Source organism: Suncus etruscus, chromosome 7 (assembly GCF_024139225.1).
Source record: "Suncus etruscus isolate mSunEtr1 chromosome 7, mSunEtr1.pri.cur, whole genome shotgun sequence".
NCBI lineage: Eukaryota > Metazoa > Chordata > Mammalia > Eulipotyphla > Soricidae > Suncus > Suncus etruscus.
This window is the reverse complement of record NC_064854.1, coordinates 67941508-69094940: the sequence shown is the minus strand read 5'-3', so window position 1 is coordinate 69094940 and position 1153433 is coordinate 67941508. Positions and strand designations below refer to the sequence as shown.

Here is a 1153433-nt window from a genome sequence, read left to right as displayed (position 1 = left end):
TATATAAAATAAAGATTGATCATTTGTATTGTAACATATTGCTCATTTAGTCAGTTAATTATATACATCTTAAAAATAAAATAGTCACAGATTAATATTTCTTGATAAATGTCTTTTCCCTGTTGTAAAGACAATTAAAATTACATTAGATAAGTTTTTGTTATTTTAGGTTATCTGGGGGGAAACAAGAATATTATTACTTTTAGTCATTGTTATAAATGACATTAAAATAATTATGTAAAGAATTTTGGGACAGAGAGCTCGGATTCTACCTGGAACTGCTCAGGATTTAAACCTGGCTTTGAATTCAGGGTCAAGTCCTGTCAATGCACAGGAGAGCATATGCAGTGTCAGAGATGCAATTAGAGTCAGTCTTAAGCATATACATATGAGAATCACTACATTATTTTGATAGATAATTCTACTTTACATACAGTGTATTATTTATTTCTATATATATTTATATTTTATTTCTATATATTTTCTATCTACTAAGTTTTTCTAGTCTTTTTATGTGTATATTCTTTTCCCTTTGGCATCATCTTTCTTTCTGAAGGATTTTAAGATTTCTCATAGTGAGTGCCTGATGGTTACAAATTATTTACCTTTGGTATAAAATTAGAGAACTAAATTTTATTTACCACCAAATTATGTATAGACTCTAAGCAATCAAATACATTTATTGTCTTTTGGCATTTTACGGATGCCACTCAACTGTCTTCTCGTTTGCATTATTCTGATGAGGAGTGATAGTATACTTAAATTTGTTATTTAGTTTCTCTGTTTGTTAAAATTACTGATTTGAAAAATCTGGTTACATTATGAGTGTGTTGTAGTTCCCTTCAATCTTATGCTTGGATATATAGGCTTATACTTTTCAACATATTTGAAGTATTTTTCCCTCTGCTTCCTCTTCTGAAGTTTTTTTTTGATTGAAATGCACTTTCTCTCACTAATATTCCTATCATTAAAATAATTTTACTTCTTATTCTAATTCATTGCTATTTCAAGTTTACTAATCTTTTTTTTACATTATTTACTCTGAACTCTGTTTCATTTAGTTCAATGTTCCTATCACACATTATAATTTTCTGCAAGTTTGATTTGAGTCCTTAATTGAAATATATCTATGTTACTTATTAACTTTTAAGCATTGACTACATTTTATTTATTTATTTATTTATTTATTTATTTATTTATTTACTTTTTGCTTTTGGGCCACACCCAGTGATGCTAAGGGGCTACTCCTGGCTATGTGTTCAGAAATTGGTCCAGGCTTGGGGGATCATATGGGACGCCTGGTATTGAATCACGGTCCATCCTAGGTTAGCGCATGCAAGGAAACCCTACAGCTTGCGCCACCACTCTGGCCCATAAATTACATTTATAAAAACATTAAAATACTCTGTTCTAAAACATATTAACTTCTATATCAAAATGTATATTATGCATGGTAAATTTTATCTTGTTGCATTTTGTATCTGTGCAATATTTCTTAGCTTTATTATGACATTTTTATGTGAAAAATATTTTATTATCTCAGTCCTTGAACTTTATATTTGTAATATAAACAAATATTTAGGTGGAGGATAATAATTGGCCACTGTTGAAGTAAACCCCAGAAAGATTTTTTGTGAGCTAGATACACAGTTTCTATAATCTTTTTGAATAATTTGCTCACTAGCCTAATGTAATTTTCTTATATTAGAGTACTGAACAATACTCAGTGTGAGGGGGCCGGAGAGATAGCGTGGAGGTAAGGCGTTTGCCTTTCATGCAGGAGGTCATCGGTTCGAATCCCGGCGCCCCATATGGTCCCTTGTGCCTGCCAGGAGCAATTTCTGAGCCTGGAGCCAGAAATAACCCCTGAGCACTGCCGGGTGTGACACAAAAACCACAAAAAAAAAAAATACTCAGTGTGATACTTAAGTACTACTGTGCTAACAACTACAATTATTTTCATATTTCTGTTTTACAGTCTTTTGAAAATTCTAATTACCTTGTCTTCCTGATTTAAGACACTTGTATAGTCTATATGCTTTCCCCTTTACCTGCCCAATACTCTGGATTCTCTTTGAAGGCAATGAACTGGGACAATCAAAGGCCATATGATTTATTTCCTGTCTTCAATGTTAACAACATTTTGGTTTTTGAGGTTTAGTATCTTGAAAAAACATTGACTTGGTATATTTTATTTCTTTTTTTGGAGGTATTTATTTTGGGGCCAGACTTAGCGATGCTCAGGGTAACTCCTGCCTATGCACTGAGAAATTAACTCCTGGCAGTATTTGGGAGACCAGCTGGGGTGCTAAGGGTTGAACTCTAGTATGCTTTGTACAAGGCAGGTGCCCTACCTCCTGTGCTATACCTCCCATTTCTATTTCAAATCTTTTAAGCAATTGAAGGATAAATATGGCTCTTAATATCTAAAATACTCAAAGCAGAAGATATTAACGTTCTTTTGTGATATGTCCTTATATTTCTACAGACAACATAAAGATTTATTTGCACATACATTTTGTTCCTTACATATCGGTTTGTCAAAGACAATTTTCCAAGTGTAATCTCTTAAGCAGGCTTGCTTATCAGTTTCTAAGTAGCGGTAGAAAATTTTTTATTTAACTCATATTACTCACTTCTAGAACATAATAACTTAATGTATGACATTTATTTTATCACAGTTTACGATTAATCCCTGTAGCTTTCTTTTCATTGTTTTTTTCTTATATGACTATTGCAGTATTAGCAAAGATGTTCCACTTCTGGCAAATGCCTCTAAAGAAAGGTTTTGGAGCTAACTAGTCTGGAGTTAATTTAAAGTGTTTTGATGAAGAAATGAGTTAATTCATTTGACTTTTGATTTCTATGATAACATTCACCTCCCTAGGAGCATTGGGGAATCAAGGTCAGCTGCTTCTAATTATTACAGAATTTGAACTACAAATAAATGAAAATAAAAACATTTCAGTGAAAAGCCCCTAAGATCCTTTTCCTTATATTCTAAGACTTATAAGAGTATTTTCTTTTTTAAATCGCAGCATTGAATGAAATAATTATTCAATCTTGTTCTAAGGAGTCAGAATCTAGCTAAATACTCAATTGAAAATGTTTCCTTTTCTTTTTTTATTTTTTATTTATTTATTTTTTATTTAACCAACTTTATTACATACATGATTGTATTTGGGTTTCATTCATGTAAAGAACACCACCCATCACCAGTGTAACATTCCCATCCCCAATGTCCAAAATCTCCCTCCTCCCCACCCAACCCCTGTCTATACTCTAGACAAGCTTTCTATTTCCCTCATACATTCTTATTATTAGGATAGTTCAAAACGTAGTTATTTCTCTAACTAAACTCATCCCTGTTTGCGGTGAGCTTCATGAGGTGAGCTGTAACTTCCAGCTTTTTTCGCTTTTGTGCCTGAAAATTATTATTGTAAAAATGTCTTTCACTTTTCTTAAAACCCATAGATGAGTGAGACCATTCTGTGTTTTTCTCTCTCTCTCTGACTTATTTCACTCAGCATAATAGATTTCATGTACATCCATTTATAGGAGAATTTCATGACTTCATCTCTCCTGACAGCTGCATAATATTCCATTGTGTATACATACCACAGTTTATTTAGCCATTCATTTGTTGAAGGGTATCTTGGCTGTTTCCAGAGTCTTGCTATGGTAAATAGTGCTGCAATGAATATAGGTGTAAGGAAGGGATTTTTGTATTGTATTTTTGTGTCCTTAGGGTATATTCCTAGGAGTGGTATAGCTGGGTCGTATGGGAGCTCAATTTCCAGTTTTTGGAAGAATCTCCATATTGCTTTCCATAAAGATTGAACTAGACGGCATACCCACCAGCAGTGGATAAGAGTTCCTTTCTCTCCACATCCCTGCCAACACTGCTTGTTCTCATTCTTTGTGATGTGTGCCAATCTCTGGGGTGTGAGGTGGTACCTCACAGTTGTTTTGATTTGCATCTCCCTGATGATTAGTGATTTGGAACAAATTTTCATGTGTCTTTTGGCCATCTGTATTTCTTCTTTGTCAAAGTGTCTGTCCATTTCTTCTCCCCATGTTTTGATGGAATTACATGTATTTTTCTTGTAAAGTTCTGTCAGTGCCTTGTAGATTACCCCTTATCTGATGGGTATTGGGTGAATAGTTTCTCCCACTCAGTGGGGGGCTCTTGTATCCTGGGCACTATTTCTTTTGAGGTGCAGAAGATTCTCAGTTTAATATATTCCCAACTGATAATTTCTGCTTTCACTTGCTTGGAGAGTGCAGTTTCCTCCTTGAAGATGCCTTTAGTCTCAATGTCCTGGAGTATTATTTACCTACGTGTTGTTCTATATATCTTATGGTTTTGGGTCTGATATCGAGGTCTTTAATCCATTTGGATTTAACCTTCGTACATGATGTTAGCTGGAGGTCTAAGTTCAATTTTTTGCAAGTGGCTACCCAGTTGTGCCAACACCACTTGTTGAAGAGGCTTTCTTTGTTCCATTTAGGATTTTTTGCTCCTTTATCAAAAATTAGGTGATTGTATGTCTGGGGAACATTTTCTGAGTATTCAAGCTTATTCCACTGATCTGAGGGCCTGTCCTTATTCCAATACCATGCTGTTTTGATAACTATTGCTTTGCATTAAAGTTTAAAGTTGGGGAATTGTAGCATATGAAAAAGTTTCCATAAGATGATTCTTGGAATTGTATATAAAAGTGTTTCCTTAGGATTGTTCTGTGACTTTTGCCCCACCTAACCCTTCCAGGTGGGGCGCTGTGGAGTTGGCAATAAATAGCTTGAGGGACAGGAGTGAGGGGTCCTTCTGTGAAAAGCTGCTGGCTGCAGGAGGATTCTCTGGCTCTCCTTGCCCGATCTTTTAAACCCTAAAAAAAAAAAAAAGGGGGGGGGCCTTCTGTGAAAAGCTGCTGGCTGCAGGAGGATTCTCTGGCTCTCCTTGCCCGATCTTTTAAACCCTATCGTTCTTGTCTGTGTGGATTATTACTTGCTGCGGATAAATATTACCAAGGTCTTCCCCCGAAAGGGGACAAGGGAATGGGAAGTAATTTCTCATTCTGGGGACTGTTCTTGGATTCACAAATACCCAGCCAAGATAACGGCGAAGAAACCTTGCAAATGGTGCCGGGAACAGGTGGACCTGGACCCTCAATAACTGTAAGTGAAACGCTTTATTGGAAATTGCCTCTGGAGTTCCTTGGATGGCTTCTATGGTCAGCCGTGTTGATTGTGCCACCTTGTTACAAATTCTTTGGTTTGGTGTTTGTCAAGTGGATATTTCCATACTATTTAAAACAAATAGGCTGGATGATAGGTAAATTCATTGCTTTTGGATGGTTGTGGTCTATAGTTCAAATGACAATTGATACTCAAATATTTGCCTCGCCTGTGTTGGCTCCATTAGCCATAGTTTGTGGAATCTCTGTGGTTGCTAATATTGTTATGGTGTGCATAGGTATTGGCTGGTATTTCGGAAGGAAAAAGTGTGGGAAAAGTGAGGCTAAGACCAGCCTGGAAAATAAGGAGATCTATCCAATGAAACTCCAGGTCAAAGTGCAGGCTGATGAATCTAGCACCACCATCAAAAATATAGGCATTTTTCCCAACAAAAAATCTACTCGGAAACATAATTTAGAAACTCAGGACCCAAATCAAAATATTAACACTGATGACCAACCCCCGGTGCTAAGTCCACAAGTGAGTCCGGATTCTGTACACAGAATGGAATCACAAAATAGTGCTGGCTCAGATGACGAATCACAGGCTAGTGCTCCACATGACAGGGCTCAGAGCCTGGTGCAAAGTACTTCTGCTAATCCGGCCTCAGTTCCGTTACAAACAGTATATAGAACCATTTACGAACCCCTTGAAATAGAAGACATGGAACGGTTTAAGAAAACATGTAAGGAATTTGGGCCAACCTCTCCATACTGTCTGGAGACGCTAAGACTTTGGTGTCGAAAATCACTTTGGACACTGCATGAATTTCAAAAACTAGCTGAAATATGCTTGCCATCTAAACAGCGAACGGAATGGGAGATGTTCTATGCGGAGGGTGTGAAATCCAAATTATATAGCCCGGATGGAACAAAAAAACGAGTGGCAGGGGTCACTCTATCGTATGAATTATTAATGGCAGAAAATCAATATGCAGATATTCAGGCACAAGCTGCTTTACCTAAGGAAATCTTAAACATAATTAAAGATATTGCAGTATCCGCATGGGAAAAACTTGATATGAACAGCACAGGTGCAGGAACCTTTTTAAGAATTACCCAAGGTCCCCATGAGCCATATATCGACTTTGTAGCTAAACTCAAAGATGCTTTGAAAATACAAGTCAAAGATAAGCAGGTTAGAAAATATTTAGAAAAAAGTTTGGCTTATCATAATGCGAATTCAGCCTGCAAATTGATATTGGCCCCTTTGCAGGACAAGGCTGACTTAAATGAATTTTTATATGCCTGCAGAAATGTTTATGATTCTTCAGCAAACCTGGATCCAGTGCAAACTTTTGCAGTTAGTAAGGGAACAAAGCCTTTCTACCCCCGGGGAAAAAGCGCCGCCCCAAAGCCTGGTCTCTGCCCAAAATGCAAGAGAGGTCGCCACTGGGCAAAAGATTGCAGATCTGGAAATCTCCCTAATAATAACACAGGGAATGGTTTTAACACTACACCCAGGAGGCAATTCTTCTGTTACCATTGTGGAAAACAGGGCCATTTCAGAAAAAATTGTCGTCTTTTGTTAAATCAAGCTCCTCAGGGACACACATTTCCAATGCAGGGAAACGCCTACCGGGCCAGTCCCCAGGCCCGGGCAAATCAGGGGCAAAATCCACAAACTATACTTCTTCCGAGCCCAGCCCAAGATTGCTCACAATTAGCGAATTAATTCATGCGACTGCGGGGAGCGCTGGGCTCGACATAACTTGCCCAGAGGACATTACAATTTACCCAGGAGCATGCCCTTTCATGTTAAAGACTGGCATTGTGGGCCCGCCACCACCAGATACAATGGGATTGATTCTCGGCAGAAGTTCCCTCAATGTAAAGGGTATATCAGTAACCACAGGTGTCATTGACTCAGATTCAAAGGGAGAAATTATTGTAGTGATTACGGTACCGGATACTTGGACATTCAAAAAGGGAGAAGCAATTGCCCAGATAGTTATATTGCCATATGTCAAATTTGGAACTTCAGATAAGACACGAATTGGAGGTTTTGGAAGCACAGATCCAGGGGCCGCCCATAACCCAATTATCGCTTTGGTTACTAAATTTAAAGAGAAAAATCCGATGATTAAACTTCACTTTCAGGGGCGACCCTTTAATGGAATGATAGATACCGGGGCACAAATCACAGTAATTTCTGATAAGGAATGGCCAGAAAATTGGCCTCTACAAGAAATTCCATACTCGCTAGAAGGAGTGGGAGGTTTAAGTTCCTGTCTGTTAAGTAAAAGGACTATGGTAGTTCACGGCCCAGAAAATCAAAAGGCCATAATTAGACCTCATGTGGGCCCATTCTCACCTTCTCTGTGGGGTCGCGACCTACATAAGCAGTGGAAAACTGAATTCCACATCCCATTAGCTCCAGAAGAGTCTGGAACTTCTCCTGAAATGAAAACTCAGAATTTTTGGTAGGGGCCACTGACAGAAAGAACCCAGCACCGATAAAAATAAAATGGAAATCTGATGAACCAATTTGGATAGGTCAGTGGCCCCTTAAAATTGATAGATTAAAGGTGCTAACAGAATTAGTGGAAGAACAGCTAAAATTAGGGCATATTGAGCCTTCATTTTCTCAATGGAATTCGCCTATATTTACCATATAAAAGAAGTCCGGAAAATGGAGACTGTTGATGGATCTGAGAGCAGTAAACATATCTATGGTACCCATGGGAAAATTGCAAACAGGTTTACCATCACCTGTAGTTATCCCAAAGGAATGGCCACTAGTCATAATTGACTTGAAAGACTGTTTTTACCATATTCCTATTCACCCGGATGATAAACACCGGTTTGCATTCTCAGTTCCTTCTATAAACAATACCCATCCCTGCCGGAGGTTCCAATGGACTGTCCTCCCCCAGGGCATGCTGAATTCCCCAACAATGTGTCAATTTTTTGTAGATAAGATTTTGAGCCCTGCTAGAGAAAGATTTCCTCAAGCCATGATCTTTCATTATACTGATGATATTCTTATCACAATGAACAATGAAACAGATCTACAGGACGTATATTCTTTTGTTATTGACTGTTTGCAAACAGCAGGACTGAAAATAGCTTTAGAAAAGATACAGACTATGCCACCATATCAATACTTGGGTTTTATTTTGGACCGAACGTCTATACATCCACAAAAAATCTCCATCAAAAAAGAAAACCTCAAAACACTTAATGATTTTCAGAGACTTTTAGGTGACGTGAATTGGCTCCGGCCTGCGCTAGGAATCCCAAATGCAGAACTGTCTAATTTGTTTAAAACGTTGGAGGGTGATTCTGCCCTAGACAGCCCGAGAAATTTAACTATAGAGGCCAAAAATGAATTGGACTTCTTCTTGAACAGGTTGCAACAATCATTTCTCTCAAGATTCATCCCGGGAGAGAAGGTTTCTTTATTAATTTTCCCTACAAAAGAAACCCCTACGGGGGCATTGATGCAACAGGCAGGTCCGCTGGAATGGGTATATTTACATAACAAACAGCCTCGGTCTGTGATATCTTATTTGGATTTAATTTCAGAACTCATTATCAAAGCAAGACTCAGATCTATATCTTTACTAGGATTTGACCCTGATATATTAGTATTGCCAATACCAAAAAAGGAAATTGAGTCAATATTGCCTCTTAATGAATCTTTACAAAGGGCCCTTTCAGATTTCACAGGAGAAATTTCCTCTCATTATCCACCAGGAAAGACATGGGACTTTTTGAAAAAGACTCAGTTTGTTATTTCTTCTATCGTTCGAGACTCTCCTATCCCCAATGCGAAGGTTTTTTACATAGATGGGTCCAGCGGGGGTAGGGGTGGGATAACTGGAGAAAACATGAATATAACTATAGATACCAAGTATAAGTCAGCACAGAAAGTTGAATTAGCAATGTTAATTTACCTATTAGAAAATGTATCTGACGCCATGAATGTTGTCTCTGATTCTTTGTATGTGGTAAATTTATGTCCTGTGATAGCCACGGCCTCTCTCAATGCTCATAGCCCAATTATACAGAATTTACTACAAACATTACAACAGCTTATTCAAAAATGAACTGAACCCATCTTCATCACGCATATTAGAGCCCACTCAGGTCTTCCAGGGCCAATGGCTCAAGGAAATAAAACTGCAGATTTGTTGGCAATGCCTATATTCAAGTCACCTACAGAAGAACATACAGCTTTACACACAAATGCTCGCCGCTTACATGTAAATTACCAGATTCCCTGGAGGCAAGCTAGAGAAATTATAGAAAGGTGCGACATATGTGCCCCATTAGCAAAAAAGACTCACATAGCAGGAGCAAACCCAAGAGGCTTACAGTCTAATGAACTGTGGCAAATGGATGTAACTCAAACAGATTTATTTCCAAAGAAACCTTATCTTCATGTGGTGGTGAACACTTATTCTCGATTTATTTGGGCAATCCCTATGTCTTCCCAAAAGTCTAAGGCAGTTTGCAGTTTTCTTTTACAATGCTTTTCAGTTATGGGTGTTCCGTATTCCATTAAAACTGATAATGGACCCGCCTATATCAGCAAAACTTTTGAATTCTTTTGTAAAGAATGGCAGATAAAACATCTGAAAGGAATCCCCTATAATTGCCAAGGACAGGCCATTGTGGAAAGAGCGCACAGGACGCTAAAAACTCAATTACAAAAGAATAGAAAAAGAGGTTTAGCACCTACTGAGCTGTTATCTTTGACTCTTCTTACACTAAATTACCTAAATTTACCCCAAGGGGAAAGTTACACTGCTGGGGAAAGACATTTTAAAGAAGATATTCAGAGACAAGAAACATCACATATACCGGTTTGGATCAAAGAGGATGAAAAATGGATCGCTGGATATCTTCTTCTGAGAGGAAGGGGATATGCATATGTTGGTACAAATGACAACCCCTCTAAGAAATTTTGGGTCCCTTTACGCCTCATCAGAAATCGAATTAGTACAAACCACCAGGATCAGGTTGCTGGGACTACAAGCCTGCCCCCATGTCAAATACAAAATGCCCAAAACACTGACAATTGTAACACTGCTGTGGCCTCTGAGAAAGTAAACAAGGGATTAACGTTTACACCCAATACCTTGAATAAGGCAGACAAGAGTAAGAAGCCCTTACATTCCAGAATGCAAATAGAGAAACAGAGACCTGCATTTACAGGATTACGAAATTTAGGGAACTCATGCTATATGAACTCAATATTACAATGCCTGTATAATATTTCAGACTTAACTCAGTATTTTTATCAAGATCATTATAAAAAAGACATTAACAAAGAAAATCCAAGTGGACATAAAGGTAAATTAGCAGAACAATTCGGTCATCTCATAAAAATCATGGGAGATGGATGTCATAGGAATGTCAATCCTGAACACTTCAAAGCAACAATTGGTTTACTTAATGACCAATTTGCCGGACACAACCAACAGGATCCTCACGAATTATTGATGTTCCTTATAGAGGGACTACATCAGGATTTGCTTACTAAAAATTCAATAGCAGATAAAACTATACACCTGATAGACAATGAAAAACATGAACAATCTAGGCCTAAACACCAAAAGGCTCACAAATCTCTTATATATGACCTCTTTCAAGGACAGTTCAAATCTACACTACAGTGTCTCACATGTCACCAAAAGTCTGAAGTATATGAGACATTTGTTCAGTTGTCCCTGGCAATCAAGCCTACAGATAAATGTACGTTACAAGAATGCCTCGTTGAATTCTTTAGAGAAGAAGATTTGAAAGGTAACAATAGAATTCATTGTAACAGCTGCAACACTAAAAGGGACTTTTTGAAGAGGACATACTTGTGGAAATTACCTCCAGTATTAATTATTCATTTGAAACGTTTTGCTTTTGATGGCAAACAAATTAAAAAACTACTCACTTATGTGGATTTTCCTTTAGAAGACCTCAACTTAGCAGAATTCACTCAGGAAAAAACTTATAAAACTGAAAAATACATCTTATCATCAGTGTCTAACCATTTTGGTAAACTTCATTTTGGACACTGTACATCATACTGTAATATTGACTCAAGACAACACTGGATCAATTTTGATGACAAGAAAATCAAGAAAATTCCTACTGCATCGGTAAAATCCACAGCAGCATACATCCTGTTTTATACTTCTCAGAGATCTACTATAAATGCTTAATAATTATTTATTTTATTTGTTAGTTGTCATTAATGCTTTATGATTCATTTCACAGGTACTCCCGCTGAATAGGATTTATTATGATGAATCCCCATTGTAGTTGCTTGTATGATGTATTTATGTCTTAACACCACTATTGATCCAGGCTCACTTGAGAGAAAGCTTCCTCATCGTACTAAGGTATTATATAGCAATATATTGAGATATACTCATCTAACAACTTTCACTCTTTCACTCTAACGTCATTGTTTTATTTGCCTCAATTTAGGCTTCTAGATGGAGGTGAATTTAGGCTTCTAGATGGAGGTGAATTCATAATTTTGACATAACAGTACCTTTTAGGTGGACTCTCTTTACAGTGCTCATCATCTATGGTTACGATAGAATTACTTGTCTCTACTTGTATTATTGGTTTCCTTGGTCGTATGGTGCATGAAATTCTCTTGCAGAGTTACTCGACTATGCCTTAAAAATATATCTTTTGTTGTTGCTGTGAACTTGAAGATTTTCATCTAAACTGTTTGCCGGCTATTGTATTTTAAAGCGCTTTTTGTTGCTTCAGCTGAATTCTTTTGTTTTTTTTTGTTTTTTTTTTTTCGCTCTATTTGGGATCCTCCCAGCTAACATTTTTTGGTAAGTATGAGTGAGTGATGGCCATGTTTGTGTGAAATATGTTTATGTATGTCTTGTGTGTCTGTATGTCTTACATGTTTTGTATATAGTTCTTTTTTCCTGACTTTATCTTCCCCAATTTATTCTTACTTATCCTTCCCTCTTTTTTCCGAGTCCCTAACAGTCTATTTTCAGGAATCCCTCCACATTTGCAAATCATCACCCACTATGACAAGCCTCCTGATCTCTGACTGAGAAAGACATCGTAAACTGTTGCAGTGCTGTATCCTGCTTCTTATTACAACTGCTTTCCCTGACTCATCAAGTTTCTTTGGTGGGACTTTTGGGAGTTCTGGACTCCCTATCTTTTCTTAGTAGTTTTTGAACTTGGGAGAAATTTTCAGCTCTTGTAGTTTTATAATTGTAATCCTGTAAAGTTATATTTGAGTCTACACTTTTGTTGATTACTGTAATTAATGTTTTTACATCTTAGTTGTGAATTCTCAAAATTGATATGGTATTTCATTAAGGTTTTACTTTTGTTGCTTTGGATTAGGGGTTAGATACTGTCATAAATAAGTTGCTAGATTGTAATCCTGGCTGGTATTTTGGCCTTTTGCATGGGTGCATCATTGGAAAAAATAGCAGGTGCAAAAGGAGGTTTTATCCATTTTGGATAGACCCTCAATTTTTTCATTTACACGGGGAAGTTCTCTGCCTTAAGCATTTTGTTTTGGTTTTGAACTTAAGCTCCCACCTAATAATCGGCCGTACATGGTTCTTCATTTTCGGACCTCTTATGAACTGCTGACTGGACTAGAACTCATCTTGGATTGAATTCAAGTACATATGGATCTTATTTACTTTGGCGCCCATTGTGCGGGTGTGTGTGTGTGGCTCTTCCTTCGAAATAGGGGCCTAATTCACTGCCTCAAAGATGGGCTTTCTTCTGCTCAAACTGGACTGGAATGGAAAATGTGTGTCTTCTAACCTGCTACGCAGCCTTGTGAGCATCTCATCTAAGGATCTCTGTCTCCGAATTACTTTTGGGCTTTGAGATTGCCCCGGGAGCTCCCCATGGCCTATTAGGTCCTGAATATTGGAATTTCTTACTCGACTTCTGCTTTTCAAGGGAATACATACTCGGAATTGATCATCTTGGATGCTGTAGATTTTATTCTACTCTGGAGCTTGTAGTTGATTCCTTTACATCTGTTTCTGGTTTTGAACACCCTGTGTTAGGCTAAAAAATTTTTTTTTCTATACTTTTTCCCGTGATGCACTTATGCAAACAGCCACTCTTTTACAATTGCTTAGTTATTCTTTTTACAATTAAAAAATATATATTATTTATTTCTGTACATTATTATTGTTTATTGTTTCTTTACATAAAAAGGGGGAATTGTAGCATATGAAAAAGTTTCCATAAGATGATTCTTGGAATTGTATATAAAAGTGTTTCCTTAGGATTGTTCTGTGACTTTTGCCCCACCTAACCCTTCCAGGTGGGGCGCTGTGGAGTTGGCAATAAATAGCTTGAGGGAGAGGAGTGAGGGGGCCTTCTGTGAAAAGCTGCTGGCTGCAGGAGGATTCTCTGGCTCTCCTTGCCTGATCTTTTAAACCCTATCGTTCTTGTCTGTGTGGATTATTACTTGCTGCAGATAAATATTACCAAGGTCTTCCCCCGAAAGGGGACAAGGGGATGGAAAGTAATTTCTCATTCTGGGGACTGTTCTTGGATTCACAAATACCCAGCCAAGATAACGGCGAAGAAACCTTGCACTCCCATATTCTTTTTCCCAGTGATTGCTTTAGCTATTCGAGGGTGTTTATTGTTCCAAACGAATTTCAAAAGTGCCTGATCCACTTCTTTGACGAATGTCATGGGTATCTTTAGGGGGATCGCATTAAATCTGTACAATGCTTTGGGGAGTATTGCCATTTTGATGATGTTAATCCTGCCAATCCATGAGCAGGGTATGTGCTTCCATTTCCACATGTCCTCTCTTATTTCTTGGAGCAGAGTTTTATAGTTTTCTTTGTATAGGTCCTTCACATTTTTAGTCAAGTTGATTTCAAGATATTTGAGTTTGTGTGGCACTATAGTGAATGGGGTTGTTTTCTTAATGTCCATTTCTTCTTTATTACTATTGGTATATAGAAAGGGCATTGATTTTTGTGTGTTAATTTTGTAGCCTGCCACCTTGCTATATGAGTCTATTGTTTCTAGAACTTTTTTCATAGACTTTAGGGTTTTCTAAGTAGAGTATCATGTCATCTGCAAACAGTGAGAGCTTGACTTCTTCCTTTCCTATCTGGATTCCCTTGATATCTTTTTTTTTTTTTTGCCTAATCGCTATAGCAAGTATTTCCAGTGCTATGTTGAATAGGAGTGGTGAGAGAGGACAGCCTTGTCTTGTGCCAAAATTTAGAGGAAAGCCTTTCAGTTTTTCTCCATTGAGGACAATATTTGCCTCTGGCTTGTGGTAGATGGCCTTAACTATATTGAGAAAGGTTTCTTCCATTTCAATCTTGCTGAGAGTTTTGATCAAGAATGGGTGTTGGACATTGTCAAATGCTTTCTCTGCATCTATTGATATGATCATGTGATTTTTATTTTTCTTGTTGTTGATGTTGTGTATTATGTTGATAGATTTATGGATGTTAAACCAGCCTTGCATTCCTGGGATGAAACCTACTTGATTGTAGTGGATGATCTTCTTGATGAGGCATTGAATCCTATTTGCCAGGATTTTGTAGAGGATCATTGCATCTGCATTCCTCAGCGATATTGGTCTGTAATTTTCTTTTTTCGTAGCATCTCTGTCTGGTTTAGGTATCAAGGTGATGTTGGCTTCATAAAAGCTATTTGGAAGTTTTCCTGTTTTTTCAATTTCATGAAAGATTCTTGCCAGGATTGGTAGTAGTTCCTCTTGAAAGGTTTGAAAGAATTCATTAGTAAATCCATCTGGGCCTGGGCTTTTGTTTTTGTGCAGAGATTTAATTACTGTCTTAATTTCCTCAATAGGAATGGGTGTGTCTAAATATGCTACATCCTCTTCATTCAACCGTGAAAGATTATGAGTTCAAGAATTTATCCATTTCTTCCAGGTTTTCATTTTTAGTGGCATAGGGTTTCTCAAAGTAGTTTCTGATTACCCTTTGAATCTGTCATATCAGTAGTGATCTCTCCTTTTTCATTTCTAATACGAGTTATCAAGTTTCTCTCTCTTTCTTTCTTTGTTAGTTTTGCCAGTGGTCTATCAATCTTGTTTATTTTTTTCAAAGAACCAACTTCTGCTTTCATTGATCTTTTGGATTGTTTTTCTGGTTTCCACTTTATTGATTTCTGCTCTCAGCTTTGTTATTTCCTTCTGCCTCCCTATTTTTGGGTCCTTTTGTTGAGCTCTTTCTAATTCTATGAGCTGCGTCATTAAGCTATTCAGGTATGCCCCTTCTTCTTTCCTGATGTGTGCTTGCAAAGCTATAAATTTTCCTCTCAGTGCTGCTTTTGCTGTGTCCCATAGGTTCTGATAGTTTGTGTCTCCATTGTCATTTGTTTTCAGGAAGGTTTTGATTTCCTCTTTGATTTCATCTCGGACCCTCTGATTATTCAGTATGAGGCTGTTTAACTTCCAGGTGTTAATGTTTTTCTTCTGTGTCCCTTTGTAGTTCACATATAATTTCAGGGCTTTGTGGTCAGCAAAGGCAGCCTGCAAAATTTCTATCCTCTTGATATTATGGAAGTATGTTTTATGTGCTAGCATGTAGTCTATCCTGGAGAATGTCCCATGTACATTAGAGGAGAATGTGTATCCAGAGTTCTGGGGGTGGAGTATCCTGTATATATCTACTAGGCCTCTTTCTTCCATTTCTCTGTTCAGGTCTAGTATATTTTTGTTGAGTTTCAGTCTGGTTGACCTGTCTATTGTTGACAATGCCGTGTTGAGGTCTCCCACAATTATTGTGTTGTTATTGATATTATTTTTCAGATTTGTCAACATTTGTATTAAATATTTTGCTGGCCCCTCATTCAGTGCATATATGTTTAGGAGGGTGATTTCTTCCTGCTGTACGTATCCCTTGATTAATACAAAATGTCCATCTTTGTTCCTTACAACTTTCCTAAGTATAAAGTTTGCATCATCTGATATTAGTATGGCCACTCCTGCTTTTTTATGGGTGTTGTTTGCTTGGATGATTTTTCTCCAGCCTTTTATTTTGAGTCTATGTTTGTTCTGACTTTTCAGGTGCGTTTCTTGTAGGCAGCAGAAGGTTGGATGAGTTTTTTGATCCATTTAGCCACTCTGTGTCTCTTAACTGGTGCATTTAGTCCATTGTCATTGAGAGAAAGAATTTTCCTGGGAGTTAGTGCCATCTTTATATCAAAGTTTGGTGTGTTTGTTGATAAGCCTTGTCTTAAAGTATGACATTCAGGTTTTCGTTTAAGAATGGTTTTGAGTCTGTGAAGTTTCTGAGCTGTTGTTTTTCTGTGAAACCATGTATTCTTCCGTCAAACCTGAAAGTGAGTTTTGCTGGGTGCAGTATTCTAGGCGAAGCATTTATTTCATTGAGTTTTGTCACTACGTCCCACCACTGCCTTCTGGCCTTCAGTGTTTCTAGTGACAGGTCTGCAGTAAATCTCAAGGATGTTCCCTTGAATGTAATTTCTCTTTTCGATCTTGCTGCTTTCAGAATTCTGTCTCTATCTATGGGATTCATCATTGTGACTAGGAGGTGTCTTGGGGTGTTTTTTCTGGGGTCTCTTTTAGTTGGCACTCTTCGGGCATGCAGGATTTGATCGCATGTATTCATTAGCTCTGGTAGTTTCTCTTTAATGATGTTCTTGACAGTTGATTCTTCCTGGAGATTTTCTTCCTGGGTCTCTGGGACTCCAATGATTCTTAAGTTGTTTCTGTTGAGCTTATCATAGACTTCTATTTTCATCTGTTCCCATTCTTTGAGTAATTTTTTCATTGTTTGATCATTTGCTTTGAGGCTTTTTTCCAATTTCTTCTGCTGTATGGAATTGTTATGCATCTCATCTTACAGTGTACTGATTCTATCCTCAGCTGCTGTTAACCTGTGAGAAAGCTCAACTATGTTTTTCTTCAATTCATCTACTGAGTTTTTCAGACCTGTTATTTGACCTGAAATTTCAGTTTGGATTTTTCTCATTTCTATCTTCATATTCTCTTGATTCTTATTAGTGTTCTCTTTTATACTTTGTTTGAGTTCTTCTAACATCTTCCATATTGCAACTCTAAACTCCTTATCTGAGAGACTGACTAGTTGGTTGGTCATACTCAAGTCATCAGAGTTGCCATCTTCATTCTCTATGTCTGGCACTAGCCCGTGTTGTTTCCCATTTTTCACACTTGTATTGCAGGTTTTTCTACTTGTTGTGGTTGTATTCATCGGCTAAATGATGTGCACCCTACCAAAGGGTAGCGGAGCGTCCGTGCTCCTCTGGCTCCTCCCTTTCTGGGCGTGTTGACTCACCTCCACGGAAGGCTCACAGGAAGGCAGGCTCCATGGAAGACTCACGGGAATGCAGGCTGGCAGATGAGCCGCACCCAGGATGAAGTCAGGCCGAAAATGTAGGACAGCAGAGAAGAGAGGCAGATAGGGATGCTGGCATTTGAGATCCAGTGGAGTTCAGTGGCTCCTCACTTTCTGGGTGTGTCGACTCACCTCCAGGAAAGGCTCACGGGAAGTCAGGCTGGCAGATGAGCCGCACCCAGGATGAAGTCAGGCCGAAAATGCAGGACAGCAGAGAACAGAGGCAGATAGGGGTGCTGGCATCTGAGATCCAGCAGAGATGTTTCCTTTTCTTACTATGGACATCCCTCAGTGGATTTTGTGAGAATTATTGAGCTCTTGTTTTTGTGTTTTGCTTTGTTTTCTTCTTTGTCAAATATGCCTGACTCCTTAGAGGAAAGTAATCCAATAAAATACTTATCTACAGTGTGAGACTTAAGAGACATCTATTTAAGAAGGTAGACAATGGGGAAAGACAGAAATGGTGTATTCTTTAAGTCTCTGACACAAGTATTTACACCTATTTTAAGAATAAAACCTTAGAGTTAATTCCATTAGGACTGCATGGAAATTTTGGTCTGTATAGCATGTTTCCTGGATTCAAATCTTGTTCATTTTGTCTTTACTTAGTGGGCAATGAACATAACATATTACAAAAGTCTCCATATTTTCTAACTTGTAAGTAATGGCATTACTAGTTCTTTGTTCATAGAATTTGGCATGAGGAAAATTTAGGTTCATATTTATGAATTTTCCCCATACACAAAGTATTATATAAGTGGTACATAAAATAAATTTAAGATTAATTTTCTGATAAATAATTTATTCTTTAACCTAAAAATCACCTTATATTCAAAACTTTTCATAAAAATGCTAGAAAGGTTGAGAAATACTCGAAAAATTTACTTCAATTATCTGAAAAAACTACAGACTATCTCTTGCCTCCTAATACAGTAAATTAATAAAGCAGATTTTTTTCCATCAAAAATGTATTGAGGGCTTCCTGATCTGAAGCAAAATGTAAGATGTTGGAAATTTAAATATAAAGCCTGAATTTCATTTTAGGAACATTACCGTTAGTAGGACAATGATCAATCAGATGCAATAGCAAAAATGTTTGCAGAGAATACAGATAAAAGTTCCTAATTTAGGAATGTGTGTGGTTCAAACAAGTAGGTCAAAGAAAGCTGACTGAAATTGGTGAGTATAAGTCAAGTGCTTGACTGGGGAAAAAAAAGAGCATTTCTGACAGAAGGCTAGAGACCACAGTATGATTAATAGTTTAGCATTAGAGGAATCTTAAGAGGAAGTAGGAATAGACCAGGGATAAAGTTTAGAAGGAGAGCACTTACCTTATGCTCTAGGTTTGATCACTAACACTGCAAGAAAAAAAGAAGAAATATGTGCAAAGCTTATTAATCTATCTGGCCTTCTTTGAACATTTTTTAGTGATTCTCAAGTGATTCTGTACTCAGGATTTATTCCCAACAGTGCTAGAGGGAACACATACTACAAGAGATCAAACTGGGTTAGCTGAATGCAATGCATATTTAACCCAAGTACTATCTCTCCAACACAAACATTTTTTAAATAGAACTCTAATTCTTGCACAAAATGCAACCTATTACATGCTTACAATGCTTCCAAACTCCATTACATTTTCCTTTTCTTTTTTTTTTTCAAAATAATTGTATTCATTTTCCTTTTAAATTAACTTATTTAAACACCATGTTTCCAAGATTGTTCATAATGAGTTAGTTTTTTCCCCCACAGTTACAAAGTTCTTCATCATTGAGTTTCCTTACCATTTACCAATGTACATTTCCCACTACCAATATGTCCAGTTTCCTTCCCAACCTCCCCTTTGCCTGACTCTGGGGTAAACATTCTTTTCTCTCTTTCTTGCCTTCTATTCCTTTCAGACACTGTCAGTTGCAATATTGTTATGAAAGAGGTATAGTGATATGACTTTATCTCCTTTAAGCACCAGTTATTGTCCATAGTTCCAATTATCCATGATATTCCAACTATCATGGTCCTAATGTACCCTTCATTGCTGAAATGCATTCCACCATTTTTTGCAGTAAGCTTCCTACTATGGACTATTTCTCCTGACCCTAGACTCTAGCAATGGTCCTCAAACTACGGCCCGCGGGCCACATATTGTATTTATTTCCATTTTGTTTCTTCACTTCTAAATAAGATATATGCAGTGTGCATAGAAATTTGTTCATAATTTTTGTTTTTACTATAATCTGGCCCTCCAACAGTCTGAAGGACAGTAAACTGGCCCCCTGTTTAAAAAGTTTGAGGACCCTTGCAAGTCTCCGGATATTACTACCATTCTATCTTATTTTTATGTCCCACAGAGAAGGGCAAGTATTCTCTCTATCCCTCTCCCAATAAATTATTTCACTCAGAATCATACTCTCCATATTTATCCACATATAAGCAAATTTAACAACTCCTTGTTTCCTAACAGCTACATATATTCCAGTGTGTAGATATGAGACTGTTTCTTTATCGTCTGTTCTCAGGCACTGGGCTGTTTCCAAATTCTGGAAACAGTAAATAGTGCTGTCATGAACATAGGAATGCAGAGGGATTTTCTTTATTTTGTTTCTGGGCTTGTAGATTATATTCCTAGGAGTGGTATTGCTGCGTAATATGGAAGCTCAATTTCTATTTCTTTTTTAGGAATATCCATGATGTTTACCAAAAAGGCTGAATCAATAAACATTCTCACCAACAGTAAATTAATCTCTTTCTTCCTGAATCTACCATTTTAGTACTTGTTCTACTTGATGTGTCAGTCTTTGTGGTGTGAGATGATATATTATTGTAGCTTTGGTTCTCATTTCCTGATAATTAATGATGTGAGCATTTTTTCATGTATATTTAGGGACATCTGTATTCTTCTTTGAAAAAATAGCTGTTAATTTCTTCTCCCATTTCTTTTTCTTTTTTTTTTTTTTTTTTTGTTTTTGAGCCACACCCAGCGGTGCTCAGGGGTTACTCCTGGCTGTCTGCTCAGAAATAGCTCCTGGCAGGCACTGGGGACCATATGGGACACCGGGATTCGAACCAACCACCTTTGGTCCTGGATCGGCTGCTTGCAAGGCAAACGCCGCTGTGCTATCTCTCCAGCCCTCTTCTCCCATTTTTGGATGGGTTACATGTTTTCGTTTCCTTACAAAGCTCTACCAATGCCTTGTGTATTTTAGCTATTAAATGCTTATCTGATGAGTGTTGGATAAATAGTTTCTCATATTTCATGGGCAGTTTTATATTCTAGTCACTGTTTCCTTTGAGGTGCAGAAACTTCTGAGTTTTATGTAATTCTATTTGTTTATCTTTCTTCCATTTGCTTGGTCAGTGGAGTTCATCCTTGACAATGCTGTTAGCTTCAATGTTGAAATATTTTCTATTTTCTTTTATGATTTCAGATTTGATATTAAGATCTTTAATCCATTTTGATTTAATTTTTGTAGACTGCATTAAGGAGAGGTCTGATTTCCCTTTTTCTGCAATGAAGCAGACCAGTTTTTCTAAAACCATTTTTCCTATTCCTCTTTTATTTATTGCCACTTTATCAAATTTTAATTTCTCACATAACTGATATCAGTCTCATAATATTCACTTTCCAATATATTTAGGAAACATAGGTCACAATGATGATCATTATCTAATTGTGTAAATAATAGTCATTCTGGGATTCCCAATATATATTAGTATTTTATTCATAGACAATAAATAAAATCTGTTAGTTCATTGCTTCATGATTTGTTCATTTTAGAATCTGTTCAGTATTATGACCATATTCTTATCTTCTGTAGTATAATATGGCTAATTTGGCAACAGTATTCTTTAAAACCAAATCTACAATTAGTATGTTTTACTGAAGAAACATTGGGCTCTTGTTAATTGGAGACAGGATTTTCTTGTTGTCATGACAAAAATTTACTTTTCTATTTTAAGTTATTCCTGCCAAATTGATAATGTTTGTTGATATTTTACTAGATTTAAAAAGGCTAATTTTCTTTTTTTTAATAATTTTTATTGTGACCAAAGTGAATAACAAGTCTTTCACAATAATATTTAAGGTACATAGTCACAATAAATCAGGGTCATTCCCACCACCAGGTTGTCCTCCCTCCACCCCTTTTCCCAGCATGTGTCCCATATCTCCCTCATTTGCCCTCTGGAGTGCTAGTATTACTGGTCCCCACTGTGTATAGCTTGTTGTAGATAGGGGATCTATTCTGTTGTTGTTGACTTTGAATTTGAGGTTTAAGTCTGATCATTTTTTATTTCCACTAAATGTTCATACAGCTCTTTGGTCCTGGTATCATTAATTTATATTTTCCCCTCAATTTATGAGTCAGAAAAAGATGATACAGCTTGTGTAGTTCTGTTGGATGAAGATAAAAATAAAAGACAAAAAAGGAAAAAACATAACAAAAACAACAAGCAACAACATTTTTAGAAAGTTACTAACAAAAAATGTACTCAGCAACAAAAAAAATCACCAAATAATAACCAGAAAGAAAGAAAAAAGAAAAAAGAAGAAAAAGAATAAAGAATAATAATAAAAAAAAAAGGAAAGAGTGCTGGTGTAGCAAAGTTTTGTGCTTCTTTTTTTTTATAGGCACAGTAAGTATTGGGGAAATCAAAAAGGGAATTCCCTTGGCCTAAGAGAGTCAGGGTTTCTCCACCCTTAAAGCATACTTCCATGGAACAACTGCTGGCTCTTTACATGCTCATTTCCACACCCTAAAATCTTTTTATGGTGCCAGGAAACTTTCCATTCAGTTTTGGATAATAAAATCAGGCCTCTGTAGCTAGAGATCTTGGTATTTGCACGGTCTAGGATAGAATCTCTACAGATCTAGAAGTTCTATTTCATCCTTTTTGTTGTAATCAGTCTTCTGTAATAAGTGGTCTTGGTTTTTGTTCAGATCCTAGGCCAAAGCCTAGGACAGAGTCTTTCAGTATGGTTCCAGAAGTTCTGCTCACTCGCAGTTGTCAGAGTTGGACCTCTGGAATTAGAAATCTTGATTTTGTCCTAGGCTGAAGTCCTAGGCTGAAGCTAGGGATTTTTTTATTAGTCCCAGGATAAGTTCTGCCTAGTCATAGTTGTCAAAGTCAGTCTTCTATAGTTAGTGCTCTTGGTTTTTGCACAGATCAAAGAACAACATGTCTTCTGATTTTATCTTATCATTAGGAGATGAGATAGGACAACCTGCTCTTAGATCAAGTTGTTGCTATTTTCTCATTGTCAGGATGTCATATCAAAACTGGAGCAAGTTTGTGCCATAGCGGTATTAGGAATTTCCCTGGGGGAGTTTTGTTCCTAGTGTTGTTGCAGGGAACTACATTGGTTCTATGTCTGGGATTTTTGGGTTTGGGGTTGGACGATCACTGTCCAATCTCATGGAGTCTAAGTTGGTTCCAATTGACACATGTTTAGGGTGGGAGGCATACCTGTATTATAAAAAGTATGGATTCTTATACCTAGAAGATAAGGTCTTGTTTCTATGCATAAGTTTTCCAAAAAGAATAATTTTCTTTATCTTACTTTTCAAGTCAGAGTTTTGTTGTTATTTTGTTTTGGTAGCTGAATGCTTACAGTTTTTAGGTCTTCTTGGGTCAGGCAATGTAGAAATTATTTAAACTTGTATTTCTGGTAAATAGAGATTATATTAATTAAACCTGAATTACTAACACTAAAATATTGAGAGGGGCCCAACTGTGAGTGTGAACTGTAAATATCTGTCTACTGTCCTCTTGTGTGAAACTCTTGGGAGTGGGGCAAAAGAGCTCCAGAAATCTGCTCTCCCTACCCCGGAGGCCATTTCCAGGGTGGGATTCAGAACATAAAAACCGGCCGGCAGACTGCTGCAGAAGCTGGATTCCCTGCTTGGGACATCAGGAGGGGAAAAGACACGAATCTAAGCCTGTGCAGAGGGGCCCAACTGTGAGTGTGAACTGTAAATATCTGTCTACTGTCCTCTTGTGTGAAACTCTTGGGAGTGGGGCAAAAGAGGCTCCATCAGAGCACGGCCGCTCCGCTTCGCTACGCGGCCGTGCGCTCCTTCTAAGAAAAGAACACCATTGCAACAATAAGAAAAAATCACAATAAGAACTGTGCTATATCAGAGAAGCAAGCATTTCTCTCTGGACTGTCTTCTCTGTTGCATGCTCGGGCCTAAGATTTGACCCAGTGTGAGGCTTCATCCACGGAGGACTCCCCTCCCTTAGAGGCAAGTCAGCCCATCCAGAAAGGGAGGAGCCAGAGGAGTGTGCTGCCTACATCATATAGACAATGAATACCACCACAACACGTAGAAAAACCCACAATACAAGTGTGACAATGGGGAAACAACGCAGGCCAGCATCAGACATAGAGAATGAAGATGACCATTCTGAGGACCAGATAATGACTGAACAACTAATCAACCTCTCAGATAAGGACTTTAGACTAGCAATATGGAAGGTGCTCAACAGCCTCCAAGAAACCATGGATCGAGTTGAACAGAACACTAATAAGAACCAAGAAAATATGAAGGCAGAAATGACAAAACTCCAAACTGAAATAACATGTCAACTAACAGGACTGAAAAAGTCAGTAAACGAAGTGAATGACAAAATGGATAAGCTCTGGGACAGAGTATCAGAAGCTGAGAATAGACTTGGTGCTGTGGAAGATGAGATACATAACAATTCCATACAGCGGAGAGATTGGACAAAAAACTTAAAGCAAATGAGCAGACAACGGAAAAATTAGTCAAAGAATGGGAACAGATGAAAATAGAAGTCTATGATAAGATCAACAGAAACAACTCAAGAATCATTGGCGTCCCAGAGACCCAGGAAGAAAATTCCCAGGAAGAATCAATGGTCAAGAACATCATTAAAGAGAAACTTCCAGAGCTAAAGAATATAGGTGATCAAATCCTGCATGCTCGAAGAGTACCAACCAAAAGAGACCCCAGAAAAACCACCCCAAGACACATCCTAGTCACAATGACAAATCCACAGATAGAGACAGAATTCTGAAAACAGCAAGATCAAAAGGGGAAATTACACTCAAGCAAGCATCCTTGAGATTTACAGCAGACCTGTCACCAGAAACACTCAATGCCAGAAAGCAGTGGTGGGATATTGTGACAAGACTGAATGAAATGAATGCTTCACCCAGAATACTATACCCAGCAAAACTCACTTTCCGGTTTGACGGAAGAATACATGGTTTCACTGACAAAAAGCAGCTCAGAAACTTTGCAGACACAAAACCAGTCTTAAGAGAAAAACTGAAAGACCTAATTTAAGACAAGACTAACCAAAAGACACCAAATTTCGATATAAAGATGGCATTAAATCCCAGGACAATTCTTTCTCTCAACGTCAATGGTCTAAATGCACCAGTCAAGAGACACAGAGTGGCTAAATGGATCAAAGAACTCAATCCAACCTTCTGCTGCCTACAAGAAACACACCTGAATAGTCAGAACAAACATAGACTCAAAATAAAAGGCTGGAGAAAAATCATCCAAGCAAACAACACCCATAAAAAAGCTGGAGTGGCCATACTAATATCAGATAATGCAAACTTTATACTCAGGAAGGTTGTAAGGGACAAAGATGGACATTTTATATTAATCAAGGGGTATATAGAGCAGGAAGAATTCACTCTCCTAAACATATATGCACCAAATGAGGGGCCAGCAAAATATTTAATACAACTGTTGACAAATCTGAAAAATAATATCAATAACAACACAATAATTGTGGGGGACCTTAACACGGCTTTGTCAACACTGGATAGGTCAACCAGACTGAAACCCAACAAGAATATACTAGACCTGAGGAGAGAAATGGAAGAAAGAGGCCTAGTGGATATGTATAGGACACTCCACCCCCAGAAACCTGGATACACATTCTTCTCCAATGTACATGGGACATTCTCCAGGATAGACTACATGCTGGCACATAAAACATATCTCCATAATATCAAGAGGATAGAAATTTTGCAGACTACCTTTGCTGACCACAAGGCTCTGAAATTATTTGTGAATTCCAAAGGGACTCAGAAGAAAAACATTAACACCTGGAAGTTAAACAGCCTCATACTCAATAACCAGTGGGTCCGAGATGAAATCAAGGAGGAAATCAAAAGGTTCCTGGAAACAAATGACAATAAAGACACAAACTATCAGAACTTATGGGACACAGCAAAAGCAGTACTGAGAGGAAAATTTATAGCTTTGCAAGCACACATCAGGAAGGAAGAAGGAGCTTACCTGAGTAGCTTAATGACACAGCTAATAGAACTAGAAAGTGCTCAACAAAAGGACCCAAAAATAGGAAGACAGAAGGAAATAACAAAGCTGAGAGCAGAAATCAATGAAGTGGAAACCCAAAAAACAATCCAAAAGATCAACGAAAGCAGAAGTTGGTTCTTTGAAAAAATAAACAAGATTGATAGACCACTGGCAAACCTAACAAAGAAAGAGAGAGAGAGAAACTTGATAACTCGTATTAGGAATGAAAAAGGAGAGATCACTACTGATATGACAGAGATTCAAAGGGTAATCAGAAACTACTTTGAGAAACTCTACGCCACTAAAAATGAGAACCTGGAAGAAATGGATAAATTCTTGGACTCTTATAATCTTCCACGGTTGAAGGAAGAGGATGTAGCATATCTAAACACCCCCATCACCATTGATGAAATCAAATCGGTAATCAAAGGTCTGCCGAAAAACAAAAGCCCAGGCCCAGATGGATTCACTAATGAATTCTTTCAAACTTTCCAAGAGGAACTACTACCAATCCTGGCAAGACTCTTTCATGAAATTGAACAAACGGAAACACTTCCAAATAGCTTTTATGAAGCCAACATCACCTTGATACCTAAACCAGACAGAGATGCTACAAAAAAAGAAAATTACAGACCAATATCGCTGATGAATGCCGATGCAAAGATCTTCAACAAAATCCTGGCAAATAGGATTCAATGCCTCATTAAGAAGATCATCCACTACGATCAAGTAGGTTTCATCCCAGGAATGCAAGGCTGGTTTAACATCCGTAAATCCATCAACATCATACACAACATCAATAACAAGAAAAATAAAAACCACATGATCATATCAATAGATGCAGAGAAAGCATTTGATAAGGTCCAACACCCATTCTTGATCAAAACTCTCAGCAAGATGGGAATGGAAGGAACCTTTCTCAATCTAGTTGAAGCCATCTACCACAAGCCAATGGCAAATATTATCCTCAACGGAGAAAAACTAAAAGCCTTCCCTCTAAATTCTGGTACAAGACAAGGCTGTCCTCTCTCACCACTCCTATTCAACATAGCACTGGAAGTACTTGCTATAGCGATTAGGCAAGAAAAAGATATCAAGGGAATTCAGATAGGAAAGGAAGAAGTCAAGCTCTCACTGTTTGCAGATGACATGATACTCTACTTAGAAAACCCTAAAGACTCCACCAAAAAGCTTCTAGAAACAATAGACTCATATAGCAAGGTGGCAGGCTACAAAATTAACACACAAAAATCAATGGCCTTTCTATACACCAATAGCAATAAGGAAGAAATGGACATTAAGAAAACAATCCCATTCACAATAGTGCCACACAAACTCAAATATCTTGGAATCAACTTGACTAAAAATGTGAAGGACCTATACAAAGAAAACTATAAAACACTGCTCCAAGAAATAAGAGAGGACACGCGGAAATGGAAACGCACACCCTGCTCGTGGATTGGCAGGATTAACATCATCAAAATGGCAATACTCCCCAAGGCATTATACAGATTTAATGCTATTTCTCTAAAGATACCCATGACATTCTTCAAAGAAGTGGATCAGGCACTTTTGAAATTCATTTGGAACAATAAACACCCTCGAATAGCTAAAGCAATCATTGGGAAAAAGAATATGGGAGGAATTACTTTCCCCAACTTTAAACTGTACTACAAAGCAATAGTTATCAAAACAGCATGGTATTGGAATAAGGACAGGCCCTCAGACCAGTGGAATAGACTTGAATACTCAGAAAATCTTCCCCAGACATACAACCACCTAATTTTCGATAAAGGAGCAGGAAACCCTAAATGGAGCAGGGAAAGCCTCTTCAACAAGTGGTGTTGGCACAATTGGATAGCCGCTTGCAAAAAATTGAACGTAGACCCCCAGCTATCATCATGCACGAAGGTGAAATCCAAATGGATTAAAGACCTCGATATCAGCCCCAAAACCATAAGATATATAGAACAGCACATAGGCAAGACACTCCAGGACATTACAGGCATCTTCAAGGAGGAAACTGCACTCTCCAAGCAAGTGAAAGCAGAGATTAACAGATGGGAATATATTAAGCTCAGAAGTTTCTGCACCTCAAAGGAAATAGTGCCCAGGATACAAGAGCCACCCACTGAGTGGGAGAAACTATTCACCCAATACCCATCAGATAAGGGGCTAATCTCCAAAATATACAAGGCACTGACAGAACTTTACAAGAAAAAAACATCTAATCCCATCAAAAAATGGGGAGAAGAAATGAACAGACACTTTGACAAAGAAGAAATACAAATGGCCAAAAGACACATGAAAAAATGCTCCACATCACTAATCATCAGGGAGATGCAAATCAAAACAACGATGAGATACCACCTCACACCACAGAGAATGGCACACATCACAAAGAATGAGAACAAACAGTGTTGGCGGGGATGTGGAGAGAAAGGAACTCTTATCCACTGCTGGTGGGAATGCCGTCTAGTTCAACCTTTATGGAAAGCGATATGGAGATTCCTTCAAAAACTGGAAATCGAGCTCCCATATGATCCAGCTATACCACTCCTAGGAATATACCCTAGGAACACAAAAATACAGTACAAAAACCCCTTCCTTACACCTATATTCATTGCAGCACTATTTACCATAGCAAGACTCTGGAAACAACCAAGATGCCCTTCAACAGATGAATGGCTAAAGAAACTGTGGTACATATACACAATGGAATATTATGCAGCTGTCAGGAGAGATGAAGTCATGAAATTTTCCTATACATGGATGTATACGGAATCTATTATGCTGAGTGAAATAAGTCAGAGAGAGAGAGAAAAACGCAGAATGGTCTCACTCATCTATGGGTTTTAAGAGAAATGAAAGACATTCTTGCAATAATAATTTCCAGACACAAAAGTGAAAAGAGCTGGATGTTCCAGCTCACCATAGGAAGCTCACCACAAAGAGTGATGAGTTTAGTTAGAGAAATAACTACATTTTGAATTTTCCTTATAATGAGAATGTATGAGGGAAATGGAGAGCCTGTTTAGAGTACAGGCGGGGGTTGGGTGGGTAGGAGGGAGACTTGGACATTGGTGATGGGAATGTTGCACTGGTGATGGGTGGTGTTCTTTACATGACTGAAACCCAAAAACAATCATGTATGTAATCAAGGTGTTTAAATAAAAAAATAAAAATTAAAAAAAAAACACACACACTTATAAAAAAAAATATTATAAGATTTACCATGCTACATTTTCAAACTTCACAAGTATAGGAGAGAACTTGAAAAGACTGTGTTTTCATTCATCAAGTCTATCTTTCATCCCTTCACCAAGCAAAAGAGGAAAAGAAACTTCAACTCTTCTTTTAGCTTGAGATAATATTTTATCACATAGAATTGTTGTATGCTTTTCATGTCTTAAACTTTTAAATAAAAAGCATAGCTTTTTTTTAGTTCAGGATTTTGTAAAATTACAATATTGCCTATTGTAAAATAAAATACAATGCATAAATATCAACAAAACTATATGAATAATTATCTGATTGATTTTCATAGAAAATACAACTATTTATGGATTAAACCTTTTAATGAATATTTAAGACAGTTAAGTCTTAAGTCTCATAGTACTTATGATGGATTTTAAAGTATAAAGAGATATTTCAGAGGACATTTTATAAAAGTATAGAAAAGCAGATTTGCAAATAGTGTGTGTTGTGTGTGTGCTTATGTGTATATATACCTATATGTTACCTTCCATTTAAGAAAAGCACACACCAGATGTGGTTTTTTTCCTTCCCTGGTGCAGTGCCTTCCTCCAAAAGAATTATTTGCCAAAAGGTCCGCTTAGCGAAGTCTATCATTTGACCCTTTGCATGGATCATTGGCGGTAATTCCAACATGGCTGTAACAGTATATTTTCTCTCTATTTGGCCACTATAGAAATCCAGCTTTAGCTCTCCTACGGACAAAGAAATGTCAGTTCCAAAAGCCTGCCAAAAGTTCCTTGCTGGCTAGATTGTATAACCTGGCACCAACAGCTTGTTTTTCTGAGTCTAGCTCTATGATGGTAAACAATTATTTCCGTCCCCCCTAAAATCTATTTTCCGGCTACTACATAGACATCATAAATATCTCTGTCTCTCTTCTCCTGGTTTCTTGAAAAACCTGCTTTTTGCTACACCAAAAACATCTCTAGCTCTGGTTTCACTGCCCTCCAGCAGAGTTTTTTCTCACCTGAAGAACGATCTTTTAATATATAAATTTAAGGCCTGTTTCCCCATTGTACTGCTCTCCTGCTTTTGAGGACACCTTGCATACCAGAGTTTGTAGTTATATTTATTTATTTATTTATTTATTTATTTATTTAGGTTTTGGACCACACCCAGCGGTGCTCAGGGGTTACTCCTGGCTCTCTGCTCAGAAATAGCTCCTGGCAGGCACAGAAGACCATATGGGACACTGGGATTTGAACCAACCACCTTAGGTCCTGGATCGGCTGCTTGCAAGGCAAACACCATTGTGCTATCTCTCTGGGCCCGAGTCTGTGCTTATAAATGTCATCTACTGAAAAGTAAATTTGTCTCTTGTCCCTTGGATGAGAGTCTCCATATAATGCATTTGTGTGGTCTCATTTATTTCACTTTCATATTTCATATTTGTCCACTCGTGTTCCTACTTCTCTCCCTGTGAAAGGTTTCCGGATCCCACGAAGGTTCTGTTTAGCAATGCTAACACGTCTGCAGCAGATTGGCGCCCAATGCTTGGGGGCCATCGGAGGAAGCAAGCTGTCTCTTCTCTTTTTTTATCTCTTTTTTTCCTATTTCTTTCTCATTTTTAGGTGCATGAGTAGGAACCTCGTAAGAGTACCTAGGACTCCCTGGCAGCACCAGGTTTTAAGACGAGAAGGTAAACAGAATTTTCCTACTGTTTTAAGGTACAAGTTCATACTACATTAATTTAACAACAATTGCAATAATTTATTCAGGTTGCTATACATAAAGTTAGTCCCTGGTTCTTTAGGTTGCAGGATGGACTAGGACATTCTGGAGTCTCATGACGCCCATCAGGAAATCTCTTCTATACGTACTCAAATTGGTAATCTTACAGGTGATAGACAAAAATTAAAACCTATGGCTCAAAAGCCAAAATTAGAAAATCAGGGACCTTCTGAGAATACAACTTCTGTAAAAGGATCTAAAAATTGGTTGAATTATGAATTAGACTTAGAACCAGAGGAAAAAAGCCTTTAAAAATAAACCTATATTGGCCTTGGCTACTGCTTCTCCTGTACAAAAAATAAAAAATTTTATAGAAATAACAAGTCCATATGCTACATCTCTTAATGCTGCTGAGTCTTGTTCTCCTGTAATGTTTGAGAAATATAAGAACGCCTCAGGGCAACCTTTGACTTACAGAAATAAAGTACTAGAAAGTAAACAGCCTTTAATATCTATAAAGAATCAGAATAAGAATATACTAGGTCTCTTGGATACCAGTGCAGACTTTTCCTGTTTTGCTGCAAAGTACTGGCCCTACTCATGGGCTGTTGAACATGTTTCATCTCCTTCGTGGGCCTAGAATTAGCTAATAATGTTGCTAAAAGTGTAATTATTCTAACTTGAGAAGATGGTGTAAACAAAGGAACTTTCCAGCCCTATATTCTACCTCACTTGCCATACACCTTATGGGGAGGAGATATACTACAAAATGTGTCTAAATATCATGATTACTAACATCTTGCATATTTAATAAGTAAAATTTTACTATAAGTTTCTGCTCAAATGTTCTTTAAAAATAATACGTGTGTATTTACAAAAATTACATGTCTTATCTGATGCAACAAAAATAGATACTTACCAACTAAGAATCTAAAGAAATAAACAAATGCACTTAATTTCTTCTACTTTTCTTCAAAAACTACCTTTTAACTAGAGCCGGCTCTTCTTATTCTTCTAAAAAGGCTTTCTTTTCCTGAAAAATTTTTTTCTAATAGCCAGCAAAGATCTGGCAGGAAAATTTGGAGAAGTCCAAAACTTTCCCACAATTTTTCTTATCTTTTATATCTTTCACCTGTAACTCATCTTTTTATTGTTTGTCAATTTATGTGCTGTGTGAATCTAAAAGTTTGTATGAGTGTGCATTGAGATTGTATGTTTAAAATCGAGTGTTCAAACAGTGAGTGCTTTTTACTATAACTAAGTATATTATAAATATGTAAACTTTGACAAAACAGCTTTTCCTAGGTCAAAATTAGCCTCAGAGAAAAGCAAAGAAAAAAACTGTGTTTGCCCTTTAAATCCAAGCGGCTTTTAGGTTCCCTGAGGGGGAAGGGATCCCCCCACAGAGCCCATTGGTTAAAAAAATAAGGCCTGGATTTCTTAAGGTTTCCAAATTTCTCTAACTTTCTATTAAAGTTTTTAATAAATCAAAATTTTAATAATGCTGCAGTTAATTAAGATTTAACCATTTTTAGATAATATTGCTAGTTTTGTGTATGCATGATATTTTTAACAACTTACTTTTATTAACAGTTTTAAATTTAATCTTAAACATAATAACTTTCTTTAAGCGTAATATCATTGGTCAAAATAATATTAAAATGCTATCTAATTGTAATAATTCTTTATTGTCATCTTAAATAATGATATGTCTAAAAACTAATTTTGATTGTCTTTAATAAACATCTCCCATTTAATTACCAGTATTAATATTATTTTTATAAAAAAAATGGCAATTTTCATCATTTCCATCTTTAAGCCTTAATATAAGTTTCTAATGTTAATTTAATAAGCTGGCATTCACTGCCTGTCTACACTGGTCTTAATCTAATCTAGTTGGGGTGTAATTCGCCTTCTAAGGATGCCCTCAAATTTTTACCAAATTTTAGAACTTTATTTGGTAAAATGGGACTTATCCCCAAACTCTAAAACTCTAATTCTAGTAGCTAATGGCATTAAAGCTAATTAATTAATCAGGCCATGTAATTTGTCAGTCTATTAGTGCATAATTATTTTCAAACACTACTACTACTTAATTTAAATCCTACCTCCACTCCCGCTGGTCATATTTAGTGCATAAAACCAGTTAAGTAAATTTACATTCTTTACTAAAAATAAATTGTTATTATATATAGTAGCTTTTAGCTATCAACATCAATATGGTCTTGAAAGGTTAAAAATAAGTGTAGTTGTTTACATAAAAAATAGTGGATTTATAATATTACATGCTCAAACTGAATTATTGTTTCTATATTGAAAATAATCTAATGTTTTATATAGAATAATCCTAGTAATTGAATATTAGCATGTTTTCAACCTTATGTTACAGTGCTCATAAACTTGGAGCTACATGACTTATTATAATCTAAATTACTAATTGCTATTTTTTAAATTTAATTATTGCTCTGTGTTTTCAGTAAATTTGAAAAAAATTTTGACTCTTGGCATCTCCAAATTTTTTGTATTGTGATACTAAAGGGCTATCTTAGTTTGCATATGTATAGACAGGAATGCTTTCTCTGCAGTCCAAATTTGCAGACAGCCTTCAAATGGCTGTCCCCCACCCCAAAAAAAAGATTTCTCCAATCTTACTAAATATATATGTTTAAAATATAATTTTAATTTCAGCTATCTAAAAATAAGATTTTAAGTTAACATGCGACTGATAACTACTTTCTGTATTTGTTTTATATGCATTTTAAAGGAACTTAAGTGAAAGTTCCTTATTGATTATAATCAACTGGTCTTAAGTAACAAAGTTTATTCATTTATTAATCTAACTTTAACCTTACCAAACAAAATCTTACCCTAATAATTATAGTGAAAAAATAACAGTAATATATGTCAAATGTGTTTTCTTCCAACATAGCATTACAGTTTTTCCTAAGTAAGACTGGCAGTGTTCCTTCACAGGAATGCCAGTTAACTAGTAACTTACATTAATTTTCACATTTTGCTTGCTACCTAACTTTTTATTTAAATAACAAGAAAAAAATTTTCCCTCTCCCTATTCTTTCTATGATTTTTTTTCTATAAATTTGCTCTCCTTTATTTAAATATTTATACAATATAATCAGTTATGTCAATTATGTAATTTTCTTAACAAACATTTCTTTTAAGTATAGCATGATTATTTTATAATCTTATGTATAACTAATTCTACTTAAATTGCTACGTCAAAAATTTTGCTTCTTTTATTTTCCTTCTATTTCTAGCCTCTAAAAATAGCTATACCTACCACCACTACTTTATTTACTTGCTTATAAAATGCATTTAAATATTATAACTATGCAAAATTTACCTTGCTTCATAACCAGTGTACAATAATTAATACTGTGATTGCTTTTACTTAATTTTTGTTTTATCATTTCAAATAAGACTCTGTCCTCCCAAAAGGAGAGAAACACTTGCAGCTCTAAGGCCTGATCTGCTCAAAAATCCCACTAATCAATCTGATCTTTTCCAGGAATTAAAACTGCAAAATCAAACCAGTCAATTGAATTCCCTTGCAATCAAAGTAACATAAAAAAAATTTCATCCTTTCTTATAGGTAGAAACTACAGCTCTTTTACCATTCTAAAAACAAAGAATGTAGTTTCTCTTCCCATGCTTTTATTCTAATCTTTTATTTTATAGAACTTCTGAAATATAAATCTAGAAGGGAAGCATATATCTTCCCCTGAAAATAATTAAAGCCTTCTCAATGTAATACAAGTCTAAAAACAGTTTCTCTGGAACCCAGTCAAAAGTAAGCAACTATCATGCCTCCACTAATTTCTAACTTAAATTTTCCAGTTCTTCAGAAATAATCCACAAAAACTACCTGGCCCGCTGGACAGTGTCTTTGCCAGCAATGTCTCCCCTGAACAGACAGGCTCTGCTTGCAGATTCAGCAACAAAAACCCCCTGACGACTTCACCTCCTCAACCCCCTGCTGACTTCAGCTGCTGATTTCAACCCCCCTGTCCTGTGACTTCTACAGAAACTCCATGACTGCCAACCCCTGGAGACTGCCTGGAAACAGATGACGTCAGACCTGCAAATAAAAATTAAAACTGAACTGATAAACCCTTAAAAATCTAAAGACTGAACTTACAAACTCTTATACAAAATACCACTTTTTACTCTTCTGAGTATATGTTTCTTGTTTAGCATCCTTTGTTTAAAGCAGCTACATAGTTTTACTGTCTTATCTAAATTCATTGGAATTTGTAAAAAATGTTTTGTATATGTGCTTATGGGAATATTCAGCAAACCAGCAATTCCCCTTCTAACTATTTCCTATCAAAATTTGTTTATATATTCTATTGTTTTCTATTGCTTAATTCTTCGCTAAATCTAACTTTTCTATGCTTATGCAGGAACAGAAGACTTTAGTATTACTCCAATTTTTCTTCTCCTTACAATTTTCTCGCTTAAGGTGCTTTACTCATTTGTTCTAATTCCTCAGTGTCAAGATGAATTCTCAATCTTTATATGTTACAGTAACCAGCCTATATTTAAATTCTCATAGTATATATTATACTCTAGTCCTCATACTATTTTTACCTATTTAGCTATGAGCTTCTGAATCCTACCTTACTAGGATCAGATTAATAACTTTTATTTCCTTTGGTACTGTTTATTTCTTTACCTTCTAATTGGACAGTGGAGCCGAAAAAATAGCATGGACATAAGTCATTTGCCTCACATGCAGGACAGTAATTCAGATATCAGCTTCCCATTTGGTCCCTTGACCCTGCACGGAGATATTTCTGAGCTCAGATACAGGAATAGTCCTTGAATGCTGCCAGGTGTTATATTTTAAAAATGGTGTATTGTTACCTCCCATTTAAGGAAAGCACGCACCAGATGTGGTTTTTTCCTTCCCTGGTGCAGTGCCTTCCTCCAAAAGAATTATTTGCCAAAAGGCCCGCTTAGCGAAGTCTATCATTTGACCCTTTGCATGGATCATTGGCAGTAATTTCAACATGGCTGTAAATTACATTTTCTCTCTATTTGGCCACTATAAAAATCCAGCCTCAGATCTCCTACAGATAAAGAAATGTCAGTACCAAAAGCTTGCCAAAAGTTCCCTGCTGGCTAGTTTGTATAACCTGGCACCAACAGCTTGTTTTTCTGAGTCTAGCTCTAAAATGGTAAACAATTATTTCCGTCCCCCCTAAAATCTATTTTCCGGCTACTACATAAACATCATAAATATTTCTGTCTCTCTCCTCCTGGTTTCTTGAAAAACCTGCTTTTTGCAACACCAAAAACATCTCTAGCTCTGGTTTCACTGCCCTCCAGCAGAGTTCTTTCTTACCTGAAGAAAGGTCTTTTAATATGTAAATTTAAGGCCTGTTTCCCCATTGTACTGCTCTCCTGCTCTTTGAGGACACCTTGCATACCAGAGTTTGTGCTTATAAACGTCATCTGCTGAAAAGTAAATTTGTCTCTCATCCCTTGGAGGAGGGTCCCCATACAATGTATTTTGTGTGTTCTCATTTATTTCACTTTCATATTTCATATTCATTCACTCGTGCTCCTGCTTCTCTCCCTGTGAAAGGTTCCAGGACCCCATGAAGGTTCTGCTTAGCAACGCTAACATGTCTGCAGCACCTATATGTTTATATAGGCATTTATATATTTATACAAATATAAGATATATATAAACATTTATAGATATATATTTTATATATACACCTATATATTTCTTCCACCTATAATCGTATGGATTTCTTTCACCTATAAAATATGCATGATGCCAATTTTCTCAACTTAAATAATCTCACTTTAATCTAAGCAATAATGTATATGGATGGCATTACAATTTTATTCCCTAAAAGGATGCTGAGGCTTAGGTCAGACAACCAGTAAATGGGGGAGCCAAGATAAATACCTAGCAGTTAACTGGTTCAGTTCTGCAGTGTTTCAATATCTAAAAAGGATCAAATCAATTAGACGGAGAATATCACTTAACCAATCAGGTCTTGGAGCAGTAAATGGTAAAGCTTTTGTCCTTGTTATCTGTAATAATAATCCAGATATTAAACAATAGAAAATTAAACACATTAAACAATAGGAATTTAACAATAGAAACAAAGTATCGTAACATTATTAATGAACACAACTCTGAGGTATATTTTTTATTTTCAGGCTAAGTTTCTTACTGGTAAAGTTTTAGCCAAACTAATGATTGCATTTACTGCTTTAGTTTACATTTAGTAAGAACATGTCACATAGGCAACCCAAAAGAAGTAGGATTTAAGTTAGGCTACTTAATTTAATCAGCTACAGAAAAATAGATTTTTTCTCTACCTTCACCTTGTACCTTGCCAGATATTAAATAATTTTTGGCTCATTCCTTTGCACATACACAGCAATGCTGGACAAATCTCCATCTGGGGCACCTTATTACTTACAGAGAATTTCTGAGTATAGGTTGGGGACAGATCAGGTTTGTCGCATCATGCTGACTCAGGCTTAGCTGATTAGTTGGTCAGTTCAGCATGATGATCTGGAGAATGGCCATGGGCATCTCACCCTCTGAAGGATTTCCCTAGAGGTCATCTATCCCACTCCTCTTCAGGGTTGGAAGAGACTCTGATCTTGAATCCTCTTTTCCTTTTCTTGAGACTGAGGGTGGAGTGTGAGAGCAGGGCTCAGGCTGAGGCCAGTTAGTGCAGCTCCCAAAGCAAAAGGTCACCATCTCAGTCCCACATCTCTCTCTGGAAAGATGCTGAAACCATCACTCCTGCTGACTCATTCTATTGAACCTTTTTCTCACATACATACCTGATCATGGACTGGTGAATGCTACTAGATTCATCTCCAGAAGAACTCCAGCTCAAGGACACTACCTGATGCCTTACTGCTGCAAACCATTTCTCAGACAAAGTAAGATGATGGTGCAGAAGGAAAATGTGTGCTGGATCTAATGCCCCCTAGATTATCTCAAAAGACTTAATGAGTATGTATATATGTATATATATATATGTATATATATTATACATATATATATATTTCTATGTATGTTTAATTCCTTAATAGGTATACCTCTTAGTGTGTCTTTTTCCAAATGTAAAGGTAGCCTCCTCCATCCCTTTTTTATAATTTATTTATTTATTTTTCTTTGCTTGGTCTGGTTCTGCTTAGTATAAAATTCTGGAAGAATAGTCTTTTTTTTTTTTTTTTTTGGTTTTTCAGGCCACACCTGTTAGATACTCAGGGGTTACTCCTGGCTACGCGCTCAGAAATTGCCCCTGGCTTGGGGGGACCATATGGGACGCCGGGGGATCAAACCGTGGTCCTTTTCTTGGCTAGTGCTTGTAAGGCATACACCTTACCTCTAGCGCCACCTCGCAGGCCCCGGAAGAATAGTCTTGCTTGGGATAAAGGTCATGTCAAAATCAGGACACAGGGATTGTATAGCCTGCCATTTTTACCCCCTAATGCGCCAGCTCTATAATATGGCATCATTCCTTTTTGCATAGGCACACTAAAATGGGGACATTTTATGTATAGTAACAAGCTCTTATTTACTAGGGATAAGAACCCATAAAGTTTATAATACAGGGGCACCTTGAACCCTGTACTTTTGTCATGGGGACTTAGACCTCATGTGATCAGACAAAGACCATCCAACCCCAAACCCCAGATCTCAATCTTAGAAATGACACAGTACCCTGCAACAGCACTATGAATGAAACTCCCCCCAGAGAAGTCCCTAATACTGCTCTGGCGCCAATTTGCACCACGGTATGTTAATACAACATCCTGATGACAAAGAAACAGCAGCAAGTTGATCTAAAGACAGGTTGCCCCACCTCATCGCCTAACAGTGAGATAAAAATCAGATGACATTCCATCATTTGATATGTGAAAAACTAAGATTTCTAATTACAGACGACTGACTGCAACACCATGAAAAAAACAGAACTTCTGGAACCATAAAGAAAGACTCTACTAGACTTTGTCCTACCACCTATACAAAAACCATGATATCCAATTACAGAAAACTGACTTTGACAATCACAACTGAGCAGAACATTTTCTCACACCATAGAAAAGGCAATGAACATATTTGGAGCCTGCAGTTGATCCCATGACAGTATGCTCCAAGGATCTCTTAGGCCAAAGGAATTTCCTTTCTAATTTCCCCAATACTTACTGTGCTTATGCAAAACCAAAACAAAGCAAAAAAACTTGCCACGCCAGTCCCCCCACTTCCTTTTTTATTTTGGTTTGTTTTTTCTTTTATTTTCTTTCTTTTTTAAATTTATACTTAAAGGAAATTATAAATTATAAAATTATAAATTATTATTTATAGCTTCTAGACAAGGGCTCCTCCTCACTGTTTTTGTGTGTAGTTTTCGGGTCACACCCGGCAGTGCTCAGGGGTTATTCCTAGCTCCAGGCTCAGAAATTGCTCCTGGCAGGCACAGGGGACCATATGGGACGCCGGGATTCAAAACGATGACCTCCTTCATGAAAGGCAAACGCCTTACCTCCATGCTATCTCTCTGGTCCCTCCTCCTCACTTTTTTTTTCAACAAAACCATAGAACATGAATCATCTTGTTCTGCCTCATAAACTGAGGGGGTAAAGTGATGTACCAGGGGTAAGTAGTCTCATGAAAATTGAGTGGAAATAAAAAATGATCAATACCCAACCTACATAGTCAACGACAATGGAATCAAGAGCCCCAAACTACAAGCTATACACAAAATGTACATGTTACAATAGCAGTCCAGGGGGCTAAGGGTGGAGGTATGGGATGCATACAGGGAGTAGTGAAGGAGGGAGATCAACACTGGTGGTGGGTATTGCCCTAATTCACTGTCACTATGTACCTTAAATATAACTGTAAAAAAACTTTTAATTCACACTGGTCTCAATAAAAATTGTAAAAAATATGTTGTGTAGTGGTCAAAGAGGTAGTACAATAGAGAAAGCACCTACTTTGTTCAAAGCTGACCCTTGATTCATATGTGGCATTCCATTCAGTCCCCCAAGCCAGCAGAAGTGATTCCCAAAAATAGAGCCAGAAGTAAGCCCTGAGTACCACCAACTATGTCCCACAATAAAAAAAATATTGTGTAGGCATCATACTCATTTTAAAGCTAATTTGCTCCAGTTGTAAATCAGAATGTGCCAGCACATCAAGGCCAGGAACATGTTTCCTATCTGTAAAACATGGCAATACCATCAAATATCTGTTTGATGCAGCATCAAACTATCTGTTTCCTAACACCTTCCTAAAGGTCTCTAACACCTTTGTTCTTAACAAAATCATACTAAGCTAATAGTCAATTTGAATCTTTCATACCGTTAATATTTCTCAAAGATAGAAAAGTGCTTTAACATAGGTAGTTTTATAAATAAATCATTTATATAAATTAGTTCAAGAAAAATAAAGTTCATTTTTGTCTGCAGCAGATGGAACTGACCTACTAAATCTCTTATCAAAATAAAAACATGTTTTTGTTAAAAATATGTAAAAATACAGTATTTCTACTAAAATGAATGCTTTAATTTCAGAAATTTACTGTAATCGTAATAATAAAACAAGCATATTTTTGTACATTTATAGAAAATCTTTAAAACTTAAGGGGTCGTATTATTAGAAATAATAAAGGTATTCAAATTTTGACCATGTGGGATACAATTATAACAGCTTTAATAGCTGTTTTATTATTACATTATTCTACCCAAATGTATCATCTGTATGTCATCATTTTTTTATTTTGTTTTGTTTTTGGCCACACCTAGTGATACTCAGGGGTTACTCCGGGCTATGTGCTCAGAAATCACTCATGGCTAGAGGGACAATATGGGACACCAGGGGTCAAACCAAGGTCTATCCTGGATCAGCTAGGTGTGAGGCAAATGCCCTACTACTGCACCATTGCTCCAACCCATCTGTATGTCATCTTGAAGGCTGTTTCTATTGATTAACTTCTCCTTAATATGGGTTATAGTTTCGCACCTCATGTATTGTTTAATTTTTTATTTGAGGGAGTTTCCCATAGTTTTGTATTAATATACTAAAACATTATATGTAATATCTTTATTTAAACACATCATTACAAACATGATTGTATTTGGGTTTCATCCATAAAAAGAACACGGGCCAGAGAGATAACATGGAGGTAGGGTGTTTGCCTTGCATGTAAAAGGATGGTGGTTCGAATCCCAGCACCCCATATGGTCCCCTGAGCCTGCCAAGAGCGATTTCTGAAGCGCAGAGAGCCATGAGTAACTCCTGAGCTCTGCCGGGTGTGACCCAAAAAACAAAACAACAACAACAACAAAAAAGAACACACACCCCTTCACCAGTGCAACATTCGCACCACCAATGCCACCTATCTCCCTCGTACCACCCTACCTGTCTGCATTAGACACAGGCATTCTAAGTCTCTTATTTATTTACATTGTTGTGGTAGTAGTTAGTGTAGCTATCTCTCTAACTGTCTCACCACTCTTTGTAGTAAGCTTCATATCATGAGCTGGTCATTCCGACCCTAATCTTTGGAAATTATTATGATAATGCTTTTTATTTTTCATAAAACCCATAGATGAGTGAGACTATTCTGTGTCTATAACTCTCCATCTGACTTATTTCAATCAACATAATCGTTTTCAAGTCCATCCATGTATAGTAAAATTTCATGTCTTCATCTCTCCTGGTGGCTGCATAGTATTACATTCTGTATATGTGGCACAGTTTCTTTAGCCATTTATTTGTTGAAGGGCATCTTGGCTGTTTCCAGATTCTGGCCATTGTAAATAGTGCTGCAATTTTTGTATTGTGTTTTTGTGTTCCTAGAGTATATCCCTTGGATTGGTATGCTGGATCATATGGGAGCTCAATTTCCAGTTTTTTTAGGAATCTCCATATTGTTTTCTATAAAGGCTGAACTAGCTGACATTCCTACCAGTTTCTTTTACCCCACATCTCCAAAAGCACTGATTGTTCTTGTTTTTGTTTGTTTGTTTGTTTGTTTTTGTATTTGATATGTCCCAGTCTCTGTAGCATGAGATGGTACCTCATTGTTATTTTGATTTGCATCTCTCTGATGATTAGTGATGTGGAACATTTTTCATATATCTTTTGGCCATTTAAATTTCTTCTTTGAGAAAGTGTCTGTTCATTTCTTCTCCCCTTTTTTTTGGTTTTTGGGTCACACCTGGCAGTGTTCAGGGGTTACTCCTGGCTCTACGCTCAGAGATTGCTCCAACCCAGGACACACCCAGCTTCCATTTCCAGCATCCCATATGGTCTCCTGAGCCTGCCAGGAGGAATTTCTAAGTGCAGAACCAGGAATAACTTTCGTGTGCAGATCCAGGAATAACTCCTGTATGCAGTAACATGTGGTCCCTAAACCAAAATCAATCAATATAGATAAATTAAACCATCCTTTGCTTTCAATTAATGACAATATGAGCTTGTTGAATATTAAGAGAATTTGAGTGCTTAGTTCATGGTGTTGGAGTTAGGGGAATTGTTTTTACTAATTTTTCTGTTTTTGTATGTTTAAAATTTTCTATTTTAAATTGAGACCTTTTTTATGTTTCTTTAATAGTGGGAACTTTAGAACATTGTGATGGAAGCTACTTTCATTTAGTTTGTGACTTAGAGATCAGATATATATATATATATGACATAATAAAGTGGAATCTGGGCTAGTCACAGGACCAGAATATGATCCTTCTGTGCCTGTGTCTATCCTGAGTTTTTATGTGTGTTTCCTGCAGGCAGCAGATATCTGATTTTGTTTTCTGATCCAACCCTCTACTCTGTGTCTTTTAATGGGGAAGTTTAGTCTGTTGACATTTAAGATTATTGACAGAGAGGGTTGTTGTGTTGTTATATTGTGTAGGTTGTTGTTAAAACTGGGTGCTTGAATTGTATAATTGATCTCTGAGTAGTTCATTTAGAGTTGGTTTGGATAGCACAAATATTGCTAGTTTGTTGGGGTTTTTTTGTCTGAGAATATATTTAATCCTCCTGCCATGTAAATGAGAGTTTTGTTTAGTAGTGGACTCTAGGTTGGAAATTTCTTTCATTCAGTAGTTTAAATATATCATTCCACTGTCTTTTTTGCCTGAATTGTTTCAAATGGCAGATCTGGTTTGATTCTTATGCTCCTTCCTTTGTACTTAAAGTTTGATTTTCTCTCATATTGCTTTATTCATCTTTTTTTTTTTTTTGCCATTCGGATTACTTTATGGCTTGGTGTTCATCTGTTAGGGTCTATTTTATTTGGAATTTATTTTGCCTCTTGAATTTGTACAGGTGCCTCTTTCTAGAGAATGGGAAAATTCTTTTCTATTATTTCACTCATTACTTATTCTTCCCCTTTCCCCTTTTCCTCCCTTTCTGATATTCCTATATATCGTAGATTATTTCCTTCATCTTTGTGCATTAATAATCTTACATTTTCTTCCAATGTTTTGCTTCTCATTATTGTCTCTCTATTTATTGACTTCTTTGTTGTTGTTAGCTTGAATTTTGTCTTCAAGTTTATCCATGCAATTCTCTATCTGTGTGATTCTATGGCTTGCTCGCATGTACTTTTAGTTCCCCTAGTTCCATTTCTATCCACTCTCTTATCTTCTGATAGAGTTCTTTGAGAGGGGGTTGGATTATTAATCTATGTATTTTTGGTTAGTGATTCTTTGAATTCCATTGCTAAGACATTAAATGCTGATCTTAGGTCCTTATCTATGAAATTCGTGCATTTTGGAGGACTTAGAAATCTACTAGGATTTCTCTAAATATTCCCAGCTGCTGGTGTCTTCCTTAGTTGCCCCATTGTTATTTCAATAGGGTGGTTTGAGCTGCTGGAGTTTCAGAGTGTTGGTATGTCTATTTTAGGGTTTACTTATTCTAGATAAGCAAGGTTACCCAAATATGGTAGAGATGTTATGTATTTATACAATTGTATATATACAATATATATTGGTTTTGGTTTTTGGGTCACACCCGGCAGTGCTCAGGCAGGAGCTACTCCTGGCTCTACACTCAGAAATCGCCCCTGCAGGCTGGTGAACCATCTGGGATGCCGGGATTCGAACCACCGTCCTTCTGCATGCAAGGTAAATGCCTTACCTCCATGCTATCTCTCCAGCCCGGCTATATATTTTCTAAGGGAGAAAGAAGTTGGGTGTGGTCTGTCTAGGATTGTATGGCATAAACTGAGGTGTCAGTGGGGTTTGTGAGGCAGGAGGATATGAACTGAGTGTTTGCTTACAGATCCCACTGACATCTCCTGATCAGGAGAATGAGTTCCTGACCAGTGTGGCTGAGGCACAGTGAGTGATGATAAAGAGAGTTGCTACTTATGACGGTCTACCTTTAAATTCTTTCCTTGCTTCTCCACACCACCAAAATAGGGGGTTCCAAAAAGTTGGGGTATCTGGGCTTGAGGGTGGTAATTGGTCCTGTCCATCCTTTGGGGGCAGAGCACGATGAGGGATGTGGGTGGCTGGAATATATTGTATCTTAAAGAAAAGCTACAACTGTGATCTGGGCCTTATTGTCAAGTCAAAGCACAGACCTAATTATTTTGGAAACCACTGCTGATCTCTGCATGTTAAAACTTATTTCTCAGGCAGCTGTCTGCAGTCTTTTAGTAGTGTTCAGCACAGTTGATGACTTCCTTCTTTATCATTAAAACATTTTCTACATTTCCTGTCAAGATACTTTCTAAGTTTTTCTCTTAACAAAGGCTTCACTACTGGTTTCTTCTGATTTAGCTATCTCATGTCAACTTCTCAATATATATTAATGTCCCTATGCACATACTTATTTCTTTTTAATCTACTCTCTTAAAAAATCTAACCTTGAATACTAGTCAGTGTTATATAGTATAATATAATAGGACAATATCTATAATGTTTATGATATTTCATATATATAGTTCAGAAATTCAGATTTATGTGCTCACCAGCACCTATAATTATTAAGTTGAATGACTCAAAACTTCCTGGCAATATATTTGACTCCAATCCTTACTACTGAAGCATGCTTCTACATTTTTTTCATTTAACAAACAGAAATTAAGTTTGTCCAACTGTTCAGAGCAAAAAGCATCAGAGCTTTCCATTACTTGTGCTTTCCTTACCATGTAAGTTTCATCACTAAGTCGTTTTGGCTAAATTTCAAATCAATTACAATCTGACCTCTCTAACCATTTCTACTATTACTGTCACCAAATTATTATAATGTTTTAAGTTGCATTCTGATTTTGCATTTCCTTACCCCATCCAAACACACACACACACACACACACACACACACACACACACACACACACACACACACACACACACACACACACCATCACTACAACCACCATCTGGTCTTCAAGTAACTAGAGATAAAATATTTTAATTACACATTTTACTATATTAAATATATATAACAACATGAATAGATGATTAAAATGTACATAAAATAATACAGCTTTTGAGTTTTTGATTAAAACCAGCATGTTGTTAGTAATTTTGCATCTCAACTAAATTAGATATCAAAAGCCAAAACGAGTTATGCTTATGACAAATGTATTGAGATTATTGATTGTTTTATTATAGTAGGAGATCCCAAATCGTAGTTAAAATCTAATTGTTTCAATCACTTAGGGCATCTGAAAATATAAATAGAGATACCTGGAACTCATTTCAGATCTACTGAGCCAGTATCTATAAGGTTTAAAAACTAATAATATAAGTATAGTTTTTAAGACTACCAAGTTTGTAAACCATAGTTATATACCATGGCAAGTCTGTTGCGATAGCTTCTACATAAGGTAGTAGTAAGAAAGAAAACTAGAGATCTTTTATAAAACAAATTATCTGTTCACCAAGTCTCTAATTATGATTTTCACTTCTTTGGTTTTAAGTGATGCAAAGCATTTTTTAATATACCTTTTGGCTGTTCGTCTTTTTTGAGCATATTTTTGTCATTTCTTTCTCCCATTTTTTGCTGAATGTTTATTCCCCTTTTCATGTAGAGTCCTACTAATAATTTTATGTCTTGTTAAACCTTTATCAGATGAGTTTTAGTAAAATAGTCTTTTATATATTGGGGTGTTGTCATTTTTAAATTTTGGCCATAGTTTTATTTTGGGAGGTCAAAAGCTTACATTTTCCTTCTTTAGAATTCCAAGAGTCTAAACTATTCTCAGTAAGGTTACTTGCATACTCAGGAATAAATCATAACAAATTTAATGGCTTATACACTATTAACATCACCAACTGCAGTGATTGGTGACACCATATAACTTTTTTTCTTAGTTTTTCTTTCATTGACTCTAAAAGAGTGGATACTTTTGTGATTTTCTTCCTATATACAAGTTTACTCTTTTTATGTCTTATTTTTGAGTCTTTGTTTTTCTACCCTCTAAATCTAGACAAGCCCCAGCCCAGGATGGCCCTTTCACCATGAGGGCCTGTATATCATGTTATACTGAGACCTTAACACTGAACCACTAATCCACATAGTTGAGAATTGTAGTGTGACCCTGAGGCTCCTGAGTATCAGGTGGAAAGCACAAAAATCATAAAAGAAGAAAAGAAAAGACAAGAAAAAGAAACTCAATCCTTTAGTGAAATAGATTCTGTTGTATTATTCACTGAAAGACTGAGTTTCTTTTTCTTGTCTCAGTATAACATGATATACAGGCCCTCATGGTGAAAGGGCCATCCTGGGCTGGGTTCTGGGGGAATAAGTTTTAATCACATTTTTCTTCTTTTATGCCTATCATTATGGATATATTTACTAGATCCCATACATTGCTCAATTTAAATGAATGAATTTTGAGGAATAAGTCTAGATAGAATTATCTTATTTTGTGATCATTGGGCATTCCTTTAAGGTAAAATTTAGTATCAGTCACAAAGATGAATAAGTGGTCAAAATTTCATCCCCTATCTTGGTTAAATAAATAAAAATAATATTTCAAAAAGAAATACCATGTATGATTTATAGATTATAGTCAATTGGCATTAGGAAATTGAATTAAAGATAAAATGCTTCTCACTTTTATAATCCACATTGCACAGCTCCACTGTCACTTTTTGATCAACACTATAAAAAATGTGGATAGTGCATTACTTTACTTTTTAATATTATTTTAATTTTCTGCCTTTGGGAGGCCACAGCCAGTGGTGTTCAGCAGTTACTTCTGGCAGTGTGCTCAGAAATCATTCCTGGTAGGCTTGGGGACCATAAGTATGAACCAAGTTAGTCCTGGCTGCATGCAAGGCAAATGCCCTATTGCTGTGCTATCTCTCCGACCCCTATTTTTACTTTCTGATTTATTCTCTCTGACACTTATCAGTCAAAGTATTAAGTTATGTAAGTGAATACTAATGTTTTTTAGTATTTAAAACTATGTGTGAGGCATGAATGATATATCCACCTTACAATAAATCATGGAAGACATTACAATATCAATATAACATAGGGACCAGATATCTAAGAGCCGAATCTTTTGATTCAGAAGTATTTTGTTTAGGTGTATGAATATTTGCATATATTTATAGTATTATTATAATATATTTAGAGGGGGTGTGCTCTAGGTCTAGGACTTCCTCACAGTTCCTACCTGGCTGAGTCACACATTCATGTTACATGCCTTACACCATTAATTGTACAAACACTCTTCTCTCATAATAAAGTAAGATTCCTCCTTTAGTAAGTTTATTTTAGTTCTTTTTTTTTTTTTTGGTTTTTGGGTCACACTTGGCAGCACTCAGGGAGGGGGACCATATGGGATGCCGAGATTTGAACCACCATCATTCTGCATGCAAGGCAAATGTCATACCTCCATGCTATCTCTCCAGCCCCGGAGTTTATTTTAGTTCTGTAGGTTGGTAATAATAGAAACTATAAATGAGATGCAATATTATAATATTATAAATCTAACAGTTACTTTAAATTGTTTTAAGGTTTCCTGTACATACAAGAAATACACAATCCACCGGTAGATTATATTCATCTAGTCATAACTTTAAAGAACTATTTTACAAGAACCATGATTTATAGAAGCATGACTTATATATCTCATTAACTCTTATTTAGCCAGCAAGGCAACTGAGTTCTAGAGATATTGTCCCATTTCCAAAACAAGACAGGTGGTAAAAGAGAAAGAGAGAAACACAAGTCTCTGATAGAGATCCTTGGACTCCAAATCCAAAATGTGTAATCTTTCTATCCTGCTTCCTATATAATACATTGCATTTAAAAATAGGTATGTGAAAAACATGTAGTTTTTTTATATATTCATTTACAGAACCTTATATAAAAAGATAAATACACCTACTAAAAATGTAGTTCTCAACAATTTTTTATTAGCCAACTACCCCTGGATAATCAGGACTCATATCAAGATGACAGACACCAAAATTTAGAAATATAGCTAAATGTGACCTAGTGATTTCACAACTTGGCATAAGTTCTCCAGACACAAATATATTAATTCAAAATACACATCTATGTTCATTAGGGTGTTTGGAAAAATAGCCAATATTTAAAAACAATTCAAATGTCCAATGATGGAGGAGTAGATAAATAGGTATGGTGTATAAATACTATGGGATACTATGAATATATAATAAAAATAAATTATTGATACCTGAAAATTAGATGCAACTATAGGGTATTATGTTAAATAAAATTAGGCAGGACAATGGCAATACTGGATTAGGGAGCATTAAATGATGACAAAAATCTTTGTAATTCACTTCTAATTATAGTGCATTATGATCCAAAAAGGTAGTGCATACAATTTCTATATTTCCTTCTGATTTTATAGAGGTATGATTTATAGCTTAGCATGTGGTCATTCTCATTGGAGATAATTTGGGTTTAATCTAGGCTTAATTTTAAAACATGTCCATTTCTGTTCTTTATAACCTTTTTAACTTTAAAATATGTGTCATCTGATATTAGTATGGCAGCCTCGACCTTTTTAAGGGAGTTTTTTTTTTCTTGAATAATTGACCTCCATTCTTTGACTTTGAGTCTATGTTTGTTCTAATTATTAAAATGTGTTTCTTGTAGGCAGTAAAATGTTGGGTTCAGTTTTTTGAACATTCTGCCACCTTATTTTCACCACTGTCTTCAGGACTTGAGGGTTTCTTGCGACAGATCTGCTGTAAATCTTAAAAATGCTCCTTTGAATGTAAATTTCCTTTTTGATCTTGCTGCTTTCAGTATTTTATCCCTATTATACCACAAATAGGGATTGTATCTAGGATGTGTCTTGGGATGCTTTTCTTTGAATTCTTTTAGCTGGAATGTAGAATTTGGTTTTATGTAGTCTTTAGTTCTTGGAGTTTTTCTGCAATGATTTCCTTGATTGTTGATTTTTCATGGGAATTTTCTTCCTGCTCTCTGGGATGTCAATGATTCTTATGTTGTTTCTGTTGAGTTTATCAAAGACTTCTGTTTTTAATCTATTCACATTCTTTAAAGATTTTTTCCATTGTTTGTTTTGTTTTTGTTTTGGGCCATACCCAGTGACACTCAGGCTTACTCCTGACTATGCGTTCAAAAATCACTACTGGCTTGAGGGGTGATATGGATGCTAGGGATCAAACCACAGTCCTTCTTGGATCAGCCATGTGCAAGGAAAATGCCCTACAGCTGTACCATCACTCCAGCCCTAGTTTGTTCATTTGTTTTAAGGCTCTTTTCCAACCTCTTCTGTTGAATGGAGTTGTTATGCATCTTATTTTCCAGTTCACTAATCTGTCCTCAGCTGCTGTTATTCTGTTGGAGAAGCTTTCCAGTGAGGATTTTCTTTCTCCTACCAACTTTTTAAGTCCTACTATTTTATTTAGAGTATCCTCATATCTAATTCATATTTTCTTGATTCTTATTTGTAGTTTGTTCAGTTCTTTCCATGTTTTATTTGAGTTCTATGAACAGTCTCCATAATTCTTCTTTAATGTCCTTATCTGAGAAGAAAAAAAGTGGTTGGAACTTTTCAGGTCATCAAAACTACCTTTTTCATTCTCTCATTATGATGGAGGCCTTCATTGTTTTCCATTGCAGTGTGGTATTTTCTAAATGCTTACATACTGTGCTGGGGTTAATTGACTTGGAGAAGCGTGTGGTATCAGAGCAGAGTGGGCAGTTGTGTTCCTCTGGCTTTATCCTTCAGGCAGGGACCATTCACCTGGGTGTAATGTGATTTCTGTGTACTGCTAGCTGGGGAACAGTTTCTGCTTGTCCTTATGGTGACAAAATCTTGACCTTTGTTTACAAAACAGATTTAAGAGAACAAAGAGGCAGCCTTGAAGTGACATTAGAAGATTGATGGATGGTAATTTGATACTCTGGTTGTAGTGAGATGTGATATTGTCATCAAAAACATAAAATTTAATACTATATAAACATGTTCATTACAATGACACAATTTTTAAAAAAAGAAGACAAGGGCTGGAGCGATAGTACAGAGAGTAGGTTTTAACTTGCACACAACTTGACCTGGGACTATTTAGGGTCTTGACACTGTTATCATTCTTTTAGGTCTTCTCTCCCACTAAGAGAAATTTTTTTCATTTTAGGATTGAATTTCACCCTTTGCTATTGGCCTTTTCTGAGTAACAACCAACCCCTGTTTTTCTGACTGCAAACAAATGCTTGATCTTGTATTAGTGGATTCTTTGACAGCACCAGCCTTCAAACCCCTACCAGTGTCTCTCCTGTACCAAGGTCTATGAAGCTCTATCTAAATCACCCCCCATTTCCTTATTCTTTCTTCTTGCCCAAAACATAATTTACTTCTGAGAAACCTTAGGGTAAAGAGTTTGTAAGTTACTTCTCACTAAGGTTTCTTCTAGTAACCTCTTTTCTAATGTAACTTTACATTAAAAGAGTTTTTAATAAAATCAATCAATTTACAAATATTTCATAAATATCTTAAGTCTCCTTTTAGCTTCACCAAGTAATCAAAAGTTTATAATAATTAGAACACTTTTTACCCAGAAGTTAAGAAGTCCATTACAGATACATGTCTTTTTATTAATAGTTTCTTCTAAGTAAAAACACAATAGAAATGTCATAAATATTCTGGATAATATGAAACATAGCTACAATATAGAATAGTAAATTTGTATTGCATTACCACAGAAATTTTCTGACAATCCTTGAAAACATTATTTCTGTCTAATATAGTGTGCACCTGGGCCCTTTACATTACTATAATAAAAACTAAATGTCAATATTCTTTTTATAATGGTATTTTCAATTTCTTTGTGGTCTGCAAAATATTTCTGCTAATTTACTCATTTATAGGTGTTAAAATAGCTGAAAACCACTAATCTAGATTGCTTGAATAGGATAAAGATTAATATATATAAAGCAACCATTTTTGTGAATGGAAATTTATCACATAGTAGATACTTTTCCGCCCTAAAGAATAGAGTCAAGAGGTATTTGATAACATATAAAAATTTAACAAAATAATGGTTCACATGTACACATGAGAGAACACGAAATAGACAATATTTTAAAACAACAGAACCTACAGAAAGTATCTCTGGTGAAAAGTGCATATAGAGAGAACTTACTGAAGAGATACCATTGCAACTATGTCTGGAAGATGAATAAAATTTCTTCAGATATGAAGATGTGGTATTATTTTTCCAAACATGGTACAGCAAGCGTAAAAATTGGGACAATGGAAAGACTTGTGTTAAATTATTAGCATGGTGGCATGAGAGAAGAAAAGTATTCACAGATAGTGAAGAATAGGAACCCCATACAGTAGTGTGACGTGAATGGAAGATTTCTCAGAGTTCACTAGGTGGTGCTCTTTTCTTCTTTGGAAGCATCTTCAAAAGTAGTAGAATATTTGTTGATCATATACTACAAATTTTCGTGCTTCTAGTTGATTGTGATCTTTTGTGCTTGTTGAATATATGTGCCTCAGTTGACTATGTAAGGAGCTCTTACTTGCTTTCTGTCTCTGCTAATTGTTCAGGAAGGGCTAGAAATGAGGGTCTTGAAGTGATATGGAAAACACTAATAGAACAATTAAAATTTTCAGTTTGCTGTTTTTTTTTATTATTATTATTTTTTGGACCACACCTGGTGCTGTTCAGATTTTACTCCTGGCTCTGAGCTTTCTCCTGGCAGTGCTAGGGAATCATATACGAAGCCAAAGACTAAATTTGGGTTGGACATCTGAAAGGAAAACACTTTACTTGCTGTAATATCTCTTTAGTCCTGTAATTAAAATTCTTATTCTAAATGTGATATTCTAGAGATTTTTGCCCTGGTAATTGTTATTTCTATTCAAATTTCTTTCATTATTTTAATTTTTTTAAATTGAAAAATTTCTACTGGGTAATGTTAGTAAAATAATAAAATGCTTTTCATATCTTGTTTTTACCTAAAATTCATATTCTAAATTTGTTAGAATTAAAATTTAAATATCTATTGGCGAAAACAGAACAATTGAAATAAATTAAATTTCATACAATTGAAATAGTATTTGAAGTATTTTATAGGTATGTAACTAATGTTTATAATTAATTTGTTCTGGAAATAGTTTAAATTATAAAGTACATAAATTAAATTATAGCATATATAATAGGATCATGTTATTTTGAAATATGAAACTTTTTAAATTAACTTATGAAGTATAATTTTGCCACTGACTTTGACATATTTGGAGATAGATTGGCAGGTATTTTAATAACATTTAGGGAAGTGACAATTTAAATCCAAAATTACAGGGATAATTATACTGCTAATTATTCTTATTAGTACTATATCACATTTTGTTGCTGCTTAGTGACACAAGAAACATTGTGCTCATGCTTCTTTTTCAGACTATTATAATTTTAAAAATAATTTAGAAAAAATATTTTGAATTAGTTCAAATAGAAACATTTCAGTGAGTTTATGCTTGTGTAAAATGTGATAGAAAAGTGGAAACAGAATTTATAGGATTCATAAATACACAATATAATTAATCTATGAATTTCTTTGTTTTTACTTTTGTTTGTTTGAGAACACACTTAAAGGAAATCGGGTTCTTTTCCTATTTCTGTGCTCAGGAATCAATCTAGGTAGTCTCCAGGGAGACTAAAGCATTATCATTTGTATAATATCTCCAGCCCAATGTCCTTATTATAAAGATAAGTAGAAGTTCCAGAAGGTAGCTCAATGTACATGTTTTCCTTAGCTCACTTTAAAAGTTAGGAGACATGGGCCGGCGAGGTGGTGCTAGAGGTAAGGTGTCTGCCTTGCCAGCGCTAGCCAAGGAAGGACCGCGGTTCCATCCCCCAGCATCCCATATGGTCTCCCCAAGCAAGGGGCAATTTCTGAGTGCTTAGCCAGGAGTAACCCCTGAGCATCAAACGGGTGTGGCCCGAAAAACCAAAAAAAAAAAAAAAAGAGAGAGAGAGAGAGAAGAGAATAAAGATAACAACAAGCTAAATAAATTAGCCATAATTATGGGCAATTTAGAGATTAGATGATAACGGCAAAAATACCTTTTTTATGATGTTCCTACAAGTTTTTAGAAAGGTATTTTTTTTCTTCTTTTTTGAGATAGTCCAACTGACTATCTGCTGCCATACTATTAAAATTGATCACATGTGTACAAATACTAATGTTTACCAATTTTAAGCTTTTTTCTTAAATGCTTATCAGACATTTTGTTGTTGGTAGATTAGAACTGAAAGTCCATAGACTCTGTGTTACTGGAGACCCCGACAATGCTTGGAGAACCATATGCAATACACAATCATATATGCAATCAAGGTGTTTAAATAAAATAAAAAAAATTTGAGGTCACACCTGGTGATCCTCAGAGTTTAATTATGATGTGAAAGGGATCAAACCAGGGTCTGCTACAAGCAAGAAAAGTGCTATATCTTTGGCTTCTAATTTTTCTTTTTATTACTCTATTTTCAGTTTTAAATTTTTTTACTTTTTTTTACATTTTTAATTTCTTTGTTGAGTCTATTTGCTATTTTGTTTCAAGTGTAAAAGACTGTTGAAATATATTTTATGATACTTTCAGACTTTATATTCTAGTTCAGGATTGATATCTTGGAGCAGTATCTATTCAATTGCATCTTCGTTTTTTAATTTTTTTATTTTTAATTATGAGAACAAAGATGCAAAGAGGAAAAGGTAAAGTTACAGTGGAAGGACAATCACCCATAAACAGAATTCTCAGAAATCCCCTTGCTGATATCTGAACTTTGAACTTTCAGCCAAAGAACATTAAGAAAAATAAAACAGAACCCATGTACAATTACTTTTTCCCACAAGTCCCCAGATTGTAATACATAATATTTCTTAGCAGCACACAAAGCAATCTAAAGACATAAAACTTATGTAACTCCTTAAATATTGAAGGCAAAGTACTTTTTTACATTTCCATGCACATGCATATTAGTTTAAGTTAACCTTAAAAGTTTAAGTGGGTTGTTTTTCTTAAAAATTAGAGTCAACGGAGCACAGTAAAAACGGTGTTAGAGTGGCAATTATTGTTTGCATAGGCCCATCAAAATATGAGGGACATGGAAAGGAAAAGCCTTGGCCTAAATACAAGGAGACCCTACCTCTGAAGTTTCCTGGCATAAAACCAACTCTAGGCTCCAGGCAAACTAGTTTGTCCAATCCAAGTCATTGTCTGTAGTGCCATTACACTTTTATTTTTCACACAGTCTCTGTTGTTAGTATCATGTTTCTGTATTAAAGATACTGCATATCTGACATTGTAGTCAGAATGGTGAGGAGTGTCCTCTTGTTTCACCTCACAATTAAAGGGCAATGCAGAGAGCCCTGTCCTGTAAGCAAGTCGTTGTTGTTGTTTTTTTTTTAAGGGAAGTCTCTTTTGAGCAGGTCAATGTTCGAGCAGTGGTAGGGTCTTCCCTGGTAGAGGATTGCTTCCAGGTGTTGTTATAAAAAACCTTGGATGTTTCATAGATAGCTTTCCTGGTTCAGAGGCAAATGGAGGATGCCCATTCTTCTGAGGCCTGTGCCTGGTCATTATATCAATGTTCAGGGTGTAAGGTCCCATTGCACTACAAGATTTGTGTGTTCCAATCTCTATTAGATAAGAACTTATTTGTATGTATAGTATTTTCCCATTTTAATGTGCCTATGCAAACAAGAAACAATGCCATGTGGCATTATCGGCGCATATGGGGGCCATAAGAACAAGTCCAACAATCCCCATAACATGGTTCAATCATAAGCATTAAACTGGGGGACTCTTTCACCAAAATTTTTATTGAACAGCTCACAAAGAGAAGAAAAGATAAAAGTGGGTAGAATCGTCACTGTAAAAAAAAATACTTAGTAAGAGTTATAGCTGTCAAAGAAAGTACACATAAAATATTCAAAAGACATATGTGTCCATTTTATGTCTTTTGAAATAGTTGGGGTTGTTAAATCCAATGCACGACTTTGGTCTGTGATTAGGACTGTGCAATACTGAAGTAAAAAAAGAGTAAATGTGGGGTACTGATGGTTTGGGGTGAGAGAGTTAATGAGTAATAATGAGCTTTGTAAGGGTGTGTGAAAGGGCAGAATCTGTTGGGGCAGAAGGTCGGTCTTGGTGCCTAACAAGTTAAAGAACTGAGGGTAAAGAAGGTTAATTAAGGGGAAGATAAAGAATCTGGATTGGGAGATGAGGGAGTAGAAGACGCTCTGGTGTGGGGGAGGGGAAATATTTCAGAGGGTCTATATACATTGTATAGCTGAATTGTTTTTGGATTAGGCTTGGCAGAGAGGACCCTATATATACACTGATTTTAGAGACCTATTTGAATGCTATCCTCCAATTTTAGAGCATTTTTTTTTCTTAGAAACAATCAAGAATTAAGAACATTTTTGGGTAAAGTTAAAAGTTGAAAATGAATAATAGTAAGAAAAGAACCCCTGAATGGGGTCCAGTATGCATACGACAGGAGTTTGTTTCCCAAATCCTTCAGGGCTGGGCCTGGTAAATCGGCCCGGAAAATCGGGCCCTTGGGGGAGTTGGGGGAGAGAAATCCCTCCCCTATGCATACACAAACTACAGAAGCAGGGGCTGCACTCAGAAGACTCCACATGCCAGGACTTCTGGGTGTCTTCCACTGGTATGTTGGAAGCTCTGGGCAGGACAATTGCATTTTCTTATCTTAATGGTTTTGTGGATATTGGGAGATAATTTAAAATGTACTTTATTTTGAAATTGTGTTCCTTAATAATGCACGTATACAAGGCTGGGGTGGTACAGGAACACACACACACACACACACACACACACACACACACACAAAAACACCCCTTATAACCTCAGTAAAACACCTCAGTCAGTCTTCCCAGACATCTACCATCAAAGAGACAGTCAGGCATTTGTTGCTAGTTGCAATGTTTTGATGGTGATCAGTTTCCAATTGCCATTTTCTTAATGTCTGTGGAGGACACACGTGTTTTCTGGAAGGTGTGATGTTTGCTTATAATCAAATATCACACATGGCCATCCACTTCAACTTCTTTGGCTTTAGAGAACTGGATTGTTTAGTTTTCTTTGTTTTTAATTTGTTTATTTGGTTTGTTTGGTTTTATTATTTTGTCTAGCAATTTTAAATTGCAATCACTATTTTTTCTAGCACATGAAATTCTCCACTGTTCAGAATAGAATATATAGGAAGTAAACATACACACATAAACCTTGCTTGATCACTCCCTGAATCTCAAGGTCCCTCTATAAACTGTCTATATTTTTCCACGATGACTTTTTAGACCCTCCTTAATTTAGTATATAGAAATTTAATTCATAAGAACATTCAAATTTTATTTAAGAGAAAACTAAAATTTGCTTTCTTATCAAAATTTAGTGTACTTTTGAAGAGGGCATGGTTATATTTCTGCTTATAATTTCATGAAATCAAGTGATATATTTGCTATGGTCAGACTACAAAATATAATTCATAATAATTATTTTGCCACTCATATTTATTCTGCTTGAATAATCTCTTCTTAAATTGCTTTAATTTAATTCTTAAATTGCCCAATGTGTCATTGGGCTTCTCACTTTGATTTATTACTTTCTCTTCCAAAAGTCACACATCTCTTAAGATATCTTCTTGAGGGCCCGGAGAGATAGCACAGCGGTGTTTGCCTTGCAAGCAGCTGATCTAGGACCAAAGGTGGTTGGTTCGAATCCCGGTGTCCCATATGGTCCCCCGTGCCTGCCAGGAGCTATTTCTGAGCAGACAACCAGGAGTAACCCCTGAGCAATGTCGGGTGTGACCCAAAAACTTAAAAAAAAAAAAAAGATATCTTCTTGAGGATTCCTACAGCTATGTGCATTAAGTGTAGTCTAATTTTTTTAGGGATGTCACTGTAAGTTTTTAGTTTTAAGGCAACAGTAAGTTCATGTTTCTTTCTTTGTCTATTGCATTTTCTACTGTTATATCAAGTGTAAAGAAGAGAATGTTGCACATTACTTGAAATATCTTGAATAAATCAAGGGTTTTTTGTTTTGTTTTGTTTTGGTTTGGTTTGGTTTTTGGACAACACCCAGCATCACTCAGGGGTTATTCCTGGCTCTAGGCTCAGAAATCGCCACTGGCAGGAACAGGGGACCATATAGGATGCCGGGATTCAAACCTTCTGCATGAAAGGCAAATGCCTTACCTCCATGCTATCTCTCCAGCCCCGAATAAATCAAGTTTTAATTGAGAGCAGGCAGGTTAATAAGGGGATCGAGCAAAGACATGAAGGCCTTTCCCAGAAAATACCCACCTCAGGAGAGTGGGAAACTACTGAGATGCAGAATTCCAGTTCCAAGCACAAATGGATCCCTGAGAAGAAAAAGACAAGAAATGCAAGGACAAAGACTATGAGAAGTATTCCAGAATAGTTTATTCAAAGTGCAGTGTTTCCCCCTGCCAAAAGTGTCATTAACAGCCACTAATGTAAAGAATTTGGGGGAAAAGACAGTTATGAGAAATATTCATACTTAATCATCCCCAAAATACTACTTTGAACTTTTCTCCATTCTGAACAAGTCCACATTTTCTCTTGAGCACTTATCTGTATCTCTGTCTCTCCTTTTCTCCCTTACTTTCTCAATAAATTTGTTTTACTTCACTATTCATCACCTGCTGAAATGTTTTTAGTGAGGGAAAGGCAATAGACCTGGGAAGCCTATGAAAATTCAGTACTGACTCACTTTCCTTTCCTTCGAAGAGCAATTTTTTGGTCCAGCCTAAAAGTTCACACCTCCCAAGAAATTGAGAGCAGGAACCATTTCCCATGTCATGCAGATAAGTGGATTCCAGTTCAGAATGACAAATGCCTCATAGGGTTACATCACAGATTCTCATCAGTCTTGAATTTCACAAACACTTTCCTTGGTGACTCAAATGGGTTGAGAGGTAAGCAGTAAACTTTCTGATTGAGACTGTTTCCTCTCTTTTCCCATTTTATATAAGCAGCAGGGAGACCCCACATCTCTGTTAATGGGGGTCCTTTCTCCGACATTAGCAACAGAGTTAAATATATACTTTTAATTTTATAAAACTCTTTGAACACTTTTATTTTGATAAAATGATAACTTATTTTAAATTCTCTTATTTACTTAAAATATTTTTAAGTTGCTCATGATTGAATTTTTGTCATACACATTCAGTTCATATTTCCCACCACCACTGTCTTCAGTTTCCTTCCTGCCCTCTTACCCCTACCTCATGGCAGATACATTTCTTCCCTCTCACTTATCACTTAGATACAATATGATTTGAAATACTGGTACTGAAAGGATATCATGCAGAGCACTTTACATTATTTCAGCACTCAATTCTTGTCCAGAGTGATTATTTCCAACTATGATTGTCATGATATTCCCTTGTCTGTCCTAACTGCCTAATTGCAGCTCACTTTACACACACACCTATTGTGAACCAGTCCTGATGGCTCTCATTTAAAGTCTTTGGTATTATTACTATACTCTGTTTTTTCATATATCAGAATAATGAGTGTGATCATTCTTTATTTGTTCTCTTTGACTCATTTCATTTAGCATAATATTTTCCATGTCTTTCTATGTATAAGTAATTTTCTTGACTTCATTAATTCTAATGTTTGCTTAGTCAGAATCTGCAAACAACCCAACTGCCTGAGAACAGGTAAGTTAATAAAGAAATTTGGAATGTTATTTATTTGCAATATTTTATTTGTTAAATTATCTTTGTGACAAACTTTTGCACCTATACATATTTGTGTACACTTAATATTGTTTCTTATATAGTAGCAAAGTTTTAGAAATGATGTTCTGGATCATATACAGTGGTTTGTAGAGACTATTGAAAAATATCAAATTCTCTAAACTGGTTCTGAAAATGTTTTACTAATGCATATTTTAATTAGTATAGATTGAATTATCAAGCTTATTTTATGTAAGTCAAAGAATGAGTTTCCAGAAGCTATGATCTTGGGCTGCTAAAGCCAAGTTGGCTGCTTGCCAAAATCCAAGATTATTTTACATTGTCTACAGCAGGGGTCCTCAAACTTTTTAAACAGGGGGCCAGTTCACTGTCCTTCAGACTGTTGGAGGGCCAGATTATAGTAAAAACAAAAATTATGAACAAATGTCTATGCACACTACATATATCTTATTTAGAAGTGAAGAAACAAAATGGGAATAAATACAATATGTGGCCCGTGGGCCGTAGTTTGAGGACCATTGGTCTACAGTTTCTCTTTTCTTCCTAGCACATAATTTTATGTGAGGTCAGTAAAGGTAGAAAATATCGAACAGGTCTTATGAGAGCTATAGTCTTAGAAAAGAGCCTACTTCTGATGTGGTAAATATAATATTGATGTCACTATTTCTATTAATATTCCTATTTTCTTTGGGCACAAACACAGCCAATTCTGGAAATGCTGACCCTGTTTTGCATTCTCAACATGTTTGTACTAATTATCACTGCAAAATTGCCAGATGTAGACATGAAGGGAGATTTTTCCAATCTCTATACCTTTAGGAACAAGCATATAAATAAGTATTAAATGAATGAGGATTATAGTCATATTATAAAAATCCCTTCTGAGTATCCATTGCTTCTACTCTAAGTTCATGTGCTGCACCACCTGAGATAAAAAATTTTTCCATTTACATACTAACTAGGTTGTTCTGCTTAAACTTTACATTACATTCACATTACACTTAAAAATGGTGTGGACTGCATCATGATCATAAAAATAGGAGAGGTGCCAGCTTCCCTTCTCACCTTCACTAAAATTTTGGAAAGATTTTTTTGAAAAAAATTTTCTGGGACAGTCCATGCTTCAGTCTTCATTTCTTTAGTCTTCTGTAAGCCACTTAGCTCAAACTCTAAAGTAATAGAAACACTTTTAGAATCAGTGACTAGAATCAAATTCTGCCTGTGACTCAGATATTTTTGAAGAATTATGTGAATTAAAATGGAGAGGATATGGGCCAGAGCGGTGGAGTAGTGGTAGGACGTTTGCCTTGTATGTGGCTGACCTAGGACGGACTGCGGTTTGATCCCCGGGTGTCCCATATGCTCCCCCAAGCCTCGAGTGATTTCTGACAAGAGTAACCCCTGAGCGTCACTGAGTCTGCCCCCCCCAAAAAAAAACAAAAAGAAAGGAAGAAAATGGGGAGGGTAAATGCAATCCTCAATCCCCAGTGCCACCTGGTCCTGGTGTCACATTTATTTCACCCATGACCCTCTCAGGCTGATTACATAGTTAAATCCAAGAATGTTATGCATAGATTTCCAGAACAGCTCATCTGTTTAGCTCATTGGAAACATTAATCTTCTGGAATCAGAGTGACAGGAGAGCTCCAGGCTTCCACTGATTGTTGCTACCAATATCTGTCTATATTTTAAAATTTTTTGGTTAACTCTGTTATTTTATTTATTATTAATAATAATTATTTTATTTAAGCACCATGGTTACAAAAATGTTGAATAGTTGAGTTTCCATTATCAAATGTATACCATTCTTCACAGTGTAACTTTACCACCACCAATGTTCCCTATTTTCATCCTCTCCCACCCTGGTCTTTGAGACAGGCATTTTATTTCTCTTGATCTCACTATCATTGTCATGATAGTTGATGGTGCAGTTATTTCTTTAACTGAGCTCTCAACTCTTTGTAGTAAGCCTCATGTCATGGGCTGTTTTTTCAGACCCTCATCTCTAATTTTTCTGGGTATTATTACCATATTGTCTCTTATTTTTCTTAAATCAAAGATGAGTGAGACTATTCTATGTCTGTCTGTCTATCTCCTTCTGACTCATTTCACTCAGCATAATAGTCTCCATGTATATCCTTGTAAAGGCAAATGTCATTACTTCATTTTTTTCTAACAATCACATAGGATTCCATTGTATAAATGTACCAAAGTTTTCTTAGCCACTCATCTATTGTTGGGCATCTAGCTTGTTTTCATATTCTGGTTATTTTAAATAGTGAACAAACTCCCCAAAGCATTGTACAAATTGAAGGCATTCCCTCTAAGGATCCCTATGTTGTTCAAAGAAGTGGATCAAACTCTCATGAAATTTATTTGGAACAATAAATGCCCACAAAATGCTTAAACAACACTTAAGAAAAAGAAGATGGAAAGCATCACTTATACCACATATAAATTGTACTACAAAGCAATAGTCATTAAAACAGCATGGTACTGAAATAAAAACTAAACTTCAGATAAATGGAATAGATTTAATTATTCAGAGAATGACCCCAAGACATACAATCAACTTGAGGTATATAAGAGAAAATATGGGAAAAACACTTCATATGATTGAGGATAAAAGCATCTTTAAGGAGAAAATACCACTCTCCAAATAAGTGGAAGAAAAGTCAAACTAAATAGGAGTACATTGAATAAGGAATCTTGTGCAACTCAAAGAAAACAGTGACTAGGATAAAAAGGTCACGCATGAAATGGAAAAAACTATTCACCCAAGACCCCCATCATATAATAGTCTAATATCTAAGATATATAAGGTACTAACATAATTTAATAAGAAAAATATAATCCCATCAAAAATGGAAATTGAACTCCCATATGATCAAGTATATCACTCCTAGAAATATACCTAGGAACACACAAAAAATATACAAAAATGCCCTATACATCCATATGTTCATTGTAGCACTATTTACAATGTCCAGAGTCTGAAAACAACTCAGGTGCCTGACAACAGATGAATAGTTAAAGAAACTATTGTACATTGAAATATTGTACAATGAAATATTATCCAGTTGTTAGAAAAATTGAAATAATCAAATTTGCCTTTACATGGATGTAAATAGAGGCATTTTTCTGAGTGAAATGAGCCAAAGGGAGAGAGATAAACATAGAATAGTCTTACTCATCTGTGAAAACTAAAAGGCAATATGGCAATAATATCCAAAGAATATAAATGAATGCCAGGAAGACCAGCTCATAACATGAATCTGGCACAAAGAATAATGAGTGCAATTAGAGCATTAACCACAAAGATAATTAGAGCACTAACCACATGACATTGATAATGAGAAATGCAAGATGCCTGTCAAAAGGTAAGGTATTTGGTTGGTAGATGGGAATGGGAGACATTGGTGGTGGAAAGATAACACAGGTGAAGAGCAGTATACATTACATGACTGAAACCCAAGTATGAACATTTCTGTAACCAGGGTGATTAAATAAATACAAAAATTTAATCCATCAAATTAAACAATAGCATCTTTGTTTTGAAACTATATTAATAAAAGATACAAATTTGTATGCATTTTTATAACTTTAACCTGTATGCAATTTATATGCTTTTATACTAAGAAGTACCAATACATTTTATATAATAGTAAAATTATTTTGAAAAACATCATATATAATATATAGTATATTTATATATATGGTTTTTGGGTCACACTCGGCAGCACTCAGGGGTTACTCCTGGCTCTATGCTCAGAAATTGCTCCTGGTAGGCTCAGGGGACTATATGGGATGCCGGTATTCGAACCACAGTCCTTCTACATACAAGGCAAAGGCCTTGCATTCATTCTATCTCTCTGGCCTCGGAAAACAGTATTTTAATGTATAAATTATACACTCTAGCTTAATCAACCTAATTGGTCACATTATTGAAAAATAATTGTTTTCTTTTCAAAATCTCAGAATCTCTCCATGGATAAAATTTGGGTCTTATACATTTATATATTATATAATTCTTAACAGGTTTTTTTGATGATATGGTCAGAGTATGCTCATTAGCAGAAGCATTATGTATACAGATCTTCAGCAAATAATTAAAAAATCAGAGAGATGGCCCTCATATTGGAAATGACTATTGATTTTACTATAAGATTTAATCAATGGTTTTGCATTATAAAAGATAAAAGTTCCCAAAGGACAGAACTTAAAGTAATTTTGGAAGCAGAATGAAATGGTAAACTTCATTTGCAGAAATTACTTTTGCATAGTAATATAAATATACATAAAATGAATAAAATGAAAAGATTGTAGTGGTGGGTTTAATATTATGTTCCCATGAGTTATTACTATGATATAAGCAAAACTAATCAACTTATTATTCAGTTTAATTATTTTCACTTCAGGGTAATTCCTGTGTCATTAAATTTAGTAATTTGTATAGCTACAATGGGCTTCTGATTATATTGCTCACCAAATGAAACAGTAAACAGATTACCAAATTAAAAACACTCACGGGGAAAAAACTAAATATTTATCTTTTAACATTTCAAATATTTAATCAGTAATGTTAGCTATCTGGGGTAGGCTTAATAAAGTTTCATTGTGTAATAAAATTTAATTTAAATTAAAATTTTCATTTTATTTTCCAAAATATTACAATAGACAGTTTTATTACATTTAAAAATGAAGGATTATATGTATCCAACCAATACTTCCTTTTTTGGCAGGGGTAGAAAGTTTGAGCCACGCCTGGTGTGTGGCCAAGGCTCTGTACTCAAAAGACCTGGCTCTGTACTCAAGGACTTTATGCAGTAGCAAGGACCAAACGATGGTCAATAGCCTTTAAGGTAGGCATCCACCTTCTGTACTATATCTCCATCCTCAATTATATTTTGGAAAGGAAAAAAAGACAAAAGTATAATTGAACCAAAATTAATGTTTTACAAATATATCCACATTTATACCCATTTCCCTTTAAGCAAGTGGACTGAGTTACTGTGAGTTGTTTTCTGAGGCACAAGAAATTGACAGCAACCCTTTAAAGAATGTGGATCTCGAGCTACCCAGCGAGCAGGTGAATGAGTAAGAGGTGGCTGAACTCAGGGATTGCCAGGTGAAGTGCTGATTGCCTCACTTGCGGAGTCCCTGCCTGGCTGTGCTTCTTCTGAGGAAACTGAGGACCTGAAGAGAGCCCTGTCTGTCCTTCTCTGTCTTTTCTGACTCCTGAAACTCTCCTCAGAGCCCTGGGAAGCAAGCCCCCAAAAACTGCATTCGGAAGCTACCCAGCGAGTGGGTGAGTGAGTTAAAAAATGGCTGACCTTGGGGACTGCCAGGTGAAGTGCTGATTGACTCACTTGCAGAGTCCCTGCCTGGCTGTGCTTCTTCTGAGGAAACTGAGGACCTGAAGGGATCCCTGCCCTCTGCTTCTCTGTCTTTTCTGAAACTTTGGAGCTCTCCTCAGAGCCCTGGGAAGCGAACCCCCAAAAACTGCATTCGGAAGCTACCCAGCGAGCAGGTGAGTGAGTAAGAGGTAGCTGACCTCCGGGACTGCCAGGTGAAGTGCTGATTGCCTCACTTGCGGAGTCCCTGCCTGGCTGTGCTTCTTCTGAGGAAACTGAGGACCCTGTCTGTACTTCTCTGTCTTTTCTGACTCCTGAAACTCTCCTCAGAGCCCTGGGAAGCGAACCCCCAAAAACTGCATTCAAAAGCTACCCAGCGAGGGGCTCTCCTCAGAGCCCTGGGAAGTGAACCCCCAAAAACTGCATTCTGAAGCTACCCAGCTAGTGAGTGAAAAAGAACACCATTGCAACAAGAAGAAAAAAAAATCACACTAATAACCCTGCTGGATCAAAGAAGCAAGCAATTCTATCCGGGCTGTCTTCTCTGCTGCGTGCTCGGGCCTAAGATTTGATACTGTGTGAGGCTTCATCCACAGAGGAATCCCCTCCCTTAGAGGCAAGTCAGGCAATCCAGAAAGGGCAAAGCCAGAGGAGAGTGGTGCCTGCATCATATAGCCAATAAATTCCACGTAGAAAAACCCACAATACAAGTGTGACAATGGGGAAACAACGCAGGCCAGCATCAGGCATAGAGTATGAAGATGACAATTCTGAGGACCAGATAATGACCAACCAACTAATCAACCTCGCAGATAAGGACTTTAGAATAGCAATATGGAAGATGCTCAAAGAACTCAAAGAAACCATGGATCGAGTTGAACAGAACACTAATAAGAACCAAGAAAATATGAAGACAGAAATCACAAAACTCCAAACTGAAATAACATGTCAACTAACAGGTCTAAAAAAGTCAGTAAACGAAGTGAATGACAAAATGGATAAGCTCTGGGACAGGGTATGAGAAGCTGAGAATAGACTTGGTGCTGTGGAAGATGAGATACATAATTCCATACAGCAGGAGAGATTGGAAAAAAAATTAAAGCAAATGAACAGACAATGAAAAATTAGTCAAAGAATGGGAACAAATGAAAATAGAAGTCTATGATAAGATCAAAAGAAACAACTTAAGAATCATTGGAGTCCCAGAGACCCAGTAAGAAAATTTTCAGGAAGAATCAACGGTCAAGAACATCATTAAAGAGAAACTTCCAGAGCTAAAGAATATATGTGATCAAATCCTGCATGCTCAAAGAGTACCAACCAAAAGAGACCCCAGATAAACCACCCCAACACACATCCTAGTCACAATGACAAGTCCTACAGATAGAGACAGAATTCTGAAAACAGCAAGATCAAAAGGGGAAATTACATTCAAGCAAGCATCCTTGAGATTTACAGCAGACCTGTCACCAGAAACACTCAATGCCAGAAAGCAGTGGTGGGACATTGTGACAAGACTGAATGAAATGAATGCTTCACCTAGAATACTGTACCCAGCAAAACTTACTTTGCGGTTTGACGGAAGAATACATGGTTTCACAGACAAAAAACAGCTCAGAACTTTACAGACTCAAAACCAGTGTTAAAAGAAAAAATTAAGACCTAATTTAAGACAAGACTAACCAAAAGACACACCAAATTTCGATATAAAGATGGCATTAAATCCCAGGACAATTCTTTCTCTCAACGTCAATGGACTAAGTGCACCAGTCAAGAGACACAGAGTGGCTAAATGGATCAAAAAACTCAATCCAACCTTCTGCTGCCTCCAAGAAACGCACCTGAATAGTCAGAACAAACATAGACTCAAAATAAAAGGCTGGAGAAAAATTATCCAAGCAAACAACACCCATAAAAAAGCTGGAGTGGCATACTAATATCAGATAATGCAAACTTTATACTCAGGAAGGTTGTAAGGGACAAAGATGAACATTTTATACTAATCAAGGGGTATGTAGAGCAGGAAGAAATAACTCTCCTAAACATAAATGCACCGAATGAGGGGCCAGCAAAATATTTAATACAACTGTTGACAAATCTGAAAAATAATATCAATAACAACACAGTAATCATGGGGGACCTCAACACAGCTTTGTCAACACTGGATAGGTCACCCAGACTGAAACCCAACAAGAATATACTAGACCTGAGGAGAGAAATGGAAGAAAGAGGCCTAGTGGACATATATAGGACACTCCATCCCCAGAAACCGGGGTACACATTCTTCTCCAATGTACATGGGACATTCTCCAGGATAGACTACATGCTGGCACATAAAACATAACATCATAATATCAAGAGAATAAAAATTTTGCAGACTACCTTCCCTGACCACAAGGCTCTGATATTATTTGTGAATTCCAAAGGACTCAGAAGAAAAACTTTAACACCTGGAAGTTAAAACAGCCTCATAATAAATAACCAGTGGGTCCGAGATAAAATCAAGGAGTAAATCAAAAGGTTCCTGGAAACAAATGACAATAAAGACACAAACTATTCGAACTTATGAGACACAGCAAAAGCAGTACTGAGAGGAAAATTTATAGCTTTGCAAGCACACATCAGGAAGAGAGAAGGAGCTTACCTGAGTAGCTTAATGACACAGCTAATAGAACTAGAAAATGCTCAACAAAAGGCCCCAAAAATAGGGAGACAGAAGGAAATAACAAAGCTGAGAGCAGAAAACAACGAAGTGGAAACCCAAAAAACAATCCGAAAGATCAACGAAAGCAGAAGTTGGTTCTTTGAAAAAAGAAACAAGATTGATAGACCACTGGCAAACCTAACAAAGAAAGAGAGAGAGAGAAACTTGATAACTCGTATTAGGAATAAAAAAGGAGAGATCACTACTGATATGACAGAGATTCAAAGGGTAATCAGAAACTACTTTGAGAAACTCTACGCCATTAAAAATGAGAACCTGGAAGAAATGGATAAATTCTTGGACTCTTATAGTCTTCCACAGTTGAAGGAAGAGGATGTAGCATATCTAAACACACCCACCTCCATTGATGAAATTAAAATGATAATCAAATATCTGCCCAAAAACAAAAGCCCAGGCCCAGATGGATTCACTAATGAATTCTTTCAAACTTTCCAAGAGGAAATACTACCAATCCTGGCAAGACACTTTCATGAAATTGAACAAACAGAAACACTTCCAAATAGCTTTTATGAAGCGAACATCACCTTGATACCTAAACCAGACAGAGATGCTACGAAAAAAGAAAATTACAGACCAATATCACTGATGAATGCAGATGCAAAGATCCTCAACAAAATCCTGGCAAATAGGATTCAATGCCTCATTAAGAAGATCATCCACTATGATCAAGTAGGTTACATCCCAGGAATGCAAGGATGGTTTAACATCCATAAATCTATCTATATAATACACAACATAAACAACAAGAAAAATAAAAACCACATGATCATATCAATAGATGCAGAGAAAGCATTTGATAAGGTCCAACACCCATTCTTGATCAAAAATCTCAGCAAGATGGGAATGGAAGGAAACTTTCTCAATATAGTTAAGGCCATCTAACATAAGCCAGTGGCAAATATTATCCTCAATGGAGAAAAACTAAAAGCCTTCCCTCTAAATTCTGGCACTAGACAAGGCTGTCCTCTCTCACCACTCCTATTCAACATAGCACTGGAATTATTGCTATAGCGATTAGGCAAGAAAAAGATATCAAGGGAATCCAGATAGGAAAGGAAGAAGTCAAGCTCTCACTGTTTGCAGATGACATGATATTCTACTTAGAAAACCCTAAAGACTCTACCAAAAAGCTTCTAGAAACAATAGACTCATATAGCAAGATGGCAGGCTACAAAATTAACACAAAAAAATCAATGGCCTCTCTATACACCAATAGTAATAAGGAAGAAATGGACATTAAGAAAACAACCCCATTCACAATAGTGCCACACAAACTCAAATATCTTGGAATCAACTTGACTAAATATGTGAAGGACCTATACAAAGAAAACTATAAAACTCTGCTCCAAGAAATAAAAGAGGACACGCGGAAATGAAACGCATACCCTGCTCATGGATTGGCAGGATTAACATCATCAAAATGTCAATACTCCCCAAGGCATTATACAGATTTAATGCTATCCTTCTAAAGATACCCAAGACATTCTTCAAAGAAGTGGATCAGGTACTTTTGAAATTCGATTGGAACAATAAACACCCTAGAATAGCTAAAGTAATCATTGGGAAAAAGAATATGGGAGGAATAACTTTCCCCAACTTTAAACTTTACTACAAAGCAATAGTTATCAAAACAGCATGGTATTGGAATAAGGACAGGTCCTCAGATCAGTGGAATAGCTTGAATATTCAGAAAATGTTCCCCAGACATACAATTACCTAATTTTCGATAAAGGAGTAGGAAATACTAAATGGAGCAGGGAAAGCCTCTTCAACAAGTGGTGTTGGCACAACTGGATAGCCACTTGCAAAAAATTGAACTTAGACCCCCAGCTAACATCATGTACAAGGTAAAATCCAAATGGATTAAAGACCTCGATATCAGACCCAAAACCATAAGATATATTGAAAAACACATAGGCAAAACACTCCAGGACATTGAGACTTCAGGCATCTTCAAGGAGGAAACTGCACTCTCCAAGCAAGTGAAAGCAGAGATTAACAGATGGGAATATATTAAACTGAGAAGCTTCTGCACCTCAAAGGAAATAGTGCCCAGGATACAAGAGCCACCCACTGAGTGGGAGAAACTATTCGCCCAATACCCATCAGATAAGTGGCTAATCTCCAAAATATACAAGGCACTGACAGAACTTTACAAGAAAAAAACATCTAATCCCATCAAAAATGGGGAGAAGAAATGAACAGACACTTTGACAAAGAAGAAATACAAATGGCCAAAAGACACATGAAAAAATGCTCCACATCATCAGGGAGATGCAAATCAAAACAACGATGAGATTCCACTTATACCCCAGAGAATGGCACACATCACAAAGAACGAGGATAAACAGTGTTGGCGGGGATGTGGAGAGAAAGAAACTCTTATCCACTGCTGGTGGGAATGCCATCTAGTTCAACCTTTATGGAAAGCAATATGGAGATTCCTCCAAAAACTGGAAATCGAGCTCCCATATGATCCAGCTATACCACTCCTAGGAATATACCCTAGGAACACAAAAATACAATACAAAAATCCCTTCATTGCACCTATATTCATTGCAGCACTATTTACCATAGCAAGACTATGGAAAAAACCCACATGCCCTTCAACAGACGAATGGCTAAAGAAACTGTGGTACATATACACAATGGAATATTATGCAGCTGTCAGGAGAGATGAAGTTATGATATTTTCCTATACATGAATGTACACGGAATCTATTATGCTGAGTGAAATAAGTCAGAGAGAGAGAGAGAGAGAGAAAAACGCAGAATGGTCTCACTCATCTATGGGTTTTAAGAAAAATGAAAGACATTCTTGCAATAATAATTTTCAGACACAAAAGAGAAAAGAGCTGGAAGTTCCAGCTCACCTCAGGAAGCTCACCACAAAGAGTGATCAGTTTAGTTAGAGAAATAACTACATTTTGAACTGTCCTAATAATGAGAATGTATGAGGGAAATGGAGAGCCTGTTTAGAGTACAGGCGGGGGTTGGGTGGGGAGGAGGGAAACTTGGGACATTGGTGATGGGAATGTTGCACTGGTGAAGGGGGGTGTTCTTTACATGACTGAAACCCAAACACAATCATGTATGTAATCAAGGTGTTTAAATAAAAAAAAAAGAATGTGGATCTCCTTTTTTTTTTAATAAATCATTCTTTCATGATTTTAATTTCCTTTTGGAAAGAAACTGTTATATCATTTGAAAATTAAAAAAGGTAGGTCTGTGAATACGAAAGCCCACATAATGTTTGAGGGTCATAGCTTTCAAAAGCATATCTAATAACATACTATTATAGTTGGGAAAGAACATAAAATTAAACATTTAATGCAAACTGAAGAAAATTAAAGTTTAGTTAAAGTCTATCAAATGTATTTTGTTTACTAGGGTAAAAAGTTTTTAAAGGATGAAAAATAAAAGTTGTCACTCATAAATGTTATTTTTAACTCTACTAAAAACTGCTTATTTTTGAAACTGAGGATACAGTACCTTCACCTGCTTTGATCCACATCATTTCTTAGCTTCTTGACATAACTGCATGTAGCCCTGAAGGCACTGAGAATCATCAGGGTGGCCCTCAGTACTTTACAAAACCTGGCATTCTCAGGCTTGCACAGCTCCACATTCAAGGTCCTACATTTTGTTAGTGGGTGGGGTTGACTGAGTTTGGAGGGGGTAACTGTAGGTTTAGAAAATTATAGTAGCTCATTAATAAAGAGTATAATAAAGAGTAAAGTTGATAAAACATCAATGATTTCTAGCTTGAATTTTTAAGTCCATTTAACCGTGGTGATTCCACAATAAAGAGCACTTTTGTATTAAGAAACATGAAATTATTATTATTTATAATCATCCAATTTCTTGAATATTATTTAGCTAAGTTTCTCCTTTTTATAAAACAGAGATGGTCTTTCACCAAAAACATAACAGAGGCAAAAGGCAGAGCTTGCACCTGATAATGTTTTCTTTCTGAAATAAGATACCCTTCTCTTTTAAAAATTTTATAATCATAAATTACAATGTCAATCATGATTAAGATTTAGGTGTATAATATTTCTTTTTTGTTGTTCTTTTGTTTTTTGGGTCACACCCGGCGGCACTCAGGGGTTACTCCTGGCTCTATGCTCAGAAATCGCTCCTGGCAGGCTCAGGGGACCATATGGAATGCTGGGATATGAACCACTGACCTTCTGCATGAAAGACAAACACGTTATACCACAATGCTATCTCTGGCCTAGGTGTATAATATTTATTTTTTTTAATTAAACACCTTGATTACATACATGAATGTGTTTTGGTTTCAGTCATAAAAGGAACACCACCCATCACCAGTGCAACATTCCCATCACCCATGTCCCAAATCTCCCTCCTCCCCACCCGACCCCTGCCTGTACTCTAAACAGGCTCTCCATTTCCCTCATACATTCTCAATATTAGGACAGTTCAAAATGTAGTTATTTCTCTAACTAAACTCATCACTCTTTGTGCTGAGCTTCCTGAGGTGAGCTGGAACTTCCAGCTCTTTTCTCTTTTGTGTCTGAAATTTATTATTGCAAGAATGTCTTTCATTTTTCTTAAAACCCATAGATGAGTAAGAACATTCTGCGTTTTTCTCTCTCTCTCTGACTTATTTCACTCAGCATAATAGATTCTGTGTACATCCATGTATAGGAAAATTTCATGACTTCATGTCTCCTGACAGCTGCAAAATATTCCATTGTGTATATGTACCACAGTTTCTTTAGCCATTCGTCTGTTGAAGGGCATCTTGGATGTTTCCAGAGTCTTGCTATGGTAAATAGTGCTGCAATGAATATAGTTGTAAGGAAGGGATTTTTGTATTGTATTTTTTTGTTCCTAGGGTATATTCCTAGGAGTGGTATAGCTGGATCGTATGGGAGCTCGATTTCCAGTTTTTGGAGGAATCTCCATATTGCTTTCCATAAAGGTTGAAGTAGATGGCATTCCCACCAGCAGTGGATAAGGGTTTCTTTCTCTCCACATCCCCACCAGCACTGTTTGTTCTCATTCCTTGTGATGTGTGCCATTCTTTGTGGTGTGACGTGGTATCTCATTGTTGTTTTGATTTGCATCTCCCTGATGATTAGTGATGTAGAGCATTTCTTCATGTGTCTTTTGGCCATTTGTATTTCTTCTTTGTCAAAGAGTCTGTTCATTTCTTCTCCCCATTTTTTGATGGGATTAGATATATTTTTCTTGTAAATTTCTGTCAGTGCCTTGTATATTTTAGAGATTAGCCCCTTATCTGATGGGAATTGGGTGAATAGTTTCTCCCACTCAGTGGGTGGCTCTTGTATCCTGGGCACTATTTTCTTTGAGGTGCAGAAGCTTCTCAACTTAATATATTCCGATCTGTTAATCTCTGCTTTCACTTGCTTGGAGAGTGCAGTTTCCTCCTTTAAGATGCCTGTAGTCTCAATGTCCTGGAGAGTTTTGCCTATGTGTGGTTCTATATATCTTATGGTTTGGGGTCTGATATCGAGGTCTTGGATTTTACCTTCGTACATGATGTTAGCTGGGGGTCTCAGTTTAATTTTTTGCAAGTGGCTATCCAGTTGTGCCAACACCTCTTGTTGAAGAGGCTTTCCTTGCTCCATTTAGAATTTCCTGCTCCTTTATCAAAAATTAGGTGATTGTATGTCTGGGGAACATTTTCTGAGTATTCAAGTCTATTCCACTGATCTGAGGGTCTGTACTTATATCAATACCATGCTGTTTTGATAACTATTGCTTTGTAGTAACGTTTAAGTTGGGGAAAGTAATTCCTCCCATATTCTTTATCCCAATGATTGCTTTAGCTATTCTAGGGTGTTTATTGTTCCAAACAAATTTCAAAAGTGCCTGATCCACTTCTTTGAAGAATGTCATAGGTATCTTTAGAGGGATAGCGTTGAATCTGTATAATGCCTTGGGGATTATTGCCATTTTGATGATGTTAATACTGCCAATCCATGAGCAGGGTATGTGTTTCTATTTCCGCGTGTCCTCTCTTATTTCTTGGAGCAGAGTTTTATAGTTTTCTTTGTATAGGTCCTTTACATTTTTAGTCAAGTTGATTCCAAGATATTTGAGTTTGTGTGGCACTATTGTGAATGGGGTTGTTTTCTTAATGTCCATTTCTTCCTTATTACTATTGGTGTATAGAATGGCCATTGATTTTTTTGTGTTAATTTTGTAGCCTGCCATCTTGCTATATGAGTCTATTGTTTCTAGAAGCTTTTTGGTAGAGTCTTTAGGGTTTTCTAAGTAGAGCATCATGTCATCTGCAAACAGTGAGAGCTTGACTTCCTCCTTTCCTATCTTGATTCCCTTGATATCTTTTTCTTGCCTAACCGCTATAGCAAGTACTTCCAGTGCTATGTTGAATAGGAGTGGTGAGAGAGGACAGCCTTGTCTAGCGCCAGAATTTAGAGGGAAGGCTTTTAGTTTTTCTCCATTGAGGATAATATTTGCCACTGACTTGTGGTAGCTGACCTTAACTATATTGAGAAAGGTTCCCTCCATTCCCATCTTGCTGAGAGTTTTGATCAAGAATGGGTGTTGGAACTTATCAAATGATTTCTCTGCATCTATTGATATGATCATGTGGTTTTTATTTTTCTTGTTGTTGATGTTGTGTATTATGTTGATAGACTTACAGATGTTAAACCGTCCTTGCATTCCTGGGATGAAACCTACTTGATCGTAGTGGATGATCTTCTTAATGAGGTATTGAATCCTATCTGCCAGGATTTTGTTGAGGATCTTTGCATCTACATTCATCAGCGATATTGGTCTGTAATTTTCTTTTTTCGTAGCGTCTCCGTCTGGTTTAGGTATCAGGGTGATGTTGGCTTCATAAAAGCTATTTGGGAGTGTTTCCATTTGTTCAATTTAATGAAAGAGTCTTGCCAGGATTGGTAGTAGTTCCTCTTGGAAAGTTTGAAAGAATTCATTAGTGAATCCATCTGGGCCTTGGCTTTTGTTTTTGGGCAGACTTTTGATTACCATTTTTATTTCATCAATGGTGATGGGGGTGTTTAGATATGCTACATCCTCTTCCTTCAACCGTGGAAGATTATAAGAGTCCAAGAATTTATTTATTTCTTCCAGGTTCTCATTTTTAGTGGTATAGAGTTTTTCAAAGTAGTTTCTGATTACCCTTTGAATCTCTGTCATATCAGTAGTGATCTCTCCTTTTTCATTCCTAATATGAGTTATCAAGTTTCTCTCTCTCTCTTTTTTTGTTAGGTTTGCCAGTGGTCTATCAATCTTGTTTCTTTTTTCAAAGAACCAACTTCTGCTTTCGTTGATCTTTCGGATTGTTTTTTGGGTTTCCACTTCATTGATTTCTGCTCTCAGCTTTGTTATTTCCTTCTGTCTTCCTATTTTTGAGTCCTTTTGTTGAGTACTTTCTAGTTCTATTAGCTGTGTCATTAAGCTACTCAGGTAAGCTCCTTCTTTCTTCCTGATGTGTGCTTGCAAAGCTAAAAATTTTCCTCTCACTGCTTTTACTGTGTCCAATAAGTTCTGATAGTTTGTGTCTTTATTGTCATTTGTTTCCAGGAACCTTTTGATTTCCTCCTTGATTTTATTTCGGACCCACTGGTTATTGAGTATGAGGTTGTTTAACTTTCAGGTGTTAAAGTTTTTCTGAGTCCCTTTGGAATTCACAAATAATTTCAGAGCCTTGTGGTCAGGGAAGTTAGTCTGCAAAATTTCTATTCTCTTGATATTATGGAGGTATGTTTTATGTGCCAGCATGTAGTCTATCCTGGAGAATGTCCCATGTACATTGGAGAAGAATGTTTATCTAGGTTTCTGGGGATGGAGTGTCCTATATATATCCACTAGGCCTCTTTCTTCCATTTCTCTCCTCAGGTCTAGTATATTCTTCTTGGGTTTCAGTCCGGTTGACCTATCCAGTGTTGACAAAGCAGTGTTGAGGTCCCCCACAATTATTGTGTTGTTATTGATATTGTTTTTCAGATTTGTCAACAGTTGTTTTAAATATTTTGCTGGCCCCTCATTTGGTGCATATATGTTTAGGAGAGTTATTTCTTCCTACTCTACATACCCCTTGATTAATATAAAATGTCCATCTTTGTCCCTAACAACCTTCCTGAGTATAAAGTTTGCATTATCTGATATTAGTATGGCCACTCCAGCTTTTTTATGGGTGTTATTTGCTTGGATAATTTTTCTCCAGCCTTTTATTTTGAGTCTATATTTGTTCTGACTATTCCGGTGTGTTTCTTGGAGGCAGCAGAAGGTTGGATTGAGTTTTTTGATCCATTTCGCCACTCTGTGTCTCTTAACTGGTGCATTTAATCCATTGACGTTGAGAAAAAGAATTGTCCTGGGATTTAATGCCATCTTTATATCGAAATTTGGTGTGTCTTTGGTTAGTCTTGTTTTAAATTAAGTCTTTCAGTTTTTCTCTTAAGACTGGTTTTGAGTCTATAAAGTTTCTGAGCTGTTTTTTGTCTGTGAAACCATGTATTCTTCTGTCCAACTGGAAAGTGAGTTTTGCCTGGTACAGTATTCTAGGTGAAGCATTCATTTCATTCAGTCTTGTCACAATATCCCACCACTGCTTTCTGGCATTGAGTGTTTCTGGTGACAGATCTGTTGTAAATCTCAAGGATGCTTGCTTGAATGTAATTTCCCCTTTTGATCTTGCTGTTTTTAGAATTCTGTCTCTCTCTGTGGGATTTGTCATTGTGACTAGGATGTGTGTTCAGATGGTTTTTCTGGGGTCTCTTTTGGTTGGTACTCTTCGAGCATGCAGGATTTGATCACATATATTCTTTAGCTCTGGAAGTTTCTCTTTAATGATGTTCTTGACCGTTGATTCTTCCTGGAAATTTTCTTCCTGGGTCTCTGGGACTCCAATGATTCTTGTTTTTGTTTTTTTTTGTTTTTTTTTTTTTTGTGGTTTTTGGGTCACACCCGGCAGTGCTCAGGGGTTATTCCTGGCTCCAGGCTCAGAAATTGCTCCTGGCAGGCACGGGGGACCATATGGGGCGCTGGGATTCGAACCGATGACCTCCTGCATGAAAGGCAAATGCCTTACCTCCATGCTATCTCTCCGGCCCCGATTCTTAAGTTGTTTCTGTTGAGCTTATCATAGACTTCTATTTTCATCTGTTCCCATTCTTTGAGTAATTTTTTCATTATCTGTTCATTTGCATTAAGTTTTTTTTCCAATCTCTCCTGCTGAATGGAATTGTTGTGTATCTCATCTTCCACAGCACCATGTCTATTTTCAGCTTCTGATGCCCTGTCCCAGGGCTTATCCATTTTGTCATTCACTTCGTTTACTGATTTTTTCAGGCCTGTTAGTTGACATGTTATTTCAGTTTGGAGTTTTGTGATATCTGTCTTCATATTTTCTTGATTCTTATTAGTGTTCTGTTCCACTCTATCCATGGTTTCTTTGAGGTCTTTGAGCATCTTCCAGATTGCTACTCTAATGTCCTTATCTGCGAGGTTGATTAGTTGTTTGGTCATTAACTGGTCATCAGAATTGTCATCTTCATTCTCTATGTCTGATGCTGGCCTGCGTTGTTTCTGCATTGTCACACTTGTATTGTGGGTTTTTCTACGTTTTGTGGTGGTATTCATTGGTTATATGATGCAGGCAGCACACTTCTCTGGCTCCGACCTTTCTGGATGGGCCGACTTGTCTCCAAGGTAGGGGAGTCCTCCATGGATGAAGCTTCACACAGGATCAAATCTTACGCCCAAGCACGCAGCAGAGAAGACCGTCTGGAGAGTAATTCTTGCTTCTGTGATCCAACACAGTTCTTATTGTGGTTTTTTTTTCTTCTTGTGATGGTGTTCTTTTTTTAGAAAGAGCGCACGGCTGTGTAGCGTAGTGGAGCTAAGTGCCTTCTGGAGCCTCTTTTCAGCCCACTCTCAAGAGGTTCACGCAACAGCATAGTAGAGAGACACACACAGGCAGCACTCACAGTTTTTCACAGTCGGGCCCCACTGGGCAGGTGTAGTTTTCACTCACTTGCTGGGCAGATTCAGAATGCTGTATTTTTGGGGTTCGCTTCCCAGGACTCTGAGGAGAGCTTCAAGAATTCAGAAATGACAGCACAGGGCTCCCTTCAGGTCCTCAGTTTCCTCAGAAGAAGCACAGCCGGGTGGAGACTCTACAGGTAGAGCAATCAGCACTCTGCCTGGAAACCCCCACATGCAGCCATTTCTTACTCACTCACTGGCTCGCTGGCTAGCTTCCGAAAGTAGTTTTTTTTGGAGTTCGCTTCCCAGGGCTCTGAGGAGAGCTTCCAGAGTTCAGGAAAGACAGAGAAGAGTAGGACAGGGCTCCCTTCAGGTCCTCAGTTTCCTCAGAAGAAGCACAGCCGGGTGGAGAGACTGCAGGTAGAGCAATAAGCACTCTGCTTGGAAGCCCCCACATCCAGCCATTTCTTACTCACTCACTTGCTGGATAGCTTCCGTTGTATAATATTTCAACACCAATTGTTACACCAGTGTCTTTCACTTCTTTCCAGTAATATACCAGTTTTCCTCCCTATTCTACATCTATGGCAACACTTTTTTCTCTTTTATTTTCTTTTATGCACTGTGGCTTACAGTAGTAGTATTACTGAGAAGATATCGTGCATTTTACCTCCTTTCTTAACACAGTACTTGTCCAGAATAACTACTTCCCTCTATCATTGTTATAATGGCCCCTTACTTGACCGATTCTCCCTTCCACAATGGCAACTTTTCTACTATGGGTCAGTTCAACTATTCTTTATTTCTATTTCTTGATATCTAACATAATAGTGAAACCATTTTGTGTCCCCTATCCCTTTGTTCCCTTTGACTCATTTCAATTAGCATGATAAACTCCAGCTCCATTACAATAGCAGCAGATTGTTTGACTTCATCTTTTCTTACAGCCAAGTAAAATTCCATTTTGTATATGTAGCATAAGTCTTTTTATCCAGTTATCTATTCTTTGACATTTGGGTTATTTCCATAATTTTACTATTGAGAGTAGTGCTGCAATGAACATAGAAATGCAGGTGTCTTTTTTCATTGTGGTTTTGGACCCTTGGGGTAAATCCCCAGTAGCGGAATTGCTAGATTTCATGAAAGGTCAATTCCTGTAGGTGTTTGCTAGTTTGTTTATTGCTATTTGGGGGCAATACCTAGCAAAACTTAGGGTTTACTCCTATCTCTGTACTCAAGTGATACTCCTGCAGGCTCAGAAAACCATATGGGGTGCTGGAGTGAAATCAGTGTCAGCAATATGCAAGGCAATTTCCCTACTCACTATACTATTATTCTGGCCTACAATTCTTAAATTTTTGAGGAATGCTCATATTGTCTTTTAAAAAGGCTGAGAAAGTAGACTCCCATCAATAGTATATGAGAACTTCCCACATTCATGCCAACACTAATGGTTGAAGCTCTTTTTTGATGAGTACCGTTCCTGTGTTAGAGGTGATTTTATAGTTGTTTAAATATGCCTTTAACTGATATTTAGTGCTATAGAAAATACTTTTGTTTCCTTTGGTCATTTGTATTTCTTTTCTGGGGAAGCTTTTTATTTTTGTTCATAATATTTTTTGATGGGGTTTAAATTTTTTCTTGATAATTCTTCCAGTTTTCTATATATTTATTAAATATTTTTAATTCTTTATTGAATTAATATTGGATAAATTTCCCATTCCCTTGAATGTCTTAATTTTCTGGTCATTTGCCCTTTGAGGTGTAGAAGCTCCTTAATTTAGTGTTCTTTTATTCAACAGTCTTTGCTTCCACTTCTTGGTCATGGCATTTCAACCCATAGAGCTGAAGAGTTGTTAGTGATTTTTTAAGAATTAGTAGTGAGGAAGTTCTGTGTAACCATTAATAAAAAAATATGTCCCTTGTAAATCTACCCAGGCAACACAGAATGGAGATGTTGAGAGTGGTGAAGCTTTAAAGCTTAGGAGATCAAAATTAATGGCACAAGATTGAAGAAGTTAGCACAAAGACTGTAAAAGAAACTCATGAAGAAACTCAACAAAGCATGAAAATTTCAATTATTTATAGAAAGGCAGGTGCAGAATCTTAGAAAATATATTCAGAAGCAGAAGTAAATCTTCATCAAAAAGACTGAGGCTATTTTTATAAAGTACAGATTATGAATAGGAGGAATCAAATGAAAAATGAGGACACTCATTCAAATTATAATAGACAACAAATAATAAAAAGTATCTTAGACAGAGAATTAGGAATTCTTGGTCACCACCCCAAAGATTTGGAGCATACTTGGAAATAAAATTAAAAAACACAAAAACTGTTAGGAAAAAGATGCAAATGAAGATAGTCACACTTAGACAAAGACATTATCGATAAACAACAAAACCAAAAGATAAAATTGAATAGTTAATTGCCTATATAAATAACCAATCTATGTATGATCTCATCAATTATGACAAAGTGGGTATCTATATTATAAAGCATGATCCTTTTATATTTGCATGTAATAGTTTCTAATTAAATATAAATAATGAAACTCAAAATAAAGGACTGCAGCAAAGTATTCCAGACCAGCAATAGTGAAAGACAGTATCTTTATACATAACACTCATGTTGAAGAAATAAGAGACAATTTTATTATATAATAATCAAAGTTAGTTTTATTAAGACTGTATCTGTGTACTCAACACATGTGTATATAAAATAATTATTTAACATGCTAAAACATATTAAAATAAATATGTCACAGGGAATCCTCCCAACCTATGTGGATCCTTGCATTCAAAATATTCTCAATAAACACTTATTGAAACTAAAAACAGTGTACCATCCTATGTATTTTTGGTTTTAAAAATGTGGCTCTCAGGGCCAGAGAGATAGCATGGAGGTAAGGCGTTTGCTTCTCATGCAGAAGGTTGGTGGTTTGAAACCCGGCATCCCATATGTTCCCTTGAACCTGCTAGGAGTGATTTCTGAGCATAGAGCCAGGAGTAACTCCTGAGCTCTGGCAAAACAAAACAAAACAAAACAAAATGTGGCTCTCAAAATAAATTTCAATCGTGGTTTTGGTGAGATTTGGCTCAGTTGAAAATAAAGGTTGCCAAACACTGGTGTAGAGGAATGGAATAGCTGTACATCCAAACCACATAGTAAGCAACACCAAAAAATGAGAGATCAACTTTCAACAAACAAATTAAAATGTTTCTGTAAGGTAGCAAGCTGAAACTAGAGAATGGGAGGGAATCTAGTAACATTGGTAAAAGTTGATTGAGGCTGTAACATTGTATGTCTAAAATTAAACCATGTATAAATTTGTAAATCATAATACTTCAATAAAAAATGCTTCAGAAAAGCAAAACAAAATAAAACAAAACTAAAACCCCAAAGAGTCAATAAAGTTGATAAACTTCTTACTAAATTAACCAAGAAATTAAGGGAAACTGACAAAACAATCAGCAATAAAAGATTGTTACTGATACTGCAGACCTAAAATAAATATGTAAGTGACTACTATTAAAATGTATGCAAGAAAGTTTGCAATCTAGAAGAAATTTGTACAACAAATGTTTAGAAAAATACAGTTCTTTTTTTTCCTTTTATTTATTTAAACACCTTGATTACATACATATTTGTGTTAGGGTTTCAGTCATGTAAAGAACACCACCCATCACCAGTGCAACATTCCCATCACCAATGTCCCAAGTCTCCCTCCTCCCCACCCGACCCCCGCCTGTACTCTAAACAGGCTCTCCATTTCCCTCATACATTTTCATTATTAGGACAGTTCAAAATGTAGTTATTTCTCTAACTAATCTCATCACTCTTTGTGGTGAGCTTCCTGAGGTGAACTGGAACTTCCAGCTCTTTTCTCTTTTGTGTCTGAAAATTATTATTGCAAGAATGTCTTTCATTTTTCTTAAAACCCATAGATGAGTGAGACCATTCTGCGTTTCTCTCTCTCTCTCTCTCTCTCTCTCTCTCTCTCTCTCTCTCTCTCTGACTTATTTCACTCAGCATAATAGATTCTGTGTACATCCATGTATAGGAGAATTTCATGACTTCATCTCTCCTGACAGCTGCATAATATTCCATTGTGTATATGTACCACAGTTTCTTTAGCCATTCGTCTGTTGAAGGGCATCTGGGTTGTTTCCAGAGTCTTGCTATGGTAAATAGTGCTGCAATGAATATAGGTGTAAGGAAGGGATTTTTGTATTGTATTTTTGTGTTCCTAGGGTATATTCCTAGGAGTGGTATAGCTGGATCGTATGGGAGCTCGATTTCCAGTTTTTGGAGGAATCTCCATATTGCTTTCCATAAAGATTGAACTAGATGGCATTCCCACCAGCAGTGGATAAGGGTTCCTTTCTCTCCACATCCCCGCCAACACTGTTGATTCTCATTCTTTGTGATGTGTGCCATTCTCTGTGGTGTGAGGTGGTATCTCATCATTGTTTTGATTTGCATCTCCCTGATGATTAGTGATGTGGAGCATTTTTTAATTGTATTTCTTCTTTGTCGAAGTGTCTGTTCATTTCTTCTCCCCATTTTTTGATGGGATTAGATGTTTTTTTCTTGTAAATTTCTGTCAGTGCCTTGTATATTTTGGAGATTAGCCCCTTATCTGATGGGTATTGGGCGAATAGTTTCTCCCACTCAGTGGGTGGCTCTTGTATTCTGGGCACTATTTCCTTTGAGGTGCAGAAGCTTCTCAGTTTAATATATTCCCATCTGTTAATCTCTGCTTTCACTTGCTTAGAGAGTGCAGTTTCCTCCTTGAAGATGCCTGAAGTCTCAATGTCCTGGAGTGTTTTGCCTATGTGCTGTTTTATATATCTTATGGTTTTGGGGCTGATATCGAGGTCTTTAATCCATTTGGATTTTACCTTCGTACATGATGTTAGCTGGGGGTCTAAGTTCAATTTTTTGCAAGTGGCTATCCAATTGTTCCAACACCACTTGTTGAAGAGGCTTTCCCTGCTCCATTTAGGATTTCCTGCTCCTTTATACAGTTCTATATTACATATGTTGTAAGGTTTTCCAAGACTGAATCAGGGGAAAATAGAGAGCTTTAACAGGTGAGTCACTGGAACATATATTAGCACAGTTATCAAAAATATTCAATTATTGGGGCCAGAGCAGTAGCTCAGCAGTAGGGCATTTGCCTTGCATGCAGATGACTTAGGACGGACTGCGGTTTGATCCCCCAGAGTCCCATATGTTCCTCCGATCCAGGAGAGATATCTTAGCACATATGCAGGAGTAACCCCTAAGCATCATCAGGTGTGTCTCCCTTCTCCCTCCCCCCAAAAGAAACAAAAAAAAAATCCAATGTGAACAAAAGTCCAAATTTAGATAGTTTTTCAAGTGAGTTCTATAAAACTTGCCAAGATATAATACCTAAAATTCTTAAACTCCACCAAAAATTAAAGATTTGGAATGCTCCAAAAGCATTCTACAAGTGCAGTATTAATCTAATTCAAATTTTAAAAGAAATATTGTAAAAAGTAAAAAAAAAATGCACCAAAATAACTGATAATCTAAATGTAAAAAAATTAAATCAATTCTTGATCAATTTAATACATCACATGAAAGGAATTATTCATCATTACCAAATAGGATTCATCTTAGGGATGCAAGAATGTTCAACAAACATTAATATAGCATACTATATCAACATAAAAATATTCATAATCATATGGTAAAATAATTGCTGAAAATCAGTTGAAAAGATTGAAGCCTTATGTATAACAAAAATCCCAATTAAATTAGATTTTAATGGAAAGTAATTTAATATTTATATTTAATGTTAATTTAATTTAATTTAATTGATTTAATATTAATATCTCTGCTGTAGTCACTCATGGCACCCCAATAGATTATGAAATATCTAGCACAAAGCCTAGTTGTGAGAGCAAAAGAACTAAAGTGTGACTTCCTCACAAATGCACCTCAGCTAAAAAAAGTGTATGAGTACTGTGGTCAGAGGTAAGAACCCTGAGCACTTGTATAAATACTATAACCAACCCTGAGCATTATGATAATTTAATGAATGCAGCTGCAGTAATTGCATGTTCATTCAGAATGTGCACCTTAGGAATAAGGACCAAACATGCAAGAACAACATCCAACTATGTGTTAAACACATCATCATCAGTAAAGTAACAACAAAATGAATAATAAAAGGGGACTACTTTTGTGAACCATATCAAAAACAAAAAGCAACTCATTGAATGAGAGATATTTGTACAATATCTTATGTCCAACAAGTAGCTAATATTCCAAATTAATGAAGAAACCTAACAACTTCATAGTAAGAGCAAGACAAACCTGATGGGGAAAAATGAGTAGAATATATGAATAGCAACTCTCCTTTGTAGAATACAGATAATCAATAGACATATAAAAGTATGTCAATTCCACACATTAGGGAAATGAAAATCAAAAGCAAGAGAAAAATCACCTCACACTGGTGAAAAAACTACCAATATCAAAAGGATTGGAATAAGGTCTAGCTAGTATGTGAATAAAATAGAAATATTTATATGTTTTGTGGGAATATAAATTGCTATAGCCTTTATGGATTGTCAATTGGTGATTATTTCTAAATTAATATTAAATATGCCCCGTGATCCTCTTTGCCATTCCTAGATGTTAATTGAGAGGTTATTTTGTTGTTGTTTTTGTTGTTGTTGTTGTTGTTGTTGTTTGGTTTTTGGGCCACATCCGGTGATGCTCAGGGGTTACTGCTGGCTATGCACTCAGAAATTTCTCCTGGTTTGGGGAACCAAATGGGAGGAAGGGAAATCGAACTGTGGTCCATCCTAGGTCAGCCATGAGCAAGGCAAATCCCCTACCATTGCACCACCACTCCGGCCCCTACCTAAGAGATATGGAAACACTAACTTGGAAAGTATTTTTGATTACTACATTCATAGTAACACTATGCACAACAGTCAGATTATAAAAGAAAATTTTGACCAAAATATAATGGATAAATTGTGAATTGGATTACTACTACTATACTGAGTTACTAATCAACTATTCGAAATATGAAAACATGAAATATTATGTAAAATGAGATGAATTCTAAAAATAATTTAGAAAAGAATTTATGAATGGTTTTCTCTTGTATGTGAAATATTCAAAGCCACTTAACAACAATACCAGCTCTTACACTCTGTGGAAATAAGTTAGTAATCATGAGAAAGGGGTTGAGGCCTGAAAAAAGTTAACAGAAGGGCACACCACCAGAGTGATAGCACAGTTGTAGGGCATTTTCCTTGCACATGACCAACTGATAACAGACCTGGGTTTGATTTTCAGGAGTTACTTTAATTGTTTGAAAGTCACAAAAATTTGGTTATGGGTGTTGTGATGTATAAATACAAAACTGATGTATGATACAGTAAATTTAAAACAATATTGTAAACCAAGTAGAAATTAGTTTTTATTTTAAATTACAATAATATTTTTAACTGGAGCCAAAATATAGTTCAGGGGTTAGACCAATGCCTCTCATGTAGTGATCTAGGTTTGATCATCTGTACTACATGAATTTCTAAATATCACTATGTATGGCACTAAAGATCCTGAACATTAACTGAGAGTGACTTTGGAGCCCCAGAGAACTATATTGCATTTCCTCTTAACCCTCTTATTGAACCACTGACTTGGTGTCACAAGGAGTGGCTCTCTGTTTGCTTCTGTCACCTTCCCCACCACACAGGACAGTTTTTTTTTTTTAATTCTCTATCCACTTTTCTCCATTCTCTCTTTCTTTTATGTTCCCAATGTCCTTTTCTTTTTGATACACTGTTCCAAAGGCTCTCAGCATGTTTTATTTAGGTCCTATAAGAATATCTTGTTTTTAGATACTCTGTACCCTGTTCTAGATACACCTACATACCATGTATCTAGAAACTGTGTAGTGTCTAGGTGTTTCTGATTAGTTGATTAACATATTTGCAAAACAGTCAAAGTAAGGTGACAGCAGATGAATCACATTATTTCATGAAAATAATAACACATTAGTTGAACTTTGATGAGCCAGCTTCATCCAAAGTTATGAAGGAAGTTGTTTTCTCCAGAAGTAAAAATAAAAAAAGGGCATGACATTTTTTATTATATGTCAGCAATCTTGTTAAAACAAGTAATTTGATTTGGACACTAGAAAACTATCAGAAACATGGTCATTCATTGGAGAAGGATGGCTTAGATTCCACACTAATGAATGTGCTAAGTGGATTACTTATAGGCAGTGGACATATTCAGTACTTCATATAAAAATGCAAAAAATATTCTGTCTCTGCACTGTTATGGTGTCTTTGAATAACTTGTGATTTGTATTTACAGTATTTGGCAACACAAAACTAATTTTTACCTTTATGTAATAATTACATGTTTTAAAATAATTAATTTTATTTTTAAACAACTCTAAAAGTTATCAAAATCACATTCAGTATTATAATCATATTATATATTATATTATATTATATTATATTATATTATATTAGCCATTGGTTATGTTTTTGTTTTTCAATTTCTTTTAAATTTTACAAATTAATTAAGAATCAGATCTCATGCTCATTCTTTTATATCTATAAACAATCTGAAAGTTTTCAATTTTGACATAAAGGATGAATATATTTCAAATAAATAACTTCTTTAAGATGGAAAAACAGCAATCTATAATGTACAACTGGTGAGACTGATATTAAATGCTTAGAAATTTCATTTCTAAATCTAAATCTAATCAGATGATTAATTTGAAAATATTAGCCGCATAAGCAAGATACCTGCCATGTCACTATTTTTCATCACACTATTTAATAAATAGATTCTGACAGGAGCCAGAGAATCAGTTTTCATCACTGCCACACTGTTATCCCGTCAATCTATTAGACAGTTATTAATTTCATATGCTCTCTATCACTTAAGTTATAAGCAGTCTTTAGAACTTGTTCAAATGGAAATGATCATCTCCAACTATCATTCAGTGACAGATGTTTCAGTTGTCACACATTATACCTTTTATTTTCTATTCAGGGTCTAGTACACCACAGATGTTCATCTTTTATCTGAAACTATATATAAATCGCCTTAATTCCAGGACCAGGTTGTTGTTTTTTATCCCCCATTGCACTTAGGAGTGCATCAACAAAAAACAAAGTGCATCAATAAACAAATGAATAAATTAATAATAAGAAGTATACCTGAATTTTCTGTTGACGACTAATTAACCCCTTTAAAATCCTCTTTCTAAGCATCACTTTGGTTAAAATATAATTTTCCACCATACAGGTTTCTTTAGAAATTATCAGCATCCACTTATTTCAGTGCAAATTATGGATATATGCTTAGGAAAAGGCATTATAGTAAAATTAAGAAATAAACAAAAAAACTGCACAGGCCTAAATATAATATGTAAATCTTTTTTATATTGAAAATAATTATTATACATCACTTATCACATATAATTATATTTTACCATCACACATAATATGCATTTATTTTACAGATATATGTCAGCTTTCAAAAATCATAAAATTGGATATAACATAGCTATACTATATGAAGTTTGTTATTTTGGGGGCAGTTGAGGACACAATCGGTGATGCTCAAGGGTTACTCCTTGGATATGCACCCAGAAATTGCTCCTGGCTCAGGGGATTATATGGAATGCCAGGGATTGAACCTAGGTCCGTCCTGGGTCAGCCTCGTGTAAGGCAAATGCTTTACTGCTGTGCTATCACTTGGGCCCTATTTGTTACTATTATTAAGAACACTAAGTTTTATTTCTTTACTTAAATGTAAACATACGTAATAATTTAGGATTACAGTTACCATAGCTCACCTATGCCAAACTGTCAAAATTTCTCCATTATTAAAATAAATTCCAAATAATCATGAGTTTATATCTTCTTTATTTTTTAAACATTTTTATTTAAACATCTTGATTACATATATGATTGTGATTAGGTTTCAGTCATGTAAAGAACACCCCTTTCACCAGTGCAACATTCCCACCACCAATGTCCCAAATCTCCCTCTATTACACTGCACCCCCACCTGTACTCTAGACAGGCTTTCCAGTTCCCTCATTCATGCACATGTTTATGGTAGTTCTCTGTGTAGTTATTTCTATAACTGCACTCACCACTCTTTGTGGTGAGCTTCATGAAGTGAGCTGGAAGTTTCAGCCCTCCTTTCATTGTCTCTGAGGATTGTTGCAGGATTGTTCACTTTTATTTTTCTTAAAACCCATAGATGAGTGAGAGTATTCTGCGTCTCTCTCTGTCCCTCTGACTTATTTCACTCAGCATGATAGATTCCATGTACATACATGTATAGGAAAATTTCATGACTTCATCTATCCTGACATCTGCATAATATTACATTGTGTATATGTACCATAGTTTCTTTAGTCATTCGTCTTTTGAAGAGCATCTTGGTTGTTTACATAGCCTGGCTATTGTGATTAGTGCTGCAATAAATATAGATGTGAGGAAGGGGTTTTTGTATTGTGTTCTTGTGTTCTTAGGGTATATCCCTAGGAATGGAATAGCTGGGTCGAATGTCCAGATTTTGGAGAAATCTCCATATCACTTTCCATAGAGGTTGAACTAGACAGCATTCCCACCAGCAGTGGATAAGAGTTCCTTTCTCTCCACATCCCCACCAGCACTGATTGTTCTCATTCTTTGTGATGTGTGCCAATCTCTGTGCTGTGAGGTGGTATCTCATCCTTGTTTTGATTTGCATATCCCTGATGATTAATGATGAAGAGCATTTTTTCATGTGCCTTTTGGCCATTTGTATTTCTTTTTTATCAAAGCTTCTGTTCATTACTTCTCCCCATTTTTTGTTGGGATTAGATGTTTTTTCTAGTAAAGTTCTGTCAGTGCCCTGTATATTTTCGATATTAGCCCCTTACCTGATGGGTGTTGGCTGAATAGTTTCTCCCACTTGGTGGGTGACTATTGTATCCTGGGCACTATTTCTTTTGAGGTGCAGAAGTTTCTCATTTGAATGTATTCCCATCTGTTGATCTCTGCTTCCACTTGTTTGGAAAGTGCAGTTTCCTCCTAGAAGATGCCTTTAGTCTCAATGTCCTGGAGTGTTTTACCAACGTGTTGTTCTATATACCTTATGGTATCAGGTCTGATATCAAGGTCTTTAATTCATTTGGAGTTTACCTTCGTATATAATGTTAGCTGGGGGTTTATGTTTGCTTTTTTGCAAGTGGCTAACCAGTTCTGCCAGCACCATTTGTTGAAGAGGTTTTCCCTGCTCCACTTAGGATTTCTTGCTCCTTTGTCAAAAATTAGGTAATTGTGGGGCTGGGCGGTGGCGCTGGAGGTAAGGTGCCTGCCTTGCCTGCGCTAGCCTAGGACGGACCGCGGTTCGATCCCCCGGCGTCCCATATGGTCCCCCAAGAAGCCAGGAGCAACTTCTGAGCGCATAGCCAGGAGTAACTCCTGAGCGTCACCGGGTGTGGCCCAAAAACCAAAAAAAAAAAAAAATTAGGTAATTGTATGTCTGCGAAACATTCTCTGAGAATTCAAGCCTATTCCACTGATCTGAGGGTCTGTCTTTATTCCAATACCATGCTGCTTTGATAACTATTGCTTTGTAGTACAGTTTAAAGTTGGGGAAAGTAATGCCTTCCATTTTCCTTTTCCCTAGGAGTGCTTTAGCTATTCGAGAGTATTAATTGTTCCAGATGAAGTTCATAAGTGTTTGATCCACTTCTTTGAAGAATTTCATGGGTAATTTTAAGGGGATAGCATTAAGTCTGTATAATACTTTGGGGAGTATTGCCATTTTAATCCTGCCAATACATGAGCAGGGTATGTGTTTCCATTTCCTTGTGTCCTCTCTTATTTCTTGGAGCAGGGCTTTATAGTTTTTCTTTGTATAGGTCCTTCAGGTCTTTGGTCAAGTTGACTCCAAGATATTTGAGTTAGTGTGGTACTATTATGAATAGGATTGCCTTCTTGACTTCCTTCTCTTCCCTATCATTATTGTTGTATAAAAAGGCCATTGATTTCTGTGTGTTAATTTTGTAGCCTGCCACATTGCTATATGAGTCTATTGTTTCTAAAAGCTTTTGATGGAGGCTTTAGGGTTTTCTAAGTAGAGTATCATGTCATCTGCAAATAGTGAGAGCTTGACTTCTTCCTTTCCTATCTGGATTCCCTTAATATCTTTTTCTTGCCTGATCGCTATAGCAAGAATGGCCAGTACTATGTTGAATAGGAGTGGTGAGAGAGGACAGCCTTGTCTTGTACCAGAATTTAGAGGAAAGGCTTTTAGTTTTTCTCCATTGAGGATAATATTTGCCATTGGCTTGTGGTAGATGGCTTCAACTAGATTGAGAAAGGTCCCTTCCATTCCCATCTTGCTGCGAGTTTTGATCAAGAATGAGTGTTGGACCTTATCAAATGTTTTCTCTGCATCTATTGATATGATCATGTGATTTTTATTTTTCTTCTTGATGATGTTGAGATAGATTTACAGATGTTAAACCATCCTTGCATTCCTGGGATAAAACCTACTTGGTTGTAGTGTCTGAACTTCTTGATGATGAATTGGATCCTATTTGTCAGGACTTTGTTGAAGATTTTTGCATCAGCATTCATCAGGGATATTGGTCTGTAGTTTTCTTTTTTGGCAGTACCTCTGTCTGGTTTTGGTATCAAGGTGATGTTGGCTTCATAAAAGATGTTTGGGAGTGTTCCCGTTTTTTCAATTTCATGGAAGAGCCTAGCTAGGGTTGGTAGTAGCTCCTCTTGAAAGATTTGAAAAAAATTCATTAGGAATTCCATCTGGGCCTGGGATTTTCTTTTTGGGCATATGTTTGATTACAGTTGCAATTTCCTCAGTAGTGATGGGGGTGTTTAGATATTCTACATGCTCCTTACTTAAGTGTGGAAGGTTGTAAGTGTCCAAGAATCTTTCCATTTCATGTTTAGTAGCATAAAGTTTCTCTAAGTAGTCTCTGATTACCCTTTGGATCTCTGCAATATTTGTCATAATCTCCCCCTTTTCATTTCTAATACGGGTTATCAAATTTCTCTCTCTCTTTGTTAGGTTTGCCAATGGTCTATCAATCTTGTTTATTTTTTTCAAAGAACCAACCTCTGCATTAGTTGATCTTTCGGACTGTTTTTTGGTTTTCCACTTCATTGAGTTCTGCTTTCAGCTTTGTTATTTTCTTCTGTCATTCTATTTTTGGTTCCTTTTGTTGGTCATTATCTAATTTTTTGAGCTGCATCATTAAGTTATAAGGGATGCCCCTTCTTCCTTCCTGATGTGTGCTTTTAGAGCTGTAAATTTTCCTCTCAGCCCACTTTTGCTGCGTCTCATAGATTATGGCAGTTTGTGTCTTCATTATCATTTGTTTCCAGGAAAGTTTTGATTTCCTTTTGATTTCATCTCGGACCCTCTGTTTGTTCAGTAGCAGGGTGTTTAATTTCCAATTGTTAAAGTTTTTTTTTGTGTGGCTTTGTAGTTCACATCTAATTTCAGAGTCTTGTTGTCAGCAAAGGTAGCCTACAAGATTTCTATCCTCTTAATTTTATGGAGGTATGTTTTATGTGTCAGCATGTAGTCTATCCTGGAGAATGACCCATGTATATTGGAGAATGTGTATCCATGATTTTTGGAATGGAGTGTCCTATATATATCTACTAGTCCTCTTTCTTCCATTACTCTTTTCAGGGCTAGTATGTTTTTGTTGGGTTTCAGTCTGGTTGACCTATCAAGTGTTGATAGGGCCATGTTGAGTTCTCCCACAATTATTGTGTTATTATTGATTTGTTCTTTCAGATTTGTCAGAAATTGTATTAGATAAATTGCTGGTCTCTCATTGGTTGCATATATGTTTAATAGTCTGATTTCTTCCTGTTGCACATATCCCTTGATTAGTACATAGTGTCCATCTTTTCTGAGTATAAAGTTGGTGTCAACAGATATTAATATAGTCACCCCAGCCTTTTTGAGGGTGCTGTTTGCTTGGATTATTTTCCTCCAGCGTTTGATTTTGAATCTATGTTTGTTCTAACTATTCAGATGTTTTTCTTGTAGGCAGCAGAAGGTTGGATTCATCTTTTTGACACATTCTGCCGCTCTGTGTCTTTTAATGGGTGAATTTAGTCCACTGACATTGTGGGAGATGATTGTCATAGGATTTAATGTCATTTTTGTAGATAAGTTTGCTGTGTTTGTTGATCTCTCTTGTCTTAGAGTAGACCTGTCAGTTTTTCCTTTAAGGCTGGTTTATCATCTGTAAACTTTCTGAGCTGTTGTTTATCCATGAAGCTATGTATTCTTTCTTCAAACCTGAACATGAGTTGGGCTGGGTGCATTGTTCTCAATGAGGCATTCATTTCATTCAGTCTTATCACAATATCCCACCACTGTCTTCTGGCCTTGAGAGTTTCTTGTGACATGTCTGCTGTAAGTCTTAGGAATGCTCCTTTGAATGTAATTTCCCTTTTTGACCTTGCTGCTTTCAGTATTCTATCTCTATCTGTGGGATTTGTCATTGTAATGAGGATATGTCTTGGGGTGTTTTTCTTTGGGTCTCTTTTAGCTGGTACTCTTCGGGCATGCAGGATTTGATTGCATGTAGTCTTTAACTCTGGGAATATCTCTTTGATGATGTCTTTGACAGATGATTCTTCCTGGAGATCTCCTACCTGGGTCTCTGGGACTCCAATGATTCTTATGTTGTTTCTATTGTGTTTATCAAAGACTTCTATTTTCATCTGTTCGCATTCCTTGGGTACTTTTTTCATTGCCGTTTGTCTTAAGGTTCTTTTCCAATTTCTTCTATTGTGTTGAGTTTTTCTGCATCACATCTTCCAGTACTCCGATTCTCTCTCAGCTGCTGATACCCTGCAGGTGATGCCATCCATTGAGGTTTTTAGTTAAGCTACCGTGTTTTTCAGATCTGTTATTTCAGTTTGGAGTTTTCTGATTTCTGTCTTTGTGTTCTGTTCAAATCTATCTATGTTTTCTTTGAGTTCTTCAAATTTCTTCCATATTGCTATTTTAAGTTCCTTATCCGATAGGTTAATCAGGTGGTTGGAATTTATTAGGTCATCCGTGCTTTCATCTTCATTCTCTGTGCAAGTTGTTTGCCTGCGAGGTTTCCCCATAGTCACACTTGTAGTGTGGTGTTTCCTGAGTGTTGTGGTGGGTTTCATTGGTTAGAAAGAGTGCACAGCCGCAAAGTGAAGCAAAGGGCCACACTCTTCTGCTGCCTCTAGTTGACAGTTTTTGGAGGTGCGCTCCCTAGGCCTCTGAGAAGACCTTCAGGGATTCAGAAACACAGGCAGACAGGCGCAGGAGAAATTTCCCTAGAAGTCCTGAGTTTATCTCTTTTATCATAAAATTTACTTGATCTTTTTGTGCTACTATGAAGTGACACTGATTACATATATTTCATTAAGATCTAACTTAATCTTGTGTTTTGACTTGGCTAACAATTGAAGCAAATACTTCAACTCTTTCAAAGTTTGGTTAATTAACTGATACTAGCTTTACTAGAAGAACTAATGGAGCTATACAAAGCCTTCAATCCCAAAATGCAGAATACACATTCATTCAAGTGCAAATGAAACCTTCTCCATGGTAGACTTCGTTTTAGTAATAAAGAAGAGTTTCAGACCCATATCTAGTGACAAGCCAGCAACTATATGGTCAACTAATCTTTTACAAAGGAGTCAAGAATTTGAAATGGATAAATTTTAAAACACAGTCTCTTCAACAAATGGTGTTGGAACAATTGGATATTCACGTGTAAGATATTATAGATTGATCTTTAATATGCACTTTTTGAATTTGAAGTAGATTAAAGACCTTGATATTAGACTGAAGCCATAAAATTCATTGAGGAAAACATAGGCAGAACACTCCAAGACTCATACCCAAAGAAATTTTTAATTATAGAATACCAATGGCAAAAGCTATAGCATCGAACCTAAATAAACATAATTAAATAAAACTAAAAAATTTCTTTATGGACAGAGAAACATAGGCTAAAGTTAGAAGTCAGAAGTTAGAAGTAATAAAGTTGGAAGACAGCTAACTGAATGGAGAAATAATTTGCACTCAACATATCAGATAAAGGTTTGACGTCTAGGATATACAAAGTACTTTCAAAGGTTAACTCCACAAACCCCATCATAAAACCCCATCAAAAAATTGAGAGAAGTAATAAAAGGCACTTCCCAAAGGAAGACCAACAAAGGGCCAACAGACATAAAAATTGTTTGTCGACCCAGCGAGCGGGTGAGTGAGTAAAAGGTGGCTGACCTTGGGGACTGCCAGGTGAAGTGCTGATTGACTCACTTGCGGAGTCCCCGCCTGGCTGTGCTTCTTCTGAGGAAACTGAGGACCTGAAGGGAGCCCTGCCCTGTGCTTCTCTGTCTTTTCTGAATCCTTGGAGCTCTCCTCAGAGCCCTGGGAAGCGAACCCCCAAAAATTGCATTCTGAAGCTACCCCGTGAGCAGATGAGTGAGTAAGAGGTGGCTGACCTTGGGGACTGCCAGGTGAAGTGCTGATAGCTCCACCTGCAGAGTCTCCGCCCTACTGTGCTTCTTCTGAAGAACCTGAGGAAACTTAGGACCTGAAAGGAGCCCTGTCCTGTGCTTCTCTGTCTTTTATGAATCTTTGAAACTCTCCTCAGAGCCATGGAAAGTGAACCCCCAAAAAACTGCATTCTGAAGCTACCCAGAAAGCGAGCGAGTAAGAAATTGCTGACTGAGTGGGGCCCGACTGTGAAAAACTGTGAGTGCTGCCTGAGTGTGTCTGTCTACTGTCCTGTTGCATGAACCTCTTGAGAGTGGGCAGAAAATAAGCTCCAGCAGAGCACTTAGCTCCGCTTTGCTACGCGGCCTTGCGCTCTTTCTAAGAAAAGAACACCATCGCCAACAAGAAGAAAATATCACACAAAGAACCATGCTGGATCACAGAAGCAAGCATTACTCTCTGGACTGTCTTCTCTGTTGCTCGCTCAGGCGTAAGATCTGATCCTGTGTGAGGCTTCATCCACAGAGGACTCCCCTCCCTTAGAGGCAAGTTGGCTCATCCAGAAAGTGCGGAGCCAGAGGAGAGTGGTGGCTGCATCATATAGCCAATGAATACCACCACAACACGTAGAAAAACCCACAATACAAGTGTGACAATGGGGAAACAACGCAGGCCAGCATCAGACATAGAGAATGAAGATGACAATTCTGATGACCAGATAATGACCAACCAACTAATCAACCACGCAGATAAGGACTTTAGACTAGCAATATGGAAAATCCTCAATGAACTCAAAGAAACCATGGATCGAGTTGAAAAGAACACTAATAAGAAACAAGAAAATATGAAGACAGAAATCAAAAAATTCCAAACTGAAATAACATGTCAAATAACAGGCCTAAAAAAGTCAGTAAACGAAGTGAATGACAAAATGGATAAGCTCTGGGACAGGGTATCAGAAGCTGAGAATAGACTGGGTGCTGTGGAAGATGAGATACATAACAATTCCATACAGCAGGAGAGATTAGAAAAAAAACTTAAAACGAATGAACAAACAATGGAAAAATTACTCAAAGAATGGGAACAGATGAAAATAGAAGTCTATGATAAGCTCAACAGAAACAACTTAAGAATCATTGGAGTCCCAGAGACCCAGGAAGAAAATTTCCAGGAAGAATCAATGGTCAAGAACATCATTAAAGAGAAACTTCCAGAGCTAAAGAATATATGTGATCAAATCCTGCATGCTCAAATAGTACCAACCAAAAGAGACCCCAGAAAACCCACCCCAACACACATCCAAGTCACAATGACAAATCCCACAGAGAGAGACAGAATTCTGAAAACAGCAGGATCAAAAGGGGAAATTACATTCAAGCAAGCATCCTTGAGATTTACAGAAGACCTGTCACCAGAAACACTCAATGCCAGAAAGCAGTGGTGGGACATTGTGACAAGACTGAATGAAATGAATGCTTCACCTAGAATACTGTACCCAGCAAAACTTACCTTCCGGTTTGACGGAAGAATACATGGTTTCACATACAAAAAACAGGTCAGAAACTTTACAGACTCAAAACCAGTCTTAAGAGAAAAAGTGAATGACCTAATTTAAGACAAGACTAACCAAAAGACACACCAAATTTCGATATAAGGATGGCATTAAATCCCAGGACAATTCTTTCTCTCAACGTCAATGGACTAAATGCACCAGTCAAGAGACACAGAGTGGATAAATGTATCAAAAACTAAATCCAACCTTCTGCTGCCTCCAAGAAACGCACCTGAATAGTCAGAACAAACATAGACTCAAAATAAAAGGCTGCAGAAAAATTATCCAAGCAAACAACACCCATAAAAAAGCTAGAGTGGCCATACTAATATCAGATAATGCAAACTTTATACTCAGGTAGGTTGTAAGGGACAAAGATGAACATTTTATATTAATCAAGGGGTATGTAGAGCAGGAAGAAATAACTCTCCTAAACATATATGCACTGAATGAGGGGCCAGCAAAAACTGTTGACAAATCTGAAAAATAATATCAATAACAACACAATAATTTTGGGGTACCTCAACACGGCTTTGTCAATATTGGATAGGACAAACAGACTGAAAACCAACAAGAATATACTAGACCTGAGGAGAGGAATGGAAGAAAGAGGACTAGTGGTTATATATAGGACACTCCATCTCCAGAAACCTGGGTACACATTCTTCTCCAATATACAGGGGACATTCTCCAGGATAGACTACATGCTGGCACATAAAACATACCTCCATAATATCAAGATGATAGAAATTTTGCAGAATACCTTCGCTGACCAAAAGGCTCTGAAATTATTTGTGAATTCCAAAGGGACTCAGAAGTAAAACTTTAACACATGGAAGTTAAACAGCCTCATACTGAATAACCAGTGGGTCTGAGATAAAATCAAGGAGGAAATCAAAAGTTTCCTGGAAAGAAATGACAACAAAGACACAAATTATCAGAACTTATGGGACACAGCAAAAGCAGTACTGAGAGGAAAATTTATAGCTTTGCAAGCGCACATCAGGAAGAAAGATGGAGCTTACCTGAGTAGCTTAATGACACAGCTAATAGAACTAGAAAGTGCTCAACAAAAGGACGCAAAAATAGGGAGACAGAAGGAAATAACAAAGCTGAGAGCAGAAATCAATGAAGTGGAAACCCAAAAAACAATCCGAAAGATCAATGAAAGCAGAATTTGGTTCTTTGAAAAAAATAAACAAGATTGATAGACAACTGGCAAACCTAACAAAGAAAGAGAAAGAGAAACTTGATAACTCGTATTAGGAATGAAAAAGGAGAGATCACTACTGATATGACAGAGATTCAAAGGGTAATCAGAAACTACTTTGAGAAACTCTACGCCACTAAAAATGAGAACCTGGAAGAAATGCATAAATTCTTGGACTCTTATAATCTTCCACGGTTGAAGGAAGAGGATGTAGCATATCTAATCACCCTCATCTCCATCGATGAAATTAAAAAATTAATCAAATGTCTCCCCAAAAACAATAGCCCAGGCCCAGAATTCTTTCAAACTTTCCAAGAGTTCCAAGAGGAACTACTACCAATCCTGGCAAGACTCTTTCATTAAATTGAACAAACAGAAACACTTCCAAATAGCATTTATGAAGCCAACATCACACTGATACCTAAACCAGACAGACATGCTACAAAAAAAGAAAATTACAGACCAATATCGCTGATGAATGCAGATGCAAAGATCCTCAACAAAATCCTGGCAAATAGGATTCAATGCCTCATTAAGAAGATCATCCACTATGAACAATTAGGTTTCATCCAGGAATGCAAGGATGGTTTATCGTCCATAAATCTATCAATGTAATACACAACATCAACAACAAGAAAAATAAAAACCCCATGATCATATCAATAGATGCAGAGAAAGAATTTAATAAGTTCCAACACCCATTCTTTATCAAAACTCTCAGCAAGATGGGAATGGAAGGAACCTTTATCAATATAGTTTAGGCCATCTACCATAAGCCAGTGGCAAATATTATCCTCAATGGAGAAAAACTAAAAGCCTTCCCTCTAAATTCTGGCACTAGACAAGGCTGTCCTCTCTCACCACTCCTATTCAACATAGCACTGAAAGTACTTGCTAGAGCGATTAGGCAAGAAAAAAATATCAAGGGAATCCAGATAGGAAAGGAAGAAGTCAAGCTATCACTGTTTGCAGATAACATGATACTCTACTTAGAAAACCCTAAAGACTCTACCAAAAAGCTTCTAGAAACAATAGACTCATATAGCAAGGTGGCCGGCTACAAAATTAACACACAAATATCAATGGCCTTTCTATACACCAATAGTAATAACGAAGAAATGGACAAATCAAAACAACAAAGAGATACCACCTCACACCACAGAGAATGGCACACATCACAAAGAATGAGAACAAACATTGCTGGTGGGGATGTGGAGAGAAAGGAACCCTTATCCACTGCTGGTGGGAATGCCTTCTAGTTCAACCTTTATGGAAAGCAATATGGAGATTCCTCCAAAAACTGGAAATCGAGCTCCCATACAATCCAGCTATACCACTCCTAGGATTATACCCTAAGAACACAAAAATACAATACAAAAATACCTTCCTTACACCTATATTCATTGCAGCTCTATTTACCATAGCAAGACTCTGGAAACAACCAAGATGCCCTTCAACAGACGAATGGCTAAAGAAACTGTGGTACATATACACAATGGAATATTATGCAGCTGTCAGGAGAGATGAAGTCATGAAATTTTCCTATACATGGATGTACACAGAATCTATTATGCTGAGTGAAATAAGTCAGAGAGAGAGAAAAACGCAGAATGGTCTCACTCATCTATGGGTTTTAAGAAAAATGAAAGACATTCTTGCAATAATAAATTTCAGACACAAAAGAGAAAAGAGCTGGAAGTTCCAGCTCACTTCAGGAAGCTCACCACAAAGAGTGATGAGTTTAGTTAGAGAAATAACTACATTTTGAACTGTCCTAATATTGAGAATGTATGAGGGAAATGCAGAGCCTGTTTAGAGTACAGGCAGGGGTCGGGTGGGGAGGAGGGAGATTTGGGACATGGGTGATGGTAATGTTGCACTGGTGATCGGTGGTGTTCCTTTTATGACTGAAACCATAACACAATCATATATGTAATCAAGGTGTTTAAATAAAAAAAAGAAAAAAAATAATAAAAAAAAAAGAAAACAACCCCATTCACAATAGTGCCACACAAACTCAAATATCTTGGAATCAACTTGACTAAAAATGTGAAGGACCTATACAAAGAATACTATAAAACTCTGCTCCAAGAAATAAGAGAGGACACTTGGAAATGGAAACGCATACCCTGCTCATGAGTTGGCAGGATTAACATCATCAAAATGGCAATACTCCCCAAGGCATTATACAGATTTAATGCTATCCCTCTAAAGATCCACATGACATTCTTCAAAGAAATGGATCAGGAACTTTTGAAATTTGTTTGGAACAATAAACACCCTAGAATAGCTAAAGCAATCTTTGGGAAAAAGAATATGGGAGGAATAACTTTCCCCATCTTTAAACTTTACTACAAAGCAATAGTTATCAAAACAGCATGGTATTGGAATAAGGACGTCAGATCAGTGTAATAGGCTTGAATACTCAGAAAATGTTCCCCAGACCTACAGTCACCTAATTTTTCATAAAAGAGCAGGAAATCCTAAATGGAGCAGGGAAAGCCTCTTCAACAAGTGGTATTTGCACAACTGGATAGCCACTTGCAAAAAATTGAACTTAGACCCCCAGCTAACATCATATACTAAGGTAAAATCCAAATGGATTAAAGACCTCGATATCAGACCCAAAACCATAAGATATATAGAAGAACACATAGGCAAAACACTCCAGGACATTGAGACTACAGGCATCTTCAAGGAGGAAACTGCACTCTCCAAGCAAGTGAAAGCAGAGATTAACAGATGAAAATATATTAAACTGAGAAGCTTCTGCACCTCAAAGGAAATAATGCCCAGGATAAAAGAGCCACCTACTGAGTTGGAGAAACTATTCACCCAATACCCATCAGATAAGGGGCTAATCTCCAAAATATACAAGGCACTGACAGAACTTTACAAGAAAAAAAGCATCTAATCCCATCAAAAAATGGGGAGAAGAAATGAACAGACACTTTGACAAAGAAGAAATACAAATGGCCAAAAGACACATGAAAAAATGCTCCACATCACTAATCATCAGGGAGATGCAAATCAAAACAACAATGAGATACCACTTCACACCACAGAGAATGGCACACATCACAAAGAATGAGAATAAACAGTGTTGGCGGGGATGTGGAGAGAAAGGAACTCTTATCCACTGCTGGAGGGAATGCTGTCTAGTTCAACCTTTCTGGAAAGCAATATGGAGTTTCCTCCAAAAACTGGAAATCGAGCTCCCATATGATCCAGCTATACCACTCCTAGGAATATACCCTATGAACATAAAAATACAATACCCAAACCCTTTCCTTACACCTGTATTCATTGCAGCTCTATTTACCATAGCATGACTCTGGAAACAACCCAGATGCCCTTCAACGACGAATGGCTAAAGAAACTGTGGTACATATACACAATGGAATATTATGCAGCTGTCAGGAGAGATGAAGTCATGAAATTTTCCTATACATGGATGTACACAGAATCTATTATGCTGAGTGAAATAAGTCAGAGAGAGAGAGAAAAACGCAGAATGGTCTCACTCATCTATGGGTTTTAAGAAAAATGAAAGACATTCTTGCAATAATAAATTTCAGACACAAAAGAGAAAAGAGCTGGAAGTTCCAGCTCACCTCAGGAAGCTCACCACAAAGAGTGATGAGTTTAGTTAGAGAAATAACTACACTTTGAACTGTCCTAATAATGAGAATGTATGAGGAAAATGGAGATCCTGTTTAGAGTACAGGCGGGGGTCGGGTTGGGAGGAGGAAAACTTGAGATATTGGTGTTGGTAATTTTGCACTGGTGATGGGTGGTGTTCTTTACATTACTGAAACCCCAACACAATCATGTATGTAATCATGGTGTTTAAATAAAAAAATCAAAAACAAATACAAAAATAAAATTGTGTGTCATCATTTATCCTTTGGGAAATCCAAATGAAGACAACAGTGAATCTTACACCAGTGAGGATGGCACATATAAAAAAATACGGGAATAATCTCTGGGATTTGGTGAGAAAGGAACTCTCCTCCACTGCTAATGGGAATGCTGCCTTGTTCAATCCCCTTTGAAAACAATATGGAAGGTACTCAGTAAATTCAAAATTTTGCAGCCATATGACCCAGTAATCCTCCTTTTGAGTATCTATCTCAGGATAGAAAATGACTTAGCCAAAAGAATATATGCACACTGCTAACTATTGCAACATTCACTACAATAGCTAAGACTTGGTATTAACCTAGATTTCCAACACAAGATGAGTGAATCATGAAGATATGGTACAGTGAAATACTACATAGCTGTAAATAATGATGCAGTCATGCAATTTGAAGCTACATGGATGGAACTGGAAGATATTATGCTAAATGAAGTAAGCCAAAAGAAGGACAAATAAAGAATAATATCACCTATATGTGGTATTTAGAATTACTGCACTAAGAAACACGGTGGTTTTAATGTTAGCTGTCTCAAACACCATTGATGTCCTCCAGAGTATAGCAAAGAGAAAGTAACTGAGTAGAAGAGAAGAAACACAAGATCTTATATTCTCTTCTGTACTTCAATGAGACCTGCAGCAACAGATACAGCTGTTTAGATTACAGCAGTTGTTCAATCAACTGCTCTTTATAAATGTCTATATGTCTATAATAATGTTCTATGCTTTTTTCCACAGAATGCTTTTGGAAGCAATGAACTTCCACTAAAATGCTCACTATAAGAATTTTTAGTGTCTTAATTTTATTGTTTATAATAACTCTTTAGTCTTTTTGTTTACAGTGGTTCTTCATGATATCAATTGATCACCATAGGTTTTCAATGCAGTGCTATATTTTATTAGACTCAAAACACGGTGCTCATTAAGATGTCTTGACAAATATTTGAATCTATTCATTTTTCCATTTGATTATGCCTGATAATATGATCAAATGTTCATATCCACAGATAACATTGAAATAGGCAACTACAAGATATAGTCTTTTGCTACAGTGCTCATTCATTGAGTATGTTATTGCAATTTATTTTCAATTCAAGCTAGTTTTTTTTATATCATAAAGCCCATTATTTCAGTTTGCTTTCAAGAAAGAAACCTGCATGATCAAGACCCATTAGACAATAATTCATGGTGTAAACTCCATTTACAGTGTTCATTGCCATATTGCTTTGTATTCTACACTTGAAAATTATGATTGTTTTAAGAATGTTCTATGTGCAGTCTAACCAAGGAAACATTTCTTCAGTAAAATCTACCCTCACAGGGAAGAGGATATGGGAGTTAGGACAAAAACGGAGGAGTAGGGAAGACATACCGGTGATGGGAATCCCCCCTGATTTTATGTAAATATGTACCTAAAATATTATTGTCAACAATATGTAAGCTACTATGATCAAAATAAAAATTATGTTAAAAAAATCTACCCTCACCAATGATGATTTGCCTAAAATGAAAAACCTTTCTATTTGGCTTGCCAGCTTTGTATTTTTAAGCATTCTGACCCATTCCACCTAGGTCAGCTCTTCAACTGCAACACATGAATCTCTCCTTGGTGTCTATTTGTGTGCATGAGTGTATGTGTTGATCATCTCAATCTCTGCCTAATGTTCAACTGTAATATACATAATGTCTGTCTATGTTGTATATAGTCCTTCCCCTGTTATAAAACCATTCAACCTCCTGCTTATCACTTTACAAATCCTTCTCTATCCTTTCACTCTCTCACCCCCATTATGTTATTTCTCCCTATTTAACCCTTTTTACATTTCTTTCTTAACTCCTCAGAAACCAAAACATTCCCCCAACCCCAACCCACTGAAATCAGCTCCCAAAGCAAAAAGACAGATTCCCAGCCTCCCTTTCCTCTGACCAAGGCGAAGCTGCAACCACCACTGTTGCTGATTTGCACTTGGTGGCCCCTTTTCTCTCACCTATTTTTGCTGTGGATGTTGCTCATTACCAGATTCATTTTTTGAGTAACCCCCAACTCAAGGACATTTCCTGATATGTGACTGTTGGGGGCCATTTTTCAGATTTCACAAGACCTTCTCACAGGCTGAAGCTGTGATCCAGATTTTATCCCCACCTCCATCAGACTATTTCATAAGACTTAAAGAGGTTATACATAGCTCCTTCGTGTATTTCTTTAAATGTATTTTCATTTAATAGGTATGATTCTTATTTCTATTTTTTATGTTGAGGTAGTTTTATTTCTTTTTATGGATCTGTTTAGAAGAAAATTCTAATATATAAGTTTCTCTTGGATTCTGAGTTCATGTTAGATCCAGATTATAGGACTATTTTAGCTTGTTATTTTTTTTGTTTTTTTTTTTTTTTTGGTTTTTTTTTTTGGGCCACACCCGGTAACGCTCAGGGGTTACTCCTGGCTATGCGCTCAGAAGTTGCTCCTGGCTTGGGGGACCATATGGGACACCGGGGGATCGAACCGCGGTCCGTCCAAGGCTACCGCAGGCAAGGCAGGCGCACCTTACCTTTAGCGCCACCGCCCGGCCCCTAGCTTGTTATTTTTACCCCAATATGCACCAGTAGAAAAATGGGAAAACCTTACATATAGAAAAAAGGTATTATCTAATATAAATAGGAACTCATATATTTTATATTTCAAAGGTCCTTTCACCCTGAAAATTTGTCACAGTGACATGACTTAGGCTTCAGTTGATCACACATTGCCCACTCATCCCCCAAACATGCATCCTATCTATGGATATAGTACCAGGAATTGAACTTATTCTGGGGAAGGTCCTAATGCTACCCTGGCACCGACTTGCTCCAGAGTTGGTTCATATGACACTCTGACAACTTGAAAACAGCACACACTTGCCTTCAGGGCAGGTTTCCCTGTGTCTCCACTTAATGGTAAGATAAAACCTGAGGATGCTCTGAGGACACCCTGACTTCGATAGAGGATCTATGCAAAAGACACAGCCTCTAATTATAGAAATCTGATTGCTACAACAGTGGTTAAGGAGATAATTTATTAGGACTATGAAAAAAGACTTTGAGGTTATACTAATTAGTATTTACTAAGTTATACTGCTTAGTATGTACAGAGACTGTAGTTGGTCTTATGGTAATATGCTCCATTGGGTAGGATTTTCCTGGTTTTAAGTTTTTCTTTATATTTTCCTCAACTTTTGCTGCACCTATGCAAAAATCTGCCAGCCCGTTGTTGTTGTTGTTGTTGTTGTTGTTGTTGTTGTTGTTGTTGTTCTTCTTCTTCTTCTTCTTCTTCTTCTTCTTCTTCTTCTTCTTCTTCTTCTTCTTCTCTTTTTTCTTTTTTTTATGTCTTAAATAGGGGTTCCTGCCATTGTATAGAACCTTGGAACACAGATTAATTTCTTTTACGTCATATTTATTCATTTTTCTAAAAATTTAAGAAGGGAAAAAAAGGATGGGAAATAGGTGACAAGTGGTTTCAGGTGTACTGGTGGAGATAAAAGGACAGAAATAAATACCCAACCCAAAATCAACAACAATAGAATTAAGAAACCTAAATTTTAACAATATTAACTTAAATGGGCCAGTTATACTGACATTCCAGGGGACAAAGTGTGGTGGAGTAGGATGCACTCTAGGAACATTGGTGGAGGGAGGTTGACATTGGATATGAAAATGGCCCTGATTCACTGTATATCTGAAATTCGACTATGAAAAACTTTATCACAATGGTATAAATAAAATTAATAAGCAACAAATATTAGCTTTTGAAAGTCTAAATTTCTATATAAAATACTTAGATCCTTATCTCAGCATATATTCAAATATTATATTTAACTTTAGTTCCTGATTTTCAAGTGATACAAAGAAGAAATTAGTGACAAACTTTAAAATTCTTTTTCTTAAATATGATAAGAAGAGTAGAACATCTGTTGTACCCATAATTGTAATTCAAAGTACAAAATATTATTGGTGCCATTATGTTTCCCACCGAAAGAAACAAATTCTAGATATCTGAAATTTACATCAAAATTTTGTGGCCATTTGGTTGTACCAGAGATTTTTGACTGATGGGAAATTTTTGACTGATTTATTTAAATCTTTCTGTCATTTTTTTTTACAATTTAAATTAGGTAAAGACAAGGGATAAATGACCATCTATGACTTTGTGATAAGAACATTAAAAAGGAGGAAGAAACTAGCAGTACAATAACTTTGAAATATATAAATGAGCATATCAGCCAGCATAAACTCAAGAATTTGAGAATTGAGGCCTGAAATAAAATTTAAGAGAATGATTATACCCTTTCTAATTGGTTAATCATACATAATTTTATCAGAAAAAGTCACTTTAGGTATCATTGCTAGGTATAGAGAAGTATAAGCTTCTCTGGAGTTAAAATTTGTGAGAAAATAGTATCAGTCAGAGGAATAGCCTGATATAAACAAAGCTTTTATCTCCAACAATGCATAGCCCTCTATGTAGGTGTAGTTCTCAACTGAGCCATAATTCTGGACCTTATTAATGAACCAGAAAAAATGGCCCAGTTGGCTAAGAATCACCAGAGGCTTATGAAGCTCCCAAACAAGAAAAAAATATGCTGCAAAATTTCATAAAACTTGGAAAGCACAGCCATGTTTGGTGACACAAAGATAAGAGAATATTGCATTAGAGAAAAATATTTCCAGAATTAAATTTTAATGAGTACAGCATGTCATTGTATTTTACAGATGATTGTATTTGAAAATGTTTTGCAAAAGTAGTTAAATTACAGAGATTTATCCCAACTATAACTCCAACATAGGATTATTTTTAAAAGGTTTAAACTCGCTTCTCAGGTTTGCTTTTTTATACTAAGCTTTCTGCCTTTGTCTACTGTACACACCCCATGATTACTCCTTTACATAAATTATGCTAATTGCATCTGTAATTGCTTTGATATGACAAACACCATGCTACCCCCCCAAGACTATGAATGTGCTGCATCCTCTCAGACTCAGAGTTTGAGTTTTATAGATGTCAAATTAAAAGCAATTCCCAAACAATAGAGAAAAAAGAAATTCAGGTGAATAAAAGACTAGAAAATGCCAGAAAGACAGAGACAGAGAGTGTAATACTTCTGTCTTGCCACCCAGTTACTTAATCAATATGTTGCTGTTATTTGACTGTGGGGTCCATAAAATGTACATTTAGTTATTAATGTTTCATCCTTTTGTGTGGAAAGACATGAAAGAGTTTAATTTTTTCTGCTACATTTTAATACCTAGACAATATACTTGAGGACTAAAAGAGACTTAATAAAATAAGATTTTACAAAAAAAATCTTCCCTTTTGTTTCGATACTGCCATAGAAATTAAGATTTTTTTGTGTGTACATAGAATCCATTTAAGTCTGCCTTATACAAAAGCTACTAGATGACTTGCATAATCTACTTCAGTTAATGTTTGCTATAAAAACAAGAGAAATCCAGGGCCTAAGTGACAGCACAGTGGTAGAGCTTTTGCCTTGGAAGCAGCTGACCCAGGATGGACCTTAATTCGATCACTGAAGTCCCATATGGTCAGGATGGACCTTAGTTCGATCACTGAAGTCCCATATGGTCCCCCAAGCCAGAAGCGATTTCTGAGCACATCGCCAGAAGTAACCCCTGAGCATCATAGGGTGTGGCCCAACCCCCCCCAAATAAGAGAAATCCTTTTTATTTCAAAGTATTTTGAATCATAAAATACTATCCTTTGCCTATAATACAAATTTCAAATATTTATTAAAAGGAAACTATAATCTGAAAAATGAGGAAGTAAATTTTTAATTATTTATATTGAATGTCTATTTTAGGCTATAAGAAAAATACTGAACAACTGAATAACATCTAAATAAAATTATTTTGTTCATTGAAATTGTTTTATATAACAAATTCATTTTCAGCTCTAATCAACATCATTATTCTGAAAATGTTTCAAAATTACAAATGTTATTAATAAAACTTTGCACATTTTAAAAGTTTTTCTTTAAACAAACAAGCATGGGCTTTTTAAATTAATTTGAAAATTCTAAATTTCCAATGAGTTTTTCTTAATAACATTTTTTCTGTTGGCTGTGTATGGGGTATTGGATATGTGACTATTCCTGATTTTGCGTTCAGGAGTCACTCCTGGTGATGTTGGCAGGAATGTTGACTAGCATTTTTTGAAAAGAATTTCTAGCATTTTTGAAAAGCAATGTAGATATTCCTCAACAAACTAAACATTGAGTTTCTTCATGATCCAGTAATACCAATACTAGGAATATACCTGAGGGGCAAATAACACCATGCAGAAAAGCCCTCTATATTCTTAAGCACTACTTACAATAACCAGAATCTGAAAATAACCCAAGTGCCTGAGAAAAGATGAATAGATAAAGAAACAGTGGTACATATACCCAGTGGAATACTATGCAGCTATTAGGAAAAATGAAATTATGAAATTTGCTTATATATGGATTGATATGAAGAGTGTTATGCTGAGTGAAATGAATCAAAGAGAAAAGGATAGACATAGATAATTGTGCTCATTTGTATAATATAAAAATATATATAGTGATAATATCCAGAGAAAGTAGAGATGAGGACCAGGAGGAACAGTTCATGGTAGGAACCTTGCCACAAATAACACATGAGTGTATTGAGGGGTGAGATGGATCATTATGACAATAGTAATTGAAAGGTAAATTTGATAAACATTATAACCCTTCAGTAACAATAGTGTCATAGTGTCAAAATGGAAAAGGAGAGACAGAGGCAGAGACAGAAAGAGAAAAATTGCTTTAGAGGCAACATTGGTAGTTGTGGCAGAGAAAAATGGGGACACAAGTGATAGAAAATGTAAAGAATGTTGTATATTGTATGATGAAACATAAATAATGAACACTTTATAATCATGATTTAAAAACCCAATTGTATTATGAACAAGCTTTTAACCATAATGTTTAAATATGTAATTAAATAAAATAAAAATCACAGTTTGCTTGCAGGTTAAAAACAAAACAAAACAAATAACCAAACAAAAAACATGTACCACTGAATACTGAACCATAGTTGACTGTGTGCAAGGCAAACAACTTAAACCATGAAATTAAGACTTTGATTAATATTATCTATCTTTTATGATTGGCATTATCAATGTTCTTTATTTTAGACAAGGAATCCTTATTCTCTATGAATAGGGAAACAAAATATCCCTCTATTTATTATGCAAAGATTATTTAAGATTAGTTGATTATGGGACTTCAAACTCAATTTTCTTAAAGCCCTTACTTTTGTCAATTTATAAATATAAATACTCTCTTCATTTCCTCAAAATATATGTAATTCTTTCAGACACTTACCAGCCAAGCATATTTGTCTAGGTACCAGGAGACATCATCCAGGAAAATAGTGCCTGTGTTATTCTTTGGCTATCAAATATCAGATATCTCTGTATGCTGAGAGGATAGTTGCTCTGAGTTGTAAAACTGTATCCTACAAGGAGCCTACATAAAAATATACTGGACCTTAGATATTAGCAAATTTAGGTAATCTATAGTTTCATCCATCCTACAAAATAGTTAGCTGGGATAGCTCCAGAGTGTAAGAATTTGGGGTAAATCATATAAAAATGAATACTTAGCCCTCCAGATGCCTTGATAATAGTTTTATATATATAACTGAAATATAAAATATATAAAATATGAGAGACTGTGGTGTCTTGGACCCGCCCAACAGGGTGAGAGCAGGCCTCCACTGTGGTCGCCATTGAGGGGTACCTAGGCACGCCCACCTGAAGAATGCCTTCCCTGAGAAGCTCAGAAATAAGGTATGTTGGACCTGCCTAACCAGGGTGAGTGTAGGCCTCCACCGGGGTTTCCATTGAGGGGTACCTAGGCACACCCACCTGGAGAGTGCCCTCCATGAGAAGCTCAGAGACTGAGGTATCTTGGACCCTCCTGACCAGGGTGAGTGCAGGCCTCCACCATGGTCAACACTGAGGGGTACCTTAGCGCACCTGCCTGGAGAGTGCTCCCCCATGGGGATCTCAGAGGCTGAGTTGTCATGGACCCACCCGATCAGGGTGAGTGCAGGCCTCCACCACGGCTGCCACTGAGAGGTACCTAAGCACACCTGGTTGGAGAGTGCCCCCCTCATGGGAATCTCAGAGACTGAGGTGTCTGGGACCCACCCAATCGGGGTTGAGTGCTCTTTCTAGCTAATGAACCCCACCATAACATGTAGAAAAAAAATCAAACTACAAGCTTGAAAATGGGGAAACCTCGTAGGCGAACACCATGCACAGAGAATGAAGATGATAGCTCTGATGACCCAAAAAATACCAACCATCTGATTAATCTTTCAGAAAAGGAGTTTAAAATAGGAATATGGAATATCCTCACAGAAATCAAAGAAAACATTGCTTAAGCTGAACAGAACACAAAGATAGAAATCAGAAAACTGCATACTAGAATAACGGGTCTCAAAAACATGGTAGCAGAATTGCAAAGCTCAGTGAAAAGCCTCTCCAACAGGGTAGTAGCAGCTGAGGACAGAACCAGTGAACTGGAAGATGAAATGCAGAACAACTCCACACAGCAGAAGAGCTTGCCTTAAGGCAAATAATCAAATAATGGGGAAAAAAAAACAAAGAATATGAACAGATGAAAATAGAAGTCTTTGATAAACTCAACAGAAACAACATAAGAATCATTGGAGCCCCAGAGGCCCAGGATCAAAGACATCATCACAGAGAAACTTCCAGAGCTAAAGACTACATGCAATCAAATCCTGCATGCCCAAAGAGAACCAGCTAAAAGATACTTGAAGAAAAGTAGCCCAAGATATTCTAGTAACAATGACAATCCCCACAGATAGAGATAGAATACTGAAAGCAGAAAGATCAAAAAGGGAAATTATATTCAAAGGAGCATCCATAAGACTTACAGCAGACATGTCGCAAAAAACTTTCAAGGCCAGAAGACAGTGGTGAGATATTGTGACAAGACTGAATAAAATAGTTTCTTCACCTAGAATACGTCACTCAGCCCAACTCACTTTCATGTATGAAGGAAGGATACATAGGTTTATGGATAAACAACAGCTCAGAAACTTTACAGGTGCAAAACCAGCCTTAAAAGAAAAGCTGAAGTCTACTTTAAGACAAGACAGACTCAATGTCTTGGAATGTTTTACTGATGTGTTGTTCTATATACCATATGGTATCAGGTCTGATATCAAGGTCTTTAATCCATTTGGATTTTACCTTAGTACATGATGTTAACTAGGGGTCTATGTTTGCTTTTTTGTAAGTAGTTAACCAGTTCTGCCAGCACCACTTGTTGAAGACATTTTCTCTGCTCCACTTAGGATTTCTTGGTCCTTTGTCACCACTCAATCTGTGGGTGATTGTATGTCTGGGGAACATTGTCTGAGAACTCAATCCTATTCCACTCATCTGAGAGTCTGTCTTTATTCCAATACCAAACTGTTTTGACAATCATATTTGTAATCAAGATGTTTAAATAAAGAAAAAAAATTAAAAAGACAAGACAGATAAAAGACCAAACTTATACGCAAAACTTATACACAAAGATGACATTAAATTCCATGACAATCATCTCCCTCAACATCAATGGACTAAATGCACTAGAGACATTGAGTGGCTAAATGAATCAAAAAGTTGAATCCAACCTTCTGCTGCCTACAAAACACACACCTGAACATTCAGAAAAAACATAGACTAAAATAATCAAAGGCTGGAGGAAAATTAACAAAGAAACAACACCTTTAAAAGACCAGAGTGGTCATATTAATATCTTACAACACAAATTTTAGACTCAAAAATATTGTAAGTTTCAAAGATGGATTTTTTATGATTCCCCCTGCTTGCTGCTTGCTTGCTTGGGAACTTTGAACATCCCTGGCATCCATCCCTTCAGGGCTCGTTCCTTCTGAGGTGAGTCTTTCAAGATGGACACTTGGTACTAATCAAGGAATATGTGCAACAGGAATAAATCACACTACTAAATATATATGCACCCAATGAGAGACCAGCAAAATATCTAATACAATTTTTGACAGATTTGAAAGTGAATATTAATAATAAACAATAATTGTGGGAGATCTCAACACAGCCATGTCAACACTTGATAGGTCAACCAGACTGAAACCCAACAAAAATATTTTTTGCTTGTTTAATTTAGTTCAAAGATGCTCTTGCTTGAACCATTTAATAAAAAAGTGAGAGAGTCTCCACCCGGCTGTGCTTCTTCTGAGGAAACTGAGGACCTGAAGGGAGCCCTGTCCTGTGCTTCTCTGTCTTTCCTGAATTCTTGAAACTCTCCTCAGAGCCCTGAAAAGCGAACACCCCAAAAAACTACATTCTGAAGGTACCCAGCTAGCGAGTGAGTGAGTATGAAATGGCTGGATGTGGGGGTTGTCTGGCAGAGTGCTGATTGCTCTACCTGCAGAGTCTCCACAAAGCTGTGCTTCTTCTGAGGAAACTGAGGACCAGAAGGGAGCCCTGTCCTGTGCTTCTCTGTCTTTCCTGAATTCTTGAAGCTCTCCTCAGAGCCCTGGGAAGCAACCAAAAAAAAAAAAAAACTACATTCTGAAACTACCCAGCGAGCGAGTGAGTGAGAAAGAAAAGGCTGGATATGGGGGTTGCTGGCAGAGTGCTGATTGCTCAACCTGCAGAGTCTCCACCCAGCTGTGTTTCTTCTGAGGAAACTGAGGACCTGAAGGGAGCCCTGCCCTGTTCTTCTCTGTACTTCCTAAAATCTTGAAGCTCTCCTCAGAGTCCTGGGAAGCAAACCCCAAAAATACTGCATACTGAAGCTGCCCAGCGAGCAAGTGAAAACTACGCCTGCCCAGTGGGGCCCAACTGTGAAAAACTGTGAGTGCTGCCTGTGTGTGTCTCTCTACTATCCTGTTGTGTGAAACTCTTGGGAGTGGGCCGAATAGAGGCTTCAGCAGAGGACTTAGATCCACTTTGCTGAAAAACCGGCTAACCTTTGCAAAAGCTGGCTCCCTGTGTGTGACACCAGGCGGGGAAAATCCGCGAAAGTACACCGGCCCAGTGGGGCTCAGCTGTGAAAGACTGTGAGTGTGACCTGTCTATGTCTGTCTACTGTCCTCTTGCGTGAAACTCTTGCGAGTGGGGCAAAAAGAGCCTCCAGAAACCTCGCTCGCCCAGACGCCATTTTCAGGGAGGGACTTCAGAGCATAAAAACCGGCTAACCTTTGCAAAAGCTGGCTCCCTGTGTGTGACACCAGGCGGGGAAAATCCGCGAAAGTACACCGGCCCAGTGGGGCTCAGCTGTGAAAGACTGTGAGTGTGACCTGTCTATGTCTGTCTACTGTCCTCTTGCGTGAAACTCTTGCGAGTGGGGCAAAAAGAGGCTCAGAGGAGCACGGCCGCTCCGCTTCGCTACGCGGCTGTGCACTCTTTCTAAGGAAAGAACTCCATTGCAACAAGAAGGAAAAATCACACTAAGAACGGCGCTATATCACAGAAGCAAACATTTCTCTCTGGACTGTCTTCTCTGTTGCATGCTCGGGCCTAAGATTTGACCCAGTGTGAGGCTTCATCCACGGAGGACTCCCCTCCCTTAGAGGCAAGTCAGCCCATCCAGAAAGGGAGGAGCCAGAGGAGTGTGCTGCCTACATCATATAGAAAATGAATACCACTACAACACGTAGAAAAACCCACAATACAAGTGTGACAATGGGGAAACAACGCAGGCCAGCATCAGACATAGAGAATGAAGATGACAATTCTGAGGACCAGATAATGACTGAACAACTAATCAACCTCTCAGATAAGGACTTTAGACTAGCAATATGGAAGGTGCTCAACAGACTCCAAGAAACCATAGATCGAGTTGAACAGAACACTAATAAGAACCAAGAAAATATGAAGGCAGAAATGACAAAACTCCAAACTGAAATAACATTTCAACTAACAGGACTGAAAAAGTCAGTAAACGAAGTGAATGACAAAATGGATAAGCTCTGGGACAGGGTATCAGAAGCTGAGAATAGACTTGGTGCTGTGGAAGATGAGATACATAACAATTCCATACAGCAGGAGAGATTGGACAAAAAACTTAAAGCAAATGAGCAGACAATGGAAAAATTAGTCAAAGAATGGGAACAGACGAAAATAGAAGTCTATGATAAGATCCACTTTGCTATGCGGCCATGCACTCTTTCTAAGAAAAGAACACCATCGAAACAAGAAGAAAAAAAAACACTAAGAACTGTGCTGGACCACAGAAGCAAGCATTTCTCTCCAGACTGTGTTCACTGCTGCGTGCTCAGGCCTAAGATTTGATCCTGTGTGAGGCTTCATCCACGGAGGACTCCCCCCTCTTAGAGGCAAGTCGGCCCATTCAGAAAGGTCAGAGCCAGGGGAGTGTGCTGCCTGCATCATATAGCCAATGAATACCACCACAACACATAGAAAAACCCACAATACAAGTGTGACAATGGGGAAACAATGCAGGCCAGCATCAGACATAGAGAATAAAAATGACAATTCTGATGACCAGATAATAACCAACAAACTAATCAACCTCTCATAAAAGGACTTTAGACTAGCAATATGGAAGATGTTCAATGAACTCAAAGAAACCATAGATCGAGTTGAACAGAACACTAATAAGAACCAAGAAAATATGAAGACAGAAATCACAAAACTCCAAACTGAAATAACATGTCAACTAACAGGCCTAAAAAAGTCAGTAAATGAAGTGAATGACAAAATGGATAAGCTCTGGGATAGGGTATCAGAAGCTGAGAATAGACTTGGTGCTGTGGAAGATGAGATACACAACAATTCCATACAGCAGGATTGGAAAAAAAAACTTAAAGCAAATGAACAGACAATGGAAAAATTAGTCAAAGAATGTGAACAGATGAAAATAGAAGTCTATGATAAGCTTAACAGAAACAACTTAAGAATCATTGGAGTCCCAGAGACCCAGGAAGAAAATTTCCAGGAAGAATCAACGGTCAAGAATATCATTAAAGAGAAACTTCCAGAGCTAAAGAATATATGTGATCAAATCCTGCAAGCTCGAAGAGTACCAACCAAAAGAGACCCCAGAAAAACCACCCCAACACACATCCTAGTCACAATGACAAATCGCACAGATAGATACAGAATTCTAAAAACAGCAAGATCAAAAGGGGAAATTACATTCAAGCAAGCATCCTTGAGATTTACAGCAGACCTGTCACCAGTAACACTCAGGCCAGAAAGCAGTGGTGGAATATTGTGACAAGACTGAATGAAATGAATGCTTCACCTAGAATACTATTCCCAGCAAAACTCACTTTCCGGTTTGATGGAAGAATACATGGTTTCACAAAAAAAAAAAACAGCTCAGAAACTTTACGGACTCAAAACCAGTCTTAAGAGAAAAACTGAAAGACCTAATTTAAGACAAGACTAACCAAAGACACACCAAATTTCGATATAAAGATGGCATTAAATCCCAGGACAATTCTTTCTCTCAACGTCAATGGACTAAATGCACCAGTTAAGTGACACAGAGTGGCTAAATGGATCAAAAACTCAATCCAACCTTCTGCTGCCTCCAAGAAACACACCGGAATAGTCAGAACAAATATAGACTCAAAATAAAAGGCTGGAGAAAAATTATCCAAGCAAACAACACCCATAAAAAAGCTGGAGTGGCCATACTAATATCAGATAATGCAAACTTTATACTCAGGAAGGTTGTAAGGGACAAAGATGGACATTTTATATTAATCAAGGGGTACGTAGAGCAGGAAAAAATAACTATCCTAAACATATATGCACCAAATGAGGGGCCAGCAAAATATTTAATACAACTGTTGACAAATCTGAAAAATAATATCAATAACAACACAATAATTGTGCGGGACCTCAACACAGCTTTGCCAACACTGGATAGGTTAAGCAGACTGAAACCTAACAAGAATATACTAGACCTGACTAGAGAAATAGAAGAAAGAGGTCTATTGGATATATATATATATATATATATATATATATATATATATATATATATATATATATATATATATATATATATATATATATATATATATATATATATGGCACTCCATCCCAGAAACCTAGATACACATTCTTCTCCAATGTAATGGGACATTCTCCAGGATAGACTACATGCTGGCACATAAAACATACCTCCATAATATCAAGAGGATAGAAATTTTGCAGACTACCTTTGCTGACCACAAGGCTCTGAAATTATTTGTGAATTCCAAAGGGACTCAGAAGAAAAACTTTAACACCTGGAAGTTAAACAGCCTCATACTGAATAACCAGTGGGTCTGAGATGAAATCAAGGAGGAAATCAAAAGGTTCCTGGAAACAAATGACAATAAAGACACAAACTATCAGAACTTATGGGACACAGGAAAAGCAGCACTGAGAGGAAAATTTATAGCTTTGCAAGCACACATCAGGAAGGACGAAGGAGCTTACCTGAGTAGCTTTATGACACAGCTAATAGAACTAGAAAGTGTTCAACAGAAGGACCAAAAAGTAGGGAGACAGAAGTAAATAACAAAGCTGAGAGCAGAAATCAATGAAGTGGAAACCGAGAAACAATCCAAAGATCAACGAAAGCAGAAGTTGGTTCTTTAAAAAATAAACAAGATTGATAGAGCACTGGCAAAACTAACAAAGAGAGAGAGAAACTTGATAACTCGTATTAGGAATGAAAAAGAAGAGATCACTACTGATATGGTAGAGATTCAAAGGGTAATCAGAAACTACTTTGAGAAACTCTACACCACTAAAAATGAGAACCTGGAAGAAATGGATAAATACTTGGACTCTTATAATCTTCTACGGTTGAATGAAGAGGATGTAGCATATCTAAACACCCCCATCATCATTGATGAAATTAAAATGGTAATCAAATGTCTGCCCAAGAACAAAAACCCAGGCCCAGATGGATTCATTAATGAATTCTTTCAAACATTCCAAGAGGAACTACTACCAATCCTGGCAAGACACTTTCATGAAATTAAAAAACCGGGAATACTTCCGAATAGCTTTTATGAAGCCAACATCAATTTGGTACCTAAAACAGACAGAGATGCTACAAAAAAAGAAAAATACAGACCAATATTGCTGATGATTGCAGATGCAAAGATCCTCAACAAAATTCTGGCAAATAGGATTCAATGCCTCATTAAGAAGATCATCCATTATGATCAAGTAGGTTTCATCCCAGGAATGCAAGGATGGTTTAACATCCGTAAATCTGTCAACATAATACACAACATCAACAACAAGAAAAATAAAAACCACATGATCATATCAATAGATGCATAGAAATCATTTGATAAGTTCCAACACCCATTCTTGATCAAAACTCTCAGAAGATGGGAAGGAAGGAACCTTTCTCAATATAGTTACGGCCATCTACCACAAGCCAGTGGCAAATATTATCCTCAATGGAGGAAAACAAAAAACCTTCCCTCTAAATTCTGGCACAAGACAAGGCTGTCCTATCTCACCACTGCTATTCAACATAGCACTGGAAGTACTTGCTATACCGATTCGGCAAGAAAAAAATATCAAGAGAATCAGATAGGAAAGTAAGAAGTTAAGCTCTCACTGTTTGCAGATGTCATGATACGCTACTTTGAAAACCCTAAAGACTCTACCAAAAAGCTTCTAGAAACAATAGACTCATATAAAAGGTGGCAGGCTACAAAATTAACACAGAGAAATCAATGGCCTTTCTTTACACCAATAGTATAATATAATATAATATAATATAATATAATATAATATAATATAATATAAGGAACAAATTGACATTAAGAAAACAACCCCATTCACAATATTGCCACACAATCTCAAATACCTTGGAATCAACTTGAATAAAAATGTGAAGGACCTATACAGAGAAAACTATAAAACTCTATTCCAAGAAATAAAAAGGACATGTGGAAATGGAAACGCATACCCTGCTCACGGATTGGCAAGATTAACATCATCAAAATGGCAATACTCCCCAATGCATTATACAAATTTAATTCTATCCCTCTAAAGATACCCATGACATTCTTCAAGGAAGTGGATCAGGCACTTTTGAAATTCGTTTGGAACAATAAACACCCTAGAATAGCTAAAGCAATCATTGGGAAAAAGAATATGGGAGGAATTACTTTCCCCATCTTTAAACTTTACTTCAAAGCAATAGTTATCAAAACAGCATGGTATTGGAATAAGGACAGGCCCTCAGATCAATGGAATGGGCTTGAATACTCAGAAAATGTTCCCCAGACATACAATCACCTAATTTTTCATAAAGGAGCAGGAAATCCGAAATGGAACAGGGAAAGCCTCTTCAACAAGTGGTATTGGCACAACTGGATAGCCACTTGCAAAAATTGTACTTAGATTCCCAGCTAACATCATGTACGAAGGTAAAATCCAAATGGATTAAAGACCTCGATATCAGCCCCAAAACCATAAGATATATAGAACAGCACATAGGCAAGACACTCCATGACATTACAGGCATCTTAAAGGAGGAAACTGCACTCTCCAAGCAAGTGAAAGCAGAGATTAACAGATGGGAACATATTAAGCTGAAAAGCTTCTGCACCTCAAAGGAAATAGTGCCCAGGATACAAGAGCCCCCCACTGAGTGGGAGAAACTATTCACCCAATACCCATCAGATAAGGGGCTAATCTCCAAAATATACAAGGCACTGACAGAACTTTACAAGAAAAAAAGCATCTAATCTATTCTGAAACACCTAGAACATATAGTTTAAACACAACTAATACCTAACAATCAAATAACAGGGTTTAACAGGGTAGAAACTTCGAACACTGTAATACTCAACATATACGTGGGAGCAGTGTCCAAAATTCATGAAAAAGGAGCAACACAAACACTTGACAACACATTATACCACAAAGAAAGCAGCAACAACAGAAACAACAGCATTAAGAGAACAGGTAAGTAATCAGACTTCCAAAACAAAGGCCCACAATAATCCCTTAGAGTTCGTATACAGGAACACAATATAGAACACCAAGGGAAATCACGACTGCAATGGCAGCATACCATAGCACTATGTTTTAATGCCTTTATCTTACTATATTTTAAATAACCTCTCAGCTTTTCTGTCCACAGGCGCCCTTGGATACAAAGGGCGGACAAACTAAGATGGCAACTCGGGATACCACATGAGATACCATACATAGCATGCATTACGAGAGGGCCACGAGAAAACTCTCTAACATATACTTTATCTCTAGGTTATTCCTTCTTTTAGGAATTGAAGCAAGTGACCAGTCAGACCACCGAAGCAGTGCCTGTGATGTACAGACTTAAACTACAGGCTCTATTCTTCGAACACATTCAACCTAACCAGCATTCCCTTGCTATTCTCCCCTCTCTTCTCACTACTTTTTTTTTTTTAATTCTATTCCTCTCTTTACTTTTTCCCCTTTCTCTTCTCCTTTTCTTTCTAAGGTATTTTCTCTTTCCTCTCACTGCATACCCCTCCCATATACCTTCCCCTGTCTCCCCTCTGGAAATCCAACTATCCCTTCACCCCTCAATTCCATCCAGATCTCCCACCATATTAAAACTCTTCACCCTCAATCCTTAATCTATTAGGCATCAAGGCCGACCTCCTACCCAACGAAACAGTACCCAGCACCCAGGCGAGGGGACACCCAGTCAAACCCACACCTCGTCTCCTGCAAGAAAAGACAGCCAACTCCCTGCGGACTCATGCTGTGCGGCCTTCCCTACCAACTCCCCCTAACGTGGACTGTTTCTTGAAACCGGATCTAGGTCCAAAAGTATCCCCAACGCAAGAACTCTTCCAAGACCTCCCTGCCACAAATTTTTACCAATCTGAAGAAGGTCAGGGGGTGGGATAGGAAGATGCCTGGGAACCCACACACCACAGGAAACACCCAAAAGACAATGGGAAAAACTGTACCTCCAACATAGGCATAAGACTGGTAATACACCACCTCTTTACCTACTCTCCCCCAAATGTAAGGTAGTCTTTTGCACCACTTTGGTCCCTTAAAAAACCTCACTAACTCACCTTAAATTAAATTTTTTTTTAATTTTTTTATTTTTTTTTAATTAATTAATTTATTTTTTAAATGTTTGTCCTACATATACATTTGTGAGCGCATACATTTTTATTTCCTTTTTTTTTTTTTCTTTTCCTCGCTTTTGGGTATGTGACCTGTTTCTGTTATCCCCTCTGTCCACCCACAAATACACAGACATTATAATGTAGCACCACTTCCCCCTGCAAAGGCACACCAAATAAAGGGGAAATCTTACATATAAAAAAAAAAGAGCTCTTGTCTACTAGAGATGGGAACTCATAGTTGTTTACAAAACAGGGATATCTCCTACCTTGAAAATATGTCATGTGGAATCAACTTAGACCTCAGGTGATCAGATACCATTCATCCAGCCTTGAACCCTGGATCCCAGACATAGAAACGGCACAGTTCCTCACAACAGTGGCAAGAAACAAATCCCAGCCGGGACTGCCTTAATACTGCGGGGTCAACAACAAGGGCCAACTCTAACATGATTTCCTGACAATGAGGAAAATCTGAACATCCTGACCTCAGAGCAGATTAACCTACCTTACCAGCTAACGACAAGACACAACCAGAAGTCTCGGCACCCTTTGGTAGGTCCAAAAGCCAAGATCGTGATTTATAGTTGACTGGCTGCTAGAACTACGACCAGACGGTATACATCTTGGGACCAAAAAAAAAAAAAAAGCCCTAGTTTAGGGTTTGAACTATGACCTGCACAATAACCAGGATCCCCAGTCCCAAAGGTCCGGCAGAGAAAATTGTAACGGAACAGGGCTTTTGGAAGCACAAAGAAAGATGCTATCCTAGGTGCCACCCTAGGATCAGGGCAAAGACCAAGATCACCAACCACAGAATATGGTTTAAAATGATACGGAGGTAACAGAACCTCTAGAACCACAAAGACTGACTTCATCATAAGTCCCACCTCAGGAGCTGTGCAGATACTGAGACCTCTAAACACAGAACAGAAGTCTTCCACACACCAAAAAAAAAAAAAAAAAAAAAAAAAAAACCACCACCGGGAGAGTAAAGGCTCCTGAGCAAAGTCTAGTGTTGATCCCATGACAGTATGCTCCAAGGACGGAGAAACCCCATATCTCTTAGGCCAAGTGAATTCCTTTTCGAATGACCCCAATATTTACTGTGCCAGGGCAGGAGGGAAAAAATAAAAATACAAAAAGCACAAAACCTTGGTTATTATCTATATATTTTTTACCTCCATTTATTATTGTTGTTATTATTTTTATTCACCTATCTATTTTGGTCGATTTCTCTGTTTGGGAGTGATTATTGAAACTGTCCCCAACCATACTTATATTTTCTCTTCCTTTCTTTTCTTTCGTTATGTGCTATGCCATGTTTCTCATTTCAAGACCATGGTGTGTTTTTTTTGTTTGTTTGTTTTTGCTTGTTTTGCTTTTTGTTGTTTGTTTGTTTGCCTGTTTTTTTTTTTTTTTTTGTGGTGCTTATCGATACAGCTCAAGCCCTCACTAGATATTTGACACTTCTTTTGGTACTGGTGGAGTGTTTCACCTTCTTTTTCTCCATCTCTCAAAACGATGATGAGAGCCTCTAGAAGGATTCCGCCCAGTTTCGGGGTATTAGATCCTTACCCCAGTTTATTACTTTTCTCTTTTTCAAACAAAACCACGCAACTTGAACTAGCTAGTCCTGCCTCCAGTTAGAGGGGGAACTAAGGGAGGCATCAAGACCAAACAGGTGCAAGACTACTAAGTTGTGGGTTAGATAAAGAGGGGACCACATATTCAACCCGACCTGGGATGAGGGAAGAGGAAATGGGAGGTAGGACAGAAATGGAGGTGTAGGGAGGACAATTTGGTGATGGGAATCCCCCCTGATTTTATGTAAATATGTACCTAAAATATTATTGTCAACACTATGTAAACCATTATGATCAAAATAAAAATTAAAAAAAAAACACTCAATACAATAATCAAAACATAAGAAAAAATTTTAAAAACTTATTTTTCACATTGTATTTTTCTTATCAAATTTCAAATTAACATTACATGTGCTTATTCTAGTAATAAAAATTAAAATCACATTAAAAAAAATGGGGAGAAGAAATGAACAGACACTTTTACAAAGAAGAAATACTAATGGCCAAAAGACACATGAAAAAATGCTCCATATCACTAATCATCAGGGAGATGCAAATCAAAACAACAATGAGATACAACCTCACACCACAGAGAATGGCACACATTACAAAGAATGAGAACAAACAGTGTTGGCGGGGATGTGGAGAGAAAGGAACTCTTATCCACTGCTGGTGGGAATGCCGTCTAGTTCAACCTTTATGGAAAGCGATATGGAGATTCCTCCAAAAACTAGAAATCGAGCTCCCATACGATGCAGCTATACCACTCCTAGGAATATACCCTAGGAACACAAAAATACAATACAAAAATCCCTTCCTTACACCTATATTCATTGCAGCACTATTTACCATAGCAAGACTCTGGAAACAACCCAGATGCCCTTCAACAGACGAATGGCTAAAGAAACTGTGGTACATATACACAATGGAATATTATGCAGCTGTCAGGAGAGATGAAGTCTTGAAATTTTTCTATACATGGATGTACACGGAGTCTATTATGCTGAGTGCAATAAGTCAGAGAGAGAGAAACAGAGAATGGTCTCACTCATCTATGGGTTTTAAGAAAAATGAAAGACATTCTTGCAATAATAAATTTCACACACTAAAGAGAAAAGAGCTGGAAGTTCCAGCTCACCTCAGCAAACTCACCACAAAGAGTTATGAGTTTAGTTAGAGAAATAACTACATTTTGAACTCTCCTAATATTGAAAATGTATGAGGGAAATGGAGAGCCTGTTTAGATTACATGCGGGGGTCGGGTGGGGAGGAGGGAGATTTGGAACATTGGTAATGGTAATGTTGCACTGGTGATGGGTGGTGTTCCTTTTATTACTGAAACCCAAACACAATCATGTATGTAATCAATGTGTTGAAATAATAATAATAATAATAATAATAATAATAATAATAAAAAGGTCATTTCCCTCAGTAGTATTTGTAAAGTGTTTCTAAGAAATTATTTTTATTACATCTCCAATTTTAAGTTATAATTACTTTTCACATTTTATGTGTGAAATTATAATACATGCCCCTTGAATTAGGATGTATTGATAGGCTATTTTTTAGTTACTCTCATGGAGTATAAGTCCATATGTCTATGTCGGTTAGTAAGGAAATGACTCTAATTCATTCCTAGTTATGGAAAGTCTAGAGCCTCTGGAGACGTTTTTTTCTAAGACTTAGATTGTACTTGGAGAGCTCACTTCAGGAATAAGTAAGGATTTTCTTATTGAATTTTTCCATTCCATTATTTCTAATTTTTCCTACTTGTAATGCTTAATTTCTAAAGTTTAGTACTATAACAAGTCTTAATTATATATGTTCTCATCTCCTATCACTTATTTCTCTCTACTTGAGCATTATTTTAGATGACCCTCATATTGAGAACCAACAATATTTTTCTAATGTGCTTTCTATTCTCTTATGTTTTTCATTCTTCTCTCTTTCTCAGGTGCCTGTATCTTGATTTCTAGAATTTTTCCCTAAGGGACACTCCTAAGAACTGGACAGTGAATTGTTCAAAGTTGAGAAACAGAGTAAGCATTAGAAAGAATACAAAGATTTTCAGAGAAATAAAAATCAAAAATAAATTAGAAGAAATGTATTGCACATCACAGAAGGAAAAAATGGGGTAGTAAGAAGGATTTTCTGGTAAACTTTCAAGGCACAGGGGGAAATCCCTGCATCATGCCAGGGTTCTTCTGGAGATGAATCTGTACAGAAATTAACATTCAACAGAAGAGTTGAAGAAAAAGCCAAATTTCAAAAACCTAACAATTAACATATCTGTAATGCTAAAGTAAATTGGGAAAATTGTGAATATATAAGCAATGTTAAGCTACCTTAAATATTTGGAGTGTATGTAACTTGAATACTAGTCAGCCAAGTTAATTAACCTCAGTGAGCCTCAGTTTCCAATCTAATAAATTTGCTTGGGGAAGTTTGAGACAAACTGAGAAGATTAGTCTCCATATACTGGGATGGAAACTATATTGGATGAAAAAGATTCAACTAGAAGCTTAGTTTCAAGGCCAGGTAGACTATTTAACCATCACAATGTGTTAACTTGTAATTCAGTTTATGAAAATCTTTAGGTCAGAAACAGGTGTTTAGTTGCTGACCTAGATATGTCATATTTTAATGAGTACATTTGGATTTCTCTTGACCATCAGTTTTCCATCAATAAAATGGGAGAAAGATGAGGATCTGTATGTGAAGTGATGCTGAAAATTAATTCAGTTCCTTAAGTTTTGTTAAATATGCATTAGAAATTCAAGTTTACTTGATTATAATAGAATAGCTTTGTCATGGTATGATGTATCATATTTAGATCAATCAATTTATACTTAATGCCTGTTCTGTCTAAAGTAATAGTTGAGGTCTATGGGGAATTTAGAAAAAGAGAAAAATATCATCTCCCCTTCAGTAACTCAAAACTATATATATGAAGACAAATAGCTTATATATGTTCTAAAGCAGCAATGTATAAGTACTATATGATAAATAAGGCAATTAGATATGGAAGTGGTTTGCCCATGGTATTAAATGCCAGATATCTGAATTTGAGACTAACCTATGAATCATCAACTCACTGTATCACCATTGCAATACACATATCACTTTCCTTAATGGTGGAAAGAACATATTGGATAATATTTGAGGAAATTTCAAGTGTAGAATTTTAGAATTTTGTAGTGCAAGATTAGATGATTATTGGCATATACAAGTGCAAAAAGTTTATTTGAATCTATGATATCTTTTCTGAGAAGAATGGATGGAGCAAGACAAAATAATATGTTAATGATAGGGATGTTCCCTCATTTGAGGGATCCTGAGAGATAGTGCAGAAAGTAGGGTATTATCTTTGCATGTGGTTTAATCCCTAGCACTACACATGGTCCTCTGAGCCACACCAGGAATGATTTCTGAGTGAAAAGTCAGGAACAAACCCTAAGCACCACTATGTGTGACCAAAATATTTTAAATATGGAATTGCAAATCAGCTGATAAACAGCATAAATACAGGGATAGCAAATAGCCCATTGACTGGAACTAAAGGATTATTTGTGAAGATGAAAAAGCATGGGACAGGATTGCAAAGGAATTGTCATGATTTATCATAGACGTTTGCATGTATTAAAGGTTTACTTCACGATGTAAAGTGTTGGTTGGCTGGCTTTAAATAAAGTGATTTTATAAGAGTAGAATTATTCTTTCATAAACACATACAAAAATATTACCTGAAATACTAAGGAGAGAGAATGGGAAACTCAAATACTAAAGAGTATATGTATTTTATTCTGGGATGTAAAGAATATGTTTCTTAATAAAGAAGAAAACACTTTCAGAATACACCTGGACAATTTTCTTCAAACTTTTCTCTAGGTCATAATAGTGGAAAATAAAATTTTCTTATTCGAATATAATGGACAGGAACAAAAGGACAAGAAACTTAATTCTCAGTTTCTAGGGCCTTTATAATCTAATTTAAAATAGTATCCATTCAACATTAAGGCAACAACTGTCTCCTGACCTATAGAAGCTATTTATTTTTTCTTTGATTTAAACAAGCAATTACAAAGCTATTTGTAATTAAGTTTTAATCTTACAATGTATAAAACACCTAACTCATAAACATTTCCTGCCACCAATTTCCCATTTTTCCCTCCATCCTTGCCTGACTCTGGGGAAAACATTTAATGCAATGCCCCCTTTTGCTCTCTTTTTTACTCTTTTTCTCTCTCATTTTTTTCTAGTTTATACTGGGTTTTGGGGAGTGGGTCACAACCAGCGACCCTCAGGAGTTACTCCTGGTTCTGCACTCAGAAGTCTCTCTTGGCAGGCTTGGGGGACCATATGGGATGCTGGGGTCTGTCCTGTGTTGGTCACGTGCAAGGCCTTACCATTGTGCTACCTCTCTGGCCCTAGACACTGTGTTTTGAACTATTGTTAATGAAGAGGTATATTGCATATCACTTTATCTATTTGAACACTCAGTTTTGTCCAGAATGATTAGTCACAACTATCATTGTCATAGTGGACCCTTATTTACCCTATTATTCCACAATTTGTAGCAAACTTCCTACAATGAACTGGTCCTCCTGGCCCATGTCTCTATTATCCTGCTTTATTATTACCATACTATCTTTTTTAATATCCCACAAATGACTGAGAATATTCTATGTTTCTCCCTCTCACTCTGATTCATTTTGTTCAACATATTACTTTCCATATCTATCCATATGTATGAAAATTTCATTACTTCATTTTATTAACAGCTGGTAAGTATTACATTGTGTAGATATACCAGAGTTTCTTTAGCCACTCATCTGTTCTCAGGCACTTTGTCTTTCCAGATTTTTGCTATAATAAATAGAGCTGTGACAAAAGAATGCAAAGGGATTTTATGCATGTTGTTTATAATGGGGAGGAGGGTTCTAGTATATTCCTAGGAGTGGTATTGTTTGATCACATGGGATCTCAATTTCTAGTTTTCTGAGTAAAGTCCATATTGTTTTCCAAAAAGACTGGACTAGTTTACATTCCCATCAGCAGTGAATGAGAGTTCCTTTGTCCCCACATCAATGCCAACACTGATTATTCTTGCTCTTCTTGTTGTGTGCCAGTCTCTGCATTGTGAGATATATCTCATTGTTGTGTTGATTGGCATCTCCTTGATGAGTAGTGATATGGATTATCATATTTTATGTGCCATTTGACCATTTGTATTTCCTCTTTGAGGAATTATATGTTTATTTCTTCTCCCCATTTTGGATGGTGTTAGAAGTTATTCTTGCTGAGTTCTACCAGTGCCTTGTATTTCTTCTTTATTAACCTTTAATCTGATGGACACTGGGTAAATATTTTCACTCATTCTATAGGTAGTTTTTGTAGCCTAGTCATCATTTTCTTTGATGGGCAGAAGCTTATCAGTTTAATGTAGTACTATTTGTTTATCTTTGCTTCCAATTGCTTGAATCGTGGTTTTTAATCCTTGAAAATACCTAAATCATTAATGTCATGGCATTTTCTGCCTATGTTTTTCTTTATGAACCTTAAATTTTTAGTTCTAATATTAAGGTCTTTAATTCATTTTGATTTGACCTTTGTGCATGTTGTGAAAGAGGTTTGCTTTCACTTTTTGCATGTAATTAACCAGTTTTAATAACACGACTTGTTGCTTGCTTCACTTTGTATTTCTTACCTCTTTATCAAATATTAACATATCATAAAACCAAGTGTTAATTTCAAAATAGTAAAGTTTATTCTACTTATCTGAGAGTATGTATTTATTCCAGTACCATCGCTTTAACTACAGTTTAAAGTTAGTGAAAGTGATGCCTTCCATATTCTTTTTCCCAAGGATTTCTTTAGCTACACTTAAAGCTTTATTGTTCTAAATAAATTTCAAGTGTTTTTGATCAAGTTTGAATAATGTCATGAATATTCTTATATGGATTTTATTAAATATATACAATATTTTGGGAAGTATTGGCATTTTAATGATTTTAATAGTACCAACAAAATGCACCAAAAATAAGCTGTCTGATGAAAATAATTAAAATTAGAGCAGAAAGTAATTAACTGGAAATAGAAATGATCCAAAGCATCAATAAAAACAAAAGATTCTTCTTTGAAAATGTAAATAATATGTTTAAATATGATTGATTATCCATTAGCAAGACTCAAAAAGTGAGGGTTTCTCAACTTAATAAACTGAATCCAAAATAAAATGAGGAAGGTCACTACAGATACTATAGAAATTCAAAGTTTAGTCAGATATTACTTTGAGAATCTTTATGTCACAAAACAAGAGAAGCTAAAAGAAATGGATGAATTCTTGGACTCCTAAAACCTGTCAAGTTTTAACTACATCAAAAAAGAATATGGGCCAATATACCTGATGAACACAACTTCAAAGAATTCAAAGATCATTAACAAAATACTTGCAAATAGAATCCAACAGCTCATCAAGATGGTTTAACATATACAGTCATATAATACACCATATCAATAAAATGAAAAATTTAAATTCTATGACCCTATTAAAAGGTTGAAAGAAAGCATTTGACAAGGTGCAGCATGCATTATAATAAAAACTCTAGACAAAATGGGATTTGAAGGAACTTTCCTCAATATAGTCAAAATCATTGACATGCTCACTAGAAGCATAATATACTTAATGACGTAAAACTAAACGCCTTTCTTCTAAGTTCTAGCACAAGACAAGATTTCTCAGTTTTATCACTTCTATTTCATAGCATTGGAAATACCTGCTATAGTAATCAGGCAAGAAAAATACATCAAAGTCACCTGAAAGGAAAGGAAGAGGTCAAGCTCTCACTGTTTGCAGATGACTTGATACTATATTTATGAAATACAAAAGACTACAGAAAAAGGTTCTAAAAACAATAAACTTGTGTGGTAAAGTGTCAGGCTAGAAAATTAACACACAAAATCCATGTATTTTCTATATACAAATATAAAATCAGAAAGTGATTCACCACTATGCTTCAAAGAATTAAGTACCTTGGATTCAAGTAAAATAAAGAGGTGAAAGACATATACAAATTAAACTACAAAACACTGCTTTAAGAAATAAGAGAATACACAGAAATGAAAACATGTACCCGACTCATGGTTTTGGTGTATTAAAATAATTAAAGTATCAATACTTCCCAAAGCATTGAACAGAAATAAGAGATTTGAAAGAATTCTATAAGCTTAGGAAAATAGTTTACATTTTTGAATTAAAATATATTTAAATATATTATTTTACTTCTGAATATTAAAAAATTTCAGAATGGTGAGTGCCAGGAGGACTCAAAAGGGGTCCCCAGGTTTTCCTGTCCCTCACTCTGCTCTAGAGAGGAGGGGCATGGGAAGGAAACCGGGCAAATGTCTAGCTTCCTGTTCTATACCAAATTCTTTTCTATTCTGGAGGCTAGCTCCTGCTGCCATGGGGTTTGGGTAGACCCCGGGCCTCTCCCTAGCTTGGGGTGGGGTTGCTGAGAGATGCTGGGTTGCACTAGGGCAGTTACTGGCAATTTTTTTCTCACCAGTCTTCATTTTCAAAACCGCAGTACAGTATATATTAATAGTATTCCCTATGATGAATGTATGTTTTGCATATGCAGAATGTCCATCTTGTATTCTGCCCTTGCCCAACGCCCTACAAGCTCTTTTCTAGTCCTTCACTTCCTCACCCCCAACTATTATTACCACACATTTACCCTTTTTACCTTGAATATCTTATATATATTTCCTTAACAGCTATAACTCTTACTAAATATTATTTTATACAGTGATGATTTTCCCACTGTTTTGTCTGTTCTCTTTGTGGTCTGTTCAATAAGAAATTTTTGTAGAAAGGTCTCTGAGTTTAAGCTTATGTTAGAACCAAGTCATGGGGATTGTTAACTTGTTCTAGTGGCTCCATATGCACCAATAGCACTGTGTGGCATTGTTCCTCTTTTCCATAGGTACATTAAAATGGGAAAATACTATATATACCAATAAGTTCTTATCTAATAGAGATGGGAACACACAAATCTTGTAATGCAATGGGACCTTATATTCTGAGCATTGTCATAATGACGTGGCTCAGGCCTCAGAAGAATGGGCATTCTCCATTTACCCCTGAACAAGGGATGCCATCTATGAAACAACCATGGTTGTCTATAACATCACCTGGAAGCAATCCTCTACCAGAGAAGACCCTACCATTGCACTGACATCGACTTACTCAAAAGAGGGTTTCCTTAACACCCAGAAGACTCAACAACAACAGCAACAACCTGCTTTCAGGACAGGGCTCTCTGCATTGCCCTCTAATTGTGAGGTGAAACTAGAGGACACGCCACATCATCCTGACTTCGATGTAGAATATGCATAGATTCCAGAAACTTTAACTACAGAAACTTGACACCAACAACAGGGACTGTGTGAAAACTAAAAGTGTATTGTCACTACAGACAATGACTTGGGTTGGACAACCTAGGATGCCTGGAGCCTAGAATTGGTCTTATGCCAGAAAACTTCAGGGGTAAGGTCTCCTTGTATCTATGCCAAGGCTTTTACTGTCTCTGTCCCCCATATTTCGCTGGGCCTATGCAAACAATTGCCACTTTAACACTGGTTTTGTTGTGCTCCTTTGATTCTTATCCTAAAAAAAGAGAGAGAGTGAAGAAGAAAATAACAACTTTGCCTTTGCTCTTTCTGAAACAAATGTATTATGATCAATTCTGTTATTCTGTACTTTCTTTAAATAAATTAAAAAAGAAAAGTCAAAAGCAGACTAATATTAAACTTCTTATCAGGAAGTCTCAAGGTCTATCATTTAAATTTTGAGGTTAAATTAAACTAATATGCATATGCATGGAACTATAAAAAATACTATGCCTTGAATGTTAAAGGAGTTACATAAATCTTGTGGCTTTAGATTGCTAAGAAATGTAATTTACTACAGTCTGATGACTTGAGAGACAAAGTAATTGTGCTTGTGTTTTGTTTTGTTTTTCTTAATGGTTTTTGCCTGAAAGTTCAAAATTAAGGTGTCAGCAAGGGGATTTCTTCTGAGAATTCTCTTTATGGTTGATCGTCTTCCCACTATAACTTCACATTGTCCTCTTTCTTTGCATCTTTGTCTTTATAAAATAAAATAAAATAAAATAAAATAAACTTCTCAGTTTTATTGTAAACTTTTAGTGATGATTTTTTAATTTAAAGTATTTGGTTGGACACAGGTAGGAAGTAAATTATTTTCTACTATAGTTAATTGCTATTCTTGAAAATATTTAGCTGTCATAAGATAACAATATTTTTTATTATTTAATAGGTGAACTGTCTGTCATGGTCTTGTCACTGAAAAGATAAGGAAACTTCCATATTTTCCAGCGTATAAGACGACTTTTGAAACAAAAAAGTCAACCAAAAATCAGGGATCGTCTTATATGCTGAGTATATCTCGAAAAATGTTGCAATATGCCACTAAATGAAAATTGTCTGAATATTGCCACAAAATGAATTTTCAAACTTGAACCTGCACCAATCACTGCAAGGCTACTTGGACTGCCTCTCTAACTCAGCCAATCCAAGCAGGCTTTTTATGCATGCAAATGAGACAATGTTCTGTACCGAATATACACTGTAAAAAGCCTGCTCAGATTGGCCAGAGTCAGAGAGGAAGTCTATTACAGTATAACCTCTGAACCTTTGCTTGTTGTGATTGGCTCACTGTGGTACATACAGTTGTAGCACAGGAACATTCTGTCTTATACAGTGAATATAGGCCTAAACCTATGTTTTAACTGTAAAATTAGGGGGTCACCTTATACACCCGGTCGTCTTATACAACGGAAAATATGGTAGGTGAAAAACAGCAATAACTCTGCAATTACTTTTAATAAGACAGGCTCCATCTTGCCTGTATCTGCTATGTTCAGATTTCTGGATGAGTTTTTGAATGCGACTGATTCAACAATTTCCTGATTCTCTTTATGGGGTACCAAAACAAGAGGGCATCTGCTACCATTTTTTGTCTGAAAAAAATTTGTCTTTTTTTTAAAAAGACAAATGAAATATTAGAAAAAAAAAACTATCCTTACCCTGAAATTTTAAACATGTGATTCCATATCAGACAACTTTACTCCTTGACTCTTCAAATGTTCTCCTTCCTTACCCTAACAGGACAACTGTTGAGTTTTGTCCTTGAATGGCAGACCCAGTCATATTCTTATTCTTATTCTTAAATAAATTCCCTATTTGTTACATGAGTGTTAATTGAGTAGTTGGCATAGGACTGGACAGAAATGTGAGGATGTTTATTTTCAGCAATGTTTATTTCCACTGTTTATTTTCTAAATATATCTTTTACCTTTCCCTGTACACCATTCTCATTAGCTTTAATTTTCCAGACTTGTATTCATTTTCTAAATCTAAACTTGTTCTTGCACACATATACACATACACTTATATTCACATTATTTTTGGAATCATTAATGCCTGATTAAACCACATATGTATTAATTAGGTTATTTCTCTACTCAGTCTTCTTGCTAATGAAATATTTGGCAGCCTAAAACAACCAGGGGGATGTTAGGGATGTTATTCCCTTTCTTAAAAATCAAAAATACTTTTGTAGAACTATTTTACTATGTGCAAATGTAAAAGCAAATAAATTTTCTATTTCATGAGTGCCCATGTTGTATGATCTCAAACTAAATTACTAATTAAATGTTGTAACTAATAAGAAATTATATTAACCATTAACATAGTTCACTGTATGTGTAGAAAAGTAAATTTGTTCCACTTTTATACAAAATGATTATACTAAATATATAAGCATGGCTTTATTATTTCTTGGCTATATGCTTACTTAACTAACATTTATTTGGCTATACTTGTCATAGAGGAGATAATGTCAAAACTGCTTTCTCAAATCTAAGTTAAGGAATTGAGATAGACAACTAAACAGATAATCATGATATAACAAAACCTGTCTAAGAATAGAAAAAAATCTTTAAGTGTTATTTTAAGAATGGGAAAAGAAAATATTATGTTAATGTGAAGCAAGTTAGGGAAAGATGCCAGATATACTTGTATAATCTACTACCTTCTGCTCCAAGAATTTTCTATAGACTGTTTTCCTAAAAATTTGTACTTCTAATCATGGATTAGGGGAGGAATTGTTCTAATGACAGTTTGCTAAAGTCTTTTATTTTATTTTCTGGTCAGTTAACAAACATTAGTATTAACTTACTAGTTATAGAACCTGGCACCCAAATTTTGGAATAGGGAAACATTCTAGCAATGTTTTAAAACATAGCAACAAGTTATCTCTGCTAAGAGCTGATGACTGTGTTCTAAATGGAATCATCTTGTAAGGTATAACCATTTATCCTTTTTCTTTTTATTATTGCATCTCTTATTTATATATCATTAATGAATGCAAATGTCATTACCCCCACAGAACAGGCCACTTGAAACAAATGTGTTTCCAGAGAATTGGATGTACGCTATGTTTAACGCACATTTGTATTGAAATATATATTATCCTGTGCCACTCACTTTGAGTGCATCAAAGAAGCAAGCATCTAATTAAAAAATCACTGGATATAATTTCCGATTTTATGTGAGGAAGGTTTTCATATATTAAGAAGTTACTATGATCACTGAAATTGTGTGGTGTAGAGAAGTCTATTTGTTCTAGTCAAAGACCTGAAAACTTGGTATATAAGATGTAATATGAGTAGAGTAAAGGATACATAGTACAAGAAAATTGAATCTTGGATATTGATGGAATAATGTTACCATTAGAATAGTTTATCCAAATGTAACTACTGCTGGCATATGTTGTAGGTATATTGTTGTATATATGTTGTAGGTATATTGATTCCTATTTTATAGTATTTAAAGTTTAGCTGTGTGATTAGGATATGTTATCTTAATTTATTAAGAATCTACAAACGGGGCCGGGCGGTGGCACTGGAGGTAAGGTGCCTGCCTTGCCTGTGCTAGCCTAGGACGGACCGCGGTTCGATCCCCCAGCGTCCCATATGGTCCCCCAAGAAGCCAGGAGCAACTTCTGAGCGCATAGCCAGGAGTAACCCCTGAGCGTCACAGGGTGTGGCCCAAAAACCAAAAAATAAATAAATAAATAAAGAATCTACAAACATGGAGCCTGAGAGATAGCATGGAGGTAGGGTGTTTGCCTTGCATGCAGAAGGACGGTGGTTTGAATCCTGGCATCCCATATGGTCCACCAAGCTTACTAGGAGAGATTTCAGAGTGTAGAGCCAGGAGTAACCCCTGAGTACTGCTGGGTGTGACTCCAAAACCAAAAAAAAAAAAAAAAAAAAGAATCTACAAACATGTTTGTAATAATGGTGCTTAAATTAAGATTTAATAAGAAAAAAGAATTTAGTAAGCTTAAATAAGTATAATTGTCTCTCAGCCAGTGGTTCTCAATCGCTAAAAGACTCTAAAAATATTTGAGGTGTGAGTGCTGAGCTGAAAATATAAATTCTAAATATGTTCCTTTGAAATTTTGTTAGCATATCTGCTATTTGACCTAGAAGCAGTGTTCTTATTAACATTTCTAGGTGATGTAAGATTACAAAAGAAATTGTATTGCCCCACTATGTTCTTCAAAGTTCAGCATTAGAAAAGCAATAGACAAATTGATACAAGAAAAAGCAAGAATTTTATTAATTATACCTCCTCAATGTTTAGGTGAAATGCTAAAAAACTGTAATTCCACACATGGTTTCAATATAAGAATGTCTCATTTGCTGCAGGAAAGATAGAATTATGAATTTGGTGATTGAATTTTTCGGTTGGATGTTGGTTCTTTAATCCCCAGCAACTCATACGCTCACAATCCTGTCATTGGTAACCCTGAGTGCAGAGCCAGAAGTAAGCTAGTTATATCCACTCTCAAAAAAAATAAAATAATAAAATATAATAATAAACAATATAATAATAAAATTAAAATATTTTTTAGTGGAACTCAGATGCCAGCACCCCTATTACCTGTCTTATGTGCTGTGCTGCATTTTTGGCCTGATTTCATCCTCTGTGTGGCTCATCTGTGGACGACTCACCTTCCCTGGAGCCTTCCCTGGAGGTGAGTTTACAGGCCCAGAAATGGGAGCTGCTGAACTCTGCTGGAACTCAGATGCCAGCACCCCTATCTGCCTGTCTTCTGTGCTGTGCTGCATTTTCGGCCTGATTTCATCCTGTGTGTGACTCATCTGCTGACGGCTCGCCTTCCCTGGAGGTGAATTTACACGCCCAGAAAGGGGAAGCCACTGAACTCTGCTGGAACTCAGATGCCAGCACCCCTACTACCTATCTTGTATGCTGTGCTGCATTTTTGACCTGATTTCATCCTGTGTGTGACTCATCTGCAGATGGCTCACCTTCCCTGGAGTCTTCCCTGGAGGTGAGTTTACACGCCCAAAAAGGGAGAAGCCAGAGGAACGCGGCCGCTCTGCTTTGCTTCCCGGCCATGCACATCATTTTAGACAATGAATATAATCACAACACGTAGAAAAACCCACAATACAAATGTAACAATGGGGAAAAAATGCAGGCCAGAGCCAGACACAGAGAATGACGATGGCAACTCTGATGACTTGAACATGACCAACCAACTAGTCAGTCTCTCAGATAAGGAGTTTAGAGTTGCAATATAGAAGATGTTCAAAGAACTCAAAGAATGTATAGAAGATAACACTAATAAGAATCAAAGAATATGAAGATAGAAATCAGAAAACTCCAAACTGAAATTTCAGTTCAAGTAACAGGTCTGAAATACTCAGTAGATAAATTGAAGAAAAACATGGTTGAGCTTTCCCACAGGTTAACAACAGCTGAGGATATAATTAATACACTGAAAGATGAGATAAATAACAATTTCATACAGCAGAAGAAATTGGAAAAAAGCCTTAAAGCAAATGATCAAATAATGGAAAAATTACTCAAAGAATGGGAACAGATGAAAATAAAAGTCTATGATAAGATCAACAGAAACAACTTAAGAATCAAGGGAATCCCAGAGACCCAGGAAGAAAATCTCCAGAAAGAATCAACGGTCAAGAACATCATTAAAGAGAAACTACCAGAGCTAAAGAATACATGCGATCAAATCCTGCATTCCTGAAGAGTAATAACTAAAAGAGATGCCATATAAGCATGCCAAGACACATCTAAGTCACAATGACGAATCCCACAGATAGAGACAGAATTCTGAAAGTAGCAGATTGAAAAGATGAATTACATTCAAGGGAACATGCTTGAGATTAACTGCAGACCTGTCACCAGAAACACTCAAGGCCAGAAGGCAGTGGTGGGACATAGTGACAAAACTCAATGAAATAAATGCTACGCCTAGAATACTACACCCAGCAAAACTAACTTTCAGGTTTGAAGGAACAATACATGGTTTCACAGGCAAACAACAGCTCAGAAACTTTACAGACTCAAAACCATTCTTAAAAGAAAAACTGAACAGCTGGCTTTAAGACAAAACTGACCAACAGACACACCAAACTCTGTTATAAAGATGGCACTAACTCCCTGGACAATTGTTTCTCTCAATGTCAATGGACTAAATGCACCAGTTAAGAGACACAGAGTGGCTAAATGGATCAAAAAACTCAATCCAACCTTCTGCTGCCTACAAAAAACACACCTGAATAGTCAGAACAAACATAGACTCAAAATAAAAGGCTGCAGAAAAATCATACAAGAAATCATCCAACACCCATAAAAAGGCTGGAGTGGCCATACTAATATCATATGATGCAAACTTTATGCTTAGGAAAGTTGTAAGAGACAAAGATGGACATTTTGTATTAATCAAGGGATACGTACAGCAGGAAGAAATCAATCTCCTAAACATATATGCACCGAATGAGGGGCCAACAAAATATTTAATAAAATTGTTGACAAATCTGAAAAATAGTATCAATAACAGCACAATAATTGTTGGAAACCTCAACACGGCATTGTCAACACTTGATAGGACAACGAGACTAAACCCCAAGAAGAATATTCTAGACCTGGAAAGAGATATGGAAGAAAGAGGCCTAGTAGATATATACAGGACACTCTACCCCCAGAAGCCTGGATACACATCCTTCTCTTATGTACATGGGACATTCTCCAGGATAGACTACATGCTAGTACATAAAACATACCTCCATAACATCAAGAGGATAGAAATTTTGCAGGCTACCATCTCTGACCACAAGGCCCTGAAATTATATGTGAACTACAAAGGGACACAGAGGAAAAACTTTAATACCTGGAAGTTAAACAGCCTAATACTGAATAACCAGTGGGTCCGAGATGAAATCAAAGAGGAAATCAAATCTTTCCTGAAAACAAATGACAATGGAGACACAAACTATCAGAACCTATGGGACACAGCAAAAGCGGTACTGAGGGAAAATTTATAGCGTTGCAAGTACACATCAGGAAAGAAGAAGTGGCATACCAGAATAGCTTAATGACGCAGCTCATAGAATTAGAAAGTACTCAACAAAAGGACCCAAAAATAGGGAGACAGAAGGAAATAACAAAGCTGAGAGCAGAAATCAATGAAGTGGAAACCCGAAAAACAATCCAAAAGATCAACAAAAGCGGAAGTTGGTTCTTTAAAAAATAAACAAGATTAATAGACCACTGGCAAAAGTAACAAAAAGAGAGAGAAACTTGATAACTCATATTAGCAATGAAAAAGAAGAGATCACTACTGATATGTTAGAGATTCAAAGGGTAATCGGAAACTACTTTGAGAAACCCTATGCCACTAAAAATGAAAACCTGGAAGAAATGGATAAATTCTTGAACTCTTATAATCTTTCATGGTTGAATGAAGAGGATGTAGCATATTTAGTCACACCCATTACTATTGAGGAAATTAAGACAGTAATCAAATGTCTGCACAAAAACAAAAGCCCAGGCCCAGATTGATTTACTAATGAATTCTTTCAAAATTTCAAGAGGAACTACTACCAATCCTGGCAAGACTCTTTCATGAAATTGAACAAACAGAAATACTTCCAAATAGCTTTTATGAAGCCAACATCACCTTGATAACTAAACCAGAAAAGATGCTACCACAAAAAAAATTACAGACCAGTATCGCTGATGAATGCAGATGCAAAGATCCTCAATAAAATCCTGGCAAATAGGATTCAATGCCTCATTAAGAAGATCATCCACTATAATCAAGTAGGTTTCACCCCAGGAATGCAAGGATGGTTTAACATCCGTAAATCTATCAACATAATACACAACATCAACAACAAGAAAAATAAATATCACATATCATATCAATAGATGCAGAGAAAGTATTTGATAAGGTCCAACACCCATTCTTGATCAAAACTCTCAGCAAGATGGGAATGGAAGGAACCTTTCTCAATATAGTTAAGGCTATTTACCACAAGCCAGAGGCAAATATTGTCCTCAATGGAGAAAAACTGAAAGTCTTTCCTCAAAATTCTGGCACAAGACAAGGCTGTCCTCTCTCACCACTCCTTTTCAACATAGCACTGGAAGTACTCGTTATAGCGATTAGGTAATAAAAAGATATCAAGGGAATCCAGATAGGAAAGGAAGAATTCAAGCTCTCACTGTTTGCAAATGACATGATACTCTACTTAGAAAACCCTAAAGTCTATGAAAAAAGTTCTAGAAACAATAGACTCATATAGCAAGGTGGCAGGCTACAAAATTAACACACAAAAATCAATGGTCTTTCTATACACCAATAGTAATAAGGAACAAATGGACATTAAAAAATTACCCCATTCACAATAGTGCCACACAAACTCAAATACTTTGTAATCAACTTGACTAAAAATGTGAAGGACCTATACAAAGAAAACTATAAAACTCTGCTCCAAGAAATAAGAGAGGACACGTGGAAATGGAAACACATACCCTGCTCATGGATTGGCAGGATTAACATCATCAAAATGGCAATACTCCCCAAGGCATTATACAGATTTAATGCGATCCCCCTAAAGATACCCATGACATTCGTCAAAGAAGTGGATCAGGCACTTTTGAAATTTATTTGGAACAATAAACACCCTAGAATAGCTAAAGCAATCATTGGGGAAAAGAATATGGAAGGAATTACTTTTTCCCAACTTTAAATTGTACTACAAAGCAATAGTTATCAAAACAGCATGGTATTGGAATAAAGACAGGCCCTCAGATCAGTGGAATAGGCTTGAATACTCAGAAAATGTTCCCCAGACATACAATCACCTAAGTTTTGATAAAGGAGCAAGAAATCCTAAATGGAGCAAAGAAAGCCTCTTCAACAAGTGGTCTTGGCACAACTGGCTATGCTGAGTAAAATAAGTCAGAGAGTAAAAATGCAGAATGGTCTCACTCATCTATGGGTTTTAAGAAAAATGAAAGACATTCTTGCAATAATAATTTTCAGACACAAAAGTGAAAAGAGATGGAAGTTCCAGCTCACCTCAGGAAGCTCACCACAAAGAGTGATGAGTTTAGTTAGAGAAATAACTACACTTTGAACTGTCCTAATAATGAGAATGTAGGAGGGAAATGGAAAGCCTGTCTAGAGTACAGGTGGGGGTTTTGTGGGGAGGAGAGAGATTGGGACATTGGTGATGGGAATGTTGCACTGGTGATGGGTGGTCTTCTTTACATGACTAAAACCCAAACAAAATCATGTATGTAATAAAATTGTTTAAATAAAAAATATTTTTTAAAAAAGATTTAAGAACAAGCATTCCACTTCCAGCATTTTTTTTAATGTGGTGAAGGAATTCATCTAGCAGTGCTTAGATCAGAAGATCAAATCTGGTAGTGCTTACACATTCATGGTAAAGTATTAAGCTCTGCTTGCCACACTAAACTGTGCCCAGGGCTTACTCTTTGTTTATACTCAAGGATTCATTTTTGATGGGCTTTGAGACTCAATAGTGTGCAGGGATTGAATCCAGATCCGCTGCATGCATGACAAATCCTTACCAGTTCTATTATCACTCCTGTCCCTTTTGTTCTAAATATCTTAATGAGATACTCAGTTGTTATGTAGACTGTAGGGGAAAAGGTCACTATAGTCAGGGAGGCACTTTAGTGGTAAGGGGCTTTTTGCAGTCATAAAACTAAAGCTCACAGGTGATCAGAGCTGTTTGAGCTAAGGCGTTTCTTTCAAAATTCCCCAGAATAGATGAAAGAAATGCCCTGTAACAAGTAGGGAGAACTTTTGACAATTATATTAGTTACTACTTATGCTATTTGTAATATAAAAAGAAATATGGACTTATTCTGTAACTGATAAAGCTACCTGATAAAACATAGATACAACTATTTTTTACTTAGATGTATGTGCTTGTATTACATTCTAAGATTTATTTGTAATGTACACTTTATACTGTCTTACTGCTGAATTCTTCTCAAATATCTAGAAAAAAAATAGAATTCTTTATTGTGATATAATTTTTATAATAATTTCTATTGTGACCAGGGGCCAGAGAGATAGCACAGATGTAGGGTTTTTGCCTTGCAGGCAGCCAATCCAAGATGAATGGTGCTTCGAATCTCAGCATTGCATATGGTCCCCTGTGCCCCCCCAGGAGCAATTTTAGAGTGCAGAGCCAGGAGTAACCCCTGAGCACTGCCGGGTGTGACCCCTCAAAAATGTTTTATTGTGACCAAAGAGTGAATAATAAATTTTTCACAGTAATATTTAAGGTACATAGTGACAATGAATCAGGGCTATTCCCACCACCAGAGTTGTCCTCCCTCCACCCCTTTTCCCAGCATGAGTCCCATATCTCCCCTTTAGCCCCCAGTGCTAGTGAGTGCTAGTATAACTGTTCCCCTCTGTGTATAGCTTGTTGTAGATAAAATATCAATTCTGTTGTTGACTTTAGGTTTGATGTTAAGTCTGATCATTTTTATTCATATGGCTCTTTGATCCTGGTACCTTTCATTTTTATATTCCCCCTCAATTCATGAGGCAGAACAAGATGATTCAAGTTGTGTGGTTCTGTTGAAAGAAGACAAAGGGAAAAGAGAAGGAAAACATAACAAAAAATAAAACCCAACAGTTAAAAAAAAATAGTAACTACCAAAAAAATAAAAAGCACCCTGCAGCAAAAAAATCACCAAATAAAGTGAAAAAGAAAGAAAAGAAATAAAAAAAGGAAAAAAGAGAAAAAATAAAAAAGAAAAAGAAGAAAAAATCAAAAGAAGGAGTGCTGGTGAGGCAAGTTTTTGTGCTCACTCCCCCCCCCCTTTTATTTTTTTTGCATAGGCAGAGTAAGTATTGGGGAAGTAAGAAAGGGAATTCCCATGGCCCAAGAGATTCAGGGTTTCATTGCTCTTGAAGCATACTGTCATGGAAACAACTACTGGCTCCATACATGCTCATTACCACACCCCACGGTCTTTTTTGTGGTGCCAGGAAACTTTCCACTCAGTTATGGATGATAGAGATCTTGGTATTTACACAAGTCATAGGACAAGGTCTAGAATAGAGTCTTTACAGTTCTAAAAGTTCTGTGACAGATATTTTTTAACCATTATCTTATTGTATAAAGTGTCATCTGTGTTTTTGAAAGAAATAATTTCAAGTTAAATTTGTAGATAGAGATTTGATTAATCAAATTACAGTAGCATTTTTCAAATTTTCTAATACAAACAGACATTTTGCTACTGACAAAGTACCTACCTGTTTTACTGAGCCTTCTCCAAAACTATATATGTGGAGAAATCACATATGTCCAAATTGTTACTTTGCATATTAATTGCTAATTTGACATATATAAATTTTATTTATTTGAATATTAATTAAATTGGATATTGTGCATGCTTATTTATCATTTGTACAATAGTTATTTTTGAAATTGATAAGTATTATCTTCATTTCCTCAAAAGGACACCAAGACTCAAAAAACCTAAGTGACTATACAGTCATTTGAAAAGTGGAAGAAACAGAACTTCATTCTAAATTTTGACTATTTCCAGGTTCATTCCATTGTACAATAATATTCTGAAAGAAGAGTAATAGAATTTTATCTGTTTATGATTCTCCTAAGGTCATTTAAAATTAATTTGTAGAAATTGCAATTAATGCCAAAAATCTCAGGAGAATTTTTTTATAATCACTTACTAAGCCTTACTTAAAAATGAAGGTCTACAGAGACAAACTAGATACAATTTAATCTGCTTTAATGAATCAAAACTGATGAGCTCACTTCCCCTTTGTGACTTGAGTATTCAGAGAATGATTTATCTTTCAAAAGGGGGCAAAAATGCAAAATGGAGCAAGGAAAGCCTCTTCAACAAGTGGTGTTGGGACAATTGATCAGCTACATGCAATAAAGCAAACTCAGACATGTTTTTAATACCATGCACATAGGTTAAATCAAAGTGGATTATAGACTTTGATATTAGACATGAAACTAGAAGGTATATAGAAGAAAACGTTTAGGAAAAACACTCCATGACATTGAGACTTAAGGCATCTTCGAGGAGACAACACCACTGTCCAAACAAATAGAAGCAGAGATAAATAAATGGGACTACATTAAACTGAGAAGCTTCTGCAATTCAAAGGAAATAGGGTAAAGGTCACCACAGAGAAACTATTCAACTAATACCCATTAGATATGGGGCTACTATCTAAGACATACAAGGCACTAACAGAATTTAACCAGAAAAAAAATCTAACCCCTTTAAAAATCATAAGAAAGGAACAGACATTTCCTCAAATAAGAAATACAGATAAAAAATAAGATGGTCAAGAGGTATGTGAAAAAATTGTCCCCATCACTAATAATCAGGGAAATGTTAATCAAAACAACAATCATCTCACATCACAAAAAATGGCACACATCACAAAGAACAAGAACAACCTCTGCTGATGTGGATGTGGGGTGAAAGGAACTCTTGGTGGTGGGAATGCCATCTAGTCCAGCCATTTTGGAAAACAATATGAATATTCTTCATAAAATGGAAAATTGAATTCCCTTATAATCCAGAAATACCACTCTTAGGGATATTCCCTAGGACCACAAGAAAACCCAATATGATTATGCCCTTTGCACTCCTATGTTCATAGCAGTGTTATTTAAAATAGCCAAAATCTGGAAACAACTGAGATGCCTGACAACAGATGGTCATATATCTATACAATGGAATACTACAGAGCTGTTAAGGAAAATGAAGTCATGAAATTTGCCTATACATGGAGCCTATCATGCTGAATGAAATGAGGCAGAGGGAGAGAGATAGACATAGATAGTCTCAACTGTAGAATTTCAGAAAAATAAAAGACAGTATGGTAATAATATCTAGAGACAATAGACATGAGGACCAGAAGGACCAGCCCATGATATGAAGCTTACCATAAAGAGAGGTAAGTGCATTTGAAAAACTAACTGCACTGACAAGCTACCAGGGCAATAGTGAGAGATAGCAGTAGAATGCCTGTATTAAAGACAGCCAAAGAAGGAGAGAAATGAGGAACATTAGTGGAGGGAAAATTACACTGGTGAATGGTGTTGTACATTCTGTGACTGAAACCCAAATACAAGCATGTTTGTAACCATGGTGCTTACATAAAGAAATTATTTTAAAATTAATTTAAAAATAGCATTGGCTGTTATTTACTGTAAAATAATTTTATCCAGTTTTTTATTAGATTAAGCAGAATATGATACTTTTTTAAGGAAAGACTGGAGAATGCACAGGTCTTCAAGAGGCTGAATAGCTGAGAAATAAGAGAGACGAGTTCCTAATCACTGGATACCATAATAGCATGCTCAGACACGCACCTGCCCTAGGTCAGGAATAGGAAAGAAAATGCAATCAGGCTGTAAGTGAAGAGCCCTGATCCCTGACAAGGAAGTGGGGGTTCCTAGAAGCTTCCTAGGCAGAAGAGGAAAAAGAGCCACATTTGTGGTAAGAGATGTGGGGGAGAGGAGTAAGTACAGGATGTGGGCATGTGATCAGGGAGGGACAAACAGCAAGTACTGGGCAGCAGAGAGCCAACAGCAACAGCAGTCTCACTCCAGCTGCCAGAATATGATATTTTAAGGTCAAAATTCACCATTTTTTCAGATGTAGAAACATCTCACTCAAAATTCATACTATTTTCTCCTTAAAATTAAATTTGTATAAGCAAGATTGGGGTTATATGAAATATATGGAACAGAAAAGTAATAAAAATTGTTTAGCAAATTTCAAGAAGCCAAATGAAAAGTTTGCGACATTTGATCTGGAATGTACCTTTCCTGATCACTTGTAAAGATGTTTGATTTTTTTTTTTTACAAAACACCCAGGGTATTTATTTGGAACCAGAACTGAAAGAATATTTGACAGTGCTGAGATATATTTGTTCTTCTGCTACCTATCAGTTGTAAAACTCATCTAGAACAAATTAATAGGTAATTTTAAATCATTTTTTCAGGACTAAGGTTTGTCGATAACTTCAAATTTGTGTGTAAGGTTATTTTTATTATTTATTATTTTTTGTTTATTTTCATTATTAGTTTTTATATTTTGTTCTTTTTTATCTTGCTGCTTTTTAATAATGTGTCTTTGTCTTTGGTTTCTATCATTTTGAGTACAATGTATCTTGGATTTTATTTAATTGAGTTTTCAGGCCTTCAGGCCTCTTGGATCTATTTCTTTTTTTTTAATATAATTTTTATTTTGATCATAGTGTCTTATATATTGTTGACAATAACATTTTAGGTACATATTTACATAAAATCAGGGGGGATTCCATCACCAAATTGTCCTCCCTACCCCTCCGTTTTTGTCCTACCTCCCATTTCCTCTTCCCTCACCCCCAGGGCGGCTAGAATATGTGGTCCCCTCTGTATCCAACCCACTACTTAGTAGTCTTGCACCTGTTTGGTCTCGATGCCTCCCTTATCTCCCCCTCTAACTGTAGGCAGGATCTATTTCTTAACTCTGGAAAAATTTTATTGACTATTTCTTTATTGTTTATTCATCAAATTTGCTTCTTGTGCTCTAGGGATTCCAATTATTCTTTCATTGTCCCTTTTGAACTCATCCCATTATTCTCTGTCATATTGTTTATTACTTTTCAGATTATTTTCCATCTTCTGTTGTTTCTTTCTTTGTTGAGGTGGGGGGAGTACACCCTGTGGTGCTCAGGTCTTATTCCTGGCTCTGCGCTTAGTGACTATTCCTAGTGGTATTCAATGGACCAGGTGTGGCTCTGGGGATGGAACCCAGATCAGCTTCATATAAGGCACATGCTCTATTCACATACTATCTGAACCCTCCATTGTTTATTAATGACATCCTCCTTATTTAGAAATCCTTGATCTTTTGCTCAGCTGCTGTTACTTTGTTGTTTAAAGCTTCTATTGAGTTTTTGGGTCACTTACCATGCTCTTTATTTCTATATTTCAGATTATAGCAATTTTTCGCATCTCAATTCATGTTTTATTGTGCATTGCTGACTACCAGCACAATCATTTAAGCTTGATAAACATCATCATCTTACTAAAGTCATTGTCAGAAGTTTTACTGAGCTGGTTGATGTTTGTGTCTCCAGTGACATTGTATTCCTCACTGTACTTAGGGGCCATGCATGTGGTTATCCATTGTTTGGCTAGTGTTCTTACTGTGTTTTGGGGGTGTGTGTTGGGGGTAAGTCTTTGTAGTTTGTCTCCAGGGAAAATTCTGAGGACTAAGCTGGACATCTTCATCAAATTTCAGGATGTATACTTGTGAGCAATGTGTAATTTTCTGAGTAGATTTTTATTCAGCAACTGTGGTGTGATCCTGTTAATATAGCATAAGTTGAGGCTGCTGAAAGTTAAAACAGAAGTTTTGCCTTTTATTCCAGAGTAAGTCCAGTAATGTCAGCCCCAGACACTAGCCTCACCTGCAATGTTTTAGTTTTATTAATAAAATAAAGATCTTCTACATACACTGTAGAATTTTCCATTTCAAATTATAAATATTCTGTTTCACAATTCTTTTTCAAAACTAGTCTTTCTTTTACAAAACTTTTCAAATTTAAAATTCTTTTTGAAAACGGGGCCCGGAGAGATAGCACAGCAGCATTTGCCTTGCAAGCAGCCGATCCAGGACCAAAGGTGGTTGGTTTGAATCCCGGTGTTCCATATGGTCCCCTGTGCCTGCCAGGAGCTATTTCTGAGCAGACAGCCAGGAGTAACCCCTGAGCACCGCCGGGTGTGACCCAAAAATAAAAAAAAATTTTTTTAAAAACTAAGTTTTTTTTTAGCATAAAGTATAAGTAACCAACTCATTACATAAATAACAGTTTCTACATTAAGTTTTCTTTAATTTTTGAGCATTCTTCTCTTTTATAAGTTAAAATTTTTTAAACACTGATTTATATACAATGTTTTCTAAGTTGATTTTTAGGGACATTCTTGGGGATTTTTTTATTTATTTAAAAAGGTTTCTTTGGGTTTTTGTTTTTGGGTCCCTCTCTGCTGTGCTCATGGCTTACTTTTATCTTCAGGGTTCACTCCAATTTATAGTTGGGCTCAAGTAACATATTCCTGTTAATTTCAGAAAGAAAAACAATCCCCAAAATATGGAATCAAAGTTTCCTTTAAATTTGGATAAATGAATATTATATTAAGAAATATTTGCTGCGAATAATTGCTTTCTGATACCCTTAAGATCAAAATATTTAAGATAACATAAAAGTTCTTTAACTGAAAATTTAAAAATAATGTATAAATCATTTGTGGGAGAAAATTAGAAAATTATAATTGTATGCATATACTATTCCACACTTTTATACTTTACATATTATTCAAATATAACTTTCCAAATGTAGCTGTTGGGAGTATTTTTAATTATTGCAGTTAATATAGCAACTATGAGCTTTGCCTTTAATTCAAATTTTATTGCAAAGGTCTTCTTGAATGATGAGATTTCTTAATTTAGCAACATCCAAGAGCAACTTAAGAACATTCAATGACTTTCCATTTATCACTACCTTGCCTAGATCTTTCAGTTTAATAACTAATATTAATTCATAGTTAAGGGTACAAGATTTGAATGTTTCAATGATTAATGATAAGACAAAAAATAATTACATATCTGTTTAATAGAAAAAAATAATAAAACATTCTTGTTGTAAGAGAAGTTAGAAATAATGAAGATGGGTTAATAGTAAGCTATCTTATTGCATAAGTGGCAAGTACAAACAAAGAGAAACAGATTAATATCAAATTCTACTCTTACCTTGAGAAAATCCACCCCACATCCAAATGGGTATGATCCTAGATTTACTTTCCTGTATTGTAATCTCATGTAAAACTATCATAGGTTTGCACTGAAACCAACTTTATGTGAGCATCATGACAAATTTGTGACAACTACTATTGGAAAAATAACAACAAAAAGAGAGAAAGGAAGGTGTAGTATTTTAACTAAGAAACTGTAAATTAACTGTCTTTATCTGTATAGAATGGTATAATAATAGTTTCCTCTTCAAGAACCATTTAAAAAGATAATAAATGGAATGATTTATCATCATTCTACCTAGCCTAACATAAATACTCAAATTATAATCAGTTTTATTGTTACCATTATGTTGTTAGAATTTAATATTATATATTATTATTTTAGGAAACTGATGTCTAAGGAGATCAAATGACAAGTTCAAAATACTGCATACTTTCTTGTTCTTTCTATTCTTAATTCTAAATCAAACTAATCTGATTCCTAGTTGAAATAAGAATTATAGTGTCAACATTATAGTCTTAAAGCATCCCCTATTATCTTTCATTATCTCCAGAAAATTAAAGGTAAGGTTACTATACACCCCAAAGCAACAAATAAGAATCACATATTTCACAATAAAAAATAAAATTACACAAATGCATGCTCATATGTTGAGAGAAAAATAAAGCACATTATATTCAATATGTTACTGTAAAACACCCAACTTCTGAATGACTGAGTCTATTTTAATGCTATTTTTATTAATGTTCAGACTAGAGATATAATACAGTGGTTAAGACAGTTTCCTTTCATAGAGTGGACCCCATTTTTGATCCCCAGCATGCCGTATGTTTCCCCCAAACACTGCCAGAAGTCATTCCTGACAGTCATTCCTACACAGAGCCAGAGTAACCCCTCAGAAATACAGTGTGTGCTCATTCTTCTTCCCCTCTTTTAAGGAAGAATTAAGTTCTAAAGTTCTGCTTTAGACAAATCTGTGCCATACTCAAAGCTTCCAAATTGTGTCTAACCTTTCTGAGTCACCCTCAAGTTATTTGTGAATAGAGAATCATGTTTATCTTGTGATGTCCTTAGGAGTTTCAATACGTTTATAGGTATAAGTAGGGATTCTGTGCAAAAAACAAACAAAACACACACACACACACACACACACACACACACACACACACACACACCGAGTAAGAGATACTAGTAAGTAAGTAAATTTAAAATTCCCAGTAGGTGGGGCCCGAGAGATAGCACAGCAGTAGGGCCTTGGCCTTGCAAGTGCCGACCAAGAGAAGACCTGGTTTAATTCCAGGCATCCCACATGATCCCCCAAGCCTGCCAGTGGCGATTTCTGAGCCCAGAGTCAAGAGTAACTAACCCCTGAGCACTCCTGGGTGTGGCTCCAAACCAAAAATAAATGATAGATAACAGGTAGTTAGGTAGTTAGGTAGGTAGATAGATAGATAGATAGATAGATAGATAGATAGATAGATAGATAGATAGATAGATAGATAGATAGATAGATAGATAGATAGATAGATAGATAAAAGAATTTTTTAAAGTCCCAGGAGGTAATTATTCAAGTTTATATGGAAATGTTTCCATTAACAAGGTGAAAGAAAAGATTTTAAGAAAGATATATTTTTGATCTAAGGAAAAAATATAAATCAACAGAATTTAAAATTTGTTTACCTTGACCTACCTTTATTGTATAGTAATCAGGATTTTTTTCTTGTATTGTGTCTTGGGGTACTGATGAATAATTTTTCTTTGATTTGAACACCATAGCAAAATGTTTTCACTAAAATATAACAAATTTTAAAAATAATTTGAATTTATAAGCAGTTATTCTCAATTTATGTATAAGTATATAATTTTAAAGAAACATAAAAAGAAAAAATATCAAAATTCTAAAGTAGATATTTGTAGAAGAGCATGAATAATATAGAACAGAAAACGAAGTGAAAAATCTTTAAAAAAACCAAGATATTGTTTTTAATGATGTTGGCTTGTAGCTGTCCATAGTCAAATTAATGGCATTAGGTATTGATATTCAAAATGTTGGGACTACTAATTATGCAGATAACAGTAAATGTGTGATTAATTGAAATCTCACATGAAGAAAACAAAGAGAAGGACAAAGACTGAGAAAATTACGTATTATTTTTATATGACTTTGAGTCCCGTGAATAGACAACCAGTAAAGAATGTAATAATTAAATTGATGGTAAACGCAAGCATGTGGAAGAAAAGAAGAGACATTGTGAGGAAGGGCAAGAGAAGGTCAAGAATATAGAGGGTATATGGTTTCTACATAAAAATGTAGAAATTTTTATTGTAAAGTTATTTCAACTCATTTAAGTATAGTCAAAATTAAGGTTCACCTTATAAAGATACAAGAGTAATAGGATGATGGAGATGGGTTGGTAGTATATGAAATATATTTCCAAATAAAACGTTTTCTTCCATTTGAATAATGATCATTTTTATAAAGTTGTGTAATAAATACTACTAGTAAGAAAACAAAAGTTTTCTTTACAATTATTTTCCATAATTTTCTAAATACACTTTTAATGAAATATTTAGATGTTATTGAATGAGTTATCAGTGAATGTTCTTAAATCCATTAACACTTGAATACAGGCTAAAATATTAAGAAGAATGTGCTAAGAGAAACTCATTAAACTATATTTATGAAACAAAAACAATTCAAATAATAGTGTCAAGATTAATCAAAATAAAAACGTCTTGTGCTTTCAAGGTGCTAATTGGTATGTTCCAGGAATAATAGTATTTGATCTTGGGATGCTTTTTAGCTACTGGGATATAGGAAAATAGTCTTCATATGCAAATCTAATTCAAAGTATTAATTAAATAGGATTAATCATTTTAAAAATTTGTATTATAATGGGGGTGGGGAAATTGTATTATAACACCATAATTTACCACTTTGTTCAAAATACAGTCATCTTAGATATTAAATGTTCAGAAACTTATCCTACCACCAGTTTGTCCTTTCTTTCACAAATGTCCAGATATCAGCCCAGAATGAAATACCTGGGAAATATCTGTGGTCATTATTTTCCTTTGTCCCTTTGTAGAATAGCTAGCTCATTTTTCTGCTAGAAGGTGAAAGATATAGGCAGAGGCTACTGGGTTTTCTGATGGCTGGGTGGGTCTGAGGATTCTTTAACCAAATCCATTCCAAAAAAAAAAAAAAGTCAACCTTTAATCCGTGTATTCTGATCCCATCTGAGAAGATTCAGTTACTTATGTGATTTGAGTACATTTGCAGAGGTGAACTGTTTCTATAGGAGGGTTTAGGGCATGACATTGAGGTACTATGAGTCATGCAGAAAAGGGAGTCTTCCTCCAACCATTCTGAGAATTCCACAGAGAAATCCACCTGGACCAGACTACCTGGGAAGTATTTGAGGCCAATATAATTTGGCCTATCTGTTTTTTAAATAGAGCATGTGTAACAAGTTTATAGACAATATTGAGATATGATATATAGTGTCATAAAATATAATACCAAAGGTAGAACTATTTACAGCCATTAATTATTATAGTTCATAGTTTACAATATTATGAACATTTATGGTTTTGGTAAAGAGTTACCACATTTTACTACCAACAAAGTGACCAAGATGCTCTACTAATATGCTTATGTTACTCCTAGTTCACTTCTTCATTCACTAATACCCCTTTATATGTTCCTATAAATATATAAAAATATATTCATATAATCACTTACCTGAAAACAGCCTGTTGAAAAAATGCTAATTTATAAGAGCCAATACAGTCACATATCTAGATTAAATTTATATAATTATAAAATTACAAAATGGGGCTGGAGTGATAGCCAGGAGTAACCCTGAACACTACAGTGTATGCCCCCCCCCTAAAAAAAACAAAAACAAAAATCCTAACAAAATGATATAACAGCAATGTGATTCAATGCTTCAAATGTATTTATGTATCTAATATATGTGAAGTACAACTTCATGTCCTCTCCATGGTAGTGAAGAGAACAAACTCATTGACTACTATTAAAATGTTCTGGTGTTAAAGACCAGAGATATGACATTGATATGACACTTGCCTTTAAATTGGTTGGCTGGAGTTCAATCCTTCGAACCTCCTATGGCTTCTAGAGCCCCATAAGATGTGATCCTTGAGCACTGTAATATATGACACAAATAAACAAAAATTATTCTGGTAGTTATACTGACTGAAAATAAAAAGTTAATACTAATTAAGAGGGTAGGGTAAAATTATAATCTAGAAAAAATGGCAGAAAAGAGACTTTAAGAGGTTTTTGAAGAAGAACATAGAGAAAAAGAGAAGGCAATCAGATGTTCATCTGACATAATAAGCTCTGACACTTTTTATTATCTCAACAACATACCTCATGATCTTTATATCTAAATATTTTATAAATATAATATAATACTTTAAAAATGCTACACATAGCGATTTCAATTATCTTTTAAATTAAAACTCACAATATAAATTCTGAAAACTTGTGAGTTGTCTGACCTTGAATCATAGCCCTTGTAAAATTTTATTTTATATAAGTATTTCAGTTTTGTACATAATATCGAATTGTTAGCTAGGAAATGTTATGTTCTTTCCTAAGGCAGTTATCTTAGAATACATGAAAAAATCAATAAGTTGAACATGACATAGAAGAATTTAAAAAGCCTTGGTATTTGATAAAGTTGTTAAAATAACGATTATGATCAAAATATTAAGTGGCAACAACTTCCCAATAAAAATTATGTTTTGTTTTCTTTTTAACACTAAAACATCTTTTTAGGCCTAAAATATCCAGCTGTACTCAGGGCTTGAACCGGACCCAGAATGCAAGGCATTACCTACTGAACTATATATCTCTCTAGCTTCAAATTATGCATTTTTAAAATTTCTTATTAAGATTAATGTGAATTACAAACCTATAAGAGTTATATTTCATGTATATAGTGACAGGGAATTAGGGTAATTCCCACCACCCAGTGTTGCTCCTGTTTCCATCATGCTTCCCTTACCTACATCCTTAGCCCCCTGGACTGACAGCATAATAGGTCACTTTTGTGTATAGCTTGTTGTAGTTTGCTCTTGATTCTATTGTCATTGACATTGGGTTGGTATTTAGGTCTGATCATTTCCCACTCAAGAAATAAAAAACATGAGAGGATCCCCTGTCAGGAAGCCATAAATATAAATTTAAAAGAAAAACAAAACAGAAAAAAATAAAAGAGGGGACTGGTGTGGCAAAATTATGTTTTGTTTGATATGTTATGTTTGTGTTTGTTTGTTTTTGCAAAGGTACAGTAAGTATTGGGAAAGTTAGAAAGGAAATTTCTTTGGCCTAAGAAATACAGGGTTTCTCAACTCTTGAAGCATACTGTCATGGGATCAACTACATGTTCTGGTTATGTTCATTGTCAAATCCCCAGGTTTATTTGTGTTGCCAGAGAAAGTTCTGCTCGGTTGTGGTTGTCAAAGGCAGTCTCCTGTAATAAGATACCTTGGTTTTTGCACAGGACAAAGTCTAGGATAGAGTTTTTTATTGTTCTGCTCAGTCACAGTTGTTGCAGTCAGTCTTCTGTATTTAGTGATTTTGGTTTTTGCACAAATTAAAGGATGGAGTGTCTTCTAATTTTATTTATCTCACCACAGGTGGTGCATTGAAGGAAACCTGCCTTTAGAACAAATTGTTGCTGTTTCCTCATCATCAGAATGTCATATTAACATATCCTGTTGCAAGTTGGTGCCAGAGCTATATTAGAGAGTTCCCTTGATGTGTGTGTGTGTGTGTGTGTGTGTGTGTGTGTGTGTGTGTGTATGATTTCTGGTGCTCTGCAAGGAACTGTGTCAGCTTTAAAGTAGAGATCCACAGTTTGGGGGTTGGATGGTAGAAGTCCGATCATGTGAGGTCTAAGTTGATTTCCCATGACAAACGGTCAGGGTGGGAGGTTTTATAAATTTCATAGGTTCTTATCCCTAGTAGATAAGAGCTTGCTTCTAACATATGATTTTCCTATTTAGTATGCCTATGCAAAAAGGAATGATGCCATATTATCCTGTATGGGGGTAAAATGTCAGGTTATACAGTTTCTGCGCCCTGGTTTTGACCCGAGGTTTTATCCCAAGCAAGACTTTTATTCTAGAATTCGTACTCAGTTAATCAGAATAAGCAAGGAAAAGTAAATAAATATATAACTGAATAAAAATGTATAAAAGGGATAATGTAGGCTACCTTTACATTTGGAAATAGACACACAAAGTGGTATAACTATTAAGGAATTAAAATACAAAGAAATGTATGTATCCCCATTAAGTTTTTTGAGATAGTCTTTGGTGGAGGAGATCCAGGGCACTTTTTCTTCCCACAGTGGTCTTACTGAGTCTAACAAATGGTTTGCAGCAATAAGGCATCAGGTAGTGTGTCACATCATATTTAGGAATCTCCAAAGGGGATGAAAGAAGGCACACTAAAGTGTCATAACTTTAGCACAGATGGCTAATTTTATTCACCCCCAAGAAATATTTAACCAGAACTACACCTTAGTGAGTTAGCTCTTTCTTTCACTTGATCTCTATAATAATAGAGGCCATCCCAGTGAAGATAAGAAGTCCTAGATTTTTTTTTTACTTCTCATTAATCCCTTATTCTACTTCTGAGGTGAGTTTGCTAAAACTGCTTTGATCTTCTCCTTTGTAACTCAGAACTCTTACTGCTTACACCCATAGATTGATGTATTGTTTTATTGTTAAGCTCTTCTTTGTAATCATAAACATTCTTCTTAATACTATGACTAGCTTTTACCCCTTATAAAGCTCCTAGCTTAAAAATTAAAGTCAGAACGCAGCTCTCCACACACAATTCTGTGTGCTCTCATCATTTCTTCATATTTAACATTATGCCAGTTCTTGCAATCCTACTTCCCTGAAGCAAGATTCACCGATATCCTCTGGTACTGTCAGACCAAAGTTAGCCTGCAGCAGTAGTGTCCTCTATCTGGGGGTTCTTCTGGAGCGGAATCCGGTCACATGTACCAATCCATATTGGGAATGTGTGTGAGAGAGAAAAAGGGCCACATAGAATGAATCAGCAGAAGTGGCAGCTTCTGCCAGGGCAAGGGATGTGGAACTGAGAGGGAGTCCTTTCGCTTTGGGAGCAGGATGGCTTCTTGTTGGTGCCAGGGATAGTCTTGTTTCCTACTGAGTTAAGAGCCGAGGGTGAAGAGGGTTAAATAGAGAGAGATAATGGATCAGGATTGAGGGCATGAGAGGATAGAAGTTCTGAGTGGGGGAGGAGGAATAATATATAAGAAGGGCTATATACAATATAGGCATAGCTTGCTTGCAGTATAGATTAGGCAAGCATAGAAGAGTCCACTGCATACAAACTCACACCACTTTAGACAAACATTAGAGATCTATTCACAGGTTGTAGTTGGAGGCTTGACCCTTATGAGATGGGTCGGGGTGCTTAAGAAATAATTAAATTAAGAAAAAAGTAAATAAGAAATACAGTTTAGGAAAGGAAAAAAAATACAGAGAGAAGAAAAGATAAATTGGGTCAATACCCCAGAGAGGAAAGGTTTTCCAAGTTCTTGGCACTTCATTGATGGAAGGAATGAACTTAGCTAAATGAGGCTTTCAGGGTTAGGTTGTGCATGAAGCATTTAGGATAAACATGATTTTCATGACTAAAGTATTAAGCAATATGGTAGTGAGCACTCGAAGGAGTTTACTCTATGTATTATCATCTACTGTATCTTGTGTAATAATGCATATTTTTATTTGAAACTAATATGAGAATTTTTAACATAATTTTAATTTTGATCATAGTGGCTTACATATTGTTGACAATAATATTTTAGGTTCATATTTTCATAAAATCAGGGGGGATTCCCATCACCGGTTTGTCTTCCCTACTCCTCCGTTTTTGTCCTACCTCCCATATCCTCTTCCCTCACCCCCAGGGCTGCTAGAATATGTGGTCCCCTCTGTACCTATCCTATTACTTCGTAGTCTTACACCTGTTTGCTCCTGATGCCTCCTTTATTTCCCCCTCTAATTGGGGGGCAGGACTAGCTAGTTCAAGTTATGTGGTTTTGTTTGAAGAGGAGAAAAATAATAAACTGGGGTAAAAGTCTAATATGCCGGAAATAAGCAGAATTCTTCTAGAGGCTCTCATCATCGGTTTGAGAGATGAAGGAGAAAAAGAAGGTGAAACACTCCACCCCTACGAAATGAAGTGTCAAATATCTATTAAGAGTTCCAACAATAACGCTAAGCAACACAAAAGCAGAACAAAACAAACAAACAAACAAACAACAACAAAAAAAAAACAAAAACGCTGTGGTCTTGAGATAGGCACCATGGCAGAGAACATGAAGAGGGAAAAGAAGGGGCCAGAGAGATCACATGGAGGCAAGGCGTCTGCCTTTCATGCAGGAGGTCATCGGCTCGAATCTCAGCGCCCCACATGGTTCCTCGTGCCCGCCAGGAGCAATCTCTAAGCCCAGAGCCAGGCATAATCCCTGAGCACTGCCGGGTGCCACCCAGAAATCTGAAAAGAAAAAAAGAAAAAAAAAAGAGGAGAAAAAAAGATAAGTGGGGGCAATAACTTCAATAACCACACTAAAGCAAAGAAATCGACCAAAAATAGATAGGTAAATAAAAATAATAATAGTAGTACATGAAGATAAAAAGAAATATATGAAAAAAAACAATGTTTTTTTTTCCCTCCTGCCCAGGCACAGTAAATATTGGGGTCATTCGAAAAGGGATTCACATGGCCTAAGAGATATGGGGTTTCTCCACCCTTGGAGTATATTGTCATGGGATCAACTATAGACTCTGTTCATGATTCTTTATTCTCCCGGTGGTGCATTTGTGGTGTTTGGGAGGCTTCTGCTCCATCCTGGGTGATATAGTGAGACCTCTGTATCTAGAGATCTCAGTATCTGCACAGTTACAGGGGTGGGACTTATGATGAAGTCAGTCTTTGTGGTTGTAGAAGTTCCGTTCCCTCAGTGTCATTTTAGTCCAACTTCTGTGGTTGGTGGTCTTGGTCTTGGCACTAACCCTCGGATGGCACCTAGGATAACGCCTTTCCTTGTGTTTCCAGAAGCCCCATTCCATTACAGTTGTCTCTGCCAGACCTTTGGAACTGGGGATCATGGTTGTTGTGCAGGTCGTAGCTCAAGCCCTAGGCTAGGGCTTTTTTATGGGTCCCAAGATATATACAGTCTGGTCATGGTTCTAGCAGCCAGTCCTCTGTAAATCGCGTTCTTGGTTTTTGGACCTACCAACGAGTGACAAGTCTTCTGATTTTGTCTTATCGGTGGCTGGTAGGGCAGGATAGCCTGCTCTTAAGTCAAGTTGTTCCCCTTTTCCTCGGTGTCAGGATATCGTATTAGAACTGGCACTCGTTGGTGTTCCAGCAGTAATAAGGTTGTTCCGGATGGGGTTTGTTACCTGCAGCTGTTGTGAAGGACTGTGCCATTTCTGTGACTGGGATCCAGGGTTCAAGGTTGGATGGATGGTATCTAACCTTCTGAGGTCTAAGTTGATTCCACATGACGTATTTTCAAGGTAGGAGTTATCCCTGTATTGTAAACAACTATGAGTTTCTATCTCTAGTAGATAAAAGCTCTTTTTTTATGTGAAAGCTTTCCCCTTTTTTTAGTGTGCCTTTGCAGAGAGAAATGGTTCTACGTTATATTGTTGGTGCATTTTGGGGTGGACAGAGAGGAAGACAAAAACAGGTCACATACCCAAAAAAGATTTAAAAAAATAGGATTAAATATGTATGTGCTCACATATGTATATGTGGGCCAGAAAATTAAAAAATGAATTAATGGAGTATTTAAAGGACCAAAGAGGTGCAAAAGACTACCTTACATTTGGGGAAAGGCAGGTAAAGAGGAGGTGTAATACAGGTCTTATGTTTATGTTGGGAGTATAGGTTTTTCCCATTGTCTTTTGGATTTTTCTTGTAGTGTGTGGGTTCCCAGGCACCTTTACATCACATCCCCTGACCTTCTTCAGATTGGTGAAAGATTTGCAGCAGGGAGGTCTTGGGAAGAGTTCTTGTATTGGGGCTACTTTTGGAACTAAGTCCGGTTTCAAGTAACAGTCCTCCTTAGGGGGAGATGGTAGGGAGGGCCGCGCAGCATGGGTCTGCAGGGGAGTTAGTTGCCTTTTCTTGCAGGAGACGAAGTGTGGGTTTGACTGGGTGTCTCTTCGTTTGGGTACTGGGTACTGGTTCATTGGGGTAGGAGGTCAATCTTGATGCCTAATAGATTAAGGACTGAGGGTGAAGAGTGTTAATACAGTGAGATGTATGGATGGGAATGAGGGATGAGGGGGTAGTTGGATTTCCAAAGGGGAAAAAGGGGAAGGTATATGGTAGGGGTAGGAAGGGAGAAAAGAGAAAATACATTAGAAAGGAAGGGAAAAGAGGAAAGAAAAAAAAGTAGAGAGAAGAGTAGAGAAGAAATGATAAAAAAAGAAAGTAGTGAGAATAGAGGAGAGAATAGCAAGGGAATGTTAGTTTGCTTGAGTGTGTTCAATGAGTATAGTCTGTAGTTTAAGTCTGTATGTCACGGGTACTACTTCGGTGGTCTGACTGGCCACATGCTTCGATTCCTAAAAGAAGGTATAACCTTGAAATAAAGTGTATGTTAAAGAGTTTTCTCGGGAACATCTCGTAGTGCCAGCTAGGTATGGTATCGCATGTGGTATCCCGAGCTGCCATCTTGTTTTGTCTACCCTTTGTATCCAAGGATGCCTGTAGACAGAAAAGCTGAGAGGTTATTTTAAATATAGTAAGATAAGGCATTAAAACATGATGTTATGGGATGATTCCATTGGAGTCAGTGATTTCCAGTGGTATTCTTTAGCTGTGATCCTGATTACGATCTCCAAGGGATTATTGTGGGCCTTTGTCGTAGAAGGCTGATTACATACCTGTTCTCCTTATGCTGTTGTTTCTGGTGTTGCTGTTTTCTTTGTGGTATAATGTGGTCAAGAGTTTGCGTTGTTCCTTTTTTCATGTATTTTGGGCGCTGCACGTGAGTATATGTTGGCTATTACAGTGTTTAGAGTTTCTACCCTGTTAAACCCTATTATTTGATTGTTGAATGTTAGTTGTGTATAAGATATATGATCTAGGTGCTTCAGAATAGTGCTATCATTCTCTGTTTATCTTTGGTCTTCTGACTTACTTCATTTAACATAACATGTTCTAGATCCATCCGTGTTGCTGCAAAGTCTGTATTGTATCATTTCTGACTGCCATGTAATATTCCATTGTGTATAGATACCCATCTTAATGATCCATTCATCTGTTGTTGGACATCGAAGTTGGTTCCAAGACTTGGCTATTATACTGAGTGCTGCTATAAATAGTGGGGTGCACACGTATTTTGGAATGAATGTCCTTCCAAGTTGGGGGTATATACTTAGGAGAGCAATTGCTGGGTCAAATGACAACTCAATTCTGAGTTCTTTGAGCACTCTCCAGACTGTTCTCCATAGGGGTTGGACTAGGGGGCATTCCCACCAGCAGTGGATGAGAGTTCCTTTCATACCGCATCCCTGCCAACAGAGATTGTCCCCATTATTTTTGATGTGAGCCATCCTTACTGGTGTAAGGTGGTATCTCATTGTTGTCTTGTTTTGGATCTCTCTGATGATGAGTGAAGGTGAGCATGTTTTCATGTGTTTGTTGGCCATCCTTCTGTCTTCCTCAGAGAAGTGTTTATTCATTTCCTCTCCCCATTTTTTAATGGCTTTATTTGGTTTTGGTTCAGTTTTCTGAGTGCTTTGTATGTTTTAGATATCAGCTCTTTATCTGATATGTCGAGTGAAAATTTTTTTTCCCATTCTGTTAACTATCTTCTTGCATTAAGTAAGGTTTCTTTCGCCATGCAGAAGTTTTTAGTTTGATGTAGTCCCATTTGTTTATGTTTGGTGCTAAAGTTCTTGCCATTGCTGCTCCATTCTCCAAGACATTTTTGATATACAGGTCTTCGAGTGTTCTACCTATTTTGTTCTCGATAAACTTTATAGATTCGGGTCTGATTTCAAGGTCTTTGATCCATTTTGAGTTGACTTTTGTATAAGGAGTGAGGTATGGGTCAATTTTCACTTTCCAGTTGTACCAACACCATTTGTTGAAGAGGCTTTCTTTGTTCCACTTCAAGTACCTGCCGCTTTTATCAAATATTAGTTGGCTGTATATCTGGGGGTTTATGTCTGGGAATTCTGTCCTGATCCATTGGTCTGAGGTGCTGTCTCTGTTCCAGCACCATGCTGTTTTGATTTCTATGGCTTTATAGTATAGTTTCAAGTTAGGTAAGGAGATGCCACCCAGCTTCTTGTTTTTCAGTATTTGTTTGGCTATCCTGTGTCTTTTGTGGTTCCAGATGAATTTTGTGATTGATTGTTCTATTTCTTTAAAGAATCATGTTTGAATTTGGATAGGGATTGCATTAAATCTATATAGTAATTTGGGTAGGATAGTCATTTTGACTATGTTAATTCTACCTATCCATGAGCATGGGATATTCTTCCATTTCTTTAGATACTCTTCAATTTCTTTCTGAAGTGTTTTGATGTTTCCCTGGTATAGGTCTTTCACTTCCCTTGTGAGGTTGATTCCTAGGTATCTGATATTTTTTGATACTATTTTAAATGGAATAATATTTATAATCTCTCTCTCCTCGGCTTCATTGTTTGTATATAAAAACTCTATTGTCTTTTGTGTATTGACTTTGTAACCAGCCACTTTGCTGTATTGGTTGATTATTTCTAGGAGTTTTATTGTGGACTCTTTAGGGTTTTCGATGTATATCATCATATCGTCTGCAAATAGAGATAGTTTGTGTTCCTCTTTCCCAATTTGGATTCCTTTGATTCCCTTCTCTTGTCAGATTGCTATTGCTAGGACTTCTAAGGTTATATTAAATAAGAGCGAAGAGAGTGGACAGCCTTGCCTAGTTCCTGACCTTAGTGGGAATGCTTCTAGCTTCTCGCCATTAAGTATAATGTTGGCTGTAGGCTTTTCATAGATAGCTGTAACTATCTTGAGGAAGGTTCCTTCTAACCCTATTTTGCTGAGTGTCTTTAACATGAAAGGGTGTTGGATTTTGTCAAACACTTTCTCTGCATCGATTGATATGATCATGTGGTTTTTGTCTTTCTTGTTGTTGATGTGATGTATAATGTTGATTGATTTGCGTATGTTGAACCAACCTTGCATTCCTGGTATAAATCCCACTTGGTCATGATGTATGATCTTTTTGATGAAGTGCTGGATTCGGTTTGCTAAGATTTTGTTGAGTATCTTTGCATCTATGTTCATTAGTGAGATTGGTCTGTAGTTTTCTTTTTTGGTGATGTCTTTGCCATCTTTGGGAATGAGTGTGATATTGGCCTCATAAAAGGAATTGGGGAGGATTCCAGTTTTCTCTATGGTTTGGAAGAGCCTATGGAAAAGTGGTAGTAGGTCTTCTTGAAATGTTTGGAAGAATTCACCTGTAAATCCATCTGGGCCAGGACTTTTGTTCTTAGGGAGTTTCTTAATTACATCTTCAATTTCCTCTGAGGTGATTGGTCTATTTAGGCTTTCTATTTCTTCCTTCTCCAGTCTTGGAAGATGGTATTTATCCAGGAATCTGTCGATTTCTGCTGGGTTCTCTAGCCTAGTTTAGTATAGTTGTTCATAGTATGATCTCATGATATGTTGTATTTCTTGGGGTTCTGTTGTAATCTCTCCCCTTTCATTTGTGATCCTACTGATTTGGGTGTTTTCCCTCTTTTTTTTGGTGAGTTTTGCCAGTGTTTTGTCTATCTTGTTTATTTTTTCGAAAAACCATCTCCTGGTCTCATTGATTTTTTGTATTGTTTTCTTAGTTTCTATGTTGTTTATTTCTGCTCTGATTTTTATTATTTCTTGCCTTCTGGTCGTGGTTGGGTTTCTCTGCTGCTGCTGTTCCAATTTCTTGAGGTGATTGTTTAAAATGTTGATTATATTGTTTTCCTATTTCTTGACATAGGCCTGTATTGCTATGAGTTTCTCCCAATTATTGCTTTTGCTGTGTCCCACAAATTTTGACAAGTTGTCTCCTCATTATCATTTGTCTCAAGGAATCTTTTTATTTCTTCCTTGAGTTGTTCTTTGATCCAGCTGTTGTTGAGCAGCATGTTGTTTAATCTCCAGGTATTAGTTTTTCTCCATTGTTTCTTCTTGACATCAATTTTGACCTCTGTTGCATAGTGACCTGAAAGGGTACTTCTAATGATCCTTACCTTTGTGGTCTTATATAGGTTGGCTTTGTATCCTAAGACATGGTCTATTCTGGAGAAAGTTCCATGTGGGTTTGAGAAGAATGTGTATTCTGCTTTCTGGGGATGGAGGGCTCTATATAAGTCTATTAGCCCTAAGTCTTATAATTTTTCATTTAGAGCTCTTATTTCTTTGCTATTTTTCTTTTTGGTGGATCTGTCCAGTGGTGATAGTGGAGTATTGAGGTCCCCTACTATTATCACATTTCCCTTCATGTGTTTCTCCAGGTTTGACAGTAGTTGCCTCACATATTTTGCTGGCTCTATATTAGGTCCATAGATATTGACCAGGGCTAGTACTTCTTGATCTAATGTTCCCCTGATCAGTAGGTAGTGACCCTCTTTGTCTTTGATCACTTTCTTGAGATTGAATGCAATTTGGTCTGATATAAGAATGGCTGTCCCTGCTCTATTTTGTTTTCCATTGGCCTGTATAATTACTTTCCATCCTTTTATTCTAAGCCAGTGCTTATCCTGTAGTTGTAGGTGTGTTTCTTGGAGACAGCAGAAGTCTGGTTTATTTTTCCTAACCCAGTTCTCTACTATGTGTCTTTTAATTGGAGAGTTTAGTCCGTTAACATTTAGGGAAATTATTGAGAGAGAGGACTGTTGTGCAGTTGTATTGTGTGTAGTGGTTGATGTTACAATCGGGGGTTTGGATTCGTCTCTGAGTAGGTCATTTAAAATCGGCTTATTTTGCACAAATAGTTTAAGTTCATTATATTTGAGAATGTTTTTAGTCTGCCCTCCCATATGAATGATAGTTTTGCTGGGTATTGGACCCTGGGTTGGAAATTTCTTTCATTCAGTCATTTAAATATGTCATTCCACTGTCTTCTTGCTTGAATTATTTTAAATGGGATATCTGGTTTGATTCTTATGTCCTTTCCTTTGTACTTGAGGTTTTTTTCTCCCTTATTGCTTTAAGGAGTTCCTCTTTCTCTTTGTTTTTTGCCATTTGGATTATTATATGTCTTGGTGTTGGTTTATTAGGGTCTATTTTATTAGGGATTCTCTTGGCTTCCTGGATTTGCCCTGAAATTTCTTTCCAGAGGGTGGGGAAGTTCTCTGTTATTATCTCCCTGACTACCTGTTCTTCCCCTTTCCCTATTTCCTCCCCTTCTGGTATACCCAAAATTTTAGATTGTTTCTTTTGTCCTTGTTCATTAGATATTGGATTTTTCCTTCCAGGGCTTTGCCTTTTATTTCTTTGTTGGTTTCTTGATCATTTTTTGTTTGCAGTTTTCCTTCGAGTTCTTCAATGTGCTTCTACAACTCTGTGTTACTGCTTGTAAAGCTTGTTACTTTGTCTTTTAATGTCAAATCCCACTCAGGAGGGACACACACCAGAAGGTGTAGTGCTCTCCTGAAACGGAATTATTTGCCAAAGGCCCGCTGAGAGCAGTCAGAATCAGGCACATGAAAAAATGCTCCACATTACTAATCATCAGGGAGATAAAAATTAAAACAACTGTAAGGTACCATCTCACGCCACAGAGATTGGCACACATCACAAAGAATGAGAACAAGCAGTGCTGGCGGGGATGTGGAGAGAAAGGAACTCTTATTCACTACTGGTGGGAATGCCGTCTGGTCCAACCTTTGTAGAAAGCAATATGGAGATTTCTCCAAAAGCTGGAAGTTGAGCTTCCATACAATCCACTATACCACTCCTAGGGATAAATCCTAGGAACACAAAAATACAATACAAAAATCCCTTTCTCACACCTATATTCATTGCAGCATTGTTTACAATAGCCAGACTCTGGAAACAGCCTAGATGCCCCTCAATATATGAATAGTAAAGAAACTATGGTACATATACACATATGTATATATTATACATATATAATGGAATATTATGCAGCCATCAGAAGAGATGAAGTCATTAAATTTTCCTATACATGGATGTATATGGAATCTATTAAGCTGAGTAAAATAAGTCAGAGGAAGAGAGATAAACACAGAATGGTCTCACTCATCTATGGGTTTTGAGAAAAATGAAAAATATTTGTGTAATGATTCTCAGAGACAAAATAGAGGAAGACTGGAGGGTCCAACTCCTGACATGAAGCTCACCACAGGGATCGTTTAGTGCAGTCACAGAAATAATTACACTGAGAACTATCATAACAAAATGTGAATAAATGAAGGATGTAGAAAGCCTGTCTAGAGTACAGGCCTGTGTGGGATGGGGAGGAAGGACACTTGGGATATTGGTCATTGGAATGTTGCACTGGTGAAGGATTATATATATATATATATATATATATATATATATATATATATATATATATATAATCAAAACATAATAAAAGAAAAGATAAGGCCTCCCAATTCTTACCATAGGCTGTGTTCTTTACACTGACTGTATATAAAGAGGAAGTACAGTAAATGCACCCCATATACACCTCAACTCATGCCCTTTTCCTGGTCTGTATTGTGAATTGGGGGACAAAAAATAAATAAATAAATAAATAAATAAATATATAAATAAATAAATGGATAATAAACAAATAAGTCTTATAATGCTCTATAAGAGAAAGGAGACAACAAAGAAGAATAGATTCTGAAATGAGATTGCAATTTAAAGTATCAGTGTTAAAATATTAAAGTATTATTTAAATTTACATAATATTTATAAATATGATTATAAGTAGAGATTGATCCTGATATTTTTATCTATACTTGTTGATAGGAGTCTGAAAGAAATAAAGCCACAATGGCAATGGGCCTGTTTACAATGGGAATGTGGTCAATAAGGTATTCAATTGGTTCTGACTTACAGTTTTTACAATTCTTAGAGCCACTCTAGAAATTTTCAAAATGAGTTGAAAAATTAAGACTCATCAATGGCTTATAAAAATCACTGGCAAGGGGCCAGTGTGATAGCACAGCAGTAGGCCATTTGCCTTGTATGCAACTGAACAGGAAGGACCTGGATTCAATCCCTGGCATCTTATATGGTCCCCTGAGCCAGGACCGAATTCTGAGCACATAGCCATAAGTAACCATGAGCTTCACTGAGTGTGGCCCCAAAGCAAAACAAAAACAAAAACAAAACAAAATCACTGGCCATCATTCTATAATTTTTATCTTCATTTCTCCAAATCATCTCTGAACAGAAAGCATTATGCAAGTACTTACTAAATTATTCACTCTAAATTAGTTTACTACCCAAGCTAACACTACTTTCTATCTCCTGACACAGAATATTACCTAAAGAGAAAGGAACATGGGAAGATTTAATTTAATAGATGGAAATGCTGGGAGGGTGAAATTTAGAAAATCAATTAAATGGTAGAAAGAAGATTGGCAAATTTAGCAAAAATATGTAAGTGATTAGAAGCATGTATAATTATATATAATTTATATAGGTAGTATATAAATATATAATTTTTAGTGTTAAACTATGTAATATTTAAAGTTTTAGTGCCAAATTTAGAGCTGATTTCACATGGTTGAAGAATATGGTCATAGATTCATTCTGTAGTAAGAAGGAATCCACATTAAATTTTTCTGTCCAACTTTTATCTAAAGACAGAAAAACAAGTCACCTCTATTTTGCCCAGACAACGTTCAGGAAAATTCATCCTTCATTCAAAATTGGCTTGAAGTTCTATTTCAGGTTCTTGTATCCTTTGTAAAATATTAGTTGACCATATATTTGGGGGTATATTTCTGAGTATTCTGTTCTAACCGACTGGTCTGAGACTTTGTCTTTGTTCCAGTACCATGCTGTTATGATGACTATGAATTTTTTTAAATAAAGCTTAAGGTTAGGTAAAGAAATGCCACCTAATTTTTTGTTTTTCAGTATGGATTTGGCTAACGTAGGTTTTTTGTGGTTCCAGATAAACTTTATAATTGATTGTTCTAATTCCTTAAAAAAAAATGATGTCTGAATTTGGATAGGGATTGCATTGAATCTATGTAGTAATTTGGGTAAGATAGTCATTTTGATTATGTTGATTCTTCTGACCATGAGCAGGGGATTTTCTTCCATTTCCTTACATCTGCTTCTTACTGAAGCATTTTGAAGTTTTTATGGTATAGGTCTTTCACTTCTCTTGCCAGGTTGCTTCCTAGGTACTTGATATTTTTAGATACTATTTTTAAATGAGATAGACTTCTTAATGTCTTTCTTCTCTACTTCATTATTTGTTTAGAGGAATGCTATTGATTCCTAGGTACTTGATATTTTTAGATACTATTTTAAATGGAATTGACTCCTTAATGTCTTTCTCCTCTACTTCATTATTTGTATAGAGGAATGCTATTGTGTTTTGTGTATTGGCTTATTGTTTCTAGGAGTTTTACTGTGGACTCTTTAGGATTTTTATGTGTATCATATCATCTTCAAAAAGAGAATTTGACTTCCTCATTTCCTATCTGGATTCTTTGGATTCACTTCTATTATCTGATAGCTATTGCTAGTACTTCTAAAACTATGTTGTGTAAGAGTGGAGAAATTGGGCAGCTTTGCTTAATTCCTGACCTTAGTGAAAATGTTTTCAGTTTTTCACCATTAAGGTTAATGTTGGCTGTGAGCTTTTTATGGATAGCTGTAACTATCTTGAGGAAGGTTCCTTCCAGCCCTATTTTGCTTACTGTTTTCAGCATAAATATATGTTGGATTTTGTCAAATGCCTTCTCTGCATTTATTGATATGATTATGTGGTTTTTGTCTTTCTTCTTGTTGATGTGATGTATGATGGTGATTGATTTGCATAGGTTTAACTATCCTTGCATCCCTAGGATTAAACCCACTTGATCACAGTGTATAATATTTTTGATGTATTGTTGGATTAGGTTTGCTAAGATTTTGTTGAACATTTTTGCATCTATTGAATTAACAAGATTGGTCTGTAGTTTTCTCTTTTGGCAGTGTCCTTACCATCCTTGGGAATGAGTGTAATGTTTACCTTGTATAAGGAGGTAGGAAGGATTTCTGTCTTTTGAAAGTTTTGGAATAGCCTGAGGATCAGTGGTTGTAATTCTCAGAATATTTGATAGAATTCACCTGTAAAACCATCAGGACCTGGACTTTTGTTCTTGGGGGAGTTTCTTAATAAATGTTTCAATTTATTTAGCTGTGATTGGACTATGTAAGCTTTCTACATTCTCTATGTTGGGTTTTGGAAGATGATATTTTTCCAGAAAACTCTCGGTTTCTTCAGGGTTCTCTAGCCTAACTGAGTATAGTTGCTCATAATACTCCCTCGTGATGTCTTGGATTTCTTGGGGTTCTGTTATAATCTCTTCTCTTTCAATTCTGATCCTATCTATTTGGGTGTTTCTCTTTTTGTTTGGTGAGTCTTGCCAGCAGTTTGTCTATCTTGTTTATTCTTTTGAAAAACCAACTCCTGGTCTCATTAATTTTGTTGTATTGTTATCTTTGCTTCTATGTTGTTTATTTTTGCTCTGGTTTTTATTATCTCTTTTCTTCTAGCTGTGTTTGGCTTCCTTTGCTGCTGTTTTCAAGACCCTTAAGATGTCCTTGTAGAGTGTTGATTTTGTCATTTTCCTCTTCCCTGACATAGGCTTGTATTGCTATGAGCTTCCCCCAATTACTGCTTTTGCTGTGTCCCACAGATTTTGACAATTTGTCTCTTCATTGTCATTCGTCTCAAGGACTCTTTTTATTTCTTTCTTGATTTCCTTTCTGATCCAACTGTTGTTGAGTAGCATGTTGTTTAATCTCCAGGTGTTAGATTTTCTCCACAGTTTCTTTTTACAGTCAATCTTGATCTCTTATTACATAATTATCTGAGAGGGTGCTTCTAATAATACTTATATTTTTGACTTTGTGCAAGTTAGATTTATATCCTAGAGCATGATCTATTCTAGAGAAAGTTCCATGTGCACTTGAGGAGAATGTGTATTCTGTTTCCTTTGGGAAGAAAGCCCTGTATAATTTCATTAGCCCTATTTCCTTCCTCTCATTTCTCATTTAGGGATCTCATGTCTTTGCTAGTTTTCAGCCTGGTGGATCTGTCTAATGGTGATAGTGGAGTATTAAAATATCATACTACTATCATGATACCTTCCATATGTTTCTCTAGGTTTGTGAGCATATGCCTTACATATTTTGTTGACTCTACATTCTGTGCATAAATATTGATCAGAGTTAGTACTTCTTGGTCTAATGTTCCCCGGATCAGTAAGCAGTGACCCTCTTGGTCTCTGAGCACTTTCTTGATGTTGAATGCAATTTGATCTGATATATGGATGGCTGTCCCAGTTTTTTTTTCCCATTGGCTTGTATGATTAATTTCCATCCTTTTATTCTAAGTTTTTTCTATCGTGTTCTGTTAGGTATGTTTCTTGCAGGCAGCAGATATCTGGTCTTTGTTTTCTAATACAACCCTCTATTCTGTGTCTTTTAATGGAATTTAGCCCATTGACATTTAAGGAGATTATTGATAGAGTGGGTTGTTGAACTATTGTATTGAGTAGAGTAGTTGTTATAATTGGGGGTTTGGAATGTGTAATATGTCTTTGAGTAGATCATTTAGAGTTGGTTTGGTTATTGCAAATAGTGTGAGTTCTTGTCTGAGATTGCTTTTAGTTCTCTCTCCCATATAAATGAGAGTTTTTCCGGAGAGTGGACTCTAGGTTGGAGTTTTCTGTTATTCAGTAGTTTGAATATATCATTCCACTGTCTTCTTGCTTAAAATATTTCAAATGGGAGATCTGGTTTGATTATTATTTTCCCTCCTTTGTACTTGAGGGTTTTTTTTCTCCCTTATTGCTTTAAGAAATTCATCTTTCGGGGCTGGTGAGGTAGCGCTAGAGTAAGTAAGGTGCCTGCCTTGCAATCGCTAGCCAAGGAAGGACTGCAGTTTGATCCCCCGGCGTCCCATATGGTCCCCCCAAGCCAGGGGCAATTTCTGAGTGCTTAGCCAGGAGTAACTCCTGAGCATCAAACGAGTGTGGCCCAAAAAAACAAAAAAAAAAAAAAAAAGAAGAAAGAAAGAAAGAAAGAGAGAAAGAAAGAAAGAAAGAAAGAAAGAAAGAAAGAAAGAAAGAAAGAAAGAAGGAAGAAGGGAGGAAGGAAGAAAAGAAAAGGAAAGAAAGAAAGAAAGAAAGAAAGAAAGAAAGAAAGAAAGAAAAGAAAGAAAGAAAGAAGAAAGAAAGAAATGAAGAGAAGAAAGAAAGAAAGAAAGAAGAAAGAAAGAAAGAAAGAAAGAAAGAAAGAAAGAAAGAAAGAAAGAAAGAAAGAAAAAAGGAAAGAAAGAAAGAAAGAAAGAAAGAAGGAAGAAGGAAGGAAGGAAGAAGGAAGGAAGGAAGAAGAAGGAAGAAAGAAGAAAGAAAGAAAGAAAGAAAGAAAGAAAGAAAGAAAGAAAGAAAGAAAGAAAGAAAGAAAGAAAGAAAGAAAGAAAGAAAGAAAGAAAGAAAGAAAGAATGAAGAAAGAAAGAAAGAAAGAAAGAAAGAAAGAAAGAAAGAAAGAAAGAAAGAAAGAAAGAAAGAAAGAAAGAAAGAAAGAAAGAAAGAAAGAAAGAAAGAAAGAAATTCATCTTTCTCTTTGTTTTTAGCCATTTGCATTACTATATGTCTTGGTGTTGGTTTATTAGGGTCTATTTTATTTGGGACTCTTTTTGCCTCTTGGGTTTGCACCAGAGTTTCTTTTCAGAGGGTGTGAGAGTTTTCTGCTATTATTTTCCTTACCGCTTGTTCTTCCTCTTTCCCTTCTTCCTCCCCTTCTGGTATTCCTAGAATTTGTAGATTATTTCTTTTGCCTTTGTTCATTAAATATCTAACATATTCTTCCAATGCTTTACCTCTTATTTCCTTATTGACTTCTGTCATTTTTGTTTTGTAGTTTTCCTTCAAGTTCTTCTATGCGATTCTCCAGTTGTCTCATTCTGTTATTATGGCTGCTGACCTTTTTTATTTCTTTTAATTCCACTTGTATGGATTCTCTCATCTGTAAAAGTTCATCTTTGAGTTGGTTGACTTGTAAATCTATGGATTTCTTGAACTTACTAGCAAGTGGTTCCTTGATTTTTTATTGCCATGGCTTTTAATGCCATTTTTATGTCCTCATCTATTGGGCCTGTGCATTTTGGTGGACCTGGAAACTTGCTAGGATTTCTCTCCATATCTTTGGCTTCTAGTGCCTCCTTAGTTTTCCCATATTTCTTTGCATTTAGTGATTTAGAGTGTTCTTCCCTTGTTCTCAGCCCTCTTTTGTCACCTGTGGTGTGTGGCTGGGTCCCTACTCTACAATGTGTCCCTAGGTTGGGATGAGGTAGTGGTCGCTGAGGTTTGGCCCAGCCCTCAGGCCTCCTCCCTCAGGATATCTATGAGAAGTGCGTCCTTAAGAGAAAAGTATGTCATCTGAGCACCGGCCTCAGCTCCCCCGAGTACCAGCAAACTGTGAGGGCTGCCCACTTCTCCAAGCACCAATTCAATGCTGGGAATCTAACTGGATTTCCTGTAAGCATACCTTAACCTTTGCACTGTCCTTCCAACCTCTTAAAGATCCTTCTTACTTACCCAGTTGGATTTTGAAAGAAGAGGGCCTTTCTAGTTAGAGAAATACAGACCTGTACCTACCTTGTTTTCAGCCCTATGGCATCTATAGCAGACTAAAGGTTACATAACTATAAGACAGTCAATCTATATAGCCTTTAAGCTTCAAAAATATTTAATTAAAAGTAATAAAAGGTAATACAATATTAAAAAGTTTGACATTTAATTTTTATATAGAAACATTAAAAATCTACCACATTTTAATGATTCAGGTTGAACTGTTGAATATAAATTTATTAATTCAAGATTTTCCTCATGAGCAAAATATTCATTCACTGAACATTAAATAACTATTTCATGGAATTATCTATAATCTTGTTACACACAATTTTTATAAATAGATCCAAAGATTATTATCTCTGTAAGATAATGAAATTTTTGTTAATTAAGATATATTTTATTTTGTTTATTAAGGAAATGTGATTTATATAGTTATTGATATTTGAGTATTTTATTTATAATTTTCAACACCAATTCCATAATGCAGTGTCAATTTCCCTCCATGTTCCCAATTTTCCTCCTGACCTCTCCCCAGCCTGCCATCCTGACAGTCATGTTTGGGGTTTTTTTGCCTATTTTTGTTTTTGTTTTTGGATTACACCCGGCAGCATTCAGGGATTATTCCTGGCTCTACACTCAAAAATCGCTCCTGGCAGGCTCGGGGGACCATATGGCAATTTGGGATTCGAACCACCATCCTTCTGCATGCAAGGCAAACGCCCTACCACCAAACTATTTCTCCTGTCCCCCAACAGCCATGTTTTATTACTTGTTTTATTTTATTTTTAATGACTACCTGGATCTTCCTTTAAATTTTTGTTGTTGGGCCACATCCAGTGATGCTCAGGGCATACTCCTAGCTCTGTGCTCAGGAATTTCTCCTGGCTGTGTTGGGAGGGACCAAGAGGATGCTGGGGATCAAAACCAGTTGGCAAGCAACTTACCACTTGTACTAGCTCAGGTTCTATACCATCACATTTTAAAGTTTGGATCTTGTGTTTTCAGTGTTGTTGAGTCTGTGGTTTAGATATAATGACATATCACTTCCTCACACTACTCTGGAGACCCTTTACCCCTGATTTACCTGTGATTTTCCTTCCTCATCTTCATAACCTTTTCATTTTCTTCCTTCTTGTCCTTCTCCTCCCTACGGTCTTGGAACAAGGGTTATTGAGGCATCATCTTTTTACTACATTGCATTCCCATGTCCAGTTATTTCATATACCATAGATAATTTAGATCTTCTTATTTGTCCTGGTTTACTTCAGTCACCATGATATCTTTCAGTTCCATCCAGGTTGCATAAAATTATATGTTTCATTGTTCTTTGCAGCTGCATAAAATCTATTGTAGATAAAATTTCTTAAAATAAATTATTATTATGATGCTAATCAGTAGGTTTTTACTTTTTGTTGTTTCTAAAATAATTAGTTAATTCACATTCTAAATTTGGGGGTTGTTTGTGAAATCTTATAAATGTTATACTAAATATCTGTAAGAATATTAATACCATAAATACCACATATTTTTAAGCCTGGTGGTTTTTGTTTGTTTTGTGTTTTTGGTCTTTCTTTTGGTTTGTTTTTTGGGAGTTTACCCCGTGATATTCAGGGGTTACTCCTGGCTATGTGCTCAGAAATCATTCCTGGCTGGGGGACCATATGGGACACCGGAGGGATTGAATTGTGTCCATCCTAGACTAGCTCAGGCAATCAGATGCCTTACCACTAGCACCACCGCTCCATCCCCTAAGTCTGATGTTTTGATTTAATTTCTTTTTTATTTTTAGGCCACGTGAGAATTATTATATCACTTTATTTATTTAAAAATTATATTATTTCTTCTCCAGAAGAAAAAATAATGCAAATATATTGGTTATTAGAACTGTTACTGTTCAAAGCATTAGTTAAACAATTCATACTGAATTGCACTTGTCAGTTGTGCACTTACATTAGTAAAGAAAGAATAAGGTATAATAGAGTAATAAATAAATACTCAGAAACTGGACATAACAAACATCTGCATATTATTCAATGTCTATAACTTTTATTATTATTATTATTATTATTATTATTATTATTATTATTATTTTGGTTTTTGGGTCACATCTGGCAGCGCTCAGGGGCTACTCCTGGCTTTATGCTTAGGAATCACCCCTGGAGTCTCAGGGGACCATATGGGATGTCGGATTTGAACAGATGTCCTTCTGCATGCAAAGCAAACGCCCTACCTCTGTGCTATCTCTCCAGCCCCCAATGTCTATAACTTTTAAACCAGCTTCCCATGTAAAATAAGTGAAATAAATTTAGATTAGTTCCAAAGTGTGGTTTGATACGTTTTTCGAAGCTTTTGTGTTTGCCTCAAAAAAATAGAAGCATTTAAAACTGTCTTAATTAAAAAAGATACTTGCCTGGCAAATAGGCTAGTTTACGTGTTAGGAAGCTGCCTTGCATGCAGACAACTCTGGTTAGATTCTGGCACCAAAGATCCCTGGCACCTGAACACAGCTAATTAGAAACCTACTTTATCTCTGGGCAGTGCTTTTATGGTTTGATGAAAAAAGAATTCATAGTCTGTAAAGCTGTCATTTTATAGTGGGTGGTTTATTTATTTATATACTTTATAATTATATTTTGTTTTATATTTATAAACTTTATAGTGTGTGAGAATAGAGAGTATGTCAGCATATTACCTGGTTTATAATGTTGTACTAGAGTATAGAACTGTTCATGTTGATCACTAGTCTACCACTAATTTACACAAAATCCTTTTAAGTATCAATTTTTTCTATATAATGTGAAGGTTTATAATTTATCACATTATAGTCCTAAAAAAGTTAAATTAACATTGCAAAGTTCAGTTAACCAGATGTTGAAGCTTTCCTATACAAAGTTTTATAAGAAAGTTTAAAATAATAAATTTAATTAAAATCAATTCATTATTTATTAAATTATTTTAATACATTTAAGTTATAATTTTTCTCTACTTTTAAAGACAATGTATTAAAATGTGTTATATGGTTAGAAAAACAGTATGGTAGTAAGATCTTGCATATGGCTTATGTGGATTCAATTGTTAGCACTGTATATGGTTCCCCTAAGCACTGCACAAAGAAAGCCCTGAGCACAAACAGGCATGACTCAAAAATCTTTAAAGGCATATATATGAAATGGAAATAAATAAATAAATTTTTCTTAGACATTATCTATACTAGTTTATTTCAAATCAACTTCTTAAGGACCAACTATCAAAACCTAAAAGTCTGCAACAAGACAGATAGATGTTCATCAATAATTGCATAATAAGTGACAATGGACTAAAGTATCCTAATATGTGTTATGAATATGTAATGGAATATCATTCATTTATAAGAAAAGCTGAAAGTTTGTTTTTTTTTCTAAATATAGAGAGTTCATGTTAATTAAAAGTGGCAAAGGTAAGAAAATGTTGGCTCATCTGACTTCAGTTGTGACCTTTCTAGTGTGATGGTGCTTTTTTATGTGTTTTGGTGAGTCTCATTGACTAGAAAACATGAGCATTTGCTGGATGTGACCCAAAAACCAAACACCAAAAAAAAAAAAATTCAGCAGCTTAAATATATACTACTCTTCTACACCTCTGATGTATCTACAAGGCCTTTTTTTAAAAAAAAAATTTTATTGTGACCAATATGCATTACAAATCTTTCACTGTATCACTTATGGTACATAGTGACAATGAATGAGGGGCATTCCCACCACCAGTGCTGACCTCCCTCCGTCCCTATTCCCAGGATGCATCCCACATCTTCCTCCTCTATCCCCCAGTATGCCAGTGCAACTGGTCTCCACTTTACAGTTTGTTGTAGATTGAACATCCATTCCACCGTCATTGGAGATAAAAAGGGATAAGAAAACGGGGAGAAAAAAATTTAGTGACAATTACCAAAAAAAGAAAGGAGAAAAGAAAAAAAAGAAAAATGGAGGAAAAAAGAAAAAAATGTACCCAGCAAATAAAAATAAAAAATAAATCTCTATATAATAACACGTGTGAAAAAGAAAGAGAAAAGTGAAAGAACAAAAGAAGGAAAATAAAGTCAAAAACTAACAAATCAAAACAAAACAAGAAAAAGTATGGGTGCTGGGGTGGTGGGGTTTGGTGTTCCCCCCACTTTTTTTTTCTTTTTGCATAGACACAGTAAGCATTGGGGAAGAAAGGGAATTCCCGTGGCCTAAGAGATTCAGGGTTTCTCCATCCTTGAAGCATACCATCATGGGATCAACTCCTGGCTCCATATATACTCATTACCCCATCTCAAAGGCTTTTTTGTGATGCCAGGAAAGTTTCCTCTCAGTTGTGTGTGAGAAATTCAAGTCACTGTAGCTAGCGATCTTGGTATTTGTGCAGGTTATAGCTCAGGGTCTAGGATAGAGTCTCTAAGTTCTAGAGGTTCCTATCCATCGTTGATGTGGTGCTCAATCTTCTGGAACACTTGCTCCCTGATTTCGTTAAGTCCCTAGGCTGAAGCCTAGGATATTATAGATCCAAAGGTTCTGCTCAGTCTCTGTTGTCCAAGTTGGACCTCTGCAATACGACATCTTGTTGTTGTTGTTGTTGTTGTTGTTTTATGTGTCCTGGACTACAGCCTAGGGTAGGGTTTTCCTTATTAGTCCCAAGGTATGCTCTGTTCAGTCACAGTTGTCAAAGTCAGTCTTCTGTTGTTGGTGCTCTTATTTTTCACAGTTTAAAGGATGATAGCTCTTCTGATTTCCATTTAGTGTTAGGTGATGTAATAGGACAGCCTGCTCTTAGGTCAAGTTTTTCTTTTCTCATTGTCATATCAAAAACTGGCACCAGTTGGTGCCAGAGTAGTGTGATAAATCTCCCAATGGAGCTTAGTTCCTGGTGGTGTTGCCCAGAACTGTATCATTTCTACGTCGGGGATCTGGGGTTTCAGATTAGACTAACACTGTCCAATCTCTTGGGGACTGGTTGCATTCACATGACACATGTTCAGGATGGGGGGCACCCTTCTGCTATAAAAAGTGAGTTCTTATCTCTAGAAGATAAGATCTTGTTTCTGTGTCTATGGTTTCCCCTTTTTTTACTGTGCCCATACAAAAACGTATGATGTCATACAGTGTTACTGGTGCTGTTCTGGGTAAGAATGACAGGCTGCACACACAGTCTCTGTCGTCTGGTTTTGTTCTGAGCTTTTATCCCAGTCAAGGCATTTTGTACCAAGCAGAACCGAAAATGGTAAGGATAGAGAAAAAATGCATATATTAAAATAGAACAAATACATAAAACAGAGTTTAAAAGAAAAGGTATTTGAATAAATCAAGTGGTGGAGGAGGCTACTTGTATATTTAGGAATACACATCTTAACATGTATTATTATACAGGTATTGAGCTACCAATAGGCAATATAAGACTCCCCATTAAGTCTTTTGATATATTCTTGTGGAGAGTAAAAGCCAAGGCACTTTTCAATTCACAGGCCTTGGAATTGAGATTGAGAGATGCTTTGCTGCATTAAGAGACCATATAGTGTCTTTGGGTTGGGGGTTTTGCTGAGGCCGATTCCTGAATCGTGCAACAGTCCACGATTTGGTGGAGGTGAGAGGAGCCATGAGTCAGCAGGCGTGCTGGTTGTAGCTCTTTGCTGAGGCATGAGAACGGGGACCCAGAGGATGTCTTTCACTAAGGAGCTGGAAGGTGGTCTGTTGGGGCAGGATGTCGGTCTTGGTGCCTGCCGAGTTAGGAACTGAGGGTAAAGAGGGTTAAATTAGGGGAAGATAACGGGTCAGGATTGAAAAATGAGGTGATAGAGGACACAGGAGTAGGGGAGAGGCAATACATGACAGGGGATATATACAATACATATATATAAATTGTTTGTGATTTCGGCTTGGAGTCAGTACAGAAAGTCACGTCCATAAAGACTGACTTTAAAGAATATTTGAGTGTTATCCAAATCTTTGGTATTCCGTTTCATTTCCTAGGAGCTGTCTAGAATGAAGAAAATTTTTAGATACTGCTCAAAAAGTATATTAGGTTATAAAAATGAGAATTAGTAAAAAAAAAAAAAAAAAAAAAAAAAAAAAGACACCGCTGCAGGGGATCCAATATGAATACGGGAGGAGTTTCTCTCTACCCCCCCCCCAGAGCCCAGTTGCCAAACCTGGCCCTGAAGACCCTTTTTGGCATGGGGGGATCTCAGTCAACTGGACTAGTAGTTGGACAGCCCAGGAGGCCATTGGCCAGCTGTCTGCCCAGTATCCCAGCCATACCTGTCGGAGAGGAACAGTGATCCTGGCATGTGGGATTTTCTGGGTCCAGCTGCCGCCTCCCTCTCCAGTATGAAAAAGTATAGGAGAGGAGTTTGCCTCTTCCCCATCCCCTCAGAGCTCAGGTGCCAGACCTGGCCTTGAAGGCCAGCTTGGCGTGGGGGGCTCTCGGTCCCCAGGAATAACTGGTCAGTCCTGAGGGCCTTTGGCCAGCTATCTGTCCAGATTCCCAGCCATGCCAGTAGAAGAGGAGCAGTAGTCCTGGCATGTGGGATTTTCTGGTTCCAGCTGCAGCCTTCCTCTCCAGTTTGAAAAAGCATGGGGTTGGAGTTTCCCTCCCCCCCTCCCCCCAGAGCCCAGTTGCCAAACCTGGCCCTGAAGACCCGTTTGGCATGGGGGGATCTAGGTCTCCTGGACTAGTAGTTGGTCAGTCCAGGAGGCCATTGGCCAGCTGTCTGCCCAGTATTCCAGCCATACCTGTCGGAGAGGAACAGTAATCCTGGCATGTGGGATTTTCTGGGTCCAGCTGCAGCCTCCCTATCCAGTATCTCTACAAGGCCTTTTACCTCCTGGTTATGTTTATTTATTTCTCCCTTCCATTTCTCTCCAATCCTTGCATTTTTTTATTTCTATAATCAATGGTAAAGGGGTTGTATTTTATTTTGTTTTATTTATTTTTTAATGTGTTTTATTCTCTTTTTCGTTTTGTCTTTTTTTTTCTTTTAGTTTTGGGGTCACATCCAAGAGTGCTCAGGGGCCACTCCTGGCTCTATGTTCAGAAATCGCTCCCTGTTAGTCTCAGGGGACCATATGGGATGCCAGGATTTAAATTACCATCCTTTTGCATTCAAGGCACACATCTTACCTCCATTCTATCTCTCTGGCCCCTTTGTTTTATTCTCTTATCCGGTTGTTCTATATACCATAGCTAGGTGAGATGATATAGTATCTGTCCTTCTGACCTTACTAACCATCATTGCATATTCGCATCCAAGTTTTAGTGATTTAATAATTTTATTATTTCTTGAAGCTGCATGTGCTATATTTATTTAATCACTTGTTAAACACCTATGAGGACTTTGTATCCTAGCTATTTGAGAAATCACCTTGCTGTTTTCCATAGGGGTGAACCAAATAATATTCCCAGAAGCAGTCAACTTGGTTTATTAATCCTTCATGGCTACCCTACCTTCATCATACTCCCCCAACTGGGGGTAAAATACAGTACTTGGTGTGATCTCACAAATAGTGGGGATTTATTTCAAAACTGGTTTCAGGGTTCAGCTAAGTGCAAGGAAAATACCTGACTTTCTGTGCTACTGCTCAAGCCCATATTATAATAATTTTTGAAAAATCACAGTAGCTCAATTTAAAAAAAGTTGGAAATTTCCTTTTTTTTTTCCTGAAGTATTCTCTAGCTTGCATACAACCTTCTTTTCTACTAACTTAACATGGTATTTTTTGATGATTCTTTTCTGACTCACTTTTTTATAAGGACATAACTTATACTGGACTGGAACTCACCAATTACATCACGTAATTATCTTTTGGGTCGGAGAGATAGCATGGAGGTAGGGCATTTGCCTTGCATACAGAAGGATGGTGGTTCAAATCTCAGCATACCATATGTTACCCTGAGCCTGCCAGGAGCGATTTCGGAGTGTAGAACCAGGAGTAACTCCTGAGCACTACTGGGTGTGACCAAAACAAAACAAAACAAAACAAAAATGAAAGATGCTATTTAAAAGTAAAGTCATTTGGGGAGATCCTGAATATGTGAATCTGGAGGGGAAATTTCCAACTCCAAAATTTCTAATTTTTTTCCTATTTCTAATCTATTACACAGTTGAAGTAGAACTTTATTTTTTATTGTATTTTATTTAAACACCTTGATTACATACATGACTGTGTTTGGGTTTCAGTAATGTAAAAAACACAACCCATCACCAGTGCAACATTCCCATCACAAATGTCCCAAATCTCCCTCCTCCCCACCCGACCACCGTCTGTACTCAGACAGGCTTTCCGTTTCCCTCATACATTCTCATTATTGGGACACTTTAAAATGTAGTTATTTCTCAAACTAAACTCGTCACTCTTCGTGGTGAGCTTCCTGAGGTGAGGGGGAACATCCAGCTCTTTTCTCTTTTGTGTCTGAAAATTATTATTGCAAGAAAGTCTTTCATTTTTCTTAAAACCCATAGATGAGTGAGACCATTCTGGTTTTTTTTTCTCTCTCTCTCTGACTGATTTTACTCAGCATAATAGACTTCGTGTACATCCATGTATAGGAAAATTTCATGACTTCATCTCTCCTGACAGCTGCATAATATTCCATTGTGTATATGTACCACAGTTTCTTTAGCCATTCATCTGTTGAAGGGCATCTTGGTTGTTTCCAGAATCTTGCTATGGTAAACAGTGCTGCAATGAATATAGGTGTAAGGAAGGGGTTTTTGTATTGTATTTTTGTGTTCCTAGGGTATATTCCTAGGAGTGGTATGGCTGGATCGTATGGGAGCTCGCTTTCCAGTTTTTAGAGGAATCTCCATATCACTTTCCATAAGGGTTGAACTAGACGGCATACCCACCAGCAGTAGATAAGAGTTGCTTTCTCTCAACATCCCTGCCAACACTGTTTATTCTCATTCTTTGTGATGTGTGCCATTCTCTGTGGTGTAAGGAGGTATCTCATCATTGTTTTGATTTGCATCTCCCTGATGATTAGTGATGTGGAGCATTTTTTCATGTGTCTTTTTGCCATTTGTATTTCTTCTTTGTCAAAATATTTGTTCATTTCTTCTGCCCATTTTTTGATGGGATTAGATGTTTGTTTCTTGTGAAGTTCTGTCAGTGCCTTGTATATTTTGGAGATTAGCACCTTATCTGATGGGTATTGCGTGAATAGTTTCTCCCACTAAGTGGGTGGCTCTTGTATCATGGGCACAATTTCCTTTGAGGTGCAGAAGCTTCTCAGCTTAATATATTCCCATCTGTTAATCTCTGCTTTCACTTGCTTGGAGAATGCAGTTTCCTCCTTGAAGATGCCTGTAGTCTCAATGTCCTGGAGTGTTTTGCCTATGTGTTGTTCTATATATCTTATGGTTTTGGTTCTGATATTGAGGTCTTTAATCCATTTGAATTTTACCTTCGTAAATCATGTTAGTTGGGGGTCTCAGTTCAATTTTTTCTAAGTGGCTATCCAGTTGTGCCAACACCTCTTGTTGAAGAGGCTTTCCTTGCTCCATTTAGAATTTCCTGCTCCTTTATCAAAAATTAGGTGATTGTATGTCTGGGGAACATTTTCTGAGTATTCAAGCCTATTCCACTGATCTGAGGGCCTGTCCTTAATACAATACCATGCTGTTTTGATAACTATTGCTTTGTAGTAAAGTTTAAAGTTGGGGAAAGTAATTCCTTCCATATTCTTTTTCCCAATGATTGCTTTAGCTATTCTAGTGTGTTTATTGTTCCAAATGAATTTAAAAAGTGCCTGATCCACTTCTTTGAAGAATGTCATGGGTATCTTTAGAGGGATAGCATTAAATCTGTATAATGCCTTGGGAGTATTGCCATTTTGATGATGTTAATCCTGCCAATCCATGAGCAGGGTATGTGTTTCCATTTCCGCATGTCCTCTCTTATTTCTTGAAGCAGAGTTTTATAGATTTCTTTGTAAAACTACTTCACATTTTTAGTCAAGTTGATTCCAAGATATTTGAGTTTGTGTGGTACTATTGTGAATGGGGTTGTTTTCTTACTGTCCATTTCATCCTTATTCTATTGGTGTATAGAAAGGCCATTGATTTTTGTGTGTTAATTTTGTAGCCTGCCACCTTGCTATATGAGTCTATTGTTTCTAGAAGCTTTTTGGTAGAGTCTTTATGGTGTTCTAAGTAGAGTATCATGTCATCTGCAAACAGTGAGAGCTTGACTTCTTCCTTTTCTATCTGTATTCCCTTGATATCTTTTTCTTGCCTAATTGCTATAGCAAGTACTTCCATTGCTATTTTGAATAGGAGTGGTGAGAGAGGACAGCCTTGTCTTGTGCTAGAATTTAGAGGGAAGATTTTTAGTTTTTCTCCATTGAGGATAATATTTGACACTGGCTTGTGGTAGATGGCCTTTAACTTATATTGAGAAAGGTTCCTTCCATTCCCATCTTGCTGAGAGTTTTGATCAGGAATGGGTGTTGGACCTTATCAAATGCTTTCTCTGCATCTTTTGATATGATCATGTGGTTTTTATTTTTCTTGTTGTTGATGTTGTATATTATGTTGATAGATTTATGGATGTTAAACCATCCTTGCATTCTTGGGATGAAACCTACTTGATCATTGTGGATGATCTTCTTAATGAGGCATTGAATCCTATTTGCCAGGATTTTGTTGAGGATCTTTGCATCTGCATTCATCAGCGATATTGGTCTGTAATTTTCTTTTTTCGTAGCATCTCTGTCGGTTTAGGTATCAAGGTGATGTTGGCTTCATAAAAGCTATTTGGAAGTGTTTCCCTTAGTTCAATTTCATGAAAGAGCCTGGCCAGGATTGGTAGTAGTTCCTCTTGAAAGTTTTGAAAGAATTCATTAGTGAATCCATCTGGGCCTGGGCTTATTTTTTGAGTCTATGTTTGTTCTGACTATTCAGTTGCGTTTCTTGTAGGCAGCAGAAGGTTGGATTGAGTTTTTATGATACATTTAGCCACTCTGTGTCTCTTACCTGGTGCATTTAGACCATTGACATTGAGAGAAAGCATTGTCCTGGGATTTAATGCCATCTCTATATCGAAATTTGGTGTGTCTTTTGGTTAGTTTTGTCTTAAATTAGGTCTTTTAGTTTTTCTCTTAAGACTGGTTTTGAGTTTGTAAAGTTTCTGAGCTGTTTTTTGTCTGTGAAACCATGTATTCTTCCGTCAAACCGGAAAGTGAGTTTTGCTGGGTACAGTATTCTAAGTGAAGCATTCATTTCATTCAGTCTTGTCACAATATCCCACCGCTGCTTTCTGGCATTGAGTGTTTCTGGTGACAGGTCTGCTGTTAATCTCAAGGATATTTGCTTGAATGTAATTTCCCCTTTTGATCTTGCTTTTTTTCAGAATTTTGTCTCTATCTGTGGGATTTGTCATTGTGACTAGGATGCGTCTTGGGTTAGTTTTTCTGGGGTCTCTTTTGGTTGGTACTCTTTGAGCATGCAGGATTTGATCACATATATTCTTTATTTCTGGAAGGTTCTCTTTAATGATGCTCTTGACCGTTGATTCTTCCTGGAAATTTTCTTCCTGGGTCTCTGGGACTCCAGTGATTCTTAAGTTGTTTTTGTTGATCTTATTATAGACTTCTATTTTCATCTGTTCCCATTCTTTGACTAAATTTTCCATTGTCTGTTTATTTGCTTTATTTTTTTCCAATCTCTCCTGCTGTATGGAATTGTTATATATCTCATCTTCCTCAGCACCAAGTCTATTCTCAGCTTCTGATACCCTGTCCCAGAGCTTATCCATTTTGTCATTCACTTCGTTTACTGACTTTTTCAGGCCTGTTAATTGACATGTTATTTCAGTTTGGAGTTTTGTGATTTCAGTCTTCATATTTTCTTGGTTCTTATTAGTGTTCTGTTCAACTCGATCCATGGTTTCTTTGAGTTCATTGAGGATCTTCCATATTGCTAGTCTAAAGTCCTTATCTGAGAGGTTGATTAGTTGGTTGGTCATTCTCTGGCCATCAGAATTGTCATCTTCATTCTCTATGTCTGATGCTGGCCTGCGTTGTTTCCCCATTATCACACTTGTATTGTCGGTTTTTCTACATGTTGTGGTAGTATTCATTGGCGCAATGATGCAGGCAGCACACTCCTCTGGTCCACCTTTTCTGGATGGGTTGACTTGCCTCCAAGGGAGGGGAGTCCTCAGTGGATGAAGCCTCACACAGGATCAAATCTGAAGCCCAAGCATGCAGCAGAGAAGACAATCCGGAGAGAAATGCTGGGCTTCAGTGATCCAGCACAATTCTTAGTGTGAATTTTTTTTTTTGTTGCAATGGTGTTCTTTTCTTAGAAAGAGCACATGGCCGCATAGCAAAGCAGAGCTAAGTGCTCTGCTGGAGCCTCTTTTCGGCCCACTCCCAAGAGGTTCACGCAACAGTATAGTAGACAGACACACACAGGCAGTACTCACAATTTTTTACATTCGAGCCCTACTGGGCAGGCGTAGTTTCGTGAATTTTCCCAGCCTGTTGTCACAAACAGGGGACCTGGTTTCTGCAAAGCATAGCCGGTTTTCACGTTATGGAGCAGTTCCTTGGCATTCCCGCCCCAGAATTGGCCTCTGGGAGAGTGAGTATTCTGGAGCCTCTTTTCGGCCCACTCCCAAGAGGTTTACACAACAGGATAGTAGACAGACATCCACAGGCAGCACTCAAAATTTTTCACAGTCGGGCCCCACTGGGCAGGCGTAGTTTCGTAGATTTTCCCATCCTGATATCACAAACAGGTGGTTTAATAGAACTTTATTTTACTACAAAGCCTAGGCCCATTTTTCTTGTTTATTAATAGTTTATCATTTAATTCAAAAATATAATCCATAATTTAAGGAAAGTTAAAATCAGAAGGCCCTCGTGCTCCCCCAGCACAGATGGCTGAGAAAAGGTCTCAAAGAGAGGTTACTTCTTTGAAAAGTGAGGGTATATTTCTCAAGCTTAGTAATAGTTTCAAACAATAATTGCAAACATATATTTGGCATAATAAAAATATCCCTGCTGCTGTGCTAAGTATGTATATAGTTTAATATTTATTTCCACATGACAAAATTAGTACATAAAAATATGGCCTTGATTAAATATCACTTTACCTGGGAAATTCAGCATCAAGATGATATGATGATATACATCGAAAACCCTAAGCATTCCACAGTAAAACTCCTAGAAACAATTAATCAATACAACAAAGTGGCTATCTACAAAGTCAATACACAAAAGACAGCAGCATTTCTCTATACAAATAATGAAGCTGAAGAGAGAGAGATTAAAAATACAATTCCATTTAAAAGAGTATCAAAAAATATTAGGTACTTGGAATCAACCTTACAAAGGAAGTGAAGGACCTATACCAGGGAAAATTCAAAACACTTCAGAAAGAAATTGAAGAGGATCTAAGGAAGTGGAAGAACATCCCATGCTCATGGGTAGGTAAAATCAACATAGTCAAAATGACTATCCCATCCAAACTACTATATATATTTAATGCAATCCCTATGAAAATTCAGACATCATTCTTTAAAGAATTAAAGCAATCAATCACAAAATTAATCTAGAAACACAATGACCAAGGATAGTCAAACACATATTGAAAAACAAGAAGCTGGGTGGCATCTCTTTACCTAACTTGCATTATACTATAAAGCTGTAGTGATCAAAACAGCATGGTACTGGAACAAAGACAGGACCCCAAACCAGTGGGTCAGAACAGAATTCCCAGACATAAACCCCCAGATATATAGGCAACTAATATTTGAAAAAAGAGGCAAGAACTTGAAATAGAACAAAGAAAGTCTATTCAACAAATGGTGTTGGTACAACTGGAAAACCACATGTACAAAAGTGAAAATTGACCCATATTTACTCCTTATACAAAAGTCAACTCAAAATGGATCAAAGACCTTGAAATCAGATCCGAATCTATACAGTTTATTGAGAATAAAATAGGCAGAACACTCGAAGACCTATATATGAAAAAGGTCTTCGAGGATGAAGCACCAATGGCAAGAACTTTAGCATCAAATATAAACAAATGGGACTACATCAAACTAAAAAGCTTCTGCATGGCAAAAGAAACCCTACTAACAGAATAAGACAATTAACTGAATGAGAAAAAAAACTTTGCACTCAACATGTCAGATAAAGGGCTGATATCGAGAATATACAAAGTACTTAGAAAGCTGAGCCCCCCAAAACCAAATAAAGCTATAAAAAATGGGGAGAAGAAATGAATAGACACTTCTAGGAGAAAGACAGAAAGATGGCCAACAAACACATAAAAACATGCTCACCTTCACTCTTCATTAGGGAAATCCAAATCAAAACAACAATGAGGTACCACCTTACACCAGTGAGGATGGCTCACATCAAAAATATTGGGTACAATCTCTGTTGGTGGGGTTGTGGTATGAAAGGCACTCTCATCCACTGCTGGTGGGAATGCCCTCTAGTCCAACACCTATGGAGAACAGTCTGGACTGGAGAGTGCTAAAAGAAATTAGAATTGAGCTGCCATTTGATCCAGCAATTGCTCTCCTAGATATCTACCCCCAAGCTAGAAGTACATTCATCCCAAAGTATGTGTGCACCCCACTATCGCAGAACTCAGTATAATAGCATTCAGTATAATAGCCAGGTCTTGGAACCAACCTCGATGTCGAACAACAGATGAGTGGATCATTAAAATGTGGTATCTATACACAATGGAATACTACATGGCAGTCGGAAATGATACGATCACAGACTTTGCAGCAACGTGGATGGACCTAGAACATATTATGTTAAACGAAGCAAGCCAGAAGACAAAAGATAAACACAGAATGATAGCACTATTCTGAAGCACCTAGAATAGGCACCAGATATATAACCAAAACCCCACGATTAAATAACAGGGTGTAACAGGATAGAAACCTCAAACACTGTAATAATCACCATATACTAGGACATGGAGCCCAAAACAAAGGGAATAGAAATAACACGAAGCCCTACTACACATTATATCATAAATAAACCAGCAACAGCAGAAACAGCAGTGTAGAGAGAACAGGTATGTAATTATCGTTTTACTACAAAGGCCCATAATAATTTACTAGGGATCTTATACAGGAATACAGGTAAAGATTATGATGGGAAATTATTGACTCCAATGAAAACATTTCAAAACATTATGGTTGAATGCCTTAACCTTACCACATATAAAATAACCTCTCAGTTTTTCTGCCCATAGGTGTTCCTGGATACAAAGGGTGAACATCCTACAGTGGTACCTTGGTGCTGAGTCACACAAGGCACCATACTCAGCTTGTCTCATGAAAATGTCCAGATATAACTCTTTAACATACACTTTATCTCTAGATTATGCCTTCTTTTAGGACCTGAAGCCATGACCAGCCAGACCACTGAAGCAACAACCATGACCTAGAGATTTTTACTACAGGGCCTAAGCATCAAACACGTTCAAGCAAACTAACATGCCCTTGCTCTTTTACCCTCTCTTTTCATTACTTCATATTTTTGTTGTTGTTGTTTAATTGTTGGTTTGTTTTGCTCTGTTTTGTTTTCCCTTTTCTCTCTTCTTGTCTCCCTCTTCTTTCACCTTCTTCTCCTCATTACCATCAATTCAATCCAGGTCAAATAAAAACCACAACAGCTCCAGGAACCAAGTCCCCTCCAGGGCATTCATAATACTGCTCTGACGCTAACGTATGGCATTTCTAATTTGATAACCCGACAACGAGAAAATGGGAACAACTAGATCTAAGAGCAAGTTATCCCTCCTCACCAGCCAATGATAAGACAAAATCAGAAGACATGTCACAGTAATTATTGGGGATATTGTAGAGGGAATTCCCTTGGCCTAGGAGATACAGGGTTTCTCTATCCCTGAAGTATACTGTCACGGGATTAACTATAGACTCCTTGCATGATCAATACTCTCCCCTCGGTGCTTTTGTGGTGTATGAAACCCTGTATCTCCTAGGCCAAGGGAATTCCCTCTACAATATCCCCAATAATTACAGTGCCTATGCAGGGGAAAAAAAAAAGCACAAAATAATCATTTTTCCACATATATATTGATAGTTTTTTTTTACGTCTTTATTTTCGTATAGATATTGAAGTTGATGTCTTCTTTTTTATTTTATCTTATGTTTCTCTTTTTTGCATTCTGGCATGATTTGAATTCAGAACCGAGACTATTGTGTGGTGCTTCTCTTTATTGCAGTAGGACTCACTGGATATTTAATTTCACATTTATTTTTGTATTGTTATGGTGTTTCAATTTCCTTTTTCATGTCCTCTCTCAAACTGAGGCTGATAGTCACTAGAAGGACTCTGCCAATTTTCAGCATATTTTTATTAATTTATTTTTTTTAATTTTTTTTGCTTAATCTTTACCGCATTCTATTGCCTTTCTTTCCCTCAAACAAAACCACATAACTCAATTTATCTAGGTGGCCTCTCAAATAAAGGGAGAAACAAGGGAGGGCACCAGGACCAAACAGATGTAGCAGCCTGGGGGGTGATGGTGGGGGATATGGGTTGCATAAAGGGAACGTGGAAGGGGGGAGAACAAATTTGGTGGTGGATAATTCCCCAGATTCAATGTCAATATGTACCTAAAATACTAATGTGAAAGATATGTAAACAACTATGATCAAAATAAAAATAAAAAAACAGCTACAATATACTATAATAAAAGTAACATGAAAGTGCAAAAAAAGGGCAAATATTTTGGGGCTTCCCCAGGCTTGCTTCAACCTGGGAACTTTGATCTTCTCTGGCATTCATCCCCTGACGGCTTGCCTCGGCTGAGATGAGTGTTTGGGTACCGGAGTTGTGGATAAAGCTGACTGCTGGGCCCCTAGGCTTTGATCTTCTCTGGCATTAATCCCTTGAAGGCGTGCCTCAGCTGAGTGTGTCTTTTCGGCCAGAGTTGTGTATAAGAGACTCTGCTGGGCCACTTAAGCTTGGCAGATATTTTGGGGCTTCCCCGGGCTTGCTTCAACCTGGGAACTTTGATCTTCTCTGGCATTCATCCCCTGATGGCTTGCCTCGGAGTTGCTGATAAAGCAGACTCTGCTGGCCCCCTTTAAGCCCACCTATAAGGGGTAGAAGCAGAGGAGCGCAGCTGCTCCACTTTGCTTCATAGCTGTGCACTCCACTAGACAATGAGTACCACCACAGCATGTAGAAAAACCCATAGTGTAAGTGTGAAAATGGGAAAACTACATAGACCAACTTCAGCCATAGAGAATGAAGATGGAAACTCTGATGACCCAACAATGGCCAACTACCTAACCAGTCTTTCAGAAATCGAGTTTAGAGAAGAAATATGGAGGTTGCTCACAGAAATCAAAGAAAGTATAAATCAGAACACTAATACAAATCAAGAGAATATGAAGATAGAAATCAGAAAACTCCAAACTGAAATATCAGGTCAAATAACAGGTCTGAAAAACTCAGTAGACGAATTGAAGAACATAATGGATGAGCTTTCCAATAGGTTAAAAGCAGCTGAGGATAGAATTAATGCTCTAGAAGATGAGATGCATAACAACTTTACACAGCAGGAGAGATTGGAAAAAAGCCTTAAATCAAAGGATCAGACAATGGAAAAGTTACTCAAAGAATATGAGCAGATGAAAATAGAAGTCTTTGATAAGCTCAACAGAAACAACTTTAGAATCATTGGAGTCCCAGAGACCCAAGAAGAAAATCTCCAGGAAGAATCAATGGTCAAGAACATCATCACAGAGAAATTAGCAGAGCTAAAGAAAACCTGTGACCAAATCCTGCATGCCCGAAGAGTACAAGCTAAAAAAGACCCCAGGAGAAACACCCCAAGACATATCCTAGTCAACATGATGAAACCCACAGATAGAGATAGAATACTGCAAGCAGCAAGATCAAAAAGGGAAATTACATTCCAGGGAGCATCCTTGAAATTTACAGCAGACCTGTCACCAGAAACACTCAAGGCCAGAAGGCAGTGGTAGGATATAGTAGCAAAACTCAATTAAATAAATGCTTTGCCAAGAGTACTGCACCAGCAAAACTCACTTTCAGGTTTGAAGGATGTATACACGGCTTCACAGATAAACAACAGCTCAAAAACTTTGCAGACTCAAAACCAGCCTTAAAATAAAAACTGAAAGATCTATCCTAAAGACAAGACAGAACAAAAATAACACACCAATCTTCTACACAAAGCTGGCAATAAATCCCAGGACAATTATTTCTCTCAATGTCAATAGACTAAATGCACTTGTTATGAGGCACAGAGTGGCGAAATGGATCAAAAAACTGAAGCCAACCTTCTGCTGTCTACAAGAAACACACCTGAATAGTCAGAATAAACATAGACTCAAAATCAAAGGCTGGAGGAAAATCATTCAAGCAAACAACACCCTTAAAAAAGCGGGGGTGGCCATACTAATATCAGATTACACAAACTTTATACTCAGAAAAGTTGTAAGGGACAAAGATGGATATTATGTAGTAATCAAGGGATTTGTACAGCAAGAAGAAATCACTCTCCTTACCATATATGCACCCAATGAGGGACCAGCAAAGTATTTAATACAATGTTGACAAATCTGAAGGAGGATATCAATAATAACACAATAATTGTGGGAGACCTCAACACAGGCTTGTCAACACTTGATAGGTCAACCAAATGTAAACCCAACAAAAATATACTAGACCTGAAAAGAGAAATGGAACAAAGAGGCCTAGTAGATATATATAGGGCACTCCATCCTCAGAAACCTGGATACACATTCTTTTCCAAAGTTAATGTTTCATTCACCAGGATAAACCATGTGCTGGCACATAAAACATACCTCCATAAAATCAAAAAGATAGAAATTTTGCAGGCTACCTTTGCTGACCACAAGGCTCTGAAGTTAGATGTGAACTACAAATGGACACAGAATAAAAAATTTACCACCTGGAAGTTAAACAGCCTCATACTGAATAACCAGTGGGTCCGAGATGAAATCAAGGAGGAAATCAAAAGGTTTCTGGAACCAAATGACAATAAAAACACAAACTATCAGAACTTATGGGACACAGCAAAAGCAGTACTGAAAGGAAAATTTATAGCTTTGCAAGCACACACCAGGAAGGAAGAAGGAGCTTACCTGAGTAGCTTAATGACGTAGCTAATAGAACTAGAAAGTGCTCAACAAAAGGATCCAAAAATAGGGAGACAGAAGGAAATAACAAAGCTAAGAGCAGAAATCAACAAAGTGGAAACCCAAAAAACAATCCAAAAGATCTACGAAAGTAGAAGTTGGTTCTTTGAAAAAATAAACAAGATTGATTGACCACTGACAAAACTCACAAAGTAAAAGAGAGAGAGAAACTTGATAATGCGTATTAGAAATGAAAAGAGGGACATCACTACAGACACTGCAGAGATTCAAAGGGTATTCAGAGAATACTTTGAGAAACTCTATGCCACTAAATATGAGAACCTGGACGAAATGGATAAATTTTTGAATTTATGGAAACTCTTGCGAGTGGGGCAAAAAGAGGCTCAGAGGAGCACGGCCGCTCCGCTTCGCTACGCGGCCGTGCACTCTTTCTAAGGAAAGAACTCCATTGCAACAAGAAGGAAAAATCACACTAAGAACGGCGCTATATCACAGAAGCAAACATTTCTCTCTGGACTGTCTTCTCTGTTGCATGCTCGGGCCTAAGATTTGACCCAGTGTGAGGCTTCATCCACGGAGGACTCCCCTCCCTTAGAGGCAAGTCAGCCCATCCAGAAAGGGAGGAGCCAGAGGAGTGTGCTGCCTACATCATATAGACAATGAATACCACTACAACACGTAGAAAAACCCACAATACAAGTGAGACAATGGGGAAACAACGCAGGCCAGCATCAGACATAGAGAATGAAGATGACAATTCTGAGGACCAGATAATGACTGAACAACTAATCAACCTCTCAGATAAGGACTTTAGACTAGCAATATGGAAGGTGCTCAACAGACTCCAAGAAACCATGGATCGAGTTGAACAGAACACTAATAAGAACCAAGAAAATATGAAGGCAGAAATGACAAAACTCCAAACTGAAATAACATGTCAACTAACAGGACTGAAAAAGTCAGTAAACGAAGTGAATGACAAAATGGATAAGCTCTGGGACAGGGTATCAGAAGCTGAGAATAGACTTGGTGCTGTGGAAGATGAGATACATAACAATTCAATACAGCAGGAGAGATTGGACAAAAATCTTAAAGCAAATGAGCAGACAATGGAAAAATTAGTCAAAGAATGGGAACAGACGAAAATAGAAGTCTATGATAAGATCAACAGAAACAACTTAAGAATCATTGGAGTCCCAGAGACCCAGGAAGAAAATTTCCAGGAAGAATCAATGGTCAAGAACATCATTAAAGAGAAACTTCCAGAGCTAAAGAATATATGTGATCAAATCCTGCATGCCCGAAGAGTACCAACCAAAAGAGACCCCAGAAAAACCACCCCAAGACACATCCTAGTCACAATGACAAATCCCACAGATAGAGACAGAATTCTGAAAACAACAAGATCAAAAGGGGAAATCATGTTCAAGCAAGCTTCCCTGAGATTTACAGTAGACCTGTCACCAGAAATGCTCAATGCCAGAAAGCAGTGGTGGGATATTGTGACAAGACTGAATGAAATGAATGCTTCACCCAGAATACTATACCAAGCAAAACTCACTTTCCGGTTTGATGGAAGAATACATGGTTTCACAGACAAAAAACAGCTCAGAAACTTCACAGACACAAAAACAGTCTTAAGAGAAAAACTGAAAGACCTAATCTAAGACAAGACTACCCAAAAGACACACAAAATTTTGAAATAAAGATGGCGATAAATCCCAGGACAATTCTTTCTCTCAACGTCAATGGACTAAATGCACCAGTTAAGAGACACAGAGTGGCTAAATGGATCAAAAAACTCAATCCAACCTTCTGCTGCCTCCAAGAAACGCACCTGAATAGTCAGAACAAACATAGACTCAAAATAAAAGGCTGGAGAAAAGTTATCCAAGCAAACAACACCCATAAAAAAGCTGGAGTGGCCATACTAATATCAGATAATGCAAACTTTATACTCAGGAAGGTTGTAAGGGACAAAGACGGACATTTTATATTAATCAAGGGGTACGTAGAGCAGGAAGAATTCACTCTCCTAAACATATATGCACCGAATGAGGGGCCAGCAAAATATTTATTACAACTGTTGACAAATCTGAAAAATAATATCAACAACAACACAATAATTGTGGGGGACCTTAACACGGCTTTGTCAACAATGGACAGTTCAACCAGACTGAAACCCAACAAGAATATACTAGACCTGAGGAGAGAAATGGAAGAAAGAGGCCTAGTGGATATATATAGGACTCTCCATCCCCAGAAACCTGGATACACATTCTTCTCCAATGTACATGGGACATTCTCCAGGATAGACTACATGCTGGCACATAAAACATACCTCCATAAGATCAAGAGGATAGAAATTTTGCAGACTACCTTCGCTGACCACAAGGCTCTGAAATTATTTGTGAACTCCAAAGGGACTCAGAAGAAACACTCTAACACCTGGAAGTTAAACAGCCTCATGCTCAATAACCAGTGGGTCCGAGATGAAATCAAGGAGGAAATAAAAAGGTTCCTGGAAACAAATGACAATAGAGACACAAACTCTCAGAACTTATGGGACACAGCAAAAGCAGTACTGAGAGGAAAATATATAGCTTTGCAAGCACACATCAGGAAGGAAGAAGGAGCTTACCTGAGTAGCTTAATGACACAGCTAATAGAACTAGAAAATGCTCAACAAAAGGACCCAAGAATAGGAAGACAGAAGGAAATAACAAAGCTGAGAGCAGAAATCAACGAAGTGGAAACTCAAAAAAAAATCCGAAAGATCAACGAAAGCAGAAGTTGGTTCTTTGAAAAAATAAACAAGATTGATAGACCACTGGCAAACCTAACAAAGAAAGAGAGAGAGAGAAACTTGATAACTCGTATCAGGAATGAAAAAGGAGAGATCACTACTGATATGACAGAGATTCAAAGGGTAATCAGAAACTACTTTGAAAAACTCTACGCCACTAAAAATGAGAACCTGGAAGAAATGGATAAATTCTTGGACTCTTATAATCTTCCACGGTTGAAGGAAGAGGATGTAGCATATCTAAACACCCCCATCACCATTGATGAAATTAAAACAGTAATCAAATGTCTGCCGAAAAACAAAAGCCCAGGTCCAGATGGATTCACTAATGAATTCTATCAAACTTTCCAAGAGGAACTACTGCCAATCTTGGCAAGACTCTTTCATGAAATTGAACAAACAGAAACACTTCCAAATAGCTTTTATGAAGCCAACATCACCTTGATACCTAAACCAGACAGAGACGCTACCAAAAAAGAAAATTACAGACCAATATCACTGATGAATGCAGATGCAAAGATCCTCAACAAAATCCTGGCAAATAGGATTCAATGCCTCGTTAAGAAGATCATCCACTACGATCAAGTAGGTTTCATCCCAGGAATGCAAGGCTAGTTTAACATCCGTAAATCTATCAACATAAAACACAACATCAATAACAAGAAAAATAAAAACCACATGATCATATCAATAGATGCAGAGAAAGCATTTGATAAGGTCCAACACCCATTCTTGATCAAAACTCTCAGCAAGATGGGAATGGAGGGAACCTTTCTCAATATAGTGAAGGCCATCTACCACAAGCCAGTGGCAAATATTATCCTCAATGGAGAAAAACTAAAAGCCTTCCCTCTAAATTCTGGCACAAGACAAGGCTGTCCTCTCTCACCACTCCTATTCAACATAGCACTGGAAGTACTTGCTATAGCGATTAGGCAAGAAAAGGATATCAAGTGAATCCAGATAGGAAAGGAAGAAGTCAAGCTCTCACTGTTTGCAGATGACATGATACTCTACTTAGAAAACCCTAAAGACTCTATCAAAAAGCTTCTAGAAACAATAGACTCGTATAGCAAGGTGGCAGGCTACAAAATTAACACACAAAAATCAATGGCCTTTCTATATACCAATAGTAATAAGGATGAAATGGACATTAAGAAAACAACCCCATTCACAATAGTACCACACAAACTCAAATATCTTGGAATCAACTTGACTAAATATGTGAAGGACCTATACAAAGAAAACTATAAAACTCTGCTCCAAGAAATAAGAGAGGACACACGGAAATGGAAACACATACCCTGCTCATGGATTGGCAGGATTAACATCATCAAAATGTCAATACTCCCCAAGGCATTATACAGATTTAATGCCATCCCTCTAAAGATACCCATGACATTCTTCAAAGAAGTGGATCAGACACTTTTGTAATTCATTTGGAACAATAAACACCCTCGAATAGCTAAAGCAATCATTGGGAAAAAGAATATGGGATGAATTACTTTTCCCAACTTTAAACTGTACTACAAAGCAACAATTATCAAAACAGCATGGTATTGGAATAAGGATAGGTCCTCAGATCTGTGGAATAGGCTTGAATACTCAGAAAATGTTCCCCAGACATACAACCATCTAATTTTTAATAAAGGAGCAGGAAATCCTAAATGGAGCAGGGAAAGCCTCTTCAACAAGTGGTGTTGGCACAATTGGATAGCCACTTGCAAAAAATTAAACTTAGACCCCCAGCTAACATCATGTACAAAGGTAAAATCCAAATGGATTAAAGACCTCGATATCAGCCCCAAAACCATAAGATATATAGAACAGCACATAGGCAAAACACTCCAGGACATTACTGGCATCTTCAAGGAGGAAACTGCACTCTCCAAGCAAGTGAAAGCAGAGATTAACAGATGGGAATATATTAAGCTGAGAAGCTTCTGCACCTCAAAGGAAATAGTGCCCAGGATACAAGAGCCACCCACTGAGTGGGAGAAACTATTCACCCAATACCCATCAGATAAGGGGCTAATCTCCAAAATATACAAGGCACTGACAGAACTTTACAAGAAAAAAACATCTAACCCCATCAAAAAATGGGGAGAAGAAATGAACAGACACTTTGACAAAGAAGAAATACGCATGGCCAAAAGACACATGAAAAAATGTTCCACATCACTAATCATCAGGGAGATGCAAATCAAAACAACGATGAGATACCACCTCACACCCCAGAGAATGGCACACATCACAAAGAATGAGAATAAACAGTGTTGGCGGGGATGTGGAGAGAAAGGAACTCTTATCCACTGCTGGTGGGAATGCTGTCTAGTTCAACCTTTATGGAAAGCGATATGGAGATTCCTCCAAAAACTCGAAATCGAGCTCCCATACGATCCAGCTATACCACTCCTAGGAATATACCCTAGGAACACAAAAATACAATACAAAAACCCCTTCCTTACACCTATATTCATTGCAGCTCTATTTACCCTAGCAAGACTCTGGAAACAACCAAGATGCCCTTCAACAGACGAATGGCTAAAGAAACTGTGGTACATATACACAATGGAATATTATGCAGCTGTCAGGAGAGATGAAGTCATGAAATTTTCCTATACATGGATGTACATGGAATCTATTATGCTGAGTGAAATAAGTCAGAGAGAGAGAGAAAAATGCAGAATGGTCTCACTCATCTATGGGTTTTAAGAAAAATGAAAGACACCCTTGTAATAATAATTTTCAGACACAAAAGAGAAAAGAGCTGGAAGTTCCAGCTCACCTCAGGAAGCTCACCACAAAGAGTGATGAGTTTAGTTAGAGAAATAACTACATTTTGAACTGTCCTAATATTGAGAATGTATGAGGGAAATGTAGAGCCTGTTTAGGGTACAGGCGGGGGTTGGGGGGGGGAGGAGGGAGATTTGGGACTTGGGTGATGGGAATGTTGCACTGGTGATGGGTGGTGTTCCTTTTATGACTGAAACCCAAACACAATCATGTATGTAATCAAGGTGTTTAAATAAAAAAAATTAAAAAAAAATTTTGAATTTATATAACTTCCACGGTTAAATAAAGAAGATGTAGCATATCTAAACACCCCCATCTCTGTTGAGGAAATTAAAACTGTAATCAAAAATTTGCCCAAAAACAAAAGCCCAGGCCCTGATGGATTCACAAATGAATTCTTTCAAACCTTTCCAGAGGAACTACTACCAAACCTGGCCAGGCTCTTTCATGAAATCGAAAAAACAGGAACACTTCCAAATAGCTTTTAAGAAGCCAACATCAGCTTTATACCAAAACCTGATAGAGATGCTGCCAAAAAAGAAGATTACAGACCAATATCCCTGATGAACACAGATGCAAAGATCCTCAACAAAATCCTGGCGAACAGGATCCAGTTCCTCATCAAGAAGATCATTCACTTTGATCAAGTAGGTTTCATCCCAGGAATGCAAGGCTGGTTTAACATCCGTAAATCTATCAACATAATACACAGCATAAACAACAAGAATAATAAAAATCACATGATCATATCAATAGATGCAGAAAAAGCATTTGATAAGGTTCAACACCCATTCTTGATGAAAACTCTCAGCAAGATAGGAATAAAAAGAACCTTTTTCAATATAGTCAAAGCCATCTACCAGAAGCCAGTGGCAAATATTATCCTCAATGAAGAAAAACTAAAATCCTTCCCTCTAAATTCTGGTACAAGACAAGGCTGTCCTCTCTCACCACTCCTATTCAACATAGTACTGGAAGTACTTGCTATAGAGATTAGGAAAGAAAAAGATATCAATGGATCCAGATAGAAAAGGAAGAAGTCAAGCTCTCACTGTTTGCAGATGACATGATACTCTACTTAGAAAACCCTAAAGACTACTAAAAAGCTTCTAGAAATAATAGATTCATATAGCAAAGTGGCAGGCTACAAAATTAACACAGAAAAAAATCAATGGTCTTTTTATACACTAATAATGATAGGGAAGAAATGGACATTAAGAGAACAATCCCATTCACATTAGTACCACACAAACTCAAATATCTTAGAGTCAACCTGACTAAAGATGTGAAGGATCTATACAAAGAAAACAACAAAACACTGCTCCAAGAAATAAGAGAGGACATGCGGAAATGGAAACACATACCTTGCTCATGGATTGGCAGAATCAACATCATTAAAATGGCAATACTTCCAAAAGCATTGTACAGATTTAACACGATTCCTCTGAATATACCCATGACATTCTTCAAAGAAGTGGATCAAATACTTCTGAAAATCATCTGGAACAATAAACAACCTCGAGTAGCTGAAGCACTCCTTGGGAAAAGGAATATGGGAGGCATTACTTTCCCCAATTTTAAGCTGTATTACAAAGCAATAGTTATAAAAACAGCATGGTATTGGAATAAAGACAGACCCTCAGATCAGTGGAATAGGCTTGAGTACTCAGAGAAGGTTTCTCAGACATATAACCACCTAGTTTTCAATAAAGGTGCAAGAAATCCTAAATGGAGCAAGGAAAGCCTATTCAACAAGTGGTGTTGGCACAACTGGTTAGCCACTTGCAAAAAAGCGAACTGAGACCCCCAGCTAACACCATGTACAAAGGTAAAATCCAAATGGATTAAAGACCTTGATATCAGATCTGAAACTATAAGATATATAAAACAACATGTAGGTGAAACACTCTAGGACATTGAGACTAAAGGCATCTTTAAGGAGGAGACAGCACTTTCCAAACAAGTGGAAGCAGAGATAAACAGATGGGACTATATTAAGCTGAGAAGCTTCTGCATCTCAAAGGAAATAGTGCCCAGAACACAAAGGCCACCCACTGAGTGGGAGAAATTATTTACCCAATACTCATCAGATAAAGGGCTAATATCCAAAATTTACAAGGTATTGACAGAACTATACAAGAAAAAAACAACTAACCCCATCAAAAAATGGGGAGAAGAAAATAACAGACACTGAAAATGAAGAAAGGCAAATGGCCAAAAGGCACATCAAAAGATGCTCAACATCACTAATCGTCAGGGAGATGCAAACCAAAACTACTATGAGGTACCACCATAGTATGAGGTACCTCATACTATGAGGTACCACCTCATGCCACATCACAAAACAGGAAAACAAGCAGTGCTGGCAGGGATGTGGAGAGAAAGGAACTCTTTTTCACTGCTGGTGGGAATGCCGTTTAGTACAACCTTTATGGAAAGCGATATGGAGATTCCTTCACAAACTGGAAATTGAGCTTCCATAGGATCCAGCTATACCACTCCTAGGAGTATACCTGAGGAACACAACAATACAATACAAAAATCCCTTCCTTACTCCTATATTCACTGCAGCGCTATTTACAATAGCCAGACTCTGGAAACAACCAAGATGCCCTTCAACAGATGAATGGCTATGGAAACTGTGGTACATGTACACAATGGAATACTATGCAGCCGTCAGGAGAGATGAAGTCATAAAATTTTGCTATACATGGATGTACATGGAATCTATTATGCTGAGTGAAGTAAGTCAGAGGGAGAGAGAAAGATGCAGAATGGTTTCACTCATCTATGGGCTTTAAGAAAAATGAAAGACATTTTTAACAATATTTCAGAGACAAGAGAGATGAGGGCTGGTAGGTGCAGCTCATGACATGAAGCTCATCACATAGAGTGATGAGTGCAGTTGGAGAGATGACTACACTGGAAACTATCATAACAATGTGAATGAATGAGGGAAGTAGAAAGCCTGTCTCGAGTTCAGGTGTGGGGATGTGGGGAGGAGGGAGATCTGGGAAATTGGTGGTGGAAATGTTGCACTGGTGAAGGGGGGTGTTCTTTACATGACTGTAATCATACAACTATAATCATGTTTGTAATCGTGGTGTTTAAATAAAGATAATTATGTAAAAAATAAAGTGCAAAAAAGATAAAAACTTTTAAACTTTTTTAAGATATAAATAAAATAAACTTAAAAAATAAAATAACTTTGTAACACTCCAAGTAAAGTTAGTCTTCTAAAAGATATTCTGCTCAGATGAAAGGAGCCCTTTGTAGGAACACCGGGCAAACTTGCTAATCTTTTAATTTATATCAGAATTGACACCCAAGGTCCAGCCTAGGAGTAAAAACTTTGAGATGTTAAAATTTGCTTTAGATATTAGAAAAGAATTCTCTGGTTCAACACCCCTCTCTCTTTTAATTGGAACTTATCATTCAGAAGATTTGTAACCCACACTATAGGTCTGTGAATATTCTGTTATGCAGTAACTTAGAGATCAAACAGTATGTACTGATAAGTTTGTTGCTAACAAGAAAGTACAAATTTTTACCCTTGCAGGAAAGCAGATGTAGGCAATCTCTCACATGTAAAATTCATGTTTAAATACACCCTGTAGCATTCAATAAACAGACACATAATTATGATCCACCACAACAACTGATTGCGTCTCCTTCCTTTGAGGAACACTGCATCTTATTTCTTCCTGGGGACCCAGAGGACTCCCAGAAGTTTCCAGACAAAGAGGCCATGACAATTTAACATTGTCATCAGTTATGGTTTATTTAATTATCTCTATTATATATTTTTTAATCACAGGATAAACTGAATTTATTAAGCATAAAGATATACTTTTAGACATATTAGCTCATGTGAACTTTTTCCTAAGAAAATAGTTTTAAAATGGTATAGTCAATTCTGATCAGACACTCGTAGAAGTAGATACTTCTTTTACCATTATACAATGAGTTGTATTACTCTGAAGATCACAGAGAACACTAAATGAAAGTATGACAATACTAAATTAGTTCAAAACAAAATATTATTGGCATTATCCTAATTTACAGAAAATAATTCTGCAGAAATTATTTAAGTGTACTAAGTTAATATATGTGAATAGTAAGATGTTTTTCAAAAATTTTGAAGTACAAATGTCTTTTGAGAGTTAAATTTCATAATCACCATAATAGATAAAAACAGATTTCTAGCAGCAGGAGTTGACGTAATATGGCTGGAGCTATTAATACAGCTAACGGAAGGATGTGTCACTCTGAGGTAGGGGTTTAGACAACCCATAGAAGCTTAGAAAAGGAATACAGAAAAAAAATCATCAGACAAACCCATCTGGGCACTTTCAGGAAATGGAATTTAAGCCAGTAAATTTTTAAAAACATGTAAGGTCACTTTGCCAACTGAAAAAATGATGTTTCTTTGGTAAACTATAAAACATACTTAAATATTCCCCAGAAAATCAATTAAAATATTTAAAATTGTGTTAAAATAATGCTACATTGTAACAACACCAAAAACTTAGATAAATATGACTGAAAATCAGTGTATGAACCATGTATTCATTATCACTGAAAGTCCAATTCTATCTTGCAACACACATTTTCTTGTCCTGATTTATACATTTTCTACTCTTTATGCTCCCTTCTGATATGCAGCCAAGAATTTATCATTGAATTTAAAAGTTCAGTTTAATTTTATATATTCCATTTTTATTATCTATGTACTATATGTGAAAAAATAAAGATCCAATTTTATTTCAATAAGCATGATACTTTTTCCACATGATTGCAAATGATAAAGTTGTTTGTGTTTTTTATAAGTAACTGAATAGTAGTATTTTTTTTTTTTTTGGTTTTTGGTTTTTGGGCCACACCCGTTTGACGCTCAGGGGTTACTCCTGGCTATGTGCTCAGAAATCGCCCCTGGCTTGGGGGGACCATATGGGACGCCGGGGGATCGAACCGCGGTCCGTTCCTTGGTAGCGCTTACAAGGCAGACACCTTATCTCTAGCGCCACCTTCCCGGCCCCTGAATAGTAGTATTTAAATGTGTGTTGTACCAGTTTCCTTCCTTTATCTTTGAGTTTAGTTTTGACTATTACTAATAACATTGCAATATAAATGGGAGCTCATATATCTCAATATATCAGAGTTTTTTGTCTTTCATATAAAGGGATATCTATTGTATAAAAATTTCTGTGTTTTTATAGAAATCTCCATTCTCCATACTATTTTCCACAATGTCTATTTTCATCCCCATTGACAGTGTACAAAACTTCCCCTCATTATATATATTCTCTCCAATACTTTTTCTTTTTACTTTGAAAATAGTCACTCTTCCAGGTGGTATCTTCATGTTAGTTTGATTTGCATTTATAGAAGGATAAAAAGTGATGTACGTTGGCCTTTTCTAAATCTTTTTTGGAGAAATTTACCTTAGGATCCTCATATTATTAAAAGGGATGTTTAGGATTCTGGTTGTTTATTTTCATTGCTCATTTGAGTTCATTGTATATAATAAATAGTAACTGCTTTATCTAATGTATAATGTTTAAACATAATCTCCCACTCTATTGTATTTAATAATATTGATATATCATTTTTATAATAGTATTACATTAATGTTTTGTGTTTATCAAGTTACTACATTACACCTGCACCCAGTGTGTCTATTTTCCTCCAGGACTGTCCCTAAGGTTCTTACCCATACTCCTTCTTTGAAAGCTTCAGTGCTGTTGCAGTATCTCACAGTTTTTTATTAGTCATTGTCTGTTCCTGACAATGAGTGAGTTTTCATGATACTCATTGCTCTTCTTTTAGTTCACTTTATATTTTATTTTCATATTTACTGATCATATTAATATTATTAATATATTTAACTAAATATTAATGTTTACTAAATATTTAATATTAACTCACTTTTTATTTTGAAAATTGAAAATAGTCATTCTCCCAAGTATAAGGTGATATCTGTATATTGATTTAATTTGCCTTTATCTAATGATAAAAGGTGATGAATAGTGGCCATATCTTAATCTTCTTTGGAAGAATTAATAAACTTATTATATATGTTATATTAAAATATTTATTTATATTAGTCTTTATTAAGCATGACAACTTTCTTTTTGATATCTTTATTTAAACACCTTGAATACAAATATGATTGTAGTTGGTTTCAGTCATCTAAAAAACACTCTCCTTCACCAGTGTGATATTCCCATCACCAATGTCCCAAATTTCCCTTCTCCCCACCCCACCCATGCCTATGCTCTAGATAGGCTTTCTACTTCCCTCATTCATTCACTTTGTTATGATAGTTCTCAATGTAGTTATTTCTCTAACAGCACTCACCACTCTCTGCAGTGAGTTTCCCATTGTGAGCTGGACCTGTCAGCCCTTATCTCTATTGTCTCTGAGAATTATTACAATTTTTTTATTTTTCTTAAAACCAATAGATGAGTGAGACTATTCTGTATCTATCTTTCTCCCTCTGGCTTATTTCACTCGGCATAATAAGTTCCATGTACATCCATGTATAGGAAAATTTCATGACTTCAGTTCTCCTGACGGCTGCATAATATTCCATTATGTATACGTACCACAGTTTCCATAGCCATTCATCTGTTGAAGGGCATCTTGGTTGTTTCCAGAGTCTGGCCATTGTAAATAGCGCTGCAATGAATATAGTTGTGAGGAAGGAATTTTTGTATTGTATTTTTGTGTTCCTAGGGTATATCCCTAGAGGTGATATAGCTGGATCATATGGGAGCTCAATTTCCAGTTTTTGAAAAAATCTCCATATCGCTTTTCATAAAGGTTGGACTAAACAGCATTCCCATCAGCAGTGAATAAGAGTACCTTTCTCTCAACATCCCCGCCAGCACTAATTGTTCTCATTCTTTGTGATGTGTGCCAATCTCTGTGGTGTGAGGTGGTATCTCATCGTTGTTTTGGTTTGCATCTCCCTGATGATTAGAGATGTAGAGCATTTTTTCATGTGCTTTTTGGCCATTTGTATTTCTTCTTTGATAAAGTTTCTGTTCATTTATTCTCCCCATTTTTGATGAAATTAGATGTCTTTTTTTTCTTGTAAAGTTCTGTCAGTGCCTTGTATATTTTGGAGATTAGCCCCTTATCTGATGGGTATTGGGTGAATAGTTTTTCCCATTCAGTGGGTGGCCCTTGTATCCTGAGCACTATTTCCTTTGAGGTTCAGAAGCTTCTCAGCTTAATATGTTCTCATCTGTTTATTCCTGCTTCCACTTGTTTGGAGAGTGCAGTTTCCTCCTTGAAGATGCCTTTAGTCTCAATGGCATGACAACTTTCAAGCCCTATCCAACTTGAAGGAAAAAATTAAGATCGTGTCTTGTGTATAAATGTGTAGTATTCCAATATTTATCACATTTTCTTTATACTCATTTGTTGTTGGAGCTTTTGATCGTTTTCTATTGACAATCATATTAGCATCTTGAATTACCCCTCTGTAGGGGTCACTCACAGTGAATTAGATAAACAACACATAAGGAGACAAACAAACATATAAGGAGAGCAAACACATGTACTATCCAAGCTTTTGTATCATCTGGGTAACCATCAGTGGTCTGGCTCCCAGGCAAGTCAGTTATTCAATACAGTTCCTCTCTACCAAGCTCTCAATACTTGAGCCACTATATACATACATACATATATATATATATATGTATATATAGCCACTATATATATCTGACAGAGACAATATAGTAAGTATATCAACATTCAATACTTAAAGAACAAGAGTCTCTTCACAGTTCTTCACACAATCAAAAAACACCTTAAAGTATAGAGTAAAATCTTAAAAATTTCAAAATACTTTTGCTCATTCATATTGCTTCTAATGTAAAACATGCACTAGTCTTATATGCTTTCTTAGAAAATATTTATAATTTGTTCTATTCTTTCCCATTATTCTACTCTTCCAGGTGCACATTTGTAAATGTATTGCATTCTAATATCTGAACTATTTCACCTGGGGCATATTCCATTCTTGAAGTTTTTTGTTGGGGGGAATATTGTCAGAATTATGATAAATAGTGCTGCAAAAACATGGATGTGAACACATCTTCTCAAGCTAATATTTCTGGAGACTTAAAAAATAGATGTTAAAAAGTAAATTTACTGGGGCCAGAGAGATAGCATGGAGGTAGGGCATTTGCCTTGCATGCAGAAGCACAGTGGTTCAAATCCCGGCATACCATATAGTTCCCTGAGCCTGACAGGAGCAATTTCTGAGCTTAGAACCAGGAGTAAACCCTGTGCACTGCCGGATGTGACCCCCTCCCCAACAACAACAACAACAACAAAACAGTAGACTTACTGAGTTATATAGGATATCTCTTTTAAACTTTTTGTGAAATCATCATATTGTTTTTCATAAAGCTGAATTAAATCACAGTTCCAAAACCAGTAATGAGGATTCATTGATCAAATTATTCCTGTTATTTCTGCTTGCATATGGACTTTTTTTACACTAATGAGAGGTATTTCTCCATTGTCATTTTTATTTTATTTCACTGATAAACTGAGATAGTGAAAACCTTTTAATTTAATTGTTGAATACTTGAATGTTATTATTTTTATTTTTTTATTGTGGTCGAAGTTAATTGCAATTCTCTCACAGTAATATTTGAGGTACATAGTGACAATGAGTGACGGCAATTCCCACCACCAGTATTGTCCTCCCTCCACCACTGTTCCCAGCATGCAACCCACATCTCCCTCCTTTACCCCTTAATGCTAGTGCAACTGTTCATCCTTGACACCTTAGAAAAATTTTGCTTGCTTTTGTGAGAGCTATGTGCTTCTGCACAATAGCCCTTTAAGAGCTCAAGTAAGTAATATATTTGAATATTTTACTGCATTTGATGTGATGTTATTTATTTTACAATAGTTTCTTTTATAATGTAGTAAATTTTTATATGATACAGTCTTATATGTTTGTTATTAGTGCTAAGAATTGAATCACTGACGGTACCTCTGAAGTCATACAATGAATAATTCTATCAACATTTTTATGTATTTTATAGATTTGATTCTAGTATCAGATCTTTAAATCAATGTCAGTTAACTTTTGTGTACGACATAAATATGAGTAACCAACTTTCCCAGCACCATTTGTTCAATGGCTTCCTTTGCTCCACTTAGTATATATAACTCCTCAATTATAAAGCAGCCTTTATGGAAAACAATATGGAGATTCCTCAAAAACCTGGAAATTGAGCTCCCATATGATCAAGCTATACCACTCCTAGAGATATACCCTAGGAACACAAAAACACAATACAAAAATGCTTTCCTCATTACTATATTCATTGCAGTGCTATTTACATGACCAGAATCTGTAAACAACCAAGATGCCCTTCCACAGATGAATGGCTAAAGAAATGTGGTACAATGGAATATTACACAGCCATTATGAGAGATGAAATCATGAAATTTTCCTATACATGAACGGACATAAAAACTATCATGCTGAGTAAAGTAAGTCAGAGGGAGAGACAGAGACACAGAATAGTCTCACTCATCTGTGGATTTTAAGAAAAATAAAAGATGTTATAGTAATAATGCCCAGAAACAATAGAGATGAGGCTGGAAGAAACAGCTCACAATATGAAGCTCACCACAAAGAGTGATGAATGAGTGCATTTCTCTAACGAAATAACAACAGTAACAACTACCATGACAATGTTAATGAGTGAGAGAAGTAAAATGCCTGTCTCCAATAGAGGCAAGGGGTGGGAGAGGATGGAGAGGGGGACATTGGTGGTGGGAATGTTGCACTGATGAAAGGGAGTGTTCTTTTTATGACTGAAACCCAACTACAATCATGTTTGTAATCCCTGTACTTAAATAAAAATATAAATATATATAAAGTATTGTTTATATAATTGAGGGCTTATTCCAGGATGTCAATTCTATTTTATTGGTCAGAGAATGTATCTATATCTCAGTAAATGTCTCAGATACTGTATCTTTGTGTTATTAATTAAATGAAATTAATGCCTCACATCTTCTTTTGTTTTGTATATTTAGGAAATTGGGTTTTTTTGGGGGGTAGGCATCACACCCGGAGGCATTCAGGGGTTATTCCTGGCACTGCACTCAGAAGTTAATCCTGGCAGGCTCGGGGTGCATATGGGATGCCCGGATTTAAACCGGGGACTGCTCTGTGTTGGCCGCTTGCAAGGCAACTGTCTTACTGCTGTGCTACAGCTCCAGCCACTATTCTGAGAATTTTATATCTACCCATAATTTTTAAGAAATTTTATTCTGCATCTTTAAATAATTATATGGTAATTTTGATGGCTATTGCATTGAAGTTATATAATATTTTCTGTAAGATGGTCAGTTTAATCATATTAATTCTTCCAGTCTATGTAATCTAATATTATTTAGGGTTTTTACTTCTAATCAGGGTTTATAGTTTTTAGTGAATAAGTCTTACCTCTATAAGTTGACTTCCAGGTACTTAATTTTTATGGTACTCATTGTAAATATGACTTTTGTCAATTTAGTCTTTCTCTACTATGTTATTGTTTGCATACAAAAACTCAACAAAATTCTTTGTGAATACTCTACATTACTGTGCAGGTTATCATATCTATTATTAGGCCATATAATATTCAAATAGTAATAGTTTGAGATCTATTTACTAATTTGAACCCCTTGAATTTATCTTTATTTCTTAATTGTTTTGAGTTGGACTTTCAATACTCTGATGTCGAAAATAAAACTGTTTTATTTTAGAAGCTATGCTATTAATTATTTACCTAATTAATTAATTTTGGGTTTGGGGCCACACCCAATGACTCTCAGGGGTTACTCCTGGCTCTGCTGTCAGAAATCACTCCTAGCTTGGGGGACCATAGGGATGCCAGGTATCGAACTAAGGTACATCCTGGGTCAGCCACATGCAAGGCAAACTTTCTACCTCTGTGTCACTGCTCCAGCCACTGCTTTTAAATTTTTATTGAGAATTATACTAACTATAGATTTTTGAGATATGCTCTTTATTGAGGAATATTTTAATCCTCATCATGTTGAACCGTTTTTTTCACAATATTGTTGAATACTTTCTCTGTATGTGATGTGGTCATATTATTTTATCTACACTTTTTGTTTTGTTTTGTTTTTGTTTTTGGGTCACACCAGCATCGCTCAGGAGTTACTCTTGGCTCTACGCTCAGAAATTGCCCCTGGCAGGTTTGGGGAACCATATGAGATGCCAGGATTAGAAACACCATCCTTCTGCATGCAAAGCAAACCTTCATGCTATCTCTCTGCCCCCTTATCTGTACTTTTTTAAATTTGGCATATCTTGTTCATTGATTTTGTACCATCCTTACATACTTGGAACAAATCATTTTCATTATGCATGATTCTTGTAATCTACTGATAAAATCAGTTTACTAAAATTTTAATGAGAATTGTTCTATCTACATTAATATATAAAATGTCCTGTAAATTTATAATGTCTTTGATTTTGGTAACAAGGTAGAAACTTTCTGCAAAATATTGAGAATGATAGCTATCTTTTGCAAAGGTTTACCATAATTCACTAGAAAAAATGTGTAATTATAAAGTTTATTTTTAGGGGGAGATAAATTTTATTATCATTGTAAATTTCATGCTAGTAATTGGTAGCTCTAGTTTCCTACTTACTCATTAATTCTGAGATGTTGTGAAATTCTACGGCTATTATTCTTCCATTGTGCAAAAAATACTTGCTATAAATTAGTTGTTTACATATTTGTGAATTGTGTATTTTTTAAATTTGGGGATCACAGAGAAATAGTACAAAAAGGAAACACTTGCCTTACATTGAAATTTGGTACAATCTATATGAAGCCCTGAACACACTGAACATCATCATACATGATTCCTAAGAAGACAGTAATAAACCCTGAGCACAAACTATGCCCTAACACAGTCCACATCTATCTATATTTTTATATGGGATATGTGGTTATTGGAGTATGAACTCCTTGCAAAACTCCTTGCATTTTGCTAGGCATGTTGTCTATCACTTGAGCTACCTCTCTGGCCCTAAATGTGTAATTTTCTTTCTAGGCTTTCAATTATATTTTATTTATTTATAGTCTTAATTTTATTTCAATACCAAGCATTTTAAATTATTATCATTTTGTAAATACAGTTTTAAAATTAGAAACTGTTATATAAATTTAAATCAAAAGCAAAGATTTTTTTATTTTTATCAGTATTGTTTTTGCCATTTGAGATATTTGTAGCTTCAAATTTCATATTTATTTTAATCATTGAAGGATGCTGCTCTGATTTTTGCATAGTTTTGCATCTTTATATTGCTTTCAATAATAAATCCAATTTAACAATATTAAGTCTTCCATTTATGAATATAAATTATTGCTCCATCTGTAATGTTTTCTTACTACTTAATATCTTACAATTTTCACAATAAAAATAATTTAAACTCTTTGATAAATTTATTTGAATTTATTTAATAATGTAAATGACATTGTAAGTGGAACTTTTTTTTTGCTCTTATTTATATCTGTTTTTATTCTGCTCTTATTCATTATTTAAGTATAAAAATGAAACAATTCTTTCTATTCTCAAAAGAAATGAAAACCAAGCTGAGACAAATTCTGGCTAGACAACCTTGAAAATAAAATTTTACAAACATGGATAGAGAAGTGAGCAAGGTCCCTACCCTAACAAAGTCACCAGCTGCACCCACCACCCACAATTATCACTTTGCCAATGGCCCAGCTTTACCACTTAAACACTGATCTCTGCAGATATATCAAATCAACCAAAACTTTAGATACATCAGTATTTGGGATGGCATCACCAGGACTTTATCAAAGTGAGTGCTGGTATTCTCACCCTGCTGTCTACCTTTTTGTACTTCTGAAGGCATGGCAGCCAAAACAATGGCCCACACCCCACAAAAGACACAATATCATCTACGGAGTATGGAATTTCTGTGAAGCATACAGGTAGCATATAAAGGCATGCAACAACCCCAAATTTTTTAATATTGTCATCTCAATAGAAACATGCAAATTTAAATATAAACATGGATTAAAGGATACTAATGTTCAGAAACTAAACAAGTAACCTAAAGATCAACTTGCAACAATGCTTAATAAACTTTCTTCTTCTTCTTTTTTTTTTGGTCTTTCGGGCCACACCTGTTTGATGCTCAGGGGTTACTGGCTAAGTGCTCAGAAATTGCCCCCGGCTTGGGGGGGAACATATGGGACGCCAGGATATCAAACCGCGGTCCTGATCCTTGGCTAGCGCTTGCAAGGCAGACACCTTACCTCTAGCGCCACCTCGCCAGCTCCTTAATAAACTTTCTGACAATGACTTAATAAACCTCATTGGAAGAAACAATACTTTTCAAAATTTTCTTGTTGCTGTATTATTTTACTGTTTTTCTTTACTTTTATTTAAATAATTTCATTACCACTTACCTGGAAACAAAAGTATTATGAAAAATGTTGTAATATATGATATTTAAACAAAGTAATATGTTTTTTAAATAATGGAACACATTTTACATATTAATATTGTAGCTTCTACTTTCATGTATTCATTTTATGTATTAACATTTTATTAATAATAGATTTTTACCAGATTGTTTAAGATTTTCTGTGTATATTAGCATGCAATTTGCAATTGTTGATGATCTTTCTTCTCTTTCAATTTGAATACCTATTCTGTACACTTTTTTCACAATTTTTGTATAGACTCCAATGCTATAATAAAATGTAGTAATGGGAGAAGACATTGTCTTGATCCTTAAAGGAAAGTGGTTAGTTTTTTTCCATAGATGTTATCTATGGAAGTTATATATATAGTCCTTATTTTTTTTTGAGGTACATTTCTTTTATATACATTTTGTCAGGTTATTCTTTCTGAATATCCTAAGATAATCATATTATTTCTGTTGTTCCTTTTGCTCATGTGGTATTCATATTTATTTATATGCAGATGTTAAACCATCCTTGCTTCCTAGAATAAATTCCACGTGGTCATGATATTTTTATTTTATTATTATATTATTTTATTATATTGTTTAATTAATTTTTGAGATTGCACCTCTTTTTACTTCAGAAATTGCTATGTAATTTTTAGGGCAGCCACACTCAGTGATGTTCAAGGGTTACTCCTGGCTATGCACTCAGAAATTGATCCTGGCTAGGGGTACCATATGGGATGACAGGGTTCGAATCCAGGTCAGTCCTAGATCAGCCACATAAAAATGTCCTACTGCTGTGCTATTGCTCCAGCCCCTATAGTTTTGTTTTTGATGTGATGTCTTGTCTATATTTTTGGATTCAGAGTACTGTTTATAAGATTTTGTTCCTGAAAAATAATTTTAACTGAGAAAATATTGTGTTGAGCTTCTAGAAGTAATACCTTCATAATCAGGTATTCAGTATTTGTTCTTTTAATGTAATTATATATAATTTATATGAACATGTTGAGTGTAATAGAGATAACAAGTACACTAGATATGAATTTCAAACGTCTAGTTTCTGTGTCTGAAAGATTCATGGAACTATTTCTACCACTTTGTGGTAGAATTCAATTTATATCACCTTTTTCTTTATTTTTTTATTTTTAATTATGAGAACAAAGATGCAAAGAAAGAGGACAAGGTAAAGTTACAGTGGAAGGACAATCACCCATAAACAGAATTCTCAGTAGTCCCATTGCTTACATCTTAACTTTGAACTTTCAGCCAAAGAACATTAAGAAAAATAAAACAGAACGCATGTACAATTACTTTGTCCTTCAAGTCCCCAGATTGTAGTACATAATATTTCTTAGCAGCACACAAAGCAATGTAAAGCCATAAAACTTATGTAACTCCTTAAACATTGAAGGCAAAGTACTTTTCTACATTTTAATGCACATGCATATTAGTTTAAGTTAACCTCAAAAGTTTAAGTGGGTTGTTTTTCTTAAGGATTAGAGTCAAAGGAGCACAGTAAAAACAGTGTTAGAGTGGCAATTATTGTTTGCATAGGCACACCAAAATCTGAGGGACATGGAAAGGAAAAGCCTTGGCTTAAATGCAAGGAGACTGTACTCCTGAAGTTTCCTGGCAGAAGACCAACTCTAGGCTCCAGGCAAACTAGTTTGTCCAATCCAGGTCATTGTCTGTAGTGCCAATATACTTTTATTTTTCACAGCAATTTATACCACCTTTAATTAGTGTTACTATATATAGCAAATAAAATATAGAAAGTACATTTAAACTTGAATATGAGAGAAACAAGTAAATTAGTCTAAGTATACACCACACTATTTTTAATTATAATTTTTATTTTAATCATAGTGGCTTACATATCATTCACAGTAATATTTTAGGTACATATTAACATTGAATCGGGGTAATTCCCTTCACCAAATAGTCCTTCCTCCACCTCCGTTCCCATCCTGCCTCCCATATCCCCCACCCTCACCCCCTGGGCTGCTAGAATGAGCACCACACTATTTTTAAAAAATACTAATGCTTGAAGCATCCATTGTTCAACTAAAATCCAAATATAACTGACCACTCTAATTTATCTGGAAACTGTAACATCTTTTAATACATTTCTAATGTTTATGTAATAACTCATGCCCTTAGAAAAATTATGCTACAAGTCATTTCTTAATTAAGGATATTTACTATGCTCTCTTCTCCAAGGAGAGGAAATAGAATCCTGAATAACTTTCAATAAACCTAGCTAATTACTAGAAGAGCACAAAAGAACCTCAGACCCCTGCTATAATGAAGGTCTATGAAGTATGAAGTATCTGTGAGAACTTGAAACCAGTGTGCCTAGAACGGAGATGGAGTTGGTGTCAATAGTGGTCTCTTATTTTAAAAAAATGTTGTCAATTATTCTCATTATAGTGACAATTGGCTTAATAATTATAACAATAGAAAAGTAATATTTTTTTCAAGAGATTGTTTCCCAAGCCCCTGAAAACTTTCCTGCCTCTATTCCTGCCTTCTTGACCAGGGACTGTAGACTAGGATCCATAATGGGAGATCTCATACAGTAGGTTTGGGGAAGGTCACTATGTGTTCATAGCCTCAGAAGACAGTTATAAATAAGGGCGGTGAAGTGTAGCAGGATTATAGGACGGAAGTGGCATCTAGTCTGACTGGCACTATCATTTTTTTAATTTTTTTTTATTTTGATCATAGTGGTTTACATATTGTTGACAATAATATTTTAGGTACATATTTACATAAAATCAGGGGGGATTTCCATCACCAATATTTCCTCCCTACACCTCCATTTTTGTCCTGCCTCCCATATGCTCTTCCCTCACCCTTAGGGCTGCCAGAATATGTTGTTCCCTCTGTATCTAGCCTAATACTTAGTAGTCTTGCACCTGTTTGGTCCTGGTGCCTCCCTTATTTCCCCCTCTAACTGGGGGGCAGGAGTAGCTAGTTCAATTTACATGGTTTTGTTTGAAGAAGGGAATAGTAGTAAACTGGGGTAAAGGTCTAATATGCAGAAAATAAGCAGAATTCTTCTAGAGGGTCTCCTCCTCAGAGAGACGAAGGAGAAAAAGGTGAAACAATCCGCCAGTACAAAAAGAAGTGTCAAATATCCAGTGAGGACTCCAACAATAACGCTAAGCACCACAAAAAAAAAAAAAAAAAAAAAACCGCCACGGTCTTGAGATAAGAAACATGGCAGAGCATATAATGAAAGAAAAGAAAAAAAAAGAAAAGAAAAGGAAAGGAAAGGAAAGGAAAGGAAGAAGGAAAGGAAAGGAAAGGAAAAGGAAAGGAAAGGAAAGGAAAGGAAAAGGAAAGGAAAGGAAAGGAAAGGAAAGGAAAGGAAAGAAGGAAAGGAAAGGAAAGGAAAGGAAAGGAAAGGAAAGGAAAAGGAAAGGAAAGGAAAGGAAAAAGGAAAAGGAAAGGAAAGGAAAAAGGAAAAGGAAAGGAAAGGAAAGGAAAGGAAAGGAAAGGAAAGGAAAGGAAAGGAAAGGAAAGGAAAGGAAAGGAAAGGAAAGGAAAGGAAAGGAAAGGAAGGAAAGGAAAGGAAGGAAAGGAAAGAAAAGAAGAAAGGAAGAAAGAAAAGAAAAGAAAGAAAGAAAAGAAAAGAAAAGAAAAGAAAAGAAAAGAAAAGAAAAAGGTGTAAATGGGGGCAACAGTTTCAATAACCACAGCAGAGGAAAGAAGTCAACCAAAAATAGGTAGGTAAATATAATAATAATGATAATAAATGAAGATAAAAAAATAATATGTATAAAGAGATAAGTAATATTTTGTGTTTTGTTTCTTTCCCTCCTACCTTGGTACAGTAAGTATTGGGTCATTCCAAAAGGAATTCACTTGGCCTAAGAGATATGGGGTTTCTCCGCCCTTGGATTATATTGTCACGGGATCAACTATAGCCTCTGTTCAGGATCCTTTACTCTCCTGGTGGTGTTTTTGTGTTGTTTGGAGACTTCTGTTCCATCCTAGGTGATACATTCAGACCTCTGTATCTATCGATCTCAGTATCTGCATAGTTCCAGGGATGGGATTTATGATGAAGTCAGTCTTTGTGGTTCTAGAAGTTTTGTTCCCTCAGTGTCATTTTAATCCATCTTCTGTGGTTGGTGGTCTTGGTCTTGGCACCTAGGATAACGCCTTTCCTTGTGTTTCCAGAAGCCCCATTCCATTGCAGTTGTCTCTGCCAAACCTTTGGAACTGGGGATCATGGTTGTTGTGCAGGTCGTAGTTAAAACCCTAGACTAGGGCTTTTTTATTGGTCCCAAGATATATACAGTCTGGTCGTGGTTCTAGTAGCCAGTCATCTGTAAATCGCGATCTTGGTTTTTGGACCTACCAACGGGTGACAAGACTTCTGATTTTGACTTATCGATGGTTGGAAAGGTAGGATAACCTGTTCTTAGGTCATGTTGTTTCCATCTTCCTCGTCGTCAGGATATCATATTAGTACTGGCACTCGTTGGTGTTCCCTGACTGGCACTATCTTTGACTACCAATCCCTTCAATTTCAAGGTGCCTTTTTGAAAAATGAGGATGTATGTACAAGACTGAGAGGAAGAATATGTGATAGCTAGGGTCAGTGCCATAAAAGACTTAATTGACTTGTTTAACAAAAACAAAATCCTGATAGATAATTTTTAAAAATTCTTCTCTTTCCACAGGTGCCTGCAAGACTGATATTTTACACAAAGTGAAAATCTGTTAGCTGCCATTTTCACTGTTTTGCCAACTGGTCTTAGGCAGCAACTTTATATAATTAATGTTACGCTAATGAAAGCAGTCTGCTTTTCCTTTTCCTCCACATTTCTGCATTGACCACATAAAGACATCCTTAATGTGATGAAACATTTCACCTCATTCACACACTCCTATAAGGACTATAGCATGCCATTTAAAAGAAATGGTTATATAATTATTGATTAACGAATGTATAACTAGAAGACCTGAGCAGTTAAAACATATGATTAAGTGTTGAGAAAGCTCTTTTTCTTAAGTTTAGTTTTCTTTGTATCCATTAAGAAAATGATGACATCATAACAAGTCGAGCAAAAGATGATACTTTATTTTAATTGATCTCTATGTTAGCACTAAGCCACCTTAATTCATGTGTGCATCTACTTTAACATATAAAATAATTTAAAATAATTACAATTGCAAAACATACTTTGTTTTGTGGGAATTATATATCACAGATCTAGGTTTCACAGATCAATGTAATAAACTTGAGTATTCTGAGACTGACACCAGATATACAGCCAATCAATTTATCTTATATAAAGTGTCGAGAAATACAATGTAGAGCAAAGAAAGTTTCAACAAGTGATGCTAGAAAAACTAGTTAATTACTTGCAAAAAAAAGTGAAATTACATGCAAAAAAGATCAAATCAAAATGAATTAAAGACCTGGATATCAGACCTGAAATCATAAGGTACATAGAGGAAAACATAAGAAAAACACTCCATGACACTGAAGCTAAAGGCATATTCATGAATCAAACACCACTGTTCAAGTAAGTGGAAGCAGAGATAAACAAATGGGATTACATTAAAATGTGATGCTTCTGCACTTCAATAGAAACATTGACTAAGATACAAAGGCTACTCAGAATAAAAGAAACTATTCACCCAATATCTATCTGACAAACAGTTAATATCTAAGATATATAAGGAACTAGCAGAACTTAGTAAGAACAAAACATCTAACTTCATCAAAACATGGGAGAAAAAAATGGAGACAGTTTCTTTCTTTCTTTTTTTTTTTACTTTCCTTGCTCCATCTTATACTTGTTGCCCCTTTATCAAAGAAAATTGGTTGTATACCTGGGGGTCAGTCAGAATGCTCATGTCTATTTCATTGTTCTGTGGATCTTTATTCAAATTCCATCCTGTTTAAAGGACTAATGCTTTTAGTACAATTTAAAGTTGAAGAAAGTGATGCCTCCCATCTACTTTTTCTCAAGGATTACTTTAGCTATTTGTGGGCATTTATGTTCCAAATTAGTTTCAGGAATGTTTTGTCCACTTATTTGAACAATGTCATGGTATACTTAGAGAGATTACCTTAAATTTGTATAATGCTTTGGGAAGTATTGCCATTTCATGATCATAATCATTCCACTTCATGAGCAGGGTATGTTTCCAATACTGTGTGTCCTGTTGTATTTATTTTTTTAATAATTATCTTTATTTAAACACCGTGATCACAAATATGATTATAGTTGTATGATTACAGTCATGTAAAGAACACCCCCTTCACCAGTGCAACATTCCCACCACCAATTTCCCAGATCTTCCTCCTCCCCACACCCCCACACCTGTACTCGAGACAGGCTTTCTACTTCCCTCATTCATTCACATTGTTATGATAGTTTTCAGTGTAATCATCTCTCCAACTGCACTCATCACTCTATGTGATGAGCTTCATGTCATGAGCTGCACCTACCAGCCCTCATCTCTCTTGTCTCTGAGATACTGTTAAAAATATCTTTCATTTTTCTTAAAACCCATAGATAAGTGAATTCATCTTTCTCTCTCCCTCTGACTTACTTCACTCAGCATAATAGATTCCACATACATTCATGTATAGGAAAATTTCATGACTTCATCTCTCCTGACGGCTGCATAGTATTCCATTGTGTATATGTACCACAGTTTCTTTAGCCACTCATCTGTTGAAGGGCATCTTGGTTGTTTCCAGAGTCTGGCTATTGTAAGTAGTGCTTCAATGAATATAGGTGTAAGGAAGGGATTTTTGTATTGTATTTTTGTGTTCATCGGGTATATTCCTAAGAGTGGTATAGCTGGATCCTATGGAAGCTCAATTTCCAGTTTGTGAAAGAATCTCCATATTGCTTTTCATAAAGATTGTACTAGATGGCATTCCCACCAGCAGTGAAAAAGAGTTCCTTTCTCTTCACATCCCTGCCAGCACTGCTTGTTTTTCTTTTTTTGTGATGTGTGTCAATCTCAGTGGCGTGAGGTGGTACCTCATAAGGGACAGTTTCTTAAAGAAGAAATACAGATGACTTAAAAGCACATGAAAAAAGATTCTTCACTTCCTTAATCACTAGGGAGATGCAAATCAAAACAACAATGAAATATTATGTCACACCATAGAAAATAGCACACATCACAAAGAACAAGAACAAACATTTCAGGCATGGATGTGGGGAAAAAGGAACTCTCATTTATAACTGATGAGAGTGCTATCTAGTCTAGCCTTTCTGAAACAATATGACTATTCCACAAAAAACTGAAAATTGAGCTTCCTTATAATCCAGCAATACCACTCCCAGGGATATATTCTAGGAACAAAAATACACAATACAAAAATTTCCTCTGCACTCATATATTCATCAAAGCAGTATTTACAATAGTCAGACTCTGGAAGCAACCTGGCAATAGATGAGAGCTAAAGAAACAGTGGCATATTTACCTAATGGAATACTATGCAGCCATTACGAAAAATTAAATCCTGAAATTTGCATATACATGGCTAAACATGGAGAGTATTATGCTGAGTGAAATGAGTCATAGGGAGATAAATAAACATAATAATTTTACTCATCTGTGAAATATGAGGAAAATAAAAGAGTATGGGTATGATATCATGAGACAATAGAGTTGAGGCTTAGGAGGACAATTGCATGCTATGGGGCTTGCCAGAAGAGTGGAAAGTGAAGTTAGAGTAGAAAAGGGTCTACAAATGAAAGGGGCATACATTGCACTGCCAGGGCATACCTAAGCTTTTAGAAGGGCTAAGCCCACCAGATGGAGAATAGAACTAATTTAACCCCCATGGGGTTCCTCAAAAGGCCCACTGTGGACGCCTTTTTCCCCTGCGTGGATGGTTGATTAATTTCTAAAGAGATGCCTGGTAGTACTTTTTCAGCCAGTATTTGACTATCTCTCCTTTTTATATATCAGGCAAAATAATAGCCTCTATCAAATAATTTGGTTCAGAAATTCCAGCACCAAAGTTTATTTAAGAACCCCTTTTTCTGGATAAAGCCAGCCCTAAAAGCAAAGACAATTTTTCTCTTTGCAACTGCAGATTCTGGTAATCATGGGCATAACCAGAATGCAGATCTTGACCCTCCTTTAGAAATAGGGAAGCTCATTCTTGGGGATTTGGTTCCTACCTTCACTTAACCTCTAAAACTATAGAGTCCAGCCTAGAAAGATCAAGTTTCTAGATATTTCCTATTTCCTCCTAATCCTGATTTTGCATTTAAAGTAAGCTTGCAAGGAGTTACCTCGAATTGTGACCTTTTCTCTTGTAACTTAGAATTTTTACAGTCACACCCATAGTTTAGATATTGTTATACTAGGCTTTGTGATTACAATTATTCTTCACCTGTGGCTAATTTTACCCCTATAAATTCCCCTGCTCAAAAAATTAAACTTGTCGCACCCCTGCCAGAAACTTGTTGACCCCACATTCTCTGTGTGGTTTTATTTATTTCATATTTCATATTTGGCCGCTTGTGTTACCCGTTTTCCTCCCGTGAAAGGACTATGACCCATGAAATTTGCTAAGGCGCAGCACATCTACAGCATTGCACCACTTCATTAACAGCAGTGCAAGCCACAGTGAGAGAGAGAGAGACAGAGAGAGTGGGAGGGGGGTTAAAATGCCTGCTTCAAAGGCAGACACAGGAGGGTTGGTGGGAGGGAAGACAGCATCAGGGAAAATGAGAGAAAAACTGTTGAAGTTGGTGGTGGAAAATGATCACTGGTGGATGTTGCTGTATGTTGTATGATTGCAACTCAATCATGAAAAACTTTATCTGTGAAAAAAATAAACCTGTAGTACGAATAACCTTGTAACCATGATGTTTAAATAATAAAAAATAATAAACCTAAAAAACCCAGATCTAGCTTTTGTCTAGCTTATTTTAAAGAAGCAATTAAAATAATAAGCTCACCTCCTGTTACTTACTTTCAGTAAGATAAAATGGAAGTTTAAATTAAATGTCTTGTGGAGTCATTTGGTTCACAAAAACAAAATGTGTGCATTCTTTAGGAAATAATTACCTTAAAAAACAACAAGCATTACTTGGCTTCGTATTCAAAGACTCACAAGATGCCTTACAATTAAAACACTACAAGTTGACCTACTTTCTTAAGGGTATTTAGGATAGGAAAAAACAGATAATTCTTTAGTTTTAGGTGTCCAGAGAGAAGGTTACTATGAATAGAATCTAGGAAGGAATTCTGGGACTGTAAAAGCCTGGAGCTTATGAGTGGGCTAAAGCAAATAGCTTGATGATTCTGACCTTAATGATCGACAGGGGAAATACAGAATTAACAAAACATCTAATAAATTTCCTGGCTCTCAGTCATTAACCATCTCACAAGTAAATGGCATACCATTTAAGTCAGTATTGAAATATATGGGAGATTCAATTTTGTAATATATAACTGAAGCATTCATCCACCTGAGCCCTACAGTCAACAACATCAATTGAGTGCTAGCTAGTTTTATGCTTCACGTCCCAGTAGGTTATTGTAATTGCTGGTGACCAAGGCCAAACTACACTGGAAAAAGGAGGAAATGTCTGTTAGAAGGAGCAACATTGATGGAACAGATTTTTCTATGTCCAGCAGCAGTAAAAATTCAGGAGAAACTCAAGGCACCAGCACTTCCAAAACTTTAACATGACCTTTCAAAACAAAGCAGCATTAATTAACATGCTTAATTATTTATTTTTAAGTTTTAAGGAGAGTTTACAATTTGGCCATCTTTTTTTATTAGTGTTCTGACCAATAATATGCCAAATAGACCTTAACATCCTATAAATTTAGTCTCAAACCTGAGGTTCTATCTGATGCTTTAGATCCCCAAAAGTTGTAGTCACTTGTGGATTTGCATAAATAATCAGTTTCTTATTCTAGTGTGATTAATAAAATTAATAAATTACATTTGATTAATAAAATCAAGTGTCAATCAAAATTACAACGAAGAAAAGTCCCTCCCCTCTTATTTCAAGGTGATAGTTGGAGCATGGAGCACATTCAATAATTGCCCAACACCAAGTGGAATAGAGCCATTGTTCAGATTGGTTTAAGTTATACTTCAGTTAAGTTTTATCTAGTGAGAGGTATATACAGCTTTGAGCAATTTTCAAGATAGTAAAATGATAGTATGCATTAGGATGTGCTCATATTTGCTGCAGGAGTTGACAGAAGACCAATAAGTGTAATGTAAACTACAGAGAATGAAATGCTCTGTGAGAAAGAATGACTTCACCTGACTGTAATGAAAATATTAACAGAAAGGAGCTTTGATGAAAAGGGAAAAGCAACTAGAACTGAAGTTAAGAGCCCCCAACTATAAAAGAGCTTAGTCATTTTTTTCTGCAAAATTCAAAGTGAATGAATCTACAGAGATTTTAATAGTCTTCAGAAATTTTACTCAGATTGATTGGCTCCCACTTGTTTTATGCACCTTTTGCAAATCTAAGAAAATACCTCTAAAGATAAAACTTGGGAAAGAGGGGTAATTTCCCAAGTGTTACTATTAAGTAGTTAATGCCAATGATCACAGAAGTTTCTGATTTATGAGTATTAAAACTGCCAATACTCTTAGAAACAAACTAGGTCACTCATACTTCAAAATGGTCATGTTTGTCTTTCATGCAGTCAAGGATATGAGGCTTTGCCTAATTTATGTGATCTTTCTTAACAGTATTTATCATTTATTCCTTTGGCTTGTGTTTGGAAATCAGTGGTCACAGTGGTTATCATTTATAAAAATGTAGACACACTCTACTAGATGATCGCATGTACAACTCTCAAAATAATTAATATAAGAATATGTTTTCAGGTAGAACAGTTTCATTTTAACAAACACAATGAAACTCTTACCTTTATCTGTTTTTGTCTAATTAGTATTAAGTATCTGATCAGTACTATTAGCAATTAGTCATAACTGTGATATACATAATAAAAGCTTTGTTGGTAATTCATTGCAAAAATACTATTTCTCTGGAGTTTTCAAAAATTAAAACCAGAAGGCAAAATTTTGGTAATTATTATTCATCACTGTTTGAAACTGAATACTCTGCACAAACACATTACCATTCTTGAGTTAAATAAAAACATCACTTCTATGTAAAGAGGGTTACTTCTCATGATGCTTATAATTATCACTTATTACTTTGTTTTAATAAATTTTAATTTATCTTTATTTTGTCTAAAATGAAGGCATTCTTTTCAAATGCTTCTCAAGGAGAGGTAAATAGTCTACTTGGTAATAGATGTTCTTTTTCAAACTACGGGCCTCTCCAAGCTTGAAAAGTACTCGAAATTTTAGATAACTTTATTTTACTAGAATACAAATTTAGTTGTGTTAAACTAATTGGATTTTTTTTAGTGTATTTTATGGAAAAGGCAAACAAAAGTCAGGTGAGTTGGTTTCTCAAATTTCAGTTAAATGGTATGTGTTCTCTGAGACTAAAGTAACTTAACTATCTGTGAGACTAGCAAACAATAGGAGGATCAACAAAAAAATTGGGCCTTAGGACAAAAAAATTTTATATAATTTTCTTAACCTTACTTCTAGTTCTTCTGTGATACTCGTTCAATTTTGTAGATCCTTGAGAGACTAAGACTTTCCTTACACATCTTGAAAGCCTTGGAGATTATATCAGAGATGTGGGGAAGAAAAACTCTGGCATTATCAGAAATAAGTGTTGAATCAGAATGATAGTTTTTATTGTGCACACTAGATTTTATTAGTTTTTATTTTATTTTTTCCTTCTATTTAAACATTGTTATTAAAATTTGTTTATAATTGATGGCATAAGCAAAGGAACTTTCCAGCCCTTTATTCTACCTCACTTATCATATACCTTATGTGGAACAGATATACTACAAAATGTGTCTAAATATCATGATTACTAACATCTTGCATATCTAATAAGTAAATTTTACTATAAGACTCTGCTCAAATATTCTTTAAAAATAATAAATACGGGCCCGGAGAGATAGCACAGCAGCGTTTGCCTTGCAAGTAGCCGATTCAGGACCAAAGGTGGTTGGTTCGAATCCCGGTGTCCCATATGGTCCCCCGTGCCTGCCAGGAGCTATTTCTGAGCAGATAGCTAGGAGTAACCCCTGATCAACGCCGGGTGTGGCCCAAAAACCAAAATAATAATAATAATAATAATAATAATAATAATAATAATAATAATAATAATAATAATAAATACATGTGTATGTATAAAAAATTTCATGTCATATCTGATGCAACAAAAATAGATACTTACCAACTAAGAATCTAAAGAAATAAACAAATGCACTTAATTTCTTCTATTTCTCTTCAAAAACTTCCTTTTAACTAGAGCCGGCTCTTCTATTTCTTCTAAAAAGGCCTTCTTTTCCTGAAAAAATTTTTTTCCTAATAATAGCCAGCAAAGATCTGGCGGGAATATTTGGAGACATCCAAAACTTTCCCACAATTTTTCTCATCTCTTATATCTTTCATCTGTAACTCATCTTTATATTGTTTGTCAATTTATGTGTTGTGTCAATCTAAAAGTTTGTCTGAGTGTGCATTAAGATTGTATGTTTAAAATCGTGTGTTGTAACAGTGAGTTTTTTTTTTTTACTATAACTAAGTATATTATGGATGTGCGAACTTTCAAAAAAAAAAAAAAAAAACCAGCTTTTCCTAGGTCAAACCTCACCACAGAAAAAAAGGCAAAGAAAAAAAAAAGGTGTTTGCCCTTTGAATCCAAGCCGCTTTTAGGTTCCCTGAGGGGGAAGGAATCCTCCCACAGAGCCCATTGATTAACAAAATAAGGTCTGGGGTTCTTAAGGTTTCCAAATTTTTCTTTCTATTAAAGTTTTTAATAAATCAAAATTGTCTAATTAATGTTGCAGTTAATTAAGATTTAACCATTTTAAATAATATTGCTAATTTGTGTATGCATAATATTTTAACAACTTAATTTTATTAACAGTTTTAATTTTAATCTTGGTCATCATAACTTTCTTTAAGAGTAATATTATTGGTCAAAATATTATTAAAAATGCTATCTAATTGTAATAATTCTTTATTGTCATCCTAAATAATGATACACCTAAAAACTAATTTTGATTGTCTTTAAAAAACATCTATATTAATATTACCTATATTAATAGTATTTTTATAATTAAGGGCAATTTTCATCGTTTCCATCTTTAAGCCTTAATATAAGTTTCAAATGTTAATTTAATAGCTGAGATATACCTCCTGTCAGCACTGGTCTTAATCTAGTTCAGGTGTAATTCACCTTCTAAAAATGCCCTCAAATTTTTACCAAATTTTAGTACTTTATTTGGTAAAAGGGGACTTATCCCCAGACTCTAAAACCTTAATTCATGTAGCTAATGTCATTAAAGCTAATTAATTAATCAGGCCATTTAATTTGTCAGTCTATTAGTGCAAAATTATTTTCAAAACACTACTACTACTTAGTTTAAATCCTACCTCCACTCCCGCTGGTCATATTTAGCGCATTAAACCAGTTAAGTAAATTTACATTCTTTACTAAAAATAAATTGTTATTATATATAGTAGCTTCTGGTAATCAGCATCAATTTGGTTTTGAAATGTTAAAAATAAGTGTATTAATCTAATGTTTTATATACAAAATTCCTAGTAATTGGATATTAGCATGTTTTCAACCTCATGTTACAGTGCTCATAAAATTGGAGCTACATGACTTATTATAATCTAAATTACTAATTGCTATTTTTTAAATTTAATTATTGCCCTGTGTTTTCAGTAAATTTGAAAACAATTTTTGCCTCTTGGCATCTCCAATTTTTTTTGTATTATAATACTTAATAGCTATCTTAGCTTGCATATGTATAGACAGGAATGCTTTCTCTGCAGTCCAAATTTGCAGACAGCCTTCAAATGGCTGTCCCCCCCAAAAATTTCTCCAATATTACTAAATATATATGTTTAAAAATATACTTTTAATTTCGGCTATCTAAAAATAAGATTTTAAGTTAACATGCCACTGACAACTACTTTCTATATTTGTTTTATGTGCATTTTAAAGGAACTTAAGTGAAAGTTACTTATTGATTATAATCAAACTGGTTATAAGTAACAAAGTTTATTTATTTACTAATCTAACTTTAACCTTACCAAACAAAATCTTACCCTAATAATTATAGTGAAAAAAATAACAGTAATATAGTCAAATGTGTTTTCTCCCCAAAACAGCATTAAAGTTTTTCCAAATAAGACTGGCAGTGTTCCTTCACAAAGGAATGCATGTTAACTAGTAACTTACAGTTAATTTTCTACATTTTGCTTGCTACCTAACTTTTCATTAAATAAAGAGAAAAATGTTTTTCTCTCTATTCTTTCTATGATTTTTCTATAAATTTGCTCTCCTTTATTTAAATATGTATACAATATAATCTGTTTTATTCAATTATGTAGTTTTCTTAACAAACATTTTCTTTTAAGTTAGCATAAGTATTTTATAATCTTAGGTATAACTAAATTCCACTTAAATTGCTATTAATGTCAAAAAATTTTGCTAAAAATTTTAAAATAGCTATACCTACCACCACTTTATTTACTTGCTTATAAAAAGCATTTAAATATTATGACTATACAAAATTACCTTGCTTTCATAACCAGTGTGCAATAATTAATACTGTGATTGCTTTTACTTAATTTTTGTGGTTATCATTTCAAATAAAATTCTGTCCTCCCCAAAAGAAAGAGGAACACTTGCAACTCTGAGGCCTTATCTGCTCAAAAATTCCACTAATCAATCTATTCTTATTCCAGGAATTAAAACTGCAAAATCAAACCAGTCATTGCATTCCCTTGCTATTTTATAGAACGTCTGGAATATAAATCTAGAAAGGAAGCATAGAGCTTCCCCTGAAAATAATTAAAGCCTTACTCATTTAATACAGGTCTAAAAACAGTTTCTCTGGAACCCAGTCAAAAGTAGCAACTATCATGCCTCCACTAATTTCTAACTTAAGTTTTCCAGAAAAAAATCCACAGAAACTATCTGGCCCAGCTGGACAGTGTCTTTGCCTGAACCAACTCTCCCCCTGAACAGACAGACAGGCTCTGCTTGCAGATTCAGCAACAACAACCCCCTGCTGACTTTAGCTGCTGACTTCTATAAAAACTTCATGACTGCCAACCCCTGAAGACGGCCTGGAAACAGATCACGTCAGACCCGCAGATAAAAATTAAGACTGAACTGATAAACTCTTAAAAATCTAAAGACTGAACTTACAGACTCTTAAACAAAATACCACCTTTTACTCTTCTCATATATGTTTCTTGTTACCCTCCTTTGTTTAAAGCAGCTACAAACATAGTCTTACTGTCTTATCTAAATTCATTGGAATTTGTAAAAAATGTTTTGTATATGTGCCTTATGGGTATTCAGCAAACCAGCAGTTCCCCCTCTAACTATTTCCTATCAAAATTTGTTTATATATTCTATTGTTGTCTATTTGCTTAATTCTTCTCTAATTCTAGATATTCTATGCTTATGCAGCATCAAAATATTGTAGTATTACTCCAATTTTTTCTTCTTACAATTTTCTCGCTTAAGTAGCCTTATTCATTTGTTCTGAAAGAAGTGAAAAACATACTTTTAATGAAGCTTTAAAATATGATATGAATTTATTAAACTCCAGCCATAAGTTGCTTTTCTTTCCTGTTTTCATTTTAACTGACCATAAGTTGTTTTCTTTAACTGCCTGCCTTGCATATTTCTTATCTGCCCAAGTTACAGAACCTGCCCTGCCAGCTCCCTGCTTCCCTGCAACTTTACGAGTCTCCTGTGTGACCCACCCGCCCTTGAGATTTGAAAATGCTGCCACCCAGCCCCCGTCCGTTCCTGCTGTCCCCGCTCCTGTGTGGCCCACCCGCCCTAAAATCTTGAAATTTGAAATCACCGTTTATCTCACAACCCCGGGCGCAGTTCTCCTACATCAGTGCTCATTCTTGTTTCTTTTAAGATTGTGCTTTGATTGATAAGAAGTGAATCAGCCTGTCCTAGATTCTGTATAAAAAGAGACCTGGTTTAAGGTTTAGGGGTCTGCAAACCTCTACTCTGCCACGGGTACGTTTCGGACCCTGAACCGGTCCAGATAATAAACGGAACTCCCTTGCATTATAGCTGTGAGAGTCTTTTCATTACTCTGCGCCAGGCAGCCTGAAAATCGGGTTTTTCCGAACCCTGCGGTTCTAATTCCCTCAGTGTCAAGATGCATTTCTCAATCTTTATATGTTACAGTAACCAGCCTATATTTAAATTCTCATAGCATATAGCTTATACTCTAGTCCTCTTACTATTTTACCTAATTAGCTATGTGTATTACAGCTTCTGAATCCTACCTTGGCTAGGTGTAAATCAGAACAGTGGCACCACACTGAACAACCAAACGAATGCGTTCAAGTAATCTCTGCCCATTGTTCTAGTGTCAGAGTCAGTGGGGTGGATTGAATTTGCCCTCATTTTAAGCGAGTTTGAAGTGCAATTTGAAATACAACCTGTAGAAAAAGAAAATGGGGAAGGAATCAAACTTTTTTTCGTTAAACTATAAACATCCCCAGCTCTGGTTTCGCTGCCCTCAGCAGCAGAGTTCTTTCTCACCTGAAGTACGGCCTTCTAACATGCAAATTCAAGGCTTGGTCCCTCATTTTTATTTTCTACAGAACATCTCCCACTCTTTTGTTCTCCCTGACGACACCCTGAATTCCAGAATCTGTCCTTATAAAATGTCATCAACTGAAAAGTAAATTTGTCTCTCATCCCTTGGGCGAGAGTCCCCATACAATGCATTTTTGTGTGGTCTCATTTATTTCAGTATTTCATATTTTCGTCGACTCACACTCCCGCTTCTTTCCCTATGAAAGGGTTCCTGAAACCCACAAAAGGTTCTGCTTAGCAAACGCTAACCCGTCGTGCAGCATTACAATATACAACACCTTCAACCATGCATTTCCCCACCACCACTGCCCCCACACCACCACCTCCCACTACTATCTATCCTGTCTACCTCTGAGACAGGCATTTTACTCCTTTCTCTCCCTCTCTCATCCCATATATATTCTAACTCCTCTCATCTCATCTCTCCTCTCCTCTCTCTCTCTCTCTCTCTCTCTCTATATATATATATATATATATATATATATATATAAATATAATATTCTATATGTTATATATATATAGATTCTTCCTCTCTCTCTATATATATTCTCTTTGTAGACACTGTAGTTTTGCGACTATATTAATAAAGTGATACCGTGCCTATCATTTTATTTCTGTTCAGCATCCACTTCTATTTCCAGAGTGATTAATTTACAGACCATCATTGTTGTAGTAGTCCCTTCTCTACCTTAACCTCACTGCTCCACTACTGTGGTGACCTTCCTACCTTAGATTGGTCTACCTGGCCTTCATCTCTATTGTCTTTAGACATTATTGTCAGATAGTCTTTTATTCTTTTATCTCTCAAATTAATGACCTCATTCTATGACTATTTATCTCCTTCTGACTCATTTTACTCAGCATAATATTTTCATATCTATCTATGTATAAGCAAATTGCATGACTTCATTTTTCCTAACAGCTGCATAGCATTTATTGTTTAGATGTTCCACAATTTCTTTATTACTCATCTGTTCTTGGGCACTTTCGTTGTTTCCAGATTCTTGCTAGAAATGAATATAGGAATACAGAAATGTTTTCTGTATTGAATTTTTTGATTCTTACAAGTGGTGTTGCTGGATATTATAAAAACCAGACTGATTATGTTAAGTATACCAGCCTATGGAAAGTATTGACAGTTTCATTAGTAAATGTAATTGACCAAGGATAAAATTATTTGCATTTTAAACTTTACATGTCCTTTATGGGAGTTTGGGTGATCAAGAAAAAGGCAATGCTGCAGTACATGTCTCAAAATTATTCTTTGTAAGTCTATAATGAGAATGCAAAAATATCTTGCAGAATGGAATACTATATATTTTTTTTAATTTTTATTTTGATCATAATGGCTTACATATCTTTCACAGTAGTATTTTAGGTACATATCAACATTGAATCAGGGGAATACCCATCACCAAATTTGTCCTCCCCCATCCCAGTTCCCCTTCTGCAACCCATTTACCCCACCATCACCCCCCAAACTACTAGAGTAGGTGGTCCCCTCTTTGTCCAGCTCACTATTAGTGATCACATATCTGTTTGGTCCTGGTACCCTCCCCTGTCTCCTCCTCTAGTTAAGGAGAGAAGCTAGATAAATTGAGTTATGTGGCTTTGTTTGAAGGAAAGAAAAGCAATAGATTGGGGTACAAAATAAGAAGAAAAAAAAGTCAAATATGCTGAAAATAGGTGAAGTCCTTCCAGAAGATTTCAACCTCAGTTTGAGAGAGGATGTGAAAAAGGCAATTGAAATACCACCACAATCCAGAAAGAAATATCAAATTGAATACTATATCTTTTAAAGATACTGAAATAAGTAATTGTAGGCAATGGTGAAGGGTCTTGTGCACATTAGTGATGGTAAGGTATGTTTGCATCAAAAGCATAAACAGTAATATCATTGTAAAATATAATTTAAACTATAATAATTAAGTGGTTACATAAAAAAGTTATTGCTCTAACAACCAGAGTCATGATAAACTTGATTTCTCAAGTCATTTTGAAGTTTCATCTATTTATATTTATTTATTTGGCTTTTGGGGCCACACCAGGTGGAGCTCGGGGATTAATCTTGGCTCTGAGCTCAGAAATCACTCCTGGAAGGCTCAGGATACCATACGGGATGTCAGGAATTGAACCCAGATTAGTCCTGGGATCCTGGTTGGAAGGAAAAAAGGTGCCAGGAAAATGCCCTACCTCTGTGCTATCTCTCCATCATCTTTAAAAAACAAAACAAAACAGAAGAGTTTGTGTTTGAATCACCGCCAGTAGTGAGAGGGCCTATTTCCAACTGTGCTCAGAAGTGATCATTGGCAGTGCTGAGAGAATCATACATGATTCTGGAAACCAGAGTTAGCCAAGTGTAAGAAAAGTTCTTTACCACCTAAGTTATCTCTCTGGGTGTAGACTACCATCAATAAGCAACCAGATGTAGTGGTACCATTTTTAGGTTGTTTTTTTTTTAGTAGTATACTGACTCAATCAATTCATTTTGTAGAAATGAATACAAGAGATTCTTCCCAGGGTATAGATTTTTTCTTAATAAATTTAAATACCTCACTTATTTTTGAAAGAATTATATTAAGAAATTTCTAAAAACTGTGAACAAATTTAAACATAATATTTCTAGTAGTAATGTAAACAATTCAATAAAATATTAAAAAGGAATTGACCAAATAATATATTTTGGGACTATAGCTCAGTGGTAGAGCAGTTAACTGTAACATTTCTTATATTTATATGTGAGATGTACACTAATAGAAATTTAAAAGGTTAAATTTTTAAAATGCCACAGTCTGCAGTAGAGAGATTTAAAAAGAAAAACTTTAGGAAAGTGAATCTTATCCAGTAACAAATAAATTATTCTTTCATGCTTTGAACTGCCAATTATTAAGTTCTGGGCCTACTTATTAGCTTATGGATGAGCATATTTCTTTGCACTTATGTACCCTTGGATGCAAAGGTTTGTTACCTTGTTTCAGCAGGAACTGATTCTTTGAGCTTTTTTCATTTTCCTTCTCAAGAGCAGCAACCATGTGAAATGCTAAAACTCTCATTACATTTTTCTTCTCTTGTAAAGTGCCATGTGTCTCTCTGGAGCTGCCTAGGTTCCATGATTATGTACTTTATGTTCTGCCAATTTTGATTCATTTCTATTCCTTCTGGAATTTCTGTAACAGAAGATTTGAGAATAAAGAGATTTGCAACAAACAATAAGTTGCTATTGCATACAAACATACTGCTGTCTATTGTTTTTATCTTCCCTAGTATAGAAAAGAAAAATGTTCTAAAATTGTATGCTAAAAAGTCCCCAAAGAACTTTCCTCTGTGTAAGGCTGAAATTCCAAAATTCTCCAGCTGAGAGTTAAAACTTTAAAATACCCCTGATTAGTGTTTATCATCTAAATTTAGCTGCAGTACATGGACAGGTTTTTAATTAGGAAAGTGTGAAAACAAATGGAATCCTAAGCAAATTTCTTATTTTGGAATATTCTTGTGACTATGAGACTGAAATTTGCAAGAATATGCCTTAGTTTGATAAAAAAAAAAAACTTTTCTAAAAAATAATAGCTAAGCAGCAGTTATATTAGTTAAATTCATTTTCAAATGGCACATCTTTTTAATAGAGTAGAATACGTCCCTTATCTACTGACTGAACTGGACAATTTTTTTTTTTTGCATCTCTTTCAATAAGACCTTTGTGATTCTTTTAAAGTTTAATGTTAGTTAATTTTTAAACACTTCTATTATCTGTAACAAAAAAAAAGTAACAGGTAAGAAACATGCTATCGTTCTAAAAACTTAAGACAAGTAGATTGAACATATTCAGAAATCGTATGTTTTAAAAACAACTTGCCCAGATTTTTTTTTGTTTGTTTTTTGTTTTCGATTTTTGGTCCACACCCAGTGTGCTCAGGGGATATTTCTGGCTCTGTGCTCAGAAGTGGCTCTGGCAGGCTCAGGGGCCAAATGGAATGCTGGGGATCTAACCTGGGTCCATCCCAAGTCTGCCACATACAAGGCAAATGCCTTACATCTGTGCTATCACTCCAGCCCCTAACCAGATGCTTAAAATAGAGAAAGTTTGAAGAAATATTACTCATATTTCCTTGAATAGAAATTCATACTCTTGGAATTCATAAAAGAAGTCCTAGTAATTTGCTTTTCAGTTCTGAGAAATGGTCTTTCTTAGTTTGTTCACATTTTAAATTACTCAAATGAATTTACCAGAATTGAATTTAAAGAGTTGTACAAGCAAAGTCGAGGGCACTAAAATTAAGGAAGACAATATGCTATCTATTTACAGAGCAAGTTCTAAAGGACTCTGACATCAAAATTTGGCAATAGAATTTATATTTATTGTAGCTTTTTTCTCCCCATTACTGGTGAGTAAGCTGTAAGTTCCTGGAATACAATGACAAGGTCTTGTATATCTCTGTTACCAACTACTAGCACATGAACCAGAAAATAGCAAATAAGAGGAAGAAAGAAAGACTTTCAACTCTTATTAAAATTATCAAGATCATCTAGCTTATCAGGCTAGTATCTAAACCTGATTAATAATATATATTTTATGCTCTGCTTTCTTGACTATCAAATATCAAAAAATATTAAAATAAATGTCAACTTTATTAACTAAGTGTAATTTTTCCAGGGAATATGGTTTATAAATATTAAAATAAGATAAAAATAGATATTATAAGTAATACAAATTTTGGGATATTTAAATAAGAGTGTTGCTGGTGGGAATGCTGCCAGTACATATAAAACAGTCTGGAGGGTTCTCAGTAAACTAAGAATAAATCTACCATATAACCCAGCAATACGCATTTTGGTATCTATCCTCAGAACAGAAAAACACTCATCCAAAAGAATGTCTGCACAACTCTGTCCATTGCAGCACTCAGTGCAATAGCTAAGAGTTGAAATCCACAGAATGTTCAACAACAGACGAGTGAATCATGGAGATGTGGAACATATATACAATGGTATACTCTATAGTCATAAAAAAATAATGCAGTCATGCAATTTGCTGCAACATGGATGGAACTGGAATATATTATGTTAATGGAAGTAAGCCAGAAGAAGGATAAATACAGAATGATATTAGTTATATGTGATTTTTCAAATAACTGCATTAAGAAAGCTGATATCTTGAGCACCCTTGGCCCCAAGTATAGAGATGAAAATGAAAGAAACTGAGTGAAGGAAGAGAGACACAAATATGAAATAATGGGGCCTGGGTCAAAAGGTCTCAAGTACATTGGTGGTGTTAAGAAAGGACAGAACTAAATATCCAAGCCAGAGTCAACAACAATGAAATCATGAGACCCAAACTTTAATAACCAAAACTTAAAATGGGTCTGTTATTATGGCAGGCTGGTCAAGTAGTGGTGGTGTGGGATGGACTCTGGGAACATTGGTAGATGGAGGTCAATACTGGTGTTGGGATTGGCCCTGAAACATTGTATGTCTAAAACCCAAATAAGAAGAACTTTATAAATGACAATATTTTCAATCATATATTAAAAATCAGTAAATAGGGGCTGGAGTGCTAGCCCAGTTGTAGGGCATTTGCCTTGCATGCAGTGGACTCGGTTAGATCCCCAGCTTCCCATATGGTCCCCCCGAGCTAGGAGCGATTTCTGAGCTCAGGGCCAGGAGTAAACCCTGAGTGTGGCCCACCATCCCCCACAAAATAAGTATATAGATAAAAAAGAGGGATGATATTATTTTAAGCTATGGTATTATTCTAAAAAGCTTGTTGACATTCTATTCACTGCTATTTCTTAAGAATTTAAATTGGCTCTGGATATTATTGGGAAATGAAACAGACAAGCCTTTTCATCATCCAAGGAATATAGCACAAGGACAAGAAGATACAGATTGTAAAGACCCATAGAGAGTTATTCATAAGATCCTTAGTGGTGAAAAGTTTGAAGGTAAAAGACTCTCTAGGAAACTAAATGTAGTAAGTAGGCAGACTCAAAATTTTTCAGGTAGTAGTACTGAGAAGAGAAAAAATCAAACTAAGGCAGCCCACAGAGTTATGACTAAATAAAGCCTAGACTGAAATCCCTCTAGTTATAAATCAATCTCATGAATCAGAATAATCACAAGAAACAAACAACTGATAAGATGCATAACCCATGATCCTCTGAGACTGCATGACTAAACTTGATAACAGTGCATAGGAAGTCTGAGAAATGCATGACCATGTGTGAATAAAGATACTAACTTTTGTCTGTTCATTCAATTTATAATTAATTAAATTCTGCAAACATAATTATAAGTGTATTTGATATTCATTGTCATTTAGGGACCGATTTTTTTTTAACATTGTAAGGCATCATTAGTACATTTCAAGGTTCTTATTAACAGTCAGCTGGAACAATGCACTTGAAATTTTTAGTAAAATAAATTTCTGAAAGGACAGAGTTCTGACCTGCTTATAATCTGTGATTTATCATTCCAGGTCACAGTTCAAGCAGACCTAAGAACACTTATTTTGAAGCTATTAAGGGAATAGTTGCTGCTATCATACATTCAATAATACCCACATTAATGACCTTTTATAAATAAGTTACTACTTTAAAATATGTTTTCTACAGTTTATTTTGCACATTGTGAGTAATTAGAGAAAGGACCTTAAATATAGTCTGAAAATTAACACATATAAAATTAATATGTTAAATTGTTTTAAACTATACAATTGAAATAAAATACACTTTGGTAAAATCATAAAACAAAACATCTTAATGCTAAGCAATGAAAAGTTGCCACAGTCCTCTAGCTCTGTGGGATTTTATCCAGTCCATCTGGTCATCTAATACGGGATCTGGTAACTGTAGGAGATCTCCTGGACCATATGTTCTGTTATACCTAGGAGCAATCAGGCTTGCTAATGATACAGCAATAACTTAAATTTAGATTTAGTTTGTTTTTATTGAGTGGAGTCCAAACTTCCCTGTTCTTTTTTACACTTACTGCTTATATATCATTAATTTTGTAATGGGCTTCCAAAATATACACTTTTCCATTATGAACTCTACCAGGTATCATTTTTAATGTATTATGTCTTTATTTTCTAATAAAAAAAAATCAAAGATTTAGAGCTGGAGAGATAGCACAGCGGTAGGGCGTTTTCCTTGCACACAGCTGACCCAGGACAGACGGTGGTTGGAATCTGGGCATCCCATGTGGTACCTGAGCCTGCCAGGAGTAACCACTGAGCATCGTCAGGTGTGACCTAAAAATAAAATAAATAAATAAATAAATAAAATAAAAATCAAAGATTAGAGAAATAATATGTAATTCTTATGTTAAGAAATATTAAGGTGTAGGAGAGATAGCACAGCAGTAGGGCGTTTGCCTTGCACGAAGCCAATCTAGGTTGGACATGTTTTTATCCCCAGTGTCCTATATGGTCCCTCTAGCCAGGAGTGATTTCTGAACACATAGTCAGGTATTGTTCCTAAGCGTCACAGGCATGGCCCAAAAACAAACAAACAAACAAGTATTAAGACGACCCATGCTGCCTCTAATTTCCCTGCAGGCCTGCACAGGTCCTGGGGGTCAGGCTGCAGCGCCAATGCACTGGCTTGCTCATAACTGGGGCAACTGGCCCCTCTTCTGGGGGCCCTTTTAACCTGGAGCGACATTTTAGCTGGCATTGCCTGGTGTGGAGTGTGCCCAGAGTTATAACAGACTTGACCGGGGATTCCCGCTGGTATTGGTACTTAATACCCAGAAATGAGACGGAGAACCCCCATACCCACTGTAGGTACACGGTTTGATGTCCTCAGGCCACCCCTGGAAGGAGAGTAGAAGAGACCATGTTTGGTGGTCGTTTGGGGGGCGGGTGGAACCTGGTTGGTTGCAATCAAGTTGAGCAGCAGCTTGTACTGTTGGAGTGGGCTTAAAATTTAGAGAGAGACACAGACAGACAGAGAGAAAGAGAGAGAGAGACAGAGACAGATTAAGATGAAAGCCCACATTGGGGTTGTAACTATGAATAAAAAAATCTTATATTATTTTTCTAAACAAGATTATTATTTACTCTAAGAGCTGAGTTTAAAAATAAAATAAATATAATCACTGAAGTAGATAGAATTTAAGCCCAAATATAAGAAAGAGAGTCACAAAAGTTTATGTTTTCCACTCTAACTAGTTACATATCAAAATCAAGGAATGATAACTCTCTTCCTAAACTATAGAATTAATCCTCAGGATCTAAAGACAGGACACTGGAGAAATGTGGGTCTGGAAGCAAATGTCAATTGGGAAATATTACACATACACACATATACCCACTCTCACACACACACACACACACACACACGGAGGGAGAAATGGATGCAGAAATTCTAACATGTATGCCATCTGCCTGTAAGAAGCACTAAGCTCCATGGAATGTCCGGAAACACAAGAGAGCATTTTCTTGAAAATTCTAGTATTTATTAGGAAGGAACAGACCACACCTGGAGGTGGGATTAGGTAGTCTAAACAACAATCCAAGGTGTTACATTCAAAGATGTTTTTAACCAATGGGTAGGTAACCAGGTGTATATGTACTACATGGAATGGGATTCACTTAATTAATTGAATTATTAATTAATTAATCCCACAATAAACCTTCATCCTATTGCCTGCTCCTAGCTAAGCACACTATATTGTGAGTGGCCCCATTTAAATTATTTACTTTCCTTCTGCTATATTAGCACCATTTAAAAATACAGCAAAGTTTATCATCAGGAAATCAATTCTGGAGGATAAAACAAAAGAAAATAATCAAAAGTAATGCTGTTATTCTTATAAAGTTTCCTCAATTAAAATAGCCAGTTACTCATTTTTCTCCAACTATTTTGAACACTAAATAAGATCAAAGAAATTCCAGGATATTTGAGAAGCTAATTTTCAATTCAAGATTAGTGCAAGGTGTTTTTAAAAATATAAAAATATTTAATATGAAAAATATAAGAAATATATTTAATATGACAAATTCAGTAATTTTGAAGAAACACTATACTTTGAAAGAAATGGCATGATTTATATGCAAAACTAAATTTCTATATTATATATTTGTAAGCAATTTGTACCAGATTTAAAAGCATTAATTCTGATCCTCCTTAAGACTTTGCATATAAAAGTCTACTTTTAGATATTTAGAAGAAAATTAAAAGATCAATAAAGCTTTATGTAAATGTTAATATCTATTTAATTTAGTTGTACATGTTAGAAATCAGAAGAATGCAGGCCTTTTTCTTAAATTATATTGTGTTGCTTTAAATTACTTTTCTTCTGGATAGTTATTTAAAAACTGGAAAATGTGCCAGGAAGATGCCACATTAATTCTGCAATGTGTTGCCAAATTGTTAGGAAGCATTTTTTTTTCATTTGAATATAAGAGGTTATTTAGGTGATATCAACTTCTATAGTTAAAATTGATCTTGGATTACTCTCTTAAAGGGGGATTACAAAACAATCTTAGATATGTTGAGAGTCTGAATGTGTTAAAGACTAAGCTTTCTCGATTTATCAGTATGTAATCTTATTGTCATTAAGTAAAAAAGCTATATTAATGAAGCTACATAAGAATTATTTTGAGACTGACTTATATACATAGTAATAGTACAAAAAGGAAAATAAATATATCCTAGTACTAACTTTAGATTCTTTTTATTAGTTTTATATGAAATGTAAATTTTTGCTTAAATTCAGTGGAAAAAGTACAGTTAAGTTGACAGTATAGTATATTTATTCATGATAAAGCAATAAAAAGGATAGACTATTGTAGATGTCTTGCATCTCAGCAATTCTCATGGGTCATAGTCCTTTCACGGGAGGAAAACGGGTAACACGAGCAGACGAATATTAAATATAAAATAATGATACCACACGCAGTATGTGAGGTCAACACATTTCTGGCAGGAGTGCAACAAGTTTAATTTTTTGAGCAGGGGAATTTATAGGGGTAAAATTAGCCACAGGTGAAGAATAATTGTAATCACAAAGCCTAGTACAACAATGACAATACCTAAGCAATGGGTGTGACTAAAAATTCTAAGTTACAAGAGAGAAGGTAACACAACTCAAGGTAATTCCTTGCAAGCTTACTTTAAATGCAAAAATCAGGATTAGTAGGAAATATCTAGAAACTTGGTCTTTCAAGGCTGGACTCTATTGTTTTAGAGGTTAAATGAATGGAGGTACAAATCCCCAGGAATGAGCTTCCCTATTTCTACAGGAGGGTCAAAAGTCAAAATTTGTATTCTGGTTACACCCTTGATTACCAGAAACTGCAGCTGCAAAGGACATATTTGAAAAGGAGAGAAAAATTGTCTTTGCTTTTAGGGCTGACTATATCCAGAAAAAGGGGTACTTAAATAAACTTTGGTGCTGGAATTTCTGAGCCAAATTATTTGATAGAGGCTATTATTTTGCCTGATATATACAAAGGAGACAGTCAAATACTGGCTGAAAATGTAATGCCAGGTGTCTCTTTGAAAATTCCTCAACCATCCACGCAGGGGAAAAAGACGTCCACAGCGGGCCTTTTGAGGAACCCCATGGGGGTTAAATTAGTTCTACCCACCAGGAAAATCTGAGGATACATCTGGTGGGCTGAGCCCCCCTAAAAACTTAGGCATGCCCTGGCAATAGACTGAACAGAAAATAAAATTATAGTCCTGAGTTAGATCAAACAATAAAATTTAGACCAGCTATGTTATTACAGAAATTAAAAAAGCTGGAACAATGTTACAGCAAGTAGGGATTTTGTCTTGCATCCAGGTACAACCCAACATTCCATATAATTCCCCAAGTGATACAAATAATAATACCTGAATAAAGAACTAGAAGTTACCCCTAAGTATCACCAAGTTTGCCTCAAATACACACACAAAACACGCACAAATTAAATGACTAACACACTGATATATTACTCTAATGTAGTGATAATTTTCTATATAAAAATTGAAACAAATGTTGACAAGGATGTGAAGAAAAATGAAAACTCACATTGTTGATAGGAATACAAATTGGTGCATCTTCTTGAATAGAGTATGGAGATTTCTATTCATTGATTTAAACTATACAATAGGTGGCAGTAATAAAATTATAATACTAGAATAAAAATGACTTACAACATGATATATAACTGGAAACCTATGAGTCAATCTTTAGATATAAGGACAGTTAATTTATAACAAAGATGCTAAATGTGTTAAATTAAGCAAAGAATATCTTTTCAAATTTAGCATTGAATAAACAGGTTAGCTCAAAACAAAAAATAAAATGCTAATTCCATTGATATTACTAGTATGTAAAAATAAACAAAAGGAATTACATCAAATTAAAATTTTGAATTATAATACAGATAATTGATAAATTATTCCAGAGCAGCTAAAAATAACAAGGCCACAAATGCAGATGCCATGTCTATACCCTCCAGCTATGGCCAAAACTACAGTTGTGCTGATATTTGGGCTAATATCACCAAGGACATTTTAGGAGTGAATGTGGGCACTCTTCCCCCACCTTGTTATAATTTTGGAAGACCTGGCAAATGAAAATATGCCCACACTCGTACTTGCCAGGTCTGCACCTGTCCAGCTCTATAGACTTACTCTGTTCACAAAAGAGTTATAAACAAAGCCATAAAAAGTATGGCTATAACAGCCATGCAGAAGATATTCCAATTTATATATATTTTGGGGGGGTGGTTTTGGGGTCACACCCGGTGACAGTCAGGGGTTACTCCTGGCTATGAGCTCAGAATCGCTCCTGGCTTGGGGGACCATATGAGACCATATGGGGGATTAAACCGCAGTTCATCCTAGGTCAGCCACGTGCAAGGCAAATGCCCTACCCCTGCACCATATCTGTATTCTAGAAAAAGAGCTCTAGTGTTTATTTCTCTATGGCGGCATACAGACTCAAAACTCAATTGATCAAATCAAGTAACTATGCAGCAGGGAGTTTTTTTAGCATACTCAAATAACTCTATATGGTTAGGAACATAACCTTATATATTAATAGCCAACTCTTCAAAATAAATTCTATAGATCAATTTCTTTGTAAGGAAAAGACTGAAACTTCACCATCCCACCCCACAAAATGCAAAGAACAATACGGGAAAAATGAAAGTCAAAGGTATTGTGGATAGGGAGAGAAACATATTTCCATTAAAACATTAAAACTTGTTTGACAAGGACCTAAAATCAACACTTAATGCCTTATAAACAAAAATTAAGAAGTACTTAGCCAGCGAAATTAAGCAATAAATAGATGAGCAATTTAACAAACAAAAATAAAAACTCAGAAGAAAAAATAATCAAACAAAAATAAAAACTCAGAAGAAAAAATAATCTATAAAAATGGAATTGAAGAAACTAAACAAAATGTTAGCAAGCCATAGTAACATAATTGCACAAACAGACAACTTTATAGATGAACTTGAAGACAAATTACAAGCCAGCATTGATAACAAGATAAAAAATAGGAAAAATTGTGAGTGCTGCCTGTGTGTGTCTATCTCCTGTCCTGTAGCGTGAAACTCTTGGGAATGGCCTGAAAAGAGGCTCCAGAAAACTCGCTCTCCCAGAAGCTCATTCTAGGGCGGAACGCCAAGGAACTGCTTCATGACGTGAAAACCGGCTATAAGCAGAACTTTGCAGAAGCCAGGTCCCCAGTTTGTGATGTCAGGCAAAGAAAATCTATGAAACTACGCTTGCCCAATGGGGCCCTACTGGAAAAATTGTGAGTGCTGCCTGTGTGTGTCTGTCTCCTGTTCTGTCACGTGAAACTCTTGGGAGTGGGCCAAAAAGAGGCTCCAGAAAACTCGCTCTCCCAGAAGCTTATTCTAGGGCAGGATCCAAAAGAGCACTGCTCTACTTCGCTTTGCGGCCATGCGCTCTTTCTAAGGAAAGAACACCATTGCAACAAGAAGAAAAAAAAAATCACACTAAGAATTGTGCTGGATCACTGAAGCCCAGCATTTCTCTCCAGACTGTCTTCTCTGCTACTTGCTCAGGCCTAAGATTTGATCCTGTGAGAGGCTTCATCCATGGAGGATTCCCCTCCCTTGGAGGCAAGTTGATACACCCAGAAAAGGTGGAGCTAGAGGAGTGTGGCTGCGTACATCATTTAGCCAATGAATGCCACCACAACACGTAGAAAAACTCACAATACAAATGTGACAATAGGGAAATAACGCAGGCCAGCATCAGACATAGAGAATAAAAATGACAATTCTGATGACCAGATAATGACCAACAAACTCATCAACCTCTCAGATAAGAACTTTAGACTAGCAATATGGAAAATCCTCAATGAACTCAAAGAAACCATGGATCGAGTTGAACAGAACACTAACAAGAACCAAGAAAATATGAAGACAGAAATCACAAAACTCCAAACTGAAATAACATGTCAACTAACAGGCCTGAAAAACTCAGTAAACGAAGTGAATGACAAAATGGTTAAGTTCTGGGACAGGGTATCAGAAGCTGAGAATAAAATTGGTGTTGTGGAAGATGAGATACATAACAATTCTATACAGTGGGAGAGATTGGAAAAAAAAACTTAAAGCAAATGAACAGACAATGGAAAAATTAGTCAAAGAATGGGAACAGATGAAAATAGAAGTCTATGATAAGCTCAACAGAAACAACTTAAGAATCATCGGAGTCCCAGAGACTCAGGAAGAAAATTTCCAGGAAGAATCAATGGTCAAGAACATCATTAAAGAGAAACTTCCAGAGCTAAAGAATATATGTGATCAAATCCTGCATGCTTGAAGACTACCAACCAAAAGAGACCCCAGAAAAAATACCCAAGACACATCCTAGTCACAATGACGAATCCCACAGATAGAGACAGAATTCTGAAAACAGCAATATCTAAAAGGTAAATTACATTCACGGGAGCATCCTTGAGATTTACAGAAGACCTGTCACCAGAAACACTCAAGGCCAGAAAGCAGTGGTGGGATATTGTGACAAGACTGAATGAAATGAATGCTTTACTTAGAATACTGTACCCAGCAAAACTCACTTTCCGGTTTGACGGAAGAATCCATGGTTTCACAGACAAAAAAACAGCTCAGAAACTTTACAGACTCAAAACCAGTCTTAAGAGAAAAACTGAAAGACCTAATTTAAGAAAAGACTAACCAAAAGACACACCAAATTTCGATATATAGATGGCATTAAATCCCAGGACAATTCTTTCTCTCAATGTCAATGGACTAAATGCACCAGTTAAGAAACACAGAGTGGCTAAATGGATCAAAAAACTCACTCCAACCTTCTGCTGCCTACAAGAAACGCACCTGAATAGTCAGAACAAACATAGACTCAAAATAAAAGGCTGGAGAAGAATTATCCAAGCAAACAACACCCATAAAAAAGCTGGAGTGGCCATACTTATCAGATAATGCAAACTTTATACTTAGTAAGGTTGTAAGGGACAAAGATGGACATTTTATATTAATCAAGGGGTATGTAGAGCAGGAAGAAATAACTCTCCTAAACATATAGGCACCGAATGAGGGGTCAGCAAAATATTTAATACAATTATTGACAAATCTGAAAAATATCATCAATAACAACATAATAATTGTGGGGGACCTCAACATGGCTTTGTCAACACTGGATAGGTCAATCAGATTGAAACCCAACAAGAATATACTAGACCTGAGGAGAGAAATGGAAGAAAGAGGCCTAGTGGATATATATAGGACACTCTATCCCCAGAAACCTGAATACACATTCTTCTCCAATGTACATGAGACATTCTCCAGGATAGACTACATGCTGGGACATTCTCCAAGATAGACTACATGCTGGCACATAAAACATACCTCCATAATACCAAGAGGCTACCTTCGCTGACCACAAGGCTCTGAAATTATTTGTGAATTCCAAAGGGACACAGAAGTAAAACGTTAACACCTGGAAGTTTAACAGCCTCATGCTGAATAACCAGTGGGTCCGAGATGAAATCAAGGAGAAAATCAAAAGATTCCTGGAAACAAATGATAATAGAGACTCAAACTATCAGAACTTATGGGACACAGAAAAAGCAGTACTGAGAGGAAAATTTATAGCTTTGCAAGCACACATCAGGAAGGAAGAAGGGGCTTACCTGAGTAGTTTAATGACGCAGCTCATAGAACTAGAAGATACTCAACAAAAGAACCCAAAAATAGGGAGACAGAAGGAAATAACAAAGCTGAGAGCAGAAATCAATGAAGTGGAAACCCAAAAAACAATCGGAAAGATCAACGAAAGCAGAAGTTGGTTCTTTGAAAAAATAAACAAGATTGATAGACCACTGGCAAAACTAACAAAGAAACCTTTATGGAAAGCAATATGGAGATTCCTCCAAAAACTGGAACTCGAGCTCTCATACGACCAGCTATACCACTCTTAGGAATATACCCTAGGAACACAAAAATACAATACAAAAATCTCTTCCTTACACCTATATTCATGTCAGCACTATTTACCATAGCAAGACTCTGGAAACAGCCAAGATACCCTTCAACAGACGAATGGCAAAAGAAACTGTGGTACATATACACAATGGAATATTATGCAGCTGTCAGGAAATTTTAAGTCATGAAATTTTCCTATACATGGATGTACATGGAATCTATTATGCTGAGTGAAATAAGTCAGAGATGGTCTCACTAATCGATTGGTTTTAAGAAAAATGAAAGACATTCTTGCAATAATAACTTTCAGACACAAAAGAGAAAAGAGCTGGAAGTTACAGCTCACCTCATGAAGCTCACCACAGACAGGGATGAGTTTTGTTAGAGAAATAACTACATTTTGAACTATCCTAATAAAGAAAATGTACTAGGGAATTAGAAAGCCTGTCGAGAGTACAGGCGGGGGATGGGTGGGTAGGAGGGAGATTTGGAACATTGTTAATGAGAATGTTGCACTGGTGATTGGTGGTATTCTTTACATGACTGAAACCCAAACACAATCATGTATGTAATAAAGTTGTTTTAAAAAAAGATAAAAAAATTATCGGATAAAATATAAGGTAGTTAATGAATAAAGACAGAGAAATAATTTTTCAGTATAGGAATACCATAGGGAAAGCTGAAGAACAATAGTAAAAAAGAAATAGCAGAGAATTTCCCCCCAGTGTTTGGAAAGTCAGATGCACAAATACAAGAGACAAAAAGAGACAAAAAGAGTGCCAGCAAAAATAGACCCATACAGAACAGCATCAAGAAATATAGTAATCAAAATAGCAAAAACCAAAGGAAGATATAAATTTCTTAAAAGAGTAAGAGAGCTAAGAAAAACCTTAGGTACAAACCTTAATACAAAAACCTTAGATGATATATTCAAATAACTGAATTAAAATTTTTTCTGTCTTGAGTCCATTATTCATCAAACCTCTCATTTATATGAGAAAGTGAGATAAAAAACATTCTCAGACAAAAAAGAACTTGCAACATTTGCAATAACCAAACCAACACAAAGATCCTTATATAAACCAAATAAACAATTGTAGCAGCAACAACTCTACATAATTTAATGGCACAACAGCATTTTCTCTCAATAGTTTCCTTTAATCTCAATGACCTAAACTCTTCCATCAAAAGACACATAGTAGAGAGTTGGATCTATAAACAAAACCCAATCGTTGGCTGGTAACAAGGAGCTTACATAAAATTTCAGGATAGACACAGCTCTAGATAAAGAAAAAAAAAAAGAAAAACAATTATGCAAGGCACTAGAAAACAATATAAAAGCTAGGAAAGCCATACTTATATTAAACCAAATTGCATTCATCTCCAAAGAATAATTAGAGGCAAGATTGACACTAATTAGTGATCAGAATAATAGACCATAAAATATTAATTCTAATCTACATATGTACACCAAGTACTGAATTAGCAAAATATGTAAGGCTTTTGTTCACAGAAGTAGAGAAATACATAGGTGATAATAGTAAGATATTTCTCTATTTTTTATATATGGTTTTTTGGCTACACCAGGTGACGCTCAGGGGTTACTCCTGGCTATGCACTCAGAAATCTCTTTTGGCTTGGGGACCATATGGGACACCGGGGGATAAAACTGCAGTCCACCTAGGCTAGTGAGTGCAAGGCAGATGCCTTACCACTTTCGCCACTACTCCAGCCCCAATAGTAGGATATTTCAACATGTCAATCTCATCACTGTATATATTCACTAGGCAAACATCAGTGAGGACATAAGAGACCTAAATAATAAACTAGAAGAGTTGTCATAAATGGGTCTTTTATCCTCAAAAAGCTAAATATAAATTATTCTCTAGCCCATATGGAATGTTCTAGGATGAATCATATTCTAGAACATAAGTCTTACTTACAAAATAGACAAGTATAAGAAAGCATTCTATCAAATCAAGCATCCTATTAGAGCACAATGCCACAGAGATAGGTTGATTGTAAAATAAAATGTAAAGAAACTATAATATCTAAAGACTGAGCACCATGCTGCTTAATAACACCTGGATCAATCCTTGATACTAATAATAATGAAGAAAAGGTCACCAAAATTTGAGATATTGGAAAAGCAGTAATTAGTGGAAAACTCATAATGATTCAAGTCTACATAAGAAAAGCAGAAAAAGTTAAAATCAATACCCAAAGGTGCATATTAAATATCTAGAAAACCAACAACAAAGGAACCAAATACAGGTAGAATAGAAATAATAAACACCAGAGCAGAAATCAATGATACAGAACAAGAAAACAATATAAAGAATCAATGAACCCAGGAACTGTTCATTTGAAAGGATAAACAAGATAAACATAGCATTGGTAAGACTCACAAGGAAATGAAGAGAAATGTTCAAATAAATTGGATCAGAAATGAAAGAAATAAATTACAAAATAATCTCCCAGAAATCTATACATTATAGGAGCTTATTATGAGTAATTGTATTCTGTTATGCTAGAGAACCTAGCAGAAATGGAAAGATTTCTGGAAATATATAATATATATTATAAATATATAATATCTAAAAACTGAATGAGAAAAATGTAGAAAGCATAATCACTAGCAAAAAAAATAGAAACAATAATTAAGAATCTCCCCAAGATAAGAGTCCTGGACTGGATGGTTTATGGCTGAGTTTAACCAAACATTCAGAAAAAAACAACTATCATTTATCCTTAAACTCTTCCAAAATATTGAAGTAATGGGAGCCTACTCTAATATTTTCTATGAAGCTTACTTCAAAAGCTAACATACATGCTACTAACAAAGAAATCTTCAGACATATCTCATTGATCAATATTGATGCAGACATCCTCAAAATATTAATAAAATAATGCAATTTGCACATCAAAAACATGCATCATGATCAAGTGGGTGTTCTCTTAGAAACACAAGAATGGTTTAATACATAAAAATCAATCAACATCATACAATATATAGTAAATAGAAAGATAAAAATAATTTGATTATATCAATTGAAGAAGAGAAAGTACTTCTCTCTTCTTTGACAAAATCCATCACCCATTCATGATTAAATCCCTCAGCTAAATAGGTGTGGCAGGAACCTTCCTCAAGATTTTAGTACCTGTCCATACAAATTCATAGTTAAGATTATTCTAATAGTAAAAACTAAAATCATTCCCACTTGATGTCAGGCAAAAGTCAAGGGTATTCATTGTCCCCATTATTATGCAATATATTATTAGAAGTCCAAGCAAGATCAACTAGGTAAGAAAAGGAAATCAAATAAATCCAAATTAGAAAAAGATAAAGCTAAATTACATATATTTGAAGAATACATGATAATATACCTTGAAGATCTTAAAAAGTTTCCAAAATTTTTCTTGAAACAATAAACCAATACAGCAAAATGTCTGGCTACAAAGTTAATAAACAAATACTAGTTATATTCCTTTACACAAATAATGTCTCAGAGGATAAAGAGATCAAAGAGTGTATGTATCACATTTAAAAGGTGTCAAAACCATTTGACTTTGAAATTTTACTTTTAAAGTATTCTGTCATCTGTTTCAAGAAATACTATGTTTAGTTGCTCTGTGGAAAATGTGAGGGGACTTAAGTATATATGAGTCAAATTTTAATTGCAATCCTCTAGCCAATTATGTTTTTACATTGTTTTACAAAACTGCAGTGTTCCATCGTATAATTTCCTAATGGCTAGAATTAATTATAAAATATTTTCAATATAAAAAAGTGTCAAAACCTTTAATATCTAGGAGTCAACTTAACAAAAGAAAAGAGTGATTGATATCAAAATTTAAAGCATTCTACAAGGATTTAGAATAGTCAATTTTAAAATTTATATAAATCATAAAATACTGAGGATAAATACAACCATATTGATAAACAAGAAACTGGGAAGCATTTTAATACCTAACTTGAAGTTGTACTATAAAGCCATAGTGATAAACACGTCATGGTTTTGAAGCAAAGGCAAGACAGGCATTCAGACCCAATGGTGAGAATAGAATATCCAATACCAATCATCAAGATTATGATTAATTAATCTTTGACAAAGAAGCTGAAAACAGGAAATGGAATAGAGATAGCCAAAAAATGGTGCTGGAATAATTGGATAATAATTGGTGTAAGAAATTAAAGCTGGGCCCATATTTTACATTTTACACAAAAGTCATTTCAAAGAAGATTAAAGACCTTGAGTTCAGATATGAATTTATAAAGTATGGGAGGAAAACTTAGGCAGAACACTTCAAGACTTAGACCTCAAAGAGTCTTTACTGATAGGATTCTGATGGTGAGAAGTATAGAAACAAATATAAATAAATGGGACTACATAAAACTAAATATGGCAAAAGAAACATGGCCTAAAACTAAAAGACAGCTGAGTGAGAGTAATTTGTTTTGTTTTATTTTGTTTATTTTAGGCCAAACCCAGCAGTGCTCAGGGGTTACTCCTTGCTTTGCACTCAAAAGTTGCTCCTGGCAGACTTAGGGGACCATATGAGATACCATGAATTGAACATGGATCTGTCCTAGATCAACTGCATGCAAAGCAAATGCCCTACAACTGTGCTATCACTCCAGCCCGAGAAAAAAAATATTTTCATTCAACATATCAAATAAAAGGTTGATATACAAAGTACTTACTAAGTTTAATCCCATAAAACCTAAGAACCCTATTAAAAATGGGAAGAATAAATAAATACTCTCAGAGGAAGACTAAAAGATGACCACCAGGAATATGAAAAAATGTTTATCGTTATGTATCATTAGAATAATAAAGTAACACAAGATATCATCTCATAAACAGTGAGAATAATACATATCAAAATTAGTGGAAAAAATTATGTTGGCAGTGATATAATGAAAAAGGAACTTTCAAACACTGTGGGAATCTGCCTGGAATATTGCCTAAAATGCTTATGAAAAACAATATGCAAGGTTATATGAAAATTCAGAATTAAATTGCCATTTAACCCATCTATCCCCAGGATAGAAAAACACTGAACAAAAACTGTATGCACACTGCTATTCATCGCAGTAATCAGTATAATAGCTAAAAGTTGGAATCCACCTAGATAGCCAACAGTAGAGTGGATATGAAGATGTGATACATATACACAATGGAATACTCCATAGCTGTAAGGAATGATACCATCATGTAGTTCACTATAGCATAGATGTAACTGGGAAATGTGTTAAATGAAGTAAGCCAGAAGAATAAATACAAGATGATACCTCTTACATATGGCAATTAGAATAACTACATGAAGAAATGTAATGATTTAAATGGAGGTTATTGAGAACACTCTAGGCCCCAGAGTATATTAAGGAAAATAAAAGAAATTAGGTGGAGGAGAAACACTAATATGAAAGGAAGGGAGAAAGGGGCTAAGGGTCTCAGGCACATTGGTAGTGTTAGAAAGGACAGAACTATATATTTACACCAGATACAACAATAATGAAATAATGAAACCCAACCTCTAATAACCAAACTGCTATGCTGGTAGGCAGAGGCATGAAGTCTTGGTCATGCACTATGGGAAAATTGGTGGAAGGAGGTTGATACTGGTGGTGGGATATGTCATGAAACTTTGAGTGTCTGAAACCCACCTATGAATATCTTTGTAAATCACCACGGTTTTGATAAAAATAATTTAAAAGAAACAAAAAAATTCTGAGAAGTAAGAAACTAGTGCTGCCATTTTATGAAGTAATTTCACTCTTTTGATTTCTATTCCAATAATAACAACATTTTTTAAAAAGGTATGTTTGAAGGCCAGGGAGATAGATCAGTTGTAGGGCATTTGCCTTCCTTAAACCTACCTAGGATGGATCCAGATTCAATTTCAGCATCCCATATAGTCCACGAGCCTGGCTGGAGCAATTTCTGAGGGCAAAGCCAGGAGTAACCCATGAGCACCACTGGATGTGGCCCCAAAACCAAGAAAAAAAGGGAGGGAGGGAGGGGAGGAAGGAAGGAAGGAAGGAAGGGTGGAAGGAAGGAAGAAGGAGGAAGGAAGGAGGAGGAAGGAAGGAAGGAAGGAAGGAAGGAAGGAAGGAAGGAAGGAAGGAAGGAAGGAAGGAAGGAAGGAAGGAAAAAGAAGGAAGGAAGGATGGAAGGAAGGAAGGAAGGATGGAAGGAAGGAAAGAAGGAGGGAGGGAAGGGAAGGGAAAGAAAGAAAGAAAGAAAGAAAGAAAGAAAGAAAGAAAGAAAAAAGAAAGAAAGAAAGAAAGAAAGAAAGAAAGAAAAGAAAGAAAGAAAGAAAGAAAGAAAGAAAGAAAGAAAGAAAGAAAGAAAGAAAGAAAGAAAGAAAGAAAGAAAGGAAGGAAGGAAGGAAGGAAGGAAGGAAGGAAGGAAGGAAGGAAGGAAGGAAGGAAGGAAGGAAGGAAGGAAGGAAGGAAGGAAAGAAGGAAGGAAGGATGGAAGGAAGGAAGGAGGGAGGGAAGGGAAGGGAAAGAAAGAAAGAAAGAAAGAAAGAAAGAAAGAAAGAAAGAAAGAAAGAAAGAAAGAAAGAAAGAAAGAAAGAAAGAAAGAAAGAAAGAAAGAAAGAAAGAAAGAAAGAAAGAAAGAAAGAAAGAAAGAAAGAAAGGAAGGAAGGAAGGAAGGAAGGAAGGAAGGAAGGAAGGAAGGAAGGAAGGAAGGAAGGAAGAAGGAAGGAAGGAAAGGAAGGAAGGAAGGAAGGAAGGAAGGAAGGAAGGAAGGAAGGAAGGAAGGAAGGAAGGAAGGAAGGGAGAAAGGAAGGAAGGAAGGATATATTTGTTCTGAAATTCATTGCAGTACTGTTTACAAAAACCAATATTTGTTAAAAATAAAAGTAATTATAGATGAACATATAAAGAACTGATGATATAATATTGTTTATCCACAAAAATAATAAATCCTGATCCCCAGAGTGAGTGCAGTGCCCTGAGGCCACTCCATCTGTGCACGCAGGGATCCCCGTGTCTGTGACACCCACGCCGGTGCCCAGGGTGAGTGCATTCCCCTGAGACCGCTCCACATGTGCAAACGGAAACCCTCCATGCCCGCCAGCCTGCTTGCTGTTCCCAGAGTGAGCACAGTGCCCTGAGGCCACTCCACCTGGGCATGCAGGAACACCCACGTCTTGCGGACCCCCCATGCTGGTGCCCAGGGTGAGGTCATTCCCCTGGGGCTACTCCACGTGGGCACACGGAGACCTCCGCACCTGCAAAACCTGCGTGCCTGTCTCCAGAGTGAGTCGCAGTGTCCCTGAGGGCCACTATACCTGGGCACAGAGGGACCCCCGGGCCCAGGGTGAGTGCATTTCCCCTGGGGCCACATGAGAGATTCCATACAAAAAAAATTGAAAGTATTAAAAGACAAAGTAACCAAGCCTTACAAGCAGAAACACAGTGTTGGAAAAGCACATTGAAGAACTCGAAGGAAATACTGTAAACAAAAATTGATCAAAGAAACCAACAAAGAAATAAAAGGAAAAGCACTAGAAGAAAAAGTCCAGTATCTAATGACAAGGACAAAAGAAACAATCTAAAAATTGTTGGGGTATAACAAAAATGGGAGGAAGTAGGGAAAGGGGAAGAACAAATAGTCAGGGAGATAATAGCAGAGAACTTTCCCCACCCTGTGGAAGAAGAAACTTCTATGCTAATCCAGGGAAGTAAAGAGAGTCCCTAATAAAAGAACCCCTAATAAACCAAGACATATAGTAATCCAAATGACAAAAAAAAAAAAAAAAAAAGATGAACTCCTTAAATCAATAAGGAGAAAAAAACCCCTCAAGTACAAAGAAGAATCAAAACCAGATCTCTCATTTGAAATAATAACAAGCAAGAATACAGTGGAATGGCATATTTAAACAACTGAATGAAAGAAATTTCCAACCCAGGGTCCAATACCCAGCAAAACTATCATTCATCTGGGAAGGCAGACTAAAAAACATTCTCAAACAAGGACCGAACTTGAATTATTTGTGCAAACAAAGTCGATCCTACACGAGTCTTCTCAGAGACGAATTACACAATTTAAACCCCCAATTTGTAACAACAAACCACCCCTACACAACACAACTGCACAACAGTGACTCTGTCATAAGCTCCCAAAATGTCAACGGACTAAAACTCTCCAATTAAAAGACACATAGTAAGAACTGGATTAGGAAAAATAAACCGGACTTCTGCTGTCTGCAAGAAACACACCTACAACTACAAGATAAGCACAGGCTTAGAAGAAAAGGATGGAAAATAGGCCCGGAAGAGATAGCATAGCAGTGTTTGCCTTGGCAAGGTGGTTGGTTCGAATCCCGGTATTCCATATAGTCTCCCGTGCCTGCCAGGGAGCTATATCTGAGCAGACCAGCCAGAAGTAACCCCTGAGCACCGCTAGATGTGGCCCAAAAACCAAAAGAAAAAAAAAAAAAAAAGGATATAAAATAATTATTCAGGACAATGGACAATGGAAAAACAAAAAAGAGGCAGGGACAGCCATTCTTATATCAGACCAAATTGCATTCAACCTCAAGAAAGTGATCAGAGACAAAGAGGGTCACTACCTATTGATCAGGGGAACATTAGATCAAGAAGTACTAACCCTGGTCAACATCAATACACCTAATGTAGAGCCAGAAAAATATGTGAGGCATCTGCTTGGCAAACCTGGAGAAACACATGAAGGGGAATGTGATAATAGTAGGGACCTCAATACTCCACTATCACCCCTGGACAGATCCACCCAAACAGAAAAAAAAGCAAAAGAAATAAGAGCTCTAAATAAAAAATTAGAAGATCTAGGGCTAATAGACTTATATAGGACCCTCCATCCCCAGAAAGCAGAATACACATTCTTCTCAAGCCCACATGGAACCTTCCCCAGAATAGACCACGTCTTAGGATAAAAAGTCAACCTGTATAAGACCACAAATATAAGGTTCATTAGAAATACCCTATCAGGTCACTATGCAACAGAGGTCAAAATTGACTTCAAGAAGAAGCAATGGAGAAAAACTAATAACTGGAGATTAAACAACATGCTGCTCAACACACAGCTGGATCAAAAGAGGCAACTCAAGAGGGTGAAATAAAAAAATTCCCTTGAGGACAAATGATAATTAAGAGACAACATGTCAAAATTTGTGGGACACAGCAAAAGCAGTAATTAGGGGAAACTCATAGCAATACAGGCCTATGTCAAGAAACAGGAAAATAAAAAAAAATCAACAGTTTAAAGGATTACCTCAAGGAATTGGAACAACAGCAACAGAGAAAGCCAACTACAACCAGAAGGCAAAAAATAATAAAAAACCATAGCAGAAATAAACAACATAGAAACTAAGAAAACAATACAAAGAATTAATGAGACCAGGAATTGGTTTTTTCGAAAAAATAAACAAGATAGAGAAACCACTGGCAAAACTCACCAAAAACAAAGAGGGAAAAACACCCAAATCAGTAGGATCACAAATGAAAGCGAAGAGATTACAACAGAACCCCAAGAAATAAAACATATCATGAGATGAAATTATGAACAACTATACTCAGCTATGCTAGAGAACCCAGTAGAAATCGACAGATTCTTGGAAAAACACCCACTTCCAAGACTAGAAAAGGAAGAACTCGAAAGCCTAAACAGACCAATCACCTCAGAGAAAATTGAAGATGTAATTAAAAACTCCCTAAGAAAAAAAGTTCAGGCCCAGATGGATTTACAGGTGAATTCTATCAAACAATCCAAGAAGATTACTACCATTTTTCCATAGGCTCTTTCAAACCATCGAAAAACAGGAATCCTCCACAACTCCTTTTATGAGGCTAATATCACACTCATTCCCAAGATGGCAAAGACACCACCAAAAAAGAAAACTACAGACCAATCTCATTAATGAACATAGATGAAAAGACACTCAACAAAATCTTAGCAAACCGAATCCAGCACTTCATCAAAAAGATCATACATCATGACCAAGTGGGTTTTATAACCAGGAACGGCAAGGTTGGTTTCAACATACGCAAATCAATCAACATTATACATCACATCAACAACAAGAAAGGCAAAAAACCAATGATCATATCAATCGAAGCAGAGAAAGTGTTTGACAAAATTCAACACCCTTTTATGTTAAAGACACTCAGCAAAATAGGGTTAGAAGGAACCTTCCTCAAGATAGTTACAATTATCTATGAAAAGCCTACAGCCAACTTTATACTTAATGGCCAGAAGCCTAGAAGCATTCCCACTAAGGTGTCAGGAACTAGGCAAGGTTGTCCACTCTCCACTCTTATTCAATATAACCTTAGAAGTCCTAGCAATAGCAATCTGACAAGAGAAGGGAATCAAAGGAATCCAAATTGAGAAAAGAGGGAACTCAAACTATCTCTATTTGCAGATGATATGATGATATACATCGAAAACCCTAAAGAGTCCACAGTAAAACTCCTAGAAACAATTAACCAATACAGCAAAGTTGCTGGATACAAAGTCAATACACAAAAGACAGTAGCGTTTCTATATATAAACAACGAAGTCGAGGAGAGAGGATCAAAAATACAATTCCATTTTAAAATAGTATTAAAAATATCAGGTACCTAGGAATCAATCTTACAAGGAAAGTGAAAGACCTATACCAGGAAAACTTCAAAACACTTCAGAAAGAAATTGAAGAGGATCTAAAGAAATGGAAGAACATCCCATGCTCATGGATAGGTAGAATTAACATAGTCAAAATGACTACCTACCCAAACTACTATATAGATTTAATGCAATCCCTATCCAAATTCAGACACCATTCTTTAAAGAATTAGAACAATCAATCACAAAATTTATTGGGAACCAAAAAAGACCCAGGATAGCTAAACACATACTGAAAAACAAGAAGCTGGGTAACATCTCTTACCTAACTTAAAAGTATAATATAAAGCCATAGTAATCAAAACAGCATGGTACTGGAGCAGAGACAGGATCTCAGACCAGTGGGTCAGAACAGAATTCCCAGACATAAACAAACCCCCAGATATACAGCCAACTAATATTTGGTAAAAGAGGCAGGAACTTGAAATGGAACAAAGAAAGTCTATTCAACAAATGGTGTTGTTACAACTAGAAAACCACATTACGAAAGTGAAAATTGACCCATATTCACTCCTTATACAAATGTCAACTCAAAATGGATCAAAGACTTTGAAATCAGACCCGAATCTATAAAGTTTATCGAGAATAAAATAGGCAGATTAATATATATCAAAAAGGTCTTCGAAAATGGAGCACCAATGGCAAGAACTTTAGCATTCAAACATAAACAAATGGGACTACATCAAAACCAAAAACTTCTGCATGGTGAAAGAAACCTTACTTAATGCAAGAAGACAGTTAACAGAATGGGGAAAAGTCTTTTCACTCAACATATCAGATAAAGGGCTGATATCTAGAACATACAAAGCACTCAGAATGCTGAGCTCCCCAAAACCAAACAAAGCCATAAAAAATGGGAAGAAGAAATAAATAGACACTTCTCGGAGGAAGACAGAAGGATGGCCAACAAACACATGAAAACATGCTCACCTTCACTCATACTCAGGAAGATCCAAATCAAGACAACTATGATATACCACCTTACACCAGTAAGGATGGTTCACATCAAAAAATAATGGGAACAATCCGTGTTGGCGGATGCAGTATGAAAGGATCTCTCATCCACTGCTGGTAGGAATGCCCCCTAGTCCAACAGCTATGGAGAACAGTCTGGAGAGTGCTCAAAGAACTCAGAATTGAGCTGCCATTTGACCCAGCAATTGCTCTCCTAGGTATCTATCCCCAAGTTGGAAGGACATTCATTCCAAAATACGTGTGCGCCCCACTATTTATCACAGCACTCAGTATAATAGCCAAGTCTTGGAACCAACCACGATGTCCAACAACAGATGAATGGATCACTAAGATGTGGTATCTATACACAATGAAATACTACATGCAGTCAGAAACGATGCAATCACAGACTTTGCAGCAACGTGGATGGACCTAGAACATATTATGTTAAACGAAGTAAGTCAAAAGACAAAAGATAAACACAAAATGATAGCACTATTCTGAAGCACCTAGAACACACATCTTATACACAACTAATACTCAACAATCAAATAACAGGGTTTAACAGGGTAAAAACTCTAAACACTGTAACAATCAACATATACTAGGGAGCAGTGCCCAAAATACATGAAAAAGGAACAACACAAACTCTTGACTACACATTATACCACAAAGAAACCAGCAACACCAGAAACATCTACATAGAGAGAACAGGTATGTAATCAGCCTTCTACAACAAAGGCTCATAATAATCCCTTAGAGATCGTATACAGGATCACAGGTAAAGAATACCATGGGAAATCACTGATTCCAATGGAAACATCCCATAACACTATGTTTTTAATGCTTTTATCTTCATATATTTAAAATAACCTCTCAGCTTTTTCTGTCCACAGGCGTTTGTGGGATACAAAGGGTGGACAAACTAAGATGGCAGCTCGGGGCTCAGTCACACAAGATACCATACCCAGCTTGCACTATGAGATGGTCCCGGGAAAACTGTTTAACATATCCTTTATCTCTAGGTTATACCTTCTTTTTGGAATTGAAGCAGGTGACCAGTCAAACCACGCAGAAGCATCAACTTCGACATACAGACCTAAACTACAGGGCTCTACACATCGAACACATTCAAACAAACTAGCATTCCCTTGCTATTTTCTCGTCTCTCTCACTACTTTCTTTTTTTACTTTTTCTTTCTTCTCTTCTCTTTTTTCCTTTTCTCTTCTCCCTTTCTTTCTAATGTATTTTCTCTTTTCTCCCTTCTTACCCCTTCCATATACCTTCCCCTCACCCCCTTTTGGAAATCTGACTATCCCTTTCACCTCTCAATCCCTCAGACCTCCCACTGTATTAAAACTCTTCACCCTCAGTCTCTTAATCTATTAGGCATCAAGATTGGACCTCCTACCCCCAACAAACCAGTACCCAGCACCCAAGCAAAGGGACATCCAGTCAAACCCACACCTCGTCCCCTGCAAGAAAAGGCAGACAACTCCCCTGTGGAGTCAGGCTGCGTGGCCCTCCCTACCAACTCCCCCCTAACGTGGACTGTTACTTGAAACCGGACTTAGTCCCAAAAGTATCCCCCAATGCAAGAACCCTTCCAAGACCTCTCTGCCACAAATCTTTTGCCAATCTGAAGAATTCAGGGGGTGTGATGAAAGGTGCCTGGGAACCAACACACCACAAGAAAAACCCAAAAGAGGATGGAAAAGCCTGTACTTCCAACATAAGTATAAGACCTGTGTTACACCATCTCTTTACCTGCTTTTCCCCAAATGTAAGATAGTCTTTTGCATCACTTGGTCCTTTAAATACTTTGTTTATTCATTTTTTAAAAAAATGTCTGTTCTACATATACATATGTGAGAACATATATTTTTTATTCCTATTTTTATCTTTTTTGGGTGTATGACCTGTTTCTGTTTTCCTCTCTGTCCACCCCCAAATACACCGACACTAAAAAAAGGGGAAATCTTACATATAAAAAAGAGCTCTTATCTACTAGGGATTGGAACGCAAAGTTGTTTGTAATACAGGGATAGCTCCTACCTTGAAAATATGTCACGTGGACTCAACTTAGACCTCAGGTGATTAGACACCATCCGTCCAGCCTTGGACCCTGGATCCCAGACATAGAAACGGCACAGTTCTTCACAACAGCTGCAGGAAACAAATCCCATTCGGGACACCCTTAATACTGCTGGGTCACCAACAAATGCCAGATCTAATATGATATCCTGACGATGAGGAAAATGGGAACAACTTGACCTAAGAGCAGGTTATCCTACCTTACCAGCTAACGATAAGACAAAATCAGAAGCCTTGTCACACTTTGATAGATCCAAAAGCCAAGATCGTGATTTACAGATGACTGGCTGCTAGAACCATGACCAGACTGTATATATCTTGGGACCAATAAAAAAGCCCTAGTCCAGGGTTTGAACTACGACCTGCATAACAACTATGATCCCCAGTTCCAAATTGGCAGAGACAATTGCAACAGTATGGGGCTTCTGGAAACACAAAGAAAGATGCCATCCTAGGTGCCATCCTAAGGTCAGTGCAAAGACCAAAACCACCAACCACAGAAGATGAATTAAAACGACACTGAGGGAACAGAACTTCTGGAATCACAAAGAAAAACTTCATCATAAGTCCCACTCCTGGACCTGTGCAGATACTGAGATCTCTAGATACAGAGGTCTGATTTTATCACCCAGGACAGAGCAGAAGTTTTCCAAACACCACGAAAGCACCACCGGGAGAGTAAATGATCCTGAACAGAGTCTATAGTTAATCCCATGACAATATAATCCAAGGGTGGAGAAACCCCCTATCTCTTAGGCCAAGTGAATTCCTTTTTTATTACCCCAATATTTACTGTGCCAGGGCAGGAGGGGAAAAAAAGCAAAAGCACAAAACATGTTTATTTTAATATATTATTTTTTATATTCATCTATTATTATTTTTTTATTTCCCTATCTATTTTTGGTCGATTTCTTTGTTTTGGTGTGGTTATTGAAGTTGTTACCCCCATTTATACTTATTTTTTTCTCTTTTCTTTCTTTATGTGCTCTGCCATGTTTCTTATCTCAAGACCATGGCTTTTTTTTGTGGTGCTTATAGTTATTGTTGGAGTCCTCACTGGATATTTGACATTTCTTTTTGTACTGTTGGGGTGTTACACATTATTTTTCTCCTTTGTCTCTCAAACCGATGATGAGAGCCTCTATAAGGATTCCACCCATTTTCGGCATATTAGACTTTTACCCCAGTTTATTAATTTTCTCTTCTTCAAACAAAACCACATAACTTGAACTAGCTAGTCCTGCCTCCCAGTTAGAGGGGGAAATAAGGGAGGCACCAAGACCAAACAGGTGCAAGACTACTAATTAGTAGGCTAGGTACAGAGGGGACCACATATTCTAGCAGTCCCGGGGGTGAGGGAAGATGATATGGGAAGTAGGACGAAACGGAGGTGTAGGGAGGACAAATTGGTGATGGGAATCCCTCCTGATTTTATGTAAATATGTACCTAAAATATTGTCAATAATATGTAAGCCACTATGATCAAAATAAAAATTATATTAAAAAATAAATCCTACATATTTATATAATTTAGATAGTACTAGTGTATCATGTTAAATAAAATAGGAAAGGGGACAAATACTGGATAGTCTTTTGGGGGGTTTGGGTCACACCCAGCAGCACTCAGGGGTTACTCTTGGCTCCATGCCAGAAATTACTCCTGGCAGGCTCGGGGGACCAAATGGAATGACGGGATTAGAACCACTGATCTTCTGCATGCAAGGCAAACGCTTTACCTCCATGATACCTCTCCAGCCCCGGGATAGTCTTAATCATATAAATAAAAGAGAAAGCAACTCTTGTATCCAATGGAATTAACTCTTAGACTTTGCCAACAGAATTGAGCTTACTGAGGTAGGACTAGGACTAGAAGTGGAGGTAGATGAAAACACAATAAAAAAATTGAAAATAACCTACCTACCTCGTATGTAGCCTATTGAAATCTAAACATGAAAGTGTCAGATTATTCACCTACTAATGACTTATCAGAAGAACATTAAAATACTAGTTTGAAAAGTATTTGTGATCCTGCATTTATAGTAGCAAAATTATCACAGAAAATATATAAAAAGAATTTTTAAAAATGTAGGTAATGTAGTCAAAGAATGCTACATTAGCAAGGAAGTAGATGACAGTTTTATTCATTTAAGGATTATAAATAACCATAGCAAATGAATTAACAAAAAAATGCACAAAGCTAGCTCCTAGACTCAGTAAAAACTATGGTAGTTACCAATTGGAAAGAATGAAAGTGGGAAGAATGAGAACTGAAAGTAGAGGTTGGTGGCAGGTTGTCACTGGAACTTCAGAAATGGGTTTAATGAATTCTGTACACATGTCATTTATAAACTTTAACTGAAATTCTATAGTAATGTAAGCACAAAATATATCAATTTTAAGAAAATTTTGTTATTTTGTTTTGTTTTGGGGATTGTATTTTTAAAACAAGTTACTCAAAATTTCTGGCCAAGATCCAAGCCCATGATGCTAAAGAGGCAGATACCAGCACTATTCAGTACTCACCTCAGGATGAGATGAGCACAGAACAGAGCACATGTGAGAAGAACTGCTCATTGGACTCATATTTTTTCTAATCAATTAATACTAGTATGGAATATATATATAATCACCACAAGGGAAACAATAGAGAGCCCACCATAAAAATGGTAATTCAAAAAAAAAGGAAGAAAGCAAAAGGTAATTCAGAAGACTAGTACCAGCCAAAAATATAGCCTCTATGATAAGGTCTTTAAAGAGGAAATGTACAGGATGTTCAAAATACTCAAATAAACCATGGAAGGAAGAGAATAAAAAATCATTGAACTCAATAATATGAGAGTAGAAAATAAACAACTTTAAACAGAAATAACAGGACTGAAATACTTAGTAGGTGAAATAAAAAACTCACTGTAAGTCTTCACCAGCAGGGTAAGAGCTGCAGAAAATAGAATCAATTAGCTGGAAGATGAGCTACAAAAGAAGCTGTTGTAAAGAACCTTAAAATGAACAAACAGAAGACATAAAACAATTCCCAAAAAGCAAACAGATGACAATAGTTAAATAAGTTAAATTCAATAGAAAAAATATAAGAAACATTATAGTCCCAGAGACCCAGGAAGAAAACCTTATGAAAAATCGTAAGTCAAGGAAATCATTGTTGAGAAGTTCCCAGAGCTGTATATGTACACACTTCCTAGATGGCCAAAGAGTACCATATAAAAGAGACCCAAAGAAAAACAACCCTTATGTAGTATCATCCACGACATCTTATGATGAAATGCCTAGAAATGGGCAAATGTCCCAACCTCAAGGAGCTGGCCCAGTTTTTTTTCTCTTTTTTCCACTCTTTTCCTTTCATTTATTTTTTCTTTAATTTTGATCTCATTCTTTTTTCCTTTCTTTCCCTCCTAATCTATATTTTAGCAATTTATTTATCTTTTCTTAATTTAATTATTTCTTAAGTGCTCAGACTCATCCTATGAGGGTCAGGTCTCTAATAACAACTTACGAATATATCTCTAATCTCTGTCTATATGTGGACATGAGTTTGTATACAGTGGACTCCTCTGTCAGCCAAACCTATAGTGTAAACAACCCAAGCCTACACTGTATATAGCCCCTCTTATATATTTCCCTCCCCTCTTCAGGACTCCAATTTTCCTTCCAATTTAAACCTCTTTACCCTCAGTTCTTAAATCAGTAGTTACTGAGTCAGATCTCCTTCCCCAATAATTAACCACCAAGCTCCCAAAGCACACTCTCTCAGTCCCAAAACTCGTGTTCAGGCAAGAATCTACAAGCATTACTCTTGCTGCTTCTTTTTATGTGGTCCTTCTCGCCCCCAAATGTTGCATGCTATAAGATTCAGTTTCAGAAGGACCCCCAATCCAAGGGCACTACCTGATCTGTTACTGCTGCAAACCACTTCTCAAACTCAACAAGACTATGGTGTGGGATGGAAATGTGCCATAGACCTCCCCTGTACAAGAATATCCCAAAAGAATTAATAAGAATTCTATATTTCCTTATATGTTTAGTACCTTAATATTTACACTTCTTAGTGTGTTTATTTTCAAAGGAATAGGTATCCCCTCAATCCTTTTATAATTATTAATATTTTACTTTTTTCTTATATATATTTGTTAATTTTACTTATTTCTGTTTTGTGTGGTATAAAATTCTAGAAGAAAAATCCTGCTTGAAGCTCAGGTAAAAAAAAGGCACAGAGACTGTATAGTCTGACAGTCTTACCCTCAAAGGCACCAATAATGTAATATGGCTCTGTTCCCTTTTGCATAGGGAAAAAGGGGGAAAATTTTATGTATGGAAACAAACTCTTATCTACTAGAGATTAGAGCCATAACATTTTATAATACAGGGGTACCTTTCATCCTGAATATGTGTCATGAGGAACTGAAACCATATGATCTGACAGCAATTATCCAAACGAATATCTGACAAAGTTTCCTGCAACAGCACAGGAACAAACTCCCCCCTGGGAATCTCTTATACCATCTGGCAACAACTTGCGACAGGTTAATAATACAAAAATCTGACAATGAGGAAACAGCAAAAACTTGATTCAAGAGCAGGTTGCCTTATCACATCACCCAACATTAAGATGAAATCAGAAGACATGCAATCCTTTGATCTGTACAAAAACCAAGATCAATAATTACAAAAGATGGACTGACGGACTTTGAAAACAAAGACTGGGAAGAACTTTTCCTAGGACCAATAAGAAAGATCCTAGCCTAAGTTTCAGTCTAGGATTTGTACAAAAACCAAGATCTCTAATCCCAGAGTTCTGACTTTGACAACAATGAGCAGAACTTCTGGAGCCAGAAGAAAAGACTTAGGATCTGTGCAAAAACCAAGATCACTAATAAGACTTATTACAACAAATGTGACTGAACAGATATTCTAGAACCACAATGAAAGACTCTAGCCTAGACTTTGTCCTATGACCTGTTGAAATACCAAGATCTCTCACTACAGAGGACTGATTTTTGTCATCCACAACTGAGCATAAAATTTCCTGGCATCATAAAAAGACCTTGGGGTTCTATAATGAGCATGTATAAAGCCTGTAGTTGCTCCCATGACAGTATGCTTCAACAGTAGTGAAACTCTGTATCTCTAGGCCAAGGGAATTCCCTTTCTAACTTCCCCAATACTTACTTTGCCTATGCATAAAACAAACAACCAAAACAAATAAACAAACAAAAAACTCACAAAGCCTTGCCACACCAGCTCATTTTTTTCTTTTTTTTCCTCTTTCTTTTTCCATTATTTTCTTCTTTTTTTCTTTTTTTTCTTGTGGTTTTTGTTTTGTTGAAGTTTTTTTTTTTTTTTTTTTTTTTTTTTTTTTTTTTTTTTTTTTTAAATTTTTATTTTTAATTATGAGAACAAGGGTGCAAAGTAAGAGGACAAGGTAAAGTTACAGTGGAAGGACAATCACCCATAACATAATTCTCAGAAGTCCCCTTGCTGATATATTAACTTTGAAATTTCAGCCAAAGAACATTAAGATAAATAAGACAGAATCCATGTACAATTACTTTGTCCCTCAAGTCCCCAGATTGTAACACATTATAATATTTCTTAACAGTACACAAGGCAATCTAAAGCCATAAAACTTACGTAACTCCTTAAACATTACAGGCATAGTATTTTCTTACATTTCCATATACATGCATATTAGCTTAAGTTAACCTCAAATTTTAAGTGAGTTCTTTTTAAGGATTAGAGTCAAAGGAGCACAGTAAGAATGGTGTTAGAGTGGCAATTGTTGTTTGCATAGGCCCATCAAAATATGAGGAACATGGAAAGAAATAACCTTGGCCTAAGTACAAAGAGACCAGACCCCTGAAGTTTCCTGGCACAAGACCAAGTCTATGGCTCCAAGCAAGCTAGATCGTCCAATCCAATACATTGTCTGTAGTGCCAACACACTTTTATTTTTCACACAGTCTCTGTTGTTGGTATCATGTTTCTGTATTAAAGATCCTGGAATCTGCATATCTTACATTGAAGTCAGGACGTGGAGCATCCTCTCCTTTCACCTCACAATCAAAGGGCAATGCAGGGAGCCCTGTCCTGTAAGCCGGTCGTTGTTGTTGTTAAGTCTTCTCAGTGTTAAGGGAAGTCTCTTTTGAGCAGGTCGAAGTCTGAGCAGTGTAGGTCTTCCATGTTAGAGGATTGCTTCCAGGTGATGTTATAGACCAGCCTGGATGTTTCGTGGATGGCTTTCCTGGTTCAGGGGAGAATGGAATATGCCCTTTCTTCTGAGGTCTGTGCCAGGTCGTTATGTCAATGTTCAGGGTGTAAGGTCCCTCTGCACTACAAGGTTTGTGTGTTCTAATCTCTATTAGATAGGATCTTATTTGTATTTATACTATTTTCCCATTTTAATGTGCCTATGCAAATAAGAAGCAATGCCACATGGTGTTATTGGCGCATATGGGAGCCATAAGAACAATTACAATGATTCCATTGACATGACTCAATCATAAGCATTAAACTGGGGGACTCTTCCACCAAAATTACTTGTTAAACAGCTTAAAAAGAGAAGATAAAAAGTGGTTAGAATCATCACTGTATAAGACAACATTTAGTAAGAATTATAGCTGTCAGAGAAGAAACACAAAATATTCTAAAGAAATACGTGTCCATTTTATGTATCTTGAAACAGTTTGGGGTTGTCATACACAATGCACAGCTTTGGACTGTGATTACGATTCTACACTACTGAAGTTAAAAAGAGAAAACTAGATTAGTGATGTTTGAGAAGGGGTTAGAGAGTTAAGGAGTGAAAAAGAGCTTTGTAGGGGTGTGGGAAAGGGGAGAATACAAAATAAACATTCTGTATACGGAAAACATAACATAAGAATAAGGGATATTCTGAATACATGAAATACATGAAGTACGCGCGGGGGCGTAAGCCCCCGCGCGGTTCTGTAGTTTTTGGATGCCTAGGGAGGAATCTCTCACCCCCTCCCCCCAAGGCCCGATTAACCAGGCGTGGCCCTGAAGACCCGCCTGGTGTGGGGGGAATCATGCTCTCCTGGACAAAGTGGTCAGCCCAGGGTCCTATGGCTAGCTGTCCTGCCCAGAGCCCCCATCATACCAGTCAAAAGCCCACGAAATCCTGGCATGTGGAGTGTTCTGGTCCCAGCCGAGCCTCTGTGGTTTTTGGATGCCTAGGAAGGATTTCTCACCCCCTCCCCCCCAGGGCCCGATTAACCAGGCGTGGCCCTGAAGACCCGCCTGGTGTGGGGGAATCTTGTCCCCTGGACTAAGTGGTCAGCCCAGGGGTCCTATGGCCAGCTGTCCTGCCCAGAGCCCCCAACATACCAGGCAAACACACCAAGAAATCCTGGCATTCGGAGTGTTCTGGGCCCAGCCAAGCCCCTGCAGTTTTTGGATGCCTAGGGAGGAATCTCTCACCCCCTCCCCCCAAGGCCCGATTAACCAGGCGTGGCCCTGAAGACCCGCCTGGTGTGGGGGGAATCATGCTCTCCTGGACAAAGTGGTCAGCCCAGGGTCCTATGGCTAGCTGTCCTGCCCAGAGCCCCCCATCATACCAGTCAAAAGCCCACGAAATCCTGGCATGTGGAGTGTTCTGGTCCCAGCCGAGCCTCTGTGGTTTTTGGATGCCTAGGAAGGATTTCTCACCCCCTCCCCCCAGGGCCCGATTAACCAGGCGTGGCCCTGAAGACCCGCCTGGTGTGGGGGAATCTTGTTCCCCTGGACTAAGTGGTCAGCCCAGGGGTCCTATGGCTAGCTGTCCTGCCCAGAGCCCCCAACATACCAGGCCAACACACCAAGAAATCCTGGCATTCGGAGTGTTCTGGGCCCAGCCAAGCCCCTGCAGTTTTTGGATGCCTAGGGAGGAATCTCTCACCCCCTCCCCCCAAGGGCCCGATTAACCAGGCGTGGCCCTGAAGACCCGCCTGGTGTGGGGGGAATCATGCTCTCCTGGACAAAGTGGTCAGCCCAGGGTCCTATGGCTAGCTGTCCTGCCCAGAGCCCCCCATCATACCAGTCAAAAGCCCACGAAATCCTGGCATGTGGAGTGTTCTGGTCCCAGCCGAGCCTCTGTGGTTTTTGGATGCCTAGGAAGGATTTCTCACCCCCTCCCCCCAGGGCCCGATTAACCAGGCGTGGCCCTGAAGACCCGCCTGGTGTGGGGGAATCTTGTTCCCCTGGACTAAGTGGTCAGCCCAGGGGTCCTATGGCCAGCTGTCCTGCCCAGAGCCCCCAACATACCAGGCAAACACACCAAGAAATCCTGGCATTCGGAGTGTTCTGGGCCCAGCCAAGCCCCTGCAGTTTTTGGATGCCTAGGGAGGAATCTCTCACCCCCTCCCCCCAAGGCCCGATTAACCAGGCGTGGCCCTGAAGACCCGCCTGGTGTGGGGGGAATCATGCTCTCCTGGACAAAGTGGTCAGCCCAGGGTCCTATGGCTAGCTGTCCTGCCCAGAGCCCCCATCATACCAGTCAAAAGCCCACGAAATCCTGGCATGTGGAGTGTTCTGGTCCCAGCCGAGCCTCTGTGGTTTTTGGATGCCTAGGAAGGATTTCTCACCCCCTCCCCCCAGGGCCCGATTAACCAGGCGTGGCCCTGAAGACCCCGCCTGGTGTGGGGGAATCTTGTTCCCCTGGACTAAGTGGTCAGCCCAGGGGTCCTATGGCCAGCTGTCCTGCCCAGAGCCCCCAACATACCAGGCAAACACACCAAGAAATCCTGGCATTCGGAGTGTTTCTGGGCCCAGCCAAGCCCCTGCAGTTTTTTGGATGCCTAGGGAGGAATCTCTCACCCCCTCCCCCCCAAGGCCCGATTAACCAGGCGTGGCCCTGAAGACCCGCCTGGTGTGGGGGGGAATCATGCTCTCCTGGACAAAGTGGTCAGCCCAGGGTCCTATGGCTAGCTGTCCTGCCCAGAGCCCCCATCATACCAGTCAAAAGCCCACGAAATCCTGGCATGTGGAGTGTTCTGGTCCCAGCCGAGCCTCTGTGGTTTTTGGATGCCTAGGAAGGATTTCTCACCCCTCCCCCCAGGGCCCGATTAACCAGGCGTGGCCCTGAAGACCCGCCTGGTGTGGGGGAATCTTGTTCCCCTGGACTAAGTGGTCAGCCCAGGGGTCCTATGGCCAGCTGTCCTGCCCAGAGCCCCCAACATACCAGGCAAACACACCAAGAAATCCTGGCATTCGGAGTGTTCTGGGCCCAGCCAAGCCCCTGCAGTTTTTGGATGCCTAGGGAGGAATCTCTCACCCCCTCCCCCCAAGGCCCGATTAACCAGGCGTGGCCCTGAAGACCCGCCTGGTGTGGGGGGAATCATGCTCTCCTGGACAAAGTGGTCAGCCCAGGGTCCTATGGCTAGCTGTCCTGCCCAGAGCCCCCATCATACCAGTCAAAAGCCCACGAAATCCTGGCATGTGGAGTGTTCTGGTCCCAGCCGAGCCTCTGTGGTTTTTGGATGCCTAGGAAGGATTTCTCACCCCCTCCCCCCAGGGCCCGATTAACCAGGCGTGGCCCTGAAGACCCGCCTGGTGTGGGGGAATCTTGTTCCCCTGGACTAAGTGGTCAGCCCAGGGGTCCTATGGCCAGCTTGTCCTGCCCAGAGCCCCCAACATACCAGGCAAACACACCAAGAAATCCTGGCATTCGGAGTGTTCTGGGCCCAGCCAAGCCCCTGCAGTTTTTGGATGCCTAGGGAGGAATCTCTCACCCCCCTCCCCCCCAAGGCCCGATTAACCAGGCGTGGCCCTGAAGACCCGCCTGGTGTGGGGGGAATCATGCTCTCCTGGACAAAGTGGTCAGCCCAGGGTCCTATGGCTAGCTGTCCTGCCCAGAGCCCCCATCATACCAGTCAAAAGCCCACGAAATCCTGGCATGTGGAGTGTTCTGGTCCCAGCCGAGCCTCTGTGGTTTTTGGATGCCTAGGAAGGATTTCTCACCCCCTCCCCCCCAGGGCCCGATTAACCAGGCGTGGCCCTGAAGACCCGCCTGGTGTGGGGGGAATCTTGTTCCCCTGGACTAAGTGGTCAGCCCAGGGGTCCTATGGCCAGCTGTCCTGCCCAGAGCCCCCCAACATACCAGGCAAACACACCAAGAAATCCTGGCATTCGGAGTGTTCTGGGCCCAGCCAAGCCCCTGCAGTTTTTGGATGCCTAGGGAGGAATCTCTCACCCCCTCCCCCCAAGGCCCGATTAACCAGGCGTGGCCCTGAAGACCCGCCTGGTGTGGGGGGAATCATGCTCTCCTGGACAAAGTGGTCAGCCCAGGGTCCTATGGCTAGCTGTCCTGCCCAGAGCCCCCCATCATACCAGTCAAAAGCCCACGAAATCCTGGCATGTGGAGTGTTCTGGTCCCAGCCGAGCCTCTGTGGTTTTTGGATGCCTAGGAAGGATTTCTCACCCCCTCCCCCCCAGGGCCCGATTAACCAGGCGTGGCCCTGAAGACCCGCCTGGTGTGGGGGAATCTTGTTCCCCTGGACTAAGTGGTCAGCCCAGGGGTCCTATGGCCAGCTGTCCTGCCCAGAGCCCCCAACATACCAGGCAAACACACCAAGAAATCCTGGCATTCGGAGTGTTCTGGGCCCAGCCAAGCCCCTGCAGTTTTTGGATGCCTAGGGGAGGAATCTCTCACCCCCTCCCCCCAAGGCCCGATTAACCAGGCGTGGCCCTGAAGACCCGCCTGGTGTGGGGGGAATCATGCTCTCCTGGACAAAGTGGTCAGCCCAGGGTCCTATGGCTAGCTGTCCTGCCCAGAGCCCCCATCATACCAGTCAAAAGCCCACGAAATCCTGGCATGTGGAGTGTTCTGGTCCCAGCCGAGCCTCTGTGGTTTTTGGATGCCTAGGAAGGATTTCTCCTTGTTGAAGTTTTTGTTGCTGCTGCTGTGTTTTTGTCATTGCTTGTTTTTGTTTGTTTTTTATTTTGATTTTGGTTTTCTTCTTTTGAATTGATATTTATAGTCTCTAGATGGATTACTCACAACTTTTATATTTTACTTTTCTTTTCCAACAGAAATTGAATTATCTTGTTCTCCCTCATAATTTGAGGGGGAAATAATGGATGTTAACAGGAGCAATCAGTCGTATGAACATTGAGTGGAAATAAAATATGATCAGACATAAGCACCAAATCCAAAGATAATGAAAACAGAATTTATACCTAATCTACAACAAGCTATACACAAAGGGAACCTCTTACACTAACCAATCTATTGGACAAAGGGGGAGGTATGCATGCTGGGAACAGGGATAGAGGAAGGACAACACTGATGGTGCAAATGGCCCTAATTCATTGTCACTATGTACCTTAAATATTACTGTGAAAAACTTGTAATTCACTTTGATCAGAATAAAAATTATTTAAACAAAGAAAAAGGAAAGATTTAATCCTCCAAAAAAGGAAATTCAAAGACTCAAACCAACTTTAAAAGAACTGAATTCTACTTTAAGACCATGCAAATACAAAAAACACACTAAATTCCTAAAAATAGATACACAAAATCCCATTACAATTATGTCTCTCAATGTGAATGGGTTAGATTCACCAGATAAGAAACAAAGAATGGCAAAATGTATAAGGAAATTGAATTCAATATTTGCTCCCTGCAATAAACACACGTGAATAGTAGAGAAAACAGATTCTAAGTCAAGGTTGGAGGATAATCTTACAAGCAAACAGATTCCTTTTAAAGATCTGGGTATCCATACTAATATTAGAAGTCACAAAAGTTAAGCTTCAAAAGACTACAGGAAACAGAGATTGAGGATTCTTTTTTTAAGCAGGCAACTTTTATTTTTATTTATTTTTATTTATTTTTTTCATTTTTATTGTAACCAAAGTGCATTACAAATCATTCACTGCATCATTTATGGTACATAGTGACAATGAATGAGGGGCATTCCACCCACCAGTGCTGTCCTCTCTCCACCCCTGTTCCCAGTATGCACTCCATATCTCCCTCCTTTACCCCCAGTATGCTAATGCAACTGGTCTCCACTTTACAGCTTGTTTTAGATTGAGCATCCATTTTACCGTCATTAGAGATAAAAAGGATAAGAAAATGGGGAGAAAAAAATTTGGTGACAACTACCAAAAAAAAGAAAGAAGTGAGAGAGAAAAAAATTAAAGAAAAGAAAAATGGAAGAAAAAAAATGGACCTGGCAAATAAAAATAAAAATAAATCTCTAAAGTGTGAAAAAGAAAGAGAAAAGTGGAAGAATAAAGAGAAGGAAAATAAAGTCAAAAACTAACAAATTGAAACAAAACAGGAAAAAGTATGGGTGCCGGAGTGGTAGGGTTTGGCGTTTCCCCATTTTTTTTTTTTTTGCATAGGCACAGTAAGCATTGGGGAAGAAAGGGAATTCCTGTGGCCTAAGAGATTCAGGGTTTCTCCATCCTTGAAGCATACCACCATGGGATTAACCCCTGGCTCCATATATACTCATTACCCCATCCCAAAGGTTTTTTTGTGATGCCAGGAAAGTTTCCTCTCACTTGCGTGTGAGAAAATCAAGCCACTGTAGCTAGCAATCTTGGTATTTGCGCAGGTTATAGGTCAGGGTCTAGGATAGAGTCTCTAGGTTCTAGAGGTTCCTATCCATCGTTGTTATTGTGTTCACTCTTATGTAACACTTGCTCCCTGTTTTTGTTCAGTCCTTAAGCCGAAGCCTAGAATATTATGGGTCCAAAGGTTCTGCTCAGTCTCTGTTGTCCAAGTTAGACCTCTGCACTAAGACATCTTGTTGTTGTTGTTTATGTGTCCTGGACTACAGCCTAGGGTAGGGTTTTCTGTATTAGTTCCAAGGTAGGCTCTGTTCAAACACAGTTGTCAAAGTCAGTTTTCTGTTGCTTTTGATCTAATTTTTCACAGTTCAAAGGACGATAGCTCTTCTGATTTCCATTTAGTGTTAGGTGATGTGATAGGACAGCCTGGTCTTAGGTCAAGTTTTTCTTTCCTCATTGTCATATCAAAACTGGCACAAGTTGGTGCCAGAGTAGTGTTATAAATCTCCCAATGGAGCTTAGTTCCTGGTGGTGTTGCCTGGAACTGTATAATTTCTACATCGGGGATATGGGGTTTTGGATTGGACTAACACTGTCCAATCTCCTGGGGACTGGTTGTATACACATGACACATGTTCAGGATGGGAGGCACCCTTCTGCTATAAAAAGTGAGTTCTTATTCCTAGAAGATAAGGTCTTGTTTATGGTTTCCCCTTTTATTTTACTGTGCCTATACAAAAACATATGGTGTAATACTGTGTTGCTGGTGCTATTCTGGGTAAGGATGACAAGCTGCACACACAATGTCTGTCGTCTTGTTTTGTTCTGAGCTTTTATCCCAGTTAAGGCTTTTTGTACCAAGAAGCACCAAAAATGGTAAGGATAGAGAAAAAATGTATATATTAAAATATAACAAATGAATAAAACTGAGTTAAAAAGAAAAGGTATTTGAATAAATCAAGTGGTGGAGGAGGCTACTTGTATATTTATGAATACACATAATGTGTATTATGTTGTTGTTGCTATATAAGTATAGAGCTTGTTGCTATATAAGTATAGAGATGTGTTGCTATATAAGTATAGAGCTTCCATAGGCAAAATAAGACTCCCAATTAAGTCTTTTGATATATTCTTGTGGGGAGTAAAAATCAAGGTACTTTTCGATTCACAGGCCTTGGAATTGAGTTTGAGAGATGCTTTGCTGCATTACGAGACCATATAGTGTCTTTGAGCTGTGAGTTTTGCTGAGGCCGATTCCTATATTGTGCAATGGCCCGATTTGGTGGGTGTGCGAGGGGCCATCAAGCATGAGTCAGCAGGCGTGCTGGCTGTAGTTCTTTGCTAATGCATGAGAACAGGGACCCAGAGGGTGTCTTTCACTAAGAAGCTGGAAGGTGGTCTGTTGGGGCAGGAGGTCAATCTTGGTGCCTACCAAGTTAGGAACTGAGGGTAAAGAGGTTTAAATTAGGAGAAGATAAGGGATCAGGATTGAAAAATGATGGGATAGAAGAGACACAGGGGTAGGGGAGCGGCAATACATGACAGGGGCTATATACAATTCATATATATGAATTATTTGTGATTATGGATTGGAGTCAGTACGAAAAGTCACGTCCATAAAGACTGAATTTAAAGATATGTTTTAGTGTTATCATCCAAATCTTTGGTATTCCATTTCCTTTCCTAGAAACCGTCTAGAATGAAGAACATTTTTAGATAATGCTTAAAAAGTATATTTGTTGCACTGGTGCATTTGCACCTGCATGGTTATAAAAATGAGTATTAATAAGAAAAGACACTGCCGTGGGGGTCCAGTATGAATATGGGAGGAGTTTTCCTCCTCCCCCCTCCCCCCAGAGCCCAGTTGCCAAACCTGGCCCTGAAGATAAGTTTGGCATGGGGGGATCTCGGTCTCCTGGACTAGGTGGTCAGCCCAAGAGGCCATTAGACAGCTGTCTGCCCAGATTCCCAGCCATAACCGTAGGAGAGGAGCAGAAATCCTGGCATGTGGGATCATCTGGGTCCAGCTGCAGTTTCCCTCTCCAGTATGAAAAAGCATGGGGAGGAGTTTGCCTCCTCCCCAACCCCCAGAGCTCAGATGCCAGATCTGGCCTTGAAAGCCAGTTTGGCCTGAGGGGCTCTCGGTCTCCAGGACTAACTGGTCAGTCCTGGGGGCCTTTGGCCAGCTGTCTGTCCAGATTCCCAGCCATGCCATTAGAACAGGAGCAGTAATCCTGGCATGTGGAAGTTTCTGGGGAGATGGAGGATTCTTAATAATCAAGGGATTTGTACAAGAAATCACTCATAAATATATTGAAGAAATACATCAAGAGCAATTAAATATATTGAAAAACACATCGAGAAATACATCAAGAACAGATATATTGAAGAAATACATTAAGATCAACAAAAGCGAATATTAATGAAATACTTCAATACTGTGTTCCCTCTCATTTCTTGATATCAACAAGGCTAAAACTTAACAAAGATAGAAAAGAGTGCCTTATGAGGCCAGAGAGATAGCACAGCGGTAGGGCATTTGCCTTACACTCAGGCAGATGGTATTCGAATCCTGGCATCCCATATGATCCCCTAAGCCTTCCAGGGGTGATTTCTGAGTGCAGAGTCAGAAGTTACCCTAAGCTCTGCTGGGTGTGATCCAAAAACAAAACAAAAACAAACATGCCTTAGTAGACATGTATATGTACATATAACTATATATACATATATAATTATATATACAGATATGTATATATCATCCACAGAAAGCTGAATAAATATTCTTCTTCAATGCATATGGGACATTCTATTTTTTCCCCTTTGGTTTTTGCATTAGACTCGGCAGCTCTCAGGACTTCCTCCTGGCTCTACACTCAGAAATTGCTCCCTATCAGCTCGGGTGACTATATGGGATGCCAGGATTCAAACTACCATCCTTCTGCATGCAAGGCAAACACCCTACCTCCTTTCTATCTTCTGGCCCCTCATACAGGACATTCTTAAAGAGAGACTATACGCTGGCCATAAAACATACCTCCATAAAATCAAGAGAAATTAAATTATATCAGCTATATTCTCAGATCACAATGCACTGAAAATAGAAGTGAATTACAAATACAGAAAAATAACTTTAACACTTGGAAATGAAACAGTTCACTATTGAACAACTAGTGGGAAAGAGATGAAATCAAAGAGAAAATCAAAAGATTCCTGGAAACAAATGAGAATAAAGACATGAATTATCAGAATATGTGGGATAGAGCAAATGTGGTATTAAGAGATAATTTATACCTTTGCAATTATTCACCAGGAAGGAAGGGCCTATATAAATAACTTAATGGCCCAGTTTAAAAGATGGGAAAATGACAACTAAATAAACCAAAAGTAGGCAGAAGAAAGAAAACAATAAAACTTAAAGCAGAAATTAATAAATTGAACACCCAAAAAAAATTCAAAATATCAATGAAAGCAAGAGTTAGTTCTTTGAAAAAATAAACAAGATCAAACACCATTATCAAGAGTCACAAAGAAAGAGAAAAACTTAATAAGCTGAATCAGAAATTGAAAAGTGGGAGGTCTACAGATACTGAAGAAATTCAAAGGGTTGTTTTCTTAATGTCCATTTCATCCTTATTACTATTGGTGTATAGAAAGGCCATTGATTTTTGTGTGTTAATTTTGTAGCCTGCAACCTTGCTATATGAGTCTATTGTTTCTAGAAGCTTTTTGATAGAGTCTTTAGGGTTTTCTAAGTAGAGTATCATGTCATCTGCAAACAGTGAGAGCTTGACTTCTTCCTTTCCTATCTGGATTCCCTTGATATCCTTTTCTTGCCTAATTGCTATAGCAAGTACTTTCAGTGCTATGTTGAATAGGAGTGGTGAGAGAGGACAGCCTTGTCTTGTGCCAGAATTTAATAAAAGATTACTTTGGGGCCGGGAAGGTGGCGCCAGAGGTAAGGTGTCTGCCTTACAAGTGCTAGCCAAGGAACGGACTGCGGTTCGATCCCCGGCGTCCCATATGGTCCCCCCAAGCCAGGGGCGATTTCTGAGCACATAGCCAGGAGTAACCCCTGAGCGTCAAACGGGTGTGGCCCAAAAACCAAAAAAAAAAATAAATAAATAAAATAAAATAAAAGATTACTTTGAGAATCTTCATACCAAAAAGAGAACATGGAATAAGTGAATAAATTATTTGACTCCTATTACCTCCGAAAGTGGATCCAAGATGATCTGAAAAGACTTATCACTATTGGAGGAAATGAAAATATTAATCAAAACATGTTAATCAAAGCATGGGTTCCCAAAACCAAACATCCAGGCCTATCCTGGATTCACTAGTGAATTATTTCAAAACTTTCAAGAGGAACTACTGCCAATGCTGTTCAAGCTCTTGCAGGAATTGAAGAAACATAATAACTCCCAAACAGTTACTATGAAGCAAACTTCACCGAATGACAAAAGCATAGATGCCACAAAAAAGAGTATAGGTTGATATCTTCAATGAACAAGATGCAAAGATCCTCAAAAAAAATACTAGTAAGATCCAATATCTTATCAAGAAGGCTGTACACCATGACAACTAGGATTCATTCCTGAGATGCAACAATGGTTTAACATATTCAAGTCAATCAATATAATACACCATATCAAAAAAAGGAAAAATAAAAATCATATCAATCGATGCAGAGAAAGTATTTGTCAGGTATAATCTCCCATTTGTGTTATAAACTCTCAAAAGATAGGAATTGAAGAAAATTTTTTACTATAGTCAAAGACATCTTTGACTACAAAAGCAAAAGCCCAAGGCAAACATTATGCTTGATGGGGTAGCTAAAGGCCTTTCCTCTAATAGCTAGCAAACACGATGTTGTCCTTCTTGTCATTTCTATTCAATGAAAGTACTTGCTGTGGCAGGCAAGAAAAGTTACCAAATGCATCTAAATAGGAAAGGGAGATGTCAAGTGCTATATTTAGAAAATCCTAAAAACTCTACCAAAAAGCTTCTAGAAACAAAGGATTTGAATGGTAAAGTGGCAGGATACAAAATTAATATACAAAAATCATGGCTTTTCTATATACAAAAATGGAAAAAATGAAGAGAAAATGAAAGTTATTATTTATTTTTTAAATAAGTATCTTTAAGCACCATGATTACAAGCATGTTTGTAGTTGTGTTTTAGTTATAATAAAAAAACACTCTCCGTCAGCAGTGCAACATTCCCACACCAATACCCTCCATCTCCCTCCTCCCCCAACCCTTGCTTGTATTCAAGACAGGTAGGCTTTTTTATATACAAAAATGAACAATAATAAAGATAAAATGAAAAATATTAATATTCCATTCACAACTGTGCCTCCAAAAATTAATTATCTTTGATTTAATTAAAGGGGTGAAAGACCTATACAAAGGAAACTACAAAACACTGCTTCATGAAATAAAAGTGTACACAAAAAATAAAGAGAGATACCATGCTCAGGAATTAACATCACTAAAAATGACAATTCTTTCAAAGCATTGTACAGATTTAAAAGTATGCCTAAAGAAATACCCATGACACTTTCAAAGAAGTGGATCAAAATTGAAATTCATTTGGAATAATATATATCCTTAAAGAACTAAAGCAATCCTTGATAAAAAGGAAGGTGGGTAACATCACTTTTCCCAACTTTAAATTGTACTAAAGTAGTAGTCATTAAAACAGCATGGTACTGGTATAAAGACAGACATTTAAATCAATGAAAAAGACGAATATGCTGTGACTGACCCCATATATATGAATGATTAATTTTTGATGAAAGGGAAAGAAATACAAAGTGGAGCAAGAAAAGCATTTCCAACATCTGATGCTGGAAAAACACCATAGAGACTGCCACACATCACAAAGAATATGAACAAGCAGTGCTGACATGGATGCAGGAAGAATGGAACTTTCATTCACTGCTGGTGGGAATGTTATCTAGTTCAGCTTTTCTGGAAAGCAATGTGGATATTCCTTAAAACACTAGAAATTGAACTTCCGTATGATCCAGCAACACCATTCCAAGGGAGATATCCTAGGAAAACAGAAACACAATACAACATTTCCTTTGCACTCCTGTGTTCAGCACAGAACTATTTACAATAGCCAGAATCTGGAAACAACCCAAGTGCCCAACAACAGATGAGTCCATTGCTACAGAAACTGTGGTACATCTAGACAATGTAATACTATGCAGTTGTTAGGAAAAATGAAGAAATGAAGTTTGCTTATATATCGATAGACATGGATATTATTATATTAAGTAAAAAATGAGTCAGAGTTAGAAAGAGAGACAAAATAATATCACTAATTTGTGGGATATAAGTGAAACAAAGATCAGTATGGTAAAAGGATCCAGAGATAATAGAGATCAAAAGGACCAGTCTATGGTAGAAAGCTTTCCACAAAGATCTGAAAATGCAGTTAGTGTAAAGAAGGGTCTACTATGAAAATAATAGTTAAAACTGTTCACTGTGGACAATAACTGGGTGCTGGAAATGGATAAAGTGACTAGCATGACACCCCTTCATTAACAATAGTGAAAGAGTGGTGGAGAGAGAGAGACAGAGAGAGGGGAGAGCGACAGAAAGAGAGGAGAGAAAGAGGTAAATTGCTCACACCAGAAGTAGGCTGGGGACTGTGGATGGGAGGGAAACTAGGAACATGTGTGGAGGGAAATCTGCACTGTGTTTAAACTATTATGTAAAAGAGAAAATAAAGGGAAAGAGAAAGAAAGAGAGACACAGAGAGAAAAATCTATATCCCAGAGATAAGAAAGAAAAAAATTATCTGAGAGTGAGAGGGAAACTGGGGGCATTGATGGAGGGAAATATGTACTAATAAAGATTGTTATACATTGTATGACTGTAACTATATCATGAACTATCTTATCTGTGTGTGCATTATAAACAACCTCTCAAATATAGTGCTTAAAATATTTTTAAGGGGACGGAGAGGTAAGGTGTCTGCCTTGCAAGCGCTAGCCAAGGAGGAACCGCGGTCCGATTCCCTGCATCCTATATGGTCCCCACAAGCCAGGGGCAAATTCTGAGCACTTAGCCAGGAGTAACCCCTGAGCATCAAATGGGTGTGGCCAGAAAAACCAAATATATATATATATATATATATATATATATATATATATATATATATATATATATATATATATATATTAAAACAGAATCAATCTACAAGCTAGACACAGAGGGGACCACTTATACTAGCAGCCCAGGGAGTAACAGAGGGGGATATGGGATGCATGCTGGGAACGGGGGAGGAGGGAGGACAACACTGGTGGAGGGAATGACCCTTATTCAATGTCAATATGTACCTAAAATATTACTGTGAAAGATTTGTAATCCACTTTTGTTAAAATAAAAATTATTATTAAAAATATAAAATAAAATAAAAATCAAAGAGCTGATGCTGGGCTTGAGCAATAGCACAGCAGTAGGGCATTTGCCTTGCACATGGCTGCCAGGACGAACCTCAGTTCGACACCCAGTGTTCCATATGATCCACCAAAGCCAGGAGCAAATTCTGAGCACATATCCTGGAGTATCCCTGAGCATCATCAAAACAAAACAAAACAAAAACAAAAACAAAATAATAAAAGTTCTGATGCTAACATATTGCAAAAATAAGAATTCTTTTTTCAAACAGAAAGTAAACATGAATGGCCCCGCCTACTCACACCAACCATGTAAACAGCCCTAGCTCCCCCTTCTTGGTTTTCCCCGCCTGCCTCAGGTAGGGAAGCCCTGCCTACCCACGCCGACCACTCGAAGGGCCCTAGCCACCCCCCCCCCGCTTGGTTTTCCCCGCCTGCCTCAGGTAGGAAAGCCCTGCTTACCCACGCCGACTGCGTGGTAGCCTAACACAACATATAGGTCTAGCCAGCTCAGACCTAAAACCCAAATTTCTTAAATAATTAAGAGCCAAAAAAATTGGAAGCAAAATACCAAACAAACCAGAAATACCTATATCAAACAAGGCAGGTGACAAAAGCCCTCTCTAATCAAAAGGCCCTGCAAACCAGGCAACACCAAGAATTGCAAAGAAAGATGTGTAAACCAAGGAAGACCCTAACATCTGGAGATATGGAAGGGAACACAAACAAGTTTCCAAATCCACCAAAACGAACAGATCCAAGAATGAAGATCTGAAAACAGCCATGAAAAAAGAAATGCAAATCATGGTAAGTAAAATGAAAGAAGCACTAGCCAGCAAGTACAAGAAAACCATGGATGAAAAAATCAACCAACTAAGAGAAGAACTGCTACAGAATATGAGAAATTCCACGGAAATGGAATTTAAGGAAATAATAAATAATGTAAAAGCTATACAAGCAGAATCTCACAGCTAGAAAAGTGTACAGAAGAACTCGAAGAAAAACTGCAATCAAAAAACGTCCAGGAAACCAACAAGGAAATAAAAGGCAAAGGACTGGAAGAGAAAGTCCAGTACTTCATAAACAAAAACAAAAGAAATAATCTAAGAATTGTACGTATACCAGAGAGGGAGGAAACATGGAAAGGGGAAGAACAAGTGGTCAGGAAAATAATAGCAGAAAATTTTCCAACCCTCTGGAAAGAGACCTCATTGCAATTCCAAGAAGTAAGAAGAGTCCCTAATAAAATAGACCCTAATAAGCCAACACCAAGACATATGGCAAAAATCAAAGAAAAAATGAACTCTTAAAAGCCATAAGGGAGAAAAAAAAGCCTCAAGTACAAAGGGACATAAGAATCAAACCAGATCTCCCATTTGAAACAATTCAAGCAAGAAGACAGTGGAATGACATATTTAAATGACTAAATGAAAGAAATTTCCAACCTAGGGTCTAATACCCAGCAAAACTCTCATTCATATGGGAAGGAAGACTAAAAACATTCTCAAATAAAATGATCGAGCAATATTTGTGCAAAGAAAACCAATTTTAAATGACCTACTCAGAGACGAATTACACAATCCAAATCCCCGATTGTAACAGCAACAACAACCCTACACAACAAAACTACGCAACAGCCCTCTCTGTCAATAATCTCCCTAAATGTTAATGGTCTAAATTTTCCCATTAAAACACATATACTAGAGAACTGGATTAGAAAACATAAACTGGACTTCTGCTGCTTTCAAGAAACACATCACTAATGCAGGAAAGGCACAGACTTAGAATAAAAGGATGGAAATGAATTATTCAGGTCAATGGAAAACAAAAAAAGCAGAAACAGCCATCCTAATATCAGAACAAATTGTATTCAACCTGAAGAAAGTGATCAGAGACAAGGAAGGTCACTACATACTGATCAGGAGAACAATAGATCAAGAAGAAACTAACCCTGGTCAATATTTATGCACCTAATGTAGATTCAGCAAAATATGTGAGGCAATTACTCATAAACCTGGAGAAACACATGAAGGGAAATGTGATAGTAGTTGGGGATCTCAATACTCCACTCTCACCACTGGATAGATCCAGCAGGCAGAAAAATAGCAAAGTAATAAGAGCCCTAAATGAAAAATTAGAAGATCTAAGGCTAGTAGACTTAAGTAGGGCCCTCCATCCCAAAAAGCAGAATACACATTCTTCTCAAGCCCACACGGAACCTTCTCCAGAATAGACCATAACTTAGGATATAAATCTAACTTACATAAAACCACAAGTGTAAGGATCATCAGAAGCACCCTATCAGATCACTATGCAATAGAGGTAAAAATTGATTTTAATAAGAAACAATGGAGAAAATCAAACACCTTGATATTAAACAACATGCTACTCAACAACAGTTGGATCAAAGAGCAACTCAAGGAAGAAATAAAAAGATTCCTTGAGACAAACGATGATGAAGAGATAACTTGTCAAAACTTGTGGGACACAGTGAAAGCAGTAATTAGGGGGAAACTCATAGCAATACAGGCTTATGTCAGAAAAGAGGAAAATAAAATTAACAATTTAAAGGATCACATTAAGGAACTGGAATAACTGCAGCACAGATATCCAACCACAATGAGAAGTCAATAAATAAAAAAAAACCAGAGCAGAAAAAAAATCATAGAAACCAAGTAAACAATACAAAAAATCAATGAGTCCAGGAGTTGGTTTTTTGAAAAAAAAAACAAGATAGACAAACCACTGGCAGGACTCACCCCCAAAAAAGAGGAAAATCACCCAAATTAGAAGGATCACAAATGAAAGGGAAGAGATTACAACAGAACCCCAAGAAATACAACATATCATGAGGTCATATTATGAACTACTATACTCAGTTAGACTAGAGAACCCAGCAGAAATTGAGAGATTATTGGAAAATTACCAACTACCATGATTGGAATCTGAAAATCTAGAAAATCTAAACAGGCCAATCACTTCAGAGAAAATTGAAGATGTAATTAAGAAACTCCCTAAGAACAAAATTCCAGGCCCAGATAGTTTTACAGTTGAATTCTATCAAACATTCTGAGAAGACTTACTACCATTGATCCACAGGCTCTTTCAAACCATAGAAAAGACAAGAACCCTCCCCATCTCCTTTTATGAGGCTAATATCACACTTATGCCCAAAGACAGCACCAAGAAAGAAAACTACAGACCAATCTCCCTGACGAACATAGATGCAAAAATACTCAACAAAATTTTAGCAAACCAAATGCAGCACTACTTCAGAAAGATTTTACACCATGACAAAATGGGTTTCATCCCAGGGATGCAAGGTTGGTTCAACATACGTAAATCAATCAACATTATACACCACATCAACAACAACAACAACAAAAAAGCCACATGACCATATCAATCAATACAGAGAAGGCGTTTGACAAAATTCAACACCAATTCATGTTGAAAACACTCAGCAAAATAGGGTTAGAAGGAACCTTTCTCAAGATAGTTACAGCTATCTATGAAAAGCCAACAGCCAACATTATCCTCAACAGTGAAAAACTGAAAACATTTCCACTAAGGTCAGGAACTAGGCAAGGCTGTCTACTCTCTTCGCTCTTATTTAATATAATCTTGAAGTCCTAGCAATAGCAGCCAACAAGAGAAGGGAATCAAAGGAATCCAAATTAGGAAAGAGAAACTCAAATTATCCCTCTTTGCAGATGATATGATGATATACATAGAAAACCCTAAAGAGTCCACAGGAAAACTTCTAGAAATAATTAACCAATACAGCAAAGTGGCTGGCTACAAAGTGAATACACAAAAGACAGTAGCATTTCTCTACACAAATAATGAAGCAGAAGAGAGAGAGATTAAGAATTCAATTCTATTTAAAATAGTAAAAAAAAATTAAATACCTAGGGATCAACCTTACAAGGGAAGTGAAGAACTTATACCAGGGAAACTTCAAAAAACTTCATAAAGAAATTGAAGAGGATCTAAGGAAATGGAAGAACATCCCATGCTCATGGATAGGTAGACTCAACATAGTCAAAATTACCATAATACCCAACCTCCTGTATAGATTTAATGCAATTCCCATCCAAATTCATACATCATTCTTTAAAGACTTAGAACAATCAATCATAAAATTTATCTGGAACCACAAAAGACCCAGGATAGCCAAACACATACTAAAAAACAAGAACCTAGGTGGCATCTCGCTACCTAACCTGAAGCTATACTATAAAGCCATAGTGATCAAAACGGCATGATACTGGTACAAAGACAGAGCCTCAGACCAGTGGGTTAGAACAGAATTTCTAGACATAAGCCCCCAGATATATAGTCAACTAATATTTGACAAAAGAGCCAAGAACTTGAAATGGGACAAAGAAAGTCTTCAACAAATGGTGTTGGTACAACTGAAAAACCACCTATAAGAAATTAAAAATTGATCCATACCTCAACCCATATACAAAAGTCAACGCAAAATGAATCAAAGACCTTGAAATCAGACCCAAAACCATAAAGTTTATTGAGAAAAAATAGGCGGAACACTCGAAGATCTATATATCAAAAAAGTCTTTGATGATAGATTGCCAATGGCAAGAACTTTAGCATCAAACATAAACAAATGGGACTACACCAAACTAAAAAGCTTCTGCATGGCAAGAGAAACCATACTCAACACAAGAAGACAGGTAACTGAATGGAAAAAATCTTTGCACTCTGTTACATCCAATCTAATGAAAGCACGCACCAGATATGGTCTTTTCCTTTCCTGGTGCAGGGCTTTTCTCTAAAAGAATTATTTGCCAAAAGGCCAGCTTAGCGAAGTCAATCATTTGACCCTTTGTGGGATCATTGGCGGTAATTCTAACATAGCTGTAACATTACATTTTTCTCTCTATTTGGCCACTACAGAAATCCAGCCTCAGCTCTCCTACAGACAAAGAAATGTCAGTATCAAAAGCCCACCAAAAGCTCCCTGCTGGCTAGTTCGCAAAACCTGGCGTCAACAGCTTGTTTTTCTAGTCTAGCTCTATGATGGTAAACAATTATTTCCACCCCCCTTAAAATCTATTTTGCGGCTACAACATAGTCATCAAAATATCTCTTGTCTCTCTCCTCCTGGTATCTTGAAAAACCTGCATTTTTCCTAAACCAAAAATATCTCTACTTCTGGTTTCACTGCCCTCCAGCAGAGTTCTTTCTCACCTGAAGAAAAGTCTTTAAAATGTAAATTTAAGGTCTGTTTACCGACCTCCTGCTCTCCTGCTCTTTGAGGACACCTTGCATAACAGAGTCTATCCTAATAAAATGTCATCAACTGAAAAGTAAATTTGTCTCTCGTCCCTTGGTCAATGGTCCCCATAAAATGTATTTTGTGTGGTCTCATTTATTTTGTATTTCATATTCGTCCACTCGTGCTCTCGCTTCTCTCACCGTGAAAGGTTTCCCAGACTCCAAAACAGTTCTGTTTAGCAACGGTAACCTGTCTGCAGCAGCACTCAACATGTCCGATTAAGGGCTGATATCCAGAATATACAAAGCACTCAGAAAAATGAACTCCACAAAACCAAATAAAGCATCGAAAAATGGGGAAATGAAATGAAAAGACACCACCGAAGAAGATAAAAAAATGGCCAAGAAACACATGAAAACATTCACCTTCACTCATCATTAGGGAAATCCAAATCAAGACAACAATGTGATATCATCTTACACCAGTGAGGATGACTCACATCAAAAATAATGGAAACAATCTCTGTTGGCTGGGTTGTGGTATGAAAGGCACTCTCATCCAATTCTGGTGGGAATGCCTCCTAGTCCAATCCCTATGGAGAACAGTCTGGAGTGCTCAAGGAACTCAGAATTGAACTGCCATTTGACCCAACAATTGCTCTGATGGGTATCTACCCCCAAGCTGGAAGGACATTCATCCCAAAATATTGTGCACCCCACTATTTATCGCAGCACTCAGTATAATAGCCAAGTCTTGGAAACAACCTCAATGCCCAACAATAGATGAGTGGATCATTACGATGTGGTATATATACACAATGGAATACTACATGGCAGTAAAAAATGATTCAATCACAGACTTTGCAGCAACATGGATGGACCTAGATCATATTATGTTAAACGAAGTAAAGTCAGAAGATGAAAGATAAACACAGAATGATAGCACTATTCTGAAGCACCTAGAAACTACACCATATATACAACTAATATTCAAAGATCAAATAACAGGACTTAACAGGCTAGAAATTCCAAACACAGTAACACCACACATATACTTGGCAGAAGTGCCCAAAACACATAAAAGAGGAACATGATAAAATCTCAACCATACATAAGATCATAAAGAAACCAACATCTGCAGAAAAAACAGTGTAGAGTGAACCTCAAAGGATCATAATAATCTCGTATAGATCTTATACAAGGTTAAGGATAAAGAATACCATGGGAAATCACTGACTACAACCGAAGTATTTCTTTTTTTTTAATTTGAACACCTTGATTACATACATGATTGTGTTTGGGTTTCAGTCATGTAAAGAACACCACCCATCACCAGTGCAACATTCCCATCACCAATGTCCCAAATCTCCCTCCTCTCCACCTGACCCCCGGCCTGTACTCTAAACAGGCTCTCCATTTCCCTCATACATTCTCAATATTAGGACAGTTCAAAATGTAGTTATTTCTCTAACTAAACTCATCACTTTTTGTGGTGAGCTTCCTGAGGTGAGCTGGAACTTTCAGCTCTTTTCTCTTTTGTGTCTGAAATTTATTATTGCAAGAATGTCTTTCATTTTTCTTAAAACCCATAGATGAGTGAAACCATTCTGCGTTTTTCTCTCTCTCTCTCTGACTTATTTAACTCAGCATAATAGATTCTGTGTACATCCATGTATAGGAAAATTTCATGACTTCATCTCTCCTGACAGCTGCATAATATTCCATTGTGTATATGTACCACAGTTTCTTTAGCCATTCGTCTGTTGAAGGGCATCTGGGTTGTTTCCAGAGACTTGCTATGGTAAATAGTGCTTCAATAAATATAGGTGTAAGGAAGTGGTTTTTGTATTGTATTTTTGTATTCCTAGGGTATATTCCTAGGAGTGGGATTATATGGAGCTGGATTTCCAGTTTTTGGAGGAATCTCCATATCGCTTTCCATAAGGGTTGAACTAGACGGCATTCCCACCAGCAGTGGATAAGAGTTCCTTTCTCTCCATATCCCCGCCAACTATGTTTATTCTCATTGTTTGTGATGTATGCCATTCTCTGTGATGTGAGGTGGTATTTCATCATTGTTTTGATTTGCATCTCCCTGATGATTAGTGATGAGCATTTTTTCATGTGTCTTTTTGCCATTGTATTTCTTTTTTGTCAAAGTGTCTGTTCATTTCTTCTCCCCATTTTTTGATGGGATTAGATTTTTTTTTGTAAAGTTCTGTCACAGCATTGTATATTTTGGAGATTAGCCCCTTATCTGATGGGTATTGGGTAAAGAGTTTCTCCCACTCAGTGGGTGGCTTTTGTATCCTGGGCACTATTTCCTTTGAGGTGCAAAAGCTTCTCAGCTTAATATATTCCCATCTATTGATCTCTGATTTCACTTGCTTGGAGAGTGCAGTTTCCTCCTTGAAGATGCCTGTAGTCTCAATGTCCTGGACTGTTTTGCCTATGTGTTCTTCTATATATCTTATGGTTTTGAGTTTTATATCAAGGTCTTTAATCTATTTGGATTTTACCTTCATACATGATGTTAGCTAGGGGTCTAAGTTCAATTTTTTGTAAGTGGCTATCCAGTTGTCCCAACACCACTTGTTGAAGAGGCTTTCCCTGCTCCATTTAGTATTTCCTGCTCCTTTATCAAAGATTAGGTGATTGTATATCTGAGGAACATTTTTTGAGTATCCAAGCCTATTCCACTGATCTGAGGCCTTGTCCTTATTCCAATACCGTTCTGTTTTGATAACTATTGCTTTGTAGTAAAGTTTAAAGTTGGGGAAAGTAATTCCTTCCATATTGTTTTTCCCAATGATTGCTTTAGCTCTTCAAGGGTGTTTATTGTTCCAAACGAATTTCAAAAGTGACTGATCCACTTCTTTGAAGACATGGGTATCTTTAGAAGGATAGCATTAAATCTGAATAATGCCTTTGGGGGTATTGCCATTTAGATTATGTTAATCCAGCCAATCCATGAGCATGGTATGTGTTTCCATTTCCGCATGTCCCCTCTATTTCTTGGAGTAGAGTTTTATAGTTTTCTTTGTATAGGCCCTTCACATTTTTACTCAAGTTGATTCCAAAATATTTTAGTTTGTGTGGCACTATTGTGAATGGGTTTGTTTTTCTAATGTCCATTTCTTCCTTATTACTATAGGTGTATAGAAAGGCCATTGATTTTTGTGTGTTAATTTTGTAGCCTGGCACCTTTCTATCTGAGTCTATTGTTTCTAGAAGCTTTTTGGTAGAGTATTTAGGGTTTTCTAAGTAGAGTATTATGTCATGTGCAAACCATGAGATCTTGACTTCTTCCTTTCCTATCTGGATTCCATTTATAACTTTTTCTTGCCTAATCGCTATAGCAAGTACTTCCAGTGCTATGTTGAATAGGAGTGGTGAGAGAGGAGAGCCTTGTCTTGTGCCAGAATTTAGAGGGAAGGCTTTTAGTTTTTCTCCATTGAGGATAATATTTGCCACTGGCTTGTGGTAGATGGCCTTAAATATATTGAGAAAGGTTCCTTCCATTCCCATCTTGCTGAGAGTTTTGATCAAGAATGGGTACTGGAACTTATCAAATGCTTTCTCTGCATCTATTGATATGATCATGTGGTTTTTATTTTTCTTGTTGTTGATGTTGTGTATTATGTTGACAGATTTACGGATGTTAAACCATCCTTGCATTCCTGGGATGAAACCTACTTGATCATAGTGGATGATCTTCTTAATGAGGCAATGAATCCTATTTGCCAGAATTTTGTTGAGGATCTTTGCATCTGCATTCATCAGTGATATTGGTCTGTAATTTTCTTTTTTCGTAGCATCTCTGCCTGGTTTAGCTATCAGGGTGATTTTGACTTCATAAAAGCTATTTGGAAGTGTTTCTGTTTGTTCAATTTAATGAAAGAGTCTTGCCAGGATTGGTTGTAGTTCCTCTTGGAAAGTTTGAAAGAATTCATTAGTGAATCCATCTGGGCCTGGGCTTTTGTTTGGGGGCAGACATTTGAATACAATTTTAATTTCATCAATGGTGATGGGGGTGTTTAGATATGCTACATCCTCTTCCTTCAACCGTGGAAGATTATAAGAGTCCAAGAATTTACCCATTTCTTCCAGGTTCTCATTTTTAGTGGCATAGAGTTTTTCAAAGTAGTTTCTGATTACCCTTTGAATCTCTGTCATATCAGTAGTGATCTCTCGTTTTTCATTCCTAATATGAGTTATCAAGTTTCTCTCTCTCTTTGTTAGGTTTGCCAGTGGTCTATCAATCTTGTTTAATTTTTCAAAGAACCAACTTCTGCTTTCGTTGATCTTTCGGATTGTTTTTTGGGTTTCCACTTCGTTGATCTGCTCTCAGCTTTGTTATTTCCTTCTGTCTCCCTATTTTTGGGTCCTTTAGTTGAGCACTTTCTAGTTCTATTAGCTGTGTCATTAAGCTACTCAGGTAAGCTCCTTCTTCCTTCCCGATGTGTGCTTGCAAAGCTATAAATTTTCCTCTCAGTACTGCTTTTGCTGTGTCCCATAAGTTCTGATAGTTTGTATCTTTATTGTCATTTGTTTCCAGGAACCTTTCGATTTCCTTCTTGATTTTATCTCGGACCCACTGGTTATTTATTATGAGGCTGTTTAACTTCCAGGTGTTAAAATGTTTTTTTCTGAGTCCCTTTAGAATTCACAAATAATTTCAGAGCCTTATGGTCAGCGAAGGTAGTCTGCAAAATTTCTATCCTCTTGATATTATGGAGGTATGTTTTATGTTCTAGCATGTAGTCTATCCTGGACAATGTCCTATGTACATTGGAGAGGAATGTGTATCCAGGTTTCTGGGGATGGAGTGTTCTATAGATATCCACTAGGCCTCTTTCTTCCATTTCTCTCCTCAGGTCGAGTATATTCTTCTTTGGCTTCAGTCTGGTTGACCTATCTAGTGTTGACAAAGCCGTGTTGAGGTTCCCCACAATTATTGTGTTGTTATTGATATTATTTTTCAGATTTGTCAACAGTTGTATTAAATACTTTGCTGGCCCCTCATTCGGTGCGTATGTTTAGGAGAGTGATTTTTTCCTGCTCTACATACCCCTCGATTAATATAAAATGTCCATCTTGTAAAGTTCTGTCAGTGCCTTGTATATTTTGGAGATTAACCCATTATCTGAAATGTCCATCTTTGTCCCTTACGACCTTCCTGAGTATAAAGTTTGAATTATCTGATATTAGTATGGCCACTCCAGCTTTTTTATGGGTGTTGTTTGCTTGGATAATTTTTCTCCAGCCCTTTATTTTTAGTCTATGTTTGTTCTGAATATTCAGGTGCGTTTCTTGTAGTCAACAGAAGGTTGGATTGAGTTTTTGATCCATTTAGCCACTCTGTGTCTCTTGACTGGTGCATTTATTCCATTGATGTTGAGAGAAAGAATAGTCCTGGGATTTAATGCCAACTTTATATCAAAATATGGTGTGTCTTGTCTTAAATTAGGTCTTTCAGTTTTTTTCTTTTGACTGGTTTTTTGTCTGTAAAGTTCCTGAGCTGTTTTTTGTCTGTGAAACCATGTATTCTTCCGTCAAACTGGAAAGTGAGTTTTGCTGGGTACAGTATTCTAGGTGAATCATTCATTTCATTCCGTCTTGTCACAATATCCCACCACTGCTTTCTGGCCGTGAGTGTTTCTGGTGACAGGTCTGCTGTATATCTCAAGGATGCTTGCTTGAATGTAATTTCCTCTTTTGATCTTGCTGTTTTCAGAATTCTGTCTCTATCTGTGGGATTTGTCATTGTGACTAGGATGTGTCTTGGGGTGATTTTTCTGGGGTCTCTTTTGGTTCATAATCTTCGAGCATGCAGGATTTGATTACATATATTTTTTAGCTCTGGAAGTTTCTCTTTAGTGATGTTCTTGACCATTGATTCTTCCTGGAAATTTTATTCCTGGGTCTCTGGGACACCAATGATTCTTAAGTTGTTTCTGTTGATCTTATTATAAACTTCTATTTTCATCTGTTCCCATTCTTTGACTAATTTTTCCATTGTCTGTTTATTTGCTTTATTTTTTTCCAATCTCTCCTGCTGTATGCAATTTTTATGTATCTCATCTTCCACAGCACCAAGTCTATTCTCAGCTGTTGATACCCTGTCCCAGAGCTTATCCATTTTGTCATTCACTTCGTTTACTGACTTTTTTAGGCCTGTTAGTTGACATGTTATTTCAGTTTGGAGTTTTGTGATTTCTGACTTCATATTTTCTTGGTTCTTATTAGTGTTCTGTTCTACTCTATCCATGGTTTCTTTGAGTTCTTTGAGGATCTTCCATATTGCTAGTCTAAAGTCCTTATCTGAGAGGTGATTATTTGGTTGGTCATTCTCTGGTCATCAGAATTGCCATCTTCATTCTCTATGTCTGATGCTGGCCTGTGTTGTTTCCCCATTTTCACACTTGTATTGTGGGTTTTTCTACGTGTTGTGGTGGTATTCATTGGCTATATGATGCAGGCATCACACTCCTCTGTCTCTGCCCTTTCTGGTTGGGCTGACTTGCCTCTAAGGGAGGGAAGTCCTCCGTGGATGAAGCCTCACAGAAGATCAAATCTTAGACCCAAGCATGCATCAGAGAAGAAAGTCTGGAGAGAAATGCTTGCTTCTGTGATCCAGCACAGTTCTTAGTGTGATTTTTTTCTTCTTGTTGCGATGGTGTTCTTTTCTTAGAAAGAGTGCACGGCTGCGTAGTAAAGCAGAGCCAACGTGCTCTGCTGGAGTCTCTTTTCAGCCCACTCCCAAGAGTTTCACGCAACAGGATAGTAGACAGACACACACAGGCAGCACTCACAGTTTTTCATACTCAGGCCCCACTGGACAGGCATAGTTTTCACTCCCTCGCTGGGCAGCTTCAGAATGCAGTATTTTTGGGGTTCACTTCCGAGGACTCTGAGGAGAGCTTCAAGAATTCAGAAAAGACAGAGAAGCACAGGACGGCTCCTTTCAGGTCCTCAGTTTCCTCAGGAGAAGCACAGCAGGGCATAGACTCTGCTGGTAGAGCAATCAGCACTCTGCCTGGCAACCCAAACAGCCAGCCATTTCTTACTCACTCACTCTTTTGCTGGGTAGCTTCTGAATGTAATTTTTTGGGGGTTCGCTTCCCAGAGCTCTGAGGAGAGCTTCAAGAGTTCAGGAAAGACAGAGAAGCACAGGACAGGGCTCCCTTCAGGTCCTCAGTTTCCTCAGAAGAAGCACAGCAGGGCGAAGACTTTGTAGGTAGAGCAATCAGCACTCTGTCTGGCAACCCCCACTGCCAGCCATTTCTTACTCACTCACTGTCTCACTGGGTAGCTTCGGAATATCGTTTTTTTTTTTTTTTTTTGGGTTCACTTCCGAGGACTCTGAGGAGATCTTCAAGAATTCAGGAAAGACAGAGAAGCACAGGACAGGGCTCCCTTCAGGTTCTCAGTTTCCTCAGGAGAAGCACAGCAGGGCGTAGACTCTGCAGGTAGAGCAATCAACACTCTGCCTGGCAACCCCCAAAGCCAGCCATTTCTTACTCACTCCACAACCAAAGTATTTCATGATAATAGGTGTTAATGCTTTAAGCTTAATATATTTAAAGTAACTTCTCAGCTTTTCTGTCCAGGCGTTCTTGGATTCAAAGGATGGATAACATAAGATGGCATCTCAGAGCTAAGCCACACGAGATACCATACCCAGGTTGTGTTACAAAATTGTCTGGACAAAACCTTTTAACACACCCTTTTTCTCTAGGGCATACCTTCTTTTAGGACCTGAAGCATGTGTCCAGCCAGGCCACCAAAGCAGACTTATACTACGGGACCTACTCATCGAACATATTCAAGCAAAATGACACTTCCCTGCTCTTTTCACCTCTCTTCTCACTATTCCCTCTTCCTTTTTCTCCCTATTTAATCTTATTTTCCCATTTCTTCCTTTCTGCCCCTTCCAAATACTCTCCCCTATCCCCCTTCCAGGAATTCGACTACCCCTTCACCCCTCAATCCCATCCAGATTTTCCAACTTATTAAAACTCTTTACCCTCAGTTTTTAATCTATTAGGCATCAAGACTGACCTCCTACCCCAACGAACCAGTACTCAGCACCAGAGCGAAGGGACATCCACTCAAACCCACACCTCATCCCGGCAGGAAAAGAAAACCAACACCCCTACTGACTCATGCTGTGTGGCTCTCCCTACCAACTTATCCTAACGTGGACTGTTGCTGGATACCGGACTTAGCCCTAAAAGGACTCCCAATGCAAGAACTTTACACAAGACCCCCCTCTCAAATCTTTTACCAATCTCAGGAAGGGCAGGGTGTGCGATGAAAAGGTAACACAAACCCACACCCCACAAGAAAATCTCAAATGGCAATGGGGAAATATATACTTCCATCACAATTATAAGACCTCTATAACACAACCTCTTTATTTTTTGTTTCATTTTACTTACAATCATTTTTCACTATACATATGTGAGCAAATATATTTTTTATTTCTATTTTTATGTGTTTGTGTGTGTGACTTGTTTCTCTGTTCTTTACACCCCCAAATGCATCAGCAATATAATGAAGCACCATTTCTTCCTGCAAAGGCACACTAAAAAAGGGGAAATCCCACTATATAAACAAGCTCTTATCTACTAGGTATAAGAACTCATACTTATTTACAATACAGGGGAATCTCCCACCTTGAAAATATGTCATGTGGATCCATCTTAGACTCCAGAAGATTATACACCGACCATCTAGACTTGAATCCTGAACCCCAGACATAGAACCGACAAAGTTCTTCACAACAGCTACAGGAACCAAAGCCCACCTGGGACATCCTGAATACTACTCGATCTCCAACATGTGCCAGTTCTAATATGATATCCTGACAACGAGGAAATTGGGAACAAATAGACATAAGAAAAGGTTATCCTACCTTACCAACTAAGGATAAAACAAAATCAGAAGTCTTGCCACACTATGGGCTGTGCAAAAGCCAAAAACATAATATATAGATGACCGGCTGAAAGAACCATGATGGGGCAGTATGTATTCTGGGACCAACAAGAAAGTCCTAGTCTAGGGTTTGGTCTACGTCCTGCATAACAATCATGACCTCCAATTTCAGAGTCCTGACTGAGGCAATTTCAATGGAAGGGGTCTTCTGGAAACATAACAAAAGATATATTCCAGACTCCATCCGAGTTTCAGCACAAGGGGCAAGACCACTAACCACAGAAGACAGATTATAATGACATCGAGGAAACAGAACTTCTAAAATAACAAAGAAAGTCTTTATCATAAGTTCCACTCGACCTCTGCACAGACAGAGACCTCTAGATTTAGAGGTCTGTTTTTATCATCCAGATCGGAGCAGAAGTCTTCCATACAGCACAAAAACACCAAGGGGAGAGTAAATGAACGTGAAAGGAGTCTATAGATAACCCCATGACAATATATTCCAAGGGTAGAGAAACCCTGTATCTCTTAGGCCAAGGGGATTCCAGTTTCTGATGATCCCAATATTCACTGTGCCTATGCAGGGGGGGGGGGACAAAAAACAGTAAATAATCCTTTCTTTAATTTCTTAAATTTTTTTATTATTTTTATCTAGTTTTTGTTGGTTTCTCTGTTTTGGGGTAGATATTGAAGTAGTTGTCCATTTTTTAATTATATATTTACTTTTTCTTTCTTCTTTTCTCTTCTTCCTCTTTGCACCTTGTCATATTTCCTATCTCAAGACCATGGCAACTATGTGGTGCATATTTTTATTGCTGCAGTGCTCACTGGATATCTCATTTGATTCCTCTTTTTGAACTGTTGTGGTGTTTCACCTTCTTCTTTTCCCCTTCGTCCCTCAAACCAAGGATGAGAGCCTCTAGAATGACTCTACACATAGTTGGCATAGTCGATTTTTACCCCATTATATTACCTTTCTCTTCCTCAAACAAAACCACATAACTTGAACTTTCCAGTCCCACCTCCCAATTAGAGGGGGCAGTAATGGAGGCACCAAGACCAAACAGCTATAAGATCATTAAGTAATAAACTAGACACAGAAGGGACCACGCATTCTAGCAGCCCCTGGTGGGGAGAGTGGAGGATATGAGAGGCAGAATGGGAGTGGTTGTGGAAGGACAATTCGCTAGTGGGAATTCCTCTGATTCAATGTAAATATGTACCTGGAATATTACTGTGAAAGATATGTAAGCCACTATAATTAAAATAAAACTTATATAAAAAATAAATTAAAAAAGAAAGTAAACATGAATGTGTACAACCAAAAAATAAAAATAAAAATATAATTGATTTTCAAATGATATTCTTTTAAAAAGTCTTTTAAGTGAAAATAATAGAGAAAAAATACTCTCTATGAATCAATAACTCATTTTTCAGTACAATATAAGAATATCTAAATATATGTTGGGTTTAAATAGTAAAGAACATATTGATATAAGGGCTTAAGCATCACAGAAAATTTAGTGTGATTCTATTATATACATAGTTTTGACCTGACTGTAGAAATTGTTGAAGAATTGCTCTTGATAAAAAAAAGGAGGGGGTGACTAATATCATTAAAAATAATGAGGGCAAGGGACAGGATTATGTACTTTTCCTTAAAAATTCAGTTTTGAATACTGTATTTTCCAGTATATAAGATGGCCTCCTAATTTTGCAGTTAAAACAGGTTTAGGCCTATATTCGCTGTATAAGACCAAATGTTCCTGTGCTACGACTGTATTTACCACAGTGAGCCAATCACAACAAGCAAAGATTCAAAGGATATACTGCAATAGACTTCCTTTCTGACTCTGGCCAGTCTGAACAGGCTTTTGACAGTGTAGATTCGGGTACAGCACATTGTATAATTTGCATGCATAAAAAGACTGCTTGGGTTGGCTGAGTTAGAGAGGCAATTCGAGCAGCCTTGCAATGAATGAATGGTGCAGGATCAAGTTGGATAATTTTGTTTCGTGGCAATATCCAGATGATTTTCTTTTAGCGGCATATCATAACATTTTTCAGGATATACTCGGCTTATAAGAATAACCCCGATTTTCGGTTGACTTTTTTTCTTTTCAAAAGTCGTCTTATCAAGTGAAAGCAGAGATTAACAGATGGGAATATATTAAGCTGAGAAGCTTTTGCACCTCAAAGGAAATAGTGCCCAGGATACAAGAGCCACCCACTGAGTGGGAGAAACTATTCACCCAATACCCATCAGATAAGGGGCTAATCTCCAAAATATACAAGGCACTGACAGAAATTTACAAGAAAAAACATCTAATCCCATCAAAAAATGGGGAGAGGAAATGAACAGACACTTTGACAAAGAAGAAATGCAAATGGGCAAAAGACACATGAAAAAATGCTCCACATCACTAATCATCAGGGAGATGCAAATCAAAACAACAATGAAATACCACCTCATACCACAGAGAATGGCACACACCACAAAGAATTAGAATAAACAGTGTTGGCGGGGATGTGGAGAGAAAGGAACTCTTATCCACTGCTGGTGGGAATGCCGTCTAGTTCAACCTTTATGGAAAGCAATATGGAGATTCCTCCAAAAACTGGAAATCGAGCTCCATACGATCCAGCTATACCACTCCTAGGAATATACCCTAGAAGTACAAAAATACAATACAAAAAACCCTTCCTTACACCTATATTCATTGCAGCACTATTTACCATAGCAAGACTATGGAAACAACCAAGATGCCCTTCAACAGACGAATGGCTAAAGAAACTGTGGTACATATACACAATAGAATATTATACAGCTGTCAGGACAGATGAAGTCATGAAATTTTCCTATACATAGATGTACATGAAATCTATTATGCTGAGTGAAATAAGTCAGAGAGAAAGATAGAAAAACGCAGAATGATCTCACTCATCTATGGGTTTTAAGAAAAATGAAAGATATTCTTGCAATAATAATTTTCAGACACAAAAGAGAAAAGAGCTGGAAGTTCCACCTCACTTCAGGAAGCTCACCACAAAGAGCGATGAGTTTAGTTAGAGAAATAACTACATTTTGAACTGTCCTAATAATGAGAATGTATGAGGGAAATGGAAAGCCTGTCTAGAGTATAGGCGGGGGTTGGGTGGGGCAGAGGGAGATTTGGGACATTGGTGATGGGAATGTTGCACTGGTGATGGGTGGTGTTCTTTACTTGACTGAAACCCAAACACAATCATGTATGTAATCAAGGTGTTTAAATAAAATATAAAAAAGTCGTCTTATACACAAAAATATGGTAATTATTGTAATGGAAGCAAGAACAAAGGAGCATCTAGAGAGCTTGACACAAACAAAGCTTTTGAGATGCTATATAAAATATAGTCATTTCAATAAGAATCCAAAACTATTTTATTCCTTTAATCCTTTACAGATTTTTTATGAAGAGTTTCTTTATGAAAATTTCTCAAGACCTCATCTAATTTTATACCTTCTCCCAAAGAAGAACACTTATACTAATTTGGGATATTTATAACTATTGATTAATGCAGATTTTGTTCATTGATTACATCCCTGGATACCCAAACTAACTTCAGAGCTAGCCAGGTTATCTACTTTTTCTTTTTAACTGCCCCATGGTTCAAATATTCACTTTATCAATTTTTTATGATATTTCACAGACATTCTAGGAATATTACTCAATAAACCTTCTGTGCACAAATTTCAATTTCAACATGTTACCTAGGGAACTTGACTATGGATTTTACACTGATTTTACAGAGCTTATAATTGTTTTCTTAATAAGGGTACATGATAATAAACATGTAGACCAATAGTAAAATAAATACTTTCAGAAATTGATAAATATAATAAACATACATTAAATTAACAGTAAAATAGTTTTTTAGAAAGTGAAAAAAATTAGGATTAAAATAGAATAATAATAATAGGTGGACAAAGTGTATCTATTATGAAGGGTCTCACTTTGTACTACAACACAAATAATAGGATGAAGGTAGGAAAAGTTAAGCGTGTTTAAATGGTTAAGATCAGTTTAATTTGTCTATATAAATAAAATATAATAAAAATTAGGTGAGAACTTAAGAAGGTGATAGAAGCAGATATTAAATTATAAGTCACCTCAGAGTTCTAGTTGAAGAATTAGTTTTATTTAAATTAAAGCCAACAAAAGTAGGGGTGTATGATGTGATTTTTTCTTTTATTTTTGTTTGACAATTTTTATTATTTTTTTATTGAATTAGCATGAGCAGTTACAAAAATGTTGGTGGCTGTTCCAGTCATAAAATGTTCCAACACCCATTGCTTCACCAGTGTGCACTTCCCACCAATAATGTCTACAGCCAACCCCAAGCCTGTCTTTATGTCAGACACCTTCATTTTTGAAAGTTCTCTCTCCTTTTCTGTCTCTCTCTTTCTACTCCCCCCTTTTTATTTTTTGGCACTTTGGTTTGCAATGCTGCCACAGAAAGGCTATCATACATATCACTTTAACTCCTTTTAACATCTCAATCTTGTTCAGACTAATGATTTCCAACTAGAATCATAATGGTCCCTTTTCTGTCCTAAATGCACTCCCCCAACCTTTGTTGCAAATTCTTACCATGGACGAGCACTCCTGGGCCTTGTTTCTATTGTCTGTAAGTCTAATTATCATAGTTTTGTTTCATAGCCAAAATGTGAGTGCAATCATTTTATACATGTACTTATCCCTCTGACTCATCACACTTAGTATGAAACTCTCCAAATATATCCAAATTTAAGAAAATTTTATGACTTTATTTTTACTAACAGTTGCATAGAAGTCCACTATATAGATGTAACATATTATTTTGGCTCTTAAGCCACTCCTGGCTTGCTCAGGGGTTATTCCTGGCTCAGAAATAACTCCTAGCAGACTTGTGGGACCATTTGACATGCCTGGGATTAAATCTAGGTTGGCTGCATGCAAGGCAATACTCTACATACTTTGCTATCAGTCCAGCCCAAGATATACAGTACTTCCTTTATTCATTTATTTCTTCTGGGTATTGGGCTGATTCTATATTCTATCTAGTGTGAATAGAGCTGCAATGAACATAGGAATGTAGATGCATTTTCTACATTGTTTTTGTGCCTATATATATATACTCCTGGGAGGTAGGTATATTGCTGGATTGAATGAAACTTAATTTCTATTTTTGAGAAATATCTACATTGTTTTCCAAAAATACTGGATCAGTCAATATCTGACCAGCAGTGAATAACAATCCTTTTCTCCCTGTATCCACGTCAGCACTGGTTCTTCCTGTTTTCCTTGATGTGTGCTAGTCTCTGTAGACTTTTGTTATTTGTATTTCTTCCTTGAAGAAAAATCTGCTCATTTCTTCTTCCCATTATTAGATAGGGTTGGGTTTAATTTCCCTGTTAAGTTCTACTAGTGTCTTATATAAAATGAGCTTTGATGCCATGGAGATTTATTCCTACATTTTCCCTGTATACATTATGTATTCAAATCTCATATAAAGGTTTATAATCCATTTTGATTTTATTTTTGTGCACTTTGTGAGAAAGAGGTCTGTGTTGAGAGTCAGGAGGACTAATTCTGGTGGGACACTTGCCATAAATACCAGGGGTGTGAGTTAGAGCAGAAGGACCACTATAAAATGATAGTTTGAAATGATCACTCTATATAACAGTTGGTTACTGAATAACAATAAAGTTATAGGAATGATATCTATTCAGTAACAGTGTTGCAAACCACATTGTCTAAAAAAGAAAGGAAGAGAGGGAAATAGAGAAAGAGAAAATAACAATTTATACCCAAAAGTCAGGCAGGAGGGAGGATGGAAGTAAAACTGGGATCATTGGAGGCAGGAAATATGCACTGGTGAAGGATGTTGTATATTGTATGGCTGACACAGAATCATGAACAACTTTGCAATGATGAAAAATATGTTCTATGAACAACCTTGTAAACATGTTGTTTAAATAAAGTAATTAAAAATTTAAAAAGAAATAGGACTAATGAGGCTGCTCTCTGTGGTGTGCCTGGAAACCGGCCAGACGTCCCTCATCTCTGCAGTTTTGTGGACTGGATTTAGTTCCTCTCTGCCATTGTGCCCTGAGGGCTTTTCTTCAGAGGTTAGTGTCCTGCCCACAAAGGGTGGAGCTAGAGGAGCATGGCTGCTCTGCTCAGCATCGTGGCTGCACTCATCCTTTTAGCCAATGAACACCACCACCATATGTAGAAAAATTCAAATACAAGCATGACAATGGGGAAACAACACAGGACAATACCAACATTGAGGCGTCTGAACGATGGTGCAGTATGGCATCTGCTTTGCTGGCTCTAGCCTAGGACAGATTGCAGTTTGATTCCCGGCTTCTTATATGGTCCCCCAAACCATGAGGGCATAGCCAGGAGTAACCCCTGAGTGTCACCAGGCATGCCCCCCAATAAAACAGACATTGAGAATGTAGAAGACAACTCTCATGACCTGAAAACTGCCATCCAACTAGATAGTCTTACAGATATAAAATTTAGAGAGGAAATAGGGAAGATGTTAATAGAAATAACACAAGAATCATTGAGTCCCAAAGACCCAGGAAAAATCCCTAGGAAGAATCAGCAGTCAAGGATATCATTGCAGAGAAACTTCTAGAGATGAAGACTGAATGCAATCAAATTCTGCATACCAGAGAGTATAAGCTATAAGAGACCTGAAGAAAAGCACCCCAAGACACATCCTAGACAAAATGACAAATTTCACAGATAGGGATCAAATACTGAAAGCAGCAAGATAAAATAAAGAAATTACATTCAAAGGAGCATCCTTAAGATTTACAGCAGTCTTGTCACAAGAAACCCGCAAGGCCAGAAGGCAGTGGTGGACATAGTGACAAAACTCAACTAAATGAATTCTTTGCCTAGAGTACTGCACCCAGTCAGACAAACTTTCAGGTTTGAAGGAAGTATACATAGCTTTATGGATAAACAACAGCACAGAAACTTTGCAGACTCAAAGCCAGCCTTAATAGAAAAACTGAAAGATATACATTAAGACAAGACCAACAAACAGGCACACTAAACTTTTACACAAAGATGGCACAAAATCCCATGACATTCTCTTTCAATGTCAATGGACCAAATGCACTAGTTAAGAGACACAGAGTGGGTAAATGGATCAAAATGATGAATCCAACCTTCTGCTACCTATAAGAAACACACCTGAATAGTCAGAACAAATACAGACTAAAAATCAAAGGCTTGATGAAAACTATCCAAGCAAACAACACCCTAAAAAAAGCTGGAGTGACAATATTAGTATCAGATAACACAAAATTTGGACTCAGAAAAGTTATAAGGGACAAAGATGGACATTTTATACTAATCAAGGGATATGTAAAACAGGAAGAAATAATACTCCTAAACATATATGCACCCAATGAGAGACAATCAAAATGTTTTATAGAATTGTTGACAAATCTGAAAGGAGATATCAATAGCAACACAATAATTGTGAGAGACCTCAACACTGCCCTATCACCCCTTGACAGGTCAACCAGACTGAAACCCAGCAAAAATATACTAGTTCTGAAAAGAGAAATGGGAAAAAGTGGAATAGTCAATAGTCAGTGCTATAAGCGGCTTCCGTCCTACAGCCATCAGTAACATTTTGGTGAATCCACTTTAGGGAGAGTGGGTTGCACGGACGACGAAATGTGAAATATAAAATAATAAAACCACACAGAGTATGTGTGGTCAACATGTTTTCTGGCAGGAGTGCGACAAGTTTAATTTTTTGAGCAGGGATATTTATAGGGGTAAAATAGGTGAAGAATAATCATAATCACAAAGCAAAGTACAATAGTAACAATGCCTAAGCTATCTATGGGTATGACTGTAAAAATTCTAAGTTACAAAGGAGAAGGTTACAACTCAAAGCAATTCTTTGCAAGCTTACTTCAAATGCAAAATCAGGATTAGGAGGAAGTAGGAAATATCTAGGAACTTGAGCTCCACTGGGCTGGACTTTATTGTTTTAGGGGTCAAGTAAAGGAAGGACCCAAATGCCCTTAGGTGTGATTCTCTTTTTCTAAGGAGAGTCAATACCCAGAGTCTGCTTTCTGGCTTCTCCCTTGATTACCAGAAACTGCAGCTGCAAGGACATATTGTCTTTGCTTAAGATGCTAAATATTATCCAGAAAAAGGGGTTCTCTTAGTATCTTTGATGCTGGAATTTCTGAGCCAAATTATTTGATAAAGGCCATAATTTTGCCTGATATTTACAAGGGAGAGATAGCCAAATACTGACTGAAAATGTAATGCCAAGTAACTCTTTGGAAATTCCTCAACCATCCACGCAGGGGAAAAAGGCATCCACAGCAGGCCTTTTGAGGAACCCTGTGTGGGTTATTTTAGTTCTCCCCACCAGGAAAATCTGAGGATACATCTGGTGGGCTGAGCTCCTATAAAAGTTTATGTATGCTGTGGCAGTCAATATATATATATATATATATTTCCATCCACAGAAATCTGGATACACATTCTTCTCCAATGTACATGGGTAATTCTCCAGGGTAGACCACATGCTGGCCCATAAAATATATCTCCATAAAATCAAGAGGATTGAAATCATGCAGACTAACTTTGCTGATCACAAGGCAATGAAATTTGATGTGAAATACAAAGGGGCACAGAAGAAAAATTTTAACACCTGGAAATTAAACAGCTTACTACTGAACAACCAGTGGGTAAGAGAGAAAATCAAAGAGGAAATTAAAACGGTCTTGGAAACAAATGACAATGAAGATACAAATTATCAGAATTTATGGGACACAGAAAAAACGATGCTGAGAGGAAAATTGATCATTTGCAGGCACACATCAGAAATGAAGAAGTGGCCTACATAAATATGTTAATGGCACAGCTTATAAAATTATAAAATGATCAACAAAAGGAACCAAAAATATGTAGGCAGAAGGAAATAACAAAACTTAGAGCAGAAATCAATGAAATGGAAATTCAAAAAACAATATAAAAGATTAACAAAAGCAAATGTTGGTTCTTTGAAAAAATAAACAAGATTGATAAACCACGGGTAAAACTCACAAAGAAAGAGAGAGAAACTTTATAACCTGTATTAGAAATGAAAAGGGGGAGATCACTACAGATATTGCAGAGATTCAAAGTGTAATCAGAGACTACTTTGAAATTCTCTATGACACGAAACACGAAAACCTGGAAGAAATGGATAAATTCTTGGACTCTTATAACCTTAAGGTTATAAGAGTTATAACTCTTAACCTTAAGGATGAGGCAGCATACCTAAACAGCCTCATCACTATTGAGAAAAGTAAAGTGGTAATCAAAAGTCTTCCCCAAAACAAAAGCCCAGATGTGTTCACTAGTGAATTCTTTCAAACCTTTCAAGAGGAACTACTACCAATACTTTTCAGGCTCTTTCATAAAATTAAAGAAACAAAAACACTTCCAAATAGTTTTTATGAAGCTAACATCACCTTAATAACGAAAACAGAGATGCAAGTAAAAAAAATTTTCAGACCAGTATCCCTGATGAACACAGATGCAAAGATCCTCAACAAAATACTGGCAAATAGGATCCAATGCCTCATCAAAAAGGTCACAAACAATGACCAAGTAGGCTTCATCCAAAGAATGCAAGCATGATTTAACATGCAAGGATGATTTAACATAAATCAATGAAAATAATGCACATACCAACAAAAATAAAAATCATATAATCATATCAATAGATTCAGAGAAAGCATTTGATAAGGTCCAACACCCATTCTTTATAAAATCCTCATCTAGATGAAAATGAAAAGAACTTTTCTCAATATAGTAAAGGCCATCCACCACAAGCCAATCGCAAATATTATTTAAATGGAGATAAACTAAAATCCTTTCCTCTAAAATCTGGTACAAGACAAGGCTGTCCTCTCTCACCACTCCTATTCAATATAGTACTGAAATTACTTGCCATAGTGATTAGGCAAAAAAAAAAGATATCAAGGGCATCTAGATAGGAAAGGAAGAAGTCAAGCTTTCACTGTTTGCGGGTGACATTATACTATATTTAGAAAACCCTAAAGACTCAACCAAAAGCCTCTAGAAACAGATTCATATAGTAAAGTGGCATGTTACAAAATTAACAAGCAAAAGTCAATGGCCTTTATATAAACCAGTAATAATAGACAAGAAATGGATATCAAAAAATTCCCATTCATGTTAGTTTCACACAAACTCAAATATATTGGAGTCGACTTAACTAAAGAGGTGAAAGGCTTATACAAATAAAACTACAAAAGCCTACTTCAAGAAATAAGAAAGTACACAAGGAAATGAAAACACATACCCTGTTCATGGATTGGCCAGATTAATATCATTAAAAGGGCAATACTCCCCAAAGCAATGTATAGATTTAATGCAATCTCTCTAAAGATACCCATGATATTTTTCAAAGAAGTGGATCAAACACTCCTGAAATTCATTTGGATTAATAAACATCCACGAATAGCTAAAGCAATCCTTGGGAAAAGGAATATGGGAGGCATTACTTTCCCCAATTTTAAATTGTATTACAAAGCAATAGTTATTAAAACAGCATTGTATTAAAATAAAGACAGTTCCTCAGCTCAATGGAATAGACTTGAGTATTCAGGAAATGTTTCCCAGGCATAAAATTAGATATTTTTTACAAAGGGGTAATAAATCCAAAATGAAGCAAAGAAAGCCTCTTCAACAAGTGGTGTTGGCACAGCTGGTTAGATACTTGCAAAAAAGTGAGCTCAAACCCCATCTAACACCATGCACAAAGATAATATCCAAATGGATTAAAGACCTTGAGATCAGGCCTGAAATCATAAGATATATCAAACAACATGTAGCTAAAACAGTCCATGACATTGAGACCAAAATAATATTCAAGGAGGAAACAGCACTCTACAAACAAGTGGATGCAGAGATAAACAGTTGGTACTATATTAAGCTGTAAATCTCCTGCATCTCAAAGGAAATTGTGCCTAGTATACAAAAACCATCCACAAAATGGGAGAAACTATTCACCCAATACCCATCTGATAAAGAGCTAATATCAAAGATATACAAGTTACTGACAGAAATTGACAAGAAAAAATCTGTCCCCATCAAAAACTGGGGATAAGAAATGAACAAACACTCCCTCAAAGACAAAATTCAAATGGCCAAAAGACACATGAAAAAAATTCTCCAATCATCAGGGAGATGCAAATCAAAACAACAATGAGGTACCATCACATGCCACAGAGACTGTCACACATCACAAAGACCAAGAACTATCAGTGGTGGTTGGGATGTGAAGAGAAAGGAACTCTCATTCACTGCCTCTGGGAATGCCATCTAGTCCAGTATGTATGGAAAACAATATGGAAGTTCCTGAGAAAACTGGAAATTGAGCTCCCATATGATGCAGCTATACCACTCCCAGATTATACCCTAGGATCACAATAAGTACAGTTCAAAAATATCTCCTCATACCTATATTTATTGCAGCTCTATTTACAATAGTCAGACTCTGGAAACAACCAAGATACCCCTCAACAGTTAAATAGCTAAAGAAACAGTGGTACATATACACAATAGAATATTATGCAGCAGTCAAGAGAGATGAAGTCATGAAATTTTCTATACATGGATGAACTTGGACTCTATTATGTTGAGTAAAATAGGTCAGAGTCAGAAAGATAGACACAAAATAGTCTCACTAATCTATGTGTTTTAAGAAAAATTAAGTACATTATTGTAATAATCTCCAGAGACAATAGAGATGAGGGCTGGAAGGACTGGCTCACAATATGAAGCTCACCACAAAGAGTAGTGTGCTGTTAGGGAAATAACTACACTAACAACTATCATTACAATCTTTTTTTAAATATCATTTTTATTTTGAACATAGTGGCTTACATATTGTTGACAATAATATTTTAGGTACATATTAACATAATATCAGGGGGATTCCCAATCCTTCCTACACCTCCGTTCCCATCCTACCTCCCATATTCTCCTTCCTCACCCCCAGGGCTGCTAGAATATGTGGTCCCCTCTGAGCCTAGCTTACTCCTTAGTGGTCCTACACCTGTTTTGGTCTTGGTACCTCCCTTGTTTCCTCCTCTAACTGGGAGGCGGGACTAGATAGTTCAAGTTATGTGGTTTTGTTTGAAGAAGAAAAAAGTGGTAAAATGGGGTAAAAATCAAATACACTGAAAATGGGCGGAGTCCGTCTAGAGGCTCTCATCTTTGGTTTGAGAGACGAAGGGGAAAAAGAAGGTGAAACACCCCAACAGTACAAAAAAGTGTCAAATAAAATATCCAGTGAGCACTCCAATAATAAAGATAAACACCACATAAAGCCATGGTCTTAAGATAAAAAAAAACATGGTGAAGCACCTAACGAAAGAAAAAAAAATGAAGAAAATAAATAAATAAATAAATATAAATGGAGACAACAAGTTCAATAACCATACCAAAACGAATAAATTGACAAAGCCTAGATAGATAAAAATTGTTTTGTGCTTTTTTTCCCCTCCTGCACAGGCACAGTAAATATTGGGGTCATTTGAAAAAGAATTCCATTGGCCTAAGAGATACAAGGTTTCTCCACTCTTGGAGTATATTGTCATGGGATTAACTATAGACTCCATTCAGGTCCATTTACTCTCCCCTCGGTGCTTTCGTGGTGTTTGGAAGACTTCTGCTACATCCTGGGTGATAAAATCAGATCTCTGTATCTAGAGATCTCAGTATCTGCACAATTCAAGGGGTGAAACTTATGATGAAGCCTTTCTTTGTGGTTCTAGAAGTTCTGTTCCCTTGGTGTCATTTTAATCTGTCTTCTGTGGTTGGTGGTCTTGGTCTTTGCACTGGATAGCACCTAGGATAGCGTCTTTTGTTATGTTTCCAGAAGACCCAATCCATTGCAATTGTCTCAGATAGACCTTTGGAACTGGAGATCATGGTTGTTGTGCAGATCGTAGCTCAGACACTAGACTAGGGCTTTTTTTATTGGTCACAGGATACATACAGTCTGGTCATGGTTCTATCAGCAAGTCATATGTAGAACGCGGTCTTGGCTTTTGGACAGACCAAAGGGTGACAAGTCTTCTGATTTTGTCTTATCATCAGCCGTATGGGTAGGATAACCTGCTCTTAGGTCAAGTTGTTCCCATTTTCCTCATTGTCAGGGTATCATATTAGAGCTGGCATTTGTTTGTGTTCAAGCAGTACAAAGGATGTCCTGGATGGGATTTATTTCCAGTAGCTGTCGTGAAGAACTGTCAATTTTATGTCTGGGATTTAGGGTTCAAGGCTGGATGGATGTTGTCTAATCACCTGGGGTCTAAGTTGGGTCCACGTGACATATTTTCAAGGTGGGAGATGCCCCTGTATTGTAAACAAGTATGAGTTTTTATCCCTAGTAGATAAGAGCTTGTTTTTATATGTAAGATTTCCCCCTATTTTTAGTGTGTCTTTGCAGGGGGAAATGGTGCTACATTATATTGCTGGTGCATTTGGGAGTGGAAAAAGAAGAAAACGGAAACAGGTCACACACCCAAAAAAGATAAAAATGGAAATAAAAATATATATGCTCATATATATACATAAAAGGAACAAAAATTTAAAAAATGAAATAACAAAGAAATGAAAGGAACAAAATTATGCTATATAGATTATCTTACATTTAGGGAAAAGCAGGTAAAGAGGTAGTGCAATACAGGACTTATACTTATGATGGAAGTATAGGTTTCCCCATTGTCTTTTGAGATTTTCTTGTGGTGTGTGGGTTTCCCATGTGCCTTTTTATCACACATCCTAAACTTCTTGAGATTGGAAAAAACTTTGTGACAGAGAGGTCTTGGGAAGAGTTCTTGCTTTGGGGATACTTTTAGAGCTGAGTCTGGTTTTAAGTAACAGTCCATGTTAGGTATAGTTGATAAGGAGGGCTGGCAGCTTGAGTTAGCAGGGGAGTTGGTTGCCTTTTTTTGCCGGGGACGAGGTGTGGGTTTAACTGGGTGTCCCTTCAGTTGGATGCTGGGTACTGGTTCTTTGGGGTAGGAGGTCAGTCTTGATGCCTAATAGATTAAGAACTGAGGGTGAAGAGTTTTAATAAAGTGGGAAATCTGGATGGGATTGAGGAGTGAAGGGATAGTTGGATTTCCAAAGAGGGGAAAGGGTATATGGTAGGGGCAGGAAAGAAGAAAAGAGAAAATACATTAAAAAGAAAAAGAGAAGAAAGAAAGAAGATGAAGAAAGAAAGTAATGAGAGGAGAGGAGGAAAGTGCAAGGGAATGCTAGTTTGCTTGAATGTGTTTGATGAGTAGAGCCTGTAGAATGAGACTGTAGGTCACAGTTGCTGCTTTAGTGTTCTGGCTGGTCACGTGTTTCAAGTCCTAAAAGAAGGTATAACCTAGAGATAAAGTGTATGTTAAAGAGTTTTCTCAGAACATTCTCGTAGTGCAAGCTGGGTATGGTATCTCGTGTGACTGGGCCCCGATATGCCATCTTAGTTTGTCCACCCTTTATATCCAAGAGCGCCTGTGGACAGAAAACCTGAGAGGTTATTTTAAATATAGTAATATTATGGCATTAAAACATATTGTTATGAGATGTTTCCGTTGAAGTCAGTGATTTCCCATGGTATTCTTTACCTGTAATCCTTTATAAGATCCCTAGTAAATTATTATGGGCCTTTGTAGAATAAGGCTGATTACATCCCTGCTCTCTCTGTGCTGCTGTTTCTGCTAATGCTGGTTTCTTTGTGGTATAATGTGTAGTCAAGAGTTTTTGTTGTACTTCTTTCATGTGTTTAGGGCACTGCTCCCCGATGTATGTTGACTGTTACAGTGTTTCGAGTTTCTACCCTATTAAACCCTGTTATTTTGTTGTTGAGTATTAGTTGTATAAAAGGTGTATGTTCTAGGTGCTTCAGAATAGTGCTATCATTCTGTGTTTATCTTTCGTCTTCTGACTTACTTCGTTTAACATAATATGTTCTAGATCCATCCACGTTGCTGCAAAGTCCATGATTGTATCATTCTGACTGCCATGTAGTATTCCATTGTGTATAGATACCACATCCACTCATCTGTTGTTGGACATCGAGTTTGGTTCCAAGATGTGGCTATTACACTGTGTGCTGTGATAAATAGTGGGGTGCACATGCTTTGGGATGAATATCCTTCCGACTTGGGATTAGATACGTAGGAGAGCAATTGCTGGGTCAAATAGCAGCTCAGCTCTGAGTTCTTGAGCACTCTCCAGACTGTTCTTTATAGATGTGGAACTAGGAGGCATTCCCACCAGCAGTGTATGAGAGTGCCTTTCATACCGCATCCCCATCAACAGAGGCTGTTCCCATTATTTTTTGATGTGAGCCATTCTCACTGGTGTAAGGTGGTACCTCATTGTTGTTTTGATTTGGATTTCTCTGATGATGAGTGAATGTGAGCATGTTTTTATGTGCTTGTTGGCCATCCTTCTATCTTCCTCCAAGAAGTGTCTATTCATTTCATCTTCCCATTTTTTATGGCTTTATTTGGTTTTGGGGGGCTCAGCTTTCTGAGTGTTTTGTATATTCTGGATATCAGCCCTTTATCTGATATGTTGAGTGAAAAGATTTTTTCCCAGTCAGTTAACTGTCTTCTTGTGTTATGTAGGATTTCTTTTGCCATGCAGAAGCTTTTTAATTTGATGTAGTCCCATTTGTTTATGTTTGACGCTAAAGTTCTTGCCATTGGGGATCCATCCTGGAAGATCTTTTTGATATATATATAGGTCTTCGAGTGTTCTACCTATTTTATTCTCTATATACTTTATATATCTTATATATATTACAGATATATTATATCCATTTTGAGTTGATTTTTTGTATAAGAAGTGAGGTATGGGTCAATTTTGAATTTCTTACATGTGGTTTTCCAGTTGTACCAACACCATTTGTTGAAAAGACTTCTTTGTTCCATTTCAAGTTCTTGGCTCTTTTGTCAAATATTAGTTGACTGTATATCTGGGTGTTTATGTCTGGAAATTCTATTCTAATCCACTGGTCTGAGGCTCTGTCCTTGTACCAGTACTATACTGTTTTGATCACTATGGCTTTATGTATAGCTTCAGGTAGCGAGATGCCACCCAGCTTCTTGTTTTTTTTAGTATGTGTTTGGCTATCCTGGGTCTTTTGCGGTTCCAGATGAATTCTATGATTGATTGTTCTAATTCTTAAAGAATGGTGTCTGAATTTGGATTGGGATTGCATTGAATCTATATAGTAGTCTTGATAGGATAGTGATTTTGACTATGTTGATTCTACCTACCCATGAGCATGGGATGTTCTTCCATTTCTTAGATCCTCTTCAATTTCTTTCTAGAGTGTTTTGAAGTTTCCCTGGTATAGGTCCTTCACTTCCTTTGTAAGGTTGATTCCTAGGTACCTTATATTTTTTGATACTATTTGAAATGGAGTTGTATTTTTTATCTCTCTCCTCAACTTTATTATTTGTATAGAGAAACGCTACTGTCTTTTGTATATTGACTTTGTAGCCAGCCACTTTGCTGTATTGGTTAATTGTTTCTAGGAGTTTTACTGTGGACTCTTTAGGGTTTTCGATGTATATCATCATATCATCTGCAAAAATAGATAGTTTGAGTTTCTCTTTCCTAATTTGGATTCCTTTGATTCTCTTCTCTTGTCGGCTGCTATTGCTAGGACTTCTAAGATTATATTGAATAAGAGTGGATAGAGGGGACAGCCTTGCCTAGTCCCTGAGTTTAGTGGAAATGCTTCTAGTTTTTCACCATTAAGAATATTGTTGGCTGTGGGCTTTTCATAGATAGCTGTAACAATATTGAGGAAGGTTCTCTCTAACCCTATTTTACTGAGTGTTTTCAACATGAAAGGGTGTTGGATTTTGTCAAATGCCTTCTCTGCATCGACTGATATGATCATGTGGTTTTGTATTTCTAGTTGTTGATGTGATGTATGATGTTGGTTTATTGATTTGCATATGTTGAACCTACCTTACATTCCTGGGATGAAACCCACTTGTTCATGATGTATGATCTTTTTGATAAAGTGCTGGATTTGGTTTGCTTAAATTTTGTTTAGAATCTTTGCATCTATGTTCATTAATGAAATTGGTCTGTAGTTTTCTTTCTTGGTGGTGTCTTTGCCATCTTTGGGAATGAGTGTGATATTAGCCTCATAAAAAGAGTTGGGGAGGATTCCTGTTTCTTTGATGGTTTGGAAGAGCCTGTGGAATAGTGGTAGTAAGTCTTCTCGGAATGTTTGATAGAATTCGCCTGTCTGGGACCTGGACTTTTGTTCTTAGGGAGTTTTTTAATTACATCTTCAATTTACTCTGAAGTGATTGGTCTATTTAGGCTTTCTAGGTCTTCCTTATTCAGTCTCAGAAGATGGTATTTTTCCAGGAATCTGTTGATTTCCACTGGGTTCTCTAGCCTAACTGAGTATAGTTGTTCATAATATGATCTCATAATATGTTGTATTTCTTGGGGTTCTGTTGTAATCTCTCCCCTTTCATTTGTGATCCTACTGATTTGGGTGTTTTCCCTCTTTTTGTGGTGAGTTTTGCCAGTGGTTTGTCTATCTTGTTTATATTTTCAAAAAACTAACTTCTGGTCTCTTTGATTTTTTGTATTGTTTTCTTAATTTCTATGTTGTTTATTTCTGCTCTGGTTTTAATTATTTCTTGCCTTCTGGTTGTGGTTGCATTTCTTTGCTGCTTTTGGTCCAATTCCTTGAGGTGATCCTTTAAACTGTTGGTTTTGTCATTTTTCTGTTTCTTGATATAGGCCTGTATTGCTATGAGTTTTCCCCCTAATTACTGCTTTTGCTGTGTCCCACAGATTTTGACAAGTTGTCCCTTCATTATCATTTGTCTCAAGGAATCCTTTTATTTCTTCCTTGAGTTGTTCTTTGATCCAGCTGTTGTTGAGCAGCATGTTGTTTAATCTCCAGGTATTAGTTTTTCTCCATTACTTCTTCTTGTAGTCAATTTTGACCTCTGTTGCATAGTGATCTGATAGGGTGCTTGTAATGATCCTTACATTTGTGATCTTATATAGGTTAGATTTGTATATTAGGAGATGGTCTATTCTGGAGAAGGTTCCATGTGGGCTTGAGCAGAATGTGTATATTGTTTTCTGGGGATGGAGGGTCCTATAAAAGTCTATTAGCCCTAGATCTTCTAATTTTTTATTTAGGTCTCTTATGTCTTTGCTGTTTTTCTGTTTGGTGGATCTATCTAGTGGTGATAGTGGAGTATTGAGATATCCTATAATCACATTTCCCTTCGTGTGTTTCTCCAGATTTGCAAGCAGTTGCCTCACATATTTTGCTGGCTCTACATTAGGTGCATAAATATTGACGAGGGTTAGTACTTCTTGATCTAATGTTCCTCTGATCAGTAAGTAGTGTCTCTCTTTATCCCTGATCACTTTTTTGAGGTTAAATGGAATTTGGTCTGATATAAGAATGGCTTTCCCTGCTCTTTTTTGTTTTCTATTAGCCTGAATAATTAATGTTCAGCCTTTTATTCTAAGTCTGTGTTTGTCCTGTAGTTGTATGTGTTTTTCTTGCAGGCAGCAGAAGTCCAGTTTATGTTTTCTAATCCAGTTCTCTACTATGTGTCTCTTAATGAGAGAGTTTAGACAGTTAACATTTAGGGAGATTATTGACAGAGAGGACTGTTGTGCAGTTGTGTTGTGTAGGGTGGTTGTTACAATCGGGGATTTGGATTGTGTAATTTGTCCCTGAGTAGGTCGTTTATGATCAGTTTTATTTGAGCAAATAATGCAAGATCATTTTTGTTTGAGAATGTTTTTAGTCTGCCCTCCCATATGAATGAGAGTTTTGCTGGATATTGGATCCAAGGTTGGAAATTTTGTTCATTCAGGCATTTAAATATGTTGTTCCACTGACTTGCTTAAATTATTTCAAATGGGGATCTGGTTTGATTCTTATGTCCCTTCCTTTGTACTTGAAGTTTTTTCTCCCTTATTACTTTAAGGAGATCATCTTTCTCTTTGTTTTTTTTTTTCCCATTTGGATTACTATATGTCTTGGTGTTGGTTTATTAGGGTGTATTTTATTAGGGACTCTCTTTACTTCCTGGATTTGCACTGAAGTTTCTTTCCAGAGGGTGCGAAAGTTCTCTGCTATTATTTCTCTGGCTATTTGTTCCTCCCCTTCTGGTATACTCACAATTCTTGGGTTATTTCTTTTGTCCTTGTTCATTAGATACTGGACTTTTCCTTCCAGTGCTTTGTCTTTTATTTCTTTGTTGGATTGTTGGTCGTTTTTGTTTGCACTTTTCCTTCGAGTTCTTCAATGTGCTTCTCCAACTGTGTGTTTCTGCTCATAAGGATTGCTATGTTGTCTTTTAATTCCTTCAATTCCTTGTGTATGGAATCTCTCATGTTCTTAACATTTCTTCTTTAATTTGGCTGATTTGTTCATCCATAGATTTCTTATACTCGGTGGCTAGCGTTTCTTTCATTTTCTTTATCAACTCTTGCATTTTCTTCCTCATGGCTGCTTTTAGGTCTCCTTCCCATGCATCTTTGCATTTGGGTAGACTTGGAAACTTGCCAGGGTTTGTCTCCATATCTCCAGATATTAGGGTTCTCCTTGATTTACCCATATTATTTTTGCATTTATTGGTGTGGCTTGGAGTACAGTGCCTTCCAAATTCAACCCGCTTTGGCCCCCTGTGGCGTGGGAATGAGTCCCCTTCCTGAGCGTGGTTCTAGAGGAGTCTGTTGGGTAAGGTCGCTGATGTTTCATTCCTCATGTGTTCTCTGGTGGGGCCTGATCAGTTATTCTTCCTTTTTTGGTGCCAGCTATAGCAGTTCTGCTCCTGGCCACAGTGGTGGAGGGAGCTGTTGAGCATAGCTCCTTCGCCGCCGCCCTCCCCCCTCGTCTCCTACCTGAGAGTCAGCCCTGCCACTTCCTTCAGTGGGCCTGGTCAATTCCCTCTGCTTATTCCTGTCAGCCAGTGCAGTCCACTCCTGACCACAATGGTGGAGGGCGCTGTTGAGCCTAGGTCCCTGTCCTCTCTGCCCTGTCTGGGAGTCAGTGGAGTTCCGCCCCCTCCGGGTCTCAGCCAAAGAAATTCCCTCAATCAGACCCCTGACAGCTTCCCTCGGCCCCCCGGAGTTTGAGGTCCACTCCTAGGCTGGGGGGGGGCAGGCTGCTGTAGCCCACCCAAAGGTCAGGGGAAGAGTCCCAAGCTCTCCTCCATTCCACAGATCCCAGCCTGTCCCTGCATAGCTGGGTGGCTCTGGAGCCATCATCCGTGTCTGCATGTGTCTGGTGTGGCAGGTGGATTGCACACAGGGGACGCCTGGGGGTGGCTGCTCCCTTACCTGTGTCTGGGCCAGTGTGTGGTTCCCGAGTGCGCAAAGGGATTTCCCTGGGTGTTTGCTCCCCCAGTGACTCTGGGCTGGCATGAGGGTCCAGGGTCCGAGGTTCCAGGGGAGCACAGGGGGAACCTGGGGTGCTCGGTCCCTCAACGGCTTCCCGGCCGGCTTGTGGGTCCAGGGAGTGTGGGTCCAGTGTGTCTATCATGACAATCTTAGTGAGTGAGAGAAGTAAAATGAAAAAATAATTTGTGGTAGGAGAAATTTGGATTTGTGGTAGGAGGAAGATGGGAGGCATTGGTGGTGGGAATATTGCACTGGTAAAGGGGGGTGTTTTTTTGTGACTGATATCCAATGATAGTCATGTTTGTAATCACCGTGTTTAAATAAAGATATTATTTTTAAAAAAGAGATAGGTCTAATTCATTTTTTTTGCATGTACCTGACCAGTTTTCTCAAGATCATTTGTTGAAAAGACTTTCCTCCACTTCATACTTTTTGCTCCTTTATTGAATATAAACTATTATACCCCACAGTCTATCTTAGGATATTAAGTTATATTCATAGATCTGAGGGTCTGTCTTTATTCCAGTTTCTTGGAATTGCTTTAATTACTATTGCTTGTAGTGCAGCTTAAAGGTGAGTAAAATGATGCTTCACATCTGTTTCCCAAAAACTGCTTCATTTATTTGGGACTTTGTTATTTTTCCATATAAATTTAATAAGTGATCGATTTCTTTTTTTTAATATAATTTTTATTTTGATCATAGTGGCTTACATATTGTTGACAATAATATTTTAGGTACATATTTACATAAAATTAGGGGGAATTCGCATCACCAAATTGTCCTCCCTACACTTCCGTTTTTGTCCTACCTCCCATATCCTCTTCACTCACCCCCAGGGTTGCTAAAATATGTGGTCTCCTCTGTATCTAGCCTACTACTTAGTAGTCTTGCACCTGTTTGGTCCTGGTGCCTCCCTTATTTCCCCCTCTAAGTGGGGGACAGGACTAGCTAATTTAAGTTACGTGGTTTTGTTTGAAGGAGAGAAAAGTAATAAACTGGAGTAAAAGTCTAATATGCCGAAAATAAGCGGGATTCTTCTAGAGGCTCTCATCATCGGTTTGAGAGACGAAGGAGAGAAAAAAGGTGAAACATTCCACCAGTACAAAGAGAAGTGTCAAATATCCAGTGAGGACTCCAACAATAACAATAAGCACCAAAAAAAAAAAAAATGCCACGGTCTTGATATAAGAAACATGGCATAGCATATAAAGAAAGAACAGAAAGAAAGAGAAAGAATAAGTATAACTGGGGACAACAACTTCAATAATCACACCGAAACAGAGAAATTGACCAAAAATAGATAGGTAAATAATAATAATAATAGTAAATGAAGATAAAATAATATATAAAAAAATAAACAATGTTTTGTGCTTTTTGTTTTTTCCCTTCTGCCCTGACACAGTAAATATTGGGGTCATTTGAAAAGAAATTCACTTGGCCTAAGAGATATGGGGTTTCTCCGCCCTTGGAGTATATTGTCATGGGATCAACTATAGACTATGTTCAGGATCATTTACTCTCCCAGTGGTGCTTTTGTCGTGTTTGAGAGATCTCTGCTCTGTCGTGGGTGATACAATCAGGCCTCTGTGTCTAGGGATCTCAGTATCTGCACAGATCCAGGGGTGGGAATTATGATGAAGTCAGTCTTTGTGGTTCTAGAAGTTCTGTTCCATCAGTGTCATTTTAATCCCTCTTCTGTGGTTGGTGATCTTGGTCTTTGCACTGAATCTAGGATGGCACCTAGGATAGTGTCTTTCTTTGTGCTTCCAGAAGCCACATTCCGTTACAATGGTCTCTGCCAGACCTTTGGAACTGGGGATCATGTTTATTGTGCAGGTCGTAGTTCAAACCCTAGGCTAGGGCTTTTTTATTGGTCCCAGGCTGTATACAGTCTGGTCATGGCTCTAGCAGCCAGTTATCTGTAACTCGCAATCTTGGCTTTTGGACCTACCAAAGGGTGACAAGTCTTCTGGTTTTGTCTTGTTGTTAGCTGGCAAGGTAGGATAACCTGCACTTAGGTCAAGTTGTTCCCATTTTCCTCGTTGTCAGGATGTCATATTAGAGCTGGCAATTGTTGGTGACCTCACAGTATTAAGGCTGTCCCAGATGGGATTTGTTTCCTGTAGCAGTTGTGAAGAACTGTGCTGTTTCTATGTCTGGGATCCAGGGTTCAAGGCTGGACGGATGGTATCTAATCACCTGAGGTCTAAGTTGATTCCACATGACATAATTTCAAGGTAGGAGATATCCCTGTATTGTAAACATCTATGAGTTCCTATCTCTAGTAGATAAGAGCTCTTTTTTTAATATGTAAGATTTCCCCTTTTTTTTAGTGTGCCTTTGCAGGGGGAAATGGTGCTACATTATATTGTCGGTGCATTTGGGGGTGGTCAAAGGGGAAAACAGAAACAGGTTACATACCCAAAAAAGATAAAAAAAAATAAAAAATAGAAAAAATAGGGAATAAAAATGTATGTGCTTACATATGTATATGTAGGTCAGACATTTTTTTAATGAGTTAGCAAAGTATTTTTTTTAATTTTTTTTATTTAAACACCTTGATTACATACATGATTGTGTTTGTGTTTCAGTCATAAAAGGAACACCACCCATCACCAGTGCAACATTCCCATCACCCAAGTCCCAAATCTCCCTCCTCCCCACCCAACCCCCGCCTGTACCCTAAACAGGCTCTACATTTCCCTCATACATTCTCAATATTAGGACAGTTCAAAATGTAGTTATTTCTCTAACTAAACTCATCACTCTTTGTGGTGAGCTTCCTGAGGTGAGCTGGAACTTCCAGCTCTTTTCTCTTTTGTGTCTGAAAATTATTATTACAAGGGTGTCTTTCATTTTTCTTAAAACCCATAGATGAGTGAGACCATTCTGCGTTTTTCTCTCTCTCTCTGACTTATTTCACTCAGCATAATAGATTCCATGTACATCCATGTATAGGAAAATTTCATGACTTCATCTCTCCTGACAGCTGCACAATATTCCATTGTGTATATGTACCACAGTTTCTTTAGCCATTCGTCTGTTGAAGGGCATCTTGGTTGTTTCCAGAGTCTTGCTATGGTAAATAGAGCTGCAATGAATATAGGTGTGAGGAAGGAGTTTTTGTATTGTATTTTTGTGTTCCTAGGGTATATTCCTAGGAGTGGTATAGCTGGATCGTATGGGAGCTCGATTTCGAGTTTTTGGAGGAATCTCCATATCGCTTTCCATAAAGGTTGAACTAGACAGCATTCCCACCAGCAGTGGATAAGAGTTCCTTTCTCTCCACATCCCCGCCAACACTGTTTATTCTCATTCTTTCTGATGTGTGCCATTCTCTGGGGTGTGAGGTGGTATCTCATCGATTGTTTTGATTTGCATCTCCCTGATAATTAGTGATGTGGAACATTTTTTCATGTGTCTTTTGGCCATGCGTATTTCTTCTTTGTCAAAGTGTCTGTTCATTTCTTCTCCCCATTTTTTGATGGGGTTAGATGTTTTTTTCTTGTAAAGTTGTGTCAGTGCCTTGTATATTTTGGAGATTAGCCCCTTATCTGATGGGTATTGGGTGAATAGTTTCTCCCACTCAGTGGGTGGCTCTTGTATCCTGGGCACTATTTCCTTTGAGGTGCAGAAGCTTCTCAGCTTAATATATTCCCATCTGTTAATCTCTGCTTTTACTTGCTTGGAGAGTGCAGTTTCCTCCTTGAAGATGCCTGTAATGTCCTGTAGTGTTTTGCCTATGTGCTGTTCTATATATCTTATGGTTTTGGGGCTGATATCGAGGTCTTTAATCCATTTGGATTTTACCTTTGTACATGATGTTAGCTGGGGGTCTAAGTTTAATTTTTTGCAAGTGGCTATCCAATTGTGCCAACACCACTTGTTGAAGAGGCTTTCCCTGCTCCATTTAGGATTTCCTGCTCCTTTATCAAAAATTAGATGGTTGTATCTCTGGGGAACATTTTCTGAGTATTCAAGCCTATTCCACTGATCTGAGGACCTATCCTTATTCCAATACCATGCTGTTTTGATAACTGTTGCTTTGTAGTACAGTTTAAAGTTGGGAAAAGTAATTCCTCCCATATTCTTTTTCCCAATGATTGCTTTAGCTATTCGAGGGTGTTTATTGTTCCAAATGAATTTCAAAAGTGTCTGATCCACTTCTTTGAAGAATGTCATGGGTATCTTTAGAGGGATGGCATTAAATCTGTATAATGCCTTGGGGAGTATTGACATTTTGATGATGTTAATCCTGCCAATCCATGAGCAGGGTATGTGTTTCCATTTCCGTGTGTCCTCTCTTATTTCTTGGAGCAGAGTTTTATAGTTTTCTTTGTATAGGTCCTTCACATATTTAGTCAAGTTGATTCCAAGATATTTGAGTTTGTGTGGTACTATTGTGAATGGGGTTGTTTTCTTAATGTCCATTTCATCCTTATTACTATTGGTATATAGAAAGGCCATTGATTTTTGTGTGTTAATTTTGTAGCCTGCCACCTTGCTATATGAGTCTATTGTTTCTAGAAGCTTTTTGATAGAGTCTTTAGGGTTTTCTAAGTAGAGTATCATGTCATCTGCAAACAGTGAGAGCTTGACTTCTTCCTTTCCTATCTGGATTCCCTTGATATCCTTTTCTTGCCTAATCGCTATAGCAAGTACTTCCAGTGCTATGTTGAATAGGAGTGGTGAGAGAGGACAGCCTTGTCTTGTGCCAGAATTTAGAGGGAAGGCTTTCAGTTTTTCTCCATTGAGGATAATATTTGCCACTGGCTTGTGGTAGATGGCCTTCACTATATTGAGAAAGGTTCCCTCCATTCCCATCTTGCTGAGAGTTTTGATCAAGAATGGGTGTTGGACCTTATCAAATGCTTTCTCTGCATCTATTGATATGATCATGTGGTTTTTATTTTTCTTGTTATTGATGTTGTGTATTATGTTGATAGATTTACGGATGTTAAACCAGCCTTGCATTCCTGGGATGAAACCTACTTGATCGTAGTGGATGATCTTCTTAACGAGGCATTGAATCCTATTTGCCAGGATTTTGTTGAGGATCTTTGCATCTGCATTCATCAGTGATATTGGTCTGTAATTTTCTTTTTTGGTAGCGTCTCTGTCTGGTTTAGGTATCAAGGTGATGTTGGCTTCATAAAAGCTATTTGGAAGTGTTTCTGTTTGTTCAATTTCATGAAAGAGTCTTGCCAAGATTGGCAGTAGTTCCTCTTGGAAAGTTTGATAGAATTCATTAGTGAATCCATCTGGACCTGGGCTTTTGTTTTTCGGCAGACATTTGATTACTGTTTTAATTTCATCAATGGTGATGGGGGTGTTTAGATATGCTACATCCTCTTCCTTCAACCGTGGAAGATTATAAGAGTCCAAGAATTTATCCATTTCTTCCAGGTTCTCATTTTTAGTGGCGTAGAGTTTTTCAAAGTAGTTTCTGATTACCCTTTGAATCTCTGTCATATCAGTAGTGATCTCTCCTTTTTCATTCCTGATACGAGTTATCAAGTTTCTCTCTCTCTCTTTCTTTGTTAGGTTTGCCAGTGGTCTATCAATCTTGTTTATTTTTTCAAAGAACCAACTTCTGCTTTCGTTGATCTTTCGGATTGTTTTTTGGGTTTCCACTTCGTTGATTTCTGCTCTCAGCTTTGTTATTTCCTTCTGTCTTCCTATTCTTGGGTCCTTTTGTTGAGCATTTTCTAGTTCTATTAGCTGTGTCATTAAGCTACTCAGGTAAGCTCCTTCTTCCTTCCTGATGTGTGCTTGCAAAGCTATAAATTTTCCTCTCAGTACTGCTTTTGCTGTGTCCCATAAGTTCTGAGAGTTTGTGTCTTGATTGTCATTTGTTTCCAGGAACCTTTTTAATTCCTCCTTGATTTCATCTCGGACCCACTGGTTATTGAGCATGAGGCTGTTTAACTTCCAGGTGTTAAAGTGTTTCTTCTGAGTCCCTTTGGAGTTCACAAATAATTTCAGAGCCTTGTGGTCAGCGAAGGTAGTCTGCAAAATTTCTATCCTCTTGATCTTATGGAGGTATGTTTTATGTGCCAGCATGTAGTCTATCCTGGAGAATGTCCCATGTACATTGGAGAAGAATGTGTATCCAGGTTTCTGGGGATGGAGTGTCCTATATATATCCACTAGGCCTCTTTCTTCCATTTCTCTCCTCAGGTCTAGTATATTCTTGTTGGGTTTCAGTCTGGTTGACCTGTCCAGTGTTGACAAAGCCATGTTAAGGTCCCCCACAATTATTGTGTTGTTGTTGATATTATTTTTCAGATTTGTCAACAGTTGTATTAAATATTTTGCTGGCCCCTCATTCGGTGCATATATGTTTAGGAGAGTGAATTCTTCCTGCTCTACGTACCCCTTGATTAATATAAAATGTCCGTCTTTGTCCCTTACAACCTTCCTGAGTATAAAGTTTGCATTATCTGATATTAGTATGGCCACTCCAGCTTTTTTATGGGTGTTGTTTGCTTGGATAACTTTTCTCCAGCCTTTTATTTTGAGTCTATGTTTGTTCTGACTATTCAGGTGCGTTTCTTGTAGGCAGCAGAAGGTTGGATTGAGTTTTTTGATCCATTTAGCCACTCTGTGTCTCTTAACTGGTGCATTTAGTCCATTGACGTTGAGAGAAAGAATTGTCCTGGGATTTAACGCCATCTTTATTTCAAAATTTGGTGTGTCTTTTGGGTAGTCTTATCTTAGATTAGGTCTTTCAGTTTTTCTCTTAAGACTGGTTTTGTGTCTGTGAAGTTTCTGAGCTGTTTTTTGTCTGTGAAACCATGTATTCTTCCATCAAACCAGAAAGTGAGTTTTGCTGGGTATAGTATTCTGGGTGAAGCATTCATTTCATTCAGTCTTGTCACAATATCCCACCACTGCTTTCTGGCATTGAGCGTTTCTGGTGACAGGTCTGCTGTAAATCTCAGGGAAGCTTGCTTGAACATGATTTCCCCTTTTGATCTTGCTGTTTTCAGAATTCTGTCTCTATCTGTGGGATTTGTCATTGTGACTAGGATGTGTCTTGGGGTGGTTTTTCTGGGGTCTCTTTTGGTTGGTACTCTTTGGGCATGCAGGATTTGATCACATATATTCTTTAGCTCTGGAAGTTTCTCTTTAATGATGTTCTTGACCATTGATTCTTCCTGGAAATTTTCTTCCTGGGTCTCTGGGACTCCAATGATTCTTAAGTTGTTTCTGTTGATCTTATCATAGACTTCTCTTTTCGTCTGTTCCCATTCTTTGACTAATTTTTCCATTGTCTGCTCATTTGCTTTAAGTTTTTTGTCCAATCTCTCCTGCTGTATGGAATTGTTATGTATCTCATCTTCCACAGCACCAAGTCTATTCTCAGCTTCTGATACCCTGTCCCAGAGCTTATCCATTTTGTCATTCACTTCGTTTACTGAGTTTTTCAGGCCTGTTAGTTGACATGTTATTTCAGTTTGGAGTTTTGTCATTTCTGCCTTCATATTTTCTTGGTTCTTATTAGTGTTCTGTTCAACTCGATCCATGGTTTCTTGGAGTCTGTTGAGCACCTTCCATATTGCTAGTCTAAAGTCCTTATCTGAGAGGTTGATTAGTTGTTCAGTCATTATCTGGTCCTCAGAATTGTCATCTTCATTCTCTATGTCTGATGCTGGCCTGCGTTGTTTCCCCATTGTCACACTTGTATTGTGGGTTTTTCTACGTGTTGTAGTGGTATTCATTGTCTATATGATGTAGGCAGCACACTCCTCTGGCTCCTCCCTTTCTGGATGGGCTGACTTGCCTCTAAGGGAGGGGAGTCCTCCGTGGATGAAGCCTCACACTGGGTCAAATCTTAGGCCCGAGCATGCAACAGAGAAGACAGTCCAGAGAGAAATGTTTGCTTCTGTGATATAGCGCCGTTCTTAGTGTGATTTTTCCTTCTTGTTGCAATGGAGTTCTTTCCTTAGAAAGAGTGCACGGCCGCGTAGCGAAGCGGAGCGGCCGTGCTCCTCTGAGCCTCTTTTTGCCCCACTCGCAAGAGTTTCACGCAAGAGGACAGTAGACAGACATAGACAGGTCACACTCACAGTCTTTCACAGCTGAGCCCCACTGGGCCGGTGTACTTTCGCGGATTTTCCCCGCCTGGTGTCACACACAGGGAGCCAGCTTTTGCAAAGGTTAGCCGGTTTTTATGCTCTGAAGTCCCTCCCTGAAAATGGCGTCTGGGCGAGCGAGGTTTCTGGAGGCTCTTTTTGCCCCACTCACAAGAGTTTCACGCAAGAGGACAGTAGACAGACATAGACAGGTCACACTCACAGTCTTTCACAGCTGAGCCCCACTGGGCCGGTGTACTTTCGCGGATTTTCCCCGCCTGGTGTCACACACAGGGAGCCAGCTTTTGCAAAGGTTAGCCGGTTTTTATGCTCTGAAGTCCCTCCCTGAAAATGGCGTCTGGGCGAGCGAGGTTTCTGGAGGCTCTTTTTGCCCCACTCGCAAGAGTTTCATGCAAGAGGACAGTAGACAGACATAGACAGGTCACACTCACAGTCTTTCACAGCTGAGCCCCACTGGGCCGGTGTACTTTCGCGGATTTTCCCCGCCTGGTGTCACACACAGGGAGCCAGCTTTTGCAAAGGTTAGCCGGTTTTTATGCTCTGAAGTCCCTCCCTCGAGTTAGCAAAGTATTTAAAGGACCAAAGTGATGCAAAAGACTATCTTACATTTGGGGAAAAGCAGGTAAAGAGGTGGTGTGATACAGGTCTTATGCTTATGTTGGAAGTACAGGTTTTCCCATTGTCTTTTGGGTTTTTCTTGTGGTGTGTGGGTTCCCAGGCGTCTTTCCATCCCTTCCCCTGATCTTCTTCAGATTGGCAAAAGATTTGCGGCAGGGAGGTCCCGGAAGAGTTCTTGCATTGAGGATATTTTTAGACCTAATTCCGGTTTCAAGTAACAGTCCACATTAGGGGGAGTTGGTAGGGAGGTCCGCGCAGCATGAATCCGCCTGGGAGTTGGCTGCCTTTTCTTGCAGGAGACGAGGTGTGGGTTTGACTGGGTGTCCTCTCGCCTGGCTGCTGGGTACTGGTTCATTGGGGTAGGAGGTCAATCTTGATGCCTAATAAATTAAGGACTGAGGGTGGAGAGTTTTAATATGGCGGGAGGTTTGTATGGGATTGAGGGGTGAAGGGATAGTTGGATTTCCAAAGGGGGGAAAGGGGAAGGTATATGGAAGGGGTAGGAAGGGAGAAAAGAGAAAATACATTAGAAAGAAAGGGAGAAGAGAAAAGGAAAAAAGTAAAGAGAAGAATAGAAAAGAAAAAAAAGAAATAAAAAAGAAAGTGAGAAGAGAGGAGAGAATAGCAAGGGAATGCTAGTTTGCTTGAATGTGTTCGAAGAGTAGAGCCTGTAGTTTAAGTCTATATGTTGCAGTTACTGCTTCAGTGGTCTGACTGGTCACGTGCTTCAGTTCCTAAAAGAAGGTATAACCTAGAGATAAAATGTATGTTAAAGAGTTTTCTCAGGGCCATCTCGTAGTGCAAGCTAGGTATGGTATCTCATGTGGTATCCTGTGCTGCTCTCTTAGTTTGTCCACCATTTGTATCCAAGGACGCCTGTGGACATAAAAGCTGAGAGGTTATTTTAAATATAGTAAGATAAAGGCATTAAAACGTAGTGTTATGGGATGTTTCCATTGGAGACAGTTATTTCCCGTGGTGTTCTTTACCTGTGTTCCTGTATACGATCTCTAAGAGATTATTGTGGGTCTTTGTTGTGGAAGATTGATTACATACCTGTTCTCTCTATGCTGCAGTTTTTGGTGTTGCTGGTTTCTTTGTGGTATAATGTGTAGTCAAGTGTTTGCGTTGTTCCTTTTTCAAGTATTTTGGGCACTGCTCCTGAGTATATGTTGACTATTACAGTGTTTGGAGTTTCTACCCTGTTAAACCCTGTTATTTGATTGTTGAGTATAAGTTGTGTATAAGATGTATGTTCTGGGTGCTTCAGAATAGTGCTACCATTCTGTGTTTCTCTTTTGTCTTCTGACTTACTTCGTTTAATATAATATAATCTAGGTTATTTTTCCATATAAATTTAATAAGTGATCAATTTCTTTGAAAAATATGGGTATCCTTTTAGACATTGAACCTGTACAATTCTTTGGAGAGTATTGCCATTTTAATGATATGAATCCTCCCAATTCATGAGTAGGGGGTTGTTTCTAATTCCTTGTGTTCTCTTTTATTTCATGAAGTAGAAAGTTTTATATTTTTGTTGGTAGATCTTTTAACTCTTTACTTAAGCTTATTTCAAAGTACTTTGTTTTCTAAGGCATATATGTGAATCAGATTTTTTGTGAATTATTTAGTCAAAGAACAATGCCAATTACCTTATTGGAAATTAAAATACTGAAACTTTAAGCAAATGCCATTTTGGACTAAAAATTGTTCCATGGACTTGCTATTATCAAAGATTCAATTTTACTCTAGGTTATTCAACCATAGTTTTGGCATCCTGAGCACTGGTTGGTATATATCCAGGGAAGACACTAGTACAACTGGACCTGAGTAGGATCACACTACTGGAGTCAAGCATTGAACCATGTAGTCCAGTTGGCCAAGTATCACTGGGAATAGTCTCATTTGAGACTAGTTCGCAAATAATTTGAGCTCTACTTGGAAGCTCTCTCACAAATACATTAAATTAAATCACTCATTATCTCCCTCCATTTTTTTCCAATGTGTCATAATAGGACATTTAAGTTAAATTTTATTTTAAATTGGAAAATGTAACACTAGATAGAATAAGCATGGAATGAAAAATTTCTTTATAGAACATATAAGTTTTAAATCAACTCTTAAAATTACAGTACATAATCATTGCCATATGAAAGGAGAACTTTACTATTTTGTATGATTTCTGTGTTATTTTAAGTATATGGGTATTTTCTGCAAAGTTATTTAGTGTTACACATTTAAAAATGACCTACTAAGGCAGAAATGATAGTTCAGCAGGTAGCATGTTTGCCTTGAGCAAATCTGACTAGAGTATTTTCTGCAAAATCTCATATTGTCTCCCAAGCCCACCAAGAGTGATTTCTGAGTGCAGAGCTAAGAGCAACCCCTGAGCACTGCCAGGTGTAGCTAAAATTTTTTAAATGACCTATCAAATTATATAAACTAGAAACATAATATGTGATAATAGAACAAACCTATATTATTTTTCCAAATAAGATGTTTTAAAACATCATTCTGAAAGTAATATTATAAAATATGCTGTTTGATGATGAATTTGTTAATAATAAAATTAGTGGATAACTTATTTATTTTGCTCCACTATCGACCTACTTTTTAGACAAATGTACTAGTTTCCAACTCTAGTCAACTTGGGAAACTTTAAAATTTTGTGTTCATGCTACCATCATATAATTGAATCTCTGGAAATCAATCTCTAATATCAAAATAACTAAAAATTTTCTTATGAACAACAATTTTGAAAAGTTTCCAAGCAGCTGAATCACTACAGGTAGCCTGGGTCATCTCCAGTCTGAGAACTCTGGGGCATTCTGAGGTGGTATTCAATTCTTAACCTGAAGAAGGACCCAAAGGCTCCTACCCACACCAAACATTGCTGGCATATAAATGTCCCAGGTCCACAGACCCACAATTAACTTTTAAGAAACAGTCTCTTAATAGTAGCATGCTTCATAGCTCCTAGAATGCCCATATGTGGCCACACAACACCTCCAAATTTCACATTACTTAGCACTTAGTACACTACTTAGTACTTAGTACAAGCCAGTTACATAGAATCCTACTAAGTTAAATGAGCAAAAACAAAAAAAGAACAAAAGATTCAACTAGTAGCAGCCAGATCAATCGATCCTCAATGACTTTAGTAACACCATTGTAAGATATAACAATTTTCATAAAATTTTTACTGAAGTAATTTACTTTTGGTGTACCTATCTGAGACCCTGGATTTGGTGTAGATACCTAAGACCCACCCATTTCTGGGAGGAGTCTTGGGAACTGGATATTAGGTGTGACCTTACCTGCAAGACCCGGCTCATTCCTGGGAGGGGTCTTGGAATAGGTAGATAAACCCTGGAGCCAGGGGATTAGGGGCGGCCCTGCTGCACTCGCTGGCTTTAGGTTCTTTGCCTCTTTGGGTCTTGGACCAGGATGGAGGCCAAAGGGAAGATGGCTGAAAGGGTTAAGACGCAGGGTAGCCTAGAATGGCTGAATGCTTAAAAGGTTATGAGATAGGCCACACACATGTGGTGAATAGGGCATGAATAAAGTTAATGCTTCCTGATGCCTGCCTGTGAGTGAGTGATTTTGCCTTTCACCTGGGCCTGGGACCCACCGGCTGGATGGGGTTGCAGAGCCATGTGGCCTGGAATGGCATCCACCACCATCCAGCACCATCGTTATCTATTTAATGCAAGAATTTACATAATTTTTTATTTAAACGACTTTATTACATACATGATTGTGTTTGGGTTTCAGTCATGTAAAGAACACCACCCATCACCAGTGCAACATTCCCATCACCAATGTCCCAAATCTCCCTCCTCCTCTCCCAACCCCCGCCTTTACTTACTCATCTATGGGTTTTCTTAAAACCCATAGATGAGTGAGACCATTCTGTGAATTTCTCTCTCTCTCTGACTTACTTCACTCAGCATAATAGATTCCATGTACATCCATGTATAGAAAAATTTTATGACTTCTTCTCTCCTGACAGCTGCATAATATTCTATTGTGTATATCTACCACAGTTTCTTTAGCCATTCATCTGTTGAAGGGTATCTTGGCTGTTTCAAGAGTCTTGCTATGGTAAAGAGTGCTGCGATGAATATAGGTGTAAGGAAGGGATTTTTGTATTGTATTTTTGTGTTCCTAGGTATATTTTTAGGAGTGGTATAGCTGGGTCATATGGGAGCTTGATTTCCAGTTTCTGGAGGAATCTTCATATTGCTTTCTATAAAGGTTGAACTAGATGGCATTCCCACCAGCAATGGATAAGAGTTCCTTTCTCTCCACATCCCCGCCAAAACTGATTGTTTTCATTCTTTGTGATGTGTGCCAATCTCTGGGGTGTGAGGTGGTACCTCATAATTGTTTTGATTTAAATATCCCTAATGATGAGTGAAGTGGAGCATTTTTTCATGTGTCGTGTGGCCATTTGTATTTCTTCTTTGTCAAAGTGTCTGTCCATTCCTTCTCCCCATTTTTTGATGGGATTAGATTTTTTTCTTGTAAATTTCTGTCAGTGCCTTGTATATTTTGGAGATTAGCCCCTTATCTGATGGGTATTGGATGAATATTTTCTTCCACTCAGTGGGGGGCTCTTGTATCCTAGGCGCTATTTCTTTTGAGGTGCAGAAGCTTCTCAGTTTAACATACTACCATCTGTTAATCTCTGCTTTCACTTGCATGGAGAGTGCAGTTTCCTCTTTGAAGATGCCTTTGGTCTCAATGTCCTGGAGTGTTTTTACTTACGTGTTGTTCTATATAGCTTATGGTTTCGGGTCTGATATCGAGGTCTTTCATCCATTTGGATTTAACCTTCGTGCATGATATTAGCTGGGGGGGGGTCTAAGTTCAATTTTTTGCAAGTGGCTATCCAGTAGTGCCAGCACCACTTGTTGAAGAGGTTTCCTTTGCTCCATTTAGGATTTCTTGCTCCTTTATCAAAAATTAGGTGATTGTATGTCTGGGGAACATTCTCTGAGTATTCAAGCCTATTACAATGATCAGAGATCCTGTCTTTATTCCAATACAATGCTGTTTTGATAACAATTGCTTTGTACAGTTTAAAGTTGGGGAAAGTAATTCCTCCCATATACTTTTTCCCAATGATTGCTTTAGCTATTCTAGAGTGTTTATTATTCCAAATGAATTTCAAAAGTGCCTGATCCACTTCTTTGAAAAATGTCATGGGTATATTTATAGAGATCACATTAAATCTGTACAATGCTTTGGGGAGTATTGCCATTTTGATTATGTTAATCCTGCCAATCCATGAGCAGGGTATGTGCTTCCATTTCCACGTGTCCACTTTTATTTCTAGGAACAGAGTTTTATAGTTTTCTTTGTATAAGTCCTTCACATTTTTAGTCAAGTTGATCCCAAGATATTTGAGTTTGTGTGGCACTATTGTGAATGGGATTGTTTTTTTAATGTCCATTTCTTCGTTATTACTATTGGTGTATAGAAAGGCCATTGATTTTTGTGTGTTAATTTTGTAGCCTGCCACCTTGCTATATGAGTCTATTGTTTCTAAAACCTTTTTCGTAGAGAGTTTAGGGTTTTCTGGGTAGAGTACTATTTCATCTGCAAACAGTGAGAGCTTGACTTCTTTTTCCTGTCTGGATTCCCTTGATAGCTTTTTCTTCCCTAATCGCTACAGCAAGTACTTCCAGTGCTATGATGGATAGGAGTGGTGAGAGAGGACAGCCTTGTCTTGTGCCAGAATTTAGAGGAAAGGCTTTCAGATTTTCTACATTGAGGACAATAGTTGCCTCTGGCTTGTGGTAGATGGCCTTAACTATATTGAGAAAGGTTCCTTCCATTCCCATCATACTGAGAGTTTTGATCAAGAATGGGTGTTGGACCTTGTTGGTGTAAATACCTAAGACCCACCCATTTCTGGGAGGGGTCTTGGGAACCGGATAATAGGTGTGACCTTACCTGCAAGACCCGGCCCATTCCTGGGAGGGGTCTTGGAATAGGTAGATAAACCCGGAAGCCAGGGGATTAAGGGTCTTTGCCTTGTGGCCCTGCTGAGCTTGCTGGCTTTTGGGCCTCTGTGTTCTGGTCCTTGACCAGCATGGAGCCCAAGGGGAAAATGGCTAACAGAAGATAAGACGCAGGGCTAGCTAAGTATTGCTGTGCTTAAAAGGTTATGATGTAGGCCACACACACGTGGTGGCTAGGGCCTAAATAAAGATAATGCTTCCTGAGGCCTGCCTGTGAGTGAGTCTGTTTACGCCGATCACCTGGGCCTGGGACCCACCAGCTGGATGGGGGATGAAGCCACGTGACTGGGGCCTAAGCACAGAGGCCTCCATCCATCGCCATCCAGCCCCATCCTTAATTAACTAATACAACATCTGGCGCTCCGAACTTTGACCTGAATCCTGGACCCAATAAAACAGCGATGATGGTGATATTTCTGCTTTTCAGTTTCATTTTGATTTTTTTCAGTTGCGGTGAGCCCAAAACCTTGGGCTACCACGTGAAGCCATTTTCAAAGATGGCCGAAACCCCATCTGGGGGCTCAAAGGCCATTGAAACAAGAGAGGTGGAAGCTTGCATCACCTCTAGCCCAGGCCCAGGCCCAGAACTAAAACTTTGTTACAAAAAAAACAAAAACCTCGGCAGCTTCAAAAACTTATTAAAAGTCTAAATTGGAAATGGAGGAGAAAAAAGACTATTGAAAGCGGACTGATTTTTCTGAGAACAACCTTTGGCTTGAATTTGGATTTCGACTTTGGAAATTTCGGACTGAACTTTTAGTTTAAATAACTTTGAACTCTGAACATCCAAAAGCGCCCTGTGAGGCTGTGGCCAAAAACTTGCTTGCTAAGTGCCGCCCTGAGGGAAAAAGTGGCGAAAAGCTCCTATCGGCCCAGAAGCAGGAACGCCTCAGCTCAGCTCAGCTCAGCTTTTGCTCCGCTGCAAGCCTGGAATCCACCCTACAAATCAAAAAGGAAACAGCAGGTGCGAACCGGCAGTGGGCAGTGGAACCTGCAACCTCATGGTCAACAAAACCATCTGCGGGGCAGGAAACTATGAAAGGAAGCCTCGTGGTAAAATCAGCGTGGGACAAACCAGCATCTGAACTTTAAAAGTTTACAGAAGCCACGTGGTGAGATCAGCGTGGAACAAATTAATCATCTGAACTTATGATTTTAGGTGTAGGGACTAAGCGGGTAGTTATATTTTACTCATAGTTGGTGATGGGATAAGTTTTAGTTAGTTAGTGGTTAAAATAATAAATAAATAAAATAAAAATTAGGGAAGTAATACAGCTTAGCCCATTTAAACATCTAATTTCTAACCGCCTGCATCTTTGTCTTAAGTCATTTTCTTTATAATTTAAATGTGTTTTGTTGTCTTTCATAGTTAATATTTTCAATTGCAAAATGTTTTACTGTGTGTATTTTAATGTACTTAGCCTGTTTTTAAAATGTATGTTATGCATCTATGCTGTAGTACTTGTGTATAGGAAAGGTTTATAGGAACAGGAAGTTCCCCCAATATAGTTTAAAAGTATAGGAACATAAAAGTTCCAAAATAGAGCTTGGTAAAAAAGCATTAATAAAATTTTAGGTTACAGGTGTATAGTATATTTTGCAAAAATGTTATGTTTTTGAAAAGGGCTGGTATATTAATTTTCACTTTATTACGTTGCTGCATGAAAATATTAACCCACCTTTGGCTAAAGGTGAAGTCAAAATTACAAAAGGCTCTTTTTATATTTCAAAAAAGGAGGAAATGTAGGGTACCTATCTGAGACCCACCCATTTCTGGGAGGGGTCTTGGGAACCGAATAATAGGTGTGACCTTACCTGCAAGACCCGGCCCATTCCTGGGAGGGGTCTTGGAATAGGTAGATAAACCCGGAAGCCAGGGGATTAGGGGTCTTTGCCTTTTGGCTCTTTGCGCCCTTTTGGCTCTTTGCCCTTTTTTGGCCGTTTCCTTTGGCCCTGAAGATGGCTGAAGTGAGTTAAGACACAGGGCTAGCTAAAAATGGCTGAATGCTTGAAAGGTTATTAGTAGGCCACACACATGTGGTGGATAGGGCATGAATAAAGTAGTTGCTTCCTGACGCCTACTTGTGAGTGAGTGATTACGCTGATTACCTGGGCCTGGAACCTGCTGGCTAAATGGGGGATGAAGCCATGTGGCTGGAGCCTAAGCACAAAGGCCTCCATCCATCACCATCCAGCCCCATCGTTAATTATTTAATGCAACAGGACCTTATCAAATGCTTTCTCTGCGTCTATTGATATGATCATCTGATTTTTATTTTTTTTGTTGATGTTGTGTATTATGTTGATTGATTTACAGATGTTAAACCAGCCTTGCATTCCTGGGATAAAATCTACTTGATCGTAGTGGATGATCTTCTTAACGAGGCATTGAATCCTATTTGTCAGGATTTTGTTGAGCATCATTGCATCTGTATTCATCAACAATATTGCTCTGTAATTTTCTTTTTTGGGAGCAACTCTGTCTGGTTTAGGTATCAAGGTGATGTTGGCTTCATAAAAGCTATTTGGAAGTGTTCCTGTTATTTCGATTTCGTAAAAGAGTCTTGCCAGGATTGGTAGAAGTTTCTCTTGAAAGGTTTGAAATAATTCATTAATAAATCCATCTGGGCCTTTGATTTTGTTTTGCGGCAGATATTTGATTACTGTCTTAATTTCCTCAATAGTGATGGGTGTGTTTAAATATGCTACATCCTCTTCATTCAACTATGGAATATTATAAGAATCCAAAAATTTATCCATTTCATCAAGGATTTCATTTTTAGTGGCATAGAGTTTCTCAAAGTAGTTTCTGATTACCCTTTGGATCTCTACCATATCAGTAGTGATCTCTCCTTCTTCATTCCTAATACGAGTTATTAAGTTTCTCTCTTACTTTCTTTATTAGTTTTGCCAGTGGTCTATCAATCTTGTTTATTTTTTCTTCTTTATTTGAACATCTTGATTACGTAAATATTTCTGATAGGTTTCAGTCATTTAAAGAACACCCCATTCACCAGTGCAACATTCCCACCACCAATGTCCCAAATCTCTCTTCATCCCACCCACCCCCTGTACCCCAGACAGGCTTTCCAGTTCCCTCATTCAGTCACTTGATTATGGTAGTTCTCTGTGTAGTTATTTTTTTCTTTATTTAAACACCGTGATTACAAACATGATTATAGTTGTATGATTACAGTCATGTAAAGAACACCCCCTTTCACCGGTGCAACATTCCCACCACCAATTTCCCAGATATCCCTCCTCCCCACACCCCTACACCTGTACTCGAGACAGGCTTTCTACTTCCCTCATTCATTCACATTGTTATGATAGTTTTCAGTGTAGTCATCTCTCCAACTGCACTCATCACTCTATGTGATGAGCTTCATGTCCTGAGCTGCACCTACCAGCCCTCATATCTCTTCTCTCTGAGATACTGTTAAAAATGTCCTTTTTTTTTTAAAGCCCATAGATGAGTGAAACCACTCTGTGTCTTTCTCTCTCCCTCTGACTTACTTCACTCAGCATAATAGATTCCATGTATATCCATGTATAGGAAAATTTCATGACTTCATCTCTCCTGATGGCTGCATAGTATTCCATTGTGTATATGTACCACAGTTTCTTCAGCCACTCATCTATTGTAGGGCATCTTGGTTGTTTCCAGAGTCTGGCTATTGTAAATAGTGCTGCAATGAATATAGGAGTAAGGAAGGGATTTTTGTATTGTATTTTTGTGATCCTTGGTTATATTCCTCGGAGTGTTATAGCTGGATTGTATGGAAGCTCAATTTCCACTTTGTGAAGGAATCTCCATATCACTTTCCATAAAGGTTGTACTAGACGGCATTCCAACCAGCAGTGAAAAGAGTTCCTTTCTCTCCACATCCCCGCCAGCACTGCTTGTTTTCCTTTTTTGTGATGTGTGCCAATCTCAGTGGTGTGAGGTGGTACCTCATAGTAGTTTTGATTTTCATCTCCCTGACGATTAGTGATGTTGAACATCTTTTGATGTGCCTTTTGGCCATTTGCCTTTCTTCTTTTTCAAAGTGTCTGTTCATTTCTTCTCCCCATTTTTTGATGGGGTTAGTTGTTTTTTTCTTGTATAGTTCTGTCAGTACCTTGTAAATTTTGGATATTAGCCCTTTATCTGATGAGTATTGGTGAATAATTTCTCCCACTCAGTGGGTGGCCTTTGTATTCTGGGCACTATTTCCTTTGAGATGCAGAAGCTTCTCAGCTTAATATAGTCCCATCTGTTTATCTCTGCTTCCACTTGTTTGGAAAGTGCTGTCTCCTCCTTAAAGATGCCTTTAGTCTCAATGTCCTGGAGTGTTTCACCTACATGTTGTTCTATCTACCTTATAGTTTCAGTTCTCATATCAAGGTCTTTAATCCATTTGGATTTTACCTTTGTACATGGTGTTAGCTGGGGGTCTGAGTTTGCTTTTTTGCAAGTGGCTAACTAGTTGTGCCAACAACACTTGTTGAATAGGCTTTCCCTGCTCCATTTAGGATTTCTTGCTCCTTTATCAAAAACTAGGTGGTTATATGTCTGAGGAACCTTCTCTGAGTACTCAAGACTATTTCACTGATCTGAGGGTCTGTCTTTATTCCAATACCATGCTGTTTTTATAACTATTGCTTTGTAATACATCTTAAAATTGGTGAAAGTAATGCCTCCCATATTCCTTTTCCCAAGGAGTGCTTTAGCTATTCGAGGTTGTTTGTTGTTCCAGATGAATTTCAGAAGTATTTGATCCACTTCTTTGAAGAATGTCATGGGTATATTCAGAGGAATCGTGTTAAATCTGTACAATGCTTTTGGAAGTATTGCCATTTTAATATTGTTGATCCTGCCAATCCATGAGCATGGTATGTGTTTCCATTTCCATGTGTCCTCTCTTATTTCTTGGAGCAGTGTTTTGTAGTTTTCTTTGTATAGATCCTTCACATCTTTAGTCAGGTTGACTCCAAGATATTTGAGTTTGTGTGGAACTAATGTGAATGGGATTGTTCTCTTAATGTCCATTTCTTCCCTATCATTATTAGTGTATAAAAAGGCCATTTATTTTTGTGTGTTAATTTTGAAGCCTGCCACTTTGCTATATGAATCTATTATTTCTAGAAGCTTTTTGGTAGAGTCTTTAGGGTTTTCTAAGTAGAGTATCATGTCATCTGCAAACAGTGAGAGCTTGACTTCTTCCTTTTCTATCTGGATTCCCTTGATATCTTTTTCTTGCCTAATCGCTATAGCAAGTACTTCCGGTGCTATGTTGAATAGGAGTGGTGAGAGAGGACAGCCTTGTCGTGTACCAGAATTTAGAGGGAAGGATTTTAGTTTTTCTCCATTGAGGATAATATTTGCCACTGGCTTCTGGTAGATGGCTTTGACTATATTGAGAAAGGTTCCTTTTATTCCTATCTTGCTGAGAGTTTTCATCAAGAATGGGTGTTGAACCTTATCAAATGCTTTTTCTGCGTCTATTTCTATGATCATGTGATTTTTATTTTTTTTTGTTGTTTATGTTGTGTATTATGTTGATAGATTTACGGATGTTAAACCAGCCTTGCATTCCTGGGATGAAACCTACTTGATCAAAGTGAATGATCTTCTTGATGAGGAACTGGATCCTGTTCGCCAGGATTTTGTTGAGGATCTTTGCATCTGTGTTCATCAGGGATATTGGTCTGTAATTTTCTTTTTTGGCAGCATCTCTATCAGGTTTTGGTATTAAGGTGATATTGGCTTCATAAAAGCTATTTGGAAGTGTTCCTGTTTTTTCAATTTCATAAAAGAGCCTGGCCAGGATTGGTAGTAGTTCCTCTGGAAAGGTTTGAAAGAATTCATTTGTGAATCCATCAGGGCCTGGGCTTTTGTTTTTGGGTAAATTTTTGATTACAGTTTTAATTTCCTCAATAGTGATGGGGGTGTTCAGATATGCTACCTCTTCTTTATTCAACCTAGGAAGGTTATATGAGTTCAGAAATTTTTCCATTTCTTCCAGGTTCTCATATTTAGTGGCATAGAGTTTCTCAAAGTATTCTCTGAATACCCTTTGAATCTCTGCAGTATCTGTAGTGTCTCCCCCTTTTCATTTCTAATATGTGTTATCAAGTTTCTCTCTCTCTTTTGCTTTGTGAGTTTTGCCAATGGTCTATGAATCTTGTTTATTTTTTCAAAGAACCAACTTCTGCTTTCGTAGATCTTTCAGATTGTTTTTTGGGTTTCCACTTCCTTGATTTCTGCTCTCAGCTTTGTTATTTCCTTCTGTCTCCCTATTTTTGGGTCCTTTTGTTGAGCACTTTCTAGTTCTATTAGCTGTGTCATTAAGTTACTCAGGTAAGCTCCTTCTTCCTTTCTGATGTGTGCTTGCAAAGCTATAAATTTTCCTCTCAGTACTGCTTCTGCTGTGTCCCATAAGTTCTGATTGTTTGTGTCTTTATTGTCATTTGTTTCCAGGAACCTTTTGATTTCCTCATTGATTTCATCCCGGCCCCCTGGTTATTCAGTATGAGGCTGTTTAACTTCCAGGTGTTAAATTTTTTCTTCTGTGTCCCTTTGCAGTTCACATCTAACTTCAGAGCCTTGTGGTCAGCAAAAGTAGCCTGCAAAATGTCTATCCTTTTTATTTTATGGAGGTATGTTTTATGTGCCAGCACATGATCTATCCTGGAGAATGATCCATGTACATTGGAAAAGAATGTGTATCCAGGTTTCTGAGAATGGAGTACCCTATATATATCTACTAGGCCTCCTTCTTCCATTTCTCTTTTCAGGTCTAGTATATTTTTGTTGGGTTTCCATTTCGTTGACCTATCAAGTGTAGACAAGCCTGTGTTGAGGTCTCCCACAATTTTTGTGTTATTATTGATATCCTTCTTCAGATTTGTCAACAATTGTATTAAATACTTTGCTGGTCCCTCATTCGGTGCGTATATGTTTAGGAGAGTGATTTCTTCTTGCTGTACAAATCCCTTGATTAGTACATAATATCCATCTTTGTCCCTTACAACTTTTCTGTGTATAAAGTTTGTGTCATCTCATAGTAATATGGCTACCCTCACTTTTTAAGGGTGTTGTTTGCTTGAATAATTTTCCTCCAGCCTTTGATTTTGAGTCTATGTTTATTCTGACTATTCAGGTGTGTTTCTTGTAGACAGCAGAAGGTTGGTTTCAGTTTTTTGATCCATTTCGCCAATCTGTGCCTCTTATCTAGTGCATTTAGTCCATTGACATTGAGAGAAATAATTGTCATAAAATGTATTGCCATCTTTGTGTAGAAGTTTGGTGTGTTTTTTGTTCTGTGTTGTTTTTAGAGTAGATCTTTCAGTTTTTCTTTTAAGGCTGGTTTTGAGTCTGCAAAGTTTTTGAGCTGTTGTTTATCTGTGAAACCATGTATACATCCTTCAAACCTGAAAGTGAGGTTTGCTGATGCAGTACTCTTGGAGAAGCATTTATTTCATTGAGTTTTGCCACTATATTTCACCACTGCCTTCTGGCCTTGAGTGTTTCTGGTGACAGGTCTGCTGTAAATTTCAAGGATGCTCCCTGGAATGTAATTTCCCTTTTCGAGCTTGCTGCTTGCAGTATTCTATCTCTATCTGTGGGTTTCATCATGGTGACTAGGATGTGTCTTGGGGTGTTTCTCCTGGGGTCTTTTTTAGCTTGTACTCTTCGGGCATGCAGGATGTGGTCACATGTTTTCTTTAGCTGTGGTAGTTTCTCTGTGATGATGTTCTTGACCATTGATTCTTCCTGAAGATTTTCTTCTTGGGTCTCTGGGACTCCAATGATTCTAAAGTTGTTTCTGTTGAGCTTATCAAAGACTTCTATTTTCATCTGCTCATATTCTTTGAGTAAATTTTCCATTGTCTGATCCTTTGATTTAAGGCTTTTTTCCAATCTCTTCTGCTGTGTAAAGTTGTTATGCATCTCGTCTTCTAAAGTACTAATTCTATCCTCAGCTGCTTTTAACTTGTTGGAAAGCTCATCCATTATGTTCTTCAATTCGTCTACTGAGTTTTTCAGACCTGTTATCTGACCTGATATTTCAGTTTGGAGCTCTGATTTCTATCTTCATATTCTCTTAATTTTTATTAGTGTTCTGATTTATACTTTCTTTGATTTCTGTTAGCAACCACCATATTTCTTCTCTAAACTCCATTTCTGAAAGACTGGTTAGGTAGTTGGCCATTGTTGGGTCATCAGAGTTTCCATCTTCATTCTCTATGGTTGAAGTTGGTCTGCGTAGTCTCCCCATTGTCACACTTTCGCTGTGGGTTTTTCTACGTGTTGTTGTGGTACTCATTGACTAGGTGGAGTGTGCAGCCATGAAGCAAAGCGGAGCGGCCGCGCTCCAGCCCCCAAACACTGACGTCAGCCAAGGCAAGTCATCAGGGGATGAATTCCAGAGAAGATCAAAGTTCCCAGGTTGATGCAAGCCCGGGGGAGTTCCCAAATGTCTGCCAAGCTAAGGGGAACAGTAAAAATTTCTTATCAACAACACCAGCAGAAAAGACACACCTCAGCCGAGGCACGCCTTGAAGGGATTTATGCCGGAGAAGATCAAAGTTCCCAGGTTGATGCAAGCCTGGGGAAGTCCCCAAATGTCTGCCAAGCTAAGGGGTCCAGCAAAAGTCTCTTATCCACAACTCCAGCAGAAAAGACACACCTCAGCCGAGGCACGCCTTGAAGGGATTAATGCCGGAGAAGATCAAATGTCTGCCCTGTAGTTATTTCTATATCTGTACTCACCATTCTTTGTGGTGAGCTTCATGGAGTGAGCTGGTGTTCCAGCCCTCCTCTCATAGTCTCTGAGAATTGTTACAAAAATGAATTTTATTTTTCTTAAAACCCATAGATGAGTGAGGTTATTCTGTGTGTGTCTCTCTCTCCCTCTGACTTATTTCACTCAGCATTATAAATTCCATGTACATCCATGTATAGGAAAATTTCATAACTTCATCTCTCCTAATGACTGCATAATATTCCATTGTGTATACGTACCACAATTTCTTTAGCCATTCTTCTGTTGAAGGGCATCTTGTTTGTTTCCAGAGCCTGGCTATTGTGAATAGTGCTGCAATAAATATAGGAGTGAGGAAGGGGTTTTTGTATTGTATTCTTGTGTTCTTAGGGTATATCCCTAGGAGTGGAATAGCTGGGTCGAATGGGAGCTCAATTTCCAGATTTTGAAGGAATCTCCATATTGCTTTCCATAGAGGCTGTACTAGACGGCATTCACACCAGCAGTGGATAAGAGTTTCTTTCTCTCCACATGCCCTCCAGCACCTACAGTTCTTGTTTTTTGTGAGATGTGCCAGTCTCTGTGGTATGAGATGATACCTCATTGATGTTTTGATTTGCATCTCCCTGATGATTAGTGATGAGGAGCATTTTTTTCATGTGCCTTTTGGTCATTTGTTTTTCTTTTTTATCAAAGTGTCTGTTCATTTCTTCTTCCCATTTTTTATGGGATTAGATGTTTTTTTGTTGTTGTTGTTGTTGTAAAGTTCTGTCAGTGCCCTGTATATTTTGGATATTAGCTCCTTATCTGAAGTATGTTGGTTGAATAGTTTCTCCCACACAGTGGGTGACTCTTGTATCTTGGGCACTATTTCTTTTGAGGTGCAGAAGCTTCTCAGTTTAATGTATTCTCATCTGTTGATCTCTGCTTCCACTTGTTTGGAAAGTGCAATTTCCTCCTTGAAGATGCCTTTATTCTTAATGTCATGGAGTGTTTTACTGATGTGTTGTTCTATATACCATATTGTATCTGGTCTGATATCAAGGTCTTTAATCCATTTTGATTTTACCTTCGTACATGATGTTAACTGGGGGTCTATGTTCGCTTTTTTGCAAGTGGCTAACCAGTTCTGCCAGCATCACTTGTTGAAGAGATTTCCCTGCTCCACTTAGGATTTCTTGCTCCTTTGTCAAAAATTAGGTAATTGTATGTCTGGGGGACAATGTCTGAGAACTCAAGCCTATTCCACTGTTTTGAAGGTCTGTCTTTATTCCAATACCATGCTGTTCTGATAACTATTGCTTTATAGTACAGTTTAAAGTTGGGGAAAGTAATGCCTTCCATTTTCCTTTTCCCTAGGAGTGTTTTAGCTATTCGATGGTGTTTATTGTTCCAGATGAACTTCATAAGTGTTTGATCCACTTCTTTGAAGAATGTCATAGGTATTTTTAAGGGGATCACATTAAATCTGTATAATGCTCTGGGGAATATTGCCATTTTAATGATGTTAATCCTGCCAATCCATGAGCAGGGTATGTGTTTCCATTTCCGTGTATCCTCTCTTATTTCTTGGAGCAGGGCTTTATAGTTTTCTTTGTATAGGTCCTTCACGTCTTTGTTCAAGTTGACTCCAAGATATTTGAGTTTGTGTGGCACTATTGTGAATGGGATTGACTTCCTGACTTCCATCTTTTCCCTATCATTTTTGGTGTATAAAAAGGCCTTTGACTTCTTCTGTAGGTTGATTTTGTAGCCTGCCACTTTGCTATATGAATCTATTGTTTCTAGAAGGTTTTTGGTACAATCTTTAGGGTTTTCTAAGTAGAGTATCATGCCATCTGCAAACAATGAAGTTTGAATTCTTCCTTTCCTATCTAAATTCCCTTGATATCTTTTTCTTGCCTGATTGCTATAGCAAGAACTTCCAGTACTATGTTGAAGAGGAGTGGTGAGAGTGGAAAGCCTTGTCTTATACCAGAGTTTAGACAAAAGGCTTTTAGTTTTTCTCCATTGAGGAGGCCTTAACTATATTGAGAAATGTTCCTTCCATTCCCATCTTGCTGAGAGTTTTGATCAAGAATGGGTGTTGGACCTTATCAAATGCTTTCTCTGCATCTATTAATATGATCATGTAATTTTTATTTTTCTTCTTGTTGATGTTGTGTATGATGTAGATAGATTTACGGATGTTAAACCATCCTTGCAATCCTGGGATGAAACCTACTTGGTCGTAGTGTATGATCTTCTTGATGATGCATTGGATCATATTTGCCAGGATTTTCTTGAAGATCTTTGCATCACCATTCATCAGGGATATTGGTCTGTAATTTTCTGTTTTGGGCAGCATCTCTGTCTGGTTTTGGTATCAAGGTGATGTTGGCTTCATAAAAGCTGTTTGGGAGTGTTCCTGTTTTCTAAATTTCATTTAAGAGCTCTGCTAGGATTGGTAGTTGCTTCTCTTGAAAGATTTGAAAATATTCATTAGGAAATCTATCTGGGCCTGGGCTTTTGTTTTTGGGCAGATGTTTGATTATAGTTTCAATTTCCTCAGTAGTGATGGGGGTGTTTAGATATGCTACATCCTCCTTACTTAAATGTGGAAAGTTATAAGCGTCCAAGAATTTTTCAATTTCATCTAGGTTCTCATGTTTAGTAGCATAAAGTTTCTCAAAGTAGTCTATGATTACCCTTTGGATCTCTGCAATATCTGTTGTGTTCTCCCCCTTTTCATTTTTAATATGGGTTATCAGATTTCTCTCTTTCTCTTTCTTTGTGAGTTTTGCCAATGATCTATCAATCTTGTTTATTTTTTCAAAGAAGCAACTTCTGCTTTAGTTGATCTTTCAGATTGCTTTTTGGTTTTCCACTTCATTGAATTCTGCTTTCAGCTTTGTTATTTCCTTCTGTTTCCCTATTTTTGGTTTGTTTTGTTGCTCATTTTCTAATTTTTTGAGCTGCGTCATTAAGTTATTCAGGTATGCCCCTTCTTCCTTCCTGATGTGTGCTTGTAGAGCTATAAATTTTCCTCTCTGGACCACTTTTGCTGTGTCCCATAGATTCTGGCAGTTTGTGTTTTCATTATCATTTATTTCCAGGAAAGTTTTGATTTCCTTTTTGATTTCATCTGAACCCACTGATTGTTCAGTACCAGGGTGTTTAATTTCCAATTGTTAAAGTTTTTCTTCTGTGTGGCTTTGTATTTCACAACTAATTTAAGAGACTTGTGGTCAGCGAAGGTAGCCTGCAATATTTCTATCCTCTAGAATTTATGGAAGTATGTTTTATGTATCAGCATGTAGTCTATTCTGGAGAATGAACCATGTACATTGGAAAAGAATGTGTATCCAGGTTTTTTGGGATGGAGTGTCCTGTATATATCTACTAGTCCTCTTTATTCCATAACTCTTTTCAGGGCTAGTAAGTTATTGATGAGTTTCAGTCTGGATGATCTATCAAGTGTTGATAGCTCCGTGTTGAGGTCTCCCACAATTATTGTGTAATTATTGATTTCTTCTTTCAGATTTGTCAGTAATTGTATTAAATAATTTGCTGATCTCTCATTGGGTGCATATATGTTTAATAGTCTGATTTCATCCTGTTGCACATATCCCTTGATTAGTACATAGTGTCCATCTTTGTCCCTTACCACTTTTCTGAGTATAAAGTTGGTGTCATCAGATATTAATATGGTCACCCCAGCTTTTTTTTTTTTTTTTTTTTTTTTGGTTTTTGGGCCACACCCGGTGACGCTCAGGGGTTACTCCTGGCTATGCGCTCAGAAGTCGCTCCTGGCTTGGGGGACCATATGGGACGCCGGGGGATCGAACCGCGGTCCATACTAGGCTAGCGCAGGCAAGGCAGGCACCTTACCTCTTGCGCCACCGCCCGGCCCCCACCCCAGCTTTTTTGAGGGTTGTTGTTTGCTTGGATGATTTTCCTCCAGCCTTTGATTTTGAGTCTATGTTTGTTCTGCCTATTCAGATGTGTTTCTTGTAGGCAGCAGAAGGTTGGATTCATCATTTTGAACCATTTTGCCACTCTGTGTCTTTTTATTGGAGAATTTAGTCCATTGACATTGAGGGAGATGATTGTCATAGAATTTAATGTCATCTTTGTAGATAAGTTTGCTGTGTTTGTTGGTCTCTCTTGTCTTAGAGTAGAGCTGTCAGTTTTTTCTTTAATGCTGGTTTATCATCTGTGAACTTTCTGAGCTGTTGTTTATCCATGAAGCTGTATATTCTTCCTTCAAACCTGAACGTGAGTCGGGCTGCGTGCTGTACTCTCGGTGAGGCATTTATTTCATTCAGTCTTGTCACAATATCCCACCACTGTCTTCTGGCCTTGAGAGTTTCTTATGACATGTCTTCTGTAAATCTTAGGGATCCTCCTTTGAATGTAATTTCCCTTTTTGATCTTGCTGCTTTCAGTATTCTATCTCTGTGGGATTTGTCATTGTAATGAGGATATGTCTTGGGGTGTTTTTCTTTGGGTCTCTTTTAGCTGGTACTCTTCGGGCATGCAGGATTTGATTGCATGTAGTCTTTAACTCTGGGAGTATCTCTTTGATGATGTCTTTGACAGTTGATTCTTCCTGGAGATCTCCTTCCTGGGTTATGGGACTCCAATGATTCTTATGTTGTTTCTGTTGAATTTATCAAGGACTTCTATTTTCATCTGTTAGCATGCCTTGAGTACTTTTTCCATTGCCTGTTCGTTTGTCTTAAGGTTCTTTTCCAATTTCTTCTGTTGTGTTGAGTTTTTCTCCATCACATCTTCCAGTACTCCAATTCTCTCCTCAGCTGCTAATACCCTGTTGGTGAGGCTATCCATTGAGGTTTTGAGTTGAGCAACCATGTTTTTCAGTTTTTTGGGGGTGTGCTCCCTAGGCCTCTGAGGAAACTTTTGGGATTCAGAAGCACAGGCACAGGCAACAGACGTAGACGTTTCCCCTGAAGTCTTCAGAGTGAACAAAGGCACAGCAGTGCAGAGCCTCCACAGGCCAGAGACCTCAGATTATTGGACAGCGACCCCCGCAGCCAGAATGTACTCACTCAGCAGCTTCAATATCCAGTATTTTGGGGGTGCGTTCCCTAGGCCTCTGAGGAAACTTTTGGGGATTCAGAAGCAAAGGCACAGGCAGACAGACGTAGAAGTTTCCCTGCAAGTCCTCAGAATTGATGTTTATTTTTACAAAGAACCAACTTCTGCTTTCGTTGATCTTTTGGATTGTTTTTCGGGTTTCCACTTCGTTGATTTCTGCTCTCAGCTTTGCTATTTTCTTCTGTCTCCCTTTTTTGAGTCCTTTTGTTGAGTCCTTTCTAATTCTATGAGCTGTGTCATTAAGCTATTTAGGTAAGCCCTTCTTCTTTCCTGATGTGTGCATGCACAACTATAAATTTTCCTCTCAATAACTCTTTTGCTGTGTTCCATAGGTTCTGATAGTTTGTTTCTCCATTGTCATTTGTTTTCAGGAAGGTTTTTATTTCCTCTTTGATTTTATCTCGGACCCACAGGTTATTCAGTATTAGGCTGTTTAACTTACAGGTATTAAAGGTTTTTTTTGTGTGTGTCCCTTTGTAGTTCACATATAATTTCAGGGCCTTGTGGTCAGCGAAGGTAGCCTGCAAATTTTCTATTCTCTTGATATTATGGAGTTTTGTTTTTTGTGCTAACATGTATTCGATCCTGGAGAATGTCCCCTGTACATTAGAGAAGAATGTGTATCCGGGCTTCTGGGGGTGGAGTGTCCTGTATATATCTACTAGACCTCTTTCTTCCATTTCTCTGTTCAGGTCTTGTATATTCTTGTTGGGTTTCAGTCTGGTTGACCTGTCAAGTGTTGACAATGCCGTGTTGAGGTCTCCCACTATTATTGTGTTGTTATTGATATTATTTTTCAGATTTGTCAACAATTTTATTTAATATTTTCTGGCCACTCATTCGGTGCATATATGTTTAGGAGAGTGATTTATTCCTGCTGTACGTATCCTTTGATTTAAAAAATGTCCATCTTTGTCCCTTACAACTTTTGCATCATCTGATATTAGTATGGCCACTCTAGCTATTTTATGGGTGTTGTTTGCTTGGATGATTTTCCTCCATCCCTCTATTTTGAGTCTATGTTTGTTCTGATTATTCAGGTGTGTTTCTTTTAGGCAGAAGAAGGTTGGATTGAGTTTTTTGATCCATTTAGCCACTCTTTGTCTCTTAACTGGTGCATTTAGTCCATTGACAATGAGAGAAAGAATTGTCCTGGGAGTTAGTGCCATCTTTATATCAAAGTTTGGTGTGTCTGTTCATCAGTCTTGTCTTAAAGTTGGCTGTTCAGTTTTTCTTTTAAGAGTGGTTTTGAGAAGAAATGACTGGATGTGGGGGTTGCCAGGCAGAGTGCTGATTGCTCTACCTGCAGAGTCTCCACCGGGCTGTGCTTCTTCTGAGGAAACTGAGGACCTGAAGGGAGCCCTGTCCTACTCTTCTCTGTCTTTCCTGATCTCTGGAAGCTCTCCTCAGAGCCCTGGGAAGCGAACCCCAAAGAAACTAAACTCGGAAGCTACCCAGCGAGCCAGTGAGTGAGTAAGAAATGGCTGGATGTGGGGGTTTCCAGGCAGAGTGCTGATTGCTCTACCTGCAGAGTCTCCACCCGGCTATGCTTCTCCTGAGGAAACTGAGGACCTGAAGGGAGCCCTGTCCTACTCTTCTCTGTATTTTCTGAACTCTGGAAGCACTCCTCAGAGCCCTGGGAAGCGAACCCCAAAGAAACTACATTTGGAAGCTACCCACTGAGCCAGTGAGTGAGTAAGAAATGGCTGGATGTGGGGGTTCCCAGGCAGAGTGCTGATTGCTCTACCTGCAGTCTCCATAAGGCTGTGCTTCTTCTGAGGAAACTGAGGACCTGAAGGGAGCCCTGTCCTACTCTTCTCTGTCTTTCCTGAACTCTGGAAGCTCTCATCAGAGCGCTGGGAAGCAAACACCCAAAAAACTGAAGCTACCCAGCAAGTGAGTAAGAAATGGCTGGATGTGGGGGTTTCCAGGCAGAGTGCTGATTGCTCTACCTGCAGAGTCTCCACCTGGCTGTGCTTTTTCTGAGGAAACAGAGGACCTGAAGGGAGCCCTGTCCTGTCTTTTATGAATTCTTGAAGCACTCCTCAGAGTCCTGGGAAGCAAACCCCAAAAATACAGCATTCTGAGGCTGCCCAGCGAGCGAGTGAAAACTACGCCTGCCCAGTGGGGCCTGACTGTGAAAAACTGTGAGTGCTGCCTGTGTGTGTCTCTCTACTATCCTGTTGCGTGAACCTCTTGATAGTGGGCTGAAAAGAGGCTCAAGAAGGCACTTAGCTCCACTTCGCTACGCAGCCGTGCACTCTTTCTTAAAAAAGAACAACATCACAAGAAGAAAAAAAACCACACTAAGAACTGTGTTGGATCACAAAAGAAAGAATTTCTCTCCAGACTGTCTTCTCTGCTGCGTGCTCGGGCCTAAGATTTGATCCTGTGTGAGGCTTCATCCACGGAGAACTCCCCTACCTTGGAGGCAAGTCGGCCCATCCAGAAAGGGTGGAGCCAGAGAAGTGTGCTGCCTGCATCATATAACCAATGAATACCACCACAAAACGTAGAAAAACCCACAATACAAGTGTGACAATGGGGAGACAACGCAGGCCAGCATCAGACATAGAGAATCAAGATGACAATTCTGATGACAAGTTAATGACCAACCAACTAATCAACCTCTCAGATAAGGACTTTAGAGTAGCAATATGGAAGATACTCAAAGAACTCAAAGAAACCATGGATAGAGTGGAACAGAACACTAATAAGAATCAAGAAAATATGAAGACAGAAATCACAAAACTCCAAACTGATATAACATATCAACTAACAGGCCTGAAAAAATAAGTAAACGAAGTGAATGACAAAATGGATAAGCCCTGGGACAGGGTATCAGAAGATGATAATAGACTTGGTGCTGTGGAAGATGAGATACACAACAATTCCATACAGCAGGAGGGATTGGAAAAAAACTTAAAGCAAATAAACAGACAATGGAAAAATTAGTCAAAGAATGGGAACAGATGAAAATAGAAGTCTATGATAAGATCAACAGAAACAACTTAAGAATCATTGGAGTCCCAGAGACCCAGGAAGAAAATTTCCAGGAAGAATCAATGGTCAAGATCATCATTAAAGAGAAACTTCCAGAGCTAAAGAATATATGTGATCAAATCCTGCATGCTCGAAGAGTACCAACCAAAAGAGACCCAAGAAAAACCACCCAAAGACACATCCTAGTCACAATGACAAATCCCACAGATAGAGACAGAATTCTGAAAACAGCAAGATCAAAAGGGGAAATTAAAGTCAAGCAAGCATCCTTGAGATTTACAGCAGACTTGTCACCAGAAACACTCAATGCCAGAAAGCAGTGGTGGGATATTGTGACAAGATTGAATGAAATGAATGCTTCACCTAGAATACTGTACCCAGCAAAACTCACTTTCCAGTTTCATGGAAAAATACATGGTTTCACAGACAAAAAACAGCTCAGAAACTTTATAGACTCAAAACCAGTCTTAAGAGAAAAACTGAAAGACCTAATTTAAAACAAGACTAACCAAAAGACACACCAAATTTCGATATAAAAATGGCATTAAATCCCAGGACAATTCTTTCTCTCAACGTCAATGGACTAAATGCACCAGTTAAGAGACACAGAGTGGCTAAATGAATCAAAAAACTCAATCCAACCTTCTGCTTCCTACAAGAAACGCACCTGAATAGTCAGAACAAACATAGACTCAAAATAAAAGGCTGGAGAAAAATTATCCAAGAAAACAACACCCATAAAAAAGCTGGAGAGGCCATACTAATATCAGATAATGCAAACTTTATACTCAGGAAGGTTGTAAGGGACAAAGATGGACATTTTATATTAATCAAGGGGTATGTAGAGCAGGAAGAAATAACTCTCCTAAACATATATGCACCAAATTAGGGGCCAGCAAAATATTTAAAACAGCTGTTGACAAATCTGAAAAACAATATCAATAACAACACAATAATTGTGGGCAACCTCAACACTGCTTTGTCAAGACTGGATAGGTCAACCAGACTGAAACCCAACAAGAATATACTAGACCTGAGGAGAGAAATGGAAGAAAGAGGCCTAGTGGATATATATAGGACACTCCATCCCCAGAAACCTGGATACACATTCTTCTCCAATGTACATGGGACATTCTCCAGGATAGACTACATGCTGGCATATAAAACATACCTCCATAATATCAAGAGGAAAGAAATATTGCAGGCTACCTTCGCTGACCACAAGGCTCTGAAATTATTTGTAAATTCCAAAGGGACTCAGAAGAAAAACTTTAACACCTGGAAGATAAACAGCCTTATACTCAATAACCAGTGGGTCCGAGATGAAATCAAGGAGGAAATAAAAAGGTTCCTGGAAACAAATGACAATTAAGACACAAATTAGCAGAACTTATGGGACACAGCAAAAGCAGTACTGAGAGGAAAATTTATAGCTTTGCAAGCACACATCAGGAAGGAAGAAGGAGCTTACTTGAGTAGCTTAATGACACAGTTAATAGAACTAGAAAGTACTCAACAAAAGGACCCAAAAATAGGAAGACAGAAGGAAATAACAAAGCTGAGAGCATAAATCAACGAAGTGGAAACCCAAAAAACAATCCGAAAGATCAACGAAAGCAGAAGTTGGTTCTTTGAAAAAATAAACAAGATTGATAGACCACTGTAAAAACTAACAAAGAAAGAGAGAGAGAAACTTTATAACTCTTATTAGGAATGAAAAAGGAGAGATCACTACTAATATGACAGAGATTCAAAGGGTAATCTGAAACTACTTTGAAAAACTCTATGCCACTAAAAATGAGAACCTGAAAGAAATGGATAAATTCTTTGACTCTTATAATCTTCCACGGTTGAAGGAAGAGGATGTAACATATCTAAACACCCCCATCACTATTGATGAAATAAAAATGGTAATCAAAAGTCTGCCCAAAAACAAAAGCCTAGGCCCAGATGGATTCACTAATGAATTCTTTCAAACTTTCCAAGAGGAACTACTACCAATCCTGGCAAGACTCTTTCATGAAATTGAACAAACGGAAACACTCCCAAATAGCTTTTATGAAGCCAACATCACCCTGATACCTAAATCAGACAGAGATGCTACGAAAAAAGAAAATTACAGACCAATATCGCTGATGAATGCAGATGCAAAGATCCTCAACAAAATCCTGGCAAATAGGATTCAATACCTCATTAAGAAGATCATCCACTACGATCAAGTAGGTTTCATCCCAGGAATGCAAGGCTGGTTTAACATCCGTAAATCCATCAACATAATACACAACATCAACAACAAGAAAAATAAAAACCACATGATCATATCAATAGATGCAGAGAAAGCATTTGATAAGTTCCAACACCCATTCTTGATCAAAATACTCAGCAATATGGGAACGGAGGGAACGTTTCTCAATATAGTTAAGGCCATCTACCACAAGGCAGTGGCAAATATTATCCTCAATAAAAAAAACTAAAACCCTTCCCTCTAAATTCTGGCACAAGACAAGGCTGTCCTCTCTCACCACTCCTATTCTACATAGCACTGGAAGTACTTGCTATAGCAATTAGGCAAGAAAAAGATATCAAGGGAATCCAGATAGGAAAGGAAGAAGTCAAGCTCTCACTGTTTGCAGATGACATGATGCTCTACTTAGAAAACCCTAAAGACTCTACCAAAAAGCTTCTAGAAACAATAGACTCATATAGCAAGTTGGCAGGCTACAAAATTAACACACAAAATCAATGGCCTTTCTATACACCAATAGTAATAACGAAGAAATGGACATTAAGAAAACAACCCCATTCACAATAGTGCCACACAAACTCAAATATCTTGAAAACTACTTGAGTAAAAATGTGAAGGACCTATACAAAGAAAACTATAAAACTCTGCTCCAAGAAATATGAGAGGACACGCGGAAATGGAAACACATACCCTGCTCATGGATTGGCAGGATTAACATCATCAAAATGGCAATACTCCCCAAGGCATTATACAGATTCAATGCTACCCCTCTAAATATACCCATGACATTCTTCAAAGAAGTGGATCAGGCACTTTTGAAATTTGTTTGGAACAATAAACACCCTAGAATAGCTAAAGCAATCATTGGGAAAAAGAATATGGGATGAATTACTTTCCCCAACTTTAAACTTTACTACAAAGCAATAGTTATCAAAACAGCATGGTATTGGAATAAGGACAGACCCTCAGATCAGTGGAATAGGCTTGAATACTCAGAAAATGTTCCCCAGACATACAATCACCTAATTTTTGATAAAGGAGCAGGAAATCCTAAATGGAACAAGGAAAGCCTCTTCAACAAGTGGTGTTGGCACAACTGGCTAGCCACTTGCAAAAAATTAAACTTAGACCCCCAGCTAACATCATGTACGAAGGTAAAATCCAAATGGATTAAAGACCTCGATATCAGACCCCAAACCATAAGATATATAGAACAACACATAGGCAAAACTCTCCAGGACATTGAGACCACAGGCATCTTCAAGCAGGAAACTGCACTCTCTAAGCAAGTGAAAGCAGAGATTAACAGATGGGAATATATTAAGTTGAGAAGCTTCTGCACCTCAAAGGAAATAGTGCCCAGGATACAAGAGCCAACCACTGAGTGGGAGAAACTATTCACCCAATACCCATCAGATAAGGGGCTAATCTCCAAAATATACAAGGCACTGACAGAAATTTACAAGAAAAAAACATCTAATCCCATCAAAAAATGGGGAGAAGAAATGAACAGACACTTTGACAAAGAAGAAATACAAATGGCCAAAAGACACATGAAGAAATGCTCCACATCACTAATCATCAGGGAGATGCAAATCAAAACAACAATGAGATACCACCTCACACCACAGAGAATGGCACACATCACAAGGAATGAGAACAAACAGTGCTGCCGGGGATGTGGAGAGAAAGGATTTCTTATCCACTGCTGGTGGGAATGCCGTCTAGTTCAATCTTTATGGAAAGCGATATGGAGATTCCTCCAAAAACTGGAAATCGAGCTCCCGTACGATCCAGCTATACCACTCCTAGGAATATACCCTAAGAACACAAAACTACAATACAAAAATCCCTTCCTTACACCTATATTCATTGCAGCACTATTTACCATAGCAAGACTCTGGAAACAACCAAGATGCCCTTCAACAGAAGAATGGCTAAAGAAACTGTGGTACATATACACAATGGAATATTATGCAGCTGTCAGGAGAGATGAAGTCATGAAATTTTCCTATACATGGATGTACACAGAATCTATTATGCTGAGTGAAATAAGTCAGAGAGAGAGAGAAAAACGCAGAATGGTCTCACTCATCTATGGGTTTTAAGAAAAATGAAAGACATTCTTGCAATAATAAATTTCAGACACAAAAGAGAAAAGAGCTGGAAGTTCCAGCTCACCTCAGGAAGCTCACCACAAAGAGTGATGAGTTTAATTAGAGAAATAACTACATTTTGAACTGTCCTAATATTGAGAATGTATGAGGGAAATGCAGAGCCTGTTTAGAGTACAGGCGGGTGTCGGTTGGGGAGGAGGGAGATTTGGGACATGGATGATGGGAATGTTGCACTGGTGATGGGTGGTATTCCTTTTATTACTGAAACCCAAACACAATCATGTATGTAATCAAGGTGTTTAAATAAAAAAAAGAGTGGTTTTGAGTCTGTAAAATTTCTGAGCTGCTGTATTGTTCCTTCAAACCTGAAAGTGAGTTTTGCTGGGTGCAGTAATCTAGGCAAAACATTTATTTCATTGAGGTTTGTCACTATGTCCCGCCACTGCCTTCTGGCCTTGAGTGTTTCTGGTGACAGGTTGCAGTAAATCTCAAGGATGTTCCCTTGAATGTAATTTCTTTTTTTGATCTTGCTGCTTTCAGAATTCTGTCTCTATCTGTGGGATTCATCATTGTGACTAGGATGTGTTTTGGGGTGTTTTTTCAGGGGTCTCTTTTAGTTGGTACTCTTTGGGCATGGAGGATTTGATTGCATGTATTCATTAGCTCTGGTAGTTTCTCTTTAATGATGTTCTTGACTGTTGATTCTTCCTGGATATTTTCTTCCTGGGTCTCTGGTACTCCCATGATTCTTAAGTTGTTTTTGTTGAGCTTATTGTAGACTTTTATTTTCATCTGTTCCCATTCTTTGAGTAATTTTTCTATTGTTTGATCATTTGCTTTAAGGCTTTTTTCCAATTTCTTCTGCTGTATGGAATTGTTATGCATCTCATCTTCCAGTGTACTATTTCTATCCTCAGCTGCTGTTAACCCAGGGGAAAGCTCAACCATGATTTTCTTCAATTCATCTACTGAGTTTTTCCGACCTGTTATTTGACCTGAAATTTTAGTTTGGAGTTTTCTGATTTCTATCTTCATATTCTCTTGATTCTTATTAGTGTTCTCTTCTATACTTTCTTTGATGTCTTTAAACATCTTCCATATTGCAACTCCAAACTCCTTATCTGAGAGACTGACTAGTTGATTGGTCATGTTCAAGTTATCAGAGTTGCCATCGTCATTCTCTATGTCTGGCTCTGTCCTGTGTTTTTTCCCCATTGTCACACTTGTATTGTGGGTTTTTCTATGTGTTGTGGTTGTATTCATTGGCTAAATGATGTGCATGGTCGCAAAGCAAAGCGGAGCAGCCATGCTTTTCTGGCTTCACTTTTTCTGGGCTTGTAAACTCACCTTCAGGGAAGGCTCCCAGGAAGGCGAGGCATCCTCAGATGAGCCACACACAGGATGAAATCAGGCCAGAAATGGACCACAGCACAGAAGACAGGCAGATAGTGGTGCTGGCATCTGAGTTTCAGCAGAGTTCAGTGGCTTTTCCTTTCTTGGCCTGTAAACTCACCTTTATCAAGGCAAGCCATCTGCAGATGAGCCACACACAGAATAAAATCAGGCCGAAAATGGAGCACAGTACAGAAGACAGGCAGATAGGGGTGCTGGCATCTGAATTCCAGCAGAGTTCAGCAGCTTCCCCTTTCTGGGCGTGTAAGCTCACCTCCAGGGAAGGTTCCAGGGAAGGCGAGCCGACCGCAGATGAGCCACACACTGGATGAAATCAGGCCAAAAATGGAGCACAGCACAGAAGACAGGCAGATAGTGGTGCTGGCATCTGAGTTTCAGCAGAGTTCAGTGGCTTTTCCTTTCTTGGCCTGTAAACTCACCTTTATCAAGGCAAGCCATCTGCAGATGAGCCACACAGAGAATAAAATCAGGCCGAAAATGGAGCACAGTACAGAAGACAGGCAGATAGGGGTGCTGGCATCTGAATTCCAGCAGAGTTCAGCAGCTTCCCCTTTCTGGGCGTGTAAGCTCACCTCCAGGGAAGGTTCCAGGGAAGGCGAGCCGTCCGCAGATGAGCCACACACTGGATGAAATCAGGCCAAAAATGGAGCACAGCACAGAAGACAGGCAGATAGTGGTGCTGGCATCTGAGTTCCAGCAGAGTTCCCATGAACCCTCTGCTGCCGGCGAGCCATGTCGGTGGGCTGTTTGGCGTTGAAGTGATAGGCGATGCAGTGCATCACAAACACATAGAGCTGCAGCTTCTTCTTCCTCCCCTTTTCCTCTTTCTGCAGCTGCTCCAACTCTTCCTTCTCCTTCTCGCTCACCACAGATGGGCTGGAGCTGGAAGGCTGGCCACCCCCGGCATGGCTGCTGAGTTGCAGTCCCCCAGCCCCACCACTGCTGCCCCCTGCGCCCCCACCGGCACCCCTTACTGAAGTAATTTTATAATGTCATTTGCCATTTTGTTATGCAACCAATAGAAATTAAATCACTTTCTAAAAAGCCATTTGATGTAGGAATGGAGTTATAGTCCCATGGGTAGAGTTCTTACCTTGCATGTGGCTGACCTGGGCTCAATTCCCAAACATTTCATATGATACCCATGTACTTCCAGGAGTTATTCCTGAGTGCAGAACCAAAAATAAAAGCTGAGCATCTGTAGGTGTGGCTTGAAAGCAAAGAGACAAACAAAAAGTCCCTAGATCTTCATGCCTAACAATCTCTAATTTAGAGATTCCTAAAACACATTAAAGACAACGCACCTGGAAATATAGCTCAGTAGTAGATGATTTCTATTTTGTGTTTGAGGTTCTGAGTTTGATCCCTGTCAGAATCCTGACTACTAAGTATAATTCTTAGTACCAATGGGTATGTTTCCGGAACAATGCAGAAAAAAATGTAGTGTATGGGACCAGAGTGGTGGCACAGCAGCAGTAGAGCATTTGCCTTTCATGCAGCTGACCTAGGAAGAACCGTGGTTTGATCCCCTGGTATCTCATATAGCCCTCCAAAATCAGTGTGATGTATGAATTACCACAATAAGTATAACCTCATATTCTGCCTACACTATCATATACAAGTACACAGTACAATAAAAACCTGAGAAACAAGTACATTAAAATATGCATTAATTATTTTTAAAAATAAAATAATGTCTATTAAAATTACATTGCAAAAAAATGTTTCTCCTTGCTACATGATTTATGTCTTAAGAATAATTACTGTACTATTTATTTATGCTTTATGAATACCGAAATAGGTACCAGAAAGGTAATACAGTGAGTAAGATGCATGTTTTGCATGCAGTCAACATGTGTTCAATCCAGTACTGCAAAATAGGTCTCTGAGCATCACCAAGAGTAATTTTTGAGAACAGAGACAGGAATAAATCTTGGGTACTGCAAATAATAAAAAATAAAAAACAAACACTAAAAAGAGCAAAAAATAGACCACATAATGACACAACCCCCCCATATCCTAAATAATATAGACATAACCTAGTCCTTCAAACTATGCAACTTCAAGGAATTTTAAGAAGGTATCATGCTGTTTTTCCATTTGTATATTGTTTGTTAATAGGATGAACATCTGTTCAGTTAGTTATATAAAGGTCGGAATGCTTTCAGAACTGCAGTTTATGGATATGGATATTCAAATAATGGATACAGGAAAGTAGCTCTGATGCACATAGAAGAGGGAAACTAATATTTTGAGAGAATCATATTCATTAAAAGTCCATCACAGTAATACACATATTACTAGTTAGTATCAATATCAAAAATATTGGTTAAAAACAGATACTAAAATTAATAGAAAAAAATTTAGATATGAGAATTAATTAGATAGAAATTCATACAGCTCAATTCATAAAAAATTTTAGGAAGTAAAATATCTACCTACTGGAGTCCAGTATCAAGTAAACACGCTTGAAGCAGGGGCAGTGTGAGGATTAAGGAAATAAAATAGGCAGGGCTAGAGTGATAGCTCAGTGGGTAAGGCATTTGCCTTGCAAACAGCTAACCCAAACCCATATTTTATTCTCGGCTTCCCATATGATCCCCAAAACCTGCCAAGAATAATTTCTGCGCATATATTCAGGAGTAACTCTGATTGTCACCAGATATGGCTCCAAATCAAAACAAAATAAATAATACATAATAAATAAATAAAGCATCTATAAAAAATTGTTTTAAGCAAGACATGGAGGCTGGAGTGATAGAATTTACTTTGGTAGGGTTAGGGCTTTTGCTTTGTAGATAACAGACCTAGTTTCGATTTCCAGCATCCCAGATAGTTCCCTAGAACTAGAGTCAGGTGTAAGTAACTCCAGAGCACTATCAGGTGTGGCCCAAAATAGAAAATAAAATAAATAAAACAAAAGAGAGGCTGGAGCAGTGGTGCAAGTGGTGGGCTAACCTAGGACAGACTGTGGTTCCATCCCCTGGCATCCCATATGGTCCCCAAGCCAGAAGCGATTTCTGAGTGCATAGCCAGGAGTAACCCTTGAGCAAAGCAGGGTGTGACCAAAAAATCAAAAAGCAAAAAAGAGAGATGTAAGGGGAAAAATCTGGGGTCAGGGGGCACCCAGCTTCGTGGACTGCGTTCTCTGACATATTATTCCACATAAAATATTTATTGTCCAGGAAACAAAAACATGAATTTATACAATATTTATTGTATTTATTCATACAATATTTATGTCCAGAGAAAAGAAACATGGGAAGCGCAAATACAGAAATATAGCTCTCTAATGCTAATCAAGCCTATGTAGATTATTACATTTCAAAAATGTCAGTGTGAAGGAAAAAGGAAGTGAATGCAAAATCTCAGTGGATTGTCCTGCTCCAGGACAATCTTTGGCGGTAGGATCAAAGAGTGAATATAGGACCACCACCCATAGGGCATTCCCTGAGGCTGCCAGCATAATGGTAATTTATAAATTATGAGCCCTTAGATCACCTTTTTCCACTCCTTTCCTCAGACTATCAACTCTAGTAAACCTATTTATTTATTGGATGTGTTCATGTTCATATACAACATTTCTTTTATTTTTATATTTATAAGGTATAAATGTATATTTTCATATTTATATTAAACCTTTCTTTTATATTGTTCACGGGTGAGTAGATTCATAGTGGTTGATAGGTTGGTCTTGTTGTCTGCACAGGCTCTGTGGTGGCTCCTCCAGACTACACATAATAGTGATAATAGAATGCTTAAGATTAAAAGAAAGACTACTAGAATTATCATAAATAGAAAATGTTTCCAAGTAAATCAGTGCCAAAAAGAACTTTTAACTTAAATTATAAAATGAAGTATCAAATATTTCTTATTGCAAACGTGTTTAGTGTTAGGATCAATACTTTTTCCAACTCCTGGGGCCAATTTCTTCATTTGCACCTGGTAAACTGTGATGCTGGATGGGTCTTTTGACATCACTTTGATAAAGGTCAGGTTAGGCCTCTTTCCTTATAAAAATGCAAGCATAAACTCTCTCCCAAACTTTCACCCATCTTTTTTAAATTCTTTTCTTTTTATCCTTAAAACAAATAGGTTGATTAATGTGGATTTTATCAGTATCTGATTATCTGGTGGGTTGTTTTTGTTTTGGTTTGGTTTGGTTTGATTTTGGGCCACATTCAATGCACTCAAGTTTCTCCTGGCTGTGCTCAGAAATCGCTTCTGGCTTGGAAGACCATATGGGACACTGGGGATCAAACTGAGTTCAGTCACATTCAATGCACTCGAGTTTCTCCTGGCTGTGCTCAGAAATTGCTTCTGGCTTGGAAGACCATATGGGACACTAGGGATCAAACTGAGGTCAATCCTGGGTCAGCAGCACGCAAGGCAAATGCCCTACCACTGTTCGATTGCTTTGACCCCTCTCTCTGGTGATTTATAGCCACAAATATTTCAAAAGAGTTCTAAGTGAATAATGCTTTATTTATTTATTTATTTATAGCCTGAGGTACTACTCTTTTCCCCTTTTGATTTTTTGTAATTGAGCTTTCAGTGAAGCTTTGGAGCATTTTACATAGAATTATAAGAGATCCATGTAGAGCATTTAATGGGTCATTGCTGAAAAACATTTTAAGTTTTTGAGGCACATATGCTAGGACACATATTCTGGGATACATTTGAGACACATTGTATTAATACTTTTAGGGATACATATAATGGAAAAGACAGGAATATAGAAATTCAAGGACACATTTTGCTAGTTCCCAATATCCTGGTTGGTGTTTTAAAAACTTGAATATTCTGCTGGACCAAAGATAAGACATGAGTTACATCCATTTGGTTAATGTTTGCCTTGTTTGTTTGTGTGTGTGTGTGTGTGTGTGTGTGTGTGTGTGTTAACTACAGCAGCCATGGGAGGACATACAAAAACTTTAAGTACATAGAATGGCATAGAAGAACTGAAGTCATTCAAGTTCACTTATTCATTCTCACTATCGTTGTGTTTGTATTATTAATAATTGATACATAAAATAAAAAATCCATCATAGTTTGGAAATAAAAAACATATCCTAAAGTGTTAATGGCCTAACTCTCCCATCAAAAGGCACAGAGTAGTGGGTTGGATCATGAAACAAAACTCAGACATTTGTTGCCCGCAGGAAACACACTTAAAAGTTCAGAATAGACACAAACTCAGAGTAAAAGAATGGAAAACAATTATACAAGCCACTGGGAAAATAAAAGCTGAGACAACCATACTCATATCAGATGAAACTGCATTCAACCTCAAGAATGTACTTAGAGACAAAGATGGATTCTACTTATTGTTCGGGGGAACAATAGACCAATAAGTACTAACTTTGATCAACATTTAAGCACCAAATATAGACCCAGCAAAATATGTAAGATTTTGCTCATAAACTTAGAGAAACATATGGCTTGTAGTGGAAGATATATATCCCACTATTGCCACTAGTCACATCCACTCAGCAGAACACTAGCAAAGACATAAAAACATCAAAACACCACTGGGCAAGTGGAAGTAAAGATAAAGAATTGGGACTATATTAAACTAAAGAAACTTCTGCACTTCAAAGGAAATAATGACTAGGATACAAAGAATACCCAATGGAATAAGAGAATCTAATCACTCAATATCCATCTCATAAAGGGTTACTATCTAAGATATATAAGGCACTGATATAACTTAACAAGAAAATCACCTTTAATCTTATTCAAAAACGGGGAGGAAAAATGAACATATGTCTCAGATGGCCAAAAAAAACATGAAAGAATGCTCCACATTACTAATCATCAGGGAGATGCAAATCCAAGCAATGAGATACCATCTCACAGTAGAGGTACACATCACAAAGTAAAAGAACAACCTGCACTGTTGCAGATGCGGAAAGAAAGAGACTCTCATTCATTGCTGGTGAAAATGTAGACTTGTTCCACCATATTGAAAAACAATATAGAGATACTCCTTAGAAAACTAAAAATTGAGGTTATATTTGATTTAGCAGTACCACTTTTAAAATTATAACCTATGAATCTAAAAAAAAACAATGCAGAGATATTCCCTAAATTCTTATTTTGATATCAAAATTATTTCTCATAGAAAATATTTTGAGAATTATATTATATTCCTCAATATAACTTAAAACACTCCAGGTTTATCAAAGGCAGAAATGAGATTAATAAGGGAAGCTTAAGCAAAACACAGCGAGTAAATAAAATAAGGTGAACCCCCATTTGCAGATAACTAGGAGCTGCACCGGCACCTATAGAATGCCCCCCCCCCCGAAAAAGAGAGCCTGATAGAACTGTTTAGTTGAAAGAGAATGGAGACAGGATCTAAATTGCCCTTTGTGAACACAATTTTGAGTAGAATCTGATGTTTTCAAATTAAAGAGTGCGCCTAGAGCTAGAAGGTTGCAGAGCTATCTGCCTCCTGCATTGAATTTTAAAATGACTAGAAGTAAAGCAATGCATAAAGATAACAGGGACTGTTTTTGATAAAATGTCAAGGGAATTTAATCAGAAAGATCAAAAGATTTTATGAATTTAAAGCATCCAGGTGCCTGACAACAGATGAGTGGCAACATATGAGAATTCCTCACAAGGAAATACTATGCAGCTGTTAGGAAAAATGAAGTCATGAAATTTGCCTACACATAGATAAAATGAAAAAATATTATGCTGAGTAAAATGAGTCAGAGGGAGAGGGGCAGACTTAATATAATCTCACACATTTGTGGGATATAAAATGTATAAAAGACAGTACAGTAATAATATTTAGAAACAATAGAGATGAAGACCAGTAAGACCATAATATGAAGGATCATAATATGAAGCTTACCACAAATTTGCGGTATTGACTTACCTTTTTGAAAAAAAATTTTTATTAAATTCTTCTATTGCTTTAGTAAAATATGTCATATAATATAGTACAGAGTGGATCACTAATATAATAGTGATCAGCTTATATAGGAACAAGATGGGATTACTCACTGACATATTCTTTCTTGATGGCTTTTGTTCTTTTACATGGTCTGAGAAATTGATTAACAAACAAATTTTAGCTCCAGATGAAGATTGAGAGATTATAGTGAACACATTTATAAGGGAGAAAGTATACACAAGAAAACTAAAACCACTTTGGCAATGATAATTGAGGGAGATTACAAGCCAAAGATTGAGACCAAACATTTTATTTCCTAGTGATTTAGGAAAAACTATTCTTTTAAAAAGGAAAAGAAGCCTCAGAGGAACTCTGTGTTACAATCATATTCTACAAATACTTGAAATTTATGGTTTTTATGGAAAAAGAACAGAGCTTTCTTTAAAGTAATAAATACTCCCTGATGTGCTATATACACTACAAAAAGGGCCATTCATCCTATTTGCTTTGTGTCCTCAAGGCTCAGTACAGAGGTGACTTTTTTTCTGACATTTTTTCTATTATAACCCTAAGTCTTTCCACTGATATTCACCAAATACCATATACATTATATTTCAACATCTTTGTGTCTTCTATTAAGTGATTTTTATTTTCTAAGTTTGAAGTCAAATGCCACTTCCTTGTTAAATATTACACGTAACCCTTAATTTAATCACATATTCAACTGTAATCTAATAACTCTAATTCTGCTTATGTTGACATTTTTATTTAATTTTGAATTGTAATCGATTTTATTAGCAAACAGCAAACTCTTTTAAATTAAAGTTTTACTTTTCTATTGTAATTGATTGTTATTTTAGCTTCTATCCCTACCAAACTGTAAGCTCGTTAAGTTAGAGAGCATGTCTTGTATAGTTTACATCTATTCTATCTTCCATGTTTATTAAAGACTACTTAAAAAGAACTGTCTCAAAAGGCTATGCAATAAACACAATTAGAGAACTATTTAATTAAATAATAAAATAATGAGTATGATTATTAGTAATGAGTAATGAGTATGATTATTAGTAATAATACAATATGATTATTAATAATATAATTTTGTATTTCTCAGAAAAAGAAAAGACTTAACAATTTTTTTAATTATATGTATTATCATATTGTAACTCAATGTTTATTTCAATCAGTGGAAACAAATTTTGTATGTTTGTCTAACTTTTTGAGAATTGATTGTGGACTTAATTGGATCAAAATAAAAGAGAAACATGTCTTTTAAAAATTATTTACGTTTATTTAATGAGTTGAGATATATACTATTATTGAGTCTTCAAATCAAATTTTCTCACAAAGAATGCAACAGGAGTCAGATTTTGAAAACTAGCAAGAGTTCAGAACTATAAAGACAGGGTATCATGGAATGAGAGAAAAAAACTTAAAATGAGTTTGAGAGCAGAAAGATATTTTACAGAGATATAATTTGGTCCAAATTATTAATAGAGTATAAAATAAAATATAGACAATCTCTTTTGAATTATTTATTTTACATTTGTAAGATAGAAGTCTAGTTTTTTTGCTCTTGCATGAAGCCTACCTTTTTTTCCAGAATCATTTTAATAATTTATTTAAGCATAGTGTACACAAAATTGTGCATGATTGAGTTTCAGTCATACAATGTACACCACCACTACAAAACAGTATCACTATAACAGCATGATAAAAGATAGGTACTCATCAGTGGAATATACTTGAGTATTCAGAGATGGACTCACAGATTTACAATCCATTAACCTTTGATAGAGGAGCAAGAAATACAATGTAAACCAAGGAAAGCATCTTCAACAAGTGGTGTTTGGAAAACTGGTCAACTACATTCAAAAAATGAACTCAGATCTATATCACCATGCACAAAGATCAAATCAAAAATAGATTGAGTACCTTGATAGCAGAGCTAAAAGTATAAGGTGCATAGAAAAAAACATAAGTATTACATTTATGACATTGAAGCTACAGGCATCTTCAAATATGAAACTCCAATGAAAAATCAATTTGAAGCAAAGATAAACAAATAAGTCTACATTAAACTGAGAAGCTTCTTCGTCTCAAATGAAAGAGTAAGATTCAAAGACTACTCATGGAAAAGGAGAAACTATTTATCCAATACCCATCTGATAAGACAATAATAAATAAGATGTACAAGGCATTCATAGAACCTAACAAGAAAAAAACATTTAACCCCATCCAAAAATGGGGAGATAAAATGAACAGACATTTCCTCAAAGAAGAAATACAGATGTCCAGTATTATTTTTAAGAGTTTTTCTCAGATAGATTCTATTCAAGTATTTCTTTAACATACCATGTTTATTTTTTACATATTACCATGTTTACATATGGAACCTCAATTCCATTACTTTGGTCTAGTCTAGAATTTTTATGCAAATTGTATTGAATCTACATTATTTGAGGTAGCATAAGAATTTTAATTATTTTGATTTTTAATACAGTATAAAGTTTTCACTTTTTCTTTTTTTCATCAGTATCCAACACAAAAAAATGAAAGCACCAAATTAACTTTAGAAGAGTCTTCAATGAGAAAATTTCCTTAGAAAGAAAACAAAAATATAAAAACTAGGACAACAATCAATCTAAAATGCTTCTGCACTCTTAAAGAAATGACACATAAATAAAGGCATAGTATTGAATGGTAGGAAATAGTGGGAAGTTATATATCAGACAAAAAGCTAATATTCAAGAGGTAAAATGCACTCACAAAGCTTAAGAACATAAAAATAAACCAACTGTTTCCAATAATAGGGATAGTCTGAACAGACATTGCTTCAAAGAAGTCATACTAAGAGCCTACAGACATAATATAAAGTACCATATCAAGCATCACTGCTATCAGAGAACTAAGTCAAAATGCCAAAGATGATAATATCAATCTCAAGAGGGTTTATTTTTTTATTTATTTTTTTGGTTTTTGAGTCACACCCGGCAGTGCTCAGTGGCTACTCCTGACTCTATGCTCAAAAATCAACCCCAGCACGCATGGGGGACCATATGGGATGGCGGGATTCAAACCACTGACCTTCTGCATGCAAGGCAAACGCCTTATTGCTGTGCTATCTCTCCAGCCCCTAGAGTTTATATTTAAAAAATCTAAGAGAATAGATTTGAGGAGACAACAATTTGCTGGGGGAGAATATGGTATTAGAATGCTGTGTACATAAGACTTTTCTACAACATTATGGTGTACCATGGTAAATAGAATTTTATTAAAATGTTTTTAAAAATTAAATATTTAGAGGGGTCAGATAGATCATAAAAAATAAGGAACTTGCTCTTTTTTTCTTTTTTTTAATTATATATTTTATTTAAACACCTTGATTACATACATGATTGTGTTTGGGTTTCAGTCATGTAAAGAACACCACCCATCACCAGTGCAATGTTCCCATCACCAATGTCCCAAATCTCCCTCCCGACCCCCGCCTGTACTCTAGACAGGGTTTCCATTTCCCTCATACATTCTCATTATTAGGACAGTTCAAAATGTAGTTATTTCTCTAACTAAACTCATCACTCTTTGTGGTGAGCTTCCTGAGGTGAGCTGGAACTTCCAGCTCTTTTCTCTTTTGTGTCTGAAAATTATTATTGCAAGAATGTCTTTCATTTTTCTTAAAACCCATAGATGAGTGAGACCATTCTGCGTTTTTCTCTCTCTCTGACTTATTTCACTCAGCATAACTTGATTTTTATGTGTCTATACTGATTAAATTACCTACACTCTATATGTTTCCTCACCATGAGTGAGGCATAAGTCCTAAGAAATTCCAGGTATAGAGCTAAAACCATAAAGAATTAAAAATAAATAAATAAATAAATAAAGTCTAGAAACAATATTGGGAAATATATGGTCTAAATGAACTCTCATTCATTGTTGATATGACTGCAGTCTGGTTTAATCTATATGAAACAGTTGAAGACTTCTCCAAAAATTAATGTAAGGACATCCACATAATTCCACTCCTGGGTATCTACTAAATATTGATTTACAAGAATATATGCATGTTTATTGTGCATTATTTTTAGAGTCAAGATCTACAAAAAATCCAATTTTTTAATGACCATTAAATGAAATGTACTCAGCCATAAGAAAAGGTGAAATCTTGCAGATGTATGCAACTTAGATAGAATTAAAGGGTGGCACTAAGTGAAATTAATCAGAAGAAAAAAGAACAATGCTGATTGATCTTACTCATGTGGAGTCTAGAGAAACAAAGCAAGGGAAAAGATAGGTCTCAAAAGAAATCCTGAGAAATTTGTTGTTTCCTTTAAAATTAGGAAGCCAATAAAATCCAACTGGGAGCAGAACTAGGAGTATCTTAAAATTGAGTAGGAAATAGAACTGGAAACTGGGAATAAAAGGAAATGTCTAGGGCAATGTGAATGAATGTTAGCACTGCTGAATATGGTGGTAAAATGGCACTGCAAACATAAAGAATAATATCAATATTATTGTAGCTAAAGGTATCTCAATAAAATAACTCTCTACAAAATATGTCATCAAATAATCATAAGAAACTTAAAATTAGTGGAATATAACTTTGTTTTCTCTGTTAACATTCTGCTCCCCTATATTTATTTTTCACATGCTAAAATACATACAGAACTGTATTTTAAGTCTAGCAATTAATATAATATTTAAATACAAAATAAAAAATGGAAATAAAGGAATATAAAATCAACTAATTATAAAGATGTTGTCTTTAATGTTGGTATATGGCTTTAACTTAAAAAAGGAAAAATATATTCTGCTCCATTGTTTTATTCTGTATCTGAATGTTCTATTTTTTCCAGTCTCCAATATCTCAACTGTGTTCTACTTTTATAGGAAGTATAAACTTGCAAGAAAATCATATTACAGGATAGAAATTGAGAAATTATTTTCCCACTATGATAAAATAAAATATTACCATCATTTAATGCAATAAAAGAACTTTTAATTATTTACTATAAAAAATTAAGATTTACAGAGTGCTTTTGTTTGTTTTTTGGGACATACCCAGCAGTGCTCAGGGTTTATTCCTGGCTCTGACCTCATAAATCTCTCCTGGTAGTCTCAAGGGATCATATGAGATGTTGGGAATTGAATCGGGGTGCTCCTGTGTTGGCCACGTGCAAAGCAAATGCCCCACCACTGTGCTATCTCTCTGGCCCCATTACAGAGATATAAAAAAATGGATGCAACTGGAAGCCACAAGAGACAGAATATTCTTTAAATACCACCTTACAGATGCTTCTTGAAGAAAGATTCCTCAAGTATCCTAGGCACTATTGCTCATGTCAACAATTACAAATAAGACTGCCTTGCTAAAATCATTCAGAGAAGATATTGGTGCACATCACAAAGAATGAGAACAATCAGTGCTGGTGGGGATGTGGAGAGAAAGGAACTCTTATCCACTGCTGGTGGGAATGCTGTCTAGTCCAACCTCTATCAAAAGCAATATGGAGATTCCTCCAAAATCTGGAAATTGAGCTCCCATTCGACCCAGCTATTCCACTCCTAGGGATATACCCTAAGAACATAAGAATATAATACAAAAACCCCTTCCTCACACCTTTATTTATTGCAGCACTATTCATAATAGCGAGGCTCTGGAAACAACCAAGTTGCCCTTCAACAGACAAATGGCTAAAGAAACTGTGGTACATATACACAATGGAATATTATGCAGCAGTCAGGAGAGATGAAGTCATGAAATTTTTCTATACATGGATGTACATGGAATCTATCATGCTGAGTGAAATAAGTCAGATGGAGAGAGAGAGAGATGCAGAATAGTCTCGCTCATCTATTGGTTTTAAGAAAAATAAAATTCATTTTTGCAACAATCCTCAGAGACAATGAGAGAAGGGCTGGAACTTCCAGCTCACTTCATGAAGCTCACTACAAAGAGTGGTGAGTGCAGCTATAGAAATAACTACACAGCAGAGAACTACCATAATCATGTGAATAAATGAGGGAACTGGAAAGCCTGTCTGGAGTACAGGTGGGGATGGGGTGGGCTGGAGGGAGATTTAGGACATTGGTGGTGGGAATGTTGCACTGGTGAAGGGGGTATTCTTTACATGACTGAAACCTAATCACAATCAGTTATGTAATCAAGATGTTTAAATAAAGAAAAAAGAAATATAAAAAAAGAAAAAAGAAAAAGAAAGAAACAAAAAGAAACACCTACAAATTCTAATACATTGATTGCTCAATTAAAATATCACATATATATGAACTGGCACTGGCCTCACAAGAATGGGCATCCTCCATTCACCCCTGAACCAGGGAAGCTATCTACAAAACATCCACGGTTTTTTATCACAATACCTGAGAGCAATCCTCTACCAGGGAAGACACTACCATGGCTCTGACATTGATGTGCTCAAAAGAGACCTTCGTTAACACTCAGAAGACTTGACAACAACAATAACCTGCTTACAGGACAGGGTTCTCTGCATTGCCCTTTAATTGTGAGGTGAAACGAGAGGACACTCTGCACCATCCTGTCTGCAATATAGGATATGCAGATTCCAGGATCTTTAATACATAAACATGATACCAACAACAGGACTGTGTAAAAAATAAAAGTGCATTGGCACTACAGACAATGACCTGGATTGGACAAACTAGTTTGCCTGGAGCCTAGAGTTGGTCTTTGCTAGGAAACTTCAGGGGTAGGGTCTCTTTGTATTTAGGCCAAGTCTTTTCCTTTCCCTGTCTCTCAGATTTTGGTGGGCCTATGCAAACAATAATTGCAACTCTAACATCGTTTTTACTGTGCTCCTTTGACTCTAATCCTTAAGAAAAACAACCTTTTGAGGTTAACTTAAACTAATATGCATGTGCATGGAAATGTAAAAAAGTACTCTGCCTTCAGTGTTTAAGGAGTTACATAAGTTTTATGTCTTTAGATTGCTTTGTGTGCTGCTAAGAAATATTGTGTAGTACAATCTGGGGACTTGAAGGACAAAGTAAATGTACATGGGTTCTGTTTAATTTTCTTAATGTTCTTTGGCTGAAAGTTCAACGTTAAGATATCAGCAATGGGACTACTGAGAATTCTGTTTATGGGTGATTGTCCTTCCACTGTAACTTTACCTTGTCCTCTTTGCATCTTTGTTCTCATAATTAAAAATTAATAAAATATATCACTTATATGTTCATCATTATGGATATCAACAAGACCAGGGAACACTCTTTCTTGTACAAAATGGGTTTCTATAAGGGAATTATTGATCACTCTACAAAAGCAATTAATTATGATTTAATAAAAAAGCAATGAATCAAACTAACATTTTTGCTTTTATGAGCTAAGAATTTAAGAAAATCTATTTTGAAATTCAGTCTATTCAGCTATTGAATAGCATAATGAGATTGTTTCACAGCTATTTTAAAATGTATTGAGAGTATATATGCAAAACATTTTACCAATGGCTACCACTGAGTAATAGGACAGCAAAGCCCTGTTAAAAGTGTTTTCACTTTTATAGACGATATGGGCTCACACTGTACTGTACTGGAGCTCTTTGGTCAGACTGAACTCTGACAGTACACTGGAAATAGTATCCAGAGAATTCCTGGGAAGGAACCAAGTCAGCCACACAAGAGAAAAGACTTTAACCTCACCTCTTCAGCTCTGCGTTTTCACTTTTACAACATAAAAATGATGTCTGCTATTTGTCTATCTGCTGTATTCCAAAGAAAATAGTAAGCATGAAAAAATGATATGGGGAAGTTTGCATTTTTATATGACATTAGGCTATGTAGTATGGAAACTTTGCATAAATGTCATATTTATAAATACAACTATATTTTTATTTTTTCTGAAGTTTTATTGGTTTAAAACGTTACATAGATTTAAATTCATATTTTAATATGTAAATATAGATTACATCCTGCTGTTACTTTTACTTTGGGCTATTGTACTCACTTTCTAATATGTTACAGAAAATGCGTATTGCAGTTTTATAACTTTTCCTACAATAAAATATAAAATCTCTGATCTTAAATTACAGCTAGATTTCTAAGGAAGATATCCCACTGGGCCAGCAGAAAAAAGCAATGAATGGATAGAGGATTGAATTGAGAGACAAGCTTTCAGCTCCATCTCTCCAACTTTAATCTCTTTAGATTTTTATTGGTCCATTTAGTAAAATGTGGTGTTTCTTTATGATCTAAAAATGCGAATTCTAAGCTCGTTCTAAGACTAAATTATATTTATAAAATCAAATCAAATACTGAGGCTGGAGAGATAGCATGGAGGTAGGGCATTTGCCTTGCATGCAGAAGGACAGTCGTTCGAATCCCAGCATCCCAAAGGGTCCCCCCCAAGCCTGTCAGGAGCAGTTTCTAAGCTTAGTGCCAAAAGTAACCAATGAGCTGCTGGGTGTGACCCAAAAACCAAAAAAAAAAAAATCTTAAAAATATCAAATCAAATGTTATACTTGTGATAATTATATTACTCTTTTTTTAGGAAAATAAAAACTTAATTAGGAGCCACTGTAAATATTTCAAAAATTTATTTTATAGGTATCTGGTTGATATTGTGAAGGAAATTGAGCAACAGTTGACAAAGATAAAAACAAGGGTGAAGCTTTTGTTTTGTTTTGTTGTTTTAGGGACATAACCTAGAGGTGGTCAGGGGTTACTCCTGACTTTGGCTCAGAAATCAATCATAGCAGGCTCTGGGGACCATATGGAACTCAGGGGATTGAACCTGGGACGTTATTTGAGGCAAAGCTCTACCAATGTACTATGTCTCCGGCCCCAGGTGATGAAGACTTAAAGTCACAGGAAGAGGTGAAAACAAAGTAGAGAAGATTTATGGGTATAAATGTACCCAAATCACTAGAGCATAGAAACTGAAACAAAACAATTAGCTTAGTGCAAAAACTCTGTTCTTCAATGTCTTAACTGTAATCTTGCTTGTGTAAATCCACTTGTTTTCTTGTTTGCTTGCTTGAAATAAAAAGGACCCTTTGTTCAGGACCAAGAGTTTCCAGGGCTACCTAAACTCTTGGCCCCCAAAATAAATTACTTTCTCTCCCACACACTTTGGCTACAATTTTTTTACTTTCCCTAACTATAAATATAATACATAATAATTATCATATTATATTTATGTATGATAAATTAAATTTTGTGTTAAAAATATAGTCCATCAAATATGAATTTCTAGAGTGGTTGAGATACAAAAAGAAAGTAAAAGAACAGAAAATTTTCTATTTTTTCTTATATACAGGTTGCTTTGCCTCTAATGATTCAGCTATTTTTGAGAATTCATTATCTCGGTGCTAAAGGGTCAAATTTAAGTATCTTGCTGTTTATAGATATATAAACTGTGATGCCTGCCCAGTGGGACCCGACTGTGAAAAACGGTGAGTGCTGACTGTGTGTGTCTGTCTACTGTCCTCTTGCGTGAAACTCTTGGGAGTGGGCCGAAAAGAGGCTCCAGAAAACTCACTCTCCCAGAGGCCAATTCCAGTGAGGGCTCCATAACATGAAAATGGGCTAGACGTTGTCCATCGTTGTCCCTTACAACCTTCCTGAGTATAAAGTTTGCATTATCTGATATTAGTATCGCCACCCCAGCTTTTTTATGGGTGTTGTTTGCTTGGATAATTTTTCTCCAGCCTTTTATTTTGAGTCTATGTTTGTTCTGACTATTCAGATGAGTTTCTTGTAGACAGCAGAAGGTTGGATTGAGTTTTTTGATATATTTAGCCACTCTGTGGCTCTTAACTCATGCATGTAGTCCATTGACATTGAGAGAAAGAATTGTCCTGGGATTTAATGCCATCTTTATATCAAAATTTGGTGTCTTTTGGTCAGTCTTGACTTAAATTAGGTCTTTCAGTTTTTATCTTATAACTAGTTTTGAGTCTGTAAAGTTTCTGAGCTGTTTTTTGTCTGTGAAACCATGTATTCTTCCATCAAACCGGAAAGTAAATTTTGCGGGGTACAGTATTCTAGGTGAAGCATTCATTTCATTGAGTTTTGTCACTATGTCCCACCACTGCTTTCTGGCATTGAGTGTTTCTGGTGACAGGTCTGCTGTAAATCTCAAGGATGCTCCCTTGAATGTAATTTTCCTTTTTTATCTTACTGTTTTCAGAATTCTGTCTCTATCTGTGGGATTCGTCATTGTGACTAGGATGTGTCTTGGGGTAGTTTTTCTGGGGTCTCTTTTGGTTGGTACTCTTCGAGCATGCAGGATTTGATCACATATATTCTTTAGCTCTGGAAGTTTCTCTTTAATGATGTTTTTGTCCATTGATTCTTCCTGGAAATTTTCTTCTTGGGTTTCTGGGATTCCAATGATTCTTAAGTTGTTTCTGTTGAGCATATCATAAACTTCTATTTTCATTTGTTCCCATTCTTTGACTAATTTTTCAATTGTCTGTTCATTTGCTTTAAGTTTTTTCCCAATCTCTCCTGCTGTATGGAGTTGTTATTAATCTCATCTTCCACAGCACCAATTCTACTCTCAGCTTCTGTTACCCTGGTGTAGAACTTATGCATTTTGTCATTCAATTCGTTTACTGGTTTTTTCAGGCCTGATATTTGACCTGTTATTTTAGTTTGGAGTTTTGTGATTTCTGTCTTCATATTTTCTTGGTTCTTATTATTGTTTTGTTCAACTTGGTCCATGGTTTTTTTGAGTTCTTTTAGCATCTTTTATTTTGCTTGTCTAAACTCCTTATCTGAGAGATTGATTAGTTGGTTGGTCGCTTTTTGGTCATCATTCTCTATGTCTGATGCTGGCTTGTGTTGTTTCCCCATTGTCACATTTGTATTGTGGGTTTGTTTTTAAGTGTTGTGGTGGTATTCATTGGCTAAATGATATACGCGGACACACTCCTCTTGCTTCGCCCTTTATGGGTGGGTTGACTTGCCTTCAAGGAAGGGGTGTCCTCTGTGGATGAAGCCTCACACAGGGTCAAATTTTAGGCCCGAGCATACAGCAGAGAAGACAGTCTGGGGAGAAATGCTGGGCTTCAGTGATCCAGCACAGTTCTTAGTGTGATTTTTTTCTTCTTGTTTCAATGGTGTTCTTTCCTTAAAAAGAGCACATGGCTGTGTAGCAAACTGGAGCAGCCATGTTCTGCTGGAGCCTTTTTTCGGCCCACTCCCAAGAGGTTCAGGCGACAGTACAGGAGACAGACACACACAGACAGTACTCACAATTTCTCATGGTCAGGCCCCACTGGGCAGGCCTAGTATCATAGATTTTCCTGTAGTTTCCTCCTTAAAGATGCCTTAGTCTCGAAGTCATGAAGTGTTTTATCTATGTGTTGTTCTATATACTTTATGGTTTCAGTTCTGGTCTGATATCAAGGTCTTTAATTCATTTGGATTTTACCTTCCTACAAGGTGTTAGCTGAGTTCTCTTTTTTTTGCAAGTGGCTAAGCAGTTGTGCCAACGTCACTTGTTGAAGAGGCTTTCCTTGCTCCATTTAGAATTTCTTGCTCCTTTATAAAAAATTAAGTGATTGTATGTCTGGGAAACCTTCTCTGAGTATTCAAGCCTATTCCACTGATCTGAGGGTCTGACTTTATTCCAAACCATGCTGTTTTGATAACTATTTCTTTGTAATACCGTTTAAAATTGAAAAAAGAAATGCCTCCAATATTCTTCTTCCCAAGTATTGCTTTAGCTATTCGAGCATGTTTATTGTTCCAAATGTTTTTCAGAAGTGTTTGATCTACTTCTTTGAAGAATGTCATGAGTATCTTTAGAGGGATCACATTAAATATTTATAATGTTTTGGGTAGTATTGCCATTTTAATCATGTTAATCCTGCCAATCCATGAGCAGGGTATGTGTTTCCATTTCCGTGTGTCCTCTCTTATTTCTTGGAGCAGGTTTTTATAGTTTTCTTTGTATAGGTCCTTCACGTCTTTAGTTAAATTGACTCCAAGATATTTGAGTTTGTGTGGCACTAATGTGAATGTGGTTGTTTTCTTTCCTTTTGTTTGTTTGTTTTTTCGGGCTACACCCGTTTGATGCTCAGGGGTTATTCCTGGCTAAGCACTCAGAAATTGCCCCTGGCTTGGGGGGACCATATGGGATGCTGGGGTATTGAACTGTGGTCCTTCCTTGGCTAGCGCTTACAAGGCAGACACCTTACCTCTAGTGCCAACTCGCCGGTCCCGGGTGGTTGTTTCCTTAATGTCCATTTCTTCCCTATCATTATTGGTGTATAAAAAGCTCATTGATTATTGTGTGTTAATTTTTAGCCTGCCACAATGCTATATGAATCTTTTATTTCTAGAAGCTTTTGGTAGAGTCTTTAGGGTTTTCTAAGTAGAGTATCATGTCATCTGCAAACAGTGAGAGCTTGTCTTCTTGCTTTCCCATCTGGACTCCCTTGATATCTCTTTCTTCCCTAATCACTATAGCAAGTACTTCCTGTACTGTGGAATAGGAGTGGTGGGAGAGTACAGCCTTGTCTTGTACCAGAAGTCAGAGGAAAGACTTTTAGTTTTTCTCCATTGAGGATAATATTTACCATTTTCTGGTGGTAGATGGCCTTAACTATATTGAGAATGGTTCCTTTTATTCCCGTTTTGCTAAGACTTTTTAATTAAGAATGGGTGTTGGAACTTATCAAATGCTTTCTCTGCGTCTATTGATATAATCGTGTGATTTTTATTTTTCTTGTTGATGTTGTGTATTATGTTAGTAGATTTATGGATGTTAAGCCATCCTTGCATTCCTAGGATAAAACCTACTTGATCGTAGTGAATGATCTTCTTGATGAGGCATTGGATCCTGTTTGCCAGGATTTTGTTGAGGATCTTTGCATCTCACAGATCTTTAGATCCTGTCAAAGTGACTCTATGGGGAAGGTGTAGATTGTGAATACTTAGACCAATTGTACTGAAAAAAAATGCATTATAATACTTTGGAGCACCACAAAGTAGTGCTAAGGTACCTGTCACATATGTTTGTATTTTAAAAAATTAAGAATTAGGGGTTGCCAGAGTGGTGGTGCAAGCGGTAAGGCATCTGCCTGCATATGCTAACCTATGACGGACCACTGTTCAATCCCACCCTCATCCCACCCCTGCTGTCCCATATGGTCCCCCAAGCCTGGAGCAATTTCTGAACACATAGTCAGGAGTAACCCCTGAGCATCACTGGGTGTGGCCCCAAAACAAGCAAACAAAAAGAAATAATTAAGTGCAGACAAAAAGTGTTAGATTATCTGAGAACAGAAATATTTCCCAGACAAATTGCTTTTCTCATTTAAATATTCCTTCCCCCCCCCCTCCTTTTTTCACACACAGAATGTAGGGAGCCAGATTACCCCTCACAGCCTTGGCATAAGCACAGCCATTTGTAGCAAACTGCCATTTTCTAACAGGCCTATCCTTTAATTGAACTATACATTGAACGTGCCAACTGGCCATGGGTTGACGCAGATCAAAAGAACCATAAGGTCACACTCTTATGGCTCAGGAAACTCAAATCTATAGATAGAGTTATTTGGTGTGATAATAGAATGTTCCTCAGGAAACTTGTATTAAATTAACAGGCACATGTCAAACCTTTTGAACTGCATGATGACAAATGCATGCTTGACAGATGTTTGCATTGTCCCCTCCTCCCTTTGTGTAAAAACTATATAAGTCATGGCATTTCAAAAATAAATTGACGCCATAATCAGAATCCTTGGTGGTCCCCTTTTTCCCACCCATTTCCTTTTCAGGTGCAGACCCTTTCCATGACCACAAATAAACTGAAGCTGCTGGCCTGCACAACAGAACACCTACTCAAAGGATTGATATAACCTCCTGTGATGACACGATTAAAGTGTGAAGATTAAGAAGTTTAACTTATTCAATGAAGAGTTTTTCATGTAATTTCTCCTTTTTTTCCATCTACAGACTTTTCAGTTCCCCTTCCCCAACCCAATTTATTGTGGACCGTTACTAATTCTCTCTTTTCTCATAGAACTTGACAGGCCTTGCCACTCACATGACTGACATTGGTAATAAGCTCAATACTCAAAACTAGGACCAGTAAAAGCATTATCAAAATAAAATATCACGGAATGTGAAACCAAAGAGGAAATGCCACTGGAGACTCACTTCTGTAAAATACCTGAAGAAATTAGCTGTAGCTATACATACTTTAACAAAATATTTATTATTGTTTATACTATTAGTTATAAATACAGTTGTCCTATCCTATTAGAAAGATAGTGTTGTACAACTTTATAACCAGTTTCACTAAATCTAAGAAAATCAAAAGAGAACTTTTGTCTTTAAGATGAAAGCCAAAAGTGAAAATAGCATTCAGCATTGCTTTGTCAGCAAGCCTTTATAATGTCATTTTACGAGTAGCCCCATCAAGCCCCTTCCCCATGAATTACATTCAGCAACTCAGCATCACAAGCCATTTGTAGCTTTATCTTGATTCTATTTAAAGTGTCAGAAAAGCCCAGGGGACCTCCAAAGATCATAATAATACATTAAGATATAAAAATTTTTAACATAATTTTTATTTTAATTGTAGTGGCTTACATAGCATTTACAGTAATATTCCAGGTACATATTTACATTGAATCAGGGGAATTTCCATCACTGAATTGTCCTCCCACAAACACTCCCATTCTGCCTCCCATACCCTCCACTCTTCCCCCCCAGGGGCTGCTAGAATGCGTGGTCCCCTCTGTGTCTAGTTAATTACTTAGTGGGCTTATACCTGTTTGGTCTTGGTGTCTCTATTATTTCCCCCTCTAGTTGGGAGGCGGGGCTAGAAAGATCAAGTTATGTGGATTTGTTTGAGGAAGAGAAAAGTAATATAATTGGGTAAAAATCGACTACGCCGACTATGAGAGGAGTCTTTCTAGAGGCTCTCGTCCTTGGTTTGAGAGACGATGGGAAAAAGAAGAAGGTGAAACATCACAGCAGTTCAAAAAGAGGAATCAAGATATTCAGTGAGCACTGCAGCCATAAAAATATGCACCACATATTTGCCATGGTCTTGAGATAGGAAATATGAAAAGGAGCAAGGAGGAAGAAGGGAAAAGAAGAAAGAAAAAGTAAATATATAATTAAAAAATGGACAACTACTTTGATATTTACCCCAAAACAAAGAATTTGATCAAAACTAGATAAAATAAAAATAATAATAATAATAAAGAATTATTTAGTGTTTTTTGTCTCTCCCCCCACCCTCGCATAGGCACAGTAAATGTTGGGGTCATTCAAAACGGGAATCCCCTTGGCCTAAGAGATACAGGGTTTCCCTACCCTTGGAATATATTGTCATGGGATAATCTATAGACTCCTTTTATGTTCATCTACTCTCCCCTTGGTGTTTTTGTGCCATATGGAAGACTTCTGCTCCGATCTGGATGGTAAAGACAGACCTCTAAATCTAGGGGTCTCAGTGTGTGCAAGGTCAAGGAGTGGAACTTATGATGATGTCTTTCTTTGTGATTTTAGAAGTTCTGTTTCCTCGATGTCATTTTAATCCGTCTTCTGTGGTTAGTGGTCTTGGCCCTTGCACTGAGGCTCAGATGGAGTCTGGGATATCGTCTTTCATTATGATTTCGGAAGACCTGTTCAGTTGCAATTGCCTCAGTCAGGACTCTGGCATTGAAGGTCATGTTTGTTATGTAGGACGTAGACCAGACCCTAGACTAGGGCTTTCTTGTTGGTCCCAGAATACATACTGCCTGGTTATGGTTCTATCAGCCAGTCATCTGTAGATCACATTCTTGGCTTTTGCACAGCCCATAATGTGGTAAGTCTTCTAATTTGGTATATCATTAATTGGTAAGGTAGGATAATCTGTTCTTATGTTCATTTGTTCCCAATTTCTTCGTTGTCAGTATCTCATATTAGAACTGGCACATGTTGGAGATCGAGTAGTATTCAGGATGTCCCAGGTGGGCTTTGGTTCCTGTGGCTGTTGTGAAGAACTGTGTCAATTCTATGTCTGGGGTTCAGGATTGAAGTCTGGATGGTCGGTGTATAATCTTCTGGCGTCTAAATTGATCCACATGACATATTTTCAGGGTGGGAGATTCCCCTATATTGTAAATAAGTATGAGTTCTTATCTCTAGTAGATAAGAGCTTATTTATATACGTGGGATTTTCCCTTTTTTAGTGTGCCTTTGCAGGAAGAAATGGTGCTTCATTATATTGCCGGTGCATTTGGGGGTGAAAAGAACAGAGAAACAAGTTGCACTTTCAAAAACCATAAAAATAAAAATAAAAAATATATATATATTTGCTCACATATGTATAGTGAAAAATGATTGTAAGTAAAATGAAATAAAAAATAAAGAGCTAGTGTTATACAGGTCTTATACTTATGATGGAAGTAAATGCTTCCCCATTGCCTTTCGAGATTTTCTTGTGGGGTGTGGGTTCCCAGGTACCTTTTCATCGCACACCCTGCCCTTCCTGAGATTGGTAAAAAATTTGAGGGGGGTCTTGTGTAAAGTTCTTGCAATGGGTCTTGCAATTAGGTCTAAGTGTGGTATCCAGCAAGAGTCCACGATAGGATAACTTGGTAGGGAGAGTCACACAGCATGAGTCAGTTGGGGATGTTGGTTGCTTTTCCTGCCGGGGACAAGGTGTGGGTTTGAGCAGATGTCCCTTCACTTGGGTGCTGGGTACTGGTTCATTGGGTTAGGAGGTCAGTCTTGATGCCTAATAGGTTAAGAACTGAGGGTGAAGAGTTTTAATAAATTGGAAAATCTGGATGGGATTGAGGGGTGAAGGGGTAGTCAGATTCCTGGAGGGGGTATAAGGGAGAGTATTTGGAAGGGGCAGAAAGGAAGAAAGGGGAAAATAAGATTAAATAGGGAATTAAAAAAAAGGAAGAGGGAGTAGTGAGAAAGAGGGCAAAAGAGTGGGGGCATGTCATTTTGCTTTAATATGTACAATGAGTGGGCCCCTTAGTATAAGTCTGCAGGTCACCGTTGCTGCTTTGGTGGTCTGGCTGGTCATATGCTTCAAGCCCTAAAAGAAGGTATGCCCTAGGGATGAAGGGTGTTAAAAAGTTTTGTCCGGACAATTTTGTAACGCAACTTGGGTATGGTATCTCATGTGGTTTAGCTCTAAGATGCCATCTTAGGTTGTCCTTCCTTTGTATCCAAGAACACCTGTGGACAGAAAAGCTGAGAGGTTATTTTGAGTATATTAAGCTTAAGGCATTAACACCTATTATTTTGAAATACTTCGATTGTAGTCAGTGATTTCCTGTGGTATTCTTTACCTATAACCTTGTATAAGATCCCTAAGAGATTATTATGAGCCTTTGCAGTATCAGGCTGATTACATATCTGTTCACTCTACACTGCTGTTTCTGCAGATGTTGGTTTCTTTATGGTCTAATGTATGGTCGAGAGTTTATCATGTTCCTCTTTCATGTGTTTTGAGCACTTTTCTGCCAAGTATATGTGTGGTATTACTGTGTTTGGAGTTTCTAGCCTGTTAAGTCCTGTTATTTGATCTTTGAATATTAGTTGTATATATGGTGTAGTTTCTAGGTGCTTCAGAATAGTGCTATCATTCTGTGTTTATCTTTCATCTTCTAACTTTACTTTGTTTAACATAATATGATCTAGGTCCTTCCATGTTGCTGCAAAGTCTGTGATTGAATCATTTCTTACTGCCATGTAGTATTCCATTGTATATAGATACATCTTAATGATCCACTCATCTGTTGTTGGGCAACGAGGTTGGATAATATAATATAAATATATAAATATATATATAATATAAATATGTAAAAAATATCCAAGACTTGGATATTATACTGAGTGCTGTGATAAATAGTGGGGGGCACACATATTTGAGAATGAATGTCCTTCCTGTTTGGGGGTAGATACCCAGGAGAGCAATTGCTGGGTCAAATGGCAGCTCAATTCTGAGTTCCTTGAGTACTCTCCAGACTGTTCTCCATAGGAGTTGGACTAGGGGGCATTCCCACCATCAGTGGATGAGAGTGCCTTTTATACCACACCCCCGCTAACAAAAATTGTTTCCATTATTTTTGATGTGAGCCATCCTCACTGATGTAAGGTGGTACCTCATTGTTGTCTTGATTTGGATTTCCCTAATGATGAGTGAAGGTGAACATGTTTTCATGTGTTTGTTGGCCATCTTTTGATCTTCTTCGGTAAAGTGTCTTTTCATTTTATCTCCCCATTTTTCTATGGCTTTATTTGGTTTTGTGAAGCTCATCTTTCTGAGTGCTTTGTGTATTCTGGATATCAGCCCTTTATCGGACATGTTGAGTGCAAAGATTTTTTTCCCATTCAGTTGACTGTCTTCTTGTGTTGAGTATGGTTTCTTTTGCCATGCAGAAGGTTTTTTTTTTAATATAATTTTTATTTTGATCATAGTTTGGTGTAATCCCATTGGTCTATGTTTGATGCTAAAGTTCTTGCCATTGGCAATCTATTATCAAAGACTTTTTGATATATAGGTCTTCGAGTGTTCTGCCTATTTTTTTCCTCAATAAACTTTATGGTTTCGGGTCTGATTTCGAGGTCTTTGATCCATTTTGAGTTGACTTGTATATGGGGTGAGGTATGGGTCAATTTTCAATTTCTTACAGATGGTTTTCCAGTTGTACCAACACCATTTGTTGAAAAGACTTTCTTTGTCCCATTTCAAGTTCTTGGCTCTTTTGTCAAATATTAGTTGACTATATGTCTGGGGGTTTATGTCTGGAAATTTTGTTCTAACCCACTGGTCTGAGGCTCTGTCTTTGTACCAGTACCATGCTGTTTTGATCACTTTATAATATAGCTTCAGGTTAGGTAGCGAGTTGCTACCCAGCTTCTTGTTTTTTAGTATGTGTTTGGCTATCCTAGGTCTTTTGTGGTTCCAGATGAATTTTATCATTGCTTGTTCTAAGTCTTTAAAGAATGATGTCTGAATTTGGATGGGAATTGCATTAAATCTATATAGGAGGTTGGGTAGGATGGTCATTTTGACTATATTGATTCTACCTACCCATGAGCATGGGATGTTCTTCCATTTTCTTAGATCCTCTTCAATTTCTTTCTGAAGTGTTTTGAAGTTTTCCTTGTATAAGTCCTTCACTTCCCTTGGAATGTTGATCCCTAGGTAATTAATGTTTTTTTACTATTTTAAATGGAATTGAATTCTTGATCTCTCTCTCTTCTGCTTCATTATTTGTGTAGAGAAATGCTACTGTCTTTTGTGTATTCACTTTGTAGCCAGACAATTTGCTGTATTGGTTAATTCTTTCTAGGAGTTTTACTGTGGACTCTTTAGGATTTTCTATGTATATCATCATATCATCTGCAAAAAAGGATAATTTGAGTTCCTCTTTCCTAATTTGAATTCCTTTGATTCCCTTATCTTGTCTGCTGCTATTGCTAGGACTTCTAAGATTATATTGAATAAGAGTGGAGAGAGTGGACAGCCTTGCCTAGTTCCTGACCTTAGTGGAAATGTTTTCAGTTTTTCACCATTGAGGATAATGTTGGCTGTGGGCTTTTCATGATAGCTGTAACTATCTTGAGGAAGGTTCCTTCTAAGCCTATTTTGCTGAGTGTTTGCAATATGAATAGGTGCTGAATTTTGTCAAACGCCTTCTCTGCATCGATTGATATGATCATGTGGTTTTTGTTTTTCTTGCTGTTGATGTGGTGTATAATGTTGATTGATTTACGTATGTTGAACCAACCTTGCATCCCTGGGATGAAACCCACTTGGTCATGGTGTATAATCTTTCTGATGTAGAGCTGGATTTGGTTTGCTAAAATTTGTTGAGAATTTTTGCATCTATGTTCATCAGGGAGATTGGTCTGTAGTTTTCTTTCTTGGTGCTGTCCTTGCCATCTTTGGGCATGAGTGTGATATTAGCCTCATAAAAGGAGTAGGGGAGGGTTCCTGTCTTTTCTATGACTTGGAAGAGCCTATGGAAAAGTGGTAGTAAGTCTTCTCGGAATGTTTGTTAGAATTCACCTGTAAAACCATCTAGACCTGGACTTTTGTTCTTAGGGAGTTTCTTAATTACATCTTTGATTTCCTCTGAAGTGATTGGCCTATTTAGATTTTCTAGATCTTCAGATTCCAGTCTTGGTAGCTGGTATTTTTCCAAGTATCTGTCGATTTCTGCTGGGTTCTCTAGTCTAAGTATAGTTGTTCATAATATGACCTCATGATATGTTGTATTTCTTGGGGTTCTGTTGTGATCCTATTAATTTTTGTGATTTCTCTCTTTTTTTTTGGTGAGTCTTTCCAGTGGTTTGTTTATCTTGTTTATTTTTTTCAAAAAACCAACTCCTGGACTCATTGATATTTTTTGTATTTTTTCTTGGTTTCTAGGTTGTTTATTTCTGCTCTGGTTTTTATTATTTCTTGACTTCTCGTTGTGGTTGGATTTCTTTGCTGAAGTTGTTCCAGTTCCTTAAGGTGATCCTTTAAATTGTTGATTTAGTTATTTTCCTCTTTTCTGACATAAGCCTGTATTGCTATGAGTTTCTCCCTATTACTGCTTTCGCTGTGTCCCACAGTTTTGACAAGTTGTCTCTTCATTATCGTTTTTCTCAAGGAATCTTTTTATTTCTTCCTTGAGTTGCTCTTTGATCCAACTATTTTTGAGTAGCATGTTGTTTAATCTCCAGAAGTTTGGTTTTCTCCATTGTTTCTTCTTCCAATCAATTTTGACCTCTGTTGCATAGTGATCTGATAGGGTGCTTTTGATAATCCTTACACTTGTGGTTTTATATAAGTTAGATTTATATCCTAAGGCATGGTCTATTCTGGAGAAGGTTCCATGGAGGCTTGAGAAGAATGTGTATTCTTCTTTTTGGGAGTGGAGAGCCCTATATAAGTCTAATAGCCCTAGATCTTGTAATTTTTCATTTAGGGCTCTTATTACTTTGCTATTTTTCTGCCTGCTGGATCTATCCAGTGATGATAGTGGAGTATTGAGATCCCCTACTACTATCACATTTCCCTTCATGTGCTTCTCTAGGTTTTGCATATTTTGCAGAGTCTACATATAGGGCCGTTTGTGTGGTAGGCGTGGTTGGGCGGGGCTTCCCTACCTCAGGTAGACAGGAGAAACCTGGCGGGCTTGAGCTAGGGCTGTTCGCGCTGTCATCGTGTGTTGTGTATGTAAATATTTTGGGGGATTACTATGTTGCTCACCCTAATCTGTGCCCTACCCTAGGGTGTGACCTGGCATTCTGCCCCCACCCTAGGGTAGGACCTGATTCTGCTTCCACCATTGGTTGGTATCTGATCCCACCATTGGGTGGGTCCTGACTCTGGACTATAAGAGCAAGGGTCTGTGGAAGGCGAGGGCTTTTTTGCTGGCTGGAACTGAAGCTGAGTCTTTTGACTTCAGTTTTGTCCATCCGAATAAACCAAATATTTCCATGAGCCTGACTGTCTGCGAGCTGTTTACCCGCCGTTTCACCTCAGAACCGTGGGCTAGACAGGGTGGCAGACACGTGCTCCGAGCTGGAAGAAAAGGGCCTCATTCTCCATCCCTCCATCAGTCAACCTCTTCAGGGGCTGTCCTGCTACAATCGTGGTTGGGCAGGGCTTCCCTAGCTCAGGTAGACAGGAGAAATCCTTGGGGCCAAGCTAGGGCCGTTCCCGTGGTTGGGCAGGGCTTCCCTACCTCAGGTAGACAGGAGAAACCTGGCAGGGCGAGCTAGGGTCCTTCGGTCATCTAGGTTGTGCGGGGCTTCCCTACCTCAGGTAGACAGGAGAAACCCGGCGGGGGCGAGCTAGGGCCATTCGCATGGTCCAATATATAAAATTTATTGTAAATGGAAAAAGAGCTCTCTGAAGTATAATAGTAATTAATTCAAATTTGGTTAATTAAAAAGTTATTCTAGCTATATCTCATAGAGTTTGAGAAGGAAACCTGATGGAAAAGCCTCATGCCCCAATCCAAAACGATTGGGGAATGTGGGTCTGGAAGCAACGATAACACAATTAACCCACACAAAGTTGAAGAAAATAAAACAGGATCAGAAAATTTTCACCACAAGCTTTCTGCTAGCTGACAAAAGATATCAGCAGGCAGATAGGATAGCTATGGAACCAAAAACACAAACAGCTTCTCCCTGAGACATGAGGTATTTATTGGGAAGAGAAGGACCAACCCTATGAATGGATAATAGATAGTATGAGAGAACCAATCCAGAGGTACTTTCAGTCATAAGTGACAAGCACGAGCAAAGAAAAATTATCCTGAATAGAGTGAAAACTTATTACTTCAACAGAAACCAGTAAAAAGTTGTAGAATAGAGAAGGAAATTGGGCTGGAGAAATAGCACAGTGGTAGGGCATTTGCCTTGATGCAGCCGATCCAGGACAGTCAATAGTTCAAATCCCGACATTCCATATGGTCCCCAGAACCAGCCATGAGTGATTTCTTAGCACAAATACAGGAATAACTTACTGAGAGCTGCTGGGTGTACCCAAAACCAAAAAAAAAAAAGAGAGAGAGAGAGAGAGAGAGAGAGAAAGAGAGAGAGAGAAGGGAAGAGATAGTACAATGATGCTTGTTGATGCAGTGGCTCTAAAAATAAGATAATTAAGTACAGGCCCTCAGATCAGTGGAATAGGCTTGAATACTCAGAAAATGTTCCCCAGACATACACTCACCTAATTTTTGATAAAGGAGCAGGAAATTCTAAATGGAGCAGGGAAAGCCTCTTCAACAAGTGGTGTTGGCACAACTGGCTAGCCACTTGCAAAAAATTGAACTTAGACCCCCAGCTAACATCATGTATGAAGGTAAAATCCAAATGGATTAAAGACCTCGATCAGACCCAAAACCATAAGATTTATAGAACAACATATAGGCAAAACACTCCAGGACATTGAGACTACAGGCATCTTCAAGGAGGAAACTGCACTCTCCAAGCAAGTGAAAGCAGAGATTAACAGAGGGGAATATATTAAGCTGAGAAGCTTCTGCACCTCAAAGGAAATAGTGCCCAGGATACAAGAGCCACCCACTGAGTGGGAGAAACTATTCACCCAATACCCATCAGATAAGGGGCTAATCTCCAAAATATACAAGGCACTGACAGAATTTACAAGAAAAAAAACATCTAACCCCATCAAAAAATGGGGAGAAGAAATGAACAGACACTTTAACAAAGAAGAAATACAAATGGCCAAAAGACACTTGAAAAAATGCTCCACATCACTAATCATCAGGAAGATGCAAATCAAAACAATGATGAGATACCACCTCACACCACAGAGAATGGCACACATCACAAAGAATGAGAATAAACAGTGTTGGCGGGGATGTGGAGAGAAAGGAACTCTTATTCACTGCTGATGGGAATGCCGTCTAGTTCAACCTTTATGGGAAACGATATGGAGATTCCTCCAAAAACTGGAAATCGAGCTCCCATACGATCCAGCTATACCACTCCTAGGAATATACCCTAGGAACACAAAAATACAATATAAAAACCCCTTCCTTACACCTATATTCATTGCAGCACTATTTACTATAGCAAGACTATGGAAACAACCAAGAAGCCCTTCAACAGACGAATGGCTAAAGAAACTGTGGTACATATACACAATGGAATATTATGCAGCTGTCAGGAGAGATGAAGTCATGAAATTTTCCTATACATGCTTGTACACGGAATTTATTATGCTGAGTGAAATAAGTCAGAGAGAAAAAATGCAGAATGGTCTCACTCATCTATGGGTTTTAAGAAAAATGAAAGACATTCTTGCAATAATAAATTTCAGACACAAAAGAGAAAAGAGCTGGAAGTTCCAGCTCACCTCAGGAAGCTCACCACAAAGAGTGATGAGTTTAGTTAGAGAAATAACTACATTTTGAACTGTCCTAATAATGAGAATGTATGAGGGAAATGGAGAGCCTGTTTAGAGTACAGGCCGGGGGTCGGGTGGAGAGGAGGGAGATTTGGGACATTGGTGATGGGAATGTTGCACTGGTGATGGGTGGTGTTCTTTACATGACTGAAACCCAAACACAATCATGTATGTAATCAAGGTGTTTAAATACAATATATATATATATATATAATATGTGCTATAAAAGCAAGTGATAGGCTCAGAAAGCAAAAAAAAAAAGATAATTATATCAGCTTTAGAACTTCTAATATCATTTGACAAGAATAATATAACAAACATACTAAGATTTGGAAATAAAATTTAATTTTAAATATTCTCAGATATTAATATATATAAATATAAATTTAAAAATATTTGAGAATGTAAGCTATAAAAGAACACATCCAGTTTAATCAAAAGTACAATGGTGTGCATTAAATAACAAAAGTAGAAAACTAAACATTATAAATTTAGGTATACATGAAACAAGTTTTCTGAAAAAGACTTAGAGGGAATGGCTAAAAAGGGAGGAAAGAAACCAATTAGTTTGCTATTGCATTTCCAGTATAACTAGCATTTTAAGGAGAATTATCAATAGTGCTCACTGCTAGAGACATGTCAAACAATTTACTATTGAGCTGAACAAGAGTGAGGGGTATTTAGGAGTTATAATTTAGAGAAATTAGACGATGCAGAATGTAAGAGTATGTCCCCAATCTCTAAATTTGAATACCAGATTAATGGTGCTATTATTTTTTAAAGTAATGTCTAAGAAGAATAGGCATTTATGTAAAGGACTTGAAAATACTCATAACCTAAAAGCTAAAAGGGTATTTGTACCACTACATTCATAGTATAATCTTTCATATTGATCTGAACATGAATCAACTTAAATGTACATCAGCAGATGATTGTATTAAAAAGTTTTAATATATGCTCAATGGAACAGCAATCTTTCATTAAAAATATTAAGCTAAGTCATTCTTGAAGATACATGTAACAGTCGTCCTCAAACTATGGCCCGTGGGCCACATATTGTATTTGTATCTGTTTTGTTTCTTCATTGCAAAATAAGATATATGCAGTGTGCATAAGAATTTGTTCATAAGTTTTGTTTTTACTGTAGTCAGACCCTCCAATGGTCTGAGGGACTGTGAACTGGCCCCCTGTTTAAAAATTTTGAGGACCCCTGATAGAAGGTGGCTATGTTAAATAAAGTAAGGAAGGAAGTGAAGAAAATGCTGAATAATTTTTAGATATGTAGAATATATATATAACTGGAACAAGTCAACTGGTAAATCACAACTAAAATAACTCAGCCATGATTTTTTAGATGTAAGAGATCTAATTGAGGGACTCACACATGCATGATGAGTGCTGAATACATTCATACTCTTAAAATAACATTTAGACTCTGAAAAAAATATATTCTTTCCAGAGCAAAATGGAAAGGGAATGATAGAGGTTAGTCATTTTGTTAGTATAAATGCCATGGAACTTGTGTGGGAGATGATTTCCCTAACAAAAAATTCCAAGGCACCAAACTTGGGCTATTCTGTGGACAATGATTTAGACAAGTAAAAATGTGCCCATGATAAAGTAGAATAGAATATAGGACTAGCAAAAAACATGCTCAGGAAAGAATAAAGTAAAACAATTTATGGTTTTTCAGATATAGAAGACAACATTGTCAAAAATAAAATAGTAAACTGTTTTGACTTTAAATTTTAAGGGTACTTCTTGATTATTTTTTCTTTCTTTCTTTTTTCTTTCCTTTTGCTTTTGGGCCATACCCTATGACACTCAGGGTTACTCCTGGCTCTGCACACAGAAATTAGTCCTGGATTTGGGGACCATATGCGATCTGGGGGATCAAACTGTGGTTCATCCTAGGTCAGCCACATGCAAGGCAAACGCCCTATTACTATGCCACCGCTCAGGCCCCTGATTACCTATTTTAAATATCCCAACTTCTGTTCTTCATATACCTATTGAATGTTTATGTTATCATTAACTGTTGTTAATGTCTCTTTCAATTTAAACAGTGGCTCACATATTGGGAGCCAGATAAAAATAAATGGTTTGCCTGTGAGCTACCCACATGATCCTAGAGCTTGGACAGTCCTAATGTGTCTGTTTGTATCCTGTTGTGTCTATCTCATTCTCTATACCAAATCCCACTGACGGAGGCCAAAGCTGCCAATCTGATTGGCTTTGGATACTTTAAAGGTGTGTAAAGTGAAAATTACACACTTGGAGGAGAATAATACTATGCAAATCAAACATTTGTAATACTGAAACTGTGTAATAGTAAATAATTTAATTAAAAATTAATACCAGGTACTGGAGAGATATCACAGTGGTAGAGCATTTGCCTTGCATGCAGCCAGTCCAAGACAGATGGTGGTTCGAATCCCAGCATCCCATATGGTCCCCAGTGCCTGCCAGGAGCGATTTCTGAGTGCAGAGCTATCAGTAAAACCTGAGCACAGCTGGATGTGACCCAAACTCCACCAAAAGTAATAATAAAATAAAATAAAGAAAACTTTATACAAATTAGTACCAGGATAATTTAAGTACTTGGTTGACAGTTTGAAAAAATTGAGATAATTTTCAAATAAATCACTGTATTTGAGCACCCATGTGGTTTTCATAGGACATGGGGGCCACAAGATTAATTGCAGAGCTTGAACCTATGGCATTGCTTGGGACCTATGACGCTGGTTCTAAACTCCTTTAGTGGTGGAAGGTCCTTCAGAAATACACCTACCAATGCTTCGAGTCCTTCAAAGCTGCACCCAGTGTTGGGGAACCATGTGGTGCTTGTGATCAAGCTGAAATTAGTCGCTTATTATGCATGTGTTTCTGATTCTTGTAACAAGATAAAGTATTCTAGATGAAATATTGTATGTGAATCTTAGGCTTAAAAAAGTATCCAAGTTTTCCATGAACGTGAAAATATGAACTAAGAAAGATTTCTGCCTGGGTCATAGTTAACATTGGTGGATCAACTATCATAACTTAGTTGTAAGAGAAAAGCTATACTGCATTGACTCTAAGAGAAAACTAGAAGAGGTAAAGTGAGCCAGCTTGTTAATCAAGTACCAAATACATAAAACTTTTTCCTAAAAACTCAGTTTATTCCCCATCACCATTTCCTTTCTTGATCCTTACTCCTGCAAATTTTGCCATAATTTCTGTAATCACCTTCATGTATATAATACTTAAGGAATTACTAGTATAGTTATCCAACCCATCCCTAATCTAATTTCAAAAATATGTCTTTTTTCTATTGCAGGCTCCATCCTGGGATCAGCACAATGACCAAGATCACCAACTACAGAGGAGAGAATAAAACGACAGTGAAGGAACAGCACTTCTAGAACCGAAAAGACAGACTTCATTATAAGCTCCAGTCTTTGACCTGTGCAGATACGAAGATCTCTAGATACAGAGGTCTGATTTTATAACCCATGACAGAGCAGAAGTCTTCTGTACACCACAAAAACACCTAGGGGAGAGTAAAGCAACGTGCAAGGAGTCCATAGTTATTCCCATGACAGTATACTTCAAGGGTGGAGAAACCCTATATCTCTTAGGTCAAAGGAATTCCCTTTCTAAGGCCCCCAATATTTACTGTGCTTATGCAAGAAAAAAATCAGCACAAAATAATCTATTTTTATTTTTTTACCTATTTATTTTATTTTATTTATTTATTTTGGGGGGTTTTGATATTGTTGTTGTTTCCATATTTTATGCACTGTTTTGTTTTTATTTCAGGACCATAGTTCTTATGTGGTGCTTGTCTTTACTGCTATAGTGCTCATTGGATTTTTTGTTTGATATTTCTTTTTGTATTGTTGTGGTGTTTCTCTTTCTTTTTCCCTATCTTCTCTTAAACTGATGTTGAGAGCCTCTAGAAGGACTCTGTCCATTTTTGTCTTATTTGATTTTTACCCCATTTTATTGCTTTTCTTTTCTTCAAACAGAACCATATCACTTGAACCATCTAGTTCTGCCTCTCAAATCGAGGGGGAAATAATGGATGATACCAAGACCAAACAGTTGTATGATCACTAAGTAGTAAGCTAGACATAGAGGGGGCTACTTATACTAGCAGCGGGGGGGGGGGGGGGAAGGATGGGGGAATGTGAGATGCAAACTGGGAATGGGTGGAGGGAGGACAATTTTGGTGATGGAAATTCCCCTGATTCAATGTTACTATCTACCTAAAATATTTCTGTGAAAAATATGCAATCCACTTCAGTCAAAATAAAAACTATTAAAAATATGTCTTTATATCCTCATGTTATTTAATAAGTTAATTCAATATTGAATAACTGACTTGTTTTCAATAAAAATTTACCATGAAAAACATAAATAATTTTTATTGCCTCATAATTTCAAATTGATGCCAGTGGAGGTCCCCAGGGTGACTTATGTGAAGTGTAAAGGAAAAAGATGGTAGCTCCAAGAAGGAAATCTACCTCTTTCTCTTTCTCCACCTCCACCACTCAGAAAAATAGTTGGGAAGATCTTGGTTGGTGAGTCTTTCAAAGTAAGTAAAGTCAGTCCTAGACCTAACCCAGATATTTCAGGTTCATTGACTTCCATCATTAAAAAAAAAATTCAGTGGGTGACAGCAGTGGAGGATAAAAACAGGTTTTATTTGGAAATACTGAGAGGAAGGGCAGTGAGAGGATAAGAAAGAGAGAGAGACATAAACAAGTAATGCTCAGGAGAGAATGTGAACTTCCCCAAAAGTGAAGAGAGCCCCAATACAAACTTCAGTATGAAACAGGAAAATATACATCTCAGGAGGGGAGTTGCAGGTGTCATGTCCTCTGACACCATGTACCCAGGAAAGTGCACCCACCACTCTTTCCTTCCAAGTTGACCATTAGAGGGTTTCTCCCAACAAACCATAGGTGGGGCTTTCTACACAGGTAAGAGTCATCTTGGTTGCCTGAAGAAAGTTGGTGGGGGGGGATAGTTAATGGTCTTCCTGCACTTTCTTCTCCTAGCCTTATCTAGGTAGTTGCTCCAGTCTTCTCTGGTTCTGCTGTAGCCTTGGGTGAGACACTTATGAATGATGAAATAACTCCTCAAAATCCTGTTTCTTGGTTTTATTACATATCAAGAATTCATTGTCCTGAAGAGGGGGTGGGATTAGGAGTGGGGTTCCCCTCCACATTTTTTAGCCTGCCTGACTTCTTCAAAATAACTTTAAATCTCTAAGATACTTACTGAAATGTAAAGCTAACAACTGATACAAGAAAATTTTGAGCCTACTAACGAGGAGATTTTTAATTCTCCACAAGTCAAAACATATATATCAAAGTTAACTGTCATTTTCTTCTTGTTATAATGGAATAGTTTGGCAATTTGTCACCTATGTCCTACTATAGCAGAGACGATGGGAAACTCATAATGTTTTCTTATTGGCATACATTAAAAGGCACAGCTTTATATGTTCATATAACTGCCTCTCCAATAAGGACTTATCTATTTAAAAATCAAATAGGCTATATCACTGCTCAGATTGGCAGTCTTCAAAGATTCCCATTGTCTTAAAGCTGAAATCCAATTTACTTAACATCTGTCAAGGACTTTAGATACTGTAAAAAATCATGACTTTTAGGAAAGTGAAATAGTTTGTATTAGATAAAATATAGATTAGAAGGAAACTTTAAGAGGTGGACAAGAGACAAATCAAATTAGAAGGTGTCGGTATAAATATCTGGATGTTCATTCTAAATCTTCCTTTTAAATTTATTTAAGAAAATGAATCACACATTAACATAGTTGATCATAATGCATTTTTTCAGATAAGTGAAATAAAAGTTATTGTATGAAATAGAAAGAAAAATATTATAGAATTTATGGATTCTTATCCCTAGTAGATAAGAGCTCATTTCTATATATGATTTCTCTAGTTTAGTGTGCAATGCACAAAGGAATGATGTCATAATTTATTGTTGATGAATTTGGGGGTAAAAATGACTCCCCCTGAACATTTGTCGTGGGGACTTGACTTAGATCTCATGTGATCAAACATTGATCGCCCAACCCCGAACTTTGTATCCCAACCTTAGAACTGACACAATTCCCTGCAACTGCACCACGAATCAAACCACCACCCCCCCCCCGGAAAACAGCAACTACTTGGTCTAAGGGCAGGTTGCCCTACCTCATAACCTAACTGTAAGATGAACTAAGACACTCTGTTCTTTGATCTGTGCAAAACCATGATCACTAATTATAGACGACTGACTACAGCAACTGTGACTGAGCAGAACTACTGTAACATAAAGAAAGACTCTATACTAAATTTTGTCCTAAGATCTGTGCAGAAACAAGATCTCAAATTACAAGGGACTGATTTTAACAACCACAACTGAGCAGAAAGTTTCCTGGCATCATAAAAAACCTGGGGTTCGACAATGAACTCTCCAGAGCTTGTAGTTAATCCCATGACAGTGTGCTTCAAGGGTGGAGAAACCCTGTATCTAGGCTAAGGGAATTTCCTTTCTAATTTCCCCAATATTTACTGTGCCTATGCAAAAAATAAAAAAATAAGACCTTGCCACCCCAGCCCCCCTCCTTTTCTTATGTCTTTTTTATTATTTTTCTTTGTTTTTATTTTTCTTTTTTCTTTTAAATTTATATTTATATATTCTAGACTGAGGCTCCTTCCCCCCCTTTTTTTTATTAACAGAACCATCTAACATGAATCAGCTTGTTCTGCCTCATAAATTGAGGGGAAAAAAGTGGATGGTACCAAGGGCAAAACAGTCTTCACAGGCAGTGAGTGAAAATAAAAAAATGATCAGACCTAAATACCCAACCCAAAGTCAACGACAATAGAATCAAGAGACCCAAACTACAACAAAATATACACAAAAGGGACCTGTTACACTAGCAGTCTAGGATGCTAAGGGTAGAGATATAGGATGCATGCTGCTAACAGGGATTAAGGGGGGGGGGTCAACAATTGTAGTGGGAATTGCCCTAATTCATTGTCACTACTATGTACCTTAAATATAACCGTGAAAAACTTGTGATTCACATTGGTCTCAATAAAAATTACAAAAATAAAAACAAAAAATAGAAAGAAAACTAAAAAGAAAAGGAAGAAAGAAAATTTTAAAAAATAGAAAAAAAAAGCCAAAAGTACAGTGGCAAGAAAAATTATGAAAATTATAGAGTCCCCAATGAAGTAACTAATGCAATAAAAAAGATTTAGTAAGTTCTTGTTAGCTGTCCATTCTCTTAAATTGGTGTGTTCCTATAAGGATGACAGCATTAAAAAATGAAGTTTTCCAGAGATTCAAAGTAGTATTACTGATACTATGACTTTTAGAAGTGCCAGGCCTCATGGAAAAAGGAAAACCTCTGGTAATATCAGTCAAAAACCCTAGCATACCTGAAATTTGGCCAGATTGATGTCCCTGAAAGGAATCTTAGAGGGTTAGTGATAAGACAGGGTCACTGGGAAAATGGTGATTATGAGTGATAGAGGCAGCAGGTGTGACTTCAGCAGGGCAGAGGCTGGGCACACCCTCCTTCCCAAGATGGCCAACTTCCTATTCCTTGGACTGGTGTACCCATGATCTTTCATGGCTTGATTTATGTCTCTTTGAGAAAAGAGTGAGTCTATGGAGCTGGCCCAGTTAGAACAAGGCAATTCTGTGGAAGTAGTTACAGCTGCCTGGCTTCCAGGAACAACAATGGAGGGGAGCCCCGCATTCCTCCGGCTCACTCTTGCTCTGAAAAGCCTGGTGATAGCAGGTCCAAGAAACCACATAGCTGAAGTTTGAACAGATTGATGTTCCCAAGGGAATCAGAGAGGGTCAGTAATGATGCAGGGTCATTGTCCATCGCTAAATCTTTTTTAAAGTGACATTGAAAAAAGCAGTATTATCATTATGAACACTTTCTATCTACCCTTGATAAGCAATTTATTTCATTTGTGAAATTTCTTATATATATATATATATATATATTATTTAAACACCTTGATTACATACATGATTGTGTTTGGGTTTCAGGCATGTAAAGAACACCACCCATCACCAGTGCAGCATTCCCATCACCAATGTCCCAAATCTCCCTCCTCCCCACCCAACCCCCGCCTGTACTCTAGACAGGCTTTCTATTTCCCTCAGTTTCTCATTGTTAGGATAGTTCATAATGTAGTTATATCTCTAACTAAACTCATCACTCTTTGTGGTGAGCTTCATGAGGTGAGCTGTAACTTGCAGCTCTTTTCTCTTTTGTGTCTGAAAATTATTTTTGCATGAATGTCTTTCATTTTTCTTAAAACCCATAGATGAGCTCTTATATGTTAGTTTATATAACCAAAATCATACAATATAAATATAGATACTTTTCCCTGAATTTTTTTTTTTTTTTGGTTTTTAGGTCACAGCCGGTAGTGCTCAGGGGTTACTCCTGGCTCTACGCTCAGAAATCGCTCCTGGCAGGCTCGGGGGACCATATGGTATGCCGGGATTCGAACCACCGTCCTTCTGCATGAAAGGCAAACTCCTTACCTCCATGCTATCTCTCCGGCCCCATTTTCCCTGATTTTTTATTTCAGCATAGTTATTAGATTAATGTATGTTAATGCATAAGTCAATAACTCATTATTTTATTACTTTTTATTATGTTATGCATACAAATTTTATCTGATCTCCTGATATGGATAATTTGAGTTATTTTAAATGTGTCCCTTGCAAACAAATTTGCCATGACATTGTAATTTTTATTGCCAGAAATTTAATTTTTCTTTGTACTATTAGTTTTTCCAAGTTTTGAACCTATTAATACATATTTTAATCTCCTTTACTTTTTTGTCTGCTAAACATAATATCTGTCAATTCTGAGTCAGTTTTAGTAGACATTCTCTCATCAATTATATTTTTTGCCACATTTTTATCTTCACTAAGTATAGGTTAAGTGTTAGATATTGTGAGTTCTACCATTTTGGGTGCTCAGAGTTTCTTGGTCCTTGTGAATATTCTTACACATTGTTGTAAAATTGCAATTAATTTTTTATAACTTGGTTATTTCATGCTGTGTTTATAAAATCATTCACCAGCAACATTTTGATGATTAACCTTGGGCAAATTGTTCCCCACTACAAGATGCAACTATTATTATTACTGCCTCTGTGACCCAAGAATTATAAAATTTTCTCATTTTTTGTGTTAAAATAGGTGATATTCTAAGCCTGATTTCACCTCAGATACTTTAATTTTTTTAGATGACACTTTTCTCAGCAGAGTAATTGTTTCATGCACATGAGCAGTCAATACTGAGCTATTTGAAGAGACCTCTGTAGACATATACACTCGTATACGCTTCACTACTTTCAATGATCTGACATATGAAGACTACATTGGGCTTACTCTAATTCAGAGATTGTACCAAAATCAATCTTCCTTCACCACATCCTGAAAACTCTCCAAAAAGGAAAGAAGTGGGAAATATTACAATGTTACTATTATCTCAAAAATCATTTCTCTTTGTTATTTAATGCCACATATATTGAGAATGTTTTCAGATATTTCTGCTACTGTTGTGGTTATTTCAAGTGAGAAAACAGGCCAACCCATTTTATTCCTCCTTGGTCAGAAATGAAAGAGGCCTGTCTCCTTTATATTTAGCTTGCTTTTCAATTTTACAGAGATTTAGTCTTCTCAAATTCTCTAGTATATGATTTTAACTTGCAGTATATTTTTATATCAAGCAATAGTTGCTTTGCTTTGTAAATCATTAATGTGATTCTTCTCTCATAATTTTCCCTTTAGCCTTCTATTTAGATATCAAAGACAAATAGCATTCTGATTCATAGAAATACATTTGTCTCTGATAAATATGGCATAAAATTTCCTTAAAAGACTCTACAGATTCCAATATGTTTATAATTTTTGTATTTTAAACAATACTAATCTCAGTTTTATAGCATAATTTTATTACTTTTTATTCTTCTTAGAACTAGTATATTTTCTCTGCAACTCTGAACTCTAGAAAAATAATTTTTGTGTAAAAAACATTTATAATTACTAACTAGACCACTATTAGTAAAAATGTTAATTTTTAAAAATATATTTTGCAAGTTCTGATTCTACAATGAGTTATGGAAAAGCTAATTTTTTATTAATACATTTTATTTTAATGTATATCAACTATTTTTAATATAGCATATAAGAAATACACTGTAATCAAGAACACATCATGGTCTTTATATGTTTGCTTTCTCTCCAAAAATAGTGTTCATATTAAACCTTTCATAAACAGTTTAAAAACCATTCATAAACTTTCATAAACAAATCATAAACCTTTCATAGTTCTTAAAGAGGAGCAAATAATTAATATAATAATAAATAAATATAATTATAATATATAAATATTATATATATTATAATATATATAAATTATAATAATAAATAATATAATTAATATAATAAAAAAGACTCTACAGAGGCCCTAAATAATCTACAAAATCACAGCAATGATCATAGATAAAATAACACTGTGTAACATTCTAATAATAAGAATGATTTGATAAATGCATAGTCTGAATGAAGTAGTTTCTAGGAGGTTGATATGATTCCACTTAATATTTAGAGTATGCACTGGTTTTACAATTATGTTTAACATCAATAAATTAATATTAATAGATTAACATCAATAAGATCAATAGATATTATCAATATTTAACATCAATAGATTGATATTAATAGATGTTTAGCATCTATTTTGCCCTCTGTCCTAAGCAAAATAATCCTTTTCAGATTTCTTTTTTAAGAGAAAGAAGCTGGTAATATAGACCTGCTTGTGTATTGGTTTGGTTTTCTTTTTATATGGGCCATACCTTGTAGTGGTCAAGGCTTATTGTTGAATGTATGCTCATGAATGGCTCCTGGCATTGCACAAAGGACTAGATGTGGTACCAGGTACTGAACCTGTGCTATGTTAGTCATGTGCAAAGTAAGTGCCTTACTAACTCTCTTTGGTTCTGATGTAGGATTTTCTATAAGCAAATTAATGACATGCAAGCTTTCAAACATCAGGCATACTGTTATTATCTCTTTTTGAAAATAATTATTTAAGTAAAGCACCTGCATCTTGTTTTGCAGGTACAAGCATAACTCATAATGGACTTTGCCAGAAGCAATATGATTAATAATATTCTTCTTACAATTGTCAAGATTATACTTATAAAAACATGTAAACAGGTGAATCAGACTTTTTTATTTATAACTCCACTCCCCCAAATGTCCTGGCCCAGCAGTGCAGGTCTATGCCTGTTATACAGAGTTCAGGCCTGGTGGTACTCAGGTCACTAGTGATATATCCAACCATACTATATGTGCTGGGATCAATGTCTAGCCTTGCACAAGTGAATCCTTAGCTACTTAAACCATCTCCCTGGTTCTGAACCAGACTATTATCATATTTTATCTTTTATCCACTGATGTTTAAAGGTTAAAAAACCCATAAAGTATTGTTTTACCTTTAATTTAACACTGTAGGTACATACACATTATTTGAATATGTAAAGTTGTTCTGAAAAGTTACTCAAATGAAATACATATAACAAACAAATTATACTTGGAATTTTAATAAGGAAAACAGATGAGCACTTACTGGTTACTGTTGAACTACTGATACATGAAAAAAATACGTGGGCTGGTAGGTGTGCAGTAATGTGAATGGAATTTATTTTTTTGTATTATTTTGTTGTTTTCTTTGGTTTGTATTAAATTTTAGACAAGACATTTTCCATTTCTTCAGACTCCATACTTCAAGTAATTCCACTACCAGGATGGGTTTATATTTTTTAAAATCATGAAGATTACGAAGTGGATTCTTATATGCACCAACATGTCTGATAGAATGAAATTTCCTTCAGAGAAAAGCTCTCAATAATAATAGTCATAGCTTTGGCAGTGCTCCTTATATTTAGTCATTCAACTATTTTGGGGCACACATTGGCAAATAAAATTAAAAAGACTATTATAGAAACAGACACACTATGGTTTTATGTTGTCTTAAACTCTGGTTCTATTATTCTTCATAAAAGTAAAGTTTAAATGGCATCAAAATGGAATATTTGGACAGGTTTTAAGAGGTTAAGATTTTATGTTTATAAACTGCTGGATATATAAGAGTAATCTTTATGACAAATGATCTAATGACAATAGTTGGTATAATTTATGAGCCAAAGATGCCATTATTCTTTTAGTTTAACATATTTTTCTTGCTCTCTTACTGGTATTAATAAATATAAAATCACTATTGCATAGACTCTCAACTTTGCTAACTTTGTTCCACTGAGAATCAAAAACTGGATCTAAATTTTTACTGCAAATCTTGAATAAAACTTAGTAAGTGATATTAGCTTTAGTGAACTCCAGAATTCCAATTTGTAACCATTATCTTTTAAAGATGTTCTTCAATTGTGTCTTGCACTAAAAACTCACAAAACTAGGGCTGGGGCCATAGCACAGTGGTGGGGTGTTTGCTGTGCACATAATTGACCCAGGAGTGCCAGGAGTAACCCCTGAGTACCACAGGATATGGCCCCCCAAACCCAAATACCAAAATAAATATCATAAAATTTTATATTACATATGCTTATATTAGTGTTGGTTTTACCACTATGAATGAATTCTAACATCATTATGACTGAAACGCTGGTATCTTCATATGTAAAAGTGAGTCTGCAGGTATGATTTCTAAAATTATTTGAAGCTCCCATTTCCATATATATATATATAATATACTATATACCACACATCTGGCAGTTCTCAAGTCTTATTCCTTACTCTATGCTGAGAGTTCACTACTGGCTGACTCACTAGAGCATTAGAGTTTCAGAGATCCAACACTGGTTCCATTTATAACTCAAGTACCTTACTTTTGTATTAACTATACAACTCCTCTTTGACATATTTTTTATTCATGTATCTACTCAATATATTTAATTACTCAACAAGTACTAATTGAGTATATACTATATAGCATCACTGTTCTTACACTATTCTTACACTATTCAGATAATTTTTCATGCTAATATAAAATTTGGAAAATTTTTGAATCCAGAATAAGTGCTCTAGAAGATTAAGGTAGCTTAAAGTATATATCAGAGAGTTGTCTATCCATCAGCTGCCTCACTCCTAATTTCCTCCACCACCTATATTGAGGGCAAATCTTTTAGTGTCTTCCCCACATTTTTGAGTGAAATGAAAAAAATAACTCTTAATTTTAAGAAGTAATAACACAGGGAGTATTTAGATTTTCATGTAGTCAGAATTTTAAAAAAAATCCAGAAAAATTAGTTTAAGAGTGATTAAACTGAATGTTTCATTGCAGAGGCATTTCTTATGCACTACAGAAATAAAAGAAACAGTGTTTTATGCTGAAAGCACAAATTGGGTTTGTTTATTTATGTTTGTGTGTGTTTGTGCTCATGCTTTGTTTTTACTACATTGTATACATCTTAAATGATGAAACAGTTTATGTTTACTAGGAGACATTTAGATTTTAAATTTATTTAAAAATATTTGTGTTAAATTTTTATCTTTAGATAATTTAATTGTGCAAGCTTATAACTTAATATATTTTACCAGAAATGAGGGCCTAAGGGGCTAGAGTGAGTATATGAGATAAGAAGCATTTCTCAAGCACCACTAGGAGTGACTCCAGAGCACAGAACCAAGAACAGCCTTTGACTAATGGCAGAGGAATTCAAAGCCCTTCCACCAACCCAGAAATATTAGAGGCCCTTCAAGTAGCATAAGAGCTTAAGGATTAGTCCTTTATCTCTAAATAATAACATTCACTTGGTAATGTTTCTCCTAAAACACTCAGCCTATGCAGTTCTCATCTTCATTTAATTGTTTACTTGTTTATTTTAGAAATGCAACACTTAGAAAAGAGGACTCTGCTTCAAGAAATTTAAGTGAGAATTCCATCACTAAGTAAATAATGAAATCAAGTGGCATTTATTCTTCACACATCTTTTATTGGGTTTTGTATTTTTAGAAAGTTTGCAACAAACAGAATATAAAATTCTAAGCAGCTGTCAAAAAATCCACATGTTAAAAGTTCAAAAATTGTCATGGATTGTGACACAGTTCTTTCTTCCTTCTGATTTATAAAAGGTGAAGAACTAATTGAGAAATTAAACAAGATTTAATACATAGCACAAGTTCTGCATCCTAAAATATCACTATTAAAAAGCTTTAGTATATATAAATATATAAAATATATCTTTTCAGCTCCTTACTGTTGGTTTATTGAATAAATAGAGTAATCTAGAATAGAAAAAAATTTTTGAGCAAAATTTTCCCTCACCCGGGTATTTTCCTCCACCCAAAATGTTTTTAACAGAAAACAAGAATTCTATAACTCCTATAGTGATTCACCTCATCTTATGAATAGGCAATTAATTGTCATTTAATGGTTTCTACTGTCATTTATAGTGAACTGAACTGGCCTAGAAAAATGTTTCTCAAAGCCTCTTTAGTGCATAACATATAATCCTTTAGAGAAACTTACTAGTCTTGTTTTTCCTTTAGCCGACTCTGACATGAAAATAATAACATATTTAATATCCAGGGAAAATTGAATGACTCATCCCTAGTTTAATTGCCCATATGCCCCTGGGGGTGACCACAGTATCATTGCCTTCAGTTTTATTTAGCAATCATGTAAATAATTTCTGAACTGAATGTTTTCCAGAAGCAAAGGAAGATCTGGAGAATCAAAAGCAGGGGCCATTTTTTTTTTTGCAATTTATCTTAAAATATGTCCCTGTTTTGTTATTTAATGAATTGATAAGCCACATTTTTAGTTCAGGTTTTAATTTCTACTTGGGAAACTAAACAAAAGTAATAATAAGTACAAAGTAAAGCTCTTTGGAGACATTAATTATTGGTTAGAATGTATAGTGTCTCTGACAGATAGATCTTTGAAACGACTGCTCTTAGACATACTCTGCCATTTTAATTCCTCACAAAAGCTATGCTATTATTTTTATTTTTAAAGAATCTGAAACGTACAGAGGTAAAGTAAGTTGTCCAATGTTGCACAGTTCACAATAGAATTTTCAAGAAATGAGATTCTACTAGTTTTATGGGTAACACAATTGTTCTTTTTTGTTTCAATGCAATTGAGACTCTCCTTGACCCTGTGTGTCACTAGACACTAGAGCTGGAATGAATTTCTGTGATTTTTGTCTCTTCTGCAGAGATCTCATTTGGATCAAAGTGTGTGCTTGTACACTAGAGACAAATGCCACCTGGATTTCACTCTGAGATAGCCTAGAGAGAAAGCAAATGAACTACATACAAGGAAACTGGGCTTGGACAATAAGGAAAATTACTGGTTACCAAGAGGAAGGGCTAAATCAGAATGAAATGTAGTATAAAGGGGTGAACTGGATTTTTATTAATAGTGAAATCACTATAGTATATACACATGTTACTTTACTTTTTTAATATAATTATCTTTATTTAAACACCGTTATTACAAACATGATTATAGCTGTATGATTACAGTCCATGTAAAGAACACCCCCTTCATCAGTGCAACATTCCCACCACCAATTTCCCAGATCTCCCTCCTCCACACCCACCTACACCTGTACTCGAGACAGGCTTTCTACTTCCCTCATTCATTCACATTGTTATGATAGTTTTCAGTGTAGTCATCTCTCCAACTGCACTCATCACTCTATGTGATGAGCTTCATGCCATGAGCTGCACCTACTAGCCCTCATCTCTCTTGTCTCTGAGATACTGTTAAAAATGTCTTTCATTTTTCTTAAAGCCCATAGATGAGTAAAACCATTCTGCATCTTTCTCTCTCCCTCTGACTTACTTCACTCAGCATAATAGATTCCATGTACATCCATGTATAGCAAAATTTCATGACTTCATCTCTCCTGACGGCTGCATAGTATTCCATTGTGTACATGTACCACAGTTTCTTTAGCCACTCATCTGTTGAAGGGCATCTTGGTTGTTTCCAGAGTCTGGCTATTGTAAATAGCGCTGCAATGAATATAGGAGTAAGGAAGGGATTTTTGTATTGTATTTTTGTGTTCCTCGGGTATATTCCTAGGAGTGGTATAGCTGGATCGTATGGAAGCTCAATTTCCAGTTTGTGAAGGAATCTCCATATCACTTTCCATAAAGGTTGTACTAGACGGCATTCACACCAGCAGTGAAAAAGAGTTCCTTTCTCTCCACATCCCCGCCAGCACTGCTTGTTTTCCTTTTTGTGATGTGTGCCAATCTCAGTGGCTGGAGGTGGTACCTCATAGTAGTTTTGATTTGCATCTCCCTGACGATTAGTGATGTTGAACATCTTTTCATGTGCTTTTTGGCCATTTGCCTTTCTTCTTTTTCAAAGTGTCTGTTCATTTCTTCTCCCCATTTTTTGATGGGGTTAGTTGTTTTTTTCTTGTATAGTTCTGTCAGTACCTTGTAAATTTTGGATATTAGCCCTTTATCTGATGAGTATTGGGTGAATAATTTCTCCCACTCAGTGGGTGGCCTTTGTATTCTGGGCACTATTTCCTTTGAGATGCAGAAGCTTCTCAGCTTAATATAGTTCCATCTGTTTATCTCTGCTTCCACTTGTTTGGAAAGTGCTGTCTCCTCCTTAAAGATGCCTTTAGTCTCAATGTCCTGGAGTGTTTCACCTACATGTTGTTCTATATACCTTATAGTTTCAGATCTGATATCAAGGTCTTTAATCCATTTGGATTTTACATGGTGTTAGCTGGGGGTCTGAGTTCGCTTTTTTGCAAGTGGCTAACCGGTTATGCCAACACCACTTGTTGAATAGGCTTTCCTTGCTCCATTTAGGATTTCTTGCTCCTTTATCAAAAACTAGGTGGTTATATGTCTGAGGAACCTTCTCTGAGTACTCAAGCCTATTCCACTGATCTGAGGGTCTGTCTTTATTCCAATACCATGCTGTTTTTTATAACTATTGCTTTGTAATACAGCTTAAAATTGGGGAAAGTAATGCCTCCCATATTCCTTTTCCCAAGGAGTGCTTTAGCTATTCGAGGTTGTTTATTGTTCCAGATGAATTTCAGAAGTATTTGATCCACTTCTTTGAAGTATCTCATGGGTATCTTCAGAAGAATTGCGTTAAATATGTACAATGCTTTTGGAAGTATAAGCAGGGCCATTTTAAGGAACTTCTTTGAATTCCAGCAGACAGAATGTGCATTCCTTGGTTTTACTCTTTTTGTTTGTGTGGTTGGTTATTTGTTCGTTTGGTTAGTTGATTGGTTGGTTTAGGGCCACATCTAGAAGTGTTCCAAATTACCTATGGTTCTGTACTGAGAAGTCACTTTTGATTGGCGAAGGGAGCATTATGGGATGCCAGAAATATAACCTGAGTCAGTAGTATGCAAGGCAAACTTCCTAAACACCATAATAGAGCTCTTTATTATTATTCACAATTAAGATTATTTATCATAAACTAATTATTAGTTCACGATTCTGAACCAAGTGTTCATTCATTTAAGCATAAATCCACTTCAACATGTTTCAATTTATCTATATCTGAATGATTCTCCTGTAAGTTAATAGTATAAAAATGTTACTACTTTACCAGATTTTAAGGTTAATAACTTTTTATAAACACAGTGGTTTATACAGTGGTTTAATACAGTTGTTTGTTTCACAGTTACAAAGATGCTCATAATTGAGTTTCAGCCATACACTATGTAAATTCCTAAATTAGAACACAGACTTGAGTCAGAATATACACAAAATATTCAATATTTCTAAGTATATTACTGGAATAAAAGTTTTTAATATGTAACTAAACAGAAAGAAAGAAAGAAAGAAAGAAAGAAAGAAAGAAAGAAAGAAAGAAAGAAAGAAAGAAAGAAAGAAAGAAAGAAGGAAGGAAGGAAGGAAGGAAGGAAGGAAGGAAGGAAGGAAGGAAGGAAGGAAGGAAGGAAGGAAGAAGAAAGAAAGAAAGAAAGAAAGAGAAGAAGAGAAGAAAGAAAAAGAAAGAAAGAAAGAAAAGAAAGAAAGAAAGAAAGAAGAAAGAAAAAGAAAGAAGAAAGAAAGAAAGAAGAAAGAAAGAAAGAAGAAAAGAAAGAAAGAAAGAAGAAAAGAAAGAAAGAAGAAAGAAAAAAGAAGAAAGAAAAGAAAGAAAGAAAAAAAGAGAAAGAAAAAGAAAGAAAGAAAGAAAAAAGAAAAGAAAAGAAAGAAGAAAGAAAGAATGAAGAAAGAAAGAAAAGAAAGAAGAAAGAAAAGAAAGAAAGAAAGAAAGAAAGAAAGAAAGAAAGAGAAAAGAAAGAAAAAGAAAGAAAGAAAGAAGAAAGAAAGAAGAAAGAGAAAAAAGAAAGAAAGAAAGAAAGAAAGAAGAAAGAAAGAAGAAGAAGAAAGAAAGAAAGAAAAAGAGAAAGAAAAAGAAAGAAGAAAGAAAGAAAGAAAGAAAGAAAGAAAGAAAGAAAGAAAGAAAAAAGAAGAAGAAAGAAAGAAAGAAAAAGAAAAAGAAAAGAAAGAAAGAAAAGAAAGAGAAAGAAAGAAAGAAAGAAAGAAAGAAAGAAAGAAAGAAAGAAAGAAAGAAAGAAAGAAAGAAAGAAAGAAAGAAAGAAAGAAAGAAAGAAAGAAAGAAAGAAAGAAGAGAAAGCACAAAACCTTGCCACACCAACCCTTCTTTCCTTTATTTTCTTTCTCCTTTATTTTTGTTTCTTGTGGTTGTTTGGTTATTTTTTTAGTTGTTGCTGATGTGCCTTTTTGTAGTTGCTTGTTTTGGTGTGTGTGTGTGTGTGTGTGTGTGTGTGTGTGTGTGTGTGTGTGTATTTTTGTTATGTTTTTCTCCCTCCCTTCTCTTAAATTGATATTTATAGACTCTAAACAGACTCATCCCAGCTTTCATTATTTTTCCTTTTTCCAACAGAACCACAAAACTTGAATCATCTTGTTCTGCCTCAAAACCTGAGGGGGGTAATGGATGATACCAGGAGCAAACAGTCTTATGAATATTGAGTAGAAATAAAAAATTATCAGACGTAAACACCAAACCCAAAGTTAACAACAACAGAGTCGATGATCAATCTACAACAAGCTATACACAGAGAGGACCAGTTACAATAGCCGTCCAGGGGACAAAAAGGTAGTATGGGAGGCATGCTAGGAACAGTGGTGGAGGGAGGACAACACTGGTGGTGGAAATGCCCTATTCATTGTCACTATGTACCTTAAATATTACTGTGATGGATTTGTAATTCACTTTGGTTACAATAAAATAAATTATTTTAAAAATTGGAAAGTGAGAATAAATAGACACTTCTCTGAGGAAGACCAACAGATGGCCAATAGGTACATGAAAAAATGTTCATCATCACTTTTCATTAGGAAAATCCAAATCAAGACAACATGAGGTATCATCTTCATCATAGAGGATGACACTTATTAAAAATAATGGGAACATCTCTATTGGCAGGGATGTACTGTGACAGACACTTTCACCCACTGCTGGTTGGAATGCTTCCAGGTCCAACCCCTATAAAAACTGTATGCAAATTTCTCATTAAACTCAAACTTGAGCTACCATATGATCCAGAATTCCTTCTTTTTGGTATCTATCTAAAGGACAGAAAACTTTCATCCAAAAGTATGTATGCACAATGCTATTTGTTGCAGCACTAAGTACAATAGCTAAGACTTGAAAAAAAAAAAAAACTAGATGTTCAACAACAGATAAATGAATCATGAGGTTGTGGCATGTATATATAATAAAATACTACATAGGTGTAAGGAAGTATACAATCATAGAATTTTCAGCTACACAAATGGAAGTGGAAAATATTATGTCAAATAAAGTAAGCCAGAAGAAGAAGGATAAAAACAGAATATCGTTTATATGTGGTATTTGGAATAATTGCATGAATAAATTCAATGGTCTAAATGGGAGTTGTTTTCAAAATCGTTGGCCCCAGAGTATGGGGAAGAGAAGGAAAGAAAATGAGTGAAAATGGAAAAACACAAATATGATAAGAGAAGGGACAGGGGTCAAGCAGACTCAGGTGCATTGGCAGTGTTAAAAAAAAAAAGTCATATTTAAATATGCAAGCCAAAAGCAACAACAATGGACTCAAGGGGCCTAAACTTTAACAATCTAAATTTTATTTATTTATTTATTTATTTATTTATTTATTTATTTATTTATTTATTTATTTATTTGGTTTTTGGGCCAACCTGCAATGCTCAGGGGTTACTCCTGGCTGTCTGCTCAGAAATAGCTCCTGGCAGGCACGGGGGACCATATGGGACACCGGGATTCGAACCAACCACCTTTGGTCCTGGATCGGCTGCTTGCAAGGCAAACACCGCTGTTCTATCTCTCTGGGCTCAACAATCTAAATTTTAAATGGATCTGTTATGCTGGCAGGCTTAGGGACAAGGGGGTAGGTATGGAATGTACTTGTGAAACATTGGTAGAAGGAGGTGGACACTGGTGGTCATGTTGGCCCTGTTCATTGTATGTCTGAAACCCAACTATGAAGTACATTGTAAATCAATGTTTTCAATAAAATAAAATTTAAGTAAAATAAGATAAAAATTAAACTAGAGTAAGTTTTAAAAATGGAATTTGGGAAAACAGGAATCCTAAAATATTCTTTAAAATAAGTTTGTTGTTTTCAAGTAATCCAAGTAAGCTAATATGACCTAGCTTATTGTAAAAGAATGTAAACAGTGTTACTTTTAATTAAAGGAGTATTCAATGGTGGTAAGATATAACAGTGGGTAGGTAGGCTTAAAACAACTTTTTTTTTAAAACAACTTATCTTTAATCCTCAATGCCACATAATAATCTTATTATTTCTATAAGCAATGTTTCTAGAATCAGTTCTAGAAATGAGCTCTGAGCGTAGTAGATGTGGCCCCAAAACAAGACATAAAACCTAATTAAAGAAAATAAAATTTGGCTAAGTTTATATAGAATGCTACTGAAGTTATTGACATATATTTTTCTTAATACTGTGTTACATAAGTATTTTAAAGAGTATGAATTTAAAACAATAAATACTGGTGTCTAAAACCAAAATCCTTAAGAGACTACTCATTGAGGTTAGTCTAAATTTTCGAAGTTTTCTGGTTTCTATTTTTTTGTTTGTTTGGCTTGGTTTCTGGGCCACACTTGGTGATGTTCAGGGGTTACTCCTGGCTACAAGCTCAGAAATCACTACTGACTTGTGAAACCATATGGGATGCTGGGGTATCGAACCATGGTCCGTCCTATGTCAGCTACATGCAAGGCAAACACCCTACAGCTAAGTCACCGCTCCAGCCCGTCTGGTTTCTATTTTGATCACTTCTTTAAACCACAATCTGTCAGATGCTCACATTAGCCCAGAAGCAGGGAGATAGATGTTTTACAAAATAATGCCACACTGTGAACTTAGATTTACCAGAATGATATTTTTATAGTGTGGAATTCAAAGAGATTATCAAAAAATGTCCTTATATAAAACAGATTAATTTACCCTGTGTTCAACTCAACAGATTTAAATTTTTTTTTTGTGGTTTTTGGGTCACACCCGGCAGTGCTCAGGGGTTATTCCTGGCTCCAGGCTCAGAAATTGCTCCTGGCAGGCACGGGGGACCATATGGGGTGCCGGGATTCAAACCGATGACCTCCTGCATGAAAGGCAAATGCCTTACCTCCATGCTATCTCTCCGGCCCCCAGATTTAAATTTTTACTGAAACTGTATAGTAATCCTACTAAAATTATTTTTCTCTATATCTTCTAGTTTCTGTTTGATATTGCACATCAATAAAAGAGAACTATTTTTGTTTATTTTAAGATAATATGATGTAATAATTTGTTATATGTATACATTGTTAATTCACCAACTATCTTACATAGTTACTACATATTTTATGTGGTAAGAACAGATATACTTTAAAAAAATGTAAAACCTTAAGATGCAATATTAACTATGGCCACCACTTTATCAGTTTATTTGTTCATCATGCATAATCAATACATTTTATTCTTTGAATAATTGCTTTCTACTTCCCCCACTTCTGTCCCTGGACAATCATCATGGTACTATCTGGTTCTGTGCAATTTAGTTTTTGCATCTAAGCTGAAATCATGCAGTATTTTTATGCATTTTTTTAATGTCTGGGTTTTTTAACTAAACACCATATCCATCCAGGTTCTTTCATGTTTTGCTAATGACAAGATTTCAAGATTCTTGGTGATTAGATATCTTACTATGCACATGTTTTCTTTCCATTCATTTGGGTTTTTTGGGTCACATATCCGGTCGGTGCTCCAGGGGTTACTCCTGGCTGTCTGCTCAGAAATAGTCTCCTGGCAGGCATGGGGGACCATATCGGCACCACGGGATTTGAATCAACCACCTTTGGTCCTTGGAATCGGCTGCTTGCAAGGCAAACCGCTGTGCTATCTCTCGGGGCCCTCCATTCATTTGCTAATGAACAGAAATAATGTTAATATCGAAGCTGTTGTGAATAATGCTGCAGTGGACATATGGGTGTGTGGCTGAAATGTCTCTTTTTTATACTAATTTTATTTCTGTAGAATTATTCAGAATTTGTACTGCTTGATAACAGGTTAAGCTTTTAAAAATAGAACTTAACTGGTGAAACAGCCATGTTCATTTTCATTATAATTATACCAGTTTTCACTCCCTCCAATAATGCCTAAAGTTCTCTTCCCAATAGCCAAATCAACATTTGTTATTGTTTGAAAAGTAAAAAAGTTCTGATCTTTAATTGGAGTAGAGAAGACTGGGGGGGGGGGGGGACACGACGAGTTGGGCAACATCCAGCCATGCTCAAGGATCACTTCTGGAGGTGATAAGGGTCATATGCAGTGTCAAAATGAGTAAGCTTCAGCTCCCATCTTATTTTTCTTCCCCCTTTACCTTTTAGTTTTGGTTTTGGTTTCTTTCCTTTCCTTTCCTTTTCTTTTCTTTTCTTTTCTTTTCTTTTCTTTTCTTTTCTTTTTTTTCTTTTCTTTTCTTTTCTTTTCTTTGTTTTGTGGTTGTTTTTGTTGTTGCTGTTGCTTTTTGGTTTTTTTGAGGGCAGAGGGGCATACTTGGCGATGCTCAGGAGTTACTTCCTGGCTCTGTGCTCAATAATCATTACTGGCTGGGTCAGGGGACCATATAGGATGCAGGGGATTGAACTTGGGTCAGCTACATGCAAGCCCAACCCACTTTACCATTTTTATTTTATTTTATTTTTTACTCTGGGAAATGAAGGTAGCTGCTTTCAAGAATTTTGAAAGGAAATAAGTGGGGTTAGAGATATAGTAGAGTAGGTATAGTGCTTGCTTTGCACTCCACTGGTATCCCATATGGTTCCCTGCACCCCTCTAGGAGTGATTCCTGAGCAAAGGCTAGAAGTAACCTCTGAGCACCTCAAAGTGTTTTCCAAAAGCCTTCCTCTAAAAAAAGAGAAGAAGCAGTTTGATTCAAGATGATGTGGTAAAAAATGGAGGGAATTGCAGATAAATTTGAATGATATCAATTGATACAATAAATTTGAATGATATCCATTGACATTTTTAAAATCAAGAAAGTACTTGGGTTATTCTAAATAAGTTAAAGTTTTGGGAATTGATTATTTTCTTTCCAAGATATTGAAAACATTTACAGATATGATATGCTCAATGCTATGTAAGTAGGTTGGAGTTAGGATTAAAGAAGAGTTAGTATAAGAGCTAAACTTTTATTTTTCAAAATTTAGAAAAACTGGATTCTTCATGGAAATAGTGTGGGTTTAAAATAAATTCTCAGTAAAATTCTGGAACTGTTTTAATGAATACCAGCAAAAGTGATTCAGTAAAAAATATGTGTTTTTCTAAGAAGTTATCAATTAGACAAATTAACTGCTTACTTAGAAATGTTAGAATTAAAGTGTGGGGGGAGGATAAAAAGGAAAAGAAAAAAATTAAAGTGTATTGTAGCATTTGGAATTTTAGGAATACAGTATGGACATCTGAAATAAACTTGGGAAACTGTCTTAATTAGAGATTACAAGTAAATCTTTTGGCTCTTCCTATTTACTATTTCATCATTAACAATATATGTTAAATATGTTATGCTTAGCATATCTGGACACAATATTAATACATAATATTTAAGTATTTATAATACATAATAATATTAATAAATAAATTTAAGGAAGGTGTTTAAAATGATAAATGACAACATCAGAAAACTAGAACATAGTAGATGGAAATAGCAAACTGATATGATAACCTAGAATAATGTAAAAATCTGCTTTAAATTAAAAAAAGAATCAACCAAATGATAAATTTGAATTTAAAATCTATCCAGCCATAGCCTAAGATCATGCTGACAGAAAAATGGAACATGTATTTTCTATTTTAATGTTTCTCATTCTAATAAATCTGCCCATATAAGACATTGTGCTTTAGATAGGAACAATATATGTAACAATACATATTGGAGCTACCTTAGTAGAATCTGACAGCCTATTACAAACTAATGCAGGGGCCAAGTCTGTGACTGGGTATGAGTTTAGTAAAATGATTCTAAAATAGGACTTTTGCCATGTCCTGAAGTTAAAATCTTTTTCTTTTAATTTATTTTTGAACTATACTCAATGGTACTCTGCGTTTATTACTTTTTCTGTACTTGGGAATCATTTCTGGAGGCTCTTAGGACATCTAGAGTGCCAGAATCAAACTCCAGTAAAAAGAAATGCATGCCATACATCTCTCCATCCCTAAAGTTCAAAATTCAAAGCAATGGTTAGTAAAATGATGCCCTTGCTTCAAATTCAGTCTACCACGTGCATTTGTTTGACTACCAAACACCTGATTTGTAGATGTTTAAATCATTGTTAATAATAAAAATCAAATAAAATTCAAATTTGTGTATCTATAAATATTTTATTACTTATACCATATTTAGACAATAAGCATTTGTTTTGTTTGTACTATAAGACATGAAATAAATTCCCCATTGTCCTTTGAAGAAACTTATAAAACTCTTTAAAGGGGCCAGAGTGATTGCACACTGAGTAGGGCACTTGCTTTGCACTTGTCCAACCCCATTCAGATCCACAACATCCCATATGGTTCCCTGAGCCCTCTAGGAGTGATTAATAAGTACAGAGCCAGAATTAAACCCTGAGCACCGCCAAGTGTGGCCCAAAAATCTAAATAAATAAATACACAAACAAATAAAATTAGTTAAAAACCAATTCCACAATCACAACCACTGTTTATCACTATAAATTTACATGTCTATCAGAGTGATAGAGTACACAGACAAATGTCCTATAGCCACTACTTAAAAATATTAACATTTTACCAAAAAAATAAAAATAAAATAAAGGGACCAGAGAGATAGTATAGCAGTAGGGCATTTGCCTTGCTGAAGGATGGTGGTTCAAATCCCAGCATCCCATATGGTCCCCCGAGCATGCCGGGGGCGATTTCTGAGTATAGTGCCAGGAGTAGCCCTTGAGCACTGCCGGGTGTGACCCAAAAATCAAAAAAAAAAAAACAAATTAACATTTTGTAATATATTATCACAATATTTTGTATTTCTAAAATTTATATTTTATCACAAACTATTATTCATCCTAATAAAATATTTTAATAAATACTCAAACTGATGTGTAATTTAAAAATATTTGTGTAACTTTAGAGTTTTGTCAATATAATTACTGACATAATTGAATAATATAATTATTAACATTTTATTTTTAAGATATTAGGCAATTTGTAAAATCACTCAACTGCATAATATATATTGTTCATAAAAACAAATATGATCCTTCCTTTTTTGATATTTCAGAAACTAAAACTGTAATCTTCAATAGTCTTTTCCTGAGGAGTTAAAAAGCTATACACAGGGGCCGGAGAGATAGCATGGAGGTAATGCATTTGCCTTGCATGCAGGACGGTGATTTGAATCCCAGCATCCCATATGGTCCCCCGACCCTACCAGGAGCAATTTCTGAGTGAAGAGCCAAAAGTATCCCCTGAGCGCTGCTGGGTGTAACCAAAAAAAAAAAAGCTATACACAGAGGGGACCAGTATACTAGCAGTCCAGGAGCAAAAAAGGAGGATGCTGGGAAGAGGGGTGGAGGGAGGATAACCCTGGTGGTGGAAATACTCCTAATTCAAAGTCATTATGTACCCTAAAAATTACTGTGAAAGATTTGTAATTCACATTGGTCACAATAAAAATTATTTAAAAAATAAGTTAGATTAACATTTCATCAAGCACTGAAACTTTACATGCTAAGGTATTATTCGGAAAGTGTTTGTTAAAAACTAGACAGTTTTTCCATTTTTTATCCAGGCAAAATATACAGAGATCAGCTTTTGGTGTCAGGTGAAACCAATATGCAAATCATCATACAAGTAAAGAAATAAGGGAAAGTGCAGGGGGTTTTATAATTATACTAAGAGTTATTATTGTTTACCCCAGTACTTCTTTCAAAGACAAAACTTGGCTTCATATCTTTCTTTGTAATAGGTTGCTTTATGCACGTTTTTTAAAAAAAAGTTTGTGATGATATATGTTTCTTCTTGTCATTTTACCTTGGCTTCTAGAAAGTTAATTTATTGACTCAAATGTTTTGGAATATACACCAGAGTGAATAAAGAATTTGTTTTTCATATTAGTTTCTTGTGTAGAGCACCAATGTTCTCAGAGTTCATCCCCTTGGCCCAACCTGTATCATAACAGGCCTGTGTTTAAGTTTGTATGTTAAATTTTGGGTCTCATGATTTCAATGTTTTGAATCTGTGGCTTGGATATTTAATGCTGTCCTTTCTTAATCTCACTGAGGTACCTTAGTCTCCTTGTTGAACTAATTGTCCCAGCCTTAGATTTTTGAGAAGACATGGAAATTGCCCACATAAAACGATAATAAGTGTCCACCACAACATGAAGATAAGGTTTTCTTGGAAATAAATTTGTTTGAGTTATATTCATTTGCCAAAGTTTGTTAGACTGTAAGCCTCTTGGGGTTGCTCCTGCTATGTGAGTCTTTTTTGTTAACGGTGCACATATGTTGCAGTTTTCTACAATTTCTCTAGCTTGCCTCCATGGAATTTGGTAATTCACATGTAAATGGCAAGCATTTGTGTGTAGGGCTGAATGTTCCTCTACAAGTGATTTAAATATAGGCATTGCTAGCAAGTCAGCAGTTTTATTTCCTTGAGCCATCAGTCCTGGAAGACCTGAGTGGGCTCTAATATGCGTAATGAAGATGGGCTCAGTTCGTTTTTGAAGAAGCTGCTGTAATCGTTTAAGTAAGTTCTGTATGATAGGGTTATTAGCATTAAGGGAAGAAGTGGCTATGACATGAAATAAATTTACCACATACAAAGAATCAAAAACTATATTCACGGCTTCAGATACATTTTCTAATAGGTAAATTAACGTTGCTAATTCAACTTTCTGTGCAGATTTATATTTGGTATCTATGGTCATATTAATGTTGTCTCCAGTTATTCCTCCTTTTCCATTTTGGGATCCATCGATGTAAAAAACCTTGGCATGGGAAAAGGGGAATCCCGAACAATTGAAGAAATAACAAACTGAGTTTTCTTCAAAAAGTCCCAAGTTTTTTCTGCTGGATAATGGGAGGATATTTCTCCTGTGAAATCTGAGAGGGCCCTTTGTAGAGATTCATTAAGAGGCAATATTGACTCAATTTTCTTTTTTTGGTACTGGCAAAACTATTATATCTGGGTCAAAACCTAGTAAAGATATTGATCTGAGTCTTGCTTTGATAATAATCTCTGAAATCATTGCAAGTAGGGGACAACTGAGCGAGGCTGTTTGTTATGTAAATACACCCATTCCAAAGGTCCTGACTGTTGCATCAAGGCCCCTGTGGGGGTTTCTATAGTAGGGAAGATTAACAGAAATACCTTTTCTCCTGGGATGAATCTTAAAAGAAACGATTTTTGTAATCTGCTCAAGAAGTTGTCCAATTCATTTTTGGCAGCTGTTGTTAAGTTTCTCAGGCTATCTAAAGCAGGGTCACCCTCCAACGTTTTAAACAGATTAGATAACTCTGCATTCAGGATTCCTAGGGCAGGGCAGAGCCAATTTATGTCACCTAAAAGTCTCTGAAAATCATTAAGATTTCTGAGGTTTTCTTTTTTGATAGAAATTTTTTGTGGACGTATAGACGTCTGGTCCAAAATAAAACCCAAATATACGGTAATTATTTGTAAATGATACGGTAATTATTTGTATTTTTTCTAAAGCTATTTTCAGTCCTGATGTTTCTAAACAGTCAGTAAAATAAGAGTATAAGTCCTGTAAATCTGTTTCCTTGTTCATTGTGAGCAAGATATTATCTGTATAATGAAATATCATGGCTTGAGGAAATTTTTCATGAGCAGGGCTCAAAACCTTATCTACAAACACTGACAAATGGTTGGGGAATTCAGCATGCCTTGGGGGAGAACAGTCCATTGGAAACATCTGCAGGGATGGGTATTATTGAGAGAAGGAACTGAGAATGCAAAACGGTTTTTATCATCTGGGTGGATAGGAATATGGTAGAAGCAGTCTTTCAGATCAATTATAATTAGTGGCCATTCCTTTGGAATAACTACAGGTAATGGTAAACCAGTCTGCAATTTGCCCATAGGTATCATGGATAAATTTACAGCTCTAAGATCCATCAAAAGTCTCCATTTACAGGATTTCTTTTTTATAGTGAATATAGGTGAATTCCATTGAGAAAAAAATGGTTCAATATGTCCTAAACTTAGCTGTTCCTCCACTAATTCTGTCAGCACCTTTAATTTATCAGTTTTAAGAGGCCACTGGCCTGTCCAAATTGGTTCATCAGATTTTCATTTTATTTTTATTGGTGCTGGTGTTTTTATGGTTATGGCCCCTACTAAAAATTTTGGGTTTTTTAATCAAAAGAAGGTTCGGGCTCTTCTGGAGCTAAGGGATGTGGAATTCTGCTTTCTACTGTTTGTGTAGGTCACAGCCTCACAGGGATGGTGAAAATGGGCCCACGTGAGGTCTGATTATTGCTTTTTGATTTTCTGGGCCATAAAATATCATAGTCCTCGTACTCAACAGACTGGAGCTCAGGCCTCCTATTCCTTCTAACGAATACGAAATTTCCTGGAGGCCAGTTTTCTGGCCATTCTTTATCAAAAATTACGGTAATCTGAGCACCCGTATCTATCATTCTGTCAAAGGGTTGCCCTTCCAAGTGAAGTTTGATCATTGGGTGTTCATCTTTACATTTAGTAACCAGAGCCACGATTGGGTTTTGAGGAGAACCTAGATCTGTGCTTCCAAAGCCTCCAATTCTAGTCTTATCTGAAGTCCCAAATTTGACATAAGGCACTATTACTATCTGGGCAATCGCTTCTCCTTTTTTAAAGGTCCATGTAACTGGTACAGTAATCACTACAATAATTTCTCCCATAAAATCTGAGTCAATGACACCAGTGATTACTGATATACTCTTTATGTTGAGGGAACTTCTGCCAAGAATCAAATCCATAGTATCTAGGGGTGGTGGGCCCACAATGCCCATTTCTAATATGTAAGGGCATGCTCCTGGGTAAATTGTAATGTCCCCTGGGCATAATATGTCTAATCTGGCACTCCCTGATGTGGAGTGAATGAATTTTCTTGGGCTGGGCTTGAAAGGATTATTGTCTGTGAGCTTTGCCATTGATTTGGAATGGCCTGGGGGGAGGCCCTATGGGCATTTCCCTACATCTTGTATGTGTGTTCTTGAGGAGCTGAATTTATAAGGAAACAGCAATTTTTTTTGATATGCCCCTGTTTTCCACAATGGTAGCAGGCAATTTGCCTCCTGGGGACTGTGATGAAACCTCTACTTAGGTTATTATTAATGAGGTTTCTGGATCTTCAATCTTTTGCCCAGTGGCGACCCCTTTTGCATTTTGGGCAAAGACCTGGTTTACGGAAAGTGTCCTATCCCCGAGGGGAGTAAGGCATCATTCCCTTGGTAACTGGGAAGGTTTGTACTGAGTCTAAGTGGGGTGGGGTTTGGGTTTCCCCATAGACATTCCGACAGGCATAAAGGTAATCATTCACATCTGCCTTTTAATTTAATGTATTCAATACTAATCTACAGGCCGAATTTGCGTTATGATAAGCCAAAGATTTTACTAGGAAGTTTCTCATCTCCTCATCCTCTGTAACTCCACCCTGGATTTAGGAGTAGCTACCTGAGACCCACCCATTTCTGGGAGGGGTCTTGGCAACCAGATATTATGTGTGACCTTACCTGCAAGACCCCGCCCATTCCTGGGAGGGGTCTTGGAAAAGGTAGATAAGCCTTTGAGCGAGGGGATTAGGCGTCTGCCCTGCTGGGCTCTCTGGCTTTTGGGATTTTGCCCTTTAGGTCTTTGGCGGGCTTTGCCTCTTCTGGTCTTTGACCAGCATGGAGGTCAAAGGAAGATGGCTGAAAGGAGTTAAGATGCAGGGCTAAGAATTGCGGAGTGCTTAAAAGGTTATGAATAAAGCTAATGCTTTCTGATGCCTGTTTCTGGATGAGTCTGATTCCGCCATTCACCTTAACCTGGGATCCGCCGGCTATTGGGGGTTGCAGAGCCACGTGGCCTGAGATGGCAGAGAGAAATCCTTCACCATCCATTGCCATTCAGTTCCATCATTAATTATTTAATTCAACAATCTCGATATGTAACTTCAGAGCATTTTTAATCTTACCTACAAACTCTGCATATGACTCATAATGGCCTTGGGTAATTTTTAAAAAGTTTCCTCTACCAATGCTGTTAGAATCAATTTTTTCCCATGATGACAATGCAATATCTCTAATTAAATTTAAGATTTCTTTAGGTAAAGCTGCTTGTGTCTGAATATTTGCAAATTGATTTTTTGCCATCAATAATTCATACGATAGAGTAACACCTGCCACTTGCTTTTTCATACCATCCGAGCTATATAATTTGGCTTTTACGCCTTCTGAATAGTACTTTTCCCATTCAGTTCACTGTTTAGATGACAGGCATATTTTAGCGATTCTTTTAAAATCATACAAAGTCCAAGATGAGTTATGACTCCAAAGTCTTAATAACTCCACACGGTATGGCAATTTTGACCCATACTCTTTACATGTTTTTTTTAAACCGATCTAATTCTTCCATCTGATAGGGTACATAGTTAGAAACATTTGCCCCGTGTAAAGGGGATGAGGCCGGATTAGCAAAATTACTCTGAATAGAGCTCTGAGACCAAGCGTGTGGTTCATTGTCTGAATCTGCACTGCTGTGCGATTCAATTTTGTGAATAGAATGAGGCCTCCCTTCTGAAGTTACCACTGGAGGTTGATCATTGTCTGAGTCACTACTGTCAAGAGATTCGCTAGAATCAGGCTTAACTTTCTGAGTTGTTTTTCTTCCAGCAAAAATTTCTATATTGTTGATGGTGGGGCTGGATTCATCAGCCTGCACCTTGGTCTGAGTTTTCGTCAGATAGATTTCCTTATTATTCATACTGGTTTTTGCCTCACCATTTCTACACTTTCTATTTCCTAAATACCAGCCAATGCCTATGCTCACAGTAATAACGTGAGCCAACATAGAAACGCCACAAACTATTATGGCTAGAGACAATGCAATTTTCATGTGAAATATAGACCACAACCATTCAACTGCAGTGATTATCCTTAGATCAAAACCAATTAGTTTTAAACAAAATGGAATAATCCACTTGTATACTAGAGAACCAATGCATAAGAAAAAGGGTGGCAGAATCCACTTGACTAACCACAGAAACCATTTAATGATCAGCAGAGGAAATATCCAATGAAGTATTTCACTTACAGTTATTGAGGGTCCAGGTTCAGCCAGTTCGGGCGCCATTATGATGCAAGTCAGCCCCTGAAGAGGTTGACTGATGGAGGGATGGAGGATGAGGCTTTTCTCTTCCAGCTCAGAGCATGTGTATGCCATCCTGTCTAGCCAACGGTTCTGAGGTGAAACAGCGGGTAAACAGCTCGCAGACAGTCAGACTTGTAGAAATATTAGCTTTATTTGGTGGACAAGACTGAAGTCCAAAGACTCAGCCTCAGTTCCAGCAAAAAAGCCCCCTGCATTCCACAGACATTTGTTTTTATCCCCGAGAATCAGGTACCAGCCAATGGAGGAAGCAGAATCAGGAACTTCCCTAGGGTAGGGGCAGAATGCCAGGTCACACCCTAGGGTAGGACACAATCACCAATCAGATTAGGGTGAGTAACATAGTAATCCCCTAAAATATTTACATACACAACAAGAAGCCTTCTTTTATATGCACATATCTATTTAAAAAGTTTTATATAACCTTTATACATGTCCTAGTATTTTTTTTTTTTGGTTTTTTAGGCCACACCCGTTTGATGCTCAGGGGTTACTCCTGACTAAGCGCTCAGATATTACCCCTGGCTTTGGAGGACCATATGGGACGCTGGGGGATCAAACTGCAGTCCTTCCTTGGCTAGCGCTTGCAAGGCAGACACCTTACATCTAGCACCTCCTCGCTGGCCCCATGTCCTAATATCTTTTATATTATATGTATATATATATGTATATATATAATTTAAACACCTTAATTACATACATGATTGTGTAGGGTTTCAGTCATGTAAAGAACACAACCCATCACCAGTGCAACATTCCCATCACCAATGTCACAAATCTACCTCCTCCCCACACGACCCATGCATGTACTCTAGACAGGCTTTCCATTTCCCTCATACATTCTTATTATTAGGACAGTTCAAAATGTAGTTATTTCTCTAACTAAGTTCATCACTCTTTGTGGTGAGCTTCCTGAGGTGAGCTGGAACTTCCAGCTCTTTTCTGTTTTGTGTCTGAAAATTATTATTGCAAGAATATCTTTCATTTTTCTTAAAACCCATAGATGAGTGAGACCATTCTGCATTTTTCTTTCTCTTTGACTTATTTCACTCAGCATAATAGATTCCGTGTACATCCATGTATAGGAGAATTTCATGACTTCATCTCTCCTGACAGCTGCATAATATTCTATTGTGTATATGTACCACAGTTTCTTTAGCCATTCGTCTGTTGAAGGGCATCTTGGTTGTTTCCAGAGTCTTGCTATGATAAATAGTGCTGCAATAAATATAGGTGTAAGGAAGCAGTTTTTGTATTGTATTTTTGTGTTCCTAGGGTATATTCCTAGGAGTGGTATAGCTGGATCGTATGGGAGCTCGATTTCCAGTTTTTGGAGGAATCTCCATATTGCTTTCCATAAAGGTTGAACTAGACGGCATTCCCACCAACAGTGGATAAGAGTTCCTTTCTCTCCACATCCCCGCCAGCACTGTTTATTCTCATTCTTTGTGATGTGTGCCATTCTTTGTGGTGTGAGATGGTATCTCATCATTGTTTTGATTTGCATCTCCCTGATGATTAGTGATGTGGAGCATTTTTATGTGTCTTTTGGCCATTTGTATTTCTTCTTTGTCAAAGTGTCTGTTCATTTCTTAACCCCACTTTTTGATGGGATTAGATGTTTTTTTCTTGTAAAGTTCAGTCAGAGCCTTGTATATTTTGGAGATTAGCCCCTTATCTAATGGATATATGATGAATAGTTTCTCCCACTCAGTAGGTGGCTCTTGAATCCAGGGCACTATTTCCTTTGAGGTGCAGAAGCTTCTCAGCTTAATATATTCCCCTCTGTTAATCTCTGCTTTCACTTGCATGAAGAGTGCAGTTTCCTCCTTGAAGATGCCTGTAAACTCAATGTCTTGGAGTGTTTTGTCTTTGTATTGTTCTATACATCTTATGGTTTTGGGTCTGATATCAAGGTCTTTAATCCATTTGGATTTTACCTTCATACATGATGTTAGCTGGGGGTCTAAGTTCAATATTTTGCAAGTGGCTATCCAGTTGTGCAAATACCACTTGTTGAAGAGGCTTTCCCTGCTCCATTTAGTATTTCCTGCTACTTTATAAAAATTAGGTGAGTGTATGTCTGGGGAAAATTTTCTGAGTATTCAAGCCCATTCCATTGATCTGAGGGCCTGTCCTTATACCAATACTATGCTCTTTTGATAACTCTTGCTTTGTAGTACAGTTTAAAGTTGCGGAAAGTAATTCCACACATATTCTTTTTCCCAATGATAGCTTTAGCTATTCTAGGGTGTTTATTTTTCCAAACGAATTTCAAAAGGTCCTGATCCAGTTCTTTGAAGAATGTCATGGGTATCTTTAGAGGGATAGCATTAAATCTTTATAATGCTTTGGGGAGTATTGCCATTTTGATGATGTTAATCCTGCCAATCTACGAGCAGGTTATGTGCTTCCATATCCACATATACTCTCTTATTTCTTGGAGCAGAGTTTTATAGTTTTCTTTGTATAGGTCCTTCACATTTTTAGTCAAGTTGATTCCAAGATATTTGAGTTTGTGCGGCACTATTGTGAATGGGGTTGTTTTCTAATGTCCGTTTCTTCTATATTACTATTGGAGCATAGAAAGGCCATTGTGTGTCAATTTTGTAGCCTGCCACCTTGCTATATGAGTCTATTGTTTCTAGAAGCTTTTTTCATAGAGTCTTTAGGGTTTTCTAAGTAGAGTATCATGTCATCTGCAAACAGTGAGAGCTTGAATTCTTCCTTTCCTCTCTGGATTCACTCTATATTTTTTTCTTGTCTAATCGCTATAGCAAGTACTTCCAGTGCTATGTTGAATAGGAGTGGTGAGAGAGGACAGCCTTGTCTAGTGCTAGAATTTAGAGGGAAGGCTTTTAGTTTTTCTCCATTGAGGGTAATATTTGCCACTGGCTTGTGGTAGATGGCCTTAAATATATTGAGAAAGGTTCCTTCCATTCCCATCTTGCTGAGAGTTTTGATCAAGAATGGGTGTTGGACCTTATCAAATGCTTTCTCTGCATCTATTGATATGATCATGTGGTTTTTATTTTTCTTGTTGTTGATGTTGTATATTATGTTGATAGATTTATGGATGTTAAACCATCCTTGCATTCCTGGGATGAAACCTACTTGATCATAGTGGATGATCTTCTTAATGAGGCATTGAATCCTATTTGCCAGGATTTTGTTGAGGATCTTTGCATCTGCATTCACCAGCGATATTGGTCTGTAATTTTCTTTTTTTGTAGCATATCTGTCTGGTTTAGGTATCAAGGTGATATTGGCTTCATAAAATCTATTTGGAAGTGTTTCCTTTTGTTCAAATTCATGAAAGATTCTTGCCCGGATTGGTAGTAGTTCCTCTTGTAAAGTTTGAAAGAATTCATTAGTGAATCCATCTGGGCCTGGACTTTTGTTTTTCGGCAGACATTTGATTACCATTTTAATTTCATCAATGGTTTTGGGGGTGCTAAGATATGCTATATCCTCTTCCTTCAGCCATGGAAGATTATAAGAGTCCAAGAATTTATCCATTTCTTCTAGGATCTCATTTCTAGTGGCGTAGTTTCTTAAAGTAGTTTCTGATTATCCTTTGAATCTCTGCCATATCAGTAGTGATCTCCCCTTTTTCATACCTAATACGAGTTATCAAGTTTCTCTCTCTCTCTTTTTGTTAGTTTTGCCAATGGTCTATCAATCTTGTTTAATTTTTCAAAGAACCAACTACTACTTTCGTGGATCATTTTTGGATTGTTTTATGCGTTTCCACTTCGTTGATTTCTACTCTCAGATTTGTTATTTCTCTGTCTCCCTATTTTTTGGTCCTTTTGTTGAGCACTTTCTAGTTCTATTAGCTGTGTCATTAAGCTACTCAGGAAAGCTCCTTCTTCCTTCCGGATGTGTGCTTGCAAAGCTATAAATTTTCCTCTCAGTACTCCTTTTGCTGTGTCCCATGAGTTCTGATAGTTTGTGTCTTTATTGTCATTTGTTTCCAGGAACCCTTTGATTTCCTCCTTGATTTCATCTCAGACCCACTGGTTATTCAGTACGAGGCTGTTTAAATTCCAGATGTTAAAGTTTTTCTTCTGAGAAGTTTTTCTTTTGAGTCCCTTTGGAATTCACAAATAATTTCAGAGCCTTGTGGTCAGCGAAGGTAGTCTGCAAAATTTCTATCTTCTTGATATTATGGAGGTATGTTTTATGTGCTAGCATGTAGTCTATCCTGGAGAATGTCCCACATCCTTTGGAGAAGAATGTGTAACCAGGTTTCTGGGGATGAAATGTCATATATATATATATATATATATATATATATATATATATATATATATATATATATATATATCCACTAGGCCTCTTTCTTCCATTTCTCTCCTCAGGTTTAGCATATTCCTGTTGGGTTTCAGTCTGATTGACCTATCCAGTGTTGTTATTAACATTTTTCAGATTTGTCAACAGTTGTATTAAATATTTTGCTGGCCCCTCATTCGGTGCATATATGTTTAGGAGAGTGAATTCTTCCTTCTTTACATACCCCTTGATTAATATCAAATGTCCATCTTTGTCCCTTACAACCTTACTGAGTATAAATTTTGCATTATTTGATATTAGAATGGACACTCTAGCTTTTTTATGGGTGTTGTTTGCTTTGATAATTTTTTTCCAGCCTTTTATTTTGAGTCTATGTTTATTCTGACTATTCAGGTGCGTTTCTTGTAGGCAGCAGAAGGTTGGATTGAGTTTTTTGTTCCATTGAGCCACTCTGTGTCTCTTAACTGGTGCATTTAGACGATTGACATTGAGAGAAAGAATGGTCCTGGGATTTATTGCCATCTTTATATCGAAATTTGGTGTGTCTTTTGGTTAGTCTTGTCTTAAATTATGTTTTTCAGTTTTTCTCTTAAGACTGGTTTTGAGTTTGTAAAGTTTCTGAGCTGTTTTTTGACTGTGAAACCATGTATTCTTCCATCAAACTGGAAAGTGAGTTCTGCTGGGTACAGTATTCTAGGTGAAGCATTCATTTCATTCAGTCTTGTCACAATATCCCACCACTGCTTTCTGACATTGAGTGTTTCTGGTGACAGGTCTGCTGTAAATCTCAAGGATGCTTGCTTGAACGTAATTTCCCCTTTTGATATTGCTGTTTTCAGAATTCTGTCTCTATCTGTGGGATTTGTTATTGTGACTAGGATGTGTCTTGGGGTATTTTTTTCTGGGATCTCTTTTGGTTGGTACTCTTCGAGCACGCAGTATTTGATCACATATATTCTTTAGCTCTGGAAGTTTCTCTTTAATAATGTTCTTGACCATTGATTCTTCCTGGAAATTTTCTTCCTGGGTCTCTGGGACTCCAATGATTCTTAAATTGTTTCTGTTGATCTTATCATAGATTTCTCTTTTCATCTGTTCCCATTCTTTGACTAAGTTTTCCATTGTCTGTTTATTTGCTTTATTTTTTTCCAATCTCTCCTTCTGTATGGAATTGTTATGTATCTCATCTTCCACAGCACCAAATCTATTCTCAGCTTCTGATACCCTGTCCCAGAGCTTATCCATTTTGTCATTCACTTTGTTTACTGACTTTTTCAGGCCTGTTTGTTGACATGTTATTTCAGTTTGGAGTTTTGTGATTTCTGTCTTCATTTTCTTGGTTCTTATTAGTGTTCGGTTCAACTTGATCCATGGTTTCTTTGAGTTCATTGAGGATGTTTCATATTGCTAAAGTTCTTATCTGAGAGGTTGATTAGTTGGTTGGTCATTCTCTGTTCATCAGAATTGTCATCTTCATTCTCTATGTCTGATGCTGGCCTGCGTTGTTTCCGCATTGTCACACTTGTATTGTCGGTTTTTCTTTTTCTTTCTTTTTTTTATGTGTAATATATTTTATATATTTTATTTAAACACCTTGATTACATACATGATTGTGTTTGGGTTTCAGTCATGTAAAGAACACCACCCATCACCAGTGCAACATTCCCATCACCAATGTCCTAAATCTCCCTCCTCCCCACCCGACCCCCGCCTGTACTCTAGAGAGGCTTTCCATTTCCCTCATACATTCTCATTATTAGGACAGTTCAAAATGTAGTTATTTCTCCAACTAAACTCATCACTCTTTGTGGTGAGCTTCCTGAGGTGAGCTGGAACTTCCAGCTCTTTTCTCTTTTGTGTATGAAAATTATTATTGCAAGAATGTCTTTCATTTTTCTTAAAACCCATAGAAGAGTGAGACCATTCTGCGTTTTTCTCTCTCTCTCTGACTTATTTCACTCAGCATAATAAATTCTCTGTACATCCATGTATAGGAAAATTTCATGACTTCATCTCTCCTGACAGCTGCATAATATTCCATTGTGTATATGTACCACAGTTTCTTTAGCCATTCGTCTGTTGAAGGGCATCTTGGTTGTTTCCAGAGTCTTGCTATGGTAAATAGTGCTGCAATGAATATAGGTGTAAGGAAGGGGGTTTTTGTATTGTATTTTTGTGTTCCTAGGGTATATTCCTAGGAGTGGTATAGCTGGATCGTATGGGAGCTCGATTTCCAGTTTTTGGAGGAATCTCCATATTGCTTTCCATAAAGGTTGAACTAGACGGCATTTCCACCAGCAGTGGATAAGAGTTCCTTTCTCTCCACATCCCTGCCAACACTGTTTATTCTCATTCTTTGTGATGTGTGCCATTCTCTGTGGTGTGAGGTGATATCTCATCGTTGTTTTGATTTGCATCTCCCTGATGATTAGTGATGGGGAGCATTTTTTCATGTGTCTTTTGGCCATTTGTATTTCTTCTTTGTCAAAGTGTCTGTTCATTTCTTCTCCCCATTTTTTTGATGGGATTAGATGTTTTTTTTCTTGTAAAGTTCTGTCAGTGCCTTGTATATTTTGGATATTAGCCACTTATCTGATGGGTGTTGGGTGAATAGTTTCTCCCACTTAGTGGGTGGCTCTTGTATCCTGGGCTCTATTTCTTTTATTTTTTCCCATTTTTTTCTCTTTATTTGAATATCTTGATTACATAAATGATTGTGATAAGGTTTCAGTCATATAAAGATCACCCCTCTTCACCAGTGCAACATTCCCGCCACCAAAGTCCCAAATCTCCCTCCATCCCACCCCACCCCCACCTGTACTCCAGACAGGCTTTCCAGTTCCCTCATTCATTCACTTGATTATGGTAGTTCTCAGTGTAGTTATTTCTATAACTGTGCTCACCACTCTTGTGGTGAGCTTCATGGAGTGAGCTGGTGTTCCAGCTCTCCTCTAATTGTCTCTGAGGATTGTTACAAAAATGACTTTTATTTTTCTTAAAACCCATAGATGAGTGAGACTATTCTGCGTCTCTCTCTCCCTCTGACTTATTTCAGTGAGCATGATAGATTCCATGTACATCCATGTATAGCAAAATTTCATGACTTCATCTCTCCTGACGGCTGCATAATATTCCATTGTGTATATGTACCACAGTTTCTTTAGCCATTCGTCTGTTGAAGGGCATCTTGGTTGTTTCTAGAGCCTGACTATTGTGAATAGTGCTGCAATAAATATAGGTGTGAGGAAGGCTTTTTTGTATTGTATTCTTGTGCTCCTAGGGTATATCCCTAGGAGTGGAATAGCTGGGTTGAATGGGAGCTAAATTTCCAGTTTTTGAAGAAACCTCCATATCGCTTTCCATAGAGGCTGTACTAGCCTGCATTCCCACCAGCAGTGGATAAGAGTTCCTTTCTCTCCACATCCCCGCCAGCACTGATTGTTCTCATTCTTTGTGATGTGCGCCAATCTCTGTGGTGTGAGGTGGTATCTCATCATTGTTTTGATTTGCATCTCTCTGATGATTAGTGACGAGGAGCATTTTTTCATGTGTCTTTTGGCCATTTGTATTTCTTTTTTATCAAAGTGTCTGTTCATTTCTTCTCCCCATTTTTTGATGGGATTAGATGTTTTTGTTTTTTTTGTAAAGTTCTGTCAGTGCCCTGTATATTTTGGATATTAGCCCCTTATCTGAAGGATGTTGGGTGAATAGTTTCTCCCACTCAGTGGGTGACTCTTGTATCCTGGGCACTATTTCTTTTGAGGTGCAGAAGCTTCTCAGTTTAATGTATTCCCATCTGTTAATCTCTGCTTGCACTTGTTTGGAAAGTGCAGTTTCCTCCTTGAAGATACCTTTAGTCTCAATGTCAAGGAGTGTTTTACCAACGTGTTGTTCTATATACCTTATGGTATCTGGTCTGATATCAAGGTCTTTAATCCATTTGGATTTTACCTTCATACATGATGTTAACTGGGGGTCTATGTTCGCTTTTTTGCAAGTCACTAACCAGTTCTGCCAGCACCACTTGTTGAAGAGATTTTCTCTGCTCCACTTAGGATTTCTTGCTCCTTTGTCAAAAATTAGGTAATTGTATGCCTGGGGAATGTTCTCTGAGAACTCAAGCCTATTCCACTGATCTGATGGTCTGTCTTTATTCCAAACCTTGCTGTTTTAATAACTATTGCTTTGTAGTACAGTTTAAAGTTGGGGAAAGTAATGCCTTCCATTTTCCTTTTCCCTAGGAGTGCTTTAGTTATTCGAGGATGTTTATTGTTCCAGATGAACTTCATAAGTGTTTGATCCACTTCTTTGAAGAATGTCATGGGTATTTTTAAGGGGATCGCATTAAATCTGTATAATGCTTTGGGGAGTATTGCCATTTTCATGATGTTAATCCTGCCAAGCCATGAGCAGGGTAAGTGTTTCCATTTCCGTGTGTCCTCTCTTATTTCTTGGAGCAGGGCTTTATAGTTTTCTTTGTATAGGTCCTTCACGTCTTTGGTCAAGTTGACTCCAAGATATTTGAGTTTGTGTGGCACTATTGTGAATGGGATTGCTTTCCTGACTTCCATCTCTTCCCAATTATTATTGGTGTATAAAAAGGCCATTGATTTCTGTAGGTTGATTTTGTAGCCTGCCACCTTGCTATATGAATCTATTATTTCTAGAAGCTTTTTGGTAGAGTCTTTAGGGTTTTCTAAGTAGAGTATCATGTCATCTGAAAACAATGAGAGCTTGACTTCTTCCTTTCCTATCTGAATTCCCTTGATATCTTTTTCTTGCCTGATCGCTATAGCAAGAACTTCCAGTACTATGTTGAAGAGGAGTGGTGAGAGAGGACAGCCTTGTCTTGTACCGAATTTAGAGGAAAGGCTTTTAGTTTTTCTCCATTGAGGATAATATTTGCCATTGGCTTGTGGTAGATGGCTTCAACTAGATTGAGAAAGGTTCCTTCCATTCCCATCTTGCTGAGAGTTTTGATCACGAATGGGTGTTGGACCTTATCAAATGCTTTCTCTGCATCTATTGATATGCTCATGTGATTTTTATTTTTCTTGTTGTTGATGGTGTGTATGATGTTAATAGATTTACGGATGTTAAACCATCCTTGCATTCCTGGGATGAAGCCTACTTGGTCGTAGTGTATGATCTTCTTGATGATGCATTGGATCCTATTTGCCAGGATTTTGTTGAAGATCTTTGCATCAGCATTCATCAGGGATATTGGTCTGTAATTTTCTTTTTTGGCAGCGTCTCTGTCTGGTTTTGGTATCAAGGTAATGTTGGCTTCATAAAAGCTGTTTGGGAGAGTTCCCTTTTTTTCAATTTCATGGAAGAGTCTGGCTAGGATTGGTAGTAGCTCCTCTTGAAAGATTTGAAAAAATTCATTAGGAAAACCATCTGGGCCTGGGCTTTTCTTTTTTGGTAGATGTTTGATTACAGTTTCAATTTCCTCAGTAGTGATGGGGGTGTTTAGATATGCTACATCCTCCTTACTTAAATGTGGAAGGTTATAAGTGTCCAAGAATTTTTCCATTTCTTCTAGGTTCTCATGTTTTGTAGCATAAAGTTTCTCAAAGTAGCCTCTGATTATCCTTTGGATCTCTGCAATTTCTGTTGTGATCTCCCCCTTTTCATTTCTAATACGTGTTATCAGATTTATCTCTCTCCCTTTCTTTGTGAGTTTTGCCAATGGTCTATCAATCTTGTTTAGTTTTTCAAAGAACCAGCTTCTGCTTTCGTTGATCTTTTGGATTGCTTTTTGGTTTTCCACTTCATTGAGTTCCGCTTTCAGCTTTATTATTTCCTTCTGTCTCCCTATTTTTGGTTCCTTCTGTTGGTCATTTTCTAATTGTTTAAGCTGCGCCATTAAGTTATTCAGGTATGCTCCTTCTTCCTTCCTGATGTGTGCTTGTAGAGCTATAAATTTTCCTCTCAGGACTGCTTTTGCTGTGTCCCATAGATTCTGGCAGTTTGTGTCTTCATTATGATTTGTTTCCAGGAAAGTTTTGATTTCCTTTTTGATTTCATCTCGGACCCACTGGTTGTTCAGTAGCAGGGTGTTTAATTTCCAATTGTTAAAGTTTTTCTTCTGTGTGGCTTTGTAGTTCACATCTAATTTCAGAGCCTTGTGGTCAGCAAAGGTAGCCTGCAAGATTTCTATCCTCTTGATTTTATGGAGGTATGTTTTATATGTAGTCTATTCTGGAGAATGACCCATGTACATTGGAAAAGAATGTGTATCCAGGTTTTTTGGGATGGAGTGTCCTGTATATATCTTCTAGTCCTCTTTCTTCCATAACTCTTTTCAGGGCTAGTATGTTTTTGTTGGGTTTCAGTCTGGTTGACCTATCAAGTGTTGATAGGGCTGTGTTAAAGTCTCCCACAATGATTGTGTTATTATTGATTTCTTCTTTCAGATTTGTCAGTAATTGTATTAGATAATTTGCTGGTCTCTCATTGGGTGCATATATGTTTAATAGTCTGATTTCTTCTTTGTTTTAATATTCCTTCATTAGTACATAGTGTCCATCTTTGTCCCTTACCACTTTTCTGAGTATAAAGTTGGTGTTATCTGATATTAATATGGCCACCCCAGCTTTTTTCAGGGTGTTGTTTGCTTGGATAATTTTCTTCCAACCTTTGATTTTGAGTCTATGTTTGTTTTGACTATTCAGATGTGTTTCTTGTAGGCAGCAGAAGGTTGGATTTATCTTTTTGACCCATTTTGCCACTCTGTGTCTTTTAATTGGTGAATTTAGTCCATTGACATTGAGGGAGATGATTGTCATAGGATTTAATGTCATCTTTGTAGATAAGTTTGCTGTGTTTGTTGGTCTCTCTTGTCTTAGAGTAGACCTGTCAGTTTTTCCTTTAAGGCTGGTTTATCATCTGTGACGTTTCTGAGCTGTTGTTTATCCGTGAAGCTGTGTATTCTTCCTCCAAACCTGAATGTGAGTCGGGCTGGGTGCAGTATTCTTGGGGAGGCATTCATTTCATTCAATCTTGTCACAATATCCAACCACTGTCTTCTGGCCTTGAGAGTTTCTTGTGACATGTCTGCTGTAAGTCTTAGGGATGCTCCTTTGAATGTAATTTCCCTTTTTGATCTTGTTGCTTTCAGTATTCTATCCCTATCTATGGGATTTGTCATTGTAACGAGGATGTGTCTTGGGGTGTTTTTCTTTGGGTCTCTTTTAGCTGGTATTCTTCGGGCATGCAGTATTTGATTGCATGTAGGCTTTAACTCTGGGAGTATCTCTTTGATGATGTCTTTGACAGTTGATTCTTCTTGGAGATCTCCTTCCTGGGTTTCTGGGACTCCAATCATTCTTATGTTGTTTCTGTTGAGTTTATCAAAGACTTCTATTTTCATCTCTTCGCATGCCTTGAGTACATTTTCCATTGCCTGTTCATTTGTTTTAAGGTTCTTTTCCAATTTCTTCTGTTGTGTTGAGCTTTTCTGCATCTCATCTTCCAGTACTCCGATTCTCTCCTCAGCTGCTGATACCCTGTTGGCGAGGCTATTCATTGTGGTTTTCAGTTGAGCAACCATATTTTTCAGATCTGTTATTTCAGTTTGGAGTTTTCTGATTTTTGTTTTTGTGTTCTCTTCAGATCGATTTATGCTCTTTTTGAGTTCTACAAACATATTCCATATTTCTATTCTAAACTCCTTATCTGAAAGGTTAATCAGGTGGTTGTAATTTATTAGATCAACCGAGCTTTTGTCTTCATTCTCTATGGATGGTGTTTGCCTGCAAGTTTTCCCCATTGTCACGCTTGTAGTGTGGTTTTTCCTGCGTGTTGTGGTGGGGTTCATTGATTAGGAAGAGTTCGCAGCTGCAAAGGGAAGCGAAGCGGCTGAGCGCTTCTGCTGCCTCTAGTTGAAAGTCCTCAGAGTGAACAAAGGCAGGGCAGGGCAGAGCAATCCCGTGGCCCCAGAATGCAGGCACTCACCAGCTTCAAAATGCAGTTTTTTTGGGGGTGCGCTCCCTAGGCCCCGGAGGAAACCTTCGGAAGTTCAGAAGCACAGTTTCAAGCAGACAGAGATAGGAGTTTTCCCCGAAGTCCTCAGAGTGAACAAAGGCAGGGCAGAGCAGAGCGATCCCGCAGCCCCAGAATGCAGGCACTCACCAGCTTCAAAATGCAGTTTTTTTGGGGGTGCGCTCCCTAGGCCCCGGAGGAAACCTTCGGAAGTTCGGAAGCACAGTTTCAGGCAGACAGAGATAGGAGTTTCCTGAAGTCCTCAGAGTGAACAAAGGCAGGGCAGGGCAGAGCGATCCCACAGCCCCAGAATGCAGGCACTCACCAGCTTCAAAATGCAGTTTTTTTGGGGGTGCGCTCCCTAGGCCCCTGAGGAAACCTTCGGAAGTTCAGAAGCACAGTTTCAGGCAGACAGAGATAGGAAGTCCTCAGAGTGAACTATTGTTGGTTTTTCTACGTGTTGTGGTAGTATTCTTTGGCGAAATGATGCAGGCAGCACACTCCTCTAACTCCACCTTTTCTGGATGGGTTGACTTGCCTCCAAGTGAGGGGAGTCCTCAGTGGATGAAGCCTCACTCAGGATCAAATCTGAGGCCCGAGCACGCAGCAGAGAAGACAATCCGGAGAGAAATGCTGGGCTTCAGTGATCCAGCACAGTTCTTAGTGTGAATTTTTTTTTTGTTGCAATGGTGTTCTTTTCTCAGGAAGAGCACACGGCCGCATAGCAAAGCAGAGCTAAGTGCTCTGCTGGAGCCTCTTTTCGGCCCACTCCCAAGAGGTTCATGCAACAGGATAGTAGACAGACACACACAGGCAGCACTCACAATTTTTCACTGGGCAGGCATAGTTTTGTGATTTTTCCAGCCTGACATCACAAACGGGACCTGGCTTCTGCAAAGCATAGCCGGTTTTCAAGTTATGGAGCAGTTCCTTGGCATTCTGCCCTAGATTGGCCTCTGGGAGAGCGAGTTTTCTGGAGCCTCTTTTCTGCCCACTCCCAAGAGGTTCACGCAACAGGATAGTAGACAGACACACACAGGCAGCACTCTCAATTTTTCACTGTCATGTCCTAGTTTCTTATAGCAACTCTGTAGCTCCTAAAAATGGGGTGTTACATTTTCATAGTATAAATCTCTAATAATTTTTTATTTTAATCTTTAATAAGTCTAGTAAGACACCTGGACTCTTTTACCTGAATATTGGTCTTACCAATGAACATGAAGTATGATTTGCTATTAAAATATACACAAACAGATTTTGGAGCCAAAGGATATCTAAAAGTTCTTACATGCACAAAGCTTGGGTTCTAACCATGATTGAAAATATTCAATAAACTTAAGGAAAAAATTAAAAGAATTAAAGAATCAGATTTTTTTTAAATCACCATCAACATGTTCTCATTCTCATTCTCATTTTACTTCCACTGAGGCATAAAAATAGGTTTCTCTTGTAACATGAATTTTTTTCACCTTCTAATTTCTTCTAAGTTACACAACAAAGATAATAAATTACCATACTAATGCTTTCTTTAGTGTAGTCCACATATTAAACCTGAAAAAAAACTGCAATTTTAAAAACATTTTACCACATCAATATCATTATACATGTAAAAACAGCACTTTGTCTATATTAGAGGTAGAATATGAAATAAAAATTAGCATAGTGTATATGGCATATTTAACCAGTGAATTCAGATTTTTACAGCAGTACTACCTAACGTATGTTCATGTTCCTCTACCATGATCTCACCAAGGTGTGTATTTTTTGAACTAACATGACAGAATAGTATATATTTATGTATAAAATAGATTACTATTATGGAAGAGAGGAAATAGTGTTGTTTAATAGATGTTTACATATTTCTTCATCTCATGTATATGTACATACACACATGCACAAGGTCATACATATATAATTATTTATATATCTATATCTATATAGACATATATATGTGCTTTTGCTTTTGAGCCACATCTTCTAACTCTGTGCTCAGGAGAAACTCCTCGCAAACTTGACAGGCCATATTTGATGTTGGTGATTAAAATCATAGTCAAATTCAAGGCTCGTGCCTTACCTGCTGTACTGTTACTGTGATTCTCTTTCCTCTTCTTTTGGGAGGTTTTCTTGTGGGGTCACACCTGGCAGCGCTCAGGGGGTACTCCTGGCTCTACTCTCAGAAATTGCTCCTGACAGACTTGGGGACCATATGGAATGCTGGGATTCAAACCACTCCCTTCTGCATGCAAGACAAATGCCTATAACCATGTTTTCTCTCCGACCCAATATTTTCTCTATTTTAAAGACTGGCTGTATGTCAAATCCTTTAAAGTTATCAGATGTAAGGTACAATGGATAGATTATTGAAACAAATTCAGTATATTAAATTAATATGAGAATGAAGCTGCAGAGATAATACAATATGTATAGTCTTGCCATGCACTTATTCTAACTCAGTTTTATTTGCAGTACCCCATATAGCCTCTGTGCCCTATCAGGAGTGATTCCAGAGCACAGCTGAATGTGGTCCAAAACCCAAAAAAATAATGTGAAATAAATTCTGTGATGGCATATTTATGGCAAGTAGTTTGCTACCAGGACAATTCTGGAATGGTATCAGAAAAACTGACCTCTTAACAAGCACTTTAGGGTCTGTGTTTATAGACATTTGATTCTTGGCACCAGTTTTTCTTAGAATATTGTCTCTCAGAGCTGTCCCCTTGTTTTTTTTTCTCCCTGCTCTTTCTTCTAAGTTTATGGTAGTAGTTATATTCCCAAGAGCATTCTGTTTTGCTTCCAGGGCTATGTGATTCTCCAGGTCTTGAAGCAAATCCTTATGGGATTCACACCTATCTTCAGTGCCAGGCTTTTCAGAAGTGGAGCTGTGCCTATTCTTAGAAAAATAGGCCTCTCTTCTGCTTTGGCATTTGCATACTCGTTCTGTGAATCTAATACATCATGGGATAAATCATATTAAAAACATTCTAATAGACATGAAGATTTTTACAGAGCATTTTACATACATTTTATTACAGTTATCTATGTGGTTGTAAAAATCAACTCATGTACTATATTTCCAACCCTGGGCAAATGGGTCTGAAGAAGGGTAGTTGTGAAAAATTAATAAATAAAGCCAGTCAGGAGAGTCCTGGAGTCAGTGGCTTCTCACCTGTGGTTTCTGCACCCCAAACCAGACTGACCTTTCTTTATTATCCCAGTATAAATTTAACCAACAGGAAGGGTCTAGTGAGATCCAGGTGGAATTTTACATATCAAAGAAATAGGTGAAAAGAAAGAGGAAATTGGGGAAATGCCTTTGCTTAGGGTAAAGGCAGGGTATAACCTAACAAATTCACCCATTCTATTTAAACAAACAAAAAAACCTCTGAAAATGGCTTCTTTAAATTTTGTTTTGTTGCCACCAGATATCCCTAAAGTGGCTGTTAATTTGCATAGGCACAGTAAGAGGTGGGAAATAAAATAATTCTTTTGGAGTAAGGTGGTGAGCTGTAAAAAGCATCCTAGGTTAGATTGTCCATACATCATTCTCAAAGCAATCAGCACTTTCTATATCCTTGTCATATACATATGATAGAATTTTTCATAGATTTCTCTGAAACATAACATTAGAACTTTTCTGCAGATATACTTAATTTGAAAATTCTTAAAACACTTACACTGAGCACTATAGTCTATAGCATCCAAATTTCTTTTCCATAAACCTCTAAACAAAATCACAAGAACATTTCAGCAGAGATATATACAGTTTGAAAAATAAGTTTGCTAAAACAGTCTTATAATGAACACTGTAATAAGAGTCTATAATATCCAAGTTCCTTTTCCATCAGCTTCTGTGGACAAAGACATTAGAACATCTTTACAGACATAATTTGAGTATAAGTTGCTAAATAGTATGCACAATCAAGCAACAGAGCAATTGGAACACATTCAGTAGGTAACTGAGAACCATTAAAAATCTAACAATATTCATTTCCTCAGAACTATGCGAACTAATATTAAATTACTAAAGTAGAATACAAAATTATCTGTTTACAGTGGGGAATAGAACAAAAGAGTACTGTATTTTCCAGCATATAAGACGACCCCTAATTTTGCAGTTAAAACATAGGTTTAGGCCTATATTCGCTGTATCAGACAGAATGTTCCTGTGCTGCAACTGTATGTATGTACCACAGTGAGCCAATCACAACAAGCAAAGGTTCAAAGGTTAAACTGTAATAGACTTCCTCTCTGACTCTGGCCAATCTGAGCAGGCTTTTTACAGTGTAGATTCGGGTCCAGAACATTGTCTAATTTGCACGCATAAAAAGCCTGCTCGGATTGACTGAGTTAGAGAGGCAGTCTGAGCAGCCTTGCAGTGATTGGTGCAGGACCGAGTTGGAAAATTCGTTTTGTGGCAATATTCAGACAATTTTTGTTTAGCAGCATATTGAAACATTTTTCGGGATATATTCGGCATATAAGACGACCCCCGATTTTCAGTTGACCTTTTTTTGTTTCTTATACACCAGAAAATACGGTAGCTATTAAGATCTATACCGGTAGAATACACAGTTTAACCAGCAATATAATAACCAATGCAAATAGGGTCAAGAGATTAACCTAGAAGAAAGTTGCAAGATGTTCTGAAAGCATCTTCTCAGTTGGATTTCGGCTAGGCTTGGATTCTCCATCTTCTCCTTTATTTTCACCTTCTGTGGTAGGTTATGAGGTCACCTGGGAAAAAAAGGCCTTAGGTTCCTGGGCAGGAATCTGAGGTGGGGAACCTGATCATCTCCCTGCTGTTGGTTCCTCTTCAATGGGACTTTCATTTTGGCTTCTACCCCAACAGTGATCATTTTAATATGCTGCAGGTTGGCATGGGGGTCGAGGTTCTTGCACAAAGCACCTATGGTAGAAGAAAGGGAGTGGTAATCAATCTCTGGGATTTGCTCAGTGTCTTCAGCTCTCTCTACTCCACACTGCTTTTTTCTGACCCAGTTGAGATCTCAGCTCCCATAGGTGGTGGAGCAGCTAGAGACCAAAGCAACAAGAAGTCATTCAAAAAGGAGGCCATGTGCACCAATGTTCTGGAGATGGGTACTTCTCACTCAGTCCAGCTGAAGCTTATCTGGTGAAGACTATTTGGTGATAATCCATCAGAGGGTCAAATAACTCACCATTGTTTGGGTCTTCTCAGGTCTTTGGGTTGCTGATCAGGCACCAGTTGTGAAATCACCCCAAGCATGGTATTTCTAACACCAGGTGAACAAGTCTAAAGAAGAGTAACCAAGAAAAATTAATACCATATTTTCCGGCATATAATTTGACTTTTGAAACGTAAAAAAGTCAACTGAAAATCGGGGGTCATCCTATATTCTGAGTATATCCTGAAAAACATTTTCGATATGCTGCTAAACGAAAACCATATGGATATTGCCACAAAACAAATTTTCCAACTCGATCCTGCACCAATCACTGCAAGGCTGCTCGGACTGCCTCTTCTAACTCAGCCAATCCAAGCAAGCTTTTTATGCATGAAAATTAGACAATGTTCTGGACCCGAATCTACACTGTAAAAAGCCTGCTCAGATTGGCCAGAGTCAGAGAGGAAGTATATTACAGTATAACCTTTGAACTTTTACTTGTTGTGATTGGCTCACTGTGGTACATACAGTTGCAGCACAGGAACATTGTAACTTTGCCAAGAAACACAATAACTGTGCTGCGGCAAGACAATATGAAGTAACAGAAAAGATGGTCCTAGACTGTAAAATTAGGGGGTTGTCTTATACGCCAGAAAATACTGTACACCAAACAAGGAGAGAATAATGGTCAGTGACTTCTTGCTTAGTGGTCTCTCTGCACCTCAAGTCAGACTTTAAATTCTTTATTCTCGCAGTACAAATTCAACCGACAGGGGAGGTTTGAGTGAGATACAGGTGGGCTTTTACATATCTAAGGGATAGGGAAAAATGAAGGAAATTGGGGAAATGTCTTTGTTTTGGGGAAAAGCAGAATGTGACCTAACATGTAGTAAAATCACTTTTTACCTGTGTCAATATTCTTCTCCCACATTATTCTCTTTTTTAAACTTTATTTAAAGAAAATGCATTATATAGTTGACATAGTAAATCATAATACAGTTGTTTCCATATAAGCATGAGTAAAGTTATTTTTAAAATAGCATAAAAATAGAATAGAAAGAAGAAAAAAATTTTAAAAAAGGATAGAAAAAAGTAATTGGCAAGTAAATTTGTAAAATTATTTTATCTCCAAAAATGCCATTAAAATAATGACACGAGGCTTAAGTAAGCTCTTATTGTTAGCTGTCCCCTCTGTTATTTCATTTGTTTCCAAACATTAAATGACCGTAGCTATACATTGACATCTAATTTGGTGTATTCCTATCAGGTTGACAACCTCAAACAAACGAAGTTTTGATAACATTAAAGAAACAAAGGAATTCAAAGCATTATTACCAATACTGCAAAGTTTTAGGTGTCGTGTTCTCAGCTGCCAGCTGAGAAAGATGCAGGATCAGGGTACCTATACTCGCTTCAAAAAGCCCTCTTTATCTCAGCCCAAATATTAGTATCTCTATAAAGAATCATAGAGGAATTGTGAGGCAGGGCCACAGGCACATGGCAATTATAGATGATAGAGTAGGCATAGCTTCAGCAGGGTGGGACTTTGACACTCCTCCTCCTGAGATTGCCAGCATTTTGCTGTGTTGATGCTGTGTCCATGCTTTTTCACAGTTTAATCTACATATCAGTGAGTCTACGGAGCTGGTCTGTTGTGAACATGGTGACTGCATCTTAAGGTGTGATTACAGATGCTGTAATCTTGTGGAAGATGGAGGATGTGTGGGGTACAATAACTCTAAAAATGCTCTGATGATATCAGCCTAAGTACCAGCATACCTGAGGATTATTCAAATTAATGTCTCTACAGAGAATCATAGAGGAATGGTGAGGCAGGGCCATAGGCAAAGTAATGATTATGGATGATGTATGCAGCAGTCATGGCTTAGGCAGAGAGAGGGCTCGGCCTGCCCTCTTCTTCCAAGATTACCATCTTTCTTCTGTATGGCCAATATATGCATAATTTTTCACAGGTTGGTTTATTTCTCTTTTGAGAAATGAATGAGTCTATGAAACTTGCCTGGTACAAACATGGCATATCTACATAAGGATTTTTAACTCCACTAAAATAACTATGATCAACTGTAAATTATTCACACACCAAATACCAAAACAATAAATTAACTGTAAATCAAAATAATTTTCAGTTTCTTCTGAGAGAAAAAAGGGAGCATATCTAAGTTGTTCTTATATGTTAAGGATTTTTTACCTATAAATTGGGGGAATGTTAAACTTTATATCTGAAATTATGCTGATACTACAGGTTTTTTTTGTATGTAAAATCTAGCACTCCATCTGAAAACCTACTCATTTAAAATTCAATGTTATCTCCTAATTAGTATGGTTTAAGCCTTCCAAATACAGTTTTAGATAATTTTGCTAATGATTAACTATGAACATTTTTATTGTGTTATTAAATTACACATAACCATCTTTTAACCTTTATTTAACTTATTTATAATTATTTGGAGAAATACTTTACCTAATATATTAGTGAGGTGTTTTAATTATTTTGGCTTTGTGGCCAATACACTCAGCAGTGCTCAGGGCTTATTCTTGCCTTTCTTTTCAGGGGTTGAAGAACATAAATGGGGTACTGGAGAGCAAACCAGGGTCAGCCACATCCAAAGAAAGCTACCTACTCATTGTACTATTGTCCCAGCCCTCATAGATGAGTCCATATTTAAGTAATATACAAGTATTTATTCAAAAATAAATTGTGTTCTGGGATGAGAATGATAATATAGCTAGTTGGGCATTTTCCTTGCATGCTTCCAACAAGGATGGATCCTCAGTGATTTTGATTTCTTAGTGCAAAATCAATATTAAACCCTAAGTACAGCATGGCTGATACCTCAAAGCAATGAAAAATAATTTAGCATGACTGCTTATTTAAAGTAAAAATTGAAAAACTTTTTATTAAATTAGGGTTAGTAGGGTTAGTAAGCAATTACCTTCAATCTAATCCATCATACCATCTATTTTTAGAAATAAAGTTCTATTGGAATTTAGTCATACCTACCCATTTACAGATTTTTTTTCACTACTTTCTTTATGGAGGGCAAAATTAAGTGTTTGCAAACTTCTAAACTATATTTTTAAGTAAAATGGTTTTCAATAATAAACTTTTGTGATAAACTGAATTTTTCCTAACAGAATTTTATTTTTTTAATTTTTGATGTAATACATATATTATTTTTTGCAAGATTTATCCTACTATAAAAGACTGATTATTTACTTTAATGCAAAATGTCAGCAGCAAGTACTCCATAAAATGACTATAAATAATAAATATTTTTTGTCTCCACACTTATATTCTGCTCTCTGTGCATTAAATATGATTAATTTTCTATAATAAATTGGTATTTACTTAATGTTTGCAGGTATCCACTGCTTTTGCTGCTATTATTTTCAAGTTACCTTTTGTATCAAACCTTGCAGCACATAAGAAAGTGAGCAGTGCATGGGATCAAACCCTGGCTCCTGATTACAAGCATGTAATATATCCATCAAGCTTTCTGACTTTATAGAACAGAAGTAGACTATACTTTATTAGACCATACCCAGCCTTGGATCACTGAATATTTCTGTCTTTTAGGTGTCAGACCTGAGCTGCTTAATAACATTGGGAAAAAAATCTCAGTAAATATCTGGGCAGTACTCATGGTCTACAATTTGTGCGGGGCCAGAACTATCCTCCTATAGTATAGGAGTTCCAGAGAGTTAATACAGGATATCAAAGTTGTCTTGACCCTACATATATGCATATAGTTACCTGTTACTAAATATGTATATGGTGCTCTGAAAAGGGCCAGGAATGATGCTTCATTGGAGAGTCAGGACTAAGTCCTGAGCATTACCAGGTGTGACCCAAATTACTATCCCATGAAAATAATCAAAAGAAATAGTCATGAAATTTTCCTATACATGGATGTACATGGATTCTATTATGCTGAGTGAAATAAGTCAGAGAGAGAGAAAGATGCAGAATGGTCTCAATCATCTATGGATTTTAAGAAAAATGAAAGACATTCTTGCAATAATAATTTTCAGACACAAAAGAGAGAAGGGTTGGAAGTTACAGCTCACCTCATGAAGCTCACCACAGACAGGGATGAGTTTAGTTAGAGAAATAACTACATTTTGAACTATCCTAATAATGAGAATGTATGAAGGAAATAGAAAGCCTGTCTAGAGTACAGGCGGGGGTTGGGTGGGGAGGAGGGAGATTTGGGACATTGGTGATGGGAATGTTGCACTGGTGATAGGTGGTGTTCTTTACATGACTGAAACTCAAACAACACAATCATGTATGTAATCAAGATGTTTAAATAAAAATATATTTAAAAAAAAGAAATAGTAGTTTCCAAATACCTACATACTTCACTGTATCCAACCTATCATATCCCACACTGCCCTTTGCCCAAGTATCTTAACTTTTATTAGAAGTCACTGTCTTCCACTTCAAGTGATGCATCTTATTTGTAAAGACTCAACTTGTAGGCCTCTTCTTTCAGTAAACCTTTCCCGAATCACTTGTCTAGGAGAAGATAATCAACTTATGTGTACCTATCCATTTTATGCTCCTTTACTTCATAGCCCTCTTCTCACTGTATTATTGTTTTCATCCCTGTTTTCTAGAAGACAGAAAACTTGTAAAGTAGAAATTTCGTCTGCTTTTTTTCATCTCTATCTCTAGCAACTAGCATACTGTCTTAACTAGCTATTTAAAAACTTATTAAGGATATCTGCTTTCTGATACACATGGTACTAAGGAAGAAAGCAACATAGAAATAATTGGTAAATAAAGCATAATAAAATATAGTGTAGACAGAACATCACTGGATAACTTCAACTGTTAGGAGAAGACAAGAAGTATCTCACAAAGTCTGAATAGAAAGCATATATATCTTTAAGTGAGAATTAATTCTTGCCACTGAGAAGTTTTAAGGAAGAATATGAACAGAAAACAGCAGTAGATTAAAATCATACTTTTGTATTACTAAAATGTAGCAAGGAAAACTAGGTACCCCATGTGATAAATTATTCACGTTTTGTGCTTATGCTTAGTTATAGAAAGCATCTGTTATTTCATATTTACAAAGGAAATTATTTTAGCCTAGCATTTGTATTGGATAATAAAATGCATAACTTGATAGTTTTTTCTGGATCATTATGCAATGATTATTATAGGTGTACTGTGAATTATTTATTTAGCAAGCAATTGAGTTTTAAAACTGCTAAAACTATGTTTATAAGCTTTTTGACTTATGTTTCATTTGAGTATACAAACCAGTTATTTATATTTAGAAGAGAAACAAATGCTGTTATTAATCAAATGTTCCAATAACAAAAAGTCTTCTGTCAATTGCCCTAAATTGATAACACTCAAAATCTTTCTTCTTTTACATTTTTCTGGGAGTGGGTGGAAATTGGGTAACACATAACAATGTTCAGCTCTTACTCGTGGATCTTTGCTCATGACCATATATGGTGGTGTTCCTGAGGTAGAACTGTAAACAGCCAGGTGCTTGGCAAATGCCTTAACACTATATATACTATCTCCTTGACCCCAATATCAGAATATTTTTCTTTAAAGAAATAACTGTGGTTTACAAAGTTATTAGTAGATGTATGTTAGGTATATAATATTTCAACACCAATCCTACCACCAATGCCAACTCCCATCACCAGTGCTCCTATATTCTGTCATCTCCCATTCCTCAGACAATCTTTCCCACCTCCTGCTTGCTACTTTGGCAGGAACGTTAAGGTTAGGAGGTTTCAGTTTAGAACTCATGCTTTCTATGTTGTTGAGTCTGTGCTTCCTCCTCCCCAATATAACAGAAATTCTGGACCCTGCTCCCACATTACATCCCTTTCTCACCCTCTTTCTTCCCTCCTTTAATTATGTACCTCTCTGTCCTTTTTCTCGCTAGACTCTGGAGTCAAAGGGTAATATCTAGGCACCTTCCTTTAATATATGATATTTCCTAGGGGCCAGAGCTGTGGCACAAGTGGTAGGGTGTGCAAGGTAAGTGCCTTGCACGTGCTAACCTAGGACGGACCACAGTTTGATCCTTTGGCCTTCCATATGGTCCTCTGAGCCAGAAGCAATTTCTGAGCACATAGCCAGGAGTAACCCCTGATTGTCACCTGGTGTCACCCAAAAACCAACATATATATATGACATTTCCTAATACAATTATTTTATTGAAAAAAGATCAGTGAATTATAATGTTTGCCTTTCTTCTTCTGGCTTACTTCAGTCAACATGATATCATCATTCCTCTCAGCTTTAATATATTTCATTATGTACATATACCATATTCAAGTAAACTATTCATCTGTGGTTAGAAAACTAGATTGAGACTATATCTTAGTCATTGTACTCAGTGAAATAATGAATAATGGTGGGCATATGTCTTTTTTGTTAACCTACTGATTTTCTTTGTAAGCAAAATCAGTAGGAGAAAACTAAAACACAAATATTACACATAATAATGAGAACACCTTCATGCTTATTAAGCTTTCCCTGAAAGTGATACAAAGTACAAGTTAAATATTTTCCATATTGTTATTGGTTGAACTTTTTATTTAACTTTTTATTTATCAATTTAAAATTGATAATCCACTGTAGAAACAGTAATATTTTTTTCTATCTGCTATCAAGAATTTTCTTTTTTTCATATTTTTCTTTATTTAAACATCTTGATTACAAATATGATTGTGATTAGGTTTCAGTCATGTAAAGAACACCCCCCTTCACCAGTGCAACATTCCCACCACCAATGTCCCAAATCTCCCTCCATCCCACCCCACCCCCACCTGTACTCCAGACAGGCTTTCCAGTTCTCTCATTCATTCACATGGTTATGGTATTTCTCTGTATAGTTATTTCTATAATTGCACTCACCACTCTTACATAAACAATCAATCCTTTTTACTACAAACATGATCATAACCATGCTGCTTAAATAAAGATATTAATAAATAAACAAAAAAGGAAACTCAAAGACCTATGGCTTTTTAAATGAATTCTTTAAGTCCTAAGAATAGATACCCAAAAGTGGAATTGCTGGTCATATGCAAGCTCAGTTCTAGGTTTATTGAGTACTCTTGCTACTGTTTCCCACAGGGGTTGAATCAGGCAACATTCCAACCAGCAGTGGATGGATGAATGTTCTTTTATTTTTTTTTTTTTACCACATCTCTGCCAGCACAGATTGTTCCTATTATTTTCAAGAAGTGCTGTTCTTACTGCTGTGAAATAATATTGCACCTGTTCTCTTGATTTGGATTTCCCTAATGCTAAGTGATGCTGAGCATTTTTTTGTGTGCCTATTAGAAATGCACTTGTTTTCCTCTCCCCATTTATTGATTGAATTTTAAATTTTTGTTGATCTAAATTTTATGTATCTTACATATAAAGCCTTTATTTGAAATATTTTGCCATTCAGTTAGCTGATTTTTAGTTCTATTCCATATTTCTTTTGTCAGGCAGAAGCTATTGAATTTGGTATAATCCCATTTGTTTTCTTTTATTTTGTTGCCTTTGCCAAGTGGTAGAGACTTGCCTAACATGTGCGATTTTTTTTATTTAATTCCCTGTACCATGAACTACTGTGATTTTTATGACCATGATCCCTTCTGATCTTGTTTATATTTTTGTGGACCCCATGACCTATATGCTAAATGCCCAAACTGAAACCAGGTACCATGCCTTTTTTATATTATTTTTTCCGGTAGCATCTTTGTAATAGGCTAAGGGGGTCATGATGGCTTCTAGTTCATAAATACAGAACTACATATTATGTTATATATAAGAATATATACTTATAATTTGATTCTATAATTTCTTTTTTTTTTTTTTGGTTTTTGGGCCACACCCTGTGACGCTCAGGGGTTACTCCTGGCTATGCGCTCAGAAGTTGCTCCTGGCTTCTTGGGGGACCATATGGGATGCCGGGGGATCGAACCGCGGTCCGTCCTAGGCTAGCGCAGGCAAGGCAGGCACCTTACATCCAGCACCACCGCCCGGCCCCCTGATTCTATAATTTCTTTCACCATTGCTTTTGTTCTAAGTATTTAAGTCATAATGATTGTGCTATTCTAGAAATGCTTGTTCAGAAGACTTCCTGACTTATAACTTTCATCTAACAAAAGTCATTTTGCTAGTGATTAGATATGGATGATATTCTACAGTAATATACCAGAACCCACAAATACAGTTTTTAAAAGTTCTTTTTAAAAACACCATCAATCAGCAGTTCTTAACTGTAAACTTATTGGAAAAAAATGACTAAAATTTAATAACAAATGGTAAGGAAATAGGATACCCAATATATACTTTAAAATTGTTGTCAGAGGGGAAGCGATAATTTTTTAAAATATTGTGAAATGCCAAATAAAATGTCAACTGTCTTTAAAAATTAAAACTAAAATATTGAGCGGAGGAAGGTCTGTCAATTGATATCATACCTTTAATGTTGGACTACAGAAGTGAATTTGCCAAGAGTAGTTTTGGAGTAGGAGTGGGAATGAAGATGACCTAGACACGGTGATGGAGAAACATGGATACTCTAGAAGTGGATGTGATGTAATAACATCAGATGCCTTAAAATTACTATTGATAATGGGCTGGAGAGATAGCACAGCGGTAGGGTGCTGCAGGCGTCTTGCATCTCAGCATCTCTAGTGGAGACAAAATCCTTCACAAGAGGAAAATGGGTACATGAGCAGTTGAATATGAAATATTAAATAATGAAACCACACAAAATAAAATATATTTGGACCGTGTCTTCAAAAGACATGAGACAAATTTAATCTCCAGGCTGGAAGTATATAAAGGGTAAAGGGACAGTCATATCATGAAAGGAATGCCCACATTTGTTTCTTTTCAAAATACAGAAACTATCAGTGTATATTTTTTATTTAAAACAAATACACATGACTTTAGTTGGTTTGTAATCTTAGAATAGAATAGAGTTCAGTTAGGAGCCAGAGGATAAAAGGAAGGCCAATTTCTTACATATCAAAGTAATTCCTGGCCCTAGGTGTCATTACTGATGTAAATTAAGGGATTGCAAGAATCCTGGTTTCCTTCCTAATAACGAGTATCCTTAACCTAAGGAAATAGTTTTCTAACTAGGAGCTAAGACCAACTTCCTATGGTCTGGTTATAGAAAGAAATAAAACTTGTATGAAAGGAGTACAGAATTATACCTAGTAAATTCAATAGCCTAAATCCACACTGGACAAACCTGTTTATTAGCAGGTATTCAAAGTGACAGGGAAAGTCCCTGAGGCAAAACCATCCTGCTATGGTATTTAAAGACAAGGAGAGAAGACATTGTCTTGAAGATGCTATGTTTTGACTTGGCCTTCAGAAGTAAATAGGCTGACAGAAAGAGACCAAGCCTGTTTTATTTGGTGCGGAAATTTCTTTGGGAAAAGGATTTTGATAGAGGCCCTATTTTGTCCTGTAATTTTTATAAGGGAGAGAATGTGCCAAATAATAAGAAATTGTAATGTCACAATCATGTCATGAATTTCAGAAATATTGCCAGTAATCCACATAGGGGGTATAATTAACATCCACCAACAGGCCTGCTGGCTAAAATAACTAACAAAGAAAAAAAGAGAGAGAAACTTGATTAATTGTATTAGGAATGAAAAAGGAGAGATCACTACTGATATGGTAGAAATTCAAATGGTAATCAGAAACTACTTTGAGAAACTCTATGCCACTAAAAATGAAAACCTGGAAGAAATGGATAAATTCTTGTACTCTTATAATCTTCCACGGTTGAATGAAGAGGATGTAGCATATCTAACACACTCATCACTATTGAGGAAATTAAGTCAGTAATCAAATGTTTGCCCAAAAACAAAAGTCGAGGCCCAGATGGATTTATTGATGAATTTTTTCAAACCTTTGAAGAGGAACTTCTACCAATCCTGGCAAGACTCTTTCATGAAATTAAAAAAAAAAAAGGAACATTTCCAAATAGCTTTTATGAAGCCATCATCACCTTGATACCTAAACCAGACAGAGATGCTACCAAAAAAAGAATATTACAGACCAATGTCGCTGATGAACACAGATGCAAAGATCCTCAACAAAATCTGGCAAATAGGATTCAATACCTCATTAAAAATATCATCCACTACGATCAAGTAAGTTTCATCCCAGGAATGCAAGGCTGGTTTAATATCTGTAAATCTATCAACATCATACACAACAAAACAACAATAAAAATAGAAATCACATGATCATATCAATAGACGCAGAGAAAGCATTTGATAAGCTCCAACACCCATTATTGATCAAAACTCTCAGCAAGATGGGAATGGAAGGAACCTTTCTCAATATATTTAAGGCCATCTACCAAAAGCCAGAGGCAAATATTTCCTCAATGGAGAAAAACTGAAAGCATTTCCTCTAAATTCTGGCACATGACAAGGCTATCCTCTCTCTCCAATCCTATTCAACATAGCACTGGAAGTACTTGCTATAGTGATTAGGCAAGAAAAGGATATCACGGGAATCCAGATAGGAAAGGAAGAAGTCAAGCTCTCATTGTTTGCAGATGACATGATACTCTACTTAGAAAACTCTAAAGACTCTACCAAAAAGCTTCTAGAAACAATAGACTCATATAGCAAGGTGGCAGGCTACAAAATTAACACACAAAAATCAATGATCTTTTTATACACCAATAGTAATAAGGAAGAAATGGACATTAAGAAAACAACCCCATTCACAATAGTGCCACACAAACTCAAATATCTTGGAATCAACTTGACTAAAAATGTGAAAGACCTATACAAAGAAAACTATAAAACTCAGCTCCAAGAAATAAGAGAGGACACACGGAAATGGAAACACATACCCTGCTTATGGATTGGTAGGATTAACATAATCAAAATGGCAATACTCACCAAAGCATTGTACAGATTTAATGTGATCCCTCTAAAGATACCCATGACATTCTTCAAAGAAGTGGATCAGGCACTTTTGAAATTCATTTGGAACAATAAACACCCTCGAATAGCTAAAGCAATCATTGGGAAAAAGAATATGGGAGGAATTACTTTCCCCAACTTTAAACTGTACTACAAAGCAATAGTTATCAAAACAGCATGGTATTGGAATAAAGACAGGCCCTCAGATCTGTGGAATAGGCTTAATTATTCAGATAATGTTCCCCAGACATACAATCACCTAATTTTTGATAAAGGAGCAGGAAATCCTAAATGGAGCAGGGAAAGCCTCTTCAACAAGTGGTGTTGGCACAACTGGATAGCCACTTGCAAAAAATTGAACTTAGACCCCAGCTAACATCATGTAAGAAGGAAAAATCCAAATGGATTAAAGATCTCAATATCAGACCTGAAACCATAAAATATATAGAACAACCATAAGTAAAACACTCCAGGACATTAAGAATAAATGCATCTTCAAGGAGGAAACTGCACTCTCCAAGCAAGTGAAAGCAGAAATTAACAGATGGGAATATGTTAAACTGAGAAGCTTCTGCACCTCAAAGGAAATAGTGCCCAGGATACAAGAGCCCCCCCTGAGTGGGAGAAACTATTCACCCAATATCCATCAGATAAGGGGCTAATCTCCAAAATATACAAGCAACTGACAGAACTTAACAAGGGATCTAATCCTATGAAAAAATGGGGAGAAGAAATAGACAGACACTTTGACAAAGAAGAAACATATATGGCCAAAAGACACATGAAAAAATGCTCCACATCACTAATCATCAGAAAGATGCATATCAAAACAATTATGATGTGCCACCTCACACCCCAGAGATTGGCACACATCACAAAGAATGAGAACAAGAAGTGTTGGCAGGATGTGGAGAGAAAGGAACTCATCCCCTGCTGGTGGAAATGGCATCTAGTTTAACCTTATTGAAAGCAATATGGAGATTCCTCCAAAAACTGGAAATTGAACTCCCATATGTCCCAGCTATACAACTCCTAGGAATATACCCTAGGAACAAAAAAATACAATACAAAATTCCTTCCTTACACCTATATTCATTGCAGCACTATTTACCATAGTAAATATGTTGAAGATGAATGGCTAAACAAACTGTGGTACATATACACAATGGAATATTATGCAGCTGTCAGGAGAGATGAAGTCATGAAATTTTCCTATACATGGATGTACATAAAATCTATTATGCTGAGTGAAATAAGTCAGAGAGAGAGAAAGATGCAGAATGGTTTCACTCATCTATGGGTTTTAAGAAAAATGAAAGACATTCTTGCAATAATAATTTTCAGGCACAAAAGAGAAAAGAACTGGAAGTTAGAGCTCACCTCATGAAGCTCACCGCAAACAGGGATGAGTTTAGTTAGAGAAATAACTACGTTTTGAACTATCCTAGTAATGAGAATGTACGAGGGAAATAGAAAGCCTGTCTAGAGTACAGGTACTGGTTGCGTGGGGAGGTGGGCTATTTGGGACATTGGTGATGGGAATGTTGCACTGGTGATGGGTGGTGTTCTTTACATGACTGAAACCCAATAAAATCATGTCTGTAATAAAGTTGGTTAAATAAAAAAATTATAAAAAAGGAAAAAGAGTGGTAATAAGATAAGTTTCTCTCTACAGCTTATTTATCCCAAATGTCAGATTATGTTATTGCTATCTTTCATGAAAGAATTGATTTGAAGATCAAATCGTAAGAGTGAGTATTAGAGAAAGGAGTGTTAGAGATGTGGTAATAGAAGCAAATGATAGATTCACACTGGATGATGGGTCACAAATGTAGGTGAGGCTTCTTTTGAGGAAACTGAGGACCTGAAGAGAGCCCTATCCTATGTTCTCTGTCTTTCCTGAATTCTTGAAGCTCTCCTCAGAGCCCTGGGAAGCTAACCCCCAAAAAACTGCATTTTGAAGCTACCCAGCAAGCGAGTGAGTAAGTAAGAAATGGCAGGCTGTGGGGGTTGCCAGGTGGAGTGCTGATCACTACCTGCAAAGACTCCCCCCTTCTGTGCTTCTGCTGAGGAAACTGAGGACCTGAAGGGAGCCCTGTCCTGTGCTTCTCTGTCTTTCCTGAATTCTTGAAGCTCTCCTCAGAGCCCCTGGGAAGTGAACCCCCAAAAACTGTATTTTGAAGCTACCCAGTGAGCAAGTTAGTGAGTAAAAAAATGGCTGGCTATGGGGGTTGCCAGTTGGAGTGATGATTGCTCTACCTGCGGAATCTCTGCCCTGTGTGCTTTCTCTGAAAAAACTGAGAACCTGGAGGGAGCCATGTCCTGTGCTGCTCTGTCTTTCCTGAATCCTTGAAGCTCTCATCAGAGCCCTGGGAAGCGAACCCCCCAAAAACTGTCACCTAGAGGCCCCAGAAGAGTGCTTCGCTTCGTATCCACACACTCTAACCAATAAACCCCATCACAACATGCAGGAAAAACCACACTACTAGAGTGACAATGGGGAAAACTCACAGGCAAACACCATGCACAGAGAATGAAGATGATAGCTTGAATGACCTAAAAAATTCTAACCATCTGATTAACCTCTCGGATAAGGAACTTAAAATAGAAATATGGAAGATGTTTGTAGAACTCAAAGAAAGCATAGATCGATCTGAACAGAACACAAAGACAGAACTCAGAAAACTCCAAACTAAAATAGCTGATCTGAAAAACACAGTACTCAACTGAAAAACTCAGTGATGGCCTCAACAGCAGGGTACCAGTTGCTGAGGAGAAAATAAAAATACTGGAAGATGAGATGCAGAAAAACTCAACACCAGCAGAAGAAAATGGAAAAGAAACCTTAGGACATATGATCAGAATCCAGGAAAAGGTACTCAAGGAATGCCAAACAAAATTGAAAATAGAAGTCTTTGATAAAAGTCAACAGAAACAACATAAGAATCATTGGAGTCCCAGAAACCCGAGGAAGGAGATCTCCAGGAAGAATCAACTGTCAAAGACATCATCAAAGAAATACTCCCAGAGGTTAAAGACTACATTTAATCAAATCCTGCATGCCCGAAGAGTAGCAGCTAAAAAGAGACCCAAAGAAAAACACCCAAGACATATCCTCATTACAATGACAAATCCCACAGATAGAGATAGAATACTGAAAGCAGCAAGATTAAAAAGGGAAATTACATTCAAAGGAGCATCCCTAAGACTTACAGCAGACATGTCACAAGAAACTCTCAAGGCCAGAAGGTAGTGGTGGGATATTGTGACAAGACTGAATGAAATGAATGCCTCACCGAGAATACTGCACCCAGCCTCACTCATGTTCAGGTTTGAAGGAAGAATACACAGCTTCATGGATAAACAACAGCTCAGAAAGTTCACAGGTGATAAACCAGCCTTAAAAGAAAAACTGACAGGTCTACAGGTCTACTCTAAGACAAGATAGACCAACAAACACAGCAAACTTATCTACAAAGATGACATTAAATCCTATGACAATCATCTCCCTCAATGTCAATGGACTAAATTCACAATTAAAAGACACAGAGTGGCAAAATGGTTCAAAAAGATGAATCCAACCTTTTGCTGCTACAAGATAACACATCTGAATAGTCAGAACACACATAGACTCAAAATCAAAGGGGCTGGAGGAAAACCATCCAAGCAAACAACACCCTTAAAAAGCTGGGGTAGCCATATTAATATCTGATGACACCAACTTTATACTCAGAAAAGTAACCAGTGGGTTCGATATGAAATCAAAGAGGAAATCAAAACTTTCCTGGAAACCAATGATAATGAAGACACAAACTGCCAGAATCTATGGGGACACAGCAAAAGTGTCCTGAGAGGAAAATTTATAGCTTTGCAAGCACAGAAAAGGAAGGAAAAAGGGGCATACCTGAATAACTTAATGACGCAGCTCATAAAATAAGAAAATGACCAACGAGAGAAACCAAAAATAGAGAAACAGAAGGAAATAACAAAACTGAAAGCAGAAATCAATTAAGTGGAAAACCAAAAAATCCATCTGAAAGATCAACTGGAGCAGAAGTTGGTTCGTTGAAAAAATAAACAAGATTGATAGACCATTGGCAAACTCACAAAGAAAAGAGAGAGAGAAACCTTATAACCCATATTAGAAATGAGAAGGGGGATATCACAACAGATACTGCAGAGATCCAAAGGGTAATCAGAGACTACTTTGAGAAACTTTATGCTACTAAACATGAGAACCTAGAAGAAATAGATAATTTGTTGGACACTTATAACCTTCCACAATTAAGTGAGGAGGATATAGCATATCTAAACACCCCCATCACTATTGAGGAAATTGAAACTGTAATCAAAACATCTGCCTAAAAAAAAAAGCCCAGGCCCAGATGGAATTACTAATGAATTCTTTTAAACCTCTCAAGAGGAGCTACTACCAATCCTAGCCAGACTCTTCCATGAAATTGAAAAAAAGGGGAACACTCCCAAACAGTTTTATGAAGCTAACATCACCTTGATACCAAAACTAGACAGAGATGCTGCCAAATAGAAAATTACAGACCAATATCCCTGATGAATGCTGATGCAAAGATCTTCAACAAAATCCTGGCAAAAATGATCCAATGCATCATCAAGAAGATCATACACTACGAACAAGTAGCTTTCATCCCAGAAATGCAAGGATGGTTTAACATCTGTAAATCTATCAATATCATACTCAACATAAAAATAAGAAAAATAAAAATCATCTGATCATATCAATAGACATACAGAAAGCATTTGATAAGGTCCAACAACCATTCTTGATCAAAACTCTTAGCAAGATGGGAAGGAAGGAAGCTTCTCCTCATCTAGCCGAAGCCATCTACCACAAGACAATGGCATATATTATCCTCAATGAAGAAAAAACTAAATTCTGGGTACAAGACAAGGGCTGTCCACTCTCACCACTCCTATTCAACAATAGTACTGGAAGTGCATGCTATAGTGATCAGGCAAGAAAAGATATCAAGGGAATCCAGATAGGAAAGGAAGAAGTCAAGCTCTCACTGTTTGCAGGATGCATGATACTCTACTTAAAAAAACCCTAAAGACTCCACCAAAAGCTTCTAGAAACAATAGACTTATATAGCAAGGTGGCAGGCTACAAAATCAACACATAGAAATCAATTGGCCGTTTTATACACAATAATGATAGGGAAGAGATGGAGCGTCAGAAGGCAATCCCATTCACATTAGTGCCACACAAACTCAAGTATCTTAAAGTCAACTTGACCAAAGACGTGAAGGACCTATACAAAGAAAACTATAAAGCCCTGCTCTAAGAAATAGGAGAGGACACACGGAAATGGAAAAATACCATGCTCATAGAATGGCAGGATTAACATCATTAAAATGGCAATACTCCCCAAAAGCATTGTATGGATTTAATGCAATTCCTCTAAAGATACCCATGACATTCTTCAAAGAAGTGGAACAAACACTTTTGAAGTTCATCTGGAACAATAAATACCCCTGAATAGCTAAATCACTCCTAGGGAAAAGGAGTATGGGAGACATTACCTTTCCCAACTTTAAACTGTACTACAAAGCAATAGTTATCAAAACAGCATGGTATTGAAATAAAGACAGACCCTCAGATCAGTGGAATAGGCTTAGAGTTCTAAGAAAATGTTCCCCAGACATACAATCATCTATTTTTGACAAGGGAGCAAGAAAATCCTAATGTGGAGCAGGGAAAATCTCTACAACAAGTGGTGCTACTAGAACTGGTTAGCCAATTGCAAAAAAGTGAACATAGACCCCCAGTTAACATCATATACGAAGATAAAATCCAAATGGATTAAAAACCTTGATATCATAAGTTATATAGTTATATATAAGTTATATAGGTAAAACACTGTATGACGTTGAGACATAAAGGCATCTTCAAGAGGAAACTGCACTATCCAAACAAGTTGCAAGCAGATATCAACAGATGGGAATACATTAAGCTGAGAAGCTTCTCCACCTCAAAAGAAATAGTGCCCAGGATACAAGAGCCACCCACCATGTGGGAGAAAATATTCACCCATTACCCATCAGATAAGGGGCTAATACCCAAAATATACAGGGCACTTACAAAACTTTACAAGAAAAAAGCATCTAATCCCATCAAAATATGGGGAGAAGAAATGAACAGACATTTTGATTAAAAAAAAAAGAAAAACAAATGGCTAAAAGGCACATGAAAAAATGCATCCCCTATCACTGATCATCAGGAGATGCAAATCAAAAACAAAGATGAGACACCATCTCACACCACAGAGACTGGCACACATCACAAGGAATGAAAAAAAATCAGTGCTGAGGGGATGTGGAGAGAAAGGAACTCTTATCCACTGCTGGTGGGAATGCTGTCTAGTCCAACCTTCTATGGAAAGCGATATAGAGTTTCCTCCAAAACTAGAAATTGAGCTCCCATACGATCCAGCTATACCACTCCTAGGAATATACCCGAGTTACACAAGAATACAATACAAAAGCACGGCCAGGAGTGAATCCTGAGCACAGTGAAGTGTGGCCCCAAAAAATATCCTCATACATTGAACTATCATCCAGTCTGGTTTCCAAAATATACAGTCTTGTAAATTAATATTACTTCAAACATGTTTTTAAAGGGACATTTTTACTGTCATCTCTGCTACCACCACCACTGCATTATAGGTGAAAATCACATAGTGGTCTGACATGTGATACATATTATCCAAATGGTTGTGGTGCAAAGGACCACAGGCAAATTTAGGAACCAGATCAGGCCTGAAAATAAGCAATTCTGAAGACAAATCTGAGACCTCACAGAAGTATTGATGCTTGGCTCCACTTATTTGTATTATATGTTGGACATAGAAAAGGCTATAAAGGAATCCCATTCTGCTCAGTTGGATAACAGTTACAACTAATCAGTATTTCCTCTTTTCAATATTTACTCTCTTTTTTCATATTATTTTAAAAACAAAATTTATGAAAAATTATATATATATTGTTTATATATCTTCTCTTTAACATAGTATATATAGAAAGGATATATCTAAAAAAAAAGAAAGATATATCTATACACACAAATATATAGTTAGACATAGTTTTTGCATATTTCAGTTATTTTTGTATGACAACATTTTTGTGTTTGCCAAAAAATAACTGGTAAAATTTACTTTACCAATTTTAAATAGAGAGCAATTCTGGGGTCGGAGAGATAGGACAGCAGTAGGGCAATAGCTTGCAAGTTGCCAATCCAGGATGGATGGTAGTTGGAATCCAAGCTTCTCATATAGTCCCCCTTGCCTGCCAGGAGCAATTTTGGAGTGTAGAGCCAGGAGTAACCCTGAGGGACATCGTGTGTCACCCAAAAACCAATAAATAAATAATAAATAAACAAATAGAGAGAAGTTCTTAAAAATAGTTCTTCTAGAACATCCCATGCTCATGAGTATGAAATCAACGTCATCAAAATGACTATCTTTCCTAAACTTCCAATAGATTCAATTCAATCCCTATCCAAATTTAGACATAAAATTTTAAGGACTTAGAAAAATTAATTATTAAATTTATATTGAACCACAAAATACCCAGGTTAGCCAAATCCATACTGAAAAACAAATGGTGGGTGGTATATCTTTACCTAATCTAAAGCTCTACTACAAAGCAAAACATGCTTGTACTAGAACAAAAACAAAGTCTCAGACCAGTGGGTTAGAATAGAATATCCAGGGATATACCCCTAAATATATGGTTAACTAAATTTGACAAAACAGCCAAGAACTTGAAATGGAACAAAAACAGTCTTGAACAAATGGTGTTGGAACAACTGAATAACCACCTGTAAGAAAGTAGAGATTGATCCATACCTCACACCTTACACAAAAGTCAACTCAAAATGAATTAAAGGCCTTGAAATCAGACACAAAACCATAAACTTATTTGAGTAAAAATAGGCAGAACACTTCAAGACTTATGTATCAAAAAGTCTTTGATGATAGAATGCCAATGGCAAGAACTTTGGCATCAAACCTATATAAATGGGACTACATCAAACTAAAAAGTTTCTGCATGGCAAAAGAAACCTTGGTTAAAACTAAAAGACAGCTAACAGAATGGAAAACTTTTTTTGCACTCAACACATCAGATAAAGGGTTGATATCTATGATATACAGAGCACTCAGAAAGGTAAGCTCCAGAAAAATCTAATAAAGCCATAGAAAATGGGGAGCAGAAATGAACAAACACTTCTCTGGGAAAGATCAACAAATGGCCAATAGATACATGAAAACATGTTCACCATCATTCATCATTAAGGAAACCCAAATCAAGGCAACAATGAGGTACCACCCTTATGTCATTGAGGATGGCACACTTAAAAATTAATCGGACCAATCTCTGTTTGTGGGAATGTTGTAAGAAAGGAACTCTCATGCACTGCTGGTAGAAATGCTGTCTGGTCCAACCTCTATAAAAATAGTTTGAAGGGTGCTCAGTAAACTCAGAATTGAGCTGCCATATGACCCAGCAATTGCACTTCTGGGTATCTATCCCCAAGACAGAAGGACATTCATCCCAAAATATGGGGCCATAGTATGGTCTCCACTATTTTTCTCAGCACTCAGCACAATAGCCAAGAATTGGAATCAATCTCTATGTCCAACAACAGATGAGTGGATCTTGAACATATGGTACTTATACACAATGAAATACTACATAGCAGTAAGAAATTATACAATTATACAATTTGCTGTAGCATGAATGAAACTAGAATATATTATGTTAAATGAAGTAAGCCAGAAGAAGAAGGACAGATACAGAATGATAGCACTTATCTGAGGGACTTAAAATAAACACCATATATACATATAATACTCCTTGAATAAATACTATGGTCTAATAGGGTAGAAATTCCAAGCACTGTAGTTGCCAACATTTACTGGGGAGTAGTGTCCAAAACAAGTGGAAGAGGAACAACATAAAGCCTCGACTATCCCTTATACCATAAAGAAACCAGCAACAACAAAAACAATGGCTTAGAGTGAACAGAATATATACCATATACAGATACTTCTCACTTAACGACCAAGTTCTGTTTGGTCCTTAAGTGAATTGGTCATTAAGTGAGAAACTGCATGTACTGTATACAGTAGTATAGTATATGCATAGTACTTGACAATACAGTATTCTGAATAAGTCAAATAACGAGAAAGATCAAACTGAAAACTTCCACTTGTTTTAATTTGCATAGGTTGTGTAATTTACACACAGTACTGCAATGTATTACAGAACATAAAGTTAGTAAAGTAAGTACATTAAAGCACCAAAAACTACAGTACTGTACTGTACAGTGTACAAGATGAAAACAGGATATTTAAAATAAAATAAAATAATGGTAAAGAGATAGTCATAAGTGCGAGTCATCACTAAACAGGTAGGTAGTTAAGTAGGATATACATATATCTGTACACATATACTAGTCTATGAAGAAACACAACAGTCTAAATCTCACTACAAAAGTCTATAATAATGTTCTAATGTATTTATTTACAGAACCAGGTGTAGAATATGATTGGAAGCCAGGGACTTCCACTGCAGTGATTACTAACAATATGTTTTAATGCCTTAATTTTATTAGGTATAAAATAACTTCAGCTTCGGGCCCGGAGAGGTAGCACAGTGGCGTTTGCCTTGCAAGCAGCCGATCCAGGACCAAAGGTGGTTGATTCGAATCCTGGTGTCCCATATGGTCCCCCGTGCCTGCCAGGAGCTATTTCTGAGCAGACAGCCAGGAGTAACCCCTGAGCAACGCCAGGTGTGGCCTAAAAACCAAAAAAAAAAAAATAACTTCAGCTTCTTTGTCTACAGTTGTTCTTGGAAACATAGGGTGACATCCTAATTTTGTAACTCGGTGCTCAATCATACTATATTCCATATGCAGTGCTCATTATGACAATGTCTTGATAAAATACTCAAATTTACTCATTTCCTTTTATTTATGTCCTCTATTAGGATCTAAAGAATATGACCATTAAGACAGTTGAAAAAGTCAATGGTGCACCACAGATATGTTACAGGTCCCGCTCATTGAATACAGTTTTGCAAAATACTATTATCCATTTCCTTCTTTCCTACTTCTTTCCTTCTCTTCATTCTTAGTCCTTGTCCTCCTCTTTCACCTCCTTCTTCTCATCTTCTTCCTCCTCCTCCTCCTTCTTCTTTTCTTCTTCTTCTTCTTCTTTCTTCTTCTTCTTCTTCTTTTCTTCTTTTCTTCTTCTTCTTCTTCTTCTTCTTCTTCTTCTTCTTCTTCTTCTTCTTCTTCTTCTTCTCCTCCTCCTCCTCCTCCTTTCATCACTCCTCCTTCTTCTCATCCTTCTTATCCTTCTTATTTTGTCCTTCCTCCTCCTTCTCATCCTTCTTCTTCTTTCATCCTTTCTCCTCCTTCTCATCCTTCTTCTTCTTCTTCTCCTTCATCATCATCATCATCAATTTAACCTATGTTACATAAAGCCCACACTACCAATTTCTCTTTAGGAAAAGAACCTTGATGTACAAGATGCAGAGGACGATACTACGTAGACAAGACACCTTTTATGTTCTTACTATCATGTTGCTTAGTATTCTAGATATGAAAACTATACTTATCCTAAAATGCTTTATCCACTATCTAACTATGAAACCTTGATTTAGCAAAGATCACCCTTGTCATTGATGAAGTGCCTAGAAATTGGAAAACCTTCCAATTTGGATCATTGGCCCAATTTTTTTAAACCTATTTTAATGTATTTACTTATTTTTCTTTCTTCTTCCCTCTTACCTTTTTTTCTTTCTTTCTTTCCTAATCTATATCTTGGATAATTATTTATCCTTTCTAAAATCAATTATTTATTAAGATGTCAGACTCATTCTATGAGGGTCAGGCCTCCAACAACAACTTAAGTATAGATCTCTAATGTCTATCTCTATGTGGGCATGAGTTTGTATACAGTGCACTCCTCTTTGCCTGCCAAACCTAAAATGTAAACAATCCATGCCTAAAGTATATAGTACCCCTCTTATGTATTACCCCTCCTTCCCCCTTTCAGAAATTTTTCCATCCTTAAATACCCCACAATCCTGACACATTATCCTTCCTTATCTAACCCTCTTTACAGGTCCTATGACCTGTGCAAATACCAAGATCTCTAGCTCCAGAGGACTGATTTTATCAACCACAACTGAGGGGAAGATTTTCTGGCACTATAAAAAGGCCTTGGGGTTTGATAATGAGCAGTTGTTTGCATGACAGTATGCTTCAAGGGTGGAGAAACTGTATCATTTAGGCCAGGAAATTCCCTTTCTAATTTCCCCAATACTTACTGTGCCTATGGTGGGGTGTGGAGGGGAGTGAGTGAAAGAAGCACAAAACCTTGCAACACCAGTCCTCCTCCCCCCCATTTTTTCCCCGTCCTGTGGTTATTATTTGGTTGAATTTTTGTTGCTGTTATGCTTTTTGTATTTGTTGGTTTTAGTTTTTGTTTGTTTTTGTAGTTTTGTTTTGTTTGTTTGCTTATTTTTGTTTTGTTTTATGGTTTTTCCCTTGTTTTAAATTGATATTTATAACCTCTGGAATCTTCAGTGGTCCTCAAACTATGGCCCGCAGGCCACATATTGTATTTGTATCTGTTTTGTTTCTTCATTGCAAAATAAGATATATGCAGTGTGCATAAGAATTCATTCATAAGTTTTGTTTTTACTATAGTCAGACCCTCCAATGGTCTGAGGGACAGTGAACTGGCCTGCACCCGCCTCCGCTTCTGCCCTTTAATGGGAGAGATTTCCGGCCAGCAGCTTTCTCTCAACCAGGACAGAAGGTAGAAGGCGAATACAAATAATTCGCAAGTGTTAAGCTCTTTTGTGAACACCTAGAAAATTAAGCCGCAGAAGTTAATAAAGCGCTCAAGCTGAGTTCCTGTCAAGAGGTTTATTGAGGGAGCGAAGAGGGTTTTTATGCCCTGCTTCAGTGGAAGGAGCAACAACATAGGATTGAAATTTAAACCAATCAGATTTGTACAGGTACAACGATTTTAACCAATGGGAGAAGACACATTTTGATGGCGGGAAGGATAAGGAGGAACCTGGCAGGATGGGGGGAGGGGAAGCAAATCCTTAATAGATCTTTCTTTTGTGCAAGCAAATAAGGATTACAGTTTAAACCTTACAAAAACCTATCTATAATTACGTGTATGAGAGCAGTTACAAAAACAGGTTCCATGGAAAGATTAAGAAATCTAGTTAAGCCAGATTCTCTGTGGTGAGCTAAATTTATTTGCAGAGTTCTTTTGGCTCGGGGCTATGCAAACTTTTTGTGGCTTGAATCAGACGGTGGAAAATCCATTCAGAGTTCCATTAAACATGTGGGTGCTCAGTCGCTCACACTGGCCCCCTGTTTAAAAAGTTTGAGGACCCCTGCATGGACTCCCCAGTTTTTTTTCTTTTCAAACTGAATCACATAATTTGAATCATTCTGTTCTGCCTCATAAATTGAGGGGGAAAAATGGATGGTACCAGGACCAAACAGTCATATGAACATTGGGTGGAAATAAAAAATGATCACAAGGCATAACTTTCCATTTTTCTAGGACTTAAAATATTACACTATTTTGTGTAAAATTTCCCCCTAACTATAACCCCACCATCAGGACTGTTTACTGGGCAAAATAGCAGAGATCTTAGAATATTAATGCACAGCCAAAAAATGCCCAGGAAAGAACTGAATACAATAGATTACAGTCTTCTAGTTGTAGAGGAAAACATGGGCAAAAAAAGTGGAACAGGAAACTGTCTCAACCTTAGTCTATACTTTAAGGGTGCCTGCAATTGGTTATATGAAGCTCCAGTCTGTTCTTCATATACCTATTGCATATCTTTAATGCCTGTTTAAATAATGGTTCACAATTAGGGAGCTGGGTTAGGTTGCAATACTGTGTTGAAAAGATGGTCAGCCTGTGAGTTCTCGCATGGCAGCCCAAGTGACCCTAATGCTTGAGCAGTCTTCTTGTGTGTTTGTCTCAATATCTGTGACTGACCCCTCTGGATAGAGATCAAGGTACCAATCCGATTGGCTTTAGACTAATCTTTTTTTTTTTTTAATTAGAATATTGTGAATTACAAGTCCTTCATAGCTGGATTTCAGGCATACGGTCCCAGTGAACTAGGGCCTTGTCTACCACCAGTGTTGACCTCCTTCCACCAAAGTTTTATGTTGTATTTTTTCACTTTAATGATATTTTCTATTTGTCAGATTGAGACCATTCATATTTTATTTTATTTTATTTTATTTTATTTTATTTTATTTTGGTTTTTTGGCCACACCAGTTTGATGCTCAGGGGTTACTCCTGGCTAAGAGCTCAGAAATTGCCCCTGACTTGGGGGGACCATATGGGACACCGGGGAATAGAATCGCCATCCTTCCTTGGCTAGCACTTGAGACACCTTACCTCTAGTGCCACCTAGCCAGTCCCGAGACCATTCATATTTAAATGATAATTAGCATAGTTAGATTAATATTTACCATATTTGTAATTATTTTCTAGTTGTTGCACTTGCTCTTTGTTTTAGTTTTCTTTCATTTTAGTGTAGATGTGTTATTTTGTTGGGTTTTATTTGGAGGGGGGCACACTCAGTGATGCTCAGGGGTTACTCCTGGCTATGTACTCAGAAATCACTCCTGGCTCAGGGGACCATATAAGACACTGGGGGATTGAACCGCAGTCCATCTTAGGTTAGTGCGTGAAAGGCAGATGCTCTACCATTTGTGCCACCACTCGGCCCCTAGATGTGTTATTTTGTTCATTTATTTATTTTTGGGTTTTTTTTGCCACACCCATTTGATGCTCAGGGGTTACTCCTGGCTAAGCGCTCAGAAATCACCCCTGGCTTGGGGGGACCATATGGGACACCGGGGGATTGAACCACTGTCCTTCCTTGGCTAGCGCTTGTAAGGCAGACACCTCTAGCACCACCTCACCGGCCCCATTGTTCATTTATTTTTATTAAATGATTTTACTTCTTTTTTTTGTTTGTTTTTTTGTTTTTGTTTTTGGGCCACACTCAGTGATGCTCAAGGGTTACTCCTGGCTAAGCACTCAGAAATCGCTCCTTGCTTGGGGCACTATATGGGATGCTGGGGATCGAACCAGGTCTGTCCTGAGTCAGCTGCATGAAAGCAAATGCCCTATTGCTGAGCTATTGCTCCAGCCCCTTAAATAATTTTAATAATATAGTTAATGATGGATAGTCTTCCTCACAATTCAGAAAAAAAAATCCAATCAAGGACTTGGGGAGATAATTTTATTAAGATAAAAACAAAAAAAAGTTAATCATGAAATCATTCAGTAAATCTCTCATATTATTTAATTCTAGAAAATTCTAAAAGCCATGATACTGTTCATATTTCCTGAGACTTAAATTTCTATTCTGAGGACTACCACAGAGATCTCTTTGATCCACAGCACTGCAGGGTCTGACTACGTTGCTTCCTTGAATCCTAGCATTGGCTCACAGGCATCTTAGAGAAGTATTACATATCACAAGGAGTGGATCTGGAGTTCCCTAAGTACTGCTTGACAACAGAAACGGTATGTTTTGACATTTTCCCTTAGTTTACCCATTTGGCCACATATTTCTCCTTAGCCTCTGTTTTGGATCTTGGATTCAATAATTCTTATTTCTGCTTCTGGCTCTACATTCAGGAATCAGTCCTATAAGGCTTGGAGGACTATATAGGGTGATGGAGATTGGGGTCAGGGGAATAGAGCAGGAAGGAAATTGTTGATATTGGTAGTCAGTAATGTACACTGGTGATGAATGGGTTTAAAAATATAGTATGGGTCTGGAGAGATAGCACAGCGGTGTTTGCCTTGCAAGCAGCCGATCCAGGACCAAAAGTGGTTGGTTTGAATCCCGGTGTCCCATATGGTCCCCCATGCCTGCCAGGAGCTATTTCTGAGCAGACAGCCAGGAGTAGCCCCTGAGCACCGCCGGGTGTGGCCCCCCCAAAAAAAACCTATAGATAGATAGATAGATAGATAGATAGATAGATAGTAAAACTGAAACTCAGTAGTGAACATTTGTAACTAATAATGATTTAGCTAAAATCTATTAAAATATTTTCTTTTCTTTCATTATATGCTCTACCATGTTTCTTATTTCAAGACCGTGGCGGGTTTTTTTTTTTTTTTTTTTTTTTCTGGTGCTTAGCGTTATTGTTGGAGTCCTCACTGGATACTTGACACTTCTTTTTGTACTGGTGGAGTGTTTCACCTTTTTCTCCTTCGTCTCTCTGAGGAGGAGACCCTCTAGAAGAATTCTGCTTATTTTCTGCATATTAGACCTTTACCCCAGTTTACTACTATTCCCTTCTTCAAACAAAACCACATAAATTGAACTAGCTAGTCCTGCCCCCCAGTTAGAAGGGGAAATAAGGGAGGCACTAGGACCAAACAGGTGCAAGACTACTAAGTATTAGGCTAGATACAGAGGGAACAACATATTCTGGCAGCCCTAGGGGTGAGGGAAGAGCATATGGGAGGCTGGACAAAAAAGGAGGTGTAGGGAGGACAAATTGGTGATGGAAATCCCCCCTGATTTTATGTAAATATGTACCTAAAATATTATTGTCAATAATATGTAAACCACTATGATCAAAATAAAAATTAAATTAAAAACAAACAAACAAAAACATTTTTTTTAACAAGTTTGTTGTTTCTGATGTAGGAGCTACATATAATCCACCAATTGTCATGGTGGTCCCTTCTCTTCCCTAAATTCATTCCCCATTTTTTTCACTCAGGGGTTACTCTCTTGTCTATGCACTCAGAAATAGATCCTGGTTCAGGGTACCATATGGGACGCTGGGAAACGAACCGTGATTCGTCCTAGGTCAGCCCTGTGCAAGGCAAACACCCTACCGCTGCACCACTGCTCTGGCCCCACAATCCCCAGCTTTTTGTGGCAATTTTCTACCAGGATTAGTCTTTCTGTATCTCCTCTCTATTAATTTTTTTTGTATCCTACAAATGCATTTGATCATTCTATATATGTCCATCTTTCTCTAAGTCATTTCATTCAGTGTAACGTTCTCCATATACAACCATTCATAAGCAAATTTCATAACTTTATTTTTCCTAACAAATGTGTAGTATTTCTTTTCCTTATTTTATTTATTTATTTATTTATTTTTTGGTTTTTCAGGCCACCCGTGATGCTCAGGGGTTACTCCTGGCTAAGCGCTCAGAAATTGCCCCTGGCTTGGGGGGACCATATGGGACGCCAGGGGATCAAACCGCGGTCCTTCCTTGGCTAGCGCTTGCAAGGCAGACACCTTACCTCTAGCGCCACCTCGCCAGTCCCCCAAATGTGTATTTCATTGTGTAGATGTGCCATGCTTTATTTATCCTCTTCTTTGGCATTTGGGTTGTTTACAGATTCAGACTATTATATATCTTACTACAATAAACATAAGATTGCAGATGCCTTTTCTGTCATTGTGTTTGTGGGCTCATCTGGTATATTCCCAAGAGTGATATTGCTGAGTCAAATGGAAGCTCAATTTCTAGTTATTTTTAGGAATGTCCATATTTTTGGAGTAACCTGTTTTTGTTTGTTTTTGGTTTTTGGGCCACACCCGGCGGTGCTCAGGGGTTACTCCTGGCTGTCTGCTCAGAAATAGTTCCTGGCAGGCACAGGGGACCATATGGGACACCGGGATTCGAACCAACTGCCTTTGGTCCTGGATCGGCTGCTTGCAAGGCAAACACCGCTGTGCTATCTCTCCAGGCCTGGAGTTACCTGTTTTTACTTTTAATTCATGATAATTCTTCTTTGCTGTGCTTGTATCCACTGGGTGAAAAGTACCTCTGGAATGGAACCCTACGCCTACCTAAAATCACTAAAATTTTAAACAATAAAAATAGAATTCTTTTTTTTTTATTTTGGGGCCACACCCGGTGATGCTCAGGGGTTACATCTGGATATGCGCTCAGAAATTGCTCCTGGCTTGGAATATGGGACATCAGGGAATCGAACCGCGGTCCATCCTAGGCTAGCGTTGGCAAAGCAGACGCTTTACCGCTCTAAGTCACTGCTTCGGCCCCAAGCTTTTTATTTGAATTATATTAACGTTATACATGACATTTAGTTTAAAGTTCTCACTGTATATTCTGCGTTTTGCTTCATATATTGGTAAAACTCTAGTATTGCTACTTAAGTATCTGTGGAAGCTAAGAAGAGAGGTGAGGCATAGTACCAGATGAAGATTGCACTGTCTTGCTACCTAAATATCATTACTTCACTACAAGGATCTCAAACATTATAAATCATAACAACAAGAGTCTGTAGTTTCTGAAAGTTTTTAGGAAAGTTGAAGTTTCAAGATAAGGTGTCCAGATGAAAAGAGAGCAGATGATCAAATTGAGAGAGCATGAGAGAACTAATTCTCCTTTGTTTCCTCTCCCAATGTATCAAAAGGGAACAACCACGTGAATAGGTAAAAATCTGACTCTTATCAGTACTTAGAGCAAAATATTGAGTAAATTAGCTGAATATTCAAGGATGAAATGATTAAATTACTTCTTTGGATTTGTAAGGCTGATTAGTGGCAGAATAAAAAACCAAGTCAGTGTTCGATTATTTGATGGTACCCAGGTTTTACCCTGGCTCTGTCCTCACAAATTACTCCTGGTGATGCTAAAGGCAAGATATACTGTGCCAGGATTTGAACAAGGGTCAACTGCATACAAATTAATCTCCATACCATTGTTCTTTCTCTCCATTCCAAGTCACTGCACTTTTTACCAGGTCACAAACTTTTATGAAACTTCCGGCAATAGCTGTGACTGTAATTGGATAAAAACAAATGGTTGGGTAGGTGTCTATAGCTCAATACAAATTTAGGAGTAGAAATTAGGTAAAAATTGCAAAAGCAGTTAGGAGCTGAGGCCATATCCAAGATCTCAATGAAGTGTTCATTTAAATCTTATTAATAAAATAAGATTTATTTAAATTTTATTATTAAAATAAATAATGAGGTTTAGTCTTAATAAAACATATTGCTTGAAATATAATTAATAAATGTTTTCCAATTTTAAAATTTTTAGTGTTTATAAAATAATGTAGTTTACATTTTTCCAAGTCAATTTTCCACTTAGTGTCTTTAACTTTTAGATAAGTAAAATTATTTTTAATGCCATTTTTAATTTGTTACACAGTTCTTAAAAATTAAAAACAACGTGTGTGTGTGTGTGTGTGTGTGTGTGTGTGTGTGTGTGAAAAGATAGCATGAAGGTAAGGCGTTTGTCTTGAATGCAAAAGGTTGGTCGTTCGAATCCCAGCATCCCATATGGCCCCCCAAACCTGCCAGGAGCAATTTCTGAGTGTAGAGCCAGGAGAAACCCATGAGCACTGCCAGGTGTTACCCAAAAAAACAACAAAAAAATTAATAAATAAAAAATGGGCTTAATCATAAAAGGAGGAGAATCTCACTCACAATGCTTGGAGAATCATAGTTAGATATTGGCATTTCAGTCTATCCAGAATAAAATCTCAGAAGGCACTCTCAGAAGAATAAAGTTAAAAATAGTTCAGACCTATAAGAATGAGCTCCCTAGACACATAATAAAATGAAGAATTCAGGAAGAAATGGACATTAAGAAAACAACTCCATTCACTATAGTGTCACACAAACTCAAATATCTTGGAATCAACTTGACTAAAAATGTGAAGGACCTATACAAGGAAAACTATAAAACTCTGCTCCAAGAAATAAGAGAGGACACGCGGAAATGGAAGCACATACCCTGCTCATGGATTGGCAGGATTAACATAATTAAAATGGCAATACTCCCCAAAGCACTGTACAGATTTAATGCGATCCCCCTAAAGATACCCATGACATTCTTCAAAGAAGTGGACCAGGCACTTTTGAAATTTATTTGGAACAATAAACACCCTCGAATAGCTAAAGCAATCATTGGGAAAAAGAATATGGGAGGAATTACTTTCCCCAACTTTAAACTTTACTACAAAGCAATAGTTATCAAAACAGCATGGTATTGGAATAAGGACAGGCCCTCAGATCAGTGGAATAAGCTTGAATACTCAGAGAATGTTCCCCAGACATACAATCACCTAACTTTTGATAAAGGAGCAAAAAATCCTAAATGGAACAAAGAAAGCCTCTTCAACAAGTGGTGTTGGCACAACTGGGTAGCCACTTGCAAAAAATTGAACTTAGACCCCCAGCTAACATCATGTACGAAGGTAAAATCCAAATGGATTAAAGACCTCGATATCAGCCCCAAAACCATAAGATATATAGAACAATACGTAGGTAAAACACTCCAGGACATTGAGGCTAAAGGCATCTTCAAGGAAGAAACTGCACTCTCCAAGCAAGTGAAAGCAGAAATTAACAGATGGGAATATATTAAGCTGAGAAGCTTCTGCACCTCAAAGGAAATAGTGCCCAAGATACAAGAGCCACCCACTGAGTGGGAGAAACTATTCACCCAATACCCATCAGATAAGGGGCTAATCTCCAAAATATACAAGGCACTGACAGAACTTTACAAGAAAAAAAACATCTAATCCCATCAAAAAATGGGTAGAAGAAATGAACAGACACTTTGACAAAGAAGAAATACAGATGGCCAAAAGACACATGAAAAAGTGCTCCACATCACTAATCATCAGGGAGATGCAAATCAAAACAACGATGAGATACCACCTCACACCACAGAGAATGGCACACATCACAAAGAATGAGAATAAACAGTGTTGGCGGGGATGTGGGGAGAAAGGAACTCTTATCCACTGCTGGCGGGAATGCCGTCTAGTTCAACCTTTATGGAAAGCGATATGGAGATTCCTCCAAAAACTGGAAATCGAGCTCCCATACGATCCAGCTATACCACTCCTAGGAATATACCCTAGGAACACAAAAATACAATACAAAAACCCCTTCCTTACACCTATATTCATTGCAGCACTATTTACCATAGCAAGACTCTGGAAACAACCAAGATGCCCTTCAACAGACGAATGGCTAAAGAAACTGTGGTACATATACACAATGGAATATTATGCAGCTGTCAGGAGAGATGAAGTCATGAAATTTTCCTATACATGGATGTACACGGAATCTATTATGCTGAGTGAAATAAGTCAGAGAGAGAGAGAAAAACGCAGAATGGTCTCACACATTTATGGGTTTTAAGAAAAATGAAAGACATTCTTGCAATAATAACTTTCAGACACAAAAGAGAAAAGAGCTGGAAGTTCCAGCTCACCTCAGGAAGCTCATCACAAAGAGTGATGAGTTTAGTTGGATAAATAAATAACTACATTTTGAACTGTCCTAATAATGAGAATGTATGAGGGAAATTGAGAACCTGTTTAGAGTACAGGCGGGGGTCAGGTGGGGAGGAGGGAGACTTGGGACATTGGTGATGGGAATGTTGCACTGGTGTTATAAAAAAAGAAAAAAAAAGTTATCGGGAAAAAATAAAAACAAAATTAAAAAAAATAAAATGAAGAATTCTTAAGTTATTAAATGTAAAGAATTAAAATTGGAAAGAAAGAAAATGGAAAGGAATTATTTTAAACAATGCCAATTAAGCATTCAATATTTTATTAATATGGAAGATTTTCAGCCTCAGAAATGCAAAGGGGCCATGCACTCTAATTTTGAATCAGGAGACAAGTATTATAAGGAAATGACTCAAAGAAAGAGTAACTAAGAATAATAATTTTTTATAAGAAGTATGCCCAAAGTTTGTATGATCCATTGGAAGAAATTGCAATGTCAATGTCTCTTTTCTGTCAGATCAAAGACATTCCAATATTGAAGTTATTATGAAATAAATGGCAATAATGGAACCTTACCAAAAATTTAATTAAAATAGTATTTTTATACTTGAGCCAAAATATGATATTCACTTTTAGCCAAATACTTCCAGGGAAATATCTTGAAAGCTAAAATATACTTTGTGGCCAAAAAAGCAATGTATTTTTGAAAATTATTCTAACTTGACCATGTATTTTTTTGTTTTTGGCCATACTTAGTGGTGCTCAGGCTTTACTCTGGGCTCTGCACTCAGGGATCAGTCTTAGCAGGTTCCAGAGACCATATGTGGTGCTAAGGCACCAACACAGGTCAGCAACATAAAGGGTAAGCATCTTACCCACGTACTAACTACCTCACAGGCCCCTGATTATGTAATTTTATCAATCAAACAAGGATACATTTTAGTGAAAGAAGATGCTGTAAAATGGGCACAAATTTAGAGACCTGAATATGGTCCCCCATGCCTGCCAGGAGCTTTTTCTGAGCAGATTACCAGGAGTAACCCCTGAGCACCACCGGGTGTGGCCCAAAAACCAAAAAAAAAAAAATATATATATATATATATATATATATATATCTAAATAGGCATGGAACATATTCCTAAATTATTTCAAGATTTTCAGAAATTGAAAATTTAAATAACCATAGCTTGAATAATCAAAATATTGGAACTATAAATGTATTATTGACCTCTTTTTTTTTGTTTGTTTGTTTGTTTGGTTTTTTTTGGCCACACATGTGATATTCAGGTGTTACCCCTGGCTCTGTGCTTGAAATTGTTCCTGGCTTAGGGGACCACATGGGATGCTGTGGGATCTAACAGGGGTCTTTCCTAGATCAGCCACATGCAATGCAATGCCCTACCACTATGTCACCACTCTGGCCCCTGACTTCTTATTTAAAGTGAAAATTAAGTAGTTTTTTTTTTTAACTTAGTGGTATTTGTGTGTTGATTAGATATTAGTGGGGCCTCTCCATATTTTTCCACTCATTTTACACTATACCTGTCCAAACTACTTCCATTTCATCTAATTAGACTTCCTCTGCTTTTCCATGATGTTCCCAGTCTTCTGCCATCCATATTTATTGGCTCACCATTAAGCCAGAATAAAATAGCACCTCCTTCCTCCTTGTGAAAGAGCCCCATGGGAGAGGCAGTTTTCTTTTTTCTGGTAATTACTCATCTCCGAGTTACTCTTCTTCCAGAGGTCTGCCTTTTCCTGACCCAGGACCTCATCTCTAGTAACTTGCCCAGTGTGCAGCTCAGTTTTGTGCTCTGTAGACTAGCTTTTTTTTTTTTTTTTTTTTTTTTTTACCCTTCCAATCTCTTCTCAGTATATCCTTTTGGGGACTTTTAACATTGCATGTCCTGTCATTGTATATATTTTTTATTTCCTTTGGCCACACTCAGTGACGCTCAGGGGTTACTCCTGGCTATGTGCTCAGAAATCACTCCTGGCTTGGGGGACCATATGGGACACTGGGGATCGAACCACAGTCCATCCTAGGCTAGCACGGGTAAGGCAGATGCCTTACCACTTCCACCACCGCTATGGCCCCTGTTTATTCTCTTTTATATCTAGTAAGTTTTTTTAGAGAAGTAATCACATACCAAGTATTTTAATTAATTAATTAATTATTTTATTTTATTTATTTATTTATTTATGCTTCTTTCTTCCATCTGCTTTGTAAGCTTCTAGAGTAAAGGCTCACAAACTTTTTTCCTGTAAGAGTCAATGTTTTAGGCTTTGCGGACATATGGTCTCTGTTGCACCTGCACTATCATTACAGTTTGTGTGCAGGTATAGATAATATATATAAATCAATAGAGGCGACTAGGTTCCTATAAAACATTATTCACAAAAAGTTGTTCATCTGTATTTGACTTATGAGCTATCACTCGCCAGTTCTCCTTTGCAACCACCTCCTTTTATGCAGTTTTCCTCCCATATCCTTTGCACTTAGCAAAGCAGTTGTTTCATATGTTCACAATCTTTCATCCTTTTCTCTAGAACATCAATATTGTTATCTTCATTTTATAGATAAACAGAATAGAGCTCAGTGAGGCATACTAAAATATTCAAACTCACATATATTTTTATTTGTTTCCTATGGTTGCAATAATGAAATATCACAATTTTTCTTGATTAAAAGAACAGAAAATTGTTCTTTCTCATTTGTGGAGGTGAAAAATATAAAATATATATTTTATCATTAGAGAAATCCAAACTAAGATAATAATGAGATACCATTTTATACAAACAAGGTTGGCACATTTCAAAATATTGGGAACAATTTATGGTGAAAAGGAACTCTCACCCACTGCTGGTGGGAATGCTGCCTGATCCAAACCTTATGACAGTATGAAGTGTTCTCAGTAAACTAAGAATCAAACTGCTATATGACCTACTCAATCCTGCTTTGAGTATCTATCCCCAAAAGGATGTATACATACTACCATTCATTGCAACACTCAGTACAATAGCTAAGAGTTGGAATCATCCTTGATGTCCAACATCATTCAAGTGTATCCTGAAGATATGAAATATATATTCATATATACACATATATATGATGTAATACTACAAAGTTGTAAAGAAAGATACAAACATACAATTCATTGCAATATGGATGGAACTGTAAGATATTATGTGAATGAAATAAGTCAGAAGAAAAAAAGGTAAATATAAGATTATATTACTTATATGTGGTATTTAGAATAATTGCATGAAGAAATACAATGAGTTAAAAGGGGGGTGTTGAGAACACTCTAAGCCCCAGAATCTAGTGATAAGAAAAAAATTGAGTAGGGGAAGAGAAAGACACATGAAATGAGGAGACAAAGACTAAGTTAGGAGTCTCCAGTACATTGGTGATGTTAAGAAAGGTCAGACTAAATATCTAAGCCAGAGTCATGAGAATGACTTCATGAATTCATGAGACCCAAAATTTCACAACCAAACTTAGGTGCCTTTTATGATGGGGCAGAGGGTTATGGCATTGACTCTCAGAACATTGGGGGAGGGAGGTTGAGACTGGTGTGGAATTGGTCCTGAAACATTGTGTGTCTAAAACCCAACCATGAATAACTTTGTAAAGCACAATGGTTTAAATAAAAAAAAGTTTCTTTTCTTAATTTTTATTTAAACCATTGTAATTGTATTGATCTTGTTGCTAAGAGAAATCGTCACTAAGAAACAAGTGGCTCAATTTGAACCTGTCTTTATATTGATTCTCATATATGAACACATTTCTGGCCCCAGTTTTCTCAGTGGATGGCACTGCTGTTTTTAAAAGAATTGTCTAATTTTACAGTTATCAGCTAGAGAAACTCAATGTAACCTCTCGTTGTGCCAGCAATGATCAGCTTTCTACAATTGTTTCTTTTATCTGGGTTTAGTGCTTTTTGAGAATCCTACGGAGGTGGAGGTTAAGAAGTGAGTACGTGATGATAGTAAGATCACTAGGGGTATTGGAGTAGAGATGAGATTTGCTCATACTAGGGTGGTGTAGCTCTCTGATGGGATAGGTGCGCTTTCAGAGTCTAAAAGGACAAATTCAAGAATGGTGGAACAACTGGAAGAGAACATAGGCTACATCAGGAAACACCCCTGCAAAGAGTAGGGCCAGATAGACATTGGGTACAAAGGGACCTGGAAACTATCTGCTTCTGTCGCTGCTGCTGTTCTGCTGCTGCTGCTGCTGGTGGTGGTAGTGGTGGTGTGTGTGTGTAAATGGTGGAAGTGTGTGTGTAAATAATGGGTGTGTGTAAATGATGGGTGTGTGTAAAGGATGAATGTGTGTGTAAATGATGGAAGTGTGTGTAAATGATGGAAGTGTGTGTGTAAATGATTGATGTGTGTAAATGATGTGTGTGCAAATGACGGAAAACACTACTGCTGGGGCTAAGACACTTCCCTAGTAAATGAGGAAGCTAGCAGGAGAGAAAATACATGCAGAAGGTATTCCCTCCTCCTGCTGCTGACTAACTATATCGAGGTTGTTCAAATAGCATTAAAGCTCCACGACTAAGATGGAAGTGAGGACGAGGACGACCAACGCAACCCACTGGGGTGGTGGGGTGGATGACATAGCCGGGGTACCCAAAACGGGAGGATGAGTCACGGGGCGAGTACCTGGGGATAGAGCGAGGTACGTGAGCGCACGCCGGCGAGGCGAGGCGAGGCGAGGCGAGGCGAGGCGCGGCGAGCGTGGGGGAGCGAGCGCCGCCAGAGCACGCGCCGCTCGGACCCGGGGAGTGGGCGGTGGGTGCGCTGGGCGGAGCAGCTCGGGACCGAGTCGTCTGCGGGAGCCCCCGCCGCTCGAGAGACTCCGCCTCCCCGCCCCCCAAACTCGGCCGCGCTCGCCTCCCGCAGCCCCAAACTGGAGGCAGCAGCCACGCCCGGGAGCAGCAGCAGCCCGGGGAGCGGCGGCCGGCCCCACCCGCCCCGCACCGCCGAGCCTGCGCCCCCGCGTGCCCGCCCGCCCCCGCGGCCGAGCTGGCGGGCGCTGGCGGGAGGCTGCCGGGCGGCCCCGAGCCTCGCTAGGGAGGGCCACGACGAAGCAGCAGCGCCCGGGCTGGGCGGAGGCGCAGAGCCATGAGCGGCCAGGGCCGCGCTCGCCCGGGCTCCGCTGCTGCCCGGAGGGCTCGGCTGTGAGCGAGCGAGCCAGCGAGCGGTGGCAGGGGCGCTGCAGCCGGGCGCCCAGCGGTCGGGAAAGCCCCGACTCCCGGGGGACAGGGACCGGGCCGGGGCGACCCGCAAGATGTCCTCGGCGGTGGGGCCCCGCGGTCCCCGGCCACCCACGGTGCCTCCCCCCATGCAAGAGCTGCCCGACCTGAGCCACCTGACCGAGGAGGAGAGGAGCATCATCATGGCAGTGATGGACCGGCAGAAGGAGGAAGAGGAGAAAGAAGAAGCTATGCTCAAGTAAGCCCGGCCGCCGCGCTCGGTCCCTGCCCTGCTCGCCCACCCCGGTGGCCCCGCGGGTGGGGGATGTGCGGGTTCGGGGCCCGGCCTGGGGTGGGGTGGGGTGGGGTGGGTGGCGGGGAGGCGCGGTGCTGGAGCTGAGGAGCTGGGGTGTTGGGGGCCTGGGGTGGGAGACGATGCTGGCGAGTCTGGGGATTGATTGGGCTGCAGGGCCAGATGGGGTGCCCAGGGGAGGAGGAGGAGGAGGAGGAGAAGCTGGACCGAGAGCGCCCATCCCCAGGGGAGGGATCCTGGACTCTGCAGGTTCTATGGCAGCAGGTGAGTGGAGAGCCCGGGAGGTGGAAAGAAGGCTCAGGGTGCTTGTCTGTAGCTCCTCTTCTTGGAGTTGTTTAGTAGCAGGTTGGGGTGACTCCAAGAAAGGATGCCAATTTTTGAGAAAAGAAGAATGCTCATTGCTAGTGTTCATTCCTGTACACAGAGCGAGGTTGGGTCATTTTGGGGGCTCCGGGGGTGTGGCAGTTGCCATCTTTGGTTACCGGCCTCCCCTCCCCAGTTTCTCTTTCTCTAACCTTTGACTCTTCTGCACGGAATACCTTTGTGAAGACATATTTTCTGCCTTGTCTCTGATGCCTTTGGCAATGCAAAGTTTTTAATAATGGAAGAAGCTGATAAGGACTCTGGCCAGAATACAAGACTTTCCTCTTTACCGTTTTCCTGGAGACCTCTGGGGATGTCCATTTCCCCGGGGAAGCAGCACTATAGGAGATGGACCATTTAGAGACTGTTTTCGCCCCACCTCCCATTAAAATCCGTCACCTATTCAAGAGATCTCTATCCAGTGCATTGCTAGGATAGGGTAGGATAAGGGAGCATTGCTACTGCTGCAGGAGTGTGTGAGCCCCCCCTCCCCAGAAACTCTACAATATGCTGGCGTTCAAAGTGGGCTTTGCTTGCTCTTTAGCTACCACCCTAGAGCAGAGATGAAAGGGATCCTTCACCCTGCCTTCACCCTTGGGAAGGCTCCAGGAATTCAAGAAAGTTTTCAACTCAGGAATGAGGACAAAGAAACTCATTTTTTGGTACCTTTATTAGGCCCCAAGTTGTGTTCATTGGGGCAGAGGATCTGCATTTGGAACCCAAGGAACCTGTTGCATCTGGAGTTAACTGACAGCAAAGCTGAAGGTGGGGGAGGGAATAGGGGTGATAGTCAGATGCAAGACACATTCCCAACAGGCCTTCCAGCCATGCTTCCTAAGGAGAAGATGCTGCCACAGAAGATGGAAGGTTTCTTCATCTTCCACTCAGTGCAGCAGCACCTACAGGAGATTGGTGGCATTCACAGACGGGTGGGTCTCACTAGTGTTATTGTCACCAATAGGGGAGCAGTGGGAACCAGGCCTTAGCCAAAGAGTAGGATACAGTCATTCCTGCCCTTTTCATTGTAAACTCAGACAGGCCTGAGCGGCCTGGTTCTATAAAGATCAGCAGGTTTTGTGTTCCCTGCTCCTGCTCATCCAAAACCCAAATACTCTTAAGCCTACTAGCTTGAGAGAGGCAGAAACCTTGTTTATTTGATGTCCTACTGGAACACTGAGGTCCCTAGTGCTGCAGGCTTCCCCTCTTCTGAGTTTGGAAGTAATGGATGGTGTCTGCTGGTGCTGCTGTTTGTCTGTCTGAATGTCAGTCGTTTTGTCCTCACTGGTTTTGGTCCCTACCACCTGTCCTGGGCATCTTTTATGCAATTCAGGATTAAAAAAATTTTCTCCTGTCTCTTTTAGTGTTGCTGCAGGTGTCGGGTGGATGGAGGCCTCTAGCAGCCAGTGGAAATGAGGGCTGCTGCTAGCCAGGGATTCTGTAGGAAGAGGGAGGCACAGTGCAAACAGTGGCTGGCATGCCTTTTTCTTTCAGGGATGATGGAGAGTGAGGAATATTAAGTGGGTGAAGGGTGAATTTTAGGAGTGAATCACAAAGCTGCTAACTGCTTAAGAATAGCACATAAAATTGCATGGAGTTCTATGGAAAATGAAAATGCACAGGCCAATTGCTCATACTTACAGCATCTTTTACACAGCTGTTCCTGTAACTGTGTTCCTCTGGCATGCAGATATTGTTCCTTTATTGCAAGCATTCACAACACATTGCAGTGTATGATGCTGTTACACAACAGTCTTCTAAATCCTGGACCACTGCATTAACTTTATCAATCAGCCTCCTTGCCTCTTTCTTGGCCTTTGTGCAGTGGCAGATTGGTGAGTGCTTTGGAATCACAGTTTGCTGCCATGTAAGCACATCATATTGTCCCAATTGTGGAATAGTGGTCTATTTTTCTTGCGGGTACTTCATGTCTAAAAATCTGCAGATTCTAAGGACTATTACAATGAAATATATGTGCAAGAACTTAATTATACAGTCATAGGTGGTGACTTTTTCTAAACTTTGCATACAGTTTGGAAAAAAGGATACTTTTTAAAGGATTTTGCAATAGTTGTTAAATCACTAAGTTTTGTGGTAATGTATGGTCCTTCTTATAAATCTGAGAAATTATTTTCTTTTTTTATTTGAGTGTTTCGCTGCTTTATTTAATCTTCACTTCATATTTTAGCAGAAAATAACATAAAAATATTATATCCATCAACTACTGCCCATAGTTTCCTTTTTATCCCCCATCCCTACCAATCCAGCATAGTGCTGCTTGGCAGAGTCAGTTTTGTTGGCAGAATTTGAGAGAATTCTACAGAATTATAGCAGACTCTCAAATTGAGAAATTATTTTCATAATATACCTACAGTGCTAAGGTTTAGATAAGAGACCAATGAGATTAAAAATTCATTTTAGCTTCATGGCAGAACAGTTATCCAAGCTAATTCTTGTGTATACTCTATTTTAACAGTGTATGGAACAAAAACAGATGGGTGACTATGTCAAAAACATATGATAAAATATGAATTAAAATTTTATTTCTATAGTTTCATCAGGTTTTATCTTAAATTACTACTTGGATTTGAGCTCAGCAATTTCTTTAAATATACATAAATTTAATATGAAGTTACCTTCAGTTTAAGACAAAGAGTTTCCTTCAAAACTTATGTATTTTATTCAAAAATCAATTCATTTTACTTGTAAAATTATATTCATTTTAAATACCATTTATATATCACTAGAATGGCTGACTCCCACAAACAATTTTTACTTATATAATTATGTGCAGATAAGTTATTCATCTGCTTTAGCTTAGTACGGTTTTTAAGATTTGGGGTGTGTGTGTATGTGTGCGTGTTTGTATTCTGGAGGCTTTTTAAAATATAACTTTATCAATGAGTAATAAGTAAGTATATTTCATGAGTTGAAAACTACATTAGCTGAGACAAATTATAGAACATAGCATTAGATAGAAAATTTTATTCACTTTTTATAAAACTTTATGGAGAAAATTAGTGCAAAATAGTTAAAGCAGAAAAAGTTCAGAGTTAGAGGGATGTTTGAGGCTAGGAATGTAAAATAATATCTGAACATTTAATAAACACCTAGTATATGTTCGACATTTACCTAGTTTGTTATTGAGTTAAATACAAAATGGGTAAACAGTGCTCAAGGTAAATATTATGTATATATTTTTCACAAAAGCTTGTGTGGAAGGTAAGTAATGCCAAATAAACCTCACGTTCTTACCATCCACATAAATATTTCTTAATACACTAAAGACTTGCATAGCATTGTCATCTAGGATTAAAACCAGATTTATTATTCTAAATATTTCCCCACATGCTAAAGGCCCTCTCAAGTAGCTTCTATTTCATTCTCATTTTTTCTAAATTTATTTTTCTTCCTTGATTTCACAGAAGTAGTTTGGAAAAAGATTATACCAACTCCCAAAATTAAAGGCAGAATCTGGAGTTTATTCATCTCTCTTCATAGGTTTTTCTGGCAAATTTGGGAAGCAAAATTGGTTCCCATTCAAAGATAATAAAAGACATTATAGTATAGAGAAATGATTATGAACTTTGGACCCAAGCAAAATTTGGGTTCTTGTACTAGTTGTTCCTTACTGTGTAAATGTAGCCAAGAAAATTAAATGGGAATTTTATGATAGTCTATTTCCCTTATAACTCTAATTCTTGATATGGATGTTTTATAGGGTATTTAACTTCTTTTTTGCTGCTTTTTTGTGGGGGCTACTACTTTGACTTTGATCCATAGTTACTTTCTGTGATATTTGAGGATATCAGGCTGTGCCAAGGATTGAGCCCAAGCATTCAGATGAAAAGCATGTGCTTAGTCAGTGAACTTATCCTCTGGCCCTTTACCTTTCCAAATAAAGACCAAGTGTTAAGTTTTCAGGCATTCATGGTATTTAATTTCATGAGAGAATAAAGAATACAGGAGAATTTACATTTCAGGTTTTCTTTCTACGATTTATCTAAATAATTATAACACTGTGGACAGAAATGTAGGCATAATTTTTAGGTGAGATATGCCTATTAACGACTAGAAAAAGAAAGAAATAATATAGTAGGCCAACTCTGAGGACAGTAGTGTGAATAAAGTTTCTGTTAATGTAGGTTGCATGTGTTCATTGGGTTGTAAAAATTTCATATTTTTTCTCTTTTGTTTTTGGTTTTTGGGTCACACCGGCAGAGTTCAGGGGTTTCTCCTGGCTCTATGCTCAGAAATTGCTCCTGGTAGGCTTGGGGAACCATATGGGATGCTGGGATTTGAACCACTGACCTTCTGCATGCAAGGCCTCACCTCTCTGGCCCCCAAAATTTCATATCTTATACCCAAACATATCTTAAATATTACTGAAGTGAGTGTGTGAAAAAAGAAAATGGCAAATTGTAAGAGATGGATGGAGGCTCAAGCAAAAGCAGGTGTGTAGTTGTTAGCTGGAAAAGAATGGGAGAAAACTTTGCTTCTCTCAGTCTAATTCAAGTTCTTAATTGAGAGGATTAAATTCTTGGTAAGGTTAAGTGAAATCTTTGGAGTTTTTTTTAATGACTTCATTTACAGTTTCATGGTTGAGTTTTAGTCAATGTACACCACTCTTCATCAGTGCACCTTTCCTGTCACCAAAGCCTCCAATTTCCCACCACCTTACCCCCTGTACGCCTCTGGGCAGACATTTAACTTTCTCTTATTCTTCTCTCTTCTGGCTCTTTCTATCTTTATCCCCTTTTTAGCATTGTGGTTTGCACTATTATTAATGAAGGGTTATCATGTGTATCACTTTATCTCCTTTCAGAATCCCGTTATTCAACAATAACTTAGTGTATATGCACAATATCCTAAGATTGCAATACTCAGAGAAAGCACATAAAAGAGATAGATAAAAAATGAAAGATGTGAGAATTTATTAAAGAGAATGGAGAGTAAGACATAGTGAACCATTAGTTCACATTTATGCCAACTTGCTTTGACTTTAAATTTTTTGTCTATATTTTTTAATTAAAAGGGACATCATTGAAGTAAGTAGGTTGTTTAATCTAAACTAGATTATAGATAGAAACCAGTGTGGCTATATGTGCTACTGCTGACTTGAAACACAGTCTTGGAAGTGTTATGTGCTTAACTTGCTAAATGAGGAGAGTTATTTGTGCTAAACCTGCAGTAATCTTCTTAGAAAGATATCAAAATGCATTTCTGGAATATTTTCTATACTTATAAAGGTAAATGAGGCTGGGGCCGGAGAGATAACATGGAGCTAAGGCATTTGCCTTTCGTGCAGAAGGTCATCGGTTCGAATCCCGGTATCCCATAAGGTCCCCCGTGCCTGCCAGGAGCCGTTTCTGAGCATGGAGCCAGAAATAACCCTTGAGCACTGCCGGGTGTGACCCAAAAACCACACACACACACACACACACACACACACACACACACACACACACACAAAAGGTAAATGAGGCTGTTTATCATGTATTGTAATGTTAATACATTCTATTTCTCTTATCTTTAAGGATGCTTTTATATGTATATATTTTTGGAGCTTTTATATATTTAAGCATCTTTTTACATTTTTTCTGTGATATGACTAGTGTATATGACAGTCAATTTCAACAATTGAAATATATTTGCTTGAAGCACAAGGAAATTAGAATAATAGAACCCCAGTCTCTTTTATATTGAATTCGAATCTTAAGCATTCTTCCATAATTTTACTTTTGAGAATATCTAGCCATGAGGGGTGTAGTTTGCTATGTGCTTAGTTTGCAGAAGATGACTACATGTGACCTGTACATTAGATATTTGGCTGGTTACTTTACTCCACCTTGTGCTAATGTAGTTATGAGAAATCCTACATTGTTATGAGAAGTCCATCCTGTCTTGTGTTTAATTCATTTTCTAATATTACTGAATTCCCAGGACTAGCTTGGTTCTTTCCTCCTCATCCCTTGCTCTTGACATTTGATCCTGGAGTTCAGAGAAGAAAACTTTAAACGAACAAGAGAAGAAATTTACATGCCTAGTGGCATTTTCCATCTGCTCTCAGGAACCCCAGTCTCCTGTTCTGGCAGTGTAGTTTACTCTTTAATCCCACCTGTGCCTGAGGCTTTTTTTGGTGACTTGATCTTTTGGTCCTAAGTTTCTGTAATTCCTGAACATCATCTTTCTCTTTGATTTTGAGGTTACTTCATGTCCCTGCTATCATGGTAAACTGTGTATGTAGTCTATTCCTAACTAAGTGTCTAAGTCAATTTTGACTAGCTAAATTTAGTTTGTGGCTCTTTTTGGTAAAGTAGGGAGTTTTGTATGCATGAGACCTGGGCTTGATCCCCTCACTGGAAAAAAAAAACCAATTCATATTATAGACAATTTAACAATAATTCAATTGAGCCAGAGAGATTACACAAGAGGTAAGGTTGTGTTTATCCAGATTTGTGGCCTGGCAACACCAAATGGTTCCCTGGACACAATGGTTCCCTGGACACCGTCCAGAGTGAGAGTCTGATCCCAGAGCCAGGAGTAATCCTATATCACAACTAGGTAGAACTTACAAACCAAAAAAACAAACCAACAAACAATAAAACTGTTATTTCAGTTTTTAAAATTGGAATCAGGCATTCATTCATTTTGAATGATGAACGAACCTCCTCTTCTAGTTTGATTTAGGTTTAGTCCTCATCACTTTAATTGCAGTAACTTTGTACACCAATGCCATTCACTTTTGTATGGTTTAGATATATTGTCTAAGTCATTATAAAAAAATAAAAATAATTTATCCTAAATTACCAGGTCCTAATAAAAAGTACACACAAAGATAAATACATGAATAAATCAAAATTTATTTTGAGCACCAGAAAGAGTGTTAACATCCCCGAAGTAGGATAGAGCTTTGTGGACAACAGAACTCATGCATTCAACCTTCATTTTTACATATAAACTGAAGTTGATAACTGACTCTCTAATGTATAAGACTTTAGCTTTGCCTTGTATTCAAGCAACCCCAGTTTTATTCCTAGCACCACCAGGACTTATCCCAGTGTACAGAGTCAGAATTTAGTCCTGAGCACTGCTCTGTATGGTCTAATCCCTCCAGCCCTTCTCCCCCAAATCCTGCAGCAATGAAAAGTGCTATTATAATCATTTTGATAAAACTGTAGAAAATCTTTAGATCATCTTTTCCTGCTACAGTTATTGCTGCAATTTGGGATCCCAGATATAAGTTATTGTAGAAGGGTCTATCAATTGTATTGTGTTAGCAGTATGGCCAAGGCTGTTGCTTTCAAGTAAGGACTGGGAAAAAAAGATAAAATGTCAAACTAGTCTAGGGTTTGATCTGAAGTTATATTACCCCTTTGAATATCCTTTTTTCTTTCTCAGTATGCAGGTCATAAAAGCTTTTAGAACAATGTGGCCCAAATGATAAAATTCTAGTAGCTAAAATTGCAACCTGAATTTAAAAATGAGGAATTAAATCAAAGTAATTCCATGAAAACTTTACTATAAAATAAATGAAGAAACATACCAATAGAATGTGTATTCGATTTAATACATAATTTCATTTCTTATTTTTGTGAGATGGGGTGGTGGGATTGGGACACTCCTTACAATGTTCAGGAATTATTATTATTATGTACTCAGGAATCACTCCTGGCAGGCTGGGGACTAGATGGATGCCTGAATCAAACCTGGGTTGGCTGTGTGCAGTGCAGTCATCTAACCTACTGTTCTATTTCTCCAGCCCGATAATTGTTTCTTTTAATAATTAACGAAATAGGATTTATACCCAGATAGTCATATAGTTTTGGATATCAAACCTGGTTTCACTTCATGCAAGGCATTTTACATAACCCTTTTAGTATTTCCTTTGTGTCCTTTTATAGTATTTTTCAGAGAAGCAGAGAGATAGTACAGTAAATAAGGTTTTTGCCACTTGTAGACAATGACTAGGATTTAATCCCCCACATCAGATATGGTCCCAGAGCCTACAGAGTGCAAAGCCAGGAGTAAAACTGCCAGATATTGCCCAAAACAAAAACAAAAAATGCTGTTGCGTTGATTTCAGAGGGCTTTTAAATGTACATTTTTGAAAAACCCTTTGTTTTGATATAAAGGCCTTTCTACCCTCTCAGCTCCTCAGTTTTCATATTTCCCTTCCTGTAGCCAATAATCTTATAATCTAAAGGTGTATATTGTCTGATTTAGTTCATCAGTCTTTTTCCTATATACAACATATGAATATAATTTCATTATGCCATATTTCTCTGTTTCCTTCACTCCATCAAGGACATTGCAAATCATAAGAGTCATCTTTCTTTATTGCTGAATAGTATTTTCTTCATTGGTTCATCATGCATTGGCAAAGTAAATTGTTTGTAGCTGTTGGATTTTGTAAAAATTTCTGTAATTAGCATCAACATGTTGGGGTTCAGAGAATATAGTGGGTAAAGCATATTTGGTTTGCATGTGACTGAACTAGGTTCAGTCTCTGGCATCCTATATTGTTTCCCCAAGGACTGCCAGAAGTGATCCCTGAGCTCAGAGTGAGGAACCAACCCTCAACACCACTGATATGTCTTCAAACAACATAAATAAATTCAACATGCCCATCTCATGCTGTAATTATGGGTAATACCCCTTTCTCTCAATTTTGAGTGTTAATCTGAAAGATAAATGGTTATTTTACTCTTCATAAATTTTGTTTCTCTTGCCGCAAAACTTTCAATTTAAACCTTCAGTTAATGCAAGGAAGCTATAGACAGGTTCTTGAAAATCTTAAGTTAATGGAATGTTTTTAGCATATTTATTTATTGCTGCTATACATATTTTTATTTTCAAATACATTCTTTTTTTTTTTTTTTTGGGCCACACCCAGTGATGCTAAGGGGTTACTCCTGGCTATTTGCTCAGAAATCGCATCTGGCTTGGGGGACCATATGGGATGCTGGGGGTGTCGGACCACAATTTGTCCTGTATCAGTCACTGTGCTATCCCGTTGGCCCCTCAAATAAATTCTTTAATTGAATTACCATAAGACACATAGTTACAAATTTGTTTGTGATAGAATTTTAGTCATACAATATCCAACACTTTACCAGACCACATTTCCTGTCATCAGTATTCCCAGTATTTTTCTTGTCTCGTCCCATGCCCTTCTGCCTTCCTTCCTGTCTCTATGGCAGCTATTCTCTTTCTTTCTTTACCACTATTTTTCTTCTAGACACTGTAGTTTGCAATATCAAGCAAGGTCTATAAACCATTTTTATTTTACCTTAGTGCATGGTGTTGAAGAGTGGTCTGAGAACACTTCTTTGCTGTTCAGTTTTCCACTCGTCGAAGACACTTTCCTTTCTTCACTTCTTATTCTTACACTTCATCAAAGATTAATTGGTCGTATACTTGAGGTTCTGTCTCAGGATATTCAAATCTATTCCACTGATCTGAGGGTCTGTCTGTATTCCACTACAGTGTTGTTTTAATTATGACCAATTTATGTTGCAGTTTTGAAATTGGGGAAAGTGATGCCTCCCGATACTGAAAAGGTATCATACGCATACCATACACATATCATACACATCACTCTATCTTTTAGCCACCAGTTCTTGACCAGAGGGATCATTTCCCACTATAACTGTCACAGTGATTCCTCCTCTGCCCTGATTGTACTCCCCGCCTACTTGTGGCAAGTTTCCTACTATTGACTTCCTCCTGGTCCTCATCTCTATTGTCTTTGAATATCATAATACAATATTTATTTCATATCACCAAAAAGAATGTAATCATTCTATGTCATAGAATTATGTTGAGCTTAAATTCTTTATATCTACCCTTGTATAAGCAAATTTCATAACCTCATTATTCCTAACAGTTACTTAGTATTACATTGTGTACATGCAATACTGTTTCTTTAATCACTTATTTGTCCCTTGACACTTGGGTATTTTCCAGATTCTGGCTACTGTCAATTGTGCTGCCATGAACAGAGGAGTGCAGAGGACATTTTTACATTGTAGTTTTTGGCTGCTAGGGATATTTCTTAAGTAGCAGTGTTGCTAGGTCTTCTGGGAGCTCAAGTTCTAGTTCTTTTGAGGAATGTCCATATTGTTTCCAAAAAGTCTGGACTAGTTGATATTTTCACCAACAGTGAATAAAACTCCCCACTGAATGTACTTGCTCTTTTTGATGTGTGCCATTCTCTGTAGTATGGCATGATATTTCATTGTTGTTTTGATTTGTGTCTCCCTCATAATTAGTGATGTAGAGCATTTTTTCATATGCCTTTTGGTCATCTGAATTTTGTCATTGGGGAAGTTTGTTTGTGTTCATCTCTTCTCCTTGTTTTTGAATGGGTTTAGTTGTCTTTTTCTGTTATTTCTGTCAGTGCTTTTTTTTGGGGGGGGGGGTCATACCTGGTGGCACTCAGGAGTTACTCCTGGCTCTGCATTAAAAACTCGCTCCTGGCAGGCTAAAGGAACCATATGGGATGCCAGGATTCAAATCAGGGTCTATCCTGTGTTGGGCGTGTGCAAGGCAAACACCGTATCATTGTGCTATTGCTCCGGTCCCTCTGTCAGTGCTTTTTATAGCAGATGAGCATTGGATTAATTGTTTCTCTTATTCCTCCTTGAACAGTCTTTTATCTTAGTATTTCCTTTGATATACACAAGCTTCTTAGTTGAATGTAATCCCATTTGTTTATCTTTGCTTCTACTGCTTCTTCAATGGTGTTTCATCTTTGAAGATATCTTAAGCTTTAAAGTCATGGACAGTTCTACCTATTTTTCCTACCTAATTTTCTTCTATGAAACTTATGGTTTTATATATTTTATCAAGCAAGGTCTATAATCCATTTTTATTTTACCTTAGTGCGTGGTGTTGAAGAGTGGTCTGAGAACACTTCTTTGCTGATCAGTTTTCCACTTGTCGAAGAGACTTTCCTTTCTCCACTTCTTATTCTTACACTTCATCAAAGATTAATTGGTCGTATACTTGAGGTTCTGTCTCAGGATATTCAAATCTATTCCACTGATCTGAGGGTCTGTCTGTATTCCACTACAGTGTTGTTTTAATTATGACCAATTTATGTTGCATTTTTGAAATTGGGGAAAGTGATGCCTCCTAACTTCTTTTCTCAAGGACTGCTTTAGCTATTAGTTCAGCTTTATTTATCCATATGAGTTTCTAGAGTGTTTTGATCTATTTCTTTGAAATATGTCATGAGGGATTATGACATAATAGGGATTGCATTAAATCTATGTAATGTATTGGTAAATATTGCCATTTTTATTATGTTAATCCTCCTAATCCATGAGCAGGGGATATGTTTCCATTTCCTGCATTTTCCTTTATACCTTGAAACAGTGTTTTATAGTTTACTTTGTATAGGTCTTTCAACTCTGTAGTTAATTCCAGGGTACTTTATTTTCTCAGGCACAATTGTGAATGTAATTTTAAAAAATACTTCTTTCTTCTCTTTCATAATTTTAGAAAAGCCATGGATTTTTGCATATTAATTTTGTAGCCTGCCATGTTACCACATTAACATATTGTGCTTTTTGATAAATTCAAAGTCTTTAGGATTTTCTACATATAATATCATGTCATCTGCAAACAGTGAAAGACTTCTTCCTTTCTTTTGTGGATACCCTTGATATCTTTTTCTTGACTAATTGCTATGGCAAGTACTTCTAGTATTATATTGAATAGAAGTGATTAGAGTGGCCAACCTTAATTTGTGCCTGTTTAGAGGAAAGGCTTTTAGGTTTTCCCCAGTGAATACAATGTTTGCAATGAGCTTATGATTTTAATTATGTTTGCAATGAGCTTACGGTAATGGCGTTAGCTATATTAAGGAAAGTTCTTTTAATTCCCATTTTATTGTGAGTAATTATAATGAATGGATGTTGGATCTTGCCAAATGCTTATTCTATATCTACTGCTATGATTATATTAATTTTATACTTATTTATATGGTATACTATATTGATTGATTATTTTTATTTTAAATGATTCTTGCACCCCTGGAATGAATTCTTCTTGTTCATGATATAAGACCTTTGTGAATTGTTGGATACTACTTACTAGTATTTTGTTGAGGATCTTTATATCTGTGTTTATTAGATAATCGACCTATAATTCGCTTGTTTTGTGTTGTCTCTGTCTGAAATAGAAAGTTTTTTGCTGAGAATGAAGCGTTCTCTTTTATAGACTTTCATCTTTATGCATTTTATGGCCAAGTTAAAATTTAAATATCAAGGTATTTTAAAATATTAGTAGCTATGAATTGCAACTCTATAGAAGATTTTATAAAAATTCTTCCTTTTTATTTTTAATAGTGCATTATGTCAGTGTTCAGTGCCCTGGGTTGGGGGACCATATGGGATGCTGGGAATCGAACCCAGGTCCATCCTGGGTCTGCCATGTGCAATGCAAACTCCCTACCACTGTGCTATCTCTCTGGCCCCTGATTTAAACATATTTTTCAATTCTGTAGTTTGTTATTTTTACGAAGTTTAAATAAATCATATAATTTGAAAAAATAATGCACTTATATAAAATACTAGCTTATTTATGTATTTGTTTGTTTGTTTGTTTTTTGGTCCATATCCACGGACGCTCAGGGATTACTCCTGCCTATGCTCTCAGAAATCGCTCCTGGCTTGTGGACTATATGGGAGGCTAGAACTGTGGTCTGTCCTAGGCTAGCTCAGGCAAGGTAGACGTCTTACTCTTTGTGCCTCCGCTCCAGCCCTCAAAATACTAGCTAATGTAAAGGACCATAATGAACTAAGATGACATATAGATCATATGACATATGTGTTTATACATACATATATACATATATATATACATATATATATATATATATATATATATATATATATATATATATGCATTTTGTTTGTTTGTTCTGTGTTTTGGGACCAGGGTGGCAGAGATCAAACCTGGGTCAGCCACGTACAAAGCAAATGCCCTACCTGTGGTGTGATTGCTTTAGACCCCAAGATGATACTTTTTGTTTGTTTGTTTGTTTTTGGGCCACATCCGGTGGTGCTCAGGGGTTACTCCTGGCTGTCTGCTCAGAAATAGCTCCTGGCAGGCACAGGGGACCATATGGGACACCAGGATTTGAACCAACCACCTTTGGTCCTGGATTGGCTGCTTGCAAGGCAAATGCCGCTGTGCTATCTTCTGGGCCAAGATGATACTTTTATCTAGTATCTTGCTACCTAATTATATATTACATACTTTATATTTCTTTTGTTTTTGGGCCACACCTGATGGCACTCAGGGGTCATTCCTGACTTTGCTCTCAGAAATCATTCCTGGCAGGCTTGGGGGACCATATGAAATCCTCGTGATCGAACTTGGGTTAACCAGCTCCAATTTTATATTACTTGAATTTTTCATTTAAATTAGGCAGTTGTCTGAGAAATGCCATTATGGAAGTGGTATGATAGTACACTTGGAGGGATATTGACCTTGCACACCACAGATCCAGGTTTGATCCTTGGCATCTCATACTGACCTTTGAAGACTGTCAATGGTGATCTCTGAGCACAAGGCCAGGAGTAACCCCTTAGCACAGCCTGGTATGGAACCTAAATGAAATAACAATAAAAAGCCATTCTATTTACATAGAGAAGACATTTGAATTAAAAACATTATATCTATATTCTTTTTTTTTGGGGGGGGGGGTTTTGGGCCACACCCGGTGATGCTCAGGGGTTACTCCTGGCTATGCACTCAGAAGTTGCTCCTGGCTTGGGGGACCATATGGGACGCCGGGGGATCGAACCGCGGTCCGTCCGAGGCTAGCGCAGGCAAGGCAGGCACCTTACCATTAGCGCCACCGCCCGGCCCCATATATCTATATTCTTATAGAAATATTTAATACAATTTGTTTTCTAAAATTAAATGTACTCTCATGCAAGAAATGCATGTTCACAAATGGAAATTAGTACAGTACACATTGAAGGAGTGTCTGACTGAATTTGCTAGACTGGATGTTTATTTTCAGTCTAGAAATCTCTCTAGACTTGAGAAACTCAGGTTTTTATTGACTTACTCAAACAATTTTTTTAACAATATATAATCAGCTATTTGGTGTCTTGCCCGTGATATTCAGGGTTCTGGGATCTATTCTCATCAGTAGTCCCCTGGCAGTGCTGCAACCTGGGGCTACCCACAGCAGTCCTAGAATATCTAAAGGGTTGCACTCTACAGTGCTCAGGGGAGACATGCTACGCCAGTCATCAGATTTGGAGCCTTTTATACTCAAGGCATATGCTCTATCTATCCCTTTGAGATCTCTTTATAGCTCTTACTGGTATTTATTTTCTTCTTTTGATCGGTAATCTTAAAATAAAAAATACCAAATTACCTTAAAGCTACTTTAAATCACTTGACAAACATCTTATGCCACATTGTTGTGTTATTTAAATATAGCTGTTAACCCAGTTAACTGACTTCCCCTAACTGTAAACTGCTTGCTGCCTTGGGGCAGGTAGACCAAGCCTCTATAAGGTTGGTGGGACAGTTCTAAAGGGAGCCAGCTGCCTGTTGGTCTGAGGGGACCTGCTGGCCTGGGGGCTGAGGGGCTCCTGCTTGCCTACCTGCCAGCTTGATTTAGCAGAGAATCAAGTCTGGAGAGAACCTGCCTCCCTGCTTGCCTGACTGCCTGCTTAACTGTGCACCTGCTGCTGCTGCTGTTGCTGCTAGTTGAGCAGTGTTTGGCTTGCTCTAGGTGTGTCCCTAGCGCCAGACTCTCTATCTCTCTCATTTAATATTTAGATGTTGGACTACCTTTATTCTTGGGGATTGCTTAGTCCCAACAAATTTGTTGTTTAGCCCCCAACATTTGGGTGCCTGAACGGGGACTTAAACCCTTGTTTAAGGCAGCACGATTTCAGAATTTGAGGTCCACAAGTGATTAAAACATATGCATATGCACACACATGCCACACATGAGTCTTAGGCCACAAGTAGCAGATACTTTACCTGATAACATAGTACCAATTAAAATATGTCAGTATACATATGCCAGAGGAATAGTACAGTGTCTATGGCACTTGCTTTTCATATGGTAACCATGGTTAAATCCCTAACACGCAAATGATCTGTTGAGTATAACCAGGAATGATCCTGAGCCCAGATCCAAGAGTAAGCCCTAGTCTCTGTAAGGGGTGGTCCCAAAACAAAGAAACAAAAACCAAAAGTACACACATATATAATATGTTCCTTATTCCTGAAATTCTATTTTATTTTTTCTAATTTGTCTTCTGGTTAATAGTTCTAATTATTTCCTCTTGAATTTCCAGTTTTGTCTTTCCCATGGACTCTACTCTTTGATATGTAGTTTCTGATTAATATCAGTGAAATTCATGGTTTCATTCATACTTATATGGTAATGACTTCAAACCAAATTAAAAAGTCATAGTATTTTACAAAATTATGGATTATATAACTGTGAAATATTTTTTCTTGAATATTTGAGTAATTCAAACTGATTGTAACCCTGAGCTGAGCTATAGTGTAGTATTGCCTTGCACATGGCTGATTCAGATGGACCATGGTTTGATCCCCAGGCGTCTCATATGGTCTACTAAGCCAGGAGTGATTTCTGAGTTATAGCCCATAGTAAACTGAGTGTCTCCAGATGTGGCCCCCAAACAAACAAACAAAAACTGATTGTAACTCATCAACAATTTTTTTTTGGGGGGGGCACACCCAGCAGCACTCAGGCATTATTCCTGGTTCTGCACTCAGGAATTGCTCCTGGCAGACTGGGGGAAGGGGAACCATATGGGATGCTGAAATCGAACGAGTCCATCTCTGTTTGGCTGCTTGCAGAGCAAATGTCCTACCCTGTTATGTCTCTCTGGCCCTCATCAACAATTTCTTGACTTTCAGTTTTGTTTTATTTTGTTTAGGGGCCACGCCCAGTGGTATTCAGGGCTTACTCCTGATTCTACATTCAGAATCACTTTTGGTAGTGCTTGAGGGACCTCTGGGGTGCTGGTGATTAAACTTGAATTAGCAATGTTAAGGTACCTTTAGACCTGCCTGCTTCAGCTCTAATTTCTCGACTTTTTGCTTAAATATCATTCTTTTCCCTAATCTCATTTTTGTCAATAACATTATTATCTATCCTCCCTCCCTCCCTCCCTCCCTCCCTCCCTCCCTCCCTCCCTTCCTCCCTTCCTCCCTTCCTCCCTTCCTCCCTTCCTCCCTTCCTCCCTTCCTTCCTTCCTTCCTTCCTTCCTTCCTTCCTTCCTTCCTTCCTTCCTTCCTTCCTTCCTTCCTTCCTTCCTTCCTTCCTTCCTTCCTTCCTTCCTTCCTTCCTTCCTTCCCTCTTTCCTCCCTTTCTCCCACCTTCCCTCCTACCCTCCCTTCCTCCCACCTTCCCTCCTACCCTCCCTTCCTCCCACCTTCCCTGCTACCCTCCCTCCCTCATCCCTCCCTTCCTCCTTTCCTCCCTCCTTTTTCCTCTTCAGTTTTAATCATCTGTGGTGCTCAGGGGTTCTGTTCATGGTGGTGAATAATAGGGCATAATTTGAACCCAAGTCTCTCGCATGCAAAGCATGCCCTCCAATTCTTCATGACAGCAGACTTAGTCTTAGTATCATTTGAATTTTCTTCTGTATTTTCCAGTTTGATTGTTTTTACCTTAATGTATTCTTTTGTCACTACTTGAATACATGCGCCAGCCCCCTAAAACATTTCCTTGTCATAATCAAACAACTCCCATCTGACGTTCACTCTGTTGTCAGGAAAAATCTTTCTAGAAGTTATCTGATTCTGTCTCTTAAATAAAAGGAGTCCAGTTTACACTTCCTAATTAATTCCCTCATAATTATCTTCTTTCACTGGTCCATGTAGATCCTCTAGTAATAACCATGTAGATCTAGTTCTTCACAGCTTGTTAATTTTGTTTGTGCTATTCTTCGTGAAGAATTTCCTTTGCAGATAGCACAGTGGTAGGGTGTTTGCTTTGCACTTGGTTAACCCAGGACAGACCTGGGTTTGATCCCTAGTGTCCCATATGGTCCCATGAGCCAGGAACAATTTCTGAGAGCCTGGTCAGGAGTAACCACTGAGTGTTACTGGGTGTGGCCCAAAAAACAACAAACAAACAAAAAAACCTGAATTTCCTTTGTGATCTACCTCTCTGTTACTTTCCAATTTAACTCAAATAACATCTTCTTTGGTACATCTTCCCATAAATCAGTGATTGATTTGTCCTCTGTGTATCTCATTTCTTTAAATGTTGATATTCACAATGCCATCTAAGTGCAATGTACTTCCTAAAAGGGGGTCATATTTTTTTTTACCTTAAATATATTTGTGCCTTGTATATACTGATTATCTGTGTTTAAAAAATGTATGAATGAATAGATTCAGAGGATTTGGAGAGAAGTAGCCTAAGGCTTGCAGATGAATTAATAGGATATGAGTAGGTGGATTAAGTGGGAAGGTTATGCTAACCATGGGAATTCTGTCAGCAAGTTCTGAAGTCCATGAGTTTAGCATTTTTAGCTCTTGAGGGAACTGGATTGACCCAAACATATGAGGAGATTCTACTGAATTTGTCTATTACAAAGTAAAACTAAAATACGGTTTTCAAAGTTTATGCTGTACTTCCCATTTATCATTGAAGATCCACATTTTTAATATATTTAAATGTCATTGTGGGAGGATGAAAATAAATCATTTTAACAAATGGGTCAGGGTGATAGTACAGTAGGTGGGGTGCTTGTTTTTCATATGGATAACCTGGGTTTCATCCCTGGAATTTTTTTGTTTGTTTTTGTTTTTTTGGGCCACACCTGTTTGATGCTTAGGGGTTACCCCTGGTTAAGCGCTCAGAAATTGCTCCTGGCTTGGGGGGACCATATGGGACTCATTGGGATTGAACCGCAGTCCTTCCTTGGCTAGCGCTTGCAAGGGAGACACCTTACCTCTAGCGCCATCTCTCCGGCCCCTCATCCCTGGAATTTTATACCTCTAAGAGAAGTGTTCCATAAGCACAGAGCTAGGAACGAGCCCTGAGACAGCTAGCTTTGGTCCCCAAAACAAAATAATGTGGTCCTCTAGACAGACATGCTTAAGAGAATTTTTTTTGGATTAAAACATCATTAATTTCAGTTACAGTTTCAAGAATAATATATGTTCCTTAGTAATTTTAGAATTAAATCAGAAGCATATGACTATAAAGTTTTGTACTTATTATCTTTTGAATTCAAGAATACCTCTTAGCAGCCATAGTGTATAATGCAGCAGATAAAGCACTTATCTTGCAAATGCCCGACCTGGATTTGATCTCTGCACCCAACTAGGAATGATTCCTGAGCTCAGAGACAGGAGCAATTCCTGAGCAACACTGTGCTGAGTGTCCCCCCCCCCCAAACAAAACAAAAGAAAACAAAAAAAAAAACTTCTTAGTTAACTCATCCTTACTCAACTTGAGTATTTTTTTAGTCATCTTTTATTTTTTATGCCTAATTCTGTCCTGACAAACACTAAGGACTTCATTAAGTGTTTATTGAACCAAATTATACTGTATGCATGTTTAGGACATAGAGTTTTATTCTTTGACTTAATATGGGTGAACTGAACTGAGGTATGAATGAGGAGCTGAGAGGCTATTTTCTCCATTTGGCTATTGCCAAACACTATGGGCTACTTCCAGTACCTTGAGCAGCACTGCTGATAAATGTCAGATGCCCAGAGATCTTTACTGAAAGAAGTTCTACAGGGAATCAACTGATGAGATTTGGCACTCAAGATAAAACCCAGGAAGATTTATTCCAAACACACTTTTAAGAAGAAAAAATCTAGACCCAAGGCACTTTGAAGTTTTCATTATTGATTAGTGAGGCATCTAGTTATAAGAATTCAGGTTTTAAATCTGAATCCGGAATCTTTTCCTACTCTCATACTTTCTCCACATGGTTTCATTTTAACCACCAGCAAATTCAAGTAATTACATTTTAATAAATTTTGGGTTGATTTGCCTACTTTTTTGAGATTATGCTTTGTTGTAGAAAACTCCAAAGAGCCTCTAATTGTTGATTTTGAATTTGTTACATATGGTACTATCCAAAGTAAATAGGGCACAACCAGGGGCTAAGAAATACCTTTTTTTATTTCTTTTTTATTTTTTTGTTCACACCCGACAACGCTCAGGCATTACTCCTGGCTCTATGCTCAGAAATCGCCCCTGGCAGGCTTGGAGGACCGTATGGGATGCCGGGATTTGAACCACCATCCTTCTGCATGCAAAGCAAATGATTACCTCCAATGGTATCTCTCCAGCCCAGAAATATCTTTTTAATGATTTTCTGTGGAGTGGTATTGACTGCAAGTATCTTTAAATATCAGTAGTTCTTAATTGTGATAACAATGTTTATCGATTCTCTGAATGATATATTTTCAATATTCAATGATTTATTTTGCTTTTAAATTATTTTCACATTAAAATATTGTAATTTCTTAATTAGGATAAAAAATGATTTTTGTTTACTCTGAGAAGAGCTTTCTGGGGTTCCCCTCATCTGGAAGTTTGTCTTTACCTAGATCAGGGGTCTCAAACTGGTGGCCTGCAGTCATTTGCAGCCCTCTGTACAACATTTTGTGGCCCTGCCCTAGAGGAATCTTTTTTGTTTTGTTTTGTTTTAGTTGTTTGGGTCACACCCCCAATGTTCAAGGCTTACTACTGACCTTGCATTCAAGGATCACCCCGACTTTGCCTCCTGTGACCCCCAGGTAAATTGAGTTTGAGACCCCTGACCTAGATTATTAGGCAGTGTCCTGTGGAAAGTTGAAGTAATACAGGAAGGAAATGACAACTTATATCTGTGTCTCTGAAATTCTGTCTCACTCATGTACCTGCACATATAAACTATTTTTTCTGGATACTTTAGATATTCTTTCTATTTTTATTGGGGGATGGGAAAGTTAGGTCACAAAAAACAGTGATCAGGAATCCTTCTGGCCTTTTCATGAAGGATCTTAGTGGGTATTGGTGATTGAACTGGGGTTCCCTCCATGAAGATAATTCCCTTATGCCCCATACAATCCCTATGGCTCTCATGAAGTCTTTTTGAAGAAAGTTGATTTGCTTTTATTTGATAGAGTTTGCATTATATAGACATGCTTATTTTTTCTTTTTTGTAAGTCTGGCCCTTTCTATAAATTTTGCCTGAGTACCATTTTAGTAAAAGTAGTCCTATAGTGGGTTGTGGCTGACTGGAACAAAAATAGACATTTGATCCAAGGCCAGATTTTTTATTGACTGGCCTATGACTAATGAGGTTCTCATTCTAAGTGAAAATAAGAAACAATCAGAGAGGTAAAACATTGAAAGGATCAATATTGAGGGCCACTTCAAAGGTTATAGTCCAAAGTTAGGGGATACATCTGTTGTGTGAATTTGCCCTGAGATAGATCCTTGACACTGCATATCCACCACCACCTCTTAGCAATGCTCAATGTGGTCCTGATGTCTCTTAGGACATCACTCGGCCCAATCTTTGAACTTTGATGTCTGAACAATCAGTCTGATTATTGTTGAAAAAAAGCCCATGGCTATCCTGAGCACTGCTTGGAAAGGTGCACTCCTCCATCTCAAAAAAAAAAAAAAGTGAACACTACCCATTAAGGACAAAAATTAATTGAGAATTAATACAACCATGCAAGATTGTTGTAAGATTTAAAAATCTTGTATATTTATAAAGGTAAAAATATAAAATAAGATAAATAAGTAAATTACAATACAAATTAAAATCTGTTGTAAAGCTAATAAGGGAATATGTGAATATTTTGATCAGATAATGAAAATCAGAGGTGTTTATTGAAATCAGGCTGGAGAGAAAGAGCTAGCTTAGAATCTGAAAGTGAATAGGAGTTAATTTGGCAAATAGGAATGAAGTACTAGGTAGGCAGGACAGTTTCCAGTGGCAGAGAAAACTTGATAATTAGCAGAAAAGAATGTGTTGGAAGCTGAGACAGTCACTAGAAAGCCAAGAGGTAAAAAATTTGAAAGGAATTAGAAGTTGCCAGAAGACTGACATGACAGTCTCATCTTCTAGATCATACTACAGAGTTTTGCTTTTGAGAAGAATCAAAAAGCTTTGAAGATATGGGGCCGGGTAGGTGGCGCTGGAGGTAAGGTGTCTGCCTTGCAAGCGCTAGCCAAGGAAGGACCGCGGTTCGATCCCCCGGCGTCCCATATGGTCCCCCCAAGCCAGGGGCGATTTCTGAGCACATAGCCAGGAGTAACCCCTGAGCGTCAAATGGGTGTGGCCCAAAAACCAAAAAAAAAAAAAAAAGAAGCTTTGAAGATAGATATAATATAATGTTATTTGTATTTTTCCTTTAGGTACACTATCCAATTTAACTCTGTGTGCAAGTGATATATAGACTTTTTTAACTATTTCAGCTATAGTCCTTTCAACTATGTTCTATCCCTTATTAGTATTTAAAATTTTTTTTTTCTGGGCTGGGCGGTGGCGTTGGAGGTAAGGTGCCTGCCTTACCTGCGCTAGCCTTGGACGGACCGTGGTTCGATCCCCCGGCGTCCCATATGGTCCCCCAAGCCAGGAGCGACTTCTGAGCGCATAGCCAGGAGTAACCCCTGAGCGTCACCGGGTGTGGCCCAAAAACCAAAAAAAAAAAAAAAAATTTTTTTTTTCTGTTTATAGCACCAAGCTTGCATCTGGGAAAATATTGTCAAAATTCAGGTGAGAGATTTGAAAGAAAGGGTTTAATTAAAGCAGTCAGGATGTCCAAGTGGGCTAAGGCGCTGCATTCAGAAAGAGCTTAATTAATGGCAAGACATTAAGATCAGAGAAAGATTTGTGAAACTAAAGCCATAATTTTAAAATGAATTGGATATGAGTTGATAGCTGGCTTATATATCAAGTTTTTGGCATACCTGGAGCGTTATGATGGAGATCCTGACTTTAGTCATGGTCATGTGGCTTTTGTAAGCTCTAGTCAGGATAAAATGAGTTGCAAATATGTTTCTGACTTATATTTATGTGAATGAACATGTAAATAAAATCACAGATGTACATAAATGATTACGTTCAGAAGAGTATCAATTCCAGCAATAAACCTTACAGATATTTTCCTTTTATAAGTTCAGAGAGGACAATAACATCAAGACAACATAAAGAGGTATGTTAAACATCCAAAACTGGGGCCAGAGAGTTAGGACAGTGGTATCCATTGGTATGGCATTCGAATCCTGGCATCTCATATGGTCCCCTGTGCCTGCCAAGAACAATTTCTGAGCACAGAGTCAGGAGTAACCCCTGAGTGCCTCTGGGTGTGACCCAAAAACAAAAACATACAAACAGAAATTTAAAAACTATTTCCATATTAAATAAAAGAGATAATTTTAAAGCCAATAATGTGCTCTCTCTAGGGTCCTTAAAATAACATGAGCAACACAAAATGCTGCTGAAGATTGTGAACTACTTTAGAAAACTGGTACTTACACACTATAATTTAGCAATTGCATTCATAGATATTTTAGAGGAGGAATGATAGCATGTGTTCACAAAATGTTGTGTGCAGATATGCTTTACAACATTATTCATAGTAGTCCTAACTGGAAATAGCTCATATAGTCCATTAGTGCACTATGAATTGTATATAAAATTCCAGTGAAGTACTATCAACAATAAATAGGAATAAGCCACTGGGACATGAAAAGTATGAGTGAATCTTAAAGTCCACATGTTTAATTAAAAAATCAGACATAAATAATATATATCTTATATATACCTTATGATATATATCTTATTATATGAGGCTCTAAAATCCAATGCTAACTATGTTGTTAGAGATAAGATTGGTGTTCTCTTATGATAGCTGGGGTGAGGGTCTGATGAGAAAGTGACAGGAATTAATTTTTAGGAAAGAAAGGTTTTATATTTTGATAAAAATGTGTACTTTACATGTTTGTCTTTGTCAAAACTGATCAAGCTGTACATTCAAAATCTTCATACTTCAGGCTGAAGCGTTAGCACAGTGGTAGGGCATTTGCCTTGCATGTGGCTGACCCAGGACTAACCACGGTTCAATCCCTGGCATCCCATATAGTTCCCCAAGCCTGGAGCAACTTCTGAACACATAGCCAGGAGTAACCCCTGAGTGTCACCAAGCGTGGTCCAAAATCCAAAAACAAACAAACAAACAATAAAGTTCTTCATACTTAACTTTATGTGAATTATATTGGAATAAAACCAGAAATTCTGCCAAGGTATCAAATATAGTGCAAACTAGAAAGCAAATAATTGAATTCAGTGACACTGGTGATTTTAGCAACAGCTTTTGTTATAAAATAATAGGACTAGTTGGAATTGCTAAGTGAGAGGAAGATGAATAACTGTCTATAATACTATTAAATATTTAAAGAAGTTTGAAAATGAGGCAGAGGGAGGGACAGAATGTAATGAGACAGGTTCAATGCTGACCTCTTTAAAGGGAAATTCAATAGAATATAATTTAGGATGGTGGAATGATACAATGAATAAGAGGTTTAAATAAGAAAGTCGTATCAATTTGTGACTGGAAAGATGAGATATTTTTAATATGATAATTTTTAATTTTTATGAAGTAAGAACTGAGTCTTTTTTTTTAGGGTAAAGGAAGCAGGAGATTTGAGAATAAGAACGAGAAAGATTATAGTCGAGGTGGTTTATAGGAGCATGGGTTTACTAAAATCATAGACAACTGCTAAGGTTGTTAGCAGTTTGATGCTCGGGGGTTACTCCTGACTAAGCACTCAGAAATTGCCCCTGGCTTGGGGGGACCATATGGGACGCAGGGGGATCGAACCACGGTCCTTCCTTGGCTAGTGTTTGCAAGGCAGACCTTGCCGGCTCCGCATGTTGAATTTTTGATTAAGAATTAGTTTACATACCTTGACATGGAGAACTTGTTGGAGGGAGAAAGCAGTGTTTTCCTGCAATTTAAATCAAAAGTGCAGTGCTTAGTGGTCTGCTTGGTGGACATGTTGAAGTACCTAGCATCCTGGAGAATCAGGTTGTTGCAGCTAGGAGAAAGTATGGTGAATAACAACAGGCATAGTTGTATCGTATTGCTGTTTCAGTTTCTGCTGTCTTTTTCTATTTTGCACTGTGTGATTTGTGGGTATGACTGGGAACAAAATAGTTCTGCGGGTCTGCAACAAAAGGATATATCTGAAAGTTAAAGTACTCATTTATTTCCATATCCTCCTTTTATACTTGAGTCTGTATCTATGAGCATAAGCTATCCTGCAGGCTCTGACTAAGGATCTTAGAACCAATACTCTGCCCTTCTAGAGTCTATACACTGAAAGTTTCAGAAATTTACAAACATCAGAGTTAAATCTATACTTTCGATCTGACCAATGAAATTATTAACTGAGAATGTTCCAAAGACTGGATGAAAATATTTTTATATCAGAAAATTCCAGTGTGGAAATGACTGTCTAGGGAGAGTTTGCACTTCCATGGAGAATGGCTTCTATCTTATAGACAGAACATAAAGTGTTTTGAAGTCATCTTGTGTAAAAATATGGGCTTGCTCTTAATTTAGCTATTTTCTCACTCTTTACATAGTCTCTATTTGGTAGAGTATGTTACTTTTGTGACAGTTTATTATCAACAATCATAATCTCTTCTTAATAGACATGTTATGACAATGTGTTATCATCAGTAACCAAAATTCACACCTTAGCCAAGTTGGTTATCTGCATATTATGACTCTGAAGTCAGTAAGGCAGTTTTTGCTACCATCCCCTATTTACATTACAGTAAAAGGTAAAAAAATATTATTGATGTCAAGATTTCACAACCAAAATATATAAATAAGCTGAATTATTACTACAACTGGTATTAGTAAGCAAGAAACAAATGAGAATGTTTTCTAATGCACAAATATAGCACTGGTTATAGGCAGGGGATACAGAAAAGGAGGTATATGTTTCGGAAATCCAGTCTCAGGCCTGAGTTGGAATTCAGAGAGGAAAAATTCGCTGTGTGGTACTGTTGAAGTCTGTAGAACGGGAGGGTGGGAGGATTAAATGAGCTAACAATGGTTATATAATACACTTTGCTCAACTCTTCGGATATGGGCATTAACAATGTTTCAGCATAGTAATTGTTATTTTACAATAATATGAATTTTAATAGTACTATATACCCAGTATTCACAGTCTTTGGGTATAAAGTCAGGTGCATCTACTCTGTGTGAGCACTGTTCCAGATCAAAAAGTACAGTACTTTCTGTATTGATAGTATATAAAGGAATTTTGAATCACAATCGGGGCCTTAGTTCTGACATTGTGCTAAACCAGAATACTCCAATTCATAGTAGTGGTTTTAGCACAATTCAGTTCCCTGAGCTTTAAGATTACAGAAGTTGGGTGATTTTTCTGTGGACTAAGTGTAATATCCCTTATTTTATCAGCAAGTTGGAATATATTTACCCTGCATTATGCTTCCAGATTTAATTTTCACATTTGTTGTTTTACTGAGAAAACATTTTGACTTATCTCCTTAGTTTATAATCTCAGATGAATGCAGAGGGATTTACATACATAATTCATTTGGTCTGTTCAAAGGAAAAAGATTTTTTATCTAGAGTTCATAGCATGTAAGAGTAATGGGAAATAGTTTAACTACTTAGCAGTGCCTTAGAGGTGGTGGTACAGGTATATTGCCATTCTTGTGGAGGGTGTAGTGGAATATCATTGTATGCCTGAAAATTTTTGTAAATCATTAACTCAATTTATAAAGGAAGTAATTAAGAAATATTGGTACATGCAAGAGAAAAGAAAAAACATTGCTAGATTTTCACATTGAATCTATATTTTTGAGTTAATACTATAATAGATGACAAATAACATGTTAATATGAACTCAAAATTCTTACATAAATGTAAAAGTCAATGTAGACGTATATTTCATGAGATATGTTAACTTTATTTATTTATTTTTTTGGTTTTTGGACCACACCCGTTTGACGCTCAGGAGTTACTCCTGGCTATGTGCTCAGAAATCACCCCTGGCTTGGGGGGACCAATGGGACACCGGGGGATCGAACCGCGGTCCGTCCTACCGCAGGCGCTTGCAAGGCAGACACCTTACCTCTAGCGCCACCTTCCCGGCCCCGAGATACGTTAACTTTAATTGATATGTTTATTGATATGGTTTTGAAATCCATATAAAACATATGATATGTTTTATCAATACTTTAACTTTAATACAAATTAGCGATAATGATGGTGGCTTATTTTTTAATTTTAAATTTTTTTGCTTTGCTTTTGAGTTACACCTGTGGTACTCATAGCTTACTGTTTTCTCTGTGCTCAGAGATCACCTAGTTGTGCTCCAGGAGGGCATTTGTGGTGTCAGGGATTGAACTTGACTTGACTGCATAAGACAAAGACCTATATATTATATCTCTTATTTGAGTACTGGGATCAAAGAGGGTTAATGATATATTGCCTGATATGCATGTTGCTCCTCTATTATCTCCCTGATCTCTATTTTTTAATTTTATTTTATTGAAACCATTGTGATTTACAAAGTCTTTCATAGTTGAGTTTTGGACATACAGTGAATCAGGGCCAATCTCGCCACCAGTGGCTGCCTCCCTCTACCATGTTCTCACAGTGTATCGTATACCATAACCATTCCTCCCCTCCTCCCCAATTACCAGTCTAATAAGCCTATTTAAAGAATAGATTGTTAAAATTTGTGTCTGTTGATTCCATTGTTGTTGACTTTGGCTTGGATATTTAGTTATCTATTATTTTTTTTACAATACCAATGCACCTGAGACTGTTTGGCCCTTGCACTTCATCCTTTCATATTTTCATATCTCCTCTTCTACTCTGTTTCCTTCTCTTTGCTATATTCTGGGGTCAAAGGGGTTCAAGACAACTCCCATTTAGACGATTGCATTTCTTCATGCAGTTATTCTAAATACTACGTATAAGAGACATCATTCTGTATTTTTTCTTCTTCTGGCTTTCTTCATTTAGCACAATATAGTCCAGTTCCTTTCATGTTGCTGTAAATTGCATGCTTGCATCAGTTCTTATAGCTATGTAGTGTTCCATTTTATATATGTACCACATCTTTATTATCCACTCATCTGTTTTATATCTAGGTTGCTTAGGAACTTATATATATATATAGACTTATATATAAATATATATATATATGTTTTGTGCCATGTATGATGATTATGGGCTACTCCCTGGGTATGGGAAAGGAGGAAGATTGTTCTTGCCAGTAGTGTGGGACCATGCTGAGGATCAAACCTAGGGTTTCCACATGCAAAGCACATGCACAACACCTTTGAAACCATCTCCCTGAGCCTCTATTTTTGTTATTCTTTTTAATTTTTTTTGGGGGGGTCACACTCAGCAGTGCTCAGGCTTTACTCCTGGCTCTGTTCTCAGAAGAAATTACTCCTAGAAGCCTGTAGGGATCATATGGGATATTAGGTATCAAACCTGGGTTGTCCATGTACAAGGTTAATGCCCTACCCTTTGTGCTATTGCTCCAGTCTCATGATCCTCTATTTTTAACTTCTTTAGGGAAGATAAACTGTTTAATTTAGGTAGAAATGCAGTCACTTCATTATCTGTCTTCCATTCTTTGCTTTTATTCCCCTTTAATTACAGGAGAAATACATATGAGTGCCTCACTGGAAAGTTTTCACAGAAGAAAGACCTGAAACATCTGTTCTTCTATGTTTCCTGTCATTTTTTATTTTCAAGGAGAAGTTACTGTTCTTTTTGGCTCTTGGGCTCTCTCTGGCTGGGTGAATACAACTCAGCTCTATCTCCTTAGAGTTGCTGGAGGGAGACTTTTGGAGTTGGGAGCTAGTAGTTTGGAGAGGGGCACTTCTTTCTGTGGGCTTCCTTTCATTGATCCCCAGTTATAGGACAGATGGTATCTTCTGGGTAAGTCAGAAGAGCTAGATATAGGGGAAACTTCTTATAAGATAGTTGACTTGCTTGGATGCTATGAGGCATTAGAGATAAAGCAGAAACAGAGGATGAGGCAAAACAGCGCCTTTAGAAAAGCAGAGGATGCTGTGTGGGCTGCACAGACCTTGTAAATGGGAGTACCCCTATTATTTTCCCTTCAGCATGATGTTCATTACAATATGTTTTGCTTAAGTCTAAATGAACTGTTTTCATATGGTAATTAACATTTTTACAGTGTTTCTTCTACCACTTGTTTGTTTACAAAATTAAGACCCAGAAATAAAGTCAGTGGGTAAAATGTTTGTTTTGCAGTGTGTATTTAAACCCTTAAGAGATGATTAGAGGGTAGAATAAAAAAAGTTAAAAATAAATTATCTCAGCATTCCAGATTTCTTCATTTCAGACCTTTACAAATCTTTGTAATTTATTTCATATTCACTTTTTGTGAAAATGGTTTCTGGAATCAATATTTTTGGTTAATATTATGGGGCAAACACAGTCACAGATGTTTCCTGACAAACCTTTCATGATATATTTTTGGCATACAAGAAAGTTGTCAGTGACCGAAGAGATAGCACAGTGGTAGGGTGTTTGCCTTCTATGTGCTCGACTGGGGATGGACCCGGATTAGATTTCTGGCATCCCATATGGTCCTCCAAGCCTGCCAGGGGTTATTTTTGAGCGCAGAGCCAGAAGTGACCCCTGAGTGCCACTGGGTGTGGCCCAAACACCAAAAAAAAATTGTCTCTGAGTTGTTGAAATCTATAGGAAATACTGACATTCTAATCACAGATTAGCTTATGAATTCCTAGATTCTAGTCTTGATTCTACTTCTCTACCCTAACTCTCTAGGGTCTTTGAGTTTCAGAAATGTTTCATTCATTTTAATTAATTGATTGCTTAATTAAAATAATGTTTTGGCTGTGACTTATCTCAGGAAATAGATAGGTGCACTGAAATAAACAATTATATAATTCTGTAACTTACTGTTGAGCTTATTAAACTTTCAACCCTGGTTTTTAATTTATCTGATGTAATTTTAAGTATTGGTAATGCTGATAATAATATGTATACTATTTATGTCAGAACATATATTATAAACTCAGGCTTTGATTAAATGTAATTTGGACTTTAAAATATAGTTCCTGTCACTCCCCTTATGATAGATGTTCTGCTTTCTAACCTCCTCCCTCTAAAAAACAAGTTACCAAGATGAAGCATCAACCCATCTCTTTCTAAATACTGATAATTTGCCATAATATTGGAGCCTAGAGAATTTATCTATTGGTCTCTGTTTAGAGATTTAAACTGCAACAGAGAGTAATTATATGCATTAAAATAACTTTTTAGTTTTTCAGTAAAGTGATCTGGTAAGTTGTAGAAATAAGAGAAGCATTCCTTGATATCTGGTTTTGAGGAGAAAAACTGAAAAGTGTGTTTTTGATCATAAAGCTGATAAACCAAGACTTAAAAGGTAAATAACACTACTATGATTTTTAATTTTTATTTATTATTGCTAATTTGTTTTATGGACCTCTCCTGGCAGTACTCAATGCTTACTCATGGCTCTGTATTCAGGGACCATTCCTGGTAGTGCTCAGGGGACCATAAGCCATATTGAGGATTGAACTTGTATAGGATGTTTGTAAGGCATATGCCTTAACTCCTATAATATCTCTTCAGATCCATGCTTTTAAAATGCATAATTTTCAAAGGATAAAGATTATTAATGCCAAGACTTTGGTATATGACTTTGGGATCTGTGGAACACAGTGAGATACTGTATATTTTTGGACTGGACATATTTGGACCATACGTGGATATGAGCTCTCTGGACTGTCAAGAGGGCCTGGGACAGAAACCAGTGGCCAGTTGGTGCACAATGTCCAGTCTCTGACTACATACTGGGCTACATTATGCTTACAAAACTATATAATATTATTCATTTCTAATTATGCATGGAATCTTACATTCTGTATTGGTATAAATGCTGTCATTTACATATATATTTGAATTTGTAAAAAATTTACTTTTTAGTTTGTGAAATGAGGATTTATATTATTGAAACCGTTTGGCAGAATTTCACTAACTGCCTCTTTGAATTATTGCCCACAGTTTATGACATGTACTTTCTTTTCTAGTCTTTTTTTAAAAGAAAATATATCTTTAATTGAAAAAAATTGTCTTTAGAATAATAATTTTCAATTGGTGGTGATTTTATTCCATATGGGACATTTGCAGCATCTTGAGATAATTTGGGTTGATAGAACTGGCTGGGTTGGAAAAAATATAATAATTAGAGTGGCTAGAGGCTAGATATACTCTCAAACAATGTTCTTCAGTATTTTACACCTGTCAACTAGCATCTGAAATGCATAGTTATTTATGAACCAGAAGATATAATTAGAGCACTAAATATCTGAGAACTACACTAAACATCTGATAACACATGCCCTATAGGACTCACTGTGTTCAGTTTATCATTAATTTTTATTAATAAAATGTCATTGCCATTTAAGTATTTGATTATAAGTGTTAACAATTATGGCTAGTTTAAGTGTTAATATTTATGGTTTGAAAATAAGCAGTTCCTACCTTCACCAGAAACATAGGGCACAAAAAATTTCACCTTGTTTTTTTTTTTTTTTTTTTTTTGCTTTTCAGGCCACACCCATTTGACACTCAGGGATTACTCCTGGCTATGCACTCAGAAATCGCCCTTGAGTTGGGGGGAACATATAGTATGCTGGGGGATCGAACAGCAGTTCATCCTAGGTTAGAGCTTGCAAGGCAGACACCTTACCTCTAGCATCACCTCTCTGGCCCCTCAACTTGTCCTTTTACCACTTATTGACTTGGATATTCTTGCCTGAAACTTTTCATGGCCTTATCAAGGTACTTAACCTCTTAATTATCTCTCTATTCATTTGGAAGAGGATTTTTTTTTTTTTTTTTTTTTTTTTTGGTTTTTTGGGCCACACCCGTTTGACGCTCAGGGGTTACTCCTGGCTATGTGCTCAGAAATCGCCCCTGGCTTGGGTGGACCATATGGGACGCCGGGGGATCGAACCGCGGTCCCTTCCTTGGCTAGCGCTTGTAAGGCAGACACCTTAGCTCTAGCGCCACCTTCCCGGCCCCGGAAGAGGATTTTTTATAAAAATTTGTGCTCCTTTTGTGCTCGCTTCGGCAGCATATATACTAAAATTGGAACAATACAGAGAAGATTAGCATGGTCCCTGCGTAAGGATGACATGCAAATTGGTGAAGCATTCCATATTTAAAAAATATATATGTCGGGGCCGTAGAGATAGCATGGAGGTAAGGCGTTTGCCTTTCATGCAGGAGGTCATTTCGAATCCCGGCGTCCCATATGATCCCCCGTGCCTGCCAGGAGCAATTTCTGAGCCTGGAGCCAGGAATAACCCCTGAGCACTGCTGGATGTGACCCAAAAACCACCAAAAAAAAAAAAAAAATATATATATATATATATATATATATATGTCCTTTTATTATGTCTGGTACAATGTTATTTTTGGGATACCTTGTTAATGACATACAGATGTTGGGGATATTTTTTCTGTGAACTGGAAAATTACACATAAGCTATATAAAATATGTCTTACAAACAATTTAAAGTTTGCCCCCAGCACAGGTTAAGTAATATTTAGCTATTCTTTGGTCTGGTAAAAGTGGCAAAAACAAAAAACAAAAAAACCATCAAACAACCTTGGGATAACTAGTGACTCCAAAGATTGAGATGAATTTGTTAACATGCTCCAGGAGTCGGATCAAGGTAAAAGTTTTCCAATAATCTTCTGCAAGAATGAAAATGTTAGTTTAATAAAGTCTAGTTTGGAATTTAAGTTTTAACAAAGCAATTTGAATATTCTTCAAATTATTTTTTAAAACTTCCTCAAAAAAGTCACATTTAAAGCAAGTGTGTCATCTTTAGTATATTAAACACTATACCATATGCTATTGGATAAGGCTAAAAAATTAGGTTTATGTAGTTTGCTTGTGTCTGCAGGCCCATGTTGGATTAAAAATAAAATGTTTATTTATGAGTTATTGAGTTCATTGAGTACCACAGTGTCTCTTAATTGGAGATGTCTTCGTGGCCACCTAAGAACTGATATTGTCCTTAATGGACTGAAGAGTGAGTATAATGTGCTTCCCTTGCACATAGACCCTTGCTGATTTGGTGTTATTTTGTAAATAAAAGAAAAAATAATACTGTATAAAACACTAGGAAAAAATAATGTGAAAAATGGAATTTGTGCAGATTTTTAAATTTACGCATACAACTCTTTGTATGGAAAACAACTGATGATATTTACATGTAGCTTGAACTTTTTAAAGGAAATGGACTCAATATTACTCATTTTTTTAAATCTATCGCTATTTTCTTTTTATTATCAAATTAGAAAACATTCTAAAAATGTAATTGCTACATATTAGAATCTATCATTTAATACTTATTATGTGTGGATATCTTAATAAATCATATTTCTGAATTCTTTATTTTTAGTTATTAAATATATAAATATATGAACAATATGAATATTTTAATTTAAAATATTAATACTAGTTTTATTTCAAATATATGGACACAAGTATCTATGATAAAATATTCCTGATAGCACAAATGACCAATTGATATGGATTATAAATTTATCTCAAAGAGAGGTTAGCTATTAGAGCACCAGGTGTGTTTGTTTCACAAACACTGATTTTTTTTAACAATTATATTTTTTGGGGGAATTCAGTGTATCTTTTAATAAAATCATTATTTACGTAAAGACCATTCAACATATCCCTAGCCCAGTGTGTCTATCTATACTGAGATTTTTGTAATATAAGATCTTTAGAGAACAGTTGCAGCTGATTTTAATTGAAATGGTTGCTTGGGACTATTCATAGGAGCTTAGAAAGAATTCAAGAACTCCTTTTAAGAACTAAAGGATAAAAATTAATGAGAACATAAGGAAAAATGTTGGCACAAGGGTTTGTGTTGTGTGGTTGTTGGTATTTAGGATGTGGAGATCATTTTTCAGTCTGTGAAGTTCTGGTTCTTCCACTGAGCAATAGGATCCCTCCCTTGGCTATTGCTCTGTGTTTACAGTTGTCTTTGCGGTGATAGGGATGTTTTCTTTCTCAGCAACTCAGATGTAGTAGAAAATGAACTTGTGCTAACTCTAGTTTTAATCTGTGTCTCTGAGTAGATCTCTTTCTTTTAAGTAGAAGTAATGGTAGGGCGGGAATGGGCTGTAGAATTAGGTGAGCTGACTGCCTATGTTCAGTTTTCATTGCCTTTTTTAGGGAACACAGGACTAAGTCATAGTGTACTATTTTTTTTTCAAATATATGAATGTCAAATATATGCTTTTCCCTTCATTTGTGTAAAGCACTTTATATTACTTATGATTAGAAAACTATTAACTTAAGGACTTACTGTAAACCAGATATTAGGCTTATACTATAAGCATTCTCTTTTATATACTTGTCTGTCTTTTATAATTTTTCTGTCACTTTTAAATTTTCCATAGTTTATTAAGAGCAAACTTGATGCAAATAGATGTACTGCTTCTGGTAGTGTGTTAGTGATTTCTTTGTCCAAAAAACATATAGAGTGTATATAGAATTTTTTGCTTATTAGAGTAGCTATGAGACTTCTTGCATCTTCTTTTTGTTTCTTAGATTTAAGAGTAAAAGATTTAGTGAGACATTTTATTTTTTTATATTTATTTTTTTAATAATGTCTTTATTTAAGCACCATGATTACAAACATGTTTGTAGTTGAGTTTCAGTTATAAAAAAAGTGATTAAATACCCAATTCACAACAAGCTAGACACAGAAAGGACCACTTGTATTAGCAGCCTGGGGGCAAAGGAGGGCCGTTATGGGATGCATGCTGGGAACAGAGGTGGATGGAGGACAACATTGGTGGTGGGAATGCCCCTGATTCAATGTCACTATGTACCTAAAATATTACTGTGAAAGATTTGTAATCCACTTTGGTCAAAATAAAAATTATTAAAAACAAACAATCAAAACAAAAACAAAAATGTGAGAAATTTTAACTATATAAAAGGGTTAAGGTGTTTATTTTGCCTCAAATTTAAAGGTGGAAAGAAAGTATGATGAAAGTGAAAAAATAAGGAGCTCAAATAATCAAGTTAACCAATTCATCCATAGGAGTTGATATTCAAAGCAAGTACTAAATAGATCTGTTCATCTACAAAAGCTAGCTTATGTTTATTGATTACAAAATAAGACTTCTTATTCTCTAATAGGAAGTTAATAATAAAACATCAATCTTTTTATACCAATGAACCAGTGAAAATGAAAGAATATTATGAATCGCTAAGTAAGAAACAAAACATTATCTTAATGCTTAGTTTATTTTAAAATACAATATCATTAATAAATTTTATTCAGGAGCATGTGTTAAGGAACACAAATATCCAATAAAAATTTCTATGAATGTGCATTTCAATGAATGTGATTAATTCTGAATAACTGTTGTATAAATGTCCTGAAAATAAGTGGTTACTGTTATTGTTTCAATTTCATTTTGTCTAAAAGATTTAAGATCTTTTTAAGGCATCATGATTTATTAGTTATTCATTTTTCTGTTTGTTTTTGGGCCACATCTGGTGATGTTCAGGGGTTATTCCTGGCTATGCACTCAGAAGTTATTACTGGCTTGGGGGACCATATGGGACCCTGGGGAATCCAACCTAGGTCAGCAGCAAGCAGGGCAAAAGCCCTACCACTGTGCTATTGCTCTGGGCCCCTATTAGTTATTCTTAAGGGTAAAGCCCAGTGTTTTGGAAGGACCTCCAAAGTTGTACTCAATGAGCCCAAGACCTCTTGTGAAGATACTTGAACAATCGGGCTTGCAGTGTAGTAAATGTGTGTGCCCTATCTTTCTTATCCCTTTCTGAGCCCATAGAACATAGCTTTTATTTATTTATTTATTTATTTATTTATTTATTTATTTATTTATTTATTTGCTTGTTTGTTTGTTTGTGATATTTGGGTCAGACGCACCAGTGCTCAGGAATTACTTCTGGCTTTGTACTCAAGGATTACTCCTAGAGGTGCTCAGGATATGAGAATTCCAATGCAAATGCGTCACCCATTGTACTATTCCTCCAGCAAATAATCCTAACATTTTAGGGGGAAATGACCTCTAATTTTCAAGTCTTCCAAATACAAACATTAAGAACCATAAAACAATTGACAACTTTAGAGCCTTTTTTTAACAGTTCATGATGTATGTGGATTAGAGGGTTATAAAAATTTGATAATATCTCTCTGTATTTCTTGCAACACTTTTCGGCAGGTAGTTTAAATTTTTGGTGCGATCAACAATCATTTGTTATCCAAGTAAGAATAAGTATATAAGCATTATAGTGCATTGGCTTATATCTGTTTAAAAGTAATTACTTTTATTATTGTAATACTAGTTTCCTCTAGGCAAAATACTACTAAAAAAGTAAATTATCCTTAGATATCATTTTGTGTGTATTTAATATTCAGTGCTTTTTAAATCAATCTGAGCCCCTGTGTACCTAAATATTTACATTTATATTTACTATTACAGCTTGACAAATGTATAAACAACTTATTTTTGCTCTTTCCAGGTTCTGTTATTTACTTCTTCGTATCCCTGTCATATACTTTTATCTTTGTTTCCATGTTTTCTTCAACTATGGTCTGGCTGCTTTGGAGGAAATTATTCTGGTTATGGTTGAAAATGATTTTTGAAAAAGATTATTGTGAATGTATAAGATCAACACTACAGGATGTTTGCTATGTGTAGGTGGCATAAGCTATTTTCTAGTTGTCTGCATATGACTAGGATTTAACACTCATAACAAGTTTTTAAGCCCCATGTTTCTTTCTTTTCAGCAATGTTGACTATGCTGTGCTCCACAAAAATGTCTTTGCTTTCACATTTTAGAACAGGGTGTTTTTACAGATAATGCCAATAGTGCTTGGATCAATCACTGGACTTGTCTCTTTTTTAGCTTTTATTCTCTCATTATTGTTTGGAAGGTTAAATGAGATAATATTTGAAAATTCTAAGAAGCAAACTAGAAACCTAGGAAGGATTTTCAAATAGAGATGGATATGTGAGAAACAGTGGTGAGAAAATCTGTTATTTGATAAAGGTAATAAGAATTACTGTAATACAAAAGTTTTGAATTTCTGTGAGTTAGTGCTTTGAGAAGGTAGAATGAATGCCAAAAATAGCTCTTTAGTAGCTTATTTCCAATACATGTACATTAACTGGCATTCAAGAAGATCATATCATGGACTAGCATATTTGAAGGAGATTTTTATAAACTACTTCTAATCTTACACTTTTTTCCTAATAGACTCCTTAGCTGAAACTATTATTTTGCTGTAAATAATATTAATTTTTATAATAATGCTAAAAATTCACTTTTTCTAGACATCCATGAGTCACCTAAAATGCATAGTTGTATTTGTAAAAAAATTTTGACAAATTTCAGGAAATTTACTCTTATTTAAAATTAACTTCTTCTAAGATTATTATTGTTATAGAAGTAGATGTATATGTTGGATGTCTTTCATTTCTGGCAAATGAGGTAGAGTGGTGTGTGTGTGTGTGTGTGTGTGTGCGCGCGCGCGTGCGCGCGCATGCACGTGCACACATATGTGGTGTTCTCAGGAGACACATAGTACCTAGTGATGATTCTCAGACAGCTTGCTGCTTCAATGCAAGGGCCAAGGATTTGAAGCATTTCAAATGTTTCTCAGGTTCTCTTGGCACTGCTTCAGGGCCTCCAAAGTCTTGGTGACAGTCAGGGTCCAGTGTTGCTGGGAATTGTTCCCAGTTTGGCTCCATGCTAGGTATGTGCCCTGATCACTGTATTATTTCTTGGACCCATTAAGAGTATACATATTTAAGTGCCATGATAATATTAAAGAGATGCTTCACAGAAAATTGAATTTATTATACTTACCTGGCAGAGGAGATACCATGATCACGAAGGTGGTTTTTGCCAGGGTGAGGCTTATCCATTGCACTCCGGATGTGCTGACCCCTGCGATTTTCCCAAATGTGAGAAACTCGACTGCATAATTTGTGGTAGTGGGGGACTGCATTCGTGCTCTCCCCTTGGAAAAAAAAAGAAAATTGAATTTATTTATTTTTACTGTGGTTTATGCCATGGTCACAATAGTATTAACATATGTGCTTTTTTACTATCTTTCAACACTACCAAATAACCTAAGACCCTTCCCCACTGTTGATATGTCATTTTTTCATTAGCCAGCATGTTGTAGTTCAAGGCAAACCCAATGTGGTCTATATCGTATAAACTTATTTTAACATGTTTAGGTTGAATTAATTAATTAGATTTAATTAAGGAAATAAGTTATTTATTATTTATTAGGAACAGAGGGCAAGTGAAGTGGTCATATGCCAATTATAAACGTATAAGTCAGGGACTGTTACCAAAACAGTGATAAGACAAAGTTCTTACCTGAATGGTGCTTATATATTTCAGTGAAGCAAATAATTTGCTAGAGTTGGAGGCATGCAAATTAGTTATCTACCTATTGTGTGGCTGGTCTAAGATATTTTTTACTTTGTGTTTGGTTCATACCTGGCAATATGCAGGGCTTACTCCTAGCCCTGTGCTCAGATATCATTCCTGACAGGCTCAAGGATCATATGGGGCACTAGAGATTGAACCAGGTCCACCCTGTGCAAGGAAAATGCCTTACACACTGCATTATCACTCTGCCCTCATTTGTTATTCTATTTTATTATATGTATATGTAAAGATAAACAAATTAACTTTGTAAGGTTGTTAAATCTATATGTACATACATATTGCTTAAAGCAATTGCAGAAACATAATATACTTATGTACCTTATATATACAGCATTTATCATGATACGTAAATGTTTTAGAGGTATATTACAAATAGTTGTAGAACATTGAATCAAGAATATACATAGGAGGGAGAATTAAGGAAGGAGGCTATGGACTCTTCTGTTGGAAACATTTGGATAAGAGATGAGGGCAACTAAAATGGAAATAATTTTAGTTTCCAATTTTTAATTTGAACAAGTAAGGATTTGTTGAGGATAGATTATATGTTTAAGAGTTATACTAAAAGTGAAGCCAACAGGAATGTCTTAATGATTTGATTCTATGTGACTGTAATAGAGGAGACAATAATCATTTCAGTTTTATGTCTCAGAATTGGAATGACTTTTTTTAATTTACTGAAATAGAGAATACTTGGAGAAGAAATAAAATTAGTACAAGAATTTAGTTTGAAATATGATACCTTTCTGATGTTGATGAGATAGGTAGTTGAAGATACTGAATAGGCCATATTTGGAGATCATGGAAGTGATGGGACCAGGAAATTGGAGTTTTCAGACAAATAGTTAACGTCACAAACTTTGATATGAGTACCAACGCTGAGAACAGAGAAAAAAGAAGGACTTATGATTCTGTTAAGCATATGGAAAAGAAGTGCTGAATAAAATATCAGGAAGATACAGAACATATGGAATCACAGAAGTCAAAGGATGAAGCTATTTCATGATATACTGTGTGAAAAAGTACTGCCAGATGATTGTGTGGAATGGATTAACGTTGAGGGCAACAATTGTCCACTGGTAAACAAAATTTGGAGGTCGAGGATAAACTTTTCAAGAGCAGGCACATTGTAATGGTTAAAACATCTGTGGAATGGACTCAAAAGGAATGGGAAGCTGTAAAGATGGATAATTCCTTTGAAGAATTTTTATATAAAGGAGTTAAGAAATGTGTGTCATTGGAATAAGTATGGATTTTTAAAAATAATTATTTAAGTACCATGGTTACAGAAATATTCATAGTTAGGTTTTAGTTACAGAATGTATACCACCCTTCACCAGTGCAACTATCCTGCCACCAGTGTTTCCCATTTCTTTCCCCCCTATGTCTTTGGAACATGCATTCTACTGTTCTCTCTCACTATCATGTCATGGTAGTTGTCAGTGCTGTTAGTGCTCTAAATGCACTCTTTGCTCTTTTTGGAAAGATTTATATCATGGGTTGTTCCTTCTGGCTTTCATTTTTAATATCTCTGGATAGTATTATCATACTGTTTTTTATTTTCCTTATATACCGCAGATGAGTGAGACTATTCTATGTCTATCTCTCTCCCTCTGACTCATTTAACTCAGCATAATAATCTCCATGTCCATCAATAGGCAAACTTCATGACTTCATATTTTTCCTACACAATATCCATTGTGTAGATATGCCAAGTTTTCTTTAGCCACTTATCTATTATAGGGCACTGTAAGATGATACCCAGCTACCACCCTCTAACAAAGTGTACCCCCCAACTTCCTCCTTCTAAAACCTCTTCCTTTGATAGGTAAAAGCCCAATGGACAGTACTTTTGTTTCTCACTCTTGACCTGCTTCCTCTTGGTTTTGAGAATTGGTTTTAATATAAAAAAGAGCAGTTTTGGCTTGGGATTGAGGCAGATAGCACAAGGCAAAAGGTCACAGAAGCCATGAACATCCTTTCTGTACCGATACCCTGGTTCCTCAGACCCGTTCACCTAAGGAGTTAGAAACCGGTGTGTGGGGAAGAGATCAGAACCTGTGCATTTTTATTTTACAGAGTACCTTGGTTGTCTTATAAAGAAAATACTGTCACATGAATTATCAAAATATGGAATCACAGAAGTCAAGGGATGAAGCTATTTCATGATACATCAAGTGAAAAAGTACTACCAGATGTTTTTGAGGAATGGAATAAGCCAACTGAGGGTTAAAAAGAAGGCTCTTCATGCTATGAGAGAATGACTATAAAAGTAGGAAGTAGAAAATGAGCCTGAGCCAAAAGGAGGATGAGGAGTTGTTGACAGGACCAAGAATAATTCATCCAGTTTCAATTAGGAAGAATATATTAAATGGCATATACACACCAGTGATATGAATTTTGTGGAAATATACAGATATTTAGATTTGAACATTTCTTTTTTTCAAAATTAAAATGTTCAGCGGAGAGCAAGAAAAAGTAGTTAGTAGAAGATGAAATAAAGCAAAAACTTAAAACAGTAGCCTATGGAAAATGGGTGAATAAATTTATCATGAAAATAGTTACTTGTGAGGCTGGAGCAGTGGCATGGAGCGATAAGTTGCCTACTTTGCTGGCGGTAACAAAGTTTATGGGTGATTGTCCTTCCACTGTAATTTTACCTTGTCCTCTTTGCATCATTGTTCTCATAATTAAAAACAAATAATTTTAAAAAATTAAAAAATAATGGACCACAGTTTGATTCTCCAGCATCCCATATGGTCCCCCAAGCCAGGAGCGATTTCTGAGCGTATAGCCAGGAGTAACCCCTGAGCGTCACTGGGTGTGCTCCCCAAATACAACAAACAAACAAATAAACAAAATATTTACTTGAAATGCTATAAATTTAATTTGAATTTGGTTTGCATGGACATGTGATTTCGTTTAAGTATTTTCAATTATTTGCTTGTAAGCATGGGGGAAAAATCAATTGAATTTAACTAGAATTGGAATTCTCCCAAGTGAGCAGAAAAAAGGTATGGATAGTGTATGCTACTTTCTTTTCTTTTCTTTCTTTTCTTTTCTTTTCTTCTTTTCTTTTCTTGGTTTTTGGGTCACATCCAGCAGCACTCAGGGGTTACTCCTGGCTCTACAACTCAGAAATCACTCCTGGCAGGCTCAGGGGACCATATCCGATGCCAGGATTTGAACCACCGTTCTTCTGCATGCAAGGCAAACACCTTACATCCATGTTATCTCTCTGGCACCAGAGAGTATGCTACTTTCTAATTATAATGAAGTTTGCTCCATTAAATATAAGTGCCTAAGAAGGCAATTAATAATTTTAGGTATCTCTGAGTTAAATAATTGTGAAAAAAAAGGCTGGGATGGAATTCAGTGGTAGAGCATGTCATATATGCATGAGGCCCTTTGTTTTCTCCTAAGTACCAATAAAGGAAAAAAAAAGAGGCCAGAAAAAAAGGACACTAATTCCAAGTCAAGGGCTGTATTCCATAAACAGCAGGACTTGAGTAAACTCTAAAGTCATACACATTGAACATTTTTTATCAAAAGAAAGCTATAGTCAAATGTGGGACATAAATATTTAAAATTTATGTAGCCAAATATCTAATTGATATAACAATGAGAAAATCTAGGGGAAAATATCTAATAGCACAGAAAGAGTAATTTATTGTATAACTTACAAATAATTACTATGGTCAGCACTATTAGTGATTGTGACATTGGAAAATGATTAAAATAATTGATGGAATTTACAAGAATAGTCAATATTGTTAACAATTGATCATATATAGCATTGAGGATAAGCAAATCAAAGCCATGACAAGGTTTTTCCATCTAGATATGAAAGAACTTTATATTATAAATAATGTGGAATATAGAAGAAGAAAAGGATCAAGTGATTATCAGTTAAGTTTTGTTATATTGAACTTGATAGTCTACTCTTCTGCTTGTATCTAGATCAGGTTATTTGATACACAAGTTCAAATTGAGCAAATGGGGCTTGGGAGTGATCATTGATGGTAAAAAATCAGTAAAACTGCATAAAAATTTCAAGGAAAGGGGATATGTTAAGGAGAAACAAAATTTATTAACAGGAATTCTGGTTGCACATTGTCTTTGGAGGGTAAATCACCTAATAGTTCTTAGGACTTGCTACTGGCTTTTTCATGAGAGATCACTCCTGGTAGGTATATGGAGTGCCATGAGTTAAGCCTGGGTTGATGGGTGCAAAGCAAGTGCCCTACCATGTTTTTACTGTACTGTCACTCTGGCTTCTATATATCAATATCATTTCTTTTTCTTTTAGTTGAAAATATTCTTTCAAATATTTTCTGAAAGAAGGTTGAATTTAAAGGAGGAGGAGTACAAAGATGATGAAGAATTGCAAAAGATAATTTGGAAATGTGCCTAAAACTGAGAGCACCAAACTGTAATAACTTGAAAAATAGTGGTGCTACTTTGTTGGCAAGTAAGGGCTACCCCTGGGAAAAATTATAAGATAGTAAACTATTTACTTTTCAGCTCTCTGCTCTCAGATCCATTTTTTCCCTCTCAACAACTTTTTAAGCTACCTTCCAGATTTCATTATCATCCACTTGTAATGTCTGCCATACTTTCCACAACAATGACCCAACATTGGAACACTTTCTTTCTTTTTCTTTCTTTCTTTCTTTCTTTCTTTCTTTCTTTCTTTCTTTCTTTCTTTCTTTCTTTCTTTCTTTCTTTCTTTCTTTCTTTCTTTCTTTCTTTCTTTCTTTCTTTCTTTCTTTCTTTCTTTCTTTCTTTCTTTCTTTCTTTCTTTCTTTCTTTCTTTCTTTCTTTCTTTCTTTCTTTCTTTCTTCCTTCCTTCCTTCCTTCCTTCCTTCCTTCCTTCCTTCCTTCCTTCCTTCCTTCCTTCCTTCCTTCCTTCCTTCCTTCCTTCCTTCCTTCCTTCCTTCCTTCCTTCCTTCCTTCCTTCCTTCCTTCCTTCCTTTCTTTCTTTCTTTCTTTCTTTCTTTCTTTCATTCTTCCTTCCTTCCTTCCTTTCTTCCTTCCTTCCTTCCTTCCTTCCGTCCTTCCGTCCTGCCTTCCTTCCTTCCTTCCGTCCTTCCGTCCGTCCTTCCTTCCTTCCTTCCTTCCTCCCTCCCTCCCTCCTCCCTCCCTCCCTCCCTCCCTCCCACTCCCTCCGTCCCTCCCTCCGTCCCTCCCTCCGTCCCTCCCTCCCGTCCCTCCCTCCGTCCCTCCCTCCCTCCCTCCCTCCCTCCCTCCCTCCTTCCTTCCCTCCTTCCTTCCCTCCTTCCTTCCTTCCTTCCTTCCTTCCTTCCTTCCTTCCTTCCTTCCTTCCTTCCTTCCTTCCTTCCTTCCTTCCTTCCTTTCTTTTCTTGCAGTGCTCAGGGCTTACTCCTGGCTATGAATCAGGGATCACTCCTGGCTGAGCTTGAGGAGAAAATGGAGTTCCGGGGATCAAATTTGAGATTGCAAAATAAATGCCTTACCTGCTGTACTAATGCATACTTAACTGATATATGTCTGTCTGCTCACTTCTTAAAATCCCAGTGCTTTGTCATCATTAGAAAGCTACCAATTTATGCATTGGCATATAATGGCAGTATCTAAAGCTGAATATTGAGTGTCTTTCTTATTTTTGTTCAAGCCAAAAGTGTTTAAATTTAGATTTTATTAATTGACTGTGGTTTAAATGCTGTTAAGTTTCAGGAGTACTCACACACATACATGTGCATAGGTTTACCATACCTACCATTAGAGTTATATGTAATACAATGTAATTGTATTATTCAGATAACGGTTTACCTGAGGGCAGCAGGAGGCAAAGTCGGGTGATCCTTGAATGCAAAGTCAGTAGTAAGCCTTGAACATTGGGGGTGTGACCCAAACAACTAAAATAAAACAAAACAAAAAAGATTCCTCTAGGGTAGGGCCACAAAACGTTGTACGGAGGGCCGTTTGCGGCCCACGGGTCACGAGTTTGAGACCCCTGACCCCTGCTACCCATTTCTCTTACTCCTCTTCCTCTAGTTATCAGCGTATTTTCCCAGTCAATTATTTTTGTTATTTCTGCAAAGCTTCCATGGCTATAAAGGTTTTAGGAGTAGAATATTATGCTTTTTCAAACTATGTTCCCAGACCACACCCACTACCAAGAATCAATATCCTTCCATCACAGTCTTTTGGAACCTCTCTATAGTGGAATCCCTATCCTTCCTTTATCCTTTATTTGGCAGTTGGAGTCCAATTTCATTTCATTTTGTTCATTAAGTTCATTTATGTCTCTATCTCACTTCTATATATGAGCTTTAGGTAGTTCAAATCAAAACATTTCTCCTTTAAAAAATGTTCCATATCTATTGATACATGTTTTCATTCTCAATTTTACATTAACATTGTAGGTGTAGATCAAATTTAAAGATCTAATATTATCAAGTATTAAAGAATCTTGACACATTAAAAACACAACTATAGAGTAATATAATATATATTGATCTAATTCATTATTTTGACCAGTCTCTACTCAGCACTGGACAAATAAACCTGGACAATTTTTGTAATGCATCAGCAAAATAAAAACAAACAAACAAATATTGCTACTACATAACGGGCACAGTTGATATTTATCAACTATGTTTAATAAGCCACCTATAATGATAAATTGATAAAAAAAATGTAACAATAACCCAGATACTTTTACTCAAGTTTGTTTTCTGGTAAATTTTATATTAGTGATGATGTGAAATATAGCTACACAACTCTATTTTATGATATCATTATATTGAGGCAAGATGTTAATTTTATTAAATACCACTTAAACTACCACAAATCATAGGCATTACTCTGAGTATGTTGTAAAGTTCTATTATGAATAAGATTTTGTCACATTCACATTGTAGAGTCAAAAACGGGGTGATGCACATAGACACAAATGGTGACAAACCACCATGTAACCTGTTGGCTTCAGATACAAAATCAGTGTTCTGTTTGTTTTGCCATGTTGGCCCTACAGGATGTTCTGAATCCAAGATAAACTTTAGCTTAATTCATAAATGTTGGAGAAAGTCAGATGAAAATGTTTTTAAATGGATACTGGGCAATTAATAGTTGTTTACTATATAAATTTTTACTCTAAATAGTGCAATAAGGAGAAGATTTAAACATTCTAGTCTTCTGTTTACTGCTGTTCTTTCTTTCAGTAACCCTATCTTTTAAATGACAGGGCAATGCTAATTGGAATATAAATTTAGAAAGTTCTTTATCAGATAAAAGCATTTAGAGTATCTAGACCTGATTGAATCAGTCATTTTGATTGTTGATGTTCACTTTTGTGTAATGGTTTGTAAAATTATTACAGATAACTATATACCATAATCACTCCAAAAATTAGTGAGAACTAAACTATGATAACTAAAGAGTCATAGTGAATTAGAAGACTAATTTTGGCTGGAAAAAATGCCAGAGTTATTAATTGACTTTTTAGACAAAATTCAGTAAAGTTCTTTTGGACTGCATTGGTGATATATGTAATTTTAAGTGTGTAAAAACCAGCTCAGTTGTTTCTTTGATCATATAACAACAGAATGTATTATTGAGTGGAATATAAAAGTGTTTTATTGCTCAAAAATCAATGATTTATAAGATACTAAGCATATACAAAATGATATCTACAGAATATTGTATTCTTGTATAATGCACTATTATAGAATCTCTTGGTAGCACTATTGTAGAATCAAAAATAAGGGGAAAATTAAAGAACATTTTCTATTACTGGAAAATAATAAATTAATTGTATAACTCAATGGAGTAGAGCACATGCTTTGCATTTGCATACTTTGGTGCAGTCTTCTTAGCGCTGTCTATAAAGAACCTCTGAGCACAGATTTGGGAGTAGGACTGAACATAGCCAAATGCAAATATCTCCCTCACTCTCAAAAAACTGTAAGATTATCATATCTTTCTAAATTGTTGCTTGACCAATTTTTCTTTCCAAAGACATTGTTTTACATACAATTATATAGTTTCTTTACGATGAAAATAATGTAATACTACTATTCATAAGTTAACAATTTAGTGCATTCTCCAGCCCTATTTAACTAGTACTTTATTAGTCATTTCCTTTTGTTTGTTGTTTTCCTCAAGTATCCCCTGATGGGGCTCAGGGGATCATACAGGTACTGAAGATCAAACTGTGCATGGCCACATACTTGGCAAATACCCTTCCTGCTAGACTATCATTCTGGTTTTAAATTGTGGAAAAAATTAAAAAATCAGGTAAAATTATATTCATGTATTTATTATTAACCAATTATGTGTATATTATATATGCTAGATTTTTTTCTACATAGTATTGACTTTCTCTTCTAAGTACTGCAAAAAGCACAGAACAGTTATTCTCAACTATGACTTTATGTTTGATTTAAAAATCCTGATTCCTATTCCCACGCAAAAGCAAGTATATTAGAATATATATGCAGTGGCATCTATCCTTTCAAAAGCATTCTGAAATATTCTGATATGCAGCCAATATTGAAAACTACTGACTTAGAAAGCATAGTTTATTTTGAATGAAATTTTTCTTGGAGTAGGATATAGAACAAGGAAGAGAAATTTCAATTAAATAGTCTGTTATTAAACATGTTATATATGTGAACAATTTGTCCACCTAATCTGATTTTTAGAAGATGCTAAACAATTCTAATTTCAGAATTCATTTGTAAGGTGGTAGTAGAAGAAAATACAGCAACTTCTTGGGCAAAGAACTGGTCCTTTCACTTCTATGATAACTCCAAACACCTCTACTTCATAGTATTTGTTTGGGTTGTACTTCATATTTTTTATTTATTTTCATCACTTTTTATGTATATTCTCTCTGTAGGACAAGATATTCTCCTTAAGAAAAGTATTTAAAACTATTTTTTTTTGTTTGGGGCTACATGTCTGGCTTTAATTGTAGTGCCTGTAAACTTATTGTTACTTGACTATTACTTTCTCTTTCACTTAATGACTACTACTTTGGTGATACCAAAATAGATATGGATATGGATGTGCAGAGAAAGAAAAAAATTGGGAATGCTTCATTTTTGCCTTAATTTTCTTCAGTGCTTTATTTTTGGTATTTGTATTTATTTTCTAGAATTCTGTGTAATACTTTGAAGACATTTCAGAAATCTGATGGCCAAATGGGCTTTATAAAAATAATCTTATATTATTTTCACCACCCCCCAAATCCAACGTAATTTTATTTTTTTAATTTGAGGGGAGTTGGGCCACACCTAGTTATGCTCAGTGCTTACTCTTGGCTATGCAATCAGAAATCGTTCCTGGTTTGGGGAGCATATGGGATGCCGAGGATCAAATCCAGGTCCCTCCCAGGTCAGCCTTATGTAAAGCAAACACCCTACCACCGTGCTATCGCTCTAGCCCCTATTTTGTAAAAAATTTTTAACTTTGTATTTTCTGGTTTATTATTTTTTGCTGAACATTTTAGTTGTCCCTGTCTTACAATTTTTCATCAATGTTAATGATGTGTATAGGCCTTACTAGCAATGCTTTATCTCACAAAAGGTTCTAGCATTTATGCTTTCAAGAGACTATTTTAAAATATAATTTAAAAGACAGTATTGGTTTGTTAAGAGTAAATTTTTTTGTTTCGTTTTTGGACCATACCCAGCAGCACTCAGAGGTTATTCCTGGCTCTACAGTCAGAAATTGCTCCTGGCAGGCTTGGGGGACTCTATGGGATGGCAGGGATCCTACATGGGTGTGTCCCGTAGTATTTTAATAATATTGAGTGATAATATAAAGAAAAATTATAATTTATATATGTAACATATAGGATCTAAAGAGATAGTACAGTTGAAAGGATGATTGCCTTGGATATGGCTGATTTGGATTCAATCTCGGGCACCCTATAAGGTTTCCTAGTACCACCAGGAGTGATTCCTTAGCATAGAACAAGTAATAAGTCCTGTAGAACTCTAGGTGTGGTTCCAAAACTGATATACTCTATGTGCATATATGTGTAAGTGTATAAATACTATTTAAAAATAACTTCAGAATTAATATATTAGAATATTTATATGAAAAATTAAGACCTTATGATTTATCACAAGAATACTGTTACAATGGAATATGTAAAATATAAAATATAAAGAAACTTGTTATCATGTGATGATCAACCAGACTATAGGAGTTATGATGCCCATTTTATAGCTTTAGGTTTATATTGCTGGTAGAAAAATAATAGAGATTAATGAGCTATTTTGATGTTTTGATGGCTCATTTTGATAATAATAAAAGTTTTAGTTTGTTTTTTTTCCTTATCATAACTTAATGATTTTTTTAGTTTGTATTTGGGCTACCCCTGGTTGTGCCCCCAAATTATTCCTTACTCTGTACACAGGGTTTACTTTTAGTAGGGCTTGATGAACTTTCTGGGGTGCTGGAGATTGAAAAAAAAGTCTGCCATGTGCACGGCAAGTATCTTATCCACTGTACTATATCTCTGACCCTGAATTTTTAAAATCAGGTACAATCAGGAATGTATAAAAAATATATATATCAGATATATGTATATCAGGATTGTATATAAATAATATAGATAATGTGTTCCTGACATTCCTCTTTTTTTAGAAAACTTGAAATTTTCCTTTTTTTGTTTTTTTGTTTTGTTTTTGGATCACACCCAGCAGCACTCAGGGGTTACTCCTGGCTCTATGCTCAGAAATTGCTCCTGGCAGGCTCAGGGAGTGGGGTGGGGACCATATGGGATGCTGGGTTTTGAACCACTGACCTTCTGCATGGAAAGCAAACACCTTACCTTCATGCTATCTCTCTGGCCCCTTGAAGTTTTCTTTGATCATGAAAATAAAAGAATCCTCTTCCTTTACACATTTTTGTACATTTATGAAAATATATACAAATTGAAAAGATGCTAGCAGAGTGCTTAGATATTATTAAGGTAAAGGTCAGGAAAAGAAAAATCAAAGTGGATTAAAGCAAAATGAATATAAACACAAAATCCAGTTCCACTAAATATATTAAACAATGTCTGACCCCATACTGACTTATTTAATTATGCCGGCACTTATCATATAAAATTTTTTTATAATATTAAATCACTTTTGGTAACACTTTTTTGTTTTGTTATGTTTGCTCTTGGATTAAATTTTTGTGATTATAGTTTTATGTATTCATATATAACTCCCACTCAAGATACCATCTCAAAAATGTTGTCTCTAAGAAATTTAGGTCTCTATCAAAAACAGGATTCTTGGGCTGGAGCAGTGGTGCAGCAGTAGGGCATTTATCTTGGAAGTGTCTGACCTAGGATGGATGGACCTCTATAAGATCCTCCGTCATCTCATATGGTCCTTCAAGCCAGGAGTGATGTCTGAGCACATAGCCAGAAGTAGCCCCTGAGTGTCACCAGGTGTGGCCCAGAAACAAACAACAACAACAACAACAAAATAACAGGATTCTTTGTTTGATTCCATCAAAAAGTTATTATGCTTCCTTTTAAAAAGTCATGGGAATGTTGCACTGGTGAAGGGGGCTGTTCTTTTTTGTTTGTTTTTGGGCCACGTCCAGTGACCCTCAGGGGTTACTCTTGGCTGTGCGCCCTGAAATCGCTCCTGGCTTGGGGGACCACATGGGACACCAGGGGATCGAACCACAGTTCGTCCTAGGTTAGCGCGTGCAAGGGGAATTCCCTACTGCTTGTGCCACTGCTCTGCCTTCCCGGGGTGGGGTGGGAGGGTGATGTGTTGTCCCTTTTATGACTGAAACTCAGCAATAAACATGTTTGTAATCATGGTGCTTAAATAAAGATATTATTAAAAAATGAGCCATGTAAAATTCAGTAAAATACTTCCTTTCTACATATCTTCACATATGTTTATAAAAAAAAGCAGAAAATATCAGGCAAGACTATCTTGCAAACTGATCTAATGAAGCAATCAATTTATAATAATTAAGTTCTACTGTGTAAAAGTGAATTTAATATCACTATTTATAAGCAAATTAGATCATTTATCATCTAATAGTAATGATTAATTTATCATTAATGATGATTATGGAAGTCATTCTGGGATTTATCTTGATGTACTAATGTTCTTTGCCAGAGAAAGATCTGTAGAACAAAATTTTATGTGGAGGTGGAGATTGTGGTGTTGGAATGTAGTATGCATTAAACTATAATGAACAGTAAAAATCATAGTGCTTCAAATTAATAAGAAATTTTAAAGGAGAAAAACTTTATGAGGGCATTGAGAAATATGTTCAGTAAACAGAGTTGATGTATTAGGAAAATAGATAAAGCACTAAAGCTCATCTTTAGGGTTCCTACTTCAATTCTATCACTCTTTAATTCTACTCTATAGAGTAAAATAAATGTAAGAAAGATACAAACTGATCACCCAGGTTGCCTCCATTGAAGAACCTTCTCTTCTACATGAGCTGTCCTCATATGTACCCAAATGAGTCTTCATATACAACTGTCATTATCATCCTCTGTTTATAAATAGTTTTGTTGTACCTTTACCCCGACTTGGTTTTGGACTATTTTGGCCCAAAACCAAGTCTGGTGCCTGCTTCACAGTGTAAATTCTATAATACTTGTTCACTAATTATTTCAATAGTCTAACCAAGTATCCACATGTGGAGAAACATTTTCTCTGTGCTTGACCATATGCATTATATTGGGAACTGAAGTTCATTCTAAAAATGACTGAAAAGCCATTTGCTTTTGAATTCTCTATGACTGTCAGAAAGAAAAGAAACCATGCATGGGAATTTAGCTTCAAATAATCACCAACAAACAAGAAATTATGTAAGAGTTAGATTCCAATGAGTTCCTAGACCTGATTTCCAGTAAGAGTCCAAATTAATTTTGTCTTTATTGGAGCTACTACTGTCAAGTTTTTAACTACTGAAAATAGTTCAGAATCTTCTATAATTATTAATTATTTAATAACATCATAAAACCATGGTTGCAAAACAAAAACTTAATCTTCTCGCTTTGTGGACCTGACTGGATATTGACAGGAAATATGTACTTTCAAGTGCCTGAAGAACTCTTCCTGCCTCCTCAAGTTTCCATGGAAAGTACTGTTTTAAGTTCTCTGTCAGTTCTGCAGAAAATCTGGAATGTGGGAGGAAAAGGATGACTATTTGTTTGCATAGTTCAACAGTTAAAATTAAATTCCAAGCGTTCCCTAGAAAAGTTCTGTATCAGACTACAGCACTACTTCTAGTATTTGCTTTGGAAAATCATTTAAAACATAGGTATTATCTATACTTTCATTTTCATAATTAGAGGCATTACAAACTTGGCACTGGACTTAAAAGCCTGAGATGAAAAATGGGACATATTAATGTGAATATAGGTGTGTGATTAATCAGTTTGTCAGCTTTCAAATTATTTCAGTTATCTACCTAAAAATACTATCTGTACTGACACCACTCTTAGCAGTTTACCTTGCTTGCTACTTAAAAACTATTAATACAATATGTGTAATTGTAAATTGTAATACTAGCATTCTTCAGTATTTTAATTAATCATTATCTTTTAATTATAGTACATTTGAGATAAATATATCAGTCCTTTAACCTGGGTAGCTATTGGTAAATTTACAGAGGCATATAGATTTCTTATTATTGGGAGGAGAGTAGTTGATGTTTGTTGGCTTAGATTAGTGCTGCTAATCTAAGAAAATGATAAATTCTGGGTTTGATTATGGATTATTAAGACATAGGGCTGCCTCTCAAATTAGACTACATTTTATTGTTTAATACAAATTAAATATCCAAACAAGTGTGGTTTTTATGGGGTGGGGGGCTGGGTCACACCCGGCAGTGTTCAAGGGTTACTCCTGCCAGGGGTCTCAAACTCAATTTACCTGGGGGCCGCAGGAGGCAAAGTTGGGGTGATCCTTGAGTGCAAAGTCAGTAGTAAGCCTTGAACATTGGGGGTGTGTGTGTGACCCAAACAACTAAAACAAAACAAAACAAAAAACGATTCCTCTAGGGCAGGGCCACAAAATGTTGTACGAAGGTCCGCAAACAGCCCGCAGGCTGCGAGTTTGAGACCCCCGCTACGCTCAGAAATTGCTCCTGGCAGGTTCAGGACGCTGGGATTCGAACCATCGACCTTCTGCATGTGAGGCAAATGCCTAACCTCCATGCTATCTCTCCAGCCCCTCAAGGGTGTATTTTTTAAACACAAATATGACTGATTATTGGGACTCAAATACCTCAGCAATAATATGCTTTTGCATCAGAGCTCTGTATGATAACTAGATAACTTTTCTGTCCAGAATTGTAGTTTTGTGGATACATGTATATGTTTGTCTCTAAAAAAAGTCATTACATGAAACTATGAAAAATTAAATTATTGCTAACATCAAAGTGAATAAAGTACACATATTAGGTAGAAGGACAGTGGAACCAGAGAAACAGTACAGGGGTTAAGACACTTTTTCTTACCTGCATTTAACCCAGTATGATCCCTTGTATCACACATGAACCCTTGAAAGTCAGCAAGAGGTGACCTCTGAGCAAAGACGCAGTTATGAGCTCTGAGTATTATTGAATGTGGCAAAAATAAAAACAAATATAATCAACAAAGTAAATGTTGTAAATGAGTGATGAAAAAGAAAGGATATATACTTATCCATGAATATATAAGATAACAGTATGGGTTAATTTCTAGGGGAGTATTTATGTGAGACAAATGAATTATCAAAATATGTAGCCCTTTCCCCTTTATTTCGCAGATATGTTAGCTTGAAAAACCCTTAAATTTAGAGGTGAGGTAAGAATATTTTATCTTTGGGGCCTGAGAGATAGCATGGAGGTAGTGCATTTGCCTTTCATGCAGAAGGATGGTGGTTCAAATCCCGGCATCCTATATGGTCGCCCAAGCCTGCCAGGAGCAATTTCTGAGTGTAGAACCAGGATTAACCCCTGAGCACTGCTGGGTGTGACCCCCCAATAAAAGAATATTTTATTTAAGTCAGCAGTCATATTGATTTCATCTCCACGTCTTATGTTATATAATAGTAAGTAATATTTACATCAATTGAAATGCGAAAACATAATTGTACCTTACTTATTTGCTTATATTTTCACTTATGTACTATCATTTGATAAAAATTTAAAATATTATAATCGAATGGTTTTCTTCTGTGTAAAAGCATTTTTAAAAACTTGAAGTGTTTGAGAGTCAAAGATAATAGAGAGGTTAAATCACTTGCCTTGCACAGACTAGACCCCAGTTCAATACTCACCAGCAAGATTAAGCAAAAAAGTGCTTGACAGAACTGGATGTGGCTCCAAGTCCCCCCCCCCAACAAATAAACTATATAAAGCATGCAATTATCTAATTGTATGTATCTTTGGTCCCAGAGGTTCCCAAACTTACTGAGGATGCTGCTCTTTAATAGAGAAAGTTAAACAGTAACAACAAACAACCCCACATGAATGCCCTTTTTGAATTTCTCCTTGTGAGACAAATATACAGTGCCATTTGTTTTCATCAGAAGCTGCTACTTTCTCCCCAAATAATTTCAGCAACACGTGGATGGCTCAGTATTACCTGTTTTGGGTATAACCTGCTTGTTGCTAGGAGGAGAAGAAGGGGCATTGATAGCATGCAGGCAGTCACTTTAACTGGTTTTGTTTCTTTTGCTTCTGCTAATATGTCAGTCTTGTCTATTATCTAAACAATATACCATTAAAAAGTGGAAACATGGCTAATAATAACATGTTGATACTGGTACAAAGTAACTTGATGCATCAATAGCATTGCAATTAATGATATTGTAACATGATACCTTAGTAACAATAAAAATATGTTAAGAGAACAAAAAGAAATTTCTAATTGATGCTGGCCTGGGAGGGATCCTGCTCAATTCCCGGTATCCCATATGGTCCCCCAGTCAGCAGGGGGCGATTTATGAGGGCAGAGCCAGGAGTAAGCCCTGAGTGACACTTGGTTTGGCTCAAAAACTAATAAATAAATAAATAAAGTTTAAAAATTATTTTAAAAAAGAATATCATTACTGATATCAAGCTGAAGAGTGCATGCACCCACAAACTAGATGCACAAAGAGTACTAACTAAAAAACACCCAAATGAAAGCACCACAAGGCAAATCCTAATAATGATGAAAACCACAGATAGAGATAGAATTCTGAAAGCAGCAAGATCACAAAGAGAAATTACATACAAAGTAGCATCATTAAGATACACATATTTGGGGCCGGAGAGATCGCATGGAGGTAAGGCGTTTGCCTCACATGCTGAAGGATGGTGGTTCAAATCCAGACACCCCATATGGTCTCCCCAGCCTGTCAGGAGTAATTTCTGAGTTTAGAGGCAGGAGTAACCTCTGAACATTGCCGGTGTGACCCCAAAACCAAAAAACAAAAAAAGATACACAGATTTATCACAAGCCACCCATGAGGTCTTTAGGTAGTGGTGAAATATAGTGAAAAAAAAAAAAAAGAGAATGTCTCATCAAGAATAATTTATCCAGCTAGATGATCATGTAGCTTTCAAGAAAGGGTAGACTCCTTCATGGATAAAGAAAAGGTCACAACTTTAGAGACTCATAACTAACTATAAAATAAGAAATATGGGTCTACATTATGGTCATGTATATCCAACAAAATACAGCAAACTTCTAAAAGAAGATGAAACAAAATCCCTTGATAATAATCACTCTCAACATCAATGGACAAAATGTACGAAAATCTTAGCAAATTGAATCCAACAAAATATTAAGAAGATCATACATCATGACCAATGGGCTTTTATCCAAGGATGCAAGGTTGTTTCATTATATGCAAATAAATCAACATCATATAAGATAACAGTAAAAGAAAGGATAAAAATCACATAACAATTGATGCAGAGAAAGTATGTGACAAGATCCAACACCCATACATCATTAAAATTCTCAAAAAATAGGTGTGAATAGATAGTACCAGATATCTATAAAAAGCCCATTGCCAACATTATTCTTTTTCTGGGGGAAAACCCGGTGATGCTTACGGGTTACTCCTGGCTATGCATTCAGAAATCACTACTGGCTTGGGGAACCATATGGGACTCATGGGGATCAAACTGTGGTCTGCTCTAGGCTGGCCTTGTGCAAGGCAAATGCCTTATCACTGTGCCACCACTCCGGCCCCCAACATTTTTTTTTGTTGTGGGTGGGGGTCACATCCAGCAGCACTCATTGGTTACTCCTGACTCTATGCTCAGAAATCACTCCTGGCAGGCTCGGGGAACCATATGGGATGCCGGGATTCGAACCACTGTCCTTCTGCATGCAAGGCAAACGGTCTTCCTCTGTGCTATTTCTCCGGCCCCCCAACATTATTCTTAATGGCAAAAAATAAAAGCAATTCTATTAAGGTCAGGCACTAGGCAAGGATGTCCATTGTCTCTACTCTAATTTAACATAGTATTAGAAGTTCTAACAATAGCAATCAGACAAGAGAAGGAAACAAAAATAATCTAAATTGGAAAAAAGGAACTATCAAACTATCTCTGTTTGATATAATGATATACAGTAAAGAACATAAAATGTCCACAAAAAAGCTCCTAGAAAAATAAGCCAATACAGCAAAGTGGACATCTACAAAGTCAGTACACAAAAGACAGTAGCATTTCTTTTTACAAATAACTCAGAGTAGAAAGAGATTAAAGAGGGGCTGGAGAGAGCACAGTGGAAGGGCTTTTGCCTTGCATGTAGCTGATCCAGGATGGAAGGTAGTCCGAATCCCGACATCCCATATGGTCCCCTGTGCCTTCAAGGAGTGTTTTCTGAGTGCAGAGCCAGGAGTAGTAACCCCTGTGATCCAAAATCAAACAAACAAAAAGGCAGAGTCTATTACTTAAAATAGTGACCAAAACTATCAAGTACCAAGTAATCTACCTAATATCTCATAAGAGAAGGGAGAGAAGTATACCAGGAAAACTTCTAAAAACCTAATAATAAATTGATTAAAGACCTAAGGGAAAGGAAAAACTTTCCAGGCTCATGGATTGGATAATAAATATTATCAAAATTACCATCTTATCTAAACTGCTACAAATACTCCTCATTTAATGACCAAGTTCCGTTTCAAACACTTGGTTATTAAGATAATTGGTCGTTAAGTGAGGAACTTCATGTACTGTATACAGTAGTACAGTATATGCATAGTACTTGACAATACAGTATTCTGAATAAGTAAAATATCGAGAAAGATCAAACTGAAAACTTCCACTTTTTAAATTTGCATAGGTTGTGTAATTTACACAGAGAACTGCAATGTATTACAGAATATAAAGTTAGTAAAGTAGGTACATTAAAGCACCAAAAACCACCGTATTGTACTGTAGAGTGTACAAGATGGAAAAAAAGAATATTTAAAATAAAATAAAATAACTGTGAAGAGATGGTCATAAGTGTGAGTGGTTACACTAAACAGGTAGGTTGTTAAGTGAGGAGTATCTGTAACATTCTTCAAGGACTTAAAACAATCAATAACATTTGCATAGAACCATAAAAGACCATATTGCACACACTATACAGATAATGCTTTGGTATCTAGGATATACAAAGTACTCACAAAGGTTAACCCCATAAAACCAAAAATCCCCACTAAAAATGAGAGGAAATGTACAGATAATTCTCTGAAGAAGACCCACAGATAGCCAATAGAGACCCACATGAAAATAATGCCCATCATCTCTTATCGTTAGGGAATTCTAAATCAAGACAATGATGTGATATCATCTTACACCAATGAGGATGGCACATATCAGAAGTACTAATAGTAGAACAATCTGTGTTGGTAGAAGTATGGTAAAAGAGGAAGTCTCATCCACTGCTGGTGGGAATTTTGCTTGATCCAACTTCTATGGCAGTCATTTCAGAGAGGTCTCAGTAAACTCAAAATTAAGCTGCTATTAGAGCCAGAAATCCTACTTTTGGGAATCTGTCCTTGGGAATGAAAAACATTCAAAAGAATATGTGCACATTGCTATTTATTTTGGCTGTCAGTACAATAGACTTGGAATCAACCTAGATGTCCAACAACTAACAAGTTGGTATTGAATTATGGTGTATATTATATACATGTTAGGTAGATATACTCACTATAGAATATTACATAGCTGTAAGGAATGATGCAATCATGCAATTTACTGCACAATGGATGGAACTGGAAGATATGTTAAATGAAGTAAGCCAGTAGAAGGTTTAATACAGAATGATATCACATATGTTGTATTTAGAATAACTGCATGAAGAAATGCATTGGTCTAAAGGGGAATTGTCTTGTTCATTGTTGGCGCCAGAGTATAGCAATAGAAGGAAAGAAATTGAGTGAAGGAGGATAAAATCAAATATGAAAGAATGGGGTCCAAGGTCCAAGTAGTCTCAGGTCCATTGGTGGTGTTAAAAAAAAGACAGGACTAAATATCAAATCCAAATCAACAATGTTAATCAAGAGACCCAAACCTCATAACAGTCTAAACATAAAATGGGAATGTTTTACTGGCAGGCTGCGGGGTAGAAGACGAGATATGGAATGCACTTGGGGAACATTTGCGGAGGGGGATTGACGCTGGTGGTGGGATTTGACCTGACTCGTATGTCTGAAACAACTATGAAGAACTTTGTAAATCACAATAATTTCAATAAAATAAAATTTAATTAAAAATAAAAAGACTGTCAGAATGGATCATAAAATTGAGTCCAACAATTCTGCTTTCTGCAAAAAAAAAATAACATCTGAATAGTCATATCAAGTACAGACTCAAAAGTCAAAGATTGGAGGACAGTCCTTCAAGCAAAAACTCCTTGGATAAACCTATCCAAAAAATAACATCTGAATAGTCATATCAAGTACAGATTCAAAAGTCAAAGATTGGAGGACAGTCCTTCAAGCAAAAACCCCTTGAATAAACCTATCATAACCGGGGAAACTGAAATATAATCAAAAGGTTTCCCACCCACAAAAATCTGGGCCTAGATGTGAATTTTTAAAACATTTAAAGGGGACCTTAGACCAACCATTTTTAGTCTATTCCAGGAAATTGCAGAAACAAAAACATTCTTAAATAATTTCTATGAAGCTAGCATTTCCCTGATACCCAAAGCAAAAAGACACCACAGAAATAGAGAATTTCGGTTGATATCATTGATGTACACAGATGCAAAGATCCTCAACAAAATATTAGCAAATAGAATCCAACAAATAGATACAACATGGCCAAGTAGGATTTAAACAGTAATGCAAGGATAGTTTAATATATGCAATTAATTGGTATAATATACTATACAATAAAAGAATATATAAAAATCATATGATCATATGAAGATCATTTGAAAAAATATTTGACAAGGACCAGCACTCATTTATAGTAAAAAGTCTCAACAAGTTGGCAATTGTAGGAAATTTTCTCAATATAGTTAAAGACAAGGATATGGAAAACATACTCAGTGAAGAAAAACAAAAATATTTTCCTCTAGGGACCTAAGTGATAGCACAGTGGTAGGGCATTTACCTTGCAAGTGGCTGATCTAGGACCAATGGTGGTTTGTCCCTAATAAGATAAAAACTTTATAGTTACATACATTTATGTATGTAGTTGGTGTTTTTTTTTTTTTTTTTTTTTTTTTTTTTTTACATCCAGGTTTCAAAAGATCAGGTAAGAAAGAAGTACATCCAATAGCACCACATAACTTGAATCATATTGTTCTGCCTCATGAATTGAGGGGAGAAAAATGGAAGACCGGTAGTATGAACATTGAGTGGAAATAAAGACAATAAGACTTAAACACCAAAGTCAACAACAGAATTGATGGTAATCTACAGCAAGCTATACACAGAGGGGAGTAGATACACTAGCAGTCTGGGAGCAAATGATGGAGATATGGGGTGCATGCTGGGACCAAGGGTGGAGGGAGTACAACACTGGTGGTGGGAATGGCCCTGATTCATTGTCACTATGTACCTTAAATATTACTGTGAAAAAATCGTAATTTACTTTGGTCACAATAAAATTTATTTAAAAATAATAAAAACGAAAAAAGAAAAAATTATTTAACAGGCAAATAAGATGAACTTAGAAATACCTATAAAATTGAAGGTTCTGTGTGAGGTCTCTTTAATCTTCCTTAGTCTCATTTTATGTGCCACAAAAATAGATTTGAAATTGACCTCAGTGATATTTTAGAACTGAAAATTATTGATTTATACTTTTCATCCCTGTACAATCTGTTAAAAGGAAATGTTATCAATAAAGTAAGGAAAATAAAAAAAAAGATAGAAGTACAAAATGGTGGTGATTTGGCTAAATAGTCATATTCATGTCTGCACTATCTTAAACTAAGCAATGATAATGTTCTTTTACATACTAATATGCAGGCGTGGTGGGAAGCCTACATGGCATGTTCTTTGAAATTCCTAGAAGCCTTGCGATCCTATTTGTATTCTCTCCTAGTTTACCCAGAATTCATTATGAACTAGGCCATTTCAGTAGGATCCCTGTTTAATATAGCCATTATATGGATGGTAAAAAAAATGTCCAAAACATTTACTCATTTGTTCAACAGTTATATATTAAATACTAATATATGCATAAAAATTTTGTGAGAACAATAGATAAAACAGCTATCAGAAAGAAACACTGTTTTGGCTTTTTTTTATTCTGCTTGATGTTAGTATGAGTTAGGTTTTACTAAAATCATAAAAAAATCAAAGTCTTTGGAAAACTTTAATGACTACTTAATAGTAGTGAATGTAAGACAGAGCATAGTCCCAAGTACTACATCCTACTTGAAAATGCTGGTACAAATAGAACATTAAAACAGTCTGTTAATGTGGAAAGGAATATCCTAAAATAGAAGACCTTGATATCTCCAGAGAGTCCAAATACACTCTCTGAAGGAGAGAAAAAATAAACAAAAGAAATGAAGTGCATTTATATCTCAACTGTGTGTGGTCTATTGGAACATCTTTTCAGATGCTAGTACTATATTTATGCTGTTTAGGTTGGCTAAGGAAAGGTGATCTAAGCAGAAATTATAAGGGCTGGCTTTTCTTGGACTCCTGACAATTCAGCAGGGTACACATTTACAAGGCCATACCATGCATGCTCTTTCATGTCATATCTTGTCACATCTGTTAACATCCTCTTGGATCAAGCAAGCTACATGGTGAAAATCCAAAATTAAGTTGTGGGAAATACATCTTAGCTCTTGTGCTACTAAAGTTAGTAACACACCTAAACCAAATAAAATAGAATGGTGGCTTAATTGGGGAGTTGGGGAGAAAACCATAAGGGCAGATATATAGATTTATTTATTTTCTTAAAATATATCTTTTTGATGAAAAAAATTTGAGGCATTTAATTTGAGAGGGTTTAACTTGGTCAACATTTGATGGAAGAGCTATCATCTAGTTTTTTCAAGTTAGTTATTGTTGAGAGGAAGCAATTCACAACTAGATTTGGGACACAATAAACAATTTAGATCAGTGGGTCAATCAGCTCAAAAGTAAGCTGGATGGGTTATTAGAAACCATTCATAAAATAGAAGTAGTAAAATGGGTAAGTAAAAAAAAAATTCCTCTTTAAAATAATTGTGTGGGGCTGGAGTGATAGTACAGTGGGGGAGAGCATTTGCCTTGGAATCAGGTTCAATTCTCAGCACCTCTAATAGTCCCCAGAGTCAAACAGAAATAATCACTTAAGCAGAGCTAGGAGTAACCCCTGAGTAATGAAGGGTATGTCCCCCAAACAACAATAAGTAAATGAATAAAACATAAAAATGTATGTCCATTAATATTATCCCTGTGTACTATCATTTTTCATTCATTTTTTTTTACTACTTAGGTGTACTTCGTAAAAGTAATTATTTTATTTAAGTACCGTGTTTACAAATTTGTTCATTCTTGGGTTTCTGTCCTAGACTGTATACCACCTTTCACCACTGCACACTTTCCCCCACAATTTCTAATCTTTCCCTCCCACCCACCATCCATAGCCAACCCCTACCTATCACTAGGTCAGGCAGTTTGCTTCTGTCTCAGCCCCCTTCACTCTCTTTTCCTCTCTCTCTTTTCTTTTTGACACTGGTTTACACTATTGTCAATGGATGGGTTTCTTGCAAGTAACTGTCTCCCCTTTCATCATTGAGTTATTGTTCAGAGTGATCAATTATCATTGTCAAAGTGGACTCTTCTCTACAATAACGGCACTCATTGTAGCAAGCTTTCTACACTGGCAAGGACCTTCTTTCCGTGGTTTCTATTGTCTATGGATATAATTAGCATAATGTTTCTTGTTTTTCTTATATCCTACAAATGTCTTTTCTTTCCCCTCTGACTCATTTTATTCAGCATCCATATCCATCTCTGTATAAGCAAATTTCATGATTTCATTTTTCATCATTTTTTTTATTTGAACACCTTGATTACATACATGACTGTGTTTGGGTTTCAGTCATGTAAAGAACACCACCCATCACCAGTGCAACGTTCCCATCACCAATGTCCCAAATCTCCATCCTCCTCACCTGACCCCCGCCTGTACTCTAGACAGGCTTTCCATTTCCCTCATACATTCTCATTATTAGGACAGTTCAAAATGTAGTTATTTCTCTAACTAAACTCATCACTCTTTGTGGTGAGCTTCCTGAGGTGAGCTGGAACTTCCAGCTCTTTTCTCTTTTGTGTCTGAAATTTATTATTGCAAGAATGTCTTTTATTTTTCTTAAAACCCATAGATGAGTGAGACCATTCTGCGTTTTTCTCTCTCTCTCTCTGACTTATTTCACTCAGCATAATAGATTCCGTGTACATCCATGTATAGGAAAATTTCATGACTTCATCTCTCCTGACAGCTGCATAATATTCCATTGTGTATATGTACCACAGTTTCTTTAGCCATTCGTCTGTTGAAGGGAATCTGGGTTGTTTCCAGAGTCTTGCTATGGTAAATAGTGCTGCAATGAATATAGGTGTAAGGAAGGGGTTTTTGTATTCCTAGGGTATATTCCTAGGAGTGGTATAGCTGGATCATATGGGAGCTTGATTTCCAGTTTTTGGAGGAATCTCCATATCGCTTTCCATAAAGGTTGAACTAGATGGAATTCCCACCAGCAGTGGATAAGAGTTCCTTTCTCTCCACATCCCCGCCAACACTGTTTATTCTCATTCTTTGTGATGTGTGCCATTCTCTGTGGTGTGAGGTGGTATCACATAGTTGTTTTGATTTGATTCTCCCTGATGATTAGTAATGTGGAGCATTTTTTCATGTGTCTTTTGGCCATTTGTATTTCTTCTTTGTCAAAGTGTTCATTTCTTCTCCCCATTTTTTGATGGGATTAGATGTTTTTTTCTTGTAAAGTTCTGTCAGTGCCTTGTATATTTTGGAGAATAGCCCCTTGTCTCATGGGTATTGGGTGAATAGTTTCTCCCACTCAGTGGGTGGCTCTTGTATCCTGGGCACTATTTCCTTTGAGGTGCAGAAGCTTCTCAGCTTAATATATTCCCATCTGTTAATCTCTGCTCTCACTTGCTTGGAGAGTGCAGTTTCCTCCTTGAAAATGCCTGTAGTCTCAATGTCCTGGAGTGTTTTGCCTATGTGTTGTTCTATATATCTAATGGTTTGGGGTCTGATATCGAGGTCTTTAATCCATTTGGATTTTACCTTCATACATGATGTTAGCTGGGGGTCTAAGTTCAATTTTTTGCAAGTGGCTATCCAGTTGTGCCAACACCACTTGTTGAAGAGGCTTTCCCTGCTCCATTTAGAATTTCCTGCTCCTTTATCAAAAATAAGATGATTGTATGTCTGGGGAACATTTTCTGAGTAGTCAAGCCTATTCCACTGATCTGAGGGCCTGTCTTTATTCCAATACCATGTTGTTTTGATGACTATTGCTTTGTAGTAAAGTTTAAAGTTGGGGAAAGTAATTCCTCCCATATTATTTTTCCCAATGATTGCTTTAGCTATTCTAGGGTATTTATTGTTCCAAATGAATTTCAAAAGTGCCTGATCCACTTCTTTGAAGAATGTCATGGGTATCTTTAGAGGGATAGCATTAAATCTGTATAATGCCTTGGGGAGTATTGCCATTTTGATGATGTTAATCCTGCCAATCCATGAGCAGGGTATGTGTTTCCATTTCCGCGTGTCCTCTCTTCTTTCTTGGAGCAGATTTTTATAGTTTTCTTTGTATAGGTCCTTCACATTTTTAGTCAAGTTGACTCCAAGATATTTGAGTTTGTGTGGCACTATTGTAAATGGGGTTATTTTCTTAATGTCCATTTCTTCCTTATTACTATTGGTATATAAAAAGGCCATTGATTTTTGTGTGTTAATTTTTTAGTCTCCCACCTTGCTATATGAGTCTATTGTTTCTAGAAGCTTTTTCATAGAGTCTTTAGGGTTTTCTAAGTAGAGTATCACGTCATGTGCAAACAGTAAGAGCTTGACTTCTTCCTTTCCTATCTGGATTCCCTTGATATTTTTTCTTGCCTAATCGCTATAGCAAGTACTTCCAGTGCTATGTTGAATAGGAGGGTTGAGAGAGGACAGCCTTGTCTTGTGTCAGAATTTAGAGGAAAGGCTTTCAGTTTTTCTCTATTGAGGACAATATTTGCATCTGGTTTGTGGTAGATGGCCTTAACTATATATTGAGAAAGGTTCCTTCCGTTCCCATCTTGCTGAGAGTTTTGATCAAGAATGGGTGTTGGACCTTATCAAATGCTTTCTCTGCATCTATTGATATGTTCATGTGATTTCTATTTTTCTTGTTGTTGATGTTGTGTATTATGTTGATAGATTTATGGATGTTAAACCAGCCTTACATTCCTGGGATGAAACCTACTTTATCATAGTGGATGATCTTCTTAATGAGGCATTGAATCCTATTTGCCAGGATTTTGTTGAGGATCTTTGCATCTGCATTCATCAGCGATATTGGTTTGTAATTTTCTTTTTTCATATCATCTCTGTCTGGTTTAGGTATCAGGTTGATGTTGGCTTCATAAAATCTATTTGGAAGTGTTTTTGTTTGTTCAATTTAATGAAAGAGTCTTGCCAGGATTGGTAGTAGTTCCTCTTGGAAAGTTTGAAAGAATTCATTAGTGAATCCATCTGGGCCTGGGCTTTTGTTTTTGGGCAGACATTTGATTACCATTTTAATTTCATCAATGGTGATGGGGGTGTTTAGATATGCTACATCCTCTTCCTTCAGCCGTGGAAGATTATAATAGAGTCCAAGAATTTATCTATTTCTTTCAGGCTCTCATTTTTAGTGGCGTAGAGTTTCTCAAAGTAGTTTCTGATTACCCTTTGAATCTCTGTCATATCAGAAGTGATCTCTCCTTTTTCATACCTAATATGAGTTATCAAGTTTCTCTCTCTCTTTCTTTGTTAGGTTTGCCAGTGGTCTATCAATCTTGTTTATTTTTTTCAAAGAACCAACTTCTGCTTTTGTTGATCTTTCGGATTGTTTTTTGGATTTCCACATCGTTGATTTCTGCTCTCAGCTTTGTTATTTCCTTCTGTCTCCCTATTTTTGGGTCCTTTTATTGAGCACTTTCTAGTTCTATTAGCTGTGTCATTAAGCTACTCAGGTAAACTCCTTCTTCCTTCCTGATGTGTGCTTGCAAAGCTATAAACTTTCCTCTCAGTACTGCTTTTGCTGTGTCCCATAAGTTCTGATAGTTTGTGTCTTGTCATTTGTTTCGAGGAACCTTTTAAATTCCTCCTTGATTTCATCTTGGACCCACTGGTTATTCAGTATGAGGCTGTTTAACTTCCAGGTGTTAAAGTGTTTCTTCTGAGTCCCTTTGGAATTCACAAATAATTTCAGAGCCTTATGGTCTGCGAAGGTAGTCTGCAAAATTTCTATCCTCTTGATATTGTGGAGGTATGTTTTATGTGCCAGTATGTAGTCTATCCTGGAGAATGTCCCATATACATTGGAGAAGAATGTGTATCCAGGTCTGGGGATGGAGTGTCCTATTTATATTCACTAGGCCTCTTTCTTCCATTTCTCTCCTCAGGTCTAGTATATTCTTGTTGGGTGTCAGTCTGGTTGACCTATCCAGTGTTGACAAAGCCGTGTTGAGGTCCCCCACAATTATTGTGTTCTTATTGATATTATTTTTCAGATTTGTCAACAGCTGTATTAAATATTTTGCTGGCCCCTCATTCGGTGCATATATGTTTAGGAGGGTTATTTCTTCCTGCTCTACATACCCCTTGATTAATATAAAATGACCATCTTAGTTCCTTACAACCTTCCTGAGTATAAAGTTTGCATTATCTGATATTAGTATGGCCACTCCAGCTTTTTTATGGGTGTTGTTTGCTTGGATAATTTTTCTGCAGCCCTTTATTTTGATTCTATGTTTGTTCTGACTATTCAGGTGCATTTCTTGTAGGCAGCAGAATGTTGGATTGAGTTTTTTTTTTATCTATTCAGCCACTCTGTGTCTCTTAACTGTTGCATTTAGTCCATTGACGTTGAGAGAAAGAATTGTCCTGGGATGTAATGCCATCTTTATATTGAAATTTGGTGTGTCTTTTGGTTAGTCTTGTCTTAAATTAGGTCTTTCAGTTTTTCTCTTAAGACTTTTGAGTCTGTAAAGTTTCTGAGCTGTTTTTTGTCTGTGAAACCATGTATTCTTCCATCACACCCGAAAGTGAGTTTTGCTGGGTACAGTATTCTAGGTGAAGCATTCATTTCATTTAGTCTTGTCACAATATCCAACCACTGTTTTCTGGCATTGAGTGTTTCTGGTGACAGGTCTGCTGTAAATCTCAAGGATGCTTGCTTGAATGTAATTTTCCCTTTGATCTTGCTGTTTTCAGAATTCTTTCTCTATCTGTGGGATTTGTCATTGTGACTAGGATATGTCTTGGGGTGGTTTTTCTGGGATCTCTTTTGGTTGGTACTCTTCGAGCATGCAGGATTTGATCACATATATTCTTTAGCTCTGGAAGTTTCTCTTTAATGATGTTCTTGACCGTTGATTCTTCCTGGAAATATTCTTCCTGGGTCTCTGGGACTCCAGTGATTCTTAAGTTGTTTCTGTTGATTATATAGACTTCTATTTTCATCTGTTCCCATTCTTTGACTAAGTTTTCCATTGTCTGTTTATTTCCTTTAAGTTTTATTTCCAATCTCTCCTGCTTTATGTAATTGTTATGTATCTCATCTTCCACAGCACCAAGTCTATTCTCAGCCTTTGATACCCTGTCCCAGAGCTTATCCATTTTGTCATTCACTTCATATACTGACTTTTTCAGGCCTGTTAGTTGACATGTTATTTTAGTTTAGAATTTTGTGATTTCTGTCTTCATTTTTTCTTGGTTCTTATTAGTGTTCTGTTCAACTCGATGCATGGTTTTTTTGAGTTCGTTGAGTATCTTCCATATTGCTAGTCTAAAGTCCTTATCTGAGAGGTTGATTAGTTGGTTGGTCATTATTTAGTCATCAGAATTGTCATTTTTATTCTCTATGTCTGATGCTCGCCTGCGTTGTTTCCCCATTGTCACACTTGTATTGTGGGTTTTTCTACGTGTTGTGGTGGTAGTCATTGGCTATATGATGCAGGCAGCACACTCCTCTGTCTCTACCCTTTCTGGATCGGCTGGCTTGCCTCTAAGGGAGGGGAGTCCTCCGTGGATGAAGCCTCACACAGGATCAAATCTTAGGCCCGAGCACGCAGCAGAGAAGAAAGTCTGGAGAGAAATGCTTGCTTCTGTGATCCAGAACAGTTCTTAGTGTGATTTTTTTTCTTCTTCTTTTTTTTTTTTTTTTTGTGGCTTTTGGGTCACACCCGGCAGTGCTCAGGGGTTACTTCTGGCTCCATGCTCAGAAATTTCTCCTGGCAGGCACAGGGGACCATATGGGATGCCGGGATTTGAACTGATGACCTTCTGCATGAAAGGCAAACGCCCTACCTCCATGCTATCTCTCCGGCCCCGATTTTTTTTCTTCTTGTTGTGATGGTGCTCCTCTCTTAGACAGAGTGCACGGCCACATAGCGAAGCGGAGCCAAAGTACTCTGCTGGAGCCTCTTTTCGGCCCACTCCCAAGAGGCTCATTCAACAGGATAGTAGACAGACACACACAGGCAGCACTCACAGTTTTTCATAGCCGGGCCCCACTGGACAGGCATAGTTTTCACTTGCTTTCTGGGCAGCTTCAGAATGCAGTATTTTCTGGGGTTAGCTTCCCAGGGCTCTGAGGAGAGCTTCAACAATTCAGGAAAGACAGAGAAGCACAGGACAGGGCTCCCTTCAGATCATCTGTTTCCTCAGAAGAAGCACAGCAGGGTGGAGACTCTGCAGGTAGAGCAATCAGCACTCTGCCTGGCAACCCCCACAGCCAGTCATTTCTTACTCACTCGCTCGCTGATTAGCTTCCGAATGTCGTTTTTTGCGGATCGCTTCCCAGGGCTCTGAGGTGAGCTTCAACAATGCAGGAAAGACAGAGAAGCACAGGACAGGGCTCCCTTCAGGTCCTCAATTTTCTCAGAAGAAGCACAGCAGGGCGGAGACTCTGCAGGTAGAGCAATCAGCACTCTGCCTGGCAACCCCCACAACCAGCCATTTCTTACTCACTCCGATTTCATTTTTCTTAACAGCTGCATAGTATTCATTGTGTAGCTATAACACAGTTCTTTAGCCATTCATCTGCTTTCAGGCACATAGGTTGTTTCCAGATTCTAGCTATTGTAAATAGTGCTGGAATTAACGTAGGAGAGCAGAAGGTTTTTCTGCATTGTGTTGTTAGGCTCTATTAAAGGAGAGGTGGGGTGTTATGGATGGAATACAGGTATACTACATGTATGGCATGTGCCCTACCCACTGTACTATCTCTCTGATCCCTGGTGATGTATTTTTGAGAAAAAGTATGTTTTTTTTTCAATTCTGTTAATAGGAAAATGAAATGTCAAGTGGATAGAGGATTTTTGCTGTCCAAAACCTTTTGACGTGAATCCCACAGAGCATTGCCCTGCAAAATTATTTTTGGGAGCATTGGTGATGGTACTTCTGTTCAAAATGAATGGAATAAGTGGAAACTAATGCTCTTGGTGTTTGCTTCAGGCCAACCCTTCCATTTCTTCCAGTCTTTCTCTCTGAACTCACAGATCCCTCTTTTCCCACCTTCTCTCCAAAATTTCCTCTCAGTGTCTTACCTCTCCCTTTTCTAAAGCTTAATTCCTCTCCTAGCTTGTGCCTTAAGGTACAAACAAGACTTCATTGCTCTTTTTCTAAATTTAGCTTTTTAGTAATATCAATTGTCTCCACTTTCCTATGGCCCCTTTTTGACATTTCATAGGTGTTGCATCTCTTTTTACTCTTAGAGTTAACATAATTTTAGGTATCAGCTTACTCAGATGTTTCTGTTACATTGATTATATTGATTCTTTTGCCCTCTGGAAATTTCTGTTCTTAGTATGAAGTTTAAATTCTTACCCCCATTTTTTTGTTATAAGGTTTCTCTTCCAGTTTTAGTAACAGGGAATTTCTGTTCTTGATTTTTCTGAAGTTGTATTGTATTTTTCAGGCAGCAGGTGGCTTTGGTGAATAAACAGATTCAGTGAAAAATATAAAGAGACACTGTGATGATGGTAGCAGATATAAATGTATTTTGTGAAGAATATTCCAATAATTGGGAGAAAGAAAATCATAGCTCGAATAGAAAGAGGTTGATTGTTCATATTGCTGAAATATTGGAAGTAATTATTAGAGCCTTGTACAAAATAGACTGTTTGAATTCTGGAGACACAATGCAGACAGGTAGGTTGGAATAATCAAAAAAATCAGAGATTTGATTTTTTATGTGCTATTTTTTCTTATCTATCTTTGACAATTTTGTTTTTTTTCCCCAACAATTAAAATTAGTCATTGATCTCTAAAGAGAACCTTTTTCTTTTTACCTGGTTTGTCAATAAGTTCTTGTCCTTTTTGGGAGAAGTTCAGGTACTCTTATTCTTCATTGTGAAATTGCTAAGCTAACTTCCCTTTACATATAACTTGGCCCCTACTTTGCCTATCTTCCAGGTCTTTTTAAAAATAAAAAATCACTTCTGTGTATGATCTGAGGGTTCTCTGAATGTACAGCTCTCCGGAGATTTTAATACCCCATAGATCTGTGCTTAGTGCATGTGATTTCTCAAACATACACTTTCACTTATGGTGTAAAGTTTTCAGTGATCTAATTCTTCTTATGGGTAGCAGTCATCATATTCATCTATTCATTATTAAATGAATATGATATGCCTTTTTTAAGTCTTGAAAATAAAATCACTTTGGACAGATTGGAGCTGTACATAGGTCAGCAAAGGGACTTGGTTATCTTTTATATTCATCTCAGTGGTGTCAGCCTGATCCAGTGCAGAGACCTTATTTATCCTACTCATATGTTTTAACCCTTGAACTATTTCCATGGCCCTGGACTTCTGAAAATTTACTTTGAAATATATAGTAGAACAATTTTAAAGCCTCAATTGTGTTATATGTGTTTTGCATATAATCTTTTAAAACCTTACTAGATTTATTGAATCATTTTTCTGAAATAAATTACGTCTCCAGGTGACTTGCCTTGCATTACACTAGTGCTTCTCAGTTATTTTCTGTCATGCCCCCCTAGGAGGAAGAAAACATTTTTCGTCCCCTCCCCCGTGTGACTGTAAATAAAATCTTTATTTAAAAAAACTTTAACCTGCAAAACAAAAATATAAATAATAATTTGAGCTATTTTTTAATCAGAGGTGATGTCTGGATTAATGGCTACAATAAGCACATTTTGCAATGCATAGCTTTTCGAAGTGGGGATGAAGCAGGACACAGCAACTCTCAGCTCAAGAGACATACAGAGACATAAAACGGGGCTTAGATTGTTATGACAGTGTTTGCTGCCTCCCTTTACAGAGCCTCACACCCTCCCTGGGGTGCGCCCCACTATTTGAGAAGCACTGCATTATACAACCTTTACTATTCCTGCTGATTTTAAAGTTATTCTACATTTTAAACATACCCTTGTGATGCCTTCATATCACTATTTTTGCTGTTATGTTTAGAAATTAATATTCTTTTAATGCACGAGAAATATTTTCCTAACCTTGTTGGAAAAAGTAGTCCTTTCATTACATGTCAGATTATGAGCCCCATTAATGACAGCTTTAATATTACTAATATCCTTTTATGACAACCAAATGTTCATATGGTAAAGGGAATAGGAGGATTACTTCAAAACTATGTAGGATTGTTTAACAATTTTACCTATATTATAAAGTCATGGATGTTGACACATAATTCACAATACTGGACTCTATAGTTCTATTATTTTTTATTAATTTTTATTCATTTATTTAAGGGAGACTCCTATGCACTACTCAGGGGGCCTAGAGACCATTTCCAGAGATTCCCAGCTAACTGGAGCTAATGATGAATTCAAGGACATAAGGATGCAGTGCTGCTCAGGCACCTTAGCTCCAACAGTACTCAAGGGCCTCCAAAACGATGTCTAGTACTCAGGAGATATTTAGTACTTATACTGGGAATTTCAAAATAACAAGGGATCAAAAATCTTAGTATTATCTGCCTAAACTTCATTGTTTGAGGTATTATGATGAGGCTACTTGCCAGAATTCGTAACATTCACATTTTTTATTTGCCATTGGAAAAAATTTTAAATCTTAGTTCTTCAGGTTCTTCATCTGTGAAGTAGGACAATAATACCTCTTGCAGTATGGTGTGAAGAATAAATGAGACATACTATGTATATTTGGTATGTGATGGTTGTTAAATAAGCAGAATTTTTGATTTTCATACTTTGAGAAAATAAGAAAATTAATGTTTTTACTATTGAGAAGTCACATATAAGTTTTAGTCTTATTTGACAAATTTTATTATAAAGTTATTAAATAGTATCTCACTAGTTTATTTGTGTTATTTTTGTTTTCTTTGGGGGGTTTGTTTGTTTTTGGGTCACACCTGGTGGCACTCAGGGGTTACTCCTGGCTCTATGCTCAGAAATCGCTCCTGGCAGGCTTGGGGGACCATATGGGATGCCGGGATTCGAACCACCGTCCTTCTGCATGCAAGGCAAAATGCCTTACCTCCATGCTATCTCTCCGGCCCCAGTATCTCACTAGTTTAAAGCAATTGCTTTATATTGAAGAGATTTTTACTTAATAGTTAATACATTAATACATTTTGTTCAAAGGAGACTAAATAGCCAACTCATAAAACAAATATGAATTGCTCAAATAATAATTAATTTTTATTTATAAAATATTATATAATATAGAAACAAGCAGTAGTCTTATAAATAACTTATTTAATATGTCTATATCACTGTTAGTATTTCTAAAGTACTCAAGCTTGAAATTCTCTATCCTTTTACCATTTTATTTATTTCATGAAAACTACAACTTATTTACTCATTTAACCAATATGCATTGAGTGACTACTATTTCGTTAGCCATTGCATTAGGTCTTGACATATGACAGTAAGCGAAGTATACCAAAATTTTTCTCTGGATTATTTTATACAATGGGAGACAGTACATTTTATTGCATAGGAGAGAAAGATAAAGAAATCAGGGATGCAGGTGGTAGGAGATGAACCCCTAAGTGCTCTGGGAGTTTGGAATTTGTTGTGAAGAATCTAATTATATTTATTTAGTGTGAGAAATATGAGAAACCATTAGAGCAGCTTTAGGGCAGTGGAGTTTCTCTATTTGTCTTTCAAGAATTACTCAGGCTGGGACTGGAGAGATAGAAAAACGGTAGGGCGTTTGCCTTGCATCAGAAGGACAGTGATTCGAATCCTGGCATCCCATATGGTCCCCTGAGCCTGCCGAGAGCGATTTCTGAAGGTAGAGCCAGAAGTAGCCCCTGAACGCTGCTGGGTGTGACCCCCCCCAAAAAAAAAGAAACAGCAAAAAAAGAATTATTCAGGTTTTTGTAGTGAATGAATATGAGATGAGAGTAAGTTCGGGTCAATTGGTTAAATGTCTCTACTGAAGGAATCTATTTAAAAGTTAATATTGTCTGGGATAGAGTTGCAGTAGCAGAGGAGGTCCAGAAGATGGTCAGATTATGTTTATGATTTGAAAGATAGAGCCAGTCTGGTGGATTGGAAATCATTAAAGGTAAGAGAAAGAGAAAATGTATTTATTATAATTTACAATAATAGATGGATATGTTCTATTGATGATGTTTGGAGGGGAGTTGAAGATGTGGAATTCCATTTTGGAAATATTGATTTTGGGAGGTCACTAAAAATTAAAATAACAATGTTGAGATTGTTGGCTTTATGAAATTAAGAGAGAATTAGGTTGAAGGTAAGAATTGCCATATAGGAATTTCCACTCATGAGAAGCCCATGTCCTCCCTCTGAATATGTTTTTCTCTTTTTCTCTCACCTGTGCTCTTGCTCTGCCCTCATATTTCTTTGAGTAATTTCTTTAGATACTATTATTTTGCTTCACTATTAAAATTTATTTTACTATATATTTATTTAATAATATTTATTATTATATAATATAAACTTTTGTTAATGCATGTTGAAAGGTCAAACCATTTGAACGAGAAATTTAGAAGAAAATTTCCAGCTAGAGTCTTTCTGAAGTATCTTGTCTAATTTTACATTATTTTAATTAATTAATTAATTAATTAATTAATTACTTTTTATTGAGACTATTGTGAATTACACATTGTGAGTTTCACACCGTTGTATTTCCGACATTTAGTGACAGTGAATTAGGGCCATTCCCACACCAGTGTTGACCTCCCTATACTCTAGTTACTCATATACATCCCAATCCTCCATCCCTAGCTCTCAGGACTACCAGTGTAACAGGTCCATTTTGTGTTTAGCTTGTTGGAGTTTGATCTCTTTATTGTCAATGACTTTGGGATGGGTATTTAGATCTTAACTCTTTTTTTTTTTCTACTGAAACTGCTTGGGCCCCCAAGTGTTTTTTTCTTTTCTCAATTTGTAGGAATAAATAGAAATGTGATATAGATCAAAATGACTCAATATCTATGGTTTTATAAAAAAAAAAAAAAGGTGAAAGCCTCTACCTAGAATATAAGTAAAATTAAAAAAAAAAAAGAGGATGGGGCAGATGTGGCAAATTAGACTGTCCAAATTAGAAAGGAAATTTCATTGGCCTAAGAGATACAGGGTGTCTCCACCCATGTAGTAAACTGATAGAAGACTGACTACACAGTCTCTGAGCTTATTGGTTGTCCAGCTGCAATGTCTCTCTTTATGGGTTGGGAGAAAGTTCTACTCAGTTGTGACTGTCAGTCAGTTTTTTTTTTAGTTAGCAGTCTTGGTTCTTGCACAGGTCCTAGGATGAAGCCTAAGATAAAGTCTTTCTTTGTGGTCCCAGGACAAATTCTTGCATGTATTTTAAATCAGTGATCAGAAATTAGAAGACTATATTTGAAACTCTTTTACTTTCTCAATTTACTGAACTAAGGTCTCCTACAATATATGCAGTCTAGTACAATAACTTGTGGAGAACACAGTAGACTTTTTCTTCCAGCGTTGGTTGGTCATAGTTGTCCTCAGATAATAAGTGAAATCTTAGACAAAGTCAAAAAACAATGTAAAAACAGAAATCAAAATGTGTCACAATATATTTGGTAAGTGATTCACAGCAACCAAACATTGGTCATGAAAGACAGAATAACTTAATAAAAATTTAAAAATAGGATAAGATTTTATAAACTAGTTTTCATTTTCGTTTTGTAGAGGGGAAAGTTTGGGTTGGGGCTGATGTTGCAGGCATAAAAATGAAAACTCAGAAAGAGAAAGCAATTATGCAAATCCTGTATTTTATTTACCTCTAAAATTTGTAATTCACACACTTTAAGGAAGCAAGCACAATTAGTTTCCGTTTTGGAAGATCAAAGCCTTACCAGGGCCATGGCAGACTTCTGGTAATTCGTTTTCCTCCCATGTATATGCCAGAAAGAGAAGATGTTGAATGGGAAGTTGTCAGCCATTCACTGCATGATTGCATTCATTCATAAAACTCTGTTAGAGCTGCTGGGGGTGGAGCCATGAGACTAATTTTCTTGCAGAATGTCATATTTACATAAATCTTCAGTGATGCCGGAGTGGTGAGGGAAAGCTTTTTTTGCACTTTACCAACTGTTGAGAATTCATGTCTGATAAGTCTCTGAGTAATCAAAGATTATGCAAAGAACAAAAGGTCAATCTCTTTGAACTTCTCTCAGTTCATAATACTTCTTAAAAATCAGCAGGCACGGTGGCAACAATTTTGGACACCGTATGTCTGTGACTCAAGAAATTAAGCAGGTGTAGAGATAGAACTTTATGAGTTATAACTTGAGGAAAATGCTGCAACATGATGAAACATTGTGTTTCTCCCAGTTTTGAAAAGACTACTACTTATTTTGAGAAATAAAGAAAAGTGATGAGCTTAACAATTTCCACTTAGAGCTGTTCACATAATAATAGTTTATTCTTCCAACTTTGATGTGGCAAACATAAATTCAATGACTGTTTTAAAGAAATATTAATCTGAATTTTATATATAAAATCTAGAGTTGATTGTATATTTTTATATTTTTTGTTCTGAGCTTTTTTTATATCTAGAAGTAATTCTAGTTAAAGTTTCAAGGTAAATATTGCATGTGTGTCTATATATGTACATATTATTATAGATATTTATGTATTTTAGCTTAGAGACCCATCAAACGAATTGTTTTAGTTTGCATGATTTTAGATTAGCTATTTGAAACATTTTTTCTAAAAACAGTTTCAATGATAAAATCACGTAAGTTTTGTGGCCATGATATATCTATGAAAAAATGTTTTGCTTTCCTGTTTTCATTAAAATAATTTAAGCACATTAAAATAAGTTTTATATAAATATATTTAAATTCTAAATGTATAGCTTATATAGATCTATTTTCATTTATTATCTACTAAAATTCAGACTTCATAAAGTCAAAATTTATATATAATGCTATATGCAACAAAATACACATATTCTAATTTTAAATCTAAACCACTCTATATGTAATATTAAGTAAGACTTTTCTTGCATAGATGTGGTAGCCTTAAACTCAGAAATAAAAAGTTTAGAAATTTATACTTAGTGCTGACATCAGTCTTCTTAATAGAAAAGTTTTTCTTAGAAATGCACATTCAAGAAAAACTTTGATAGATTAATTTCATATATTTATATAAATATCTAAGTATGTAAAGGGAAATGAAATTAATTAAAACAAAGCTTCTTATGGTTTTTCATAAAATTAATTCTTCAAATATACCCCAAGATTAGATGATATTTTTACTGTTTTCATAAACCAATAGATGTATATTGCACATGTGGTGTGTACTATTTTTGCTTACCTGGGAATTGCTATAGATTTTCCATTGCTATATAATTTAACTTCAAAGGGAGAGTGATCGCACAGCAGTTAGGGCATTTGCCTTGCATGCTGCCTACCCAGGTTCAATTCCTGGCATCCCATATACTCTGAACACCACCAAGTATGACCTCTGAGTATAGAGCCAGGAGTGACCCCTGAGCACCACTTGTGTGACTCAAATCACCCTCAATTTTTTGTATGTTTTTTTTGGACACAGCCAACAGTGCTCAGGGTTTACAACTGGCTCTTTGCTCAGAAATTGCTCCTGGCAGGCTTGGAGGACCATATGGGATGCCGGGATTCGAACTACCGTTCTGCTACATGCAAGGCAAATGCATTACCTCCATGCTATCTCTCCACCACCTCTCAAATTTTTTAACTTTCTAAATACTATACTTTATGTAAGTTATATTAAAATTTCAGAGATTAGATATCTTAGTATATGAGTTCTCTCTAATAGTTGTTTTCCTGAATGGGTTTTTTAAACTCTCTTGTTTGAGTGGCCTTGTGGTTTCAGTGGTTATCTTTGACACCTATTTCCGTCAATATAATCACTTTACTTTTTCCTGGTAGGAAATGTGTTGAATAAGGCTTGAATTGCTGTTTTTAATTTTATTTTTATCATCATGATACTGATTTCTCAGTCTTGACATTGTTTGGAACAAGGTTGTGTGTGCCTGCGTGTGTGTGTGCCTGTGTAATGTGTGTGTGCACACACTTGCATGCTCTCATGTTTTCTGTGAATTGTGTTCATGCTTCCCTGTATCATTTCTTTCAGAAGTGGAGAATTTTGCCATGCAGCTTTTAGTTATGTGAAAATGGCCTATCTGCCGCTGTTTTTCAAGTGAAAGAAACTACATTTAAATTTTAGAGTCTTGGGTCCCAAGGGGTGATTCCATTAGTAAAATCTAGATATTAACCTCAGTTTTGTAACCAGTGTATCCTTATTTAAAGTATTGTTTTAGAGTTTTTTGAAGTGAAGGAATATTTGAGTCATCCAAACATAACTTCAGATTAGTGTATTAGAGTATCTTCTGATTTCCTGCTTTGATTTTATATCTCTTAGCCTTATATAAGGGGAAAATACCTTTAAAATTAGTCCATTGTAGATGAATTTTTTTTATTTTACCCACTGATTTAATTTATTCTATGGTAGGTATTCAAGACACTACTTTTTCTGTTTTTCCACGCCTGCCCCCACGCTGTCACGATATCAGTCATATATTATTTTATGAATATTTTTTCTTCCTCTTCCTCTTTTCTTAGTTTAAAAAAAGTATACTTTAAAATACAGGAGATATATTGAAATATCTTAAATACATTTCTTGCTAGAAAGAGAAAGACCAGTGTGGAACAAACATCTGAATCTTATAGAAAAATAACCAACAACCACTAAAAATCCTGCCCACGAAATAACTTTTAAACATATCAACCCAATAGCTGTTCATTTTTAAGGTTTCAGATACTTTCACATTGTGAAGCTAAGGCTTTCAGTAGCATTTCTTCCATCAAAAAGTTGATGCCATTCATATTATTGATATTAAAAGCAAAATTAAATACAAAGGATGGGCAGATTTTATTTGGATGTAACTAGTACTTGGATGCCTAAGTTGGAGATTTCTACGTTTCTAAGACCTCAATAATAATATTGAAGGGGCTTGTAAAAATATCTCTTAGATTGTGTTTTCAGTACCTTGTATTATTTCCAGATGTATTCTACCCTTTTATAATTAATAGTGCGTTGTGCTATCTATCATGCGCCCCAGGTGTGTTGTCAGGGATATGGCGAAGCCTGCTGCCTGCAAAACACCAAGAAATGCTGAAAATCAACCCCACCACCCATCACCGTGAGTATGGCATTGGTTTTATTGACTGAAATTGTCATGCCTAATGCAGGTCACTGGTCACAAATATACTGTACACATTGCATGTGGGAGAAGAAACTCTGGCTACTTAAAGATTACTATAGTTAAATTACCAGAAAACACGACTGGCTCTTAAAATAACTTTGACGATTAGTACTATTTATTGCCTACTGGAAACATACAAGAATTTAAGGACAGGAACATATTTTTTAGTACTCTAGATGGAAGCATCTGCCACTAATTTGGATTGTATATAGGCGAGAAGCTTAGATTAAATGGAAGTAGAGAGATAGAAACTGCAAAGGAAAGAGAATGAGTGGCTTATAAATGGCAGAAATAGTGTATTATTTGGCAGGCTCGGACAATCCCAGAAGAGAATGCCTTACAGATTTCATTCATATTTTTGAAAAATTTGTAATATAGATGCAAATAAGGGTTAAAAGACAAGCTGAAGAAAAATCAGGAAGTAGAGAATAAACCAAATATCAATAACCTCTTAAGTTTCAACTATGGATTTTGATGAAATGTAAAAAAGCTATAAAATTCTGTAGCATAGCAAGATATACTAAGTCTTTTGCATCGATTCATGCTTCTAGTAAAAATAATTAAACATTTGTTTAAAATGTCTTAGCAACAATATTCAACATAGACATTATAGCTGAAATAATTACTACAGGGAAAAATATCTTCTTCCAGAGTTTTTCAGAAGGAAAAAAAAGATGTTTTTTCTTTAGACTGTTACAATACTCTGAAATAAGAATGAAATAAGTGAAAAATATTGTAAAATGTCTCTGAAAGAGATTAAAATTTTTTTTTTCATTTGTGTGTGTGTTTGGGTCACACCTGGGAGTGCCTCAGAGGGTTCCTCCTGGTTCTATATGCCAGAAATTGCTCCCTTGTAGGCTCGGGGGACCATATTGGATGTTGAGATTGAACCACTGCCTTACTGCATGCAAGGCAAATGCCTTGCCTCCATGCTATCTCTCCAGCCCCAGAGATTAAATTTTTAACTCTTGTTTTGGGGCAATATTTTATGAACATTGAAAATTATAAGTGAAATAAAACGATGTAATTCTTATATTGTTGTACTGCAGCAACAATTTTTTATAAGTAGATTCAGTATATAAAATTTTGATAAATACATTTCAATAGGCTCAATAAGTGTTTTTTTAAATTTTATGTCAATAAGTAGACTTGAGAGGCCCGAGCAGTGGTGATGCCTTTTCATGTGGCTAACCTAGGACGGACTGCGATTTGATCCCCCCGGCATCCCATATGGACCTCCAAACCAGGAGCAATTTCTGATTTCTGAGCACAAAGATGGAAGTAACCCCTGAGCATCACCAGGGTGTGGCCCAAAACCAAAAAATATATATATATATAAGTAGAGTATGACTATAATCTACCTCAGTAATTTGCAAAGAATAAATAATTTTAATTTAATGATAGGGTAAATGGTATTTATATATATGTTGAATATTATCTTGGAGAAATATCCATACTAATATTGCAATTTTTTAATGTAAATCATGTCACTCTGTAAAGGTATTTTTATAGTGATGAAAATTTTCTGGACCAATTTATAGAAAACTTAGGAAAACTTTTATATATTAGTCTTAGGAAACAGTTAAATTTATATTAAGATCCAAATAATTTATGAGAAGTTATTGGGAGAATAAAGGGACTGATGCGAAATTTATACTATATTTTTGTACTTATGAATTATATATGTACATATGGTACTACACAATAGCTATATAGAGGTATTTTATTTTATATATTCAATTCTTGCACTGTGCTGTATAAAGGAATATTTGAAGCAGCAGTTATATTCAACAAAATCTTTCACTTCATATTTTTAATTTAGACTCATCTAGGAATATGTTGTAATTTATATTGCACATACTAGAACTTTTATAGACTCTTTTTGGTTATAGTGGCACAAGAAATCAACTATAAATGCTTTTGATCTATTATATGACAGTCTTTTTGTTAACTATTCTTTTCAAATTGGAATAGTGACCTGGAGAATTGAAAGTTTGTAATTAAAATTTTATTCCTACTTATTCTCTGTAGATAGAAACACAATTTGCTAATTGAGCTGTCATCTGCATAAATATCTTTCTAGGTTGATATTAAGAGGGTAACAATAAATTATTGGTGGAGGTGATTAAGAATACTTATTAGCATGTTGGTCTGTTTTAAAAGTTATAAAGCACAATCTGTTAATGGATATTAAATTCACAAAGAGTAGTTTACTTATCCAAAATATTGAATGGGAGATAAGTCAGAATATCAGAGTGGGGCCCGGAGAAATAGCATAGCGGCGTTTGCCTTGCAAGCAGCCAATCCAGGACCAAAGGTGGTTGGTTCGAATACAGGCATCCCATATGGTCCCCCGTGCCTGCCAGGAGCTATTTCTGAGCAGACAGCCAGGAGTAACCCCTGAGCACTGCAGGGTGTGGCCCAAAAACAAAAACAAAAACAAAAAACAAACAAACAAACAAACAAAAAAATATATATATATCAGAGTGCCTTCCAGTTTAATATTGTTAGATTAAATTTAGATTTCTAAAGTAATATAGAGCAATGATAACATTTCATAAATCATATAATTATAAGAATGCATATATAGTATCAACAAAAATAAAATTATTCTGGGAAGATTTTAGAAAAAGAGAAATGATATGCCAATGAATATTATTTAGAGTACATTGGTAAGAGATATGATCAATATGCGATCATAGAGAATGTATATTGTGGGGCAGAGAGATAGCCTGGAGGTAAGGCATTTGCCTTCCAGGCAGAAGGATGGTGGTTTGAATTCCGCATCCCTTATGGTCCCCCGTGTGTCACAGGGGCGATTTCTGAGTGTAGAGCCAGGAGTAACCCCTGAGCGCTGCCGGGTGTGACCCAAAAACAACAACAACAACAAATTAACAAAAACAGAATGTATATTGTTTAGGCAGAAGTGGGAAAATGGAATATAAATTGTAGACAAATCTAGAGACAAGCAAACTAGTGAAAAGAATATTGCTATAGTCTATTTAGAGATAACTTTTGGGTTAACAGATTATTTGAGAAAGAAACTTTTCAAGTACAGTGCTTGACTGTTACATGAATATGTTTTATTAACAAAACAACAATAATTTAGGGAAGATGTTTTATCCATGATTTTAATGAATAAAAGACACCAATTGAGGGCCCAGAGAGCTAGCACAGCGGCGTTTGCCTTGCAAGCAGCCGATCCAGGACCAAAGGTGGTTAGTTCGAATCCCGGTGTCCCATATGGTTCCCGTGCCTGGCAGGAGCTATTTCTGAGCAGACAGCCAGGAGTAACCCCTGAGCACCGCCGGGTGTGGCCCAGAAACCCCCCCCCAAAAAAAAGACACCAATTGAGAAGTGTGACTAAAGAATCAAAGGATGTCTAGTAGTTTATTGGCTGGCAATAAGGAGGTTAGTTTTTGATAGACTTTATTGCACCTCCTGACTATATAAAGGTACGGATCCAACAAATAATTGGGGATATAACATTGAACCACTCACCTAACTGGGAAAATAAATGACATTACTAAGTGAAATATAGTTGTAAAATCAGAGAGCTTTGGGTAAGTTTAGTTATTAATGAATGTGTAAAAGATTAATATTGCCACAAGTCAGTCATTGAACAATGGTTAAAAGAAGAAAAATAGAAGAACTGAGTCAAGAGAGTTAACAAATTCACGCAAAATGCCAAAAACTAGATTCAAAATCAATATGAAATGAAGAGAATAAAATATATATTAGATTTAGTCACTGAGAGGCCTTGGTGGTTTTTTATAGGTCATGGATGGAATTACTTGTATGAAAATATGCAGTAAGAATTAAGTTAGAAAAAATACGATTGTATGTGACTTTAAAAAAACTTGACTAAGTAATGAAAAGGGGTACTATGAAGAACCTTAGATAAATGAGCCTGAATTTTTCTCTTGAATTCCTACTTATGTAGGGGCTGTAATTTTGTAATCACAAATTATAATGCTGCACAATAAAGTAGTATGTTTAAAAGAAAAACTATATGTTTTTTTGGGGTAGTGTTGTCAAGGAAGAAACAACACAACATTCAGTAACTAATTTTAATTTTTACGAATGTTACATGAGTAGGCAAGTTTGGCGTGGTCTTCCTCCAGAAAAATAATAGTTGTCCCAAGGTCAAAGATATAAGGTGTTAATAGATCTAATTTGTGAATGAGAATATATGTGTGTGTGCGTGAGTGAGAGAGAGTGAGAGAGAGAGTGAAGGAGAGAGAGAGAGTGAGAGAGAATTAGAGTTAGAAGAAAGAGAAGTGAGATAAGAGAAAGGGGGATCTTCAGATTTTTTTCTTTGAAACTTTTAATACTGACTTTAGTTTGGCATACCATTATGGAGTTTTTGTTTTCTAAAGTGGACATGGATATTAAAACCCTGAGAAACACTAAATCTCTTATCAGTTTCAGTCATGGAATTTAATGTTAATAAGTGTAAAAGATAGGAGTTAGGACATTTTGAAGCAAGTATTGTACTCAGTGTAATTACAGTTCAGCGGTTTATTCAATAATAAAAAGAGGACATAACTACTTTAGTTCAAAAGAGTAAGTGGATGTAATATAAATCAAGAAGAGTACAGACATTAAATATAGCTGAGATTAATAATTATACTTATCTATTTTAGATAAAAACATCACCAAGGAAGCCACCAGAAAACAAGTGGTTATTCATATCCCCAAGTGGTTATTCATATCAGGAAACAAAGCATACCAATTTGTAACCAATTACATTATAGTAAAAAAAAAATTCAAAAAAGAAAATAAATAGCACTGGAGAAGGGGAAAATGCTAAAAGATAGCATAGATTTTTGTTAGTGTTTATGCAAAATATCCAGAATATACGTAAAATGATGCCAGATCATGCATGAACAAATTTGCCCTGGCTTTTCTAGTCTTTCCCATGCTCTGTCCCTCATATTTTCATGTCCTGAAACATCTCCCTAGCACTGAAATAGTTGGGTTGATTGGTTTCAAAAGAATTAATAGGAATTTGAAGAAAAAAAAAATTTGTGCAAAGCTAAAATCAAAGCCAAAGAAATAGTATAGTGCATACCTTGCATGCACCAACCCTGGTGCATAATATCATCACATATCACCCATGATCCCACTGAGAGTGATTCCTAAGCTCAGAGCCAAGAGTAAGCCCTGAGCACTGCTTTAAATAGCCCTTAAAAAAAAAAAGCTGAAGGAAACTTGGCTTTCACAAATAGTATTTGTTTTTCTGTGGAGGTTAAATAACAGGAAAAAATTGAAAGATATATGTTTACTCTCAGTTTTGTCCATTTATTCATTTTTATTACTCACATATATTGAACCAAAAAGCTAGTGCAGCAGGTTAGGGTATTTGTTTTGCATGCTTCAGACAAAAGTTTGATCCCCAGCACCCAAACCACTAAGTGCCATTAGTTCACATAGCTCAAAAGTTCACATAGTCAAAAGTTAAGTCTTGAACACATTCTTTAGTTGGCCAACAAAACAAAACAAGACAAAATTATAATAACTCATATATAATTTACATATAATTTATTTAGTTCACCCTTTCAAAGGGTCAATTTTTTGACTTTTACAAATTATGTAAATATCACTACCATGGGATTTCAAATAAAAAAGAAACAGTATATATTAGAATTTATTCACAAATTTCCCTCAAATCCAGCCTCTATCAAGCAGTAATTTAATTATATAGATTTGCATAATCAACATTTCACATACATGGAACAATACATTATGTAACTATTTGTTTTTAATTTATATCATTTATATCTTACAATATTGTTGATTTATCATTGCTTTAAAGTTTTATGGAATTTCTGGGGTTTAGCCTCATATCAACATATATTTAATTCTACTGCTACTACCAAAATAGACCGTTCAATTCATTCCTCCCATTCTCTTTCACTTTTTCACTTTTCTTTTGGTAACTGCAGCAGCTTTCATTAGATATAGGGTTTTTTGTTTTTATCATTCTTTTCCATGTATGAGTGAAATTATCTAGCAATTGTCTCCTATTTTTAGACTTATTAACTTAGCATAATTACTTCAACAGTAATCTATTTTGTCACAAAAGGCACAACTTCATCTTTATTTATTTCATTTTATTTTTATTTATTTATTTATTTAGGTTTGTTTTTTTGGTTTTTTTTGGCCACACCTGGTGGCGCTCAGGGGTTACTCCTGGTTCTGTGTTCAGAAATTGCTCCTGGCATGCTCAGGGTACCATATGGGATGCCAGGAACCCAGGTTCATCACGAGTCAATTGCTTGCAAGGAAAATGTCCTGCTACTATGCAATAGCTCTGACCTCAACTTTATCTTTATTAATATTAAATATTATCCTATCCTAGCTTCTTTATTTATTCATCTGTCAATGTGTATTTAGGTTAAATTTTGAATATTGTGATTAATGCTGTTATTAAACACATGTCTATTACTTTGGCAAAACATTTTAATGTAATTTTAATATATTAACAGTGTGACATCACAACAAATGGCGCTGGGTGCTACTTTTGCTATAGTGTTCAAGAGTGTTTATAATCCCAATAGTGCTTATGAATCAGGAGGTGTTGATGATTGAACCATAGTTCCTATATGTAAACCATATGCTCCTGGTAATTGACCTATATCTCCTGGCTTCCCATTATACCCATGAGATTCACTCATGGTATAGCATGTTTGTTAATATTTCATACTATTGTTGCTGAATGTTTTGTATATGATTGTATTGTATTATATATTTTGCACTTATTTATATGTAATGTATGTTTATTTATATATACACATTTTAGTATATATGTATGTATTATATATTATTTATATATTAATCAGTTAATGGAAATTTGGGTTTTCACTTTGGGACTATTTTGTCACAAAAGGCACAACTTCATCTTTATTAATGGCAGAATAATATCCTATCACAGCTTCTTTATTTATTTGTATGTCAATTTGTATTTAGGTTTGTTTTGGATACTGTGAATAATGCTGTTATTAAACAGCATATATAACACTTTTTCAGTAATTAGAAATGTGTGTGACATTTCTGGGTCATACTGGATAATTGTTTTATAATTTTTTAGGTTCTGTCATGCTGTCTTTCAAAGTAACAACACCATTTTTACAGTCCTACCAGCAATATAAGAGGACTCCATTTCTGCTATATCCTTGCCAACATATTTTATTATTATATCATTAATTGAGCTATTCTTAGAAAAGAATGTTTGTAACCATTTTATTATCAATTTGGTTCTCTACGGAATAATTATGTTGAGCTTTCCATGTAATCATTGGCCATCTGTATAGCTCTTTTAGAAAAGTACAAAAATATTAGTTCATTTTAATTGATCTTTTATTTTTGAGTTGTAAAAGTTCTTTATGTATAATTAAATCTCTATCTTGTTAAGTGATTTATTTGCAATTCTCATTTGAAAGGGTCTTCATTTTCATTTTCCCCATTTGAAAGGGTCTTCATTTTCATTTTCCCCATATGCTACTAAATGTCAATCTAATGGAAAATATTAAGTAACTCTCTATGCTTAATTACATGTATTGTCTATCTACTTAATTATATAGATAAAATTAACACAATTTAAAAATATCCAACACACTTTTGCAGCCAGTTTTAATTTCAATAAACTACAATTAATTTTTGAAAGAATATTGTCAAATCTTTATAGTCATAAAGGGTTACTAATATTTTCTAAGTTTTATATTTTAAGGTATTTAATTCACTTGGACTTTTTTTTTTTTTTTTGGTTTTTGGGCCACACCCGGCAGTGCTCAGGGGTTACTCCTGGCTGTCTGCTCAGAAATAGCTCCTGCCAGGCACGGGGGACTATATGGGACACCGGGATTCGAACCAATCACCTTTGGTCCTGGATCGGCTGCTTGCAAGGCAAACACCACTGTGATATCTCTCCGGGCCCTGGACTTAATTTTTATATGTGATGTGAGATAGTGTTTGGATCTAAAGTTTGATTTAGAATTAATTGTAACCTCGCTTTGCTGTGAACCTGAGTACAGCCATTACAGGCTCAAGTTTTAAGAAACAGACTAGGCCAGAACAGCCAATAGTCCTGCAGTCACCACTGCCAGCTGAAACATCAGGATGATCATTCTGGGAGCCTGTAGTCAGCTGAATCTGCAGGGGCTCCTTCTCATTCAGGTTGCTACTCCACCTCGAGAAGAAAGGCATTTTCTGCATAAAGCTCCTGAGTCTTTTTTTTCTTTTTTCGGTTTATCGTCCACCCCCGGTGAAGCTCAGGGGTTATTCCTGTCTGTGCACTTAGAAATCACTCCTGGCTTGGGGGACCATATGGGACGACGGTAGCGCGCTCAAGGCAGACACCTTACAGCTTGTGCCACCACTCCAGCAACTAAGTAGCTGTTAGCACGGGGGCTGGCTCGGAGGGATTTTTGCCTTTCCTGCACTGGGTCCAAGAGAAATGCCTCCCACACCTGGTGTTAAATTTTTACCCATAACATTACTAGGAAAAGCCACAATCTTCCTTCTTGTTTCCCTTGCAGCCTTCCTACTGACCTTCCTGTTTCATATTTTCCCTACAGATTCCACCATATTAGAAATTATTAAAGGGGAGGGCCCTGAGCGATACGTAGACCATTTGCCTTGCACGAGGCTGACCCAGGACAGACCTGGGTTTGATCCCCAGCGTCCCAATAGTCCCTCAAGCCAGGAGCGATTTCTGAGCACATAGCAAAGAATAACCCCAGAGTGTCTTCGGGTGTGACCAAAAAACCAAACATAAACAAACAAATAAATAAAGGGGTGTGTGGGTGAAGGTCCATTTTCTGTAACGTTTTCATCTGGCAAAGGACTGTAGACCCTACTTTTAAGAAGAGGTGAAATCCAATGCTATCTTAGCTTTTAATGAGGCAATTGACTGGATGAGTTCTGCAGTTTTAACATTTGAAAAGTTCAGTTCAATTAGAGAGGGGAATATTACTTGAACTTGAACCATTCAGGCCCTGAAACAGTAAATGGTCCTTTCTATCCTGGGGATACATTTATCCCTCCTAAATAACAGAATTCAAGCAACAGAAACAAAAGCATCCTAGCATTATATCTGTTCCTGAACATATAGATATCCATGTGAGGTCACACTGCCTGTCTCCTCAGGAAAAGCTACAGATAATGAAGGTACAGATTATACAGATAATGAAAGTAGAAGCAGCCCAGGACTCCCACTAGGTTCAGTGAAGCTGAGTTACTTCTCCTACTGCCCTGTTTAGCCTAAGATCTCATCTCCCTGGTAAAGTTTTGGCTTCCACTATCCTAGTCAGACTAGCAATAGTATGTACAATTTTCAGTTCCTTATGACTAGTCTACAGCCAGTAAATACACTTTCATATAGGTTACAAAAGAGGAGTGGGCTTGAGGTTTTAAGCCCACTAAAACGTATTTAACTCAATCAGCTACAGAAAAATAGTTTTTCTCTCCACCTTCACCTTGAATCTTGCCAATTAGCTGAATAATCTTTGCTTTTTTGTTTGTATAATTTCAGTAAGACTGGAAAAATCTCCATTTGGAGCACCCCATTATATACAGAGAATTTCTGTTTATTGGTCAAGTTCAGACTACATGATTTATTAATGATGGCATTAATACCTGTCATGTCAGGGTTTCCCAGGCTTGGTTGGTGTAAAAATGAGGTCACATCAACATGATGAGCCAGAGGTGGCCCTGGACCTCTGATCCTCTGTAGTAGTGTCCTGGAGGGAGCCTATCTCACCCCTCTCCAGGGTTGGAAAAGATTCTGACCTCCAGAACTTTTCTTGAGGCTGAGAGCAGTACCTAGATTATGGCCAGCCAGCACAGATCTAGACATTCCTAGACAATCTCTGATCTCCTAGGTGTTTAATTTATATTCTCCTTGATGTTTACAGAGTATTTGGAACAGTACCAATTATTACTGGACCTTATGTCACTTAACCTCAAACGCTTTCAACTCTGTTTCCCTAGAAGAGGGCTCTGGGGTTCCCTAGGTATCTTTTAAGATTTCCTGTCTGTATGAGGAATTCCCACTACAGAGAGAAAACCTCCTGCCTGTATTTATGCAAACCAACATAGTGCCATGGAGCATTAAAATTCCTGAAGGTGTGAAGCAGAGAGAAAATGCAAATATTCCTTAACTTACAGAACACAGAACAACCTTGAAACTATTTGACTAGTGTCGAGGGGACTTTCCACAGTAATATTTCTTATGATTTCTATAGAGCACGGTATAATTTCTAAGAGCACTGTAACATGAGTTTAGAGCACCTATATTTCTTTTCCATAGAATTCTCTATACAAAATAATTAGATAATTTCTAACCTTATCTCTTCTTTTCATCCTCCAGCTGGGTGGACCTACCACTCTGGCTGCAAATGCACTCAGTTTGGCACCCAGTTTAGAGCACCGGATAGGGCCAGTTTTGTCTCCATGCTCTGGACTCTCTCAGTTTGAAAATAAATTACATTCAGAAAGTAATTCTAATATTATTATGGCCTAGTGATATTATCACACTTTATAAAGTTATTTATGACCAAAATTAAGATTAATGCCTGTGACAAAATTAATAAGAAATTGAGTTATCTAAATAATATTATACACTCACAAAATTAACATTCTTACAAAACTTAACCACAATAATTCGCAATTTTTTTAATAATTTGCAAAATTTTATGCCCAATTCTACATTCTTAAGACATCTGAAGTCAGAGAAATTTTCTTCAATAGAAACATAAAAGGTCCACATTTTTCTTTCTTTCAGATATCAGCACTTTTCTCATTAGTATTACCAGCAATAAATCAAAATAATTAAAACATTTTTGTAGCCCACTTGGCTTGATTTTTAAAAAGACCAAAATTTTCCTTTCTGATAGTCTGTTATTTATGGATTTAATGTCCAAAAGTGAGGAATTACTGAGGGCGGGTGACAAAAGATAGAGGGCTCATAACCTTGGGTTTTCTAGTTTCTTCTCCAAAGGATTTTAACTCCTTCAGACCTGAGTGTCTAAAGTCTCTCAATGCCCAATGCCTTGATAATTTACTTTCACCATCAAGAGCACACCTTTTCTGGTCTCATCTGCAAAACTGGTCTCATTCCACAATTGGAAGGAGGGTAGGCTTGCACACCTGCCTTCGTATTTTGTCCTCTGACTGACCTATTCAGCCCTGACTGCCTGGCTCCATGTCAGCTCTCCCACTGCCTACATTCCCATGAAAATACTCACAGACTGATGTGAGTATTTTCTGATGTCTGTTTCTTTCTCCATAATTTCCATATCACATTTTTGTCATGTTTATAATATTAGTAGTGATTATGGTTTTGCACTTGTACACAGTTACCCCATCTCACCACCACAGAAGTGTCCTAGAAAATTATTTATGTTGCTTTCAATTAACTTCATTTTTTCCTCTGTTCACTACACACTGGTTTGGTTTTCTCAATTCTGCAATCTTCAAGACCAAGAGTATGTTACTATTTAATAGATATATAGATTTATTTAATAGCTATATTTCCTATCTCTACATACCAGATATGTAGAGATCACCCAGTATTTGTCATTTAAAGTATCACTAGAATTTCCTTGTTTGTAATTTTTTTGTTTCATATTCTGTCTTTTTTAATATTATGGTACTTACTAAACATATTTGTATAAGACTGTTCTGTTAACTGTCCTCATAAATGATTTGAGGTTATAAATATCTTTTGTTTTGGGGTCGGAGCCGTGGCACGAGCAGTAAGGTGTCTTTTGCCTTGCCAGCGCTAGCCTAGGACAGACCGAGGTTCAATTCTCCAGCGTTCCATATGGTTCCCCAAGCCAGGAGCGATTTCTGAATGCATAACTGGGAGTAACCCCTAAGCGCCAATGGGTGCGGTCGAAAAACTAAAAAAACAAAAAACTTACGTTTTTAATTTCTATAAAATTAACATTATTATATGTGTTACATGTTTTTATATATGTGACCAGATTCATTATTTAAAAATAACCAATGTGATTTTGAACTTTTGGTTAAAAGTAATGAAAATATTAAATAGGAAAAAGTATCTAAAAGACATTGCAGATAAAGGTTTTCTTCTGATGTTTAAATTCTTGTGGTTTGAGTTTATCTGTTTAACCTCTGGAAATATTGAGAAATTTGTTTTAATATAATGATTGTTTCTACGTTTTTCTTTGTTTTATGAGTAAACATTTGTAAATCTTATTATATAATAATAGTAATATAAATTTATTTATGTAACAAATAATTTGCTTTCCAGATAATAATTCATTTTATTCTCAGAATTACTCTGCAATTTTGCCTTCTTCACTTCATCTTTTCTAAAATAAACTTTTGTGCAGTGATAACTCACATCTCTCACTAATTATTTGTACCGACGGGGTTGAGGTTTTTAACTCAGGCATGCATGTCTTTTGTTTTGCAAACTTTTATTTTCCCTTCTGTATAACTTCTGATGAATCAGTTTTAAATTGACAAGGATATACATGCAAATGTTCTTTTAATATACTTTTTATCTCAAGGCCATGGCTTTTTTCAGCAGCCCAATCTTTATTTATATTAACACATTATTCATATTTACAGGATATTCTGCAAACTAGCATCAGTGAATTTGGGTTAATTAAGTCATATAACTACTTATAGCTTATGTTTAACCTATTTATTTTATTTTCGTTGTGGATGTATATACATTTACACATATATAGATGAATAAATCTTGACTTCTGAATTTTCACAATATTGTATAACAATGGTATGTTGATATTTTAAAAACTATATTATAAGTACAAAATTTTAAATATGAATAGAATAAAAAATTCTATGCTGACACATTTAAAAACGTACATAAAATATAATAATCTTACAAATACACAAATTAATGAGAATTAAGAAAATTTTAAATGAATGATGCTAAAATGAATAGGCATTTGCCTTGAAGGCGACCAATGTGGGTTTGATTCCCAGTGTCCCTTACGTCCCCTAAGACTTCTTTTTTTTTTTTAGCCCAATGTCACTTTTCTTTTTTTTTTAATATATACTTTATTTAAATACCTTGATTACATACATGATTGTGTTTGGGTTTCAGTCATGTAAAGAACACCACCCATTACCAGTGCAACATTCCCATCACCAATGTCACAAATCTCCCTCCTCCCCACCCGACCCCCGCCTGTACTCTAGACAGGCTTTCCATTTCCCTCATACATTCTCATTATTAGGACAGTTCAAAATGTAGTTATTTCTCTAACTAAATTCATCACTCTTTGTGGTGAGCTTCCTAGGTGAGCTGGAACTTCCAGCTCTTTTCTCTTTTGTGTCTGATAATTATTATTGCAAGAATGTCTTTCATTTTTCTTAAAACCCATAGATGAGTGAGACCATTCTGCGTTTCTCTCTCTCTCTCTCTCTGACTTATTTCACTCAGCATAATAGATTCCGTGTACATCCATGTATAGGAAAATTTCATGACTTCATCTCTCCTGACAGCTGCATAATATTCCATTGTGTATATGTACCACAGTTTCTTTAGCATTCATCTGTTGAAGGGCATCTTGGTTGTTTCCATAGTCTTGCTATGGTAAATAGTGCTGCAATGAACATAGTCATAAGGAAGGGGTTTTTGTATTGTATTTTTGTGTTCCTAAGGTATATTCCTAGGAGTGGTATAGCTGGATGGTATGGGAGCTCGATTTCCAATTTTTGGAGGAATCTCCATATCGCTTTCCATAAAGGTTGAACTAGAGGGCATTCCAACCAGCAGTGGATAAGACCCAGGAGTAGCCTCTCAGTACTACTAGGTGTGGTCCCCCAAAACAAAAAATATATAATAAAAAGAAAATTTGAAGTTGAACTCTGAACCGTCCTATGAGTGTAGTCTTATCCTAAAAGTAAATATTGCCTCATGATAGCAATATTATAGATAATGTTCAGTATCTGAATAAATAACCAAGATTATAAAAAAGATATAAAATTATCACCTGAATTTATATATGTCATTCAACATAACTGAAACTTTAAGGTGGCTAGAAATAAACAGAACTTTCTTGAATATAGGTCAACCATAAAATTCATGAATGAGTGCCACACTCAGTTGTGAAAATGCTAAGAAGTAAGTTTTAATTTTTTAATAAGTTACTTAATGCTTTTTGCAAAAGTGACTTTAAGCCTGTCCATGAAACTTTATAATGTTTCTTCAAATCTGAATGATAATCTAGCTGAATATAGTATTCTCGTTCAGATGTTCATTTCACTCATTGTTTTTCTTTTTTCTATATTTCCCATTTTTCTCTTTTAACTGTTAGTGTTTAATTTGATATTTCTGTTTGGAATATAACGTGATTTTCTTTGTATGTATATTCCTTTTTTAATATTGCTGCTTTCAAAATTTTGTCTCCCCCTTTTGATTTTGTTATTTGAATTATATTATGTCTTGGATATTTTCTACTTGAGTCTATCTCTGAACCTTTGAGAATCTTGGATCTCAATGTTTATACTCATCAACTCAGGAAAATATTATATTTGGTTGATCTTCACTGAAATTACCTTCCTATACTTCATGTACTACAATGATTCTTATATTGTTATTGATGACTTCATACCATAGTTTTCCTGCTTTATTTATTTTCTAATATTTTTTCATCTTTTGGTGTTTTCTAGAGGTTTCTTCCTTTTCATCTGGGAACTTCTGTCTTTTAAAGTCAGCTGCTTCTGAGATTCTCAAGCTTTTAATATCATTATACTCTTCATTTATGCTGCTTCTGACATAATACTTTATTTTCTCTCTTATAATTTCTTTTTCTTTGCTAACTTCTTGTGCCACTCTTTTCTTTATCTCATTAAAGGTCCTCAATAAGGTGTTACTAAAGTCACTCTCTAGAGTTTACAGAGCTGATTAGTATTGATAGTCTTCAGTATAATTTGGTCTCATGGCGCTGCTGGGCTTTTATGCACTATCCCCATTATATAATGTACTCCTGCTTCTTCTATTTTGAAGGTGAACCTTTGTTACCTCTTATTCCCTGTCCCTGCCCTACTGAGGGAGTAGGCAGATTCTGTTTGATGCCTAGACTATGCATCTTCATAAGTTACTAGTGAAAAAAATTCAATGAATGATCCATAAACTAAATGCCTCACTGGGCAACTGTCAACATTTTACAGAACCTCCATCATGAACACAGGACTTTCTCACAAAAACATATAGGACAATCTGAAGAATTCTGGAATCTAACTTGTCTTTTCTATTTATCTCTATATTGTCTTTCTATTATCTTAAGCTACATGGCATTTTTTACACCTGACATCCTATAGATTTCCTATTCAGTTTTTTTTTCCTATTCCTAATCCCTGATCATAAACTAGGTGCAGCCTGCCTTTTCAATGGAAACCACTTAAATTAGCTTTGAATGGGAAAGTACAAGTGGGGAGCTGAATATCTTCAGCTTGTAGTAGAGTATAGATGTGGAAAATCAATTTATTGCTTATTTTTTAGTGAGTCAAACTATTCATTCTACCTTTAAAAAGTTTGCTTTTCAGCTTACACTTGAAGACATCTAGTGCTAGGCTTTGGGTATTTTGACGAATAAAGCAAAGTCTGTGTCCCTACAGCATTTAGAGTGGGAGGACATGCTCTAAACCAATATTTTAAGCCCTTTTCTTTTATAGTATGGCTTTCTTATTACCTTGTTTTATTCCAGTGGACTCCCAAACCTAGTAGTGGGTCCAAGTATCATGACATGATACACTATTTAAATGATTTTTCACCTAAATTCTTTTGAAATACCTTCAAAGGACATTGGAGATGGCTTAAGACCCTGTTCGAGAAACACTGAGGTAAACATAAAACAGATGATAAACTATACATGTTCAATCACAAACTACCCTAGTGCTGTTGAGAAGGTGTACTCCGTGAAATCTCTAAGAAGAGATGACATTATTGAGAGGCTTGCTAGAGAGAGTTTGGTTTGTGAAGGTTGAGTGGAAAGGAATAACCAGAAAATGGCATATGCAATAATCTTAAATTACTCTTAAATATAATGATGTTTGAAGAAGTATAGCCAGAAAACATAAGAAGACAATGGATATAACTTTTATTTTTTAAATAATGTTTATTTAAACCATGATTATAAACATGACTGTAGTTGGGTTTCAGTCATAAAAAGAACACCTCCCTTTACCAGTACAACATTACCACTACTAATGCCTCCATCTTCCTCCCTCCCATCCCCCTGCATGTATTCAAGACAGGCAAGAATTTTATTTTAGACTTTAAAATTCTTAGATTTAGCTCTTTTCTTCCTCTCTGTCTCCCTTTCTAGAGGCAACCCCCCTGCTCAACAAGAAAAAATATATTTACATATGATTATATATTTAAAATATGTAAATATAATTTATATATATTTGTGAGAAGCTCTTGTTGTTGTCAAAATACTGTCCCTAAAGGAGGGATAATCATGATTCAGTGTGGTATGCAAGTAGATTATGAGGGAAAAAAAGTTTTAGGAAGCAGTAGGGATTTAGAAAAGATTTGATTATGAGTTGAACTTTTCTGGGTTGCAGTAAAGAGGGAATAGGTAGAATATAGTTATGGAGTTGTAGAAGTACTGAATTAGAAAAAAGAAAATGTTTGGCATTTTCTGGTGGAAGACACAAGTTGTGTGTTCATCTCTCTCTCTTTCCCATAGTTCTTTAATATTCTGTTATATACAAAATTTATATTAAATTGCATAAATTATTAAAATGAATCTTGATTGTTTTATAGATATATTTATGTAGAAGTTCAAGTTTAATTTTGTTCTGATTTAAATAGAACTATTTCCAGTGCTATTCATATGTCATATACAAAAGAAGTACATAATGCCATAATTATAGTTCTATTATTATTTTCAAATGTATTGCTTAAAGAAAAAAGAAAATATGTTTTTGTATTTTAGAATAAAGTTATTACAATTAATAACTTGAAATTAGAGAATATTGACATGGTGACATTTAAATTCATATTTAAATTTGGGAAATGACGGAATTTTAAAATGTCATATAACATATATAGCCTTCATTTTATTTTTATTACTTGCTAGTGTATGCAAATAAGCTTGTGGTAGTTCACAGTCTTTGTTTTTAGTTTGAGGATCACAGCTTGCTTGTGTGCAGAGCTTACTACAGGTTTTGCACTGGTTGATACTCAGGGGAATGATATTAGGTGCAGGGATTGAACTTGGATGGGCTGCTTGCATGCCCTACCTGCTGTAGTATCATTTGGGCCCCATTATTATTTTCTATTATGGTCACTGATATAAGATATTGTCCTTTCCATAGTGATCTGTATCCTTTGTTTCTTTGAATAAAGGAAGCTTTAAATTAAGTTTTCCCTATAGTGTGCATACTTTTATTTGTCTTGAATTATTTATTCTTACTCTATGAGCAATACTAAAATGTCACTATTAACAAAAACTTAGGTCCAAACTAAAAGCCCTGGGGTAATAATTTTTAGTTCTTTTAGGTATTTTGGGTCATTTGGGTCACTCAGACAAATGCTATTTTTTCATAAGGGTATTCCAAGGAAACAAACATACAAATCAAATGTACAACAGACATTTTTATAATAAATATTGCATGTTCTTATATGTTCTGGAGTGAATTCTTCATTAAAATTGAAGGTGAGTATATAATATATATTATGTTAATTTTACAATCAAAAGCTTAATTCACTCCCCCACCAAAAAAAAATAAAGCTTAATTCTCTTTTTCACAATAAAATTGTCTTCTTTGTCCCAATTTACTTGAACTGAGCTCACTTAATGGCAGATTTACAAGTCACACGTGAAGATTATTCACTCTTCTTAGTTTTTATGTATCAGATGTTCCCTGATGTACATAAGGACTGTGGACTGGCAAATTTCTCCTGACTTAGAACCTTTGGTATATAACAGGGGTCTTCAAACTTTTTAAAGTGGGGACCGGATTACGGTCCCTTAGAGAGCTGGAGGGCCGGACTATATGAGCTACTAATTCCTACTCACACTGCACATATCTTATATAAATAAAATGAAAACCATTTATAAATAAACAGATCATGCACCAGTATTTCAATGGGAACTGTGGGCCTACTTTTGGCTAATGAGATGGTCAATGTCTGGTTCCATATTTGTCACTGCCAGCCGTAACAAGTGATGCAAGTGGGCATCAGTTAATCTTGATCTGGTTGGAGATTTCAGATGTTTCATTCTTGAAAAAGTCTGTTTACAGGCATAAGTGCTACCAAAGATAGTTACCATTTTGAGTGCATGGTTCCTGATATTTGGATATGTCTCAGAGGGGAGAGACGCATAGAAATTCAAAAGGTTACTTGACTTAAATGCGTCTTTCAGAGAGTCACAATTCTGCAGTTAAGCCAGTTCCATTTGGTAAATTGTAAGGACATTTTCAATCTCAACAGAAAATGGGTTACGAAAAAGCTGTATATTCTGTTCATAGAGACGAAGCTCTTTGAATCTAAATTGAAACTCCTTTTGCAACAATTTTAGTGAAACCAGACATGTTTCCTTTGGGAATGCAACCAATGGTTTGTCCGCTGACAGGTTTTGAGTTGTTGGGAGATGACTGAAGTTTTTCTCCTGTACTTGTTTGATGAGAAGGCCTAATTTTATTTCAAATGCTTTCACATGTGATGCCATATCACAGATGAGCTTCCCCTTGCCTTGAAGTTGCAGATTGAAACTGTTGAGTAGCTCTGTTATATCTGTCAGAAAGGCAAGGTGCCATTTCCATTCTGCATCATTGAGCTCTGGTACTTCTTGGTTTTTTGAAAGTAAAAAAACTGTAATCTGTGGAAGTAAGTCATAGAAATGTTTCAAAACTCTCCCTCTACTCAGACAACGGACTTCTGTGTGGTACAGAACATCTTCATATACAACATTTACCTCAGATAGAAATTCCTAAAATTGTCTGTGGTTTAGTGCATGAGTTCTAATGTAATTAACACAAGATACCACAATTTCCATAACAAAGTCCCACTTCAGTGATTTACAACACAGAGCTTGTTGGTGGATGAGGCAGTGTATGGCAATTGGATGAGGATGGTTATGTTTGTCCATCTCTTGTGTAATGTGAGCAATTACTTCTCTCTTAGACCCCACCATGCTAGGAGCACCATCAGTTGTTACACTGACTAGTTTAACCCAGTCCAGCTCCAAACCATTCACAGTTTGGCAAACCTTTTTAAATATATAAATATTTTATATATTTTTTAAATACCTTTTTAAATACCTTTGATATTTTGCAGTGCAGCAAGCTCTTCTGTGACTTCAAAATACTCATTTGTCCCATGCATATAAATGAGAAGTTGGGCAGAATCACGAACATCATTGCTTTCGTCGAGTGCCAAGGAAAAATAGCAAAGTTTCTTGGCAGAGTATTGCAAATGGTGCATCAAATTTTCTCCCATTTCTTCAATCCTTCATGTCATTGTAACTCCTGAAAGGCTCACTGTACTAAATAAATAGGCTTTCTCTGGACACATCTCTTTGGCAACAGAAATAAGGCATTCTTTAACAAATTCTCCCTCCACAAATGGTTTGACATTGTGCACTATTAGTTTGGCAACTTGAAAACTTGCCCACAGTGAGGAAGTATTTAACTGCTTCTGCTTCACAAAAGTATTTTGCTGAGTCATCAGTGTATGTTTCAGTTGTAATATTTTATTTTTTCTCACTTCTCCAACCAATTATATTTATCTTTATGTTGAGTTTGATAGTGGCGTCGCAAATTGTATTCTTTGAACACAGCAACTATATTCTGGCATATCAAACACACAGCTTTTTCTTTGTATCGCATAAAAAAGTAATCGTAAGTCCACTGTTCTTTGAATATCTACATTCGCCGTCAATTTTTCTTTTTCTTGATATCATTGTTTCCTAGGGATTTCAAACTGATATTAGTGAAATACAAATATGTGTGTATATATACACACAGTGTATGAACCCCCATTAGTCCCTGATGTGAACATTTACCCCTTGCAGGCTTTTCTAAGCAGACCAGCTCAGTCCCTGATAGTTCAGTTATATCTTCCTATATAATGCCCAAATTGATATGTTTGGAATCAGCATGTGAACACTGAAAAGAAATTGCAAAATGCATATAAAATTTTCTATGTAACCCCTTTAAAATGCTTCAGCATCGAACCCCTAATTTTCCACATGGGCAATTCAGCACCGAACCCCTAACCTCCCAACCACCGCCCACCCCCTAACTTTGATTTCAGCACTGAATGCCTCACCAACCCCAAAGGTTAATTTTCATATGAGTCACCCACAGCCCAATTGGGCAGAACCCCCCATCTGGCAAAAATTTATTTCTATGGCACTTTTGACTTACCTTTGGCAGTGGAGGGAGTGGAGGAAAACCTCACTGACAGGCAGGCACAACACACAGACACCACGTTGCCTGGGGGTGGAGCAGGCGCATTTTTACATCATATAGTCACCCACATGTGGTACTCCTCGCCATGCGTGATGCGCCCTCCAGTGACATCATCAGCAACGTGCGCGCCAAGCGCCAGGAGCAAGGGCGCATCAGTGTCCCTCTCAACACCACCCTCACGCCCACCCTCCCAGCACACAACATGCTGTGGGCAGAGGCAGTTGTCATCCCTGAGAAACCATGACACTGAGTTTATATGCTGGCAGGTATTTTGGCAACCAAACAGCACTCACTGCTGGCGGGCCAGATCAGACTCCTCTGCGGGCTGCATGTGGCCCAAGGGCCGTAGTTTGAAGACCCCTGGTATATATCATACTGAGATGCTCTGTAAACCTGAGTATTAGCTATATATGTGATAATTTCATAATCAGAGCTAATATGAATATCACTAAATTGGAACTTTCTTTTAGAGTCTATGTGGAGATGATGTAAAGATAAAAAATATTGGCAGTCTCATTATTAGAAAGTCGCTGTGCCTCAAAGCCATTCTTGGTTATTCTGTGAATCACTGCTATTTCCTCTACTGTTCCACAGAATCTTTTGTCCAGTATGAAATGCTCTGCCTGTGCCAAGAAAATAGATGGTTGTTGTGCAAAAGCAGTAAGCTGATAGCCAAAGAAGAATTTGTACGTACTGACTACATCTGTGATTAGAAGGAAGGTATTAAATAAAAAGAAAAGAATGTGCTCAAGATGTGGCAGTGTATACTGCTAATATGATTCTTTTAAGTTAATTAATACAATTTTTATGTTTATAACAGAAAATTAACTTTATGAAAGTCTGTTATTTAATGGCATTAGAGAGTAATTATAATTGAGGTCATTGGATAGATAAATTTGGAAAATATCATGATGAATTAGAGCTTTAAGTCTTATTTAACTTAGTTAATTTAAATACGATTTTTCTCTTTTATAGACCACTCATAGGAATCATGCATTATTTATTAAATCTTACTCATTTCAAACTAATATTTAATATTTAAGACATTTAGATATTTCTGTTACTATGATTTTATTTAATAACCACAACAAGTAAATATAAAGCTATACAATGTGCTATTGATTTCCATGAATACAGAGAAATATGTCTGCTGCAGGCGTCAATTTAACTTCAGTTTTGCCCCAGAACTTCAGCTGCAAGAAAGAAAAAACTTATAAGGTCCTAAAAGTGATTTTATTGTAATCTTTTGGTGCTGGAATATTCTTTAGCCAATTATTTAATAGAGACCACATTTTTCCATTAACATTTATAAAGGAGAGATAGTCAAATAACTAAAAATGCAATGTCAAGCATCTCTAATGAAATTCCTCAACCATCCACACAGGAGAAAAAGGCATCCACAGCGGGCCTTTTGAGGAATCCTATGGGGGATATTTCAGTTTATCCCACCAGGAAAATCTAAGGATACATCTGGTGGGTTGAATTCCCCTAAAAATTTATGGAGTCGTGGCATTTATCATATTCAGAAATCATGAAAACTTGTTAAAGCTAGTAACTTGTGGAATTTTATCTTATGTTAACTATTCATATATCTAATATCTTTCAGTAATTATTTAATAAGATATTTATTGAAAACAAGCTATGATCCAGTACTGTTCTGCATTAAACTATGAAGGAAGGAATTTCCCCCAAATAGTGGTAAAAACATTACTTGATCACTAGAAATTTACTATTTAATTCTTAAAAATTAGAACTGGATGTATGGACAACTAAGTGGATAGATAATAACTTAATTATTAGATATATACACATAACTTAGTTATTATATATACACATACACATATGTATATATAACATTTCTTTTATAAATATATATTTACATCTAATTATGAGAGTTCTAGAATCATAAAAAGTTATGGAACAAAAATAAAGAAATTTAGCTTTGGTTTAAGAACTGTAATTAGATCTACAGGAGAGAGTTTGGCAGCCCCTACAATATTTGGGAGCATAAACTTATGAGGACGACTGAGGCCAGTTTATGATTTTACTCTAAATGAAGAGTGAAAGTGAACATATGGCTATACTGTGGAAAAGGAGTGATTCAGAATGAAAGGAGTATTTTAAGGTTGATGGATTTGTCAGAGGAAGAGTTAGATGGTAATAGGGCATTTCTCAAGAAAATGAGGCTAATTAGCATGATTAAAATAGACTAGACGTAGTTAGTAATAGTAAGGATAATGGAGTGGCTTAAAAATGAACAAGAAATGGACCTGGAAGGTGAAAGCAGGCTTTGATGACAAGTGAATAAGCAGAGAAGGGTAGACTAAAGAGGAGAGACCCCAAAATGTCAGAAAATTTGAGCATCTGTAGTACTTAAAGGAACTTAACAAAAAAAAACTGTGACATGGGAAAAGTGTATAGGTCTAGGCAATGATGATTTCAAAATGTTTATGTATTCTGGTGTCTCAGAGATCCAGAGGAAATATAATTCTGTAGAACAATAAAGTAAACAATTCTACATTGCAGATGAGATGGAAAACTAAGTTATTCTTAAGATTAGGAAACAGGAGTGTCTTGCTAGGTTCAAGTTTGTACAATACTTGTTATCTATCAACTGGGATACAAATTATAACTTAAAATTACATAGATTTTAAAAGCGCTTTAGTAGGTATATATTTTACTATGTACTATTTCTTACGCATGAATAAATTGTGGCATATAGCATATTTAAGTCAATGTGCTAGTACACATTCACCTACTAAGAGTAAAGCCAAATAGTCAAACCCCAGAGCCTTTCCTTTAGACTTCTTTAATTTTATTATGATGTTTTTAATTCTACTGGTGGAAGTTGGGTCATATAGCCAGTGGTGCTGATGGGCTATTCCTCTATTCCTGGCTCTGTGCTTAGAAATAAGATCTGCCAGTGTTTGGATGGGCCATATTTAATTCAAATAGGGCTTCAACTTTATTTTTTAAATAAAAAGGCTGTTTTATATCAGTAAGTTATATACTTTTTTAGAGATGTAATTATTGAATTGCCTTAGTTGATTTTCAGAATGAATTAATTTTTATATATAATTATTTGGTTTTTATCGGGCCACACCTCCTGGTGCTAAGGAATTTGCTCCAGAAATAACTTCTGGCAAGTTTAGGGGACTATAGGATTGCTGGGGATCAAACCTGGGTCAGCTGCATGCAAGATAAAAGCCCTACACGCTGTGCTCTCATTCTGGCCTCAGAATTTATTTTTATTGATTAATTTTTTTCTGTTTTCTATGCTATGTTAATTTCTTGAAAAGACTATAATTATATAAGTTGTTTTCCATCACAATGTATAAAACCATGCCACTGGAATATGATATGAATAACTTTTGTAAAATGTGAAATATTTTATTTGAATAATTAATCTTAATTATGAAATATTTCAAAATAAAATAATATTTCCTGAGAGAGTAGTAATAAACATAAAGGAATTGAGAAGATGAACAATAAGAAATAATTAATATTTTTTCATTTGGCCCTTTGTTTTATTCTAACATTCTCTTTCTAATCAGTGTGAGAAACTTATACCTACCATCTGTTATTTCCCAGTATTTAAGGTCTTAAAATAGACTCATCATTAGTAATGTCCTTTGTTATGATAATATTAAATTTTATTTTAATGTTTGCATATGGAAATAAAACTAGGGATTTTTGCAGTTAAACTGAGTAAAATCTCAGTAACCACCATGCTCTCTGTCTGTCTCTGTCTCTATCTCTCTCTCCACAATGTCTGACATAATAACTTATGTTCTGAGTGAAATAGAACTAAGCAATGTATTTTTTTCAGTTGTACCCCTGTTTCCATCTTCAGCTAATACATCATCTATAGTTCATACTGTAAGGTCATTAATCTGAACTGACAGGTGTTCAATATCGAAAATGTATAGGAAACACCTGTCAGTTCTAAATCAAAATCGTCTTTTAAATCTATTCCTTGTTTTAGTCCTCAATATCATCTTTTTATTCTAGATTCTCCTTGACTTTTAGAATTGGACAATTAACTGGCCTTTTTCTTTTTTTGATCTATGATTTATTCTCTAGTTCATGTACTCTACTTTGGTCCAAAGAGCTGTTCCCTCAGAGCACAGACATCAGGCCCAAGAGATCATGAAGAAATGATAGATGTTGCGTTGTATACTGCCTGTCTATATTACTGTTCTGCAATGATTCCTCTATTCCCAGGCTTACAAAACCGCACATTTGGAAATAGAGAGTTAGTGCAGTAGTAGGGTTGTGTGCATCCAACATGAGTTTGATCTCTAGAAACACATGTGGTTCTTCAAGCCTGTCAGAATTGACCATGCAGAGAGCCAGGAGTAAGTCCTGAACTCTGCTGGGTGTGCCTCCTGCCACTCTACCCCTCCCCCCCAAAAAAAACCTCTCTATATATTTCCTACTTTTTGGATATAACCTCCTATTCTTTTTCTACCCTAGTTTCTATATCACTTTGTTTGTTTACATCCAAGGCTTGTCTGCTTAACTAGTTTTCTTCAAAGTTTGCCTAAAAGTTGAGTCAAAATTTATTCTTTCTCTAATCTTTGGTTCTATCTTTTCATTTAAACAATACACTATGTTATACAACTTACTTATGTCTGAGATTAGATATAATGTAAGATAAAGCTCAATTTTTGCTTTGTGTCTTTTTTTTTAATTTTTGCAGTAAAGACTAAGTAGTTCTTAAAATACAATTGAATGGTAAAAATGAAACCACCTGAAGTACTTATTTTCTGTCCTTCTCTCTCATTCACATAACAAATTTAAAAACTAATTTATAGGGGTTGGAGCAGAGGTGCAGGTGGTAGGGCATTTGCCTTAAACGTGCTAACCTACGCCTGACTGCAGTTTGATCCCCAGCCAGGGGCGATTTCTGAGTGCAGAGCCAGGAGTAACCCCTGAGCGTCACCGGGTGTGGCCCCCAAACAAAAACAAACAAAAATATAAAAATTTATACAGATAGGGCCCGGAGAGATAGCACAGCGGTGCTTGCCTTGCAAGCAGCCAATCCAGGACCAAAGGTGGTTGGTTCGAATCCCGGTGTCCCATATGGTCCCCCGTGCCTGCCAGGAGCTATTTCTGAGCAGACAGCCAGGAGTAACCCCTGAGCACCGCCGGGTGTGGCCCCAAAACCAAAAAAAAAATATATATATACAGATAAATAACCACTGTTGTGTCCTCAAAACAAAAGTTACCTTATCAATATGAACATATGAACTAGGAACTAATTTTTTAACATTATATGATTGTGATTTTTTTAAATTTTAATAAAATTGCTCATTGTAAAACTAGTCCCATAAATTTAGTTAAGTATAAATAACTTAATGGATGTTTCTACCAGAAGGATGTTACAAAATACATGAAAAAATATATGTTCATTTTTCAAATATTTTGTAGTTGTTTCCAGACACTCTTTCAAATACTTTAGATTCTGATCTAAAAGTGGGTTTGTGATTTCTGACAAAAAAATGTTCTTCTTTTCAACTAAACAAAACTTGGGATAAAAAATTACTTATATAAATCAAATTCAGATATGAATCCACTATTTCATTATTCTTGATAAACTAAAGATATGCTTAATATTCTTTTATAATTTCTATTTCATGCTAAGAAACCAGTTCTAAAGATTACACTATTGTTTAGCAAGTTAAGCCTAAATCAATCAAATATATGTATTTCTTACATTTCCCTATTTTGCCACCGTTGCTTACAGGTTTCTGCCTTATATTTGTAGCATGCCAGAAATCATAAAAATATTAATTTGTTTGCTTTGCTTATTGATTATACATTCCTACTGTTCATTTTAGTAGATATGACCATAATAAATTATGAATGGAAAACTGTTCATATTATACTTCTGGATTTTCATAATACATTTATAATCCAGCATAATAGGAAGGCAAAAGAATTCTGAAGAAACATCTCTTTATTCTGGAATTATAGTATTTATTGGATTAAGTGGAGGGAGACAGAGAAAGAAAGATGAGAAATAAAGGTTATAAACATACTGCAGGGCCCGGGGAGATAGCACAGCGGCGTTTGCCTTCAAAGCAGCCGATCCAGGACCAAAGGTGGTTGGTTTGAATCCCGGTGTCCCATATGGTCCCCCATGCCTGCCAGGAGCTATTTCTGAGCAGACAGCCAGGAGTAACCCCTGAGCACCACTGGGTGTGATCCCAAAACCAAAAAAAAAAAATAAAAAAAATACTGCAAACTCCAAGTCAATATTAAACAGATAATTTTGCAACACTAGGAAGAGTTAAAAAAATACACTGTAATACTGGAGCTATACTTAAAATAATAAAGGCTAATATACAGATTTTTAAAAAGGATTAGGTAAATATGTGACACTGCCCTATTTCTATGTTGAAGTATTTCTATCATGCACTCAATGCCTGTGAATAACCAAAGCATAACTAACTCCATAAATCAAAATGATTAGAAAGTTTTGAGCTTCGAATTTTACTACCATTGTTTATATGGTAATTACTTAATTCTAAATCACTATTCCTATAATAGTATTTCATTTTAAACAAGCCTTACATATTTTACGTTTCATGTTGAGAGGTACTAGCTCTTCCCTATTATGTCTTGTACAAAATTTTTGCCCATATAAAAGATTTTTAAAAAGTACTCGAGCTTTTATCCTCAAAATACATGTTAATATCTAACATAGACTCATATATTTATCTTGGCTGAATTAGCTTTTATTTGTGAACCTTGAAATGATGTGGTAAGATTTACTTATTATATTGTTAATTTAGATGGGAGATGGAAAATTATTTAGAAAGGAGAAATGGTGGAATTAGAGCCAGTGAACACTTTGTAAAGGCATCAAATAGGAAATTAAAGTATGTGTCTGGAACACAGGAGAAAATTTGGGACTGGAGATTTTGGATTTCTTGATTCATTGGTTATGTTGATGCTCTGGAAATGAGTGAAATTAACTGCATGGATTTTTGACAAAACAAAATGATTGATTTGTAGAATATATTAATACAGGATGAACACAAAAAAATGGGGGGAAAGGACAAACAGATTTTGTGAATGGGAGAGATGGTATATTGTCTTCAAACCTTAAATTTCACATTTTATGTTATAGATCAATTGTTATATCAGAACTGTGGTTAAGTTAAGAAACTTCTTTAAAGTACTAAGAACAAAGGATATTTAAAGAATTGACCTTTTTGCTCTGGTGAGACCTTCATTATTGGACCTATTGATGACTAGAAATTATTCCAGGAGAATCTGCTAGGACCCAAAACAAAGATATTCATACAGGAAGGAAAGCAGACTTGGTGAACATTCAAAGTCCGTTGACCTAGCAACTTCTAGACTAAAGTCTGTGACAATAGAAGGGACTGGGATGTTGTCTTTCTGTGTCATTGATTATATTCTTAGAGGAATTTAAATGTTGTTCTATTTCTCAAACATGATAATAGAAGCAATTTTGAGTTGATGAGAAAGCATTTGCATTTGAAAAATCAGAGTTATTCTAGTTCTGTTACTCAAGAAGTTCCTGACAAATCTAAGACTGCCAGAGTCCATATGGTCTGTAAAAAAACATGATGCTCAAGCTCAAATATGTGTGGGTCAGCAGACCGCGGTTCCCCCCACCCCAGTTTTGAAAGGTTGCTTAATCATTTGTTTCATTATTGAAAATGTTGCAATAATAATTATAACTGGTTCTTTGCTTCCTGGAGCAGCAAGTCAAAATTCTTCTAGATCCACTTTAGCTTTTTGTTAGTAACTAGGTACACATGCCACCAAATCATAGCTTCAGCTTTATTGAATCTCAGTTTTTGATTTCCACATGGGGACTTGATATTGTTTCCTCATGCCATTTCTATCTTAATCCTTTCTTTAAATGCCATCCAATTTCTACTTTGCCTCTTCTAACCCCTTGTATGAGGACAGTTATCATAGAAATATGTGGAGATGTGTAGGTAAAATTACTTACTACAGCAAATCCAAAGCATTATAAAAATAACAATTAGGGAAATTATTAAAAATCATAGATCTTTCTATAAAATCTTTTGCTATGGAATCCTTAAGTATTTTTTTAGCTATTGAAAATAATCAAATATCTTTACCAATGCAATGAGTGAATCTAGAGATCTGTTCAGAGAAATAAATTCAGTATTGTGTCTGGTCATTATCATTTTGGAAAAAAATATTGACCATTGCTGTTGCTAATTCTATATTATCAATATAATTATTGTATTAGAAAAAATGTTGATGATACAATTTTGGTCAAGTTTTGTCATATACATATGGAGTCTAGTTGTTAATGCAACATAATTACTGTAGATCTTTACCCAAGAAGAACTAATTGAGAATATTTTACAACTAATAAACAACTTTGAAATATTAAGTTATTAGACAACTTGTATATATAATTAGTACTAACTTAGCAAAAGATCCCTGCTCTGAGCTTCAGAATGGACAACAAAAGCTTGTAACAAGCTCAATATATAAAATTTTACAAAAAAGTATCTATAACTATTAAAGAAGTATGGACAGATACATTGTTTTGTGGAGATTTTCTTTAGGGGTATTACTACCCAACAGAGTTTAGGGCTTACTCCAGGGTCTGGGCTCAATGATAAATCCTTCCTGCAGATACCATCTGGTTTGCCGGGAAGTAAACTCTTGTCAGATGCATTCAAGGCAAGTGTCTTACTGTACTATTCAAGTGGAGTGGAGGAAGCCTAGACTATTTTACTTTAAGACTACTTTTTGGTTTGTTTGTTTGTTTGTTTGTTTGTCTTTGAGCCACACCTAGTAACTCAGTGGATTTTCCTGGCTATGCATTTAGAAATCACTCCTGACTTAGAGGACCATATGGGATGCCAGGGATCAATCCCAGGTTTATCCTGGGTCAGCTGCATGCAAGGCAAATGCCTTACTATCACTCTGGCATCATTAACACTACTCTTGTTTGAATTGTCTACTATGATTATTGCATTTTATCATTAAAAAGAATATTTTAAAATAATGTTTCTATAATATAATAATGATAAAAAATGTGATTTTTATTTTATACTTAAAATTACTCTCCTCATAACATTCTTGACTTCTGTAAACCTTAGAAACTTTCCTTGTCAACATCTACCTTATTCTTTACTTATGGTGTACTTTATTACTTTATGTTTAGCATTCTATGCATATCAATAATCATTGGAACACAACAATGAACAAGAGAGATGTGGTTTTTTTATTTTTTATTTTGGGACCACACCTTACAGTTCTCAAGGCATACACCAAGATCTGTACTCAGGGATCACTTCTGATGGGTCACGGGAAATCAAGTTTAGTATACAAGCAGGCATACTACCTGATGTAGTCTCTCCTGCCCTAAGACACATTTTTTATGGAATTTATCTTCTAGTTTGGGATATAAAAAAAAAAACCTGTATAAAGACATATTAGAGGTAAAACTAATATACCTATAGAGAGGGGTATAGATAGATAAACCATCAAAGATCATGATGTGATGGGGCGGTTGGAGATTAAGATAGTGGGTGAGTAGCGCAATTGCCTTTTTTTTTAATAAATAGATTCTTCAGCTGAATTACCATGAGATTCCCATCACCAAATTGTCCTCCCTAAACCTCCGTTTTTGTCCTATCTCCCATATCCTCTTCCCTCACCCCCAGTGCTGCTAGAATATGTGGTCCCCTATGTACCTATCCTACTACATAGTAGTCTTGCACCTGTTTGGTCTCGGTGCCTCCCTTGTTTCCCCCTCTAATTGGGAGGCAGGACTAGCTAGTTCAACTTGCTTGGTATTGTTTGAAGAAGAGAAAAGTAATAAACTGGGGTAAAAGTCTAATACTCCGAAAGTGGGTGGAATCCTTCTAGAGGCTCTCATCATTGATTTGAGAGATGAAGGAGAAAAAGAAGATGAAACACTCCACCAGTACAAAAAGAAGTGTCAAATATCCGTGAGGACTCCAACAATAATGATAAGCACCACAAAACAAAAACAAAACAAAACAAAAAAACGCCATGGTCTTGAGATAAGAAACATGGCATAGCACATAAAGAAAGAAAAGAAAAGAAGAGAAAAAAATAGGTATAACTGAGGACAACAGCTTCAATAAACACACCCAGAGAAATCGACCAAAAATAGATAGGTAAATAAAAATAATAATAATAATAATAAATGAAGATAAAAAATAATATATAAAAAATAAACAATGTTTTGTGCTGTTTGCTTTTTTGTTTTTTCCCTCCTGCCCTGGCACAGTAAATATTGGGGTCATTCGAAAAGGAATTCACTTGGCCTAAGAGATATGGGGTTTCTCTGTCCTTGGAGTATATTGTCATGGGATTAAATATAGACTCTGTTCAGGATCATTTACTCTCCCGGTGGTGCTTTTGTGGTGTTTGGAAGACTTCTGTTCTGTCCTGGGTGATACAATCAGACCTCTGTGTCTAGAGATCTCAGTATCTGCACAGATATAGGGGTGGGACTTATGATAAAGTCAGTCTTTGTGGTTCTAGAAGTTCTGTTCCCTCAGTGTCATTTTAATCTGTCTTCTGTTGTTGGTGGTCTTGGTCTTTGCACTTTACCTAGGATGGCACCTAGGATAGTGTCTTTCTTTGTGCTTCCAGAAGCCACATTCCGTTACAATTGTCTCTGCTAGACATTTGGAACTGGGGATCATGGTTATTGTGCAGGTCATAGTTCAAACACTACACTAGGGCTTTTTTATTGGTCCCAAGATGTATACAATCTGGTCATGGTTCTAGCAGCCAGTCATCTGTAAATCGCGATCTTGGCTTTTGGACCTACCAAAGGGTGACAAGTCTTCTGATTTTGTCTTATTATTACTTGGTAAGGTAGGATAACCTACTCTTAGGTCAAGTTGTTCCCATTTTCCTCGTTGTCAGGATATCATATTAGAGCTGGCGCTTGTTGTTGACCCCGCAGTATTAAGGCTGTCCCGGATGGGATTTGTTTCCTGCAGCTGTCATGGAGAACTGTGCCGTTTCTATGTCTGGGATCCAGGGTTCAAGGCTGGACAGATGGTATCTAATCACTTGAGGTCTAAGTTGATTCCACATGACATATTTTCGAGGTAGGAGATATCCCTGTATTGTAAACAACTATGAGGTCCTATCTCTAGTAGAAAAGAGCTCTTTTTTATATGTAATATTTCCCCTTTTTTTTATTGTGCCTTTGCAGGGAGAAATGGTGCACATAATATTGTCAGTGCATTTGGGGGTGGACAGAGGGGAAAACAAAAAACAGGTCACATACCCAAAAAAGATTAATATATATATATATATATGAATAAAAATATATATATGTGCGCACATATGTATATGTAGGACAGACTTTTTTAAAAAAATAAAAAAATAAAACGAAATAAAGAAGTATTTAAAGGACCAAAGTGATGCAAAAGACTACCTTACATTTGGGGAAAAGCTGGTAAAGAGGTGGTGTAATACAGGTCTTACGCTTATGTTGGAAGTACAGTTTTTTCCCATTGTCTTTTGGGTTTTTCTTGTGGTGTGTGGGTTCCCAGGCACCTTTCCATCATACCCCCTGACCTTTTTCAGATTGGCAAAAGGTTTGCGGCAGAGAGGTCCTGGAAGATTTCTTGCATTGGGGCTACTTTTGGGACTAAGTCCGGTTTCAAGTAATAGCCCATGCTTGGGGGAGTTGATAGGGAGGGCCGCAGGGGAGTTGGCTGCCTTTTCTTGTAGGAGACGAGGTGTGGGTTTGACTGGGTGTCCCTTCGCTTGGGTGCTGGGTACTGGTTCGTTGGGGGAGGACGTCAATCTTGATGCCTAATAGATTAAGGACTGAGGGTGAAGAGTTTTAATATGGTGGGAGGTCTGGATGGGATTGAGGGGTGGAGGGATAGTTGGATTTCCAGAGGGGGGAAAAGGAAGGTATATGGAAGGGGTAGGAAGGGAGAAAAGAGAAAATACATTAGAAAGAAAGGGAAAAGAGAAAAGAAAAAAGTAAAGAAAAGAATAGAAAAGAAAAAAAAGTGAAAAGAAAGTTGTGAGAAGAGAGAATAGCAAGGGAATGCTAGTTTGCTTGAATGTGTTTGATGTGTAGAGCCTGTAGTTTAAGTCTGTACATCGCAGTTACTGCTTCGGTGGACTGACTAGTCAAGTGCTTCAATTCCTAAAAGAAGGTATAACCTAGAGATAAAGTGTATGTTAAAGAGTTTTATCGGGGCCATCTCGTAGTGCAAGCTAGGTATGGTATCTTATGTGGTATCCCGAGCTGCCATCTTAGCTTGTCCGCCCTTTCTATCCAAGAACACCTGTGGACAGAAAAGCTGAGAGGTTATTTTAAATATAGTAAGATAAAGGCATTAAAACGTAGTGTTATGGGATGTTTCCATTGGAGTCAGTGATTTCCCATGGTATTCTTTACCTGTGTTCCTGTATACGATCTCTAAGGGATTATTGTGGGCCTTTGTTGTAAACGACTGATTATATACCTGTTTTCTCTATGCTGCTGTTTTTGGTGTAGGTGTTTTCTTTGTGGTATAATGTGTAGTCAAGAGTTGTTCCTTTTTCATGTATTTTGGGCACTGCTCCCAAGTATATGTTGACTATTACAGTATTTGGAGTTTCTACCCTCTTAGACCCTGTTATTTGATTGTTAAGTATTAGTTGTGTTTGAGATGTATGTTCTAGGTGCTTCAGAATAGTGCTACGATTCTGTGTTTATCTTTTGTCTTCTGACTTACATCGTTTAACATAACATGTTCTAGGTCCATCCACGTTGCTGCAAAGTCTGTGATTGTATCGTTTCTGACTGCCATGTAATATTCCATTGTGTATAAATACCACATCTTATTGATCCATTCATCTGTTGTTGGACATCAAGGTTGGTTCCAAGACTTGGCTATTATACTGAGTGCTGCAATAGTGGGGTGCACACGTATTTTGGAATGAATGTCCTTTCAACTTGGGGGTATATACCTAGGACAGCAATTGCTGGGTCAAATGGCAGCTCAATTCTCAGTTCTGTGAGCACTCTCCAGACTGTGTTGGACTAGGGGGCATTCCCACCAGCAGTGGATGAGAGTTCCTTTCATACTGCATCCCCGCCAACAAAGTGAGCCATCCTCACTGGTGTAAGGTGGTATCTCATTGTTGTCTTGATTTGGATCTCCCTGATGATGAGTGAAGGTGAGCATGTTTTCATGAGTTTGTTGGCCATCCTTCTGTCTTCCTCAGAGAAGTGTCTATTCATTTCATCTCCCCATTTTTCTATGGCTTTATTTGATTTTGGGGGCTCAGCTTTCTGAGTGCTTTGTATGTTCTAGATATCAGCCCTTTATCTGATATGTCGAGTGAAAAGATTTTTTTCCATTCTGTTAACTGTCTTCTTGCTTTAAGTAGGGTATCTTTCGCCATGCAGAAGCTTTTTAGTTTGATGTAGTCCCATTTGTTTATGTTTGATGCGAAAGTTCTTGCCATTGGTGCTCCATTCTTGAAGACCTTTTTGATATATAGGTCTTCGAGTGTTCTGTCTATTTTATTCTCTATAAACTTTATAGATTCGGGTCTGATTTCAAGGTCATTGATCCATTTTGTGTTGACTTTTGTATAAGGAGTGAGGTATGGGTCGATTTTCACTTTCGTACATGTGGTTTTCCAGTTGTACCAACACCATTTGTTGAATAGGTTTTCTTTGTTCCATTTCAGGTTCTTGTCTCTTTTATCAAATATTAGTTGGCTGTATATCTGGGGGTTTATATCTTGGAATTCTGTTCTGACCCACTGGTCTGAGGTCCTGTCTGTGTTCCAGTACCATGCTGTATTGATTACTATGGCTTTATAGTATAGTTTCAAGTTAGGTAAGGAGATGCCACCCAGCTTCTTGTTTTTCAATATGTGTTTGGCTATCCTGGGTCTTTTGTTGTTCCAGATGAATTTTGTGATTGATTGTTCTATCTTTAAGGAATAGTGTCTGGATTTGGATAGGGATTGCATTAAATCTATATAGTAGTTTGGGTAGGGTAGTCATTTTGACTATGTTAATTCTACCTATCCATGAGCATGGGATGTTCTTCCATTTCTTTAGATCCTCTTCAATTTCTTTCTGAAGTGTTTTGAAGTTTCCCTGGTATAGGTCTTTCATTTCTCTTGTAAGGTTGATTCCTAGGTACCTGATATTTTTGATACTATCTTAAATGGAATTGTATTTTTAATCTCTCTCTTATCAACATCATTGTTTGTATATAGAAATGCTACTGTCTTTTGTGTATTGACTTTGTATCCAGCTACTTTGCTGTATTGGTTAATTGTTTCTAGGAGTTTTACTGTGGACTTGTGTTTCTCTTTCCCAATTTGAATTCCTTTGATTCCCTTCTCTTGAAGTATTGCTATTGCTAGAACTTCTAAGGTTATATTGAATAAGAGTGGAGAGAGTGGACAGCCTTGCCTAGTTCCTGACCTTAGTGGAAATGCTTCTAGTTTCTCACCATTAAGTATAATGTTGGCTGTAGGCTTTTCATAGATATCTGTAACTATCTTGAGGAAGGTTCCTTCTAACCCTATTTTGCTGAGCGTCTTTAACATGAAAGGATGTTGGATTTTGTCAAACGCCTTCTCTGCATCGATTGATATGATCATGTGGTTTTTGTCTTTCTTGTTGTTGATGTGATGTATAATATTGATTGATTTGTGTACGTTGAACCAACCTTGCATTTCTGGTATAAATCCCACTTGGTCATAATGTATGATCTTTTTGATGAAGTGCTGGATTCGGTTTGCTAAGATTTTGTTGCGTATCTTTGCATATATGTTCATTAGTGAGATTGGTCTGTAGTTTTCTTTCTCGGTGGTGTCTTTGCCTTCTTTGGGAATGAGTGTGATATTAGCCTCCTAAAAGGTGTTGGGGAGGATTCCTGTTTATTCGATGGTTTGGAGGAGCCTATGGAAAATTGGTAGTAAGTCTTCTTGGAATGTTTGATAGGATTCACCTGTAAATCCATTTGGGCCTGGGCTTTTGTTCTTAGGGAGTTTTATAATTACATCTTCAATTTCCTCTAAGGTGATTGGTCTGTTTAGGCTTTCAAGTTCTTCCTTGTCCAGTCTTGGAAGAGAGTGTTTTTCCAAGAATCTGTTGATTTCTACTGGGTTCTCTAGCCTAGCTGAGTATAGTTTTTCATAATATGATCTCATGATATGTTGTATTTCTTGGGGTTCTGTTTTTTTTGTTTTTTTTTTTGGTTTTTGGGCCACACCCAGTAATGCTCAGGGGTTACTCCTGGCTATGCACTCAGAAGTTGCTCCTGGCTTGGGGGACCATATGGGACACCGGGGGATCGAACCACGGTCCGTCCAAGGCTAGCGCAGGCAAGGCAGGCACCTTACCTTTAGCACCACCGCCCGGCCCGGGGGGGTTCTGTTGTAATCTCTCCCCTTTCATTTGTGATCCTACTGATTTGGGTGTTTTCCCTCTTTATTTTTGGTGAGTTTTGCCAGCTGTTTGTCTATCTTGTTTATTTTTTGAAAAACCAACTCCTGGTCTCATTGATTTTTTTGTATTGTTTTCTTAGTTTCTATGTTGTTTATTTCTGCTCTGGTTTTTATTATTTCTTCCCTTCTGGTTGTTTTTGGATTTCTCTTTTGCTGTTGTTCCAATTCTTTGAGGTGATCTTTTAAACTGTTGGTTTTGTTATATTCCTGTTTCTTGACATAGGCCTGTATTGCTATGAGTTTCCCCCTAATTACTGCTTTTGCTGTGTCCCACAAATTTTGACATGTTGTCTCTTCATTATCATTTGTCTCAATGAAACTCTTTATTTCTTCCTTGAGTTTTTCTTTGATCCAACTGTTGTTGAGCAGTATGTTATTAATCTCCAGGTGTTAGTTTTTCTCCATTGCTTCTTCTTGACGTCAATTTTGACCTCTGTTGCATAGTGATCTGAAAGGGTACTTCTAATGATCCTTACCTTTGTGGTATTATATAGGTTGGCTTTGTATCCTAAGACATGGTCTGTTCTGGAGAAGGTTCCATGTGGGTTTGAGAAGAATGTGTATTCTGCTTTCTGGGGATGGAGGGCTCTATATAAGTCTATTAGTCCTAAATCTTCTAATTTTTCATTTAGAGCTCTTATTTCTTTGCTATTTTTCTGTTTGGTGGATCTGTCCAGTGGTGATAGTGGAGTATTGAGGTCCCCTACTATTATCACATTTCCCTTCATGTGTTTCTCCAGGTTTGCAAGCAGTTGCCTCACATATTTTGCTCACTCTACATTAGGTGAATAGATATTGACCAGTGTTAGTGTTTTTTGATCTAATGTTCCCCTGATCAGTAAGTAGTGACCCTCTTTGTTTCTGATCACATTCTTGAGGTTGAATGCAATTTGTTCTCATATAAGAATGGCTGTCCCTGCTCTTTTTTGTTTTCCATTGGCCTGAATAATTACTTTCCATCCTTTTATTCTAAGCCTGTGTTTATCCTGTAGCTGTAGGTGTGTTTCTTGCAGACAGCAGAAGTCCGGTTTATTTTTCCTAATCCAGTTCTCCACTATGTGTCTTTTAATTGGAGATTTTAGTCCGTTAACATTTAGGGAGATTATTGAGAGAGAGGATTGTTGTGCAGTTGTGTTGTGTAGGGTGGTTTTTGTTAGATCGGGGGTTTGGATTGTGTAATTCATCTCTGAGTAGGTCGTTTAGGATCGGTTTTTTTTTTTTTTGTACAAATAGTTTAAGTTCGTTCTTGTTTGAGAATGTTTTTAGTCTGTCCTCCCATATGAATGAAAGTTTTGCTGGGTATTGGACCCTTGGTTGGAAATTTATTTCATTCAGTTCTTTAAATATGTCATTCCACTGTCTTCTTGCTTGAAATATTTCTAATGGGAGATCTGGTTTGATTCTTATGTCCCTACCTTTGTACTTGAGGTTTTTTTCTCCCTTATTGCTTTATGGAGTTCCTCTTTCTCTTTTTTTTTTTCAATTGTATTACTATATGTCTTGGTGTTGGTTTATTAGGGTCTATTTTATTAGGGACTCTTTTTACTTCCTGTATTAGCATTGAAGTTTCTTTCCAGAGGCTGGGGAGGTTCTCTGCTGTTATCTCTCTGACTACTTGTTCTTCCCCTTTCCCTATTTCCTCTCCTTCTGGTTTACCCACAATTCTTAGATTGTTCTTTTGTCTTTGTTCATTAGATACTGGACTTTTCCTCCCAGTGCTTTGCCTTTTATTTCTTTGTTGGTTTCTTGATCATTTTTTGTTTGCAGTTTTCCTTCGAGTTCTTCAGTGTGTTTCTCCAACTCTGTATTTCTGCTTGTAAGGCTTGTTACTTTGTCTTTTAGTTCCTTCACTTCTTTTTGTATGGAATCTCTCATGTTCTTTAACATTTCTTCTTTAATTTGGCTGATTTGTTCATCCACAGATTTCTTATAGTCAGTAGCTAGGGTTTCTTTTATTTCTTTGATTAATTCTTCCATTCCCTTCCTCATGGCTGCTTTTAGGTCTTCTTCCCATGGATCTGTGAGTTTTGGTGGACTTGGAAACTTGCTAGGGTTTGTCTCCGTATCTCCAGCTATTGGGATTCTCCTTGATTTACCCATATTTCTTTGTATTTATTGGTGTGCTTTAGAGTGCTGTGCCTTCTAAATTCCGACTGTTTTGATCTCCTGTTGTGTGGGAATGGGTCCCCTTCTTGAGGGTGGTTCTAGAGGGACTTTTGGGTGAGCTCGCTGAGGTTTGGCTCCTTCTGTGCTCTTTATGTGGCCTAATTCATTGCTTTGCCCTTTTGTTGGCAGCTAGTGCTGGTCCTCTTCTGGCCACAATGGTGGAGGGCATTGTTGAGCCTAGATCTTTCTCCCCTCCTCTACTACCTGGAAGTCAGCCTTCCTTCAGTGGGTCTGGTCAATTTCCTTCTCTTTATTCCTGTCAGCCGGTGCATTTCTTCTCTTGGCCACACTGGTTGCAGGTGCTGTTGAGCCTAGCTCTCTGTTCACTCCCCAATCTGGGAGTCAATGAATCTCAGCTCCCTCTGATTTTCCGCAGAAGAAATTCCCCCAGTCAAGCCCACCCGGTAGCTGCCCTCAGCCCTTGGGGGGGGGGTCTCAGGTCCACTCTCGGACTCATGGGGCTAGGTTGCTCTAGGTTACCCAAAGGTCCAGGTGGCAGTCCCAAGCTAACCCAGTCTATTGGTCCAACTCTGTCCCAGTGGCACAGGTGACTCTGGCCGGCTAAGTACTAGGGAACTGCTCTCCTCTGTCTAAGCTTGGGTCAGGTTCAGTGAACTCTGGGGCCCGGAAAGTGAGGCGGCGGGTGATGGGGTCTCTGTGCCAGCAGGCTGGCATGTGCGGAAGTCTCTGAGTGCCCACATGGAAGGGCCCCAGGGGAATGCACTCACCCTGGGCACCGGCGCTGGGGGGGCCCTCAGGCATGGGGGTCTTTATGCCCCAGGTGGAGCGGCTTCAGGGCACTGCAGTTCACTCTGGGGAGGGGCACACAGACTGGCGGGCGCAGAGGTCTCTCGAGCGCCCACGTGGAAGGGCCCTAGAGGAATGCACTCACTCTGGGCACTGGCGTGGGGGTCGCGGGCGCAGGGGTCCCTATGCCCCAGGTGGAGCGGCTTCAGGGCACTGAAGTCACTCTGGGGAAGGGAACGCAGACTGGCGGGCGCGGAGGTCTCCAAGCGCCCACGTGGAAGGACCCTAGGGTAATGCACTTCGAAGCACAGTGTTTTGATCCAAGTTTCATCCCCAGCACCCATTATGGCATCCCCCAGTATTGTCGGGACTAATCCCTGAGAATTGAGATAGGCACTAAGCCCCCAAACCTGCTGATTTGGCTTTGATAAAAGCAAAGAGAAAATAAAAGTATCATGAAGTGATCTAGGATTTAAATGAATAGGGTATACTGATAAATAATAATAGAGGCCCTACTATTCATTTTAGAAATGTGAGTTGGCAATTTTAAAAATTGAAATTAAAAAATAAGAAAAAGTTATTCGTGGAAACTGGAATGTGTATCCCAGAAAGGAAGGTAGTAGGAGGCTGCAGTACAATGTGAGAGGGATAGTCTGAGGAGTTCTGGGGTTATAGGGCAAGGGAAGAGAAAACCTGGAACTTATTTAAGGGTACAGTAAAGTACAGTGAACTCTTTCCAAATTAGATGATGTTATTAATAGTAATAAGTATTAGTAATAACAATAAGTCTGTTTTTTGTATCTCTCAAGATAAGACAATGACATTAAGAAAGCATTCTTTAAGAAAACATTAAAATACTTTTAAATATAAATATATTACTGTAGTTCAGAGAAATAAGTACATTGGTTAAGAGATTTAACTTGCATAAAGCCAGCCCTAGTTTCACCGCTGGCAATGCACCTCGGCCCCAAACACCATCAAGAATGCTGCCTGAGCACTGAACCAGGAATAAATCCTGAGAACCTCTAGGTGTGATGTAACCTCATCTACCTACCTACCTACCTATCTATCTATCTATCTATCATCCATCTATCTATCTATCTATCTATCTATCTATCACCGTGCATATCTATTTATATGTTCATCTCAATTTACAAATAAGAACTAAAATGAATACAGAAAGATCTGTGGGTCTTTAGTATGATTCAAGTAAGCCAAGAACAGCTAAAACCTTTTTTAACTCTGGGTCTCTATTTAAGTCATAATAAAAGTAGAATAGTAACTTCTTAATTTTTATAAATAACTTTCTTTAAACTTAAGAGTTATAATTTTGAGACTTTCAAGTTTATGAGAGTATCTAGATTGTTTTAAAAGTCGTGGAATCTTAACATTCTTGTCAACTGAGCCAATGAATGCACTTTCTTTAATAAATGTCTTAACACTAAATCATTTCTTTGACCATGTCCTTTTTATATATAGTGTGTGTTATGTGTGATATTTCATAATAAGATTCAGATGCTTTGTATTTTTTCTAAGCTTACAGATAACATTGTTTCTAACCAATATCCATAAAATTAGATGTTGTTTATTTAGAACTCATTTACTCAACATACAAAAGTACATTTAGCGTATGAGGCAAAAAGCTAGTTATTGTAGAGGATGGGAGGTGATATCAAATCTGATCCTTGCTTTCCAAGGTTTTCATTTTAGTAATAAAGTTTCTATCTCATTCAAGTGAAGAAGTAAAGAATGCTATCAAAAAAGAGAGATTGGCATTAGTGTCTCCAATAGCTAGCAGGGGTCTCAAACTCACAGTCCTTGGGCCATTTCTAGCCCTCTGTACAACATTTTGTGGCCCTGCCCTAGAGGAATCTTTTGTTTTGTTTTGTTTTAGTTGTTTGAGTCACACACCCCAATATTCAATGCTTACTACTGACTTTGCACTCAAGAATCACCCTGACTTTGCCTCCTGTGGCCCGCAGGTAAATTGAGTTTGAGACCCCTGAGCTAGAGTGTATGTTGTGCTTGCTGAAGGCCAGGGTTTGATTCTTAGTACTGCCTATTGTACTCTTATCATTACCAGGAGACAGTCCTGAAGAGTAAGCAAGCTGAGAGTAACCTCTGCGAATTAATATTTTGACCTCAGAGCTAAACAAAATATACATTTTTTTTCCTGTAAAAATTTAGGGACGTTTTAGATAAAGTGGAAGGGACAAATTGTAATACCAATTTACAGAATGAAGAAATTAATTCTACCCACCAAAATACATCCAAAAATATGTAGCTACTCTTCTTTACTTTAAAATTCATATTAATAAGGAAATCAACTTTATTTTTATTGTTTTTCAATAGTGCTAAGAATGATATTTAGGGCCTGAGAGATAGCATGGAGGTAAGGTGCTTGCCTTTCAAGCAGGACGTCATTGGTTCGAATCCCGGCAGCCCATATGATTCCTTGAGCTTGTCAGGAGCAATTTCTGAGCATGGAGCCAGGAGTAACCCCTGAGTGCTGCCAGATGTGACCCAAAAACAAACAAACAAAAAAGAATGATACTTAGTCATGTAAACACAACATACACTGAGACACATATAAACATACTGGCACGCACAGAATGGCAATATACTTTTACCACACCCTAGTTCCCTTTTTGTCCAGCTCAGATATTTGGCTATTCAGTTCTGGAAACAATATCTCAAGTCTTTATTTTCACTGAACATTGTATATATCCTTTCCTTTACACTAAACATAAGATCACCTGTTTATTTGCCATTCCTCTTGAAGTTAGACTTTTAGAGGTGAAAAGACTCATATAATAACCCTCCTTGCTTAATACATGACTCCAAGTGCAAATAGGTCAAGTTAGATGCTTTCTCAGGAAGTTTGTAGAAATTCCAGGTGGTACCCCATACCTGGCAGATATGAGTGTTAACTGTCACCAGGGAACCAGAGTGCAGATATCCGCAGGAATGTGTATCAACCACTGCTTATCCAGAAAATGTATCTCATTAGTCATCTATTTTCAGATGATCTTTGTGTGTGTGTGTGTGTGTGTGTGTGTGTGTGTGTGTGTTTGGTTATTCAGACCACACCCATTTATACTCAGGGGTTACTCCTGGCTAAGCGCTCAGAAATTGCCCCTGGCTTGGGGGACCATATGGGATGCCGGGAGATCGAACCGTGGTCCTTCCTTGGCTAGCTCTTGCAAGGCAGACACCTTACCTCTAGCACCACTTTGCCGGCCCCTAGATGATCTTTGGAGTTTTTTTTTTTTTTTTGGAGTGATAATTTGAATTTAAATGATCAAACATATTTTAATAACTTTTTTTAAATATGGAATGCTTCACGAATTTGCATGTCATCCTTGTGCAGGGGCCATGCTAATCTTCTCTGTATCGTTCCAAGTTTAGTATATGTGCTGCCGAAGCGAGAACTTAATAATTATTTTTAAATAAATACATAAGACATTAAATAAAAAGTTTGTGTTTTATAAACTTGGTCAAGATTTTGGTTAGTAACAGGTCAAGCTGCTGCTTATATTTTGGATGGTTACTCTAAAATGCCCTTAAGGGTTTTTTAGTTTTAGTTTCCACTTTAAAGAAGAGGAAAAAAATTACTTTGCCTACTGACCTTTTATATAAACTTGCCACCTAGTCCTTTAAAGTCTCTCTATTCTGTGATTTTATTTAAAATATTGTTTGCAGTTTTAAGATGCCGCAGGTGGAATCTGTACTGACGTTTGTTTGTTCTCAAGTCTAAAGTTCATGACATACAGAATAAAACCAAACAGAAGCTTTTCTATTTTGGTGTGATTGGCATCAGGAGATCTTGTAAAATATTTTTAAAATGGAAATATTTCCTGGGTAGAATCAATCATGGTGTAAAAGCTTTTTTTCTTTTCTATCCTGATTTTATAAAGACAAAATAATCCCAAGTAAGTCCACTAATTATGTGGAGCTTTTGATAAGTAAAACTACAGTTTTATATTCATATTTAGGTTGCAAAGTTTATGCATTTTTAGCACCGAGTTAATTCTAAGCATCCATAAAATAGAGTGGTAAAATCTTTTACATTACAGTTTTTTTTTATTTGTGTGTGTAAATTGTGCAGGCTATATATTTTTATTTCCATTACATGGTTACAAAATTACTTTTTCATATTGGATAAATGGTTTTTAAGAGATTTAAGAAATTTTGATGGACATTGTGATATTTAAAATATCTTATTTTCTAAAAATAATTTTCTGACTGGCTACAATTCAAAGCCTTTAAAACCAAAATTCAGGAGTAGAGCATAACTACACTTATCAAAATGACTTTTGAAAGATAGTAACAAGCACTTCGCTCAATACATTTGTTATATTTAATTAATTATTTAAACACCACTTAAGAAGGTTATTTATAATACAGTTGTGAGTTTTTTGTTTACACAGTGGCCCATTTCCTACCACTAATGTCCCCATTTTCTCTCCCATTCTCCCCCTGCCTGCTTCTAGGTCAAAAATTTTTCTTCTCTCTCTCTCTCTCACACACACACACATTCTCCCCTCCTCTCTCTCTTCCTCTTTCTTGCTCCTTTTTATCGTCTTTTAGTCACTGTGGTTTCAATATTGTTACTGAAAGCATATTATGCATATCACTTGATCTCCTTTCAGTCCTCACTTCTTGTCCAGAGTGATTATTCACAACTATCATCTACCCTAACTACTATTCATTGCAAGCTTTCTACCATGTACTAGTTCTCTTGGTCCTGTCTTTATTGTCTCTGGATACTATTACCATGTTATATATATATGTGTGTGTGTGTGTGTGTGTATGTATGTGTATATATATATACATAATTATATATACATAATAAGTGTGATCATTCTGTATCTATTCCTCTCCCTCTGACTCATTTTGCTCAGCATAGTACTCTCCATATCCTCCATGGATAAGCAGATTTTATGACTGCACTTTTTCCTAACAGCTACATAGTATTTCCATGGTGTAGTAGATGTACCACTGTCTTCTTCTTCTTCTTCTTCTTCTTCTTCTTCTTCTTCTTCTTCTTCTTCTTCTTCTTCTTCTTCTTCTTCTTCTTCTTCTTCTTCTTCTTCTTCTTCTCCTTCTCCTTCTCCTCCTCCTCCTCCTCCTCCTCCTCCTCCTCCTTCTTCTTTTTGGTTTTTGGGTCACATCCAGCAGCGCTCAGGAGTTACTAATGGCTCTATGCTCAGAAATCGCTCCTGGCAGGCTTGGGGGACAATATGGGGTGCTTGGATTTGAACCACCAACCTTCAGCAAACAAGGCAAACGCCCTGCCTCCATACTATATCTCCGACCCCAGTACCACTCTTTCTTTAGTCACTCATCTGTTCTGGGGTACCTGGGTTGTTTCCAGATTCTAGCTATTCTAGGTAGTGCTGTGATGAACATAAGAATGAAGAGGGCTTTTCTACATTGCATTTTTGATCTCCTGTGTTTTATTTCTAGGAGTGGTATTGCTGGGGCATATAAAAACTCAATTTATAGTTTCTTGAGGAATATATCTATATTGTTTTCCAAAAAAGGCTAGACCATTTAAAATTCCACCAGCATTGAATAAGAATCCCTTTTCCCTGCATCAGTGCCAGCACTGATTGGCCTTGTTTTTTGTAATGTGTGTCAGACTCTGTAGTGTGAGATGATGATACCTTGTTTTGATTTTCATGTACCTGATGATAAATGATATGGAACATTTTTTTTCATGTGCTTTTGGCAGTCTATACTTCTTCTTTGAAAATATATTGATTCATTTATTTTCCCCATTTTTGGATAGGCTAAATGATTTTTTTCTTTTTGAGCTTTCCCAGTGTCCTGTATATCAAGATATTATCCTCATCTGATGGGTATTCAGTGAATAGTTTCTCTCATTCCATGAGGAGTCTTTGTATCCTAATCACCAATTAATTTGAGGTGTTTCCTTTCATTTGTTTATCTTTATATCCCTCATCAGTTTCTTATATGGAGGATTTATGTGAACAATTTAGTATTGTTGCTTAAATTTCACCTTTAAACAGATAAACCAAAACTTGATTTTTTGGCAAAACACTTTACTAGAAAAAGAGTATATTTTCAGTACACGCTTATAAGAAATTTTGTTGTTTTACTCTATTATTTGTTGGTATAGCAAATAAAATAGCAGTTTAGATAATGGTTATTGGCTCATTATGGGTAATGAAACCAGAAACAGCTGGCTCATGCACTGGAAGATTAAATGTGCAGATTTTAAATAGCTATCCTCAAGCAGTATGAACTCTAATGTACCACATATTATTAATAAAATGAAAGTTGGACTGACTCTTTAGAGATGTCATTTTATGATATGATATATGAACATGTTTTGTTTGATTCTATATACGTATATTTAATTGACAAGAAATGAACCTTAAAAACATCCACTGAGTCTTCTTCTATTCCTGAGCTCCACTTCAAATTTATTATTTAGCTGAGTTGCTTCAAATATTCCACTATATACTATGAGAAACTGTCTCCACTATTTTTTTTTTATTTTTGGTTTTTGGGCCTCACCCGGTGATGCTCAGGGATTACTCCTGCCTATGTGCTCAGAAATTGCTCCTTGCTTGCGGAATTGAATGGGACACCACGGGAACAAACTGTGGTTTATCCTAGGTCAGCTGCTTACAAGGCAAAAGCCCCACTGCTGCACCACCGCTCCAGCCTCTGTCTTTATTATTAATAACTAGCCTTTAAACAAAAGTAAAGTAAAATGAACTAGAGGCAACCATCCCACTTTCACCAGTGAAAGAGAGGAGGCATAATTCTGAAAGAATGTGCTTAGAACTAAGATTCACTATTTAAAGTAAAAAAAATAAATTAGAAATTATTTTCCAGATTGAATTTCTAAATTCAAAAGTAGCATGTTCAATAATTTTTAGACTACATTTTCTTTGTAATTATATGGATGAAAGTCTTAAATGCTGCACTTTTTCTCTCCTTCTGTTATGTAACATCACTTAACATGTGTTCCTTTCTGCTTTTCATTTTTTCATGTGGGGTGTGTTTCATGTGTATTCATATAATAATCCTTCTATAGAGAATGCCTTCACTCCAATAACTAAATTCCATGATGGGCAAAGCAACCTAGTAATTGTACATGGGTTTTGTTTTATTTTTCTTAATTTTCTTTGGCTGAAAGTTTAAAATTAAGGTGTCAGCAAGAGGATTTCTTCTGAGAATTCTCTTTATGGGTGATTGTCTTCCTACTGTAACTTTACCTTGTCCTCTTTCTTTGCATCTTTGTTCTCATAATAAAAAAAAAAGAGTAAAAAAAAAAGAAAGAAAGAAAAAGGAAAGCAACCTATCCATGCTGTTTTGGAAGCTGGATGTTCTAGATTATGGTTTCTGATTGGATGCTGAAGAGGGGTCATTTGGGGGCTCCTCATTGATCCCTCCTATGGAATTCCCTGCATTTGTACTCATGCCTGGAAAAAAAGGGCTCTTTCCGGTATCTCTTCTGAGAATCTCACTAATCTTATAATAGCTTCATTCTTATAACTCATTTAACTTTAATTTCTTTCTTAGAGCCCAATATTCAAATGTAGTTACTCTTTGGGATTATTCCTTGAATTATGGATTGACTGGATTATGGATTGACAGGGGTTAATATTATGGCTCACAGCAACTTCAAAACAAAACTTTTTTCAGTGTTTGTTTTGATATCAACTTTATTCTATATATATTTATAAAGGTTTTATTTAATGCAATTTATAACTACATTTAAAATATTAAAATCTGACTTTCCAACTGATAGTGCTTATGTATCATATTTTGAGCTTCTATGTTTTCATTGATTTTTTAAGAAAAACTTTAAAATTAACTACAGTATGTGATAAGAGAGACAGGAAAGTAGTAATAGTAGTAGTACAGATATTAGGGCACATGGTTAGTATGTATCTGACTTGGATTTGATTCCTGGCACAAAATGGTGTTCTGAGCATCACTGAGTCCAGCTGTGAAGGCCTGCAGCATTATGAGGGTGACCAAGTTAATAGCAGTACTACAGGGCTCAGGTTCTTGCACTGAATTACTGACACGGCTGAGAATCCCCCTTGAATTTTTCCAGGTATTGTGAGCATTGTTCACAAACAAAAAGAATGTATTTAGAGGAATTCAGACTTAAGCAAAAACCATTGGTGGCCAGAACAGTAGTACAGTGGGTATGACAATTAACTGTATGAAGCTACCTGGCTTTGATCCATGGCACCACATGTTGTTCCTAAAGTCCTGTAAATAATTTCTGAGTCAGGAGTAAGTCCTGTACACCTTTAAAAAGAGAGGGAGAAAAAAAATTCATCAGGATCCAAGACTCTTCTATATAATTTGTGCTTAGTCACTTCTTTATAGATTATATATTTTCTGTAACTTTATATGTAAATGACAGAAAATGATAAATTCATCCATTAGTCACTGGTCATCACAATTTTGCCAATATCCATGAACAGAGGTACAGGAGTAATGTATCAGGTACCCATATGGCACCAACGTCTGCAGTGATTGAAAATAAAATAATGTAAAGGAATCTTGGAGAATCACCTTGTGTTGAAGGAGTATTTCTTTAGGTAGAAAAATAACTGTCTATACAAAGCATAGTTAATAGTCTGATGAGTAATAGTGCATTAAGTTTGATTAATTATGTCACATTAATTGATAAATTACTTCATTTGTAGATTTAGAAATAGTTGGTAATAATCAAATACAGTAATTGGCTTATCATAAATAAAATTGAAGTTTTTGTATGGAATGACAGACCAATTTGTATCTCGTTGATTTTATCAGAACTTTAAATTTGTTTTGATAAATCACTTTTCGTTAAAGTTATAAGAATTTTCTGCTGTCCTTTGTCATACTATTCTGGACATAAAGTAAATTAATTACTATTATACTGTGCCAAAGTTTATTTATATGCAATTGTAGAAAGAAGATATATTTTTTGATTAATAGAGTTCTATTACCTGTTCTTTTTTTCTGATTAAAAACATATTTTTCCATAATGGCTTACATATCTTTCACAGTTGTATTTTAGATACATATTAACATTGAGTCAGGGGAATACCCATCACCAACTATGTCCTCCCCCCATTCCAGTTCCCTTTCTGCAACCCATATACCCCACCAACATCCCCCGGGCTGCTAGAGTAGGTGGACCCCTCTTTGTCTGGCTTACTATTAGTGATCACATATCTGTTTGGTCCTGGAACCCTCATTTTCCCTTCTATTTAAGAAGCAGAGCTAGAAAAATCGAGGTATGTGGTTTTGTTTGAAGGCAAGAAAAGTAGTAGAATGGAGTACAAAATAAGAGGAAAAAAAAGAAGTCAAAAGTCAAATATGCTGAAAATGGGCTGAGTCTCTCTAGAGGCTTCCAACCTCAGTTTGAGAGAGGATGTGAAAAAGGTAATTGAAATACTACAACAATACAGAAAAAGTTATTGAATTAAATAACCAGTGAGCACTACAGCAATAAAGATAGGCACCACACAATAGCCTCGGTTCTGAAATCAACTCATGCTCGAATGCAAAAAGAAAGAGAAAGACAAGACAAAATAAAATAAAATAAAATAATATTGGAGACATCAACCATAATCTCCACACCAAAATAAAGACGTCAAAAAAAATCAATCAATCGATAAATAAACATGTGGGAAAATGATTGTTTTGTGCTTTTTTTCCCCTCCTTTTCTTTATTCTCCTGCATAGGCACAGTAACTATTGGGGTTATTGTAGAGGGAATTCCCTTGACCTAGGAGATACAGGGTTTCTCCACCCCTGAAGTATACTGTCATGGGATTAACTCTAGACTCCTTGCATGATCATTTACTCTCCCCTTGTTGCTTTTGTGGTGTGTGGAAGACTTCTGCTTTGTCTTGGATGGTAAAATCAGACCTCTGTTTCTAGAGATCTTGGTGGCTGTGCAGCTCAGGGAATGGAGTTTATGATGTCTTTCTTTGTGGTTCTAGCAGTTATGTTTCTTCAGTGTCGTTTTAATCCATCTTCTGTAGTTGGTGTTCTTGGTCGTTATGTTGCTCCTAGACTGGAGCCTGGGATAAAGTCTTTTGTTATGTTTCTGTAAGACCCAATCAGTTGCGGTTGTCTCAGTCAACCTTCTGGAATTGGAGCTCTTGTTTGTTGAACAGATCGTATTCCAAAAGCTAGGCTAGAGCTTTTTGTTGCTGTTGTTGTTGTTGCTCCCTGGATGTGTACTGTCCAGTCTTGGTTGCAACAACCAGTATATAGCGATCTTGGCTTTTGCACATATCAAAAGGTGACCTGTTTTCTGATTTTGTCTTATCGATAGCTGATGAGGGAGGACAACTTGCTCTTAGATCAAGTTGTTCCCATTTCCTCCTTGTCAGGTTATCAATTTAGGACTGGCTTATGTTGGTGTCAGAGGAGCGTTGTAAATGCCCTGGAGGGGATTTGATTCCTTGAACTGTTGCAGAGAATTCTGTCCTATCTATGTCTGGGATCCAGGAGTTAAGGCTGAACGGTCAGTGTCTGTTCTTAAAATGATTAAACTTTGATATCAATTTTCAAATTTAGCCTCATTTTAGAATAAAATTAAAAAGAAATAATAAATGTGTAAGTTAGGTGAAAACTCTGTTCAGCAAGATTTCTTGGCAGAGAGATTCTAAATTCATGGTTAATAAAAGCCAGACAGATAAAATTCAAAAGGAATGCAAAAGCCATAAAACAAAATGGCCATTAAAAATATCTAATGAAGTGTGAACAAAGCTCTTATGCTTTAAATGGTTGTCTCTTCCATTAATATCTTCTCTAAAACCCAAAAAATTAGGCTGGAATGTTAAAAATCATTTCTAAACTTAAATAGCTCTGTGGAATTAGGTGTTTTCAAGGAGGTATGATTGCATAATGGCTGCAAACATAAAATAATTTTATCTCATCAGAGAAATCAAGGTGTGGTTTTGTTGAATGAATGGTGAAAGAGAGAAACATAGTGAAGGACAGCACAACCTTTAAAAATACGTATGTTCTTGTAAGGAAAACTGGGTAATGTAGGTTGCTATTTTAGAAACAGATTTACTTTTAAAATTGTCAAAGTTGATAAGAAATCAGAGAAAAAGCTATAAAATGCTTTGTTAGTTTAATATGTTTTGTTTGTTTTTGTAAGTAGTACTATATCACTCTGCTCCAGAGAACAAGAAAATTAGCTTGTTCTTCTAAGACATTCCAAAGAGTATAATAATATACAAATAAAAAACAGTGGCCAAAGTGGTGACACAAGCTGTAAGGCATCTGCCTTGCACACGATAGCCTAGAGCAGAGTGAGGTTTGATCTCCTGGCATCCCATATAGTCCCCCAAGCCAGGAGTGATTTCTGAGCGAGTACCCAGGAGTAACCCCTGATCATCACTGGGTGTGGCCCAAACTCCCAAAAAGTTAATAAATAAAAAACAGTTGAAAGAAGGTATCACTTATTTATGTCCAGAATTATGAATGAAAACAGGTCATTTAAAGTATTGGATAAGTAAGTGTAGTATATGAAAATGTTTTCATAAGATTATTCTTGGAATTTTTGTATATAAAAATATTTCCTTAGGTTTGTTCTGTGACTGTTGCCCCACCTAGCCCTTCCAGGTGGGGGGAGCTGTGGAGTTGGCAATAAATAGCTTGATGGACAGGGGAGAGGGGTCCTTTTGTGAAAGATGTTTGCAGGCTGCAAGAGGATTCTCTCGCTCTCTTTTCCCATACTTTTACACGCTATCCTTCTTGTCTGTGTGGATTATTATTTGCTGCGGATAAATATTACCAAGGTCTTCCCCCGAAAGGGGACTAGGGGATGGGAAGTAATTTCTCATTCTGGGGACTGTTCTTGGATTCACAAATACCCAACAAAGGATTTGACAGCACAGATAATTTACAAATGGCACCTGCAACAGGTGGACCTGGACCCTCAATAACTGTAAGTGAAATGCTTTATTGGAAATTGCCTCTGGAGATCCTTGGATGGCTTCTATGGTCAGCCGCGTTGATTGTGCCACCTTGTTACAAATTCTTTGGTTCTGCTTTTGTCAAGTGGATATTTCCATACTATTTAAAATGAATAGGCTCGATGATAGGAAAATTCATTGCTTTTGGATGGTTGTGGTCTATAGTTCAAACAAAAATTTATACTCAAATATTTGTCTCGCCTGTGTTGTCTCCATAAGTCATAGTTTGTGGAATCTCTGTGTTTGCTAATACTGTTATAGTGTGCATAGGTATTGGCTGGTATTTAGGAAGTAAAAAGTGTGGAAAAAGTGAGGCTAAGACCAGCATGGATAATAAGGAGATCTATCTGATGAAACTCCAGGCCAAAGTTTCACCTATCCGATGAAACTCCAGGCTGATGAATCTACCACCATCATCAAAAATATAGGCATTTTTCCCAACAAAAAAATCTACTCAGAAACGTAATTTAGAAACTCAGGGCCCAAATCAAAATATTAACACTGATGACCAACCCCCGGTGCTAAGTCCACAAGTGAGTCTGGATTCTATACACAGAATGGAATCACATAATAGTGCTGACTCAGATGATGAATCACAGGCTAGTGCTCCACATGTCAAGGCTCAGAGCCCGGTGCAGAGTACTTCTGCTAATTCAGCCTTGGTTCTGTTACAGACAGCTATATACCAATTTATGAACCCTTGAAATAGAAGACATGGAACGGTTTAAGAAAGCATGTAAGGACTTTGGGCCAACTTATCCATACTGTCTGGAGATGCTAAGACTTTGGTGTCGAAAATCACTTTGGACCCTGCATGAATTTAAAAAAATTAGCTGAAATATGCCTGCCATCTAAACAGTGAACCGAATGGGAGATGTTATATACGGAGGATGTGAAATCCAAATTATATAGCCTGGATGGAACAAAAAAGCAAGTGGCAGGGGCCAATCTCTCATATGAATTATTAATGGCAGAAAATCAATATGCAGATATTCAGGCACAAGCTGCTTTACCTAAGGAAATCTTAAACATAATTAAAGATATTGCAGTATCTTCATGGGAAAAAATTGATATGAACAGCACGGGTGCAGGAACCTTTTTAAGAATTTCCCATGGTCCCCATGAGTCATATATCGAATTTGTAGCTAAACTTAAAGTTGCTTTGAAAACACAAATCAAAGATAAGCAGGTTAGAAAATATTTAGAAAAAAGTTTGGCTTATTATAATGTGAATTCGGCCAGCAAATTGATATTGGCCTCTTTGCAAGACAACGCTGACTTAAATGATTTTTTATATGCCTGCAGAAATGTTTATGATATACCCCATTCTTCAGCAAACCGAAATCTGGTGCAAACCTTTGCAATCACTAAGGGAACAAAGCCCTTCTACCCCCGGGGACAAAGTGCCACCCGGAAGCCTGGTCTCTGCCCAAAATGCAAGAGAGGTCACCACTGGGCAAAAGATTGCAGATCTGGAAATCTCCCTAATAATAACACAGGGACAGGTTTTAACACTACACCCAGGAGACAATTCTTCTGTTATCATTGTGGAAAACAGGGCCATATCAAAAGAAATTGCTGTCTTTTGTTAAATCAAGCTCCTCAGGGACCCACATTTCCGATGCAGGGAAATGCCTACAGGGCCAGTCCCCAGGCCCATGCAAATCAGGGGCAAATTCCTCAAACCATAATTCTTCCCAGCCCAGCCCAAGTTTTCTCACAATTAGCGAATTAATTCATGTGACACAGAGGAGTGCTGGGCTTGACATAACTTGCCCAGGGGACATTACAATTTACCCAGGAGCATGCCCTTATATGTTAAAAACTGGCATTGTGGGCCAGCCACCCCCAGATACAATGGGGTTGATTTTGGGCAGAAGTTCCCTCAATGTAAAGGGTATATCAGTAACCACAGGTGTCATTGACTCAGATTCAAAGGAAGAAATTATTGTAGTAATTACCGTACCGGCTATTTGGACATTCAAAAAGGGAGAGGCAATTGCCCAGATAGTAATAGTGCCGTATGTCAAATTTGGGACTTCAGATAAGACATGAATTGGATGTTTTGGAAGCACAGATCCAGGGGCTGCCCATAACCCACTCGTTGCTCTGGTTACTAAATTTAAAGATGAAAACTTAATGATTAAACTTCACTTACAAGGGCAACTTTTAATGGTATGATAGACACAGGGACTCAAATTTCTGTAATTTCTGATAAAGAATGGCCAGAAAATTGGCTTCTACAAAAAATTCCATACTTGCTAGAAGGAGTGGGAGGCTTAAGTTCCTGTCTGTTAAGTAAAAGGACTATGGTAGTTCAAGGCCCAGAAAATCAAAAGGCTATAATTAGACCTTATGTGGGCCCATTCTCACCTTCCCTGTGGGGCCATGACCTACACAAACATTGGAAGGCAGAATTCCACATCCCATTAGCTCCAGAAGAGTCTGGAACCTCTCTTGAAATAAAAACTAAGAATTTTTGGTAGCGGCCACTGCCAGAAAGAACCCAGCACCGATAAAAATAAAATGGAAATCTGATGAACCAATTTGGATAGGTCAGTTCCCCTTAAAATTGATAGATTAAAGGTGCTAAAAGAATTAGTGGAAGAACAGCTAAAATTAGGGCATATTGAGCCTTCATTTTCTCAATGGAATTCGCCTATATTTACCATACAAAAGAAGTCTGGAAAATGGAGACTGTTGATGTATCTGAGAGCTGTAAACATATCTATGGTACCTATGGGAAAATTGCAAACAGGTTTAGCATCACCTGTAGTTATCCCAAAGGAATGGCCACTAATTATAATTGATTTGAAAGACTGCTTCTACTATATTTCTATTCACCCAGATGATTAACACCGTTTTGCATTCTCAGTTTCTTCTATCAACAATACCCATCCCTGCAGTGGTTCCAATGGACTGTCCTCCCCCCAGGGCATGCTGAATTCCCCCAACAATGTGTCAATTTTTTGTAGATAAGATTTTGAGCCCTTCTTGTGAAAGATTTTCTCAGGCCATGATCTTTCATTATACTGATGATATTCTTATCACAATGAATAATGAAACAGATCTACAGGAAGTGTATTATTTTGTTATTGACTGTTTGCAAACAGCAGGACTGAAAATAGTTTAGAAAAGATACAGACTATGCCACCATATCAATACTTGGGTTTTATTTTGGACCGAACGTCTATACATCCACAAAAAATCTCCATCAAAAAAGAACCTCAAAACACTTAATGATTTTCAGAGACTTTTAGGTGATGTGAATTGGCTCTGGCCTGCACTAGGAATCCCAAATGCAGAACTGTCTAATTTGTTTAAAACTTTGGAGGGTGATCCTGCCCTAGACAGCCCTAGAAATTTAACTACAGAGGCCAAAAATGAATTGGACATCTTCTTGAACAAGTTGCAACAATCATTTCTCTCAAGATTCATCCCGGGAGAGATGGTTTCTTTATTAATCTTCCTTTCAAAAGAAACCCCTACAGGGGCATTGATGCAACAGGCAGGTCCTCTGGAATGGGTGTTTTTACATAACAAACAGCCTCGGTCTGTGATATCTTATTTGGAATTAATTTCAGAACTCATTATCAAAGCAAGACTCAGATCTATATCTTTATTAGGATTTGACCCTGATATATTAGTATTGCCAATACCAAAAAAGGAAATTGAGTCAATATTGCCTCTTAATGAATCTTTACAAAGGGCCCTTTCAGATTTCACAGGAGAAATTCCTCTCATTATCCATCAAGAAAGACATGGGACTTTTTGAAAAGGACTCAGTTTGTTATTTCTTCGATTGTTAGGGACTCTCCTATCCCCAATGCAAAGGTTTTTTACATAGATGGGTCAAGCGGGGGGAGGGGAGGAATAACTGGAGAAAACATGAAAATAACTATAGATACCAAGTATAAGTCTGCACAGAAAGTTGAATTAGCAACGTTAATTTACCTATTAGAAAATGTATCTGAAGCCATAAATGTCGTTTCTGATTCTTTGTATGTGGTAAATTTATGTCCGGTGATAGCCATGGCCTCTCTCAATGCTCATAGCCCAATCATACAGAATTTACTAAAAACATTACAACAGCTATTCAAAAACGAACTGAACCCATCTTCATTACGCATATTAGAGCCCACTCAGGTCTTCCAAGGCCAATGGCTCAAGGAAATAAAACTGCGGATTTGTTGGCAATGCCTATATTCAAGTCATCTGCAGAAGAACATACAGTACTACACACAAATGCTCACCGCTTACATGTAAATTACCAGATTCCCTGGAGGCAAGCTAGAGAAATTATAGAAAGGTGCGACATATGTGCCCCATTAGCAAAAAAAACATAGCAGGAGCAAACCCAAGAGGCTTACAATCTAATGAATGGTGGCAAATGTATGTAACTCAAACAGATTTATTTCCAAAGAAACCTTATCTTCATGTGGTGGTGGACACTTATTCTCGATTTATTTGGGCAATCCCTATGTCTTCCCAAAAGTCTAAGGCGATTTGTGGTTTTCTTTTACAATGCCTTTCAGTTATGGGTGTTTCATATTCCATTAAAACTGATAATGGGCCCGCATATATCAGCAAAAATTTTGAATTCTTTTGTAAAGAATGGCACATAAAACATCTGAAAGGAATCCCCTACAATTGCCAAGGACAGGCCATTGTGGAAAGGGCCCACAGGACGCTAAAAACTCAATTACAAATGAATAGAAAAAGAGGTTTAGCACCTACTGAGCTGTTATCTTTGACTCTTCTCACATTAAATTGTCTAAACTTACCCCAAGGGAAAATTTACACTGCTGGGGAAAGACATTTTAAAGAAGATATTCAGTGACAAGAAACATCACATACACAGGTTTGGTTCAAAGAGGATGAAAAATGGATCGCTGGATATCTTCTTCTGAGAGGAAGGGGATATGCATATGTTGGTACAAATGACAACCCTCCTCCCCCAAGAAATTTTGGGTCCCTTTACGCCTCATCAGAAATCAAATTAACACAAACCACCATGATCAGGTTGCTGGGACTATAAGCTTGCCCCCACATCAAATACAAAATGCTCAGAACACTGACAATTGTAACACTGCTGTGGCCTCCAGGAAAGTAAACAAGGGGTTAAAGTTCACACCCAATACCTTGAAGACAAGAGTAGGAAACCCTAACATTCAGAATGCAAATAGAGAAACAGAAACCTGCATTTACTGGATTACGAAATTTAGGTAACTCATGCTATATGAACCCAATATTACAATGCTTGTAATTTATCAAGATCATTATTAAAAAAGACATTAACAAAGAAAATCCAAGCGGACATAAAGGTAAATTAGCAGAACAATTTGGTTACTTCATCAAAATCATGGGAAATGGATGTCATAGGAATGTCAGTCCTGAACACTTCAAAGCAACAGTTGGTTTACTTAATGACCAATTTGCTGGACATAACCAACAGGATCCTCACGAATTATTGATGTTTCTTATAGAGGGACTACATCAGGATTTGCTTACTGAAAACTTAATGGCAGATAAAACTATACACCTGATAGACAATGAAAAACATGAACAATCTAGGCCTAAACACCAAGAGGCTCACAAATATCTTATATATGACCTCTTTCAAGGACAGTTCAAATCTATACTACAGTGTCTCACATGTCACCAAAAGTCTGAGGTATATGAGACATTTGTTCAGTTGTCCTTGGCAATCAAGCCTACAGATAAATGTACCTTGCAAGAATGCCTCGTTGAATTCTTAAAGAAGATTTGAGAGATAACAATAGAATTCATTGTAACAGCTGCAACACTAAAAGGGACTTTTTGAAGAGGACATACTTATGGAAATTACCTCCAGTATTAATAATTCATATGAAACGTTTTTCTTTTGATGGCAAACAAATTAATAAACTACTCACGTGGATTTTCCTTTAGAAGACCTCAACTTAGCAGAATTCACTCAGGAAATAAGTCACAAAACTGAAAAATACATCTTATCATCAGTGTCTAACCATTTTGGTAAACTTCATTTTGGACACTGTACATCATACTGTAATATTGACTCAAGACAACACTGGATCAATTTTGATGACAAGAAGATCAAGAAAATTCCTATTGCATTGGTAAAATCCACAGCAGCATACATCCTGTTTTATACTTCTCAGAGATCTACTATAAACACCTAATAATTATTTATTTTATTTGTCAGTTTTCATTAATGCTTTATGATTCATTTCACAGATACTACTGCTGAATAGGATTGAATATGATGAATCGCCATTGTGATTGCTTGTATGATGTATTTATGTCTTAATGCCACTATTGATCCAGGCTCACTCGAGAGAAAGCTTCTCATCATATTAAGGGTATTATATAGCAATATACTGAGATATACTCATTTAACAACTTTCACTCTTTCACTCTAACAGCATTGTTTTATTTGCCTCAATTTAGGCTTCTAGATGGAGATGAATTCATAATTTTGACATAACAATACCTTTTAGGTAGACTCTCTTTACAGTGCTCATCATCTATGATTACGATAGAATTACTGGTCTCTACTTGTATTATTGGTTTCCTTGGTCGTATTGTGCATGAAATTCTCTTTCAGATTTACTCGACCATGCCTTAAAATATATCTGTTGTTGTTGTGAACTTGAAGATATTCATCTAAACTGTTTGCCGGCTATTGTATTTTAAAGCGCTTTTTGTTGATTCAGCTGAATTTTTTCCTTTTGCTCTATTTGGGATCCTTCCCAGCAAACATTTTTTGGTAAGTATGAGTGAGTGGTGGCCATGTTTTTGTGAAATATGTTTATGTATGTCTTGCTGTGTGTCTGTATGCCTTACATGTTTTGTATATAGTTCTTTTTTCCTGACTTTATCTTCCCCAATTTATTCTTCCTTATCCTTCCCTCTTTTTTCCTAGTCCCTAACATTCTATTTTCAGGAATCCCTTCACATATGCAAATCATCATGTGCAAATCATCACCCACAATGACAAGCCTCCTGATCTCGGACTGAGAAAGACATAGTAAACTGTTGCAGTGCTGTATCCTGCTTCAAATTACAACCTGCTTTCCCTGACTCATCAAGTATCTTTGGTCGGACTTTTGGGAGTTCTGGACTCCCTATCATTTCAGAGTGGTTTTTGAACTTAGTAGAAATTTCAGCTCTTGTAGTTTTTATAATTGTAATCCTGTAAAGATATTTGATTCTACACTTTTATTACTGTAATTAATGTTTTTACATTTTAGTTTTTAATTCTCAAAATTGATGTGGTATTTCATTAAGGTTTTACTTTTGTTACTTTGGGTTAGGGGTTAGATACTGTCATAAGTAAGTTACTAGATTGTAATCCTGTCTGGTATTTTGGCCTTTTTCATGGGCGCATCATTGGAAAAAATAGCAGGTGCAAAAGGAGGTTTTATCCATTTTGGATGGACCCTCAATTTATTCATTTACACAGGGAGGTTCTCTGCCTTAAGCATTTTGTTTTGGTTTTTAACTTAAGCTCCCATCTAAATAATTGGCCGTACATGGTTCTTCATTCTCAGACCTCTTATGAACTTCTGACTGGACTAGAACTCCTCTTGGATTGCGTTCAAATACCTATGGATCTTCTTTACTATGGCGGCCATTGTGCAGGGTGTGTGTGTGCCTCTTCCTTCAAAATAGGGGCCTAATTCACTGCCTCCAAAGATGGGCTTTCTTCTGCTCAAGCTGGACAGGAATGGAAAATGTGTTTTATCTCACCTGCTACGCAGCCTTGTGAGCATCTCATCTATGGATCTCTGTCTCCAAATTACTTTCGGGCTTTTGATTGCCCCAGGAGCTCCCTATGGCCTATTAGGTCCTGAATCTTGGAATTCACATTCGACTTCTGCTTTTCCAAGGGAATACTTACTCCGAATTGTTCATCTTGGATGCTGTAGATATTTTCTACTCTGGAGCTTGTAGTTGATTCCTTTACATCTGTTTCTGGTTTTGAACACCCTGTGTTAGGTTAAAAATTTTTTTCTATACTATTTCCAGTGATGCACTTATGCAAACAGCCACTCTTTTACCATTGCTTAGTTGTTCTTTTTACAATTATAAAAAATATTACTTACTTCTGTACATTATTATTGTTTCTTTACAAAAAAAAGGGGGAATTGTAGTATATGAAAAAGTTTCCATAAGATTATTCTTGGAATTGTTGTATATAAAAATATTTCCTTAGGATTGTTCTGTGACTATTGCCCCACCTAGCCCTTCCAGGTGGGGGCGCTGTGGAGTTGGCAATAAATAGCTTGATGGACAGGGGAGAGGGGTCCTTTTGCGAAAGATGTTTGCAGGCTGCAAGAGGATTCTCTCGCTCTCTTTGCCCAATCTTTTACACCCTATCCTTCTTGTCTGTGTGGATTATTATTTGCTGTGGATAAATATTACCAAGGTCTTCCCCCGAAAAGGGACAAGGGGATGGGAAGTAATTTCTCATTCTGGGGACCGTTCTTGGATTCACAAATACCCAACAAAGGATTTGACATACAGATAATTTACAGGTAAGCAGATAAGCAAGCTCAGAGAGCCAGTGTGCAGATTGGCATGTGCAAGGCCACCAGTTTGATGCTAAACACTACCAGGTATTAATTTTCTTTTAAATTACTGTTCATGAAACACTATCTAGTATTCTTGATAATTTGACTGCTTTGTTTCCAGGTTTTCCATAGTCCAAAACTGCCTCTGCTCCCATAATACCTCCCCATATTATACTCAATGGTTTCTTATATTTTTTATACACTAAGGTTTAGTTTTATTTTATTGGGCATATTCTAAAATGCATTCTACATTCTTTTCTTTCTGAAAAAAATCATTGCTTAATTATCAAAATGCAATTCAAGTAGTATCATTCCTATCATTCCTTAAGAACATTTTTTTCTCTAAGATCCTTAGTTCTTGATTCATGTTGCCATTTAGAACTACTTCTGATAGTATTTATATTATGTATACCTCTTTATCCTCTCTTTCCTCTTCTTAAATTTAATAAAATTTATTTTGTGTGATTTTGGTAATACTATTTTATTTTATACATATGCCACGAAGTTTTAGCTAAATAAAGTTTTAAAGGGTATGGGCAAAAGTGATAGTTCAAAAAGTTAAGGCACTTGACTTACCTCAGTCACCTGGTTTGATTACTGGCACCCAATTTAGTTCCTTGAAGCCTGCCTTGAGTGATCCCTGAGCACAGAGCCAGGAATATTCAGTGAGGACTGCTGGACATGTCCAATAATGCCCCATAAGTATAGGGAAAAGCATTCATTCTCATAAGTATATATAGTTTTATTGTTTCTTGTGTATGATACTATTTTCTGAGGACTGTGAAATGAACCTGGGTGAGCAGTGATAGCATTAGGGACACTCGGAGAACATCTTCTTTTTTTCACTTAACTATAGTAGATTTCCAGCGTACATTCAGTGGAATTCTTTTTGTTCAAAAGAGACATAGGTCAAATACATTTGGAACTTCTGGTGTAAAAGTTGGCATACTCATGTACTAATTTTTATTTGGTGGTAGGGTAGTAATACAATCTGTAGACATAATGATTATTAATTCCATATTAGTAGTGTTGAGGGGCAGTTTATTTTTTTTAACCACCTGGCTGTGCTTATGGCTTACTCCTTGCTCAGTGCTCCTGGATAATTCCTCGTGGGATTCATGGAAGCATATTGGGGCTGTTTGAATGTGGGTTAGCAGGTTGTAAAGCAAACATCTACTTGTACTTTCTTTCTGGCAAATTTTAGGGTCAAATTTTAATGAGGTTTTATTTAATTTTTTTGTTTTTGTTTTTTGGGTCACACTCAGCAGTGCTCAGGGGTCACTCCTGGCTCTGCGCTCAGAAACCGATCCTGGCAGGCATGGGGGACCATATGGGATGCCGGGATTCGAACACCATCCATCCTGGATCAGCTGTGTGCAAGGCAAATGCCCTACCGCTGTGCTATCTCACTGGCCCCTAATGAGATTTCATTTTTTCAGGTTTGATTATAATAACCTTTTTTACTCAGGTGTACTGAATTGTAGAAGGATCTTGTTCTTCCCAAAATGTGATGCAGAAAATCCTAAAATTAAATTAATGAATATTTATGATGATAAGGAAGTCCTCCAAAAATTTATAGCATATATTTTTATCCCTATATTTCACAATAATGAAATGTTAAAGTGGACTCAACAAATTTCTTAAAAAGTATGCAACAGCAAAACCCCCAGTACTCTGTCTTATTTTGTCTTACAAGTGGCAGCAGATCAACACAATAAGTCACACAGAAGAAAATGTAAAAAATGTAGATTACCTGGATTTTTAATAAAGGTTCTTAGCCTAAGAGCACAATGGGTAAGATATTTGCCTCAAACACAACTGACCTGGAATCTATCCTCAGCACCTAAAAATGTTGCCAAATCCTATCAGAAGTGATCTTGGTACAGAGTCAGAAAAATAAATCGCTGGGGACTGCTGGGTCTGGCTCAAGAAACAATTAACACATTTTAAGTAAGTTTCTTAAACTCTGAACTAAGCCCATCTGTCATTAAAACTCTATTAGTGGTAATAAATAAAATAATAATGAAAACAAATGCCTTAAGTCATATTGGGTATAAAGGATATTTTACATCCATTTTATCATTATATTCAGACTTCGCAAGAATACCCTCAAAGTCTGGAAAAGTTTTTTTTTTTTTTTAAGTTGAAAATAGAATCCTAAAGATAAAATTTTTTTTTTTAAAAAAATAGTGGTATGGTGAGAACAAAGAAAGGCCCAATGCTGCACAGGTTGAGGCTACACATAAACTACTGTGGATCACACAGAAGCACATCGGCCCAAATAGAAAAATGTGTGTGTCAGCCTGAGGAGACAGCAGTTATAAGAGTCAGATTCCACTGAACAAAGGCAAAAGGCTTTTGCACTCAGAAACAAGATCACTGGGAACCCTACAGGGCTATAGGAATAGGCAGCCCAAGGCACAATCAGAGAGGAAGCCACAAAAATAGGATTAGGCTGGTAAGACTGGTTAGCAGATGAAGTTAAAATTCAAGAGTACAGGGAAAAATAAAACTTACCTGGAGTGCTATTTACCCTTTCATCTAGTGGAACAGCTAAATCCATATCAGAAATTTTAAGAAGAAATAAAGATCCAGTGGAATAATTTTTCTTGCTCATAGCATAATCTGTGTACTGGATATTGCTGATATCAATTCTATGTCCATTTCCCATATCTATAGGGTCAGAATTGGATTTTCCAGGCTCTGATGAGGCACCTGCTTTAATGTTTGCTTTCAAGAAGTAAGTCAAAATGGTGAGCTGATCATAAGAGTTAATATAACTCAGTGAGTGAAGTAGAGACACAGATATAGGAGATCTTAAAAATATCCTATAAAATGATTATGAGTGATTGTGTTATGGGTTGGATATGGAGAGATGATCTACTTTTTGATACATGACATGCTCAGTGATATCATTGATATCAGTGACAGATCTTAGAATATGGTTTTCTTAGTTCTCCTTAAGTATTTCTCCAACACTCATCTCCCTTGCCTAAATTTTTCTTTTGTCTTGTTTGCTTTTGTTTTTAATTGGTTTTAGTGAGATATCAGAGTTTACATAAGAGGGTCTTTATTTTATAGTTAAAGAGAACTACATGAAACTCCCCACCAAACCTTTTCCTCCCTGAAAATATCTCCTTTACAATCCTCAAATTTTAAATTCCTTAGGGTCTGTGTCCATTATTGCCTTATTCCATAGCATTCCTGCTTGCCCGAGTGTTTTAAAAAAAAAAAAAAAGATCATATGAATTAGAAATATCTGTTTATAGTCTTATACTTGTTTAATTTTCAACAGTGTTTATTCTCTATTATTTATATTCTAAACAAGTGGAAGAATGGGGCCACAGTTTATATTTTTCTTATGTTACTTAGGAGCCAGAACCAAGCCAATTAGTGACTTTTTTTCTGAATTTTTCTTTCCAAAGAGAAAATCACTTTTAGCTTTTAGAAAGCTGTCATGCATTTGAGGAAGTTTTATTTTCCTCTTCTTAAATACTGTAGACTTAGAATGATTCTATGTTACAGGAAAGACTATAGATTCAGATTGGGGGGGGGGGTCACACCCAACAGTGCTCAGGGACTACTTCTGGCTCTGTGCTCAGAAATAGCTCCTGACAGGCTCGAGGGACCATATGGGATGCCAGGATTTGAACCACCATCCTTCTGCATGCAAGGCAAACGTCTTACCTCCATGCTATCTCTCAGGCCCCAGATCAGATATTTTAATTAATGCCTCTGCTATAGGATCCTCCATGAATCAGTTTTGCTAGTATGTAAGTTTCTTTTAATCATGTTTGCATACTGATAATTTACCTAAAATGATTGTCAAATGTCTATTCTGAGATTCATATTGTAGGTAAATGGTGATAAATCAAAAGATGTCTGCTGACAAAGGACTTGGGGATGAGTGGGAACCAAAACAAAAATTATATAAATAAGTAAATGAGATATTTTGTTAATATTTTTTTTACACTTAGTTTTTATACGGAGATGGGATATTGTAAATGAGAAAATGTATTATCAAAAAGTGGAGAAACCCTGTTTACAGTACAGGTGGAGATAGGATGTAGAGGAGGGAGATTTGGGACATTGGTGGTGGGAATGTTGCACTGGTGAAGGGGGCTGTTCTTTACATGACTGAAACCCAACTACAATCATATTTGTAATCAAGGTATTTAAATAAAGATATTAATATTAAAATATCTATTATAACCATAAAACTATGACACAGTTAAGCTCAATAAATTTTTACTTAATTAAAAATGTTTCAAAATACATAAAAAATGAAGTATCATATTTAAGCACCATAATTACAAACGTGCTTGTAATTGGATTTCAGCCATAAAATACTCACCCCCTTCACCAGTGCAGCCATGATACTTAAATAAATCATTAAAAAAAACCTAAAATAGGGGCTGAGGCAATAGCACAGCTGTAGGGTTTTGCATGAGACTGAGCTGGGTCAGATCCAGGTTTGATTCCAGGCTTCCCATATCTGAGCCTGCCCGGGGCGATTTCTGAGCACACTGCTAGGAGTAACCCTGCATGCTGCCAGGTGTGGCCCAACCTCTCCAAAAAAACTCAAAACAGACAAACAAACAAACAAAAAAAAAAAACCAAAATAGAGTAAACAAATAAAATCATTAAAATACAATAAAAGTATCATATTAAGAAGGTAACTTTTATGTTGAGACTTGTTGAAGCAAGGTATTTTAATCATAACACCATGACTTATGAAATTATTTATAATAGGGTTGTTTCAGGCATACAGTGTTCCAACACCAATCCCATCACTAGTGTGACCTTTCCTCTATCAGTATCCCCAAGCGCTTCCCATCCCCCACTGCCCAAACCTGTTCCCTAGCAGGCATATCCCCCAATTTACTTCAAATTGCTTGTTCCAAAAAACTGGCAAATGAAATAATTTGAAAGATAAAAAAATAAATGTCAATCTGTAATGACTGATTTCTTTATCTCCCAGTGATGTTACTAAAGTCATTGGGGATTTACTGAGCTGGGTGGTGGTTGTTGATCTTTTATTTTACTCTTTTTGCTTGTTGATTGGTGGGCTTCTATGGATCTTTCCTAGATTTGCTGTGCCATAAGTACAAAGCCAAAAGAACTATGAAATTTGAAGAAGTTGTCTATGAGGTCACATATATTAGGATCAGTGGAACTGGTCCTGGTCGTGTTTATATGGGGAAGATCATGTAAAAGCTGCTGTGACTAGCTGGAAGGGAGGGGAATTTACCTTCTCACTCACTGAGATCAATCAGTCTATCTAAAACAATTTGGTACTTATTGAGGTTCAGGAATTTGAATGGTTTGGCAGCTTGTTGAAGTCTCAGGGTAATGAAATTTAATTTAATTAATGAAAGAATTTTACTTATGGAGATATGAGGGGTGTGAAAAAGAGGAATTCTGATCTAGGCTTTTCCAGAGTGAAAGAAAAAAATGCCTGGAATGACTTTTGGGGAGGATATTTTATACAATTCATTCCAAGTCCTTGGCTTGGAGTTTTCTACATACATAAAAGTTAGTCTGGGTTTTGTCACAGAAAGCCTTACACTGTTCCTGGTTCTTTCGTAGTCTTATCATCACCTTTAAAATTATTATCCAACTTCTGTGGTTGAGACTTTGGATTTCTACATCTTGGTGGTGCCTCAAATATAGGATGATGTGATTACTTCATTTAAAAGGTCTGAAAAGGTTTCATATTATTCCCCCCCAATACAGCTTCTTTACCAATATCAAAAAGGTTTACTGTAATCTTTCCAAGCTCACCTGGAAATTGTATTTTACTTATTTATTTATATCAGATTTATGAGCATATCTCATCAGATAGATGAGATAGATGAAATAGAAAAGATTTTCAGGCCCTAGCATCTAGGAAGTCCTCTCAAATACCAGGGAATCTTTGATATGATTGCCTCATTAAAAAAGGGGGGGGTCAGCATGGTGGCGCTAGAGGTAAGGTATCTGCCTTTCCAGCGCTAGCGTAGGACAGACCGTGGTTTGATCCCCCGGTGTCCCATATGGTCCCCCAAGCCAGGAGTGACTTCTGAGCACATAGCAAGGAGTAACCACTGAGCGTCACTGGGTGTGGCCCCCCCCCCAAAAAAAAACCAACAAATACATAAACCTCACTTTCTTTTTAGTTTTCTGTTATTAATGTCTAGTTATAGGTATTAAAAGACTCATTGGCAGAGAAATAGGGGTGCCCTGGTAATGAGCTTTGGGGAAATAGCCCAATGATGAAATAACCATGGGCATGAAAACCTGTGAAATGCAAATCTTGAAATGCAAATCCTGAGAACTTTTTTTTTTTGGGCCACACCCATTTGACGCTCAGGGGTTACTCCTGGCTATGTGCTCAGAAATCGCCCCTGGCTTGAGGGGACCATATGGGAAGCTGGGAGATCGAACCACGGTCCGTCCTATGCTAGCGCTTGCAAGGTAGACACCTTACCTCTAGCGCCACCTTCCCGGCCCCAAATCCTGAGAACTTTTAAGCAAAGGAATTACATAATTCAATCTTTTTGATTGTTCTATTAAATTTCAGTATTAGGAAGTACAACAATAAATTACCGTATTTTCCCGCATTTAAAATGACTGGACGTATAAAATGAGCCCCTACTTTTTATGTTAAAATATAGGTTTTGGGCTCTGTATAAGACTACCTTTCTTTTAATGCACACCAAATGAAAATTAAGAAATGTAAGATTTAATTTCAGTATGTAAATTTTAATTCAAATGCTTATGTCATGCATGTACTTAGCTGGAAAACTGTCACTTATAAACATAAGGCTATTTGTCATCAAACATGTAAACATAAAACAGTGATCTACATTAAGAGCAGGGAGGGAGAGGGCTCCTCCAAGAGCAGCTGGCTGGGTCCAGTGGTTAATAAGACATCTAGTGGGAGACAGAGTGCCTCCTCTGTGTTCCATAAAAGCTGAACAGAGGGATGCCAGCCCTAAGAGGGGGGCTGATCACTCGTCCCTGAAGCTGGAGTAAGTTTCAGCATGCCATATACCTGTGTATAAGATGACACCTGACTTTTAAGAAATTTTTCATGGGTTAAAAAGTCGTCTTATATGCCAGAAAATATAGTAGCTTAAATTGTATGTTAAAAGCATTCATTTTCTGAAAGCATAAATTTAAGAATTTATGTTATTAATGTATTAAGTATTATTAATACTTTCTGAATTGAAAGTCTTGAGACCTGTTTCAGTTATGTTTCTATAGCCACTTTAGTCCTCAGTTTCTTAAACATTACTAGAAAAAAATTTACCCATATTAACTCCTAAAGTCTCTTCAAGCACTATAGCTGTAACTCTTTTCATATATTTATATACCAATATCATGATGAACCAAGTCGAACTATGTAGGTGATACCTCAAAATAATTAAGTGTTACTTGAGTCTACCCAGAGGTAGCTATTAACTCTTCAAACACTGGTCTTTGCCTGAGATTAGCAGCAAAATAGGAGCTGAGAGACAGTATAGGAATTACAGTGTTTGCCTTATATAGACAGCCCACTTGTGTTCTCTTGAACACTGTCCCATCAGTGATTCCTGAGCTTCCTAAATTGGGATTAAGCTTCCAACACCTCCACTATGTTTGGCCAACACCTCCACCCCAAAGGAGAAAAGCAGTGTTGTGAATGGTTAGTTACATATTTCATAGTAATTATCAAATTTATTATGTAGTATTATAAAACATTTTTAGCATTTTAATACTTTTAATATGATGTTTATCAGACAACACTTTTTATTGTTTTTTATTTTTAGCTAATCCTGTATAGTTCAAATTTTCTTTGAGTACCTGTTGTGTATATGAACTCTTATCAGTACCATGACTATTTTGGTGGAACAAGGCAGATTATATAATGGGTCAGTACCTAGAATAATGGGTAAACAGACATAAGAGCATATGTGATATTCATGTAAAGGTATGTATTAGTACCCTGAGAATTCAGAAAATAATAAAGCAGCTTTCTGAAGAAAAGATCTATGATATTTATTAACCTAGATCTATTTTCTTCTCAATTCTCTCCTCATTTCTCCTCATAGGTGCTTTAAGTTGCAATAGTATTTTTTCATAATAGAATTATTGATATTTATCTTATATCATACACTTTACAAACATGTTTTACATTGGTTATTAAAATATTTATGGAGTTTTGCAGCAAGATATTTATGTAGATGTTTATGATGTGACAAAATACATACTAATTATTGTTTCTTCTTATATAGTCCTACACCAATACTTAATTCTTGGTGTATTGGCTTTTGGTGTATTTGGCTTAGTTTTTTTCTGTACTTTTTAATTAATTATAATAAAAGTTTTCTTTTTCCTTTTTTTTTAATGGGTCACACCCAGCAGCACTTGGGGTTACTCCTGGTTCTGCACTCAGAAGTCGCTCCTGGCAGGCTGGGATTCAAACCGGGGGTCCATCCTGTATTGGCCACATGCAAGGCAAATGCCTTACCGCTATGCTATAACTCTGGCCCAAAATTTTTCTTTTTCTAAGTAACACTTAGCAAACTGAGAATAATACCTATATTCCCAATTAAATGAGTAAATTTCTCAAAAAATGTTTTGGAATTGGTAAATGCTTTCAATGTGGGTCTGGAGAGACAATGCAGGAGGTAAGGCACTTGTCATGCATGTACTTGACCTTGGCTCAATTCCTAGTGTATTAAATGGTCCCTAAATGCTGTCAGGAATAATTTTCTGAAATAGAGCTAGTTGTAGTCCCTAAGCATTGCTGGGGGTAACCAAAAATAATTGTTTGTTTTATATTTTATTTACTTTTCTATTAATTTTTCATATCACATGAGTTGAGTTGCAGTCATAGTTTTATTCTATTTATAGCTATGCTGATTGAGTAATTTCACATGATTAACAAGTTTAAATTTAAGTCAACCTTATATTTATGTAATATCATACTTGATAATAGGTACAGTCACTTTTATATCTTGAGGTATTTGTTAACTTTGCTATTAATTTCTTGATAAATTTTGCACATATATTAAAGGTAGACATTGATTAGGTTTTTTTGGTCATATTTTGTATACTTTTAGTGTTGATGTAAATATTGCTTTTTTACTATTATTTTATTAATTTTTTACTCTTGTTTTTACTATTTAATTTTTTTGTTTCACATTAACAGTTGTTGCCCTTTAGTTAAAAAACTAGCATCTGTTTTTTGTAGCTTTCACAGATATTTGATTCTTTGGTATCTCAGTTTAAAGTCTACTTGCTAGGTCTAGAAGAATGAAAATAGGCCAAGTGAAAGTGCTATAATGCAAACTGTCATTTTCAAGTTTAGCCATTTCACATTATTCTTGAATTAGTCTAAATGTATTAATTTGCAGTCATAAAATAGTGTTTTTGAGGGGCCGAGCCATAGCGCAGTGGTAGGGCGTTTACCTTGTATGCCACTGACCCAGAACTGACCTCAGTTCAATTCCAGCCACCCCACATGGTTCCCTAAGCTAGGAGCGATTTCTGAGCACATAGACAGGAGTGATCCCTGAACCTCACCGTGTGTGTTGCCCAAAAACCAAAACCAGAAAAACAAACAAACACAAATAGTGGTTTTGAAGTTTTTCATTGTTTTTACTGTTATAATTGATACTCTTTAGGGAGTTTATTATTTTCCTATTATATAAGAAACTTTGTGATAGTATTTTAATAGTATATATTTGAAAAAGAAACAGGACACACAAAATCTTGAAGAATAAAACATTTATATGAACACAGAGTAGAAAATGGGACTATGTTGATAATAATTAAAATTTCTCTTAAGTGTGAGTTATGAAGAGAATAAAACATGTTTGTTAATCACTTCGCATCAATGACTTGGGACCTTTTTACAATGGAAATCTTGATTATTTTAGCTCTAGTGGGGAAATACTGTTGTTTTTACCAGTCCAAATAAGATATTTTATTTCATTAGCTAACTTCACTGAATTTTTAAAAGATTACCTTGTAGGAAAACGCATATGCCTTCAGATTTGTAGTCATGTTGGAATGTATTCTAGATTTGTATAGAAACAAAATTTATTTTCCATGACTGCTGTCAAAGAGCAGCTGCATCTCCATGTGTTTATTATTAATTTTATCCTTGATGTATGTTAATATTTAAATATTATGACTTAGTTATTAATGCTTAATTTAATTCTAATGGAAGCACATTGTTATGGAGATACATTGCCAGTCAGAGCAGTAGTGATTGTAATAATTTGCTTTATTGGACTGAATAATGTACATCTGCTATTGTAGTCTGGTAACACTGAACTTACCTTCTTAAGATGGTATTACAGTTCTTATACAAATGTGATTCTTGCCATCTTTCTTTGACACAATTTGTCACTTGTGTAATCAAACGTGATGTAAAATAAAAAAAATATGAAATACACATTGAATTAAAAATTAACAGCATACTTTAGTGAATTTAAAAAGTACCATTTACTTATTAGAAATCTCTCCCTGAATATCTTTTTTGTTAAAGCATAGATATTTTACTCTCTATTTATCATTATTTTTATTATTATATTTACATTAATAATTAACTATATATTACCATTATATTATTGTTACTATTTGGAATAGTTTGGAGTCTAAATCTTTATTGATTTTGGAGTTACAGAACTAAGTGAGAAAGAAATATAAAAATAGCTTGCTCATGCCAGAAGAGAGTTGTGGGATCTAGTGACAAAACTCAATGAAATGAATGTTTTGCCAAGAATACTTCACCCAGCCAGACTTACATTCAGGTTTAGGGAAAGAGACACAGCTTCTCAGATAAACACCAGCTTATAAAATTTAGACTCAAGGGACCAGAGGCGTGGCGCCCAAGTGGGAGAGCATTTGCCTTGCATGCAGTTGATCTCCTAGCCTTCCATAAGGTCCCCCAAGTCAGGATCAATTACTGAGCACATAGCCACGAGTAACCCCTGAGCATCACTGGATGTGGCCCATCACTGGTTTGTGGCCCAAAATAAAAATAAAAAATATTTAGACTTAAAACCAACATTAAAAGAACTGAAGGGTCTACATTAAAGCAAGGCAGACCCTAAAAGCATACCAAACCTCTTTACACAAATGACACCTAATCCCATGACACCTAATCTTAACATCTATGGACTAATTGCACCAATTAAGAGATACAGAATGGAAAAATGGATTACAGATATTACAATTAAAAAGGTTATAAAATACAGAAAATTTAATTTTTTTCTTTCTTTTCTTTTCTTTTTTTTTTTTTTTTAGTTTTTGGGTCACACCCGGCAGTGCTCAGGAGTTACTCCTGGCCCTATGCTCAGAAATCGCTCCTGGCAGGCTCAGGGGACCATATGGGATGCCGTGATTTGAACCACTGACCTTCTGATTGCAAGGCAAATGCCTTAGCTCCATGCTATCTCTCCGGCCCCAGAAAATTTAATGTCTTAATAATCTAGGAATGTGTACATCAAGAAGAAATCACACTTCTAAATATATATGCACCAAAAGGGGCCAGCAAAATATTTAAAACAACTGCTGATAAACTTGAAGTAAGTCATTGGTAGCAACATAATAATAGTAGGAGACTTAAAACACTTCCTTGTCACCACTTGATATATTAACCAGGCCAAAACTTACAAATATATATTGGCTCTGAAGGGAGAAATAGAAGAGAGTGGTTTAATATATATAACACTCACATATACACACAAAGTGAGAGAGAGAGAGAGAGAGAGAGAGAGAACATTCATCCCCAGAAAATGATACACATTCTTTTCCAATGCACATGGGATATTCTGCAAGATAGAGATCATATGCTGAGCCATAAAACATACATCAATAAAATTCAGAGGATATAAATTGTCTTTTTTATCTTCTGAGATCATAAACCACTGAAAACAGAAGTGAATTACATCAGATGTGGAGAAACAACTTTATTTTATTTATTTATTTATTTATTTATTTATTTATTTATTTATTTATTTATTTTTGATTTTTCGGCCACACCCGGTGACACTAATGGGTTACTCCTGGCTATGTGCTAGAAATCACTCTTGGCTAGGAGGACCATATGGGACCCTGAGGTCTGTTCTAGACTAGCACACACAAGGAAGATGCCTTACCACTTGTGCCACCGCTCCAGCCCTGAGAAACAACTTTAAAATATAAAAATTAAACAGTTCACTGCTGGTTCAGAGATGAAAAATAAAAAGGAAATCAAAAGACTCCAGTAATCAAATGAAAATGAATATACAAGTTATCTGAATCTGTGGGACATAGCAAAAGCAGTAATAAGAGGGAAATTTATAACTGTACAAGCCTTTATCAGAAAGTAAGAAAAGGCCTACATAAATAATTTAATGTCACAGCTTAAGAAATAGGAAGAGCCTTAAACTGAGCTGAAAGTAAGCGGATAGAAGGAAATAATGATACTTAGAGCAGAAATGAATGAACTGGACATCAAAAAACTCAATCCAAAATGTCAGCTAAAGTGAGAGTTGGCTCTTTGAAAAACTAAACAAGATTGTTAAACTATTAGACTCACAAAGAAAGGGAGAAAGAGAAACTTAATTAACAGAATCAGAAATGAGAAAAGAGAGGTCAATATAAAGACTACAGAAATTCAGAAAATATTTTGAGGATCCTTATGCCCCAAAACAGGAAAACCTGGAAGAAATAGATACACTTTTGGACTCCTACAGCCTACAAATGTTGAACCAAGGTGATATGGAATGCCTGAACAGACACATCACTATTGAGGAAATTAAAAGGGTAATCAAATGGCTTCCATAAACAAAAGCCCAGGTCCAGATGGACTCACTAGTGAATTGTTTTAGACTTTTAAAGAGAATCTATTGCTAAACCTTTTTAAGTTATTCCAGGAACTTAAAGAAACAGAAAAACTCCCGGTTTTTAAGAAGCCAACATACGCCTTACACCAACAGAAAAAAGACAATATATGCACGCACACACACACACACACACACACACACACACACACACACACAAAGAGATTAAAGGCAGATATCCCTAAACCTTGTCAAGTTCTTCCAGGAACTTAAAGAAACAGAAAAACTCCTAGTTTTTATGAACCCAACATATGCCTTACAGAAAAAAGACAGTACATGCATGCACACATACACACACACAAAGAAATTTATAGGCAGATATCCTTGAACACAGATTCAAAGATCCTCAACAGAATATTAGCTAAGAGAAACAAACAATTCTTTAAGAAGCTTATACACCATGACCAAATAAGATTCATTCCATGGATGCAAAGATGGTTTAACACACATAATTCAATTAATATAATATACCATATCAATTAAAAATCAAAATCATGTTATGTTAATGGATGCGTATAAAGCATTTGACAAGGTCCAATACCCATTCATGATAAACACACTCAAATGGGAAGTGAATGAACTTTCCTCAATAATGTCAAAGCCATTTTCCCTAAATCCATTGCAAACATTATACTGAATGGGGAAAAACTAAAAGACTTTTCTCTAAGATCAAGCCCAAAACAGTTTTGCCCCCTCATGCCACTTCTAGTACTGGAAGTACTTTCTGTAGCAATTAGGCAAGAAAAAGACATCAAGGGCATCCACATAGGAATGGAATAAGTGAAGTTATTGTTTGCAGATACATAATGCTGTATGGAGAAAATCCTAGACTCTCAGAAACATTAGACTTATATAGTAAAGTGGCAGGCAAAGAAAGTCAATATACAAAAATTCATGGCTTTTCTATACCAAATAATGAAAGAGAAGAAATTGCTGTTAAATCCTTTGTTGGGTATTTGTGAATCCAAGAACAGTCCCCAGAATGAGAAATTACTTCCCATCCCCTTGTCCCTTTTCGGGGGAAGACCTTGGTAATATTTATCCGCAGCAAATAATAATCCACACAGACAAGAAGGATAGGGTGTAAAAGATTGGGCAAAGAGAGCGAGAGAATCCTCTCGCAGCCTGCAAACATCTTTCGCAAAAGGACCCCTCTCCCCTGTCTATCAAGCTATTTATTGCCAACTCCACAGCGCCCCCACCTGGAAGGGATAGGTGGGGCAATAGTCACAGAACAATCCTAAGGAAATATTTTTATATACAACAATTCCAAGAATAATCTTATGGAAACTTTTTCATATACTACAATTCCCCTTTTTTTGTAAAGAAACAATAATAATGTACAGAAGTAAGTAATATTTTTATAATTGTAAAAAGAACAACTAAGCAATGGTAAAAGAGTGGCTGTTTGCATAAGCGCATCACCAGAAAAAGTATAGAAAAAATTTTTTAACCTAACACAGGGTGTTCAAAACCAGAAACAGATATAAAGGAATCAACTACAAGCTCCAGAGTAGAAAAAATCTACAGCGTCCAAGATGAACAATTCGGAGTAAGTATTCCCTTGGAAAAGCCGAAGTCGAATATGAAATTCCAAAATTCAGGATCTAATAGGCCATGGGGAGCTCCCGGGGCAATCACAAAGCCCTAAAGTAATTTGGAGACAGAGATCCTTAAATGAGATGCTCACAAGGCTGCGTAGCAGGCAAGAAAAAACACATTTTCCATTCCTGTCCAGCTTGAGTAGAAGAAAGCCCATCTTTGGAGGCAGTGAATTAGGCCCCTATTTTGAAGGAAGAGACACACACACCCCTGTAGATATTAAAACCACAATCACATTCACAGTTGTGCCTCAGAAAATTATATATACCTTGGAGTCAACTAAAGATATGAAACAGTTATATAAAAAAAACTATGAGACACTACTTCAAGAAATAAAAGAGGACATAAGGAAATGGAGACATATACCCTGCTCATGAATTGGGAGGATTAACATTAAAATGTAAATACTTCCTAAAGCATTTCACAGATTTAATGCAATTCCTATAAAAATGTCCATGACTTTTTTCAAAGAAGTGAATCAGACACTCCTGAAATTCATATGGAAAAATATAAAGCAATCCTTGGCAATGAAAATGATAGGAGATATCATTTTCCCAAACTTTAACCTCTAATATAAAGAAACAATCATTAAAACAACATGGTATTTGAATAAAAACAGACCCTTGAATTTATGGAATAGACTTGTGTTCTGAGACTAACCCTCTAATATACAATCAATTAATATTTGATAAACGGCATGAATACATAGTGGAGCAAGAAAATCCTCTTCAACAAATGCTGTTGGGATAAACTCAGATCTGTCTTTTACACCATGCACAAAGGTCAAATTAAAATGGATTAATACTTACTGTACTCTGCAAAAAAAATAAAAAAATAAAAAATAAACCCTTACCACACTAGCCCTCCTTTTCTACCTCCTTTTTTCTCTTGTTGTTGCTTATTGTTGCTGTTGTGTTTTTTGTCATTGCTTATTTTTTTTTTTGTTTTTCTTTTCCTTTCTACTTTTAAATTGATATCGATAGCTCCTAGATGGACTCCTCCCAGGATTATTTTTTTTCTCTTTTGTTCCCCACAACAGAACCACAGAAATTGAATCAACTTGTTCTTCCTCATAAATTGAGGGGGGAAAACATAGATGGTACCAGGAGCAAACAGATGCATGAACATTGAGTGGAAATGAAAAATGATCAGACCTAAATACCAAAATCAAAGTCAACTACAAAAGAATCAAGATACCTAATCTACAACAAGTTATATATAAAGGAAACTTGTTATACTAGCTATCTAGATGGCAAAGGGAGGTTTTGGATGCAGGCTGGGAGCAGGGGTGGAGGGATGACAACTCTGGTGGGGGGAATGGCCCTAATTTACTTTCAACTATGTACCTTAACTATAACTGTGAAACTTGTTTTTTGGGGTGTTCGCTTCCCAGGTTTCTGAGGAGAGGTTCAAGGATTCAGGAAAGACAGAGAAACACAGGAAAAAGTTTGCTTCAGGTCCTCAGGGTCATCAGAAGCACAGCAGGGCAGAGTCTCCACAGGTAGAGGGATCAGCCCTCTGGCTGGCAACCCCCACAGCTAGTTCTTACTCACTCGCTCGCTGGGCAGCTTCAGAATACAGTTTTTGGGGTGTTTGCTTCCTAAGCTTCTGAGGAGAGCTTCAAGGATTCAGGAAAGACAGAGAAGCACAGGAAAGAGTTCCCTTCAAGTCCTCAGGGTCATCAGAAGCACAGCAGGGTGGAGTCTCCACAGGTAGAGGGATCAGCACTCTGCCTCACAACCCCCACAGCCAGTTTTTACTCACTCATTTGCTACCTGGGCAGCTTCAGAATGCAGTTTTTGGGGGGTTCGCTCCCCAGGACTCTGAGGAGAGCTTCAAGAATAAGGGAAGACAGAAACACAGCACTGTGAAAGATTTGTAATTCACATTGGTCACAATAACTATTTAAACTAAAAACAAGAAAACCCCATGTGGATGTACTTGATGACATTTTCTTGCCTAATTACTAGGACAAGAACTGTTAGTACTATACTGAATAGAAGAAGTAGTGGGGATAATCTTTTCTTGTGTCAGAACTTAGAGAAAAGTCTTTTAATTTTCCCCAGTGCTTGCAATGAGTTTGTGGTAAATGGCTTTGACAATATTGGTGAAAGTTCCTTAAATTCTCATATTGATGAAACCTTTTATCATGAATGTATGTTGGACCTTGTCAAATGTTTACTGTGCATCTACAGAAACTCCCAAGTTCTGTTTCAAAGACTTAGTCCTTAATCGAATTGGTTTTTAAGTGAGGAACTACATGTACTGTATATGGTAGTATAGTATATGCATAGGACTTGACAATACAGTATTCTGTATACTAAAATAACAAGAAAGATCAAACTGAAAACTTTCACTTGTTTTAATTTGCATAGGTTGTGTAATTTACACATAGTACTGCAATGTATTACAGAACATAAAGTTAGTAAAGTGGGTACATTAAAGCACCAAAATCCACAGTACTGTACTGTAGAGTGTACAAGATGAAAAAGGGTATCTAAAATAAAAAAAATAACGTTGAAGAGATGGTCTTAAGTGCGAGCGGTCGCTAATCAGGTAGGTCGTTAAGTGAGGAGTATCTGTATTGATATAGCCATATGATTTTTGTTTTCGCTTCATTGATGTATACTATATTGATTGACATGCATATGTTAATTTTCCTTTGTATCCCTAGAATAAAACCTACTTGGTCATGGTATACAACATTCTTAATGAAGTTTGGATTCTTTTTGTTAGAATTTTCTTGAGGTTCTTACATCTGTGTTCATCAATGATATTGGCTATAACATTTTGTGTGATATCTCTGTCTTATTTTGGGATCAGGGTGATAGCTTCATAGAAACTGTTTGGAATATTTTATGTTTCTTCAATTTCCTGAAATAGCTTGGAAAGAATTGGCTGTGTGTCCTTTTAAAGATTTGAAATAATTCGATAGTGAATCCATCTGAACGTTGACTTTTGCTTTTGGTAAGCCTTTTGTTTAACATTTCATTTTTCTCAATTATGATAAGTCTGTTCAGGTATGACAAATAACTAATTCAGCCATGCGAGATTATAAGAATTCAAATATTTATCAATTTCCTCTAGGTTTTCTTGTTTTATGGCACAAATATTCTCAAAATAATCACCAATTACCCTCTATTTTTGTATTATCTGGAATGACACCTTGCTTTTCTTTTCTAATTCTGGATATTACGTGTCTCTAACTCCCTTTCTCGGTGACTCCTGCTAATGGTGTATTGATCTTGTTTATTATTATAATGAACCATCTTTGACTTTCATTGTTCTTTTAGATTGTTTTTGCTTTTATATGTCCAGTTCATTAATTACTAGTCTTAGTTTTATTATTTCCTTTCCTCTGCTTTACTTTCAGCTCATTTTACCCCTTCATTTTCAATTTCTTAAACTTTGCCATTAAGTTATTTGTATAGACCTTTTCTTCTTTCCTGATGAAGACTTATAAAACTATAAGCTTTTCTCTCTTTTTTTTAAAATTTTTATTGTGACCAAAGTGCATTACAAATCTTTCACTGCATCATTTATGGTACATAGTGACAATGAATGAGGGGCATTCCCACCACCAGTGCTGTCCTTTCTCTGCCCCTGTTCCCAGTATGCATCCCATATCTCCCTCCTCTACCCCCAGTATGCTAGTGCAACTGGTCTCCACTTTACAGCTTGTTGTAGATTGAGCATCTATTCCACCGTCATTGGAGATAAAAAGGATAAGAAAAAGGGGAGAAAAAATTTGGTGACAACTACCAAAAAAAATAAAAAAAAAGAAGAGAGAAAAAAGAAAAGAAAAGAAAAAGGGAAGAAAAAGAAAAAAAATACCCGGCAAATAAAAATAAAAATACATCTCTAAATATAACCACAAGAGTGAAAAAGAAAGAGAAAAGTGGAAGAAAAAAAGAGAAGGAAAATAAAGTAAAAAACTAACAAATCAAAACAAAACAAGAAAAAGTATGGGTGCTGGAGTGGTAGGGTTTGGCATCCCCCCACATTTTCTTTGCATAGGCACAATAAGCATTGGGGAAGAAAGGGAATTCCCGTGGCCTAAGAGATTCCCACTAATGCTAATATTTGGTGTCTTTATTCTTGTTTATAGGAATTTTTTTCTTTGATTTTATCTCTGACCCAGTGGTTGTTTAGCTAAGAGCCATTTAAATCTGGTCTTCACTATTTTTTCCCCATTTTTGTTTGTAATTCACTTCTATTTTGTGTGCATCATGGTATGAAAGAATAGTTGATACAATTTCTATTCTCTATATTTTATGGATATATGTTTTATGGCCCAGCATGTGGTCTATTATAGAGAATGCTCCATGTGCACTGAATAAAAAATGTATGCAGCTTTTTATGGATGTAGCACTATATATATATATATATATATATATATATATATATATATATATATATATATATACACAAAGACACACACACATACAATGAGACTCTCTCTTCCATTTCTTCCTTCAAAGTCAGTATGTCTTTGATGAATTTTAGCCTGGTTGGTATCAAGAGGGGTGGTGGTGTTGAAATCTCCCACTACTATGTTACTATTGATGTCTTTCTTCAACACTATTAGTAGTTTTAAATATTTTACTATCCCCTTTTGGGGTGCATATATGTTTACTAATTTTCTTCCTGATGTACATACAACTTCATTATTAAATATTGACCTTCTCTATCTCTCATCTCCTTTTTAAGCCTAAAGTTACTTTGTCTGATAACTGATGGCCATCATAGCTTTTTGTAAGTGGTTCTTTGCTTGAAGAATTATCTTCCAACATTTGACTTTGTGTTGGTATTTGCTCCATCTATTCAAATGTGTTTCTCTATTTTGTTTGTTTGTTTGTTTTGGGGCCACATCCAGTGATGCTCAGAGGTTAATCCTGGGAATGTGCTCAGAAATTGATTGTTCCTGGCATGGGGGACCATATGGGATGCTGGGATTCGAACCACCGTCCCTTCTAGATGGGCTGCATATAAGGCAAATGCCCTACCACTGTGCTATCGCTCCAGTTCCTAAAATGTGTTTCTTACATGCAGCAAAATGTTGGATTCAATTTTCAGATCCAGTTTCCCACTCTTTGTCTCTTAATTGGTGCATTTAGTCCATTGACATTGAGAAAGATTGTCATGGGATTTTATATTTTTGTAGGAGTTTTGTGTATTTTTGGAGTTTGTTTTGCTTTAATGTAGCCTCTTCAGTTCTTTTAAGGTTGGATTTGAGTCTGTAAAGTTCCTGAGCTGCTTTTTATCCATGTACATGTATAAACTTTCTTCAAACTTGAATGAAAGCTTGGCTGGGTGAATTATTCTAAATAAGGTGTTCAACTCATTGAGTTTTTTTTCACTATATCCCTCTACTGCTTATGATAAGTCTGCTATAAATTTTAAGCATGCATCCTTTATGTATTTCCTTCTATGCTCTTTTTTTTTTTTGTTTCCTTCAGTAGTCTGTCTCACCATCATTGTGAATAGGATTTTCTTGAGTAATTTTGTTTTGTGCACTGTTAGCTGGTAATCTTCAGGCATCCAGGATGTGGGTGTATACATTTTTTCAACTCTTGGACCTTCTCAACAATGAAATCTTTCTTTGACTCTTGATTCTCCATGGAGTTTTTTTCCTGGTGCTCTGGAACCCTGGTATTTATAATGTTTCTATTGAATTTATCCCAGAGTTACATTTTTGTTTGTTTAGTTATTTTACATATTTTTCCATCTTCTCTTCATTTACTTTAAGGCTCTTTTCAATGTTCTTCTTTGTATGGAAGTGTTGTGCTGCTTATCTTCCAGTTCAATGATGCTGTCTTCAACAACTGTTACTATATTTGTAAGACCTTTCAATGAATTTTTCTTTTGCCTATCTTTTTTTAATTTCTGTCTGAAAATTTATCATTTCTACTCTCATATCTTCTTGAATCTTATTGACTATTTGTTCCATGGTCTCTGAGTACTTTGAAAATCCTTAACATTTCTTTTCTGAAGCCTTAATCAGAGAGACTATGTAGGTTACTGAAAATCGTTGGAACATCAGAACTACTGTCTTTTTTGTCTGTTTTTTTTTTGGGGGGGGGGTCACACTAGGCAGTGTTCAGGGGTTACTCCTGGCTCTGCACTCAAAATTTGCTCTTGGCAGGCTTGGGGGAATCATGTGGGATGCTGGGAATCGAACCACCATCTGTGCTGGACTGGCCATGTTCAAGGCAAAAGCCTGACTGCTGTGCTATCTCTTTGGCCCCCAGAACTATTTTCTTTTAATTTACTATGTGTGGAAGGGTTCTGTGTTGCTTTCTCATTGTGAACTTTGGCCCCCAGAACTATTTTCTTTTAATTCACTATGTGTGGAGGGATTCTGTGTTGCTTTCCCTAATTTGCACTTTTGTGGGTTTTTTTTAATGTGATTTGCTGGGGCTAATTGACTAGAAGAAATTTGTGTCTGCAAAGAACACCTTTCTTGCAAGTCCACTGACCTACTGCAGAATGTGCTTGCCTGATGAAACTTGATTAGGCCACTGAATATCTTCACATTCACACCTGCACCCATAGAACTCCAACACCCCCCTTTACTCTCTTCAACCTGCAGTCAGTCTGTTCAAAATTGAGACTCTTGTGGGGTTAATGACCTGTTACAGGATGCTTCCCTGCTGAAATTTGATCTGGTCACTAAATCTTCTTGAGCTCCCACTGTACCTGCTGCTGTCTTTCAGCCACCCCTGGATTCGCCAAAAAACCCAAAGTGAATAAAGAACAAATAAAACAACATAAAGTGAAGTGTATCACATCTCAAAATAATTCAGTGATTTTTTTTTTGGGGGGGGCGCTTTGGGCCAAACCCAGTAATGCTCAGGGGTTACAAGCTCAGAAATTGCTCCTGGTTTGGGGACAATATGGGATGCTGGGGATTGAACCGTTGTCCAACCTAGGTTATAACGTTTAAGGCAAACACCCAACCACTCGTGTCACTGCTCCAGCCCCAGAATTCAGTGATTTTCTTTTGGAGTGGGGAGTCACACCCGGCAGTGCTCAGGGGTTGCTCTTGGCTCTACACTCAGAAATCGCTCCTGCGGGCTCGGGGGACCATATGGGATGTCGGGATTCGAACCACTGACCTTCTGCATGCAAGGCAAATGCCTTACCTCCATACTATCTCTCCGGCCCCAATTCAGTGATTTTTAAGCTTCAGTGACACTTAGTGTTGTCCTGTTTTGCCACCAGCCTCCAGCTTAGCTTCCTGACTCAAAAGTCTTAACTTTTGACCATAATATTTCTGCTATATGTCTCTAAAGGAAATAAAAATATATTTAAATATGTTTATCAAGTTAGTGCATGTGTTTAACTAAAATATGTGCAATTATTTTATTGCCATTCTTAATTTTGCAAAGATTTTTTTGAAATGCTTTTAAAAGATATCTGAACATAAACTGTTACAATTTTTTATTTTGAATTTTTCATGTAATTTAGGAATCTAGAGTCTTTAATATAGGATGACAATCGAACCTTAACAATGTTTCACAGTCATGTGTTAAATTAATTACATTTTCAAAACCATGGAAAAGGAAAGCAAATGCTTCCTTTTTAGTTTATGCATTATCTCATTGGTGGTGATTCAACATAATTGTCTACAAAATATCCTCCTAAAATGACAAAAAAAATGCAAGGATCTTTGTTATTTTAGTTTAATTTGCATATGTTAAAATTATACATTTCTTGGGGCAGGAGAGATAGCATGGAGGTAAGGTGTTTGCCTTTCATGCAGAAGGTCATCAGTTCGAATCCTGGCGTCTCATATGGTCCCCCGCGCCTGCCAGGAGCAATTTCTGAGCATGGAGCCATGAGTAACCCCTGAGCACTGCTGGGTGCGACCCAAAAACCACAAAAAAAATTATACATTTCTTAAAATGAAGATTAAAAGTTCTCAGAATTTATATATCTTTTACCAAACAGACACTCTTTAGAGTCATTTTGTTTCTGAAAGAAGACACTCTTTAAAAGGAGATCTGCTCTGTTTACCTAGGTATTCTTTACTTTGTGCCACTCTCTGTTAGATTAAGCAAAGTCATTACTGGCAAGTAAATATTTATTTATGGTCAGAAATGCATTTTGGTGATATTGTAAAAGAGATAATGAAGTTATTGAAGTTTTCTCTTCATTCAGCAGAGTCAAAATATATATTTAAATTTTTGGACAAACTTTAAAATGTTAGCGAGTTTTTACCTTGTTCTTGCTACCTATAGCTGGTCAGATCCAGACCTGCCACCTCAGTTTCTGCATGTTGTGAATTAGGATAGAATAACATTGTTTAATACTAAAGTTTGGTCAAAATCATAATAGCAGTGAAAGAACTTTATGGCTTTTATGAATTGGAGAAATAGCTCTCATGTAATTTCTGTTTTATCAAAAGTAATAGTTACTAAGCAAGGCAATGCCAAAAACCTTGAAGAGATGGGGTGGAATCTGTAGATGGGTAAGACATGTTTTTCCATCTTTTCAAATGCCCATTTTCAGCAAGTCTTTCTAAGATACAGCTACTTGCCACTTAGTTAAGTATTAGAGAGTCAGAGGGTGTAACTAATGTAAGTTACTCCTAATTATGTCTGTTCTTTAATGTAGTACTTAAACAAAGCAGGACATGTAGTGACGAAGATTATTAAATAGAAATGTGAGTGAATGGTATTTAGAACTGGCAGTTTTGAAGGACAAAAGAGAAAGATGTATATAATATGGTTTTGTTATAAGAAAGCATATATTAGTAAATTTTAGGCTGTCGATAGATACTGAAAAGACTACCCAGTTAAAAAAAACTGCCAATACCAGACTACCATAGATATGTATATGTTTTCATTTCAAAATATTATGATCAAAGCTACTATGTTTTACATAAAAGTATAGATTTATTGGGAAGGGGTTTGAATTTTGGTCACAGCCAGATGTTCATTGGCCATAGTCCTGACTCTTAACTCAGGTATTACTTTTAGTTGTGCTCGAAGACAATATATGGTACCAGGAATTGAAACTGGGTCTTCCACACACAAGACAAGCATCCTATCCACTATTTATCCTCTCCAACTCAAACATTCCGTATTTATTCATGTCATAGTTTGTGATAATCTCCTAGATTCGATATTTTAAACAAGTTAGTATGATGCTATTGAGCTTTGGACCAAACTTTGAGTAGCTCTTTTATAGATTACAAAAGAAATTTACTTGATTCAAACAGATATTTGTGTCTTTTAGTGACTCTGGTAACTTGTATCTAATTCCAACAGAATATACGTGAAACATTTAAGTAGAATAAAATGTTACATGTATATTCTGTTGGAATTAGATACAAGTTACCAGAGTCACTAAAAGACTATATATGATTTATATATATATATGTATATATATGAAGCCATTTTATTTCAAAGAATAATAAAAGTACATGTGTTAGAAATTTCAAGGATTTTTTGATAACCACCATTATTTCTTTAATATGAATTATGAGGATACAATACTGAATTATTTCTGAATTATTAAATCTAAATCAATATGTCAGTGGTTTTAATATGACTTATTTTTCCAATATACTTAAAATTCTTTAAAACAAGCATTAAATCCAAAATAAATATATTTTTATAAATTTATATATTTATTTATGACAGTGATTCCATATGGAAAAATTTGGTATCTATCAAATTTTTTTCAAAGAGATGTCAAATTAAATTATATCAATTATACTAAGAAAAAACTAAGATAGATCAGATATAAAAGAATAATTTAGTTTAAGCTCTCTTTGTCTATCTAATCTTTTATGCAGAAAGAGAGCATTCAAAATAAAAGGTACAAAAACAATTGAAATAATTATTTTTGATTTTTTAATTTTATTCTGCTATTTACTCACTGCCCGTTTCAAACAAAAGTCATAAAAAGGTTTTGAGGTCATTCTGTTGAAATTAGAACAAATAAGTACCACACATGCTCTGCCATTTCTGATAATTTTATACCTTGTGATCATGAAACTTCACTTTGAAAAACTTTAGGTTACCTGAGATCACTCCCACGTGACACAGATAGCCATAAATAGCAATAAGAACAAACTACCATATGACAGTTTTAGTCTACATTAAAAAGAGTGCTAAAAGATTTCTCACTTCAATTTTCTGTCTGGTGGAAGTGTGGGTATTTTAGTTCCACATCTTCCTGTGTATATTTAGCAGTAAATAAATTATTAAATGATATTTCTGTCAGATCCCATATCCATTTCTTTATTCTCCAACTTATCTACCCAACAAAATATTTTTTATTTGTGGCCTTGAATAGCAGTTATCTGTATGCAAGAATAGTTTGCCAGTGATTCTAAATAAGGAAGTGTTATTCTTGCAACTGGATTAAAAATATAAAAGATGTTTTCAATATGGAGAAGTAATTATAGAATTCAGAGATTCTGACTTGATATGATTTAAAATAAAAAAGAAATAATTGAATAGGAAAGGTTTTATATGGCTAAATATTTAGGAAGGACTAAAAACAAGTTTATAGCCCTGATGGTCCTATTTCTGTTGTGCTTATTGCTAGGTTTATTGCTGGGCATTAGAGAAACCTCTTTCCAGTGTCAAGACAATACACTTGTGGTAAAATTTCATAATTCTCAAACATTATTTCAAGTTGGTCACTTTTTATGTAAATGCTTTTGTTTATTTTGTTTTGAAGCTATAATTTGTAGTACTCAGAACTCACCCTTGTTCTGAGCTCAGGGATTATTCCTGACAGTACTAGAGGATCATTACAGGGCTCATGAAATTATCATGGGGTCAGCTATATGTAAGCCAAGTACTTGATCTGCTATACTATCTCTCTGACTCTTACACTTATAACAAGAGTGCACTTGTGAAGTACACAGCAATATTATATCATCATAGAGCACAAAATATTAACCTTTATTAAATTATAAGATATTTCTTTTCTTTATAAAATCAAGGAAAAACTTTCCCTTTGTAATCATAATAATTGATGTAAAAGGAATAATACGTATTTATTCAATAATTAGAACATAGAGGCAAATGTTTGATAGCACAGATTGAAGTATTATGTTTCAGAGAAAATATGAGGAATATTCTCAAGAAAATCCCTTGAAAAAATGCATGCATTTTAGAAGAAAGTTGGTAGGAAAAAATTCAAGGTCTAGAGAGCGCAACATAAACAAAGATACATAATGACATGTGCAGGGTTGTGTTTGTGTGAATGAACATGTACATATATGTGAGGGTATTTTTGTATGGTCTTTATTAGTTATTTCTCTTTTCTATGCCACATAACGCCATATGTTCTCACAATTTTATTCAGAATGGTCTAGAGATTTTGATTGTCACAGTTTCATTGTTACATTTTCATGTAGGGAAATATAGGCATATAGATTTTCAGATCAGCTCATTAAGATTTAGCTTTTGAGAACATTTGGATATATGAGAAATACCAAGTTATCTTAAAGAGGAAACAATTGCCCAGGCCTGTGGGGATTTGTGCAGATGCAATGATAATGCATCATTCAAAGATGAGACATAGATTGGGGTCTCAAAATAATGTTACAGAAAATGGCAAAGAAAATGAACATTCTAGGTTGCCTATCCTTTTTGTTGCTTGGTAAATGTTTTTTCCTTCATCTACCTTGGATTCATTTTTTTTCCATTTTTGGGTGATGCATATTTATTTTCCATCTGCTTACCACCCAGATGAAAATTCTGACAGTTTTGTGTTTTATGATGACTTCAGTACACAACAAAGAGCTTAGAATGAATGCTGTAGCCTTATTTAATCAAATCAGCTCTTATTTATTGCTTGCATTATTCCAGGTATGTAATATTTTAAGTATATTACCAAATTCTATAGGCTTGATTTTTATCATTCATATGTATACATAAATATTTTAGAATTTATCATATGTATCTTTTCAATAGTGTATTTCATGTGTCATCTTTTAACTCCAAAATGACAGGATGTAGGCCTGGATATGTCACTCAGTGATAGAACTCTAACCTTACATGTGTAGTATCTGTGTTTAATCTCTGATGCATTATACACACAACAACCAGGTGCTTTAGATTTTCTTTTCTTTCTTTCTTTCTTTCTTTCTTTCTTTCTTTCTTTCTTTCTTTCTTTCTTTCTTTCTTTCTTTCTTTCTTTCTTTCTTTCTTTCTTTCTTTCTTTCTTTCTTTCTTTCTTTCTTTCTTTCTTTCTTTCTTTCTTCCTTCCTTCCTTCCTTCCTTCCTTCCTTCCTTCCTTCCTTCCTTCCTTCCTTCCTTCCTTCCTTCCTTCCTTCCTTCCTTCCTTCCTTCCTTCCTTCCTCCCTCCCTCCCTCCCTCCCTCCCTCCCTCCCTCCCTCCCTCCCTCCCTCCCTCCCTCCCTCCCTCCCTCCCTCCCTTCTTTCTTTCTTTCTTTCTTTCTTTCTTTCTTTCTTTCTTTCTTTCTTTCTTTCTTTCTTTCTTTCTTTCTTTCTTTCTTTCTTTCTTTCTTTCTTTCTTTTTTTGGTTTTTGGTCCACACCTGGCGTTGTTCACGGGTTACTCCTGGCTGTCTGCTCATAAATAGCTCCTGACAGGCACGGGGACACCATATGGGACACCGGGATTCGAACCAACCACCCTTGGTCCTGGATTGGCTGCTTGCAAGGCATATGCCGCTGTGCTATCTCTCCGGGCCCTAGATTTTCTTTTCATATACACTTTATTTATATTAGCTTTCTAATAAGTAGGAAATTTTCTAAGAAGATTAATAAACTGCAACTCTATGAGATAAAATACAGGAAAAATATATACATATGTGTGATGTGTATGTGTATGTGCAGTTATATAAGCTTGCCACTTCTATGTTTAGGTTTAAGCTGTGACATCTAGAGTTCAGAGTTGTTGGTGGTCACAACAGGTCACAACAGGAAATTCTCAGGATACCTTGATGTTCTGGAGAATGAAGGAGGACATATATATTACTGGTATATATATATTCCATCCATTTGAGCAATATTCTTGACCCTATACAAAAGATGCATTTGAGTATATTACTTCATATAGTATGTTTTATTTGTAAACAGAAATGCAATCCAATCTTCATATAAATTTTTATCTGGTGTTGAATAGGTATAAATTTTTAAGGAGCAAAAGAAATAATAAGCTTAAGTTAGACTTTGCAGAAGCAAACTCAGTCATTTATATATTTTTATATTTTTATTGATTTTTACCTCAATTTAGCTATTTATTTTAAGTATAGTTACCATATACAATGCAGATTGTTAAATTTAAATTTTCAATAAATGGTGCGTGTGTGTACAAAACTCATATCCCTTAATAGAATTTACTGAAAATACATTCATTATTCATATTAAATTACAGTTTAACTAAGAATCCTCTATTCTTTGCAATACATGTTAAACCTATTTATTAGCAATAGGTACTAATTCACAATTAGAGAGGCAGTTTTATGTTTGGCTGTCAGCAGTGCTTAGGGCTTACTCCTGCTACTGTGCTCGGGGATCACTTTTTTTGGGGTTCATGGTATTATAAATGGTGCCAGGGATCAAACATAGGTTAGCTCTGTGTAAAATTAACACCATAACTTATTTTACTATCCCTCCAGCCCAAAACTCACTGAAGGTTAAAATATATTTCAAAATAAAATATTTAAGTGTTTCTGGATTTGTACTTTTGGGGTTCATGGCACTATGAATGGTGCCAGGGATCAAACATACGTTAGCTGTGTATAAAATTAGCACCATAATTTACTTTACCATAACTCCAACCCAAAACTAACTGACAGGGGCCAGCAAGGTGGCGCTAGCCAAGGAAGGACCACGGTTCAATCCTCCGGCATCCCATATGGTCCCCTTAAGCCAGGGGAGTAACCCCTGAGCATCAAACGGGTGTGGCCCGAAAAACCAAAACAAAAACAAAAACAAACTAACTGACAGATAAAATATATTTCAAAGGGACCAGAGAGATAGCACAGCGGAGTTTGCCTTGCAAGCAGCCGATCCAGGACCCAAGGTGTTTGGTTTGAATCCCAGTGTCCCATATGGTCCCCTGTGCCTGCCAGTAGCTATTTCTGAGCAGATAGCCAGGAGCACTGCTGGGTGTGGCCCCCCAAAAAATATATATATACATATATATATATAATATTTCAAAATAAATTATTTTAGTGGTATTTGTGTTTTCTCAGGTTGTTAATTAAAATATTGGATATCAGAGATTACCTTTTTTACTGAACAAGTATCTACTTTTTCATATTTTAAAAGCTTTAAATGAAAAGACTCTAAAATAGTTCTTTATTACCTGAGTAATAGACCACAGAATTGTAGGATTTGGAGCTACAAGGAATATTAATAATTATTTAGTTTAAGTGATTTTTTCTTTTTTATTAATTATTTAAACACCACGGTTACAAACATGTTTGTGGTTGGTTTCACTCATAAAAATTATAGCCCTTCACTCCCACCATCAGTGACCCCCATTTCCTTCCTCCCCTACCCCCTGCCTATCTTTAAGACAGGGTTCTATTTTTCTCACTCACTACCATTGTCATGATAGTTGTTGGTGTAGTTATTTTTTTAATATAATTTTTATTTTGATCATAGTGGCTTACGTATTGTTGACAATAATATTTAGGTACATATTTACATAAAATCAGGGGGGATTTCCATCACCAATTTGTCCTCCCTACACCTCCGTTTTTGTCCTACCTCCCATATGCTCTTCCCTCACCCCCAGGGCTGCCAGAATATGTTGTCCCCTCTGTATCTAGCTTACTACTTAGTAGTCTTGCACCTGTTTGTTCCTGGTGCCTCCCTTATTTCCCTCTCTAACTGGGGGGCAGGACTAGCTAGTTCAAGTTACGTGGTTTTGTTTGAAGAAGAGAAAAGTAATAAACTGGGGTAAAAGTCTAATACGCAGAAAATAAGCGGAATTCTTCTAGAGGCTCTCATCATCGGTTTGAGAGATGAAGGAGAAAAAGGTGAAACACTCCACCAGTACAAAAAGAAGTGTCAAATATCCAGTGAGGACTCCAACAATAACGCTAAGCACCACCACAAAAAAAAAAAAAAAAAGCCACGGTCTTGAGATAAGAAACATGACAGAGCCCATAAAGAAAGAAAAGAAAAGAAAAGAAAAGAAAAAAAAGTGTAAATGGGGACAACAGCTTCAATAACCACACCAAAACAAAGAAATCGACCAAAATTAGATAGGTAAATTAAAAATAATAATAATGATAAATAAAGATAAAAAATAATATATAAAAAGATAAACAATATTTTGTGTTTTGTTTTTTTTCCCTCCTGCCCTGGCACAGTAAATATTGGGGTCATTCGAAAAGGAATTCATTTGACTTAAGAGATATGGGATTTCTCCGCCCTTGGAGTATATTGTCATGGGATCAACTATAGACTATGTTCAGGATCCTTTACTCTCCTGGTGGTGCCTTTGTGTTGTTTGGAAGACTTCTGTTCTGTCCTGGGTGATACAATCAGACCTCTGTATCTATCGAACTCAGTATCTGCACAGTTCCAGGATGGGACTTATGATGAAGTCAGTCTTTGTGGTTCTAGAAGTTCCGTTCCCTCAGTGTCATTTTAATCCATCTTCTGTGGTTGGTGGTCTTGGTCTTTGCACTAAACCTAGGATGGCACCTAGGATAGCCTCTTTCTTTGTGTTTCCAGAAGCCCCATTCCGTTACAATTGTCTATGCCAGACCTTTGGAACTGGGGATCATGGTTGTTGTGCAGGTCCTAGTTCAAACCCTAGACTAGGGCTTTTTTATTGGTCCCAAGATATATACAGTCTGGTCATGGTTCTAGCAGCCAATCAACTGCAAATCGCGATCTTGGCTTTTGGACCTACCAATGGATGACAAGTATTTTGATTTTGTCTTGTCGTTATCTGGTAGGTAGGGTAAACTGCTCTTAGGTCAAGTCGTTTCCATTTTCCTTGATGCCAGGATATCGTATTAGAGCTGGCACTTGTTAATGTTCTAGCAGTATTAAGGCTGTCCCAGATGGGATTTGTTTCCTGCAGCTGTTGTGAAGAACTGTGCTATGTTTCTATGTCTGGGATCCAGGGTTCAAGGCTGGACGGATGGTGTCTAATTACCTGAGGTCTAAGTTGATTCCACATGACATATTTTCAAGGTAGGAGATATCCCTGTATTGTAAACAACTATGAGTTCCTATCTCTAGTAGATAAGAGCTTTTTTTTATATGTAAGATTCCCCACCCCCCTTTTTCTAGTGTGCCTTTGCAGGGAGAAATGGTGCTCCATCATATTGTCGGTGTATTTGGGGGTGGAAAGAGCGGAAAACAGAAACAGGTCACATACTCAAAAAAGATACAAAAAAATTAGGATTAAAAATGTATGTGCTCACATATGTACATGTCGAACAGACAATTTTTTTTAAGAAGGAATGAATTAACAAAGTACTTAAAGGACCAAAGTGATGCAGAAGACTACCTTACATTTGGGGAAAAGCAGGTAAAGAGGGGGTGTAATATAGGTCTTAAGTTTATGTTGGAAGTACAGGTTTTCCCATTGTCTTTTGGGTTTTTCTTGTGGTGTGTGGGTTCCCAGCCACCTTTCCATCACACCCCCTGACCTTCTTCAGATTGGCAAAAGATTTGCGGCAGGGAGGTCTTGGAAGAGTTCTTGCATTGGGGGTACTTTTGGAGCTAAGTCCAGTTTCAAGTAACAAGTAAGGGGGGGAGTTGGTAGGGAGGGGGTGTAGTTATTTTTATAGTTCAAAAATTCAACCACATATTTTTATCTTCATTGTCTAATTAACAAGTTAGCAGTCTTGTGGGATCTCATTTTCTCTCTCTCGGTTTTATATAATGAGGAATGCAATGTGAGGACAAGATTACAATACAGGGCCGGAGTGATGGCTCAGCAGCTGGCCTAGGATGGACCATGGCTCTATTCCCAGGCATTCCTCAGGTTCTGCAGGAGTGATTTCTGAGCACATAGCCAGGAGTAAACCTGAGTGTCACCGGATGTGGCTCAGAAAGGAAAAACAAAACAAAACAAAAAAATCCTTTACAAAGGAAGATTACAATGCAGTTTAATTTGTAATTAGATGGAGAAAATAAATTAAATGCAGTATTTTTAAAAACATTTGACTTGGATCTTATAAGCCATAATGAACAATTTCAGTAACACTAATTGTTTGCTAGGCTTACCCACCAATTGTTTAGAATTAAGAACTGTGGTGTTTAATTTAAATCTTTACATCACCATCACTAGACTATGTTTATATTTACCAAGTAACCTTTCTAGCTCAGTGTCATTATTTATAAAATGAGTATGATAGTGATAGGTGCATTAAAAATTGAAGGAAAAGTGCCATTAAAATATGTAAAGTAATTTCTTATATTCTCTTACTATGGCAAATGTCTACCAATAATTTTTTATCCTTTGGTTATTTTAACACATCAGATAATCTACAGATGGTTATATTCATATTCAATTCTGTCAATGTAAGCTAATCTGATTTAAAATCTATGTAAACTTAAAAAAAATCTATGTAAACTTACATGTAGTTTTATTGATAATTATTGAAGATTTGAGAGTTATATTAAATACTATATAGGTTGCTTTAGTAATTAATAATCTAGCAATTTTTAAAAGGTATTGGAAGCCCTCCTTCAATTTTTCCAGGAGAGACTACTGTCTAAATTCCTCTCTTCTTTCTTCCAGTGATACTAAGGAGATCTAGACCTTATTTTTTTAATCTTTAAAATATTGTAAGAGAAAAAAATGTGTCCACAGTCGGAAATTAATTTCTGAACTTGTGAGGTTATTTGATTCTTTAAAGATTTAAAATAAAAAACATCTTAAATATTCAGGTTTCCTTTGTAATTTACAATTTTTAGCATTCAGATTCTTTTACTGACTTCCCTGGAGACTCAATTATTCATGCAGAAGTAAGAGTAAGAGTAGGTTGCAGAACATTTCTGATCATTCCAATTAGAGGTTTACAGCCAAACTAGTTAGCAGTAAGTTTTCAGACTTAGTCTACAATATCTTAAACTCTAAAATGGGGGATTAGGAGAATACTATGGGCCATATAATGTATGTATAATTGTTTGATCTCACCCTGGTACATGGCAGGAGAGACATATATGCTTCCTATTATCCTGGATTATACGGCATATGAAGGCTGTTAAAAATATCCAACTTGACTTTGACAGCAGAATTATCTATAATCATTCCTACTCTAGAGGAACCACATTGGAAACTGACTATATTTACCTTGTAATATTTTGAGATTGAAAAGCTTTGTATATTATAAGGTCTTTTAAAAATATAATGTGAACTTATTATTCTTAGATTATTATTTTGTAAATTTAAACCCACGGAAGTACCCAGAAAGGCCTAAGAGAGTTTTTGGAAATTCAAATTCATGGAATTATGTTTAGAGATTAGTACAATAAAATTCCACATGAATTTCTTTCAGATTGTGGTTCAAGGATTATGTGGTTCTAGTTTTATAAAAGTCAGAGCAGCATGAGTAGTTCTAAACTATGATGTTCCATCTTCATATTTAGGAATGTCTTTAACTTAATATCAAGTAGAGAACTGATATTTTGCTAAGTTTCCCTTAATTTCTCAAAGTTGTTGAGTAAAGAGAGTTAAGAAAAAAAGTCAGTAGCTTTTGGGTATGCATTAGTGCTGGAGAAAACTCAGCCAATTATTTGTGTGGTGGTTTGAACGTTCATTGATGTATTATTGAACTTTTCCATATAGTTTTTTGATCATAATAGATGTTGAAGTAATTGAAGGCAGCTGAACATAGTTTTTTACTTGAAGGCAATGTTCACAACTTGTCCTAAAAGGTATAAAATAATTAAGTCTAGGGGCTGGAGTGATAGCACAGTGGTAGGGCATTTGCCTTGCACATGGCTGATCCAGGATGGAACTGGGTTTGATCCCCGGCTTCCCATATGGTCCCCCAAGCCAGGGGCAATTTCTGAGCACATACCCAAGAGTAACCCCTTAGTGTCACTGGGTTTGACTCAAATCCCCCCAAAATAAACAAAAAATGTTAACTTAATCAAGTCTAGTTTCAAGCTCAGTTCTGTTATTCCCCCATTGAATAAAATCTAGTTAAAATTTTATACCTAATGATATGTTGTCAAAAATAATTTTGGGGCCCGGAAAAATGGCACAGCAGTGTTTGCCTTGCAAGCAGCTGATCCAGGACCAAAGGTGGTTGGTTCAAATCCCGGTGTCCCATATGGTCCCCGTGCCTGCCAGGAGCTATTTCTGAGCAGACAGCCAGGAGTAACCCCTGAGCACCGCCGGGTGTGGCCCAAAAACCAAAAAAAAATTTTTTTTGTATTACCATTGACCACATCTTTAATATGTTATATCAGATGTGCCTACCACCAAATAAAAACAAGTAAATAGTTGTTTAAAGTGAGGTAATATCTTGATATGTTTTTCAAACCAAATTGTGTCTCTGTAGTTCAAACTAACTGAAACCATCCAAAGAACTGTAAAATTTCTCATTCACATAATTTTTTTTCTCAAGCTAGAAACAGAAGGGGCCGTTATGGGAATTTCTAAAGGAGAGGAGGAATGGTATAACTTCTATCTGTTTATTTTGTCAATAAATTCATCTTAGACTGAACTTTCTCCTAGCAGTCTGTGTCACATGTGAGTCAAACAACAGCTGTGATTTGTACCAAGTAGATTATGTTAAAGTACTTCCTGGCTATCTGACCTCCTGTAACCCTTTGCTATTCATAGGAGGCTTTGTGATTTAAAGCTCACACATATTTTCTTTATCCAAAGGCAGTTTGGAGATTAAGGGGTGGTGTGGCTGTTTTTCTGGTTGGCATGTGGCTGAGGTGACAGGAAGATCTTAACAGTTTGTAGGTGGGTGTTCAGGGAGCAGGTGGCATTGGGAGAAGGAAGTGACTTGTCAGGATTCAGTGGCATTTGGGTATGTGTATAGTCAGGCATTAAAAAAAGAAGTGGTTATTCTAAAAACACTGGTAGTCACATAATGAGAAATGTAATCTAGGGCTTTTGCTGTTCTAAGGCACAGTATTTCAGTTTGTGTAGAATCTTAGGCAAAAAGTCAAAGAGTTAAAAATAAAAGAACTGACAGAATTACAGTGTGTACTAACAAGGTCTAAATCATTTGGATTTTAAGGCACTTGGTTTGGCAGATGTATGGTAAACCTTTTTATGTTCCTATTCTCTTAGAGAAGCAATTTTCACCTCGGTGTTTCTATTGTTCATTGATTTGAGAGCTCCTCTTTGCTTAAATGAAATAAAGCTGTTTCATTATGTTCAGTAAAGCCACCTTACCTCTAGTTACCTCTGGTATTTGGTATCACTTGACAAAAATGTTTTGGGCTGCACCTAAATTGCTCATTCCTTAAGGAAAAAAACAGTGGCATTGTGATTCGCATAATAGAAGTGCTGCTTTTGTTATGGATGTAATCAATTAAAATCCCAGGTTCTTTTGAGACTTAGATTTTAAAAAAAAGGGTTTTGGGTGTTTTTAAATGAAATTAAACGTGTGGCCTTACCAAGAGGTGCTCAGGTAACCCCGAACATCTCCAATGATCCATTAAACCCCAAGTTTCATGCTAAGCTAAGGAATGGGATTCTACTCAGAATCTGTGTTGCAAAAGCTACTATTCTGCAGTGTTTAGAGGACCATGTGGCTCTGGGATTTGGTTTGGAGTTAGATGCGTGTAAACATACAATCTCTGTGGTAGCTCTCTCAAACCTGAAAATAAAAGTTCAATTCTCTTTTCTGTTAAACAAAAATACATTGTCTTTACTCCTAATTCCCAGCAAAACACTATGCAAATATATGATAGGGGATTTTAAAAATCTAGATATGTTATTATATCATATTACAGATGTATTTATTAAAATAGTCAATTTTTAAATATGTATTTGATAATCTATGGCCATTTGTGTGCACTGTCACAAGAGAACCATATAAAAGTTAGTACTAAAACCTATGGGAGAACGATTTTTTCAGATGGCACTTACTGTTTAAATATAAGATTATGCTTCAGATGTTCATGCTACTTTAAAGTTATGACAGGACTTAGTCACCTTTAATTTATAACTTCAAATTGGAACATTGCTCATCCAAAACTTCAAAGGAAACTGGGTATTGAAAAATCAGTGTTTGCTTAAACATTCATTATTCAGTCTCTCAAAACAAAAAGAGTTGAGGTCAGTTTTGTGGCAGATCAACAGTTATGTTAATAAAAGCAGTGTTGGGAAAAGTGTTCCTTAAAGGAACAGCATTTCAGAGGCAAATACTTCGGAAATAATTAGGGCAATTGCCACTCTGATTTGCGGAAATCTGAGAATTCTTATGCAATGATTGTTTAAATAGTTTTTAATTTTTTAATTTTTTTGTTTTGTTTTTGTTGAGGGGGTTTGGGGCCACCCTGTAGCACTCAGGGGTTGGTTACTCCTGGCTCTGCACTCAGAAATCATTCTTGGCAGGCTTGCTGGACCAAATGGGTTGCAGGGAATTGAACCCAAGTTGGCCACATGCAAGGCAAATGCCCACCTGCTGTAAAAATATCTCTGGCCTCTAAATAGTTGCTTTATATCTTACCTAGTGTACTTATATTTTATAACATAAAATATAATTTATCTTAATTAAAAATGACATTCTAAAGAAATTTGAAAATATTAATATAAATTAGCAACATATCTTTTTTTTTGTCCACCCATTTACTATACAGGCCAGGCAAAGGGCCTGGGTTGAGATGTATATGGGGTGCATTTACTGTACCTCCTCTTTCTATACAGTCAGTGTAAAAAACATAGACTGTGGTAAGCATAACAAAATGTGACTGAATGAGGGAAGTAGAAAGCCTGTCTAGAGTACAGGCCAGTGTGGGGTGGGGAGGAAGAACACTTAGGATATTGGTCATGGGGAATGTTGCATTGGTGAAGGGTTTTATTTATACATATAAAATATCAAAAAAAATAGAAAAGAAAAGATAAGGCCTCCAACATATCTTTATTGTGTAATTTCTCAAGCTAAGTATTACATTATCATCACTGATTACATGCACAATAATTCAACAATGAAAAGGAAAATGTGACACAAATTTATATTACTTTTATCTTTTTTGGGGGGCACACCTGGTAATGCTCAGGGGTTACTCCTGACTATGCGCTCAGAAATCGCTCCTGGCTTGGGGACCATGTGGGATGCCTGGGGATCGAACTGCATTCGTCCTAGGTCATGCAAGGCAAATGCCCTACTGCTGCACCACTGCTTCAGCCCCTGCAAATATATATTATTCTTAAGAATTCAGAGAAAAATTATTATTTTTATAAAATAAATGTTCTTTTCTATCTGATATTCATCTTTACAGTGTGATGATAGCTTCACCTGCATGTTAGCTAGATAGTAAAAAAATTAAAACACTTTGTTACCACCTGGGAACAGATCTTAACATTTTTTTTTAATCAAAAAGTGGTTTAACATCTAAAGAGTTTATGACAAAATATTCTTTTTATCGGTTACTCAAGATGGTGTTGTGATTCAGCGGTACTTAATTTGCACCTTATTATTCTTTTATAGGGATCACTCTTGTCACAGCTTAACTTGCATTCACCTTCAGGGCAATGAATGGTGAGGCTCTGAGCCACCACACTATAGTTAGTGATGCTCTTAGGCTCAAGAGTTACTGGGGAATAAATGCAGAGTGTTGTCAGGCTAAGCATTTAATCTGTAATTTGAACTCTTTCTTTGCCCTTGTTAGAGTACATTTTATTATTTGAAAATACCAAAAAGTTGTAATTAATTTTAGTATCCTAAATGAAGTTTAAACTATGTATATGTTAAATTGATCTATTAATATAAATAAAGAGGGTCAAAGCAGTTGCAATAAGGCACTTGATGATTGGCAGAATTAATAATTAATAAGAAAAGAGAAAGAAATATTGGGTCATATAATTTACCAACATAATTTTCTCAAAACAGTTTCATTTTGTAACTAAGAATATAAACCAGTATTTTCAATTTTTTACTCACAGATAGACACTGCAACTTAATTTACTACTTATGATAGCACAGGATTATTTTAAATATAGATGTTCTGTTTTCAGATTGTACTGTATAGGAAATGAGGGTATTTAATATCTTTGGATTTCTTTTTCATCTGTGAAATGAAGAGTAAATTTGTGTTATCTCTGTTGCTCTGATTTGTATTTTCTCATACCTCATTTGTATCCTTGTTTTATTTTTCCTTTGGAAGGCTAGTGTAGAGAGACCCACTCTCTAAATAATGTTTCTAACTTTGTTATTTGGAGCTAAGTAAAAGCAATAGAACAGCACTATAAATATTAGCCACAATCTTTCCTGAACAAAAAGATGTTGGAGTGGTGTTTAGAAATGAATGTCTTTGTAGATTTTTTAATCCTAGCTCTAGGCCAATGGTCTTATTTTTTTAAGTTTTAAAGCCTTTCTGGTTTGAGGGTCATACTCATTAGTTTTCAGGGCTTACTCAGGGCTCTGTACTCATAGATCTCTCTTGGCAGGGGTCAGGAAATCATAAAAGGAACCCTGTGGACTGCCTGCAAGACAAGTGCCTTACCCACTGTCTTATCTCTCCAATCAGATCTATTTTTGCAACTGAGAACAATTAAACCCTGAGAAACTTTTCTGGTGTCATAGTAGGGAATTCTTGAAGTACAATTAAAAATTCTTGGCTATATAATTATTTATAAAATACAAGAATATAATTTAGTATACATAAATATATATTAAATTTTAAAAATAAGATTTGTCATTTTAAGTCTTATTATTGTTGTTAAATAAATATACATTTTTCTATTAGTATGAAACTATATCATATCAAGTATATATATATATATATTACTTTGCTATTGTGATGGTTTATATATATAATAGATTCTGGTGTACAGTTAATATTTGATTTAATATACCTATTGCAAAATGATCATGATGATATAACTAAGCATACTCACACATATTTTTGTCTTGTGGTGGTAATTTTATTTTGTATATTATTGTTTAAAGAATATGATTAAACACTATGCAATAGGTTTTTGAATTGAATTACTATTGCATGTTTTATGACTCTTAAAAAGTTCAAAAGTAGTAATGTATTTTTGTAGTGGTTCTTAAACATAAGACAAATTATTATTCAAAAAATTTTAAAGAATGGGATTGTTCTATTTCTTTTTCATCTGTTTTTGTTGTCATTTTGCATGCTATACTTTCAGTAACAATATTGCAAACCATAGCCTCTAAAGGAAAAGAAAATGCGAGAGATTGAGAGAGAGAGAGAGAGAGAGAGAGAGAGAGAGAGAGAGAGAGAAGAAATTTGCCATAGAAGCAGGCAGAGGAGAGGGCAAGCAGTGGGAGGGAAGGAAACAGAACATTGGTGGCAGGAACTGTACACTGGTAAAAGATATTATAAACTGTAAGACTGATATCATGAACAACTTTGTAACTGTAAATAAATAAAGCAATTAGATCATAACACACACAGAATTTTTATTTTTAATTTATGTATTTTTGGAGGTGTTTACCCAATAGTTACCAGTAAATTGAGAGGCTATTCCCAGTGGTACTCAGCCTGTAGTCCCTTGGGTGTGCCTGGCTCAGCCATTTGTATGTATGCACATAGGCACTCACTTCTTGTCAGTTTTCAAATCTGAAAAAAAAAAAAGAGGCAGTTCCATATTTCTTTTAGTCAAATTGAAATTCTACTAAAAAGATAGCACACTGCATTCTGATAATTACAAGGAACCTGAGTACTGGCAATACCTACTGAAGTCAGTGGATGTAATTTGTGGATTTTACACTAGTTCCCTTACTAAATGTACTAATATCAGTAGGTCATTGGTAGGGCTCAGAAGATTGTGATGCTGTGGATCAAACGTAGGTCATAAACCTGCAAGGCAGAAGTGCCTTATCTGCTGTTCTATCTCGGTGGTACTAATTATTTCTGCTTAATATATAAATCAAGACATATTAAGGTTAACTGATATTCCCTGATTTATAAATACTGGTAATTGTCAGGACAAAATGTTTATTGAGACTTTCCAAATCCCTAAATTAATCTGTATTTTACTTTCTTTCCATTATGGAGGTTTCCATTTATTAAACGTGTATCTAAGATCCTCAGTACTACTTTTATATTATATTTTGTCATTTTGTAGTTAAAATGCTTCTAAGTATTATAGAAATATCTATTGATGTTAACAAGTAAGCTGTATTTAGGAATTTCAAGTTAAATAAGTCTATCTGTTATTTATTAAAATTATATAAAAAATATTGATCTCTAAGAAATTTCCAGGAGTTTTATTTCTTTTATATTATTAAGTTTATCATGCCGAATATAATAAAATAATTAAAAATGGATTCACAGGCCTTTTCCCAGTGAATGTAGTATAAGCTTGATGCTTATTCTTAGGTGATTTTTACTTATGGAAACCATATATTTACTTTGAATAATCTAAATGTTAAAAAATCACTTTTTCTACTCACTAATAATATCACAGAATGTTTTTTCAATGAAGTATTTGGAGCTGTCATTCAATTAAATTTTAAAGGGATTTCCTAGAAGCCACTTCCTGTGATGCTGAGCATAGCAGCACTGTGGTGTCAGGGATTTAACCCAGAACCTTTTACATCCTAGGCATATGCTCCACTTCTTGCTTTAATTTCCAGAACCCTGGTGTTATTATTTAATGTCTTCCACAGTTATCACTTGAAAAATTTACTAACCATATTCTACTGTGTTTTGCTAAACCACAATATGTTAAAAGCCTTATAAGTGAAAGGAGGGGCCTGAGATAGATCAATGGTCTAAGTGAATGCTTTACTTGAGTTTAGTTCCTAGCTCTGCATTTTTCCTAGTGTAGTGCAACAGTGCACTGACCCCCAATCACAGTGACAGTAGTAGCCCCTAAACATAGCCAAGGCCACCCCCCAAAAAAATGAAAAAAAAAGGGGAAAAGACAAGTCCATTAGTAAACATGTATTTAAAAATTAGAAATCATCCCAAACCAAGCCTTAGATAACAACTGAATTGAATAAGAAAATGAATTTCAACTTTTCTACTTGGCTTTTTAGCTTTTACACTACACCCACTTCGTACTAATTATATTTTTCCCATGTTTTAACTTAAAATTTTTAATGTGTAATGCCATAGTCACAGAAAAGAACACACACACATACACACACACTTGCAAGATCATTTACATCATTGATACTGTGAATACAAATAGGAAATTCCTGAAAAGGCAAATTCCACTCTGCCAAAATTATCACTAAATGAAGATAAAGAAAATCCTACTATAAAGACATATGATAAATTTTTTGGTAATTATAATTTTTATCTTCTAACGTTAAACTCAGAAAAATCTTACTAAAAGAATTTAACTATTTTCTGCCAAATTTTTTTATACACTGCATAAGAAAATACCAAAGATAGTACAGTGGGTGAGGTGCTTGCCTTGCAAATGCCCAGCCCCTGTTCAATGTCTGCCACTCTAAATGATCTCATAAGTATCGCTGGGAAGTATATCTGAGCACAGAATCAGGAGTAAGTACTGAGCACCAATGTCAACTGGGCCCAAATCCCTTTTCCTCCAAGAAAAGAAAAGTTTCTCATGAATTATAAGTAAATGAAATGTGAGCATACTAAATTTAGTGTTGTTGATGGCACAATGTGATTTTGCTTAAAACATTGATCATTTTTCACTTGGAGGATATGTGTCTTTAAAAAATTAGATTTAATTTTAAATGTGGATTAATATTACAGTGGGTAGGGCATTTACCTTACACATGGATTGATCCATGACACCCTATCTGGTTCCCTGAGCCTTCCAGCGGTGATCTGAGCACAGAGCGAGGAGTAACCCCTGAGAACTGCTGGGTGTGGCCCAGATACCAAAAAGAATCAACACCAAGATTTAACTTTAAAATTGTCTTTTCATTTGAAGCCATTATTGAACAATAAAGTGAACATAAAGTTTTGAGAAATAAAATGAAAGTATGTCCCTTTTCTGAATGATTTATATCACCTTAACTTTATTTAATAATATGATTACTTCTGTTAATCATGACTTTATGATAGAACTCTGAAAAATAATTGAGTCAAAAATCTTACTAAGGGTCTGAGAGATATAGTATTAGTGATAAGGAACTTAAATTGCATACAACTGATCTTATTTGGTTCTTTGAATTGTATATAGTTACCTAAACACACTCAGTGCAGGGAAGAACCCTGAATGCAGAGCATGCAGTTTGTTGCAACGTGGATGGAAATGAATGATCTTATGTTAGGTAAGTCAGAAGGACAAGGTCAAACACTGGGTATGCTCACTAATCTTCGTGTAGAGAATTACATATCTTGTATACGTTAGGTAACAAAGTTGGGCAAATAACTGACTCTAGAACATTAAAGCAATTATGTGAAAGGAAGGAAAGAAGGAAGGAAGGAAGGAAGGAAGGAAGGAAGGAAGGAAGGAAGGAAGGAAGGAAGGAAGGAAGGAAGGAAGGAAGGAGGGAGGGAGGGAGGGAGGGAGGGAGGGAGGGAGGGAGGGAGGGAGGGAGGGAGGGAGGGAGGGAGGGAGGGAGGGAAGGAAGGAAGGAGGGAAGGAAGGAAGGAAGGAAGGAAGGAAGGAAGGAAGGAAGGAAGGAAGGAAGGAAGGAAAGATGGAAGGAAGGAAGGAAGGAAGGAAACATGGAATAAAGGAAGAGAGGGAGGGAGGGAGAGAGGGAGGGAGAGAGGAAGGGAGAGAAAGAAAGAAGGAAGGAGGGAGGGAAGGAAGGAAGGAAGGAAGGAAGGAAGGAAGGAAGGAAGGAAGGAAGGAAGGAAGGAAGGAAGGAAGGAAGGAAGGAAGGAAGGAAGGAAGGAAAGAGAAAAAAGAGAGAAGTGAAATCATGAACAGGATATCTAGAAGACAGTGTAGGCCTTAAGTAGTGATCTTACATAACCTAAACAATGCTCTAAACTACCATGACTAAATTTAAAAATAATACTGGCAGGGAACTAGCAAGGGTTGTGGGCAGTAGTATGGGGTATTTTGAAGGGTAATAGATTGAAGTTGGGATCATTGTATACCTGAAATCCCATTGCAAACAAATATATAAATGATTTATAAAATTAAAAAACCTAAAATCATCTTGCTAAATTTCAATATTATTGCTATAATTTAATTAAATATGTCTAGGAAATTTAAATTATTTAAAATATAATAAAAAACCCAAACCTCTATTATATATTTTGACACTCAAGCTTCTGTTTCTTTCATCTTTTGGGGAGCCACATCCGATGACACTCAGGGGTTACTCCTGGATATGTGCTCAGAAATCGCTCTTGGCTTGGGAGACCATATGGGTTGCTGGGGGATCGAACTGAGCTTAGTCCTAGGTCAGCCGCATACAAGGTATACACCCTACTGCTGCACCACTGCTCCAGCGCCCCCCCTTTTGTTTTTGGGTCACACCCAGCAGCGCTCAGGGTTTACTCCTGGCTCTGTGCTCAGAAATCACTCCTGGCAGGCTGGGGGGACCATATGGGATGCCGGGATTCGAACCAATGACACTCTGTGTGAAAGGTAGACACCTTACCTCCATGCTATTTCTCTGGCCCCATCAGCCCCTGTTTTTATAAACTTTTATACTCATGCATAAAACATTAATATTTCACATTTTATCTTTTATAAAAGTATTTGCCAAAAGTAGTTTCTTAATACTGTAGGATGCCATTAATGCTGTCTTTGAGGTAGAGTTTGGTATTAAATTAAGTTTAAGAATTTCAGAATCACCAAAGTAATTCAGCAATAAACAAAAAATGATACTTAAACAATCAGGCTGTAGGAACTATAATTTATTGTAATTATAATAGACTCTATAGTGAACTATAGCACTTTAACTATAGTTCACTATAGAGTTTATCTAATAGAAAATAAACTCCAAGTGTATCATAGTCTTAGTGAAAGAGCTAACACTAGGAAGCTAAAAGAAACAATATACTTGACTTTAATTAGATAATTTATTTGTAGAATAGTCAGAAAAGTATCAAACATAAAAAATTGGTAAATTAAATTTCACAAAAATTATAAATTCTGTTCTTTAAAAGATGCTATTAAAAATAACTGTCAACAACCAAAGACTTAGAGGAAAACTTTTAAAACTCATATCTTTTTTTTTTTAAACTTTGGGCCACACTTGGTGATGCTCAGAGATTACTCCTGGCTCTCCTCTCAGAAATTGCTCCTGGCGTAGTGGACCATATAGGGTGCTGGGGGATCGAACTGTAGTCCATCGTAGGTCAGCCATGTACAAGGCAAACCTACCGCTGTGCCATAGCTCTGGCTCCTAAAACTCATTTCTAAGGAAAAACCATTTGCCAAAAAGAATTGGTAAGCAAATGGCACAACTCCTTAGGACAAAAATATATAAAAAATAAAAAATTAAATCATTTTTTTATGTTTTTAATACAATTTATTTTAATCATATCGGCTTACATATCATTCACAGTAATATTTTAGGTACATGTTAACATTGAATCAGGGGGATTCCCATCACCAAGTTGTCCTCCCTCCACCTCCATTCCTGTCCTGTCTCCCATATTCTCTACCCTCACCCCCGAGGCTGCTAGAATGAGTGGTCCCCTCTCTGCCTAGCTTACTACTTAGTGATCTTACAACTGTGGTCATGGTACCTTCATTATATCCCCCCTCTAATTGGGAGGCGGGACTAGATAGTTCAAGTTATGTGGTTTTGTTTGAGGAAGAGAAAAGTAATAAAATGGGGTAAAAATCAAATATGCCGAAAATGGGCAGAGTCCTTCTAGAGGCTTTCATCCTCGGTTTGAGAGACGAAGGGGAAAAAGAAGGTGAAACACCACAACAGTTATAAAAAGAAGTATCAAATAAAATATCCAGTGAGCACTATCGCAATAAAGATAGGTACCACATAATAGCCATGGTCTTGAAATAAAAAACATGACAGAGCACAATACGGAAGAAGAGAAAAGAAGAAAGAAAAATAAATAAATAAAAATGGAGACAACAAGTTCAATATCCACACCAAATCAAAGAAATAAAAAAAACTAGATAGATAAATAAAAAAAAGTTTATTTTGTGCTTTTTGTCTTTTCTTTTCTCTCCTGCATAGGCACAGTAAACATTGGGGTCATTAGAAAAGGAATTCCCTTGGCCTAAGAGATGGCCACCCTTGGAGTATATTTTCATGGAATTAACTATAGACTCCTTTCTAGTTCATTTACTCTCCCATAGGTGCTTTTGTGGGGTATGGAAGACTTCTGCTCCGTCCTGGGTGATAAAATCAGGTCTCTGTATCTAGAGATCTCGGTCTCTGCACAGGTCAAGGATGAAACTTATGATGAAGTCTTTCTTTGTGGTTCTAAGTTCTGTTCCCTCAGTGTCATTTTAATCCATCTTCTGTGGTTGGTGGTCTTGGTCCTTGCGCTGATCCTAAGATGGAGCCTGGGATAGCGTCTTTTGTTATGTTTCCAGAAGACCCACTCAGTTGCTATTGTCTCAGTCAGACCTCTGGAATTAGAGATCATGGTGGTTGTGCAGGTCGTAGATCAAAACCTAGACTAGGGCTTTTTTATTGGTCCCAGGATACATACTGCCCAGTCATGGTTCTATCAGTCAGCCATCTGTAGATCGCGATCTTGGCTTCTGATTTTGTCTTATTGTTAGCTGGTGAGGTAGGATAACCTGCTCTTAGGTCAAGTTGTTCCCAATTTCCTTGTCAGGATATCATATTAGAGCTGGGCATGTTGGTGTCTGAGCAGTATTAAGGATGTCCCAGATGGGATTTGGTTCCTGTAGCTGTTGTGAAGAACTGTGTCGATTCTATCCAGGCAGGACGGTCGGTGTCTAATCACCTGGGGTCTAAATTGGGTCCATATGATATATTTTCAAGGTGGGAGATGCCCCTGTATTGTAAAAAAGTATGAGTTCTTATCCCTCATAGATAAGAGCTTGTTTTTGTATGTAACATTTCCCCTTTATTTATTGTGCCTTTGTAGGAAGAAATGGTGCTACGTTATATTGCCAGTGCATTTGGGGGTGGAAAGAGAAAACAGAAACAAGTCACACACTCAAAAAAAGATAAAAATAGAAATAAAAATATATGTGCTCCCATATATATAAAGAAAATGATTTTTTATGAAAAAAAAAACAAATGAAATAAAAAAGTAATTAAAGGAACAAAGTGATGCAGGAGACTACCTTATATTTGAGGAAGAGCAGGTAAAGAGGTAGTGTTTTACAGGTTTTATCCTTATGATGGAACTATAAGTTCCCCATTGTCTTTTGAGATTTTCTTGTGGGGTGTGGGTTCCCTGGCACCTTTTCATCACACACCCTGACCTTCTTGAGATTGGCAAAAGATTTGTGGCAGGGAGGTCTTGGGTATAGTTCTTGCATTGGGAATCCTTTTAGAGCTAAGTCCAGTATCAAGCAACCATCCATGTTAGGACGAGTTGGTAAGGAGGGTCACACAGCATGAGTCAGCAGGGGTGTTGGTTGTCTTTTCTTGCCGGGGACAAGGTGTGGGTTTGAGTGAGTGTCTCTTCGCTTGGGTGCTGGGTATTGGTTCGTTGGCGTAGGAGGTCAGTCTTGAGTCTAATAGATTAAGAACTGAGGGTGAAGAGTTTTAAAAAGGTGGGATCTCTGGATGAGATTGAGGGGTGAAGGAATAGTCATATTTCTAAAGGGGGAAAGGGGAAAATATATGGAAGGGGCAGAAAAGGAGAAAAGAAAAATTAAGATTAAAAAGAAAAAGATGGAAAAAAGAGTAGTATGAAGAGAGGAGAAAAGAGCAAAGGAATGTTAGTTTGCTTGAATGTGTTTGATGAGTAGGCCCTGTAGTATAAATCTGTAGGTCACAGTTGCTGCTTTGGTGGTCTGGCTGGTCACGTACTTCAGGTCCTAAAAGAAGGTATAACCTAGAAATAAAGGGTATGTTAGAGTTTTATCGAGACATTTTCATAATGCAAGCTGGGTATGGTATCTCATGTGACTGAGTCCCGAGGTGCCATCTAGGTTGTCTACCCTTTGTATCCAAGAACTCCTGTGGACATGTCAATTTTTAAAAGAAGAAAAGCAAATGGCAAATAATTACCTGAAAACATATGTGACATTTTAGGTATTAGGGAAATGCAAACCCTACCACAATGATGAGAAATTTTGCAAAATTAATTTCTTGTTTTATTTGAGCACTGTGGTTTGCAATATTGATGATGGGTAGGGTTTATGCATAAAACATTCCAACAACAAATCTCCTTTCCTCCACAATTGTCCCAGTGTTCACTGTCCTACCACACTGTTCTTTAGTAGGAATGATGTGTACTTTGTACTCAACAAAATTACTGGAGTTTAGAAGGCAGTCTATAGCAATCACAGGCAAAAATTTTATGCAAATAAAACATTAATACATCTAATATGGCAAGTGTAAAATGATAATTCATTCTAGGAAAGTCCAAAAATTTTTATTAATTACTTTTTTTCGACTGAAATACTCAAATATTACATAAGATAAAATACTTTACCCAGCAACAAGAAGCTCAAGTTTTATCATGAAGAAATAAAAATCCTTGTCATCACAAAAAAATGTTCGTATATCATAGACAAAACCTCGGGCCCGGAGAGATAGCACAGCGGCGTTTGCCTTGCAAGCAGCTGATCCAGGACCAAAGGTGGTTGGTTCGAATCCCGGTGTCCCATATGGTCCCCCGTGCCTGCCAGGAGCTATTTCTGAGCAGACAGCCAGGAGTAACCCCTGAGCACTGCCGGGTGTGGCCCAAAAACCAAAAAAAAAACAAAAAACAAAAAACAAAAAAAAAACTCAAACCAATTCAGTTCTCATCAGCTACTAAATGAATATAAAAATTATAAAATATTTATGTGATGAAATACTACTCACCAGTAAGAATGAACAACTACAGATGCATACAACATGAATGAATCTTTTGAAAATTACACTATCAGGGACCGAAGACAGCACAGCAATAGGCCATTGGTCTTGCATGCAGCCGATCTAGGATGTTCAGTGGTTTGAATCCAGGCATCCCATATGGTCCCCTGTGCCTGCCAGGTGCTATTTCTGAGCACAGAGCCAGGAGTAACCCCTGACTGCCACTGGGTGTGACCCAAAAAACAAACAAACAAACAAATAAAAAAGAAAAGAAAAGAAAAAAATAACATTGTCAAAGAAGCCACTCAGAAAAGCTACAGATTATAACATTTTATTGATATGAAAAAGACCAAAAGAAGGAGATCAGAAAAGAAGTAAAAATAAGGGAAGAGAGAACTGAGTACAAAGGAATTTAAATGTCTGTAAAGATCAATGCAATGCTCTGTGTTCTGTTAGAACACATCAAATTATATACAGATTTTATTTTTGTATATTAGTAAAGCCAGACTTAAACAAAGGGAGAATAACATGTTACTTGAGCTCCCTTTTGGAAATTCTGACAGTGTATTCTCATATACTAGAAGTTCTAAGTCCAAAGCAAAATTATTTAACTTCCTGGAAAACCTATAATACTTTTATCCCATGGATAAAAATGTTTTTGTAAGCAATTTGAAGTGATTAAATAACTATAGTGTTATTAAGGGAATTTCAAGTTTCTGAAAGTTTAAGTTTTTGTTAGATTTTTTTTAGATATTTTGTTTGATATTGATGAATGTATCCAGAATAGTTATGCAAAAAGACAAAAATATATTATGAAGAGTAACTATCATGACAGTTGCATAGAGCTTTGTATGTTTAAATATTTGCAGCTCTTTGATTTTTGGAATTTGGACCACATCTGTTTGTGCTCATAACTTACTCCCAGCTCAGTTCAAGGTGATTACTCTTGGTAGTGTTGGAAAATCAAATCCAGGAGGCCAGGTTCAAGGCAAGTACTTTATATGCTATTCTACAGGCCCCATTTAGCACATTTTTTTAAATAGCAGGTAATAGGTAAAAGTGCTTGGTGAATTTTCATGTTATTTTATTTTATTTTGATGAATTCATTCAATACTGGTAAATAGAAATATTGTCTAGATTTTATTGGACATTTAGTGTTTTTATTTTGAATTTTCTATGCACATTCTATGTTTTTTTATACCCTTAAGTTTCACATTGTTGTGATGTTGAAGCTATTTTTTAAAATAAAAATTCCTTAATTCCACTCTCAAGGGAACCAACAATGTCCAATCAAACAAGCACTAAAATCTGAGCTACATGAGCTTCCAAGTGGAGAAAATGGACTAAAATAGCAGTCTATTTGGTATCTGATACCATAGTAGATATCTGTGATGAGTACTTAGTGTGGTATCTTAGCATTGTACTTCTAAAGCATTTAAACATTTACATTCTGTAAATATATGTTACCTCAATAAAAAATAAATTTATAAGAAGAAATGTTTCAGTTTCAACTTTTTTTTTTAGTTCATTTTTGTATATTTGATTTTTTATTTTGGTATTTGGGCCACAAGTACCAGGGATTACTTCTGGCTCTGCACACAGGAATTACTATTTATGGTGCTTAATCCACCTTATGTAATTTGGGAAACAGAACCTGGTCAGCCATGTGCAAGGCAAATGCCCTACTCATTGGACTATCATTCTGAACCCATCACATTTTTTTTCATTTTTTTTAATATTTTTTATTTTGAATTATGAGAACAAAAGATGCAAAAGAAGAGGACAAGGTAAAGTTACAGTGGAAGGACAATCACCCATAACATAATTCTCAGAAGTTCCCTTGCTGATATCTTAACTTTGAACTTTCAGCCAAAGAACATTAAGATAAATAAAACAGAATCCATGTACAATTGCTTTGTCCCTCAAGTCCCCAGATTGTAACACATTATAATATTTCTTAACAGCACACAAGGAAATCTAAAGCCATAAAACTTACGTAACTCCTTAAACATTAGAGGCATAGTATTTTTTACATTTCCATGTACATGCATATTAGCTTAAGTTAACCTCAAATTTTAAGTGGGTTTTTTTGAAGGATTAGTCAAAGGAGCACAGTAAAAATGGTGTTAGAGTGGCAACTGTTGTTTGCATAGGCCCACCAAAATATGAGAGGCATGGAATGGAATAACCTTGGCCTAAATACAAAGAGATCCTACCCCTGAAGTTTCCTGGCATAAGACCAACTCTAGGCTTCAGGCAAGTTATCGTCCAATCCAACACACTTTTCACACAGTCTCTGTTGTGGGTATCATGTTTCTGTATTAAAGAACCTGGAATCTGCATATCCTACATTGAAGTCATGATGTGGAGTGTCTTCTCGTTTCACCTCACCATTAAAGGGCAATGCAGGAAGCCCTGTCCTGTAAGCAGGTCGTTGTTGTTAAGTCTTCTCAGTGTTAAGGGAAGTCTCTTTTGAGCAGGTTGATGTCTGAGCAGTGGTAGGGTCTTCTGTGGTAGAGGATTGCTTCCAGGTGATGTTATAGACAAACCTCACAATTAAGGGGCAATACAGCAAGCCCTGTGCTGTAAGCAGGTCATTGTTCTTGTTAAGTCTTCTCAGTGTTAAGGGGAGTCTCTTTGAGTAGATCGATGTCAGAGCAACTGTAGGGTCTTCCCTGGTAGAGAGGAATGCCACCAGGTGATGTTATATACAACCTTGAATGTTTTGTAGATGTCTTCTCTAGATTAGGGGTGAATGGAGAATGCCCATTCTTCTGAGGCCTGTGCCAGGTCTTTATGTCAATGTTCAGGGTGTAAGGTCCCATTGCACTACAAGATTTGTGTGTTCCCATCTCTATTAGATAAGAACTTATTGGTATGTATAGTATTTTCCCTTTTTAGTGTGCCTAAGCAAACAAAAAATAAAGCCACGTGGCACTATCAGAGTATATGGGGGCGTAAGAACATTTCCAACAATACCCATGACTTGGTTCAAACATAAGCATTAAACTGAGGGATTCTTTCATACCAAATTTCATATTGAGCAGTTCACAAAGAGAAGATAAAAAAAAATAGGGGTGGGGTCATCACTGTATAAGAAAATATTCAGCAAAAGTTATAGCCGTCAAAGAAAACACCCATAAAATGTTGAAAAGACATAAGTGTCCTTTTTATGCCTTTTAAAATAGTTGGGTGGGTGTTAACTCCAAGGCACCACTTTGGTCTGTGACTTAGGACTCTACAGTACTTAAGTTAGAAAGGGTAAATGAGGAGTAATGATGATAGGAGTTAAGGAAGTTAAAGAGAAATATGATCTTTTGAAGGGGTATGCAAATGGGCAGAGTACAAAATGGACATTCTCCATACATAAAAACATAATTCAATGATAGTGAGAACTATTAAAAACATACTATTAATGATAGTGAGTACTATTAATTAGGGAGGCCCCACCCAGACCCTCCCTAAGGAGCTGAATGGATAATTGGGGAAAGCCTAGGGTACCTTCAAGCTCCACCAAGGGGCCCAACTCACCAGCTTGCCCAGGCATGTGGCCCAGGGAAGCCCTGGAGATCTGGAGCAAGACGGTAGAGGGGTGCTGGGGTTACCCAAGTCCCGCAACCCCCCCCCAGGCCTGGTTAAGAAGGCCTCCGGCATGGCAGGGGCCTGCCAAACCCCATACTGCTAGACTCTGGGCTCCCAGGAAGGAGAGAGATCCTTTAAGAAGCTGGGAGGCCAGAAGTTCAGAGCCACACCCAGACCCTCTCTAAGGAGCTGAATGGATAATGGGGGAAAGCCTAGGGTACCTTCAAGCTCCATCAAGGGGCCCAACTCACCGGCTTGCCCAGGCATGTGTCCCGGGAAGATCTGGAGATCTGGAGCAAAACGGTAGAGGGGTGCTGGGGTTACCCAAGTCCCACACCCCCCAAGGCCTGGTTAAGAAGGCCTTCAGCATGGCGGGGGCCTGCCGAACCCCATACTGCTAGACTCTGGGCTCCCAGGAATGAGAGAGATCCTTCAAGAAGCTAGGAGGCCAGAAGTTCAGAGCCCCACCCAGACCCTCCCTAAGGAGCTGAATGGATAATGGGGGAAAGCCTAGGGTATCTTCAAGCTCCACCAAGGGGCCCAACTCACCGGCTTGCCCGGGCATGTGGCCCGGGGAAGCCCTGGAGATCTGGAGCAAGATGGTAGAGGGGTGCTGGGATTACCCAAGTCCCGCACCCCCCCCAGGCCTGGTTAAGAAGGACTCTGGCATGGTGGTGGGGCCCCCATCACATTTTTTATAATGTAAATTTTACTTTATTGTGTATGTCTTGTGAAATTTAATATTTTTATTTTCTTCTTTAAAAATACTGCTATCTTATGTGGAAACAAAATAAAATATTCTGATTCAGAGGTGAATTATTTTTTTTTGATAAGTGATGACTGATCAGTTATGTGTGTTTGTACCATCTGTGTTCAAGTCAAAGCTTTCTATGTGCTATGCCACTAAATTACATCTCAGGACTACTAAATGTGTGAATGTAATTCTCAAAATTTGAACTTCTATAAGCGTCTAAAATGGGTGTTAACCTAACTTTCAAATTTTGTGCTTTTATAATCATCATTTCTGTTTGGAATATACTGCCTGATCTTTGTGATTATGTGAGTCAGGGAGCGTGGGCTATGAATGAAATAGGATAGAGGTTTTATTGTTGGAAGAGGATGTTGATATAGAAGGAAGTTAACCAAGTTTAGATGCTAAATTCAGAAGTCCTGTGAAGTTTTGAAAATACAGAAGGAGAGGAGTGGAGAAGTAGGGAAGGGAAGGAGAGGGGAGGAGGGAGAGAAGGGATGGGAGGCGAAGGGAAGGGTGTGGAAGGGAATGAAAGGAATGGAACAGAATAGATTAGAAGGGATTAGAAGGAATGTTAAGGGAAGGGAAGAAGGAAAGGGGAGGGAAAAAGAAGAGAAATGTATGAAATGTTTCAGGGACTCATCTCATATTTAGAAAGATTACCCATTCAAAGGAAAATATTACTCACACAGGCTACATTAAAAATTGGAACAAGGGTAGATGAATTTATGAATAAAATAAAATAAGTATAAATTCATTATACTATTATTTGTATTTATTACTTAGACTAAGAGTTTGTTGTTGCTGAAGACAAGTAGCAAATTAATGCTTTTAATTGTATTGAGAACTGAAGTTTTATATATATATATGTATATATATTATATATACACACACATATTTATTGCAAATAATAGCCTAAATAAATAAATAGCCTAAAACTATTTGCTTGTATTTTGAAGTGACTGTATAAAGAAGTCATCGATATTTTTCAAGCAACTCCAGATTGCTCATTTTAGCATTATTGTTTTTTGTGAGATCCTGCACACTACAGAGATTGATTTTCTATTTGTGCTACCAGTTGCAGTTTTTAGATTAGTTGAATAAGCTCATCAGACATAAATACTTACTAGAGCTATATTTCTAGTAAGCAGCATTGCCACACAACAATTTAAAATAAAATCTAAATGGAAACTATGGAATTTTTAGTTTCACAGTTTTTTGAAGGCCTGGCAAATACTACAGAGGAAAGATTTTGTGATGGAATGATTCTAGAAATAAAATTTCCAATATCTAGCCTTATGCAGTTTCTTAACTCTCTGAATAAAATAATTTGTAATTACATATATAGTAATGTGAAAAAAGTATCTGAAAAGACAGGTAATGGACCAACAGTAGAGAACTTTCATGAATATTACCTTTCAATATGTAAGCTATGGGGACTAATTTAAAATAGTTCTGTCCTAATTTTAATGTTGAAGGAAATTACAGAAGGTAGAAATATAATTCAAATTCAATTTTTATAAATTTTATGCCATACTATTAATGGAATATGAAGTTAATATTACTTTTATTTTAATATTTATCAAATATAATATTTAATAATGTAATAGTAAATTTTATTTATTAAGTCTTTTGATTAAGACATCTTTCATTCTCTTGTCTTTATGTGTTCTACAATTTAATAAAATTAGGTGATCATTACTAGAAACTATTATTCAAATATTTAGATTTATTGTGCAATCAATTTATTTTATTTCTATTATCTCAGGTAGTAAGCAATTAGTGAGTTCAAATCCATTGCTTTTACTAACTTGTTCATTTAAAAGCAATATATATATTTGTTTGTTTGTTTGTTTTGGGTCACACCGGCAGCACTCAGGGGTTACTCCAGGTTCTACTCTCAGAAATCACTCCTGGCAGGCTTGGGGGACCATATGGGATGCCAGGATATGAACCACCGTCCTTCTGCATGCAAGGCAAATGCCCTACATCCATTCTATCTCTCCAGCCCCTAAACACAATGAATATTTAACATTCTTATAGGTATTTAGTCTCAATTAAACAGGAAAAAAAGGTTTAATAACTTACAATTTAGAAGAGAAGGCATAAGATAAATAAACACATGATAAGATTTTCTTAAGGTTTTATTTTATTTATTTATACTTTTTATATAAAATCTTTACTTACAAGCATGATTGTAGTTGGGTTCCAGTTATAAACAGAACATCCCCCTTCACCAGCACAACATTCTCATCACCAATGCCCCCATTCCAACCTTTGCCTCTATTTCAGACAAGGCATTCAACTTCTTTCACACATTAAAATTGTCATAATAGTTGTTACTGTAGTTATTTTCCTAACTACACCACTACTCGTTATGGTGATCTTCATAAAGTGAATCAGTCCTTCCAGCCCTCATCTCTATTGTCTCTGGGTATTATTTTTATTTTATTTAAACACCATGATTACATACATGATTCTGTTTGGGTTTCAGTCATGTAAAGAACACCACCCATCACCAGTGCAACATTCCCATCACCAATGTCCCAAGTCTCCCTCCTCCCCACCTGACCCCCGCCTGTACTCTAAACAGGCTCTCCATTTCCTCATACATTCTCATAATTAGGACAGTTCAAAATGTAGTTATTTCTCTAATTGAACTCATCACTATTTGTGGTGAGCTTCCTGAGGTGAGCTGGAACTTCCAGCTCTTTTCTCTTTTGTGTGTGAAAATTACTATTGCAAGAATGTCTTTCATTTTTCTTAAAACCCATAGATGAGTGAGACCATTCTGCGTTTTTTTCTCTCGCTCTGACTTATTTCACTCAGCATAATAGATTCCGTGTACATCCATGTATAGGAAAATTTCATGACTTCATCTCTCCTGACAGCTGCATAATATTCCATTGTGTATATGTACCACAGTTTCTTGAGCCATTCGTCTGTTGAAGGGCATCTTGGTTGTTTCCAGAGTCTTGCTATGGTAAATAGTGCTGCAATGAATATAGGTGTAAGGAAGGGGTTTTTGTATTGTATTTTTGTGTTCCTAGGGTATATTCCTAGGAGTGGTATAGCTGGATCGTATGGGAGCTCGAGTTCCAGTTTTTGGAGGAATGTCCATATCACTTTCCATAAAGGTGGAACTAGATGGCATTCCCACCAGCAGTGGATAAGAGTTCCTTTCTCTCCACATCCCCGCCAACACTGTTTATTCTCATTCTTTGTGATGTGTGCAATTCTCTGTGGTGTGAGGTGGTATCTCATCATTGTTTTGATTTGCATCTCCCTGATGATTAGTGATGTGGAGTACTTTTTCATGTGTCTTTTGGGCATTTGTATTTCTTCTTTGTCAAAGTATCTGTTCATTTCTTCTCCCCATTTTTTGATGGGATTAGATTTTTTTTCTTGTAAAGGTCTGTCAGTGCCTTGTACATTTTGGAGATTAGCCCCTTATCTGATGGGTATTGGGTGAATAGTTTCTCCCACTCAGTGGGTGGCTCTTGTATCCTGGGCACTATTTCCTTTGAGGTGCAGAAGCTTCTCAGCTTAATATATTTCCATCTGTTAATCTCTGCTTTCACTTGCTTGGAGAGTGCAGTTTCCTCCTTGAAGATGCCTGTAATGTCCTGGAGTGTTTTGCCTATGTGCTGTTCTATGTATCTTATGGTTTGGGGTCTGATATCGAGGTCTTTAATCCATTTGGATTTTACCTTCGTACATGATGTTAGCTGGGGGTCTAAGTTTAATTTTTTGCAAGTGGCTATCCAATTGTGCCAACACCAAGAGGTGCTGTTGAAGAGGCTTTCCCTGCTCCATTTAGGATTTCCTGCTCCTTTGTCAAAAATTAGGTGATTGTATGTCTGGGGAACATTTTCTGAGTACTCAAGCCTATTCCACTGATCTGAGGGCCTGTCCTTATTCCAAAACCATGCTGTTTTGATAACTATTGCTTTAAACAGTTCGGGAAAGTAATTCCTCCCATATTATTTTTCCCAATGATTGCTTTAGCTATTCGAGGGTGATTATTGTTCCAAATGAATTTCAAAAGTGCCTGATCCACTTCTTTGAAGAATGTCATGGGTATCTTTAGAGGCATAGCATTGAATCTGTATAATGCCTTGGGGAGTATTGCCATTTTGATGATGTTAATCCTGCCAATCCATGAGCAGGGTATGCATTTCTATTTCCGTGTGTCCTCTCTTATTTCTTGGAGCAGAGTTTTATATTTTTCTTTGTATAGGTCCTTCACATTTTTAGTCAAGTTGATTCCAAGATATTCGAGTTTGAGTGGCACTATTGTGAAGGGGGTTGTTTTCTTAATGTCCATTTCATCCTTATTACTATTGGTGTATAGAAAGGCCATTGATTTTTGTGTGTTAATTTTTTAGTCTCCCACCTTGCTATATGAGTCTATTGTTTCTAGAAGCTTTTTGGAAGAGTCTTTAGGGTTTTCTAAGTAGAGTATCCTGTCATCTGCAAACAGTAAGAGCTTGACTTCTTCCTTTCCTATCTGGATTCCCTTGATATCTTTTTCTTGCCTAATCGCTATAGCAAGTAATTCCAATGCTATGTTGAATAGGAGTGGTGAGAGAGGACAGCCTTGTCTAGTGCCAGAATTTAGAGGGAAGGCTTTTAGTTTTTCTCCATTGAGGATATTTGCCACTGGTTTGTGGTAGATGGCCTTAACTATATTGAGAAAGGTTCTTTCCATTCCCATCTTGCTGAGAGTTTGGATCAAGAATGGGTGTTGGACCTTATCAAATGCTTTCTCTGCATCTATTGATATGATCATGTGGTTTTTATTTTTCTTGTTCTTGATGTAGTGTATTATGTTGATAGATTTACGGCTGTTAAACCATCCTTGCATTCCTGGGATAAAACCTACTTGATCGTAGTGGATGATCTTCTTAATGAGGCATTGAATCCTATTTGCCAGAATTTTGTTGAGGATCTTTGCATCTGCATTGATCAGCGATATTGGTCTGTAATTTTCTTTTTTGTAGCATCTCTGTCTGGTTTAGTTATCAAGGTGATGTTGGCTTCATAAAGCTATTTGGAAGTGTTTATGTTTGTTCAATTTCATGAAAGAGTCTTGCCAGGATTGGTAGTAGTTCCTCTTGGAAAGTTTGAAAGAATTCATTAGTGAATCCATCTGGGCCTGGGCTTTTGTTTTTGAGCAGACATTTGATTACCATTTAATTTTATCAATGGTGATGGGGGTGTTTAGATATGCTACATCCTCTTCCTTCAACCGTGGAAGATTATAAGAGTCCAAGAATTTATCCATTTCTTCCAGGTTCTCATTTTTAGTGGCATAGAGTTTCTCAAAGTAGTTTCTGATTGCCCTTTGAATCTCTGTTATATCAGTAGTGATCTCTCCTTTTTCATTTCTAATACGAGTTATCACGTTTCTCTCTCTCTCTTTCTTTGTTAGTTTTGCCAGTGGTCTATCAATCTTGTTTATTTTATCAAAAAACCAACTTCTGCTTTTCTTGATCTTTTGGATTGTTTTTTGGGTTTCCACTTCTTTGATTTCTGCTCTCACCTTTGTTATTTCCTTCTGTCTTCCGATTTTTGGGTCCTTTTGTTGAGCACTTTCTAGTTCTATTAGCTGTGTCATTAAGCTACTCAGGTAAGCTCCTTCTTCCTTCCTGATGTGTGCTTGAAAAGCTATAAATTTTCCTCTCAGTACTGCTTTTGCTGTGTCCCATAAGTTCTGATAGTTTGTGTATTGTCATTTGTTTCCAGGAACCTTTTGATTTCCTCCTTGATTTCATCTCGGACCCACTGGTTATTCAGTATGAGGCTGTTTAACTTCCAGTTGTTAAAGTGTTTCTTCTGAGTCCCTTTGGAATTCACAAATAATTTTAGAGCCTTGTGGTCAGTGAAGGTAGTCTGCAAAATTTCTATTCTCTTGATATTATGGAGGTATGTTTTATGTGTCAGCATGTAGTCTATCCTGGAGAATGTCCCGTGTACATTGGAGAAGAATGTGTATCCAGGTTTCTGGGGATGGAGTGTCCTATATATATATATCCACTAGGCCTCTTTCTTCCATTTCTCTCCTCAGGTCTAGTGTATTCTTGTTGGGTTTCAGTCTGGTTGACCTATCCAGTGTTGACAAAACAGTGTTGAGGTCCCCCACAATTATTTTGTTGTCATTGATATTATTTTTCAGATTTGTCAACAGTTGTATTAAATATTTTGCTGTCCCCTCATTCAGTGCATATATGTTTAGGAGAGTTATTTCTTCCTGCTCTACATATGCCTTGATTAATATAAAATGTCCATCTTTGTCCCTTACTACCTTCCTGAGTATAAAGTTTGCATTATCTGATATTAGTATGGCCACTCCAGCATTTTAATGGGTGTTGTTTGCTTGGATAATTTTTCTCCAGCCTTTTATTTTGAGTCTATGATTGTTCTGACTATTCAGGTGCATTTCTTGTAGGCAGCAGAAGGTTGGATTGAGTTTTTTGATCCATTTAGCCATTTATATCAAAATTTGGTGTGTCTTTTGGTTAGTCTTGTCTTAAATTAGGTCTTTCAGTTTTTCTCTTAAGACTGGTTTTGTTTCTGTAAAGTTTCTGAGCTGTTTTTTGTCTGTGAAGCCATGTATTCTTCTGTCAAACCGTAAAGTGAGTTTTGCTGGGTATAGTATTCTGGGTGAAGCATTCATTTCATTCAGTCTTGTCACAGTATCCCACCACTGCTTTCTTGCATTGAGTGTTTCTGGTGACAGGTATGCTGTAAATCTCAAGGATGCTTGCTTGAACGTAATTTCCCCTTTTGATCTTGCTGTTTTCAGAATTCTGTCTCTATCTGTGGGATTTGTCATTGTTACTAGGATGTGTCTTGGGGTGGTTTTTCTTGGGTCTCTTTTGGTTGGTACTCTTCGAGCATGCAGGATTTGATCACATATATTCTTTAGCTCTGGAAGTTTCTCTTTAATGATGTTTTTGACCGTTGATTCTTTCTGGAAATTTTCTACCTGGTTTTATGGGACTCCAATGATTCTTAATTTGTTTCTGATTATCTTATCATGGACTTCTATTTTCATCTGTTTTCATTCTTTGACTAATTTTTCCATTGTCTGTTCATTTGCTTTAAGTTTTTTTCCAATCTCTCCTGCTGTATGGAATTGTCATGTATCTCATCTTCCACAGCACCAAGTCTATTCTCAGCTTCTGATACCCTGTCCCAGAGCTTATCCATTTTGTCATTCACTTCGTTTACTGACTTTTTCAGGCCTGTTTTTTGACATGTCATTTTAGTTTGGAGTTTTGTGATTTCTGTCTTCATATTTTCTTGGTTCTTATTAGTGTTCTGTTCAACTTGATCCATGGTTTCTTTGAGTTCGTTGAGTATATTCCATATTGCTAATCTAAAGTCCTTATCTGAGAGGTTGATTAGTTGGTTGGTCATTATCTGGTCATCAGAATTGTCATCTTCATTCTCTATGTCTGATGCTGGCCTGCGTTGATTTCACATTGTCACACTTGTATTGTGGGTTTTTTTTTACGTGTTGTGGTGGTATTCATTGGCTATATGATGCAAGCAGCACACTGCTTTGGCTCCGCCCTTTCTGGATGGGCTGACTTGCCTCTACGGGGGGTGGGGGGAGTCCTCCGTGGATGAAGCCTCACACTGGATTAAATCTTAGGCCCAAGCATGCAACAGAGAAGACAGCCTGGAGAGAAATGTTTGTTTTTGTGATATAGCACAGTTCTTAGTTTGATTTTTTCTTCTTGTTGCGATGACATACTTTTCTTTGAAAGAGCGCTCGGTCGCGTAGCGAAGCGAAATGGCCATTCTCTGCTGGAGCCTTTTTTCGGCCCACTCCCAAGAGTTACACGCAAGAGGACTGTAGACAGACATACACAGCTAGCACTCACAGTTTTTCACAGTTGGGCGCCACTGGGCAGGCGTAGTTTCATGGATTTTCCCAGCCTAATGTCACAAACAGGGGACCCGGCTTCTGCAAAAGCTAGCCGGTTTTATGTTCTGGAGTCCCGCCCTGAAAATGGCCTCTGGGAGAGTGAGTTTTCTGGAGCCTCTTTTCGGCCCACTCTCAAGAGTTTCACGCAAGAGGACAGTAGACAGACATACACAGGTAGCACTCTTAGTTTTTCATCGTTGCGCCCCACTGGGCAGGCGTAGTTTCCTGGATTTTCCCAGCCTGATGTCACAAACAGGGGACCCGGCTTCTGCAAAAACTAGCTGGTTTTTATGTTCTGGAGTCCCGCCCTGTATATGGCCTCTGGGAGAGTGAGTTTTCTGGAGCCTCTTTTTGGCCCACTCCCAAGAGTTTCACGCAAGAGGACAGTAGACAGACATACACAAGTAGCACTCATAGTTTTTCATAGTTGTGCCCCAGTGGGCAGGCGTAGTTTCCTGGATTTTCCCAGCCTGATGTCACAAACAGGGGACCCGGCTTCTGCAAAAGCTAGCCGGTTTTTATGTTCTGGAGTCCCGCCCTGAAAATGGCCTCTGGGAGAGTGAGTTTTCTGGAGCCTCTTTTCGGCCCACTCCCAAGAGTTTCACGCAAGAGGACAATAGACAGACATACACAGGTAGCACTCACAGTTTTTCACAGTTGTGCCCCACTGGGAAGGTGTAGTTTCCTGGATTTTCCCAGCCAGATGTCACAAACAGGGGACCCGGCTTCTGCAAAAGCTAGCCGGATTTTATGTTCTGGAGTCCCGCCCTGAAAATGGCCTCTGGGAGAGCGAGTTTTCTGGAGTCTCTTTTCGGCCCACTCCCAAGAGTTTCACGCAAGAGGATAGTAGACAGACATACACAGGTAGCACTCACAGTTTTTCATAGTTGGGCCCCACTGGGCAGGCGTAGTTTCCATCTCTGGGTATTATTTTAATAATGTTCTTAATTTTTCTTAAAACCCATAGATGAGTGAGACTATTTTGTGTCTAGATCTCTGCCTCTGACCTATTTCACTCTGCATAATAGATTCCATATACATCCTCATATAGGAAAATTTCATTATTTCATCTGTCCTGACGACAGTATAGTAATATATTGTGTATATGTACTACAATTCCTTTAGACATTCATCTTTTGAAGGACATTTTGGTTGTTTCCAGAGTCTGGCTATTGTAAATAGCACTGCAATGAATATAGGTGAGAGGAGGGTAATTTTGAATTTTTATTTTCCTTGGAGTGTGTTCTTATATCCCTAGGAGTGGTACAGATGGATCATATGGGAGCTCAATTTCCAGTTTTTTGAGGAATCTCCATATAGTTTTCTATAAAGGTTGGACTAGAGGAGATTCCCACCAGCAATGAATGAGAGTTCCTTTCTTTCCATGTTCCTGCCAGCACTGATTGTTCTTGTTTTCTGTGATGCGTGCCAGTCTCTGTGGTGTGAGATGGTACCTCATTGTTATTTTGATTTGCATCTCACTGATGATTAGTGATGTGGAGCATTTTTCATGTGACTTTTGTCCATTTGAATTTCTTCTTTGAGGAAATGTCTGTTTTGAATGAGGTTAGTTTTTTTTTTTCCTTTTTAAGTTCTGTCAGTACTTTGTATATTTTCGATATTAGCCCCTTATATGATGGGTATTGGGTGACTAGTTTCTCCCATTCAGTGGATGGCTCTTGTATCCCAGGCACTATATCCTATGAGGTGCAGAAGCTTTCAGTCTAATGTAGTTCCTTCTGTTTATCTCTGTTTCCACTTGTTTGCTGAGTGCTGTTTTCTCCTTGAAGATACCTTTAATCTCAATGTCATGGAGTGTTTTACCTACATTTTGTTCTATATACCTTGTGGTTTCAGACCTGATATCAGGTCTTTAATCCATTTAGATTTGATCTTTTTGGTAGATGAGGGTCTGAGTAAACTTTTTTGCAAGTGGCTAACCAGTTGTATCAACAACACTTGTTGAAGAAGCTTTCCTTGCTCCATTTTGCATTTCTTTCCCCTTTATTAAAGATTAGTTGATTGTTTGCCTGGGGAACATTCTCTGAATTCTCAACTCTGTTCCACTGATGTGAGGATCTTTATTCCAATACCGTACTTTTTTAATAAGTATTGCTTTGTAATACAATTTAAAATTGGGGAAATTAATGCCTCCTATATTTCCTTTTCCAAGAATTGCTTTATCTATTTGTGGGTGTTTATTGTTCCAAATGAATTTCAGGAATGTTTGATCCACTTCTTTGAAGAATGTCATGGGAATCTTTAGAGGGATTTCATTAAATCTGTGCAATGCTTTGGGGAGTATTGCCATTTTAATAATATTGATCTTGCTGATTCTTGATCAGGGTATGAAGACATGATACATTATAACTTCATTATGGCAAGAAAGGAGAGATCATAAGTTTCACAATTTAAGATTTATTTTTATATTCAACTAGGAAATAGGAAAGCCTCAATGAGAAAATGACATTTCAAAAAGGACAAAGAATATTTCTAATCTCAACAAAGATTTGGGCCATGGTTTGAGGCAGATAACTTCCAGAGACAGAGGACTGGCACAGCAAACAAAATTGGTGTTATAGTGTGTATAGGGGTAAAAGATGAGACTTATATATTGGAAAGAAATCTGGAACTATCTACTTGAACTGTACAATAAACTTTAACTTCTTTAACATCTGAGTTTTATATGCATATATTTCATATTCTTCTTAAAAACTCATAAGCTTAGAAATAAATCCACTTTTGTGGTAACAGTAACATAATACAAACACATCTCTCCAATTTGTCTTTTTCACATTTTATTTTTTATATCCTAAGGTCTCAATACTAACTCCTAAATCAGATATTTTGAGAGAAAATCTTTTGATAACAAAGAAAAAACCGAATGGATCTACATTCACCTTAAAAACCTGTCTTTCTGTATAGCAAAATTAGTTTAATTTAAAAAAATAGTAACACAAAAATGGCAGAAGATATGTGAAGATACTATATAATATGTGATTGATTATTATTATATGCATACAACTCAATGACAAAAATCTGATTAAAATTGGAAGTATAATTGGGCCACTAGAGGACACTGTATCTCCTGAACTTCACACTTTCCTAATCTGAGATCTGTAGCTGGAAACCATGTCTTCTTGCTGTGATTAATACTATATAATTTCTTTCTGGGTTTCTCTGGAACTGTACATCAATGTCTTCTTGTTGTCTTGGCTTTCTTTAGTCTCCCCTAACCTGGACATGTGCATGTGGGTGAGAACCCTGCTGTACTGCCATCTGTCTGGGAGTAGAAGAGGAAGTAAAGAAAGAGGTTCCCAGACTGGGGATTCCTTTTAGATAGTTCTATCTCTCCTGCCACCAGTCATCACATCATAAATTTTGACTGGATACAAATTAAACTTGTGACCCACCATTCTATCCTACTATATTCTATCCCACTATATCCTACTGTATATATATACCAGTGGTGCCAATTCTAGTTTAGGAATGTTAGACAACAAGAAATGTGATCTTCTTGATAGGCTAAAAACTTATGTCATTTGAACCATTGGTTTAGAAAAATAAGATTGCCAGAGCCAGAGAAATACAGTGTTAGGGTGCTTGCCCTGCAATGTGAGTATGGTTAGGAGGAGTTATGGTTAGGTAGGAGTTACCAATGAGCACTGCCAGATGTGGCTAACAACAGGAGGAAGGAAGGAAGGGAGGGAGGAAGGAAGGAAGGGAGGGAGGAAGGAAGGAAGGAAGGAAGGAAGGAAGGAAGGAAGGAAGGAAGGAAGGAAGGAAGGAAGGAAGGAAGGGAAGGAAGGAAGGGAAGGAAGGGAAGGAAGGAAGGAAGGGAAGGAAGGAAAGGAAAGAAGGAAGGGAAGGAAGGAAGGAAGGAAGGAAGGAAGGAAGGAAGGGAAGGAAGGAAAGGAAAGAAGGAAGGAAAGGAAAGGAAGAAAAGGAAGGAAGGAAGGAAGGAAGGAGAGGAGAAGAGGGAGATGAGGGAGGGAAGAAAGAAGGGAGGAAGGGCGAGAGGGAGGGGGGAAAGAAATAAAGGAAAGAAATGCCTTGCACATGGTAGAAGTGATGCACAGAATTGAGTTGATGGGATGAAAGTTTGAAAGGAAGGTCATGGGAATCTCCAAAGGAGTTAGGTGGGTACACTGGTGTTGTATACTGGTAATGGTTATGGTGTGGAATTATGTGAGAGAGAACCATAATGAAAGTGTTATAAGTTACACAATCTCAAATAAAATAATCAAATGATTTATTACTACATTAAAAATAAAATAAGTTGCCTTATTTCTGAAAGTTAAGATATTTTATAATAAATTAGAATTCTGTGCCTGAGCTGTGGCACAGCCGTAGGGCATTTGCCTTGCATGTAGCTCACCTAGGATGGACCATGGATCTTGGTTTGATCCCCTGGCATTCCATATGGTCCCCCAAAACAGGAGCGATTTCTGAGCACAAAGCCAGGAGTAACCTTTGAGTGTCACCGGGTGTAGCCCAAAACAAAACAAAAAAGTTAAAATTCTGAACTAGGTGATAGAAATTCTTAGCTCGATAGGAAGTATTATAATATCTATATTAGTGAATGTCACTATTATAATACCCAGTGAAAATTTAATCCTTATATGTTTTTCAGATCAAAGAAATTCTTAAGGTTGAAAGAATTTTTCCCCTATATTTTGGCATTGAATTTAACCTGAGTTATTTTCTCTCAAGGTTAGGAAAGTTTGGACAGAAGTTTTTGTCTGTCACCCTGTGGCTAAAATAGCATATTTGTTACGACACCTAAAATCTTTAATTATTCAGCCACACTGGTGAAAATGTATGCATAGTCTCATGCATGGTGTTGTTTTAAATGAAATGGTGGACAAAATTATCATTAAAGGTATATCTTTTATATTAAACAAGTTATTTTTTGTCAAAGTATAGGAATCTAGTTTTGCCCTAATAAAACATAAAATCTTTTTCACCGGCATGAGCCTTCATTCTTCTCAAAGGCTCTGTTTGTGGTGGGCTCAGCTGTGCTTGGTTCAGCCTGATAGACCATCTCTGTTAACTCTAAGCTATCAGCATATTGTCATTTAATGCCAAAGTTTATGCTTTTCCATTAATGATGCAATTATACAGAAAAACGTGGTCTCAGTATTGGTTCTCCAGAATTACACACTACATATTATTTGACTGTCTATAGAAGATAGAAGTTTGAGAAAGAGCAGTTGCACGATGTAGCTCATCAGACTGAATGATGTAGTCCTCAACAACCTGCTTGGAAATTAGATTTGATAGTAAAATTCAAATGATGATGCGATTAAGTTATTTTCTTACCCTTAAACTTGAAAAAGGAGGAAAATAGAGTATTTTTATTTTCCCTTTGTATTAAGATGCTTGAGGTTAAGAAACTTTCATTTCCAGTGAAATTAAAATATATGAGGGGAAGGATTTGATGGCAATTTCCTGCTATATAATATTTTATATCCCTTAACTTGCTGTCTCCCTCTTGCTTATTACTGACAAAATTGATACTAGTTGGCTGCTACCTCAGAGAACTGAGAATGGGGCTAGATGTGAGGCAATTTGGGATTCTTTTCAAAAAAGTCAACAAATAAAGCCTGTCTCTAATACAGGTGGGGGTTGGGGAAGGAAAGAGATGGGGCATTGGTGATGGGAAGGTTGCATGGTGAAGGGGTGTGTTCTTGTTATGACTGAAACCCAACTACAGTTATGTTTGTAATCATGGTGTTTAAATAAAGAACTTATTTTTTAAACGAATTATAGTAAAGCTGTTAAAATAAAAATGATAAATCAAAAGTAAAAAAAAGAAAAAAAAAGAAATGTGAGAGAGAAAGCGAAACACATAAAGGACCAAAAAGTGCAGGAATCTGGAATGGAGGCACAGTCAAGATGGTACATATTTGGAAATTAAACAGCTTCTTAGAGAGTCAAGAAATAACACTCTTAGTCTGGGACGGGGATTAGCAAGGGAGAGACATTTTTCCCCTTGTATTTTTGCTGATTTTGTGGGTACCATCTGCAAGAGTTTAGTACTTGCATTTGGGACAGACCATTTATGACAGTTTACCAGTAGAGTGAAACTTACTTTTATAAATTTCACCTAATTGCAGTTAAACAGCTTAGTTCAGTAACTAATTGTAGTTATTCATTCAAGTTCATTATTTAAAAGGAAATAGCAATTCTAATAGCATTAATGTAGGATCAGGAAGTCAGAAAGTAGGAGAAATAAATGTTGTATAATTTGAACAGCAAAGAAGATCTTAAAGTCACTTAGGTCTGTGAAATTCTGAGGGAAAAAAGTCTAGAAAGGGTTTGGGCCTAAATGTTTCTGGTAGACTTTTATTGTTGTGATAGTGTATGAGAAAGGTGATTGCAGTGATGTATCTTAGCACTTCTTTTTTTTTTTTTTTTTTTTTTTTGGTTTTACGGGCCACACCCGTTTGATGCTCAGGGGCTACTCCTGGCTAAGTGCTCAGAAATTGCCCCTGGCTTGGGGGGAACCATATGGGATGCCGGGGGATCGAACCGCAGTCCTTCCTTGGCTAGCGCTTGCAAGGCAGACACCTTACCTCTAGCACCACCTCGCCGGCCCCAGCACTTCTATAATTAATCTTACTATATTTTCTTAGTTATTTATTCTAAAACTACATACATTTTTGTAATTTGGGTATCCTGGGTATGTAGCACTGCATTGAGCATAAGTATGCATTACATCTTTTTAATTAATGTTTTTGTACTTTTAGGATAGAGAATTTTTTTAGATAAAATAATTATTTAGTATCATTTATATGTTGAAATTCCATACACAGTAAATGCTTAAGCATATATTACATATATTTATACATCACATTACTTAGCAACAGTTTACCATTTTTATTTTAGCCAGGGGTGGCGAACAAGTTCGACACAAAGCCAAAATTTTTAAACGGTGAGAGTCAGAGAGCCACACCATGCAGTGACCTGCCAAAACAGACAAACACACAAAAGCATATAATTTTAACAAAAACACATTAAACACATATTCCTTTTTGCCATTTTGAGTGAGGGTAAAAATCCTGCAGTGATGGTGAGGGTGTGCTGCATCCTCCAGACTAAGAACTAATGGCAAGATGTGACCCAACATGTGACACACGGGTTCCCGCTGCTGGCCCGTGCAGTTGTTTCCAAGGGATGGGAGACGGGATGACGCAGCCTGGGGGTGGGACTCCGTGCTCGGAGATCTCTCCTCTCAGGTCCCTCCTCAAAAGCAGCAGAACAAAATCCAAACTTGGCAAAGATCCACAGTATACAAAATAATGATAAGAGGCAAAGAGCTGCATTAATATTGGCCGGGAGCTGCATGCAGCTCAAGAGCCGCGTGTTTGCCACCCCTGATTTTAGCTATAGTACTTCTTTATTTTATTTAATTTTGTTTGTTTGGTTTTTGTTTTTGGGTGTACTTAATTCAGCTATAATTAAGAGTTACTTTTTTTCTAAAAGGTCATTTCTGGATAGGCTTAGGGGACCATATATATGGGATACAAGAGATTAAATCTTGGTTTGCCACACATAAGGCAAGTCCCTACCTATTTGGCTCTATAGTACTATTATAGTGTTAAACAGAAGAATTTAAAAATAAAGTAATTTATATATAATTTAATTAAAGTAATTGATTCTACTTTTCTAAACAGTGAATCTCCTTGTAAAAATATTTACTAGGTTAGTGACATAAAATTTGAAATTTTCCTATATCTTGAACAACTTTAATTCAATGTGACTTTACTAAGTCAGAGATGGTAGAATCTTAAAACACATGTACACATACATACAAGAGTGATATTTAAAAAAGGATGAGAGAGAATGAGAGTGAAAGAGAGCGAAAGAGAGAGAGAAAAAAAAGAAGAGTTGGGTGAAGGGAACTATGGACATTGGTAGTGGGAAATGAACATGGGTGAAGGGTGATGTACATACTAAAACTGAAATCCAATCATGTACTCAACTTTGTAATCATGGTGTTTAAATAAAAGGGGAAACCTGCTCTTTTATAAATAAACATCAACTCATAAGGAAAAGGAATCTACTTTTTCTTTTATTTATTTTATTTTATTTTATTTTGGTTTTTGGGTCACACCTGGCAGTGCTCAGGGGTTACTCCTGGCTGTCTGCTCAGAAATAGCTCCTGGCAGGCACGGGGGACCATATGGGACACCGGGATTTGAACCATCCACCTTTGGTCCTGGATCGGCTGCTTGCAAGGCAAACACCGCTGTGCTATCTCTCCGGGCCCTTTCTTTTATTTTTTTAAAGGTAAAGTTTCCTCTTGAGTTTCTCAAGATTTCTGAACCAGTGGAGTAGGGAGCAATGTGGTTGGATCTACAAAAATTACGTTAAATGAAGTAAGCCAGAAGATGCAGGATAACCACAGAATTACAAAAACTTAATTCAAATGGATCAGAGATCTTGTTACAAGATCTGAATTTACAGGAGCAGAGCAGTAGTACAGCTGGTGGGGAGTTTGCCTTGTACTTGGCTGATCAGGGTTCAATTCCCAGCATATCATATTCCTAGCAACCCAAGCAGTGCCAGTAGTAATCCCTGAGCATCACTAGATATTTCCCAAAACAAAAATAATAAACAACTAAAAGGAATGAAATCATAAAGTTCATTAAGAACATAGAACTCTCAAATATTGACCAAAAAGATTTTTCTTTATTGATTCAACCGCATTGACAAATAAAGCAAAAGCATAATTAAAAGGGGACCATGTCAAACAAATCAGGATTTCTCTACTACTTTACTCTTATTAAGGCTATAACCTGGTCTTACTTCCTTTGGCTTATGATTATGAACTATTGGGTCCACTTTGAAGGTAATTCTGGAAATTTGGGGGTTTTATTCCTAGCAAAGAACTATCTTTGATAGTTTTTTTCTGCTTAACACGGGATAGGAAAAGAAAGGAATATTATCATTCTCTACTAATAATCAAGTTTATTTGTATATTTTAAGATAGTAATAAAGTATGGGAAATTTCTTTAGCACAAATTATAAGTCATAATTCTGGTAAATTCATTTAGTTCTTAGTTTCAGCAGGATAATAGCAGCCCATAACCTCAATAATGCTAAGCTACATAAATGTAAATTTATCATCTATTCTAATTAAGAGATTATTGAAATAAATTGTTATTATTTTAGCATATGGTATGTTTATAGTCTAATTAGCACTTCACTTTTAAAAGTATTACATAATCCAGTAATTACTCAACTATTTTTTTTATTTATAGTGATATTGAATTAGGGACATTCCCACCACTAATGTTGTCTTCTCTCTACCCCTGTTCCCAGCATGCATCCCATATCTCCCTCCTTTGCTCCTGGATGCTAGTATGAGTGGTCCCCATGTGTCTAGCTTGTTGTAGATTGGGCATCAAATCTGTTCTCTGACCCTAATAGGATGGGTCTGAGCTCTTAAGGACTGGTTGAATAAAGATAAATAATTAGCTTAGATATAGCTTAAGCAAAATAGGAATGAAGAGCAAACGATAAGAGAGGAGAACAGAAAAATAGGTAAATATAGTAAAAATAAGGTAAAAAAATTAATGAACTAAGAGAGATTGGGTCAATGTGTTGAGGTGGGAGGTTTTCCCAGTTTCTAGGCATTTCATCAGTGATGGGGTTGGGCCTTCCTATGTGAGAGTTTCAAGGTTAGATAATGTCTGGTGCAATTTAGAATACACATAGGTTTCACGACTTGAGTACTAAACAATGTGTTAATGAGGCCTATCTATGTAGGTGGCTACCCTATGTAGTGTTGCCCTCTGCATCTTATGTATTGAAATTCCTTTCCTAAAGAGAAAGTAACATTGTGGGTTTTATTTTACATAAATTGAATTGATGAGGAGGACGCAAAAGAGGTAGAAGAAGAAAGGGGAGAAAGAACTAGTGAGAAGAGAGAAAAGAGAGAGAAAGGAAATGTTAATTTGCCCATACGTGTTTGATGAGTAGGTCCTGTAATATACGTCTGTGGTTTGCAGTTGACTGTTTTAGTGGTCTGGATGGTCACATACTTCTGGTCCTAATAGAGGCTATAAACCAGAGAAAAAGGGTATATTGGAATGTTTTATCAAGACACTTTCATAATGCAAACTGAATATGGTATCTAGTGTGACTGAGCACCGATGTGTCAAATTAGGGTGTCCACCCTTTGTATCCAAGAACCCCTGTGGACAGAAAAGATGAGAGATTATTTTAAATCTAATAGGATTTAGGCATAAAAACACATTGTTATGAAATGCTTCCACTGGAGTCTCTGGCTTCCAATCATATTCTTCACCTCTAACAGGGTATAAGATCCCTAAGACATTATTATAGGCCTGTTCAGTAAAAGGCTGATTACATACCAGTTTGCTCTAAGCCGCTGTTTTTATTGTTACTGGTTTCTTTGTGGTATAATGGATAATTGAGGTTTTGTGCTGTTCCTCTTCCACTTGTTTTGGACACTACTCCCCAGTAAATGTTGACAACTACAGTGCTTGGAGTTTCTACCCTATTAGACCGTTGTGTTTGTTCAAGGATTATTACATGTACATATGATGTATATTCTAAGTCCCTCAGAAAAGTACTATCATTCTGTGGTTATCCTTCATCTTCTGGCTTACTTTATTTAACATAATATTTTTGTAGATCCAGCCACATTGCTCCAAAATCCATGATTACATCATTTCGAACTGCTATATCGTATTCTGTTGTGTATAAATACCACATTTTCATGATCCACTCATCTGTTGTTGGACATCGAGGTTGGTTACAAATCTTGGCTATTGTACTGAGTGCTGCGATAAATAATGGAGTGCACACATATTTTCGGATGAGTGTCCTTCTGACTTGGGAACAGATACCCAGATGAGCAATAGCTGGGTCACATGGCAGCTCAATTCTGAGTTTACTGAGCACTCTCCACACTGTTTCCCATAGGGGTTGGACCAGGCAGCATTCCCACCAGCAGTGGATGAGAGTTCCTTTCTTACCATAAACCCACCAACAGAGATTGTTCCCATTATTTTTGATGTGAGCCATCCTCACTGGTGTAAGGTGGTACCTCCCTGTTGTCTGGATTTGGATTTCCCTAATGATGAGGGAAGGTGAGCATGTTTTCATGTGTCTGTTGGCCATCTTTCGTTCTTCCTCAGAGAAATGTCTATTTCTTCCCCCCATTTTTTTAATGGCTTTATTAGATTTTTTTGGAGCTCACCTTTCTGAGTGCTATATATATACTAGATATCAGCCCTTTATCTGATGTGTTGAGTGCAAAAATTTCTTTCCCATTCCATTAACTGTCTTCTAGTATTATGTAGGGTCTCTTCTGCCTTGCAGAAACTTTTTAGTTTGATGTAGTCCTATTTATTTAGGTTTGATGCTAAAGTTCTTGACTTTGGCATTTTATTCTCAAAGACTTTTGATATATAGGTCTTCAAGTGTTCTGCCTATTTCTTTCTCAATAAACTTTATAGATTTGGGTCTGATTTCAAGGTCTTTAATCCACTTTGAGTTGACATTTTTGTAAGATGTGAAGTATGGGTCTATTTTTAATTTCTTACAGGTGGTTATCCAGTTATTCAAACACTATTTGTTAAAGAGACTGTCTTTGTTCCATTTCAAGTTTTTGGCTCTTTTGTCAAATATTAGTTGACTGTATATTTGGAGGTATATCTCTGGATATTCTGTTCTAACCCACTGATCTGAGACTCTCCCTTTGTTCCGGTAACATGGTGTTTTGATCACTGTGGTTTTATAATAAAGTTTCAGGTTAGGTAAACAGATGCCTCCCAACTTCTAATTTTTCAGTAAGTACTTGGCTAACCTGGGTCTTTTGTGGTTCCAGATTAATTTTATAATTGATTGTTCATCCTAGGATGAAACCCATTTGATCATGTTGTATAATCTTTTTGATACATTGTTGGATTAGTTTGCTAAGACACATCCTCAAAAAAGAAATACAAAAGACCAAAAGACACATGAAATAGTGCTCCACATCACTAATAATCAGGGAGATGCAAATCAAACAGCAGTGATGCATCATCTCACACCACAGAGCCTGGAACACATTGCAAAGAACAAAAAATGCTGGCACGCATGTTGAGAGAAGGGAAATATCATTCACTGCTGATGAAAATTTTGGCTAGTCCAGCCTTTCTGGAAAGCAATATGGATATTCTTCAAAACATTGAAAATTGACCTACCATATCATCCAGCTATACTACTCCTAGGGCTATACTCTAGGAATACAAAAAACAATACAAAAGTGCCTTCTGCACACCTATATTCATTGCAGCACTATTACAATAGCCAGAAAAAAACCTAGATATTTGACAACAAATGAATGGCTAAAAAACTGTGATACATATACACAATGGAATACTCTGCAGCCATTAGGAGTGATGAAGTAATGAAATTATCCTATACATGATGGACACGAAAACTATTATGCTGAGTGAAATAAGTCAAAGGATTAGAGATGGACACAAAATAGTTTCACTCATCTATGGCATTTAAGAAAAATAAAGACATTATTTTAATAACCCCAAGAGAAAATAGAGATGAGGGCTGGAATGACCGGGCCATGATATGAAGTTTACCACAAAGAGTGGTGAGTGTAATTAGAGAAATAATTACACTAACCAATATCATGACAATGGTAATAGTGAGAGAATACAGGTAGGGGATAAGGGAGGAGGGTGATGGAGGCATCGGTGGTGGGAATGTAGCACTGGTGAATGGGTGTGTTTTTAAAAAAATAATGATGGGAATATTTGAATATTTATATATCATTCATTATATTAAATATGTTACATATATTTAATTATATATATATCTATTTATTTATTTAAAAATTTGTTATTATATAGGATATTAAATATATACATATATTTAATATATACATATATTTAATTATATAAATATATCTTTATTTCTATATTTATATATATTTATGTATTTAATTATATTAATTAAACTATATGTTACATATATTATAATATATGTAATTATATTACATATATTACAATATAGTTTTTCAAATATATTATACATGTAAAGATAATACATTAAATATATCAATATTTAAATATGTAATATATTATATTCAATATATTAATATTTAATATTTATTACTTCATTTTACTAGGTTAGATATTTAAATTTAAAGAAAATCCATTGGTTCAATTTTAATATTTTAAAATAATTGAATCCCAATCTTGTAAAATGTATAAGACAAATTTTATATTATGTTCCTCTGACTTGATCCTTACCATAGAAGTTACTTTTTCTATTTATATATTTTATTTACTACAATTAAAATCCGTCTACTGGCTTTGCATCTTTTTTGTTTGTTTGTTTGTTTAGTTTTGTTTTTTGGGCCACACCTGGTGACACTCAGCGGTTACTTCTGGCTCTGAGCTCAGAAATCTCTCCTGGCTCAGGGGACCATATCGGACACCAGTGATGGAATCAGCCGCTTGCAAGGCAAAAAAACCTACCTCTGGGGTCAGAGAGATAGCATGGAGGTAAGACGTTTGCCTTCTATGCAGAAGGTCATTGGTTCAAATCCCAGCATCCCATATGGTCCCCCAAGCCTGCCAGGAGCGATTTCTGAGCATGGAGCCAGGAGTAACCCCTGAGTGCTGCTGGGTGTGACCTAAGAACCAAAAACCAAAACCAAAGCAAACAACCTACCTCTCTGCCACCGCTCAGGCCCTCTTTTTGCATCACTTTGAAAAGGCAGGCTTCATTTTCTGCATGAGTCCTCTATTCATATTTCCTGATTTTTAAGTTTAAATAGCATTTTACAAAAAGCCTCAGATTATGAGTGGATGACACATGGAATGTGACAAACATCTTGGTAATTTAGTAACAGAATAGATATTACTCATTTTCATTTTAGAAGGCTTTCTGGGTAAGGGCTGCATGCCCTAGGAATATTTTGATTAGACTGTGACCATTTTGTTCTACCTGTATTCTTGCAGGAGCACTTTCTGATGTCCTTATCCTTCTAGAAATCCAGGGAGAGATGCAAGAATTGGCAGTTCTTTCCTTCTTTTTCAGTCCCCCTTTCTAGGTTCTGCTTTTTCCTAAACGCATTTTTTTCTGCCTTGTTGGCAACAGGACTGTGGGTTTATTCTGAGTTTTCTTTATTTTTATCTTTCTAAAGGAGTTCTGATTCTATGAATAAAGTCTTTAAAAACTTAAGATGAACATGAAAGACATGAAGTGCACTGCAGGAACATCATTTTGCTTCTCATATTCCATGGATCAATACTGGCTTTTGGTCTGAAAATAGTAAAATAACACCAACTTCCCTCTTTTTTATGTAATGGTATTAAAATAGTATTAAAACTATCATAGCAATACTATGTTTTTGAATGTTTAAAAGATTAAAAAGAAATTTATTTAATCATCCATTGTATTATATAAAATATAAATATTTTGAATATTATATTACATATACTGATTTCAACTCATTACAATTTTTTGTACGACAGTGCTCAGGATTTGCTCACAGGAATTATTCCTGACAGATTTCAGTTGACCACAGACATGCTAGGAATCAAAGCCAGGTCAGGTGTATTTAAGGAAAGTGACTACTTGCTATACTATTACCCTTTTGGATCTAATTTTAATTTTGTGATTATCATTAAGGATCTGTATATATTATATTCCATATTTCTGATACATGCTTTGATTTTTTGAATAGTATATTTCAGAATTATTTGTATTTTGCGGTATAACTCTATGATCTTTAAATTTTTTTTTTTTGGTTTTTTTTTTTTTTTTTTTGGTTTTTGGGCCACACCCGGTAACGCTCAGGGGTTACTCCTGGCTATGCGCTCAGAAGTCGCGCCTGGCTTGGGGGACCATATGGGACGCCGGGGGATCGAACCGAGGTCCGTCCAAGGCTAGCGCAGGCAAGGCAGGCACCTTACCTCTTTGCGCCACCGCCCGGCCCCTAAATTTATTTTGTATTTTGTGAGGCCAGTCTTGAGACACTCATGACTTTCTCCTTGATATGAGCTTAGGAATTACTCTTCAGATCCAGTGGACCATATTGGGTACCTAGTACTTAACTTTGGTAGGACATGCGCAAGGCAAGTGCCCTACCCACTGTACTACCACTCTGCCCTTCCCAAATTGTACTTATCTAGATTTAACTTGTAGGAAGTAAATGATACTTTGTCTATCTATAGTTATAATAAAGAAGAATTAAAGATATAATTTTGTCACTACCTAATTCAATGTCTTTTTAATTCATCCTGAGCTCTTTCTAACATTATGGTGAATGTAAGCTTATTGAAATATGGCTGTAAAAAATAGAATTCATCTTTCAGTCACCTACCAATAAATCCATACATTTTTAAAATAATTTATCACCTATTATTAGAAATGTTTATGTTATAAGCTAAATTTTTACAAATTTCTGAAAAGCTGGAATATATGTCAGAATTGGAATGCAAAATAATTTAATTTCTAGAACTGAGTTGTCCTTCATACAGATTGTTTTTAATATTATCTTCCTGGCCTTGATCTGCTTGATTGTGTAGTCCTAGATCTAAAAACTTAGAATCTCCTTTACTCTGCCTCTATACTAAACTTCTTTTTTTTTCTATTTAAACACCTTGATTACATACATGATTGTGTTTGGGTTTCAGTCATCTAAAGAACACCACCCATCACCAGTGCAACATTCCCATCACCAATGTACCAAGTCTCCCTCCTCCCCACCCGACCCCCACCTGTACTCTAAACAGGTTCTCCATTTCCCTCATACATTCTCATTATTAGGACAGTTCAAAATGTAGTTATTTCTCTAACTAAACTCATCACTCTTTGTGGTGAGCTTCCTGAGGTGAGCTGGAACTTCCAGCTCTTTTCTCTTTTGTGTCTGAAAATTATTATTGCAAGAATGTCTTTCATTTTTCTTAAAATCGTGTACATCCCTGTATAGGAAAATTTCATGACTTCATCTCTCCTGACAGCTGCATAATATTCCATTGTGTATATGTACCACAGTTTCTTGAGCCATTCATCTGTTGAAGGGCATCTTGGTTGTTTCCAGAGTCTTGCTATGGTAAATAGTACTGCAATGAATATAGGTGTAAGGAAGGGATTTTTGTATTGTATTTTGTATGTATACTAAACTTCTAACTTCATCAAGAAATGTGCTACACCCCTTTAATACTCAATATTTCAAACATCCCACAGCCCAGTCCATTCTTTGATTATGGTATGGGATTCCCATTATTTTTCCTACATGATATTCTGATATTCAACAAAAGGTACCATATTCTACGCAAGAATTTCTTATTACCAGATTACAGCTCATGCTTATCACATCATTAGTTTTCTTCTTCATCACATTCTTTCTTATCAATATTAAAGTATGAATATCAAATTAGTATCTTTATATTCACTTGTAAGATGGTGTATAAATTACAACTTGACCCTGTAACCAAGATGTGTAAGATTCTTGCCTCTTCCATACTCATAACTGTGGTTGGTCTGACATTGAATTCTCAAATCTACAATATTTTATGTTGAAATTATGTGAATCTGGGGCCAGAGAGATGATGCAGCAGTAGGGCATTTGCCTAGCATACACTAATCTAAGACGGACTGTGGTTTGATCCCCCGGTGACCATATGGTCTTTCAAGCCAGGAGTGATTTCTGAGTGCAGAGCCAAGAGTAACCCTTGAGAGTCACCAGGGCCCAAAAACAAAACAAAACAAAAAAAATTATGTGAAACTTATTTATCTCAGTAATCAGGAAGAGTTCAAATCTGATTCAGTTTGAATGCCACATATATGTTGCACAATTTCTTATATTTACTTGTTGAGTGGGGAAAGGTTCCTTTTATGTTTCAATACTCTTATTGTAACTAAGATCCTTTGAGACACAGGCATTAGAATTCATATTTGCATTTTCATTGGGCAGATGATTTAAGTGTGTATTTAATAGATGGATTTTGTGAGATATGTGATATTTGGTGATCTCAAATTAAAATAAAATTAAAATAAAAATTAAAATATTTAATTTAGCATAATTAAATATTAGACCTTCTGTGCAATCATTGTCCTCCTGTAATAACCATAATATAGCTTGTCTCTTTTATGTTACTAATTATTAATATATTTCAAAAGGAATTATGCATATCAATTATATCTTTGACTTGATATTTTAATATTATAATTTCCTAATTCTAAAAAATACATTTTCTGTGAAATTGTAATATAATGTTAAATATTAACTAGCAGATAATGTTGAAATACAAGCTTGACTTAAAGTGTGGCTCATATATGTTTTGTAAAGTTTTATAAAATTTGGGGGTTCTGAAGCTATAGTAATGCAGTGTTTTGGGTTTTTGTTGTTGTTGTTGTTGTTCGCTTGTTTGCTTTTGGGCCACACCTGGTGGCACTGAAGAATTACTCCTGGCTCTGCACTCAGAATTCACCCCTTGCAGGCTCGGGGACCATATGAGATGCTGGATTCAAACCCAGTTCCTTCACGGGTCAGCTGTGTGCAAGGCAAATACCCAACTGTTGTGCTATCTCTCCACGTGCATAATGCAGCGTTTAAACATGTCTTGCTTAATAGCTGTTCTTGGTTCAATTTCCAACATTCAATTCCTGCCAGGAGTGATTCCTGAACACAGAACGAGGAGTAAGCCCTGAGAGTAGCCTAGTGTGACCCAAACATAAGCAAAGAATGAAAGTATTAGAACAATTTTTAAAATATTTTTTAAGGTTACATATTTTAAACTAGCCATTATTATGTTTATAACTCAAAATCATGTTTCTACATTTATAATAGGTTTCATATATTATATATCAGCAGCCTCTTTTATGTTCATTGATAGATTCAGCTGTATTTAGATGAATAAATATATCTAATGAATAATAATGAATAAGGTATTTAGATCCTTACTTTTTTTTTACTAGTGGTCTTGAAAATAATCTCTTAGAATAACATTTTACCCCTTAAGGAAATATTTACTTACATGTTTTTTTAATAAATAATTACATTCTCATATTCATTACAATGTATATAAATATATTGTTTTCTTTTTAATCACCCAGCACAGCTAAGTCAGCAAGATCTATAGGGAACTCATTCTTGGCGTTTTGTCAATATAGAAGAGTAATTCTTTTATGTTGGTATTGAGCAGGCAAGGATTCTCATGTTGACTTATGTGGAAATAAGAGGAGAGAAGTGGCAGTCCAGAAAGGAGAATCTACCACTTTCTCTGTACCTCTGTCACCCTGGGTAAATCTAGGATGGATAAAGTCAGAAGTGAATCCCTTTAACGCCCTCATATCAAGTCCTGTCAGCCCCATTAGATAACCTTTAACCAGCACCTAATATGTTGTGCAGGAATGAAACTTAACCTCTACTATCTGATATTTTCTTGGGTCACTGAGACTGCCTTCCCTCCCAGAAAAGAATTTTCAGGAAGAGACAAGCAAAGAAGTAAAAACGGGTTGTATTTAGAGATATTGGGTAAAGGAAGGGAAAGAATAAGAAAGAGGGGGCCAAAGTGGTGTCACAAGCAGTAAGGCATCTGCCTTGCATGCGCTAGCCTATGACAGACTGGCATCCCTTATGGATCCCCAAGCCAGGAGTGATTTCTGAGTTCATTGCCTCTGAGCGTTACCAGGTGTGGCCGAAAAACAAAAAACAACAACAACAAGAGAGAGAGAGAGAGAGAGAGAGAGAGAGAGAGAGAGAGAGAGAGAGTAATGCACTCAAAGGAGAATACAGGCCTCTCCAAAGTTCTCCACATGTCCCATGGTGAAAACATGAATGAACCACATCTCAAGGAAAGGCAGACAACATATGCAAGCACACACCAAGTGCACAGGCTGGCAACACTCCTGTGTCCCTTTCTTTGCTTAAAGTTGACTTTTATAGGGTTTCTCCTACCTGCCCTTGTGGGGCTGTCTACTAGGTATGAGTATTGTTGTACGAATGGTTTCCAGGGAGTAGATAGCCTTTTTTATTATTTTTTTCCTGGGCCTATCAATGACAAATTCCTCCAAATACTGGCTCGTGGCTTTGTTACATTTCAAGAAGTAAATACCATGCCCTCTATTTCCCCCCATTCTTAACTGCCTGCCTGCCTCAGTATTTGGTATTTTAAATCTCTCAAGGGACACTGCAATGAAGTAGTCTACATTTAAATTTAGGTAGTATCTAGTAAGATTCTTTAAATATATTCAGTTTTAATTTCATAATATTTTTTACTTATTAAAAGAGAATGAGGATTAAGGAGACTGTTTATAACTTTTCTGTTGTGTGACATATCCAGGAAAAATATTTGATTATCCCTTTTAATTATTTTTTAATCCAAATTTATGTACAGATACTTGGATGCTGATAATGTCTTTGTGAGTTCATCTCACCTTCCTCCTTACTATCCGCCTCTTTTGGACATTCTATTTTTCTTTTGTTCATTATATCTTCACTTCTATGACCCTTTATTTTTTCAAAGAACAATTTTTTTTATTTATTTTGTGTATATTTGGTTTATTTTTTGTGTATTTGTATATTTTTGTGTATTTTTGTGTATATTTGGTGGTTTTCAGGCTCTGACTATTCAGGAATCACTCCTGGCCAGCTCAGAAACCATGTGAGATACTGGGGCTCAAACCATTCACGTGCAAAGTGTGTGTCCTATCCAGTGCACTATCACTCTGGCTTGTCTTGACTTATTTTATTCATCCCAATATTCCCAGTACCTGATGGTACCCAATTCATTTCTAAGGTGGTTGGTTCAAATCCCAGCATCCCATACGGTCCCCATACCTGCCAGGAGCTATTTCTGAGCATATAGCCAAGAGTAACCCCTGAGCACCGCCGGGTATGGCCCAAAAACCAAAAAAAAAAAAAAATTATATATATATCGTCTTCGACACATTATGTTGCAGCTGTTGGATAACCATGGGTAAGAAATTTAAGTTGGATGCATATCTCAAATTTTACACAAAGGTCTATTCAAAGTGAATTAAAGACCTTGTGATAAGACTGAAATCCATAAAGTACATTGAAAAAAGCATAGGAAGAACACTGGAAGACCTAGACCTCAAAGGAGTATTCAATGATATGATGAGAATGACAAGGACTATATCTTTACAATTACAAATCTAAACAAATGGGACTACATCAAATTAAAAGGTTTCTGTATGGCAAAAAATAATAAAGCTAAATTTAAAAGAAATTTGATTGAGTAGGAAAAAAATATATTCACTCAGCATATCAGATAAAGGGTTGACATATATGGTATACAAAGTACTCACAAAGGTTAATCTCATGAAACCTTAAACCCCATTAAAAATAAGGAGACATTAGGATATTGATTAGGATATTGATGACCACAGCAAACAAACAAACAAAAACAGTGTGGGAGATCCTGGAACCACTGAGAACAATTCATTCCCTCTGTGTTCACTGGAACTAGAAACCCTGGAGCCCTGAGGCAAGGAAGGTCCTGCCAAAGTCCTAGAGAGGAAGCACTGCAAGTCACCTGAATGAAAATTAATCTCCCTGGGAGATTTCCGGAGAAACACATGGCTAGAATTTAGTGAGATATTGTCTTACACCAGTGAACATGGCATTTATCAAAATACTGGGAACAATTTGTGTCAGCAGGGACGTGGTGAAAGGGAACTCTCACCCACTGCTGATGGGAAGGAATGCTACCAGGTCCAACCTCTATGGAAAACAATATGAAAGGTTCTCAGTAAACTAGGAATCTATCTGTCATCTGACATAGCAAATTTACTTTTAGGTATCTATCTCCAGGACAGAAAAGCTTTCATTCAAAAAAATGTATGCTATTCATCAAAGCATTCAGTAGAGTAGCTAAGAATTGGAATCAACCTAAATGTCCAACAACAGAGGAATGGAACATGAAGATGTGGTCCATACAGAGAGCAAAATACTCTATAGATGTAAGCAACAATGCCTCCATGCACTTAGCTACACATGTATGTAACTAGAAGTTATGTTAAATGAAATAACCCAGAAGAATAGAGAACTATATCACTTACATGTGGTATTTAGAGTAACTCATGTATAAATGCAATGATTTAAATGGGATATTTAGAGAACAGTGTAGGCCCCAGGAGTAGTAAAGAATTTCATGGAGGAAGAGAAAGACAAATATGAAAGGACAGGGATAAGGACCAAGGATTTTGGGTGATTGTTGTTAAGAAAAGACAACTAAATATTTTAGCCACAGAGTCAACAACAATAAAATCATGAGAATAAAACTTTAACAACATTAAAAATAAAAATCTTTTATATTAAAAATTAAAAACAGGCCTGTAGGGCCCAGAGCGATAGCACATTGGTAAGGCCTTTGCCTTGCACGGGGCCAACACAAGATCGACCCCAGTTTGAATCCCAGCATCCCTTATGGTCTCCTGAGCCTGCCAGGAGTGATTTCTGAGTACTGAGCCTGGAATAACCCTTGAGCGCTGCCAGTTTGACCCAAAAACCAAAATTAAAACAAACAAAAAAAAAAACAGGCCCATTATGATGGCAAGCTGGGCCAGGGAATAATGGTATTGGATAGATTCTTGGAAAGTTGATGGAGAAAGTTTAGCATTAGCGGTCAGTTTGGGTCAGTGCCGAAACATTGTACGATTAAAACCCAACTAGTAATAACGTTGTTACTCACAATGGTTTGTATAAAAAATTGAGAAAGAGTTTGAATACAAGTTGTGTCAATGTGGTCCCAATACAGGTGAATGTGTCTCTTTCTTCAAATATTTTAACCTTATTCGGTATCCTCTTCCAAAGAGGCAAATTTAGTTTTCTTTACTTTTGTAACAATGAAATTAACATTTTCAGCAGTTGACAGTTGATATGATTTGACTGGACTTAACTCTGAAGGACCATCAAGGAACCTCTTGAATAAATGCAGGTATGAGATTCAGTTTGAAATAAAGTAAAAATGATGAGTTTAGTTTGGGACAATGTTTTTAACATTCACCACCAGCATAAAGTGCCTGTTTCTAGAAATGTATTGTCTTTGGAAATTAGTATTTATTGTAATCTAGATCTGGTGAATGCCATCTTAATCCAGAGTTACCTCTTTAATAATATACACATTATTTTTATTTTATATATTCAGGACTAAGAAATATTTATTTTAAGGTTAAGATCTAGTTTATATTTAAATCTCAAATATGCTGGTATAATCAGTTATTAGTCATCTGTGATTAGAGTCAATACTCCACAGAAAACGCTCAGGGGCCTTAGTAGATTAAGAGAAAGAAGAGAGTTATCTGAATCTTAACAGTTCTACTGCAAAACCAAGCTTGCCAGTGACTTCAGGTGCCTCATGGTTGCCACCCTCTGCCAAGGCTCATTTCTCCTCTAGACTAGGGTTTACTAGAAAATTATCAGAGACAGGAATTATTCTCATTGAAATTTCTGGAAAACGCTTTAAAGAAAAATATGCAAATTTCCAAATGATTTGTAATAAATTAATCTATTATAAAAATTAAGATTCACATGAATGTTTCTGGTGATTTTATTTTCTAGAAATGTTAATTTCTTTATTAATTGATTCTATTACTTCATTGAGACAAGGGTCACATGGAAGTCTATGTATAAAACTAAGCAGTAATAGTAATAAGGCTCTTAGTACAAGTATTTATTTATTCGTTATCCTATACCAAGCACGCCCTACCCTTTATCACATAGCTGGTAGTGAAAGAACTGAGATTCAAATAAAGGATTACTAAGTTTAAAAGCTACCTTTCAGAAAACAAGCTGTGTTAATAGTAATGCTAAAAATGTTAACTCACTAAAATGAAATAAAAATTAAAGAAAGAAAGATTTAAAAATTTAGTAATGGACAGTTGGATATTTTTGGGTGTCTTATTTTTAAAATGCCTTATTCTTCAAATCACAAACATGTTTGCAGTTGGGTCTCAGTCATAAAAATAACAACCCCCCCTTTACCTGTGAACATTTCTACCACTAAAGCCCTCCAACTCCCTCCCACCCACCTGTATTTGAAACAGGTATTATGTTTCTCTCACTCACTACCATTGTTATGATAGCTTTTAGTGTAGTTATTTCTCTAACTGCACTCACCATCCTTCATGCTAAACTTCATATCCTTTCAGCTCTCCTATCAATTATTGCTCTAGGTATTATTGCAATAAGGTCTTTTATTTTTCTTAAAATCTAAAACTGAGACTATTCTTATCTATCTCTCTTCCTCTGACTTATTTCACTCAACATAATAGTTTCCATGTTCATTTGTGTATAAGGAAATTTCATCACTTCATCTCTTCTGATGGCTGCATAGTATTCCATTGTGTAGATGTATCACAGTTTCTTAAGCCAGTCATCTGTTGTCAGGCATCTGGGTTGTTTCTAGATTCTGACTATTATAGATAGTTAATATAGGTGTGCTGCAATGAATGTAAGTGTGCAGAAGGCATTTTTTGTATTGTATTTTTGTGTTCCTAGGGTATAATCCTAGGATATAGGACAATTTGGATACTAATGATACAACTGAGTTTATATTGTGCTTAGATTATTTCAAGGTGATATCAACAACAAGGAAATTCTATTTTAATAAATTCATACTCAAGAGTGGTTTTATATGTGTGTGCAAACCTTGAAGAAATCTAAGATTACACAAAGTTTATAATATCTTTTTTCTTTTTTGTATCTTAAGGACACCCTAGTGTGGCAGCTATTTATCATTCCTTCTTATGTAGTTACTGATTTCAGTATTCTCTTTAAATTTGTAGGTATCTGAGATAAAACTGTGAATCTGTAATTTTATTCATTGCTTTCCAGGTATAATTGTTGACATATTGGGTTATGAATTATCCCCTTGCTCTTCACTGACTGTAAAACTAGAATCTTTTTATTGAGATCATTCAAAGTTATAATTAATGTTTGTTTGAATATCAGCCAGTAATTAAGTTTGTTTTGACATTATGCTTTATCATTTTTTCCTATTAACTATACTTAGATTTATTACCTCATCTACCCTGTATATATAGTCCAGCTATTTAGCTTTAAATCTCAGATGAAAAATTTTTAGCTTTTTAATGTTTCTCTTTTATAAAATAAAGATGCAAATAGTGTCTACAAGTTAAGGCAGTAAATTAAAATATATATTTATATCTCTGGCCTCAATAAATTTCTTGAGGCATAGAAACTTAAAATATAATTCTTTTAGCATTTTCACTTTGACACCTTGTAGACATCTCAAACTTAGCATGTTCTGAATTCTGTTCTTAACCTATTTCCCTCAAATAAACTAGATCCTGTTTCTCTAATCTCTGTTATTATTTATTTTACTTGATCATAAACTTTGGAATAAATCTGAGTCTTAACAGCTAGCCATTACAAATTCCGTGTTCTGCCTTCAATAAAGTCTTGAATTTAATCATATTCCTTTAATGTTTTCTTGTTTTTCTTATTCAAGTAACATTGGTTTGTAATATTGTGTGAGGTGTCCCTCATTGTAGGTCAACATCTCTACATATTAAATTAAACTCACCTTTAAAAGTACTAGTTCTTTGTCTATTGTCCTAGGCTGATTTATGCTACTATCATTCCTATTAAAGCAATCACATTAACTTTCTAAATAGTCTTCTTGCCCCCATCTTGACACTATCCAGATATTTTTGTCCTCTAACTGTAAATAGTATGATTCTGTAAATCTTCCCAATAAGTCATGTCTCTGACTGAAAAATACAGACGGATTCATCTCACTAAGACAAAACACATGCAATTTCTCATCAGTTTATAACCTTGCAGGAACTGGTGGTTGCCATATGTTCGTATTCATATGCCTTGTTCATACATCCTTTGTCCACTAACATTCTTTCTGTTATTCATTTTAATCAAATGAGTCTATGTCTTTGTACTTGCTCTTCTCCTTCTCTTAAAAATATTCTCCCTTAAGAATTGCATAACTTGATTCCTTACTTTATTTGCAATTTTTTGTTTTGTTTTTTGTTTGTTTGTTTTTGTTTTTTGCCTTTTGGGGCACACACAGTAACACCCAAGGGGTTACTCCTGGCCTATGCATTCAGAAATTACTCCTGACTTGGGGGGACCCATAAGGGACGCCACGGATTGAACCGCAGTCAGTCCTAGGTTAGTGTGTGCAAGGCAAACGCCTTCCCATTTGCACCACTGCTCCGGTCCCTTATTTACATTTCTAATCAAATAAATTTCTCATGAAATGTTGTGATGCTGAACTGAAATAATTTAACATAGTTAATGTAAAATATGTACTTCTACAAACCACTACTCCCTTTCTCAATGACCACTGAACATGTTATTTGTCATAGTGATATGCTAATTTATTTATTTATTATTTGAGCTCCATGAGAATGCATTTCTCTTAAATTTAGGAACTTCTCTAATACTATTTCCATAGGGCAAATAATTCACCTCGTTCATGGAATATTTTGTATCATTTGAAAAGATAAATATATAAAATATATATAATGTAGAACTTACTAAGTTAATACAGGTTAGCCATTATATGTATCTTTCTCTTTCCAACATATTAGAGTATCAGAATCTTTCCTGTCATTTATTAATGTGGGTCCAGCAATTTTCACTTATATTGTATATATTTCCTCAAAAATCTATTAAATCAGAGTTTACATTTTACAAATGGTAAAAATTTAAAATTGAATGGGTGAATCATATCAGCAACGACATAATTTTTAATATTTGGACAAGCTTTTGTCACTGTGCCTTGTGATCATGCAAAGAAGTTGATTCAGATGACAGGAGAGCTCTCTTTTGAGAATAATAGTTGATTTAACTAATATTAAATATTTTCTTTGCCTATTATTTTATTACAAACTGTCCAGTGTGTAAGATGAAAAATAAATTCTAAGCTATTTGAGTTATGATATCTAACACATCTGAGTCATATATGTTTTTAACATATATGCTATTTTATTATGCTCCATTTGTTTCCAAAAGCACTAATCAGAAATTAGTTTAGCTCTTTTTTACTATTAACCTTTGTAAGTTCTTTTTTTCATTTTATTTTAAGTTTCTATAATTTGCATAGATATTATGCAAGCTGATTTGAAATGGCCTTGTTCACAATAATATACCATGCTTGTCCTCACACACAGAGAAGCCCATGTTCTCTCCTTCATTTTTCTAACTTTTTTTAAATAAGGATATTTTGTTTCACTAAAAAAAAACTATCATGATTAAGTAAATAAAACATTCATATTCATAGGTATGAATTGTTCTCAAAGGAAGAAAAATGTTTAGGATGGAAAAGACAGGAAGCAGTGGTATAAATGGAAGACAGGAGAGAGAAATGAGAGAGGTAGATTGATAGAAAGAGTGAGAGAAAAAGAAATTATTGGAATGAGGAGTAGAATTGAATTTGAAGGGAGGTAGTCAGGTGTGCAATAGTGTTATTAGTGACAGATGATAAAAAGTAGTGCCTATGACAATTTTTTGAGATGCATCCGATGCATAAAATGGAAGTGCTGCAAGGAACTAAAGCTACAAAAAATAAAGGAATACCAGAAATAATGCCAAATATAAATAGTCCAGACAATAGTAGTCATGAAATGTTTGTAAATAATGAAATTAAGGAAGTACAATTGAATTTAACAATGTTGTCCTTCTTTGAAATAAGGATTCAATATTGAATAAAGTTGGGAGAAAAATAGAAAAAACTGACACCTTGTGTTTTCTAGTGCTGATTTTCTTGCTGCAATAGAGGCTACTTGCACTTTGACACTTTGCTATTGTCAGAGCTACTAGAGTGCATGAATTTAGAATTGCAGCTGCCTTTTTGTGCAGCATGGAAAGGAGCTAGAAAACCTCTAGGCTTTGACTTCACTCTCTAATTGAGTTCTATACTGGTTTGTGGAGCTAATGAAGACAAACTGAAAAGTGCTGGTGAAAAAAGTAATGTTGAAATAAGTGATCTGTGGGTTGTAGCAGTGGCGCAAATGGTAAGGCATCTGCCTTGCAATCGTTAGCCAAGGACAGACTGCGGTTCGATCCCCTGGCGTCCAATATGGTCCCCCAAATCAGGAGTGATTTCTGAGCACAAAGCTAGGGTAACTCCTGAGCGTCACTGGGTGTGGCCCCAAAACAAAACAAAACAAAAACAAACAAAAAAAAGAAAAAAGTGATCTGAAGAGTAAGTTATAAACTATGACAGGTTAACAGTGTAAGACGAAAAAATGAAAAGTGTTTATCAGGACTTTCTCAAAAGCAGATCTTTCTTTTTCTTCTTTCCTTTTTATTTCTTTCTTTCTTCTTTCTTTCTTTCTTTCTTTCTTTCTTTCTTTCTTTCTCTTTCTTTCTTTCTCTTTCTTTCTTTCTTTTATTTCTTTCTTTCTTCTTTCTTTCTCTCTTTCTTCTTTCTTTCTTTCTCTCTTTCTTTTTTCTTTCCTTTCTTTCTTTCTTTTTCTTTCTTTCTTTCTTTCTTTCTTTCTTTCTTTTCCTTTTCTTTCTTTCTTTCTTTTTTCTTTTTTCTTCTTTCCTTTCTTCTTCTCTCTTTCTTCTTTCTTCCTTTCTTCTTTCTTTCTTCTCTCTTTCTTCTTTCTTTCTTTCATTCATTCTTCTTTCTTTCTTTCTATCTTTCTTTCTCTTTCTTTCTTTCTTTCTTTCTTTCTTTCTTTCTTCTTTCTTTCTCTCTTTCTTCTCTTTTCTTCTTTCTTTCTTTCTTTCTTTACTTTCTTCTGTCTTTCTTTCTTTCTTTCTTTCTTTCTTTCTTTCTTTCTTTCTTTCTTTCTTTCTTTATTTCTTTCTTTCCTTCTTTCTTTCTTTTTTTCTATTTGTTGTTTGCTTGCTTAGAGTCCACAATTGCAGTGCTCAAGACTAAATTCTGGTACTGCTATCAGGGCTTAAGGTGTCTCATGGGGTTCTGGGGATCAGACAAGAGTTGGGCATGTGCAATGCTAGCACCTACCCACGCACTAAGATTTTGTTTTTCAATCAAATCAATTTGCCAAGTATTGCATTGATAGACTCTATATTTTGACTTTATACCATATGATTGGATCTTTTAAAAAAAATTCCTCTCCTGATGCTCTTAAATGAAGCATACATTCTCATAGTATCTTTACCATAGTCTAACTATTTCCAATTTTCACTAATAAATTGAGGCATTGGATAGGTAAATTTATCTTTACCAGTTGGATACTTTGAGCTTGTCCTTTCTGCCTCAGTTTTCTTTTCCCCTCATGGTGGACTTAGTTCTGTTTTATGTTTGCATGTGTGCTGGATATAGTAAGGAGTTTGGGATGTACGCACATATTCAGATTGTATGATTTATTACTCCCAAAAATATATGCTGAATTTAAATAACGTTTTCAATATTTTAGTAAAAGCTTTAATTTACCAAATATTTCTATTTTCCTCTTGTTTGTTCCATATAATTATTTTAATGTATGTGAATGCCTGTATGTTCTAGGCAAGTTTCTCCATACTGAGACTATAATGAAGAACAATGGTGTAAAACCTCACATAGAGGCAATTCTTCAATCATTTCTTAAAAATAGATTCAGATTTATTATTTATAAAGAAACAGAATGGAAAGCATATAAATTTTTGTAACAATGTTTCATTAACACTTAAAAATTAAAATCTGATTGTGAATAATACTATGTTATAAGCTTTTAAGAACTTTTTCTGGGGGGGGGAGCACACCCGGTGGTGCTCAGGGGTTACTCCTGGCTATCTGCTCAGAAATAGCTCCTGGCCGGCACGGAGTGCCATATGGGACACCGGGATTTGAACCAACCACGATAGGTCCTGGATCGGCTGCTTGCAAGGCAAATGCCGCTGTGCTATCTCTCTGGCCCCAAGAACTTTTTATCAACTGAAGTTAACATAGTAATAACTGTAAGTATAATAATTCTGAATGTATAGCTATAATTAGCCCTATTGGTACATATACTAAGAGATATTATATTGGTATTATCTACTAGTAGATAAACAGTTTGTGTAATAAACACTATCATATAAAACAATACTTCTCATGTGTTGTGTATGTAAACATTTTATGGGATTATTATGTTCTGACCCTACCCGGATCAGTGATTTTGCCCTACCCTAGGGTGTGACCTGGCATTCTGCCCCACCCTAGGGTGGTATCTGATCCATTGGGTGGTACCTGGTTCTGGGGGATAAAAACAAGGGTTTGTGGAAGGCGAGGGGCTTTTGGCTGGAATTGATGCTGAGGCTTTGACTTCAGTCTTGTCCACCGAATAAAGCTAATATTTCCACAAGCCTGACTGTCTGTGAGCTGTTTACCCGCCGCTTCACCTCTGAACCGCCAGCTGAACAGGGTGGCAGACACGTGCTCCGAGTTGGAGGGGAAAGACCTCATCCTTCATCCCTCCATCAGTCAACCTCTTCAGGGGCTGACTTGCAACATAATGGAGCCCAGAAAGGCTGAACCTGGATCCTCAATAACTGTAAGTGAAATACTTCATTGGAAATTTCTTCTGCTGACCATTAAATGGTTTCTGTGGTTAGTCATGTGGATTCTGCCACCTTTTTGCTTACATATTCGTTCTCTATTATACAAGTGGATTATTCCATTTTGTTTAAACCTAATTGGTTTTGATCTAAGAACAATCACTGCAGTTGGATCGTTGTGGTCTATATTTCAAATGAAAATTGCATTGTCTCCAGCCCTCATAGTTTGTGGAATTTCTGTGTTGGCTCACCTTGTTACCGTAAGCATAGTTATTGGCTGGTATTTAGGAAATAGAAAGTGTAGAAATGGTGAGGCTAAAACCAGTATGGATAATAAGGAAATCTTTCTGATGAAAATTCAGAACAAGGTGCAGGCTGACGAATCCAGCCCCACCATCAACAATATAGGAATTTTTGCTAGAAGAAAAACAACTTGGAAAGTTAAGCCTGATTCTAGTGAACCGCATGACAGTAGTGACTCAGACAATAATCAACCTCCAGTGCTAACTCCAGAAGGGAGGCCTCGTCCTATTCACAAAATTGAATCGCACAACAGTGCAGCTTCAGACAATGAACCACATGCACGGCCTCAGAGCTCTACTCAGAGTAATTTTGCTAATTCAGCCTCATCCCCTTTACATGGGGTAAATGTTTCTAACTATGTACCCTATCAGATGGAAGAATTAGATCAGTTAAAAAAAATGTAGAGTATGGTCCAAAATCACCATACTGTGTGGAGTTACTAAGACTTTGGAGTCATAACTCATCTTGGACTTTGTATGATTTTAAAAGAATCGCTGAAATATGCCTGTCATCTACACAGCGAACTGAATGAGAAATGTACTACTCAGAAGGCGGAAAAGCCAAATTATATAGCCCGGATGGTACGAAAAAACAAGTGGCAGGTGTTACTCTATCGTATAAATTATTGATGGCAGAAAATCAATTTGCAAATATTCAGACACAAGCAGCTTTACCTAAAGAAATCTTAAAATTAATTAGGGATATTGCATTGTCATCTTGGGAAAAAAATGATTCTAACAGCATTGGTAGAGGAAACTTTTTAAAAATTACCCAAAGCCTTTATGCAGAGTTTGTAGGTAAGATTAAAGATGCTCTGAAGTTACAAGTCAAAGATGAGGAGATGAGAAACTTCCTAGTAAAATCTTTGGCTTATCATAATGCAAATTTGGCCTGTAGATTAGTAGTGAATACATTAAATGAAAAGGCAGATGTGAATGATTTCCTTTATGCCTGTTAGAATGTCTATGGGGAACTCCAACCCCCACCCCACTTAGACTCCATACAAACCTTCCCAGTTACCAAGGGAATGATTCTTACTCCCCTCAGGAACAGGGCACTTTCTGTAAACCAGGTCTTTGCCCAAAATGAAAAAAGGGTCGCCACTGGGTGAAAGATTGCAGATCTGGAAATCTCATTGATAATAACCTAAGTAGAGGTTTCAACACAATCCCCAGGAAGCAAATCGCCTGCTACCATTGTGGAAAACAGGGACATATCAAAAGAAATTGCCATTTCCTTATAAATTCAGCTTCTCAAGGGCACACATGCAAGATGCAGGGAAAAGCCCACAGGGCCTCCCCCCAGGCCATTCCAAATCAGGGGCAAAGCTCACAGACAATAATCCTTCGAAGCCCAACCCAAGATAATTCATCACGATAAGGGAATTAATTCACTCCACATCAGGGAGTGCTGGATTAGACTTATTATGCCCAGAGGACATTACAATTTACCCAGGAGCATGCCCTTACATGTTAAAACTGGCATTGTGGGCCCGCCACCCCCAGATACTATGGGTTTGATTCTTGGCAGAAATTCCCTCAACATAAAGGGTATATCAGTAACCACTGGTGTCATTGACTCAGATTCTATGGGAGAAATCATTGTAGTTATTACCATACCAATTACATGGACCTTTAAAAAAGGAGAAGCGATTGCCCAGATAGTAATAGTGCCTTATGTAAAATTTAGGATTTGACATAGGTTTTGGAAGCACAGATCCGGGTGCTGCTCAAAACCCAATCATGGCTCTGGTTACTAAATTTAAAGATGAACACCCAATGATCAAACTTCACTTGGAAGGGCAACCCTTTGATGGCATGATAGATACGGGTGCTCAGGTTACCGTAATTTCTGATAAAGAATGGCCAGAAAATTGGCTTCTTCAGGAAATCCTGTATTTACTAGAAGGAGTAGGAGGCCTGAGCTCCTGTCTGTTGAGTATGAGGACTATGATATATTATGACCCAGAAAATCAAAAAGGGATAATCAGACCTCACGTGGGCCCATTTTCACCATCCCTGTGGGGCCGTGACCTACACAAACAGTGGAAAGCAGAATTCCACATTCCATTAGCTCCAGAAGAGCCCGAACCTTCTTTTGATTTAAAAACCCAAAATTTTTAGCAGGGGCCACTGCCATAAAAACAACAGCACCAATAAAAATAAAATGGGAATCTGACGAACCAATTTGGACAGGTCAGTGGCCCCTTAAAACTGATAAATTAAAGGTACTGACAGAATTAGTGGAGGAAAAGCTAAGTTTAGGACATATTGAACCATCTGTTTCTCAATGCAATTCACCTATATTCACTATATAAAAGAAATCCAGTAAATAGAGACTTTTGATGGATCTTAGAGCTGTAAATTTATCCATGATACCTATGGGCAAATTGCAGACTGCTTTGCCATCACCTGTAGTTATTCCAAAGGAATGACCACTAATTATAATTGATCTGAAAGACTGCTTCTACCATATTCCTATCCACCCAGTTGATAAAAAATGTTTTGCATTCTCATTTCCTTCTCTCAATAACACCCATCCCTGAAGACATTTCCAATGGACTGTTCTCCCCCAAGGCATGCTGAATTCCCCAACAATATGCCAGTTTTTTGTAGATAAGGTTTTGAGCCCTGCTTGTGAAAAATTTCCTCAAGCCATGATATTTCATTATACAATGATATCTTGCTCACAATGAACAATGAAACAGATTTATAGGACTTATACTCTTATGCTATTGATTGTTTACAAACATCAGGACTGAAAATGGCTTTAGAAAAAGTACAGACAATGCCATCATATCAATATTTGGGTTTTATTTTGGACTGGACGTCAATACGTCCACAAAAAGTTTTTATCAAAAAAGAAATCCTGAGAACGCTTAATGATTTCAGAGACTTTTAGTGACGTAAATTGGCTCCGCCTGCACTAGGAATCCCGAATGCAGAGTTGTCTAATCTGTTTAAAACTTTGGAGGGTGACCCTGCTTTAGATAGCCCGAGAAACTTAACAACAGCTGCCAAAAATGAATTGGACATCTTCTTGAGTAGATTACAAAAATTGTTTTTTTTAAGATTCATCCTAGGAGAAAAGGTATTTCTGTTAATCTTCCCTACTATAGATACCCCCACAGGGACCTTGATGCAACAGTAAGGACCTTTGGAATGGGTGTATTTACATAACAAACAGCCTTGCTCAATTGTCCTCTACTTGCAACTGATTTCAGAGATTATTATCAAGGCAAGACTCAGATCTATATTTTTACTAGGTTTTGACCCAGATATAATAGTTTTGCCAATACCAAGAAAGGAAATTGAGTCAATATTGCCTCTTAATGAATAAGAAATGGACCTATCAGATTTTACAGGAGAAATATCCTCCCATTATCCAGCAGGAAAAACGTGGGACTTTTAAAAGAAAACTCAGTTTGTTATTTCTTCAATTGTTCGGGATTCCCCTATTCCCAATGCCAAGGTTTTTTACATCCATGGATCCTAAAATAGAAAAGGAGGAATAACCAGAGACAACATTAATATGACCATAGATACCAAATATAAATCTGCACAGAAAGTTGAATTAGCAACGTTAATTTATCTATTAGAAAATGTATCTCTGATTCTGATTCTTTGTATGTGGTAAATTTATGTCATGTGATAGTTATTGCTTCCCTTAATGCTAATAACCAATCATACAGAACTTACTTAAATGATTACAGCAGCTTCTTTAAAAACGAACTGAGCCCATCTTCATCATGCATATTAGAGCCCACTCAGGTCTTCCAGGACCAATGGCTCAAGGAAATAAAACTGCTGACTTGCTAGCAATGCCTATATTTAAATCACTTGTAGAGGAACATTCAGCCCTATACACAAATGCTTGCCATTTACATGTGATTTACCAAAATCCATGGAAACAAGCTAGAGAAATTGTAGAAAACTGAAACATAGGTGCACCGTTAACAAAAAAGACTCACATAACAGGAGAAAACCCAAGAAGCTTACAGTCTAACGAACTTGGGCAAATGGATATAACTCAAACAGATTTATTTCCAAGAAAACCTTATCTTCATGTTGTGGTGGACACTTATTCTCGGTTTATGTGGACAATTCCTATGTCTTCTCAAAAATCTAAGGCTGTTTGTAGTTTTCTTTTACAATGTTTTTCTGTGATGTTTATTCCATATTCTATAAAAACTGATAATTGGCCATCCTATGTTAGCAAAACTTTTGAATTTTTTTGTAAAGAATGGCAGATAAGACATCTGAAAGGAATCCCTTATAACTGTAGGGGACAGAACATTATAGAAAGGACTCACAGAACCTTAAAAACTCAATTGCAAAAAAATAGAAAAAGAGGTTTACCACCAATGGATTTGCTATCTTTGACTCTTATCACACTAAATTACTTAAACTTACCCCAAGGGGAAAGTTACACTGCAGCGGAAAGACATTTTAAAGAAGATATTCAGAGACAAGAAACAACCCATAAACCTATTTGGATCAAGGAGGATGAAAAATGGATAGCTGGATATCTTCTCCTGAGAGGAAGGGGTTATCCCTATGTTTCTACAAATGACAATCCTCCCAAGAAATTTTGGGTTCCATTACGCCTTGTTAGAAATCAGGCTAGCACAAATTATCAGGTTCAGACTATAAACTCCCCTTCAGAGCAAAAACAGAATACTCAAGACATTAACAACAGTAATATTGCTGAGGTCTCTGGGGGCAGGGAACAAGGATTTAGCTGTCACACACCATACATTGAGTGAGACTGTTGGTAGTTTTAAACCCGTACACTCTGAGATGCAAAAGGAAAGACAGGAACCTGTCTTAACTGGGCTCCAAAATATAGGAAACTCTTGCTACATGAACTAAATATTGTAATGCTTGTATAATATTTCAAATTCGACTCAGTATCTTCATCAAGATCATTATAGGAAGGATATTAACAAGAAAAATCCAATGGGGCATGAAGGTAAATCAGCCGGAGAATTTGGTCGGCTCATCAAAACCATGGGAAATGGATTTCATAGATATAATAACCACGAAAGCTTCAAAATAATAATTGGTTTACCTAATGACCAGTTTGCTGGACACAGTCAGCAGGATCCACATGAACTGGTGTTCCTAATAGAGGGACTACATCAGGACTTGCTTACTGTAAAATCTAATGACAGACAAAACACATCTTATGGGAAATGAAAATTATGAACAATTTAGTCCAGAACACTAAAATGCACAAAAACCTATTATTTATGATCTCTTTCAAGGACAGTGCAAATCTGTACTACAATGTCTCACATGCCACCAAAGTCTGAGGTTTATGAGACATTTGTTCATTTGTCTCTGGCTGTTACATCTACAGATAAATGTACATTACAGAAATGCCTCTCTGAATTTTTTAAAGAAGAAGAGTTAAGGGATGACAACAAATTTTAGTGCAACAGCTGCAAAACTAGAAGAGATTTTTCAAAGAAAACGTATTTATGGAAACTGCAACCAGTACTTAAAATACACTTGAAATGTTTTGCTTTTGATGGCAAACAAATAAAAAAAATTGCAAACTTATGTGGATTTTCCTTTAGAAGACCTCAATTTAGTAGAATTCATTTAAAAGAATAAAAGCAAATTAAGAAATACAACATATCATCAGTGTCAAACCATTATGGTAAAGTTCACTATGGACACTGTCCTTCATACTGTAAAATTGCTGCAAAACAACACTGGATCAATTTTGATGACAAGAAGATCAAAAAAGTCCCTAATACATTGGTGAAATCCACAGCAGCATACATCCTGTTTTATATTTCTTAAAGATCTACAATGAACACCAGATAATCATTTCACTTCCTTATGGTTGCTATTAATGCTTTATGATTCTTTCCACAAGCATGATCAATGAATAGGATTAAAAATCATGGACCCCTAATGTGTTTCCTTGTACGGTGGATTTATGTCTTAATTTAATTATTGCTCTGGGTCTCAGTTAATCATGAAATTTTACAATTCAATTTAGTCAAGGTTCACCTGAAAGAAAAATTTCTCATCATATTAATGTTGTTTTTCATTTAACAACTTTCAATCTTTATTTTAACATTATTGCTTTATTTTCCTCAATTTAGGTTTTAAGACGCTGACATAATGATAATTTTTAGGTGGACTTTCTTCACAGCGCTTCTCGCCTATGATTGACTATCATAGAGTTACTGTTATACAATAACTTTGTATATATACTGTTATACACTTATAGTAGAGTTTTCCATGTTTGTATTATGCATGAAATTCTCTTGCAGATCTGTTCTGCTCTGCCATTAAAAAATTTTTTTTGAATTTGCAATGATTCATCTAAACAGTTGCCAGCTATTACATTTTAAAGCGTTTTTATTTGATTTAGGTGAATTCTTTTTTTTTTTCCTCTATTTTGGAACCTTTCCAACACATATTTTTTAGTATGAGTGAGTGTTATGGCCATATATTTGTGAAGTCTGTATGTGTATGTCTTGTCAGTGTCTGTCTGTTTTACATATTGTGTATATAGTTCCCTTTTTTCTAACTTTATCTTCCCCAATTTAGTCTTCCTTATCTTTCCTTCTCTCTTCCTAGTCCTTAAAATTTAATTTTCAGGATACCCTTCACATGTGCAACTCATCTCCTTCACCCACAACTACAAGCCTCCTGATCTTGGCCCGAGGAAGAAATCCATGACTTTTGGAGTTTTGTTCCATGTTTGCTGCAAACTTGTTCGAAATGAAGCCACCTGGAATTTGTGTCACAATATAACCCCAGAGAAAAGATCCATGGATAAGACACACAGTCTCTGGATCCCAGTTAAACTGTGCTAACTAAATTTCTGGTTTTACATCCACATACACAGTGCTATTGTTGACCATTTCTACAATGGCTACCCCAAGATTGCACCAATCCCAAAGGAAATGTAGAAGCCCAACCAACTCATGATGGTAATGATGTAATGCTTGGGGATGCCCCAACACATGGATGACTGTACTGGCCTTCCTTCTTCATTCAGCTTGATGTTATCTTCTGTACCAGGCTTCAACCCGCTTTTCCAGACCCATCAAGTGTCTTTTGCCAGTCTTTTCGGAGTTCCAGACCCCTCATCTTTACAGATTGGTATTGGACTCTGTAGAAATTTCACCTTTTGTATTTTTCTTATAATTGTAATCCTTTGAATTTATATTTGGTACTACACTTCTTTTGACTATTGTAATTAATGTTTTTCTATTTTAGTTTTTAATCTTAGGAATTGATGTATTACATTAGGGTTTTGCTTTCTTGACTTTAGGTTAGTGGGTTAGATATTGTTGTCTATAATTTCCTAAATGATATTTTTGTCTGTTCTCAGGGTTTTTTGCATGGGCACATCATAGGCAAAATACTAGTTTATATGAGGTTCCATCCATTTTGGATGGATCCTCAAGTTTTTTGTTACACAGGGAGGGTCTCTGCCTTAAACATTTTGTTTTGGTTTGTGACTTAAGCTCCCATCTATAAATAATCCACCTTATTGGTACATCAATTTCGGACATCATATGGACTTCAGCCTGGATTAAGAACTTTGATTAAGTTCAGAAGCCTATTGATCATCATTGCAGTGGCCCCCCACTGTGCAGGGGGTATATGCTTCTTCCTCCAAAATAAGGACCTAATTCAATGCACTCAAAGGTGGGCTTTCTGGTCTACCTGGACTTGAATGAAAATGGGTCAGGAGAGATATCATGAAGATAATGTGTTTGCCTTTCATGCAGAAGATCATTGGTTTGAATCCTGGTATCTGCCAGGAGTGATTTCTGAGCGTGGAGCCAGGAGTAATTCCTGAACGCTTCCAGGTGTGACCCAAAAACCTAATACCAAAAACCAACAACAATAACAACAACAAATAAAGGAAAGGTGCTTCTTCTCGCCTGCTACACAACCTTTCTGGCGTCTCTTCGAAGGATCTATGTACGTCTTAGATTTATCTTCTCAGGAGCTTTTAGTTGATTCCTTGATACATGTTTCTGGTTTTAGACACCCTGTGTTTAGGTTAGAAGTTTTTCTTTACATTTTTCTGTGATGCGCTTATGCAAACAGCCGCTCTTTTATTATTGACTAGTTTTTCCTTTAATAATTGTAGACAATATTGTTTGTTTACTAAAAACAAACGGGGGAATTTTTGTGTATATAAACATTTTATGGGATTATTATGTTACTGACCCTACCCTGATCGGTGTTTGTGCCTTACCCAAGGGTGTGACCTGGCATTCTGCCCCCACCCTAGGGTGGTACCTGATTCTACTTCCACCATTGGTTGGTATCTGATCCCACCATTGGGTGGTACCTGATTCTGGGGGATAAAAACAAGGATCTGTGAAACTCGAGGGGCTTTTGGCTGGAACTGATGCTGAGGCTTTGGACTTCAGTCTTGTCCACCGAATAAAGCTAATATTTCCACAAGCCTGACTGTCTGTGAGCTGTTTACCCTCTGCTTCACCTCAGAACCGCCGGCTGAACAGGGTGTCAGACATGTGCTCCGAGCTGGAGGGGAAAGACCTAATCCTCCATTTCTCCATCAGTCAACCTCTTCAGGGGCTGACTTGCAGCACTCATGTTCTTGGGGTATGTGTTATTCCAATTCGTCTACATTATTTATATACTGTAAATGAAAGGGATAATTTTGTATTAGTTTATCTACCTCTGACTAACTTCATTTGGAATATACTCCAGGTCTCTCCATATAGCAGCAAATTTCATTATTTTAGCTTTTCATATGTTGAGTAATATTCTATTCTGCATATGTACCATAGTTTCTTTTTTTTTTCTTTCTTTGTAGTTTTCTTTGTATAGGTCCTTAACGTCTTTAATTAAGTTTACTCTAAGGTATTTGAGTTTGTGTGACATTAATGTGAATAGTGTGATTTTATTAATGTTCATTTATTCTCTATCATTATTGGTGTATAAGAAGGCCATTGATTTTTGTGCATTAATTTTGTAGCCTGCCACTTTGCTATATGAATCTATTGTTTCTAGAAGCTTTTTGGTAGAGTCTTTAGGGTTTTCTAGATACAGTATCATGTCATCTGCAAACAGTGAGAGCTTGCCTTCTTCCTTTCCTATCTGGATGCCCTTGATATCTTGTTCTTTCCTAATTTCTATGGCAAGAACTTCAAGCACAATGTTGAATAAAAGTGGTGAGAGAGGTCAGTCTTTTCTTATAACAGATTTTAGATAAAATGCTTTTAGTTTATCACCATAAGAATATTAATTGCCATTGGTTTATGGTAAATGGCATTGACTATATTGAGAAAAGTTCCTTCCATTCACATCTTGATGAGAGTTTTTTTTAATCAAGAATGGATGTTGGAACTTATCAAATGTTTTCTCTGCATCTATTGATATGATCATAACGTTTTTATTTTTCTTTTTGTTGATATGGTGTATTATGTTGATTGATTTATGTATGTTATACCATCATTGCATTCCTGTTATGAATTCTACTTGGTCATAATGTATGATGTGTGACCTTCTTGATGAGACATGGTATACTATTGCCAGAATTTTGTTGAGGATGTTTGCATCTGTGTTCATCAGGAATATTGGTTTGTAGTTTTCTTTTCTTGTACATTTCTGTCTGGTTTTGGTATCAAGGTAATGTTACCTTCATAAAAACTACTTGAGAATGTTCCTGATTTTTCAATTTCATGAAAGAGCCTGAAGCAGGTTGATAATAGTTTCTCTTGAAAGGTTTTAAAGAATTCATTAGTAAACCCATCTGGGCTTTTGTTTTGGGAAAAACTTGATTACACTTTTAATTTCCTCAGTAGTGATGGGTTTATCTAGATATGCTAGATCATCCTGGTTTAACCATGGAAAATTGTAGGGGTCCAATAATTTATCTATTTCTTCCTGGTTCTCATGTTTTGTGGCATAGAGTTTCTCTAAGTAGACTCTGATTACTTTTTGAATCTTTGCAGTATCTGTTGCAATCTCATCCTTTCCATTCCTAATCTGATTTAGTGTTTTGCTTATATATATATAAACACACACACTATGCACTTTCTTTTATGACTCTTTTCAGAGCTTTATATTCTTGTTGGGTTTCAACCAGCTTGACCTATCAGAGGGTGACAGGGTGTGTTGAGGTCTCTTACTTTTATTGTATTGCTATTAACATCTTTCAGATTTGTATTAAACATTTTGCTGTTCCCTTATTGGGTGCATATATGTTTAGGAGAGTGATTTTGTCCTGCTGTACATTTCCTTTGATTAGCACAAAATCACCATCTTTGTCCCTTATAACTTTCTGAGTGTAAAGTTTGTATCCTCTGCTATTAAGATGGCCACTCCAGCTTTTTTAAGGGAGTTGTTTGCTTGGATGATTTTTCTCCAGCCTTTTATTTTGAGTCTATGATTGTTCTGTTTATGTAGATGTGTTTCTTGTAGGCATCAGAATGTTGTATTCAGTTTTTTGTTCCATTTTGCCGCTCTGTGTCTCTTAACTGGTGCATTTAGTCCACTGATGTTGAGAGAAATTATTTTAATGGAATTTGATGTCATTCTTGTGTAGCAGTTTTTTTGTTTCTGTTGATCTTTCTTGTTTTAAAGCAGACCTTGCCGTTTTTCTTTTAATACTGGCTTTAAGTCAGTAAATTTCTGAGATGCTGTTTATCTATAAAGCAATGTATACTTCCTTCAAACCTGAAAGTGAATTTGGTTGAGTGCAGTATTTTAGGTGAAGCATTCATTTCATTGAGTTTTGTCACTATATCCCACCACTGCTTTCTGGCCTTGAGGGTTTCTTGTGACAGGTATGCTGTAAATCTTAAGAATGCTCCTTTGAATGTAATTTCCCTTTTGATCTTCCAGCTTTTAGTATTCTATCCCTATTGTGAGATTGGTCATTATGACTAGGATGTGTCTTGGGGTATTTTTCTTGATGGGATTTGATGGAATTAAGTTCGCTGGGGTCTTCCTTAGCATCCTCATACAGGATATCAGGAAACCAAGAATAGAGGAATGCAGAGGCTTTTTCAAAGTATTGGGCAGGAGTCTGGTACCATCTCGTGGGCTGGTACCTGGCTGTCGAACCTTGATGGGATTAAGTTCGATGGGGTCTTTCTGAGCAGCCTCACACAGGGGATCAGGAAAGCTTTTTTTCAGTCATTTATTCTTGAATTGGGATTGGTGCTAACATCATTTAGGGTGGGGGTGCCACACCTGGCGGTGCTCAGGTGTTACTATTGGCTTTCTGCTCACAGCCACTCTGGCAGGGTCGAAGAATCATATGGGATGCCAGGAAATGATCCAGGGTCCATCCCAGGTCAGCCACGTGCAAGACAAACTTCTGCTGTGCTGTCACTCTGGCCCCATGGTGCTAATATCTTATGCCTGAAACCCAATAATAAATAACTTTAAAATGTCACAGTGACTGAGTAAAAAATTAGAAATAAAAACAATAGAAATGTTCTTTAAAAGAGTAAACAGATTTGTTTAACAGCAAATATAACTGTATACTAATTTGTAGACCTCTCTTCTGAATCACAGAATTAGATTTTTTAATTTTTTTGAAACAATTGTGATCAACAGAGTATAAAATAGCATTTTCATTGTATAGACCACTAGCTTTCATATTTATAGATGTTCTTTAGTCTGTTTTATTTCTGTGTTTTAGTTATAGAAGAATTACTTGCAGATATATTTCTTGGTGAATGTAGAGAGACTTTGAAAAAATGATCATAATTTATATAGGAGGTTAACATAAATAGACCAATTCTCTCTCTACCTTTTTTATAATATTGAATAAAGTCAAAAGAAGAATAATACTTTGCAAGAAATAAAAATCACATGAAATTTAATAAGCTACTAGTGCTGGTCCACAGCATGAAATATTAAAAACCACTGTTTTAGATTTTTATTGTGTACGTAGATAACTATTTTGGAACATCATTTATCCTCATTTTCTTTGTTTTACTGTTAATGACTTTTCTTCTAAGTATCAAAACTGAGTTATCAAAACCATGTATGGCCTGCTAAAACCCGAGAATTTGGTCTATTGCCTTTTATGGGAAAATGACATTAATAGAAGAGAATATTAATGATTTATTTTATAAGATATGAATTTGGCAGAAATTGTGTTATAAGAACAATTTATAATCTAAAGAATCTTAATGCTATGGGAAATTGGCCATATCTAGTATAATAAAAGATAATAATATAATAAGACTCTACATGTTAACCTAAGTTAAAAACCACGCAAAATTATGGGCAACTTGGCATTTGGACACATAAAAGTCTCATTGCATTTCTAGTTAACAATAAGTACCAATAGATGTAAATTGTGTATCTATGACTATTAAAATAAAAATTTATATGGATGCATAAGTATATTTATAGTTTATAAGATAAGGGATGCTATAATGATAAAAATTATCTTGGTTTATGGTATCCTACTTTCCAAATAAAATAGATCTCCAAAATATTTAAGGAATGTTGTTTGTATAATCAATAGATACCAGATCATGCCAGATGATAAATGACTTGGCTTTAGAAAGGGAAGACTCTGAAGGTAAATATAGGTACATAGCAAAAGAGACTTTTCAAATATTTAAATAAATGTCATGTGGGAAAAGGATTTAGTTTACTTTGCATGAGATAAGGCCAAGTGGAGAATACAGGTATATTGATCTCAATATAAATAAGTACTCAAACCAATCATTTTCATAAAAGATTTATCCTCCTACCAAGATGATTTTATCTACATAAAAGGCATTGTTAAAGTCTAGATATTATTGATGCAACTCAATGATCCGAAGTAATTTTGAATTAAATTGCATGTAAGCTTTATTGCAACACTAAGGCACAGATAATAATTCTGTAATGTCATGCATATATTTTATATTTATTGTGCATTTGTTGATCACTGATAATTTGTGGTACAATTGTTTATAATTGTGAAATATACAAAGGAATCTATAACATAGCTTGGAGAAGAGAAAGGAATTCTGCAAACAAGACATAAGCATATAAAACCATGCTGAGTGATATAGTCTGGAATTCTATTGTCAATCATAGATGTTGTGATTTATAAGACCTTTAGTCAGGTTTCTGAACACAGCTCTGATAATTGGATTTAATTTAGAAAGGTATGATTTGATCACAAAAGTTCTAGGTAGGTAATAAGACAAGCATGATCAAATACCAAAATAAAAATAGGTCAGCTAGGAGAGCTGTGTGATAGAAAAAACAAAAGATTTGCTAGCACAGTATTCATCCATTATTTATTCAACACTTAAGGAGCACCTACTATGAGAAACCACAATGAATGCAAGAGGCTGCAAAGATAAAGTAAAAATGTCAGCCCTCAATTTTCTTCTAGTCTTCATTACAGAAATCAATATTAACACCTGTCTACACTGTCTCAAATCTTGGATAATTTAATTTGAAGATGAGTTTTTGGGAATTTATTGAGCTACCTTCCTCCAGCTCAACACTCATTAAACAAATATTTATTGAACCTCTGCATTGTTTTAGTTGTTTGAGGTACTGTAGTGGACAAAATATTCAATTATTTTTAAAGCAAATGAATACTTTTTAAGTTATTACCTGGTCTTTCAAGAAATATAAGGTATTTATAGAGAATATCTTAGGGGGTTTTCGGAATGACCTTTAAATTTCTATTTCTGAAGAAAATGCTTTGAAGTCATCCACAGTGTTTCTTTAAACATGACTCCTTTCTTATGGCCATACATTCCATTTGGTTTTGTTTTAGTTTTTTAGCACCTGCAAACCTTAAACTGGAAATTTTATCCTTTGTTTTTTTAGCTCTTGCCACTCTAAACTTCTCTTCTTGTGAGAATCATTATTTTCTCTTTATACAAATAAAGTGCAAATCAATCTTTCCAGAGCTAAACATTTATCTCAGTTAAATTAGAAAAAAATACTTTTTAGGTTAAAACTCAAATTAATTGCTTAGTAGAATAAAGAGGAATATATGGAATCCAGCACAAATTTTTTCATCACGATGAATTAAAATTACAAGTCAAAAACTGCAGGGTGAATAATACCTCTTGTGCCCAATGATAGAATTTGACATCTAGAACTAGATATCAGTTTTGGTCCCAGCTATTTTCTTTCACATGAAATTATTCACTAAATACTATTGTCCCTTAATATTGAAAATTATCATATTAAATTACACAAAGGAAAGTAAATTAACTTTAGTGTCCAGGTCAAGTGACAGTCAAAAGGGGAGTAGTGTCCCTGGTTAACCACAATTGTAGGGCGTCAGATAGATTCCAGTAAGCAAGCAGCCAGGGATTTTGTTTAATTGAGATTTTTTTCTATACAAAATATTCATAGCCTGATTCTTTATATAATTATTTTATGACTTTTTGAATATTACCCTTCAATTAATTGTATTGAATTATAAAATACATATCTGTATATTGCATCCCATTATTTGTCTTTCAAAATACTACTTTTTTTTTTTCAAAAAAAATCTTGGCTCTGTGCCCAGATATTATTCCTGGCAGGCTTGGAGACCATATGTAGTGCTAGGGATTGAACTCTGTCAACTACAAGTGAGGCAAGTGCTCCACACACTGGACTCTCACACCACATTATCACACTGATTATCCCCTACTTTATCTTTTTACATATTATGATCTGAGCTTGTAAATATTGGTAAGAAAAAGAGGTCATAGTGTTCTAAAGTGTCCATAGCATGACAAAGGTTAAAAACTTTTCAGTATTTACCACACACACACACACACACACACACACACACACACATAAGCAAGGTGAATACCCCGACATGCTATCTCTTGACCACTTTTACTGTTTTTCCTTTGGAAGAGAGACCCACTCCATTTTTACTTATAAGATTTATAAGAAAAGTACCAATGAACGACATCCACTCATATAATGGGTTGTGTTACATAGCTTGCATTCATATTTTTTATTTCCTTAAGTTTTGTTTAAAAGCTAGTCATAACTACAATTAGTTATTAAAAATCATCAGAGTAAAACATTTTATCTGTCTCCTAAAATAATGTTGAATTTTTTACTGGAATGAAGGACTATATTTTATTTCTTGAATGGCAAGTATTTTCCAAGTGTATAAATTGAGTTTTGTACATAAATTACCTAAGCATTATTATTTTTACTGGCACTCTAGACATTAAGTCTGATGTTCAATACATAAAAGTCCAGAGTAAAGATGATGCTTTAAAAGGTTTATGTTTGCCCATTTAGACATTAACTTAAGTAGAAATTAGTAATATCCTGTGAAACTAATAATGCTATTTTATGTCATGTTTTTTTGTAATGATAAATTTAAGTTTAATGTATTATGTATTTAACTTAAATCTGTATATAGTAATGTATTTATTTTTAATGGACTATGATATGAAGGAATTCTACTCTGGCATAATACTCTTAATGACATTAAAATAATCATGGTGCTGAAATATATTATTTAAAATATTTTCTGCTTAAATAAAAATAAAACATTATGTTCATGAGTTCTATAATAAAAATATCATAAGTTCTCTAAAAATTTTTTCCACAGATGCCCCAAACACAATGTCCATTGTGTAATTCACTAAAAACTCTGATCACATTTGTTTTGTTCAATGAGTAATGTTTATTAAAAAAATACTACCATCTTGATGTAGATTGGGTATAGTTTCTGTTTTCGTTGACTTTGGATTTTGTATTCAAGTCTGATCATTTTTTATTTCCACCAAATGAACACATGACTGTCTGGTCTTGGTACCATCCATTTTTCTCTCTCCAATTATGATGCTGATCAAGGGGATTCCAGTAACATGGCTCTAACGGAAATATAAAAAAGATATGGAGGGAGCTCATCCAGTGCTGTAAGTATCCCTTTGGAAGAAGAAAGGGGAAAGAAGAAAAAAGTAACAAAACAAAACAAAATGGGACTAGAAAAGACAAAAACAAAACAAAAAATAAATAAGGGAATAACAACAAAAGTATAAAAAGAACAAAAAAAAAAGAGTAAATCGAAAAGCAAAACAATTAGCTATGAAGAAGCAAGCAATCCCCAAAAAAACTATAACAAAAAATAAAAATGAAAGCAAAAACAAGGAAAAAAGAAAACAAGACAAAAATCAACAACACAAACAACAACAACAAAAAAAAACAGACCAGCAACTTCTTAAAAAAGGGTTGCATTTCTTTTTCTTTCTTTTACATTTTTTTTGCATAGGCACCGTAAACATTGAAGAAATTAGAACGGGAATTCCCTTGGCATAAGAGATACATGGTTTCTCCTCCCCTGAAGCATATTGCTATGGGAACAACTACAGGCTCCATACTCACTCTTTTACACACCCCAAGGTCTTTCTATGGTGCCAGAAAACTTTCCGCTCAGATGTGGGCGATAACATCCCGTTTCTGTCGCTGAAGATCTTGCTATTTGTGTAGGTCATAGGGTGAAAGCTATGAGAGAGGTGGTTTTTTTTCTTTCTTTTCTTTTTTTTTTTCTTTTTTTCTTTCTTTTTTTTTTTTTTTTTTTTAAAGTTCTAGGTTCTAGGATTTCACTGTTGTCGTAATCAGTCTTCTGTGATTAGTGGACTTGGTTTTTGCTCAGATCCTAGGTCAGAGCCTAGTCTTTTAGCATGGTTCCAGATGCATGGTTCTCAGTTGCAGTTGTCAAATTCAGACCTCTGGGATTAGAGATCAGGTTTTTGTACAAATCGAAGCTGAGGCCTAGTTTAGGAACTTACATCAAGCTGTACATGGAGGGAACAGTTGCACTAGCATTACGAGGGGGTAAAGAAGGGGGAAGTGGGATGCATGCTGGAAACAGGGGTGGAGGGAGGACAACACTGGTGGTGGGAATGCTCTTCATCCATTAGTACTATTTGCCTTAAATATTATTGTGAAAGATTTGTAATTCACCTTGCTCACAATAAAAAATAAGACTTAGATACTGAACAATAGTTAAAAGAAAACTTGGTAGAAAATTTTCAGTAAAAAAAATACTATCATCAAGGCTAGTCTTTTCATAATGGAGTTTAAAATAGCTAGTGAAACAGTTATTAACATTTAAAGAAGTGAAAGTTGTTTATAAAATATTAATATCCAGTAATTGGAAAGGATATTAAGATATTTTACTTCATATATTGTGGTATAATTCTAAACTAACTTTATAGTCTCTTGTAAATTTCCTGTAAATGTATGACATGTTTCTTAATTTGTGACCTATATTCCTTGAAATAATAAATATTCACTGATAAAATTTTTGTTCTTGTTTTCTGTATTTTGGGGGCCACACACAGGTGCTCAGGGGTTACTTCTGCTTCTGCACTCAGAAATCACTCCTGGTTCAGGGAACCATAATGGATGCCGGGATCGAACCCACATTCGTTCTGGATCAACCACGTGCAAGGCAAATGCCCTACCACTCCAGCCCCACTGACAAAATTTTTAAAAATAAAAAATTATTCAGAGGAATTGACCATTATATTAGGCATTATTGCTAATATAATATATTATATATTATATTATGATATAATTAAATAATTATAAAAATATAATTTTCTAATTTAATATAATGACATTATAATATATAATAAATAATGCTATATAGTTTATGTATTTTGACATAATAATATGATGTGTAAATATGTGTAAGACTCTTCAGCTTTCCTTATCACATTTAAGTTTCACAACAACACGATATACATCAATATAGACAATATATGTCTCCTGTTTTTATATGAGGAAACTTGGGTTACTCATGAGTTTAGGGTTCCTTGAGAGAATGTTGTTGGACTGGCTTCAATGAAAGGAATCTGTACAAATCAGATGCTGGGAGTTCAGGATCAAGGTGATAGCCTACGCTGCTACCTGCTGAGACTCTGTGTCCGAGTCAGCTCCCTCTCTCTGAGTTCTTACACTGTAATGAAAGCTTGAGTTTTGGGGCTTTCTTTTTCTCCTTGGAAGGACTCCAATCCCACTATGTGAGTCTGATCTCTCCCTAGCTCTAATTATCTATTTATGATATTGCCTAATTATCTAATTATTTTTACCTAATATAATATAATTATATTATGACTCCTCCAAATATCAGTACAATGGGAGATACAGTCTTAGCACATGAATTTTTGGAAGAGAAAAGACTTTGCTTTTTGGAGTTTCAATGATCTGCCTAATGTTTCAGAATAAGTAGTAAAAGATGGAATAAGCTTCAAAAACTTACTAATACAATGTTGGTGAGATGGCTTCTACAATTCTCAATTTTCCTTTTATTTAAATCAACTTCAGCACAAGTCCCCTTTCAAGCAGCCCTGTGCCCTCTCCTGGACTATTTATTCTGGGCCTAATGATCTTCTCTCCACATCTAGAAGCAGTGATTCCTTTTAGTTTTCCTCTTATTATATTAGTCTTAATTCCACTTATGGAAAAAGTTGAAAGTTTATTCCATAGTTATCAAGGCTTCAAAACATCATCTGGTTGTGATTTTGAGTTTAATCTTTGCCTTCCATAATATCCCTGTTCTCTTTGCATCATCATTTCTTCTCCCAATTTTTTTTGATGGGGTTAGATTTGTTTTTGTTGTAAGTTCCATCAATGCTTTTTATATCTTAGATACAAATCCCTTATTGGATGGTGTTGGGTGAACAGTTTCTTCCAGTTAGTGAGTAGTTTTGGAACCTAGTCACTGACTCCCATTTTAGGTACGGAAGCTTCTCAGTTTAGCATAGGCCCATTTATCTTTGCTTCCACATGCTTAGGCAGTGGTGTTTTCTCTTTGAAGTACTTTCAATGTCATGGAATGTTTTGCCAATGTTTGCAGCTGAAAATCCTAAAGATACACTAAAAAAGCTTCTAGAAACAATAGATTTGTATAGTAAACTATCAGGCTACAAAAATAAAATGCCAAAATTCATGACCTTTTTATATACAAATAATGAAAGATAAGAAATATTTAAAAATACAATCTCATTTATAATTTGCCACAGAAAATCAAGTATCTTGGAGTCAAATAAATAAAGTGATGAAAGACCTGTAAATAATGACCTACAAAATACTGATTTTAGAAATAACAGGACACAAGAAAATGGAGAAATATATCCGGCTCATGAATCGATGGGGGGATTAACATAAATAAAACTGCAGTACTTCCTAAAGTATTGTATATATTTAATGCAACCCCTATAAAAAAATTAATGACACTTTTCAAAGAGGTCGATCAAACAATCCTGAAATTTATTTGAAACAATAAACACACACAAATAGCTAAAGAAATACTTAGAAAAAAGACGGGAGGCATCATTTTCCTAAACTTTAAATTGTACTATGAAGTAATAGCCATTAAAACAGCATGGTATGTGAGCAAAGACAGACCTTTAGATCAACAGTATAGACTTGAGTATTCAGAAACTGACCCCCATGCATATAATCAATTAATCTTTGATAAAGGTGTAAGAACACAAAGTGGAACAAGGAAAGCCTCCTCAATAATGGTATGAGGATAACTGTTTAACCAATTTGCAAAAAGGCAAATTCAGACCTCTTTAAAACCATCCAAAAGGGTCAAATAAAAATGGATTAAAAACCTTGATATTAGATCTGAAATTATGAGAAAACATAGGCAAAATATTCCATACACATTTTCTAGGCAATTAAAATAGAAAGCAGTTCATATGATCAGAAAAGGGAAACATGGTTTAAAAAAACAGTTTTATGAGTGTCAAATGCATCAGATATTGGACTAAGTAATTTCATCTGCAATTCTAAGAGGCAATTATTAGCATCGATTTACAGAGAATAAATAACAGGGGAATTAAATCTCTCGGTCACTGGCAGAGTCTATATTTAAATCCTTTCTTTTCTGTGGAGGGAGCATCCTTACTTAGAAGATGCTGAACTGGGACACTGGATGCAGTACTTCTTTTCATTTTCTTTACTATGTTTTGGAAATAGAAGGATGACTTTACCTCAGATACTAGCGAAGATTTCTAAAATGCTTCAAATACCTTGTGTTATGCCTTTGAACTTCTGTTTATTATGAGGATGTTAAAAGTAAAATAAAAATTAGAAATCTCTGGGATTTGAAAACTCTGTTTTTTACTACGTCTATGGGGCTGAGTGATAGCACAGTGGTACAGTGGTAGGGAAATTGCCTTGCAGACCCAGAATGGACCCATTTTTGATCCTTGGCATCCCACATAGTCCTCTGAGACTGCCAGAAACTATTTTTGAGCATAGATCCACAAGTAACCTCTGAATGCCCCCCCAAGTGTGGTTCAAATACAAAAAAATACTATATCTAATGTATTCTTCAAGGAGATATGGGGTGTAGACATTGATAACCCAATCATATGGAAAGGCTAGGAGGATATGGTTAGAAGAGCCTTTTTTTCCAGATTCCAAAGAAAGTTAAGCAGCAAGATGTGCACAGAATCAAATTAGCGGTTCTGAGCCAGGCTATTTAAATTATTTTTAGGCAGGAGACATACTGTACACACCAGCTTTTAGATATGAGTAATTAATATGAAATGTTACTGCTCTCTTTGACTTTAGTCATGTTGCACTTTTCTTATATTTCTTCTATCACAATCCTATTTCTAATATCTATATGGCCTCTTTTCATACAGATTTCATTTTATTTTGAACATTTTTATTACTATATTCACAAAAATATGTGTCCCTAAAAGTTGATGGTGATAATGGCAGCCATTTCCAGTTGTCACTAAGAAGAAACTTTCACTTACCTGATGTCCCTATCTGACTGCCCCCATCTGAACTCCTCTTATCTCATAGGTCAGTGATGTTTAGATTCAGGAGCTCCTGCATAGGAAATTAAAACAAGCTGCTATAATATGCCTTTCTTTTGTCCTTTATTTATGACTGATCTAAGACATGAGCTTTCTGTGTATTCATGTCACTTACTCACCATTACTAGAAAATAGAAAATAAATAAAATTTCTGACATTTAACAGGATGTAATGTATTAAATCAGACCATCTCAAAGCTTTAGTAATTGCCAGATTTTGAAAGTTGTGTAGAATCTACATGTCTCCTTCATTACTGATGTCAATCATTCAATAAATTTAAATAAATTTAAACTGTGAGATCATATGTCATAAACTGTGACAACTTGTGATTATATAGTAATTCCTTCAGAGACTGTTCCATTCAGTGACATTAGCCATAGAAAGCACCCCACTCTTTATTCAGTTTGATGGTAATAACTCTTTCATATTCAGAGAAAATATACAGCATGAAATAGAAAATGGAATAAGACTCACTCCTCCTGGAGTCCAGTAAACAGTTTCTTCAGCAATCAGGCAGCAGCTATCCAGCAAAGTGGTAGATTAGCCTGCCCCCCACCCCACCCCAGCTCTTCAGCCCAGTGAACTATATGCTGTCTGTGGCAACCATCACCTTGAGGGTATCACAAGGGGCAGGCTTCTGGTAACTGACATCTTCCTCCTTAAAGAGACAGAACACAGCTTTTTTATTAATAATTTTTATTTTGACCAAAGTGGATTACAAACCTTTCACAATAGTATTTTACATGCATAGTGACATTGAATTAGGGGCATTCCCACCACCAGTGTTGTCCTCCCTCCACCCATTCCCAGCATGCCTCCCATATCGCCCCTCCTTTACCCCCAGGGCTGCTAGTGTAAGTGGTCCCTTCTGTGTGTAGCATGTTGTAGATTGGGAATCAATTCTGTTGTAGTTGGCTTTAGATTTGGTGTTTAATCTGATCATTTTTAATTTCTACTCAATGTTCATATGACTGGTCTTGGTGCACTCCATTATTTCCCCCTCAATTTGTGAGGCAGAACAAGATGGTTCAACTTATGTGGTTCTGTTTGCAGGTAAGAAAAAAAGAAAAGAAAAGGGGGGGGGCAAAAAATCAAACAAGCAAAACATGGAGTCCTTCTAGAGACTATAAAAATCAGTTTAAGAAAAGAAAGGGAAAAAGAAAGGACAACATAAAAATAATACAAAACAAAATAAGTCCCCCCTCCAAAAAAAAATAAAAACCCAGAAAGCACTTCAGCAATAAAGACAATCACCACACAGAAACCATGGTCCCGAATGCTGACCAGGGTCCATAAGTGTCTTCTTTTCTTATATTATGTGACCTTAGTAACCCATTCCACTTCCTCTGCCTTGGCTCTTTTCCTCTCCAATTCCATTGGCAGACTTTATCTGACCACTGTTCATTCTTTCAGGAGCCAAGTTTACTCTTTTGAACTTGGTTCCCTCTCCTCCTTCAGGTCTCTTCAGCTTCTACTTTATCAGTCAATCCTTCCTTGACTCCCCCATTTTAGCTATTTTTATTTTGGAACCACACCCGGCAGTGCTCAGTGATTACTTATGACTATGCAAGAAACATCACTTCAGAATGGGCTTGGAGATCAAGCTTAGGTAGGACATATGCAAGGAAAGTTCGCTACCCAGTATGCTATCTCTTAAGGCCCTCATTCATACATAATCAATGAATAATTATTCACTGTTCATTCTTAGTATTCAAAATTTCATATGATGATATCATAAGAATTTTACTTTGAGTACTTAGAGTATTTTCAATTATAGAACTAAATTTAGGGGCCAAAGCACAGTGGAGGGACATTTGCCTTGCATGCTGCCAACCCAGGACCAACCCGGGTTTGATCCCCAGAATTTTACATAGTACCTTAAGCCTGCCTGAGAATAGAGCCAGGAGTAAACCCTGAGTGCTGCTAGGTATGGGCCACCCCCCCCCCAAATAAAGAACTAGATTTAACCCTATGAAGATTCAAGACTCAAACAACTTACAGAGAAAAAAGAGGAATGTATTTCTTTATCAGGATTGATAAATTGTCTGTTGACTGAATAGCTTCCAGGTCAATTGAACTCTACATCTTGACTGATAGCCTCTTCTATAAATCTTGATGCATTAGTTACTGTGTTGGACAAGAGAGCATGGGATCCAGTGTAAGTTCATTTGTTAGAGATTAATTTTTTATAAAACTGAAGAGAAGTAGCAAAAATAGAATAATGCATAATATAATCATAAGTCAGGTTTCACTAAGCATTCATTTTTGAGAGTTGTTAGAAAATTTGTCACATTTTGAGTTGTAATTAGAACATGCTTAATTTTCTGGAGTCATTACACTGACAAAAGCATCAAGATATTCTGTCCAGAGTTCTAGCATAATTTACTGAGTTAAATGCAGTTCAAAGTACCTTAATATTATTCAAAGTTTCTTATAGATAATGCAATATTATGAAAAGTAAAGTAGACTATATCTAGCTTTGTGTGCACTCTGATTAGTGAAAACTGATTATGACACATTTTTAGTTTCTAAAAATAACATAATATGGCAAGTCTTAAAAATAGACTTGATTATTTCTAGGCAGTAGCTGATGAGAATAAAAGAAATTGTCTTGAATTGATTAAATGCTGGGTAATATAGAGAGATATAGTATGTAACTAGATTTCAATAAATTAAGAATCTTTCTGAAAGTCTCTGAACTTTTCAGTACTACAATTATAAACCATTAGAATTATCATCTTTATAATGTCTTTGATGTGTATAAAAGAACTTAAGTTATTTACAATATCTGTTACATTTTTTAGTAGATAGTCCTGAAATGCATTTTAACCATGTTTTTTTTTTAGCCTTGCTAGTGCAAGGCCTCAAAAAATTGGTTCAAAGCTCAGAATTGTTCCTCTCCATGGAAATCTTTAGTAAAAGGCGAAAGATTTATGCAATCTGAAGAGAAACCAGAGTATAAACCATGTATTTTAATTAAAGGATGAAAATACATGTCATTATTAGCGAATATAATGGGAAGAAAATTATATCTTGCCACTTGTCTTTAAACTCACTATGACTGGCCTCAGAAAATAGTGTACCTAATGAAAGCTGACTTTAAGAGTACTGTGCAAATAAAATGCAGGAAATCTTATTTTTCTGCCTTATCTTCCTCTTTTGTAGTTGAGGTGACCAGAAGTCACACAAATACATACTTGTGGTCCCATGACAAATTCTGCTTAGCCGTGATGGTTGTTGTAGTCAGTCTTCTGTACTTAAAGATACTGGTTTTTGCAGAGATTTTAGGATGGAACATCTTCTGATTTTATCTCATTGGCTGGTGAGGTAGGACAACCTGTCCCTAGATCAAGTTGTTGCTATTTCCTCATTGTCAGAGTTTCTTATGAACCTACCCCAGAGCAGGTTGTAGAAATCCCCTTCTTATACTTAATGCAATTGTTATAATCTCCTGTGGCTCCTTTTTTCCTTTGGGATTAGCCCTTCTCTTTTTTTTTTTTTTCCACCTTCAATGAGCTCAGTATTTTCATTACAACAGGATGTATTCCTCAAGACTGTGCCTTAGAGCTGGATAATTCACTGTTACTTTTTTGGGGGGTGGGGTCACACCCAGCAGTGCACAGGGATTACTCCTGGCTCTAGGCTCAGAAATCATCCCTTGCAGGCACAGGGGACCATATGGGTGCCGGGATTCAAACCACCATCCTTCTGCATGAAAGGCAAATGCTTTATTTCCATGCTATCTCTCTGCCCCTCATTGTTACTTTTATTATTTCCCCAAACCTGGTGTTTCCCTATTTTCCTACATGCAACACTTCTCAAAAGAGATTTCATCTGCTTACATCTTGAATTTTCTTCTTCTGTAACAGTGTTGACATAAGTCAAAGACCAAACCTATTTAAGGGTGTAAAATTCATGCCAACTTATTATTTATGGGGCCCAGTCAATGGTTTATTGAGTTGCCTATCTTAAAGACAAATCAGTTTGATTAGACTACAATAATTTTTAATATTAGATCTTGGAGAGAAAATCTTTCCTTGGCCCTGGAAGAACAAAGTTTTAAAGAAACACATTAAAAAGAAACTTTAAAAAGAAAGGAGAACAATGCTTTCTCATTATTAGCTTATTGTAATGGAAACTCAATACCCTATCAGCATTTAAATACCAAATCTTGTCTATAAAAATAAGCATAGGAGAATCTGAAGATTTTTTCATTCTATATTACACCAAATTGCCAGTTTTTTATAGTTGGAGGAAGACATGGATCAAGAGATTGTCCGATCTTTCCATTGGCTCCTGATACTGAGAGGCATTAATACAATTTTCAGAACCACATTGTCACATATCTCATGACACAGACTAAACCTTAATCTCACATCTAAGGTCAATTCAGTGCAATTTGTGAAAGTAGGTCATGAAAGTATATTCATCTAAATTTGCTGTGACTAAAGGCATTTATTTTTGTAGATTCTTTTTCATTTGTGTGGTATTTTTCAGTGGCTTGAGAATATGCACTCTAGAAGTTAATATAATATTTATTTACTTCATCATTAAGACAGACCATTGCTAAATATGTAGCTTGTACTGGAGAATTGTCATGCTTATCTCTTCAAGACATTTTTCATAACTGCACCTAAGACTTCAAAAGTAACCAAAGCATACATAAATGACCATGACCTTTTAAAAATGGTATGTTATAATCAAAATGTTTTGAAACATAAACATTCACTGAGGAGAATAGCAACTGGAAGCAGTTTCTGACCCTGAAATTGTTCATTGTATTCATAATTTAAAGTCTCACTTCTCAAAGTTATAGCTATTTGAACTTAGGACAGTATTTTTTCTTTTTTTTATAATCTTAATCCCTACTTAATGAATTGAAGTGCATTAAGTAGTATCACATGATGGAATATAACAAGTGGTTTTATTTGTTCCTCATTATTCTTTCTCTACATTATAAAAATAGTCAATATTTTATAAGATGCTTACAAGTTACTTGTCTAGCACTTCTTTAAATCTTGTACAAATATAAGTTATTTGGAATGAAGGCAATAGTACAATGGGTAGGGTGCTTGCAGGGAGGGGGAAGAGACAAAAACACTAAATAATCCTTTTTTATTTATTTATTTTTTTATCTAGTTTTTGTCGATTTCTTTGTTTTGGGGTAGATATTGAAGTAGTTGTCCATTTTTTTATTTATATATTTACTTTTCTTCTTTTCTCTTCTTCCTTTTTGCGCCTTGTCATATTTCCTATCTCACAACCATGGCAACTATGTGGTGCATATTTTTATTGCTGCAGTGCTCACTGGATATCTTTTTTGATTCCTCTTTTTGAACTATTGTGGTGTTTCACCTTCTTTTTTTCCCCTTTGTCCCTCAAACCAAGGATGAGAGCCTCTAGAATGACTCTGCTCATAGTCGGTGTAGTCGATTTTTACCTCCATTATATTACTTTTCTCTTCCTCAAACAAAACCACATAACTTGAACTTTCTAGTCCCACCTCCCAATTAGAGGGGGCAGTAATGGAGGCACCAAGACCAAACAGTTATAAGACCACTAAATAATAAACTAGACACAGAAGGGACCACACACTCTACAGCCCCTTGGGGGAGAGTGGAGGATATGGGAGGCAGGATGGGAGCAAATGTGCGAGGACAATTCAGTGGTGGGAATTCCCCTGATTCAATGTAAATATGTACCTGGAATATTACTGTGAACGATATGTAAGCCACTACAATTAAAATAAAAATTATATTAAAAAAAAAGAATTCTCTCTTGTGAAGATAATCTATTAGTTAGAGTATTCAAATAGCTCCCTCTAGTGCCAGGTTTTTCCTTTCAGACCTATGATGTATTCAGAATATTGGAAAGCGGTGATATTGCTACATACTCTAGAAACATTTCTGGACTCAAAACTTTTGTACTTAAAATTACTCAAACATTCAGGGGCAGAATAAAGATCTGTCTTAGGAAATAATGAAGTAAAAATTTAAATGTGTTCTTGTGAGCCTCAGTATCCTGAGTAGTCTTCATTTAATGCTTACTAAGGAGTGGACTCCTGTGGTAAATTGAAAACAAAATTAAAATAAATGCTTGACTGAGGAACAAGCTATAAAACACTAATAGCTAATCATTGGCTATGCACTTATGTTTTCCTAAGTGTCATCTCTCAATGCTTTCAGAACACTGTGGGATGCTGATTGTATGAACTGCATTTTAACAATACTAAATAGAGGACCGGAAAGAAAAATATACAGCAAAATGTTTAATACATAATTTGTGAAAGGGCATATATGATGAGGGTGTTTTACAAAAGAACTGAAATTGCAACACTTGATAAGCTTCTCTTGTTCATTTTCAGCCACAACTGAAAACAGATTTATTTTCTAATAAGCTACACCCCCTGCTGATTTTCTTTTACACCTTACATGTTGAAAGAAAATTTAAGTAACTGAACAATTTCAATGTAAAAATGAAAATCTTTATTGCCATCTGCTGGACATGTGCAGTAAGTAAAAAAGTACACTTAAAAGATGATTTTTTTTTTTTTATGGGAGCTGGGGGTTTGGTTTTGGGGCCCTACCTTGCATTACTTAAGGTTTACTCCTGGCTCTGCACACAAGAATTATTCCTTGCCAACTCCAGGCTCCATGGGATTGAACCCAGGGTGGCCACGTGCAAAGCTACTTAAAGAAAATTTTAGACAAAAACAAAACAAAACTTTTTTACTGCACATTTCGTACTAAAAATTTAAAACTAATAATTCAGTGTCTTTTATTTATGATAATGTAACATAAAACTTTGATAGTAAATTTTTGTAGGCTTTAATTTTTAGATGTTTCAAAATCTTATCAAAATTGTGACAATTTTACAGATTTCTCATTAGCTCTCTGTTCATCTATACACAGTCTCCTCTATAATTTGCATTTGCCACTATAAAGCCCAATTATTACTGTTCCTTAATCTGGAATATCATATCATTATCATCACAAATCTTTTAGTTTTACTCAAAAATTTAAATTAAATTAGTGATCATATTTAATATTACACATTGTGTAAGTTAAGCAAATATATAATGATTTTATACACATTAATCTTACAGATTAGTTTCAATGCCTTACAATTATTCTTTGCACCATCTATTCAAAATCATCTCTCCCAATCCCCTATGAAAGCTTTTAAAACCTAAACAGTCTTACATATAATTAATAAAATTATGTTTTAACTAATGGACTATATCAATATTAAATGGACTATATCATATTAAATATATATAATATAATGTTTGCCTTTCATTACTTTTAAATTCTATGATATTTAATGTCATGTGCTTACAATGATGTTTACATTTACGATTTGGTGTGTCTTCATCTTTGATGAAATGTCCATGATATCCCTCCTAAGCCCCTGTTAAAAAATTTTTAATGGTCATACTAGTATTACCAACATTCTTTCATTTATAATTTTTAAAATTTAGTTATGTGCAATGATCAATTTTGTTAAATATGGTTTATGAAAGTATGAAAATGTCTATTTTTCTAATTTAAATAAACTTTATGAGTTTTTACCATATCATGATCAGGAGTTTAAATCTTATAAATACATATTCTTCAAGAATTCATACCTACTATTATCAGAGCTTTAGGATAGTCCAAGAAATTGCATTTTAATAAGCATCAATACTAAATTTGAGAACACCAAGAAAATCTCATGAAGCAGTAATTTTGATTTCCTTTATGCAAACCCAAATGAGTATCCTGGTGAAGAATGATAGGGTTTATATAAAAAGCTGAAATAGAGAGCATAAGTATCACAACCAGATTAAATATTAATGTAAAAATTTAAAGCATTGGCCTAATCTTTCTCAGCTGTAAATTTCGATATTTTTACCCAGTAATCTTTAATCCCTTCTGTTTCTGTTTTACTAAATACTTTCTTTAAAAAAATAAATAAGGGGCCGGCGAGGTGGTGCTAGAGGTAAGGTGTCTGCCTTGCAAGCGCTAGCCAAGGAAGGACCATGGTTCAATCCCCTGGCGTCCCATATGGTCCCCCAAAGCCAGGGGCAATTTCTGAGCGCTTAGCCAGCAGTAACCCCTGAGCATCAAACGGGTGTAGCCCAAAAACAAACAAACAAACAAACAAACAAACAAATAAATTAAATTATTTACAAGAATATTTTTCCTCTTATCCATTCTCACTCTTTAAGTGGCATTTAAATGATTTCAAAGTAGTGAACGCAAGTCCAACGAAGGGGGTACTTGCTTTCAAGCTGTACAATCATATTTCTTAAATTTCAATAATTTCCCATAAGGATTGCAGAGGCCAATTCAAATTTATTTCAAAGGAAATATAGCATGATCACATTTATAAATAGCATATTACTTCGCATTTAGTGACAAAATAACTCAAATACATCTAGATTAACAAATTATTATTAAAGTTTAATGATTATTGGTTATCATTCAGCTTGCAAAGAGTAGTTGTATATTAAAAGAAGAGTACTCCATAAAATTTTATCTAAATCATAGAAATTTACAGTTACATTTAGTTCCTTTTGAAAAATGTGTGTATTATTTACTATTTACCTATAATCTAATTACATTTGAAATAAGAATAACTTTACAAAAATAGTCAATACATTTTTACTAATACAATTGTTCCACTAAGCAGCAACCCCACAAACTTATTTAATAAAGTCAACAATAAAAGTTAATATTGGTGGGATTGATCATGATACATTGTATGTTTAAAACCCAACATGAATAATTTTGTAAACCGCAGTGGTTTAAATAATTTTTTTAATTATGCTTTAATGTTAAGGTTAGTGTGATTGTTTTTCAACAATAGGTTGAGACATTGGGAATTCAGTGATCAATTCTCCCTATCTGGTTTGTAAAACATTTAGTTATATTTAGTACTTGATGCTCTGCCTAATGAAAATACCTCAGATTTTGGGGACACTCTTAATTCATTTAGAATCCTGAGAACTCTATGGACTCTGACCATGGAGTTTTCAATTTGATGTCACTAGCATCAGAGTGCTGAATGGTGCACTGTTCTGTGTATTTCAAGCGAAGCTTGAGAATTGAAACACAGACCATACTTAATGTTTGCAGCTCACGTGCATCATTTTACAGCAATAATACACATTTCAAAGTAAATACAGATTGTAGAATGCTATGTAAAATTTTGATTAAAAAAAGTTGGAGCTATATTTTATCTTGAGGATCAAAAGTGAGAAAAAAAAAACAAAATATATAATGTAAGGTGCTGTTCAGAGATTTTATAAATTTAGTTTTGCCAGTCACTCAGGATTATTTTGTGTACCTTACAAATGAACAAGTACTTATTGCTAAGAAAAGCTTTAGTAATTTTCATATTGGAGTCTTATTTTATAACTTTGTACACATTTAAAATATTTAGCATTTTATGATAATTTTTCAAATGTGTTTCATTATTCTCCCAAACAAGTTGTCTACGACTAAAACCTTAGAGCTTCTTGAATAAAGCAAACAAATATTAAGGTAATACAATGGTTATTATGTAGGGTTATTAAGTATTAAAATAATTGAAGACATTTCATCCAGAAAAAAACCAAGATCAGTGTTTTTGATAGCATTATGTTATATATATCCATTTTTCTATAAAATAATTTGAGAATTTTGATTATCTATTTTGTCAAGTGTACTAATCAATAAGAATATGTTATTAATTATAGAATTTAAATGCACAAATAAGTTTCAAAGAAAGGTTTTGTAGTTATATATTTCCTGTACTACCATACAATTCTCAGTTTAATATAGTCCCACTTGATTATATGTGCTTCAATTTTCTTGGACATTGGTGTTTCACCCTTGACTATCCGATCTTTAGGCTTTTGCCTATATACCTTACAGTTTTAGTTCTGATATGAAGGTTTTTAATCAATTTTTATTTGAACCTTTTGTATGGTGTTAAGAAAGGTCTGGGGAACCGAGAGATAGCATGGAGGTAGTGTGTTTGCCTTGCATGCAGAAGGACGGTGGTTCGAATCCCGGCATCCATATGGTCCCCCGAGCCTGCCAGGAGCAATTTCTGAGCGTAGAGCCAGGAGTATCTCCTGAGCACTGCCAGGTGTGACCCAAAAACTAAAAAAAAAAAAAAAAAAAAAAAAAAGAAAGATCTGAGTTTGCTTTTTTTACCTGTGGTTGACCAGTCATCCCAAAACCACTTGTTTTGTTCCATTTTGTGTTTCTTACTTCTTTATCAAAGACTATTTACTTATATGTCTGGTAGTGAGTTTCTGAATACTCATGTATATTCCACTGATTTAGGGTCTTTCTTTGTGCTAATAGCATGCTGGTTTTATTATTTTTTATAGTACAATTTAATGTTGGGTAAAAGATGCCTGTCACCATTTTTTTCCCTAAGGATTTCTTTAGCTATTTGTGGACATTTACTCTTCCAAATGAATTTCAAGAGTATCTGATTTGTGTTTCTTATATCAAGACCATGGCGTTTTTTTTTTTTTTTTTTTTTTGTTTTTTTTTGTTTTTTGTTTTTGTTTTTGTTGTTTTTTTTTTTTTTTTTTGTTTTTTTTTTTTTTTTTTTTTTTTTTTTTGGTGCTTATCGTTATTGTTGGAGTCCTCACTGGATATTTGGCACTTCTTTTTGTACTGGTGGAGTGTTTCACCTTTTTTCTCTCCTTCGTCTCTCAAACCGATGATGAGAGCCTCTAGAAGAATTCCGCTTATTTTCGGCGTATTGGACTTTTACCCCAGTTTATTACTTTTCTCTCCTTCAAACAAAACCACGTAACTTGAACTAGCTTGTCCTACCCCCCAGTTAGAGGGGGAAATAAGGGAGGCACCAGGACCAAACAGGTGCAAGACTACCAAGTAGTAGGCTAGATACAGAGGGGATCACATATTCTAGCAACCCTTGGGGTGAGGGAAGAGGATATGGGAGGTAGGACAAAAACGGAGGTGTAGGGAGGACAATTTGGTGATGGGAATCCCCCCTGATTATGTAAATATGTACCTAAAATATTATTGTCAACAATATGTAAGCCACTATGATCAAAATAAAAATTATATTAAAAAATGTCATGTGGGGGCTGGAGCAATGGCACAGTGGTAGGGCATTTGCCTTGCATGCAGCTGACCCAGGACGGACCAGGATGGTCCAGGATGGATCGTGGTTCTATCCCCCACCTTCCTATATGGTCCCCAAACCTGGAGTTATTTTTGAGCGCATAGCCAGGGGTAACCCCTGAGCATCACAGGGTGTGGCCAAAATTTAAAAAAAGTAAAAAAGGTCATGTGTATCTTTAGAGGGATTACATTAAATTTATATAATTCTTTGGGAAGTATTGCCAATTTACTCAAATTAATCCTCCCAATCTATGAGTAGGGTATATTTTCCATTTCCCTATGACCTTTGTGTTTTGTTTCGTTTTGTTTTGTTTTGTTTTGTTTTGGCTGTCTGGAACTCTGTGATTCTTATGTTGTTTCTATTGTTTGTTCTCTTTCTTTGAGGATTTTTTTCCAGTGTCTTCTTTTGTATGGAGGTGTTATACAGCTCATCTTCTAGCACTGACTCTGTCCTTAGTAGCTGTTACTCAGCTGGTGAGGATTTGCAGTGAGGTTTTCACTTCAGCTACAGGTTTTTCAGTCCTGATATTTCTATTTGGGTCTTATGGGCCACCTGTTCCATTGTTTAAGTTTTTTGAACATTCAAAAATTTCCTCTCTAAGGTACTGATCAAAGATGTTATGTAAGTGGCTGTTGTTGGTTGGGTCTACAGAACTAGCATCTTCAGTCGTAAGGTGTGATGGGGTCATACATATTTTTCCCATTGTGAACTTTGTTATATGGTACTGCTATTATGTGTTGTGGCACACCTCTTTGACTGTAAGAAACACACAGAGGGAAGCAGAGTGGTTCCACTCTTGTTGGTCTCTCACACCTCAGCTGAATTCAATCTGTGGCTTTTCCCACCCCAAACTAACAGGCAGATGCATCTGGATTCAAGTACCTCAAGTTCAATTCCAAATGGAGCTTTTAAAATGCAAATTCTGGCCATGCTTATGGTAGCTCCTGCTGGTCTCACTGACAGGAATTATTCTTGGTGGTGTTTGTTCAGATGGGTTGTCTTAGATTGAAACCATGTCATCTGTATCCAAGGCAAGTGCCTTTTTATACTTTACTATCTCTGCAGACCGTATTTTTGCATGTTTCATAGTGACTTAGATGTTTAAACCATTATACCTTAAGATGAAATGTGCACAGAATCAGGAGTTGACAAATTGGTGTTGGGAAGGTTAATGTCTATTTTGCTAATAAGTTGTATTGAAACAAAGCATGCTTTTTTTCTATTACTTATGCTACTTTTATGGTATAAACAACAGTTTAGTAATTGTAACCAAGAATGTAGGACTCCAAATTAGTATTTTAATATTTACCTCCTAGTCTTTTTCTGTAATATTTGCTAATAACTATACCAAATAATATTTCATTTTGTTTTACAAAAATGATAGGAATTTTTTTTCAGTCTTTCTTTATAAATGTGTCTCAACTTTAATAGAGTTAATTTTGTGACTTTTCAAAATACATATTCATCTATTTCCTCTAAGCCCATTTTTCTGGCTTAATAATGAAACATATTTCCTTGTTCCTACTCCTTAATAATTTTTTTTCGTTTTGGGTCACACCTGGCGATCTCAGGGGTTACTCCTGGCTGTCTGCTCAGAAATAGCTCCTGGCAGGCACGGGGTACCATATGGGACACCGGGATTCGAACCAACCACCTTTGGTCCTGGATCGGCTATTTGCAAGGCAAACACCACTGTGCTATCTCTCCAGGCCCTATTTTTAATAAAGGCTTTAAGTTTTAAAATGTTCTTTTGTATTTTTTTTTTGTCTTGAGGCTACACATGGTCATATTTAGGGCTTATTCTTGGCTCTGACCTCAGGGATCACTACAGAAGGGGCTGGTATACCATATAGGATGCTGGGAATAGATCGCAGTCAGTCACATACAAGGCAAGTGTCTTACCCATTCCAGAAGCTTGTGTGTTTGTACTTTTGTGTGTTTGTACTAACAGGTGTCTATGGCTGTTTTCTATATCTTGATCCTATATTAGTAGTTCATAAACTATATATGGAATCAATGTATGAAATTATAATAGTAAGTGATAATGTAGTTCTATTGAAGATATTCATGTAGTCATTAATAAAATGTAACTATAGCCTTAAAATACAAATTATTAGCCTTTATACTGGAAAAGTTTCAGATTCTAAAATATGTTTTATGCTACTTTAAGCATATTTTAATGGGAATTAAATAGAAAAGGTATAATTGTCATAGCAGAAAGGAATTTTAGAATTTTAAAAGAATTTATTAAAATTCTGCTTAAGGATTATTATTCTTTCTTTTTTTAATTTTTATTTTGATCATATTGGCTTACATATCTTTCACAGTAGTATTTTAGGTACATATTAACATTGAATCAGGGGAATACCCATCACTGAATTTTCCCTCCTTCCATCCCCATTCCCTTCCTGCAACCCATATCCCCCACCATCACCTCCCAGGCTGCTAGAGTAGGTGGTCCCCTCCTTGTCTAGCTTACTATTAGTGATCATATATCTGTTTGGTCCTGGTACCCTCCCTTGTTTCCCCCTCTATTTGAGAGGCGGAGCTAGATAGTTTGAGTTATGTGGTTTAGTTTGAAGGAAAGAAAAGCAATACAATGGGGTAAAAAAATAAATAAAAATAAAAAAAGTCAAATAAGCTGAAAATGGGTGGAGTCCTTCTAGAGGTTTTCAACCTCAGTTTGAGAGAAGACATGAAAAAGGTAATTGAAACACCACAACAATACAGAAAGAAATATCAAATTAAATATCCAGTGAGCACTACAGCAATAAAGACAAGCATCACAAAATAATTGTCTTGGTCCTGAAATCAAACCATGCTGGAGTGCAAAAAGAAAGAGAAAGATAAAATAAAATTGGAGACATCAACTTCAATATCTACACCAAAATATGGGCCCGGAGAGATAGCACAGCAGCGTTTGCCTTGCAAGCAGCCGATCCAGGACCAAAGGTGGTTGGTTCGAATCCCGGTGTCCCATATGGTCCCCCGTGCCTGCCAGGAGCTATTTCTGAGCAGACAGCCAGGAGTAACCCCTGAGCACTGCTGGGTGTGGCCCAAAAACCAAAAAAAAAAAAAATATCTACACCAAAATAAAGAAGTGAAAAAAAATCAATCAATCAATAAATATGTATGGGGATAAAGTGATTATTTTGTGCTTTTTTTCTTTTTCCCTCTACATAAGCACAATAACTATTGGGGATATTATAGATGGAACTCCCTTGGCCTTGAAGATACAGGGTTTCTCCACCCCTGAAGTATACTGTCATGGGATTAACTATAGACTCCTTGCATGATCATTTACTCTCCCCTCAGTGCTTTTGTGGTGTATGGAAGACTTCTGCTTCGTCATGTATGGTAAAATCAGACCTCTGTATCTAGAGATCTTGGTATCTGTACAGCTCAAGGAATGGAGCTTATGATAAAGTCTTTCTTTGTGGTTTTAGCAGTTCTGCTTCTTCAGTGTAGTTTTAATCCATCTTCTGTAGTTGGTGATCTTGGTCATTATGCTGCTCCTCGGATGGAGCATTTCATTATGTTTCCAAAGACCCATTCAGTTGCGATTGAAGGACTATTATTCTTAAAAAGAAATCAAAATGGAATTCCTGTACTTTGAAATATTACTGTACTTGAACCTTGGGATTTTGTTTTAGAGAGTACCTTCTCCTCACAGTTCTTTAGATGATACTATCAAGCTAACTTCTGGAATTAACCATAGCATGCATGTAAGCAATGTTGGGGCATACCTACATCCAGAATATTTCATATACACAGATAAACTTGATTAACTATTTTCCAGGAGTTTCTCTTTTGTTGCAATAGCCAAATGACAATTTCCAGATCTGGGAAAAACCCTCAGTTTTTGTTTACAAGACCAAGGCAAAACTTTTACAAAACTTTTCACTGGAGATTCATTGGATGTCATAGTATTCTATATGGAATAGCAGTTTCTATTTGAGGCAGTTAAAGTCAAGGACTTTGGAATAATGGCAGGAGAGAAAACTTAAGTTATATTTAATGCAATTTTATGCCAGTTACCAAGTAGATCAATAGGGGTTTCGGAAGAGGAATAACACTCATAATCTTTCTACTACTTGGGTCCCAAAGGTTCAATGCAATGCTCGGAAGACCATGCAGTGCCACAGGCCTCTCAACCATCCCTCTGACCTCTAAATATGAACATTCTTCTGGAAATGATTTGCCTCAAAAACTCTCATTATCTCACCACTGAAGTTATAAATAAAGAGTGTTCTGCCAGGTTAAAATTACAATATTTACTGTGTCATGGAGGTTTCAGATAGGTCAAATATAACACATGATGCAACATTCTGTATACAGTGTGAAATAACATGAATAATGCCAAATATGAAATTACATAGAAGGAATGTGAAGAAAGATATTTTTGGAGAAGAGAGAGCCTAGTAGAGTAACTTCGAACAATATTTCCCTAAGTATTCATCATGCCTAAATAGGGCCTTATGGAATCAATTTGACAATTTTTAAAATTTTGATCAATATTAAATATATTAGAATAAGCTTTAAGTATTTAATTACCTTATATGTATTTAAGTATTTTGTATAATGCTTGCTTTAGTTACATACACACAGTAAATGATTGAAGCTCCTAGTGTAAGTATTTAGAAATCACTGTCTAGAAGAGGCAGAGACTTAAAATGGATATATGAGTTCCACTGTCAGGAAAATTTATTAACTAGTATTGACTTATTTATGTTTTAGTGCTAGCAAAAAAACTGGTACACGCCCATTAGGTTACAAGTGAATAAATCACTTATCTTCAGTGGTATAAATATGAGAAAATTTGCTTTATAGGACCATAGGAACAGCAGGTAAAGTCCTTACCTTGCATTCACAAAGCCCTCTTTGATTTGATCTCTGGCACCACATGTGGTCCCTCAAGCCCCACCAGGAGTAGTCATCCCTGTGCCAAGAGCCAGGAATAAAGCCTGAACACTGCAGACGTGGCTTTTGCCAAAAGTCATTTACTTAGTTTGTTGATTTTTCTCTTTTTGCCCAGGAGATTGCATCAACAGTTTGAAAGCTATAAGGAACAAGTGAGAAAAATAGGAGAAGAAGCACGGCGTTACCAGGGCGAGCACAAAGATGATGCCCCAACTTGTGGAATCTGTCATAAAACAAAGTTTGCTGATGGATGTGGCCATCTCTGCTCCTATTGCCGCACCAAGTTCTGCGCCCGATGTGGGGGCCGCGTGTCTCTGAGGTCAAATAACGTGAGTGGGCATGCTCTATATACTGCAAAGCCCAGTTTGCTTCCTGAGCAGAAAAAGCAGGCATTTAAACGGTTAATTCCAATGGAAAATCTTATTGTGTACCTTAAATGGTTTCTCCCTTAGTTGTTGTTTTTGTTTTTGTTGTTGTTTTTCCTGATGATTTGTAGTTATGGAGGAGTGATGAAAACAAAACACTGAAGGATGCTTTCCCATCATGTGTCCTTTAATAAACGATTACTTTGCAAATGATTTGCTCTATAAGCTCATGTACTTCCTTGAACATATACCTTACTCGCTTACTTATTTACACCCAGAAAAAGCCCATATTATCTCTTGAACACACATTTTCCACTTTCTCTCTTCCTATATCTTTCTTAATGAGTTTTGTTCAACAAAAGCTATCTTCCTTCAATAAATCAATAATAATTCATGTGTAAAATTGACAAATAACCTGTGGAAGTACAGCTATTATCTGAGGAATGTAGGGTCTAACCTTTAGCCTCCAACATTCTAAGAATGCACTGTACTCCTTTGAGTTCCCTCCTCTTTTCCAAGCAGAATGTTCTTATTTGGTATGTTCTGATTAGTTAATTTGAGTCTGGGAAATACAACTATTTTCTATGTTTTTTAAGAAGTTTATAATAAATGTATAATAAAGTTTATATAAAGTTTTTAAGGAGTTTATAAATTACCAAGTCTTATCAAATAAAAATGTTCTACTTTCAATAGGAAACTCCTGTCAAAATATACTTTTGGTGTTTTGTTTTGCACTTTCTTGTCTATAAAAGGTGCTTTCCACTTGGTGCAATTTTTTTTTTTACCCTAAAGAAGACTCACTCCTTTATACCAGGGCTTAAAATGTATGCATGAGGGTGTGGGGTTGTAAAGAGTATTGCAGTTAAAGTACTTGATTTTTATGGATTTGATTCGGGTTTGATCTCTGTATATATTATTCCCTTAAGCCCTGTATAGCATTATTATTTTTAAAATAAAAGGCTGAGTCTATGAATATAGTTTTAGTTTAAATACATTTTGATGTTGTAAATTTTACCCTCTTTATTAGAACATTAGAAATATTTATGAGGATAGATAGTGGATTTTGTTTCACACATTTAGAACAATTAATCATATTCCTGAAAATTTATACATATTTTAGGGTATTTTCACATCTTATAATATATATAACAGGACATAATCATCTTATATTTAAAAATTAATACTCTTGATTCTTTCCTAATTGAGAAAATCATAGTTAATGACAAAAAGGATGTTCTAAGCAATATTTTATTATTACTGGGTAATGTTAATAGAGTTGTGTTTTAAATATTTTAAAATCTTTTCCAGTCAACTACATTTAGTATATCTTATATTTACAACAAGTCTCTTATTATCTTGTGATTCTGGGAAGATAATTTCTTTGATGATTGGATAGAATAATTAAATAATGGTAATATAGATTAAAAGTTGACATATATATCAATATCTTTAGGATATATTAATTTAATTTTCCTCTAGGTATCTGATGTTCCAGATATTTTCTTTTCCTTTAGAAATGTCTTTATTTTATTTCTATATGCTTTCATAAAATCTTATCAGAACATCATTGAATTGGCACATACAAAATACACGAGAGATATTTGTTAATTATTCCTTATTTAGTTTACTTAAAATTATTATTTATAAATGATTTCATACAGGAGAACCTGGGGATGATATTAAAAGTACTTACAAACCTTTAATAATATTGACCATTTTAAAAATATTCTGGTTCTAAATAGTGAAGTGTATGTCAGCTGAGTGTTGGTGATACCTGAATACTTGCAAGTACTGTGTTTTGTTAAACCCTCATTCTAGGTGTGAAACATACAAATAACAATACAAAAATTGTTCTATTGTAATCAATTAATCAAGCTCATACTTTAGAAAGGGGTGTGCATTTAAAGAAAATTAAATTACCTATATTTGGTATACCCACCCAGGCCTAATGAAGTTCATCCAAATCAGTTTACTAATAAACCCTAAATTTTTTGGGGGGCATTCAAAAGGTAAAAAGAATACAAAGTACTATTTAAAATGTTTGTCAAAAAGGTCAGATAGACAGTAATTACAGGGGTTAAGGTTCTTGTCTTGCATGACACATGCATGACTAACCCCAGTTGAATATATACCAGTTGCCATGGTATATAACACTCTGAGACATTGACACCAGGAGTCATTTCTGAGTACAAAGCTGAGAATTAACCCTAAGCACCATGAGGTGTGTCCCTAATTCCCCAAATAAAAATTAAAAATTGGGCCCACAGTGATAGTACAACATGTAGCTGACCCAGATTAGATACCTAAAACTGCTTATGGTCCTCCAACCCCTGCCAGGCATGATCCCTGAGTACAGAGCAAGGAATAAGCCTAGACCATAACCTGGTATGGGTCTCCACTAAAATTATATACAATTTTGTTTTTCTAAGACATTGTAAATGTTGAAATGTATTTTTTTTGCCAGTGATAGCATACCTTAGAAAGTATTCTTGAGGTTCAAATCTTTTTTTATTGTATATAATAATATATTGTATATACATTGTATTCCATTATTGAATAACAATATTTTTTTTCTTAACACCACCCATCACCAGTGCAACATTCCCATCACCAATGTCCCAAGTCTCCCTCCTCCCCACCCGACCCCCGCCTGTACTCTAAACAGGTTCTCAATTTCCCTCATACATTCTCATTATTAGGACAGTTCAAAATGTAGTTATTTATCCAACTAAACTCATCACTCTTTGTGATGAGCTTCCTGAGGTGAGCTGGAACTTCCAGCTCTTTTCTCTTTTGTGTCTGAAAGTTATTATTGCAAGAATGTCTTTCATTTTTCTTAAAACCCATAAATGTGTTTTTCATTTTTCTTAAAACCCATAAATTTGTTTTTCTAAGACATTGTAAATGTTGAAATGTATTTTACAAAAAATATTGTTTGTAAAGTAATTTATGACTAATACTATATTTTCTCAATTTTTACTTGTTAACATTCATCAGTCATATATATTTCTAAAATGCAGTTGTAAATATTTTAGCACTAATCAGTTGCTTTATGCAATACTTTATGCAGTTAATATTTTACAATAGAATAAATGTGTTAGTAAATTACAATAGTAAATTTTATGTCCAATGCTTCAGAAAATATGATACCTAGACTTTATACTTACTATGTATCAGAATCCACATATATGCAATTTTTACTTAATTGGGGGAAGGGAATACCCGTAATTTTCAGGGACTTTGCATAACTATGTTCAGAATCACTCCTGATGTGTTTGGGAGATTATGCAGTTCTTAGGATAGAACCTGAGTTTCCCACATGCAAAGGTGTACTTTGGCCTAGTATCTCTCCAGCCCTATATGTGTGTGTGTGTGTGTTTTTATTAAATGTTAAGTAGTAACTATTAGGGAAAGTAAAATTTTATTTTTCAAAATAATTATTTTTGACTATATAATATAGTATATTCATTTTGTTAAAAATATATTAACTAATGTTCTTTTTCTCTCTTTTCTTTTCTCTATACTCTGCTTACGTGGATACTTCCCAAAGGAGGACAAAGTGGTTAGAATCATGATTTCTTTTCTATCATTTGTTATTATAATGTTATGACTCTTCTTAAATGACTATTTCACTTACTGTTGTTAGACACTATATTTCACAATGAAATATATGCTAGGAAGGGTTTATTTCCAGTTGTGTTATGAAGACAGTGATATGTCCTTATAGTATGAATCATTTGTTCTTTTGCTTCTGAGTTTTGATGACCACAGAGGAACTAAACTCTCATGGGATTTGTCTCTGCATTGTGTCACAGCAGGTGATTTAAATGTTTGCTAGAGAAAAACAAAATGTATTCAGTTAGTGGAGAGGGATAAGCCAAGAAAAATCAAAAGATCAAAATAAAATTTTTCTCTATAAATGACATATATAGAGTAGTTCAAATTTATCCTGGTTTCCCTTTTCCTTTTCCCATCTGTGGAAATCACGCCCTAAAGGAGAAAGATGACATTCAATGCTTTTTGGTTGTAGAGACATTAAAGGATTTACTAAGAGAAATAGGAACTAAATGAAACCTTAGCCAGCTTGTTCTTAATATTATAATATAGATTTTCATTTAACGTAAGTTATAATTTCCTCACAAGTTATTAATTTCCCAATGTGAGATGGAGGCAATGGGTATATTTTTGTTTCATCATATTAACTCAACTGCCTTTGTGCAACTAATTTAAATTTAAAATGGTATACTGAAGTTTATGGTACAGCAAGCAAGGTATTAAATCACATTTTTTTAACCTTATCGCTAATATTTTTTATCATTCTTTTCTATAAAAGGGAATTCAGATTTGGGGCCAGAGTGGTGGCTCAAGCGGTAGGGCATTTGCTTTGCATGTGGCTTACCCAGGACAGACATGGCTTCCATCTCCGGTATCCCTTATGGTCCCCCAAGCCAGGAGCGATTTCTGAGTGCATAGCCAGGAGTAACCCCTGAGATTCAGTTGGTGTGGGCAAAAAAGAAAAACAGAGAGAAGTCAGATTGCAAATTACTTTGTTCTCACTGAAATCATTTGCCTAGGGGATGGTGAGACCAGGAACTATCTCCCATTTTAAAGGTAAATATCAAGGTGGAACCAGAATTATCTAACTCTAAGAATGAAGCTTTTGCTTTGCAACACAGCAGACCTGAGCTCTAATTTGGCTACAACCAGTAGTAACTGCTAGGTGTGGCCAAAACAAAAAACAAAGCAAAACAGGGAAAAACACCTTTATTTTTCTGTATGCATATTTAAAAGTTTAAAAGAGAATTGCTTGAGCCCCTATGGTAGATCTGTATTTAGTTGTTTAAGGAACTAAAAAACGGCATTTTCCTAATACATGGCTACACTACAAATTGAGGGTTCCAATCTCTCCAGTTTTGTTTTTTTTTTTGTTTTTTGTTTGTTTGTTTTTTCTACCTGGCAATCAGGTGTTACTCTTGAAGTTACTCTATACCCAAATCACTCCTGGAAGGCTTGAGAACCATATGGGATGCTGGGGGTAAATAAATTTGGCAACCTCTGCACTAGTGCAACACTGCTTCCATTCATCTTCTGATGTCAAATATATTTGATGTCCATATATTATAAAGGTCTAAAAAATACTATCCTATTAATACTATTTCATACTTTAGTAAAATTATTTGAACAAGAAGAATATTAAATTATACTTTTTCACCCATATTACTTTATTATAACTATGCTTTGCATATATTAATTTCTATTACTTTCTAGTGTTACTATGATTCAAAATTTTCTTTAGTTCTTAGATTCTTAGTTTTAGTTCCTTGTTCAAGAGATTGAAACCATGCTTCCAGCATGCAATGCATATTTGCTTGGCCCTTTGAGCTTTCTCTATGTATTATGATTCAATATATTTTTCTGTTTTTGGGGAGACACATAGCCTTGCTCAAGCTTTTCCTTTTATGTTTGTTTTTTGGCCACACCTGCAGTGTTCAGGCATTACACTTGACTCTGCACTCAGTAATTACTCCTGGCTGTGCTCAGGGAACCAACCTTATGGGATCCCTGGAATCAAATCTTGGTTGGCCCAGGACTGGTGCAAGACAAATGTTCTACCTGCTGTGCTATCACTCTGGATCCCCAGATCTATTTGTTTTCTGAATAAAAGAAGAATGATTCTGAGGGCAAGAAGCCAGAGCATGGAATAAAAGCATGTTATTTTATTTTGTTTTGTTTTTTTAAATCCTCTCACTTCCTCCCTCTGTGCCACTCTAAATATTGCCTTCCTGTTATCTTTATCTTGGGGCAACATACTCATTGTTGTTCTGGACAGTGTTTCCCATGGTGTACAATACTGCTCTCTACCTAAGGTGACAGAATGATATGAGTATGAGTAGCAGTAGCCCAATGCAATGCTGGAAGTGCTTTCTTTTTGCTTAAAGATAAATTTCCAGGAAAATGGAACACTGAGGTTTTGATTGTTATTGACTTCATTATTGCTTTCATGAAAGGGATGTGATTGATCCTAATAAGTTTGGGAACTCTAATTTGGAGTATTTGGGAGATTTATGTCCCTTAAATCCCTTAATTTATGGTTTCTGGTCTACAAACATTACAGATACCTCTTAATTTCCAAGAATTTACCACAGTTTAGAGTCCTAAGGATCCTAGTGAGGAGACCACCATGGTTGTGTCAGCTGCAGTTTTCAGTTGTTAATATGTGTCTTAAACTTAATATGTAGATTCCAACTCTTATCTTTAATCTTACAAAATATCTGAATTTATGATCCACTTCACTGAAATAAATGAAATTCCATTATTCAAAAGCACAATCCAAAAATTTCAGCATCTCATTTTTATTCTAAAAACTTACTATCAATTTATTAGGAAATCCCATTGAATCTGGCTTCAAAATATATTCGGAATGCAATCTCTAGTCACCATTCCGCTTTTGCTAGATGCCGTTTGGCCTGAATTCTTTGGTAGACTGTCTTGTTTCAGACCCTTTCACTTCACACAACTAATTTTAGCTAAAGTGCTTATGTTAAAATATAAACCAGATTATTCCTGCCCAAACTCTTCTTTGACATTATACCTTAACGAAAGTAAACAATTAAATACTTTCCATAATACTAAAAAATGTACATAATCTCTAACTTACATAACACGTTCTCCATCCTTATACTACACTTGATGCTCCTTTCTGCTGCTTGTTTTCTTCCCATTCTCACTAAAGGATCTGAACTAAATTTTATTAGTTATAACTAAATATTTTTAGTTATTTTATTTATAACTAAATAAAATTTAAAAAATGCATAACTTTTTCCCATAGAACATGCTTCTAAGTCATCCCCTCCTTTTATTTTGCTCAAATATTACCTTATCAAAAATAGCTCTTTTAATTGGCCCATATAAAATTATAAGCACTTTTTCCTCTATCCTATAATGGAAAATGTCCTTCCCTTACACTACCCATATTTATTCTACATATGACTTCCTTCTATGATTTGCTTTTATATGCATGAATATATATGGATGGCATAGATAGGAACTGAAATCATTTATCACAGAAAAAGTTTGTTAAAAGTGTGAGTAAAAAAAGTAAATACCGTATTTTCTATTATACAAGACAATCCCCTAATTTTAGACTTCCTCTCTGACTCTGGCCAATCTGAGCAGGCTTTTTACAGTGTAGATTCGGGTACAGAACATTGTCTAATTTGCATGCATAAAAAGCCTGCTTGGATTGGCTGATTAGAGAGGCGATCTAAGCAGCCTTGCAGTGATTGGTGCAGAATCAGGTTGGAAAATTTGTTTCGTGGCAACATCCAGATTTTTGTTTAGAAGCATATCGAAACTTTTTTTCAGGTTATACTTGGTGTATAAGACGACCCCCAATTTTCGGTTGACTTTTTTTCATTTCAAAAGTCATCTTACGGGTCTTCAGGGGCACGCCTGGTAAATTGGGTTCTGGGGGGAGGGTGGGGAAGAGAAATTCCTCCCCTATGCATAACACAAACTACAGAGGCAGGGGCTGCACCCAGAAGACTCCACATGCCAGTTCTTTTAATTCTCTTCAGCTGGTATGTTAAGGGCTCTGGGCAGAACAGCTAGCCATATGTTCCCTGGCCTGACCACTTAGTCCGGGGGACTGAGATCCCCCCCACGCCAGACGGGTCTTCAGGGCCACACCTGGTAAACCTGGCTCTGGGGGGAGGGTAGGGGAGAGAAATTCCTCTTCTATGCACTGGACCCCATTCAGGAGTTTTTTTCTTACTAGTATTCATTTTCAAAAGCATACATACTTTTTTAAACAACACCCCAAAATATTCTTAATTCTCGACTGTTTCTAGGGAAAAAATGGAATTCCCTAGATTTGGAGAATAATATTCAAATAGGTCTCTAAAATCAGTGTATATGTAGACGTGACTTCCTATACAGTGGTCCTCTCTGAATGCCAAGCCTAATCTATAAACAATTTATCTATACAATGTATATAGTCCCTCTGATATATTTCACCTCCCCCACACCAGAGCCCATTCTACTCCCTCATCTCCCAATGCGGATTCGTTATCTTCCCCTTAATTAACCCTCTTTACCCCAGTTCTTTAATTTGTTAGGCACCAAGACAGACCTCCTGCCCCAACAGATTCTGCCCTTTCACACACCCCTACAAAGCTCATTATTACTCCTTAACTTTCTCACCCCTAACCATCAGTGCCCCACATTTACCCTTTTAAACTTCAGTACTACACAGTCCTAATCACAGACCAAAGTCGTACATTGGATTTAACAACCCCCAACTATTTCAAAAGACAGAAAATGGCACATATGTCTTTTGAATATTTTATGTGCATTTTCTTTGACAGCTATAACTCTTTCTAAATATTCTTTTACTGTGAAGATTCTACCCACTTTTTATCTTGTCTTCTCTTTGTGAGCTGTTCAGTAAGGAATTTTGGTGGAAGAGTCCCTCAGTTTAATGCTTATGATTGAACCATGTTATGGGGATTGTTGGACTTGTTCTTATGTCCCCCATATGTGCCGATAATGCCACATGGCATTGTTCCTTGTTTGCATAGGCACATTAAAATGGGAAAATACTATACATACAAATAGTTCTTATCTAATAGAGATTGGAACACACAAATCTTGTAGTGCAATGGGACCTTACATACTGAACATTGATATAATGACCTGGCACAGGTCTCAGAAGAATGGGCATCCTCCATTCACCCCTGAACCAGGGAAGCTATCTACAAAACATCCAAGGTTTTTTATAACAACACCTGGAAGCAATCCTCTACCAGGGAAGACCCTACCACTGCTCTGACATCGGCCTGCTCAAAAGAGACTTCCCTAACACTAAGAAGACTTGACAACAACAACGACCTGCTTACAGGACAGGGTTCTTTGCATTGCCCTTTAATTGTGAGGTGAAACAAGAGGACGCTCTGCACCATCCTGACTGCAGATTCCAGGATCTTTAGTACAGAAACATGATACTAATAGAGACTGTGTGAAAAATAAAAGTGTATTGGCACTACAGACAATGACCTGGATTGGATAAACTAGTTTGCCTGGAGCCTAGAGTTGGTCTTATGCCAGGAAACTTCAAGGGTAGGGTCTCTATGTTTTAGGCCAAGGATTTTCCTTTCCATGTTCCTCATATTTTGGTGGGCCTATGTAAACAATAATTGCCACTCTAACAGCGTTTTTACTGTGCTTCTGTGACTCTAATCTTTAAGAAAAACAACCCACTTAAACTTTTAAGGTTAACTTAAACTAATATGCATGTGCATGGAAATGTAAAAAAGTACTTTTTCTTCAATGTTTAAGGAGTTACATAAGTTTTATGGCTTTAGATTGCTTTGTGTGTGCTGCTAAGAAATATTATGTACAACAATCTGGGGACTTGAGGGACAAAGTAATTTTCCATGGGTTCTGTTTTATTTTTCTTAGTGTTCTTTGGCTGAAAGTTCAAAGTTAAGATATCAGCAATAGGACTACTGAGAATTCTGTTTATGGGTGATTGTCCTTCAACTGTAACTTTACCTTGTCCTCTTTCTTTGCATCTTTGTTCTCATAATTAAAAATAAAAAATTAATTTAAAAAAGTTGTCTTATACACAGGAAAATATGGTAATTATTATTTTCATTATCAGCATTATCAAAATGTTGATAGGATATAATTAGAAATCCAAAGTAAAACCCTCTAAGTACTGAATTTTAATTAAGACTGTGTAATTTTTAAGAAAGTTGTCTAAGTGATCTCTACTATTTATAAATATAAAAAGAATATTTTTATATTTATTACAGTATTGCAGATAGACACAGCAGCCTGCTTACTTTTGGTTTGTTTCTTTGTTTATTTGAGTCATGCCAGCTGTGCTCAAAGCTTATGATTATTTCTCTGTGCTCAAGGGTCAATTTTTTTTAGTACATAGGGACAATATGTATTTTGGGCACTGAACAAGGCATGCAAGCAAGCACCTTGCTCCTGTACTATATCTTCAGTCTAGCCTGTTTATTTTTTAATTATAGTTTAGGAATCTGCAGTATTATTAATATTTATGGTAGTCACCTACAAAATTTCTATACCCCTGTACCAATAAAGTGTTAATGATTCTCTACCTCTGTTTGATAATGTGTTCTGTTTTTCAGTGTCATGAGCTTGGCACTGTTCAGTATCATCTGTGTTCTTATTTTGTATCTCTATATTCTATACATAAGTGAAATGATTCTGTTTATCCTTTTGACTTATTTTGCTTAACGTGTTTTGATTTTCTCCATGTTGAAGCAAACTGCATACTTTCATCTTTTCTTATAGTTACATATAATTAACTTGCATATGTATACATTTATGTGTGTGCATGTATATATGTCATATATATTTATAATATATAGCATATATAATATATTTGATAAACTTCTTTCATTTTTTTAATTTTGTGCTACACCAAGAACTTCTTAGGACTATTCCTGACCCTTTGTACAACTATCACTCTTCTCAGTGCTCAGGGAAATATATGCAATGTAAGGATAGAACCAGAGTTGACTACATGGAAGGCTTTCACTCTATATCACTCTCGTTCATTAACTCCTTGATTCATTCATCTGTTGTTGGTGTTTGGGTTGTTTCCATGTTCTTACTATTATATCAGGTGGTGTAATAACATGGCAGTCATATATTCTTATGGATGAATATTTTTGAATTCATGTCAGGGGTAGGGTGCTAGATGCCAAGTAGAATAATAAGTTATATGGAAATTTTATTATTAATTTATTGAGAAATCTCCATACTACTTTCTATGGAGAATGAGCCAAAGGATGCCCACTGTTGGCTTTCAACACATTCAAAAATAAAGTTTTTATGCTTTAATATTTCTTTCATTAAATATAATTTATATTTACTTATTGTATAAAGCTATGTGATCAATGACCTATGAGTTTGGCCTTCTCTATTTAGAGAGTATGAGAAGGATTTTGGCCTTTTTCCTCACACAGGTGTTGAATCATGTTGAATTACAAAAAGACCAAACTGGCTACTTAGAAGCCGTTTATTGAACAAAGTCATACTGTGCACCAACCACAGTGGTGAAGGCACATAATAGGGAGTTAACATTCTGGACAAATGATTTAAGACTTGAAAACAATCTAATTTCTATTTTTAGTACCTTTTGGTTGTTTTATTATAATCAAAACTATTAATTTGCTTAAAATCTATATTATTAGAAATCATATAAGTTTGAAAGTAAAATACTCATGGGCATTGGATTTTCTTATTCATGCATAAAATTGATAAATGTTATTGATAAACTGATATTATTAGAACTGACTTTTTGTTTTTTTGGGGCCAGACCCAGTGGCATTCAGAGATTACTCCTTTGTGCTCATAAATTACTCCTGGCAGGTTCAGAGGACCATATGGAATGCCAGAGATCAGACCCGTTTTCTTCCTGGGTCAGCTGCATGCAAGGCAAATGCCTGACTGCTATGCTATCTTTCCATCTCCTAGAAACTGATCTTTAGGTGTTTATACTCACATGCACATGGACCTACTTTGGGTCCCTTGCATCAGATGGTCTTCAAACAGTAACACTAAAATAAATAAATAAATAAATAACAGCAACATTATTTATTACCTGGTCAGAGTTTTGAAGCATTGACAGCATTGACATTAGTCAGCTGTAAGACCTTGGGATCTTCTCAAAAACAAACTCACAATAGGGTGGTAGAGATAGTTCTGCAGGTAAGGTGCTTGCCTTTCATGTAGCCAACCAAGATTTAATCCCTGGCATTCTATATGGTCTCTTGAGCATGGTCAGGAAGCCATTCCTGTGTACAAAGCCAGAAGTAACCCCTGAGCACTGCCAGCTGCAGACCAAAAACCCAAAACATTTAAAAAATGGATAAATTTATGTCTAGGACACCACTCAAATGATTAGGTGTCTTACATATACAGGTCTTGAGCTTGATTCCCCAGTTCCATGTGGCTTTCAAAACTATCAAGTGTGACCCTCACAAATTTTTTTTAATCTAGAATCATTATATAGTTATTATCTTTTATACCTATACATGCTAAAGATCCTTTCTTCATTTTATTCTTTCAGTAATTATTTTTATATATTTTGTTTTGCATTATTAGAAAATATTTTATATAAATGTTTTTCTTTTATTAATATTTGTTTAAAGTTTCTGATGTTTATTAAAACATGTTTCTGATGTTTATTAAGAGCATTATTCTGTAGTGAATTTTTAGTTTACATACTTTGAAATGATAATACAAAATTTTATCTCAAAAGTTCTCTGTATATACTGACTTTATGGTGGAGAGGAAGCAGCCCATAACACTGTATCATCAGGCTTTTCCCACATATTTTGGTGCTTAGTCTGATATTTTAACATTAACACTTTACATGCTCCATTTTAAATTATCCAAAATTTACATAGTGTTATAAAGCCACCTTTAATTTATTATTTTAAAGTTTAGTCAATTGTTATTTGTATCATTTGATCCTGCAAGATGTGCACATGTGAAAGTTTTATTTCCCTTCATTTCTTATATATTGCATGTAAATATTATCCTGATCTGTACTCTATTTACAACTGGTGGTGAGATAAACAGTATAGTGAGAACATATAGTCACTTATGCATAAAGTCACATCATTTAATTTACTTCCATTACTTAGTTTCTTCTGTAAAATTTTATTCTAAGAAATGACAGAAAATTCAAAAGAGGAAACTAAAAACTCTTAGTCAAGGACATCACTCATAATTTCAAGAACTATTTAGGGGCTTACTCTCTTGACTGTTTCTGTGTATATGTATTCAAGGAAATTAGGGAGTAAGATATTTAAATTTTAAATTTCATGTTAACACTTAGTTCTTAATAGAGTAACAATATGAATATTTACCATGAAGTAGCAATAATTGCTATGATGATGGAATATTAAAAACAGATTTCCAAAGGGGGGAAAGGGGAAAGTATATGGAAGGGGCAGGAGAGAAGAAAAGAGAAAATAAATTAAAAAGAAAAGGAGGGCCGGGCGGTGGCGCTGGAGGTAAGGTGCCTGCCTTGCCTGCGCTAGCCTAGGACGGACCGCGGTTCGATCCCCCGGCGTCCCATATGGTCCCCCAAGAAGCCAGGAGCAACTTCTGAGCGCATAGCCAGGAGTAACCCCTGAGCGTCACAGGGTGTGGCCCAAAAAACCAAAAAAAAAAAAAAAAAAAAAAAAAAAAAAAGAAAAGGAGAAGGAAAAAAGGAAGTAGTGAGAAAAGAGGAGAAAAGAGCAAGGGAATGCTAATTTGCTGTTTCTGCTGTTGCTGGTTTCTTTGTGGTGTAGTCAAGAGTTTGTGTTGTTCCTCTTCCATGTGTTTTGGGCACTGCTCCCTGGTATATTTTGACTGTTACAGTGTTTGGAGTTTCTACCCTGTTAAACCCTGTTATTTGATTGTTGAGTTTTAGTTTTATATAAGATGTATGTTCTAGGTCTTCAGAATAGTGCTATCATTCTGTGTTTATCTTTCGTCTTTTGACTTACTTCGTTTAACATAATATGTTCTAGGTCCATCCAGGTTGCTGCAAAGTCTTTGATTGCATCATTTCTGACTGCCATGTAGTATTCCATTGTGTATAGATACCACATCTTAATTGGACATCGAGGTTGGTTCTAAGACCTGGCTATTATACTGAGTGCTGCAATAAATAGTGGGGTGCATACATACTTTGGGATGAATGTCCTTCCAACTTGGGGGTAGATACCTAGGAGAGCAATTGCTGGGTCAAATGGCAGCTCAATTCTGAGTTCTTTGAGAACTCTCCAGACTGTTCTCCATAGGTGTTGGACTAGGGGGCATTCCCACCAGTAGTGGATGAGAGTGCCTTTCATACCACATCCCCGCCAACAGAGATTGTTCCCATTATTATTGATGTGAGCCATCCTCACTAGTGTAAGGTGGTACCTCATTGTTGTCTTGATTTGGATTTCCCTAATGATGAATGAAGGTGAGCATGTTTTCATGTGTTTGTTGGCCATCTTTCGGTCTTCGTCAGAGAAGTGTCTATTCCTTTTATCTCCCCAGTTTTCTATGGCTTTATTTGGTTTTGGGGGCTCAGCTTTCTGAGTGATTTGTATATTCTGGATATCAGCACTTTATCTGACATGTTGAGTGCAACGATTTTTTTCCCATTCAGTTAAATGTTTTCTCGTGTTAAGTAGGGTTTCTTTTGCCATGCAGAAGCTTTTTAGTTTGGTGTAGTCCCATTTGTTTATGTTTGATAATAAAGTTCTTGCCATTCTATTATCAAAGACTTTTTTTGATATATAGATCTTCGAGTGTTCTGCCTATTTTTTCCTCAATAAACTTTTAGATTTGGATCTGATTTCAAGATCTTTAATCCATTTGAGCTGCCTTTTGTATATGGGGTGACGTATGGTTCAATTTTCAATTTCTTACAAATGGTTTTCTAGTTGTACCAACACCATTTGTTAAAAAGACTTTCTTTGTTCCATTTCAAGTTCTTGACTCTTTTGTAAAATATTAGTTGACTGTATATCTGGGGTATATGTCTGGAAATTCTGTTCTAACCCACTGCTCTGAGGCTCTGTCCTTGTACCAGTACCATGCTGTTTTTATCACTATGGCTTTATAGTATAGCTTCAGGTTAGGTAAAGAGATGCCCCCCAACTTCCTGTTTTTTAGTATGTGTTTGTTATCCTGGGTCTTTTGTGGTTCCAGATAAATTTTATGATTGATTGTTCTAAGTCTTTAAAGAATGATTTCTGAATTTGGATGGGGATTGTGTTAAATCTATACAGAAGTTTGGGTAGGATAGTCATTTTGACTATGTTGATTCTAACCTACCCATGAGCATGGGTTGTACTTCCATTTCCCTAGATCCTCTTCAATTTCTTTCTGAAGTGTTTTGAAGTTTGCCTGGTATAAGTCCTTCACTTCCCTTGTAAGGTTGATTCCTAGGTACTTGATGTCTTTTGATACCATTTTAAATGGAATTGTATTCTTAATCTCTCTCTCCTCTACTTCGTTACTTGTGTAGAGAAATGCTACTGTCTTTTGTATATTGACTTTGTAACCATCCACTTTGCTGTATTGGTTTATTGTTTCTAGGAGTTTTACTGTGGACTCTTTAGGGTTTTCCATGTATATCATGTCATCTGCAAAAAGACATAGTTTGAATTCCTCTTTCCCTATTTGAATTCTTTTGATTCCCTTCTCTTCTCTTACTGCTATTGCTAGAACTTCTAAGACTATGTTGAATAAGAGTGGAGAGAGTGGACATCCTTGCCTTGTTCCTGACCTGAGTGGAAATTCTTCAGTTTTTCACATTAAGGATAATGTTCACTGTGGGCTTTTCATAGATAGCTGTAACTATCTTGAGAAAGGTTCCTACCAAACCTATTTTGCTTAGTGTTTTCAACATGAATGGGTGTTGGATTTTGTTAAATGCCTTCTCTGCATCGATTGATATGATCATGTGGTTTTTGTCTTTTTTATTATTGATTTGGTTTATGGTGTTGATTTATTTGCATATGCTGAACATCCTTGCATCCCTGGGATGAAATCCACTTGACATGATGTATAATATTTTTGATGTAGTGCTGGATTCGGTTCGTTAAGATTTTATTGAATATTTTTGCGTCTATGTTCATTAGTGAGAATGGTCTGTAGTTTTCTTTCTTGGTAGTATCTTTGCCCTCTTTGGGAATCAGAGTGATATTAGCTTCATAAAAGGAACTGGATAGGATTCTTGTCTTTTCAATGGTTTGGAAGAGCCTGTGGATCAGTAGAAATAATTTTTCTTGGAATGTTTGATAGAATTCACCTCTAAAACAATCTGGGCCTGGAGATTTGTTCTTGGGGAGTTTCTTAATTACTGTTTAATTTCCTCCGTGGGATTGGCCTGTTTAGGCTTTCTAAATCCTCCTTTCCTAGTCTTGGAAGCTGGTATTTTTCCAAGAATCTGTCACTTTCTTCTGGGTTCTCTAGCCTGACTGAGTATAGTTGTTCATAATATGTCTTCATGATGTGTTGGATTTCTTGGGGTTCTGTTGTAATCTTTCCTCTTTCATTTGTGATCCTGCTTATTTGGGTGTTTTCTCTCTTTTTTTGGTTAGTCTTGCCAGTGGTTTGTCTATCTTGTTTATTCTTTCAGAAAACCAACTCCTGGTCTGATTGATTTTCTGTATTGTTTTCTTAGTTTCTATGTTGTTTATTTCTGCTCTGATTTTTATTATTTCGTGTTTTCTGGTTGCGTTTGGGTTTCTTTGTTGCTATTGTTCCAGCTCCTTAAGATGGTCCTTTAAGCTGCTAATTTTGTCGTTTTTCCTCTTTCCTGACATAGGATTGTATTGCTATGAGTTTCCCCCTGATTACTGCTTTTGCTGTGTCCCACAAGTTTTGACAAGTTGTTTCTTCATTGTCGTTTGTCTCAAGGAATCTTTTTATTTCTTCCTTGAGTACCTCTTTGATCCAACTATTTTTGAGCAGCATGTTGTTTAATCTCCAGGTGTTGGATTTTCTCCATTGCTTCTTTTTACAGTCAATTTTGACCTCTGTTGCATAGTGATCTGACAGGGTGCTTGTAATGATCCTTACTTTTGTGATATTTATGCAGGTTAGATTTGTATCCTAAGGCATGGTCTATTCTGGAGAAGGTTCCATGTGGACTTGAGAAGAATGTGTACTCTGCTTTCTGGGGTGGAGGGCCATATATAGGTCTATTAGCCCTAGTTCTTCTAATTTTCCATTTAGGGCTTTTATATCTTTGTTATTTTTCTGTCTGGTGGATCTGTCCAGTGGTGATAGTGGAGTATTAAGATCTCCTACTACTATCACATTTCCTTTCAAGTGTTTCTCTAGTTTTGCAAGCAGTTGTTGTATGTATTTTGCTGGGTCTGCATTAGGTGCATAGATATTAACCAGTGTTAGCAATTCTTGGTTTAGTGTTCCCCTAATCAGTAAGTAGTGGAGCTCCTTGTCTCTGATCACTTTCTTGAGGTTGAATGCAATTTGGTTTGATATAAGAATGGCCGTCCCTGCTTTTTTTTATTTCCATTGGCATGGATAATTGAATTACATCATTTTATTCTAAGCCTGTGCCTATCTTGTACTTGTAGGTGTGTTTCTTATAGGCAGCAAAAATCTGGTTTATGTTTTCTAATCCAGTCTCTAATATGTGTCTTTTAATGGGAGAGTTTAGTCCATTAACATTTAAAGAGATTACTGACAGAGAGGGCTGTTGTGCAGTTGTGTTGTTTAGGGTGGTTGTTGCTACAATCAGGGATTTGTATTGTGTAGTTCTTCTCTGAGTAGGTCATTTAGGGTTGGTTTTGTTTGCGCAAATAATGCAAGTTCATTTTTGTTTGAGAATGATTTTAGTCTTCCCTCCCATATGAATGAGAGTTTTGCTGGATAGTGGACTCTGGGTTGAAAATTTCTTTCATTCAATTGTTTACATATGTCATTCCACTGTCTTCTTGCTTGAAGTATTTCATATGGGAGTTCTGGTTTGATTCTAATGTTCCTTCCTTTGTATGTGAGGGTTTTTTTTTCTAACTTATTGATTTAAGTATGTCACCCTTCTCATTGTTTCTTGCCATTTGCATTATTATGTGTCTTGGAGTTGGTTTGTTGGGGTCTATTTTGTTGGGGACTCTTTTCATCTCCTGGATTTGCTCAGAAGCGTCTTCCCAGAGAGTGGGGAAATTTTCCGCTATTATTTCTAATAATTGTTCTTCCTCTTTCCCTGTTGCCTCCCCTTCTGGTATACCTACAATTTTTAGATTGTTTCTTTTGTCTTTGTTCATTAAATACTGCACTTTTTCTTCCAGTGTTTTTTCTTCTATTTCTTTGTTGGCTTCTTCGTTATCTTTTGTTTGCAGTTTATCTTTGAGTTGCTCTATGTGAATCTTGAGCTGTGCTATTCTGTTCTTCTGGCTTTCTATGGTTTTATGTATTTCTTTTAACTCTGTTTGTATGGAGTCTTTCATATTTTGTAGCAATTCTTTTTTACGTTGGTTCATTTGCTCATCTATTGATTTCTGGCCAGTGTGTCTTTCATTTCTTCAAACATGGCTTGGAATTCTATTCTCATGTCTGCTTTTAGGTCTTCCTCTCTTGAGTCTGTGCATTTTGGTGGACTTGGAAATTTGTTCTGATTTCTCTCCATCTCCCCTGTTGTTAATGTTTTCCTTGGTTTACCCATCTTTCTTTGCATTTATTGGCTTGGCTTGGAGTGCAGTGCCTTCAGGTTTCAGCTTGCTTTTGTTACCTGTGGCGTGGGGCTGGGTCCCTTCTCGGGGTGTGGCTCTATGTGAGTATGTTGGGTGATGTTGCTGAGTTTTTGTTCTTCCCTCGTCCTCCAGACAAGCCTGGTTAATCACCACCACCTTCCTGCCAGACAGTGCAGGTTTATTCCTGGCCAAAATGGTAGAGGTCGCCGTTGAGCCTATATCACTAGCTCTCCCCACCTGGGAGGTAGCCTGAGCTTCCTTCTTGCCCCTCTAGTCACTGGTCCTCCTGACTTTCTGTCTCCCTGGACTGTGTATGGTAGATTGATGTGTTGGCGATTCCCATAAGTGCTCCCACTGGCCTTTCTTCCCAGCCTCATGGACCTAGGGTCCCCTGGTCTGCCCATGCTATGTCAAAGAGTGGGCTCCTTTGGGTGGGCTCTCACAGTTCCCTTGAATAGGCACCTTTCAACTGTTCTGGTTGGCAACTTCCAGCCCTCACTCTGGCCTGTTCCAGGGACTTATGATTCCTTTGAATAGGCGCCTTCCACTCGTTCTGGTGGGCGACCTCCAGCACTTCCTCTGGCCTGTCCCAGGAACTCACAGCTCCCTTGAATGGGTGCCTTCCACCCCCTCTGGTCTGCGACCTCCACATACTCCCTCTGGCCTGTCCCGGGAATTCACAACTCCCTTGAATGGGCGCCTTCCATCTGCTCCAGACGGTTACCTCCACACACTTCCCATTGCTCATCTTTTTCTATTGCTTTTTTTTTTTTTTTTTTTTTTTTATTGAAGGAGGTCACACCCAGCGGCACTTGGATTACTTCTGGCTCTGAGCTCAGAAGTCACTCCTGGCAGGCTTGGAGGACCATATGGGATGCCTGGATTGGAACCGGGTCCATCCTGTGTTGGCCATGTGCAAGGCAAATGCCTAACCGCTGTGCTATTGCTACAACCCCCGCATCTGGATTCTTATTTAGCATGTGGTACTTTACTGCTACTCCCTAGTTCTATGTCTTTGATTGATCACAGTGATGTTCTGATTTATCCCAATGGGTGCCAGGGATTAAAATTGGATCTCCCACATCTAAAATATTTTCCCTAGCCATTCATCTATTCCCATTCTTGAAGATAGGAAGCCAAAGGTTGTGATAATAACAGTATTGAAAAAGGTAAGTCAAAGCTGTAGCTACAGTTATACAGTATATATTTGCACTCCAGACAGAAAAAGTTCCAGGTCTTTGGAAATAAGTAAGACTGCATTATTTCAGAAAATGTATTCAGGTAAAATAGGAAGATTCACCATGTAGATATCTAGAACTGGAAGGTGTGATCCAACAGCAAGTACTAAGAATTTTAGTGAGCATATTAGGGCAGACACAGTACCCATTCTCCAGTCTCTGGAAATGTGTTGTTTGTCTTCAGAGAAAGCCATTTGCAGAACAAATACTAACTATAACTGGGACTGAGGTAGGCTAAAAAAAAAAAAAACCAACAACAACAACAAAAAAAAACAAAACACTGACTTTGTATTTGTAATGGGAATGCTCTAAGAATAGCAATTGAGAAGATAGCAATGGGATTTTATACTTGTGCTAGATCCATAATGCTCCTAGAGGATAATCAGTGCAGGAAACCCTAATTTAATTAGTCCTTTTTCCATATATACATGGTCCACTTAAACAAAACAGAACTCTAGAAGTAGAGATTTTTGTATCTCCTATTAGAAAAATAAAACAAATGTCAAAAGGTTAAATTCTGCAGCAAAATAAATGAAAAAAAAAAATCCAGAAATCAATCTTGATGACACAGAAGTGTGTGTGTCACTGACATTGAATTTAAAATAACTATTTTGACGAAAATCAATGACATATATCAAAGTTACTCAAACACAGAATGAAATATTAATCAAAGGAAATGGAGTGACAAATAATTTGTCACTTAAGAAATCCAAGATAAATTATTTCTCAACAGAGATACTGTATATGAAAATCACAATAGGTATAATTTTAAAGATCTAGAAAGACTATTAAAGCAAGTTCACAGACATGAAATAATCTGCAAATTAAATTTATAAGTACAATAATTATACAAAATAACAACAAAGATTTAGAAAAACTTAAGAAACTGTATAAAATGAGGAGATTCAAATGTCTTTTATGGGGAAAATAGCCAAGGAGGTGATAAGTAGGTAAGGCATTTGCCTTGCATGCAGCCAACCAGGGATGGATCCTTTGTACTGCATAGGAGCCACTAAGAATAATCCCTGATAACAATCAAGTTAATCCTAAAAACCAGAAAATAAGGAGAAACATACAGATATTGATTGTGTGTGTGTGTGTGTGTGTGTGTGTGTATCAAGTGAAGACAAAGAAAAAGGAACAGTCTCCTTGAAAAGAAGCAATAGCTGCAAATCTCCTAAACCTAGAGCCAAATGTTCTGAAAGCTGATAGAATATACACATTTCTGAAAGCAAATAAAGGCCTTGACCAGGATATAGCATAAAGTATCACAGTGACATAGGAGGTCACTATTGAGATACTAATTCTCATATAATTAATGTGAAATTAATTATAATCTTGAATATGTAAGAAATTACACTGCTTGCTGTTCTTTTATTATAATCTCTTAGAAGATCTCTCGATTCCTTAAAGGAGGTATAAGTTACAAATTTACAAACATTTTTGACCAACATTTGAATCTTTCTCTTTTCTTTTTACTGGACATTCATGGCTCCAAACTACATTTTAATAAAAGCTGAATACTTATACTTTGCTGTAATATGAACAAAACTAAAGTTTTCTATTAAACTTAATCATATAGTTAAGCAAAGTCAGAAGGATAAAGACAAATCAGACTCATGTGGTAAATTAAAGATAATCTCACAGTATGAGAGGCTGCAATGATATAGGGGGTAGGGTGCTTGCACTGCATGCAGTCAACCTAGGTTTAGCCCTATGTGGGCCTCTGACCCACATCATGAGTGGTCCCTCAACACAGCCCAGCATGGTGGAATATTTTTTATTTTTAAATCTCACTCTTTGCGAACAAAGAAGGTATAGAAAACAGATAATGAAAACAAATCCATAGAATTAGACAATAGAATTGAGGTTAGAAGTTGGAAGCAATGCCTAGAAAGAAACTAGGAACAGTAGACTAGAATTATTGTTACTTTGTTGAAGATGTAACAGTATCTTTGTAGAGCTTAATCCAATGTAAAAAATATTACACTAATATTAATATTATCACATCAATAATCATAATTTTAAGAAAATAATATTGAACAAACATTTCCCAAGCATATGATGGCTCTATATATTAAAGACTCAACCTCCAAAAATGTCCACTTAATAGATATTTTAACAATAACCAAAAAGAGCTATAGCTATAAATATGTATTCAAAATATATCCAAAAAATTCTATTAGAACTTATAAAATAAAATGTTTATAGGGGCTGGAGCAATAGCGCAAGCAGTAGGGCATCTGCCTTTCACGTGCTAACCTAGGATTGACTGCAGTTCAATCCCCTGGCGTTCCATATGGTCCCCCAAGCCAGGAGTGATTTCTGAGTGCATAGGCAGGAGTAACCCCTAACATCAGTGGGTGTGGCCCTAAAAAATGAAAACTTTTATAATGCAAAAATTCTCACCAATTCAACATATTTTATCTCTATATGTTTAATATTTTAGTACAATATTAAATATTATTAACATATTTAAAATAATACATTAACTAAATATTATGATCATAAGACTAAATAAATCTAGTGCATATATCTGTTAAGTTATTTTTTACTTTTTTTTGTTTTTGTGGAGGGTTTTGAATTTTTGGCTGTTTTGTTCTTACTCTTCATTCTGCTCTCAGGGATCACTCCTGGTCATGATCTAAGGACCATATGTAGTACAAGGATTTTAACCTGGAGTGGCTGTGTGCAAGTCAAGGGCCCTAACCCAGTACTATCTCCAGCTTCATGTACCTACATTTTTAAAATTAAATAAATTATTGGTATTACTATTAAAGAAATAGCTGTGTTACTGATAATTGAAATGATTTTTAAGAAGCAATATTTCTTACTGGCTTCTCTGCACAAGAAGGCCAAGAAAACACCATTGAACATTATCACCAGGACCCAAACCTGGTAAACTGGCCCCACCCAATAAGGTGCTAATCCCTGCCATGTGTTTGGGCACAAGAGAGCAATTATAAAAGACTGCTGCTTTGCTACCTGTCTACTTTTCTGCACAAGACAGCTAGGAAGACGCCATTGGACATAATCTCCAGGGCCTAAACTCAGTAAGCTAGACCCACCCAATAAGGTGGAGCCAGAGGAACATGGCTGCTCTGTGCTGCGCACATTTTCTAAACTACGAATTCCAGCACAGCACATAGTAAAATCACTATGCAAGCGTGGCAATGGAGAATCAATGCAGGACAACTCAATGCATAAACAATGAAGATGACCTGCAAAGTATCAACCACCTAATTAGTCTCTCCGATAAGGAGTTTAGAGTATTAATATGGAGGATGCTCAAAGAAAGCATAGATGGAGCTGAATAGACCACTGTGATAGAACTCAGAAAATTCCAGACTGAAATAACAGGTCTGAAAAACTTGGTAGATGAAATGAAAACCTCAATGAAAAGCCTCTCCAACAGAATAACAGCAGCTGAGTACGGGGTCAGTGAGTCAGAGGATGAAATGCAGCACACCTCCATACAGCAGAAGATACTGGAAAAGAACCTGAAAACAAATGATCAGACAATGAATAAACTACTCAAAAAATGTTAACAGATTAAAATAGAAGTCTTTGATAAACTCAACAGAAACAACATAGGGATTATTGGAGTCCCAGAGACCCAGGGAGAGAATAAGAAGAAGAAGCATTGGAGGAAGTGTGAGAAAAGGAAGAGGAGAAGGAAGAAGGGGAAGAAGGGGAAAAGAAAAAGAAAAAAGAATACGAAAAAGAGGAGGAGGTAGAAGAGGAAGAAGAAAAGGAGGAAGAGGGAGAGGATGAAGAAAAAGAAGAGGAAGAAGAGAAAGAAAGAAGGAAGAGAAGAAAAAAGAACACAAGAAAAAAGGAAGAAGGGAAAGAGGAAGAAGTAGAAGAGAAGAGGAAAAAGAAAGGAAGAAGAAAGAAAATTAACTGAAGATTTAAATTTCTTTTCTTATAATAGTGTCTTTGTTTAAGCACTGTGATTATAAACATGTTTGTAGTTGAGTTTCAGTTAAAAATAAAAAAATTAAAAAATATTTCTGACTAATAATATTTCATTAAAGGAAATAATGAAGTAAGCAGAGAAAGTCATAAAGATGGTATAGTATGTAAGATGCTTGTCTTGAACCTAACTGATGTGGTTTCAATACCTTTATAGAATTCATATTACATATATACTGTTTTCAATATTATTTTTCTCTTAATATATCAATAACTTTATCTATAAAATGTAATTATTTTATTCTTATAAGAATAAGAATAAAATGCCAAAAATTTGTTTTAGAATTCCTTTGCAGTGAAGTTTTTTTTTTTTTTGGGGGGGGTAGGGGTATGGGTAATTCTGGCAGTGCTTAGGGGTTACTCCTTGCTCTGCACTCAGAAATCGCTCCTGGTAGGCCCAGGGGACCATATGGAATGCCTAGATTTGAACCACCATTTGTCCTGGATCAGCTGAATGCAAGGCAAACAACCTAGTGCTGTGCTATCTCTCTAGCCCCATGCAGTGAAGTTTTAAAAGGCATATTATTCTCTAGGATGTGCTTTATTTGTTTCTCACAAATTTCACTATCAGCAATTTCTATAATTGACTTAATTTCTAAAATAAAAGTAGGTTATTTCTATATTGGGGGATATGGCTTTCTAATTTTTATTGTATTTTATTTAAAGAATATGCTCTTTTAAATGTATTGATAATTTTGTTATTTTTGAGGTCATACCTAGTTCTTATTTAGGACTTATTCCTGACTGTTCTTTGATCACTCTTCATGTGGTGCTTTGTATACTATATAGGATGTGAAAAACATCACATGCCAGCTCCATACTATTTGTCTAGCCCAGAAATCTTTTTATGTTTTGTTTATTTGGGGTCCACTTCTCAGAGTCTTCAGATCTTATTCAAGACTCTATGCTCATAGATCATTTTTGGCAATTTTAGAGAATCCTATGCAGTGCAGAGGATTAAATTTGCCTCATACAAGGCAAGTGCCTTAATCCATGTACTATCTCCCCAGCCTCTCCACATTTTTTTAATGCCAGTCTATAGTCTATCTTCATAAATGTTACATTTGGCTACAAATGAATATGCATTCTTAATTATTTATTGTGTTTAATGATAACAATGCACATATTCTAAGACTTGCCCTGTCAATGTGCAGCTTAACGTTTGAATAAAGAGCTACATCAATTTTTTGTACTTTTATAGTATCACATGGAACATATAGACAGAATAAATTATCTGGGGAGTGGATAAATGGATCTAAGCTTTGGATTTTGCATGTTACCTCTGAGTACCCCTGGTAGTTAATTATAACAGAGCCAGGAATAGCCCCTTAGTACCACTGAGTTCAACCCTAAAACTATAGCAGCAACAATATAAATAGCAACTGGCTTAGTTATTTGGGCCAGAAATAACTGCACATATATTTTATTTCCTTCTTTTTTTTTTTTTTTTTGGTAATCCCAGGATTAGAGAGCAGGGTCTCAAATATGCTCTACTAAGAACAACTTCAATATAGATATGTTTTTTTAGTATGTTTGTTTATTCAGTATTTTAAACCATTTTATTTTAGAATAATTCAGTGTAAATTATTAGTTATATCCTTGATCTGAAATTTGCTTTAATTGATTAACCTTAAGCATATGCAATAGTGTAAATATTTCCATTTGATTGTACTTTATTTTTTATCAACATTTTATAATTTATCCCAGATATCTAACTATAAGACTACAGAGTTGTAGGAAATAGCTATTAGGACAAAGAAAGGGATGAAGTGATTTTGTCATATTTAAATTTTAGATACCGTGGAAGTGATAAGGCAAAGAGAATGAAGGAAAAATAAAAGGCAAGAAAACAGGATGCATTTTGTTTGCATAATCACTAAAGTTTTAGATTTTTATGGCAATTCAATAGTCATATATGGCAGATAAGAGGAGATATGAATTTAAATGTGAATCATGATTTTTGTTTTAATAGCCTTTAGTGTACAATCTATTTGGGCATAAAAATGAAACTTTTCTTTCACTATTTTTATATTTTCATGCTTAATAATATATTAAAATAGTGGGCATACCATTTATTAAATAATCTCATTTGTTGAATAAATCTTAACATATTTCAGAAAGGAATATGATAACAATGTGGTGATTTTGCATACATTTGCCATGGAACCTAAAGAGTGCTGAAAAGCAAGAATAAAGTTTTCAATAATAGTATTATTTAATATGAAATGAAGGAAAAAACACTTTAATAATGAAAACAAATTGGGTGAGCAAAAGCAAGAAAATCAGAACAGGAAACTGTCATTAAAATCCAGAAACTTGGGACCTGAGAGATAGCATGAAGGTAAGGCATCCAGAAGGACGGTGCTTCGAATCCCAGCATTTTATATGGTCCCCTGAGCCTGCCAGGAGCGATTTTTGAGCATAGAGCCAAGAGTAAACCCTGAGAGCTGCCGGATGTGACTCAAAAACCAAAAAAATAAATTTAAAAAATCCAGAAACTTGGGCTAGAGGTATAGTATAAGTGATAGGATACACCTTTGCCTGTGGTCCACCTAGATTTGATCCCTGATTGGGACCCCAGGAAGAAAAAAATACCCAAGCACAGGGTCAGAAGTTAGCCCTAAGCAGTGCTGAGCATTGTCCTCAAGTGAAATTAGTACCAGGAAAATTTCAGTAATGTTTATGAATGATAATAAAATAGGAGATGTTGGAGTTGATTTGAGGAAGTGACTTTCATTTAAAGGGTCCTAGTTTAGGTTATTTTTAGTTTTTAAAAATTATTTAATTGAATCGCCTTGAAAACAGCTACAAAGTTGCTCTTGGTTGAGTTTCAGTCATACAATTTGCAAAACCCATCCCAATACCAGTGCACATTTCTGCATCAATGTCCCCAGGTTTCTTCATATCCTCCTAATTACCCTCTCCCTCCCCATTTATCTTTGCTCTGTCTTCCTTTTTTAAGTCACTGTGATTTGCAATATTGTTTCTGAAAGTATATCATGTATATCACTTTGCCTTCTTACAGCACTCAATTTTTTCCACAGTGATAATTTCATAGTGGTATATTATCTGCCCTAACTTCACTCACCTATTCTTTGTGACATGCTTCCTGCCATGGACCATTCCTCCTGACTCTCACCTCTATTGTCTTTGGATATTATTACTATACCATCTTTTAAAATATATTATTCCAAAATGAGTACAATTGTTCTGTATGCCTCATTTCATTCATCATAATACTCCCCATATCAATACACATATAAACAAATTCATTACTTCATTTTTCCTAACAATTGTGCAGTATTCCATTGTGTAGATGTAAGACATATTTTATCCACCAATCTGTTTACAAGCAGTTGGGAGGTTCCAGATTCTGTCTCTTGTGAATAGGGCTGCAATGAACATGAGTTCAGTTACATTTTCTGAATTCTGTTTTTTGAGTCCCTATTTTATATTTGAAGGGGTAGAATTTAATTGATTAAATGGAAACTCAATTTCTATTTTTTCAGAAATGTCCATATTGTTTTCCAAAACACCTGGACAGATATACATTGCACCAGCAATTTATGAGTGTCCCTGTCTCTGCACCTGTAGCAGCTCAGTGTTTTTTGTAGTTTTGATAAGTGCTTGGAGTAAATGTACAACTGCATTTCTTTCATACTTACTTTTAAAATATTTTTCTTAAAATTTTAATATCAGGGGCTGGAGCAGTAGTGCAGTGGTAGGGCATTTGCCTTGCACGGGGCTAAACCAGGACGGACCTCGGTTAGATCTTGGTGTCCCTTATGGTCCCCAAGCCAGGAGCAATTTCTGAGCGCAAAACCAGGAGTAATCCTTGAGCATCACCAATGTGTCTGAAAAACAAAACAAACAAACAAAAGTTTAATATCAGCTTTAATAGGGATGATTACAGAGGTTTATTTACATAAATATTTCTTTAAATTTAAATTTTTTTCAGTTTTTCTACTACCAGCTATTTACTTTTTCACACTATTTATGGCATTTTTCACTAATTTAAATGTAATATTCCTAGTCAGTCATATAACAAATGATGTTTTCTATACGGAAAAAAATGCAGACTCATAGAACTAGAAATACCAAGCTAAAAAAACATCTAATCTTTCTACTTCAGGTTACTTTGATTTCAAGTGGATTAGAGTCAAATCATTCATCTACTTTAGCATAACTGTACAAGGATAATTTTAATAGAAACTTCACTAAGATCCATTAAAGATGGCAGCTATTCTTTTTACCTAAAATATATTTTCATATGATGAAGATAACTCATTTTCAAACAGCTTAGAAAACTTATGTTGTTTTCTCTTCTTCAAATAGGTTATGTGGGTATGCAATTTATGTCGAAAGCAACAAGAAATCTTAACTAAATCTGGGGCGTGGTTCTTTGGAAGTGGTCCTCAGCAGCCAAGTCAGGATGGAACTCTAAGTGATACAGCTACAGGTGCTGGTTCTGAGGTTCCCAGAGAAAAGAAAGCACGGCTCCAAGAACGATCGAGGTCTCAGACACCCCTGAGCACGGCAGCTGCCTCCTCACAGGACACTGCTTTTCGCAGCACACAGCCAGACAGCAGTAAAGGGCCTGAACCCTCACAGCCAGCGGTGGGGCTTGACCAGAAGCAGGCTGCCTCCAGGTCTAGAAGTGAACCTCCCAGAGAGAGGTAAATAGGTCATTACTCCTGTAAATTAAAGGCAAAGTTTTGTATTGATAGCAAACCAAGTGCCAGGAATCTGACTTTTTTTTTATGTTTTAACATTTTATTTATATATTTAATTTAATTTTTTAAATTTATTTATCATGTTGAAAAAAATTTCATATTGGGGTTTCAACCATAGAATGTACACCACCCTTCATCAATGCGACTTCTATTAGAGGAATATATGGACTACTTGGGCTGCAAGGGGGAAAGAAAGTGTCTCAGGCACTTTTGTCTTTCTCAAGAATGCATCCTTCCTTAGGAAACCTTTGTTATGAAGCTTTTCTTATTTTGCACAAATGACAGCAACTCATGTGATTACATCACCTTACCTTGACAGGAGAAATTTTTTAAATTAAAATGCTATTAAAATAATTTTTTTCTAGGGGGATGTGGGACTTTATTATCATACCACAGTGCTTTGGGGCTATTCCTAAGTCTGCTTCTTCTACCAGAGCTAGAGGACATGAATTTTAGGGTGTGATCCCTCTCTCACAAGTCCTGGGGAGAGACAATATAAAGAAGGCAGAAACCCAGATTATCTTGCCAAAGGCAGATTTTTATCAGAACTAGATAAGATATAAACAAAATTATTTAAGAAGCCAATCTGAATTAAGTGTATATGTAGGCAAGAATTGAAGGGCAGGTAGACAAGAGTAGGAAAAATATCAATGGAAGAAGTAATAACTGTAATAAAATTTCTTTCAGAGAAGAGACATTGCAGGTCCTTAGTGAAGGTAAAATTAGAAGTATTTGATAACAATTGTGAATGAAGAGACAAAATATTGAAGATGCTATTTGGAATTGATCGGAAAATTATAACTTTAAGTAAGAAAATTTGAATTTATAAAGTTTCTAAAGGAAAAATATCCATGCTTATGACATGGATAAAACTGTGAGAAAAAAAAAAAAGCCCGATTTAAGTGGCATCAATTCTCAGTCAGGTGAGTGGGAATTTAGGCAAAGGAAAAGAGATAAAGGTAGCATTAAGAACTAAACACCTTCACAGAGATGTGACTGAAAGAATCAAAATCCTGCTTTCTCTATCATAATTTATAAACTACAATAGGAAATAAAAATACAATTCAAGGTAAAGTTGAATAAAGCTATCAGTAAAATTCTGAGACTGGAGGCATCTAATTTTCTTAGTACTGTCACTTCATATGGCAGTTTCACAGATATTGTCTCCTTTAATTCTCATCATATTTACAAGGTAATAATTATGAGCATTTCAAAAAAGTAAACAAATTCCATATATATTCTAGGAGGGCAATTATACCTTACAAGCACCTAAACTTCAGTGTAATCATCATGCTTTTATGAAAACTATTTGATAGTGATTGTGTTCATTATGACCTACTTATTTTGAAATTGAAGTTACACATTCTAATATTAATTCCCTTAATTTTAAAAGGCCATGCAATCTAATGCCACAAATAAAATGTGTTATGCTTCTGTTTTACTTTATTCTGCCATTTGAAGCCCTTTCACCTCTGCCCTTCATTTTCAGTTCTTCAGATGTATGCCATTACATTAGTAATAACTGCCTTGTTAAATCACATTAATAATTGTCAACTTGAATATATATATATATATATATATTGAAATATATATATATATATATATATATTTAGTTTTTGGGCCACACTCCTTGATGCTCAGGGGTTACTCCTGGCTATGTGCTCAGAAATTGCTCCTGGCTTGAGGGACCGTATGGGACGTGGGGGATGGAGCCCAAGTCCATCCTGGGTCAGAGACATGCAAGGCAAACACCATACCAATGTGTTATCACTCTGCCCCTTTTTGAAAATTTTTGAGAATGACATCTGTTTTTGGACTTCCAATCGAATGTGTTCCCTCTGGAAAGCTTTCTCTATGGGCTTCAGTATTCAGACAGAAAAACCCAGATGCCTACATTATTTTTTGCTTTTCTCTTTCAGTTTTTGGACCACACTCAGCTTTGCTCATGGGCTTACTCCTCGCTCTATGTTTAGGTGTCACTCCTGGTGATGCTTGAGGGACCATCTGAGATTCCAGTGATTTTTTTTCTAATCAACTGCCTAAAAATGTTTTTAGTGCATTTGATCTCAAATACATTTTATTCTATTGAAGTATCATAAGACCTGGAATAATTTTTATTTCTAAACTAAAGCATTCAGATTTCTTGAAATCATTTATAGCAAAAGCTAGTATGTATCATCCAAAATATATATCAAGAACATAGTTTTGAACTGACATGTATGTTCTTTTTTTCGTTTTTGTTTTTGTTTTGTTTTTCCGACCACATCCATTTGATGCTCAGGGGTTACTCCTGGCTAAGCGCTCAGAAATTGCCCCTGGCTTGGGGGACCATATGGGATGCCAGGGATCGAACCGGTGTCCTTCCTTGGTTAGCGCTTGCAAGGCGGACACCTTACCTCTAGTGCCACCTCACCGGCCCCGTCTTTTTAAAGCTTTTAATATTGCATTTATTTTCATTGAAATGACGGATTCACCAAGAGAAGAAACAGTGTGTTTCGAGTTAAACAAAGGCTTTTATTGATCTAGCAAATTTTATAAGGATACTAACTATACAGAAGTTGGAGAGACAGGAATTAAAGTGTTTACATTGCATGTGGTGGAACCTGGTGGCATCCGTCCTCATTACATATGGTCCCCTAAGCATTACCAGAAATGACACCGAGCCAGGAATAATCCCTTAGCACCGCTTGGTGTGGACTCAAAAAGAACAAACAAAAACAACAACACCCAACCAGCCAGCGAGCAAACAAACATAAAGTAAATGATTCTGAAAATGAAAAGGAAGCGAATAATCCATGAACATAGTATAATATAATAAAATATCATTGAGAAAATCAATTAGCTATAGAGGTTTTCATCTGGCTTTTCAACACCACCAGGAGGAGAGTGTAAATCTGAGTTGCAAAGAAAGCGTCTTTTTATTTGACCAATTTATTTATTTTTAAACTTTATTACAAGCATGTGTGTAGTTGGGTAGCAGTCATAAACAGATCACCCCCCTTCACTAGTGCCACATTCCCACTTTTTATCTAGACAGCACTTTGCAGCCCCTTGACGTTTGCCTTGTGCCCCATAGGAAGAAAACGCCGGGGCTTTCGGAAGCCAATGGCAAAGGCGCCCCGAAGAGCGAGAAGAAGCGCGTGGCCAGGGGCGCAGCGGCTCCGGGGAGGGGCGAGGGGGCCCCGGAGGAGTGGGCGCGCCGAGAAAGGCGGGAAGGCCGGCGGCTGGAGAAAGGGCGGTCGCAGGAGCACCCCGACGGGTCTCGGAAGCGCGAAGAAGGCGCGACCGAGAAGCCGAGGCAAGGGGAAGAGTACCAGAGCAGGTACCGCAGCGACCCCAACCTGGCGCGGTACCCGGTGCCAGCGGCGCCCGAGGAGCAGCAGATGCGCATGCACGCCCGGGTGTCCCGCGCGCGCCACGAGCGGCGACACAGCGATGTGGCGCTCCCGCGCACCGAGGCGGCGGCGGCGGCCGTGCAACCCGACGGCCAGGCCGGCCAGCGCACGCCGCCGCCCGAGCGGACGGCAGAGGTCAGGGCGCCGCTGGGAGCCAAGCCCGCGACGAGCCGCAGTCCGCCCGCGCCCAGGCATGGGCTGCCGGTCCCCGCCGAAGCCCCCGAGCCCGTCCGCAAACAGAGCCGCCTGGAGCCCAGCGCGGCGGGGCCCGTGCGCAAGGCCAAGCGCGAGAAAGTGTCGGAGACCATGCTGCGCAACGACTCGCTGAGCTCCGACCAGTCCGAGTCAGTGCGGCCCTCGCCGCCCAAGCCGCACCGCGCCAAGAGGGGCGGCAAGAAGCGGCAGATGTCGGTGAGCAGCTCGGAGGAGGAGGGCGTCTCCACGCCCGAGTACACGAGCTGCGAGGACGTGGAGCTGGAGAGCGAGAGCGTGAGCGAGAAAGGTACGGACGGGCAGGGCGCGGGAGGCGCGCGGTGCGGGCCGGGCCGGGCAGGCGTCCCAAGGCCAGGCTGCATCCTGCAGGGGAGTCTGAATCCGTCCCTGCTTTCCTTCAGACCCAGGAACAAGTGTGAGGGGATGCTGGGGCAGTGCCTAATCCTCAGGGCCCTTACCTGGCATTGCTCTTCACTAGAATGCAAAGTTGCCAAGGTTCTAAAAGCTCTCATTTCAAAAAGATGAATGGATGCGAGCATGGAAGGATGGGTGCAAGGACGGATAATTGTGTTTTTTTGTTTTGTTTTGTTTTGTTTTGTTTTGTTTTTTTTTAAATAGATATCTAAGTCTTGGAACAAAATGAGATTGTGGTCACTGAATTCATTCTAATCATGTCCCAGAAAGTCTTGGCTACTTCTTACTGCAGCATACCTTGATTTCTCCCGAGCTTTGTTATTTATGTCTCACTCTGCTGAATGCGGGGAAACTGCCTGTTAGGGTGCCCAGACTTCCTCTTTAAATCGGTTTTAGGTGTTTTGATTTGTTCTGATGTGAGATTTGAAGATCTAACAATAGGTCCTAAAGTTGGATGGCCAAGGTTTCTTGTTTGTTTAGATTAAAAATTATTTAGGGGCCCAGAGAGATTAGCAGTGCGGCATTTGCCTTGTAAGCAACCGATCCAACCAAAGGTGGTTGGTTCGAATCCGGGTGTCCAATATGCCCACCCCACCCCCTCGTGCCTGCCAGCAGCTATTTCTGAGCAGGGTGTTGCCCAAAAAACACCACAAAAATTATTTAGGCACCATGATTCACAAAGGTGTTATTAATAGAGTTTCAGGTATAAACTGGACGTTCCATTTCAAAAACCCCTATCATAAAACAAATCCTTCCAGCAGAGCTCATCCCCTTCCACTTCCAGCTCCCCACTTTAGCAAACGCATTGAAAAACTATATGTTTGGGTCACTTACTTTATAATAGTGTTGGCACTTAGGTTTTTTTTTTTTTTAATTATTTAAGTACCATGGTTACAACATTGTTCATTGTTGTGTTGAAGCACTACTGCACCCTTCTCTTCACCTTCACCATTGTCTTCAGTTTCTCTCCCACCCACTGCCCACACCGCCCACACCAGCATGCCCCAGCCTTGCTCTAAGTCAGCAAATTGCTTCTCTCTCTCTCAGTTACAGATTTGAACTTAAGAACCTACAGTTTTGATGTACACAATGACTTCACCTCCACAACTACCAGAATTGTCTAAGACTCAGCCAGTTTACTTCTTTCTGTGGCTTTCACTTTTTATAAATCAGTCTTGCATTAAATAATTAACGATGAGGCTGGATGGCGGTGGATGGAGGTGGATTTCTCTGTCTGCCATCCCAGGCCACGTGGCTCAGCAACCCCATGAACCGGCGAGTTTCAGGTTAGGCAAACGGCGGAATTAGACTCACAAGCAGGCAGACCTCAGGAAGCATTATCTTTATTTATGCCCTGACCACCACAGGTGTGTGGCCTATCTCATAACCTTTCAAGCATTTAGCCATTCCAGGCTTGCCCTGCGTCTTATTTCAGCCATCTCCCCCAGAAAGCCCAGCAGGGCCAAGGCAAAGACCCTTAATTTCCTGGCTTCCGGGTTTATCTACCTATTCCAAGACCCCTCCCCGGAATGGGCCGGGTCTTGCAGGTAGAGTTACTCCTACTATCCGGTTCCCAAGACCCCTCCCAGAAATGGGTGGGTTTCAGGTCGCTACACGTAAATCCAGGATGGAGTAACAATCAGGATCCAGGAATGCCCATCACTTGATACTTTTATTTTCTTGTCTTGTTTCTACATTTTACATAAATGAAACTATTTTGCATTTGTCTTTCTTCATCTGACTTCCTTTATTTAACGTGTTATCCTCCAGTTACATACAAATTGCAGTGAAATGACAATTCCATTGTTTATTGTAGCTGCATAGTATGTGATTTTGTTTATATACCACAGCTTTTTTATCTACTAATCTGTTGTTGGATTATAAGGGATGCTTTTTTATTTTTAGTAGATGTATTTATTTTTCAAATTAAATGTTTTATTGAAACCAATGCGATTTACAAAGTTCTTCAAAGTTGTGTTTCACACATACAGTGAATCAGGGATAGTTTGCCATTATTAAGAATAATGTTGGTTATGGGCTTTTTAAAGATAGATCTTACTATCTTAAGGAAGGTTACTTGCACACCTCTTTTGCTGAGGGTTTTAATCATGAGTAGGTGTTGAATCTTGTTAAATGCTTTCTCTACTTCTAATGATATAATCAAGTGATTTTCTTCCATCCTTTTATTGATGTGATGTATAGTGTTGCTTGTTTTGTGTATATTGAACCATCCTTGCAGCACTAGAATAAGACCCACTTGATCGTGGTGCATAATCTTTTTAATGTGTTATTGGATTCAGTTTGCTAAGATTTTGTTAAGGATATTTTCATCAATGTTCATCAGTTAGATTGCTCTGTATTTTTCTTTCTTGGTGTATCTCTTTCAGCTTTGGGGATAAGTGTAAAGTTAGCTTCATAGAAAGTGTTTGGGAGGATTGCCTTCTGTTCAATATTTTGCAAGAATATAAGGATCAATGGTAGTAACTGTTCTCTGAATCTTTGATAAAACTCCCCATAAAATTATCTGTTCCTGTTTACTCTTGAGAGTTTCTTAATTACTGTTTCAATTTCTTTACATATTATTGGCCTGTTTATGCTTTCTGCTTCCTCCTCATTTTTTTGGGGGGGGTGAGATTATATATTTCTAGAAATATATTCGTTTCTTCTAGGTTCTAGTTTAACAGAGTACATTTGTTCATAAACTCTCATGATGTCTTGGATTCTGGTATTCTGTTGTAATTTCTTCCCTTTCAGTTCTGATCTGATTTATTTGAGCATTTCCCTTTTTTCTTTGTCTTTCCAATCATTTGTCTATCTTCTTTATACTCTCAGAAACACTGTCCCTGGTTTCACCAATTTTTACTTTTTTTTTTTTTTCCAGTTTTTGGGCCATACCCAGTGACACTCAGTGTCTACTCCTGGCTATGTGCTCAGAAATCGCCCCTGGCATGGGTGACCATATGGGATGCCGAGGGATCGAACTGCAGTTCATCCTAGGTTAGTGCTTGCAAGGCAGACGCTCTGGCCCCAATTCTTACTATTTTTTATTTGTTTCCATATTGTTGATTTCTGTTCTGGTTTTTATTACTTTTATTCTTTTGCTTGTGTTTGGCTTTCTTTGCTGTTGATTATCCATGTATTTAAGGTGTGCCTTTAGGTTGTTGATTTTGTCTTTTCTTCTCTTTTTATGTAGGTCTGTATCTTTATACGTTACCCCCAATTACTATTTTTTGCTGTAGATTTCAGTAATTGATTTCTTCATTATCATTCGTCTCAAGGAATCTCTTTCTTCCTTGATTCCCTCTTTGATCCAGCTATCATTAAGCAGCATGTTGTTTAGTTTCCAGGTGTTAAGATTTTCTCCACATCTTTTGTTTATAATCAATCTTGATCTTTGTGGCATTGTGTTTGAGATTGGTTTTTACGATTCTGATGTTTGTTAAGTTTTTTGTAAGTTAGACTTTTGTCCAAAAAATGTGGTCTATCCTAGAGAATGTTCCATGTCCATTTGAAAAAAATGTATATTCGGCTTTTTTTGAGAATGAAAAGCCTCTATAAATCTATTAGTTCCTATTCTTCTAGTTTCTCAGTTAGGGTTTTTATGTTCTTGCTAATGATCTGACTATCATTCCAGAAGAGAGACTGGTGTGTTGAAATTTCCCACTACTATTATGTTACCCTTCATATGTTTCTCTAGTGCAGCGGTCTCAAACTCGTGGGCCGTTTGTGGCCCTTCGTACATTCATGGCCAGCCTTCAAATATTGCAGTATTCGAAATTATTTGCTTACCAAATAATTGCAATAAAAATCGCATTAGTAAGAAAAAAATCACATTAAACATTCGCATACCCTGAGCAGTTCAGTTTGGGGTATTCAAATGTTTAATGCGATTTTTTGCAATATTTTCTTACTAATGGGATTTTTTATTGCGAATATTCGGTAACTGAATAATCAAGAATACTTTGCGCCTAGTGCCGACGTCATTTCCACTGCTCCTGCCCACTGTCCCTTGCATTATCGGAGGCCTAAAGAATAGAAGGGAGAGAAGTTTATTACAGAATTAGATTTTATCATACCTTTATCATGACTTCATCAAAGCCTGCAATGAAGAGAAAGATTGATGATTAGCACAGACAATTTTAGGAAAAGTGGGAGACGCAGTATTTCTTTGTTGAGCACAGGGGCATCCCCACATGTCTTATTTGCTCAGAGAAAGTTGCAGTGCACAAGGAATACAACTTGAAATGCCATTATTCAACTAAACATGCTGAGGAATGTGCAAAATATCAAGGAAATGAGAGAGCCAAGCGGGTTGCCAGTCTTAAAGCATGTCTAATGAGGAAACAAGATTTCTTCAAGAAAGCAACCAAAGAGAATGTTGCATCAGTCGAAGCTAGTTACATGGTTAGTGAGATGATTGCTAAGGCAGGGAAACCATTCATAGAAGGAGAGTTTGTTAAAAAATTTATGTTACAGGCCGCAAGTATGTCCAGAAAAGAAAGGTCAGTTTAGCAAAATCAGTCTTTCTGCCAACACTGTGGCAGAACGCATTTCTGACATGTCAAGTGACATTTATCATCAACTGTGTGAGAAAGCCAAATGTTTTGGTGCATACTCAGTTGCTCTTGACGAGGGCACAGATATAACAGACACTGCACAGCTCACAATTTATGTCCTTGGTGTTGATTGCTGTTGCATTAAATAATTAGCGATGGTTGCTGGATAGAGGTGGATGGAGGGATTTTTCTCTGCCATCCCAGGCCACATGGCTCCTCAATCCCCATTCAGTTGGCGGGTCCCAGGTTTAGGTGAATGGTGGAATCAGACTCATCCAGAGACAGGCATCAGGAAGTATCATCTTTATTCATGCCCTATCCAGCACATGTGTGGCCTATATCATAACCTTTTAAGCATTCAGTCATTCTTAGCTAGCCCTGCATCTTAACTCCTGTCAGCCATCTTCCATTTGACCTCCATTCTGGCCAAAGACCAAAAGACCCTAATCCCCTGGGTCAAAGGCCTTATCTACCTTTTCCAAGACCCCTCCCAGGAATGGGTGGGGTCTTGCAGGTAAGGTCAAGTTACCTAGGGAGAATGGAGGGATGAGGCTTCAGATTGCAATTTTGAATTGACAGAGGAGCTGCTCACAATAATTCCAATGCATGGCCAGACCACCGCTAATGAGATATTTTGGCATCTTGTGATGCCATTGAGAATGCAGGTTTGCCATGGAAGAGGTTTGTTGGAATAATAACTGATGGAGCACCATCGATGACAGGGAGGAAAAATGGACTGGTGGCACTTGTTCAAAAAAACTTGAAGAGGGGGGTGTAAAGAAGGCCATTGCTCTTCACTGCATTATCCATCAGCAGGCCCTTTGCAGTAAATGCCTGCTGTGTAACAATGTGATGTCTGTTGTTGTGAAATGCATCAACCAAATCAGATCCAGGGGCTTAAAGCACAGGAGGTTCTGTGTTTTTTTTTTTAGAGGAAATGGAGTCAGAATATGGAGATGTGCTCTATTTCACTGAGGTACGTTAGCTCAGCAGGGGAAATGTCCTGAAAAGATATTTTGAGTTGAGAGAATAAGTGAAAGCCTTCATGGAGAAGGATGGGAATGCTGTTTCTGAGTTGAGTGATCACAAATGGCTCATGGACTTAGCTTTTCCTGTGGACATCACACATAAGCTGAATGTACTAAACAAGATGTTAAAAGGCCCGGGGCTGCTTATCAGTGCTGCCTATGACAAAGTGAGAGCATTCTCCACAAAACTTGTGTTTGGAAATCACAGCTCTCTTAGACAAACCTTTGCCATTTCCCAGCATGCAAGGAACTTGTGAATGCAGGCATACCATTCAATAGTGAGATATATGTTGATGCTATATTTTTTTTGTTTTGTTTTTTGGGCCACACCCGGAGTTGCTCAGGGGTTACTCCTGTCTGTCTGCTCAGAAATAGCTCCTGTCAGGCACGGGGGACCATATGGGACACTGGGATTTGAACCAACCACCTTTGGTCCTGGATCGGCTGCTTGCAAGGCAAACCCCGCTGTGCTATAACTCCAAACCCTGTTGATGCTATTTTTAAGCTAGAGAAGGAATTTGATCACAGATTTGCAGACTTCAAAAAGTATAGAGCCACTTTTCAAATTTTCCTTTGATGTGCAAGAGGCCCCTCTTGTGCTTCAGATGGAGCTCATTGACTTGCAACTCTGATCTCAACCCAAATTCAGGGAGATTAGTGGAAAAGCAGACATGCATGGGCACTTTTTGAGAGAATTGCCCCCCAAGCTTCCCTGAGCTTTCCTGAATGTTTAAGCGCATTATGTGCCTTTTGGGGAGCACATATTTGTGTGAAAAGTTATTCTCCACATTGAACTTAAATAAGTCAAAGTACAGGTCTAGACTTAATGATGATCACCTTCAAGCCATACTGAGGGTCTCAACTGCTTCCTCTCCAAAGCCAAATGTGGTTCAGATTTGTGAGAAGAAGCGCTGTAAAGTCTTTGGTAGCATGGAAACGGCAAAAGATGCCATGTTCAGAAGAACTATTCATGATCTTCACTCAATGTTTTATTCATGTTCAGAAGAAATAATTAAAACTCTTAATAATGACGTTTCAGGACTTCTTTTTGTGAAATCCCTTATGCAGCCCTGCCTCACCCCGACTTTGTCTTCTGTGGCCTCCAGGTAAATTGAGTTTGAGACCCCTGCTCTAGTGACTTACATTGGTGACTTTACATTTTGTTTTTATGTTAATCAGAGATCATATTTCTTGGTCTATTGTTCCCCTGATCAATAAGTAGTGTCTATCTTGATCTAAGTATTTTTTGAGGTTGAATGCAATTTATTCTCATATAAGTATTGCTTTCCCAGCCTTTTGCTTGTTTGTTTTGATTTCCAGTGTTTATTATAATTATATCTATTCTTTTACTCTGAACCTGTGTCTGTCTTGGGATTTCTTTAAATAATTTTTATTGTGACCAATGTGAATTGCAAATTTTCACAGTTCTATTTAAGATACATAGTGACAGTGACTTTGGGCTATTCCTACCACCAATTTTGTCCTCCCTCCACCCCTATTCCAGCATATATATCACCCTTCTTGCCCCCTGCACTGCTAGTGTAACAGGACCCCTTTGTGTGTAGATTTTTGTAGATTGGGTTATCTTGATTCTGGTGTCTTCGACTTTGGATTTGGTGTTTTAGTCTGATTGATTTTTATTTCCACTCAGTGTTCATGAGACTGTTTGCTCCTGGTACCATCCATTTATTTTTCCCTCAATTTATGAGGCAGAACAAGATGATTCAAGTTCTGTGGTTCTGTTGGGGGAAAAAATAAAAAGCTGGGAGGAGCCCATCTAGAAGCTATAGATTTAAAACAAGAAAGAAAAAGAGAAAAAAAACAAGCAAAATCAAAAAACACAGCAGCAACTAAAAAAACAACAATAAAACAGCAACACCAAAGAAATAAAAAAAAAAAAAGAATAAGGAAGGGGGTACTGATGTGGCAAGTTTTTGTTTGTTAGTTTGTTTTTGTTTTTTGCATAGGCACAGTAAGTATTTGGGAAATTAGAAATGGAATTCCCTTGGCCTAAGAGATACAGGATTTCTCCACCCTACCATACTGTCATAGGAACAACTACAGGCTGTGGACCTGTAGTTTGACCCTTGTTGAACTCCAAGGTCTTTTTATGGTGCCAGGAAACATTATGCTCAGTGTGGCTGTCAAAATCTGTCCTTGCTAATTAGAGATTCTGGTATTTGCACAGTTCACAGGATGGAGTCTAGGATAGTCTTTTTTTATGGATCCAGAGGTTCTGCTCTATCATGGTTGTTGTAGTCCTTCTTCTGTAATTAGTGGTTTTTGGTTTTGCACAGATCCTAGGACTGACTCTAGAATAGAGTCTTTCCTTATGGTTTCAGAAGTTCTGGTCAGTCACGGTTGTCATAAGTCAGAACTCTGGAATCAGAAATCTTGTTTTTTGCACAAATCCTAGGCTGAAGAGTCTTTCTTTTTGGTCCCAGAAAAAGTTCTGCTCAGTTGTAGTTGTCAAAGTCAGTCTTCTGTAAATAATGATTGTGTTTTGCATAGATCTAAGGATGGAATGTCTTCTGGTTTCATCTTACCATTAGCTGATGAGTTTGGGCAACTTACTTTTAGATCAAGTTGTTGTTGTTTCCTCTTCGTCAGGATGTCATATCAACCTGACGCAATTTGGTGCCTGAGCAGTATTAGGCACTCCCCGGAGGATGTTTGATTCCTGAAGGTATTTCAGGGAACTGTGTCAATTCTGTTTGGAATCTGGGGTTCGGGATTGGGCAGTTGTTATCCAATCACATGGAGTCTAAGTTGACTCCTCATGACACATGTTCAGGGTTGGAGGGGTCACTGAATTATGAAATTTATGAGTTTTTATAGTAGATAAGAGATTGATTCTATACATACAATTTCCCCTTCTGTAGAATGCCTATGAAAAAGGGAACAGAGCCATATTATATTGCTGGTGCATTTGGGGGTAAAAATGACAGGCTATACATCTCTGTGCCCTGGTTTTGACCTTAGCTTTTATCCCAAGAAGACTTTTACTTCTAGAATTTTGTATCAAGCAGTAACAAAACAAGCAAAATTAAAAAATATATATCTTAAAAATAAATATAAATTTATATATAAATATATAAAATTATATATATATTTTAAAAAAGAGGGAATGAAGGAGGCTTTACCTTTACCTTGTGAAATAAACACACTAAAAGGTAGAACTATTGAAATATTAAACATACAAAGAAAATATAGATATCCCCATTAATTCTTTTTATCCCATACTGTGGTCATATTGAGTTTGAGAAATGGTTTGCATAAGTAATTGATCAGGTTGTGTCCTTGATCTGAGGGTCTTTAGTAGCATGCAACACTCCACATTTAGGGGAGGGTGTGAGAAGAAGGACAACATAGAATGACTCATCGGGAGTGGTAGTTGAAACTTCTTGCTGGGGCACGAGATGTGGGACTGAGTGTGTCTTTTTGCTTTGAGAGCTGGGTGGTAGCTTATTGGGGCTAGAGATCAGTCTCGGTACCTAATGAGTTAAGAACTGAGGGTAAAGTGAGGTAAATGGTGGGGATAACAGATCAAGATTTGGGGGATGAGAGGATAGAAGGAGTTCTGAAGGGGAGAGAAGGGATAATGTATATACAATATAGGCATGGATTGTTTACAATATAGATTAAGTAGACATAGTGGAATCCACTGTATACAAACTCAACCCTGTTATAGACAGACATTAGAGATCTATTCTTACATTGTTGTTGCAGGCCTGATCCTCATAGGGTGGGTGTGAGCACATAAGAAATAATTAAATTAATAAAAGATAAGTAGGTGGCTGAAATATAGATTAGGAGAGAAAAAAAGAAGTGGGAGAAAAAGAAAAAAGAAGAAAAAATTGTGTGCCAGCACCACAGGGTGGGAAAGTTTTCCAATTTCTAGGCACTCCATCAATGGCAGGAGTGAACTTTTCTAAATGAAGGTTTCAGCATTAGATTGTGGCTGGAGCATTTTAGGATAAGCATAGTTTTCACATCTAGAGAACTAAACAATATGGTAGTGAGCACTATAACATGTGTCTACCCAATGTATTATTGTCGCCATGTCTTGTGTATTGAGGTCCCTTTCCTGAAAAGAAACTTACAACATGTGCTTTATGATATAATAATAACATAGGTTGAATTGAAGAGAAGAGGAAAGAAGGGAAAGGAAGAAGAAAGAAAACAGAAGAACAAAAGGAAGAGGGATAATAGTAATTTGCAAAAAGTGGGACCTGTAACATAAGTCTGTTGTGTGCAGTTGTCTGTTTCAGTGGTCTCAATAGTCATATGTTTTTTTTTTCTTTTTTTAATGGAACACTTAACAAATTTGCTTGTCATGCTTGCGCCGGGGCCATGCTAATCTCTTTGTATCATTCCAATTTTAGTATATGTGCTGCCAAAGCAAGCACAATAGTCATATGTTTTAAGTACTAATAGAAGACATAATTAAAAGGGAAGTGGGTAGATTGGGATATTTTATTAAGACATTATCATAATGAGCACTGTATATGGTCTATTATATGACTGAGTGCGGAATTGCAAAATTAAGGTATTCACCCTAAATCTCCAGGAGTCACTGTGGACAAAATGCTGAAGAGTTATTTTATACCTAATAAAATTAAGGCTTTATTGGTAGTAAGCACTGAAGCATGAGTCTTTGACTTCCAAACATATTCTGTGCCATGAGTTTCCTGAAAGCAGGAAATGGCTAGGTTTTGTTTCCTGATCCAATCAACTACTCAGTGCCTTTAGATGGGAGGATTTAATCCATTGACATTTAAGGAAACTATTAACAAAAAGGACTGTTGTGCCATTATATTGTGCAGGATTGTTGGTGTTTCAATTGTGTATTTGATTTATATAATTGATCTTTGAGTAGGGATTTTAAGCAATTTTAATGATTTTAACCTTTGAAATTAAGGATTTATTTTTGTGTTTTTAAGTTATTTGGGGGTATATATTTTGGAACATAGGGGATTATTTTTCCTCTAGAAACATATAGTCTCTGATTGGACTTCAACTTGAAATAGCTGTGCTTGGAATGTGTATAGCAATATCTGTGTAATATTTGCATATATATATACCCAAATTTATTTTTGTTTGTTTTTGTTGGGCCACTTCTCCCAGATATTATTATTTACTCCTGACTCTGTTCAGGAATCAGTTCTGGTAGTGATGCTGAGAGACAATATGAGGTTCTTGGAAAGAATCTAGGTCATCACTATGCAAGACTTACCCACTATACAAACTCACCTTAACCTGCTATACTATCTCTCTGACCTTTATAAAGAGATCCTTTTTGGATCGGAACAGTGGTGCAGCTGTAGGACTTTTGCCTTTCACGTGGCTGACCTAGGACAGACCGTGGCTTGATCCCCCTGTCTCCCATATGTTCCGCCAAGACAGGAACCATTTCAGTGTGCAGAGTGAGAAGTAACCCCTGAGTGTTACTCCGTGTGGCCCCCAAACAAACAAAAAAACAAAACTAAACTAAAAAAAGATTTTTTCATTTTGTCTTGTTTGTATTGAGTTCATTCTTGTGGCACTTGGGACTTACTCTTGGCTTTTTGCTCAGGGGTCACTCAATTGGGGCTCAAGGAATCATGTGTTTCATGTCTTCTTGAGGATGCTCATAGCAGTCCTTGTCCATGTTTCATAGGAAGGATGTTCATATTGCTACTTGCCAACTGGCAAATTGAGTTACTCTTATCTCTTAGCTTGTAAATATCAGCTAATATAAAATGTTCTGTATAAAATTAATTTTATATATTTTACGTGGAAGGTAGCAATTGTTTTTAAATAAAATTTATAATATGATCTATTGAGGCACAGTCTAATTTAGATTTTGCCTCACAGGAGTTGATTAATAAAGATTAAGATCAAAGGAAGGGAACAAAGTGGTGCCTGAGTAGAGAAGAGAAAAAATACAGGTTAAAAAAGAAACAATCATTATTGTCTTGATCAGGTATTATATTATTTATGATATTTAAAGTCTTGAGACAAAAATAAATTGGAAAATGCTGGTACAATAACCTTATTATTATATTTTTTTTGATTTTTGGTTTTTGGTTCACACCCGGTGACATTCAAAAGTTACTCCTGGCTATGCGATCAGAATTCATTCCCGGTTGGAGTGACCATATGAGATGCCAGGGATCCAACCAACATCTGTCCTGATCAGCCGCATGCAAGGCAAATGCCCTACTGCTGCACTATAGCTCCGGCCCCTATAGCATTCATTTTTATCTTCTTGTGAACTTTGATTAAATTGAGAAAATGTAGTAAATCAGTTATGTCTTTGAACTTTCAATACATTCCCTCAATTTCTGTGATCAACTTATATAAGCAGTTTATTTGGTAATATTCAGCAATAATAGCAATGTGATCAAGTAATGATTGCTTAAAAGGGAAGATTTAGAACCCTTGATAAACTAGTTTGAATTTACATCTTAAATATGAAAAAGTCCAGGGTCTAATTATCTCTACCCACATATCTACCTACACCTCTACCTACATACCTACATAAATGCTTCTTTTCCTTTGTTCTTTAATTTAGCTTGACTCCTTAATCTTTGCAGAGGAAAGAAATTGCTAAAGCATCAGTAGTTAGCTAGGTTGATATTCTGCAAACACCCAACTGATAATTATACCTGGTATGATTTTCTTTGGTATTATAAAAGTCAAGTTTGAGAATGAGCATAGAAGTGAGAGATATTGCTTACATTTCTGAGGTAAAGATAAATTTAATTCACCACTGGTAGAGAGATATTAAATGTTTTATTTTAAATGCCTTGGAGGCATTCTGAGACTGAGTTTCATCTTAGCATAGATACAAATTGTGTAGCCAGAGCCATAGTATAGCTGGTAGGCATTTTTCTTGCACTTCAACAATCTGGATTCAATTCCCGGCATCCCTTACTGTTCTTCAAGCGATGCCAGGAGTAATTCCTCATTGCAGAGTCCAAAGAAACCCTGAGGATTGCTGAATCTGGTCCTCAAAACAAAAATACAAAATGATACATCTGTTTTAATCATCTTTGCGATTAAAGTCATAATGAGAGATTGAAAATACATAAAAAAATCCTATCTGAAGTCTAAGTTAGAAATACTCTTTTCCCCATGTATAAATGACTAAAAAATAGTGATTCTAAAACTGGAGTTATGGTTGAAATAAATTATAAAAAGAAAATAAAATGAGTCAATAAACCTAACTTGACTATATTCAGTTATATTTCTCCTTCAGTAATACATTATATCTAATAGAGATATTAGTCATTTTGCTATAGCTAAAAGTTCCTGTTCTTAAATAAGGAGAAACTAAATAAAATTTTGAAATGAAACAATTTATTATTTACGAAAAAATAAAATAATTCTAAAACAATTATATGAATTTTATATATAACATATGCTTGAAGTTTTATTGTAGATTTTTATATTTTGTTTGACTTAAGGTTATTTATGATTCAAAGTCCATTTAATAAAATATTTGAAATTGAAGATTTCATTGTCCCCTATTTTATATCAGTAAATTATTCCTTAGTATCCTTTTAAAATGCAGAATCATACTGCAGGTATTTTGACCCATTTTACCAAGTGAATAAAAAAGTTGTCCTTGCTTTTGGTTCATTTTAGCAGAATAGCAGAACCTTAGATGATTCTTAAATCTTAGGAGAAACTTAAAAACAAATGAATCTTTGCACAAAGGACACAATATGGATATAATATTAGTCTGATTCGATGCCCCAAATCATTTTCTTTTTGCAATGGGAAGAATTTAGAGCTTCTTGTTTGAGACCAAAATCATACTCTCTGAAGACTGCATATTGCCAACCCCACTATTACTAATTTGGCTCCATCCTAGTACCTGACTTTTAGACAAACTAGAGAGATGTCTAGTTTTAGGTGTTAGATCATGCTTCTCCATCTGTGACTGGTTCCATTTCTGTTGTCCTAATCTCCCTATAACTACCTTGCACCCATCCAGATATTACTTCCAGTCCCCAATCAGATACAAAAGATTGATCACCTAGTTACTGAACTCTGTGATGCCAACAGCTATGCTAGGAATGCAGATATTACCTTTTCCCTCTTTTTTATATCTTTATTTAAACACTGTGATTACAAACATGACTGTAGTGGGGTTTCAGAAAAAAAAAAGAACATTCCCCCTTCACCAGTGCAATATTCTCACCACCAATGTACCCTGTTACCCTCCATCCACACCCCCTACCTGTATTTGAGACAGGCATTATACTTCCCTCACTCATTAACATTGTCATGGTAGTTGTTAGTGCTCTACCTGCACTCACACCTCCTTGAGGTGAGCTTCATATTGTGAGCCATTCCTTCCAGCCCTCATCTCTGGGCATTGTTACAATAATGTTTTTTATTTTTCTAAAACCCATAGATGAGTGAGACTATTGTGTGTGTCTCTCCCTCTGACTTATTTCACTCAGCATTATAGTTTCCATGTCTATCCATGTATAGGAAATTTTCATGACTTCATCTCTCCTACAGCTGCATAATATTCTATTATGTATATGTACGACAGTTTCTTTAGTCATTCACCTGTTGAAGGGCATCTTGGTTTTTCCAGAGTCTGGCTATTGGAAATAGTGCTGCGATGAGTAAAGGTGTTACGAAGGGATTTTTGTATTGCATTTTGTGTTCCTAGGGTATATCCCTAACAGTGGTATAGCTGGATAATATGGGAGCCCAATTTTCAGTTTATAAAAGTAAGAGGCTTACATATAATTTACAGTTGGGAAAATATTGTATCCCCAGATCTAACCAAAAGTTATTATTGAGTTTTAACCAAAATAGTTTTGCCTAACTTCTAGTTTTGGTATAGCCAATGTTTAAGTATTGTACATTTGGGAAATGGATTTCAATCAATAAATCAATAAGTACATCGTTAGTTGATAACAAATTGATTTTTGAAATTACCTCCACTTCTTTGTCCATAGAGTTCTTTTTCTTTATTTTCATAATTTAAATATAAAATGTTTGAACTATCAAGAAAGGATGTTAATATTGCTGCTACTAAAAATTAACTTGAAATTTATAACATATATTATATAAATATATATTTTAACTTATAACTAATAATGCATTCTAATGCAGGGGAAATATTTAGTTATAGAAGTAATTTAAACAAATTCCTGTAAGGGATTAAGCATACTTCAAAAACATCAATAACATCAACAATAATAGTAAAAATAGTTTAGGGTGAGACTAGTTATTTGGATATAAAAGTGGAAAGAATAAAATATTACTTAACATATCCTCATAGACATTGAAATAAGTTTAAGGAGGTGCCTAGAGAGTGAGTCATGTTTGGAAACCATGAGTTAAGTTGAAGAGTAAGGACCTATTAGAAACTTTCAGGAAAATTAAATATCTACATTGAAGAACTTGTGTTATTCAGTGAGTAGGCAATTTGGAATAATTACAGAAATTTCTCCAGGTTCAACCAATAAACATAGTTAGCATAATCAGTAAATGAGAAAGAACTAGTTTGTGGGTCGGGTCAAATAGTGTATAAAATGTCAATTTTATATAATGGCTAGAATTCTTATCATTGACTTTTTGACATAAAATTTAAACTACAGGTATTAATGAATAATAATTTAATAATTTTTGTTCTTGTAATTTGTTTTTTAATTTTTTATTTAAACAACTTTATTACATACATGATTGTGTTTGGGTTTAAGTCATGTAAAGAACACCACCCATCACCAGTGCCACATTCCCATCACCAATGTTCCATATCTCCCTCCTCCCCACACAACCCCCGCCTGTACTCTAGACAGGCTTTCTATTTCCCTCGTACATTCTCATTATTAGGATACGTCACAACGTAGTTATTTCTCTAACTAAACTCATCCCTGTTTGTGGTGAGCTTCATGAGGTGAGCTGTAACTTCCAGCTCTTTTCTCTTTTGTGTCTGAAAGTTATTATTGCAAGAATGTCTTTCATTTTTCTTAAAACCCATAGATGAGTGAGACCATTCTGCGTCTTTCTCTCTCTCTCTGACTTATTTCACTAAGCATAATAGATTCCATGTACATCCATGTATAGGAAAATTTCATGACTTCATCTCATAATATTCAGCTGCATAATATTCCATTGTGTATAAGTACCACAGTTTCTTTAGCCATTCATCTGTTGAAGGGTATCTTAGCTGTTTTTAGAGTTTTGCTATGGAAAATAGTGCTGCAATGTATATAGGTGTAAGGAAGGGATTTTTGTACTGTATTTTTGTGTTCCTAGGGTATATTCCTAGGAGTGGTATAGCTGGTTCATATGAGAGCTTGATTTCCAGTTTTTGGAGGAATCTCCATATTGCTTTCCATAAAGGTTGAACTAGACGGCATTCCCACCAGCAGTGGATAAGAGTTCCTTTCTCTCCACATCCTGTCAACACTGCTTGTTCTCATTCTTTGTGATGTGTACCAATCTCTGGGGTGTGAGGTGGTATCTCATCGTTGTTTTGATTTGAATCACCCTGATGATTAGTGATGTGGAGCATTTTTTCATGTGTCTTTTGCCCATTTGTATTTCTTCTTTGTCAAAGTGTCTGTCCATTTCTTCTCCCCATTTTTTGATGGGATTAGATGTTTTTTTCTTGTAAATTTCTGTCAGTGCCTTGTATATTTTGGAGAATAGCCCCTTGTCTCATGGGTATTGGGTGAATAGTTTCTCCCACTCAGTGGGGGGCTCTTGTATCCTGGGCGCTATTTCTTTTGAGGTACAGAAGCTTCTCAGTTTAATATATTTCCATCTGTTAATCTCTGCTTTTACTTGCTTGGAGAGTGCAGTTTCCTCTTTGAAGATTACTTTAGTCTCAATGTCCTGGAGTGTTTTACTTACGTGATGTTCTATATATCTTATGGTTTCAGGTCTGATATCGAGGTCTTTCATCCATTTGGATTTAATCTTTGTACATGATGTTAGCTGGGGGTCTAAGTTCAATTTTTTGCAAGTGGCTATCCAGTTGTGCCAACACCACTTGTTGAAGAGGCTTTCTTTGCTCCATTTAGGGTTTCTTGCTCCTTTATCAAAAATTAGGTGATTGTATGTCTGGGGAACATTCTCTGAGTATTCAAGCCTATTCCACTGATCTGAGGGCCTGTCCTTATTCCAATACCATGCTGTTTTGACAACTATTGTTTTGTAGTACAGTTTAAAGTTGGGGAAAGTAATTCCACACATATTCTTTTTCCCAATGATTGCTTTAGCTATTCTAGGGTGTTTATTGTTCAAATGAATTTCAAAAGTGCCTGATTCACTTCTTTGAAGAATGTTATGGGTATCTTTAGAGGGATCACATTAAATCTTTACAATGCTTTGGGCAGTATTGCCATTTTAATGATGTTAATCCTGCCAATCCATGAGCAGGGTATGTGTTTCCATTTCCGCGTGTCCTCTCATTTCTTGGAGCAGAATTTTATAGTTTTCTTTGTATAGGTCCTTCACATTTTTAGTCAAGTTGATTCCAAGATATTTGAGATTGTGTGGCACTATTGTGAATGGGGTTGTTTTCTTAATGTCTATTCTTCCTTATTACTATTGGTGTATAGATAGGCCATTCATTTTTGTGTGTTAATTTAGTAGCCTGCCACCTTGCTCTATGAGTCTATTGTTTCTGGAAGCTTTTTTGTAGAGACTTTAGGGTTTTCTAGGTAGAGTATTATGTCATCTGCAAACAGCGAGATGTTGACTTCTTCCTTTTCTATCTGGATTCCCTTGATATCTTTTTCTTCCCTAATCGCTATAGCAAGTACTTCTAGTGCTATGTTGAACAGGAGTGGTGAGAGAGGACAGCCTTGTCTTGTGCCAGAATTTAGAGGAAAGGCTTTTAGTTTTTCTCCATTGAGGACAATATTTTGCTCTGGCTTGTGGTAGATGGCCTTAACTAGATTGAGAAAGGTTCCTTCCATTCCCATCTTGCTGAGAGTTTTGATCAAGAATGGGTGTTGGACCTTATCAAATGCTTTGTCTGCGTCTATTGATATGATCATGTGATTTCTATATTTCTTGTTGTTGACGTTGTATATTATGTTGATAGATTTACTGATGTTAAACCAGCCTTGCATTGCTGGGATGAAACCTACTTGATCGTAGTGGATGATCTTCTTAATGAGGCATTGAATCCTATTTGCCAGGATTTTGTTGAGGATCTTTGCGTCTGTAATCATCAGCGATACTGGACTGTAATTTTCTTTTTTCGTAGCATCTCTGTCTGGTTTAGGTATCAAGGTGATGTTGGCTTCATAAAAGCTATTTGGAAGTGTTCTTGTTTTTTCAATTACATGAAAGAGTCTTGCCAGGATTGGTAGAAGTTCCTCTCGAAAGGTTTGAAAGAATTCATCAGTAGATCCATCTGGGCCTGGACTTTTGTTTTTGGGCAGACATTTGATTACTGTCTTAATTTCCTCAATAGTGATGGTGTGTTTAGATATGCTACATCCTCTTCATTCTACCATGGAAGATTATAAGACTCCAAAAATATATCCATTTCTTCCAGGTTTTTATTTTTAGTGGCATAGAGTTTCGCAAAGTAGTTTCTGATTATTCTTTGGATCCCTACCATATCAGTAGTGATTTTTCCTTTTTTTATTCCTAATACTTGTTATCAAGTTTCTCTCTCTCTTTCTTTGATAGTTTTGCTAGTGGTCTATCAATCTTATTTATTTTTTCAAAGAACCAATTTCTGCTTTCGTTGATCTTTTGAATTGTTTTTCGGGTTTCCACTTTATTGATTTGTGCTCTTAGCTTTGTTATTTCCTTCTGTCTCCCCATTTTTGGGTCCTTTTGTTGAGTACTTTATAATTCTATGAGCTGCGTCATTAAGCTATTCAGGTATACCCCTTCTTTCCTGATGTGTGATTGCTAAGCTATAAATTTTCCTCTCTGTACCACTTTTTCTGGTCCCATAGGTTCTGATAGTTTTAGTCTCCATTGTCATTTGTTTCTAGGAAGGTTTTGATTTCCTCTTTGATTTCATCTTGGACCCAGTGGTTATTCAGTGTTAGGCTGTTTAACTTCCAGGTATTAAAGGTTTTTTTCTTTTGTGTCCCTTTGTAGTTCACATATAATTTCAGTGCCTTGTGGTCAGCAAAGGTAGCCTGAAAATTTTCTATCCTCTTGATATTATGGAGGTATGTTTTATGTGCTAGCATGTAGTCTATCCTGGAGAATATCCCATGTACATTAGAGAAGAATGTGTATCCGGGCATCTGGGGGTGGAGTGTTCTGTATATATCTACTAGGCCTCTTTCTTCCATTTCTCTTTTCAGGTCTAGTATCTTGTTGGGTTTCAGTCTGGTTGACCTGTCAAGTATTGGCAATGCCATGTTGAGGTCTCCCACATTTATTGTGTTGTTATTCATATTATTTTTCAGATTTGTCAACAATTTCATTAAATATTTTGCTGGCCCCTCATTCAGTGCATATATGTTTAGGAGAGTGATTTCTTCCTGCTGTACATATCCCTTGATTAATAGAAAACGTCCATCTTTGTCCCTTACAACTTTCTTCAATATAAAGTTTGCATCATCTGATATTAGTATGGCCACTCCAGCTTTTTTATGGGTGTTGTTTGCTTGGATGATTTTTCTCCAGCGTTTTATTTTGAGTCTATGTTTGTTCTGACTATTCAAGTGTGTTTTTTGTAGGCAGCAGAAGGTTGGATTGAGTTTTTTGATCCATTTAGCCAATCTGTCTCTTAACTGGTGCATTTAGTCCATTGACATTGAGAGAAAGAATTGTCCTGGGCGTTAGTGCCATCTTTATATCGAAGTTTGGTGTGTCTGTTGGTCAGTCTTGTCTTAAAGTAGGCCGTTCAGTTTTTCTTTTAAGAATGGTTTTGAGTCTGTAAAGTTTCTGAGCTGTTGTTTGTCTGTGAAACCATGTATTGTTCCTTCAAACCTGAAAGTGAGTTTTGCTGGGTGCAGTTTATTCTAGGCGAAGCTTTATTTCATTGTGTTTTGTCACTATGTCCCACCACTGCCTTCTGGCCTTGAGTGTTTCCGGTGACAGGTCTGAAGTAAATCTCAAGGATGTTTCCTTGAATATAATTTCTCTTTTTGATCTTGCTGCTTTCAGAATTCTGTCTCTATCTGTGGGATTCGTCATTGTAACTAGGATGTGTCTTGGGGTGTTTTTTCTGGGGTCTCTTTTAGTTGGTACTCTTTGGGCATGCAGGATTTGATTGCATGTATTTTAGCTCTGGTAGTTTCTCTTTAATGATGTTCTTGACCATTGATTCTTCCTGGAGATTTTCTTCCTGGGTCTCTGGGACTCCAGTGATTCTTAAGTTGTTTTTGTTGATCTTATCATAGACTTCTATTTTCATCAGTTCCCATTCTTTGAGTAATTTTTTCATTGTTTGATCATTTGCTTTAAGGCTTTTTTCCAATTTCTTCTGCTGTATGGAATTGTTATTCATCTCATCTTCCAGTGTACTAATTGTATCCTCAGCTGCTGTTAACCTGTGTGAAAGCTCAATCATGTTTTTCTTCAATTCATCTAGTGAGTTTTTCAGACCTGTTATTTGACCTGAAATTTCAGTTTGTTTTCTGATTTCTCTCTTCATATTATCTTGATTCTTATTAGTGTTCTCTTCTATACTTTCTTTGAGTTTTTTGAACATCTTCCATATTGCAACTCTAGACTCCTTATCTGAGAGACTGACTAGTTGGTTGGTCATGTTCAAGTCATCAGAGTTGCCATCATCATTCTCTATGTCTGGCGCTGTCCTGCATGTTTTCCCCATTGTCACACTCGTATTGTGGGTTTTTCTACATGTTGTGGTTGTATTCATTGGCTAAATGATGTGCATGCATGGTCAGGAAGCGAAGCAGAGCGGCCATGCTCCTCTGGCTCCACCCTTTCTGGGCTTTTAAGCTCACCTTCAAGGAAGGCTCCAGGGAAGGTGAGCCATCTACAGATGAGCCACACACATTATGAAATCAGGCCGAAAATGGAGCACAGCACAGAAGACAGGCAGATAGGGGTGCTGGCATCTGAATTCCAGCGGAGTTCAGTGGCTTCCCCTTTCTGGGCGTGTAAGCTCACCTCCAGGGAAGGCTCCAGGGAAGGCGAACCATTCACAGATGAGCCACACACGATGAAATCAGGCCAAAAATGGAGCACAGCACAGAAAATAGGCAGAAAGTGGTGCTGGTATCTGAGTTCCAGCAGAGTTCAGTGGCTTCCCCTTATTGGGCTTGTAAAGTCACCATTTCTTACTCTCTCACTCACTCGCTGGGTAGCTTCAGAATGCAGTTTGTTTGGGTTTCGCTTACCAATGCTCTGAGGAGAGCTTCAAGGATTCAGAAAAGACAGAGAAGCACAGGACAGGGCTCCCTTCATGTCCTCAGTTTCCTCAGAAGAAGCACAGCTGGGTGCAGACTGCGCAGGTGAAGCAATCAGCACTTGACCTGGCTGTCCCACAGTAGGCCATTTCTTAGTCACTCACTCGCTTGCTGGGTAGCTTCAGAATGCTGGTTTTTTGGGGGTTTGCTTCCCAGGGCTCTGAGGAGAGCTTCAAGGATTCAGAAAAGACAGAGAAGCACAGGACAGGGCTCCCTTAAGGTCCTCAATTTCCTCAGAAGAAGCACAGCAGGGCATAGACTCTGCAGGTGAAGCAATCTGCACTTCACCTGGCAGTCCCCACAGTCAGCCATTTCTTACTCACTCACTCACTCATGACTTAATAATTAATAGGTTTGGATTTAAAAATAATAAATGTTTAAGAACAGTTTTTTGTTTCTTTGATTTTTTTGGATATACATACTCAGGGCTAGTTTTAGATTTTACATTCAGAAACATTTGCGGCAGGCTTTGGGAACCATATATGGTGCCATGCATCCAACCCATGGTTGGCCATTTGCAAGATAAGCATCTCCAGTGCAGAAAGAAAATTTTTAAAAAATTGAATGGGGATATTAGAATTATGTTGTGTCTTTAATCTTTAATCAGAAGCAGGAACCAGATAAACACTAGCCTTTATGTGATTTGGTTGGCTCTTCAGTTGACTTGTAATTTAGGGAGTATCCTACTATGGGAAATCGCTGGTTTTGTTTTATTTTGCATAATTCTTTAAAGGGTTTTAAAATTACTTATAGCAAAAAAAAAAAAAAAGAGGTATTGCTGAATTGTATAGCAACTCAATTTTGAGTTTACTGAGAACACTACATACTGTTTTCATTAGGGGTAGGCATTCCCACCATCAGTGGATGAGAGTTCCTTTCTTATCATCTGCGCCAACAGAGATTGTTCTCATTATGTTTGATATGTTTTATTCTCACAGTTGTAAGACAGTGCCTCATTGTTGTCTTGTTTTGGAAGTGTCTGTTCATTTCCTCTACCCATTTTTCGATACAGTTTTTATGTTTTGTGGTATTAATCTTTGTGAGTACTTTGTAATCCTAAATATCAAACCTTTATCTGATTTGTTAAGTGCAGAAAATTTCTTTCATTCAGTTAGCTGTCTTCTAATTATAGACCTTATTTCTTTTGCCATACAAAAACATTTTAGTTTGTTGTAGTTCCATTTAGTCAGATTTGATGCTATATCTCTTGTTATTGGCATCTATCATTGACTCCTTTGAAGTCATTGAGGTCTTTTGAAGTCTTTCAGGTCTTCTTGGAGTGTCTGCCTATCCCCTCACCAAATAACATTCATCCAAAGTGATGTATGCACACCATTATTCATTGCAGCATTCAGAACAAAAGCCAAGACTTGGAATCAACCTAGATGTTCAACATAAGACAAGTGGATAAAAAAGATGTGGTACATATATACAATGGAATACTACATAGCTGTAAGGAATGATGCAATTATGTACTTTGTAAATACATGAATAGAACTGTAAGATATGTTAAATAATGTAAACTAGACAAAGAAGGATAAGCACAGCTTGATATCACTTATATGTAGTATTTAGAATACCTGTATGAAAAAATATAATGGTTCAAATGGGAGTTACTCACCCTTGGCCCCAGAGTATAAAAAGGAGAAAAAAAAGAAACAGAGGAAGAGGAGAAACACAAATAAGAATGGATGAAAGCCAGGGGCTAAGAGGTTTCAGTTGCACTGGTAGTGTTAACAAAGGGCAGAACTAAATACCTAAACCAAAGGCGACAACAATGGAATCAAAAGACTCAAACTTTAACTTTCTAAACTTAAAATAGCACTGTTATACAGGCAGGCTGGAAGTGATCTGGGATGCACTTCAAGATCATAGTTGGAGAAAACTTGACACTGGTGGTAGGATTGGCCCTGATTCATTGTATTCTAAAACCCAACTATGAAGGACTTTTAAATCACAATGATTTCAATAAAATTAAAAAAATACTTCTATCAAAATAGCAAAATGACAAGAAAATAGGAGAAAGAAATGGTATAATGAATTAATGAACTGAACATAAATCAGTTCCACATGTATTTAATTAGCTTGTGCATTGTTAATAATCTTCCACTTCTTGACGGTGCTATTTAAGATACTGCGATTTCATTCTTTTTAAAAATATTTTTATGTTTTATGTTTTTTAAATTAATATCTTTATTAAGCACCATGTTTACAAACATATTTTACTTGGGTTTCAGTCATAAAAATAGAACAACCACCTTCACCAGTGCAACCTTCCCACCACCAATGTCTCCATCTCCCTCCTTTCCCACACCCTGCTGGTATTTGAGATAGGCATTCTATATCTTTAACTCACTACCATTGTCATGATAATTGTCAGTGTAGTTATTTCTCTAACTGAACCCTCCACTTTTTATGGTAAGCTTCATAATGTGGGCTGGTCCTTCAAGCCCTCATCTCTCTTGTCTCTGGGTATTATTGCAATAATATCTTATTTTTCTTAAAACCCATATATGAGTGGACTATTCTATGTCTATCTCTATCCCTCTGACTTATTTTACTCAGCATAGTTTCCATGTTTATCAATGTATAGGAAAATTTCATGACTTCATTTTTCCTGATTGCTGCATAGAATTCCATTGTGAATGTACCGCTGTTTCTTTAGCCATTCATCTGTTGTTGAGCATCTGTTTTTTTTTCCAGAGTTGGCTATTGTAAATAACTCTGAAATTAATATAGTTGTGCAGAAGGCATAATTGTATTGTGTTTTTGTGTTCTTAGGGCATATCCCTAGGAGTGGTCTAGCTGGATCATATGGGAGCTCAATTTCCATTTATTGAGGAATCTACATATTGTTTTCCATAAAGGCTGGACTATATGGCATTCCCACTAGCAGTGCCTGAGAACTCTTTTTCCGCACATCCCTGCCACACTGATTGTTCTTCTTTATAATGTATGCCAGTCTCTGTAGCATGTGATCTGTTTTGATTTGCATCTCCCTTATGATTAGTGATATGGAACAGATGTGTCTTTTGGCCATTTGTAGATTTTTTTTGGTTTTGTGGGCCACACTCGGTGACACTCAGGGGTTACTTCTGGCTATGCGCTCAGAAATCACTCCTGGCTTGGGGGACCTTATGGGACGCTGAGGAATTGAACCGTGGTTTGTCATAGGCTAGCGCTGACAAGGTAGATGCCTTCCTGCTCCAAGCCACAGCTTTGGTCCCTCGTAGATCTTTGAGAAATTGTCTTTTTATTTTTTCATTTTTCTGGGATATATAATTTGTAGTTTAAAGTTCATTTTTTATGCTTTATTGTAGAATACTTCAAGACAGTTGTTTCAATGAGTTTATACAGAATTGTAAAAATGGCAGTCTAGGTAACGAATGAGATAGTGGAGCTAGTGCTCTCTGGTATACTGACAGAGAAGCACATGGAGAAGTGTCTCTTTTTACAGAAATTATCCATAAGACCAAGATTATTTTTATTTAATCAACTATGGATTTATGAAATGGAATTTAAATATTTTCTTCTTTTTTGGCAGTAGAGATTCTAAGTAATTTAAAAAAAAACTACTGTCAAAAATAAAGGTAATGAAATTTTATTATACATTGATGGGCATGGAAACTATTATGCTAAGTGAAATAAGTCAGAGGGAAAGAGATAGATACAGGATAGTCTCACTTATTTATGGGATTTAAGACAAATAAAAGACATTATTATAATAATACCCAGAGACAATAGAGATGAGGGCTGGAAGGACTGGCCCACAATATGAAATTACCTCATAGAGTGGTGAATTTAGTTAGAGAAATAACTACACTAATAACTATCATGACGATAGTAGTGAGTAAGAGAAGTAGTATGCCTGTCTGGAATACAGGCAATGGGTTGGGGAGGAGGGAGATGGTGGTCATTCATTGTGGAAAGGTTGCACTGGTGAAGTGGGATGTTCTTTATTATAACTGAAACCCAACTACAAACATGTTAGTAATCATGGTGCTTAAACAAAAATATTATAAAAAATAAAAATAAAAAATAAAAAATTTATACTCAAACTACTAACTTAGAATATTTGCTTAAATATGGACTTTTTCCTACCTTTAATGGTGACATACATTATGATGTTTCTAAATGATCTTCTTTGTGCCCTGAATACATTTGGTGCCCTGTATACATTTTAGAGCATATATATATATACATATATGTATGGATTATAAAGAGAGAATATATATATTATAATTCAGAAATAATTGCTGTATTTTCCTTGGTGAAAGCAAACTTTTTTTCTCTTGTGTAAGATACGATTCTGAGTAGCAGAGTACATTATATAGATGACTTAGGACAGGTAAAGGACAGTATAAATTGTGGTTGTTTTTTTCTTAACTTTTGACAGTACTTGGGGAAAGCTAGAAAACAATGTATACATTTATAGTATTTGAGTTCTGCATTCCTTAATATGCAGGTATTGTATGGAACTTAGAAACTTGATAAAGTCTTTATTGTTATTTCAGAATTCACAAGTAAGTGACTTGTAATTTGAAATTAGATTCTTTTGTAGCATTTACCTATACTTTGAAGAAAAGCAATTATTTCTGGGCAATCATATGTGATTACTATTTAAACATTGGCACTACTGCCATATTTATCCTTTATAATAGTACCAAAATTAATTTGAAAGCAAAATTAGGCAAAGTTCTATCTTTTTTAACCTTTGTTCATTTGCATACTTAGTTTTTAAGGCAAACCAATCTTGATATTGGTCTGTTAAAATAATATTGCTTCTCTTGTGATACTTTTATCCTAGTTATATCTCAGATTTGTTTTGAAAAGTACATAGTTCACTTAGTATGGAATATATATATATATTGTTTATATTCTTTATTACAATCTCTTGTATTTAAATTCCAAAATGTAATTATTAACTACTGAGAAAAATGCTGAAATAGAGATTTCATGTACCTATATCCCAGTAAAAAAGACTATTGTTATGATAGAAGAAAAATATAACATTTTTGATAAGTAGGTATAGAAATCCAGTCTAATAATTTTTTCATAACTCTAGTATGTATAGTTCTTCATAGTCTATAAATGTTATATCATGTCATATAATTAGTAAAAAAAATCTCATTGATACTCATCTGTATATTATTGCATCTATATTTTGCATTTGCTCATAGAGCAATTGAAAAAGAAATAAATATTTAAGAGTTTATGTAAAAAGTAAAGTAAATACACAGAATAATAAATAATATTTCAAGTTCAAGTTTTTCACTTTGTTATTTAAATGTCAAATATTTAAGATACTTCAGGAAATAGTGAAATACAATTTTTTGTAAAGATATAATAAGAAGAGAAACATTTCATTCATTTTAATAGTACTGAACTAAAATGAGAGGTTTTGGTTTTTTTTTTTTTTTTTTAAGAAATCATCCTGTGGGTTAAGGACCATTTTGTTGTCATAAAAATTCTTTATTTAGCTTTCTCCACAAATAATCTCACAGCAGGAAAAGGGACACTAGTTAGAGTAATTTGAAGGAATAAGTCAACAGAAGGAATAGCTTGGAGCATAGTGTCATCTGGCAGTGAACTTATTTCCTGAATCCTGTGGATCTGGTTAAAACCCAACAGAGATGCCAATATGCTTCTTTTCAGCAAATGCTTCCAGTATCTACACCACTAGACTCACTCAGCCTGGTGTGTGATACACTTTCTGAGCAACCATTCACATTGCTGCATAGAGCCTGCCTTAATCCGACTCACTTATGCAGAGATTTTTCTCATACTTCCGACAATATTTTCTTTCATTTACCATTTTCTGTTGCTTCTGACACATGGTTCATTGTTATTGTTGTTCATTAATAAAAGGAAGGATAGAGGAGTCACTACACACTGTTCTTAGATAAGAGCTTGAATTATTTAAAGATAGACCGAAAAGTTCCCAGGCCAAATTTTTTGACAAGGTTGCTGCAATGTGTGCACCTGGGATACCTATCTCTTCAGAAGGGTGGGAAGAAGAGATATCTCTAGATTTTGAAGAGGCAACAACCGAGGCCCCACGAGCAGGTGATGGTAAGAAACAGAAAGTGAATTTGGGGGATGGAAACTGCACTTCATTGTTTGTTTACAATCAGAAACATCTATATTTAGCTATCTCATTGTGTCTATTTTTTTCTCTCATCATACATGTATATATGTCTATATATATTTGTACATTCCCATTTTGTGTGTAACAAGTGTTGGGCTTATTTTGTTCCATCTTTATAATGAAGTTTCCAGCTTATAACTTTATGTTCTTCCTTTTTATATGAAAATATTATTGAGCTTTAGGGCATGAGTGGCACAGTGACAGGGAGCTTGCCATACACGTAGCTAACCTGGATTCAGTCTCTGGATACTCATACTTCCTCTGACCACTAAAGGTAAAATTCCTGAGCACAAAGCCAGGAGTAACTGCTGAGTATTTCTGAGTGTGATCTCAAAACAAAACAAATTTTGATTTATAATGTAGCTCTAAAATTTGAAAGGCATAATCATATATATATATATATATATATGTTCATTTTTATTGTGAAGTAGTTTAAAAAGCTTTAAAGATTTATAAACTCAATATTTTCTGAACATAAAGGGAAAACAATTATGAATTGCTTAACTGCTCACGAGTTTGTTTTCTAGTCAATGCTTTCCATGCTTAGCTTTCTCCTTTGGCAAAGGATGAGAAATAAATGATTATAAAGAGTCATCATTAATTGAAACGTAAGTCCTCTAAATAAGGTATTTATGCAGCTTTTTCCAGATAAATCTTATAAAAATGACAGAACCCTTCCATAAACAAGGCCTTGAACTATGCCACAAAAAAAACCAAACCAGATCAAATAGATTTGATGTATGTATGTGACACAAGCTTACAATTTGCGACAGATATTAGGCTTTAAATATTCTTTTCCAACAGAAATCTGTCTGCTTAAGTAAATATACATATGTACAAAATGGAAAGTGTGATAGAAAAATTTTATTTTAGAAAAATCTGTTAGTATAAGTTTTTGAGTGGTTGCTAGACATTGAAGGTGTTGTTCCTCCCCTCCCCCCATTATATGAAGACAGTGACCTCACTGAATGACGTTTGGTGTTTTAAATGAGATCTTAGAGTGTGTAATACCCAGAAATGACTGAAATAATGTTTGAGTATATGGTCAATATAGCCCCTTTTAATAATGCATCTGTCATTTAAAAAATTAAAGGCATTATGTAGTTTGTACTGTTTCAGAGACATAACTTGTTAATGGTTTTTCTCTTGCAAAGAATACAACTTGTTAACAATTAACAAATTTCTTCCTATTCAGATATATACTAGGGAACTCAAATTAATATAAACTTATTAATTAACATAATAAAGAAAAAGCGTTACAAATATTTTATAATTTGAAAATAGCCCATAGTAGTAATTGAGAAAAATAAATCAGAGTGTATAAATACAAAAAAGAGAAATATTTGAAACCTCAAGCACAACAATATTAATGGTATGTTAACATAATATTCAGTAATTTTAGCCTACATAAAATCCATAAAATTTTAATTTTAAGAGAAATGAGGAAAATAATTGTTTAATTATCGACTCTTTCCATTAGTTATTTCTACTCTTTCTGGACCAGCATATCTTTAAATCATAGCATTTTATGTTTTCTTCATGTCCATGATATTGAATGATAAACAAATTAAGTGAGCATATGATTCTTTTTCTGTAAACTGTTCTAGAAAATTCTCTGTTTTCAAATATGGGAAATAATGATAGATCCATTCAAGTGTTCTTTTAATATTAATACTGCTTCCCACAGCAACTAATATTCATTTTAATTACTATTAGCAAAACTTTGAGATTATCCATCAAAACAGTTCCAGTGGTTCCTACCTGTTGGAGTGTAGGGAAGATCACATGCATGGGCTTTCAAGTCAGACTGCCAGGTTCAAATTCAACTCTGATACTTACAAACCATATGACAATGACAAGTTAATTAGCTTTTCTGAAGTGTAATGAGCATAAATCTAAAGATGTTGCCGCATCCTCTGAATATGAGATGCATTGAATAAAATTAACCTTGAATTTTACAGTCATTCAATGAATGTTTACTTTCCATTATTTTTTCTCCAGCAATTTAAATATTTTTAACCAAGCTGGGTTAATGCATACTTGTAAGTTTGAATGAAAGGAAAATAATGGAGATTTTAAGTAAAAATGAGATCTTTTATGAGATAATTTTTCTTTTTTATTGTGCAATTTTATTGTCTGAAATTTAAACACTTCAGTAAAAGAACAGTTTTCCAAAAAGTAAATATTCAATATGATATCATTTTAAGAGAGCACAGATGATGATAGCATAAAAAATAGTAAAGGGTAGTATGGTAGAATATATTATAATTCAGTATTTTTTATGTTGTGCAAAACAAAAATTAAATTCGTGAAAGGAACACATAATTTTTAAAGGTTTTGCGAAAATACAGTGCTTTCCCCTAATTAGAAAAATATTTTAGTGTGTTTTGTTTTAATTTTTTTAAATTTTGAATAATCATGACATGCCATTGCATAATTGGAGGAGATAATGATTAGAGATCAATTTAAAGTAATCAGTTTGCAGGAAGCAGATATTTACAATTGCTTTGGTGGTGCTGGCTCACTATAAATTTCTTCCTTACTAGATATTATTTTGACAAGCATATAAAAACAATAAATAGCACAATTCACAATTTCAATAAATGCTAAAAGGTTCTTAATTCTCTTTTTATTGTAATTTGATTATTTTATTTTCTTATGTAAATAGAAGCATGCTGCTGCTTTTCATTTGGGGGGGCACAGCAGGTTTACTACTGACTGATCAAAAATTACTCCTGGCAGGCTTGGGAGATCATATGGGAGTATTGAACCCAGTTTAACTGACTGCTTGTAAGGCAAATACCTACCCACTATTACTCCATTCCGGGTGCTATTACTTTTCAGTAATATTCACTAGTGCATTAAAGAATGTATTATTGTTCATTATTTTTTCTGGAAACTAGTTTGCCACCATAAAAATTAATTTGAAAGAGTAACATCAATTTAAGTCAGTGTATAATTATTGTTGCTGTTCTGTAATGTATGTTGTAGAGTAGATAATAAAAGTATAGAGGAACTAATAAGGGCATCATGATTTCTTGCCACAGTGAGATAAATCTGTTAGACTATGAATTGTGACTCTATAATCACCGGAGAGCTGCATCTTAAAAAATACTGGACTGTGAACCTTCCTTTATCCCATGGCTAAACCAATTTGGATTTGTCCTTTTGCCCCCTGGAAATGAGCCACCATTAGCACTATACTGACCATCTTGGAGCATCATGAAGAATCATTTTTGTCCGTGTTCCCAATAGTCTCAGTGTTCTCCTAATTTATGCTTCCTGATGTCAGTTGTCATTGCACTGTATAAGATCTCAGGGAAACTGCAGAGCAGATTCTATGGTACTTGGGACTTAACAGCAGCATTGCTGATGATTGATAATGGAACCAAATAATTTCAGGTGAGTTTTCTGTGATACGCATACCAGTAGGGTTCACCTGAACTTTATCTATCAACTCAGCCCCTAGATATCTCAGTGAAATGGCACTGGAGAGTAAAGGGAGAAAGTCTTCAGGCATCTGCTTAAAGCTTTTCTCCTGATGTAGCTTTAAAGGACCACAGTATTTCCAGACTCTGCCTTCGGGATGGTAGAATCTTTGGTAAATTGTTTCAGAAAATGGTTAATTATGAACCTAGCAGAGCTTTGATGTTCACTATGATGAGAATCACCTCTCTTTAGACTAGCAGAGTGGTATAGATAAATGCTGTGGTCAATGAGAAACTGTACACTGCAGAGAGCTGCTTTGATGACAGCAGCACTTATGGCCTTGCTTAGTGTCACTGTTGTATAATGTTGGACTCCGCAGGAGCATTTTTTCCCCTTTCCATTTTGACTTAAAGACTGCAGGGAATTTTATTAAAATTTTTTTTTGCCTTTTGGCGGATTTTTATTATGCTATGGATTTGCCACCAATGCTAGCTAGATTTGAGTGATTTGATGCCAGCAGCTTTTATATTTAACTACTCCGATGCTACTATTATGTTTGCTGAGTTTCTGCAGTTTCTTCTCTGTACGTTGTACTCAAGAACAGGTAAACCAAGCTTTACTATTGCTGTTAAGGATAAATGTAAAAGATTAATTAAATATGTTGTTCAATTTTTCAAGAGTAAGATATTAATATGCTTTATTTATATTCTTCCTACATGTTTGCATTGAACATAAATTATAAAAAATATTTTAGTGCAGTAGTGTTCAAGTTGCTTTTATGAACCTATATTATATTTTAAATAAATATATGAAATATACATTAAGTAGCCTATAGCATTATTTAACTTTTAATGATGTGATTAATTTCCATTTAATTCATGAACTGTGTATTTTCCTTCTCTGTCAAAAGGCAATTGTTTTTGCTATTTACTGAAATTTGTTAAAATTAGAAGGTTTAAAATCAGTAAGATAGCTGTTTTGATACAGGCTGTTTTGAAGTGTATTGACAGGCTACTGGGACCTGGTCCCCCCCCCCCCCCTGCAGTGTTATGTTTTAGAGTGATTTTTGAGAATGCTTGTTTTTCTGGTGTGAGACATCAAGCTATGAACTAAAGGGAACACTGTTCAGATAAGATAGATAAGAAAGCTTAGACAGAAAGAAATGTAGGCTTTTGGCACTGAGATTTGAGTTTGTGACCTTGGGGGCTGGGAGGGGAGAGTAATGAGAGAAATGGAAATGGTTCCATTTCGTCAGATTTTTTGTTTTTCTTTAAGAAGACTGTACCTCTATTCTCAATCAGATTGACAACGTTTTTCAGTTACTCACGATTATCTGATAGTGCTATATACATGGAAAAATGAAACTTGTAAAGTTTAAGAGGTATACAACTATCTTAATAAAGTAGGGAAGCAAAGTTCTTTTTGAATATTCCTCCCTTTGTAGTGATTTTACCAGTTGACCATGTTGAAAGGGAAATGATGGTCCTTTTAAATTAAAGTGAAAAGTTTCTTGCTTCCTTTTTATTTTACCAAGTAGGCATTGAGCAAATTGAAGGTGTCCTGAGGGTCCCACCTGCTATTAGACTGGAGTCCTAAGCAGGGGCCAATGTATCACATGTAATGCTGCATCCCAAGAAGGTACTTGGATGCATGAAAAGAGCAACTGAGGTTTTTGAAAGCCTGCCAAGGATATGAGCTCTCATTCCTGCACTCTCACTGCATCTCAGGGACAGCACGATCTGTTGAGGGTAGCTGAGGAAAGCTGCCTGTTTTCAGCAAGTGACTTTCAAGAGTCCCGCTCTGCAGAGGACAGCTTGAATTCCAAAAGATCAGAGTCAACTGAATAGAAGTAGCCAGCTACCTCTTACTTGTGAAAAGTATGAATCAGATTGCTGCCTGTCAAAAGCTATTTAACATTCATGAGTTGGGGTTAATTAAATATGTTTCTTCAGAGGAATTTAATAATTTTATTATGATTTGAGCTTGAAGTTGCTGCTTACAAAGTAGCTAGTGCTTTTAAGTCAGTAAAGGTCATGCATCTTGTGTTTTTGGTCATACTTATTGGGTCTTCTTAATAATAAACACCAACAATATACTTAGAAGACAGAGGCTATAGTAGTTCATGTTCCCACACATAAGCATAGCTGTCACTGGTTTCATTACTTGGCTCTAAGGAACTTATCTGTTTGATTTATTGTCTCTAGAGACAAATGTATGTGGGGAGTTGTTTCCATAGTAAAGTAGTTGTCCATTGTAATGAGGATTGTTTGCTAAACTGTTCCAACTATCTGATTTTGTATATATCTGATGTTTGTATGGTCCTAGTAGGTATTAGTATAAGGTTAGAAAGCTATTTATTTATTTATTTTATTTATTTTTGGTTTTTGGGTCACAGGGGTTTACTTCTGGCTTTATGCTCAGAAATCATTCCTGGCAGCTTCAGGGGACCATATGGGATGCTTGGATTTGAACCACCGTTCTTCTGCATGCAAAGCAAATGCCCTACCTCCACACTATCTCTCAGGCCCCTAGAAAGCTATTTTATTCGAGATTGTCTCCTTTTGAACTATTAACTATAAATGTTGTTCAGATGAATCTGCTAGAGAGATAATGGAAGTCATGAATTGATATCAGTGGAGAATAAGCCTGTTATCTTTTCTTCTACAGGATAACATAAACACAACTATTATAGCTTTCAGTTTTCACAAATTTTAAAAGGCTAGATAAAGAAGTAACATATCTTTACCAAAATAGATAAATAATTAGAATAATTTGTAACTTGTTTTATCATAATATCATTATTCAAGAAGTTTTACAATACCTACGATCATGTCTCTATACTATAATCTAGTCTATACTATTATCTACTGTTTAGATTTTTGTGCAGTTCAGAGTCAGTGATAGAATAGTTGATAGCAAGCTAATCCTGCTTCAATCCAGGTCCCCTAAACTCACCAGGAGTGATCCCTGAGTACAGAGCCAGGAGTAAATTTTGAGCACTGCTAGGTGTGGCCCACCAGATTTAAAAAGAATAAATTTTATGCAGTAAAGTTTTAAGGAGGCTACTTTTCTTTCAGAAATAAATTGCCAAAATGCCATAAAAACTTGGTCAATTTTTGGCAGAAATGCACAAGTTAACCAGCTGATTAATTTAGATCATTTATTTCAATGATTTACACAAATGTTTTATCATGATAACACATTATTTTGACAATGTATTAACATTGAACAGATTTCAAAGCTGATTTAAGAAAAGTAGTCTATTGAGTTGTAGGTAATGGTGAGTTCTAGCAAGCATCTTTTCAATAGTGTACTGTATTTCATAATACTAATTCTTTTAAGAGTTTTATGACATGAAAGAATTACACATTTAAGCAATTTTTAATCCTAGGAAATGCATTTATTCTTGAATGTTGACAATTTTTAAGCAAGTTTTATTTGGAATCATTTTCTTACTTTGAAGTTTTGTTTCAAAATTATATTTTTGAATAGATTGCTCTACTTCTATGAACATTGTTATTTAATTATTTTCCTTTTTTGCAATTTCTTTAAAATTTCTTAAGGCACTGTTTAAGGAACAGGCATTAGCATATCTTTATTAAATTTATCATGCCTATTGATATTAAAATTTAAAAATATTATTCATTGTAATCTTGATAACTCACAAAAGTGCCTCAACCATCTAAATTTAATCATAAACTTAATTTTCTCTAGTCTTATTCCTTAGCATAAGGAATAAGAAGGGGTTTTAGTGGCCAGAAAAAATGTCACACATATTCAGTGGTACCTGGCCTGCTTGGTCAAGGATCTGAATTTGATATCTAGTACTGCTTGGGTGACTCTCTGGATTGCCTTCATCACCCCCAGCACTGCAGGACAGAGCTACTGAACTCTCCAGTCCATTTGGTCTAGTTTCAAGTTGTGACCTTAACATCCACTGAACACTGCTTGGGAGCATTACCTAAATAATAGGAACTTTTTGGGGCCGGGTGGTGGCGCTGGAGGTAAGGTGCCTGCCTTGCCTGCGCTAGCCTAGGACGGACCGCGGTTCAATCCCCCGGCATCCCATATGGTCCCCCAAGAAGCCAGGAGCAACTTCTGAGTGCATAGCCAGGAGTAACCCCTGAGCATCACAGGGTGTGGCCCAGAAACCAAAATAATAATAATAATAATAATAATAGGAACTTTTAATGAAGAGTACATGACTGGGGCTGTGAGGAATTACCAGGGCTGAGTGGATAATTGAAGAGGCTGAGTGTAATATAACAAGTTGTAACATAACATAACATAACATACATAGCATAACATAACATAACAAATATAAGCGTACATAACAAGTGTAACATAATATAACAACATCAAAGGTCCAGTCTTAGTCACCCCTTCAATAAGATTCTCAACCATTTGTTCCTAATGGACAGAGAGATCATTGACCCTTTGCAGAGGTCCTCAAACTTTTTAAACAGGGGACCAGTTCACTGTCCCTCAAACCATTGGAGGATCTAACTATAGTAAAAACAAAACTTATGAACGAATTCTTATGCACACTGCATATATCTTATTTTGCAATGGAGAAACAAAACAGATATGTGGCCCATGGGCCATAGTTTGAGGACCACTCCTTTAAAGAAATAAGGGAAGAAACATGCTGTTCACAGAAAACTTCCTATACACAAAGTTTTATAAACAATTTGAAAGAATATATTATTCCTCATGTCTTTATAAATATAGATTGTTTAAAGAAGGACTATATAATTAAAATTATGAATCTTGTTGCCTTAAAGATTAAAATTCAAAGTATTTGGTGATAGAAAAGTCCTGATTACATAAAGGAAACCTGTTTCTATTTTTGGATAGTAAGTAAATAACAAATTTGGCTTCAAAATGCTTTTGTTTTAAAAATAAACCACCGTTTATTAGTTTATTAGTGCATAGCATAGTAAAATTTTTTCACTCCAATATTAACTGTACAAAATATAAATGGGTATTAGGTATGGCTGAACAAAATAAATATCAAATAAAAATTATTTTATATTTTCAGTGAGATAAATAGGGGACTGTACTGTATTTATGTGAACTAGCATTTTTCATTTGCAAGATTTTCTAGGACTTGTTCCTGTTCATAATGCCTTGACAGAAACTGCATTTTGTTTGACAGTAGAATTCTTTGAACACTTGGATAGTGATTCTCTGACCAAGGTTAGTCTTACTCTATACCAGATATTTAATTATATAGAGCATTAGGTAAGATTTGTTTGAATCTATGATACTGATTGTAATAAGAGCTATTCATTTGAGAACATAAAAGTGTGGAAAACTGTCATAGTATTATAAAAGCTCTCTAAATATCTACTTAATCTGGGAGTATTGGTGAGAAACATAGTATGTAATGAGAAGGATCTAGATTTGGAATTTTTGCTTAATATCGTATCTTTTATATTAGCCCTATAAACTGTTTGAATACGCTATCAGTATTCTCCACTTCTGTTCTGTCTGGTTTTATAAACCAATAGAAGTGGGTATAATTTTGATGCATGTGAACTAACTGGGTATTTTTAATTCAAATTATGATTCAATGATAATTTTATTAAACAAAATTGTATGTCCAAAGATCAGGACATGAAGTGATGGATTAAGCATATATGTGTGTTTGTATGCGTGCATGATATTTTTGTGACCAAATCTATTAGTATGTAAGTTTCTAAAACAAATAGACCTGTAGAAATCTTAGTAATAGGTGAAATTATAAATGCCATCAAGAAAATCTCAGTATTTGTATTTATTTTCAACAGTACAAATTGAAAAACTGCTAGGCTAGTGTCAATTCTTTCTCTTGAAAAGTGAATATACTTAATCACCAGATATTATTATAATGACCAGTGATTTTACATTATTGTTTCTAAATTTGACATTGATTTTAAAATATGCTATTGACTAGATTAATTTTAAATTTGATATAAGACTATATTTTAACATGAAGCATATATAATATAAATATATATTTTGGTAAACATAAAATTAAGTATTTTAAGTATTGATAGTATTGACATTATTGCTAATTGTCAGTTCTTGGAAATTGAATTCATTTACTCAGATCATTCTTACTTGTTTATTAATATGTTATTGTATATATTGTTAGAATTATTTAGTGAATCTTAAATGTGCGTATATATGTTGAGGAATATACTTAAAGATATTTTATATTCATGAGCAAATCACTGTTATCTTTTTTATTTATTTTTAATTTTAATCATCACGAGATAGTTAAACAGTTTTTGATAGATGAATTTCAGTCATACAGTGTTCCATTACTTAACCCTTCACTCATTTCCCCAGTATATCTTTCATCACCCTCCCCCATTCTCAGCCTGCTCCTTGGCAGTCACTAGTCTCTCTCTCTATCTCTCTCTCTCTCCTCTCTCCTCTCTCCACCCCATTCTCATTCTTTTGGACACTGTGGTTTGTAATGTATAGTGAAGGAGTATCATGCATATCACTCTACGTCAGGGGTCTCAAATTCGCGACCCGCGGGCCTTTTGCGGTCCTCCGTACAACATTTTGTGGCCCGCGGCCGGCCTTCAAATATCGCAGTATTCGCGATTATTCACTTACCAAATAATCTCAATAAAAATCGCATTAGTAAGAAAAAAATCACATTAAACATTCGTATACCTGGAGCAGTTCTGTTCGGGGTATGCATATGTTTAATGCGATTTTTTGCGATTTTTTTTTACTAATACGATTTTTTATTGCGAATATTCGGTAAGCAAAATCCTTATGAGTTCCTACTTCACCCCGACTTTGCCTTCTGCAGAGTTCCCTAGAATGCATAATATTTGCAAGATGATTTCTATTGCTACTGCTTATTTATATTATTTTAAGTCAAATGCTTCCCATAAGAATCACATATCCTACAACATTTTTACACTGGAAAGACTAAAATATATTTCCTCCTATTTTAAGTTTATGCTACATAGTATTTTTGTTATCTAATTAATATTATTTAATATAGGGCTGGAGAGAAAGTATGGAAGTAGGGCCTTTGCCTTGCAGGCAGAGGACTGTGGTTCGAATCCTGGCATCCTATATGGTCGCGCGCCTGCCAGTAGCGATTTCTGAGCATGGAGCCAGGAGGGATCCCTGAGCGCCCCCGGGTGTGACCCCAAAACAAAAACACACAAAAAATAGATTATTTAATATAAAAAAGGGGGCCAGAGTGATGGTGCAGCTGTAGGGCATTTGCCTTGCACACATCAACCTAGGACTGACCACAGTTTGATCCCCCGGTGTGCCATATAATCCCCCAAGCCAGAAGCGATTTCTGAGCGCATAGCCAGGAGTAACCCCTGAGGGTCACCAGGTGTGTCCCAAAAAGAAAAAAAATATTATTAATGTAATTTGAGGGACTATACCTAGCAATGCTCGGGAGTTATTTCTGGCTCTGCACTGAGGAATTATTCTTGGCAGTCTCATGAGACCATATGGGATGCCAGGTATTGAACCTGGATAAGCCACATGCAAATCAAGCATCATACCTGCTGTACTACCCTCCAGCCCCCACTCTAATGAATATTTTCTTAACAATAGTTAACATTTGTTCATTATTGTAATTAAACACAAGATTTAGTAGTAGTGAATACAGGTAGACTCAACCAGTTTGTTTCATTGTTTATTGTTCATTGTTTATGTATTATTTTATTTATAGTTTACTGTACTCCTTATGAATTAATTAATGTCAATGCTCTCTGTATAAATATCTATTTGATTTTTCATATATTAATGATTATAGCAGTTTTATTTGTAACAACAATAATTAAAAAACAATGCATGTATAAAGGAGTGGATAAACAATACATAATGTGTAAAATATGATAAATACACAGGAACAGCAAAGAAAAGTATAAGCTATTAACATAACCACATGTAAAAGTTTCAAAATAATTATGTGGTCTCACAGCACCAACAAGGGCTTACTCCTGCAAACAAAGCCAGGAATAGCCAATGAACATCACTTGGTGTGGCTCCCTCCCTTCCCTCAATTTATTTATTTGTTTTATAATCTGTTTCTTCACTAATCCTGTGGAAATACCAGAGAAAACTATCTTAATATTATTATAGAAAATTTATGAGTGAAGGCCTACTTAGAGTTTTGAAAATATAAAGGCTCTATTTTCCAGTTTGTGATCTTCTTTTTGCATATGAGAAGCCTTTTGCATTCACTTTTTCTTTCTATGACAGATTATTATATAGTACATAGCGATTGCTGTTTACTGTTATAGATTCCATTTTAGTGGAGTTCTTTTATTCTGTTAGAGATTTTTAGAAGTATACAGTTGTACATCTAATTTTTAAATAAAAACAGTTAAATTCATTCATGTATAATTTAATTATATTTTTATTCTAAAATTTCCTGTAACACTAAAATGACTTAAAGTGGCTGCCAAAATATAAAAGCATATTCATGTGAAATATTTCAAAGGTGTAGAAAATTTAAGTGGGAAATAAGGGTAGAAAAATATCTTCAAATATAATCACAAGCAATATAATATAGCACAGGTATATGGATCACTTACATAATTATTATACTTTAGTATATAAAAATAAGCCCTACATTTAATACTTACACTAGTATTTTTGTGATACTGCTATTAGAGCAAAGGTTCATTGTCAGCCACAGTGGAAATTGCCTTGATCCTGAGTGGAATCATGACCCCTGTGCACTGCGTTGTGAAAGGTGTCCACCTGGAAGAAACTCAGAGCAGAGGGGGGATGTGATCGCAGAGTGTCATCCAGGCACATGCTTGTATGAGGACTTGGGTCAGTTAAATTTAGACTTGGGTCAGTTAGATTTGAGAATATCTATGTAGGTTTACTGCTTTTCTCTTACAAAGCCCTCTGATATTATTGGGGGTTTTGTTTGTTTGTTTTTTGTTTTTGGGCCACACCCAGTAACTCTCAGAAATCGCTCCTGGCTTGGGGGACCATATGGGATACTGACACTAGAACCCAGGTTCATCCTGGGTCAGCCTCCTGCATGGCAAACATCCTACTGCAGTGCTATCGCTCGGGTCCCTGATATTATTGTTTTAATGGTAAGAATTATCAAAGGACAAGGTATTCCCAAATATGTCCTTTATAGAATATACATAGAGGATAGGTAAGTGAAGATAGATAATTGCAATTAGGCAGTTCTGGAGCAATATTTGTAAGCATGTAATTTTATGTAACAAACTGGGTATGTGACAGTCCTACATCCCTTGGTGGGTAGGAGATTGTTGTGTTCTCAAGAGAGCTCTTGTGTGCAAGCCCAAATAGGATTGAACCTGAGTCATTCTCATACAAGGCAAGCACCCTACGTGCTGTACTATCTCTCTGGCTCCCTGTTTTTATTTTTAGTAACATTTTTGTTATGAAAAAAATTCATGTAAGATGAAGGGTTTTTGGGGGAGGTAGGTTAATTATAAGAACTTCACATGTGGTGTTTAGAACTGTCCTAATGATTCCAGTGATTATCAAAATCACTGGGCAATGCTGTCTGGCTATGTGGAATGGGAGCCAATATGGTCATCCAGTGGTACTTAGGAGCCTCCAGACCTGTACTCAGAAATGCCCAGGGATCATGTAGTACTAGGGACTGAATCCAAATTGGGCCCATAAAAGGTCTGAGCTTTAATAATTAATATACTGATTATCTCTGTCACCTAAAATAAAGTTTATTATGTAGATCTGAAATTTTAAAAATCTCTCTATATCATAAGAAGTATTTAAACACATGGATTCATATAACCAAGTCACCAGCACCATTTTAATAACATTTACTAATAGAAAAAGTGACATATTTGATCTTATTTTATTTGAAACCTTGTCATGACTAATTAACAGAATCCAATATTTTAAAGTGGTAGATAAGAATTTCTTGAGTCAGTAAGACTCAAACATAAATTTATTTAATGTATAATAAGAAGTGAATGTGATTTCTCATTTGTGAACTATTACTTATTTTGCCTCCATTTCCTTTTGTCTTCTCTCAGATTTTTTTCCACCCTATTGAGCTGGAATATAATTTGAAAGAACATTTCTTTATACAGCTCCACCACTTTTGCACTGCGACAGAAATTTAGACTATGACCTTGCAGTGTTTTGCAACCTACTTTACTGTGGCTGTAATTCTGAAGGGTTATGAATATGGATACTTAGCAATTTTTACCATAAAAAAGTGGAAAAATAAAACTTTCTCTAAATTTATATAATTTATGGTTTTCCATATGCCAGTGAAGGAATTCACACATTTAAAAGAAATGTAATATTCATTCACATGACTAATTTATTAAGAAAATGAAACAAAAAATTAAAGGAGAAAAATTATTTAAAATACCTTGCTTTTAAGTAGAGTTGGTTAACAAACAAAAGTTTTTACTGAATTTATTTTCTCCTCTTGTACATCTTAATAAGACATTTAAAATGATAAGCAGTGTCTGTCTTTCATAAGTATTCTATTTTATTCCATTCACCCTTAAATTAATCTTTGTTATTATTTATGATTCTTATATTTATATCACAATAGCTAGCATAGTGTGTGCTTTATTTTCACTTTCCGTCTCTTTGGGCAATAGAGGCTGGTGGAAAAAATGACTTTCTGAATTATTATTGCCTGTTAATATTGACTTTCAAGTATTAGCTAGGCATGAGATCTGGATAAAGAGAACCAAGTTTTCTCTACAATAAGTATTTGCATCTAGAGTGATTTCTTGTAATGTCTCTGCTGTTAACTTCACCAGCATTGTAAGTTCTTAAGCCTATGCTAAACATCCAGTCCCCTAACAATGAAGACAAATAAACACAATTTTTTCCACAGGGTTCCTTGGCTGGTTATTCTGAGGCTTTGCACGTGACAACCTGTTCTCCCACGTGAATGGAATACTCAGTGTCAATGTGGAAGCCTGGTCAGTTGGAAAGTTGCAGTGAAATATTCCCATCTTATGTACAACACTTCCCAAACTCTCATATTTGAGGAATCCTTGTATTGGAGAAAATAAAAAAGTTTCCCCAAGACTGTTAATTTTGTGGGGATTTTTCCAGGGCACTCAATCTACTTTTCTCTACTTAAATTCTGGGGATGAAGTCCCAATGATTAGAACTCATATAATTGATTCCGTCATCATATATGTTAATTTTTTGTCCTATTACCAATGGCCATAGGGATTTTTCTTTAGATATTTTTTACTGTTACATACATATAATATAGTGTGATTTGTATTTCTTGAAGACCATATACATATTTTACTGTTCTAAGGAACAATTGTGTATGTGTCTAGTGTGTGTATGTGTATGTTTAAATTTCAGAGAAATTAAAAGTGTTAGTGTTGTAGGTTTAGTTCAAAAGGAAAGGAAAAGATAAGAATTTATTCAAATATCTTGGTGTTTGGATGCATTTCCAAACACCACATTGTCCTCAAATATAAATTCATGCAGCTTTCAAAACTCAGAAAATGAATGATGTCTAAAGTTAACACTCTTCAGTAGCTTTTTGATCAATGTTGCTTTATCTAACTAAAATTAAGTTACAACACAGTTTTGTGATGTTTCCAAGTAGACCCTATTATAATTTTAAAACTATTGGTATCAATAGTCCAATCATGCTATTTTTTATTTTATTTTCAGAAAAATAATAGGGAGACAAATTCCAGGTAATTTGGGCAGTCTTTAATCTGTTAGAAAATAAATATCAAAATTAATTTACAAGTGATGTTTTTGTCAAATTATTTGGTGAATGGGGATTCCCAATATGTATTCAGGTACCCTTGGTTATCACTGTCAGCAACGGCCACTTCCACTAGGCTGAAGGTTTTGTGCCAGAATTTGAGGATGTAGTATAGCCACCTCATCAATGTTTGAAGGAATATTTTAAGGGCTAAAACTGTCTTTCAAAGCAGGTGTCTGCCATATGCAAGGCATATGCCTAAACCTAGGTACTACTGTTTCTCTGACTTTTATTTTATGTTATTTTACAATCACAATACAAACTGATTTCAAGAAACATTTTTCAGATATAGCTTGTTATTTGATAAAAAAGGATCATCAAAGAATAAAACTCTATTACTTCTTTTGTAATATTAAATAATAAAGTCACATATGCTTAGACACTGATGTATATTATTCTTACAGAAATATGCATAAGAACAAATGACAGTATACTCAAAAAAGGAAACATCATACAACTTTATCAGGATCCTTCTCAGTCCAAATTTTGCTATGAGATAATGTTTGTATATCTTATTGTACAGAAGGCATGACAATAAAACAAATCATTTCCTAAATCACCCAGGAACCATCTGGATTTTAAAAATTGGAAAGAAAATATTTTTCCAAAGGAAAACAGTTTTATAAATATAGAGATATATTATCAAGATATTATACATAACATAGCTAAGTTAGAAATAGGATCTAAGTTCTCCACCTTCAAATTCACTCCTTTATTCTTTGTATGGTACCTAGTTTATATTTTTAGAAGAAACCGCACAATTGTACATATCAGATAAGATATAATACAGATGATATATAAAGTGAGTTTTTCTGATAACGCAATAATTTTTATTTGTTTTTAGTTTTTTTGGGTTTTTTATTTTTTTTGCTTCTGGGGCTCACCCAGTGACACTCAGGGTTTACTCCTGGCTATGCACTCAGAAATCACTCCTAGCTTGGGAGACCATATGGGACGCCAGGCAATTGAACCTCAGTCTGTCCTAGGTTAGTGTGTACAAGGCAAATGCCCTATCGCTTGCACCACTGCTCTGGCCCCTGATAATTATATTATGAAGATTGAAAGTGTCCTTTTTCCTTAATTTTTCCAACTATTAGAATTGGCAGAAATATTTTTGTATTATGATTGGAATTACTATTTAGTAATGTATTTTATACTTTAATAACAACTTGCATTTCTGTATGCTTTATAATTTTTCTTTTCTTTCTTTCTTTTTTTTTTTTTGGTTTTTAGAGCCACACCCATTTGATGCTCAGGGGTTACTCCTGGCTAAGCACTCAGAAATTTCCCCTGGCTTGGGGGGACCATATGGGATGCCGGGGGATCAAACCGTGGTCCTTCCTTGGCTAGCACTTGCAAGGCAGACACCTTACCTCTAATGCCACCTCACCGGCCCCGCTTTATAATTTTTTTGTTTCTCACATTAATCTTAAAAGATCACAGTTCCATGTATTGTAGAATTGTGTCGTGTAAGTGTTGTCATTCTAAAAGTTATCTCATATTCAGCAAGCAGTAAATATAATCATAAATGTACCAGCTTTATCAAATATGTTAATGAGATCATCCTTTCTTATGCCTTAAAGTTCTGAAACACAGATAAATATCTCAAGCAACCAGACAAATATTTAATCTCTCATATTAACTGTAGAGGTTCTACTGAGCATTAGTAACTTATGAGTTCATCCCTTTTTGATACCTCAATAGGTGAATAAATAGTAGCTAGTGTAAAGCTTACTATATATCAGAGACATAGTGGTATTATATTTCTGTGATATAACCCCACACATTTTAATCAAGGGAGGATTGTAAAATTTAAATTTATAAACTAGATTTAGAGAACATCTGTTGCAAGCCAGCCCCTGAAGAGGTTGAGTGATGGAGGGATGGAGGATGAGGTCTTTCCCTTCCAGCTTGGAGCACGCATCTGCCACCCTGTCTAGCTGATGGTTCTGAGGTGAAATGGTGGGTAAACAGCTCGCAGTGAGGCTTGTGGAAATATTAGCTTTATTCGGTGGACAAGACTGAAGTCCAAAGACTCAGCATAAGTTCCAGCCAAAAGACTCTCGCCTTCCACAGACTCTTGTTTATATCCCCCAGAATCAGGTACCACCCAATGGTGGGATCAGATACCACCCAATGGTGGAAGCAGAATCAGGTACCACCCTAGGGTGGGGGCAGAATGCCAAGTCACACCTTAGGGTAGGGCACAATCAGGGTAGGCTCAGTAACATAATAATCCCCTAAAATATTTACATACACAACAATTCCCCTGTTTTTTTTTAGTAAACAAACAATATTGTCTACAATTATTAAAGGAAAAACTAGTCAATAAAATCAGCTGTTTGCATAAGAGCATCAAAAGAAACTGTAAAGAAAAACTTCTAACCTAAACACAGGGTGTCCCACCCTTAATATAAATGAATGATAATAAGCTTTTGCAATCCTGACACTGCCTTTAGCCAAAGGTGGGTAATATTTCCATAGCAACAATGTAATAAAGTGAAAATTAACATACTAGCCTTTTTCAAAAATATAACATTTCTGCAAAATATACCATACACCTGTAACTTAAAATCGTTTCAATGCTTTCTAGCAAGCACTATTCTGGAACTTCTTTTTGTTCCTATACCTTTAAACTATTTTTGGGAACTTTTTGTTCCTATTATCCTTCCCTACACACCAGCACAAAAGCATAAATACAGAACATACATTTTGAAAACAGACTAATACATTAAAATACACAGTAAAACATTTTGCAATTGAAAATATTAACTATGGAAAACAATAAAACATTTAAATTGGCAAGAACCTGACTTAATCAAGAGATACACCTGAATCAAAGTTAAATGCGGCAGTCTTTAAATTAGATTGTTCATTTGGGCTTTACTGTTATTTCTCCCCTTTTTTAACTAATTTTTTTACACCACTAACTAAAACGTATCCCATCACCAACTATGTGTAAAATATGTGGCTACCCACTTATTCCCTTCACCTAAAAACCAAAAGTCCAGATGCTGGTTTGTCCCATGCTGATTTCACCACGTGGCTTCTTTAAACTTTCTGCAGGCCAGTTCGCTTGCGCCATTTCACCTTTGTGATCTGGAGGGTGGATTCCAGGCTTGCCGCTTTTCTGGAGCAGAGCCAAGCAGAGCCGAGCCACAGGTGTTGCCGCTCCTGGGCTGATTAGGAGTTTTTCGCTGCTTCTTTGCTGCAGGATGGGCAATGTTGGCTGATCACCGCTTCCTTTTCTCCCCTCCCGGCACTTTGGAAGCAGGTTCCGCTGCCACAGCCGCTGCAGCTTCTCGGCCACAGCTTCACAGGGCGCTTTCAAATCAAAGTGATTTAAACTAAAAGTCCAGTCCGAAATTTCCAAATTCAAGCCAAAAGTCATACAGAGGAGTCAGTCCATTTAGGGAAGATTTTTCTTCCTGGTACTTTTCCAACCAAAGCCTTTTATCAGTCTTTGAGGAGGCTGAGGTTTTTGTTTATTGTAACAAAGTTTAAGTCCTGGGCCTGGGTCTGGGATGGGGGTGATACAAACTTCCACCTCCCATGTTTTAGTTGCCCTTCTTCCCCCAGAACGGGTTTCGGCCATATTTGAAAATGGCTTCACATGGTAGCCCAAGGTTTTGGGCTGACTGCAACTGAAAAAAGCCAACATCAAACTCAGAAGCAGGAATCTCACCATGATTGCTGTTCTCTTGGGTCCAGAGTTCAGATCCATGTTCAGGGCGCCATTATGTTGCAGTCAGCCCCTGAAGAGGTTGACTGATGGAGGGATGGAGGATGAGGTCTTTCCCCTTCAGCTCGGAGTACGCATCTGCCACCCTGTCCAGCCGATGGTTCTGAGGTGAAAGGGTGGATAAACAGCTCGCAGACAGTCAGGCTTGTGGAAATATTAGCTTTATTCAGTGGGCAAGACTGAAGTCCAAAGACTCAGCATAAGTTCCAGCCAAAAGACTCTCGCCTTCCACAGACTCTTGTTTTTATCCCCCAGAATCAGGTACCACCCAATGGTGGGATCAGATACCACCCAATGGTGGAAGCAAAATCAGGTACCACCCTAGGGTGGGGGCAGAATGCCAAGTCACACCTTAGGGTAGGGCACAATCACCGATCAGGGTAGGGTCATAACATAATAATCCCCTAAAATATTTACATACACAATAAACATCCACTCCAGTGACTCATAATGACTAGGGTTTTATATAATTTTTCCAATGTATGACACTTGATTGAGGGAAGGAAGACAATTTCAAAACCATAAACTACAATACATGTTAGTATTTAGAATTACTTAAGATGATCTTAGTGAAGAACAATGGCTTAAAGATCACTCTAAACCTGCTTTTGACTCAAAGATACAAATAGCTTTCACTTAAGTATACATTATTTGCCAACAAATAGTAGAGTGCACTAGTATGCATTTTGAATGAAACCTGTAAAATATTTAAGGACTAGTGTCTTCATTTGGAAGAAACTTGACAGTAACTCACTTCAGCATTCAGTGTTTCTTTATCAAATCTAATACCACTCCAATTACATAAAATTTTAAAATTTTATGTTTCATTGTTCTTTTAAAACAACAGACTAAACAGACTAAACAACAGATCTTATTAAATGATGTATGTTCTTATACCTGACTACTAAATTTAGGTGAAATTAAGCTTTATCTAATAGCAAATTTTCACTGATTTATTCCAAATTTAGTTCTAATATATTATATATATAATTTAGAGTTTAATATAGAGATTGTTGTCATCTGTTAGCATAGAAATATTTAAAAGAGATTTATAAAATACTCAGAAGTTATGTTGCATTATAAGAATTATATTTATAAATTTTGTATTTTAATTCCCATATCTGACACTTTATAAATGGGTTTAAGGTTTTTTAATGTGATGTAAAGCAATATTCATGAATTTATATGTGTTGATCATGGTATTCACTGTTAAAAATAGTTGGTTTTGTCTCAAAAACCTATTCATAGAACATGTTGGTTTTTGTGTATGTCCTGTTTTCAGCCAGAGTAAATGTAATTAATGTACATCTGTCAAGTATTTTAATTTATTGACTATGATAAAATATATTAGTGTTTATTTGATTGTATTTAGTTGCAATAGTTTCATGTTATAAGAAGATGAACAAAAGAGAAAACATCTTTAAGAAGTTTGGGGGTATCTAAAAAGAATGATTCTTCTCAATATTAGTCGACGAATTAAAGTTTTTTGAATAGCTACAATTTGTATAGGAAGAAGTTTATTTGGAATGATTAGTATTGTAGCCAGGGATATATTACGAATTATACTTTCTTCTTGATCATTAAACTTTCTTGATCATTTGTAACCATCATGTGCATTTATTTCATGATAATTTATGGACTTAAATTTATTCTTTACCTATTTATTTATGTACGTGTGTTTTTTGGCCATACCTGATTCTGACTATGCATACACCTTGTTATATGCTCAGAAATCACTACTGATAGTGTTCCTAGGATCATACACAGAACCAGGAATTGAAATGTGGTTTGTTGCCTGCAACAGAAGTAACTTAACCTCTGTATTATCTATCCAGCCCCAATTGTTCCATATAATTAAATATGACCATGCACATGAAGTCAAGTACCTATTATTTAGTTATTTTAAAATTAAACAAAAGTCTATTGAAATCCATTTACTTCAATATTAGACATAATTATGGTAAAATGTTTTAAATGGCGTGATGCATTGTGCATAGTTTTATTCTAATGACATGTATACAAAAGCTGGTTCCAAGGCTGAAGAAATAATGAAGTATTAAAGTGCATACCTTGCATACTTGCACTTTTATAGATATCTGGTGTTTCTTGGTTACCTGTCTAGTACTTGGTTTCATGTCCAAGTACTGCCCAATTCCTGTTCAGTTACTGCTAATGTTAACCCTAATGGATTTCACTATTGCTAAACCAAAGAAACATTACATCTCAGGACTATAACACATCACCTAAATTACCAGCCCATATTCTGGTCTTGAGTATTCCTGTCCCTTAGTACCCTACCTCCGAACTCCTAGTAAAGCTAGATCTCTTACAGGTACCTCATGTGTCATGTAGCTCACATTTATTTATGTGATGAATAGTGTGCATGTATGTATATGTGTATTTATTTATTTTGGGTTTTGGACACACCCAGCATTGCTCAAGGGTTAATCCTGACTCTACACACAGGAATCACTCCTGGCAGTGTTTGGATGACCAAAGGGATGCCAGGGGTTAAACTTGGATTAGCTATGTGTAATGCAATTGCCCTACCAACTGTTCAGTTTTGCTAGCTCCCATGTTCTAATTTATTAAGTTTTATTGGGTTATTTAAAAAACATGATATGTAATTAAAATTTATTGAAATATCCATAAAAATAGTTCTGAAAATAACAGTTCATTGAATTTGACTATTTATGAAGTTGAACATTTGCCTCTTTGATCTATTTCCTAGAATCAAATCAGTGATAATAGTAGATGCATAGATGCATTCTTTTATGCTATGTAGAACATTAAAAGGAAACTGATTTATTAAAATCAGTTTCAGGGGCTGGCGCAATAGCACATTAGTAGGGCATTTGCCTTGCACATGACTGACACAGGACGGACCTGGGTTCTCTTCCTGGTGTTCCATATGGTCTTCCAAGCCAGGAACAATTTCTGAGTGCACCCTGAGTGCCACAGGATGTGACCAAAAAAATAAAGAAAAATTAAAATCAGTTTCATAGGCAAATGCCATGAATTTATCTTTTGAGAAGTACTGATTTTTTGTGTGGCTGTTTTGTGGATGAAACTAGCATGCAAACCATATGTACTAATACTCATATCAATCACCCTGGGCTCATGAATTTGTCTTTTGTAAATATTCTACCTAACATTCATTAATTTCATAATAATATTTAGAAATTTATCTGAACATGTTTTATATTAATGAAATATTAGAATGAATAATTTATATTTGGAGATGTTATATTTTCTACACCTAATGACTCAGTGATTACTCTTGACCCTGTGTTCAGGGTGCCTGATAGGACTTAAGGGGCCATATGAAGTACATTTAGCCACGTAAAATATCAACTACCTTACCCACTGAACTATCTCTTCAACCCCAGTGTTATATTTTAAGGGTTGATGATTTAATGATAGCAAACTGTAGGAAACTACAGAGTGCAAATTAATGAATGTGGGATTATATACAAAAAATATAAAATATATCTATGAATTTGTTATTCTAGTATTAAAAGTTATTTTAAATATTATAAATAAACAAACTGAATTATCAGAAATATTAAATTATATCTGGAAAGTTTTGTAATAATACTAATATTTAACATAGTACTTACTGTAGTTTTCTTATTACTATAGGTTTTCTTTAAATAGGAATTGCAGTATTCTACTAAAGGCAGAGTGACTTTTTAATCATATCAGAAATACGTATGTGAATTTTTACAAATGTCAATTAAAAGGAAAAAACTTTACATTTAATATATTTTTGCTTTTCATTAAGGTGACTCAGTAGAATATAATAAATGTATAATTATTGGTACCAAGTTATGTACACATCTAATTTATATTATTTTGAGAGTATAGGGATTCTTTGTGTTTTTATAAAATACAGCTTATTTCTAAGGCAATTTTGAATTTTCAGTTCTTTATAGAATATATTGTTATATATATGGCATAATTTAGAACACTTGAATGTATATTGTATTGTATTAAATTCTCTTAACATTTGTTAGACATAAAAGGTAAAAGAAAAATAGTTGCTAAGATTGAGTAGAGAACAGAGGGTATAGCACAGCAGTCAAGATGCTTGCCTTGCATGCAGCCTACCTGAATTTGGTCCCATATGGTCCCTTGAGTAACTTCAGGAATGATTTCTTAGTGCAGAGGCAGTACTAACCCCTGATCACTGCTGGGTGTGGCCCAGAATGAAAGAAGGAAGGGAGGGAGAATAAAGGAAAGAAAAAAAAGATATAAAGGAAGGGAGGTAGGGAGGGAAGGAAAGATGGAAAGGAGGGAGGGAGGGAGGGAGGAAGGAGATAAAAGAAAGTGGAAGGAAGGGAGATAATGGAAGGAAAGAAGGAAGAAAGGTAAAAGGAAGAAATGAAATGGAAAAAAGAATGAAAGAAAGAAAGAAGGGAAACGATTGAAGGAAATAAACTGAGGGTATTGAATATTTAATGTCTAAATTTTTATTTTGTTTTGTTTATTTGGCCATATGTAGTTGTACTCAGAGTTTACCCTTAGCTCTGCACTTGGGGATATTTCACCTGACATGGCTTGGGGTACCATATAGGTGCTGGACAGACACATTTAAAATAACTGCTTTATCTGTTGTACTATCTCTCCAGCCTCCTGCATATTTTTAACATTTAAATTCTGATATATACAAATTATATCTTTAAGCACCATTATTATAAACATGTTTGTAGTTGGGTTTCAATTATAAAAAGTATCTTTTAAAGAAGTTATATCAGTCATGCCTCTTATATTTGGAAAATTATTTAATATATATTTTTGTGATCAGCCAAAAATATTTTCCCCAAAACTCAGCTGAAGAGCTCACTATTGGTCACTATGCTTTACATTTATTCATTATTAATTAATTAATTAATTTTAATGATTTTTTTGTGACCAAAGTGAGTAACAAATATTTCACAATAATATTTAAGGTACATTGTGACAATAAATCAGGGTTATACCTTATTTATTTGCTGTGAAAGTCATGTGAAGAAAAGTGTCCAATGATTAACCTTATTAGAAAAATGTGTTTTTTATGTTCATGTGAACCACTTTCACTGTTTTTGTCTAAAAATTCTGAAATTATTATTGTACTCCATTATTTATTACTTTTTCTCATGCCTCCTTTTGTATTAAGCCCAAAATTAAAAATGAAAAGATAAAATAAAAACAAAATTAAGAAAATTTAAAAACCTATGTTGACCAAGTAAGGAATTTGGGGTTCTTCATTTATATCACACTGTCAGTCTCTAAGATCACTTCTGGTAGGGCTCAGGGGCCTATCTGAGGTGCTGGGGAGCAAACCCTAGTTGGCTGCATTGAAGACAAATGCAATACTGCTGTACAATAGCCCCAGCCCCAAGAGTTAGGAATTAGAATCTTTTATGATATTAAAAAATTTAGTATGCTGTTATTTGTACATTGTCTTACATTAATGTTTTTTTAGTTTTTTATTTACTTACCTCTGTATCCATAAAATGAAATTAATATAATGTTGTATATAAATCAATGCCTCCATATTTGAAAGTCACCACAAAATATTAAATATTGTTATTAAATATATTTTTCTTATTTACTTCATGAACAAGAAGAAAGAAAACAGATAATCATTTAAAGAACATGATGTTAAGAAGAGTAGAAAAGGGAATTACTGCCTTGGAATATTTACTCCAGTTCACTGAGTCAAGTTTTAGTCAGCATCAGTAAAGAGTAGGCAGGCAGAGGCTGGGTATGTATGATTCTTTCAGAGAAGATAGGTGGGATTCATTGACCAAAATATTTTCTGTACTTTGTATGTGTGTTTCTCAGCTATATTTAAGGAGTAAAAAGTAGCTATACCGTGGGATGCTATACATTTGTAACATACATTTATTCCTACTATGCAGGCCACACACAGACTTTGTAATACAGGGCTAAACTTCTGTCATATTGCATGAATATTTAATATATGCATAAATATTTATTTTGTAGATTAAAGAACTCATAGTTAAAGTGATACATTCTCCACTTTAAAGCCATAAAACTTTTTTTTTTCCTAATTATTATTTTGCAGGTGACTTGGATTATTACTGGTTGGATCCTGCCACGTGGCATAGCCGGGAAACCTCCCCTATTAGTTCGGTAAGCTGTTGGAAAGTCCTTGTAATTCAGAGTAATGTGTGCTTTCATGCCCTTGGTCAAGATTACATAGTAATCTTGTTTCACCCCTTCTAATATTTAATCAGAGCAAAAATGTTGGTTTCATTTAGACAATACTATTTGTGAGGAAAAAAGATATTATCCCTGAGTAATTATGATAAATTTTAAATGAAGCTAAAATAATTATTAAATATTCACTATGTAGAAATGAGCATTTGTAATGTTGTCAACATTGAAAAAGCAAATACAGGGCCAGCGAGGTGGCGCTAGAGGTAAGGTGTCTGCCTTGCAAGCTCTAGCCAAGGAAGGACCACAGTTCGATCCCCCGGTGTCCCATATGGTACCCCCAAGCCAGGAGGCAATTTCTGAGTGCTTAGCCAGGAGTAACCCCTGAGCATCAAATGGGTGTGGCCTGAAAAACCAAAAAAAAAAAAAAAGAAAAGAAAATGCAAAATACATAGGTCTTCAACTTTTTGTAAATGCAAATGGCTTCCCTGAGCACCTTCTGTAATGTACCTGGGTGCAGAACCCTGAGCACTTCCAGGCCTGAAGGAAACCTTCTTCCCATTAACTCCCCTCAAAGTGCACATTGTGTCTCCTTATGTAAGGAGATATTATTTAAATTTATTTTATTTCAGAATCATTTTAAAGATCATTTTCTAACTCATTTTAGAATTTTAGCATAGTGAGTATTTACTGTAAATAAAATGTCAAAATTTTAAGACATAATAGAGTCTACTATAAATAAAACTTCGGGTCTGGAGAGATAGCATGGAGGTAGGGCATTTGCGTTGCATGCAGAAAGACTGTAGTTCTAATCCTGGCATCCCATATGGTCCCCCAAACCTTCAAGGAGCAATTTCTGAACGTAGAGCCAGGAGTAACCCCTGAGCACTGCCGAATGTGACCCAAAAAATAATAAATAAATAAAAATAAAAATAAGTGCTCGCTTCGGCAGCACATATACTAAAATTGGAACGATACAGAGAAGATTAGCATGGCCCCTGCGCAAGGATGACACGCAAATTCGTGAAGCGTTCCATATTTAAAAAAAAATAAATAAATAAAAATAAAAAGTTCTAGAATATCTTTTAACTTAGGAATTGTATCATACTAAAATGTGATCCAAAACCCAAAAAGTAATAAATAAATAAAAATAAAAATAAAAAGTTCTAGAATATCTTTTAACTTAGGAATTGTATCATACTAAAATAGTCTAACGGAAATTAGTATAAATTTCCACTTTTAAAAAATTTTATTTTTAAACCTTTCTTTTCATTTTTTAATAGCATCCTGTAACGTGGCAACCATCGAAAGAGGGGGACCGATTAATTGGACGTGTTATTCTTAATAAAAGAGCAACCATGCCCAAAGAATCAGGTGCATTACTTGGTTTGAAAGTAAGTATGTTTTCTAAAGTTTTCTAAAATTTTTCTAACACTAATATTTCATTGTATTTCTTTCCTTGTCAAAATAAAAATTTTGGTTATAATTTGTTCATATATTCATTTTTATGGTATATTTGATTTTATTTCTAGAAATTTGTTTAACTGTTCCAAAGTAATTTTAACTTCAAAATCAAAATAAGTCAATAAGGGGCCAGAGAGATAGCACAGCGGTGGGGCATTTGCCTTGCACAGGGCTGACCCGTGAGGGACGTGGTTCGATTCTCGGCATCCCATTAAAAAGTAGTAATGGATAGTAGTAAAGTTAGGTATGTCTTTTAATTTTTTATTATATTTTGAAAAGCAACACTAAATAACATTAAATAGATGATTTCTTGAATTCAAATGAATATTTGGTAATATAGAGTAAAATATATTTTTAAAATATACTAAATTTGAAATATCATGTTAAGTGATATAATTTACAAAAAAGATATAGGATGATATTGCTCAGATGTGGTATTTAGAGAAAACTGTATGAGAATATGAAATGGTTAAAACTGAGGTTGTCTAGAATACTGTTGGCCCCACAGTAGAGTAAGAAGGAAATAAATTGCATCAAGAAGGGAAAAATAGATGTGATATATAACAAGAATAAGGTTCAGGGGAATCAGGTGCATTGTTGGTGATAAGGAATGACAGACTAAATATCCAAACCATGGAGTCAACAACAATGAAATCATGACAACCAATTTTAACAACCAAACTTAAAAGGTACTTGTTATGATGGCAGGCTGGGGCAAGGTCGCGAATATGGGATGCACTGTGGGAACGTTGGTGGAGGGAGGTTGACACTAGTGGTAAGATTGATATTAAAACATTGTACATCTAAAATTTAATTATGAATAACTTAGTAAATACAGTGCTTTAAATAAGAATATCTAATAAAAACTTATTAGTATACTTCTAAAAGATAAACTGAAAAACTAATCACAAAATATTGTTTGAATATAGGAGAGAAATATGTACCTAGCTTTGCTATATATGCACATGTATGTTAAATAAGTTTTATTTGCTGTGAGACTTAAAGAAATATGCAAGTAAATGACTTTAAAATTATTTGCCAAGAGATTTTTTGCAATTGTGTGATAATTGTAAATTATCTTCAAACAAATCATCTTCTAAGCAATAAACTATTAATTCAGCTAAATTTATTTTTAGTTAATAGTAACCATATAATGAGTCTTTTTGAGAATTGCCATACATTTCTCTTACTGAAAAATAATTCTGATTACAGCTAATCAAACAGATATCCCTAAGAATTTTAAGTCAAGTTTAGCCATAGAAAGTATGCTTTCCTCTTTTAATTATATGTTGTAGCATTATGAAAGCAAACACAAACTTTCAGATTATAGGAACAGTGGAAAAGTCAAGTGTACCTTGTATATTTAGTAATATGGCTCTAACTTTCAGAATTTGTTTTTAACATATAAATATTTCAAATTAGTTTTGTTATTAATAGTGATAAAGCAAAAAAAAAATTACCTTTTGCTCCCCTCTAAATTGCTCCCGGTAAATATCCCATTCTTGATTGTTTTCTTCCCAAATCTTTATGGTCTTAGACCTATGTTATACTGAAAATATTTAAAATATATAGAGCTCTGATATGACAGTAAGGCATTACCATATTTAGAAATTAAGCTAATGAGTTTAGTGGATTAAAATTAAGCCATAAACAATGCAAACAGGTAAGTAGTAAGGACGTGGAGTCTTTGAAAACTATTTATGGTGCCTCAATTGCAGGTCATTATACATAATTGACACTTAAACATCTCTGGAATATGTATGGTCATCTAAAATAAAATGAGATATTGTTTTGTTTTCAAAACTACATTGTCAGCTTCTTTGTAAAAAGAGATACATTGATGTCCCTACATTCAATTTTAAGTACATCATAAATAATTGTATGGTCAGTTCCTCAAACTAATAAACTTAACTTTTAGTATGAATCTAGGGAACTTATTAATTTATGATTATTCAGGTTGTTGGAGGAAAAATGACCGACTTAGGACGCCTTGGGGCCTTCATCACCAAAGTAAAGAAGGGAAGCCTTGCAGATGTAGTTGGACATTTAAGAGCAGGTAATGGTTTTATTTTAAACATTTATATAGTGCATATACTCTGCATGAGTTGGTGGTTTTTAATTTGAATATATTTTTATAATAAAGTAAATGACTAATACTAATTCATGAATAGAGATTATTTTCCTTATATGTATACTTACTATTGTAACAATGGATACATTAATAGCACTTTGCAGAGAGTAGTTCTTTTTTATACATTAAAAATAAATAAAACCAAATGCTGAAGAATTACTCACTTTTACACTTGACTTTTACAATATTGACAGAAAAATGTAAAATAATTTTCCATGTTAAAATAAGTCAACAATAATTTAATTTATATTTTAAACTACAGTTAATGATATATATCTTAATAGTGGTTAAAGAACACTATTTTTTATTTTTTTGGTTTTCTGGGCCACACCCGGTGACGCTCAGAAGTTACTCCTAGCTATGTGCTCAGATATTACTCCTGGCTTGACCATATGGGACGCTGAGGGATGGAAGTTCGGTCCATCCTAGGTTAGTGATGGCAAGTCCTACTGCTTCACGCCACTGCTCTGGCCCCATGTAACATAATCATGATCACAGTTCTTACAGAAACTAAATATGTATTTTTTATTTGTGACAATGCTCCTCCAGATAAGTTAATTCTTGCTATTTAGAAATTTATATTATGCTGCTGTGACTTTAACATTTACACTAAAGTATTTAATAAGTTAATATATTTAACTGTTCCATAGGTAGAAATAAACTTTAAAATGTATTTTTGTACCTACTTCATTTTTCATTTTGGTTAAAAGTATCTTAATATTGGGGCCTAAGCACTAGAGCAGCTGCAGGGGGTTTGCCTTGCACGTGGCTGACCCAGGACAGACCTCTGTTCAATCTCCGGATTCCTGTATGGCCCCCCAAGCCAGGAGCAATTTCTGAGCACATAGACAGGAGTTATCATAAGCGTTATCAGGTGTGACCAAAATAAATAAATAAATAAATAAATGAATAAATAAATAAATAAAAGAAAGTATTTTAATATTTTTTAATTTACTTCAGATTTATTAGGAATATTTTGGCTAGAGCAAAATTTTTGCTTGTTTGCTTGTTTGTTAGACAAATATAAAGGAAGATAGTAACATAAACTGTAGAATTAAGTATTCATAATCTGGGGAAATATTATTGTATATTTTTCAATCTTATACCTTAATATTTTAATTATTTAAACCTTTAAGAAAATTATGACCAATTGATATTTTTTTTGTAATTGATTACTAACGTATTAATTCATTTAGTTTTATTTTCCTTATTTGTGCTATAGATTTTAGATGGGGGAAACCTAAAACAGCAAATTTTACTATACATTTAGCTTTGTAGATGTGAAGTATATAATACACTTGTTTTTGATTAGGGGTTAGTTAGGAGTGAAGCAGCAAATCCTACAGTAAGGAGTAAATATGTCAATAGAATAAGTCTTTGTTTACTGACTCAGAAATAATCCTTAAAAATAATCTTTTGCTAAATGCACTAATGTAAACCAGATTTATAAATTGAAATCTGAATGTGCAGATCAGAATATTACAATAGTGACTCGATTTTGTGTTATTTTTTTAATAAAAGACTACATACTGCTATGTGTTTTTTCATTACCTTAGCTTCTCTTCGATATCTGTATTCTTACTATATATCTATATATAGTACATGTAATAATTTTCTTTTTCATTATTATGGTCTTAAGACTGTTTTAGGGAGAAATCTTTACAGTATTTATCATGTGTTACAATATTTTGCCCACTATGAAGTTAACAATTTCTCTCTACCACAGGTCTGTTGGACACATCTTGCCATGTTATTGATTACAATAACATGTTATTGTTATTGATTGCCATTATTATTGATTTAGTAGCATCCAAAAATGCACAAAATTTACAAAGACCTCTTCTTTTTGAGACTTTTCACTATTTCCCAGTGATTATGTTATTCATGCAATATCTGTAATTTTGTCTTCTAACAATTATAGCTACTTATTAACATTCATTCATATAAACAATAATCTAATTATGGCATTCTGCCCCTGTTATATACATTCTTAGAGAGCTATCCCGTTTTTTGTTTCCTTGTTTATTTATATATATATATTTTTTTAAATCTTGCTTTGCTTATTGAAGTCATTTTCATCCTTAAAAAGCATATACAATGTCTTAATGATAAACTACTCCTTGGCATCTGAATGGAATGGTAGTTAATTATAATCTGGCTCTACTTCTGTTCTTCAGATAAATCCCTAGGAATGTATCTTAACATAGTTTATAATGATATTTGAGTCTTTATTATTTTTCCACCAGTCATAAGACCAGAAAAATTTTCTTTGCTCTTTTTAATTTTTTTGGTTCACACCATAGAGGTCAGGGTTCACTCCTTGCTTGAGAAACATGTCTTGCTATGATTGAACTGAATTCTCATTATTACAATGCTCTTTCCAGTTTGTTATCTATCCTATTCTTCTTTTCATATGTATCTCATTATAAAACATATGATTTTCTGGGGCTGGAGAAATATTGCACAGCAGTAGGGCATTTGCCTTGCACGCAGCTGACATAGGACAGACCTGGATTCTATCCCCAGTGTCCCATATCATCGGTCCCCTGAGCCAGGAGTGATTTCTGGGTGCATAGTTGGGAGTAACCCCTGAGCATCACTGGGTATGGCCCAAAAAACAAAACAAAAGAACCCCATACTCTCTGGAGAAATTACTAATATATAAATATTGTTAAAACAACTATTTTCTGGCTTATAAGTAAGTGATATGAAATAAAGTGATGTGTTTATAAAGAAATCCATCATTATGTTAATTTTATATTAAAATTATCTTCTAGGTTGCGTCATTCATAATTATATCTATTGAAGTTTATGTATTCCTATTTGAAAGACTTAAGCACTATCTTCTTATGACAAACTATTAGAAGTTATTTAATTATTGATAATAGCCATACTTTTACTAAACTATACAAGTATCATATAAGCTTTACAGATATCCTCTTATAAAATGGGGTCTTTCTTTAGAAAATCGCTCCCCTGAACTGGGAGCTTCCTTGCATTCCTTTCCCTTTTCCTTAATAAAGACTTTTGAATTTAGAAAAGAAACCCACATTTTATAATCCACAGAGACTTAAACCAACCCTACCAAAAATCAAACCTACATCAGGCAGCAATGCTCCAAATTTAGGGCTCCAGAACCACCAGAATAAATCTTTTCTCTGTCCTGGCTAGACTGTCTCAACAACATACTTTGTGGTGCTTAGAAACCATCTGGTACCAGCTATTAAACTCAAAGCCTGACAACTACTGGTTGAACTATTTCTCAAAACCCTTGATGATTACTTATTTATTATTCAGAAAGCAAATAATTGTAGAAAATTACTTTAAAATAGTATTAGCAAAGTAAAATAAATATTTAAGGGCTTAAGAATAATATGTGTTTTATGTTTATGATTGTTTTTTAAATGTTTAATGGAATAAATCCATTATTTGCCTAACATATTTACTTAACTACTCAACTGTTACAGGTACTGAAAAGAACAAAATAAACAGAAGCATGAAAAAGTTATGACACTTCAATATGTCACAGAGGCTGGGATATTTCATTGATAATGTAACTGTGCTGGTCAGAAAACCATTTAGAACCAAAATCTAATATAAATATTTTTGCAAAACGTTTATTTTTTTCTAAATGATCTTTGGTGAAAAGTCTAAACTACAGTTAGCCCTTGTATAGATTATCCAAGAAATTACTAAGAACTATAATATTTTTATTATTTGAAAATATTTTCTAATTTTGCCTAATGTTAATGGTATAATGTATAGAACATAGGTTATTTGAACATCTGGAAGTGGGTTAACTGTCATGCAACAGTTTTACATCTGCTTGCTTTGTAACTTTGCCATAGCTATCTGCGTTACCCAATAGGGATGAAATGAAATTCTTTCATGCATTTTTATTCAGTTCTGTATCTGGTAAAGATGATGAAGCATGATTTATATTGGAAAATTCATACTAACACATATTAGTTATTATTTCTACTAATAGTAAACCAATATTTATGTATAGTTTAATATGAATCGTTCACATACAAACCACCTATTTTTATTAGATGAAGATATGCTGCTACTATTATTTTTTAACGTTTCCAAATAGGCTGTGCTGATTCCATCCCATAGCATGAGATTATTTTTATATTATTTCTGGCTTATGTAAAAGATAAAGATAGTTTATATTGTATTGTTTCCATTAGCCAGCAATATTCTATAGGCAAAAGGAAAAATAAAAAGAAAGAAAAATTAAGGTGTTTAGCAGAACCATTTAGCTGACATTATATGGCAATTAATTTGCTTTTGAAACCAGATCCAAGACAGATAAATTATTTGTATATGTTTTGCATTTCTTTGTTTAAAAAAAAGAGAAAAGATAAGAAAAATAAACAGAGTATATAAGGTAAAAAATACCCTTTTCTTTAAATTCAAGGGGATGAAGTTCTAGAATGGAATGGTAAACCCCTGCCGGGAGCTACAAATGAAGAAGTTTACAACATTATTTTAGAATCAAAATCAGAACCTCAAGTTGAAATTATTGTTTCAAGGCCTATTGGGTAAGGCTAAAAAAAACTTACTTATTAAGTTTAGTAAATTACATGTATTTTTAGGGTTTTAAAAAGTTTATACATTCATGCAGTACATGTTAACATGAATAGTATATTCTTCAATTATGGACATATATTTTAGATTTTTAAATTAATTTTTAAACTTGATTAATGAATTTGTTTTAGACATTTTAGAATCTCATTAGTTCAACAAGTGGAATAATAGAAAGTGCCTTTTGTATTTTCAGAACTGATATATAAAATAAAATTACTTTCTTTAATACAGAATTATTTTTAATAATTTAAATTTAATAAGTAATTTTTCCTGATGAAGTCACTAAAAATTGTTTTCAGTGAAGTAGAATAGTTTTATTTGAAAAAACTTACATAGAGAAATGTGAAGGGAATAAGTGCTCAAGAGAAAACATGAGCTTTTCTAGTTCAGAAAAAACAGCTCACATCTCAAATTGAGATGTAATCTCTAGGTGGAAAATGATCTTAAGTTATTGTTCTATATAGTATAGTGAAATATATATGTTAAAATATATATTCCTACTTTTTTATTATGATCATAAAATATAGAATAATTTCCCCTTACTTTAATCAGGTATACTTCTGACTCAAAAGCCAAACAAGTGTGACGTATTTGACATTTTGATTAGTCATATTAATAAGTATGTTTTCAAAACTTTAATTTTAGCATAGCTTAATTATTTACACCCCTTTAATGTTTCCTATATTTATTTCCAAATTTCCCAATAACACTAGCTTTTTAAACTAAGTGCAAAATGACTAGTTTTATAGTTCATACTTTCATAGCCATCATTTATAGTTAATTCATTAAAGTTGACAGTATTTACTTGTAATTTTGTAAATTACCCTTTGTCAACATGTTTTCAAAGGTATTATAGATGTACTAATTCAAGACATTTTATATTGAAAGGAAGGTCATCTTAAATTATCTTAAAACATAGTCACGTTAAATTTTTAGTGTCCTCCAGATTATATATCATTGGAAAACATGCAAGAAAATATAATTACCCTAAGTTTTAGAGGACTGAAAAATGTATGATCAGTTAAAAATAATTGTCATAGTGACATATATAATTATAAACTAATGGCAGTTACATAATATTTTCAGGAGTTATTTTTAAGAATATACATTGAATATATTTGTCAAGTACTGTACATTCCAAGCAGATTTAAAAAATAGCATCACTATATAATTTTTGCTAGTTTAACATGACATATTTTTAGTAGAAAGGTAAATATGAGGCTGGAAAAAAGGTAAGTAAATTGTAAATGAAAAAAGCATAAAACTAGAATTTAAAACATACCATGTACCCATTGTCAAGTACTTTATATATAATAGTTTAAAAATAATCAATGAAAATATCATTGATATTTTAATTAGAGTTGACTGGAATGATGTTTTATTACTTTGAACCTGGTCTGAAAATAATTAAAAAATATTAAGCACAACAGAATCTGGGCCTCCATGATAGTACAACGGGTACTATATGTACATGTACAATGGCTTAGTATAAGTAGATTCTATGACAGTTCAGATGGTCCCTTGACCCTACAAGGAGTGATCCTGAGAAAAGAGCCAGGGGTAGGTAAGCTTCAACACAGTTGGCTGTATGTGGTCCAAAAATCAAAATACCTATAGAATCTTAAAACTTCTCTGGTTTATTAAATTCGAAGGAATATGAAATACAGAGATTATATTTGAGTTAAAAACCAAATGTGCCATTAATTTTCCAGATAATTTGAAGATTAATCAATTAGAAGAATAATACTACCTATAATTAAACTTATTGTAATTCTACAATTAAGCAGTAAGATAATATTTATTCATAGTTTAGTAGCATTATTCCAAAAATCATCATAATTATAGCCTAAATAAACATGCATTATATATATTAATATATTGATTATATAAACCTACCAAAACAATATCTCTAGGTTTTATATTTGTAAAATGATTATTTAAATTATTCTACCTCTTGTTAGTAGAATTAATTAAGAAGGTTCATGCTAAATGTCAGGTGTAAATTTGTGCCAGAATATACTACCTTAAATAATATCACATATAATTTTATTCAAAACAACTTATAAATATTAAATTCTGTACAGTACTCATTTTACTGACAAAACCCAAAGCTTATTCATGGTTTAGAATAAAATTGTTTCTGTGAATTATTTGAAAGCTAATTTCTTAATTCTATACTATCAAAAACTTGTTTTAGAATTAATGTTATATTTAAATAGATTAAATTAAGTTATATATAGTTTCTATAATAATAAGTATTATGATTTAGATTATAAATTACATAAAATATTACATGCTATTAGTTTTATGACATTTAATGTTATAAAACACAGAATATATTGCCATTTACATGAAGAAAGTTATACATAGCTATAAAATTGTCCCATAAAAGTAAAAATTAAAAATCAAACAAATAAAAGCAATTTTTTATTCTCCCCCAAATCCAAATAGAATTTAAATTAATTTAATTTTAATTAATTTAAATTTAATTTAGGTGCAAGGTAAGTAGCAGATATTTGTAATCAACTGATCATTAAGTTAGTACCTAACTCTAGTCTTCTTTAAAATGTAAAGTTTGTATTTGAATATTACTATCCTTAACTTAATAATACAATATAATTAAAAACCAGGGATAAAGTAATTTTGTGAATTTTACTTCTTAAACCAAGTTGGTCTAGATTTCTTAAGGCTACAATGGGTGGTGCTTAAGCAGAGGCTAAATATTTATTCAGAGTAAAATGAGAGTGTGACAGGAATGGGTGTGCTCATAAGTACTTTCCAGTTATGTAGTAAATGGACATATATATTTAGCTAATTTCCGTATAGAGATCCAATTCTCTATATAGGTTTATATGTGAATAGGAATTGATATCCACATATATAAAATAAGCTTTTTTGTTGCAAGCTTCTAACATTTTTAATTTCAAAAGCAATTCATCCTTTTTATTTTATTAACTTTGCCCATGATATTTGCCATATTATTTTAATATCAAAAATCTTTTCATTATTTTCACTCAGTAAACTCTTTCAGATGTGTTTAAAGCATATTACTGGTTCTTACAGTGTGTCATTTTGATTTTTATAGAAATTAATTAAAATATTGCCTTAATATTTTTAATTTCCAAAACCTGAGTTTTGGGAGTAAAAATATTGTGGCAAGTTCAGCCACAATATTAAGCAGTTGTTGTCATATTAAAGTTTATTGCTTATAAATACAAAAACTAAATTTTACTGCAATTTGTGTGTGTGAGTGTGTGGTGCTTTACATTCCTGCCTTTCCCAAATTGTGATTCTTCTCCATTCCTACAACTATAAAAATCAAAAAGGATTTTTCAGACTACTGCAGTAAAATGAGGTTATGAGAAGCTCAGGCAGGATAGCTTTCTAAATGAAATTTTCACCAGTGACTTTTCCTTTTAGTGACATTCCACGGATTCCTGAAAGCTCTCACCCTCCACTGGAGTCTAGTGAGTATAAAGATATTTTTGTTACTGTAAAATATCTTAGATGAAATAAAAATGAAGATTAACCTTATAAGAGATTATTTTGTTATTAACAACTTGAATTGATATTACCATACTAAGGTTGTCTTCAATGATCTTGCAGAAGATCTTTGAAACCATAACAAATATATTGAAAACCAAAAAAAAAAACATCTATTTTAGGCTATTTTTGTAGTTTTAATATACCTTTACCAAAGTCTTTACTGGCAGTAGTTCTTTAAATCATAAATTTGGTATATTCAGTGGGTTTAATTAGTAATTGTTCTGTCATCTATGGATAAAATTTATTATGATATTGAATGATGAACTTTGGCAAATAGCTTGGTTCTCATGAGTGGTCTAATAAAGTAAATATGCCCATTAACAAATAATCATGGGGCCGAAGAGCTAGCACAGTAGTAGGGTGTTTGCCTTGCATGCAGCCAATTCAGGACAGATAGTGGTTCAAATCCTGGCATCCCATATGGTTCCTCATGCCTGCCAGGAGCAATTTTTGAGCACAGAGCCAGGAGTAACCCCTGAGCATTGCCTAATAAAGCACAAATAAACCATAAAACCAAATAATTGTACTAAAGCAAAATAACATGAAATTTCTGCATTGCTGATTTGATCAGGAAAGCAACCTAATTGACTATCACCAAAAGTAGACCATCGATCCCCTGAGCACTATATGAGACCTCCATGCCTCAATCAAACATTATCTACAAGGTCATAGTAGTGAGTAGTTGATGTAAAGGTCAAGTTGATTGGATATAAAGGGGTTATGAACCTATGAGACTAAGAGCTGAATCATCTCTGCAGTCAATTAAAGACACTCCCTTTAAGATGGTAATGTATCTAATAAAGGTTAGATAGGGAAGGATTTATAAGAACATGTAAGCGAGCCAAGTATAGACTTTGCAAAGAAGCAGCATGAATTCAATAACACTTGTATTATATCACCAAGTATATTATCAAACCCAGTTTATAGAAATATAATACATAAGACTATGAGGGTAAAACAGATTATGGTTATAAGAGAGTGAAGTGTATATATATATATATATATATATATATATATATATATATATATATATATATATATATATATATATATACATGGATAGGATAAACAAACTAGAGATAAGGAACTATATCATATGTATTGTTGCAAGTCAGCCCCTGATGAAGTTGACTGATGGAGAGATGGAGGATGAGGCCTTTCTCCTCCAGCTCAGAGCACGCATCTATTACCCTGTTCAGCCTGCGGTTCTGAGAATGCGGCAGGAAGATAGCCAACAGGCAGTCAGGCTTCCGAAGAAAACAGCTCTTTATTCCGAGAAGAGGCCGAAGCCAAAAGGTCTAAGAATAGGCCTCAGGAAAAAAGCCCCTCACCTTTCACAGGCCCTTGCTCTTATGCCCCAGAATCAGGTACCACCCAATGGTGGGATCAGATACCACCCAATGGTGGGAGCGGAATCAGGTACCACCCTGGGGTGGGAGCAGAATGCCAGGCCACACCCTAGGGTAAGGCACAATCACTGATCAGGGTAGGGTCAGTAACATAACCGAGAAGACTTTCTCAGCATGGATGACTGACCATGATTTCTGTTAGTGAAGCTAACATTCTTCATGCTTAGAAACAAACATTTATTTGGCCTAAATATGAATCTCCCATCTGTTGTACTAAGTGTGTATATAGTTGAACTCTTTACTTCCTAACAAAAGGACTTTTACAGGCAAATATATAGCCTTGATTAAATTTCTCTTTACCTGGAAAACTCAGCCCCAAAAGACACTTAAAAACAACTTCTTTCCTCTTTGTCTTTTTTGTTTTGTTTTGTTATGTTTTTTGGGCCACACCTCTTTGTCTTTAAAATACCTTTGCAGTTCTGCTTTTGGGACATCTCTAAAAGACTTTGAGTACTTGTTAACTAATTTTTACCTCAGAATTAACATCAAAAAGGTTTGGCCTGAATGTAACCTTGGACTGTTGAATTTTTACTAGGATAAAATCTGTATCCCTTTCTGATATAGCTTTTCTCCTTCATTTGCCCCTTATACAAAAAAAAAACAAACAAAAACAAAAAAAAACAAAAAACAACTCTCCTCAGAAATAGGAGGTCTGATAGGGAAACTCAGCTCCTTTCTAAATCCCCTAAATTACATCAGAGACTAGCTGAACAGGAACAGCTTCCAGATGTTAAAATTAACCTCTTTTTAACTCTGGACTCTTACTTGAAATATATCTATCTATTCATCAAGTCTGTGCACTACCTAAAGCCAGGTGAATTGTTTTGTAAATCAAACAATGTATACTGATAATGCTTCTATTAACAGGAAAGATATTTGTACTTTGTTTAGAAACAAATGTGAGCATTCTTTTCATACCATAGAAAAAAACTGTCTAGCAAAATCCTTCATTTATACCCCTGATCTTCACACTAAAGATTAGAACAATGTTCTCCCACAAAAAAACAAAAAATGTTTCCATACACAACAATGTATATCTTCATTTTTTAGGGAAGATATCAGTTTTGATGTAAAATATGAGTCAGTATATGCTTATTTTCTTAAAACTGATAGGAAGGTGCTAATGAAGAGTTTGAATAATTTATAGTGTTTATAATATTTAAAAATAAACTGACTCCATAATATTAGAAAAAAGGTCACCAGAATACAACAGTGTAATTGAATGGAGACTCAAGAAATATTATTTTAAGAAAATTTAATAAAATTATAGTATCAATGCAGTTTCTGATAGCCAAATGTATTCTATAAAGAACTGTGAGACATAATCTAACCTTTCTTGTATTAAAAGTGTTTACATGGCATATTCTGAGACAATACTCAGAATATAGCATTTCCTCAGCAAAAATATGTAGGTATGGGTTCAATATTATTGTTCTGATGTAATTGCATCCTACAGGGTTTTTTTTATATTTATGTGTCAAGGTATATATTAAGAATGATCTGTGAAAAGAGACGCCTTTCATAAGGAAGGAAGAAGTACTTCACTGGATAGCTGAATCATGAACAGAGCAGTCTGTGAAGCAAATCACTTATGAATTTCTAGAAATAAAATTCTAAGACATTCAGAAAATGTATTTGTAAGATCAAAATAGCATCTTAAATCTTATTTTAAAACAATGACAAAATTGTTTTATAAAATCAAATGATGAAATTTTAGGATTTGTTACATAAATTACATACACACACACACACATATATATATACATTCAAAAAGATTAATTCTCTTGTTTATAGTAGATAACATCTTAGGCAAGATAATTAAAAGTGTGTCAATATATTTTTTATCATTAAACGCAGTTTTATGTGCCTTTATACAAGAATCTAAACTGTATACTACTCTTTAGAAATGTACAATTTGAAAACTTTTTGAATATCTTTAAATTTAGCAATTACCAAAATAATTTCAAACTTTCTACAACCATTCTGTGACAGTATGTCCTACTATTGTTGGTTATTCTAAATTATGGTTTTATAAAAATAACTGATGCATTTATTATTTTATATAAATTTTTGTGCCCAATACATAAGTTGGAAATGTGTTAAATTGGAAATGTGTTACTAAGAATCACCAGTTTTTCCTTATTTTAGGTTCTAGTTCTTTTGAATCTCAGAAGATGGAAAGGCCTTCTATTTCTGTTATTTCTCCAACAAGTCCTGGAGCTCTAAGAGATGCCCCACAAGTCTTACCAGGGCAACTTTCTGTATGTATTTTTTTTATTATATAGAGACCTTAATCTCTTTATTCAGAGTCTAAATTTACAAATATATGGTCTTTAATCTCTAAGAAACATTTAGAGTTTGATTCAGTAATCTATAGTTTTATTTTTCATAGAAATAATTAGCAATGGGGTCGGAGAGATAGCATGGAGGTAAGGTGTTTGCCTTTCATGCAGAAGGTCATCGGTTTGAATCTCGGCACCCCATATGGTCCCCCAAGCCTGCCAGGAGCGACTTCTGAGCATGAAGCCAGGAGTAACACCTGTGTACTGCCAGGTGTGACCTCAAAAACAAAAATTGGAATTATATATTGTTTCTAAAGTATGTCAAATGTTCAAAAAGTAATGGGTAACTAACATAATTTATTTTGGTGTTTTATGTAAAATGTTTATAAGTTAAGTAGTTTGTTAGACAAAATTAACCTAGCAAATCATAACCTACCTGTTAGTATTATTCTGAGAAAGTAAAGTTCAAAATTGTCTTTCTAACTTCTGGAGACATTTAGTGAAACTCTTTATTATCTATACCCACTCTGGATTTTTGTTTGTTCTGTTTTGGAGCCACATTCAGCAGTGTTCAAGTGTTACTCCTGACTCTGCATTCAGGATCACTCTTGGCTTGCACAGGAACCATATGGGATGCCAGAGATTGAACTTGGGTTGGCCATGTTAAAAGCAAATGCTCTACCCACTGTACTAGTGCTTCAGTTTCCATTTTCTTTATATATAATATGTGAAACTTGAAGTAAGCCTATGGTTTAGTACAGAAAAAGGCAGACTTGTTATAGAATGAATGCATGGTATTACATTCTAATTGAAAGAATATTTTGCTTCATATTACTTGAGAAGTAGTTAATTTTTTTTTCTTTGGTAATGTGTGGATTTCTAGACTGTTTTTATTTGCCTAAAATATTTTGGAGAAAGGGGCAATGTTTCACACCAAGAAGTGCTCAAGACTTATGCCTGGCTCTGCTCTCCTGGCCTCATGTGAGAGAGCAAGAGAAAGAGCAAGAGGCATGAGGGCACTCCATGACAATAGTCTTTCTCTATGTCATATAACTAAATACTTCAATTAAGAGGCACAGAATGACATAATGGATTATAAACTGAGCCCAAACATTCTGCTACTTATAGGAAACACATATGAACAGAGAAAACACAGATTTATAGCCAAAGGGTGGAAGACCATTTGTTTATTTTATTCTTTTTTGGAGGGGGTTGGTTCACACCCAGGGACGATCGGGGATTATTCCTGGCTATACGCTCAGAAATTGCTCCTGGCTTGGGGGACCATATGGGATGCCAGGGGATCTAACCACAGTCTGTCCTAGGTAAGTGCACAAGGCAAACGCCCTACCACTTGCACCACTGTTCTACCCCTTGGAAGACCATTCTTTTTCTTTTCTTTTTTTTTTTGTTTGTTTGTTTTTTGGGCTACACCCGTATGATGCTCAGGGGTTACTCCTGGCTAAGCGCAGAGAAATTGTCTCTGGCTTGGGGGGACCATATGGTACGCCAGGGGATCGAACCACGGTCCTTGCTTGCAAGGCAGACACCTTACCTCTAGCACCACCTCACTGGCCCCTGGAAGGCCATTCTTAAAGCAAATGACACCTTCAAAAAGTCTGAGGGTCGGACCATAGTAGTATCAGATAGCATAAAATTTAGGTTCAAAAAAGTTGTAAGCATGAGCACCAGTCATTTATTAATGATCAAGAAACCTGCACATCAAAAGAATTCACACTCCTAAACACATATGTACTTACTGAGGCACCAGCACAATATTTAAAATGACTACTAATAGACTTAACGGAAGATAATGATAGTAACACAATAGTTAATAGGCTTCAATAATGATAGTAACACAATAGTTAATAGGCTTTAACACTGCTTGGACACTTCTCGGTAGATCAACTAGAATAAATCTTAGTTAGGAAATATTTGATTGGAAGGAAGATATGGAAGAAAGGGGCTTAGTAGATATATGTAGGAATTTTTCATCCCCCAAGCCAAATATATATTCTTCTCTAGTGCACTTGGGACATTCTCCAGAATAGACAAATAATAGGACACAGAACATACCACACAGATTCAAGGTAATAGAAATCATACCAACTAAATTCTCAAGCCATGAAACAGTGAAAATAGATGTTAATAGGGGCCGGTGAGGTGGCGCAAGAGGTAAGGTGTCTGCCTTGCAAGCGCTAGCCAAGGAAGGACCGCGGTTCGATCCCCCAGTGTCCCATATGGTCCCCTCAAGCCAGGGGCAATTTCTGAGCACTTAGCCAGGAGTAACCCCTGAGCATCAAATGGGTGTGGCCATAAAAAAAAACGAAAATAGATGTTAATCACACACACACAAATTGAAGAAACATCTGAAAACTAAAGAGCTAATTACTAAATAACCAGTGAAGAAAACAAAGAGGAAATCAAAATATTTCAGGAAATAGATGAGATTGAGTTTATGAGGTATCTTGGTGGAACACAGCAAAAGCAGTTTAAGAGGAAATTTTATAGCTCTTCAAGCTTTAATTAGAAAGGAAGAATGGGCACACATAAAAACGTTGACTGTATAACGAAAGAAACGTGAAAATGAACAACAGAAGGATCTCAAAGCAGGCATGAGGAAGGAAATAATAAAACTTAAGAGCAGAAATTAATGAGCTGGAATCCCTAAAAGACAATCCAAGGAATCAAAGAAACCAAGAATTTGTGCATTAAAAAAATTAAACAATATTGATAAACCACTAGCAAGGCTCTCAAAGAGACAGAATTCTAATACACTTAAAGCAAGTCAGTAAAGAAAGAAGGGGAAATTAAAAGCAACACTGTAGAAATTCAAAGTATCATCAGAGGTTACTTTGAGAATATCTATGAAAAAAGGTGAGAAAATAGAAGTGGTTAAGTTATTGGACTCTTATAACCTCCCAAGACTTAATCAGATGATTTGGAATGTCTGAACAGATCTCTTACTATTTAAGAAATTGAAATGGTAATCAAAATTCTTCCCTAAAACAAAGACTTAGCCCATATGGATTCACTAGTTTATTCTTCAAACGTCTAAAGAGGATCTACTTCCAATGCTAATCAGTCTGTTTCAGGAAATTGAAGAAGCAGAATACTTTCAAAGAGATTCTATAAAGTAGACATCACCTTGCTACCAAAAACAGAGGGGGGGGGCACCAAAAAAGTGAATTATAGGCCAATATACTTAATGAACACAGATGCAAAGATCTTTAACAAAATACTAACAAATAAAAGCAACAATTCATCAAAGTTATTATACATTATTATCAAGTAGGATTAATTCCAGTAATGCAAAGATGATTTACCATAAGGAAATCAATCAACTTAATATACCATATCAGTAAAAAGAAAAGGAATAGCATATGATCATATCAATAGATGCAGATAAAGTATTTGCCAAGTTCCAGCATTCATTAGCTATAAAAACTCAGAATAAAATGGAAATCAAAGAAATTTTTCTCAATATAGTCATAGTAATTTATCATAAGTCCACAGAAAACATAATCTGGGGAAAACCTAAAAGCCTTTCCTCTGGTACAACGTTGCTCACTTTTGGGAGTAGTTGCCAATGCAATTAGGCAAGAAAAAGATATCAAGGCCATCCAGATAGGAAAGTTCTTGTTATTTGCAAATGAAGTTATACTATATTTTGCAAATCCTTAAGACTCTATATTGTTTTTGAAACAATGGATTTGTATAATAAATTGCAAACTACAAAATTAACATGTAAGAGTATGATTTTTATCTACAAATAAAGAAAAGAAATATATTAAAAGAAACACAAATTTATAATTGTGCCTTAGAAAATTGAGTACCTCAGAATCAACTTAACTAAAGAAGTGAAAGACCTATACAAAAAAATTACAAACACTACTTAAAGATATAAAAGACATGAGGAAATGGAAAACAAAATGGCAGTACTCTCCACAACATTGTACAGATTCAGTGCAGTTCCTATAAGGATACTTGTGATGTTTTTCAAAGAAATAAGTCAGACACTTCTGAAATTCATATGAAACAATAAACTTCAACAAATAAAAAAAAGCAATCTTCAATCTTTAGTTAAAAGAAAATTGGAGGTATTACTGCCCCCAGTTTCAAACTTTACTAAAAAGCAGTAGTGATTATATTACTACTATAAAAATCGAATCTCACATCAATTGTAGAATTGAGCATCCTGAAACGAATTCGTATATATATGGTAGTGTTCATTTTTGATGAAAGGACAAAATATATTAATTGAAGAAAGGAAAGACACTTCAACAAATAGTACTTGGGAAACTAGTCAGTTATATTCAATTAAATGAACTCAGACCTCCCTTTAACACCATGCATAAAGGTCAAGTCAAAATGAATTAAAGATCTTGATATCATACCTGAATCCATAAAGTATATTGAGGAAAACGTTGGAACAATTCTCTATGATATTGAAGCTAAAGAATAAAAGATTCAAATATAAACACCACTGACCATGCAAGTTAAAGAAGAGATAAAAATGGAACTACATTAAATTAAGAAATGTCTATAACCTCAAAGGAAACAGTGATACACTCTAAAGACCACTCATGGAATAGGAGAAATTATTCACACAAAAGCATCTTGATAATGTAATACCGATCTGATAAGATATTCACCCAATATATCTTATAAATTATTTACATAATACCCATCTAATATATACAAGGCACTGATAACAACAACAACAACAAAATACAAGTCTATCAAAATATGATGAGAAAAGATGAGCAAAGATTTCCCCAAAGAAATATAGATGGCTAGTAGGCACATGAAGAAATGCTTCACATCTTAATCATCAGAGAGATGCAAATTAAAACAATTATAAGATAGCATTTCACACCACAGAGACTGGATCACAAAGAACAAATACAACTAGATTGGTATGAATGCAGGAGAAAGGGACTCTCATTTACTGCTGGTGGGAATGTAGACTGATCCAGCATTTTTGGAAAATAATATGGAAATTCCTTAAAAAATTAGAAATTGCACTTTTGATTGGACCAACAATATTGTTTCTAGGAATATATCCTAAGGACTCAAAACACAGAGCAGAAAAGGCATCTGCACTCATATGTTCATTGCAGCACTATTATCAAGAGCCAAAATATGGAACCAAACCAAGTGCCCAAGAACAGATGAGTAGATAAAGACACAGTGGTACATCCACACAATGGAGTACTATGCAGCTGTTAGGAAAATGAAATAATCAAATTTGCTTATACATGGATAAACATGGCAAGTATAATGCTCAGTGAAATGAGTCAGAGGAGAGGCACAGACATGAATTCATCTGTTGGATATTAAAAAAATCATTATATTATAATATGTATAATACCCCCAAACAATATAAATAATAGATGGTAAGTGTAGTTAAATTAGAAATGGAACCATGATGACAATCATAATTGAAATGATCACTCTTGAATTGGGAATTGAAAGGAAGTTAATTGATAAGCATGATGCCCCTTCAGTACCAGTATTTCTAACTACCATGCCATTAAAAAAATAAAAGAGACACACACACATACACAGAAAGAAACACACATACACACACACACACAGAAAGGCAGAGAGACAGGAGAAAAGTGTCTGCCATGAGACAGGCTGGGAGTGGGTGTGTGGTGTGGATATGAGTTTAACTAGTGAAATGCGTAGCTGGAAATATTACTAGTGAAAATGTAAGTTTTGGAATATTGTATGATGAAACTCAACTATCAACAAAGTTTTAACTTTGTGTCTCATGCTGATGGGATTAAAAAAAAAGGCAAGAAAGAAAAATTATTCTTGGTATGCTCAGAGACCATTTGTGATGCAAGGGATTGGACCAGAGTCAGTCTAGGCAAGACAGGTCCCTACTTGCTGTACTTCACTCTGACATTGTATGTCTCTCTGTTTTAATTAAGAAACATAAACATAAGCTTATTGCTTTGTTGTTATTATTGTTGTTTTTGGAATCTCTTCCCATGCTGGGGACTGAGGACCACTTCTGGTGACACTTCCAACTAGGCCAGATGATTTAGTGCTTGGGCACAATAGTTGCCATTTCTTGGGCTCAGCAGCAGTTGTATCACAAGTGGCATCCTGCTGTGTCTCCAGGTCAACACTTGGATGTGACTAAGGGCCTTTAAATGTCAGCACACAAGACATTGATACCTGACCCCTAAACTACCTTTCTAATCCCCTGCTGTTTTAAACTTTTTCTTAGCTTGACTTACATTAGTACGTTGAGTACATTTATATAGATAGTCTCTTGTATTATTCCTTACTGATCATCCTTTTTTATTGTATGTGTATAAATATCTCGTGTTGCTTCACCTATATTTTCAGAGAAATAAAAGTCTAGTTTGATTTTATAAAGAGCATGTCTCTATTCTCTTTTAGACTAGAAATACATGTTCTTTCAGATTTTAGAATAAATGATTATTTTCCCTCTCACTTTAAATACTAATCCTGAATCAGAGTGGTTTATTCTGTTTCACAAATTTTTAAATATTTTCCAGTGAATAGTTGTTAAAGTATGCCCAGAATACTCAACTTTTTAGCAATAAAACCAAATTAACTTCTAAATTAAAATAATAATAATAAAATTAGTAGGTATGTGGTGTGTGGGTTTCTTATTTTATTTTATTATTTTTTACCACACCTCAGTGTGTTCAGGGTTTATTCCTTATTTTGCAGTCAGGAATTAATCCTGGCAGATTCATAGAAGCATATTGGATCCCAAGGATGAAGAGAAGTATGCTCTCTCTCTCTCTCTCTCTCTCTCTCTCTCTCTCTCTCTCTCTCTCTCTCTCTCTCTCCTTTTACTTTTCTTTCTTTTCTTTTTTTTTGTTTGTTTTTTTTGTTTGTTTTTTGTTCACACCCAGTGATGCTCAGGGATTACTGCTCACTATGCTCTCAGAAATCACTCCTGGCGGAGTGAGTGAGAAATGGCTGCAGGTGGGGGTTTCCAGGCAGAGTGCTGACTGCTCTACCTGCAGAATCTCCACCGGGCTGTGCTTCTTCTGAGGAACTGAGCACCGGAAGGGAGCCCTGTCCTACCCTTCTCTGTCTTTCCTGAACTCTGGAAGCTCTCCTCAGAGCCCTGGGAAGCGAACCCCAAAGAAACTACATTCGGAAGCTACCAAGCGAGCCAGTGAGTGAGTGAGAAATGGCTGCAGGTGGGGGTTTCCAGGCAGAGTGCTGAATGCTGTACCTGCAGAATCTCCACCGGGCTGTGCTTCTTCTGAGGAACTGAGCACCGGAAGGGAGCCCTGTCCTACCCTTCTCTGTCTTTCCTGAACTCTGGAAGCTCTCCTCAGAGCCCTGGGAAGCGAACCCCAAAGAAACTACATTCGGAAGCTACCCAGCGAGTACCAACCAAAAGAGACCCAAGAAAAACCACCCCAAGACACATCCTAGTCACAATGACAAATCCCACAGATAGAGACAGAATTCTGAAAACAGCAAGATCAAAAGGGGAAATTACATTCAAGCAAGCATCCTTGAGATTTACAGCAGACCTGTCACCAGAAACACTCAATGCCAGAAAGCAGTGTTGGGATATTGTGACAAGACTGAATGAAATGAATGCTTCACCTAGAATACTGTACCCAGCAAAACTCACTTTCCGGTTTGACGGAAGAATACATGGTTTCACAGACAAAAAACAGCTCAGAAACTTTACAGACTCAAAACCAGTCTTAAGAGAAAAACTGAAAGACCTAATCTAAGACAAGACTGACCAAAAGACACAACAAATTTCGATATAAAGATGGCATTAAATCCCAGGACAATTCTTTCTCTCAACGTCAATGGACTAAATGCACCAGTTAAGAGACACAGAGTGGCTAAATGGATCAAAAAACTCAATCCAACCTTCTGCTGCCTACAAGAAACGCACCTGAATAGTCAGAACAAACATAGACTCAAAATAAAAGGCTGGAGAAAAGTTATCCAAGCAAACAACACCCATAAAAAAGCTGGAGTGGCCATAGTAATATCAGATAATGCAAACTTTATACTCACGAAGGTTGTAAGGGACAAAGATGGATATTTTATATTAATCAAGGGGTATGTAGAGCAGGAAGAAATAACTCTCCTAAACATATATGCACCAAATGAGGGGCCAGCAAAATATTTAAAACAACTGTTGACAAATCTGAAAAACAATATCAATAACAACACAATAATTGTGGGGGACCTCAACACTGCTTTGTCAACACTGGATAGGTCAACCAGACTGAAATCCAACAAGAATATACTAGACCTGAGGAGAGAAATGGAAGAAAGAGGCCTAGTGGATATATATAGGACACTCCATCCCCAGAAACCTGGATACACATTCTTCTCCAATGTACATGGGACATTCTCCAGGATAGACTACATGCTGGCACATAAAACATACCTCCATAATATCAAGAGGATAGAAATTTTGCAGACTACCTTCGCTGACCACAAGGCTCTGAAATTATTTGTGAATTCCAAAGGGACTCAGAAGAAAAATTTTAACACCTGGAAGTTAAACAGCCTCATACTCAATAACCAGTGGGTCCGAGTTGAAATGAAGAAGGAAATCAAAAGGTTCCTGGAAACAAATGACAATAAAGACACAAACTATCAGAACTTATGGGACACAGCAAAAGCAGTACTGAGAGGAAAATTTATAGCTTTGCAAGCACACATCAGGAAGGAAGAAGGAGCTTACCTGAGTAGCTTAATGACACAGCTAATAGAACTAGAAAGTACTCAACAAAAGGACCCAAAAATAGGAAGACAGAAGGAAATAAAGCTGAGAGCAGAAATCAACGAAGTGGAAACCCAAAAAACAATCCGAAAGATCAACGAAAGCAGAAGTTGGTTCTTCGAAAAAATAAACAAGATTGATAGACCACTGGCAAACCTAACAAAGAAAGAGAGACAGAGAAACTTGATAACTCGTATTAGGAATGAAAAAGGAGATATCACTACTGATATGACAGAGATTCAAAGGGTAATCAGAAACTACTTTGAAAAACTCTATGCCACTAAAAATGAGAACCTGGAAGAAATGGATAAATTCTTGGACTCTTATAATCTTCCACGGTTGAAAGAAGAGGATGTAGCATATCTAAACACCCCCATCACCATTGATGAAATTAAAATGGTAATCAAAAGTCTGCCCAGAAACAAAAGCCCAGGCCCAGATGGATTCACTAATGAATTCTATCAAACTTTCCAAGAGGAACTACTACCAATCCTGGCAAGACTCTTTCATGAAATTGAACAAGTGGAAACACTCCCAAATAGCTTTTATGAAGCCAACATCACCTTGATACCTAAACCAGACAGAGATGCTATGAAAAAAGAAAATTACAGACCAATATCGCTGATGAATGCAGATGCAAAGATCCTCAACAAAATCCTGGCAAATAGGATTCAATACCTCATTAAGAAGATCATCCACTACGATCAAGTAGGTTTCATCCCAGGAATGCAAGGATGGTTTAACATCCGTAAATCTATCAACATAATACACAACATCAACAACAAGAAAAATAAAAACCACATGATTATATCAATAGATGCAGAGAAAGCATTTGACAAGGTCCAACACCCATTCTTGATCAAAACTCTCAGCAAGATGGGAACGGAAGGAACCTTTCTCAATATAGTTAAGGCCATCTACCACAAGCCAGTGGCAAATATTATCCTCAATGGAGAAAAAATAAAGCCTTCCCTCTAAATTCTGGCAAAAGACAAGGCTGTCCTCTCTCACCACTCCTATTCAACATAGCACTGGAAGTACTTGCTATAGCGATTAGGCAAGAAAAAGATATCAAGGGAATCCAGATAGGAAAGGAAGAAGTCAAGCTCTCACTGTTTGCAGATGACATGATGCTCTACTTAGAAAACCCTAAAGACTCTACCAAAAAGCTTCTAGAAACAATAGACTCATATAGCAAGGTGGCAGGCTACAATATTAACACACAAAAATCAATGGCCTTTCTATACACCAATAGTAATAAGGAAGAAATAGACATTAAGAAAACAACCCCATTCACAATAGTGCCACACAAACTCAAATATCTTGGAATCAACTTGACTAAAAATGTGAAAGACCTATACAAAGAAAACTATAAAACTCTGCTCCAAGAAATAAGAGAGGACACGCGGAAATGGAAACACATACCCTGCTTATGGATTGGCAGGATTAACATCATCAAAATGGCAATACTCCCAAGGCGTTATACAGATTCAACGCTATCCCTCTAAAGATACCTATGACATTCTTCAAAGAGGTAGATCAGGCACTTTTGAAATTTGTTTGGAACAATAAACACCCTAGAATAGCTAAAGCAATCATTGGGAAAAAGAATATGGGAGGAATTACTTTCCCCAACTTTAAACTTTACTACAAAGCAATAGTTATCAAAACAGCATGGTATTGGAATAAGGACAGACCCTCAGATCAGTGGAATAGGCTTGAATACTCAGAAAATGTTCCCCAGACATACAATAACCTAATTTTTGATAAAGGAGCAGGAAATCCTAAATGGAGCATAGAAAGCCTCTTCAACAAGTGGTGTTGGCACAACTGGCTAGCCACTTGCAAAAAATTGAACTTAGACCCCCAGCTAACATCATGTACGAAGGTAAAATCCAAATGGATTAAAGACCTCGATATCTGACCCCAAACCATAAGATATATAGAACAACACATAGGCAAAACTCTCCAGGACATTGAGACTTCAGGCATCTTCAAGGAGGAAACTGCACTCTCCAAGCAAGTGAAAACAGAGATTAACAGATGGGAATATATTAAGTTGAGAAGCTTCTGCACCTCAAAGGAAATACTGCCCAGGATACAAGAGCCACCCACTGAGTGGGAGAATCTATTCACCCAATACCCATCAGACAAAGGGCTAATCTCCAAAATATACAAGGCACTGACAGAAATTTACAAGAAAAAAACATCTAATCCCATCAAAAAATGGGGAGAAGAAATGAACAGACACTTTGACAAAGAAGAAATACAAATGGCCAAAAGACACATGAAGAAATGCTCCACATCACTAATCATCAGAGAGATGCAAATCAAAACAACAATGAGATACCACCTCACACCACAGAGAATGGCACACATCACAAAGAATGAGAACAAACAGTGCTGGCGGGGATGTGGAGAGAAAGGAACCCTTATCCACTGCTGGTGGGAATGCCGTCTAGTTCAACCTTTATGGAAAGCAATATGGAGATTCCTCCAAAAACTGGAAATCGAGCTCCCATACGATCCAGCTATACCACTCCTAGGAATATACCCTAAGAACACAAAAATACAATACAAAAATCCCTTCCTTACACCTATATTCATTGCAGCACTATTTACCATAGCAAGACTCTGGAAACAACCAAGATGCCCTTCAACATACGAATGGCTATATATACACAATGGAATATTATGCAGCTGTCAGGAGGGATGAAGTCATGAAATTTTCCTATACATGGATGTACACAGAATCTATTATGCTGAGTGAAATAAGTCAGAGAGAGAGAGAGAAAAACGCAGAATGGTCTCACTCATCTATGGGTTTTAAGAAAAATGAAAGACATTCTTGCAATAATAAATTTCAGACACAAAAGAGAAAAGAGCTGGAAGTTCCAGCTCACCTCAGGAAGCTCACCACAAAGAGTGATGAGTTTAGTTAGAGAAATAACTACATTTTGAACTGTCCTAATATTGAGAATGAATGAGGGAAATGTAGAGCCTGTTTAGGGTACAGGCGGGGGTTGGGTGGGGAGGAGGGAGATTTGGGACTTGGGTGATGGGAATGTTGCACTGGTGATGGGTGGTGTTCCTTTTATGACTGAAACCCAAACACAATCATGTATGTAATCAAGGTGTTTAAATAAAAAAAAAAAAAAGAAATCACTCCTGGCTCACTCCACTGAGAGATCAAACCGTGGTCTATCCTAGGTCAGCCACATGCAAGGCAAATGCCCTACTGCTGCACCACTGCTCCGGCCCCTCTCTCCTTTTTCTTGAGGAGTTCACTGTTGGTTATTCTCAATGGTTCCTCCTGGCTCTGAACCCAGGAATTACTCCTGGAACTACTCAGGGCACCATATTGGATGCTGGGTACCAAACCCAGGTTGGCTGATTGCCTTGCAATCAGCCCACTTTACTTTCCCACTTTACTATCATTCCATCCCCTTCTCAGTTTTTTTATTATTGTAAGAATTTATTCAAGAGACTTAATTGATTAACATAATAAGGTATACTAACATAACATAATATACTGACAGAACATAACATATAATATAATTGATATAATAATAATAATACATGTAAGTCAAAGAAAGTTTCTGATTAAAAACATATTTTTTTTCATAATGGCTTACATATCTTTCACTGTACTTTTTAGGTATCTAATCAGGGTCCTCAAACTTTTTAAAAAGGGGGACAGTTCACTGTCCCTCAGACCATTGGAGGGTCTGACTATAGTAAAAACAAAACTTATGAACGAATTCTTTTTTTTTATTTTCTTCTTTTCTTATGTGCTCTGCCACATTTTTTCTTCTTTATTTGAACATCTTGATTACGTAAATGATTGTGATTAGGTTTCAGTCATGTAAAGAACACCCCCATCACAAGTGCAACATTCCCACCACCAATGTCCCAAATCTCCCTCCATCCCACCCCACCACCACCTGTACTCCAGACAGGCTTTCCAGTTCCCTCATTCATTCACTTAATAATGGTAGTTCTCTGTGTAGTTATTTCTATAGCTGTACTCGCCACTCTTTGTGGTGAGCTTCATGGAGTGAGCTGGTGTTCCAGCCCTCCTCTCATAGTCTCTAAGGATTGTTACAAAAATGACTTTTATTTTTCTTAAAACCTATAGGTGAGTGAGACTATTCTGCGTCTCTCTCTCTCTCTCTCTCTCTCTCTCTCTCTCTCTCTCTCTCTCTCTCTCTCTCTCCCTCTGACTTATTTTACTCAGCATGATGGATTCCATGTACATCCATGTATAGGAAAATTTCATTTCTTCATCTCTCCTGACGGCTGCATAATATTCCATTGTGTATATGTACCACAGTTTCTTTAGCCATTCGTCTGTAGAAGGGCATCTTGGTTGTTTCCAGAGCCTGGCTATTATGAATAGTGCTGCAATAAATATAGGTGTGAGGAAGGGGTTTTTGTATTGTATTCTTGCGTTCCCTAGGAGTGGAATTCTTGCATTCTTGTATTTCGGGTTTTTGCATCAGCATTCATCAGGGATATTGGTCTGTAATTTTCTTTTTTGGCAGCATCTCTGTCTGGTTTTGGTATCAAGGTGATGTTGGCTTCATAAAAGTTGTTTGGGAGTGTTCCCGTTTTTTCAATTTCATGGAAGAGCTTGGCTAGGATTGTAGCTCCTTTTGAAAGATTTGAAAAATTCATTAGGAAAACCATTGGGCCTGTGCTTTTCTTTTTGGGCAGATGTTTCATTACAGTTTCAATTTCCTCAGTAGTGATGGGGGTGTTTAGATATACTACATCCTCCTTACTTAAATGTGGAAGGTTATAAGTGTCCAAGAATTTTTCCATTTCTTCTAGGTTCTCATGTTTAGTAGCATAAAGTTTCTCAAAGTAGCCTATGATTACCCTTTGGATCTCTGCAATTTCTGTCGTGATCTCCCTTTTTCATTTCTAATATGGGTTATAAGATTTCTCTCTCTTTCTTTGTGAGTTTTGCCAATGGTCTATCAATCTTGTTTATTTTTTCAAAGAACCAGCTTCTGCTTTCGTTGATCTTTTGGATTGCTTTTTGGTTTTCCACTTCATTGAGTTCTGCTTTCAGCTTTGTTATTTCCTTCTGTCTCGCTATTTTTGGTTTCTTTTCTTAGTCATTTTCTAATTTTTGAGCTGCGTCATTAAGTTATTCAGGTATGCTCCTTCTTCCTTCCTGATGTGTGCTTGTAGAGCTATAAATTTTCCTCTCAGGACTGATTTTGCTGTGTCCCATAGATTCTGGCAGTTTGTGTCTTTATTATCATTTGTTTCCAGGAAAGTTTTGATTTCCTTTTTGATTTCATCTCGATCCACTGGTTGTTCAGTATCAGGGTGTTTAATTTCCAATTGTTAAAGTTTTTCTTCTGTGTGGCTTTGTAGTTCACATCTAATTTCAGAGCCTTGTGGTCAGCAAAGGTAGCTTGCAAGATTTCTATTCTCTTGATTTTATGGAGGTATGTTTTATGTGTCAGCATGTAGTCTGTTTTGGAGAATGATCCATGTACATTGGAAAAGAATGTGTATCCAGGTTTTTTTGGGATGAAGTGTCCTGTATATATCTACTAGTCCTTTTTCTTCCATAACACTTTACAGGGCTAGTATGTTTTTGTTGGGTTTCAGTCTGGTTGACCTATCAAGTATTGATAGTGCCATGTTGAAGTCTCCCACAATGATTGTGTTATTATGGATTTCTTCTTTCAGATTTGTCAGTAATTGTATTAGATAATTTGCTGGTCTCTCATTTGGGTGCATATATGTTTAATAGTCTGATTTCTTCCTGTTGCACATATCCCTTGATTAGTACATAGTGTCCATCTTTATTCCTTACCACTTTTCTGAGTATAAAGTTGGTGTCATCAGATATTAATATGGCCACCCCAGCTTTTTTGAGGGTATTGTTTGCTTGGATGATTTTCCTCCAGCCTTTGATTTTGAGTCTATGTTTGTTCTGACTATTCAGATGTGTTTCTTGTAGGCAGCAGAAGGTAGGATTCATCTTTTTGACCCATTTTTGCCACTCTGTGTCGTTTAATTCATGAATTTAGTCCATTGACATTGAGGGAGATGATTGTCTTAAGATTTAATGTCATCTTTGTAGATAAGTTTGCTGTGTTTGTTGGTCTCTCTTGTCTTAGAGTAGACCTGTCAGTTTTTCCTTTAAGGCTGCTTTATCATCTGTGAAGTATCTGAGGTGTTGTTTACCCATGAAGCTGTGTATTCTTCCTTCAAACCTGAACGTGAGTCGGCCTGGGTGCAGTGTTCTCGGTGAGGCATTCATTTCATTCAGTCTTGTCACAATATCCCACCACTGTCTTCTGGCCTTGAGATTTTCTTGTGACATGTCTGCTGTAAGTCTTATGGATCCTCCTTTGAATGTAATTTCCCTTTTTGATCTTGCTGCTTTCAGTATTCTATCTCTATCTATGGGATTTGTCATTGTAAGGAGGATATGCCTTGGGGTGTTTTTCTTTGGGCATCTTTTAGCTGGTACTCTTTGGGCATGCAGGACTTGATTGCATGTAGTCTTTAACTCTGTGAGTTTCTCTTTGTTGATGTCTTTGAAAGTTGATTCTTCCTGGAGATCTCCTTCCTGGGTTTCTGGGACTCCAATGATTCTTATGATGTTTCTGTTGAGTTTATCAAAGACTTCTATTTTCATCTGTTCGCATGCCTTGAGTACTTTTTCCATTGCCTGTTCATTTGTCTTAAGATTCTTCTCCAATTTCTTCTGTTTTGTTGAGCTTTTCTTCATCACATCTTCTAGTACTCCGATTCTCTCCTCAGCTGCTGATACCCTGTTGGCGAGGCTATCCATTGACGTTTTCAGTTGAGCAACCGTGTTTTTCAGATCTGTTATTTCAGTTTGGAGTTTTCTAATTTCTGTCTTTGTGTTCTCTTCAGATCGATCTATGCTTTTTTTGAGTTCTACGAACATATTCCATATTTCTATTCTAAACTCCTTATCTGAAATGTTAATCAGGTGGTTGGAATTTATTAGGTCATCTTCATTCTCTGTAGATGGTGTTTTTCTGGGAGGTTTCCCTATTGTCTCGCTTGTAGTATGGTTTTTTCTGTGTGTTGTGGTGGGGTTCATTGGTTAGAAAGAGTGTGCGGCCGTGAAGCGTGAAGCTCTTCTGCTGCCTCTAGTTGAAAGTCCTCAGAGTGAACAAAAGCACAGCAGGGCAGAGCCTCCACAGGCCAGAGACCTCAGTTTATTGGACAGCGTTCCCTGCAGCCAGAATGTACTCACTCAGCCGCTTCAAAATGTAGTTTTTTGGGGGTGCCCTCCCTAGGCCTCTGAGGAAACCTTCAGGGATTCAGAAGCACAGGCACAGGCAGACAGATGTAGAAGTTTCCCCTGAAGTCCTCAGAGTGAACCATGAACGAATTCTTATGCACACTTCATATACCTTATTTTGCAATGAAGAAACAAAATAGATACAAATACAATATGTGGCCCGCGGGCTATAGTTTGAGGACCACTGAATTAACATTGAATCAGGGGACTACCCATAACCATCTATGTCCTCCCCCCATTCCAATTCCCTTTCTACAACCCATATACCCCACCATCACCCCCTTGCCTGCTAGAGTAGGTGGACCCCTCTTTGTCTGGCTTACTATAAGTGATCACATATCTGTTTGGTCCTGGAACCCTCCCTTGTTTCCCCCTCTATTTAAGAGGCAGAGCTAGAAAACTCGAGGTATGTGGTTTTGTTTGAAGAAAAGAAAAGCAATAGAATGGGTTATAAAATAAGTGGGGAAAAAAGAAGTCAAAGTCAAATACGCTGGAAATGGGCAGAGTCCCTCTAGAGGCTTCCAACCTCAGTTTGAGAGAGGATGTGAAAAAGGTAATTGAGATACCACAACTATATAGGAAAAAATATCGAATTAAATGACCGGTGAGCACTACAGCAATAAAGACAGGTACCACACAATAGTCTTGGTTCTGAAATCAAATCATGCTTGAGTGCCAAAAGAAAGACAAGACAAAATAAAATAAAATAGTATTGGCAACATCTACCATAGTCTCCACACCAAAATAAAGACATCAAAAAATCAATCAATTGATAAATAAACATGTGGAAAAATTATTGTTTTGTACTTTTTTCCCTCCTTTTCTTTATCCCCCTGTAACTGTTGGGATATTGTGGAGGGAATTCCCTTGACCTAGGAGATACAGAGTTTCTCCATCCCTAAATTATATTGTCATGGGATTAACTCTAGACTTCTTGCATGATCATTTACTCTTTCCTTGCTGCTTTCGTGGTGTGTGGAAGACTTCTGCTTTGTCTTGGATGGTTAAATCAGACCTCTGTTTCTAGAGATCTTGGTGGCTGTGCAGCTCAGGGAATGGAGTTTATGAAGTCTTTATTTGTGGTTCTAGCAGTTTTGCTTCTTCAGTATCGTTTTAATCCATCTTCTGTACTTGGTGTTCGTGCTCGTTATGTTGCTCTTAGAATGGAGCCTGGGATAAAGTCTTTCGTTATGTTTCCGGAAGACCCGTTCAGTTGCGGTTGTCTCAGTCAGACTTCTGGAATTGGAGCTCTTGTTTGTTGAACAGATCGTATGCCCAGAGTAGTACACAGAGAACTACCATAATCATGTGAATAAATGAGGGAACTGGAAAGCCAGTCTAGAGTACAGGTGAGGGTGGGGTGGGATGGAGGGAGATTTGGGACATTGGTTGTGGGAATGTTGCACTGGTGAAGGGGTTGTTCCTTACATGACTGAAACCTAATCACTATCATATATGTAATAAAGATGTTTAAATAAAGAAAAAAAAGAAGTGTATGGGGCCAGCGAGGTGGCGCTAGAGGTAAGGTGTCTGCCTTGCGAGCGCTAGCCAAGGAACAGACCGCAGTTCGATCCCCCAGCATCCCATATGGTCCCCCCAAGCCAAGGGCGATTTCTGAGAGCTTAGCCAGGAGTAACCCTGAGCATCAAACGGGTGTGGTCCAAAAAAACAAACAAACAAACAAAGAAGTGTAATAGGGGCTGGAGAGATAGCATGGATGTAAGTTGTTTGCTCTGCATGCAGAAGAAGAGTGGTTTGAATCCCGGCATCCCATATGGTTCCCTGAGCCTGCCAGGAGCTATTTCTGAGCGTAGATCCAGGAGTAACCCCTGAGCGCTGCCGGATGTGACCCCCCCAAAAAAGCAAAAAACAAAACAAAAAAGAAGTGTAATAATCCAGCATTTGTGTTTAACATGTAAACAAGCACAGAGCTTGAGAGATATTACAGTGAGTAAGGTGCTTGCCTTGCATATAGTCTACTGGGTTTGATCCCCTGCATTCCATATGTTCCAGGTGTCTTTTTTTGAACTAAAAACCAGGAGTAAGTTCTGAGTACTGTTAGTTATGTCCTGGAAAACAAAAATCCAAGAATAATTATTTTGATATCTTTCTCTTTTAAAACTTTTATAGGTTTTATTTTCATGACTAGATATAATATAAAAAAATCAAAGGAACACTGCAAGCCTGTTAGTTTTAAGTTATATTTAAAATATATGAAGAGAAAACAGTCAGAAAACTCAGATAGTTGCACCCTTACAAACTCTCTCAAGATTATTCACTGGCACCACATGACACCCCTAAGTTTGACAAACTCAAGTAGGATCAGAACCAAGTCTCTAGGCCTGAGCACAAAACAGTTAGAAATTAGCACTAGGTTAAGTATGATCATGTGATCTTGAGTGTCCAAAGTGTCCTTTGCCCTTACAAAGACCCAGGAATGATCAAGTTCTTAGTGTTTATGCTTTGAAATGGCATTGATTTCAATATTACTTATGATTTATTTGTGTTGCTGTATAAAACTTTCCTCAAAATTTATATTTATGAAATCCTATTACCTCATGACTTTTACAAATCACATAATTTTTCTGTCTTGCTTTTAGGTGAAGCTATGGTATGATAAAGTGGGACATCAGCTGATCGTCAATGTTCTGCAAGCAACAGACCTTCCTTCTAGAGTAGATGGGCGTCCCAGGAACCCTTATGTAAAAATGTATTTTCTTCCAGATAGAAGGTAGAAAATCATTAAGAAAGTATTTCAAAATCTTAACTAATAGAAGAAAATACTTTTCCTGGTTTTAGTTTAGTAATTTAAAAAATTACTTTTTAAACAATGTGGATTACAAGGTTATTCATAGTAGTTGTTTTTCCACTGTTACAAAGTTGTTCATGATTGAATTTCAGTCAAATAGTGTACACACCTTCATCAGTGCACATAACTCACCACCAAAGTCCCCAGTTTCCTTCCCATCTTTTCACCCTGCTTGCTGCCTGCCTCTATGACAGACGTTTTTCTTCTCTTTCTCTCTCCCTCTTTTACTTGTTCTTCCTTTTTTTGAACACTATTTTTTAATATTGTTACTGAGATATATCATGCCTATCACTGTATGTGCTTTCTGCATTCACCAGGGGTCCTCAAACTTTTTAAACAGGAGGCCAGTTCACTGTCCCTCGAACCATTGGAGAGTTTGACTATAGTAAAAACAAAACTTATGAACGAATTCTTATGCACACTGCATATATCTTATTTTGCAATGAAGAAACAAAACATACAAATACAATATGTGGCCCGCGGGCCATAGTTTGAGGACCACTGAATTATCCTTTAACTATCCAGCACTTGTCCAGAGTGATCATATTTTTTTGTTTGTTTTCTTTTGTTTTGTTTTTTGGGCCACACCCAGTAATGCTCGGGTGTTACTTCTGGCTATGCGCTCAGAAGTTGCTTCTGGCTTGGAGGACCATATGGGACACCGGGGGATCGAACCGCAGCCCGTCTAAGGCTAGGGCAGGCAAGGCAGGCACCTTACTTCTAGCGCCACCACCCGGTCCCTTCTAGAGTGATCATTTCTTACTGTTATTGTCATTGTAGTCCCTTACCTAACCTAACGGCAGTCCCCTGCTATTTGTGGCAATCTTCCAATAATAAAATGTTTATCCTGGCCCTTGTATCTATTGTCTTTGTATATTATTGTCATACTATCTTTTTATATTCCAAAAATGAATGAAATTGTTCTAGACCTATTCCTCCTCTTCTAATTTATTTCATTCAGCATAGTACTCTCCATATTCATCCATGTATAAGCAAATAATGCTTCCTTTTCCTAATCGTTGCATAGTATTCTAATGTGTAGATGTACAACAGGTTTTGTCTCTACTCATCAATTCTGTGTTACTTTGAAGGTTTCCAGATTGTGGCTATTGTAAATAGTGCTGTGATGAACATAGGAAGACAGGGGACTTTTCTGCATTGTGTTTTTGTGCTCCTAGGATATATTCCTCAGAGTGGTATTGCTGGGACATATGGAAGCTCAATTTTTTGTTTTTTTGAGGAATATCTATATTGTTTTCCAAAAAGGCTGGACCAGTCAACATCCAGTGAATGAGAGTTCCTTTCTCCCCACTTTCATGCCAGTTGTTCTTATTTTTTGTGATATTCCAGGGGTCTCAAACTTGCAGCCCGCAGGGGATTTGTGGCCCTCTGTACAACATTTTGTGGTCCTGCCCTAGAGGAATCTTATATTGTTTTGTTTTGTTTTAATTGTTTGGGTCACACACCCCAATGTTCAAGGCTTATTACTGACTTTGCACTCAAGGATCACCCCGACTTTGCCTCCTGCGGCCCCCAGGTAAATTGAGTTTGAGACCCCTGCAGTTAGACAGTCTCCATGGAGTGAGAAGATATCTCATTTTTTAAATTTGATTCTCCTTGATGATTAGTCATGTGGAGAATTACTTAATGTGCCTTTTGAACATCTCTATTTTTTTCTTTGAGGAAATGTCCATTTCTTCTTCCCATTTTAAACTCTAAAATTTAAAGATTTTTTGCTGTATATAAGACCAAAAATTACTTATTTTTAATGTAATTGACTTTTTGATGAGTTTAGAAGTATATAATCCACCAACGATATCTTTTGCAAATAAAAGCATTATGGGAAATAGAAAGCCTGTCTAGAGTACAGGTGGGGGCGGAGTGGGAAGGAGGGATATTTGGGACATTGGTGGTGGGAATGTTGCACTGGTGATGGGGGGGTGTCCTCTTATATGACTGAAACCCAACCACAATCATGTTTGTAATGGTGTTTAAATGAAATATTATTTAAAATATAAAAGCATTAGTTCTATAATATGATTACACCCCTCAGAAATTCTTCATGCTTTTTATATTCCTCAATCTGATAATTTTTAAAAGATGTATTACTATGTTTGTATATTAGCCTTTATAGTTGTTATTTATGAAGCACTTTTGTATATTTCAGCTTATGCTCACATTGTAGTTGAAATTTGAAATTGAATCAATGCCTTTTATATTTTTATATTAAAATCTTAATTAAAAATATGCAATTTCTAAAAGCAATATCACATATAACTAAAGTAGATGGTAGCATGGAATTATTTCAATTTTTTTCATTTAAACAAATTCCTTATTTTTCAGTGATAAAAGTAAAAGGAGGACTAAAACAGTAAAGAAAATACTAGAACCGAAATGGAATCAAACTTTTGTCTATTCACATGTACATCGTAGAGATTTTAGAGAACGAATGTTAGAAATAACTGTGTGGGATCAACCAAGAGTACAAGAAGAAGAGAGTGAATTTCTTGGAGAGGTGATGTATATTGTAGATTCAAGTCATATGTTTATATAACTTGTGTGATGCATTAATAATTAATGCTTTGTATTATGTTTTGAATAAGGTGTTTGATTTAATTTGAGAACTACCCTTTCAGATCCTCATAGAACTAGAGACAGCACTTTTAGATGATGAACCCCACTGGTATAAACTTCAAACACATGATGAATCTTCACTACCTCTTCCTCAGCCATCACCTTTCATGCCAAGGCGACATGTTCATGGAGAAAGTTCTAGCAAAAAACTTCAAAGTAGGTTACAATTTTCTTAGTTTTATCTAAAGTATTTTTATAGTTTTCTACTTAAAGATTAACATTTAAGTTACTATTAAAATGTTTTAGTAGAGGGGGTCAGAGAGATAGCTCAGCTGTAGGACGTTTGCCTTGCACACAGCCAATACAGGACAGATGGTGGTTCAACTCCTGGCATCTCATATGGTCCCCCATTCCTGCCAGGAGTAACCAACCCCTGAGCACCACCGAGTGTGACCCAAAAACAAAAAAAAAATTTAACAGAGAACAATATGTTGCAAATTGTCTGTATAAAATGACTTATAAAACAATGTCTACATTTACAAATACAAGTAGAATATCTGCATACATATACATAATATGGTGAATGAGTATTAGTACAGATAAAAATGAAACTTTTTAATAAAACCTATAAACCCTGAATTGTAACTTTTTATCCTGTACTGATTCAGACATTGATTAATTGATAATGTCTATCATTATTGACAGGTTGCCATATATATCATGATCATTTATACTATCTGGGGATTTTTAATTTTACTATTCATAAGAATTGTTTAAAATATCATGATTTGGGGGGCTGGAGCAGTGGTGTAGAGATAGGACATTTGCCTTGCACGTGGTAACCTAGGACGGACCACAGTTCGATCCCCCCAGCATTCTATATGTTCCCTCGAGCCAGAAGCAATTTCTGAGCGCGTAGCCAGGAGTAACCCCTGACCATCATTGGGTGTGGCCCAAAAACCAAAAATAAAAAAATAATAGAATATCATGAATTTTTTATTGTTAATCATTTGGTGACTAGGGAAATAATATTATTCTGTACATTCTATTATTTTTTGAATTATGAATAATTGAACAACTGATACTTAAGAGCTTCTTTTTGATAATATGGAACAAAAATTTGCTTCATACATATAATTATTTAATATTAGTGCTAAAGTAACCAGTCATTTCCTCAAAATTATTTTAATGCAGTTTAATGGCTATTTTTAATATAATTTTTATTTTGATCGTAGTGGCTTACATATTGTTAACAATAATATTATAGGTACATATTTACATAAAAATCAGGGGGTTCCCATCACCAATTTGTCCTCCCTACACCTCCATGTCCATCCTACCTCCCATATCCTCCTCCCTCACTCCCGGGGCTGCGAGAATATGTGGTCCCCTCTGTACCTAGCTTACTACTTAGTAGTCTTGGTCTTGGTGCCTCCCTTATTTCCCCCTCTAACTATGAGGAAGGACTACATAGTTCAATTTATGTAAGTAAGATATTCTCCTTTCTATGAGCTCCTTTCTATGAGCTCAAGAAAGCTCCTGGCAAGAAAGGTCTCTTTAAACTTATTACTCATTTCCATCTTTCTGATTGCAGAGGAGGGAACTGAATTAGACACAGAATAGTATAGGCACTTTTCTATAATATCTTAGTATAATTAATTATAAATGACACTTTTTTTCTTTGAAGTCCCCTTGATTTTATAAATATTCAGTGATTATGAGGAGGAAAACTAAGAAGTATTATCTTGGAAGAGCATATATTTTTATTTTGTTTGTTTTTGGTTTTTTGGTTTTTGGGCCACACCTGGCAGTGCTCAGGGGTTACTCCTGGCTGTCTGCTCAGAAATAGCTCCTGGCAGGCACGGGGGACCATATGGGATACCGGGATTCAAACCAACCACCTTTGGTCCTGGAACGGCTGCTTGCAAGGCAAATGCCACTGTGCTATCTCTCTGGGCCCGGAAGAGCATATATTTTTACAAAAAAATTAAAAAATCTCAGCTTTTACTTTGTATTATTATTCTAAATATTGAGTAGTAATGTAATAAATTTTCAAAAAAATTGACCACATCCTTTACCAGACACAGAGGTGTCTCTGTTTGCCTTACTGTTGTACAGGATCTCAGCGAATCAGTGATAGTGACATCTCAGATTATGAGGTTGATGATGGTATTGGAGTAGTTCCTCCAGGTGCGTGGGTTAAATGCATGGCCCTGCTTCACTGTGCTTCTATGCTTGTTTTTCACTGTCAATTTCCAGACTTCCTCTGTATACTGAACTGGAGATTTTTAGCATAGAAAAATTAGTATATGTTATTCCACGGTAATGGGTGTTCTAAATTGTTGTTAATATGTAACTATTAACTGTCCAGTAATATTTTATTTACTTTAGTCATATTCTTTCTTAAAAACATGGCTAACTAGGATAAGTCATTTCACACATTGCTGTGAGCATATGTAAAGATATGAACCTTATTGCCAAAGGATATGGTTTATTTCCTAATATAAAATTTATTCTCTTGTTTTATGTAGTATGTCTATGTTTTTCCATTCACTTTTCTGAGTATTATGTAGCCTTCCATGGAATATACTGAGAAAGGTGCATGATGGGGTCTTAATTTGCATGTGGCATGGCTTAACATTTAATGCTTCCATGATGTGTTCTTCAGTAAATATCCCTAAATTGTGTATATATGTCTGTATCAAAAAAGAAATGCCTTAGAAATATTTAATATTCATTGTAGGCTAACAAATTTTTCTAATTGAGTTCTAAAAATTTTTATGACATTTTTACATAAAAGATGTTTCTTGCCAGAAAATAAGACAGAGTAAGTAAAGGCTTATTTTCTTGGCATTAATTCCTTGGTTTACTAATAAAAAGTAATCATAGTTACTTATAAATAAGTAACTATTATTATTACTACTAAAAAGAAATTAAAGAGGTAAAATTAAAACATAAAATGTATTTTAAAGGCATTTGTCTAAGATAATATTGATAAATAACCTCTTAATTTTTGTAATTTTTCAAATAACAGTGAATTTGGGGGGCAAATATTTCTACAAATTACTACAAATTTCTACAAATTAGGTCCATCCTAATGGCCAACTTCACAAATAATAGAGATAACCAACTTCATAAAACTAGAAAAATATTATGAATAACTTTCTAACAGTTTTATTTGCTTCCTACTAACCATAAAAAGAACATTATAATTGTTTGAAAGTAGCAATTTTTTAATATAATGAGACTATGATATCTTCACTTAATTATATCATGCTTTTTAATATGCCCTATTTTCCAGTGTATAAGACAACTTTTTAACCCATGAAAAACTTATTAAAAGTTGGGGGTCATCTTATATGCCAGTATATGGCATACTGAAACTTACTCTAACTTCAGGGATGAGTGATACATCCCCCTCTTACCTCCACATCCCATTCAGCTGTCAGACATCATCACTCAGTCCTCTGCTTGTCCTGAATAATCTTTCAGGGCACACAGAGGAGTTGAGTTACTGAGTGCAGCATTCCATCCAGCCTCCGGGTGTCATCACTAGTATGCGGTTTTCTGGTGCTCAGTCCTCTTTTCAACTTTTATGGACCAGAGGAGGCGCTCTTTCTCCCTCTAGCTGTCCTATTAATCACTGCACCCCAGCCAGCTGTTCTTGGAGGAGCCCCTTCTCCCTGCTCTCAATGTAGATCACAATTAAAAAATCACAGTCACTCACTACAGATGACAAATGTAAATGATTGTTGGCACTCCAAAATCTAGCTTTATTAAACATATACTGTTAACCTTTGAGAGATCCGCTCTTTTTTCTCTTACATTTTTTAATTTCTATTTGTTGTGCCTTAAAATAGAGGTAGTCTTATTCTGCGAATATAGCCCAAACCCTATATTTTAACAGGAAAAGTAGGGGGCCATTTTATATGGCAGTCATTTTATATGCCGGAAAATACAATAACTAAAAGTGGCCAGTAAATTTTAAATAATAATTGGCAATAGTTGCATTTTGTACTTTTGTTTCTAAAATTATAAAATAGATATCATTGCTCTGAAGTGTTAGAATATATTTTTACCAAATGAAAAGTTAAATAATTATTGTTAATTATATAAGCTGTAATATCTAATACAAAGCAGATCCAATAAGTAATTAATTATAGCATCAATGATTATAATATTTGTAAACTATACTACATTTTTAGAGAGGGTAAAACAGTAATTGAACTTCTTTAATTGTTGATAGTGTACTTTTTTTAATTAAGAAAGGGAGAGAATGGAAGGAAAAGGGAAGACAATGAAGCTCCTATATTCTAACAGTTATTTACCTGGGCTCAGTATAAACTGGGGTAGTGAATTGTAACTTATTTTATTCATTTATTTTAGGGGTGTGTGGTACACCTGGCTCTGCTTCGTGCTTACCCCTAGCTCTACATTTAGGATTACTCATGATGGGCTTGGAGACCCATTTAGTGAGCGAGGGATCAAACCAGAATCAGATGATGCTCGGCCCCATTAATTTTTAACTTTATTAGAATAGTTCAGTGGTCCTCAAACTATGGCCTGCAGGCCACATATTGTATTTGTTCCCAGTTTGTTTCTTCACTTCAAAATAAGTTATATGCAGTGTGTGTAGGAATTTGTTCATAGTTTTTGTTTTTACTGTAGTCTGGCCCTCTGCTTAAAAAGTGTGAGGACCACTGGTAGAGCAAAGGAACTTGTCCTAGAAAACATTTGGTTATACTTTCTCAATACAAGACTCCAGCCAGTCTGTTTTCTAACCCAAATCAATACCTTTAGGACTTGGTGAATAAAGAAGTGCTGATTTCTTTCTTTCTCTCCCATGAGACAAAGCCTGCCCTTGGTCCAGATGAGACCTTCATCTGGACTGAAGTTTTGGGTGCTTAAAAATTAAAACCAATCTTAAATTAAGCCAATAAGACAATGTTCAGTTCTATACAACTCACCAGAGTAATTTGATTTTGTAGTTTATCCTTCTTTACTGAGTTATACAAATGGCTACTTTGCTACCCTGCTAATGGACTGGACCCCTTCACCAAATTTCAGTAAAATACGCCATCTCTTCTGTGTCTGTGCAAATAAATATATTGCCATGAAGTATTAAACATGCTAAGGTGTAAAGAAGAGAAAAGAACATGTTTCATTCTTTATAAGGTTCAATTTATCTGCCAACTCTAGGCTATAGCTCAGAAGGATAATCATTAATATCTATTAAAGCAAAACATACATGCAGTTCAAGCAGTATAAATTCTATGAAACTTTCATGCAGGAAAAATATATATGAATTTTATAGTGTTCAATTTTTTTAGAGCATTATGATCTTATTAAATTAGTTAAAGACCTTCCTCATAAGTTTATCATAAAATTTATACAAACAAAATATAGGTTATTGGGAAATATTAGGTCATCAATAAAAAAAGCTTGATGGTACATTTTAAAATGATACATTAATTATCAAGTAGAGTATGAGTCCAATTAAATTTAATAGTTTTATAATACACAAAGTTTTTAATAGTTACAAATATAATATTTCCTTTGTCACATAAGTTTTTGTTTTCATTTCAAAAATAGTGTTGTGACCTCAGTTGAACAATTCTGATTAGACTGCAACTGTAGATTAGAGATTATAGTTTCATTTTAATTAAAACATAGATAATATAAACCTATTTGCTCGAGGAGAAAATAACTTTTAGAATTCATTTTTAATTCAATAATGCTTAGTGAAATAACATAATTTCGCTAACATTAACACATTCATGGGTAAGTTTAGATGTTTTGGGTAGAGTTGCTGATTGGTTATTTACAAGTTAATTTTCTCTGCATTATTGCCATACTTATTTCCAACTGTATTCAAAGTTTCATTAGAAAATTTTAGTATTACTACTTGTTTGCAAAATTTATAGTCAGTATTTGTAATCGTGAATGTCTGTTAATTTCTAAAAAAATTAGTATGTCATCATAATCACTTGTTTATTAGTGAAATCATCTTAAAATGCTACTAAAATAATTGTTCTTTGCAAGAAAAATGGAAATAATATAAAAATAAACATCAAATTCCTAAGCATTGATTTGTATATTAAATAGAATTCACTGTCAAATTGATTTGTATTATTGAAAAATCATCAACTCATTCTTTAAGTTGATATAGTATCACAGACTCATTTGGAGGCATCAGTTTTCATATTCATATTCAGTATCTCCATGGTAACTTTGAACTACAATGTGATCTCTTCTTATGCATGCGTATTTTACAGTATGTGTATGTATAGTTAATACTTTTAAAGATAATGCTAATATTACTGGTTGGATGGCCTTTAATTTTCATAGGTTAGTGGCTGCTTTAGATAGATATTTCCTCATTTATATTGTAAAATAATACTGACACTTCTCTTGTGTGTGCGTTTGCCAGTAGGTTCTAGATCTAGTGCTAGAGAAAGTAAATCTACAACATTAACTGTGCCAGAACAGCAAAGAACAACTCATCACCGCTCACGTTCAGTATCTCCTCATCGCGGCGATGATCAGGGAAGACCACGTTCACGTTTACCAAATGTGCCATTACAGAGGTAGGATTTGAAATGGAGCTTGTGTCTCTGACAGTACTTTTTAATATAGTATAAAATAAATTGCCACAGGACAGAATTAAATAAAATAATGTTAGTCAATTAATTTTTTCTTAAGTAATCTATCAGAAAGCCTTTATATTTATTACCCAGCCTATGAAACATCACACTCTTTAAACATCTGAAAAATTCTTAGATTTAAGTAGTGCATGCATATGATACACATTGTTATAAAAACTTTTATTATACTCTTTTCTAGTTTTATCTCCCATAAGGATAAATTGCATAGTAATGAATCAGCCTTTAGAAATAAGTTACACAAGGATGAGTTTAAAGACAAATGTAATTTTAAAGTAATTATCAGTTTTATGAAACATATCATATGTTTGGAAAATTCCATAAGACATAAGTAATTGTGCTTTATTTCATGTACTCTGAAAGAGATCTGAAATTTTAATTCAATATTCAGATGAAATTTTTGTTACTTCTTTAATAAAGGTGTAAAATAAGGTTGGCAAACAAAACTTTTGGAGAAAAAAATCTTTAACTCATTGATTTAATAGTAATTGGTTATGATATTAACCCTTTTCAGAGGATGTCAGTTGCCATTTTATTTCTGTTCTTCCCTGTTCTTTATGCCTATTTGGGAAGATGATGTACATTGATGAATAAGAATTTTTGTAATCATTTTAGGAGTTTAGATGAAATTCATCCAACAAGAAGGTCACGATCTCCAACTAGACACCATGATGCCTCCCGAAGTTCAGTTGATCATAGATCCAGAGATGTGGACAGTCAGTATTTATCAGAACAAGACAGGTACTTGTTCAAGCTATGACCTCAGCTTATAAGATAGTTTTACTTTACTTTAGTATATAATTAACGTCATGGCATATTTCATTAAAGAGTAAAAGAATTTCAGTACTGAAAATTGAAATTCTCTCAGGGAAGAACTCTTTAGATGAAAATCAATCTACCAGTTTTGGTTAATATATTGTCATAATATGTACATATTGTTTTCCAGAATACAAATTTATGTTTAGCCAGTTTGTTATTGACTGGAATACTGACCTAAACTTTTGAAGAAATCATGTAAGAAGTTTTCACATTTTTTTGGTGTGGGCTTCAGTCTTTGGAATGTTATTCATAATAATAGAATTTTATTTGTGTGATTTAAAACTTTGGGCTGTGAGTCATTTTAAAGAGCTAATATTTCTGAGCTTCTTTAATAATTTCAGTAATAATAATATTGTTATAATCCTACTTTTCATAGACTACAGTTTCATAAAATATACATAAAATACAAAATATTATATTGGATGCTTATATACGGGTGTGCACTTAAGTTTACTTATGTGTTTACTAATGAATAAATACTTCCTAGGAGCTAATTCTAAAAATATTATTATTTTATTGGTCTTGGTGCCCATAAACTTATCTTAACCATATCTCTAATCTGTCTTCTGGAAGCTTGAAGAAGAAAAATTTTCAGAGTGTGATAGTGGTGCTGACTGTTTTATCTTTTGCTGCATAGTCAAAGATCCAGAACTCAAGTGAAGCCTTATACCTCCTGAAATGTAATCCTACTACAGGAAATGAGTCCAGAAATTCAAGAGATGGAGTGAGAGTAGAATATGAAATGTACAACAGAATAGGATGCCGTATATACTACTCAGCCTTAGCTGAGTAATAAGAGCCACTTTGTCAACTTGCATTGAGGCCAACATTAATTTGTGCTCAAGAGGGAAAACAAGAATTCTTGGCCACCATATCAATTTCAGAATATCAAAAAAAGTTTTAATTTAAAAATGAAACAATTGGTTAGTTAAAACTTAACAGCAAATATAAAATCACTACTACATTTTCAATTACATTTTCATTGGCTTAAACAAAGATAATTATCATGCTTTAACTTTTTAAAAATTAAAAAAATTAGGGTCCATATTAAGCTTCAGAAAGGATAAATTTATATACTATTTTAAGGTTATTAAAATTGCCCAAGTGTCTAGAGCTGGAAATAAATTTCTGTCTTTTTTGGGATAGGTTTATTTTCATTTTGTTTTGTTTTTCTTTAAAATTACTTTGAAATACAGTAGAAAGTTAGCAACCTAACTTTTATCATAATGTTTGTACTTTATTGTTTAAATTATTTAAAATACTGTCATGTTTATTTTTGTTTAACTTCTCAAGAAAATATGCTAGTGCAGACAATCTGGTTTCTTCCCTTTCATGTTTCATCTGCATACCATTGGCATACTCCATGTCACTTAATGCTTCATAATTTATCTGTTTTCACTCACCACCCATCCTGTCTGTGCAGTGAGCTTCTTATGCTGCCCAGAGCAAAACGAGGACGAAGTGCAGAATGCCTACATACTACCAGGTAAATATAGGGATTTGGTAATGGTAACTGTGTGTGGTAACTCTTTCCATTCCACTATTCTTTTGTCTTTCCCTTAGTGTTTAATTCCAGGTATGTCAAATAAATTGCTAAGTACCCAAAATTTTTTGTTCAAGGCTTTAGAGATAGTACATACAGCAGATGCTTGCCTTAAACAACAAAGTCTGCTAGTACCAGTGTTCAGTCCCTCACACTGCATGAATACTGTTCCCCAAGCATGTCTAGGAGTAATACCTAAACAAGAACAAGAATAAGCCCTGAGAACCACCAGGTTTCAAAAAATAAATAAATAAATAAATAAAACAACATTTTTATTGGACATGGAAAGTATAGAAAAGTTTCCTCATGTGTCTTACCTTAATTCAGGCAAATTGAATTTAAAATTCAGATACTGATGAACCTCTGTAAAATTGTACACATGATCCTAAAACCAAGAAAAGAATTTCTGCAACTAAAGTTTGCAATCCTCACATTGAACAGTCTCTCCCTAGAGAACATACGCAAATAGATACACACACATATAAACACCATCCTACTCACAACAGTTCTTATCTATTATTATTTTTATGATTGTAATTTTTTGTGCTTTTTAATTAGTTATTTTTTTTGAATCTACTGTTCTTTATGTTCTATTATTTTTATGTTTAGGCCAGTTTGTTTTTATTGAACAGCTTTACCTCATTTGTTTTTCAAGAGTAAGGATACTAGACTTGACTTCTCAATCCATATTCCTTTAACACTGTCCTCACAAAAGTAAGACCTCTATAATGTAAATGAACTTTTATTTTGGGGGGATTTTTTGGGCCACACCCAATGACACTCAGGAATTACTCCTGGCTATGCACTCAGAAATCCATCCTGGCTTGGGGGACAATATGGGAGGCCGGAGGATCAAACCAGAGGCTCAAACTGCGGTCCATCTTAGGTCAGCCTCATGCAAGGCAATTGTCCTATTGCTGTGCCACTGCTCCAGCCCCTAACTAAACTTTTTTATAATGACAGGTAGCAATGAAAACCTTTTAATATGAGAAGAAATGGGAACTATTAACCTCCAAGTGGAGTTTAGAGCATAAAACTTTATCTCACACTGGTTTCATATCTAAACTAAATTATTGACTGATCATTGAGAATATGGTTAGTTGGTGTCAATTTGGAATTAACAGAAAGTAAAATAGCAAGTCAGTAAAGCAACATCATACATGCAAAAAATTATTCAATATTTTGTTAAGTAAAGTAAGAAGGAAAAAGTTTTTCTGGAATTTAAGGAAAAATGCAGAATTCATTTTATCATTGTGAACCTCATGGTTTACTTATAATCTTGCAAACATGGTTTATCTAACATGAATTGTCTTAATTTTTTACATGTATAATACTGATAACCACTGTAATGTTTATTCTCACAAGATAAAGTTAGAAGTGTTGTTTTTCTTAAGCTGAAAAATAAAATAAATATTATAAAAATGCAGATTATTGTAATGCTCAATTGCCCACACTTTTTGGGCAATTAATTTATTATAGGTTTTTTTATATTAAAAAATGTTCTTATTGGGGCCAGAGAGATAGCATGGAGGTAAGGTGTTTGCCTCACATGCAGAAGGACGTTCAAATCCTGGCATCCCATATGGTCCCCTGAGTCTGCCAGGAGTGATTTCTGAGTGTAGAGCCAGAAGTAGCCCCGAGCGCTGCCAGGTGTGACTCAAAAACCAAATATATATATATATATATATATATATATATATATATATATATATTCTTATTGTTCTGTTCATTTGAGAAGTACAAAAGAAAATTAAACTTACATTGATAATCTAAATAGAATATATTTTTATTTCCATTGTTTCCTTTAAAAAAAAATGAGCCCGTAAGGAACGATTTCTAAATGTTGCCGGGTGTGACCCATAAACAAACAAACAAACAAATAAAACATGTGGAATGTTATCTGAAAGTGGTTAATTATTTTTGTATAGTATTATCTTTAAAATATAACACGTAAAGCCAAAAGATAGTACAGTGGGTAATGTACAAACTCGGGTTCAATCCCTCACTCTCCATATGGTCCCAGTCCTGCCAAAGGAGAACCTGGAGCATAGCACTAAACATGATTCTTGATCAATGCTGACTGGTCAGACCCCTTCTGCATCACACCATGTTATCATATTGACACCTAGAAGTTTTTAGAAAAATACTCTAGAGTTTATCCTTTCAGTAAACAAATAAAATGACATTTTGAATACAAAATTCTTTGTAAATCATTTACTGTAAAGAAGTTACTGAGAGTAGTAATGTGATATTAAACAATTGTCCTCATTTTGCCCAAGAAAAAGATGCTAATAAAGTAAAATTAAGGACAAGGATTCAGATTCAGTATTGTTTGTCATTTTTCACTGATATACTTTTTCCATAAAAATTTTCTTGCAGGGAGGGGATGTTCTTAGGACAGACAATTTATGACTACTACTACTAAAATATTTGTGAGACAGGTTTTGGAAATTTTACAAATTGAAGCCCCATCTTGGAGATTGAAAAAACTTAGCATAAAAGACATACTAATTGAATTTGTCTCATAATATTTGATTCCTTCTTCCTTAGTTCTTTAAATCAAAGTATTCTTTTAATGGAACCTACGAAAAGTGTTGAACAGAAAATGCTGCAGCCGACCAGTGATTCACTCTATACTTAATACCTGTTCTTTCTTACAGCATCTCTAACAGGGTAGATTACCTCTCTCATTGTTTAACTATAGAAAGGCTTAATCACTTGATCTGAATTACTCAAATTGTAGCAATGAAGTATCCAAACAAAGGTAGGAATATAGGGAATAGGCTATATATTAAGTTGTTCCATTTGTTCCCCATTCAGTAATAACCCATGTTAAAATGTTCCTGAAAAAAAAAAGTACTTTTGTTCCATTTTCTTAGAAAAGTTATATCACTCTCTATTAACAATAAATGTTTACCTCAGGTTAGGAGTTCAAAAGAAATCTTTGTCTTTTCTAGAGGACAGCAAGATCCTAAGTGTCTATAAAATTTATACTGACTATTTTAACTATGATACACACATGCATTATTATTTTTAAAGCTGGAATAAGAGGGTTTGTTTATGGCCATCAGTCAGTAAGACACTTCTATTCTGATGTTTATTTGTACTCAGTTAAATGAATCTCCTCCATTTTCTTACACCTTAAGCCAAGAGATTTATGGCATTTTATCTTCATCAATGAAATTTGTAGTGACATCATTGAGTTATTATGTTAGTTAACTAGATGTACTTAACCTTTGGTGGTTATAGACAGTCCCCGACCCCTTGAAACTATAAAAGGAATCTAGATAAAGCTGGGTCTTCTTGTTTCTATTTCACACATAATAAAATTCATATTTTACTTTGTATGCATCTCACCCTGTGGGTATAATTAGATCCAAAAACTGTTCAATGGGAAAAAATTGCCTCCTCATCTCTCCCTGTCTTTCCTAATTTACCCTGGACCAATATCAGGATTCAAGTATCCAACTACTACTGATCAGCTCTTTGCTGGTTATTATAATAATTAACTCTTTTAGTTTTTTTTTTCATTCCCAAAGTATATAATTTGATTAGTACTTCTGGCTGTGAATTGTGGCTTTCATAAAATTAGGTTAAAACCATAACAGGGACCAAATAGTTAAATATAAATATTGGTTAATTGTAAAATTTAGTTAACAGATAGTTTTCAAACTAATATAGGCTAATTACAACTTGCTACCCTTCTTATAAATATGAAGGCATATGTCTGAGTCTACTGTTTTAGTCATTTGAATTTGTCCTCAAATAAATATTGATTTTCTTCAGAGAATTTTTTTGGATCTCTCTTTGTAGTTTCCTAGACTTCCTTTATTTTTATTTCCTAGTAAAAGTTTTGCTCCATATATCATTTTGTTTCTGTAGTTTGTTTTACCACACTCACGACATCTTTTTAAGTACTATAAAACATCCCTCCCAGGTGCCTTTATTATATTTACAGGTAAGAATACTAACAGTGACTCTAGTTATAAAAGACACCTTGCCTATTAAAAATAGGAACTCTTTAGCACTAAAAATTCTTCATTAAATTAATTATATGATAAAAAACCATTATAATAATTATATCTAAAATTGATTTAAGTATAAAAATTAATTAGGGCAAGGGAGATAGCGTGGAGGTAAGGCATTTGCCTTTCATGCAGAAAGTCATCGGTTCGAATCCCAGCATTCCATATGGTCCCCCGAGCCTTCCAGGAGTGATTTCTGAGCATAGAGCTAGGAGTAACCCCTGAGCGCTGCTGGGTGTGACCCAAAAAATTAATTACATATTTCTGTTAAGTAAAAATCTGTTTCTTCACATATTAGAATTCTAGTCTTTTATCATTTGTTTACTTGTTGATTTTATTTATAATTTATTTTGCTATTATATTTTACTTATTTTATATTTTGTATAATTTTATTTTGTGAAGTTCAATTCTGCCTACATATACTAAAACCAACACATTGGCAAGACAGAATTTTCTTCTTCATCACAAATGCTTTAATTCAAAATATTGAGATTCACTGATGAAATAGTGGTTAGGTAAGAACATTTGGAAGTTGTACCTCTAATTCTTTTGTCTAGTGTCATGAACCAAAATAGTTTAGTTGTAAAAAATTTTCTTCTTTGATGTCCTTCATTTTGTTTTGGTGTGGCATCTGTTCTTGGTAATTAAGTTTTAGACATTCTGTTTTAATGTGTTCTGTATCTAGTTTTTCATAAGTAGATGTGATTTAATCTCATTTTTCAACTGAGACCCTTTTTTTACAAATTATGCAAAAAACAATTAAGCATAATGTTTGTTTAGTTGTATTTTCTAAACAAAATTTTGCACTGCCATTCTGTCAGCTTTCTCACACCCTTATGAACTGAATCACAGTGATTCTACATTTTATGTAAAGGGGACATTATTTTATGCTTTACTCTCTAACATGGTCTTCCTTTCTTTGTTTCCTTTGTCTTTCTCTTCTACCACTGGATGCAATGCACTGGCACTAGTGAACTGCAGCCCTCCCTTGACAGGGCTAGGAGTGCTAGTACCAACTGCTTGAGACCAGATACTAGTTTGCATTCACCAGAACGAGAAAGGTATAAAATAAAGACTTTCTTAATTTTCTATCATTTGTACTAGTATCTTTTCTTCAATCACTTTGTTTCATGTGTGTCTCATAGATTTATTCATTCATATTCACTTTGCTGACTGTCCACATCCCCTGTCCACTATTATACAGATCTCTGTAGAGATATGTGTATGAAAAGAATCCAAAGGATACACATACACATATTTCCATGAATGTTGTTGCAAATGATGTGATGTGATTTGTAACTCTTCTGGCTACTGCTTTTTTCCTTCTGTTGTGCTTTAATGGTTTGATTTGCACACTATTCAGAGAGCCTTCAGTATGCTGATAATTTTATAAACTAATTGAAGGGGAGGATAACTTTTTTATTTCACTAATAAATAGCATTTAGGTTTAACAATTTTCACCAAACTGAAAGCAAGAAAACTCATTACATAGAATACTTCTGTTCATCTTTATTTTTCAATTAGCCTTTTCTTCTTAGAAGGATAAGTTTTGTCCACAGTGACTCACACCATCCTGTGAATGGACTAGTAAAACATGGGATAGATTGGGTGAAGATAAGTAGGAGGGGATGCTGGGTGGGTAGTTTGCTGAAAGGGGAACTTAGGTCAATTAAATTTAGGAACCTTTAATTATACTAAATTATACTTGGCAACAAAATACATGTCTCTCTTAGATTTCTTGGTGACAGGCAAAATTAAATACACATAATATAAACACACAATGTTTTATTTCAGAGGCTAGAAGATGGTACAGAGCTCTTGAATGGCATGTATAAGATCATGAGTTCTAACCCTGGTGCACACACCAAGGTGAGCCTGACAGCTCTGATATTTAGAATGCTTGGCAAGAATTGGCCCAGAAGATAACTTAAAATGCTCTAAATGACCAAGAGGTCAAACCCTTTCCTTTTGTTGCTCCCTGGCAATCCTAATATCTCAACTGTATAGGGAGGGAGGCCTTGAAGGGTAATGTTTTGAATTATAAAAAAAAAAATTACTACAAAATTAAAATATCTCCTAATTGTGAGCAACTAATCTTTTTTTTTTATGGTGGAGTTTTCTATTCTAGTAAACTTGGTCATAAACGATGGATTAGGCCACACCCAGTGGCATCCAGGGGTTACTCATGATTTTGTGCTCAGAAGTTACTCCTGAGAGGCTTGGGGGAAAATATTTGATATCAGGGATGGAACCCAGGTCAGCCACATGCAAGGCAAAGGCTCTGCTATCTCTGGCCCCAAGCTAACTTCTTAAATAAAAATCATTCATTAAAGTCTATACAATTTCAGTTTGCTAAGAAAATATTTAATCACGCCAATATAATTAACTTCTTCAGATGCTTATTAAATCTTTTTATAGATAACTTTCTATTCATTTACTTATGATATTTCTTAAATTGAATTATATAGACATACATAACATTTTAAGTCTCTAAAATTTCACTTAAAGCAACTTTTTTATGTTGTATCCTTTGGGAGGAGTCAACACTAAGTGGCACTCGGGGGTCACTCCTAGATTTGTGCTCAGAAATTATTGCTGGCAAGCTTAGAGATCCATATGGAATGCTGGAGATTAAACCTGGTTTGACTGGTGCAAGGCAAATGCCCTATCTGCTGCGCTAATTCTCTGCCCTGTTGTATTCTTTTTATGTGAAAACTTTATAATGGAATACCATGAAATCTGATTTATATTTTATATATTTAAATATCTATAATGCAGACTTTAGTTGATTGATAGACTTACCTAAAATCTAACAGAAAATGATTCATTATCTTTTTTGTTATATTTTATACCTCAATATTATGAGTAGTAAAAAACTTTTGTATGCTATAGTTAATACTAATTCTTTTTATAGCTTATGATTATTATGAAACAAGGTTAGCCTTATTCAAGTCAATGGATCTCCTAACTTGAGCTAGTCAATTCTGTTCACCCTGATGTTTTAAATACCATCTTTACCAATACTGTGTAATGGAAATACAATCAAACCACATGTTTAATATTCTAGTTCCAGTGTTACAAAGGTGCTGCTACCATTAATATTTTAACTTTATATACCCAAAATGTCATTTAACTTACCAATGGCTAGGGACATATTTGTGTTTTATTTGTGCTCAATATCTCATGTGCCATTGGTAATAATTGAGTAAGAAAGATCTGTTATTTTGCTGCACATGTGTTTCTTAGTTACATTGAAGCCACTGAATTCATAAATCTATTCGTTCGTGAATTAATCTCTTAGGTAATACCATTAAAATATGTTAGCCTTGGAGCCAGAGTGATAGCACAGTGGTAAGGCATTTGCCTTGCACATGAACAACTGAAAGAGTCCCCAGTTTGATTTCTGGCATACATATGCTGCCCCCCTGAGCCTGCCCAGAGAGATATGTGAGCTCAAAGCCAAGAATAACCCCTGAGCACCATCAGGTGTGGCCCCAAAACATATATATGTTAGCCTGTAGGCATAATCTTTTCATAGTTATAGTACTGGTCAGCATCACATTTTAAGTGAATATACTGTATAAAGAAGAAAAATATGTATTAAAACTTAGTCACTCTATATATTGGATAAAAAGGAAGTTTCATTTAAAAAACAAGCTATACACAGAGAGGAGCAGTTAACACTAGCAGACCAAAGATAAGGGTGGGCAAGAGAGGACGGGCGATATGGGATGCATGCTGGGAATAGGAGTGAAGGGAGGACAACACTGGTGGTGGGAATGGCCCTGATTTATTGTTATCATGTACCTTAAATATTACTGTTGCTGTTGTGAAAGTTTTGTAATTCACTTTGGTCACAATAAAAATTATTAAAAAAGAAAAAAGAAAGAAAGAAATGCCAGAGCAGTACATAAGTTAAGGCACTTGCCAGATTCAAACCCTAGTACCAAATGTGATTGTCTAAGTCCAACCAGGAGTGATCCCAGAGCACATAATCAGAAGTAAAACCTGAGCATCAGCAGGTGTGGCCAAAAGACAAACAAGGGGGGGGGGGCAACAATTTAAAAGTATTTTACTTTGCTGCAAGGAGTAAATAAAATGAGATAAATTTTCACCATATTACAGAAAGTGAAGATGCTTATTTGTATAGGCCTTTTTGCACACATTTATAAACAGCTCTGGTGAAGCAAGGCATTACAAAACCATCAATTGTAATAAATTTATTCTCTTTGGAAAATGTATGGGAGGTTCCAGACAAGCATGCATAGGAAGCAGTTTTCTAAGTCACTTGATTCCCCCTGATTAACCAAGTATTTGTTTAAATGCTATAATAAATTCCTTGGAGTAACTAAAATAATAGAGTAAAATTTCATAAATCTCCAGTGAGATGGACAGGGGTAGAGAAATAAAAGCGTTGTGGTGAGTATGATGTAGTAAAATCTGGAAACTACAACTGTTTACACTCCTGTAAACAATTGTTATCTAGTGCTCGCTTTGGCAGCACATATACTAAAATTGGAACAATACAAAGAAGATTAGCATGGCCCCTGGTCAAGGATGACACGCAAATTTGTGAAGCGTTCCATATTTAAAAAAAATAATAAAATAATTGTTATCTAATCTTAAGAAAAGATAATTCTCACTGCCATGTTAATTTGACTATTAAGTATATATTATATGCTGATTTGAAATAATTTGATTAACATTTGAGTGCTGTAATACCTACTTAAGGTTCTTTTATGAAATACCCTCATAATATAAACAAGTACAGTTCTGTGTATAACCAAGAATTGAATCACCAAAACAAACTTAAACCAGTGTTTTACTTCACAGTGAATTAGTGGTAAAGGAGCACTAGGAACAGGTGTATAATATTTTCCAAAAGGAAATCAAAATCACCAGTTCTAATTCTTATGTTTTTTTCCAAGAAAATAGTACTGCATACCTATAAGAACGTCTTTTTGAAAGTTATTGTATCTTTATTTTATTTCAGGGTACACTTAAATCTATTAAGTCATTCCATCCTATTCCCTGATTGGGAAGAAATAAGTGCAAGCCTACTATTAGAAATTCTTTTCCTTGGCTTATAACAAATTATTGCTGAAATATTCATAAATATTCATTTTAGATATGCAGTGACTTTTATGTCTTATATTTTGCACTAACTTCTAATAGAAACCATACCCTTCCCAAAAGTTATTTTGTACATATAGTTTCCTTATAAAAATCTAGTTTTATATACCATCTGATTTATTCTCTCCACACTACTGAAATCTACCAATTTGTAAAAATTCTCATGTGAATTATATTGGTTTCTTGTTGACCAGTAGCCTTTTTATTTGTTGTTTTTAGTTTTAAAGCACATTTATTAGTTTTTAAATAAATAAGTACTTCAATTGAATCACTGTGAGATAGATACAAAGTTGTTTATGAATGAATTTCAGTCATACAATGGATAACACCCTTCATCAATGCATATCTCCTGCCTCCAGTATCACTAGTTTCCCTCACACCCGCTTTCCTTCTAGCTCCACTGCCTACCTCTTTGGCACATTATTTCTTCTACTATTACTCTTCCTCCTCCTCCTCCTCTTTCACCCCTTCCGCCCTCCTCCTCTTCTTCCTCATTCATTCCCCCCTCCTCCTCTATTATTACAGAAGGGGTATTATGCATATCAGTTTATCTCCTTTCAGTACCCAGTTCTTGTCCAGAATGGTTATTTACAACTATGATTGTCATGGTAGTCCCTTCTTTACCCTTGCTGCATTCCTTCACTATTTATGGCAACCTTCATATCATGAAATGGTCCTCCTAGCCCTTGTCTATATTGTTTGGATATAATACCATACTATGTTTTTAATATCCCATAAGTGATATCATTCTATGTCTCTCCCTCTGAATGATTTTACTCATCATAATACTCTCCAGATCCATCCATGTGTAGATTACATAACTTCATTTTCATAACAGCTGTATAGTATTCCATTGTATAGATATACTTTATCTACTTCTCTGTTCTCAGACACTTGGATTCTTTAAATAGATTCTGTCTCTTCTTATAACATTTGACAATAATTATTGTGTCTCTTGCACCACTTCTCTCTTAATCTACCCTCTACATATTCATGTGCCTGTTTGACATAGCCTACCTCGATATATTCTTCTTACACTACTTCTAAAATGATTTTATATATATACATATATATGTTATTTAAACACCTTGATTACATACATGATTGTGTTTGGGTTTCAGTCATGTAAAGAACACCACTCATCATCATGCAACATTTCTATCACCAATGTCCCAAATCTCCCTCCTCCCACCCAACCCCCGCCTGTACTCTAGACAGGCTTTCTATTTCCCCTCATACATTCTCTTTATTAGGATAGTTCACAGTGTAGTTAAATCTCTAACTAAACTCATCCCTGTTTGTGGTGAGCTTCATGAGGTGAGCTGTAACTTCCAGCCCTTCTTTCTTTTATGTCTGAAAATTACTATTGCAAGAATGTCTTTCATTTTTTTAAAAACCCATAGATGAGTGAGACCATTCTGCATTTTTCTCTCTCTTATTTCACTCAGCATAATAGATTCCATGTATATTCATGTATAGGGAAATTTCTTGACTTCATCTCTCCTGACAGCTGCATAATATTCCATTGTGTATATGTACCACAGTTTCTTTAGTCATTTATCTGTGAAGGGTATCTTGGTTGTTTCCAGAGTCTTGCTATAGTAAATAGTGCTGCAATGAATATAGGTGTAAGGAAGGAATTTTTGCATTGTATCTTTGTGTTCCTAGGGTATATTCCTAGGAGTGGTGTAGCTGGATCATATGGGAGCTCGATTTCCAGTTTTTGGAGGATCTCCATATCGCTTTCCATAAAGGTTGAACTAAACGGCATTCCCACCAGCAGTGGATGAGTTTCTTCTCTCCACATCCCCGCCAACACTGCTTGTTCTCATTCTTTGTGATGTGTGCCAATCTCTGTGGTGTGAGGTGGTACCTCATAGTTGTTTTGATTTGCATCTCCCTGATGATTAGTGATGTGGAGCATTTTTTCATGTGTCTTTTGGCCATTTATATTTCTTCTTTGTCAAAGTGTCTGTCCATTTCTTCTCCCCATTTTTGGATAGGATTAGATGTTTTTTTCTTGTAAATTTCTGTCAGTGCCTTGTATATTTTGGAGATTAGCCCCTTATCTGATGGGTATTGGGTGAATAGTTTCTCCCACTCAGTGGGTGGCTCTTGTATCCTGGGATCCTAGGTGCTATTTCCTTTGAGGTGCAGAAGCTTCTCAGCTTAATATATTCCCATCTGTTAATCTCTGCTTTCACTTTCTTGAAAAGTGCTGTTTCCTCCTTAAAAAATTTTTTTTAAGTTCCATTCTCATTTCACTCTTTCACATAAATCATTCATATTTTCCTAGAATTAAATGTCTATCAAAACTTTCCACTTTAAAATTTGTTAAAACAGTACTTCATTGTACTTTGGCTAACCACACCTTTCTCTGTCATACATATTATATATGGTTATAATCTGGCTTTAACTGGTTGCCAGATCTTTTATACATCATTGTAACTCAATAAATTCCATCATCTTCTTTTATATTCTTGTTGGTTTTAGGGCCACACTCCACTGTTCTCAGGGATTATTCCTAACTCTGCACTCAGAATTCACTCCTGGCAGGTTTGGGAGACAAAATGGGATACTGGGGATCTAACCCGTGTCAAACGTGTGCAAGTCAAACGCCTTATCCACTGTACTATTTCTCCAGACTCACTTCATACATTTTTTTTTGTTTTTATGGGGGCCACACTCGTTTGATGCTCAGGGGTTACTCCTGGCTAAGCGCTCAGAAATTGCCCCTGGCTTGGGGGGACCATATGGGATGCAGGTGGATCGAACCATGGTCCTTCCTTGGCTATCATTTGCAAGGCAGACACTTTACCTCTAGCACCATCTCACCGTTTCATACATTTTTTAAACAAAATTACCTCTGATATTTTTTCTTTTGGGTAATTTAGCATATAATAAGTCACATAATTTGGAAACATGTTTTTCTTCCCTGTCTCTTCCTTTCTCTCCCTTTTCCTTCTCTTCTGTTTCCTTTCCTCTCCTCCCTCCCTACCTTTCCTTCCTTCCTTCCTTCCTCCCTCCCTCCCTTCCTTCCTTCCTTCCTTCCTTCCTTCCTTCCTTCCTTCCTCTCCTCCCTCCCTCCCTCCCTCCCTCCCTCCCTCCCTCCCTCCCTCCCTCCCTTCCTTCCTTCCTTCCTTCCTTCCTTCCTTCCTTCCTTCCTTCCTTCCTTCCTTCCTTCCTTCCTTCCTACCTTTCCTTCCTTCCTCCCTACCTTCCTTCCTTCCTTCCTTCCTTCCTTCCTTCCTTCCTTCCTTCCTTCCTTCCTTCCTTCCTTCCTTCCTCCCTACCTTTCCTTCCTTCCTTCCTTCCTTCCTTCCTTCCTTCCTTCCATCCTTCCTTTCTTCTTTTCTCTCTTGATCCCTCTAAACCTTTCTCCTTCTCTCCCTTCTCTTTCTTTTCATTCCCTTCCCTTTCCCCAAAAATTCCCTCTTTTGTGGCAATTGGACTACACCTTCTAGTGCTCAGGGTTACTTGTGGCTTTGTGCTAGGTAGTTGGGGGCGACTGTATTTTTCAAGTCATCCAAATTTCCAGGCTGAGAATTTATAATGAAATATAATAATGGCATATTAGGGCCCTAGGATGTTAAGTACAGTGAACAAACATAATACTAAATAAAACATAGCTTTAATATAAGCAATAATATATTGTGTCTTAATGTAAGTAAATAAAATTTGGGATCCAGAAAAGACACTAAGTTACTCAAAAGAAAAGGAGTGTGGCTTAAGAAAGATTTTATGGGGGCCGGGAAGGTGGCGCTAGAGGTAAGGTGTCTGCCTTGCAAGAGCTAGCGTAGGATGGACCTCGGTTCGATCCCCCGGCATCCCATATGGTCCCCCCAAGCCAAGGGCGATTTCTGAGCACATAGCCAGGAGTAACCCCTGAGCATCAAACGGGTGTGGCCCAAAAACAAAAAAAAAAAGATTTTATGAAAGACAAGTATTTGAAAATGAGTATTATTCTTCAAAAATTATGTGCTATTAATAATACAAGGAAAATTAAAGGGGATAGAGAAATAATAGAACTGGAAAAGTGCTATAATCCTGCTCTGGTACATGCTTCTTAAATTGGGTTTAGTAGGAGGAACTTGAAGATGGTTATCACCATACATACAATGAAGAAATATCGAAATTATTGATTTGGTTATGTACAGACTTACTTTTAACTCAACTAAGGATCAGTCCGATTCACTGAAACACTAGAAGTTTCTGCTGCTGGGGAAGGACTCCTGTCCTATAACTACTGCCTCTTTAATTTTTTTCTTTGCTATGATTTTGCTAATTGCTTGTATACAGTATTAAAGAGTCAGTAAGAAATGACTAACTTATTTGTGGTTTTTTCTTTAAAATAAAGTCATCAATAATATAAAGAATTTGTTTTACCTTGCATGGAGTGAGAGACAGGTAAAATAAACCACAAGTTAAACTTTATCATTTTCCCTCCTCATGTAAAGAAAAGCCTGTGGAAAGTGATCTTTTAGTCCTTACCTAAAACTTAGCTGTTAATTTAATAAAAAGCAACAAAAAATTTTTTTTTTGTTTTTGGGCCACATCCGGCGTTGCTCAGGGGTTACTCCTGGCTGTCTGCTCAGAAATAGCTCCTGGCAGGCACAGGGCACCATATGGGACACCGAGACTCGAACCAACCACCTTTGGTCCTGGATCAGTTGCTTGCAAGGCAAACACCGCTGTGCTATCTCTCCGGGCCCACAAATTTTTAAAGTATAATTTTCATACTAATTTAGTTAAAATTATGTGGTAGAGATGTTTTTAAAGGATTGTAATGGTTAATAGTAGAGAATAAAGATATATGTTACTGCCCCATTTTTTCAGATTTAGTTTCCTTCATTGCAATTCTTAACAGATATTATTTGTGCTATTTATAAAGTGAATGATTAACATTTCCATATTCTTTCTGCTTAGATAATTAAACATCTTAGCTATACCCTACCAAGATATAGTCACTGTTGAAAGAGGTATACATCTCAGAACATGTTTTTAACTACACAAAGAAAACATTTTTATTTGCAGTAAAGTGTTTCAGTGCTAGGTGGAAAATTTGCAAGAATGGAACAAGACTGTTGCTTAGATATTTTGGGCATACTCTTCACCACTGTTAACTTATTATGGCACTCATTTTAACCTATATTACTACAAAACCTAGAGCGATACCTCATTATCTGCTTACAAATATTTATTGTTTACTTATATTTTGCACTCACTATGTTTTCCCTATCTATGTAACTGTAATAAACAAAAGAAAACACTAAATTTCCTTTCCTTAGGGCAGGATTTTTTTAGGTTTTTGTTTATATGTTTGGGCCACACCTAGCAGTGCTTAGGACATGCTCAAGAATTAGTCTTGGTGGGAATCAAGTGACCATGTGAGATATTGAGTATCAAGCTCAATTAGACCAAGTGCAAGGCTCTTGCACTATACCTATACTATCACTCTGGCCTGAAAGGCTCACAATTTGATATTCAGTTACATAGCAAAAGAGTGACATATCTTGGTTCTGAGAAAGTGATGACTCCCAACAAAGAGATTTCCTTGAGGTAATACATTTATGATACTTGATATCCAAGTACCAATATTTTTTCTAATGTAACTATGGGCAATCTAGATTAGAGAAAGAAATAAGGTTTAGTTCAGTTTTAAGATTAATCACCACTAGCTTTAGTTAGTAAAGTTAAAATGAAAGTTAAAGTTTTGTTTATATTTCATGAGAGGAAGATAAAGATTCTAAATGTGATTCTTTTCTGGAGAGATAAAGATATTACACATATTTTAAAAGTATATAAAATATATTAGTATATTTAAAACTCTACAAATGTGTGATGTTAATGCATAATAATCTTTCTGAGGACAAAAATTATATATAAATTTTATTGGCTATAGTAGCCTTTTATCAAATTTATGAGGGAAAGTAAATAGATTTATTGTATTTTGATATCAGCATATCCAGAAGGACTTTGAATATATATGTATTATGTTTAATGTTTCTTTAAATATAAGCTTTTAATAGTTTGCATCACACTTGCTTGTTTCTATATGTACACATTTCTCCTTTACAGCTTTCGCTGCATGTTTCATAGAGCTTTTTCTTTTCTTTTCTTTGGCTTGTTTTTCTTTACTTTTGTTTTTAAATAAATACAAGGACTGGAATTTTGCCTCCGGAAGCAAGGTTACTTGTAAACCTGCCCATTTAGTATTACCTTTAATTTATGGAAAAACAATTTAACCCCATTTTTAATTAATATTTTCAAATAACTTTTAATGAGTAATTATAAAATAATTTCAAACCCATTCTAATTGTAATACAAATAACATATTTTTCTTATATTATCAGTAAAGCAAAAGTCAGTGAAGTGAAAAAGTACATTTTAAAGCATTCAAATTGGATTGAGCAACAAGTTAAATAAATAATGAAAAATTAAAGAAAAGTGCTTTTCATTTCACTGACATATAAACAAGTAGGGGAAATTCATACCACAAGCATTTCTCTTTCATCCAAATTCTCCTGGTAAATATCTTTAATTTTTCTCTGCTTCCTCAGAGCCCTTCTTGTAAGCATCCAAGTCTGTCTATGGTTCAATGATGAAGACTCATTGAGATCAGCACCTGCTCTCAATTATCCTGGTCACATGTTAACAGCCAGTATATTCTTTTTGCCAGATTGTCTAATAAAGTCAAGTTAAAAAGGGTCAAATAATGACTTTCAAATGTTTCAATTAGTTTACTTTGTAATATTAAACAGAAGTTATCTCTTCAAGAGGCTGGAGAGACAGTACAGTGATAGGTATTGCCAGCAATGTACCTGATTTCCTGAGCACCTCTGGGAGTTATTCCCTGAGCACAGAGCCAGGAATAAGTCCTGAATTTAGCTGGGTGTGACCTGTCTAACCTAATAAAAAGCAGTAATATAAGACAGGCAAAATCCAGATACTTTCCACTTAGATTTTTCACATCTTCTATGTAAAAACCTGATTTTTACTCTTTTTACATCTAGATGTTTGTTTTAATGATTATTACACAGAAAAAATAACCAATTGTCTGACAGAAGAGTGACTATATTTCAGACCTTTAAGTAATTGCTTACCACCAAAAATGAATTGTTGAGAATGCTAAAATTAAAATCCAGCTATTGAGGCAAGAGAGCTAGTACAACAGGTAGAGCTTTTGCTTTGTATGTGGCAAACATGAGTTTGATTCTTGAAATCCTCTAAAAATAACTCCTGGGCAGTGCCAGGAGCTCAAAACAAACAAGAGATAATTTCTAAATTAACAGAAATTTTTGTTTGTTTTTGTTTTTGGACCACATCTTTGAAGTTGCTCCTGGCTTTGCACTCAGAAGTTACACCTGGCAGGCTCAGGAACCATATAGGTGGTTAGCATTCGAACTCGGGTCAATCCTTTGCACGGCAAACACCCTATCCACTGTGTGATCACTTTGGCCCAAAATTAACTGAAAATTAAGGAACTGCTGTTTTACCAGTGGCATTGATCTGTATTTTCTACTTTTATTCATCAGTGTTTTACTCGAATTTGAAAATTTCAATAATTATAACTACAGTTTCACCAAGAAACTTAAGAATTCACTGATAGAATTCACATAAATTACTACTTCATAGCATTGTTTTAACACTCATTTTTTTTTCTTCTATATTCTTGGTGTTTCTACTTTGCACTAAATTCACACTTTTGTCACTTTATTCAGTAAATATAGGTCCATGAATCAAACATCTGTTTTTTGTCTCTATGTGTAGATAGGTACATTTATACACAAGATCATTTCCTAAAATTTTATTTCACATATTTAAAACATCTTCCCCAATATTTTTTCTGTCTATATAAAAATTATAGGTTTGTTTTTCTACAACATTGTAATTGAATTTTCCAAAGTTTATAAAATAAAGAAAAATGTATAGAACAGAGAATATAGACTTTGCATTTTTGAGGTACTTTTCCAGTCCTGTTGTTCCGTATATTTTATTTTAGGAGTTACTAAATGTCTTGTTTTTTTCCTGTCTTGTTCATTTGGGCAAACAGGGGTAGATGGTCCCCCTCCCTAGATAGGAGACGGCCTCCTAGCCCCAGGATTCAAATCCAGCATGCATCTCCGGAGAATGACAGGTACTAGTCAATGATACTCACAGATGAGTGGCTTTGAGAGGCTTGTAGGCATCAAGTGAAGGTTAATTAAGAGAAAGGTTGGTTATAACATTCTTCTCTTTTAGGATCCATAGCCAGATATGTTGTGGTGATATCAGTAAATATAACTATGTCTTAAAAATCTCTCAAAATATTTACTGAAATGATCCTAGCATATATCTGGCACTTGAAGCCCAGTGCTTTTGACCCAGTGAAGAATTGTTGGGTGTTTCAACTTTTTATAGCATTAAAATAAAGAACTGACTTTTATATGCAAATATAATTGAGGTGCTTTTATCACAGAGCCTATTCATTATTATATTGGTTTGATGTTGATTGCCTTATTTGTTACTACATAAATTTATTAATGAAATTTAGAGTTTTAAAGTATATATAATTAGTTTGTATATGTTATTTTCATTGTGTTCTTAAACCAAATATTGTCAAGGAATAAGATCTTCAAACAAGGTTGATTTTACAAATAGAATCAATGCTTTTTAATCCTCTTCATATTATATAAAAATCACAAAACTATATCTTTTTCTTTGCTTTGTTAAACCTTACGGTAGTTGTCTGATTCTGTTTTTATAATGCTTGCTTGTTATCTGAAGTCCATTTATTTAAAAATATTTTACCAATTGACCACAAAAATATTGTTGTTTATAGCCTATTATATGGAGAAATTCAGCTATCACTTTAGCAATATTAAGTATATATACATATATAGTAGCTCAGAAATACATTAACTCATAGGGTCAGCATTCAGGCTCCTTATAAGTGTGTGTTTACATGTTATTAAAATTGTAGTATTTGTTAAAAGGTTAATTATCTACATAAATAGTCAAAATATCTTCAGGGCATCTGATCAAAGAAAACCTATATAATAGTCAAAAGAATTACCATAATTTAAAACTCTTGGAAAAGACTACAATTTAATATTTTGAAGGAGTTAAGAATTTAATAATTTCATATATATGGTACCTCTTAAATATTTGTATATTTGGAAAATTAAAACTAATTTTATATGTTATCTTATTTTAAGAAAACTTTTTCTAGAATAAGATTTAAAAATCATTGATTTAAACATTATTGTACATTTAAAATCTTTTCAAATAAGAACATAAGATAATGGTATAATTTAGATTTTAAAATTCACACTCACATTTCTGCTTTCATATAACATATATTTTTGTACCCCAACTATGCTATTAACACTTTTTAATGGCAAGAGACACAACAATATTTTAAGAAATTACAGGTGGGCTGGAGAAATAGTACAACTGCTAGATGTTTGCTTGCATGTGGCCCCATTCAGGTTGGTTTTCTCAGCATCCCAGATGGTCTCCCAAATACTACCAGAAATGATGTTTAAATGCAGAGTCAGTAGTACCGCCAGGTGTGGCCCCTGTAACTATGTCTTAAGACATAGTTAAGAAAAATTACAGATGATCTTTTTTAAAAAAAATTGAAAAATTTTAATTTATTCCCAAACAAATGGTCCAGTAGATTTTATCTTTTGTAGGGATTGTTTGCATTTCAATGTAGGAAAATCTAATAGTCTTTTAACAAATAATATAGATTTATTTTTATGTAGAGTAAACAAAATAGTTCAATAGTCCAGTTCTTATATATAAAGATTTATATATAAAACATATAAGTTTATATATATGAAATGAAGACCAGCTTAATGCTAGTTTAACTTAAAATATATACTGAACAGAGGCTGGAGCGGTGGTGCAATGGTAGGGCACCTGCCTTAGGAGGAGCAAATATATTTTTTAATCTAGGTTATTAAATAAACATCTTACAAAATTCTGCAAGCACATTTTATTGTCTTCCTCATGTATTTACCAATACTTTCTTAACCCAACCAGAAATATATTTTAAGTGATAATATTCTCATAATTTTTACTGTAGATAGCAGAAAATTATTTATACTTAAATAATTATTAAATGTGAATAAAATGTAGGAATAAATTCTCATGAAAGAGAAACTAGGGCTGGGTAGATAATGCAGGGATTTGGGCATGCTGTGTATCTGACTAAGCCTGATTTGATATTTGGCACTACATTCTTCTTTCCCAAACATTTCTGGATTGTAGTCCTGCTGAACCCAAGCACCACCTGGCTGACCCTGGTGATCTTGGGCACCACAATAACTGAGAAGGCAGCAGAGAGTCACATTCTAGCATTCACTTGGCCAAAAAATGGCTCAGTTGACCCCTTGAGCACCTCTTAGGCTGTCCTAACCTCCAAGATTATGTTGATGTTAAGTTTATGTCAACTAAAACTAACTTCAGCATTATATCTCATTTTCATTTTTACGATTCCATTTATAATGTTCTACCAACTTCCTATTGACATAAAGATTGTCTTATATAGTGATAGTAAATATTCATAAGGGTTTGGGCATCTTCTGTTTATTGCTCAAGTTCTTTGTTAGTGAGGAAAATATCTGAAGTCAGTGACAGGTTTTATAATCAGACATTAATGTCATATCTTGGTCATACTTGATTATCTTGAAAATTACAGTTACATTAAATATAATTTTTGCCTGGTTACTTGAGTTAATTGCAAAATATGTAATATTTGGGGCTGGAGAGATAGCATGGAAGTAAGGTGTTTGCCTTGCATGAAGAAGAATGATGGTTCGAATCCCGGCATCCCATATGGTCCCCCATGCCTGCCAGGGGCAATTTCTGAGCATAGAGCCAGTAGTAACCCCTGAGCACTGCCGTGTGTGACCCAAAAACCAAAAAAAAAAAAAAAAGTAATTTTCCTCATAATGTGGATATGTATGCAGATATTAACAAACTCAATACATGAGAATTTTAATGTAGTGTTTCTTTTGGGGGTGGACCACACTAGATTCTGTTCAGAGCTTACTCCTACTCCTTAAAAATTACTCCTGGATCAGCTCAGGGAACCATGGCTGTCATCATGCAAGGCAACTCTATTATAAAGCCAGATTTTTTTAAATAATCAAAACTTCAGATTCAGAGAGTACATTGGATACAGCAGTTTGGTGCTTGCCTTGGTTACAGCCAGTCTGAGTTTGGTTCCCAGCCCACAGTTTCAACACCCCAGCTTCAGAGGACAAAACCAGAAATAAACACTGCACTTCGAGGTGTGACCGGAAAACCAAAATTTCTAAATATTTTGACAAGAAATTTATGTAATCTCAAGTGTTATACTAGATTTATTTGAGTAAAGAAATATGGATATATGGTGTACCTAAGTCTAGGAAAAAATATATATAAATTTTGAAGTCAGGGCCTGGAGAGATAGCACAGCGGCGTTTGCCTTGCAAGCAGCTGATCCAGGACCAAAGGTGGTTGGTTCGAATCCCGGTGTCCCATATGGTCCCCCGTGCCTGTCAGGAGCTATTTCTAAGCAGACAGCCAGGAGTAACCCCTGAGCATCGCCGGGTGTGGCCCAAAAACCAAAAAAAACAAAAAAATTTTTGAAGTCAAAGACACTTTCTAACTTAAATGTAGTAGAAGATAGGTTGAAATTTTTATCACTAAAATGATTACCACCTTTTATAGTCATTGAATATCAAAATATTTAATTGTAAATGTTAAAATTTTAACATGAAATATCATGAAATTGTGTATATATACACTATTATTTAAAATCAAATTGAACATATTAGCTTGAATTATCTTCACTGGCTCAAGCGTTTTGATTGAGAATGTGAATATATATTATTTGTAACAAATTTAATTTATTGCTTTTTATTTTAAATGCTTAAATATTTTTAAAATCTCTGTGAGAGATTTAAATGACTGAAATAAGTAAAGTATCTTACTAAGTTTAAGATTGAGTTTATTTTATATAGCTTGAGAATTGAGAAAAATATTTATTTGTAGTTACAAAGTTGTTCAAAGTTGTTTGAGTTTCAGTCATATATTCTAACTTCCATCTTTCACCATTACACATTTCCTGCCACCATTGATTAATTTCTCATTCATTCTGCTAAAGTAGTTCTAATTTCTTATATAAATAAATATCGTAAAGTGTCCCATGCTTTTCTCATGGTTTTAGCTACTTGCCTAAAGAATCTTTATAAAGTAGCTTCTTGACTCAAAATAAAGGGTAAAGAAATCGCTCGCTTCTTACCTTCCAAAATATTTAGCAGTTGCAAGTGGATTAAGAATTCAGATTAGGCTGGAGAGAAAATATGGAGGATAAGGTGCTTGCTTTACTTGAGGTTTTCCCAGATTCTGTCCCTGACATCATACAATCATTTCCTGAGCATTGCAGGAGTTACTGAACACACAGTAAGCATCCTCAATAGCCCAGAAAGAAAAGTTAGAACAACCTACCCCCCCCAAAAAAAAAGCATTACATATTTGATTTGCTTCATAGCATTTTTTGTTATTTTTTTAGAAACATTCTTTGAGTGTACTACTTGTATGTACTACTTGTAACTATACTATCATAGTCTACTTAAAAACTATAATCATGCAATGTAACTATCAGTTATATACACATTTATAAATGAGTCATTAGCACATGAGTCTATCTTTAGTTGAACATTTTTCTGTAGGTAGATTGAAAACAATTTTTTACATTCTTATGAGAAAACAAGTTGATAGTATTTTAAATTTCACATTTAGCTGCCTAAGTTGTTAACCATAATACAAAAATATTTCTATTTGGTTCCTGTTATATATTTTCAATTAAATTAAAGCATTATATGTGGGTGTTTGATAAGTTTTTCCAAAAGCAGAGTATGATATATTTTACCCTTATCAATCCATATTATCAAATAGTATTGATAATTTATTAACATTAATTTTAAACTTTAAGAAAATGGTAATAACTTTCTGAAGCTGATTTGCCTATACCTTCAGAAAATTCACCTAATTGAATTTAATATTTGAAGAGAAGAGGAAAGTAGCACATTATAAGTTTTATCAATTACCATTCACTTTATTAGTAAATTTGTGAATCTTCACACTTAAAAAGAATAATAAAAAGAAACTTCTTGAGGGGCCAGAGTGACAATCAGTGGTATGGCATTTGCCTTGCATGCAGCTGACCAGGATGGACCTCAGTTTAATCCCTGGCATCCCATATGGTCCACCAAGCCAGGAGTGATTTCTGAGTGCATAGCCAGGAGTAACTCCTGAGCTTCACTGGGTGTGGCCCCAAAACAAAAACAAGCAAAAAAGCAAACAAACAAAAAGGAACTTCATGAAATTTAGATTTAATTAGGAAAACCTGCCTTTTGATACTGCTCTTACTACAGCAATAAATATTTGTTATAGCTTAAATTGAATGTATCTTTAATAGTGTTTAAATAATTATATTTGTGCCTATGATGTTTAAATCCAAATTCATGGAAATATTACATGTGAGGCAAAGAAAAACGTTTTTCTCACTCTTGTTTGCCAGAAGTAAAAATAAAATCATAATTATAAAACAAAATATTAGAATAAGGGGTGTGGAAGAAAGTTTACAAAGCTGTATTACACATATTGCATGCACAGAATCATGAATTTGATCCAGGCACCCAGAGCACTACTAAGTATAGCTTTGGTTACTGCCAACAGATGGATCAGAGCAGCACCACAGTCTAGGTCCAGAGCATTAAACTATCTAGAGCAAACACTGGACCTAGTGATCACTTTAAATGAGCACTACTTGTGTTCTTTTGAAATACTAGAACAAAAATATATTTAAACCTAAAATGAAGACAACATGTTGGAAGATTTTTTTTTTTTGGTTCACTTCTGCTAAGGGAACCCTCTATAAACATTAAGTATTATTTTCAAGAGACTAGGCAACAGAGTGCTAGAGAGTTTAATGACATAGGGAAATGATGGTGGCACACTCTCCAAATAAGTTAGATCAATTATAATAATACATGCCTTTATTCAGGGTTTTTTTTTGTGATTTTTTCCCTGTATTTCTGTTTAAGTAGTTTTGTAGATAAGCTAGCCTATTTTCTTAATATTTTAAGAATCTAAAATTAAATCTTGGTTAAATTGTGTTTAACAATACAGTAATCAATAAATGGTTGATAGTGTGCCCTAAACTGTTTTTTATTTATAGTAATTTATATTTTACCGAAAGCTGTAGAAAATGCAGAGTTTCACTTTTAAAGTTACTCAACTTAATTTAAGTTGAATTTTATAACATTTTTTAGGTTTTTACTTAATCTTATTATTTTAGACTATTTGACACTGCATAGATTGAGTCTGTGTGCTCAAAATTGATGTTGCAGTTATAGTCTGAGCAATTCTTTTCTTAATTATCTTCATTTAAGCACCTTCCTTACAAACATGATTGTAGTTGGGTTTCAGTCATAAAAAGAACACCCCCGCCCCTTCACCAGTGTAACATTCCCATCACCAATGATCCCAAGCTCCCTCCCCCTCCCCTGCCTGTATTCTAGACAGGCATTCTACTTATCTCACTCATTACATTGCCACCATAGTCGTTGGTGTAGTTTTTGTCTAATTGCACTCATCACTGAATGTGGTGAGCTGCATATCATCAGCCGGTAGAACAGCCCTCATCTTTATTGTCATTGGCTTTATTGCAATGTCTTATTTTTCTTAAGACCCATAGATGAGTGAGACTATTCTGCCTCTAACTCTCTCCCTCTGACTTATTTTATTCAACATAATAGATTCCATATACATTCATGTATAGGAAAATTTTATGACTTCAACTCCGGACGACTACATATTATTTTATTATGTATATTATTTATGTATTATTATGTATTATGTATATTATTTATTATGTATACAGTTACTTTAGTCATTCATCTGTTGAAGGGCATCTTTGGTTGTTTCCAGAGTCTGGCTATTGTAAGTAGTGCTGCAATGAATATAGATGTGAGGAAAGCATTTTGTATTGTATTTTTGTGTTCCTAGGATATATTGCTAAGAGTGGTATAACTGGATCTTAAGGGAGCTCAACTTCTAGTTTTTTGAGGAATTTCCATATTGTTTTCCAGAAATGCTGGACTAGACTGCCTTTCTACCTGCAATGAAAGAAAGTTCCTTTCTCTCCACATCCCTTCCACCACTACTTGTTCTCATTCTTTGTAATGTGTACCAATCACTGTGGTGTGAGATGGTAACTCATTGTTGTTTTGATTTGGATCTACCTGATAATTAGTAATATGCAGCATGTTTTCATGTGTGTTTTGACCATTTGTTGTTCTTTGTTAATTTCATCTCCCCATTTTTGATGGGGTTAGATGTTTTTCTTGTTAAGTTCTGCCAGTATCTTGTCTATTTTGGATATTAGCCCCTTATGATGGGTATTGGGTGGTTAGTTTCTCCCATTCTGTGGGTGGCTTTTGTACCTAGGCACTATTTCCTTTGAGGTGCTGAAGCTTCTCAGCTTCATATAGTCCCCATCTGTTTATCTCTGCTTCCAGTTGTTTGAAGAGTGCTGTTACCTCCTTGAAGATGCCTTTAGTCTCAATGTCATGGAGTGTTTTACCTACGTGTTGTTCTTTATACCTTATGGTTTTGGTATGATATCAAGTTCTTTAATCCATTTGGATTTGAGTTTTGTGTATGGTGTTAGATGGAGGTCTGAGGTCACTGTTTTGAAAGTGGTTGACCAGTTGTCTGAACAGCGCATGTTGAAGAGGCTTTCCTTGCTTCATTTTGCGTTTTATTACCCTTTTATCAAAAATTTATTGATTATATGTCTGGAGAACATTCTCTGAATACTCAATTGTATTCCACTGATCTAAGGGTCTGTCTTTATTCCAGTACTATGCTATTTTAATGACTATAGCTTTGTAATAAAATTAAAAGTTGGAGAAAGTGATGCCTCCCATATTCCTTTTTTCAAGGATTGTTCTAGCTATTCATTGTTCTAGCTATTTCAGGTGTGTTTGATCCACTTCGTTGAAGAAGGTCATGGATATCTTTAGCAGGATTGCATTACATCTGTACAATGCTTTGGGGAATATTGACATTTTAATGATGTTAATCCTACCAATCCATGAGTTGTGTATATTTCTTCATTTTTATGTGTCCTCTATATCTGAGCAATTCTGAAAAATTGCTCAAGTCTGAGCAATTCTTGAACACAGAAAACTCAGGCAGAGAACCAATAAGCACTTGCATTCTATCATCCCTACTATATATATACAGAGTATGTATGTATATATGTATAACCCTTCCAAGCATCATTGCTAGGAGTGATCCTGAATGAAGAACCAGGAGTTAGCCCATGGATATTACTATATTCCACTTTGATTATTTTTTATATATCACAGACTTCTGTTCCTAGAAATAGCTGTGTATAAAATGCATTTACTTATAACCATAACATTATATTTGGCACGACAAAGACATTGTATTTTCCATTTTCTCTAAATTCTTTATTATAAGGAGCTATTGCTCTTAAGTATATTTGAAGATTATATAAAATATTGAGTCTTTAGAAGACTCATCAATGAAAGTAGCTTTCTAATGCATTTGAAATGTAAAACAGGTATAAAAAGAGTTAAGAACACAATTTTGAACCTATTTATAAATAAGTTATGCCTATGTATAAATAGGTTATGCTTATTTGAACAAAAGCACAAATAATGTACAATTTTTAAATAAATATTTAAATAAATAAACTTTCAATAAATATTTATCATTCAACTATAATTTACTGGCCCTGAGTGTGCTATTCTTATAGATTGAGTCTTTGTCTTCAATAAGCACATTTATTATTGTTATTATTATTTGAATAAGACTTTAATAGTCCTTATAATTTGCTATTTTAAGAAATGCTGGAACTACAAGAAATTCTTTTACTGTGTAGTTTTAAAACCTTTAAATACTAAGGTATAAATAGAAAAGAATGCTTAAATATTTACAATAAGTAAACCTGTAAGGTTGTGGTAGTAGTTATATTGCCACTGCTGGTGAAAAAACTGAGGTACAGGGATATGAAATAATTTGACTAAATTAAATCAGTTGGATTGGAAGTACTGAGATTAAACCCAACTGGCAGTCTGTGTTTTTAGCTTTTATGTTTCAGTCATTAGTACAACATGTTTTCTGATAGAAGTTATGGACTCTGAATTCCCATGGCAATTTTATATGTAATGACTTGTAAGTTTAGTGCAAATTAAACTCTCTAAACTTTAATTTACTGATGCTTTAAAAAAAAAAGGACGGGCAAAATTATAGTAACTACTTTGTTTACTTAGCAGCCTATGAGACTTGAAATAAATGTCTATGCTAGCATAAAAGATGTTCTTAGGATGTTTTAGATTTTATTTTTATTGCTATCATTGTCATTATCATCATTATACGAGTAAGAAAATATGAATACCCCAAGTTTTTAGAAGCCAAAAAGAGAAAGAAGATCTGAGTATTTAGAGAGAATTTGGATAAAGGTTATATTAAAAGTAAATTGGTGGGCCAGAGAGATAGCACAGCGGTAGGGCATTTGCCATGCATGCAGCCAATCCAGGACTGAAAGTGATATGAATCCTGGCAACTTTAATGGTCCTTCAAGCATGGAATGATTTCTGAGTAACCTCTGAGGGTCACCCAAAGCAAGCAAACAAACAAACAAAAAACAAAAAAAGAAGAAATGGGACTTAAAATGATAAGTTAAAAGTACTAGTGAAAAAAATTTAAATGTTGATAACTTTTATTGTATAAATTAAATTGTTTGTGCAGAGGCCTACCAGATTTTTCACTTCCCTGAATGAAAACTTGTGATCAGACTTTCTGTTCTAATTCCTTAAATTTACTGTCATTGGAGCCTGAGGACTTGCTTACTTTGCATTTGATAGCTTTTTTTTTTTTTTGAATGGACGTGGCTAACTCCATCTAATTTCTTTGCTAAATTACCAGCAATTAAGTAAGTTTCCTAAGCATCATACCCAGAAATCACCTCACCATTACTTTTCTGATCCTCCTTGTCCTGATTTATTTTTCAGTTTTGTCAGAATTCACTGCTTTTCCAACCATCTTTAATATTTATGTGTAGAATTTTGTTGTTGTTTCTTTTAAAAAACATTATCTACCAATAGAATGAAAAATGTTTTAAGGCAGGCATTGGTTTTTGGAGTTTTTTTTCCTACACACATATTTCCAAGCATTTATAACAATGCCTGACATATACATGCTAAACAAACATTAGTTGAACGAATGAATAAAATCATTTGGTCTTACATTGCTGAAAACAAGAAAAAGAACATTATTATAAGGCAATTATTACTCTTGAAAACTCTTCAGGCCAAGCATAAAATTCTTATGGTAAATTTATTACTGTCTCTTTGAAACTAAGAAGGCTATTAGGTCTTAGACCTACTCTGCCCACCCTCCTGTTCTCTATGTAACTCTCTCTTCTCTTCAGGAACAAGTTCCCCCTTAAACAGCTCCTGCCATTCCTCTCAGCCATGTGTCACATTCTTCATATATTCTCGTGACCAAATGATCAAGAAAGTAGAAATAAGTTTTCTCTTTAATGTGAGACATACATAATTTTTAATGCTATTCTGGATCTATTCCAAATGAATATGCATTGGAATCAATCTCTCCCTTCCCTTTGCAGGTCAATGCCTTTTAGAAACAATTTCACCCTGTTAGGTAAACTGACATTCTAATTAATCCCAGCCAGCTCTGCTGCATTTTGACTTCTGATTTTGCCATGACATGTTTTTCTCATGTAAAATGAAGGTGAAACTTTCTTAAAGCATTTTTGTGAAATTTAATCATTACCATTCTGTTGCCTACTATAGTTAGTCTTTGACAAGTTCTCATTTCTTACTAGTAAAGAAAAATACTAAGCAACAGTTATCCATTTGCTAAGTTTCATAATTTGCTTTTGATCTTCTGAAAAAGAGTAACAATGGACTAGGGAATGTACAGCCAGAAATGGCATTTAGTTGCCAAATAGTTTCAATGTATGTAACAAGAAATTCTGAATTGGAAGGGCAGAGAGCATGAAGGTAGACTGACAGATGACTGTTCAGAAAACTAGATGAAAAGAAATAATCAGACCATAGAATCTATACATTATGTGAAGATTCTAATTATGTCTGGTGTCTAGTACTGCTTGACATACACTAAACTCAGGAAATATAGTATTAATGAAACAATAGACAGTTGACTTAACATTGTTATAGGGATGAGATCAGGGAACAAAAACAACCATAAATTATAGAAAATAAATTACCAAGATAAAAAATAGACATATATTGAGACAAACTTATTGCTCTTTCTAAAGTTAGCTTGAGTTTTTTCAAGCACAATGTTTTATATTCAAACATATATGTTAGGTAAAATATAAACTGCCTTGAGGAAGTAAGCTCTCTCTAGAGTAGTGTTTCTCAATCAGGGACCACGTGGTTCCTCCTGGGCTTTAGGATTCTTCAAGAGGGCAACAGATGACCATTTCATAAACAGGGATCATACGATGAAACAAGAGGTCAACTGATATAATGGGGGGGAGGAGAATAGAAGTAGAATCAGGAGTGACCATGATCTAAAAAAGGTTGAGAAACACTGTTTTATGTGAATTTTATTTCTAGTGGATAATGTTTTCAAATTCCAAATGTTCAGAGCACATTTTTGGAACACAGGATAAGTTTGGAGCTTTATTAGCCTTGACTTTTCATTAGATTTTGAAATTGTTGCATGATTGCAGAAGCATAGCATTGATGATTTTTAAATTAATATCTAAAATAAGATTGAAATAGTGTTAGTCATTGATTTAAAATCATTTAATTGTGTCAGCCATATTATACTATAGCTTTTTATTTTTAAAAATAGTTTTGATGAAAACATCTTTGTAGCACCAAGTTTTGCCTTGTAAAAGAGTATTTCTCCACCTCTTTGTAGTATTTCAGCACCTAAATCACTAACATTTATTATTAGTACATTTCACCATGAACGTTGTTCATTCATTAGGAATGACAAAGCTGCTTAGCAGGATGGATGTTGAGCTCATCACTCTAGACTTATATCTAGAGTAATGGATTGTCAACCTCTTGTATCTCTTTTTAAGCAATTGTGTCTTCTAGAGAGCATCAGTTGTGGTTATTATTTGATTTTATTTATTTTTTTAAAGTTCTAACTGACAAACACATTTAGGTAAAATAGTTGTCATTTTCACATCTATTGTTTTTTTAATCATTGTATGATATTGTTGTAGCTTTATTCATCATATATTTTGTATTTCTTTAACATTTCATTCCACAGGCACTCCAGAAAGTCTGAAAGAGCTAGCATCCAAAAAAAGACTAGGAAGGGCACTGCCTCTGATGCAGAAAGGTAGGCTTGGTGTTGTGCCATGTAACAACCCATTTACTGCTATATTTAGGGGTGCCTTTATTTTATTTTACAAGTTGTTTCACAGAATAGAAATCAAAATGATGTTTAACAGCATTTATGTAAAGAAGTATTTTCTATAGAACTAACCTCCTGGAAAAGCAAATAAAGATCAATGCATTCTTTAAATTTAAGGGGACACTTAACGAGTTTAAGGGGAAATATCATATAATTCTCTAGTGATAATTCTGATTAATAAAAAAATCAAGTCTAAATTATTCTGATTTATATGCAAGAGCATACAAATTTTGCTTTCTGAAATCATTTTCAGTGTTACTAGCAAATAGAACATCAGAAATACGAAAATATTTTGTGTAATGTATCTGAATCATCATATTTATTTTTGTTTTTGGGGGGTCATGCTACTGGTGGTCAGGGGTTTCTTCGGACTCTGCACTCGGGTCACTCCTAGCAGTGCTCGGGAGACCATATGGAATGTTGGGGATCAAATACAGGTCAGCCACATGCAAGGCAAAGTCCTTACCCATTGTGGTGTATTGCTCTGGCACCAGAATTATCCTAACTTTTTGATGTTCTTCTCTGAAAATAGATGATCTCAGATTATACTTGTATATTAAAACAAAATTTGTCTAATTGGACATATGGAATTTTCAAAGTTTTGTATTTTTATGTATTGACATGTTTTAAGTAATAGGTAATACATACTTATCTAACACATAAAATGACATACATACATCAATAAGTGTGTTCCATGGTAATTGCTGTTCTGAAGCTGTGCACAAGGTATAACTTGGAGGAAATAGAGTGTACAGATAATTTTAGAAAATCTCAAAAACAGCTGCCTTTTGTGCTACAAAATATATAAAGTAAAGTAAATATATAAAGTAAAATATATAATATGTAACATATATAGTGCATATAATATAAAAATATATAAAGTAAATATATTCCACGAGAATGGAATACTTGGAGAAAAACTGTGACTTGAAATATACCACTAAATTTCATAAAAATATTATACCCATTTTGGAGAGAAATAGAGGTTTCATAATTAGGATAGAGAAAACTGAAATGTATAACTGGAGAAATTCTTGGAGGTTATATTAAAATAACTTTGGGAACCATGCTATAAAACTCTGCTTTCTGATTTATTTTTCTATGTAATTTTGATGGACTTTAAATATTGGGGATAGATGATTAACTTTGTGTTTCAAAATTAATACTAGTTTTTATCATATCTTGGAAAGAGGTTTGAAAGTTCCAACAAATGCAAGATGCCTATTAGGTTATCACAATGGGTATGGTCAATATAGACATATCTGCATGGTTCTGTGATTTATTTTATTAACCAATAATTGTCAATATGTATGCTAGATTCAAAAATAAGATAAGAATCCAAAAAATGAAATTACCAAGAATTTTGCCTCTGAACTGAGGTCAGTAGATTTACTCTGTAATATTCTTCATGTGTACAAAAGAAAGATGAAATTTATTTGATGCTATTATCTGTAGAAGTATTATTTAGAAAATAATTTACAATGGAAAAGGATTTTGGAAATTAAAATATGTTGAAAAATAAAGTTTTATAAAGAAATTGATTTTGTAGAAGAAACTGAATTTAAGTAATTTAAGTAGATGACATAGTTTGTAGTGAAGCATTATTATTTATATTTTCTCACCTTTCACTAGAACTCAGCTAGCTGGAATAACTGAAGCATTCAAAATATCTTAATTTTATTACACAATTTTTTTAATCTTTGGACATTTGTACCTCATACATGTTGTCTTATTATTGATATTTTGGAGTTTTGTAATTAGGATATATCAATGAACATATTCTTTAAAATAAGATACTATTTCACAAATTGCTGAATGATTCTATCAAAAGTACTTAATTACAAATGAATGATAGTTAGGTATCTCCCTTGCAACACTGAAAATATCTGTTTATAAATACAAATTATTCCTCAAACAAGAATATGATGAATTTTATTGACAGCTCATCTGAAATTTTTCTACATAAGGATCACATTTGTTATTGTTACTTTTACTTAAGTTACCTTAGATTTTAATATAAAAAAAACTTTTGTTAATGTGGATTTTTTTCATTATAAAATTTTGGTCAATTTTATTAACATGCAAATAGCATGCATCGTGTTATTTGAAATAAAGAATTATTAACCTGGATTTTCTAGGCTTTTATTAGCTCTTATTTTTTTAGAAGTTACCAGAGGTTGACTTCTAATTACAGGTTGAAGAATAACCTTATATGAAAATATACTGAAATCTATGGTGATCAGTTGAAGAAAGAAGGCAGATTTTGAACTTTTATGCCTAGTCATTTATAGTGAGCTAGCTGCAGATAAAAAGTCTAACTTCTAACTCTGTTGTTAATCCTAATGTGTATACCATTTCTATTTGCGGTAATAGAAATGTCTAAGGTTTGGTAAGATATTTTTACTTAATTCAAATTATACATTAGTGTGAAGGAAAGAGAGTATAATATGCATGGAGTTGTCACTGGTAAATATGTACATTTAGTGAAAAATTCTTTCAAACTTATGTTGGAATTAGAGTTTTGCTCTGGAAAAATTACTGTTGTGTGTCTAATATTTTTGAATATTAGATAGCTATAATTTATTAAATGTCACTTAAATATTTTGTTCCTGCAAAAGCTTAGCATACAATTCTATTGTAATCTTACCAGAAAAATTTATATTAAATATGAATTTATATTTTTATTGTCAATAATACACAAAGGTTATAACTATATTAGTTTTTATTGTATGTATAGAAATATTCTACTACAATTGGTAGAAAAAGTGTTGTGTTGAAGCTTTACACACCTAAACCTGTGTGAATCACTCTTGATTATGTTTAACACTCTTTTTGCAGGATACTCTAATACTGTTAATACATTTATAAATTAGGAAGAAAGAGTACTAAAGCAAAAATACAAATTCTATACAAAAAGCAAACACATATATTCGTATATGCACACACTTCACACTTGAAATGCTTGGTATGTAAATACACCAGACAGAATAACTGGTAATTCCTGTTTTAGTTCTTCCTCATTTACTCTCTGATCATCCTTTAATTTTGTAATTTTTCATTATTTCATCATTCTTAAAACCCTTAATTCTTAGCTCTTGCATCCCATTTCAATGGAAAGATCAAGGCTCAACAGCCTGAATTTTTTTTTCAAATTTTCATGTCTCTATCTTAGATCAATTTTACTCTCCTCTTTTCTGAAACAAACTGCATTTGGCTCCTTTACCTCTCATCTCTAGAACTTTGCTCATCTCTCTTCAAGTCTGTATTTCACTGCTCAGTCCCACCTCTTCTGAATCATCCTTGTTGCCACATTCTTCTCTTATTGAAGGCAAAGTCATTTTCTATGGCTCTGCTTTTGTCTGTGCTTTCATACTTTTTCAAGTTTGGCTGTGATGAGAACAGTTTTGTAGTTGAAGACATTTAGTTTATGCCAAAATAAAAATAGATCTTATGTTCAATGGTTAACATCAAACAAACTAAACTATTTTCACACACAGCAAGCTAGCAGCTTGAGAAATGGAAATTCTAAGCCAAATATTTTTCATCTCTGTTCACAGAGGAAGCCATTTATTTGTCTGTAAGATGGTTTCTATATTATTCCCATTTAGTTTAGTGATACGAATCCATTCAGATTATTCATATTTCAAGTTACACTTAAGCTATATTTTTGCTGCTTACAAACTACATTGAGGAAAAGCAATATAAAGGGAATTGCAAGGCTCTTGAAATTTCTTAGTTTCAGGGTAAAAACTTTCAGTTTTCAAAACTTTAGGAAGTGTATTTTGAACAAGAAGTCTTTGAAATACTAAAGTTAATTCAAAGCGATTGGACCCTTATAATATGAGGAGTACATTGGGGTTAAGTTTTAATTTGTGTAAATTTTAGTGGTAAGACTAAGTTATGGGATGGTCCAATGGCAGTGATATATCAGAACTTATTAACGTTAGTATCACAAAAGTTGGTATAAACCCCCCCCCACTGCTCAATTTGACTGGTTTAGGAAATAAAAAGACTAAGTTATGGTATCTACTTTGGGGTTTGTTAAAACATTGTTTTAGATCAAGATGATAAAATGCACATTTGTCTCAAAATGAATTCTGTCCTTTATCTATGGAACATATTCTCCATTTTATTATTCTGAAATAGAGATTCCGTAAATCAAATTAAGAGCAGATAACATTTAATTTTCCTAAAAAATATTTAAGAATTGAAATACGGGGGCCGGGTGGTGGCGCTAGAGGTAAGGTGCCTGCCTTACCTGTGCTAGCCTTGGACGGACCACGGTTCGATCCCCTGGCATCCCATATGGTCCCCCAAGCCAGGAGCGACTTCTGAGCACATAGCCAGGAGTAACCCCTGAGCATCACCGGGTGTGGCCCAAAAACCAAAAAAAAAAAAAAAAAAAAAAAGAATTGAAATACATGTTGAGTTAAACCTTCAAGAATTACTTACAAGTCATCAGTATGATTTCTTTACTCTCATACACTTTAAACACCCCATTGTTTTTGTCAATGTGCAAACACAATTTGATATTTAGGTATTTTAAGTATGCATTTTGTTTCAGCTATATCCTGAGCTGATAAAAATGCAAAAGTATCTATTTTAAACAGGTGAATTTATAAAGTTCATTTTATTTATTATTTATAAATGATCTCAAACCTTGATGACTATTTTAAGATAAATGTTAAATAGATATTAGTTCAGATATTTTGCATTCACATAGTTAAGTGATTTTAATCAGCCATTCTCATTATTCAGATTGATAATAAAGCATTTTCATCTTTTTATAGCATTTGAATTTGTTGTTTTGTTTAAATTAACATAAGAAGACATGTTTATTTTGCAATTTATTTGAGGTAACTAACTTACTGAAAGTAAAAGTATAAATAGTTTAAAATTAACACAATTGTGTAAGCTATTATTTCTTTCTGAGGGCAAGGGTTTGAAGTGTCCTTGTATCATTTAATTGCATTTACTCCTTCAATTGTGCTGTCTTTATTGAGGTCTTGCTCTCTACAGCTGTCTTCTCAACACCAGAGATACAGCTCAGTAAAAACCAAGAGAATGAAATCTTTGCCCTTGAGAGAGGAGAAACTCAAGAGGTGTACAGCCTTGGAAGAATCTAGATTCGCCCTTAAAAATACCTGGAACACATCTTTACAGTAAAATTTGTCAGTTGATTGAATTCCATTTCAGTAAAGTGTGGCAATCTTTCTTCTGGTTATTAGTCTCTGTCTAGTTAGTCTAATCAGGCTTTCCTTGAACAAATGTGTTGATATTAACGTTAATGTGAACCTACTGACTGAAGATCTTTTTTGACCCTAATGGGTATACTCACCATGTCTTTCTAGAAGGGGATACACAGTCCCAAGAGCGACTGATCAGCCAGTCCTTTGGGGAAAACATCCTGCTCGCTCAAGATCAAGTGAGCACTCTAGTATCAGAACACTGTGTTCTATCCAGCACCTAGCCCCAGGAGGGTCGGCGCCACCTTCTCAGCTTCTAACAAGGTCGCTATTCAGTGTCCAACCAGCATTTATGTTCTGCCTCTTCTAGGTGTTGGTGTAGTGTTGTAACTTCTAAAGCACTCAGCTTTTTTCACTCATTACAACATCATGATTCTTTTTTTTTTATTATCTTTATTTAAACACCATGATTACAAATATAAATGTAGTTGTATGATTACAGTCATGTAAAGAACTCCCCCTTCACCAGTGCAGGATTTCCACCACCAATTTCCCAGATCTACCTACTCCTCACCCCACCCACACCTATACTCGAGACAGGATTTCTTTTTCCCTCATTCATTCACATTGTTACGATAGTTTTCAGTGTAATTATTTCTCTAACCGCAATTATCACTCTATGTGGTGAGCTTCATGTCATGAGCTGCACCTACTGAGAAGATAGGTGGAAATAAGGGTTGGGACTGAGGCAGTAAAATATTAAAAATGAGCTTTGTAGGGTAGTATCAAGGTCATGATACAAGATGGATGTTATGGATATATAGAATATATGCATACAATACTATCAATATGAAAACAAGGAGAAAAAATTTCCACTGACTGTCTCAACATAAACCAGTGCTAGAATGGCCCACCCTCCTCCCAGAGTGCATTCCCATTAGTGTAGGGAGAGATAGGGAGAAAGCCTGTTGACCTCTATAGAATCCACCTAGACCGGCGCCCAGGGAAGGACTGAAGTCCAGGGGAGACAAACCCTATACCTGGCAAGAGCTGGTCTCCAGAATCAAAGAGGAAACCGGAAGCCAGATGTCTGCCCGCAATCCTCCCCATGCACCTCCCCCCCTGGAGTACGGAGGGAGGGGGGAAGCCTGAGGACCACTAAGAGTCCATCTGAACCCACTTCTGGCCATCTGAGCACCCAGGGAAGGCCTGGAGTCAGGGGAAAAAGACAAGGATGGCTGGGGGCCTGCCAAGCCTCCCAGCACTCCCCAAGCTAGGGAGTAAAGCTCTGGTATGGGGACTCCTCAAACCCTATACATGGCAAGAGCTGGTCTCCAGAATCAGAACATCATGATTCTTGCTGTTTTGTGACACTTTAAACCTCTCCCACATCTCCTATTACTTACATCTCTCTTCACCATGGTATTCAGTAATTCCTGCCAATTAGCTATCATTGAAAACTGAATTTGGCTGTGTTATGTCCTTCCATCTGTTTGTGACATATTCATAGACAATTTTTAATTATGGAAATTCTTCATAAGAAATAAACTGAAGTTAAATGTATATAATCAAAGGTTATGAGATGAATTATAGTAGAATATGTGAATTCAGTAAAAGAATGCTTTAAAAAATTTTGTTTAAAATATTTGACTATCAGCAGAAGGAAGCAAGTATAATAATGGTAATTATAAAATGAATAGCTGAAGATCTTATATAAATATAATGTAAATATTTATTTCACTATAGCAGTTTTAATAACATCCTTTCTTATTTTGTTTATGTTGTTAGACTCAAAGGCTATAATTAAATATTTGGTTCAGTACTATCTAAAACAGAATTTAATGGAAAACTACAACTTTAATTACAAAGTTAATTTTAAGAAATACAAATTGGATCCTTCTCAGTTTAGGAATTTATTATGCAAAATTTCATGGCATACACTTCCCACCCCTTTCCTAATATTCTCTACATGTATATATAAGAAAAGTTTTGAATTTTGCTTCCAATGGCCCAATTCAATAATTGTGTCTAGTAATAGGAAGAAAGAAAAGATATTTGTTGACCATATGAAATTTTATCATTCCATATTTTCCCTCTCTTTTTTTTATTTATCCACAGGATGCACCGTCAAGGAAGTCCAACTCAATCTCCTCCCACAGACACATCTTTCAGCAGTCGAAGGGGAAGACAGCTACCACAAGTGCCAGTGAGAAGCGGAAGTATAGAACAAGGTAGCCATCTGATAGAGAAATTTTGTCCCCAAACTTACGTTTGAGATGTACCTTTTTTAATTCCTTTTTATTAAATTTAAGTGGTTTTTGATTCATAGTAATTATCTTTGAATTTCAGTTTCACCACCTAATTATAATGGTGATAGCAGATCCACAGTTTCTAACAAGTGAATGAAATTTGGGTGATTAGTAGAAAAGAATGTAATTAGCCCTTAGAAACATCTGTTTTAAAAGATATGCAAGAAGAAATCTTTCTTTCAATTTCAGCAAAATATAGTTTTGTTTTAATTCTTACTTAACCTTGTTTTAAAATTATTTTAGGTTAAATTATTGGCCATATTGAAGATCTTACTTGTACTTTTATTTAAACTTGCTTGTAATATACTATGTTTTAATATTTGATTACAAAAATGACTTAAAGCAACATTTTAGAGTCTTTTTTAGCCATTCAAATTACTTAAAGATTCTCATATTTCAAACATACATACATAGTGTTTTTTTTGTGTATATGATGTGTATGTGTGAGAGGAAGAAGGGAGAGAAGAAGAATGGAATTGATTTAACAGTAAGAATTACATTCACGAAACTATCTGGTTTAAATCAAATACTAGGAAAAAATGTAGCTGTTTTTGTACTGTTAACCAAGTAGCTAGTTATTTTCTCAGTAGGTGAAAGGATATATAATTAGTATATTTATTACATAAGCTTCAATTCAATGAAATGATTTTAATTGGAAGTTGTAGTTTAAGTTCAATGAGCTTATATTTAAAACCTTTTGAAAACTTCATTATTATGAAGTAATTGAAAACTTAGTATTTTGAGAATTTTTCCAACAGTGCTGATAGTTGCTGATGAAAAACTTGTATTTAATGCTATACTGAGTATTCCAGGTCTCATTTTCTCACTAAATATAAGTACTGTAATGAATGTGTGTCATACTAACATTAAAAATAATAGAAGATAATTTGTTCAAGAGATGTCTATATCAGAATTTATGAGCATAGTGCTTGATAATGGAAAACTATCTTTGATTTTTGATGTTTTAATATAAAAATGCTGGGATGGTAAACTGGATTGTTATTATTTTTAAATTATATGTCCTGATGGTATATCGGTATCATGTTCAGGGTTGTTTAGTGTATTTATTTGGTTAATCAGAAAATTATGCTATAAAAACTCTGACTTTCTTTTCTATAATATCAATGTTATATGTAATTTATGTATTGAACAAAAATTTTCTGGGAATGTTTTGAGATGAAAGTTTATAATTAGTTATTAATATTCTAGCAATAACCTTGATAAAATTGTTTTAAAATTTGTGATTATTAAATTATCTATTGAATAATTCCTGTTGCACAACTAATCTAAAAATTTTGTTTATCTACTAATCCATTATTACAGGCCATATTTTACTAAAGACTGAAGTCTTAAAAGTTGTCTTTTTCTAAAAATTCTTTGCATTTCCTCTGGTTGCTAAAACATTCATTAGGTTCAAATTATATGATGGTGTGCATGTTTTTTCACCTAGGGATATTATAGTTCTTTTGTTTCTTTTGGAGAGTTTCTTCTACAAAGTCAGATTGTTTGGCTGTTTGGTTTTAATAAGGCTCTTTTAATAATACAAATTGCAAGCATTTCTGTTTATGATGTTTATATTTACAGTTGTCTTTCAGAAAAGTCATATGATTAAATTGAGGAAGAAATGACTGACTGACGATGGACTTGATGGATATTTTGATATTTAATATTATATATGCTAATATAATAAAATTATAATATTACAGATCTACTAATGGATGCCTCTTTTAATTTCAGTTTCTGAAATTTATTGAGTTTTATAGAGAAAGCTTTTTTAATATATGGAAAAATATTAGCTAAAAATATATGTAAATGTTTTCATGCCGTTTTAGATTAAAGCATTTCAGTTTATGATGCTAATATATGCTTTGGAACTTTAGTAAACTTATGATACTGAGCACCACCATCTTATTATGGAACTATTTCAAAATGAACAGACATATATATTTGTGTCTGGAAATGTGTTTAAACTAAGCTTCTCATTTGTTTCATGAACTAGAAGTGATTTATTGTGTTAAATTAAGGTAGTTTTATAGTTTGTAGGGTGATATATTTTTTCTTGATATTATTTGTTAAACCTCAGTTCTGTCTTTTGAGAAGATGAATGCTCACTGATATTTATTTGCAATGGTAAACCTCTAGTAGATATGTCTTCCTTCTTTTAATTTTTAGCAAAGTGTAGTTGTTTTCTAAAAGAAAACACTGCTTTGATTTATGAGAACACATTTTATACATGATTTATATTTTAGATAGGTGTAGAGCTTGGTGTACATATTAAGTAATGTTAATGTTATCTATATACATTTTAGATATAGTTTATCAGTATTATTATTTTATAAAAGTAGACATTTAACAAGATTATCTGAATTTATTTACTTCTCTAATTTTCCTATAATTTATTTTTATAACTTAGTTCTTTTGGTGGCATAAAATCAATGTGTCCTTTAAAATCTAACATCACTTGAAAAGACACTTTAATTTTAAAAATGTTTGCTTTTAATTTTTGAAGAAGTATTTTAAAGTATATTTTAATGTTCAGAAATGTTGGGCTATTTGCTACATGAGATCTGATTATATTGAGAGAAAGGTGATTAATACAGATTTTGAAATAAATTAACTGAAAGATCAGCTTTAAATTTTGAGTAATTTTAAAGGTAGGGGACTATTGAGAGAAACATATTCTAAGAAAATTTTCTGGAATAGGGCCAGAGAGATAGCATGCAGGTAAGGCATTTGCTTTTCATGCAGAAGATCATTGGTTCAAATCCCGGTATCCCATGTGGTCCCCCGATCTTGCCAGGAGCAATTTCTGAGCATAGAGCCAGGAGAAACCCCTGAGCACTGCAGGGTGTGACCCCAAAACCAGAAAAGTTTCTGGAATTTAGTTATCATAGTGTATCCTTAAATAAATAACTTGATTGATAGTATAAAAATGTGTGTATATTTTGGGTCTAGAGACATAATAAAGCTGTTTGAGCATTTACATGTAGCCAGCCCAAGACCAACCCACAGAACCACATAAGGTTCCTCTGGCAAATCAAGCTAACATGGCTGCCTGAACACAGAGTCAGGAGTAAAACAAAATAAAATAAATGTATATTTTTCTAAAAAAGAAATCTAGTTGATGCGTGTGTAGGGATTTTTATGAGATTTTTTTTTTTTTCGCTTTTGGGCCACACCAATAGTGCTCAGGGCTTGCTCCTAGCTCTAATGTTCAGGAATTACTGCTGGTAATGTTTAGTGGACCTTTTATGATGCTCTTGATCAAACCCAGATAAGTCATGTGCAGTTCAAACACCCTGCCACTGTCTATCACTTATGGCTTCGTGAAAGCTTTTAAAGAATAAATATTTAACTATCATTCTTAATCTAATTCTGTTATGTTTTATGTTTACTACTATTATTTCTGAAACCCAAAACTCTGATAGTTCCCTTCAATAGCCCAGATTGGTTATTATTTCGTAGAAAAGTGCACACACAGAGAGAACAATAAAAATTATTTATAAAATGTCTAAGAAGAATAGTCTCCAAAATTTTTTTGAGATTTGAGGACAAAACGGTTCTGTAAATCAGTTGATATTTAAGTAAAAAAATGTTACAGAATAGCTCCTGTAACATCTCTGTAAAAAACATTTCTGTGAAAAGATCCATTACATACTAATAAGTGGAATATTTTTATAAATTATATGAAATGTAAACTTTTAAATAGTATGAAACAAATGATATAACTTTTAGTTTGGAATGTTAAATCAACTTTTAAGTATACTTTTTTGTTAAAAGTAGCAGTGGACTAAAACTAAAATTTTAGTAATTGTTACTGAAATACACAGTTCTTAATAGGGAAAGAAAAATACCAAAAAATAGTTTTAGATGCCTGTGAATACTAGTTTTATAGTTTTCCTTTTCATTTGAATTTGATATTCTTGAGATCATTCTATCTTTGGTTAGTTTGTATTTGAGATTTTCTCATGGTTTGTCATTGCAGTTTATCATTTCACATTATTTGTTACACATTTTATTATTCATGCCATTGTGTCGATCACATTTCCATGTCTAACTATAAATTTGCTGATTTCTTTCTTTTGTTTCCATCATTATGTGCATTTAATTCATTGAAGAACAAGAAAAATTTAACTCTTCCAAAAAAGGTAAATATTAATGTAACTTTTAACCACTATATATTCATTTTCTTTCATAATATGGGCTATTTAAATGTTTTTACTGAAATAGTCACCAACATCTTTAACAAATGGAATTTTCCCTGTTAAATACTATTTTAGAGCAGTTTAAGGCTTTTTTTTTCCTAGCATAAGCAACTCAAATAAAATAGAAAGGGTAGCTTTAAAATTAAGAGTATCTTGCTTCATAGTATATCCATACTGACAGCAAGATTCAGTTCTTCTTGGAAAATAAATTGCTCTATATAGCCCCTCCTTTAATATATAAGGGATAGGGGCCGGGAAGGTGGCGCTAGAGGTAAGGTGTCTGCCTTGCAAGCGCTAGCATAGGATGGACAGCGGTTCAATTCCCCTGTGTCCCAAGCCAGGGGCGATTTCTGAGCACATAGCCAGGAGTAACCCCTGAGCGTCAAATGGGTGTGGCCCAAAAAAATATATATATGGGGTATACATCTTACTTATTGTTTATGGTAATATTTCCTACAAAGGAAAAGAATACCTGGGTTCTTCTTTTAGAAAATCAATAATCATATAGCATATTTGGCCCCATTGTAATAATGTATCTTGCAATAGGTGGGTAAATGTTATTTCTTCTGGTCTCAATATTGTAATAGCATCCATTAAGTTTGTCTTCCTGAGGGACATAAATGAAAAAATTGTTAGCCTGCCATGTTGACACATTTTTAACTTTCAGCCTCATTAGCTTTGGAATCACAGTTGATATATGTTCTTCATCTGTGAGGTTTTAGGACATGCAAAGCTCTTCCAACTCTCACATACTCTCTATACCATATCATTGTATTCAGTGTTATTATTGGCCTGATACCTGAATATTTGAACATGAGTTCTCCTAATGAAATAATTTTGTTCATAATTATTTTAAGATTTTATAATACTCTTCAGTCTAATAAAAATACATTTACTCTGTATTCAAACATGGGTTAGTGATTGAGTTAAATTAATGTCTTTTGTAAAAATAAAAGCTATTTATTCCTGACAGTAGCACAGATTTTTAATTTAACACTTAATTGAGAGTAATCATGAAATTTGTCCATTTACACTGCTACTGAGCAATACTCTTGCTTCTGTTCTCCTTTCATTACACTTTAGTATGTCTTAATCTAATTGGCACAAATATTAAATACTGTTTTTGTGAGGTATATTCTATGTACCTCAGATTTCAAGCTGAATATTAGAGATGATATTAAATAACTTATTTTACATTTAACTTATAAAATATTTTATTCTGTTGCATAATACATATTTATGACACATAATATCTGGTATTATAAACATTAAATATATTAATAAAAATTTTAGTGAGATCAAGATGTTTTCATCCTTAGAGTTTGCATATATTTTGACCATTCTGAATTTTTAATTTCATTATCATAAATTCATCTTTAAGTTCACAAATATAAGAATGGTCAATATACGGGACAGAGTGATAGTACAGCAAGTAAGTCACATGCCTTGCATACAGCTAACATTAGTTAGACCCCTGGCAGCCCATATGTTTTCCCAAGTTCTGCCAAGAGTGATGACTAATTGTGAATCCAGGCATAACCCCTGAGTACTGCTAGGTTTAGTCCAAAACCAAGAAGTATTAACATTCTGACAGTTTTCATTGGCTACAGAAATTAAATACGCTTCACAGAATGAACCATATGGCTGAAACAGTCAGAGGCCCAAATGTATCTGTGAGAACTCTACCTCTCCTCTGGAAGTTAAGGTAGCACATCTTAACTATGCAAAGTTTGAAAATCCCAGAAAAGGGTAGAAGAAAATTCAAGAAAATGATTTAAATAAATATTTAGACACATATTATTCCATATAGAAAAAACAAAAGTTTCACATAAAATTCCTATTGGAGGCCAGAGAGATAGTTAACTACTGAAGCTCATGCTCTGCATGCAGACCTGAGCTTGATCCCTGCCATCACATAGTCCTCAGAAAACTGGAAAGGAAATAAAAAAGCACCAAGCCAAAAATAGTCATTGAAGACTAGTGTGTGTTAAAAACAAATGAATAAACCAATAATCCTAACATCTGTGAAGAATATTTTTTGAGAAGGCGAATGTTGATCATATTGGATAATTAAGTTATTTCTAGATAGATAAGAACCATGTTGTTCCATACCTACCAAGGTATTCAGTAAGTTCATTTATAATTAATTGTTGAACTTAAAGACAGCCATTGATCCCTATTTTCCAGGGATCAAAAATTTTCCCATGATGCAAGATTTACAGGACAATGGAACACAAGTTATATTACAAGTTTCTCAACAACTCTAAAACTAAAACCATTTATTAAGTGATTGTTGTCTTAGCAGTAGATTTGTAATTCTGTTAGAACATCTGCACAACTGCAAGGAATATATTATATTTGATAAGAAGAAAGTCAAATAATTATGAAATTCTAAGGCAGGTTCATAAAAAACATCAAAGATGAAAACTTGTTGTGAGACAAAACCAGATTGTGTCTCTATAATTCTTGTATTTTCAGCTGCCCTATGTTATTGGGGTCCCAGCCAATCTGGTCCAGATGACCTGATTTATGACACTGAACAAAAAATATTGTAATTGTTGGCTTTTCCTTAAAATTACTGTGCAGCTTGATAAAAGAAAGCAAGTCTATTTGATGAGGTAAAATATCCAAATTGAAGGTTAACTGAGAAGTCATATATATTAGTCCTACATCATCAACCTTTTACAGTTATTTTTTATGTTGAAAGCTGATAGATCATATTATTGTAGGCTTCAAACTGCTTTATAGGCATAATTTCAAATAGTCATTCTCAAAGTAAGACTTCTCCCTCTCTGCTACATTTCTTGGACAGTTTTAAAGAGCCCATGAATGTAGTTTGGGGGCATCAAAATAATGATATAAGAAGATCAATAAAGAACCAGAAATTAAATGACTTCAAGGTGAGAATAATTATTATCATTATAGTAAATTTCAAATTTGTATGCCTATAGATAATTTTTATAATTGTATTAACTGTGGGGGCTTAAGAAGTAGTTTTGAATCATTCCAAAACATGTCATACAACTTTTTACAAATATAAATTTATTTTATAATAAAACGTGAAATTTAAACATATAGAGAATGAAAGGCAATCATTTTAAATGATTAAATGATTTGACTCACAGCAAGGAGTAAATAGCAGTTGATTTGGTTTTCCTGTTTCAGTAATATACTAGATCAGAGAAGCTCTTGACAATCTCTGCTTAAATATGTTTTAAACTCCAAATTACTTATTTATAATTTTCTCTTATAAAACGGTGGCAAATTGTTTGAATGTTAAATCATGTAAAATATGCTAGAGAACTATGTAGGCATTGATATTAAGTATATTTCATATAAATCTAATGTAACAGTAAATTATTGCATTTTAATTAGTCTTAAATAGCTGCTACCTGTACACATTTTATAGTGTTTCTGGTTAGCAAATATTATAGGAGCAAATTATGTAATGACCACTAAAATTAGTTAACTATATACTTTCAGTGATCATTAACTTGTCATTACATTTTAGTTTTATTCACACATTATTATTATTTAGTAAATGTATATTATAGCAGGCAAATTATTTCCTTTCATTGAGTCTTTGATTCTTAAGAGTTGGAAATTTAGGGGCTTGTGACAATACTTTACTTGTAGAAGGCCAGCTCAAGTTTGATTCTTGACACCACATATGGTTCCCCAAGCCTTCCAGGACTGATCCAAAAGTGCTGATATAGGAGTCAAATCTGAGCACTGCTGGGTGTGGTCCAAACATCCTCAAAGAAATGTTTGGAAAGTTCAAATGTATTAATCTTCCAGAAATTTGCTTGTGAGTAATTGATCTGAATACTTATTAATGCTTATTTATAACCACTTAACCTCCATTACTCCATTAGTAAAAGCAAGTTTTTTTTATATTTTTAAATAAATTCATAGAGTTTATTAGTGTGCATTAAAAATAAATTTGGAGGGGCCAGAGAGAGCACAGTGGTAGGACGTTTGTTTGCCTTGCAAGCACGGCCAACCCAGGACAGACTGTGGTTAAATTCCCAGCATCTCATATGGTCCTTCGAGCCTCCCAAGAGTGATTTCTGAGTAACCCCTGTGCACTGTCAAGTATGACCCCCAAAATAAATAAATTAATTTGGAGTTATAGAGAGTAAAAGAAAAACAGTTCAAAGTTCTTATTTCTGACCCTATTTTCTCATTATACAAATTCAATATAGTTATTTATAATATTCATTAGTGCTTTAGTTTTTAAAAACCTTGGAGTACTTAACACATCAGCAAGTTTTTGCTATTCCCTCTTGGGTGATCTGTTATCTGACTCCTGTTATCTGCAGGGACAGTGAAGAGGGGAAATAGCAGATTTAAATTCATCCAAACTGTGTATGGCTACAAAATATTGACATATATTTCAATAATTTAAACAATTATGTACATTAAAATGACATCAAATTTCACCATTATACAACATTAAACCTTTCTGTTGTTATAATCATCATTATAAAAATGAAAAATTACAGATAAGAATGTAGTGATCATTGGTTATGATAAGCATGACACTTCTAGATCTGATTTTGTGATTCTCTTAAAGAAACATTACTTGGTCAGCATGTTCTTCATGAAGATTAAATTAAAAAAATGTCTCATAAAAATGACAAATCTCTAAACCTAACTTCATTAAAAAGATCCTTTGTACTATGAAAGGGCAAAGTAGTGCAAAAGAGGTAGAATAATTTATAAGGTGCTTGCATTACACAGCCTAATGAGGATTGATACCTTGCACCTCATCGGGACTCTACCCTGCAAGGAGTGATACCTGAGCGCAAGTCCAGGAATATTCCCTGTGCATTGCTGGGTTTGTTACAATAACAAACAAAGGCAAAGTAAAATGGCAAGAACCTATCTTATCTATCAAGTATCTGAAGCATTTTTATTATTGCCTTGGACTTTGTAGTGTTACATGAAAATGATGCCTGGAGTTGAAAATTTTTAGCTTTAGTTCTTCTATTGCATATTGCAAAGCATTTTGTTCTAGAAAAAGGCCCAGAATATGAACATTTGTTTATCATCAATACTTTAATTTTTCAGTATTTAGTTTTAGTCTCTATATGTGATAATTTAATAGACATTATATATCATATTTTTAATAAAAATTTCTCAAAATGTTTAAGGAAAACACCATCTTTTAATGGAAAAACTACTATGTTTAAAACTGTGTGAAATACCAGGGCTGGAGCAGTGGCATAGCAGGATGGACTGCAATTCAATCCCCAGCATCCCATATGGTCACCAAACCAGGAATGATTTCTGAGCACATAGCCAGGAGTAAACCCTGAACATCACTGGGTTCGCCCCCCCCCAAAAAAAAGTGAGATACAGGTGGTGAATCCTTCCCTTAATATCCATAATTTTGGTTAATTGTCAAATTTATATATTCTAAAACCTAGGTAATAAAGCAAAAAGTATAACCAATAGTTGTTTTTTATTTTTTTATTTATGCCAATAATCTATTGAAATAATTATAAGCATAAACCATGAGAGTCACAAACTATTCTAAGCAATCTCTTCACTTAAAATTTCTATTATATGTACATGTATTATATATGTTGTACATATAAATATAAAATCAGAAAGTTATTATGGAAGAACTGGTCTATAATATATGCCTAGCCATTACCATTTGGCAAAATTGTATCCAAGCATATAGAGTATTTCTCCATTTTAATTATTTGTATTCCTCTAAAATCTAAAAAGATTTAGTAGAGACTAGCCAGATTATTTTATTATTCAAGGCACAGTTTATAGCATTTCTGGGAACAATTCACTAATTTTTCATCTTTAATTCACTTAATCCATGTTTCATACTATATTGGTTTATCTTTGTATTTGAGTTCCTATGGTAAATTTTTTTAAAACAATTTCTTTTGAGCACTGGTTGTTTTGAATGCTGTCAATAAATGAGGCTTATAACTCACTTATTTTTTTCTGCCTGACAAATTTCAAATGTGTCTTTTATCATAACAATTTCTGAGACATGCTCTAAAACTAGATTTGCACTCCACTTATTATTTAACTCTCTTTGTATTAATAAACAAAGGGGAAACAGACATATTTTCTATTCATAAACTGTGGTAACATAATTACTAACTAGAAATGCTTACTTGCTCTGTCAGATGTTACTGCACATCGTCTTTAACAAATACTGTTATTAAAAGACAGTACTAAAATACTGCAACAAGAAAATGAAGTATTTACTGTTACAGATTTTGTTACTTCTATTTCTCCTCAAAAGTCACTATAAGTACTTAGAAATATTCAGACTATAAATATATGGTATGAAACATCAAATCTTGTTCATTTCTAGATGAACATAGTACAAAAATTCAAATATAGAAATAATTTATTTACATGTAATTGTAATTTCATGATTAGTTTAAATATACTTAGAAATTTTCATGCAGGTACATAACAGGTTTTTTATTTTTAAAAGAGAGTTTTAGTAAATACTTAGGCTTTTTCTTTAATTGAAGACTTTTTAAAATTACAAAAATGATATAGAGAAATATGTATAGATAAAATATTTGCAAATTTTTCCAACTTTATTAATTTATCAAAATTGTTCTAGGTTAAAATTTCATAGCAAAGCATGGTATATGAAAAGTAGCTCTTATTTTTACTTATTATTTAATTAGACATAATATATTAGACTTATTTTATTACCTTTGCTCTTTAGTTACTAAGAAATTTAGAAGAAAATATTTTATATCAGTATTTTAATTTATTTCTCTAAAATTTAGTTTTATTTCAAAGTTTTGATTGTACAGTTGGGTTTATTTTGGGCCTGTGTATACTTGTGTGAAAAAATTGCCAGTTTAAAAATAACAATGTGGGGCCAGCTGAGGTGGCGCTAGAGGTAAGGTGTCTGCCTTGCAAGCACTAGCCAAGGAAGGACCGAGGTTCGATCCCCTAGCGTCCCATATAGTCCCCCCAAGCCAGGGGCAATTTCTGAGCACTTAACCAGGAGTAACCCCTGAGCATCAAACGGGAGTGGCCCGAAAAACCAAAAAAATAAATAAAAATAAAAACAACAACAAAACAACGTGAGGGCTGGAGAGATAGCACAGTCGTAGGGCTTTGCTTGCATGCAGACGAATTGTGGTTGGAATCCCAGCATCCCATATGGTCCCACGAGCCTGCCAGGGGCAATTTCTGAGCATAGAGCCATGAGTGACTCCTGAGCACTGCCAGGTGTAACCCAAAAACCAAAATAAATAAATAAATAAATAAATAAATAAATAAATAAATAAATAAATAAAATTTAAAATAAAAATAATATGAATTAAAATTACAAAAATGATATTAAGAGAAATATGTATAGATACAATATTTGCAAATTTTTCCAACTTTATGAATTTATCAAAGATTGTCCTAAATAGATTGCATTCAAAGGAAGTTTTTAATTGATTATTATCTTTTTTTCTTAAGATACTATTCAGCTCAGTGATAATTCAAACCCACAAACCATAGTAATAAATTTCATATTTAATCACTGTATTTTTTATACTGTAAGACAATGCGCCTTACCCCCCAAAAGATGTGTATTATAGAGTAAATGCCGCCAGTACCTGAAGCCTGAGTGCAGGGGAGGAGAGCATCTAAAAACAATGTGCATCTTATGGTCAGGTGCATCTTATAGAGTGAAAAATACAGTAGATCTTTGATGCAAGGGACATAAATTGTTTGCATTACTTCACCATTTCATTCATAACTGAAGTCTATATTGAATACACATAGATAATATCATAGAATATAATGAATTATATAATTTCATTAAAAGACTAAAGGATATAATTTTGTTTTGTTTTGAGCCACACCTGACTGAGCTCAGAGGTTACACCTGGCTGTGTTCAGAAATCGCTCCTGGCAGGTTCAAGGGACATATGAGTTGCTGGGGATTTGATCCCAGGTCCTTCCCAGGTCTACTACATGCAAGGCAAATGCCCTATTGCTGTGCTATCACTCCGGCCCTGGAAATGATTTTTTTTTTTTTTTGGCTTTTGGGCCACACCTAGTGAAGCTCCAGGGTTACTCCTGGCTATCTACTCAGAAATCTCTCCTGGTTTGGGGGACCATATGGGATGCAGGGGGATTGAACGGTGGTCCATACTAGGTTAGTGTGTGCAAGGCAAGTGCCTACTACTTGTGCCACTGGAAATGAATTTTTAATAAAATTTGTCATGTAAAATGAGATAGGTTATGTAGCTGCAATGTCAGTTTGGGGAATTAAGTAAAAAAAACATGGATTTTGTTCAATTTTTAAAAAATGTTTTACTTAGACCATTATAATTTAACAAGTTATTCATCAGTGGGTTTTAGATGTACAATGTTTCAGGACCAATCCTATTACCAGTGTCAACCTTCCTCCACCAATGTTCCCATAGTTTATCCCATTCAACAACCTGGGGCGCACCCCATCCTGCCATCATAGAGGAGCCATTTTTAAATTTGGTTCTTAAAGTTTGTGTCTTATGATTTCACTATTGTTGACTTTGGCTTGGATATTTAGTTCTGTCCTTAACACCACCAATGCTCTCAAGATCCCTTAAAAATATTCAATTTTAGCAATGGCATTTTAATGGCTTTTAGTGTGCAATGTTGTGGATACTCAGAATATTCATAAAATATGAGGTTAATGTTAGATTCGGTGGGAGTTTCTAACTATTCCATTTTTGAATCTTTCTTTTGCATTACCATTGTTAATATAAAATCTAAGTGACCATTTCTCATTAATGATTCTTTTCAAAGTAATGAATTTGATTTCTCTCGATTACATGATTTTACCAATTGTAGCTTACTAAATAGGTCATATACCATAATTAAATTCACCTGTGATTTTTACTATTCTCTGTATAAGCCATATACATTAATAGAATCTACTTTTCTTATTCAGATTTGTGACAAACACTTCAAAATGTATCCTACTATTTAAATTGATTAATCAAGAGATAGTTCATTTTATTTCATAGAATACAGCTAAAAAATAAAATTCAAAATAACTTAATTCAGTGTAAAGTTTAATTTTCACATTCAAACTGAATGTTTTTCATTGTTATATAAGAAAAAGTCTTTTATGAATTATATGAATTTTTAGAATATAATTGCTTAAAATATTAGAAGCAGTATTTAAAATTATATTGTGTATAATTATATGATTTATATATTTGTATATTAAATTAAATATATTTGCGTTTTCCGACTGTTCTTGGAACTAGTAGTGGAGAGAGCAAAGAAGCTACATATTTGATGGTGAATCAAGAATATCTACTTGTGATTCTGTATAATATTAATTTGGAGCTTTTCTACCTTTGACAGATTAAATGATTTTAATTTTCATTTTGTGAGTAAAGGTAGTATTTTAATAGTTTTTGAAGATGAAAATGAAGTTATTTTAAGTTATTTGATAACCTGACATTGTCTTCTTATGCTTTAGTTTTGATTTTCCAGAATAAACATTGAAATATAGGCCTGTCATAAGCTCAGTAACTTAACCAGAGAGATGTGGTGTTGTTCTAGCATAGTTAATTTATCAAAACTTATTCAGAAAGTTTTAGACTAGTACCTATTATGAAATGATTTTTCAGTCCTCCTTAAGAAATGATGTGAAGGCTGGGCTGGAGAGATAGCACAACAGTAGGGTGTTTGCTTTGCATGCGGCTGACTCGGGAGGGATCCAGTTCAAGTCTGGGGACCCATATAATCCACAGCTACCAGGGGTGATTTCTGAGTGCAAAGCCAGGAGTAACACCCGAGCACCACTGGTGTGGCCCAACAACCAATCAATAAAGTTTAAAAAAAAAAAAGAATTGATGGTAAGGGCCAGAGTGTATCAGGTAGGGCTCTTGACTCATGTGGGAAACCCAAGGTCAGGCTCTGCCAGCTGATATGGTACCTCAAGCACTGCCAACAATTATCCCTAATATTATTCTATTGAACCAGGAGTAAGTTCTGAGCACTACTGGATGTGTCCCAAAAATTGAACCTCTCTCGAGAAAAATAATTATATGATATTAGGGACTGGGAAAATAGTAATAGAGAAAAGGCATCAACCTTGCCTATGCCTGATCCTTTTTGATCTCTGGCACCACATGGTTCCCTCGGCTTCAAATACTATATCTCTGGATAACTCAGGTACTGCTAGGGTAGCAGCACAGGGCCCAAGCAGCACCCAAGCTTCCTCAGCTCTATCATTGAACTATTCAGCATGATAAGCTGACAAACTCTGCAATTGGCCAGGACCACTTGGCAACCCTCCCTTTATCCTTCCCTACATGAAAAAAATATCATTATATAATACTCAAACTGATGGTTGAAAATATTTAGATTGATCTAGGTTGAAAGCTTTCGTTAAATAAAATTAAAATCACTTGTGATAGTAGTTAAAATTATTTGATTGTATTTATTATTAGAAATTTGTGCTTATTTGATTTAAGCTTTAATGGTACGGTACAACTGACAATAGTTTACCTGACTACTCAAACCACAAAACAAATTAACAATCATAGGATTCATTTACTATAGGCAGAAGGCAGAAAACAAATAATTGTACATTCTCAGATTGAATATAGCTTGATATAAATATAACATTTTTCAATAACTTTGTCCCATTTCCAAATATCTCAAGTAGCATTTGGTTTATATTACTGTTCACACATCAAATTATTTCTGAGCTTTTTCTCACAATTTTCTTAAGCAACCTTTTAATCATAGTGTCATCATTTACTGTCTCTGATGAGAACATTTTTAAACCACATACGTGTAATTACTTGCACATGACTGTGATTTTATAGATCACTGTCATCTAATTTATAGAATGTAAATTAGGATAAATCTCTAATAACTTGATTACAAAGCAAGATTGAAACTTTTAGTTTTTAATATAAATTTAAATTAATTATAGCTTAAAACTTCTTTAAATTTTCTTTTTTTTTTTTTTTTTTTTTTTGGTTTTTGGGCCACACCCGTTTGACGCTCAGGGGTTACTCCTGGCTATGTGCTCAGAAATCGCCCCTGGCTTGGGGGGACCATATGGGACGCCGGGGGATCGAACCGCGGTCCTTCCTTGGCTAGCGCTTGCAAGGCAGACACCTTACCTCCAGCGCCACCTACCCGGCCCCAAAACTTCTTTAAATTTTCAACCTATGTAGTCATATTTTGAAATATTGTTCTCTTCTTGGATACACATTAAGAGGTAGATATTTGCTTAGATTTTAACTGAATAATAGTGTTTTTTATCATTATAATAGGCCATATGTCAATCATTTCAGTGGAAATCTTTGTCAGAAAATATCTTTATACACTTTTTGTAGAAGATGAAATTGATAACAAATCAATAAAAATTCAGTATTTCCATTATCTAAATTATTAGAACCTTTTGACATTGTTCCTGATAATATGAAAAATGTTTTTATTCTTATGTATGTGTATATACACAGCTTAAAAATAAAGTAGTACTTGGTATAGAGATTGAATAACGTGGGAGGTTGGCAAAATAAGTTTACAAAAATAAACAAGTTACATTCAATGCAAATAGCAATTTTTGAATAACTAAACCTGCTCCAACTGTAATCTTGGTGCAAAATTATAAATCTGTCTAACTTACCATTTCTCATCTGATTAATCCAGAGATTAAAACAGGTTTAAAAAGAGTAAATTTTGTTACAACTAAAAGACAAATTTTATATCACATTTTTAAAATTGCGAATCTCAGATATTCAGGCAGATGTAGCATTCAGAAATTGAAAACTAACATTCTTTTAAGTTTCTTTTTTAAAAACTAACAAAATTCTGAGAAAACTGCTTATAGAATTTAATGATTCATTAAAAGTACTTTACTAAAAGAGATGGTTATCTATTAAAATAGTTTTATTGGGGGCTAGAGCAATAGAAAAGCGGGTAGGAAGTTTGCCTCGTATGCAGCTGACTGGGCATTCCATGTGGTTTCCCAGCCTGCCAGAAGTGATTTCTGAGTGCAGATTCAGGAGTAACCTCTGAGCACTGCTGGGTTTTGGCTCCAAAACAAGCAAACAAACAAACAGGTTTTAGGTGGCTAGGATTAGTAGCTCTGGATTTCAGTGTATCCATGCATGTAAGCATGTGCATATATGTGTGGTATTTAGGATGCATATTTGTTTATATATGTACATGCAATACTCAGTTGACTAGTAAACATTTTCACAATTGAATTTGATTTCATATAATAACACATAAATCATATTTAAAATACCTTACGTCAGATGAACGAGGGTACTTATTCTGCATTACTAACATTTGTGCTCTTCATTCTGTGTGATTTAAACCATGTTCATCTTTAGATTAACAGTTACTAGCATTGTATTTTATGCATTCTGTTTGATTTTTAATCGTGCTGTTTTTAGATCTCATTCAATTTAAATTAACTGAAATTTTAAACCATTCAGTTCCCACAAGGTACTTCATATTTTAATAGATTTTCATTATGTGTTTTTGCAGCAAGCTTAGTAGTGGAGGAGAGAACAAGACAGATGAAAATGAAAGTGCATCGATTTAAGCAGTCAACAGGGTCTGGTTCTAGTCAAGAACTTGATCGCGAGCAATATTCCAAGGTAAAACTAGTAATATACAACTGGTTACTACCCTAATAAATAGACAGTATGTGACCAGGTAGGACTGACAAAAAAAGTTATAATAGAGAAGTTATCATTCAAATCATAATTTTGCATCATTTCTTCAGAAACTTAAAAGACTCACATCTTGTGTTTTAAAAGATACTTTATTAAAAATGTATTCACTAACTTGGATGCTATTTTTTCTAAAAAAATTAAATACTTGCTATTAAATGCACTTAATGATTCTCAAATCTACATTAATAAAATATGTGAATAATTTTAATGATTGGGTAACTTTTAATATAAACATTAAAAACCTAAGACAGACATCATTTTAAATTGCTTTATGCAGACATTGACTATTGAGATTTATTGGTGAATGAGAGTAATAGGCTTATTTTTGCTGTGTCTTCAATAAGAATAAAAACTACTAGAAGACTTTGAAAATAAAATCAATATAATTTTAGATGCTTATAAATATTTAACATTTATTTCAATATTATTTTGATAATCACACTAAGAATTTTATGTTAAAAAGATAGTATCAATTAATTTTAATTGAAATATGCATTTGAACCAGAGCAATAGCTCAACAGTAGGGCTCTTGCCTGATTCAATCCCCGGCATCTCATATGGTCCCCCAAGCCTGCCAGGAGTGATTTTTTAGTGGAGAGCCAGATGTGGCCAAAAACACCAAAAAATAGGCATGGAATTTAATGTTTCAGAGGTCATTTTAAATATATATTCTAATAAATAGTACTTAAAGAACTTTTATCAGAATGCTACAAAAATAACAGCAGCCATTAAAGAATTGTTTTTAGTTGGTGTCAAGAACAGTTTCTGGAAGTAATGGCCTTCTAGTAATTAAAATATAAATAAATTACAGTGAATTTTGTTAGCTTGAAATATAGACCTAGAAGAAGAGCCTATTGTCTTTGATTTTTGTTGGGGTTAACCTGGCAAGGCTTTTTAAGTGCCTCTGACTGTGCTCAGAGGTCACTCCAGCAGTATTAATGGAACCACACCTAAGAATAAAACCCAATCCTATTGTATGCAAAGAATTCACACAGTTTATAATGCTGTCTCTTTGACCATACATGCTTATTTTTAAATAAAGGGGTATGATTGTTATATAGTCACATATTTTAATATCTTTATTTAAGCACCACGATAACAAACATGTTTGTAGTTGGGTTTTAGTTATAAAAAAGAACACCCACCCATATTGAGAGAATACAAAAATTAGATGTAGTTGCAGAATAGTTTTGTCACAAGACTACACAGACATGTATGTCTAAGCTTACAGAAGGTGAAAACTGTTTCTCAGGTCACCATGATCCCCAGCTTCTAATAAGCCCAAAATAAATTTTTAGAAATAAAATCAGCAAGACCAAAAAATTCTGTAGTCTACAATTCAAATGAGGCTCTTTAATCAGCATATTTGTCTTTATGGATAGTATCATCATCATATTTATATTTATTCATTTATTACATATGAAATACAAATGAGAAAGCATAATAGTTTCTTTTTTCAATATATAAAGGATGAGGTTATTTGGAAAAATTCTTTAAACTGGAAATATTTTATCAAGGCAAAAAATGCTTTATTGATTTCTTAGATTTATGTCAAAGGAGGAATTCGAATAGAACATCACATTTCAGTAGAACCAGTGCAGTAAACAAGAAAGAGTTAAATAAGATATCTGGATGAAACATTGACTTTATGGATTCTTGTGCAAAATGAGTTGCTGTAGGTACAAAGGGAAAAGACATAGAGTGAAGAAAAAATGGTTGCCCTAGAGGCAGATAGGGGCAGGGAGGACTTGAGAAAAACTGGGGCCTATTCTGGTAGGAATTGTGCAATGGTAAAATGTATTGGACACTGTATGACTGAAACTCAATCTTCAATCTTGAACAACTTTGTATCTGTTTAAAAAATTCAACTATATAATTAACAACTTTGTAACCACGGTGTTTAATTAAAGTAAAATCTTAAATATCCTTATTATTTACCAATAATAAATGTATATTTATCTTAAAGTAATCCAAAGGGATTCATAAAAATCTTATCATAAAAATCTTAAGTAATTTGTTCTTCCACTTCTGATTCACTAAAATAACAAAAAACTGAGAGGTTCATAGAAAAGAAAGTGGTTTTTCAGTTTGTAAAGGTTTTCTGTGGAACCATTGATCCTTGAACTCATGTTTAGAATTTAATGATGACTTAAATCACTGAATTGTATATAATACTAACTTTGATTCTGTTTGATTCAGAAGACCTATTGACTTTCAATTTTCATACAATTGAATAATCACAATCTTTCACTTTGCATAGGTACCATCTCTTTTTATTTAAATAATTAACAAAAGCTATTTCAAATATATTATTATGATCTTATATCATAAGTTTTTACTTTATTACTCAAAATAGACATTAAAATATTAATTAAAATATAAAATATAAATTTATTTAGAATATAGATAGAAAATATTTACTATAAAATAATAATTTTGTTTTTTATTGTATATAAAGTAAAGGATACATCCTCACCACAATTCTGATGTTCATATGATCTTGAAGAATTTTCGCTAGTCATTTTGATTAGCTTAAAGCTTTTTTGGGGGGAGGGGCCACACCTTGTGGCACTCAGGGCTTACACCTGACTATAAACTCAGAAATTACTCCTGGCTCAGGGGACCATATGGGGCACTAGAGATCGAACCCAGGTACATCCTTGTTCAGCCACTTGCAAGGCAAATGCCTACAGCTGTGCCCCTAGCTCAAAGCTTTCTAATGGATTGGAAAGTTTTTCTTATTATTTGCCCTTTGCCCTCCAATCTTTTATAATTTTTGCTATAACTTTATATTATTGGTAAACAGTAAATTATTAATATATATTCAATTGTTAACTTTTTTCTTTTGATCAACTTTTTGTATTGTCATACATTTGGCACCTTGGATAAAACAATACATCTTAGGTAAAAGTCTGCAAATTTATACATTGGTTAGTGATTCTCTAATCAAATAAAACTAGATTTTGGTTGGGACAAGAATTAACAAATGTGGTACAATTATTAAAATTTTCTAACCTGGTATTCATATAGTGAATGACACCAGTATATATACTAAGTAAGGAATAAGCACTAACCTTGTTTTTAATGAAACACAACAAACTTGGTATATTTGAAATATGCTACAATGCTATTTTTTCATGAATGTTTTAGACTGACATGACATGGTGATAAACAGTAGATTTGTAGATTGAGGCTGAATTTTCTTTTAAGACATTCGCCATTTAAAAAGAATTATCATTCTGGGGCCAGAGCGATATCACAGCGGTAAGAATTTGCTTGCATGCAGCTAACCCAAGTTTGTTCCTGGCATCCTTTATGGTACCCTGATACTGCCAGGAGCAATTTCTGAGTGCAGAGCAAGAGGTAACCCCTAAGCTCTGCCAGGTGTGGCCCAAAAACCAATAAATAAATAAATAAACAAACAAACAAATAAAAATTATAGCTCCTGAAAAATCTAGAGAGGTAGGTAGTATAGGTGATGAGGTATTTGCATTGCACATGGCTGGTGCACAAGTGGTAACCACCAGGAGTAATTTTGAGTTTAAAGCCAGTAGTTATCTCTGAGAATCAGTGGGTATGGTACCACCCCCCCAAAAAAAATCCAACAGACTTGATATGTAATCTATAATCCAGGAAGAGCAGCCAGAATTAATGAATTGATGTGGTAGATTATGTAGGTAAACTGCTATTTTATTGTCATTTGCTTTTAAAAATAACTGGTCTAGAATTAATTAGGACCTCCATTCATTACATTAATTTATATATGCTCCCTGATCACTCTAAATTCCTTTAAAAATATTTTTAATTTCAGGGGCCAGAGAGAAATAGCACAGCAGTAGGGCATTTGCCTTGCATGCAGTCAATCCAGGACAAACAGTGGTTTGAATACCGGCATCCCATATGGTCCCCCATACCTGCCAGGGGCAACTCCTGAGAGAAAAGCCAGGATTGACCCCTGAGTGCCACTGGGTGTGACCCAAAAACCAAAAAATAAATATATACATATACTCTTTTAATTTTAGAAGTGTTCTATGAATTTGGAATTGTTTTCATGATTGTTAAGTTCTTTGTTCAATATGTGCATTCGAGAGGTGATGAATTAAAATTAACTCTTAAATACTGTAAGCTTAAACTACCTTCAGTGATAGATTATTTAATATACAATCTATTTTTTAGAATTTTTATGAGATAAAATAATGTTTTATGGTTACTATTTGTACATATAAAAACCTGCTTTTTAATCAGTGTATCAGTAAGTTTTAACACAAGATTTATTTGTTTATTCAGTATTTTAAAATAATGTTTTGATTAACTTAAATTTTTCAAAACATTTGACATGGATTATCAGAGGCTAGATACTATTTACCTTAGGTTTGACAGGCATTTATTATTTTCACACCTTAACACAACTAAATCTAATTGCTTGATAAGAAACTTAAATACCCAATGTGTAGTCATTTATTCCATTTACTCAATTGCTTTCATGTTGGAAATTATTTTATCTCCCAGTACCTAAGAGAAACATATATATTTTATTTATAAGTGTATAAGTTTACATGTGTAGTTAAATCATATGTAAAATAAATAATAAATAATATATATAAAGATATTCAGTAAGCTGTCAGTAGCAATGAGTGGAGTAGATTTTAGGTATTATTACCAAAGGCATATTTAAAGATGCTTTTAAATATAAAAACCCGTGTGTATTAAAATGAAAATATTATTTTTAAAATTGTATATTGAATTGATAGTTTACATCTAAAAATTCTAATAAAACATAATAGAAAAGACCTAGAGTTACTAATAGTCTTTGCCTTCATTGTTTTACTCATTTTTGGCACAGCTATACAGCTTTAACATCAACTTATTTATGAGCTATAATCATAAATTTTAAGACTGTGACATCTTAGAATAGAGAATGTGTCAACATAAATAGAATGGTTTTAAAGCAAATTAGTAAGTACATACAGGTAGAAGTAACCTATAGAGTGGGCATAATAGAATAAGAATAAAGTAGGCCATATGAAAACCAAAGTAAGATCGGAGGGACCGGAGCAGTGGCACAAGCGATAGGTGTTTGCCTTGCATGCACTAAACTAGGATGGAACTGCAGTTCGATCCCGGGCATCCCATATAGTTCCCCAAGCCAGGAACGATTTCTGAGTGGATAAGCAGAAGTAATCCCTGAGTGTCACAGGGTGTTGCCCAAAAAGCCAAAAAGCCAAAAAGCCAAAAAAAAAAAAAAAAAAGTAAGAAAGGAAAAACTGATATACTAGAAAAAATCTAGAGTAGAATTATGTGAAAGAATTGAATTTTCTACTCATATTTAATGTTTGATTAAAGTTTATACTTATAAATTAGTAACTGTCATTCAAAAATATGGTTTTTATATCAGAAGCTATTTATTTTAGGTCAGATTGTTTTAAATCCCACACATATTTATCACAGTTACACTTCTTTTTTTGTTGTGGGCGTGGTCGTTAGCCTCACCATGCCTGTGTCTTTTCTGAAAACTGATAACGAAGCTTACGCTCCTGTTATTTTTGACCTGTAGTATAATAGCCACAAAGATCAGTATAGAAGCTGCGATAACGTCTCTGCCAGATCATCAGATAGTGACCTGAGTGATGTGTCCGCCATTTCCCGAACCAGCAGTGCCTCACGTCTCAGCAGCACAAGCTTTATGTCAGAGCAATCTGAGCGCCCCAGGGGTAGAATCAGGTGAGTTGTCAATACTATTTATACTAGCCAAATTTATATTGGTGATATCAATATACCTCAATATGCCTTCTGAATATCTTTGCCAAGGTATGACTTAGGTCAAGGATTAAAAAAATACATTTAAAATCCTTGTGACTGGATGGCCTTACTAACTGACTAAAATGTGAGATGTACTTTACTACTTAGTATCAGATAATGAGTTCAATCTGTAGACAGAGTTTTATAAATTGGTTGGTCACGTTTACTAAAATATCCTTTTAAGGTGATAAAATCTTGAGCACATCCTTTAGTTCAGAGTCAAACTTTCTCAAAGGGTCAAATAGTAAATATGTTAGGCCTTATTTATATAGATCATTCTCTGTTCCAACTCCTTTCCAATTGATTTGTGGTATAAATGTATCCAAGCAAATGAACAGGACATCATTCCATTCAATTTTTGCTCACCAGAACAGGAAACAAGCATTTCCTTGTTATAGCAAAAATAAACCTAGTTTACTTCAAGTTTATTTGTTATAAATAAATGTGTGTATATTTCAATCACAAATGACAGACACTCTTACATTCTTATAGGAAAAAAATATTCAGTTATAAGGGATCAAACCTCTGAAATTCAAGAGCAAGTAAAATAGTCTCCAGTGGGTTAATCATTATATTTAACTAGTTTCCAGAAAGAAGTGTCATTGAAGAAAAAATGGGATTGACAAGAGGACCAATAAATATAAATGAACAAAATGTATTCCTTTCTAATGCCATAGAATTATAAAACACTGAATGGTATATAACAAATTAGGCATTAGACTAGTACTTTTTGGAGGAATTTTTTGCACTTAGCTCATCTGTAGAATAAAGGAAAGGTGAATTATCTTTCTTTTAACTAGCAGTACCATGTTCATATAATCTAAGTGAGTGATTTCTACTGATAACCTATAATAATTTATGAAACATCTCTTTCTGATATTCTCAGCATCTATTTGAAGCAGAACATTATGTCATATATAATATAATGACAATAATAAAAGTTAATGCACATAATCATAATCTCCTATAGACTACAAAATAAGGAAATCTTAATAAAATACTGTTTTTGAAATGTGTTCTATTTATCAAAGAACATTAATAAATCTTATAACCCTTTCATTTTAGTGAATAAAATTACTTACTAATTAGAAGTTATAAAACATAAAGTAATTGATATTTACATTGTAACCAAATGCTTGAGTATTTAACTATAAGTAGGAAACTGATTAATCAAAAAATACTAACAACAAATTTAATAATAGCTTAATTATTATCTACTAAAATATTATCTTTGAAAAATACTTATATTTTGAAAAAAAAAATTAGATCACTGAACAAGGACTGTGGTTTTATACAAAGCAGTTTGACAGAAGACACATGGCACTATTTTATTGTATCCAATGAGAAAATATTCAGTTTAATACATCTCTACATATCTATGCTTATGACCACCCCCAAAATAAAAGAAAAGATGGGATGTCTTTGCTTTATTGATTCTTATAACTTGTTTTATAGTGAAAGTGTTAGGGAGAGAACTAATAGAATTAAGTAGAATATAAATAAATGCCTTAATGATATCATTTAATAGACATTTCTCTGTTTTCTGATTCTCACTACCTTCTTTGTAGGCTTTATAATATATATGAGCTGAGAGTTTTTATAGTTATTTAAATTTGAGCACCAAATCATGGCTATACAATTTTCTCTTAAGATCATATAGTCTTTTCTATTGTATTTCTATACATTAGGTAAGTGTTCCTCATATGTGACACACATATAATTTCTTAGAATACTTGAGAAAAATGGGTAGTAAAAATTAAGATAATTGAAATGGCAGCTTTTCTGTCAGTCAATCTCATTTTCATCTCATATACTTTTCACCGTACATGTTCAAAGGCAATACACTTTTACAAGTACATTTTATATTATAGCCATTATAAACCTTGTACTTTTAAAAAAAATTACATAAGAATACAAATTTTGTACCTCCTGAATTTGCTGTCTAGCCAATTCCCTATCCAACTAAAACTCTTACTACTTTTTACTCACTTTTACTTTTTGTGTCTGTATTTTCTTACTTGTAAACATACTGATATGTTTTACAAATCTATTAATCAAGTACAGTTTTAAAAGATTAAAAGTCATTTATTATATTTGTATATTGCATGAAACTTGAATTTCCTATTAAATATTGACTTTATTATTTTTAGGACCATATTAAAGTAATATCTAGGAGTCAGAGAAATATTTCAATGTGCAGGCCATTTCACTTGAATTAGTGGACCCCTTTTCAACCTCTGGAATCCTGTAGAATCCCTGTGCCCTTCCGGGAGTGATCTTTGAGGAAAGAGCCAGGAGCAATATCATAGGTAGCCTCAAACAAATAAATAAATAAATAAATAAACAAGCAAGATTTAGGTCATATATTCAGATGTATTATATAATTATTTTGTTTTTTAAATTTTGGTTTGTCTTTAGGTCACAGATATCTGTGTTCAGTGTTTACTCCTGGCTATGCAAATGATAAGTAAATGGTAACTATCAGGGTATTATTTTCAGTGCAAGGCACATCAACTACAAGAGTCAACTTGCTCTACTATCTCTCCAGCACTATGTACATGTTTAAGTTAAGGGCTGGAGAGATAATACAGAAGTTTAGAAGACTGCCTTACAAGCAGCTAATGCCATTCTATCCCATACACCTGGAAAGGTTCCCTTGATCTCTTCCAGGACTAATCTCCAAACATAGAATTAAAATGTAGCCCCTGAGAACTATGGGGTGTCAGCCAACACCCTCCCTGGAAAAGACTTTATGCTAGTGTAATGTTTGAGAAGACATTATTCAGTAAATGCAGAATTATTATCCTAAAAGCCAGTCAGGTTCTCATTATTCTTATTAGGAACTATGGAAAAAAACTATATGAAATTACATTGTTGGTCATTTACAAACTATAGTATCAGGCTTATAAAATTTACTATATATGGCTCTGATTTCCCTTATCCAAGTTAAGTATATACCAAAGAATTGTCAAGACAAGCTTTTTGGGAAAGAGCAGTGACTACACAGCTGCTATATAATATTTTGACCAATGTTTTCCAACTATGTATTCTGCCTTTTTTCTGCTCTTGATTCACAGGATAATTATAGTTTATAAGTTTTGAAAAGATCTCTCATGGAATAACTATTCATCTTTGTTTATTAAGTAGCATCTATTTATTCCAATAAGTAGATATCTATTAATAATTTTGCAGAGTTCTTGAGTAGAGTATGGAAATACATGTTTTATATAATCAGTATCCTTTCTTAAAAGCTATGAAGATGTAAAAACCAGCATGAATGAAATCAACACGTTGTAAATATGTAAATGTATGAGAATATAGTTTCATACTCAGTCTTAAAAAATATTTTCAGTAAGAACTAAGGATTCTTTTCTTTTCTTTTTTTGGGGGGAGAAGCACACCGGTTTGATGCTCAGGAGTTACTCCTGGCTAAGCACTCAGACATTGCCACTGGCTTGGGGGGACCATAAGGAACACCAGGGGATCGAACTGCTGTCCTTCCTTGGCTAGCGCTTGTAAGGCAGACACGTTACCTCTAGCGCCACCTCTCTGGCCCCAGAAATAAGGATTCTTAAGTTTATTTTATAATTTTGTGGACAATAATTTCACACAAAAAGTGCTTTGTCCTCTAAAGGATGCCCTTAGCAGTATTAAGTTATAGTCATTTTAAAAGGAACAAAAAGAGGGCTGGAGCAGTGGCACAAGCAGTAGGGCATTTGCCTTACACACGCTAACCTAGAACTGACTGCAGTTTGATTCCCCGGCATCCCATATGGCCCCCCAAGCAAGAAGCGATTTCTGACAGCAAAGCCAGGATTAACCCCTGAGTGCCACTGGGTGTGACCTAAAAACCAAAAAAATAAAGTAAAATAAGGAACAAAAAACAGACTTTCTGTCAGATGTATTCTAAGTCTCACAGGTAGATTTGGCCTCAAAAACCAATTTTATTTTACAGTCTGGATTATATTAATATATAAAATAACAGTAAATTTATTTGCTACATCAGTAGCTCTACTCAAAAAATTTGTATATGCTTATTTTATATGCTTACAAATTTTAGCCATCTGCATTAAATGTATAATACTATTAAATGAAAAAATTTAGTTATTAATTTTTCATGCTGCCTGTAGTACTAAGAGAAAAACAAATTAAAGTCAACTATATTAAAACAAAAATACAAGAGAAATAACAAGAATAACAGAATAATAAGAATAAGAATAATAAGAATAATGATCTCAAACATAGTAAATAACACAGTTTAAATATATTGTAGTGCTCTTCTAGCATCTTATTTCTTAATATCATAGTTTAAATAATAGTCCAGTCATTGTGACTGATATTTATCATGAATAGATATAAAGCTAGACATGTAAAGAGATGGAAAGAATGTGCCATGCATTCATCCTTTTTAAAAATTATTCCTTTAAGGAGCCTGCAAAATAAAGCGAAGCTTGCTTTGCATGCAGACAATTCTGGTTTTTTAAATGAACCATATGATTTTTCCCACCCAAGCACCATCAGGAGTGATCCCTAAATGCAGAGCCAGACTAAGCCCTGAGCACCGCCACAGGTACAGCTCAAAATTTCCTACCAAAAAGAATTCTGTCTTTATGGGTTAACTTACTAAACCATATTAATATGTCATACATCTCTCTCTCTCTCTCTCTCTCTCTCTCTCTATATATATATATATATATATATATGTATATATCTTTGTGACATACATATGAACCAACCATGCCATACTTATACAATTAAATGAGTTCATACAATAAAATAACAATTCTTGCCTTAAAATATAAATAACAGGTTTGTTCACTCTGAGGACTTCAGAGGAAACTTCTAAAACTGTCTGCCTGTGCTTCTGAATCCCCGAAGTTTTCCTCAAAGGACTAGGGAGCGCACCCCCAAAAAACTGCATTTTGAAGCTGTTGAGTAAGTACATTCTGGCTACGGGGGTCGCTGTCCAATAAGCTGAGGTCTGTGGCCTGTGGGGGCTCTGCCCTGCTGTGCTTTGTTCACTCTGAGGACTGTCAACTGGAGGCAGCAGAAGAGTGGCTTTGCTTCGCCCTGCACTCTTTCTAACCAGTGAACCCCACCATAACACGCAGGAAAAAGTCACACTACAAGCGAGACAATGGGGAAACCTCCCACGCAAACACTATCAACAGAGAATGAAGACAAAAGCTCAGATGACCTAATAAATTCCAACCACCTGATTAACATTTCAGATAAGGAGTTTAGAATAGAAATATGGAATATGTTTGTAGAACTCAAAGAAAGCATAGATCAATCTGAAGAGAACACAGAAAGACAGAAATCAGAAAACTCCAAACTGAAATAACAGATCTGAAAAACACGGTTTCTCAACTGAAAACATCAATGGATAGCCTCACCAACAGGGTATCAGCAGCTGAGGAGAGATTGGGAGTACTGGATGATGTGATGCAGAAAAAATCAATAGAACAGAAGAAATTGGAAAAGAACCTTAAGACAAACAAACAGGCAATGGAAAAAGTACTCAAGGCATGCAAACAGATGAAAATAGAACTCAACAGAAACAACATAAGAATCATTGGAGTCCCAGAAACCCAGGAAGGAGATTTCCAGGAAGAATCAACCATCAAAGACATCATCAAAGAGATACTCCCAGAGTTAAAGACTACATGCAGTCAAGTCCTGCATGCCCGAAGAGTACCAGCTAAAAGAGGCCCAAAGAAAAACACCCCAAGGCATATCCTCCTTACAATGACAAATCCCATAGATAGAGATAGAATACTGAAAGCAGCAAGATCAAAAAGGGAAATTACATTCAAAGGAGGATCCCTAAGACTTACAGCAGACATGTCACAAGAAAATCTCAAGGCCAGAAGACAGTGGTGGGATATTGTGACAAGACTGAATGAAATGAATGCCTCACCGAGAATACTGCACCCAGCCTGACTCACGTTCAGGTTTGGAGGAAGAATACACAGCTTCATGGATAAACAACAGCTCAGAAACTTCACAGACGATAAACCAGCCTTAAAAGAAAAACTGACAGGTCTACTCTAAGACAAGAGAAACCAACAAACACAGCAAACTTATCTACAAAGATGACATTAAATCCTATGACAATCATCTTTCTCAATGTCAATGGACTAAATTCACCAATTAAAAGACACAGAGTTGCAAAATGGGTCAAAAAGATGAATCCAACCTTCTGCTGCCTACAATAAACACATCTGAATAGTCAGAAAAAACATAGGCTCAAAATCAAAGGCTGGAGGAAAATCATCCAAGCAAACAACACCCTCAAAAAAGCTGGGGTGGCCATATTAATATCTGATGACACCAAATTTATTCTCAGAAAAGTAGTAAGGGACAAAGATGGACACTATGTACTAATCAAGGGATATGTGAAAAAGGAAGAAATCAGACTATTAAACATATATGCATCCAATAAGAGACCAGCAAATTATCTAATACAATTACTGGCAAATATGAAAGAAGAAATCAATAATAACACAATCATTGTGGGAGACTTCAACATGGCCCTATCAACACTTGATAGGTCAACCAGACTGAAACCCAACAAAAACATACTAGCCCTGAAAAGAGTTATGGAAGAAAGAGGACTAGTAGATATATACAGGACACTTCATCCCAAAAAACCTGGATACAAATTTTCTCCAATGTACATGGGTCATTCTCCAGGATAGACTACATGCTGACACATAAAACATACCTCCATAAAATCAAGAGGATAGAAATCTTGCAGGCTACCTTTGCTGACCACAAGGCTCTGAAATTAGATGTGAACTACAAAGCCACACAGAAGAAAATCTTTAACAATTGGAAACTAAAAACCCTGCTACTGAACAACCAGTGGGTCCAAGATGAAATCAAAAAGAAATCAAAACTTTCCTGGAAACAAATGATAATGAAGACACAAACTGCCAGAATCTATGAGACACAGCAAAAGCGGTCCTGAGAGGAAAATGTATAGCTCTACAAGCATACATCAGGAAAAAGAAGGATCATACCTGAAAAAATGACGCAGCTCAAAAATTTAGAAAATGACCAACAAAAGGAACCCAAAATAGGGAGACAGAAGGAAATAACAAAGCTGAAAGCAGAACTTAATGAAGTGGAAAACCAAAAAAAAAAAAAAAATCTGAAAGATCAACGAAATCAAGTAGCTGGTTCTTTGAAAAAAATAAACAAGATTGATAGACCATTGGCAAAACTCACAAGGAAAGAGAGAGAGAGAGAAGTCTGATAACCTGTATTAGAAGTGAAATGCAACTTTCGTGGGAGACCCCCGGCGCTACAGGTTAGGTGTCTGCCTTGCAAGCAGATGGACCGCGGTTCGATCCCCCGGTGTCCCATATGGCCACACCCGTTTGAAGCTCAGGGGTTACTCCTGGCTATGGGCTCAGAGATCACCCCTGGCTTGGGGGGACCATATGGAATGCCAGGATTTGAACCAATGACCTTCTGCATGAAAGGCAAATGCCTTACCTCCAGGCTATCTCTCCAGCCCCTTAAGGTTTTTCTTTGGAGGTTGTTTCTTAAAATATTTTTGCAGGTTTCATTAGCATTTTCATAAGCAAGCTGCTTGAAAGGGGATTATTATAATCTGCAGAGCCCATAATCCTTTCTACCATTTCCAGGAGTTCGCTAATGAATTTATTGTAGGGCTCCTGGGGGCCTTGCACTGTTTGAGCCAGTAGAATGGTGGCTTGTGCACTTTTAGGCATGGCTTTTCAAGCCTGGAGGGCAGCAGTATTGGTTTGAGCCAAACAAGCAGGGGAAAGCCTCTGTAGCCGTTCCGTAAGGGAGGGAAAGGTTCCCGTGCCGGTAAGCTGTTCATAGATCTGATCTGGGAGGGTAAAACCTCCGTCGCCCGGGTTGGCCTGTTGCCTGCATTGGGCCAAAAAATCGTCTCCCAAAGTATATAGTGAGAGCGTGGCAAGGTTGTGCTAGCAATTTCCTTTCATTCAGCAGGACCTAGCTGAAGCCTGAGCCCTCTGGGCAGCCTGGGCTCTATCTAGGCAGTGGCTGCAAGTGACAGCACCCGTGCCCCTTTGTTGGGAACTCGCTTGGGCTGTTGATTAAAAAATACAGGGAACTGATATGAGTCATCAGAGGCTTGAAGCCGGGCAATATGTTCCTCCAGACTTTTTATCTCCTTAAGTTCTCTTAATTGTGTCTTTAGGTCGGCCTTACATTTTTTGAAGTTAGAGGGGGCAGTCTGCGTGCTAGAACCTGGGGTGGATTAACTATTCGGGGTCTAGTGACTACAAACCACGGACAAATATCATGGACACATATAAAAAATTTAATTAAGTCTTTTTTCTTTACTTTAACGTTTCTTTCACCCAGCTCTTTATTAAGATCTTTAATAAAAACCTCTTCTTTAGATAAAGTAGCCCCCATTTTTCCTGGGCGATAGTCCCTAAACTCTGGGACGATAAAGTAGCCCCCATTTTTCCTGGGCGATAGTCCCTAGTCTATGGGACGATAAAGTAGCCCCCATTTTTCCGGGGCGATAGTCCCTAATCTCTGGGACGATTGAACGGCGGTGTTAGTGATCACTTAGTTTAACCTTCCTGCACCCCGCCCTTAATAGGGTCTTACCGGCGACTTGTGGACAGGCTCCCGGGACTCGCGGTTCGGTCGGTATTCTGTAACTCGAGCTTCCACATGGGCGCCATTCTGCAAATTTCGTGGGAGACCCCCGACCCGCGGGGGTGTGGAAAAGAAGGTTGCTAGTTATTAGTGGGTTCACTCGAGCAGAACCGACCTGTAAAGAAGAACTAGAGAAATTAGTAAGAGAAGCCTTCAAGACAACGCATGCTGTTCAAAAAAGGGAAGTTTATTGTTGGGGGATCAGCTTTTAAGGGCTGAGATACGTCAGAAGGTGTTACAAGTTTCCCACCAATCACAGTTACAAGCATTCATTAGCATAAACTGGGGCAGGTAATAGGGAGGGGCAAAAAGGTAGACCTGAGCACGTTTTACTAAAAGGCATAAGATTCAAACAGAGTTGCAAATTGCAAAGATGCAAAGGGTTATCAGAGACTACTTTGAGAAACTTTATGCTACTAAACTTAAGAACCTAGAAGAAATGGAAAAAAATTTTGGACACTTATAACCTTCCACATTACTAGAAATGAGTTAAAGGCACAGTCCAGAGTTAAAGAGAGAAGGTGAATTTTAACATCTCAAAGCAATTCCTGTCTGGCTAGGCCCTGGATGTCAATTCTGATATAGATTAAGGGATTCTGCAAGTAGCTATGTTTTTCTGTCAAGTTTCCTTTTCCTGAGGAAATAGGTTTTTGTATAAGGGGCAAGTAAAAAGACAAACTTATCTGAAAGAGATGCAAATCTATACATGGTAAAGTTTTTCAAAACAGCCCAATGTTATTTCCTGGCCAAACTTTGGGTGTTAATTCTAAGGCAAGAATTAGTTAGCAAGAACTAAATGTCCCTGAGACATCCCAAGGCAAAACATTCTTTTCTGTTTAAAACGGCAAGGCATTTTAAAAGACAATGAGCAATAAAAGTTTTTTTAAATATCTTTTGGTGCTGAGTTTTCCAGGTAAAAAGAAATTTAATTAAGGCTATATTTGCCTGTCTAAATCCTTATGTTTAGAAGTAAAAGCTCAGATATATACACACTTAATATAGCAGAAGAGAGATTCATATTTAGCCAAATAAATGTTCGTTACTAAGCATGAGAGATATCACCCTTGCTATCAAAAATTTTGGCCAGACATCTCTGATGAGGAGATGCTTCTTATCGGGCCTTCTGACGAAACTTATTAGATTGGGGGGGGGGGACAACATTATCCCACCATTGCCTTCAGTCTTGAGGGTTGCTTGTGATAAGTCTTCTGTAAATCTTAGGAATGCTTCTTTGTATATAATCTCCTTTTTTTATTTTTCTGCTTTTATTTTTCCATCTTTTTTTGAAGTTGACATCATTGTGACTAAGAAGTACTTGGGGTGCTTTTATATGGGTCTCTTTAAGCTGGTACTCTTCAGACATTCAGGATGTGGATGCAAGCACTCATAATTTCTGGGAACTTCTCAGCTATGATGACTTTTACTGTTAATTTTTCATTGAGGTTTTCTTCCTGCCTATCTGAGACCCCAATTTTTCTTATGTTGTTTCTGTTGAGTTTGTCCCAAAGGTCCATTGTTGTCTGTTCGCTTATTTTGAAGATTTCCTCGATCTTTTTGTCATTTGTTTCTTCTGTTGTGTGGTTATGAAGCTCATCTTCCATCTCACTGATTCTGTCCTCAGCAGCTGTTACTCTGTTGGTAAAGCTATCCAGTGAGCTTTTCATTTTTCAGTTTTTCAGCTTTTCAGACCTGTTATTTCAGTTTGAATTTTTCTCATTTCTACTTTTATGTCCTCTTGAGTCTTCCTTGATGTTTGTTCCATTCATTCAATGGTTTCTTTTAGTTCTTTGAACATTCTCCACATTTCCTTTTTATATATTGGTTGATAGTTGATAAGTGGTTTGATATTGGAAATTTTATCATCATTTACTCTCTGTAGTGGGGTTCTTTGTTGTCTTCCCATTATGACCTTTGCAGTGTGGTGAATTTTTGTGTGTTGTGACTGTGAAACAAACCAGACTTAGAGCTGGAATGGTGACACAAGCGGTAGGGCATTTGCCTTGCACGTATTAACCTAGGATGGACCTGCGGTTCAATCCCATATGGTCTCCCAAGCCAGGAGCGATTTCTGAGCACATAGCCAGGAGTAACCCCTGAGTGTCACCAGATGTGGCCAAAAAAAGAGAGGAAAGAGAGAGAGAAGAAGAAAAGAAACACCAGACTCACTGCAGCCTCTCTGCCCTCTTTGTCAGTCTCACAGCTACAGGGCTCTCCTATTGGACCTAGCTTCACTTTCTCCCTCAACATTAATTTCTGTGTCCCTGAGGTAGATGGATCTGGGCTACCTGATGGTTCAGAGTCCTGCTGCACAGTTTCCAGCCTTAGGAATGAGTAAGGGCTGTACTCCTAGAAGAACTCCTAACAACAGCAGCTCCATCTTCTGACCCTATTCAACTGTTAGTCACCTATTAGTGCAAAGGCTGCTGATATGGCTTAATGGTGCTTTTCACTTGCAGCCTATTTCCTTTTTCTCCAGCACTGATATCTACAACCTGAGCTCTGCTATGCTTATGGATACATGCCTCTTTTCACAACTCCCAGTCCTGCTGACACTTTTCACAAATCCCAGCCCTGCTGCTTCTTTCTGCAGTTCCCTGATCTGTTGCAGGATCAGTTCAGGGCAACATAGACCCTGTCTCTGGGAATTCAATGGCCACAGGAAAAAGTCACTGTTTCTAGCTCTGCTCTGTAGAGCTGAACTGCTTCCATTGTTTTGTGGTTGTTGTTTTTCCAGAGATCTCACTCAATGTTTAATATTTGGTCTAGTGATCTGCCTTTGCTCCTTCTCCAGTTGTTTGATCCCTTTAGTGGGCTCAGGGGTTTTGGAAATGTTATGCTCATGTTACTTAGGTATAAAGTTGCTCTAGGCATCTTCAAGCTCATCTGTGCTGCTGTTCTATTGCTGCTGCTGTCTCTATTATTTTTCCCAGACTCTGGTTGTGGTTCTTAAATGGACTGTCAGAGAAGCAAAATGGTAGACTTATTAGCTTCTACAGAAATGTGCAAAAGTAGAAAATTAAATAAGTAAAAGTTATTCTTCTCTGATTCATTATTTGTATAAAAGAATACAACCAATTTTTGTTTATTGACTTTGTACCTGGCCACTTTACTATATGGTTTGTTTTTAGAAGTTTTCTTTTGTTTTGCTTTGCTTTGTTTCACTTCTTTTCCTTTACAAAACCCTTTACCAGAGCAGATTTTCCTACCGGTTTCTCTGCTGCCATTCCCTCTTCCCTGTCCTCACCTGCCTCTATGGCAGACATTTTTCTTCTTTTTTTCTTTATTTTTATTTAAGTTATACACTGTGGATTTGCAATATTGTTACTAAAGAGGTACAATGCCTAGCACTTTATATCTTTTCAGTAGCCATTTCTTGTTCAGAATGATAATTTCCAAATATCATTGTCATAGAAATTCCTTCTCTGACCTAACTGCACTCTGTCATTATTTGTTTCATACTTCCTACCATAAACTGTTTCTCCTATCCCTCGTTTCTATTGTCTCTAGATATTATTATTATACTCTTTTTATATTATAGTTCAGAAACTATTGTGATCATTCTATGCCTATCTATCTCCTTTTGACTTATTTTGCTCAGCATAATTTTCTCCATATTCATTCATTTATAAGCAAGTTTCATGACTTCAATTTTCCTAATAGCTGTGTCATATTTCATTAAGCATCAGGAAGATGAAAATAAAAATGACAATGAGGTATCATAACACATCACAGAGATTGACACACATCATAAATAATAAGACCAACCAGTGCTGGTGGAATTTGGGGAGAAAGAGACTCTCATTTACTGCTGGTGGGAATGTTAATTGTCCAGCCTTTTTGTAAAACAATGGACATTTCTCAAAAAAACTAGAAATTGATCTTCCATAGAACCCAAAATATCATTCCTAGGAATATACCCTAGGATTCCAAAAACAAATCCAGAAAAGCACTATGAACTTCTATTTGTTGCAGCGTTATTGACAATAGCCAGAATCTGGGAACAACCTATGAGCCAAAAAAATAGATAAGACAATAAAAAAACTGGTGCACCTCTAAGATTTTTATAGAATAAGAAAAAATTAGATATCAGTCTTAACTCTAATGAACCCTCACTAGCATCATTTCTAAATATATACAATATATATCAGGGATAGAGATACCATTCAAATGAAAGTCTAAAATGCATGAAAAATGGTGAGTGATATATCTAGATAGTAAATATTATAGGTGCTAGAGAAATAGTGTACAGTGGATATCCTTGTGCCCTTGTTCGATCCCTGGCACTGCATATGCTTCCCTGAACATGACCAATAAGGTTTACTGAACACAGAGCCAGGAATAAGCCTGAGCACCACCAGCTGTATTGGTCAACTCTTCTCCCCAAAAGCAACATCTATAATTTGAAAGAAAAATGACAGCTAATGATATAAGAAAGAAAATATTATATAAATAAAACACTTGAAAAATATAAATGAAGTTGCATAGTTAATATCCCTATATGGGAATTTTGGTAATTAACAACTTTATATTAATTAAATATGTGCAGTTTATATGTGTATCATATCACATATATAAACATTTACTTGAAACAAGAAACTTGTCATTAAAATTAAATAATGGAGGAAACATAGCAGTGGCACAAGTGATAGGGTGTTTGCCCTACATGCACTAACCTATGGTAGACTGCGGTTCTATTCCCCTGCGTCCCATATGGTCCCCCAAACCAGGAGCAGTTTCTGAGCACATAGCTAGGAGTAACCCCTGTGCATCACTAGATATGGCCTAAAAACCAAAATAATTAATTAATTAATGGATAAAATTTTCAGAATGATTGTGATAAAAAAATAAAACAACTCAAATATCAATCAGCAAGGGCCAAAGTGATATACAAGTGGTTAATTATGCTTTCTTTGCATGTCCAGGGACTAAAATTTGTCCCCAGCACAGACTAACCCCAAATGTTGTAGTAGGTGTAGTTCTTAGGTTTTGAGCACTTTGGGTTTGCTTTCATGATTCCCAGCAACACCTGACAAGGCAGCAGTTTGAACTATCACGCTCACTGTACCAGTGCAGCTAGTTGATGTTCCCAAATCCCCAGAATACTATTTCAGGTTCTCTCTTCCCTTCCCCCAATACCCTCAAGTGTTGCATAACAGCCCTTGATGGGGCTGGCTGGTAGAGGGATGGAGGATGTCTTTCTCATCTGATACCCTATCAGCCGGCGATTCTGAGGTGAATCAGGTGGGTAGAAAGCTAACAGGCTGTCAGGCTTCAGAAGATATCAGCTTTATTCAGTGGATATGGCTGAAGCCAAAAACCCTAGAATCAGCTCCAGAAAAAAGCCCTTGCCTTTCACAGACCCTTGCTTTTATACATCAGAATTAGGTACCACCCTAGGATGGGAGCAGAATGCCAGGTCACACCCTAGAGTAGGGCACAATTATTGGATCAGTAACATAATAATCTTATGGAAATGTTTACATATATAGCACTCAAGAAGCATAAGGGTATAGATAGGTGAAATGGTAAAGGAATTCAACTGTTAGGTACTGGATAGAAATAAAATGTTAGTTATTTATGATACTGTAGATATACTTATGAAGTAAAAATCTGTGTACCTGAGAATTTCCAAACCAAAGCTACTGAACTCAAAACATGACGAGTGGGATCAAGGATCGAGCTCAGTGGTAGAGCACAAGTCTCACTATGTGTGAGGACTAGGCTCAATTTCTGACACTGCCTAAAATGTAAAAAAAAGAAAAAAGAAAAGCAAACAAAATATTCTCATTTAAGTCAAAATTGACTTTAAATATTTTATGAGGGATAGAGGTTTTTGATACACTGATAAAAAGATTAAATCATAAGGTTCTTTATTGGCTTATTGCTGACTAGAAGGAAAATTCAACAAGTTGTATGATTACTAGTGACATATTATATAGGTGAGGTTTGGCAAGCACTGATTTAGAATAAAAGAGTATTAATAATTGTAATCATCACCAATGTCCCAAGTCATGAAGTTTTGCTATACATGAATATACATGGAATCTATTATACTGAGTGAAATAAGTCAGAGGGAGAGAGAGAGAGAGACGCAGAATAGTCTCACTCATCTATGGGTTTTAAGAAAAATAAAAGACATTTTTGCAATAATTCTCAGAGACAAAAGAGAGCAGGGCTGGAAGGTCCAGCTCACGACATGAAGCTCACCACAAAGAGTGATGAGTGCAGTTAGAGAAATAGCTACATTGAGAACTATCATAACAATGTGAATGAATGAGGGAAGTAGAAAGTCTTTCTAGAGTACAGGTGGGGGTGGGGTGGGGAGGAGGGAGATTTGGGATACTGGTGATGGGAATGTTGCACTGGTAAAGGGGGGTGTTCTTTACATGACTGAAACCCAATTACAATCATATTTATAATCAAGGTGTTTAAATAAAGATACAAAAATAACTGTAATCAAATAATAATAGATATTTGTAAAATAAATAGAAACTTTTTTTTCAAGGAAAGGTTGTGACTGGTGACTATTATAGACACTATAGGACAATTAAGTAATACTTTTAGGTTTAATACGAGCAGTGAAATATCTAACATGCAAATATAATCATGTAAATATCACAGAATTATAGGAACATAACCTGTTAAGAATTTCTATTTTATGCATTTTGGCATAAAATAAAGTAACAAAGTGGGGTTGTATTTTTTGTTTTTGTTTTTGCTTTTTGCTTTTTGGGTATGCCAGGGATCAAACCAAGGTCTATCCTGGATCAGCCATGTGCAAGGCAAATGCCCTAATGCTGTGCTATAGCTCTAGCTTCACAGGGATCACTCTTGGAAGAGATCAGAAGAGCATATATGGTGCCAGGGATTGAATATAGGTCAGCCACATATAAGCACCCTACCTGTTATACTAAATCTCTGGGCCTCAAACTTAACATTTTTAAAGGTTTAAGTTTAATTGTTACCAATCAAGTTACTGCCAAGGAGCTCATCCTTAATTAAAAAAACTAAATAGCCAACCAAGTATTATATTTTTGTAAAAATATCAAGTAAACTTTCCCAAAACATTTTTTTTTGGTGTTTGGTTCACATCTGGCATTGCTCAGCGGTCAGTCCTGGCTCTAAGTTCAGAAACTGCCCCTGGCAGGCAGGGGGAACCATATGGAATGCCGGGATTCCAACCACTGTCCTTCTGTATGAAAGGCAAATGCCTTACCTCTGACCCCCAAAAACATTTTATATTGATCATTTGATTATAGTGCAGCATTGAAAGAAAAGTGATACTTTCTGTGATTTTTAATTTACTTGATATGAAAGGTGTGTTTTATATGTCATTTTAATGAAGTATTTCCTTTATGTTAAGATCTTTTGTTCCCTTATAAAACTGGTAGTTTGATATATAATGGCATATACTTATTGTATATAAATATATGGACAGTTAATTGTATTTTAAAATAATCAGTTCTGTATATCAGATGTGAAAAAGGACATTGGAACATATACACCAAGGGAAAAATAAAAGAAAGTTGAGGGACATAGAGGAGTTTGTGTAAAAATGAAGTATATAGTAGCTAATCAGTAAATTAGAGTAAAAATATAAAGAAATAATATTTATTCAAATATGATATACATATATGCTTTAAGTATGAACAAGTACAGAGAGATTTTACAAGTACACATTATCTGTAAAAATTTATTTATATTTTTAATTAACCTTCTTGTAGTCTCTCACCATTGTCTTACTGAATGCCTCTTGTTTTGTTTGTTTGGTATTGGGGCCACACCGTGGAATGTTCCTTCTTTTTTCCTGGCTCTTAACTCAAGGATCGTATCTGGTGGGGCTTCAGGAACTTTATGGGTTGCTAGGGATCAAACCAAAGTTGGCCACATAAAGAGAAATGTCCTACTCACTGTACTATGTCTCCAGCCCTTAAGTGTCTTTCATAAAATTAAATCACCATGAGAACAAAAGTTGTTGATAGTTGAATTTTGATCATACAATGTTTTTATCTTGAATTTAATTTTATCTAGATAGTATCTTAGATTTGATAATATCTGGGTAGTCTGGAGAATTCTCTCATAAATAAAATATTAGATGCCAATGTCTTATTTCTGGACATGAACAGCTTACCTTTTATCTGATTCATCATGCCAAGTATAAAATTACAGAAGCTAATCAAGAATAAGCAGAAACTGTTTAAGTTGCTTAGAAACAACAAAGCAAGCAGATAGAGAACATGAAGAGAGTGTCATATTTGCCCTAGATTTCTCTAAGATTATTTTCCTCTTCAGTGATGCACAGTAAGTGAATTCAAGCAGAGAACAACATATGTTGTTTAAATTACCTTTTCATTTCATCATTGATTATATTAAATTCTATGATGAGTCACACAAATATAATTTAAATCAGTACAGAACCACATCTACAAAGCAGAGTGATTTTTTGAAAGTTATTTTTAATTTTAGGCACCCTGATTTACAATATAAGAGGATTAAGAGGTTACAATTAAGAGGATTTTATACATAAATTTTCCACTAAACACTCTCCACTGATGTGTCCCACCCTCGAGTTCTTCATACCCTCAACCTGGTAAATAAGTCCTGTAGACCAGTGCTTAGGAACTATTGCTTAATACTTATTTAGTTAGTTATTAGTTATTAGTTAGACTGTTATTCTCATGCAGTCCTTTATATCCCACATAGACAGATCTGTTCCTCTTCTACTTCCACTCCGCATGATACTCTGTTGTTCCATATATTTAGCAAAAACTTGCACATTTTTCTCTTTTCTTATAGTATTTTATATATGTGATAGTTTCTTATCCATTCATTTATTCTTAGACACTTCTTACTTTCAGATATATACTGTTGTCAATAGTGCTTCAAGGATATATAACTAGTAACACAGATGTCTTTTCTGGATAGTTTTGGATTCCTTGGAGTGAATAGCCATAAGTGAAATTGTTGAGTCACATGGAAGCTCAATTCTTAGCTTTTTGAGATGCATCCATATTGTTTTTCCAAAAGGATGAACCAGTCAAAATACCTACCATGAGCATATGAGCATTCCTTTTTCCCCACATTCACACCATCACTGGTTGCTTTTGTTCTTTGTGACATGTATCTGTCTTACTATTGTGAGGTGATGTGCCATTATTTTGATTTGCATTTCCTGGATGATCAGTGATATATAGAAAGTTTTCATAAACCTTTTAGTCATCAGTATTTCTTAAATTAAAAAAGAATCTGCTCCTTTCTCCTATTTTTGGTAGAAACTATTTTTGTTTGTTTGTTTGTTTGGGGGTCAACTTGGCGAAGCTCAGGGGTTACTCCTGGCTTTTCGCTCAGAAATCATTCCTGGTAGGCACTGGGGACCATATAGGATGCCAGGATTCGAACCACCGTCAGTCCTGGATCTACGCCCTACCCTGTGCTATCTTTCTGGCCCCAGTAGAAACATTTTCAATGAAATTTTTAATTGAATAACTGTGAGATACACAGTTTAAACAAAGAAAGTATGATATAATACCCAAAGAAAAGAGAAACAAGAGCTAGGAAGACTGGTCCAGGATAGGAAATTTTCCACAAATAGCAGGGTAGTGCAATTAGGGTAGAGAAGGGACTACTACTGTTGGATGGTTAGAATGTTGATGATTGGAAATGATCATTCTCCACAATTTTTGATGGAGCTGTTTTCTTTTTTTAAAATCCTTGTTGTATTTTATGAGAGCAGAACTGGGCTAAGGAGAGACTCCCAACAAAGAAGTTAGAAGTAGAAGTAGAAGACTACACATTTTCTATAGACTCCAGTAATCTGTTGACCAGTGCACTGTGCATGCATAGAGAAAGACTAAAAAAATCACTCAAGGGGGCTGAAGAGATACATGGAGGTAATGCAGTTGCTTTGCATGCAGAAGGTCAGTGGTTCAAATCCTGGTGCCCCATATGGTCCCCTGAGCCTGCCAGGGTACTGCCAGGAGAGACTTCTGAGCATAGAGCCAGGAGTAACCCCTGAGCACTGCCCGTTGTGACCCAAAAACAAAACAAAACAAAAAAAATCACTCGATGGGCCCAGACAGAATAGGTTGCCTTACATGGACCTGACCCAGTTTCCATCACCCAAACCCACCCAATTTCCATCACCCAAACCCCATATTATTCTTTGAATCTGCCAGGAGTGATCTCTGAGCACCACTGGGATCAAAAAGAGGAAAAGAAAAAGAACTCATTATAAAGGAGCAGCTTAGGGGGCTGGAGAGATAGCACAGCGGCGTTTGCCTTGCAAGCAGCTGACACAGGACTTAAGGTGGTTGGTTTGAATCCTGGCATCCCATATGATCCCCTGTGCCTGCCAGGACTATTTTTGAGCAGATAGCTAGGAGTAACCCTGGAGCACCACCGGGTGTGACCCAAAAACAACAACAACAACAATAAAGTAGCAGCTTAACAAATAAGAACTATGAAACTGAATAGATAGTTTAGTGAGTAGGGCATTTGTGCTGCATGCAGCTAATTCAATGTTCTCTCCAACATATGGTTTCATGAGCACAGAACCAGAATAAACGCTGAGCACCATTGGGTGTGGCCCACAAACAAAAGCCACAATGAAAAAAGAATAAAGAACCATCAGTTTCAGTTACTGCCTGATGCTAAGGAGACATCAATTTATTTCAAGTTCCAGAGTCAGAGGAATTTTATAAACACTTTTGGTTTCTTGTATACAAACTATTTTAGCTGTAAGAAAAAGAATCAGCTTTAAACAGAAACTGAAGGGGAATGAGAACATTTTGAACCTCTGCACATTTTCATTCACAGGGTCTGGTATGTAATTAAAATTTGAAGCATGATTTAAAAATTGAAATACATTAAAAAAGACTTACTATAGATTTATCACAGTTAGTAGAGACTATAATATGATTAATATATTCTGAAATAACAAAGGTGGATATTTTCAGCAGAGACCGGGAGTCTAATTTTTATTAGCTGATAATTATAAACTAAGCAATACACAAATAAATTGCTGAAGGCTAGTGTGATGACATATAATTAAAAAGATAAACAAAAATCAGTGAGTCACCAGAGAGAAAGTGTGTAAATAAATGCAGAGAGACCAAAGAGAATTGTTTGAGAATGTTAAGGCAGGTGGAACATCATGAGAGGGCATAATGTAGATATAACTTGGGATCCAGAAAGACAAAATGGCAAAGAATTGGTTGAATACAGAGGTACTAGCTGGGAATTTTTCTAAATTGATGAATCGCATCTAACTACAAATACAAAAACAGAGCAATAGTACAGCATAAGGTATTTGCCTTGCATGTGCGACCCAGGACAGACTGGGTTGATTCCTGGCATCTCACATGATCCCCAGACTTGTAGGAGTGATTTCTAAGCACAAAGCCAGGAATGACCCCTGTGTGCCACCGGGTGTGGCTCAAAATACTAAATAAATAAATAAATAAGTTTAATAAATACAAAAATAATTTGGAAATTCCAGGAAACATGAAGAAAAAAAAACAGCTGTCTTTACTGAAGTATAAAACTAAAAGAAATTCTTAAAATGGCAAGAGAAAAAGAGATGTTATCTTCAAGCATACAACACTAAGACTTGAACTGGAATCTCAACAGATATTCTCAGAAACAAAGACTGATAAAATAACCAAAATAGAGTGTTATGCTTAACCAGCAAAAGTAACCAGACAATAAATTGATGGATTAATTAAATAATTACACAATTAAGAGCACTCAAAAAATGCTGACCTTTATTGTAAAGGGAGAAGACCCCATTTGGAAGTCTATATTTGAAGGAAAACAAAGAAGTTTGGAAAAGTTAATTTAAAAAATTATAAAATAACATCCTATAATTAAAACACATACAAATAAAATATATTATATATAAGGGAGGAAGGGAGATTAAAAATGCAAGCTATTGGAAAATTCTTGCAGTATTTGAAAATGAAAAAAAATCTGTATCCAGGAAGCTAAAAAGGGACATATATTAATCATTCAGGTAACTACTAATTAGAACAATTAATAATTCAGCTTCTATTGAGGAGAACCTAATAAATTTATATCTATAAAAAAGAAAATATGTATGATGAATTAAAATAAAAGAAATGATAGGCCATCCTCCAGCAGATAATTACTGATATGATAAAAACAAGGAGAAATCAATATAGGTTACACAGTTATGTATATTGTACTGTGAACAAATTTATATCATAGTTTTACAATTTAAATCAGACTCGTCATCAGGTCATATAAAACCATACCTTTATATTTTATTATTTTTTATTTCTATATCATTACTCTTTTTTATAATTTATTTTTTTAATTTTTTAGTTTTTCATTTAAGCACCACAATTATGTACATGATTGTAGTTAGATTTCAGTCATAAAAAGAACACCCCATCAACAGTGCCACTCATCTCCCTCCTTCCCCACTCCCTGCATCTATATTCCAGACAGGCATTCTACTTCTTTAATTTATTAACATTGTCATTATAGTTAGTGTAGTCATCTCTATAACTACACTCGCCACTCTTTGTGGTGAGCTTCACATTGAGAGCCGGTCCTTCCAGAAAGCCCTCATCTCTGTTGTCTCTGGGCATTTTGTTTTTCTTAAAACCTATAGATGCATGAGACTATTCTATGTCTGTCTCTCTCCCTCTGATTTATTTCACTCAGCATAATAGATTCGATATACATCCATGTATAGGAAATTTTTACGACTTCATCTATCCTAATGACTATAATATTTCATTGTGTATATGTATCACAGTTTCTTTAGCCATTTATCTGTTGAATAGCATCTTGGTTGTTTCCAGAGTCTGGCTATTATAAATCGCCATGCAATGAATATAAGTCTGAGGAAGGCAGTTTTGTACTCTATTTTTGTGTTCCTAGAGTATATCCATAAGAGTGGTATAGATAGATCATATGGGAGCTCAATTTCCAGTTTTCTGAGAAATGTCCATATTGTTTTCCATAAAGGCTAGACTAGATGGTATTCCCACCAGCAGTGAATGAAAAGTCCTTTCTCTCCACCTCCCCAATAGCACTTATTCTTCTTTGTAATGTGTGCCAGTCTTGGCGTGAGATGTTGTTTTGATTTGCATCTCCCTGATGATTAGTGATGTGGAGCATTTTTTCTGCCTTTTGACCATTTGTATTTCTTCTTTGAGAAATTGTCTCTTCATTTCTCCTCCCCTTTTTTGATGGGGTTAGATGTGTTTTCTTGTTAAGTTCTGTCAGTACCTTGTAAATCTTTGATATTAGCCCCTTATTTGAAGAGTATTGGATGAATAGTGTCTCCCATTCTGTGGGTGGCTTTTGTATCGTAGGTACTATTTTCTTTGAGGTGCAGAAGCTTCTCAGCTTTTAATATAGTCCCATCTGTTTATTTCTGCTTCACTTATTTGGACAGTGCTGTTTTCTCCTTGAAAATGTCTTTAATCTTAATGTCATGGAGTGTTTTACCTATGTGTTATTCTATATTACCTTATGTTTCAGGTCTCATGGAATTAGATGAAGTCCGAGTTCACTTATTTTTAAGTGGCTGATTAATTGTCCCAACACCACTTGTTGAAGAGGCTTTTCCTTGCTCCGTTTTGCATTTCATGCCCCTTTATGAAAGATTGGTTGGTTATATGTCTGGGGAACATTTTCTGAATACTCAAGTCTATTCCACTGATCTGAGGTTCTATCTTTATTCCAATATCATGCTGTTTTAATGACTTGCTTTGTAAGACAATTTAAAATTATGCCAAGTGATTCTCCTATATTCTTTTTTCCAAGGTTTTCTCTAGCTATTCATGGGTGTTTATTGTTCCAAGTGACTTTCTGGAGTGCTTGATCCACTTCTTTGAAGATCATGAGTATCCTTACAAATTTTTTTGAATTTTTAAGTGAAAGTTTATTGAAACCCACTTAGGCCCATTCTATTCTCTCTCTCTCTCTCTATATATATATGTATATATATGTATATATATATATGATAGATTATTGTATGTCCTTATAATAGATATAGATTTATAGATAGATATATAGAGAGAACTGTAACAGATATAAAACAGTCTCTAGTATCTAAATATCTGGCTGTTTGCAAAGTACATATGCCAATCTATGACCTGAATGAAATATACATTTTATTGAAAAATTATAACTTACTAAAAAGATATAAACTGTAATTTTAAAATATTACTTTATATTTTATCTCCACAGAAACACATGGCCCATATAGATTCACTGGTAAAATTATTTAGAATATTTAGGACTAATATTTCATATTGTACCTATTTCCACCAGAGAATGAAAATGAATAATTACTTCTGTCTCTATATAAGAAAATCCAGACCAAAGTCTTCATTTAAAATAAGTAAAATATTCCAAATATAATTTTAGCAACATGAATCTACATAGTCAGGATTAATCTATATATATGCCCCTCATTCATTGTCACTATGTACCATAAATGATGCAGTGAAAGATTTGTAATGCACACAATAAAAAAATAAAATAAATAAATTAAGTCATTATAATTCCTTTTGAAGTAGGCTTATGCAATTGCTAAAAATCTGAAACATAAATCACTAAATTTTGATTCAATTTTTTAACCAGCACAAGAATTCTAGAATAGTAACAAAAGATATGGGATTAAAATTTCTTTTCATTTTTAAATTAAGAATGTTTTGAGAAAAGATATATGAAGGTTTATCTAGTGATGAGTCCCACTCTTTGTTTTGGCTTGTTTCATTTTTTGGGAAATACATCCATCAATGTTCAGAGCTTTAATCCTGAATTTCCAGGATTAAACTATATATATAGGCCTAACAGATTCAGGATTTCTCCATTCTTGAAGCATATCATCATGGGATCAACCCCTGGCTCCATATATACTCATTACCCCATCCGAAAGGCTTTTTTTGTGATGCCAGGAAAGTTTCCTCTCGGTTGTGTGTGAGAAAATCAAGCCACTGTAGCTAGCAATCTTGGTATTTGCACGAGTTATAGGTCAGGGTCTAGGATAGAGTCTCTAGGTTCAAGAGGTTCCTATCCATCGTTGTTGTGGTGTTCAGTCTTCTGTAACACTTGCTCCCTGTTTTCATTCAGTCCCTAAGCCGAAGCCTAGGATATTATGGATCCAAAGGTTCTGCTCAGTCTCTGTTGTCCAAGTTGGACCTCTGCAATAAGACATCTTGTTGTTGTTGTTGTTGTTGTTTTTTATGTGTCCTGGGCTACAGCCTAGGGTAGGGTTTTCCTTATTAGTCCCAAGGTAGGTTCTGTTCAGTCACAGTTGTCAAAGTCAGTTTTCTATTGTTGATGCTCTTATTTTTCACAGTTCAAAGGACGATATCTCTTCTGATTTCCTTTTAGTGTTAGGTGATGTGAAAGAACAGCCTGGTCTTAGGTCAAGTCTTCCTTTCCTCGTTGTCATATCAAAACTGGCACAAGTTGGTGCCAGAGCAGTGTTATAAATCTCCCAATGGAGCTTAGTTTCTGGTGGTGTTGCCCAGAGCTGTATCATTTCTACGTCGGGGATCTGGGGTTTCAGATTGGACTAACACTGTCCAATCTCCTGAAGACTGTGTTGTATCCACATGACACATGTTCAGGATGGGAGGCACCCTTCTGCTATAAAAAGTGAGTTCTTATCCCTAGAAGATAAGATCTTGATTCTGTGTCTATGGTTTCCCCTTTTTTCACTTTGCCCATACAAAAAGGTATAGTGTAATACTGTGTTGCTGGTGCTATTCTGGGTAAGGATGACAGGCTGCACACACAGTCTCTGTCATCTGGTTTTGTTCTGAGCTTTTAGCCCAGTCAGGGCTTTTTGTACCAAGCAGCACCAAAAATTGTAAAAATAGAGAAAAAATGTATATATTAAAATAGAACAAATAAATAAAACTGAGTTAAAAAGAAAAGGTATTCGAATAAAACAAGTGGTGGAAGAGGCTACCTGGATATTTAGGAATACACATCTTAAGAAGTATTTTTATACAGATATTGAGCTTCCATAGGCAATATAAGACTCCCAATTAGGTCTTTTGATATATTCTTGTGGGGAGTAAAAGCCAAGGTACTTTTTGATTCACAGACCTTGGAATTGAGTTTGAGAGATACTTTGCTGCATTACGAGACCATATAGTGTCTTTGAGCTGGGGGTTTTGCTGAGGCTGATTCCTGTATAGTGCAACAGTCCACAATTTCGTGGGGGTATTTTTATCACTCTTTTAAAAATTAATTATTTTATTAAGTTTCTAATTTGTTAATCTACACAGTTTCATTATTTCTAAGGTACACAATGAGTTGTAGTTTACAATATATGAATCTAGCATATGTTTGACAATGGCATGTCATTATTTAATCTATATTTTATTAAAATGCATGAATAATAACAAGTTATAAAGTTGATCAGACCATTGTTTTGATTGAATGTATATGGATTATCATAATCTTTGCCACTTCTGATGAATTTTATCAAATTAAGTCATTTACAATGTGAATGAAGTAATAATAAATAATGTTTGCATTGCCTGTTAGTATATGTGCTCAAAACTCTGAAATTAAGATTCTAACTGTTAGTATTTCTGTAGTTCTAATTTTCTGTAAGCCATATATATATATACATACATACATAGACAAGGCCAGTTTTTTATACTGACTGTAGGTTTTAGCTCTTATTATGAAATTCAACTCTTAATTTTAAAAATGATCTTACTATTATATTTTAATTGTTTAAACTTTTTTGTTTTGGGGCCTCACCCTGTGTTGCTCAGGGTTTACTCCTGGTTATGCACTCAGAAGTAGCTCCTGGTTTGGGGTATGATATGGGACGCTGGGCAATCAAACCAAGTCCGTCCTAAGTTAGCACATGCAAGGCAAATGCCCTACTGCTTGCACCTCCACTTTTGCCCCTATGGTTTCATTTTTTATTAAACATTATTTGTTTTTAAGGAAATATTCTAAACTAGTAAATCGATTTAACAGAAAAGTAAATTTTAATGCTATATTAATATTCAAGTTGATGGAATATCTCCCAGCCTTTTTATTATTGTAGTGAACATTATTGTAAAGTATTTTAATTTTTATTATCTGAAGCTATTTACCTTTTACTCCCTCTCTACCCTTAAGACATTTTCCAAATACAATAAGCCCAAATAAATCAAAAAATTTTGAACTTTCTATAGCTTAATATATCTATTTCAATTTTGTGTTTTGTTTTCATCATTCATATTCAAGGTACTCAATTATTACAATAAATGACTTCCTTATTTTTTTTGGAAAAACACACCTAATACCTTAAAATGTATATTTTTCACTGATTTCTGTTTCTAATTTAGAACTAGCTATCTAGAGGAATATTTACTTCTAATCTAATCTTCTACTTCATTGACAAAACTTGAATGTAATAAGTGAGCATACAAATTTATTAGATGCAAGCAATTTACCAACCCAGCAGTTATACCACACACATAACAAAACACCCTATGTATTTAGACATTTTTGGGTTTGGGGCCACACCCGGTAACTCTTAGAATTAATCCTGACTATGTACTCAGAAATCACTCCTGGCGTGGGGAATCAGATGGAACACTGCAAATCAAACCTAGGTCTGTACTGAATCAGCCATGTGCAACACCCTACCACTGAGCTTCCCTAATAGTGTTCAAGTTTCTCCCAGCATAGAGAAAATTTTATGTCCATAGACATGGTTATGCATATCTATGTAACTAGACATGTTTATCATAAACTTGTTTATCATAAACTTGTTTATCAAGCTTTCTGTTCTGACCTACTTAGTATATGTCCAGACATTTTAAAAGTTTATTACTAAAATTTATCCCCAATAATTTTTATTCCAATTTATTCCTAATTACAAAGATAATTATTTGGGAATGTTTAAACTGACATTTTTGTTTTATTAAAGAACTGTAATTTACAAAGTTATTGGCAGTAGAATTGTAAGCATACAATGTTCTCGCACCAGTTTATCCACCAGTGTCAGCTTCTCTTCATCAGTATTCCCAAGTCTCCTCCCATCCCTCAAGTCTGCCACTTTGATAAGCACACTTTAAAATTTGATTGGTACAATTTGGACCTCATGTGTTCAGTGTTGTTAACTATGAGGTTTTAATATATAGAAATACTACTTTGCCACATTATCAGTATATATGAGACACCTAATATCTGCTCCTCATTATTTCCCTTTCTCATCTTTTTTCACCTCAATTTCTTTCCTGGTCTGTCCTCTGGCATATACTCTGGGGTGAAAGGTGATCTAGGCATCTCCTTTACTACATTATATTTCATTGCCTATATACCACAGATATGTAAGATCATGTTATATTTGTCCTTTTTCTGGTTTATTTCACTCAACATGATATAATTCGATTCCATTCAGCTTGCTGAAAATTAATTTTTATCATTCTGTGCAACTGCATAGTGGTGCATTTTGTGTGTATGTGTGTGTGTATCCAAACTCAGGCTTTAAAGAATTGTTCTCCTTGCAGTGTGCAAAAGATATTTTTCTGAAAGATAGTCTTTTTAGTAACTTGCCAAAAGACTAACAAATCAGATTTTCCAGCATCTGTTACTCAAATATTAGTATAACCTTAATGTCCGTTTTCCAACAGATTTCATCTGCAGATAGATTGCCAATTTTTCTCCTACTGGTAACGAATGTAATTTTTTCACAAAAATTTAAAAGTACCATTACAAAGTAACATTAACCAAGAGCTTGAAACAATTAAAGAAAACAAACAAACATAAAACCAGACTCAAAACAAACAAAGCTAAGAGACAGAAGTAATATTCTCTTGTCACTTGAGAATAAATCAAGACTCTAAGAAAAGGCATCCTTGGATTTAAAAAGCTTGTGAGGTGTCCTACTTTGCAGCACAGTTTAATTAGCTCCACAGGGACTCTACATGAACATATGAACAGGAATTGCAAAGTATCAAACATAACCCTCAGAATCATTATAATAAAAACAGATTGCAGATATCAAGACTTTAACTCATTATTAATATGATAGCCAGCAGAATGATAAACTAACTACAAAATATTCCAAAAAACTCATGTTCTTTATATATATGAATCTATATGCAATCATTGAAAAATAATTTTTTCTGAAATTAGATTCTCAAATTTGTATCAATATATACCAGTCTCAAACTTATTAAACTATCAATTTTTGAGTTTAAATTTGTCTCAGATAGTGTTTTGTATATATCAGTATGATTCTATATTACATCAAACTTTCTTTTTAATTTTTATTTTGACAACAGTGGATTACAAATCTTTCACAGTAATATTTTAGGTACATGGTGACATTGAATCAGGGGCATTCCCACCACCAATGTATCCTCCCTCCACCCCTGTTCCCAGCATGCATCCTATATCCCCCTTCTTTGCCCCCCAGCTTGCTAGTATAAGTGGTCCCCTTTGTGTCTAACTTGTTGTAGATTAGGTATCAATTATGTTGTCATTGGCTTTGGACTTGATTATTTTTTATTTCTACTCAATGTTCATACAACTGTTTGGTCTTGGTACCATCCATTATTTTCCCCTCAATTTGTGAGGCTTAATGAGATGGTTCAAATTATGCGGTTCTATTAAAAGGAGAGGAAGCAAAAAATGGGAGGAGTCTTTCTAGAGGCTATAAAGATCAATTTAAGAGAAAAAAGGGAAAAAGGAAGAAAAACACAACAATACAAAAAAGAAATCAAACAAAAAGCCCGAAAAGCACCACAACAATAAGCACCACTGCAATAAAGACAACAACCAAACAATAACCATGGTCCCAAAATAAAAACAAAACAAACAACAAAAAAACAAGCAACAACAATAACAAAAAATTTTTATTTGTTCTTCTTTGTTTTTGTTTTTGTTTTTTGCATAGGCACAGTAAATATTGGGGATATTAGAAAGGGAATTTCCTTGGCCTAAGAGATACAGGGTTTCTCCACCCTTGAAGAATACTATCATGGGACTAACTAAAAGCTCTCTACATGCTCTTTTACTCTCCCCTTGGTCATTTTGTGATGTCTGGAAACTTTCCACTCAGTCAAGGCCTCTGTAACTAAAGTTCTTGGTATTTGCAGAGGTCTTTCTTTATGGTTCTAGAAGTTCTGTTCCATCACTGTTGTTTTAATCAGTCTTCTGTAGTTGGTGGTCTTGATTGTTGTACCCATCCTAGGACGAAGCCTAGGATAGAGTCTTTCATTATGTTTCCAGAAGTTCTGCTCAGTTGAAGTTGTCTCAGTCAGAGCTCTAGAATTAGAGATCTTGGTTGTTGTACAGATCATAGGCCAAAGCCTAACCTAGGGTCTTTTTTGACTGTTGCTTGATACTGGATTAAGCTCCAGAAAAACCCACATTGCAAGAACTCTACTCGAGCTCTTTCTGTCACAGATCATTTCTCAAACTCAACAAAACCAGAGTGTGTGATGAAAATGTGCCATGGATTCCACCTCCTACAAGAATATCTCAAAAGACAATAGGGAAGCATATATTTCTTTTATAAGTTTAAGATCTCTATAATACTACCTCTTAACCTGTTTATCCCTTTAATTTCCTGCATTATTTTGTTCCCTTAATTACTTTTTTAAACTTATTTTTTTCCTTTATATATAATATATGTATATATAATATATAGTCTTGTTTTTATTTTATTTTCTTCCTTAACTTCACATGTTTTGGTTCAAAAACCTACAAGTCTTGCCTGGGATAAAAGTTCAGGTCAAAACCAGGGCACATAGATGATAGAGCCTGACACTCTTACCCCCAAATGCACCAGCAATATAATATAGCACCATTTTTTTTTTGCAAAGGGGCACTTTCCACCTAGAGCGTATGTCATGTGGTCCCAACTTAGACTCCATGTGATTAAATAGTGACCGTCCAACCCCAAACCCTAGATCTCAGACATAGAACTGACATAGTTCTCTGCAACAGCTCCAGGAACCAAACTCCCTATGAGACATTCTTAATACTGCTCTGACACCAACAAGCCCAGTTTTGATATGACATCCTGACAATGAGGAAATGGAAACAACTTGGTCTAAGAGCAGGTTGTCTTATCTCACCACCTAATGATAAGATGAAATCAGAAGACACGTCATCCTTTGATCTGTGCAAAGGCCAAGATTGCTAACTACAGAAGACTGACTGTGACAACCATGACTGAGCAAAACAATTTTGGGAAATATATATTACATTTAACTTTACAGAATTATTAGATCATGTATAATGAGAACAAATATAAGTGAAATTTTTACACTTAGCTAGGTAGTTAAATAACTGCAATATAAGCTTGATAGTTAATGTTCATTCATATTCTTGAAAGGTAAGATAACTATTTTCCAGTTAAAAAGTAATTTCTCAGTTCCAAGTTTAGAATTTTTTCTTAGTATTATTGTGTACAGTAGTTTGAAGGCACTGTGCATTTTAAAATTTTAATAAAGTAACTGCGTAAGTTTCAGGCATGCATTAATAAAAATCAGCCTTTTGATGTGCTTTTTTGACAGGAAGCGGTTAGTTTGTTAAACTGAACAAATTATTTTAGTGCTTTATCATATATGCATATCTGTAAATATGGATATCAGTTGATACAGGATATATAAAGAAGAGTTTATGAATGTATAAAAGTGAACAAAAACAATTAGAATGTATAGTTTATATGTAGGTAAAATGTGAAATTTGAGATAACATAAGATATCTGAGATGGGGTAGTCTCAATGAAAAAATAACTAAGCATTAAAAACTATAATATTTAGTATGGAAAGAGATGAGAATTACTACTAATAGGACACTAGATAGGAAATCCCTGAGAGTAAAGTGTTTTATATGCCAAACGCATATTTAAAAGTAAAAAAATAAAAGAAACAATAACAATGATTGCATTTTGCTGCATCTGGTCACTGGAAACTCTTAAAAAGGTAGTTAGTTTGGGTAAGTGCTGAGACAAAGCCTGATATATCTAGGCCAATAAACTTAGTCTTGAAGAGGAACTGTCATAAGAGGACACTAGGTGCCAAAGAAGGTTGGGTTGTATGATATTTTAAGGATGATTATATCATAATCCATTTGTGTGCTGTTCATGTTAATTATTTTACATAAATTATCTACTCATAAAATAGGGAAGATAGAGCAAATGTGATGAGTAGTGTACATACTAATATAAAGTGTTAGATTTTTTTTTGTTTTTTTGGGCCACACCCGGTAACACTCAGAGGTTATTCCTGGCTATGCACTCAGAAATTGCTTCTGGCTTGGGGGACCGAACCACGGTCAATCCTAGGGTAGCGCTGGCAAGGCAAATGCCTTCCTTCTCCACACCACTGCTCTGACCCCAAAGTATTAGATTTTTTTCGGGCTACACCCATTTGATTCTCAGGGGTTACTCCTGGCTAAGCACTCAGAAATTGCCCCTGGCTTGGGGGGACCATATGGGACGCCAGGAGATCAAACCATGATTGTTCCTTGCCTAGCTCTTGCAAGGCGGACACCTTAACTCTAGCGCCACCTCACCGGTTCCAGTATTAGATTTTTTAATATGACTGGTACAAACAAAAAGCATAGGACAAATAGATTCCCAGAATAGAAGTAGGATAAGTAAAATGCTAATAAATAAGGAGGAATAGAAATAATATTTCTGCTAAAACAATGACACACTAATAACGTTAATCTGACTTTTTAGAACTCCCAAACCTATTCTCTCAATTAAGTAGGCATAAAAATTGACAATGTCTAAACTTAGGTATTCATTAGGTATTATAATATTCTTGATTATTTATTATATAATATTTTGAAGGTAGGTACTGCTTTAAGATCATACAGAAATGCATAAATTTCGAATAAAAATCTTTTAACAAAATGTTTATATTTATTTGCAAAAACATTTATATATAATTTCTCATTTCCTCAAGCGCAATCACTATTATCATAATTATTTTTAAAAATTATAAATGTTCCACATCACTAACCATCAGAGAGATGCAAATCAAAACAACTATAAGGTACCATCTCACACCACAGAGATTGGTACACATCACTAAGAATGAGAACAAACAGTGCTGGCAGGGATGTGGAGAAAAAAGAATTCTTATTCTTATTCCTACTGGTAGGAATGCCGTGTAGTCCAACCTTTATGGAAAGCGATATGGAGATTCATCAAGAAACTGAAAATTGAGCTCCCATATGATCCAGCTATAGCACTCCTAGGGCTATACTCTAGGAACACAAATATACAATACAAAAATCCCTTCCTCACACCTATATTCATTGCAGCACTATTTACAATAGCCAGATGCTGGAAACAACCAAGATGCCCTTCAACAGATTATGGCTAAAGAAACGGTGGTACATATACACAATGGAATATTATAAAGCCATCAGGAAAGAGGAAATCATGAAATGTTTCTATACATGAATGTACATGGAATCTATTATGCTGAGTGAAATATGCCAGAAGGAGAGAGATAGATGCAAAATAGTCTCACTTATCTATGGGTTTTAAGAAAAATAAAATTTTGTAGGCTGCCACATTGCTATATGAGTCTATTGTTTCTAGAAGCTTTTTGGTAGAGTCTTTAGGGTTTTCTAAGTAAAGTATCATGTCATCTGCAAACAGTGAAAGCTTGACTTCTTCCTTTCCTATCTGGATTCCCTTGATATCTTTTTTTTGCCTAATCGCTATAGCAAGTACTTCCAGTACTATGTTGAATAGGAGTGGTGAGAGATGACAACCTTGTCTTGTACCAGAAGCAGTGGTCCTCAAACTATGGCCTGCAGGCCACATATTGTATTTGTATCTGTTTTGTTTCTTCATTGCAAAATGAGATATATGCAGTGTGCATAAGAATTTGTTCATAAGTTTTGTTTCTACTATAGTCAATATAGGATCTTTGGATCTGTGTTCATCAGGGATATTGGTCTGTAATTTTCTTTTTTGGCAGCATCTGTCTGATTTTGGTATTAAGGTGATGTTGGCTTAATAAAAGCTATTTGGAAGTGTTCCTTTTTTTTTCAATTTCATGAAAGAGCTTGGCCAATATTGGTAGTAGTTCCTCTTGAAAAGTTTGGAAGAATTCATTCGTGAATCCATCAGGGCCTGGGCTTTTGTTTTGGGGCAAATTTCCTCAATAGTGATGGAGATTTTTAGATATGCTATGTCTTCTTTATTCAAACGTGGAAGGTTATATGCATTCAAGAATTTATTCATTTCTTCCAGGTTCTCATATTTACTGCCATAGTTTCTCAAAGTAGTCTCTGAATACCCTTTGAATCTCTGCATTATCTGTAGTGATCTTCCCCTTTTCATTTCTAATATGCATTATCAATTTTCTCTCCCTCTCTTTCTTTTTTATATATAATATCTTTATTTAAGCATCTTGATTACAAATATGATTGTGATTAGGTTTCAGTCATGTAAAGAACACCCCCCTTCACCAGAGCAACATTCCCACCACCAAAGTCCCAAATCTCCCTCCATCCTACCCCACCCCCCATCTGTACTCTAGACAGGCTTTCCAGTTCCCTCATTCATTCACATGGTAATGGTAGTTCTCAGTGTAGTTATTTCTATAACTGCACTCACCACTCTTTGTGGTGAGCTTCATGAAGTGAGGTGGAAGTTCCAACCCTCCTCTCATTGTCTCAGGATTGTTCCAAAAATGATTTTTCCATGTATAGGAAAATTTCATGGCTTCATGTCTCCTGACGGCTGCATAATATTCCATTGTGTATATGTACCACAGTTTTTTTAGCCATTCATCTGCTGAAGGGCATCTTGGTTGTTTTCAGAGCCTGGCTATTGTGAATAGTGCTGCAATAAATATAGGTGTGAGGAAGGTTTTTTTTTTTATTGTATTCTTGTGTTCCTAGGGTATATCTCTAGGAGTGGAATAAATCTCCAATATATACAGGGCACTGACAGAACTTTACAAGAAAAAAACATCTAATCCCATCAAAAAATGGGGAGAATAAATGAACAATTTGATAAAAGAAATACAAATGACCAAAAGGCACATAAAAATACTCCTCATCATTAATCATCAGGTAGATGCAAATCAAAACAACGATGAGATAAAAACTCACAACACAGAGATTGGCACACATCAGAAAAAGCGAGAACAATTAGTGCAGGCGGGGATGTGGAGAGAAAGGAACTCTCATCCACTGCTGGTGGGAATGCCGTCTAGTCCAATCTTTCTCTCTTTCTTTTTGAGTTTTGTCAGTGGTCTATCAATCTTGTTTATTTTTTCAAAGAACCAACTTCTGCTTTTCATGATCTTTTGGATTGTTTTTTCGGTTTCCACTTCTTTGATTTCTGCTCTCAGCTTTGTTATTTCCTTCTGTCTCCCTATTTTTGGTTCCTTTTGTTGATCATTTTCTAATTCTATAAGCTGTGTCATTAAGCTATTCATGTATGCTCCTTCTTCCTTCCTGATGTGTGCTTTCAAAGCTATAAATTTTCCTCTCAGTACCACTTTTGCTGTATCCCATAGCAATGTGGCAGGCTACTAAATTAACACACAAAAATTAATGGCCTTTTCATACATCAATAATGATAGGGAAGAAATGGACATTAAGAAAACAACCCCATTCACATTAGTGCCACACAAACTCAAATATCTTGGAGTCAATCTGACTAAAGATGTGAAGGATCTGTACAAAGAAAACTATAAAACACTACTCCTAGAAATAAGAGAGGGAACATGGAAATGGAAACACATACCCTGCTCATGGATTGGCAAGATCAACATCATTAAAATGGCAATACTCCCAAAAGCACTGTACACATTTAATGCGATTCCTCTAAAGATACCCATGACATTTCTCAAAGAAGTGGATTAAACACTGCTGATATTCATTTGGAACAAATCCTTGAATAGCTAAAGCACTCCTTGGGAAAAGGAATATGGGACGCATTGCTTTCCCCAATTTTAAGCTGCATTACAAAGCAATAGTTATCAAAGCAGCATGGTATTGGAATAAAGACAGACTCTCAGATCAGTGGAATAGGCTTGAGTACTCAGAGAATGTTCCCAGACATATAACCACCTAGTTTTTGATAAAGGATTAAGAAATCCTAAATGGAGCAAGGAAAGCCTCTTCAACAAGTGGGTTGGCACAACTGGTTAACCACTTGCAAAATAGCAAACTCAGACCCCCAGCTAACACCATGTATGAAAGTAAAATCCAAATGGATTAAAGACCTGGATGTCAGATCTGAAACTATAAGGTATATAAAACAACATGTAGGTAAAACACTCCATGACATTGAGACTAAAGACATCTTTAAGGAGGAAACAGCACTTTCCAAACAAGTGGAAGCAGAGATAAACAGATGGGACTATATTAAGCTAAGAAGCTTCTGCACCTCAAAGGAGATAATGCCCAGAATACAAAAACCACCCACTGAGTGGGAGAAATTGTTCACCCAATACCCATCAGATAAAGGACTAATATCTAAAATATACAAGGTACTGACAGAAATTTATAAGAAAAAGACATCTAACCCTATCAAAAAATGGGGAGAAAAAATGAACAGACACTTTGACAAAGAAGAACTGCAAATGGGCAAAAGGCACATGAAAAGATGCTCCACATCACTAATCGTCAGGGAGATGCAAATCAAAACAACGATGAGGTACCACCTCACGCCACAGAGATTGGCACACAGCACAAAGAAGGAAAACAAGCAGTGCTGGTGGGGATGTGGAGAAAAAGGAACTCTTTTTCACTGCTGGTGCGAATGCCGTCTAGTCCAACCTTTATGGAAAGCAATATGGAGTTTCCTCAAGAAACTGGAAATTCAGCTCCCATACAATACAGCTATACCAATCCTAGGGTTATACCCGAGGAACACAAAAATACAATACAAAAATTCCTTTCTCACACCTATGTTCATGGCAGTGCTATTTACAATAGCCAGACTCTGGAAACAATCAAGATGCTCTTCAACAGATAAGTGGGTAAAGAAACTGGTGTATATATACACAATGAAATTCTATGCAGCTGTCAGGAGAGATGAAATCATAAAATTTTCCTATACATGGATGTACATGGAATTTATTATGCTGAGTAAAATAAGTCAGAGGGAGAGAGATAGATGCAGAATAGTCTCACTCATCTATGGGTTTTAAGAAAAATGAAAGACATTCTTGCAATAATTCTCAGAGACAAAAGAGATGAGGGCTGCAAGCTGCAGCTCATGTCATGAAGCTCACCACAAAGAGTGATGAATGCTGTTAGAGAAATTACTACATTTAGAACTATCCTAACAATGTGAATGAATGAAGGAAGTAGAAAGCCTTTCTCAAGTACAGGTGTGGGTGGGGTGGGGAGGAGGGAGATATTGGACATTGGTGGTGGGAATGTTGCACTGGTGAAGAGGAGGGATAGAAGATCCAGCACATGAGATGAAGCTCACCACAGGGTGATGAGTGCAGTTAGAGAAATAACTACATTGAGAAATATCATAACAAATTACTACATTGAGAACTATTCTAACGATGTGAATGAATGAGGGAAGTAGAAAGCTTGTCTCGAGTACAGGTGTGGGTTTTTGTGGGGAGGAGGGATATTTGGGACATTGGTGATGGGAATGTTGCACTGGTAAGGGGGTGTTCTTTACATGACTGAAACCCAACTACAATCATATTTGTAATCAAGATGTTTAAATAATGATATTAATAAAAATATAACAAAAATTGTAATAGTCAGATTTGCAGAACATTTTATTGTCTGAATGTGACTTTTTTAAAGCTTCCTAGTTTGACTTGAAGAAAAATTTATAGAAGATATCTTCCTATACTGTTTGGTGGTATGAAGCTGACTCAGCCAGCAGTGCTCAAAGATTAATTTGTTGTCAGGGTTACTCCTGGGAGTCAGTAGGGAAACATTTATGGTTCTGAGGGTAGGACTGTGGTTGGCTGCATGCAAGGCAGATATCCTAATTTTTATACCATCTCTCCTGTCTGCTATATACATTTTTTGACATCTCTTCCTTACAAACTTCTCTGTAACCTAAAGAAAACTATCTAAAATACACTCTTTAATTTTTGTTAAATTATTTTTAAAATAAATCAAGATTAACTTTATGACATTAAAATTTACTATGAAATTGACTAAATCCTGATATGTCTCTTATTCTTCAACATAATTATGCAAGTAAAATAATAGGAAAAATACAAAGTAAGAGTAGACTCAAGTTATGGTGGTTTCGGAGGCTAGACCCATAGTAAAATGAATAGGGCATATGTTCTTGGCCAATTCAGATTCAATCCCAGCATCCCATAGGGTTTACTGAGCATTACCAGGAGTAATTTTTGATTGCAGAGCCAGGAGTAAGACTATAGCATTGCTCCATATGTCCTCAAAACAAAAAATATATATATAAAAAAATATATGATGGCTTTAAATAAAGGTGACATATTTTTATACTCTATTAAAATAAGTTGGTGTGGTCAGAGAAGAAATTTATTTCCGTATTTATCAGGAAAGTGTTCTTTACTTGGAGTATAAAATTCAGAGGATTTGGGTTGTACTGGTCTTTTGGGAAATTTCATAACAAGTGAAGTAAAATGATGTTTAAATATTTATTTGAAATATTAGAATAAATTGATAAAATATGAATGAATATCTTCTGATAGTAATTCAAGTATCATAGGGGCAGGGAATTAAAACTTTAAATTATTACAATCAAGTAAAGGTTTTAGTTTTCAGTTTACAATCCATGAGGGATTGTGGATCTTAAAACTTGAAGTTTTGTTGCTTTTTCATAGCTTCTAAGCCTTTCATGATCTTACCTTTCCAACTTATTCAATTTATGCTATGTCACTTTTTCTTTCTACTAAAAAAGTCACTAAAAGGGCACTGGCCTTGCACAGTTGAAAAGGATTGATTCCCGGCACTACACATTCCCTGGTCCCCTCAAGAACTGATATTCTAGTCCAGATCCAAAGCACTGCTGAGTATGGCCCCAAAGCAAAGCAAACGAACACACACAAAAAAAAGACCAGCTTCATTTGTATGTGAATACAGACATTATATATATATTTCTGTATTGTCACTTTTGATAATGTGATCATGTTGAAATAGTCCTTTCTGTTAAATGTCATCACTGTTAAAATTTGTTGTAAATAAATAGTGCATTTTAGTTTTCAAAATAAAAAATAGGACACAGTGATAATGAAATTCTTGAAATTCTCAACAAAATTTTCTTGACTTGGGAGAGAATTACAGTAATCAATATATAGTTCATATATTAGCTCAAGTATTCTGGGGACACAGACAAGTAGTTTTTTGGTTTTTTGGTTCTTGGGCCACATCCAGTAGCACTGACTCAGGGGACAATATGGGATGCCGGAAATTAAACCCAAGTTCATATTGGGTCAGCCATGCGCAAGGCCTACTGCTATGCTATCTCTCCAACCCAGACAAGTAGGTTTTGATAGTAAAAACTTTACATCATGAATCTTCAGCTAGTGAGTGTGAAGTTCCAAAGGATGAACATGAGATGATTTTTATCTAGGAGATAGTGCATGAGATAAGGGAAGATGCAGAATGTAATCTTTGACCTCCTTAGCAGATTCTCCTAGATTCAAAAATGCCCAAATAGAAAGCTGTAAATCTGGCTGTTGGAATCCCAGAGGAAAACTTGAATGGATACTTTCATTTTTAAGACCTTATCATCTGATAAATTCAGTATCCATTTTTCACAATATTTTCTTTCAATTTTAAGTAGCAAAATGCAAATGATTTAAGTATTTTAACATTTCTCTGAAAGTAGTAATAATTATCATCTGCCTACCATGAATTGTATTTATTGCCTTTCTTCCTATTATCATTAATAAGTTGATATTTTGGGTCAATGCAGTAGTACAGTAGTTTGGATGCTTGCCTTGCACACCACTGACAGGTTCTATATTTGATATGCTATATGGTCTACTGAGCCTGCTAAGTGCAGAGCCAGGAGTAAGCCCAGAGCACTACTGGATGTGTGGAGTTGATATATTCTGCCATGATAAAAATTGTTTTTATCTTCAACTTACAGCTAGTAAATATCTGAGGATGGTGATATTAAAGGCTCTTCCTCAGTGGGCTCTTCCCTTTTAAAGTTTACCTGGTTTATTTCAAAATAGGTTAGATTTAGAATTTATGTTATTGTTGTCCTGTATTTATGGATGTGTATATGTTTTTTACCTTGTAAATCTAGTTCATTTACCCCCAAAATGCATGGCAGACGGATGGGGACGTCTGGAAGAGCCATCGTGAAAAGCACCAGTGTGAGTGGAGAGATCTACACACTGGAACACAATGATGGGAGTCAGTCAGACACAGCTGTGGGTACAGTTGGATTAGGTGGAAAGAAAAGGAGATCCAGTCTGAGCGCCAAAGTGGTTGCCATTGTGTCTCGGAGAAGCAGAAGCACATCCCAACTAAGCCAAACAGGTGAGTGAAGTGATTCCCCTTAAACTTCTCAAGTTGATACAGGAGAAACTAAGTGGATCTTTCTGCTATGTTTATGAGGGTATTGTACAGCTCCATGATACTCCTTTGCTTTCAAAGTTTATTTTTTGTCTCTGAAAATGTTTTACATGTATTTATTTGATTAAGGTTTCTTTCCTCTGTACAGCTGTCTAAGAAGGTATCATTTGTCATTCTGCAAAGCAGTCAGGTATTTCTTAATTTAAAAAAGTTATAGCCATGTTTACAAATATGCAAGGAAATGCAAAGAGTATTAAAGTTCCAAATTGATTCATATATGGTGAATGCAACAGGTTTCTTCCTTTCAAAATCATCCATAATACAATTACTCAGAATTTCACCTCTATGTTTTTTAGAAAAGAAGGTCAGTTGTGCAACTGAAATATAGTCTTTATGGTACTGCATGAATACAGTCATTGAACTTTATTTATTATATTTTTTTCATGAAAGTAAAAGCAGCTGTTAATGTTACTTTAGAAAAATGGGTCACTGAATTTGTACAAAGAAAACTGGCTTAATACAAATTTGAGTATCAACTTTTTTTTTCTGCTCATAAACCTTAAAAGCTATGCATGTGTGTGTTTATATGTATACGGATGGCTAATTCTTTTTAGAAAATATGAAAACTGTCCATAAATATACAATATTTTATAGTGTGTTAAATAATTCTTAATTATGTTCAGCCTATGAAAAGTCAATGGTAAGTGAAATGCTAAACTAATTTCAGTATTTTGTGCCTGTTATTACCATTGATTTTGTGTTTCTGTCTTCTAGCAGCAAGAGTCTTGACACAAAACTTATTTGCAGCAAATACATTTTACAAAATAATTCTATAGTTTATTTTGGCAATCTGGAAACTTAAAATTTTAGGCACTTTAAATGTCACATCCTACTAGTCATATGATGGATAAATTAGTAGTAGAAAATTTTGAGACAATCTCAATTTGATATATTTAATGTAACTGTTGCTCTAAACAGCAGTTCTTTTTTCTAATAATTCAAAGGATCAGAATGAATGGAGGTCGATGCCACTGTGATAGAAATACCTGTGGTTGCCAGTATAATGAGCTTCCTCTTACTAAGGAAAATCATTTCTCATGTTTATGGTCAGATTTTTCTAGAAGGCACTTTTTGTTTATGTTGTTTGTTTTGTTTTTTATGACACATTTCAAATTAAACTGTTGAAGTAAATGATACATTGTGCTGTGACATATGAATAAGACTTTTGAAGTACTTTTAAATACTTCATAATGTAAAAATGAAATGTTCTTTATAATCATTTTAGGGAACCAATGCTTCTTGTTTGGGCTACAGGTTTAACTGATGGTTTAACTTGTTCCCCAACTTTTTAAAATAAAAATATTTTATATTTTTCCTTATCCCTTTCTCTAGTTGAAAATAATTACATATTTTTAAATTAAACACAATGCCAGTTTTACAAAGGAACTACACTTGTGGCAACAAGTATTATGTGTTGGAACATGATGGAAACATGTGCAAACACTGCAATTACTTATTTGTTTTATTAAACTAAATTTTATTCCAGTTATTGACATTCTTGAAGATCAGATAATATTTATCTTCTTCAATATTGTACCTTGACTAACTTACATGAGATATATATTGCCTTCAGATGTATAGAAGAACAGAAAGGACATTGAATTACAAAGTCAAGATAAAATAGTTCTCTTTCAAAAGTGACTCAGTGAAAAAAAACTTTAAACTTTCTTTGCAGGACTTTATTTATAATGGCAGTGTTGACATAGATCTCCTGTGAACTCTTCAGACGTAAAATTCTATATACTCTTTATTAATCAAAGTTTTATATGTATGGCAGATGGGAGAGTGTCCCAAGAACTGCTCAAGGGACTTAGGAGCAGTTATACTTGACTCACAGATCTAGACATTTTAGTGCTAGGAGCTGATTATGGCATATCCTTAGGTACTCCCAGAATATTCCAAGTTTACATATACCATGGTTTCTTTAAGAGCCCTGGTTGCAAAAATGTTCGTAATTAGGTTCCAGTGATCAGATGTACACCACCCTTCACCAGTGTAACTTTCCCGTTTCCCTCCTTCCTCACTCCTTGTCTGTCTTCTGGACAGTCATTCTATTTCTCTCTATCACTATTTTTGTCATGGTGGTTGTCAGTACAGTCAGTACACTTAACTGTGCTCATTGCTCTTTATGGTAAACTTTATTTGATGCGCTGGTCCTTTGACCCATATCTTTATTTACTCTGGGTATTATTACCATACTATCTTTTAGTTTTCTTAAATCCCACAGATGAGTGAAACTGTTCTGTGTTTTATCTGTGACTCATCACCTATCATTAGAGTTGACATGTTCATCCATGTATAGGCAAATTTCATCTTGTGGTGTATCACACTCAGACCCTTGTGCTTGAAAGAGGGGTTCCCTGATCACTAATTAATCCCTCTGACCTAATAATCATTTGAAATACTAGTCTCTATTCTCTTGATCTTTCACAGACAAATGACAACACATAAGTTTCAGTGATCACTCTCCCAGTTTCAGTAAATGGCCATATTTTATTTACCATTTTATTCAAATGTTTGTTTATTAACAAATATATTTACTCTAAAGAAACATTAAAATTTTGAATCTTTTATTCTTTGAAAAATATTTTGCTTCAGTTTTTTCATAGAACCATCAAATCTGTGGTTTCAGATGGCATATCAGTAAATATTTTAATTATGATTTTTCTTTCCGCCTGTATTTCCCCCTTCAATCTGGGCTGCCGCATTAGACAGATAGCAAGTGCAGGGACTTCTTTTTCATGCATCTGTAGTGAAAACCAAGACAGCAGATAAACAAATGCTGCAGGTCTCTCTGCATTTAAATTGTGGTTTTTTTGTTTTTTTTTTCATGACAAATCTCCTATAGATTTTCAGCTTTTGGGTGCTCTGCTTTAAACAAGCTCATAATTTTGATCTATCTTATTTTTAGCTCTTTCTTTCAATAATACTATAGGATTTTTTTTGTAATTAAATATGCTTATTATTGAGTGCTGGAGAAACAAGACTGCCTTACATGAGGCCTTAATTGCATTCAATCTGGGTTTGAATCCATGCCCCACATATGGGACAGAAAGATAGTACAGTAAATAGAGCACTTACCTTGTATGTGGCCAAATAAAATTCAATACCCAGCACCCTATGTGGTTCTCTGGACTCAGATGAGTTGTCCCTGAACACGGAGCCAGGAGTAACATCAGAGAACTACTGGATGCAGCCAGTGGAAATCCAGCAAAAAAAACTATACCACTTATGGTCCCCCAAACCCTGCAAAGACTGATCCCTGAGCATGAGTAAACCTGAAGCATAGCTTGGTGTGCCCCAATAAAAATAAATAAATAAGTAACCATACAATAGTATTTTTTGATTTTTAAATTTTCCTAAGACCTCTCCTTCCCAGACCAACATCCTAGAGAAAGTTATCTTCTCTTTTTCCAATTCTAATTGTGTAATTTGTTCAAAAGTCCTTATCTCCCATTTTAAGATACACTGTAAAGGGTATAATTGATTTAAATGTCTTCATTATGAAATAAGCCTTTCTTCTGTTCATTTTTGAGACTACAGCCAGGGGTTCTCATGGATTACTCCTGGGGCTCGGGGGACCAATATGTGGTGCTGAGGAATTAACCCGAGTCATTTGCTTTGCACCCTACCTGCTATTATATATCTCTGGCCCATGAAAGAAACCTTTTAACATGAGAGTGACAATATATTAAGGGGACTTAACAAAATATAATTATTAAGATATTTATACTAATATGAATTGACTTAAATATTTGGAGGAGGAAAGCAACATTTATATATACATGAAGACAAGATGGAGGCCAGTATCATGTAGCTCAGTGTTAGAGCACTGCAAGATTGAGGTCACCAGCAACACAAAACACATACCCCAAGATTCTTAAAGAGAAGTTAAGTATTCTGTTGAATAGAATAATTTGATGTAAATTTTTAATCAAAATGTAAATGTTGGGGCCGGTGAGGTGGTGCTAGAGGTAAGGTGTCTGCCTTGCAAGCGCTAGCCAAGGAAGGACCGAGGTTCGATCCCCCGGCGTCCCATATGGTCCCCCCAAGCCAGGGGCAATTTCTGAGCACTTAGCCAGGAGTAACCCCTGAGCATCAAATGGGTGTGGCCCAAAAAATTAAAAAAAAAAGTAAATGTTTTGTGTAACAAGTTCTCTTTAGGAGCCAGAGTAATAGCACAGCAGTTAGGGCATTTGCTTTGCACGTGGCTGAACCCAGACGGACCCGGCTTCGATTTCTGGCATCCTATGTAGCCCCCTGAGTCTGCCAGGAGCTATTTCTGAGCACAGACCTAGGAAAAACTCCTGAACACCATATGGTGTGGCCCAAAAACAAAATAAATAAATGTTTTTTTAAAAAAACATCTCTTTAGCCTCATTGGAATCTACCCTTATTTAATGGAGTTGTTGTTTCACCTTATCCATATTGATATAAAGGGAAAGATGAAGCACTTAGAAAAAAATTTAGCCAGATTTTTAAAGAATGATAAATTTTAAGGACAGTGTTTTGCTGTTTTGCTTCTTATAGCTACAATTTTTCTCAAAGGAGCATATTTCTCACTTTATTGAAAATCAAAAAAGATTTATTTCAACAAATTGAAGAGTGCAGCAATTTAATAGGAATACAAAGTAAATATCACGTATGAAATATTACATATATAACTCTTAAATAAACTTACAATGATATTCATCTGTGTTTTTCTTTTTATATAATTACATTATTTAAGCACTGTAGTTAAGAATTGTTCATGACTGAATTTCAATCAGAGGATATATCTTTCCTCACTGGACATTTCAAAAAACCAGTGTCCCAAGTTTCCCTCCCACTCATCCCACCCACTGCCTTCCTCTGGGCAGGTATTTTATCTCTGTATTTCTGTCTCCCTCTCTCTGTTTATCTCTCTCAAATTTTTTACTATAATTTGGACTTTTGTTACTGAAGGGTACTGTGCATATCAATTTATCCCCTTTCAGCACTCATTTCATGGCCTGGCCAGAGCGATCATTTCCAACTATTATTGTCATAGTGGATCTCACTCTACTCTAATTTCACTAGCCATTCTTTGAAGCAAGCTTCCTACCCTGGACTGGTACTTCTGTCTCTCATCTTAATTATCTCTGGATAATATTACCATACTATCTTTTATTTTTTCTTATATCCCACACATGATTGAGATTATTCTGTCTATTCTTCTTTCTCTGACTCATCTCATTCAGCACAATGCTCTACATATCCATCTATGTATAAGAACATCTCATTACTTCAATTTTCCATAGCTTCAAAGTATTCCATTGTGTAAATGTACAACAGTTTCTTTAACAACTCATCTGTTAGTGGGCAATTGGGCTGTTTATAGAATTTACATTATTCTGTAAATAGTGCTGTGACAAACATAGGAATGCAGAAAATTTTTCTTCATGGTGTTTTTGGGTTCCTAGGATATATTCCTAGGGTTGGTATTGCTGGATCATATGTAAAATCAGTTTCTAGTTTTTTGAGGAATATACATATTGTTTTCCCAAAAAGGCAGAACCAGTCTATATTCCCACTATCAGTAAGTAAGAGTCCTTTTCTCTACACATCCACATGCTAGCACTGGTGTTTCTTGTTCTTGGTGGTGTGTGCCAGTCTCTGTTGTGAGATGATATCTCATTGTTGTTTGATTTGCATCTTTCTCATGATTAGTGATGTGGAGCATTTTTGTGTGCCTTTGCATCAATTTTTTTATGAGGAAATTTTTGTTTATTTCCTCTTTCATTTTTTTTAATTTAAATTTATTTTATTGAAACCATTGTCATTTACAAAGTCCTTCATAGTTGGGTTTTCTGTATACACAAATACCTAGTAGAGAAAATAAGGGAAGAAATAAAGAACAGGAAAGGGAAAAATATCTCAGTGTTTTGTAAGCAAATAGGAGGACTAACTGAATGCTACTGGGGAAGAAAATTGTAAAAGTAGGGCTGATCAGCTATCATAATAACTAAAGAAACTAGGGAATAGGAATTGTCCTTTGACTTTGATGTCGAAAGTGACTTGACAGGCGAGTGAGTAAAGAAGAGAATAGAGCATGCCTCACTCACCATAAATTGAACCCACATTTCATTTTGTCTATTTCTCTAATCATCTTTTAACCTATATCCATTGTAATTGCCCCCCTCAGTAGATTTGAAATTGGAATTTTGTCATGAGTAGAAGGAGCTAGAGAAGAAACTGTTAGAGGATGGATCCAGAGACAGGCATCAGGAAGCATCAACTTTATTCATGCCCTATCCACCACATTGTGTGGCCTATATCATAACCTTTTAAGCATTTGCTATTCTTAGCTAGCCCTGCATCTTAACTCCTTTCAGCCATCTTCCCTTTGACCTCTATGCTGGTCAAAGACCAAAAAGCAGAGACATAATCCCCTGGGTCAAAGGCCTTACATAACCTTTCAAGACCACTCCCCGGAATGGGAGGGTCTCAGGTAAGGTACACCTAAATCCAGGGTGGAGTTACATCTCCCCTTCTCTGAAATATAAAAGAACCTTTTGTAATCCTGACTCCACCTTTAGCCAAAGGTGGGTTAATAGTTTCATGCAACAACGTAATAAAGTGAAAATTAACATACCAGCCCTTTTCAAAAACATAACATTTCTGCAAAATATACTATACACCTGTAGCTTAAAATTCTCTTAATGCTTTTCTACCAAGCACTATTCTGGAACTTTCATGTTCCTATACTTTTAAATGATATTGGGGGAACTTTCTGTTCCTATTAACCTTCCCTACACACAAGTACTACAGCATAAATACATAACATACATTTTAAAAACAGCCTAATTACATTAAAATACACACAGTAAAACATTTTGCAATTGAAAATATTAGCTATGGAAAACAAAACACATTTAAATAACAAAGAAAATGACTTAATCAAGACAAAGATGCAGGCGGTTAGAAATCAGATCTTTAAATGGGTTAAACTATTATTACTCCTTTTTTTTACACTACTACCTAATTTTTTCCCATTACCAACACCAATTGTGAAATTCCTTCACCTAAAATCAAATGTCCAGATGATTAACTTGTCCCACGCTGTTCTCACCACGTGGTTTACTTCCATAGTCCCAGGCCCCGCAGATAGTTTGCTCATGCTGTTGACCTTTGTGATCTGGAGGGTGGATTCCAGGCTTGCCGCTTTTCCATAGCAGAGCTGAGCCAAGCTGCAGGTGTTGCCATTTCTGGGCTGATTAGGAGATTTTCACTGCTTCTTTGCTACAGGACAGGCACTGTTGGCTGATCACTGCTGCCACAACGCAACTTGTTTGCAGCTTTTTTTTCTGCAGGGCATGTGTGGATGTTGAGTTCAAACTAAAAATCCAGTCCGAAATTTTCAAAGCCGAAATCCAAATTCAAGCCGAAGGTCATTCTGAGAAAATCAGTCCACTTTCAATACCGTCTTTTTTCTCCTCTGTTTCCAATCTAGGCTTTTAATCCACCCTGGATTTAGGTGTACCTACCTGAGACCCTCCCATTCTGGGGAGTGGTCTTGAAAGATTATATAAGGCCTATGACCCAGGGGATTAGCCCCCTTTTCTCTTTTGGTCTTTGGCCAGCATGGAGGTCAAAGGGAAGATGGCTGAAAGGAGTTAAGATGCAGGGCTAGCTAAGAATGGCTATGCTTAAAAGGTTATGATAGAGGCCACACATGTGGTGGATAGAGTATGAATAAAGTTGATGCTTCCTGATGCCTGGCTCTGGATGAGTGATTCTGCCGTTCACCTAAAACTGGGACCCGACAGCTGAATGGGGGTTGCAGAGCCACGTGGCCTGGGATGGCAGAGAAAAATTCCTCCATCCATCCTTCACCATCCACCTCCATCCTTCACTATCCAGATCCATTGTTAATTAATGCAACACCCATCACCCTAAATAATGGCAATTATAGTTAGAAAAATAGACAAGTAAAGGCAAATATTGCAACTAATTAGAGAACCTATGGGGCCGGAGCCATAGCACAGCTGGAGGTCATTTCCTTGCTGACCCGGAAAGGCCCCAGGTTCGATTTCTGGCATCTCATATAGTCTCCTGATCTTGCCAAGAGCGATTTCTGAGCACAAAGCTGGGAATAACTAACACCAAAGTGCAGCCAGGTGTGGCCCCAAAACAAAAACAAACAAACAAACAAGAAAGCAAAAGAACCTAGCATTAGGAAGGAATCAAGTGTGAATAGGCCTTTTTTTTCATTCATTGTGCCAACACTAATAAAGCATTTTTCATGCACTGGATTGTGAATAGAGAGGTACTTTAAATAAATATGAGATTTGTGTCTGTCAGAATAAAGGGTAGCTGAGTATTTTTCCAGGATAAGGTATGGAAATACATCTCTAGATGAAGAGATGTTTTTTATCTTAATTTAAAATATATAGCACAAAGAACTGTCAAGGATCAGGGAGAAGAACATGATTCTAATCCTGCATTTAAAAGAAAATAAATGGGTTAAAGTCATAGGAATATTGCAGTGAGCTTGAATCTGAGATATTTTTTGTTTGAGTTATTTTTGTTTAACCTCAGTGTAAATGAGACAAACAAATGGATAGAGATATGGGAATAAAAAATATTTTCAAAAACCTAATTGGTACATGGTGCCAAAGTGGTTGCACAAATGGTAGGGCATTTGCCTTACACATGCTAATCTAGGGCAAACCAGAGTTTGATCCCCCGGTGTCCCATATGGTCCCCAAACCAGGAGCAATTTCTGAGTGCATAGCCAGGAGTAACCCCTGAGCGTCACCAGGTATAGCCCAGAAAAAAAAATTAATTGGTACGAATCAAAGAACTACCTACAACACTGTTTCAAGCTGAATTTGGATAAAGCAAAATGTAAACATGTCATTTGAATAGTCTCACTAGTGATCAATGTTTCCCTTGTAAGTCTCTAATTCTTAGTCATTTATTTATCTTTCAAAAATGCTACCCCTGCCTTTATCTCCAGTGTACACCAGATTTTTTAGCTCATTTAATGCACCCATTCTTTTGTTTTAGGTTTTTTTGTTTGTTTGTTTGTTTGTTTTGGAGCCATACCTGGCAGTTCTGATGGATTGCTCTTGGCTCTGTACCCAGGAATCAGTTCTAGTGGGCTCATATGAGATGCTGGGGATTGAATTCAGATTGACTATGTGCAAAGCAAGTGCTCTACCTGCTGTGCTCCAGCCCAAATGCCCCCATTCTTTTAGAAGACATTGGTGTTGGAACATTGTATGCCAAAACATAATAAATAACTTTAAACTCTATTATTCACAGTTATTCAATTTTAAAAACATTTTTTAAAATTGTTTAGATCTAGATTTTATATTCATTTGAAAATTAATGTCTTGAGTTTTCATTTACTATTTAAACCTTTACAATATGAATATCAATATTATTGTACTGAAAGAAAGTTGTCTTCTCTCTTATTATTTGTTTTTATATTACATCACTATAGGACTGATTGAGCTGATCTTTCTCTTTCTAAGAATATGGGCTTAGATACACTTTGGAATACTACATTGCCCTGACAATATAATCTTAATGATGATAAACATGGCAATCATGAAGATTTAACATCTCAGAAGATTCACAGTATAGTTTAAAGCCATATGCAATTGTTCATTATCCTACTAAAGTATTTAAGGAAAAAGAGTTAGGAATGACTAGTTATAAAATAGCTTACTAAGATTAATAAATATCCCAGGATATATCACTAATTTTGTCATAAAGTAATTATAAAAAAAAGCCAGCAAAGTTGACTTAGATTCCACTATAAAAAATAAAATAATATAAAAATAAAACTATAACTAATTTACTTACACCTAAAGAAGGATCATGCTTGAATAAGCTAATTTTCCCATGATTTCAAGTGTTTGTTTTTTACATACAGTTCTAATTCACATATCATTGTACTACATTATTTAAATTTCCATGCTTTATTTTAAAATTCACTTTATCTTTAAACAATAATCGTGGCATGAAAATGTCCAAAATATTAAATATTGTTTCATTTATCTTTTTCAAATTTTCTCTCCCAAAGTTACACATGCAGAGCAAATCATGAAAATCAAATTGCTTACCAGATTGAACCTTTTATGCTTTAGTTGATAAAATGCATGTTTTGATTTGCCCTAGGGCTTATATTATGTTTTTCTAACATATTGAGTTGAGTAAAATATTTTCTACATTTTAAGAGTGCTCTTTTCCTTTATAAAAGTAAGTTATAGTGACAGGGAAAAAAGAAAACGTGTTTAATTGAAGAAAAGTTGTAGTTGTTCTGCATATTTGAGAGTTATTTGGGGGAATTTTGTATTGAAGGGTTTTGTTTTCTTCCTCCTTTCTTTGGGAGTTGAGGGGTTAGATTTTATGTTCCCAGTCAGTGCTCAGAGAACCATATAAGATGCTGCATGCAAGGCAAGTTCTCTTGCTGTACTATCACTCTGCTCTGGTCTGTGGTCTGCATATTGTTAACCATAAAAGAAGCTATTAAAAACGAGAAGAAAACAAATAAAAGAATAAAAAATATTTAAAGGATGGACACCCAGAAAATAAATTGTTGAAACTGAAAGCTTATAGTAAAGATCGCAGTCAGCCTGAAATCCTTGTCTCTGCTTCATTTATTTGATTCATTTAATCATACAAGAAAAACATTCCAAGGAACATAATGTGTCATGTTCTTTGTTTCATAAGCACAAGTTCACTGTGCCAGAAACTATTCTCAAGTCTTCAAAACCATCAAATGAATGTAAGCATTGGTTCTTTTATTTACTGTTGCTGTCTGGCTTGGAAATTCACTACTGTTAATAGAGATTCAATTCAGCTATAGTAACTCATCTCTGAAGAGATGACCTAATAAGGATTAGTATTTTCAAACATACACCAGCTGCTCTATTTTTGTTCTTTTCCTTTCTCTGGACTATTAACTCTGAGTTTTACTAGCATTGAAGTCTATTTTTTACATAATTTCGGTGGAAAAATATATTAGTAAATTTTTATAATTTGTATTTTTAAATTTGGGTTCTTTCAAAACAGTACTAAGCACTCAGATAATTATGGCGATTATTTTTAACCACAACAATGTCGTGATTAAGCATAATATCAACTTCAAATTAAGTATTATAAAGTAGTTTGAGCATCTCAAGTTATGACAAGAGGGTCCAGGACGATAGCTGAATGAACTTGACCACATACAAGAGCTCCTCATTCAACCCTGAAAACTACTAGGAGAAAATCTTGGAGCACTGAGGGAGTAGCATTCTCTGAGCACTACTGGGTTTGACCACAAAACAAAACATAAAAATAAATATTTTTGCTAACTCTAATAGTAAATAGTAGAATGACTTTTTGTAGTTCATTTTGTTTTCATATTGTGTTTTTTGTGATTTTTAATATTGTTTTCAAAATTTTAATCTTAGAGAAGCAAAAATAGAATCTCTATAGATGCAGCCATTTTCCAAAATGAAAGTATGTATTATTATGAAATATAAAAATATTTGTATAACTTCTAACTCTGCATTTGTCTTATTAATATTTATTAAATTATCAACACTGTTAGTGGTGATATAGTGAAGTTTCTACATTCTAAACAATGCTTTTATTGCTTTGTCTATTAATTTCTCCAATACTGAAATTACAGGAATATATTTCTATTACTATTTCCATTACTGGTTCCAAGGTTTGTCTAAAAGGCCCAAGAGAAAGTACTAGGGTAAGGCAAGTGCTTTTCATGCAACCAACTAAGGTTTGATCCCCAGTATCTGTATGGTTCCTGAGCCCAAATGGGAGTGAATCATAAGCACAGAGCCAGAGCAAGCCCTGCTCACTGTCACTTCCTGTGGCACAGAAACAAAAAGAAGTTTGATTAAGGTCACAAAACTGTTAGTAGAAGATTCGTAAAATCTCTATAATCCTTTCAACTGCATAGAATAATTCAGTGGTCGGCAACCTTTTTTTTCAACTGAGCCAAATCTCGCCAAAACTATGATTGAAATTTATTTTGAGAGCCACACAGGGCACGCACTGACAGAGGCTAGGAGCAGAGTCCTGACTCCTGGAGCAGCCGCCCGGCACACAGAAGAGCCAAATTAAAAGTGTAAAGAACCACATGTGGCTCACGAGCCGCAGGTTGCCGACCATTGAATCTATTATAGATAAACAGAAATTCTATTATTTTATCTAATATAGATAAACAGAAAAACATGCCGTTCTATGGCTTTTTCAAATCAATCATGACTGTTTCACTTTATTTTGTTACTACTACCTTTTGTACTGTAACATAGTACTGTATTTAGGAAGATATCTAAAGACACACATTTAGGGAGTAAAAAAAAAGAAAATGAGAGGCTAGAGCAGTGGCGCAGGAGTAGGATGTTTGCCTTTCACATGGCTAACCTAGGACAGACTGCAGTTCAATCTCACAGCGTCCCACATGGTACCCAAAACAAGGAGCGATTTCTGCATGCATAGCCAAAAGTAACCTCTGAGCATCACCAGATGTGGCCCAAAATCAAACAAAAAAAAAAAAAAAACGGAAGAAGGAGGGAAGGAAGGAAGGAAGGAAGGAAGGAAGGAAGGAAGGAAGGAAGGAAGGAAGGAAGGAAGGAAGGAAGGAAGGAAGGAAGGAAGGAAGGAAGGAAGGAAGGAAGGAAGGAAGGGAAAGGAAAGGAAAGGAAAGGAAAGAAAAGAAAAGAAAAGAAAAGAAAAGAAAAGAAAAGAAAAGAAAAGAAAAGAAAAGAAAAAAAGAAAAGAAAGTGAATACAAGAGACTTGGGTCTTTAGAAGTCTTTTTATAGCCAAGAGTCTGATCAGTAGAAGGAAGGGCAATATCAGAGATTTAAAAGCATTATGATGCCTTTTGTAAATAACTTCCTTCCTGTACTGTTTCTCCAAAATCTAGTTCTATTTCTTTGATAATTACGTATTAAGTATTTAGCACAGTACCTTTACTGGGCACACAAAGATTTATATAAATGAATGAAACTTTAAAAAGACCTATCTATGTTCTGTGTTTTTCTTCACAAAATAATTATTAATCCTCTCTTCACTCCAATGTAAATTTTACCCATGAAAACCCTGAACACTTTTATTGCTAAAAGCACAGATAATTTATAGACATTACTTTTATTAGGATTTTTCTTTTGCCAAACTAAAAATAATAAAAATTTTTATTTAGAAGGAAAGAAAAAAGGGACAAAAGATAAGAAAGCACCCAAACTATGGAACAGGTCTTGTAAACAGGAGTTCCTGATTAGGATAAACTTCAACTTCTTATAAGACTTCATATATTATGCAGATGTGAATCCAATGACATATGTAATGTCATATATATAATATAGCTTGACTTTTTTACCCCCAAATGTACCAACATTACAATATGACATCATTTATTTTTGCATAGGGACACTAAAATGGGAAAATCTCATGTATAGAAACAAGTTCTTACCTACTAGGAATAAGAACCCAATTTTTTTATAATACAGGGGTGATTTCCACCCAGAAGTATGTCATATATTTTTATATATGTTCCAGAATTTCCATAATTCCCTGCAACAGCACCAGGAAGGAAACTCCCCAAGGAGGATTCCCTAATACCTCTCTAGTACCAACTTGTTCACAGTAGGCTCATAATGCACCCTGTTAATGAAGAAACAGCAACAACTTGATCTAAGGGTAGGTTGCCCTACCTCATCACCTAACAGTGAGATGATAGCAGAAAACACTTCATCCTTTGATTGGTGCAAAAACCAAGATCACTAAGTATAGATTGCTACAACAATCATGACTGAGCAGAAATTCTGGAACCACAGAAAGACTATCCTAGACTTTGTCCTAGATTCTGTGAAAAAAAAAAAAAAAAAGATCTCCAATAACTGAGGACTGACTTTGATGACCACAAATAAGCAGAACATTTCCTGGTACCACAAAGAAAGACTTTGGGGTTCTACAGTGAACAGGTCCAGAGCATGTAGTTGAGCTCATGACAGTATGCTTTGATGGTGGAGACATCCTGTATCTCTTAGGCCAAGGGGATTTTCTTTCTAATTTTCTCAATACTTAATGTGCCTATGCAAAAATTAAAATAAAATAAAATAAAATAAAATAGTCTTTCCATACTAGCCCCCTTCTTCTTTGTTTTTAATTCATATTTATGGCTTCTAGATAGGTCCTTCCCACTGTTTTTTTCCTTTTTTTTAAATCAGAACATGAATCGTCTTGTTCTGCCTCATATTTCTATGTCTTCCTACGAACTGAGAAAAATAAAAGTGGATGGTACCAGGGGCAGAGCAGTCTCCTGAGCATTGAGTGGAAATAAAAAATCATCAGACTTAAATACTCAACCCAAAGTCAATGACAATAGAATCAAGAGACCCAAACTACAACAAACTATACACAAAAAGGACCTATTACACTAGTAGTCCAGGGGCTAAGGGTGGAGGTTTGGGATGCATGCAGGGAACAGTGGCGGAAGGAGGTCAACATTATGGTGGGAATTGCCCTAATACACTCTCACTATGTACCTTAAATATAACTTTAAAAGACTTGTAATTCACATTGGTCTCAAAAAAATTTTAAAAAAACCACATATTTTTATCAACATGAGCAGACAATACTTATTATTTTCCATTTTTTCACAATTAAAATGTAATTTCTATGTTACATTCACATTTCTTTCCCTTGGTCCTGAAAAGATTTCTTTTCCTTGTTCCTGTCAAAATTCTTCTCTTTATCCCAGTCTTATCTAAGTTTCAACTCTCAGTAGGTTGTAGATTCTTTAAACTCCTATAAAACGTAATTTGAATTTCATGCATGGAATAGTTTCAATACTTCTTTGTTTCATAGATATTTTATAGGTTTTCTCCCAAGACGAACTTCAAAGTAAAACACATATTAACTTTGAATGCAAAAGTATCTTACTTGACATATATTGGATAGATAAAAATGATACTGAGTCAGAAACCCTGGTTTGTTTGGAATAAAGACTAGCAGTTCATATGCATAATGAATTTTTCGTATTCCTTTGCAAATAAGCTAGTGAAATCTTATGTGGAAAATAAATATTAAGCCAGAACATTGTTACTCCTATTTTAATAAATTGATTACATTGTGAAGATTCTTTTCCTATAACTACAGAATGTTGTACACATAATGGTAGCCATAGTTTTAATGAAACTTAACAGACTGTATTCCAACTACACGGGAACTACCAATTGTTTGTTAATCAGTATTTCAGATTCAAACTCAGTACCCTTGTGTTTTTGTAAGTATCACAAAGAACAACAAATTTAAATTGACAACAAATCTGACAATAAATTAAACAGTAAATGAGATTAAATATAAAAAAAATCACACTAACATAATTACATAGCAAAGAGTATTAATTGGGAAATGCAAACAAGTCAACATCTTATTTGGTTTAAGTCTGGTTTACAGGGCCAAGTTGAGGTTTCCCACAATTATTGTGTTATTATTTATGTCCTCTTTCAAATTTGTCAATAATTGTATTAGATATATTGCTGGTCTCTCATTGGATGCATATATGTTTAGTAGTGTGATTTCTTCCTGTTGCGCATATCCCTTGATTAGTACAAAGTGTCCAACTTTGGCCCTTAGAACTTTTATGAGTCTAAAGTTTGTGTTATCTGATATTAATATGGCCACCCCAGCTTTTTTAAGGGTGTTGTTTGCTTGGATGATTTTCCTCCAGCTTTTGATTTTGAGTCTATGTTTGTTCTGACTATTCAGGTGTGTTTCTTGTAGGCAGCAGAAGGTTAAATTCATCTTTTTGATCCATTTAGCCACCTCGTGTCTCTTAACTGGTGCATTTAATTCATTGACATTGAGGGAGATGATTGTCATGGGATTTAATGTCATCTTTGTGTATAAGTTTGGCTTGTCTGTTCATCTGTCTTGACCTAAAGTAGACCTTTCAGTTTTTCCTTTAAGGCTGATTTTGCATCTGTAAAGTTCCTGAGCTGTTGCTTATCCATGAAACTATGTATCCTTCATTCAAACCTGATCATGAGTTGGGCTGGGTGCAGTATTCTAGGTGAAGCCTCCATTTCATTCAGTCTTGTCACAATATTCCACCACTGTTTTCTGGCCTTGAGAGCTTCTTGTGACATGTCTGCTGTAAGTCTTAAGGATGCTCCTTTGAATGTAATTTTCCTTTTTTGATCTTGCTGCTTTCAGTATTCTATATCTGTAGGATTTATCATTGTGACTAGGATGTGTCTTGTGGTGTTTTACTTTGGGTCTCTTTTAGCTGGTACTCTTTGGGCATGCAGGATTTTATTGCCTACAGTCTTTAGCTCTGGGAGTTTCTCTGGGACACTGATTCTTATATTGTTTCTGTTGAGTTTATCAAAGACTTCTATTTTCATATGTTCACATTCTTTGAGTACTTTTTCCATTGTATGATTGTTTGTTTGCCTTAAGGTTCTTTTCCAATCTCTTCTGCTGTATGGAGTTGTTCTGCATTTGATCTTCCAGTTCACTGATTCTGTCCTCGGCTGCTGCTACCCTGCTGGAGAAGCTTTCCATTGAGTTTTTCAGTTCAGCTACCATGTTTTTCATATCTGTTATTTTAGTTTGGAGTTTTCTGATTTCTGTCTTTGTGTTCTGTTCAGCTAGAGCTGTGTTTTCTTTGATTACCATGAGGATTCTCCATATTTCTATTCTAAACTCCTTATCTGTGAGATTAATCAGATGGTTGGTATTTTTTTGGGATATCAGAGCTATCATCTTCATTCTCTGTGCATGGTGTTTTCTTGTGAAGTTTCCCCATTGTCATGCTTGTAGTGTGATTTTTTTCTTTGTGTTATGGTGGGGTTCATTAGTTAGAAAGAGTGCTTGGCCATGAAGTGAAGTGGAGCAGCCATGCTCTTTTAGTATATCTAGGAAAGTGATTTTTCTGGACCCTTCTCGGCCCATTCAGGAGAGGTTCAGGACACAGAAGAATAGAGAAACAGGCACAAGTGACACTCCCCTCAGTCTTTCCCAATTGGTAATCTCACAGCAGGGGCAGATTCCTTCAGTTTGACTTCACAGACAAAGGATCTGCCTTTCTGCCAGGTCACTGCTGATAGCCGGTTTTCAATCACTGACTTTCTTGGCTTTTTGGCCTGGGCACCTCTAGGACAGCGATTTTGCTGGGACAGGTACCCACAAGTCAACATCTTAAGTTATATTTTATTTTTCTGAACTTGAAAGTGTAAGAAAGTTTCATCTATTTTTGCACCTGATTATAAAAACTGAAAATACAAAATCTAAAATGATGGAGTTGTCTTGAAAAAAAAAGTCATTCTTAAAGAAAATAAATGCAATACTTGAAAAACCCTGTTTGAATCAACATGCCACTAAAATTACAAGGTCCTATTCATAATTTCTCCCTCAGAAAACCTCACCAGAAAATCTATTTGATTTTTTTATTTTTTTTGTTTTTGTTTTTGGGTTTTTTTATTAATTTTTTATTTTTAATTATGAGAACAAAGATGCAAAGAAAGAGGACAAGGTAGAGTTACAGTTGAAGGACAATCACCCATAAACAGAATTCTCAGTAGTCCCATTGCTGATATCTTAACTTTGAACTTTCAGCCAAAGGACATTAAGAAAAATAAAACAGAACCCATGTACAATTACTTTGTCCCTCAAGTCCCCAGATTGTAGTACATAATATTTCTTAGCAGCACGCAAAGCAATCTAAAGACATAAAACTTATGTAACTCCTTAAACATTGAAGGCAAACAACCTGCTTACAGGACAGGGTTCTCTGCATTGCCCTTTAATTGTGAGGTGAAACGAGAGGACTGACTGCAATATAGGATATGCAGATTCCAGGATCTTTAATACAGAAACATGATACCAACAACAGAGACTGTGTGAAAAATAAAAGTGTTTGGCACTACAGACAATGACCTGTATTGGACAAACTCGTTTGCCTGGAGCCTAGAGTTGGTCTTATGCCAGGAAACTTCAAGGGTAGGGTCTCCTTGTATTTAGGCCAAGGCTTTTCCTTTCCATGTCCCTCATATTTTGGTGGGCCTATGCAAACAATAATTGCCACTCTTACACCGTTTTTACTGTGCTCCTTTGACTCTAATCCTTAAGAAAAACAACCCACTTAAACTTTTGAGGTTAGCTTTTAATTTTTATAGAATTTTTTCTACTCTACCCATAGAGACTGCCCTAATTTGTGTTCTTTCTCACCAACAATCTGCTAGAGCTCTTATTTTCTTACATCCTGCCAATTTTGTGTTTTTTTCAATCTTTTAAATTTCAGACACTCTCAAAGTGGGAGCTTATAGTTCGATTTTTTTATTTTTTTAATTTAAATACCATGACTACAAATTGTTTCATGATTGGGTTTCAGTCTTACAATGTACACAACTCTTCACCCATGAACATTTCCTGCCACTAATGTTCCCAGTTTCCCTTCCCCTCTCCCCCAATCTCCTGCCTTTGGGACAGGCATGTAACTCCTATATCTCTCTTTGTCACTCTCTTTCTCAACTTATTTTTTCTTTTAGACAATGGTTTGCACTACTCTTTATGAAAGGGTACTATACATATTAAAAATGTCGATCCCTCTCCCTCTGGTTTATTTCACTCAGCATAATACTGTCCATATTCATTCATGTATAAGCAAATTTCATCACTTCATTTTTCCTAAAAGCTGCACTTTTTTCAATAGCAAGAATCTGGAAACAACTCATGTGCTCAAGAACATATGGGTAGTTAAAGAAACACGGATATATCACTTAGTTGCCCTAAGAAGAAAAATAAGGAAAGAAACTAACTATTACATAAAATATTATGAGGATTCATTTTATGGTAAATTATTGACCAAAACTACCAATTGACATAAATACTAGAAACCTATTCAGAATATTACTAATATCCATAGCAAGATCAGAATAAGAAATTATTAGTTTCAGAGTGAATTTTTACTGTCAATTCAGTTCCCTGGCTTTGTATATATAGAAGCAATAAGGAAGCAATTGAATTTTAATGTTTGACCACATTGATAAACCATGATGCTTGATATTGGTCTAAGTAAAATTTGGCACCCAAAAAGATTAATTTTAATTTCCAAGTTATGTATGGCCAGAATTATTTATCCCATAGTGAGTGCCTGAAGCAGCATGGTTCTGTGATTATGAGGTCTGTAGGCTCTTATCTGTGTTACTGCTGGAGGGCAGTAGTTAGTAGTTTGTATATTCAAGACCAATGCTTGTGCTTTTTTTTTTTTTTTTTGGTTTTTGGGTCACACCCGGCGGTGCTCAGGGGTTACTCCTGGCTGTCTGCTCAGAAATAGCTCCTGGCAGGCACAGGGGACCATATGGGACACCGGGATTTGAACTAACCACCTTTGGTCCTGGATCGGCTGCTTGCAAGGCAAACACCTCTGTGCTATCTCTCCGGGCCCTCTGCTTGTGCTTTTAAAGTAATATTCTACATGTCCTAGATTCTCTGGACCAGATAGCACAATGTGACTATTTGGTGTACATCGTTCTACTCTCTAAATGGTTAGTGACAAAATCCAAAGTAATACCAATAATCTATTCTTTTTGTTCTGTCTTTATTTTATAGTTATCATTCCCTTTAGCTAAGCATTAGTTAAAAAGTAATGCCTTGCTGGACTGCACTGAGTACTCATTATGGTGCACAAGAATCAAAAAGCATTTTTCTTGCCCCTAAGTTGTTTTCAAGCTCATTTACTAAAGCTGCATTATGGGAAAGAATAGTTTTATCTCTTTTTTACAGAAATTAAATATATGTGAAAGCCTGTCATAGTTTCCATATTTTGAGTGCAAAATTCAGGGACAAAATAAAAAATAAAGATCATTGTCAGAAAATTTAGTAACTCTCTGATTAAGAAAAGTTATTTTAAGAAAATAAGTGTGAGATAGTACAGGCATTAAGGCACATTCCTGGCAGATAGCCGATCCCAGTTTAGTTTGATCCCAGAACCACATATAGCTCCCAAGACCAAGAATAATCCTTGAGATCAGAGCCAGGAGCAAATCCTGAGCAAAGAGTATCATCAAAAAATTTCTCTTCCTAAATAAGGATCTGAAAGTTAAATATGTTATGTTTTCTTACTTTCACAAAATTAAATTTAGTCTCATTATTTTTCTTTCTTTAAATACAAAGGAGTATTACAGGAGTAATAGTAGAAGGAGATGTAGTAGGAAACGCCTTATGTGCATTAATATTCTGTATGACTGTCTGAAAATATGGGACATTTGATAGGTCCTAAAGATAGCATATTCAAGAATTAAATGACTGAGCCACTTCAAGAGTCTCCAGAGTACCAATTTTTCCCTTTCAACTTGTGATGGTAGTGTAAAAAGTGGGTCCTCACCAGACTACAAATACAGTTGTTTCCATGACCTTGAACTTCCCAACCTTAGCAATGAGAAATATTGTTGCCTTTTATAAGATCAAATGGGGAAAAGATAGAAATATCCTATAAGGAAGTCATTTATATCTTGAGGAATGCTTCTGTATGTTCTAACTTGTATGTCCACAAGGATAAACCTGATTCTTACCAGATTCATAAAGACTGGGTGTGTTGGGTATGCTCTGTGAATCATATCACACTAGACAATTCTAGACAATTTAACATAGATATCATTTTATAGATATATTTTATATAAAGATAAAAGTTGTATTTGTACTGTCTCTACACCTCATTTCTTTAAAAAATTCTTTAATTGAATCATTAGATACTCAGTTACAAAATTGTTCACAACTGAGTTTCAGTCATACAATGTCTAACACCTTTCACCTGTCACCTTACTATAACCAATGTTCTCAATTTTGCCCCCTCTCTTACTCCTGACCTCCTCCTGTCTGTCTTTGTGGCAGACATTATTTTTCTTCTCTTTCTCTCTCTCCTCTCTTCTCTCTCAATCCCTCTCACTCTCACGCTCTCTCTTCTTTTCTTTTTAGACACTGTGAGTTTTTTGCTCATTTCTTGCAGTTAACCACAAAGTAATATTTTAGATATTAATAAATAGATAGTTAATAGATATAATTAGATAGTAACTAGAATACTTTTACTATATAATAATTATACTCTTAACTAGTTTTGTACTGGATTAACTAGGGGTATTTATATTTCTTTTTTTTAATTAATTAAAATTAGTTGATAGCAGTGTTTAGTTTTTTTTATCTTACTTCTTGCATAGAACATGTAGACAGAATCCAGTACACACACAGCTTTGCCATTTTTACTTTTCTCAGGTGTTGACTGTTGATAGATTCTTGAACTATTGTATTTTCTATTTCTACTTCTAAGTCAATATTGATAGTCATTTTTCACACTCTCAGAAATGATCACAATGAGCATAGTCTTATAGTTTTTGATAAAATACTCTCTAAATTCCTGGCATATGCATAACTACTACTTCTGCCTTTTCTTAAAAGAAATGTTTAGTTTAAGGAGTTTTAGCATGCAGAAAGAAGACTAGATATGAACATTTACCTAATTCTTCTATGTAATCTGAATGATGATAACAGCCTATTTTATTACATTATCCTGTCAGTAGACATTCTATGTACAGTCAGTTGAATTATTTACCATTAACATATATCCACTTATGCTGATCCTAGTATCATTTTTCTTTATTTTTTTTGGGGGGGTCACACCCGACAGCACTCAGGGATTACTCCTGGCTCTACGTTCAGATATCGTTCCTAGCAGGCTCAGGGAACCATATGGGATGCTGGGATTCAAACCATCATCCTTCTGCATGCAAATCAAACGCCCTATCTTCATGCTATCTCTCCAGCTCCTCTAGTCCTATTTTTTGAACATAACTATGTACTGATTGTAGACTGCTTTATTTCTAAGATAATGGCTTTATTTCTAAGATAATTTGAAAGTCCAGCATTTACTTTAAGAATTTGGAACTGTGCTGCCAGAATGAATATTCAACGTTTATCTAACTTTTTCACCAAAATATCTCTATTGGAATAGCAAAGTCCTGCTTATCTCCAAAAGAACCAGAATCCGGGCTTGAAATAGCAATCAAATGAGGATTATTTGAAATCTTAAATGTCATCTTAAAAATGCAGCTTCAGGCTTCCACTTATCATGTTCACTGACTATAAAAATTATATTATTTTTCTAGTAAATGCAGATAGACATACTTCTCTAAATGCAATGATTCTTTCCTATTCAAACATTCCCTAAGACAATGCTTGATTCCTGTAGGAATCTATATCTGGATCTTAAAACCAAATGTTCCCTGACTACACTCACCACTCTTTGTGGTGAGCTTCATATTGTAAGCAGGTCTTTCCAGCCCTTATCTCTATTGTCTCTGGGCATTATTACCATAATGAGTGCAGTTAAGGAAATAACTAGCATGACAATGTTAAAGAGTGAGATAAGTAGAATGCCTGTCTCTAATGGGGGGTGGGGGGTGGAGCGGCATTGGTATTGGGAATGTTTCACTGGTGAAGGGGGTATTTTATTTATAACTGAAACCCAATTACAATCATGCTTATAATCATGGTGCTTAAAGATTTTATATGAAAAAATTTAAAGAGAAACTAATAAATCTATTAAAAATTTAAAAAATAAATAAAAACAAATGTTTTATTCTTGTGAGTTAAGTTTCAGATTTTTAATGCAATCATAACTATACTGCAGAATTTTCCAAATTTATTTGGAAATATTATGCATCACCTTTCTGGAAATCTACCTTCTGTAAGCAAACAAACAGAACATGTCCTCTAGCACCCACTGGATATTTTTTCAGCATCTTCCCTACAGTGTCCAAGCAGGGGTATAAGGTTATCTTATTTGGAAAAATCTAAACTAAATCTTTAGTATAAGAAATTCAGCTTGTTATGGAAGCCATAGCAATAGCACAGTGGTACAGTGTTTGCCTTGCACTCAGCTGATACAGGACGGACCTTGGTTTGATCCCTGTTGTCCCCCAAGCCAGCACATAACCAGGAAAAACCCCTGAGCATCATAGGGTGTGGCCTAAAAAAGCAAAAAGGAAAGGAAAGGAAAGGAAAGGAAAGGAAGGAAGGAAGGAAGGAAGGAAGGAAGGAAGGAAGGAAGGAAGGAGGGAGGGAGGGAGGGAGGGAGGGAGGAAGGAAGGAAGGAAGGAAGGAAGGAAGGAAGGAAGGAAGGAAGGAAGGAAGGAAGGAAGGAAGGAAGGAAGGAAGGAGGAAGGAGGGAGGGAGGGAGGGAGGAAGGAAGGAAGGAAGGAAGGAAGGAAGGAGGGAGGGAGGGAGGGAGGGAGGATGGAAGGAAGGAAGGAAGGAAGGAAGGAAGGAAGGAAGGAAGGAAGGAAGGAAGGAAGGAAGGAAGGAAGGAAGGAAGGAAGGAAGGAAGGAAGGAAGGAAGGAAGGAAGGAAAAGAAATCCAGCTTGTAATCATGGCATGAAAAAACCTTTTGTCAAATGAAAAATCAATACAGGATCCAATTTCAGAGAGAGAGAGAGAGCGCGCAACAGAGAGACAGAGAGAGACAGAGAGAGACAGAGAGACAGAGAGAGATTAAGGTTCTTATCTTGAATGGGTATGACTTAGGCTCAGTGCCTACTACCACACATGGGCCTCCGAATACCTTGAGGAGTGGTGCCTAAACATAGATCCATGAGCACCTCCAGGTGTGGCCCCAAGTCATAAAAAATCTAATTAAAATATCCAGAATACCTTCATAGAATGAAAAACAGATAAAATTAATTTGTATTACTATAGATGAGAAGAAATAGAATAAAATGTTATTTAACAATATATAATTGAGTCTATATCTAATAGATAAGTAGGAATATTAAGAACTTTTTTATTCTGGTATAAGAATTATCACCTCGAAGAAAAAACTTAAGTGTGTTTTTAGTAATACAAATAATAGCTATAATTTCATTTGTAAGAGGGACTGGAGCAGAGGGTAAGGAACTTTCCTGGTATATAACTGACCCAGGTTCAATCTCTGGAATCCCATAAGGTTTCCTGATCACTTCCAAAAGTGACCCTTGGGTGCAGAGCCAAGACCAAGCACTGAGCATTACTCATACCCCCAGTTCTTTTATTTATATAAAAAGGGGAATAAATATTTACAAGTATGTGCTTTAATTTCAGAATTTCATATAATTATCTGATAAATTAGAATTTATAAATAAATAAATTTATAAATCAGAATTTCATCTAAAGTATCAAATAGCTTATTGATAATTCAGGGAATGTTCTTGTTTGCCAAAACATAAGTATTACTACTAAAGACTACATGGGGATATTATTTCATGTGATAGGAACACAATTATTTTGTTAATGATAAGTATAGATTTTGAAATACTTACATTCTATTGGAAGAATTTAAGCTAAAATTGATCAAGAAGCAATATAATGAATGGAGATTGATTCTTGGGGAGACAGATGGGATTAGATTCAGACAAAAATGAGTTTTATTTCATGTCATAGAAAAAAAGGGAAAAGGACAGACCTGGAAGTTGAAAGGCTCAGTGATTTCTCTGATACATCAGGTTCCAAATAATGTGCTCCCTAAACCCATAGATAGTTCTTCAGATAATATACTAACTCTTCTCAGAGTATAGGAGAGGGCCCCATCATTAACAGCAGGTCAGATGGGATAATGTTAATCTAATATGCCATGAAAAACATTTCAGAAGCTACTTATGAGTCAGTCCAGTCTCTTCAGTTATTTATGCTCCCATTTCTACTTTAACTTACAGCATTAGAAAGCATCCTAACATTTTTTTCCAAAGTGAGCCCTTCACAAAAATAATGAGTCAGTTAAGCACATCTTCAATGATTTTATAATATTGAGTGTTTTAGGTAACAACATGAATATCAAAATTTCATATCGATTAATTTTTATTTTCAGAGAGTTGTGTATACTTTGCTAGGTCAAGTAAATTAATTAACTACAGTGTTTTGCATGCACTTATTTAATGTATAAAATAACTAAATGTACCTAATTGGCAAGAATTTTCCTCAAAGGTCATATAAAATAAATAATATTTATAAAATTCAAATCTTGAGGTCAAAGAACCTCCCAAAGATATCTTACAAACATGCTTTAATCTTTAGAGCCCCATTCTCATTAGCACATATCTGAGAAAGTATTGTTAAAAATAAACTCAACTGATATATAAATTATTTTAGCCAAAATTTTTGAAATATTATATCCTTCTATATCAACACTTACAAATATTTTGTTTTTGTTTGTTTGTAAAATAGGTACTACATTTATCAGAGCTCATAGATCTGTGGTCAGGAGGCGGGATGGCACAGGGATCCACCAGAGCTAAACCCAGTGGTAATTGGGACTCAGGGACTAGACCAAGGGTCTCACACATGTAGGTTATATGCTCTACTACCTGAGCCACCTTCCTGGCCTTTTGCAATTGTTTTTACAGATTCCTAACTTAAGTTATATAACACTCACCAAATAAGCATGTTTGCCTTGATTTAAATGACTTGGCTACAAGAGAACACTAGTCAGTGTTTTCATCCTCCAAACTTCAAACCTATGTTCTACTCAAAATTTTAATTAGAGGATAATTCTTATTCATTAAATTCCTTCCTATATTTCATCTTTTTTTTTATTTTTATTGTGACCATTGTGAATTACAAGTCTTTTACAGTTGTATTTCAGGCATATAGTGACAGTGAATTAAGGCAATTCTCACCACCAGTGTTGACTTTCCTCCACCAAAGTTCCCACATGCATCCCATCCGTCCACCCATAGACCCCAGGATTGCTAGTGTAACACATTCACTTTTTGTTTAACTTGTTATAGTTCGGATCCCTTGATTCTATTGTCATTGATTTTGGCTTGGCTATTTAGATTTGACCTTTTTTTTTTTCCTTCACTCAATACTCCTGAGACCACTGGCCCCTAGGTCCCATCCACTTTTGATTTCATGTTCTAAGGTCTTAAGTAAAAGGCAGGAGCCCCTACCTAGATGATATAAATAAAATTAAAAGAAAAAAAAGATGGGAAAATGTGGCAAAGGTTTATTTGTTATTGTTGTTTTGTTTTGTACTTTTGCATAGAGACAGTAAATGTTGGGGGATTAGAAAGGAAATTCCCTTGGCCCAAGAGATACAGGGTGTCTTTACCCATAAAGCATACTATCATAAGACCAACTACAGTATGTAGTTGTACAAATGTACAAATGTAGTTGGCTTCAGGCATGTTAGTTGTCCAACCCCAAGGTCTTTCTTTATGGTCCCAGGATAAGTTCTGCTCAGTTGCAGTTCCATCATTTCTCTTTAATATACCTGAAAATAAAAAAATAGGAGTCATATTATCTAACATTTTACTGTGTCATAAAATAAATATAGAATAGAGTGATAGATCGAATATTTGCCTTCCATGTGGCCACCTCAGTTCTATCTCTGGCACCCTGTGTCATCTGAACTCTGCCAGTAATGATCCCAGAGCAGAGCCAGGAGTAAGCCCTGTATACTACTGGTCATAGGCCCCCAAACAAAAACTTGAATTAAATTAAAATAAGGTATAAATATATATTTTAAAAGCCATATTTAATTTGAGGCTCCTGTTTGTTTAAACTTAGCTTCTGTTATTTTATCACCTAACTTTTTTATGAGAGCATTGTATTTTTATATTACATATAAAATTAATCTTACTAGTAACACTAACTTGTGAGGAAATACAGTCTGCAATACAATGTTCCTTTGGTTCTTACTATGTAATTAATTAAATACCAAGTCGTTATGGATATCACTATCTTACCATAGACTTTTAGAACTAAATTATTGCTCTGATTTTTTTATGTGCCATGTTCATTTCTTCCAAAAAACTCAGCAGATTTGCTTTATATAAAAGGAAATTTCAGATAAAAAAACTTGGGCCCAGAAAGATAGCACAATGGCCTTTGCCTTGCAAGCAGCCGATCTAGGACCAAAGATGATTGGTTCGAATCCCGGTGTCCCATATGGTCCCCCGTGCCTGCCAGGAGCTATTTCTGAGCAGACAGCCAGGAGTAACCCCTGAGCACCGCCGAGTGTGGCCCAAAAACAAAACAAACAAAAAAAAAACTTACTAAAAATCTTTTCAGTGACAGTGTTTAGAGTTACAGATATATGTGGCATAGATGAATGGCTAGGGGATAAGTGTGGATTGATATATAGATAGGTAGGTAGGTAGGTAGGTAGATAGATAGATAGATAGATAGATAGATAGATAGATAGATAGATAGATAGATACATAGATAGATACATAGATACATAGATAGATACATAGATACATAGATAGATACATAGATACATAGATAGATACATAGATACATAGATAGATACATAGATACATAGATAGATACATAGATAATACATAGATATAGATGGATGATAGAGATAATGAGATAGATGTAGATACAAACATACAAAGAATTTTATATAACTATGAAAAATAGCATTCATAACAAATGTGTGCTCATTTGAGGAAATTTATATGATTGGGATTTTTTTTAATTATTTTAAATTATTATAATTATCTGTATTTAGAGTATGAATAATTCTGTAAAGAAAATACAATTTTAAGTAGGTCTTAATGGAGTTAAAACTTTCTGAATTGTCTCCTGTTATGGCCATTCATAGTTTTTATTCTCCTACTACACATTACCAGGAGTTTAGTGACTTAAAATTACATGAATGTATAATCTTTTTTTTTTTAGTTTTTTGTTTGTTTGTTTGTGGGGCATACCCAGCAGTGTTCGGGGTTACTCCTGCCACTGGGCTCAGAAACCACTCCTAGCAGTCTTTGGCGACTATATGGGATGCAAAAAATCAATCCCAGGTTAGTTCTGTGCCATCTAAATGCAAGGCAAATGCCCAACCGCAATGCTATCACTCCTGCCCCCAAGTGATAGTTTCCTTTGAATGTATAATCTTATAATTCTAGAGTTTAGACATCCAGATAGGTCTTGACCTTTATGTGACAAAGGTTTTTTCTGGGGTTCTAAGGAAAAATAAATTCGCTTGTCCGTCCATTCTCTCAGAACTTCCCCCATTTCTTGACTCACAGCCCTCTTCCACTTCCAAAGCTAGCAATGATTTTTCATCAACATTAAATTATATCTGTAAGTCCTCCTTACAATAGGATATAGCATACACTTATTGAGATTAGGTAATGAACATTAACTGATTGGACAACAAATAGAATTCTGTTTACTACAAGCCAATTTAGATTTTGTAGGTCTTAAAATTTATGGAAAGCCATCTTTAAGAAAATGAGCAAATAAAACTGCAAATATATAATTAGATACTACTTAATACACTTTAATAATAAAGACTCAAAATACATACTTAATGAGGCAATTTTTCATTTATACCAGATAATTTGTATTTGTTATTTTTATTAAGTTCAGTTGTCCAATTCTGTTCTAGGAGTTATAAAACAAGCAATATGAAATTTCAGTCCAGAAGAACTTGGATCAAGTCATTACTTAGTCATTCGGAAATTATTTTTGAAATTGTGTGTTAGACACTATGCTGGTCTCAAAGGATACAGTAATCACAGCAAGATATGCATGGTCCTTGAATTCTTGAATCTACAGTGTAACAAAAAGATACACCTAGAAAGGTCATTTCAAACACATGAAATGTTTGGGAAATGTATAGAATACTTTATCTTAAAATGGTAGTCTCAGATTTACATTGGTGATTTCGCGTTTATGGCATAACGCATAAGGAAATGACAGACATAAGGCAGATGGAAATGACCCAGGAGAAGAAAGAGTTCAGGCTGAATAATATGGTCAAAGATCTTTAATGGGAAAATTGCTTTTAATTTTGAGGAGTTCAAAGATAAGAAGAGTATAATATGGGGCCATTGGGAAAGATAGAGAGGTACAAGAGCTAGTTCAGGGTAGATCCAGTAGGACTTTTTGACTATGCTTAAGATTTTGGTTTCATCATAAAAACAGTACAATGCTATTAAATTTTGAACAAAGAGATATATTGAAAATTATTCCTCTTAAAGATTATTAAGAAGGAGAATAAGGTAAAAAAAGATGGAAGAAATGAGTATTGATGAAGTTTTTGCACATGAAATATAAAGACTTGAGTTGTTAACTATTCAAAACGATCTTGGTATACATGCCTTACATTGAAATTTTATTTTTTAATGTTACTGATCACTGTTTAAAACAAACAGAAATAGAAAGATCAAATACCTAATTGATTACATTTTGTTGAAAGATGCACTGGTAGACTATTTCTTTGACCAAGTATTTGCCTTTTATTTCTAATTATATAGTGGTCAATTTTCTTTTTTTAAATATCTTTATTTAAACATCTTGATTATAAATATGATTATGATTAGGTTTCAGTCATGTAAAGAACACCCCCCTTCACCAGTGCAACATTCCCACCACCAATGTCCCAAATCTCCCTCCAACTCTCCCTACCCCCACCTGTACTCTAAACAGGCTTTCCAGTCCCCTCATTCATTCACACGGTTATGATAGTTCTTCATGTAGTTATTTATATAACTGCACTCATCACTCTTTGTGGTGAGCTTCATGAAGTGAGCTGGAAGTCCCAGCCCTCCTCTGATTGTCTCTGAGGATTGAAGCAAAAATGACTTTTATTTTTCTTAAAACCCAGAGATAAGTGAGACTATTCTGAGTCTATCTCTCTCCCTCTGACTTATTTCTCTCAGCATAATAGATTCCATGTACTTCCATGTATAGGAAAATTTCATGACTTCATCTCTCCTGACAGCTGCATAATATTCCATTGTGTATATATACCACCATTTCTTTTTTTTTTTTTTTTGGACTTTTTTTTATTGTGACCAAAGTGCATTACAAATGTTTCACTGCATCATTTATGGTATATAGTGACAATGAATGAGGGGCATTCCCACCACCAGTGCTGTCCTCCCTCCACCCCTGTTCCCAGTATGCATCACATATCTCCCTCCTCTACCCCACAGTATGCTAGTGCAACTGGTCTCCACTTTACAGCTTGTTGTAGATTGAGCATCTATTCCACCATCATTGGAAAGAAAAAGGATAAGTAAAGAGGGAGAAAATATTTGGTGACAATTACCAAAAAAAGAAAGAAGAGAGAAAGAACAAAAGAAAAGAAAAATGGAAGAAAAAAGAAAAAATGGACAGCAAATAAAAATAAATCTCTAAATAATAACCACAAGAGTGAAAAAGAATGAGAAAAGTAAAAGAAACAAAAACTAACAAATCAAAACAAAACAAGAAAAAATATGGGTGCTGGAGTGGTGGGGTTTGGTGTTCCCCCCACTTTTTTTTTTTTGCATAGGCACAGTAAACATTGGGGAAGAAAGGGAATTCCCATGGCCTAAGAGATTCAGGGTTTCTCCATCCTTGAAGCATGGGATCAACCCCTTGCTCCATATATACTCATTACCCCATCCCATTTGCTTTTTTGTGATGCCAGGAAAGTTTCCTTTCAGTTGTGTGTGAGAAAATCAAACCACTGTAGCTAGCGATCTTGGTATTTGTGCAGGTCAGGGTCTAGGATAGAGTCTCTAGGTTCTAATCTAGAGGTTCCTATCCATCGTTGTTGTGATGTTCAGTCTTCTGTAACACTTGCTCCCTGTTTTCATTCAGTCCCTAAGCCGAAGCCTAGGATATTATGGATCCAAAGGTTCTGCCCAGTCTCTGTTGTCCAAGTTGGACCTCTGCAATAAGACATCTTGTTGTTGTTGTTGTTTTTATGTGTCCTGGACTACAGCCTAGGGTAGGGTTTTCCTTATTAGTCCCAAGGTAGGCTCTGTTCAGTCACAGTTGTCAAAGTCAGTTTTCTGTTGTTGGTGCTCTTATTTTTCACAGTTCAAAGGACGATATCTCTTTTGATTTCCATTTAGTGTTAGGTGATGTGATAAGACAGCTTGGTCTTAGGTCAAGTCTTCCTTTCCTTGTTGTCATATCAAAACTGGCATAAGTTGGTGCCAGAGTAGTGTTATAAATCTCCTAATGGAGCTTAGTTCCTGGTGGTGTTGCCCAGAGCTGTATCATTTCTACGTTGGGGATCTGGGGTTTCAGATTGGACTAACACTGTCCAATCTCCTGGGGACTGCGTTGTATCCACATGATACATGTTCAGGATGGGAGGCACCCTTCTGCTATAAAAAAGTGAGATCTTATCCCTAGAAGATAAGATCTTGTTTCTGTGTCTATGGTTTCCCCCTTTTTTTTACTGTGCCCATACAAAAACATATAGTGTAATACTGTGTTGCTGGTGCTATTCTGGGTAAGGATGACAGGCTACACACACACAGTCTCTGTCGTCTGGTTTTGTTTTGAGCTTTTATCCCAGTCAAGGCTTTTTGTATCAAGCAGCACCAAAAATGGTAAGGATAGAGAAAAAATTTATATATCAAAATAAAACAAATAAATAAAACTGAGTTAATAAGTAAAGGTATTCGAATAAAACAAGTGGTAGAAGAGGCTACCTGGATATTTAGGAATACACATCTTAAGAAGTATTTTTATACAGATATTGAGCTTCCATAGGCAATATAAGACTCCCAATTAAGTCTTTTGATATATTCTTGTGGGGAGTAAAAGCCAAGGTACTTTTTGATTCACAGACCTTGGAATTGAGTTTGAGAGATGCTTTGCTGCATTATGAGACCATATAGTGTCTTTGAGCTGGGAGTTTTGCTGAGGCCGATTCCTGTATCATGCAACAGTCCACAATTTGGTGGGGGTGAGAGGGGCCATCAAGCATGAGTCAGCAGTCATGCTGGTTGTAGTTCTTTGCCAATGCATGAGAACGGGGACCCAGAGGGTGTCTTTCACTGAGGAGCTGGAAGGTGGTCTGTTGGGGCAGGAGGTCAATCTTGGTGCCTATCGAGTTAGGAACTGAGGGTAAAGAGGGTTAAATTAGGGGAAGATAATGGATCAGGATTGGGAGATGAGGGGATAGAAGAGACACAGGGTTAGGGGAGAGGCAATACATGACAGGGCCTATATACTATCTATCTATCTATATCTATATATATCTATATCTATATCTATATATATATTATGTATGTTTGTGATTTGTTTGTGATTTCGGCTTGGAGTCAGTACGGAAAGTCACATCCATAAAGACTGATTTTAAAGATATTTGAGTGTTATCATCCAAATCTTTGGTATTCCGTTTCCTTTCCTAGGAACCGTCTAGAATGAAGAACATTTTTAGATAATGCTTTAAAAGTATATTTGTTGCATGGCACAAATGCCGCGGTTATAAAAATAAGTATTAGTAAGAAAAGATACCGCTGCAGGGTGTCCATTATGAATATGGGAGGAGTATCCCTCCTCCCCCCTCCTCCCAGAGCCCAGTTGCCAAACCTGGCCCTGAAGACCAGTTTGGCATGGGGAGATCTTGGTCTCCTGAATTAAGAGGTCAGCCCAGAAGGCCATTGCCCAGCTGTCCGCCCAGATTCCCAGTCATATCTGTAAAAGAGGAGCAGGAATTCTGGCATGTGGGATCGTCTGAGTCCAGCTGCAGCCTCCTTCTCCAGTATGAAAAAGCATGGTGGAGGAGTTTGCCTCCTTCCCATCCCCCCAGAGCTCAGATGCCAGACCTGGCCTTGAAAGCCAGCTTGGTGGTACCACTGTTTCTTTAGCCATTTATCTGTTGAAGGGCATCTTGGTTGTTTCCAGAGTCTGGCTATTGTGAATAGTGCTGCAATAAATATAGGTGTGAGGAAGGGATTTTTGTATTGTATTCATGTGTTCCTAGGGTATATCCCTAGGAGTGGAATAGCTGGGTCGAATGGGAATTCAATTTCCAGTTTTTGGAGGAATCTCCATATCGCTTTCCATAGAGGTTAGATTAGATGGCATTCCTACCAGCAGTGGATAAGAGTTCCTTTCTCTCCACATCCTCATCAGCACTGATCTCATTCTTTGTGATGTGTGCCAATCTCTGTGGTGAGATGGTATCTCATCGTTGTTTTGATTTGCATATCCCTGAGGATTAGTGATGTGGAACATTTTTTCATGTGTCTGTCTTTTGGCCATTTGTATTTCTTTTTTATCAAAGTGTTCATTTCTTCTCCCCATTTTTGATGGGATTAGATATTTTTTCTTGTAAAGTTCTGTCAGAACCCTGTATATTTTGGATATTAGCCCCTTATCTGATGGGTATTGGGTGAATAGTTTCACACAAACTCAAATATCTTGGAATTAACTTGACCAAAGATGTGAAGGACCTATACAAAGAAAACTATAAAGCCCTGCTCCAAGAAATAAGAGATGACACACGTAAATAGAAACACATACCCTGCTCATGTGTTGGCAGGATTAACATCATTAAAATGGCAATACTCTCCAAAGCATTATACAGTTTTAATGCTATCCCCCTAAAGACACCCATGGCATTCTTCAAAGTAGTGGATCAAACACTTATAAAGTTCATCTGGAACAATAAACACCCTCAAATAGCTAAAGCACTCCTAGGAAAAAGGAAAATGGGAGGCATTACTTTTCCCAACTTTAAACTGTACTACAAAGCAATAGTTATCAGAACAGCATGGTATTGCAATAAAGACAGACCCTCAGGTCAGTGGAATAGGTTTGAGCTATCAGAGAATGTTCCCCAGACATACAATTTCCTAATTTTTGACAAAGGAGCAAGAAATCCTAAGTGAAGCAGGGAAAACCTCTTCAACAAGTGGTGCTGGCAGAACTGGTTAGCCACTTGCAAAAAAGCGAACATAGACCCCCAGTTAACATCATGTATGAAGGTAAAATTCAAATGGATTAAAGACCTGATATCAGACCTGATACCATAAGGTATATAGAACAATACGTCAGTAAAACACTCCATGACATTGAGACTAAAGGCATCTTCAAGGAGGAAACTGAACTTTCCAAACAAGTGGAAGCAGAGATAAACAGATGGGAATACATTAAACTGAGAAACTTCTGCACCTCAAAAGAAATAGTGGCCAGGGCCCAGAGAGATAGCACAGCAGCTTTTGCCTTGCAAGCAGCCAATCTAGGACCAAAGGTGGTTGGTTCGAATCCCGGTGTCCCATATGGTCCCACGTGCCTGCCAGGAGCTATTTCTGAGCAGACAGCCAGGAGTAACCCCTGAGCACCGCCGGGTGTGGCCCAAAAACAAACAAACAAAAAAAGAAATAGTGCCCAGGATACAAGAGCCACCCACTGTGTGGTCAGTTTTTTTAAAGACAGTTATTTTAGACATTAAGAATGGTTAACGGGGATCATAAGTATATTGGAAAGCTCTTCAAATCACCCCTGGCATTCATGAGTTCCTTTTAAAGGTTATCTTTTTGTGTTATGCACATCAGTTTTGCATATTTTATCTTTATCAAATTTTAGTGTCCCTTTCTAATGTTTCCATGTAGAGAAGAAATATATCATTTGAAACTATAATGATATATTTTTTTATTGTTACAGGTAGAATTGCATGTGTAAAAATAGTCTAGCAGCCAGAAAGATAACTCTAAGGGCTAGAACTCATGCCTTGCATTCTTGAAGCCAGGATAACTCATAGCATCATATATCCCCCTGAGTACCTTCAGTTGTAGCCTGAGTGGGGCTAGACCCACCAAGCATCACAAAGCTCCAGCATTAAACTTCATATCACTGGAAGTGATACCCAGCCCCATGAAGCATGGCTTGGTAGGCAAGATTAGTTGTTTAAATAGTCAAGATTAATACCATATTTGCTGGAGTATAAGACTTCCTAAAATTCAGGAGTCATATTATATGCTGATATAGGGCATGCTGAAACTTGTTCCAGCTTCAGGGATGAGTGATTCGCACCCCTCTTACTTTTAAGAAGTAACTTACTTTTAAGACTTTTAGGAAGTTTTTCATGGGTTGAAGGGTCGTCTTATACGCTGGCAAATACGGTAAATAAAGATAAAATTTCAGTCATAGAGAATGAGTACCTGAAGGAGTCTCCACAGCTTCCACATTTCCCTTATGTTACCCATAGATCAGAGAACTGTGCTTATGCATCCACACCCTTGACAGATGCTCCCTTGTGCATGGGAAATTAACAATAAAGTTGATACCTGCCTAGTTCTCCTTGCCTTTAATTAATTCATTGTTATTGACTCAATTTTAGGGTATTACATGGAGCACATCAAATTAAGGAGATTCTTTAACTGATGATCTATTTGTTTTTAATTATCAGTGGCTTCTTTATTTTTTAATAATTTTTATTGTGACCAAAAGTGAATAAAAATTTTTTCAGAGTAATATTTCAGGTACATAGTGGCAATGAATCAGGACCATTCCCACCACCAGGGTTGTCCTCCCTCCACCCCTTTTCCCAGCATGTGTCCCATATATCCCTCCTTTGCCCCCCGGAGTGCTAGTGTAACTGTTCCCCTCTGTTGTAGATAAGGTATAGATTCTATTGTCCTAGACTTTGGGTTTTGTGTTTAAGTCTGATCAATTTTTATTTCAACTCAATGTTTATATGACTGTTTGGTCCTGTGCTTTTTTTTCTCAAAGGATAAATTTCATAAAGTGGGATTTGAAATTTAAGTTGCATGGGACTGGAGCAATATTATAGTGGGCAAGATTGCCTTGCAAGCGTCAAGAAAATTGATTGATCTGGCTTCAATCCCCAGCATGCTCTATAGTCTACCAAACCTGCCAGAAGCAATCCCTGAAAGCGGAGCCAGGAGTAAACTCTGAGTACTTCCAGGTGTGGTGCACACACATAATAATAATAATAATAATAATAATAATAATAATAATAATAATAATAGTAATAGTAATAATAAGTGGACTAGGAGCTCTACATCATTTCTTGTTTGTTATGGCCAAAGATGTAAGCGTAGCAGCTGCATACTGTCAGTGAAAGTCTGTCTGTTCATGTGCCATCTTTGATTTGTAAGCTCTGTTTTTATATTGTCTCTTTTCAATTACTCTGACTCCAAATAAACATACTTCCTTTAATCCAATGCATTATTTTATAATGTACAAATGTCCTTGATGCAAGAGATATATTTCAGATATATAATTCAAGGTTGAAGCATGTCACCATGGTATCATAGGCAATACTATTGTATTGTTCAAGCCTTCATAGCTGGCTCTGAGCTCAGAAGTCATTGTTAAGGAGTGCAGGGGGCCATACATGGTGCTGATATGGTATGATATGTAAATGGCAAGCACCTTACTCACTGTAACTATTGCACCAGCCTTTGCCATTTCATTTTATAAGTCTAATTCAGGGGTCTCAAACTCAATTTACCTAGGGACCGCAGGAGGCAAAGTCAGGGTGATCCTTGAGTGCAAAGTCAGTAGTAAGCCTTGAATATTGGGGGGTGTGACCCAAACAACTAAAACAAAACAAAACAAAAAAAATTCCTCTAGGACAGGGCCACAAAATGTTGTACCAAGGGCCGCAAAATTGGTATTTCAAAACACTACTTTTAACTTTTTGAAAAAGGTGCAGTTTTATTTGTCTTGTTTTGTTCTACTAATAAATTTAGTCTAGCTGTGTATCTTTTCTTCCAAACTAGAATATATTGGAAGATTGAAATGGATAACAGGATATTTAATATGCTCGCACGACATTTATAAACCAGGTTGCTTCTGAGTTAACTGAGAAGTCTGATGATTCTACAGCCTTTTCGTGCTGACACAACTATAAAGGGAAGAAGAGGAAAAGCAGATCTTGATTCTCCTGTGTCATTATGGAAGTGAGAGGAGCACAGGAAAAATGCTACCATGGTCAAAGGATTTCATTACTGCAGTTTTCACTCCCCCAACATGATATTATGTAAGGGCTGTAAAAAGTTAAAGAGAACATAGGTTTTCGAGGACTAGGGACTGGTTTAAACTGCTTTAATTGCAGGTGGGGAGAAAGGAGGTATTCGCTGGTGATGAGTTTACCACACTTAACTCTTGCCTCTCAATTCTCAAACATGTAAAATGTAGCAAAACTGATAGCTACTAATTTTGGTAAGGAATTACTAGAAATGAGTTAAAGGCACAGTGCATAGGTATAATATGTAAAATGTCTCAACAAACATCCGTGTCCTTCTGTTTTTCTCTGCCTTACGTTTCTCATACCTCATTCTTCATTTTTGGGGGGTGAGGGTTGTTTTGGGCTTGGGAACCACACCTGGCAATACTCAGAAGGTAGTAAATCCTGGCTCTAAACTCAGGAATTACTCCTGGCAGAGCTCACGGGATCATTTTAGGTGCCAGGGATCAAACTCAGGTCGATTGCACATGATGCAAATGCCCTATCCACTGTACTGTCACTCCAGCCCCAATCATGCCCTAACTTTTCATCTGATGGCAGAAGTTTAGGATGCAAAGAGAGCTTGGTAAGCAATTGAAACTTGTGAATGCTTTCTAAAGACTTTGAAAGCGGTTCTTTTGAGAGCTTAAGTGTATTACTGGTGTGTTACAAGTGCCAAATGGCTACTCTAGGACCCTCTTGTCTATCAAAAAAAGCCTATAATTTGTTATTACCCTAGTCTCTATCTATTGCATATAAAAATATTCAGAGAAGCTATGTAATATTTAATATCAATAAGCAACATATTTTATTTCATTCAAATATGTCCACATTGTAGTTTCCTATTCTGTAACTAAAAGCTATTTACAAATTTATGAGATGATAAATAGTACATTTGTTTAGCATTTTTTTTATTTTATGGTCTTATAGTATGATATCAAAAACTTTTGACTGAGGCAATTTAATCAAACTGTATGTGTGAGAAAGAGAGAGGAGGATGGGAAGGGGGAGGAAAGAAAAGATGAAAGGGTGAGAGAGAGAGCGAGAGAGAGAGCGAGAGAGAGAGAGTGTGTGAGAGAGAAGACAGAAAGCACTTCGATATTCCACCAGATACAGCATAATTATTTAAACCAGGTCAAAGCTTCTTTGGATTTCAGTTTCTCCCTGAGAACAATTTAATGCTGACTCTTAGTTTTTTCAAGATAAACAAGGTAAGTCCATGTATATATTTATCAAGTTTTAACAGATCATTAGTTAATTTATAACATTTCATTAAATTAAAAACAAGAGTCAAATATCTGTTTTTGGCATTCAATGATATTTAAGTTTTCAAACATATTAAGTTTTCATACTTGAGATTACTAATAGTTGAATGTCAGAGAAAAAACATTGTTATGCAGAATATAAAGTACTTATAGAAGAATTTTGCTACTATATTTTAAAAGTTGTAATGCTTAAATGTAATTAATTCTATATCTATACTTAAGAATTTTAAAGCTGTTTTTGAGATTAAGCAGTGTTTCAAGTCACATTTCAGTGTTATCACTGTGAAAACTTACAAGATTGTTGAAAGCAATTTTTATTTACTATTACATAAACTGCGGTAACCCCTTAAAACTGTTTTGCATACAATTATGTACTTTGTATTAACACTTATTTTATAAATTCAAATACATGCATTTTCTTTGCATTAGGAAGTTATAAGTAATATTTTTTTTTGATTCCTAAAACTTTTCCTTTCACTTTGGTATGTTCCAACTAGAAAATAAAATTTTGTGTGTATATTACTTATAGGTATTTATATGAACTTTGTTATTTCAGACTATGTGAACTTCTTTCTGGGACTCCTACTTATGATTGTTATATTTCCAAGAAAACTATTAAAAGTCACAAATTATAACATTTAATTTTTTAATATCAGAAAGAAACAAATCAAATAATGTTTAAAAATAGACTTGTTTATTTTTTTAATATACTCTGTAGGGAAAAAATAATCCTGCTTAGTTTTTTCCTAGTTCATTTTCTTATTTATTCATGTGCTCTTGTCACGGTTTGACTCAAATTGGATATGTAATAATTGCTAGATTGCATGCCAAAACAGTTTGGAGAAGCCTGGAGGAAAGACAAACATACACCAATACATAAAAACATAGTACTTTATTCTAAGAGCTATATATCTAACTTATGAGATAAAGACAAGTATTAGAAGTTTCATTTCTTGGACTTTCTAAAAAGACCATAAATATAAACTGATAAAGGACACTTTTACATATGAAGGATTTTTTAAATTATGAAGTTGAGTATTTTATATCTTACTTATATTTTATTTATACTTTCATTTTACATTTTGGACAAGTCCTGTATGGGAGTAATTAAGTTTTAGTTTCATTTAACACTTACCATTTAACTTCAACTATATGGTTCATCTTTGGGAAGAAAGCATAATTATATTTGGGGTGGCAGTAATAAGTATGTGATCTATCTTTCCCTCTATGAGTTCTCAATTGAATTTATTTGACCTAAAAAGGAATCTTAATATCATTTTGTCATCCCCATGCTTCACAATTGAAAGAAATGTCTTATCTGTGCCTATTAAAAATAATAGGCAGCAAGTCAAAAAATGTTTTTTCTCTATTATATTTTCAATTCAAGATAAGGCCAGCAATGCAGAATCAATGTAGTTCAGAATTTATTTTTACTTAATTGACTTCGTCTTACACTGAACTCTTTGAGCTTATGGGAAAAGATAGACAGTTAAAGCTCTTCAAGTTTACTTCTAAAATTCAGTCAGCTGCTCATAAATAAACATTAGTTGATACCATGCTGACAGGAAAATTAGATACATAAACCTATTATTCAAACAAATATTACATATAAGTTAATTCACAGCATAGTACATTAATTTGTTTTTAGAGCAATCTATAGTCACTTGACAATCTACATAGCAGAAAATAATTAAAGTAGGAATTAAGAAAACATATCACTGACTGTTTAGATCAGGTTGAAAGAGATGTTGTTTTCAGGAGGTCTTACCTCTTAACTAGATAGGAAGATCTTGGAGGGCATAAATGTCAACTCATGCTGAGGAAGGAAGATGTAACCAGCTTGTTGGAATTTAAGTTATGAGGAGTAGAGAGAGGAAATGGGTCAAAACATGTGGAAGTCAAATGGGGACACCATGAAAGATATACTAGAGTGTGGGAGAACTTGGAACACTGGAGCAAGAGACAATTATCTTTATGAAACTTAATCTGTAATGGTTGTGTAAGGCCAAATGAAATAATAGAAATTTAAGTGGGAGACCAATTGACACAAGAAGTAAGGAATAGGAAGAGAAGATAAGGAAGTTAAGAATGACTGCAACCCTGCTCTGGTAATTTCACAAAAGTGAAATGTGTAGATAAGAGAAGTTTGGACCTATAAACGTCACCTATCTGGGCTTTAACCAGAAAAGCTGAATGTAAGAAATAAGAGATTTGAGACCAGAGCTGAATATAATACAGTAGGTAGAGTGTTTACCTTACATGTGACTGACTGAGGTCTGATTCTTGGCGTCCCATATTGTCCCCATAACACTGTCAGAAGTAACCCCTAAAAAGCAAGGAATAACCCCTGAGAATTGCTGGGCTTGGCCACTCCAAAAAAATATTAAGGGATTTGTAACAAGGGGATAAGTAGGCATATCTGAAATTCAGAGCAGAGGTCCCAGGGAAAAAGAATAAGAACTCAGGATGACTAAACCTGTAGTCCACAGTCTAGAACTTATTTATTTAGGGAAACTTCATGGTTACATTTTAAGCTTTTCAGCTGATAAAATTAGATCCCTTTACTTTATCAGAAATAGTACCCCTAATTTAAGTCAACAGGTTATGGACTCTAACCATTGCAGACTTGTGTTTGATTTAAGTAATTGAGGTCTAAAATTTATTGAACAAGCAAAGGCATGTTATAAGCTTCCAGATCCTAGTGGTTTTATTCCATTAGAGAAAATGGCCATATACATGTTAAAAATTCAGAATTAAAATTAAGGAAAGATGAACTGAAAAAATAGTATGGGGGTTAAAGCAATTTCCATGTATACAGTCAATCCAAGTCAATCTGCATGGTCCAGATGGTCCAGAGATTTTATTTTTTGTCAAAAGAGTGAAGGAGCTCCTCAAAGACAACTACAAACTCCTGTATCAAAGATAAATCTTGGAGAAAAACAATGTTTAGAGTGCAAATGAAAAAAAAAAAAAACGATAAAGAGGGCTAGAGAGACAGGACAGCATGTAAGAAGATTGCCTTGAATGTTACTCATCTGGATCCTATCCTAGGCATCACAATCTGTTCCTGAGCCTGCCAGCAGTGATGCCTAAGCTCAGAGACAGGAGTAAGCATTGAGCACTGCCAGATGTAGCCATAAGAAAACAAAATTAAACAAAAATGATGAAGAGCAGAAAGTGAGCTAAGAAAATAACTATGCCTGCATGTAACTTAGGCTTGCTTTCTTGGCTACACTTTTCTACCTAGTTTCTCAAGATTTTCAGTTATACAGAGAGCAGGGCATTGTTCTCTCCTGCATGGATGAACTTTGCTGCCAGAGATGCAAAGAAAATTTCATTGAGGAAAATACAGCTGATAGTACTATGAAAATAAAATTTATGTAAGGTAGATAAGAAATACTAGTACACAGATATTTTAAATAGAAGTATAAAATATAACATATAATTATATATCTTTATATACATATATAAAGTAAAAGTAAAGGAAAATAGATTTCTTCCAGAAAATCAGAAATTAGTAGCACAATAGTTATAATTACTTAGTGGAGAGGGACTTTTGCCCCACATTTTTACTTAATCTTCAGCTACAACTCAAGGATTGCTATGTGGAGTTCCTTTATTCACTCAGACAAAAGCTTGGTTATTGTCCCAGTATTCATCTGGACATAATATAAACTTTTTTTCCTACTGAATTAGAATTATTTTCTACTTACTCACCAAATTGTATGCATGTTTCAGTGTTTTTGCTTATGTTTTGTTATGTTTGTTATGTTATGGGGGTCACATCTAGTAGTCTAGCCACTCCAGGGTCTCTTCTGGCAGACTCAAAGGACCATGTTAGGGTGTCAGGGACCATGCTCCTTTTATAAGTACTAGATGAATGTATAGATAGATAGATAGATAGATAGATAGATAGATAGATAGATAGACAGACAGACAGACAGATAGAAACAGCAGATGCCTATATAAACATGTGAGAAAACTATGAATGATGGATCTACATACGTATAGTCAATTAAGAAATGTGGAGAATTCTGTGTTTATAAAGTAAAATTTAAAAGAATAAGTGGAAAAGAAAAAAAGCATTTTGTAGCAATGCTGCAAAGGAGGAGGACACTATACTCCTAATCTAGAAAAAGAGGAAAGATTGGGGCTGGAGGGAGAGGTGGCTCTAGAGTTAAGGTATCTGCCTTGCAAGCACTAGCATAGGACAGACCTAGGTTTGGTCCCCCGGCATCCCATATGGTCCCCCCAAGCCAGGAGCAATTTCTGAGCGCATAGCCAGGAGTAACCCCTGAGCATCAAGCAGGTGTGGCCCAAAAACCAAAAAAAAGAGGAAAGATTTAGTATCAATAAGATTTTTATTTTTTAGGAAGGATGAATGAGAGCAATTTGTCCTCTAGGGAACAAAATTAATAGAAAGTATGTGTATCTTGAAAATTTTAAACTATATTTGTCAATTTAACTTTAAGCATTTCAGAGGCCTGTGAATAATGCTTTGCAGTACTCAGAGGGCCAAAGAACACCTCGTAGCCATCTTTCCCTGCAAGATCAACATCAATTCAGTACTAAAATCACCATAGAGACCCTGCTGCTCAGAGATCCTGCCTTGTGCTCAAGGCCAGCACAGAGACTCTTGGGCTTTGTTCAGAAGTATAATGGGTGATTTTTATGCAAATTTGTTTCATAGGCATTTTACTATGTATTTTCCTTAGCCTTATGCTTGTCTCAATGTTTATTGCAACTGCTTATAAGGCAAAATTACAATTTCCTTATCAATAAGTTGATTATTCTGCAAGTAGTGATATTCTTTTTAAGTAAACTTACTATTTGAGAAAGCCATGTGAAGGTTATATAGTATTTATAAAATTAGATGTAATCTCATATTAGAAGTGTTTAACATATTCATGAGATGATTCTCATCTATGCATTTCATGATCACCTTTTTTTTTGCCTTTAATTTAACAAAAATAGTATATTAAGTTTCCAAACTCACCTTAAAAAGTTTTTCCCCTTATATTAATTTAGAACTGATTTATTTTGTAAAGAAATATACCAGAAAATATAAGGTATCAGGAACACAAGATTTTTTCTTTTGTATATTTTCTTAAATAATTTCAAGAAGCTTTGTTGACAGCCTTTCACTATAGCACTTAAAGAAGATTTAAATAGAAGCGCCTCCTGTCCCTGAGGCAAAAGAGTGATGTCTCTGAACTCTGCCCTGCAGTGATTGAGTTTCTATTTATTTCTAGGGTATTATATGTTAGCTACCACCAGATTGTACCACCTGTTATATAACAATGTTTTATAAAAGAAAAACTAAAGGCATTTAAGTTATACTTGAACTGGTGGTAGGGTTGCTTTAGGGGCATTTACTCCTTTCTCAGAGATCACATTCCTTGTGAGCTCAGGGGACCACATGCTAAGGATTGAACCCAGGTCAGCAATGTGCAAGACAAGTGCCTTATCTGCTCATTACCTCTCTGGCTTCATGATTTTAATATTTTTCACTGAGAATAAATGAAGTGTTCTTTTTGAAAACAATCTGATGAGTAAAGGAACAGTCCATTGCTTTCATGATGAGAGCTTTTCTATTTGTTCTTTTTTTTGTCTTTTTTTACAAAATGAGATTTTCCTCTACCATGTGATGCCATAGACTGGAATCTAATAATTCAGGCTCAAACCGTCTCTGTGGCCTGAAAGAACTGTGTGGTGTGATCATTACTAAAGATGTACTTTTCCTTACCTTGAATTCTTTAAACAAAACATTTTTGATAACACATATTTTATAGTTTTACTCCTGTTAGTTTCACTCCTGTTAGAATTCTGGGGTTCTGGGGGTTGAACCAGCATCAGCCATATGCCAGGTAAGCACCTTATCTACTCCTGTACTGTCTCTCTTCCCCAAAAAATATTTATTCATACGGACTCCATCCTCATCTTCTCCTCCCCATTATCAGACCTCCATATACCATCATATAAAATACTAAGTATTAATAAATTTAGCGGACCAAAGTCTAGTCACTGAAATAATTTGGTGTAGTTAGCAGTGCATTTCTAACTTAAACTCGCAAGGTAAGTTAGTTAGATAGATAAGTTAGTTACGATACTACCTTGAAAATACCAATAAATATCTGGGCATGAGGAACACAATGGGTATCAAATTATTATCAGTGACATGCATTATGCCTGTAACCCACTCTGGTTAACTTCACCATTATGTTAATACTCAAGTATCTACTTAAGCACATCCATTGTTTACCTTAGCATCATTAAATATTGTGCTGGACAGAGTTTTTCACTCTTTCCAGTTTTCACAAAGATACCGGTAATGCATTTCTGGACATTGGAAAACCATGAACACCAAATTGTTCCTTCACCAGCACATGAATTAAGGTATAGTTCAAGTTCTTGTTTACCTACTAAAGATAGAACAAGTTCTTGATCACCTTCTAAAGATGGAAGATTGCAGGATGAAAATTAAAGATCCAGTATCTTTAGTAACCACCCTTTATAATGATCTGCTGAATGTTTTGTCTATATTTCCTAAAAAAATTTATTTTGCTCTGTAGCTACTGGCAACACTGTTGCTGTTACACTCCCCTTCAATGCTGGCATTTTGCTAGGTTCTTCACACAGAGCCTGATACTAACTCTTATACCAGAGTGATAGTCCTTGCAGTCATGGATATTCTTCATGGGTGGCTCACGAACCACTGCCTATTTACTCCTAAGAACTGTGTTACCAACCCTTGAATCATCTTTTGTTTAATTTGCCTGTTTTCCCACTTATGTTCATACTCTGAAATATGGTTGCAGCTCAGGGCCAGCATGAAATAAGGTTGTCAAAGCATTTTACTTTACACATGCAATCTGGACAGCCTCCTCCTCTATGCCAATGTCAGGCCTGGGCTTTGTTCAAGTTTTAGGAAAAGTGTGGGCTTTTTCTCTTTCTCTTCCTACCTGCCCCATTAAATTATCTCTGGGACTCCTGGTGGTTCATGGGGGACCATGTACAGTGCTGGGGGTTGAACTTGGTCAGCCACATGTGGGAGCCTCATCCACTGCACTGTTTCCAGCCCACTGCTTCTTTCTGTTCTTTCTGCCTTGACCTTTGGGTGGAGGCAGGAAAATGAGCCCCAGACCTCATCTGCATGGGCCTTGTTGACTCTTTGGTGAAGGATCAGTCAGTGAGTGCCCTTATAGTCCTGTTACTTCTGCACACATTTCTTTTTGTTTGTTTGTTTTTCATTTTTCATTTTTGAGTCATACCCAGCGGTACTTAGGGGTTACTCTGTGCTCTGTGCTCAGAGATCGCTCCTGGCAGGCTCAGGAGACCATATGGAATGCTGAGGATCAAACCAGGGTCTGTCCCAGGTCGGCTGCATGCAAGGTAAACACCCTACTGCTATGCTATTGCTCCGGTTCATGCACGCATTTCTTTATCAATTCTGTGGTGCTGAGGTTTGATTTAAGCAAATCCCATTTCAAGGAATAATATAAAGTGAAAGTAGGGTTTTTGATTTATGTAGGAAAATAAGATTTTCCTCGATTTTAAAGATTTTTATACTTTAATGATTGAGTGGTGTTTTTCAACCAGAGGCCAATATATTCCAATGGTGAAACTGTAAATGGTGGAGTGGGGGCTAAAAAAAAAATATATATATATATATATATATATATATATATCTTAATTAGAAAAAAATCTCTTGAATTTATTTATTGAACTTGATATCTTAAGCTCTGAATTTCTGATTCTTTAATTTAGAAAAGTTTTTTTCAAGACTACAGAGATACTGTAAAGGATAGGGCACTTTCCTTGCATTCAGCAGTCTGTCCTGGGTTTGTTCTCTGGCACCCTGTATGGTAACCTGGGTACCACAAGGAGTGATCCCTGATTCTATCTTGGGGGTATTTAAATGGATAGTATTAATTGCTACTATTAGTAATTGTCTTGTGAATTCTCCTATATTTAAATCGTTATTATTGGTTGTTTTTAAACCATATCCAGCTTTGTGCAGGCTTTATACCTGACTACATTCAGAGATCACCTTAGGCAGGGACTGGAGGACAATATGTGGTGCTAGGGATCACCTGGGGTCAGTCACAAGCAAGATAAGTCTATTCCTTTGGCCCCCTGGTCTACTTTTATACCTATAAATAGCTATACTATATGTCAGGGATCTCAAACTCAATTTACCTGGGGGCCGCAGGAGGCAAAGTCAGGGTGAGGCAGGGCCGCATAAGGGATTTCGCTTACCGAATATTTGTAATAAAAAATCGCATTTAGTAAGAATAAAAATCGCAAAAAATTGCATTAAACATTTGCATACCCCGAACGGAACTGCTCGGGGTATGCGAATGTTTAATGCGATTTTTTTCTTACTAATGCGATTTTTATTGTGATTATTCAGTAAGCGAATAATCGCGAATACTGCAATATTTGAAGGCCGGCCGTGGGCCACAAAATGTTGTACGGAGGGCTACAAATGGCCCGCAGGCCACGAGTTTGAGACCCCTGGTATATGTTATACATATAACTATGCTCTCTATCTCTCCATGAGGATTAGGGAACTCCTTAGCCCTTAATATAGTAAGTAAATTTTTGCACTGCTGGCTCCCATAATCTACATGAATGTGTTGAACCAAAATAAGACGTGGTATATTTTAGGGGCTTACTTCTTGGAAGCCATATTCATTTTAATATGTAGATTATTTAAAAACTATCTTGAGTTCGCTTTTGTTTACATGTTCAGCTGCAGGGCAAAAAAGAGAAATATGTACTATATTAGCAAACATATTGCTGAAAAGATTAAGATAGAGTGAACTAAAAAGAAACAACATGCAAGCATTATAGTTACCGTGTTTTCAGGCATATAAGACGACTTTTGAAACAAAAAAAAAAACTCAACCAAAAATATCCCGAAAAATGTTTCACTATGCCGGTAAACAAAAATTGTCTGAATATTGCCACAAAATGAATTTTCCAACTCGATCCTGCACCAATCACTGCAAGGCTGCTCGGACCACCTCTCTAACTCAAGCCAATCCAAGCAGGCTTTTTATGAACGCAAATTAGACAATGTTCTGGACCCCGAATCTACACTGTAAAAAAACCTGCTCAGATTGGCCAGAGTCAGAGAGGAAGTCTACTACAGTATAACCTTTGAACCTTTGCTTGTTGTGATTGGCTCACTGTAGTACATACAGTTGCAGCACAGGAACGTTCTGTCTGATACAGAAAATATAGGCTTAAACCTATGGTTTAACTGCAAAGTTAGGGAGTCGTCTTATACACCCAGTCATCTTATACACCGGCAAATACATACTCAGAACTAGTTTTCTTTTCTTTTTTTTTTTTTTATTTAAACACCTTGATTACATACATGATTGTGTTTGGGTTTCAGTCATGTAAAGAACACCACCCATCACCAGTGCAAAATTCCCATCACCAATGTCCCAAGTCTCCCTCCTCCCCACCCGACACCCACCTGTACTCTAAACAGGCTCTCCATTTCCCTCATACATTCGCATTATTAGGACAGTTCAAAATGTAGTTATTTCTCTAACTAAACTCATCACTCTTTGTGGGGAGCTTCCTGAGGTGAGGTGGAACTTCCAGCTCTTACTCTTTTGTGTCTGAAAATTATTATTTCAAGAATGTCTTTCATTTTTCTTAAAACCCATAGATGAGTGAGACCATACTGCATTTTTCTCTCTCTCTCTGACTTATTTCACTCAGCATAATCGATTCTGTGTACATCCATGTATAGGAAAATTTCATGACTTCATCTCTCCTGACAGCTGCATAATATTCCATTGTGTATATGTACCACAGTTTCTTTAGCCATTCGTCTGTTGAAGGGCATCCTGGTTATTTCCAGAGTCTTGCTATGGTAAATAGTGCTGCAATGAATATAGATGTAAGGAAGGGATTTTTGTATTGTATTTTTGTGTTCTTAGGGTATATTCCTAGGAGTGGTATAGCTGGATCATATGGGAGCTCGATTTCCAGTTTTTGGAGGAATCTCCATATCGCTTTCCATAAAGGTTGAACTAGACGGCATTCCCACCAGCAATGGATAAGAGTTCCTTTCTCTCCACATCCCTGCCAACACTGTTTATTCTCATTCTTTGGGATGTGTGCCATTCTCTGTGGTGTGAGGTGGTATCTCATCGTTGTTTTGATTTGCATCTCCCTGATGATTAGTGATGTGGAGCATTTTTTCATGTGTCTTTTGGCCATTTGTATTTCTTCTTTGTCAAAGTGTCTGTTCATTTCTTCTCCCCATTTTTGATGGGATTATATGTTTTTTTCTTGTAAAGTTCTGTCAGTGCCTTGTATATTTTGGAGATTAGCCCCTTATCTGATGGGTATTGGGTGAATAGTTTCTCCCACTCATTGGGTGGCTCTTTTATCTTAGGCACTATTTTCTTTGAGGTGCAGAAGCTTCTCAGCTTAATATATTCCCATCTGTTAATCTCTGCTTTCACTTGCTTGGAGAGTGCAGTTTCCTCCTTGAAGATGCCTTTAGTCTCAATGTCCTGTAGTGTTTTGCCTATGTGCTGTTCTATATATCTTATGGTTTTGGGGCTGATATCGAGGTCTTTAATCCATTTGGATTTTACCTTTGTACATGATGTTAGCTGGGGGTCTAAGTTTAATTTTTTGCAAGTGGCTATCAAATTGTGCCAACACCAATTGTTGAAGAGGCTTTCCCTGCTCCATTTAGGATTTCCTGCTCCTTTATCAAAAATTAGATGGTTGTATCTCTGGGGAACATTTTCTGAGTATTCAAGCCTATTCCACTGATCTGAGGATCTATCCTTATTCCAATACCATGCTGTTTTTATAACTGTTGCTTTGTAGTAGAGTTTAAAGTTGGGGAAAATAATTCCTCCCATATTCTTTTTCCCAATGATTTCTTTAGCTATTCGAGGGTGTTTATTGTTCCAAATAAATTTCAAAATTACCTGATCCACTTCTTTGAAGAATGTCATGGGTATCTTTAGGGGGATCGCATTAAATCTGTACAGTGCCTTGGGGAGTATTGCCATTTTAATGATGTTAATCCTGCCAATCCATGAGCACGGTATGTGCTTCCATTTCCGCGTGTCCTCTCTTATTTCTTAGAGCAGAGTTTTAAAGTTTTCTTTGTATAGGTCCTTCACATTTTTAGTCAAGTTGATTCCAAGATATTTGAGTTTGTGTGGCACTATAGTGAATGGGGTTGTTTTCTTAATGTCCATTTCTTCCTTATTAGTATTGGTGTATAGAAAAGCCATTGATTTTTGTGTGTTAATTTTGTAGACTGCCACCTTGCTATATGAGTCTATTGTTTCTAGAAGCTTTTTGGTAGAGTCTTTGGGGTTTTCTTAGTAGAGTATCATGTCATCTGCAAACAGTGAGAGCTTGACTTCTTCCTTTCCTATCTGGATTCCCTTGATATTTTTTTCTTTCCTAATCGCTATAGCGAGTACTTCCAGTGCTATATTGAATAGGAGTGCTGAGAGAGGACAGCCTTGTCTTGTGCCAGAATTTAGAGGAAAGGCTTTCAGTTTTTCTCCATTGAGGACAATATTTGCCTCTGGCTTGTGGTAGATAGCCTTAACTATATTGAGAAAGGTTCCTTCCATTCCCATCTTGCTGAGAGTTTTGATCAAGAATGGGTGTTGGACCTTGTCAAATGCTTTCTCTGCATCGATTGATATGATCATGTGATTTTTATTTTTCTTGCTGTTGATGTTGTGTATTATGTTGATAGATTTACGGATGTTAAAGCAGCCTTGCATTCCTGGGATGAAACCTACTTGATCATAGTGGATGATCTTCTTAATGAGGCATTGAATCCTATTTGCCAGGATTTTGTTGAGGATCTTTGCATCTCCATTGATCAGCAATATTGGTCTGTAATTTTCTTTTTTCGTAGCATCTCTGTCTGGTTTAGGTATCAAGGTGATGTTGGCTTCATAAAAGCTATTTGGAAGTTTTCCTGTTTTTTCGATTTCATGAAAGAGTCTTGCCAGGATTGGTAGTAGTTCCTCTTGAAAGGTTTGAAAGAATTCATTAGTAAATCCATCTGGGCCTGGGCTTTTGTTTTTGGGCAGACCTTTGATTACTGTCTTAATTTCCTCAGTAGTAATGGGTGTGTTTAGATATGCTACATCCTCTTCATTCAATCGTGGAAGATTATAAGATTCCAAGAATTTATCCATTTCTTCTAGGTTTTCATTTTTAGTGGTATAGAGTTTCTCAAAGTAGTTTCTGATTACCCTTTGAATCTCTACCATATCAGTAGTGATCTCTCCTTTTTCATTCCTAATACGAGTTATCAAGTTTCTCTCTCTTTCTTTGTTAGTTTTGCCAGTGGTCTTTCAATCTTGTTTATTTTTTCAAAAAACCAACTTCTGCTTTTGTTGATCTTTTGGATTGTTTTTCAGGTTTCCACTTCATTGATTTCTGCTCTTAGCTTTGTTATTTCCTTCTGCCTACCTATTTTTGGATCCTTTTATTGAGTACTTTCTAATTCTATGAGCTGTGTCATTAAGCTATTCAGGTATGCCCCTTCTTCTTTCCTGATGTGTGCTTGCAAAGCTATAAATTTTCCTCTCAGTACTGCTTTTGCTGTGTCCCATAGGTTCTGATAGTTTGTGTCTCCATTGTCATTTGTTTTCAGGAAGGTTTTGATTTCCTCTTTGACTTCATCTCGGACCCACTGATTATTCAGTATGTGGCTGTTTAACTTCCAGGTGTTAAAGTTTTTCTTCTGTGTCCCTTTGTAGTTCACATATAATTTCAGGGCTTTGTGGTCAGCAAAGGCAGCCTGCAAAATTTCTATCCTCTTGATATTATGGAGGTATGTTTTATGTGCTAACATGTAGTCTATCCTGGAGAATGTCCCATGTACATTAGAGAGAAATGTATATCCAGGCTTCTGGGGGTGGAGTGTCCTGTATATATCTACTAGGCCTCTTTCTTCCATTTCTCTCCTCAGGTCTAGTATATTCTTGTTGGGTTTCAGTCTGGTTGACCTGTCCAGTGTTGACAAAGCCGTGTTGAGGTCTCCCACAATTATTGTGTTGTTATTGATATTATTTTTCAGATTTGTCAACAGTTGTATTAAATATTTTGCTGGCCCCTCATTCGGTGCATATATGTTTAGGAGGGTGATTTCTTCCTGCTGTACATTTCCCTTGATTAATACAAAATGTCTATCTTTGTCCCTTACAACTTTCCTAAGTATAAAGTTTGCATCATCTGATATTAGTATGGCCAGTCCTGCTTTTTTATGGGTATTGTTTGCTTGGATGATTTTTCTCCAGCCTTTTATTTTGAGTCTATGTTTGTTCTGACTATTCAGGTGCGTTTCTTGTAGGCAGCAGAAGGTTAGATTGAGTTTTTTGATCCATTTAGCCACTCTGTGTCTCTTAACTGGTGCATTTAGTCCATTGACATTGAGAGAATGAATTGTCCTGGGAGTTAGTGCCATCTTTATATCAAAGTTTGGTGTGTCTGTTGGTAAGCCTTGTCTTAAAGTATGCCATTCAGTTTTTCTTTTAAGAATGGTTTTGAGTCTGTGAAGTTTTTGAGCTGTTGTTTGTCTGTGAAACTATGTATTGTTCCTTCAAACCTGAAAGTGAGTTTTGCTGGGTGCAGTATTCTAGGCGAAGCATTCATTTCATTGAGTTTTGTCACTATGTCCCACCACTGCCTTCTGGCCTTGAGTGTTTCTGGTGACAGGTCTGCAGTAAATCTCAAGGATGTTCCCTTGAATATAATTTCTCTTTTCGATCTTGCTGCTTTCAGAATTCTGCCTCTATCTATGGGATTCATCATTGTGACTAGGATGTGTCTTGGGGTGTTTTTTCTGGGGACTCTTTTAGTTGGCAATCTTCGGGCATGCAGGATTTGATCGCATGCATTCATTAGCTCTGGCAGTTTCTCTTTAATGATGTTCTTGACTGTTGTTTCTTCCTGGAGATTTTCTTCCTGAGTCTCTGGGACTCCAATGATTCTTAAGTTGTTTCTATTGAGCTTATCATAGACTTCTATTTTCATCTGTTCCCATTCTTTGAGTAATTTTTCCATTGTTTGATCATTTGCTTTGAGGCTTTTTTCCAATTTCTTCTGCTGTATGGAATTGTTATGCATCTCATCTTCCAGTGTACTGATTCTATCCTCAGCTGCTGTTAACCTGTGGGAAAGCTCAATCATGTTTTTCTTCAATTCATCTACTGAGTTTTTCAGACCTGTTATTTGATCTAAAATTTCAGTTTGGAGTTTTCTCATTTCTATCTTCATATTCTCTTGATTCTTATTAGTGTTCTCTTCTATACTTTGTTTGAGTTCTTTGAACATCTTCCATATTGCAACTCTAAAATCCTTATCTGAGAGACTGACTAGGTGGTTGGTCAGGCTCAAGTCATCAGAGTTGCCATCTTCATTCTTTATGTCTGGCACTGGCCCGCGTTGTTTCCCCATTGTCGCACTTGTATTGCGGGTTTTTCTACGTGTTGTAGTTGTATTCATCGGCTAAATGATGTGCACCGTAGCAAAGGGGAGCGGAGCAATCGTGTTCCTCTGGCTCCTCCCTTTCCGGGCGTGTTGACTCACCTCCACGGAAGGCTCACGGGAAGGCAGGCTCCATGAAGGCTCATGGGAATGCAGGCTGCAGATGAGCCGCACCCAGGGTGAAATCAGGCCGAAAATGCAGGACAGCCGAGAAGAGAGCAGAACTAGTTTTCTTAGTAGATGTTAGTAGTCACAGTGTACTTTAAGAGCAGGAGTCCAGTGGGTAAGTACATTGAAAAACCAGGAACATCAAATTGTCCCTTCGTCAGCATTGTCTCTTCGCCAGCATATGGCATACACAGAGCTGACTGAATTTGGATTCCTTATGATCCTGCAAGAAGAATAATCCTCGAGGACACAGCACAGAGCCTGACCCAAAAATAAGTACTTTAAAAAAATTAAAAGGAGGGGAAGGGACGGGAAAAAAAATTAAAAGGACAGTGTTCCACTCATATGAATTCATTTTTCAAAAGTAATATCTTTTGAAAACTTGTGTTATGTGGCTGTAAGAGAAAATATTTTACCTTTTCAGGGTTACGCATGTGAAATCACAGGAAAATATTTGAAATATTTTCTCGAAAGAAAATATTGAAAATGCTGATATTGATTTTACTTTAATTACTTGAGAAGTTAAATTGGTTTGTTCTTTTTGGGTTTTATTGTTGTTGATGTTTTGTTTTGTTTTGTTTTTTAGTTTTTGGGTCACACCCGGCAGCGCTCAGGCTCAGGGGACTATATGGGATACCGGGATTTGAACCAATAACGTGCATGAAAGGCAAACACCTTACCTCCATGCTATCTCTCCAGCCTCTTAAATTGTTTTTTTAACTTTATTCATTTATTTATTTATTGACTCATTGATTGGTTTCTGGGCTACACTCTGTGGAGTTTAGGGGTCACTCCTGGCTCTGCACTCAGAAATTGCAGGCTGGGGGACCATATGGGCTGCTGGGAATTGAACCAGATTCCTCCCTGTTTGGCCGCATGCAAAGCAACGCCCTACTGCTCTGCTATCTCTCCGGCCTGGTAAATTTTTTTTTTAAGTTATAAATCTCCTTGGAAAATGGGAAGAAGGAAAGACTGGGTTTCTTTGACTAGTAGGGTTAATCTGAAGAAACAATGAGAAACTTGAAAAGTCTGAAAAACTTCCCACAGTGTTCTAAAAGACAGTTGAAATTTTTACCAGTCATACCTGTCTAACTCAGGATGAAATTCACTCAAAAGTCTTGGCACTCAAAGGGCACATTTTTGCTTCTTTCCTTCAAAACTATATATTATACTATGAGAATATGTTGCTAAAAATTTTCAACTAACTGCTTGCAGCATCTGGCATCAACAAAGGGAAAACTACTGCATGTTTTCTTTTTCCTTTTTGGATTTGTTTTTGTGTCACACCTAGCAATGTTCAGGTGCTACTTCTGAGTCAATGCTCAGAGGTTGCTCCTGAAAGTATTCAGAAACTGTGCAGTGCCAAGGATCAGTTCTAGGATTCCCGAATGCACAATACGCACTCCAGATTTATCTATGCAGCCCTGGATATTTTCTTAAAAAAAAAAATCGATTTTTCAGGGAGGGACTTCAGAGCATAAAAACCGGCTAACCTTTGCAAAAGCTGGCTCCCTGTGTGTGACACCAGGCGGGGAAAATCCGCGAAAGTACACCGGCCCAGTGGGGCTCAGCTGTGAAAGACTGTGAGTGTGACCTGTCTATGTCTGTCTACTGTCCTCTTGCGTGAAACTCTTGCGAGTGGGGCAAAAAGAGCCTCCAGAAACCTCGCTCGCCCAGACGCCATTTTCAGGGAGGGACTTCAGAGCATAAAAACCGGCTAACCTTTGCAAAAGCTGGCTCACTGTGTGTGACACCAGGCGGGGAAAATCCGCGAAAGTACACCGGCCCAGTGGGGCTCAGCTGTGAAAGACTGTGAGTTTGACCTGTCTATGTCTGTCTACTGTCCTCTTGCGTGAAACTCTTGCGAGTGGGGCAAAAAGAGCCTCCAGAAACCTCGCTCGCCCAGACGCCATTTTCAGGGAGGGACTTCAGAGCATAAAAACCGGCTAACCTTTGCAAAAGCTGGCTCCCTGTGTGTGACACCCTTGCGGGGAAAATCCGTGAAAGTACACCGGCCCAGTGGGGCCTCAGCTGTGAAAGACTGTGAGTGTGACCTGTCTATGTCTGTCTACTGTCCTCTTGCGTGAAACTCTTGCGAGTGGGGCAAAAAGAGCCTCCAGAAACCTCGCTCGCCCAGACGCCATTTTCAGGGAGGGACTTCAGAGCATAAAAACCGGCTAACCTAGCCATAGGACCCTGGGCTGACCACTTTGTCCAGGAGAGCATGATTCCCCCCACACCGGGCGGGTCTTCAGGGCCACGCCTGGTTAATCCGGCCCTGGGAGGAGGGGGTGAGAGATTTCTTCCTAGGCATCCAAAAACTACAGAGGCTCAGCTGGGCCCAGAAACACTCCGAATGCCAGGATTTCTTGGTGTGTTTGCCTGGTATGTGGGGGCTCTGGGCAGGACAGCTAGCCATAGGACCCCTGGGCTGGCCACTTAGTCCAGGGGAACAAGATTCCCCCACATCAGGCGGGTCTTCAGGGCCACGCCTGGTTAATCGGGCCCTGGGGGGAGGGGGTGAGAAATTCCTCCCTGGGCAGCCAACAACTGCAGAGGCTCGGCTGGGACCAGAGCACTCCACATGCCAGGACTTCGTGGGCTTTTGACTGGTATGATGGGGGCTCTGGGCAGGACAGCTAGCCATAGGACCCCTGGGCTGGCCACTTAGTCCAGGGGAACAAGATTCCCCCCACACCGGGCGGGTCTTCAGGGCCACGCCTGGTTAATCCGGCCCTGGGAGGAGGGGGTGAGAGATTTCTTCCTAGGCATCCAAAAACTACAGAGGCTCAGCTGGGCCCAGAACACTCCGAATGCCAGGATTTCTTGGTGTGTTTGCCTGGTATGTTGGGGGCTCTGGGCAGGACAGCTAGCCATAGGACCCCTGGGCTGGCCACTTAGTCCAGGGGAACAAGATTCCCCCACATCAGGCGGGTCTTCAGGGCCACGCCTGGTTAATCGGGCCCTGGGGGGAGGGGTGTGAGAAATTCCTCCCTGGGCAGCCAACAACTGCAGAGGCTCGGCTGGGACCAGAGCACTCCACATGCCAGGACTTCGTGGGCTTTTGACTGGTATGATGGGGGCTCTGGGCAGGACAGCTAGCCATAGGACCCTGGGCTGACCACTTTGTCCAGGAGAGCATGATTCCCCCCCACACCGGGCGGGTCTTCAGGGCCACGCCTGGTTAATCCGGCCCTGGGAGGAGGGGGTGAGGAGATTTCTTCCTAGGCATCCAAAAACTACAGAGGCTCAGCTGGGCCCAGAACACTCCGAATGCCAGGATTTCTTGGTGTGTTTGCCTGGTATGTTGGGGGCTCTGGGCAGGACAGCTAGCCATAGGACCCCTGGGCTGGCCACTTAGTCCAGGGGAACAAGATTCCCCCCACATCAGGCGGGTCTTCAGGGCCACGCCTGGTTAATCGGGCCCTGGGGGGAGGGGGTGAGAAATTCCTCCCTGGGCAGCCAACAACTGCAGAGGCTCGGCTGGGACCAGAGCACTCCACATGCCAGGACTTCGTGGGCTTTTGACTGGTATGATGGGGGCTCTGGGCAGGACAGCTAGCCATAGGACCCTGGGCTGACCACTTTGTCCAGGAGAGCATGATTCCCCCCACACCGGGCGGGTCTTCAGGGCCACGCCTGGTTAATCCGGCCCTGGGAGGAGGGGGTGAGAGATTTCTTCCTAGGCATCCAAAAACTACAGAGGCTCAGCTGGGCCCAGAACACTCCGAATGCCAGGATTTCTTGGTGTGTTTGCCTGGTATGTTGGGGGCTCTGGGCAGGACAGCTAGCCATAGGACCCCTGGGCTGGCCACTTAGTCCAGGGGAACAAGATTCCCCCACATCAGGCGGGTCTTCAGGGCCACGCCTGGTTAATCGGGCCCTGGGGGGAGGGGGTGAGAAATTCCTCCCTGGGCAGCCAACAACTGCAGAGGCTCGGCTGGGACCAGAGCACTCCACATGCCAGGACTTCGTGGGCTTTTGACTGGTATGATGGGGGCTCTGGGCAGGACAGCTAGCCATAGGACCCTGGGCTGACCACTTTGTCCAGGAGAGCATGATTCCCCCCACACCGGGCGGGTCTTCAGGGCCACGCCTGGTTAATCCGGCCCTGGGAGGAGGGGGGTGAGAGATTTCTTCCTAGGCATCCAAAAACTACAGAGGCTCAGCTGGGCCCAGAACACTCCGAATGCCAGGATTTCTTGGTGTGTTTGCCTGGTATGTTGGGGGCTCTGGGCAGGACAGCTAGCCATAGGACCCCTGGGCTGGCCACTTAGTCCAGGGGAACAAGATTCCCCCACATCAGGCGGGTCTTCAGGGCCACGCCTGGTTAATCGGGCCCTGGGGGGAGGGGGTGAGAAATTCCTCCCTGGGCAGCCAACAACTGCAGAGGCTCGGCTGGGACCAGAGCACTCCACCTGCCAGGACTTCGTGGGCTTTTTGACTGGTATGATGGGGGCTCTGGGCAGGACAGCTAGCCATAGGACCCTGGGCTGACCACTTTGTCCAGGAGAGCATGATTCCCCCCACACCGGGCGGGTCTTCAGGGCCACGCCTGGTTAATCCGGCCCTGGGAGGAGGGGGTGAGAGATTTCTTCCTAGGCATCCAAAAACTACAGAACCGCGCGGGGGCTTACGCCCCCGCGCGTACTTTATGTATTTCATATATTCAGAATATTCCTTATTCTTATGTTATGTTTTCCGTATACAGATTGTTTATTTTTTATTCTCCGCTTTCCCACACCCCTACAAAGCTCTTTTTTACTCCTTAACTCTCTAACCCCTTCTCAAACATCACTAACCTAGTTTACTCTTTTTAACTTCAGTAGTGTAGAATCGTAATCACAGTCCAAAGCTGTGCATTGTGTGTGACAACCCCAAACTGTTTCAAGATACATAAAATGGACACGTATTTCTTTAGAATATTTTGTGTTTTTTCTCTGACAGCTATAATTCTTACTAAATGTTGTCTTATACAGTGATGATTCTAACCACTTTTTATCTTCTCTTTTTGAGCTGTTTAACAAGGAATTTTGGTGGAAGAGTCCCCCAGTTTAATGCTTATGATTGAATCATGTTAATGGAATCATTGTAATTGTTCTTATGGCCCCCATATGCGCCAATAACACCATGTGGCATTGCTTCTTATTTGCATAGGCACATTAAAATGGGAAAATAGTATAAATACAAATAAGATCCTATCTAATAGAGATTGGAACACACAAACCTTGTAGTGCAAAGGGACCTTACACCCTGAACATTGACATAACGACCTGGCACAGACCTCAGAAGAAAGGGCATATTCCATTCTCCCCTGAACCAGGAAAGCCATCCACGAAACATCCAGGCTGGTCTATAACATCACCTGGAAGCAATCCTCTACCACGGAAGACCTACACTGCTCAGACTTCGACCTGCTCAAAAGAGACTTCCCTTAACACTGAGAAGACTTAACAACAACAACGACCTGCTTACAGGACAGGGCTCCCTGTGTTGCCCTTTGATTGTGAGGTGAAAGGAGAGGATGCTCCACGTCCTGACTTCAATGTAAGATATGCAGATTCCAGGATCTTTAATACAGAAACATGATACCAACAACAGAGACTGTGTGAAAAATAAAAGTGTGCTGGCACTACAGACAATGTATTGGATTGGACGATCTAGCTTGCTTGGAGCCTAGACTTGGTCTTGTGCCAGGAAACTTCAGGGGTCTGGTCTCTTTGTACTTAGGCCAAGGTTATTTCTTTCCATGTCCCTCATATTTTGGTGGGCCTATGCAAACAACAATTGCCACTCTAACACCATTCTTACTGTGCTCCTTTGACTCTAATCCTTAAAAAAACTCACTTAAAATTTGAGGTTAACTTAAGCTAATATGCATGTATATGGAAATGTAAGAAAATACTATGCCTGTAATGTTTAAGGAGTTACGTAAGTTTTATGGCTTTAGATTGCCTTGTGTACTGTTAAGAAATATTATAATGTGTTACAATCTGGGGACTTGAGGGACAAAGTAATTGTACATGGATTCTGTCTTATTTATCTTAATGTTCTTTGGCTGAAATTTCAAAGTTAATATATCAGCAAGGGGACTTCTGAGAATTATGTTATGGGTGATTGTCCTTCCACTGTAACTTTACCTTGTCCTCTTACTTTGCACCCTTGTTCTCATAAATAAAAATAAAAATTAAAAAAAAAAAAAACAAAAAAAAAAAAAAACCGGCTAACCTTTGCAAAAGCTGGCTCCCTGTGTGTGACACCAGGCGGGGAAAATCCGTGAAAGTACACCGGCCCAGTGGGGCTCAGCTGTGAAAGACTGTGAGTTTGACCTGTCTATGTCTGTCTACTGTCCTCTTGCGTGAAACTCTTGCGAGTGGGGCAAAAAGAGCCTCCAGAAACCTCGCTCGCCCAGACGCCATTTTCAGGGAGGGACTTCAGAGCATAAAAACCGGCTAACCTTTGCAAAAGCTGGCTCACTGTGTGTGACACCAGGCGGGGAAAATCCGCGAAAGTACACCGGCCCAGTGGGGCTCAGCTGTGAAAGACTGTGAGTGTGACCTGTCTATGTCTGTCTACTGTCCTCTTGCGTGAAACTCTTGCGAGTGGGGCAAAAAGAGCCTCCAGAAACCTCGCTCGCCCAGACGCCATTTTCAGGGAGGGACTTCAGAGCATAAAAACCGGCTAACCTTTGCAAAAGCTGGCTCCCTGTGTGTGACACCAGGCGGGGAAAATCCGCGAAAGTACACCGACCCAGTGGGCTCAGCTGTGAAAGACTGTGAGTGTGACCTATCTATGTCTGTCTACTGTCCTCTTGCGTGAAACTCTTGTGAGTGGGGCAAAAAGAGGCTCAGAGGAGCACGGCTGCTCCGCTTCGCTACGCGGCCGTGCACTCTTTCTAAGGAAAGAACTCCATTGCAACAAGAAGGAAAAATCACACTAAGAACGGCGCTATATCACAGAAGCAAACATTTCTCTCTGGACTGTCTTCTCTGTTGCATGCTCGGGCCTAAGATTTGACCCAGTGTGAGGCTTCATTCACGGAGGACTCCCCTCCCTTAGAGGCAAGTCAGCCCATCCAGAAAGGGAGGAGCCAGAGGAGTGTGCTGCCTACATCATATAGACAATGAATACCACTACAACACGTAGAAAAACCCACAATACAAGTGTGACAATGGGGAAACAGCGCAGGCCAGCATCAGACATAGAGAATGAAGATGACAATTCTGAGGACCAGATAATGACTGAACAACTAATCAACCTCTCAGATAAGGACTTTAGACTAGCAATATGGAAGGTGCTCAACAGACTCCAAGAAACCATGGATCGAGTTGAACAGAACACTAATAAGAACCAAGAAAATATGAAGGCAGAAAAGACAAAACTCCAAACTGAAATAACATGTCAACTAACAGGCCTGAAAAACTCAGTAAACGAAGTGAATGACAAAATGGATAAGCTCTGGGACAGGGTATCAGAAGCTGAGAATAGACTTGGTGCTGTGGAAGATGAGATACATAACAATTCCATACAGCAGGAGAGATTGGACAAAAAACTTAAAGCAAATGAGCAGACAATGGAAAAATTAGTCAAAGAATGGGAACAGACGAAAATAGAAGTCTATGATAAGATCAACAGAAACAACTTAAGAATCATTGGAGTCCCAGAGACCCAGGAAGAAAATTTCCAGGAAGAATCAATGGTCAAGAACATCATTACAGAGAAACTTCCAGAGCTAAAGAATATATGTGATCAAATCCTGCATGCCCGAAGAGTACCAACCAAAAGAGACCCCAGAAAAACCACCCCAAGACACATCCTAGTCACAATGACAAATCCCACAGATAGAGACAGAATTCTGAAAACAGCAAGATCAAAAGGGGAAATCATGTTCAAGCAAGCTTCCCTGAGATTTACAGCAGACCTGTCACCAGAAACGCTCAATGCCAGAAAGCAGTGGTGGGATATTGTGACAAGACTGAATGAAATGAATGCTTCACCCAGAATACTATACCCAGCAAAACTCACTTTCCAGTTTGATGGAAGAATACATGGTTTCACAGACAAAAAACAGCTCAGAAACTTCACAGACACAAAACCAGTCTTAAGAGAAAAACTGAAAGACCTAATCTAAGACAAGACTACCCAAAAGACACACCAAATTTTGAAATAAAGATGGCGTTAAATCCCAGGACAATTCTTTCTCTCAACGTCAATGGACTAAATGCACCAGTTAAGAGACACAGAGTGGCTAAATGGATCAAAAAACTCAATCCAACCTTCTGCTGCCTACAAGAAACGCACCTGAATAGTCAGAACAAACATAGACTCAAAATAAAAGGCTGGAGAAAAGTTATCCAAGCAAACAACACCCATAAAAAAGCTGGAGTGGCCATACTAATATCAGATAATGCAAACTTTATACTCAGGAAGGTTGTAAGGGACAAAGACGGACATTTTATATTAATCAAGGGGTACGTAGAACAGGAAGAATTCACTCTCCTAAACATATATGCACCGAATGAGGGGCCAGCAAAATATTTAATACAACTGTTGACAAATCTGAAAAATAATATCAACAACAACACAATAATTGTGGGGGACCTAAACACGGCTTTGTCAACACTGGACAGGTCAACCAGACTGAAACCCAACAAGAATATACTAGACCTGAGGAGAGAAATGGAAGAAAGAGGCCTAGTGGATATATATAGGACACTCCATCCCCAGAAACCTGGATACACATTCTTCTCCAATGTACATGGGACATTCTCCAGGATAGACTACATGCTGGCACATAAAACATACCTCCATAAGATCAAGAGGATAGAAATTTTGCAGACTACCTTCGCTGACCACAAGGCTCTGAAATTATTTGTGAACTCCAAAGGGACTCAGAAGAAACACTTTAACACCTGGAAGTTAAACAGCCTCATGCTCAATAACCAGTGGGTCCGAGATGAAATCAAGGAGGAAATAAAAAGGTTCCTGGAAACAAATGACAATAAAGACACAAACTCTCAGAACTTATGGGACACAGCAAAAGCAGTACTGAGAGGAAAATTTATAGCTTTGCAAGCACACATCAGGAAGGAAGAAGGAGCTTACCTGAGTAGCTTAATGACACAGCTAATAGAACTAGAAAATGCTCAACAAAAGGACCCAAGAACAGGAAGACAGAAGGAAATAACAAAGCTGAGAGCAGAAATCATCGAAGTGGAAACCCAAAAAACAATCCGAAAGATCAACGAAAGCAGAAGTTGGTTCTTCGAAAAAATAAACAAGATTGATAGACCACTGGCAAACCTAACAAAGAAAGAGAGAGAGAGAAACTTGATAACTCGTATCAGGAATGAAAAAGGAGAGATCACTACTGATATGACAGAGATTCAAAGGGTAATCAGAAACTACTTTGAAAAACTCTACGCCACTAAAAATGAGAACCTGGAAGAAATGGATAAATTCTTGGACTCTTATAATCTTCCACGGTTGAAGGAAGAGGATGTAGCATATCTAAACACCCCCATCACCATTGATGAAATTAAAACAGTAATCAAATGTCTGCAGAAAAACAAAAGCCCAGGTCCAGATGGATTCACTAATGAATTCTATCAAACTTTCCAAGAGGAACTACTGCCAATCTTGGCAAGACTCTTTCATGAAATTGAACAAACAGAAACACTTCCAAATAGCTTTTATGAAGCCAACATCACCTTGATACCTAAACCAGACAGAGACGCTACCAAAAAAGAAAATTACAGACCAATATCACTGATGAATGCAGATGCAAAGATCCTCAACAAAATCCTGGCAAATAGGATTCAATGCCTCGTTAAGAAGATCATCCACTACGATCAAGTAGGTTTCATCCCAGGAATGCAAGGCTGGTTTAACATCCGTAAATCTATCAACATAATACACAACATCAATAACAAGAAAAATAAAAACCACATGATCATATCAATAGATGCAGAGAAAGCATTTGATAAGGTCCAACACCCATTCTTGATCAAAACTCTCAGCAAGATGGGAATGGAGGGAACCTTTCTCAATATAGTGAAGGCCATCTACCACAAGCCAGTGGCAAATATTATCCTCAATGGAGAAAAACTGAAAGCCTTCCCTCTAAATTCTGGCACAAGACAAGGCTGTCCTCTCTCACCACTCCTATTCAACATAGCACTGGAAGTACTTGCTATAGCGATTAGGCAAGAAAAGGATATCAAGGGAATCCAGATAGGAAAGGAAGAAGTCAAGCTCTCACTGTTTGCAGATGACATGATACTCTACTTAGAAAACCCTAAAGACTCTATCAAGGGGCCGGGCGGTGGCGCTGGAGGTAAGGTGCCTGCCTTGCCTGCGCTAGCCTAGGACGGACCGCGGTTCGATCCCCCGGCATCCCATATGGTCCCCCAAGAAGCCAGGAGCAACTTCTGAGCGCATAGCCAGGAGTAACCCCTGAGCGTCACAGGGTGTGGCCCAAAAACCAAAAAAAAAAAAAAAAAAAAAAAAAAAAAGACTCTATCAAAAAGCTTCTAGAAACAATAGACTCATATAGCAAGGTGGCAGGCTACAAAATTAACACACAAAAATCAATGGCCTTTCTATATACCAATAGTAATAAGGATGAAATGGACATTAAGAAAACAACCCCATTCACAATAGTACCACACAAACTCAAATATCTTGGAATCAACTTGACTAAATATGTGAAGGACCTATACAAAGAAAACTATAAATCTCTGCTCCAAGAAATAAGAGAGGACACACGGAAATGGAAACACATACCCTGCTCATGGATTGGCAGGATTAACATCATCAAAATGTCAATACTCCCCAAGGCATTATACAGATTTAATGCCATCCCTCTAAAGATACCCATGACATTCTTCAAAGAAGTGGATCAGACACTTTTGAAATTCATTTGGAACAATAAACACCCTCGAATAGCTAAAGCAATCATTGGGAAAAAGAATATGGGAGGAATTACTTTTCCCAACTTTAAACTGTACTACAAAGCAACAGTTATCAAAACAGCATGGTATTGGAATAAGGATAGGTCCTCAGATCAGTGGAATAGGCTTGAATACTCAGAAAATGTTCCCCAGAGATACAACCATCTAATTTTTGATAAAGGAGCAGGAAATCCTAAATGGAGCAGGGAAAGCCTCTTCAACAATTGGTGTTGGCACAATTTGATAGCCACTTGCAAAAAATTAAACTTAGACCCCCAGCTAACATCATGTACAAAGGTAAAATCCAAATGGATTAAAGACCTCGATATCAGCCCCAAAACCATAAGATATATAGAACAGCACATAGGCAAAACACTACAGGACATTACAGGCATCTTCAAGGAGGAAACTGCACTCTCCAAGCAAGTGAAAGCAGAGATTAACAGATGGGAATATATTAAGCTGAGAAGCTTCTGCACCTCAAAGGAAATAGTGCCCAGGATACAAGAGCCACCCACTGAGTGGGAGAAACTATTCACCCAATACCCATCAGATAAGGGGCTAATCTCCAAAATATACAAGGCACTGACAGAACTTTACAAGAAAAAAACATCTAACCCCATCAAAAAATGGGGAGAAGAAATGAACAGACACTTTGACAAAGAAGAAATACGCATGGCCAAAAGACACATGAAAAAATGTTCCACATCACTAATCATCAGGGAGATGCAAATCAAAACAACGATGAGATACCACCTCACACCCCAGAGAATGGCACACATCCCAAAGAATGAGAATAAACAGTGTTGGCGGGGATGTGGAGAGAAAGGAACTCTTATCCACTGCTGGTGGGAATGCTGTCTAGTTCAACCTTTATGGAAAGCGATATGGAGATTCCTCCAAAAACTGGAAATCGAGCTCCCATACGATCCAGCTATACCACTCCTAGGAATATACCCTAGGAACACAAAAATACAATACAAAAACCCCTTCCTTACACCTATATTCATTGCAGCTCTATTTACCATAGCAAGACTCTGGAAACAACCAAGATGCCCTTCAACAGATGAATGGCTAAAGAAACTGTGGTACATATACACAATGGAATATTATGCAGCTGTCAGGAGAGATGAAGTCATGACATTTTCCTATACATGGATGTACATGGAATCTATTATGCTGAGTGAAATAAGTCAGAGAGAGAGAGAAAAACACAGAATGGTCTCACTCATCTATGGGTTTTAAGAAAAATGAAAGACACCCTTGTAATAATAATTTTCAGACACAAAAGAGAAAAGAGCTGGAAGTTCCAGCTCACCTCAGGAAGCTCACCACAAAGAGTGATGAGTTTAGTTAGAGAAATAACTACATTTTGAACTGTCCTAATATTGAGAATGTATGAGGGAAATGTAGAGCCTGTTTAGGGTACAGGCGGGGGTTGGGTGGGGAGGAGGGTGATTTGGGACTTCGGTGATGGGAATGTTGCACTGGTGATGGATGGTGTTCCTTTTATGACTGAAACCCAAACACAATCATGTATGTAATCAAGGTGTTTAAATAAAAAAAAATAAAAAAAAAATCATTATGGGGGCCGAAGCGGTGGCGCAGCAGTAAGGTATTTTTCTTCTACGCTGCTGACTTAGAATGGACCATGGTTCGATCCCCTGGCATCCCATATGGTCCCCCAAGCCAGGAGTGATTTCTGAGCTCATAGCCAGGAGTAACCCCTGACCGTCACAGGGTGAGGCCCAAAAGATCCAAAAAAATCATTATGGGAGATCAGTGACAATATACTATAGAACATTTCATAAAATATACATGTTGGGCTGGAGAAGTAGTAAAGCAAGTAAGATCCTTGTCTTATGCAGTGGCTGACTTAGTTTTCATCCCTTAGAACCACATACTAGCCCCATTGCCCGCCCCAGAATTGCCAGATATGATCCCTGAGTGCAAAACAAAGAATAAGCCCTTAGCGCAGCTGGGTTTGGCCCCAAAACTCAATCCTTTAAGGAAAAGAGTTACATACTTTATGTAGTTTTTTATATGAAAGACCTAGAATTCATTAAAAAATGCATTAATACAATAGCACCCATTAATACAATAGCATTAATACAATAAGCATGCACCTTGATAACATGAAATTGAAGACCCTACGAATTTGCTTTCTTCTGTAGTTTCACATTTCATTGTCTCCACTAATCCATTCAAAATGGGCCATTCTGGAAATGTAGTTTCCATTAATATTCTTTAGCATCTGAGCCTCCTTTCAATATGCTGCTATTTTGACTCATAATTCTAATCCCCTCCATTAGTCCTTTATTGTTTGTACATTATTAAAATCTCCATTGTGGTCTCGTGCATACCAATCTCTAGTCTCTGGAGTTCAATCTGTCATATTTTAGGCAGCCTGTTTTCAAATATTATAAATATGAGAATTATCTTCCTGTGAACTAAAACAAAGTAAAGGAAGAAATTTGCATTTCTTGCCTCATGATTTCTACAATTTAAAACACATTCAGTGTCACAGTGAGAAGCAGAAGTGTTTAGTTTAAATTTATGCTCTTCCTTTTCTTCCTCTTTCACATTTAATTTATGTAAGATTAAGAATTATGTATAAATACAAGTGCTTGCATTAAATATAAAATATGTGTTATAATGTCTCTGGATGGCAATTAAACTTTTACTTGATCTGGTCTTACTAGACCAGAGATGGTTGGAGTTTGGACTCTACTTTTCACACTTAAATTTTAAAAATATTTAAATAAGCTTAAATATTTAAGTACTTTTCAAACAACCTATTCATGCCTACTCATTCAGTAAGTAGTTTGCTAAATATTTAGGTAGAGTATAAACAAAATATATCAGGCACAAATTATATTTAAATAATTATTTTGATACTTTTATAATTTAAATAAATTAGTAAACTCTATCATCTGTGCCAGTTCTTACTTTCAGGATGATCAAAAGGTTACACTTTATAGGGTGTTTTTGTGTGTGAGATAATCAAATATTATTTTTTTTGTTTGTTTTTGGGCCACACCCGTTGACGCTCAGGGGTTACTCCTGGCTATGTGCTCAGAAATCGCCCCTGGCTTGGGGGGACCATATGGGACGCCGGGGGATCGAACCGCGGTCCTTCCTTGGCTAGCGCTTGCAAGGCAGACACCTTACCTCCAGCGCCACCTACCCGGCCCCAATCAAATATTATTTTATTTGTTTTTCAGATCCAGATTGTTAAATAAATTAGTGGCACAGATTTATTAATTGTTTCAATTGATTAAATTAACTAGTACTTTTGCCAGTAGGCTGTTTTGGTTGGAAGATGTTTTATCAAGTATTATATATCTTTGCCTCTCAAGGTCTAAAGATGTGTTTTCCTTATCTATATATTCACTCTCATCTGCATAAAATTAGCTCTATTGTCACTCATCTTAAAAAATAGACACTTTAGGGGCCGGAGAGATAGCATGAAGGTAAGGTGTTTGCCTTTCATGCAGAAGGTCATCAGTTCGAATCCCGGTGTCCCATATGATCCCCTGTGCCTGCCAGGAGCAATTTCTGAGCATGGAGCCAGGAGTAACCCCTGAGCACTGCCGGGTATGACCCAAAAACCACAACAACAAAAAAAGACACTTTACACTTTACCCTAGATGTGCATGACACCTTCCTAACAATAATGATCTCTGGCTGGATAAGGTACTTGCTTTGCATGTAGCCTAACTGCTTCAGTCACCAGCAACTTCTGAGCATGGAATCAGGAATAGCCCTTAAGTACTACTAAATGTGGCCAAAAAAATTACATTATATGATATGTGTACATATATGCAAATATATATCAGTGTACTCCCTGGGAAAAAGTAGTCATTACATATATTTTTTCTGCTGAAAAATTTTTAATAACCAATGTATTTATCTTTTTAGTTATTAAAACACTATGCTGAGTTCTGCATCATCACAGTATTTTCTATATTATTTTATAAACTCCTTCACAATCTTGAATTTTTTGGACCTCTAGTTATGACCCCAATTCTTTTTATTTATCAGCTCCTATAATTCCTTCTGCAGTTCATTATTTTCTATCTGTCTTTTTGTCTTACTGTCCATCCATTCAGCCACCTACATCTAACCCTGTTACATGCTACAAGGACCTTAGTCATACATAAACTTCCTACATTGTCATCCATGTAAATGTTCAGTAATCTCCTAAAACACTAAAATGGAAACAAACATAATTTTTATTACCCAAAAGGAGTCTACTCTCTTTCCAGTAAATTACATTACCAGGGGCACAGTGTGTAGGGCATTTGCCTTGCACAGGCTTGACTTGGGTTTGATCCCTAGTATTCCATATGGCCCCTGAGCCTACCCAGACCAGAGTAATGTCTGAGCACAGAGTCATGAGTAAGCCCAGATCACCACCAGCTGTGGCCCCAAACAAACCAACCAAATATAACATTATCATTCAATCAATAACCCTAACTAAAAAACTAAAAACTTTGAATTATTTTTTGTCCTCTGCACTACATATACTTTTCTTGCAGGGAGGGGCCTCACACTCAGCAGCGCTAAGGGGTTACTCCTGGCTCTATGCTCAGAAATCACTTCTGGCAGGCTCGGGGGACTATATTGGATGCTGGGATTCGAACCACCATCCTTCTGCATTCAAGGCAAACGTCCTACCTCCATCCTATTTCTCCAGCCCCTGCACAACATATACATTTTTAAAATTAATTTTTGTTGTGGCCAAAGTGAATTCAAATCTTTCACAGTAATATTCAAGGTTCATAGTGACAATAAATCAAGGGCATTCCCACCATCAGTGATGTCTTCCTTCCACCCCTGTTCCCAGTATGCATCCCATATCTCCCTCCTTTATCCCGCAGAATACTAGTGTAACTGGTCCCCACATGTAGAGCGGATGTACTACATATTCTTTTAACAGAGAAAGAGAAAAGAAAGTACTGTTTTCTCCACATTAAATTAAAATCAGAACTCACCTTCTGGACTTCACTTATGTTCTGCTCACCTAAACCTCTGTTTATCTCATTGTAGGGAGAAGTAAAGTCTCCCAGTTCTCTCTTGTTCCACTTCTAGTTCCTACAATTCATTCCTCACACATTTGTCAGAGTTACGCTTTAAAAGCAAGCTATATCAGAGACCCTTTCCATCAAAGTGCAAAATCTAATTCACAGCAAATGCGTTAGCTTCTTCCACTCCATCTTTCCTTGTCCAAGTTATTTCTCCGATGACCAGCAGAAAGTTACAACTAAGAAAAGTATCTGACACAGAGGCAGGTGGGGTGGGGGTTTGGGGGTCTAATGGGGGAGGAAATTAGGACTTCGGTGGTGGTGAAGAGTGTTGTACATTGTATGACTGAAACTCTATCATGAAAAAACAGCTTTACAACTATAAAAAACAACTGTATTATGAACAGCCATGTAAACTCCAGTGTTTAAATAAAATGATTTAAAAAATTGAAAAGAAAAAGAACAGAAAATTACTCCTTAAAGCATTGGACATGCTCTTCCTTTTAAAAAAAAAAAAATATATATATATATATATAAATCTTTATTTAAGCACCATGATTACAAGCATGTTTGTAGTTGGGTTTCAGTAATAAACAGAATAACCCCCATCACCAGTGCAACATTCCCTCCTCTTCTGTTTCAAATAATTTTCCAATGGCTGGTGTTTATTTTTCCTTTTAGATCCCCTTCCTGAACCAAGTGATAAAAGACAACTTTTCTATAATATCTTCCACATGTTTATGATGATTATCAGTATCTAAGTTTATCATGTTATTTAATTTGTTTTACTTGTTAAATTTTATGTGCAATATTGCTTATTTCTGTAGTTATAATATCTGGAATGATGACTATTAAGTTATAGCAACATGATATGTAATTATTACATAGTGAATATGTCAGTGAGGGTGTTTCTATATATAATGTGTCTCAGTACAAAAAGGTATTATGCACATGAAAATAAGAAACATTCTGGAGCATTCATTCTAAGTTTATTCTTCTAATTATGAAAATATTTCTAAAAATGTTGTGGATTATATTAATTTTTCAGTTTGTGAATATTTATATATGCTAATTCTCTAATCCCTTAAAATCCTGTTAGAATACTTGGGAACAGGTTTAAAGTCACAGGTTTAATATAATTTTATTTTTAATACTATTTTAATAGTGCTTTTTATGCTTTTATCATGATAGTGTTTCTATAAATGATACAAAAATATAACATTGTGGCATTTAATTATAAAATATTGTCATTTTAATAAACTTGACAGTATCTTCTAACATTTATTAAACATTTAACATATTGACTAATACAAAATATATAATGTATGTAATATATAAATGTGTCATGTGTAAAGATGAAAGCAGAAAATTATACATTTGAATTGTATAGAATTTATATATTTTGTAATTTTTCAAGTAACTCATATATGCCAATGAGGATATAAAATGAAAATATTTGTATTTCTTTATTTGAAAATAGAGGTCAAACTTTGTTTTCCTAATCTGTGGTATAATCACAAGACTGATTATCTGTGGAATGATCACAAGACTGAAATTTAGAAAATCAACTTTCTAATTCATCTCTGGTGCTAACTTGCATGTTGTTGAGCAAGCCATTACATTCACTAGAATGTAGCTTTTGCAAAGCAAGAGATTTTACACTTACTAGGAAATGTAAGCTTCTTTGGGGTAGGAGGTTTTGTCAGATGTGTTCATTGCTGTATCACTAACTTCTAGGAAAAAATGGTTTTACAGTTAGTGCTGGAGACATTTTTGTTGCATAAATTATTCATTTCCAAATTTACACTACAAAAAAGTTTTCCTTCCAACCCTTGCATTCCAAATGATATTAGAACCTTTACATATTTCACTAAAGCTGATTGATAGCTCAACTGCTTATGTAGCTTTTACTTTAATCTTGATAAAATTGTTTATTTCATCAAGGTTCTTTCGACTGTAAGTTATCTAAGAGATAACTAAGACAAGAAGCTAAGTATTAGTTCATGTTTGCCACCTTCCGATAGAATAAAACAAAAACTAGAATTAAAGTTGTATTTAATATATAAAATCAATTGCATATAAAACAAGGTTTAGTAACCAATCTTGACAATTATATCTTTCAAAAATATATACTTTGAAATATATTTCTTACATATACTTTGGAAGATATTAAAAGATAAAACTGTTCAAATAATTTGGAGGAATCTCACCTTATAACTAAACCATTTTTTCAGAAAGCAAAATGTCATGATTTTTACAATTCAGAGCCAGAGCAATAGTACAGTGGGTTGGATTTTAGCCTTGCAAGCAGCCAACCTGGGTTTAATCTCTGTCATCCCATATGGTTCCAGAAATGGTTCCTGAATGCAGAGCCCGGAGTAATCCCTGAGCACTGCTGGCTGTGGCCCAAAAACAAAAATAAAGAAATACATAAATAAAAATTCAAATTGACCAAGTTTGCATTTCTATTTTCACACACACACACACACACACACACACACACACACACACACACACACACACACACACACACACACATCCCAAATTCTAACTTCTGTGGTGCTACTTTCCTGTTCTCGTGAATTTTGTTCTCAATCATGCTATTGTTTAATAAGACCTTAACTTCTTTCTTTAAATTTTATATTTTGAGGGGCTGGAAAGATAGCACAGTGGCGTTTGCCTTGCAAGCAGCCGACCCAGGACCTAAGGTGGTTGGTTCGAATCCCGACATCCTATATGATCCCCCATGCCTGCCAGGAGCTATTTCTGAGCAGATAGCTAGGAGTAACCCCTGAGCGCTGCCGGGTGTGGCCCAAAAACCAAAATAAAAGAAAATTATCTTTTGAGGACAGAGGGCTCCAAGATAGTGCTCAGAGGGCCTGTGATTTATTTCTGGCAATACTCAGCCAACTGGACCTGCCATTTTAATGCTAGAACCTGGCAGTGCATCAGTATTCATCTCCAGTAGTTCACAGGATCAACCCAGACATGCATGCTAGTTGGACGTGAGATATGTAAAACATGGATTCCTTACCACTGAGCTATCTTTCTAACCTCTGACTCTCTGACTTTATGTATTTTAATTGCTGCCCTACTCCCTCGCTCTAACCAAAAGATAACAATTGTGTATTTATTTGTTTGTTTCTTTTATTTCTTGAGTGCACTCAAACTAGAATTATAATTAATGTTGTGAAAAGGATTATGTGACATTCATCAATATTCACTAGCACCTAGAACATGATGGATACTCAGTAAATATTGGATGGGTGAATAGATGGATGAGTGAATGGATAAATACAAATTGAATGAATAAATAACATTACCTCTTTACTGCAGATTTCTTCTCTATTTTCATTATCCTCTAGTCATTTACAATTAATGTTTCCCTTAATTTTCTAGCCATCATAGTCATCATTGCCCATAAAATTAGATGTCTACCCAGGTCTCTCTTTTTGTCATAGAAAACATTTCCCACATTGTTACTTGGTACACTCTGTAAATCTTGTGTTTTGGCTCTATCCATCCATGTTGGCATAACCACATGTGTGCATTGGATAAATGTGGCTCTGCTGTGGCAACTTCATCAATGAACTGCATTGCAGAAGGAAGCACATTATATCCATATTCAACTGGACAGTACTCAGAAGGTCCCTAAGTGAATTTCATATCTTCAGAAAGTGATCAACTTCTATAATAATACTATAATAATAATTAAACAGGAACCAGAAACTAAAAGAAAAAAAAATCCTGTCTTAAGTAGAGAAATGGATCAATTCATTTGAATGTTGAGAGAAGTATAAAAGATTACAAGGTTAAGAAAATTTCTATACTTTCCTAGTGGTTTATATCTTAAAAATATCTCTTAGAAAATAACTGGAACATGACATATATTCATCAATAAGGATGTTAACGAGTAGAATAGAAAAACTGCACACTAATAGGTGTTGTGTTGTCCATTATCCTCGATATTAGGAATATGGCAGGGCAATAGTTGCAATCACCCTCTCTTTATATAAAGTATATCTTAACTGAAGGTACTTCAGGTAAATTTTCAATTTTATATGGAAAGTGCTCTAAAGAAAAAAATTTGAAGAGGGACGGGAGAGATAGCATGGAGGTAAGGCATTTGCCTTGCATGCAGAAGAAGGTCAGTGGTTCAAATCCTTGCATCTCATATGGTCCTCCGAGCCTGCCAGGAGCGATTTCTGAGCATACAGCCAGGAGTAACCCCTGAGCACTACTGGGTGTAGACCAAAAACAAAACCAAAAAATTGAAGAAAATTCTTCAAAAGAATAATTAGTGGTAAGGATTAGGACAAAGTAGCATTGCTGCAGAGACCTGAGTGAAGTTAGAAAATAAGTCAAGGGAGGGAGGGAAAATAGCATTATATTTACATTGTTAAATGATCACCACGGCTGTGATAGAGAGAAAATATTCTGCATTGAGTTCATTAACACTAACAATTATGTGTTTTATCAGGCAATTTTCAAGGGGTACAGTGATTTTTTATTATTAAACCTAGTCTTTTATGTAAGTTATATAGATTTGTTCTTATATATCTACTTTACAAAAAAAATTTTTTTGTTTTTTTGGGGCCACACCCGTTTGATGCTCAGGGGTTACTCCTGGCTAAGCGCTCAGAAATCGGCCCTGGCTTGGAGGGACCATATCGGACGCCAGGGGATTGAACCGCGATCCTTCCTTGGCTAGCACTTACAAGGCAGACACCTTACCTCTAGCGCCACCTCATGGGTCCCATGTACTTTACAAATTTTAATTAAAATTGGAAGTTTATATGTACATGATTCATGAAACTATAGTTTTATTTTATACGGAGAATTTTATATGCTATGTATATTAGTGACACATTATAAGAAATGAGATTAAAACTAGGAATCCATATAAAATTATAGATCTAAAATGAATGGTAGCTATTTTATTTGTCTAATCTGAGAGGTCTCATACATAAAAGTAAATATTTGGGGACTTTATTTCTACTCCATGAAGAGAACACTGGTACAGTTTATTTTATTTTATTGGTTAATGTTAATTTGTTTTCAGAGTTTACCAAGGTAGTAATTACACAGTAGACTTCACAATGCAAATAACCCTGAATCTAAATCCAGAGACTATGAAAATACTATGAAGCCTGAAATTAAGATAGTATCTATCCAGCCTACAAAGGTGACCTGTATGCCATCACAAATTAGATAATATGTTTTGTAAAAAAAACAAAAACAAAAACAAAACAGTATTGTAAAACAGTATTATAAAAGAAAACAACTGGCTCTGGAACAATAGTACAGTTAGTAAAGTGCTTAACTTACATAGTCAAACTTGCAAATATTGTATAACTGTATTATATAAACTATCTACTTTATAACTGTATATCTCACCGTGATTCAATTTAAAAAGATTTTTTTAAACATTTTTTATATCAGGTACAATTTTATTTTTTATAACTACTTTATTTAAGCACAATGGTTACAAAATAGTTCACGATAAAAAAAGATTTTTATCAACCAGACTGTTCTCTTAGACTCTTAATGCCCTAACTAGCTGATAATTGTATACTTAATTAACTGATGATTTCCTGATCAGGGGGTAAATCGTCTTCACAAAAGAGCATTGTTTTTATTTTCTCCTATCAGAGTCGGGCCACAAGAAGTTAAAAAGTACTATACAGAGAAGCACAGAAACAGGAATGGCAGCAGAAATGAGGAAGATGGTCAGGCAGCCAAGTCGAGAGTCTACAGATGGCAGCATCAACAGTTACAGTTCTGAGGGCAAGTAAGTGATGGCAGAGTTAGCAGGGTTGTGTGACCACCAGGGCTGTAGTGCAAGCCTTCAGACTGAGCCAGTTGTTCAGCGGCCCGTTTACAAACAGCCTCCAAATGGATCAACACAGACTGAGCATGAAAAACTAAGTTCCATCCTCTGCAAAAGTTCACAATAGTTCAGTGCCAGGCAATTGGGGTGGAAATGCCACATCTAATAGATATTTTATAAGGAAGCTCTATAATCTGGCCAGTCACCAAAACTGGAATGAACTTTAGAGGTAAGAACTAATTTCCCAATTTCTACTTGTAACTATTTTGAAAGCTAAGTTGTAAGCCTTTCATGCTTCTAAAGTGGCAACTTCAATTTTCTTGCTTTTAATATTTGATTATTAAACTATTATCACCTTGGAGAAAAACAAACGGGATCTATCATCCTCATTATTTTTCTTATTAAAATTTCAGAAATTCTGAAATTACCATATTTAGAGGAAAGAAGAATTACTCAAGTTTTGTTTTGCCTTCTTGACTAATGTTTCTTAGAGATTCTACACAAAACTACTTTCCTATGCTTTTGGAAATCTTTTCTCAGGGTGATATTTTTTACAAATAAGTAATTATTTATTTTCAATGGCTTATTTGGGGACTGACCACGTGTCAATTTCCTATAATTGTGTATTTATTACTACCCAAATCTCATATATCATATAATGGTGATAATTTCTTCTTCCATTACATATTTCTGTTTTGTTCTAAAATAAAAATAAATGAGTACAATTTAATTCTCATAATATACTTTTCCATTTCTGCATCTGATTGTTCCCAAATTTTGACCAATTGATTTGTTGTGCATGTTCCCAGCAAGGTATTTCTAAGAAAAAACTTAAAAACTTAGTCATTGAAGTTATGGTATAAATTCATTGACAAAATATAATATTTGATAGAATATTATAAAAACACAATACAAATAAAAACTAGAGATATGGGGCCGGAGAGATAGCACAATGGTAGGGTGTTTGCCTTGCATGTGGCTGACACAGAATGAATCCGGGTTTGATTCTTGGCATCCCATATGGTCCCAGGAGCAACTTCTGAGCATAGAGACAGGAGCACCACCCTGAGCACCACTATGTGTGGTCCAAAAACCAATATAAATAAATAAATATTTTAAAAATAGAAAAATAGAGATAAATCATTAAATCGAATTATATTTACACCTCTGCCATATATAAGCCATTTAGCCCTCTTATATTTATATTTTCCTAGCCTCCTGATGGGATAATAGCATGTACTCTACATTCCTTATTGTCAGTAAATATGTACAAAATACAGTGTAAGCATTAAATCTCTATAGAAATCAACTTACTTATAGAACCTGTGATTTAAAGATATTGGTACATTGGTGGTTATGATGGAATGACATATTTTGAAGAAATGTTAAATTTACCTCTAAAAAATCTTGGAAACCATCATTAAAAATTTAATCATAAAATATTACTGAATGCTATCTTTAGAACAGCCCTCATTATCCAGGAAATATCAGTCTCACTGCTCTGATGGAATTCCTAGGGTTTTTTTTTTTTCAGTTTGCCTCTCTTTGAGCTAAAAATTATCAAATAACATAAATATGCAACTATTAAAAGGTGAGTAACTTAATCATATTATAATTTTATTAATCTATAATATGTATATAAAATAGTAGTTTTAATTCACACTTACTTAACAGTCTTAATGAATAATTACTTCTGTAGAGCTCCTGAAACAAAAACTAACATATTACATTTTATGGCAGTAAAGATAGGAATTTCTATTTCTAGTGCTCAGAAAGCAATATTTTATTTTGAAAGTATGAGGGCCAGAGAGAAAATACAGGGTTTAAGATTCTCGCCTTGCAGAAAGCCAATCCCTGTGGCACCAAATATAGTTCCCCAAGTACAACTGCCAAGAGTAATGCCTGAGCACATAGCCAGGAGAAATCTTTGAGGACTGAGGACACACACATTCTAAATTTTTTCTGAAGATAGCAAAAAGTCCTAAGTTGAGTTTAGATCTTTTTCCAATGAGTAATTTGAGTCTCCTATTCTTTTTCAGACAATTCAACAAATCAATAAATAAACTGGTGTAAAGTAAATAAGATTCAAGAAAGAATAATCAAGTGGGAAGTAATGGAAATATGGCTAGAATTCTTTTGGTTTTTATTTTGACTTTTATCCTTTTACTGATAGCTTTTATGTTGGTTTTATTCTTTCACTGATAGCTTAATATTCCCTGGAGTTCGACTAGGAGCAGACAGTCAGTTTAGTGATTTTCTGGATGGACTGGGACCAGCCCAACTTGTTGGACGTCAAACCCTCGCCACACCTGCAATGGGTAAGATGTTTTGTAATATGGAAAACTAATATTTCGGTTGACAAGACCATTTAAAGCAGTTTTTTTAGGGACCAGAGACATAGTACAGCAGGTAAGACTTTTCTTGCCTTTTACATAGCTAGCCTGTCAATCTCTGGCACTGGAGCAAAAGGTTGGCCTGGAGTCTTGCCAAGTGTTATCTCTCAGCACAAAGGTAGAAATTAGTCCTGAGCACAACCACCATCCTTCTGCATGCAAGGCAAACTCCATGCTATCTCACCGGCCCCTAACTTACATTTTTAAATAAAAATTAGACAAGAGCATCCAAGATAGTATAATAATGTTTTATACTTACTAATCAAAGAAACGCAAACAAAACTTTTAATAATCATATTGTGAAAGATCAGACATGTTATTAATACCACTATTAGATTGTGAAAAATAGGAAGACATGATATTTGTTAATTGTAGTAATTTACACAATCATTTGGCATATATTTAGTAATGTGTCTGAGCTTTCAGATTGTTCATTAAATAAAGTAAATATTTTAAATATTTTGGAATTTCTGCTCAATATTTGGTGACTATATATGCTACTGAAAAGTAGAAAATCAATAATATATGATCATGATTGATAGTACTGCTGTACTGTTGTTAAAGCCCCCAATTTACACATTTTTCTCTCAACTTCTTGCTTTATAAATATCACTTTTTTCACTATTTTAATTTTTTAATTTATTAAATCACGTGATATAAACATTTTTATGATTGTTTCATGAGCATTGATTACAATGTTCAAGTACCCAACCTTATACAAGATCACTTCTTTTTAAAAGATTTTAAAGCATATTTATGAGAATCCTAGGATATTCAACAAAAATATTTAATGGTGGCTTTCTGTACATATTGGTTAAACAGATAATTATAGCCTCCTTAAAATGTCAAGGCACTGGGCCAGTGCATTTGCCAGATTTTATCAACAGCATTCTATATAGTCCCCAATGCATTGCCAGGGGTAATAGCTGAGTGCAGAGTCAGAACTAAGCTCTGAGAGCCACCAGGTGTAGCCCCAAAAAAGAAAAATATAGGTTTTTTAAAAGTCATGGTACTCAATGGAGTACTAGTCAGCTATAGAAAAAGGTGAAATCTTGGGCCAGTGAAATGTCTGAAAGGAGTTTATGAGGTTCTAGATCCTTTAGCTGGTATTGCATGACACCAGCTACCACTAGGCAAAACTGTGGTTGTCCCCAGTCAGAGCCAGTGATGACTCTGAAGTCCCTCAGCACCACTGGCCTTAATAGCACCATGGGTCCAGGATAATTCAACAGGCCAAAGACTTGCACCATCTTGCCAAATATCACTGGAAGTGGTTCTCCAAGGGGGCCTAAGTACAAACACCCCCCATCCCTTTACCCAAAGAAGCAATCTTGCTTCAAGGGGATTATTTTACTGAGAAATAAGTCAGAAAGCCAGAAACTAACAGGTAATTTCAGCCAGGTAGAAGATAAGTTAGCAATGCAATCTTAGTAACAAAGCACAACAAAAATAACTCTTAGCATCTGATAAAATATGATGGTTACCAGAGGGACCTGGGAAGTATCTTTTGGAGAATTAATAAAGGAGTATATTTGGCAATGATGAATTGCATGAAAACTGTGATGATGTGTTCAGTGTATCACATGTACATAGCATGATGTGAATTGAACTCCCATAACTTATACAGCATTGTAGACCAACAATAAATATTAACCATTTTGTTTTCTAAATATTGTGTTCAACTGAACAGTGGTGATAGGGTTAGGGTAGGACGTTTGCCTTGCACACAGTCAACCCATGTTCAGTCCCGGCATCTCATATTTTCCTGAGCCTATGAGGAATGATCCTTGAATACAAAGACAGAAGTGACCCCTGAGCACCTAGAATGGGGGTGGGGGTGGGGAACAGAAAGATTGTGTTTGTTGTTAGAAGTGACCAATAGAGGGGCTAGAGCAGTGATGCAAGGGTAGGGCATTTACCTTGCACATGCTAACCTAGGACGGACCAAAGTTCAATCCCCCAGTGTCCCATATGGTCCTCAAGCTAGGAGCGATTTCTGAGCACAGAGCCAAGAGTAACACCTGAGCGTCAACGCATGTGGCCCAAAAAAAATAAAAACAAAAAAAGAAAAAAAGTGACCAATAGATATGATAAGCCTCTCATAAAATGGATTAGTATCAGAAAAACGAAAAGAAATATTTTAAAACCTGATTTAAAGGTGGGAGGAAGTGGATCTTTTTAGGAAGATCATAATTTAGATGTGTCATCACTGTTATTTTTCCCACTGTACTCAAAAGAAGCTGAAACATTCTGCTTCTCTTCTCCTATAGGTGACATACAGATTGGAATGGAGGATAAAAAGGGCCAGTTAGAAGTGGAAGTTATTAGAGCACGAAGCCTCACACAAAAGCCTGGTTCCAAATCTACACCTGGTAAAAAAAAAAAAAAAAAAAAAAAAAGTGATAATGAGTTTAGTCAAGAAACTTTCGTAGAAGCAAAGCCTCAAAGCCTTAACATTTAAATGAAATTGCTGCATTTTATAGTGTTCATATTCTGTGTCACATCATATCATTTGTTTTGTCCTGGTTCAATCTATACAATCTGAGTTGCTTTTGAGATTAATTCAGGAACTATTAGTTAAAATGTTATAGTAAGGTGAATTTAGTTATAATCATCTTAGTATCATATTTTTCTTCACATTTACAAATGCAAAAATAATTTATTCTAAGAATAAAAAAGCAATGAGCTTGAAGATAATAATCCAGAACTGTATTGCCAATTAGAATCAAAGTTAAACTTTAACATTTCCTTTATATATATATATACAAATATATATATATATATATATATATATATTTGAAATGATGAACTTGAAAATGGTTACATTAATTTTCATAAATAACATTTATGAAGTATTTCAACTTTAAAGTACTTTTAGTAGTGAATGAGAAACTTTTCATATGTATCTGTTATAAGGTATTTTCTAATAAAATCCATCTAATTTGAATGATTGACATTTTCCATGCTTTCGTTTAGCTCCATATGTCAAAGTGTACCTTTTGGAAAATGGGGCCTGTATAGCCAAGAAGAAGACAAGAATTGCACGAAAAACCCTTGATCCTTTGTACCAACAGTCCTTGGTTTTTGATGAAAGCCCACAGGGTAAAGTTCTTCAGGTAAATAATAATTGAAAAATTTTTACTATAATATAAACATTTTTATAAATAAATAAAAGGTCATAAAACACTACAAAAATACAATTTATATAATATTCTAAATAAAAAACAATTGTACCTTTAAATTCAGATAATATATTAAAAATATGTTATACATCTAATGAAAGAGAAAATTTTATTTTCTTTCTCCTATCTTTTATTTCTTGACATCCTTGCTACTTTTCTCCAGTTCCACATTCTTTTTTCTTGGTAGATAATTGATATGCTAGTGTAGATAGCAAGACAAAAAATACTAATAATCTATTGAGTGACAATCTATGTGCCTGACAAGCAATATAAAAGGAATAAAAGGTAAGAAACTATATAGAGATAAGAAAAGACAGAGTACTTACTTAGTTTACTAGTTACACTGTTAAATGCTAACACAAATAATCTTTTAAAACATGTTATGAAGCAGGAGTGATAGCAGGTTTTGCCTTGCACACAGCTGCCCCTCATTTGGTCCTTGGCATCCCACTGGGTTTCCCCAAGCCTGCCAGGAATGATTGCTGAGTGCAGAGCCAGGAGTAACCCATGAGTGATTCAGGATGTGGCCCAAAAAAATTAAATAAAAAATTAACTACCATGTGCAGTGATGTCATTATCCTCATTTAGGTTATGTCAAAAGATCGCAAAAAATTACACATTTGAAAAAATTCTTCAGTATTTGAAAGGACAGAATCCACACTTCTTTTCTCTGTAACAAATGCAGGCAGCTGAAACTTTTACAGATGATTCAGTATTAAAACTGGTTAAGGGGAGTGTTATTTTTAATAACTGAAACCCAACTACAAACATGTTTGTAATTATGGTGCTTAAATAATTATATTATTTAATTAAAAATATAAAAAGGAGTGAGTGTAGTTACTTGACTAAATAAAAATTCTCAGGCAAGTACTCAAAATACACCAGCTTAGAATAATTTCTCAATTTACCACTTTGCTAAAAATTCTATAATACAGAAAAAATAACGAATTTTTAACTATTTGTATATATTACATTATATATAATCTGGCTTCATTTTCTTTACTAAAGTACACAGCTTTGAATGTTTATATTGTTCTGTGGCCCCATACATTACTTATTAGATAGTATCTACAAAACAATATGTTCAATTTGGGGCCTGGACATAGTACAGTCATTACAGTACTTTTCTCACACATAGCCAATCCATGTTCCATGTTCAATTCTCTCTGGTCCCCTGAGCCCTGCCGGAAATGTCTCTGAGCATACACAGAACCAGGAGTAAACCCTGAGCACTGCTGCGTTAGTCCCTAAAACAAGCCAAACAAACTCCAAAATAGCATGTGTTGGATTTACATTTAAATAAGCACATGTATTAATTGTTTAAGTGGCTTATGTAATTACTATGTCTTTCTGACTAGGAAAACATCACTTAGTATACACAAAATGCTAGTTATTGTGAGTTGTCATTAAAAGAGAGTATCTGCTCCTTAGAATTTAGGAGATCACATTCATTTTCTTCCCTACTTTGAAAGACCCACTTGCACAAACTTTCAACCTTCCAGATGTGGAAGAAAGAAGGTCCAGTTACATTGCTTTCTTCTATGTTCGCAGGTGATTGTCTGGGGCGACTATGGCAGAATGGACCATAAATGCTTTATGGGTGTGGCTCAGATCTTGCTGGAAGAACTTGATTTGTCCAGTATGGTAATTGGATGGTACAAATTGTTCCCACCATCATCATTGGTTGATCCCACTCTCGCTCCTTTAACACGTCGGGCTTCCCAATCATCTCTGGAAAGTTCAACTGGGCCTCCTTGCATTCGATCATAATGAACTCATACCAGAGTCATTCCAATAAAACTACCTTTCAGGATAATAATCTAAACCATAAATTTCATAATTAACAGCATTGTTGGAGACAATCAATTTTGTGTTCTGCCTGTAATAGTTTTCCAATAACATGTCCCAATTGTTTAAAACCTGGTTTCATATGACAGAACAAGGCAATCTATCAAAATTACACTAAGAGTCAAAAGTGCGAGTGAGTGTCACTGATGCTTCTATCAGATAGAGTAAAGAGAAACTTTCAATTCATATATGCATAAGCACACACATATACACACACATTGAATAAACTGGAAACTCTCACTCTGAAAAGTTGTACTTACAGACCATGAACTGTTATTTCTCTGGTGTTTGAGAAGTTTTTGTTCTTTTGTGTGTTTTTGTGTGTTTGTAGGTTTTGATTTCATGAGGTTTCTGTTGATTTTGCTTTTACTATATTCATTATTTCCACCTTTTAGGCTGTATCATGACAAGCCTCATGATGCTTACAGAGACCCTTCCTTTCTTTTTCCAAAAGCACCAAACAAAAAGGGCTGAAGCAGTCTCTGTAGCATCTCCCCCAAAGCATATAATAGCTATACAAGATGAGGTCCCTGTGGGGTTCCATTGGCTTCTACTTTATAGTTCTTCAAAGTTCTGTATGAAGAGAGCTAGAAAACTAAAAGCTACCCTCTAAAACAAATAATCACAGAATTACTTCTTTAAATAAAGAAAATATCTGTTTACATTCTAGAAAATTAATTTATTGACTTTGAAAGAAATCAATTTGCAACAAATTCTAGGAATGAAACCTTAAGCACATAATTGTTCTTTGGAAATATTTTTGTCATGCCTTTATTTCATATCACACTAAAAGAAATAAGTATATGCTTATGTGCATAAACTATACTTTTGACTTCTCAAAGGATGAATAGAAATGATTTAGAGTCTAAGACACTTTCAGCAATGTTCAGGCATCTTGGCCATATATCTCAGAGTAGACCCAATCATTTGCCCTGAAAGAGCATGGTATAAAATATCCAATATTCCACTGGAAATTCCAGTTGAAATATTCTGCACTAAACTAATGTTTTTATTAAATTTTAGTTTACATTTTTTTAGCTTGATGCAAGCACAAAGCTTGATTTTTTTACTGCAAAGGATTTTACTTTGGGGGTGGGGGAAATGGGAATAAAGCAGTCAAATTTAATTTGTATTTTCTTCCTTTGAGTTTTCCTTGGCCTTGGATTTTCCTTATAACATTCTGTATATGTGCTACAAACTGCAGACTCTTCAGATGCATCAATACATTCCTCCTTTATGAGTCATTCAACTTTTGTGATTACACATATAGAGCAGCATGACTTGAAACTCTTCAAAGCTGCATGCGTGTTTTGTAAAAAAAATTAATGAAAAAGAAAAGAAACAAAAGGTTATTTAATAACATGTTAGTTCAATATAGGCCAGCTTGTATGTTGCATGTACTTGTACAGTTTGCTTGTTAATTACTATACTGAAATACCAAGAAATCTAAGCCATCCATTTTTGTTATAGACATTTTGCAGGTGTTAGCCAGACTTAGTCTTTGAGTCTGGGGTGAAATGTCTATAGATGGACTTTATTTTTTATCCTTTGGAAAACGTGATGTAGTATGGACCAAATTCCTCCTAATAAATATTTTGGTGTAGATTCCTACTGTGGGACTGTAACACATGTAGACACTGTGTACACACTAGGTTTTAATCCATAGACATACTGCCTGCACCAAGTGAATTCTGTATTATTATTTACACATGCCAGACTTATTTGCCCATCATTCCACAGGGCACAGATTGACCACTGCTCACTGCTGAGCAGGAAGAACTGAAGCATTGGTGTACTTCTACTAGATTCCGTTCTGTCTTAGTGGCCAACAATCAACTAATTATAATTGGGTAGTATCTTTCTATTCTGACCACTTGTCTTAACACTCCCCTGTGCTTTTAAATGAACTTCAAACTCATGTATGTAAACATGTTTAATAAAATTTACTTTTCATGTCAGTAGCCATCTGTGTTCTATGTTTTGCCACATATTCATTGTAGATTTTGTGGTGGTGCAAAATGGGAGTCAGATCCTAGTGAGGGGATTTGTCTACTATGGGCATTTGACTTTGACTTGTCACTGTAATACACACACACACACACACACACACACACACATATATATGTCTTAATCTTAATGTCCCAAAGGGTACTTTGCATCACAAAGTTTTCACTTTGTCAGCCTGTGTAAGTGAGCACATGACTATACTTCTGAAAAGTGGCATTATGAAAAATAAAAAATCTCAGTAAGAATAAAATGGAAGGGCAAAAGCTGGCTCCCTGTGTGTGACACCAGGCGGGGAAAATCCGCGAAAGTACACCGGCCCAGTGGGGCTCAGCTGTGAAAGACTGTGAGTGTGACCTGTCTATGTCTGTCTACTGTCCTCTTGCGTGAAACTCTTGCGAGTGGGGCAAAAAGAGCCTCCAGAAACCTCGCTCGCCCAGACGCCATTTTCAGGGAGGGACTTCAGAGCATAAAAACCGGCTATCCTTTGCAAAAGCTGGCTCCCTGTGTGTGACACCAGGCGGGGAAAATCCGCGAAAGTACACCGGCCCAGTGGGGCTCAGCTGTGAAAGACTGTGAGTGTGACCTGTCTATGTCTGTCTACTGTCCTCTTGCGTGAAACTCTTGCGAGTGGGGCAAAAAGAGCCTCCAGAAACCTCGCTCGCCCAGACGCCATTTTCAGGGAGGGACTTCAGAGAATAAAAACCGGCTATCCTTTGCAAAAGCTGGCTCCCTGTGTGTGACACCAGGCGGGGAAAATCCGCGAAAGTACACCGGCCCAGTGGGACTCAGCTGTGAAAGACTGTGAGTGTGACCTGTCTATGTCTGTCTACTGTCCTCTTGCGTGAAACTCTTGCGAGTGGGGCAAAAAGAGCCTCCAGAAACCTCGCTCGCCCAGACGCCATTTTCAGGGAGGGACTTCAGAGCATAAAAACCGGCTATCCTTTGCAAAAGCTGGCTCCCTGAGTGTGACAACAGGCGGGGAAAATCCGCGAAAGTACACCGGCCCAGTGGGGCTCAGCTGTGAAAGACTGTGAGTGTGACCTGTCTATGTCTGTCTACTGTCCTCTTGCGTGAAACTCTTGCGAGTGGGGCAAAAAGAGCCTCCAGAAACCTCGCTCGCCCAGACGCCATTTTCAGGGAGGGACTTCAGAGCATAAAAACCGGCTATCCTTTGCAAAAGCTGGCTCCCTGTGTGTGACACCAGGCGGGGAAAATCCGCGAAAGTACACCGGCCCAGTGGGGCTCAGCTGTGAAAGACTGTGAGTGTGACCTGTCTATGTCTGTCTACTGTCCTCTTGCGTGAAACTCTTGCGAGTGGGGCAAAAAGAGCCTCCAGAAACCTCGCTCGCCCAGACGCCATTTTCAGGGAGGGACTTCAGAGCATAAAAACCGGCTATCCTTTGCAAAAGCTGGCTCCCTGAGTGTGACAACAGGCGGGGAAAATCCGCGAAAGTACACCGGCCCAGTGGGGCTCAGCTGTGAAAGACTGTGAGTGTGACCTGTCTATGTCTGTCTACTGTCCTCTTGCGTGAAACTCTTGCGAGTGGGGCAAAAAGAGCCTCCAGAAACCTCGCTCGCCCAGACGCCATTTTCAGGGAGGGACTTCAGAGCATAAAAACCGGCTATCCTTTGCAAAAGCTGGCTCCCTGAGTGTGACAACAGGCGGGGAAAATCCGCGAAAGTACACCGGCCCAGTGGGGCTCAGCTGTGAAAGACTGTGAGTGTGACCTGTCTATGTCTGTCTACTGTCCTCTTGCGTGAAACTCTTGCGAGTGGGGCAAAAAGAGGCTCAGAGGAGCACGGCCGCTCCGCTTCGCTACGCGGCCGTGCACTCTTTCTAAGGAAAGAACTCCATTGCAACAAGAAGGAAAAATCACACTAAGAACGGCGCTATATCACAGAAGCAAACATTTCTCTCTGGACTGTCTTCTCTGTTACATGCTCGGGCCTAAGATTTGACCCAGTGTGAGGCTTCATCCACGGAGGACTCCCCTCCCTTAGAGGCAAGTCAGCCCATCCAGAAAGGGAGGAGCCAGAGGAGTGTGCTGCCTACATCATATAGACAATGAATACCACTACAACACGTAGAAAAACCCACAATACAAATGTGACAATGGGGAAACAGCGCAGGCCAGCATCAGACATAGAGAATGAAGATGACAATTCTGAGGACCAGATAATGACTGAACAACTAATCAACCTCTCAGATAAGGACTTTAGACTAGCAATATGGAAGGTGCTCAACAGACTCCAAGAAACCATGGATCGAGTTGAACAGAACACTAATAAGAACCAAGAAAATATGAAGGCAGAAATGACAAAACTCCAAACTGAAATAACATGTCAACTAACAGGCCTGAAAAACTCAGTAAACGAAGTGAATGACAAAATGGATAAGCTCTGGGACAGGGTATCAGAAGCTGAGAATAGACTTGGTGCTGTGGAAGATGAGATACATAACAATTCCATACAGCAGGAGAGATTGGACAAAAAACTTAAAGCAAATGAGCAGACAATGGAAAAATTAGTCAAAGAATGGGAACAGACGAAAATAGAAGTCTATGATAAGATCAACAGAAACAACTTAAGAATCATTGGAGTCCCAGAGACCCAGGAAGAAAATTTCCAGGAAGAATCAATGGTCAAGAACATCATTAAAGAGAAACTTCCAGAGCTAAAGAATATATGTGATCAAATCCTGCATGCCCGAAGAGTACCAACCAAAAGAGACCCCAGAAAAACCACCCCAAGACACATCCTAGTCACAATGACAAATCCCACAGATAGAGACAGAATTCTGAAAACAGCAAGATCAAAAGGGGAAATCATGTTCAAGCAAGCTTCCCTGAGATTTACAGCAGACCTGTCACCAGAAACGCTCAATGCCAGAAAGCAGTGGTGGGATATTGTGACAAGACTGAATGAAATGAATGCTTCACCCAGAATACTATACCCAGCAAAACTCACTTTCCGGTTTGATGGAAGAATACATGGTTTCACAGACAAAAAACAGCTCAGAAACTTCACAGACACAAAACCAGTCTTAAGAGAAAAACTGAAAGACCTAATCTAAGACAAGACTACCCAAAAGACACACCAAATTTTGAAATAAAGATGGCGTTAAATCCCAGGACAATTCTTTCTCTCAACGTCAATGGACTAAATGCACCAGTTAAGAGACACAGAGTGGCTAAATGGATCAAAAAACTCAATCCAACCTTCTGCTGCCTACAAGAAACGCACCTGAATAGTCAGAACAAACATAGACTCAAAATAAAAGGCTGGAGAAAAGTTATCCAAGCAAACAACACCCATAAAAAAGCTGGAGTGGCCATACTAATATCAGATAATGCAAACTTTATACTCAGGAAGGTTGTAAGGGACAAAGACGGACATTTTATATTAATCAAGGGGTACGTAGAGCAGGAAGAATTCACTCTCCTAAACATATATGCACCGAATGAGGGGCCAGCAAAATATTTAATACAACTGCTGACAAATCTGAAAAATAATATCAACAACAACACAATAATTGTGGGGGACCTAAACACGGCTTTGTCAACACTGGACAGGTCAACCAGACTGAAACCCAACAAGAATATACTAGACCTGAGGAGAGAAATGGAAGAAAGAGGCCTAGTGGATATATATAGGACACTCCATCCCCAGAAACCTGGATACACATTCTTCTCCAATGTACATGGGACATTCTCCAGGATAGACTACATGCTGGCACATAAAACATACCTCCATAAGATCAAGAGGATAGAAATTTTGCAGACTACCTTCGCTGACCACAAGGCTCTGAAATTATTTGTGAACTCCAAAGGGACTCAGAAGAAACACTTTAACACCTGGAAGTTAAACAGCCTCATGCTCAATAACCAGTGGGTCCGAGATGAAATCAAGGAGGAAATAAAAAGGTTCCTGGAAACAAATGACAATAAAGACACAAACTCTCAGAACTTATGGGACACAGCAAAAGCAGTACTGAGAGGAAAATTTATAGCTTTGCAAGCACACATCAGGAAGGAAGAAGGAGCTTACCTGAGTAGCTTAATGACACAGCTAATAGAACTAGAAAATGCTCAACAAAAGGACCCAAGAACAGGAAGACAGAAGGAAATAACAAAGCTGAGAGCAGAAATCAAAGAAGTGGAAACTCAAAAAACAATCCGAAAGATCAACGAAAGCAGAAGTTGGTTCTTTGAAAAAATAAACAAGATTGATAGACCACTGGCAAACCTAACAAAGAAAGAGAGAGAGAGAAACTTGATAACTCGTATCAGGAATGAAAAAGGAGAGATCACTACTGATATGACAGAGATTCAAAGGGTAATCAGAAACTACTTTGAAAAACTCTACGCCACTAAAAATGAGAACCTGGAAGAAATGGATAAATTCTTGGACTCTTATAATCTTCCACGGTTGAAGGAAGAGGATGTAGCATATCTAAACACCCCCATCACCATTGATGAAATTAAAACAGTAATCAAATGTCTGCCGAAAAACAAAAGCCCAGGTCCAGATGGATTCACTAATGAATTCTATCAAACTTTCCAAGAGGAACTACTGCCAATCTTGGCAAGACTCTTTCATGAAATTGAACAAACAGAAACACTTCCAAATAGCTTTTATGAAGCCAACATCACCTTGATACCTAAACCAGACAGAGACGCTACCAAAAAAGAAAATTACAGACCAATATCACTGATGAATGCAGATGCAAAGATCCTCAACAAAATCCTGGCAAATAGGATTCAATGCCTCATTAAGAAGATCATCCACTACGATCAAGTAGGTTTCATCCCAGGAATGCAAGGCTGGTTTAACATCCGTAAATCTATCAACATAATACACAACATCAATAACAAGAAAAATAAAAACCACATGATCATATCAATAGATGCAGAGAAAGCATTTGATAAGGTCCAACACCCATTCTTGATCAAAACTCTCAGCAAGATGGGAATGGAGGGAACCTTTCTCAATATAGTGAAGGCCATCTACCACAAGCCAGTGGCAAATATTATCCTCAATGGAGAAAAACTGAAAGCCTTCCCTCTAAATTCTGGCACAAGACAAGGCTGTCCTCTCTCACCACTCCTATTCAACATAGCACTGGAAGTACTTGCTATAGCGATTAGGCAAGAAAAGGATATCAAGGGAATCCAGATAGGAAAGGAAGAAGTCAAGCTCTCACTGTTTGCAGATGACATGATACTCTACTTAGAAAACCCTAAAGACTCTATCAAAAAGCTTCTAGAAACAATAGACTCATATAGCAAGGTGGCAGGCTACAAAATTAACACAGAAAAATCAATGGCCTTTCTATACACCAACAGTAATAAAGAAGAAATGGACATTAAGAAAACAACCCCATTCACAATAGTACCACACAAACTCAAATATCTTGGAATCAACTTGACTAAATATGTGAAGGACCTATACAAAGAAAACTATAAAACTCTGCTCCAAGAAATAAGAGAGGACACACGGAAATGGAAACACATACCCTGCTCATGGATTGGCAGGATTAACATCATCAAAATGTCAATACTCCCCAAGGCATTATACAGATTTAATGCCATCCCTCTAAAGATACCCATGACATTCTTCAAAGAAGTGGATCAGACACTTTTGAAATTCATTTGGAACAATAAACACCCTCGAATAGCTAAAGCAATCATTGGGAAAAAGAATATGGGAGGAATTACTTTTCCCAACTTTAAACTGTACTACAAAGCAACAGTTATCAAAACAGCATGGTATTGGAATAAGGATAGGTCCTCAGATCAGTGGAATAGGCTTGAATACTCAGAAAATGTTCCCCAGACGTACAACCATCTAATTTTTGATAAAGGAGCAGGAAATCCTAAATGGAGCAGGGAAAGCCTCTTCAACAAGTGGTGTTGGCACAACTAGATAGCCACTTGCAAAAAATTAAACTTAGACCCCCAGCTAACATCATGTACAAAGGTAAAATCCAAATGGATTAAAGACCTCGATATCAGCCCCAAAACCATAAGATATATAGAACAGCACATAGGCAAAACACTACAGGACATTACAGGCATCTTCAAGGAGGAAACTGCACTCTCCAAGCAAGTGAAAGCAGAGATTAACAGATGGGAATATATTAAGCTGAGAAGCTTCTGCACCTCAAAGGAAATAGTGCCCAGGATACAAGAGCCACCCACTGAGTGGGAGAAACTATTCACCCAATACCCATCAGATAAGGGGCTAATCTCCAAAATATACAAGGCACTGACAGAACTTTACAAGAAAAAAACATCTAACCCCATCAAAAAATGGGGAGAAGAAATGAACAGACACTTTGACAAAGAAGAAATACGCATGGCCAAAAGACACATGAAAAAATGTTCCACATCACTAATCATCAGGGAGATGCAAATCAAAACAACGATGAGATACCACCTCACACCCCAGAGAATGGCACACATCACAAAGAATGAGAATAAACAGTGTTGGCGGGGATGTGGAGAGAAAGGAACTCTTATCCACTGCTGGTGGGAATGCTGTCTAGTTCAACCTTTATGGAAAGCGATATGGAGATTCCTCCAAAAACTGGAAATCGAGCTCCCATACGATCCAGCTATACCACTCCTAGGAATATACCCTAGGAACACAAAAATACAATACAAAAACCCCTTCCTTACACCTATATTCATTGCAGCTCTATTTACCATAGCAAGACTCTGGAAACAACCAAGATGCCCTTCAACAGATGAATGGCTAAAGAAACTGTGGTACATATACACAATGGAATATTATGCAGCTGTCAGGAGAGATGAAGTCATGAAATTTTCCTATACATGGATGTACATGGAATCTATTATGCTGAGTGAAATAAGTCAGAGAGAGAGAGAAAAACGCAGAATGGTCTCACTCATCTATGGGTTTTAAGAAAAATGAAAGACACCCTTGTAATAATAATTTTCAGACACAAAAGAGAAAAGAGCTGGAAGTTCCAGCTCACCTCAGGAAGCTCACCACAAAGAGTGATGAGTTTAGTTAGAGAAATAACTTCATTTTGAACTGTCCTAATATTGAGAATGTATGAGGGAAATGTAGAGCCTGTTTAGGGTACAGGCGGGGGTTGGGTGGGGAGGACGGTGATTTGGGACTTCGGTGATGGGAATGTTGCACTGGTGATGGGTGGTGTTCCTTTTATGACTGAAACCCAAACACAATCATGTATGTAATCAAGGTGTTTAAATAAAAAAAAAAATTAAAAAAAAAATTAAAAAAAAAAAAAAAAAAAAAGAATAAAATGGAAGATTGTTTTTCTGATGCTATTTGAGTGTGAGTGTACCAATAAAGAAACAACTTTATTCTCTAATTACTGAACCATTTCAAGTTATGTGACATCAAATACTAATTTGGATATTTTTCTCTTTTCACTAATTTTATCTGAATCCTGATTTTTGTAGAATATTTCCTTAAGGTAGGCCAACTTAACAAAAATAGATACTTGAAGTCATCTTCAATATAATTCTAGGGAATGGTCAAGGCTCACATGCTGGTTAGTGCTAGCACAGGAATAATAACAGGGTGCTTGTTTTGCAACTCCTGGTATAACATGATCAATTTCCAGAACAACATATGGTCCCCCAAGTATCACTAGGAATGATCCCTGCGCTAGCTAGGTGCAGCCAACTCCGCCCTTTCAGAAAAAGTATAAGGTACTGGCTAACTGGAATTGCCCTATGAAATATTATATTCTCTGCTCTTTACTGATGATTGAGTTACCAGTAGATCTGCAAGAACGAAGAATATACCAGAAGGAAAAGGATCAAATCATTCCCACCCTGGAGCAGCACCCATATTAATTTGTTGCTAGATGGATGTGACTGGGCTTTACCCTTAACTATCTCTACATTACTCCTATCCACTTACTATCTCTGAATTTTCCTCCTCTAATTCTTTAATTTTCTGCTGACTGACACTTTGCATTATCAAACTTTATGAATATATTATATTGCACAGTCAATGGATAAATAAAGTAGAACAAAATTTAACTGATTTCTAATCAATTAAAGATTCCTAAGTTTTAAAATTAAAATTGTTTTTATATTTTTGTTGTTTTTGTTGTTTGCTGTTGTTTTGTTTAATAAGGGAGCAGCAAAGTGCCAATATTATCAGAAGTAGAGAGTTGGTCTACAGAGCAACTTGTTGGTAATAGTGTCAGGTCCATGGAGAGGAACTCTCCACCTTATATCTCTGGTGGAGAGTGTGATGCGGGGAAGATGTGTGCACCAAACCTTAGGATCCTATCAACAACAGTATTGTAAACCAGGGCCATAGTGATTATACAGTGGGTAGGGCACTTACCTTGCACGTGGCCAACCAAGTAAGTATCCCTGTCATATACCTCCTAGTACATAGCATCTGCATGTCTTTACACATGTAGGTAACCAAGTATCCATATCATGGCCATCGCAGAATATCTCCATTAGACTCTCACAGGCCACTCTAAACTCTTATATTGAAGTAGAGCTTGGAGTCTTTAGTTTTTGTTGTTGTTTGTTTGCTTGTTTGTTTTGCTTTTGTTTTGAGACCAGATCTGGCTGAGCTCAAGGATCACTGCTGGTGATCACTGCTGGTGGAGCTCAGGGACTATATGTGGTGGATCCAGGGTGGATCAGATAAAAACAACCACACTATCACACTGTTCCCATTGTTACTGTTTTCATAAGATGTTGAAGAGATGTTGCAGTATTATTGTATTTAAATAATTCTCAAACTTTTCATTTTTATATTCCACTATGGCCCCAATAAGAAATATTACTACTAAAGATGATATTGCTTTAATCCTCTGATAATGTGGGTTAGGTCTTCACACCTACAGGAACTCTTCCAGATTCTATAGCATTGCCAGTATCTCCCTCCCCATTTCTTGATAAATTAAATTTAAAAGAGAACATTTTCTGTACTGTCTCCACTGTCTCACCCACTATTCACCCATGACCTCAGGGTAGGATTTACCAAATACAATATGAGACAACCAATGCAGTTTAAATGGCTTACTGATAAAGAACACAATGAAGCAACATTTTATTTGTTAGAAATTTAGATTTAACTTAGTACCTGTATTATTATTTGTTGCAACTTGTCAGCCTATCTCTGCTGCATGTGGTATGTTCCTGCAACTTTGCAAAATGCTCACCAAAAGATCAAATGAATTCTGGTTACTTTCTGATTACTTTTCTTAGCATCACAGTTTATCCTCTCTCTATATCTATCTTTGATATTTCCTTCTTGGGATATTTTCTCCTTTGCTCATTTTCCTAGTCATCAAACTATGCAAACTAGAGAATTTGCACTTAGTTATTCAGTCCTAAAGGTATTATATACATACATATACATTACCTTTGTAATGCCTCACTATCAAAGCTGAGAATGCATACTTCCATCCTGTTGATACTGAATTGGCTGGAATGGGGTGGAGGGTTGATGGGGGGGGGGTTGTTGAGAAAAAAGAGAGGTGGGAAGAAGGTAGTCCTAAATGAAGCAAAGAGGCCACCCCTAACTCTTGCAAATTAGTATGGCAGTAAAATGCAAGGGCTCTACAATGCCATGCTACTCAGTTGCTGTAATGCCAGAAAGAATGCATATAATGTTCATTTAGGGCCATCTGGCAATGCTCAGGGGAACATGTGATGTCAAGGATCAGACCCTGGTTGCATGTTTCCTGACCTCCAGAGAAAGATTCAGTCATTAGGTTATTGATTTACTAGCAGGGTAAGTTAGTAGATGTGACACAGCAGAGACCTTTCTTCTGGGAAGAGCCTTTTGCAAGTACTACTCAGTCAACCTTGAAGCAGAATCACGTGAGTATTGCCTACTCTATATAGTTCTGTTCTTTAGGAATATCCTATTTGGTACAGAAGGGGATGCAGGCTAGTTGAGTACTGTGTCATAGTCTGATCAACAAAAGATAAATCACTAGATTTTAAAAAGCCAACAATTTGTTCATTATCATCTTGGGTATTTTCTAAGTAGAAAGTGAATCTAAGATCTCATTTTAGATTACAACTGCCAGCTACTTGGAACTTAGAGATTCATGTTAACAAAAGGCCTACAGATAAATCTGAGTTTACTTACAGATTAACCTAGTGTATTAAAAATATTACCAGAAATCTGTCTCCATCTCTGAAGGTTGAAGTCCTATCTGTGGAAACTATGTACAGGTGCTTCCAAATATATAGCAAATTAACTGCTGGCAGTACCAAATTTATAACTCTTAATTTATCAATTTCAGAGAGAAAAAAACAAGCTTCTTTTTTTTCATCAAATTTCAGATCTGAACCTCTCAGACTATCTTGAATCATTACTTTAGTGAAATCTGTATGTTTAGCCAAGGAGATGAAGTATAATGATGGACTTATGATAAGGCTTGTATCCATGGAATACAGATAGTTCCTCATAAACTGCTCTTAAATGGGAAATAATGTTGATAAATTTCTATCTAGTCAAGGTCATTATTTCTCTTCTCTCAAAACTCAGGGAAGGCTATACAAGATTTGTCAAGGCTTAGCATGCCTAGAGATACAATGCCTCCATGTGAACACATATCTTACCCTGTTCTCCAAAGTAGAGTCTAGCTTATTAAATATTTGAGGATATTTTAGGATAACATTTTAAGGGATATGCATTTTCATAATAGCAATTTATTTGATTTATAGATGACTATCTTAATCTAAATTGATGATCATTGGCCTTTGCTCACATCTTTTAGAATTCTTGAAATTGTGATGGCTATTCTTTGCACACAGTTTTATTGAGTTGAATTAGCAAAGCATGCTAAAGAACATAGATGTTAAATGGGATTTACCTATTTCAAGTATTCTTTTGAAGTTTAGCTTATTAGTACATAATAAATTTTAAGGACAAAATCTTACCCAGTAAATGATGAGCATATACTAGTATCAAATATCACACCCTCAAAGATTTCCTGCAATTGCCATTCCAGGAGTCCAGTCAATATAAAGACAAGGTGGCCCAGTAGAGAAGTTGTTTTATTAACAATAAGCTAGCAGTTTGGAAGAAGGCAAGCTCTTGTCCTGGGGGTGGGGGGTCACAAGAAACAGTTTGTATAGGAAGCATTTAAGAAAGCAGGAAAAAGAGACAGGTTGCAGATTGTGGGCACTTGGGTTGCTAATAGCCTCTGTGGCATAAGGGTTCAGTATACATATTTTTTTTCCTATATGGGTGTTTGGATAAGGACATATCTTTCATTCTAATGGCCCAATCCCGGAATAGTTTTCTGCTCTTTATTTTGCATCCAGCTCTTCATTCCTTTTGGACTAGAATCAATATCAATATTCTTCAGTTAAATACATGAAGACTATATAGGAATGCAATTCTTGGGCTAATCTAACCTTTTGTGCTTTCTTTTCTGATTATTGACCCTTGTACCGACATTGAAGTAAAGTCTTCACCCTCTGTGAGCAGGTTTAAATAACAAAACTCCAACTGAGTTTTAAAGACATAAATTGATTCATAAAATGATTCATGAATCTGGCAGCATCCCAATTACAGCTAGCTAGAAAAGACCTGCCAGAGTGTACAAACTGGGAGGTTTGTAGAGTTAGAAATGGAGTCAGACAAGTATATCAGCAAAAGGAAAGAAATGGAAAAAAGGACAGAAGTTTAAAAGTGTTTTTCATCTCCCAAGGAAACTCCAGACAGGTTTGTTTAAACCAATTCAGGAGATACTAAAGCTGTAATTAGGTTAAGAATTTGGTCATGGGGCCATGAGGTGGCGCTAGAGGTAAGGTGTCTGACTTGTAAGTGCTAGCCAAAGAAGGACTTCCGTTCAATCCCCCGGCGTCCCATATGGTCCCCCCCAGCCAGAGACAATTTCTGAGTGCTTAGACAGGAGTAACCCCTGACATCAAATGGGTGCGGCATCAAAAACCAAAAAAAAAAAAAAAAAAAAGGAATTTGGTCATGAGCTAGAGTGATAGTAGAGAAGGCAGGGCTTACCTAGCACACAATCAATCAGGGTTGGATCCCTGGCACCCCATATGATTTCCAAAAGCCTTGCCAGGTATTATCCCTGGATACAGAGCCAGGAATAAGCCCTGTGCACTGCCAAGTGTGGCCCCAAATGAAAAAAAAAAAAACTTTACCTCTGCCAACCTCCTGATTTTACCCTAAAAACTGGGAAAACTTAGTGACTCAAGTATAAGCCAGGCACTACGGACAATGTCTTGCCTGGGGCCTAGGGCTGGTCTTGTGCCAGGAAACTTCAGAGGTAGGATCTCTTTGTATTTAGGCCAAGGTTACTCCTTTCCATGCCTCTCATAATTTGTTGGGCCTATGCAAACAACAATTGCCACTCTAACACCGTTTTTACTGTGCTCCTTTGACTCTAATCCTTAAAACACACCCACTTAAAATTTGAGGTCAACTTAAGCTAATATGCTTGTACATGGAAATGTAAAAAATACTATGCCTCTAATGTTTAAGGAGTTACGTAAGTTTGATGGCTTTAGATTGCCTTGTGTGCTGTTAAGAAATATTATAATGTGCTACAATCTGGGGACTTGAGGGACAAAGTAATTGCACATAGATTCTGTTTTATTTATCTTAATGTTCTTTGGCTGAAAGTTCAAAGTTAAGGTATCAGCAAGGGGACTTCTTCTGAGAATTATGTTATGGGTGATTGTCCATCCACTGTAACTTTACCTTGTCCTCTTTCTTTGCATCTTTTGTTCTCATAATTCAAAATAAAAAAATTTAAAAAAAATATAAGCCAGGGATGAAAATGCAGAACCCACTATTAAATTTCAAAAATAAAAATATACACCAAAACAATTACAATAATTGAGGAATCAGTAAGTAAAATGTTTTTCAATATTTATTGCTAAAGAAAAACTGTAAACTAGCAACAATAGCTTTAAAACTTTAGATAAAGTCCCCAGCACTCCTCTATCACCTTGCTCCAGATGTCCAGGGTTTCCCCGGGCCACATGCCTGGGCAAGCCAGTGAGTTGGGCCTCTTGGTGGAGCTCGAAGGTACCCTAGGCTTTCCCCCATTATCCATTCAGCTCCTTAGGGAGGGTCTGGGTGGGGCCCTGAACTTCTGGCCTCCCAGCTTCTTGAAGTCACTGGTAATCTCTGTCCAGCCTATATTTTCAATATCGTGCGGGGGCTATCGCCCCCGTGCGCACAAGAAACATTAATAGTACTCACTATCATTGAATTATGTTTTTATGTATGCAGAATGTCCATTTTGTACTCTGCCCTTTTGCACACCCCTTCATAAGATCATATTTCTCTTTAACTTCCTTAACTCCTATCATCATTACTCCTCATTTACCCTTTCTAACTTAAGTACTGTAAAGTCATTAGTCACAGATCAAAGTGGTGCCCTGGAGTTAACACCCACCCAACTATTTTAAAAGGCATAAAAAGGACACTTATGTCTCTTCAACATTTTATGGGTGTTTTCTTTGACGGCTATAACTTTTGCTGAATATTTTCTTATACAGTGATGACCCCCTCCCATGTTTTTTATCTTCTCTTTGTGAACTGCTCAATATGAAATTTGGTGTGAAAGAATCCCTCAGTTTAATGCTTATGTTTGAACCAAGTCATGGGTATTGTTGGAAATGTTCTTACGCCCCCATATATCTGATGTGGCTTTATTTCTTGTTTGCTTAGGCACACTAAAATGGGAAAATACTATACATACCAATACATTCTTATCTAATAGAGATGGGAACACACAAATCTTGTAGTGCAATGAGACCTTACACCCTGAACATTGACATAAAGACCTGGTACAGGCCTCAGAAGAATGGGCATTCTCCATTCACCTCTGATCTAGAGAAGACATCTACAAAACATCCAAGGTTGTATATAACATCACCTGGAAGCATTCCTCTACCAGGGAAGACCCTACAGCTGCTCTGACATTGATCTACTCAAAAAAGACTTCCCTTAACACTAAGAAAACTTACAAAAACAATGACCTGCTTACTGGACAGGGCTTGCTGTATTGCCCCTTAATTGTGAGGTTTGTCTATAACATCACCTGGAAGCAATCCTCTACCACGGAAGACCCTACCACTGCTCAGACACCGTCCTGCTGAAAAGAGACTTCCCTTAACAATGAGAAGACTTAACAACGACCTGCTTACAGGATAGGGCTTCCTGCATTGCCCTTTCATGGTGAGGTGAAACAAGAAGACACTCCACATCATGACTTCAATTTAGGATATGCAGATTCCAGAATCTTTAATACAGAAACATGATACCAACAACAGAGACTGTGTGAAAAGTGTGTTGGCACTACGGACAATGTCTTAGATCGGACAATAACTTGCCTGAAGCCTAGAGTTGGTCTTATGCCAGGAAACTTTAGGGGTAGGATCTCTTTGTATTTAGGCCAAGGTTATTCCTTTCCATGCCTCTCATATTTTGGTGGGCCTATGCAAACATCAATTGCCACTCTAACACTGTTTTTACTGTGCTCCTTTGACTCTAATCCTTAAAATGCACCCACTTAAAATTTGAGGTTAAATGCACCCACTTAAAATTTGAGGTCAACTTAAGCTAATATGCATGTACATGGAAATGTAAAAAATACTATGCCTCTAATGTTTAAGGAGTTACGTAAGTTTGATGGCTTTAGATTGCCTTGTGTGCTGTTAAGAAATATTATAATGTGCTACAATCTGGGGACTTGAGGGACAAAGTAATTGTACATGGATTCTGTTTTATTTATCTTAATGTTCTTTGGCTGAAAGTTTAAAGTTAAGGTATCAGCAAGGGGACTTCTTCTGAGAATTATGTTATGGCTGATTGTCCTTCCACTGTAACTTTACCTTGTCCTCTTTCTTTGCATCTTTTGTTCTCATAATTCAAAATAAAAATATTAAAAAAAACTTTAGATAAAGTACAACAAACCATAGCTTACCAGAAATCAAGCTAACTCACAAAGGTTAAAATCCTTCAGAACTGGATTCCTCCTCCTCATCCTCATTCCATGTATGTCCAAACAGAGCTTCAGCTGTATCTGAAGTGAGGGTACCAACACAGACATTGTCATTTTCACTGAGTTTGCAGATATCATTATCACTGCTGTCAGACTCTACAGAGTGCAGAATATTGTGGGTTAAATAGTTCAGTGGCATACAGTTCATTCAGTTCAACTGCCTACCTCTTCAGCTCAACTGAGACTTGTGGTCTGAGCTGAAGCACGGCCCCCTCCAGCAGATGGCAGAAGACGACTGGAGATTAAGTGCATTTGATTTGGTGCATGGACACCAAATCAAATAACCTGTATGACCTAAGTAAAGCTCAGTTCGGCTTTTCCAGCACAAATTTTGTGCCAAAAACTTGGCTTATATTCAAGGATATATGGTACACAAGATTGTCTGGCTAACTTTTCAGGCCTTTTAGTTTACCTATATGGGCATTGGTCATTGATATTTTCCATGGTCTCTCAGTCTGAGTCTCAGATCTAGAGTAAAATTTATGATCTTGGGAAATTGTTAGTTTCCAATTTAGCACACTAGTTTCCCAGGAGTGTTAAAAATGTATTATAGAGACAGTTAAAAAATGAAACTGCTCATAGCAACTGACAAGCTGAAAATGAAACTTCCTATTTTACTACCACTATGACTTCAGTTATAATGGTCCAGTCATTCTTTAGATGAAAAGCAAAATTCTGTTTATTTTTATGCTTCTAGGTAAGATTTTTCTTGCATACTAGTTAGTCCCTGGCACTCCAAAAATAATACCTTTATTTTGTTTCTATTTCCTCTGGGTTTTTTTTCACCTAGTTATATATATTTACATTAAAGATGATATTTTGATTTCACAAATTATGCATATCATTATGTAGATTTCCATACTGGAAATGTAGTAATTTGGATGATTAAAATTACAAGTAGAATCAATATAAAGTATTCCATAAAACAAAGATCCAAAAATAGCTACACATTTTTTCTTAATTACTGCAAGGGTATAGTTTAAATTGATTATAACTAAATCTTTTGTATAGTTATACATTGAATTATATAATTTTCTTAATTACTAGAGAGCAAAATTTAAAATTATAAATTGCTTTAAACTCATCTTATTAATCAATACCATTTGTAGCAGTTTTTCCAATAGACTTTTCCTTGAGGATTTCTTGTTCTTCTATATATAAACCAAAGTAAAAATCTCTTCAATCTGTTTTTGTAAATGTTCAAACCCCTAATGATAAAAGGCAAATTCTACATTCTGGAAAAGAGGGGGATAGGAGTAAAAATTTTGAGAGCTCAAACGAAATGTCTAGAAACATTGAGATGATAAAAAAATTATTTTCCCTGAATAATGGGATCCCTGACCCCTTTCTATGATAGCAACAGTGTTCTGAATCTTGTTAAGCAAGTCCTGCAGCTTCAGCCAGCATGTGAGAAAGAAGCAAATAAATATGAGACAGGAGTAGAGCCATAGAACAGCAGGTAGAGCATTTTCCTTGCACTCTGCCTAACTGGATTATCTCCCTTGGGTCCCCCCCCCAAGTATAGCCAGGGATAATACCTGAGTTCAGTGCTGAAGCACTGCTGGGTGTGCCTCCACCCTACACTACAGAAAAACAAATAGAGAAACGAATACACAAACTGTCTGAGCTTTAAGGTCTCCTGAGGAGCCATGAGTGATCTCAAGAGCTGACTATATTATTCAATACTATTTCTTTCCTGCCTGGGCTAACATTGTTTGAGTTGACAAGATTAACATGTAGTACATGAGGTAAATGAAGATCTGGAGTCACCCTTAAAAGTACAGAGTAAATTGTTCCAAATAAATTTCATAAGTGTTTGATCCACTTCTTTAAAGAAGGTCATGGGTATCTTTAGAGGGATTGCATTAATTCTGTAGAATGCTTTGGAGAGTATTGCCATTTTAATGATGTTAAACCTGCCAATCCATGAGCAAGGTATATGTTTCCATTTCTGCGTGTCCTCTCTTATTTCTTCAAGCAGGGTTTTACAGTTTTCTTTGTATAGGTCCTTCACATCTTTAGTTAAGTTGACTCCAAAATATTTGAGTTTGTGTGGCACTAAGGTTAATGGGGTTGTTTTCTTAATATCCATTTCTTCCCTATCACTATTGGTATATAAAAAGACCATTGATTTTTGTGTGTTAATTTTGTAGCCTGCCACATTGCTATATGAATCTATTGTTTCTAAAAGCCTTTTGGTAAAGTCTTTAAGGTTTTCTAAGTATAGTATTGTCATCTACAAACACTGAGAGCTTGACTTATTTCTTTCCTATCTGGATTTCCTTGATATTTTTTACTTGCCTAACCCTCTAATAGATAAAGCAATCCTTGGAAAAAATAATATGGGAGGCATTAGTTTCCCCAATTTTAAACTGTATTACAAAGCAATAGTTATCATAACAGCATGGCATTAGAATAAAGACAGATCCTCAGATCAATGGAATAAGCTTGAGTACTCAGAGAATGTTCCCCAGACATACAATCATTTAATTTTTGATAAAGGGGCAAGAAATCCTAAATGGAGCAAGGAAAGCCTCTTCAAAAAGTGGTTTTGGCAAAACTGGTTAGCCACTTGCAAAAAAGTGAACTCAGACCCCAAACTAACACCATGTACAAAAGTAAAATCCAAATGGATTAAAGACCTTGATATCAGACCTGAATCACAAGGTATATAGAACAGCATGTAGGTAAAACACTCCATAACATTTAGACTAAAAGCATCTTTGAGGAAGAAACAGCACTCTTCAAACAAGTAGAAGCAGATATAAACAAATGTGACTATATTAAGCTGAGAAGCTTCTGCACCTCAAAGGAAATAGTGCCCAGGATAAAGATCCACCCACTGAGTGGGAGGAATTGTTCACCCAATACCTATTGGGTATTCACCAATAACCCAGGGGCTAATATACAAAGCACTGACAGAACTTTACAAGAAAAAAACATTTAACCCCATCAAAAATAGGGAGAAGAAATAAACAGACACTTTAACAAAGAAGAAATACAAATGGCCAAAAGACACGTGAAAAAATGCTCCAGGTCACTAATCATCAGGGAGGTGCAAATAAAAACAACTATGAGGTACCATCCCACGACACAGAGATTGGCACACATCACAAAGAATGAGAACAAGCGGTGCTGATGGGGATGTGGAGAGAAAGGAACTCTTATGCACTGCTGGTGGGAATGCCATCTAGTCCAACCTTTATAGAAAGAAATATGGAGATTCTTCCAAAAACTGGAAATTGAGCTCCCATATGATCCAGCTATACCACGTCTAGGGTTATACCCTAGAAACACAAAAATACAACTCAGAAATCCCTTCCTCATACCTATCTTCATTGCAGTGCTATTTACCATAGCAAGACTCTGGAAACAACCAAGATGCCCTTCAACAGACGAATGGCTAAAGAAACTGTGGTACATATACACAATGGAATATTATGCAGCTGTCATGACGGAGAGATGAAGTCATGAAATTTTCCTATACATGGATGTACACGGAATCTATTATGCTGAGTGAAATAAGTCAGAGGAAGAAAGACACAGAATAGTCTCACTCATCTATGGGTTTTAAGAAAAATAAAAGACATTTTTGCAATAATTCTCAGAGACAAAAGAAAGGAGAGTTGGAAGATCCAGCTCCTGAAACAAAGCTCACCACAAAGAGTGATGGGTGAAGCTAGAGAATTAACTACATTGAGAACTGTCATAACAATGTGAATGAGTGAGGGAAGTAGAAAGCCAGTCTAGAATACAGGTGGGGGTGGGGTGGCGAGGAGAGAGATTTGGGACATTAGTGATGGGAATGTTGCACTGGTGAAAGTGGGGAGTGTTCTTTACATAAACTGAAACATGAAATGTTCTTTTCATGATTGAAATCCTACTACAATCATATTTGTAATCAAGGTGTTTAAATAAAGATATTAATAGAAATAAAAGTATAATGTCACGTGTTTCTATTCTATCTTTGTCCATGGTGTCAGTACATGTAAAAGACCCTAAGTAGTCTTATTCTATGCTTGCCTTGCCCATTTTTGCATCCAGCAGATAATTCTACTCTTTTCTGTTGTGCTAATTTTTCCAAAGTACAATTTTGCAGATCTTTTACATTGTGTTAACCAAGCTCTCAGAGATTGGGGCTTATCCTTGTCCCTGAGGGAGATGGTTTGTTAGAGAAGTGAATTTGCAGAAAATAATATGCATCATTTTGGGGTCAATTATTTTCTTCACTCAATCTTTGATTGAGTTAATCAAAACTGGGTATATTGGGGCCAGAAAGGTGGCGCTAGAGGTAAGATGTCTGCCTTGCAAGCTCTAGCCAAGGAAGGACCGTGGTTCGATCCTCCCGGTGTCCCCAATGGTCCCCCCAAGCCAGGGGCAATTTCTGAGCACTTAGCCAGAAGTAACCCCTGAGCATCAAATGTGTGTGGCCCAAAAAGAACTAAAAAAAAAAAAACAACTGGTATTGAGAGATAATATTAAAATGATCAATATGTTATTGTTATGAAATAACATTAATGCTTGGGTATACAAAATTACTCCACTTTCACCACTATTCTTACATTACTTCCACTTTGCTACTTTCTCTCCCTACATCAGAATCTTCCTCATCCCACTAAAAATTTTATACCTTCAGTTCTGCTGTCCAAGTTTAAGTTTGTTTTCATTGGATACAGTCCAGCCCTTCCTTTCTTTATATGCCACCAAGATGAGTGAGATGATCAGTATTTGTCCTTCATCCCTTTATTTATTTCACTTACTATGAAATTCTCAGTTTTTTATTTCATTATGCTTTAATATCATATGCTGTCATTGTATAAAAAATCACTTAAAAAGCCCTGTTTTGGTACAGTAGTACTTGAACAAATGCCTTGTGATCTCATTTAACTGGAAAGTCCTTATAAGTAATTATAAATCTAACACATTTTTAATCCTACAAAACTAAATTTAATCAATTAATTATACCATTTTGAACAATAAATTGAGCCCAAGGTTCTGACAAAGGCTATCTATCTATAGACATAATTCAAGTAATATTGTATTTTTTTTAGTTTTTTAGGCCACACCCATTGATGCTCAGGGGTTACTTCTGGCTAAGTGCTCAGAAATTGCCCCTGGCTTGGTGGGACCATATGGGACTCCGGGGGATCGAACTGCAGTCCTTCTTTGGCTAGCACTTGCAAGGTAGACACCTTACCTCTAGCGCCACCTCGCTGGCCCCGTAATACTGTATTTTTAAATGTTAGTGTCTATTTCCTTTTTCCCCTTGGTTTTTGGGTCATACCCAGCGGTGCTCAGGGGTTACTCCTGGCTCTGCACTCAGAAATCGCTCCTGGCAGCCAAGGGAGACCATATGGAATGCCAGGATTCAAACCACTGTTTGTTCTGGATCAGCTTCTTCCAAGACAAATGCCCTACCACTGTGCTTTCTCTCCTGCCCTGTCTATTTCCCTTTTGCATACAGTAATAAGTAAATTATTTACTACAATCTCAGAGCAGGTAATGAATTTTAAAGAAAATGCATTTTACTCGCAGACTGTCAGGCATTAAGTTTACATGATTCAAAATAATACTTTACAAGTGACAACTTTTCTCCATTTAATTATCTCAAAGGACACAAATACTGCAGTGATCTCTCTTTTTTTTTTTGGCCTATTCTAAAGCTTATTTAACTTATACTTTTCCTTGAGTTAAGCCAAATTCTCTTGATGCAGTGATGATAGTACCCAAAGGTATCATCTCAGTTTTTTTTCTTCATTTTTTCTTTATTTAAACATCTTGATTACATAAATGATTGTGATTAGCTTTCAGTCATGTAAAGAACACCCCCTTCACCAGTGCACCATTCTCACCACCAATGTCCCAAATCTCCCTTCATCCCACAGACCCCAACCTGTACTCCAGACAAGTTTTCCAGTTTCCTCATTCATTCACATAATTATGGTAGTTCTCTGTGTAGTTATTTCTATAGCTGTACTCACCACTCTTTGTGGTGAGCTTCATGAAGTGAGCTGGTGTTCCAGCCTTCCTCTCATTGTCTCTGAGGATTGTTACAAAAATGACTTTTATTTTTCTTAAAACCCATAGATGAGTGAGACTATTCTGCATCTCTCTCTCCCACTGACTTATTTCACTCAGCATGATAGATTCCATGTGCATCCATGTATAGGAAAATTTTATTACTTCATCTCTCCTGATGGCTGCATTATATTCCATTGTGTATATGTACCATAGTTTCTTTAGCCATTAGTCTGTTGAAGGGCATCTTGGTTGTTTCCAGAGCCTGGATATTGTGAATAGTGCTGCAATAAATATAGGTGTGAGAAAGGGGTTTTTGTATTGTATTCTTGTGTTCTTAGGGTATATCCCTAGGAGTGGAATAGTTGGGTCGAATCGGAGCTCAATTACCAGATTTTGGAGGAATCTCCATATCGCTTTCCATAGAGGATGGACTAGACGGCATTCCCACCGGCAGTTTCCTTCACTCCACATCCCCGCCAGCAATGATTGTTCCCATTCTTTGTGATGTGCGCACATCTCTGCGGTGTGAGGTGGTATCTCATTTGTATTTCTTTATTATCAAAGTGTCTGCTCATTTCTTCTCCCCATTTTTATTTATGGGATTAGATGCTTTTTTCTTGTAAAGTTCTGTCAGTGCCCTGTATATTTTGGATATTAGCCCCTTATCTGAAGGGTGTTGGGTGAATAATTTCTCCCACTCGGTGGGTGACTCTTGTATCTTGGGCACTATTTCTTTTGAGGTGCAGAAGCTTCTCAGTTTAATGTATTCCGATTTGTTGATCTCTGCTACAACTTGTTTAGAAAGTGCAGTTTCCTCCTTGAAGATGCCTTTAGTCTCAATATCATGGAGTGTTTTACCGACATGTTGTTCTATATAACTTATAGTATCAGGTCTGATATTAAGGTTTTTAATCCATTTGGATTTTACCTTCGTACATGATGGTAACTGGAGGTCTATGTTCAATTTTTTGCAAGTGGCTAACCAGTCCTGCAAGCACTACTTGTTGAGGATATTTTCCCTGCTCCACTTAGGATTTCTTGCTCCTTTATCAAAAATTAGGTAATAGTATGTCTGGGGAACGTTCTTTGATAACTCAAGCCTATTCCACTGATCTGAGGGTCTGTCTTTATTCTAATACCATGCTGCTTTGATAACTATTGCTTTGTAGTACAGTTTAAAGTTGGGGAAAGTAATGCCTCCCATTTTCCTTTTCCCTATGAGTGCTTTAGCTATTCACGGGTGTTTATTGTTCCAGATGAACTTCATAAGTGTTTGATCCACTTCTTTGAAGAATGTCATGGGTATTTTTAAGGGGATCGCATTAAATCTGTATAGTGCTTTTTGAGTATTGCCATTTTAATGATGTTAATGCTGCCAATCTGAAGCATGGTATGTGTTTCCATTTCCGTGTGTCCTCTCTTATTTCTTGGAGCAGGGCTTTATAGTTTTCTTTGTATAGGTCCTTCACGTCTTTGGTCAAGTTGACTCCAAGACATTTGAGTTTGTGTGGCACTATTGTGAATGGGATTGCCTTCCTGACTTCCATCTCTTCCCTATCATTATTGGTGTATAAAAAGGCCATTGATTTCTGTAGGTTGATTTTCTAGCCTGCCACCTTGCTATATGAATCTATTGTTTCTAAAAGCTTTTTGGTGGAGTCTTTAGGGTTTACTAAGTAGAGTATCATGTCGTCTGCAAACAATTAGAGCTTAACTTCTTCCTTTCCTATATGTATTATCTTGATCTCTTTTTCTTGCCTGATCATGATAGCAAGCACTTCCAGTACTATATTGAAAAGGAGTGGTGAGAGCAGACAGCCCTGTCTTCTACCAGAATTTAGAGGAAAGGCTTTCAGTTTTTCTCCATTGAGGATAATATTTGCCATTGGCTTGTGGTAGATGGCTTCAACTAGATTGAGAAAGGTTCCTTCCATTCCCATCTTGCTGAGAGTTTTGATCAAGAATGGATGTTGGACCTTATTAAATGCTTTCTCTGTGTCTATTGATATGATCATGTGATTTTTATTTTTCTTGTTGTTGATGTTGTGTATGATGTTAACAGATTTATGGATGTTAAACTATCCTTGCATTCCTGGGATGAAATCTACTTGGTCATAATGTATGATCTGCTTGATGATGCATTGGATCCTATTTGCCAGGATTTTGTTGAAGATCTTTGCATCAGCATTCATCAGTGATATTGGTCTGTAATTTTCTTTTTTGGCAGTGTCTCTGTCTGGTTTTGGTATCAAGGTGATGTTGGCTTCATAAAAGCTGTTTGGAAGTGTTCCCATTTTTTCAATTTCATGGAAGAGCTTGGCTAAGATTGGTAGTAGCTCCTCTTGAAAGTTTTGAAAAAATTCATTAGGAAATCCGTCTGGGCCTGGGCTTTTCTTTTTGGCATATGTTTTATTACAGTTTCAATTTCCTCAGTAGTGATGGGGGTGTTTAGATATGCTACATCCTCCTTACTTACTGTGGGAGGTTATAAGTGTCCAAGAATTTTTCTATTTCTTCTAGGTCTCATGTTTAGTAGCATAAAGTTTCTCAAAGTAGTCTCTGGTTACCCTTTGAATCTCTGCAATATCTGCCGTGATCTCCCCCTTTCATTTCTAATACAGGTTATCAGATTTCTCTCTCTTTCTTTGTGAGTTTTGCCAAATGGTCTATCAATCTTGTATATTTTTTCAAAGAACCAACTTCTGCTTTCGTTGATCTTTCGGATTGTTTCTTGGTTTTCCACTTCATTGAGTTCTGCTTTCAGCTTTGCTATTTCCTTCTGTCTCCCTATTTTTGGTTCCTTTTGTTGGTCATTTTCTAATTTTTTGAGCTGCGTCATTAAGTTATTCAGGTATGCCCCCTCTTCTTCCTGATGTGTGCTTGTAGAGCTATAAATTTTCTTCTCAGGACCGCTTTTGCTGTGTCCCATAGATTTGTGTCTTCATTATCATTTGTTTCCAGGAAAGTTTTGATTTCCTTTTTGATTACATCTCGGACCCACTGGTTGTTCAGTAGCAGGGTGTTTAATTTCCAATTGTTAAAGATTTTTTTCTGTGTGGCTTTGTAGTCCACATCTAATTTCAGAGCCTAGTGGTCAGCAAAGGTAGCCTGCAAGATTTCTATCCTCTTGATTTTATGGAGGTATGTTTTATGTGTCAGCATGTAGTCTATTTTGGAGAATGACCCGTGTACATTGGAAAAGAATGTGTATCCAGGTTTTTTGGGATGGAGTGTCCTGTATATATCTACTAGTCCTCTTTCTTCCATAACTCTTTTTAGGGCTAGTATGTTTTTGTTGGGTTTCAATCTGGTTGACCTATCAAGTGTTGATAGGGCCTTGTTGAGGTCTCCCACAATGATTGTGTTATTATTGATTTCTTCTTTCAGATTTGTCAGTAATTGTATTAGATAATTTGCTGGTCTCTCATTGGGTGCATATATGTTTAATAGTCTGATTTCTTCCTGTTGCACATATCCCTTGATTAGTACATAGTGTCCATCTTTGTCCCTTACCACTTTTCTGAGTATAAAGTTGGTGTCATCAGATATTAATATGGCCACCCCAGCTTTTTTGAGGGTGTTGTTTGCTTGGATGATTTTCCTACAGCCTTTGATTTTAAGTCTATGTTTGTTCTGACTATTCAGACGTGTTTCTTGTAGGCAGCTGAAGGTTGGATTCATCTTTTTGACCCATTTTGCCACTCTGTGTCTTTTAATTCGTATATTTAGTCCATTGACATTTAGGGAGATTATTGTCATAGTATTTAATGTCATCTTTGTAGATAAGTTTGCTGTGTTTGATGGTCTGTCTTGTCTTAGAGTAGACCTGTCAGTTATTTGTGAAGTTTCTGAGCTGTTGTTTATTCATGAAGCCATGTATTCTTCCTTCAAACCTGAACGTGAGTTGGGCTGGGTGCAGTATTCTCAGTGAGGCATTCATTTCATTCAGTCTTGTAACAATATCCCACCACTGTCTTCTGGCCTTGAGAGTTTCTGTGACATGTCTGCTGTAAGTCTTATGGATCCTCCTTTGAATGTAATTTCCCTTTTTGATCTTGCTGCTTTCAGTATTCTATCTCTATCTATGGGATTTGTCATTGTAACAAGGATGTGTCTTGTTTTTCTTTGGGTCTCTTTTAGCTAGTACTCCTCGGGTATGCAGGATTTGATTGCATGTAGTCTTTAACTCTGGGAGTATCTCTTTGATGATGTCTTTGACAGTTGATTCTTCCTGGAAATCTCCTTCCTGGCTTTCTGGGACTCCAATGATTCTTATGTTGTTTCAGTTGAGTTCATCAAAGACTTCTATTTTTATCTGTTTGCATTCCTTGAGTACTTTTTCCATTGCCTGTTATTTTGTTTTAAGGTTTTTTCTAATTTTTTCTGTTGTGTTGAGTTTTTCTGCATCACATCTTCCAGTACTCCGAATCTCTCCTCAGCTGCTGATACCCTTTTGGCAAGGTTATCCATTGAGTTTTCAGTTGAGCAACCATGTTTTTCAGATCTGTTATTTCAGTTAGAGTTTTCTGATTTCTGTCTTTGTGTTCTGTTCAGATCAATCTATGCTGTTTTTGAGTTCTACGAACATCTTTTATATTTCTATTTTAAACTCCTATTTGAGAGGTTAATCAGGTGGTTGGAATTCATTAGGTCATCCGAGCTTTCGTCTTCATTCTCTGTGGATGGTGTTTGCCTGCGAAGTTTCCCCATTGTCAAGCTTGTAGTGTAGTTTTTCCTGCGTGTTGTGGTGGGGTTCATTGGTTAGAAAGAGTTTTATTTTCTTGGAATGATCTTTGAGTTTTGGCGCATCTCCCACGGGACACAAATGTCTCCAGCAAAGACTTCATTGTGCATATATGTGTATCTATGTATATGTATGCTTATATACTAAATAAATGTTTTTGTGTTCTCATCCTTCAAAGTGTAGTTTCCATTTTCATCACTGGCATTGTTTACTTAAATTACCATCCTTTCTTCACATTTGATAACAACTATTTTGTTTTTCTGTTTTTGAGCCATTTGTTCCTCCTGAGGAGGTTTTTTTAAAATTATGTTCTAGAGAATCTAGAAACAGTGTTTTGGGGACAAGGCTGAGAGAGGAGGGGCGAGGGGACACTTCACCTCATACATACCAAAGCAAGTGCTCTACTACTGTGTACATCCCCATAACTTAATTTTTATTCTGGACAGAGTGCTGAGTTTATGTCTGCTTTATTATATTTACAGGAGACTAGAGAAGAAAATGCCAATCCAGGTTAATTAGGAAAGTGCAGCCAAGTTTTGTGAAAAAATTAGATGAGGATATGGAGTGACCATGTTAGCAGTCATACAGCAAATATAATTGAGGTACCTAAATTTTATTTCCCAGAAAGTTAGCACATAAATGTATTAGCTATATAAGCACATAAATACTAGTTCTTTATTCATACCAAATATTCAACAAACATCACAATAGTTCTGCCAGTTTAGAGTTAGATGGTCTCTCAATTATACATATAATGGGAAACCTAGCAACAGATTGCAGATTAGCTGACTTCCTGAAATGGGAGCCTTCCCAGCCTTTCATCTGAGGTGATGCCTCTCACCACCTACTTGGTATTAATTTGGGTGAGAATTAAGAAAACAATCGGTAGGCTGAGGGAGACCACAATAGCTAAGTACCCATAATTGAAATTCAAAGCAATGGTTTGTTTCTAGTCTTGGGCTTCAATCCCTGCCCTCTGTGGTGGCAGCTGTAATTTGAGTTGACAGTGTCCTGGCGCATGCAAACCACAAGATGGTAGTAGCGTTCCGTGCAGGTTGGAGAGTTTTAAAGATGGAAGTCCCGTGGAGGGGCCAATATGCTTGTAATCAGAACTAGGAAGGTTGAGCAGAGCGCAGGCTCAACCTTAAGAGCAAGGACAGACTTGTGTAAGAGCAAGGACAAACTTGTGGGAAAAACTTTTAACAAGACCTAGAAACAGCTGTGACTATATATATTCTATCACTGTTAACATGCCCAAAGCCCTTCTAGCTTGATTCACCAAGAATTAGCCAAAATGTTTTATTTTCTTGGAATGATCTTTGAGTTTTGAGGCATCTCCCACAGGACACAAATGTCTCCAACAAAGACTCCATTGTTTTTTGAATTTGCACAAGAATGTTATGTGAATAGCTCATACACCCAGCTCAGACAACACCCAGCTCCCCCCCCCCCCCCACTGATTCCCAACTTCCCCCACTCCCCAATCCCGCTACACCATTGAGCTTTGCCTAAGATTACCCTAACAATAGTATGTCCTAAATAATACAAATGAGTTGTTTTACATTTCCGGAGGGACAAAATGGAAATCCCAGTTTCTAAGCCTCCTTCTCCAGGCTTTAGGAAATAATCGTTTCTTGCTCCACAAGATCAGTCCAGGTGCTCTTCTCCAGGAGCAACCTGTCCTCTAGTGCCCCATCACCTTCACTTGCCTTTCGCCTGTTTGCTTAGGAAAACATATATGAAGGAAGACTCTTTTAAATATAGTGTAAGACTCGATAGTCCAGATACTGCTCCAATGCGGAGAAATGAAGAGACAGTCACTCAGGCAAGGTTCTTTATTCTGGCCAGCAAGGGTCCAATGCTTGTTCAGAACTGAACAGAGGCAAAGGACCATGTGGCTTTCTTTGTTCATATATACCATAAGAAGGGGAAGGGGGAGAGAGGGGCGGGGATGACTTCCTTATGCGAATTCCTTTTTAGGACAAAAAGGGTTAGATACAGAAAGGCAGGTATAAGTGGGGGCTGGTATAACTAGTTGTTAACTTCCCTTTTCAATAGAAAATAGATCTTTTTTTACTCACATGCAGTTATAAAGAATCAAAGGAATAGGCAATGTCCAGATAAAAACATCTTAGATTCTAAGAAAGGCACCAGGTTATTAAATGGGGAAGTAGAAAGGAAGGGTGTGCTAACATTTACACCTAACACATATATTTAGACTCTAATTACTCAGTGTTACCTTAATAAAAAAAATAACATAAAATAAAAACTGACCAGAATAAAATATTTTTTTCTCTCCATTCATATGCATAAAGAGTAGGAACCAGAACTCCAGCCACAGAGACACCTGTGAATAATGGTTTGATAGAACCTTAGGCCCATCTGATGCACTAAATTAGAATCAGCTGGTGATTCTTAAACTCGGGTAAGAGAATTCTCAATCCTTATCTAAATTATTTGAAAAGTTTTTATAGTACTTCTAATATTCTAATAACATGGTCCTAGTGCCTGATTGTGAGAGTACTGATAAAATAATCTATGAGATGGGAAGGCCTTACTCCTGGCTTTGTTCTCAGGGATTATTTCTGGCAGTGTTCAGGGATTCAGATAAGTGCTGAGAATAGAGCACAGGTCAGACAGCAAACATACAAAGCACTAGAACTATAGCCTCAGATTTCAACCCTTTTAATCTCTTCAGGTGGTTCCAAAAAGCAATTCTGAGAACAACTGCTCTAAATGATCCTTGTTTGGTAAATTTCACTTAGTTAGGGATGGAGCCTCAATTTTCTCTTTAGCACATGCTCCTTAGAGACACCCCTGATGTCTGGTAGGAGAGAAAAGGTAATCTTGTAATCTATGTGGCACTTTTCTGCTGAAAATTCTGTGGGCCTGTTGAATTGCATTGAGAGGCAACTCAGACATCAATCAAGCCTAATTTTAACCAGAAGCTGGAAGCTCCATGAGCCTGTACTGACGAAAGAACCATATAATATTTAGTGATCTTTACTCTGTTTTGTTGTTGAGTACTTTCTCAGGGAACTGAAAAAATTATTGCAAGGGAATTCTAAAGACATTGCTTTAAAAATAGCTAAAAGAGAGATGAAGAGATAGCTCAAGTGGTAGAACACAGGAGATTCTAATTTTGATCCTCAGCACCACATGCCCTATTCCCATCTCACCCCAACACTGACAGATGTCCTTCTAGGTCAGAGGAAGCATTGGATGTGAACTCTAAAAATATGACATGAACTGGATTTAGGGACATAGCAGATAATTGCCATTTGTACAGCCAATCCAGACTCAAGTACCTCTGAGCCCCACCAGGAGTGATTCTTGGGCACAGAATTAAAAGTAAGCCCCGAGGACAGCCTGTTTAGCCCCAAACAACCTTCAGAAAATAGACAATAACAAAAGACCCCAGTGGGAAGTTCTCTGATTTGTTCCTTGCTGGTCTTTAGAGAAATGCCAGGAACATTGGAGTCACTCATGAAAGGCTTGGGTGCTGGCAGGTTCTTGTACAAGAGGGTATGCATAAAATTAGAGGTGTAAAAACAGAAAAGACATGTAGTCCTGCAAGGTTTCACTTGGATCTCGATGGCCTGGCCAGCTAGGCCCTAGTTATCAAAGAAATGGGTATGGGAAAATTTGGGGCAGCTGATGACTGGCAACTATTTTTACAATTAAATATATGTATTTTGAGTTACTCAGACAAAAGTCAATATTGGACAATGACAAGAACAAAAGATTACCATATTTTCTGGCATATTAAACAACCCCCTAATTTTACAGTTAAACCATAGGTTTATATAGGTCTATATTCGCTGTAATAGACTTTCTCTCTGACTCTGGCCAATCCTAGCAGGCCTTTTACAGTGTAGATTCGGGTACAGAACATTGTCTAATTTGCATGCATAAAAAGCCAGCTTGGATTGGCTGAGTTAGAGAGAAGACTGAGCAGCCTTGCAGTGATTGGTGCAGGATCAAGTTGGAAAATTCGTTTCGTGGCATTATCCAGACGATTTTTGTTTAGCGGCATATCAAAATGTTTTTCGGGATATACTTGGAGTATAAGACGACCCTGATTTTCGGTTGACTTTTTTTTTATTTTTGCTTAGCAATAAAGACAATTTCCCAGCACCAAGAAAATGCACCCAGAAATTTTGAGTCAGATGCTCTGTAATAGCATGTTATAATGTAATATAATATATAATATATATAATATAATAATATAATATAGTATATTATATATAGTATAATATATATTACATATAATATATATTATAGTATAATATAACATAACATAACATAATATAATATAATATAATATAATATAATATAATATAATATAATATAATTAATATATAATAATATAATTAATATAATATAATATAATGTAAAATGTTATAGCTTCAATGTTGGGTTTGGACAACTCATTGCTCTATGGACGCACTGGGGGATGTCCAGGAGTAGGGTAGCAATAGGTACATACTTTTCTTTGCTTTTCTTTGCTCAGTGTTTTATACTGCTTTGTCCTATTTTCCTCTCAGAAAAGATATGGGTTTTGGATATCTATCAACTATTACATGTTTATTTTGCTAACTGCACAACTGTTACCTCTTCTTAAACTATCCTCAATAGAACTATTTATTCTGCTGTGATCCCATAAAACACATTTAGAATTATCATTATACTTTGTGATTATTTTGGCAGCTTGGTCAGATTCAATAGGGACCTGGTGATGCTTAAGTAGTGGGAACAACACTCTAGTCACATATGGTCAGATTCAAGTCATCACTGGCCTTGTCATCAGGAAAACTCAAATGAAAACAACAGGATATCATCACATACTAATTAGTTGGTAAATATCATGAAGATTAAAAACAAGTGTTGGTGGGAAAAATGTTCAGTCTTTTTGGAAATCAATGTGAACACTTCATAAAAAAAATTAGGGATTGATCTCCTGTGTGATCCAACAATATTGGCGTTTACTAACAATGATCTCAGAACTCTCTTCAGAAAAGGCATCTGCACACCTACATTCATTTCAAAATTATTCAAAATCTGGGAACAGCTTATTCATTCAATAACAGATGACAGGACAAAGAAACTATGGTACACAATGAAGTATTGCTCAGCTGTACGAAAAACAAAATCTGGCAATTTGCAAGCTACGTGGATGGATCGGAAGGGAATCAAGCTGATTAAATTCAGTCAGTAAGGACTGAACAGAGTGTTCTCCCTCCTAGTTGAGATACAAAGTAACATAGTAAAGAAACAATAAAAAATACTCAAGGGCAACAGAAACTGATAACTGCCCTTAAAAGAAGCATCTCACTGTAGAAGGGATGGAAGGACGGACAGAAGAGACAGAGGTGAGGGTCTAATGTTAGATAATTTTTACATTAAACTCTACTATTATCCTTATTGTGAATTATGGTGCCTAATATAATTTAAAATAAAGTTTGTAGAGAAATCAGTTTAGAATGTAGGCCCAGAATGATCAGTCAAATCTTGATTCCTGGCAACACAGAAGTTGATCAAACATCACCAAGTGCAGTCCTGGAGTGCACCACCACAACAAGTTTATGGAAACCAAAATGATGTTTTCAAAGTCTGGTCAGAATTCACGAAGCAGCCCACAAACAAAGCATGTGAGATTTGTGTAAGTCATTTTCTTTCAAAAGCAAGTAGTTACAGGAATGTATGATTTATGAAAATACCTTAAAAGTTAAGCTAAGTGCATGCAGAGACACTCCGTCCTTGTTTCACAACTAAAAGTCACACCAACACTTTTTCATTATTCTGCTCCTTTCCATAATCTCTCATATGTGGGATACATAGAGACATAAGGTAAATAAGATAATAACAAAGTCTGAAAAACAACTCCACTACCAGTGGAGAAAACTTTATATGATCTTCCCTTCTCAACTTGCTTCTCAGGGGTCAAGAAAAGAAAGGACATGCTTGAACTCCTTAAACACTAACATTTTTTTTTTTTGGGTCACATTCAGCAGCACTCAGGGGTTACTCCTGGCTCTATGCTCAGAAATCGCTCCTGGCAAGCACAGGGGACCATATGAGATGCCGGGATTTGAACCACCGTCCTTCTGCATGAAAGGCAAATGCCTTACCTCCATGCTATCTCTCCGGCCCCAAACACTAACATTTTTAAAGATGTAGTGTTTGCTTTATATTTCTTGGTGGCTTTTCTATTTGTCAATTCATTATCTGGCAGTATTCTGTCCTTTTCAGCAGAGACTGTCCTGGAGAAATCAGCAATATGGTGCCCACTAGTTAATACTTACCACCTGTCCATTTGCAGAATTTGTTTCCCAGGATCCTCTCCTGTGGATTAACTACCTAAGTTCTGAGTTCTTCACAGGTCTGTGCAGGTGGCTGAGAATTAGGTGACATCATGAACATTCTTCCACAGCTGTCAGAAGCCCCTGGACTGCTAATATTCATCTGACCAGGACAGACTCAGAACATCCATAAGAAGAAGCCCAAACCTAGTTCAGTAGGGATCCATACCAGCCCCATGGAGCCCCATTGTTGAAATGTGATTGGCAGATGAGATGTGATAACATACAGGCAACAATCTGTGAAATGAAAACGGAAGAGCCTTGTCTCTTTTCCCTTCAACTGCTTCTTGCATCTATGCTTCAAGTGGAAAGATCTCAATTTGGATCTTAACAAAATGCCAGAATCCATAGAATTTGTGCTTGGTTGGGCAATTACTTCCTTTTTCTTCAGGAATGTAGAAGAATGAGTCTTTTTAGAAAGAATTATCCAGTGACAAACACACACATAAAACAAGACAAAAACGAGCACAGGAGGGATATTTGTTTCAGAAAAAAAAAAAACTGTTGCTAATTTCTGGCTTTAGTTAAAAGGAAAGAGAAAAATGAGTAGCATAGAAGCCAGTTTATATCAAAGAGTGCAGTTACTGTGGGTGAGGACATGGGGAAGGGAGTAGTAAAAGCATATGCCTGCCCTGAGATGGGACAAGCCATAATTCCTATTGAACATGACTCAAACCCTTTTCACAGAGGGGTGAAAGTTAAACTTACAAGGGATGTTCACATTTAGATTTTGTGGGGTCTAGGTTCAGAACAAGAGGGACATAATTTTGTAAGTGGCACTATATTGTAAATTGCGACCCCCGGAGGGGGACCCCCGACCTGCGGGAGTGGTTGGTTAAGGGTCGCTAGTTATTCGCAGGTTTCCCGAGCAGATCCGGTCTTATGCTGTAATAGAACTGTGAGAGGTTAATAGAAACAGGCTTAAGACAACTGATGCTGTTCAAAAGCGAAATTTATTGGGATACACACTGTTTATATAGAAAATGCATAAAGGGAGGCGTGCTCAGCCTGTCAATCAGGCCTGAGGCAAAGGTAATATCCAAATAAGGCATAGGGCTAGCAATACCTGTTACAAATTTCTATTGCTTTATCTTAACTACATATTTTCTATGTATCATAATAGCATAAAATGGGGAGGGGGGAAAACTAGCAGTAACTAGGTCAAGCTTTTCACCACAAAATGTTCCAACCTGCATGTAAACTGAGGGCCCACCAAGGTGTTAAAGAGGGCATACCAAGGTGTTAAAATTCAACAGGACGTGTCTTTAAAGCTAATTGGTTCTGGCTATAGTTGCCAGGGTCTTAGATGTTATCTCACTTCTCCAAGCTATCTGGTTGAAAACTTCTAAGTTTTTTCAAGTTTTTGTGGTGAGCTATTTCCTTTGAGCTCTGGCTTATGCTAAACCGCATAAAGACAGGAGAGAAAAATGTCTCAGAAACTTCAATTTGCTCTAGATCCATGCAGCTTCCCACAGTAAATCTCTTGGGCTTGTCTTTCTCAAGCTAAGTTTACACTAACATCGCCCTGAGACCTATGGCCATACTAGATAGCCTATCTAGAAAAGACACAAGAAGTGGTATGAAGATACCCTAGAGAGCAGTCAATTGTTTTAAAGATCATCAGAAGCTAGAACCTCCTCAGGTCCTCCATATATAAACTGACTGTGACCCTGGGTGGGGCACCTCTTTTAGGAGGTGGCCTGGATAACCAGTTTGGAGCTTGTGGCTGATGGAATAAAGTAATGTTTTGCTTTATTTTATTAGTGTAGTCTCATCATTTGACTCCAGACTGAATGATGATGACTCAGTTGCCAACATAGCTTTCTAGGTCTCTAGAACATACACTGGGACCCTCTCAATGTAGGTGAAGGCCTAAGGGTTATAGAGCTCCTCCCCTGCCTATGCTCTAAACAGGCTTTCTATTTCCCTCATTCATTCACATTTTGTTAGGATAGTTCTCAAAGTAGTTATTTCTCTAACTGCACTCACCATTCTTTGTGGTGAGCTTCATGTAGTGGACTGGAACTTCTAGCCCTCCTCTCTTTTGTCTCTGAAAATTATTCCAAGAATGTCTTTTATTTTTCTTAAAACCCATAGATGAGTGAGACTATTCTGCATCTATATTTCTCCTTCTAACTTATTTAACTCAGCACAATAGGTTCCATGTGCATCCATGTATAGGAAAATTTCATGACTTCATCTCTCCTGACTGCTGCATAATATTCCATTGTGTATATGTACCATAGTTACTTTAGCTATTCATCTGTTGAAGGGCATCTTGGTTGTTTCTAGAGTCTGGCTATTGTAAATAGTGCTGCAATGAATATAGGTGTGAGGAAGGGATTTTTGTATTGAATATTTTGTGTTCCTAGGATATATCCATAGGAGTGGTATAGCTGGATCATATGGGAGCTCAATTTCTAGTTTTTGGAGGAATTTACATATCACTTTCCATAAAGGTTGGACAAGATGGCATTTCCACCAGCAGTGAATAAGAGTTTCTTTCTCTCCACATCCCTGCCAGCACTGTTTGTTCTCATTGTTTGTGATGTGTGCCTATCTCTGTGGCGTGAGATGATACCTCATAGTTGTTTTGATTTGCATCTCCCTGATGATTAGTGATGTGGAGCATTTTTCATGTGTCTTTTGGCCATTTGTATTTCTTTTCTTCTTTTGTTTTTGTTTCTTTGTTTGTTTGTTTTTAGGTCACACTCAGCAGCACTCAGAGGTTACTCCTGGCTCTACTCTCAGAAGTTGACCCTGGCAGGCTCGAGGGACCATATGGGATGCTGGGATTCGAACCACCATTCTTTTGCATGCAAGGCAAATGCCTTACCTCCATGCTATCTCTCCAGCCCCCATTTGTATTTCTCCTTTGTCAAAGTGTCTGTTCATTTCTTCTCCTCATTTTTTGATGGGATTAGATGTTTTTTTCTTGTAAAGTTCTGTCAGTGCCTTGTATGTTATGGATATTAGCCCATTATCTGATGGGTATTGGGTGAATATTTTCTCCCACTCAGTGGATGGCTCTTGTATCCTGGGCACTATTTCCTTTAAGGTGCAGAAGCTTCTCAGCTTAATATATTCCAATCTGTTAATCTCTGCTTTCACTTGTTGGGAGAGTGCAGTTTCCTCCTTAAAGATGCCTTTAGTCTTAATGTCATGGAGTGTTTTACCTACATGTACCTTATGGTATCAGGGCAGACAGGAAATATTAAAAGTCAGCTAGAGGACCCCAGAACCTTCTTCCAGGGAAATAGAGCTGAAAAGGGTTGAGGTTAAATGACAGGAGCAGGTCCAGTAGTAACTGTTACAAGTCCTCTGATAACCTCAAGGAGACCATAGAGGCAAATTGGCTTAGGAAAATCAGAAATCATTCAGTCTATATCTGCACTAACTGGCCATAGCTTCAGTGCTCTCAATATTGAGAAAAGTTCTGGAGATCAGAATCTCCCCCAACCTTGAAGAGGAATGAGACAGACTTCCTCCTACTAGGATATTTCTACAGAGGCTAAGAGGCACAAGACCACTTCCAGCTTATCGTGCTGAACTGATTTTCACACACTGGCCAAACCTGGATAACCCTGATGTGACAGTTACAGTATTAATGCCTTTATTGGTAAACCACCTTTCTGTCCTTGACCAATCCCCAGAAATTTTTGTAAATAGAGAATGCCCCAAATGGAGATTTCTACAGTTTTGTTGGGTTTATGCAAAGGGACAAGTCAAGTTTATTCAGCCATAGGCAAGGTTCAAGGTGAAGGTAGAAAGAAAACCTATTTTTCTGTAGCTGTCTGAATTAAATTAAAGCCCACTTAACTTTGAAGTGCAATTCTCTTGGATAATTCATATGGAAGTATACTTACAGGTTGTAATAGGCTGGTCATGAAGGAACTAAAATTGTGTATATTATTGCTACTCTGGCTAGGATAGTGGGAACCAGAACTTTACCAGGGAGAACTTATGCTGAACAGGACAGTAGCCATACTCAGGAAATACTCAGGAAAACAGGTATAGTGCTGTGATGCTTTGGTTTCTGTTGTCTAACTTCTGTGTCATCATCTCAGAAGAGCATCTTCTACATCTCTTCCCTCCCAAGGATAGAGAGAAGCATTTACTGCTCCAGAAGTTGATTGTTTTAAATAAAATTTTTCTGTCTAATTGATCTTATCTTTCACAGATATTGATAACTGCAAATGAACCAGTCAATTGCCTAGGCCCTCATTAAGAGCTAAGATAGCATGAGAGTTCATCTCTTTTTATAGGAAGAGTCTACAGTTCATTGCTAGCCTGAGAAGTTATAGAAGATGGACCTTCACCCATACTCCCCTTTAATGAGATCTAAGGTGGTGAAATCTATAGGGAAAATGTGAAACAGGAATGTCAGCAGAAAAGCTGTCAGGGGAATAAGGGCAAGAGGGACCATGGAACTCATCTATCGAAGACCTGTTGCTTTAATTATAGCTAAAATATTTTAGCACTGATGGGAAATTACATAATACCCACGTACCCCAGAGATAAGGGCAAGTGGAAAAAATAAATCGGACTCTAACATTTAGGAGTAAGGTTTAAGAATTAGCTTCAGGTGGGGGGGGGAATTTCTGTCTGGTCTAGTGCAGGAGGGGCATTTATCCTCACAGCCCATCTTTCTAGGTGACTGGATTCTACAGTCTAATAGCTCTAATTCACTCTAATAGCTGTATACATTGTAGGATTGAATGAGGCTATTACTGGAGGTCTCAGGTATAATTTTGGAAGTACTGCTTACTATTAGAGTGAATAATATAAGGCCCTAGAATCTTAGTAAACAAATAGGATTGGTAGAGACTTTAAGATATTGTTTCTTAGTAGGAAAGCATAAGTTAATGCAAATAAGAGTTTATTTTAGTAAACTCAAAGATAGGAAATATATGTATATTTACATAAAAGCCCCATTTTTAGTAAATTGCTTGTAGTGAACTTGGGCTGGCCTAAGTTCGATTTTCTGCATTCCATATGTGCTACTCTCTCAAGCTGAAATGATCCAGAACCAAGAGTAAGTCCTGAGCACCACCAGGTGTGGCTGCTAACCAAATGAATAAACAGACAAACAAATTAGGAGAACTAGAATGACCTCTCTTACATTTGAGTCTGTAGCATGGGAAATGTAAACAATAAGCCTTTTCTTCTAGACGAGCACGTCTCTTTAGTGTTGTGCATCTCTGCTGTTTATCATCCAAAATATGATTACACTTGTATATATCTGTGGGGTTTTTTCCTTAAGAATGCAGTAGACAGCATTGCCTTGAAATGATTGCGAATAGAAAATGAAAGGTGTTAAGTGTGAATTCCCTGTTGTTTTAGAATTTTGGCTGAGATGTTAGGGTGTTGATCTTCTTCATGTACTTCAAGCATTTAGGAAACATTTTCTGGGTGACAATGAATCTGGCCCCTTTACCCTAACGCTACACTTCTAGGATATTTACAAAAAGGAAAGAAAGTGAAAGAAAGGATTAAGATTTGGGGGGATTGCAGGACAGGTAGGAGTGGTTACCAGGGAATAGAACGCACTTTCCTCTGAGAGGAACCTCTCTGTCTCCCCCATCAGGGCTTTATATATTTATACTTTATATATAATAATTCATATATAGTTTTAATTTAATCGCTGTGAGATACACAGTTACAAAGTTGGTCATAATTGAGTTTCAGTCACATAATATCCAATGCCCATCCCTTCACCAACACACATTTCCTGCTATCAATGTCCCCAGTTTCTGTTCTGACATTCTACCTGTGCTCCCTACTGCCTGCATTTATGCAGACATTTTTGTTCTCTCCCTCAAACATATATTCTCTCGTTTCTTCTCTCACTCTGCCCTTTTTCCTTTTAGACACTGTGGTTTACAATATTGTTACTGAAGGGTTATCATGCACATCACTTTTCCTTCTTTCAGCATCCTGAGGGCTTTTTGTAAACTGCAGAAATCTTCCAGTCTTGACTACCACATACTATTCTTAAAAATGGAGTCTTCATTAGCTAAGATGGGGAATATGGGACTCATATCTAAGGAGTCTGAAAAAGACGTCCCAGTTGAAATCTCAAGGCAGAACTCAGAATGCTGTTAATTTATGACTCTTTTGAGCTGCAGAGAAATTCAAAAAATGATTTTGATTCAAATGTAAAAGAAGTTTCCATTTTGGAGTAAGGCATTGCTTAAAGATAGATCAGAAACAGAGGACTTAGGAAGAGTGGCATGTCTCAAAAATGCCACCTAGGGAGCACATTACAAACCTAGGAATTAGAGTCCAAGAAAAGGATTTTAAGTCTGTGTATTTATGAAAAACAAACAAAAAAACCTCAGCAACTCACCCCTCCTTACTCAAAAAGGTGCTAGATTCACTACCCTTTAACTCCGATCCTCTTTCCAAGTCACAGTATAGATTTGCAGCATACAGAAGAAACTCACAGTAGAGAAATGAATGGAAACACAAAAGAAATTCATCAGGAATTTCTTTCTTCTTTTAAACTTGAATCAGATTTGTGTGAAAAAAAAAGTTGAGAAACTGAAATTGGATGAAAGGTTGCATTTGCTTAAATGATTACTTTACTTTAAGCACTGTGGTTTAAAAAATTGTTCATCAGAACGATAACGCAGTGTTAGAGCGTTTGCCTTGCATGCGGCTACCCAGGACTGGGTTCAATCCCCTGCATTCCGTATGGTCCCCCAATCTAGGAGTGATTTCTGAGTGCATAGCCAGTAGTAACCCCTTAGCATCACTGGGTATATACCCAACACAAACAACTCCCCCAAAAGAAAGAAAAGAAAAAAATCATTCATGATTGAGATTCTGTCATACATTATACACCATCTTTTACCTCTGCACGTTTGTTCTCACCAATATCCCCAGTTTCCATCCCACCTTATCCTCTGCCTGCCTTTGAGACAGACATTTTATTTCTCTCTTTCTCCCTCTTCCTGCCCCTTGTCTCTCTTTTTCCTTTTTGACACTGTGGTTTGCATTATTGTTAATGAAGGGATATCATCTATATCACTTTATCCCCTTTATACACCCAATTCTTGACCAGAATAAGTTCCAACTATCTAGACCCTTCTCTACCCTAACTGCTCCACATTATTTGTGGCAAGTTTCCTAACATTGACTGGTCTACCTGGCATTCATTTCTAATGTCTGGTTATCTAATGTCTTTGGGTTAAAATAATCTCTTTTTTATGTTCTACAATGTGTGTGATCATTTTCTGCCTACCCTCTAACTCATTTTTTCAGCAAAATAATCTCAACATTAATCCAAGAATTATCATATTTTTATTACTTCATTTTTCCCTAACAGCTGCATAGTATTTCATTGTGTCTATTCACTCATGGTTCTTGGCATTTGGGTTGTTTCCAGATTCTGGCTATTGTGAATAGTGCTGCAATGAATGTAGGAGTGTAGATACCTTTTCTGTACCTCTATTTTCTGCAGATGCTTTTGGAATTCTGATATATATATATTCCAAGGGCAGTATTGCTGAGTTGTATATAGAACTCAATTTCTAATTTTTAGAAGAATATCCATATTGTTTTCCCAAAAAGATGGAACTGACATTCCCACCACCAGTAAGTGAGAGTCCCTTTCTCCTCACAGCCACTTCAGCACTGGTTGTTCTTGTACTCTGTGTTGTATGCCAGAGAGTCTCTCTGGTATGATATTTCATTGTAATTTTGATTAGCATCACCCTGGGATTTTTTATGTGGAGCTAGCCTTCATTTACTGCATAAATATTTAGTAGTGTGATTTCTTCCTTATATACACATCCCTTGATTATTAAGTAATTCCCATCTGTCTCATAAGTTTTTTAAGCCTAAACTTGGTGTCCTCTGATATTATTATGGCCATTCCTTCCTCTGTAAGAGAGTTGTTTACTTGAAGAATTGTTCCCCAACTTTTAACTTTGAGGCTGTGTTTGCTTGCTCTGACTATTCAGATATATTTCTTTCAGATGGCAGAATGTTGGATTCACTTTTCTCATTCATTTACCATTCTGTATCTCTTAATTGGTGCATTTAGTCAATTGACATTGAGAGATATTATTGTAATTGGATTTCTCTGTCATATTTTTTTGAAAATTTGGTGTGCTTTTTTTTCAATCTGCCTGGACTTAAAGTAGACAATTCAGTTCTTTTATGACTGGTTTTGACTCTCTAAGTTTCCTGAGCTGTTGTTATCTGTGATGTTGTGTATCCTTCCTTCAAACTTGAATAAAAGTCTGTCTGGGTAAAGTAATCTTGTTGAGGTGTTCATTTTATTGCATTTTTTTCACTGCATTCCACTAATACCATCAGGCCTGGAGTGTTACTTGTGAAAAATCTGCTAGAAACCTTAAGGATGCTGCTCTGTATGCAACTTCCTTTTTTGATCTTGCTGTTTTTAGTATTCTATCTCTATCTGTGGTTTCCATCATTGTAACATGCTGTGCCTTGAAGTGCTTTAATTTGGGTCACTTTTAGCTGGTATGCCTCTGGCATCCAGGATGTAAGTGCATGAACTCTTCCACTCTGGAAACTTTTCAAAAATGATGACCTTACCTATTGATTTTTCATGGGGATTTTGTACTCGGGTCTGGAATGCTAATGATTTTTTACTTTGTTTCTTTAGAATTTATTACAGAGTTCCATTGTTTCTTGTTTACACATTTTGAGGATTTTTTCCATGCTCTGTTAGTTTAGTTTATGGCTTTCCCCCCAATCTCTTCTATTGTACGGAGGTGTTATTACAGTTTATCTTCCAGTTCACAGAGCAGTTTTTTATAACTGTTACTCTGTTGCTGAGGTTTTCCAGTGAGTTTTTCATTTTGCCTACCAAGTTTTTCAGTTCTATAATTTCTGTTTCAAGTTTCTTATTATTGCTTTCATATCCTCTTTTATCTTGTTGGCTGTCAGTTCCATAGTTTCTTTGAGTGCTTCAAATATCATCAACATTTCCACTCTAAAATGCTTATTACAGATGCTAAATAAATGGCTGGTACTACTTGTGACCAGAATCATCATCTTCATTCACTAAACATAATGGAAACTCTGTTATTTCCCCCATTCTGACATTTGTAGTGTAGTATTTTTTTAATGTGCTGTGTTGGGTGCTCATTGACTAAAATAAATACACAGACATGGGACTAAGTGCTTGTCCTCTTCTTGCACATGGTGGTTCCATCGCTTTCACATCTCTGGTCAGGTTCCTCTTCACCTCTCAGAGAGCACCTGTGGTGAATGCTGGTCTTGCCTCTCAAGGCTAATATTTCTTTTTCTTTTTCTTTTTTTCTTTCTTTCTTTCTTTCTTTCTTTCTTTCTTTCTTTCTTTCTTTCTTTCTTTCTTTCTTTCTTTCTTTCTTTCTTTCTTTCTTTCTTTCTTTCTTTCTTTCTTTCTTTCTTTCTTTCTTTCTTTCTTTCTTTCTTTCTTTCTTTCTTTCTTTCTTTCTTTCTTTCTTTCTTTCTTTCTTTCTTTCTTTCTTTCTTTCTTTCTTTCTTTCTTTTTGTGTGTGTGTGGGTCACACTCAGCATCAAACAGGGGTTAATCCTGACTCTGCACCCAGAAATTACTCCTGGAAGAATCTCCTGGAAAGAGACCATATAGTATATTATGGTTTAAACTCAGAGGGATTGTATGCAAGGCAAATGCCCTACCCCTCCATGCTATCATTCTGGTCCCTTAATATTGATATTCTTATACAGAATAGACAAAGAACTTCAAAAATTTCTAACATACCTGAATAGATGAACTCCCACAAACTTCTGTTAGAGAAAATGGCTATCCTTAATATCTTCCTTAATATATTAATATCTTAATATCTTCCCCCATACCCTTCTACAGAGGCATTGGGACTAATGATGACAGACACATAACACCCAGAGGACATGAAGAGTTTTATTGCTCATCTAATGAGACTTTTTGAGGACAGAAAGGCAAATATCAAAGCTTCTGAAATGGTTGATCCAAGTAAAGAAAAAATGACTTGGGCTTTCATGGTACTTAGAAACTGTATTCTGGGTGACTGTTTTTTTTTATAGTCTCAGACCACACAACCATCCCTATAACCTTCAGACATGTCTTCTGCTTGCGCCCTCAGCTCTCCAGTCCTGATATAGAGTAGAAAAGATGAAAGTTGTTGGCAGCTATGGTTTTTTCATCAGAATAAGTTGTGCCAAAATACACAAGCCAAGTATTAGCTCTAAATATACATGATACATTATACCTCCTTTTATATATCTTTCTAGGAATATGTTTATTGCTTCTTTTCATTTCTTCTAACTTTATGATGATAGCTAAATAGGTTCTAGAGGCCCTAGCTGTCTCACAGGAGAAGTGATTCAGCAAAGCATCCAGCAAATTTGTCAAAGCTCTTTCTCCACAAACATCAATCTAAATTTTGCAGTTGAGTAAACTCACTGTTTTCAGTTAAAAAACTTCAGGGTCAGCTCATTATGTGAGAGAACAGATACAGGTTTTGAAGGTTAGTTCATAAAATTCTATAGGGGAAATTTTTTCTTCTCTCTCAAATTTTTTCTAGATTAAGCTTCATAGACCAAAACTATCAAAACTAGATTCCAAGATCTGTCATCATTAAAACAGTTTCCTGGGAAGAATTTATCACTTCCCAGATACTAAAGGCTGACTCTGACAGACTATGAACTATGGCATCTGTATTGAAATCAATTAACAAGAACCAGTACACATTGCTTCCCAGCTCTGTCTAATGTAACTTCTTGTAAAATAAAATTGGACACAGTGAGTTGCTGATACTTTTTAGTCAAATAGATTGAAGAACAAGAATAATAACAAATGAAAAAATTGCTGTATTATGGGACTATAGGAATATAGGCAGTCCAGAAGTCCAACCCAGCCCATATTCCTAACTGGCTTCTGTAGCCATTATTTGAAAAAGGAAGCTGTCTGACCAGTCTTTATAAAATCTAAGGCCAAAGTCCACCTAGCCAAAATTTGTACTTTCCTAATTGCTTTTACTCAATTCTAGAATACCTCCCACCTCAAACCTAAGGCTCCAAAATGTTAGAATTTTCCTTGTGACTACTAAAATAGATAAGTTACTTGAGTGCTTTATTTTATTTCACTTTTCCTTCATTTACAGGTGCCAGCTGGTTCTACATGCATTGAAGTTGTAACCTGTCCTGAGGGGCAGAGAAGCAGCTCATCAGAGCCTCAGAGTGTTGGTTTCTTCCTGCTTGAATCCAACAATTTAGAACTTTAAATGTAAAGTTAGTAGGTTGCAATTAGACACGAGGGAAAACATTTTCCTTCTCCTCCAACTTACCATGATATTTTATTTGTGGTGACATGATGTTAGTAGGTTAAATCAATCATGAAGAAAGTAGTTGAAACAAAATTCAGGGCCTTTGCTATTAGTGTCAACTGTCAACTAAGGTACAAATGAAAAATAGGAAAGTAATTGAAATTTTGAAGCTTTAGGAAAATGTGACCAAAACGTAAAACTTTTGTTTTATATGTTTTCATTAGCTCTCACTTGACTTCACTCCTTCCTTTTTTCAAATAGAAGAACAAAGTTATGCATTGAATGTCAAGGTTTATGTATTATAATACAAAGGATAGCACCTGATTTTAGACATTATTGGGGTTTTTTCTTTTTCTTTTTTCTTTTTTTGTTTTTTGTTTTTTGGGTCACATCCAGCAGCGCTCAGGGGTTACTCCTGGCTCTATGCTCAAAAATCGCTACTGGCAGGCCTGGGGGATCATATGGGATGCTGGGATTCGAACCACAGTGCTTCTTCATTCAAGGCAAATATCTTACCTCCATGCTTTCTCTCCAACTCTTGTTTTTTTTTTTCTTTTACCAGCAGGACTGAGATAAAAAAAAAAAGGGGGGGTGAAACTAGGGTCCTATACACAGAGCATAAACTAGAAAACACACATATTAAAAGTTGTTTCCCAATACATCAAGAAACAAAGAATTAACTTAGAGAAACTGAGAGACTAATATTTAAATAAAACTGTAAGTCATTATTAAAATTAAGATGCAGACACAAGAAAATATAAAAAATATTCCATGTTCTTTAGTAGAATTAGCATTATGAAAATAACCATAGAGTTATTCTTTTTGATACAGCTGGTAGGGCACTTGTTTTAGATAGTTAACCCTGGTTTCATTCACAACAAACCATATGGTCCCCTAAGCATCACCAGACATAATTCCCAAGTGAAGAATCAGAAGTAAGCCTTAAGCATTGGTAGGTGTATCCTTGAAAACAAACAAAACAGTAAAATAATGATACTATACAAACATTATACAGATTCAGTATAGTCTTTATCATAATTGCAATGGCTTCTTTTTTTTTTTCAAGGAAATAGAATAAATACTACTAAAAGTCCCTGAAGAGCCAATCCAAAAATAAGTCCTGGAGGTATTGCGTTATTTGTTTTTAAACTATTCCTTCAGGATATAGAAATCAGAACAGCCTGGTACTAGAATGATTTTCAGACCAATTGAATAAAATTGATTAGTTTAAAAATAAGTTTTGGATGTATTCAAAGTTAATGACAAAGTATCTGAGTATATTAAGTGAAGGAAGAGAAACATTTTCAATAAATGGTCTCAAGAAACAATTTTCATACAAAAAATAAAATTGGATCCATCTCTCATGCTACTCAGAGAGCAACACAAGTGGTTTAAGTAATTTTATATTAAGAATCAAATCCAAAAGATACATTGAGGTTGGGGGCCGGGCGGTGGCGCTGGAGGTAAGGTGCCTGCCTTGCCTGCGCTAGCCTAGGATGGACCGCGGTTCGATCCCCCGGCGTCCCATATGGTCCCCCAAGAAGCCAGGAGCAACTTCTGAGCGCATAGCCAGGAGTAACCCCTGAGCGTCACAGGGTGTGGCCCAAAAACCAAAAAAAAAAAAAAAAGATACATTGAGGAAAGAATAATCACAGCTTTCCATATAGACTTTCCTTATAGACTGATTTAAGGATTTGATTGGCAAAGGAAATGAAAGCAAAAATAAGCAAATGGGACTAGATTAAACTAAAATGTATGTGGACTGAGACACCATCACTGATAGCTAAAAAAGACACCTTAATGAATGGGATAAAATATTTGCCTACTATATAGCTGAGAAAGATTCACAAATCAAATCAAATAATTCAACAAAGAAATGGGTTGAGTAAAAAAACATAGATATGCCATTGAAATATGATAAAGTGCTCATCATCACTACAGAAAATGGCAAATAAAAAGTACAGTGAGATATCACCTCATACCAATAAGAATGTCCTTTATAAAAAAGACTACAAACATTTGATATTGTGGGAATAGTGAAAATATTGTTGGCAGTGTCATTGGTTACGTTTCTGTTAACTTAGTGAAGACTTATAAGAAAAACTTAAAAATGAACTTTCATGAGACCTGGCAGTTCTGCTCCTGATGTGTATTCTAAGAACACACAAGCTACCCAAATGCTCAATGACACAGGAGTAAATAAAGATGAGTAGATAATATTTTATATTTACAAAGTAATACTACTAAGCTATAAAAAAAAAAGATGACACTTGGGGCCAGAGTCACAGCACAGTGGGCAGGATTTTGATTTGCACACAGCTGACCCAGTTGTTGTTGGTGGTGGTGTTGTTTTGTAATAACTTTTATTGTGACCAATGTGAATTACAAATCTTTCACAGTAATATTTGAGGTACATAGTGACATTAAATCAGGGGTATTCCCACCACCAGTGTTGTATTCCCTCCACCCCTGTTCCCAGTATCTCCCTCTTTTTCCCCCCAGACTGCTAGTATAACTGATATAGCTTGTTGAAGATTGGGTATTAATTCTGTTGTCTTTGACTTTGGGTTCGGTGTTTAAGTCTGATCCGTTTTTATTTCTACTCAATGTTCAGATGACTTTTATTTCTGGTACCATCCATTTTTTTCTCCTCAATATATGAGGCAGAACAAGATGATTCAAGTTATGCGGTTCTGTTTGAAAAAAAAGAAAAGAAGAAAAAGGAAAAAAAAAAAAAGGCTCCAGCCTTCCCCCACTTTCTCCCCTGGACTCCAGGCCTACCATCGGTGCTAACCCAGGTGGCCAGAATTGGGTGCCAGGTGGACTCTATAGGGGTCTTCAGGCTTCTCACCCCCACACTAGGGGGAGGGGCATGCTGAGTAGGGAGGGCAGATGTTTCACTGGGCTGTGTTGGGGCAGTCACTGGCAATTTTTTCTCATTGGTCTCCATTTTAAAAATCACGTGGGGGCTAATGCCCCCGTGTATACAATATATATTGATAGTCTTCTTTGCATGTATTTTACATATGTATAATATCCATTTTGTATGTGTCCTTGACACTACCCTACAAAGCTCATTTCTAGTCCTTTACTGTCTCAGTCCCAATCATTATTTCCCCCCATTTACCCATTTTGCCTTCAATACAATCCAGGTTAAATCACAAACCAAAGTGGTTCATTGAATTTAACACCCCACCCAACTATTTCAAAATTTCCCCTCTATATATGTTTTTTTCTGTCCTTTGTTATCTGTTTAATAAGAAAGTCTGTAGAAGTGTCCCTCTATTTAAAGTTTATGTTAGAACCAAGTCAAGGGAATTGTTGGACTTGTTCTAATGTCCCCATAGGCGCCAATCATGCCATGTGGCATTATTCTTCCTTTGCACAGGCACATTAAAATGGGAAATTACTATATATACAAACACATTCTTATATAATAAAGATGTAAACACACAAATCTTGTAATACAGTGGCACCTTACACCCTGAATATTGTCATAAAAACCTGGCTCAGGCCTCAGAAGAACAGACATTGTCCATTTACCTCTGAACCAAGGATGCCATCTACAAAACAACCATGGTTGTGTACAACATCACCTGAAAGCAATCCTCTACCAGGTAGGACCCTACCAGTGCTCTGGCATTGACCTATTCAACAGAGACTTCGCTTAACACCCAGAAGACTTAACAACATAAACGACCTGCTTTCAGGACTGAGCTCTTTGGGATGCTCTGCATCATCCTGACTCTGATGTAGGATATGGACATATTCTAGGATCCTTAGCTACAGAAACCTGACACCAACAACAATGACTGTGTGAAAAATAAAAGTGTATTGGCACTACAGACAATGACTTGGGTTGGGCAACGTAGTATGCCTGGAGCCTAGAGTTGGTCTTATGCCAGAAAACTTCAGGGGTATGGTCTCCTTGTATTTAGGTCAAGTCTTTTCCTTTCCACGTCCCCTATATTTTGTTGGGCCTATGCAAACAATTGCCACTAACACAATCTTTGCTGTGCTCCTTTGTCTTATCCTTTTTTTTTTTTTTTTTTTTTTTTGGTTTTTGGTTTTTGGGTCACACCCAGCAGCAGTGCTCAGGGGTTACTCCTGGCTGTCTGCTCAGAAATAGCTCCTGGCAGGCACGGGGGACCATATGGGACACCGGGATTCGATTTGGTCCTGGATTGGCTGCTTGCAAGTCAAACGCCACTGTGCTATCTCTCCGGGCCCCTTTGTCTTATCCTTAACGAAATAATGTATTATTATCAACTGTGTCAACAATACTATAGCCCTTAATGTTAAACGAGTTACATAGATTGTGTGGCTTTAGATTGTTTTGTGTACTACTAAGAAATGTTATAATGTACTACAATCTGGGGGACTTGAGGGACAAAGTAATTGTGCATGTGTTTTGTTTTATTTTTCCTAATTTTTTTTTAGCTGAAAATTCAAAATTAAGGTGTCAGCAAGAGGATTTCTTTTAAGAATTCTGTTTATGGGTGATTGTCTTCCCACTGTAACTTCACCTTGCCCTTACTTTGCATCTTTGTCTTTATAAAATAAAAAAAGAAAAGAAAAAACAAAAAAAAAAACTGGGAGGAGTCCGTCTAGAGGTTATAAATATCAATTTAAAAAGAAATGGCAAAAAAGAAGAAAAACCAAAAAACCATAAAAAACAAAACCTAACAACAAAAACAAAATAAACAAAATAACAAAAAAGAAAGAAACAAAAACCAAGCAAAAGACCAAAACCAGCAACTACAAAAAAGCACCATAGCAACAAATACAATAACCAAACCTAACTATGAGAATGAAAGAAAAAAGAAAAGAAAAGAAAAGAAAAGAGGGCTGGTGTGGCAAGTTTTTTTTTTTTTTTTTACTTTTTGTTTTTATTTTTGTTTTTGTTTTCTGTTTTTGCAGAAGCACAGCAAATATTGGGAAAATTAGAAAGGGAATTCCCTTGGCCTAAAAGATACAGGGTTTCTCTGCCCTTGAAACATATTGTCATGGGAATAAATATAGGCTCATAGAGACTCCTTTTCAAAAAGTCTCAAGGACTTTTATGGTGCCAGGATCCTCCTCTCAGTTGTGATGATAGAATCAGGCCTCTTAACTAGACATTTTGGTATTTGCACAAGTCATAGGATGAAGCCTAAAATAGTGTCTTCTTTTACGGTTCTAGCAGTGGTCTTGGTTTTTGTACAGATCCTAGGACAAAGCCTAGGATAGTCTTTCATTATGTTTCCAGATCTGCTCTGTCACAGTTGTCAAAGTCAGACCTCTGGAATTAGAAATCTTGGTTACTGTACAAATCCTAGGCTGAAGCCTAGGCTAGGCTGACTCAGTTTTAATCCCCTGAATCCACACAGTCCCCCAAGCCTGCTAGGAGTGATTGCTGAGTCTACACTCAGGAGTAATCCCTGAGCACTGCTGGATGTGGCCCAAAAGTAAAATAAAATGAAACAAAACAAAATGGGGGGCCCGGAGAGATAATACAGCGGTGTTTGTCTTGCAAGCAGCCAATCCAGGACCAAAGGTAGTTGGTACAATCCCGGTGTCCCATATGGTCCCCCGTGCCTGCCAGGAGCTATTTCTGAGCAGACAGCCAGGAGTAACCCCTGAGCATCGCCGGGTGTGGCCCAAAAGCAAAACAAACAAACAAACAAACAAACAAAAAAAACCAAAATGGCAGATACATCTATGATGTATAAAGAAACAAGACAAGAAAATGGACAATAGTCTGTGAGAATAAACCCTTGAACTTTGATTACAGATTCCTGAGTTTACCAAATGGTGGGGTTGTAGTAGAAAGGCAGAGATGGAATAGAAGTAACACAGAGAAAATGTTAAAGAGTGGTAACATGTGGTTGGTGGCAGATGTGAGATATCTTTATAACCAAAGCATGAATGAACATACACACTATTATAACCACAATATCAAAATTAATTTTTAACAAAAACCAGAAGATCAAGCCTTGGTCTCAAGCTCAGAATTGGGATATGTGGTCCAGTAGCTGATGAGACTAGAAGAGCTGAGAATAGCAGGGCTACACTTGGTAGTGTTGCAAGAGCAATGGCAGATGGAGTTTCTGCTGGTGATTAAAATTAGGTACTTCAGCAATTCAGGCCTGGCCTATCCTTTTTAATATACATCCTGACCCTCTATCACTTAAAGAATTTTTGACATGAATATATATCATACAGCTTGAAAGTTTTTAGTTCAATCATCAGAAATATAGATAACAAGAGATTTTATTTCTTAAACTCAAAATGAGAAATTAAAATATTTAGCACATAGTAAACACCAATTTAGTAAATGTATGAGTACTCATGAGAATATTTTGTCAATGTCTAGCTTAAGTGTTAAATAATATAAAATTAATTCCTGTAGATTAGAAAAGCTCTCATTATTAATTCATCCACTTTCTTATTTTCATATATCTACCATAATCTCAAAATTTTGTTAGGGACCATTTTTTTGGCAAGTTTCTCTCTTGTCCTCTTGGTAGTATTAAAGTAATTTTTTTGTTTTGTTTTAGGCCACACCTGGCTATTCTCAGGGTATATGCCTGGCTCTGCAATTAGGGATCATTCTTGGCATTGTCCTGGGGGACCATATGAGGTGCATGGGATAAAATTTAGGTTGACCCTGTGAAAGACAAATACCTACTTACTGTAGTATCACTTTGGCCCCAATATTATTATAGTTTTTAGTTGTTGTTGTTATTGTTTCATTAAAGAACATAAATTTTAGCATATTAAGGTTTACAGAAATATTGAGTAGAATGGACAGAGCTCTCAGAGGTCTGCTTCTGTCAATTTCTTATATCAAAATCTTGCCATTTTGCATTTGTAGTAGTGAGAAAATATATAATATATTATTAAGTAAAAGCTTTAGGTTATATTAGAATTTACTTCCTATGTTGGGAATTCTATGGATTTTGACAAATAATCATTATAGTATTTGCAACAGAATTGTTACACTGTCCTAAAAATGCCCTATTTATCTTTTCTTATTCCTCTGTCCCTGTGAATGTAATATGCTAAGCAATGGAGTACCTTTTACTTGTGTTGATTAAAATTCACCTTTGATCTTTGGCCATATTCTGGATGAGAATTGACACATAAAAACAGGGAGACTCTAAATAAATAAATAAATAAATAAATAAATAAATAAATAAATAAATAAATAAAACCCAGGGAGACTCACTTCTCACTCTCCCATGACTCTTTCATGACACTCAGCCCTGACTTATCTACTCTGCCTATTTTCTTGCAAGACATTTCTAAGACATGAGCATGAGACCATGTGCTGGAGCAATGAAGAAAGGAAGGGAAGAAGGATGTCAACTTTCCCCTTTTTCAATAAAATGTGTATCAGTGAAAAGGCAAGATTACCATCTATGAATTTCAGAAAGTAAATTCCAATGGTATTGTTAGATATAACATTATGTTAGACATAATTTAATGATAATGTTAGGCATATTTTAGAATGTTTTGGTTTCAAGCAAAAGAAATTAGTGTGTCAAAATAAACAGAAAGGGAAATGTATTTCAAAGTTTTGGTTCAACACTTCTTTGCATTAACTGTTTATTGAATGTGGACAAAGCCAAGGCAGTTACAGAAGTCATGGCATTTTACCTAGTGTTGTCATTAATATATATCAGTTTGAGCAACACTTTCTTGATACTATCTTCTTATTTCACATTATATAAATTTCTATAGAAAAAACATGATTAATCAAACTAGCAAATAATAGAATTGAGAGGAAAATAAACTTGTTTGACTCTTTTAGTATGAGTGATGAGATACAAGCATTACTTAAGCATTACTACTAATCAATGTAGTGAAGAAGGAAGATGATATTTAAAAGGAGATGTTTATTCCATTCTGCATATTTTATAACTGATATGCATTTGTGAAAATTTATAAAATAATATTTAGTGAAGAACTGATTTCTGACTTGGGAACTCAGAATACCCAACTATGATGTTATTCAGAAAAGATAGATATGAGTATTTTCCTAATTAGGATTATATGGGATTATTTTTCCAATAAGTTTGTTCAATAAATAAATAGAATTAAGGCATCAACCGGGAATCTCCAGGCTTCCAGTGTCACCACTAAACTCTTCCCCAAGCTGTTTCCTTTACCCACTGCCCATCCTGACTTCTGGCCTATCTGCTGTCCCGTCTCAGATTTGTCATTTAAGGGAGAAACTTTTTGCTCTCTGATATCAACCAGGAACCTCCAGGCTGCCAATGCCACCACCAAACTCTTCCCATAAGCTGTTGCTTCAGTCTGTGCCCATCCTGACATCCATTCTATCTGCTTTCCTCTTTTCAATCCACACAGATGCTAACACAGCATGAAAATACATTTTAACTTATATCTTATATTTCTATATCTTATATTTCTATTTACATTTCTCTTAGAAAATATACAGCCTCAAAACTCAAGCAAACCAATTAATTTTATTATACTTACATAAACACGTGTGTTAAATAAAATAATTTCTAAGGCAAATATACATCTTACTATCTTTTATCAATCAATTCAATAGATCACTTTCTTAAATAACTTGAAACTCCGTCATTTCAACCCACTAACAGTACAAAAATATGGAGAAACTATAGAGGACTATCGAAAGTGGGGAAATGGAGAGAAACCCAGGCAAATTTTGAAGACAGCAAAAAGTCTAGCTTTTTACATGAGGACCTAAAATCAATACATAATGTTTTAACAACAGAAAAGAGGCACCAACTGTAAAATTAAGCAATCTATACATGAAAATTTAACCCAATCAAAGAGTTCTTTCAGAAGATGTGAGAATCCATACAAGTGGAATTGAAGAAAATAAAGAACATATTAGCAAACTGTAGTAGCAGAATTACACAGGTGGAGAGCTATATAGATGAACTTGAAGACAAAATACAATCCAGCACTGATTAAAAAAAAAGTCAAAATAGAGTTGAGAGACAAAGCTGAAAGAAAATTTAAGTTACATAAAGAGAAAAGATAAGGGAAATAATCTCTGCATTATAGTGATACAGGAAGGGATAAAAATTTAAAAAGAGAAAAACACGCAGTGAGGAAATTAATAGCAGATAACTACCCACTCTCTGGAAAGAGGCTACTGTAAGAAAAGTAAAAAGTGTGTCAATCAAAATAGATCCTAACAGAACAAAACCAAGATGCCAAAAAGGGAGAAAAATAAATTATTTAAAGCAGTAAGGGAGAAAAAACAATTTAAGTATAAAGGAAAGAGCACAAGAATTAAACCATAAATCCCATTTGAAACAATCCAGGCAAATAAAAAAGTGGAATGACATTTTCAAATTACTGAATGAAAGAAAATTTCAACATAAAGTTACTACCTTGAAAATCTCTCGTTTATATGGAAGAGATTAATGAAAACATTCTCAGACAAAAAAAAAATAACTTGCAATATTTGCACTGAAAAACTGACTCTAAATGCACTACTCAAAGATCAATCAATTATATAGACTAAATACCCAATTGTAACAGCAACAACACTACACAATATAATGCACAACATCCCTTTCTGTCAATAGTTTCCATAAAAATCAAAATCTGATCAAAAGACACAGAGTAGTAGGTTGTATCAAGAAAAAAAGCCATTTTATGTACAGAATAAACACACTTAAGATCTCAGGATAGACACAGGCTCAGAGCAAAAGGATGGAAAACAATTACACAAAATACTGAAAAGCAAAAAAAGTCCTGGGGACAGTCAAACTTATCTCAAACGAAATTGCATTCAAGTTTAATGAAATACTTACAGACAGGATGAATACTATTTATTGAGCAAGGGAACAATAGAGCAAGAAGTACTAACTCTTTTCAACATAAACACACCAAATGTAGGGTCAGCAGTGTATGTAAGGCTATTGCTCACAAAACTAGAAAAACATGGACAGAAGCATGATAATAGTGGGAAATTTCAACACACCACTCTCGTCACTAAATATATCCACTAGACTGAAAATTAACAAGGACAGAATAACTCTAAATGAGGAATTAGAAGGGTTGGCATTAATGGATCTATAAAGAGCCTTTCATCCTCAATATACATTTTCACAAATGCACAAAAATATTCTCTAGAATAGATCAAATTTTAAGACATAATTTTAACATAATTAAATTCACATACAAGAATTATACCAACCTCTCTTTCAGACCATAATGCTACAGAGATCAAGATAGCTTGTAAAAAGAGGTGAAGAAAATCTAACATCTGGACACTAAACAACATGCTGCTGATCAACAGCTGGATCAAAGAGGAAATCAAAGAAGAAACAAAGATATTCTTTGAAACTAATGATAATGAAGAAACAAATTACCAAAATCTATGGGACACAATAAAAGCAGTAATTAGGGGGAAACTCATAGCAATACAGGCCTACATAAGGGGAGAAGAAAAAGTCAAATCAACAATCTAAAGGAACACCTTAAATATATGAAAACAAACAACAAAGGAAACCAAATAATAAGCAAAAATAATAACAATAATAAACGCCATAGCAGTAATCAAAATATAAATATGAGGAAAATAATACAAAGAAATTATTAAACCAGGAGATTTTTTAAATAATAAACAAGATAGACAAACAACTGGCATTACCAACAAGGAAAAAAGTGTGTATGCTCAAGTTATTTAATTAGGTATAAAAGGGGAGAAGTTACAACTGAACACTCCAATATCTAAGACATTATGAGAATTTATTATGTTACGCTAGAAAACCTACAAGAAATGGACAGATTTCTGGAAATGTATAATCTCTGAAAACTAAATGAGGAGAAAGTAGAAACCAAAAAGGCCAATCACAAGTAAGAAAATGAATCAGTAATGAAGAATATCCCCAAGAATAAAAGTTCAGGATCAGATGGGTTTATGGATGAGTTTTATCAAACAGTCAGAGAAAAATTACTAAACATTTATTCTCAAAAACTTCCAAAATATTGAAGAGACCAGAATTCTCCTAATACTTTTATGAAGCTAACATTACACATATTTTCAAATCTGACAGAAATACTACCAAAAAAGAAAACTACAGACTAATCTCACTGATGGACATATGAAAAATCTTAGCAAACCATAAAAGACCTAATCAAAAATGATATATGTCATGACGATATGGGTTTCACCCAGGAACTTAAGGATGGTTCAAAGTATGAAGATAAATCAACACTATATACCACATCAATAAAAATAAAAATTAAATCACATGATCATATCAATTGATGCCAAAAATCATTTAACAAGGTCTAGCATCCATTTATGATTAAAGCTCTCAGCAAAATAGGTGTGGAAGGAACCTTACTTAGCCTTCCTCTATTAAAAAAAATAATCAATATTATTCTTTTTTTCTTCCTCTTCTTTTTTTTTTTTTTTTTTTTTTTTTTTGGTTTTCGGGTCACACCCGGCAGAGCTCAAGGGTTACTCCTGGCTCCACGCTCAGAAATAGCTCCTGGCAGGCTCGGAGGACCATATGGGATGCCGGGATTTGAACCAATGACCTTCTGCATGAAAGGTAAACGCCTAATCTCCATGCTATCTCTCCGGCCCCTCAACATTATACTTAATGGCGAAAAACTGAAAGCATTTTCACTAAAGTCACACACTAAGCATGATGTCCATTTTCTCCATTCTTATTCAACATAGTATTAGAAGTCCTAGAAATAGCAGTCAAGAGATGGAAATCAAAGCCCTCCATATTGAAAATGAGGAAATTCAACTATCTCTATTTGGAGATGACATGATGATATACATCAAAGACCTAAAGAATCCATGTAAAGCTTCTAGAAACAATAAATCAATAGACAAATGGCTGGCTACAAAGTTAAGGCAGTTGCATTACTTTATACAAATAATAATTCAGAGGAAAAAGAGATAGAAATGTCTATATCATTTAAATAGTGTCCAAAACTAACAAGTACTTAGGATTCAATTAACAAGAAAATTGAGAGACCTAAACCATGAGAACTTTATGAAAGAAATTTCAGAAGACCTAAGGAAATGTAAAAACATTCTATGCTCATGGATTGAAAGAATCAATATGATCAAAATGACCATATTACCTAAACTTCTATATAAATTTAATGTAATCCTAGATAAATTCAGACAACATTCTTCAAGGACATAGGGAAAATCAATTAAAAAGTTGTGTGGAAACATAAATGACCTAGGAAAACCAAATCTATATTGAAAAACAAGAACCTGAATGTCTCTAATATTTAACCAAGGAGCAAGAATTTAAAATAGCATAAAGACATTCTCTTCAACAAAGTATGTACTGGATAACCACATGTAAGAATTTAAAGATCAATCTTACACTTTGAATAAAATTCAACTCAAATTGGATTAAAGACCTCAAGAGTAGACCTGAATACATTAAGCTCACTGAAGAAAACTTAGGCAAAACATTCTAATACTTACACCTCAAAGAAGTCTTCCACTAACGGGTGCCAATGGCATGGACTATAGAACCAAATCTGAACAAAACAATTTGGATTTCCCTATAGTACCTTGGTTTGTTAGAGTACACAATGGATTCTAGGAACAACCCTGAAGTATACAATTTACTCTCTGTTTCAAACCATTATGGTGAAATGCAAAAGGGTAATTTTATGACCTATTATAAAATGCAGCGACAACCTTGGTTTAAATTTAATGATCAAGAAGTTTCAGAAATCTCCACTTAGTCTGTGAAATATCCAGCAGCTTATATTATTTTTTATAATTTAAAGTGACCTGCAGTAATAGAGATGTTTAAATTAAGCAGATGTTCAACTACCTGCTTTTTATAGATGTCTATAATGATCTAATGCTTTTAGTCACAGAAGCAGCTGCAGAATAAGATTGGAAGACATATAATTTTGCTATAGTGGTCACTATAAGAATGTTGTAGTGTCTTAATTTTAACACTCATATTTATAATAAATTTTAATGTTTTTGTTCACAGTGTTCCTTGAAGAAATAGGTTGGATGCCCTAGTTTCTCATTACAGTGTTATATTATGTTAGATTTCTAGTATAGTGATCATTATAATGATGTCTGAACAAAAATTCTAAACCATTAACTTTGATTATGCCTAATAAGAGGATCTACTATTTCTGTCCACAGATATTTGTGAAAAAGGCATCTGCATGCCATATAGACTCTTGCCACAGTGCTCATTGAGTATGTCTCTGAGTCTTTTATTCAACTCAAGGTAGTTTACTATCATATCATAATGCCTTTGTTCTTAGTTTAGTTTGCCTTCAGGAAAGGAACCTGATGCTCAAGACCCATTATATGATACTCCATGGTGTATACTCCTTTTTATAATGCTCATTACCATATTACTTAGTATTCTAGACATAGAAAATATGATTGGTTTGAGGCTGTTCTATGTGCAGTCTAACCTATCAAGTTGTTTTAGCCAAGTTTATCCTCCCCAATTGTGATTTTTCTAGGAATTAGAAAACATTTCCATCTGATCTGCCTTTTTTATATTTTTGAAGTGTTTTGACCTATTCCACCTGCATCAGTTTCACAACTACAACCTAATGATTGAACTTCTTTTGAATATATCTTTAGGTATATTTCCTTAATATGTATAATTTATATTGTGTATTTCCTTATGTAGATGTAGTTTTTTTTCCTTTCTTGGATTTGTTTAGTAGAAAATTCTAGTAGTTATATATTTCTTGGGTTCTGTGTTTCTGATAGAACTAGGTTATAGGCGAAGTTTTGATTGCTATTATTAACCCTATATGTACCAATAGTATCCTGTAGCTTTGTTCTTTTTTTTTTTTGCATAGGTGCAATAAAATGGGGGAAATTTTACATATAAAGAGAAGTCCTGTCTAATAAGGATAGGAAATTTGAAATTTTTATGCTGCAGGGGGGCCTCCAACCCTGAACATTTGTTATATTGATTTGACTTAGTTTTTAGTCACTAGGACATCAGCTGTTCACCCCTAAACCTTGGATTTCATCTTTCGAACTGGATCAGTTTCTTCACTATCACTGAAATAGATCTTCTCCATGGGCAGGACCAAGTGCTAACTTGGAACTGACTTACTCCATATTGGGCTCCTTTATCAACCTAAAGACAACTTGGAAATCAGCAAGGACTGGCTTTCAGAGTGGGTTTTCTTGCCACACCACCTAATGGGGAGATGATATCAGGAGATGCTTTGTGATGTCCTGATTAAAACATAGGATCACTGCAAAAAACAAGATCTTTAATTACTAAAGTTTGACTGTGAAAACTGTGATGAGAACTTTTCTGGGACCATGAAGAAAGACGTTGGGGCTAGACAAATTAGTATGTCTGTAGCCTGTAGATGGTCTTATGACAGGATACTTCGTGGGTAAGGACACCCTGTTTATAGGCCAAAGTTATTTTCTATTTTTCCCAACTTTTGCCTCACCTATGCAAAAAATTTGCTATACATTTTTATTTTTTAAGTAGGGGTTACTGCCTTTTGCATAGAACTTTTGGACAAGAATTACTTTGTTTTTGCCAGAGTCCTGATCCAGACGAATGGGTCTGAAGTAGAGTCCTGTGAGGATCGAGAAAACAAGACAGACACTAGAGAGAAATCTTGGGGGTCAGGAGGCTAACTGCCTCACGAACAGAGAACCCTGACTGTCCTTTCCAGTTGGATATTTATTGTTCAACAATCATTGGTCATAGGAAAAAAGACCAGATAACAAACAAAACCTTACTTCAATAAGGGAATGTGAGGAATGAAGAAGTTTTAGGTAATAAATTCTGGGGATTGTCGTCCTCCTGGGAAAGATAGTAGATAGGAGACTGTATACAAAGACACCCAGCCTAGGGCATTTCCATAACTTGTGTTAAGAGCTCTTCAGTTTATTATCTGTATCTTTTCTTGGAATTCCTAACCTGTAAAGGTTAGGTTTGGGTGGGGGGGGGGTGTTCACTACTATGTTTCTAACATGTTCCTTCCTTCTACAGTTTTACCTCATATTTTGGCATTTTCTATGATATTAAGAAGTAGAAGTTGTTGGGGTAACTGATTTTCATTCTATTCAGGATAATTCTTGTTGATTTTCACTCATGGACTGGAAATACCTCTGGATTGGTCCCTTACCCCTACCTGTTCTTACTGAAAGGGGTAGTCCTTCTCTTCCCAATAAAGACCTCACGTCTCAGGGAAAGGCTGGTTGTTTTTTTGGTTTCCAAAACCAGTCTATCTGCCTGCTGGTATCTTTTGCTAGTGAGCATAAAGCCTCTTGGAGAATTTTCCTGAACCTGTTTTAATTATCTTCAACCTTGTGTGAATTATTTCCTATGTTGGCATTTACTTCTAGACCTAAACCTCACAATCTCTCTGGATTGTGGCATGAGTTTTCTCATTAGTTTTCAATCCCTAGTTTTCAATTAGGGAAATCCAAATCAAGACAACAATGAGATATCATGTTTCACAAGTGAAGATGGAACATATAAAAATACTGAGGAAAATCTGGGTTGGTGAGGATGTGGTGAGAAAGGACCTCACATCCACTGCTTGTGGGAATGGTGCCTTTTTCTTACCCTATGGAAGACAGTATGGAGGGTTCTCATTTAACTTAAAATTAACTCTAAATGTCCAACAACAGATGAGTGGATCATGAAGATGTGGTACATATATACAATAGAATACTACAAAGCAGCCAGGAATGATGCAATCATGCAATCTTCTGAAGCATGGATGGAACTAGAAGATAGTATGTTAAATGAAATAAGACAGAAGAAGTATATATACAGAATGATTATCACTTGTATGTGGTATTTAGAATAACTGCATGATGAAAGGCAGTAATTTAAATGAGAATTGTCTTGGACACTCTTGGTCCTGAATATAGCAAAGAGAAGGAAAAAAATGAATGTAGGAGAAGATAAGCAAACATAAAAGCATGAGGACCAGATTCCAAGTGGTCCCATGTGCATTGGTGGTGTTAAAAAGTACAGAACTAAATATTCAAGTCAAAGGAAACAACAATGAAAATCCAAACTTTATTTAAATTTAAAATTGGCCTGTTATACTGGAAGTCTGGGGGTGAGGTGATGGTGGTATGGGATGCACTCAGAGAACATTGGTGGAGGAGCTCAACACTGGTGATGGGATTGTCCTGAGTTCATTGTACTTCTAAAACTCAGTTATGAAGTTCTGTGTAAATCAAAATGGTTTGAACAAAAAATTTCAAAAAAAGAGACTTGATTATTTTTTTATTTTTGCTAATATTTTATATGTGGATACAAATGCAATACTTGGAAATACATAAAAATTAAAAATAGATTATGTTTAAACATTGCACTAGCCTACCTGACTTTTATCTTAAGTCTATAATGACTATAGTATTATTATTCAAAAGAAATAAAAATGAGCATTTTATTAGCAAGAAAGGAATATTTATTTTAAGAAACTAAGAGAATATGATGGCAAATTTTTGGAAAAACCTGTATATAGGACAGTTTCATCTTAGAAAGAAAGAAAATACCTTTTCCTGTGAAATAGGAAGTAAGTTAGAAGAAAGAGATGTGGTATTTGTTCCTTTTCACTTTTCACAAGGAAATAGGAAAAGTCCATATGCCAAAAAAAATTGGGATGGGACTGGAGTTAAACTGAAGTGTTAAGTTGAAGAGAATGGTGGGAAGTGAGAAAGTGATCTTTCTAAAAAAAAACAAAAAAAAAAAAACAGGGAATTTAAAGCATCATAAAAACTTGGCTGATGTTAAAAATTATGTACCATATTTGTACAAATTCCAAACTAAAACATTATAAAGTATTTTTTTTTGTTTTATACCTTTGGAATATGTCCTAAGCTGCCAGAAAGCAGGATAAGGATAAGAGGTTTAAAGATGAATAATTCAGAACTGGGGTTTCACATATTGGACAGAAGAGAAACATAAATTGGAAGATTTCAAATCATTAGGAAATACAAGTTGAAATGGAAAAGAAAAACCAGGGGCTGAAGTGATAGCACAGTAGGTAAGGCATTTAGTTGCATGTGGCTGACTCTGCTTAGATCCCCCGCATCCCATATGCCCCTATAAATATGCCAGGAGTTATTTCTGAGTGCAAATACAAAGTAGCCCTTGAGTGCTGCCAAGTGTGGCACCTCTCAAAAAAAATCTAATTGATCAATTGGAAATATGTACAGTATTACAAAATACCTTAAAGTAAACTAAAGAAAAAGTTTAGTGAAAGAATTAACAATGTATGCAAGAGAGGGTATTGCTGTAGAGGGGAATAACAAAGTTATTGCTTTTTATTTATTATTTCAACAAAAAAGTGTAAATATTGGTGACAATAAGAACTCTGCATAATTGAATTCTGTTTTTTGTTGTTGTTGTTTTGGACACACCCAGTGATGGTCAGGGGTTACTCCTGGCTATGAGCTCAGAAATCACTCCTAGCTTGGGGGGGACCATATGGGACACCACCTGGAATCGAACTGCAGTTCATCCTAGGTCAGCTGCATGCAAGGCAAATGCTCTACTGCTGTGCCACCACTCTGGTCACAAGAATGCTTTACTTTTTATAGAAATGTGGGAAAGCAAAATGATATAATATCAATGGATAGTAATAGGAACGTCTTCAGAATTACTTTATTTAGGGATAGAGCAAGAAGATCACCTTTTAACCAAAATAAGTTAAGTTCTATAAGTACTTTAAAATACCTTAGCATTTGTAACTCAGTGTTTCATTTTCAAAGTGTATATTAAGGGCTTGTGAGAATAAAACAATTTTTAAAAGTGCAACACATTGTTAGTATGATAGTGCTTGTTTTGCCAGTGGCCTATTCTAGATTTTTCCTGGCACTGTATAAGATCCTCTGAACCCCACCAGGGATTACTGAGCACAGACTCAGGAGTAATCCCTAAAAACATCTGGGTATGAGCCCAAGACTAAAATATAAACAAATAAAAATAAAAATAAGCTAAATGTAACATTCACAAAGGTCTTAACTATCATGTGAGGAAACACCTCAATTAAGGTTATTTTCATTCATTTATCATTAAAATTTCATGTGAAAAAATTATACAATTACAAAAATATTGATACCTAAAAATGATCAATTGATTCCAAATGAGGCTAAATTAAAGGATTCTTGAAAGAGAAAATAAGAGTCAGGCCTGGGTCAGGGCAGGAACAGAAGGCTCCTATCTTAATACACTCACCAAACTCAAACGGGGTTCCTTTCCAGTCTTTGCTCAGCCTCCTTCTGGTTTCCAGTGCCATCACTGCTCTCTGTCCTTTGGGGACAGCCAGGTTTGTATTGGGGAGGGAATAGGAACCTCACCCCTTAACCCATTCCACCAAATGGAAACAGGCTGTATTTTGGGGGTTTTTCCCAGCCTCCTCCCAGGTTACAGCACCACTGACAAACCTTTGTTCCTTTGAGACAATCAGGCCTGGGTGGTGTGGTAACAGGAGGCTCCCATCATAATACCTCCACCAAGCTCTAACGTGGTCCCCTTTTCCAGCATTCAGTCAGCCTCCTTCTGGGCTCTAATGCCATCACTGTTCATTTGCCCTTTGGGGCCAGTCATATTTGTGACCAGGAGGGAATAGGGAACCACACACCTTAATCCCTTGCACCAAATGCAAATTTGGGTCTTTTCCCAGCCTTCTTCCAGGTCGGTACTGAATCTCCTTTTTTCCAATTTGTCCTACTTTTCCCAAATTGTGTGGACACACAAGCACACCAGGGCACTAGGCTAGTGTAAGTCGTTTCAATATATATCATAGACTTCCTTTCAGACTGGATCTAGCACTTCTTTCAACACCCTGATACTCCAGCACTCCAAACCACTAAATGCAAAAATCAATGGGGAAGCTTTAGCTGTGGAAGATATAGAGAGAAATCCTGGCAAATCTAACTAACACTTATTAGTTTAGCAATGGAAATCAAGGAGTCACTATAGGTGAACAATTCAACCAATCAAAGAGTAACAAAAGTAACAACAACAACAACAAAAAACAGACGAATTTTTCTTCCAGTAAGTCACCATTTTATACACAGTTACTGTAAAGTATTTAGAAGATAAAATTGGATCAGGAAGAAAGAATAAAATGACAGACTATTAAAGACCATAATCATAGAATGACCACAGTAAGTGAAGAACTACACAAAACAACTTTGTGGCATTAATTTTTATATAAAGATAAATGTAAATGTTGTCTTTCACTATTAGATTTTATTTCTGTTACCTTTTTTATTAATACCTTTATTTAAGCACATGATTACAAATATGTTTGTAGTTTGGTTTCAGTCATAAAAAGCACACATCCCTTTATCAGTGCAATCTTCCTATCACCAATACTCCCCATTTCCCTCCTCCCCTATCCCTTATTTGTCTTTGAGACAGGCATTCTAGTTCTCTCACTCCCTACCATTGTCATGATAGCTGTTGGTGTAGTTATTTCTCAAACTGGACTCACCTATATTTGTGGTAAGCTTCATATCATGGGCTGCACCTTTCATTCCTCATTTCTATTGTCTCTGGGTATTATGTGTCTCTATCTCTCTCTCTCTGACTTATAAAAATCACAGGAGGGTGTGTTTCAGATATTTTGTGAGCTGACCAGATTCTGTTTTGAAACAGTGAGTTTCAGTCTTTAATTTCAGAATCTTAAAACAAGGTTTTAAGCGAAGTTTCTCATTGGCTCAGAAAATCCCAGGTCAGTGCACCCCACATTATTGGGTGGTGGGCTCCTCTTTGACTTAAAGAGTTATTTTTTCAAATCAGGTAGGTGAATCCCTGGGAAGAGTAAAGTCACTCTGCTTTACCCTATAACCACAGAGTTATGAAACACAACACATAATAAACACCATCAGACTGCAAATCTTTAAATGGGAAAGCAACAGAGAACTACACAACATTTAATGAATGATGCTGGTATTTCTATAGATCCAGCTAGTATCATCCACCTATAGCTACTCTGAAAAAGACTTTATAGAAAAAATATTGAGGATGCTGTTTAAATAATTCAAAGAAACCATGAAGCAGTCAACAATACGCAAGAGGATATGAAACTATAAATGAGAAAATTTCAAACAGAAATGACAAAATTGAAAAACTTGGGGCCCGGAGAGATAGCACAGCAGTGTTTGTCTCGCAAGCAGCTGATCCAGGACCAAAGGTGGTTGGTTCGAATCCCGGTGTCCCATATGGTCCCCCGTGTCTGCCAGGAGCTATTTCTGAGCAGACAGCCAGGAGTAACCCCTGAGCAATGCCGGGTGTGACCCAAAAACCAAAAAAAAAGAAAAAACGAAAAACTTGGTAGGCAAAATGAAAAGCTCACTGGAAGGCCTCATCAACACCTGCAGAGAACAGAATTAATTAGGTGTAAGATGAGCTGCATAATATGTCCATACAACAGAAGAGATTAGAAAAGACCCTTAAACTAAACTAACAGAAGGTGGAAAATATTCTCAAAATAAGTAAACATTGTCTATTAACTTTATAATGAATTTAATAGAAACAACAAAATAATTATTGGAATTCCAGGGACCCAAGTAAGAAAAAACATGAAGAATCAATACTTAAGGTCAACATTGTTGAGAAGTTCCTAGAGCCGAAGAATATATGCACCCACATCCTGGATGCCAGAAGAGTACCATCTAAAAAAGACCTAAATAGAAACAATCCAAGGCACATCTTTGTTACAGTGATGAAAACCATAGTTATAATACTATAAGCAGCAAGATCACAAAAGTTTTCATATAAAGAAGCATCCTAAATATGTATAGCATATTTCTCACAAGCAACCCTCCAAGCTCAAAGACACTGGTAGTATATAATAAAAAAATCGTATTTATAAGAGTTATTATAAGCAGCCCTCCAAACCAAAGGAAGAGATGGGATAGACTGAAAAAAACCTCAAATGACCACCTCACCAAAAATACTGCACTTAGCCAGATGTTCAATCAGGTTTGAAGGATGGATACACAGCTTTATAAATAAAACACAGCCAGGAAATTTAGAGACTGAGAAAAAAAGCTCAACAGGAGAACTGAAGTAAGATAAAACCACCACAAACACCCCAGAAACACACCAAACTTCTATGAAAATATGGTACAATTTCTATGATAATAATCTCTCTCAACATCAATGGACTAAATGCACCAATTAAGAGGCACAGCGTGGATAAATGGATAAATAAATAAATTTAAAATGTTGATACTGTCATTTATTTTTCATATAAAAAAGACAGTATGGTATGATATCCAGAGACCATAGAAATGAGGGTCAGTAGGACTAGTCCATGGTAAGAAGATTCCACAAATAGTGGATATGTGCAGTTAGGAAGAGAATGGGCCATCGATAATTAGAAATGATCGTTGTGGACAAGAACTCGTTTTTGAAAGGGTTTAAGTGATATGCATGACACTCTTCAATAACAATATTGCTAACCACAGTGTCTGAAAGAAAAAGGGATGGAGAGAAAGTGGGAAAGACAAAGATATATAGAGGCAAGCAGGTGGAAAACTGATACTATTGTGGCAAAAAATGTGCTTTAGAATTTTACATTGTATGCCTGAAACTCAATCATGAACATTTGTAACTGGAAAAAAATCTGTATTATGAACAACCTTGTAGCCACAGTGCTTAAAATGATTTAAAAATGAAAATAAGCAAACCAAAAAACCAAAATCCATGGTTCTCTCCGGTTGTCTTTAGGCATCTTTTAATATTAGTAATGATGTTTAATGTCTAATTTCTCTAGTCTTTGTCCTTATTAAAAGCAATTATGTATTTTCTATCTTTTTCATTACTGAGCCATTTAAATCATTATTATCAGGTGGCTATAGATACAATTCACTACGTGCTCATCATCACTTATAAGGAAATTTTAAATCAAGATGAGATTTTTTGTTTTGTTTTGTTTTGTTTTGTTGGGGGGGGGGCACTCCTGGTTATGCTCAGTGTTTGCTCCTGGCTCTGCACTCAGAAATCGCTCCTGTTCATCAATGAAGTCATGAAATTTTACTTTATTTAGATGGGCATGGAAACTATTATGCTGAGTAAAAAAAGTCAGAGTCTATATCTCTATAGTCTCACTCATCTATGGGTTTTAAGAAAAATAAAAAACATTATTGTAATAATAAACAAAGACAATAGATATGAAGCCTGGAAGGACCAGCTCATGATATGAAGCTTACCATAAAGAATGGTGAGTTCGGTTCTAGAAATAACTATGTTATTTCTAGATTAATAATGTTGCACTGGTGAAGGAGTGTTCTTTTTTATAACTAAAACCCACTACAAACATGTTTGTAATCATGATACTTAAATGAAGATAATTAAAAGGAAATAAATTGCTCCTGACTTGGGGGACCATATGGGATGTAAAGGCTCTAACCCGCATCCATCCTAGGTCAGCCCTGCATGAGGCAAATGTCCTAGCACTGTCCTACCACTGTGACTGAGATATCTTTTATAATAGTGATGATGACATGTCAAATATATTAGAAATAATTTCTGTTGATGGGGATTTGGTGATAAAGGAACTCTCATTCATTACTGTGGGATACAGTCTGTTCCAACACATATGAAATCAGTATGTAGGGTTCTCAGTAAACTCAGAATCAAGCTGGCATATGACCCAGAAATCCCCCTTTTAAACCTGAGATAGAAATACATTCATCCAATAATATATCTGTACACTCATATTCATCACAGCACTCAGTACAGTACCTAAGAGTTGGAATCAAACTCGGTATCAAACAACAGATTATTTTACCATCTTCTATATCTGACAAAAGAAGTCTAAATTTTATGCATATGATAACTACTAACATTCTGATCATAACCAAAGAGTGGATGTTTGCTTTAGATACACCCTAATTAGTTATATAACAATTATTTTTTAAAAAATTCACCAACATAGTAATATTTTTCCTATGATAAAAATCTTCTGTAATTATCAATGATTATTACATTTGGACAAAAGACATTGGCCTTTCTAGACAAAGTAAAAACATTAAAGAATGCTTCTAAATTAAGAGGGAAAACAAATGAAAGTCATTCTAAAAGAGTACCATATGGCCCATGAGATATGTGGGCATGGAAGGCTCCTGTGCTGAGAAAAAAAACAGAGATTCTGCAATTCAAAATTGAAAACCTACACAAAGTAGGTCAGTCCTCATAACTGGATTCCAAGATCAAATTTCTGCTGCATTAACACCTCATACTTCTAAGTTAGTTTACCTCTGTTGACATAAGTATGTCTTTTAAAAGTAGATTCAATTCTCAACCCAGCATAGTTTATATTTGTGGCACAGCTAAATGGCTTCATTTTAAGGGTGATGCTGTGAAGCATATGTTAGACATTATAATATCATCTAATTTGAACAAAAATACATACGAATATGAGCTTATTTTGGAGGCAGGAATATGCAAATCTAATATCATTAAAGCTAGTTACATCATTACCATAATGTTAAAATTAGATAGAAAAATAAAAAGAATTTTTAGCTTCCTCAGGTCATAATGTCTCAATCTTTTTTTTTTTTTTTTGATTTTTGGGTCACACTTGGCAGTGCACAGGAGTTATTCCTGGCTCCAGGCTCAGAAATTGCTCCTGGCAGGCACGGGAGAGCATATGGGACGCCGGGATTTGAACTGATGATCTCCTGCATGAAAGGCAAATGCCTTACCTCCATGCTATCTCTCCGGCCTCACATAATGTCTCAATCTTAATAAATATTAATATTACTGACATATTCTTTCTAAGATGATGCCATGTGTATTACAAAATATCTAAAAACATTTATGGTCTTTATACCCTAGATACCAGTATCAGAAGATAAAAAGTCAAAAAAAATTAAATTTAGATAAGAAAATCACCACTGGTGAAAAAAAAACTATTGTTTTAGAGCTAACATTTGCTCTTATACAACCTCCCCAGAAATTAGATTGTTTTTCCTGTTTCTTCAGAGGCATAATTTTTGAACCCTACTTAGATTAAAACTGAAAAGTCTGCCCTGATGTTTCATTAAGTATTTAGTATTATTATCTAATTTCAAACTACTGAGAAGCATATAAAAGTAGAAATTAAGAGCTAGAGATGGAAATAAGATCAGAAATAAATACAAGAAAGACATAATGGAGTTAAGATGAAGATACACTACTGAATGGCAAAAAAAAGTATTTACACATAATACATCAGATAAATGTCTACCAACAAAAATTTATAAAGATTTGCAAAGGAAAAAAAATTTAAAAATTCCATTAAAAATGACAAGAGGTATTATAAACAATAAAGCATTCAACACCACTTATTATCCAGGAAGCATAGATTCAAAACAATGGGAGACTTGTGTATGTCAAATAGACTGGAAAAAAAATATTAATTAGGAATGTGGTGAGAAAGGAACTCTCATTTACTGTTCATAGGAATGTTGTCTTGTTCTGTCTCTGTGGAAATCATCATAAAGTTGTCTCAAAATAGTTCATATATAACATCCATCTGATAAATATAACATTCATATGACTAACTTCATTTCTTGGTATTTATCCCCAAACATATAAACATAAACTGAAAGGATATATATGCACTCCAAAATTTATTGTGGCACTTAGTACAATAGTCAAGCTATGAAAATGATCCATATGTCCAACAATGAATATATATAGATATATGTCCAACTATGAATGAATATATATGAACGAATTGGCATATACATAATAGAACACTATGTAGCTAAAATATGTAATCATACATTTCTCTACAATGTGGTTGAAACTGGAGTATATCATGTGCAGTAAAATATGTTGGAGAAGGACAAATTCTGAGTGTTATCATTTGCAGAACATAGAAATCAGCATATTAGATAGTATTTGTAGATAAGAAAAATAGTAATGAACAATGACACAGAAAATAAAACCAAGAGAATGCTCCCCAGATATACAATCAATTAATCTTTGATAAAGGAGCAATAATGCAAAATGGAGCAAGTAAAGCCTCTTCAACAAGCGATGTTGGCACAACTGGTCAGCCACTTGAAAAAAAAAACTCAGAACTCCAGCTTACACCATGCACCAAGGTCAAATGTAAGTGAATTAAAGACCTTAATATCAGACCTGAAACCATAGGTACATAGAACAACACATACATAAAACACTCCAGGACATTTAAAACTAAAGGCATCTTCAAGGAAAAAACAGCACCCCCGAAACAAGTTGAAGAGATACACAAATGGGACTAAATTATGCCGAGAAGCTTCTGAACCTCAAAGAAAATAATGACTAAGATACAAAAGCCACCCACAGAGTAGGAGAAGCGTTTCACCCAGTATCCATCAGATAATGGGCTAATATCTAAGATATACAAGGTACTCACAGAAATTAACAAGAACAACAACAACAAAAAAAAAACATTCTAACCCCATCAAAAAATGGGGAGAAAAAATGAACAAACACTTTGTCGAAGAACAAATACAAATGGCCAAAAGGCACATGAAAAAATGCCCACATCACTAATCATTAGAGAGATGCAAATCAAAACAATGATGAGGTATCTCACACCACAGAAACTGGCACACATCACAAAAAATAAGAATCAGTACTGACGGGGATGTGGGGACAAAGAAACTCTCATTCACTGCTGGTGGCAATGCCATCTAATCCACCCTTTGTGGAAAACAATATGAAGATTCCTCAAAAAACTGGAAATTGAGCTCCCGTATAATCCAGCTATACAACTTTTAGGTTGTATACAACTTTTAGGTTTTAGACACTTTGGTGGTGAAGTGTAGCAATTAGTAATTTTGTATATTAATGTCTTAAACTAAAATAGTTAAAAGCATTGTAACTGCCTACATTATAATAAATATCATATATTTAAAGAGAAGAAATTATCTGTAAGGGATTGGAGAGATAACGCAAAGGGTTGGAAAGTATAAGACTTTGCTTACTAGAGACCTAGAGACCAGAGACCTTCAGTATGGACCCATGAGAAATGACCCAGAATACCAGGAATATATGCAGGGTCTTAAAGAGACCATGAAAGGACAGCTAAAAAGACTCAAGAGGACAGGAGAGCAGAAATGAGAAACTTCAAATAGATATGACTGAACTAAATAGTTAGTAGGAAAAATGAAAAACTTATTGGTGATGAGGAAAGTATCAATAAAATCAATAAAGAGTTACATTGCACTTCAAAACAATAGCAGAAGATGGAAAAGTTAAAACAAATAAACAGCTGAGAAGCTAACTGCTGTGAATCTGTGCTGTTAAATCCTTTTTTGGGTGTTTGTGAATCTGCAAATAGTTCCCAGAATGAGAAATTAATTCCCATCCCCTTGTCCCTTTTCGGGGGGGGGGGGAGATCTTGGTAATATTTATCTGCAGCAAATAATAATCCACACACAAGAAGGTTAGGGTGTAAAAGTTTGGGCGAAGAGAGAGAGAAAGAATCCTTTTGCAGCCTGCTTCCAGCTCTGGCCAAAAGACCCTCTTTCCCCTGTCCATCAAGCTATTTATTGCCAACTCAATAGCGCCCCCACCTGGAAGGTCACAGAACAATCCGAAGGAAATATTTTTATATATAACAATTCCAAGAAAAATCGTATGGAAATATTTTCATATACTACAGCTAATGTTGAGATGAATTCAAGAAAAACAATATAGATGGCTGGCTGTGGGAGTTGCCAGGTGGAGTGCTGCTCTACCTGCGGAGTCTCCGCCCTGCTGTGCTTCTTCTGAGGAAACTGAGGACCTGAAGGGAGCCCTGTCCTGTGCTTCTCTGTATTTCCTGAATTCTTGAAGCTCTCCTCAGAGCCCTGGAAAGCAAACCCCCCAAAAACTGCATTCTGAAGCTACCCAGCGAGCCAGCGAGTGAGTAAGGAATGGCTGGCTGTGTGGGTTGCCAGGTGGAGTGATGATTGCTCTACCTACGGAGTCTCTGCTCTGCTGTACTTCTTCTGAGGAAACTGAGGAACTGAAGGGAGCCCTCCTGTCCTGTGTTTCTTTGTCTTTCCTGATTTCTTGAAGCTCTCCTCAGAGCGAACCCGCCAAAACTGTCACCTAGAGGCCCCCACTCTTTCTAACCAATAAACCTCACCAGAACATGCAGGAGAAACCACACTACTAGTGTGACAATGGGGAAAACTCACAGGCAAACACCATGCACAGAGAATGAAGATGATAATTGGATGACCTAAAAAATTTCAACCATCTGATTAACCTCTCAGATAAGGAACTTAAAATAGAAATATGGAAGATGTTTGTATAACTCAAAGAAAGCATAGATCGATCTGAACAGAACACAAAGACAGAAATCAGAAAACTCCAAACTGAAATAGCAGATCTGAAAAATATTGTAGCTCAACTGAAAATCTCAGTGGATGGCCTCGACAGCAGGGTAACAGCAGCTGAGGAGAGAACTGGAATTCTAGAAGATGAGATGCAGAAAAACTCAACACAGTAGAAGAAACTGGAAAAGAACCTTAGGACAAACAATCAGGCAATGGAAAAAGTACTCAAGGAATGCAAACAGATGAAAATAGAAGTCTTTGATAAACTCAACAGAAACAACATAAGAATCATCGGAGTCCCAGAGGCCCAGGTAGGAGATCTCCAGGAAGAATCTACTGTCAAAGACATCATCAAAGAGATACTCCCAGAGTTAAAGACTACATGCAATCAAATCCTGCATGCCCGAAGAGTACCAGCGAAAAGAGACCCAAAGAAAAACACCCCAAGACTTATCCTCATTACAATGACAAATCCCATAGAGATAGAATACTGAAAGCAGCAAGATCAAAAAGGGAAATGAAATTCAAAGGAGCATCCCTAAGACTTACAGCAGACATATCACAAGAAACTCTCAAGGCCTTAAGACAGTGGTGGGATATTGTGACAAGATTGAATGAAATGAATGCCTCACTGAGAATACTGCACCCAGCCCTAATCATGTTCAGGTTTGAAGGAAGGATACATAGCTTCATGGATAAACAACAGCTCAGAGACTTTACAGACGAAAAGCCAGCCTTAAAGGAAAAACTGAAAGGTCTACTTTAAGACAAAAGAGACCAACAAACACAGCAAACTTATCTACAAAGATGACATTAAGTCCTATGACAATCATCTCCCTTTTTGTCAATGGACTAAATTCACCAATTAAAAGACATGGAGTGGAAAAATGGGTCAAAAAGATGAATCCACCTTCTGCTGCCTATAAGAAACACACCTGAATAGTCAGAACAAGCATAGACTCAAAATCAAAGGCTGGAGGAAAATCATCCAATCAAACAACACACTTAAAAAAGCTGGGGTGGCCATACTAATTTCTGATGACACCAACTTTATACTCAGAAAATTCATAAGGACTAAGATGGACACTATGTACTAATCAAGGGATATGTGCAACAGAAAGAAATTATATATATAAATATATATAAACATATATGCACCCAATGAGAGACCAGCAAATTATCTAATATAATTACTGACAAATTTGAAAGAAGACATCAATAATAACCCAATAATTGTGGGAGACCTCAACAAGGCATGTCAACACTTGATAGGTCAACCAGACTGAAACCCAACAAAAACATACTAACCCTGAAAAGAGTAATGGAAGAAAGAGGACTAGTAGATATATATAGGACACTACACTCCACCCAAAAAAACCTGGATACACATTCTTCTCAAATGTACATGGGTGATTCTCCAGGATAGACCACATGCTGACACATAACACATACCTTCATAAAATAACATAACTGTAATCAAACATCTGCCTAAAAAGAAAAGCCCAGGCCCAGATGGATTTACTAATGAATTCTTTCAAACCTTCAAGAGGAGCTACTACCAATCCTAGCCAAGCTCTTCCATGAAATTGAAAAAATAGGAACACTCCCTAACAGCTTTTATGAAGCCAACATCACCTTGACACCTAAACCAGACAGAGATGCTGCCAAAAATGAAAATTACAGACCAATATCCCTGATGAATGCAGATGCAAAGGTCTTCAACAAAATCCTGGCAAATAGGATCAAGAAGATCATACACTATGACCAAGTAGGTTTCATCCCAGAATGCAAGGATGGTTTAACATCTGTAAATCTATCAATATCATACACAACATAAACAACAAAAAAAATAAAAAAAACACATGATCATATCAATAGATGCAGAGAAAGCATTTGATAAGGTCCAACACCCATTCTTGATCAAAACTCTCAGCAAGATGGGAATGGAAGGAACCTTTCTCAATCTAGTTGAAGCCATCTACCACAAGCCAATGGCAAATATTATCCTCGATGGAGAAAAACTAAAAGCCTTTCCTCTAAATTCTGGTAGAAGACAGGGCTGTCTGCTCTCACCACTCCTCTTCAACATAGTATTGGAAGTGCTTGCTATAGTGATCAGGCAAGAAAAAGATATCAAGGGAATCCAGATAGGAAAGGAAGTCAAGCTCTCATTGTTTGCAGATGACATGATACTCTACTTAGAAAACCCTAAAGACTCCACCAAGAAGCTTCTAGAAACAATAGACTCATATACCAAGGTGGCAGGCTACAAAATTAACACAGAGAAATTGATGGCCTTTTTATACACCAATGATAGGGAAGAGATGGACGTCAAGAAGGCAATCCCATTCACATTAGTGCCACACAAACTCAAATATCTTGGAGTCAACTTGACCAAAGATGTGAAGGACCTATACAAAGAAAACTATAAAGCCCTGCTCCAAGAAATAAGAGAGGACACATGAAAATGGAAAACATATATCATGCTCATGGATTGGCAGAATTAACATCATTAAAATGGCAATACTCCCCAAAGCATTGTACATATTTAATGTGATCCCACTAAAGATACCCATGAAATTCTTCAAAGAAGTGGATCAAACACTTACGAAGTTTATCTGGAACAATAAACACCCTCAAATAGCTAAAGCACTTCTAGGTAAAAGGAGAATGGGAGACATTACTTTCTCAACTTTAAACTGTACTACAAAGCAATAGTTATCAAAACAGCATGGTATTGGAATAAAGACAGACCCACAGATCAGTGGAATAGGCTTGAGTTCTCAGACTATGTTCTCCAGACATAATATCATCTAATTTTTGACAAGGGAGCAAGAAATCCTAAGTGGAGCAGGGAAAACCTCTTCAACAAATGTTCTGGCAGAACTTGTTAGCCACTTGCAAAAAAGCGAACATAGACCCCCAGTTAACATCATGTACGAAGGTAAAATCCAAATGGATTAAAGACCTTGATATCAGACCTGATATCATAAGCTATATAGAACAACACTTCAGTAAAACACTCCATGACATTGAGGCTAAAGGCATCTTCAAGGAGGAAACTGTACTTTCCAAGTGGAAGCAGAGATCAACAGATGGGAATACATTAAACTGAGAAACTTCTGCACCTCAAAAGAAATAGTGCCCAGGATACAAGAGCCACACACCATGTGGGAGAAACTATTCACCCAATACCCATCAGATAAAGGACTAATATCCAAAATATGCAGGGCACTGACAGAACTTTACAAGAACAAACATCTAATTCTATAAAAAAATAGGGAGAAGAAATGAGCAGACACTTTGATAAAAAAGAAATACAAATGGCCTAAAGGCACATGAAAAAATGCTCCTCATCATTGATCATCAGGGAGATGCAAATCAAAACAATGATGAGATACCATCTTACACCACAAAGACTGGCACACACTGCAAAGAATGAGAACAATCGGTGCTGGCCGGGATGTGGAGAGAAAGGAACTCTTATCCACTGCTGGTGGGAATTCTGTCTAGTCCAACCTCTATGGAAAGCGATATGGAGATTCCTCCAAAAACTAGAAATTGAGCTCCCATATGATCCAGCTATACCACTCCTAGGAATATACCCTAGGAACACAAGAATACAATACAAAAACCCCTTCCTCACACCTATGTTTATTGCAACACTATTCACAATAGCCAGGTTCTGGAAACAACCAGACGAATGGCTAAAGAAACTGAGGTACATATACACAATGGAATATTATGCAGCCGTCAGGAGACATGAAGTCTTGAAATTTTCCTATACATGGATGTACATGGAGTCTATTATGCTGAGTGAAATAAGTCAGAGGGAGAGAGAGATGCAGAATAGTCTCACACATCTATGGGTTTTAAGAAAAATAAAAGTCATATTTGCAACAATCCCCAGAGACAATGAGAGGAGGGCTGAAACTTCCAGCTTACTTCATGAAGCTCACCACAAAGAGTGGTGAGTGCAGTTATAGAAATAATTACACTGAGAACTACCGTAATCATGTGAATGAATGAGGGAACAGGAAAGCCTGTCTAGTGTACAGATGAGGGTGGGGTGGGATGGAGGGAGATTTGGGACATTGGTGGTGGAAATGTTGCACTGGTGAACAGGGGTGTTCTTTACATGACTGAAAACTAATCACAATCATATTTGTAATCAAGATGTTTAAATAAATAAAAATATACTAAAAAATAAAAGAAAAAAAGTATAAGAATCATCTACATCCCAGATGGCCAGGAAGACAACCTTATGAAGAAGTAACAAAGATACTGCAGTTCTATCTCCCAGATTTCCATACAGTCCCTAGCCAGGAGCAATTTCTGTGTGCATAGCCAGTAGTAACCCCTGAGCATCACCAGCTGTGGCTGAAAAACAAAACAAACAAAAAACAAAACAAACAAACAAAAGACCCAAAAGAGTCCTTAAGATTTACAGCAGAATTACCAAAGGCAAATTTTCAGGCATGTAAATAGTGGTGGGATATAGTAAAAAAAAAAAAAAATCAACCATAGTTACAAGGTTTTTATTTCCACAGAGAAGCTGTTTATGATTGAGTTATAGTAATACAATATACAACCTTTATCAATGATCATTTCCCATTGTCTCCAATGTCAAGTACCCTCTCACCATCTCTTATGTCCTCTCCTTTCCTACACACTCTCCTACATCTGCTTTTGGAGTAGGTATTTTGCTTCATTCTCTCTATCTGTGTCTTTCTATGTCTTATCAGTCCTCTTTATCTCTCTCTCTCTCTCTCATTATTTTTTTGGTATTGTGACAACCTGGAAGTCAAACAGCTACCTACTGTACAACCTATGGGTAGAATTAGAAATCAAAATATTCTGAAAACAAGCAAGCATTGGGACAAAAGTTATCACAATTTGTGGAACACAATGAAAGTAATATGAAGAGTAAATTTTATAGCTTTGGATATACATCAGAAATAAAGTTTTCATAAAAAACTTTAATGCATATCTTAAGAGAATAGAAAATGACACAAAAATGAGCTGACAACAAGCAAGAAGGAGTTAATAAAACTGAGAGCAGAAATTAATGAATTAGACACCCAAAACATTTCAAAATATCAAAGTAAAAAAGAGTTGGTTCTTTTAAGAAATAAACAAGATTGATAAACCATTATTAGCAAAACTCACAAAGAGAAAACCCTAAGAAATCAAATTAGAAACAAAAGAGGTATGTTACAATAAACAGTACAGAAGGTCAGAAGATTATCAGAGATTATTTTGAGAGATTTTTATGCCACAAAATGAGAGAATATTAAAAATAAATACATTCTTGTACTTTGTTTACCTCCAAGCTTAAAAACATGACATGGAATACCAGAACAAATATATCACTATTGAGGAAAATGATATAATAATGAAAAGTATTCTCAAAACCTAATTCCGAGGCCCATATGGAGTCATGACTAAATTTATTTAAAACCTTTAAAAAGACTTACTGCCAATTATTTTTACATTCTTTCAGGAAATTAAAGAAATAGGAATATTTCTAAATAGTATTTTTGAAGTAATATCATCCTGATACCAAAAGCAAACAGAGACATCACAAAAATGGAGAATTCAGTTGTTGTTGTTGTTGTTGTTGTTTTTGACTTTTGGATTTTGGGTCACCCAGCAGCGCTCAGGGGTTATTTCTGACTCTAGGCTCAGAAATTGTTCCTGGTAGGCTCAGGGGACCATATGGGATGCCGAATTCGAACCATCGTCCTTCTGCATGCAAGGCAAATGCCTTACTTCCTACTATCTCTCCTGTCCCAACAGCTATTATTCTGTTTTTTGTTTACATCTATTATTCTTTTTTTTTAATTTAGTTAAACACCTTAATTACATACATGATTGTGTTTGGGTTTCAGTCATGTAAAGAACACCACCCATCACCAGTGCAACATTCCCATCACCAATGTACCAAGTCTCCCTTCGCACCACCCGACCCCCGCCTGTACTCTAGACAGGCTCTCCATTTTCCTCATACATTCTTATTATTAGGACAGTTCAAAATGTAGTTATTTCCCTAACTAAACTCATCACTCTTTGTGGTGAGCTTCCTGAGGTGAGCTGGAACTTCCAGCTCTTTTCTCTTTTGTGTCTGAAAATTATTATTACAAGGGTGTCTTTCATTTTTCTTAAAACCCATAGATGAGTGAGACCATTCTGCGTTTTTCTCTCTCTCTCTGACTTATTTCACTCAGCATAATAGATTCCGTGTACATCCATGTATAGGAAAATTTCATGACTTCATCTCTCCTGACAGCTGCATAATATTCCATTGTGTATATGTACCACAGTTTCTTTAGCCATTCGTCTGTTGAAGGGCATCTTGGTTGTTTCCAGAGTCTTGCTATGGTAAATAGTGCTGCAATGAATATAGGTGTAAGGAAGGGATTTTTGTATTGTATTTTTGTGTTCCTAGGGTATATTCCTAGGAGTGGTACAGCTGGATTGTATGGGAGCTCGATTTCGAGTTTTTGGAGGAATCTCCATATCGCTTTCCATAAAGGTTGAAGTAGATGGCATTCCCACCAGCAGTGGATAAGAGTTCTTTTCTCTCCACATCCCCGCCAACACTATTTATTCTCATTCTTTGTGATGTGTGCCATTCTCTGGGGTGTGAGGTGTTATCTCATCGTTGTTTTGATTTGCATCTCCCTGATGATTAGTGATGTGGAACATTTTTTCATGTGTCTTTTGGTCATGTGTATTTCTTCTTTGTCAAAGTGTCTGTTAATTTCTTCTCCCCATTTTTTGATGGGGTTAGATGTTTTTTCTTGTAAAGTTCTGTCAGTGCCTTGTATATTTTGGAGATTAGCCCCTTATCTGATGGGTATTGGGTGAATAGTTTCTCCCACTCAGTGGGTGGCTCTTGAATCCTGGGCACTATTTCCTTTGAGGTGCAGAAGCTTCTCAGCTTAATATATTCCCATCTGTTAATCTCTGCTTTCACTTGCTTGGAGAGTGCAGTTTCCTCCTTGAAGATGCCTGTAATGTCCTGGAGTGTCTTGCCTATGTGCTGTTCTATATATCTTATAGTTTTGGGGCTGATATCGAGGTCTTTAATCCATTTTGATTTTACCTTCGTACATGATGTTAGCTGGGGGTCTAAGTTCAATTTTTTGCAAGTGGCTATCCAATTGTGCCAACACCACTTGTTGAAGAGGCTTTCCCTGCTCCATTTAGGATTTCCTGCTCCTTTATCAAAAATTAGATGGTTGTATCTCTGGGGAACATTTTCTGAGTATTCAAGCCTATTCCACTGATCTGAGGACCTATCCTTATTCCAATACCATGCTGTTTTGATAACTGTTGCTTTGTAGTACAGTTTAAAGTTGGGAAAAGTAATTCCTCCCATATTCTTTTCCCCAATGATTGCTTTAGCTATTCGAGGGTGTTTATTGTTCCAAATGAATTTCAAAAGTGTCTGATCCACTTCTTTGAAGAATGTCATGGGTATCTTTAGAGGGATGGCATTAAATCTGTATAATGCCTTGGGGAGTATTGCCATTTTGATGATGTTAATCCTGCCAATCCATGAGCAGGGTATGCGTTTCCATTTCCGTATGTCCTCTCTTATTTCTTGGAGCAGAGTTTTATAGTTTTCTTTGTATAGGTCCTTCATATATTTAGTCAAGTTGATTCCAAGATATTTGAGTTTGTGTGGCACTATTGTGAATGGGGTTGTTTTCTTAATGTCCATTTCATCCTTATTACTATTGGTGTATAGAAAGGCCATTGATTTTTGTGTGTTAATTTTGTACCCTGCCACCTTGCTATATGAGTCTATTGTTTCTAGAAGCTTTTTGATAGAGTCTTTAGGGTTTTCTAAGTAGAGTATCATGTCATCTGCAAACAGTGAGAGCTTGACTTCTTCCTTTCCTATCTGGATTCCCTTGATATCCTTTTCTTGCCTAATCGCTATAGCAAGTACTTCCAGTGCTATGTTGAATAGGAGTGGTGAGAGAGGACAGCCTTGTCTTGTGCCAGAATTTAGAGGGAAGGCTTTCAGTTTTTCTCCATTGAGGATAATATTTGCCACTGGCTTGTGGTAGATGGCCTTCACTATATTGAGAAAGGTTCCCTCCATTCCCATCTTGCTGAGAGTTTTGATCAAGAATGGGTGTTGGACCTTATCAAATGCTTTCTCTGCATCTATTGATATGATCATGTGGTTTTTATTTTTCTTGTTATTGATGTTGTGTATTATGTTGATAGATTTACGGATGTTAAACCATCCTTCCATTCCTGGGATGAAACCTAATTGATCATAGTGGATGATTAATGAGGCATTGAGTCCTATTTGCCAGGATTTTGTTGAGGATCTTTGCATCTGCATTCATAAGCGATACTCGTCTGTAATTTTCTTTTTTCGTAGCATCTCTGTCTGGTTTAGGTATCAAGGTGATGTTGGCTTCTAAAAGCTATTTGGAAGTGTTTCTGTTTGTTCAATTTTATGAAAGAGTCTTGCCAGGATTGGCAGTAGTTCCTCTTGGAAAGTTTGAAAGAATTCATTAGTGAATCCATCTGGGCCTGGACTTTTGTTTTTCGGCAGACATTTGATTACCGTTTTAATTTCATCAATGGTGATGGGGGTGTTTAGATATGCTACATCCTCTTCCTTCAACCGTGGAAGATTATAAGATTCCAAAAATTTATCCATTTCTTCCAGGTTCTAATTTTTAGTGGCATAGAGTTTCTCAAAGTAGTTTTTGATTACCTTTGAATCTCTGCCATATCAGTAGTGATCTCTCCTTTTTCATTCCTAATACGAGTTATCAAGTTTTGCTCTCTCTTTCCTTGTTAGGTTTGCCAGTGGTCTATCAATCTTGTTTATTTTTTCAAAGAACCAACTCTGCTTTCGTTGATCTTTCTGATTGTTTTTTGAGTTTCCACTTCGTTGATTTCTGCTCTCAGCTTTGTTATTTCCTTCTGTCTCCCTATTTTGGGTACTTTTGTTGAGCACTTTCTAGTTCTATTAGCTGTATTATTAAGCTACTCAGGTAAGCTTCTTCTTCCTTCCTGATGTGTGCTTGCAAAGCTATAAATTTTCCTCTCAGTACTGCTTTTGCTGTGTCCCATAAGTTCTGATAGTTTGTGTCTTTATTGTCATTTGTTTCTAGGAACCTTTTGATTTCCTCCTTGATTTCATCTCGGACCCACTGGTTATTCAGTATGAGGTTGTTTAACTTCCAGGTGTTAAAGTGTTTCTTCTGAGTTCCTTTGGAGTTCACAAATAATTTCAGAGCCTTGTGGTCAGCGAAGGTAGTCTGCAAAATTTCTATCCTCTTGATCTTATGGAGGTATGTTTTATGTGCCAGCATGTAGTCTATCCTGGAGAATGTCCCATGTACATTGGAGAAGAATGTGTATCCAGGTTTCTGGGGATGGAGTGTCCTATATATATATCCACTAGGCCTCTTTCTTCCATTTCTCTCCTCAGGTCTAGTATATTCTTGTTGGGTTTCAGTCTGGTTGACCTATCCAGTGTTGACAAAGCCATGTTAAGGTCCCCCACAATTATTGTGTTGTTGTTGATATTATTTTTCAGATTTGTTAACAGTTGTATTAAATATTTTGCTGGCCCCTCATTCGGTGCATATATGTTTAGGAGAGTGAATTCTTCCTGCTCTAAGTACCCCTTGATTAATATAAAATGTCCATCTTTGTCCCTTACAACCTTCCTGAGTATAAAGTTTGCATTATCTGATATTAGTATGGCCACTCCAGCTTTTTTATGGGTGTTGTTTGCTTGGATAATTTTTCTCCAGCCTTTTATTTTGAGTCTATGTTTGTTCTGACTATTCAGGTGCGTTTCTTGTAGGCAGCAGAAGGTTGGATTGAGTTTTTTGATCCATTTAGCCACTCTGTGTCTCTTAACTGGTGCATTTAGTCCATTGACGTTGAGAGAAAGAATTGTCCTGGGATTTAACGCCATCTTTATTTCAAAATTTGGTGTGTCTTTTGGGTAGTCTTGTCTTAGATTAGGTCTTTCAGTTTTTCTCTTAAGACTGGTTTTGTGTCTGTGAAGTTTCTGAGCTGTTTTTTGTCTGTGAAACCATGTATTCTTCCGTCAAACTGGAAAGTGAGTTTTCCTGGGTATAAGTATTCTGGGTGAAGCATTCATTTCATTCAGTCTTGTCACAATATCCCACCACTGCTTTCTGGCATTGAGTGTTTCTGGTGACAGGTCTGCTGTAAATCTCAGGGAAGCTTGCTTGAACGTGATTTCCCCTTTTGATCTTGCTGTTTTCAGAATTCTGTCTCTATCTGTGGGATTTGTCATTGTGACTAGGATGTGTCTTGGGGTGGTTTTTCTTGGGTCTCTTTTGGTTGGTACTCTTCGGGCATGCAGGATTTGATCACATATATTCTTTAGCTCTGGAAGTTTCTCTTTAATGATGTTCTTGACCGTTGATTCTTCCTGGAAATTTTCTTCCTGGGTCTCTGGGACTCCAATGATTCTTAAGTTGTTTCTGTTGATCTTATCATAGACTTCTATTTTCATCTGTTTCCATTCTTTGACTAATTTTTCCATTGTCTGCTCATTTGCTTTAAGTTTTTTGTCCAATCTCTCCTGCTGTATGGAATTGTTATTTATCTCATCTTCCACAGCACCAAGTCTATTCTCAGCTTCTGATACCCTGTCCCAGAGCTTATCCATTTTGTCATTCACTTCGTTTACTGACTTTTTCAGTCCTGTTAGTTGACATGCTATTTCAGTTTGGAGTTTTGTGATTTCTGTCTTCATATTTTCTTGTTTCTTATTAGTGTTCTGTTCAACACGATCCATGGTTTCTTGGAGATCTTTGAGCATCTTCCATATTGCTAGTCTAAAGTCCTTATCTGAGAGGTTGATTAGTTGGTTGGTCATTATCTGGTCCTCAGAATTGTCATCTTCATTCTCTATGTCTGATGCTGGCCTGCGTTGTTTCCCCATTGTCACACTTGTATTGTGGGTTTTTCTACGTGTTGTGGTGGTATTCATTGTCTATATGATGCAGGCAGCACACTCCTCTGGCTCCTCCCTTTCTGGATGGGCTGACTTGCCTCTAAGGGAGGGGAGTCCTCCATGGATGAAGTCTCACACTGGGTCAAATCTTAGGCCCGAGCATGCAACAGAGAAAACAGTCCGGAGAGAAATGTTTGCTTCTGTCATATAGCGCCTTTCTTAGTGTGATTTTCCTTCTTGTTGCAATGGAGTTCTTTTCTTAGGAAGAGTGCACGGCTGCTCCTCTGAGCCTCTTTTTGCCCCACTCGCAAGAGTTTCACGCAAGAGGACAGTAGACAGACATAGACAGGTCACACTCACAGTTTTTCACAGTTGGGCCCCACTGGGCCGGTGTACTTTCGCGGATTTTCCCCGCCTGGTGTCACACACAGGGAGCCGGCTTTTGCAAAGCTTTGCCGGTTTTTCACATCTATTATTCTTAATAAAATGCTTGATAATGGAATTCATCAATTTATATAAAAAGGTCATATACCATAACCAAGTAGGTTTTATCCAAAGATGCAGTTTGTTAAACATATGAAAGTCAATCAATTTAACAGATGTATCAATAAAAGAAAAAATGATTATAGCAAATGATGCAGAGAAAGTGTTTGAAAGCATCTAGCACCCATTCATGATGAAGACTCTGAACAAAATGGGAATTAAAGGAATTTTCCTCAATATAGTCAAAACCATTTAATATAAACTCATTGCAAGGATTATACTCACCTGGATAAAACTAATGTTTTTTCTTCAGAGATTTGGCAAAACCCAAGTTTTTCCACTCTCAGCACTACTATTCAGTGTAGTACTGGAAGTACTTGCCTGAGTGATTAAATAAGAAAAATATATAAAAGACATTCACAGAAGAAAGAACAAGGAAGTTCTCACTGGTTTCAGAACACATACTATATATTAGAAAATCCCTATGAGTATAACAAAGTCTCTAGAAACAATAGGTTTGTATATTAAAGTGGCATGCTACAAAATTAATATACAAAAATACACATATTTTATACAAATAATAAAAAAGAGTAGGGAGATATTTTAAAAATCTCATTCACAATTTTGTCCTAGAAAATCAAGCCCCTATTAATAAAAAATAACTAAATGGGTGTAAAAACTATCAAATATAACACTGAAAAACACTGCATTAAGAAATTTGGAATAAAGACAGACCCTCAGACCAATGGAATAGACTTCAGTGCTCAGAAAATGTTCCCTAGACATACGATCAATTAATCTTTGATAAAAGGACAAGAAATGCAAAATTGAATAAGGGAAGCATTTTCAACAAGTGGTTTTGGGACAGGTCAGCCACATGCAAAAAACGTGAAATTAGATCTCCATCTAAAACCATGCACAAAAGTCAAATTAAAATGCATTAGATACCTTGATATCAGACCCAAAATCATAAGGTTTTTAGATCAACAAGTAGGTAAAACACTTCATGACATTGAGACTAGAGGTATCTTTAAGGAGGAAACATCACTCTCCAAACAAGTGGAAGTAAAGATAAACAGAAAAACAAACAGAAGCTGAGAAGCTTCTGCACCTCAAAAGAAATAGTGACTAGGGTACAAAGGCCACCCACAGAATGGGAGAAACTATTCACCCAATACCAATCAAACAAGGGTCTAATATCTAAGATATACACAGTACTGATATAACAAGGAAAAAAAACATCTAACCTCATCAAAAAAAATGGGGAGAAGAAATGAACAAATAATTTCTCAAGGAAGACCTATGAATGGCCAAAAGACACATGAAAAATTGTTCTACAGCACTAATCACCAGGGAGATACAAAGCAAAACTACAATGAGATACCATCTCACACTATAGAGAATGGCACACATCACCAAAACAAACAAACAAACAAATAAACAAAATAACATACAAGAACAATAAGTGCTGGTGGGGATGTGGAGAGGAATGCTTATTCACTGCTGGTGGAAATGCCATCTATTCCAGCCTTTATGGAAAACAATATGAAGACTCCTCAAAAAAATGGTAATTGAGCTCCCATATGACTCAGCTATACCACTCCTAGAGTTATACCGGAGAAACATAAAAACACAATACAAAAATGCCTTCTGCACATTTATATTCATTGAGCATTACTTATAATAGCCAGAATCGAAAATCAACCCAAATGCCCAACAAAAGATTAATGGCTAAAGAAACTGTGGTACATATACATAATGGAATATTATGCAGCATCAGGAGAGATGAAGTCATAAAATTTTTCCTACACATGGATGGACATGGAAACTATTATGCTGAGTGAAATAAGTCAGAGGGAGTGAGATAGGCAGAATAGTCTCACTCATCTGTGCAAATTAAAAAAATAAAAGACAGTACTGTAATAATACCCAGAGACAATAGAGATAAGGGCTGAAAAAACCTGCCCACAGCATGAAGGTCACCACAAAAAGTGGTAAGTTTAATTAGAGAAAAAACTACACTAACAACTATCATGACAATGGTAGTGAGTGAGAGAAACAGAATGCCTGTCTCAAATACAGGCAGGGATGAAGAAGGAGATGGAAGAAGGAGATGGAAGGCATTGGTGGTGGAAAGGTTGCACTAGTAAAGGGGTGTGTTCTTTTTTTACAACTGAAATCCAACTACAAACATGTTTGTGATCATGGTGCTTAAATAAATATATTACTAAAAAATAAATTTAAACGGTCACAAAGAAATGAACACACATATATTGCTCATTGATTGGGAGGACTAACATCAGTAAAATGTCAATAAGTTCCAAAGAATTGTACAGATTTAATGCAATCCCTATAAAAATACCCATGACATTTAAATATTTCACTATATATTATATATTAATATCAATAGATAATACATATTTCAATATATCATAAACTTTAACAAGCAACTACTATATAGTTTCAATGTCTTATCTAAAATTATTGTTATATTCATAAAAATATATAAGGGGGAAATTCAGTAGATGAGCAGTCTATATACCAATATTTCTATCAAAATTTGTTTATATATTTTATTGTTTTCTATTGTTTAATTCTTCTACTCTAAACTTTAAATTTTCCATGCTTATGGCAGAGATAGAAGATTAGTATTACTCCAATTTATTTTTTGCTCCTTATAATTTTCTCACATAAAGTGCTTTACTTAATTGTTCTAATTCCTCAGTGTCAGGAAAGATTTTCAGTCTTTATTATAATAAAGTAACAGTCTATATTTAAGTCCTAGTAAGATTTTTTTCCTATAGTTTAATTCTTCTACTCTAAACTTTAAATTTTCCATGCTTATGGCAGAGACAGAAGATTAGTATTACTCCAATTTATTTTTTGCTCCTTATAATTTTCTCACATAAAATGCTTTACTTAATTGTTCTAATTTCTCAGTGTCAGGAAAGATTTTCAGTCTTTATTATAATAAAGTAACAGTCTATATTTAAGTCCTAGTAAGATAGATAATAACTGATATCCTAGTCTTTATACTATTTTGACCAATTTAGCTAAGATAAATTTTATATTAACTACAACTCCTGCATCCCACATCTGGGATCAGATTGCTAATTATTATTTGTTTGGTACTGTTATTTCTCCACCCTCCACTTAGACAGTAAGGTAAACAATTTTTATAAAAGGGTGTAATGACATGGCATGCAAAAAAAAAAAACTCCATTTTAGGGGAACTCAGGAGGCACACCAGATATATCCCTAGATTTTCTTGGTGTGGAGAACTGAAATAACCCCCACAGGGTTTCTCAAAAGGTCTGTTGTGGATGCTTCTTCCCCTGCGTGGATAGTTGAGGAATTCCTGAAGAGATAAATCGATGCTTGGTTTTACATTTTCTGTCATTATTTGACTATCCTTTGTAAAATCTCAGGCAAAAAAGTGTGGCCTCAATTAAATTCTTTTCAGAAATCCCAGTATCAAAGATTACTAAGAGAATCTCTTTTCTGGATAATATTTAGCACTAAAATTAAAAGACAATGTGTTTTTCTCTTTTTTAAATATGTCCTTGCAGCCTCAGTGTCTAGAAATCAAGGGCATAGCTAGAATGCAGATTCTGAGCTATTGACCCTTCTCAAAAATGGGAACTTACCTTAGGGGATTTTGCTTCTTCCTTGACCTTTAAAACAGTAGAGCTCACCTCAGTGAAGACCATGTTCTTAAATTTTTTTCTACTTCTATGAGCTCAAGCCCATAGCTTAAGTATTATTAAACTTTGCTTTGTGATTGTAAACATTCTTCTCTATACCTATGACTGGATTTACTCCTTATATAATCTCCTGTTTAAAGATTAAACTTGTTGCACTCCTGCCAGAAGATGTGTTGACCCCACATACTTGTATGTAATTTCATATTTTATATTTCGCCACCCATGCAACCCACTCTCTCTGAAGTGGATTCATTGACATCCCAGTGGCACTGTAGGACAGAAGCAACCTATAGTAAAAAACAAACAAACAAAAAAAAAACCTCCCGAAATTATTATAGAACAATAAACCTCCACCAAAATCCAAAGCAATTATTGTGAAAAAGTGTGAGGTATCACTTTCTTTAACTTCAAACTATAATGCCATATTCCTTAAAGTAGCATGGTATTGAAATAAAGACAGATTATTTGGTCAATGGAACAGACTTCAATATTCTATGACAAAAACTCAGACATATGCTCAATTAATCTTTCATAAAGAAGCAATAAACACAAGGTTGGGGCAAGGGAAACTTCTTCAACTAGTGATATTGTGTGCTAAGCTTTTTGCACAGGGTCAAGTCTTCTTGCAATGCAGTCAGAACTGAGGACATTTCTCCTAGCTGATGTTTGGTAAAGAAGTGGTCCCAGGCTAATGAGCAGAGCTTTCTGTGAAGGAGGAGGGGTAGCCTAGAATCAAGCAGGATTAGGAACGAGTTTTGCCTCTCGGTGCTGTTTTTCTCCATCTCTGGAGCAGTGTTTCTTCTAAGTTTTTTTTTGAAGAGAATTCCTGGAAGAGTTGCTCAATGGTTTTTAATCTACCAGGCTGTTTGGGAACAACCTTATGATTCAGCAGTGTTGAGAAAATCATCATTTACATGCACAAAAATCAAATAGAAAAAGATTAAAGACTTTAATATCAGACCTGAAAGTACATAGAGGAAAACATAGGCAGAATACTTCATGACTCTGAAGCTAAAGGCATCTTCGAAGATGAAATATTACTGGCCCAAAAATGTACACAAAGATAAACAAATAGGTCTACATTTAACTAAGAAGCTTCTGCATTTCAAAGCAAATAGTGACTAGATTACAAATGTAGTCAAAGATTACTATTACAATCTATTACAAAGATTACTTATCTGGAAGATGCAAATCAAAACAACAATGAGTAACAATCATTTCTACCACAGAAACTAAGACATGTTACAAAGAACAAGAACAACCAGTGCTGATTCAGATGTGAGGAGAAAGTGACTTTTCTTCACTACTGGTGAGAATGTCAACTGGTTCAGCTTTGTTGTAAAACAATTCTGAATATTCCTCAAAAAAATCCTAGAAATTGAGCTCTCATATGACCCAGCAATACTGTTCCAGAAACTACCTCAGGGCCCCCAAACATAATGTACAAAAGACATCTTCACCCCATGTTTATTGCAGCACTATTCACTATAGCTAGGAACACAAGAGCCCAAGAACATATGAATGGATAAAGAAACATTGGTACATCTACAAAACAGAATATTATGCAACTATTAGGAAAATGAAGAAGTTAAATGTGATTATACATAGATGAATATTAATAATATTATGTTAAGTAAAATGAGTCAGAGGAAGTATTGATAGAATTGTTGCACTTATTGTGTATTATAAAAATAATATGGCAAAAGTATACAAAGACAGTAGAAATGAAGGCCAGAAGAACTGGTCCATGTTAGGAAGTTTGCCACAAATAGCAGGAGAGTGCAATTAGGGCAGATAAGGATCCTTATAACATTGATAGAATTGATAACACTGGACAAGAACTGGATGCTGAAAGAAGATAATGTGATATGTAATAAATATGTATATCTATTAGAAATTAAAAATACTGCAAACTACATGCCCAAAATGAGAAAAAAGGAGGAGATAGATAAGAAAAATGTCTGCCGTAGAGGCAGGCAGGTTAGAGAATATTGAGGAAAAGTGGAAACATTTGTGCTAGGATATGTGTGTTGGAGATTGTATGACTGGCACCAAACCATGAGCAACTTTGTAACCATCTATCTCACAGTTATTAAGTTAAAGAAATTTTAAAAAAGGATTGTTAAAGAATTTGTTTATTAACTCTAGAGAAACTTTAAATTCCATTTCTATAGTATTTGAATCAAGTCATCTTTAGACAAAGTCATTCTGCCACAGGCTTAGAGGATGCAGGAAAGCCTGCCACCCCATAAAACTAATTTTCCATAGGTGACTCTAGATATATGAGTATTAATTTCTACTCAATCAAAATTGTAGCTTATATCCTTTGTTTACTGAAATGGTGCACAAATGGTGCTAAGAATCATGGTGTCATGCCCATGTGATTTCTAAAATGGTGAGGACAAGGCTTTCCATTGATTTTTTTGGATGGTGAACATTTCAGGAAAAGTAATTTTCTCTTTTTTAAGTGGGTTGAGACTTTTATGTGGTCCACTTTAGGCTATTGTTATAGTGACTTCATTAAACAGGAGAGCATGATCTTATATACTAATAGAACCCCCACTTCTTTCTCAGTGTTACAATTACCCAACAGAATGTCCTGTTCTTTATATTAAAAATCCATCTGTCTATTTACTTCAGTCACACTTATTGAATGTTTTCTATTGAACTGTTGTAATTTTCTGTTCTCAAGACAAAATATCTACTTTAGGTGCAGACTTTTAAGACTGGAACAGGAACAAAAGACAAAATAAAAAAAGAACCTCTGGAGGCAAGGAGCTGAAAGAAATTATAAAAGAAGCTATGATATGAGAAGAGACAGTAAGTTGTAGCAAGTCAGCCCCTGAAGAGGTTGACTGATGGTGGGATGGAGAATGAGACCTTTTTCTTCCAGCTCGGAGCACGCGTCTGCCACCCTGTCTAGCCCACGGTTCTGAGGTGAAACAGCGGGTAAACAGCTCGCAGACAGTCAGGCTCGTGGAGATATTTGCTTTATTCGGATGGACAAAACTGAAGTCCAAAGACTCAGATTCAGTTCCAGCCAGCCAAAAGCCCCGGCCTTCCACAGACCTCTGTTTTTATTCTCCAGAGTCAGGTACCACCCAATGGTGGGATCAGATACCAACCAATGGTGAAAGCAGAATCAGGTCCTACCCTAGGGTGGGGGCAGAATGCCAGGTCACACCATAGGGTAGGGCACAATCACCAATCAGTTTAGGGTGAGTAACATAGTAATCCCCCAAAATATTTACATACACAACAGTAAGTGACAAGTCTTCTAAGATTTCATGTTATGCCTGAACATGAGGGTAAGGAACATGAGGGTAAGGAAAAGATCACAGGACAGAACAAGGAGAAATAATATGCTAAAAAGTAAAATGGGATGTGAGAAAACTTGGTACAAACTGAGATTCTCTCTGTTGCTAACTTGTCTGGATCTGTATGAAGGTCTTCTTTTAAAATTTTATTTTTATTTTTTTATTTTTGGGCCACACTGGTGGCACTCAAGAGTTACTCCTGACTCTGCATTCAGAAATCGCTCTTGGCTATTGCTCCAGCCCCATTATAAAAGTCTTTTTTTTTAATTTTTTTTTTTAATTTTTAATTATGAGAACAAAGGTACAAAGAAAGAGGACAAGGTAAAGTTACAGTGGAAGGACAATCACCCATAACATAATTCTCAGAAGTCCCCTTGCTGATATCTTAACTTTGAAAGAACATTAAGATAAATAAGACAGAATCCATGTACAATTACTTTGTCCCTCAAGTCCCCAGATTGTAACACATTATAATATTTCTTAACAGTACACAAAGCAATCTAAAGCCATAAAACTTATGTAACTCCTTAAACATTACAGGCATAGTATTTTCTTACATTTCCATATACATGCATATTAGCTTACGTTAACCTCAAATTTTAAGTGAGTTCTTTTTAAAGATTAGAGTCAAAGGAGCACAGTAAAAATGGTGTTAGAGTGGCAATTGTTGTTTGCATAGGCCCACCAAAATATGAGGGACATGGAAAGAAATAACCTTGGCCTAAGTACAAAGAGACCCGACCCCTGAAGTTTCCTGGCATAAGACCAAGTCTAGGCTTCAGGCAAGCTAGATCGTCCAATCCAATACATTGTCTGTAGTGCCAACACACTTTTATTTTTCACACAGTCTCTGTTGTTGGTATCATGTTTCTGTATTAAAGATCCTGGAATCTGCATATCTTACATTGAAGTCAGGATGTGGAGCATCCTCTCCTTTCACCTCACAATCAAAGGGCAATGCAGGGAGCCCTGTCCTGTAAGCAGGTCGTTGTCGTTGTTAAGTCTTCTCAGTGTTAAGGGAAGTCTCTTTTGAGCAGGTCAAAGTCTGAGCAGTGTAGGTCTTCCGTGGTAGAGGATTGCTTCCAGGTGATGTTATAGACCAGCCTGGATGTTTCGTGGATGGCTTCCCTGGTTCAGGGGAGAATGGATTATGCCCTTTCTTCTGAGGTCTGTGCCAGGTCGTTATGTCAATGTTCAGAGTGTAAGGTCCCTCTGCACTACAAGATTTGTGTGTTCCAATCTCTATTAAATAGGATCTTATTTGTATGTATAGTATTTTCCCATTTTAATGTGCCTATGCAAATAAGAAGCAATGCCACGTGGTGTTATTGGCGCATATGGGGGCCATAAGAACAATTCCAATGATTCCCATGACATGGTTCAATCATAAGCATTAAACTGGGGGACTCTTCCACTAAAATTCCTTGTTAAACAGCTCAAAAAGAGAAGATAAAAAGTGGTTAGAATCATCACTGTATAAGACAAAATTTAGTAAGAATTATAGCTGTCCAAAAAAAAACCACAAAATATTCTAAAGAAATACGTGTCCATTTTATGTATCTTGAAACAATTTGGGGTTGTCACACACAATGCACATCTTTGGACTGTGATTAGGATTGTACACTACTGAAGTTAAAAAGAGTAATGTAGGTTAGTGATGTTTGAGAGGGGGTTAGAGAGTTAAGGAGTAAAAAAGAGCTTTGTATGGGTGTGGGAAAGGGCAGAATACAAAATAAACATTCTGTATATGCAAAACATAACATAAGAATAAGGAATATTCTGAATACATGAAGTACATGAATTACGCGCGGGGGCATGAGCCCCCGCACGGTTCTGTAGTTTTTGGATGCCTAGGGAGGAATTTCCCCCCCTCCCCCCAGGGCCCGATTAACCAGGCGTGGCCTTGAAGACCCACCAGGTTTGGGGGGACCTTGGACCCCTGGACTAGGTGGTCAGCCCAGGGGGCCTGTGGCTAGCTGTCCTGCCCAGAGCCCCCAACATACCAGGCAAAGACACCCAGAAATCCTGGCATGCGGAGTGCTCTGAGCCCAGCCGAGCCTCTGTAGTTTTTGGATGCCTAGGGAGGAATTTCTCCCCCCCTCCCCCCAGGGCCCAATTAACCAGGCGTGGCCTTGAAGACCCACCAGGTTTGGGGGAACCTTGGACCCCTGGACTAGGTGGTCAGCCCAGGGGGCCTGTGGCTAGCTGTCCTGCCCAGAGCCCCCAACATACCAGGCAAAGACACCCAGAAATCCTGGCATGCGAGGTGCTCTTTTTTCAAATAACATCTTCAGGAATATAAGGATCAAAGTGGAGATGAATCCTTAGATTTTTATTTATTATTATTATTATTTTTGTTTTCCTTTGGCTCACATCCGTTTGATGCTCAGGGGTTACTCCTGGCTATGCGCTCAGAAATTGCCCCTGGCTTGGGGGAACCATATGGGACGCCGGGGGATCCAACCGCGGTCCATTCCTTGGCTAGCACTTGCAAGGCAGGCACCTTACCTTTAGCGCCACCTCGCCGGCCCCAGATTTTTATTTTTAAACAAGGAAAGTGACATAATTATTTGTGCGTTAAAGAAATATCTCTCTGAGAAATACAATGCCTGTCTCAAAGATAGGGGGAGGAAGGAATTGAGACTGGCATGAAAATTTCACTGGTAAAGAAGGGTGTGCATTTTATGGCTGAAACCCATTATGAACATGTTTATAACCATGGTGCTTAAACAAAGACATTAATAATAAAAATAGAAAAAAGGAAATATCTGTAACAAAGACTAGTTTAAAGGGCAGAGCAATATTTTAGCAGTTAGGGTGCTTGCCTTGCACAAAGTCAATCCAGATTTAATCCCAGCATCATACATGGCTCCCAAATCAACTGGGAGTTACTCCTGAGCACAGAGCTAGGAATAATCTCTGAGCTTTGCTAGGTGTGGCACAAAAACAAAGTAGAGTTTACCTGCAGAGATACACTTGAGCAGGTTTGGATATTTGGCAAGAGGGATTGAAAGTGAATAAGATAAGGTATCTCTGGCCTCATTAGTAATATTTTGAAGAATAAGTTGGCAATATGTTACATATCCATAAATGGACGACTAACTGGTTAATTGTATTATACTTTTGTTTTGGTTTTGGGATCACACTCGGAGGTGCTCAGAAATTACTCCTGGTTCTGCTCTCAGACATCCACTCTTTGCAGGCTTGGAGGATCATATGGGATGCCAGGATTCTAATCACCATCCGTCCTGGGTCAGCTGTGTGCAAGGCAAACGCCCTGCTGCTTGTGCTATCTCTTCAGCCCCTGTATTATACTTTTTACTTCTTATATTATTATTAGAATATTTGTTTATTTATAATATTACAAAATATGTCATATAAATTTACTATACACAAATTATTTATTGGAAATAATAAACTAACCTTACTGTAGAACCAACCAATAAAATGAGATAAATCTTTATTTACTGATATGTAAATATGCCTACAAAATATTTCTGAATAAAAACTATAACGGAGTGCATCCTATAATTTAATTTGTACAGTTTTAAGGTGATATGTATTATATCAATGCTATGTTCATATTAACGTCTACTAATACTCAAGTTTTCAAGGTAAAATGACCCATTTTTTCCTTTTTGTTATGATTATTGCATACTTTTAATAGTATATTTATAAGCTACAGTGGTTTAAAGAATAAAACAGCTCTTTCAGAAACAAATCACTTATACTAAGATTATTCAAATTACTGATCCATGACATGTTATGTCAGCATGTAAATCAATATATTGCTTCCTTCAGAAAAAATATTTTTTTCCTCTTTTTTTTTTTTTTTTTTTTGGTTTTTGGGCCACACCCGGCGGTGCTCAGGGGTTTCTCCTGGCTGTCTGCTCAGAAACAGCTCATGGCAGGCACGGGGACCATATGGGACACTGGGATTCGAACCAACCACCTTTGGTCCTGGATCGGCTGCTTGCAAGGCAAACACCGCTGTGCTATCTCTCTGGGCCCCAGAAAAATGGTTTTTCTATATAAAAAAAAATGACAGCCAAACTGAACTGTGTGCTTAGTGATGCAATTGATTTTCAATCTTTACTGGGCAGCAATGAACATATCTAACATGGTTTTCAGACCACACTATAAATAACATTAATTTATCCTTTAATATGATTGAGGACAAATTCTAACTTCTCTAAAGTATGCTTGTATTTTAAAGTTCCTTTCTGGCAGAACAGAATATATTTCAAGCACCTGGTTAAAATATCTTTTGTTCATGTCCCTTGTGCACAAAGGCACCCACACTCATCCTGACAGATATATCATTGCTGACAAGTGGTTGCAAGAGTAGCACTATGTGTCAGTATTGGTGAAAAAGACTTGTTGCCACCTAGATGTAAATGGAACTGGAAGATATAGCCCTATGCTTTGCAGGATGCTTCTCCTTAGCAATGATATTCTCTGGAATGGGAGACATGTCTTTTGGCTAATCCAGTAACAGCTATGACAATTAGTTTCTACAGTGCTAAAATGTAAAAGTAAGAAATAAAATAGAGGGAGTATTTCTTTTTAAATCAGCATTTATATGAGGGTTCCTGATCATTAACTCTGTTTTCTTTTTTTTTCTTTTTTTTCTTTTTTTTAATTTATTTAAACACCTTAATTACATACATGATTGTGTTTGGGTTTCAGTCATGTAAAGAACACCATCCATCACCAGTGCAACATTCCCATCTCTTTTCTAAAGGGTCCTTCCAACCAGTATTCAAGTGGCTTTGTGATATTCTGCTGACTGGGTCATATGCAATGCTAAATCTTGATGATGCAATTCTGCTTTGGGCCTGTTGTGCTGGGTATCATTGATGTCACCTGGAGAGCTTGGTTACCTCCAGGAATATGCCTCAAGTGGCTTGGTGGGGCCTGTCAGGGATTGAACTCAGTACTGAGTACCCAAACTTGCCAGAATAACAGACTCATTTAATTTTGGTTGTTAAAGTTTGGGTCTGAGTTTGGGTCTTGAGTTTGAGTCTCAAGATTTCATTGTTGTTGACTCTGGCTTGGTTATTTACTTCAGTTCTTTCTTAATACCAACAATGCCCCTAAGAACTCTTGGCCCTTGTTGATCAGAGTTAGTACTTCTTGATCGATGGTGTGTATGCCTGGGTTTTATCTCTAGAATTACAAAATAGATAAAATGAAAATATTAAAGACAAAGAGGATCATAAAAAGGCAAAGTAATATCACCATGTACAATCTCCTTCACCAGTGTACATTTTCCATGATTAATGATCTAATTCCCACCTGATACACACACATACTCTTCCTGCTGTCCTCTCCCATACCTGCCTCTTCTCTCTCAGTTTTTTTCCTTATGTTTCCTTATGTTCCCTATGTTTTGCAATATTTTTACTGAGGAGATATTAAACAAATCATTTTATCACTATTCATCATCCATTGTCCATAGTGATCTTTCTAACATCCTTGTGATAATAGTCCCTTCTCTGCCCTACCTGCACTATCTCACTATTTGTGGCAAGCTTCCTATCATGGATTGGTCCTCTTGTTCCTCATCTCCATACTATATTTTTTATATTTCACAAATGTGTGTTTATATCTATCTCTCTCCCTCTGGCTCATTTAGCTCCGCATAATACTTTATTTTTCCATCCATAAGCTAATTTCTTAAATTTGGTTTTCTAACAGCTTTGTAGTATTCCATTGCTTACATGTACCACTAAGTGGTTGTTAATAGTGCTGCAATAATCATAGGAATACAGAGGGTTTTTCTGCACTGTTTTTGGGTAGGATCCTAAAATATGGTCCCTGGAGTGACACTGCTGGGTCAAGTGGAAGCACAATTTCTTATTTTTTGAGGAATATCCATATTGTTTTCCAGAAAGACGGAACCACTTGCCATTTCCACCAGCAGTGGAAATCTATACCAGATTTATTTAACTGATTGTTCTTGAAAGATGGTTCTTCAACCTTTGATTTTGAGTATGTGTTTGCTCATAATAGTCAAATGTGTTTTTTTCAGGCAACAAAATGTTTTATTCAATTTTCTGGTTCATTTTACTACTCTATGTCTGTTAAGTGGTACATTTAGTCTATTAATGTTGAGAGATATTGTTGTCATGGGATTTTGTGTCACCTTTTTTGTAAGTTGGTGTGTTTGGGGGTTTGTCTTATCTTAGTTCTTCTCAAATCAGTTATTATTTAAAATTTGGTTTTGAGTCAGTAAAAGTCTATAGCAGTTCTTTATTCATGTAGCTGTGTATCCTTTCTTCAAACCTGAATGAAAGTCTAGCAAGGTGAAATGTTTTGGTGAGGAGTTCATCACTTTGAGGTTTTTTTTTTTTTTTTTACTAAATTTCACCACTACTTTTGGCTTAAAGGTTTGTTGTGATAAATATGCTGTAAAAATTAAGCATTTACATGTTCCTTTGTATATGTTTTCTTTTTTCTCTTGCTGCTTTTAGTATTCAATCTCTGTGGTTTTTAACAATGTAACTATGTTGTCTTTGGGTTCCTTATTTTAGGGGTCTCCTTTAGCTGATATTCGTCTGCTGTCCAAAATATGAGTGCATGCATTCTTTATCTCTGGGAACTTCTCAGCAATGATGTCTTTGACTATTAATTTTTCATAGAGGTTTTCTTTCTGACTCTCTGGGACTCCAGTGATTGTTGTGATGTTTATTTTGAGTTTATTTTAAGGTCCTATTATCATCTGTTCATTTTTTATGATTTTATCCCATCTTCTGTTCATTTGTTTTAATACTCATCCATCTTCTGCTTTTCTGTATGTAGCTTATCTTCCAGATGACCATTTTTGTATTTATCATCTATAATTCTAATGGTGAGTCCCTCCAGTAAGCTTTACATTTTGCTTTCCAAACTTATTTCTGTCATGTCTCATTAAAGTTTTCTCATTTCTACTCTCATATTCTCTTGAGTCTTATTGGCCATCCATTGCACGCTTTTCTTGAGTTTCTTAAGCATCCTAAGATTTCCTCTTGAAAATTTTTATTAGAGAGCTACATAAGTAGCTGATAGTATTTGGACCTTCAGAACTATCATCCAAGTAGTAATCATCATGAGGTTCTGCATTGCTTTCTCATTGTAACTTTGCAATGTATGTGTTGTGGTATGGCTAATTGAATAAGAAATGTGCAGCTGTGGAACAAGTGGTATGGCTGCATTTTTCTCAAGGCACACTAATTTTAGGTGAAAATGGCTCTTCTAAATAAAAGAAGACCCCAATACTGGTTTGTCTGCATCATTTCTTGGGACTGTATCAAAGTATGCAATTGATACTCAATTGGAAATATATTTTATCTATCATAATTTCTTTATGTACCATATATTTTTTCTCTATGCTTTCTTAAATTTCCCGCTATACCAGTCATGTTCTCTTCCAAACACTGGATATCCAAGGAGGGAAAATAGGTTACTAGATATGCATAAGATCCATTTATGTGAGACAGGTTGTTTTTTCATAATTATCTTTATTTAAACACCATGATTACAAATATGATTGTAGTTGTATGATTTCAGTCATATAAAGAGCACCCCCCCTTTACCAGTGCAACATTCCCACCACAAATGTCCCAAATCTCCCTCCTTCCCACTCACCCACATCTGTACTTGAGACAGGCTTTCTACTTCCCTCATTCATTCACATGGTTAGGATAGTTCTCAATGTAGTGATGCAGAATTTTATCCACACAGGGAATAGTTTTTGAATAGTTTTTAAAGTTCTGCAAGTTTAGGTTCCTACCAGAAGTCTAACCAGAAGTCTCATATTTTTCTATTGTTTTCTATCGTTTTAGCATGAGTTTAAAAAATTACAAGGATAATAATGATAATAATTGATATTTGGAAATTAAGAATATAAATGGACTGCTTGAACTTTTTTGTTGATTATTTTTAAAGGTTTTGGATCAAACCTGAAGATGCTCAGGGTCACTCATGGTTCTGCATTCAGGAATTACACCTGGCAATGCTCAGGGGACCATATAGAATCCACGTGATCAACCTTGGTCAATCACATGCAAGGTATGGACTTTACATGCCATATTATCTCTCCCACATAGCTTAAAAAATCAATTCTTTGGTGACCACGTGGCCTTGATACAAAAAAGTAGTGCTCATAGCCTGTTTTCTCATTTATGAAATTAGAAAAATAAAAAATGTTGGGGGAGAATTTTTCTAATGAAAGTTACTACATAAGTAACTTATCATATCACAGTGTGTGTATATTTTGAATACCTATTTATTTATTTATTTAAGCACCATGTTTACAAAATTTTCATGGTTAAATTGCAGTCATAGCATATACACCACCTTTCACCATTGAACAATTTTTACTACAAATGTCCCCAGTTTTCCTATGACCCATGCTCCCCTGCTTGCCTCTTAGACAGGTATTTTTCTGTTTTCTTCTAAAAATGTGTTTTGCACTATTGCTATTGAAAGGATACATGCATAGCACTTTATCCACTTTCAGAAACCAGTTCTTGTCAAGAGTGATCAGTTTCAACTATCATTGTCACAATGGACTGTTCATTACCCTAACTGCATTCACCATTCTTTGTGGCAAGATTTTTACATAAACTGGTCCTTTTGATCCTCACTTCTATTGTCTCTGTATATTATTTCCATACTATCTTTTATTTTTCTTATAATCCACAAATAAGTGAGATTATTCTGTCTATCCCTCTCCCATAAATCATGAATTTGTTTTCTTAATGGTTGCATATTATTTTATTGTATACACATACCACAATTTTTTTAGCCACTCATCTGCTCTCGGGCTTGGCTTGTTTCCAGATTCTGGGTATTGTAAATAATGCTGTGATGATCGTTGAAATGCAGTGTGCTTTTCTGCATGGCAATTCTGTGTCCCTAGGGTATATCCTTAGGAGTTATATTGCTAGATCATTTGAAAACTCAATTCCTAATTTTTTGAGGTATATACATATTGTTTTTAAAAAGGCTGGACCAGTGTACATTTCAGTAGAAGTGAAAGAGTTCTTTTCTCCTGCATTTACACCAATACTGGTCATTCTTGTTCTTTGTGATTTGCATCTCCCTGATTATTTGCTCCAACTTAATTTCAAAAGTTTTTATCCATTTTTTTTGGAAAATGTCATGGGTATACATATAGGAGTTGCATTAAACCCATACAATGTTTTGAAAGCATTGCAATTTTAATTATCTTGATCCTCCTAATTCATGAATAGGGTATAGGTCTCCCTCCATTTTCTTGTGTTATCTTTTATTTCTTTTTCTTTTCTTTTTTTTTTTCTTCTTTTTTTTTGGTTTTTGGGTCACACTCGGCTTTGTTCAGGGGTTACTCCAGGATCTGCGCTCAGAAGTCGCCCCTGGCAGGCATGGGAGACCATCTGGGATGCCGGGATTCTAACCACTGTCTTTCTGCATACAAGGCAAATGCCCTACCTCCATGCTATCTCTCTGGCCCCAATCTTTTATTTCTTTTTTTTAACATAATTTTTATTTTGATCATAGTGGCTTACATATTGTTGACAATAATATTTTAGGTACATATTTACATAAAATCAGGGGGGATTCCCATCATCAGTTTGTCTTCCCTACTCCTCTGTTTTTTGTCCTACCTCCATATCCTCTTCCCTCACCCCCAGGGCTGCTAGAATATGTGGTCCCCTCTGTACCTATCCTATTACTTTGTAGTCTTACACCTGTTTGGTCCTGATGCCTCCTTTATTTCCCCCTCTAATTGGGAGGCAGGAATAGGTAGTTCAAGTTATGTGGTTTTGTTTGAAGAGGAGAAAAGTAATAAACTGGGGTAAAAGTCTAATACGCCGGAAGTAAGCAGAATTCTTCTAGAGGCTCTCGTCATCGGTTTGAGAGACGAAGGAGAAAAAGGAAGTGAAACACTCCACCCCTACGAAATGAAGTGTCAAATATCTATTAAAAGTTCCAACAATAACGCTAAGCACCACAAAAACAGAGTAAAACAAACAAACAAACAAAAAAACGCCGTGGTTTTGAGATAGGCACCATGGCAGAGCACATGAAGAGGGAAAAGAAGGGGCCAGAGAGATCACATGGAGGCAAGGCGTCTGCCTTTCATGCAGGAGGTCATCGGCTGGAATCTCGGTGCCCCACATGGTCCCTCGGGCGGGCGGTCACGTGGGAGCGAGGCACTCACCCGGTCTGTTCTCCCCCAATCTTTTATTTCTTAAAGTACTGTTTTGTAGTTTTATTTGTATAGCTCTTTGATCTCCTTAGTTAAATTGATTCTGAGGTACATAATTTTCTGATCCATAACTGTGAATAGTTATTTTTCTTATTTTTTTCATTATTTATGTATAGAATAGTCATGGATTTTTGTGTATTAATTTTGAAACCTTTTGTTTCTAGAATCTTTTTGGTAGTATTTAGGATTTAGAAATAGTATATCATCTGGAAAAAGTGATTGCTTGACTCCTTCCTTTCCTATCTGAATGCCCTTTATTGTTCTTTTTTTTTTAAGCACTGTGGATTTTCTTGATATCTTTTTCTTGCCTGATTATTATTGCAAGTACTTCCAGTACTGTATTGAATAAAATTGCTGAAAAGGGAAAACTTTTATTGTGCCAGATCTTAAAGGAAAGGCTTTCAGTGTTTCCCTACTGAGTATTGATATTGATATTATATTTATTGACTTGCATATGTTAAACCATCCTTGCATGACTGTGATGAATCCTACTTGGTCATAGTGTATAAGCTGAGAGCTTATAGCTTCTTGATGAGCTGTGGATTCTATTGGCTAGTATTTTGTTGATAATATTTGCCTTTGTGCTCATGAGGCATATTGGTTTTTTTTTTATTTCTGGTTTCACTGTCTATGTTTGATATAACAGTGATGTTATATCTATCTATATCATAAAGACTATTTAGGAGTGTTTATGTTTGAATCTCCTGGAAGAGCCTGAAAGGTATTGGCAATAGGTCTTCTTAAGTTTGAAAGAGTTTACTAATGAATCATATGGGCTTTTATTTTGGGGAAAAATTTTTATTATCATTTAAATTGCCTCAATATTGTTAAGTCTATTTAGATATTCCAGATCATCTTGATTCAACCCTAGAAGTTGAAAAAAGGAGCCCATGTTTACTTTTCATGCATCCTCATTTATTACTGAGATGTAAAATAAATGTTTTATTATTTTCTTTCCTTTTAGTTCAATATAACTGAGTCATGAATTAAATATTTATTCCATAAATGCACACATATTTTAAGTCTTTAGTTCTACCTAACTATGTTTTAGGTTCAACTTTTAAAAACATCATTTTTGAAAAAAATAAGACTTCTTAAATCTAGCTTTTGAGGAAACTGAACACCACATAATGAAGACAGAATGACAGAAGTTAAAGTTAAAAATGATACATAAGGTCACCTTGCCTAATTACTTTTTGGCAAATACAGACATATGTTCAAAGTAAGGCTGTTGTCATCTTTTGGGGTCTTTTCCCAGCCTTTTTCCTGATCCCAGAGCCATTGCGGATCCTTTGTCAGGCCTTTGTATTTGGGCAGGAAAGGGAGGCTCAGGTCCTAATCCTCTCCACCAAGCTAGACCAGGCCTTCCATTCCAGCCTTCCTCAGTCTCCTGCATTTCAGTGCCATTACTAAAAACCTCTTTTTCTCATCATTCCTTCTATTGAGGACTAGTGAGATGCTAGTGCACGAAGTCATTTCAATTTATATCATAAACTTCTTGCTAAATTAGATCTAGCATGTTTTTCTCTTAGAAATTTAAAGACTCGCTGAACAAATCAATAAACTAGTATGCAATATTTTGGCCATATTTAGAGAACCTTGCTAGTTTAGAAAAAGAAGATATACCATGAGTTCCATTTCATAGAAACAATTCAATAGATCACTTTCTTAAACACCCTGATACTCCAGCACTGAAAACCACTAAATGCAAAGAGCAACAGGGAAGCTAAAGAAGACATCTACTATGGAGGATATGGAGAAAAATCCTGGCAAATATCCAAGTCCACCCAAATGCCTGAACCTTATAGATGAGGTCCTAAAATTAACACTTAAAGGTTTAGCAATGGAAATCAAGGAGTCACTAGCCTGCAAAGTTAAGAAATCTATGATAAAGAAGTTAAAAAAGAAACAATGAACTGGAAAAAAATGTAAGGTACTTAATGAACAAAGATAATAGAATTAATCTCCAAATTATAGAAATTCCAGAGGGGAAGAAAATGTGAAAGGGGAAGAACAAGTAGTGAGTGAGATAATAGCAAGGAACTTACCCATCCTTGGAAAAGAGGTTTTTTTTTACAATCCAAGAAGCAAAAATAGTGCTAAACAAAATAAACCATAACAGAACAATATCAAGACATTTAGTAACCAAAATGGAAAAAACAAACAAAAAAAGCAATTATACAAATGAAATCCCCAATTATAACAACAACTTTACACAACAACACTTTCTGTCAAGTTTCCTTAACTGTCCATGGATTAAACTCTCCTATCAAGAACGGATACAGCTGTTTAGATTGAGCAATTACTCTTGGGGACTAGGTGATAGCACAACACTAGGGCATTTGCTTTGCACACAGCCAACCTGAGACAGGCCTGGGTTTGAAACTCGGTATCCCCTGAGTCTTCCAGCAATGATTTATGAGCACAGAGGCAGGAGTAACACCTGAGTGCCACTGGGTGTGGCCCCCAAGCAAAACAAAACAAAAAAAGAATTCAATCAACTGCTCAATATAGATGTCTAATAATGTTCTAATGCTTTTATCCACAGAAACGGATACAGAATGCATTTCAAAGCCATGAACTCCCAATACAGTGCTCACTACAAGAAGTTTTAATGTCTTTATTTTACTATGTCTATAATAACTCCTTGATTTTTTTTATCCACATCGGTACTTGGAGACATAGGTTGGTCACCCCAGTTCCATATTGCAATGTTGTACTATATTAGACCCAATGCTTATTATGATGTCACAACAGAAATTCTAATCTATTAATTTTTTACTTAATTATGCCTGTTAATATAATCTAATGTTTATGTCTACAGATAGCAATGAAATATGCACCTGCATGACATAAAATCGTGCTACGGAGCACATTATTGAATATGTATGTTATTGTAATCTGTTTTCAATTGTAGGTAGTTTACCATTATATCATAATGCTCATGATTTTAGAATGCTTCTAGGAAAGCTCAACACCTGCTAGACAATATTTCATAATGTAGACTCCTCTTACAGTGCTCATTACCATATCACTTAGCTTTCTAGATTTAAAAATTATTACTTTTTAAAGAATGTTTTATACACAATCTAACCCACGAAGCCTTTTTCAGTAAAGTTTACCCTCACCATTCATGATTGGCCTATAAAATGGAAAACTTTTCCATCTAACTTGCCAGCTTTATATTTTTTTATTGTAAGAATTTATTCAAGAGGGCCTGGAGAGATAGCACAGCGGCGTTTGCCTTGCATGCAGCTGATCCAGGACCAAAGGTGGTTGGTTCGAATCCTGGTGTCCCATATGGTCCCCCATGCCTTCCAGGAGCTATTTCTGAGCAGACAGCCAGGAGTAACCCCTGAGCAACACTGGGTGTGGCCCAAAAACAAAAAAAAAAAAAGAATTTATTCAAGAGACAAAAAAGAACATTTCTGATTAAAACACAATTTTTTGATCATAATGGCTTACATATCTTTCACAGAAATGTTTTAGGTACATATTAACATTGAATCAGGGGAATACCCATCACCAAATATGTCCTCCCCCCATCCCAATTCTCTTTCTGCAACCCATATACCCCACCATCACCCACCGGGCTGCTAGAGTAGGTGGTCCCTTCTTTGTCTAGCTTACTATTAGTGATCATATATCTGTTTGGTCCTGGTACCATCCCTTGTTTCCCCCTCTATTTAAGAGGCATAGCTAGATAAATCGAGTTATGTGGTTTTGTTTGAAGGAAAGAAAAGCAATAGATTGGGGGACAAAATAAGAAGAAAAAAGAAGTCAAATACACTGAAAATGGGCAGAGTCCTTCACAGGGTCTCAAACTCAATTTACCTGGGTGCCGCAGGAGGCAAAGTCAGGGTAATCCTTGAGTGCAAAGTCAGTAGTAAGCCTTGAACATTGGGGGGTGTGACCCAAACAACTAAAACAAAACAAAACAAAAAAAGATTTCTTTAGGGCAGGGCCACAAAATGTTGTACGAAGGGCCGCAAACACAGCCTGCAGGCCGCGAGTTTGAGATCCTTGTTCTAGAGGTTTTCAACCTCAGTTTGAGAGGGGATGTGAAAAAGGTAATTGAAACAATACAGAAAGAAATATCAAATTAAATATCCGGTGAGCACTACAGTAATAAAGACAAGCACCATACAATAGTCTCGGTTCTGAAATCAAATCATGCTGGAGTGCAAAAAGAAAGAGAAAGATAAGGTAAAATAAAATAATATTGGAGACATCAACTTCAATCTCTACACCAAAATAAAGAAGTCAAAAAATATCTATCAATCGATAAATAAATATGTGGAAAAATGATTGCCAGCTTTATATTTTTAAGCAATCTGTCCTATTTCACCTGGGTCAGTTTTTCAACTATAATCCATGGATCGATCCTCAGTGTCTGTCCTTGTGTGCACATGGGAGTATGTGTTAGCCACCTCAATGCCTATCTAATGTCCATCTGTAATATACATAATATCTATGTTGTATATTGTCCTTCCTCCTGTTATATATAAACCCTCCTTCCCCCTTTGCTTACCACCTTACACATTCATTTCTAGCCTTTCACCCCATCACCTCTCATCTGTTATTTCCCCCCATTTATTCCTTTTTACCCTCAGTTCTTAACTCCTCAAGAGCCAGAACATTCTACCCTCCCAGCCAGCTGCCAAAGTGCTCCCAAAGTGAAAAGATAGATTCTCAACCCAAGAAGAAACTGCCACTGCCACTACTGCTATTTTGCTCTCAAAGACTCTCTTTCCCACTATTGACCTCTGCTGTGGTCTGTTGCTCGCTACCAGATTTGGTTTCTGAGAAACCCTAGCTTGAGGACATTTCCTGATATGTGATTGTTGGGAGCCATTATTTTAGACCCCACAAGACCAAATCACAGGGTGAAGCTGTGCTCTTGAAAGGGGACATGCTTATCTCCTTTGAATAATTCTTTAGAGGTATTTTCTTAATAGGTATAACTATTATATCTTCTTAGGTATATCTTCTTATGTAGCAGCAATTTCCCCCATTTTTAGAACTATTTTTGCATAGGCACAGTAAAATTGGGAAATTTTACATGTGCAAACAATTTCTTATCTAATAGAGATAGGAACACATAAATTTTATATTGCAGTGGGGTCTTATACCCTGAACACTTGTCATAGTGACTTGGCTTAAGCTTCAGAAGATCAGACATTGGCCATTCATTCCTGAATCTTGGATCCCATCTATGGAACCAGCACTGTTTTCTACACCAGCATCAGGAATCAGTCTTCTACTAGAGAAAGCCCTATTGCTGCCCTGGCATCAACTTACTCCAGAGTGGGTTTATATGTCACCCTGTTGACTTGGTAACATCAACACTTGCTTTTTTTAGGTCAGGATTCTCTGCATTGCCACCTAATGGAGAGATGAAACCAGAAGACACTCTGCATCAATTTGACTTAGATAGAATCTGTACCAGGATCTCTAACTACAGAAACCTGACAGCAACAACCATGATTGTGAAGAACTATTACTGGGACCAGCGAAAGATTTTGGGGTTAGACAAACTGTATGCCATAGTTGGTCTTATGCCAGGATACTTCATAGGTAAGATCTCTCTGTTTTTAGGTTGAAGTTTTTTTCCTTTCTATTTCCCCAAATTTTTCTGTACCTATGCAAAAACAACAACTTCCACACACATGCACACACCTTATTATTGTATTTTATCTCATCTTTTAAATAATTTTCACAATTATAATTGCTACTGCGTTTTTCTTCTTCTTTCTTTTTCTTCTCTTTCATTTTATTTTTAAGTTTTTTTTCTAGTTTTTCAATAGTTTTGCTTTCTCTTATCTTGAAACAAATGCATCAGTTATGTCAACAATGTGATGCATTTTCATTTTTATTTTTTTGGTTTTGGGGGCCACACCCATTTGATGCTCAGGGGTTACTCCCGGCTAAGTGCTCAGAAATTGCCCCTGGCTTGGGGGGACCATCTGGGATGCCGGGGAATGAACCGGTGTTCTTCCTTGGCTAACGCTTGCAAGGCAGACACCTTACTTCTAGCGCCACACACTGGACCCATGATGCATTTTCTTTAAATAAAAATAACTTAAAAAATAAGTTGAGTTTTGACTTATGCAATAAAAATGAGAAGGGTGGTAGGAAAGTAGTTCAATGAACTGAAGCACATGCAAGAGGAATAGAAGGCCCTAAGTTTGATTCTGGCACAAGAATTTTATGGGTATAGTCATGTTTACCTCCAAAATCGCTAGGCCCTAGCAGAACCACATCATAAGGCCAAACCTTGATATGTCCTTTTGCAAAGCTGGTTGATTATGTAAGGAAGTAGTAAGGCTTAAGCTTGATAATCCCCAGTACCTTAAAATATATATAAGACATTAAATATTGAATGAATGAACAATTTAGAGGGAAAAACATCACAGTTTTGAGGCAACAAGCTAAACTAATGCATGGGTATAATGAAAAGCAAAAAAATAGTAAGTAATATAGACTGTGGAAATTGAGGAAAGCTAAAATCTTTGACATTTATCATTTTAAGTAATTATATATTGAATTTGTTGTAGATGATTATGATTATATTACAGTTTGAAGGAAAAATAATCTATGGTCTTAAAATAAACTGATAAACTGTATTGGAGTAATAGCACAATGTGAGGCTATTTCCCTTGCATGAAGCCAACCCAGCTTTAATTATTGGCATCCTATATGGTCCCCTGAGCACCTCCAGAAATAATCCCTGAGCATAGATCCTAGAGTAATCTATGAGCACTGCCAAGTGTGACCCACAACCACTCCTCATTGATACCCTGAGCTCAATTTCTTCTTAGAAAGAAATGTTGAAAGGTGTGTTAAAAAGTTTTGATCTATGGGTAATACCAAAATATTGTACAGATTTAATGCAATCTCTGCAAAATATTCATGACATTTTTCATAGAAGTGAATCAAATACTCTTGAAAATCATTTGAAACATTAAATGTCCATAAATAGCTAAAGCAATCCTTGGGAAAGAGGATAAAAAGCTTTATTTTCTCATAGTTGAAACTTTATTATAAATCAGTAGTCATTAATACAGGATGGTACTGGAATAAAGACAGACCCTCAGATCATTGGAATAGACTAAATTAGTCTAAGACTGAGTTCCAGGTTAATTATCTTTGATATTAATGAATTATCTTTGATAAAGTGTCAAGAAACACAAAATGGATCAAGGAAGGTTTCTTCAACAAATTGTGTGGGAAAAACTGATTAATTACATACCAAAACGTGAAAACAGACCATTCTTTATCACCATGCATTAAGGTCAAATCAAAATGCTTTAAAAAGGGCAAGCGGTAGGGCATTTGCCTTGCATGCGCTAGCCTAGGACAGACCACAGTTCGATCCCTGGGCTTCCCATATATTCACCAAGCCAGGAACTATATCTGAACACAGAACCAGGAGTAACCTCTGAGTGTCACTAGGTGTGCCCCCCCAAAGAAAAGCAAAAAAAAATGCATTAAAGACCTTGATGTCAGAACTGAAACCACAAGGTAAAGGAAAACATAAGCAGAATAATCTATGACATTGGACCTAAAAACATCTTCAAGAATGAAACACCATTTTCCAAGAAAGTGGAAACAAAGGTAACTAAATGGGACTACATTAAATTGAGAAGCTTCTTTACTGAAAAGGAAACAGAAACTAGGGTACAAATACTATCCATGGAATGAGAGAAACTATTCACCCAATATCTATCAGATAAGTGGTTATTATCTGTATATTATTATACAATGAAGCTGTTAGAAAAAATGAAGTCATAAAATTTGCTTATACAAATAGGTAAAAATGGAAATTATTATGTTGAATGAAATGAGTTAGAGAGGCAAACTGGCATAGAATAATATCACTTATTTGTGGGATATAAGAAAAATAAAAGATAGAATGGCAATAATATCCAGTGACAATTGAGATGAGGGACAGAAGGGCAATTCATGATAGGAAGATTGTCATAAAGAGTGGTGAATGTAATTAGGGTAGAGAAGGGTCTCTATGACAATAATGGAACTGATCACTCTCGACAAGAACCAGGTACTGTAAAGTGATAAACTGATATGCATAGTACCCCTTTATGCATGGTTCCCCTTTACAATAGTGCAAATCATAGAAAAAAGAGAGTGAAAGATAGAGAGAAAACAAAATTTCTGCCTCAGAGACAGCTGGGGATGAATGGGTAGGAGAAAAACTGGGGACAGTGATGGAGGGAAATGTGCACTGGTGAAAGATACTTTGCTTTTTTGTTTGTTTTGTGTTGTTTTGGGGGGCACACTCAGCAGCTCTCAGGGGTTACTCCTGGATTTGTTCTCAGAAGTCACTCCTGGCTGACCCTATGGGATGCCAGAGATCAAGCCTGGTTCGTCCTGGGTCAGCCATGTGCAAGGCAAGCACTCTACTACTGTACTATATCAGGCCCCATGATGTTTTACTTTTTATTACAGAAACAATATAATGAAGCATTCTTCCCTTAGAAAAGAAACATTGGATGTGAGAACTCAGGGGGCTAGAATAGCTGGTTAGTTGACAGGAAAATTCATCTATTTTCTGAATTATCAGACATTAGAATAATTGCAGAAAATTTAATTCCAAAACCTTTTCACCATGTTATTATTTACAATTCATAAACGTTACTTGGATTAATTCAAGCAATGTACAGTAGGCATTTAATAAATTACTAAATGTTCATTCTTGGCATTTTTATTCTTGCTCTTCAGAATTTTATAGCTGCTAATTTAACTTTTTTATAAGAAATGAATACCGAAATCTTTTCTATAGCACTTTTTCTATTAAAAAATACTTCTTCATAGAAGACTTAAGTAAACTATAACATGTTGACAAAATTGGACTCCTTGCCTACTAGATAAAGCTTAAAAGCTAAGAATGTTTATTACATTAAAATGATATGGGAAATAGAATGAAGAATAATATTTTATGACAAGTAAAAATAATATAAATTTAGATTTTGGTCTTCATAAATAAAACATTAGTGGAAAATAATTATGCTTCCTCATTTATGTGGCTGTTTTTGAAATATACTGACTGTACTGAGTTGTTGAAACACAGACCAGATGACCCACAAAGTTAGAAATATTTACTGACTGTCCTTTTTACAAATTTTGCAGAACTCTAGTTTATAGCATTCCTGGAACAAGAAGTCAAGTCACTTTATTTTCAAATATAATGATCTACCACGCAAGAAAACGTTTCCTTCAACAAGGCTTTGGTTTGTGAGACAATAGTGCCAAAATTCTCATGTGGGTAACTGAAAGACTGACTTTAGACTCTGGAAAAATATGGGTGAGTCTGTAAAATGATACATGAAAGGATACAGTGTAGGCTTGGAATCCCTGCAAGGCTTGAGAAAATACACTGACTTACAGAACATGTATCTGTTTGTATTTTCTTCTGGCAAGCATGTAAAATTAACCTATTCCTACTGAGTCCAGCAGTGACTAGTGCATGTTAGTGGAAGAACTGAGAAAAATGAAAATAAGTGAGCTGTTATTGGTTTTGGGGGTGGAGTGGGAGTGGGAAAACATACACAAACACATACACCTTAAAAAGAAAACAGTTGAAAAAAATAAAGGAAAAGGTAGTGACACTAGTTTGAAAACATGAGAAGCCTGTCCAAAAGCCTCGTGCAGACATAAACCAATTTTTTTGGTTTGCATTTGTTTGTATTTTTTGTTTGTATTTGGTTTAAGACCATACCAAGCGATTGTCAGGGGTTATTCTTGGTTCTGCACTCAGAAATTACTCGTGGTGGTGCTAGGGGGCCATAGTGATGTGGGTAGGCTGTGTTCAAGGCAAGCACTTTACCATCTGTCCTATCTCGATTCTAATACCATAGGCAAAGCCACAGAATGCTTATGGATTCATTCTCCTCCATCCTTTAACCTGCAACTTAAATCTACCCTTTAATCTGTAACTCATGTTTCCATCATTTCTCTGACAGAAATAGAACTCAGACTCCATTCAGGCAATGGCCCATTCACATTTGTAGCTTGAGTTACCAGCCTCTCCCCACCTATAAAACAGAAACCGAAGGAACCACCTTTCCAGGAAGCTGTCTTTACTTACTGTTTTCTAAAGATCAAGACAACAAATCCAGTCTAACTAATTGTAGGTTTCCATGGCAGCCTTGGGGCTTCACTAATATTGCAGTAGAAATGAAAGCAACAAATCACACCAAATCTGCTATAAATACAGAACTCTGAGGCAGTGATTTTATTCTCCAACCTGAGGCAACCTCACTTGGGCTTCCAGAGCCCTGAGGAGGAATGGTTAGAGTATATTTTAACATATTACTAGGATTAACCTGGTCCTTTTCTTATCACTAGCCAGTTGTATCCATTAGGACCCAGACCCCAATCACCTCACACTCCACTGTCATATGAGTAATATCTCTGTGCTGTGCTCTATACCTAATATTACAGAATCAGAATGTGCTGATTTCAGTGACATTGGTTGCTTTGTGACCAGCATCTTATTAGTGCTTCCTTATTAGTGCTTCACTGGCTGTTTCACTAACTTAGACCTGTGACTTAATTTCCTTTTGATTTGATTGTCCTCTTTTATTCTCATTGAATTTGAGCTACAGTTCCAAGTTTCACTCAGACTACTCTTGCTATCTTTGCATATAAATTCTTAACTCCCAAGTATTAAAATGTAAGTATATTAACTTTTCTAAAACAAGTAAAATGCTCTTAAATAATTGAATGAGTTTAATCTGATAGATTTGATTCTTATCTTTATACTTTTCCTGGGTTGATTCTCACCATTATTCTAAGATTTCATTCTAGCTTTTGCAGACATTTCAAAAAGTAAGCATACTATATACTTCAGATATCTGCTTTAACCTCAACATTTTCCCAAATGAAATTCCTCAAAGCCTTCATTTTCCTATACATGGTAACTTGAAGCCAAAATTTCTGAATCAGTCAGTAATACTTTTAGTAATGTGAGAAAATTGATTACAATCACCTCAAATGCAATGAAGATGTGAAATAAAATGATAATGGGAAAGAAGTAAGTTCTAGAGTCTAGCAATCACTCAAAAGAACTAAAAGCATCATTTATATCTAGTAGGTTCAACTTAAAACATTAAATCTAGGACCCGGAGAGATAGCACAGCGGCGTTTGCCTTGCAAGCAGCCAATCCAGGACCAAAGGTGGTTGGTTTGAAGCCCAGTGTCCCATATGATCCCCCGTGCCTGCCAAGAGCTATTTCTGAGCAGACAGCCAGGAGTAACCCCTGAGCACCACCGGGTGTGGCCCAAAAACTAAAAAAAAAAAAAAAAAAATTAAATCTAAACAAAAAGGCAAATTCTATATCTATTGAGAATAATCATTTAAAACATAAAGGTAGGGACAGAGAGATAGTGCAGAGGTAGGGCATTTGCCTTGCACGTGGCTGATCCAGGACGTACCTCAGTTCAATCCTCAGCATCCCATATGGTTCTCCAAGCCAGGAGCGATTTCTGGGTGCATAGCCAGGAGTAACCCCTGAGTGTCACCGGGTATGGCCCAAAAACTACAAACAAACAAACAAACTAACATTTAAAAAAACATAAAGGCATAAAACATAACAGGGATTCAATTTTATTTTAGAAATGCTTAACATTAAACAATTATCCTTCATTGTGCCATTGCATATAGCAAATTCTCAATTCACAGCATTAGAATTAACTATTTTAGCAAAAAGAAATTTAAATCGTGTTAATAGCTAAGAGTTAAAGTACCACTTTGTGGAATAAACATGCCAGATATTAAAAGAAAATTATAAAAAAATCTAATAAATTGAAAGTTTTAGTGAATGAAATGGGCATGCTTCTCAGAGATGCCAAAATAACTCTCCATATACTTTAAGTAGGTCAATAACTTGACAACAAATTTGTTGAAAGCAAGAACCACAAAATTTGGGGGCATAAGTCTCATGTGATTTTTCTCATTTACTCAAATATTAGTCTTCTTGGCCATAAAAAAAGTATTTTTAAATACCAATTTAAATATTTTAAAATTTAAAAATATTTAAATATTTTAAAAGCATTGATTTCTTGATTTTGTAGGCTAGTGATTCCTTGATTTCTATTGCTAAGACATTCATTGATGCTTTTAGCTCCTCATCTACTGATCCTGAGATTTGGTGGACGTGGAAACTTGCTAGGATTTCTCTATTTTCCCAGCTGCTAGTGTCTTCCTTAGTTTACACATATTTCTTTGCATTTAGAGGTTTTGAATGTTGAAATTTCACGTTGTTTAATAAAGTGGTTTGTTGTACTGGCCTATGGTTGGTTCCAGAGCCTGGAGGCGAGTTCCTGTGATCTGGGGTAGGTGGTGTGGCACACACACCTGGCCTGTGTTCCTGACACCAGGCAGGGAGTTCAGGGAGTTCCTGTGGTCTGGGTGGGTGTGCAGACACACCAGGGCAATCAGTCCTGGTGCTTGGTGGAGAGTTCGGAATCTGGGATGGGAAGTGGGCACAGACACACCTATTTGGTTGGTCCCAGTGCCCAGGCAAGAGTTCCTGTGGTCTGGAGAATGGTTCTTAATATCTCCTTCCCATATAAATGAAAGCTTTGATCATTGGTGGACTCTAGATTGAAATATTTTCCATTCAGTAATTTGAATATACCATTCCATTTAGGCCATTTCTTGCCTGAGCAGTTTGCCCGGCAGTGCTCGGGTGTTTCTCCTGACTCTGTGCTCAGTAATCGTTCCTGGCAGGCTCAAGGGACCATATGGGATCCTGGGATTCAAACCGCCATCGTCCTCCATGCAAGACAAACACCCCATCTCCATGCTATCTCTCTGGCCCCTTCTTTTATTTTTTCAATAAAATCTTTATTTAAGCACCATAATTACAAGCATGATTGTAGTTGGGATCAGTCATAAACAGAACAGCTCCCCTCACCAGTGCGACATTTCCACCACCAATGTCCCACAATCTCCCTCCTCCCCCTTCCCTGCTTGTATTCAAGACAGGCATTCTACTTCTTTCATTCATTAATATTGTCATACTAGTTGTTAGTGTAGTCATTTCCTTATTCACCACTCATCTGTCTGTCTGGCATCTATCTAGCTATTTTTCTATTTCCTAATGTATTGTTAGTACTCCATATTTACTTATTTATTTCTTTATTTATATGTTTTTCACTCCTTTTCTAATATGCTAAAATTGATATTTTAAAAGTCCTTTAAAATTAGATATTTGCTATTTTCTCCATAATTTTAAAATTTTCTTTTTTATCTTTATTATCCATTTTCTCCCAATTTCTCCTACTTTTAGAAGAGTTTTTGGTGGTGGGTGACATGTCAGTGGTAAGAGCACATGTATTAAATATGCCAAACAGGGCTCTATTCCTGGCATTCAATGGTACCTGAGCATTAATATGTGATCCAGAAAGTCTTGAGCGCTGCCATAGTGGCCCCAGTGTTTCCAGAACCACAAGGCCAGGGCAGCATCATATCTACTGGTTCTTGCATTCAACCACTGTTATGATGACAGACTATTGTGAATGGGTCATTGAAATTTCCTGAATACTACAGAGGAGATAGTCCCCATATTAAAAAAATTATCTTTTGGGTTGGATGCTTAGTTCAAAAAGGGAAAATTAAAGTTAAGTTAAAAATAGAAATAGAAATAAAATAGAAATAAATATCTCCTTCCTATATAAAAAATAAAAATAGAAATAAAAATAAAAATAGAAAAATAGAAATCTCATAGGATGCTACTAAATAATATATATTATATATATTATAGTATATATATACTATAATAATATATACTATAATAATAACTGTATGCTGCCTTTAGCTGTAATACTTGGCCCACTTTTTTAATCACATGACATATTAAATTACTGTTAAGTACATTAGTAAGATAATATTCATCTTTTTAGGGGCCAAAGCAGTGGCACAAATGGTAAGGCATCTGCCTTGTCTGCCCTAGCCTGAGACAGACCACAGTTCAATCCCCTGGCGTCACATATGGTCCCCCAAGCCAGGAGTTAACTAGTTGTGTAACAAAACTAGGACCACAGTATCCCTTAGGTTTGCAGAATAGCCCATATATTCCTTATGTTTACATATGACTTGTAGCATATACTCTGTCAATGTATGCCTTTGAAGGGTTGTAATTTGTATCTGAAGGATCATTACTAAGATACATTCTTAGATATAAAGATATGTATCTTTATAGGCAAGTCAAGTGCTTTGCTGTGTTCTGACTTTTTTTTTGTTTGTTCTTTTGTTTTTTGGGCTACACCCAGCATTGTTCAGGGGTTACTCCTGGCTGTCTGCTCGAAATAGCTCCTGGCAGGCATGGGGGACCATATGGGACACCGGGCTTCGAACCAACTACCTTTGGTCCTGGATCGGCTGCTTACAAGGCAAACACCGCTGTGCTATCTCTCTGGGCCCTGTGTTCTGACTTATTTCCTAAATAAACTTTTATCACTGATATTTTGCAGAGATGTCTACCAATCAGACCTCCAGGTATTTGAACTAACATCACCAGGACTTTGTAGGAGTGAAGGTGCACCCTCCACCCTCCTCACCTTTTCAGACTTCTGGAAGGCCTGACAGCCAAAACTACCCCCCACCAAGGTGAAAATGTCAGTCATAGATAGAGCTTAAAATTCCAGGGCCATGTAGTTACATCTGCTGCTGTGTGGCACTCCAAATTTTCCAATCTTTGCATCCTAATAAGAATTTATCAATTTAGATGTCAATGTGAAATCAAAGCCACCTAATGTTCAGAAACAAAACAAGTATCAAAAAGATCAGTTAGCAACAAATAGCCTTGTAAGCCTCCTAACAATGACAATGATCTCACTGAGTATTACAATAACTTGCATCATTTTTGATTTATTTATTAAAATAATTGCATTACCACTCACAAATAATATAAAATATATTACATTATGCTTGCCAAGAGGGCAGGCTTGTTATAGGTTAGAAATTAGAGGACAATGGTGGAGGTATTTTTATATTGGAGGTGGGATTGGTGTTGGAACATGGAGTTGTAGAAACGAATGTATTGTGGGAACTATATAGATCATGTTTTAAATAAAAAAAAATTCGAGGACAATGGTGAAGGTATTTTTATATTGGAGGTGGGATTGGTGTTGGAATATGAAGTTGTAGAAATGAATGTATTATGGGAATTATATAAATCATGTTTTAAATAAAAAAATTATAATTAGAATGTTAAAGAAAATGCTGAAAACAAAAAATAGTGTCAATTAGAATTGACATTAGAATTGAAATATTCTAATCCTAAAAATTTTTATTTCATTATAAAATACTTGGATTGAAGGGGTGGGAAATAGGCAGCTGACTATCTAGCCAGCTTCCTGCTCTTCCTGCAGCAGTCCTCTTCCTGTTCCACCTGGTTTACAACCATTTTGGGGTATGGCCCTGGAAACTCCCCAAATTTCTGGGTGTTTCTCCTGCACTACTGAGGAAGTCCAGATATTTCTGCACCACAGCACCCATGTAACAGTGTACCTTTAAGGTGCCCTGCTAACCACAGTCATGCACGCTCTCTAACTAGTGAGCCCCACCAAAACACGCAGGAAAAATCTCACTACAAGCGTGCAAATGGGG

At 36.3% G+C, this 1153433-nt stretch overlaps 1 protein-coding gene and 11 non-coding genes across 46 annotated transcripts; 7 read left to right on the top strand and 5 right to left on the bottom strand.

Annotated features, from left to right (window-relative positions):
* Positions 1 to 162086: 162086 nt before the first annotated feature.
* On the top strand, positions 162087 to 162219 carry LOC126014778 (small nucleolar RNA SNORA51). The gene has a single exon (XR_007497774.1). It is a non-coding gene; the product is annotated as a small nucleolar RNA SNORA51 (small nucleolar RNA).
* Positions 162220 to 230843: 68624 nt separating this feature from the next.
* On the top strand, positions 230844 to 230975 carry LOC126014863 (small nucleolar RNA SNORA76). Its single transcript, XR_007497828.1, has one exon. It is a non-coding gene; the product is annotated as a small nucleolar RNA SNORA76 (small nucleolar RNA).
* A 230314-nt stretch (positions 230976 to 461289) lies between these two features.
* RIMS1 (regulating synaptic membrane exocytosis 1) lies at positions 461290 to 1038299 on the top strand. 35 transcript variants are annotated; one of them, XM_049776802.1, is made up of 32 exons: positions 461290 to 461483; positions 538734 to 538814; positions 724750 to 724963; positions 728550 to 728561; positions 752802 to 753142; positions 756276 to 757096; positions 809339 to 809406; positions 810714 to 810824; positions 812851 to 812950; positions 817449 to 817572; positions 821039 to 821085; positions 824722 to 824834; positions 843526 to 843656; positions 846078 to 846249; positions 846371 to 846524; positions 848427 to 848498; positions 852739 to 852895; positions 853586 to 853711; positions 855213 to 855275; positions 860329 to 860418; positions 872544 to 872627; positions 884843 to 884913; positions 890316 to 890499; positions 892294 to 892406; positions 909203 to 909315; positions 914948 to 915114; positions 954092 to 954327; positions 1028738 to 1028876; positions 1031121 to 1031233; positions 1033579 to 1033680; positions 1034285 to 1034424; positions 1036042 to 1038299. In XM_049776802.1, exons 1-32 carry the CDS (start codon positions 461320 to 461322, stop codon positions 1036258 to 1036260), a joined length of 4842 nt encoding a protein of 1613 aa, XP_049632759.1. In that variant the 5' UTR covers positions 461290 to 461319; the 3' UTR covers positions 1036261 to 1038299. The 35 variants fall into 35 exon arrangements, with proteins under 35 accessions (XP_049632759.1, XP_049632727.1, XP_049632730.1 ...); XM_049776770.1 differs by lacking the exons at positions 461290 to 461483; positions 538734 to 538814; positions 724750 to 724963; positions 728550 to 728561; positions 890316 to 890499 and having other exon boundaries at positions 752801 to 753142; positions 852742 to 852895; positions 884843 to 884914; XM_049776773.1 differs by lacking the exons at positions 461290 to 461483; positions 538734 to 538814; positions 724750 to 724963; ... (1 more) ...; positions 884843 to 884913; positions 890316 to 890499 and having other exon boundaries at positions 752801 to 753142; positions 852742 to 852895.
* LOC126015156 (U6 spliceosomal RNA) lies at positions 493095 to 493201 on the top strand. The gene has a single exon (XR_007498049.1). It is a non-coding gene; the product is annotated as a U6 spliceosomal RNA (small nuclear RNA).
* Positions 498914 to 499078, top strand: LOC126015268 (U1 spliceosomal RNA). Its single transcript, XR_007498151.1, has one exon. It is a non-coding gene; the product is annotated as a U1 spliceosomal RNA (small nuclear RNA).
* LOC126015126 (U6 spliceosomal RNA) lies at positions 581050 to 581156 on the bottom strand. Its single transcript, XR_007498021.1, has one exon. It is a non-coding gene; the product is annotated as a U6 spliceosomal RNA (small nuclear RNA).
* LOC126014785 (small nucleolar RNA SNORA51) lies at positions 634472 to 634604 on the bottom strand. Its single transcript, XR_007497779.1, has one exon. It is a non-coding gene; the product is annotated as a small nucleolar RNA SNORA51 (small nucleolar RNA).
* LOC126014977 (U5 spliceosomal RNA) lies at positions 711423 to 711538 on the bottom strand. Its single transcript, XR_007497891.1, has one exon. It is a non-coding gene; the product is annotated as a U5 spliceosomal RNA (small nuclear RNA).
* On the bottom strand, positions 767109 to 767214 carry LOC126014537 (U6 spliceosomal RNA). Its single transcript, XR_007497580.1, has one exon. It is a non-coding gene; the product is annotated as a U6 spliceosomal RNA (small nuclear RNA).
* LOC126015027 (U6 spliceosomal RNA) lies at positions 810367 to 810473 on the top strand. The gene has a single exon (XR_007497935.1). It is a non-coding gene; the product is annotated as a U6 spliceosomal RNA (small nuclear RNA).
* On the top strand, positions 863843 to 863949 carry LOC126015174 (U6 spliceosomal RNA). Its single transcript, XR_007498065.1, has one exon. It is a non-coding gene; the product is annotated as a U6 spliceosomal RNA (small nuclear RNA).
* On the bottom strand, positions 957097 to 957223 carry LOC126014623 (small nucleolar RNA SNORA31). The gene has a single exon (XR_007497635.1). It is a non-coding gene; the product is annotated as a small nucleolar RNA SNORA31 (small nucleolar RNA).
* Positions 1038300 to 1153433: the final 115134 nt, after the last annotated feature.

Excerpts from the sequence above, each read along its gene's own strand:
- RIMS1 (XM_049776802.1), top strand. The coding sequence starts at position 461,320 with ATGTCCTCGGCGGTGGGGCCCCGCGGTCCCCGGCCACCCACGGTGCCT. Across the intron at positions 809,407-810,713 it reads AAACCTCCCCTATTAGTTCG|CATCCTGTAACGTGGCAACC; the intron begins GTAAGCTGTTGG and ends ATTTTTTAATAG. Across the intron at positions 1,028,877-1,031,120 it reads AGTTACAGTTCTGAGGGCAA|CTTAATATTCCCTGGAGTTC; the intron begins GTAAGTGATGGC and ends TTTCACTGATAG.